This window comes from Anthonomus grandis, chromosome 4, assembly GCF_022605725.1.
Source record: "Anthonomus grandis grandis chromosome 4, icAntGran1.3, whole genome shotgun sequence".
In the NCBI taxonomy this organism is placed as follows: domain Eukaryota; kingdom Metazoa; phylum Arthropoda; class Insecta; order Coleoptera; family Curculionidae; genus Anthonomus; species Anthonomus grandis.
The window spans coordinates 14992780-16133743 of record NC_065549.1 but is presented as its reverse complement, the minus strand read 5'-3'; the positions used below and the strand labels follow the sequence as shown (position 1 = coordinate 16133743).

At 32.5% G+C, this 1140964-nt stretch overlaps 21 protein-coding genes, 9 long non-coding RNA genes and 6 other non-coding genes across 87 annotated transcripts; 21 read left to right on the top strand and 15 right to left on the bottom strand.

Moving 5' to 3' along the window:
- Positions 1-54293: 54293 nt before the first annotated feature.
- LOC126735101 (WD repeat-containing protein on Y chromosome-like) lies at positions 54294-57620 on the top strand. The gene has a single exon (XM_050439005.1). It carries the CDS (start codon positions 54342-54344, stop codon positions 57549-57551), a length of 3210 nt encoding a protein of 1069 aa, XP_050294962.1. The 5' UTR covers positions 54294-54341; the 3' UTR covers positions 57552-57620.
- Positions 57621-63349: 5729 nt separating this feature from the next.
- On the bottom strand, positions 63350-66408 carry LOC126735350 (uncharacterized). 2 transcript variants are annotated; one of them, XR_007660381.1, is made up of 5 exons: positions 66157-66408; positions 65950-66075; positions 65656-65805; positions 65439-65563; positions 63350-65380 (listed from the first exon to the last, which is right to left on the bottom strand). It is a non-coding gene; the product is annotated as an uncharacterized LOC126735350 (long non-coding RNA). The 2 variants fall into 2 exon arrangements; XR_007660380.1 differs by having other exon boundaries at positions 65950-66253.
- An 11006-nt stretch (positions 66409-77414) lies between these two features.
- Positions 77415-191820, top strand: LOC126735790 (talin-1). Of its 3 annotated transcripts, XM_050439896.1 has the most exons (37): positions 77415-77560; positions 127608-127764; positions 127825-128491; positions 130631-130924; positions 130982-131191; positions 135036-135127; positions 135210-135301; positions 135817-136053; positions 141017-141238; positions 141296-141504; positions 141628-141852; positions 141916-142054; positions 145616-145762; positions 145820-145966; positions 146022-146249; positions 149073-149226; positions 150532-151035; positions 151095-151231; positions 151337-151563; positions 157757-158075; positions 158194-158554; positions 162528-162783; positions 162845-163000; positions 165363-166011; positions 170095-170257; positions 170319-170567; positions 172755-172945; positions 175227-175343; positions 178115-178247; positions 178312-178572; positions 183367-183491; positions 183714-183853; positions 186051-186166; positions 186227-186428; positions 186487-186629; positions 187760-187823; positions 190270-191820. In XM_050439896.1, the coding sequence occupies exons 2-37, from the start codon at positions 127635-127637 to the stop codon at positions 191189-191191; spliced, it is 8628 nt and encodes a 2875-aa protein (XP_050295853.1). In that variant the 5' UTR covers positions 77415-77560; positions 127608-127634; the 3' UTR covers positions 191192-191820. The 3 variants fall into 3 exon arrangements, with proteins under 3 accessions (XP_050295853.1, XP_050295854.1, XP_050295856.1); XM_050439897.1 differs by lacking the exon at positions 175227-175343; XM_050439899.1 differs by lacking the exons at positions 175227-175343; positions 178115-178247; positions 178312-178572; ... (5 more) ...; positions 187760-187823; positions 190270-191820 and adding an exon at positions 173296-174998.
- Positions 115223-115338, top strand: Trnal-caa (transfer RNA leucine (anticodon CAA)). Its single transcript has 2 exons — positions 115223-115260; positions 115294-115338. It is a non-coding gene; the product is annotated as a tRNA-Leu (tRNA).
- An 8874-nt stretch (positions 191821-200694) lies between the features above and the next one.
- LOC126735464 (uncharacterized) lies at positions 200695-203299 on the top strand. The gene is made up of 3 exons (XR_007660417.1): positions 200695-200992; positions 201046-201355; positions 202528-203299. It is a non-coding gene; the product is annotated as an uncharacterized LOC126735464 (long non-coding RNA).
- Positions 203300-208925: 5626 nt separating this feature from the next.
- LOC126735553 (uncharacterized) lies at positions 208926-210299 on the top strand. Its single transcript, XR_007660438.1, has 4 exons — positions 208926-209699; positions 209755-209836; positions 209893-209976; positions 210032-210299. It is a non-coding gene; the product is annotated as an uncharacterized LOC126735553 (long non-coding RNA).
- A 2640-nt stretch (positions 210300-212939) lies between these two features.
- Positions 212940-213011, top strand: Trnad-guc (transfer RNA aspartic acid (anticodon GUC)). Its single transcript has one exon. It is a non-coding gene; the product is annotated as a tRNA-Asp (tRNA).
- An 8326-nt stretch (positions 213012-221337) lies between these two features.
- On the bottom strand, positions 221338-234285 carry LOC126735012 (elongation factor Tu-like). The gene is made up of 4 exons (XM_050438877.1): positions 233910-234285; positions 229416-229793; positions 223947-224426; positions 221338-221570 (listed from the first exon to the last, which is right to left on the bottom strand). Exons 1-4 carry the CDS (start codon positions 234283-234285, stop codon positions 221380-221382), a joined length of 1425 nt encoding a protein of 474 aa, XP_050294834.1. The 3' UTR covers positions 221338-221379.
- LOC126735013 (ATP synthase subunit gamma, mitochondrial) lies at positions 234157-255678 on the top strand. Of its 3 annotated transcripts, none has more exons than XM_050438880.1 (5): positions 234157-234305; positions 235109-235314; positions 239825-239930; positions 245313-245632; positions 255131-255678. In XM_050438880.1, the coding sequence occupies exons 2-5, from the start codon at positions 235120-235122 to the stop codon at positions 255392-255394; spliced, it is 885 nt and encodes a 294-aa protein (XP_050294837.1). In that variant the 5' UTR covers positions 234157-234305; positions 235109-235119; the 3' UTR covers positions 255395-255678. The 3 variants fall into 3 exon arrangements, with proteins under 3 accessions (XP_050294837.1, XP_050294836.1, XP_050294835.1); XM_050438879.1 differs by lacking the exon at positions 234157-234305 and adding an exon at positions 234481-234626; XM_050438878.1 differs by lacking the exon at positions 234157-234305 and adding an exon at positions 234577-234734.
- On the bottom strand, positions 251537-251609 carry Trnak-cuu (transfer RNA lysine (anticodon CUU)). The gene has a single exon. It is a non-coding gene; the product is annotated as a tRNA-Lys (tRNA).
- Positions 255679-260845: 5167 nt separating the features above from the next.
- LOC126734987 (39S ribosomal protein L37, mitochondrial) lies at positions 260846-276459 on the top strand. Of its 2 annotated transcripts, none has more exons than XM_050438852.1 (6): positions 260846-260990; positions 266346-266818; positions 266877-267215; positions 275330-275616; positions 275676-275845; positions 275910-276459. In XM_050438852.1, the coding sequence occupies exons 2-6, from the start codon at positions 266643-266645 to the stop codon at positions 276156-276158; spliced, it is 1221 nt and encodes a 406-aa protein (XP_050294809.1). In that variant the 5' UTR covers positions 260846-260990; positions 266346-266642; the 3' UTR covers positions 276159-276459. The 2 variants fall into 2 exon arrangements, with proteins under 2 accessions (XP_050294809.1, XP_050294808.1); XM_050438851.1 differs by lacking the exon at positions 260846-260990 and adding an exon at positions 261034-261155.
- LOC126734989 (uncharacterized) lies at positions 272948-273886 on the bottom strand. The gene is made up of 2 exons (XR_007660243.1): positions 273336-273886; positions 272948-273274 (listed from the first exon to the last, which is right to left on the bottom strand). It is a non-coding gene; the product is annotated as an uncharacterized LOC126734989 (long non-coding RNA).
- Positions 276284-298689, bottom strand: LOC126734988 (two pore potassium channel protein sup-9). The gene is made up of 6 exons (XM_050438853.1): positions 298485-298689; positions 298210-298427; positions 284142-284423; positions 283968-284086; positions 283720-283911; positions 276284-276395 (listed from the first exon to the last, which is right to left on the bottom strand). The coding sequence occupies exons 1-6, from the start codon at positions 298609-298611 to the stop codon at positions 276317-276319; spliced, it is 1017 nt and encodes a 338-aa protein (XP_050294810.1). The 5' UTR covers positions 298612-298689; the 3' UTR covers positions 276284-276316.
- Positions 298690-307927: 9238 nt separating this feature from the next.
- LOC126735461 (isopentenyl-diphosphate Delta-isomerase 1-like) lies at positions 307928-317760 on the bottom strand. Its single transcript, XM_050439452.1, has 4 exons — positions 317524-317760; positions 308618-308939; positions 308358-308556; positions 307928-308299 (listed from the first exon to the last, which is right to left on the bottom strand). Exons 2-4 carry the CDS (start codon positions 308912-308914, stop codon positions 308025-308027), a joined length of 771 nt encoding a protein of 256 aa, XP_050295409.1. The 5' UTR covers positions 308915-308939; positions 317524-317760; the 3' UTR covers positions 307928-308024.
- Positions 317761-330104: 12344 nt separating this feature from the next.
- On the bottom strand, positions 330105-331180 carry LOC126735564 (dimethyladenosine transferase 1, mitochondrial). The gene has a single exon (XM_050439595.1). The coding sequence runs from the start codon at positions 331178-331180 to the stop codon at positions 330158-330160; it is 1023 nt and encodes a 340-aa protein (XP_050295552.1). The 3' UTR covers positions 330105-330157.
- On the bottom strand, positions 331167-331541 carry LOC126735565 (cytochrome c oxidase assembly factor 3, mitochondrial). Its single transcript, XM_050439596.1, has one exon. It carries the CDS (start codon positions 331428-331430, stop codon positions 331167-331169), a length of 264 nt encoding a protein of 87 aa, XP_050295553.1. The 5' UTR covers positions 331431-331541.
- Positions 331542-334820: 3279 nt separating this feature from the next.
- Positions 334821-335419, top strand: LOC126735295 (uncharacterized). The gene is made up of 2 exons (XR_007660364.1): positions 334821-335009; positions 335267-335419. It is a non-coding gene; the product is annotated as an uncharacterized LOC126735295 (long non-coding RNA).
- A 6169-nt stretch (positions 335420-341588) lies between these two features.
- On the top strand, positions 341589-342476 carry LOC126735524 (uncharacterized). Its single transcript, XR_007660427.1, has 2 exons — positions 341589-342159; positions 342219-342476. It is a non-coding gene; the product is annotated as an uncharacterized LOC126735524 (long non-coding RNA).
- Positions 342477-349529: 7053 nt separating this feature from the next.
- LOC126735277 (uncharacterized) lies at positions 349530-356219 on the top strand. Its single transcript, XM_050439224.1, has 2 exons — positions 349530-349751; positions 349806-356219. Exons 1-2 carry the CDS (start codon positions 349608-349610, stop codon positions 350169-350171), a joined length of 510 nt encoding a protein of 169 aa, XP_050295181.1. The 5' UTR covers positions 349530-349607; the 3' UTR covers positions 350172-356219.
- A 4985-nt stretch (positions 356220-361204) lies between these two features.
- LOC126735577 (U6 small nuclear RNA (adenine-(43)-N(6))-methyltransferase) lies at positions 361205-362913 on the bottom strand. The gene has a single exon (XM_050439606.1). The coding sequence runs from the start codon at positions 362786-362788 to the stop codon at positions 361349-361351; it is 1440 nt and encodes a 479-aa protein (XP_050295563.1). The 5' UTR covers positions 362789-362913; the 3' UTR covers positions 361205-361348.
- Positions 362914-366128: 3215 nt separating this feature from the next.
- LOC126734868 (venom serine protease-like) lies at positions 366129-518928 on the bottom strand. 2 transcript variants are annotated; one of them, XM_050438687.1, is made up of 9 exons: positions 518804-518928; positions 370070-370297; positions 369892-370018; positions 369691-369833; positions 367155-367350; positions 366900-367097; positions 366684-366845; positions 366486-366629; positions 366129-366424 (listed from the first exon to the last, which is right to left on the bottom strand). In XM_050438687.1, exons 2-9 carry the CDS (start codon positions 370289-370291, stop codon positions 366402-366404), a joined length of 1215 nt encoding a protein of 404 aa, XP_050294644.1. In that variant the 5' UTR covers positions 370292-370297; positions 518804-518928; the 3' UTR covers positions 366129-366401. The 2 variants fall into 2 exon arrangements, with proteins under 2 accessions (XP_050294644.1, XP_050294643.1); XM_050438686.1 differs by lacking the exon at positions 518804-518928 and adding an exon at positions 493476-493632.
- Positions 378720-388383, top strand: LOC126734865 (protein Cep89 homolog). Its single transcript, XM_050438678.1, has 8 exons — positions 378720-379291; positions 384072-384260; positions 384312-384526; positions 384582-384863; positions 387355-387535; positions 387635-387802; positions 387860-388091; positions 388143-388383. The coding sequence occupies exons 1-8, from the start codon at positions 378879-378881 to the stop codon at positions 388359-388361; spliced, it is 1899 nt and encodes a 632-aa protein (XP_050294635.1). The 5' UTR covers positions 378720-378878; the 3' UTR covers positions 388362-388383.
- Positions 393052-407798, top strand: LOC126734870 (uncharacterized). Its single transcript, XR_007660195.1, has 2 exons — positions 393052-393114; positions 407326-407798. It is a non-coding gene; the product is annotated as an uncharacterized LOC126734870 (long non-coding RNA).
- Trnam-cau (transfer RNA methionine (anticodon CAU)) lies at positions 409100-409171 on the bottom strand. Its single transcript has one exon. It is a non-coding gene; the product is annotated as a tRNA-Met (tRNA).
- Trnam-cau (transfer RNA methionine (anticodon CAU)) lies at positions 409636-409707 on the top strand. Its single transcript has one exon. It is a non-coding gene; the product is annotated as a tRNA-Met (tRNA).
- Positions 410087-410158, top strand: Trnam-cau (transfer RNA methionine (anticodon CAU)). Its single transcript has one exon. It is a non-coding gene; the product is annotated as a tRNA-Met (tRNA).
- On the top strand, positions 428562-855362 carry LOC126734862 (dystonin). Of its 37 annotated transcripts, none has more exons than XM_050438650.1 (41): positions 428562-429112; positions 447130-447250; positions 598956-599017; positions 648266-648322; positions 648580-648669; positions 648724-648894; positions 691116-691395; positions 703997-704184; positions 704247-704402; positions 709181-709326; positions 709385-709808; positions 709865-710053; positions 714326-714505; positions 725440-725681; positions 725741-725969; positions 726216-727457; positions 730056-730139; positions 732865-733095; positions 771981-772096; positions 772169-781322; positions 788024-788593; positions 788658-789029; positions 793363-799908; positions 800054-800208; positions 800313-800324; positions 801131-801489; positions 801547-803560; positions 806853-806918; positions 814734-814772; positions 815180-815257; positions 817636-817916; positions 817971-818200; positions 818257-818374; positions 824097-824254; positions 840123-840378; positions 843507-843660; positions 843929-843994; positions 846122-846214; positions 846421-846465; positions 848580-848648; positions 854536-855362. In XM_050438650.1, exons 2-41 carry the CDS (start codon positions 447148-447150, stop codon positions 854693-854695), a joined length of 25185 nt encoding a protein of 8394 aa, XP_050294607.1. In that variant the 5' UTR covers positions 428562-429112; positions 447130-447147; the 3' UTR covers positions 854696-855362. The 37 variants fall into 37 exon arrangements, 36 of the variants coding, with proteins under 36 accessions (XP_050294607.1, XP_050294612.1, XP_050294597.1 ...); XM_050438640.1 differs by lacking the exons at positions 428562-429112; positions 447130-447250 and adding exons at positions 531783-532000; positions 591355-591767; XM_050438641.1 differs by lacking the exons at positions 428562-429112; positions 447130-447250 and adding exons at positions 531783-532016; positions 591355-591767.
- Positions 505654-511034, top strand: LOC126734867 (uncharacterized). Of its 6 annotated transcripts, XM_050438681.1 has the most exons (6): positions 505655-506720; positions 507072-507149; positions 508348-508893; positions 508953-509307; positions 509373-510676; positions 510733-511034. In XM_050438681.1, the coding sequence occupies exons 5-6, from the start codon at positions 509450-509452 to the stop codon at positions 510868-510870; spliced, it is 1365 nt and encodes a 454-aa protein (XP_050294638.1). In that variant the 5' UTR covers positions 505655-506720; positions 507072-507149; positions 508348-508893; positions 508953-509307; positions 509373-509449; the 3' UTR covers positions 510871-511034. The 6 variants fall into 6 exon arrangements, with proteins under 6 accessions (XP_050294642.1, XP_050294638.1, XP_050294640.1 ...); XM_050438685.1 differs by lacking the exon at positions 510733-511034 and having other exon boundaries at positions 505654-506720; positions 509373-510381; XM_050438683.1 differs by having other exon boundaries at positions 505655-507149; positions 508971-509307.
- Positions 815706-817289, bottom strand: LOC126734869 (uncharacterized). The gene is made up of 3 exons (XR_007660194.1): positions 816887-817289; positions 816223-816349; positions 815706-816171 (listed from the first exon to the last, which is right to left on the bottom strand). It is a non-coding gene; the product is annotated as an uncharacterized LOC126734869 (long non-coding RNA).
- A 9082-nt stretch (positions 855363-864444) lies between the features above and the next one.
- LOC126735144 (mucin-5AC-like) lies at positions 864445-913138 on the bottom strand. The gene is made up of 10 exons (XM_050439077.1): positions 912907-913138; positions 884712-884748; positions 884130-884194; positions 873994-874171; positions 873720-873929; positions 871631-871989; positions 871298-871570; positions 870678-871240; positions 870386-870621; positions 864445-869055 (listed from the first exon to the last, which is right to left on the bottom strand). The coding sequence occupies exons 2-10, from the start codon at positions 884743-884745 to the stop codon at positions 867788-867790; spliced, it is 3186 nt and encodes a 1061-aa protein (XP_050295034.1). The 5' UTR covers positions 884746-884748; positions 912907-913138; the 3' UTR covers positions 864445-867787.
- Positions 913139-933257: 20119 nt separating this feature from the next.
- LOC126734956 (dystrophin-like) lies at positions 933258-949422 on the top strand. The gene is made up of 10 exons (XM_050438811.1): positions 933258-933476; positions 933537-933673; positions 936938-937145; positions 937200-937443; positions 937498-937609; positions 940455-940633; positions 940697-940785; positions 940841-941069; positions 941120-941294; positions 946478-949422. Exons 1-10 carry the CDS (start codon positions 933421-933423, stop codon positions 946711-946713), a joined length of 1665 nt encoding a protein of 554 aa, XP_050294768.1. The 5' UTR covers positions 933258-933420; the 3' UTR covers positions 946714-949422.
- LOC126734955 (hillarin) lies at positions 949189-1050032 on the bottom strand. 2 transcript variants are annotated; one of them, XM_050438810.1, is made up of 13 exons: positions 1049745-1050032; positions 1031477-1031928; positions 1021300-1021529; positions 980616-980732; positions 976386-976579; positions 976062-976248; positions 968642-968775; positions 968437-968580; positions 968161-968379; positions 959856-960064; positions 959666-959796; positions 959347-959604; positions 949189-950327 (listed from the first exon to the last, which is right to left on the bottom strand). In XM_050438810.1, exons 2-13 carry the CDS (start codon positions 1031838-1031840, stop codon positions 950031-950033), a joined length of 2484 nt encoding a protein of 827 aa, XP_050294767.1. In that variant the 5' UTR covers positions 1031841-1031928; positions 1049745-1050032; the 3' UTR covers positions 949189-950030. The 2 variants fall into 2 exon arrangements, with proteins under 2 accessions (XP_050294767.1, XP_050294766.1); XM_050438809.1 differs by having other exon boundaries at positions 1049781-1050032.
- Positions 1050033-1064448: 14416 nt separating this feature from the next.
- On the top strand, positions 1064449-1088924 carry LOC126735364 (venom serine protease-like). The gene is made up of 9 exons (XM_050439332.1): positions 1064449-1064590; positions 1064644-1064870; positions 1077240-1077369; positions 1077421-1077551; positions 1084953-1085154; positions 1085915-1086115; positions 1088365-1088544; positions 1088595-1088738; positions 1088797-1088924. The coding sequence occupies exons 1-9, from the start codon at positions 1064587-1064589 to the stop codon at positions 1088817-1088819; spliced, it is 1242 nt and encodes a 413-aa protein (XP_050295289.1). The 5' UTR covers positions 1064449-1064586; the 3' UTR covers positions 1088820-1088924.
- A 7925-nt stretch (positions 1088925-1096849) lies between these two features.
- On the top strand, positions 1096850-1133851 carry LOC126735292 (condensin complex subunit 2). Of its 2 annotated transcripts, none has more exons than XM_050439240.1 (13): positions 1096850-1097024; positions 1103243-1103367; positions 1103445-1103603; positions 1110906-1111122; positions 1111218-1111482; positions 1119657-1119809; positions 1119897-1120009; positions 1120097-1120333; positions 1124419-1124581; positions 1124639-1124807; positions 1129576-1129740; positions 1133108-1133209; positions 1133518-1133851. In XM_050439240.1, the coding sequence occupies exons 2-13, from the start codon at positions 1103260-1103262 to the stop codon at positions 1133719-1133721; spliced, it is 2055 nt and encodes a 684-aa protein (XP_050295197.1). In that variant the 5' UTR covers positions 1096850-1097024; positions 1103243-1103259; the 3' UTR covers positions 1133722-1133851. The 2 variants fall into 2 exon arrangements, with proteins under 2 accessions (XP_050295197.1, XP_050295196.1); XM_050439239.1 differs by having other exon boundaries at positions 1103239-1103367.
- Positions 1100870-1110110, bottom strand: LOC126735294 (uncharacterized). The gene is made up of 3 exons (XR_007660363.1): positions 1109950-1110110; positions 1101552-1101679; positions 1100870-1101259 (listed from the first exon to the last, which is right to left on the bottom strand). It is a non-coding gene; the product is annotated as an uncharacterized LOC126735294 (long non-coding RNA).
- On the top strand, positions 1103610-1110899 carry LOC126735293 (uncharacterized). 2 transcript variants are annotated; one of them, XR_007660362.1, is made up of 2 exons: positions 1103610-1105126; positions 1110677-1110899. XR_007660362.1 is itself a non-coding variant. In XM_050439241.1 (2 exons), exon 2 carries the CDS (start codon positions 1107358-1107360, stop codon positions 1108210-1108212), a length of 855 nt encoding a protein of 284 aa, XP_050295198.1. In that variant the 5' UTR covers positions 1103610-1105126; positions 1106422-1107357; the 3' UTR covers positions 1108213-1108335. The 2 variants fall into 2 exon arrangements, 1 of the variants encoding a protein (XP_050295198.1); XM_050439241.1 differs by lacking the exon at positions 1110677-1110899 and adding an exon at positions 1106422-1108335.
- Positions 1133852-1140964: the final 7113 nt, after the last annotated feature.

The following is a 1140964-nucleotide window of genomic DNA, read 5'->3' as shown; positions in this document are numbered from 1 at the left end:
TATGAACGAGGCAAACAGATTCCAATATAAATAAGGCAGGAAGGGTTAGGATTTAATGAGTGATAAATTGCTGTTTGCAAGACTCTCTCATACTCACATTACACAGACGTCGGATCGCTCTCTTTTGCAAAACAAAAACACTATTAAATAAGTAATGTGTGCATGTATCCCAGAAACACAAACCATACCTCAAATGGGACTCAATTAAAGAAAAATAAATATTTCTCGCCATGTCAAAATCAACCTCCCCTGCGACCACTTTAAGAGCATAACAATTTGCTGATATTTTTCTACACAATTGCGTGATATGGCCCTTAAATTTTAGTTTATTATCAATAAATAAACCTAAAAATTTATTTTCGTCTAAGTTGTTTAGAATGTGATTCTCCAAAAACACATTATTTAAATTGCATTTAAAATTCATAACACTAGTTTTTGAAATATTTAAACACAGTTTGTTGGAATCACACCATTTCTTGATTTCAACAATATCTCTGTTAACTGTGGTATTTAGATTCATCGCACTCGTGTCATGCCATAAAATTGTTGAATCATCCGCAAACTGAATGAATTTACCTGAGATCCTAAGATTGGCCATGTCATTAACATAAATGAGGAATAGAAGTGGCCCAAGAACTGAACCCTGAGGAACACCATGAGTCACAAGCTGCTCCCTTGAAAGAGCACCATCCACAGAAACACTCTGCATTCTAGTATGCAAATAAGATCCAAACCACTGAAGAGCAAGACCTCTAAATCCATACCGCTCAAGCTTCCATAGCAGTATTTCGTGACTAACACAGTCAAATGCTTTGGTCAAGTCACAAAACACTGCTGCAGCAATATCACCACTGTTCAAGCTCAAAAATAAGGACTCAAAGAATGAAAAGATTGCATCTGATGTTCCCTTGGCACTTTGAAACCCAAATTGCTGCGATCTTATAATTCACTTTTCAGCTAAATATGACATAAGTCGCTTTTTAAACAATTTCTCGATGATTTTTGAGAGGGTGGAAAGCAATGCTATTGGTCTGTAAGAAGAGGGTGATTCTGAAGCTCCTCCCTTAAACAAAGGCATGATTCTGGCTACTTTAAGACAATTGGGAAATTGGCCATTATTGAAAGAATGATTAATTGCAGATACAAGTACCTCTAGTGCCGAATCAGGTAAATTGAAAAATAACCATACATTAAGTTCATCATAGCCAGACGTATTTTTCTTCTTTATGTCCTTTAGAATAGACTTAAGCTCAACTAGATCAGTTGGCAAAAAGAAGAAAGAATCTGGTCCAGCCCTATACTCAAAAAACTGTTCATAGTTGGAAAAAACCCTGAATTTGACTTGCTATGTTACTACCTATGGTACAGTAGAAGTTATTTAGCCTATCAGGTTCAATATTTACCTTTACAATATTGCCCCGTTTACCTCTTAGTTCATTTACTATCTTCCAAGCCCTGAACATTATTTGAATTACCTAAGCGACTTTTAAAGTATTTTTGCTTTGCAGTCTTAATTGTTAGTCTGTACAGTGCTCCATATTTGTTAAAATAGTTAATAAAAGCAATGTTATTTATATAAAATTTCCGAATATAGTGCAGTGATCTAAGATTTCGAGCAGACACCTTAAGACCCTGGGTAATCCAATTTTTTTTTTTGTTTTCATTTTTAAGGTTTTTATCGGAAAACATTTATTAAAATTTTCACAAATAATTGCGTGAAATGACTCTAAAGGGCTTGCAGTAGACAAAACGCGCTGCCAATCCTCTGATCTACCCAGTTGCAAGAAGCTACTATAGTTTTTTTTGCTATAAATTCTGCCCCTTCTCTTTCCCCTCATTTGACTCTTGTGACCTATGCAGAAATCACATGCAATAGCCTCATGGTCAGAGAGCCCTGAATTTATAACATTACAATGAAAATCATTTGCATCTATGTTAGTGCACACATAGTCAATTTGAGTGGTAGAGTTAGAAGTTATTCTAGTTGGATTATTAACTACAACATTTAAACTATAAGACCTTAAAAGGTAAGTCAATTGGTTTGTAAAATTATTAGACAGATTTGACCAGTCAATAATCAGCTGTCATCATTCGTGATTTGACACCATTATCATGATATTATAGATCAAAGAATTTTGTAAACTCTAATTTAAAATGTCAACCATATCAAAACCAAAAATCTTTTTATTATACGTAAAGCATCTAATTCACCCTCTTGTTCGCAATAAAGAAAATTCTGTAACACAAACTACCACACATACATCTAAATCAGACATTATAGATATGAATGACCCTTCAGTCAATGGGGGGTGAAACGCGGGGATCTATACAGAAATCTCGAAAAGTATCGGATAAATCGGCCGAACGATCCGGAGAAAACTTGATTAAATCACATATTAGTTAATGCAGTTGTAGGACCGGGGAAGATTTACAGCTCCGAGAGGGGGGTCCCAATATAAGTTATAGTTATTTGCTTGTAAATAAAACCGAGGATATCTTGGGGGTAGATTAGAGATACGCGAAACAATTTTAAGAAGAGTGGAAACTTATCGTGGGTCTTTTTGCGAGATAATCTAAGAATAATAATAGTTGCTTGATATGTAATTTAATATAATTTTTAAGCTGTTTTTTCTTAAAAAGAACCATTACTAGCTCAAGTATCAGAATTGTTACAAACCATTATATTAGAGTTGCTTTTTTTGGTTGTAATCGTAAGAAAATCCAGGAAGGAGTACTGAAAATAATACCAAAGATCATCAAAGCAGGAAGTTTGAACGAAAAAAAAATCTCTCATGGTTTAGTACTCATTATATTGACAGCTATTCTAAATAATTGATTTCATAATAATCTCAACCAATCTCTTAAGTTCTTGAGTTAAGTTGTTCTCCTTACTAAGATCCTATTTTCTTTAATTTTTTGCTTCATTATATTTGGGAACAGCACATATTTCGGTCCTCCTACTACACTATAAATTATACTCTCGAATTATAATAGAACATTGAGGTGTCTGAGAGCCACAATAAGTGAGCTTTTAGACATACAAGTGGCTTAAATAAAAATACTTAAAACTTAATAATAAATAAAAATAATAGAAGTAATATTGTGAAGTAATTAAGTGAAATAATGTACCTCTTTATTTTTCAGAAAGAAATTTTAAGAAGCTTTGAAAGGAATCTTAAATTGAATCTCTATGAAATTTTTTGAATGTCCATTTTATTAATAAGAGGTAAGCTCATGATTCAGGGAGATGAAAGGAAGTAAAATCTGGAAAACAAGAGATATATCCTACCATACTTAAAGGATGTCAAGATTCTGTTACATCCCTTAGATATTATAATGAGTTATGTCTTAATTGACTGAACTTTGTTGAAGTTCGTACCAAAATGAAAAATTTTGTTCTTGAGTAATTAATTTAATAGCAAAAATTTCATGCAAATTTAATTGGTTTTCGGAAGTATTACATGGAATAATAATACAGAGGATAGAGATAAAGTAATAGGCCTATTCTTTGACGAAGGTTTCAATAAGTCTTAGACCAGAACAATCTGTAATTTCGGGTCCAGACCAAGCAGACAAAACAGAAACATTCATGTTTTGCGATAAAGTGGCGAATTTTTTTTTTGTTTGCAAATAATAATATAATAATAAAAATAATAATAATCATAACGTTTATTAATCCTCAAGAAAATATCAGTACATCTGTCAGCGAAAATAGGGACATGGATTGAATTGTCGAAATAGTGGGTTGCCAGTTGTGCATATAGGTCTCCTAATGGACCCGTCATGCCCCACCGGGGGTTACCAGAGCCCAACGGCCTTTGAGAAACCGATAAGGCTCTCTGGTCTGAAGGACTTAAAGTCACTCGGTACACTGAAAGTGTTACCCAAGTATTTGAAACTGGCGCGCGTGAGTGCTGGGCACTCCCCGACTACATGGTCAACGGTTTCATCCTCCTCACAGCATCATCGGCATTCCGGGTTGTCCGCAATACCGATAGTATGGAGATGGCTTCTTAAGTGCCAGTGATCGGTTAAAAGACCTGTCACTAGCGGAATTTCGCGTCTTTTTTAGGCGTAGTAGATTTTTGGTGAGACAGGAAGAGGGCCCACCTATGTGCGCTTTGGCCTATCTCATACCAGGGGACTCAGTCCATCTTCGGTGGGTCCACTTGTCCAGCAGACCCTTCATTGACGCGACCGCAAGGCATTTGGCGATACCAACTATGGGTTCCGGCCCCATCGGCACATTCGCGGATCCCAGTCTGGCAAGAGAGTCCGCTTCCTCATTACCTGCATGTGCTATTATATTACTACATTACGTGCTCAAGGCTCAGTAGAGTCTCGAGCGCTCTAGTCAGCGCCGTCTGCATGGAACCCGTTATGCTGAGACATGCAAGACGTTGGACTCTGTCCAGTTGAGCACGAATTTTCGCTTTCTCCGTACATAGCCACCAAACGATAGCCCCGTATGTGAGAAGAGGTCTCACAGTGCGCGAGTAGATCCGGTGGAGGATCTTAGGAGACAGACCCCAGGTATTGCCGAAAGCCCGTCTGCAGGCCCATAGCGCGCAGGTGGCCTTCTTCATTCTGGTGTCTGGTGCATTATCGTACCAGGAGAGTTTGGGATCTAACTTGATTCCCAGAAATCGAACTGTCCTGGAGTAATGCAGCTGCACGCCACCTAGAGGTATAACAGGGGGCATGCTAAAGTTACGTCTCCTCGTGAATAGTAGAAGCTCTGCTTTTTTGGGGTTAATCCTGAGACCCCCCGAGAGGCACCATATGTCCACTATACGCAGGGCTCTCATCATAGGGCCCCGCATTGAGACGGCGTCTTTCTCCGGCCAAAGGGTTGTCACATCATCAGCGTAGGCCTGTGTGTATAGGCCAGCATTGTTTAAAAGATTTATCAGGCTGTCGACCACAAGGCACCACAAGGTAGGAGACAATACTCCTCCAAATGAGACAATCTCGTTGTTGAGCTGGGCAGATACATGACATTTCGAGAGCATGGCCTCTATCCAGCTATTCAAACAGGGTTTTGAACCGCGGCTCTTGAGTGCTTGGCAGATTAATGCGAAAGGGGTGTTGTCGAACGTCCCTTCAATGTCTAGAAACGCACCCAGACAGGCCTTGCCACTACCCAGAGCACCCTCCACCTTCCTCACAAGGTGGTGTAGGGCCAGGTCCGTGGATTTGCCCGCCTGATAGGCGTATTGGTGCACATGCAGAGGCTTTTTGACCAGGATGCTTTCCTGGATGGAGATTCCTCCAATGGAGGGGATTAAAAGGAAAATTTCAGCTTCTAAACAGAAAGTTAAGAGCTATTGCAGCCTGGTAACTAAAATACTGACCTACAACAAACACAAGTCACAACCTTAAGGTATAGGTGTAATACAAATTTGTAAATCTAGAAAGTAATACAGGTTCAGACATAGATAATTAAATTTGTATAATAGTAAGAACTTAACCTAACTTTTGCTACTTTGCGATGATATAGGAAAAGCTGCATTTAAAAATTTCTTTGCGATACCGTGGGATCTCCAGATGATTTCCATGTCTTATATTGACTCGGCTAGTAACAGCCCTGCACTTAACTCTATCTATTAGGTAGGGAGGACATTTATTTTTTAAGATTCTATAGCAAAACACAGTGTAATGTAATTCTCTTCTTTGAGATTTATTTAGCCAGTGCAAGTCCTTCAATTTGTGTGATACCCCATGCGGTCTTCATATTCCAAATATGTATCTCATACAAGCATTCAAATTTGAAAACTTTTTCAAGAGCTGTACCGAAGGTCGGTAAAGATCAAAAAGTATGTGTCTTGTGTGCGACGACAAGTTGACGGCGCAGTGTGGACGCGTGTCCATATCAAAACGAGTTAAGCAGTAGGAGAAGGAGATTGTACAATTTTTATCAAAATTAAGTGTGTTTTTCTGTTGTTATATATGAATACTATAAATACTAGTGTATTTTTCTGAACATATCGGGAGTCAAGAAGTGGAATACACAAAATACATGCAAGTTAATAGAATTTTACAGGGAGCATTATTTTAATAAATAGTTAATACTATTTTTTCGATCTTCATCGTATTAACAACGGTTTACGAGGTACGCGAAAAACAGCTGCACGTATCTCAAAAAACATTTTCAACCACCCTACGTGCTCTGCATAACCGGTAATTAAACACTCGATTTTTTGAATGTTTTTCTTGATGCCCACTATATGGCTTCATTATTTATAGTAGTTATCAAGGGGAAGGTATCATGCGCTACAAGGATATAGGGTACAGGTAATTGCTTACTAGGTAGTCTATAATTTTGAGGTCGATTTAACGGAGAATTCTCCATCAATTTATGAAAAGATGTACCTTTAAATACACCTTCGTCTGAAATACGTCGCTAATAGCCCACACTTGCATAAAGGAAGTTATAGTTTGCATTTATAATTGCAAACAATACAATGCTAAATGTACCTTTATAATTATAAAATTCACTACCAGTATGCATGGGTGCTTTGATAACTACATGCTTGCCATCCATAGCACCAAGGCAGTGAGGAAAATTCCAAATCTTTTTATAATCATCACTAATCTTTTTTGTTTGGATTGAATTTACATAGAAAATTTACTTTGATATTTTTTTCTAGGAATCTGACTCATTACAGACTTAAGTATATGAAACTGAACCAGATGATACTGATACTATACCTACTAACGAGAGACAACCGATATTCAAACAATGCAGAATATGGAAGAACATACTGAGGTGACTACTGATGAACTTAATACGTCTTCTATAACGGTAAATGAAAAAGGGACAGTAAAGGACAATAAAAAAACTTTTGAGATGGCAACAATAAACAAAGCTTATAAACAGAAGGATATACCACAAAATATAGAGCGTAGGAATGAAGAAGTCTACAACATGGTCACATCATTACAGAAAGGTCGACTAGAAAGATCACACCAATCACACTGATAAATTTGATATAGTAGGTGAATTCGTAGCTCAAAAATGGAGGAGTCTACCCACACCCTATGCCCAGTCCACAGTAGAACATCTAATCTACAATCTATTATATGACGCTAAAATGGGCAAGTAAAATGAACCCAAGAAGCCACCACTATTCCAGGTATAACGCCAAATGGAAGCATTTATTCGGTTTTCCACAGGATTTTATAGTTCTTCGTGCTCAAATCCACTTAATGTCAACACAAATGTGCACTTAACTCCATCTAACTCCAACATACAACATTTTTACTCAAATCCACCCAGCACTAACACACAACATTCATACTCAAATCCATCCTGCGCTGACTCACAAAATTGTTACTTAAATCCACCAAACACCAACACACAACGTTCTCGAATAAAGCGAACGAAACTGATGATGAACTTTTTGAATGTAAAAACAATTAGACTCGTCATTATTTTGTATGTAGTATGTATCTAATCGTTGATTTCATTTGTATTAAACATTTAACCAATAAAGATGGAGTTTATTTTAAGGGGCATTAAAAGAAAAATAGTAAGGAAAAAAGTTAAACATATATCTGTACATAACCACTAAGACTGTTCATTAAAGCTTTACATATTTCAGGTATTATTACTTTGATACTTTTAAAAGATACATTAGGCTGTGGTAAGAATCACCTGTTGCTAAAAATCTTAAAGTGATTGCTAACCTTTTTGTTACACTTATAGCATTTCTAAAGTTAGTATGTGTTTTTGCAACTGCAGGACCAACAAGGAATGTCAAGTTCTCAAAATCTTCGAGGGGCACTTAGTCCAATACCATCTGCGCGCAGCTGAACTAACAATTTGTCTATCGAACAACTTTCTCGCATTTTTAGGCTTGGTCTAATCCAAAAACGTTTGGGTTTTGTTTTAGCAACCTGGGATGATGATGAGAGCAAAAAAAACAACTTGAGGCTAGCAATAAATCTTCAGTTTAATTTTTTTCCTGATTAAAATGCCACATGGTTAACCTGTCGTAAATATGTCGTGTTTTTGTTTCAGAATTGTGTTTTCCTTTTGTCTGCTTAGTCTGGGCCCGGCATTAAAGGTTAAATATATTAAACATCAATTTGATCATTGCAAGATGTATTTAAAGGAACTATCAACTTAAGGCAAGCAAAAAGATTGTCTACAAGAAAACATATTTTTATTTAAGTTTTAAATAAGAATTGTAATTAGTGTTTAAAGCAAAAGATGCCAAATAATAGGACTATTGCAGAAGCCCATGATAGTTTTCCATACTATAACCTGCAGAAAGCTTTAACATGTAGCACTTGAGCAAATGAGCGAAACTTCCTATCGTCATTGAATTTTGGATGCCTAACAATAATCACATCTTGTCTATTTTAACCACAATGACTACTTATCTAAAGGTGTTGGGCATCAACAACCAAAGTCAAAGTAGTCATGCAGAATCCAAAATTGAAGATTTAAAATCTAATGTGGAGAGAACGTGATACAGGTAATAAAAAACTGAGTTTTTGAAATTAAGAGTAGACCAGTTTAAAGCAACTAAGGCTATATATTAAGAATTTAAACGAATTTTAAAAATTTGAATGAAACCTGTAATAATATGCTAAAAATATCTGTACAAAAAAGTATAGAAGAAGCCACATCGAAAATTCTAAAGTCGGGGTTTTATTAAAGTTCTTTTTGTACTTGACGATTCTGAAGGGTTTCAAAATATGAATAAGTTGAAAATTAAACTAAAAAATAATCTATTAATATATCTTACTAAAAAATAATACTAAAAAAAAATCCAGTTTTTCAGTTTTAAACAATTATCTTGAAAAGAATTAATTCGTCATCTAGGAACAGTTAGATTTCTAGAGCCTTTATCTGTTTGGATCCATCTAAAATGAAATGCAAATGGAGATTAAACTAAGTTGGTATTATAAGAGGATGGATAAGAATAGCAAATTACCCAGAAGGAAGTTGCAGTTTTCAGTGAACTGCACAGAAATAGACTTCAGTCAACTCAGATGTATTCTTTTCACTTGTAAACAAACAAAGAAAGTCAGCACAATAGTCTGAGGACATCAAGAACCCACCTATTAATTCAATTTAGAAGTTTGTGCAGGAATATTTGTCCATCAATAGCCAGAATCAAAAAAACTTTTGAAAAAACAATTGGTGGAATGGTGAAACAGTAGTTAAACGAGACTTGACCTATAAAGATTATCCTGAGGAAAAAGAGATGGTAAAAGCAAAATTAGAAAAGAGATCGCTGGCTACGAGCATTATAGGAAAATAAAGAAATCATATCTCTATGATTGGATTGGTGATAGACGCATACAATGATGTCAGAAAAAGGAGTTGGTCATCACAAATACCTTATCTATGAACTATCCCCTCGACGATTACACCTGGATATCTCTGGTGACAATAAAAACAGGCCTATTAGGAATCAAATAAGTTTTACATACAGAAACTTCCCACCACGGATTAATCGAAAACCACTGTTTAAAAAAAAACTCCGAAATACGTCAAAAACTTTGTCAAGGGGACAACTTTCTAACTTAAAATTACTTCACCCCCTTTCACCCTCTGCCCCCCAGGGTCATCCCCTTAAAAATTTTAAATGCCAAGGGGTATCGAGTGATAGCTTGTTTAAAAGGTCTTTCGAAGCCTTTTATTTTGTCGTTTGATTTTTTTAAATCGGCCGATTCGTTTTCGAGAAAATTAGAAAAATCTTTGTTTATCTTAATTTATTCAGATAGAAAACAAAAACATAAAAATATCAGTTTTTATTTCAATTAGTGTTCAAAATGTTGCCCGTTTTTGGCCAAACAATGATATAGGCGATGTTTAAATTCCTGACGAACATTTTCAAAAACATGTTGTGGGATATCATGGCAGCTGTCAATGATGCGTTGACGAAGTTCATCCAAACTTTCAGGTTGGGGAGTAAACACAATAGATTTCAAATAACCCCATAGAAAAAAGTCTAACAGCGTTATATCAGGAGATCTAGCAAGCCATTCTATAGGCCCCCTTCGCCCTATCCATTTATCTGGAAACTCGTCGTCTGAAATATATTTCCAGAAAGACGGCGCTCCTCCTCACTATGTTATTCCCGTTTGGCAATGGCTAGACGACGAGAAAGTTGTTCCCCTTGACAAACCTTTTGACGTATTTCGGCGTTTTTTTTAAACAGTGGTTTTCGATAAATCCGTGGTGGGAAGTTTTCAAATGAACACCCTGTATGTCAACAGGCGGTTCAGAAACAGTATAAAGAGTAAAAACTTATCCAGGTGCGGACGGTGATACTGACCACAACTTGCTGTTAGCCAATATGAAAATGAAATTGAGGAAACTACAATGATCGATAAAAGCAAAGAGAGTGAACTTAGAAAATCTTAAAAACGAACCAAAGCGAACGTAGTTCAATGGACTAAATGCGAGAGATTTATCAGAGGCCTCAACAAAAAATCTTGATACTGACTGGAACAAGATTAAAATAATAATACTAAAGGAAGGGGAATAAGTCGTGGGCGGAAAGGAACAAACAGCGAAAAAACTGTGAATGAATCAGGACATTATTAACCTTATAGAAAAAAAGCGTAAACACAAAAACACCATCAAAGAAAAGTACAACAATTAAAATGACAAATAGAACATGACATGACCAACATGACCAAAGATGAATTAGATTAAAGAAAACTGCCATGAAATAAAAGAACTAAACAACAAGCATGAGCTTTTAATATACATACATAAAAAATTAAAAGAACTTACAGAAGATACGAGAAACAACATATCAATAGTCACAAGAAACAATTAGGGCGGCATTCAGCTGACGCAAGAAGATAAAAGAAGTAACTGGAAAAAATATGTGACGAACCTGTTTGCAGCGGTACGAGAGGATTCAAGGGAGGAAGATGGACCCTCATTTGGGTATTCCTAAAATGGGAAGTAGAATATGCGATTAAGACAGCAAAAAACAATGAAGCTGCAGAACCTGACAACATGCCGATATAAATGAAAAAAGCATTGGACGATAGAAACTTGACTAAATAAAATATATTAAATGGGGGATATTTCAAGAGAGTTGCTTAACTCAGTGTTTATTCTGCTACCTAAAAAAATAATCCCATATCATGCGACGAATATAGGATGATCAGCATGATGAGTCACACCTTAAAAATCCTCCTAAGAATTATCCAACAGAGAATATACCTCAAATGTATAGAACAACTGGATGGGATGCAGTTTAGTTTTATAGATGAATTAGGAACTAGAGAGGCTCTGTTCACCTTAAAAGTAATGAGGCAGAAGTGTTAAGAAAACAGTAAAAATGTATTCGCCTGTATCATCGATTTCCAGAAAGCCTTTCATAAAGTCCAGCACGACACACTTATCGAGAACCTAAAGAGAATCAATCTGAATTAAAGCGACATACGCATAATAAAGAAGTTCTACTTTAACCAAACAGTAGTAGTGCAGATTGAAGATATGCAGACAGACGAAATCAAAATACAGAAAAGTTGTCCGACAAGGCAGCCTCCTGTCCCTACAACTGCAATAATGGTAGGGATTGCAGAAGAGCTATACACCCTACTACAAAGAGAGTTAACCGAGCATGCGAAGAAGAAGCACTTTTAATCAACATAGAAAACATGAAGTTTATAATAGTAATTAAAATCTCTAATATTCACCCTGTTATTACACTAAATAGAGACCAAGTATAGCTGGTTCAAAAATACAAATATCTAGGAATAACACTCATCAATGATCTACTAGATTCACACAAAGAAATCAAGATCAGGATAGAAATGGCTCGGAAGACATTTATTGCTTACTCTTCATGTTTATGAATAGAAGTTTGTACCTGCGAATTAGTCTAAGGTTCATCGAGTAATATGTATGGTTGGTGTTATATGAAGTAGAAGTCTGGATCTTCAAACCCTTAGCTGTCAAAAAGCTAGAATCGTTTAGATTTGGATATAAAGGCGCATTAGACATAAAAGAAAACTCCTAAAGATTATTAAGATGCATAAAATAGCATGCATAGGTCATATTTTACGCAACGACAAATACGTACTGCTACAAGACATAATGCAGGGAACATTAGAGGGGAAGAAGGGAATAGGCAGAAAGAAGAAATCCTGGCTTTGTAATATAATAAAGTGAACAGGAAGGAATGTTGAAGAAGTGTTCCATGTGGCACGAGATAGAAACGTATTCATAAATGTGCTCGCCAACTTTAAATGAAAAGAAGGACTGAATTCTATGTATATTGAGTAATAGTAAAATCTCTTTTACTTATATAATTGATGAAGAGATCTGCCATCCAAAACATGAAAGTGGTTAACTGACATTTTTGTCAAAATTGAGTTTTTTACATAGTGGATTCGTTATATAATTCTACATATCACTATTTTTTCTATTTTACATAAACAAGTATTGTTTTTTAATAATAGCAAAGTTTAGTATGCATGAAAGAATTGAAACACACGAGGCCGTAACTATCATTAAAATTATCGACCACATTGAAAACGTCACTGTCATCCACGAGAATGACTGGTAACGGCATTTATGGTCTTCTTCTATCACGAACGCGCTAAGAAATTATTTTTATAGTGAAACCAAGAATTAGTAATACTTGATTTTATCGGACTTAACCTTAATGCAGCTAGCCATTTCTATGCTTTGTACGGCAGCGATAGATCACTCAAAATTTATAATAAATTACATAGAGGGTAAAACAATGTGCAATTTTAAAAATTAAAAAAAAACTATATTATAAATTATATCTTTATATAATATTTTCCAATCCCTGATTCTAATCCGACAAATTTGTGCGACGCTATAAGACCATTTTTCTTTTCTGCCACCCCTATCATAAAAGTAGTTCTGATAATAAATTCGGCACAGTAAAATATTCCACCCCCAACTATTACTTTGCCCGGGATTACTTTGACTATCTTTACACTCTGGATTATAAGGCTTTTAAAGTTTATTGTATGAATTATGTATAAGTGTTTGCAAAAGTAGGCATGGTTGATATTAAATTCTAAAAGAATTTTGCCAAATTAAGAGGGTGGAAAGGTACATGTAAAAAAAAACAACATACTAACTTTTATGCAAAATCACACAGTTTTTGAGAATTTTTATTGTTTTTTATAAATGTTGCTCAAATATGATCAATTATATTCTCTGCAAAGCAGGTCAAATGACGTAGTGCCTGGGAACTTTATGGGGCAAAAAATGCTTATCTAGGAGTTAGGGCCGGTATTTATATAAATATTTTTCAGAAGTTAACTTTAACTTAAACCATCAAGTTACCCTTAGTAATAAGATGTTAGTTTTATAAACGTCCCATATCTTCTTCTTCGCCTTTGAGACGTTATTAGGGCCATGTGCTACTGTCAAAAAATGTAATTTTCGTGTTTTTATTTTGGATTGGCTTGGCCGTATATAAGCTTCTAGAAAGAAAGCCTCTACAAGCTAAAGAACTATGAAAAATTGCGACATTTTATATGACATATCAGATGCTTGACAGTCCGGTAGTCACAAGGAGATAATTTCGTTTTTTTACCGCCATCTATATATCGAGAAATAGAAACTTTTTCAGTGTTAGGTGATATTCAAACTTATTGACAGAATATATGTCAAAACCAGGATAATATATTATAAAGGTAACTTTAACTGTTACCCCATAAAGTAAAGTTCTACATTTTAAAGTTAACTGTGACATGTGACGTTATTCCACAAGTTAACTTAAAGTTATCTGTCAAAATAGTTTTATAATACCGGCCCTTAGTCACGTACTATTTAAATACCGCTTCTGAGTCAAAATGTAGTGTGCAGGATAACCTTTAAACTATCTTTATTTTCTCAAATTTCAATGTCAAACTTTTTCATGTAAAAGCTCGGTTTAGAGAAAAGAGTATTTTATTTTAAAACTTTCTAATACTTTTAAAATTAAGTCCAGTTATTCGACGTCCGATGCGGCCAAAATTGTTCCTTATTGGTCTGGCAACATCCAAAGGCGCCATCCAATGGCGGCACCGCAAAGAGATAAAAATATAATCCGATGATATTTTATAGTTGTTTTCGCTACTGTTAGACAGAATGGAAATAAAAGATTGGGGAGCCCTCTAAATGTGAAGCGGTTTTCGGAAAATGACATTTGTCAAAATAACAAAGCGACCCGGGGCCCTAGATAGATACAGTTATTTTGTTTTATGGCCCCAGATAGGAGTTTTTATGAGCGGAAGCTGTAGAAAAACTTTTTCTCTGGATGGAAGAATATTAATAGAACTTTCTATGAAAATACTTTCTACGAGATTGGCATTATCCTACAATAAGGGAAATAAAAACTATGAAGCCTTTATTTAGTTAAATTGGACAATAAAAAGAAGTGGATCGTAAGCCACTATACGGAGTGCAACGCAGCACAATACCATTTTAATTATTTTTCGTTTCCTCAGTCAAAGTTAAATTTGAATAAAAAATTCTTAATTGAATAAAAAAACAAGGTTAATTATTTTATCTAATTTCATGGTCTTGTGTCACACATTTTAAATATCTAAATAACACCGAGCTTTAAAAATGTTCTACGCAACATCCAGAGAATCCGCAAGAACTTTGAAGTAAAAAATGTCCACAACCAATAATTTTGTAATCTCCTTAATTTATCTCCTTAATTGAAATGAATTTGGATTTTCCTAGGATTAAGTTAAAACCTGTATTTGCAGCATTTTTGCCTTAGGTGTATTCTTGTTCAGAAGAAACTTTAAAATAATCAGTGGCATACAGGAATTCAACTAAATTGCATGAAGAAGAAATTTATCTTTAAAGGTCTGAAAAGCAGGCGATGTAAGAACGTAAATTAAAGTCATTATTTCACTTTTAAATTACTGTGAATATCTTCGAGAAATTATGTTTTTTTTTTGGCACAATTTACCCAATTTACCCAATATAAAAAACACTATTCAATTAATATTCTTTTTGGTTTTAATAATAATTTTTTCAAAATGAATTTTTTTTATTTTTGTTTATACCATACCAGGAGTTGAAGGGCTGTGATTTCGAAATTGTGTTTTTTACTTTTTTTTATATTATCATATCATTTACTGCCTAAGTCTTGTGGAAATTGTATTTCACTGATTTCCTTAATTGTTATAACCATTATTTAGTTTTATAATTACTCTCTGGATCTTCTATAAATTATATTTTTCGGCCATGATTCACTTAATTTAATAGAAAAATATCATTTTATTATAATCTTTTAATACAAAGCTTAATAAAAAATAGATTTTGGTTATCTGGAAACTTTTCAGATGCTTAAAAATTCAACTCTGTAGCCTTTAATTTAGAAGACTTAAAAAAACAACTTACTAAAAAAATCAACTAAATCAGAAGTTAGTTTTCATGGTTTTCAGGTGCTTGGCTTTCACTTTAAAAGTATTGGAAAGTCAGTACAAAAGGTTTGGAAAGTCCATTTTAGAAATCTGAAATATTATCTTCAAATGCCTGGAAATGAATCCCCATAGTCCTGAAAAGTTAACTGCAAATACATTAAAAATTGATTCGATATACCTAGAAAGGTCTCCAGTGCTTGTCAATAAAACTTCTAAAGTCCTGGAGAGTAAATACAAAAGGCTTGTAAAGTGAACTTCAGAAATTTAGAATATTATCTCCACACGTCTCGAAACTAACCCCAAGTCCTGAAAAGTTAAAAGTTTGAAATGCTTGAAAAATTGAATCTATTCAACTAGAAAGTCATCTCCAGGTGCTTGATAATTAAAGTTTTAAACTGTTGAAGAGTCAATACCAAAAATTTGTAAAGTCAACTTCGGAAACATGGAATATTTAAATGCAAATGGAAAATTTAAATGCCTGGAAAATAATTTCCAAAATTCTGAATAGTTAATATGAAAGGTTTGAAAAATTGTTATGTTTATGTTGACCTAGAAAGTCGTCTCCAAATGATTTATAATCAAATTTTTAGTCCCGGTAGTTTTAAGTCCCGGAAAGTTAATACAAAAGGTTTGGATAGTCTACTTCAAAAACTTGAAACATTATCTTTAAATGCCTCGAAATGAATCCCCAAAGCTCTGAAAAGTTGACTTGAAAGACTTAAAAAGTTGATTCCATTGATGCACAAAGTCGTCTCTAGATGCTGGTAAATCAAACTATTAAAATTCTGAAAAATTAGTTCAAAGTGTGTAGAAAGTCAATCTAAGAAACCTGTAACATTATCTTTAGTGTCTGGAAATTACTCCTGGAAAGTTAATTCAAGAGGTTTAGAAAATCAATTTCAGAAACCTGTAACATTATACTTATATACCTGTAAAGGAATCCCAAAGTCATGAAAAATATACTTGGAAGAATTGAAAAATTGATTCCATTTACTTGGAAAGACATCTGCAGATGTTTGCAAATTAAACTTTTAAAATCCTGGAAAGTCAATTCAAAGTGTTTAGAAAGTCAAACTCAAAAACCTGTAATATTATCTTCACTGCCTCGAAACTAGTGTCCAAAGTCCTGAAAAGATTAAAAAAATCGTCTTCATGGAAGATAAAGAAATTTATGAAAGTCGAAAGTTAAAGTGAATGAAATATCAGTTAGGTGGTCTTAATGCATAGGACTAAGTTGGTCAGCATTGAAATACTGTTTGAAAGAGTAGAAGCTTAGCTAACATGGGACTAGCCATACTTTGGGATGCATACTTTGAGCTTTCTGTGGAGCTTCTCATCTTACTTAAGATCAAAAGATCAAAGGAGGGAAAAAAGTAAACTCAAAGTCCAAGTCTCATAAATCAGCGTCTATTAAAGGTTATGCGTTTCGCCGCATTGAGGCATCATCAGACCTATCGAAATACAAAAACCACACACTGACTCACACTAACATAAATAAAAAAATAAAAATAAAATAAGTTTAGATAGTGTAAAGAAGGTTTTCAGCTAGACCCAACACTGTCTCAGCGTCTACAGTAGACGACGTGTTGTTCTTTTATCAAAACGTGAGGGGCTTAATAACTAAACTAAAGAAATTTATCTGTGCTGCTCAATTTGAAGACTACCATATTATTGCTCTAACTGAAACTTGGCTGGATCCGACCGTCAACGACGGTGAATTCCTTTGCTCCAACTACTGCGTGTAAAGAACGAACCACAACACTAGCAATAGCTCGAAAAGTAGAGGCGGGGGTGAGCTGCTAGCTGTAAGCAACACCCTAAAATCCCATCGTTTGCAAATTGCTGACAATTCACTTGAAGAAATCTGGATTTCTATGTGTCTTGGTGATTGTGAAGAATATTAAACTGGCTGCATTTACCATCCTCCATCCATGGATCTATCTATATACGTAAATCATTGTTACTCTATTACCAAAGCTTGTGAGTGTTTTAAAAATGTTCTTATTGTTGATGACTTTAACCTTTCAAATATTACATGGTTACTAAGTGAAGATGTATATGCCTTAATCCCAAATATTGTTATATCTGTTAAAGAAAACCTTTTATGTGACACATTTACTTTTCTAGTTTTATTGCAGCTCAATGCAGTGGTTAATGATCATGGAAAAATTTTTTACTTTTGTTTTACAACTTTTCATTCCACCTTAATAACTAAATCTAATAGCCTAGTCGGGCCAGATCCTTATCATCCTGCTCTTGAGCTGCAACTACCAAATAGTAAAACCAACTACTCGGATCTATCAGTAACCTATTTTTATGACTTTAATCAAGCTGATTTCATATCCATAAATAACTACTTTTCTACATTTAACTGGCTCTCTATAATTGTTAACGATAACATAAATACCTCTGTTGCAAACTTTTATTATGTTGTCCATGATTGTTTCAATCAGTATGTATAAAAAACACACACCTAAAAAATATTACCCGCCATTATTTTCGAGAGAATTAAAAAGTCTCGTTATTCAGAAAAAAATAGCACACAGAAAGTACAGAATCGGGATCAAATACTGATTACTCAAATTTTAGTGCTCTACGCTTTGAGTGTCGTACATTATCTACTGAATGCTACAGACATTACCTTGAGAGAGCCGAAGATGCAATAAAAAACTTGTAGAAAATAGAAAATTTGTAAACCTTCATTCCAACCAAAGCGCCTCTACTGTTCCAAATGATATGTTCCTTCATGACCTTACGGCTGATACCGGTATTTCTACAAACCTCTTTGCCACCCACTTTTCATCTGTATTTAACAAGAATATCAACCAGGCGTTCCTTAGTTCTACTACAGTTGAAACAGCATTAGCTAAAGTGGATAACAGAAAGGGAGCAGGTCTCGATGGAATTCCAAACAGGCTTTTAAGAAAGTGCTGCCTTTCCTTTCACTTTCCTTTTCCTTTCACTTTTTCATATTTTCAATCTGTCCCTCACTCCTGGAACTTTTCCAGATGATTGAAAGCTATCTCATGTATGTCCTATTTATAAATCTGGGAATAAAAATGATATAACTAATTATCGCCCCATTAGTATCCTCGCTGCAATTCCTAAGCTGTTTGAGAACTGTGTAGAGGTAGTTCTGTCTGGCATATTTCAGAAAATAATTGGGGATCAGCAACATGGATTCACCATAAGTCGCTCTGTGAATACAAATTTGTTTATTTTTAGCAACTATACTTTTAAATCCTTTGCCGAAGGTAATGAAACATATATCGCATGTGTGTGTTTGTTGCACGGACTTTAGTAAAGCCTTCGAGAATGTCAACCATAATATTATTATCTCTCAAATTTCAGATCTTCGCATCAGCGGGTCTCTTTTACTTAGGATTTAGTCTTATCTGACGGATAAAAAACAGCGGGTTAAGATTGGTGGTTTTCTGTCAAACCCATTTTCGACAACTTCAGGGGTTCCACAGGGCTCCCACTTAGGACCATTGTTATTCAGCCTCTTTATCAATCGTCTTGGCTCGCTATTGGAATCTGAGTTCTTGCTGTTTGCTGATGATTTGAAAAATTTTCAACGAATTTCTTCCTCTGAAGATCAGTTGGTGCTCCAGAGAGGTATAAACAAAGTGTTTTCCTGGTGTCAGTTGAATAAAATGTCATTAAATATCGAGAAATGTGGGTTTATGAGGTTTACTTGTTTAAGGGTCTCCCTTCCTTGTCAATATGTTATTGAAGGTATCCCCTTAAAGCAGCTTGACTCAGTCAAGGATTTGGGTGTCTTTTTGGACCTCGGACTTACTTTTTCCCACCACTTCGAGTATACCATAAATAGAGCTAATAACCTGCTAGAATTTATCAAGAGATCTTGCAAAGACTTCACGAATGTGTCAGCATTGAAGTCACTATATATTTATCTAGTGAGATCTCTTCTTGAATTTTCGAATATAATTTGGTCACCTAATTTTCTCATTTGCATTAGGGGGCTTAAAAATGTTCAGCGGAAGTTTATCAGGTTTGCCAGATATGCTCTTGTGAATTCGGGCCTGAATCTTACCTGTTCTAAGACGATGTCCAACTTGAGTATTAACTCTTTATCAACCAGAAGGCAGTTCTTTGATGTTTGCTTTGCATTTAAAGTCTTGAATGGTATTGTTAGAAGTCCAGAGTGTATGTACCTTTTCTCTATACATGTATCCTCTTACACAACACGAGGTCAGGCGCTTCTCCATATTCCCTTTTGCAGAACATCCTATTTACTAAATAGTCTTATTAACCGAATAGCTTCTACTGTGAATAGATTTGCAAAAGATACTATGTACTTGCAATTTTATATAAGTTAACCAATAAATAAATTAAAAAAGTAGTAAGTCCTTCAAACACAGAGTTGATCAATAGGTAGAAAGTATTACTAAAAAGTAGGTAAATTCGACACTTGATAGATGGAAGTTACTTCATATAACTTAATATTAGTTATCACCCGATACCAATCACGAGAAACAACGGCTAATATGCGGCCAAAATTATGCACTACATCTATATGTAGAATATTGTAGAAACTTGTCGTGTTGGTACAAAAAAATCTCTTAGTGAGATCTTGATTAACTTTCTTAAGAAAATAGTTTTTTAAAACTGTTAAGGTGCTACGTACGGTGCTAAGGTCCTTAAGCACCGTCTTCTCGAGTTCACTGCCGACTTCCCCTCTATAGTGTAGAATGTTCCACAATTAGACAAGGCATGTGTTTTGAAATTCCCGCCACGAATTCAATGTTTTTTGTTCGGATAGTAGGTTTACACAGACAGTTTTGACCTTTCCAGAGCGACAGCGTTCAACAAGCACAATGTTGCACTTCTTTCAACAATTTGGAAAAAATGTTCGAGAAATATGGAAATTTTTGTAACAGTTCAAGAATTTATAATTTAAATGAAACTGCCACTACAACCGTCCAAAAACCGAAAAAGATTATTGCCCAAAAAGGGACCAAGTAGGTATCTTCCGAATAAGTGCCGAACGAGGTTTACTGGTCACCATTTGTTATGTTATATCACAGTCATGGTTTTTCCATGTAAAATGTTTAATCCTTGAATGACTTATGAAGAACCGTGTGGTACTTTGAGATTGGTTTCCGATTCTGGATGGATGACTAGTGAAGTGTTTCCAAGAGTTGTAAGGCACTGCATTGAATATAAGTCCAGTACAAAAGAAAACCTTTCCCTCCTAATTTTTGACAATCACGAGAGTCACCTAACGATAGAAGGAATAAATCTAGCAAAGGAAAATGGCGTGATCATTTTGACCTTACCACCGCATACTTCTAACAGGCTGCAACTATTGGATGTCTTGGTGTTTTGTTCAAATCATTCTACAAAGCTGCCTTACAAACATGACTTTTAGAACACCCTGGCATACCCATTTCTATTTTTGATATATCTGGCTGTGCTTTTGCAAAATTGATGACTTCAGTTATAATATAAAATTCGAATTTAAAAAAAAAATGGGATTAATGTAGATCAAAATAATGAGAAGCCCGACCACTTATAGATCTAAATCCATTATCAACATTAACCTACATTGGAGAAAATATTATGTCAGTCTCCTTACTTTCAGAATCAGTAAATTTACACACAACTCCCACACAAAATCAAAGCATAGAAACTTTCGTAAATCCGCAAGAAGGATACCCCAAGAGTTAAACTACGAAAAAATCAGAGAAAGAATAAAGAAAAAGCTAAAAGTATTATCCCCATCGACACTCCAGAAAAAATCGCCCTGGAAGCTAAACAGTATTAGAGAGAAAAAGAAAAGTTTAAAAAGAAAAATATTGTTAAAAGAAAAATAGGATTCGATGAAGAATCAACAAGCGAAGAAAATGAGAACGTGGTGATGCTTGTAACTGAAAATTTTTATGGTCATACTGATGTTGTAGGAAAAATCTATCCACCACGTATTCTAAGCAAGCTTAATAAAGAGCCAGAAGTTGCCGATTTTATTTTCATTAAAATCTATAGACAAAAAGAAAAAAAAAATTATTACATAGCTGAAGTATTATATAAAAGAAATAAGGAATGCGAGGTTAAATTTCTGAGAAAGTCCTTCGAAAGTATGAAAACAGCTTCATTTACCCCGAAATAGAAGTCGTCTCTTTGGTATGCTTGGAAAACATTAGATGGTGTAACCAAAACCATCACACGATAAAATATTATTAAAACTTTTGCCTTATTGTTGAACATGAAGTATCTGGATGTGGAAGATGTACGTTCCACAATCAGACAACTGTCCTTTTATTTTTAAGCAAAAATTTTTTGAATTATTTTTTGGCTTGATTGATGTTCAGCCCTAATTTGTATTACTGACAATCACATTTGGTTTATATAATAAGGTCAATACTTAGCAACTAATACCTATTTGGTGTGTGGTTGTGGAACACCCTCCCCTCAATACTAAATATGATTTGGTTATTGATCGTAACAAATATTTTTGCCAATCAATAAAGAAAATATGAATTTAGGTTACAGAAATGTATCAATGCAGCATCCTTAAAATGTTAAGGAAATTTAATCTTAATCTAATGAAATAACCTTATTACCCTTATTCGAACCATCCACATGGTTTTAGTGACCGAAACTGATATTCCCAAGCCATTTTCATTGTTTTTCCGCTTATTCTTTGGGGTTGTACAACCCTAGCTTTCATCGTGTGAATGTATATCATAAGTGAAGGGATCATATCGATTACCAAACTAGCTGTTTATATATATTTTCTCCCCAAAATACAAAAATATAAACGAAATGGTCCATCGATATGGTCCGTTCAAGTATAGTTTTCGTAAAAATTGCCATTGCCAGAAATTTTTTCGAATGAAAAGTCTCTATATTATTTTAGTTTTTTTGTCAATTACTTAAGTTAATTTTTCATTGACTATACCGTTTGACATTTGGCATAAAGTTGGTTTGATTTACATATTGATTTTGATTACTTCCGATTTTACATTTGTAGCTCGAATTTCAATTTTTGACCATTGTGCGTCGACGTAATTAATTTGATATTATTTTAAAGAATTAAATATTAAAATATTAAAATATTAAAACTTAATAATGCTAAAATAACTAATTTTAAATCAGAGAGAGGAAAATAGGTTCAATAATCGTTTGTACTTGTGTGTCTTCTTTTAAATTATTTTTTTTTATTATTATTAAACCTAAAAATTTCTGTTTACTACATTACAGAAATTGGTTATATAGTTTGCCTTATAAGGTAATAAATTCAATAAAGCTAGATTTGTGACTTGTAATAAAATAATAGAAAATAATACTGATATATCCCTATTTAGAAGATTAAGACTTTTCAAATTGTATATAAAAAGATATGTTGATAATTTTATCGTAAAAAAAACGTCAAATTTTAGAGTCTCATTTTTCAGTTTTATCTAAATAAATGATCTTTGATTACTTTTAATATTATTTATTTATAAATCATCATATTTTATATTATTTGAACATATACAGGGTGGTCCAGTTCAAACATCATTAATTTTAATCCGTGATAGAGAATTGAAAAAGAAATAGACTTTCATTATAAAATTTTTCTCAGAAATATTTAATAATAAAGATTGTCTCAAATCTGCAGTGATATTTTTTTATAAGAAGTCAACTGTTAGATTCTCCATTTAAGTTGAAAAAAAAAGTTACTCTTGCAAAATTATGATTTAACGTACTGTTTTTAAAATATCTTACTTTAATTGTTCAGAAATGCCTGCTAAAATGATGCAAAAATTTATAAAAAAAAGGAAATCGGGCTTGGATTTGCAACAAAGTTGAATATAAAAGATGATCTGAAGTTACCCTAAGTCATTATTTCATTTGACGGGTTTAATTTAAGATTCAAGACTAATTTTCTTTTTTTTTTTAAATTTTTGCAGCATTTTAACTGGCGTTTCTATATAATTAAACTAAGATATTTTAAAAACAGTGCCTTAATTCATAATTTTGCGAGAGTAACTTTTTTTTTCCAAATTAAATGGAGAATCTAACAGTTGACTTCTTATAAAAAAATATTTTATCACCTCGCAGATTTGAGACAAAAAAGACCAAGTCCCTTCGTATGTAACGCCACTGGCAATTTTTTTAAAAATTGGCTTCATCAGTAATTGATAATTCACTACAATAACCTGCATACGAAAATTTAATTAAAATTGAGCTGGTAGTATAAAAGTTATCATAAACAAACAATTAATTACTCTTAAATTTAACAGCCTGTATCTTAGTTATTAAACATTTCTGAGAAAAATTTTATAATGAAACTCTATTTCTTTTTAAATTCTCTATCACGTATAAAAATTAATGACGTTTAAACTAGACCACCCTGTATATACAAATTGTACGTTTAGTAGATTGATCTATATGTCTCTATCTAATTTATTATTTTAACCATTAGTCTATCATTGTTTAACTCATTATCAGGTCAATTATTAAAAAGAATTTTTTTTTACTATTTGGCTTAGATTTTGCTTTTTCATTTTGACAGTTTTTATTAATTTAATTAAAAAGAAGTAGTTGATTTGGTTTAATATAAAATATCATTTATCGCTTAATTATTATAATTTTTTAATGTTTATATGCAAATCGTTTGTTTAAAATAATATGTTAAACAACGACAGATCAAAATTGATTATTAGAAAGATGAGCAAAATAGTGTACTTTTTTAATATCCGCTGCAATTAAGTTCTGAAAAAACAGTTCTGCAAAAATCTTTTTTTTTTTAATTTTTATTAGAAATGTTTTTTACATTATGACGTTTATCTAAAAAAATATATTTGGTTATTTTTGTTAGATATAAATGTTTGCTGATTTTCTCATTAGTAATATTTGTACATAAATGTGATTACAGATTACACCTTTAGAACCTCATTAATTTACCATACCAACAAATTTATATTAACAATGAAAATAGTAGAGTAAGGCGGGGAAATATGGCAACATAAATGTCAATCGCTCACATTCTAACCTCCATCAGACCTACTCGCAATACGAACACTGAACCTTTGAGCGTACCCATGGTTTGCGACGTGAAATCTCTTGTTGCCATATTCTCGTCGTCAGAAAGTGTATAATCATAAATGTCCAATGATACGGTATTGCCATATTACCCGCACCCATGGCACCCATATTACCCATCTAGCTCAGGGTAATATGGCAACATGTTTTCGTTATGTAAAAATTAGGAATTAGGAGTTTTTTTTAATTAAAAATGCTAATGATCCCAAAAACATAAATTTATTTCTAATGAAAGAAGTCAAATACAAAACATGAAAACTTATTAATATAATTCCTAGTGGCTACTAGTAGATATCCTCTAATTTAACTGTTTCTTTAAGCAAATTCGGATGATGACGTACATTCTTCGCAAAATCTGTCAGATCTCGTACATATCTCATGGATCCATTTCATACATGTCACGCACTGAAGCCAGTCGCATTTGGGACCTTTTTTGTCGTAAAATGATCCATGACATTGTGCGCAAAATTCTGATTCATCAATATCGACTTCGGATTCGTCGCTTTCCTGCGTTACTACTTCTGTTTCGGTATCTGACGAAGAAGGGCTTGGTAGTTCTTTGGTTTTCTTCTTTGGTATCCCGGTTTTGTGTTTTGTGTTATTGTTTCTGGTGAAGGTAGTATCTCGGCATGTTGTTTCCGTTTATAGCCACTTGGTCCTGGTTCGACGCGTGGAACCGGTAAAATTGCTTCAAAGGGATTCGTATCTTCAGGTTCCTCAACTGCAGTGATATTACCCGGTCTGGGATCATTCTCCTCCTCACTGGAAATCTCTTCTGGGTTAAGACTATCTTCAACCGATGGTTCGTCGTTGGCCATAAAAGCATAATCGAGAATTTTTTCGGGATTAAAAGGGTAAATCCCACAGGTTCTAAAACCGGAAGTCCCGTTTTGAAATATTGCAGCCTTACACCAGGCAATATTTAATAGTTGGGCTAATTGCAATCGGCTTAGTTTTCGACCAAGATTGTTATGTACCCAGTTTTGACCAGTTTGAGCCCAATAAGCTTTCAAGGGCTTAAAGACTGAGCGATCAAGCGGTTGGAGCCAATGGTGTGGCTGGGCAAACAAAACAGGATCACGTCATTCGCTACAGCAAAATCTAAGAGTTCGACATTGGAACAGTGCGAGGAATGTCCATCCATAATTAATAGAACCTTACCGGTACCTTTCCGCCGAATAAAAAAGTCTTTAAACCATTGGAAGAAAATTTCAGATGTGACATAAGCTGACTTAACAACCTTGCTGCCAGGTGGTAGGCCATCTTCGAATTCCCGTTTTGTATTTTTGCCCTTAAATATGCAGCAGGGTGGGAAAAAAGTTCCTTTTGCGTTTACACAGGTTATAACGGAAATAGTTTCTCCTTTTTCAGCGCTTGTGATACAATTTACCATTTTAGCGCCTTTTGTTACCACAACTTTGCCTGGATTGTTAATCAATTGCAATCCTGTTTCATCGAGATTAAAAATCTTTTGTGGGGTATTCAATAAATTATTTTCTCTAAGAACGTTTCCCAGTAATTCAAAATATTGTGTACATTCTTGTTTTGTCATGCCCTTGGCCCTGGCAGTAGACATACCTTAAGCTTTGCGAACGGCCAGTACAGGGTGTCTTCTCATAAAGGCTAGAAACCAGTCTTGTCCTGCCATTTTCCGTTCAGTGTTGAATTTATGTGGAATATTTTGTTGGACCACAAAAGAATAAGCAAGCTTTCTTATATCATGAGCAGTTAAATCAAAGCCGTGAAATGCCATGTTTTGTATATATTTGGCTAAACTTGCTTCTTGTTCCATAGTAAGTGAGCCTTTGCGACCTAATGCCATCTTATCCAAATTTCCGGAACGCATTCTTCTCATTAAGGTTCTAACTGGAACATTATAAGTACGACTTATTTCCCGAACCGACCCTTTGCCTGCACAAATATCACTTACTGCATTACAAAGATCTACTTCTGACCATTGGGCCCTTCTATTTTTCCAAATATAAGAACGTGGCATTGTGTTTATCTGCAATGATAAAAAAATACGAATCACCATGAGCTATACCTATCAAAAAAGTACTTGGGGTAATATGCCGCACTTGCATTTTCATGCGGCATATTACCCCACGGTGCGACACCAACGTTTCAATTGAAAAGCAAAAACCCGGTGTAAATACAGTCAGCGGCGAAGGTGTTAAATGTTAGGTTATGAAATATGAATCTCACCTCGCCACAGCAACGTGGATTATTTCAATCGGATCACAAAAACTTTTAAAAACTCCTACCATATATCGTATAAAAATAATTTTTGGTCGGTAACGATAAACCCCAAAAACTGGTAAGTGTTTTTGGGGTTTATCGTGCACTAAATGATGAAAATTATAGGAAATCAGTAAACAGGTGGTTGACTACGTTAAAGTCGACAGGTTACTATGGTAGTGCGATGGCGTAACCGCCAGAGTGAGCTATGAGCGAACTGAGGCATATTACCAGATGCGGCATATTCCCCCGCTTTATTCTAAGTAAAAATTTTAATTTATCAGTTTTTTTTGCTTAACTAATTTACATATATAAGACTATGTGTTAAAAAAAGCAGACTAATGGTTAAAATAATGGGTTATTTAGCAAATATGAATTTATAAATATAAAGGTGTAAAATTTATGAAAACAAAATAGACAATCATGAAATATCGCCGTTTTCAGGAGATTAACATGTTTTAAAATCAAATAATAAAGAATACAAAGTTTTATTTGAAACTCTCAATCTACTTATCTTTCTCTTCTATAATATTTTAACCATAAGTCTATCTTTATTAAATAAATTGTGAAATTAAATATATATGAATAAAATGAGAAAATATATGGTTAAAATAGTATATTAAAGACAAATGCACTTTCGTCCTAAAATTTGCTAATACAATTAAATTTGACCGAAATATTAAATGTAGGTAGTTAAAAAGAAAAGTTATGATGTAACCAAAATATGAAACGTGGAATTTTATATTGGAAAATATCGTTTTTAGTTTCCGATTTAAATTAGTTCAGAAAAAAATATTGAAAAAAATCAGTTTTTTTCATGTTTTAACATAAAAAATATTGTTATAATACAAATCATTTGCCCATTGCTTTACCGTATTTTTGTTTGTAATATTCGAATTTATATGAGCAAATTTTCGTAAAATGATCAATATAGTAATCTACCCATATCTACCCATAACTTAAACTATGTCTACCTTTGTTTAACATATTAACAAGCCAATTTTTTAATCGAAATATTTTTATAATTGATATTTAACTAATGCTATTTTTATTTTAATAATTACTGAGACTTAGAATTAGACAAACATTGTTAAAATATAAATCGTAATAAGTCACCAAAATAAGAAGTTCAGTCACAAAATGGGACAAAAAACATAAGACATGACACACTGTCCTATCTTGGCCCTCTTTTACATAGGGTTGCCAAAATATTAACTAACAACGCCCCTAAAATAAAAATTTCGTTCAAATCAATACTTTAGGGTCAACTTTAATTAATAATAAACAAAAAATCCTTCATACTGATAAAATTGGAGTATATAAGCTAAATTATCAAGACTGTGCTGCCACTTACATCGGTAAAACCACTAGATAACTCGAGACAAGAATTAAAGAACACATTTATAAACACAATAAATCAGCTTTTGGTATACATTTAAAAACACTATTTCTCCAATTCAGAGAATGGCAGAATCATACACCCATTTAACCATAAGAACTTTAAAGAGATTGATTTTTTAGAAGAGTTTGAAATCGAAAAAGAAATAAAAATCAACCCAGACTGCTTAAACTTGATTGCGTGCAATCGTAATAGATAAACCCCATATACAAAAATTTCCTTTAATTCCCTCCCCCTACATTCTATCTTAACTTGGTATCTACATTATTTTACTTTTATTGTCTTTAATTTTATAACCTATTAAAATTCGATTTTCCGTTTTCCGATAACTTTGAGTTTCATTCTGGTCGTAACTATGTTTTACGTCTTTTCTGTGTTAATACAGGTTTTTCATTCATTGTACACATTTTTTTGCTACCATCCATCAGGTAGAGGCTTACTTCGTTTTGTTTAGAACTTGAGAAACCATAGGCAATATGTTGTGTACCGTCTTTTTAAATAGTGTTGTTGCTTTGACAAGTAAGTTGATCTTAAGATTGCATTGATTTATTTACTTGTAACATGTCTTAAGTTTTTTGTCCCATTTTGTGACTGACCTTTTTATTTTTGTAACTTATTACGATTTATATTTTATCAATGTTTGTCTAATTTTAAAATGCTTCTTCCTATTCTAATTTAATGTATTTTTTTGTAATGTCTTAAGCTCTAATGATAGCCTACCGCTATCACGATGTATGAGAAATTTTAATACATCAAATAAAGTTAGTAGATGAAAGTGGAAGCAAATACAAACAGGGTTAGAAACAATAGTTAAAAAAAATTATATTATAGTATCTCCATACTATCGGTATTGCGGACAACCCGGAATGCCGATAATGCTGTGAGGAGGATGAAACCGATGATCATGTAGTCGGGGAGTGCCCAGCACTCACGCGCGCCAGGTTCAAATACTTGGGTAACACTTTCAGTGTACCGAGTACTACCGAGCGACTTTAAGTCCTTTGGACCAGAGAGCCTTTTCGGTTTCTCTAAGGCCGTTGGGCTCTGGTAACCCCCGGTGGGGCATGAAGGGTCTATCAGGAGACCTATGTGCACAACTGCCTTGGCAGCCCACTGTTTCGACAATTCAAGGATACAAATTGGCATATAATAACTAACATGGGGGAAAAGCTGAAAAGGTGGAAAACATAGCTGTTGCAACTTTTCTAGGATGAAAGACCTCCAAAACCATGACTAATTATGATTTATATTTTCACATTGTTTGACTAAATTTAAAATGCTTCTTCCTGTTCTAATTTAATGTATTTTTTTATAGTGTCTTAAGCCCTAATGATAGCCTACGGCTGAAAGCGCTAGGCAGCAATTTTTTAATTTATTATACGCTGAATACAAGTAGTGTGTTTTATTTATCAAAAAACGAGCAAAAAGAATCCCTAATAGCCAACTAAATCCCAAATAAAAATTGAACTGATTGTGAAAAGAAATAGATATCTGACAAGGGAGTTCGCATTTACTTATTTCTTGTCACATCCGGTTTCTAGGCCCCGCATCCGGCCGACCGGAGTTTGACAAGTCGACCGGAACTCTTTCTTTTATGAAAATCTTTCCCGAATCCATCCCGATGGCAAAAAATAAATGCGTATACATACAAACAATCCGAATGGGGTTCTTTTTATTGATGATCCCTCTATGATGCATTGATATTTATTTTCTGCGCGAATATGGGAAATGATCGTTTGCTATTCAGTTTTGATAAATGATTTTGCTAAGTGGGGATTAATGATACTAATCGTAAAACGTTCTTTAGTACATTGGCCTAATAATAAATTTTTTTGATTCGTTTCTAGTCTTTATTCATCGAGAAGTCCTCATTTCAGCAACTTCTACTTTTATTAAAATTTACTAAGAAGTGTTAATGCTCCAGAATGGATGGTTAATAAATATAAAGAAACTTTTCCGAAAAATTATTAAGACAGCAATATTTAGTCAGCATAAAAGCATCCTCCAAAATCGATAGAAGAAGCCAATGTAACAAGAATAATCTTATCAGTGGAAAAAGATGATTAAGCTCTGTATACATTTTTTGATTTCGTCACTTTTGATACTGTTGACCACATTTTGCTTTAAGTAAAAAAAAACTAAAAACTTATCCCACTATATCCCAAAAATTAACAAAACCCTTTTTTTCTTTAATAACTTCAAACTAACCTTATTTTAATTGCATTAAAGTCACAAGATTTGAAAACGAAATAAATAAATTCCTTGGGGTATTTACAGAATGGTAAATACTCCAAGGTAAATCTTGAGTCAATATAACTTATTAGTAAGTTAACTAACAACATTAGAAAGTAAATAATTGAATAAAATCTTACATAATTAGAAAATTTTAAATAAACATGTATTAATGTGTATATAAAGCACCTGTAGGATCCTTGCTTGGATATGCAGTGATAGCAAGTTTTATGGCAGTTCTGATTCTGATTGCAGTATTTTTCCTCTTTCTATTCTTCATTTTTGAGTTTTCACATTTCGTTATTAGCTCAATATTCAACTTGAAGAAATAATGAACTTAGAAACTTAAAGCAATAATCACATCTCACTTATGTTATGCATGGCTTAGTTCCTTAACGTTATATGGTGTCTAACCTTCTGCAGTTTCAAAAATATTTAAGTGATACTATTAACGATGTTGATTGATGTGATATATATACAATTCATTAAAAGCCTATGTTCGGATTAACCAGTTGATTATGTTAAAAGAACTAAATTTCTTGCGGTTTTGTGAAAAATTAAAAAGTGCAGTAAGAAAGCCGCTTTGGAGAATCATGGCATTTGAAAGCTGGTATCTTAGAAAATAACATAAATAGTTATCTGGGATGTAATAAATGACTTTACATTTCAGGAAAAAAATTAAATGAGTAGTCCCACCAGCATCAAACCTATATTATTGACCTTTCTAGTGCTTTAGCTATTTATTATTTAAATTTGTATAATAGAATTAATAGCACTAAGCATGGGGATCTCAGTACCTATTAAAGTTACAGCCTAAGTAATTAGCCAGTAACAGCTATTAGAAAAAAGTTGCGTACTTTGAAGCGTATTTAAATGCCGTTGAGAAAATTCAAAAATTTTCATGGCCTACCGAGATATTTGGAAAAAACGGCAATATGCCAAATCAATTTTATTTTTTTCTGACCTTATTTTTAAAGATGTAAAAAAACTAACAACACTTTTCACTAGCACTTTTTAAGAGCTACGTGATGGCGTTTTTAGATTTTGTATCCGACGTTTCGTTTTCGAGAAACCATCTTCAACTTTATTTTTTTATATGGTCCAGAAAAAAATATACTGTGTCTGATTCCATTTTTTATTACAAATTTAACGATGTTTCACATGTCATACTTTTTTTATTAGATGCAAAAGTAAATGTGATTTTCCTATTTTTTTAACATATTTTTAAGTAGGCTTTGCAAACAAAATAATTTAACACTCCATAACAAAAATAATACAGTCAATATGATATGTTGTAACATTCCAACAAGTAATATAAACTATTAAAACAATAACAAATAACAATCCATATTGAATACAGCAATTCACTAATCATATTATAACAACCAGGTTATGGAAATAACAAAAAAATAGTAATAATAATAATAATAATAATAATAATAATAATAATAATAATGTAATGCCCAATATTTGAACTTCATTAAAATTAATAAATTTAAGTGTCCGTTTAATAGGGGAGTGGGATACAGAATTATGCCTAAAATTCCTAGTTGGTATATTGAAAGGTATTGCACCAAGGAGTTCAGGACAGTTTAACTGACCATTCATCAATTTTTACAAGACCACCAAATCAGCGTAAACTCTCCTTTGCCTCAGCGTTGATAAGTCCAACAACCTCCGAGCATCATCATAAATGTGATCGTTCGGAATCCTCATAACAAGCTTATATAAACAAAATCGAATAAATTTATTTTGGATACATTGATTTAGCATATCTAAGTCTGTTACACTGTCTGTTAGTCTGTTATACTGTTCCTAAAACACTTATTTATATCATTTATGAAAATGATAAATAGTAAAGGACAATAATGCCTCCCTTGTGGAACTCCAGAAGTTACACTCACACCACTTGATCTGGCATTTGCGATTTTCGTCTGTTGAGTCCTGCCTGACAAAAAGTCCCTAAACCAAGCAACCATAAGATTCGAAAAACCAAAATGTTTCAGCTTCGTGAGCAGTATAGTATGATCGACTCTGTCGAATGCCTTGGAGAAGTCGGTGTATAGGGCATCAACCTGACCTTTCCCCTCCAAGACACTTAAAAAGCTGCGCTATAAAACCAACAAGTTTGTCAGAGTAGACAACCGGTTCTAAAGCCATGCTACTCACTGATCATTTGCTCCTTACTATAAAAATACAATTGGTCATAAATAAGACTATCCAGGAGTTTCAGAATGGCAGATTGCAGGCAAATACTTCTGTAATTCTCAATATTTTCACGGTCTCCAGACTTAAAAATAGGTACAGTGTAACTATGTTTTCACAATGATGGAAATACTCCAGTATCCAAGGATTTTTTAAAAATTATTAAAAGAGGATAAGAAACACTGCATACCGTTTTTATCAGAAAATAATTGGACACTCTATCAGGACCCAAACTAAGTTTACGTGGTAGTTTAGAAATTTTGTCGAAAATTAATCCAATAGATAAAACAGGGTTAGGGATGGATATAGAGATATTCCCGCTCGACTGCTGGTTCTCGTTGTTGGCCAAACCATTATTACTTTAACTATATACGGTCGAAAAGAATTGAGCAAAACCTTCAGCTATTTGATTGCAGCCTATCAATTCACTCTCCCTATAATACATTGAATTTGGTAATCTGTTTAATGCTATTTTACTATTTAAGTTACATCGAAACCTGGGGTTAGTATAGAGCAGCTGACCTAAGTTTGAGATATAACTATTGTAAGAAATATTTGATAAGGTTTTATATCTTGCTCTATGATTTGAAAAATTATTATAGTCGGCCATACCATTACTGGCCCTATACCTTCTATGACCTACTTTCTTTTGCCTTACCAGAGATCTAAAAAATTAAGCTTTGATATTTTGACATACCTAAATAACTGTCATGAGTCATTGATTTCACATATTAGTTAAATATCTACTTACAAAGTAATGGAACATACTAGGAACTATTGATAAACAAAAAAAATTAATCTACCATAAGATAATCATTATTTTAATTAGCTACACAAAGAAAATAAATAAAATTTAAAGATAACTGAGACAACAAGTAAATCAACTTTTTTAATTTAATTTATAACAAATTCCCGTTATTTTCTAAACATAAATAATATGACACGCAACATGTCAGGTGTGCATTTGAGGGTGCTATTGAATGCGTCAGTTACACATTCTAATATGTAATCGCTGCTCAGTCTCAAAAGAATGCTGGTATATTTGGTTTTTAAGAAATCTCCAAAGAAAGAAGTCCAGAGGCGTTAAGTCCGGGGATCGTGCTGGCCAAGGTACTACACTGGAGGTTTCAATTCACTTTCCATTAGGAAACCTTTGCGTAAGATACTCGCGAACGTGCCTTGAATTATGTACTTCTTGTTGAAACCAACAAGTATTAGATTGCGCCAGAGGTAAGTTATCCAAGCAATTTTCCAAAAATTGAAGGTATCGTTCTCCAGTTAATGAATTGTGGTAAATGAATGGACCTAATATTTTGGTGCCGAAAATTCCACACCACATATTAAAGCCAAAGGGCTGTTAATGGTTTGATATTTTTTTAAAGCGAGGATTTTGTTGCGCTTAGTAATGACTATTCCGGAGATTAAAGACACAATTATTAGTCATTAAACTTTCAGTATGACAGATGTCAGACCATATTACTTTTTCAAGGAAATTTATATCATCTTCGCATACGCGTGTGTACCACTTATAAAAGTGCCGTCGTCGTTCTAGATCCCCTGTTCTGCTTTGATTCCACAGTGCTTGGCAAATCTAAATTTATACGGATGATATTTATTTTTACGTAAAATAAATTGAGCAGTGGATTTTGGAGCAGTTGTAGGGTTCTCAACAACTGCTTGCATTATTTTGAGTGTCTTCAGAAGATTTCTTTTTCCTAGATAAAACTTTTTTAAACAAAATTTCGCGCCAACTCTAAGAAAATTGACTTACATGGCTGGTTTATATCTGGAAATTCATTTAAATACATTGCTGCTGTATTTACAGTGTTTTTCTGGCACAAAATGTAGCAGGTCAGCATATCAAACTTTTTTTCATTACTATAATGGCCACCAGGCATATTCAACGATATTAACACAACAAAAAAATACTCACAAGTACACAACAGTAAATAATAAAAATTTAACAATACCAACAAAAACTTAAAAACAGCTTAATAACTCTAAATCAACTCAACGATTATTATTTTATCCGACCACAAACATAAAACTAAGCTATATGTGTAGGGTAAGAGATATTTACGTCAAAATGTCAAAGCATTATTTGTTTGCAAACCCTACCTAAAAATATGATTAAAATATAGAAAAATCGCATTTATTTCTAACATTAATATTCTTAACATTTAATCAAATGGAAAAAAATGTGACATGTGATACATCGTTGAATTTGTAATAAAAAATAGAATCAGATACAGGGTACACTTTTTTTTCGAGTCATATAAAAAAATAAAGTAGTTTCTCGAAAACAAAACGTCGGATATAAAATCTAAAAACGCCATCACGTAGCTCTTAAAAACTGCTAATGAAAAAGTATTATTAGTTTTTTCACATCTTTAAAAATAAGGTCAGAAAAAAATAAAATCGATTTTGGTAAATTTCCGTTTTTCCCCAAGCTGTAACTTCAATAGGTACTGAGATTCCCATGCTTAGGAGCCTTATCTTGGACACCCTGTATAACTACAGATACGAATAATAAGCTTCTAATAGAAAAAACGATTATAGGGTTAATCAGATAAAGTATGAGAAGAAGTCTTTTGCTGGTCTGATGATGTCCTTATAAGAGAAACATGTAACCAATACAATTTCACATATAAAAATTACCGATACTTCAGACTTTTATTTTGGTAAAGTATCATTTATCGACATTAAATATATTGAAGGGTTAACTTATAGTGTGCTACATAGATTAAATCGAGTTTTTCTCGGAATTAATGCTTCACTTTATTTTACTTTTTTTTTAATATAATTATTATTGTTTTAGCCCGATTGGAAGAAACCCTATGGCCGTTTAAAACACCCCATATTGTCATTACATTATAACAGGCAAGCACTCTAAAATTAGATTACACCGAGAGCCATAACTTTAAACCAAACACACCCTATGGAGAAATGATCCAGATCAAACAACTACATCCGCGGCAATTAAAATGAAAACTAGAGATGCGTGCCCTATTAATAAAAGCGCACCAAACGTCGCTCCGAGAGTACAACCTATCATTTAGAATAATATTTCTTGCTCCGCTTAACGATCCTGTAATTATTATTAGTCGACTTGTTAATGTAATAAACCATCCCTTGTAATACAGCTTTCTGTATTATGTGGGGGATTATGTTATGTCTTTTTTAGGCTCATACGGAGGGTCGCGAGATCGCGGGCTATCTAAGCTACGTTCCTAATTTCGTCTTGTGAATTTATCAAATGGATTGTTTTTTTTAGAGTTTAAATAAATATCTGATTTTCTTAATTTTGTCTTTTTTCCTCTTCTTCCTTTTTCTTAGCCTTGTTGCTCTCTCGTTCTAGTTTGTACTCCTCTAATATACATTCAATTAACATATTATAATTAAATTAAATAATCGATTGCACTATATGAGAGAAAAGGATATAGCACAAGGAGTGGGTTTTATCGTTCACAAATATAGGTTCATTATTGAAGTTCACAGCGTTTCTCCAAGAGTCATTATTCTCTTAGACTACTCGACACAACAAAAAGGGAAATTGATTTTATAATTTGTGACAAGAAAAAAATTCGCCAAAATGTTCCGTACTAAACAAGTTCTCTGTACGCAGCGACCATCAGCTAGTTAGAGCAAGAATAGAGGTGAATATTATGGAGAAAGAGCAAATACGGTACCTGCCTCCTCAGGCAAAACATGGACATCTATCAAAGATCAAGATCATCTATCAAGATCTAATACGAAAGAGAAGCAGCTTTAATTGTAAAAGATCAGCGTAGGTGATCTAAACAGACAAATAAGTTCAAAGGCTTCAAGGCTCAAGAAAGGTACAGCCAAAGGGTTAAAGACAAACAGGAGAAACTAAGCCAAAATACGAAAAACCTAATGAAGAAGAGGAGAGAGATCTGAGAAAAATACACGGCAAATTCCGCTATTCTAAAGGAAATCAACAACGATGTCTCCAAATCAGTTATAAAAGATATCAGAAAATTTAACAGCGAGCACATATCTCAAGTTATAGGAAACAATAAAAGTTTGAGGATGCTACGGAAAAAAGAAACATGTTCAAACTGCTTGATAAAAGTAGCACTACAAAAACCAATAGAGAGGATATGCTTGGGATTATAGATAATTTTTACAAAAAGCTTTAGAAGAAAGACAAGAATTTTCTTGAACCAAAGCAGATACCGAAAATTCAAAATGTACTGTAGCATTTTTCTCGTTCGTTAGGTGTAAATTAAAACAATCAAAAATAGTAAAATAATTTATTTATAAATTTATTTTAATTTAATTTATTTTAATTAAATTTTAATTTATATATAATTTATTTATACACACTCATAACTCACGACTACTAGAGATATTTATTTTTACTCTGCCTACAACTATTTAATTTCACGCCAATATTCCGAAATCTACTTCACTGAACTGACCACTGACTTCTATCGGCAATGCGGCTCCTTATATACTCGGCAGGATGCTGTTCCGGAAGATTCTCGCTTAACCTTCTATGTCGTGCGGTGTACCACTTGTGTCATTCCCGAATGAGGGAGAATTAGCTGGCTTCTCCGTGTTTACAATATCGTTCAGTATTATCTGAAGATTTCCCTGAAATACCATAATGAAATATAAGCTTGTCTTTCTTAAATGAAGAACAGATCTTTACTTTTACTTTTACTTACTTTAAAACTTTTTAGATATATGTTTTCTGAAAGAAACAACCTTTATTAATAGCAAAATTCAGTTCTCATGCACAAGAAGGGCATTATCGACCCATTAGCCTTTTATCCCATCTTTACAAGCTATTTATGAAAATTATAATAAAGAGATTTACAAACAAACTGGGAGGTTAACAGGCTGGATTCCGCATTTCGATTCGATTCGAAGTTTTTGATACACTTTGATGACCCTTGTAGGTCATTAAAACTCTAATAGAGAAATGTAAGGAATACAACAAGCCACTTATACTTGTATCCATAGACTACGAGGAAGCGTTTGATACCATAGATCAACACTGAATGCTGCAAGCTTTAGCTCTTGGTCGAATTGATGGTCAAACCGCAATAATTGGGAATATCGACGAAACAGCAACTGCATGTTATTCACGCTTTTGCTGCAATACGTGTGTGAAAAAATTAATTGGAACGAAATATCGGCCCTTAATTTTAAAACATTTTAAACACTTTAAATTTTCGGCCGAATCATTTTTAAACGAGTCTTTTAGGGTGAGCGTGCTTCAATTCGAACAAATGCTATAATTTCATTGACATTGTTTAACCAATTTTTGGATTAACTAAAAGTTCGAGTAAATGCATTGAATAAGCAAATAATGTCAATGATGAACTAAAGGACAAAATGCGTACCAAATCAGACAAAACATTCCGAGAAATTTTCGAATCAACGATATACATTATTAAATCGATTGATACTATGCTGACTGTTCCTCGACAAGCAGAACGTCAGAAAAGTCAGAACAACTATGCTGGAAATCTTGGAGTACTGTAGGCGATTAATCTCTATTCGCTTCTTGAACAAGTACTCAGTACTCTGAAGAGGTTGAATGAAAATGTTTAAAGTAACGAGATCTGCTTTCCAAAATACAAAATGTTATATCAGCAAGAGATGCAGAGATTGATTAGGTTGAATTGGACAAGACCATCTCCGTTTTCAAAGAAGTATGGCCAAGTGAATTTACTGAAACTACTGAAGAAATAAATTCCGATTTTTTAATTTTGAAACCTGTTAAATAACTTTTTCTCTCAGGAAGCCACTAAAAACATTTCTCTAACCTCTCAATCACAGTAGTTTGAAGTGAACGGTCATTTTTAATTTTACGGATATTAAAGACATATCTGCGTAACAAAACTGGAGAAAAACGACCCAATGGGTTAGTTTTACTCAATATTCAGCGTGATATATCAGTGATTATTGAAAAAAGACTGGAGATTCTTGCAAAAGAAAAAAGGACTAGACATTACTTCGTAAATGCTGCTCAACTGCTTTTATTAACTAGATATTTTTAGTGATCATTGCTAGACGATAGGTTTATTAGGATATTATTGAATTGTATTGTGGCTATTCAGTCGATAAAGACAAGAGGCTTATATCTTGATTTTGACGAACACATAAGACATTTATCTCTGTGTCACGAGGTCCATGATTCATTTATCAGAAGAACTGATTTGTATTAAAAATTATGCCTTGCAATAGAAAGAATATTAAATTTTATTTTACTTTGCAGCATCATACAAAACTATGACTACGATGGAACTTTAACTGTTTTAGTTCTTTATTCTAATTCTAAAAGTACATATGACGAAAGGCCTCAGGAGATTGGGCTGTAGAAGCAATACAATTGAAAAAAATTAAATGAAACATAAGTAAAGTTACAATATAAAGTAGAATTTCTTACGTCAGAGGACAATATCAAAATCTACCTTTTTTTGATCCAATTTGATGGATGACTTAATAATAAAGTACTGAAGTAAGAGTAAGGGAATATAAAAAATGTACGAGATCAGAAGAGGATCAGATCAAACCGCTATAATGCTTTTATGATGTGAATGTTACCAGCTATAGAGGATAGCAGAAAACCTATCCAACATATCAAACGATACAATTACTTAATCCTTGGCATAACACATAAACTCAGAGAAACTTTAGGTTCCTTTGGTAGAGTTATTGAAATCGTCCTATATGAGACTTTTATTACTTCAATATGTTTCATTTTCTGAGCTAAGAAGCTGTGACTTGTTCGTATTTATCTAAGAAATTCGTCAACTTTCAATCGTTATAATATCACGTAGTTGTCGCCGTAATAATATCTTGATGGTAGAAAACTTCTTTTAATATCACCTACGTTGTATTCATTTATAAGTATGAGTTGCATTAAAATAGGATCTATGGGTATGAAATTCACAACTCCCTTCAATGCTAAAAGTACCTTGGACTAAAGCACCATTACAACTGATTTAATGATTTAAGAGTGAAAGAGTTATTCTACTTTTCAACTCTGTTGTACTTCTTGAAACTTCTTTTATGCACAGCAGTAATTATTTTCATCATAACAATCTCTAATACCTGTGATAACATTTAATTAGCCACAAATTGATTAAAGTATACATAAATTCGGATATTTGTTCTAGTTGAATGATTCATTTCGAGTTAAACATCAATAAATTTAGATCACAGAAAAATTTTATCTCGAAAGTTTTCGAATTTTCTATTTTACTTTTAAATAACTCATTTCAGTAATAGTGATTAATCTATTTATCATATTTCTACCATTTTCTTTTTTCCAAATCAATTTAAAGTTTACCTCTGTTCTCCTTATAGTTATTTTCTGCTCTTCTAATAAAATACTTTTTTTAAGTTTCTGACAGTTTTCTTATTCGTTATGAAATCATCAATCGATTTCATAACCATTTAACAATTTCTTTAGCCATTTGAGGATAGAATTAAAACACCACATAAGATGGAACGTAGCAGTTTTGAGTTTATAAGCCCTCAAAAAATTTCTTGACGAAAACAAGCAGTAAAACAAGGGGTTAGGGTCATCAAACATTATTGTCATTCATATTTCTTTTGACTCACCATGCCGTAAAACTCCTTTAAGGGCTCTCTGGACGATAAAACGGGGTCGCTTTATAATATTCTAAATTCTAGGATCATTTTCCACATTCTTTCATTTTTTATTTACTGGAAATAATAGCGTGGATGAGTCGTAAATATTACCCCTAGCAATATTTTTCGAGCTTTCGCAGAAGTCGCTCCATTAAATAAAGTAGTAGTTTTAATTTTAAAGTGCATTGAAATAGGAACAATAATATAGATTATTTTGGTCCTAATCCAACACCCTTCTTTTACGATTCGATTCATAAAAATAACAAATTAAGCCCCATTTATTTTCAGTTAACTATAGGGCAAGAATCGAAAAGGCTTTCAGCAAAATAAACTCTTGGGAGACGCATAAAAAAGATACATAATTCTTCAGTCAATACGCGCATATGTTATTTTTCCCACGGAAGTGAACTTTCTTTTGTTAAATTAAGCTATTTGTCTGTATCAAGTTTCTTTCTGTAAAAATGCCTATACTAAGTGATATTTTATTAAAATGTTAATAGATATATTTTAAAGTTATTAAAAGCATTTATTAAGTGCAAAACTCATGAGGAGAAGACTCTCCATTCCAGCAAATTGAGCTTTTGACAATAAGACCCTCTGCAGATATTAGTGGTTTTTTGAAACTGCAAATAGACACCATATTCTACGATGTATTTGAGAATTTTCCTTCTGGTAGAACCAGAAATCTTAAAATACTAGCTGTCCAATGGCCCAGTTTATAGTTTGTTACTTCTGGATCTGCCTGAAAATTAACCCTCCGTTAGTAAGGAGGACCTACTTAATATCAAAATACGGTTGCAAAATACGTCATCTCGTAAGTACCTTTAAATATAATGTCAAGTGATAACAAATAATAATTATTATTATTATTACTCTTAATTATTGATATTTTTTGTTTACCTTGAATTTCATTTGTAGATATTATGTCTGCTCGATGGTCATATGAAAAAGAGCAAGAAAAATTGTTGAGGCTTTGGGAAATTTCGGATAATTTATCAGAGATCCGGCTCTGAGGGCGAGTTTGACGACCACACATTAGAAGATGACATTGTCGAGGAGTTATCGCCTGAAGTAAAGCCAAGGTATTTATGGGGAGTTGACAAAAAAAACTAAATGGGTAGCTAATCCAGGAAATAAGGCTGTGCTTACACGTCAGGAAAATATTATTATCCATCTTCCGGGACCAAAAGGTGTTGCTAAAGACGCCAAAACCCCTTTTGACTGTTGGAATATTTTTATAGACGAACTTATTATTGACTCTATAGCTGAATCTACTAATCGGTTAATTCAAACGAAATCTGAAAACTATAATGACAAACCGATCGTACAACAAACAACAGCTTTAGAAATGAAAGCCCTAATTGGAATACTATATATGTGTGGTCGTTTTAGGGCTAGTAGGTTAAATTTAGATGAGCTTTGGGCTAGCGATGGATCCGGTATAGACATGTTTAGAGCAACGATGCCCCTAAAGCGTTTTAGGTTCCTACTAAGCTGCCTGAGGTTCGCCAATAAAGATTCTCGGGAGGAAAGACTTAAAATTGATAAACTAGCTCCAGTTCAGGCAATATTTGATCGGTTTGTGAAAAACTCTCAAGCAGCTTATGTACCTTTGGAATATTTAACAATAGACGAAAAACTTGAGTCTTTCCGCGGTAGGTGCGGATTTCGGCAGTACATACCAAACAAGCCAGCTAAATATGGCCTCAAGGTATTTGCACTTGTAGACTTAAAAACATTTTATGTACTAAACTTAGAAGCATATGTAGGCTAGCCGCCTGAAGGTCCGTACGCCCTTAGCAACAAACCGGCTGTTATTACCAAGTTATGACTTGGTAATAACGTTACTAAAAGAATATAAACTTACGTGGGGACGCTAAGAAAAAATAAAAGAGAAATTCCTGGCGAATTACTCACAACAAAGCGAGAAGAAAGAAGTTCCAAATTTGCATTTCAATCAGACGTAACATTGGTCTCTTATATTCCAAAAAAAAAAAAGAAATACTCTCCTTTTATCAACTCTCCATCATGACAACACAATTGATCCCGATTCTAGGGACCAAAATAAACCAGAAATAATAATGTTCTACAACATGACAAAAGGAGGAGTAGATACGGTAGATCAATTGTCTGCCACTTATAGTGTATCAAGGAATAGCCGCAGGTGGCCACTAACTCTATTCTTTTCCTTACTAAACTCAGCTGCTATAAACGCTTTTGTAATTTTTAATTGCAATATGAATGAAAATCTAAAACGGCCCTTTTTTCTAAAAGATTTATCTTTGAGTTTAGTAAAACCGTTCCAAATGAGTAGACTGCAAAATCGGCGAATAAGTCTAGCAGTGCGACGTAAGATTTCCGATATACAGGGGGAAATTGTCAAAACAACAGTTAGAGAAAACGCAAAAAGCAAAGATTTTCCAGAAGGTGTTATATATGTCCAAGAAATAAAGATCGCAAATCATTTTACACTTGTAAGGCCTGTAATAAATTTGTGTGCCTGAGTCATGCAGCGCAAACATGCGACAACTGTAGCTCTATAGATAGTACATAAAGCATAAAGCAATATATTAGTTTATATTTTTCTTTAGTTATTTGTAGTTTATACTTAATTAAAAATTAATTTTTAAGTAAATATTTTCAAAATAATAATATATTTTTAATACCTGGTTGCGTCTTGCTCGAAATTTTTGTAAAAACGTAGCTCTTTTGAAAATAAACGTTTAATTTTTTTTTGGTTGGTTATTTGTCATGTGTTTTATTTTTATTTACTTTCAGACCAATACAAAAACATTATTTATTGATAATATTTCAAAAATGTTTAGTTTATATTCGAAACATGTTTGTTTTTTTTATTGGGGTATGCTATACCCCAGCTTACCAATCTTGTGACAATTACCAACCTTACCAACGGAGGGTTAAACGCCTGATCGAGATTGACTCTTTTATTTTGATCGTGAGGCTTTGGTAGCTTTTTCCACAGCAGCTTAAACAAAAGCAGTTTTGACATTTTAACTGTAGATAACCAGATAAATCCATTCTGTTAGTTAGCCAGTTACTGAGCTTGAAGTTTGGTTAACGCTTGCAGTTTTCATCTGAAAATCAGCTTGGATTTGTAACTAAACACTTAATGCATTTTTTTTTTATTTCGGGATAATAATTACAATTACAGATTCAGATTTTTATTTTATCTTAGCTTTATTGGTTTCTTCTGTTTCATCTTAATTATGATTAATAGTGACTCTCATATATGATTGACCCTAGTTTTGGTAGTGAAGTAAATGTTTAACTGCTTTCTTCTTCACCACTGCATGTAAGAGGTGCGCGATCCTCATGACTGTTAGGTCTCTGCTAACAATAGAAGGAAATACTCTGATAAAATTTGACTTTGATGGTTATAAGACTTAATGTTTCGTTAAAGTTAATGCAGTCTGACTTTACACTTGCTTTATAACCCATTATCTGCAATTTTAACTAACAGAACTGTAAGGACGCTTTTTTATAGTTACCTGGACTTTTTACCCAATATTGAACTATTAACTTTTGCATCGAAGATTTAACTTCTTAACTCTTCACGAATTTTTAGTGTCTTTATGTTTTGCTTGATCTGAATCTTGCACTGGATCTTTTCTTCTTCCATTAAAGAAACAATATGAGAGACTCGACTGCTTTTGGTATTCAACTGCTATTTAATTTAATCTTACTTATTCAGCAAGATATCATAATCGACAAAGAACGCCGTCTTTGCTCTGCTTAAATTGCATTTACAATAAAATTTGCTAGTGACACAAAAATTATTTTATAAAGTTACATGATTAAAGAAGAATTATTGAAGGCAAAGCTTAATTGCTGTCTTATTTCTATAAAGCCGAGTGTGTCAGAATCCTAATTTTTAGTTTCATCTAGTTCTAATCTAATAAACTAGTTTCAGTAGCTTGTGCATTTTTTGTCAGCGAAGGAGTAACGGCTTACTGCTTCTATTATGGTCATTTTCTTGTTCATTAGACCTATACCAATAAGGAGTGTAGGATTTCTTCAGACCAAAATAGTATTTTGATGAATTTCTAAAATTGCTGGTTTGCCTATGGATTTTCTTGACAAATTCGAGACCATATCATGAAATTTTTGCATATTTTTGGAATGAAGCTGGATGCTTATTGGCTGGTTCTTGTGCGGAACAAACTCATTTTGTTTCTATTTTACTATTTCTATTAAAATAATTATGAAACCTTTATTCGCATTACTCAGTTTTTCTTTTGCTTTGCAGCATTTGCTTAGTGCAGTTTCACGCTGGTATATTATAAGCTTAAATCCTATCTAAAAGAGTATCCTTTTGCTACCTATTCTTCCTTTCTTATTAATTTTGAGATTCAGTTATTATATTACTGTCAGTCATTAGCGAAAGATACTTTAATATAGTCGATTCTAGTTATAGTCCGTGTACTTAAAACCTCCGTCTACCAGGTTTGTACCTCAAAATATCTCCACATGGAGCTACTATTTAGCTTAAAGTCAATAACTTGTTACTGCTTTTACATAGTTTCCACCAAGTTATAAATATAATTTAAACATATACAGTGCATTCATGATGAAAGAAACAAATTCATTTCAAACTCAGGTGTTTTTTTCTTCTTTAAGTTTTCGGACACGTCGATTAGCATTTTCACTTGCGCGTTTTTGGAAATAAAAATTTTCAATACAGGATGCCTCAAGTACTACCGCGTTAATTTAACATTAAACATTAATTTTTTTAATAGAACACCCTGTATATTATGACATTTTACAATTCTACAATATGATCTGAATATTTTTTGTAAAGCATGCCTAAAGTCAGTGGTTTGTCAAATTTTACGTAACAAATTAGCAAAACTTACGATATTAAAAAATAAAATTTTAGGCCATATTTATTGCTACTGATACATTTTGGAAGTCGGTAAATAACTTCCAACTGCACATTTTCAATCACTTAGATCGATTAGTCTAATTTCTTAACGAATTTTTTACTTTAAATTAATATTATTTGGTCTATTCAAAATAACAAAAACCTGGCCTTCAAATAGCCCCATAAGAAAAAATCTAATAAAGTTATATCCGGTGACCTTGGTGGCCACTCAATCGGTCCTCTTCGTCCAATCCATCTGTTAGGAAAAGTTGCATCAAGAAATTATCAAACGGCGATGGCAAAGTGAGGAAGAGCCCCGTGTTGTTATTGTACCATATCTCGTTACTAAGTATATCTGCCTCTTGTCGATCAGGGAATAAAATAACTAAAGCAAGGATAAGTTTAAACTATAGAAAGTAAAATTTATTAAAAAATTATGTGAAACGTGAAATGACAACTAATAGGACAATTATACACACAAATGCATGACAAACCGTTATCAAGTAGGTTCTAAAATTGGAAACTGTTCAAAAATAATAAGGTCTACTTACTTTCTAATCACATAAAAAATTAATGTTAACGTCATAGTTTCTACTTAAGACACCCTATAACCAAAATGTTCATTGCAAAGAACGAATTGAATCAAATGGACAACAAATAAAACATTAGTTGCAATAAATCTAGAATAATTTCTTATTTTTTAATTCCATATGTTGTGAATACCAATCGGTGTGTCTAAAAAATAAAAGAAGAAAAAAATACCTTAATTTTAAATGAATTGGTTCCTTTTTATATAAGTAATTTAAGCTTGTTATTACCTTTAGTGTTTCTCTGGAGCTCCCTAAGCATTTCCTCAATATAAAAGAAATTAAATTTTACATTTCTGATCGATATTTTTAAGTAATTTTGATTATTTTACATTCCGAGCTATTAGTAGATTCTGAATCATTATTTTCATGACAAAGTTGGCATCTGAACCGAATTTCTCAAGCTCGTAGAATGATTTTTGTTGCTGTTTTTTCGTTTACTTCTTCTTTGTTTCACTTTCTTACATCTGTTGTTAAAGGAGACTATATGCCAAACTTGTCTTGTTCTCAATAATTTTGATTTACTTCTTAGTCCTAGTACTGTTAAATAATACATTAATTAAGTACATTAAGCTTGTCTTCGTTTAGGAATTGAAGCTATCTAGGACAAACAACTGCACAAGTTGGTATTATCTTCCCATTCACTTGACCTATTCGAATGAAGTATCTGATAATCTATTCCGAACTGACTGGTAAGATTATGGACCTTTTTCTTTAGTAAAATAACGTATAGCACTCCTGCTAGGTACTTTTCTTGGGTCCAGAAAATAAGCTATATTACTTCTCCACAGTTCTCGTAGTTTATTTTTGTTATGGCAAATAGTGTGTTTTCCAACTGATGTATTTTAACGCATCTTTTCTTTTCTTGGTTTCAATTGCATCATCTTCTCTAATCAATTTCAGTCTCTAGAACCTATGAAAGAATCAAAATGCTTATCTTCATCATTATAATGAACTATGATCGATCTAAATTATATATTTCGATTATGCTCAAATACTAGACTATAAGTCGATTACGCTCAATTTAGGAGGATATATAGGTAAATTGTCCCTGAATTACCCGTAAGTGGAAGGATACTCTTCGTGGGTACTTATTCTGAATCCATTCATATTTTATCCTTGTGATACAAGTTGTTTATTACAAGTGTGATACATAGATATACAATACAATACAATACAATACAATATATTACGGAAATTTCTACAAATACAGAATCCAATTTATAGACACAACTTAAAAGTTATAATATAATTAATAGTACTATAGATATTTTAACGATATTTAATATGATTCTTATTTTTCATATTTTCTTAATTAGATAATAAATTCATTAGAATGAAACGAAAAATTTTACTAGACCACAAATTAGGCCTGTATTCAAAATTTTTTATTTCCTACATTGATACAAAGGCAAAAAAAAAAGTTTTTTGTTTCCTTGTAAATAAATAAATATACTATAAAGAGCAGAGGAGCGGAGGAGACACAAGAAGTAACTAGAAGGAAATTAAAAATTTAAACAAAATTGCAAAACGAGTGAATCGACTTTCAGGGGATTATAATTTTATGACAAATGGCAACTACTTAAACTCATAATCAAAAATAATTAACAAATGCACTATAAATCAGTAACTTTTTAAAACTATTATAATTTCGTGTAATAAGCTGTGTTGGTTTAATATTTAATTTTTTTTTGGTTCTGGTTTCCCTAAATTTTTATTTTTAAATTTTGCGGTAAAATCTTAAGAATTTTAGGAACCAAAAATAATATATTTCTTTGCACATGATATTTGTAAAAAATATGATTGTATTTCGTTATTTCTTTTAGAATGGGTGGTATAACGATGATCAAGCTCAGTGAAAATATGTTTTATTTTTTTGTAGAAATAGAGACTTGTACTTACACATAATCCTCTTAGGTTAAATTCAGAATAAAGATTAATTGTACTAATTAATTTTATAACTGGCTATTTTTGTATAGAATTATCTTTAAGATTTTGTTTTTGCACACCTTTAAAATCTGCAATGCAGTTTCGCGAAGACCACCCCAAATTGGTAAACAGTATCTTAAAATAAACTCTTCAAGGGAATTATAAACTATTTTTATTGTTTTTCTATTTAGAATGTTTCGAAGCTGGTAAAATTTGTAATATAGTTTTCGAAGTTTTTTCGCCGTTTCGATAGCATGTTCATTCCAGCGAAGATGTTGACCAATATATAAGCCTAAATATTTAATTTTATTCGTTTTCTGTATACTTGGATAGGTACAAGTAGTATGTAATAAATTACAGGTTGTGTAATAAGCTGTGTTAGTTCAATATTTAATTTTTTTTGGTTCTGGTTTCCCTAAATTTTTATTTTAAAATTTTGCGGTAAAATCTTAAGAATTTTCGGAACCAAAAATAATATATTTCTTTGCACATGATATTTGTAAAAAATATGATTGTATTTCGTTATTTCTTTTAGAATGGGTGCTATAACGATGATCAAGCTCAGTGAAAATATGTTTTATTTTTTTGTAGAAATAGAGACTTGTACTTACACATAATCCTCTTAGGTTAAATTCAGAATAAAGATTAATTGTACTAATTAATTTTATAACTGGCTATTTTTGTATAGAATTATCTTTAAGATTTTGTTTTTGCACACCTTTAAAATCTGCAATGCAGTTTCGCGAAGACCACCCCAAATTGGTAAACAGTATCTTAAAATAAACTCTACAAGGGAATTATAAACTATTTTTATTGTTTTTCTATTTAGAATGTTTCGAAGCTGGTAAAATTTGTAATATAGTTTTCGAAGTTTTTTCGCCGTTTCGATAGCATGTTCATTCCAGCAAAGATGTTGACCAATATATAAGCCTAAATATTTAATTTTATTCGTTTTCTGTATACTTGGATAGGTACAAGTAGTATTTAATAAATTACAGGTTGTGGCATGAATTTTAATCAGATTGTTCAGGTTGATCGGCAGCCGTTAATGAAAATGCTATAAACTTAGTTTTTACAACGTTTAGGCTTATTTTGTTGCTACTTATCCATCTTTGTAAAACTCTAAGACTTTGTTCAGCTTCCAAAAATACATTTTTCTATTTATTGTCTATAAATGTCACTGCAGTGTCATCGGCAAAGCAGATAATCGAATCATTCCTTAGCAATTATCCTAATTCATTAATATAAACTAAAAATAAAACTGGTCCCATGACTGTGCCTTGTAGTACTCCAGTGCTAATGACCGTCCCGCTACTTAAGGTATCATTACATCGCACTTTTTGGATAAGATTTTCCAAATATGTTTTAAAAAGATCTAACACACGGCCTCTTACCCCAATACGGTCCAGTTTCCTTAATAGCAAGGAGTGAGAGACCGAGTGTCGAATGCTTTAGCAAAATCCTGCATCATTCAATCCTGCTGCATTTTAGACAGTATATACCGGTACCAACAAAACACAGCATCCACAGTGCTTTTATTTTGCCTGACTCCAAACTGCTTGCTATAAATAAGATTTTTTTCAAAAAAATCCACAAGGCGGGCTTTAACACATTTTTCCCATAATTTGGAAAAGTTATTTAGAAGTGAGATTGGTCTATTGTTTGTCATTTGATATGGGTCGCCACTTTTGAAGATTGGAATAACTATAGCAGTTTTCCATTCTAGAGGAATTTTTGAAGTACTAGAAGTTAAATTAATTACATGTACTAAAGGCTTTAAAATACAGGTATGAATTGATTTTATTAATTTGACGCTTATACCGCCTTCATCCGGAGAAGAGTCTGTTCTTAAAGAGTTCATATGTGATACAAGTTCTTTTTCGTTAACTAGTTTTACAAAAAATGATTTATTTACAGCATAGTTACTTTTGTTGTCTTCATTTGTGAATGTAATTTAGCTAGCCAATATTTCCTCCTAATTTTTGCAAAAAAGTTGTTAAAAAGTGAAGATGTTTTTTCTTATTTTTTTTATTTTTTATAATCGCACTGTTTCGTCTTTTATTATTAGTATAGCTAAGGTTGTTTTAATTTTAACAGATCTGATGATGCCTAGTTGAGCGAAACACGTGTAATCTAGCTTAAGTTTCGATTACATACTTGTGAGACCTTAACTTAGAGTTTTCTTCATTGTAAGTATTGGAACGGGAATCTCTTTGATAATCTCTTGTGAGCCTTGACCATCATTTTGATTTATATTTTCAACAATTAGAATTTGTCGTAAATAGGATTTCTCAAGAGATTCGTGAGAGTTTAGTTAAAATTAATGCCTTTTAGAATCAAAAAAATCTCCGCTAATCGTTAGCTATTTAAGCACGATGTGGAACATCATTTGTGTAATAGTCCATATCCCAAGAAAAAATCTTTTAGAAAAGCCTCGAAATCTGAATGCGTGCTGGATGCCACCCCGACACTTAGGCGATGTGCGGACATAAATAACCCATTAAGGGTGCAGGACAGCCCCCCGGGGATGACAAACTGCCTTCCAGTGGGAGCGCTCAAGCGGAAACGACCCGAAGATATCTTTTTGTCAGCCAAAGTCGTTAAGTTAATTTGTATTGTATGTTTTTTTTTGAAAATAAAGTTGTTTTCAAGCTCTTCAGTTTCTTTATCATTAATTATGATATTGTGGTACTAATAATATAAATTAATATTGAAAGGACAAAAATGAAGAGCAAGGCAAATAAGAGCTAATGAAGCAGATGAAAAAAAAACTCAAAAAGGTCAAAGAATCTAAAAAAAAAGTTTTAAAAATAAGTAAGAAGACGAAAAAGAGATTCTGAAAGAAGAACAAGAACATGGTTAAATTACGTTGTTATTGAGTAAATCCACTAAATCAGTATAACCCTAACATTTTGCTAAATTAGGTAATCTATAAAACTGAGGACATTCAGATTAAGTTTTACGAAAATAACTTCACCTCGTCGAATTTTATCTTGCCATATACCAAATACAACGTGTGCCAGTGGGCGTAAAGATACGCCATCGGGAAGTGTTCTGCATTTCAAACCTACACGCTTATATCGAAAGTTATTTAATTAAAAAGAACGTGTAAGAACGTTGGTGTTACGTTGATAAATACTTTATGAATGGTTTACGTGTTTTTCTCATTGAGGCAGCTGTTATGGACGCGTTAAAAAATGGTGTTGCATTTTTTCTCAACAATTTGAAAAACGATTTATTGGGCTGAGAGAGTTACTTTTAATTTTTTAAAGCGGATCAAATTTGTTGCAATTTTATTTTGGATTTTACAAAGTCTTTCAGCTGATAGTAGACTGTATCGTTTTCTTGTGCCTGATCCAATAGAACTATGAGAATAATCTGATTCATCTCTAACAAAAGCATTTAGTATGTAGCAAGGAATTTTAAATTATAGAGAAACGTAGTGCTCCAAACATTTGACTAATTTGTTGCCTAACTATTTGCGCACCTGGTGATACATACAGAACGATCATGATGGTTTAATATAGATTTTTCCTCTATTTCATCCAAAGCTGAATCTGTCAAATTTGACGGAACTGGGAATATGCCTTTCTCTCTTGCATGCAAGAAATTTCAAAAATTTGTCCATCCCTAGCCATTGCAGCATCATTTTGTCCTCTTCAACCTACTTTGTCTGAATATATGATCTATCTGACAGGTTCCTTTATGAAGGTTGCTAACCTTTAAGGTTCTACTTAAATCTGGTTGATTAGTCTTCTGTTTAGCTCCTAACATATATATATATATATATATATATATATTTATTTTTATATATTTATCCATTATCCTCAAATTTGTGTTTTTAAGAGGCAGATGGAGGTTACCCAAAGTGGTATGGTTGTGAAGCGACGAAAATTCTCGACACACAACATGAATCGATTTTACAATATGCTGATGTCTGAGGCAAGGGAGGAGGTCTATTCTGCTGAAGGAGTTGAAGGAAAATATAATATTTTCTTTCTTATTCTCTTCTATTATTTTGATTTGGCTTTTCCAATAAGTACAACTAGGTTGAAAAATAAGCCAACTTGGATTACACCAGAGATAAAAACATATTCTATTTACATAAAAGATCTCTATGTTTGGTACAAATATACTAATTCTAGCGAATACTACGTTACATACAAACGTGAAAGGAAACAATATCGATGTTACATCTCCTCTTATAAGAAGTCCATAAATGATCCAAAAAATCCAAAATTCAAAAAACAAATTAAAATCGGCATGGTCAATCATAAAATCTGAGTCAGGTAAAAATAAAACTAACAATATTGTTTTAAGTGAAGATGGTCAGTCCATTGAAAACCCAGGTTTAATCACTCAACTATTTGCTCAACATTTTACTCTTGACCATCAACAAAGCTGTAACTCCAATATACATGACTTGCATAATGATTATTCAACCATATTTCTCTATCATGTTAATTCTCAGGATATCTTTTAGATATTGATGAATCTTCCAAATAAATTTTCCTCTGTCTTGGATGAAATTTTGGTATCTGTTTTAAAGTTTGTCGGGATTCACTTAGCCGGACCAAATGATCAATGTGATCAATGAGAGTCTTGCTACCCAAATTTTCCCTTCTGCTCTTAAGCGGGCAAAATTAGTGCATGTTTTTAAGAAGGGAGAAAAAACGAATATTGCCAACTATCGGCCGGTATCCGTATTACCATCCATATCGAAGGTATTTGAAAGGGTTATCTATCAAATAGTTATGAATTATTTAACTCACCATCAAATAATAAATAAACACCAATACGGATTCGTTCCCAAAAGATCGACGGAAATGCCATTTATAGTGCAATACAATATATCATGGAGAATCTTGAGAGAAGGGCCAGTGTAGCTGGACTGTACTTCAATTTGTCTAAGGCGTTTGACACGGTTGACCATTCTTTACGGCTGGACATCGTGGACCGGTATGGCATCAGGGGTGCAGCATCTAAATTACTCAGTTCATATCTAGAGCAAAGAGAACAAATAGTTTGTGTAACACATTCCGGCTCACCAACATTTCCCGGCCCCAAATTATAAGAGGTGTGCCTCAGGGTTCAATCTTGGAACCTGTGCTCTTCCTATTATATGTCAATGGTTTGCCTGAGCTGTTCCCTTCTGATATGATTTGTCAATTCGCCGACGACACATCAGTTATAGTTGCCAGGAGGACAGTGGCAGATCTTTCACGGGGCTGCTCAACCGCAGTGGAGCGTATGAGGACCTGGTGTCTGGACAGTAAGTTGTCTTTGAATTCTAGTAAAACGGGGTTGATTAATTTTTTCGAAGGCCACTGTTGTCTCAGAATCTTTACTTGTGTGGTCTGGTGGGCAGTCAATTCCTGTAGCCAATAGTATTAAATTCTTAGGAATACACCTCAATTCTCAATTCTCAGGAATTTAAATTGGGAGAAACATACTAAAAACCTTTATTCCAGATTAGCTAGCTTGTGCGGATTGATTAGAAGATTAAGGGATGTAGTGTCTGAGGTATCTCTTCGCCTATTTTATTTCAGACAGGTACAGTCGATCTTACAATATGGTATTTGTGTCTGGGGATCCGCAAGAGGAGCTCTAGATATATTTAGAATGCAAAAGCGTATGATTCGTTGTTTATTGGGCCTGACCTACAGAACTTCCTGTAGACCTTACTTCAGTAAACTAAAAATACTCACCCTTCCCTCCTTATACTTTTTTTCCTTGGTATTATTCGTGAAAAAACACAATCATTTGTTTGTTGAGAATAGGGCAATGTACGCTGAGGACGTGTCTGATTACACGACATAGAAGGGATCTCCGCATTCCATTGCATAATTCAGCTTATTCTGAAAGGGGTTCTCATTATATGGCCAGCTTATAGAATGATTTTGCAATTTAAAGAAGCTGTTTACCACTGGTTGCAGATTTATTGTTTTTATAATTTTACTTTTAGATAATAATTGTAACTTATGTAAGATATTTAGAATATTTATTTTGAATTTTGTTATTTTGTTTATTTAAGGCTATTGCCTCTATGAATTCTAAATAAAAAAAATTTATGTATCCTATGGGAGCTAGATCCTCCTTTATATGATGTTGCTTTGTCGTCCTGTATACGATTTTGTTGCCAAATAAAGGATATTATTATTATTATTATCTATCAATGTACTATTATATATTATTATCTATCAATGGATCCAGGCATAAGTTTCTGTGGAAAGTCTGGAAATATTGCTTCATCGATGTCTCGAGAGATGTTTGCATGAAGTGAAAATACCGAATTAAAATAATTCACTTTTTAAAAATAAAGATTTAGAAAGAACCTTTATTTTGTAAATCAATGGTTTTTAAATGTTGAACCAAAGAATTAATTTTATGATGATTTATGATTGATTCTTTGTATTCTTATTATGATATACTCATAGCGATTTTGATTATCCTTGCTGTATTCTAATGACATAAAATTAATTTCTCCCTATCTTTAATAAATGACTCAGTTCTTTAATTCTGTACATTTTCTTCCCTTTCCAACTTTGACAAAATTATTGACACCATTGAAATTCTTCAAACGGACTACCAATAAAACACCTTATCATTGAGTCATGAATTTAAATTTTTGAAAATTAAGTTTAAAAATAAAATCAATTAATGCGCATGCAATTTTTCCAAGATAGTATTCAATCACAAAGGAAAAACACCATGATTATGACACTGAATGGGTTATAAAAGTGTCATTTCATTTGTCAAAATAAACTGCGGTTTTCTTTTAAATATAAAAATGACCGAAAACCAAAATATCTCGAAACCAGCAACGCAACCGGAAAAACCTAAACGATATCGACTACCATTCCGTGAGTTTAGGAAGCCACCAAAAGATTGTTCGAAAGAGCTTCATAAGCTTCTCGACGAAACTGAACTGGCACAACTTAATGATTTATTTAACAAAGAAGATGGAAGAAGAATGAATAAAACCCAACTGAAAGAAGTCTTAGCGAAAGTCGCTAGAATTGACTTCCCGCCAGAACGCTTTGAAGTTGAATTTTTAAAAATGAATGCATCCTGTAATGGTATGGTGACATGGGACGAATTTATATCCTATTTAATTCTTGGATTTGAACTACAAGAAGTAAGCACTGAATACAAAACTTTGGCAGCTCCTATACCTCTTGGTCCATCGCTAGTAAAAAGTAACCATAGACACACTATTAACCGCATCACGTTTTATCCGACGGTCAAGCCTGATAGAACATGGTCATGGCATGACGGCAGTATAATGACTTGTAGCCACGACGGGGTAATTAATTACTGGACTTTGGATATGACTCCGGAGCGACAAGTTCAGTCGACATGTCCTGAATTAAAAATTCAGTCAACTTGGGTTACTGATTTTGCTGTTTTGCCAGACGTTAGCGTAATATGTACTTCCTCAAGTGAAAGAGATATACGGTTTTATGATACGTCTGCAAGAAAATTTGAACTTCGTGTAATGATCACAACTCTAGAATATGCAGTATATACAATGCATTACAAATTCTACGAAGATCCCAATACAGAATCGAAATTAATTCTTGGCGATATGGGTGGAGGGGTAACCGTACTTTATATAAATACGTTTGCTAGAGGACCGTTTAGATCTCAGCCTGGAATACCATTATTACATGTAAGGTGGTCAGCGATTGTTAAAGGATTAGTTCCACATTTTAGAGCAGCATCGTACCCGAATCTACATACAGATTACGTCCGTCAGGTTTCATTTTGCTCCATCCTTCATAGTGCTGTTTCATGTTCCCAATGCCCACAAGCGGGTCTTTTAATGACTGATGTAACAGACAGCAAAAATGTCTATACTTACAAAGTTACTGCTGGTGTGTGGTGCTTTGCCTTAGAGGAAACAACACATATTGTTGCCACAGGAAGTCCAGATTGTTTAATTAGACTTTGGAATCCATTTGTACCACATCGACCTACTTGCCTATTCTATGGGCATCATACCGGTATTGTCCAGCTGGTATTCCAAGATAATGGAAAAATGTTATATAGCTTATCAAAAGATAAATCCATCAAGGTTTGGGATATTGCTGTACAGACATGTTTACAAACATACCTAGAATTACCCCAAGAACTAGGCGAAAGAAGTGAGTTAACCGCCTTATATAATCCCGAATCTAGACAATGGATTATTGCAAGTGGTATGATAGCAGTTATACCATTGAGTCCAAAACAAAGTAGTGAGCATACTGATGGGAATACTCATTCTAGTGCGGTTTCTGTAGTGCTGTACAATAAGCTGTTTAAAGTAATTGTTACATGTGGGTTGGATAGTTATATTATAGTGTGGAACCCATGGGATGGAAGAAGGTTGCTAGTAATTAAAGAAGGTCATACTAGAATGTTACATGGTGAAATTATGAGCGTTGAAATAACTGCTGCCACCTTTGACCCAGGATATCAACGGCTTCTTACAGGAGCCCACGACGGTACTCTTAAAATTTGGAACTTTAATACAGGGACCTGCTTACGAAATATGAACATTGAAACCTGGTGTGAAGTTCAGAGCGTAATTTGGGTTAACAACAGAATATTAGCGATGGGGTGGAATAAAAGAGTAACCGAGTTTGCGGATACCGGTGAGGCAGTAGGTCCAGAAGGAGCATTTAGTAAAAATTGGGATTTACGGCATTCTGAGGATATTAGCGCAGCAGCAGTGAGAGTTCCTGAATCATTGGCAACTACCTCTTATGTGGGAGAGCTACTTCTTTGGCGTCTCGAAACAGGACAACCATATAAAAAATTTATTGTGTCTAACCCCACTGAACGGATTAAAATTCACTTCACTGTAGAGAAAAATAAAGACAAGCATTCAGATAGCTTTTCATTTGGTAAATATGCTAATCGTTTGTCAATGGTGTGCAAGCAAAGTATTGCATCTCAGAGTTCCAAACGAGTTACTTTACTTCCGCCACAGGAAAAAACATTAAGCGGACCAAAAGTCATGGGTCGCAAAGGAAGAATGTCTATGATCCAAATGCCCGAAGAATGTTTCAATTTACGGAGACTTGCCGTTCACTGTATGCTATTTTTATCTGCAAGAAAAACTGAACCTGAAGTGGGAACCTTATTAGTTTCCTTGGAAAATGGCGTAATTCAAGTTTGGAATCATCATGTCTCAGGAGGATTTATCACGTCATTTAATGCAGTACATAAGGCTGGTGATTATGTCATCGCTATGACTACAGATGTTAATAATGAATTTTTGTTTACTGGGACGACTGCCGGCTACATTAAAACTTGGCTTATGAAGAACTACTGCATGTTACCCGAAAACCAGGAGCATATTTGCTTGCCAAAGTACAGACTAATGTTTCCGTTTATGTGGGGCGACAGGTTTATCGGAAGAGCTAGCAGAATGGTCGCGAATCAACCTTTTCCAATATTATTGAATAGCTATAAAGGCCATTTTATGCCGGTATCTGGATTGACTTATCTTGAAGATAGTAGAATTTTAATAAGCTGCAGCGCAGACTTTAGTACCAGAATGTGGACGCTGGCTGGTCGTTATTTACAAACCATTGGAACTTTTAAGCCTTGGAAGCCTATTCCCCAGGATGGCAACCTCCCCGATGATTTTGAATACACTATTCCTCCAGATATTAAACGAGTTGGAAGCTCCACAACCTTACGGGTTTTAAGCGGTGGTTCATTTCCAAAACGCCTTACCTTTAAGCAGCTCCAGAAGCAAGCAGAAAAGGATCTTGTACATGTCGATCACAGTAAAATCTACGGGGCACGTCTTTCGGATCCAATTTTAGGTCATAATTATAACGTTTTTGAGCGCCTGAGTACTCCAAAGGAAGTCAAATTTGATACCTCGTTCCCATATATACCTGTCTACCAGCACCTAATTATGCCTCAACCTAAACCAATTCAAGTTCCTGATGTGCCAATAGATGTACCGAATAATATAAGGGTGGACGACGAAACAATCTAATGAAATTATGATTTCTATATTTATATTTAATTTTAATTATTGCCTTTAATAAATATTTAATTGAAAATACTTAGAGCTAAAAATATTTTTTTTAATTTAGTTGATTTTAAGTACTAAGCAAAGGAACAATAAAATTAAAAAGTTTCTTTTCCACTTTTCTTTTTCTTTTACGACTTCTTCTTTTGCTTCTTTTTTTTATTTTTCATCTTCTTTTTTTACTTCTTTCTGTTCACAGTTTTCCAAGTCAGTAGTGCCTCCGATCTTTCTCGATGCTGCGGAAAACCCTACTCGTAAGTTGACCTTAGTTGGAATCTTGGTATATGGCGAATGGTCGCACAATGGTAGATCTAATTTTTGGAAACAGAAACATCTTTCTAGGTCTGCGCTGACCAAAGGTTGCTTTAGCTTTTAAATCAGGTTTATTTGTAATATAATCCATTTTTCATGAAATTTGCAAGTAGAATTGAACGTCAGAATAGAAATAGACACGATGTCGCAGACCTAGATAATGTTCGTCAGCTACTGACGGTATCGGTAGACTGTTCTACCACTGTTGCCTGTTCTAGGTTATAAGATTTGGTATTAAAGGACTTTTTAAACTTTTTAAACTTCTTCTTCACAGTAAAATTATGATAAATACTAAATTTGTAAAAATGATAATTTTTTTCCAAAATGGCGTTTATCTGCCATTTTGAGTTCGAAAATTATTAAAATTATGTTTTTACGTAAAAAGATTTGATTGAATTTCTATTCTGTCTTGTCAAACCAGGTCCATTATATCGAAATTCCAGGTACATATGTAAATCATTCATTCATTGCAAACGCTAATATATTTAGGTAAACGAACGGACGCCTACGTCACTTTTACTATTACCAATTACTATGCCTTTGTTAGCCGAACTACTTACTATAGCAGGTTGATCTCAAGGTAATATTTGATTCATATGGGCAACAATTTCGTCATTATATACTATTAGGGACTGATTGAATTATAATGAATATAAAATATCAATAGTATTTAAAATACTTACCCACAGCAGAGTAAAATTTCGTATTTATCTTTAATAAATTTAAGAAAAAACCATTGTACCCTTGTTCCATTTCTAGGAATAGTATAAGATAGAACAATAAACCGAGGATAATGCAAATATGAAATAATTTAAAGAAATTGTCTTGCTGGTGGTTCCATCTTCAAATGAACAGGATATTACTTTAGACTGTCCCACTACAATTTAAAAAGACTTTTTCTTTTCCACCTTGCCTTTTAAAAGCCAGAAGAGGTAGCTAAGAATTGCCATTTTTTAGTTTCATCGCTCTTTAATCTACATAGTATTTCATTTAAATTAACGAAGTTGACATACACTTCTAGTATAACCGGACATGTCAAAATAATTCATTAGTAGCCATTTTTAAGAAAACTAGTAAATACCAGAAAGGCTTAGTAACTACCGAACACATTTAAGCGGTTTTGGTTATGCTTTTTTTGGTTATGCTTTTTACCACACTTTTTTTTCAAAAGTGTGGTAAAAAAGTAGGACAATTTGTGACGTCATTCTTTGACATTGCATTAAAGCGGTCTATACCATGGCCCTGATCGAGGTCAACTAACACTTGACGGTTTGGCAAGTTTGGATGATTTTTATAAAAACGTTAACAGTGATCGTATTAACCATGTAAAAAAAGGAAAGAAAAATCACAAACCAATCAATTACATCAAAATACCGGTTATACTTATCAACGTGAGGAGTTTATTGAGTGTGCCAAAGGATGATAAAACTATCAACCAACTGTGGTTAAAATCCAACGGACCGCTCGAAAGAGGCTAAGTGTCCCCCAATGACCTTGGCGCGTTGCCAAATTTTTTACATTTTCCAGTAACATATTTTTTTTAGTCACAGTTTCTCCATAATCTATGGCCCACTGAAAAGGTTGTTGTCCCCCTGCTTGTGACTCTTCTCGTATGTTTTAAGAAAAACGCTCGGATACGTTAATTTTGATTCCTAGGGGGACGTTGAATTTGCTTTAAAAAGAAGAGCAATAGGAATTGCTTCTGGAATGGGTTACAGAGAGGAGTGGTGGTAGGTGTTTTCAAAACTTCATATCCTGACCTTTCCATCTGCTTATATCATATGGATGCTTATATTTCTTATGTCAGAAGTAACTTAGGCCTTTTTGAGAGCCACCATCATATCCACAACTATCCAACCCGACATGGTAATGATTTAAGGGTGGCTTACTCTCGTCTCTGAAGATCCCAAAATAGATCTGACTTTATTTCCATAAAATTTTTCAACAAACTTTGTGTGTTTAAGTGTATGATGTGTAACTTATGTTAGTTGTCTATACTGTGCCATATCTGTACCGCATATCTTTTACCTTTTATATACATTTTTATAACACATCAACACATCATGTACCAGACCTGTATTTTATTCCTGGATCTAAAGATTTTTAAATTATTATTAAAACATTTTTGACTTGAGATACAATTATTATGATTTTCTTTGTGGGCTTATGTAAAAGTTACAATGTAATTTCTGAACATGACTAAATAAATTGAAATTGACGTATTTTCATCTACAGCCGCACAATACCAAAAATAAGATATTGCCTTACACTTTAGATTTTTAAATAGAAATCCCATTTTTTTTAGTTTATAGATTATCCGTGAAGTTTTTAATAACTTTTGTATAATAATATTTATACCGATGTTTAATCGTTGTGGTGTTATTTGATTTTATTATAAAATTCTATAAATGTAATAACGATGGAATATATGCTAAAAATAATAATCATTATAGTTCCTATAGTCACAAGACTTTAAAACTCTACAATAAAGTTAAAGTAAAAATTCATTTGCAATAAACAGGTAGGTCAATGTGGTAATAAGTACTAAAGTGCCCATTTACCTCGATGCAATAATAAGGATTTTGTTCAAATCTATTCCTCACATATACAAGCATATGCATATCTTGAGTTATTTGTCTACATTCAGCTATTATCCGCTCCCGAAGATCTTAAATGGAATCTGGCTTCGTACTAAAAACTTTACTTTTCAAATGCCCACAAAAAAAATCAATCTAAAGAACTTAAGTCCGGAGATCTCAGCGGTCACTCAATGGAGTGTCATCTGGTAATCCACTCGAGAAATGGGTGTCTAAAAACGTCTAATTAATGTATTTTTTATATTGCTGTAATTCGTAGCTCTATTGTACTTTTAAACGTTTCTAAGTACGTCTGGCCCGTCAAGTTTCCATGAATAAAGAAATTTCGAAACAAGTATGGAGTCGGGTCACTACAGATCTATCGACAGTTATGTCATTTAATTTAAAATTTATAATATTTGATCTAATTTAATTTCAATTATATTAAATATTAAATAACAAATTTGCGTTGTTGATTGTACGTTGGAAAATTAGTTCGCAAAACTCCAATCTTCTATCAAAATTCATGAAGCCCATAATCATGTTTTATCTTTTCTTCTTCTAACAATGCCTATTCACTGCAGCTCGAAATAGGTCACTTCATATTAGGCCAGTCCATTTTCTAAGATTGGTCAGCCAGGATATACGCTGGGCAATATCATTAGTTGGCCAAAGTAGCTGTTGCAGCTTATTACTACTTATTAGTAAGCCAGCCAGTTTTCTGTTTTTTACGGTAGTAATAATTTCCTTGTCTTTTTTGAGCCTGTCAAAAATCGTGATGTTAGTTGTATGCTATGTTTATCAGACCCGTAACGTGCGTCGGTAGCACAATATTTGAAATGCCTCTAAGTATTTGGTGGCAGCCTTGCTGACTCCAGATTTCTACTCCGTAGAGGAGAACACTAAAGACGTACTGACCCCACTAAACAGCAGCTAAACAGTGGCTCTTAACCAGGGAAAAATAAATTTTTAAAACCTTTAACATTTTTTAAATCTTCTAAATCTAAATTTTAAATTTTAAAAAGCTTTGCTAATTATATGACCCATATAAGCAGTGAACCTAAATTCAAAATCAAACAATACACCGAGATTTTTAATGAGGTTTGCCGCCTTATTATCTGAACCATTATTTACTTTTCTGGTTTGTGTTTCTTGACAATGTTATGATTTTTATTTGGTAAGATTAAGGTCCATTTTGTTTAAATATCCTTTTAAAACACTTTAAATCGCCTGCAAGTTTTAAGCATAATAAATTTTTAAAATAAATTGGGATGTCATTAGCAAACAACTCAAAGAGAAATAGAGCCATATGCGCTTCTTGGGGTACACCAAAGTCCATTCTATGTCTCTTGATAGTCACGATTTTCATAGTCTGTTTTCGTTAAATTAAATTGCTGCAGAACCATAATTGGCGACTTATACCATAGGACCTGAATTCATGTAGCAAGATATTGTGGTCCACTTTGTCAAAGACTTTTTTAAAATCAAAATAAATTACGTCAACCTGAACCTTATCTAAGGTATTAACAACATAGCTTGAACAGATTGTCAAATTTGTTTGGCAAGACCGACTCTTATAAAGACCATGCTGATTTTATAAGGTTGTATTGAAAAGGTTGCCATCATTCACAACTATTGATTCAAATATTTTTGCCATAATATTTAGACCAAAGATGTATTTTATAATATGAGGTCGATCTACTCCCTTACAAAATGGTATTATATTGGCGATTTTCCATATTTAATTTTGAGGGAGTAATTGTAAATGTAAGAAAATGGTTATGATAATGTGGGGCTACATTTTTTAGAAAATATACGTGAAATCTTATCTGGACCATAACCTTTATATACCTTTAGATCAATAAGTTTTATAAGAACTACGTTACTGTTATTTTCGATATCCGAAATGCATTGATTACAATTAAATTTAGGGTTTTCAGCTCCTATCAGAAAAGAATTATCAGCTGTCAAGACATATACAGATTCAAAAATTCTGCAAAGTAGTCTCCAATTTCCTAAGGATCAATGATGCAACCATCTTGAAATTACATTTGCTTGCATTTTGCTTGCATTTACCATATTATGCCTTGAATTTATAAAAGACCAAAAGCACTTGAGGTACTTCAAGATATTATGTTGAGTAAATATTAAAAAATGTTAATAATCGCTATCAATAGATGCCTTTTATAAAGACCTTAAATTTTGATACTTTATCTAATTCGAAAGTTTTACGTCTACCCTTTCTTCAATTAAATAAATCATTGTTCAATATTTATCACAACTAGGTAAGTTACGTATCAATTTCAAATCAAATCAAGAAAAAGTTTTTCGATGACATACGATGACACTGACTAATATTAAATATTATTTTTGCAATCCATTATTATCAGTATTAGGTTCAGTTAGTCAAATGTTATTAGCCCAAATATATTCACAGTGATTGAAGATATAGGTACATATCGTTGGCTTGCTGCAAAAACTTATTAAGTCAAAAATGATAGTTTCTGGAAAAATCAATTGTTTACTAATGCCGGTGGTTTTGGGAAAAAATCATTTTGTAGTTTTTAGTTTCCGGCAATAAAATATGATTTTGTGTGTTATTTCAAAACTAACAGTAAAATAATAATGAAAAAGTAGTATTTTGTTAATCAATAATTGGATAGAAAAATATAAAATGTGACTTAGTGAGTTTTTATTTTATGTGAAATATTGTAAAATTACTGACTTAATGAGTTAATTTTTATAAATAAACTTGATGTTGAAAAACTAGTAAACTTTTTTTGGTAATATACCTTTTTTTATTAAAAAAAATACAAAACCTAATAATAAATGTTGTTAAACATAATGTAACTATGAACTAAAACGTCTCCCCGTCTGAGTCAGAATATCCAGGTTCAGGAATTACATCATTCAATATTGTGCTTATTGGCAGCGATTTATACCAACCGTGGTACTCATTAGGTATCACTCCTTTTTCGCATAACTTTAAAAGGTCTTCTTTTTTTTAACGGATATTGGCAGCATATTTTTGTACAACTTGCTTATTTTCAAGGTACTATAGTCAATTTTTTGAGTGGCTCTCGATTTTCTTTCAATATTATTGCTTTTATATTCACCAAAATAATCATAGCGGTATTTAAGAATACCAGGCTGTATTTTCTGAAATCTGAAGCACTTTACTTTCAAGCAGTTTACTTTATCATTATTACAATCAGTTGTCTTATTTCTAAATAAAGTCTTGGACAAATCCAGTAAATTAAGAAATTCATTAAACTTAAACTCTTTGGTGATGAATGGATCTCCAAATTTATTTCGGTTACGTTTGGATCTAGCTCGTTTAAAAATACTTATCCAGTCATTGACTACATAAACTGATTGATATTTTTTCTCTTTTTTAATGGCACTGTGCATGGAATCAACCTCCATGTAGCTGTGGCCACTTTCTAAGAATTTATGCTCTATGATATCAACCGCAGTTGTTTGAACAATATAAAGAAATAGAGCAGCAATATTCTGGTTTCGGTTTTGTCCATCGCATGTATCCGAATATAAGGTTACGTGTCCGGCTTTAAGCCTATAAAGCAATTATACAGTGATGTTCCAATTTCACAGCTACCTCGCTTTCCATGTAGTTCAGTCCATGCAAAGCAGTATGCTCTGTGTGGTTCTGGAGCTTCATAAATAGTTAAGTTATACATATTAATTTTTCGGCTGTAATACATCGGTGAAACATCGGAAGATGGAATCTGTAACAGAGATTGTAAATGGAACGTAACCATGATAATGTCTTCCAAAGCAGCTTTATCAATTTCTTTTGATCGGGCTGCTTCGTTTTTCCGAGTAATATGATTTTGGTATGTATCTTCCAAGTTACAGCGGTCTTGAATGTTAGAATTTTAATACCGATTACAAGTTGCGCACTGATCTTTTTTTGGCTTAAAAAAAAGAAATATTATAAGATGTGCAAAAATTTTTTCTATATGCATGGGAAGAAACTGATTTAAAATTATTCTTTAAACAGTAGGCCCGGTATAGGTCGTAAATACATCTTTGAGATTGATAGCTTACGATCTAAATAGAGTCGTTTTGAAGATTTTCGATTGTAATGACTTTCCATTGTTGGAAAACTTGCAATGTGGGCTTTTACAATATCTATGTCAGAATCGGAAGTTTTATTAACAGAAGCTTTTTTTCGTCTTTCATCTTTACCTTTGAATACACCCAAAGAATTTCTCTTTTTAAAAGCTGTCAAAATAGGACCATTATTTATATTAAGCATTTTCATAAAAAATGATTGACAAATTCTTATCTTGTTAGTACCTTTATAAAAATGGTATTTTTTTGCATTTGATCTTATCTTGCTATTTTGACCTTTCCTTGGTCTTCTTTGAGGCTCCTCTACATCAACATTTCTTAAAATAAAATCCATTTTGCGCTCATAAGCTTTAAGTCCTCAGTATTCTTTACAAATTTGTTTTCTATCGTCTTCATCAAATATGGTGGTGCACTTGAATCTACATAAATTCCCACAGGAGCTATTCTGAGGAGTTTTTGCCGGTCGTACTCTCCCTTTGGTTGTTGAGTATTCTAGACATTTACTCATGTTTCTTTTATATTCGTTTCTATTCCATTTAGCTGGATCACTTTTCCTCCATCTTGTTATTACTTTCTTGCAGCGACCATTATCGTAAGTTTTTGTCACTCTCTTCCTTAGAAGACGATGCCTTAAAGAAAAAAGATCAAGTGAAGAGTCATCTGTTTCTTCGTCTGATGAGGAATAAGGTAGATTCAATAATTTTTTTCCTAAATTTTGAATTTGATTATTTGTTATAGAAGCTTCGATCAAAAATTCGCTATTTTCATCTACAATGTATTCTGTAACTTTTTGATCAGGTTGTGGACTTGCTACAAATAAATTTACTGTTTTAATATTTGATATTCTTTTAAATACTGAAAAAATTACCTAAGGTAGTTGGTTCTAAACATTTAATATTTCTGACAGTGTCATACTCAAAAGTGTTTGGCAATGAAGTGTGGTCATTTGATTTTGCAATTCATTATTATTCTCCAGTTTAGACACATCACAAACTAAAAAAAATACAATATAAGTAGTAATCTAGCACTAAAAAACAAAAACTGTACATATAAAATAGTTACCATTACAATAGAAAAATGCTTACCAGCATTATTAATTAAAGCTTCAAATTCCTCGGGAACAAAGATTTCAACATTTTCGTCCATAAGTTTAATAGCAGATAATGGCACGAGTTCATTTGATTGATTTACATTTTCGAATTCATTATTGACCGCTGGCGCTGGTGGGATATTTTCTTAAAAATACAGAAAGATTATAGTAAAGACCTAATATATATTTCTAAAGAGAAAATAGTATTTAAAAAAAAAACAGTTTTATGAATGATTGTTAATTAAAGGGATTTCCTAAAATAAACATAAAAACAAAAGCTAAATTTTACCAATATTATCTGCAAATAACTCTTGTGCGCTAGTGTCAGTTATATCTCTATTTGGAATATTATTTAAAATATTTTCATTTCCAATGCTCGGCTCATCATTTGTGATAATATTTTGACATCCATTATCTTAATAAATAAAACAGTTATTATCAAAATGTGTGTTTGTAAAATATTGTACTATTGCAAAAAAATTAGTAGGTACATTACCTTCTTGGTTTTTGCCCCGTAATGCCAGTTGGAGTAACTTATTTGTGCGGTTTGAGTACATTTTCTAAACAAATAATCACTGAGAAAAGTCAAATTATATTCACACTACGGTACAACAAAAATAATAAATTAATCTAAGAATGTGTAGGTTAGAAAACAGAATTTTATTTTGACGTTTAAAAAGTCCCAGTGATGGCACCACATTTATTATATAAAACTCATTAAGTCACTTAGTGAGTTTTTACATGAACTCAAAACAGGCTTAATGACTTAGTGTGATTTTTATGGACTTCTTTTTTGGTATTTTGTGAGTTTTTAAGCGTTTAATATTTGGTTCAGTGATAGAACAACATTAGACTTAGTGATATTTATCAAAATTTCAAAATCTGAAAATGTTGACTTAGTGAGTTTTTGCTGCAAGCCGACGATATACTTTATTAAGCAAAAGTTACTAAAAATCTCATGGAGAACGAATATATATATATATATGAATAAACGAATATAATATATATATATATATATATATATTTGTAAATCGGCTCTCATTTAAATATCTAGAGTATTTTAAAGTTTAAAAGGCATTATCTTATTTTTGGTTCACCCTGTATTATACGGCTATAGATGAAAATACATCCCCCGATAAATCAAAATTGACTTGTCCGAGCATTTTTTCGAAAGTATACCAGAAGGGAATAGGGTTGCGACCTTTTGGTTGGGCCACCCTGTATATGTGTATTTAGTACCTATCCTAAAAAGAACAAATTATAGATTAGCCTTTTACATTATTTCTATAAGATTAAGATATGGCTACGCCCCCATGCCATACATTTTAGCCAATAACTGTCAAAACACAAATTGCACAATTAATTTATTTACTTTCACATCTTTATTTACCAGCTAAAAGAAATATCTAATCATTTCTCGGAAACCCCCGTCCGTAAGCCTATGACTCCCAGTTGAGAAACATAACACCAGCTGACGCCACAGATAAATGCGACGTTGCCCGGTCTTGTAAGATTTCTGATGATGAGTTTCATACTTGACATAAATACAGGGTGTCTCATAAGTTATGGTTAAAACTGATCGAGGTGATAGAGGAAGTCATTTTTGATAAAAACGGTCATATGACATAGGGTCCGGTACCTAGAAGTTTTCCAGTTATTTTTAATTTTTTTATTTTTACAAAAAAATCTGGGTATTGTCGGTAAAATTGTACAAAATCCCAAGGACATATTTAATGTTTTTTTTAGAAGTAATTAGCAGAACAATTTATATTACTTCTTATTTGCTTACAGTATTTTGCCTAATATGAAGGAATTTGCTGATTTTGTAATTAAATAAATAAATATTGTCTTAATATTTATATTTGATACAATAATAAAGAGATGAAAAAGTATTCAATCATTCTAAATATGCAAGACTATCTAGCAAATGAATGCTATTCTACTTAACTATCCATACTTATAATACAAAGCAAACCAAAACAAAATCAAAAAGCTTTTTAACGTAAAACGAAGAGCAAAAAACAAAATAATACAATATAATGTACTTATTATTTTGATAATTATATGATGGGACAAATAAAATAATAATAATTATCTATTGATTACCCTTAGAAAGATGAGAGATAGAAAAAAACAGATTAGTTATTATTGCTGGAACAACATACAGCAATAGTCAAGCATAAAATATTTTTGTAGATGATATATCTACCGGCATTTAAAAAATGTGTTTGAGTTTAAATTTAAATTTATTAAGGTTACGCAATTGAAGTTAATGTATGTTTTGCACGCAATGTTTACGCAATGTAAGTTTATTGCGTTATAGGGAAAGGACCTGCTATAAAATATTGTAGGAAAACCCCTAATGAGTAAGTATATGAACAATATTCACAGCCAAGCCAAGCCAAAATAAAAACATGAAAAATTCATCTTTAGACAGTAGCACATGGCCCTAATAACGTCTCAAAGACGAAGAAGAAGAAATGGGACATTTATTAAACTAACATTTTATGGCTTTAGGGTAGCTTGATGGTTAAAGTTAAAGTTAAATTTTAAAAATATTTATAATACCGGTCCTTAGTCTTATGTCTAATATTTACAGTATGTACAGACGTGCTTTAAAGATATTGTGCAAGAAAATTGTGATCATGATTAGCTAAAGGTTTATATGTAAAATTGTATAAATGATATTTCCATCTATTTTCCATACGAAGCCTTTTCAAATCAATATTGTTTTGAGATATTTGATCCTGGTTTTTTAACTCAAAAATCAAACGAGCATAGATCTTCTGCATGATTTGCATCATATTTTTATAAAGCATGTCAAGGTAAGGATAGTATAAAAAATTACGGTAGTCAAAGATTGAAAGGACAAGCAAATCTGTTTAAAATTTAAAATTTTAAAATTTAAAATTTTAAAAATGTAAAAAGGATTTTCAGCATAAAAAATTTCCTCCATCTTAACTTCTCTACATGATCGCTAAATCGTAGTTAAGAGTTAACACAAATACCTAGATTGTAAGCAAGAGCTATAAAATTGCAGCTTTGTATGATGTGTATAGATATTAATGTTTGATTCTACTAGCTCAACTCCATTTTTATTTCCTAAAACCAATAAAATTGATTTTTTTAAATTTAAGTTTAAGTTATGTTTATGAAATAACTTGCATAATAGATTAAGCTTATCATTTAAAGACTCAGTGGCCTGATGAAGTAATTCAGGTTTAAAACAAATTGTACAGTTGAGTGTCATCAGCATAATCCATGACATGGCCTTTTTTACAGGACGTTAGGATATCGGAAGTATGAATTATAAAAAAACATGGCTCCAATATAAGCCTCGTGGTACATAAGGTTATAAAAAGATTATCAAAAAAAATTATTTTAATGTAAAACAAAACTTAATCAATTTTCCAGGTTAAAATACATATATATGGGTTAAAAAATTGTACTTGGAAGAGAAAATCAAACAGTTCCAAAGAAGAATACAGCAATTCTGGGCGGCGTTTGGCAAACTGAGTTATATACTCAGAAACAAGAAAATAACATTAAATAAGAAAAGAAAAGTATATGATATGTGCATTCTGTTTATTTTAGTCCTCCATCGGGTGCCTCCAAAAATTGCACTGATGAAACGCAGCAGTCTCATTAAAATCAGATTCTTGACAAGAGAAGAACCACTTTGAAGTGGTAAAATACTACGTACTGAGAGCGGAGCTATAGGGGAATATTAATAGCTGACGAAAACAGATTAAAGGCAATTAATTAACATGACAAAATCAAAATGTACAGCAAGACAACACGCATTGCGACATGAAACATACGCAGTGTCTTCATAGCAGGGAAACTTGGGAATGTGGAGAAAGTAATGAACAGGATCAACACAGATATTCTAGGTCGCAACGAAGTCAGGTGGCTCGCATCGTGTAAAATAAAAACTAACAATGGATATATATACTATTCAGGAGGATGCCATCATGCTCATACGTCCGAAAGGGCAATACTTATCAGAGATGAGATAAAGAGGGTCGAGATGAAACTTCAGATATCTCATCGTATTAAGAATGGCATACAAATATTATTACGTGATACTCGTCAACCAATGATAAGTCAGATGTAGGCATTAAAGAAATTGATAGCAAAGTGGATGAAGTAATAAAACTGACTAAAAAGGGTGGAATTGGAAATGGCGGGGCTGTCGGGGCTTTTGCCCCCGATGAAAGAAACTCTAAATTAGCTAAAGGAAAATTATTCGAAATAAAGGAAGAAAACTTCGTAAAAATTAAGAAAAATCAATTATATGTACAAATTTAATTATTAGTTAATCATAGTTCGGGGTTATCTTAAATTTCATGTATAGTTTACCTCAATGATAAGTGATAGTAAACCCCTTGTTTATATGTCACATGTCATCTAAGTGAGTTTTGGAATACGACAGGGTTGAACTTTGACTTTTAAATTGTTTTTTGAAGCAGACAGATTTATTCATCATATCATATATAGAAAATCAGTCCAACGGCGATTCCTTAAATGTTTGGCATTTAAGGATGATGGAGTATATCCTCCAAGGGGTTTTGACCATAACCTGCTGCTCTCTAGATATACTGAATGGTCACTTGCGAAGATGAGAGAAATGCATTCGGTGAAATTCTTGTTTAATTTACTTAACCATAAAATTGACTGCCATCCCTTTTGCAAAGGATTTGCTTTCATATACCACGCCCAGGATCTAGACAGTGTCCAGCTTTTAACTTGGACACAGCCAGGTCCAACATTCTGTAGCAGAGTCCTATTCACTTTATGTGTCAAAACTTTAACACTATTGCTGATTCCTGTGACATTCACCATGACAATTGGGCACTTATTTTGAGTCACCTGCGTATGGTCGGTGGGGAAGGCTAGGTTATTTAGTTTTTAGTTTGAATACATTTATTTACTTCATTTTTTTCTGCTCTTTTGATTTAAATTAATTCTTGATTCTTATCCTAATTTAGTGTTGATTTTTTATTATTTATTTTCTCAAACTCACTACTTTTTTTTTATTATATAGCAATTCTTTTATAGTTTAGTTGCATGAATCTAATACAGTTCATGCATTCGTACTTGTACATTTATATATTTAATTGATTCTCCTGTAACTGGGTATATGTAACCAGTTGGAAATAAAGCTTATTATTATTATTATTATTATTCATAGATATTTGATTAATTGAAAATATTTAATAGATATAAATTCAATTTTCATTATCTCTTCTCTTTTTTTTTTTCATCTCAATTTTATTCATCTTATTTCTGTCCATATTATAATAATAAATAAATAAGTTTATTAATAACAAATAAAAAAAAATTTCAAAATTATCAGCTATGATTACATTAAAAAAAAAACAATAATTCCAGAACAAGTGATATACTACTTGTACGTGGTACTTATTACCAGAAATAAATTTGCTCATACATTATTATGATTCTATGTAAAGATAATTACTATTGTTACTACTTACTATAATACAATAATACAATAATAAATAATTTAAAGGTAAATACACTTGTCTGAATAAACACGCTGCTCCAAAAAGTAAAACCTTGATAGGGACTTCACCACACTATTTGCACTCTAAACAAACTTTCCAAATATAAATACTGAGCCTACATAATTAAATATTTCTCATCGTTATATTCTTCCACAAAAGAACACAACGCGATAAAATTGACAGAGTTGAGTGATTAATCTTTTTGACACATTTTTCAACTAAATAAGACTCATGTTAAGGCAGTGATTCTGGTCACAGAAGAGTATTATTAGCAAAGTCTATATATTTGTTGAAACATGTAGACTTTGGTATTAGGTCTAAAATCGGAAGAACAATATGTCGAGACATTAAGGTCAAAATATTTTTCTGTTCCATGCACACATTTCAAAAATCAATTATATTTTCAGTATACTTTCTTGACTTGCTATTTATCAATTTCTTTAATATTATTTCATAGTGATTAAGTGCATTTATTTTGTTAATTATGATAGGAAGTTCTACATGAATTGAGTCTCATCAGCGCAAGAGTGGCCTAACCCACAAAATTGACATTTTACGTTTTATGCTCATTTATGTTCCATATAGCACGATCTTTAAGGCAATAGTGGCCCAAGCCACCTTTCTCTCTTTCATAATAGATGGCAGATTAGTCGTATAACTGAGTGCAATACTGGCCTAACCCTGTAGTCTGTGGGTTAGGCCACTGTCGCATTATTATTCTGTTGTAAACAAAAAATCTCGTGCGTCACCGTAAAAGTGAAAATAGACTGTTTTCTTTATAGTATAAAGTTAAAAAGAAGTAACTTGATGTGATTATGGCTTGTTCTTCATCTGTTATTGTCGGTAAGTATTTTGTATACATTTTACGTTATATTATTTGTTACGATTTAACCGGATATATTTTTGAGGTTAGGTTTTAACAATTTTTCAAATTAGGCAATCCAACCACCTGTCAAAGTCAAAATTCAATGTGACTGCGATGGTCAAACAGTGTGTTGTTTACATGTTTAATTGCAATTATTTTTGAATATTGAGAATTGCAATTTTTACTGATTATTTTGGCGGATTTTTATCATACAAAGGGTACAAATTGTTAAATTATTTAAAAATACCTGCGATATAAGAAAATGTGTTGACTTTCGTCAGTAAATGCGGATCGATTTCAATGTTTGACCATCACCGTCATATTGAATAGCTGAAAAAGTCACGTGGTTTAGATTGCCCAATTAAGTTCTTGCAACATGGTTTTTTGAAACAATAACAATTCATAATAATTTCAACAGAGGAGTCGTTTTTTAATATTATTCTCCGTAGTTTCTGAAAATTAGAAAACAAAAAATAAATGTTATTTATTTTTTCTGCAAATTGTTTTTTAAAAAAGTCCTTCAAGTTTCTGATGGCAGAATCAGTCGGGTGTTGGCTAATAAGAAAGAAGGTTTAGCTGCACCAGTAGATGGAAGGGGTAAGGGAACATCTATAAACAAAACTCCAGATGTAATGGTTCAGAGCGTAATACAATTTATTGAAAAATTCCCTGCGTATGAGTCTCATTACACTCGATGCAAAAACCCACACAGAAAGTATTTAGCCCCAGATTTAAGTCTTGGAAAGATGTATGAATTTTATAAACATGAAAAAGAGCTCGAAAACGTGACTCCTGTCTCGATGTTCATATTCAGAGAAATTTTATTGAAAAAATTTAACCTTTGTTTCCACGCCCCGATAAAAGATTCTTGCAAGAAGTGTGATTTATTTGAAAACAAAATAAAGTTTTCAACGGATGATGCAGAAAAACAACAAATTCAAATGGAACGAGAGTTGCATCATCGGAAAGCAACTTCTGCTAGAGATGGTATGAAGAGAGATGGGGATTTTGCAAAAACAAATCCAGAAGAAGTAACTGCCATAGCTTTCGACCTCATGAAAACTTTACCAACACCCGTCATATCTACTGGGATTTGTTATTATAAAAGACAACTTTGGACGTACTGCCTCGGTATCCATAATTTAGGCACGAATGAAGTGTTTATGTTCACATGGGACGAACCTGTTGCTTCCAGAGGTCCTCAAGAAGTGGGTTTATGCATTTTCCATTTTGTTAAAAACTATGTCAGCACTGAAAAACTAATCATGTATTCAGATCAATGCGGTGGGCAAAACAGAAATTTTAAGATGGCAGCTTTATGCAGTTACATTGTGTCCTCAGAACTAAACACGGTTAATGAAATTAATCATAAATTTTTAGTAAGTGGGCACTCCTTTCTACCTTATGACCAGGATTTCGGGTTGGTGGAAAAATAAAAAAAATTCTTTAGAGACATTTTTATTCCAAATGATTGGAGGAAAGTTGTTGAATCATCCAGAAAAAGATTACCCTTTAAAGTAATAGAAATGTCTGGTAGTGAGTTCTACTCTACAGCAAAGTTGGAACAAAATCTAACTAATCGAAAAATATCAGCAACTAAATCGAAAGTAGAGTGGCTTAAGATTCAGTGGCTACTTTATAAAAAATCAGAGCCATTTTGTATATTTTACAAGTACTCCAATAATGAAGATGTAGTATTCGAATCATTTAGTGTTGAAAAAAGAAGATCAATACAAACTTTGGAGAGTATTGAACTTAGTTACTTGTATCCCAAAGGGCGCAACATAGACGTTAAAAAGAAGAAAGACCTTCTTGAGTTAATTCCTTTCATACCGCCGGTTCATCACGATTCTTACAAAAAGTTAAAAACATCACAAAATACTTCAGAAGAGATTTTTTTCGAAGGAGAGGAGGAAGAAGAAACAGAAGACGTCTAAGTTTAGCCACATTTTGACATTTTGCTTGTTTGTATTTTTAGTTTAATGTTTACTATAATTTTATGACTTTCTAATAAAATTTTCTAATTATTTTTTGTTTTTTAGTAATAATATACTACCAATAAATCAGGCTAATTAACACATTATCGCAATTTTAATAATGCAACAATGGCCTAACCCACATTTTTTTCAAAAAAAAAACTAAAATCAATTACTTATAGGCTCATTAAATAAAAAATATTAAACATAGATTAAAAATTGTAAAAAGTTTTTCTAATTTACATAACTTCTACCAAAAAAAAAATTATAATTTAACGCTAAAATTATAATTTCAATTTTCTCAAAGCATTCTTTTGGGCTTAGGCCACTGATTTACTTTGAGACTCAATTTTAGTGCTCAAAAATAGATAATATCGCTGAACTAGTCAAATCCTTTGACCGAGTGGAGTAGGTGTGAAAACAACTTATTACGGCGTATCTCATTTTATATTCATATATAATTGATTTTTTCCAAATATTTAATAGATAAAAATGTCACTTTCATTCTTTCTCTCCTTTTTTTTCATCTTACCTAACTTATCAATCTTACTTATTACCATCACCTATACCGACTACCATTACCTACTTCTCTTACCATCTGTCCATAGGAAACTAACATTTTAATATCACATCTGCTTGTTGTATTTAAGTCATTTTTGTTGTGCTAAATATATTTAATTTACAGAAGAAACCTGTTGACGCCCTTTATTTTCAATTGTGTTTTTGTGCTTCAAATCTCTGCTTAAAATTCCGCCACTTTAATGTGAATGCATCATTTTGTGATTGCAGAGTGTAAAATTGTTTAAGTCAAATAACAAAAATTTTCAAGTCCGAATATAAAAAATATCCCAAACATTTTTGGTTTTATAATATTTGTCGCAACTGTTATATCACCTTCCTCATATACTCTACAGCTATATAAATAGTATCCGAAATATTTCCGTTACTCCTATAAACCTGTTAAAGAGCTTAAATGGGGAGTTTATAAGGGTATCGGCAACCCATATTTGGTAACGTTATAAACGTTTAAGTTGTGAGTCAACAGTAACCAAACTATTTCCGTAACCGTTATAAAACTTACCAGAAGAACCTTTAAAAAACTTAAGCGATATAAGCTAGTGTTGAAAATATTGTGGTTACTCTTATATACTTTGCCTATAAGAGTGTTCAAAATAGTTCTATCACTATTTTCTGTCATATGTCACTTGTCACTTTTCACGTCTTGTCAGATGTTTCTAAATAAAAATATGTTTTTTTCTCTGTTATACACATTGGCATACCGTTGTGGTTCTTTTCTGCCTCTCAAAAATAATAATACAATGACTTGTCACTTTGGTGACATGAGAATCATGAGATACTAGGTATAACAAATTAAAAATGGAGGAGACAGAAAATAATTTATTACCTTGAGATAATGGAATTAAGAGTAATTTGTATCTAAAAATGTATGCGCGAATGATTTTTTACTGTAAATGTAACTAATTCACTTCGAAAAAATATAGGGGCCATCAAAATACCAATCACCATCAATCACCATTTCGAAAGCATTATGTCACTCAAAGAGCTGTTAAATAACTATTAGTGATGGTATATAACTTAACGACCTATAAGACACCTTTATATAACCCTATGACTACAGGCACGCAAGACGTGCCGCGAATAGCAAAATTAAAGACACTCACTTTACTTCAAATAAAGTTTTGACCAAATTTGATTTTTTCCTAATAAATACGAGACCTCAGCTAACTAAAGTAATGTTTAATTAAGTATATTTTCTCTTCTCAAATATGTTCTCTTCCAAAATATGATTTATTTCCTCAACAAAAGGCATCAAAAACCTTTCAACATCGGGTGGTTTGCTTTTTCCACTATAAATACCAATTTTAAATCAATTTAATTGAGGTACTTCAAAAATATTAAACAGTATTGGCCAGAATTCGTCATTAGAGCTTTTATATATTGGCAACCCGTCTATGTTAATATTCAAAGAAATATTTGATATCTTCTGAAAGCTCTCTTGACATTGATTGAGACAAAATCCAAGGCCTTGATGCCAATGGTATCCATTTTCTCCCATTAGTTGAATTGAAATTATTGTAGGAGTTCCTAACAATGTTCTTGGATCTGTTGGTAATATATTTGGTAAACGTTTGTTAATAATAATAATAAACGCTCTCTGTGTAATATTAAAAGTACATGCCCATTTTTGAAGATCATGCTTAAATTGTTCATTTTTTTCTCGTTCCAATACCTCCTGCTTCATGGCCTGAAACATCGGCATCGCCAAGTTCAACTAACCATTTATCAATATTCTCGTTGTTACTAGCTCTTTCTGCACAATCTTCCAGAGATTCATCATAAGGTACTGTTGGAGATTTTGGAACTTCTATTGTAGGCCCTTGTGGATGCTTCGCTAAACTGATAGGGTTTACATATTCTTTCTCGGATAAAAACTTTTTTTCATCACCAGTCAGAATTTTGCTAAAATTTTTTGCAACTTTGCGACGAAAAAAAGTGCTAAACTTAATTTTTTTCCAATTATGGAACTCATATTTAATAGCAACAACTATAAACTAATTTTTGCTTGTTAAGTAGGTACCTAATTACCTTATTATTATTTACATCATAATAAAGTAAAAAAATAAATTGGTTATTTGATTTTTGTAAGGTTATGTCATTAAGGGTATATAAGGGTAAAATGTGTTACCAAAGCTTATTAAGTTTTATAAAGGGGACAACCATCACTAAGAGTGATATAATTTAATTTGAAAAACACTAACTTTTATAAGAGTAAACAAGAACACTCCTATATAACTAAGGTAATCGAGTTATATAAATACGGTTACGGCAAACCTTATATAAACTCTTTAAAATTACCATGAGTAACGGTTAATAAAAGTTTTATAAATTAGTGATGGAAAACGCTATATCACCCCATTATATATCTGTAGGTTATAGTAACACTATAAACATAAAATATTACTAGAGAAATTTTATAAAACCCCAAAACTTGCTTATATATCTTTGTTACCTTTATACAACCCTTATATATCTTGTATGTTACTATAAGTTGCGGCAAATGTTTATTGAGATGGTAATTAAACGGTATTTTTTATGAATGCATTGTACCTAGATATCTTATACAGGATTCATTAATAAAAAATGAATCATAATACGAATAGGTATTCCAACAAAGGTTTAAATTAAATTAATTAATAATTATTTGCTATAATATGATAATAATATCGAAACCATGACTAAAGGTTTAAAAATGTCTAGGTTTTTAGATAACCACAATATAAAATAAAATATTTATTATGCAAATGCAATCCATCCATATGTATATCAACCGCATAAACCCTCTATCAAATGTACTCCAGGAAAATAGAGAGGTTTAATCTGAATAAGTGCGGCAACGTCGCTTCCATTTGGCAGTCATAGTGCAAGACCGACTGGGCGTGAAACTCGCCCAAAGTTTGCGTGAAAAGTGTGTGTTTTTTTAGATATGTGACCCTTGGATTACTACAAAAGGTATAGTAAAGGTTTCCCTAACTTTTGATAATTTTTCGTGTTAAATTTCACCGCCCTAGGCCGCATATTTCTAATTAAAAGATCGATTTATTGATCAGATGTTCTCTCCCAAAGGTTTATTTATAGCGATTTTGTTTGTTTCTGCTAGGATTTCCTTGGTTGATTCACCTGTTATTAGACCACATCCTTTTTTATCCAGTTTCCCACTAATTTTATTTGATTTATAACAAAATAATGAAAATTCCTATTAAGGAAAAAGGTTATACACACACAGACACAACTCGAAACGTAAATAAAAACTTGACATTTCCCTACGTTGCCATGATAGCGTTGTTTACGTTTGGTTAAAAACAAAAGTTATTTTAAAAAAGAAAATCCAAAATGGTTGCCGGAAAATCGATTGTTTTTTTTAGGGCCTGGGGGATCCCTTCGATTTTCTTCTGGGGTGGAAATCGATAGTTCCGCCGGTCCCTTGTGTTTATGTTCGCCACCACAGTAGTAGGGATGTCAAGGGGGTGATTTAAACCAGGGGCGGCGCGGTGTTCACTCGAGGTCTTTGACCTATTTACAAATAGAAACCATAAGCATCCTACTTTGTTCCTGTTATATACAATTACATTTATGTATAAATATCATTAAAGTCATTATTACAAACATACCAGTCTACTCAGGGGGTAAACACTCCCATTAGAAAGAAACATAAAATAGGTTAAAATAAGTCACTTAAGCATTAGTTTTAAATCAATAAACTTTCATTGTATGTACAACCTAAAGAAAATAGCACACCCTAGGAAGAGATTTTTATATTATGCAAAAACAAAACTTAGAAATTTTATCCCATTAGAAAATATATTGGGTGACACAGGAAAAGAGGAACACTTCATAACTTTTTAAGATAAACTTATTAAATTTGGTATATCAATAGAACAGCTATAAGAGCATCTTTTGACATATTCTGTTATTTTTTGTCACCTCTGATTTAACAGGAAGTGACGCAAACTCTTTTTTTTTAAGGGCCAAATTATGGATTGGCTGGTAAAGTGTCTGGAAAAGTTATCCTCAAATTTTCAAAGAGGTGGAGCTTGCATAGTTTTGCAAGAACTCAAGAAGTTTGTGTATAATATTCTAATTTTTTTTCTTAATCTGTATGAGTACTTTGTTGTTTTTCATCTAGTTAAATATCTCTTTATTTAATATGATAATGCCCGACTTAAGGTTACACCCTTCCCTCACCTGCCTCTCTTTGCTGGCTATGCCACTGTTATGTGACTGAGAAATGAAACAAAAACATACATCTAAGAAATCCCATATGAAAATTCGAGCCACCACATTCTGTCACTCACTATCATCATCTTGAAGGCAGTCCCTCAACACTCAGTGTTATTAACTTGTAAATTATTTCCTCATAGGTGGTAAGAGGTGTTATGGTTGCATTACCGCCACCAGTTTTAAATATTTCCTGTTTGTTCTTGGCTACTTTTTTTTTTACTTTTTCTTAGATCTTTTTTTATACCCTCATACTTTGTTTGAAGATTATTTAGGGTTCGAACCACCCCTGACACAGGGTTTTTTACATTAAACTGTGCTGTCAATTTTTCCCAGGCCTGATCTTTTTCTTTCCAAGATGTTGCATCAGTCTTTTTTGATTCAATTGTACCCGCATATTGACTTACTAGATTTTTCTTTTTCAGAAAAATTTACTGACCTCTTTTTTTTATCAGGTTATTGAGACATCCTCTAAAAAAATTATGTAAAAAAAATTGATTCAAATTCTACCAAATTTGCTGTACTGTATACAGTTTCTAAAAAGCTGTGTACTGTGATTCACTGGCAAATGAAATGAAATATATCTTTATTAAGTAGGTACATCCAATATACATAAAAACAAAACTATACTAAATAAGTAACTTAACTAGGTAACAAAAAAAAAATAAACAAAAAAAAATAATAAGCACAATTTCACCCTCTTGAAAGAAAAACGAACAAATAAATGAATTTCCACCAACCACATTAGTTTATTGCCCTAATTCGCCAATTTCCAAATTAATTTATATTATTCAAACTAATTTATATTATTCATATAATTCTTTAGAACAGTTTTAAACCGATCAAGAGATTGTGATTCCTTTATTTCTCGAGGAAGACTATTATATTTTTGAAAAACCTTAAAAAACAAAGAATTCATAGTACTTCTAAAATTTGCTATTGGAATAAAAATATCATCACTATTTCTTGTAGGGTAATCATGGACATTTCTATTAAAAGTAATGAACTGTTTGAAATAAGGTGGCGCTAAATTATTTACAATCCTATATATAAAAATCATAGAAAGAAAGCAAAACCTTCTCTCAACAGAAAACCAATTTAGAGTGTTGAGCATAAAGGATATTGGTGTAAGGCGGTGTGCATTTAATATCACCCTCATGCCCTGATTCTGAAGTCTGTTAGTCTGGTTTATATTAAATAAATACTGCACTGAGGCACAAAAGTCAAAATGTGGTTGAATGATAGTATTATAAACCATTAATTTAGATTGATAAGATAGACTTGTTGAATTTCTACTAAAAAAGAATATTTTTTTTGCAATTTTCTTTTCAATGTAATCACAATGAGTTTTAAAGTTAAGCATATTATCAAGTTGCAGACCTAAATATTTCATACATGTTACAAATTCAATTTGTTCATTGTTAATTAATAATTGAGGACTAATATCCACAATTTTCCGATATTTATACTTAGATGTAAATATTATTGCTTTAGTTTTCGCCACATTTAACTTTAACTTATTAATATTTAAATATAATGATATCTGTGACAATACCCCATTCATTTTATCTACTGCTCTGTTAAGACTTGTATCACTACATGCCAAAAATGTGTCATCAGCAAAAAGGTTTATAAATTCACAATTTACAAAAAGCCCAATATCATTCATATACAATATAAATAGAAGAGGTCCCAAAACACTTCCTTGAGGTACTCCCATATTGTTATTTAGTTCAGTAGACTCATTTCCATTAAACCTTACTCTCTGTTTTCGATTACTTAGATAGTCAACAAACCAGTTATAAACAATACCAGCAAAGTCATAGTTCTTTAATTTTTGTAATAATATGTCCCTGTCAATAGTTTCATTTTTGTGTTCATTTTGTCTCAGTTTGTCCTTAAGTCCAAGAACACCCCAACCACATATTTATTATTATCAAGATCAGTTTTTATTTTAGATAAGGTCAATTGAAGGGCCGATTCGCATGAATGCCCACGACGAAAACCTGATTGATTAGTCATCAAAATTTTATTACTTGTAATATGTTCCAAGATTTGATCATATACTGCCATTTCTATAACTTTTTCAATAGGAGGTAAAGTATTTATTGGTCTAAATTCACTGGCATTTATTGTATTATTGACCTTTGGAATTGGAATAATTGTGCTAGATTTTAGTTTTTCAGGGATTTCACCAGAGCTAAGAGATGTATTGAATAAATTCAATATAACATGACCAATAGTTTCAAATAAAGATTTTAAAATTTTTGAGTTTAGTATTTCATGTATTGAACATTTATTGTCAAGTTTATTAATTATTTTTTGAGCATCAGATAAAGTCAATAACTTAAATTTAGACATTTCGAAATTTAAATTGGCATCAATATTATTCCATTTCTGCCAAATGTCTAGTGGGATACTTAGAAACAATTAGCAAAAATGCAAATATGTATAAATACTAGTACTAACAGAAATAATATCGGATTTGGCACCAAACAAGTATCCAAGTACCTATAACTATTATCACAAATTAAAAACCAAACACTTCCATTATTTTTGTTTATTTTATTTATTTTCTCTGGACTGGATGTTCATAACCCTAATCTTTCTTTTTTTCTTAAGTATTATAGTATAGTATTAATTATTGTACCGGCCACAACAATTATGTTGTTGCCAAACTGTAAACCTTCTGCTACTTAACAACAGGTTAAAATTTGGTTCATAATTCCTCCTACAGCTATTGGTAGTTTTACCGAGAGGATAGAATTTATCTGCCTGATAACACACAGGTACTTTACCAGCTGGTCCGTAATTTGGCCCTAAATAGGACAATTGTTATATTATGAGGTACATATTTTGATAGAAAATAATATTCTGAGAACAATGATACCGCTTTTGCGACTTTTGGTTTTATACTCATGAAAGAAATCAATTTTTTAAATGTTGAAATAGGGTTCCATGAATTTAATTTTTAATGAAGTAATCACAGAAAAAATAATATTCATTGTGTTTCATTACTTAAATTTTTTACACCTCTGTTTAAAATTTCCAGTATTTTTGGCATTTATTTTATTTTTTAAATAGTATGTTATTATGAGTCAAGTCAAAGTCAAAATATACTTTATTTGCCAAGTTTACAAACTTATGCTAAAAGCTTCCTAATCCTAGAATTTATAATACAAGTATTTATTTGGTTATACAGGACAAAAACAGAATACAGAATCGATTTTGATTGTACATAGAAGCATATTTTATATAAACAAAGACAAAACCAAATAATTTTAAATATTAAAATGAATCGTTAAAATACTCTTCAATGCTGTAGTAAGCCTTTGGTAAGATTAATTTCTTTAGTTCTCTCCTAAACTTTTTAAGGTCTGTAACAGTCCTAATCGAAAAAGGAACATGATTAAATATTTTACGACTAATAAATATAAGAGAGTTTCTCGTAAGTGAGGAGGTGGGGATTGGAAGAGATAAGTTGCCCACTTGACGAGTATTATGACTGGTACAGGATGGTGGACTTACGGACTTATGTATAAGTGTTGCAGTTTTCCAATATAAAGAGTGAGAAAACTGTTAAAATTCTTTCAGCTACAAAAAGAGGTTTACAAGAGACTCTCAGACCAACACCACACAGATACCTTAATGCTTTCTTCTGAATAGTAAAAATTATGTTAAGGAGTCCCTTGGAGCACAATCCCCAAAATGGCAACCCATAACGGATATGAGAGTCTATTAAGGCGAAATAAACTGAACGAGCAAACAACCCCCCCCCAACTCAGGCCTGGCAACCCTGACTTCAAAACAACCAGAAGAAAGTTTAGCAGCGAGGCCCAAAACGTGGTTGTCAAACCTTAAACTCTCATCAATGAAGAGGCCGAGAAATCGACAATACAAAACACATGAACAACCACTTTTGAAATGCAGTTTTTCAGAAATATGACAGTAAACATTTGAGATATTAGTAAACACTAAAATTCTTTCAACAAACAAAAAGTGGCAAATTTATTTGAATGACAAATAATAATTGAACTTGACAAGATGTCATGTATTATGTCAATTGAGAAGTAATTCAAGAACACCTCAAAACACAGCCTCCTAGTCAAGAAATCAAAGCCTTATATGCTATTTCTATTAATTAAATGCATTTCTTTATGTTACTTAATTTTTTTTTCTCATGGGCTTATTTATCCACTGATTTTAAAAATAATCATATCAAAAAGTATAAAACAGCAAATGCAATATCATTGTTCTCAGAATATTATTTTCTATTGAAATGTATAATAATATATCAAGTGTCTCATTTAAAATAAGAAAGTTAGTGTCACTTCCAGTTAAACAGGAAGTGATGGAAAAGAACTGAACAGATATGTCAAAAAATCCTCTTATAATAATTCCATTAATATACCAGATTTCATTTGTTTATCTTGAAGAGTAAAATAGTTATTAAGTATTCCCTTTTTCCTGTGTCATCTGGTATATATGAATGTAGTATATGATGAATGAATAAATAATATAGATACACCATTTTTCTAGTTGACAATTTTATATATATTTTATGATATATAATTTATACTATTAGTGAAACCCCTCTGGGGGTGTTATCTAGTGTATAAAAGACCTTGGTATTTTGGACTCCCAGTTAAATTTTTCTCTTCATGTCACAACAACTGTATTAAAGGCTATGCAAATGCTGGGTTTTATTAAGAGGTGCACCAGAGATTTCCAGGGCATTGCTTCTATTAAGCTTCTTTACTGTGCACTAGTTCATCCTCACCTAGATTATAGATGAGGTTGTTCCTCACCTAGATTATAGTATAGATGTTCATGTATGTGGACACCTCATTAAAACAATCACAATCAGATGATTGAATAGGTTCGGCACAAATTTTTAAGATACATTGCATTCAAAAGGAATGTTCCACTTCCTATTATCTACCATGAGTTTGAGTCTGTACTTAATATCCATACTCTCCAAACCCATCATAAATATTGTGACCTGTCAATCTTCTATGACATTCTCCATTCTGGATCTTGCTGGCCAGATATACTTGGTAAAATTGGTCTACATGTTCCTTATAGGCAGACCCGTCGGACTTCCATATTCCATCCCACCAAACCAATTATGGAAATAATTCCTTTATTCCCAGGACAGGCAAACTTGCTAACCAGTACTCGGATCAGTTGGATTGTTTTACTAATAGAATAGAATTTTTAAGACTGTTAAAAGCCAATGTTCTGTGAATTTATTCTGTCATGGGAAAATATTTAAGTCAAATTGTACCATATCTATTTCTAAGGTTTTTATTAGGTATTATTATGATTTTTGTGCAATGTGTAGTGTAGGTTAAGTTTTTCTTCTCTTGTAAAATGTTTTATATTTTTGTAAATTGGGCAATTGCTCGTTGGAAGAGAAATAAATAAATATTATCCTCTGTATGTTACTCTCCCTATACTAATATATCTACGTTTTTTAATATCCATGTTTATTCGAGCCCTGAATATGAATTAAATATAATTCAAAAGCATTATTGAGAAACAAGCTTTAAAATTAAAAGGATACATACTAAGTAACCTTCCTAAGTAACCTGAATTTAAATGACCGAAAATGTGTATTCAATTCAGTTCAGTTTATTGATTTGTATTTATTTACCGGATCAACCCATTACAAAAAATAAATAGTAATCTAAACAATATATTTTTGCCTAACCCTTATTTTAACACTTAAAAAAAAACAATAATAATAATAATAATAATAAAAGAAAAATATATATAACAAAATTCTGTATAGATAACAATATACTCAACATGAAATTATGACTAGGTATATACATATTTAAAACAATTACAAAAACAATGACAAGAACCCTAAATTACCCAGTGTTGACCTAATAATATGTAAAATTGTTCATAATATCCTAAATATTTATATATTTAATATAACACTTCTACCTACAACTTAAAAAAAAACAAATTATAATAGTAATAAACCAATCCTGTAATTAAATTGATGTCTTTAATCTGTCTTAAAGTTGGATAAAGATATGCCCAAGACTTCAATATCATTCAAATTAATAATTGTAAGTGTTCTTTTGACAGGAGAGAGCAGAATATTTGACAATTAACTAATTTGTATAAAACAACCAAATATGCATGAACTTTCCTTTGTCTCAGTGTTTTAAAGTCCAATACCCTCTGAGCTTCATCATATACATGATATTAATAAAGAAAGTATTTACATAAGTCAAATCAGATAAAACATAAAATTCATAGATAAATATAATGCTACATGTGATATAATAATAATTATATGTATAGATTTAAAATACTACAGTAAGAACCTTGGCAAGAACATATATTTATTTTTAACAGGAACCTATAAAATTGCATCACCGTAAACAAAATTCCTCCTGGGAACTCTATAGTGTGTCTTGATATTATGAATATTTTCATGAAATTGAAAAGTGTGCATATTGCATTTTACAGAAATAAGATTGGCATAAATATACTGATAGAATAATGTTAATATTTCTAAATCTTAAAAAATCTGTCTACAATCTGCTCTGTATGACAAACCTGTTACAATACAAACAGCCCCTCTCTCTAGTCTGAAAACATCCTTTGCTCCTCCACTATGGCCCCGAGCAAGCATGGCATAAGAGATGTGAGAATGAACAAAGAAAAATATTCCTGTTATAAAATGAGAATGGAAACACAGGATAAAAGTCCACAAAGCAAAAATGTGTTGCTTGAGAGCTTTGCCTATAAAGCAGTGGTATGAGCATCCCAGACTAGACCAGGATCCTACAGAATACCCAAAAATTTAGCACTGGATGCATTTTCCACTTCATTAGGAATATCTCTGGTTAAAAACAGAAAGGACTGGGTTTTGCCTACATTAAGAAACAACCTATTTGAATGGAACCATTGCTCTTCCTCCAATACTGAGACCCAGGAACCTACCACTGTTACCAAATCTTTACTGTAGGATAGTGTTGTATTGTGATCAGCAAAGAGAGTGAAATGTGCAGTTTTACATGATAGTGGATAATCATCAATAGTAAAGGGACCAACATGGAGCCCTATGGAACTCCTATGCACAAACATTCTCTCTCTGACTTAACACCCGCAAATCTCACCCTCTGGCAGATAGGTAGTTTTTTATCAATAATATACTAGAGACACTCAAATTATATTTACTTAATTTAGCAATGAGAAGCAGACTATGATATATATGATGGTACAGGAAAGAAAAGTAGGGAATAAAGGGCGCACTATAATAAAAATAATAAATAAATGATATTTATTCTGTGCCTTAAAACTAATTTCGACACAATGAATTTATTAATAAAAATATTAAGACTAGTTTAAATTTTTAAGCATGTATTGAGACTCCCAAAGCCTCCAAAGTCCTTCCACATTTAACCCATTTAGGTAGACAGTTGTATGAGCAATTTCCATTATAAAACAATCATTTTTGCAATGCAGTTGTTCTTATCATTGAAATATTAAAATATTGGTTTGATGGTAAAGTGTGTTCATGCAGATTTCAGTTTTTCCTGAGTTGCAAGATATGATATCAAATACGTCTTCTGTAAGTCATTGATAAATTAGAATGTTATTCTCTTATTAAAGTTCTTGATGTTAAGCCACTGTAAGACATGCAGCATGTTCTGAACGAAATCACAATTTATTAATTAATTAATAATACTATTATAAATAAACAGCCCACTGAGATAAAAATTTAGACATCTGACAGAAAAATTCAATTTTCTTCCAGTATTTAATGCTAGAACCAAATTAATATCACATTTATTTATACTAATCTTATATCCCAAACCACAGAGCAATGAGAGTGATTAGAAATAGCTTAAATATAACAGAGGGCAAGGATGCTTATTAAGCTGGTTGAGCCACACCTAAGGTATGGTGTTTGTTTTTGGAAAAACTCTTCCGCCTACTTATTCAATTCAGTGTTTGTATTGCAAAAGAATGCCATAAGATATTTGTCTTCACCAGTTTACAAAATATTATCACTCCCATCGATTTTTATACTTCAGATTCTTGCTTCTTTAATGCACGAAAATATTATTTAATCGTTCACTCAATAGATGTACATCATTTATTATAAAATTACAAATACCCACAATGCCTTTAAGCCAAGACTGTCATGTACCACAGTGAGAAGACCATCTTCAGCTGTTGCTTAGAAAGAAGAATCTTATAAGTTATTTAGGATAGGAGTTAAGAAGGTTTACTACAGAACTGATGAATACTTTCGTCTTGTTATTTAATTGTTACATAGGTTTAGTTTTATGTTAATACTTTTTTACTGGAGATGTGGTTGTAAGTATAATTAGAAATTAACCTGGCACCCAGACCGTTCTTTTTTGAGTGTATTTTCTAGAGTGTGTTTTCTGTTACTGGCTTATCACTATACCAATCACCATACATTTTGTCTTTAGGATAGTTAATTTCAATTTATTTTAACTAAGCCATTCATACATCAATTGAAGTTCTTTATTTATGGTGGTGGTAATTTTCCCGAAATCTGTATGAGAAACAGAGTGTCATTCACAAATTAATCGGTTAAATATGTTGGTTGGTTACACATGTTTGCATGTCATTAACATAAATAACAAACCTCAGAGGTCCCAATAAACTCCCTTGTGGTACACCCCACACACTTTCCCTTGCAGATAACAGAATATGCTTAACCTTAGTTGAATGAAATCTAAGTTTTAAAAAAATCCTTTAAGCAGATGTGTGTAAAAAACTAAGTGTCTGTACGAGTATACCCCTGTCAATAGTCTCAAATGCATATTTTAAGTCTACATATACACTTCAATTTAATTATGATAAAAGAAAAAAACTAGAAATAAGCTGAGGAAATTTCTAATAATTTTTTTAGAAGCAAGCTCTCAGATTGTTGATGATACAAGTTGGCAGACGAGAATATAGTTGCCTCTACCAGTATTCTATTTTGTGGTTTGTAAAAGGTACCACTGAAAGACTGCCAATGGCACCTTTGATGATAAAGGATTGTTGATGGATGGGGATTTGCAGAAAATTTGCTCACTTTAAAAATTTTTATGAAAAGCTAAACATCATTTCAAGTGGAATCATATAGATCTAGATATAAATGTATTATCGTTAATAAGCAAGTAAGCATTATCCGCCATTTTGTCACCAAATTTGTAAATGTTGGATAAGACTAGACATAAATCCTTTTAATATTATTACCTAAAATTAATATTTATCTACATCAAAAACTTCTTAAAATATGATGCAATAATTTTATCAACAAAAAAATAAAATTACATGAAATTGTAAAGTAAAAACTAAAAAATAATTAAAAGAGTACATCTTATAAAATGATATCAAATAAAGAATAAAAATTTTATTAACAAAAACATCTTATTGGGGCCCTGTCTTAAACTGCTATTTATACTTTGGTGCAATGACCAGTGAGAAACACCTGGATAATTTATCACTGGGTGACTTTTTTGGAATCTGACAGGAAAACTTGATATATGAAAAGAAATTGAAAAATTGAAGTTTTAAACTCTAGAGGATCTAAAGGCTGAGGAAGTAAGGGTAGCCAATGTAAATTAGCACATAATTCAAGCTTCTTCCTTATGTAACAGAGTACCTGGTCAAGAATTTATGTGTAAAGATTAACAAGTGCATTTTCCAAGTTTCACTCATTGGAATCCAGTCAATAATTTTTAATTCATTTATCAGAAATTGGTGTATACTTGCTTATGTGAAATGTAAAAATCTCAAAAAGTGTAATAATCTCTGTTATATTCACTTTTGTTCCCAATAATTAATTAATATTAAATTACTTAAGGAGCTTGTTTCAATATCAATACTCTAGAATACTTTAACTTGTTGGCAATATGGTTTTTTATCATAAAATTTGGAAATTCTTCTTTTGTCCTTTATTTACACATATATTATAAAACACACCATACTGAATGAAGGAGAGTAAATGTCTATTGAGTAATATCCACGTTCGTACTCAGGTCTTTCATTTCATTAGCAGTTCTAAATCGCGATAAGTACAAATTGAAGGAAATATAACAATTAACGTTTAATGCAATTAGGACTAGTTTGACACCTCCCTGGAATACTTTTTAAATTCAAGAAATAGCTTTATTATCCAAACAAAATGTTGTTCACAAAGTTGCTTGCCAATGGTACGTTTATAGGCTTGTATACTGAGTTTCCACATTTTATTATATATATTATTAGGAGAGGAGCATTTAGGAAGTGTCGGGGCCTGTATATGTGGCAATGAAATTATCATTTTAATTGTGAGATACTTTGTCATATGTCAGAAAAAAACTGAAATTAATGATTATTTTAGTAAGTGCTTTATTTAGAAAATTGTAATTTTTAGTCACATTTCAATAATTCATTGATGGGATAACTCAAAAAAATCAATCAAAAATTGAATGGAATTGGTGAAACCAATACAAATTTAAATTTCTTACATTTTCAAATATCTATTTTTGGTTTTTACTAATGGTGAGTCACCATTTACTCCAGATATTATAAATAGTGAACCGGTTGCCAAAAATTGAATTACCGAGAAATACGACTATTTTCTTAGTATTATTCGGCGAAATAAAACCGTGACGGAAATGACATAATTACTTTTAGTAGCAAATTCCAGACCATTTTATGACCAATTTCATTATTTATTTCTTAAGGGCAGAGAGTCGATAGCATCCCTTGTAATTGCTCTTATCCAATAAACTGGAAATGGTTAATGGAAAAGTCTCGTATAGTTTACCACTTCCGCGGTAATTAGATGATTTAATCATTATAGATAATAAGGTATAAAATATAAGTTTAAAAATAACATCATGTTAACCCACACACTACTTCTCAAGGTTACAAAGAATAGACGATGCAGTATATCCATCCATGTTTTTTTTTCGTAAAATCTATTTCTCCATGGCCATGCACTGCATCAGCATCTCCAGCATGGAGAAGGCCGTCTGGCGGGCGCCTCGATATTTCCTGCCGTCATTTTCCTCTAACGCGGCGCCAGTCGTCGGTCGCCAGCATCCTGCTGGATCCTGGACCGATAATCTGGATAACTACCTTCAACGATTTTCTCTCGGATAAACATTTTTTACTTTTACTTGGCGTGATAAAGGAAATATTAACATGTGATTTTATAAATAATTTTTTATTATTTAAACCACAAAAATGTAAATCCAATGATATGTTTGTTTAAGGTATATTTAAACAAAGTAATTAATATAACAATAAGAACATTCATCCCACATTCGACATTCAGCAGATCTTAATTATGAATTTTTGGAACAGTTTTTTTGTAATTTATAGAATAAATGGATCACAAATTTATCTTTATTTTTAATTCTAATAAAATAGTATATAAAGTAAAAAAGGAGGGTTTCTTATTTTAACCTCGCCGAAGAGTAGCATAGCGGTTTGCTTAACGAAGCATATAGTAATCACATTACACATCATTACTAACCTACATGTACAAAACAATCAAATCAAATGTGCTTTATTGTTTTCAACATTGTTATGAACAAAGCAAAAATATAATAATACAGAAAAAAATATATAATGATACAGTTAAGACAAAATATCATGGATACAGTAAAAAAGAAAAAAAAGAAACGAAAGTCGTTAAAAAAAGGTTTTAGTATAAAGTAACAATATGTCAACCAAAAAGAAAACTAATGGACAATAATAAATAAAATTTAACATGCAGGTAGGTTAAAAGATCTAATAAAAAAAAACTATGTCAAATATTCAAGACTTACAAAACATCTCTATAAAACTCTTCTAGGCAGTAATATGCTTTTTTAATTAATAAATCAAGACAGAACAGCTAAATAACTTTGCATTCCAGGGGCAAATGATTATACATTTTATTACCCTCATATACATACAATTAATTAATAATTAAATATTACAATTAATTAATTATTAATTTATAATTGAGTATTTTGTAAGCGTAGTCTTTGGGGTGCTTATACGTAGATTGGTAGTATTAAATCTTATGAGATATATGTTGGGCTCATTAGTACTTTTGTATTTTTTATGAATCATTTCTACCGTCATCAGTATGAAAATGCAAGTTAATGTGAGTATTCGCTCCCTAACAAATAGCGGCCTGCAGTGGTCTCTAAAGCCTGCTACACACAAATATTTCACAGCACGCTTCTGTAAGGCAAAAAGTGATTGAACCAGACCCTGCCCAGCAAAGCCGCAAAATTGAATTCCATATCTTAAGTGGGACTCTACTAGAGCAAAGTACACACTTCTGGCTACCTCTATACCAACCTCAATGTGGACTACTCTAAGAGCATAACAAGCAGAGGCAATCTTCCACTTCAACAATGTTCTTAAATTTAAATTTTGAGTCAATAAAAACGTTGTCGTTGATGTAAATGAGAAACAATAAAGGACCAAGAACCGATCCTTGAAGAAGCATCCCGATCGATATTGTGCACAGATGAAGTACTGCGTTAACCACCTGTCTTCTATTTGCTAGATATGACTCAAGCCACATCAAAGCACAGCCTCTAAATCCATAGCAACGTAGCTTTTGCAGCAATATTTTACGATCCACACAATCAAAGGCCTTGGAAAAATCATAAAATACCGCCGCAGCCATCACTTCCCTGTTTAAGTCTAAATAAAGTTTCTCCAAAAGATTAAAAACTGCATTACCAGTCCTCTTTCCGTCCCGAAAAGCCAACTGGTTGTTATTTAATAAATTTTGCTTTTCAAGAAATTAAGTCATTCTAATTTTGAACACAATGACAATTTTTTCGATTATTTTTGATAAAGTTGGAAGCATTGAGATCGGCCGATAACAGGAAGGGTCATTAGTGTCACCGCCCTTAAAAAGAGTACAGCATCTGGAAGATTCATATATAACTCGACTGAAATGCCATCAATACCTGCCGAGCGTTTGTTTTTAATTGAAACTATTTTTTTTTATTTCGTTTACGTCAGTGTGATACAAACAAAATGAATCTCGTACAGACACATTCCTTAAAAATGACAAAGGATCAGTATCGGAACATATATTTTTTCCCAAATTCTCAGCAATTTTGCAATAAAAGTTATTGAGTTTATCCGGATCCATATCGCTCCTATAATTACCCTTGTCATTTCGATTCCCTCTTAAGTGATTCACTATGCGCCAAATTTCCTTTGTTCTATTATTCGCAGTACAAATTTTACTACAGATTAAGAATTTCAAAAATATAAATACAGATTAACAGGTAATAAAAACTGGTCACAGTTACCAATTTAAAAAAGAATACAGTCATTTTGTAGTAACTAAAGAAAAATTAACAAAAATAATAACAAAGTAGGTACCCAGAAAAAAAAACTAGGCAACAAAAAAAAACATATCTACAATAAGGAGCTTGGCTAAAAATATTTTTTTAGCTTATATTTGGACGAAAATTTAGAAGTAGCAAAACTTAGATGCTTATTTATAGTATTAAATAGGCTAGCTCCAACGTAAGAGAATGACCGTTTGAAAAGGACAGTGTGATGACGTGGCATATGTTAGGTTATTGTATCGAGTATCGAGACTATGCGTTGCAGATCTAAACGTATAGAAGTTACACCGGACACCGTGTTTCTAAAAGTTTGTGCAAGAAGCAAGCTATGTGCAGCTTTAGTCAATCCTCCATATTTAACCAATTAAGATTAACAAAAAAATGCGAGATCTGATCTTTCATGTTAAGATTAAAAATAAGACAGATACATGAGCTTTAAATTCTTTGCAAGGGATTCTTTGACTGAAAATCAAGATATGGTCACTAAACTATACTTGTATAGATGCTATAAAAAAGAACCAATGACTCACAAACTCGTTTATTTAAGGATACATTTAAAATATATTTATTTTAAATAATTGCCTTAATGAAATAATGAACAATTTTTTCTACATGTTTTCTAAATCTAAGATTAGTTTCAACCAACACGCCTAAATTTTAATACTCATTTACTGTTGAGATATTATCATCAGCTATTTTGAATTCAAAATTTTGTTCGGCTCATTGGCTATTTGAAACAAAAAAAACATAACTGCCGACATAAATTCATTTATTTTTACACTGTTTCATGATTCGTAAATAAACATGTTGAAGAGATGCATTCATCGGCTTAGCCATATCAGTTGCATCTTTAAGATTGAAGCTAACACGAAATTGCGTATCTTTGCATCACAATGGTCTGTAAAGTGTTAAGAATGTATAACTTAAGAAAAGTAGGGCCTCCAAGTTCTTGTCCAATTTGTACTTCTGCTTCTCGAATAAAGTTATGCAAGATATTAACTAATACCAAAGAAGTAACTCTTAATGCACGATGTTTAATGCTGATGACTCGACCCCATGTACATTTTAAGAGCCTCAGAAACGCAATATAACTCTTATCCACCCTAAGAATCACATTTCCCAAATCTCTTTAATGAAACCGAAATCCCTATAGTTAGTTCTCTTTTTTGCAAAGAAAGAATCTGGTCTCCATCATATTGTTGTGCTATTAAGAGCGAAAAATTGATACTTAGGCTCTGTCTTCTAGAGAGGACCTTATGAAGCAAAGACTCATGAAGTAATTTTTTAATGAATTTATTTTTTTAACGGGATCACCCCTCTTTTTTACAAAAGTTATTAACAAAATATATAAAAAGGCAGATACTATGTTATCACATTTCGAAAATAACATTCTATGAAATCATGATCAATAATTTTAAACCTGAATTTAACTAATCTATGACACTGACATTTGAATTGAGAGAGAGAAATGTCAATGAAGTCATAATCAATACCATTTGCCACTCTGAAAAAACGGCCCAAAGGACCATTATACCTATGGTTTGTTTGATGGTAAGGGATATGGAAAAGAGTATTATTTATAGTGAAAATGATGTGATTTATAGGAATTCGGAAATTGATGCTGCTTAAAAGATCAGAACAGTGAGAGTCACCTGAAATAAGTTTAAATAATGTGCATAAATCAGAAAACTTTCGATCATCTTCCAAACTTCTTACATTGCCCATTGCCGTCATATTCCGATATGTCCGCTGTTCTCTAGGAATATGAGGCCTAAACCCACAATATCTCAGAAACTGTATAGCTTCTGTATACTTTCTGTATAGCTTCAATCCTGTCAATATGCACCTGGTAAAACAAAGACCACACAGGAGATGCATAATTGAGCAATGATTTTACTAAGGAATTATAAAGAATTTGCTATGAAGACACAGATAGTTCAGAAGAATTGCGCAAAATAAACCCTGTTGTATAAGCAAACTCCATTGCCACTGTTGAAAACTTTAGGTAGATTACATGGGAATATTGATCATATATGTATATATGGGAATATAATATAATACGTCAGATTCAAGAAAACAGCAAAACTTTTATTTTTACCTTTCTTAAATATAAACTGGAATGGGGGAGAGCAGCCACTGGACAACAAGAAATTGACCATTTGTGCCAGATGTTTTTGGATATTCTCTGAGTCTGGAGTGGAATGTATTTCCATTTGCATTAATTTTAGCAGACTTCATTGGAAGTTTGGTTTGTATTAAGTGTTCTAATTAACACTTACAAGTACTTCTGTAATGAAACCCTATTTAACGATAAGACTTTATTCTATTTACTTGATCAGTTCTTAGATAATATTCTTTTCACAGGAAAATATGAAGGAAGGTTTAAGATGTTTTATCTACTTTTTATACATGTTTGATTTAATGGGATTCTATGGTCTATGATTAATAATTATTACTGTGGAATTTGCCCGGTTTTTGTGTTTCATAAAAAGTACTTAACATACTTTACATTACGTTTAAAGGGACCAAACTCTTAAAAGAGGTTTAAGATTGTTGCAGTCTGGTTTAGGGTATACGCGTTGAACTTGAATTAGCATCTTATATCAAATAATCATAAATTATTTGACAAGAGAACAGAAGAGTATACAAATCTGAAGAAAATCCAAAATAATTATCAGGCTTTCTTCCCAAGTCTCTTAGTCTAAAGTTTATTTTTGACAAATAATTAGAATCCTCAAAATCCTGAGACATTTGATATTCTTCAAGTTGATCCCTAGAGGATGAAATCTTCAAATATTTGAAGAATCCGGATCTCAGGATTTCTCAGGGTTTTTTTGTGTCGTAAGCAAATTGGCCTTCTTGTCTTATCTTAGGGAAATTATTTATGTTCAAATAGTGTAAATTGACTGAAGTTTTTAAGCACCAATTATGAAGTTGTTAAAACTAAAAAAATATTTAATTATTTCATAAAAATATAGGATAAAAACTAATCTGGTCTGTAATACTATTAAATAAATTGAGTATTTTTGCTCCCTCGAGTACTAGTTTTAATAAAATAAACTTAGTCCTCAGTAAAATAGATTTTAAATTAATCCTAATTTTTTTTTTATAGTTATCCTTTTAAAACATTTTGCTTTTTTGAATGAGGCTCAAACATATTTTACCACTTGTTCAGATAGAAAATAGGTTTTAGGGAACTCTGATAGAATTTCCTCTTCTTAGTAATTTCTGCTCCCAATAAGTACAAGTTCCCAGCCATTCTTGGTGTGTATGAAGGTTGGATGGTCTACGTTCTTGGTGGTATTCAAGTGGGACTCGTTCTAAACCACAATGTAACTTTACATAAGTGGTTACTCGGAGGTGGCTTAGAAATTTTTCTTGTAATTCCGTAAAAGTTTCCCTAAAACTGACATAAGGTAAACTTTTAGAAAAACTAGTGAAAAAGAGAGTTCTTTTTCATCAATTTCGCTTCCAGTGTATCAAGTAAACATTTGACGCTACATTCTTTCTTTTCGAAGAAACATTCTTGAGGACAAATTAAAATGATCTTTCGGCTGTGTTTAATTTATGACTTGTCTAAGGATTGTAACTATGTAGATCATCTTGTTTTTTTGTGTGATCGTCAGCGAGTGGTATTATATGGCGGTAATGTTTTTCACAGGCCCTTTCTTCCCCTTGCTATTCCTCATTTATTTTAATGATGTGGCTTTTCTTTCGACTTTTTGTTGATGATTATTTGAATCTGATCAAAACCCGGTGCGACAGCAACAAGCTATCTTTTAACATAACAATGATCAATATGGCAATAGCTAAAAATTTAATTGCTTTCTTTCTCCCCAGCATCTCCTTATATGGAATTTTATACATACCTCTGGCAGTGTAAAATTCCTTGGACTTATAAGGATACCCTTAGATTCAAAAAACATATTGTGCTTCTTGAGGAAATTATCCTCTAGCTGTTATGTCTTGAGATTAGTCTAAGAGAGGGAAAGAACTTCATACTCTGGTCGAGTCGCACATTTCTTTAGGAGCTGTTGCAGTATTTATTGGACAATTTTGTAAACCAATAAGTCATACAAGGAGTTTGGAAAAGGAGCAAGTGACTTATTACTCGAAAAGATTTATATAATTTTGACGTTGATTCTAGTCATAATTTCATTCACATCCGATCCAATCAAGAAATTGTATTCATATTTTTTTAAATATGCGAGGAAAAAAGACACAATACGCATATATTTCCAAACGTTTTTGGACATGGTTTATTTTTTCTTAACGTAAGCTTCATTTTTCTTTGAAATTTTTTTTATTATAGCTATATTTCTATTGATAACTGCCCTTTTTTTTACTATATAAACTTCCCGATTACTGATGTATCTTAACCGCTTATCCAAACTTCTCCACAACAATTAATCTAAACAGTCCCTCAACTCCCCACTATCCCACCCCACTAACCATCTCGCCTTATCAACCCCCCAAAAAACTACGAAAACTTGTTTTCCAAACGTCCGAACGAATTTCAAGCGTCGCGCCAAATAGGCGCCGGGAACTCTTTCACCAATAACAACCCCTGGAGCGCATTCGCCCCAATGGCAGCGCGATTTCATCCCCCACCCTCGTTTTCCATCCCCCCTGGGGGAGATACGAAGGAAATTCCGTTCACCCTGGCATGTGATCAAGTTTAGGTCATTCTCCAGTGAGACTCTGCGGTGTTCGGTTACACACGGCTTTTCTAACCAGTCCTGGGGGGTTGGAAAATTCGCTAAGTTGAATTTTTCCCTATTTTGAGTCTTCTTTGTTAAAAAGTGTGCTATGTATAGGCGTTGTGACTTCATCAAGATGATATTGTAAGTTTTTCGTTTATGGTTTAGTTATTATAGAGTAGGTTTAAACTTTAAGTCCAATATAACCTCACTGGTATTTTTATTATTTCATTCCTTTGCAGCCAAAATTATTATTTTCCTCCTAGTAATCCTTTGCTTAATTATTTAAGTAGCTTCTATAAATTTGTCCACATCTCACATACCTAAAAGTAATTTCATATTCACCAAAACTACTTACTATGCCCCTAATACTTAAAAATATCTTGGAAAGAACAATTAGTTTAACAATTTTATATTATTTATATGTATTTTATTATAATCCTTTTTACCCATGTGCTATATAATTTATGTTAGATCTTCTTTAATAATATGTTATTAGGCAACTTTGCCTGGTAAAACTATTGGTTAAAAAGTTAATTAAATATGGCCTATTTCAGACAAAAGGATTAAACCAATCAAAACAACAAACCTTATATAAATCTTTGTAATTATTTGTTTGGTTAAGGACATTTTAAAAAATTTACTACAAACTATTTTGCTATTCCCGTCCACATTTGACAACAGCGCATGGTATAAGGTACTCTCAACAACGGCCAGCAAGTGTATCGACCAATCAATCGATCGCGTAAATGATGAATCGAGCAGACTCGTCACGAGTCGTGGTTGACTGCACTAGCGCTGTTGCCATATAATACAATCAGTAGGAGCTCTCTTCAAATTTCAAATAATAGTTTCTTATTAATTGGAATTTTTATGCTACTTATTGATGAAAAAAAATGAAATGGGTGAGTTATAATCTTGACATCGAAAATTATTTGAATTTAGTTTTGAGGTGTGTTTCTCTAAATATTTTTGTATTTGTACAAAAAAGTTGTGATTTTACGGTTTATAGAAGTTTAAATTCTCACTAAAATTAACTTGCCGCTGTCTTAGAGTGTACAGCTAATAGAATTTTTAAATTGAATATCCTTCTCCCATACACTCAAGTGCTATTCTAACCTTCTACAATATGTTTCCGTTATTGGGTTGCATTTTACATTAAAACATTTTGATCAAAACCATAATTTTGTTCTTGGTATTTATTTTGTGTTGAAAATTTCATTTAGTCTTTTCGATTTGAAGTTGCACTAAACTCTTCATAATTCAGAAATAATCATCTAGCTGTCTATTTTCCTTTTCCGTTTACTTGTTTAATATATAACTCATTTACATAGCGTACCTTTCACTATTATGATAGTAGATATATATGATAGTCAGATTATTTTAGTATTAAAATTGCTCACCTCCCATTGAGTCTTATCCACTTTGTCTTCTTTGGCAAAAAATGGCCCAATACACCTTCCGAAACAGCTTTATAACAAATGGTAGTCATCTCTACATCTGAGTATCACCTGGCATGACTATACAGTTAGACGGTAATGTCTGTTACTTTAGCATTTACTAATTGAGATTTGATGTTCATCACAAAAATAATCTGGAGTCATTAAATCAGGTGCCCTTGTTGGTATTTATTCAATCGTACCTCTACCAATACAGTTCCCCAAGCAAACAGTGTAGATTTCCAACGTCATTCCAAGAAAGTTGGAATTTCTGGACTTTCAGTTAATAATAATAATTTTTTGGGGTAAATTGATGTGCTTAAACTTACCATTTTTTTTGTTCCAAATATGAGCTTTATATTAATATTGGGTATGTCAGTAGATGAAGTAGCTGCAGATAGGTAACCAGAGCGACTGTTTAATTCTGCAAATGTTCAAAAATCTTTAATTCAAGCCCTCAAAATATATAAAACTGGATAAATTGACAAAAATTAATAAAAATTGGCAACGAAATTTTTAGGGATAATAAATAAGTGACAATGCTTCATTTAAATGAATAATAAATTATTTAATAAGCACATTAATTATTATAAGTAGTTCCTTTCGTCATTAACTATGAATGTAAATTATTTCCGTTTTAATATATGTATGGGTGACATAATTTATTTCGTGCCCTAATTCAAGTCTTTTAACTCCATAGACCTTTTTCGTCATTTTATTGAAAGTAGTCGCAATGATTTCATTTAAAGGTGCGACACAGACAAATAATCCGTTCTTTGTCACGCCTTTGCACTTTTTATCAGCAGGTTTTATTCACTAAACTAAGAAATTGCCAATAGGTCTGTATAAAGTTTGATGACTGCTTGTAATAAATATTAAAACATAATAAATTATTTGAATTTCATTCAAAAATAAGTGATAAAAGACCAAAACTACAATATAGGCAGAATTTTAAGAAATGTTTTAAGGCAAAAACTATTTTTTTCTCTTAAAACATTTCTTATTGTCAACTTTTCTAAAGGCATCAGTTAAGATATTATATGCATATAGTTTGAACCTTGTTATAGGATTGAATATATCAAAGTTATGGCCTTAATCTAATCTGAAATTCTAGTAGCTACCGTTTGAATATCTGGTAAATAAATTGAAGATTCACTATTTTAGAGGCCAATTCTTTAATGTCACTTCTGACTATTAAAGAAGCTCCCGCATAATATACTTCTTAATAAATTATAAAAATAGAAGGATATTATAGTAGGTTTTACCTTGTTTCATCCTTTAGCGCTTATGCATGATCATACATGCTTTAGAAGACATACCAACAATAATTACTCAATTAAAGTGCAAGGTAAATAAAACCAGTATTTTTGGGTGAGCCACTGTAACTGTATTAAATAAACCAGATCATAACTTACAGCTCTTAAATTAAAAAAATATATTTGACGTAGATGAAATTTGTTTGTTTTCTTTAAAAAAATATCGATGGAAGACGAAATATTTTTACCAGAAATAATTTTCAGAAGCCATTTTTGCATAACTTTGGATAGGATAATAACGACTGCTATAGATGTTTTTCCTTTGTTTATTAATGAAGCTCTAACTTACGAATGAATTAATCAATTTCAAGTTGATCCTTTGAACAAATTTCTTGGTTTTTCCAAACTGATTCTTCTTTGATAGTTTTTGTCGCAAAATGATCTAATAATATATGTTCTTTCATTAACCAGAGATGAATGTAATCAATTTAAAAAATCTATTACATTAGCAGAACGTGAATGAAAGGAAAATTTAAATTATGAATAGTTACCGCATATATTTTGTTCAAATCCAAAACTTTTTTCACTTACAATCAAATACCTGTCTCCTGGTAAAGGAGCGACTAATGGTAGTAATTGCAGTAACTTGACCTCTGCTACTGCTGATAAGTTCAATAACTTCTTTGTCAAAAATGTTTCCGAGAATGTCCCAACCACGGTTCTTCCGGATTTTGTTACGGAATTGTATTCTGATGAGAATATTAATGAATTATTCGTTTTAAGGAGGTACAGGAAGAGAAGAATTATTTCTGAAATAAATGCCAATGTTTGTAGAAGTGAAGATTAATATACGTATCGTAAAACTAGTCTCCCTATATAACTTTTTTGATTAGTAAGTATTTAATTATTGGGGAGTTTTGATTCATGGGAATGATCTTATAGAGATCCTAAAATTCCTAAAGCACCCTGAAACATTTTAATTAAACTAACACATCTGATAGTAAAATGCGTTTACTTTCTGCTAGTTTGGTTTTAGGAAATGCTAAAGCACACTTAACAGATATTGGTTCTCTTAAATCCTGTTTGTAGCTTTTGTGGCAACAGGCTGTGATTCTATATTATTCTTTATATATTGAAATGATGAGTGTGTGGCTGTTACTGATGAGAATGCAGAGATCTTGAGGATTTTGTGATAGAATAGAGTTCAGGAATGGTTTAGCATGAATTGATTACATATAAACGTAAATAAAGCTAAAAATTATTTTCCCTCTGAGAAAAAATGATCTACTCTTAATACAGTGAAGTCCTATATATGGTCTTCGTTACCCTGTTGAGATGTTTTTCTATCATATAATTACATTTTGATGTTTTATCCTGTATTATGTATTTTATTTTTAAGGATATATTTAGCTCTACTTTATGACTTGTGGAAATACTCTATAATTTATTATAATTATCTTGGGAAAAAATTAAATAATAACGCCTGACCGAATCCAGTTTTAACATTTGAATAAGATATCCGAACCGCAATTCTAACAATCTCCTCATCTTGATATAACCGAGGTTGGCAGCTGCTCAACCAAAGTGAATGATCTGATTAGATCCGAGATAATGTAAACAAGTCAACCCTCAATTTAAAACTGTCTGTCCGATATCCATCTCAGTTGATGAGTAATCACGTAATTGCTGCCGATGTGTCTGTATATGCAAAAATTCTGTGAGGGTTGGACTTAATTGGACCATAGCGAGGGCGATAATTCTTAGCTCGTAGGGGGTTGAAATTTTTATCGTTTGACCATAAATATGTAAATAGAGAAATTAAAGGCCCCGGCCCTGGCGCTTTAAGAGGGTTGTAAAATGCACAATTTACGGAACTAGGAATTTAATTTTGTGAATAATGATGCGAGTTTGCCGGTCAAATGGATTTTAATTTGTATAAAAGATATGCAATAGCGACGAATAAAAATTTATTAAAATGCGTTAAGTATCTAAAAGTGCGGATGACGTTATTTATTGAAAATGTCAGGGTTTTTATTAATGACACGGGCGACCTACAAATTATACACAGAATTTGGTATTCTTGTTAATTTTAAATGGAAAACATCGAGTGTAATATAGTTTATTGGAAATAAAATTAAACCACACATTGAATGAAATATAGGCCAAAACAAAAATATCTTATTAACACATAAACAAAGTGAAACGTAAAAAAGTGCGTGGGATGAAGCGGAATCAATTAAAATGCGAGCACCAGCTCCGTTTCCCTCGAATTCTTGATTGAATAAACTGGAACAAGTTCGTCAGTTTTTTGGCTTAGAAATTCGTTTATTGATGATATTTTTAGGTGATGCATCTTTTTTTTCAATTTTCTATTATTTTAATTACTTATTCTTACTGAATTAACCACCTGTTTTAAATACATTTTCTGATTGGTTACTTAAAATCAAGACTCATTGTCGTTCTCTCACCTTTAAATACAATTCACGTAAATCTGGAATCTCTAACGGCTTGAAAACTCCTTTCAAGTCTTATTTTCTCCGGATTACCTCATCACTGGTTATTTTTATTATATTGAGCAAACAATTAAGTAATTAATTTTTCACTTTATTAACTACATTTTCATGCCCAAATGATAATTTCAACAACGTTATATTTAGGATAAATTCTAATTTTTTAAAATTCCCTAAACCTATTAATTTGTTTTGCACAAACAATTTGGCTATATTTGTTTTTTATTTAGTTAACAACCGATAGTCGAAAAGAGCTTTTTTTTAATGAAAATTTAATGAACAAATTTTCAAAAAAACTTCAGAAGGTAAATCTTCAGTTTTAGCAGTCGCATTTTAAAGTATTTTCTTCCCTACAGTTCCATTTTCCATTCTTAATTAAATATTGGAATCAGATCGTATTTTATTTTTAAAGTCAAGAAATTCGTATATTAATCTTTTTTCGGATAATTCAATTTGATCGATAAAACCTTTTTGTTTTCAAGTTACAAAAAAATTAATATGTATATTGATAGAATCAATAGACTTGGTAGCTATCCTTCACTTTAGGAGATTTTAAAAAAAACTATATTTTGATACGTTTTTGAAGAAAATGAAAAAAACTCAGACAGTTAATTTATCTTTAGTTTCATTATCCATGAATAAATTAAAGATCGTGATTTTTAATAAAAAAATAGTGATTCGCATATTATCACTAAAATACTTGAACAGCTGCGTACATAAAGAGTTTTTTCCTAAAGTTAAGTCATTATACATATTATGTTTATAGGTCGTAAATAACTGTCAATTTTTAATATATTGATTCAATTAAATTTACAATTGACGTAAATTTGAAAGGAAGTTTATTAATTTTTTTACATGCAATTAGGGTTTACAAAATATTTTTTTTCGCCGGAGTGCCTTATTAATTATACTGGTTTTTTAAATTAAACTCCATGCTTTTACTATTCATTATGTATTTGTTTTTACAAGAATTATAAATCCTTTTTTTTACATAGTAGTTATATTTGGCTTTAAAATTGTTGATATTAATAATAATAATAATAATATTTCTTTATTTAGCAAAATCTGCTACATAAAAATAAAATACATAGTATGGCATTTAATATAATATTAAAAACTAATAAACTAAAATTAAAAACCAAAAAATAAGGATAATATTACAATAATAGTGCTGGTATAAGGTACGAGTATTGTTGATTTAAAACTAGCTGGTAACCTATTGAATTCTATTAAGCCCCTATATAATATTGACTTGAGCAACTGAGTTGTATTACATCTGTCAACTTGGAAATCTGTTCGGTGGCGAGTATGATAATTGTGAACATCACTAAAAATTGTCAATTTATCACAGATATAGTCTGGTAGCAGACAATGTTTTAATTTAAAATAAACAGATAAACATTAAACATTATTGGCTGCTTTCTAGAACTATTTAGAAATTATAAAGTGCATCAAAGGGATTTAAATAATGTCTTTTTTGATTAATGTAATGAATGAATTTGATTGCATCTGCGCAACACAAATGTTTTTAAAAAAATCCCAATCTATTGACATAAGCATTTAAAATAACATAATTACTTTCAGGAAGAACTAAAATAGCTTTAATGTTCAATGAATGAATTCATATCTTATGTATGTATTGTTTTCCTCCTTTTTTTTAATTTTAATGTTTTGTTAAAAAATCTGGAATCTCTGAACGACTTGAAAAGTCCTTTTAAGTAAGGGCTTTTCTCCGAACTGTCTCATCAATTTTATTATTTTTATCAGATATGTAAGCACTAAACAATTTGATTATATTTTAATTTTATTCTATCTTGAAAACGCTTACCCAAGTGATAATTTTAACAACGTTATCGGACCATATTAATTTAGGATGAATTCTAAGCTTGGAAATTGCTTAAAAGTTTTAGTTTGTTTTTTATAAAAAAATGGTATGTTTGTTTTGAAAATTAAATTAATCTTACAATTGACGTAAATTTAAAAGATATTTGTTTACATGCAATGAGGGTTTACAAAATATTTTTTTTGGCGGAATGTCTTATTAATTATACTGATTTTTTTAAACTATAATCCATGCTTTTAATATTCTCTACATTTTTGTTTTTAAAATAATTGAGGCGTGTTTTACAAAAACACATATGTCCAAAATCCAAAATTTTCAGGAAATGAAAAAACATTTTGTTTTAAAATAAATTCATTTCTTCATATTTTTTTTATTAATTACAATGTATATTAAGCTAATATATTTAATTCTTGTTTAAACAAAAAATTACTCTAATATATTTGTCAAAAAATCGAAAAAACTGTTGGACATAAGTTGTTTTTGCAAGAAAAAAGTTAAATAAGAAAAAACATACGTTTTATTTAACAAATTTAAACATAAAATAAATTCTAAACAAGGATTAGTTTAATAGTTTGTAGTAAATTAATCTTCACATCCACTACTATAATCTTCTTCATTAATGTCCATGTTATCAGGGTAAGTATTATCCAGAATACTTTCATAGTAGTTTTTATTAGCTACAAGACGTAGTAACGGTAACAGTGATCTTCTTTATTCTCAGCTTTATTTGAAGCAAACGGAAGAGGTTCCTTGTAAAGCCTTTCCAGTTGGATGTTGCATGATAAATTTGCTTTGGCCACAATACTGCTTCTGAATGGGCCACTGTATGAATCCTTTAAAAAAAGTAAAGATGTTTGGTTAGTTATTTTCATAATCCTATTTTTTTTAATGTTGATATCTGGCTTTGGAGTTTTTAGGAAAAAGTTGCAGGTCGCAGTTTTTATATCAAAAAAATCGTATTGCTTCATTTTTATCAAATTAAATTGGTTAGGTTTCATTCTGGCATTTAAAATGATATTATCCCAATCCTCTGGTCTCTCGGCTCTCTCCAGGCGTCTTTTCTTTTTCTCTATCAGGGCAAAATCCGAATCGTTTGGCAAAAAGGAATGACCCCTCATTGGAAATATGTATTCTACTGAATCAACGATTTTTAGAATATTGACCAAGGTGTACAAAAAATGAGCCATTACGTAATTTTTTATTTTGCCCTGGGCAACCGTCACTAAAAATAACCAAACTGCGGTTATGGATGTGGTTTTTAAGGAAATGCAGTAACATCGAAGTGACTTCATTGGCACCCTTTTTGGCTTCATTGTCAAGATAAGTGTACATCCAAACATTATCAGTTCCAAGGTCATGTATACCAAAAACATTATACCAAAGTTGACGGCTATAAAAAACAGGGTTAGATGGTATGTGAGGAAGGGGCAAATTTTGCATAAAATCAAAACTAATACACATTACTTCTCCAGCTTTTGCTTTGATTTTAAATTTTCGTTTTAGGTCAAAAAAAGCTTCAGCTTTACGAAGGTGTATCACCTTTTCTAATTCTAATCTATTTCATTCTTCTATGCTAAGATCTGTACAGTTTAGTTGCTGAGCAAGTTTGTCACATTCTGAACAAGTGTCAGATCTTTGAAATCCAAATTTAATGTTAAAATATGTCTTAAATGCTTTCCAGTAACTTTTATGTGGTATGTTTATATTATAACTTTGGAACATTCTATGCATATCCCTTAACGTAAGAGATTCTGGTAAATAAGAACAGTTTGGATTTTTACGACGTGAATAATGCGAGCGTCTAGCGGAAAATGATTTTATATGGATTTTAATAAGTTCTGTAATGTGATCTGGAGTTTTTGTTGGCCTATTTCCATGTATTCCTCTTTTGTCGTTGGGAGAAGCTCCAGTAGTCATAAGGGAATCTCGAATTCGCCTTAAACGAGCATCTTTAATGCCATATAGGCTGAAAAAAGCTTTCTTACATACTTTTATTTTAGATTCATCCACCCTTATTTTGTAAGTAAAACTAGCACCGTGAGTTTTTTTATTTATTTCAGATCGGGGACGTCTTCTAATAATATGGTTCATTGATATGACACCAGTTAAATGAGAATCTTGATTATTTTTGTCAGTCATATTATTAAACTGGGTAAGAATGGCAATTCTTTTTTCTTCAGCAACTTTGGAAAAACAGGAATTTTTGCAACTATAAAAAAATATTTTTTTTATTGGAAAACCCACACTTAAAGAATATGCCCTCTGACGTACCTGCATGCTTCGCCAGTTTTATGCGCTAAAACACGTTTGCCCTTGTGATTTATGTGCTCTTCACCACGAACTTTTAACTCTTTGATCACTGTCTCCTTCTTTATTTTCTTTGGCTTTTTTGTAGGCCAATTAGTTAACACTTCTTGCATTTTTTTAAGTATAATTTTTGAGCAAGAAAACGCAAATTCTAACCTCCAGTCAAAAATCACAAGAACACGTCTGGTTCATAGACAAAACCATAACAAACTGACTAATAATTCGAGCGCTTCAGCAAAATTTTACGACAAAAAGCACACATGTCCTGTTGCACGGACTAATGCTGTATTTGGTGGAAAAACAATGGACATGTGTGTTTTTTGCAGAATTATCGAATTTTCAATTAGCTCTATCTTAGTACTTGTGCCGTTTTTGTAGAATCTTATTTTAGGACATTAAAAACATCATATTTTTAAACTAGATGGTGCCACTAGCTCAATTTCGTTGATTTTGGATATGTGCGGTTTTTGTAAAACACGCCTCAATTATAAATCCTTTTTTTTACTCACTAAAAATATTTAGCTTTAAAATGTTTGGTATTATTGTCTGCTTTCTAGAAATATTAATAAATTAAAAAAGTGCTTCTTTGTCTTAATTTGATTTGATCTTCATCCCAAGAGGAGAGCCCTAAGAAGTTTATTTATTTTGAACTTATAAAATTAATTTGAAAAAAAGTAAATAATAATAAAAATAGAAAAAAAATAATATTTTACCACAAATATTAAATATTTTTATAAACCCAATTTACCGACCTAAGCATTTAAAAAAGTACTTCTAGGAAGATATAAAATTACTTTTAATGTTTATTGAATTCATGTCCTATGTATTGTTTTTTTGATTTTTCTTTATTTTTGTTTCAAATTATTTTTCTCTTCTCTCACCTTTATTAAAGCTATTTACGTAAATCTGAAGTCTCTGAACGTCTTCAAAAGTCCTTTTAAGACAGTGTTTTATTTTATTCGAACTACCTCATCAATTTTGATTATTTTTTATTATATTGGTAACTGCTAGTTGTCCAAGTGATAATTTTATTAACGTTATGTATTTTTATTTTTAGGTTTTGATCACAAATTTTTAAAGACTTGAACTACTTATGAAGAATTGTAACTGAGTTTTTCGTTAAATAAAAAGAGCTGGAAATATTAGGAATATAATAGTAAAAAGTATACAGTGTGGTGACTAACTGGAATAAATTCAGTTAAAACTAATCAAAATTTATCTCGCAAAATTCCTGAGACCCGTCGATTTTTGTTTTTTTTTCACATTTCAAGATAGTTTTTGTATTTTTTCACCTACAGGGGAGGTCCAAATTAACCCCAACTTTTTTTTTCAAATGGAAAGCCACTTTTTTTAAACTCTCATTGAAAAGAGCCCTTTTTCTTGATTAAATTACCCTATTTACTTTTGTGATTATCTAAAGGAGAAATACGAAAAAAAATAAAAACCATTAAATTATTAAAAGTAGCGTTTAACGTATAAGATGCTCAAAATGAGCACCATTTACTTGTTGGCAAAGCCCAAGACGATAATAAAATTCGTTTCTGACATTTTCTAACACTTCTGGAGATATTTGTCGGATTTCTTGCCTAATACGTTCTTTGAGTTCGTCTAGGTTTCCTGGTTTGCTCATATAAATTTGACTTTTCAAATGTCCCCACAGAAAAAATTCAAGTGGGGTGAGATCGGGAGAACGTGCCGGCCACTCGATTGCACCCCTTCTACCAATCCATCTGTTTGGAAAATTGTCATCTAAATACTGGCGTACATTACAATCATAATGTGGGGGAGCACCATCTTGTTGCATCCAGATTCTTTCATCATACAAATCTGGATCGAACTGACTCGGACATAAGGCACGTAAGACTGGAACTAGTTCATGTTCAAGAAATTCTAGATATTTTTCCCCAGTTAAAGTATCATTGAAGAATATGGGCCCTATAACTTGCCTGCCAATTATGCCAGCCCAAACATTAGTTTCTGGGGATATTGTGTATTAGTTTCCCTTACCCAGTGTGGGTTCTCGTCAGACCAGTAGCGACAGTTCTGCTTATTAACATGGCCATTTAGGGTGAATGTAGCCTTATCAGAAAAAAGGATCCACTCCGAAGATATGCGATTTTCGTCAATGGCGTTCATCATTAATTCACAGAACTGAACTCTGCGATCTGGATCGTCTTCCAATAACTCTTGAACGGGTTGCATTTTAGGTCGTTTGTTTACACTTTTTAAAATTTTTAGCACAGATTTATGATGAATAGAGTTTTCGCGAGCTACTCTTCTGGCTGCAGTTACCGGATTTTCTTCCATCGCTACAACACATCTAATTGGGTGTTTTCATCGATTTTAGAAGACCTTTGTCTTGAAACATCCCTCACGTGCCCAACTTCTCGAAATCTGCTTTCGATTTTACTTTAACAGTGACACTACAACAATGTCAGGAAATGTCTCGATACCAATAAAATAAACAAACACGCCAAAAATTTACCAACACAAAATATTTCGAGACTTTTAATAATTTAATGGTTTTTTTTTTCGTATTTTTCCTTTAGATAATCACAAAAGTAAATAGGGCAATTTAATCAAAAAAGTGGCTTTCCATTTGAAAAAAAAAGTTTGGGATAATTTGGACCCTCCCTGTAGGTGAAAAAATACAAAAACTATCTTGAAATGTGAAAAAAAATAAACAAAAATCGACGGGTCTCAGGAATTTTGCGAGATAAAATTTGATTAGTTTTAACTGAATTTATTGCAGTTAAAGTAACAACACTGTATATACGCCAATAAAACTATCCGTTTAATGTTTTTTTTGCTTACTTACCTTCTACAGGGTGTCTTAAATAGTTTATGCCATTATTACTATCTTAGAAACTATAAAAGATTCGATTTAATCAGAAAGAAGCTGCCTTTGCCCTGAACTTTAATGCTCATTATAAATGCTTTTAAGGGCTTGCAAAATATTTATTGGTTTCTGAATTACAGAGTGATTTGTAAAAAAAAGATTGGAATTAGGAATATTACTGGCATTCTTAAATTAAAACTACTTCCGTTGACATATAGAGCAGGGTCAATAATTTTTGAATCCAAAAAAGAGAATAGTTGGATGAAACCCATTGGAAAAGGAAGAGAATATAAAAAAAATGAGAGGAAAAATAATTTACGAGAAATCTGAGGTCGGAATGTGGAAGGAGTGGGTTTTTAAGGGTGAAAAACGGTTTATCTCGATTTCCGGCAAAACGCAAGTTTTGTAATTATTTTTTTCACATAACCTTAAAATGTATGTGAAAAAATCAAGTTTTTGTTTTTTTTATTTTTATTTTTTTTTTTTTACAACAAAAAAGTTCAAGAAATAAAAAAAATCTTTTTATTTCTAAAACACTGTAATTTTTTTTACTTAAAATATTTATTTTTCCACCTTATTTTCACATAATATCGAAAAGGAACCCGAATTTTCAATCGAAAATTCTCCCGTCATGTCTGCTTTTTTATAAAATTGAGCTTTTTTTTCGTTGAAATATCTTGTTTCTGATGGTGTAAAAAAATAAAATAAAAAAATACCTAAAAACCTACAAGGAAGTTAATATTTTATTCAGATGAAATTGTGGATGAAGAACATGCAGACTGGAAATAATATTGGACGCGAAGACTATGATGGTCTTAAACATTTTGAAGATTACTAGAATTCGGATTGAATCTACTCGAATCTAGAATGAGTGGAACTGAGTGGAATATCACATTCCACTCCCAGACCTCAGATCACCGTAAACTATTCTCTTTCTTTTTCCAATGAGTTTCACCCTTTTTTTTTTACTTTCTACCATTTTCATAAGTTTCAGCCCTGGTATAATAACATAAAGACGTAGCCAATTATTGGATGCAGCAACACTGTATTTATGAAAATATTTTATACTTATTTTTTCTGTTATTGACACTTCATACATTTGCTCGCAAGACGGATTTTTATATTTTCAAATAAAGAATATTAGACGAATTCATGTTTTAGTCAGGAAAATGTAGGTATTAAAACGTTATTTACAAAATTTCTCTCTAACATCTCGTTTTTTTTTTAAATCTTCTCATTTAAAACTCAAGGGTAACTACTTTTTCAGTGTAAACTCGCGACAATAGGTTATTTACTCTACTAATTTAAAAACAAATATAATATATATTTAGTTATATTTATATTTATTAGTTATACCGTTGATTGAATATTTGGGAAGATACGCAACCTTATGGGCTAAAGCGTGACCGCAAATATGCGTGAAAAATAGATGGCGATTCTCTCCAGTATGCGCGAAAATAATTTCGTCCGTCGCTTCTCATTAGTAATCGGCCGATCATCCCTGAGTCGTGTGGGAGAGTTTTTGCACAGATTCGTGTTTGCCGTATTGAAATTTGGTAGTTGTTAAAAAATTTTCTTGGATATCATAATCACAAATAGATAGATATATGTAAATGTGTTTAGTTTGTGAGACAATGGCTCCTTTAGGCAAAATTAATCAGTGTGCGTATCGTGGGTGCAATAATGTAAGAAAATGTAAAAACAATGTTCTCAGTTTTTTAAGATAGAAATATTTTTAATTAATAAAAGTTTTGCAAAATCAAATAATGTATCTTCTCTAATAAACCCATCAGAGAATTTTTCAAATTTATGTCAAAACACAATAAAATCCTTTAAAAATTAATAAAATATTACTAGATAAAATAAATATAAATAAACCAAACCTATGTCCACAGCATATTGATAAATTTTTGCATTTATTAATTAAGACTTTGATTTATAACAACCTAAAATGGGAATCTCAAAATCTTATTAGAAAATCTTTAAAAAAATCTAATTATAAACCTCACAGAAAATTATCTATTTTATCTACAAAAATCAATCCGAACTCTTAAAGATATTGTCTCTTCATGTCTATGAGAGCCATTTTCTCTTTTTCTTTTTTTTACTTTAAGAAAATTTTAAATCAATATATTATGTTTATGGTCTTTAGTATTTTAAGTATTTTCAATAATTGTTTTTATGATGAAATTCATTCATGAAAAAGATAAAAATAAAGCCTAAAAAGCCTTTAAAGTTATTGAGAAACTGGTTATAGTACGAATGGTAGCTTTCCTAATTAAAAAAAAAATCATATTTAATGAATGTCGAGTAATGTTTTCATTCCTGGAGAGATTATATTTGAGCTTGAAGAAGGTCACTTTGCTGCAGCGGTATTCTGCGACTTCTCTAAAGACTTTGACTGTGTCAACCATGGAATACTGCTTGGTAAGCTTTCTAGATATGGGTTTAGGGGAGTTGCTCTAGAATGGTTAACATTTTGTTTTGTTAGACAGAAAAAAGTTTGTTTGGCCAAATGGCAGTTTGTCTGAACTTTGTGTAGTAAGCAGGGTTCGTTTCTCGGTCCTATTTTATTTCTATTGTATATAAATGACCTGGCGTCTCTCCAGATAAGAGGATTCTTCACTATTTTTGCAGATGACACCACTATCTTATGGGCAGACAATAATAAAAGCACATTAACAAGAACAATTTCTAAAGATTTATTAATGATTAAACAGTGGTTTGATGCTAATTTGTTGTCTTTAAACATAGATAAGACTAAATTGTTAAGTTTTTATGTTCAGAGCAGTTCATGATTCACAACAAAGAATTGGAAGTGAATAATTTTAACAGATTTCTTGGAATTGTTATCGATCATAAACCTTAGTTTTATGGAGATATGTCAAAAGGCACAAACTGGCTAGACGATGTTATGCTATTAGAGTGGTTTTAAATGAACTGAGGTTGATATCTGCAAAAACGGTCTATTTTTTTTTTGTTGAAAGTTGGAACTTACTTTCATACAAAAATACCTACAGTATGAAATAACATTTTGGAGTTGCATTATTAAACGGCTTTTTGACTCGATGTTTGTTTTTAAAAAACGAGCCATTAAATATATGTGTCATAAATCTCCACAGGACATGCAGACCCCTATTTAAAGATACTTTCCTTGTGTGGCTTGTTTATTGTTGAGTCTGCTTGCCTAATATACAAAAAATATAAATTGTATCTTCAAAATAATGGCTCCTTAAAACATTATAATATCAGAAAAAAATATAATATTCCAATGCCCATCCCGAAAAGTGAACTAAGAATTCTCTTATTTACTTGAGCATAAAAATTTTTAATCATTTTCTAAATGTCATAAAAGTCTCTAGAAGTTCTCCTCGCTTTAAAAAGTCCTTAACGAACTTCTTAAAAGCAAGTATTTTATAGCATTAGAATTTTTTAAAGATAGTTAGGAATAGGCCAATAGTATATAATTAGTTTTTGGTAAAGATGTAAAGGTTAGAATTTGTGAAAAATTGAAAATACATTTTGTGTTTATACTAGTATGTTGAACCCACTATTGTGTATTGTTTTTAAATTATGTGTTAGTAATATGTCGATTAATGTGCCTATTTTATATCATAAAAGTACCAAGTCAACAAGTAGGTACCATGTATTTATGAATAAAGTATGTTTTGAATTTTTTGAAATTCGAAATTGTATTTTAAAGAGAGAGAGGTATATAATATTTAATAGGGATGATTACAACTACTCACTAGAAATTACCTCGTTAAAAAAGCAATTAAAAGGGTTATTCAAAACTGCAAGTGGCCAACATGGCGTCGACAAGAAGAGACAAAGTTGATTATGACTCTCTAAAGAAGGAACGTCGTATTTAAAAGTTAAAGATATTAACTTGTAAATGAGAGAAAGTGTTTACAACAATGTATAAACGATTTTATTTTATGTTTTCAAATAACGCCAGAAACAAATAAAAAACCATTTTGCCAAATTTCACCTTTTCCTGAATATTAGGAAGTATTTGGCATTTTTTCAATTTTTAGATTGCATAATTAAACCATTTACTGCTCATCCTTACTTTGGACATCTTGTATAATCGCGATGAGACCCTTCATACTGTTAAACAAAATATTTGTTTTTTTTCTTATTAACTTTTTCTAGTTTCAAGAATTAGTAATTAAGTGTTTGCCTGTATTGCAAATTAAAATATGACCTATTTTCTAAATTTTATAGTGTTGTTACACCCTTATTCAAAACCTTTTAAATTTTGCGATTTTATTTTTATATTAATTTCAGTTAAAGGTATCTATTTTTCAATATTTTTGTCCAAAAAAAGTGTACTTCACAGATCTCAGTACCCTATACAGTTTTTGAGATATTGGCTGGTTTCACAAACCCGTATTGTCAAAAATCACATTACGGGCTACTTTTTGCAAAAAATTATTGACTCTAAAAAACTATAGTACCGTATATAGATATTAAATCTTTAATTATTTAATATACTCTTTATATTTACGTGAAACCTACCTATATCATCATCTTTATTTAATATTGTTGTTAATTTTCTAATTAATAAATAAAAGCTTATTGAATTTTTCTTTTGTTTTTATTTATTTATTTTTGTCTCAAAAAAGGATTTTGGTAAGTAATTTATTATTTGTTAATAAAATTTAAGTTGTAAGAGATAGCACCTTCCAATACATTACTTGACCACCACATTTATCTAGTTATTTATGCGACATCACAGCTCATTTAAATATCGGCAATAACAAAATAAATAAAAGCGCTGTTATTATCATCGCCCTTGTCTTAAAAAAAATAACAAAACGGCCGGGCGCCCAAAGATTCCCGCGTCGTTAAACTGCAAATGGTCAATATAGCGCCGACAAAGAAAAACAAAGTTGATGATGGCTCTTTAAAGACAGAACGTCGTATTTTAAATTTAAAGGTGTCATCGTATAGGCGAGAAAAAGTGGTCACAATAATTTATTCATTTAATAAATACTTTTGTCATATATTTTGAAATAACGCCAGAAAAAAAATTAAATGATTTTGCCAAATTTAGATTTTACCTACAAAGTATTTAGATTTTATTATAAAAGGACACTATATCGCTCAACTTTCCTCTAATTATACCACCTCTATTGACGTCCTTTATAACCGTGATGCGGGGTCTTTAAACAAAATGTTTTTTTTGTTACTAGGTATCTTTTTATAGTTTTAAGTATAGTTGTAACAACTGGTAATTGAGAATTTTCCTGTGTCGCTTAAAACTTAAAATGTGGCCTATTTTCTATTTCTATTAACATCCTCACTTACAACCCCTTACTTTACAGATCTCACTACGCTGCACAATTTTTCAGATATTGAATCACATGATAAAATGGGTTACTTTTTACAACAAATTATTGATCAAGAAGTTATATTACCATCGGTATTAAGTCTTATGAATAATTTCAATTATTCTTTATAATATTTACGTGAAACCTACTTATATCTTAAAATTTGTTCCATATATTTTATGTATATTAGTTTTTAGTTAATGAAGTGCAACGGGCTTTTTATTTAAAAACTTGACCCTCTTGAACACAAAATGGAGGAAACATAATGTTTGTTGGAATTATAACTTGTATTAAACTTTGTTGGTAATTTTGTAAAAATAGCTTTTTATATATATTTATGTATTCATTTTTGTCTCAAAAACATATTTTGGTAAGTAATTATTTGTTTATAAAAATAAACTTTTAAGAAATTTCAATATGCCTCCACCCTTAAGTATATCACTTATCACTTGACCACCACATAAATGACACCGTGTTGTATGTTCAAAAAAAATAATAAAAACATAGCTGGCAGCATCATCCCATATCTTAAAAAAATATCCAACACGGCCGCGTAACCGGAGATTCCAGCGTCGTTGAAAACCTGACTCAAAGAGGCCAAAAGCCATGTCCACGCAGCTAAAATAAAATCGTTCCTAGATTTGACGCTTCGCGGCAGCACCACACGGTGCACGAAACTGAACGGCAATCCGATAGTCGACCGGGTACACTTTTTAACACAGAATTGCGTATCTTCCCAAATATTCAATCAACGGTTATACGATAAGCAGCTGATAAAAATAAAGTATTTAGGTTATCTGCGATCCACACACATGTCAGGATGGCCGAGCGGTCTAAGGCGCCAGACTCAAGGTTTCCTTGCCTGCTTTCAGTAGGTTTCGAGCGTTCTGGTCCTCTCTGAGGGCGTGGGTTCGAATCCCACTTCTGACATAACTTTTTTTTTATTTTCTCAAATAATTACGTTGTCCTCATACGACCTCGGGAAAACATCAGCATATAATATACAATATTCAGTTGCAAAGTGGGTAGGTTTATACAGTGTGTTCTTTACATCTTTATATTTTATAATATGAGGCAATTTTAAGAAACATTTTTGAAAATTAATGCGACGAATGTTGCCTATTGTGGTGCTCGATCTAAAGTCGTTTAAAAATCGAACAAGTTTCGGAAATATCCTGGAAAAAAACGAATCCCACTTTTGGCATCACTTTCTCATAAATGAATTAATTATTCATTACTAGTATTTTATTAATGATTTTTAAGTTTCTCAGACAACACCTATATGAAACGCCAACATTAATATACAGGGTGGCCTTTAAAGTAGGTCTATATTAATCATCAATTATATGAACATTTTTAAAAATGTTCTGAAAATGAAATTTTGGTGTCAACTCAACTAAGGACTAAGGCCCTTTTAAAATTGGAAAAGTTGACTCCAAAACAAAAGATTTTGTTTGTTTCCAAATTGACTGCAAAGATTTGACTCCAACGACGAAATCATCTCTCAAACAAATGCCTATTTTGATGACCTCGACAAATTTAATTTTTTTCCGAAGGGATAAAAAAATTGGAGAAACGTTGGACTAAGTATATAGAACTTAAAGGAGACTATGTTGAAAAATAAAATAACTTTTTATATAAAAACCTGTCTTTTATCCAAAAAGTCACGGACTTATTGACCGGCCCTCGTATGTATGTTTTATGTTTTTACTCCAATTAGTATAGCTATGATATTTGGTCATAGCAACTATATTAAGCAATTTAAAATAAGACGTTCCGTCTTAGGTGCAGCATCATTGACTCCATAAAGCCAATATTATGAAAGCAATTTCAATTTTATCAACATCTGCTCTGATATATTCGTGATTCATGGGAATGACAACTCGACCAGCTTCGAAGATTTAATCAATTTAAAATTGGATTAAGTTAACATTCTAATAGGTTTGTTTCTATGAATATCTCATTGAGTAAAAAAAGTTACTTTAAAATGATATAAGGATTTTGATGGATGAACTTTATAAGTACCAATAAACGAAATTCTAGTCTTATCAGCAAACAACAAATAAATCGTAAATGCACAAACCACAGTCAAAGCGCCACAAATTAAACAATTAACCAGTAATGTAGACTCCTTATTTATTACTGAAAACAACAGACATTGACGTAAGGAACGAAGATTTTTGGTTTGGAAAATGCTGATGATCAGGCGGTAAAGACTATATCTAATTTTAAGTCATGATAAGCCTAATATTTCTCCTGAGCCACTCAAAACAATGCTAAAACCACACTTTGCAGAGGTGCAATGTTAACAATACCCTTCTAAATATCCAACCTCCTACTCTTCCATGAAGGTAACTATACCACAGGATCAGTAGGTGCTATGGTGTCACAAAAGAAGTTAATTCATCAAAATGAAAAAACATAAAAACAACCTTAAATTCTATTTTTTTCCAAGTAAATAAAAATTGTCTAACCCTATATTATCAAAACACGAGGGAAGTAAGGACAAAAACTGGAAAAAAAATTTATACCACGAATCTATTAGAGGAGTTTGATATTGTTGCCATTACTGAGTCTTGAATCTTTATTTGCTAAGATTAGGCTTAAAAGTGAGGTTATACTTTTCTCTGTAATTTATTTTCCTCCTAATAGTCCACTTAGTGATTATATTGAATATTTTGAGCTAGTAGAGTCTGTTAATTATATCAGTAGTAACATTTTAATCGTAGGTGATTTTAATTTAGCCGATTTTGAAAGTAGTCCCTCGGAAAAATTAAAGCATTAATGGATTTTATGACCTAGAACAATATAATGACATTTTAAACTCTATGGCAAGAAAGCTTGATTTAGTACTGGCTAATTTTGACTTTAAAGTTAACAGAAACCTAAGCCCATTTGTAAGTGAGGATAGCTACCACCCATCATTATCAATTGATATCTCAATTTTGTCAAATAAAAATTGTAAAAATAATATTCAGTGTTCTTATATTTATGATTCAAAAGCAGATTTTAAACTTTGTAATGATTTAATAAAAAATGTAAACTGGAATGATTTGGAAGGCATGATAGATGATGATTCCTGCCTCGATCTCTTTATGATAGAATTTATTCATGCATCAACTAGTATGCTTCTAAAAAAATCATTTAAAGTCAGGGACAATCGACATAATTTTCCTGTTCGGTTTTCAAAGGATCCATTAGTAATATAAAAAAGAAAAACCGCCATTTGATAAAGAAGTGTAGGGCCGGGGCCGAGCAGATTGCTGAATTTAGAAATTTCAGAAATGGGATTTAAAGGTAAATTTTAAATTACAAACTAAATTTGATTATCAGCAAAATAAGGGACATATAAAGGAAAGCATGCATGTTGATCCTCACAGTTTCTCAACCCTTTTTAGGGCCAAGACTGGGTGTGGCATACTAAAAGTTATGCAATGCAATGGTAAGAAAATACCACTGTAACTAAGTTTGCTACTTTTAGTTTTCGGTCCGTCTTCACTGAAGAACAATCACAAAACAATCAATATCAGAATAGCAACTTTCCATATATCGGCTTGACTCTAATTAATGAGAACAGGGTCAAAAAAAGGATCAAAAACTTAAAACCAGAAAATTCTACAGGTTTTGACATAATTATCTCTTTTATATTCAAAGGGTGCATGGACTTTCTAGCAAAACCCATTGCACGCATCTTTAATTTGGCTATTTAGCATTCAACTTTTTCAGAAAAACTTAAAATATCAGTTATTGTCCCTGTTTATAAAAATTGCTCTCAAAAAGATATTGAAAATTATAGACTAATAAGCATACTTAATTCTCTTGCCAAAATAGTTAAAAGTATTATTTATAAATATCTTTTAAAAAATATCAATGATAAAATTTTTGTTGAGCAGCATGGTTTTCTTGCTGGAAATTCTACAGTTTCAAATTTATGCAAATTTACCGCACAAACTTTTAATGCCGCAAATAATGAAACACTTGTCATCTGGATTCTGTGGCCAATTGGTTTTTGCAAAACAAAATGTGTCTTAACGCTTGTAAACGTGTCACAGTAACCTACACCAGAAAACTCAACCCTATAAACTTTGACTACCCTATCAGCAACTCAGTTTTAGAGAAAAAAAGGAAGTAAAAGATCTATGTGTATAGATGCAGAGCAAGTTACATTTCATTGTAAATTTGTTGTCAATAAATCATATAAAAAAATTGGGTTTTTTTATTAGTAATTCTAAAAAACTTAAACATCTAAGCACTGTTGTAAAATCTTACAATGCTATTGTTAGGCCTCATCTAGAATATGCGGCAATAATATGGTCACCTAAAGCTCATTGTCATTCAGAGTATATTGAACGCGCACAGAAAAAAAAATCTGAGATTTATTTACCTAAAAGATAATAATGCATATTCTTACCTTGTTTCTTATCAAAGCATGTTAGAAACCAATAGGTTTCAAAAACTCTGATAGAAAGAAACATCATTCTGTTATTTTTATTTATTATATATTAACCAACATAAAATACAACAATACATATTTAACAATACCTTGAGAGTTTTAACATTATCAGCAAACACCAATTGATATTTTATTTTTGAAACCTGAATATATTTTTATTGAAATTTAATTCTTTGTCCTGTGAAGCGAATGTAATTTTCAGCCCCATCGGTTTCGTATTCAAATGAATTAGATCCATCGTTTTCGGATCAACTTTATCCTCTATTTAATACTCAAAGTTTCACCAAAGAAAGTCCAGTTTGATATTGACCAACCAATATTTTATAATCTGAAAATCATTTTATTAAAATTTGATTTTTTGCTCTATGAGGCAAAAGTAATTTTCTGCCCCGTCGGTTGATTTTCCATTCGACTGGATTAGAATCCATCGTTTTTGCACTGCTTAAAAGCTAACGAAATCCAGATTTCTGAAGATTATATAAACGAGCAATGAAAAATTTCTATATTTTGTTTATATTTAATAAAAAACAAAGCCTGCAATATTAGCACACCACGCAGCTTTTCAGTGACATAAAGTAAGGAACTTTAAACAGAAGTGGCGCCAGAAATGGCAACATTTTATGATTCTAGCCCTAAAATTAAAAAATGTCATATCAAATTGGCAAAATTTTCATATTGAATTTTATTTTTCGCCCTATGAGGCAAAGAAACTTTGCGCCCCATCCGTTGATTTTGTCATTCAACTGAATTAGAATACATCGTGATTGCCGTGCTCAAAGGAGCTAACGAAAGCCAGATTTTCGAAACTTGGGTCTATATTTTCTTGATTTTAACATGCAACTGTATATTTTTAATAAATACTTCTAATATTACGGGATTCTTAAGCAGCTTGTCAATTACTGGCATGTGTAGAGCTTTAAAAAGGGATGGCGTTGGCAAAAGGCAGCATTTTATTATTCTGATTTTAAAATTTAAAAAATACCATAGTTTGTCGATAAATCAGTTGGTGAATATATGGAGGAGAAAAAGTAACAGTTGGATAACGAACACCGACAGCTGTTTTACTTTTTATATCCAAGTCTTTTACCGAATTTTATTTTTCGCCTCGTCAGATGATTTTTATTAAGAAACTTCTTGCTTTTTGCCAATTTTTACTGCCAAAAATTTTTAGTAATTAAACGCAGTTTATTATTGAATAAGTTGACGAATGAGAGCTGAGACATTGACAGCGAACCCCAACCGATATTTTAATTTAAAATCTGACATTTTCAGTATGGTGACAAAACTGACATTATTATATGAAACAAAAGTAAAAAACTCCAATTCAGGGTCTTATTCAAGGTCTCAATCACTCATCAATTTTTTTTTTAAAGCTACACGTGTTTCGTTCCTATCGGAGCATGATCAGGCCTAGACATACACCTATACAGATCACATTACAACTAACAACAGGACTTGGAGTTTTTTACTTTTGTTTTGTTTTTTGTGTGGTCTCTTGGATAAAGAATGGATGATAGAAAAAAGATTGTTGATATGTTTCTAATTGAAATTATTATAGCTGTGAGGCGAAAACCACTTTTAGCCCCGTCAACTGATTTCTATTTTATTGTTTTATCCACAGCTTAAGAAGGAGAAAAATTATTTTCACTCGTATTTCCCTTAAATCTATATAGACAACGTAAAACAATGTTATACTAACAAACTCACTCGCCAAAAATAATATAAAATGCGTTTATTAACCAGATTGTTCCAAACACGATGTACTCATCATTTAAAATAACTTTTCCGTGATCACCTCAACTTGTATTGTATGCAAGCAATAAGTTAGGCCGAGGGAAAATAAATTTAGAACTTAAGTAATTTACCAGACAGGTTCTTAAGGTCAAAAACTTGTAGTTATATATTTAAAAATAGAATCCACACGGAACGGAAATCGAAGATGACGAAAAGTTATGAGATAAGTTAAAAGTTATGAACAACATACAGGCAGGTAATTAATTAAAATTACGCGGTACATATATGTAGAACATATTCACACAAAACGATTCATTGATGCCCTACAAACGATATAACGGGGCCTTTTCTGTAACGGGAACCCTTATAAGTTCAAAAATAATAAAAGGGCTTATGTCACTCTAACAGACCCACTTTTGGTGTTTTCATCCTGGAAACTGATAAACTGCACCAATAGGTCAACAGTTACAAAAAAAATAAGTTTAATATTAAATAGAGATTAGGATTAGGTTATTCCTTTCTTATATCTTATTTTCTTTATTATCCTAATGTTTGATCAAATTTTATTGAAAAATTAAATAAAATATTTGGACCATTTTTGTTTTTTTTAATTCATTTATTATTACCGCCAGAGAAACTGTTAGAAGAGTGTAAAATACGAATAAAAAAATAATATGAACATGGCCATCAATACTTTATTTCTGAAATCAGTGGCGGCTGGTGGTTTGTTTCATATGAAAGTCTAAGAAGTTGTTTGAAGCAATTTGACTATCTCATTTATACATTACGTTTTTCTTAGAATTTTTTAACTTTTTGATTTAAAGTCATTTTCTTGGACCAGACTTTTGTAACTAATTGTCAATATTTGTTCCAGGTATTAGAAGTTATCCCACAGTTATTATCCCACAGGTATTAGAAGTCTCCCACACATTTGACGTACTTATTTTAGTCTTTAAAGTAATTTTGTTCCAAGCTTTTGGAGACATTTAGTATTTTGTTTTAACCTTTTGATGATTTCCATGCATTGGTTCATATATTTTAGTCATTTAAAGGAATTTTTCTTATTAATCCAGGTTTTGCGAGTAGTTTACTTTATCTTTCAGGCATTTGATGTCGTTTTTATGCCTTCCACAAATTGGAATGAGTTTCAATTTTTTAGGCATTTAAAGTAATTTTTCATCTTACTTTGAGCATTTCAAATTTCTTCTAAGAAGTTATCTTTGTCCTATCGACATTTGACATTATTTCCTAGAAATATTTTTTTGACCCAATGGAGAAGCGTCACTGTCTGAAAATATCCCTATCGTGTGATACATCATCAAACGATATAACATTTTCTATTGATTAGAATTAAAAATACCGTTGCCATTAAAGAACAACATATCTTTATGTAATATGTCAAAAATAGCAGGTGTCAGAAAACTTTTTTTAAAAAAATCTTATTTTATCAAAAATTAAATTTCCTATAACTATTTTCTTTTGCCAGTTTTTTCGCAAATCTATTGACAGCTGTCCGATTTTGAAGAACTAGAATTAGTTTTTAGTAGTACCCACAAAATTCTAATTATTAGATCGACTCTAATGAAGCTTATAATTACATTTATAGTGTACTCAAAGATATACTATTGATCTTTTGACTGCCATAAAACCCTAATTATCTGTAAGGTCATAAAAAGACCCAAAATTATCATATTTGTGGTCAGAGCCGGATTAGAAATTTAATATATACATGTATTGCAAAATATTAAGTAGGTACAATTAATGGAAAAAATGTAAATATGTGTATATATTTATACCTCAGTTTAGTCCAAATTAAAACTTCTGATGTTACATCTGTAATTACCTACCTAGGATCTAGTATAAATAAGAAGAAATTGAGCGAGACAATGACAGTTCTAATTATGTTCTGTTGTAAGGAAGTGATTTAAACAAGTAATTTTTTTGTGCAATTATAGCGCAAAAATGTGGTGACCATGGGCGAGTTCTGACAGTAATTCTTGCCATAATGTAGTAACACCTTTAGAAGAAGGCATTTAAGTTTTTAAATCTTTACTACCAAGAGATTTTAACTTTGAGGATGCTGCAGCCGAGACGTGTGGTTTGATACAGACATATTTGTCTACAGGTATAATAGGAAAATACACAATTTCCAGGAGAAACGAAGCGAGTCTGGTCCTTGAAATCTGCGTGGTTTGGATCTATTAAGAAGAAAGCTTTATCAGATGTATGAAGAACAATCAATACGTACTGTGGTTACGAAAAAGACTGTTTGGAGACGAAGCAAATATTTCTTGTAGCATATCTAGCTTAAGAAACATTTTGCCGAAAATGGATTTTAAGTATAAGACGATTAATAAGCGCCAAACAATAATGGAGTCTCAACGATTACGGGAATTGCGATAAATACTTAACGGCTATAAAACAATATAGGGATGAAGATCGACTAATAATTTACCTTGACGAAACTTTGTTTGACACTCATGATATCTTTACTTCATTTAGAGTCGGTTTGAAAGATGGAAACATCGAAAACATGTACCCAATACGAATGGGTAGAGAACTGAAAAAATCAAACATCAAAGACATATAAAATAACAAGAAGAGGAAAGTACAGATTGGGCGTAGAGTTCAATACTGCACAAGCATCAAACAACTTCATCTTCCAAGAAGAACTCATATCACTTAGCTTTCTCACATGTAAAGGGGTCATTAGAAGTATGTCAACAGAAGTCACGGAAAATGAACTAATTGAGCCAGAGCTGCTTACCAGATGTTCACTTAATATTATGGGGCTCAAAGACTAAATAGAAGATCTGAAAGAGCGGTAAGACATTCCAACACAATCGGTAGTGTTAACATATACAGGAAAAAAAGCCAGTTTAGGTTCACATAGACTACCATAGAGCAAAAGCAAGCATGTTAAAAATACAGGCAGAAGCAAGAAAAGATACGGCAAGTGTCTAAAATAGCATGAAGAAGAGGAATTTACAGTAGAGCCTGAATGTGTGTATTTACCAACTATCTACCCACAAATAGGGCCAAGAGTACCAACGTCGAAATTGGAAATTGAAAACATATATTACGAAGCCAGAGCTACAGTACCTAAGAAATACGAGATTGCCAATAAAAAACAACAAGGAATCAGAAGGCCATAGAATAAATTAACAAAAAACCAAAACATTGAAGAAATAAAATGCAAATATAGCCAGGAATACTAGCCAGACCTAGCAAAAAAGTCATCAGAAACGGTCAATGAAGTACACAAAAGTACAAGACTAACATACATAGGTGGTCGTGGCTCCTGAAACTTCAGGAAATATGATAAACGAATATGAAGAGGCAAAACTCCGGAGAGTCAGTTGACGATACCCTGGCATCCTTGTCGCAACTAATAAACAACATTTTGAGCTAGTTGTCCAAGTGCAAAGTGCTCAAAGAAACCGTTTGACTAGAAACACTGCATAAAGAAATAAAGAGTGTTTCAAAAAGAACGCCAGATTTCAGTGCTCAATAAAACATGGTTTTCTGTGGCAAAGTATTTAAATATTTATTGATTTAGAAAATTTACATTTGGGAATTATGTATAAAACGAAATGTCTTGTAAATGGCCGCCACGGCTTTACTGGCATATGCGTACCCTTTGATTTGATGAAATTTTCAATAACCTTATTGAATACATGTGTTGGTATGTCATTGATTCAGCGTCTAATTTCGGCTTTAAATGCTTTGATAATTGCAGGCTTATTGGTATAAACCTGTGACTTTAGGTCCCCACAGCCCGAAATCTAAAGACCTTAAATCGCGAGAGCGTGGAGGCCAATGTTGGTAAAAAAATCGGGAAATGATACGACCAGGAGCAAACTCGTGCAAAATTGTCAATGTTTTACGGGCGGTATGACACGTGGCACCGTCCTGTTGAAACCACATGTCGTCAAGATCAGTAACTGCCAAATGAGGCACAAGGCACATGTGTTATCATAGCATGATAATGTTCGCCATTCACCGTTACTGCATTATTTTGTTCGTTTTCGAAGAAAAATGATCACATTATTTCCTCAGGCCATAATGCACACCATACAGTTACACGTTGTGGATTTATTGCTTTCTGATAAATCATTCGTGGATTTCGTAAGCTCCAAATGCGACAGTTTTGTTAATGAAAATAAATAAAACGATTTTGTTTGCAAAATCAGCAGGTTGCTCAAGTATCCAAATGGTGAATTCTCTTCGCTGTTCATGGTCTGTTGGCAGAAGTTGTTGAGTCAGTTGGATTTTGAAGACATGCTGCTATAAATCTTTAGTGAAACTTTGCTGAAAAGTGCCCGTTGAAATGTCCAATTCTTGTGCCCGATGATGAATTGACGTCTCTGGCCTTTCGGTCACACTTTCGTAAATTGTCATAATATTTTATTCCAAACGACGGCTACAAGCTCGTATCATTTCTTTCACATCACTACTGGAACCAGTATTTTCGACTTTTTTTGATTATTCTTTTCCATTAGATGAATTGCTTTACGAATAGTGGCAATTAAACTTTCACCATTTTGATAATATTTTTTGACAACCAGGACGCGTTTTTTTACCCTGTAATGCTTCATATTTACTAACTCCCATCTGTCAACTTTCAATCTATCACTCTTTCAAACATGGTGCAAACATTCAAATCTTGCATTCTTATTGACACACCCTTTAGATGCCACAACAAAAGATATAGAATATGACAGTGCTTTCAAACAACAACTTGTGACAACTGCTTTCAATTCCAGGTTCACCCATAAATGAGTAAAACTATTACACCCCAACAGAAAATGGAAGGCTTTAAATTCATAATAAAACGTTGTATTATTGAACCAAAAATACTACAATGGCTTTAAAACAACAAATCGACTTAAAAATATAATTATTGAAGAAGAATTCGACATAATATTATTAATATAACACACTTAAAACAAGTTGAAAATATTAAAATAAAAAAGTACACAGTACTAAGACGAGAGCAGACGGATATGGAGGTATTGCGACCATTATAACCAAAAAAATTGCATATAGTATAACTACTTAACCCCAACAACCTAGACCCCAACAGCAGTATAAATAAATTATAACAGTTTATAATTAATTTATAGACGAGTTCATGGTAACGAGGAAGACGAAAAATAAAATTAGTTTTCAGTAGTATCCACAAAACTTAAATTATTTGCCCCAATTATTACTAATTTCCAAGATCCTTGTACAAAATTGCGCATTCGCCATTTTCTTTTCACGAGAATCTCCTCTAATGAAGCTTTTCACAGAATCTGCAATTACAATTACTGCCAAGCTTGTATAGGGCCAATTATTACAAATAACTCTAAATTGTCTTCTTAGCTCAATAGTGCAAAAACAAAAAAATCAAGATTTTTCCCTTAAATCAATTTCTCCGTCCCCCTATTTATTGACAAACATTCCCTCAATGATTGGTGCAAACAAACCATTGCCATTTCCATTACCCCCAATACCACGTGCGCCCTCTTCTTTTAAATCTCGTCTATCGATTGGGAGGCCAGCGGGGCGCGTCGCTGAAAGACGTCGAAGGCGCCCCGACGCCGTACGACGCGTCGCTAGGCAACGCAGCATCCCTGCTTAGCGACTCAGTGGCGTAACGTTGATAATTTTTCTTAGGGGGGCCTCCAGATTGACTGCCAATTATTATATTGAATGTCCCTTGGAGGTCAAAGAACTCTGTTTTTTTTTTGGGGTGATGCTAATGGTTTTGGCTGTTTTTTATAGGTTTCCTAGGGTGTTAAGTAGATTCTATAACATTTCAGATTTTAGTTCTTATAATCGACGTTTCAACCAATATATCATACAAAGAGGATCTGAAGAGGTATGATTTAGATTTCGTGATTTTGACATTGCTGTCTAAGTAACAGCATTTTTTCTTTTATTGCTTGTTACTATTTTTTTTCTTTAATTAGATATTCAAATTTTAATAATACCGGGTGTCCAGAAACTCGACCGACAAACTGAACAGGGTGATTCTCCAACAAAAAAAAATTGTATATGTTCAAAATGTCTTTTTCGAATCTGCAGGGTGTTAAAAATTTTTAAAAAAATTCAATGTTCCTAAGTTTCCTAAGAAAAAAAATTAATTAACTTAATCTTCTAGGATAATCAATGCAATTTTTTAGCATTTTATACGATAACTGGAAGAAAAAGCAAACCGCAAGTGATTAAGTGTAAATTCCTAATAAATTAAAAATTTCTGGGAACTAAGTTCTAGTGTTTAAATAATTTTATTTATTGTAAACTTTAAGCTAAATAGATAATCGTTATTTTATTTTAAAAAAATACAAGAACAATAACAAAATATTTATCTTGTTCTACATGACGGCCATCGGATTCAGTACATTAAACGTTTTGGACATACATTTATATAAAAAAGAGTTTTGTTGGATAATCACCCTGTGAAGTTTGTCGATAGAATTCCTAGACACCCGGTATATTTAAGTATATACAATTAATAAAACAGAAAGTAGTAAAGTAACTCCTATGTTATTTGAAATATGTAAATAAATAAGATAATAAATAACTTTTATTATTTTTTTGTTTTTTTTTTTTTTGTTAGATTTTTTCAATTTAAAGAAATTATTTCGGAAATTCTAAAGATTTAATAAAAACGAACGAAAGAAAGAAAATTAAAATGGAGATTGTGAAGTTTTTGGTTTTGGTGCATAATTAACAAATCTTTAATTAACAAAAATTTAATTTATTTACAAACAAATTATTTCCTATCTAGTTACAATTAGAAGCTTATGTCAAAAATCAGGCAATTTAAATAAATCATGCAATTTTAATTAATTGAACCTTTAAGTTTTATGAATTACAAATTTTAAGTAGTTGTGACCTTGTTATGCGATTTAATCTGAGACATCCTTGTTTTTTTCCTTAGTTTGAAATAGTCCATTTACATAAAATTGTTATAACAACACCTCAGGCCTATCATAGCTGATTATCCTTTTTTTTATTCCAGAAAACAACATAAAATAGTACATCAAAAATGTCCTTATCCCTACGAATCAACATCGTCGACAGCAATGTCACAAAAACGATCGTATTTAGTCCGTCAACGACTGTTCACGATGCATGCCGAATTATTCGAGAAAAATGTACCGAAGTACAAGGCCAACGTAAGTATAAGTATAATTCTTGCTAACATAAACCACATTAAGGACTTTTTCTCGTTCCAGCCAAAGACTATGGCCTTTTCCTCACTGACGAAGATAACACCACAGGAGTTTGGTTAGAACCAGCTAGAAACCTTGAATACTACATCCTCAAAAATGGAGATACTATCGAGTACCGTAAGAAACTCCGAACCCTTAGAGTTAAAATGCTTGATGGAACAGTAAAAACTATGCTGGTGGATGACTCGCAGATAGTAGCCAACTTAATGGTGGTCATCTGTACGAAATTGGGTATCACTAACCATGACGAGTATTCCCTAGTCCTGGAGGAGCCTGAGAATCAAGAAAACATCGAAAATCGAAACTATGGAACCCTTACTCTGAAGAGAAAAAAAGAGGAAAGAGAACGTGATGCAAAAATGGAAAGTCTTAAAAGGAAATTGCATACTGATGACGAAGTGAATTGGCTGGATCCCTCCAAGACTCTTAGAGAGCAAGGCATCGACGAGCACGAAACAGTGCTACTTAAAAGAAAATTCTTCTTTTCGGACCAGAACATTGATTCAAGAGACCCAGTGCAATTGAACTTATTGTATGTGCAAGCCAGAGATGCAATTTTAAATGGGGCACACCCAATTACTCAAGAGAAGGCCTGTGAATTTGCTGGGATTCAGTGCCAGATTCAGTTTGGAGATTACATCGAGAGCAAACATAAACCTGGATTTCTAGAGTAAGTTTTCCATGTCAATATTTGATCAGTTTAGGAAAAATATTGCTAAAAAGAGTTGTCGAAGTAACTACTCGGCCGGTTTATCTTCCTTTTTGAAAAAGGTTTTTACTTTGGGAGAATGGTTGATTAAAATTTTGACTTTGCAATTGAATTTCTGAGATCTAGTTACCTAGAAAAGAGGACCTTGTCGATATAGTACAGTCAATCTGTAACTTTTTTTTGGCAAAAGTAGGCGAAATCTTGATTCTTTACCAAAAGTTATGAAAAGCCCAAAAACAAAAAGTTGTGATTCCTTCTTCCTACAATAATTGTTGTACAACTACTACCCGTGTTTGTCGCTGCACAAGAGAGAGACAAAAGACATTAAAAGTTTATTTCAAATTTTTATAGTAGCGCAATGATTTTTTGGAACTGTAGTTGACATATATTTAATGTCCATATTTGATAAAGTTCGTTACTTTTACTTTTTGGTAACAATGTAATGTAATGCATTAGAGATTTTTTATTTTGTTGCACATCAAACCAATTATTAGTAGCGATTAGTTCTTGTTCATATATTTCAAAAATCTCGCTTACTGTACTTCTCAGATAATAAAAAATGAATAAAAACAATTGTATAACTTGAACTGTATATCTCTCTCATTTGAACTGTAGAAAAACACATTACACTACAATAAACATCAAAATAAATTTTTGGTGACTTTGACGCCCTCTATCTTGTGTGTTATTGAATGTACATCGACTTACATAGGTAATAATCGTAGACAATATTCTAAACTTTTTTTTGTCTTAGATATTTTTCTTTAAATTGAGTAATTTTTGTAAGAAATAGAATCCAAAAAAATTTTAAAAATCATACAAGAAAGTAGCAATGACGCACAATTTTTGGGTAAATTGCATGCTCCGGGAACGTTAAGTGAAATAGAACAACAGTAAATTATTATGTGCCATTCATATTGATATAATGCGATTTTTAGAAAATAAAGGCGCTGCATAACGAGATATTAAAAAAAATGCATTTTGTTTAGTTTTTTTAGAGTTCTACACGTTGAAAATGTTTGAAACAGTGAAAAAAATATTCAGGACGAAATTTTGGAAAAAGTAATGGTAGGTGACTTTGGCGCCCTCTATCTCTTGCGTATTTCATTTTCAGAAAAAATCCTGGAATTAAAATTGTAGGCAGTTTAGTTATAAGCATTTTTTGTTTCGGACACTTTTCCCTAAAACCTACGATTTTCGCAAAAAAACTATTACAAAAAAATTTTGAGTTTTTCAAAAGAGTACGGAGGGAGTGATCGCAACTGTTTGTTTTTGGTCTTTTGATAAGGAACACTAACTTTTGGCAAAGTATCAAGATTTCGCCCATTTTGGCCGAAATTGACACTTGACTGTACTAATAAGGTTGCTTTGATTTTTGAAACAGTTTTTTGATTTTGGAAAAATGGTCGATTCTAGCCAAATTTTGACTTCATCAGTGATTTTTTGGAAACAGAATAGCTAAAAAAGAGTTCTATATCCATGGGGTTATTTTCAAAAAGTTTTTTTGATTTTAGCTAAATTAATGCTGTAAAAATTTTAACTCTTCTGGAAATAAATTGGCTCAAAAGAGTACCATGTCGATTACATAACGAAAGTTCAACAATTATTGAATAATTTTGTAAATATTATAATGAGAAAGAGTAGCTTGGCGCTAAAATATTTACAAACTTGACATTAGTTGAGTTTTCTTCACTATTTATGTTTTCCACTGCTATTTCCCTGCATTTTGATGTTGTTCTCCTTTTTTCAATCTATGTAGCCACAACTTTGAATGATAATCAATGCCGGCGTTAATCGTTGTTGATTGGCCAATTTAAATTCTTCCGTAGCAGAAGGCAATTTTTTAGGCTTCTTTATGGCGTCGGGATAAGGTTTGACGTTTATTGAATAAAAGTCATTTTGCAGTACTTTGCAATTATTTCAGATAAGGTCTTACCGTCAAGGTGTAGCAGGTCTTTTGAATAACGACTCTTGGTAATTTTTAGATATTCACCCATTTTCTGGAAAACCCTACATAAAAACAGTAAAACTGGCCTTAAACTGACTTTAGTTCTTAGGGTGTTTAATACTTTTTGCCTATATCAATTTTATTGTTTTCAGCTTGAAAGAATTCTTGCCTCAATCATACACGAAAATCAAGGGAATCGAAAAGAAAGTATTTCAAGAACACAAGAAATGCACAGGTTTAAACGAGCTTGAAGCCAAAGTAAAGTACACCAAGACCGCACGCTCCTTGCCAACCTATGGAGTGACATTTTTCCTGGTTAAAGAAAAAATGAAGGGTAAAAACAAACTGGTCCCAAGACTCTTGGGAATCACCAAGGACTCTGTGCTCAGACTAGATGAGAAGACTAAAGAAACCATGCAGACCTGGCCTTTGACTACTGTTAGAAGGTACCTTTTAGCATTTTCAATTTAAAGGATTTGTAACATTTGTTGATGTTTTCTTAGATGGGGTGCTTCTCCAAACACGTTCACCCTAGATTTCGGAGACTATTCCGACCAGTACTATTCAGTACAAACAACAGAAGCTGAGCAAATCCAGCAAATCATCGCGGGATATATTGACATTATTTTGAAGAAGAAACAAGCCAAGGATCACTTTGGAATTGATGGGGACGAGGGCAGTACCATGTTTGAAGAAAGCGTAGCTCCTCACAAGTAAGTTAATGGTTTAATAATTCAATTTTTCAACTCAAAATTTAATTTCACATTTAATTTTTTGTATAAAAAAGTAATTTTTTATATTTGTTCAAATATTGGATGAGGCGTTAGTTAATACAACCAAAAGCAATTTCTAATTTATTACTTAAGATCATTTCTGATATGTTAATTAGATTAAGGTTTGGAGAAATAGCTGGCCATTCGATTATTTTGCTTCTGAAGAAATTTAGTAACTACACTGGCTGTAATGTAAATTTTGGGCATTTATCTTTTCTTAGCAGTAGTTATAATGGAAGCTTACCGCAACAAGCAACGCAGTTTACAAGCCCTGAAAGCTAACATTGAAGAAGAGATCGCCATTTTGTAGCCAATTGCGAGCGACAATTCGAAATTCCATTAATCAAGCGCAATTATGCATCAACTGGGAGTTAGCCACTTGAGTGATATAATGTTTTTCAATTAATGATATTAATCTTATACTTTCAAATAAACTTTTTTCGACAACAGAACCCCTTTTTTTTAATTTATAACAAAATGAAAGCCGGTTCAAATTATGACATTACTTTTGCACCACCTGGTATTTGATCTTTTAAGTGTTTTTCGACCAATTTGCCTGCCCAATGTCTCGACTCGATTTATGATACTTTGCGTATTGAAGTAAAACAAAATTGTGCTTAATCATTAATGTAAAAATCAATTTCAGTGAAACAACCCAATTTATATACCTGTCCATATTATAAATGGCAGTAAATATTGTAGGAAGATTATTAAAAATAAAGGGATCACTTTTATTGATTATTGAGTTGCACAGGACAAACAGGTTTTTCGAAATAAAAAACATTTTGAATTAGTTGAATTTTTAGTTGAACACTAGTTGAATTTTATTTAAGTTATTTTATAAAGAGCACAGGTTGACGTTTTAAGATTATCTTATTATTTTCCATGTCCTGATAATACCACCTTATCTATCAAAACGATGACTTTCTGTGAATCTTTCCTACTATCAATTTCATGCTTTATGAGATTTTAAAACATTTTTAGAAAATAAAGGGCTTTTTAAAAATGGTTTTAAAAGGTTATAATAAACGTCTATAACTGTTATGTAAGCATAATTTTTAAGATAGTTTTGTCCCATTATCAATGCTATGCTAAATTTATGTTATTATAAAATGGTTTTTAGCAAATACAAGCCTGTTTTATAAGTACTTCTTTATTACAATAAATTATTTGTTTAAGTTGCACTTAAATATTTTTAGGGAATTATCTGTATATGATGAAAATAGATCTCAGGAAGTATATATTTCTAGTTATTTTATCATGTATCAACAATGTTTTATTTAAAAATTGAGTTTACCTCCTTGAAAATAATTTCTAATATAAATTCTAATAAAATAAGTTGGTTTTGAAGAAAAATTCTTAAAATATATACTCAATAAAACTCAAACAAGATTCTAAACTCATAATTTAAGATTTTATTGGGATAATGCTCTTTTTCTAAATTACTGTTGATTATTTTTGAAAATACAACAGAGATATCATTATGTTTATACCTGTTTCATGAAAATTTTGTCGACAAGCATAATAAAGCCACGATAGTCAAAACTAGGTAATCATTTTGTAAACCACAAATATTACGATGGATAAATTATTAAACATTTCAATCAAATTCAAAATACTTTTAGAAAGAAAAACAATTTTAAACATAAAACTAATTGCGTTTTCTTAGACAAAAAGAGTGGTATAGCGATTTTTTAAACTGTGGATAATACTACTCATTCATTCAATAGACTTAAAAAAAAAGACAGTTTTATGTTTTATTTGCTAGTATTTGCTTATATGAAAGAGTTTTTGCTAGAATCACAAAACTCTTTCATATATTTTGCATAATTGGTTTTTCAATTAGATATTTTTGGTATTAATTGAGAAATTATTCCTTAACATTGTTGCATTATAGAGAAAAAGACTTCTAAAAGTTTGATGTTCGATAACCAGGAATTTTAAATAATAGTGTGTTCCCAGTATTCCTAATGTGATTATGAGCAAATGAAATGTTTAAAATGTCAGGCGGTTTTTTTGCTTTTTGATTACTTCAAACATAAAAAGATACATGTGATATTTTCGCCTATTTGACATACTGGAAATAGGTTGTCTTTCAGATACGGTGATATCTATTTACTGTAAGCTATAATTAGTTTATTAAGCAAACTACATCCACGAGTTCTGTAACTTTTGAATTTTTCTACATTATGCACCAGAAATCGCATTAGCCAGACATTACAAAGAGTTACGCGAATATTTAGTTTTTGACGAGATATTGTTTTAAGTGTCAAGTATTTTTCAATATAAGATATACCAGTTTTAATTTGTTATTTATATAGCTTTCAAATCTTAGTTGACCGTCCATAATTATTTCGAAGTGTTTTACTTCCTCAGAGATTGGTATAAAAACATTTTTAATTTGGCTATTTAATAAATTATTTTTGATAACTCTTTAATCTTGGGATTTGAATGGTATATCGTTATTTGACATTTAGAAAGATCAATTTATAAATCGTGTTTTTGTGCACATAGAGAAATATTATATAAATCGGTATTTATCTTTAATTCTGCGTGTTGCATATTATTAGCGTTTAATGATAAATAAATTTCATAGTCATCTGGATACTAAAGTTTGTACAATTTGAGAGTGATTTGTTTATGTCAGCAAAAAAAGTATTGGTGATAAAATAGAACTTTGAGGAACGACTTTTTATGATAATTTTGTTAAACTCTGGTTTGAAATAATTGTTTCCAACAGTACCGGTCAGAAGGAACTTTGAAATTTAACCAATAATATTGAAAATTGAAATTGAAAAACTAATATAGTTTAATTCGGAAAGTAATAAGTTGTGATCTATAGCATCAAAGTTGGTTTCTTTTTTTTCTTATTAAATCTAATGTCGTCGGAAATTTTGACGAGGCATGTAGTGGTACTAAAATTTTTCCTGAAACCAGACTCATAAAGGGATTTAATTGAAACTTATCAGTAAATGCAGTTATTAGGGTATATAAAAATAGGTATCTTATTTTTGATAAGACTGGCAGAACACTTATTGGCCTAAGATCTGTTCTTTATTTTGGGTCGCTCTATTTTACTATTGGCTTTATAATAGCCCTTTTCCAGATACCTGGAAAAGCCCTGTGCAACAGTAAAGAATATTGATTAGGGGATTAATAGGGCCATCATAGTCTTAAATCTTGTATTGAAATATTATCTCTCCCCACGTAAATGTTTATTCAGTAAACCAATAAAAAATATATAATAGGTATATATAATTATAATAATCAATAAAATAAATTAAGCAATGTAATTTAGTAAAAATTTTACTGTTGCATATTTTAATTGAAAGCAAAATATAAAGTAATTTTAATTTGTTAGTTTTAAATTATAATACCTAAAATACGTATTGAATCTGAACAGAACATAAAAAATACTATATAATGGCAAAGTTGAAACATATACCAAATATATATTTTTAAGAAGCAAATATATAAATAAGAGTTGATTATTATTATTTTTAAAATATCTTCAAAAAGCTATGTTTTAGTTAAATAGGTAAATCATATTATACACCAGAATTTGTGGAGTGGCTAAATTATACAAAAAAATTGGTGCACTCCACTCTAATCATAGCTGCAAATGGGTGCCAAAATTTCCCTGTATTTCCAATATGATGTCAAAAAACTGTAAAACATTAATTACCGTTATCATAATGATGACCGGTATGCCAAAGAGGTCCTAAGTATTATTATTATTGTATTTTCATCTGTGTATTTGTTATAAAATATTTTTGTTTTTTAGAGCTTCCATCATTCAACACGAAAGCAGCAACGTCGGAAAACTCGATGTTCATTCAGTGGCAAAACCGGCAGTTTTAAGAGGCGGGGATTCTGGTAAGCGAAGTTTTTTATTATTTTTATTTTTTTTTTTATTTTTTTTTTCCATTTTATTTTTATTTTTTTATTCCGACGCCAGGACAAAAACTTATACATATGGGCGCGATGGAAAGTCCGAAATTATCCACGATTAGTGGCCAGGCAAACTTAACTCATACCCCTCCTATTACGGTAAGACCGAGAATAAAATTGAATGTTGTATTTAACCATTATGACCCAAACACTAACCGCATTTAAGTAATATTAAAATTTATATTTAAAAGTACAGAATAAGTAGCTAATTTTTTTTATAAATTATGAAATTTCTTTTCGAAAGAAATATGGCTTATCGTGTTTTGATTCAGCTGTATCACGATACCTCCTATACACTTAAATAGATTCCAGAAAATTTGTCAAATAAAATAAACAGTTTCTCGTTCATCAGTGTTATCTATAAAAAGATACATACCAAAGAATATGTAGTTTTTGTCTGTTGTCAATGTTAGAATCATTTTAAATTAGAAACACTAACTCATATTTATAACAAAAAAAGTTAAAAGAAAAAATCCTTTGTTTCATGTCTCTCCAGGACAAGGTGATCGAGTAGGTACATATAGCTTTTATTACCCTAGTAGCATGTTGCTTGCTTTATATCCTTACCGAATCATTGTCTCGCGACGACTTCTAACCTAACTTTATTTTCACAGTCATACAGGGAAACCAAAGTGCACTCGCTACTATCGGAACCACAGAGGGCGTTAATTTCAACGATCGAGGCAACCCACACGAAAATCAAAGAGTCGGAGATCGAATTGGAAACCAGAGCTCATTATCCGGAAATCGGCACGGACGTGGCCTCTAAGAAATGGAAACAGGTTACTCTGGATACCAGCAAGCAGAATGTCGGAAGTCAAATTGCTGCTATGAATGCTGCCACTGCGCAGGTAAATAGAAATTACTTTTTTTCTTTTTAAAACCATTTAACTCTTTGAGGCACAATTTTTTTATTATCAAGAGAAGCACAGAAAGTTTTTATTTGCAGAAACTTATTTAAAACTACTAATTGTGGAACGTATTACATTTAACTGTAATGCTTAAGCGTTATTTTTTGGCTTAGGTTTTCTTTTTTTTTTTGTAGGATATGGGTTCTATTTTAACCCACTATGCATCAGGATAAGAATTACTTCAGAAACAAAAAATAAAAATATATACGGTTCTAAACAGTGATCATATATATTACTATTACTAGTAACTTACGTAATGATATTCTTGAAAACAGGCTGACTGTTTACTTAAGCAAACTGGAATTATGCAAACTGTATAAATCCTCCTCAGTCCTAATTTTTTTCTTGGCCTTGCTACAATTAGCGTATATTCGTCTCGTGTCTCTTATCGGTAGATGAGCGTTCTCAATGTGTCTGATGTAGAACTGGTAGGCTTTTTCCTTCCTAGTTTTATGGTATCGACCATTCATGGGATATGAGTTTTCTGATTGTACTAATAGTGTGTGTTGCTAGTAATTCTCGTGCAATTTCTTTCCTAAATTCTTTTATTGTTTGGTTCGTCCTAGTAGTTTAGTTATGATGAATGCGTTCGTAATAGCACCATCATCAACGTAGATAAATGCCCGATGCCACCATTTTGCTTTTTTGCTTTTTCTGTTGATTTCGTACACTGTTTTTGTTTGGTCAAATTTGTCGGCGTTCTTTTTATAACTGTTTTACTCTTTGAAGACATACGGATACGATACTCTCATTTCAAACTAGAGTGTATCCGAACTACTGGAAAGAGAGTTTCCCAAAACCTACCAATAAGTCAGGTGACAAAACCTCTGCTACCAACTATCGTCCTATCATTATACTCAGTGCAATTCCCGAAGTACTTGAAAGCTTGGTATGTGACATCATCACCCCCCTTTTTGAACTCCTACTAATTAATCAGCAGTTTAGATCTAGACCAGGCAAATCTACGGAGTTGAACCTTCTCACTCAGGTAGACTTCTTGTTGGATGCATTGAGTATTAAGGGGATACAATATACACTGATTTTTCCAAGGCGTTCGATAGAGTACCCGGCAATATTTTATTGCATAAACTAAAAATGATTGGGATTGACGAACCTTTATTGTTTTGGTTCAAAAGCTATTGTCTGATCATAGACTGGTTGTGAAAATTGGTGCTTTTCTTTCTAAAGCTATTGAGGTTCCATCTGGAGTGCCTCAAGGCTCTTCTTTTTAATAGTTTTGTTAATCAAATCCCCTGATAATTGTGACATATGATATACATGAATAGCTTGGTAGTTTGGTGCGAAAGAATTCCATAGTTCCATACTATGGAATCATACCATACAATGGAACTTAATTCGGCTAAATAAAAATTATGACTTTTTATCGTTTTAGAAATACTATTGATTTCGACTACATGATCAATCGTTATAACGTGTCACTCTGGATATAAGCCTACAGTTCTTTTATCACTTAGATAATGTTATCAATAAGGCTTTCCAAAAGCTTGGTTTTATTGGGAGGTGGACTTTAAACTTCTCAAATACTGCCGCTTTAAAAACACTCTACTGTGCCCAGGTCCGTCTATCTGGGGTATGCTTCCTGTTGAACACAAATTTTTAAAACGAATAACATATAAATTCTCCTGGATAATTAGAAAGTTGCAGATATACCTAATATGGATTTTCCGACATGCAAACTGTCCATGCATCTTTTTATAGGTTTTTTTTTGTCATATCTTGTTTCAAGGAACTGCGCCATTTGAACCAAATCCTATTCTCGTCAATTGCCACATGTTCATGCAAATTTAAATACCTTTGAAAGGATTCTTCCAAAGAACAAAGAAATGGTCATAATTCATAGAGTTTATCATAATATGGTTCATTTCGTTTCGGTATTACTTGCGTTATCATTAAGGTGTAAATTTGTAACAAACCATCCAAACCGATTGACTGTCATCAAGTTTGCAATAAAATAGTAATGCAAATCTGGTTCGGAAGAGCAGTGGTCCCTATATGGGAAGACGGATGGATGTTAATACCAAGAAATACTGTGCCAGCAGATCATCGGATAGAAATAATTGAAAAAGTTGTATTGGTGTAGAATTTTTCATCGATTTTATGAAATCCGGCAGGCCACATTGCGTTTAGCAAATTTTCACACGTTGGTTTTTCACGAAAAATATTTTTTCGCTAATGGTATATCATCTTCTTAATTCCAGTCCGTTGTTATCCGCAACCAATTTGTCATCTAACACTAAATCATTATTCTGTTCTATATCGGATTCACCTACAATATCCGAAGTTTCGTTACCGTATTCAGACTCTAAATCAGAAGGCGGTAAAACAATTTCTACTTCTTCCAAGAAAGCGTACAACTCATCCGAAGCTATTTTGTTTTGATGCAAAAGCAATCTGCTTTTCCTGTCGTTCATCTGCTAAGAAAAGAGAACGAGAATTCTTAAAAAATTACCATAGAGCATAATGGGTGCAATTTTAATCACAGATGTTTAGAAGGTTACAAGAAGTGATTTAAAAAAAATATGTACACTTTTTTATCACGCATAATATGAACTATGTACTCCTCGACAAATTTTAACAAATTAGCAGAAAAATAAACAAATTGTGCCAAAAAAATTATCGACCATAATTTCTTCAACCAGTTGTTTTCTTTAGCCTTAGCATATATTGAACGAAATAAGACTTGAAGATTCAACCTGCAGGTTAGACGACGTAAAATAAATGGTATATATTCTATCCCAGTATGTAAATAGGAAACAAAATTAATGGGTTATTTTTTCAACCCACATGCTTAAAGGAGTTAAGGATATTTAAGCATTGTTCTCCCAAATGTTTTACACTCGAGTCAAACTTTGAAAAATGCAGCAGAAGTCCGATGAGAAAAGTGACTGTAATTCGTTTTGCTCAAGAGTCAGCAACAGTAATAAGTAGCAACAATATATTAATTAAAAAATCGTTGATAAAAAATTTTGACTTCGTAAAAAATATACTGACAAAAAAAAAACATTAGATTTTTATACAAATTTCTTCTTTTATAAAAAATAAATGCAAAATTCTGTTTGTTTTTACACATATCTTTAATACGCCTTAAGCATAAGAATCCATCCTAAGAAAATCAACTAAATTTACTTTTATCGGAAAAAATATGCAAAGTGAAGGATTTTTCTTGTCGATAAGCCACTCTTCGGTGAGAAATATCGATAGGGCACGTCTTAAACGCTTTCGAACAGTAACACTAATGTTTGCATCAAGTTGATTCGGTGATTCGAAAGTTATTTTCCTTTTTAAAAAATTCAATATATTTTTTTTAGAAATTATAGGAATAACATTAAAAATTGTTGGACCCCTAAGCATTTTTTACTGAATTACTGTATTTTATTCCTATACAATAATAACGGCTAACACCCTCATTATTATTTCTTTTTTTAAAAGCACAAAATTTATTTCTTAGCGTATACATGACGTGGATCAGAGTATCGAAAAAGTTTATTAGATAGGTACTATTTTGTTGTGAAATGGATCGTATTTGAACCACCCCAACCAATACTTACACAACCAATAATAATTACCTTAAAAATAAAGTTGTAGTTTCAAAAAAAGGCCCTTTTATATAATTGAAGTTCCATATACCCTTTATTTTATATGTATATAAATTAAAATCTTATAGCTATCCAAACTGGCCAGGGACTAGTTTTACTTAACCAATTAATCAGATAACAATATTAAATTATATTCTTCTCATGGCTATATTCTGTATTCATTTTAATAGGGCTTTATATTTTAAGCAAGAATACGTTTTGATGCATTTAAAGACTGAGTTGTGGGATTAAATAAGATTATAAAAAAAACTTTGCTTAAAAACGTAATATACGCAAACGACTTATGCCTTGAAATATTTGAAATTTTGTTAGAGCGTTCCCTATTAGACATATTTAACCAGTTAGTATCGTTAGTTTCATGAAATCTATTAAAATTTAATAAAGCAAATATAAGAAATACAACACTTTTTAATTTTTTTATATAACTTGATATTGTGAAATATTTAATACTTCTGTCAGTTTATTAACTTAGAAATTAGTCAATAAGACATGAGCATTTATGATGATTCCTAAATCCGGTAAATATTGGCTGTACGACGTGTATTAATGTAATTTCCTTGTTCTTGCAATTAATTAATATTGCTAATGATCTACCTTGCTACGTATTCCATCATTAAAAAGTTATTAGGTATCTTAGGTAAATCAATTTATTTTAATATGTATAGGCATATTTTTAATGGAAAAACGTGGTTCTTATTAAGAAAACAGTAAAAAAATATGATGCGTCTACTGTGGGTGTGGTATTGTTTAAAGGTCATTTGGATAATAAAAGTGCGGCTTAGCAATTAAGCCGTAAATGTATGAAAAATTACTAATTTACTCGTTTTCGATCATAGAAGAACCCACAAGCCTAATGAAAAATATATTTTAATTACTTCCTGTAGAATTTTAATTTTATGGCAATAAACTTGCAACATGCGTGTGACAAACAACAAAATAAAAATAATTACAAATTTATTCGCTGCTTTGGTTTTTTTTTAAATATTTTCTGTGTATTGCTGCCAACGTCTTTAAAGAGTATTCTTGTACCTTTGCGGCTTGTTCGAGACTTGGTAGATCTAGATTTTAGGGCATATTCAACAAAAACATTTGCAATTTTGCCGGATTTAGAAACTTGCCCATTTTTAAAGCTTCTATTGAAGTTATAGAATTTAACTAATCTTGAAATATTTATTATGTAATTCCCATTGTTCATTAGTACTCTGTAAAGCTTTCAAATAGTTTCTAACACAACCAAAGTAATAATGATAATCTTGTTTTTAATTGCTTCTTATTCATTATGTTAGGTCGTAACATTGACCTTGGCCCAAGAAGAGGTAGACCATCATGCAGTAGGCGCCGCTATTACCACCATAGGAAGCAATCTGCCAGAAATGACAAAAGAAGTGAAAAAGATCATTGCTTTTACCGACGACGAAAATATGGGCGACAAACTTTTGGACGCTACCAGAACCTTATGTAAAGCCTTTAGTGACCTTCTTAAGGCCGCTGAGCCTGAATCCAACCAGGTATGACACTTTTTAAAACATTTCCTAACAGTTTGAGAGAACCTTGTCCGGTTTTAGCCTCGTCAACAGCTTCTTAACGCAGCCTCCCGCGTTGGTGAAGCCAGCACCCAAGTTTTAGCCAGCATTGGCGAAGATACTGCCGAGAATAAGGAGCTACAAGACCTTCTGATGTCTTTGGCCAAGGCTGTGGCTAACACCACTGCCGCATTGGTCTTGAAGGCTAAGAATATTGCTTCGACCTGTGAAGATCAACAAACCCAGAACAGGTAATAAAGATTGGTTTCTTAATTTTATTTCCTAACAAAATTGGCACTTCTAGCAATATAATTAAATCTGACATTCACGAATTTACATTAACATGACTAAAGAATCTTAAATATGATTTTTAGAGTTATTGGGGCAGCGACGCAATGCGCTTTAGCCACATCTCAACTTGTGGCATGCGCGAAAGTAGTTGCTCCGACGATCCAGTCCCCTGCTTGTCAAGAACAATTGACGGGGGCGGTACGCGAGGTTGCCAAAGCAGTTGAGCATTTAGCCGCCATTTGCAACGAAGCTTCGACCAATGATGACTTAAACAACCAATTGAAAGATGCCGCCGCTGAGGTTACTAGGTAAGTCGACGTTCAATAACTGAAAAAGTTATTTTATTGGTAATATTTGTTTTTGTTTTTAAGATCTCTAAATGACCTGCTGAATCATATTAAACTAGCATCGAGAGAAAAGGCCAAAGAATCAGTACAGGAACATAGTGTTGAAGAGATTTACACTGCTACAGACAAATTATCCGCTTCTACCGGGGACGCCAGTGAAATGGTAAGTAGTAATACTGATTTAACTCTGATTTTAATTTATGTGATTTATTTGACAAAAGCACTTGCGTAATCAAATTTTTGGGACAGTAAGTCGAGAAAAAAATTCTTGTTTTTTATGCTTTTTCTCAATTTCAATGTTTTCTATGGTGTGAAATCATTCTCTTTTTAAAACAAAATATCCCTCTCTTTAGATTTTTTGCTTTAATTTTTTTATAACTTTCTTTCCTTGGACTTCTTGGGTAAATTATTCAACTTGTTAGCATTCGAACTTGGGAAACTAAGGAGAAAAATGAGGGACAATATATAAGAAACTTATTTGAAGCTTAGTGTAAAGGAAAACAATGGTAAACAACTCTAGCGTGCTCACGAACTTAAGTCCTTTAATTAGTGTGTACTTCTCTTCAGTTAAACCCTGATCTGCACTTTTTTCGTTTAGCAAGTGTTGCAAAACTTTCTAAAATTATTATAAACCTAAAATCACATATTTCTACTAGATTTCTATTATAGGATTTATAGAACTGACAGAACAAATGTTGTGGGCGCACTCACAGCTATAATCAAAAAAAGAAACAAACAGACCCGGTAATTGAAAACACAGCTATTAAAGTCTATATTGATAACAAAGTATTAATTCATATTAATTGCAGTATACAAACCACCAAGCAAAACTTTGAATTATAAAGAGTATATATTTTGCAAAAGACAACAATAGACGCAGGAGATGAGAATGCCAAATTAATGAAAGTACAATTTAGGTAGTAGCTCTCTCTGAGCCAACACATTATTATCACATAAAACCTGATATTCTGCGATTAAAGACTAGCTAAGCTCCTGATCACTTATCCTTAATATATTATCTCAAGGTTTCAGAAATGGTCCTTTACCAGATAAAAAAATCACAAACTGTATGCTTTTTTCTGAAACCTTAACCAATGAATGCAACTTCAAAAATCCCACTTCTTAATACCAATATCCTGGTTTTTCCAATGCAAATTAAAATTAAAAATATAATTAACACTAGAAATGAGATTAAACAAGCAGGCAATGTTACATAAACACCCACAAGCAAGCAAAATAGCGATCAGTCTAACTAGAAGGATTATAAATGAAGTCTTTGATTTCAGGCACGAAAGGTGGAATAATTTTTTAGATGAACTAAATAATGATGATGAAAATCAAGTAAAATACTGCAGAGTCTCTAAGGTACTGAGAGAAAGGACAAAAACAGAGTTTCTGCCTATACAAATAGCAGATGAAAATTTAGTGTACTCGGACTTCTACGACGAGGAAAAGTCGAAACTTTTAACATTTCACTAGAAGAACAATTTAGCCTCAATAATATCTCAGAAAACCACACTGTACTACTTTAAAAATTCACTAAAAAAATTAAAATTTAGGAAATAAGAGACATAATAAGTACAAGTAGCAAAATAGAAAGGCACCAGGTTATGTTGCATAATAAAATGTTAAAGATGCTATTTGGGAGGAAAAGAGAGATGCATTTGTCGCCTCGGCGTTATTACATTACGCGTAAAAAGTATTGCGACAAAAATTTTCTGATTTAAATTATTAATTTATTTCTTGATTTTGCCAAATTTATTTCTTTCTTTTAAATTGAAAGACGCTATGGGTAAAAATTGACTAAAACATTCTAAAGTATTACAAAAAAAAAAGTTTCAAAGTTTTAAAAGTTCATCTTCTGTCTCGGAACTGCTGTATTCCTAAAAAATCGGTATCACTTCTATCGGTGTCAGATCCTTTTAAATTTATGATTAATTGATCGACAAAGTGCAGAGCTGGTTCTTGCTCTATAAAAAAGCGCTCGATAAAAATCACATGATCAAATTTTTTGCACTTCTCTTGAGAATATTGAGAAATCAATTTTAGAAAATTTTGAGAAGAGTAATGAGAAATATGGGATTTCGATGGAATCCCCTCCCATAGGATCCAGTATAATTTTTTTGCGTCGTTTATTTTTTTAGTTAATTGTCGCAAGGTAGGAACTGGTTTTTCCGTAACATAAAAGTATTATACAACGAAGAAGGTCTGCATCAAAATCGTGTAAATTGGAAGTTGGTGCAGATCTTATTCTGCTTTTGCCAGGCTTAGAAAATGTTGTTAAAGCATCCTTCTCAATATTTCTTACTTTTCGAAAGATGCATTTAATAGGACTAGAACTTCCGTTGCTGAACTTTTCTAAAATCTTTAAAATATAGATTTTCTGCCGCCTCTTTTACTTCTTGGTGACACTACAACCCTTGGTGGATCTTGGCTGCGTTAACGATTTGCCTCTATCGATCCTTTAAGTAATTCCCAATCCAAATAATCTTCAAACTCCCGAAAATGTTGTTCCTACAACTGAGTCTCAGCCGCTCCAGCGATCTCTTCCTTGCTGGATTTCATTCTAATACTATCTTGATCAGTCGTTTATCAGGTGCTCTATGTACATGTCCAGCCCATCTCAGACGCTGGGATTTTATTGATTTTACTATATCAGGTTTTTGGTATAGGTCCTGGAGTTCTGCATTCATCCTTTGGTTTAAAGTTTGATCCTTGAAGGGGCCAAATATTCTTCTTAGGATTTTCCTTTCAGCCGGTTTTAGTAGAAGCTCATTATGTTTCGTAAGGTTCCATGCGTCACAGCCATAGCAAATCATTACACCCTGGTACACTTTTGTACAGATTTGATACTCGACATCGTTCTGGACTGCATGGAGGCTCGCATGGCAAAGCAACACCTTCGTTTATGTCGTCGTCTAAGAATATCGTGACTTTAAGGTAGGTACTTAAACTCTATGACGCATTTGAAGTTATAAGTGTCCATCGTTATATTTTCACCAATTCTGTCGCTGGTTGGTTGTTAGGTAATGTGAATATATTTGGTTTTTTCCTCGTTGATGTTGAAGCCCATTTTCTTACATTCCTTTTCGATTTAGGAGTTTTGTTATTTTTGAGTTTGTTCATTGCTACTATTATTTCTTGAAAGCTTGGCTCCTCTACGTCTATTTCCGCCGTCTGATATATTGTGGTCGTGCTTTTCCTTGCCCGACGCTGTTTAGGCGCTTTTTTGTCTGTACTAAAAAATGATCAGAGTCCGCGTCTACACGGCTTCTTACATCCATGAAATTCTTTGCATATCTTCATTGACCAGCTACTCGTTGCAAAAATAACATTAATTATAACCTTTGTCGTTGGTCCTGACAAGACTTTGCCTTTTAATATTGAATAAAATTCCATATTATAATAATAATATTATATAAATATATTTATATAATATATCATATTTATAATAATAATAATAACAATAATTCTCTTCAAATACAGCAGATAAACAATAGGTAAAAAATCATCATAGATTTTGTCGCCGACTGTATCAAGTAATTCGTTCGCAAAAATGCATGAAATCATCCAATTTGACTGCGGTTCAGTGCGCATCGGAATAGGGGCTTGATTCACGCTCTAGAAACATTTGGGAAGCTGTACCTGAATTTAAAATAATAACTTACTACCCTACTAAGGTATATATGTATATAATATATTTATTTATTTCATATTGTTATAGGTTCGCCAAGCGAGAAGATTGGGCAACGCTACTGCACAACTAATCCAAAGTATAAAGGGCGAAGCTGAACGTTTACCGACCAACACAGACATTCAACGTCGACTTTTGGCCGCCGCTAAAACTTTAGCTGACGCCACTGCTAGAATGGCAAGTCAACAATAGCCTTAAAGCAAATTTAGTTTTTAACAAAATGTTGCGTTATAGGTCGAAGCAGCAAGACAATGTACCGAATACCCACACGATATCAAATATCAGGATCAACTGCGAAGAACAGCCGAAGATCTAAGAGATGTAACTATTGTTGCTGCCACCACGCCAGCGTTAAGAGCGAAACTGGTGGATAGAGTTCAAGTAATATCATAATAAGACTCCTTTTAAGTGGAAATAACAAAATGATTTTTTAAAGGTGTGTGCCCAAAGAGCTATTTCTTCTGCGACTCAATGTATTACAGCAGCACAGACCAGTCATGAGTACAATGCGAATCCCGCGACTAGGGAAGCTCTGATACAAGACACTAGGGAATTGGCCGATCAAATTCCACCATTGGTGGAAAGTATTCGGTCTAATGGGCAACACCCTGATGATACGAATGCTCAGAGCGAGCTTATGTACGTTGCTGAGGTCTTTTTACATGTAAGTATCTTTTGTTAATTACTCATTGTTATAGTCAACTATTAAGTTTTAAATCAATTATTCAAAGTAGGCAAGGAGTTTTCAATGGTTTTTTTAGTTATTTAGATTTAAATAATTTATATAATTTTGATTTAAGATCCAATTGAATTTGTTTGTTAAGAATATTATCTTGATAAAAAAGGACCATGCATGGTGATAAAATCGATAACATGAATTCGCACAAATAACATTTAACTAAATAGCAAGTAACTCACTGTATTTATTATACTGTACAAAAAATTCATTAATAAAAAAAAGAAGAATAAAAAGAACAGAGGAGCAGAGGAAGAAAACAAACATTCTTTAAAAAAACATTGTATAAGGAGAAAATTCAATGGTCGGCATTTTAATGTAATAATACAGTTCCTATATTATTAGATCCAAATGTACAGGGTCTTTCCCCATATATTAACCCCCCCCTCTACAGGAATTAAGTGAAAAGTAAAAAAAATATACAAAACTTTTGAAGTTTTCTTTTAAATTTTTAAATCCGGTTTCAACATTGTTTTTTCTGTTAGAAATGTCGAATTTTAACAGATGGTCAAAGTTAAGAGTCGAATTTTTTGATGTCAAATATATCCATTGTTAGTGTTTGACGTTTATTAGAAAACAAATGATTCAGAAAACATAATAAGCAATAACATATTATTAAGATTTAATATTTATTAATCAATATTTAGTATATTTTTTTTGACAGAAATACATTATTTTAATAATTGTTTAACTTTAAATTAAATACAAATAATTTTAACTGCTTTATATGACTACCACTATTATTAATACGATTTATATAATCTTGTTCAATTTTTCATCATCAAAGAGTTTCAGTTTTTAATTATAAATTTTCTATGATTTTGCTCAATATCATTTATTGCTGCAATCACTTTTCTGCGGAGCGCCTCGACGTTTTCAGTTTTCTGTTTTCTGCTTGTACTTCATTTGGCATGTAACTTCACAGAAACGAATGAAAGGGTATCGGGTCTGGACTGTTTGCTGGCCAACCAATCGCAAAACTGGTAACACATTATGCGGCGGGGTACCATCTTGAGGCCATACTATTTGATCGTATTGCCTCATGGGTAGATTTGCAAGTTCGTTTCAATTTGATATGTAAGCATCTCTAGGTTTTTCTTTTCCCTTCCGATAAGTTTTCGTTATAAAAGAGATCCTCTGACTTGATCATTTAAAATGCCACACCATACATGTAAACATTTCGGCCCTTAAAACTTCATTTCTCTTGTAATTCGAGGTTAAGTCCTTGACCAAAAGCGAACTTTTCTCGATTGTAAATGCCTGCAGTTGTAACGATGCATACATCGGTCCACAATTTTATTAAACGTTATTATCGTCCCCTTTTAGTACTAACCTCTCTTGATGAAATGTCACCCGATTATTTCATTGCTCTATACTTGTTTGAACAGATAACATTTTATAAGGAAAATACCTATACTTTTTTAAAGATGAGTGAATTTTTTGACCGACCGACCAAAGTAACTTTTGGCATCTTCTATGGAATGATTTGGTGTTCTTCAAAGTAATTAAACATTCTTGATAGGCAATTTGAAAGACAAAGGCTCGAATTCAATAGTGTAGATTTAAATGTGTTCAAAATTACTAAAAATTTACCTACCTTCGAAATATAGCAAAATATATCATTCTTATTCTTGATCGACGAGAAGTGACCGACGTTTTCTTCGCAAAGTTATTCGTATGCGAAATGCTTGTTCTATATTTTTAAACATATTTTTGCGCCGGAATGTCACTGTTTGACGAACCCTTGCCGATATTTCGCTCTCGCGGCGTTTGCGTTATTATTATTTCAAAACTGACCATCTGTCAGAAGTTGATATTTCTAAAAGAAAAAAAAATTGACATCGGATTCAAAAATTTAAAGTAAAACCCCAAAAGTTTTGTATATTATTTTTTTACTTTTCACCTAACCCCTGTAAAGAGGGGTCAATATATGGGAAAATACCCTGTACTATTTTCATGTGTGTCTTATTATTATGAACTTTTGTCCATATGTTGGTAGAACTTGAGTTCTTAAATATCGCGGGCATCAATATAACTTCAAGATTCCTGGCACTCTGGATTACCTTTAGCTTTGTGTTATCCAGAGTTCTCAATATTTGCCTTTAAAGTAGTGATTTTATTTTTATTTCCAAATAACATTAAATAATACTTTGATGGATGCAACTTTAGCGCGTGACTTGCCGATAATTTACTCAGTACATTTAAATCACAGCCAAAGGCCAAGTTAAATTTTCAACATTAAAACTAAAATAAATCTGAGTGTCATCTGCATATGCTTGTACCCTGTAATACTTTAATAATGTCAAGAAATCATGTATGCAGGTTATCAAGATATCAGCATATTATGTATATATACAGGTTTTTATGGTACCCGACTCTAGCTCTTAAAGATTTCATAATTATAAGTGCGAAACGTCGATGTTTTTTAATTTAAAAAAGGGGGTTTCTATTTTTGCTACTAAGCCTGGTATAAATAGCCGAATTTTATATTTTAAAAGACCTGAACATACTTCGTTAATATTTTAATTGTCTTGACGTTTTACATATCAACAATCTTTACAACTTTTTTGTTGTCCTAAATTTAACTAAATAATTTAAAATTGGGCTATTTAATTACAACTTTTTGATTTGAATTTTCAAAGGGTGAATATTAGGCAAATTAACAATATATTACGAAATAATATTGAGATCTATGATAAAAATATATATGAGATGCTAACTGACTTTTCCATAATAAGTTTTTTTTTACAGCCCGCCACTCATTTCGTTCAAACTTCTCGTACAGTTTTGCCAACATTAACGGACCAGTCTATAACAGAACAATTGTCGTTTACTAGTCACCAGCTTAATTCGGATCTGAGTGAACTCAGGAGCGCTATAAGCAGAGCCAAACCAGCTTGTCAAGGTATTTACTAATATTTGTCTCGCGGTATTTGAAACAAATAGAAATCGTTTCTTAGATCCTCGTTTTCTTAGGATCAGTTAACAATTAAAACTACTATTTGAACTGGACGACGTTTTTGCACTTTCTCTGGCAACTCTGCGATAACGATTGACACTTGTCTGCGTGCACACATCTCCTAGTAATATTCCTACAGAGTAGTTTTGCAATAGATTGCGTGTATGCGTCTAACGGAATTTTTGCTTACAGTCATATTTACGTCGCTGGTTAAAAATAATATGTTATTAGATTAAGATTAAATTCTTTATTAAACTTGGGAAAAACTTGGGTGACAGGTCGTGTGTGTACGAGTGTGATCCAGAAACAAAACGTTAGAGTTGTGAATGGAAAAAACCTGGAGAGCCACGACCAAAGAAGGAACCAAAGGAAAAATCAAGGCGATGATATTGTTTTTTTATTGTCAGGGCATTGTTCATATGGAGTTTTTGCCACCAGGCAGAGCTGTCAATAAAGAATATTATCTTTTCAACGTCTCCGTGAACGTGTAAAACGATGTCGTCCAGAGTTGTGGGGAAGCAATTCCTGGATCTCATCACGATAACGCGCCCTTTCACACCGGCTGTGTTGTTCGTCAGTTTTTTGCCCGAAACAAGATGAAAATTATCGACCATCCCCCTTACTCACCTGAACTCGCTCTATGCGATTTTTTTCTCTTCCCTCGATTGAAAGAAGTCATGCGGGGACGCCATTATGGAACCGTAGAAAAGCTGAAGCGAATTTCGACCACGACATTAAATTCTATTGCAGCCGAGGAGTTCCAGAAAGCGTTTCAGCAACGAAAGCATTGATGGATTAAATGGGTTAATGCAGAAGGGTCATACTTTGAAAGTGACCACTTTTATTTAAATAAATAAAGTATTTTTCATGAGTAAAATTATATTTCTACTTAATTACCATACCTCGTATATTAGACTATCTTTAGTACTCGGTGAGAGAGAAAAACAATAATAATTAGGACATACATATATAGGGTACCAAAATGCTTTTAATAGCGTAAAACTTCGCTATTTCTGAAGGTTTTAAAAAAATCCTAATTTTCGTTTCACATAAGATAATATTTAAAATTGTAAGTCTACTCCTGCATAATTCACCCTCAAGAAACTGCTTCTAACTTTTTTTTTTGTTCTTTATATTGTTAACTGATCCATTCACCTTTCATTCCTAAAACGTATATTAACTAAAAGCAATTTTCCTATAAATGTTATACTCTTACCCCCTCTTACCGATATTTCTTATCTATTTTTTAAGGTCTTGGCTTAGAAGGACCCTCCCAACTGATCGATGACCTCCAAGAAGAACTAAGAGAATTCGAAAGGGCGGTAGATGCCCATAGATTACGTCCCCTGCCGGGAGATTCAGCCGAAAAGGGAGCCCAACAACTCATTTCCAGTAGCAAACTGGTGAACCAAGGAGTTGCACAGCTGCTAAGCGCAACCGCCCAAGGAAATGAGTTATATAACTCCCAAGCTGCACGTGATACTTCGCACAGTCTAAGAAACTTCACTGGGGCCGTCAGATGTATCGCAGCTACCAGCGACAACCCGGAGCTGCAAAGAAAGATTATACATTCAGGGCAAGAAGTTTTAGGTCACTCGGCGAGGCTTTTGGAAGAATCTTATCGAAGTCTACACACCGTGGACACCACTCCGACTCTACAGAAGGTGGCCAAGAATGTCAGCGCAGCGTTACAGAAAACTATTGGCTGTTTGCCTGGTCAGAAAGATGTCGATACTGCCATTACTAATATAATTGGTAAGTTTATTCGTTGGCTAACAAGAATATTAGTTAATGTTTTAATGGTGCCATACTAGAATGGACATCTACATTGGAAACTGGTGAGTTTCCACCCACGAACAAGACTTACGGAGAGCTGCAACAAGAACTTACCACTGCCGCCGCCAATTTGGACCAAGCCAGCGCAGAAGTCGTTCACTCCGTTCATCACCCTGTAAGTAGACATTATCACACTGAATATTTGGAAACTAAAGATTTATTTTAAACTTGTGAAATGTGTAAGTATTTGTTTACTCACATACTGTTTCCGTGTTTAAAGGTTCAACTAGCCTCTTCCTCCAAAGATTTCTCTTCAGCTTTCCATGACCTCCTTCATGTTTCAATGGAAATGGCAGGCGAAACTAATGAAACTCACGTAAGGGGTGAAATGGTAGATTCGTTGAAAAGTGTCTCCACGTCATCCAGCGCGTTGCTTACTACTGCCAAGTCGCTGAGTGCCGACCCTAACTTACCTAATGGAAAAAATCAGTTGGCAGCAGCTGCAAGGTAAGTTATTCAGTTGTGCTCACATTGAACATTCATACTGTCAAACATTTGTACTTTTCGCTGTAGTTTGTGTCGCCAATTTTTTTCAAAAGTTTGCTTGAGTACCAATTTCTTCCTTGGGTGCTGAAATGCCCATGCAAGATGGTCTTCTCAACGTTCAATTTTGGTAGAACTCAACTTTTTTCGTTCAGCCTTGTAACTTGTTTGTATTTACAAGTTAATATATTGAATTCCGCACCCATTATTTGAGTTAGTCCGGCATGTATACGATGTGTCACAACCAAGTGATTCGCTGCTATAAGTTTTTTTTTGACAGAAAATATTGAAATTTGGCTTATATGCAATCCAGATTGAACTACAACTTTGAACGAAACTTTATTTTAAATACGGCGCAAAATTGCAGTGAAACGCTCAATACCTCAGGGGTTTGATATTAGGTTTTAATTTCTTAGATTCTCTGATGGATGTTTATTAAAACAAATCCAAATATATTTAAAGATCTATAAATGTCAAACAATACATCAGCTTGCAATACAAAACTATTACTAAAATCACTAAAGCATAATTGGTTATTAAAGTAGACAATAGACAGAAGAGCGAGGGAAAACCCTTTTCTAAAACAGACTGTATTATAATATAAATTACTGGATTCCTGATAGAGAAATTTATAAAAGTGCTGATTAAATGCCTAACGGCTGTGCCAGTAAAACTAGGTTAAAATGCTTTGAAATAGGATGAGTAAATCCAATTTCTAGGCTTAGTCCATCAACTGATAAAGTACAAAATACCAAAGAAATATATTATGTTGCCTGAAGACTTAATACTTTACCATAAAATAAATTAAGAACATAGCTAATTTAAAATGAAATTAACTGGCTTAGTGTATAAAGATGATAGGATAAAGACATATATACGATAGTATATATATATTATAAGTTAGTATATACATATATATAAGTATAAAGAAGAAATTGTAGGAGTCTATGAAACCATCGATGTACACCGAACTATGCACTTGATCAGAAATGTGCAATTAGAATATATTTTTTGAAATCTATATTTTATAACTTTTATTGACTAACACTTTGATCTCTTCTATATTACATTAGTTTGCATTAATGTATGTATTCTAAGTATTTTTTTGCTTATCCTATTTCTTCTTTTCTTCTTCTTCAAGATCCGTCTTTTTAGCGTGTTAACTACTTCCTCCTCCTTTTGAATTCTTAGACGCAGTTCCATGTTCGTTACTTTATCCTTTATGACGATAGCACCACCTTTCAAAGGCATCAAGTTTATCCATTCAGGCCGAAATGAATAAACTTAGCTCCATAAACTACAATCAAAAATACGTAGGACCTTAACATTCGTATTCTAAGTTTTAAATTGATATTCTTGTTACATAGAAATTTTGCTGATTTGACAATTGCTACACTTGGTATCGCTATTCGGGATCTTATTTCAATTGAATGATCTAACGTTTCCGTTATACTACCCAGATATTTATATTTCCTTACTCTCTCTATAGGTGTATTGTCTATGATACGGTTACTTTGGTGATGACCATAAACTTAATTTTTTTAAGATTCATTTTTAGACCGTAGGAATTACATGCATCATTTAATCTTTGTAAGAGTGTTTGGAGATCCTTGAGATCCTGGAGATCCTTTGTTCAAAACTTGACCGTTGATGGTAGCGCCTTCTTATCCGTTAATTAAAGTCTCACGGAAAATTGCCTCGCTGTACAAATTAAATAATAATAGAGAAAGCACACATCCCTAACGAACTCCCAGCAAAATTTTTACTTCTTCCGAGAGTCTGTCACCTACTCTAATTTTTGCTGGTTGTTTCCAGTAGAGGTTGGTAATAATTCTGATTTTCCGGCTATCACTGTTGAGATCTGTAAGTATTTTGATAAGCTTATGATGTTGAAAGCTTTTTCAAAATCAATAAAGCACACATACAGATCTTGATCTTAACTACTCTGTGCCAAAACATTTATACCAAATAGAGCCTCTCTTTTTTCCAATACCTTTTCTAAAACCCACTTGATTGTCACTTATTCAAAGTTCTGAGTCCACTTAATCAAATATTCTATTGTATATTACTCTTAAAAAAACTTTAAGAAAGTTTTGGGCTCATAAGTGCAATCGTTTGATGGTCAGAGCACTCTTTTGCGTTGGGTTTTTTTAGGGATCGATACAAATGTCGACAACAACCAATCTTCTGGTATAATTCACGTTGCGTATATGACATTAAAAAAGTTAACCAAATTCTTGATGGCGTCATCGTTCAATTTTAAGAAGTTCAACTGACAGTTCATCAGAACCACTAACCCTTCCTCCCCTTGCCCGTTTGACAGCATGTAAGATCTCGCGTAAAATTGGTGGACCTATATCTTAGAATAATTTGGCATACTTTCCGGACGATTACCATAGAAAAGTTCTTTTACGTATTTTGACCAACGAACCAGCTGTTGTAAGTCATCAGATTAGCATCTCTATCTTTTAGTACTGTAGGATATTTATGACGTGTCATAATATCAGTCGTTTTCTGTCATATTCTTCAATTTCCTTACACTCGTACCCAATCTTCTTTTGCATCTTTGATCATTTTCTTGATTATTTGATTAATTTCTTTATACCTGACAGCATTATTTTTGTTTTCAAGCCTTAATATTTTGTCCGTCATCCAAGTTTGTTTTGATTTGTGTCAAACCCTTTAAATTATCTTGATCCACCGTAATGATCTGTTTAATTTCATTCCATGTTTTGTTTATTTGAGAAGCGTCTTGACAACTTGAGAGGCTTTTAAGGTTTATATTTACATCATGTTAAACATTTTGCAAGATAGCTTCATTTTTTAGTTTTGGAATATCCAGCTTTTGTTTATTAAATGGTCGTTTAAGTTTCTTTAGTGTTACTTTTATATTGGATACTACAGGGTTATTGTCAGAATTGATGTCAGCTCCTGGATAGGTTTTTACAGATTTGACAGAGTTTCTGTATCGTTCATTTATTAAAATACTAGCTGAATGCCCGCAACGTTGCTCGCGTGGAATTTGAAAATAAAAGAAAAGTTCTACGTCTTTTAGGACGTCTTAAAGTCCTTTAGGACTTCTTTGTAAACAACAATATGTAATGTAATAAGTAAAAATATCAATTTTCAACACTATAAGTTAAAAATGAAAGAATTTTCGTAGAAGTTTTTACCCCTTCAGGGTGGCGAAATTTTCGAGAATCTGTTGTTTTTATTAAAATGAAATTAAATTGAAGTGTTTTGCAGTTTTTTTTTTCCGAAAAGCAATGCATTTAAGAATAAAAAAACCCCTTTAAAAAAAAAATAAAAAACTGAAAATTAGGTAAAAAAATAAAATAAAAATTACGTGTTTCACCGCTTTTTAAAAAACTACATAGTTTTGAAGCTATAATACATAAGGGGTGGTTTCAACCCCTTTCCGATGAAATTTCAAAAAATCCCTTCTTAGTGGACGCCTACATAACCATAGGAATGTTGTCCCCAAATTTCATATTTCTAGGTTTTACTGTTTGGGCTGTACGTTGATTATCAGTCAGGACAAGTCTTTTTTATATATAGAGATAGTCAAAAGTCCATAACCTACGTTTTGATAGTTTGAAAATAAGTTTGTTATTATTACCTTTTTGTTTTGGCAAAACTCTACCAGCCTATCACCTCTCTCATTTCTTGCCCCCAAACCAAAACTGCCAGCACTTTTCGAATTCACCCTCTCCAACTTTAGCATTAAAATCTCCCATGATGATGTTTACCTCATGTTTTTTTGTGCTTTAATACCTTTAGATCACTATACAGTAGAGTCTCGATAACGTGAACGTCCCATAAGGTGAACAGCCTAATTGGTATTCAGCCTATTCTAAAACGTGAACGCCAAAAATATCTCGCCTCTATAACGTGAACAAAAAAATATTTATATCGTTTTACCCGTAGACATTAAGCGGCATTTCCTATGTTCCCTTTGTCGGTAACTTTAGTACTAACTTAGTGCTTTTGCATATCGCCGCCAAATTGTATATCTTGTTTGTACATGTTTGGAAGAGATATGAAATTTGCGTCTTATTCAGTGTTTGTTCGCCGATCAATACGAAACAAGCACGATGTCTACTAAGAAAGTAAATTATTTAACTCTGGAAAAAAAAGCCCAGGCCTTGTCCGATGTTAGTAGAGGTTGCGGAGTTACCTTTTTAGCAAAAAAATTTAGAATAGCCAAATCCACGGTGTGTGCAATTAAGAAGAAAAAAGACCAAATTACTTCAACAGTTGCCTTGACTTTTTCTGGACCAGGTAAACGAAAATCTCTTAGACCTTCTGAATATCCATTAATGGAAAAAGCTTTGTATAAGTGGTTTTTGCGACAACGAGAGAGGAATGCACCAATAAGTGGTTTAATTTTAAAAGAGAAAGCCAAATATTTTTACGAAAAACTGTACGACAAAAATTCCACTTTTTCTGCGAGCTCGGGGTGGTTGCAAAAGTTCAAGAAAAGATTTGGCATACGCTTCCTAACAATAACTGGTGAAAAACTATCTTCTCAGCCCGAGCTGGTTTCACCATTCTTACGTAAACTTGAAGAAAAAATCAAGGACCTAAACTTAGACTATAACCAAGTGTACAACGCCGATGAAACCGGCTTGTACTGGAAGCTTTTACCCGGAAAGACTTACGTATCCAGTGAAGAAAAAACTTCCCCTGGAAGAAAAACAGCCAAAGAAAGAATAACGTTTCTAGCATGTACAAATGCGACTGTACTACATAAATTGACTCCTTTGGTAATAGGGAAAGCTAAAAAACCACGAAGTTTCAAGAACTCTTACATTCCCGTACACTACAAAAACTCACAATCTGCATGATTGACAGCCGGAATTTTTAAGGAATGGTTTAAGGTTTTGTTCCTGAGGTAAATTTCCTGCCATAGCTATACATTTGAAAATTAAAAGTTTGTTTTAATTTTAGGTGAGAAAGTTTCTTAAGAAACAAGGTCTTCCAGAGAAAGCACTTCTTTTATTGGATAATGCCCCCAGTAGAGGAACTTTTATCTGATGATGGACTAATTCAAGTTATGTATATGCCTCCCAATGTGACACCCTTAATTCAACCTATGGACCAAAACGTTATTAGGTTGACTAAACTGCATTGCCGCTCCATGTTTTTGGCAATGGTTGTAGCGAATAAATCTAGGGACGTGAATGTCATTATCAAACAATACAACCTCAGGGATGCTATTTTAAACTTATCACGAGCCTGGAATAAATTAGAACCAGCAACCATTAAAAAGTGTTGGAAAAATATTTTTGAAAGCCAAAGCAATGATGATCGTGAAGACACAATACCCTTGGCAACTCTTCGTCAAGAATTGCTAAGCCTGAATAGCATTGTAGAGACTAACCTCAATTTATTAGAAGAAATTGATCCAGGGCAAGACTTCGAACGTGGAGATATCGAAGAATGGAATAAAGATGACTTCGTTGAACATGATGAAAATTGTACTGCAGTGTCTAATGATTCAGAAACCGAACAGGATCAAGATCCAGAGGTTTCTCAGGCTATGGATAAAGTCACTCACGTTGAGGCAGTTCGTATATTTAACAGAGGTCTAGAATGGGCGGAGCAAAACAATGCCGACTTCGAGGATATTCAGTCTTTACACAAATTACGTGAATGTGCAACTATTCTTTCAAACAAACAACGTATCCGTCAAACAAAGTTAGATAACTTTTTTTTAAAAACAACGGATTAAATATAAATAATGTACATTGTACTTACTTACATACATATACTTACCTATATAATAAATATTTTTTTCTTTATACCATGTATAAACATATGCATATACATTTTCAACGATGTATTACTAACTGTATAACATGTTTTTGTTTGATTTTCCAATAAAATATATATTCAAAGTATGTACATATACGTGTTAGTTTATCATGCGATTAACTTTATCCAGTAACATGAACTTCTCGAAAACATGAACACAGTCATCCCTAATTAGTTCACGTTATCGAGACTCTACTGTACAAGGTTTCTATCTCGTCTTCGGATTTCTTGGCTGTTGGAGCATATGCTTGAATCAGATTAAGCGACACCCGCATTAAGCATTTCCTCTTTCATTTAGTTCAACTTTTTATATATTAAAAAATCTATGTTTTATTTTTAGGGCTGTAACAGATAGTATCAACCATTTAGTAAATGTATGCACATCGGCCGCTCCTGGGCAAAACGAATGCGACAACGCCATTCGCAAAATCCAGGCGATGCGTTACCTTCTCGAAAAACCGAGCGAACCCATCAGCGACTATTCGTACTTCGAGTCTCTGGATTGTGTCATTAGCAAAAGCACCGTTTTGGGAGAGGCACTTAAAGGCATGACAGATTCGGCCAGGAACAATTGGCACGAAAAGTTCGCCGAACACGTAAAGAACTTTAGCGGAGATATTTGCAGTTTAGTGGAGATTGCCGCCCAAACCGCTTATTTAGTAAGTTAAAACCGATAATTCTAAAGCTTTGAATAACTTGTAAAACTTCTAATACCTGTAATTATACAGTCTGGTTACTATCACTTCTCTAAAATATTTTCTTTTTAATTTTCACTAGGTGGGTATAAGTGACAGTACATCTATAGCAGGCAGACCGGGCTTAGTAGACCAAGCTCAGTTCGCGAGAGCTTCCCAGGCAATTAAAAAAGGTTGCGAGGCTCTCACCACATCGTCCAGCCCCCAAAAGCAAGTGCTAGAGGCCGCCACTATCATCGCAAAACACACGAGCGCTTTGTGTACTTCCTGCAGGATTGCCAGTTCTAAAACAACAAATCCTGTAGCTAAACGACAGTTTGTCCAGAGCGCGAAGGCCGTTGCCAATTCTACGTCCGCATTGGTAAAGGAAATTAAGGCTTTAGACAGTGAATATACTGAAGGGAATAGGAGAAGATGTGCTGAGGCTACTAGACCTTTGTTGGGTAAGAAATTTTATCTACATATGGCGATTTTATGTAATTTTATTTTTTGGTTAACGCCCTTGCTTTATATATCATGGTAAAATAAATATCGGGATATAGAAGAACCAACAAAAAACACTTTCTTATTTATTTATCTATTTATTTATTTGACTACATATTACATTTATTAAATGATTACAGTTGGTTTCGAATAACTAATAAATATAGCAAGTAAACTCTACAGATTACGAATAAGGCCTCTCATTAAGTGTGACCTGTGACAAAAATGTGACAACAAAGAAAAGGAAACTACAAACATTCTACATTGAAAAATATGATTTTCTTAAACCTAATGGCTCATAAAATATGTCAAATAGTAGGTTTGCGGCATTAGACATTTGACAAGTTGGCGACTTTTTACCTAAATTGTGTTTTTTTTATTCTTTTTAAAAAGTTCCTAGGTCTCTATGAATGTTTACTAAGTCTTGAATGTGTCTTGTGTTAATCGCAAGCCATAGTTCTTCTGAAAGTAAGTTTTTTAACATTAAATTCTGTTAAGAGGTTTTCATAAGTTACATGAGTGAGATACACGCCATGTGTTTTATAATATAAATAACGCAATATCTTTTTTGAACCCACTCCATTTTTTCGTGAACTAACTACAAAGGAGACAAAACAATCAAGGCATATTCTTCACGCTACAAACATAGACATTATAGAGAATAATAATGGTTTTCAAAATCACTGAAATTATAGGGATTACGAAATACAAATTCTAGAATCTTAAATGACAATGGTCATTGGGACATATGGGCATTGAAATTTTACCGATCGTTAAAATGTCTTCCTAAGTCTTTTATTTCTGTCTTATATTTTAAAAGATTGGTACCTATTTTATAATCGTAATCAATTGGATTCTTTCACTTTTTTTCTCGTAAATTTCATGGCAAAACACTTATTAATATTCAAAGATAATTTGTTTTGAATAAAGTATTACCCCAATCCGTAGGTGATGCTGAAGAAGCTCGCAGTCTCTTGTACTATTAATTCCTCTGAAATTAATTCCTCTAAAATTTGAAATCATCCGCAATAATTCACCACCATAATATTTTAAATATAATGGAAGATTATTTATAAGATTGGCCCTAGAAGTAATGGTCAAAAGTAAAAGTGTGGGTAATGGGTGAAAAGTAAAAGTAAGGGCCCTAGGTTAGACCCTTGAGGTACCTCTGAGAGAGTGACATGAGAGTTCTAGATGTAGACTCTCTATATACCACATACTGAATTCTTGATTTTAAAAATGACGCAAGCAATTTCAGAAGTTCGTGTGATAAATCAAACCAATCTAATTTTCTTAACAACTTTGACTCTATCGAACGCTTTAGATATAACGTCTACCTGTACGTTAGAGTCAACCAAATCATTCAGTTTTTGCAAAAGTGTTTCCAAATTTGTAAATAATTTTTTAGGTTTCAATTTTTTTGCTGTGTTTTTAATATCGTCTGTTGTACCTAATGTTATCACAGAGTGGCATTTGTCAGGAAAATCAGAAATTAGCAAAATCCAGGGTGTGATCTGCGGGATTTGATTCAGCAGAAAAATGCAAAGCGAAATCCTTATTCTCGATTACTTCCTGATCTTGATATAACATTGATATATTGGATGGATTACTACCCGACTTTGTTGCAATTCTGTACCTCCAGAAGCTACTAGGGTCACTCGCGATATTTTTAATCCTGTGAACGAGACGTCTTAGATTTTGAATTACAGAGAGATAAAATAACAAAAAAAAACATGTTTTTTTTTATAAATTTGATAATTTTTTCATAGATTTTAATAGTCTCTCTCTAGATCAATGCCTTATTTTTCTCTAAATATAAACTACGCTTTAAATGAAATCAAGATTATTAAAATAAAAAGGATCCGTTCAAAAAGATAATTTATTGAAATGGATTGTTAAGTAAATTGAAAAATACCTCCATAAGATTGACGTTGACGCTGATGAACATAAAATAATAGTTTTTCCTTGTGGAAAAGTTGTCTTCTTAGAAAAAACTAAATCCAACTTTTTTGGCTCAGATGGAGAACGCTAGATGTCGAGAAAGCCTATTATTAGATTCAAACTCGAATGGTTTTTTTCATGTTAATCTTAGCACTTATACACGTCAAAGAAAATTAATAATATACGAAGTGAAGATGAGGTTAATAATAAAATCTAATTGAAATGCATACACAATAAAACCTGAGTACACTAAATTAAAATACAATAAAATCCATAATTGGACTAAGAATTTAATAAAATAATTGAGCATTCAACAGATCCCGGATTCCCATTTTGAATTTTAGATAAGGCAGTGGTCTTAGTTTCATTGGGAGGACGTTCCAAGGTTTAAAACTCTAGTACGTATCTCCTGTTTTTTTGTTGTAAGGCATTAGAGCATCCATTCTGCGTCTCGTTAGATCACGATGTACATCTCTCATTATTGTTTTCATTTCTTTTTATATAGAGCAAATTTTCAAGAATAAAAACGGATGCAAGAATGGGTATTTTTAATGCCCCAAATACTTCTCTACAGTCACTACTGAGCAATCCAACCCCTCTAGAATACTGAAGGTTTTGCGCTGGAGGCCAAATATACGAAATTTCTGAGGAGCACGTCCCCAAGCAAGAACGGCATAAAACATGCGAGACTGAAAAACTGCAAAGTATGCTGAGCGGACTGCGTCCTGTGAAATGCGAGTTTTTAAATTGCGTAAGAGATATAAGTTCTTTGCAAGTCTACCCGCTAGACTTTCCTCATACACCATCCTTCCACAGAAGTGTAGGATCAAGATCGACCCCAAAAATTTGTGAGGCAAGCACTATTCTGTTTGTCTCTCCCTATTAAGTAATAATTTGCTGTAAACCATTCCTCAGTCTCTTCAAAGGCCAGTCGAGATCTCCGAAACGACGATTGCAGAGATCCTCCACGAACCATGATCGTTATATCATCAGTAAACATTGTGAATTTGCTTTCCTGATTTATTAGAGGAAGATCGATAATATATATTAGAAAAAATAATGGCCCAAGCCTGATAGGCCCTGTGGCAGGAAAACGTTGGATCTTCAATCAACATTTATTCTTAAATATGGCAAAAAAATCTTAAACAGAGTGCTCAAAAATTTGGAATCGAACCTTTTTTTCCAAGGTAATGATCCAAAACACAGATCAGCATCATATATCAAGCCTCGATAGAGCCACGGTAAAAAACTCTTGCCTATAATAAGCAGATGTTGAAGCTATGGGTTTAAACCATATTTTTATAAAAAGTATGTTGTTGTGGTTAGGCGATTTTACTCTCAGTGTTATCGTGTAGTTAATAGATAGTATGTGTGTGTGATAGTCTTTGACAATTAAAGTAATATTTTAATTTTTATTATTGTTTTAAACTTTGTCTTGCAGTGGGGTGTGTTTTATATATTAGGTCTGATGATGCTTAATTCTTCAAGCGAAACATGTTCCTATAATTTATTTGAATATATGGTTTTTGAGATCAAAACTGCGTTTTTTCGTTTTGTTGTAAATTGTATTAAGGTCTCTTTGAATAAAATGGGCGAATTCTTTTTATTATTTTACTGTCGCACAATCATGATCGCTTGTCGTAAACTTCTTCACAACATGTTCTGTCAACATCAACGTCATCCAAATAAGAAAACATGGAATTAGTAAATAGAGAACAATTTATAATTATGCTTAAGCAAGAGTTGTCAGAAATATCGAAGGATTTTTGTGAAAACTTAGTAAGAACGATGCTAAATCGTCATGTCGTCAATCGACAATAAAGGCTTACCTACTAAACGTTTAGATTTCAACATATGTTTTGTAAGTGTAAGGGAGCTTCATTTAAATTAATTTTAAATAGGACTAACCATACTACGACATTTTTTAATTATTTCCTGATAATTGATTGGCCATTTTGCACAAATTAATCTTTTTTTTTTTAATTCTTTTAGAGGCCGTGGAAGACTTATGTATATACGCCAGTTCAAGTGAATTTGTAACGATCCCAGCAAAGATTTCAATCCAAGCCAGAGAAGCACAAAAGCCCATAGTAGGAGCAGGAAATTCTCTTATTGACAGTTCGTGTTCAGTAATTTCCGTTGCTAAAAATCTTGTGGTTATGCCAAAAGATCCGTCAACTTGGCAACAGTTTGCCAAAAGCTCCAAAGATGTTTCTGATTCGATAAAATCTCTGGTTGCTAACATTAGGTAATATAAAATTAGAATTTTCAGACGTGTGGTATACTGATATCCATTTCATTCTTTTTAGAAATGGAGCGCCAGGTGGGAACGAATGTCTGCAAGCGGGTCAAATTTTAAATAACCATTTGAAGACTTTAGATGCTGCTTACATGGATGCGGTTTCTCAGTCTTTACAGCCGAGAAGGACGGCAACGTTGCCCGTGTTTAGTCAGCAAGTTGAACGGTAAGTCAGTTTTCACAAAATAATTTTTCTTTAATTCTTATTGCTGATTTATGTAGTCATCAAAATCAAATATTATATAAGAATTTTGTAATATTTGAAAATATTCCTCTTTATTCGAAACAGCACCTAATAATAATCATGTTTCAAAAATACTATTGTTTCAATAGCTGTCAAATAATAATGATTTTTGCATGTACAGTGCTGCCAATATTCCACTTTATAATTTTAAAGCACTAATTTGATTAACATTCAGTGGTAAAAATACTGTTTTAAAATATTAAAACCGTTAAAATATTTGCTGTAGAAGAAATGGTTTTTTAAAGACCAGAATGAATTATTACTTAAAAGAAGAAACTTTAAGAGAACTTCAAACACTTTTTAAACAATGGTCTCTATTTACATCCCAGTTTCAAAATATACACAAATAATTTAATTCCCTCCAGCCCTTCTCTACCAGGATTAGACTATCTACGCAAAATACATAGACAATTGCCATATTAGACCAGTCGTTTCATAATATTATAAATATCATAAATATATTCATTCATAGATAAATATATTCATCAGTTCATAGATATTCTATGAGAATTTTTACCAAATCCACTATACATTGTTAAAAATTCAGAAGGCTTTACTGAGATGCTAAAACTGAGATTTCCAAAAACGACCTTTTAATTCAATCGCTATACAAGCAGCAATGGTCATAGTGTCTCCGTCAGTATCACATATAAACAAAGACAAACTTAGTTATATTTTATCATGTCTTTCCCAAGATTTCCTCATTTTCAGTTATACATTTTATTCTCAAACATGGGCTTAGCAAAGAGCCTTTCTCCTTTATTAGCTAACCTCTGAATCCTCTATTATTACCTCTCTATTGGGTGATAATAAAATTAGAAAATGTGTCCAATATGTAGATGCTTGCCAAGCCAAAATTAAAATTGCCAACCAAATGCTATATTAGATCTCCTGTGAATGTGATGGAAATATTTTAGTTTTTTTTTTATAAAAATGTTGATTATATATATGTACAAAGGTTGAATTACTTTTAAACATGCACTGCCATATACGCGAAGGTCATACATCAAAATAGACTTAATTAGTGTCTGGTATACCATTTTGAATAGATTCAAAGAAATAATTTAATTGGATTGGACAAAGCTAGACTTTAATTGGTAAAATCTGTAAATGGTTTTGCGAATCTTTCTAACAACTTAATCTATATGTTTGTCATATCGCAAATTTCTGTCAATGTAAACACCCAAATATTTTACATAATTTCTGATTCATGATTATATTTGACATGATTGACTGATACGATATGATCACATTTACACTGCATAGTGTACTAGGAATACTCGTGAATTTTAATATCCGGAAAATTACTATTTTACTAATTATATTATGTTGTTTTTTTCACATTCATTGTAAGAGGGTGTTGATCCATCCACGGTGTTAATTTTAGATATATGATCTTTGCTAAATGTATTCTCCGAAGATTTACCCCTAATTAAAACAACAAGACTAAAACATAGATTAAAACATACTAGTTAAGTTATCAATCATTATCGGAGATGCCAGAAAAAAGGTCGTTTATATACAAGCAGAAAAGAAAACAGTTCCCTACATATCTTTTATTTATTTTTTTTAAATTTATTATTTTAACATAAACTATTAAATATACTATACATGGCTGCTTATAATATATTATTATATATGCTAATCAGTTATTAATTGTATTAATTGTAGATTATATTAATATGTCTTTTAATAATCGCCAAACTCATTTTATTCGTTTGTTAAAAAAAAAACTAGATATCAAATGTAAGTTAAAAAAGTTTTGAACATTAAACGATTTTAAAAATAAAAGATTTGTATGATTTAATAAATTAAAAAATAGGTTAAAATTTTACCAAAAACTGATTAATGATGTAAGTAGATTAAAATACATTGATAAAAAATATACATAGTAACAGGGAATAATTATTACAATAATTATAATACATAGATAATAATATCTACAGGCTATAATTCACATCGAAAATGAACAGTGACTTCTTTGTAATAAAATATACTTATAGTTTATATTGTTATGTTTAAAAAACCTATAAAACCAACAATTTTAATCTTTATCTATATCATTAACCCAAACAATAACAATAAAATATGTACAGTTTTCTTGGTTGTCTTAAATTAGTTTCACAAAACGAAAAGCTTCAGTGTATTTAGAAAACGCAAGTATAAATCTTGTTATTCAAAGAACTTCTTATAGTACTGTCTGTAAAGCAAAATGCATAAATGCTCTTTTGAATGCTGCTCTCTCCCTTTTGTACTTCAATAATAATAAACTTTTCACTTTTAGTGCTGCAGCTGGTTTAACAGATACAATCGAACCTTTACGCCACGCAGCCAAGTACGAAGCCGAAAATATCGGACACACCGTGAACCAAATGATCCAGTATTTCGAGCCCTTAGTTCAGAGCACCATCGGTGCAGCTTCGAACATGACCAATTCGAAACAACAGGAACAACTTTTAAACCAGGCCAAATCCGTGACCGAAAGCGCGTTACAGTTCGTATACTCTACCAAAGATTGCGGCGGCAATCCTCAAGCCAAAAACATTCACCAAGATATAGATGAAACTGCCGATTTAACCAAACTGGCCATCCAAGACCTCGTGCAATCGCTAGAAGTCATTTCCACCCAGAGCGGTATAGTCTCCGGGGTAGTGGACAACTTAACACGTGCAATGACAAAACTGTCGGACCACAGGGCCTCCCTTATTATATCAGACAGTGATAACTACGTAGATTACCAGACAAGGATGGTGGAGTGTGCCAAAGAAATCGCCAAGATTTCGGGCGAATTAGCAACAAAAGCGGCCACCGATACCCAACAACTGGCCACTTTGTCTGCCCAGCTTTCGCACAAGTACATGCAGTTGTCCAACGACAGTATTGGAGCGGCTGCCGCTGCAACTAATGGCGAAGTTGCTATTCGTTTAAAGGAGGTAAGTATTGGAAAGTTGTCAGGTAGAGAATAGTTGTGATGGTTGGTAAGTCATGAAAAATTTAATCTTTTTTTATTTTTTTATTTCATATGTTAGAGCACGACTTATAACTAACTTAACTAAGTCTAAAATCTATCTGTCTGTTTTTGGTATAAATGCCCCTATAAGTAAACTAATATTTGTGAAATATGCGAATATGCATGTTATGGAAAACAGAGAAAAATATATATTTATAGGGGTTTCCATGGTTCATAACTCCTTCCTCCTAAGAAACGAGCTTACGGATGGCACAGGTGGTAAGGTCATATGACGATTACTTTATAAGATTTTGTCATAACTTCTTCTCTAATCTTCTCTAATCTTGCTAATTCTTTGGTAGTAAACAGGTTAGTTTAGGGTATGGTCCAGTTTTTTACGTTGCATCTCAACAATTATCTGCGTAAGTTTGGCTTCATTTAGGTTTAATGAGCTCATTTCCAATTTTTGAAGTGGATGGGTTCAAGGCTTCATTTGAATACGGTGATAAGTTCTATTGCGGCAGTTCGATGTCTTGTAGAAAGTTTCTGATTCTTTGTGATTTTTTATAGCTCTTTCCAGCATGAAGTTTACAATCGGTGTCAATTTCCAGAATGTAGACTCCATTCATCTGAATATTGTCTTTATTGGTACCACAAATTAGGATAGGTGCGATTGGTTGTGGTATAACTAACATTTATTTTTCTTTTGTCCAGTTTTTTGGCTTCTTGGTAGTCAATTTCGATTTGGATTTGGCGGCATTGTAATGTGGTTGCGATAAATTTATTTTACATGCGATAAATTTATCTATACTCGCAATGTGCCTCTTTGTCTATGGGCAAGGGGAGCAATAATCCAACAATGAGAAGGTGCATACGCTTAGCCTATTTATTCTATGTTGTCTCTAGCAGCCAAAGTGTGTGCTCCCAAACTGCTTAGTCTACAGTGGTCGAGAGTGGACCTTTGGTAAACGTTCGATTTCAAATAGATTAGGTCGAAGTGTGACTGCTTCCTGAAGTGCTCTTCGTAAATTCGGTAGAAGATACGGTTCGATTTCGAGTGTGACTTAGAACTAACTTAACTAAGTCTTAAATGTATCTAAAAGAGGGAAGTGGCTGTTTTGCTCAAAGGATAGTACGACATAATCAAACCAGATATGTTTGTTATTATCTTAGCAGAGCGCTTTCGGCGTATGAGCCATAATCAGTGCTAACTAAAAGTGAGTTATTTGTGTTTTTTATTTTTTTAAACGCCACTTCATGTAAAAGGACGTTAAAAAAGAAAAGGAAGAGACGTTAGTACCCTTCCATTCTTGTGTTTAAATTGTGTTCAAAGCCGGCGAGAAACACAATGTTAACATATAGGTTAGAGTCATCGTACTGTTAACTTCATTTTAGAATCAGCGTCAAACCTTTCAAAAGAATAATGGTGACAGATTGGTCTAGAAGCATTGACCACAAAATTGTCACAAAAGTTGTGTTTGGGTAAAGAGGCTGAAAATAGGTTGTAATTTAGTTAAGGGTGTAAAGGCAAACTTTCAATAGCATCAATCAGAAAAAATGTTTTAATTTGTGAAGATATCTTTCCCACTATGTGAAGCTCCTGTGCACAACTGTCATTACATTTTATCAGTTCACCTTTAATTTTAAAATCCTAAAAAAAACATAAACAAGTCACTTTCGGTTAGCACTGATAATGGCTTATACGCCGAAAGCGCTCTGCTAAGATAATAATAGACATTTTGCTCAGAACATATCTGGTTTGATTATTTCGTAAAATATACCTATCCGTTTTGATTGTAAGTGCTCCCATAAGTAAACTAATATTTGTAAAATAAGCAAAGAATCATAGTAAGGGGTTCAATAGTTCATAACTTGTCTCTGTTTCAACATAAACGTTTCGGCAATTTATATCATCATCCTACGTGTTATCGTGTCCGATGTTAAAAGCTTTTTTAAGCAACAGTTATAATAATATAATATTTTTAATAAAAAACACTATAATATACGGGGTGACCAAGAAAGGATACTCAGCATGAAGATCTCAGTAGGGAAGAGTGGAGCTGAAAGTACCTATTTTAAAAATCCCTAGATAAATGGGGTAAGACGGATGCTGCGGTTAGTAGTTTTAGTCCATCTTAGGTAAAATTTATTCTAGATTATAAGTTTTTGTGCTTTTCAAATTGTTTTTTATGTGAATACAGTTATATTTTTAAACAGCTATCGTAAGGCACTACTGAGTTGTTGTGCCGCAGGTGAGGTTAGTTGTGTCGCTCGTAATTTTTATACTTTTACATGGATTAAAATGGGTTCTTTGATTTCGATTGAAATCATTCGGAATTCAATTCCTAAAAGATTATATAAACCTTAATGGTGTTAAGTGTTACTAAACAACCATTAAAATAAAGCAACTTCATACTCTCCTAACTATCCGAAACTGAATGACTGATCGGAAGCAATTTGGACATACAAATGATTTCTTCATCATCTACACATTACAAATGTGTTCAATTTTTTCATATGCCCCATTCAATCCATTTTTCTCCCGGCACAGAGTTCGAATAGCAGTCGCAACATAGGACCATCAGTACTTTAACCATCCTTTTTAAAAACTTTCCTTTTTGGCTGTCCCCCTTTTTTGTTTAATTCTTTTAGTACATTTTTCTCTTCCTTTCTTCACTCTAGAGCATTTTTTTTGCAGTGTCCGTTAGTTAGCTTACTTTTTTCTAAATCATTTATGAACTCCAATTAATCGGGGAGGTGCTTATCGTTCCTGCGCAAGATTGACTTTTTTCTTTGATATTTGTATCGGAACGACTTAATCCCGGTACTTTCAGCCCCACGCTCCCCTACCTGTTAGAAATACAGCTCAAGTTGAATTAGGAAGAAAATTATGGTTTATGAAGCATATTTACATTCAGTTGAGAATTTCTAATAAATGTTCGTCTGCTGGGATATTTGGAAAAAACGGCAACTTTTGGCGAGACTCTTTTACATGGTGGTATTTTTAGATTTTATATCCGATGTTTAATCTTCGAAAAACTATCATTAATTTAATTTTTTTCATGACCTGAAACCAAAGTATATCCCGAGTCGTTTTTTTATTACGAATTTAACTATGTATCAGATATTTTTTTTTTTTATTAGTTAACAAAAAAGAGTTTTTTAATTATTGTTAAGGCGTTGGAAAGAAATGCTTTGACGCTTTCTCCTTTAAGTTTTTTATTAATAAAGAAGAAAAATGCGTTTTTTTTTATTATGTTTTGTATTATTTTTAAGAAAATGTTGGAAGCAAATCCTTTGAATAATTTTTCAGTTTGCCATTTAAATTACATTTTTGTGAAAATTCATTTTAAGGATGTCACTTGAGTTAGAAAAAATATGCGTATACTTGTGGCCAATAATATTGGACTTACATAATTGTAAAAAATGCATGAAGATAAGAAAACTATTAATGACAGCAAAATAATTTTGAAATTATGTGTTCTTCTTTACAAAATGGGCCAATGAATCGTTTCTTGTATAAAACGTTGGTAAGAGTTATTAAGTCGTTTATCATTTTAACAAATAATAAAAATGAATTTTTAAATATGAAATGAAAATAAACTTTAAATTTGTTAAAACAAGGTCCGTATTGAAAAACTGGAAATTGGTATCTGAAAACCCAAAAATTTTCTGAAATTATCAAGTAACCATTTTGGAAAGAGGAAAACATAAACTATTTTCTTATCATTGATAGTTTTAAGAATAATAATAAAATTCATTTTGGGCATTTCTTATATTTTTCCCCTGCATAATGAAAATTTAGCTGTAAACGAAACTTCACCACAAAAATCCATAACTTTCTTCTAATTTTAGCCTGTAAATTATGTTTGTTTTTACTGTACCACAATAATGCTTAAAAAAAATTGTTTGCATCCTGATAATGAATAAATCGTTGATGAACACAAAAACAGACTTATCTACTGGCCTTCATCCAACTTCTCTCTACCTGAAAAAATCCTTTCGCGTTACCAATTTTTCCTGTAAAAGTTTTATTTTTTTAAAATAACATTTGTAAATATTTTAGGTGGTACAGCACTTGGGCGGAGCTTGCGTAGACTTAGTGCAAGCAAGCGGACAATGTCTGATAAGCAAAGACGATATTAATTTGAGAGAAGTGGGCGAATGTTCTAGAACAGTTAACGAGAAGGTTGCTACTGTTTTGGCAACCCTGCAGAGTGGATCCAGAGGTACAAGACAACAAACTTAGACAAAAACTACCACTAATAATTTTGTGTTATAAATTTGAAGGAACTCAAGCTTGTATTAACGCGGCATCCACAGTATCCGGAATAATAGGTGATCTGGAGACAACAATCATGTTCGCTACAGCAGGAAATCTTAATACGGACAACGAAAATGAATCGTTTGCTGATCATAGGGAGAACATTCTGAAAACTGCTAAGGCTTTAGTAGAAGATACGAAAACTTTAGTGGCTGGTGCCGCTAGTGATCAGGAACAGTTGGCTGTCGCTGCCCAAAATTCTGTTGCGACTATTGGTAAGCGAGATTTTCAGTTATAGTTTGTGTAAATTAGATTAAGACAATAGTTGGTTAAAACAGGTCTATGTTTAAGAAAAAACTTTAAAATAATATGATAATATTAGATAAATAGACAAACCTTTATTTTACACAAAAATGTGTCATCATCACTAAATCTTCTCGTGTCCACTGCGGAACATAGATCAATTTAACGAATTCTATCAAGTTCGGTGGTTTGAATGTCTCTTCCAATGCAAATCCCGTGGCCCAGATATTTATATGTCGTTACCTAGTTTATGGTTGCTGTTCCTATAAAATTCGAACCTATTAAGTTCGATGAAATATGAAGCTCGTTCAACAGTTCCGTAGACTCATCTAGCCGATTAGCTATTAGCATAATGTCATAGTATTTCCTTGACGTACTCCGCGTCGTATTTGGAATTTTTGGGTTTGCCTCTCCTATTCTAACGCTAGCTGTAAAATTTTGATATATATAAGTAATTAACTTCGATTTTAACTAATTAACGGATAAAATATTCCTTACATTTGATGTTTTAACTGTAGTGACTTGTTATATATGATAGAATTTTTATTTATAATATTGATTTAGCATTTTATATTTAAAATTTATATTTATATATATAAATTTATTTTTATTAGGATCTTTATTATATGTATTTTTATTTTTATAAATAAAACATCCTCAGGACACTAGTAACACAAATTACTCTAATCGAGATACGAAAGTACGGTGAAAAGAAAAATCGGTTTCAGTGATCTCGAAAACCATTAATAACTAGTTATTATTTTAGAAAGTTCAATTAAATAAGAATAATCTTCATACATCTAATTCCTGTGATGGTATAAACCTACTCAATTAACCACACAGGATCATTCGATTTGAAAGCAGAAAAGTTTAAAAAATCTTAATTGGGTGCAATGCTATAAAAGTCGAGGAAACAAGAACTAGCATTTTTAGGTCATGGAGTAAGCAACCCCTTAGGCTCTATGCACACCAAATGTCAAAATTTGACACCCCTTTTATGGCTAATTTATTATTAAATAAAGGAAACACTGTAATTCTTTAAGATAGTGATGCTCAAATTGCATTCCTTTTTAGGTACAAAGAATATTATTTGCTCCAAATACTTTAAGTATTGTGGGTCAGGTTTTGTTTGCCTTAAAAAAACCCGACCTATATCAGTTTGTTGAATTATATTTCAGTGATAATTTACTCGTAAATGGTTGATTCCACATAATTTCAAAAAAAGTTTAACGTTTAGTTTTTTTATTAATCCGAAATCAATATACAGTTTATTTGAAAGAATTCAAATAGTTTTTATTTATGGGTCTGAAAATCGTTTCGTCATTAGCACTTCTGCTGTATTTGAATGATAGAAATCCTGGAAAAAAATAATTTACGTTAGGCAACGGGTTTCACAATTTGAAGAAACAGGATCACTGCCTCTTATAGTTGAACAAATAGAAAATGAGTTAGATACTAATGGAAAACCCAAACGAAGATCTGATACATCTTCAACAAGATGGGGGAGCATTACCTCACTATGTTCTTACTGTGAGATATTTCTACAGATCAGTGGATTGGAAAAGGAGGTCCAATAGAATGGCCGCCAAGATCACCAGATCTAACACACCTCAATTTTTTCTCAGAGGTTTGTTGAAAACTGTTGTATTTAAAACACAACTAGATCCTCCCTTCCCTTGATTCCCTTGATGATCTTCGACGACGAATTATAACAGAATATGCATCTATTCCAAGAAAAGTATTTCAAAATGTAAGAAAAGGGAAAGTATGCATTTTTAACATCTTATTTTTTTATAAAAGTTAAGTTTTTAAATTGACACCCTGTATATATAATTAAACACAATCAATCTAAACGCGCGGTCAATATGCCAACGTAGACGAAATAACGATTAATTCTCCTACTTAACAAGAGAGCGCGTGCAAAAATATAGGATGCCCCGCTTTCTAATTGTAGTTTCACATCTTGGTTAGATTAATTTGGATTAGTAATAAATTGTGAATTTCTTATAAAATTACCAATAATCCCATTTAAATTGATCTCTATTGTGAATGTCAGAATAATTACTGTATTGGTTGGTACCCTTTAGTACTTAGTTATCTATAGAAAACTATTGCTGAGCAACTGAAAATGTCTATAAATTTAAAACTTTTCATTTCAGTGAAACTGGCAGAAGTCGTCAAGTTTGGGGCGGCCAGTTTGGGTTCCGACAACCCAGATTCACAAGTGATGTTAATAAATGCAGTCAGAGATGTCGCCAGCGCCCTGGGCGACTTAATTCATGCTACAAAAGCGGCGAGCGGTAAACCCATCAACGACCCCGCCATGTCCCATTTGAAGGACAGTGCCAAGGTAAAAGAAATACTGTGGAGATTTTTATATTGATTTTGTTTTTTTTTTTTTGTTACTAACAGTTAGTAGTTTTTTTTGAATAAACATATGGCTTGTTTATTAATTAAGCGTTTTTACTAACCTAACATTGCCATTTACATGCACATTATCATCGTTTCGACACGTACTAACTTAAGCTGAAACTAATCCATACTAAACTGCTGGGGTGGACTTTAAATTTATTAATAGTAACCGATTAAAACATGCCATATTTGAAGTCCACCTCTGTGCAACACCACACTTTAAAAAAGTAGACAGTAGTAGCAGGGGTGGACTGAGATTAACGTGCCATGTTTTGATTGGTTGAATAGGTTCCGGACTCGGATACCGATTGGTGGATAAGCGACCAGGAAGAGGAGCTGCTCAGGTTGCTGAGCGACAGTCGCGAAAACGTCAGCACTGACGTGGAGGCTGTTCAAACGGATATTGCCCAGTGTCTCGTTGTGTCTTCCTAATAATTATTTTATATTTCAAAAAATTAAATTGGCCAATGAAAAAAACATGCCGTTCCAGTGATCATTTAAAAATAATTTCTATCGAGAAATTGACTATACGGGGTGGTTCTCACTGCATTGATTGATTATATATAGGAAAATATTGCAAATTTGAAAACATTGCAGTATTATTGAGGAATACTTCATTAAAAGGTCAACTTCCTGTAGTTCAAACGGAACAAGCTATATTTTCAAATGGTTGTGGAAAAAACCATATTTTTTTCTACAGAATGGGTTTTCTAAAGCGTTACAATGCGTCAGAAACCGCTGCAAATTTTTTTATGATATTTTTGACGTTTGTCCAAAACGTCGGGAAAAAAAAGAGGGAGGAAAGTCTTTTTCTTATTTTAAATAGAACGGTGTGTTTTTTATTTGAAAAGTCAAATGTGAAGTTTGTTTGGAAAAAAAATTAATCGCTTTAGTAGTTACGGAATTATGACTGAGTATGTAACTGCAATAAAACAAATTTTTACCACCTAATTTTTAATTATTTACTGTCTATTATGCTTTAAAAGCTGTTAAAAATTCTTCGACCAACAAACACCCTCTTATTGTTTTTGTCTCTTTAACTTTGCTTTTCTTGTCCTCTGGAGCCGGAAGTGTACTAACCATTACTTTATTCTATACAAATCCTCATAAAAAAACTTCAAGGGGAGTCAGATCTGGCGAACGAGCAGGCTTGGTTTTTAGACCAATCTTTTAGAGCCCATGTGAGATTTTGTTATATTCGGAAACCTCTTTGAAGCCTCCCTATAATTTTTTCTGCACTCCAAAAATTAACAACAATATATCAACTTCTACATTGAAATTGCTTTCATGTTTTTTTTTTAAACACAATTTAGTTAGTCAATAAGGCCTCAAATTTTGATGTGACATAAATACACTAGTATTTCCAAGGCAGTGGCTATTAGTATAGTTAAAATATTTCAATTATTTAGTTAAAGTATTTTTGGTCATAATTCCATAATCAGCAGAGCAATTTTTTTGCAAAAATTGCAGCCGATTTTGACATATTGCATCGTAACACTTTAAAAAGCTCATCCTTTATATGGGAATGTTTATTATTAAATGTGGGTTTGATTTCTTACCGAACAAATACTTTAGTAGTATTTGTATAATATTTGACGGATCCTTCGAGAGAGAACCACTCTGTATTACTGATATTTTTTTTATCGAAAAATACATTTCCGATTAAAAAAGTGCGGTCTTTCCATTTTTTCCATAAAACACGGCAACCATGCGAAAATACGATTCTTGTATATTGATAAACTGCTACTTGCTGTTTTTTTCAGCTATCGATAAGATTTAAGTAATTCTTGAAGCTTAATTAGGTTCAAAAGTATTTAAAGAATTTATTTATGCAAGAATCTTACTTTTATCAAAAATATCGCTTTTTTTCCTGGGACGGCAAATTAGTAGTGATAAAAGAAACTTTTTTTATTATTTTTTTAATTTGTAATAAAATCCGTAGATTTGGGATAGTTGCCATAATACTAAAAATATAAAAGTGTGTTTTTAAATTCGCCTTTTCATTTAAACCAATCTTCTCTGTTGTGGTACGTAAAAACAATTATTTTTTTGTCTTATGTTTTGTGGCATCTCCTTCCTATATTATTATTTTATTTTATTTGTCATTTGGTTCACTAATAAATCATTTTCTTTCAGCTTTCGTAGTGTGGTGTGTCCTAAACGCATGGAAGCAAAAAAATTTTTTTCATTTAGTAACTATTATTCTCGTTTTTTTACAGATTATGGTGACCAACGTGACGTCACTTCTTAAAACTGTGAAAGCTGTCGAAGACGAGCACACAAGAGGAACCAGAGCTTTGGAGTCAACTGTTGAAGCGATCGGCCAAGAAATGAGGGTGAGAACTTTTATTTGTATATAGTAAAAAAAAGCTTTTTGGTATGTTTTTGTTGATGGGCAACTTTTGCTTGAGGTATTTACATCATTTTTGCATGTGAGGGCAGCTTATCATTGATTGGTGGTTTATAGAATAGAAATTTTTTTAAAGATACAAAGATATGTTTACAATTAATTCAATTTTAATCTGTTTCCCTCAGAAATAATTAATAATTTCTTCCATGTCAAAGTGAAAAGTGAAAATTCACAGGGTGAAAATGAAAAGTTTCAAGGGTGGTATCATATTTAAGGCCTTGTATAAGTGACAAAAAATGAAGAAGGGTTCAATGCCATAGTCTGAAAAAAAAACTTAGGTTATTTTCCCGGAGATAAAACCCCACAATTGGTATCAAAGTGAATGTCTGATTTGACAATGACCACTCTAGTTCAATTTTAACATGACAGTGAGTACAAATATTATTAAATAACTAGAAATATTATTAAATAATAAAAACGTCTCATTCATGGCCAGAGCCCTTGTGCCACCAAGCAGTTATACCAAACTCTCATAATTTTTGCATTTATTTTTTAATTTATGTCTTATGAGTGAATACATATTTGGGCATTCTTAGTGATGCTAAACGCGTGCCGCCCACATCAGTCCTAAAATTCTTTCAAATACACTTCTTCTTTGGCACCACAAAGATCAAAACTACCTTAGATCTGTTATTTTTGAGGCTAAGATTCAAGAGTGGTGTGCGTCTAACGGTCTAGTATTCAATGTGGACAATACTCTTACTTTGGGTTTTAGGTGCAATGTTCATGGTCTTTTATTTGATGGCTTCATCCCTATATATAGTAAAGAAAAATGTCGATTTTTAGGTCTTGTTATGGACGGAAATCTAAAATTTGAACACCATATCTTGACTCTTGCGTCCAAACTCTCCTTGTGATGTTTTGCAGTTAAAGTGGCCATGCATGAACTGGTAAAGGTAGTTGGGCGCTCAGTGTATGTTTGACTGATTGAGTCACATCTCAGATATGGACTGCCCTTTTGGGGTTTGTGTACAAAAGGAATGTTGAATATTGTCTTTGTGATACAGGGAAAAGCTGTGAGATATCTTTGTTCTGTTGATTTAAAGAGTCTTCGAAGACCATTCTTTATTTCAGAGCAAATTTTATCGGTTTACTCACTATTTATATTGGAGACAGCAGCACTCATCTATAAATCTAATAGACCACCATCAAATACGGGACACATTATTCATCTATTCCATGGTTTTCCTTTGCCCATACCAAAATCATCTCTCACAAAAAACTCGCCTATTTATATAAGCAGCAAGACTTATAATCATGTCCCCCTTTCTATCAGAAATATAGCATGTTTGAAAATGTTCAAGGAGCGGTTAAAAAATCTAATTTTGCCCAAAGCTAATAGCCTTAAGAAGTTTTAATAGAAAAGAAGTATGTTAACTTGAGTATGTTAACTACTTTATTTTTATCTTTGAGTTGTACCTACCAACATGTATGTTTATTCTTTAGTATGTGAGGCGATCATAAAGATTTAATCTTTTTTGTATCTTTTGTAATAAAGTACACCACCTATCTACCTAATTTTTCTCGAAATGACAATTTTAAAAAACAAAAATCTTAGAGAATTACTTGAAAATTTAATCGAATTTCGCTGGCTAGTTACCCTACCATTACCCCACATCCTAATAAAGCACTTTTAAGCACAAATTTTGTAACTTTTTTACATTTTATTTGAGTTGTTTCTTAAATGTGTTTGAAAAGTGTGCAATAGAAATAAATTCAATTGTACCTGTAAATGGGCAATAATATATCTCTGTCAAAAAAAATCTATCATAGTAACAAACACCGATAGTAATGAAAAGATGTCTAGACCAAAAAAAACAAAGAATTAAAAATCAGAAACTTTTCTAGATAGAAAAGTTGTGAGAGATAATTGACATACTGAAAGTATAGAAAGAAAGCATTACTTACAATAAAAGAACGAAGAACAAATATTACCATATCATTGAGTCAGAGTTACAAGAAGTTACACCACAATTAACAGGATTTTACAGTGTATGTCACCATGAACGAAATTTATCCACCGTATCTAAACCGAATCGACAACCTCAAATAAGAAGAAAACTACGTCATAACACGAACTAATATAAATCAAATGCGAAAGCCCGTCAAAAAAGCGAATCTTACTGTAGCCTCGAGAAAGATAAACCTTATAGATGAAGAGTATTCTAACCCGGAAAAAGCAGCTGTTTAAATTAAATATGCATAACCTACGTAAATAAAATGCATGTAATGGTACAAAAACTATTTAATTATCTATCGACCTAAAGAAATCAATCTAAACTAAGTAAGGAATAAAATAGTATCTGGCATTCTGCGAATAAATCGAAACATAAACGCGCGGTCGTAAATAGGACGTAAAAGGAATAATGATATTTCTCCTAAAAAATATGGGATGCTCTGGTACCTAAGAATAGTGTACACCCAACAGAAAATCCTGTTGGAGCTTTTGCCTCTCCGATAGAGTAAAGTGCGATCATAGTATTGTGTCTGACTCCCAGTATTATTATCTTTGGTCAAGCGATAAAAGGATGCTCAAGTTAAAAAAAATTTAATTCAAGGTAGTTTTCATATTTTTTCCCGAAGCCGTTGCTCTTACAATAAAAATTACCAAGTATATTAATGGTCAAAAAATACTTTTTAATTCTTCAATTATTTACTAAATCCTTGGTTTATTCTAACATTTTTTTTCTTTTTCAGTCCCTTTACTCAAGCGAAGGATGCCGCGCCAACGTCACAGTCGAAGACCTAATCCGTTGTACTAAGAACATCACCAATGCTACCGCTAAATCAGTAGCAGCAGGAATCAGCAATAAACAGGACGACATAATTGGTAACTTAATTTCCGTATTAAAGATTATTTAATTTAACGTTTTTTCTTTAATGATTATTTTTAGCTGCAGCCAATCTTTCGAGAAAAGCCATATCAGATATGTTAATCACATGTAAGAGTGCCGCATTTACTTTAGCGGAAACGAACGAATTAAGGGAGGAAACTTTGAAAACGGGTCACGATTGCGCCAAAGATTTCAGACAATTGTTAATGACTATCTTAGAGGGCAACGGATCAGCGGATATGAAACAGACTTTATTGATTATTTCTAGGAGAATTGCCCAGTCCGTTACGGAACTCGTTAGTGTGGCGAAGAAACTTAAAGGTAAGTTTTCAGATAGAAATTTTTACAGAGAGTTATATATTATTTCTATTCAGTTTCATTATTAACAAATTTATTTACAAAATGGCTGTACAATTTAAAATTAACAGTTTTATTATTGTACAGCGTATGCTTCGTATTAAAAATACAAAATGGTAAAAAAATACCGTATTGTGAAAAAACATTATATTTTCCAATATTCATTTGACACTTACTTTACATTTAGTATTTTAATATTCATTTTACAATAATATTTATACATTACTTAGACATTTCCAACATCCAAAAAGATTGGGAACATTGACGAAACGTGTTTTTGGCGCGCTTTGAAATATTTTTTTTTCGTTCAACGTTTTTTAAAATACGAATTTAACATAATTTTGTTTCTATTGACGTTCTTATTGCCTTTTTGGCCGTAAGGCTTTTTTTTTAAAGGTCATTTTTATCCTGGATATTATAACCTTATGGACAAAAACTTATGCACGTTCACCCCTGATGCGTTTGGCCAATTTTATATCTTAGGCGTAATAACAGTTGATAATGTTGTTCAGTAAATAGGTGATTATTTTCTTATTGGTACACGTTTATATTGAAAAAAAACACAATGTAGTAATTCTTTGGATACGTTTATTTAGGCTTATTGAATATTTGGAGAAATTATAAACGAACAGAAAATAGAATAACCAACCCAAGCGTGAGTTTTTAGTCTTGTGGTATAATTGTATTTATTAGATAATTCTTAGATTTTCAATCTGATAGATAAAGAAGTTTTGTAGTCAATAAATACTATGCAGGGTGTTCCGTTGATCATGTTACAAACTTCTAGGGCAGATAGAAAACGTCAAAAGAATAACAAAAGTTCATATAAACATGGGTCCGGAAAAGCTTCCTCAAGGAGCTAGAGCTCTTTGAAAATAACCTTTAAAAACTAGTTTTTTTTTAATAGCTCCGCACCTCCTTAACTTTAGCTACCGCAACCAATTTTGGGAGGTAAATTATTGTTAGTACGTTTATTCTTTTGAACCTACTAAATAAAAAAAAAATTACCAGGGGCTTCAGAATTCGGTATTTGGTAAATTTAGGCCCATTTCTTTAAGACTTTAATTTCTGCCCGTTTGGGCATTAGATTATGATGTTCCTATGCTTTTTACATAAAAAAGGTGCTCTTAGTAAAAGTCGGTAAATGGTAAATATCACCGTTTTTGTGAAAATTGATGAAAAGCAAGTTATGAGATACAAAAATGAATTACCTATTATTATTAATAAACAATTTTAAAAAAAATCTGGCGTAAATAAAAAATAAATGTTTAAAAAAACTTAAGGTAGCCACTTTATTAAATTGGTACTCAAATTAATTAACTGTCACTTTAATTACCTTGAGGCATAAAATGTTTAAATGATTTTAAGTGTAATAAAAAACCAACAAATTAACAATTTTAGAAACGTAAACAAATTTTATTAAAGATTGGTATTACAAAAATAAACTTAAAATATTAATTGCTTAAAATGCCGGCCGCCACGATCGATACATTTATTGTATCTACGCACCATATTAAGGTTGACGTGATTAAAAATATCAGGCGTGGTTTGGATTACCAACCAGGTAATCCAAACGGATATATCAAAAAGGATAGGGGCAGATCATCTGGTAGTTCTGGCAGTACATTTCTTAAAAAATTTAAATAAATATACCGACAGTGGCAATGAATTAGCATTATTGTTATTAAAATAATTAATTCAGGTGCTGTATCTTAGTTTGGTTTTAGTCAATTTCCACAAAAACGGTGATATTTACCGACTTTTACTAAGAGCACCTTTTTTATGTAAAAAGCATAGGAACATCATAATCTAATGCCCAAACGGGCAGAAATTAAACTCTTAAAGAAATGGGCCCTGATTCTGAAGCCCCTGGTTGCTCATCTAAATGTCAAATAATTGCTTTTATTTTATTTTTGTTAGTTCATAATACCTGTTCTTTAAAATATTTATTATTTGTTTACAATTTTAACAAAAATGGTTGAGAATGCATTTGACATTAATGATGCATAAACTATATTTTTCCATACGAATTAAATAGTTTATAGGGAATCTTTAAATTCCTGAAAACTTCTTTTTTTAATTTAAGGAAACCCCTATAGGCATCTATTGAATAAAGGCCTATTTCTAATTTTCCTATAGAGGGGTCTTCAAATAGAATAAAGGCCGTTTTGTTCAATAATGTTAGACCAATTTCCAATTACTATTAAAATTTGTCGATAATTGAAGTAATTCGAAAAAAAAAACAATTAATTTAAAACTTATCAAGACTTTTGTATTAAAATAATATGGTGTTAATAGAATTAAATATTTTTGAAATATTTTTAAAAAAATGCACTTTCTGTATTGTGCTTGATTTTATTTGAATATTCCTAATAATATATTGTGCTACATAGAGAAAAAAAAAACGATTTCATATTTGTACAACATATGCCATCAGTGATAAAAAAATAAATACACGTTATTCTTTGCCAGTTTAATTTGTAATTATAAATAAATAATTTTTTTCTTACACGTTTTATGGTGGACAAAAAAATAAGAGTATTTTTCAAAAATGGCCATAAAAAACTATAATTACAATGTACCGCAAAACAAACGACAGCATTAGATAAGCGAGTCAGTACTTGGTAGAATCACCCTTATTCTTGAGAACGGCTGCGCATCTTCGTGGCATCGAATCGATCAACTTTTGGCATGTTTCAACTGGGATGGAATACCAGGCTTCCTGAACTTCCTTCCATAAATCTTGCTTATTTGTTGTTTTTTTACAAGCTCCTCGGTTTTTCAGCTCCTTCCACAGGTTTTCAATAGGATTAAGGTCAGGCAATTGTGATGGCCATTCCAAAACCGAAACCCTATTTTGTGTAAACCATTGTTTAACAATCCGTGCCGTATGTTTAGGGTCGTTATCTTGTTGATACACCCACCTTATAGGCATGTTTTTTTCGGCATATGGTAGCCACGACTCTATGCAAGATATCCAAATAAATTTCTTTTGTCATGGTCTCTTTAATCCAAAATATGGGACCTACTCCATTGTAGGAAAAACAGCCCCACAGTTTGATATTTCCACCTCCGTGTTTAACTGCGCCTATTGTGTTTCTAGGATTAATTCTTCATTCTTCCTCCTTCTAATGAATATTCTTCCATCTGATCCGAATAAGTTGATCTTCGTCTCATCACTAAAAAGGATGTTGCACCAATTTCTTTGAAAATTTTCATTCAAATTATTCTTAATAAATGCCAGTCTTTGTTTTATATTATTTTTGCTTAGAAATGGGACTTTTCTGGCCACTCGACCATATAATTTTTGGTCTTGCAAACGTCTTTTTATCGTCCTAGTTCTAATACTTAGGCTTAAGTTTCGTTTTATAGAGGTAGAAGTGGAAAAAGGTTTTTTACTGACTTCGCGTACAATAAGCTTATTAGTCTTCCGTGTGGTTTTTCTTGGACGGCCTCGATTTTCAGGAACATTTTCCGTTTTATTTTGTGTTTTTAAAACTCTGGAGATTTCACAAGGTGATCTTTTAAGCGCATTTACAATAAATGCATAGGATTTATTTTGACTTTTCAATTGCAAAATTAGACGCCTTTCTTCGGGGCTACAATGCTTTGGGCGACCCATATTTACCAACGCGATGCAACGATCTTGTTGAAACTGACTTGTATTTATGGAAAATATCACACAAATCTTTTATCTTAATAAACAGAGACCAAATAGTTAGAACAATAAAGAAACGCTCTTATTTTTTGTCCACAAGATTTTTAAACAATAATGAAAAAAAATTGCTTTTAAAAGATAAGGCATTCTTGGTTTATTTATAAATTTTACCAAGTAAGCACATTAAACGCTGGAAGAAAATGCGTAGTATTTTATTTGCAAATTCCAACGTATAGGGAAACTAATTCAGTTTGATTTGAAATTTAATATGCACTCTTATTTTTTTGGACACAACTGTACATCTCCATGGTTAAACACAGAAAGCACAAGACTATCACATAAAGTCTTGTTTAGTGGCCGTGAAAGGTTGTATCGATTACTATAGAATAATTTGAGCATCATTTAAGCTTTTTAAATACACTCAGATACATATTTGTCAAATCTGAAAGTTCGTTGTCATTTTTGACAATTTGTCAATCTCGAAACCAATATTCCCAATATAATATTTCCATTGTAATATTGATTTCATTTTTAATACTACATACATCGTTTTTGGAACCAAAAATCACGCTTACTTGGATTCAAATAAAGAGAGTGCATGAGAGATGTAGATGTCAAACTTTCTAAATCATCGTTTATATACTTAAAGGACTCATCATCGTTGTCTTTTTAAAAATTATAGTATACCTGCGTATCATCGGCATAGTCGTGAACATTACATTTATTTAGGGCTTTGTTAAAATTTAAGGTATAAATAACATATAATAAGGGGTATATAATAACGGATTCTTGGGGTACGCCGGAAACAATTTGCAAGGAACTTGATAGTATACTATCAAATTCATACATTGATTTCTTCCTGATACATAGTTTCCTCTATTCCTTATTGATATAAATCAATTATTAATCTTACAAGATACAAGAAACGTGTTAAAATAGTTCAAAAGTATTTTATTCCATTACAAGTCTTATTTTATCAAATAATTTTGTTTTTGACTATTTTTTTCACGTTGATGATTACAAAATATTTAAAAGGTGCTAAAAATTAGTATATATATTGCATAGAACTACAATTATATTTCACACAAATTGTATTTCAGGCTCAGACTGGGTAGACCCGGACGATCCGACCGTAATTGCCGAAAATGAACTATTAGGAGCTGCAGCTTCAATTGACGCTGCCGCCAAGAAGTTAGCCAATCTCAGACCCCGCGAAACCCCTAAGGTAAGAAAGGGACAAACATTTATTTTATTGTTTTTTGCAGGTAAAACTACTGTGGCAGGTCGCTATAAGATATGTTTGATATTCTTGGTTGTCGATTTGAAAGCACCCAGGAGTCAAACATATTATTATAGAGGCAGAGCCGGATCTACTGCACGGCTGTTAGTTTTGGTAGAATTGAAAACTGTTAATAAACAATTTTTTAAGACATTTTTAACGTTTTAGACGCAAGACAACCTGGAATCGATGAACTTTGACGAAATGATCTTGGAAGCCGCGAAATCCATTACGGCGGCCACTTCTGCCCTAATTAAAGCCGCCAGTGCTGCCCAGAGGGAACTTATTGATAGCGGTAAAATGTCGAGGTAAATATAACAAGATAATTAATTTTATATTTGAAATGTAATTAAAAATAATTTTAAAGCAACCCCAGTTTAAAAAAACTTTTAGAAGCAATAGAATTTATTTAAAAAAAAACTATTTTAGTCTCTACTTGCTTAAAATTTCATAAATTATCTTGGTCAACTACAACAAAATACTTCATGGTATTAGAAATATAAACCAATACAAATTCAGAAAAGCCTGAAACGATTTCTGTTAGCTTATTATTTAAAATTAAATAGTATTAGTTTTACTACATACAGGTTACATGCTGTGATTCATCATAAGATGATAAAATAAAACTTATGGGCGGTATTTATTAAGGCCGTCGTCCCACCAAAGATACGCGACGGCGACGCGAAGGCGATACGATTTCGCCTGGACACATTCAGACGACATGCAGTTGCTCCACCAAAGATACGCGTTTCGTGTTTCCTCCGTTTAGTTGTTCAGTTTAGTTCAAAATGTCATCGAGTGAAGACGAGGATGTGGTTGCAATGTATTGGTATTTGCGGAATAGAAAAAAAAATAAAATGACAAAAAAAAAGAAAATGGTGTGTGCATCCTTTTATTGAGAAAAATTAAAAAAAAATAAATGTTTGTTGCTGCTAAGGAGCTGCACAGACATCCATTAAAATCCAGTTCAGCATTTTGTTGTGCCATAATAAACAAAAAACAAAACTTCGATAAATAAAAAAAAACGCCAACACACAGCTTGAATGTTGCTTCGCAACTGACACGTCCAGTCTCCCGGCAACACGAAGGCGACACGCTTTTGGATGTGTCTTCGGCGCAGCGTTGGTGGGGACAAAATGATTTTAAAACATGGGTTCGACACGAAAGATACACGCTGGCGACATCGCGGAGATGTGGCGTCGCTGTCGTGTATCTTTGGTGGCACGACGGCCTAACAGCTAAAATAAACACTATTATTCATTGTACTTCTTTGATTCAAGTTGACATATTCCATTGACTGACTAAAAGTTATGAGGCAAAAAATAAAAACGAACAAAATATAGAGGAAAAATGCATGTCATACATTTGATTATAATGGAAAAAATTAAACAGAAAATTACTTTTAAAAAGTTAATTTAATGCTTATTTTTTATTCGACCAAAATCAAATCTTTGACTTCTTCAGTTGTCCAAATTTAGAGTCTTAGTTCTGTGCTTTATATACTTCGCTATATTGTACTTATTTAAGGTGAAAACTTTATGAATTTTAATGTTATTGTTCTTTTGTTTTTAGTAGTATTTAGGCAATATAAATTATATGTAAAAATTAATAAATACATTCGTTTTTTCACTCAAGCAGTACCAAACATGTAAACAATAAAACCTAACCTAACTAAAACAGATTTAGTCATCACTTAGTCCAAACAATAATAAAACCTATTCAACTTATTATTAGGTCCAGGTAATATTTCTGCTTGACATAAAACAAGGTGTTTTTGCACTAAATGATATTCTTATCTATAGGTAACCCACTTTCCATATAGTTAGTGGGCTTAATTTGTTTTTCCAAAGTAGGATAATGAGGTTTATGATGTTATTTAAAAAGTGACAAAAATAGAGTTAAAGACTTTTGCCAGAACGCCGACGAAATGTATTACGTAAATAATGGAGGTTTACAGATTTAAGTTTACATTATAAAATTATTATTATAATAGAAACTTTTTTCTCAGGTACCTAAAATATTGACTTAATAAAATCCCCCTTTGACATTATTTAAATTGTTGATTTCTATGTAAATTTTTTATAAAAATTAGAATTTTGGTCATGTGACAGCAGTTTTAAACTTAAACATTTCGACGATGATCAAAATTTCTCAGTAAATAAAAAACAATGTGCAATTAAGATCCTCAAAAAAATTAAAATGAAGTAAAAAAAAATATCAAACTGATAACTTAGCAAGTAGCAGTTTAAGAGAAAGAATTCGCATATTGCATCCGATTCTGAAATATAAAAAAATAGAGATAAAATTACATATATGTTACTAAAGTTCCAACTAGTAAATAGTAACTAAAAATCTCTTTAAAAGTGAATTAAGTTATAAACTTTCCATACGTTTGAATGCAAGAAAACATAGTCACTGGAAAACCTAATGTACAGAGTATATCTGTAATTGGCAATTTTGTTGCTGATGCATTATAAAAATAAAATAAATAAATAATCTCTTTAGATACCCAATTTCTTCATCTGATGATGGGCAGTGGTCTGAAGGACTCATATCGGCGGCAAGACTCGTTGCCGCTGCTACACATAGCTTGGTTGAAACTGCTAATGCTTTAGTGCAAGGTAAATTTCAATTTTTTTTTAAATTTTTAAGTGCAATTTTATAATTATTAAAAACTTTAGGTATGGGAAGTGAAGATAAACTAATAGCCGCAGCTAAACAAGTAGCGAGCTCCACCGCTCATTTGCTGGTGGCATGTAAAGTGAAAGCAGAGGGCGACACAGAAGCTACAAGAAGGCTACACGCGGCTGGCAATGCTGTTATTAGATCTACCGATAATTTAGTGAGGGCTGCCCAGCAAGCCAAACAAGTTGAAGAAGAACGGTTGGTTACGAAAAGGGAAGGGAAATAACAATAATATTGATGGTAATATTTGCTTTAGGTACTTGGTTATTAATAGAAGAATGGTGGGAGGTATTGCGCAGGAGATCAACGCCCAATCGGAGGTTTACAGGATAGAACGTGAACTGGAGGAGGCTCGAAATAGGGTGGTGGCCATTAGGAGTGCTAAATATAGGCAAAAAGGTGAGTTTATTAAGGATAATAAAACCTATTTAGTGAAAGTGTCAGAGGCCAAGCCTTTTCCCAAATTAAAAAAATCCACTACTTTAAGTGACTTAAAAATAATTAGTATTTTACCAGTTTCAAATAAAGCTTTTTAAACGAATTTTATTACAATAATAGTCATATTATTGATTATTGCAACATAATAATATTAAACATAAAACTGACAGAGAAGAAATAGCAGGTAGTAAAAATACACATACGATTGCACATCCGAAACACAACAGACACCACTGACGAAGGACAAGGAATAGACCAACTACCTAAATTGCCTATATACCTAATAATAAATGAAAACTCTAAGCCAAAGAAGGAAATTGAAATAAGTCTTATCGTGTTGGTAGGGAACAAATCTAAACTTGAGAAATCCAATCCTGTTTTGGGCCTGGTTAGACTGTAACTGAATTAATTAATTAAAATTAGAAAAAAATTAAAAAAAGTTACCAAGGCCAAACTGTAGCAACTGTAGGGACGCTGCTCCAACACAGTGAAGTAAAGACTATGTATTTCTAATCCAAAGACGCACCCTTACTGATTACTAATTTATCTATTTTAAAAAATATAATGTACAAAAGAAGAAAGGTACTTGACTAACCTTAGTAGTAGTTGTATTGACGGGTCACAGGATGTGAAACAAAGGAAACACCCCAATTAGCCCTGTTGTATCAGGGGATACACGTGACACTTCGTATTTTATGCGTATAAGTTACTTAGTTCTGGATTGATTTTGCACTACTGGTTCGACCGGTACTGCCCACTGGTTCCGTCATCAAATTTCGGACCCAATAGCTTACTCTACTTACCCCGGGAAGGAACAATAAGGTGAAGTAGGATGCAAGGTGTAAGGTTTATGAAAAGAGTATGAGAGTAAGAGAGTAAGGAAATATAAAATAGGTCCAGTTAAAATATAAATAATATACCAAAAAATCAAAATGATAGGAACTATGAAACAATAGCCATTAACACTACATTACCATATTAAGAAATTAAAATGTAGTAAAAAAAAAATTCTTTAGTTTATTATTCTTTTACTAGATCTTTATTGCAGACACACAGAAATTAATTGATTTTAAATAATTTCTTTTTTTTAGGTTATGACACATCTGGAGATGAAACTGACGGCTATTTAAGTTCGGCACCCGAACAAGATTCACGGTAAGCCACAAACAAATTAAAACAGAATAATTTCTAGAAGCTTGAATCTCTTTACACAGTTTCACATTAGATTTTGTACGTTTGGGTTTGTTTAATTTAAGCACTGTTTTTTTTTTGTCGTTGTCTTTTAGCTTTTCCGCCACAGTGTGTTAAGTTTTGTGGTAAGATGCTTGGTTTATTTTTATTAACACTAATTTTGATTTATTTATTTTTGACATACTAACTGTACTTTGTTTTTCTTGTTGCATGCTCAGGTGGAAGGCACGTTACTAATTTAACGAGCTAACATTATCAAGGTAAGTGTTTGGTAGTATTTGATATAATGAAATTAATTATAATTTTGGATTATATTTTAATATGTAGTAAACTAAAACGTAAAAATTAAAAGAAACAAAAATTAGCTAAACACTGAAGTCCAATACATATCTGGTTTCTATAGTTTCTGGGTACATTGGTGCTAAATAAATATGTAATAAAATTAATCAGTCAAAATACCATTGGTTTGATTCATTGTTCTTGGATATGAAACAGTTATGAAATTCATTGTAAATATGTTAAACTGAATCTTAACATCTTGTACCTGTAATATTAGTCAACTTAAAACTTGTATTTGCTGCAGAAGTGATAATAGTGGTATATGTAGAGGACAAATACTAAAGATAACTATTTATGTCTGAGGAACATTTCAATTTATATTTAAGTCAACATCATCAGCTTTCTAACGAAGAAAAACAAGCATTGGTATACGATATTGGTATGAATATAAATCGTATAAGAAAATAGTCCAAAAAACTTACCAAAGTATTTGTTTCTCAGATACTGTTTTTAAAATGTTTTTAATATGCAAGTGCGATACATTGTTGAAAAGGTAATTTCTAGGACTATTTTAATACTTAATGCTTTTTTTCTTCTGGTGCCCGTAAAAAAAAAAATGGGCTGGCACTTCAGAACGACCTCAATAATCTGGCACTTTGGTACCACGCCAATAACATGGATCTCAAAATATCCAAATGCAAAGTCAGACAATCATGTAAATGTGTTTATCATATAAACAATAGTTCTTTAAAATGTGCAACAAATAAAAGATTTGGGACTGCTACTTGATTCTAACCTAGACGTTTTCTGCGTAAATTTTGCAGGTACATTCACTATAGGTTTTACAATCATCAAGAACTTCATTATAAGACTCTGCTCAATACTTGATCTTAAAACCTGAATAGCTAGAAGAAAGTAGACAGGCTTAAAAATTCTCTGTTATTCTCTGGTTACTCCATTCAACTATAGATTGTTTATATCTCACTTCATAAATCACTTTACATATACCATCTCGCAATACACGTTCCATTAAAACTTTCTATGTACCTTTTTACAGGACAAACTGCCAAAAATTCCTCGAATATTAAAATTAAGCAATGAGCTTCCTAGCCTTGATGTCTTTTGCCTTTCAACCTTTAAAGCCTTTTCTGAGAGCTTTATCTGGCCTTTATTTATGAACTAAGTTGGTTGTCAATTGAATCTTTGTATCCTTTGTTTCTTCTTTTTTTGTTTAATTTTGATATGATTATTTTATCAAAGTCAGAAATAGCAGCATCAGTTGTATATGATTCTCGGGTAAACTAGATTATTCAATAAACATTTCACAATAACATCAACTTTAAGTTAAACCGATAGCGCTCAAAGCATTTGGATGCTATCCTTTGGTAGTCTTGAAAATAGTAATTGCAACAGGATTTTAGTTAAGCAAATGGCTGATATACAGCCTAGATGTGTGTCAACCTAAAAAACTGAGAAATTGCAAACTTTTTAGTCAATTGTAGAGTTTGTCTAGCTAAGGAAGCTCCATCTGGTTCAAAGCTGCGCTAAGTTTTGTCCCCTAATAACGCGCGATTAGCGACAGTAGCGCGCCTTTTTTTAATTTTAATTTTAGAAAACTAAAAGGCACAGAACACAAATATAAGAATCAACGCAACGGCCCTGTTTATATGCAAATCGGGGCGATCGATACCGTTGCTTTGGCAGCGGCGTAAACAAATTTACTGCGCAACCGAGCCGAACAACACGTGCTGTACCTTTCTTTAGCTAGACAAAGTCTATAATCACACAATGTCAATACTGATTTTTTTCTTAATTGCTGAACCATAAATATGTCTCAAAAATATTAGTGCTACTCTAACTCAAAACAAAATAGCAAAAATTCTGTGGAGTTCTCTCTAAGACAGACTTCAGTAGAATACACAGTTTTCTTAGTGTTTAACTGATACCCTCGCAACCACTATCATTAGACTGTTTGTTTTTGTTGGACGCATCTTGCAATGTTAATGTTAAAGCACCAAGCGAATAATTTTAAAAATTGCTCATTGTTTTGTTAATCATTTTATAAATGATTTGCTTGTCTGACATTTAAACAACTACTGCTTACACTATTTTTATCTTTCCCACACCATAGCTTCGGACAACACACTCTGGACCGTTCCCGCTCGCCATACAACCAGTCATCTAACAAGTACTACCAGCAAACAGACACGTACAGCCACTTGGAAAGTCCCGAAAAAATCTCTTCTCTGGACCGTCAACGTAAACCTAGCCCCGCTCTTCTGAACGCTATCAACGATTTAGACCAAGCAGTTTACGGCGGAAACAACAGTTATGGTCAAAAAGACTTGTATGGCACCTCTTACGAAACATACAGCAGCCCTAGCAAGTCGCCCATCTATAAAACTCCTGCTTATGGTACTGCCAGTACCTTCCAGCCTCAAACCGCTAGTACCCCGGGTCATTATGGATCTTTGAACGCTCCTAGATATGGAAGTTTAAATATTTCACCAAAGCCTTTTAGTACTTCGCCTCAACCCCCTCACTCACCAAGTTATAGCGCTGGCAAGTTGGAGGGTCAGAGTAGTGCCGATACGGTTGCGCGTACATTTAAGCCTCCTACTTTAACTAGTTTCGATCGTCCTAATTCTGATGGTTACACCAGTTCTGAATATACTACAAACACTTTTAAAACCCCTGAGGGATACAGGACAGACAGTTACAAGTATGAGTATTATCAAGGAGAGCCAAAAACCACTTATTCAACAAGTACTGAGAAGTACTACACTACAAGTACTGCCAAAGGTGACAAAGGCGCCCTGGGTGCCCCTAACGCATTTGGAACCTTTAAAAATGGAGCCGATGAACAGTACCAAAGTTCTTTTTCTTCAAATGTCGAGTATATCAGTGAACCGCCTGTTTTAAGAGATAATGATACTCTGGAGCAGAAATTGCTCAAAAAATCGGTCAGTGAGCAGGTGTTTGAGAAAAAAACAACTACGACCAGCAGAACGACTAAGCAGGAGTCTCATATGAAAACATTTAAGTTTCAATAACAAAACGGTTTAAGTCATTTCACTATATTTGCAATGTTATTTTAAAAGGCTGCCTTATTAATAATTATAAAGATAGTTCTAAGTATCTTTTCCAAGTGGTGCTAGCTGCAAATAACCAAAAAAAAAATGTAAATAATTTCAGATATTTTGACGTTTGGAAACATGTATCTCGAAATAATTTCTTCACGTGAATTAACCAAAAAAAAAGAAATAATAAATGTATATGTATTTTGTTGTAGAATTTTTATTATTATTATTATGTGCCAATAATAACTGTTTTATGTTGTATTGTTCAAAGCTTAACCGTCTAATTTGTTTTAGTTAAGTGCCTTAAATATTCGAATATTGTATAATATGAAACATTTAATTAATCTATACTTAATGAGAGACTTAATATTTAGTAATTTTACACAATTTCAAAAGTGCCTAACTGAAGCTTGTACTGTGGTTTTTAAAAACATCTACCAAGAGTGCCTAAAAACACAATTTATATAATTTTTTTACTAAACGCACAAACGGAGCAATTTTTAGAAAAGTATTTTATATTAGGACTGTTCTTGATGGACTTAACATTATTGTTTTTCTTTTCTTTATTAATTATTGTGTTAAAAAATATACACTTAACAATGCTTTGTGTGTATTTTTTAGTAACTTTCCTGTGTCTCCATCCCAGTTTAAACATCATGTAATTAGCAATGGAAGCGGACACAAAAAATAACTTTTTACAGTCAACACAGTTCCGCTCACAATAATTTTTACTGATATTTAAGAAGTAAATCCAATTTTAAACTCCTAAAATAGTGTTGAGAGAAAAGTAAGTCGCGCTATAAATAAGCATAGAAAAAATGGTGGATAGTCTTTTTCTTCTAAAAAATAAAACATAAATAATCAAAAAAAGTGGGGATTGAAATAGTGCGAAATAAGAATTCATCTAAAATGTATTACACTTTTTTAAAAAATCATAACGAAAAACTATAATTTTTGCAGCTCGTTTGTTAAATGGCTATCGAATGGTCGGAAATGTTCACCATTGCTGAGAGCTCAGTTGCAAAAGAGGAATTGAGCTGGGCGGAAAGTTATTTCAATTAAATATTCAATGTTGTTCAATCATAAGAAAATTAAGGATTGTAACAAGATCTTTGAAGTTATTTTAATATTTAATAACTACACTCTCCGGCACAAAAAACTTAACATTTTAGATAAAATTTTACAAAATTTTTAAATTTGAGGGGCTTAGATGTTAATTTTTGTCACTTGTACCCCAGTCACAAAAATTCAAAAAATAAGTTAAATGGATAAAATAAATCTTGATAGTTAAGTACTAAAAACTTTGTGGCAAAGAGATACAAGTGAAAATTGCTACTGGAGGTGCCATCTGGTAAAATGCTTTTTACTACATACGTCATATTTAAAAATAATTTGTGGCAAACTGATTCAAGTGCGTTTGTACCACGAACTAAATAGTATACCTGGACTGCTAATGCATATGGCCACGATACCCAAACTTACCACTGCCTGGTGGCCGAAATTTTTATAGTGGTTGTGTCCTTTTGATGTTGGTCACTCTAAAAATTCTTAGTGTTGCCAACCAAAAATATATTAAATAACGGTAATGAAGTTGACGACGCTGACGTTTGACGTGTGAGTTTGGCGGATTGCCTAGTTTTTGGCGATTTGTAAACGACGCTTGGGTATATCGTCTGCAACAGGCACGAACTTAAAAATATACCTGGACTGCTAATGCATATGGCCACGATACCCAAAAATGACCACTGCATGGTGGCCGCCATTTTTATAGTGGTTGTGTTCTTTTGATGTTGGTCACTCTGAAAATTTTTAGTGTTGCCAACAAAAAATATATTAAATAACGGTAATGAAGTTGACATTTGACGTGTGAGTATAGCGGATTCCCTAGTTTTTGACGATTTGTAAACGACGCTTGGGTATATCGTCTGGAACAGGCGATGTATCTTTCTCCTTATTTAATACGTAAATAATGTATCACCATCTTTATTTAAAGAAATTTAATTCAGTTTCTCAAAACCGAATTATTGTTAATTGTCCGTCTGTGTTGATTATATTAGAATAATATATTGAGTTGTTGACAGAATAATATTTTTTTCTATAAAAACCTTTATAATCAGTGCCGGTTTAACCAGGGGTCTTTTGGGGGCTATAGCACCGGGCGGTAAATCTTAGATGTGCTAGCCCTTAAGTTTAGCACAAAATTAGCTACTCCCGCCTTTTATTATTAAATAATTAAATTTTAAAACCACAATCGAAAAAAGCGACAACTTATTTCAGAGATTACTATACTTCGCAGAACCCAGACCTATAAAAAATGTAAAAAATAAAAGGTAGGTATTTTATTAACTCAATTGCCTTATTTGCTAACAGACATCTATTCTTAAAATCGTAAAGTGGAATATGAATGCGAAATTACGAGTTAAAGCACCGCCACCAACGGTAATTAAAATCGCCAATGCCCAGCCCTAGTTTCCTACTTGTACAGGGTGAGTTTTTCAAAGCGCGGAGTAGTATTATGCATTGATGATATTATTTATCGATGACGTGCTCCTAGACTATTATTTGGTTTAGTTATTATTTGGTTTAGTTGGTAGACACATTTTGAATACAGACTTAATTTTTATCATCAGAAGTAAAATAAAGTTACTTTGATATGCGTGCTATGTAAAATTATTCATTTTGTTATACAGGGTGTTTTTTTTGAAAGGCCAAACTTGCCCAACTTTAAATATAAAAATCTCTCTTATTTTAAATGAAACACCCTGTATATTTTCATGTCATCTAATAGCTTACTTAAGAGCCTATAAATTTTATTAATAATATTCTATCCCTATCTCTAATAGTTTTTGAAATATACTTATATTTCTTCATTTCGTGTTATTTTTTTCTTATAAAATGAAACAAATTTATGGACGTTTCTTTTTATTAAATTCACTTATTTTTATATAATAAAAGTTAATTTCTGTTCAACAAATGTTCAAAGATATGTCCTCCTTGTTCGATACAAATATTAATTCTTTTAATTATATTTTGCCGAACATGGTATAACATTCCTGGTGTTACGGTTTGACAGGCATCCCTAATTCTAATAATCATATCCTCCCTTGTAGTTGGTTTTGTTGCATAGACTTTATCTTTGAGATAACCCCACAGAAAGAAATCTAGCGGCGTAAGATCGCAAGACCTTGGCGGCCATGCAACAAATCCTCCGCGACCAATCCATCTTTGAGGATATTCTTGATCCAAATATTCCCTTACTGCACGAGGAAAATGGGGAGGCGCACCATCTTGTTGAAACCACATACTTTGCCGTTCCTGGAGATTGACTTCTTCTAATAATTCAGGCAATTGCTGCTGTAAAAATACTCGATATGAATGCCCATTCAAAGGTTCATTAAAAAAATATGTTCCAATTATACGGTTATTATGGATGCCGCACCATACATTAAGGGACCAATGATTCTGGTGCTGAACCTCACGTACCCAATGAGGGTTCTCTGTTGCATAATAGTGCATATTATGCCTATTGACAGCACCATTGCTTTTAAATGTCGCCTCGTCGGAATACATAATATAGTTAACAAAATTTGGATTAATTTCAATTTTGCGAAGTAACCATTCACAAAAAGTTACACGTAGCTGAAAATCTTGATTGTGAAGTTCTTGATGCAACTTAATGTGATATAGGTGGTATTTATATTTCCGTGTTGTCCGGTTTACCGTTGTCTGCGAAACATCAGAAAGTAAGGCTAACCTACGGCTACCAATGTGGGGATCCTCCTCAATTTGCAAAAGAATTTCAAGTTCTTTACCTTCATTTGCCACCCTATTAGCAACATTACGTTTTGGCAGATCCACGCTACCAGTCGTCATAAATCGGTCCATAACAACGCGAAAACTGCGGGAATCGGGTGTGCGCCGTTGAGGATATTTTTCTCTATATAGCCTTTGAGCTAGCAGACAATTTTTATTTGCTTCACCCAAAACAAAAATCATATCAATAAATTCATTTCTTGAATAATTCATTTTTAATATTGAAAACAAATATCTAAAAAACACCTTAAAACAAATCTAACTATTAATCTCTAATTAACTAATGTAACTGTCTTTTTGTTATTGAGATTTTTTTCATTTGTTTCCACGGCGCCTTGATGGATACATAAAAAATACGAGGTGCTTCAAAACTTTAAGTCGGCATTGTCAGTTTTTACAGAAGAAAAACAGAAAAATCCATGATATCTCAAAAACTGTTAGATATAGAGATAGGACATTATTAATAAAATTTATAGGCTCTTAAGTAAGCTATTAGATGACATAAAAATATACAGGGTATTTCATTTAAAATAAGAGAGATTTTTATATTTAAAGTTGGGCAAGTTTGGCCTTTCAAAAAAAACACCCTGTATGACAAAATGAATAATTTTACATAGCACGCATATCAAAGTAACTTTATTTTACTTCTGATGATAAAAATTAAGTCTGTATTTAAAATTTAGGTGCTAAATTTTAATATTAAAGAGATGCGTGGAAATTCTAAATTTTTAACAAAATTTGATTTATCTCCTAAACTATTAATTTTTGGCATATTAAACCATTATCAAAAAAGATTGGTAATTACGCAAAGAATTCAAAAATGTTTTGCAATACAGGGTGTTCCATTTAAAAAAATTAACTTTTGTAGTGCCCTGCTTTTTCGGAACACCCTGTATAGTCCAATATATTTTTAAAATGTGAAGAATGCTTAACCAAATAATAGTCCAGGAGCACGTCATCGATAAATAATATCATCAATGTATAATACTACTCCGCGCTTTGAAAAACTCACCCTGTACAGCTCCGCTTTACTGCCTATGACAAGCGATAAAATTTAGCCGCCAATTATTTCAAAACAACAATTATTTGGCGGTGCAGTATAAAAAGAATTGGCGGTATAAATTGGTGATGTTAGAAAGTTTAGAATTATAGGTTTACTTTAAAATTACAGTAAGTTTGGTGTTTAGTTTAATCGGTGATATTATTCGGATAAGGATTTTTAAAAGATTAAACGGCAATTAAATACGGTAAGTTATGATTTTAGTTGTTTTTTTTTTCTTAATATCAAAAAAAAAACTAGGAAATGGACGGACGAAAGTTATCTGGCTCGTATTGGCGCAAAAGAAAACTGGAAAAACAGCAAAAGGAAAAGAAAGCTTTAGAAAACACTCTTAAATCCACAAGTTTTTTTACACGGGGTAACACAGACGTAGACGAGAGCGGAAGTATATGCGAACCTTAACCTGGACCAAGTACGAACACTAGCCTTGCAAATGAGATGAATACCCAAGAGACCGGTCTTGAGATGGAGCCACAGGAAAGTCTTTTGCAAAATAATACAGTTGGTGATAGTATTATAGGTAAGTATTTTTGGTGATTGCATATTGCTTTTACGCATAATTTCAGTTTAAAAAAAACCTTAAAGACAAAATCCTTTGTAAATATTTTAATTGTATTTGAATGGTATAGAAATGCATTCAAATGTATTTATTTGTAGATGCAAAAACAGACGATTGGACCGAATTTAAGGATCCGACACTTTGGAAGGATGGTTAAAATTTTGTGCAAATTCTTTTGGATAACTGGACCGAACAAATTCTTGATAAAATTGACTTTTCAATGTCTAAAAGAAAACATGGGGACCAAAATAGGTACGCTACCAAGCAAATTTTTTATAAGAAGCTAGTTAACGGTGAAGTAGTTCGAAGAGATTGAGCAATTTATTCAGAAAGTACTGGAAATGTGTTTTGTTTATATTGTTGTTTATTTAGTAACAAACAAAACCAATTTAAAACCGGATTTTCCTCGTGGAATAAATGCATTGAAAGATTCGACGAACACGAGCGTTCCATTGGTCATCTAGATAGTTTAAATGTTTACACAAGCCGCCAATTAAAGCGAGGAAAAATTAACGATGAGTTGGAAAAACAAATAAGTTGCAAAAAGGATTATTGGGTTGAAGTATTAAGAAGAATTATAAGCGTGATTAAGTTTTTGGCCTCTAGAGAATTGGCATTTAGAGGAACTGATGAACGTTTTGGTGAAAAGCGCAATGGGAATTATTTGGGTTTATTGGAACTATTAGCAGAATATGATCCGTTTTTAAAAGACCATATAAATCGAATGGCAAATTTGGGCAAGGGTAAAACGTCATACCTATCCAAGGATATCTGTAATAAAGTCCTCACTATCATGGCGAATCGGGTTATTGAGGAAATTGCTAAACAAATTAAGGCGAATAAATATTTTTCCGTCAGTGTGGACTCAACACCCGATATATCACATCAGGATCAACTAACAATAATTTTAAGGTATTGCAATAGGAAAGGGCTTCCATTTGAAAGGTTTATAGGATTCTATGATAACATTACGATATTCTATGATACAATTTAGCACAAGAGCTTGAGCAGTGCGTCATGGATATGCTAAAGACATTTAATTTGGACATTCAAAATTGCAGGGGTCAGTCATATGACAACGCAAGCAATATGAGTGGTCGATTTTCTGGATTGCAAGCGCGTATTAAGGCACATAATGAGTTAGCAATCTATGTTCCGTGTGCCGGACATTCTCTCAATTTAGTTGTTCAAAATGCTGCGGATTGCTGCTTCGAAGCAACATCTTTTTTTATGCTAGTTCAAGCTTTTTATACATTTTTTTCGGTTTCTACACATAGATGGAACTTGTTGTCTAGTACAATAAGATATTCATCAGGCTCTGAGAAATCGCTCATGCCAAAAAAGGTCAATACAACTCGTTGGTCTTCTCGCTTTGATGCCATAAAGGCGCTACAAAGTAGTTACAATTCAATAAAGACTTGTTTAAATAATATAGCAACAGATGTTAATGAGAAAAATATTGTAAGAGTCGAAGCAAGTTCGTTATGCGAAAAACTTAATTTCTTGGAAAATGGGATAATCTTATCGTTTTGGTTGGATATTTTGCAAAGGGTTAACGATGTTAATAAAACGGTACAAAGAGAGAATTTGGACTTGTGTACAACTTCCCAACTTTTCTCGTCTTTAGTAGAATATTTTGATTTCTTACGTGATCGCATTGATCATTATGAGAGCTTAGGAATGTTGTTAACAGAAAACGAAAATTATATTGAAAGGCGAAATATCAAACGAAAATTGCAATTAGGAGAAAAAAGTTCCGACGTAAATTTGAGCCAGAGAGATAAAATCCGCACGCAGTGTTTTTTTTTAATAATCGATAATCTAAAATCTGAAATTATTCGTCGGTCAGAAATATATCAAACATGTTCAAATACATTTGAATTTCTTTTTAAGCTAAAACTAATAGAAGACGAAAATATTATCACTGTAGCAACCAAACTAAAGGAAAAATACAGCTCCGATTTAGATGAATATTTTCCTCAAGAATGTGTTCATCTAAAAAAACTATTAAATTCTATATCAGAAATTAAATTAGAAACTCCATTAGATTTAGTTCATGCATTATATGAGAATAAACTAATATCTACATTTCCCAATATCACAAATGCAAGCGGTGAACAATCGTTTTCTACTCTAAAGAGACTTAAAACCTATTTACGAAACTCAATAGCGCAAGAAAATTTAAACTCTTTGGCAATTATTTCAATTAATAAAGATATTCTTGATGAAATAGATACATCTTCTATAATCGAAAAATTTGCGTCGCTAAAAGCAAGAAAACAATCGTTTAAGTAATTTATATGCATTATTATATAAGTATATTTATGTGTAATTTATTTTTTACGTTCCTTTAAAACCAAAGAATCTGTTTTACTTTTTGTAGAAAGCTTAAGAGTTGAGTTTGTTTTTTTTGGGAGTTTTAGTTGTAAGAGAGTTTCTGCTATAGAATCGTTTATTTTTATTTGTATACTGGCGTTGACCTGATGTATTTTTTATTTTGTTTTTTTGTAAAATTTGTCTGAACATTTTTTGAAATAAAAGTTTTTTCAAAAAAAAAAATTTTTTTTGAACGAGTGTGGAGGGGAGAGGGCGCTGTATTTTTGTAGCACCGGGCGGCAAACTACCTTAAACCGGCACTGTTAATAATTACAAACCCTCATAAAATCATCTATATTTTGATTCTTATAGATGGTTGTACCTATTAATGTGGAAACACTGTACATGGAAGGAAAGTAAAACTCGTAATAGTAAAAATAGAAAGAAAATAAGTGTTTTTAACTGAATTTGTTAAGTAAATACAAGCAAAAATTTAAATGAATATCATGATTGTCATGGTATTAGGATTTATAAGATTCAAGATTATCAGAATGATAAAACAAATATTTTAAAGTGCACGCATCTATTCCAAGTTGATTGAAACTGTGTCTCATTTTAGGTGAGGATTACTTTTTTTCATAAATTTTAACGAAATTCTTACCTATATTATGTAACTTTCTATTTTGTATTTTTGTAAACATAACCTCTCAAAAACTTTAATTGTTTTGTTCCCCTACAGTTGGCACAATTAAAATTTGTCAGAGTGACCAACATCGAAAGGACACAATCACGCAAAATGGCGGCCACCTAGTAGTGGTCATTTACTTTTCATTGAATTGGTAGTCCAGGTATATTTATAAGTTCGTGGCAACAGGCGATATAGCTTCCTCCTTATTTACTACGTGTTTACATAGTTTTCAGGGCGAAATTAATTTGTATTTTGTTACGATCTAGATCTGATAGTGATCCTAAAAATGTATGAGATCGGATTTAGACTCAAAACGTCAGTCTTCAAAACGAATTCAATGCAGATGAAAGGTATAGCTAATATTTAGACTCACAGCACTTTTGACAGCTGTTAGACATGACATCATTCGAGCGCAACCATATTTGACGTGTGACCTGTCACGAACTAAATTCCTTTTTTTCATTGACAATGATTTTAAATTATCATTAGAATTCTAAAATCAGGCAGGACTCGCTAAAATTTTAAATAACATTGTCAATTGTGAGTGTAGCGGATTGCCTAGTTTTTGGCGATTTGTAATCGACGCTTGGGCAAAGTTTACTGAATAAAATACCACATATACACAAACTTTTGACTTTGATTTAAAAATAAATCCTAATGAAACCAGTCGTACCAAAACAACCTTTAATAAGATACCTAAGTACCTAATTATTAACAAAAAAAAATTAACCATTTAGTTCTTGAATTACGTAAACTTTGATAATGTAAAATTTATTTAGTTTGGTGGCTATAAAAACAAATAATTTAAAGTATTATCAATTTACATATTTTTCCCAAGTAGGTACATTAAATAATAATTTTATGCCAGATAATAAAGATATTATAAAATTGTGCTCCGTCTTCCCCTACAGTTCGAATTAGACGAAACTCGTAAAATAATAGATATTTTTTACCAGAATTCCCCTTTACATTTTTTTGCTAGTTCCCCATCGGCGAGCAGATCGGCGGCCTGCCTTTGATACCCAGTTTACATGCAGCCACTGCCGCTGCTACTTGCGTTGCCTGCTTCATGCCCCAAATAATTTCAGGCAGATTTTAATTAAAAGTAAATAAGCAAGTAACTATTTACATGCAGCTCGCATCTACCTGCCAGTACCCGAATTATTTGTGCGCATTATTCTGCGGCAGTATGGAGGATGAAGATGTTTTTGTGGCGACAGCGCTTTGCGTTTTAAATGTACAGAATTATTTAAATGTGTTAAGATATGCTATGGAAAAGAAACGTCGACGTCGAAAAAGACGATGGTGGATGACAGCGATTCATTGTAATAGAACGTTGTAAGTAATTTTTTACTCCCCTAGTGAAAAAATTAACTCTAGTTTTTTTACAGAACAAGTATGAATAACTTTTTTAATGATCTGACATGTGAGGAATCGGGAGAATTTTTTAGCTTTTGCCGAATGTCCCGAATAGACTTTGAATTTCTGCTTAATAAAATTGAGCCTATGATTAAAAGAGAAACTAAAATAAGGGTTCCAATACTACCAAAAATTCGCTTGGCAATAACATTGCGATATTTGGCCACTAGGGACAGTTACAAAAGTTTACATTATTTATTTAAAGTTTCAACGGCAGCAATTTCGCTGATTGTACCTGAAGTTTTTGGAGCAATTAATTCAATTTTAAAGGACCAAATTAAGGTAAGCAATAAACAAATACATTTCATTTAGGAACATGTTTATTTATTTTAAATATGTAATACATTATATTATAGTTGGCGTCAGACATAATTTATTTTGGTCACCTGTCAAAAAACCTGCTTTCCACCCGTCAAAAAATGTAAATAGCAGGTCGCAACCATTGTTTGACTGGTGGTAAGCAGGCTTTTTGACAGGTGACCAAAATAGATTATGTCTGACGCGAACTATACATATAATATGTAGAAAACGAGGTTAATTATCTTCGGTCATTGCGCTATCGAATGCACTCTGGGTGTTATATTTATTATATTATTATATTATGCTCTGGGTTTCTTCATCTACCTGAAAAGCAGGACTTTGGGTACTTGATGCAGAAGAAGGGGGCTGACTATATAGAGTCATGTAAGGTTGTTTTTGTAGTGGATCTTGTCTAACTTGGGTATGAATGGATATTTGGGAATTGGGTGCATATGGTGGTCGTGGATAATATTGTGAAGGTTGTGAGTATTGCAAACTTTGTGGCTGTGAATGTTGCGAATTTTGTGAACGTTGCGAATGTGGTGAATATATCGAATGTGATGAATTGGTAGGAGAATCGTGGGATGTCCATGCAGATGTAGACCTGGAAGCTGATGGATAGGAAGAAGGAGTAGATTTGCAAGTTTCAGGAAGAGTATCCAATAAAAGACCATCTATTCTGTACATAATCCTTTGCCTTTGGGATACAGGGTACCTTTTTAATTTTGTCGCCAAAAGTCTGTTGTATAAATCGCAGTCATTTTCTAAATTGTCCCGTTGTCCTTTAGTTTGCAACAATGGTTAATTGTTTTAAGCCTATCATTAAGTTGCGTTTGCGCCGTATCTATGTCAAAAGCTTGAACAGCTGTGCGTTTTTTTTCAAGGCTTAGCGATTGCAGTCCTTGCATTTTCTTCCCTAATGATTGGAGCCCTTGGATTTTCTTGTGCCCTTTCTTCTTCATTAGCCCGTACTGGCGGCAATGGAGCCATTTTATTTTCTTCTTCATTTTCGCCCATATCCTGGGAATGCTAGGATACTAATTTCACTTCATCAGTCTCTTGAGGCTGAAAAATATACATACATAAGTTATTATTATAAACTCATTAGATTAGTTTATATCTTTTATTGTTAAATTATTATTTGTTTGTTTCAGTTGCCAGATACACCAGAGCAATGGTTAGCAATAGAAAAGGGATTCAGAAAAAAATTTCCCCGACGTATCGGAAGCCATTGATGGCAAACACATCGTTATTAAATGTCCACCACATACTGGCGCCGAATATTATAACTATAAAGGAACGTATAGCATAGTTTTGATGGCTTTAGTTGATAACGAATATAAATTTATTTTTGCCGACGTAGGTGGTCAAGGGCGTATTAGCGATGGGGGTATTTTTCAAAACTGGAAAAAAATTGACACAAATCAAGTTAATTTACCACCAGATGTCCCATTGCCTGGTAGAGAAACTAGTACGTCTTATGTGTTTTTAGGCGATGGGGCTTTTGCATTACATAGGAATGTGATGAAACCTTTTCCAGGAAATCATGACATGGGCACTAAAGAAAGAACATTTAATTATAAACTTTCAAGCAGTCGTGTCATTGTTCAAAATACTTTCGGTGTCTTGACATCTGTCTTTAGAGTATTTAAAAAACCCATTGAAATAGATATAAGCAAGGTACCGAAAATAACATTAACTTGTATTAGAAGATGTCAACATTCTCGAAATTCCTACACCCCTCCAGGGACTTTTTCTGCCATTGAGGACGGAGTACTTATTGAAGGCTCCTGGAGACAACAAAATACAGGTGTATCTGCCATAAGAAATATACCACATGTAGCCAGACGAGCTGCAGCTACCGCAATGCAAGTTAGATCGGAATTTGCCGATTATTTCAATAATGTTGAATTGTAATTTAAAAACACCCGAAATTTTTAAAGATTTAATTTTTTAAAACAATAACTATTTTTATAATTTATTTCTATACACTTACCTCTCCTTCGGTATTTATTGTACCTTCGACATCATACATTGCTTCCAAGAAACCCTCCATGGCCTCAAAAGCAAACCAAATGGGCCTAAACACCTTATCAGCAGCCGCTTCTGTCTTCATTGAAGCTTTTTTCTTTTTTAATAATGGCCGAAACATTGCCATTAGCGATTTTTTTTTTTTTAAAATCTTGTACTTATTGGAGTTTCCAACGCGTTGTTGATTCTTTTCCACGCATCGTGGACTATATGTTTTTTTTTATGGTTAATGTGTGAAGCATCCCATAACAACCTCTCAGCTTCATACACCTCCAAAAACAATAAAATTTTTTCGTTTCACTTCATAGGTTTATCACATACACGAAAATTGAAATAAAGATTAAAATCCACGTGCTGCTACTCTACCTTCCATGCAACTGAGTAACTGAGCAAAACAGACAAAATGCAGTGAATCCCCTAGTTCCTCGCTTAATTCACATACATCATGTAAACACGACGTTGCTGCTCGTGCTGTCTATCCTTTGACTTCCGTCCAAAAAACCGCCACGAGCGTACAGCAGCGGCAGTGGGCAGTGGCAGGCATAGGCAGCGGCAGCGCGAGCGACGTGTTTACATACTCGCGTTGCCAACTTCCCTGTCTACTTCCCTGCTCACTGCCGTGAAAGTGAGCTGCATGTAAACCGGGTATGAGATCGAAAGATAAAAGGTTTTTCGCCGAGTGAAGCAACTTGTATTTTATTCAGTAAACTTTGGCTTGGGTATATCGTCTGCAACAGGCAGATATAGCTCCTCAATCCTCCTTATTTAATACGTGGATAATGTTTCACCATCCTTATTTAAACGTATTTGGTTCACTGTTTCTCAAAACCGAATTATTGTGAATTGTCTGTCAGTGCTGTTTATGATAGAATAATATATACAGTGAGCGCCTAAAGTTCTGCATAAATTCGATAAAAATTAGAGACATGATTTTTTGAGAAAACGGTCGGACCCGTCGATTTTTATTTTAAGTTGCGCATTATTTCACATAAATTTTTGTATACAGGGTGAAACAAAAAAAAAAGATATGACGTCATCGGTCATTTTTTTTAAATGGAATGCTATATTTTTTATTGCATTTATGAAATATAGGCAAAATGCCAAGCAAGTTTCATATAACACACCTTATCTCAAAGCTCAACTGTTTCCGAAATATTTACATTTAAATAACAAGAAAACAAATAAGTACGTCTATTTACAAATTAAGCTAAAATCGAGGATAAAAATAATGTTATAAACACTGTCAATTATTTCTACTTCTATGGTTGCACTTGAAAAGAATCTCCATTTTCGAATGTCACTGTCAGTTCGAAAATTAATAGTTTTTATCAGAATAAATTATGGCTAATTTAACGGAAACCCAACGAATTGAAATTTTGATGATGCTATAGGGTACGGGGATCGAGTGCGCACGCAAAAAGAAGTAAGTGAACTGTTTAATGCCAAATACCCAAACCATCCTATTTCTCAGTCAACAGTTAGTAGAATAATGCACAAATCCATAACTTCAGGTCATGTTAGGGATTTACCAAGATCAGGTCGTCCAAAAATTTCTGAAGAAACAAAATTAAACGTTCTGCTTTTTGTCGAAGAAAATCCAAACAATGCAACTTCAAAAATTTCAGTTGATAATAATATAGCCGGAACGTCAGTAAGACGCATTTTAAAAGCAAATGAATACCACCCTTATAAAGTTAGACTATTAACTATATTATAATACACGAATTAAATGAGGACGATCCTGATCGAAGAAACCAATTTTGCGAGCAAATGATTGCAATAATAACCGTCAGTTTGTGTTACGAGTTTTGTTTTCGGATGAAGCAACTTTTTGTTTAAACGGTGTCGTAAATCGGCAAAATTGTCGGTTCTGGTCAGTGTCAAATCCATACTGGGCAACTGAGGCTCATACACAGTACCGTACATCTATTAATGTTTGGGCTGGTATCGTGGAAAATATTCGAAGAAAACTTAACAGGACAACGCTATTTGAATTTTCTTCAAGAAGATCTTATCCCTGCTTTGGTTGCCCTATAAACAGACGAACAAGACCCTGCTGTCCCGACAGATAATTTGTGGTTTCAGCAAGACGACGCACCGCCACATTTCTTTCGAGATGGGGTACCTGAAGAGTAAGGCCGTCGTCCCACCAAAGATACACGACAGCGACGCCACATCTCCGCGATGTCGCTAGCGTGTATCTTTCGTGTCGAACCCATGTTTTAAAATCATTTGGTCCCCACCAACGCTGCGCCGAAGACACATCCAAATGCGTGTCGCCTTCGTGTTGCCGGGAGACTAGACGTGTCAGCAGAGACAACCAACTTGTTGGTTGTCTCTGGTGTCAGTTTCGAAGCAACATTCAAGCTGTGTGTGTTGGCGTTTTTTCTTCATTTATCGAAGTTTTGTTTTTTGTTTATTATCAGTGGCGAAGCGTGAACTTTTCTTTTGGGTAGACAAACAATAAAAATTGTTAATTAGAAAAAATGTGTACTCAATATTATTCACTTTAATGAAATAGAGAATGAAAGCGCATGAAATATTAACTCAAAGAGAAAAATATGCATATAAAAAAGAAAAAAATTATTACTACTAGCATAAAAAGATAGATAGATAAAAATAAATACTACTTACAAAAAAAACACAACATAGGTATAACCATAACTTATAAATCCATAATATCCATTATTTTAAAATGAATTAAAGACAAATAAAAACACAATTAAAATACAATTGCTAATATCAAACAGTCGTTCATAAATAACCCCTAAAATATCCACTAAAAAAATCTTTTCTATACACCCAAAAATAAAAATACTAATTATTAAATTACAATGGGCAGTGTGAATAAGAATTCAGTAAAAGCTAAGACTTACATTTTCCTAGCAAATGCTTAGTTTGCAATGGATAAAAGTAAGTAGTAACTTTTACTAATTAATACAATCAGCAAAAGCTAAAGTTGTTAGCATTGTCTAAAAATGGTGGGAATTAAAGTAAGCAATTACTAAGAATATTAAGGAAAAGCTTACATTTTTGCAAGCTTGTTATACCCTGGCTTAAAAATTTAGTATTGTTAAACAGTTAGCTATCGTAGAAATGGCTTCATTTATGAATATAAGATCTGTAAAATTTTATCCCGAAAGAAAAGAAAGTCGTGCCGAAGAATACCACGATCTGTATAGATTTAGTGAAGAAAATGTTGAGTGGATAGCTAACCATTTTTTGGAGCCAAAAGTGGAGCAAATATTTTTGAAATGCCTAAGTGATCCTGGATTTCAAATAAGGATCAGAAAAAAAGGAGTTCATAGAACAACAATATGTAAAACGATATCTCACGTTTTACCAAAAATAGTTGAAAAGGCATGAATTTGGATGACATTTCCTACAAAAAACTCGACTGAGCAGGCAATCAACGAATGGGTAAAGTTGAATAGATTTCCCTGTACTTTTGGTGCAATTGACACTCATGTACCAATAATAACGCCATCGCTACATGGTGACAAGTATATCAATAGGAAAGGATGGTGTAGTATAAATGTGCAAGCAACTTGTGACGCAAAAGAAATTTTTACATCCGTAGATGCTCAATGACCTGGCTCGGTGCACGACAGTCGTATTTTAAGTAGACCAACAATTTTTGGTATGATGAGAAGACGTCAACAGAACTATGGACTTATTTTAGGCGATAAAGGGTACGGCATAACACCATTGGATGATTTACCAAATAAAAACTTTAAGTAAATAGTTAAAATATCTAGCTTTCGCTAGTAAGTAAAAGCAAAAGGTTATTCACTTTAATTTCAGCAAATGCTATTAGTAAAAGCTAAAGCGTATACTTCATACTAAAAGCAAAAGCTAGGTTTTTATTCACACTGCCCAATAGCACGCGCCCGCACCAAATTCCAAATGCAGATTCATCAAAAAACAAAACTGAAGATGTATTGCGGCCGACCAGATCAAGCGTGTCGATAAACAATAACCCTCAAGAGCATAATAAAATAGCTGGTCGACTTCGATAGACAAAAGCTCAAATGTCTTTCCCGCGAGTAAATTTTGCATACGTAATAGGCTGAATACTGATGCGGCCGGACCTCTGTCACCTGCTTGATGCGTATACGGTTCGATTAGATGCTCCCTCCAAATTTCCGAAGACAAATATCAATGTGTCTTCCTGGGGCTCGTATACATTAATTGGGTGTCAGCCCTGCATTTTTATTTTAATTGGTGCGTCAGGCGGGGCGCGCCTTAGATATTATAGATAGATAGATTTTATAGCCGTTTAGATACTATATAATATTAGTAAGGAGAGCGACTACATTCTGTGTTATTTTTTTGTAAATTTGAATTCAACAATTACATGAAATAATTACGTAATAAATTAATGAGAAATAACTGGATAATTTTGGGTAGACAGTGTCTACCTTGTCTACTCGTACGCTTCGCCACTGTTTATTATGGCACAAAAAAATGCTGAACTGGATTTTAATGGATGTCTGTGCAGCTCCTTAGCAGCAACAAACATATTTTTTTTTAATTTTTCTCAATAAAAGGATGCACCCACCATTTTCTTTTTTTTGCCTTTTTATTTTTTTTTCTATTCCGCAAATACCAATACCTTGCAACCACATCCTCGTCTTCACTCGATGACATTTTGAACTAAACTGAACAACTAAACGTAGGAAACACGAAACGCGTATCTTTGGTGGGGCAACTGCATGTCGTCTGAATGTGTCCAGGCGAAATCGTATCGCCTTCGCGTCGCCGTCGCGTATTTTTGGTAGGACGACGGCCTAAAGTTTATATTGAGAAGCCAAACAACGTAGAAGATTTGAAAAATAGAATTAGATATGAAACTAGACGTATATCACCCGAAATAATTGATAGTGTTTTACATGAGTTTGTAAACCGTCTTGCTCTCTGCCAAGAAGTAAATGGGGATCAGTTTGAAAATTTAATCCTCCATTTTATCTTAATTTGTAAATAGACGTACTTACTTGCTTCCTTGTTGGTTAAATGTAAACATTTCTGAAACAGTTGAGTTTTGAGATAAGGTGTGTTATAGGAAACTTGCTTGGAATTTCGCCTATATTTCATAAATGCAATAAAAAATATAACATTCCATTTAAAAAAATGAGCGATGGCGTCGTATATTTTTTTTGTTCCACCCTGTATACAAAAATTTATGTGAAATAATGCGCAACTTAAAATGAAAATCAACGGGTCCGAGCATTTTCTCAAAAAATCATGTCTCTAATTTTTATCGAATTTATGCGGAATTTTGGGCGATCACTGTAGAGTAGAAGGAAACTAAATGTCTTAAAGTAAATATAAAAAGAAAATAAAAGTATTTTTAACTGAATTTGTTAAGTAAATACAGGCAAAAATTTAAATGAAGATCATCGTTTTCATTGTATTAGGATTTATAAGATTCAAGTTTGAGCTTAAATTTATAATTCAAGATTATCAGAGTAACAAAATAAATATTTTAAAGTGCATGCATCTAACTAATTGTTAAGTTAATTGAAACTTTGACTCATTTTAGGTGAGGATTACTTTCTTTCGCAAATTTTAATGGAATTCTTAAAGAAGTACAAGAAAAATCACAGATCTAAGGCAACTATCTTAAATTCTTAACTAAATGTAACTTTCTATTATGCATTGGTAAGCATAACCTCTCAAAAACTTTAATTGTTTTGTTTCCCTACAATTGGCACAATCACACAAAATGGCGGCCCCCTATTAGTGGTCATTTATTTTTCATTGAATTGGCAGTCCAGGTAAATAATATATATCTAGATATCTATAACAATCTAAGGAATGATACTCAGTTCACAAATGATTGTAGTGCTTTGCAAAAAATAGCGTTATTAACAGAGGTTCCCTATAGTACAATATGCCTGTAAAAAAAAGGATTAAAGACAGAATAAAAAGGAAAGATGCAGGACAATCAAAGGGACTTGACATGGATATTGCCAAATTGCTAAGGAAAGGTGTGTATTCTAAATACAAAAACAATGAGGTTCTGACCATAGAGACACCTTATTGGCAAGGGACAAACATTTCTCAGTCTCAACCTTGCGGAGATACCTGATAAAACTTGGATTTAAACTTAAGATGGTTAACAAAAGAGCTGCTGTAATGGAATTGTCAGGTGGTGTATAGAATATTTGAGGAAAATTAAAAAAATTTGGGAGGAAGAAAGATCCATATATTATTTAGCCGAAACATGATATGATACATTTATGATTGATGTATGATTTCCATTCTCTGGGAAAAAAGTCCCTTTTTTGCCATAGTAAGAAAACCATATTTTTATTAATAAAACAAGTTTAAAATGTTGTTTTTTACAGCTTACTGCCCCTGTTGTCTTTCAGTGATACAATAAAGACTGCTTCTTCCACCATTCTCTGGGAAAAACCCTTTTTTGCTATGGTAAGAAAAACACTGTTTTTAATAAGAAAACAAATCTAAAATTTTGTTTTTTACAGCTTACTACCCCTGTTGTCCTTCAGCAACACAATGAAGACTGCTTCTTCCTCCATTCTCTGGAAAAAAATCCCTTTTTTGCCATAGTAAGAAAATCCTATTTTTATTAATTAAACAAGTTTAAAGTTATGTTTTTTTCAGCTTACTGCCCCTGTTTGTCCTTCAGCGACACAATAAAGTATATATAATGTAATGCTGATGTGCGAGATGAAGTTGGAATCCATGGCGGCAACAGAGAAACTGTTTCCTTCCTTAATGGAAGAAACTGCTAAAAAACAATGGCAAAAAAACATAATTTACAAAATTTGTATGAACTTTTTGGGCCAGATTCAAAAGAGTGGTTAAATTTATAAAAGTATTTAGTATCCTCACTGTAGTTTTAGGATCCAGTATACTTAAAATGTAGTGTTTTGTATAAGATTTTTAGTTTTTAGTATAACCATTTATTTTTGTTAATTTTTATCTAATCTCTCCTAATATGCATAATAACTAATTTAGTTAGTACGAGGCAAACAAATTAATAAATGTTGCATTCATGATATAAAGTGTGTTTTTTTTTGTAAGTAAAACTTGTGTCTTTTAAAGGCATAAAGTATAGACAGCTAGATGATTTTTAATGTAAAAGTTTATTTAAAAAAATATTCTTCCAATTTTCTGACTACATAATTACTTTTTATCAAAAGAAGTTGGTACTAAATATAGAGATGGGGGGTTTTCATGAGTATATTATTATAATAATATATCATAATATGTATTAATTAAAAAAAAACTATAATAAAGGACATTGAATATGGCAGCCACAATCCCCATTAATAATCACCACCATGTAAAAATAAATCTCAATTCCCAAAAAAAGGAAATATATAAAATTTGAAGACAAACCAAAACATTTTACACTTTTGTGTCAAAAAGTAACTATTTAATGCCTTAATCCACAGAATAAATGGGCCTAAGTAATTTGTCACCTACTCTCTCATTAAACTCAAAAATGCTTTATTGTCAATATAAACATAGAAGTTGTAGACAAAGCCAATAGACTACATTAAAGGAATAAAAACGAGAAACTAATTTAAAATAAAATTATATAAAACTTTGAAAAATACTTAAATGCTAATCATTAAAAATTCATCATAGTTTAGGTGCTACATAGTTTAGTACGCTTTACTAGCAAGAAATATTTTCTTCCTTGTACGTAGGCTTTTTTCAGTCTTAAGTTGTCTTATTTCTAGTGGAAGTTTATTAAACAGCTTTCTACCTCCATATATGATAGAGCTACGGACAAGTTCAAAATGAGGAATGGGTAGCCTCAACAAATAGTTTTGTCGCGTATTATAGTGGCTTCCTAAGTGGAGTTCCTATTTATATTTTCTAAAAACTAAGCAAACTGTTTCCAAAATACAACACAGGGTTAAAATATTATGACTTACAAAAAGCGGGCGACATGAATCACGAGGCCTGGCCCCACATAGATATCTAATGGCCCCTTTCTGGAGTACAAACACTGAACTAAAAAGTGAATTTGAACATGAACCCCAAAAGCAAATTCCATATCGAAGGTGCGACTCGATAATCGCGAAGTATGCAGAGAGTATGCTGGCGATGGAGAAATTAAGACTGGTGGCAATAACCCTTAGGGCGTAGCAGCCTGATGAGACTTTTCTACATACATTCACAATATGGTCTTCAAATTTAAGGAACTTGTCTATGGAAAGACCCAAAAACTTACTGAACGGTGGCATGTTGATGGCTTCATTACTTAAACATATATCATTTGTATTACATTTAAGGATATTTGTTTTGGAAACATTAAATGTCAAAAAATTTGCATCACACCAGTCTTTTATTTTTAACAAATCTGCACGTATATTGGCCTCCATTTGAGAAACATCAGAGTCGTGCCAGAGGATGGTGGTATCATCGGCACACCAGTTACCTGCAGTTGTGGCAGATCGTTCACATAAATGAGAAAAATTAAAAGACCAAGTACTGATCCTTGCGGAACACCCACATTTATATTAAGTTCCTTAGACATACCACTATTAAATTTGACAGCCTGGACACGATTTGATAAGTAGGAACGAAACCACTCAAGGGCAGTTCCCCTGAAACCATAGAGCTCCAGTTTCATCAGCAGCACTCTGTGACTCATGCAGTCAAATGTTCTGTTGGAGGAATTATTTATCCTCCTTTGAAAGTAGGTCCACTTAGCCATTCTGATTGAGTTTCTGTAAATCTTGCGGTATCTGTTATAATAATTTAAAAATGTTGCATTGTTCATAGCGTATTTCCTAAAGTAAAAAAGGAAGCGCATATTTTTCCCAGATACTCGTAAACCCTTAGTATATCAAGGTTTTCTATTTCGTTTCTTAATATTGACAACAGGAAAAGCAGTGTTAAAATTGTTTAATACTATTTGATGAAAGCTATGCAGTGGGTTAACAGTAGTCAATACATTATTCCAACTTCACATATTGCAAAGCAAAGAGATTTGACTTGTTATAAGGGACTGATGGCGCTAAAAACTAAACTTATGAAATTAAAATTTTTGGTTAAACTCATTTAACGTACTTAAATCTTATATTTAAATTAAATATTATCTTGCTATCAACTATCCTGAATTTCTAACTTAATAAAACTAGACCCAAAAATCCCGAATAATAAAGTTTTAAATACAAATAAATTTTAAGGCCGGACCTGTGCAACTTTTCACGCTTGAGTGGCTGTGACTAAGGTCAGGCATTTAACAAAATAGTACGTGGGCGCATGTAGTCACATTTTACGAATCAAATGTATAAATTCTTTAAAAAATGCTTAAAACATTTATTTATTTAATGAAATGATTAAATATCGCTTAGAATATTACTTTATGACTCTTTCCACATAAAATTTTGCGATTTAAACATGCATGTCGTGTGACAATACAAGCAACACCGGCACACGGACTATTTGCGGTACATCAAAGATTCTAATAGATCTCTGAACTGAACTATATATTTATAAAGTTCATGACGTGGGATTCTTCTAGAAAAATCAGTGAACTAACATCAAGTCTTCGGTAGTATAGTGGTCAGTATCCCCGCCTGTCACGCGGGAGACCCGGGTTCGATTCCCGGCCGGAGAGAACTTTTTTATTTTTATTATTAATAGTTCTATGGTTTGTAAGATAACAATCATGATATAATGGTTTAAAGGGCATTTAAACCTATTTTTAAAGGCTGTGTTTACTATAATATAATAAAGCCCTGCTGTTAATACAATATATTTATATTAAATAAAATAATATAATTGTATAAAATTCATATAATATAAATATTTTATATGTCAATAGGGTTTAAATGACTTTTTAGGCCTCCTCACTACAAAAAATAAATATTTAAATTTCAGGAACTTTACGTTAAAAGGAAAGGAAGTTTCTGTATATATTCAGTAATTTTCAGAATAAAATTTGTCTAACGTATAACTGAAATTGATGTATTTCCATAATACTGAAAGCATACAATTTTCGGGATGAATTTTACATATTTTTATATCTACTGCTTTATTTTTTTAAGATTTTGATTACTGAATATTATGTAGACATTGTAGACAATATTGTCTATAAAAACACACATTTTACTGAAACATTTTATTTTACAACTTTATATAGGTATGTATATTTACCTAAATTGTCTTCCTTCACAAACGGCTAAACCCTTCAATATTCCCGTTTTTAATCTTGTGACACACCAACAAATGAACTACTTAGGGGAGTGTAAGACAAAATGGCATACTTTGTGTTTAAGACCGCATAATTTTTTTTCAAAAAATGTTAAACACATTATTCTAATGTTTAAAATATTATTGGTGTATGTAAACTATATATAAAAAAGTTTAAGACTAAAAGCAGGTCATGTTCACCAGAAATAAAATATTTAACAAATACCTCAAAGTGTCATTTCGCCCACCACTGTGTAGGCAAGATAACATAGGCAGGTAGGCAAAATGACATACATATTCATAATGACATTAAATTTCAAAACAAAAAATATGTACGGTTTAAAACATTTATTAAACAAATGTATATAAAGTAAACTTTTAATGAAAACAAATAAGATCATAAAGAACAAAAGGAAAACATTATTCTAAAGATCCCACTCTTTAAAAAATACATTTGCTTAAACTAATCTTTGCATGCATCATAAATAAATTGCTTGTTTTTTTTTTTGACACATATGCGCAGTCAGTGTGAGCTAGGGTTGCCAAGTTTTCCACAAGCCAAAGGAGGACTTTTCTGGAAAGAGGAGGGGAGGGGGTGTGCATGCCTGCATGGAAGAACGAGAGGTTTTCGTAGGGCGGAAAGCATGATGTAATAAAATTTAATAAATGTATAATTTCATGCAAACATAAATTATATTTCTTATATTGCAATTTGCAAACATAACGTAAATAAATTTTGTAACGAAAATAAATAAATTCTAACGAACAAAAATTAACAACACAAAAAAAAAGGAAAATATTATATGCAAACTTAATCTAATAACGCAAAACGAATCAGTCTAAAAGAAGTGCCTATTGTGGCAATACAAATAAAAAACGAAACTTAAGAAAAACTTGACAGAAATTAAACAGATACTGATAAAACGACATACAATAATAATTATCAGCTCTTAGGGAAACAAAAATTTATATTTCTGCTCAGATTTTGCGGCAGATAATAAAGAATTATTTGATTTTATTTTTTTTGTAAAAATCAACACACTTTTCGGGCTGATTAAAAAAAAAATATAATTTCGCTTTTAATTAGCTCTTTTGAAGCTTTGTTTCTTTCATCTCGCCACTTCGTGTTCATAACAGAGAAAACCCTTTCGGGAAAAGCGGAACTAGCTGGCATGCTTAAAATATATGATATCACTCTAAAAATATTAATAATATTGGGAATTTCGATTGCATTAAAAATGTTTACATATTTGGCTACCGTATCACAATTTATAAAATTAGGATCTACTGTTTTCAGCCTATCAAAAACTTTTTCAAATACCTGGCACTCGTCAAATAATTTATCACAGTCTAATCCTATTATGTCCTGCAAACGCAATCGCGTAATAACATTAATAATGTCATCATAATTAAAGCATTTTTCACTTAGTGATATTTTGCTTAATAAATGTGAAGTTGAATTTTGGTCCAGTTCACATCTATCTTTACAATATTTTATGGCAATCTCTAGAAATGAAGCAAAATCTGCCTCAATACTTTTCTTTTCGCTTTCAGGTATTTTTTTCAAAAGCTCCATAAACTTAAATCCAAAAAATTTCTTATTGACCCTATCAGATAATTTAGTTAAAAATGTCTCTATTATTTGAAAGATATTTAAAACTGTTGTGTCATTTGATTCTAGTTTTAATACCGTGTCTTGAAAAATTTTTAGAATGTGGGATAAAAAGTTTAAATATATTAAAACCTTGTCTGGAATTTCATTATCAGTAGAGATTAACAAGGCTGATTTAACTACCTTTGGTAAATCTTCTGCCGATAGAAAATAAGATTTTAGAGCATCCCATAACAACACAACTCTATCAATAGCCGGTGCCATTGATAGCCATCGGGTTGTTACATGACGTAAAATTTCTTTAAATTCTGTATCAGTAAAATCGCAAAATTCACTGAATTTATCTCTTCTTTTTGCCGAGTTGGAAAAGTGAGCATAAATTTTTAGAATGATATTCTCCACATCTAGATTTAAATTTCCCAAAGATTTTTTTAAACTGTTATGGATTAAATGAGCATGACAGTTAGCTTTAAAAACATTCTTATTTTTGTCACATATTAATTTGTATAAAGAATTGTGTTTTCCATAGTTGGAATTTGTATTATCCGCGTTAAAGGCTGTAATACGGGTAAAATCTAAGTGTAGTTTTTTTAATGAGGTTTCTAGCATTTTAAACATACTCTCGCTACTTTCATCATTATTCTCAACAAAATCTAGAACTACGTTTTGAATACCGCTTTTATCAAAATATTGTATACAAATTGGAAAAAACTTTCTATTTTTTTTATTTGATGCGTCGGTCTGTATAGCAAAAAAAATATCTTGTGACTTTAAATTAGAAACAATATTTTCCGAAATAAAAGGTGCTAAAACATTTTGAACTATAGCAGTAGCTTTTGTTCTTCCACAAGATATATTTTTTGCTATTTTAGAATCTGAAAACGTTTCTGAGTCTAGTTTTAAACCGCAGTCCAATGAATTGTATGACATGCTATGTTTTACACAATGATAAATATTGGCAACTTCTACAGCAATGACTGTTAATTCCTCATCAGTGTTTGATTTAACATAAAAATTTGTTATTGATTTGCTCGTTGAAGCAGCTTCACTCATTGAACGATGACTGGCAGTTTTTTCGTAGTTAGAAAGAGCTGTATATCCCTTATATTCTACACTAAAATGCGATCTACATATTACACAATATGCCTGAGTTGTTTTTTTATTTTCTTCTATATTAAAAGGATATTTTTTCACCCAGGAAAACTCTTTAAGCCAGGCGTCATTGAAATAGCTGGAACGCTTCACTTTCTTACTTTTTGGAGTCGAAGTTAATGATTGATCCATAATTCAATATATAGGGCCTGTAGTAGCCCAAATTGCGATAAATCGCTCAATCTGGCCACACTGCTGATAGATATTATTAAAACAGAGACAAGACAACACTAAAATCTAAAATCAGCAAAAAAATCAGCCGGACCTACACCGCCGCCGCCGGCGCCGTCTGTTACAAACATAGACGTATAACCAAGGACATATCCTTGTTTATACGTCTATGGTTATTGGTTACAAAATACCGCCGTCCGCCGTACGGTACCTACGCTACAAAAATAAAACAACTATACGGGCGAAGGGCGAGACATCTATCGACTGCTATATGAAATGTTAGCGTAAGAAACTCTCAAATAAAAAAAAATAATAGCGATAAATATAGTAAAATAAAGATAGTCGCTAAATAGACGCTAAATAGACTTAAAAATTAAAAGCAGGATTTAGTGTAAAAGCAGTTCAAAAGGAGGACATTTAGGTAGAAAAGGAGAAAGGAGAGCTCACAGCAAGAAAGGAGGACTGTCCTCCCGAAAGGAGAACACTTGGCAACCCTAGTGTGAGCCCACATTTTGCAGAGTTGGTATTTTATCCATTGCTCCTTGGACCTAGATCTACTGAAAACTTCATTGCAGTAGATGCACGCTGGATCATCCTCGTCATCCGATTCATTTCCAAAAGGTTCAAGTTCTTCATCTGAATCATGAAAAACTTGTTTGGTAACCCGGGCTCGATTACTTTTCCTGACTTCTTTTTCTCTTTTTTTATTTCGAATTCTTTTAACTCGTTAATAAATGGAGAAATTGTTAAGACACTTTGAGACTCCTTTCTTGATTTTTTTATTGCTATCTTAGCTACAGGTTTGGGGTATATTTCTTCTAAAATTTTATCTATTTTCGATATATTTGTTATTTTATTTCCGTTATTATTCGAGGTAGGGACCTTACCGAAAGTTGAACAGCCACTGTCCTTCGAGCATCCGGGTTGGTTATTATCATCCTTATCATCATTATGTTTGTTTAGGTGAATTTTTACCTGCATTTTCAATATCCGTGTTTTCGGTATCCTCAACCAGTGATGTTACTAAACTGGGGGCAAAAAGATGATCCGGAAAAATTTGTGGATTTAGTGGGCAAAGACCGGTTGCTCTAAAACCACTAACACCAATTCCTACAGTGGCTGCTTTATTGTACGCCTTTTTAAACAGTGAAGAAATGTGATACATCGACACTGTCCTCCCAGGATTTGCTTTTAACCAGTTCGTTACTTCTTGATCATAATAGGATCCCAGAGGTCCAAAAAATGACACATCTAGTGGTTGAAGTCTATGGGTACAATGCGCTGGTAAACAAAAAACCACTACATAATTTTCTTTTGCATATTTTAGGGCACTATAATCTTTGTGACTTGTATGCCTATCCAAAATTAGCAGGGCTTTATTATCGAAAGTGGGTCTAACATATTGAACAAAATTTTTAATCCATTTAAAAAATAATGGTTTTATCATATAGGCAGGTTTATTATACAATTTAAGCATTCCTTGAGGTGCTCCATCATAAAGTAGTTCATTTTTCTTTTTGGTAGGAAAAATTACAGCTGGAGGGATATAGTTCCTAATGCTGCTTACGCAAATCACAGCAGTTGTATGAAATCCGCGTTCTTCACTTGTTAGTGACCCTACTTGCTTCTTGCCTTTTTGAGCAACAATCTTTTGAGTTTTTTGGACATTGGTTATTCCACCTTCATCCATGTTATAAAATCATCGTCGGGTTTATTTTTTCCAAGTTCTGAAAATATTTTGCTACCTCTTCTTTATTGAAGGCCCGGGGCCGTGCTGCCGACGTTGCTTCTGGCTTTCTGAGCGATATTGTTGGATGTCTTGACATAAAATCACGAAACCACCCTCTGCTAGCTATTTTTTTCACTTTGTTAAACTGGTGTGGCATACCACTACGATCGGCAAGCTCGTATGCAACCGTACGGAGCTCTATTTGTGTTAACCCAAAAAATTTTGACTCTAAATCCATAACGTTCTTGTCTGATAATTAAGAATAATTTTTAGAATTATTTTATCATTATTCGGAAAGTTATTTTAAACAGTAGTAAGCAGTAAAAAAAAATGTAAAAAATATTTCTGAACGCATATTAAAAAGAATCGAATTTTAATTAATAATTGATACATACACAAAATGACTACCAAGGAAAACATTTTCTTTAAATTAAAGTCCTAAATTCATCTCAATTAAAAAAATGCCATGCTTGAAATCTTAAATGTTCTTAGCTATATCAATTTAAAAAATATTCCTTTCTCAAATAGAAATGAATTGGAAAAATGTTGAATATTTTTGAATGTTTAACTCAAGCCATTTTAATATTATAATACATGTTTTCTAATCCTAATACATGCCACTGAAGAAACTGTTTAGCAAGTTTATTTAGCAATGAAAATTATTTTTCTTTGTTGCTGCTAAATTTTTGGATTAGTTAGTATTCGTCTAACTAATTCACCAAGTTTCTGTTTCCGAAATTTCATCATCGAAATAACCCTCAAAACATTATGTACTAGGCCCCACTTATTTAAAAAAAATTTTGCACTTTTTCGGCATCACCTCTATAAAAACTCGCTCATTATAAGCACCAATAATTAAATATAAAGGAAAACTACAAATTTTGTAAATAAACGTTGCACTTAGGACCCTGCTTTTTATTATAAAAACACAAGTTATTGAGATTGAAGTTAAGACAAATGTATTTATAATGGATCAGACCCGTCAATTCTTGTATTTTATATCGTGTCAAATAACTTATCCTCAAGACCCGCTATCAACTGAAGACGTACTAGGGGGGTAACAGGTTCACCTAATATATTCGGTCAAGTAAATTTACGTCAAATTTTATTGAACTACTTATACTAATTTTAGTGAAAAATCCTAATTTTATAAGTGAAAACTTATATTTTAGGAGCATATATAGACTTAAAGAAAATGTAAATTTACTCCTATTTTTTGAGCTTATATGCTTTTTCAACTTTTTTCTAAGTACTTCGAATAAAGGCAAATCAAATACGAACAATATTCTAAAAAAACAATCCGAAATACTATTGCTCATATTCCTAGAACATATACTCTGAATTAAAGTTTAAAATTTACCTAGTTCTACTGACCTTTCCCTGAACCAAAGTTTACAGCATAAAATACTTTTATAAAAATATATAAATTAAAGTTATTAAATAAAAATATTTTATTTTGTAAACTTTGCCTAAATCAAGTCATCTTACACATAGACATAAAACAAATAATCCGGCATTTCACACTTTAATTATCGGGTGCGTTATGACGGATCACCCTGTTTTGGTTTTATTAATAGAATAATAGTTGTTACTTGCAAAAGAAGTCTTGTTATAAGTTCTTTTTTTATTTTATTAGTACTGCAACTCGAAATAATCTTTCTACATTAAGGTAATAAGATGAAAACCATTTTAATATAATGGTGTGAAGTGAAAAATAATCAAAGTAGTATATAATCGTTTTTGGGACCTTTAGGAAACATCAAACTCAAAATAATCACATCAATTTTACGATTAGCTTGAATCCTATTGATCCCTATTTAATTTTTTTTTAATAAAAAATTACAATTCAGTATCATAAAATGTTAATATGCGTCTTGTGTTTAAAATAAATTGCATTGGTTGTGATGCTTGATCCAGCTGACTCCCACCCTTTGCATAGAAAGATAAATTTAATTTTTTTTACAGTCAGAGCGAATTCCCAGTTATAGTTCTGTTTGACAAACTAAAATATATGGATAGAAGACATTTAACAACTATTATAAGAATAAGAACAGGACATGTGTTATTGGCCCAATATTTACATAGAATTAAGGTGAAGGAATCTTCGCTGTGCGAATGTGGCCAAGAAGAGAGTATTGATCGTATTTCATTTTTCATCTTAGAACCCTTTTTCAAGGCCTTTCAATGTTCTAAGTTTTTCATAAACATGATACCATCAGGCTTTAATATTTATCAGGAAATGAGGGAGACTAGTGAGAGCCCTATATCAATGAAAACAATACTTGCAAAAATCAACAATCATAAAAAGAAAAATATTAACAAATTTCTAAAATATAATACAATTAATTTATAACAACATAAAAAAAGAAGGAAACAAGAAAAACTTACACAAGTGGAGGAAGAAACAAAGAGCCAAGGGTAGTTGATTGGCTGGGTGTAAAGATTATTTTGGCGCTGCATCGTTATTGGAGTTTGAGTGGCTAGGGCCAGGTATCATCTTGAGCTCTACACAGGAGAGCTGGCAGATAGTTTCAAACGAAACTTAACCATTGATTGAGAGAAGAAGAAGAAGACTCCCACACTGTTTTTAGAAGAAGCTTCCGCGAGGGTACGATGGCATTGTTGCACCAGTTCTGACGTTATGCGTAGTCTTGACTGTGTGGATCATCACCGTCTTATGATCAGTAACGTTGCTACTGATTAGACTATTCTTCTGGTGCCAGGGTTATGCCATATATTTCAGTTTGAAAGACACTTGGAATGGTACCTAATGCTAGCATGTGGTTTAATTGGAGGTCTTTGGAGTGTACGTAGCAGCCCGAACCTATTTTAATTTTGGAATTGTCTCAATATATATTAATAATACCTATCATCCGATGGGCATTTGTACCAATGTTGATTGTGTCGGATTTGTCTAATGCAAAGACGCAGAGGCAGAGTCAAGTCGAGCCTCTAGTAGAGCTAAAGCTCATTATGAGTAGGACAACCTCCTTTATATGTGGGGGTTCAGGGGAGACAGACACAGCATAACACTCACTTCAAATCGTCTCTTATTTTTTTGGGGAGTTAACTCTACTAAAACACCCATTTTACAAATTTCAATATTTATTCTAGAAACGAATATTAAAATTACAAAACTAATTTCCCTAAATTTCCTTTAACATCAACGCTAGGCAGTTTTTCGGTAACAATCCCGGTGGCCACCGTGACATTATTTTCCCTCACAGTAAATTGTTGGCCTGGCGACATCACCATTTTCCATAGAAGAGTCAGTTCTATACTTCCGTGTTCACCTGGCATAATCATTTCAGTTCCCTCCTCTGAAATAAAACAGTTAAAGTATTAGGTACTATTCAAGTTGGGAAATCTAATTGGTGTAACTCAGATTGCGATCATTTTTATTGTCTTCGTCAGGACAATAATTTTTTTATATGGTTGGTTATAGAAGATTTACATATTAGATGATTATTTGAAAACGGAAAGTTTAATATATTTTTGACACTGGGTTTAAAAGATAACACTTTATAATATCATAAAAATTTGTCACTTATTTTGACAGGCACAAGACGATACTGCTGCTCCTCTTTAATAAAATATAAATCATTTTTTAGATAAAATATGACAAGATACCCTATAAAGAAATCAATATTCAAAGTTAAATGAATGTAAATAATAGAGAAAAAGAAAACAACATTGCAACGCCGCTCGATCGCATTGCTGTTTCCACTGACAAAGGAATCTTTACCAGTGACGTCAAAAAATATTTACATGATAAATATTTATTAATAATAGATTATGATTTAAATTTAAACAATATTATCGTTTATCAACTCTTTATGCGTTTTTTTTTTAACGTACATACTTCATTAAAGTAAAGATAGCGATCTCATAAAAAGCATTTTTATGGAAATTACATATTTTATAATTATTATAGATTTCGTAATTTATGTAATCCATGTTTTAAAATAAACATTTTTAACATTTTAATATGCCATTTTTCTGCCAAATTTAGGAATAAAAATGTTAATATTTTTTTTTTTGAAGTTTGAAGATGGACCTGAGCACATGTTAAACTCAAAGAAAGTTGTTGTTGACTATTTCTAGTCTTTCAATGTTACTTAGTTTTCAATACCCGCCGAATGCTCCTGAACATAGTTCGATTGCATTGCATGGCCGACTTATGGAAATTAACATCAACATAAAAAAGTCAAAATTCCTAGTATCGAAGCATCTTGAAAGTCCAATGGACAGACTCCAAAATAATAAACATTGGACAGGAGAATTAATTCACACCACCAGAGGAAGGAAAAATAGTCAGAAGTGATGTTTGCGAAGTTGATGTTTACGATACATCAACACATCCAGATTTAATGCAAATGGCAATTAAATACAAATACAAGATTAAATAGGACACGAATGCGAATATTTTCCGTGTTATTAATAGCACACAGGTTACCTTTTAGGCTCATAAGCTTATGTATGCATTTTCAAATATTATATACATATGTATTCTCGAGTATGAGTCGTTTTCTCGGCATTCTTTCAGAGAGATTTCGACATCAGGAGTTTTTAGGAAACTAGATCAGCTGCATTATTGTTTTTGTTTATTATGTGTAATTTTAAACATTTCATAAGTTAATGTGAGTCTATTTTAATAATAATAATAATAATAATAATAATAAATTGGTTATTTGATAGTAATAACACAAAAATTATTTTTAATTAGCGCTACAAAGGAATACTTAAGTGTAGTTATTACCACAAAAAGGAGTATATGGCAGTTTTCAACTGATAATAAATATACTCCCTATGGCTATAATGTATATCTATAAAATACGAAGCAATAAATGAAATAAAATTTCCTATCCGACGCTATAGCACGTTAATGATATAATTTGCATACTCATACAATTTTTTGTTTAGAAGAAAAAAAACATTTCGCTATGAAACACAACTGATACTGATGACGGGATGAAAGCAACATTATATAAAAAATGATAAACCCTGTTGTAAATTATACTTGGCACTTTTAGTTTAGATTTGGTTTTTGAATTTATTAGCAAGTTTTTTTATAACGGTATTTGACTGATGCTGGTTTTAAACTTTTTAAATCTAGAGGGTATATTATTGTATATAGCATATAAATATTATACGCGAATGATCTGGTAAATAGACTTATTTTATGCAAGGGTGGAGATAGCTAACCCTTAAATCTTAGATTTAAGGTATGAACGTCGGATCTAAATTTAATTTTTTGGTAAAGATATGGAGGGCATTTGTTGAAAATTATAGCATGAAACAAAATCACTGAGTGAAGTTTACGACGGTTTTCTATCTCAAGCCAATTTGAAGGTTTTAATTTGTGAATAACTGGGTCGAATTTTCTTATAGCATATACAAAACTCAAAAAGGCCCTCTGAACTGGCTGCACTCTATCTTTATCCTGCTTGGTCAAAGAGGGACCATAAACCGCATCACAATAATTAAAGTGGCTCAATACAAGTGGGATTCCCTTAGAGGAATTCGATTTTTTTATGATAATCTGCGTGTGAACTTGTAAGAGCACACTAGTAGTAAAGTAACATGTCTTTTATTATCTTAGTAACATGTCTTTGATTAATGAATTATTTTTAACTTACATTATGAGCACGTAGATATAATACTCCTTTTGAAGTAAAAAGTACTGAAGAACTTACCCAAATCAAGCCTGCAAGGTAAATTCCATGTTTTACTAAACAGATGCTGGCAATACTTGCTAGTAATAGGCTTCGAACGCCCCCCTTCGGCTTTTGATAAAAAGTAAATGCTCGCCTTAAATCTATTACTCAAAGTTTCACTTTTGGCCGCGCACAAAAGCATGCCTCTTTTTACATCTTTCAGTTTAATATTCCGCACCAAAGCTCCGATATTCTCTCCCGCTTTAGCTTCCGGCACACTTTTCTTGAACACCTGTATGTCGGTAATAACGGTTTTCATTGTTTGATCAAATCCCAACATTTCTGCTTCGGCTTTCGATTTTACAATGCCCCTGCTGATAGTGCCGACCACCACAGTACCCCGGCCGGGCACAAGGAAAGCGTTATCGATGGGCACCATAAAAGGACTTTTAAAATCTCTTTCTGGACTGGGAATATAGGTGTCGATAGCGTCCAGCAGTTTTTGAATCGAATTTGTACCTAGTAAAATAAATAGTTATTATTTTTGGGTATTTTTATCGTAATGATGCAATTTTAAAGTTTTTTTAAGTCCATGTTTGGTCCCATTCTCACGTATCTTAATGTAAGTTTTATGTCTTCAATGTCAGATTCTTTGTTAAATAATTAAGCTTTTTATCATTATTGTAAATGCCATTTTTATTAATTTTTAGTCGTTTTTGTCAGGTATACAACCAGAGTATACTTTGAAATTGCCTATTTATGGCTTGTACTTATGTAGAATAAAATAAGTGATAATAGCTATTTATGTATCAAGGGCATTGTAAGGACGATAATGCCCGGAAGGTGGAAATATCAGGCTAGGTTTCCGCCTGATGGGCATTAGAGTCTAACAATGCCCGTGGTGCATACAATGCTTTATGTTTTACCTAAAAATTGATTTTTATGAACAAAAATAATTTTAATATTAATTAAAAAATAAGGTCTACCTGTACAGTACCTTGTTAGTATGTTGTACGTATACCTACCTACAGAAATTTATCAAGTGACTTGCAGTGATTATTTAAGTTTGACTTTGATGTTTCAGTCAGTTAGTCAGTTGGCATTTTTTTATTTAAATATTTGCTTAAAATGGAAGAAATTCCACAAAATATAAGAGAAAAGGCCATAAAAGCGACCGAAAATCTTTTGCCAGTTAAATCAAGGCAACAGTATGATCGGGAGTATGGCATATTTGGTATTTGGAAAGATGCCAACGTAATTGTTCAAATAACCGAAACCGTTCTAATGGCATATTTTCAGGAACTGGTAAGTTATTGATTTTATTTTAATAGGTACATATGTTTAACAAATTTTAATATTTTTAGTCGGAAAAATACAGTCCGAACTCTCTCTGGACCAAGTATTCTACCCTAAGGTCTACGTTAATGGTCTATAAAAACATAGACATCTCGCAATACCATCGTCTCATATCTTTTTTAAAAGTTAAGTCGAAAGGATATGTCCCGAACAAGTCTAAAGTTTTGGAAGGATAACAAATAATAAAATTTATTAAGAAGGCTCCTGATGATATCTACTTGGTACACAAAGTCATATTGGTAAATGGGTGTTTTTTTGGAGGTTTAAGATGAGTTGGTCAAAATGATCATTGATGATACTGAAGATAGAGGAACGGTCTTGGTTATAAAGGTACCAGAAACTAAAACTTCAACTTCAAAAAGTTTTACTATCATTGAAAAAGATTTGGGCGCTTTAAATTTAATAAAAAAGTTTATTTCCAAAATAAAAATTACAATTTTGAAATGTCCCGGAAAATGTAGCTGATCCCACTATAGAATGGTCGGTGTTTTTTGTGATGGTAGAGGTGGCAGCACTAACGCTATTTTGTATAGTTTGTAAATTGTCCATTAAAATTATTTTTGTATAAAATGGATGTTTGTTCTTTATAATGAGAGAAATAAAATTGGATAAGCAATAAAATTTCCGGGCATTATCATAATGCCCGCTTATAATGCCCTAGGTGTGATAGCGGGTATTATTGCAACCATAACATATTCCGTTACTAAGGTATTATAAATCAATAATAGATAGGTAAAACATAATAGCTATTTATGTATCAAGGGCATTGTAAGGACAATAATGCCCGGAAGGTAGAAATAGTATAAGTGGAAATAGGTTTCCGCCTGAATTTTATTCAATTAAAGCCTAAAGGTATTTGGGTGCCTGGTAGGGTTATCCAAAAACTTAGAGACAGGTTGCTCACGAGTCTTATGAAGCCAACGATGAAGCAGAATTACTAAAACGTATTAAAACAGGTGACAAAACATGGGTTTATGGATGTGATGTCGAAAGTAAGGCTCAATCATCCCAGTGGAGGCATAATGCTTTTGTATAACGATAATGCACCTTCATTCCTTCTAACTTCATTACTTGTTCGTAAATTCTTTGCTAAAAAAAATTATGCAACGATGCCCTAGCCTCCATATTCGCCAGACATGGCTCTGTGTGATTTTTTTCTATTTCCAGGAATAAAGAGAACCTTAGAGGGCCGTCGCTTTTCAAGCTGGCACAAGTGCACTGAGAACTATTTTTTTAGGTTGACAATATTATATCTCAGTACCAATAATAAAATTCAACCTGATAATTTATCCATTAGCAACTAATTTCATAAAAAGTAAAAATATATTTTGTTAAATCAATCCACTGATTTGTTTGTACGAGCAAAATTTTTGCTTCAAATGCCTTGATATTTAATAACTGTATCAATTTGTAATGAGTGTACATTATTTTTCAGTTACCTATACTGATTTATTATTTATTATTACCCTAAGGCAACAAAGAATATCTTTCGAATATGAGCTCGTTCTCAAGGCTTAGAATTAAATTGTCGTCACGATGAGACCATTAAAAACCCCTTCTAGAAAATTAGGGTTTTAAACCTTTCTCCCCATTTTAAAATGTAAGTATAGCTTTATATTATTAACCTATTTTAAGGTCATTATATAGTTTTAACTTTTAATTTCTTGCTAATAAACTCACATAAGATTTACATATTTTTAAATTGGCAACTCTTAATTAACTCTCTTATTTATGAGTCCCTGGACTTGAGGTTTATCAAGGCATATGGGAAAAATTATTTTGAAAACCCGGCGATTACTAAAACATTTAGACAATTTAGTAAGAAATATAATTTTATGTAGTAATAATTTACCAGTTTAGGAAGCATTCTTATGTTCGATAGATACGCCTGACGGATTGTTCACACTTTTTGAAGACAAATCAAATTTAGTATCATATATACAGGTTGGGGAATCGATCATTATGCGGAGATAGGTGCTGAAAGGAGAAATATGCATACATTTCAGGCGAGTAGCAGTCGCCTGTTAAATGTCGTTGGTTTTCAGTACGACGCCGACGTGAGTAAGCGTCTGACTTTGATGGGTATTACTGTATTACTTGCAATAAAATTTCGCAAGTTCAGGCATTTAAATATTTTTCTGATACAGGTTCTACATAGATCAGTGTATAACCGATATAGAACCGTACTTTCAAAATGTGTATTATGCTGTGTATTGCATAATAAAAATTAAAGATATACCATAATAAAAATAAACTTAACAAAAATTACTTCTTTAAACAAAAAACTAACAGACCACCTTCTTTGGCTAAACAATTAGTTAACCTATAAAAATGCCATTCCGTACTTCCAAAAGAGTTTGTAGTGAAATGGACAATCAATATTTTGCTTTTGCAACGCTAAATTTCTTGTCCTCCTAAATGCGTGTTTGCAAATTGTCTCCTTAAGATAACCCCAAAAATAAATGTACTTTTCGGATAAATCTGGAGATCTAGGAGGCCATTTAATATCGCCAGTCGCACTAATAACACGGTTAGGAAATGTATTTGTTAAAAATTTTCACCATAAGCGCATTGTAAGCAAATAGCCGTCTTATTGAAAACAGACCGATCCCAGGTCTAAATCAGGGAGGTTTTGAATGACAGGAAGAACTTGATTTTGCAGCGACTAATTACGGATATGTGAGGCTGTCAAGCCTATCCATGACATTTATTCCATCCACTAGAGACAAGCGCATTCGTAAAATGACGTTATACTCGAGTTTTTGGTGCTTACAGTTTTGACCTTTCATAATTACTTAAACCTATTTTTATACCTTGATTGTAAAGGGATTCTCGGATCCCATAGAGGCCATTAAAGTTAAAGGCTAAAGTTACAATATTGTCCTCGTTGGCGCAAAGCTCGAAGGTTCTTCTCCATCTATAATAGGAAATCTTGGTGTTCCAAATAATGTTGACACTGACTATTAATAAAAAATCTGCAATAGTCACATTTAAAATATGTGGAACCCGGGGTAGAACCCAAACTCGACATTCTAAAAAGAATGGTACAAAATAATAACTAGTAAAAAAAATTGGTAAAAATTCAAAAATAACAATAGAAAACAAATAGCACAACGGACCAAAAATACGGAACAAAGTTCGAATTAACCAAATTCTATCCGTGTTTTCCTTCACGTAGATACGTGAAACCTTTCGGGTCTCTTATTGGCTGATAGCAATCACATGGTCCCAACGGATCTGTAATTACGTGTCAATGTGGATTCAGGCTCAAGGTAAAATTTAAAAAAATTATTTTGGAGCGTTTAAAGGATTACCAGTAAAAAATGGCGCTATAATATGGTCGCCCAAAATATCAGCCCCAACATTAAATTTCTAAGGATACTCAGTTCGGAATTGAAAACTTTGAAGGTCATTTTCCCGAGACCGATATCTTACAATGGAAGGATTGTGTTTCGCAAGTAATGGAAAAGAAGATTTATCTGAAAATAGAATATTTCGTAAAACGTATTTTCATTTGCCCTTCTTGGTCATTGTTCTTTGGGAAATATTTCCTGAGTTTTGGAATATTTGAAACATCATGCATGTTTTTTCCAAATACTGTAAATACTGTAAGTAACCGTTTTATGGTCCATACCCAGTTCTTGTACTGCCAGATTATCTCCATACAACTATTTAATAATTTGAACTCTTTTGGAAGGAGTATAAACAGCCATAATAATCAGACGACCGGAGGCGATCGATCATCGATGAGAGGAAGCGGTGTTGCCATTTTTGCACGATGCGTAATCTTCAATTCCCCAACCTGTATATTCGATATGATATTAGTTATATTGATGATGATTAGAGGCAAAAAGTATTTAAAACTGACGGTAAAAAAAGCAGTTTCACTATTTGAATTGTTAATAAAGAAGTTATCGTTTGTGACCCTAACAATACATTTGGCTATTAAACGGTTATTTAGATTAAACAATCAATAAAAAAAGTAATCTAATCACAAAACTGTGCAAGTATAAAATTAGTTGTAAATATCTGATTTGCTCATAAGTCAAAATTAACAAAAGTCTTTTTAAATTGTTTGAATCAACAAAAAATATATTCAACAAACAAGTGATCTTTTTCGTTCAATATAGTTACACCCATTTTTTCACTCACCTATATCTGTTTGTTTATCATTTAAAGCCTCCAAGGCAGAACCGAAAATGATCGGACAGTTAATTCCATCAAACCCAAAATCCTCAAGCAGTTCTCTAATTTCCATTTCCACTAACTCTAAAACCTCTTGGTCTACAAGGTCGGCCTTATTTACGTAGACGACTATTTTGGTGACTCCGACTTGTTTGGCCAACAGCAAGTGTTCCCTGGTTTGGGGCATCTGTCCGTCGGTCGCCGCCACCACTAAAATGGCTCCGTCCATTTGGGACGCTCCGGAGATCATGTTTTTAATGAAATCTGCATGGCCTGGACAATCTGTGTGTGCATAGTGACGAGCCTTTGTACTGTATCCCACGTGACATACGTTTATTGTAATTCCTGAAATAAAAAAAATATCACTGCACTATTCATATTGCATTGTTTAAATTAGTTGGAATTATGGTTTAATTATTGTTGGACCTAAGAATTCAAGACTTTTGAAGTCATTTCAAGTTTGTCCATGGTAATTGAAGTCATTTCTTATTTCTTCTGGGTTATTGGGGACACATTTGGGGAACTTTGTTATAACACAGAGAAACCTGATAACTAAACGATTGCTCAAATAAAGTAGTTCTTTGACGAGGTGGAGTTACTGTCAATCGTGATTATGTGGATCATGTTTGAATTAAATTTTTTGGTAATTATGGACTTTTTTTAAGAATAACCATAATAAACCAAATCAAACTGTGAAGCTTTTTCCTCTCCTTCATGTTCAACCACTCAATTTCTCGGATCTTTGCAGTAACATCCCTATCATACTACCTAATACTACCCACTAATCGCACATAGCAATTCTGTATACGTTCTGCAAAATTCCCCTCATATCCCTATCCAATAAGCATGGACCCTAAACAACATCACAAAAGTTAAACTGCCATAGTACTGAGCTATCACAAAGAGTTTTTCTCAAATGAGTATTCGATAGTTGTCTTTAATTGAGGATTAAGTGTAGATTAGCAAACGCTTTCTTAGTACAGTGATTGACATGACCTGAAAATCTCAGATCTACATCAAGCATCAACCCCAGATTTGTTGCAGTTGCCGAACGGTTGAGTGTTTCGTTACCAATACTAACAGGCCTCGCAATTGTTGACTACTATGAGTACAATGTATACCCCCAAAACGAAGTGTTTTTTGGAACTAAGTTCCAGGCAATGATTAATAGAAACATTGCTAAGAACATGGAACCTGTAAGATGACTTGTAGTTTTAGCATTGGCTTCCAAAATATTCTGTGGACAAAAAGTTATGTAGATCTGAGTGTCATTACCATAATAATATTAAACCGGGACGTATTTAAGTTATACGGAAAAAAACTCCACTATAACTAAGACTAATAACCTTGACTGAAGATAAGCTTAGATCCATATATCGGCAATGACAACTAATTTTATTCCAGAAAACGTATTGGTGTTAATCCAATGCAAAAATTACATTTTATTCAAATATTAATAATCTTTGTCTTAGTGTAGCAATACTCGGCAGAACATGTTTGCAAATATTATTACAATAGGATAAAAGCTTTATTTAAGAATAGTAATTGTTTAATACAATTTTTTAATTGTATTTGCTAGTTAGAAGTAACTAAACTTGAAATAAGTATAGCTTACACTTTATTAACAATGTGCCATTCTTAAGTAGAATGCAACTATAATTTTGAATTTGAAATACGCATCTTCAAACAAAACGCTAGGGTTTTTATTACAAAGAATAGTTACGCTTGTATATTTTAATAAGAATATAAAATTTGCTGTATCATCGAAGTTGAAAAATGCGATAATATTAAAAAAAAGAAAAGGTACTTTCGCCTACTAACTAATTTTCAACAGTTCTTCCAATAGATTGATTAATGAATTAGGTTAGGTAAAAAGAAACTCAAATCTTATGGCATTTATTTGAGTTTTTTTGTCAACAAGTCATTCATACAAATGATAACTTTAGCCGTAATTTACAATTTAGGTAATTTGGTCTTCATCCGTACATTAATATAATAACATGTAGGTCAAGCTTCTTATTTCATAATGGAATATAAGCATATAACAACGTAAGTCTAGGTAACAAAAACTCATATTAACATTAAAAAAATATTTATTCTTTTTTATACAGTAGGTATACCATATAATATATGTGGACTGAATAATTCATAACAAAAAAAAATGTTATTCTATTCTAGGGTTTTGAAAATGAATTTGCATTAAAAAATTTTAAAGTGACACCCCCATGAGTCATTTACATGCGCAGCAAAGAAAATTTAGAAATGAAATAAACAATTTTTTCCAATTAACAACTTTCCTATTAAGAAAGAATTTAAATTCCAAAATAAAAAATATTTCAAATTCCAGAACACCCAGTATTTTTTCAACAAACTGATTTTATCAAAAAAATAGTACCTATACACTTGCTATTAAATAATGAACTTACATATATGAAAGACAATAAAATATTCTACATTTTGATTGATAGCAATCGCAGCCATGCAACGTGTGCCCGACACTGGTGTTATGAATCACTAAGCACTTTGAACAGAGAACCAGAAAAATGTAAACAGAGAAATCAAAACTGGGTTCATTTTATCACATACCTCTAAAGGATTAATTGCATTGATGGGATCAAATAACACTCGTGGAAATCACAAATTACGTTTTAGGCAAATCATTAAACAAACGATTTGAAAAATCGTTTGTCTAAAAGCCTAACTAAAATTTGCTCGCTTCTGCTATTGGTCGAAGTTCGAAGCAAGTGTTACCAGGTGATGTTTCCATTCTACCTTTAACTGGATCCAAGTATAGCAAATATCGGGTGAAATAATTTGGCATCTTTCAGAGAATGAAGATATTATTTAATTAATCTGTAGTGCATTTAAAGAAAGGTTAATTATTTTCGCTTGAAAAAATTTAATTCTTGATTTAAGAAAAACAAATATTTGTGTGAAGGCACTGAAAATATATTTGTGAGAACATTATATGTAATTATAATAACAGGAACTTATAATTAGTTTAACTGCAATATTTTCCCTAATGTTAAATATAGCTTATTCTTGAACCATTAAAAATTTATTTTGATTTAAAATATGATTTACTTTAAATTTCAAGACAAGCATACATTTAAAAATAAGATTAAGGTGTTCTTGTTGTTACATTAGATTTAAACATAATTACAGTTATTTAAAGATAATTTTTTCAAGAGTATCTTTAGTTTTAAATTTATAGAATAGGATTTTTTTGTGTGTAGGGAACAAGGGAAAATGTAAGAGTCCCAGAATAGATCCCTGAGGGACTTTAGCTAAAATGCTCAAATCATCATTAAGCTTAACTAACTTTGATCTACCTGGCAGATTATTAGTGAGCTGAGAAGCATTGTCTCCAAAACGAAGTTAACCAAGAAGAGCCAAGAGCAAACCATAATCAATCTTTTCATATAACACCGATTCTAGTATACCTCAAAGATTTTTGATATTGTAGAAAATTTCAGTAACCAAATCCTCAGAGCCACTAAATTTGTGAAGAATATTACTTACGGTGTTTTAGGTTGGGCGCAAGACAAATGAATAATATGTGTCTTAAACGATTATTGTTTGCATATCCTTCACCAGCAGATAAACTACTAATAAAATAAAACGTTACTATCAGGTCTAAACATAGGGTAGGCAGCAGAACATTATAACAATTAACAATCAGTGAATGTATCAGAAAAATTCAAAATGCTGACATAGATCACCCACTAAAAATTCCTGGAATGTTTAAATATGAAATATTTTAAAATATTAAGTTTAATGTAAATGTTTATAGTCATGGATTATATCAATATTTGCGTCTGTGGAGCAATTTTGTATATGCTTCCAGGCATTTAAAATAATGATTGATGTTTTTCAGGTAATTAATTTAAGTTTCTTATTGTTTTCTTCTGGGCTTTTAGGGGCACTACTCATTTTCATACAGTTCTATGTCCTCAATTCGGTCAACCAAGTAGAATCATCAATAATGCTAAACCAATTAAAAACTGAATAAGCTTTTAGAAAATAAAGTATTCCCAGTTGTATGGAACCCTAGGGAAAAGGACAATACGAATGATTTGAATTCAACATATATCTATTATACATATAGGTCCACACCCTTTGCATTCAGGAGGTCTATTGTTTAAAGGAGGTATATATCCTATTTGGAAACATTATTAAATGCAGAAACTTTATATAGTTAAAAACCTTATCTAGTTAATAAATATTACACAAATATTTCAGCTTTACTCTTTAAAATCACTACAAAAATTAAATTTCTTTCTGCTTGTGCAGTATAGTAGAATAAAATTCAAAAGTGGCGCCAAATGGCTTATTGAAATCTCCCGCCGATTGCACATTTCTATTTCCTCCTGTTATTGCTAGCAGGGCCAATTTGACCTTACTTTTATATAAAAATATACTCCTATTGAATTAGAGCCTTTAAGATTTATATAGTATTACCTCTGGCCTTTTCTTCTGGAGCTCGATCAATTTGATCATAAGAAATAAATTGAGCAAGTCCCTGTTTTTGAAGATATTTTGTAATTGCAGCAGTTAAAGTGGTTTTTCCATGATCCACGTGCCCGATAGTACCAATATTTATGTGCTTTTTCCCATCTTTATCGCTCGTCGAGGTAGCAAATGTTCGTTTTGAATGTCCCGCCACATTTCGAACCCGTACGTTTTGACGGTAGACACTGCTTCGCACCGGATTGAGGTTAGGTAGCGCACTTTGACAAAACTGACATAAGCGCGAGAGTTTTTTATGTTCCGTCAAGAACAGTTTTTTTTGCTGCGAAATTGCGTGTCCTACACTTCGAATTAAACTCACGGACATTTTTTTCACGACTTTAAAAGGTAAGTTCTCTTTAATTTGTTAGAAGGTTTACGGAAAACCCACCCAATGCACCTGCGCCATACTTGCAAACTATTACAATGTTGTCAGATCCTTAGCTCGGTCAACATTTAGACGAAATAGATTTTTTTTTAGTTAAAAAAAAACGATTCTAAATAACTGTAATATAAAAATGGTTTTTCTGTAAACTAGAAATTCTTGTTTGGCATTTATATATATTTAAAAGCCATAGATTTATTTTTTTATTCACGATAAATCTGTTTGACAGCTGTCATATGCGGCAACGTCGTGTCACTCTTGGGTCAGCCGTGTAGTGGCAAAAGGTTAGTTTCATTTCTAATTTAAAAAAATCAATTTTATTATTTTTAGGGCCTTTAAAGCCCATTACTTCATATTGCTGCTTTTTAGAAACGTTTTTCATCTATAACCAGGTATTCCACTTTTTATTTTATATTTGTAAAAGGAGCAGCTTCAGACTTTGGGACTTGCACATTACATAACTTGATTCCCATTTTTTTTATGTAATTGGTTAAAGGTTTAGTTAAAATACCTGCAAAAGGCTCTTTCTACATTAAACCTTTGCTTTTCATTATTATCTTTTTGTATAATGTTATTTGAGGCAATATTTTTTATTGCTCTTTTTTTTTCGTCCTTCCATCCAAGATATTAAACCAAAATAAAGTGATTAGCCCTTATTTAAAACAAGATGCTTTGGACATTAAAATTTGATATATATACATAAAGGCATTCTCAGTTGAAGTTCATTTAATTAAAAACCAGATAGACCTCCTTTTTCCTTTTTTAGAGCAAACAAGAATGTTGGGTCGATTTGGAACAGCAGTCACATTGGTGGCTCAAAATGCCCCTCTTCAGCAGCAACAAAGGGGTATGGCCACTCTAAAAGCCATTTCTATTCGTCTAAAGTCTGTAAAGAATATTCAAAAGATCACCCAGTCCATGAAGATGGTGTCAGCTGCCAAGTATGCTAGGGCTGAACGTGAATTGAAACAGGTAAGAAATGTTTTCTTTTGCTTATGAAAAATAGTTGAGTGTATGGAATAGCTATTTAATTACATTTAAGAGTGTTATTACTTATTTCTTACTGAGCACTGGCTGAAACTGGGTGAGCATATTGATCTACCAAATTATGTTATTTTGTCTAGTTTTTGTCGGATTTTGTCTTCTCATGGTGGATGTATGATATTATTATGTAAAAACTTTTTAGAACATAACTCTTTTCAACAGGTAGATAAATTTAACCATCTCCTAAAGGAAATGACTTTTGAATTTACTGTAATTTACTCCAAATCCATAAACTTATATGTAGTTTGTATTTATAGATCTCCTCTAGGAGACTGCAGCGAATTCTTTTTAAAATTAGAGGCACTTTTATTTGAAATTCCATCATCGGCTTACATAGTTCTTACAGGAGACTTTGATATCAACTTTAATGATAAAAATTCTGTCTTTACCCTGCGCCTCGATCATCTAATGGGGGCATTTAATATACATATGCATATAAAAGATTCTACTTGTATAACACAGTCAAGAAGCTCCACTATTGACTATATTTGTTCTAATTTTCCATATGACTCCGTGGAGTCATAGGACGACGACCAGTCGCAAATTCTGCTTTATCAGACCATGAGTTTATACTATGTAAAATAGCAAATATACAAAAGGAATGTAGTGTATCTGCACAGCGATATGGTCGAACTTTTGGTATTAATAACTTTAATAGGTTTCATCAACTTTCAGCTGAAGTCCTGGAATTCTATTTTCAATTTATCTTCCTTTCACACAAAAATTGTTAAGCTCTTTGAAACTTCCTTCCCAATGATTAAAATCAAACCGAAATCCAAACCTATAAAATCTTGGTTCACGAGGGGTTTGAAAGTATCTTCAAGAAATCTGAGATCTCTTCACCTTCACACAATAAGAAAGTTCATTGACTCTCCAGTTTTTCATAACTATTTCAATTCTTACCGAGCCTTGTATTGTCATCTGATAAGAATCTTTAAGCAAACTTACTACTCCAACTGTTTAAGTGGTTCATCTAACAAATATAAGGAGAGTTGGAAAATTAATAATGATATTCGTCACAATTGTGGTAAGCATTCAAGACAAAGCCCTGAAGTCTCGCCCAATGATTTTAACAATTTTTTTTCTAATATTGCTCTACAACTTCAGCAAAATCTGAACCCTTCAGTGGATCCTCTTTCCTTTATGCCAGCCATTCATGTTCCAAATTCCTTCTTCTTTATACCTACAAACCTAAACGAACTCAAGGATATTCTGTATACTGAAAAAAAAAAAAATTCAAGTGGAGAAGACAACCTTTCAGCTAAGATTTTTTGCAACCTTCCAGAAACGGCGCTAAAGGCACTAATTGACGCAATTAACCTTTCTTGGAGCAAGGGGATATTTCCATCTTGCCTAAAATCAGCTAAAGTTATCCCAATTCACAAGGGTGGAGCTCTTGATAATCCTTCCAACTTTCGTCCCATCTCTCTCTTGTCTACGCTATCAAAGGTAATTGAAAAACTGGTTAAAAATCGAATAATGTCCTTTTTAAAGTCCAAAAACATCCTCCCCAGACTTCAATTTGGCTTCCGTGAAAATACCAGTACCAATGATGCCATGTTTAATTTTTTTCATGAGCTTTACTCCCAGATAAATGATGGTGGAGTTTCGGCGGCAGTTTTTTGTGATTTGTCGAAGGCTTTCGATTGTGTCTGCCATAGGATTCTGCTGCGGAAGCTTCATCATTATGGATTTCAAGGAGTTTCATCTTCTTGGTTTGCTTCCTATCTGCAAGATCGGCAACGAGTGCTTGTAGGATCTAAGTACTCTGATTACCATCCTATCACCTTGGGAGTTCCTCAGGGTTCAGTTTTGGGGCCTATACTTTTTCTCCTATACATAAATGATCTTACCAATCTTAATGTACAGGGGAAATTTACTCTATTTGCCGATGATACCACACTTCTTTGGCACAGCCCAGACACAGATACTCTGTGAACTACATTAGCAACTGATCTTCAGGCAGTAAATCTTGCTGTCACTAAATCCTCAAAAAAACAAATTATTGTGTTTTAAGTGTGCTCTAGACCACATGCCTTTTTCTAATTCAGTAGTTCAGCAGTTGATAATACAAAATTTTTGGGTATATTCATTGACAGAGATCTCAGATTTGAAAAGCATTTCCTCGGTACTTGCAAAAAGGTGTCTGCAGGTTGTTTTGCAGTCAGAGTGGCTACCCTGAAGCTTGGCATGGAGTTTGGAAGATCTGTATATTTTTCATTAATTGAATCCCACCTTAGATATGCCATTTGCTTCTGGGGTAATGCAGCTGCCTACCTTCTACAAATGCTGCTTGTTTTACAGAACCGTGCTGTACGTTACATTTGTGGGGCTAAACCAAGAGATTCCTGTCGCCCATTATTTGTTAGGTTGGGCATACACACTGTCTTCTCCCTCTACATTCAGGAAGTGGCCTGCTTACTTTTTGCTAATCGCTTTAAATTTATAACTTCAAATCCAAGATACTTAACGCGTCAAGTGAACGATCTAAATCTTCCAATCCCCTCCTCCACATTAACTAAAAAATCTATTTTCTATGAGGGAATCAAAATTTTCAATCATTTACCAGGTGGAATCAGGGAGGCAACATGTATTGACACTTTTAAACGTAAATTGAAAATAGTTTTGACAGAAAAATGTTACTATTCACTGGATGAACACTACGTCGACACATTCTAATTTTTCCTAAGTGTAAGTTTACAGTATTTGAATTTTATTTGATTTGTTTGTATGGTTAGAATTCTTTGCTGTCTTATACTTGAGGGGATAATTATGGAATTTAATTTACTTTTTATGTATTTTTTTTCTGCTGTTCTTATGTATTGTTTTCTGATGTTTGCTTTAGAACTCTAGTGTGTATGGGGTGTAGTGGTTAAGTTTAGTGGTAGTAAGTAGCTTTGTTTAGAACAATTTTTCTGTGTTAATAACAATAAAGCATGTTTTTTTTTTGTGTATAGATAGAATTCCATGTAGAACTGGAATATTGAAAACCAATGTGGTAATATGACCAAATTTATTAAACAGTATATTTATTTATTTATTCATCTATTTTTCAGTATGACAACAACAAAATTGTATTGGAATAGTCAGGGGGCAAAATGAAATTACTTAAGTTACTAAACCCTAAAACGGAACTTTAAAAACACTTAACTAACTAGCCTAAAATGTAAAACAAAAAACATTAAATACAATATACCAGATACATAAGATTATAGAAGAAACTAATTTAAACTATATAAAATATGCAGTTAGAAACCAGCATTGACTTTAGGTAACATTTAAAAGCATTTACTAAGTTGGACTGTTTTATACAGTAGGACAGTATATTATACATTTTTATTCCTATGATGTTTGGAGATTTATATTTTATTTAAGTATTATATAAAGGTATGTGAAAAATCATTATCCTGGTATTAATCTTCATTCGTTATTACCAGTTATAAAAGAATTCCTATTTTTATAAACATGTAAGCAACATTCAAAAATGTTTAGCCTTGTTAATGTTAAAATATTGAATTTTTGCAAATATTCTTAACACAGTGTGTACTTATTTATTCAACCAATGAACTTAATAATTCTATTTGGTTATAAAAAAAAATTTTTCACAAAAGGTTCAGTTTCCCCAATAACAGACTTCGACCTTAAAATAGACTCAACTTGAGCCTGACAAAAGTCATTTATTTGTTCAAACATTAAAATATTTCTGATATTTAATGTAAAATAAAAATAATTTTAGTTTAGATATTACACTCCCACAGTGTTTTTTCCATGTTAAGCATGAATCAACATATAACCCTAAAAACTTCACAAAATCCATACTATCCATCTCTTGACCATTTACACCTATTTTCAAAGGTAAACAGTTTCTTAGAGTATGAAATCAGATGCACTGCATCTTTAATATATTCAGGTATAAGGAATTGCAACAAATCCAATTGTTTACATGTGTTAAATACATGTTTCATTAATACACCCATCTGCGTATTAATATTTTCTGATCTGACTTGACTTTTACTATTTGCAGAGTATTGAGTAACAGAAACATATTCTTGCCTGCCAGTTATAATTAATAGAATTGTTATAATTGACCAGTTAAAAGCTTGGTCCCTAAAATCATAATAATGCAATTTGTTCAACAATGTTTTATAATAGAGACAATTGAAAGCCCTGCTAATGTCACAAAATACCCCAACAGGACTCTCACCTGAATCAATAAATGCCACAAGTTCCTCATATAACCAGCAGTATCAGTGGATTTATCATGCTGTCGTTCATAAATAAATCATTTTCCACTTTATGTAATAATAACCTGTCAAGAGAGCAATATTCTCAAATAAATCATTAATATCTTCAAAAAAGAAGAACATAAAGTAATAGGCTGATAGTTTTCTGATAGTATCTGGGTTAATTATGTTTAATTCATAGTGTTGTCTTGTAGGTTAGACCCATTGGTAATGGAGCAAAGCAGTTTTATGAGCAAGCTGAAATTGCCCCTCCAGAAGATGTACCCCAGAAATTGGTCATTGCAATGACATCTGACAGAGGTAAGGGTGACAAATATTAAACCACTGATCCAGTGTGTCTAATGTAAAGATGTGATAACATATAAAGTGCCATTTTTAAGATGGTTTTTGTGAGACACTCCGTATAGTGGGTTTTAATAACCTGCCTATCAAAAGAAAAAATCCTCATAAAATTGGTAAAAGTTTGGTAAAGGACTAATTGTACAACTTTTCTTAAAATATCAGCTAAAATTAGTGTCTATATTGAGTAGTGAATTTTTAAGTGTTTTTTTTTTTTAATGAGAATTAATTTTGAAATTTATACATTTTCATTTTTCCTGGAATTATAAACCCGACCCAACTTTTCTATAACCTGCACTTGAAATTATGAGAAAATAGGGTTTAGTTTTGATTCTAAGATGTGAGGAAATTCTGGTGCTTTTATAAGTTTATAGTTAGGTTGGGTTGTGTGGAATGTGCTTCAGCGATCACCTTGTGAAATCTCCAGAGTTTTAAAAACACAAAATAAAAGGAAAAATTTTCCTGAAAATCGAGGCCGTCCATGAAAAACCACACGGAAGACTGATAAACTTATTGTACGCGAAGTCAGTAAACAACCTTTTTCCACATCTACCTCTATAAAACGAAACTTAAGCCTAAGTATTAGCACTTGGACGATAAGAAGACGTTTGGAAGACCAAAAATTATATGGTCGAGTGGCCAGAAAAGTCCCATTTCTAAGCAAAAAATATATAAAACAAAAACTGGCATTTATTAAGAATAATTTTAATGAAAATTTTCATAGAAATTGGTGCAACATTCCTTTTAATGATGAGATGAAGATCAACTTATTCATATCAGATGGAAAATAATTCGTTAGAAGGAGGAAGAATGAAGAATAAATCCTAGAAACACAATAGGCACAGTTAAACACGGAGGTGGAAATATCAAACTGTGGGGCTGTTTTTCCTACAATGGAGTAGGTCCCATATTTTGGATTAAAGAGACCATGACAAAAGAAATTTATTTGGATATCTTGGATAGAGTCGTGGCTACCATGTGCGAAAAAAAACATGCCTATAAGGTGGGTGTATCAGCAAGATAACGACCCTAAACATACGGATTGTTAAACAATGGTTTACACAAAATAGGGTTTCGGTTCTGGAATGGCCATCACAATTGCCTGACCTTAATCTTATTGAAAACCTGTGGAAGGAGCTGAAAAACCGAGTAGCTTGTAAAAAAACAACAAATAAGCAAGATTTATGGAAGGAAGTTCAGGAAGCTTGGTATTCCATCGGGGTTGAAACATGCCAAAAGTTGATCGATTCGATGCTACGAAGATGCGCTGCCGTTCTCAAGAATAAAGGTGATTCTACCAAGTACTGACTCACTTATCTAATGCTGTCGTTTGTTTTGCGCTACATTGTAATTATAATTTTTTATGGCCATTTTGGAAAAATACTCTTATTTTTTTGTCCATCATAAAACGTGTAAGAAATAAATTATTTATTTATAATTACAAATTAAACTGGCAAAGAATAACATGTATTTATTTTTTTATCACTGATGGCATATGTTGTACAAATATGAAATCGTTATTGCTTTTTGTCTATGTAGCACAGTATATAATGACTTTTCAAATTTAGGAATATTCTAATAAAACCAGGCACTCTTATTTTTTTGGCCACCACTGTACATATAACATATAATAATACCTGTGATGAATTAGTAGTGTTAGGACTAAAATTCTTTGAAAGAGCGAAAGAAAAAGTCATTATTTAGTTATTTTAGTTATACTATATCACCAGAAAATTAAAATAAAAGTATTTTGCATTCAGGAGAGCACAATATCAATACTCAGCAATCTCTGGAAAATATCATAATGAAGCTGTTTTATTTCAATTTGCATCTTATAAGTGATTATTTTAGGAAATTCTAAGTACTTTATAATGCAGATTGTATTTGGGGTTCACATATTCATTTATCATTAATAGATCAAACCAGAGAAGAAAAAAGAAGCATGAATTTGGGAATAGTCAAATCTTTTACAGACCTTTGAGGACGTTCATTTTACAGACCATGGTCTTTTTGACCTCCACCCTGGTCAAAAAGACCATTAATAGAATAAATTAAAGTCCTAGAAGTTTTATTCCTGCAAAACGACATTAAATTGCATTTGCCAACATTCAACTTTATTACTCAATTGAAATCACTAATACTCAGTCAAATACACTCCTAATAAAATGAAAATATATTTTAAAATCATTAACATGAAGCAAAAGTCACACAAATCATTTGCATTCAAGTTAATTACAGAGATAAAAGATAAATAAAGAATAAAAATAAGAAGGATAAGTAAAAATTAAATATACTTAATAAACGATAAGTTGATATAACATTGTATATAAAGTCGAAATTATACCCATTTGTAGTTACGTCATCCAGGTGAGAAAAAACGTATGGCGTAGATATTTTTGCCAATCAATATTAGGTTAGAAACTTTACCATCGCCCTCGGAAATTAATAGTCTGCTATGTATTTTTATACGTTCAGAAATTAACAAATGATTTATTTTAGCAACATATTATTATATTTTTATATTCGTGTATATACTTTATTCCCAAAAAATTTAAAAAAATCTTGTAGTATTTATTGTATTATTAACAAACTTAACAATTAACAAATATTATTATAATTAATCATAAATAATGGGACATAAACAACAAGTCCGAAACGGAATTGCACTTCAAATTGAGAATGTGATAGAGCGAGCCGCAGATGCAACAAAATTGAGCACAACAACGATCGCAAATATAAAGAAGAATGGGATAAAATCAGATCAGGATTACGCTGCTCATATATTTTCCAAGCAAAAGACCGCAAAAACCAAATCTACAACATATTTGAAAAGTAGAATTCGGCACGAGCAGTAGACGTAACAAAACCGAGCTTTCAAAAATTGTGAATAATAGTATAAAATTAAATTTAATATTTAATAAAATTTTAACTCACTGGGAAAAATTTAAATACCGACAATTTAATTTACTTGTTCATGAAAAAAAATGCTGCTTGAAGGAATATGTTAATACATTAAAATGAAAATACCATTCCAAAAAATAAAACATACAAACTCAAAAAAAACACGCCATATTGCATTACCAAGTTAATGAAATTACAACGATATGATTGAATACTTAAACGACAATCATAAAATAAAATTTTCTAGAACAAAAAAAGCTTAATCAATCTCGTCAGTATTGTCAGAGTCAGAATTGAAATCAGAGATATTGTCTTCGTCTTCGTCATTCGTAATCACAAGTGGCAGAATGTCATAGGCATCACACACTTGTATTGCCTCCCAAGCCTTTTCAATTACCTTTTCTGTATGAAAAACATATTTTTGCCAATGATCTATAGAAATTTCGTTTTTTACCCTTTTCCATGTAGTCAACTTCTGAAGGTGACCTCTTAAAATTGGAAATATATTGCTCATATTTTCGTTTACATTTCGACCATACCATTTCAATTGCATTAAACTGGCAATGATATGGTGGCAGTCGCAAAATTTTGTGTCCTTAAGGTTTAACATATTCATCAAGGAAGTACTTTTTTTCACTAGGGCAGCTTCTGCGTGCAATACTCCATATTTTATCTTTCATGGCTTTTTCTGGAAAGCCAATATTCTTTTTCTTCAACCATTCGGTCAGTCTCTGCTTTGTCCAAGATTTTCTCGGGATTTCTTCTAATAAACTAGAATGGTAACTTGCATTGTCCATGATTATAAATGACTTTGAGGGAAGATTTGGAACCAGCTGAGTTTTAAACCAGTTTTCGAAGTTTTTCCTGTTCATATTGTCATGATAATCTCCCGTCTTTAATCCACTCTTGAATATTAAATTTGCACCCTCGATGAAGCCATCTTTGGTTCGGGCGTGGACCACGATATAACGATGACCTTAAAAATAAAAGATAATTCAATTCTCTTCTTTTAGAAATCATTCTTCCAGAACATAAATTTAATATAATTAATAAGTTCCATGCACATACAAGTAGTGTATGGAGTTAAATTCCATCATATTGTCTTAGAGAGAAATTATATGAAACTATGAAACAAATGAAATTATGAAGTTAGAGGGCCCTTACAAGGCCAATAGTTTTTATTCAAAAAAAATCTAAAAAGATAATCAGGTAATTTTTACCTTCACTGTTTTTCCTTGAATCCGTGTGCTTGGTGTCATCTTGCCAGCTACTACGAAATGATCCCTTGCTAAAAATCCACGTCTCGTCAATGAAAACTGGAGTAAAACCTTCCGGACCTACATTTCTATTTTTGATATACTCCCTTAAAAAATGGATTCTTTTATGAACAATATTTGGCAAGTCCATCAAATATTTTCTGTTGTTTGATTTCCACTTGAAACCTATACTAGTGATCCATCTTCTTAAGGAGTCAATGGAAAACTCAAAATATTCAATTTCTTCCCTGAACTTTTCTCTTATTGTTGCCAATATTACATATTCTTTTCTGGCGTACATAGAATAAATTGTGTCCGGAATTCTATGTTTCAAATATGTTGTAATTATGGTTTTTGCTGTCTTTTGCTTGGAAGATATACGGGCTGCGTAAACCTGATCTGATTTTATCCCATTCTTCTTTATATTTGCGATCGTTGTTGTGCTCAATTTTGTTGCATCTGCGGCTCGCTGTATCACATTCTCAATTTGAAGTGCAATTCCGTTTCGGACTTGTTCCTTTTCCAGTTGAAAAAAAGCCAATATATTTAAAATCATCAGCTGCGATTGTTCATTATACCTATTATATCTTTTTTTAGGCATTATCTAACACTTTTCAAAATAACTTTCAAGAACAAGTTGACAAACCATTCTGACAACATATTTTTGACTGACAGTGAGAATGAATAGAATCATCAAGATGAATAATCATCAGACACCAATTTTTTTCAAAAGTTTGTTGTCGCCGCTGTTTGGAATATGCTAAACAAAGATAAACAAAAATGACGTCATTACAAATGGGTATAATTTCGACTTTAGTGCTGTATTTTTATTTCTGTGTGTGCATGACATCTAGAAGATTTTATAAATTTGATATATGAAAACAACATTTGTAGAGAAATTCACATTTGCTAAAAGATATTTGTATAAATTTGATTTCCATCCAAGATTATTTTTTGAAAAAAGAATTAACACTCAATAATTTAAAGTAAGAAAAATTGTTTAAAATATAAAGTGTTTAAATCTTTCTTATAGTATAACTAAGTGAGTTACAGCTTCATGTAAGGACACACTATATATTCCTAGAGATCTTGTGTTCATACTACGCTATAATAAAGCTCATACAAAATAAAAGCCCAAGCATAAATATATTAGACGCTGTATCTTCTAAACTATATTATATTTTAGGTTTGTGTGGTGCCGTTCACACCTCTGTGGCACGTCATATTCGTACCGAGTTGAGCAAAGATGACCAGAACATCAAAATCGTCTGCGTCGGTGACAAATCTCGCGCCATCTTGTCCCGAATTTACGGAAAAAACATCATTTTGGCCTGTAACGAAATCGGTCGTTTACCGCCCACATTCTTGGATGCCGCTAAGCTGGCCGACGCCATCTTGAAATCCGACTACAAGTTCGGCTCTGGAGAAATCGTTTACAACAGGTTTAAGTCTGTCGTGTCTTATTCGACCCAGACTTTGCCGGTCTTCAGTCTTGAGTCAGTTGCGGTAAGTTGATTGTTTGACAGGGTTAACTTGAAATAGAGGGAACACTTAATACTATAAACAACGGCTGTCGTACAGTCGATTTATTCACGTTTACGAAGGTTATGTGTACTAAACATTAAGGTGATAATTATGTCTACAACAAAACGGACATGTAAAAACATAGATAAGATCTTATTTTTATTTAAAGATTATATATTATAGAAAAAAAAGGTACACGCATTTTTCTCCATTAAAGAAGTTTCAAATTTTTGTTCAAACAGCTTTTTCTCTCAACTTTTGTAAAACCACAAGATAATTTATGTATATTTTCACTCGTCACCCTTCAGGGTCGTAATATTAAAAGCATTTATGGCTGTTAAATGTTATTAAAATGTTTTTTTTCTTAAATCCAAGAATATTTTAGGAGCATCTCGGTTCAGCTTTCATGAAAATAAAAACATTAATGATGCCATGTACAACTTTCTGAACGTTCTTTACGGTCAGATTAACAGTCGTGGGGTTTCAGTTGCAGTGTTTTGTGACTCGAGTGGTCTCGACTGCCTTAGTCACCAGAGTCTGCTGCGGAAGCTCTTGCGCTACTGCTTTAGACGAGTGGCAGTAACCTGCTTTGCATCATATCTTACCGGTCGCCGTCCGATAGTATTTGTAGGGTCGGAGTGTTCTGAATATTTCCCTGGGAATGCTGAGTTCACTACTCTTTCTTCTGTAACTGAATGACTCTCCTAACTCTGTATCCGTGGAAAATCAACAAATGTTATAGGAAATTCACCAGAGAAGGGACTATTAGCAACAAAACTCGATCGGAAAGTTTGCCAAAGAACTTGTTGCCAAAGGCAACAAGTTCAAAATAGGATTTAAATATTATAATTACAAGCAAACGCAATAGACGCCCCTGAAATCACAACAAAAATCAACAAGGAGCGTAAAAAAGCGGTCAGTGTTTCAACAGTAAAACGGCGATTTTATAATGCTGGTCTTAATGGACGTTTAGCTGTATCAAAACCGCTACTGAAGGATGTTAATAAGAAGAAATGGGCCCAATCACACAAAGAATGGACCATTGATGACTGTAAGAAAGTTCTCTGGAGTGACGAGTCGAAATTCGAGGTTTTTGGAACGAAGAGGCGAGTTTTTGTTCGCCGTTATGCCAATGAAAGGGTCGCTGAGAACTGTACGGTGGCCTCATTTAAACACGGTGGTGGTTCAGTGATGGTGTGGGGTTGTTTCCGAGGATCTGCAGAGGGCGATTTAATTAGAATAGAGGGAACTCTTCGAAAAGAGGGTTACAAAACAATTTTAAGTGACAATGTACTTCCTTCTGGTACTCGAATAATTGGGGAAAACTTCATCTTTCAACATGACAATGACCCCAAGCACACGTCGAAATTGTGCAAGCAATATTTAGGTCAATTACAAAGGCAACATCTTCTGAAAGTTATATGGCCCCCACAATCACCGGACCTCAATCTTATCGAATTACTGTGGGATGAACTGTATAGACAAGTGTGAAAAGCATGCTCCACATCAAAACAAGACTTGTGGAGAATCATCCAAAAAAAGTGGCACAAGATACCTCAGGAAACTATGGACAAATTAATTAGAAGACTACCGAAACTCTATGAAGCTGTTATTAAAAATCGAGGCGGACATGTAGATGAATCCAAAATTTGATTTTCTTAAATTTAATTAATTGAAAAATGTATTGTTTATATTCATTTTGTTATAAATAAACCGTTTCATAAGAATAAAGATTACAAAATGGGGAAGTCTTTATCTCCAAGAAAAATGCATGTAGGTCACTCAGGTAAATGTATTATACATTTCTGCTGTGTAAACAGCCATCATCAGATACTAAAATAAAATACAGGTAATTCAAGACAGTTTTAAAAAAGAGCTTATTCGCTATATCAATACAGATTTAGAACTTACCAGAACAGTACAAAAAACATATACGTTCACCAAATAAAACAAAAATTACCCGTTATCAGGAATAAAAACAACAATAAATAAAAGAATTAAAATTAAAAACATAGTACAATAAGGACATCTACGATTCAAAATATAAAATTTAAACTTAGGACGATACAGATTTCTACATATTAAAAGAAGGTATATTAACGTTGCGTTAAAGAAAAGATTTTAAATTTTGATTAATAAAAATGTATAAGATAAAAGAGTTAAAAACAATAAAGGTAAAAGTTATTTTCTAGGGCTAATTGAATCAAAAAAGTGTAAACTGTCAAACTTAGTTTGCTCATTAATGCATGTGCAGTCTGAGGAGTTTATTGCCCTATTTATTTCAAATGAAAGAAAGAAATAAAATGTGCTATATTACGTAAGAATAATCTTGTGTACAAGCATCCTACAAGCTAAAAAAACAAAACACAAAAACAATTTCAAAAATTGACAAAACAATGAACAAAATTAAACACAAGAAGACAAAACTTTTTGAACATACTTGAATTAAAGATAACTAAATGAAACAATCAATTACTAAATAAAGGCAAACTTGTTGACAAAACTAGAGAAGAAAAAAGGAAAAAAAAAACTTTCCAACATGTCCAAGGTTAAAACCTATCATTAAAGAAGTCATCCAGGTTATAATATGCCTTAGCCAATAAAAGCGACTTTAATTCTCTTTTAAATTTCTTAACAACCGATATATGTTTAACACATAGAGGAACATGATTGTAAATTTTTTTACTCATGTAAATTAATGAGTTTTTGGTAAGGGAAGGCGTAGGAATAGGTAGGGGAACATCATTTACACGACGAGTCAAATGGCCAGTGTCAGAGGGTAGTTTGGGAATTTTGTGAATAAGAGCAGCAGGATTTTTTCAGAAATGAAGAGGGGTTTGCAAGAATCTCTTAACTTAGCAGAACACAGGTATCTAACTGCTTTTTTTTGAATAACAAAGACAATGTTAAGTAGCCCCTTATTGGTTAAACTCCAAAAAGGCAAGCCATATCAAATATGAGATTCAATAAGTGAAAAGTACACTGAACGTGCAACCACCCCTCCCAGCTCTTGAGTTTGCCATTCTTACTGCAAAACATCCAGAAGATAATTTCCCAGCTAAATGTAAAATATGATCTTCAAACCGAAGGCGACCATCAATGGTAATTCCTAGGAACTTGCAGCACTCTTTATTCTGCAAGAGGGAATTTTCGCAAACATCAGACCCTGAACATTGCACTTAAACCCCATAATAGACGTCTTTCTTACATTAAACACGAGCCTGATAAAATTTGAAGGTCTTCAAGGATACAAGTCTTAATATAATCATAATTTTTATGGCTCCATAGTATGGTGGTATCATCAGCAAACTGAACCCTGGGGAACGCCGCATTTTAGGGATCCAGAAGCAGACAAACGCCCTGACACTGTAACCTTCTGAGTACGATTTGATAGATTGGACTCAAGCCATCGCAACGCTACGCCCCTAAAACCATATTTATCGAGCTTAGATAACAGTATTCCATGATCCACACAGTCAAATGCTTTGGATAGACCACAAAACACTGCCGCCGATGACTCTCCAGAATTCAAGAACACATAGACGCTCTCCAAAAAGCTAAAAACAGCATCATGAGTCCCTTTACCGGCTTGAAATCCAAACTGATTTGCAAACAAAATGCCATTATGATGTAAAAAGGACAAAATTCTGCTTTTTGCAAGTTTTTCAACTATCTTAGAGAGGGTAGACAAAATAGAAATGGGACGGAAATTACAAGGCTGATCCAAATCTCCACCCTTATGAAGAGGGATAACCACTGCCTCCTTTAAACATGAAGGAAAAATGCCAATATGTAAAGAATTGTTTATGGCAGAAACTAAAGCATTTAAGGCTGAATCAGGCAAAAAGAGTAACAACCTCGAAGATATCCCATCAGCTCCAGAGGATATATGGTTTTTTAGGCCTTTGATTTCATTTTTTACTTCGGTAAGCTCGACAGGATGAAAGAAAAATGAATGCTCAACCGACACTTGTTGAAGATAGTGTAAGGGATCAATGTTACTATGAATGCCCTTGAGCAAGATATTAGGTATATCACAATAATAGTCGTTTAAAATGTCAGATCTTAACTCCGGTTCAGATACTTTTCTATGGCAATGTCTAAAATCATTAATAACCGACCAACACTCTCTTTGCCTATTTGATGACATATTTAAGCGATCCCTATAATAATTAGATTTTGCTGCTTTAATTGTCTTTCTGTACAGACTACGGTATTTTCTGATGATATACAAGGATATTTTCATTTGTGGTATATTTGCACAATTTAGTCAAAAAACGGAGGTTTTTAGCTGAAATTCTAAGGCCTCTTGTAATGTAGCGTTTTATTTTTCTATTTCTTATGTTCACTAACGCTCCATTGATATTTCATTAATTTCAATAATTATATTAATAATTTCAGTCAATTTCTTTTATCGATATTTCTTTAAATTCACACTGTCAATTACACATTACTACTGTAACGCATTACTCTCCTGGTTTTATTATTCATGCTTTCTGTTGACGGTCCGTCACTCTTCTGGTTGGTCTTAATTAATGTTTTCTCTGATTGGATTGACATTGACAGCTCAGGCAAGAGGTGGGGTCGTAACTTATTTAGTCGGTACTGCATCCATTTTTCGAGGACTTGTTCCCGTGTCGCAGGTAGAAGCGCACGTAAAAGGCCAGTTTTTATTTCCGGAATTTGTGAAGCAGGAAGTGGCCAATATGGTTTAAAATTTATAGTCCTTAATCTTGTTCCTTTAGGGAACTGTTTATTTCATAATTCTGGTGCAGGATGCCCGAGATTTTGATGGATAGATAATGAAACTAAGCAAGGTGAGTGTGTCACATTTTGAACGCCATTCATTTTTATCGACAGTGAATACAATGGCAACCGTTGTTTTAGGGTTTTACTTTTCCGTTTTACTTTTCCGTTTTCCTCTTTATTCTTCTTCAATCGTTGATGGCTACAGGCTGTTGATTTCCCCGGGAAATTGCTGAAAGCGGTGGAGCTGGAGCCAGAGTTAGAGCTAGTATTAGAGATTCCCAGTCCGGATAGCTAAGCTACAAATGGCACACATTTACAGCCTTGAATTTGAAGGCTAACCGTTCATTTCTTGGAGGAATATACAGGCCAGTTTATTCCATTTGTTTAAATATTACTAACCATAGATTTTTCTCATTTATTTAAATTTTTACTAATATATCTTTAATTTCAATTTATTGCTACAAATATTTAATCAATATAATAATTTAATATGTCAAATTCTTATCTATAATTTTAGTTTTTTGTTCAGTATTTTTCAGTACCTTTTTTGGTGGTTAAGTAGATATGACTCGGTTAAGGCTGATATGCCTTAGGTAAAAAGGTTCATGAACTTTCCCCTGCATAATACAAATATGTACTAAAAACTTTAATAATTGCAATTTATTTTTCAAGTGCTGAAATCTACCTAGTAGCTTAATCATAATTTAAATGTTACTTTTGACAAACCTATTTTATTTAATCATATCAACATTATTCATATTTTAATTCATAATAAATTATTAACATTTAACAGATTAGAACATGAGGGGTATACTGTATACTTATCTTTGATGTAAATATAATTTGGTTGTATTGTTAAGATTTTTTTTTTGTCTCTTTAAATCTACTTCATCCAGGGTCATTTGATTGTTAATTGAAACCTATATACCAAGTGTTTTTCTTAGTTTTCTTTCATTTATAAAAAAAAAAAAACTAAGTGGCGCCCTCTTATTTAATAGTTATAATCAAGATTATATTCTTTAATAGCCAGTCATAAGTGAACCTTCGAACAATCCCAAGCCTCCAATAATTCTGAGCTACCGTCTGCAAACTCTTGGCAAAATAGTAACACTGTAAAGTTAACGCCGCAGAAAATGGCGCCCAACGTGGGGCTCGAACCCACGACCCTGAGATTAAGAGTCTCATGCTCTACCGACTGAGCTAGCCGGGCTGGGAATCTCTAATACTAGCTCTAACTCTGGCTCCAGCTCCACCGCTTTCAGCAATTTCCCGGGGAAATCAACAGCCTGTAGCCATCAACGATTGAAGAAGAATAAAAAAGAAAACGGAAAAGTAAAACCCTAAAACAACGGTTGCCATTGTATTCACTGTCGATAAAAATGAATGGCGTTCAAAATGTGACACACTCACCTTGCTAAGTTTCATTATCTATCCATCAAAATCTCGGGCATCCTGCACCAGAATTATGAAATAAACAGTTCCCTAAAGGAACAAGATTAAGGACTATAAATTTTAAACCATATTGGCCACTTCCTGCTTCACAAATTCCGGAAATAAAAACTGGCCTTTTACGTGCGCTTCTACCTGCGACACGGGAACAAGTCCTCGAAAAATGGATGCAGTACCGACTAAATAAGTTACGACCCCACCTCTTGCCTGAGCTGTCAATGTCAATCCAATCAGAGAAAACATTAATTAAGACCAACCAGAAGAGTGACGGACCGTCAACAGAAAGCATGAATAATAAAACCAGGAGAGTAATGCGTTACAGTAGTAATGTGTAATTGACAGTGTGAATTTAAAGAAATATCGATAAAAGAAATTGACTGAAATTATTAATATAATTATTGAAATTAATGAAATATCAATGGAGCGTTAGTGAACATAAGAAATAGAAAAATAAAACGCTACAGTAAGCCTCTTAAAACTAAGAAACGAAAACCCATGGTTTTCGTTTCTTAGTTTTAAGCCTCATTTTAGGAAAGCACTACATTACACAGAACTTGAAAAAATAAAGTAAGTGGGTCAGAAGCCGTTCCAAGTGCATTCCAATTTACCGAAACTGTAGCAGAAGAAAAAGCATTATAATTTCTCCTGCTGAAAATTCTTACCATATAATGAGATGAAGATAATACAGTATTATATGGCATTTTAGCAAGAATAGCTTCATGGTCGGAAATACCAGATGGGAGTACTGTGCATAAAACGTCATCAAAATTTGTACAGAAATGCTTCTAACAAGTCCAATTGTAACCCTTTCTCACAAACATGCAGAACCTCAGTGTTAGGTCCCGGAACAAAATTATGGCCAGACTCTAATATGTGGTTCGCAAAAGGAGGATTGGTATTGTTAATAAAATGATTTTTATTTCGCGTGATAAGTCTTAAATGTTCGTTGACTCTGACTTCAATTTTCCTTCCGCTTTGGCCGACATAACAGATATCACATAATGGGTGGGAACAAGTTAACTTGTAAACTCCAGATCGGTGTATTATCGGTATTTTATCTTTAGTGTTTACTAAATGTTTTGCCAAGTTGTTTTTGGTTTTAAAACAAATATTAGGTTTAGTGACAAATTCATTAGACTTAAAACACTGTGCGACACTAGAAGAGACGTTGCCAAAATAAGTAATAGATCTATAAGATCCGAGGGTGTTAATAACTGATGGGTTTATTATGTTTAGTTATAACTTTAAAACAGTCATATGTGGGCAAATACTTTTGAGCGGTAGTGTAGATGCGTGCTGTGTGGGAATAAACACCACTTGCAAATGTAAAAATACTTCCAATAAAATCTGTATTTTTGTGACGAATTCATAATGAGTTATGGGTATTAGGTCACTTATAGCAAAAATCAATTTAGAAAATACTATCTCACACGGTATCTTATAGATTTGAGTTGATTTCTTTTAAATACGTGAATAAGTCTATTTTCTTCTTCTTTTCAATTTTTGAGCGTGTGAGATAGTATTTTTTAAATTAATTTTTGCTATAAGTACGTACCCAATAAAATAAGTAAATAACAACTAAAAAACCAACATACCAACATTTAATTTAGATAGGTATTTCTTTAATTTTACATTTTATCATCATTTTTTGTTTAAAATTGCTTATGTAACCAATATTCGTTTGTACCATATGCTTTGTAAAAAAAAGCGTTCTTTATTCTGCTTGAAAAAATGGTGGTTTCCATTTGAAAAACACATTGATGACGTCATATTTTTTTTGTAATATAAAATTACAAAAAATTACTTTCTTGACAAATAGGACTACCTTTCTTTGAGAAAGCCCTTAGACTAGAACATAGGCTTAGAATGCTTTAAAAAGAAAATACACCCATCTCAAACTCAGTCCTACAGTATGTCAAACTCTACACATTCACTGTCTACATCATTGAATTAGGTACATCTGAAATGATTTCTTTAACACTCTATACAGATGCAAAAAAAACATCGTGCTGTCCATGCGGATGACTTAAATTAAATATAAATATACGCAAGCACGGACACAAGGTTTACTGCGAGAAACGGCCATATACGCACTTAAAAATCCGTTATTTAGAATTCAAATGATCGGTTGTTTTCGGCCAAATGGTGCAGGGGGTCGGGTCGGAAAGTCAGCATTTATCGTCTGCAGGTCTCAGGCAGGTTTATTCTCGCGATATTCTATGTTTGCATTTGGCGGGTGTTGCGTGGCTTTTATTGTAAATTTTAACGCATAATGGTGCGTAAAAAATATTATACAAGATGAAAACATTACAGGATAAGAACAAAAGCATCTTTAAGTCATAGACCCAAATCCGGCGATTCACCGTTGTGACTAATTAAACGAGATTTCCTTTCAACGGATGTCTATTCAGACAAAAAAAGAAGCCATATATCCAAATATAACCAAAATATCCAAAAACTGCATAGTGTGTAAAGCATAAAATTAGAAAATTTTGTGAAATATCATACTATATTAAAATATTAAGTTAATAATTGTAAATAAGTACTACGTTTGATCTGATTTGAATGTTTTTAAGTTTTGTATAAAAACATTTTATAATAAATATTTGTGTGAATAAATCAATTTAGCTTCATTTCTCATTCATTTCATTTCAAATTCATTTTTGCTTTTATCGTGTCGGCACTCACAATAAAATGTTCATTTCGTTGGCTAAGAAACCACTTGTAATTTTTTGTTCCATTCTTAAAAAACTGGTAGATTTTGCCACACCATAAGGTACTCTACTTTTCGCGAAGTACGTAGCACCTTGTCCATAAAATTTTCCAAATAGTAGATGTTATTGGCTTGTGAAGGATAAAAACAATTTTCTTCCTCAGTTTCTTCAACAGTTTCCTTAAAATTTGTGAAAAAAGTTTTAAGGAAAGGATTTGTAAAGGTATTTTTTTAGTAAACGTTTTCTATGTAATATTTTCGAAAAAATGTGGTTTGAAATCTTTACTATATAGTTTTTGATAAAGAAATAATATAAAGATTGGTGTTTTATATGTTTTATAAATCAACCACGGCATATTTACAATATTATACAGGTTGGGGAATTGATCATTACGTATAGAGTATAATGGCTACGACCGCCAGAGTAAATTAGACCGTAATTTCAAAGAAAGTACACATTGAATAGTTTCCAGTAAGCCGGACGATATGTTTTCCAGTACTAAGAAATAATATCTCACGCCTAACGATATTTCTTTAATAAACCTTTATTTATAAATTTCTTTTTTTAGGCTGCACCAAAACTCTCAATCTATGACTCATTGGACGACGAAGTGATCCGATCCTACCTTGAATTCTCTCTGGCCTCTTTGCTTTTCTACTCGATGAAAGAGGGCGCTTGCTCCGAACAGTCCTCCAGGATGACAGCTATGGACAACGCAAGCAAAAACGCAGGCGAAATGATCGACAAACTGACCCTGACCTTTAACAGAACTAGACAGGCTGTCATCACCAGAGAATTGATCGAAATTATCTCTGGTGCCTCCGCCCTGTAAGCGAATCTGTAGGACCGTCTGTACGATATATTTTTGCGCCCATTTTCAATATACTATAAGTAAGTGTCTAAATAAATAGTAAGCATAACGTTTCGAGAATTTGTTTTGTAATTTTATGTAAGAGTGAAAAGGAGGAAAGATAGTAAGCCCAAAGTCTCCGAACATCTATTAAAACCTTTTTTTCCGGTTTACTTTTACATAATTTTATTTTGTTTTTGCGTTTCTTTTGCTTAGGTATGATGCTAAAATGTGGATTTACTCTAATAAAATTATTGTTTAAACCATGTGAGTTTTTTATTTACTATTATCAAATTATTTATTTGTTTGTATGTCAATATAAACCAAGTTTCCAGAACAAGAAATAACGGTAACAGTAAGTAATATAATCAATTTTATTAAGTAACTGAGTCTTGCAGATTAAATAAAACCTTTCCAACTATTTTATTAATATTAAATAAGAAAAAAAGGCAAAAAAGTGACGATTTATTAATCGCCGAATCGTTCGAACTCTAAATTTTGAATGACGAAATAAGCAAGATTTGGCTTAGGCACCGGATTTAAAAAATCTGAAAATGGCATTTTTTTGGATGAAAAATTTATTTGGATTTATTATCAATATTAAAATTGCCTATTTATGTAATATATCCGTAACTTGAAAATTTAAAAATCTAATTCAACAGTAGACTAGATTTATCTATTACTGAAGTATTTTGCCAAAAAGCTTTTTCTATATCTTAAGCTACGAGCTCAACGTGATTTTTACCAGGAACATAGGTAATATATTTTGGGCCGGGTGCAAATAACTTGTATTCTAGGAATATCGGAATTAACGGAAATACACTAGTGGCCAACTAATTAGAAATGATTTAAAAAAATATATATTCAATGTTTCTCTTCTTTAAAATAAATTAAAACCAACTAGTTGTAAAATTTTGATTGTTCATCACAACAGCAATATATAATTTATTTATAGACATTCCACTAAGAAACTTGTAAGGAATGCAGAATATAAATAAAATTTATAGATAACATAGTTGACCATCTACTTAGAAACGATGAAAATTAGCGCGAGTAGTTCATTTCAAGCCTTGGTGCTGGTAACAATTTGTTTTTTTTTGTATCTACAAGCCTTGTCTTTGTGTCTTCCACAGTTTAAAATGAGAAGAAAAAAAATTGTGATCCTTCAATGCATAAAATAAATTTTATGCTAAGGAAAAGAGGACTTGTAGTAAAATAGTAGACTTTGTTGGACTTGTAGTAAAATAGCTAACCACCTAAAATGTTTAAAAAAAATGATTTTCACTCAAACACGTAAAAGAACACAAAAACGTACAATAATATAAAACTTGTTCAAATGGCTAGAATGAATCCATTTTTAACCTCCAACCGGATTAAAGAACTTTTTCCAGGTATCGCAATATCATCACGAACTGTAAAGGCAGCCACACACATACAGTTTTTCCTCAAGGTTTGGACTGCGCAGTTCAAGCCTTGAGTTTTTCCTCAACGTTTGTGGGGAAAACCTTGAGGCTGCCGACGGACTGTACAGTCGACAAAATCCTGATCGAAAAACCATCGTGAATAACTGCGCAGACTTGTCTGAACAGGCCAAACTCGGCATGTGTGGTAATATCGTAGGGTAATTTATCAGTATATGATTAGTTGCTAGATTAATACCGTGCGTGATTACAAAACTATAAGCCGTCAATTTGTAGAAGATTTTATTAAAATATATGAAAGCGAGTCTTGTCTTTGGCAAGCAAAGTGCAAGGAATACCAGGACAGAAATAAAAAAAATGCGGGATAGGCAAGATTGGCAGAGAAATTAAAAGAGATTGAGCCGAATGCTACAAAAGATGCTGTGATCAAAAAAAATAAATAACCTGAGAAGTGCCTATAGAAAGGAAAATAAAAAAACTTAAAGACTGTGAAGTCAGGAGCGTCAAGTGACGACGTATACAAGCCGAAGCTGTGGTACTTTCGGATGTTAAGGTAAGCTTTTTCTGCATTAGTATTACTATTATTTAGCTCGCTACCGACCGACATAGTTTCTCTGGTTAAATGCTTACTAAATTGTATTTTTATTTAGTTTCCTAGGTGATCAAGATATTGCTCGAACTAACCGCTCAAACTTAGACCGCGATAATGATGATATTAACACCCAGGTAAGTTTTTCAAAAAAAGGGTTCATAAATCAGGGTCATATTTTGAGAATCATATATTACGCTAATTACTGATTTTAAGGTGTGATGTTTACAATATCGAAATACTTATATACCTACATTCTATCAAAAAAATCCATATGTCTTTCGATAGAATACTTATAGGTAAGTAGGTATTTCGATATTGTGTACATCACCCGACTTTATACACCACAATGCAATTAATAATTGCATCTAACTAAATAACACACAACACATGCCTATAGAGTTTTAAATGAAATTCAGTTGCCACGGTACTTGGCCTTCATTAGCAAAATAGTTCATAAAATCTTCTCTCACTTTTTTGCCGCACGAGCCATGTCTCCTGGATTGTTTAGGTTTAAGCCATATACATATACATTATTTGCCTCATATCCTGAAGTAGTTGTACCTTCATGTGCATTTTCGCTGTCGAAACATTCCGAAGGGGCATAACAGCTGGGTCGAGTTTTCATTAAATAATTGTGCAGGACACAGCAGGCCATTACCACATCTTTAATGTTTTTGGGTTTCACATTGATTGCCGTGTGAAATATTCGGAATCTTGCAACCAAAATTCCAAATAAATTTTCAACAATGCGTCTCGCTCGCGACAAGCGATAGTTATATATTCTTCGAGCCTGTGAAATAAGGTCAGCTTGCCTAAAAGGTTTCATCATATCTTTTCTCAAAGAAAAAGCATCATCCGCTATAAACACATATGGCGTAGTTGTATTTGAGTTCCTAATTGTACCTGCTGGAGGTATAGGAAGACGATTATTGGAAAGGTTTTCGAAAAAATTGGTATTCTTCAAAACACCGCCATCTGAAATCCTACCGTTAGTCCCAATGTCACACAATATGAATCGATAATTAGCGTCAGCTATGGCGAGTAGAACCATGCTATGCCTTCCTTTGTGGTTATAGAATTCGGAGCCACTGCCAGCAGGCGGTTTAATAGTTATATGTTTCCTATCCATAGCTCCAACGCAGTGTGGAAAATTCTATTTTATTTCGAAATCATTTGCAATATTTTTCCACTCATCTTCAGTCTAAGGGAACTGAAACAATAAAAACAAACTATAATAATGTATGGAACAGTATTATCTTTATAATATGTTAACCATACCTCGCAACTATGTTAACCATAGTTGCGAGGTGGCACCTTTTGAGACAAAAATAACGGCAATTGTTTAAGGTCCCAATAATTGAGGAGATATGCATGCGTGTTTCCATTAAACTGGCGAAAAACAGTGTACGATTGTTAAACGTGTTTCCTTAATTGTTTCAGGAACATTTAGACGCATTATCGCAAAACGAATCATCCCAAAACAGCGAAACCCAAAGTACTTCTGCTAATGATGAAGAAACATCATTTGAACCAGTCGCAGGAAGTTCTGCACCGACACCTCGCTTTCAGTTACGAAGGGTTCAAACATCACAACAACAAGTTTTGGAAAATGAGGTATTGCAATCGGTAAAAGATCACTTCAAAAGGCCACGACTTGAAGAAGACCGGTTTGACGTTATTGCAAATGCCATTGCTATAAAATTACGAGGGCTTCCAAAACAGCAAATGCTCATAGCTGAAAAAATAGTGAATGATACTTTGTTTCAAGCTGAAATGGGTCAGTTAACTATGACGCATAAACTTGTTGATGAGGCTACAAATATGCCAATTCGATGTCAATTTGACTGCTACTATCGTCCAGACACTAATCTGCAACTCTTATCAGTATGTCAAGAAAGTCCGTTATTCGAGTTCGCCCAGCCCTGACCTAGGACGTGTACAAAATAACCAGCGTCAATCATCAGGCACATCAGAAGACCATCAAAGCGTAGGATCATTTTTCTCGAATTTTGCGGAGAACATTAATAATTGAAACCATTGTAAAAAAACATAGCTATTAAATAAGTTTAATGTTGACAAATTAAAGCTTCATAATATGTAATATATTGTTCTCTCTTACCTTTAAGAAATCGCTGTGGAGGGCTTGATATATAGCTCTGCAAGTTTCTGGTATTATGTAACCAAGTGCCTGAGGAGAAATTATTGTTAAATACTTGAGGTCTTCGTACGTTCTGCCAGTAGCCAAAAACCTCAAGGTCGCTGTAAGCCTTTCATGGGGAGAAATGGCTCGTTGCATTACTGTATCTTTTTTTTTAATCAAAGGGGTAACCAATGATAATAAATTTAAATATTCTCAATTCTCAAATAATTGTGCCAATCTTTAGGACAAACCTTTAACTCGGAAAGGAGATTTATATGGGAGTATTTGTTTCTCTTCATTAGCCATCCTTTTGCCCAGACACTTCTTTGATTATGCTTTTTTTCACGAGTTTTGGCCCACTTTTTCACCATAAGCCAACCAATTAACGCCAGAGCATCATCGTCGGTAGATGCCATAGTTGCCGAAATGAACTGACATAAAATTTCAGTCAGTAAAGGCAATCCTTAAGACCAAACTGCACAGTTTTGCCTTAAGGAAAAACTGTATGTTTGTGGCTGCCTTAAGACGACTTAAGGTGCGGTGCATTCATAGTTAATCCGCGAGTCAAGTTCGACGTCAAGTGTAAATTCGATATAACTAACAGCCGTTCACAACAGATTTATAAATTTAAGGCCTGAACATATAGCACATACGCTGTAGTTACTTTTTCGATCGTTCACCGATTTTGATTTTTATTATTATTTTGTTAATATATTTGTCGGGTTGCGTGTGCTTGTATTTTTATTGTATTTCCACGTAATAAAAAAATTCAATTTCGTAATCACCAGGAAGAAACTAGAAACTAAACAAAAACAACTTAGCTCCATTCACAGTCTCAGTTTTTGTTGCAATGAATTTGTGGCTTTTATAGTCGGTACCTATAACCAAACAAAATTTTAAAAAATTATATTAAGGTTTTATGTTATCTTTCTACTATTCTTCTCAATCGACAATCAAAATAAACTTAAAATATCCGCAAGTAACCAATGAAATTCATGAAAATTGAGCAACAACAAATTTACAAAAACTAAGGCGCAAAAAATACAAAACTAGATTAGGAATCCTAGGAATAATCTATTTGACCGAGATTCCACCTTAAAAGGCGTAGGGATATTTTTGGGTCTCTAATTACATCTTTATGACGCTTTTTAAAGCCTATCTAAAGTCTACCTGAACATATTTTTCAAATATAAAATAATTGGATTTATGCGATTTTAGGTGCAGATAAGTTATAACATAATTAACAAAAATTACGTATGAAACGTATCAGCTCGGCAACGCTGTCACGTGCTGATCAACTGTTACCAATGAAATTCTTAACGGATTCGGGCTTCGTTCGCGTTAGAGGCTACATTGATTTCTGGAGGCAGTGTTTTTAACTCTTTCCCTCTAACCTCTTATTGTTTGTGTGTACGTTGTTTAACGGTAAGTTGAGCTTATTATACGTTGTATTGGCTTTTCATTGTTTTGGCTTACATCATCTGCTTTTTGGCTAGAATTTTTTCATTTTGTGCATGCTTGTCTTAAATTCTTGCTTTCAGTTAAAGTAATATGAGCGATACAGGGGGGGGGCGGCCCCCCCTGCCTAAGGTAAAAAGTTCAGAGGAATGTGTTGTAGATAATGCTGGTATTCTTCAAGATTCTACAAATACCAAACTTGAAAAAGAACCAATTCTTTATTCTCAAAGTGATAATGGTCCATTTTTAGTTTATCTGGAATCCACTGAAAAGGTGGGCTTCAGTATAGGCAAGTTTAATAACATAAAAATTGCTAGAGATATCTTTAACCTGAACCTTAATGATGTTAAAAAAATTAAAAACAAAGGCCTAAATAGAATTTCCGTAGAATTCATTAATTATCAAGCAGCAAATAACTTTGTAAAAAATAAAACTTTACTCAATAAAGGGTATAAAATTTTCATTCCTTTTAATTTTGTGACATGCAAAGGGTTAGTCAGGCAGATAGATTTAGAAATAGGGGAAGGAGAACTCTTAGAGTGCTGCAAAACAAATAGTGCAGTTGAAATTCTTGAAGTCAGGAGATTGAATCGTAGAATTGTTAAAGATAAAGAAACCGTATATGAACCTACTGGGTCAGTCCTCTTTACTTTTAAGGGTGTTTGTCTTCCTAAATCTATAAATTTATATAGGCTCGAAAGACCAGTATCCATATATATATCTCCAGTAACACAGTGTTTTAGATGTTTGCGCTATGGACATACTCGTACAAATTGCAAAGGCAAAGAGAGGTGTTTTACATGTGCAGAGGAAAAAAATAACAATGAAGAGGAACACTCCTGTTGTGAAATTAAATGCTTCTATTGCAAAAACCCACACAAGTCAACAGACAAAAGCTGTCCAGAGTACACCAGACAGAAAAATATTAAGGAACTAATGGCTTTCGAAAATATTACATTTTATGATGCTAGCGAAATCATTAAAAAAAACTACATCTCAAGAGATGAATTTGTATATCGTCCTACAGAATTCCCAAGCTTACAAAATATAACCAGACAAGACCCTTCAGAAAATACAATCCAACCATCACAGAGACGCACACAACATGCAAAAACAGCACCTATAAAAAGATCTTTTCAACAAGTTGTCACTGAAAACAATAGGAAAAAACGCATAATCCATAAGGGTTATGACAAAAAAGCACATAATGAACATTTAATGTTTCCCAATTCAAGACCTCAAAAAGAAACTAGAGCACCCATTTTTCCACAAATTTCAGAAAATAATTTAAATACATCATTGCCTAGTACTAGTGCAGTTCACAGTTATAATTTACAAGAACCTCCTTACCCTGATGATGTCAGACATATTATTAATGCAATCTTAAACACCTCAGAACATAATAAAAGATTAATCCAAAGTATATTGTACAACCAAAACCTTGACATGGATATTGATCCCAGTTTTCAATCCGATTCAACCTAAAAGTCTACCTTGCTTCACACCCTTATGTTAAATAGAAATAAACTAAAAATTATCTGCTGGAATCTGAGAAGTTTAAATTCCAATAGGGACAATTTAATTAGCCTAGTGCATAAAGAAAGTCCCGATATTGTTTTAATAAATGAATCATGGCTAAAAACTAACGACACCTTCAATCTAAATACATATGCTACAATCAGGCAGGACAGACATGACGGTTATGGGGGAGTGGTCACCTGTATTAAAAAAAATCTTATTTTTAAGGAAATTGAAACTTTTTCATCAGACAACACACAATATATAATAGTAGAGATAGGCAATTTACAAGTGGTCAACTTCTATTGTAATTCACATAACAATATATCTATTGAAGTTTTAAGTAAATTGATTTCTTATAATGCTAAAAATATAATAATCATGGGGGATTTTAACTCCCATCATCCCTTATGGGATAAAGCCACACCTAATAAAGGTGGTAGAATTATCAGTGATTTTATTCAAGATAATGGACTTGTGATTTTGAATGATGGCTCACCAACTTTGTTCCAACTAGCCCTTGCAACACCAAGTGCAGTAGATTTAACTTTGGTAAGCGGAAAATTAGCTACACAAGCGACATGGAATGTTATTAAAGACTGTGGTAACAGTGATCATTTTCCCATATGCGTTATTCTTAACGATAACGGTGATGTTAACTTACATAATAAGATTGCTAGTCCTTATAATATCAGAAACTTCAAAAGGGCAAATTGGGAAGCCTATCATGATAAACTCTTAATACAGCTCTCAGATCTTAATTATAATATGGATTATGACCAATTGATGTCTATAATTTTTGAGGTTTCTGAACAAGTAATTCCAATAAAATTGGTTGGAACACCTATGAAGAGGGGTAATCCATGGTGGGATGATGAATGTACATCTTGGGTTAGGGAAAGAAAAAATGCCATAACAAATTTTAATAATGCCCCATCTACAGAAAACTATATTATGGCTAAAAGGACAATTGCAATAACTAGGAAAAAACTAAAACATAAAAAAAAAGAAAAATTCAAACTTTTTTGTGGCACTTTAAATAGGAATTCGAGTATCACATATGTTTGGAACAAAATTAAAAAATTTAATAACAACTCTAAAATAAGTAGATTTAATCACGTAATTTCAGATAATTTTAAGCAATCCATTTTAGACAATATGTCAGTTATAAATATAGACCCCAGTTTCAATCTGGTTCCGGCCAATGGAGATGACAATTTCTTGCTTTTTTCCTTAAATGAGTTAAACCTGGCCTTAAATAAAAAGAAATCATCTGCACCAGGTATGGATGATGTATCCTATCAAATGTTCAAATTTCTGCCCTTTAAAGCTAAACAAATTCTCTTAAATATCTACAATAAAATCCTAATGGGAGGGGAAATACCGATATCCTGGAAAAAATTCAATGTTGTTAGTATTTTGAAACCAAATAAAAACCCAATGGACCCTAACAATTATAGACCAATTGTATTGTCATCATGTGGTGCTAAAGTTTTAGAAATTATGCTCAAGAATCGTCTGGATTGGCAACTGGAACATGATCTGAAATTTTCAAATAGACAAACAGGTTTCCGTAAGGGAAAGGGCATATATGACAATATTGCATTTATCACATCTTATATTAATGATGCATTTCTTTCCTCTGAATCAGTTATAGCAGTCTTTTTAGACATAAAAGCAGCATATGATAATGTAAACATCTATAAAATGTATAATACTCTACAAAACATGGAAGTGCCCAGTCATATGTGTAATGTAATCTACAAACTTTTTACACACCGACTTCTGTATTGTAGGAGCAATAATGGGTCATTCTTGGGTCCAGTGCTGACAACTATGGGTCTTCCACAAGGCTCCCCTTTGAGTACCATCCTATTTAATATTTATATAAAAAACATTTTTGACTTAAACCTGGGGGATGCATTTGTAATAGGATATGCCGATGACTTGACAGTAATAATCAAGGGCAAAAACGTAGCTACAATGATTAATAAAATTAACATTGCCCTGGAACGCATAGATTTATATCTCCGGGAAAACAACCTATCCTTATCGATTAATAAGTGTGAAGCAATGTGGTTCACTAGAGGGAGAAAAAGTGTCACCCCACCTCCCATACAAATTAATAATTCAGTTATCCCCTTTAAACAAAACGTCAAATATTTGGGAATAGTACTGCAAGAGAATCTAAAGTGGCCACCTCACATCTTAAAAATTAAAAATAAAGCAAAAAAGTCACTGAACGTCCTAAGAGCATTGTGTAGAGTATGGTGGGGTGCAGACCCAAACACCCTCTTGACTGCCTTTTTTGCTTTGGTACAATCTCATCTAGATTTCGGTTCGATATTTTTTAAACCATGTGCAGGAACGGCTCTGAATGGATTGGACGTGGTGTTTTACGAGGGCTTACGCATATGTCTGGGATGTATGCGCTCTACGCCCAGAGTGGCATTATTAGCGGAAGCATCTGTGATAGACCTAGAATACAGGAGAAAACTACTGGCTTTCAAACTAATTTCGAAATTTTTATTAATTACAAACCACCCTATTATTCAAATCATAAATAATATTAGATCTAAAATAATACATAGACCTGAGTTTTGGAATAACAATAAAACTCCATATCTAGTGACTGCATTTCAAAGCTACAGACCATACATAACCTTACTCTATAGAGGAGAAAAATTTCCATGTTACGAAATCCCCTTAAACATTCTAAGTGGGTCTCTAAAAATTATAAAATGTAACTTAAAAAAGGGAGATATCATGACAGGAAATAAATTTATAGACGAAACCAACAACTTAAAAATCCGCTATACATTTATTTATTCTGATGCTTCAAAAAAGGGCAACAGGGTGGGATTTGGCATATCTATCCCATCCTTGAACTATAGATTCTCGTCACGTTTGCCGGATAACCTTAATATTTATAAGGCCGAAATAATTGCTATTCATGATGCTGTAGAAACCGCTATCAAGCAACAAATCAAGAGAGCAATAATATTTTCAGACTCAAAAGGTGCAATTACAAAGCTCAGTGGCTCTTTTTTTACAGCGAACTCTGAATATTGGGTTCTTAAAACTAAAAGATTAATTGCCATGACTAACAACAATGGCTATGATATTAGACTGTCTTGGATCCCAGGTCATTCAGATATACCAGGCAATGATGAGGCAGATATTCTGGCCAAAGTGGGAACTGATTTAAACATCCCTAGAAGAATGCTCTATGATATTCAGGATATATTCAACATTTTAAAGCAGGAAATAATAAATACATTTAGGGACAAGTGGAAAATTTTAGTGTTAAACCATCATCGCAGATATGCTAGGGTACAATCCACATTTACCAACAAAAAATGGTTTGCTAACTTAAACTATAAAGACAGAAGACATATCACAACAATTATTAGAATGCGTACAGGACATTGCTTGACTAACTCCCACCTTTATCGAATTAACATAAAAGATAACCCTTTGTGTGATTGTGGTTTATGGGACGACTTGGACCATATTTTCTTTGAGTGCCCAATTAATCGCGTTATTAATTTTGACCTATATAAGATCTTTGTATTAAAGAAAGGAGTATCACCATTATCTATGACTGACATCTTGTCTGCTCCAGACGATGAAACAATAGAGATAATCATGCGATTCATAAACATTAACCAGATTAAAATCTAAAGCTCAACTTCCCATTAACCTTGAATTGTCCTATAATCCTGCCTTAATTGCTTGTTTTAGTGCATTGGTGTGGTCATATATTCCCTCTGTTGTATCACTAATATTCCTCCTGTTTTACAGCCTTAGATAGAAACAGAATACGCCTAGAGGCCCAATCATAAGTTGTATTTCCTTATCAAAGAGTTACAGTGCAGCAAAGTATCCTGAGACTCCTACATGGTCCAGAGCCAGATAAAGTAGGATCTCACACAAATCGGGCTGGCAATTGCCTTGCAGCAGAGCCATCAAGTCAACAAGAAGAAGAAGAAGAAGAAGAAATTCTTAACCTAATATTTTATTATTAGTAGTAAAATTTTAAGATTCGTAGGTTATCTAAAAAACACAAAACTTACTTAAAAGCCGTCCCTAAATCCTAAAATGCGTGTCACCCAAATTCTCTTAAAACAACATATAGGGTGGCATTTTCAAAAGCATTGGCGATTCCAAGGCAAACGAAGAGTGAATGACACTGGAGCTGAGAAAGTTTTAAAAGAAAAAGGTATTCCTGTGGAGGATGCCAATGCCTTCCTAAAAGAAAAAATTGTCAGAGAAAGGTGTAATGATCGCTATTTCATAATCTTCTTTTTGTATTAAAATATAATGATATTTTAGAGTTGAAGTTGTTTCTTATGGTGAAAAAGTCCAGCCTCTCGACAAAACACATCCAAATTGGCATGACAGGAAACTGTTGACCTACAAGGACAACAATGTTCTGTTAGAGGGGCTGATTCAAGCACAAATTTTAACCAATACAGTTCAAATACAAGAAGGTCTTCCAGCCAAATATGAGTTGCCAGAAATTAAGAAGGAACTTAACAGAAGGATCAAGGAAGTTATATTAGGAGCTCACATATTGGATGCCGAACAGAAAAAATTACCCAAACTGTTTGATCCATTAAGGCCTGCATTTAATTTTCCAAGGGTTTATGGTGTAACACAAAATAGGGTATTGTAAGTTCACTTTCTATTAAAAGTAAATTGCTAAAATCTGATAAAATAAATTAGTGGTAATATCACAATAAAAATGCTTATAAATAATCTTGGAGGAGTGGAATCTTTAATATACACTTCAAAGGTCATAATTGCAATTTTCTATCTCTTGAATCTCTTTAAGGATGTCTTATAATTTTTTAAATAAAGAGTAGATAAAATTGTAATAAAATTGTTAAATCTGAAATAGGTAATAAAATAAAGATCTAGAATTAAAGTTAATAAAATAAAAACAAAAAAAATATAAATCAAACATACAGTACCGAGCAAAAGTAAAGAAACTTTTTTTTTTATTTTTAAATTTATTTTATTAATGTTAACTAAAATTTTTTTATCCTATAATACTACACCAAACTAGATAATAAAACATAAACAATATAATTCTACTTATTATAAAGCCATATGTAAATTAATTTAAAAAAAACAGGGAGCAAAAATAGAGAAACACATATTTAAAGAAAATATATAATAACAACAAATTAATATTTAGTTGCATATCCCTTATTTTTAATAACTGCAAGGCATCTCCTTTTCATAGATCCAATCAGATTCCCTAAGGTCTCCTTGGGTACAGAATGCCATGCAGCTTCAACTGCTTCAAACAACTCATCTTCATTTTTAAATTTTTCGGGATGTTCCTTACGAATTTTTTTGTCTACTAAATCCCATAGATTCTCTATGGGATTAAGGTCAGGACTTTGAGCTGGCCACTTAACAACAGTTATTTTTTTGTCCTCAAAAATTTTTTTTATAATTTTAGCTGTATGCTTCGGATCATTGTTGTGTTGAAACCTCCATTGCAATGGCATGTTTTCCTCTGCATATGGCAACATATTATCAGTTAGTATTTCTAAATATTTAAACTGATCCATAATCCCATCTATTTTGACAATGGGGCCCATTTCCATACTAGAGAAACTACCCCACACTTGTACATTTCCCCCTCCATGCTTAATAATGCCCAAAGTATACTTTGGATCAACTCTTTTATTTTTAGGACGCCTGCCGGACCCGTAAAATACCATCAGAAGAAAATAAATTAAACTTACTTTCATCCGAAAATAATACTGTATTCCGTCTTGCTTCTGACCAGTTTAAATGGTCTGTGCAAATTGAAGTCGGGCGGTTCGATTCTTCTTCGAAATGAAGGGTTTCTTGGATGGTTTTCTTGCCGGCAAGCCACTGTCCCTTAAACGTCTTCGAACTGTATGGACACTAATATTTACATTGTCTAGTTGAGATTTTATATCCACTGCTGTGTTAAATGGATTTTTAAGAACTAAGGATTTAATCTTCTCGTCAACTCTAAGCGTCGTTTTTATTAATGAGTTCCTAATGTGGTGTAACTTTATGGTTTTGGAAACAACTCAGTGGTTTAATCCTAACTGCTTAGCAATGATTGCTTGCTTAACACCCGATTGATATTTTGATATTATCAACTGTTTTATACATAATGTTAAAGTGATACCTTGAGGCTGTAAATATGCCTTATTCTTTATTAATTAACAAAATATTATTATGTATTGCTTTCAATAAGCAAACATAAACTAAAAACTTTAAAAATGTTTCTCTACTTTTGCTCCTCATAAAATAAAGATAAGCAAATAGATTGTTTTTGTTGCAAGAATTTATAAATACCAAATATGTTTTTGCATTCCTTTGAACCTAAAGAAATAATGTGAGTATTTGTTTATTGGCAATAGTTGATTACTCTGGCTTTATATTTATTAAATAAAATGTTTCTCCACTTTTGCTCGGTACTGTAGGTATACCAAAATTAGTTCAAAGTCAAAATATACTTTATTTGCTAAGTTTACAAACTTGTGCTAAAAGCTTCCTAATCCTAGAATTTATAATACAAGTATTTATTTAGTTATACAGGACAAAAACAGAATCGATTTTGATATACTATATTTTATATAAACAAAGAAAAAACCAAAACAGAAGAAAAGAAAAGGCGAGAACCAATATAAAACAAGAATAATAAAAAAAAAATATTAAAATAAATCTGATCAACAGACATATAATTAATTTTAAATATTAAAATGAATCGTTAAAATACTCTTCAATGCTGTACTAAGCTTTTGGTAAGATTAATTTCTTTAGTTCTCTCCTAAACTTTTTAAGGTCTGTAACAGTCCTAATCGACAAAGGAACATGATTAAATATTTTCCGACTAATAAATATAAGAGAGTTTCTTGTAAGTGAGGAGGTGGGGATTGGAAGAGATAAGTTGCCCACTTGATGAGTATTATGACTGGTGCTGGATGGTGGACTTACAGACTTATGTATGAGTGTTGCAGTTTCCAATATAAAGAGTGAGAAAACTGTTAAAATTCCTTCAGCTACAAAAAGAGGTTTACAAGAGACTCTCAGACCAACACCACACAGATACCTTTATGCTTTTTTCTGAATAGTAAAAATTATGTTAAGGAGTCCCTTGGAGCACAAACCCCAAAATGGCAACCCATAACGGATATGAGAGTCTATTAAGGCAAAATAAACTGAACGAGCAAACAACCCCCCCAATGCATGCCTGGCAACCCTGACTGCAAAACAACCAGAAGAAAGTTTAGCAGCAAGGCCCAAAACGTGGTTGTCAAATCTTATTAAAACCTAAAACACAGAGAAAGTAATGCATTTTATAAGTAAAAAAACTCTTCCATGTAGTAATAGGCTCTAGTCAACAATAACTTTCTTATCTCCTTCTTAAAGTACTTATTTTATTCTATACTTTTTAATCCTAAAAGCAAATGGTTAAACATTTTTATCCTTTTATAGTTAATTGATATTTTTGTTTAAGTGGCAAAATTAACCAACCTAAGTAACTACTTCTGAATCTTGTCAGTCCCATTACACTGTCCAACATCCTACCATATATCTTGTAGACTGTATCCAGTGCCATTAAAATAAAAATGCAGGTCAAAATAAATCCGCTCATAAATAAATAGAGGCAACAGGGTTTCCTAGGACTGAACCCACACAGTTGGTTTTGTACTACAGATAGCTAATATGCTCTATCCGTAGTACAAAAATTCTAATTGATTCTTTCCAAATCCCCAAAATTGAATTCCATTCCTCAATGTGATTTTATTAAGGCAAAATATACTCCCCTTGTTATACTTTTTTTTCAGAGAAAGAAAAAATGTAAAGAGAAAAATCTAAATATTTGATAAGAGTTAAAAAAAATGTACATTTTCAAAATGAAGGTTTCCCTTTCCAATAGCTACCTTATTTACTCCTGAAGATGATATTATATATAGCTATCACTAGAGAAATGTATATCAAATGATAAATAAAGCATTTTGTTAAAATACTTTTTGAAGCTTTTTGATTGAGTTTGAATTTTCTCCAAATTGATGAACATAATAGTTAGTAATGAGAATTGCTCAATTTCGATGCACCTACCTAAAATATTGAATTCATGTGAATAATAACTAGTGATGTAAAGGGAGAAACATTCCCTTCGTGCTGCGGCGAATATTCGCGAACGTTCCCGCAGAATAAATCGTTCGGGCGCGCATGATAGATGATCGTTCTCTCAATACCGAAACATTTGCGAAGTCCTATTTATGGATTATTTATTGTTGGTAAAATAAATCCTATAACATTGTGGCAAGGATATTGCTGTAAAACAGTTATTAAAGATTTAACAGTGGGAATTTTGACCCTTTCGCCTTTGTCAGCAGCCACTGAGTGAACATTTAGTAGGTATCCATTAGTACATACTAAACATAGAAATCATTTGATGGTGAAGAGAGCGGGAATGCTATTGCCTGTAACCTTAGGTAGCATTGCGCCAGAAAGTTCCGATGGCCTTGACACCACTTGACCAAGATATGGTTAGAGTACCTAGGTTGGGTTCAAATTGTATTTTTGGTTCATTGTGGTTTGCTTATTTTTATATAAAGCTTTTTTTTCATGTTACTGTTTACTTTTTGCATAAAGTTTCTACATCACATTATTTTACTTTGTATACACAGCACAAATCATTCTAAGTTTCTAAGAATATAATATGAAATATTCGGTAACATGTATTCTTGTATATTCTTTAAAATGCCTTTAGATACCAATATATGGTTATTTATGAACATTTTTGTTCTATCTGCATTTGATGTTACTTAGTAAAGGTTTTTTTAATAGTTAGAACAATAATTCAAAACAAACAATAACAAATCATTAGGAGAATATTGAGCATTTCCTTCATTTTGAACGTTTTCAGAAAAAACACCAAAATCAAATTTTTTAATACTTTACCACATCCCAAACATAAATTCTCGTTTATTCTCGTCCTTCTAACTAGATTCGAACGTCCATCTAAAATTTTCAATTTAAATTCAAAAGTTTTTATTTCCCTATAAAAAGAAAAAGAATTCTAACTAAAAACTAATTGCAAGAAGAATTACATAGTTTTCTTGGACAAAAAGGATGGTATCGTGATTTTTAAAACGGTTGACACCTGTCATCAAGTATGGCAGGAGTGATACAACCCTACTACTACTAATACTAGTACTTAAATTTTAATAAATATCGAAACTTAACTGAACGAAAGGCTTAAAAAATATCTGGTAAAAAAATTGTAATTAGAAGAAAAAGAAAAATTCAAAGTCAAAATATGTGCGAGAATTTTACATCACTAATAACGACTATTATTATAATTTTGTCTATATGTGATTTTAAATACTTTTTCAAACTTTTGAATTTTAAATTTTAGGTACTCATATTTTTTGAATTTCAGAGTTTCTGGTTCTAGCTGCTGGTTTCCGGCTTTTTTCTGTAAGATTGTAGGGGATATAGGCAAATATCTTTTAATTTTTCATTGACATATTGCCACCGAAAATAGGGACACTTGGTAATATTTCCTTTTTCTAGGATGGATGTGTGATGGGTATGGATGCTGAGGGAAGGAATTGCGAGATCCCTTCCTTTTGATTGGTTTTTGACTTCGAATCTATTTCGAATTGACTTTGAATTTACCCTCCTAGAAATTAGTGGTAATAGTGCTTTTTGATAAAGAATTCTCTTATGGTGAATATTTTTATAATGGTATGTGTGCAGATCTTCAACTTTTATGAACTTTCTTGCCCTAGGCGCAAATCTTAATGTTCTGTTTTGAAAAACTTGTAGTTTTCTAAACAGAACTTGTAGTAATCTTATATAGACAAAATTATAATAATAGTAGTTATTAGTGATGTAAAATTATCGCACATATTTTTGAATTTTGTTTCTTTTTCTTTCTAATTACATTTTTTTTACCAGATATTTTTTATAGGCAGGATCTGTTGGATGCCTTGGAGAGGGGATGTCAGATGGATGTGATTTATACAGACTTCTCCAAGGCTTTTGATAGAGTCGATCACAGAATCTTGCAGGAGAAACTTAGAGTGTTTGGTTTCGCCAATCATATAGTTGCCTGGTTCACAAGTTTCTTGTCAGGCCGGACTCAGCAGGTTAGATTGGGTAGTGCTAGATCCAGCAATATCAATGTATGTTCTGGTGTACCTCAGGGTGGACACTGCTCGCCATTGCTCTTTAACATTTTCATTAACGATATAGCTACATATTTTGAAAATAGCGCTTTTTTATTGTTTGCAGATGACCTGAAATTTTATAGAGTAATCCAGACTCCCAAAGACCAAATTTTGTTACAGAATGACCTGAATAGGCTAAATGATTGGTGTGTCAACAATATCTTATTCTTAAACATAAAGAAATGTAATTATATTAGTTTTCACAAAAGAAGTAAAAAAGTTGTAACATCATACAATATAGAGGGAAGCCCTGTTCAGTATTCTGATACAATCAAGGATCTTGGCATTTATTTTGACGATCATTTAAATTTTAATATACACATAAATAATATAGTGGTTAGGTCCTCCAGGGTTCTGGGTTTTGTTCTGCGTAACTGTAGAGAGCTATCAGTCGAGACCTGTAAGAGAGTGTACATGTCTTTGCTGGTTTCTTTATTGGAGTATGGCTCAATGATATGGTCCCCCTATTACATGAACAGCTGTCTGGCCCTTGAAAGGATTCAGAATAAGTTTTTGAGATTTTGTCTATTTAAATTAAATTTGGAAATACCGAACGATCATGTTTATGATGATGCACGGGAAGTGCTGGCTATGACAACATTGAGAGAAAGACGTATTCGTGGTGATTTAACCTTTGTATTTAAGCTTCTTAATGGTCTGATTGTATGCCCCGACCTTCTCGGTAGAATTAGCTTCAATGTCCCCTCAAGACTCTTGAGACGAAACCGACTATTTGCTTTGCCTTTTCACAGTACCAACTATGCCACTCACTCCCCTATCGAAACAACCTTAAATATTATCAACCATGAGGATATTGAAGTTGTGGGCATTGGCTTGTCTAGTTTTAGGAATCAAATTAGAGAGATTGTGTAAACTCTTCTGTTGATTTTATGTTGGTTTGCCTGTAAAAACATATTTGTATTTTAGCTATTTTAAGTTATGGTTAGGTGTAACTATTGAACTTTGTAATATTTTTTTTTTGTAATGGGGTTGATCCCGTCTATTAAATAAATAAATTAATAAAAAAGTTTTTCCATAGCTTGTCATCACAATACCATGTATTAATTTTGGTCTTGTAATTTTTCTATGCATCCGTTTAATTTGCTTTTAATGTTTATGATAGGGTTTAGCATAGGCATGATGCCCTGATTATTCATTTCTTATTTTGTTTATGTATGTACCAAAACGGCCCAACCTATAAAAGTACAGTCCTAGGTATTTAAGCTCTTCTTTCCAAGAAATGTAGAAATTATTTATTTTAATGTTGGCAACTTCCCTGTTTCTTTTCCTAAAAACTAGAATGGCCTCTGTTTTTCCTTACATTTATTTTAATTTTCCATTTTTCAGCCTATTCTGGTATTCTATTTAGGTGGGTTTATAGGTTTTTAGTGAGAGTGTTGTTGACATTTCCAGTTGCAGTTAAGCATGTGTGGGCTGTATTGACGAATGTGTCCTTGATAGATTTTGTATTTAGGATGGGAGAGAGTGGAGCATCTTATGGCAGACATGCTCTTCTTTGGCTTTATTCCCCAATTGTGTCGTCAGTGAATTTTTAAGGTTTATGAGGTTTTTCTGGAATTTGATCCAACGAGCAAACATTTCGCGTGTTACTATTTTATGTATTAGATCCGACATTTGAGCACTTGACTGGTTTCACTACAAATGGTTGCAATTTACTGTTATTTACTTCCCTACCTATCAGTAAATGCTTTTTTTCCAATTTTCACTTTGTAATCGGAGGTTCATATTAATAGGGTCAGGATATCAGTTTTATTGTCGTAAGGTTAGGTTGGTTATCAAATTAAGAAGATATGAATTGAGAAAATCTTAATATTCATAAGCAAGAGCAAAGGGAATTTTGCCCTTCAAATTGCATATTTATCTTCACTTAAAGATACTAACACAGCACTAGTAAAATATTGAAATTATCTAAATGTAATTAACTAATTGGGTAATTGATTTTTTTTAGTTAAAAAGATAAATAATTAATGATTGGTATTACACATGTATAACAATTATTGTACATTTTATCATTTTCTCTATTTAGCACTAGCAGACAAATTTCAATCAATTTGTAAGGATCACGTATTGTTATAATTCTTGCTAGTGTTTCACGTAATGTTCACGTAATTTTTGCATTTTTGCTTCTCTGTTTTATTTTGTTGTAAAAAAAATTATTAAATTAGTTTAGTGCAAAAATTAATTTTAATCAAATGTCTTATTATTATTACAATTAATTAAATGTCTTATTTTAAAGATGTTTCAGATCGTTTTTTAAAGCATTTCTGTTTGAATTCCTCTGTCGTGTGTAGCTTCGTTTCTTTGTCTACTTCAAGCGGGTTAAATTAATATCGATTCTAAATGAAATTTTTTCTCCTTTTTGCCCTTTCCTAGATGAATGTTAATTAAAAATAAGTGGTTTTTTGTTACACTTAGTCTGTACTCTCTTTCCTAATGTTATTACACCCTATATATATTCTTACATTTATTAACTTATCTTACGTTTATAAACTTATAGCTAAATTTTGCATTTCTTACTTTTAGCAAATTACTTGTCAGCAGGCTTTTAAACCTAGTTGAAACAACCTCAGACATAAATGTGACTAGGCAAAGGTATTTAGCTGACAATTTATACTTTTCATATCCCTTTGAAAGAAATGGGGATTTAATTCAATTTCAACTGCAAGGAGATACAGTTTTATTAGCGAAAAATCCGTTAGCACCAATTACAAGGCAGCCTATTAATGAACTGGACCTACCTGACATTTTCCCCATTAAACCAACAGTTACTCTTAACGAAGAAAATATTTATGTTGTGGAGAACATTTATCGTAAGTTTGTTGCCATTTTGATGATAAAAGCAGATTTATATTTTTGCTTTTTGTCTTAGCTGTTAAAAAAAATGCACCCAAGTACCACCCTCATACATTATTTATAAACTATGACAAGGAATTTGTAAGAAATATATTTGAGGAGGAGGTCACCACAGAACAGATATATGGAAGAACACTTTTAAAAACATTTACAGCTGCTGCTTCTTACGCGAGGGCACAATACGGGGTAAATACATTCTCCTGACCGTTTTTTTTTTGAAATTCAACTATCTTTGTGTATTTTGTTTTAGGAAGACATTAAAAAGCTTCCACAGCCTGTAACACTACAAGCAGTTCAAACTGACGGGCGAATATTTTACTTTGGAGTACTCCAGTTAAACACCTTAGACTTGGAAAGTCCGGAAATTAAAAATGTTTGGTATCAAACTGCTGGAATCGATTTATTCCAGAAATGTTGCTATGAGCTCGGAAAGCCTGTATTAGAAGGTTATAATAAGGAAGCTATAAAGCATCTCTTTGCTTTTTATAATAATGTGTAGGAAATATGAACAATATGTTAAGGGCGATTTTTTGAGTAATTTTTTAAGTGAAGTTTGTACAAAACCTTTTATCCATGGATATAGTTATGGATATCTTATTAGGGATATAGTTTAAAAACAAAACCTTTCAACTTTTCAAAGTTTTATTAAAATGTTTGTCAAACAGAAGCTCTTTTTATGGTCTGCATGCCAGTCATTGGTATGTGAGCCGGATGGTAACAATTATCTAGAAGCAATCTGAAAAAAAAGATAAAGTTATTCATGTCTACAAGAAATTAAAAGAACTTTTCTTTGTTGTGTACATTTTATGCAGTTTTTGTTTATACTTGAAAAATAGTGCGTTTGCAGAGAATAGGTGGGTATAGAAGATCTTCTAGATTAAGATAGCTTGCAAGAAAAGAACTTCCTCAAGAACCTCTCTGAAAATCACGTTTTTTGTTAATAATTTAAAAAATACTTTTTCATGATGTACAGGGCTGTTCTTTATATTTAGACAGAGCCTAGCTCGGTTATTATACGGGATGGAAAAAAACTAAATATAAAAGTTGTAAAGTTTACCTTAAATCGCCAAGAAATGTGCTAAAATATAATACACAGGTATCACAAAATTAATAAAAAATACAAAGTTGGTATTGTTTAAATGGAATACCTTGTATTAAATGAATGACCTTTTTCATTTCAAAAATATATATGTTAATTTTTGGTTTAGCTGTTTTCCAAATATTTACATTATAGAAAAAAAAATTAATTATTTAATGGGTAACTGAAAGTATTTCAGTCATCCTCCACTAAATTTATTTAAAACCATTAATCTAACATGTTTAGGACATATATAACATGTCCATTATCAGGGAAAGAAACCAAGAACTATAAAAGAACCAAGGGAACTTATAAGATATAGATGAAAACTAATTTTTAAGGTGTTAAATTACTAAAGGTATTAAAATTACTTAAAATTACTACACAATTAAGGGGTTCTGTCAATTCATCTTATAGTTCTATGATAAAATGCCTAATTAATTAATAAATAAATGGACGTTGAAGGCATAAAACCTACATTAAGACACATGTAAATGCGACAAAACTTGGATTTACTAAAACAAAACTACATAATTAAAACAATAGGTCAATAATCAAAACGTGCTCCTTACTTAAAGTATGGTACCTGTAATTTGCAAAATTAGATTTTAATGTGTTGGCTAGAGGTGGAAATGATATACTTATAAATAAATTATAAATGTTTTTAACTCTTTAATATGAGAGAATGAAAAGGCATTATAAATTATCATTAAAATTCAATGAATTAAAAATGTGTGTGGATGAATGATTTATTTGATCATTGACACATGTAATACTAATATTCTGTATCGCTTTAATATTCTTATCTCTAAAATTTCTATAATAAGTATATATTTTTATATTAACTATATATTTTTATAGTAAGTATTTTATTACTTTTATGAAAGAAATATAAATAATTGGTGTCTAAAAGAGGATCGAAGTTATGGTTGTTAGGATGTATGTGTAGCAAAATTGGATTTTATATTGGAAGGGCACGGATTGCGTTTTCTAGCCTCTTCAATCTCATTCGATTTTTGGTCAAGAGGTACTTTGTCCTTTAGGTTCACTATAAAGGATTTCAGAGTATGTATGGTTTTAAAACTCGTATTAATAGAAAGAAAGAAAATGTGCTATATCACGTAAGAATAATCTTGTGTACAAGCATCTTACAAGCTAAAAAAACAAAACAAAAATACAATTTCAAAAATTGACAAAACAGTGAACAAAATTAAACACAAAAAGACAAAACTCTTTGAACATACTTGAAATTAAGATAACTAAATAAAACAATCAATTACTAAATAAAGGTAAACTTGTTGACAAAACTAGAGAAGAAAAAAAGAAAAAAAAAACTTTCCAACATGTCCAAGGTTAAAACCTATAATTAAAAAAAAGATCCAGGTTATAATATGCCTTAGCCAATAAAAGCGACTTTAATTCTCTTTTAAATTTCTTAACATCCGATATATATCTAACAAGATAAAGAGTGAAAAAAGAGTTAGAATTTTTTCAGAAATGAAGAGGGGTTTGCAAGAATCTCTTAACTTAGCAGAACACAGGTATCTAACTGCTTTTTTTTGAATAACAAAGACAATGTTAAGTAGCCCCTTATTGGTTAAACCCCAAAAAAGCAAGCCATACCGAATATGAGATTCAATAAGTGAAAAGTACACTGAACGTGCAACCACCCCTCCCAGCTCTTGTTTTGCCATTCTTACTGCAAAACATCCTGAAGATAATTTCCCAGCTAAATGTAAAATATGATCTTCAAACCGAAGGCGACCATCAATGGTAATTCCTAGCACTCTTTATTCTGCAAGAGGGAATTTTCGTCAAACATGAGACCCTGAACATCGCACTTAAACCCCATACTAGGCGTCTTTCTTACATTAAACACGAGCCTCCTGGAAGCACACCACCCTAATAAAATCTGAAGGTCTTCAAGGATACAAGTCTTAATATAATCAGAATTTTTATGGCTCCATAGTATGGTGGTATCATCAGCAAACTGATCCACCTTGCCCTGCAGTTTCAATGAACTCAAGTCATCCACATACAGTAAAAATAACAGTGGTCCCAACACTGAACCCTGGGGAACGCCGCATTTTAGGGATCTAGAAGCAGACAAACGCCCAGACACTGTAACCTTCTGAGTACGATTTGATAGATAGGACTCAAGCCATCGCAACGCTACTAAAACCATATTTATCGACCTTAGATAACAGTATTCCATGATCCACACAGTCAAATGCTTTGGATAGATCACAAAACACTGCCGCCGATGACTCTCCAGAATTCAAGGACACATAGACGCTCTCCAAAAAGCTAAAAACAGCATCATGAGTCCCTTTACCGGCTTGAAATCCAAACTGATTTGCAGACAAAATGCCATTATGATGTAAAAAGGACAAAATTCTGCTTTTTGCAAGTTTTTCAACTATCTTAGAGAGGGTAGACAAAATAGAAATGGGACGGAAATTACAAGGCTCATCCAAATCTCCACCCTTATGAAGAGGGATTACCACTGCCTCTTTTAAACATGAAGGAAAAATGCCAATATGTAAAGAATTGTTTATGGCAGAAACTAAAGCATTTAAGGCTGGATCAGGCAAAAAGAGTAACAACCTCGAAGATATCCCATCAGCTCCAGATGATTTATGGTTTTTTAGGCGTTTGATTTCATTTTTTACTTCGGTAAGATCGACGAGCTATAAATAAGGTGAGAGCTAAAAATGTTTTTTTTACGATATCGGACCCCAAAAGGGAAGTTGGGAAGTTGATATTTGGATTCTTTTTTGCTTTCTTTTCTTTACACACTAAATGTTTATTAAGAGATTTATTTAAATGTTTGTAATTTTATTTTTAAGTGTCGATGGAAAATTATTGTTTAATTATCAATTTTTTTAATGATCTTTAACTCAAAGATGAAGTCTGTCGTTTCCAGGGGAACTAAGAAGAGACTGGAAATATACGAATGCAAAGAAGCAAGTTTATGGCTATGGGGGTGCTTGGAATTATAAGGGATGGTGCTGTCAATACTTGTGAGCTTATGATACAATATCGAAAATTTAATTTTATTGTTGAAGCGTTTTAAATTAAGATCAAGAAGGGTGTAAGTCATTTAGAAGGGTTATAAAAGTGTTTAACTCATCCTTATCCCTTTGAAAAATGGCAAAAACATTATCCATGTATCTTTTGATAAAGAAGATGTGGTGAAAAAGAGAGCTGTTCTTAATTTTGTGTTTCAAATTAGACATAAAAACCTCTGCTAGCAGAGCAGATAAGCTTGAACCCATAGCCAGTGTTTTGTTGTAAAAAGATCCATTGAACTGGAAAAAAAATTTTGAAGAACTAACTCAACTAAAAGACAGATTATCAATATGAATTTATAAAAACTATTGTTTTAACTAAATACCTGTTACTATGACGTTAATCATTAATAATAATAAATAACGTTATTTGTCAGGCTGTCATTGTTAATATTTTTTCTATATCTTTTGAATATCGGTTATATGGAAGAAAAAAAGGTATCACTACATTCATCTCGAAATGAGAATTTCTGCTAGGTCCACCTTTTATTACACTGAAAGGAGTATGAGAAAACGCAAAAATCTACAAAAAAACAAAAAAAAAGACGTAGAGAAAAAAAAAGTCCCACAGCAGCTAAGATCTTTTTTTCTAAAAAATTGCATATCAGCAACGTCTACAAAGAAATCGTTATAGTCATTAGACTCAAGAGAGCTGACATGATTAATAGAATTTTTGACCTTCGACTACTATTGATGACAACTCTCCTTACATACTATCTATTTGCCCTTTTTTAGATGTTGCAATTGCCTATCGACACTCACACCTTTTTTCTATTTTCATCTGGAGAAGGGGCAAATTCGACTTCAGATTGTCCTGGTCCAGAGATTGAAGTTCATCAAAAAAACAAGATTATTATCCATTATATTTAAGTATCGGTAACAACCTTTGTCCCATATAAAGTCGGTTGAAAAATCATATTCAAAAAATTAGCAGTTGTTTTCCTTAAGTAGATTATATAACTAGAATCACAGGAGAGTCAGAGGTCTATGTAGCATATCCTTATATTCATTAAATATGCTCAAGACACTAAATAACCTTTCCATTGTTTAGCAGCCATCGGGACACTCAAAATCATCCATGTCATTGACTGTTAAGCCAACACATTCCTCATGATACCATTTAAGACATTTGCTGCACTGCCTCATATCCATGGCAATACCATTCGGTACTTAACTTTTCCCTGGAGCTTTCAATATCTTTATTCAATTTGGCACGACTTTTGTTCTCCTCGGTAAAAAGATCTCTAGTGACTGGAGTTCCTTTGTAGTTTAGAGCTTTTTTTCGATTTTTTTTAGGTTTTTCATTAGTTTTTACTGGTGTGGGCAAAAGCTCATTAAAAGAAGTGACTTTTGTTGTTCGTCTCTTTAATTCAGCAAGAGGGATATGGTCATCAGTTGAATCCGAGTCAGAAGAGTAAACATTGGAATAGGAAAATTTGCCAGACTTGTTGGATGCCATTCCAGACGGACCAGGTTGAGGAGATTCAGGTGGACGCCTATTTTCTTTGTTGGTATCATCTGATGCCGGTACGTCTGAGAGAATTGAAGGAGCAAATGCTATTTCTGGAATTGCCTCGGGATTTAATGGAAACAGACCAGTAGCCTTAAAACCGTTTATAATGTTACTATGTGTCATGCATTTAGACCAAACATTTGAAAGTATGATGTTAAAATATGATTTGGTCAGCTTTTTGTTAGAATTCTGATCCAAGAATAATAATACCTCATTATCCCAATGGTGCTCAAATGAATACAGATTTGTCGAGGGGTTGAAGCTCATGTGTTGTATTCGATGGCAAACAGTAGAGATCTATATCAAGTGAGTCTCCAACATCAACAATTGACAAATCAAGATGACAAGCTGCACCATCAAAAACTAAGAGGCACCTTCCTGGACTTTTGTATCGGGCTAAGTGCGCTTGAGGAATTCTTTAAAAAAAGTTCGTTAGTCATGTAGCCTTTACTTGATTTTTCCACTAGAGTTCCTGGTGGCAAATTATCATGTAATTCTGGCTTTAGCCTCTTTCCTTTAAAAATAATCATAGGAGGTATTGGTATTCCAAGGGCATTGGCACATCCTGCAATTGTCACACTCTCTGCATGTTCCTACAATTGAAAGTGAAGACGTTTTACCCCTTTCTTAGCTAAAACGGTTGGCTGGTGGTGAATAGTCAAGTGGCATCCTTTTTCATCCATATTATCTTTCAGTATCTTTTATCCATAAAGTCTTTCAGGGTGATTAATTATATCAAGATCATCATACATTTTCCATATTTTTGAAAAATAATCATCAACTATAAATTTATTAAGTTTTTGAGCCCTAGCTGGATTCATAAACTGTTTTAGAAATTACAGGATTTCTCTTCATAAAAGCCTTTAGCCAGTCTTTACCAGTAAGTTTTGAAGTTGTATTAAATTGATGGGCAATTTTATTATCTTCGCAGAATCTGAATACCAATCGACGAAGGATCCGTGGAGTCACAGGTAGACCTATTTCAGTAAATCTTATTATTCTTTTAACGAGATCAGCTTCTTGTTCTTCTTTTAAAATAGATTTACGACCTAGTCTTTTTATTAGGATTCCATTCTGAACATGATTTCTAATGGTTCTTCTGGGAATATTAAACCTTGCCGCAGCCCCATATGTACTCAGAGTACCGCGTTGAACAGATCGAACTGCTGATATTAAATCCTCCTCGCACCAAGGTGCCCTTTTAGGAGGCATGATGTTAAAAATCACTGAAAATAAAACGAGAATAGTTTAGACGTTTAATAATATGTTAATAAAAACATTAATTTGCCATGAGGATAATAAGGCCTACATGGAGGGTAATAAGGCCTATAGCTTATTTTTATAGGCCTTATTACCCATTCATGACGAAATGTTATGTAAATTTATTTAAATTATGTCGGCTAAATTTAATCTAATAAACTATTGAATCGAATAAACTATGATCACAAAACATAAAGTCTAACCAAAATATCTGCAGTTATAAATTAAAAATACAATTATAAATACTAAAAATACTTACGTTTTTGTTCGTTGTATCCTTATATCACACGCGGCGACCCGTCGACACAAGTTGTTACTTGTTGGCACTTACTGACGCCCGAAAGCGAGGAACGCGGGTAGTCCGTTCGAATGTCGTTTGTAAATGGACCAATAGGAGACGCGGACCCAACGCAATCGATTTGCGATTAATTTAAAGCGGTTTTTTTGAATATAGGCCTTATTACCTGCAGGTAATAAGGCCTACCTAATAGCTATCTAATAGCTGTTTTCGTATCTGAACATAAGAACTCACTTGGTAAGCTTAACTAAAGATGGTGTCACAAGACAATCTAGATCGTCAGTAATAATTACCGGAATAGCTCTAGATAGGATTCTAGAGCTATTTATTACTGAGACTTACTAGAGATCTATACTTAACTGTATAAGGATCCAACCAACACAACTTCAGTTTTGCTGATGACAACTTAATAATAGCCGCAAAAATATCTTCTTTATGAGGCGACGAATTGGTTCATGAGGAATAATTTTTTATTATGTAACAAGGTAACTTTGCAAATTCCATTTTAAATTCTGGTTCATATAATAATGCCAAGGTATTTTATAGAGTTAGTTTCAGGATTGGATATTTCTTGGTTCATTCTCAGCAACAGTCCATATTATTTTTAAAGCAATAAGAATCTCTCTCGGGAATAGTTCTTAAATTTTTCCAATTATCTGTTTTACAAAAGTGACTGTGTGATTACAATAACTTAAACTCTTACCGATAGTTGTTACTTATAAAAGGATATTTAAATAAATTATAAACAAAAATGGAATTAGTACTGACCCATGGAGGTCAAAGTAACGTTTGAACTATTGCATAGGGATGTCCTGATTATCAACTGTTTATTATACTTACTCTTCATTATCGGCGTGATTTAATCCTAGACAGTTACAAGAGCAGACCGAAGCCTGCTCAAATTCATCCTCTATACCATTTGGAGTCGAAATCAACTTCCCATTTACATTTATCATTTCGCCATCTAGAGCAAACACGTGATGCGTCACCGACTGTAGATCTTGATCGTCTTTTCTACTATCCTCTGGCCCACTTAAAGATTTGAAATGATTTTAAAATCAGTTTTTAAAATTAAGACCTTCACCTACATGGTCATGAATTTGAGGACAAGCAAATTGATACTAGCAGCTACAACAGCCAATCCAAACAAAATAAAGACCAAGCTCAGCGTCACGTAGCCAGGTTTGTTTATTAAGGCATTATCGTTCTAGAAAAAATTGTGAATTAAAAGGAAATTTACGAAAAGATTCCTTAATTCTCACCTGTAAAGCGACATAATCTCCAAATCCTATAGTAGTCAACGTAACAAAGCAATAATAAAAACTATCAAAATAGGTCCATCCTTCGTATCTAGAGAAAACAGCCGCTCCGGTAGTGATGATAATGGTAGAGAGCATACCAGTGGCAAACATCAAATTCATTTCTGTTGCCTCAATTTTATCGCATTTCATGTACTTTTTTATGTGGCGGATTATTATGGAGGCAACCTTGTTTAAACGCTCTCCTATACTTTGGAACATAATTAGGCCTAGGGGGATACCAATCTAAAAATGTCACTTTTTTTAGACGGTTTGTATTAGGGTGTTTCATTAATATTGCGAAAAAATCAGGGCTTCCTTAATTACAAATGTTAAAAAATCCTAGAAACCTATATCCGGAAATCATTTCGTAAATATGGGGAGTTACAAGTTTTGTTTTGATATCTGGAGGTTTTTTGACGTGCAAACTTTGCAATTTCGACAAAACTGATAAAAAAATGTGAAGTGTTCAACAGCAAATCAGTCAACGTTAGTAGCCAATATAGAGAAAGAGTCAATTTTCCAGGAATCTAAACTCAACATTTCTTTCAAGATTTATCTTATAATTCTAAAGAATTTTATTACTTTTAAATATCTAATCTATACGAAATAAAACTTCGGAACTATCAGTAAATTTACACGAATTTAAGAATCCAACATGAACAGCAATTACCTGGGATCAGAGGATTTAAGCAATTCTTTAAAATATGTTATACTGGAAAAATTTAGCAGAAAAAATTCTTCTCAAGGCGGATGTATCATCATAGTTAATGATCTACTTTTAGAGCAGTACTCATTTTAACAAATCAATCAATAATCAATATGATTATCTTATTAAAGAAAAACAATTTGAATTCTGTATTATTTATTCTAAACCTAGAAACTGGCATGTATTATATATTTATCGTTCTCCAGCTGCTAACTGTTACACCTTTTTTATGGATCTGGAAAAGCTTCTAACAGAAATTCCTCAAATAGCACAGATTATCCTGACTGGAGACCTAAACACAAATTATGTTGATAGGATTTCTACCTCTACCTTACGTTTGAGTACCATTGACTACATTTATACTATTGTCATGCAATACAATAGAGTGTTAAGTAAAAAAACCTAGCTCTTTCTGATCATGAGGTATTTTTTTGTACCGTGTCAAACTCTGTTAAGTCCAAACATAGTCGTATTTTCTGTAAAAAAAATTTCAATGGGTTTTCACAATCAGGCTATATCATCCTCCTGGAATCCTTCAATCACAGATTTCTATGCAAAGTTGATGGAGCTCTTTCGTGTTTCCTTTCTTATCGTAAAAAATAAAAATAAGCGAAAGAATCCCTTCGTTACAGAGGTCTAAAATCTTCCTACAAGAATGTACGATCTCTCTTAACTTAATAAGTATGTCATCGCATATACTTCATCTTATCATTTCATCAATATTTGTTCACATATAACGTTTCATACATAGTCAATCTCATTGTCATTCCATTCATCGTCGATTGATGAGGGTCTCAAAACGGGTATATTACACCAGACGCATCTTCCAATGTTGGAGAGGGAAGCGCCAGGGAATGTTGAAGAATTATCAACGACATCCGGCAAAATAACACCTACCTTTCAAATCCAGAAATCCCTCCTAACGACCTAAACACATTCTTTTGTAATATGGCCAAGAACCTTCAGGAACACTTAACTTCATCAGTTGATCCAATAAGTCTTCTTTCTGGCATCCCAGTTGGAAACTCACTTTCATTTTTTCCTACCAACAAAGATGAGCTTAAAAAAGTACTATCCACTATTAAAAATAAAAAATCCTGTGGTGAGGATAGCTTATCGTGTAGGATCTTCGTAGATTTAACAGACACTGTGCACTGTAATCCATTAAATTTTAGATTCATCTCTTTGCTTTCAATCTTCTCAAAACTAATTGAAAAGCTGATGAATACTCGCTTAATATCTTTTCTATGGCTTCCTGAGTGGGGTTCAGTTTGGCTTCCAGGAAAACTCAAACACAAGTGATGCCATTTACAGTTTCCTCAGTGAGCTTCCAGATAAAGGGTGATGGAGCTTCTGCTGTTGGTGCGACCTCCCAAGAGCTTTTGATTGTGTTTGCCTTAAGATCTTACTTTGGAAGCTACAGCATTATGGATGGCATGAGAGGAGTGGTGTTGTCATGGTTCTGCTCTTATCTTAAGGACTGTCGACAGTGGGTGTTTGTGGGCTCTAACTGCTCGGATTATAGAGTCATGTTATGGGGTGTTCCCCAGGAGTCCATTCGGCACTATACTATTCGTTTTTTATATCAATGACCTGGCAAACCTGGGCATATGGGGCAAATTTACCAATGATCCCACGATTCTCTGGCATTGTCCTGGCAGTGAGTCGCTTCTTACAACTTTAACTATAGACCCTATGCAGATTAAACAATGGTTCGACTCAAACTTCTTCGACTCTTCTTTCTCTAAATGCACAGAACAATAAAGTTGTGTGCTTCGGGGGAACACTGGAAGAGGTCACCCTTGTGGGTTCACAAGTTGCACAACACAGTGCAGAATGGTTTTTTGGGATCATCATTAACGGTAACCTAAAGTTTGATACTTATATTACGGAGCTCGCGGAAAGGCTTTTATCTGGATGTTATTCAGTTAGACTTATATATGGAGAACTTGAACCTGAGGCGGGGAGGTCAGTGTACTATGCTCTATGCTATGTTAGGTTTCGTTATGCCATCCCTTTTTGAGGTAATGCAAGTGGTTACATGCTACAATTACGTTTTGTGATACAGAAACGCTTCTTAAGATATCTCTTGCTAAACGTGATTCTTGTTGGCCTTTGTTTAAACAACAAAAGATCGTGAAATGCGACTTGTATCTACCCATTCCTACATCAAATTAAACAGTCAATAATTTTTACCACCTTCCTCGCATTATAAAAGAATTACCATCACTAGCCATATTTAGGGCTAATTTAAAAAGATTGCTGAGTGACAAACCCTTCTACAGTCTGGATGAGTTTTACATTGATTCTTTTAGCTCTTCGTTTTGGTTATACTTTGTTCTAATTTTTTTTCCTCTGTGTTGTTACTTTTCATGTTTACAGTGGTACATGTGACACATGCATTGTATACTCATTTTTATTATTGTTTTGTTTCAATTATCTGCTATTTTATTAAATTTAACTTATTTTTGACAATCACGTATATTTACCTATAGGCAGTTTATAATTTAATTATCTATTTGATCTGGTCCATGGACCAGATCATATATCAGGACATATGCTTTTGGACCTATTGTTGTATTCTGTGTATTTTTGCACTTTATTTTTCTTTGGCTTTTACTAACATTCTATGTGTTGTAAAATAATAAGTAAGTGATATATGACTTGACTATAGTTTTCAGAATTTTAAAGAATAATTTGCTATATCTTTATCAAGTTTCGTGGGTACAGACACTATTTTAAAGAGTAAATTTAGACCATCCCAAAATTCCCCAGTTTTTCGTTCAATCTAAATCTAAATTTTTAATCATATTCACTAATGAAGCAAATTTTTTCCAGAGAAGGCATAATAAACGTTTACATATGTCTACTGAAGAAATATCGTGGTTTTCTTGAAAATGAATTGCCCTATTGCTAATGAAAAGCACTGAATAGTGAAATAAAAAATCCAGGTTCAAATTTAAAGTAAGAAAGTGTAGGAAGAGCCTTCTACAAGTGAGAGCCCTCTCTCTTAGCTATTTTTTGCTCTTCGAGTATGGCATCCCATATGTTTCCCAGTTCAGTCCTGCCGTCTTTTTCAGGTCATCATATCATCTCTGTTTGGATCTTTCTACGCCTCTTCTCTCTCCACATGGTCGCATTCTTGTTATTTTAATACTCCAATATTTGGCAGGTTGTTTCATGCATTTGTCGCACCAGTTGGGTTGTTGAATACATCTTCAAACATCTCTGTTGATATTCACTTTACCAGTTGTGTCGTATATAGTATGACTTGTAAACTAACGGTATCTTGGATATGTTGAATCATATTTATACAGTGACCGCCTAAAGTTCCGCATAAATTCATTAAAAATTAGAGACATAATTTTTTGAGAAAACGCTCGGACCCGTCGATTTTTATTTTAAGTTGCGCATTATTTCACATAAATTTTTGTATACAGGGTGAACAAAAAAAAAGATATGACGTCATCGGTCATTTTTTTAAATGGAATGCTATTTTTTTTATTGCATTTATGATATATAGGCGAAATTCTAAGCAAGTTTCGTATAACACACAACACACCTTATCTCAAAACTCAACTGTTTCAGAAATATTTACATTTAACCAACAAGAAAGCAAGTAAGTACGTCTATTTACAAATTAAGATAAAATGGAGGATAAAATGTTATAAACTGTTAAAACTCTTATTAATGTATTAAGTGTTTAAACTGATCCCCATTTACTTCCTGGCAGAAGGCAAGACGGTTTACAAACTCATGTAAAACACTATCAATTATTTCGGGTGATATACGTCTAATTTCATATCTAATTCTATTTTTCAAATCTTTTACGTTGTTTGGCTTCTCAATATAAACTTTGCTTTTCAGGTACCCCCATAGAAAATAGTAGCAGGGACTTAGGTCTGGTGACCTGGCCGGCCACTCTATTGGCCTTCTTCGTCCTATCCATCTTCCTGGGAACACTGTATCCAAGTAATTACGGACATCTCGAAAGAAATGTGGCGGTGCGCCGTCTTGCTGAAACTACAAATTATTTGTCGGGACAGCAAGGTCTTGTTCGTCTGGGTATAGGGCAGCCAAAGCAGGGATAAGATCGTCTTGAAGAAAATTCAAATAGCGTTAAGTTTTCTTCGAAAAAGTATGGCCCTATTACTTTATTTTCCACGATACCAGTCCAAACATTAATAGATTTACGGTACTGTGTATGAGTTGCCCAGTGTGGATTTGACATTTGGGCTCTCAGTTGCCCAGTGGGGATTTGACACTGACCAGTACCGACAATTTTGCCGATTTACGACACCGTTTAAATAAAAAGTTGCTTCATCCGAAAACAAAACTCAAAGTGACGGTTATTATTGCAAATGTTCATCATTTGCTCGTAAAATTGGTTTCTTCGATCAGGATCGTCCTCATTTAATTCGTGTATTAGTCTAATTTTATAAGGGTGGTATTCATTTGCTCTTAAGATGCGTCTTACTGAAGTTCCGACTATATTATTATTATAGTTTGAATTTTCTTCGACGGAGAGCAGAACGTTTAATTTTGTTTCTTCAGAAATTTTTGGACGACCTGATCTTGGCAAATCCCTAACATGACCTAAAGTTATTAATTTGTGCTCTATTCTACTAACTGTTGACTGAGAAATAGGATGGTTTGGGTATTTGGCATTAAACAGTTCACTTACTTCTTTTTGCGTGCGCACTCGATCCCCGTACCCTAGCATCATCAAAATTTCAATTCGTTGGGTTTCCGTTAAATTAGCTATAATTTGTTCTGATAAAAACTATTAATTTTCGAACTGACAGTGACATTCGAAAATGTAGATTCTTTACAAGTGCAACCATGGAAATAGTAACAATTGGCAGTGTTTATAACATTATTTTTATCCTCGATTTAACCTTAATTTGTAAATAGACGTACTTATTTGTTTTCTTGTTATTTAAATGTAAATATTTCGGAAACAGTTGAGTTTTGAGATAAGGTGTGTTATACGAAACTTGCTTGGAATTTCACCTATATTTCATAAATGCAATAAAAAATATAGCATTCTATTTAAAAAAATGACCGACGAATGACCTCATATCTTTTTTTTTGTTCCACCCTGAATACAAAAATTTATGTGAAATAATGCGCAACTTAAAATAAAAATCGACTGGTCCGAGCGTTTTCTTAAAAAATCATGTCTCTAATTTTTATCGAATTTATGCGGAACTTTAGGCGGTCACTGTATATCTTTGATCGGGTCGGGCTCTTTTTAAGTATTCTACAGTATCGAACGCTTTTCTGAACATAAATACCATCCAGAGGGGTAAATTGTATTGGTTATTTTTTCTCTTAGGAGATTAACCTGTATGCAGATGTTTTATTGTGCTGTTTTTTTTTTAATCCTCTTTAGTTAGATATAATTCAAACTTTTGCAAACAACAGTCCATAGGGTTCCCTTTTCTTGTATATTATATAAAATAACAATTGCGTTTTTCCATCCTTTCGGAGTGAAAGCCTTATTAACGTTAAATTTGAATCTCTAATACCAATTTTCATTCAAATATCGGCATAATGTCAAAAAAAAAGTTTAGAAAAAAATTAAACTTGAACTTTACGCATTTCCGGGCATAGGTTTATTTTTAAGTAAATAAACTCTTCCTGATTTTTTTGGCAAACACCTTGTTTATTGTTCGGATAGTTTATGTCAATAAATCACACGTAAAATGCATCTAATAAATTTTTTTCTATTAGGGACATATGACGAGATCATTTGAATTTTATTTAATTTTTTAAAAGGATTTCAATGTTAATGATCTTATCTATAGGTAAAAAAGTACCGTAAAACCCTATTACTTTGAACGGTCATATAACTTTGAACAAAAAGCCATAAAAACATATCTCTAACATCAGGCCTAGACAATTTATAATATCGACAAACACTGTTCGATACGTTAGACCAATCCTACACGAATACATTCCTTCAGCGCATTGGACGTTTCGATTTATATTATTCATCCTAAAAACATTGAACGGTTTGTCTAAAAATGCCGGTAATTTTGTAGTGCGAAAACTTTAACTTGCATCTGACCACACAGTTGTTGTTTTTTTTTCTTTTTTGTATTTGTTGGGAGCTCTAGGGTCTTATAAAACCGTAAGTATATGGGTAAACTTGAATTTTGGGGTATAATATTTTTAAAGTTACATTTTATAACCTAACCTCTAAATTTCAAAAACTGCCCATAACTTTGAACGGCTGTTCAAAGTTATGGGTGCATTTTTAAAAGAGGGAAGTAATATTAATATAGGACTTTCTTTTCTTTTAGACTACATTAATGTCGGCGGAAAATCTAAAACGTAAATACCGGCGCTATAATAATGCCGAAGAAAATCTTGAAAAGGTGCTGAATATGATAAAAAATAAAAGAATAAGCCTTTGTCAGGCGAGTAAACAATACGGTTTTCCAAAAGGCACATTGTCCAATAAGTTAAACAACCGCCACACTGGAAAAATTGGAAAACCATTTGTCCTTCCGGTAGAATTGGAAAATGCTATTGTGCAACACGTCCTACTTGTAAGTGAATGGGGTTTTCCATTTGATTATACAGATTTGTCTCACTTGGTACAGCAACTAATCCTTAAGCACGGAATAGATGCTCCTCAACTGCCTGAAAATAAGTTGCCCAGTAAGAAGTGGTGTCTCAGATTTATTAGAAGACACAAAAATGATCTCACTTTAAGAATTTGTCAAAATTTGAAAAAATCTAAGCCAAGCATAACACCTGAGAAAATGACGCAATACTTTTCCAATTTAAAAGAAATAGTTTTTGAAAACGGCGAGCCTTTACCTCCAAACAGGATATTTAATTATGATGAGACAAATTTGTCAGATGACCCAGGGACGAAAAAATGTATTTTTCCAAGAGGCATAAAATACCCCGAACGCATCAGAGATTCATCGAAAAGTAGCATTTCCGTAATGTTCTGTGGATCTGCGGACGTATACTCCCACCGTACGTAGTATATAAGGCTAAAAATCTGTGGCAAACCTGGACTAAAGGAGGACCAAAAAATACCCGATATAATCGCAGTAAGAGCGGTTGGTTTGACGCAGTTATTTTTTGCCGATTGGTTCCTAAATTCATTTTTACCTTTTCGAAAAAACATTGAAGGGCGAGTCGTGCTCATAGGAGATAATCTCTCAAGTCATTTCTCTGAAGAGGTAATGCGAGCAGTTTAAGAAAACAATATTTCATTTTGTTGTCTTCCCAAAAATTCTACCCACATCACTCAGCCGCTGGATGTTGCCTTTTATGGGCCTTTAAAGCGAAAGTGGAGATCCATATTAGATACATGGAAACAGTAGCTAAAAAAAAGTCGCAAGTGTTACCAAAAGAAATATTTCCTCGATTATTGAAATCGTTATGTGATGCTGTTGCACCAGATTGCAAGTCCGATAACTTGGTATCCGGATTCAGGAAATGCGGGATTTATCCCTGGAACCCTGAGGAAGTATTAGGTCGGTTTCCGAAAGAGCTCAATGAAAATAATGATCCTAGTAGTTCTCAGGTGGTTTCGGATGTCGTTTTAAATATGTTAATGAACATGAGATACGGAGAAAGAAATACCAATGCCCCTGCCAGAAAAAGGTCTAAAATAGACGTAGCTCCTGGAAAAAGTATCGCCTTTGAAGATCTCACCCCACAGAATAACATCCCATCAACCAGCAAAGGAGCTGCCAGAAAAACTTTGGAAAACAAAAAGCAAGCTTTAAAAAATTATAACCGATCGTCAGAAGAAAGCGATAGCAGCGATTCTAACAATATTGTGTATATGGACTCGTCGGAAGAAGAAGATCTTCTTACCATTGTCCAAAAGGAACAAGAAACCTTGTGCTTAAGCAGCTCTGAAGAAAGTGCTTCTTTAGCTTCTGTTTCACCGAAGTCCCCTGGGCAGACATCAAAGGTTTGCGCTCCATTAGAAACTTCAACCTACAGCCCTTCTTTTCAAACAGTTTCTGATTTTCCTGCCTACAATTTTGTATTGGCCGAATTTATATACAACAAAGGAACAAAAAAGGAGGCAAAAAAAGAGTTGTCTTCGACGATATGGGCAAAAACCCTTAACTTTTATTTTCCCTCAAGTGGAAGACATATCTTCTATTGATTGTAGCCAAATAAAATGCACATTAAGAAATCCTACAGAGTTTAGGGGGCATTTTACTTTCAATAAAGATTTAGGAAATATTTAATAGGTATTACTATTTTTATTACCTTTTTGGATATAATTTTTTTACTACTATAATTTTTCTTACAGGTCCTATCATACAGGTCGTTTCACTTCTGATCTCAACCTGCCCTCTGCCGAAAAAAGAAAATTTGTTTCCTTTTAATTAGTATCTAACCTAGGTAATACCTATTTATGTTATTTTTTTAGGTAATATATGAATGATTATGATTTAGTTGGCGTAAGTGGTATTTACGGGTATTTGTTATTTTTTGTTAACAAAAAAAATTAATGTTATGTTTATGTTTAATTAATACCTAATCTTTTGTATCTTTAGGTAATATCTAACCTATGCACCTTTTATTTGTTCATTTGCGTTTTGTTAAACAATTCGTTTATTTGTTTATTTCAATAAATATCTATTAATAATTTTATGAGTGTTTAATTTCATTGCAAGTTTTACGGCGCAATAAATTGAACATTAAAGTGATTTTAAAGCTTCGTTCAAAGTTATGTCTCTGTACCCATAACATTGAACACCCTATTTAAAAAAAAAAAGGGTCTTACTTGCCTAAATGTAAACATTTTGTTCTATATATTTAAAGGTATTGTTGGTCCCCCCAATATGCTTACAATACTATTTCTCTATTGTATATTGCTAAGAATCTGCAAAAGACGAAAGCCGAAAAGTGTTCAAAGTTATGGGGTTTTACTACCTAAAATCTAAGGTTTTTATTTAATTGAGGAAATATATTGTTGTGTTTTGTAATATTGGCATGTGTAAAAATGTGAATTTTGGTAAAGTGAATAAATTATTCTACTCTACCAAGTGCCCCGGAGAAAGAGAACACTATAGTTTCTTAACTTTTTAAGCAAAACAAATGAAATTTGGTATGTAAACGCGTGATTTTTGGTATATTCCGTTGTGTTCTTTCACTCTCCATTGAACGGAAAATGGCATTTATATTTAAATGTTAATAAAATTTTTATTTTTACCTACATGGTGTCCGGAAAGGCTGATGGAGCAACTCACAAGCATTCAGAAAAACATGAAGCAAAAAGTTAATAGTTTTCAAGATATTGCTACTTTAATGGCCTCGTCAAAATCTTACTCTTGCATCAGATTTTTGTTTGACACATCTAAAAATTATATTCTTTTAGATTCTGATTTCAGTTTTGCAACATTGAATATTACTGGACATATAGTATGAGGCGTCAAAGTTAACGGATTGAAAAAATAATTCATACTTCACTTTAAAATAGGTTGTTTATTAAATGTCTTTGATCAATGGCTTCGTTATTTTTATTTTTTTATTTTTATTTTTGAGGTATGACAATCGAAAATTGACGAATTTCAATATCGCAAATACCATCGATCTTTTACTTAGGTCATTTTATGTTTTTCTAAATGCTTATGAGTTGCTCCGCCAACCCTTTCAGTATTATCGTTGACTTTCCGGTCACCCTGTTTCAATATCGATAGAAAATGAAATTGAAAATGTAACTTTTTAAAAAAAATTTCAAACAAAAAGTTAAAGAATCTTAGATTTGCACAAAGTAACCATGGATGAATATTGTCCATTGTATTTTTGTATGTGCTTTACACAAATATTAAAAATATGCAAATATGTATTGTTACCGTCTAATACATTTTCTCAAATGCATGGCACCCCTGGGACGGAAACAATGGGAACAATCACTTTTCATATGTTAATTTTTTTCCAAATATGTTAGTGTAACCATTATTATTTAAAATTCGTTCAAAAATAACTTTATAGCATAAATTTGGAACTAAACGCATAACTTTGTTTAAAAATTGCAAAATAAACCATATAAGTTTAATTTTTAATTAAAAATCCCACCTTTTTTTGACAGGATTCCAAGAATGATGAGATTTAAACTAATTGAAATTAAAATGTATTGCTTAAGTGTACGTGTTTTTTTATTTGAACATTTATCTTTTCTTAATATATATCGCGCTCTTACAGTGCAGCGATGAGTTATAGCTCGTAATATCTGAAGAGACTGGCATGTTATATGATTGGTTTAACTTTATTATAACATTAAGACAAGTACGCTAAGCATAGCAAGGAACATGAAGGAAACTCAGAACAGTCTGTAGACGTAGGTCTCAGCGTAGTACCGACAAACGGAGAAAACAAGTTCTAGAGTCATCAAATATATATATATCGTCACCAAACTTCTGCTACTAAAGCTACTCCGCTCAGGGCAGATGTTATTCCAGAACATTATCTGGCCTGAGTACTAATAAATGACTGCATAAATCAGATAGCCAACATGAATAAATAGGTTAAAAGTGCTATAATATTTTCAAAGCAACCCAGCCTTAGGGGAGTAGCTCACACGTGGTACTTCAATTGAACACAATTGAGACCAATTTTAATTAATAATGCTTTTCAGAAGGATGTTTACTGTGCCGTAGTCAGATCAATTTGGGAATATGCATCTTGAATTTCAACTAAAATTTCTGGAAAAAAAATGGCCTTGTGTTAAATATTTCATACGACGATATAAATAATTCTAAAATTGATCACTTTTAAAATTATCTTGTTTAAAGGCAGAAGGCCTCATATAAAATTATTAGTAATATGTTGGATGCTCCTGATCAGCTTATACAGCTATTGGTTTAGATATACCGCCCATTAATTCTAGAAATAAATTACTTTTTAATGTTTCATTTCTACAGAACTATAATTATGGAATTAATGCCCATTTTCTAGAATGTAAAATGTGCCAAATTCTGTAATAAAAAATAATGATATTGATCTGTTTTATGATTGAAATTATAGAAATTCAAATATTTAAATTTATACCGATTTAACCTGCCTGACTGCTTGTTATAGTTCTAAGAAACTTTTGGCCCAGTAGTATTATGAGAGAAAAAAAAAAGGTTTGTTAGGCAAATAGAATTATTTCCTCAAATTAATCAACCTTTAGCTAATAAAGTGCCACTCTTTTATAAAAATCCAGCTATACTTTTTTCAAATCATATAGGTTTAATAGTGTGAAATACCTCTGACACGTAAAGGCAATAATTTTGTAGATTTACGAAAATCACATAAACCTTTGTATTCCGGGGATACGGGGTGTTAATTAAGTACAATAAAGTTGACCGGCGATTCTTTGAATAATTTTTAAACAACAAATTTAAATAAACATGTGTCCTTTATTTATTCGATACAGGTATTAAATTTAAATTAAAAAAATATTTTTTTTAATGTCTTAAATATCCTTTATCCATTTTTTATTGGCGACGTAATTTATACTAGTAAGATGGTGATTTAGTTCATTAAATAGCAATAATAGATTTTAATAAACAGTTATAATTAAATTCCAATACACTAACACCTAAACTGACGATTTTTACGTAAGTAATTAAGGAATACGTACTAGATAATAATCTATAGGGTTGCCTTGGAAAACATTTACAACATTTAGTAAATAACTTAACAGTTGTCAACGTATTCTTGTTGACAGTTTTTTCTATTAATAATTGTTGTTAACCTTGTTAATCTATTGTTAGTTTTTGTGGTTATTTTTTATCTAGAATGGTATACTAATAGCGAAATGCCAGATATGCATTTTTATTATGGAAACGCCAATGCTGTAAGACGCATTCTTGAAGCAAGATTTCCTCAGCGTTTTATACCTAACGAAAGAACTTTTGTACGTCTCCATGCTCGTAACATAAGCATATAAAGTGCATACATTTTAGTATAGTGGTTCGGCAATTTTTGGATACGAAATAGAAGTTCAAAAAAGTAGTCCATTTTTCTCAAAGAGACCTCTTAATAATAAAAATTCAGAGATTATATTGAGTCTCAAATTAATTGAGACCATTGACTTTGTGTCCCTCCAATCTCTGCATTTTTACGAAATAGAAGCATTAATTCACGTGACATAATTAAAAATACGCCAGGTATTGTTGGGACAGTGATTCAATGATGAGGCAGTTAGACGGTTGTATTAAGGCCGAAGGGAGACATTTCCAACACTTAATTTAGTAAAATTCCTTAGTTTACATGTTTTACTTTAGTGCTTATTTATTGTTGTTATAATTGTTAATAAAAAAATGTTGTTAAAATTATTACCAAAAAAAACTTGTCATGTTTTTTCTGTGGTCTAGGGATATGAAATTAAGTGCATTGAATTCTTTTTCTCGAAAACTATGCAAGATACAAAAAAAATAAAGGGCAAAAGGAGCTGTACTTTTGATTAAGTTATCCAAAGAGATTAAAAAAATCACACAAAAGTTAGTGGTTTTCATTTTTGTAGTCAAAGTTGGTTTAGATATCGCTCGGGGCGCCAATGGACTTAAAAAATTTAATTAAACTACAGCTAAATCATCATCTTACTACTATAAATTACACTGCCAAATTACAACTAATTTGAATAAAGGATGCTTAAGATATTTACGAAAAAACAATTTTTTTATTTAGTTAGTAGTTTAACAACGTATCTCATAAACACGAAGCCGTTGCGGACACATATTTATTTCGACTTTGTCTTAAATTTACTCAAAGAATCGCCTATCAAATTTATTGTATATATACTAAATTAACACCCTGAATATAAGACTTGTGATTACTATGAATATTTAATTATTTTCTTGCTTTGAAGTATTTTTAACGAATTTTAATAAAGGTTACACAAAAATGCTTGGAAAAATATACGTCTAAAAAGAAAAAAAAATTAACACCAAAACTACATTTTTGCGTCTTTTTAATAGAGAAAATAAAAAACAAAACACGATCAAAGTTATTTTTCCATCATTTCATGGCAAATTTAAAGTTTTAAAATTGTTCATTGCAATCTATTTCAAAATTGAACATATAATTTTTTTGACGTTATAGCGTTATATCCATGTATCAAAATATTTAAAAATATACAAGGTATCACATTTAAAATAAGAAAATAAGAGCAATTTCCAGTTATACCAAAGTGATGAAAAACAACGGAATATGTCAAGGATGCTTACCCATGCTTACAGACGTTACATACCGACATACCAAATTTGTTTGGCTTAAATGCAAAGTGTTTCCTCTATCCTGGATATAAAGGGCGGTAATGTAATTTAATAAATAATAACTGACCATGGCATAAGCCATACAAAATGCCTTTCCCCCAGCAGTAACAGGGGTGGAATGTCCATAACCAATCATAGCTAAAACCACTGTAGCGAAATAGAAACTACCGGCGAATTTCCATTGAGGTCCGGCCTTATGCGGCTTGTACTCAATAATCATCAGCTCAATCATTTTGTAATCCTCCTCTGTTATGTTGTATTTTGTTTTTAATGCGCTCGATGATACTAATAATAAAAATACAGTTTAGGGGTGCAAAACCTTGACAATCATTGTTCTTATACCTTTAAGCATCTGATCCCTTTTTTCCTCCTCTTTGGATTCTAAAGCGTCGAAGACGGCCGCACCGATAAGAAGATATGTAAAAGTTGTCACCACCAAAGAGAGCGTCCGTACATTTTGCCTTTTCATGTTTTGTTTACATTAAAAATGTATACTACAAAAATCTGTATACATGTATATATGTGCAGAAATGATATTGTGGTCCAGGCAAAGAGGCTGGATCTGGATCGATAGGCTGCGCATGGAAAGTGGGAGATTTCGGAGATATGTTCGCAATCGGGACAAGGCGAAATTAATATTTTATGAATAAAAAATATCGCTATACAAGGTGTTTAAAAAACATTCCCAGATAGTACAAGAAGGTTCTATAGAAACATTTGGAAAATATTCAAATATTATTAAGAGTTTTAAATATATACAGGGTATTCGGAAAAATAAATAACATGCTCCTTATGCAAAAATATTACGATTCGACCGTACTTACTTAAATCCAAAACTTGATATTAATTCAGATACAGGGTGGTAAAGCTTAAAATTTATTTTGGTTTGATAACTTTCTTTCGAAAAAATCAAATACCATTTTTTCACAAAATCTGGTATTTGGGCTTTTTTTTAGGACGAAAACTCGAAATTTTTATGTAAAATGTAGAGAGCGCTGTCTGTGACATTTTAGTAATTTTTGAGATCACGACATTTTTGTGCCTCGGTATAAATAAATAGTGACATACAATTTACGAAAGTTATAAAACCTAGTTAGCAAAATGAAGTCTGTTTAAAACAAACTCATAGAAATCATTGTTTTTTATTTCAATAAAAGACACGTTTTCATATAAAAATGGATCTCACTTATAAGCATTAATTATAAACCCTACCATCTTTTGGTTCTTACTTGGATTAATTAAATTATCTCTTATGTTGTAGGGATGTCGCAATTCTGGTATTCGAAAAATGTATTGTTTAAACGCCAGAATAGTTGTAATGAAATCAGTTCAACCATACTAAACATTTTTAATTCCTACTGTACCATTATCAATATTTTCACCCATTTTTTGGCCATGCTTAAGATTATTCCTTCAAAAATACGTACTTCAGCACATTATATGGAGTTCTAGAAATTTAAACAAAAAAACAATATAAGCATATTTCTATACTGTTCTTTAGAACATTTTCTAGCTTTTCTAGAGTTATTTGAGCTTGGATTGGATTAGGTTTCAATTAGTGGAATGGAATGTGGTTATTAATCTCTAGGACGAACGAATTCGTCCTAAAAATTAATAATACATAGTCTGATTTAACCCAACCATACCCTTATATGAATAAAATGTAAACTGCGGAGAGGATTGCGTGCTTAATTTTTATATGTAATTATAAAATATAACTACATATATGTAATTTACCCTAAATTACATTGCAAGCACACATATATGATAGAGATATTCTATTATAAGAATATTCACTAAAAAAATACAAAAACTGAATATATTTTAATCCTAAATCGAACATTATTTAAAAAAAAAAATTAACGAATATTTAGAAAGCTTTTTTTTAGGTAGGTCTTACAATAAAAGATAAAAAATGATTTAATTAAACTTGCGATAACAGAGCGGGATGATTTTAGATAAGTAATAAAGTAATAAAGACCTGTATATACGTGAAATAACTGAATTGAATTGAATGAAAAAACTAGATAACAGTTTAAAATGGATTTTTAGTTAGGTTCGTCCTTAAATCAAGTGTAGATATGTATATGCATTTATAGAGGGTAATTCGGAGTTTACTGGTATTGAGGCAGTGGCGAAGCGTACGAGTAGACAAGGTAGACACTGTCTACCCAAAATTATCTAGTTATTTGTCATTAATTTATTAGGTAATTATTTCATGTAATTGTTGAATCAAAATTAAAAAAAAAATTAACACAGAACGTAGTCGCTCTCCTTACTATTATTATAGTATCTAAACGGCTATAATATCTAAGGCGCGCCCCGCCTGACGCACCAATTAAAATAAAAATGCAGGGCTGACACCCAATTAAGGTATACGAGTCCCAGGAAGACACATTGATATTTGTCTCTCCGAAATTTGAAGCATCTAATCGAACCATATACGCATCAAGCAGGTTACAGAGGTCCGGCCGCATCAGCATTCAGCCTATTACGTATGCAAAATTTACTCGCGGGAAAGACATTCGTGCTTTTGTCTATCGAAGTCGACCAGCTATTTTATTATGCTGTTGAGGGTTATTGTTTATGGACACACTTGATCTGGTCGGCCGCAATACATCTTCGGTTTTGGTTTTTGATGAATCTGCGTTTGGCATTTGGTGCGGGCGCGTGCTATAATAATTTAATAATTAGTATTTTTTATTTTAGGTGTATAGAAAAGGTTTTTTTTAGTAAATAATATTTCAGTGGTTATTTATGAACGACTACTCGATATTGGTGATTGCATTTTAGTTGTGTTTTTATTCGTCTTTAATTAATTTTAAAATAATGGATATTATGGATTTATAAGTTATGCTTATACCTATGTTGTGTTTTTTTCTAAGTAGTATTTATTTTTATCTATCTATCTTTCTATGCTAGTAGTAATTATTTTTTTCTTTTTTATATTACTACAAATTTATTTTCTTTGAGTTAATATTTCCTGCGCTTTCATTCTCTATTCATTTAAGTGAATAATATTGAATACACATTTTTTTCTAATTAACGATTTTTATTGTTTGTCTACCCGAAAAAAAAGTTCACGCTTCGCCACTGTATTGAGGTAAACTTGAACGTTCCCGACTAAACAGAAAGAGACTTCAGACTTCGAATTTTTAAAAACGTTGGTAAAGATCTCGAAAAAGTTTAAAATCGCGTTGGTCCTGTTTTAAAAAAAGATATTTTAGAAGCATTACATTAATAATACCCAATGTAATTAAATTAATTCACAATTAATGAGGCACATCCAAAATCACATGACCGGTACAGACCTGACACCGTCCATCTAAACAATCTATGTTTTTTAAAGTAGATAACTGTAGAACCACATACTTCCTTAGTGAAGCCATAGTTACAAGCATTCAGGATTAATTAGGTTTTGACCTAATCTGGTTTTGGATTTGCTATAGTCAAGGAGAACCTAGTATGCTACCGTGGTCTGTATAAGTGGATAGTTCATTTGCAACGTTGTAGAAAGCTATTGGTACTATGACCCCTAAATCCAGATTGCACAGAGGGCAAGATGTCCCCTTCAACGAAAAACTTCATAAATTATATCGCATACGAAGATCTCAAGAATCTTTGCAGGTATTGGTAAGAGAGAAAATGATCTCAGGTCTAAATGAGTCTTGATCCTTGAGGTCTTGGGCAAAGGCTTTATAATAGAATCCTTCAAGGAACTTCTTCCTGCAAGGACATGTACTCTGGTACTTAATAAAAGCTTTTTGTTTTTAGTTTATGATTTCTTTAATAGTTTCGTAAGGCCTAAATTTACGCTTTATAGTGCACGTCCTTAAGGGCGCGTGCCGATCAAATGCTTGTCAGTCAACGTTTTATTCAAATAGTTCAGTTTATTGTTAATGGCCTCTTCTAGCAAAAAAATATCAAAATCGGTATGACGCATTTCCAGATCAAATAACTCCCTATTAAGTTTTTAAAGCCCCTAAAGGTAGCCGACCTATCAATAAACCGAGGAGCGTCCCTTTCCAGGGTACAATAGACCAACCTAGGGTCCGTTGAGTTAGACATATCCACATAGCTCTTACATTAATTACATTCAGTTAGTTTTCTATAGATATAACATCCAATAAGGAATTATTACTTCTAAACAACCTAGTTAGATCAGAAATAATCTGTTTTAGGCCAAACATTTCCAAAATGCCCTCTATAAATCTGGCGCTCAGTAGCAGCTATAAGTAAATTAATATTCAAGTCACCCGTCAATATAACATGATCATATAATGAAGAGGCTAGACAGAATATTTTTTAGAGAATTTAAACATTTATAGCTTACTAACGGTGTCCTGTACAGTGTGCCCACTAACAGTTTCTTGTTTTTAATATATGCTTCAATCGACAAATGTTCAAAGTTCTTATTTACCACCGCACCATGTAACCACAGTTGACATAACTACCACAAAGCGCCTTAGTCCAGCCAGCATATATACATCACCACCACGAGTGGGTCTATCTTTTCGAAATAATTTGAAACCATCTATGCTTACAAGGCGATAAGGATAGTCTATAGTGTCTAGATAAGGCAACCAACCAAAAGTGTGCAATTCCTTAACATCAGGCAATGAAGGAATGAGGGACCTTAAATTGACATGGGCAATTCCAATATTGCCAGACTTTAATTGCTATTTCAGCATATTCGACCTGAGCTAATCAAGATTATTTTGAAGTCGGTAATATATCCGAGACTTTGAGTTGGCTCTAGAGCAATTGACACATTTGGGGGACGTTTCTTTACATTCCTTGACATTATGTTTTTTGAAGCACCTAGGGCACACTGTTTCTTTATCACATTTATCAGGTAGAAGATAAAAGCCGCACAACGTTTGAAGCATTTTCTTTACCTCTAGCCCGTCAAACATTGCAATAGTCATATCCAATGAAATCATGGCTGGCATTTATCATATATTATCATTTATTAAACAGATGACTATAACTAAGATGACCAACTGCTTTAACATCATGTTTATCTGGTAATTTTCCAGTAACCCATTGAGAAACTTCATCTAGTCGCTCCTTAGTGGAGCAGCTAACAATCATGCTAGTATTTTTAAGACATTCCAGAGCAATATTTTACAGGATTAAGGTAATTAAGCAAATCACTTCTTGTAGTATTTTGGCTCTGAGATACATTTTTTGGTTATATTTTATCAGCAAAGCAATAAATGTTGTGATTTAGCAACGGTTGCAAAAGTTTTAGGGTCATCTGGTGGAGAAATACCGCCGACATACCTACCTTGCTGACCTCTTTACGCAGAGCAGATATTTTAGAGTTAACAGAATTCAAAGCCGTAGTTTGCTCTTTAATAATTTTTTCCAGGACAGTAGATTTGATCTCAATAATAATCTTTTCCCTCATTTCCGACAGAAGAACAGCATAGTTGATCTCCCTAGACTTTTCCTTCAGCGCTGCACGACACTCATCACAATGGAAACATATCACTCGATTTTCCATGCATCTGACCTCAGATGCTTGGAAGTTTGAAACACCGAGAGCAAAAGTTATTTGAGCAAATTGGCATATAAGACAGTTTTACCATTATCCACTTTATAAATCCTGCACCACAAAAATAACAAAAAGAATATTTAGAAAAACAAATATTTTATTCATGCGGTTGTAACTTGAAATCCGATACAAACCTAAGGACCTTTTTTATTGCACATTTTAAATAAGAAATTTTTTCGATACGATCAATAATTTTCGAGTTTGTTGCATTTAAACAATTCTCTATAACTTTTGGTTCCCTGTTCTGATTAAAACAAATAATTATTAAAATCGTCTTCACCTCCGCAAAAAAACATAAAATAAAATGCATTTTACTCATTTCACTAAATTTTGCACCTTTTGCTGTGAACCAATTACAGATGGATTGTTATTTAATGATCTGTTATTTTTTAACTGTTATTCCTCAACAACATTACGCAACTGTTGTCGCTCGTCTAAAATAACAGGTATAAAATAACTATGATGTTTCTGTGATGTTTTTTTCTTGATTTTTTTGCTATCTTAATGCGGTAATTGCATTTGTTGCCATCTTTTTTGCTTGGTCTCCAATTGACTCGCTACTGAATCCAATATTTTTATATCTCGGATCCAAAAACGTACTTAACAGAAGAGTGGAACTATTTTGCAGAGTCCTGAATCGAGTATCGATGCCCTCAAGAAGCTTGTACAAAACACCTTTTGTCATATCAGAAAACTGACGTTTTCTAAGATCTTTGTACAAATTATATAATCCATTAAAAACCATGATAACGGATGAAAGCGTTACTTGTTTTTCTGTGCTCATAAACACGGTCGTTGATTCAAAGGGTGAAAGTATTTGAATGAGTTCATCAGGAGTTCGAGTATATTCGAACTCCTGATTTGTGAGCATTGGCCAGTTTTGGTGATTTTTTCCTAAAGCAGCTAATGTAGTTCTCACTTCTTTAAGTTCCAGGAATCGTTGAAGCATATAAAATACAGAATTCCATCGAGTCCCTACAGATTGGATCAACTTTTTCGGAGTTTTGCCATTTTCTTTTTGATAGGCATCCAACTTACACTTCGCAACTGCACTTCTTTTGAAGTGTGAAACAATATTAGAAACTATAGCAACAAGCGGATCGACAAGTTTTAATGCATCCTGAACAGTTCAGTTTATTGTATGTGCTAAACAACCTAAATGTTTCCATTTCAATTCATCACTTATTGCCTTTTTAATATTAGCCGCGTTATCCGATATGACTAGTAAAATTTTACTTTCGATTTCCCATTCATTAGCGATCCGTTTGAGGTCCGTCGCGAGATTTTTGCTTGTAAGGCTCTCATTACAAGGCCCAACCTCTAATAATACTGACTTTACTTCAAAATTTGCATCAATAAAATGTGATGTTACGGCTATAAAGCCATCATTATTAGAGGACGTCCAACAATCGGTGGTAATGGTTACTGCCTGGGCTGTTTTAAGTTTTTCTTGTGCCTTAATTAACACTTCTTCGAACTTCGCTGGAAGTAATGTATTCGATCGAGTTTTTCTACTGGGAAGACAATACGATGAGTTTAGGGCATTACAAAAGTCTTTAAAACCTGCATCTTCAAATATCGAAAAAGGTTGAAAGTCCTTGATTATTAATTTTAGGAGTATATCATCAATGCTTTTTTTTGCGAACAACCTATCTTTTTTGGGACGGAAAGCACAGCTTGTCTAAACTTTTTTGTATGCTTTTCATTTATATTAGTGTTGACTGATGATGCAACAGATGAGGCAGGTGAATCAGGGCGTGTTGAAGTAGTTGATGCGGTGGGTGAATGAACGGGTGCTGATGACGTGGATAGAATAGAGGCAAAAGCGGTAGATACCGTTGATTGTAATTTACTACTAGATGAATATGAAGGAGAATTATTTGAAGTTGTCGGCAACAATTTCATCCTTTGGTGTAAAAAAATTCTAGATGATTGATTTTTTTCCCCTTTAAAAGGTTTTTTGCCTCACTTGACCCGAAATACAAAAAACCTAATTTTGAATTTTGTCTACAAAAATAAATGAACTAGTTTCTAGAATTCTTACAATCATTGCAAATCATTTTCCTACAGCCCACAGAATCGTTAATAAATAGCGGAAAGAATTGCTCTTCTATGTTCTATATTCCATGGTCGAATTCAAGAGCAGGGAAATTAAAAAGTCTTTTAAAAATGTGTTTTTAATTTCTCTGGTACAGGCGTTAATTATTAGAAAACATAAATTTTCTTATACTATCTCTTACCTTTTCATTTATTACAGGTGAGATATCTAATTGTTCTTAAATTGGACAAGTTTCTAATAATTGGTTCAAACAAATCATTTACTACACTCACACTAACACTCAAAAAATTTACTATTACGAAATTTAACTAGCTTTTAGCTTTAGATCTCACAGCCCATATACACAATTCGTGTTTTGTTTTGACTAGTTTGACGTTTGCCGGGGAATTACCGCGGTGGGACCCATTGATGAGTTTTGCTAAATAACGCTATTAAAATGGAGGTTTTTATTGAAAACCAGAACTTTTAAACTTTGTAAGTTCTAAATGTAATTTTCTTAACTAAAAGAGGTATTAAAACAAAATTATGGGGCATTATATTCAAAAAGTATAGTATACATAACAAGTAAATATCAAAATAACAATAATAACAGAAACCTGTTATTTTAAACTGTTGTGAAAAAATAACAATAACAGTTGCAACTTTTATCAAAAAATAACAGTTTTGCCCATCTCTACAACCAATGCTCTATCGATGGATGTTTCGTTATTCGTCCCTATTCTTATCTTAATTTCACTGGCGTACTCCCTCAAGACTGATATACATCTGACTTCTTTTAATAACAAAAGAGTGTAACACCTAATTGATAGCAAAATTGAAAAGGAACAGTTTTAACTCCTAATAGACCCAAGGCTATAATATAATTTCATCAAAAGACAAATCGTTAAACCATAGACTATTGAAGTCAATAATTTAACAATCTTTTCTTATTATAGAATCACTGATTTGAGACACTAGATAAATTCTATAAATATAATTTTGAAAAACTAAAAAAAAAATTCGCAGCTATCTTCAGTCGATTAATTCAAGGTATGTTGGAATGAGGTAATTAAAGAATTAAACAGTTTTCTATGAAAATGCTAGAGAATTATATAGTGGAGTTATCAAAAAGCTGAATTTAATAAACGGACATGTCGACTTTCTCAAATAAATATGTTCAATTATTTTCACAAAAAAGTACAATCTTCTAATAAATATATGAAAAAACAATATTATAGTTATTCTGGCACCAAGTCACTAACTTCAGTAAAAAAGTTCTTAATAAAAACTTTTTATTTAGTGTTCATCAGGTAACTTTCAAATTTTCTGATATTAATCATTTTTAAAATTTTTCAAAGATATTTTGTGCCTAGGGCAGTCTGGTTCTGTACAAAGTCCACCAGGCCTAGGATATCTGATGCCAATTAGAAAGGATTAACTTTTTAACCCCTCTATATAGGTAGTCATATATTATAACGGTCCGTTTTAAGTTTTTGCTGAAATAAAACTACATAAACTTGGTTACGTTAAATGGAACTTTTTCAATTTTTACAGGATTTGTAATTCAGAAATTTTGTTTATAATATCTGGGCCATTAAGACTTGAAATCTTTAATACTTGAAAATTACTTTGAAATCTTTAATCTTTGATACTGTCATCTTTTTAATTCTGTCACACTGCCATATTACACTTTTAACACCTTTTTTATTCTTATTTGGTTTTTCCCATCGTAAACAACTTTGCCTCGTTACTAAATTGCGATAAGTACATTTTGCTTATAGTTTTACATTTGCTGACAGTTTGTTTCAGAAAAATCGGCAAATCCTGGACATATGAAGTTTTAAAAATAAGCATAATGCCTGTTGCGCCTAGTTACATAGAAACGATTTATTGCAAAATGTGCAAAAATCCAATTATCAAAATTAAGACATACAACAAGGATATTTTTGGTCTTTAGTCATAAAAAATTATTCACATAAATCATAGTTTTGAGAAAATTAAATTATATTGAAAACTATTTATTACTTTTACCAGCTTAGCAGTATAACAGTATTTCTCAAATTGAAAGTGAAATTTCATACAAAATCAAATGATATAATAATATAACATAAAACACATAAATACAAATCATATTTAGACAGTTTTTACTTATGCTATAATATTAAATTAAAAATAAATCTATGTATACAATTGTTCAAATCCCAATTTATTTAGCTACAATTTCAAAATAAAATTATTTCTTGACTAGGTTTTTAATGCCTCCTATTAAATCTAACTATTGGGTTTATTTTTCAGGTTTTTTAGTAAATCTTAATATTTTACTGTGATCTTTGATTTCCTCCAAATTGTTCAGATTATCCCACCAATACTTTAACCTATGTTTTAAAATTAAAGCAAACCAAGGGGTCCATTGGCCTGTCAAAGTAGGTATGAAATCATCAAATTCAGTTCTAGGAATAAAACTTATTTCTGAAACTTCATGGGAATTGGGTTTCAATTTGACATCTTGCTGAATGAACAAGACATAGTCTATTTCATGCTCTCCATATTTTCCATTACCTAAAAACAATAATTTTTCAGCCATAAAGATCATAAAAAGTATTTTGTAAATAAATACCTTCATCAAAATAATGTACCCGTGTAATATAATGTATATTATCTATACCAATAGAGTCCAAAGGAATTCCTAATTCAAAATTAAGTCTTCTCAAAGCAGCTTTTTTAACACCTAAAGAATCTTGTTCCTCTTCCTCGCCTGGAAAATTAGCTAATGGGTGGCTACAACAAGAATTTGTGTAGCAATCTGGAAATGTTAACTAAAAAGTCACAAAAATTAGTATATAAATAAACCAAGGGTGCTTTCACAGTCCAACAAACCTTTTCTGAACTTCTCTTTTGCAGCAAAAGATCCCCTTTCTTATTAAATAAAAACACACTAAATGCCCTATGTAAAGGTATGGTGCCATCCTTACTGACCAGATGGCAATCTCTTTTGCTGGCCTGCCCTATGATTTTATCATTCTCATCCACCAGAAAACATTGATCTTTAAGCATGGCCTCATGTTGCGGATCGACATCTGATGTCTTGGAGTTAGCAGCCACACTTGCAAATGCGGAGCTTGTGAAGTTTTTGCAGAAATGTCTTGAAATATTGCGGCCAATTGAGGAGAGCATTTTTAGGTAGGTGGTTGTTTAATGTCTACAAAAATATGTTTTACAATAAGCTTTTTTAATGATAGTTATATTAATAATAACAACGAGATATTCCTTTATTTGCCAACCAAATTATAAAAATGACAAAACAATGTCATTTGGCCATAGATGGCTAAATTAAAGAAAGAAAGTTACATTGTTAAAGTAAGCTCCTATACATAGAGCATTTCTTTTCTTTTTCAAGCCTACTGGTACAACCAAAATATGAAAGGGACTTTGTAAGTCTAAAATTACAATAATATAATATACAATTAAAATCCAATGACAATTACATCTAACAAAGCGTAAATAGTATAATTTAAATATTTTAAAATAGTGAGAACTTTACACACACTGATTCTCTAAAATTGAAGCAGGAAATCAAAATAAAATTTAAAATAGGGACTGTAAAAAAGTATTTCTGAATGTTAAAATTGTTGTTTTAATTGTTATAATAAGTTAACTGTTATACTACTGTCCTTTGGCATAGTAGAGATGCAATTATCCTCAGGGGAATAGTGAAAGAGGATTTAATATTTTAAAAACCAATATTTTAAATTTTAAATGTATTTTAGATGCTTCTCTGGATTTACAAATCTTTGTTAGTAATAATTTTAATAAATTCTTAGGTTTAGTAGATTAAAATTTGAAAAGTTGGCATCTGACTGTTGTGCTATATGGACAATTAGAAGCAATATAGGTATATTTGTGGCTAAAGATGCCTATTTGTCATTGGTAGAATCCCAGTTATGCTATGGGATTTGTTTTTGGGGGCATGCCTTCACAAATATATTTAAATCCATATTTGTCCTGCAAAAGCATGCCCTAAGCCTTCTTAAGTGTCATGAGTCTTATCAAACCTCACTTTATTATCCAGAAAAGCTACTATACTGTAGAGAAATACTTCTTGGAGCATTTTTAAGTTTAAAATTAATTTTTCTTTCTGGAGTATACATTAAGTACCAATTACATGTATAACCCAGCTTAAGAGATTAATTAATGTAACCCAGATATTATATCAATTTTTAGTTTTTAGTATGCTTGTAAAGACTTTGTCTTGTATAATAGAGCACATTTTCATTCTTCTTTTCATTTAATTTATTTATTATGTTTGTAATACTTTTATGTTTATAAATCTATTTGCTGATCTGTAAGGTGTGTAAATTTAATATATTTATGGGTAGTTTTATTTTTTTATCAGTAAACTAAATACTTAACCAAATTTTATCACAGTATCACAGAACAATCACCTGTGACTGATCTAGTTCTAGGCATTTAAGTTTTGGTCTATTTTATACCTAATTTGTCACAAAGAAATCTAGGATAAAATCATTACAATAATACTAATAATAATAATACTTCTTTAATTGCTCATATACATCCAGCAACATACAACAGCTTAGCATCATCAAAAAATATAGACTGTCAAACCCCAATAATACAGTGCATAAAGGGAGACATTAATGTATCAGAGTTTTACCTACCCTACATAACATAGCAAATAAAAAACTTACATTTTGTTCACAATATAAAACAAAATACAATTTTGGTTCTCATCATCATGACCTGTATGATTATTTGGAAGAAATTCCTTGTGACAACATTAGCGAGTTAGGAGATGTTAGTGAAGATGAGATTGAAGGGGACGCAAAAATAGTAGGCCCAACGGCAGCGGCGTCGCCAGCAATTGATTCGTTTGACATAGAAAATATGCCTATTATATTTGGGATTGATAGTTTGCCCTAAGACGCTGATGCTGACTTAGCCGAATGGAGCAGTGAGGATGAGCTACGTTTGTCACTAATACAAGCCCAGGAAATTCACAAAAAAACTATATGGACTAACTCCAACTCACACTGTCTTCGAAATTTTAAAGAATTTGGAGAAGAAATAGGACCAAACTTTCCCACCGATATAGAAACCCCTACCGACATGTTTTTGCATATATTCCCTGAGCATCTGTTAGACCACATAGCTTTTCAAACTAACTTATATGCCTTGCAAAGAAACGGAGGTAATAATCATGCATTTACGCCTACTAATGTAAAGGAAATAAAGGGTTTTATTGCAATAAACTTGATAATGGGCATAAAAAAGCTACCCAGCTACAAGGATTACTGGTCCTCACGATTGGAAATGAGAGATCCATTCATAAGTTCAATAATGTCAAAAGACAGGTTTTCATGGATGTTAGCCAACCTGCACCTAAACGACAACTCTGTACAGCCTGGCCGTGATCATCAAAACTTTGATAAGCTTTACAAATTATGGCCTTTGTTAGATGTATTTATCTGATACATATAAAAATGCTTTGAAACCAAGTCAACATCAAGCTATTGATGAGTCGATGATCCGATTCAAAGGACGAAGCTCCCTAAAACAGTATATGCCAAAGAAACCAGTAAAACGTGGCTATAAAGTTTGGATTCGTTCCGAAAATTCAGGATACGTATGTCAATTTCAGATTTACACTGGTAAAATAGGTCAAATGACAGAAAAGTCTCTTGGTGGTAGAGTTGTTAGGGACCTTATGAGAGACTTAGTTGGAAAAGGGTACGAAATATATTTTGACAATTATTTTAATTCGGTCGAAAAAGTGGTGGCATACAATTTTTTTCTATTTCATAGATTTATCCTTAGTAAATGCATTCATATTGTATCAAAAAAGAACGGATTCCAATGCCCAACTTTCGCTAAAACTTTTTCGACTTTCAGTGGGCCTAGGACTTGTGGGAGCTGAACAAGGTTTACCGAAAAGGGGTCGGCCATCAGCAACGGTGAATCATTTCAAACGTACTGTACCATACGAAATTCGGTACGACTCTTGTTCCCACATGCCTCTATATGGCAAGCCTGGAAGATGTGCTTTTTGTAGTACCAAGGCGGAACCTCACAAATCAAGATGGCATTGTACAAGGTAGCTGTTGATATTACATTGATAAATAAATAAACATAGTTAATTATTGTTATTTTTTTAGGTGTGATATTGCCCTGTGCCTTTCAGATAAGAAAAACTGTTTCTGTCAATATCATACCAAATAAATTTTTTATAATCAATGTATTTTTCTAGCAATAAAAATTAGTTTTTGCCAATTTTTTTGTTTATCTGCCTAGTGTCCTTACAGTGAGCACACCTCATTTTAACTAACTCATATGCAAAAAAAGATTTAATATTAAAAACATATTAAATAATCTTTAATTAATTGAGCAAAACAAAAATTCAAAAGTTAAAAAGTCACCAAAAGTTAAAAAAAAAATAAATCCGGCCTCAAAGGGTTAAACATAGAGAGTTTGACAAGTTGTTATTAATCTTAAATAATAATAAAATGTCAGAAATAATATGTCTTCTAGAATTTTAAAATGAGATTGGGCTAATATGAAGTCATTCATGGTCCACAATTTGGAATTGAGTAAAAACATAAAAACCTTAAAAATGTATTCTGGATTTTCTCAAGTTGGTTAATGTAGGACCTATATTGATAGTTATGTTGAGATACAGTGAGTCAAAGTGAGAAGCTGTTCACAAGCTCCTAGCCAAGATGATTTTCTCTCTCTCTCTCTCTCTCTCTTTACACTTTTATTGACCAAGTTTAGGTCCTTAAATTCCCTTATACTCTGAACACAATTAAAAGCTACCTTCATGAGTCTAAATGTCTCTAGTTATGAGTTTGGTAGTCACTGTGAGTATAAACACCATTGTTACTAGTAAGTAAGAAGTGAGTGAAGTTACCTGCTAATAAGAAAGAGTGAGTATAAAAAAGCTAAAATTAAATATACATAAGGACAGCAAAGATAGCTTATGGTTTACGCCTGCCATACTAAAAAGTGTTCCATTTTCTTTGAAGCTAATAAATGTGCATGTTTTGTATTGTACAAGTTTGTTTCATTTAATATGTTAATTGGTTCAGCCCCATAAAGGCTATGGTCTTTGATGAAGTTTTTAAACTAAATTAATACACTAGTACTCTCCACTTGCACAATTATATTACAGTTTTCCCCCAAATAGATGTGTCAATGCATTACAAGCAAAATAGTCTTGATTGACCAGAAGTTGTATTCTACAAATAAATTTTGATTTACATGCACTTGTACCTAATTAGAAGTAAATAAAAGAACTGATATTGATAATTCCAGTATAGTATGTATCTAAATTTACTGGACTGAGAAGAAAAAAATATATTTTGGTCACCTAAGTAGAGGATACAGTTATTGACATTCTTATAGTTATTGGCACCCTCTTCATTTTGGGTAAATTAACTAAGGCATCTATTGGGCTTAAATAATATTAAATATATGACTGCTTTCATTACAGTTTTCCTTATTAGCGACCGCGTATTTAAAATGCTAACATTAACGGTTTTTTTATTTTTCTCAGTCTTCAAATGTCTAGCATGGAGTCAGTTAGTGTCGTGATTTTATTGCAATTTTCTGTATACAGGTAAGAACTCCTGCTTATATAACTATGTTTTATTTGATTTTTGGCCTAATTAGTTAGAGGTGAGATTTTAATGTTGTGGTTAATAAACATTATTATTTATGATATTAAACAACCATTTTTTAGTAATAAACCTTAATTCATAAAAAAAAATAGGTGCCAACTACTGTCTTCAAAATTTTCTAATCCCACAAATATTGTCATAGGTGCCGACATCTGTATTGGCTGTACCGGAAGATTTGTCACAGTAATTGGCACTATTTTTAAAATTGTAAATATTTTTCAGCTTTGTCAAAGTTTTAGCTATAAGTGAAATGTAGGTATACAAAAACGTATAAAAAAATAAAAAAGTACTTAAATCAACAAATAGGTAAATGAGCTAAACAAAAACTAATTGGATTAACTTCTTTCTCCTGCATTTATTAATTTACTTTGTTTTTATGGCTCCGTTTTTATTCTTTGACCTTTTTTTTTAAATTGAGCCTTTTTTAATCCCTTAACAGAAGTTTTAGTTAAAATATACAATAAAAAAAAAGGTTTGAGTGAGAGTGAGTAAACTATTTATTTCTTATTGCATATTATAATTAAATCTTCCTCGTAGGGCTTGAAAAAGGTCATTCAATTAAAAAATCGAAACGTAACGCAATAAAAACACAGTAGGGTTTTATTTATGACCCCTAATACCCAACAGACGTCCATGAACTAGTTTTAAATATTTATTACCAGAAAGTTAAAAGGGTTTTTCTAAATTTAAAATAAAAAGTTGTATGTATTACATGATTATGTCTTGTTGTCTAAAGTTGTATGTAATACATGATTATACTCGCACATATATCCTAAGTATCGTAATCCTTTAATAATTGGAAATCAAATATCTAATAATTTTGATATAATGCGTTTTTTGTTTCAGCTATGCCAAAAACCCTCAGTGAAAAATACTCTGAAGCAGATCTGCAAAATGCCATTCAGGATGTCCAAAACGGAATGTCCAAAAAATCCGCCGCTCAAAAACATAAGATTCCAAGAGCAACTCTACAGTTTCAGCTCCTAAATAAATTTATTAAAACTTCTCGCGGACCAACTCCAATTCTTTCGCTTAAAGAGGAAAATGATTTGATACTTTGGATCAAAGAATGTCACCGCAAGGGGTTTCCTGTGCAATTCAAAGTTCCGTCAAGCAGTTTTTGGATGATAATCCTCGAGAAAATCCATTTAAGGACAATTTTCCGGGAGATGGGTGGTATAAGGCATTTTTAAGGCGCCATGTAGACGTAACTGTAAGAAAACCTAAAGCTGTAACGTCAGCTTCTTCCCGCGTTAGAGAAGAAAATATTAAAAAATGGTTTGGGGATATTTCAGACTACTTAAAAGAAAAAAACTTTGAACATGTATTTCAAAAACCTGACAGAATTTTCAATGGAGATGAGACAAATTTTCTTCTTTGTCCCCAAAATAAAAGGGTCTTAGCTCCCAAAGGAGCAAAGAACGTTTATGAAATTGACTGTAGAAATGCAAAAAGTTCAATTACTGTTATGTTTTCATTTAGCGCTTCTGGTATAGTAGTTCCACCCCTAATTATTTACCCTTATGTAAAGCTTCCCAAGGATATTGGAGATTCTGTTCCTAAAGACTTTGCGTTTACAGCCACTGATAGTGGTTGGATGAAGAAACATATTTTTATAGAATATATTTCAAAGACCTTTTATAACCATTTACGAGATCTAAAAGTGGAGTTTCCAGTAATTTTGTATGTGGATGGCCATGCGACACATCTGGATAGGGAACTTAGGGATATTTGTACCAAGTTACAAATAATATTAGTGACGCTTTACCCCAACGCAACGAGGATTCTTCAGCCGGCAGATGTTTCTACTTTTAAGCCTTTAAAAGACGGCTGGAAAAAAGGGGTTATGCAATGGAGGATAAATAATCCAGCCGAAGAGCTAATTAAAAAGCATTTTGCCAAAAACCTTAAAATGGTAATTGATAACTCAGTTCGAAAAGATATTATTGCTAATGGATTAAGAGTATGTGGACTCTATCCATGGAATCCTAATGCTATAGATTTTACTAAATGTTTAGGGGGTCATAAAGAGAATAGGGAAACTATAGACAAATCTGCTTCTAAAAACATCGACGCATTAACTTTAGATTTTACAACCTTTAAAGAAATAGTTGGCGTTGACCGAATCAAAAAATTTGAAGCTTTTGATTGTTCCAAAGAAGGAAATGATCTCAACATTATTTATAAACTTTGGATGGAGTTTATTAAAAAGAAAACCAGCACAAACCAAATCCACAACACTTCATCTATCGTGGAAGCAAATGAAATGTCGGAGCCCTGCATTAGCAATGATTTAGAAACAGAATTAAGTCAAGAACAAAGTCACCAAACAAAGAAAGATTTTAAGGATGTAAAAGAAACTAATAAAAATCTCAGTGACTTTATCCAAATGGAATGTTCTGGAGATAACTAACAGTTACACAAAAAGACATCGTAGATGCACCTATAACATTTATTAAGGAAACAAAAAGTAATCCTATGTCCCAATATTTAACACATCCCGCCACCCCAAAACGGAAAGGAAAAATACTTCCCGAGAAAGCTTCATTTATTTTATCGTCATCTTCATGGAAACAATTGAATGACAAAAAGGAATCAGAAAAAAAGCAGAAGGAAACTGATAAAGAAAATAGAAAACGAGAAAGTGAATCCAAGAAAATTCAAAAAGAAAAGGATCTAGAAGAAAAGAACAAAAGAAAAATTGAGAAAAAAGAGCCTGGAGTGTCAGAGAAAAGGAAAATAAATGTTTTATCCGAAATAATTCTAAAGCCGCATAGGAATTTACAAGAAGAAGATTTGCCTGATTTGAAATCATCAACTCGACAAAAAGTATTAAATGTTACTAGAAATTTATTTAAAGATACTGACATACTTTTACTTACATGAGCCTTAATAGCAGTTCAACTTTTAAAAATTGTTTAGTGTTAGGTTCTAGCATATCGTTTAAGAATCCCAGTTTATATAGTCGTATGTGTTATTCTTACACCCTAAATTTTTCAAGTTGTAAGCCAGGAGTTAGGTGTGAAAAATGCATGAGAGCATATCATTTTCCCTGTATTGAAAAAAACAATTTGCATAAGTCAAATTCAAACATTTTTACATGTATTATATGCCTGAAAAAACCCCAATGACATGTTTTAGTTCCTATATTTACCTAAGTGTACCTGAAAAAGAGTTTTAGTTAATATCGTTGTACTGATTCCAAAGACAAGCATATCTTTTATTTTTGTTTTATTTACATCTTTGTTTTGCTTTAATGTTTTGAATACATTTCTAAAAACAAAATAACTGGTCTTTAAGTTACTATACAAATAGGTAGGTAGGTATTATATAAGGTATTTAAGGTAGGTACTTTATAAATTTTTACACTTTAATTTCAAAATGCCAATAACTGTATTAAGGTCATGTCAATAACTAGGTAAAAGATGCCAATTACTATATTTTTGGACTTAAAATCATATTTTGTGGTTTTTATAATTTAATACATGAAATTATTGTAGTTTTATTTTAAATAGCATAACTCACCAAGTACTAAATAAATTATCCAATTAAGCCTAAAATTAAAATGTTTATAGGCAATTTAGTTCAAATATTTGCTTAAGGGTACCAATAACTGTATGCTTTATCCTATATTTGATATCACAATTTTTATCATAAGTTCTCATTTTCTACAGACTGATGAATGAAAAGCTATTTATTAAAACTATCAATAAGTTCTTTAATATTTAAGTGTTTTAATTTGTTATTTTTTGGTGTACTTTGCTGTATGCTCTGTCATATCTTAACACTGATTGTATTATATTATATTATATTATATTGTGTTGATATGTAGTTTTATAGAATAAAGCAACATATGCATTGTTTCATCACTATTTTATCTGCAAGAATTGCATTTTAATGTTTCTCTTTATTATTTTCTTTTTCTTGGATTTGTATAAAAACTTTATGTACTGACAAAAAGTATATGGTTCCTAATACCTGTGAAATTATATTGAATTATGAAACCTACAATTCTCACTCACATATTTATATTAGTTTTTTGTATTAAAAGCATAATTTTACTATATTTATCTAATAAATTCCTTTACTTACCTAAAAAGAATGGAGGAGTTTATAATAATCAGGGCCCCAAATTGAAGGCAATAGATCCGCGTCTTTGCCAAGTAGAAAGTGGCAATGATGATGTTAATGGTCATCACAAATCAGGAAATCAGATGTGCAAGTTTTCAAACTGAAATTCGAAGAAACTTTCACTAATTGAGGGTTTGGTTGCCGAGCAATTCACTTGTGTTTTGACAGAATTCTTGAACTTGAACTAAAATAAAAAGGGGGATCATGACAGATGTCAGATATTGACAGGTGACGACATTTAGACATATCCTATACAGCGTTGCCAATGCTTCAGATCCATCCGTACATCTACTGCTTTTCAGACACACTTTTGAATTGGTGGTCTTGAATGATGCCAGCCCTACAAGACAGCTCCAGACCTTACCCTAAGCACACCAAATTTAGCTATAAAGTCTACCTGGAGAGTTCTAAAAGACTATGGAGACAGTGACCTCTTCCCTATAATAACAGTAATTGGTAAAGAATTGTTATACAAACAAAAAAAAATTCGCTTGAGAGCCCACGACTGAAGTAAAACTTCTTAAGCTCCATTCATATGTATATATTATAATATATGTATAAACTCTATCTTGCTCCTACAGTAATATACAAACCGTAACTCTATCTCCACTAACTCGCATCTCCTTCTCAACTACCGTGTGCCTCGCCCGATCACACTTTTCGTAACGCTGTCATAACGCATTCGCCAGATTACTCCCCAACTCCAGCATGCGTAAAGAATTTTCACTTCAAACAGAAAAATGAAAGGAGGAATCTTAAGAAAGCCAACTGGGAACACTATGAAGGCAGAATTATCCTGCAATACATGGAAATTACTATTAAAAACTACGCCCATCTATACTTTGCAATTGAAGCAGGAGCAAATGCAGCACAGCCATACCAAAGAAAATACCTTATTCAGGCAAAAACGAGAAACCTATAACCCCTTGGTGAGACGAGGAAGGTACAGAGTTAATAATGGAGAGAAAATCCGTCTTAAAAAACTTAAAAGAAGAAAATTTTACACTAAATAACTACCTCAAGGTAAAAGAAACCATGGGCAGAATAGAACCAAGAGGAAATTAAAACAGTAGAAGAATAAATTCCAAAGCTACTGCGAAGGCAACGGAAAGTACAAAAATACCCCAATGGAGATAGTGTGGACATAAATAAAAGTAATTTCCAATTATCAATCACACGGAAAGACAAGCTACCTGACATGCCAGTAACCACACAGATCTTCCACAATCTAGAACAAGTCAACATGCAACCAAAACAATAAGGACAAATCACAAAAGAACCACCAACGTCACTTCTATAAGAGCTAAATCATGCTCTACAAAGCAAAAAAAAGGACTCTGCATCAGGCTTTAACAACATCTCATACTTCATGATCTAACACCTACCAATTAGAGCCAAAAACACTCTACTAGAAACGTTAAATCAAAGCGTTCGAGAGCGGAGAGAAGTGCCAATAAAATGGCAAAAAATCCTACTCTACCCCATACTCAAGCCAGGGAGAAATCAAATGCAAACGGACTTAGAGCAAATACATGATCAGGAGAAATTTGGAGTACACAGTGGAAAAAGACCTACCAAGCAACCAGATAGCTTTCAAAAAGGAAATGGGATCTATGGAAGACTTATCCAAAACTTATACTTACAATTCAACCTGGCTTAAAAAAAAAGAGCATGTCATAGCTGTGTTTTTAGACATATCAGCCGTCTACGACAAGGTAAACCTGCACAAATTACATGAACCTTTAATTAAAACGGGCATCAAACAGGATCTTGCAAATCTCATATTCCAACTATACCACAACAGAGAGACATTCGCGTTGGACAGGAATACAACAATACATGGACCAATAATTTGTAACACTAACTCAAGGATCCTCACTTAGGCCTACATTATTCCTCGTGTATATGTCATTGCCAGATTATAAAACCCGTCGTTTTATAAAAGGCCTAGTCGTTTTATAAACGGTGGCCAGATAGTAAAATTTCCATTCAACGATTCATTAGTTTGCTAGCAATCTGCCCATCATTTAATAATAAACGATTGGAAGTTTTAGTTTTACGAGTTTTCATAAACGACTAGAAGTTTTATAAAACGATCCGACTACTCAGGCAGATTGTCAAATGCTAAACTTTTTACCATTTAATATTCTTGTGGGTAAAGTACTTCAGTCGGTTTGTAAAATTCGAATTGTATTTAAAAGTATTTATTAAAATATATTGATCCCATATATGTAGGTATAAAAAAAATTCCTTGTACCTATAATAGTAGGGAATAAAAGTAGTTTTTAACTACTCCCGCCGGCGTTTCTTTAACAGGGTCTAAATTTGTACAATTTAAAACCAAACAAACTAGCAAAACTGAAATTATGTCACAAAAATACGCCAATAAGCAGACACTAAACACCTTTGTACGCACCAGAATAATAAATGGGTCAAATTTAATAATCTGGCTAATGCTGGCCGCCGTTTTTCAAAAGACTAAAATACTCACCGGACTAAATCACTTTTGATGAATATTTTTTTAGCGTTTGATAATCTGGCCGTGTAGAGTCGTTTTAGAAAATGACTAGCATCAAGTAGAAGAACTCAATGTAGAAGAATCAGTAAGAACAATCTACAAAGCATTGAAAAAACTTGTAGAAGCCTTCAGAAACCTGAATCTGAAACTATCCATAGCAAAGTCAGCAGGTGTGCTTTTTAAACCTAGAAAACACCCCCAACCAATGAGGAAAATAAACTTTGAAGGACAAAGTATTCAATGGGCTGAAATACACAAATATCTAGAAATTACCATAACTAACAGACTTAAGAGGACCAACATATTAGGAATGTCTCTAACTTGGCATAAAAAGGGATAAAAGGCATGAAGGCAATAAGCAGGCCGTGAGGGGGAGCAGACCCACAAACATTGCTTTTCTTATACAAAGCACTCGTAATATCACATTTGGACTATGGACGTCAATTATAAAACTCAAAGAAAAGAAATAAAACTAAGAAATGAGTATTTATAAGATTTCTCATACTATATCATTATTGACAGGCTGGCAGGGATAAGGGTCTGCGGTGATCCCTTCAGATGGTTTGAGTCTTATCTCTTTTCTGATTTTCTTCATCTTCTGGAGTCCCTCAGGGATTCCATCTTGGTCCTTTACTCTTTATACAGGATGTTTCAGAAATATGGGATCAAACTTCTAGGGGTTACTCAGTATAACAGTAGAAAGCATTTGAGTATAGGAACTCATGCCCGAAAAAGTGTCACTACGATGATGCGCTAAAATTTAGAAGGACGATGAGTTGCCTAAATAGGATTTAATGCATTTAATATTTGCCTTTTGTACATGACATTATCACAACAATTGTTCAAGATGTCAATGTCAGTTTTAAAAAAATTTATAGCTGATAATTTTAAACAAATTACCGACGTCTGTGTGTTGTTATCTTTAAAAACAGAGATTGCTTTTTGTAGCTGCATTCCATATCGCCTTGCGCTATCTTTTTTGTGAAGTTCGCAAGAATTTAACAAAAATTAATTGTTGCTAATGGAAAACTTTACCAATCAAGAATTGGCTGATATGCATTTGGCATACGGAGCAATAAGCTGCAATGCACGAGCAGCAGCGCGGTTGTATCAAGAACGTTATCCCAAATAACAGCATCCGGGATCCAAAAAGTTTATTGCTATTCATCGGCAGCTCTCTGAGACAGACATGTTTAAAACCAACATTCATGATACTGGTGTTGCTCAAAACGTAAGAACGATCGAATTTGAAGAAGAGGTTGTTCAGCGAGTTGCGGACGAACCATCAAGTAATACACGTGACAATACTAACGATATGAATACGAGTAAGGATTCCGTCTGGCAGGTGCTACACGAACAACAACTTTATCCTCACCACTTGCAGAAAGTTCAAGAATTGACTGCAGCCACTATCATCAACATAATTTTTCGTAGAAAAAATCAGCAACGTTGTTCTGTCAACGTATGGAGAGACATTGTTGATGATTATTTTTTTGGGTCATACCTTCTGCCGGAACTGTTACTGTGGACCTATTTACCGGCCTTTCTTTTAGGAAGTTCTTCTAGAATTTCTTGAAAATGTTCCAACAAACGTTCGACAGCAAATGGATTTTAGCATGATGGCGCGTCGGCTCACTTTGCTGTACCAGTACGTGCTGCGATTTGGCTCAGCGGTTTGGGCACCGTTGGATTGCCAGAGGTGGAGCAGTTTCTTGGTCTCCTAGGTCACCAGATTTAACGTCATTAGGTTTTTCTTGTAGGAACATAACCTGTAATCTTTGATCTACGAAACTCCATAAGAAACAGAACAAGACCTAATTGGACAAATTATAGTAGCATTTGAAATCATTCAAAACGAGTATTAAATTTTTAGCCATGTACGCCGAAATCATGTACGACGTTTAAATCGATATATTCAATTTGAGACATTTTGAACATTTATTATGATGATATCTTGTAAAAGATGCATATTAAAATTAAATGCATTAAATCCTATTTAGATAATTCATCGTTTTTCTAAATTTGAACCTTTTTTAGGGCCGTACTGATACTTTTTCGGACATGGGTCCCTATGCCCAAATGTTTTCTACTGTTGTACTGAATAACCCCTAAAAGTTTGATCCCATAGTTCTAAAACGCCCTGTATGACTTACATCAATAATATCAAAATCTTATTTGATCATTCCTCCTTTCTTTGCTATGCTGATGATCTAAAAATGTTTCTCCGAATTGGCTCTGTACTTAATTGTGAGACTCTTCAAGAAAGTGTTCACTACTAAATCTAGTTTTATGATAAGAATCAACTATAATCAAACTTTGACAAATATTCTATACTATCAGTTTCCTATTATCATATCATATAAGGGGGACTTGGGTATTCTATTTGAGTCTAAAATGTCTTTTAACATGCATATTGATAAACTAGTTAACGATTGCAATAAAATGCTAGGGTTTATTAAAAGACAGTTAGTATAATCATAAGACTATTGTCATAAGACTCTCTACTATTCATATGTTTGGTAGACTCTAGCACAGATTTACAGAATAAGTATTCTGTAAATCTGTGACTCTAGTTTGTCTTGCGGAGTGAGGTGTTTTATATATTTTAGAACTGATTCTTTAAGCGAAACATGTCACTTCTAATTTATTTTATTATAGTTTTTGAGAACGAGACTTTTTGTTTTTTTTTCGTTAGTTGTAGACTCCAGTTTGCCTCAGTCATCAAGAGTCACTTTCTCATTGAAAATCATAAATACTGTGATGCACGTTCACATTTAAAAATCTTAGATTTGGAAAAGGGACGGACGTACTATTTCGGATATTTTGACTTTGTACAAGATTGTAGTAATCTCGCTAACTCAGTAAGCTTTGATTGGTGTACAACTTAAAACCATGAGTTTTTGTATATTCCTTGTTGCAGAACTAATTATTATCAGAATGCTCCCTTAGTAAGGATGATTAAAGCTGTCAACTTGCCCATTATGATTTAAACTTTTTTGCAAATTTGTTTTTACAGTTATTAAAAATTATAATCCGATATGTAATTTCCTGGGATTGGTTTGGGGTTGTGTGTTGTTTTGTAACATTTAATATTTTGTTAAGTTGTTGCATAAGTAGGTATAACATTTGTCATATATAATACTTAAATTAGATTTACAATTTTTGGATTTTGTCAATCTGTTTGTATACTAAAAACTGAAATAAATAAATAAACAGCTGATGTGATTAACGATTATCATGGACTGATTAACAATATCGTGGAATGATAACTAATAAGTGGTAGCTGGTACACGAGTTCGAAGTTTATGAAGAGAAAACGTTGAACATTTCAGAGAGTCAATACGATTATTTTTAGAAGAAGAAGAAGAAGAAAAAGTTACAGTCTGATGAATTACGAGATATGGAAGTTTAGTTGTAAGGTAATGAAAATTTTCAAGTAAATACTTTTAATGTCTCCTTACCTCCTTGAACAACGTCGATTCTGAATTAAGAAAAAGGTTCCTATAGAATATAAAAAGATCTACGACAAATTTTTACTGATGGCTCACCGACAACATTGATTCAAGTGATATTCTTTAAAAATCGGAATATTTGAGGAAAACTTATACTTTAGGCCTTGAGTTCTTATTCCATGACGAAATGGTTCACTTTCACGCGTATTGTACTAAACAAAATTTGGAACGTAACTCGCCATTGTACGTTTTAAAATTCTTGCGAACAAACGTATATTATATAATGAGTTCCCAAATGTGAATACCATATCGTATATTCAATGTTTATGTTCAAGATTTGCTTCTTGTTGCGACTCAGTACAATCAGTATATACCTTAAAACGTGTTGCTACTCAGGACAACCAGTAAACATGCACCTTAACAGACTTTGATGAATTGCTGACTTTTAATCGCGTGAATGTAAGAAGCACAACGTCAAGTTTGTCAAAAATGACATATAAGTGGTGAATCCCCCAGAAAAAAGGAGGAAGGTACTGATCGTGGCTATTCTGTGGCTATATATAGACACCGAACATAAACTAGAATAGAAGGATCACTCTAAGCGCCGCCCAAAATGTTGCCTTTCTCACTCGCTTTCTGATGCTACTCTTTTTTGCTGCCCGGTGGCGACTGCGTTATACAGGGGCGTCTTCAATATTAGAACTATAATAGCGTTGTGCGGAAATTTTGTACTTTAAAAATGCCGGCGATATGTTGCGTAGATGGCTGCAGGAGTAAAAGGGGATATACATTTTTTTTTAAATAAAAATGGATTAGTTCACAGATAAAAATACACGCTTTTCTTCAGTATTTCTTAAATATCTCGGAAAATTGAGATCCTACAAAAAATCTAATAAACAAAAGTTGGTTTAAAAATAAAAGATTGGCTTTATAGGCTCTATAAAGCCAATATGGCTCTATAGGCGCCGAGGTACAACTGTGTGAACATAACCCCTTTTTTTAGATAACAAAATATAATGACGTAAAATAATAACTTGAAATAATTTTAAAAAATCACGTTTCTTAGACAAATATCTAGCACGTTTTTTCAAGTATGTACTATCAAAAACTTTAAAAATAAACTTGATTGTAAGTCATTAGCATAAAAATTAAAAAAGTTAGGAATAAAAGAAAAATAATTGCAGTTTTAAAAAAATTTATCATAAAAAATTATGTATTTATTTCAAAAATTAAAGCGTAGCCTTCTACAATGGACTATATATAGGTACCAATAATATGTTCAAAAAGTATCAGCGATTTAGAGTACATATTTTTTTTAAATCGTGATTTTAATCTAAAAATATTCTGTTATTAGTGGTGGTTTTTAATAGTGAAAGCTATCCGATTTATTATTAATTGCATTGCAATCATTTGAATGATATATGCATTTTTTTCGTCATTAAGGGTGGTTTTTAAGGGTTTAAGTTTCAAAATATTGATGTGTACTATAATCCCCAATGTAAAACTATATTTATTTTGCATATTTATATGAATTCTAGGTTGTAAAACACCTATTTTCGTTTTATTTTAATTTTAGTGGTTTGTTCTTTCATCCCCTATTTTAAAAGCAAATAATTAGGCTAATAAGTTTTTTTTATTTAACTGCCTTTTTATATTTCACTGTTACCGAGTTCCATATGCTGAGTGTTGTTATCTTATTATTATGTAAATTTTATTAAATATTTAAAAAATGGATATATTAACGAAGTTATTATTAATTAAGTGTATGTAATATTAGGTAGGTAGTTTCTTGGTCAGTTGAGAAAAGAGCATGAAAGGAACGTAAAGCTAAGATTTAATTGTGTACATTCTAATAAACTTAATTTTATCTACCAAGCGTTTTAGCTATCTACCAAGTGTTTTTCTTACAGTTATTTGTTCAAAAGAGATACTTAATAATGTCTCTCCCGGCCCGGGTCGGGCTTTTAATTATATTTTTTGTATACTAAGATTACGTTGAAACAAGTGTTTTTGTTGTAAACTCCATTAAGTGATATAAAATAAAGTATTCATAACACCCAGCACTATCTATTATTTTCCAAAGGCTATAGGGTGAACCAAGCAAATGTGATACAGTCAAATCCCTCATACAAATCAAGAGGGTCTTTACGAGTAGTAAAGCGCTACGGTATGTTGGAACAAGTAAACTCCAACTTTTGAATTGTTTGGCTCTTCTATGCATTATTGCATTGAGTCTGCTTTACTTGAACGCTGCTGTTAAGTGACGACTTGATTCACCAGTTTGCAGCACAAAAATTCAGTAGTGTTTGCATTTAAAGTGATGCATTAAAACCTTGATCTTGAAGCAGCACTCAGCAGTTGTCATTTTATTTTTTTAAATTTCACAAAAAGATTAAATCTCAGTGCTTTGAATTATGCTTTTCTATTGTCTTCATTATTTTATGTTTTCAATAAACTAATATTGGATACTTTAATATCTGGCAATTTAGATTATGTATTTAGGTATTTTCCTGCCATTCTTCAATAAATGAATATGATGAATGAAACTCAACAGAGCTACAATGGGAAATTTTCAAGCTTATCAAGTTGAAATGGAAAATTAGGAGATCATGATTAATTTCAAAACTCAAAGAACATAAATTTTTAGTGGTTAATCAGATAAACAAGTAAATCTGTAAATGATTTCACTATATATTCTCCTGACATAATGAGTTCAATCTGGTGTGAAAAACTGACACTGACCTTACTTTAAAAACTACTCTTACAACCACCAACACTTTTTCCCTATCACTAGCTTTAACTTTATTCAGCAATTCATTTTAAAGAAATGCTAGATCTGTCTATCAAATTCTATCAATCAAATTATCGCAAGGAATAGTTTTTTAAATCTATTAATCTTATAGGTACTAGAACTTGTGTGATTATTTACAAAATATAGTTGTAAAACAAATAATATTTGTTTAGATATTTTTTTATTATCATATATTTTTGACTGAAAAAGTGTAGAACCATTAATTAAAATCAAAACTAATAGACAAACATAATTACAATTAAATTAAAACAAGGACAAATTAATTTTTCTCCCTAAAAGTTTAATAGTCAAAATGCACATGTTCGAAAAAAATCATAGTGAAAATTAAATCCAGATTTTTTTTATAAACAATCTGTTGACCCAATACTACTGTATAATTAGCAGTTAAATAAATCCAAATTCTTTGGTTGTTCAAAAGCTTTATTAAACACTATGGATCATTTATTTTTTTATTTTTTAATACTTTTTTTTACAAAGCATAAACTCTTATTCAATTTTTATTAGGATCTCTAAGAAGGAATATACAGTTATATCTATCTAAGAAATATTCTGTAGTCTTTTCTTAAAATTTCTAAAGGATCATTTTAATCAGAATATGTTGATAAACGTATAAATAAATAAGTTTATTGCAAAAACAATCATAGGTAGGTGCACAATTAATTATAAAAAATTTGTTTGAGCACCTATGCAATATAAATATAATATTAGCATTTCTACACTACCACAAGAAATTACTATCTACATTAAAAAAAAATTTATATACTTAGAAGGGACGATTTAATAATATTAATCCTTTATATCATTTTTAAACTAACTCAATATATTATCAGGTTCACCAAGTTCCAACAACCAAATATATACATGTCTTTTAATTTTTGAGTAGGTACTTTTTATTTTTTAAATATGCATTATATATTTTAGGCGCAGTGTGTAACAGAGTTCTTTATATTATTGAAAATCCAATAGCAGGATCTTGTATTGATTCATTATTTAAAAATTACACAAACAGGTTAAAGGCTGGATAAAATGTATGTTTAAATAGGGCTATTCTTTAACATCTCTTTTGGTGTCATTTTCAAAGGACACAAATTCATACTGGTAGCTGCGTCCAAATACTTAGGCCAATTATGCCATTACAGATTCAACCGGTGACTTGATACTCATAATAGAAATTTTTGAAATACCTTGTTTGCCTCAAAATTTTTGAATTTTATTACAAACTAGCTGAATGCCCGCGGCGTTGTTCGCGTGGAATTTGACAATAAAAGAAAAGGTCTATTGAAGGCCTTCTTTGTAAACATTTTTTTGTTTTGCCTTCTTGTAATATATAAAAATACCAACTTTCAACGCTATAAGTTTAAAAAGAAAGAATTTTCTTAGAAGTTTTCACCCCTTCAGGGTGGCGGAATTTTCGAAAATCTGTGGCTTTTATTAAAATTAAATTAAATTGAAGTGTTTTGCATTTTTTTGTTTAAATTGATTGCTTTTCCAAAAAGCAATCAATTTAAGGATAAAAAAAGATGTTAAAATCTTAAGGCGTGGTGTAAAAAAAAAAAACAAAAAAATGGAAATTAGGTAAAAAAATAAAATAAAAATGATGTATTTCACCGTTTTTTAAAAAAGTACATAGTTTTGAAGTTATGATACATAAGGGGTGGTTTCAACCCCTTCCCGATAGAATTTAAAAAAATCCCTTTTTAGTGGACGCCTACATAACCATAGGAATGTTGTCCCCAAATTTCATATTTCTAGGTTTTACCGTTTGGGCTGTACGTTGATTATCAGTTAGGACAAGTCTTTTTATATATAAAGATCCGGACGAAATTGGGTACATCTGATGCTATTTTCAATTTTTTGGAGAGTCTGTCTCTGTACATGGGGTTGAACGCTGGGGAGAGTGCGGCGGCGGTGTTCTGTGACTTATCTAAGGCGTTTGACTGTGTAAGTCACAGAATACTGCTGCAGAAGCTGGAAACCTATGGATTCAGAGGAGTTGCTCTCGACTGATTTCGTTCTTACCTGTCTGGAAGAACACAAAGGGTATTCTTTGACAATGATATGTCATTCCGTCTGGATATGGACGCTGGTGTACCCCAGGGTTCTGTTCTTGGACCAATATTGTTCCTGCTATATGTCAATGATATCTCTCAAATTCCAATTAGGGGCAAATTTACTATCTTTGCGGATGATACAACATTACTTTGGCATGACACTGACACCAAGAGATTAAGGAATATCGTTGATGAAGATTTAATTCTTGTAAAGTCATGGTGTGAATCTAATAGATTAACTTTTAATATTTCTAAAACTAATATTTTAACTTTTAAATGTAACCTTGGAACTGTCACTTTGCAAAATGAAACAATAAGTCCTTCTGAAACATGCAAATTTTTGGGCCTGACGATTGATAAGCAATTAAAATTTGAAAATCATATCTCCTCTTTATTAGGGAACTTATCATCCAACTGTTATGCTATTAGAGTAATAACACATTCTCTAAGTGGCCAAAATTGCCTACCATGCTCTTATTGAGTCTTATCTGAGATACGGTATTGTGTTTTGGGGTGTGTGCTCTCAGTATTTGTTCAGCTCTCTATTTATTTTGCAAAAAAGAGCCATACGCTACATGTGTGCAGCTCCCTTTCGTAGCCCCTGTAGGCCATTATTTTTAAAACACTCTGTCCTGACATTTCCATGCCTTTTTATTTTAGAGACTGTTTGTCTTATCTACAAAAAATATCGCCATCAGCTTGGCCCCCCCTCCTCGGGTTACAATCTCCGAACAACCTTCTCTTTACCTCTGCCTATCCCAAAAAGTGAGCAGATTAAGTCCTCTTTTGTGTACGGGGGCAGAAGGCTTTTTAACCACCTACCCCTTTATATAAGGCTAATAAATTGTGAAAAACGTTTTAGGAAAAATATAAAGAAACTCTTGCTTGCTAAAGCATTTTATTCTGTAGAAGAGTTTTTAAATACAATTTTTTGACAGTGAAGTTTTGTGCAGCGTAATGTGAATTCTTACTACCCTTTCTTTGGGTGTGTTCTATATTCTATGTATGTAAGAATTGTTAACATTTTTGTAAAAGATTATGTTGTCAACTATCTTTAAGATTTTATATAATGCTTTGTTAACAACAGATGATGTTACGTAACAATAAAGCTATTTTTGACTTTGACTATATATTCAATGTGGCAGAAATGTATCAAAAAACACTCCTAAGTATGTACTTTATATTATTGACAGCGCTAGTTTTTGCCTTACACAAGTTTGATTATTAGAACAATTATTCTCATGTATTTTTATTTTAGTAATATCTAGTAAACCAGCCCTAGTCATCGAATAACACACAAATTGTGATTATCAACCTTGCAAGACAACAATCTAGAATTGAACCACTTTTAAATGAGATGAAATTTTTGCAACCTACATAGATACTTTGTTCCAAGATTTCGAATTTATTATTAGTTTCATACATATATATTTAAAAAATTTACCATTAATTACTTTAAATGTTAAACATATTTTTTTCCAATATTTTTTACCTTATAATTTTTGCTAAAAACCAATAACAAAATATAAATAAACAATAATTTTATTTCAGTAAAACCTCATTAAATAAATATCAATATATTCATAATTATGATTTAATTAACTTTTATACAAAAAGTAATAGAAACTAGGTAATAGCTAATAAACTAATAAGTTCATCTATGTATTTATTAAAAGTGTCAGCAAGATTGTGCAATAAATAATAAATAGTTCTTCAGTTATTGAAAAACTTTATTAAACACTACTATAACAGAAAAATAAAACTATGGGTTACAACTCTGAAACTTCTTCATATAGTCTTCCAACATAGCTTTGGGCATCCTAAAATCATACTCCTCCAAGTGTGGATGTTCATCACAAAGACACTTGTAGGCATAGCAAATCCTGACAAATTCTTCATTAGTAAGTTGAAAGGGTCTGGCAGTTGGCTTCACTTCCGAAAGTAACAATAATGTTTTGCTTAATTTTTCTTGTTTTGGCTCTGGAAACAATCTTTCTATACCCCTAATGCAGTACTTTTGTCTTGTATTAAAAATCGCTCTTACAACTTTCTCAACTGTTTTAAAAGCGATATCAATAAGAGGTTTTTTTAAAGGTACCAAAGTGACCACTGCAACATCAACATCTGGTTTTGGAACAAAAGCTGTTCCAGGAATAGTGAATTTATATTCAACATTACACCACAATTGGCACATAACTGAAAGTCTGCATCTTTGTTTTTCATTATTATTAGCAATCATCCTTTCACCTACTTCTTTCTGGAAGGTTAAAGTCATAGGGGTTCTACCATAGGTCCATGCAGATGATTTCTGGGAAATATGTTCCAACCATTTTATAATTAAAGCAGTTGATATACTAAAGGGCAGGTTTCCTATTAAGTGTATTGGTGACAAAGTATCATAGTGCCAAGGAACATTTTGAGCCCCTATAAGCCCATGTTCGAGGTTATAAGTTAAAATATCACCGACCTCAATGTGCATATCTGTGTATGGTTTGCAAGATTCCTGAAGTAATTCCAAAGAAGGAACAAAGCGAGAATCTTTCTCAACTACAATGAGTTTCTTTGGAGCCTTTTTGACAATAGACCTAGTGATACTTCCTGGACCAGGGCCAACTTCACATACATAATGATCCCTAACATTTCCCGCAGCCCTAACAAATTTATCTGTAATTCTTTCATCCAATAAGAAATTTTGGGAGAGTTGCTTAATAGCTCTTAACCTATAGAGCTTAACTAAATCTCTAACACTAGGTAATGGGGGTAATCTTAGCTTAGTTTGTAACATTTCCAAGGGGCTTTGTGGTCTCGGGTATGTTAAAATCGTCTAGGAAGGTCTCCTGTTTGACCGAGTAGATAGTGTAACTGTATATACCCAGTACGGTGGCTCCAAGGAACCCAAAAGTGATCCAATTATTGCGCCGAACTCTCTTCAATTTGGCAACTCGATCCAAGTTCTCTTTGCTTACGCGGCTGATGAATTCTTTGTCGCTAGCCTTCAATTTATTTAGGTCCACCGGGGGCATGCGGTTAGACATTTTATTGAGCAAAACCGCTGTTTTTTTTCGGGGCTCCGGGTAAAAATTTGATTTTTCAATGTTCCACTCAGATGTATTTCAAATAACCTTTTTATGTTGACATAATTGACATTGACAATTGGTTTCCACGGTAAGGTAGCCTTTTGATCGTCGCGGCCAGTGCGACCGATGCGATTGCTGCGGCAATGCGATCTGTCGTATGGGTACCCCTTTAATCTATTTGAAAAAAGGTCTCTTTTCAAAGCATCCGACCACGACAAAAGCGACAGAGACGATCAACGCGTAGTGTTGGGAAATACAGTGATTTTTCGGTAACCGGTGACAGTGAATTCTAAATCATCGTGATTTTAAACAGTGATTTGAATCACTGCAGTGACTTGAGTATAGATACATATTAAAGTTAAACCCAAAATGAAAATAAAAATAAGAACAGCTGGGTATCTGGCAACGATTACGAATTATGCAGCTCTTAACTGTTTTTTTTCATTAACAATCGTCATAATATTATTAATATTTATTGATTTAATTATCACACCTTAAGATGGTAAAACCGTCATATTTGATTTCACTATCACCACATAAATTGCTCTCAGCTTAATGTGAATTAATTGTAATGAATTATTTTTAATGAATATATGTATATTGCCATATTATTATCTGTAAAAATAAAATCAAGTTTCGGGTTTATGAATCACCTACATTCAAAAATAAACATTTTTTATTAATCGAACTCATAACATTATTTGTAATTTGTAATAAATTACAAAAACAATATAAAAAAACTTTTTTAAAGCAAAACCAAAACGCATAATGAAAAAAACAGAAAATTAAACTCTTTAAATAAATAAAATTAATAAAACAAAAGATAGCTTACTTTTTTCCTAATGAAAAATTAGCATGAAGAAAAATAAGTTTTTCAGCTTTGTTAGAACTTAATTTATTTCTACGCTCAGTTAATATTAAGCGGGCTTTGGAAAACAGTCTTTCACATGGAACCGATGTTGCAGTAATACAGAGTCTTTCCTTAACAAGTTCGCTTAGGTTGGGGAAGTTAAAATGCTGTTCTCTCCAAAATGTTAACGGATTCTCCTGTCTTGGCAAAATGTCAAGTTCTAAATAACGCTGCACTTCGCTAATGGATTTACTGGTTGCATTATGTTTATGTTGTTGCAGTGAACTTTCTTCACTATGTTGTAAATGTCCCCATATCGAAAATTCTCCTTCATCTTCTTCGTCAACTGGGTTTAAATCATTGCGCGGGTTTTCAGTTAGTAATTGCTTTTTTGTCTCAATTTTAGCAGCAACCAAAGCGATTACCTGTTTGTTTGTATTGTCCGCTATTCCACTATGTTGGAATGCCAGCAATTTGAATCGCGGATCCAAAAATGATGCCATAGCCAAAGTATTACTATTTTCGACCTGGTTTAATCTGGAATATAATCCATCTTTTAACTTAGTTATCATACGGACTACACTATCGCCAAACTTTTTTTTTCAAAAATTGGCACAAACAACAAATAGGCCAATAACTAAAGGAATGACGTACGAACCTGTTATATAATTTTCTCCACTTATTGTTTGTGTTGTTTTTTTCAAATGGACGCAATACTTTAGAAAGTTCCTTACATAGATTCCATTCAGAAGGACTTAAAACAGGCACATTTTCGTGGTCTAAAATTGCTATTGTGCTTTTTACAGTATTTTCTAAAGTTACAATGCGGTCAAGCATGAAAATGTAGAATTCCACCTAGTGGCTACGTCCTGAATTAATTTTAGTGGTTCAGCAGATAGATTAATTTGCTTTGGATATTCTGTTAGCTTTTATGTAGCTATATAGCTTTGCCTAAAATGTCCAACAATTGCTCTAACTTTAGTAAGAAGATCAACAATATTGGGCTCAGACAAAGAATCTTTAACTATCAAATTTAATGGATGGGCAAAACATCCAAAATGTTTCCACCCTAATTCCTTAATTATGGCGTTTTTAATATTGAAGGCGTTATCAGAAACTACCAAAATTATTTTATCTAACAGGTTTTAATCTGATACAATTCGGTTTATTGTTGCAGCTAAATTTTGGCCAGTATGATGGCCTTTCATGGCTGAACATTCAAGCAGCAAAGATCTTAATTGGAAATTGTCATCAATGAAATAACCAGTGAACTTTCCGTATTGACTGAAGTCCAGCAATCAGTTGTTAAACATATTTTTTTTTCAATACTATGTACCAATTGCCGACAATCGTTAAGACACTCCTCATATCGTGCAGGGATTAGTGTACTGGAAATTTTTTTTCTATTAGGAAGTTCATATAAGGGATTTAGTGCGTGAATAAATTCTCTAAGACCTGTGTCCTCTACAATTCTGAAGCTCTGAAAATCTTTGAAGAACAACTCCAAAAATGTTTCGTTAATTTCGTTCACCGTTGATTTTCCGATTCTTTTTTGCAAGTATGTTGTAACTTTTTGTTGAGTACTCGATTTAATCATTGCAAGCGATGTCACTGATGTGCCAGAAGTTGATGGAATGACAAACTGTGATGGTGTGTTATTGGCACTGGCACTAGCTGTATTTTCACTGCTGATAGGATTTTTAGTGTTTATGTTTTTTATTTAACCACAATAATACAATGTATAACGAGTTTTAACAATTTCTCCAATCAGTGTTTGAAAACACTGGCCCCGAGAATAACAAAACAGTAATTAATTATCTATAGTAAACAAATGTTTCAATGTTGCTTATAATATTTATACATAAATTAATTAACATTTTTTAAATCTTTTAATTTTTTAACAAAAAATCTATAGTTATTTATATCTTTTATACAATGAGGTAAACTATTAAATGTTTTAGTTGCATCTGTAATAGGATTTCTTAAACCTATGTTAGTTCTTGTAGAAACTTGATAAACATTATTTAGTGATCTTGTTTGATGATTATGTACATTATGGTAAAACATAATATTTATGTTACTTTTTTATCTGTTGTTTATAATTTTATATACAAGTTTACATTGTTCTATCTCCAATATCACTTTTAATTTGTTTAAACTTAAATTTGAATAAATTGTATTAGAACTTGTAAGCCAATCAAAATTAAACAAAATTTTCAAAATTTTATTTTGCAAAATTTGAGCCTTATTAAAATTAACTTCACCGCACATACCCCATACTGGCAAGAGGTACCTAAAATGTGTGAGAAAGAAGGCATTATAAATTTGAAATTTACTTTTTTCAGACAAATAATCTCTACTTCTATATAAGGCAGATAGCATTGGAACTGTTTTATCAAAAATTTTGTTTAAGTGTAGTGACCAATTTAAATTTTCATCTATTTGCAAACCTAAATATTTAATATTCGACACTTTTTTCTAATATTGCAGTATTAATATTAATATTTAGATTATTGCTGACTGACTTATTTTTTTGTTTGAATATCATGTATTTGGTTTTCTCAATGTTAATTTTTAATTTATTTGAAAACAGCCATTTAAGATAACATTTTAGGTCATTATTAATAAGTTGTGTTAAAGAAGTTTCATCTGTTCCAGCATATACCAGTACAGTGTCATCTGCAAAGGTAAAATATCTTGCTTTTAGCTTGGCTAACTTGAGATTCAGTACATAAAGAATATATAAGAGAGGTCCAAGAACGGATCCCTGTGGTACCCCGTAGGTGTTAGATAACCATTCACTAATAATATTGTCAAGCTTTACGTACTGTTTTCTGTCATACAAATATGTTTTAATTAAGCTGTACAATACATTTTTAAATCCCATTTTAAATAATTTGTCTAAAAGAATGTCTATGCTTACTACATCAAAGGCTTTTTTTAGGTCTATGAAGACAGCTATAACTATTTGTTGTTTATCTAATGCCATTGAAATACAGTCTACAAAATCCACAACCGCACCAAGTGTACTACTGTTCTTTATAAAGCCATATTGATATTTATCATTCAATAGATTGCAAGAGTTAATGAAAGATAACATTCTATTTTTTATTATTTTTTCAAGAATCTTGGAGAATACACTAACGACTGAAATGGGCCTGTAATTATTCATATATCTTTTATTACCTGACTTAAAAGACTTATGTCACCAGTTTTGCCGGGATTTAATGTAGTTAAAGCAACTGAGGGATGATTAGAAGTAATGTGTTTTCTTAGATTTGAGTTAGTCGTTTTATAGGAAAGTCTTTTCTTGCACATATTACATGTTGCATAATAATTGTCACCTTCAACAGGCGTAAAAAAATTCCAAATTTCACTAGTTTTCGCTTTTTTGGACATGTTACAAACTGAAAATAAACGAAATAAATTAAAATTAAAAAAACTTTTTTAAATACAAGCTTTTATTTAAATGTACTAAAAAGAATAAAATGAACTTTTCCTTTAAAACTTTTACCATCAATTTATAATGTCACTACACAATTTACTTAGTTGGAAAATTTTTTAAATTAAAATTAATCAGATCAAGTTATAATTTACTTCTTTATCTACACAGGTAAATCTCGCGACAAGCTTATAATATATCATATATAAATTGTGCAGTGACGTTAAAGTTGATGATAAAAGTTTTAAGGGAAAAGTTTATTTTAATTATTTTATTCTTTTTATAGAACATTCAAATAAAAGCTTGTAAAATACTTTAATGTGGATTTTTTTATCTTTCTACAGTCATGCCGTTTATTAATTCATTCATATTATGTATTCATTTAAATAATATTTAAAAGATTAAAAAATTTAATTCGCATATTACAATTTATAAAGCAAATCCGAACTAAAACAACTAAATGTTTTTATTTAAAATTCACTTAGACCATACTTGACTTACCTATACAGTATTATTCTTGCGATAACAGAAACCGGTACTGAACTAACTAAATTCTAAATTCAATAAAATTAAAAAATTTACAGGAAAAATTATAAAAATACACGCTTCCTTATTTGTTTACGACGCAAACAGCAGAGATAAACTAAAATTAAAAGCTTTTATTTTATTTTATAAGTGTTGACCAAATTTAATTTAACATTTCTGGCCTATTACGCCGACTGCCGAAAGAAAAAAAACCGACAACTTAACATTCGCAGAAAAAAGCGGCGCCCTTTGTCGGTATCAGTCGAGCGTTTTTGTATGTTCTCTTTGACTTGACAGTGCCCGCCACGTCTAAACAATATAACCGATATAAATACCATATCTGCTAAATCACCGTTTTCCTTCACATATTATTTTTTATTTTAAATAATAATGTATATATTTCGAGCAGCGCGGTCATCCAATGCGTGTAGTGTCGATTGCAGTATTCGCTTCGATCACTGATCACCGTATTTGCAAAAAGTCAATCACCGGTAGCGGCAGTGATTTTCGATTCACCGGTGAAATATCGCGGTTATCGATATATCGCCCAACACTATCAACGCGGCAGTACGACTTGAGTCTAAAGCACACTCGGTCACAAAATTTAGAATCAAGGCGGGAAGAGCTATGTTGCCAGTTCTTCAGTGCAGTGGCATAGCATAGCCTGTGTTTGTTTGGTGATTCATTAGAGTTGACAAGTTAGAGGTTACGAGTACGACGGTTACGAATTTAGTTTTAGACAACGTAGTCGTGTATTTATTTATCTATGATAATAACGGTGTTATATAGGGTGTAACATAAGTGATGACTTTAATTTTAAGGGGTGATTCCTTGTCATATTTTAAGTAAAAAAGTTCATATAAACATATGTCCGGAAATGCTTCGTTTTCGAGATACAGGGTGTTAAACTTTTTTTTTTTAAATCGATTTTTTATTAATATCTCATAAACTCATTTACCGAATTTGTTGAAATCTTTACATATTATTAGTCACTTTATAAGGTACCTTTTGGAATTCTCAAATCTGGCCTAGAAATGTCAGGGGCGTGCCCACGGGCTAAGTCGGATGATTTTTTTGTAAAAAAAATATCGCCCGGTACATTTCTTGTAAGTATGATATTTCTTTTAAATAAAGCATCTAAAAATGAAACTTTTTTGTCTCTTAAATTTTTTGCGTATAACAAAGAATTTTTGGTTCGTTTAGAAATAAATAATTAAAAATCATATCTCAGCATGTTTATTATTTAACAACTAAGAAAAAACCTTAAATTAATTTTTTTGCAAAACGCATATTTGACCGAAAACAAAAATTAATAAGATGCTATTTTTGATGTTTAAATTTTAATGCAATGGCGTCGTAAATGGTTACCTTTTTAAAATTTATTTGTTGTTTGTGTACGCCACCATTTTTTTCTGTGCGAGATATTTGTACAAATTTAAGCAATTAAAAATACGATCGCTTAATTTTTGTGAAAAATAATAAAAACTTACTTTAGTTTTAAATATCATCAAAATTTTATTAAATCAAATGCTGAAAATGAGAACCACGACTGTCAATACAAGCACGCCATCTTCTTCCCATCGACTGGCGCACACGTTCGAAAATTCCTGGTGTGTTGCGTATGACATTAGAAGAGTTTACAATCCGGTTTCTCTAGTCGTTTTCATCCACAACTGGCGTCGCATAAACAAGCGATTTCAGATATCCCCAAAAGAAATAGTCCAGAGGATTCAGGTCTGGAGATCGTGCTGGTCATAGCTGAGGTCCCCCCCGACCTATCCATTGCTGAGCAAAAGTATCATTTAGATAGTTTCGAGCGACAAGACTAAAATGAGCAGGTGCACCGTCGTACATAAACCACATGGTATTTCTTGTTGCTAGTGGTACGTCTTCTAATAAATCTGGCAATATTTCTTCTAAAAATTGTCTGTAGTGAAGTATCACCATTCAGCCTAGGAGGGAGAAAGTACGATCCGATAAGATGATCACCGATAATTCCGGCCCAAACATTTACGGAAAACTGCTGTTGAAATCCACCTTCTCCAATGGCATGGGGATTTTTAAAGTCCTAAAAATGGTTATTGTGGAAGTTTCTGATGGCTTCCCGTGAAAAACAGGCCTCATCTGTGAAAAGAATTTTAGCCGTAAAATTTGGATTCTGGGCAGTTTTTTGAAGAAACCATTGGCAAAACTCTAATCGTGCAGGAAAATCTGTTGGCAACAGTGCTTGCACCAGCTGAATGTGGAATGGATAAAGTTAATTTGTGTGCAAAACCCTCCAAACACTTTCGTGGCTGATGTTAAACTGTAACGATAATCTTCACGTGCTTGTTGACGAATAGCCAATCGAAATTAAATTTGCTTGTGTTAAGTCTTGTGCTATGTTTTGTGCTGCTAGAATGGCAATTTTTGATATAATAAATGAGCAATAAGTTTGGGTGCATCGTTTGAATTAGTTTGGATTTTACTGGAAGTGGTCCCGTTAAATTTAATAATTAAAACCTCTAATAATATTTAAGTTTTCTAGTTATAATTTGATATAATTAAGGTACCGCATATATTAGATAATTTTTTTAGGGGATAATGCAGAGCATAGTGATTATCTAGTATTAGATGAATCAGACACCAATATAAATCGTGAATCAGCTATATTAGAATTAAGCAAAAACAAACCAGTTTGCCAGGATATCAACAAACGTAAAGAAAAGTTTCTGACTTCCACTCAGGAAATTTTAAATTGAGTTAAAACTAATGAAGAAATGGAATGCCTTGAAAGATTGATGGCTCTAGCTAATCCATCATTAGCGGGCATCAGGGAAAAAAACAAAGTCTTTTCCAAAAACAGACACCCCAGCTCCTAATAAAAATATTGTTTCTCAGAGAAGATTGTTCTCCACGAAAAAGAAGAGGTCTGGTAAATTTACTGGAAAGAAAATGATACATACTCCAACTGATATTAACCAAAATGCTGTTTAGCTTTTAAGCAAAAACCTACAATAAGACTGGGTTAAATATCGTTATTTTTGGGTAATTTATTGATACTTGTAAAATATTTATAATAAAAATGTTTAAAAAAAAAGTGTTTTTTAGCCTCCCACTTTGAAACAAGTTAAAATAGAGACCTCCTGTATAATAAAATAAAAAATACTCAATACTCAATAAGACCTTTAAAATGATCACCAGACTTTTTTTTCAAATAACTTTTTTCCAAGACGTTAGCTGTCATCTTGATGACATTTACAAATGTAATTTTTATCCTCAAATAAAATATGTTTACATTAAAACTCCATTGGCAAAATGCTTCACAAAGAAAAAAGCAGTATTTTTTTTATTAAAATTTCGAAATTTATTATTATTATTTTTAAGACTAGGTATACATATCTTAGATATTTTTTAATCAAAAAAAGATTGTTACTCTTTCTTTTTCATTAAAAACTCTTTCTGGAATCTTTGTTCAAACAATAAAAAAATTCTTTTCTTATCGTTCGACACATCTTTTGCGAAAAAAACTATAAGCAACTGAACAATCGAAACCAAAAAAGATTATTACCCCTGTTAGGGTTTTTGTATTTTTTTATGGGAGTTAATTGAATTGTACCTAAAAAATATAAATGAATTTAAAATTTTAGATAAATATTTTAATATTCTGTATATCTTTGTAATGATGCATTTTTGAATGGTTTATAAAATGCATGATTATATGGTAGGGACCTTACCTATAAAAAACTATAAAAGAATTATCTAAGAGCTGCAAATTTGGATGAAAACTAGCCTAAGAAATATATAATTTTTATTTTGTAACGCCGCTAGCCGCGGCATTAAATCTCCTGCTTTTCTGTCTAGTAAAACAAAATACAAAATACATACACACGCACATTTAATTTTCTATTTTAATTTCCTGGCGGAAAACCATTTAAAAAAAGTGCCATCCGGCAACACAGCTCGGCCATCGTTGACATGGCCTAAGAGCAGCAGCGTCCCCACCACTTTTTTATTTTGTGACTGAGTGTGCTTTAGACTCTAGTGGCAGTACGACCCGACTGCTCTAGGAGCAGTCCGGTCGCATTGTTCGTAGAGGGCGCACGCATTTCGAAAGAACAAAACTATTTTGTGTTTCGAAATGGCCCCGTTTTCGAACGAAGATGATGAAAAATTAATTGAATATGTCGCTAAGAATCCACCAATTTATAATTGCAGTCTCTCTGCATATCGAGATAATATTTGGAAAGGAATTGCAGCAGAAATAAACAAAACAGGTAGGTGTCATTTATATTAATTATTAATCAAGTATACGAGTATAATACAGTTCACTTTACTGTTTTCGATTTATTCTTTCGTTTTGCCATGGTACTTGTCCTTGAGTTATGAAATATTCTTCTTGCTAATGAAATTAAATTTTCAGTCGGTAAATCTGCTTCGATATTTTTAGTGTAGTAAGGTTTATTACTCTTTTCTAAATAAGCATCTCGTAAAATGTTGTGGAGGCAACAAGCAACCATGACAATATTATCACATGTTTCAGGAACAACAGCTATTGGCGTATAAAATATTCTGAAGATCTGGCTTAGTAACGCGAATGAATTTTCTGTAACTCTTCTAGCGCGGCATGATCTGTAGTTAAATATCGCTTTAGGTCTACTTTGTTTTTGTTTAGCATCATTCTTGCAAAATGGTTTCATAAGATACGTATCCAGCCCAAATGTCTCATCCGCGACTAAAACATTTGGAAGTACAATATTACTTTTAGGAAGTTTGTTGTCGTCCGGTACATTAAAGTTGCCAGAAGCAATTTTTTTTCCTATCGCACTTTTGTTAAATATTCCACTATCTCCTTCCTTTCCATAGGAACCCACGTCTACAGCAATAAATTTGTAGTTTGCATGCACGATTGCTAATAAGACCAAACAGAAATATTCTTTATAATTATGATACAAAGATCCGGTGTTTGCTGGGCATCTCAAACGGATATGCTTCCCATCCATGGCACCAAAACAATTCGGGAAGTCCCATTTTGTAAAAAAATCCGCTATAATGCGATTAAAATCCGTTACACTAGGTACAGGCATAAATAAAGGAAGTAAAACCTTTTTCAATATTTCTAATGTTAGTTTCACAAGTTTTCCGATATGGCATGCAGAAATGTGGTATGCAAATGCTAATAATTCGAAAGATTCTCCCGTAGCCAGAAACCTGAAAATAAAAACAAAAGCCTATTCTTATTATAGCAATTTTTTAAATAAGTTTATAATTTTGATTACACTTTCGTTTCAGATGAAGAGTGCAAAAAATGATGGCGCAATATTAGAGATAGCTACTTTCGGTATAAGCGAAAAAATAAGTTGCCGACAGGGTCATCAGCAGAACAAAAGGTACCTAAATGGATACTGTTTAATCGTCTTTTATTTCTTGACAAAGTTTCGAGTGAGAGATTAAGTACTACTAATATAAATGAAGGCGAGACAGAAATGACAGATAACGTGGATGAGGTTGAACAAACAAATTCTCAGTTGTCATCGCAAAATGCTGAAAATGTGGGAATTATAGCTGCAGCAGCAACGACTCGCACAAGTTCAGCCGATGCAGTTTTCCTCTCAACTACAGGTACGCGTCGACTTAATCGCAAAAAAAGAAAGCCGGACTCAAGTAACGACAAGATTATAGAGCTACTAAAGAAAAGAGAGGAACAAAGACAAGAAACTTTCCGAGGAATATTTCAACAGTCGCAAGCATCAACCAACGGTCCCCTTCATTCATTTTGTGAACACATTAAATCGGTGCTTGAATCATTGTCGCCTTCTCTACAGATAGAAGCCAAAAGGCATATTTATAATACCGTCAGTAAGTACGAATTACTAGCAGTCCAAAGTAAGGTACAGCATAACAATCATTACGATTATCTTGGATCAAGTAGCACGCATTCATCTACTAGCACTCCGTTTCCACGGGAGAGGTCTCTATCAGTACATACAGATATGTCAAATTCTAATCCTTTTAACTCTCCACCGATGCAGTCCCCAGAAAGTTTTTTACCGCCTCAAACTAGCACCGATTGTTCGCAAGGAGCTGAAGATAAAGCTGATGATGAAATAGATTTTGAATCAGTACTTTTAAAGTTGTAAATTACAATAGCGTTTAGACTTAAATTGTAAAAACTTACCTTAATGTGATAAAAAGTTTTTCTTCTGGAGTTATGGATTTTCTTACAGTGCGAGGTTTAAAGTCCTCACTGGCCAAACTAAGTACGAAATTAAATTGGTCATAATTTAGTCTGCAGTATTTTCGAAATATCTCCCCGTCATTTTTTAAATGCCTTTCAATGAGAATATTGAACGAACCTTCACGAGTACGTGATTTATACAGTTCCTTAACGGGTTTTCTTTTTTTTTTCAACAACAAGTGATGTAGAATTAAATCATCTTCTTCCTCTTCCAGTAATAACTTGCAATACTTCAACGTAGAATTCATTGCAATATATATAAACACCAAAAAAGTCGCAAACAAACTGATGCTTTTAAACAACTTTATGCAAATGGATTTTACCTTTTGAGTTGAAATTAAGTAGGTGGTCTCGAAAATTTATTATAAGTCTTCTGATTATTATGAGCTTAATAAACCATACTCTTCATCTCTAGAGAAGTTTCATGACTTCATTAACCAAAATTCAGATTTCTTAAAACAGGCATAATAGTAAATAAAGCAAAATCAAAATTGAACGTCCATCTCGGGAGGGCCGCGCTTTCAAAGCGTAAACGGATCCACCAAAACGGATCCGAATCTCCCACATGGTGCAACGTTGCCAACTGTTATTTCGCCGCTTGAGTAAAATCGGCTGTATACAAACCACAGAGAAAATCCTTGACTCCATTACCGGCCTCATTATCAGTGGAGGCAAAATCATCGCCGGGAGCCAAAACAAGGAATATCGAGGATGAGCGCCTCGGACGGCTACCAAACTGATTTATCGATCAAAAGTGAGGACAGCAGAGTGAACAGAGAAAAAACAAGAGAAAGAGCGGGGTAAGACTTTGGCTTTTTTTCCTCCTCGAAATTTCCATTTCCCAATCCCGTCTTGATCTTAAACAAATCAACCTCATTAAAACCCCTCCAGACCTCGACCTGAGAGCTGGTATAGCGCCACCTCAAGGTGAAAAGCCGAGGTCCAATGAAGAGCGGAAAAGGGAACTCGATGAAGAATTTCAAAAAAGGGATCTGCGGCTTGAGCGAAGGGACAAAGAGATCTATGAGTTGAAATTAAATAACAATCAACAAACGGAAAAAGTAAAATTGTTTAAACATAAAATTAACTCATTAATCTCTAAAATACATTCTTTCAAGAAGCAGATCACTGACTTGAATAACAAACTCGAGGAGAAGATGAACTTAAATAAGAGCCTAACCATTAAAAATGAAAACCTCGAAAAGCATTTGGGGATGCTGGAGGATCAAGCTAAAGAGGAAAAAAACAAACCAAACAAACAAGGAAAAGAACCAGGGATGAGGCAAGCCTTTCTTCGCCACCGCAGGGCGGGGAGGAGCAAGCGCCTGAACTGGTTCACTCTATAAAAACACCAAACAGGGAGCTTGATTCCCCAGCATCCACAGGTTGAAACAAAATTTTAAAAAATGACAAGAAGAAAATCCTGAAAAAAATCCCTTATACGAGCCCTTGAACAACCTATCTCTCGCGGGAAAAGGAAAATGGCCGAGTCCAATGTCTCAAACTGGGCTACAAAAATACAAATTAATTACAAAATCAATATCACTAAAAGCCAATAAGACAGATTTGCCTAGCGCTTTTTCTTAAAAGCCCTTAAGACCATAGAAATCTTACAAAGCTTCTCAAGAAAAGGGAAATGGAATTACATTTCTTTTCTTTTTCATAACCCAACATAACCTTATATTCCCAAATTGTCTCTACGTCTTGTCCGTAACACCATCCTTAACAAACGACTCAAGCAAAATCCTACACAAAACTCATATTTTATAACAAAAGAACGCATAACAAATCATAAACTACCGCAAAAGACCAAATTGAGTTTACGTTCACATCTCCGCCTGACCGTTTTTCATGCAACAAAAGTTCTTCACGCTGAAAAAGCGTGGCCTCGTGATCTCAGGCTCGCGTCCAATAGCATCACACCCAGCCATTATAAATATAACCAACCAAACCTTATCCAACGAATACAGAGTTCATCCTCCGTTGAGTGCAGATCACCTGAACTTAACGTCGAAGTGTTCTCTATACCAGTTTCGCTGTACCGAGTGCACCAGTGCGACTGACTCCGCTGTCCTTCTGCCCGACGATCGAGTCAACCCTGGCTCACAAACTCGACGAAAACTCTTCCTTCCTGTTGGAGGACGACGAGGACTTCTCAGAATTCTGTAACACGGACGAGGAAGAGGAAACACCTCAAGACGAGGGCGAACTTTCCGAGCGGATTTGGCCGCTCTACAGATTACTTCGTCGAATCAGGAGGAGTTAACATACTTCTACGTAGTCCTGATGAGAAGCGTAAAGAGAAAACACGAGCAGGAGATGAACGCCCTCCGCCAGATCTTCCACAAGACGACCAAGGCACTCAAGAGCCGGATAAAGGCTCTCGAGTCCGCCCTGCCGTTCGCTTTCACTGCGGTACAGGCCAGTACCGCAGTCGAAGCTCCCCTGCCGCCTTGGAAACACCTGTGGAGTCCATCGAGATGGCCGAACTCCCAGCACAGGAGCCTAGCTCCTGCCCTGCGACTTTAGCAGGTATCCAGGACGTGGCAACCATCGCGCCATCCGACCAAGCTCCCTCTACCACCTCCACCTCTAGAGCTGGGTTCAGGAACACTCCTCCTGAGCCCAAACCCGAGCCAGTTCCACCAACCCGCAGGACCAAGATCCCTTCGATCATTATAAGGGGAAGACAAAATTCGAAAAAGTCGTCGCCCTCCTGAAGTCAAAAGGAGTACAACATGGACATGTTGTTAACACTCGCGACGGAATAAAAATCCACCCTCAGACCATTACGGACTACAGAGTCACCCAGGACTATCTGGAATCCTTAAAAATGCCGTTCCACTCCTTCTCCCTGCCAGAGGAGAGAAGGCTATACATCGTGCTCCGAGGTCCCTTCGAGCCCTGGTCGGCCGATAGCATCTTGGAGGACCTGAGGAAGCTGGGCTTCCATCCTTACTCTGCGGCACGGTACTTCAACAGAACCAGACAGCCCACACCACTGATCCTGGTGCAGCTCCCGAGAGAAGAAAAGTCGATCTTCTCACTTACGAAGCTACGCGGCGTGAAGATAAGGGTAGAAGCCCAAAGAAACAAGTCTAGGAGAATACAGTGCCACAGGTGCCAGCTCCATGGACACGCCCAGGCCAGGTGCACGGCGGCTCACAAGTACGTGAAGTGTGGCCAACATCACGCCACCGCCGAGTGCACCAAGCCACGCGACCAGCCGGCCACATGTGCCAACTGTGGAGGCCCTCATACTGCCAACTACCTGGGATGCCCCAGAAATCCCAAGCCTTCGCCTCAATGCAGCAGCAGTTCCAAATGCTGCTGCAGAGCATACATCCCGTGGGAGCCTGAGAAAACCCACCACACTCCACGCAAAGGCCACCTGCACTTTGCATAAAGTAGCCACTTCCTTAATTTTCAAGAAATACTCTATTTAGACAAGTAGGCATGAATCTTTTTAGATTAACCTGTAACATATGTTAAATAAATGTCAGTTTCAAAGTACTTATCCAACGCAGTCAGTTTCTATCACATGTATGAAGCGTATGTCGGCTATCTTGCTTGGCAAAATTGACAGAAATGACGTTGTTGACATTTGCTGATGGAACATCATTGGCCATATCATTTTAGTTTGTTTTTTTATGTATATAGTAGGAGTGGATTGGGTTTGTTTTAAGGATGCTATTTAAAATCAATTACTTTTTTTCCTAAAAAGTGTCTCTTTCAATACCAGTAATGTTTTAATTGATTTGCAGCAATTCGAGGTTTCCGGTAAGAAAATGTGATTTTATTTATTAATGTTATCTTTTTGTATTGTCATTCTTATTATTGTTATCTTTTATAATTTTCATTCTGTAATAAAATCAAATTCAGTTGGTTTCAATCAAGAACATTCACCTTTTAAATATTTAATTTATAACTTGATCAACTTACTTCTCGTCAACAAATGTTAATAATACTGAAACTACTGATACTGCTGGCTTTACACACTATAATACATATTTATTTAACATTCGTTTTGTCATTATTTTTAATTATTAACCTTCACGATTTTTTCTACTCTGTTGGTCCCCGTTCAGTGCTAACAAGACTTTTAAACATTTTTTAAATAATCCTAATTTATATGTCTGTTATATGTATTATATTAAATTATTATCTATTATGTATATAATTTTAATTCTTTTTCAGGAAAATTAAATAATAAATGTCGTATAGACAAACATTGTTTTATTTCCATTTTGAAATTGATGATAGGTACACTATTGTTAACTGATTATTGCAGTACATATAAAATAAAGCTGAAAATTTTATTCTGATCAATATCTTATGCTAACACCTAATCAAAAAGGCCCTATATTCTATCAGTAACCTTTTTGATTAGGCGTTTGCTTCAGATATTGCGATTAAATAACAAATTATAAGATTTGTTAATAAATGAAATTTGATTTTCGCGCCTTAATTTCGCCGCGCCTTTCATTTTGATTGCTCTAATTCTGTTCTGTTTCGGGTGACCACCATTCGGTGGACCTCTGGTCTGAGAAACTTAGGCTATTCGAACCATCTACATCCAAAGAACCATCCTCTGCTGGGGTGTGCACTTCAGCAGGGTTTCTTTTTCTTTTTAGATACCTTTTGCCTTCTGTGCTGGCGTGAGAGGGGCTGCAATTATTGTGTCCTCACATCCTCTCTATGTAGGGTGGAGTGAGGCTCTTCTGTTTCGGAGCATAATCGTACTGAAGTTACCTCTTCAGACTGCTACTAGTTTTACGAATAACCTGTCTCTTTCAGCTCCAAAGTCTCAAGATTTTGGAGGAACTTCACTAGTTAAATACGGCCGCCTCGTACCATTCCCTACGTGTCTTCCGTCACCTCAAGAACTCTGAATTAAAAGGAATCTTCGCTCACGGCGCCTAGTTCCGGTTGCAGCAACGATTTTTCCGACTGGCTAGTGGAATTCGATTTCCACAGTCGGGATTTTCATACCTATTCCCGCCAAGACGGAGCTGAACCAAGCCGCGATGCGAACACCACGACTGTTAAAATCGAACTGTTGATTGTTCTAATTAAGCACGTCAAACTGTCAGGTTAGTTACAAAAGTTTCCGTTGCCAAGCGAGAGGACGCTAGCAGATTTGTCAGAAAAAATTCTATCAATTTGTATGGAACCAGCACTTTTCTATAGTTTTGTGGTTCCCATGTTCCGAGAGGTCAAAAATCCAAGCCCCACCCAGAATAATAAAAAGATAGGCGCCTAATCTTGACAGAACAGCTATTCAAAAGACCGGCAAGAGCCCACGATGCTAGTCCGGTATTTTTCCACGATGCTGGTCCGGAATATAATTTTTTCTTTGCATCTTGAATAAATAAAATTATTTTTTTATTTGGATAAAATTTTTAAGCATTCTTTACACATTGGGCACTCAGTAAATGTACATTAACAATAATAGTAATCAGCCTGTTCCTGATTTTGGATTCAATAAGATTTTCTTTTAAAAATGTAATGCTCTTATAAGAATAGACAATACTAAGTATGTCCAATATCTAATACATTTAAGTACATCTAATAAATTTAAAAAAAATAAAAAAAAAATTGATTTTTACCATCTTTCAAATTTCCTACTTTAAACCAAGAAGTTTCGATTTCTTAATTTAATGTTGCTTGTGAAAAAATTATCGGTCCGATGACTCCTCTGAATTTCACCATTTGGGGAAAATAAAAACCATTTGGGGATAAATTTGGCGATCTAGAAGACCGTTTAGTATCGCCAGTCTTACTAATAAGAAGGTTAGAAATAGTAATTTTAATGTTTTTTTTTATCATAACAGCATTATGAGGACAGCCGGACAGGACCGATTTCGGGTCTGAATCAGGTAGGATTTGACTAGCAGAAAGAATTTGGTTTTGCAGCAACTCTCAAGATATATTTGGGCATTTAAAGTAATAACAATAAAAGATGGCCTTATCTTATAGTCTTCCAAAATACCAGATCAAACAATTCAATTTTTTAGAATACAGAATTCAGAATTGAACAATGGAAGGACTCAGTTTCTCATGTAATAAAAAAGATTTATCTAAAAATAAAATATTTCGTAAAAAAAACTTCATTTTCATTTAGTTTTTCAATTATGGTTTCACAAAATTCTATTCTCTGCCACTGGTCTTTGGAAAATATCTCCTTTGCAAGAGTTTTGCAATATTTGTATCTATATTTTTTCTAAATACTGGAAACACTTTTATGGTAAATACCCAGTTCCTCTCCAACACTTATACTTAATCGTGTTGAATCCACTCAACATCCTTGCTTCTGGACCCTTTTGATAGACGGTTCTTGCACTTTAGTGTGGCATTTATGACAATCTTAAAGACAAAAGGATGTCTCAAAATTCGAAACCATATTTACAATTGTTTTCTCTCAAGGATCAGTCTATTTTCAAATTTAATTGAAAACGAATCCCTCCATTGTACTGCCAAATTGCCTCCATAAAAGACATTTATTAATTTGAGAATTAACTCTTTGGGGAGGTGTTCAAACAACCAAAAGTTGAAAAAAAAATAATAGCGCTTTAAAATTCAACAGTGCAGCATGCCGTCACACAACAAAATAAGACAGTTTTTATTGATGATTTTAAACACCCAAAAATACTTTGACTTGCTGCAAAACCAAACTCTTTCTGGCATTCAAATCTCCCCTGATTTAAACTCACTGAAGAATATCAATAGTGTCGATTGGTAAGTTGGACAATAATAGTAAGTCGGTAATTTATCGGACTTTTAACACCGAGCGCCATCTAGCACCGGAAGCGGCACTACATAGTAAGTAATCTATTTTTAAATGAAGCGCCTCATATAATTTAGAACGAACTCCTTAAAGTTCATTTGACCCTTAAAAAACATCCATTCAAAGGGCAATTACATTGACGTTACGTATAAAACGCTTTATGTAAACACGCCTTAAGGACATACGATATTTTGACGTGGCAAGTCACGTATATGATAAAAATGTCAACATAACCTCCTTTGTTGATGTTTACTTTTTTACTTTTCCAATAAACATATTTTTTGAATGACGTCTTAATTATTTATTAGCAAAATATGCCAATAAATGAAGCTGAAAAAAAGCTATTGGAATACAGGTTGAAGAAAGAAAGAGAAGAACGTAGAGAACTGCTTAAAGTAAAACTGAAAAGTATGCTTACAAGCCCCTGGAGGAAAAAACATGAGAAAACTGAGGACAATGTAAGTAGTAAATTTAGGAACCTTTTAAAACCTTTATTTCAATGTTTTTCCTAGGAATTAGATACATCTTTACTACCTTCTCCAGCTAGCTCAATTCCAGAATCAGAAGAAGTAGAAGACAATCTGTCAGACTGTGAGGCGTCTCCTCAGCCCCTAACGGTCTTTGACTACATACAATATGTGTTATGGTTTATCTTATGGGTGACGGTTTATGCCATCTTTATCAAGCTAGAATTTGGAGTTATATATTTAATTGTTTCGGGTTTGGTGGGCATGTATCTTAACACAAGAACTGGGCCCAAGAAAAAAAATGAAATTAGTGCCTATTCTGTTTTTAATAAGAATTGTGAAAAGATTGGGGGAACTTTAGATGGAGAAAAGATGACTCAGCAAATGTTATATGGTGGATTTGTTAGATGAGATCTTAAGTATTTAATTATAAATTGTGATATTTTTATGAGAGTGACTATTTTGCTAACTGATTAGTGAATGGTATATTTTTTGTTCCACTTAGCAGTTTTATTTTAACATTTGAAATTAAATGATAGAATTCACACATATTTCAATTTTGGTAGGTAAAGTAAGGGATCATACTCAAAAAATAATGTTCATTAACCAGTAACATAATATAATTGGCAGGATAGACACTATATCGAAGGTTATGTGGTGATGCCACATAAATACATTATGTCATATTTTACAGGAGGAGCAAAACACTGTTTTTAAAATTGGTATTGAAAGATATTTTAGAAGTTTAGGTGTTTCAGTTTTTATTAGATCATTAAATAGATGTTTCCTCAATTTTGAGCTAAATTTAATGATTGGTCAGGATGGAATCCCCAATATTCTTTTAAAAAACTGTCGATATGCACTATCACAGCCACTATGTAAACTTTTTAACTTATCTCTTATTTCTGGAACATTTCCAGACATATGGAAAGAAGGTTATATTTCTCCTATTTTTAAATCAGGGTCAAGGGATGATGTCAGAAATTATCGTAGTGTGTCCATAGTGTCATCCATCCCCAAAATTTTTGACAGCCTTATGTTTGCCCATTTAAATTGGCAATGTAGAGAAATTATTGTTGAGGAACAGCATGGTTTTAGAGGTGGTCAGTCCACTCTTACAAATTTACTCATATACCACAACAAGTTGTCAGATGCCTTGGAGAGGGGGTATCAAATTGATGCTGTATATACAGACTTCTCCAAGGCGTTTGACAAGGTAAATCATTTGTTATTAATTGAAAAATTGAGAAATATAGGTTTTTCTGATAGATTGCTAAAATGGTTGCTTAGCTTTCTTAGTGATAGAAAGCAAGTGATTAAACTTGGTAATTTTATATCTAAGGTGATTGAAGTTTGTTCTGGAGTGCCACAAGGCGGACACTGCTCTCCTTTACTATTTAGTTTGTTTGTTAATGACCTTGGGGATGTCTTGGAGTGTTGTGAATTTTTAATGTTTGCTGATGACCTCAAACTTTTCTTGGTTATTATGAATGAACTTGATATCAGCCTCTTACAGAAAGATCTTGATAGCCTTTCTCTGTGGTGCCAAAATAATTTGTTGGATTTGAATATTAATAAATGCTTCCAAATTTCATTTCATAGGAAAAAAAGTAGGATACCATCATTTTACACAATTAACGGCCAGAAACTTCAATTAAAGGATGTTGCTAAGGATTTAGGAATACTGTTTGACACGAAATTAAACTTCTGCAATCATATAGACCAAATAGTAGTAAAAGCTAATAGAATGTTGGTTTTACGCTTAGAAATTGTGAGGGGTTATCATTGCAAGCTGTCAAATCTGTATATGTGGGATTGGTACGATCACAGCTTGAGTATGGCTCAATTATCTGGACTCCCCAGTATAATGTCTATAAGTCATTACTGGAGAGTGTGCAAAACAAATTTTTAAAATATTATAACTACATGTTTAATTTAGATCTTATTGCTAATCATGATTATTCCCAAATATTGAATTATGTTAAAGTTTTGTCTTTGGATAAAAGAAGAACAATGTTTGGTACGATCACAGCTTGAGTATGGCTCAATTATCTGGACTCCCCAGTATAATGTCTATAAGTCATTACTGGAGAGTGTGCAAAACAAATTTTTAAGATATTATAACTACATGTTTAATTTAGATCTTATTGCTAATCATGATTATTCCCAAATATTGAATTATGTTAAAGTTTTGTCTTTGGATAAAAGAAGAACAATGTTTGACATCTGTTTTATCTATAAGTTGTTGAATGGTATTACATCCTGTCCGGATTTACTTTCCCAAGTTAAATTTTTTATTCCTCAGAGAACACTTAGACAAAATAATTTATTTCATATTGGGTTCCATAGAACCAATTATGGTAAAAACTCTTTTTTGGAGAGATCTCTAGATTTTTTGGATCGGGAGGAGAGGCTAGATGTTTTTAGCAATTCATATGGGTCTTTTAAGGGTAGTTTAATGAAAATTTTGAATACTTAGTATTGTTCAATTAATATGTTGTTTGATGGGTAAACCAAGTGAGAATTTGTGTTCCTAATCTATTAGTTAATACAGAGATATTTTTTTTTGTTTATTTACTTTAGAGCCTTTTTTTGAGTTAAGTACTTTAACTCTTAATAGTTTAAGTACGGATTATTAATTATTGACATAACTGTATTTTATAATTTTTTTTTTGTAATGGGGGTTTCCCGTTTAATGAATAAAAAAAAAAAAAAAAAAAAAAAAAAAAAATTTAAGAATTCTTATTTTTTTTACAGTAGATACGGGAAATCACTTTTACCTGAACATATGAAATTGATAGTTACTTGATGTCACATAGCTAGAAATAAGTACAAACAAGTTGAGGGAAAAAATATTGCACAGAAAAAATTATATAACTATTTTCTGGATATTATATATATATTCAAAAAATAAAAATGAGTACAAAATAGTTGCTATTTTTACTTTTCAACATGAGGTAAGTTGTCATAAAAACTATGGCAGTCTTTTGGTATCACAGCCTTTAGTTGTTGAAGATGATCCCATTTTTGTTTTTTTATTTTTATAGGCTGGTTTCTCAATTGAGGGAACAATAACAAATCATGTGCAGGTTTGCTATGGTTTCTTCTTTCTGGAAGATTCTGGAATTCTTCTTTAAAATCTAGTTTGATTTGAATGTTACCATCTGACGTGTATTTTATTACTTTTATGTCATTTACCGTTGGATCATTGACTTTTTTGCCTGGTCTTATGGATGAATATTTCTGGTTTACAGAGTAATCCTTTACAAAATCATAGGTGATGTTTTTAACAATGTAGGGATTTTTTCGTCTCGCCTCTTGTGTTATTCTAATGTAGTCACTAGGTAAAAAAATTGATTTATTCTTGATATTTCGTTCAATTAGTGCATGTACAGAATCAGCTTCCATTTGGGTATGCCCCTTTTCTAGAAATTTTTGGAAGATTAGAGAGTTATATTTTTGTTGATGCTTAAGCTTAATAGAGCATTCAACAATACTGAATTCTTGTTCTGATAACAACATCCGTCACTCCATATTATGACAGATTTTGATACGTCTTGCAAATTTAAAATATAGTCAACTAAACAGGAAGCGAATGTATCAGCAGTTAGGTCTGCTTCCATTTCAGTGAACCAGTAAGATAAACAATGGTGTGTGTTTACATCAAAAATGGTAAAATTGTGACACACAAGCTTTGTCTTATAATATAATGCAGAGGCATTTAAATAAGGACAGACTTTTACAGCTTGAACATCTTGGGTCAATACAATAGCTTGACTTTGTTCTCCTGATAGTTTGTCATTGTTCTTTTCTTCTCTGGCTGAATTCTTCTTATCTATGTGACACTGATAAATATTCTCGTCAATATTTTTAGTTTCAAAGCTACAGCAGGTATCACATTTATCCTTCTTGGGTTGTTGGAATGAAATGTTTTTCTCTTTAACAATGGAGTCAAATGTATATCTACAAAGTCGTTTTATGCTGGGATCTTTTTCTCTACAATCCCTTGAGTATTCCCTATAAACTGATGCCATTGAATCTCCATAAATTGGTTCGACATACAATTTATTAGTCGATTTCCTGCAATAGTGGGAAGGAAGCTTCGGCAATAAATCCAAGAAATCTATGAGACATTGCTTTGAGAGATCAATATTTTTTGTTGTTGGTTCTTTTCTTTTCATTTCACACCTAGATGTATTTATAGCATCTTGAGATGGATGCATACCAGATAAAGATTGAGATACCCAGTGAGAGACGGTCCATTCTTTTAGGCCAAAGGTTGATAAAAATAACTTTTTACATACTGATAAAACTTGTCCATCTAGAGATTTTATATTGTATTTTAAGCTACTTGATCGTCTTGATGTTTTTCCTGGGGTTTTTGTCGATCTTGCAATATGAGATTTGGTTACTAGAGTTGAAATGTACACCTTTTTTTTGTCCCAGGTCATATTTGACCAAAATTCTTGAAATAGCTTCTGTCGGTCTTCTTCAGTAATCGCATTGCATTTCCTAGTTTTTGATTTTAAACAAAGTTTTAATTCACACACCTTGGTCCGATTTTTCTTTCTTGTCTTTCAGTTCCCCGTTTAGCTGGTGTATTTTTTGGTCTACTCCATCCTGCGTAAGCCTTTCCATGTTGTCTTAACTTTTTATTTTTGTTATCATTCCACTCTTCTTTTACTGATAAGCGCTTTCTTTTATTGCACTTTTCATCATCATCTGAATCTTCTGAGTCATTCTGTTCTGAGCCAGAAATAGGAACATATTTTTCATCTTTATCGTTGACACTATTAGGTTCTTCAGAATAATGTGCCTCGTTTTCTATCTCCATGTCGGGAAACAGATTATTTTCAAACTGATTGAGCCTTGGAATATATTCTGTGCATACCTCACCCAAAAGTGAACTATCGTTTAACAATAGAGTTGCGTTATTAATGGTTCTTCCCTCAAATTGAATAACATCACGAGTTTCTTCTTTATCAGAAAATACGTCAGTTTCAGTTTGAGATAGTACAACTATTCTGCTGTTACAGGGCTCTTTGGTGTAAATTCTGTTATTTATGTTCTCTTCCAGTTCATCCAACCATTCACATTCGTCGAGATTAATGGACTGATTAGATGATCTTTCTAGTGAATCTACATTAGTGGGGATGGTTATTTGATCATTAATGGTTTTTAAATTTTCTAATATTTTTTGGGTTCTTGACGAATAAATATTTTGTCTAGAAGCCATATGTGCCAGCTTTTATCTGCAACAAAACGAACACTTTTTTCATGCTGCCCGCATAATATTAAGTCACCGATGCAAAATAAACTTTTTATCTACTTTCATTTAGTAATATGAATTTTACAGTTCTTTAAATTGTTTTGTAATTTGTACACAATTATGTTGCTGGTTTGCATCGCCGACCAAAAAAGTTTTTGTGTGTTTTTTGTGGCAGTTTATAAATAAAGAACGTATAAAAACAAACGTAAAAGCACTATTTTAGCTACAAGTTGTATAGAACACTATTTAAAAACAAAACAAAAAACGACCCAGGCAATCTAAAAACGCGTATCTACAGTGTTTACTGCGAAATTTGTTCGAAGTGATACCACGTATCTGCACTTAATCAGAATAATCTACATTAGTCAAACTTAATCAAAATAAAAACAATAAATAACAATGCGAACGACTAAAAAACTACTTGCTATGTATTTTAAAACAAAAAAAAGTAATTATTTTGTGCAAGATATTTCTAGAATCGTCTACTTACTGCTCAACCACCACACAATACAAAACAAAGCACTGGAATGCGGCACATACGAGTCCTCACAAGTTTAATATTCGATGCGCAGTTACTGGTTGTCACTGCACGTACACTTTCTCAAACCGCACTGATTATGTCGATAGGATATATCACCAGAAACACAGATATTTTTTTCTAAAAATTTTGATGGGTATATCTCATTTTGTTAAAAAAATGTAGATACGAGGTATCACCACATAACCGTCGATTTTTTGATACATGCACACCTGATAACACCTGTTATTTGTCATTTTAATTTGACAAGAGCATTAATTTTAAAAAGTTTACAGCTAATAATATTAATAATGATTTTGAATTGTGTGGCCCTAGATGACTTGAAGGCCATTTTTAAAAATAATTATTTATTGATGAAGATCGTTATTTGGAACCTAGGATATATATTTTTTGTGATACAGCAATTTGGCTTAATATACCTTATTATATCTGCATTATTTTTGATCTACTTGAGCACTAGTACCAAGCCAAAGAAGGAAAATGAGCTTAGTGCATATTCAGTTTTTAACAAGAATTGTGCAACCTTAAAAAGCTTACAGGACCTGGTAAACATTCATGATGGAGATATTTGTAAAAATTGTAAAATGAAGTATCAGTGAGCGAAATTATTTTTTATGTTATGTTCTTTTTATCAATATAAAGTTTTATTGTTTGTTTGTCTACTCATTGAACTAAAACCTTTAGAGTTTATTTTGAAAATATTTAATTCACTTAAATCCTGCACATTTGAGTCTATATAGCAATTTGCTTCTGCTGCTTCACTTCTATTTAGGAATGCCGGATGATGGAGAATAAGCCAAAAAGGAATGTATGAACCATGATTTAAAAAAATCAGTCTAGAACTAAATTATTTTTTTAAGGCTTTTACATAAATATTTAAGCGGATTTATGCATTTGGTTCATCAAGAATTGCTGGGTTATTGCAGATTTAATAAATTACACTTAATAATAAATTTTTGGCTATCTAGTAAACTTTAAAAAAAACATTTCTAAATGAAGGGTTGAAAATGTCATTAAGTTTAATATACAAAAAAAAATCGATAAATCATTTAAAATCAGATATATTAAAGACAAACAATAATCATCTACCTTACACATCAATTTGAAGGATAGGTTTATTAAATTTTTCTTTGATCTGTTTGTACAAGTTTGTATTTTAACATCTGTAAAAAATTTTACTTTTTGTGCGTCAATAAATAAAAAAAATAAGTTAATTGCAGCAGCCGTCATTACCAGTTTAAGTTTTGCATCACACTAAATTTCTGAAATTTTTTTCAGCAAAAATAGATTAGAAACTGGTAAGACATACCAGTTGTAAATGCCAAAATGGTGATGAAATTGCTAACTTCTTTTCTTTTTCTATGGTTTACTCTAATTCTAATTATAATGTTTCTGATTATTTCTCTAGGCTTTCTGATACTATCTTAGAACATTGAATACATTGAGGCATTCAATGTTCTAAGCTAAGTATTGAGGATATTTTAATGAAATTGTAAATCTTAAAAGAAAATTATCATTTGGTTCAGGTGGTACATCATCAATTCCAATCAAGGCTTGCATATCTTCATTAACAATGCCACTTTTTAACCTTATTAATTTATCGCTAAAACTTGTGAGTTTTTTCTGATTTTCGGGAACAGTCTTTTATTATCATTTTAAAGCATATGTGACCGGTATAGTGTATCAAATTATCGAGAGGTCTGTATTCAATCCGAATTCCAAAACTTTTGGATGCACTTGTGTGCACGAGTATTTGGCATCGAAATGTAAGGGCATAATGGTTGATGAACAGCATTGGCTTTCAATCTGGCTGATCTACAGTGACCAATTTATTTTTGAACACACTTGTTGAAGGCATATGAGAAGAGTGCGCAAGTCGATGCAATTTACACGACTTATCAAAGGTATTCAATAAGGTTAATTACTCAGATTGTATCATAGAATAGTTAAGGAGTTTAGTTACTAGTCGAAAACAGTGTCAGAATGAATAATTTTATTTGTCATGAAATTATTGTTACCTCAGAGCTACTGCAAGAATCTCATTTGGGCTCTATTTTGTTTCTATTTATTAATGAATTGTTCTTGTTTTTAACAGACCTAAACTTTCTCATATTTGCTAATGATTTAAAAGTAATCAGACTGATTTATACTGATTCTGATAAAATTATCAATCTTAAATGGAATCTTGATAAGTGTCATTGTATATCTCTTCCTAAATTTAAATCTCCAATTACATATTTTTATAAGGTTGATGATAGTTATTAAGAAGGGTGGAAGTCATTGGAGTACAGTTGGATTCTAAATTATCTTTATATGTGACCATAAAAATAATATTCTGCAATGCGCTTATAAACACTTAGCTTTTATTATGAGTACTAAATTTAGTTCTGATTTTTCATGCAATTTTTTTGTTGTTGTTTTGTATTTCTCGTATGCTCGATCTTGGAGTATGCATGACAAGTCTGGTCACCTTTTTATGAGGTTCATATTAATGAAATTAAAAACAATCTTGACAACTTCTTCATGCATAATTATCATATAGATTATAAACTAATGAATATAACATACAGAACATAACTATCATACAGAGTATGCGTCTTCATATCTTTCCTTTTAATAATTTTAAATGGTTCAATTAACTGTAGCTGTCTTCTAGGAAAGGTGACCTTTCAAACATCTTGCAAAACCCATTCGGCAATGGCAATAATAATAACAATATTGTTGATGCTAATTATGTTAAATATTTTAAAGAACATAGAGTTGTCGCAAATGAATTTAAGTTTAACCTAATAACTCAAGACTTAATCGTAAACATTTTAAAAACTATAAAAAGCAAAGCATTTGGGGTCGATAACTTAAACATAACTCTTATCTTACTTTGTTGCCCTGCTATTATTAATTCATTATGTCATTTAATAAATATTTGTTTAGAGGAAAACTACTTTCCAAAAAAATGGAAGCAAGCCAATATTATTCCTATACCAAAAATAAAAAATCCATCTGAATTTGGCAATCTTCGATCAGTCTCCGTTCTTTCTGTTTTTTCTAAAGTAATTGAGAAAATTATGGAGCAACAGATATTGGACTATTTAAAGAATAATAATTTGATTCATGAATATCAATCTGGCTTCCGTAAAGGGTATAGCTGTGCCACAGCTTAAATAATTACAATTAGTCTTCCTTATGCTGTGGCTGTGCCACCGCGTTGGCTCAAGTGTCTGATGATATATTTAGAGCCCTTGATAATAGTCAAGCAACCGTATTAATTTTACTAGATTTTACTAAAGCTTTCGATATGGTTAATCATCAGATACTTCTGTCAATTTTGCATTATGTGGGATTTTGTGAGTTTAACTTTAATATCTTCTTTTTTGTCAGATCGTAAACAGCGGGTGATTTTGAATGATAATGAATCGGGGTTTCTAGACGTAGTCAGCGGTGTTCCGCAGGGTAGCATTTTGGGCCCATTACTCTACACACTTTACACATCTCAGATAACAAAGAAGATAACATATTGTAAACATCATAACTACGCGGACGACACCCGGCCCAGATCTATTTCTCTTTTAAAGATACTGATGTTTGGCAGGCTAATATAAAAATTAATGAAGACCTTAACAATTTATTTATAGAAACGCAAAAGTTACTTTTAAAAGTTAATCCCACTAAGTCCACAGCCATTCTTGATCAGAAATTGATGAATGATTCAGAATCTTGGAATTTTAATGGATTACAAACTAAGATTTAAGGATCATGTTAATCTCAAAATGAAAAGTGGGTACTCCGCACTAAAAATGATTTTTTCGCAAAGAGATTACCTAAATTTGCCTATAAGAAAAATGCTTTGTGAAACATTGGTACTATCCCAATTAAATTTTTGTGACACCATCTATGGCCCTTGCCTTGATTCTTATAGAATACAAAAACTCATATAGAATACAAAAACTTCAGAATTCCTGTCTTAGGTTTGTACATGGCATAAGGAGAGAACATATTTCACATAAGCTAAAGGTTGCGGGGTGGTTAAATATGTACAATCGTAGAGTGTTGCATCTTATTTGCTTCTTTTTCAAAATTCTTAAGTCAAGGATTCCTTCATATTTACATCGAAAAGTTAGACATCGGACTGAAGTGCACAACTTGAATATTAGAAGAAATCAATTATTAACTATTCCTTCACACAATAAAGAATTTTTTAAGAGATCGTTTTCTTACTTAATAGCACACTATACTAACAAATATTGTATAAATGATCTTACCATGTCAGAAAAAACTTTTAAAATTAAAACTAAACTAATTCTAATAAATCAATAACAAATTACTCACTTAAGTATTTATAATAAAATATACAATAAAATATGTTTTTTATTTTTATTTTTAAATTATAAAATCGAATTATTTATATGTGCCAACCTTTTCCTTGTCCAATTCCAGTTCCTTTTCCTATTCTCTCCTTATCCCATCAGTATGCTTTTTATTCGTGTTGTATTAACTTTCTTCTTTTTTTCTTTAACTGGGAAAATGCTTTTGTTTATTATTTATAAGTGTCATATATAACTTATAATTATTAAATATATATAAGACCTCAACAGAATTCAGGGAATCTCGCAGGGGTTGTTCCCTGGAAGTCTGAAAATATGGCCTATTAGTCACCTTCTGGAATTTTATTTGTATTAGTATAAAATTTAAGTTCTATAGAATATTTTTAGTTGTTTTAATACACATTAAATGTGCTCTTTGTAAAGAAGATATGCATTTGGTTTATAACAGAATTGTAATTTTTTATTAGTCTGGTGATTAATAAAAGTCTTATTATTATTATTATTCAAAATATTTATTTAACCTGGAGTTTTATCATACAAACTATGGCATATATAGTCTAATTCACAGAATGCAAAGTCGCTTTAATAAGTATAATCCTCCAATCAGTTAGTCAATAAGTTGCTTTAAGGCAAATTGTTTAGAATTATTATAGTATAAATAAAATTCTTATTCGTGGTCCAACTTATTACAAATTAATGTTAGTTCTTGGTAAGTATCTATCTAGTTAAGTTTTTGTAGTTTAATTTATTATATTTTGTAAAATGGTTTACCTTTGATAAATAAACTCAAGATAGGCCATTACCTGTTTAGATTTTTTTTCTTAGTTTGCAAATCAATGTAAATTTGTTTATCCTTAGGGGTATTATGTGAATAGAGTTGATTATCTCACCACAAGAAAATCTTCACCTAATGTGCTCATCATAAATAAAATTAAAGTTAAAATTTAAATGGTTATCAAAGTCTATTGACTCTTTACTAACATTCAGTTGCATACCATTTATCTTGCACTCTCCACTCACTTTATCTAAGTATCTGTTGCACATGGTATAATCCCATGTGCCCTTTGCTGTATGAAAAGTCTCCAAATCATCAGCATACAACTAGAGTATTTTATAGTCACAGACAGAGACTTGAGGAAAGCTATGCATTATAATTGGTTGTTTTCTGTTATCTAAGTAGCTACAGAATCTTTTTGCCTTTTAGAGAGTGAGTTACTCTACTGAAAGCTTTAGGCAAGAATTATGAAACAAGACAAGACAAAATGTTTTTTAGAAGGCTTAAAGCTAATGTGGAATGGTCTAGACAAGTTAAACATTTCATTAAGTAAGTAGCCGTTTTAATGAACCAAAATGTAAACAAAAAAAAATTCTGTCCCAGTAACAAAAAATATAACATAAAAAATAATAATGAACTATTCTTCCCACTTAAAAATATTAAACTTAAAACTACAGAAAAAAATTAATCCCCACCAAGACATTTCCATTTGTTTTTAACATACTGCATAATTTGATGTAAATAGTCTCTGTTACTACTTTGTTCTTCAATGGTGTTTAACTCTAAAATAATTTTGTCCTTCTGGCAATTTAAGGCACACATAAACTTGAAAAATACTACAGTTTCACTGCTTTCAGAATCAGTACTAAGCCTTAATTTTTTGGTAGTCGACTCACATATATCATCCAATGTTCTTTTATTTGGAGACTTATCACTTTCATCAGTAGATCCATCGTTGTTATTTTTTTCAGGTGAGCTGGCCTCATCATTTTTTTCAGACATTCTTCTCATATTTTCCCTTCTCTTTCTCCTTTGATGTGACCAAGTGTTTGAATAAGCACTCACAAAATACCTCTGGTGTAATTTATTCCTTGTCACTTCTTCTACTGTCATTTTAAGATTCTGAAAGATCTTTAAAATATTTTCTGTGACTTGAGCAATATTTTCAGAACTGTCAGGCATTTCATAAAGCAATGGAGGATGTTTTTTTGAGGACTTGACTAAAGATAATTTGGTGGCATCAGTCACTTTTTTAAGGTCATAGTCTGCAAAAGTCCATGCAAGACCCCACCTTGTAGTATTTCCTTGGCAAAACTCCACTTCCTTAAAACTATTAACCTCAGCTTCACGTAAAGACTTTTTTAGAATGGGTAAACTACTCTTTTGTCCTACCATGGAAGTATATATTTTAATTTTTTTGCCTATCTCTCTACTTTCCTTAATGATTTTTTGGACAAATTCCACTTCTCCTCCTTTGGATACCACTTCATTTACAGAAGCAACAAAGGCATTTTTTGGATGTGGTCTGTTTTGTTTGCGAGACTTGAAAAATGGGTGTAATTCCTGAGTGCTTGAGAAAAATGGGGGGTTGCACATACAGAAATCAAATTCCTCATCTACATTTAAGGCCTCTTTAAAAATATAATCACAAGAAACTTTTTTAACAGTGATTAGTTCTTGTAGATTATTCATTTCAATGTTTTTTCTAGCACAAACAACACTCTCATCATCAGTCTCGGTTGCAAGCATTTTCCAGTTGTTTTTCTTTGCTGCCATTAAGGGATAGATACAGGAGGCTCCAGTACCTATATCTATACCCTTGACGATACCCTCTTTTTGTATAAAACCAAGCAAATCTTCAATCCACAAAATGTAATTAAGGCGCAAAGGTATGGTTGGGACGAGTTTGTTGGAAGGCATCTCGACATCTAAGTTAAAGTCTTTTTTAAGTAGGGTGCGTGACAGGGCCCTTAGTGCGTTAGGATCTTTAAAATCAAACACAGGTTTGCCAGAAATGTCTAACTTTACATACTTTTGGAAGTCTGGAAACTGAATGGCCAGTTGTTTGAAATCTGGTGGCGTTTTATAGATATTTCTGGGATGCATATACTTGTTCATCGACATTTTGTGACAGTAGATAAGTAGATTTTTTGCCTAAATTTGAGAAACTCACAAAAAAACAGACTGGGGAATTTTGTTTTAAGGTTATGTTTTACTTCTGAAAAAATCAAATATGGCGGGAGAGAAGACAATTAAACATTCTAGTGACATGACAGCGATGACACTGGTAGCCAAGTTATTCCAACGTTGCCACCGCTAATCAAAATGAGAGTTCGTAAAGTTAAGGTCCCTACACACGACCTGATTGCAATGGCAAACTGCCAGAAACAATTTATAAAAGGAATAGAGCGTCCATACAATTTCGAGCGATTGGCTCAATTTAATACCAAGTGACGTCTCCGTGCCTAATTATTTTTCGGCGCATTATCTGAAGAGTGAATTTTTTTTTGTCGGCGAAGAAATTCTTTATGAACACCAATAGCTCTTGAACCCTCAGTTGTGTGGGACTCCGTGCACGGTTACCCACTAAAACTTCCCCGCTGGGTGGTACCAGTTGGTTCCGTGTACTGCGGTCTGCTCTGTTCTAGTCCTATTCCGCCTCATAGATTTAGTCCCACATGGTCTCAGTTCTATGGCTTCTAGTAGGCTCTGACCCTTTCTGAAGGACTTCCCAAAAGTTATTTGGAGAGTTCCAGCTTTGGCGGTTGTTCCAGTAGTTTTTATGCTTAGGTTTCAACCAGTGTCTGATATCTTTTTTTCAGGTTTTATCGCTGATACAGCATGTTTTAGAACTATGAGTCTGTTGTTGGCCTCCTTCAAAGCAAGTTGGATTGTTGCCCATATTCTGTGATAGGATTATCTCTGACCTGTTTTGCTGTTTGGCTAGATCCGCGAGATCCTCCTAGCAGTGTTGTAGAGTCTTTGACCTAGTCTTAACTATCTTAAAGTGCTTGTTACTGCCTGATGCCTTGTAATGATTGCGAAGGTTCAGCTCCTTAACGCCCCTGCTTAGTGCTACACACCCAAGGTCCTGTATCTTCTCGAATAGGGCATTACGTCCAACTTTCGTTAGGATCGTTCCGGCATTCGGTAATAGCTTTTGCTCCTGATATTGCTTCAGCCCATACTACCATGTTAGCCTTGGCTTAGCCCTGTCAGGTTTTGTAGGACCACTTTTGCAGGTAAGTTTTTTTTTTTATCCGGGGTCACTCCGAAATATCTGACCTCATATTCTAGTCGCAGGTATCCGCCAACGAGTACTAAGTTTTTTATGGACACTAATTTTTTTCCTTTTAGTGAAAGCAACTAGAGTGGTTTCTGCGGGGTTTAATGTTAGTTGTTCTTTAATGTACCAGTGCTCGATAAACGCCGAAGACCAGAAGTACAACAACGGTGACGTGCTTTGCCTTTACGACCTTAAGAGGCAAGGGCGTCTGTCATCGAAACTTCAAATATACTGAGATGGGCCATACAGAGTTCTGGAAGTCATCAAAGATTCTTCATAGAATACAAATCGGCCGTGGATTAAAACTCGAGTCATTTACTTTAACCGACTGCTTAATGGAAAGTACGAAGACATTGAGCTACGGCAGATCCAATCAGAGTCGGATTTGACATTCGATTAATTTGTGGCCCTTCATTTTAATGGACAAAAGGGTAGGTACGTCGTGGCGTGACTTGTGAAGTGCAGCAAGACGTGTTTACGGCTCCAGCTGAGTAGGCTCTGGCAAACTGTATGGCAAAGGATTTACAAATGTCTAGGGGAATAGCTTTTTCGCATAAAATTCTTTGGAAAAATTTAAGAGCTACGTCAGTCTAACCTGAGAGTCGGGAAGCACTCAACATAATCGAGGAAGTGGCTAGCGGAAATATTTTCTACCTGGCTACCAAAGACACGTCACATCAGAAGCCAACCTATAAGGATGTTTGGGGCGTTTGCTGTTCTCTAAAGGAAGAGTTGCTTGCCGAGGATCTGAGAAGCCTAGCAATTTCCAAACTCGTATGCAGACTCGATAACTTGGACTGGAGGATGATTGACATATGTTAGAAGTGGTCTTCAGGCTTACAGGCGTTCACATTCTGGTGTGCTGTTATACCCTTCAACGCCGTTCTCTGAAGAAAGCAATATTGGTTATTTCTATGAGAAATCCTGTTGAAGACGGAAAACATATGCTGTTAGGATCATTTCGGGCCGAAATTAGCTTAGGGAGGGGACAGTATAATGATATTGGCAACGCCGCGAATATATCGGTTATTCTGCGTCATTACGGTCAATCATCACGGTGATACAAACGGGCACACCGCACGACATCTCTAGAGAGACATGGAAGGATAGCGAATCTTCATAACTATCAGAACCATGGTCTTAGTATATAACGAGCCCTGGCCGCCAGGAGGCCGATTCAATTCGGAATATTGGGGCGACTTTTAAATTGACATAAAGAGTGTAGATAAATATTTCTAGTACTCTTAAATGATCATGTTTAGTGTGTATGCGTATAATAAATCAGTTGGCTATTTTTGTGCATTGAGTGTCTTAAGATTTGTCCCCATGCTTTTTCCAAATGCTGATGGTCCATACCCAGTTTCTCTTCAACACTTCCACTTGATCGTATTGAATCGGCTTCTAGGGCACTAAAAAAGATTTCTTCCAGTCGTTCTATCTCCGGGACTCTTTTGATAAAAGGTTCTTGCACTTAAGTGTGCATTTTAATTCGAAATTTTATTTAAAATTGTTTTTTTGCAAGGAATCCATCTAAATTTAACAGTGCAGAGCGCAGTCAGACAGTAAAATGAGACATGCTGATATTATTATTATTATTATTATTATTATTATTATTATTATTATTATTATTATTATTATTATTATTATTATTATTATTATTATTATTATTATTATTATTATTATTATTATTATTATTATTATTATTATTATTATTATTATTATTATTATTATTATTATTATTATTATTATTATTCTGTAAAAAACAAAAGCAGTAAAGTCCTATGATACGAGAGAAACCGGTGCTGTCATTATTTTGGATAATGCGTAATCTTCAATTCTCCAACTTGTAGCTCTAGAAAGTTGAAATTGTGTCTTTTGTATTTATAATTACACTTAGCACTGGACTTGTGTGTCAATGTATTTAAATAGTATTTTTTTTTTCAATAAAACATGAAATATTTGAAAAAGTTTATCCTCTAGTAGGCAATAGGTAAATTTTGTCAGTGTTAGATCCCTGGGTCCTTCTCTAGATCCAATTGTCCTCAATAGCTTTAAGTACTGAGAATATTCCAAAATAGTATCGCCCACATTTATAGAATACGAGAAAATAATAATGTTTATCCTCAGCACATTTCACAGAGATTCTAGGAAAGTAAAAAAGATATTTGTTGTACAAAAATTTTGTAAAATTATATTCCAGGAACGAAACAAAATCGTACGGCAAATAAATAATAAATAATCAGGGTTTTTACAACTTTCACAAAGATGTACAATACAGCCATACACTGTACGTTGGTCACGTCCATGCCCCTATTAAATTTTTATGCACACGCATTACCCATAACAATTTCATTAGAAGCTATAAAATTTCAACATTTGCAGGTGTTTGGCTCTTAAGAAAGTAATAAAAATTAATAGTCCGAATGTTATGCTATTATCCTAAGTGGCTTGTCAAGCAGAACAGAAAAATTCTCCTAGAAGAAAATAAGAAATAAAAACAATAATTGTATTGAAGTTGAGCGAAGTAATACTCACTAGTTCTTCTCTGGATCCATTCCAAGTAGGATGTAACTCTAGTATTTTCACTAGGTACTGCTGATCCGCATCCAAGACCTTTTGAAATTATACCCACTATAAACAGTTTCTTGGTCGTAGGATTTTGCCAAAATAGAGGACCACCTGAAACCCTCACTTATGTAACATACTCCTAAAGTTATTATAAATTTATCGCACCCGAATCGCCTTGACAAGCATCCTTCCCTTCAGTAAATGTACACATCTGGGAGTCTATTAAACTAGGAACATCCTGCCTGCATACTGCATTTGAAATAACTTCCAAGTCAACTTCCCTAAGAACGTTCGACTCTTGACCACTGAACTCCAACTGGCCCCATCCTAAAATCCTAGTCCGTTAATACTCCAGAAAATTCACTTAAAACACTTTCCTACCTACGGCTGTTACCTCTTCCCTCTCAAAAGTCTCATAAGTATATCTAAATGGCAAACAAATTGGCCCAACATTATCGTTGAAATTGATTTTGTCCACCATCACAATCGCTATATCTCCTTGAAAGTTTGAAGGGTTGTACCCGTCCCACATTTCATACGCTTTCACTCGATAAATTGCCGAAAAACCTGTATCTGTACCTATAAGTTATACAGTTAGATATATATATAAAAGATAAAAAAGATTTTCTGCAGTACCTGTGGTATAATCATGATCACCAACTAGCAGAAACAATGTGTTAACATCTGTATTATATACACAGTGAGCAGCAGTAATCACGTAGCGACTTGAGATGATTGTAGCTCCGCAGAGATGTTTGCCGTTTCTAGTGATCAGACCTGCCATAGCTGGATACTCATTGACTAGAGTTTCTTCACCACCAACAATTCTTTTCTAAAATATTAGAGAAGGAGGTGTTATTGAAATTTATTTTAGAAGTTAAACTCAATGATTTGTTTAATTGAGAACACAAGAGTATAACTGTAAAAGCTTCCCTGCTTGCGATTTTACTTGGACCTGATTCAATTCCTATAAAATGCTAGTAGTGGTATAGTAGTAGCAGAAGTAAAAGTAGAGAGCTAAAGAGTATCTTAGAAGTACCTTTTCGTAAACAGATCTACTACCTTCACATCCCTACTTTCCTTAAACATCAACTTCCAGAATGGCACTGTTCGCTCATATTTTCCTTCTTATGCGACTGGACCTATTGAAAACTGCAAAAAAGTTCTTTTATCCTGTGCCGCAGTTCTAAGCTTCCTCTTCCTCATTTAAGAGACTTATTCTGTCTCTTACACCAACAACAGGTGTAAATATCTATTTGAGGCCCTGTTCTAACTGCAACCAATTTCTTGATATAAAAACAAGTTGATTGATGATAGTAGATTACCCCTCAACACTATACTGTGAGCGAAAATCTTGGTTTCGCTGCTTGCAATGTTGGATCACATTCAATGTCAAACTACGGAGTGAATCTCCCTAAAGTCTGTCCTGTAACTCTTTTAACCGAATAAAAAATAAACTCTTTTCTGCTGAATTTCTGCCACTTCATTTCATTAGCACTTCTTCATACATGTTTCAGTAGCACTTCTTCATCTGAAACGTCTTCATCCTTTGTATCCCAATTCTGCCTAACCCTTAATCTTTACTGAAAGGTTGTTACCTTCTAGAGAGGTTATGATAGTTTGGTTTGGTGATGGACATGCTTTAGAATTAAAGGCTTTTCCTAATGCAGTCTCTTGTTGAATTAATAAAAACAAAGAACAGTTTATAAAGACAAAGAACAAAACGAAAAAAAAACGCAAAATGCAATCATCAATAACAGAGCTGTAATAAAAAGAACAAAATACTTTAAAAATTTTTACTAATGTAAAATTCTTATTAATATAAGAAGAACGAGTAACGAAAGAGGAACAAAATGACCGAAGACCTAAATATGACCAATGACTTCAGAAGCATTAATTCTCTAATGGCCAACGACCTGAAATGAAAGGATATAGAATGAGTTTAGGTAGAACTCTCACCAAGAATATTAATAAGAACATACATTACTTCGTATACGACATTGTGACGTGCTGATCAAATTTTTTGGGATAAGGAAATCTGTACGCAGTAGTAGCAAAATCATCAAGCAATAGTTGAGAAAAAGAAGATACAGAAAGTACCTTAGTGGTAGTTCTATGAAAACCAGCTTACCACGCAGCTGTAACACACAACGAGGATACTGGTTATAGAACCGAAGATTTGTCCAATCGAACTAGAAAAAGCTATAAGCTTTACAGCTGGTTGTTGCTAAGTTGAATTGGTTTCTATGCATTACGTGGGGAGGTGACATAAGATAGAAACTAGATTGAAAAGGTAAATGCACTATCAATTCGTTTTTCTGTAATAGGTGATATGGTGACACCCAGTCGCTTTTAAGAAAAGACGAAAAAATGTGATTTTTGGCAAGCATTGTCAATTACAACTTGAGTACTCGAGTCGTATGGCTAAATAAAAAGTAGATAATACTTTAAAGGAATTAAATTCAAAAGACCGACACATTTTGAGCAAGAGAAGAGTAACTGTGGGTCATGTCAGTAGTACCATTCTTAAGTTGCTGCAGTAGAAGAGCAGCAGAACTGCAGGTTATTGCAAATGCTGCGTTTTCTACATTTGGCTTATCCAGAAGTTTTGTTGTAAATTGTAATTTTCCAGGCCAAAGTTCAGTACGGCATGTTTTGTAAGAAATAAAAAAATTGTGGCTACTAGTCTTTGCAAAAAATGACTAGTAAGTTCAAGGTTTTCAAATGATTGAAGCAATAAAGAACAAACTTATGGCGTATTGCCTATATGGATGTAAGAAGTCTGTATAAATCTGGAGAAATTACTTGAGTGTGGGAAAATACATATACAATATCAGACAATCAGACACATACAATAACATACAATAATCAGACACATACAATAACAGAGAGGATTCTGGATTAGAAGTCGGCCAATGGAACGGTTAAAAAAATTCCAAGAGGACATTGGGTTCAACACTTAAAGTTGAAGCAGGCTTTTATACTTCCAGCGAAAGTTCATGATAGTCTCTTTTACAATATCAAAGTACACACAGACACAGTAACGTTTTTCCACATAGAATTGACTATCTGGACGTTTTCAAGACAAGTTTATTGATCAGGTATCCAATTTTGTATATATTTAAGACATAAAAAGCCCATGGATTTAGATGAAGAAACTATTAATACTTACGTCATTTTTCCACCCACATTGGCAACTTGGTTGTACATTAGGAGCTGCAAAGTCGTTCATACTCATCTGGGTTGTGTTTTCCATAAGAGCTGTTACGGCACATAGAAATCGACCACCAGGAGACCTTTTTGAGGTTTTTAATGCTTAAAATGAACTGAATTTAAATATCTGAACCATTATATTTTAAAAATGCTTTTTTACTTAAGCTCAACATGTTTTCTTCTGTAATCAGAGAGAACGATCCTTCGCCACAATACTTATGTGACTCGCTCAGGTTCGTGCTGCCGCTGAAGGTGATATCTATGCGGTCCTGAATGCATTTTGACGACTAGAATTACAAAATTTAAACTAAATTATTGAAATTTATAACCTAAGTTACCTTTGGCATGGTAACATCATCACAGGATAAAAATATCTTGGAACCTTTTGGACTTTTTGCTATCCACTGGCAGCTACTACCCGCACTGTAGTTCTGAGGGTATTCCTTATTGAAAATGTAATAGTTGTGTCCCCTGTCCAACTGCTGGTAGTACTGGCAGTCTTTGTCGATTGTATTCACTACCATTGATACTGGCAATAAAAGGTTCCAAATGTTTGACATCGTACGCTGAAAGATTAAAATGAAAATTAGATTATAAATAGCGTGAAGTTATTTCAAAGTCTTTGTAGGTAGCCAAATGACTCCAATATCTATAACAGAGAGTTGAAAGAAAAAATTACTGCTGAGATACATATTTTATAAATTTCAAAACAAATACGTCACCGACATAAAGTGAAAATGGGATACATTAATTAATTGAATGTTTTACCTTTTCATATTAAGTGACTTTAATTTATGCCCTGAAGTACAATATTTAGATGGCGTAACAAAGCGAAATGAGTACGAGAATGACTTTTCCCGCACTGATTATGGAAAGCAATTTCTTTATCAAAAACTATATCAGAATGCATATATTTTGTAATATTAGTATACAAAAAAAATAATTCTTTTGTTGATTCTGGATCGATTAATGTTTAAAATCACTTCTTACTTGAGAAAATATTAAAAAAACTTCTGAGATAAAATTAAACACTTTTTAACTTTCGGTTAATTAGACAAAAGCTTGCCTCCCTGTACAGTAAAATATTTATATAATTAGTGATTTTAAAAGTTCGTCTATCTTTTTCTATTTTCTTTTAATAAGTTTAATAAGAATTATTCTAAAAAAAATAATTCCAAAAATTATTAATTAAAAGAAAGAATAACTTATAGTTATTTACCACTATATTCATTCTGAATATTTAAAAAAAAAATAAATATTTGAATGGAGAATTAGTTTAATATGAGATCAGGTTTTCCAAAAATTGAATAAACTTTTTTCCTGAAAAAAATATTTCTTTGAGTAGTTACTAAAAAAACTTAAATATACTTATAAGAATGCCATAGAACAATGTCAATAATTATTTATTACAATATATATACACAAAAAACAATAATTATGTGAAAAATATTTCGTTTGGTACCTAAGCTATAAAGTTCCAATTTTAATTTCGGATGCCAAATATCAGGATCTAATTGCCCTGCTTAAAATGAAACCACTAGCATTAATTGATACATATTAGGCATTTTACGTAAATTTATCTCATAATGGTAAAACAAAAGCTATTTTATCCGAAAGTGAAGATATCTCATATCGCATATCTCAGAACTATGATTTAGGAGATACCTAGCATTTAGCTACAGTAAAAAATTGACATTGCTCCAATAGTAGATTCACTTCACCGTTAAAATCAATCTTTAGTCCCTTATATTGGACCTCCACTCCGTCGTTAAACCTCAAAATATAAATATTGTATTTTAAAAATATTGGCGACTTAAGAGCTAGCTCAATAATTATGACATGTCAAAAATTATGCATGCCAAATAATTAAAACATCTAGGAGTCATCTGAGTCTACCTTGTAGCAAAATATTAACATCAAACTTAATATTTTGGTTTTAATGAGAATGACCCATATTTAATATTAAAAGATCAGAAAAAGAGTCTCGGTGGCAGCAAAATGGCATATCCAATATCTTGTCCGTGTTAATTGAATTGAAGGTGTCAAACCATTGAAATACTCGGGCAAAGTCTGATTATATCTTTTCTTTTAAGTCGGTCCATGCGTGTTGCTTTTATAATTAAGAGTGGAGTCGTCAGCAAAACAAACAATTTCATTCGTTGAATCAGTATAACATAGACCATTCATATAAATTTAAAATTGTAAATGTCAAAGTATGGTTGCTTGAAGGAGTCCTATACTAATTTTCATCTATAAGCTAGATCGACAACAACGGTCTGGTATATCACTTAAGTAAATATACGATTAAGACTATAATAACTGCAAAATTTAGACAAATTTTTTTCTATTTTGGTAACTAACTAGTATTTAGATTTTTTCTTTTTGTGTAAATTGTAAGTTGACCAATTTTGTACTTTTTTAATATGAAGATAATATGAAATTAAATAAATTTATAATTTCTTTTATACTTGAGTATGTGCACTGTAGAATGAGCCCTGTTGCTCCAGTAACTACTGGGATAACTCTTATCTTCATACCCCAGGTTCTTTTTATCCCTAGTTTCTTGTATTTCAGCTCCTTGTCTGCCTCTTTCGCTATAATGTTATAATCAGATGGGATGAAAAAAACATTTAAAATCAAGCATAGTTTTTTCAATTTGTCTTATAGCAAAAAATTTGGTTTTATGGCCTTCATAGATCGATTAGTATGTATATTCTGGTTTCATATGAGTGTAATCTTATTGGTATCTTATCATCATTACATGGTCGGATGGTCATACCATATTTCAGTGGAGTAGGCGGCAACTGCGTTGTGACATTCAAGATATTCGTTCTTGGCAAGGTGAATTCATGAACACATTCTGTCCGATACAGACTACATTTTTGGCCTAAGCTAATTTTCAGGATTTTTGTCTTGAGGTAGTTAATTGATTGCAATCGCTTGATCTTGACATGAAATGCTAAGTGCCTCCGTCTGCATTGTCAGTTCTCCATATTTGAGACACATCAAGGTATTTAGTTTATTAACAGGTTCTTTTTCTGATTCCTTTAGAATCTATCCATGCATAATCTTTCCTCTCCATTCAGCCTTGATCCTTTTCACTTCATTTGTTTCGAATATATTTTTAGTTCTTGATGTGGCAATTGGAGATTGTTCATAAAACATTCTTCGCTTTTTGCCTGTAAGCCATTCCGAAATAATACACACGTTGCCCAAAATTCTTGGACCGCCATTTTTTAGAAATGGTCCAGTGTTTTTTACAACATTAGTACCCTTTTTTATTTGTTTAATTATGAATAAAGGGAGGTACATTTTGGTGTTCTAATAATTTTATACACAGGACGAAAAAAATGACAACAAATAGGATACACAAAATCAATAACATTTTATTTTTACATATTTTTTTATAATTTTTACACAAAAAGGTAGTAACGTGTTAATAATCAGTATGTCTTCCCCTTCTCTGCCACAAGAATACGCTTATGCATAGAAACAATAAGGTTCTTAATGATTTTTTGAGATTTTGTTCCATTCCTCTTGAGCTGCAATTATTACCTCCTGAAAGGTCAAAGGTGGATGTTCCCTATTATGAATCTTTCTTTGAATATAATCCCATACATGTTCGATCGAATTCATATTAGGAGAGTTGGCCGGCCACTCTAATCTCGTAATACTTCCTTTTTCTAAAGCCTCTTGTACCCTTCTGGTGCGATGGGTCTTGGCATTGTCAACCCTAAATATTAAATTGTCGTCTATTCCATTACGAAATGGATGAATTATATCTCTTATAATATTTTCTGCATACATGTTGCCATTCATATTCCCATAAATCGCAATAAGAGGTGTGCGGCAATATATACTACCCCAGAACATCCTTGGTATGGAACGATTTCTCGGGGAACAGCCAGTCTTTCTTTCTTTCCAGATGTCCTCCACACTCGATGACGGCGACTTTCACTTACTAAAACAAGTCTCGTTTCGTTTGAAAAAAGCAGGTTATGCCACTGGCGTAAAAGTTCCTGTGCCCAATGAAGTCGTGCAGCTAGGTGTCCAAACAATAGTCTAGGAACACGTAAAACTCTTCTAGATCTTAAATTGGCAGTATGAAGCCTCCTTCTTTAGTGGTAGCTGATATTAGTCTTCGGTACTTCCTAAAAAAATGGCCACGTAACGTTGTAAGTGAAACTGAACGATTTCGACGGACCAAATTTGTTACATAGCGATCCATTCTTCAATTGTTACTCTCGGGCGACCAGCTCCACATTTTCGATCAACGTTTCCAGTTTCTTCGTATGAATTTACGATACGAACTACCGAACTTCTAGGAATACCCAGACGATTTGAAATTGCATGATATGACGAATGTTCCTGGTGCAAAGCCACTATTCTTGCTCTATCAAATAGCAAAATTACGTTTCCCGGAACTTTAAAAAAAAAAACATAATGTGAATCAAAAGCCAGATATATGAAGACTCATAATATCAAAAATGCCTCTAGTCGCAAATAAGCAGTTTCTTAAAAACGATTTTTTCTTCTTTAGGGTGCACAAACAACATACTTTACATGCCCAGAAACTGAACGTCAAAAAAAAATTTTATACAAAATTTCTAGGGACATTCCTACGACATAGAGTATGTCTACATTAATCTTGGGCGTAGATACCATGGATGGTCAGGTGCTTTCTTATCTTCCTATCTGTTGCTTTGATTTCTATCTGAGTCCATTTTAATATTCCAAAGCTGTATAGAAACAGAGTAATTGGTATGGAACAATACCAGTTCGATGGTCGACAGCTTATTTTTGGCCGTAATCTTAGTCTTAAGGAAAGTGTTTTATTGTTATTATCAGATTTCATGCCAAACGGCAATCGCACTTCCCCCTGGGGAAGGGGGGATCGTTCACTTATCCCAGATATCAGAAGGATGAAGCTCTGGTGGAGTCCTTTCCATATTATCGGACTCTGTTTTTTTAACTTCATTTACAAAAATAAACTTAGACTAAAAGTACATGATGTTTTTGTTTAAACTATTTGATGTTATCTGCGTTTCCAATGAACTTTCTGACGATTCTTGATGTGGATAATAGCGTCGACTTCTGCATCAGCTTATAGATGCTTTTCTTAAGGTTGAGCAGTTTCATGTTTTCAGGCTCTTTGGTATTACTCCTGTTGTTGACACAATATTTGGAACTGTCCGCACTTCTCTCATTCCCCATTGTCTTCGTATCTGGTATTCTAGATCCTGTACTTAACAATCTTTTCATTATGTTTTGCACTTAGGTTGTTATTATTGGGAATGGCTACATCAATAAGGGTTGTCTTGCTAGAAATTTTATCGATTAGGATTAGGTCAGGCCTATTGTTACTTACTCGTTGGTCTGTGAGTACAGTGCGATCCCAATACAATTTGTGTTGGTCATTTTCAAGAACTGGTTCCGGCTTATAGTTATAATATGGTACCTTGGCTGTCGATAAGAGGTTTAGTTTTTCTGAGAGCTCTTGGTGCAGTATGTTTGCAACTAGATCATGTCGTTCTTTATATTCCGTTGGTGCAAAAGTTTGACATCCACCGGTGACATGCTGAATAGACTCCGTTGTCTCACATCCATATCTACATCTGTCACTTTGTTCGTCGGGTCACCACGGAACATAGCCACAAGAAACCTTTCAGTTTCAGGAAAAAGCTGTCCCGAAGTCAACCAGTAGTCTGTTATTATATGTGTACATACTGATGTTGAGCCTCGTGAACATGCCTTCCATGTAGTAGTTTTCCCATCCAAGCTTGCATTTTTTCTTGCTCGGTGCGATGGCGTATGGGTAGCTCAAGCTCCTGTAGTTTAAGAGGTGTTGAGTTGTCTGCTTCACATACGGCAAGGAAATGTGTGATGTTTCACCCTTTCTTAAGAGAGCCTTTATTATTATTATTATTTACAGCCAGTTAAGGCTCGCACTTCCTCTAAGGGGGAGGGGGGATCATTTACTTATCCCAGATACCTCCGATATCAAAAGGATTAAGCTCTGTGGTCTGTGGGGGGCCTTTTCGGTGCCCTTAAGTGATCTGAAATGTAGAGTTATCTCCTAGGAATTTTCGGGTGCTGTGAGCAGTTGCCAGTAGTACTGCCTTTTACATGTGCTTATATAGATGTTCGCCAGTTCCTAGTTGTTTAAGGTATTTCAGTAGACTCTTTGGTATTACACCCGTTGTCGATATAACAATTGGGATGGTCTGAACATTATCCATTCTCCATTGCCTTCCGATTTGAATTTCTAGATCTCTGTATTTGGCGATTTTCTTAGTGTGTTTCTCTTGCAGATTATTGTTGTTCGGTATGGCTACGCCAATTAGAGTTGTTTTCCTGGAAATTTTATCTATTAAAATAAGATCTGGTCTATTATGCCTAACATGTTGATCGGTAAGTACACTGCGGTCCCAATATAACTTATATCGGTCATTTTCCACTACGGATTCTGGAGTATATTTATAATACGGAACCTTCTCTGTTGTAATAAGTTCCAACTTCATTGCCAGCTCTTGATGTCAAATTTTCCCAACTGAGTCGTGTCGTTCTTTGTATTCTGTCGCTGCAAAGGCGTGACATTCTCCTGTTATGTGTTGGATTGTCTCTGATGTTTGGCATCCATACCGGCATTTGTCGTTCTGTACAGACGGATCTCTGACGATGTGCTTGAGTTAATTTCTTGTTGGTATAACCTGATCTTGGATGGCGAGAAGAAAGCCCTCGGTTTCTGGAAACATCTTGCCTGATACCAACCAATAGTTCGACGAAGCAGTGTCGATATGATTTTGGCTGATCTCATTAGGATGCCGCCCATGAAGGGGCTTCTCCATCCAGATGCGGAGTTTTTCCTGGTCCGTATGATGGTAGCTGCGCGCTTCCTCGCTCTTAAGTTGTAGAGGAGTGGAATCGTCTTTTTGATTTATTGCGCGATGCAGGTCCTCACTTCTAGGGTCCTCACTTTTCTTTGTAGCCTTTCTATGTCTGTTCTACTCCAATTAATTACCCCAAAAGAATAACTAAGAGCTGAACATGCATAGGAGTTAAGTGCCTCTAACATATTTTTGCTGTTGAGATTGGTTCTCAAAACTTGTCTTACCCTTTTCACAAACTCGTTAGTCAGTTCCCATTTCATTGTTTGTTGTTCAATCGTTTGTGATTGTTTTGTCCCCAAGTATTTGTAAATTTCGTGTTCGCCCATGGCCTCGATGGTCTGGAAATTCTGCATTTGATATTCTCCTGGCTGAATTTTTCCTCGGATTATATTGAGAGTACGGCATTTATCTAGTCCAAATTGCATGCCGATGTCGTTGGAGAACTCTTCTACTATATGCAGCATTTGGTTTAGCTGGTTCCTAGTTGCAGCCATTATTTTTAAATCATCCATATACAGTAAGTGATTTAACTTTGCAATCTCGGTGTTATTATCTCGGATGCTAAACCCATAATTGGCAGAGTTAAGACGGTTCGAAAGAGGGTTCATAGCAAGGCAGAACCATAATGGGCTCAGTGAGTCCCCTTGGAAGATCGAATTGGAATGTTGTTTGTACCTACTGCGCTTTTACCCCGAACTTCGAGCTGGATCGTTGTTCTCCAACTTGTCATAGCGCTCTCTCGAAAAGACAAAGTATTACCATCAACTTTATACACTTTTAAAATATTTATAAGCCATTCGTGTGGTACTGAGTCGAAGGCTTTCTTATAGTCGACGTAGGCAGTAAAAATATTTTTCTTGTTGTGATATGCCTGGTTGTTGATGACAGAGTCGATAATAAGTTGTTCTTTACAGCCCATAGAACCTTTAGCGCATCCTTTTTGTTGTGCGGCTATGATGTTGTTTTCCTCACAGTGTTGATAAATGCGCTGTGTTAAACATGAAGTGATAATTTTATACAAAGTAGGTAGGCACGTTACCGGTCGGTACTTAGACGGATCTTGTGTGTTGTTCTGGTCTTTAGGCAGTAGATAGGTTACTTCTTGCGTTAGGAACGCTGGCATTTCCTGTGGGTTAAGAATAACACCTTCAATGATGCTTACCTACCTCTGACTCCTGTAAGTGCTTAGGCCCAGTCATGAACTGTAAATTAAGATTTACGGATCATATTACATTAAAACTTCGATTGGCCTACTCCACTTTAAAACTTGTTTACGGTTACAAAACCTTTCTACCACTCTGTACTAGCAAAATTTCATGTGAATCTTTAGTACTAAGCTACTAAGCCATTTCAACCATTGTAATAGTGTTTACCTCTCATGCCTTAATAGTTTTAATCAATACAGAATACAAAAAGTGCAAAATTAATGCATCAGACTTATCTATGACCTTAATAGAAAAACTAGAATTACATCGTATCTTCTAAATATGAACAATCGGCACAAACTTCGTTTGTATTGTTTAGGTTCTAAAATTATAAAACAGAAAACGGCTTGTTATCTTTATGAAAAATTGCGACTTATAACTTTAAAAAAATTATTCTCCTATAATTTGCCCAAATTATTTAATACTTTAAATAATAACTACGTTTCTATGTCTATTCCGGTTTTTAAAAATTAAATATAAAAAATCATTTCTTGATTTCCAGGAAGTGATATTGTCATAGAGGCCTTTCTTGGCTTATCTATTAGCTTGTTTTTCCCCTCTAGCCCCACGGCATTAAGATTTCTTTCTGCTGCAATTCTATACGGCCCCTTGTACAACCAACAAAATAATATGCTAAGTTATATAAATATTGTAATTAATTTGTTTAATGAAACAATAAATAAGTAAGTAATAATCATTATTGTTAATTAGTCTATATCTTGTAATTCTCTACTATTTTTTATAGCAGATTAAAAAATAGGTATAATATTAATAAAATAAACCTACATACTGTACATGCCCTTTTTATGTTCAATCCCTTAGACCTTATCTTCAAAACCCCCGCTTAAATTCATGTTACCGCAGTAACTAATTTGTTTGTATACATGACATAGAATGTGGCAAATTCAGTTTTCACGATGTCTTCCGCTACTAAAAGTGATACTAATGGGGCTATTTTGACATTTTAGACCTACTTTTCCATAAGTTTGTTTAGTCAATAACAAGCACAACAAGGATAAACAAAGAGACTGTTTACAAATGGTCTGAATAATATGTTAACCAGTGATTTGCCTGTTGTAAAACCGCGTAAGAAATACCCGGAAGTGCCAATACATAGACCGGAAAGGGATAAACCATGTGGGCCTCAGAAAATTAAAAAAACTTACTCGGCTAATTTTAGTGCTGCAAAACATAGGCATAAGCATGTTAGTGCTGATAACGTTTCTATACCTAGAGTAAGTGAAGTGATTATAGAGATTCCGGAGAAAGACAGTTCTGGTGGGAAAGTTTGTAGGAAATCTCTTATGAGGGAAATTGAAAGACTAACGAAAACTAATGAGGATATAAATAGTAAATTTAATGAGCTAGAGGAGCTTTCGGTAAAAAAAATCATAAAGCTTAAGGAAAAGATTGCAAGTTTGCATAATGCTAATGATGAGTTTGTTAAGGAAAATGAAGCAATAAGGTGAGTTTTCTTAACTATTCCTTCAAGCAGTTGATTAGGTTGATTTAAGGTAGTTTTCAAGTATTTCAGTGAGGTAGTATAAATTCATTTTCTATAGTACAAAGACGACACACATAATTTCAACTTATGCTTTCAAAACAGTTAAAAGAAAGCAAAGAAGTCTTTTTTTCTAAATGTTATAATACATGGTTTGTTTATTGCTTCAGATATTATCGTGAAAATTATTTTTTATTTTATTCAAATTATACTGTTTTTTTAGTTTTTTTAAATATTTTTTCCAAGATAGTTAACATAGTTTTTCTGCATATTTAACACTTTATCCAAAATTTACAATTTTTCCAGGCATTTAATTCGTTCTTCTTCATTTGTGCACACGTATTTAAAAGATTTTTCCAATAACTGATGAAATACTTTTTCCAGAGGATTGACATTGTTTGTTATTAATTTTTAAGCATCTTTGGTAATTATATCCAATAAATATCAAAATATTTTTTCAGGCAATTAACCTTATTTCACTTTATTATTATACATAATTAATAACAGGTTTTTCTAGCCATAACCACTGAACAACTGCACAAATAAAGTTGAAACAAATGTATACAAAAATATTTAAAACAGAATGCAAATTAATAAATATATTACGCTATAAAAAAATCATATGACGTACAAATTAATTTTTCAGTAAAAAATACAATCAGAATCCAAAACAACTCCAGAGAAAGGTTTTGAACATTTTTTCTCCTTATATAATACAATTTTTGGTTTTGTTTAAATAAATATTGAAGAAAAACATTCGTAAATTGTTATTATTAAACCTACAAGTTACTCTTGCTGTCAGACCTCCACATATAGTTGAACCCTTTTAATGGCTAACCCAAATGGCTTCCCTAATCCTATTTTTCAAACTGTCAAGGTTAGCTTTCAAATTAGTTGCATATACTTACTAGCCTAGGTACTGCCCCAAGTAACAGTGCATTATTATAAGCCCAATACAGCACTTGAGAAACTGCTGATTTAGCTATTCGCTCACAATAACTGTAGAATGCTCATTCTGCGCATCTGGTTGAAAATATGAAGTATCTCTTTTAACAAATTGCATATAAGCCAAATTATTAAAAAAATGTGTTAATCATTTGCAAAAAACTATTCTGACTTATATTTCCATCAAAGAAGTAAGGTCCAATCCAATTATTCCGGTGTACATACGTAATTCCACACCAAACGTTTAAATAAAATACTGCCTTTTATAGTTTAGTTCAGAGATCTATTAGAATCTTTGATGTGCCGCGAATAGTCCGTCTGCCGGTGTTGCTTGTATTGTCACATGACATGCATGTTTAAATCGCAAAATTTTATGTGGAAAGAATCATAAAGTAATATTCTAAGCAGTATTTAATCATTTCATTAAATAAATAAATGTTTTAAGCATTTTTTAAGGTTTTATACATTTGATTCGTAAAATTTGACTACATGCGCCCACGTACTATTTTGTTAAACGCCTGACCTCAGTCACAGCCACTCAAGCGTAAAAAGTTGCACAAGTACGTAAAATGAGTTTAACCAAAAACTTTAATTTAATAATCCAAAAATCTCATCCATTATTCTCTAAGAGACCAACATACAAAATTGACGAAAAAACAAAGATAAACACAAAGTCACGGTCTCACAACATGTAATTAAACGGGATACACGTGTTTCGCTCTAGTTAGAGCATCATCAGGCCTTTAGAAGCCATCAACACACTTCACAGTACATAAATAAACACTGTTTAACAAACACATAAATTGACACATAATTTAACAACAAACAAACTTGTTTATTTATGTACTGTGAAGTGTGTTGATGGCTTCTGTGTGTTCTGACAGTGTGTTCTGACATGTTGTGAGACCGTGACTTTGTGTTTTTCTTTATTTTTTCGTCAATTTAATTTAATAAGTTTAGTTTTTAGCGCCATCAGTGGGGTGTTTATAACGAGAGATGAAGAATGAAGAGATTACTTTTTGACAAAAAAGTGTAAAATGTTTTGGTTTGTCTTCAAATTTTATTTATTTCCTTTTTTTGGGTATTGAGATTTATTTTTACTTGGTGGTGATTATTAATGGGGATTTTGGCTGCCATATTCAATGTCCTTTATTATTATTTTTTAAGTAATACATATTATGATAAATTATTATAATAATATACTTATGAAATCCCCCCATCTCTATATTTAGTACTTCTTTTGATAAAAAGTAATTATGTACTCAGAAAAGTGAAAGTATATTTTTTAAACTAAACTTTTACATTAAAAATCATCTAGCTGTCTATATTTTATGCATATAAAAGACACAAGTTTTACTTATAAAAAAAGACACTTTACATCTTGAACGTAATATTTATTCATTTGTCTCGTATTTAGTTATTATGCATATTAGAGAGATTAGATAAAAATTAACAAAAATAAATGCTTATACTAAAAACTAAAAATCTTATACAAAACACTACATTTTAAGTATACTGGATCCTAAAACTACAGTAATGATACTAAATACTTTTTTAAATTTAACCACTCTTTTGAATCTGGCCCAAAAAGTGAATACAATTTTCTAAATTCTGTTTTTTTGCTATTGTTCTTTAGCAGTTTCTTCCATTAAGGAAGGAAACAGTTTCTCTGTTGCCGCCATGGATTCCAACTTCATCTCGCACATCAGCATATAGATACTAAAGCATTAAATTATATATACTTTATTGTATCGCTGAAGGACAAATAGGGGCAGTAAGCTGTAAAAAACAAAATTTTATACTACACCACCTGACAATTTCATTACAGCAGCTCTTTTGTCAACCATCTTAAGCTTAAATCCAAGTTTTATCTCGGAACCTCATTGTTTTTGTATTTAGAATATACATTTTGTATATACACATCTTTTCTTAGCAATTTGGCAATATCCGTGTCAAGTCCCTTTGATTGTCCTGCATCTTTCCTTTTTATTCTGCCTTTAATCCTTTTTTTACAGGCATATTGTACTATAGGGAATGCCTGTTAAAAACACTGTTTTTTGCAAAGCACTACAATCATTTGTGAACTGAGGATCATTCCTTAGATTGTTATAGATATTTAGATAAATTTGTTTGGCGTCTGTACTTAAACAATTACGTTTTAAAACTGCTTGATTTTCCTCTGTAGCTTCTACTTCTCTTGCTTCCTCAACACTAGAAAATGAACTATCAAAACTATGTAAGTCTAAATCACTGCCCGCACAAACACTTTCCTCTTCATTTGCCAAATTTTCCTGCCTATTTTCTCAGGGTCGAAACATTTTAAGGTCTTTAGGTATAATACCAAAACAAATCACAAATACAAAAACAGCCTACAAATTTATTTGGGTACGGCCCTGTAATTCTCAAAATCAGTGGGATAGAGAGAGATACACAATCACTTGCACAGCCTAAAATAGGAATCGCCAGAACGCAGGTGTTTTATCTTTGTTTAATAGGCTAAAAAGAGGTGACAAGTCTGTGAGTGCTGGAAGTGTTTAAAATATTTTGTAAGATGCTTGGAATTTAAACCGCGGTCAATTTTTTGATATTATTTTCTTTTTAAAAATTGACATTTTCGAAAGAAAAATAAAAAATAGTATAAAACATGGGGTTTTACGTATATTTAAAATGATTTCATAGATAAACAATATAAAATGTTGCCATTTAAACATGTATATCATGCGACAATAAATATGATATAGGCGCACGGAGTAGTTAGTGCGGCATCTGCGACACATCAAAGATTCTAATAGATCTCTGAACTGGACTTTACAAGGTATTTGAAAATGGGGATTCTCGTTTGACCAATGGTAAATTTAGGCAACTATCTACACCATTAGTTGCAATCAGAAAAAACTATATTATGGCAAAAGTTTCTGTTTTGTAAGTATTTCTGACTACTCATTCATAAACAAAAAATAAGTCTTTTAGCATCGTCACGTGTTGTTTAGAGAATGAATGAGTTTAGGTTTATATGTCATAATTTTACTAGTTATAAAAATGTATACAAGAAAATCTAGTCCTTAGCGATGTTTTCGGGTAATATCGAACAGAATCCAGTACATAGGAATTTTCCTCTAATATTTAAAGAGGTATTTTCTCCTACACAACATTGGACAACCCTTTTTGTTTTACCGTGAGTATCTTTGTGTTTTTTCGGTTATAATCACACGCAATAATATAACACTGACAAATTATATTAATTAAATTTGGGGACTAATTGCGGTTATCAGGTTATTGTTATTTACAAGAAGTCAACATTTATATTTAGTCAACATTACCCTCCTTTAACCATTAAAAGATGTTTTTGGACAGAAATCGATCATATTTTTGGAAAATTAAAAAAAACAAGCCATTTTTTGAAAACTATTGCTTTAGCAGCTTTTCGAAGTCTTATATGCTAAACACCTCCTTGGTATTTGGATGAGTTTGATTCTCTAAGCGAATAACTCTTCATCTCTGCAGATTAAGACGTTCTTGAACAAAAACAACTTTTCCACCAATTAACAAGATACAATAAAACAATTCTTTAAGAGAACACAAACTTTTAACATAACATCATCCTCAACATAAGATGTTATAATTCGATTGCTATTGCATTTTAAATTCTTCATGAAGTACTTCCAAGTTACCTCAATTTAATTTCCTAAGTACTTATGCAAAATTTCAAACAAAATGACAGCCCTGGTCTCTCTACCTAACAAGGCGCCCCCCTCCTACTACAATTCATCTCATAACTCAACAATAATTTATTTTACAGGTGTCATTTTAGTGAACTTCAAAAAAACTACGAAGAAATCTACGCCCAATTGGAATTGTGCAAAGTTTGCAAAAAATGTGAACAGCTGAGAGATCAAATTGGGCAACTAACACAGAACAATGACAGCCTACGAAAGAAGAATCAGGAAGTCCTCGAGGACCTTGAAATGCTTAAAACTGTGGTTTTTAGGTAACGACTCCATAATTCACAAATTTTATTATTGTAAACAATTTATTTTAGGTTAAACGCTCAATTAGAACGCTATCAAGAAAAACTACGATCGCACAATATAACTATAGAAAAGTACTCTTATCTCCAATCTCAAAGTAAAACTTCTAAATCGCAACTCAGAGATGACGAAATCATAAACATTTTATCATCTGAACATGAGAGTCATCGTCATACTCCCGTATCTTGGGGCAACGTAAACAGCCATACCTTAGGACCATTACTAGGTAACTAAACACGTAAGTTTACATTAATAAACTTTGCATATGAATTTATTAACAGATGCTTATGAAGATGCTTTAAATGAAAAAGATGAAATCATTCAAACCTACGAGCTGGAATTCGCCAAGTTGTCTGGAAAAACCAAAGAGATTCTCGAGGAAAACGAGAGCCTGTATAAAAAACTTACTGAAGATGAAAATTGCAGTGCCAAGTTAGGGCTTCAGTTGGAAAATCTAAAAACCGAACTGAAAACGGTTAAAGAACATAATGATGCTTTGATTAAAAAATGTGCGATAAAACAGGATAAAATTGAGGAAATTTTAAAAGTTTACGAGCATAAAGGTATGTTTTTGTTCTAGCAGATTGTAGTTTCTTAGCACTTCCATTTCTGTTCTGGTATGTTTTTTTTAAATTAGTTAATCGCACTTATTTATATTCTCCCTCCACACTAATTATACTACTTGTGTTTAATCTTTATTTTGTTTAATTTTTCTTATCTGATTACATTTTTAAAACCTTTGTAGCCTTTGTTTTTTCTATCTTTTCTTATTTCATTTTTGATAGTCGCATTTGATTTATGGTCAACCAGTGCCAAATAAATTACTTTGCCTGATCATCATTGGTTGATGATTTATTGATTGAACTCTAATTTGAGTGCGAGGTATTCACCGAAACACAAGCCATGTCGTCCGGTAAAGTCTTCATTCATTAAAATTAAATAAATATTTATCTGCAGAGAGTTATTGGGTTAAAGAACCGAACTCATCCCAACGTAAGAAGGTTTTTGGACGTGAAGTTATTGAAGAACTCAATTCTTTGTAAAGAGTTTAAAGGACTTCGTAGTAGCGCCAGTTTGCTTTGAAGATCAAACCCTAAATGTAGGGTAACTAAGCACTCCACACAAATGACCTCAGCTCTAGTTTTTCTACCTTTCTCAGTTGATCTTCTGGGTGTTTTTCAAAAGAAACTTTTTCTAGATTATCAAAAATGAATAAACACTAAATTTTCTACTGGTCAGCTACTACCTTAAAAAATCATCTTGTTTATCCAACTTTTCAAGAATATCATCGAACTTTGTCAAAAGATTTTTTGATGGTCAAGGGTCAAGGGCTATTATATAAATATTCTAAGGCATCATCATCTACATATGCTGTTATAATTGATTTGCTGTCATATTTTAAATTTTTCAGAAAGATACTTACCAATAATAATCTTTCAATGAAATAATGTCAATTCTCTCATGTCAAGATCATCAGCTTTAATAGGACTAGTCTTAAGTTCTAACAGATTTGTAATTCTAAATTTAATTGCTAGTAAGGTGTCAAAAGAGTGATTAATTATCATCTTACGTCTCTTTCTCTTAACTCATACCTATTCAATCACATGCTTAGTTTGCTTGTTTCATTTTTATTTGCTAGCTTCTTCTTTGCTAAAGCTAACCATAGACACCTGCTTTTGGATCTTATTCTCGAGGACGAAACTTAATGTCTTAAGAATATTCAGCTTTTTATGAATATAATCAATTTCCGATTGATTAATAAATTTTATCTTTTGTCATTATTAAATACATATAATTTCATTTTCACTGAAACCTCTTGGAAGGTTAAATCCCTTAAGCCCCTAGCTAAATTCTTCGGTTGGTTCATGATCAACAAATATAGAAGTTTTACCAACAGAAATGCTTAATCATTTGCCTCTCTAAGCAGTTCTCCAACTGAAATCATCCAAAAGACTCTACTTATGGTTGCTAAGCAAAGTTTTCTTCCTAAACTTCATATAAATTGTCAGAGATGTAAAAAGTAAAGCATCATTAAGCGACGACATCTGCTTTTAAATCTTCTTGATAAAAAAAAATCAACTATTCCTTTAGCTCCTCTTAAGACTCTTAAAAAACCTTAATTTCCAATTAAGCTTTATCCCAAAAATGGACATTATTAAACTCAGAGAGTTCCTGTAAATTAATATAAATGTTTTCATATATTTTTGTTTCCTCCTCAATAGAATTCCTATTGACGGGAACCTCATGAAAGAAACTCACGTATTTCACCAGCTGATTTCTTCAGTAAATAAACATTTTCCTTAATCCGAATATCCGCTCTCTTAAGATTATCTTATGGTTGGACTTATAGTCAGACGATTTCCTTTATACCCTCAGTGTAGATCTGATTCCGACCGAAAGTTATGATAGGTCGTTCCAATATCGTTAATCGATCTAGTCAACTATTAATGAGCATTCTTAGTATCTTAAAGTTATCAGTTTTTAAGCTTACCATTTTCCTTTTTCAAAGTTTATAAGTAGTTCACAACAATACCTAAATACTAAGTAACTACTTTACATCCTGCTAAGAAAAATATTCCTATAGAAATTTATATAAACTAAGTAGTGTTAGTTTGATTAGCTTAGTCTTTTCGTCCTTTAGCCTCTATGCTAATTGCTGATATCACTAACATGACTTCTTCAAAGAATACTCTGGTTAGTCAAGTTGTTGTTTCTTGGTGATTTATTTCAACTATAACAAATTGAATTTCATTTCAGTTTTTGAATTTAGGTGCTTGATTGTTGAAAATCACCTAATTCACCAAATCTTCATCTATCATCTATTGTTAGTCTCCAACTAGTTCTTGATGATATAATCGATACAAAGTTACTCCTGTTCTAAGGTTTTCGATAAAAATATGTTTATATACAAATTGGGGGTTTTCATTCCACGAGTTTCTCAAATCGCCCAAATCGATTACTTTAAACGTTGTAATATAGTCTGTATCAGCGGACCAAGTTCTTAAAAAATTTTTTCTTGTAATCAAAAATATGTTTAAAAATTCTATTTTTTAGTTGATCAAATGAAACGAGACTACCAAGTGGTCCACGACGAATACATCTCGCTAAGAACTGAAAATGTATCTCTAAAAGAAAAAATAAAATCTCTAGTAGATTCCCAAGATGATTTCAAGAATGAAAGACAAAACTACATTCCTATATCAGTGCATACCGCTAGCGTCAATGAATGTAAAAAGTAGGTCCGAAAAGATGATATTGTATTCTTTATTGTCTCGCCTCGATGACTGGGAACTTTTACTTTCACAATTACACAGGAATTGTTTTTTTTGTTTAGGTGGTATGAAGAACTGAAACAGCAATATGAAAATGAAAAGGTAAAAATGAGACAGACAATCGATCAATTAACTAAGGAAATTGCAGAGCTGAATACGACCATTGGCAATCTAAAGAAATCGAGGGAGCATCTTGAAGAAAAGGTGCAAAAAGCAGAAAAAGAAGTGAAGTAAGTAGAAGAATGTCGTTAACATTAAAGAATGAAGGAAACGATTATTTTTTTTAGGAAAGCAGAATCAAAATACTTAGATTTAGAACATTCTCTAAATGAAGTTCAGTTGTCGAGGAGTGCTTGCAGGAAACAGCTGCATAAAGCAATGTGCTTTGCCAAAGATATGGTTGCCGAACAAGAAACGCTGCTGAGAGCATTAAACCAGCGACAGTTAGAAAACAGAGCAGTTAAAAAAATAGGATCAGAAATGGCGGTAAAGATGGACTCCTTAAGAAACCAACTGAAGGTGATCAACTTTTAATTTTAAGAATTGAAATTGTGAGATGATATGTTTTAGGACGTGCAAAAATCGGCCTGGCAAGAGTTCTCAACCGTGGAGCAAAGAATCCAAGAACAAGCCGACGAAATTGAAATGTTGAAAGATCAACACAATAAAGAATTAGAGAAATTGAACGCCATCATCACTGCCCAGGAGGAAAAGCTTTTGAAAGTTACTAAAGATGAAAAGCACGTGACTGTTAGCCAGTATCAGTTATTTAAGGATAAGTATAAATGACAATAAAATATTTTTTGCAGTATTTTTTGTTTTAATTCTTTAAGTAAAATTAGATTTATTGCAAAATAAATGGTTCACTATTAAAATCATAAATTAATACCATCTAATATCTAAATGTTGCTAAGGAGAGTATTCAAGAAAATCATCCACTAGTCAAAAAAGAACTGAGTCTTTTGGTTAATGAAGGTGGTGACCGATTTAGGGATAACCCACTATTTGGTTAAACCCTTTTTTGCCTCTTTAGGATGAGTCTGTTCTACTAAAATTGTCTTTTTTTTATCAGCACTGATGAGTATCTTTTGTATTCAAGAGTTTTTGCTTCATCATCGGTTTTAGATTTTGTATTCTAATTATGATTGCAGCAATAATTAGACAGATGAGCAACTAGATAATTCGACTTAATAATGCGATGAGATACTTAATCCTTTCTTCCAGTAAGTTCTCAAAAATTTTTACATTGGTTTCTCAAACTCTTCAACAGACCCGTCACATTGCTGGTTTCAGTAACATCACGTTTTTTAATATCAAGTTCTTCCCAATGACAACCATTTCTGTAAAAAATGAAGCGTTTGTTAAAGTCGTTTTTAGTTTGAAGATTGTAAGCTGTCTTAAGTCATCGTCAGTTTCAAAATAAAACAGTTAAGAAAATGGGCAATCGAGAATCAGAAATTACGATGTGAAAATGAACTCATTGAAAAATGAAGATGATTTTTAAATTTGAAAATTCTAAAATAATATGGTTTAGAATCTGCAAAAATTGTTATGGCAAGAGTTGTGGAGCAAAAAATAGATGAACAAGCTGCCGAAATTGAAATGATCAAACATCACTGCTCAGGAATGATGTTTTGAAAGTTAATAAAGATAAAAGTATGTGACTCAGTATCCGTTGTTGTAAGGATAAGTATAAATGACAATAAATTCTCTTTCGCATTATTCTTAATTCGTCTCTCTGATACAAAATAAAGGATCTATTGTTAAATTAAAGAGAATCATTTTCTAGAAATAGAGTTTTTTTTATAGGTGAAGGTAGTGGCTCATTTTAAGACGATCTATCAGTTGATTGATTTGCATGAAATATTCTGTATACGTACAGTATCGAGCAAAATTAGAGCAACTTTTTAAATCATTAAGTTGAAGAAGCATGTTATGGTTAATATGTTTTGAATTAATTGGTAAACACAGGTAAAAGTTTAATTGAAACACCGGTAAAATATAATATTTACTTTAAATTTCTAATAAAATCCTATTTATATTATTAAAATAACTAAAATAAAAAATTTTCATCACGACAAAATTTGATCAACTTAATAATTTTTTCAAATTAAACTGTAAACAGAACTACAAAAATCCATATTTTATCCAGTACCCATTGTTCCTAATGACTTCATCGCATCTTTTTGGCATTGAAGCTACCAGATTTTTTATTACTCGTACGTCTTCACCTATGGAATTCCACGATAAACGGACTTCTTCAAACAAATGGCCAGCATTTGTGATCGACGAAAATGCTTTTTCACTATTTCCCATATATTTTTTTTTAGGATTAGGTCTGGCAATTGCGGTGGCTACTTTAAAATTTTAATTTTTTGCTTACTAAACCACTCTTTTGTCTTTTACAATTTTAGCGCTATTTTGGGTCGTTATTATGTTGCAATGTGAATTTTAAGGACACTTTTCATTCCGCCATAAGGCAGCATTATGTTATCCAATCTATTAGCATATTCGAACCTGTCCAATACGCTCCTGATTCCTAGGACCACGTTTACGTTTCCAACTGCGGCTCAAATTTAAGTCGAAGACATTCCTGGTTCATTTATACTAAGTCGTTTAATGCGCCTGTCTAGCTTTTCGTGGTTTTTCTTGGTTCACCACCACGCTTAAAGGTCGTAACCCTATATACCTATGATTCGGTAATTTTTCTTTTCAAACTCCAAATGTAGTTGATATCCATACTTGCTTTTTCCCAGATAAATAGGCATCAGCAATTTTTTCTTTTAGGTCCAGCAAATAATGCACACCACGCGGCATATTTGAAATAAAAACCTTACAACTGCACAGTCTCTCATACTAATTTTGTTGCGGTTGTTCTTATGATCTTTTTTTTATCTCGACTTTAAAGCACAATAAAATCTGTAGGTACAAAAAACAAAAAAATTCTTGCCTGGCAAAAAAAACAAATTTTTCTAAAACAATTTTCGAAGGGAATTCAATATAAACAATATATGCAAATATTTTAAAAGTTGCTTTAATTTTGTCCGATAGTGTAAGGTACCTGTCCTAAATAAGGCCAGTGCCCTCTATTGTCCAATACTGAAACATTTATTTACAACTTACAATAATATTTCAAAAGAAAACTATCATGCAACACTTCCGCGTTATCCTTTATCCCATCAACACGTGGTTGTTCTTCCTTCCTATGCTTTAAATCCCTTTCCCAGACCCTTCCCTACCCCTTGCCGGTGGTAGCTGATCGTGCATTGAAAAGTTTCGATTGTGATTGATGATTTCATATAATGAAAGTGTCGATTCGGGAAATAGGGCACATACCCGACGGTTTTCCCAAATCTCCAAATCGTGCTGGCAAATTGCCTCGTAGCAGAGCCATCAATTGAACAGAACAAGAACTATAATGCAAACTAATAATAAAAGCAAAGTTCCTCATGTATGCAAGCAACGATTATTATTTTTTTCTAGGAACCTTTTGAGTAAGTACAGAATAAATATTTTACTGAGTTTATACTTTAGACATGTGTTTATTAATTTATAATGATGTTCCTATTAAGGCCATATGGAAAACTAATTGGCCTTGTTAGGCATAATAGCCTTATTTGGAACATATATTTTTTCCGATATGTAATGATTCTGGGTATGTTGTATAATTTTTGTCATGGATTAATAACATGTTCTACAATTTTTTTACATTTTGTTTTTATGTCATTACCTTTAGAATACGTTTTTTACAAATTATCGAAAAGTGGCCTTATTGGGATCACAGTGTTTTTTAAAAAAAGTTGCCAAATTGTAATGTGTTTTTTTCAGGAATGCCTGGATTACGAGTTTGTGGACTGAAGTAAGCCTACAGCAAGCGTTATAAACCATTCAAGATGGCATGCCCGTACTGCAAGCATCGAGAGAATACGAAATCCCTCGCCGGACAGAACTTGGAATGCCACTCACTCAAAGGGTTCTTCGAAGAAGCGTGTTTTTTTTTTGCCGAAGAACAACCACGGATTTTCTCAAACTACGAGGATGGCTGAAAGAAAATGGATGCATTTATTTTATCAAAGACATCCAGAAGTTGATCAAAGAAAAGCACACGCTTTAAATCCTGCAAGAGCACTAAAATTAAACAGACATATCGTAACAGATTATTTTCAAAAACTTTGGTAGATTTTTCTTTAAATAATCGTACACAATGCATTTATAAAATGGACGAAAAAGGGTGCCGTGTGACGCTACATCACTAGCAAAAAGTCCTCACAAGGAAAGGGGTTAAAAGGGTGCATCTAATTGCACCAGAGCATGCTGAAAATGTGACGGTGGTTGCGTATGGAAATGCCCTAAGCCAAGCTAATCTAAGGGAGTTCACCAAAAACCTGAATGGATTGATTCTATGCATCCAGGATCCGTCATAGAAATGACAGCTAAAGGAAGCATGACAACTGCAATTTTTATCAAATGGGTAAAACATTTTTCTTGTCTTTCTTTTTCTAAGTTTAAAGCACCTGGGCGTTGTTTGCTGGTGTTTGATGGAGCTGCCTCCCATTTAGATGCCGGTATTGTTGAGGTTGCTGATGCTGGTGAAATATCCTTGTTAAGTCTTCCAAGTAATACTATACATGAATTGCAACGACCCTTGATAAATCCGTTTTTCGCTCATATGAACAGTTTTGGGATGAGGAGGTTTTAAATTACTGGATGCGTGAACCGGACCGAAAAATTACGAAAGGAAGATTTGGATACATCCTTAGTAAAATTTGGTCAAAAGCAATATCACCACAAAATTTAATGTCAGGATTCCGAGTAACAGGGATATACCCGTTCAACCCGGATATTATTGAAGAGGCGGCCTTTGCACCTAGTCTATTGACAGAAAAACCGCAGGAGAGAGCAGAAGCAGAGGAGGATAATCCTCTAACAGATGACTACGAATGGTCAGACTCCGACGTTCTACCACTCTCGATTTTGAAAAATCAAGGAGAATTCTTAGAGCAAATAAGACACCTGCTAATTATCAGCTAACAATCCATAAGTTAATAATCTACATATGAAACTAAAACCATCATGCTCACACTGGCCTGAAAATACCGAGAGAGAGCCTACACCAGAACCATCTGACTTACTGAATTCTTCCAGTTTCTCGGATTTACTCCCAACTCCTGAGATCAAAACCTCAGATAAGCTTAGACGAAAAGCATTAAACTCATCTGCTCAACTTGTTACCAGGGATTTATTCAAAACAAATTTGGCAGCCACAAGTTCCAAAAAAGGCAAAATGAATTTGTCTGCCACACATTTTAAAAAGGGTAAAATGAAAATGAATAAAATATCAGATAAAAAGAAAAACGAAGCTATCAAGCTATAAAAATCATGGTATTGCTTCCTTTGCGACAGAGATGAGGTACTGGACATGCGCAAATGCTGTTTATGCTCCGTCTATGTGCACGAAGCGTGTGTCGGTCTAACCAAAGAAGAAAAGCTGCAGTTCGTTTGTCCTCGTTGTTCGTCTTAGACCATTTAGAGTCACCATCAGGTATTAAAATTATTTTTTTTTTTTAGAATGTTAAAGTTATTTTAAAGTTGAAGTTTTTTTTTGATACATCATCCCTTAATAACAAATATTTTTCTAAATAAATTCTATATTATTTAAATTATTTTAAATGGTGGCCTTGTTATAGACATAGTGATCCAAATAAGGCCAAGCCTCTTCTTTTTACGCAATAACCACCACTTTATAAAAAATAAAAAAATAAGTTGTTAATATTTAAGTAATAGCGGCACAATACTTTAAGCATTTGTGATGATTGTTGGGTTTAGTAAATAATGTTAATGAAAAAAAATTTACGTCTTAACGTGGCCCTATTTGGGTCAGTTACCTTAGATTATCTAAAATCAATAACACATCTACTTAACAATAAATTGAAGGTTGAGATCAACGTAAAATACGACGTTGATTCAATAAACAGAAACAACATTATCTCAATTATGACATTGTGCCGTCTCGTCAACGTTCATTCAACTGTTATGGCAACATATTATAAGTCAATGTCGGAAAGTTTCGAATATTCAACATTGGTTCAACTACACCTTGCTGCCTGGGTAGATGAGCCACTAGAGTTCAGGTTAATAAAGCATTCCGATACTTGCTGCTTCAATGTTTTATAGAGAGTATGCTGAGCTGCTCACCTCTTAATTTGAATAAGATAGTTTTCTCTTCTATTAGGTTCTCAACAACCTTGCATTGGCTCCTCATAATACTTCACCAGATCCATCAAATTCGTCTTCTCGAAAGATTGTTCTGCTTGTTGGCGAAAGTTCATTTTTCTTGATCGTGATTCTTTTTATATGAAGAATATGCTCTTATAAGCATTAAACAACGGTCTGTTAAATTTAAGAGATAAACGTAATGAAGAATTGAAAAAAACCATAAACCCTATCATCACTGCTCAGGAGAAAGAATTTGTGAAAATTACTAAAGATGGAAAGCATGTCACTGTTAATCGGTACATATCAGTTATTTAAGGAAAACTATAAATGACAATCAAATATTTTTTACAGCACTTTTTATTTTAATTAAGTTATTAGTCAAATTGCGCTTATAATGGAAGTAAAATTAGATCTGATGCAAAGTAAAGGGGCAACTGTTAAATCTTATAATTATTTCCAGCTACTGCAATTAAACAAAGATCAAGGTTCATCATATAATAGTTGCAAGTGCCTATTAATATTAATGGTTTGGTAAGCAATTGGCAATGCAATTACGCATTGCGAAATTAGATAGACATTATTTTTAGAAAACAATAGTCAACAATGACAAAATTTTCTTATTGTTAATAAAAATAATCCTAATATTGGAGATTTTCGGAGAAATATCCCAATTTAAAGTTAATGTATCATGCAAGGCATGACTAATTAGATCCTATAAAGCTGATTTATTTTGAGACAGGAACTCGTACATAAATAGGATATATGAACATTTCTAGGATTTCTTAAGAAATAGGTGACATCAACGTATTCCAGGAATAGCTTAGCAAAATATTTCAAATATATCTCCATTATACCTCAATGTGTTGTTTTCCAAAGTATTGGAAGTGTTTTTTAACCCCAATCTTAAATTCTGGAGCTAGAGAGGATACTACTAACTACTGTGGCAGCTAGAGATATCTAAAAGAATTAACCATTTAGAAAGTAAACATTTTCTTTGACTTTTGGCAACATATTTAATCCAGAACCAATTGATTCAAACAAAATCAAAAATATAAAACCCGGTTTTATATTGAATAAAGAATTTATACTGAATGGAATATTCCTACATTTACTTTAGTAATCAAAAAATATTAGTTATTCTGCACTAGAAATATTAATATAAAGAATATTAAGGATCTTTTGCTCAATATACTGGGTGTCTTTCGTTATGCCATTTTTTAATTGGGCGCTCGGTATTCAATGTACAGGGCGTCAAAATAAGAAATATAGAATCGTTTTTTTTAAATAAGTCGAGTGTTTCATAAGATATTAAATTAAAATTTGGTATGAGGGGGTTTTTTGGAATGAGAAATTGAAATCCGTTCACGGATTTGCTATACCTTGCAGAGGGCGCCACCTGCGGTATATTGCATGTGTTAAAAATACCAAAACTTTTTTGTTTCCCTGTATAATAAAGTTCTAGTAAAAAATTCTAATTATCCAATCTTTTCTTATAAAAAAAGTATTCTTAGTAAATGTCGGCCTGAGAATCCGTAAGTAACTTTTATCAGTAACTTTTTACGTACTGTCAAAGTAACAAATTTAAACGCTTCTGACGCTCTTTACAAGCTTCTAAATTACTCCTAAAATAAATCTACGTTTTTTAATTACATATTTGTATTTGGTGTGTTTTCTTACCACTTTTAAAACCATAATGACTCATAGACCAAGAAATGTACCCTTTTCCGAAATGGTGGATATGTTTTTGATGTTTGGCAAGTTTTAAATAATATTGTAAAGGGTAAATACCTGTCAATTCTTAACTAGGAAAATGTGACTCCAATGCTAATTTGGCCGCTAGATGCTATACCCAGTCATATTTTAAATAATAATAATATATAATATATTTATATTATATATTAATAAATAATATATTTTACGGAGTTCAACAACTTTATCCATTTCATCTTCACCCGAATACCCGACGATCCCGAGGCAAGACTTGCTTTTTGTACATGGTTATGTGAAATGAATAATAGAGATGTGGATTTTATGAGGGCGATTCTGTTTACTGACGACGTTCACGAGAAACGGCATGACAAATATCCATAACGCACACATATTGGCTGAAGAGAATCCTAGGGCCATAGTTGAGACACATCATCAAGTGGGCAGGTGTTCTGGATAACTTTCTTTTAGGACCTGTCATTTTACCAGGTAATTTGACTGGTGATTAATTTCTGTTGTTTCTACAAGAAATACTTCCCGATTTGCTTGATGATTTGCCTCTAAATTTAAGACAAAATCTTGGATTTCAACTCGATTGTGCTCCGGCTCATTTTGCTATAAATGTTAGGAACTATTTACATCAAGTATTTTCTAATCACTGGATTGGTAGGGGTCGAGATGCTCCTGTTCCGTGGCCACCCCGTTCGTCCGACCTCATACCTTTGGATTTTTTAGTCTAGGGATGTATAAAAAAATGTATTAATGATAATTTAAGGGAAAGAATCATTGCAGCTGGAGAGTATTTCAGGTTGTCAAACCAAATATTTTTCAAAGCCTTTAGAAAGCTCGTATCTGTATACAAACAAATGGAGGTCACGTAGACAAATAATTTAGGGTGATTATTCTATGATTTTTATTATAATAAGTAATTTAGCATTAATTTAGAAAAAATAATTTACGTTTATTTTGTTAACTTGTTAAAATGTATCTAGATTTTAAAATTAAGATATCTAATAAACGGATTCTCAGGCCGACATTCACAAAGAATACTTTTTTTACAAGAAAAGATTGGATAATTAGAATTTTTTACTAGAACTTTATTATACAGGGGTACAAAAAAGTTTTGGCATTTTTAACACATGCAATATACCGCAGGTGGCTCCCTTTGCGAGGTATAGCAAATCCGTAAACGGATTTCAATTTCTCGTTTAAAAAAAACCCTTACACCAAATTTTAATTTAATATCTTATGAAACACTCGACTTATTAAAAAAAAACGATTTCTAATTTTTTTTTTCATATTTTCATTTTGACGCCCTATATATTAAATACCGAGCGCCCAATTAAAAAATGGCATAACGAAACTCGGTCGGCGGATTGGCCTCTTTTTTCCGGACACCCTGTATATGTATACGTTTAAGTTCAACAAAATTGTACATTTATAAAAATTTGTCGGCAATCTATCGTAGACTTTAAAAATAGAAAAATATACAAGGTGCTTAATAAAATAATAAAAAAAAAACATTTAAATTACCTGCGTATTTACATGCATTTTTTTAAATACCTTAAATTTTTTTGATTATAATAATAATAAAACATCTTGGTGATATTCCAAGAAAACATCTCAGGAATCTCTAATATAGGTTGGAAACAACACGAGGCCTAAAGGAAATCTTAATGACATATCATAGAGAAGTGCTCTTTGCCATTAGCGTTTCATGAATTATCTACGATACTCAATTTGGAATATTTCAGTAAATAAATGTATACAGGGCCGTAGCTATAATATGGCGGATCAGGGCGCCGCCCTGGCAGGCAAAACGACCGCCCTGATAAAAAATTTATACAAAAATTAAATTTAAAAAATAAAAAAAAAACATTCTCTACAGCAGTTAGATTTCTGTCGTCGAATTTTTTAAAGCACGTTTCGGTTTTTTATATTACTTCGGTTCGAAATCGCTAATTATATATTTTTGCTCCGCAATCCAATCAAAGCTTGTTTTTTTAAAGTTCGAAAGGTATTTAGAATGGACATAAGAAAATCTTTGACCACTAAAAAACGACCTCTTGATGGCGATGATACTTCCCCGATTGGTACTGAGCCTGGCTGCTCTACCGACGGAAAAAGCTTAGCAAAATCTTCAAAAGCACAGGGACAGGGTGTTGCGAAATCAATTTCTCAACACAGACAAATTAAATTTGTCTCAAATAATAACTACAGTCTACAAAAACTCTCCGATACCTGGAATTGGTGTCTGGGTCTGTCTTGCCCCGATCAAGCCGCGGCGACACGAAATTTACCCCGCACCACACCCAGTATGACGATAAATGCAAACCAGGCAAGATCTCTGCTCCGTCCAGCCAGCGACGTAAAATCAAAAACCCAAAACATCGAAGTCGATGTTAATTTTGTTTCACATAAGTTGATCTTCTTAAAGAGTTAGTTAACAGTTTGTGTCTTTTGACGGACATGGTGCAAACCTTTCCCGTACATATCTTTAAATGGGAAAGATCTGTTTCCTGTATTTAATAATTTAAATAAAAAGCAAATTTATGTTGCAAAATTGAGCGTTGCAGTTAAAAGCGTTGTAAACTAGCTATTAAATTGCCTTTTAGTTAAAGCATATTTTGTGGGCGCTTCGTAAGAATATAAAGTTGTGAACAGAAAAGTCAAAATTTATGACATTTTCCATGAACATTTTTAATAACTAGTGAGGAGGCTGTTACTGAACCAAGGATAAGACTATTGAACATTTTGTGGAAGCGTATAGTGTGGAAGCAGCAGTGTATTGGATTTTGTTTTTCTGTGTCTTCACATAGAAACAAGGTACCTTTGTAATTTTCACTTGTGTGTTTTATTTTAAACAATAATAATTTTGTTACGCTATTTGTATTAAGGCCAAAGGGTTTAATTTAGTTAATTACTTTGTCTTGGTGTTTATTTAAATTTAAAATTTATTTTTATTCGAGTGCTTGCTGGAATGAGTGTGTTTACTTAGTAATAAGTTTTAGGTTTTTAGTTGTTTAAAGAAAATTAACGTTTTTATATTTAATATAAGATATTTAGGAGAAAATTTGATGGAAATTTTATTTACTAGCCTTATGTCAGTCCTTTCGTAGTGGCGTGTTAATATTAAGGTATTAGCACAATCTCTTTAAACCTCTACTAAGTTTAATGTTTAAACTCTAGTCACGAAGTTTAAATATGGTCCTTCGAGCCGGATGTTCCATCAAGTTTTCTAAATAAAACATATTTCCAGCACCCATTATATTTAATTTTACATCTAGTAAAATTAGTACTAGATTAGATTAGATTCTAATTTAGTCCAGTCAAATTTTGTTGAGCAAATCAATACCTTTACTGAGTTTTTATTTAAAGGTTTACCTTTTTAAGTACTATTTTTAAATTATTCATAGTTCAAAATGGATATTAACCAGTTAAAAAAGAACCGTACTTTGGCCAAAAGTAAAATATCAAGGGTTTTAAATTCACTTGATAAGAAAAAAGATATTGAAATTGATATAACTTTTTTTGAAACCAAAATAAATCAGTTGCAAAATGCGTTAGATACTTATAATTTAGCTCAAGATGAAATTGAATATCAGTTCGAGCTGAATTCAACTTTAGATAATAGTGAACCAGATGATGAAGATAGGGTATTAATAGATGAAAAATGTGATATAGGATTTGTGTTGTGTCATAATAAAATTAAAGAGTTGTCAGGTACTTTAAATACTTCTTTACAGCGTTCTAATGCATCGCCAGCAGTAGTAGGAAAATCAATGATGTCTCCTTCTACGAATATTTTACAAATAATAAAAATTAAACATTTTACGGGTAACATGTCAGAATACCCTTCCTTTATGCAAATGTTTGAGTCAATTGTTATACAAGATAACACATTATCAGATATACAAAAATTTGCTTATTTAAAATCCTGTTTACGAGGTGAGCCACTTGAAATAGTTGAGCATTTATCTTTTACTAATGAAAATTTTACTACAGCTTTAGCTTATCTTAAAGAAAGGTATGAAAATAAAATAACTGTCCTTAATGCACACATTGGTGCAATTTTAGATGTTCCAGTTGTTTCAAAGGTTAACTCAGCTAATCTTAGAGATTTTGTTAATAAATGCAAAGGAAGTATAGGGTCTTTAAATAACTTAAACTATACTAAAGAAGAATTGTTTGATGTTTTAGTAATTTATCTGTGGATAAAAAAGGTAGACATAAGTACACGTAAAGCTTATGAAAGTGAACGTAGACAAGACCAGTTGCCTAGTGTTACTGACTTTATTAAATTTGTTGAAAGAAAATGTGTAACTCTAGAAAATTTGTCAAGTAATGAACCTCAAGTTCAAAAACCAAATAGGGTTCGAACCCATACTTCCCTACACACAAATACAAATCAAGGTAACAATAAGAAATGTGTATACTGTAATGAAATTTCACATGTAATTTTAGGCTGTAATAAATTTAAAGGTTTATCACTTACAGGAAAGAGACAAACTGTTTCATCAAAACAGTTATGTTATAATTGCTTGGCTTCTCAGCACAATTTAAGTAATTGCCCTTCTAATAAAACTTGTATTTATTGTGGCAAAAGACACCATTCCCTTCTTCATGATTTTGAGCAATCCCATAGTCCAAGCTCGAATTTACAAAACAGAGTTAATCAAAATCGTTTTAGCCAGACTTCACGATTTCCAACCAGATCTAACCAAGGATCAATACATGGAAATTTCCAAAATAATCAATCTGCCAGAAATCATACGAACAATATTCATTCCCAAATAAACAATAATCAAAACCATTCTATGGTTGATCAAGAATTCACTTCACACAATAATTGCAGGCAGAATAATAATCTAACTGTTGCTAATGTATCACAAAATGAAGTGAGTCAACATTCCGAAGAGACCCACACAGTTTCAAATTTGTCTACCAAAAACTGTCAAGTCCTTCTAGCTACTGTCTCTTTAACCTTGTTAGATGCCGATGGCAACCCAGTTACCGTCAAGGGTATTTTAGATAATGGATCTCAAAACTCCTATATAACAAGTTCTCTTATTGAAAAACTAAAATATATTCCATATAACAAAAGAACACGAGTTTCAGGTATTGCCCTGTCTCATAGCGTCTCACAAAAAATGGTGGATGTCATTTTACATTCCAATTTTAATCAAAAATCTTTTAAGTTAAGTTGTGTAGTGCTTCCCAATATTACATGTTCCCTTCCTCATATAGAAATTAATACATATGCATGGAATATTCCAAGTAATATATTCTTAGCTGATCCCAACTTTAACATACCCTCAGAAATTGATCTTCTTATAGGCTCAGACCTATATTATCAATTACTTACCCCTGGTATGATTAGTTTGGGAAACAAAATGCCTACCCTACTTAACACTCATCTTGGTTGGGTAATTGGAGGTTTATATCCTTCAAATTCCAATTCAAATATTTCTACTGCACATCTGAACGTAATTCAATCAGGTCAAGACTCTGTTGCCCTTTTTGCTCAAAATGATGAACAAAAATGCCTTGAAACCATTGTTGCAAAGTTTTGGGAGTTAGAAGAACTTCCACCTGTTAAGCTTCGCACCCCAGATGATGACTTGGCAGAATCTATATTTGTAAATACTACAAAAATCTTAGAAAATGGAACTTTCCAAGTAAACTTACCTCTTAAAAATGAAGATGAGCACCTCAAGTTAGGTGATTCAATTTCAATTGCTCGTAAAAGGTTTGAAAATCTTGAGAAAAGGTTTGAGAAAAGTCCAGAATATTATATACAGTATAAACAATTTATCGAGGAATATGTGTCCCTAGGTCATGCAAGATTTGTTCCTCTTACTCAATGTAATGAGTTTTCCCAGCAAAAGTACTTTTTTCCACATCATGCAGTGATTAGAGAGGACAGTGCAACCACTAAATTGCGTGTTGTGTTTGACGGCTCTTGTAAAACTTCAACAGGGTATTCTCTCAATGACATAATGTTAAAGGGTTTTCAAGTACAGCCAGATTTATACGATATTTTGTGTCGTTTTCGCTCGTTTAAGTATGTTCTGACTTGTGATATTGAAAAGATGTTTAGACAAATATTGGTTAATCCTGAGCAAACCTTTTTATTGAATATTCTTTGGAGAGAAAGACCTGAGGATCAACTCAAATGCATTGAATTGTTAACGGTTACTTATGGCACTAATAATGCTCCTTTTTTAGCCACTCGTGTGTTAACTGAAATAGCACAGAACAACTCATCTGACTATTCAGTCGCATCAAATGCTCTTCTAAACCAAACTTATTGTGATGATATTTTAGGAGGTGTTGATGATTTTAATGATCTTAAAATTCTGTACGATCAACTCAACTCCCTATTAAATAAGCATGGATTTCCATTGCATAAATGGTGCAGCAATTCACCACAATTTTTGTCAGCATGTACTGACCAACTTTATTATTCAGAATTGGAATTTAAATTTCATTCAACCCTAAATAAAGTTCTCGGATTAAAATGGAATCCAGTAGTCGATTATTTTTTAATTTCAAGTCCTAAGAAGACTTTTCCTGAACCCTTTACTAAAAGAAAAATCCTTTCAACAGTAGCACAGTGCTACGATCCTATCGGATTCTTGTCACCAGTTATTGTTATTGGTAAGCTGATTATTCAGCATATCTGGACTTTAAAAATTGATTGGGATACACCCTTAAAGGATAGTAATGTAATTATCCAGTGGAAAAACTTTGTTGACAATTTACATCTTCTTCAACATCTCAAAATTCCAAGATATTTCTTTTTGGATAAACCCTTAAAGGAAATTCAGTTACACGGCTTCGCAGATGCAAGCATGAAAGCCTATGCTGCCTGCGTTTATATACGCACATCCTATTCGGATGGTAGCATTTCTAGTTTTCTTGTCTCATCAAAGTCTAGAGTCTCTCCTCTAAAAAGTGTTACACTTCCTCGATTAGAGCTTTGCGCTATGCTTCTGCTCTCACAATTAATCACAAAACTCATAAACATTTATACTAATAGGTTTAAAGTAGATTCAGTAAATCTATGGTCTGATTCCGAGATAGCCTTATCTTGGATTGAGTCTCATGCATCCCGTTGGAATATATTTATTTCTAATCGCGTATCCAAGATACAGGAATTAACCTCTGAATTTACTTGGCAACATATTAAATCCTCTGACAATCCAGCAGATCTACCCTCTCGAGGTATTTCTATTACTGATCTTTTAACTTCTAAAATGTGGTTTCATGGACCAGCCTTTCTAGAGCTTCCAGATCTTGATTTGACAAAGTCTAAAAAATTTCAGAGTTTAAATAACTTGCCAGAAGAAAGAAAAATTTCGTTACTTAGTACTGAAGTATTAAATCAGGATGTTTTTTGGTCTAACATTTTCAAACGCTTTTCAAGTTTCTTGAAATTGCAACGTACAGTAGCATATATGCTTAGGTTCTTACATAATTGCAGAAATAAAAACATTAAAAATTCTGGCCCTTTAAAGGTCCAAGAATTAAGAGATTCTCTTAACCAAATAATACAGGTCATACAATCCAAATATTTTTTAAAGCAAATTTCTGAGTTAAAGTCAAATAAAAATATTTCGGATAAGACTTTGAGAAAACTGAACCCCTTTATTGATTCAAATGGGTTTCTAAGAGTTGGTGGCAGATTGGAAAATGCTAATATCCCGTTTGACCACAAACATCCATTACTTCTACCGTCTCATAACTATATTGTGTCATTGATGTTGAAATATGAGCATCAGCGACTTGGACACGCAGGTGCTCAAAATGTTCTTTCAAATTTCCGATCTAGATATTGGCCACTTAATGGTCTTAGAGACCTTAAGAGAATAATTTCAAAATGTGTCACATGTTATCGTTTTAAAGCGCAACCAGCTCAACAAATCATGGCAAACCTTCCCAAGGACAGGGTGTTAGTATCTAGACCTTTTAGTCATGTTGGTGTAGACTATGCAGGGCCATTTACCATAAAATCTTCCAACCTTCGTAAGGCTCCTAGAATAAAGGCTTACTTGGCTATTTTTGTTTGCATGTCTTCTAAGGCCGTTCACCTGGAAGTAGTCTCCAGCATGACCACTGAAGACTACCTATGTGCTTTGAAGCGATTCATAAGTCGTCGTGGTAACCCATCTATGATCTTCAGTGATAATGGGACCAACTTTATAGGTGCTAAGAACCAATTATATGATATTTATTCATTCTTCAATAAAATTGAAACTTCTAATCAAATTAAGGAATTTTTGTCCCAGAGCGAAATAAAATTTAAGTTTATTCCTCCACGAAGTCCTCATTGGGGAGGAATATGGGAAGCTGCCGTTAAAAGTGCCAAGCATCATATCCATCGTATTATTGGTCAAAGTCATTTTACCTTTGAGGCTTTCTATACCATACTTGTACAGATAGAAGCAATTCTTAATTCACGTCCCTTATGTCCCTTATCAAATGACCCAAATGATTTTCAAGTTTTGACTCCTGGTCATTTGCTAATTGGTACTAGTTTGATGTCATATCCTGAAAAAGACATTTCTTTAATCCCTGAAAACAGATTAACGCTTTGGAAACGTATTACTCAAATAAAACAATTGTTTTGGAAAAAGTGGACTAAAGACTACCTAAATCGTTTGCAAAATCGACCAAAATGGTTTCAAGAATTTCCAAATATAGAACTCAACTCACTTGTTCTTCTGAAGGAAGATAACTCTCCACCATTTCATTGGTCACTTTCCAGAGTCATAGAAGTCATTCCCGGAGATGATGGTAAAGTAAGAGTTGTGAAACTTAAAAACAAGGACGGAGTTTTTACTCGAAGTGTGGCCAAGGTCTGTCCTTTGCCTCAACAAGATATACCTGAAACCTTTTTGTCCTCATTAAATTAGTTGGGGATACTTATGTAGTTTGGAGCAATTTGCTCCAACCGGGCCCCAAAATGTTGCGAAATCAATTTCTCAACACAGACAAATTAAATTTGTCTCAAATAATAACTACAGTCTACAAAAACTCTCCGATACCTGGAATTGGTGTCTGGGTCTGTCTTGCCCCGATCAAGCCGCGGCGACACGAAATTTACCCCGCACCACACCCAGTATGACGATAAATGCAAACCAGGCAAGATCTCTGCTCCGTCCAGCCAGCGACGTAAAATCAAAAACCCAAAACATCGAAGTCGATGTTAATTTTGTTTCACATAAGTTGATCTTCTTAAAGAGTTAGTTAACAGTTTGTGTCTTTTGACGGACATGGTGCAAACCTTTCCCGTACATATCTTTAAATGGGAAAGATCTGTTTCCTGTATTTAATAATTTAAATAAAAAGCAAATTTATGTTGCAAAATTGAGCGTTGCAGTTAAAAGCGTTGTAAACTAGCTATTAAATTGCCTTTTAGTTAAAGCATATTTTGTGGGCGCTTCGTAAGAATATAAAGTTGTGAACAGAAAAGTCAAAATTTATGACATTTTCCATGAACATTTTTAATAACTAGTGAGGAGGCTGTTACTGAACCAAGGATAAGACTATTGAACATTTTGTGGAAGCGTATAGTGTGGAAGCAGCAGTGTATTGGATTTTGTTTTTCTGTGTCTTCACATAGAAACAAGGTACCTTTGTAATTTTCACTTGTGTGTTTTATTTTAAACAATAATAATTTTGTTACGCTATTTGTATTAAGGCCAAAGGGTTTAATTTAGTTAATTACTTTGTCTTGGTGTTTATTTAAATTTAAAATTTATTTTTATTCGAGTGCTTGCTGGAATGAGTGTGTTTACTTAGTAATAAGTTTTAGGTTTTTAGTTGTTTAAAGAAAATTAACGTTTTTATATTTAATATAAGATATTTAGGAGAAAATTTGATGGAAATTTTATTTACTAGCCTTATGTCAGTCCTTTCGTAGTGGCGTGTTAATATTAAGGTATTAGCACAATCTCTTTAAACCTCTACTAAGTTTAATGTTTAAACTCTAGTCACGAAGTTTAAATACAGGGTCTTAACATGAAAGTTACTGATCTGCCAAAAACAGGTGAGCCTATAAAGCAAATTATCCTAAAAGAATATCCAAAACAAAATAATGGTCGTGTTTTTCGTGCGTTTTGGTTTAAATCATTTAAATGGCTTGAATATTCTATAGAAAAAGATGCCGCTTTTTGTTATGCTTGCCGCCAGTTTCAAACGTTTAGCAATAAAGATTTAACATACACTCATGTAGGATTTACGAATTGGAAAAATGCAATGTATTCCAAAAATGGATTTCCACGACATGAAAAAACAGAAATTCATTTAAGAGCTATGATTATGTGGAAAGAACGATCTTCTCGGGACTTAACAGGCACTGCAGTTTCAACACTTATTAATAGCGAGTTGCTTGAAAAATATCGATATTATGTAAAATCAATCGCTGAGATCATACAGTTTTTAGCAGTCAACGAACTTACTATACGAGTTGTGGAACTTGTTGTGGAAGAAGCAAAGGAGCGAGGTTTATTTGCTAGTCTTTTTGATTATACTCTTAAAAAGGATAAACTGCTTGGAGAGGCTAATAAACATATCCCCAAAAACGCAAAGTACACGTCTCCTGAGATACAAAATGAAATTATAGGAATATTAGCTGAAATAGTACGTAAAAGCAAAGTAAATGATGTAAAAAATTCTGATAAACCATGGTTTACATTGCTAAAAGATGGTACTAGAGATAAAAATAATAGGGAAAATGTGTCTGTAGGAATTCGTTACGTAAAAGATGGGATCGTTAATGAATCCTTACTAGGTATTTACGTAACTGACAAAATGGATGCTAAAACGTTTACAGATATGACATTTAAAATTTTTCATAAATATGAAATTGAACGTTCGCGTTTGTTGAGTCAGTGCTATGACGGAGCCAGCGTCATGAGTGGTAAAAAAGGTGGAGTTTCTGCTCTTATGCAAAAAGAGATTCAAAGAAGTATTCCTTACATTCACTGTTATAACCACCGGCTTCATTTAGTTGTAGTGAAGGTTGTTTCTGAAGTCAATGTAATAAATGTATTTTTTGACCAGTGTATAATGCTGCACGAATTCTTTCAGCATGGCAAAGTTTCAAGTATTTATAAAGAAAGACTATTGTACGACTTCTAGAACAAAGATGGTCCGGCCACTTGGCGATTATTAATGTAATATTAGCTAACTATAAAGAAATAATTAGAACGTTAGACGAAATTATTCAAAGTAAATCATTTTCTGAAAAAGACATCGCTAAAAGTATTGGAATAAAGTCGGTCATGTTAAAGACAGACTTTAGATTCACTTTAATATTAATGAAAAAAATTCTGGGATTATTGAAACCGGCAGATGCTGCATTGCAAGGAAGATCGTCAAGTCTTAAAGATTCCATGGAAATAATAACCTGCGTCAAAAATAAGATTTAATTGCTGCGAACCTCGGAAGGTTTTCTAGATATTTTCAATGAAGCACAAAATCTGGTAGCCTATGATGAACCTAATGTTACAAATTCCGACGAAAAACGAAAAAAGCGATGTAATCGTAGCTTGAAAGATTTTCTTGTTATGGATGCCCTACCCAGTAACAAGGACGACACCGAAGATTGTAGCTTGCAATATAAAAGTTTATATTTCGAGGCTATGGATCTAACACTTCTTCAGTTGGACCAAAGATTATCCGACAATAACGATATATTAATGGTTATTAGTAGCATCGAAGAATTCAATTTGGTTAAACTTCAACCCTTAGAACCACTGGGTAAAAATAATTATTTTACCTCAATTTGTTTTAACCAAACTTATAATTGTTATTATTTCAGGTATCGCCCTACCATCTGCGGAAGAATTGTCGGTGGTCAAAGAGTTGGTCGGCATGGAACCAAAGGATAATATATTTCCTAAACTTTATAAACATAGAGAAGCTTTTAAAGCAACTTATCAACTATTTGCATCAGTCGCTACTTTCGGTTGCAGCACGGCACTTTGCGAGTCATCTTTTTCTTCATTGACAGCAATCAATAGACCTCAAAGGTATTCAATGCAACACCAACGAATGGCAGACCTTTCCTAGCGTTTGAGAGAAGAAGAGCTAGAGAAATAGACATGGAATTATTTCTGCGAAAATTTCATAATTCTGCTAATAAAAAGATTCCCCTATTTTAGTAAATTAAATTAAAATAAATTTAGATTTTTTTTATGGATTTCTATTATTTTCGTGTCGACTTTTTATTTTATATAACAAACAATATAAAGTATTAATGATTAAATACATGGGTAGTGATTTTAAATTATATGTTTTTGTTATTTATATTTTTTTGTTACTGTTAGTGCATGTTACTGTAAGTTTACTTAATAACTCTTTTACAAGATCCCATTTATTTTACAAAAATTTATCAGAATTATATTGGTTAGTTTGTGTTTGGTATTGTGTTTTACGTTATTTATATAATGTGTTCGGTAGTTATGGAAACTCAAAAAATAATTTTCAATAAAGGTCGTCTTATTAAAAACATTTGTTTAATATGCCTTAATAGTAGAAGAAGGTTGCAAAACAAAAAAAAATCATTTTTCGCTTGCAAAAAAAAATAGAGCCAAAAAATTTCGCCCTGATGATAACCAGCAATGCCCTGATACAAACAGAAACCTGGCTACGGCCCTGAATGTATAAATCTTTCCAAAACCATTTTTTGCCTAGGAGAATACCTTAGTATTACTTCAGAATATTTTTAAATTATAAAAAGGGTATAAGTTGTGGAAGAAAATTGCTCCTAATGGATTAATACGTAGAATTCTTTACGAAATGTATCAGGAATAGTCTCCATACTCTCCATATATATTTTTTCCTAGGTTTTATATTCTTGAACGTATTTTTGTCAATGTTGTCATTTAACAAAAGAAGCAATTGACATTTTACAATTGACAATTTAATAATTAATGTCGTAAAATGTCACAATCGGGATGTTTATATATCTAGTGATAGGACGATATGAAATCATTCTTATTGGTTGAAATATCAGAATTTTATTGTTCCGATATTATTTAGACGAATAGTAATTGAAATTTATATGTACCAGAAATCACTTCACAGAATCTTATAATATTCTGAATAATTTGGAAAGCAATGACAAAAACGTATGAGGAGGATTCGTGTGGCATATTTTAAATCAATAATTATTCATAAATAAGTGTTTTATCTGAAAATTATTAATATATTCAAAAAAAAATGTTATACAGAAAGTTCTATTTAAAATATGGAATAAACGATTTCCTCCTACTATAGTAAAAGGGTATTTTATGATTTTAAAATAATTTATTGATGGACAATAAAATATATTTTTATGGTGTTTTGGTACTTCGGGACACCCTGTTAAAAATGTTTATTGGTCTACACTCTTTTATTACCCATTGTAAATACAGGCTTCCAAAATAAAAAATTAAAATATAGTAAAAAAATTGTAAAAATAATTAGGTACTTAAGTTTTCGTTTTTATTACCTGAGTAATACTTAAAAAAAAACAATTAAAAACTTATATGAATATTTTATAGCTAAGGAAGGCATATATATAAAAACTTGTGAAAATGAAAAAAAAGTTATAGCAGAGCGTGGTTTCGATCCACGGACCTCTGGGTTATGGGCCCAGCACGCTTCCACTGCGCCACTCTGCTCTATGACAGAACATTCTATTGTGATCGTCACAACCTACTCGTGATATAACTGATGTCTGTATAATATATATGATAAAATATTATTCAATAATACGTATCATATTATGATATATTATAAACGATAATGTAATATATTAAATAGATAAACAAAATTTACAATTTACAAGACTACCTATTTTTGCAAACTTTTTCAACAAAAAATAATTTATGCATTACATTTTATTAGATAATATACAATAAACAATAATATTTCACAAAACCTTGAAACTTGAAATGGTCAATTACAATAATTTTTATAGAGTTATAGATATAGTACTGATTACAATTACCTATTATTATAGCAAGGACAAATGCTAACACCTAGTACATATAATTATTATTTATTATATACATTTTGTTTAACTGAACTTTTTAATATACCGACCTGTTCTATGTGGCGCTTATAATAGAATATTCTCCTACAGAGCAGAGTGGCGCAGTGGAAGCGTGCTGGGCCCATAACCCAGAGGTCCGTGGATCGAAACCACGCTCTGCTATTACTTTTTTTTATTTATCATATAATATAGCTTCCTTTTTATATGAATACTTAATAATTATTTTTTGCTCTAAAATATACACATTAAAAAAATTAATACTTTTATTATTATTTTGATTTAAAATGATTTTTTGTAAAAATTGGAAATTTTCGGTAAAATGGGGTATTTTTTTACGCGTCTTTCTTGGAACAAATTGAGTATTTTTAGCTATTTATTTACAAAAATGTAATTTTATTGGAAAATGTGGGTATAATTGTGACAAATATAATTTTTTAGTATTTTAGAAAAATAGAATATTTTATTTAATTTGCCTTTTTCTCAGATAAAATCATTAGTGTAGCGACTTATTTGACTTTCACAATAGAATATTCCGTCATAGAGCAGAGTGGCGCAGTGGAAGCGTGCTGGGCCCATAACCCAGAGGTCCGTGGATCGAAACCACGCTCTGCTATAACTTTTTTTTTATTTTTTTTTTAAATAAAGTTTTGAATAATTAATGTGACCTTTCTATTTATAAAAACATTTATTAATAATTTTTGTTCTAAGGAATTACAATAAATAAAAAAATTATAAACAATATAAGATATGCGGATGATATAGCGAATATGGCAAGCTTCGCGGAAGACCTTCAAAGACTATTAAATAGAACCAGTATATTTTTTGAACAGTAAGGATTAAAAATAAACTTAAAAAAGACTAAAAATATGGTAAAAACAAAAAAGCTCAATAATCAAACATAAATTTACTAGATGGACAAATAGAAAGAGTTCGAAAATACAAAACCTGGTCACCTGGATTACAGAAAATAATGAGCAAATAATAGAAATAAGAACTAGAAAAGAGACAGCAAGAAGTGCGTTTGTAAAACTGAAAACAATCCTTTGTTTCAGACACATAACAAAAGAACTAAGAATGAGAACATTAAGGTGCTATGTGTTTTCAATACTATATTATGCACTGGAAAGCTGGACACTTAAACAAGAACACATAAACAACTGCAGTGGTTAGAAATGTGGTGTTATAGAAGCATGCTCACGATATCATGGACAAAAAAAAACAAACATTGAAATACTTTGAGAAATGAGTGAATATGAAGTAATTAACAACATAAAAGCAAGAAAGTTACAATATCTAAGACATATAATAAGTGGATAGTGGTGTGAGATGCTTATAGAGTAGTTATGCAAGGAACGATAAAGGGAACAAGAAACATTGGCAGAACGAGAATGGTTTAACTGTAGCTCAATAGAACTTTTCAGAGTGGCAGCAAATAAAATAAGAATAACCCACTTCTGATAGGAGATGACAGTCAAAGAAGAAGAGGTTCTAAAATATAGAATAAGAATATGCTATACATCTTGGCAGGTATGAAGTTTTCGAGGAATCATCCCGTCACTAAAGCCGTCACAATTATTAGCCTTTATCAAAGCAATAGGAGTGTACGAAGTACTTTGACTTGAGGTTAACATCAAGCAGCAATTAGGAAGGGGCACACAATAGATCTTATAGGTCGCAGTGTACCTTCACCCTTATTTTAATCTAATCTAAGGCTATACAGGGCGTTCCAAATTCGACCCTCAACATGGGGATCTCGGATGGTTAGATTGAGGCAAAGTTAAGGAAGCTTAACAATACGCCGTTTAAAAAAATTTAAATTCCGAATGGTTCGGAAGATATTCGAAAAAATACGAAAATTGAAAAAATCGATTTTATTTTTTTCTCGGGATATTTCTTATCCCATTTTAAAATAGTTTACACTTTAGCATTGCCACTTTTTTCGTGCTATATGATGGTGTTTTTAGATTTTTAATACCACGTTTTTTCTTTCGCCAACCATCATCAACTCTGTTTTTTCTTATAGGCGCCATATTGAATTTTTACATTTTTAAAATCTCATTCATTACCTCTCAATCATTACCTTTGTCATTACCATACCATTACCATATGTAATAAGTAATATTTATTATCTGTAAAAACCCAAATTTTTGGAAAAAACTAAATTATCATTACGCTGTGATGAAAACTGATAAGATAATATTTGAACTGTCATAAATATCATATGTTTTAAATATTTGTATATTTTGTTAGTATTATAGTATAAAGTTACAAGTATTTTATTAATAATTCAAGCAAGTATGGTTTTTAAGAATAAAGAAAAGCGAGATATGATTCCAATTTTATAATAAATTGGATGCGATAGAAATGTCATTGGAACGTCAGAAATCTATTTGTTGATATATCCGGAGCACCAACCGTACCATACTCTATTTAAAACTTTGGATAAAAATCTTGGTATGTTTGGTTCTTTTAATAACCCTAAAAGTAAAGATGGATATATAATGGATAAAGAAACTAAAGAAAACTTACTTAATGAAGCATGGATTAGCACTACATCAAAAAATACTTTATAGATAAATATGAACCCAGAGAAATCTACACAGCAAGTTTGCCAAAATATCATTGCTCTCATAAACGTGTTTGGAAACTTAAAAAAAACTTGAAAATAAACAAAAAAGTGGATTTAAGCCATTTCAAATTCATTTAGCTCAAAAAGTGCATCCTGGAGATGCTGAAAGTCTGGAGATTCTGAAAGAGAAAAGATGTTTCTTTATAACTGGCTAGTACAAAAAATTACTAATTACCCCAATTTTCTTGAGACTATGATATGGACCGATTGATGTACATTTACAAACTGTGACATTTCTTACAGAAATAATAAACGCATTTTGAGCCAAAATAATCCTCGATATTGTCTAAATTAGAACACTAAAGAATAAAGTTTAGGCGAGGAGGGAATTTCAAAATAATTAGAAGATGGGTTAACTATTATTAGGGAGTTTAACAGATTAAGTATACGAGAAATAAATTGCGCGGTGTTCAATATTCATAAGAGTGCAATTATTTTTTGGTACGAAGGGATGACAATTTGAGCACTTCATATAATTTTATTTCAAGACAAAGGTTTTTGGTTGTTAAATTTATTGTTTAATTATTTATTTATTTACCAACGCTTGTTAAACCCAATATACAATGAAATTGTTAATCAAATTTCCCTTGTTTTTTTTTTTAATTTGTTTTTTAAATATGTTTCGAAAATAATAAAGGTGCTTCCCTAAAGTAATGAGTGTGCACTACTACTGAGTAACGATATTGCATTGTTAGTATTTTTGTCAATCTTGTATTCATAATGTGTAACATTTATTGAGAGTTACAATATTTAATTGTTTTATGAGTTTAAGCAAAGCATACTGCGGCAAATTTAGTTTTTTCCAAAAATTCAGGTTTTAAATATAAGAAATATTACATATGATACATTATTAAAAAGGGAATTTTGCAAAGATTTTAAAAATGCAAAAACGAAAAATGGCGCCAATAAGAAAAAACAAAGTTGATGATGGTTGGCACAAGACGAAAGGTCATTTTAAAAATCTAAATTAACTATCATGTAGCACGAATAAAGTGGTAATGAAAAAGTGCAGATTATTTTTATAGCGGATAAAAAATACGCTCAGAAAAAAATAAAATCGACTTTTTAAAATTTCGTATTTCTTCAAATATCTTCGGAATCATTCGAAATGTTTATTTTTTTAAACGGCATATTGTTAAGCTTTTTCTTCTATTTTTAAGCTCAAAATCGTATCTGTTATAGATTCCGAGATCTCCATGTTAAGGGTCGAATTTGAAACCCTGTATATTAAAAAACATTACTATAATTATTTTAATTAAAGATTATTTTATTATACAAAGTGTGACTATTCTTCAAGTTGGTATTTTTAGGTATTTTCATACATAAATGTAATTTTTGTAATTGGAAAATTGTGAATTTTGTGATATTTTTCGTGAAATGTTGGTATTTTTATTAAAATTGTGTATTTTTTGAGCATAGTTTTGAAACAAATTGAGAATTTTTGGTGTTTCCTTTTTGTGGTACACTAACTTCATACTCCATAAACTTTAGAGTGCTGCTATTTTCACCCAATTTTAAATATTGTTCTCTGTTTTTTTAATATGACTCTAATAAATTGTAAATAATCGCCGAAAGCCAAGATTTTTAATAGTGAAGAAATAAATAGTCCATACTTGCAGTGAAGTTGTAGATTAACGTAAAATGAAAATCCTACAGTCTTCATCCGTTTGTTTATTAAACATAATTCTGGTTTATAATTCCCGACATGTTTCAAAATTATATGTCAAAATTCACTTTATCATGCCTTCTTTATGATTACCTTTTTAACGATTCCTCTGCTAGACTGCTATCCAGCTCAGTTATATAATTTTATTAATTCAATCTACTGTTGAGCTTAAGAGAATAATCACATTTCATGTTGTTATTCTGCATTTTATAATCCATTTTAATAAAAGTTTGTGTGTGTGTTTTTTATATTTCTTTAGCTTAATTTGAAAGTTGAGTAAAACATCTTGTTCTAAAAAGGTGTCACAATATTGATGTTTTTTTTTTTTTGACTGAAGACTACAAAAGACTATCTTTTTTAAAAAAATAACTGATCCAATAATATAATGTTAATTATATTCTTCTTTACACTTCAAACTTGTATTTTGTCATAGTAACTCAATATGAATGTCTCAAGTGAATTTAATTCTTCAATATCAATTTTCTCAAAACAATGTTTTTTGAGTTGTGACACTTTTTTCGCAAGAGTGCAATATACTGATATAGCACCTGATATACCAACCCAACCCTCGGTCGTTTTTTCAAAATAAATAAATAAATAAAAGCGCCCTTATTTTCAACTCGGCGAAATTCAGCTAAGCTGTTGGTCTAACCGAGCATTTAAAAAAAGATACAATTATAAAATTACAAATAAGATTTAAAAAAAAAAGTTTCACAATATCATTTACCTATCAAAACTTTCATACATATACTACAGAATTAAAAAGAAATAGAAAAATTATAAACATATTCGCAGAAAACCGGATATTAGTCATAACAGTTGCTTTTTAAATTTTGATTTAAATGTGCAGGAGGTATTATCTTTAACTTGACTGATATTTCGATATTGATTAAGAAGTTTAACTGATATGTAAGAAAAGCAGTTCTAAGTCTGAGCTTTGTTAATTTTGGGTAGTTCATAGTGCGTATTAAGACGAGTTTCGCGTAGATGAATATTATTTCTACGTGTTAGTTTTTCAAACAAGTAAGAAGGGCTGATGCTCAGATTTGATTAATTTATGCAGGAAGCAGCAAGATGTAGTTTTTGTCGATCGGATATATTTAGCCACTTTAGATCTTGAAGTTTATTGCTCGTGTTTATTGCTATATTATTATAAGGTTCGTATACAAAATTACAATAATTTCAGTAAGTTTCAATTCTTAAAGCTCAGAATATCTTTGCTTTTATATATATCTTTGCTTTGTTACGAAAACGAAGAGTGTTATCGAACACTACACCCAAATTTTTATACTCGGCAACAATAGAGATTTTAACGCCATATTTGGGTTAAGTTTTAAGCCGCGATTTTGCGAGTATTGAAAGACGAACGCTAGACATTTGTCAAGTCTCCTCGATGCCTCCACTGCATCAGATCGTAAAAATGAAATATGGATCTGCGTGTCATCTGCGTATCTGTAACCAGTACACTTTCTAAAACAATTTGACATGTCAGCTGTGAAAATGATAACGAAAAGAGGACCCAAGAGTGACCCCCCTATCAACTTCTAGAGGCACCGATCTTATATTATCAAGTATCACTAGCTGGGACCTGTTGTCCAAATAACTACGTATAAGCTAAATGGTTTTAGATTTGAATCCGAAATAGTTTAGTTTGGCACAAAGCAGAGAGTGGTTGGGGGTATCGAATGCTTTGCTGTAATCTAGTAATACAAGAGCAGATGTTTCTCCCCTGTCTGCTGCCAATAAGATGTCATCCAACACTTTTAGTAAGGCCGTGGCTTTGCTGCGTTTTCGGTAGCAGATTGTTTTCAGTGATATAATCGATGGTTTGTTTGTAAATAAGCTTTTCAAACACTTTAGAAAGCACCGGTAACAGGCTAATGGGTCGAAGTTCCGAGACTGTTTTAGGGCAACTTACTTTTGGCAACGGTATAACTTCCGCTACCTTCCACTGTGAGGGAAAAATGCTTTTTTTATGCATGTGTTAAATATTTTAGTAAGAATAGGTAGAATTGTTGGACAACACAGTCGCAGCATTAGAAGCTCCATCTGCACCAGTCGCATTGAATTTAATTTGCGAGAGAGCTCAGACGAGTTCATCCTCGTTTATGAGTTCGAGTTCAAATTCTGATCTGGTGCATTTTGTGTTCTGATAAGGTACATGGAAATGGTATTATAGTCCACATTATTAGAGATTTGCCTTACTGAGTCTATAAAGTATTTATTAATTATGTCAGGGTTTTTCAAGTGATTAGGGTTGATATCCATATTAATTTTCGACCCAAAATAACTCGGAAATTGAAAGAATGTGACATCTATTTCCGGTAAATTGCTCTAATTATAATAATAATAATAATATTAATAATAATATTAAAATGACTTTATTCAGCAAATGTTACAATAATGCCTATTTGCTTACAAAGGCGAAGATTAGCTCCAAGGTACTCTTAAACTCTTAACCTTCATTAAAAAAACTAAAAAATAAATAAGTAAATTAAATAAATAAATAATAATTGCAACTATGTATATTACACATTATAGTCCACTAGGTACTATAAGTACAACAACCAACTTCCATACTAGCAGTCCCCTAATAAACAATAAACAAGATACCTCATTCCATTGATTCTTCCAAAAATAAATTTCTAAAATTTCTTTTAAATGTGTACAGACTGACATTAAACATAGGATTTTGACTATTATAAAAAAGAACAATATTGTACGTAAAAGAACGGGTAAACAGAGCAGTTGAGTGGTGTGGCATAGTGAGGGTATTATATCTAATATTTCGACCATGTACTCTATTTCTAGGTAAAAGTTTTTCATACAGATATTTGGGGCTTTGGGTATTATATAAACGGTATAGAAATGTAGACAATAAAAACTGAAATAAATACAATATTCTGACCCATTTAAAATTATAAATGCCTTGAGAGACATGATCAAACCTTCTTAAATTAAAAATAAATCGGCAACAGGTGTTTGGAACACGTTGTAAACGGTACTGTGCCTGTTGATCTAAACAGGGAAAATAAACTATCAAACAATATTGGATAATGGCTAAAACAAAAGCTTCAGTAAGTTTTTTCTTAGTCTTATAATTTAAAATTAATTTGTTAGCATGAAGCATACGCATTCTCAAATTACACCTTTTTCGCAGAATACTGATATGTTCTCTGAACCGCAAAGAGCTATCTAAAGTCAATCCAAGAACCTTCATGTGTTATTCAGTTGAATTTTAACGGATGAAACAATATTTTTACGAGCATTTTTATTTGAAAATAGTATCATTTTAGTTTCGGCTGGATTAAGTTATGCTCCTTTGAGTAGATTTCAATTGAATTAAGTTCAGCATTTAAATTATATTCAACTAAATTATCGTTGGGATTGAAGTAGTGGAGAACCTGCAAGTTTTAAAAAAAGATAAAGCTATATCGTTGCACCCATAGTACTTCAATTTCGCAATAAGAAAGTCATGGTCTATTACATCAAAAGCTTTTGAGTAATCAAGAGACACCATAATAACAGAAAGTTTCTTGTCAAGCGCTTGAATTATATTATCAGTAATATTCAAGAGTGCACTAGTTGAGCTATGTCCAGTCCTACTGCTGAGGAGGAAGTATATTGTTGGATGTCAGGTAAGTAGCAAGACTTTAGAAATTACACTCAATAAACTGACTAGACGTAAATCTTGTGGACTCTTAGGATTTGAAACTTTAGGAAAATGAATGATAGTCGACTCCCTCCATACTTTAGGGAAATAATCCGTTAACAAACAAATATTAATTATTATATTAATAATAGGGTTAATGATATTAGGTAAACACAGCTTTACCATTGAAGGAGTAATATTTGTCCGGTCCTGCAGCATTAGGTTTAATGGCGTTAATTATATTTTTCACTGAATATTAATCAACAAGGGAAAAGTCAAAACTAATATTACTAAACTTGTTATGCAAATAAAAATTAATTTTCTTAAAGCAACTACTTGACTTATTAAATACACTAACGAAGAAATCATTAATTACATTTGGGTCAATTTACCAGACTTATCACTTTAAAGCTCTTCCAGATAAGCAGCCTTTTCTCTTCTAATCGAGGCAAGTGTGAAATTTCGGCACTCCTTATAATAAGTCCAGTTAACTAGACTTTTATCTTTTTTATATTTAGTAAGGGTTTTTGTACTTTTCACTTAAAATAAGTCTCTCACTCTTTTAGGTTAACCAAGGTGCTGCTTTCTTACTAACTCTTATGTTTTTGTAAGGAGCATGGATATCAAATAGGAAGTTAATATTTTGGTTATAGAAAGTCAACTTTTTTATTTATATCTTCAATGTGAAAACAATTGTCCCAATTTACTTGGGCCAGATCTATCGAGAATTTTTTCAAGTCAATGTTTTTAAGATCGCGAATTTTAATTATCTTTTGTTGAGGTTTTTTAATAAGTATGGTGAGGATACAAAACGGCATTTGATTGTCATCACTAATATGTAAAGTAACGGTTCCACTCTTATAGCAAATTTTTTTATAATTAACAAAAATCGGGTCTAGGCATGTAGCAGATGTATTTGTAATCTCACCTATTAGTTGGTCATACCCGTACAAATGTAGTGCAGAATATAAGGAGTTAGGCCTCATCATATCTTTGTTTGGGTCTCCAAATACCAAAGGGAAGTCATAATTCACTAATATATATGGAATGATTTCATCAAGGAAATTCAAGATTTCAGATATCCGAGTCTTAGGAGGTTTATAAATAAAACATAGGGCAATTTTGTGGACTCCGACTTTGACATATGATAGTAAATATTCAAAGTCTACATTGTTGACGTTGATATCAACTTTTTCAGAATAAAAAGTTGATTTAATGTATATACCAACACCTCCCCCGACTCTGTTCAGCCTATCCATTCGATAAAAAGAATATCCCTGCAATTTAACTGCTTCAGATGTTATGGAACTATTCAACCATGTCTCACTAACCCCAATAATATCATACTTTTCATTCATAAACTAAGCAAAATCTGCAAAACTTGGCAAAAGAGATCTTACATTGATATTGGCGATGCTTAAAAAAATCATTTGGTGTATTAACCATTATTAAAACAACTAACTAGAATATCAATCATATTTAACTTTAGATTTAAGTCTTTCGTGGTAGTTTAAAAGAAGGACAATTTCTGTCAAAAGAGGAATGATCAGTTGCCAATAATTTGTGTCTTTTTTGCAAACTAGCTCTGACCCAATTTATACATTTTTTTTCTTCAGAATTACATTCGTTAAATTTATGATTTCGACTACATTTGGAACAAAAATCTTCCTTCTCCTTACAGTCCCTACTTGTGTGACCATAAGCACAACAACGAAAACACTTAGTAATACGCTGGTAGTCCTCAATAACTCTTGACTGTGTCGGCCATGAGGCTTTGTTGTGCAAGATGGAGTCATACGGCATTAGAGGTGTCGTCTTAAATTCGTTCGCCTCCTTTTTAGCATTTCGGACACAATACGTGGAAAAGGAAGGAATTCAAAAAAGGGTCATATTGTTCAAACAATCTTCACACTGATTTGGGAGTACCTCAAGGTTTGGTGTTCGGGCCTGTGTTGTTTCTTATATTTGTAAATTCATTGCCTTCAGATTTACTGTATAGTCACGTTACTATGTACGCGGACGATACATTAGCCCTTGTTCGGCAACAAAGTACAGAAAATATGCACATTACTGCGGGAAAAGCATTACACGAGCTAAATAACTGGTTTACTCTAAATGAATTTTTTCTTAATACCAAGAAAACAAATTATCTGTTTTTTTGCACTCATCGGGGTCAATTAAATCTTGATATTGACATGCATTTGAGCAATAATGGTAGTTTCTTGCAACGTCAACAAACAATAAAGTTTCTTGGCTTGATATTAGATGGCAGTCTTTCATGGGAGGCACATTGCAATGATTTGGCATTAAAATTAGGTAGCCTTTTTTATGTCATAAGAAATATTAGGTCCTTAATGGATAAAAACCAGTTAGTTTGTGTATACTATGCCATAATCCACTCTAGGATTTTGTATGGGATCTAATTCTGGGGCTTTTCAGCGTATGCGTGTCGTGTATTTATTGGTCAAAAACAAGTTATTATATGTATGGCGGGCATGATACTATTACTGGCAGTATTAGTATCGTGTATCTCGAGTATTAGTATCATATCTCGAGTATTAGTATCATGTATGGCGGGAGTACCCCCTTAAACTTCCTGTAGATCACTTTTTATTCCGTGCTATGTATATATTTCAAGTGTGTTTATTTGTTTTTAAGAATCTTAATTTATTTGTGATAAATGGTTTTTTTCATAATTGTCCAACTAGACTAAGAAACGATTTATCTTTATTGCGTACTAGATTAACTCTTAAACATTTTATCCTGAAAATATGTCCAATAGAACATTTAAAAAGAAATTGAAAGCTTTTCTAGTTTTGAAGTGTTACTAGGATATTAAGACCTACCTTTCGGAGTAATAACTAGCTGTAATGTATACAGTGTCGCCCAAATTGGGTGTACACTTGGAAACTATAAGAGATAGAAAATTGGTTAAATGGGGAAAGTTGTAGGGCATTTAGTTACCAATTAAGTGCCGCTTTCAGAACGATATTATCTTTTTCCGATTTTGAAATATTTGGAAAAAATCAAAAAGTCGCATTTTTGAAAAAGGGCTGTATTTTTTTTATTTCAACGTATTTTTAAAATCTGTAAAAACATTATTAGGATAACTTTTTAAGGACAACGCATACCTGAATTCAGTTTTTGTTTTCGACGTTTCGGTTCTGAGATTCCATCCTCAACTTCTTTTTTTCTTATGGCGGTCATTTTGTTTTTTTGCTAAATTAAAAAGATCTTTTTTGTCCCTTTAAAATTATGTATAACACTTGATGAAAATATTTTATGTTTACGTCAAAAAATTAAATAGTTTATTTTTCGCTGAGTTGGCCATGGTTTTTATTGGCATTTTGTCGTACACACAATTATTATTAACTTACTAACTTCCTAACTTATACTTTTACGTAATTTCTAAATAAAATAAATAACTACTTGTAGCAATAATATTAAATGAAACTATTCAAAATGACGGCCATTTTTGTTAAAACATTTTTCACATTTCTTTAAAACACTTTCTAGATGCATTTTGTCCATTTTTTGTAATTTTGGCAAATAAGCAAAAACTGCTACGTGTCTGGCAAAAAAATTATCGAAAATATGATATACCCGAAAAGTTGATCAAAAATTATGCAAATGATGTACTTATATGCAGACAATCTGGTATTGATTATATCCTAAAAAACTTTGAAAAACTGTAGGACATTCTGCATTTAGTTTCTCAACCTTAGACAAATTGCATTTTGTTTGTCTATACAAAGCGGCATGAATAAGTATAGCAAGGATATGAAAAAAACGTAAGTAGGTTTATAAGATCAGTATTTTATTTTTGATATACAAAATATTTTTAAATGTCATAGTAAAAGTCCCCGTCGTCATCATTATTGCAATCACTTAGCATGTCACTTTCTTCGCTAGCATTATCACTTTTTTATTCATTTTTTACCGCGTTTTAATAATCGTCATTTCTGTAGAACAACTCGGTCTTAAGCAAAATATTGCTGTTGTTTTGTGATCTCTTAATAATCCATTTGGTCGCACTGATCCCTTCAATTTTCTTTAAAGAGGTTAACGCAGTTTTTATATCGTAAACAACCCAGTCCTTACCAAGTTGTCTAACGTCTCCGTCTCCCTTCTTGGAGTATATCTCATGATATTTTGTAGGGGTTTTTATTGTACTGTAGGATCGTGTAACTTTTTCTATTTGCCCGAAAACACGATCCGCTGGCAAATACGAATGGCCGCGTACCGGAAAGGTAAGACTTACCTGACATTACTTTTACGCTCTTTAGACGTAAGATTTTTTTCCTTTTTCTACTACGACGATCCGTATCACCAACTATATGATCCCCTGTCACAGGGAAATCCATTATCTTAAATTTATTCCGTAAAAAACAAAGAACTTGAAAGTACTCAAAATAAACACTTCTAACCTTAAAAAGTGTAACGACAAACAAATGGCAATAAGTCCACGGTGCAAGGACAAATTTCTGTTAGTTTGTCTACTGGTAATGGACATATACCATACCAAGTCCAAGGTATTTTCATTATTTAATTTGCATGGGACAAAGTGCATATGGAAAGTCTGCTCCACATTTGTTCTTCAGGTATTATAGCTTTCACGGTAGGTAATATCTGCGCTTCCAAAAGATTTAAATATCTTTGACCTGTCAATATTTGGTGATAAATAGAGGGCCCAATAAGGTGATTATCTAAAAACAATTATAGCATTTTACTTGAAAATAATTTTGTGGAGTGGGTAATTAACTTACCATACATACCACACCATACATTAAATCCAAATCTTACTTGTAGCCTACGTTCAGCCACTTGATGAGGATTTTCACTAACCCAAAAATGACGATTATGCCTGTTGAATACTCCGCAGTTGCTAAAAAACGTCTCGTCGGTCTAAATAATTTTCCTGCTGAAATTAGGTATTTCTTGACATTGCCTTACAAACCAGTTTGAAAACTCTAATCGTCTTGGGTAGTCTGTATCCCTTAAACCTTGAACAATAGAAGCCTTTTATGGACGATATTTTTTTAAGGACTCTTTGAATGGTAGTCCTTGGTATATTCATATCAGTTGCAGCTTTTGGAGTCAATGTTTTTGGGTTCGCATTAAAATGGTCTAAAATGTTTTCATCGCGAGCTTCATTGTCCCTTCGATAATTTTCTGGCGTTGGTATTTCAAAACTTTCATGAGTTCTAAGGTTCATGATAAGCATAGCGAATAGTCTTGGACCTGGCAGTTGTCTCTCAGGATACAGTTCCTAATATCTGGCGATTGCAAGATTTGCATTCCTATCACATGTAATATAACATTTCCATATGTCAAATTTTTCTTCACTGGTATATCGCATGGCGATTTTTGGAAATTACAATTTTAGACAAAACTCACTAAAAACAAACGAAAAGAACTAGATACGAAAAAACTATTTAACACTAACAAGAACAAGAAACATGAAATGAACAAGATAAAAACTACTAAACAAGATAAAAAGTTAAATCAAATAAATAATATTTTGCAGAATTGTCAGTAAATGACCCTAAATTATACGACAAATTGCCTCCGTAGTCATGGCCTCCGCATTCGTGGCCAACTCCGCGAAAAATAAACTATTTAATGTTTTGACGTAAAAATAAAATATTTTCATAAAGTGTTACACATTATTTTAAAGGGAAAAAAAAAAAGATCTTTTTAATTTAGCAAAAAAACAAAATGGCCGCCATAAGAAAAAAAGAAGTTGAGGATGGAATCTCAGAACCGAAACATCGAAAACAAAAACTGAATTCACGTATGCGTTGTCCTTAAAAAGTTGCCCTTATAATGTTTTTACAGATTTTAAAAATACGTTGAAATAAAAAAAATACAGCCTTTTTTCAAAAATGCAACTTTTTGATTTTTTCCAAATATTTCAAAATCGGAAAAAGATAAAATCGTTCTGAAAGCGGCACTTAATTGGTAACTAAATGGCCTACAACTTTCTTTATTTAACCAATTTTCTATCTCTTACAGTTTGCAAGATACCCATACATGTACACCCAATTTGGGCCACACTGTATATTTATTTCTGTTACTGTTTTATATGCCTAATAATTTCTTTGAGTATGTAAACTAGGTTTAGTGATAGTGTAGATTTAAGTATATAATGTTTGAAATTTTAGCTTCCGAATTCCATACACTTTATTGTGTCAATTTTGGATAATAAAGATTTGTATTTGGATTTGAATCTTTGACTTTTTCCATCCAACGAAAATATATTCTTCGTTTAAAAGCTGCTTGTGAACCTCAGGGGATACTTCAATGACTAGATTAGTGGTATTACCCTTCTTTAGTTTAGTTACAAATTTTATGTTAGAAGAGGCAAGATCTATGCTATCATTCATTGTGTAACAAAATATCCTTATATTTAATATAATTTGGCGACTGCAAAAATTCAGGAGGGGTACCCCCACGCCCTCTCACGTTAGCTACGTTTACAACGCGCGGATCTATTAGGTCCATGGATCAAATGATATAATGACTGTTGAATGACTATTTTTATTTAGTACAGCCCTGTTTACAAGGATTGATCTTGAGGGTTGAATTAGTAGGTAGTCCAGGATTATCTCTAGGATCAAAATGTCAGTTGAAGTGAGTTTAGACGAAGAATTATAGGACATAACTTCTAAATTTTTTAAAGTGTTATTGTTTAAAGATAATAAAAATAAACCAATTATTTCTTTTTCAAGGCTTAAGCTTGTCCTGTGTATTTTATTCTTTATTTTTGTGAACAAAAATAAAAACCTTGTAAGCTAACATCCAATAAAATGTCAAACTTGTCATTTTGGTACTTCAAAATAGGTTCTAGGTGTTTACTGTTCGAGTTAGAAGAAACTAAAGGCACAAATGAATATATTGTATAATGATTTATTAACCGAATATTATAAGAACTGTTACAAAGAAATTAAGATGTTATTTCAACCTTATAAACTTACAGATTAAATACGAACGAAAAACCACATAATCCATATAGTGTTATACAATTATAAAAGAAGCGCTTATGCTGCGGTATCTCGATAAAAGTCCCCGAACCCATAAATTTGTTCTTAACGGTTATAAGTATAATAGTCTGTTTCTAAAATATGAAGAGCAGGTGAAAGTAAATGCAAATTTACAAAAAGAATTGGCTGATATTAAAAACCAATTAAATAAAAAGGAACAACAGGAACTGGACAAAAACATTATTATTCAAGGAGTACCATATGAGGAAAATGAAGACATGCAAGTCTTAGTCACCAAAATAGGAGAGACATTGGACGTAGCTATAGAAAAAAACACTTTTATAGCATACCGGTTGGGAAAGGAACCTACCAAAAGTTCTCCTATTAAAGTTTGTTTTGAGAATTTAAAAACAAAAGAGGGCCTTTTTAAATCAAAAAAGAGATATCAGCTAAACTCAAAGGATTTAGGATATAGAAACCACCACAAAATATATATGAACCATGACTTAACAAAAGAAAATATCAAGCTATTTACAGCTGCTAGGGCATTTAAAAAGCAGCATGAATATAAATACCTATGGATTAGCAATGGTACGATATTTCTAAGAAAGAATGACACATCGAAAGTCATACTTGTTCACTCCGAAAAGGAATTGGAAAACTAATAAGGCCTCAAACGAAAATAAAGGTAGTGTATATGAATATTCAAAGCATTCGAAATAAAATCGATGAAATTAAATGTGACCTGATCAACAATCCCTGTGATATTCTAGCTTTCTCAGAAACTTGGATAAATGAAAATGAGACATTTTTATATGATTTAAACAACTACACCGCTATACATTCATGCAGAGATGGCAGAGGGGGCGGAGCAACAGTGTATATAAAAAACACATTAAAGTGTCGTGTAGTGGAAAAGTCAAAACCGAATGAAAGTGTTAACTGGGTTTGTGTATGTGTTGGCGAGTCTAATTTAAAGGTTAGTGTAATATATAAGCCACCCTCTTATAATAACTTAGAGTTCCTAAAAGATTTAGAGAAAATTTTAATAAAGTATCCCAAAAAGCATGTTATTGTTGGTGATATTAATATTGACTTGTTAAAAAGTTCTGCATTGGTCACTAATTATAAAAATTTGTTAACTGAAAATAATTTTAAAATAAATAATGAGATTATGTATGAAAACGCTACAAGAGTCGCAGAGCGAAGTCATACTATTATAGATCATGTTTTGTCAGAGGGCAGCTCGAATTTAATCGAAAACCTAAATGTTAGTTCTTGTTCTTTTTCTGATCATAAGAAATTGTTATTTTATATAAATTATGCCACCAAAGAATATAAACCAAAGATAAAATATATGATTAGCAGCATTGATTATAAAAAATTTGTGTATAAATTTAAACAAAATATTCAAAATGTAAGCATATCATCATTTCAGGAACTGACCGATTTAATCCAGAAATCAAAAAATGAAGCTCAACGCATTAAATCACTTAGGATAAGAGAAAATAATACATGGATCAATGAGGAGGTGCTAGAAATGATGAAAAAACGCGACTTTATATACAAACGAAAAATAAAAAACCCTGGTAGTGCGTTATATGATCAAGAATTTCGTACAATTAAAAACAAAATAACAAATAAAATAAAAGCATTAAAAAATCAGTATTTTCGCAAAGAATGGGAACATGCAGGCGGCAGTCAAAAAAAACAGTGGCAATTTATAAACAAGTTTTTTAAAAATAAATCAAACACTACTCAAATAAATTCTCTTACCTTAAATGGAACAATTATAAAAGAAAAAAAAGATATTGTTAATTGTTTAAACAAACATTTTTCCCAAGTCGGAGAGAGTATTGTTAATAAACTTGTAAACCAGACTCAACATATTGATGACGAAAATATATTTGATGAAGTTAACTGTGATAGTATGTTGAATGTTTCACCAACAAATTGTGATGAGGTTTGTGAAATCATCATGGGATTAAGGCGGAATTGTTCTCCAGGCGAGGATGGCATAACAGTGTTGGACATAATTAATTTAAAAGATTATGTTATAAATATATTAGCGAAACTAATAAATAATGTCTTTAACACTGGTGTGTATCCCAATGAATTAAAAAAAATAAAATTACTCCCATATTTAAATCTGGCGATAAGGATCAAATGAATAACTATAGACCCATTACTGTTGTTAATACTTTATCAAATATAATAGAAAAAATTATTAAAAAAAGAGTAATGTCTTTTGTACATAAAAATACATTGCTGGATAGTCATCAGTATGGTTTTATTCAAAATAGCAGTACTCTTTCGGCAACATTTGACTTTATTAGTTGTATTTCAAAGTCCCTAGATAGCAAAAAAATTGTAGTTGTGGTATTCATTGATTTACAGAAAGCCTTTGATGTAGTAAGTTTTGATATTTTATTAAAAAAGCTTAGGCTCATGGGATTTGGAAAACTCTTTTTGAAACTGATTCAAACCTACTTACAAGATAGAAGTCAATATGTTTACTAGGAGGGAGTAGCTAGTGAATTGTTTTCGAATAAATATGGAGTGCCTCAAGGCTCTGTATTGGGACCCTTATTATATCTTTTATACGTATTAAGTCTAAAATTTGCCAGGTTACGTGCTCGATATTTTACTTTTGCAGATGATACGGCCCTTGTATATGAAGGTGAAAATGAAGAGGAGTTAGCGCAATTTATCAATGCTGATCTGAGCTTGTACTTTAAATGGCTAGTTTACAACAGGTTAAAAATAAATGTCGACAAAACCAAATATATGCTGTTTAAACAAAAAAACAAACAAGTAAATAATATTCAACTAAACATAAATGGAATTAGCCTAGAGAAAGTTGCCTCCATTAAATATCTTGGTTTAAATATTGATCAAGCATTGACTTGGCAAACTCACATAAACAAAATTACATCCAAAATAAATTCTATGATACCCTGTATATATAAAAGCCGAAGCTACCTAACAAATAATACAAAAATGAATATCTATAATGCTTTCTTTTTGTCCCACTTTAGATATTTGATGCCTATATGGGGAACATGTTCTAAAACAAAATTTGACAATATCCAAATTTTACAAAATAAGGTCCTTAAAATATTGTTTCAATATAATATACTTACAAATACAGATTTTCTATATAGGGAGCTTAAAGTTTTTAAATTGAATCAGTTAATGGAGTTCGAAAAATGTAAACTCATATATAAAATTATAAACAAAAAAATTAAATGCAATATAAATTTTACATTCTCAAACGACGTTCATAGACGCAATACCAGAGGTCAATTAAATTTATATATTAGTTACAATAGAACAATGATTGGAATGAATAGCCCAATGTATTCTGCATCGAAAGCATTTAATAGGCTACCTAAAGATTTAAGAAATATTCAAATATTTAAAACATTTGTTACAAAACTCAACGAACATTTTTCTATTTAATCAGTCAAGTTGTAAAATTAGTATAAATTAGTTATGTAATGAGATACCTTATTTATAATTTACTTTACATTATAATTAATTAATATAACCTACCTATGATTATTGTGTACACTAGTTTCATATGTGAATTTTTGTATTAATCTCGAGGCCAGAGCTACAAGCACTGTTTAGAGACTTATTATAAATAGAATAATATGTATATTATTGAGTAATATAAAATTGTTTTCAAAAAAAAAAAATATATTTTGAGACCCCGATGCCGCCATGAAGACTGTTTATTTAAGCTAGATAAAAATAATTATTGTTGAATATTAGATTCGAACATTTACACTGAAAAAAAATCAATTTAATCTACCCTGTTTGGGAAGCATCAAATTCGCATATCAAATTTTAGTCCTTGTGACGTCATTTGATCCAAGTATTAAATATTTGGTACCCCCCGTTGTAAACGTAGCTATTGATACAAAATATATTCCCTGAGCCCGCAACTATATCGTCACTGTAGGACAATATCCGGCGCCGGATCGCCTCTGTTATCTTGGCAACGTTGCAAAAACAGTTGACAAGTGCCCCCGAGTTCGGTAACTCGCGGATCGCAGTGTGCGTCGACGCCGTCGGTGCATAAACAAAACGCTATACCGATTGATTCGTTTATTTTCCGGCTAAAACGCGTTTTTGTGACTACATTTTGCCGAAATACGATTTTTTTCCGAACATATTTAATCAAACTCGTTAACCGGTGCTAAATTAGGGCTTTCGCTTACGCATTTTCTGAAAAGGGCTTATCGATTTTGCACTTAACCTATAAAATTTCGTGAGTGAATCACCCCCCCCTGGAAGGGACAAAGCCACCCCTTTCGTTGTGGTTGTTGTTTTGTTTTCTCGGTCGAAGAAGGAGGATGATGGAGTGAACTGGGGTATTGGTGCAGTATTGAAGTCTGGAAGTGTCTTTTTTTTTGTTCTAATATTTTGAAAATTAATGATTTTTATCAGGGTGACCTTATCACATGTGGATTAAATCTTTTTTTTGTTGTTTTAATAACTGTGTTATCTTAATTTATATACCTACGGATGTGCTTAGTAGTGAAATTCTTTCTATTATACAATAGTGTTTCTATTTAAAGGATTTTAAATTCCCTGACCCATGCTAGGAACTTTAAAATTATAGTGATTAGGTGAGTAAAGAAAATATACAAAAAAAATCTAAAAAAAGTTTATTTTTATAAGCCGGCATTTTTTATATTTTATTATCAGCTCAGTTTAATAGTGGGTTAAACAAAGTTGTGATGTAATCCATTATTTTAAGTGATTATCAGCAAGTGAAATTTAATTTAAATTTTTGTTTATGGTTAATTGAAAATTTACTCCATTTAATATTTATGACGTAGCATAATATTAATTATAGTCATGAACCACGATTATAGGAGGGCCCTAATAGGCCCTAGACTAATTTAAACTATTTTAATGATTCTTTCAGCTTTGACATAAAAATAAGCTGTAAGAAAAATTAATAGATATATGGCCATCAATATTTCACTCATTTAGAGCATTAAGAGATTTAAAGTAACAATTCAGTTAAAATTCAATATATTAATTAATTAATATATACTTATACAGAGGGGCTCTTAATTGTTCCCCCCCCCCCTAGGTCTAAAAGGTCCCCAGCTTTTTCTGCAAAACTTCAAAATGTTGATGGGACACCATTTTGAAAAATAAAATTAAATAGAATAGCAGCCTTTCAAAATGTTTTTTACGGATAGGTAAAGTAACGTCTTAAAACCGTTTTTTTTTTGAAAATTTTTACATATAATGTTGAGTGTGGTCAAAATATTGATGAAAAAGTGAGGATGATTGGAAAAAATACAAAACTTTGGAAACTATGAAGATTTTTTTGCATACGTTAAATACGTAATTATGGCCGGTTTGCACAAGATTTTTTAGCTCTTGATATTGCTATAATTAAAAAATATAGTAAAAGCGCTAGTTCTCGACCAGTAAATAGTAAAATTTTCACTTTCAAATGTTGTGAAAATTGAAATATTATCACTTACCATATCTATCACTTACCATAGTGACTTTTTCTAAATCTCTAAACAGTTTTAAATTATTTTAAATAAATATTTTTAATTGTGGTGTATTCTAAATATTTTTTTTTTACTAAAATAGTAAAAAAGTGCCATTTCGCTAGTTCTCGAGCACCCCACATGATTCGCGACTATTTATAATAATATCCTTTATTTGCCAAAAAAATCGTATACAGGACGACAAAGCAACGTCATACAAAGGAGGATCTAGCTCCCATAGGGTACATTAATTTTTCTTATCTAGAATTCATAGAGGCAATATACTTATATAAACAAAATAACAAAATTTAAAATAAATATTCTAAATATCTAACACAAGTTAAAATTATTATCTAAAAGTAAAATTATAAAAACATTTAATCTGCAACCAGTGGTAAACAGCTTTTTTAAATTGGACTGTAGATTCAATGCTTCTAATATCAGCAGGTAGCATTCTATAAGCCCTGATGGCCATATAATGAGAACCTCTTTCATAGTAAGCTGAATTATGCAATGGAATGCGGAGATCGCTTCTATGTCGTGTAATCATAGTCACATCCTCAGCATACATTGCCCTATTCTCAACAAACAAATGATTGTGTCTCTTCACAAATAACACCAAGGAAGAAAAGTATGAGGAGGGAAGGGTGAGTATTTTTAGTTTGCAGAAGTAAGGTCTACAGGAAGTTCTGTAGGTCATGCCCAATAAACAACGAATGATACGCTTTTGCATTCTAAATATATCTAGAGCTCCTCTTGCAGATCCCCAGAAACAGATACCATATTGTAAGATCGACTGTACCTGTCCGAAATAAAATAGGCGAAGAGATACCTCAGACACTACATCCCTTAATCTTCTAATCAATCCGCACAAGCTAGCTAATCTGGAATAAAGGTTTTTAATATGTTTCTCCCAATTTAAATTGGGGTCAATGTGTATTCCTAAGAATTTAATACTATTGGCTACAGGGATTGACTGCCCACCAGACCACACAAGTAGAGATTCTGAGACAATATTGGCCTTCGAAAAATTAATCAACCCCGTTTTACCAGAGTTCAAAGACAACTTACTGTCCAGACACCAGGTCCTCATGCGCTCCACTGCGGATGAGCAGCCCCGTGAAAGATCTGCCACTGTCTTTCTGGCAACTATAACTGATGTGTCGTCGGCGAATTGACAAATCATATCAGAAGGGAACAGCTCAGGCAAGCCATTGACATATAATAGGAAGAGCACAGGTCCCAAGATTGAGCCCTGAGGCACACCTCTTCCTATAATTTGGGGGCGGGAAAACGTTGCTGAGCCGGAATGTGTCACACAAACTATTTGTTCCCTTTGCTCTAGATATGAACTGAGTAATTTAGATGCTGCACCCCTGATGCCATACCGTTCCAGGATGTCCAGCAGTAAAGAATGGTCAACCGTCTCAAACGCCTTAGACAAATCAAAATACAGTCCAGCTACACTGCACATTTAAATGTTAGTTCTCGACCACTCTTTTTTTAAACAACTTTAAGGCGATTGGACTGCATAGTATAGACAACCTTAATAAAAAAGCCCTAACAAAAAAAAACACAAAAACAAATATTTATTTATTTAAAAAAAAAACACAAAACAAATAAAAATGCTCTATATAAGTAAAAAAAAACCAGATAGGAAATAGGAACAAAAAAGTTAAAGAAAAAAACACGTGGGTTGGTTTTTAATAATAAAAAATAAAACGAAAATTAGCGATTACAAATAAATTAAAAAGTTAAAACTAAATTTGAAAATAACGTACTTTAACATTCATCACATTTGTAGTCTTCAATTGCGGCAATATTATATGGGGTATCAATGAATTTGGTGCATTTAAGTTAAGTTAAGTTCTTTGAAGCATGTTGCACATGGTATCTTACTCTGCTCTGTCAAGCTTTCAGGATTTTCACCATTTTTTTTTGTTTTTTCTTCAAAGCCTTTAAACTATGCTTGGGTGCAGAGCTCCAGACATGCGAGCAATACTCGAGGGAAGGGCGTATTTGAGCCTTATAAAGAGTCAGCAGCTGTTCTGGCGTATACAGTTTTTTCGTTTTGAAAAGCACTCCGAGTTTTTTGGAAGCCACCCTGGCGACCTCGGCAACGTGGTCATGCCAGGACACACTGTTGGTGACCTCGACTCCTAGAAGATGTAAAGATGATTTCATTGGCAATGTTTTCCCTGCCATAACCAGCTCCGGGCCACCAAGGTTAGTCTTCATCGTAAATACTGCAGCCTGCGTTTTTTTAGCGTTAAAATTGACCAAATTGTTACTGTCCCACTCCATGATTGCTCTAATGTCGTTGTTGGTTGAAGCTACTTGTTGCTGCCTAAGATTCTGAGAACTTGCGGCTGTCGTTGGTTTGGCGGAAATGTGGAAATAAGGGTGCTATCGTCCGCAAAGCTGTAGATTGGATTGACAGTGGTTCCTAGCAAATCGTTGATATATATCAAGAGAAGGGTGAGGAATAGAATGCATCCTTGAGGGACTCCAGCGTTAATATTAAATTTGTCGGAGAGGTATCCATCGACGGCTACTTGGATTGTTCGTTGTTCAAGAAAACTTTTGATCCAATTTAATAATGAGTTTTGTATGCCGATTGAGGAGAGCTTGGTTAGTAGTCCCTCATGCCACACTCTGTCAAATGCCTTGGAAATGTCAAGAGCGACTGAGCGGGACTCGCCGTGCTTCTCTATGGCCTACGTCCACAAGTGTGTGACGTAGGCCAGAAGATCGCCGGTGGATCTAAGCTTTCGGAAGCCGTATTGATGATCGCTGATTAGTCCAGATGATTCCAGATATCTTAACAGTTTTTGGTTGCTGTTGACTGCTTTCTCCATAATCTTCGATATTACTGGAACTAGTGCAATCAGGCGGTAATAGGAGGGCATCGTCTTCTTACCCTTTTTGGGTACAGCTTGCACTCAAGCAGTTTTCCAGCTTGTTGGAAATTGGCCCTGCTTATACGATGCCGTGAACAGTCTACATAAGGGAGGAGTCAATTCGTCTGCACAACGTTTTAGTATTAGGGCTGGAATTCCATCGAATCCAGAAGCTTTGTTGGTGTCTACGCTTTTAAGAATTTTATTTATGATCCGTTGGGGAAACGAAATTTCTCCCATCGATGAATTCACCCTTGGCAAATATAGCGGTGTTTTGCCTTGCGAGTGCAGAGTAGAATTGGACGCGAAGAGTTTACCCAGTAAGTTGGCTTTTTCCCTTGCTGTTACTGCGATAGAACCATCATCTGCTGTTAGGGGTGGCAAGGCCGACTTAGCAAATCCTTGACTAACGGCTTTCGATACCGACCAGAAAGATCTTGTTCCATTTGGGCAGTTTAGCAGATTGTTTTTGATCCTGTTGTTGTGACTCTCTTTGCATTCATTAATAATTCGCTTGCAGCTATTTCTGGAGGCTAAAAAGTTCCTCCGATTTTCAATGGAAGGATGTTGACGCCATTTGCGATATGCTGCGTTTTTAGTGTTTACTGCCTTTTTGCAATTCAGGTTGAACCATTGCTTGTTGTTTGATCCGCATTTATACTCTATTTCAGAAGTGTGTAGAGCAATAAAACCTCATTAGGTATACAAAAGTGGTACCTGGTGATCCACCAATATTTTATGCCACTACCTTAGTTGGGTATTAGTTTCAATGTAAAATTCTTTCTTTTCGTTGATTGCAGGTAGTGCCACCCGGTTTTGGGTCAATTTATGAGTTTTGCCCATTGTTACCCACTGATAAACATTGAAAACGGTTCGCCAAAGGCGTGCAACTGGGACTTGTTTTTTACCTTATAATTAATGTACTTAAATGCTATTTTATTTTAGAAAGTTACTTTTGTTTAAATGGAATAATATATTTTTTTTCACAAATTTATTGAACATAATATTTAGAGTAAAACAGTTGAAAATGTCACTTTTGGATCTGGCACTTTTTGAACAGTGTATAACAATTTTAAATTATAATAGATTGTAGTCTTCTTCGTCATCTGACGAACTGTCATCACCTCTTGACATTATAATTAAAGGATCGACTGTCTGATCGATGAGGTTGTCAAGATCCAAATTTTGTCCTCTTGCTTAATTACATGCTGGACTGCTTTTCGCCAATTCTCTGGTGTCGCTTCCGTAGTGGCTTGATCAAACAGTAGCTTAACATCTTTCATTTTAAAAGTCGTGTTTTGTCTTGCTACAAATCCTTTTACCTGCGCCCATATCAGTTCTATAGGATTTAGTTCGCAATGATATGGCGGTAAGCGCAGTACAGTTATATTATATTTTTCGGCTATATCTTCCACGGCATATTTCATGAAACGAGTTTTGTGTAAGTTTGCTATTGCCAGCAGTTCTTTTTTTATCAAATTTGCTTCAAACGCAATAGCTTTTGCAGTCAGCCAATCGATAATTTCTTGCTTTCTCCAACTTGAAGTTGGCGTCTTCTCTATTCGCCGTGAATGATAGCTTGCGTTATCCATAACCACCACCGAATTAGCCGGAAGAAATTTTATCATTTCACCAAAATAGTCCTCGAAAACGTCTGAGTTCATGTCTTCATGGTAATCTCCTGTGCGAGTCGACTCAAAGGTTAGCAGACCTTCTTTTAAAAATCCCTCTTCGCTTCCAATATGTGTGATTATAAGTCTTTTTCCTTTTCCCGAAGGTACTTTAATACCCGTAGACAGGCCTTCTATGAAAGCTTGGCGAGCACTGGTTATATTTTTGTCTTGCCACATTTTTTGGACTATATAACCTTCGTTAATCCACGTCTCATCAAGATAAAAAACTTTCTTTTGCTCCCTGCGGTACTGCTTGATACTTCTCAAGTATTGTCGTCTCCAACAAACAATTTCGTCGCTCTCCAGTAAAAGTGCTTTGCGGTTATGCTTTTCCCAGGCAAAATCCATATTTTTCGGCCAAGCTCCATTAAAATTTTGTCTAGGGTGGGTATTTCCTTTTTAAAATAAAAAGAGTGAACTTTTCTTCGAATTATACATTTAGCATTTTCATCAAGGACTTTTGTAGGTCGTCCTGGCTTTTGCTTGGGAGATTCCACTTGACCTGCTACTTTTCTTTCCCGCAACAATTTGAAAATGGTGGACTTTCCAATTCCACTCATTCGAGAACATTTTTCAACAATTTCTTGCACAGTAAAACTAGGGTAATCGTGTTTTATGCAATCATGTACATTTAAAATAATAACTTTTTCACTCAGCGATAGTGGAGAATTTTTAGTACATCTTTTCGTTGGACTGAATACCTCCATTTTTTAAATATTGTGATTACACTACAGCGTAGCAGTGACTACTAACGTTTAAAATATGATTTAAAAGTATTTATAGTCTGTATATATTACCTGACCCCATTTTTGCATGTTACAAAGCGTTAAAAGATAGGTACCTATACAAAAGGATTAAAAGTATTTATTTAGTATTTAATCTCTTTCAAAATAAAGGCATTCAATCCGTGAAAATTAAATTCATAAATATTATAAGTACCTGCGCCTATGAACTACCACGAAATGTAGCCAAACAGAACGGAATTCCCCAGTTTATTGCTCTATACACTTCTGAAATAAAGTATAGTAGAAAAAGGGATATAAGCTTCCATTTCTGCCAAGATCGTCTCTGTAATTTGGTTTGCACATTCTGAGATGTTATTGGTTCTAAAGCAGACTTCTTTCCAAGGGAATGAGCAATAAAATTCCCGAAGATGGTTCCACTCTGCTGATTTACAGTGCCATACCTTCCGCGGCATCGGAGGATCCTGCGTTTTAACCTCCAACTGGCAAGAGACTGTTATCAATTTGTGGTCCGATGTTCCTAGGGGGGCATGTACTGATACAGTGTTCGAGTCAGGGTCTGAAGCCAAGACCAGATCTAGGAGACTCGCGAACTCGCCGTCTCGATCGGGGATTCTGTTAGGTTCCTCCACAAGCTGCGTAAGCCCGCATATGGTGGCAAATAGCTCAGCTTCTCGTCCTTCATCGTCGTTCTTGTTGCAGAAGCGCAGCCAGTTGATATTGTGAACGTTAAAATCACCTATGACGATGATTTCTGCGCTTGGGTAGTCAATTTGCAGATGGTTAATGCAATCAACCAGGTTCAAAAAGAGCCGTATATTAAGGTTACCAGTAGTACTATCATTGTTTATATTAGTAGTTCTTATCAGATGTAATTAACGTAGGAGTACTTGACACAATGTCATCATTAAAGTTAGGAAAATCAAACACTACAAGTAATAAAAGATGATGTAAAAGTATCACCTAAAGTAACATCTGGCAGTAAGTCAACGCTTACTTGATTTATATTATTATTAATTGATAAATCATTATCAATTATTTGCAAGTCAGGTTTACTTGAGCAAGAGGGTTTTATTTCTACTTCATGAGGCGTAGCTGCTTGACTAGAGGGTTGAGAATCATCTAGAGCTTTTGGTGCTTCTATCACAGGATTTTTCGTAATAGTATTGCGTTTTTTTGGACTTTGTTTTTCAATATTCTCTTGCAGAAGTTGTATTTCATTTAAAATTACATCAGGGTTAATTCCATAAGATTGTAAATTTTCTTTAATTGTTATAATTACTTTTTTTGCTGATGTTAAGTCTCTTTGTGAGATCCTTCCCTCACTTGATCGCCTTTGCCTGGGTAAGTTGTTTGTTGAAAGAGCTTCAGCTATATCCTTGACACATTTTGTATAATCAACAGAATCAGCATCTAACGGAAACAACCCATTTTTGATACTCACTTGAAATTCTTCTACATTGTTCGACAATACTTCATTGAAAATACTGCAGAAATTTATTTTGCTTACTGGACAATTAATATTCTCTGGTCTATTTTGCCAGTTGCGAACCGTTTTTTTGCAATCGGCTTTCATTGGTTTGAACAAACTTACATCTGCAGGTTGCATTATATGGGTTGTATTGGGGGGTAGCGCATATAAAATAACTTGGTTTTCATCACACCATTTACTTAACGACATAGTCATGTGCGATTTATGCCCATCAATAAAAATGGTTTGGGAATATTGTTTCCAATGTCCATTTATGAAAATCATTCACGATGTATTCAAAAAAAACATCTGAAGTCATCCGTCCTTTCTCAGATTTCCCTAACACCCATCCTTGTGGCATATTTTCGACAAGAGCTCTTGGTGGTCTCACATATGGAAATAATACTAAAGGTGAGGAAATGTTTCCACTTGCATTAAACATCATAAGAACAGTTATATTTTCCTTTTCGTTTCCAAGTTTAATGTCGTAAAGATTTTTGTAGCCTTTAGGTCCCAGAACTTTTCCTGATTTACGGCATAAACAAAACCTGGATTCGTCACAATTGAAGATTCTTGTGGGATTACTAAATATTTGCATAAGGTATTGTTTTTAGTTAAATATTCTCGCAAATCTAAAAACCACTTTCGTATTGAAGTCTCACTGACCACTGCCCTAGCCTTATTAACGCTTTCAGATATCTCCGGATTTCTTTTTAAAAATCCTAAATACCAGCTTTGTCCTGGTGTGTTGTCCTTAAATAATTCCTGGCCAGATTCTTTCGCTATCAGTAAGACCGTCTCTATAAGAGTATCTTTTTGTATTGGAAACCCGCATTTAGCAATATTTATAATCCAATTCCTAATACGTTTTTCCCCTTCCTCAGTTAGGAGGGGAGCAGGTCCAGGTTTTTTAAGTTCTTCAGGCCTTCTTCCTGATAACCGATCAAGTAGTGTCGTCTTTGGTACCAGATATTTTCTACTGGCCTCACGAATCTTAAGTCCATTCTCTCTAATGTCTTTTAAAGCCGTTTTTAATTTTTCTTGTGAATACGTAAACATCTTTTTTTTTGGAGCAGCATTTTTTGAGCGAGTGCGAGAAGAATTTTTCTTATTACGTGCAGCTGGAAAAATAAAACATTTGCAATCAAGATAGAGGACAGTTCCGAACGAGCGGACTCGCCCGAGGCATTCCTTAGAGTTCAACAGTATTATAAATTTTTTCTGCTATAGTCTGACATACTACAACATAACTGTTAGTACAGACCATTTGCACAAACGACCCTGTTTGCCTCGCGAGGCAATTCCTCAGGCGAGGCAGTTTAACGCTCCAGAAACACATAGAATCGAGCATAGAATTCATCAAAAAGATGGGTGGTCGAGAACTAAATTGAAGTTTTGGAGTTCTCGACCATCAAACTTCAGCAGTAAATTTATAATTTATATGTTTTGAAAAGGGTGGTCGCGAACTAAATTATAGAAATATCATATTTTTCTTACAAGATATAAGAACTACCACCACATTTAATTGAAATGAATATTTTGACATTAACGATTTAACAATGGTCGTAAAACTTTAGTTCTCGACCACCCGGCCGATAACTAAAAATGACTATTCTTTTGAATTCAGTTCGCGGCCACCTAATATTTAGTATAAAAAAATATATTTTGAGCAAAATTTTGTTGAAAAAATTATCAAAAAGTCTTTCTAAAGCATATATAATAAAGACACACAATTTTTTTAAAAAATCTGTTCACTTACTCGCTATTTCCTGTTGCAACACGCTTTTCAACTTTTTTTCAAATATACATAATAATGCTAATGCGTTTGTGGCACGATGTCAACTGATTTTTTGAGGTAACCCTTTTAGTATCATGTAGGGGGCGCTAAGTGTTACCGATGATCAAAAGGTGTCAGAAGCAATTCCAAATTATTTCGGCGCGAAAAATTTGATTTTCTTATTATTAATGTTTAAACGCTCAAGTGGTCGAGAACTAGCGCATGGTCGCCAACTAGCGCATTAACCTATTATATTTACATTATTGCATTAACCTATTATTATTATTATATTATTAACTAATTATATTGGGACAATTTTTGAACCTTTTATGGGCTAAAATTGTAAATTTATAGGATTTTTTATCGTTTTGTACCCCTAGAAATACATATTTTGTAATTTACACACACGAAAAATAAAACAACAATCTTATTGGCAAAAATGGAAGTGGCTTCACTATGTCCCCAGTAGTATTTTTTGGTTTTGCCTGAAACACTTTTAAGTTGGATGGGTTTGGCTGTCGACTCAATTTTAGATAATAAAGGTATAATATAGTTAGATTTTACATTACATAAACAAAACACATTTATCAGGTTAAAATATAGTTATTATTTATTTAAATTATTTGATATTTTATGTAATTTAATATATTCAAAGTAGGGTACATTTTGAAAAAAATACATAATTTAAGATATTTAATTATTATAATAGGTAAATAATAAGGATGAGGTTTAATGTAAATTAACTTATAGTCAAAACAATAAATATCTTTATTAATAAAACATATAAATAACTAAGCGCAACCGTAAGAACTTATATCCAAAACTATAATCTAATGATTAAGAGGGCTACTTCCCACATGTCAAAGATATTAGATTGGGACTTGACATGCACATCGGTCTGGCGCCCCCTGTGGCATTTTAATACAATTTCCGTGGCACCAAATTCAGGCTTTGGTTCTCCAGTCTTTTTATTTGGGGCAAATCCTTGTAGTCATCAGAAAAAACACACTTGTACATAATTTTCCCCTCTGGTAAGTATTTTAGACATCATATTTAATTGATTTACTGTGAGTAAATCTAGCCTGACGGATGTACAAATTTTATTGCTTGCATAATCCGAAAAAAAATCGAATGACAGGTATTTCACGTCTATTGCCAACAGAACATATCTGGGCGACTGTAAAAATTTCCATGACGTTTACAAAAAATTAAAATCAAGTAAGCTTTATTGCGATAACCAATATTCTAGAGCTGCATACAAATATTTGTAAACAATAAAGATTTAACATAAATACAAACAGGATAGAAACACACTTAAAAAGACGTTGTTTAAAAAATCTAATACATGTCTTTCATAAATACAATAAAATAGTTCACTCATTCGCATTTACATTGCACTCAGTCACAAGCTCTAAAATTAAAAATATAAAAAAATTCACAAGAAAGAAGAAAATTTAAAAAGTATGCATACAAAAACATTCAAATATTTATTATTTCAGCTTTTCCCTTACGTAATTTGTTGTGTAGTACCCTCACCCTTTATTCTCTGGTATAACTCTAGCCACCCATTTATTGTTGTAGCTTCTGATGTCAGTCTTTACGTCTTTTGTTTCATCTTTATTCAATAATTGTCTTCGCTCATCTTTATGTTGTGTGTGTTTATAGAAGGTTTATCTTCACTCTCTGTTTATTTTAAGAGTGTTTCTTTTGAGCGTTGTCGAAATAGAAACATTACATTAGCTCACATCTAATTAATTCCAACTGTGACCATAATCACTGCAAAAAATGACTACGACGGACGTCGGCTATTGATTTTAAATGGTCGTTAAACATTTAGTATGTGCCGGATAGACGACCTTGTAATATATAATTCAAAATCGCCGGTGTCATTGACACCAAATTGACGTTCGTATAGGGTCTCCGTCAACCAGAGGGTGATGAAGAACATGCAACGCACGAAGGGAAAACCAAATTATACACATTAAAAAATAACGGGTTTTAACCCCTTCTGTGCGTGAAAGAAATGCATGCATTGATTAATTTCTCGGAACAATGTTGCTCCATCACGTAAAAACAAGTTCAGGTTCTTCAAAACACCGCAACTTGTCCTTCTGACAAGCCTTATGGGCCAATTATCGTGTTTTAATAGGCGACTATTTTCTTGATTATTTATTACGTCGACCTATCAATCAAGATGAGATATGAGTTTAACCATGGGAAAAGAATGAATAAAAGAAGTTAAATTAAAACCAGAGCTAACGTGTTTGTTTTCATATCTCGATTGTTTGTTTCAAGTAACAAGTGTAATTGCTTTGATGCTATACTGTTGGTGCGTGAGGACTCGTTAGGATTAGTGGAAGAAATTTTTGGAAAAAGTACGTGGGAGGGCTAAAGCTTAAGGAAGTGTTTCTGGTCTCCGAAAACCATTTCCGAGAGATTGCATTGAAAAGACAACTTTTGGTATTACCGATTTATTATAGAACGATTTAATAGGAAAGGTACATACGCAGCGTATACTCAACATGGACTAATGTAATAACTGTACATAAGGCTCAACATGGACTAATGCAATAACTACTCAGTATGAGTAAGAAGAAAGAACAAACAATCGTCAAAGGTGAAATTTGTACATGAATACTGTGTTCAATTAAATCTCATAAGTGGCAAAGAAGTCACATGAATGTATATAATTACATCCAAAAGTGACGAAGTCACGCTGTCTTTTAATAACCCCCATTCGCATTGTATTACATTTATTTACGAACTGACTTTTTGGAGTCAAATAAGACACAATTTTGGAGGCTCTTTTCACTTCTTTGTAGCGTTTTATTTTTCTATTCCTTATGTTCACTAACGCTCCATTGACATTGCAATAATTACATTAATGATTTCAGTCAACTTCTTTTATTCATATTTCTTTAAATTCACACTGTCAACGACACATTACTACTGTAACGCATCAATCTCCTGGTTTAATTATCCATGCTATCTGTTGACGGTCCGTCACTTCTCTGATTGGTCATAATTAATATTTTCTCTGATTGGCTAATATTGACAGCTCAGGCGACAGGTGGAATCGTAATTGATTTAGTCGGTACTGCGTCCATTTTTCGTGGACTTGTTCCCGTGTTGCAGGTAGGAGCGCACGTAAAAGGCCAGTTTTTTTATTTCCGAAGTTTGTGAAGCAGGAAGTGACCAATATGGTTTATAATTTATGGTCCTTAATCTTGTTCCTTTAGGGAACCGTTTATTTCATAATTCTGGTGCAGGATGCCCAAGATTTTGATGGATAGATAATGAAACTTAGCAAGGGTTTTGCTTTTCCGTTTTCCTCTTTATTCTTCTTCAATTGTTGATGGCTGCAGGCTTTTGATTTCCCCGGGAAATTGCTGAAAGCGGTGGAGCTGGAGCCAGAGTTAGAGCTAGTATTAGAGATTCCCAGTCCGGATAACTGAGTTACAAATGGCATACATTCACAGCCTCGGTTTTGAAGCCTAGCCATTCATTTCTTGGAGGATTATACAGTCCAGTTTATTCCACTTATTTAAATATTAAGATTTGTCTCACTTATTTAAATTTTTATTAATATACCTTTTATTTCAATTTAACGTTATAAATATTTAATCAATGTCATAATTTATTACGTCAATTTCTTATCTATAATAATAATTATTTTTTGTTCAGTATTTTTCAGTACCCTTTTTGGTAGTTAAGTAGATATAACACGGCTAAGGCTGATATGCCTTAGGTAAAAAGGTTCATGAACTTTCCCCTGCGTAATACAAATATATACTACAAATTTTAATAATTGCAATTTAATTTTTAAGTGCTGAAATCTACCTAGTAAAGAAATCATAATTTAAATGTTACTTTTGTCAAAGTTATTTTAATCATATCAATATTATTCATATTTTAATTCATAGCAAATTATTAACATTTATCAGATTAGAACATGAGGTGTGTTACATATCTTTAATATAAATATAATTTGGTTGTATTGTTGAGATTTTTTTTGCCTCTTTAAATTTACCTTATCCAGGGTCATTTAATTGTTAATTGAAACCTATATACCAAGTCTTTTTCTTAGTTTTCTTTCATTTATAAAAAAAAACTAAGTGGCGCCCTCTTATTTAATGGTTATAATCAAGTTTAGATTCTTCAATAGCCAGTCATAAGTGAACCTTCGAACAATCCCAAGCCTCCAATAATTCTGAGCTACCGTCTGCAAACTCTTGGCAAAATAGTAACACTGTAAAGTTAACGCCACACCTTTACCAAATTTATAGTGAAAATTAACAATACTAGATTTACGAGAGAAGGATAGTACAGAAAATTCGTCAAAGTTTAAATTTAGTTGATTCTCATCATAAATTTGAATTCAATTAATGTTTTCTAAAAGAGTTGTGAGGCCTTAACAAGAAGATCTTAGTTTACAACCCAGAGTATCCACTTGTTCATTCTATTTTTGTGCTACATAGATTGGTAGCACAAAAATAAGCTTAATGTGCAAAGCACAAGGCCAAAAAACAAAAAAAAAATTGATTGGTAGAGGTAAATAAACTAGGCGACATTGGGTTTTTGTTGTCTGGATAAGATAAAATGCCAGAGCATTGTTTTTTTGTTTGTTTAATTGCAAATAATTCTTTTCTGGCGAAGCAATAACATCATTTAAAATGTACGCACATTTTTCCTCTATTGCTATATGTGCTGTGATAATAATATTAGTGTTACCATAGCAAAATACCTCCTCATTATCCTCTGCAATATAAGATACTGATTAAGAACAATCCGTAAAAAGCTCCCATACATGCACTGCCTTATTCAGAGCAATCTTCATACAAATAAAGAGAGAGCAGCTTCTGCACTAGCATTTTTGGTAAAATCATGTTGACTGTCTTTTTTTGTCTGCTATTTTCACAACATACATTTTTCTCCATTTAAATGCAGAATAATTGCCTAAAGTTATTAGACATCCTAGGAACTAGATATTGTTGTAGTAGGGTGTAAAATCGTGATTTTCAGGTTAAAACATTAACAGAAAAAACTTGTTAAAAAAATGAGAGGAACCAAGAAATCTTAGTTAAAACAACATCCCAGAGACTCTTAATATAAGTTCATGTAATTTTTTTTTTAAATATCGCAAAATCATCATTAGGAGTTCTCTATAGGAATCAGAAAATACTACGAATCTTCAAAAACTCCCTCTATCCAGTAATCAAATATATTTAACGCCTTAAACGTAATCGAAGATCTTCCATTTTGATATATCGCTGAAGTATGAAGGCAAACTTGAAGAAGCTCATAATCAAACAATAAGACAATTTTAAGAAATATTTTTAGATCATCCTTATAGAAGCAAGATTCAACACAGATTTTGAGAGTAATTATAATTGGTAATGTAAATCGGGAATAATAGAAGCCAAAAATGAGGACAAAATCTTTCAGACCAGAAATCCAATAGTGCAGCAATATTATGTTAAATATCAAAAAAGATCCCCATCAAAGGGGATTATGTAGATTCCCATGTCTGCTAGAAAATAATAATTATGTGGCAAAAGAAGAGGTTAATCGGGATACTTCGTGACACGAAGCAGAACAAGTAAACATGGTACCTGCCGACACGTGTTTCTGCTTTTTGGATTCTTCAGGGCAGGGCAACCAGAAGACCAAAGGAGAAAGTGAAAAAACAATATAAGGGATCACAAATAGGAGCAAAAAACCAATTTGTGCAATCAGTTCTATTAACTCCGGTTTTGAATGAAAAAAACAGCATCCATACTAAGGAAACATAAGCTACCTGTGTGATACCATACAGTTTCAAAGAACGAAAGCTAGCACGGACAGTAAAATGGCAAAAGAATTGGTTAATCGGGATACTCCGTGAGACGAAGCAGAATTGTATTACACAGGTATGCACAGGTTGCTTATGCTTCCTTAGTGTGGATGCTGTATTTTTCCTCGAAAACCGGAGTTAATATAGCTGATTACGCAAATTGGCTGTTTGCTCCTGGTCATGATCCATTATGTTTTTTTTTTTCATTTTTTCCTTTGGTTTTCTGGTTGCCCTGCCCTGAAGAAGTCAAAAAGCAGAAACACGTATCGGCAGGTACCATCTTTACTTGTTCTGCTTCGTGTCACGGAGTATCCCGATTAATCTATTCTTTTTTCTGTTGGCATTTTACTGTCCATGTTAACTTTTATTCTTTGAAATTAATTATATGTTATGACAAATATTGTCGAATGCTTGGCTAAAATCTAAATAAATTACACCTAGAATATTGAATTAAACTCAATTCTATTATTCACAGAAAAAAAAGAGTGCTTAAAAATAGGGTTAACGGCAAAGAAAGTGAAAGCAGTCCAAATTATAGAAGTTTTTTTTTGGACTAGATGGTTCTCTCAGCACTAGTGTGCATCTCCATGGTATATACAAGCCTTTGTACAACATGAGTGCTTCCGTATATAACACCATTTTTTCCATGACAAGTTGTCTTTTCAATGCTAAACATTGAAGTGAAAATCAACCACTTTTAACTTGGATTTATTTTTTTCGAGAACCTTCTGAAACTAGATTCATCCAGAGAAATCCATGTAAACGGAGTGTTAGAGCGTTCAAGTTTTTTTGTTAAGCGCGACAACGTCGCAAAGTGAGTCTTGTCTTCGGAAAAGAGTACGGCGAATGTTGAGATCTCGTTCCTGTGTTATCGGGCCATTTTTAGTTGAATAAAAAAGTGTTTACAGTCCACTACGAAGTCTTGACTACCTCCCAACACGGAGGATTTCTCGAAGGCATTTGATAGACTCAATTATAGTCTTTTACTGGTGCAGCTGAAGAGAGGGCTTCGCCTGAAGAATTAAATCATAAATAAACCCTAAATAATTTCAATAGCATTGGCAAAAACATTGTTGTTTTCATTGTTGACTTGAATTTACAGTTGTACGTATAGGTTATATTATGGTACAGTTGATATTCTCTCAGCACCGTTGAGGTAGTGCATCTGTTGAATATCTGTATCACATAAGTCTTTCTATACAGTAGCGCCAATTTTTAAAAGTGGTGATCGGTAGGATATATCGAAATACAGAGGCATCCGCATTCAATCACCAATACTGTTTGATTCTTTGCTAGTTGGCAGGTTGCTCTTTAAATGCAAAAATATGACCAATGCTCAGAAGCATGGTTTTTGTAAAGAAAACAATCGATAAATCACTTTCAACTTGGTTATATACTAGAATTAACTGTTAGAATCAGCAGGATTCAGAATGCAATGACAAGAAAAAAAATAGTTTGATAAAGTTATTTATTCAAGAAAATATTAAATTATAAAATATAATAATGATTAAACAATGGGCTCCGCGAGACTACTACATTAAATAAAATATACTTTTAAAGGCGATACATATTTGCCTAATAAACACTATTGATAGAAGGCCACTAACCAGAGGATAAAAATACAGAAGCGTAAGCTCAGCATAAAAATATTCTACTAACGAAAAGAAAAATCGTTGAGCCCGATAAATACTATTTATATTATTTACTTACATATTGAAATAACAACATTAACTCTTGAGTGCTTCGTCTGCTAGTGGATGATCTCTACAGAGATTTCTGGACGGCATTTCATAGGATCAAGCTTAGTCTCGAACTGGACACCAGAAGGCTTTGGGACTAACTTTGAAGCTTTCTAATTGCGGAGTTTAATGTTTCAATCACCTGAGATAGTCCTCTACTCTTTATGGTCTACTGAATTTTTTAGCAGAGTATTAACCTCAAGATAAGCCCTCAGCCACTCAAAGTAACAATAAGAAACATTGAAATTATTTCAGATGATTAATGTCTATAGTCCAGTTTCATTAATTTTAACTGTCTGGAATGGAGTCTTAAAAGAAAAGAAAGAGTACTTAAAATATTATTTCAGGTCTGCTCAAAGTGACTCAGATTGCTGAAGTAAAACTCTCAGATTAAGCTGCTAGACCAAAAATACAAAGACCTATATTTATTTCAATTGGGAGAATGCAGGACCACTTGGGAAACTTTTGGAAGCACTCAAAGCAACTTTAATTATCGCTTTTAATCAGATTAGTTTTAACTACCTGGACTAGGTCTAAGAGCACTAAGAAGTTTCTGGCTTAAGTAATGCAAAAAGAAGTATGGTGTGCTATGGTTTTTCGGTATATTAAAGCGGTCGATTAACTGCAAGTTCAATAGTAAGATAAATCACTTAGAAGGTCTTTACGAACCTGACGAATATTCTAGATCAGGTTTAAAATATTCATCAGTGGCTTGGTATTATATGTCAATCAAGTAGAGCCTCAACAGAATAACGTTTATTTGTTGATTATCTTATTATCGGACTCTTAACTCTTCAGCATAAAAGACGTAGATTTAACTTTGGACTTAAAATTATTACTTGGATAATTAATTACGAACATCCGCTTATAACATTTTATTCCAATAAGAATCGAAGAACAAAAGATATTTGTGTTATTACATATGTAAATTGCACTGATTACTCTTGATTAACTCGAATTCAATATATAATACTTAATTTTGTTATATTTCAGGACGTCATGGTTTGAACTATGGATTTTGACAAGGACCTCTCCTTGCAAGAATGGACCAGAGAGCAGCCTCTGGCTGTCCTGTCCCTGGACAGCGCGGACAGAGCTGTTTTACGAATAGCAGGTCAGTAAAAGTTTAAATTTCAACTAGGTTTATTATACATAACAATGGCATATACAGTGCATTCACGATGAAAGGAACAAATTCATTTAAAATTCGGGTGTTTTTTTTTCTTCTTTTATTTTTCGGACACGTCGATTAGCATTGTCACTTGCATGTTTTTTGCAAGCTTACAATATTTATTGCAACTGATGTTCAATTTGTTGTCCATTTACTTCACTTGCGGATCGATTAGTCTAATTATTTGGTCTATTCACATAAACTTTTGACTTCAAAAAGCCCCATAAGAAAAAATCTAATGGGGTTATATCCGGTGACCTTGGTGGCCACTCAATCGGTCCTCTTCATCTAATCCATCTGGTTAGGAAAAGTTGCATCAAGAAATTGTCGAACGACGATCGCAAAGTGAGGAGGTCTTGTTGAAGCCATATCTCGTTACTAGATATGTCAGCCTCTTGTGAATCAGGGAATAAAACAACTAAAGCAGGGAAAATTGCAAAATGTAGAAAGTCTAAGTAACCTCCTTTTAATGTTACTTCGAAAAAAAGGGTCCAAGGATTCGATTTTAATTTCACATGTTTCGTTAGTCTGCTACGTCATATTTGACAAACCATTGACTTTAGTCATATGGTTTGCTATACAAAGGTATTCAGGTATATAATATAGGATATATAAGGATATGATAATATATAATATAGGTATTCAGAATATATAATAGAATTGTAAAATGTCATAATATACAGGGTATTCTAATTAAAAAAATTAATGTTGACACCATAGTTTCTACTTGAGGCACCCTGCATAGAAATTATTTATTTAAAAAAACGCGCAAGTGACAATACTAATCGGTGTGTCCAAAAAATAAAACATTAATGAAATACCTGAATTTTAAATGAATTTGTTCCTTTCATCGTGAACGCACTGTATAAATATAAAGTGTAGACAGCATGTGTTAACAATCTATTAAATATGCAAGTACTACCTAATTGGAAAGAGCTCAGTAAACACTTTTAACTACTTAAATTAATGTTAACATTTGAAAATGTTGTTGTGACGTAATCATAAAGGTTAAGTAAAAGCATTTTAAACAAATATTTGTAAAATAGTTGCAGACTTCATATAAATCTTGTGTTTGAATATACAAAGCGAAAAATCGTTTGCCATCAGTATAATCTATTAATTTATCTAAAACCGAAATGTACGCCTGATTGCCTCGCTATCGATCTATGCTATTCAGAAACTAGCCAAACTCATTAAGTATAACTAAAACTTTTTCCATTAATTTCGGCTAATAGTTTTACAGGAAATAGAGGTTTTATGGGTGCAGCTTGATGGCGTAAATTTATTTTAGTATTTATATTGGTATTGTATATTGGTGGTGTGATATAAAATCTATTTGTAAAATGACCTTATGAAGAGAATACCTATATTAATCTAGCTGAGGCTTGTAAGACAGACTGAATGGTAATTGAAATGGCAAACTTGGGTATTTTTTGAATTTAAAGTTTCCATTTGACATGCCTTCATATGTATATAGATTTTATCTTGGATCTTCATCTGTGATCCTTTTTACCCACCTGTTGTCAAAAATGTCTGGTGAAAATTTTACAATACTGACCATGATACTCGTCTTTTGATAGCCTTGTAGTGCGTCTCTGTAGTTGGCCAATATTGAAAGATAAAACTGGATGACTACAAGAATGCCATGTGCACTTTATACATTTTCGATGTTCATAAACTTTTAAGTCTATTTCATTAAAGATTATTCCATTCGTGCAGGCTGTTCCAGACTATCTTCAGCCCATGGAAGACTCTAAACAAACGTTTATTGGGTACTATTATAATTTGCCACCGACGCTTTTCCTTTCGGTGTTGCAATTCATCGACCTAGAGAAGGAGACGATTGCAAACTGCTTTCGATTCCATATGAATCAATATTGTACCGTAATCTTTCCATCTTTATTAAAAGATAATTCTTTAATAAAACCTTCCAGAATATGAGGAACACTGACTACATCTGACGCTCTGGTCAAACCATCAGCAGAGTTTTCTGAAAATAATGTATTTTTTTTATCTTGTGAAACTCATCCGCTGACGAAACAAGTCAAATACTAATACAAAAAATTATAGTTCAACTTACATTAATTCAAAATAATCACAGATTTCTCGTGAAACCTTTGTTGTATATATTTAATAAGAGCTTGGAATCTAGCGGAATTCCAGATGCTTGGAAGGTATCTATAGTTACCCCAATCTTTAAGGCAGGAGACAAAAGACAACCCACCAACTATAGACCTATTTCAGTGATAAATAATTTTTTGAAAATTCAAATTGTTTGAAAAGTGCCTTAAGCAAGATTTGTCGAATTTTTTGAAAAAATTTTTTTTTCTATAATAATAAATTTGGATTTCAAAAGAATAGATCTACGAAAGACGCTATGATTACACTAATTTAAAATGTTTATTCCCACAATGCTAATAATAAAAATACTCCTTAATATTAGTATATTTTATTTTCCTAAAATAAATAACAGTTTTTCCCTTGTGTCACATAGTTACTCCACAAGAATGAATTTAAAAGAAAATCTTTGCACACTCAAATTTAGTAATTCATTTTGCTGTAGATTTGTTACATGTTTTCTGCCTAAAGTATATAATATGCTGCCATTTTCTATTAAAAAGCTGGTTATGAAAGGTGATTCCAAAACTAGAACACCAATAAAATTATTCATTCTGCAAAACAAGACAACATTTGTAATTTTTTTTTGTATTTGAATCTCAACATGTTTTATATTTTTGTTCTGTTTCTTTTAATGCCCACTTTTTCGTTTCTCTGTTGGCTGAAAATATAAGTAGATATATAGGTATTTATTTAGCTTTAATTATTAGGCAAAATATTGTTTATTGTACTTATTAGTTTAGTTATAATTATGAAGTTTTGAGGTATTATTGTATTGTAATTTATAACTTATATGTAATATATTTTAATTTGATTGATTTCATTAAACTATTTTTACGAAAAGTAAACAAAATGGCCTGGAAGACGTTGTTTATGATTGTAATTCCTTCGACTATATTAAGCAAGTCATTGAAATATCGCTTCATTGAAAATATAGTAACCAAAACTGAATTACTTCTCCTATTTTGCTGTTTGATGCTCTATTTGAGCTGCGAAAGCATTTTCTGAAGATGCCATCTGCTGATTCAGTGACGTTCCATGTTTTAGGATGTTGTAACATATAATCTGATTCAAGCATCTATTAAGGTCAAGTCTGGAGAGACACCAATACTCTTCTGCCCCACAGTTCGTGGATCTATCACCAATTTTGCTCTAGAAGTTTGTTATCTTGCAATGTCACATATAAATTCTTTGGTATTTCTGAGACATAACAGGAGCAATATTACAAGGAGAATTATGAAAATACTTTTAGAGGCTAGAGAAATATGCATACCTTTTTTTGAACTATTATCTTTCTAAGTAAAGTAAGTATCAAGTAAAAATATTATTCAATTCAATTTAATTCAATGTATTAGGTAATAATGCACAGTATATAAATACAATAGACATAAATGACACCTAAATACAGAGAAATCTGTGTGTGCCACATGATTCAAAATAATACTTCAACTTAAATATACATAAAATATTCTCCCTACAAAGAAAAACAGTAAAATTGATTTTACCAAAGCTGGATTACAAGTTACATTACAAGTTGTAGTTAGTATAGGTATCTAATAATTACATAATATAATACTGAATTTATAATGTATAGGTATATTACACAGAAGTAAGTTAATAATATATAATGCATATATAATGAGCTCTAGAGATTGGCCCTTGATCACATTTTAGATAAGATTTATTATATGTAGATCATTATATCTATCATACAAAAACCAAGAAATTAACTGGAAAAAATTGATATTAAATAAAGTATATGTTAGCTCACAAATTTTGTTTTATTTATTTTAATATAATTAGTTAGTAAGACAGTAAACTTTTAAAAAAATTTTACTTGCTTAATTTCATTTGGCAATAGGTTATAAAATTTGGGCCCAAGAGGAATATTGTTTGCTGACTTAATGTTCGGTTTACTTTAGGTAGGAGTATATTTTTATTTTTATTGTTTGTTTAGAATGATGTTTATGTATATAGGAACAACATGTTGCAATAAAAATTGTCTTAATATCACTTATATCACCTTTATACAATTCATTAAACAATCTGGGTTTTTTAAACATTATTTTTATGATTGAATTCTGTACAATTTTAAGTGCATCAATACTGTTTTCGTAAGCTGCGCCCCAGAGCAATATTCCATATCTTAGTAATGGTTCAATTAAAGCCTTATATATCAAAATCAGTATTTTTCTTGAAAGAACTTCTTTAAGAATATAAAAATTATGGATTAGTCCTTTATAGAAAATGTAATGAACTTTGATTTTTTGTATTTAGAGTGAGTTTAAAGGTGTCTAAAAATTTTTTTATTAAGGCCAGACCATGTTGAAATTTTGATTTAACATCTTCCCATGTGTCCCCATAGAAAACCACAGAAGTATCATCTGCGCTGAAACTATCTCCCCACGTAAATCTATCTCATTTATACCATTCATGTGGATATTAAATAGTATGGGTCCCAGCACAGTGCCCTGTGGCGCCCCAGTCCTTGTATTGTACCCTATTTGATAGGTAGTTCTTTAAGAGTAACAAAACGTTTCCTCGTATACCATATTTTTCCAGAACTTCCAATAAGATTGAATGGCAGACTGTATCAAATGCCTTTGATAAGTCCAGGAATGCCACAAGGCACTTACTATTTTTGTCTAGATGTTCAGTTATAGTACCCACAAGTTCATACATGGCATCCACTGTGTTCATACCAAAGGTAAACCCAAATTGGTTTTTTGATAAAATATTGTTATGGTTAAGATAAGATGTCAATCTTTCTTTAAGAGATTTCTCAAAGATTTTGGCAAAGTTAGAAATGGTACTTATAGGTCTGTAGTTTGCCATGTGTTGTTTTTTACCTGATTTAAAGATGGGACTTACGGTGGATACTTTGAACTGGTGTGGTACTTTTCCAGTCTGAAATATTAGATTTATAATATGTACTAGAGGTTCTAATAGGTATGAATGAAGAGACTTTATTACTTTTGATGTTACTCCATCCTTACCTGGGGAGCAGTTGTTTTGTAGGGAGCTTATATGTTTAATTACATCATTTTTTGTCACAGGTGGTAAATACATAGATAGGGCTTTGCTACTGTATCTGGTATTTTAGAGCCTGCATGAATAAAAAAAGTATTAAAACCACGGCTAAATTTTTAGGATCTGCTATCTTAGTACCATTTACCAGTTCAATGCATTTTATGTCTTCCTTTTTTATCTTTGCTTTCATTAAACGCATCACTACCAAATTATATATTTTTTTGATATTTTTACTATTTTGCTCTAGTTCTGTAGTATTAATCTTTATATTCTTTAAGTTTTTGGGGATTCGGATATTTACCTAGTGAAAGTTTTAGCTTATCTCTGGTCCTCATTTAAATAATTAATCCATTTGTTATCCATGGTTTGATTTTCCTAAATTTATTGTTTATTGTGATCTTACAAGACTATCCACTGCTGCTTCCGGGTTATTAAATTTTAGAGACTCCTCCCATTTCGCTCTTTGTGCCAGGTCACATAACTTTTCATAATTAATTTTCTTAATGGATTGATGTATGGTTTTCTCTCGGGTTTTCTCTGTAACATCTTTGTTTTTATAGCTGTTTTTTTTTTCATTTCAATATTTATTAGTATGGGCAAGTGATCTGTAATATCATGATTAATTATATACGGCTCAATCTTAACTTCCCTAAGTTTAGTTTTGAGAAATACATGGTCCAGACATGTTTGAGATTCTGGTCTTGTTATATCGTCGTATAAAGAAAAAAACCCATGCGCATTCAATATTGAGATATATTCATTTACCATGTGATCATTATTATTTAAGATATATTGTTAGTCCAATTCCACTACACTTGGATAAATATGAAGAATTGTAAAAACTCGATGAAAAAAAACCCTAACCCTAAAGAATAGATGAAAAGCGATCCGAAGTTCTACGCATTAGAGTCTATTGATCAAATGGCGAGACTAACTAAACATGATATGACATTAACGCTGACGAAAAAATAAATAAGTAAGATTGTAATTAAGTGGTGCTTTTATAATTATGTTGTTTTACAAAAAAAGTTTATCTTGGTTAATTTTGGATTTACATTTGTAAAAAAAAATGCTATATTCTCACGTATTTCTATCACAGTCTTAGTAAGAACAACCGTTGATGACCAACAACATAAAATTTTGCAAATTTCTTTACCTTGACTTTTATTTACCATGAAGTAAAAAAAAATGACGCAAAAATTCAAATCTACTGATAGGAGGAACTGTTACTTTGCTTAGACAACCTTCGGTTTAAAATTGGAACTAATTTATTTTCGTATAATAATCATTTCAATCCATTCAGAAATGCAAATATGTTGATTGAGATTGTCTAAAAATGTTCTTTTTTAGATTAAGTAACAGGGGAATCTCAATGTAATGATTGATTAAAATGAAGAAGTCGCCTGATTACTAAAAACACTCAATAAATACCCCAAATAGATAAGAAAAAATAAATGGTTTTTTACTTTAAAACAGTGTGATTATATTAAACATAGTTCTAAAAGTTTCTAATGGTTTGAAATAAATGTTCAAGGATTCCTAAGTAATTACCATGGGTTTCTAAGTTATTTTAAAAATGTTCTCTACTAGGACTTTTCATCTCTATAAGATACACTTTTCACACCTTCCAGCAGCTAACATTCAAGAATATTCCAACGCATTATCCTTTTCTATATAGTAGCACAATAAATACATCATCTCTAATGTAGTTCATATAGAAAAGCCTATTTATCATTCTAGTAGCATCCAGTCAATTTCAATAATAAGCGGCTACCTTTTATTAACGTCTAATTTTAGCAATAAATTTCAATGCATCATAGGCTTATTATGAATTACTCTTTAGTCTGTACCCACGTTGTTGAGGCCGTTATGAAACCGAACGAAATTACTTTATTAGAGAAAATTGCAATAAGGCGGGTTTACGTCAAAACAAAATTAGTGTTGATTAAAAGATGAAAACAATGAGGAATTAAGGAAGTCGAGTATCAGATTGAATTTTTATTCTGTGTGGGAATTTTTGATATACAATCGTTTTATTTTTATTAAACCAATTAAGGTTGACATCAGGTTTTTTTTTATGTATTCGATGGGCGATATATTTTGGATCATAAATATGATTTTTAACAGTTTTTTATTATCGAATATATTCGTTAAAGTTACATATTTATCAATCATTTTTCAGTGGATTTATTTATTCAATAATTGTCAGTCTAATGATAACTTTAAAATTTAATTATATTAAGTTTCGTGTAGTTTTTTTTACGTAGAATGTATTGTTTATTTTCTTTTTTATTTACTTGCTCAAAAATTTGCTATATGTACGGATTTATCGCTTAATTAGCGAACATTGAAATCGTAATTTTTTCACATAAAAATAAAAAGCTATTAACGAATCGGATGAAAAAAATCTCATTATAAATCAATAAAAGATTTTTTAAAAATTCTCAAAAAAAAGTAAATTTTTTATAATATATTTTTGTCTACAAATAGATGCATTACATATAAAATGTATTCGTTGATATCTTGTTTTAAATCTTACTTATATTTTCTCAACTTGTGAATTCTAGGACAAATTATTATTATTTATAAAAATTACATTTTAATTATTTATCGAAAAATGCTCATTGTCTCTTTCTACTTATATTATTGAACTATTTAATGGCCAACCTAATGATAAGTTTATAATTTAATTGTATTCATTTTCATCTAGAGATATTGGTTTTTTCCATTATAGTTTACCTTTACTTTTCAAATATTTTAGTAAAAGAATAAATATTAATAAAATAATTACTACTAAAGATTATAAATTGCTTGTGATTATTAAAACATGTAATAAATTAATACAAGAGGCTTTTGAGAAAATTTATTTTAGATAGAATTTTATTTCATTTTAGTGCATGTGTGAATGTCTTATTTTATCTATACATTAATTGTTTTATTTTACTTTTATTTAATATCCAATATTTTATTTTATTCGAATAGTTTTAGTTTTAGATTATAGTTTCCTCCCTACAAACGTTTCATAATTTGAATTTTAGCTATTTATACTCTTATCCCTATTATGTATCTTTATGTAGCACTGATGGTAAATAAATACTTATTATTATTAAAAATATACTAATTAAATTTATTTTTATTCGAAAATTAGTAGATTAGAAAATTTATTCTTAGGGATTTCATTCGCTAAATACAAAAAAAAATATTTCAATTTTATTTTCAACAAATTGGAAAATCAATAACAATTTTAATTAATAAAACTAAAAAAAAACTTATTTTTCTGCATAATTTACTTACTACATTCACATGTTAAATCTTGGATACCACCGACAATGATCAAGAGAATATGGTTGGTAATTTATTTATTTTTTAGATAATTTACTCAAAAAAGGATCTCGTAGAAGCCAAAATTTAAAAAAAATTATAAATTTTATCATTAAAATCTATTGCAAAAATGAAAGAATGGCAGCTTGGATAATTTTTTTTTAATTGATTAAATTGAAATGACCACAACTTTGTCACTTTTATTTAATATATTATGTTTTTATAACATTTTTAACTTTTTTATAACTAATTTTTACTTGGATTACCGAACAGATGGAGTGGTCACGTGATCGTTCTGCGCCGGAGGTGTGGCCTAGAGCCTCGATAGGGTTCATGACTAGGGGGTTTTATTTAATTTTATTAGTCGAGCGGCTTTAGATCGTTTTGGTTGAATTTTCTGCTATTCGAATATTTGAATCTTCGCAATATTGAAAAGTTGAGATTGTGTTTATTTTTTTGTTAATTTGTTTGTTAACAAATAATGGCTGGCGCGCCACGTACACCCCCATTGTCACCCCCCAAGAAAAGAGTACGAAAACATTTGACCATTGCTGAAAAGGAAGTGATTATGAACATATATAAAACATGTGATAACGATTATCCAGCATACAACAAAGTGCAAAAAGTCCAGTTTACAGCAGAAGCAGCAGGTAATAAATATTTTTAATATACAGTGTGTCCCAGGATGAGCGAATTTATACGTGAAAATGACAAAAAATGTTGTTGTTAAAATTTGACCGTTTGGCATCCAGACCTGCTTGATTAAAAATAAAATTTAACATATTATTATTTTTTTTTAAATCAAGCTTGCCTTGATACGAACATTTTTTACATTTTATAAGTAGGTAAAGTGGAGGGTAAAGTAACAATTCTAGGCAAGATATAAAAAAAGTTTATAAGAAAAGGTTGTTTAGAATGCAAAATTATGCCCGAATACCGCATTTCATAACCATAGACCTACTTTGATTTTTACGTTTTGTGTATCAATGAATTTTTTTATTCATATTTAATTATTAGAGATTGAAATTTGTAAAAATCAAAGTAGGCCTATGGTTATGAAATTCGGTATTCGGACATAATTTTGCATTCTTTTCAGTAAACCCCAATATATTAACATAACTTTGCATAACAAAATACTTAAAAGGGATTATTATATCATTACCTGGCACAACCTCAAAATCGGTTTGGACCCATTTTACAGGCGACCGTATTATATTTTAAAAAAAGCTGCTTACAATGCAAAGCTGTACGGTAAAATAATTTAAAATAAGTAGGCATAATTCTCCTCGGCTAAATCTGCCAAGGTTGCATCGATGGGCGGGCCTATATTTCGCGCACATCATTTACTCCATCTGTTCGGTAATCCGACTTTTTTAGTGAATTTATTCATCAATTTTCATTAAATTCATTAAGTAAATCTGTGCGACCGAAATTCTTTAATTGTTTGTTTATTCAACTTTTTCAATGAATTTATTCTTACAATTTTATTTATGAGCCAATTTTTCAAAAACAAGGCTAAAATTTTTCAATTATTGAATCATAACCTAGAATATTGTTAAACAAAATATTCTATTTAAAATTTTAAGATAATCGAATTTTGCATTTTACAAGTCAAAATAAAAGTAGATCTGGAAATACTAAATTAACTTAAAATGTATGTAAAATCTATCTTTCATAATTTAACATAATGGGTATTCATTTTGATGGGATTTTACATAGACAAGAAGATTATAAAATGTTACTATCTACATCTAGACAAGATGAAGACAACTTAAGGCTCCATTGGAGCATGAATATTTTAATATATCTGCATTATCTATGCAAGTTATGTATAATCAGAATTCATAATAACCTTTACTATTTTTATTCCATAAACATAAGCCTCTTGGTATTCTATTTAATTCCTTCTCGATTCAGGCCTTTGAGCAGGTGCTAACAATAATAACGTTATTTCTGATGATTCATGCGTGACTTTTCATTGCGTTTTGCGTTTTTGATATACCGAGTTGTGTTGTTCAAATGACATTTCATGAGTTTACGTCGTCATAAAAGTTACATCGTTATAATATTCGTAAATTTGTAACGTTTCGGTTATTCAAGTTTTTGTATTTTTATTTTACCTATTAATTTGTTGAAATGATTATATTCGATTCATGCACATAACTAATAACTTGCAAATTAAAATTTGCTTGCTGTAATACTCCATTTTCACGACCGACAATTTTAATTTTTTTTAAATATATGCGTTAAATAAACATATGACTTAAATTTTAATTTTTTTTATTGCCATTGATCGTGACCAAGACACCACGATGATAGATTTTTTATTACCTATAATTTTCTTATAAAGCATTTTTTCTAAGGCAATTATTTTCTGCAAAAAAACATTTTTCATTAATCCTACCCTTGCCCCCCCACCCACCCCACACTACTTACCAGTAAGAAATTGTTTTCAAAAATCAGTGTTTTCCAAATTGATATGCATGAATAACAGCTGGTTTCATCATTAATATCAAATCTTATAACACAGTTTGTTTATTTAAATTTTATATATGTATATTAATAAATATTTAATACAAAAACAGTGCTATTAGATTGGATATTATAGACAAAACAGTGATTTTACAAAAGAATTTCTTACTGGGCAAATGTTTGGTAGTTTATTTATTTTTTAGATAGTTCTTTAAAAATCCCATTAAAAGAGAACGTATTTTTACATTTCTTAACTTCTTAGAGAATTTCGTGAGACATTTATAAATTTAAATATCATGATAAATATTTTAACATGTGTATTTAAGATTTAATTTTAAAAATTGTCAAAGAAAATATTTAACTTAGTTTATTTTAACTAGCGCCCTAACGGTGGTTGCGCTTAACAACTTCAGTCCATTATTAATGCTATCTTTAACAAACATATTACTGCTATTTGTTCATTTAATAATTTCAAACTAATAAGAAAAACCAACGGGAAACTATTTGGTATCTAATACTTCCCCAGGACATCTGAATAGCTGAAAATCAGAAGATCCTCAGTCTCGCGTACCCCTTAAGTGGTAAAAGGTGCCGAAGAATCCTTCGGTCAGCCAATAATGTCCCAATCGTAAAAAAGATTGGTACCTGGAATATTCGAAGCATGTACCAACTAGGGAAAACACCAAATATTATTCAAGAAATGAAACGCCGATATTTCAATAATTTAGGATGCAGTGAAGTTTGATGGCAAAATTCCAGAACTTCATTCAGATTCACGCACCCACAGTAGAAGTATAACATTTCTATTAGATCCTAGATGATTCATTAAAACTCATAAAAAACATGATATAAATATCAGCATGGGCGATTTTAACGACAAAATAAGACAGGGTATAGTTGATAGCGTTGTGGGAAGATACGGTCTAGGCAAAGAGAAATGAAAGAGGAGAAAGTCCTTACAACATTGAAAGGCTAGATGTAGCATTGTCGTGGAACTATGGGCAGTTTGTTTGCTTGCAACATCTCTGATGCAATGATGCCAAATGTTTATGTAGAAATGTAAAAAAAAAAACACTTATAATATAATCAAAATTTCACACTTATTTTTACAGCCGCAAAACAATACTATTCCTCTTTAATAATAATATGAAGCATTTTTTTTTCATAAAATATGATAAGATACTCTATAAAGAAGTCAACATTCAAAGTTAAATGAATGTAGATAACGTATATTAGAGAAAAAGGCAACAACATCGCAACGCCGCTCGATCGCCTCGTTGATTCCACCAACACAAGTAATCTTTACCAGTGCCGTCGTCAAGAAATATTTATATGATAAATTATTATTAAATTAATAGATTATGCTTTAAAATTTAAACAATATTACCGTTTTTAAACTCTTTATGCATTTTTTTAACCTACTTCATTAGAGTAAAGGTACTTATCTAACAAAAGGCAATTTTATGGAAATTAAATTCTTAATAAGTTTTTATTATTTTACGTTTATGACAACGATTGTCCCAGCTTTTGCCTACATTATAATATTATGATATATATATATGACATGTAGCTAAAAATTTCCTCTTTTGAAAATGCGTGTAAAATTGACAACAGAAAATCGATGAATATGTTTGTAAACAAAACACCCTCTTGCCCCTGTGCACATGTTGAACTCAAACAAAATTGTTGTTTACTAGTTCTAGTCTTTCAATGTTTTAAGAGAAAGGGTGATTAAGTTCTACCAAAAGACGGACATAGCAGTCATAAATACATTTTTCAAACTACATCCCAGAAAACTTTATAGATGGACAGCTCCGCGGGATACTCCAGGGAGAATTATTAGAAACCAAATTGATTTTATCAATGTAAACAAAACGTTTAAAAACTCCATTACCTTAGCAAAAACATATCCAGGCTCAGATGTCTTTTCGGACCACAATCTATTAGTTGCATATGTCAACATATGATTCAAAATAATTCGTAAGAAAATGATTCCCAAAAAGGACAAGGAAAAAAATGACATTCAGGAAAAAGTCAAAGAAAATCTTAATGAAAACTTAATACCCAAAATAGCTGAAAACTACACCAACGACATAGAAGAACAATGGAAAAAAATGAAGACATCGATGATTTACCTGGGAAAATTTTGAAACTATACTAGAGGCATGCCAAATCATCCATTCACAATGAAAGGAACAAATTCATTTAAATTTCAGGTATTTTTTTCTTCTTTTATTTTTGGGACACATCGATTAGTACTGTCACTTGCGCGTTTTTTTTAATAAAAAAGTTCTATACAGGGTGCCTCAAGTAAAAACTATGGTCAACATTCATTTTTTTAAATAGAACACCCTCTAGATTATGACATTTCAAAATTCCATAATATATTCTGAATACTTTTTGTATAACAAACCATATGCCTAAAGTCAATGGTTTGTCAAACATGACGTAAGAGACTAACGAAACAAATGAAATTAAAACTTAAAAAATTGTTCTAGATTTATTGCAACTAATTGGTTGTCCATGAAAATTTGGGTTACAGGGTGTCTCAAGTAGAACATATGACGCCAACATTAATTGTTCATGTGATTTCTTAGAAAGTATGTTTATTTTAATTAGTAAAAGGCCTGTAACTACTGTCGTCACTGTCAAAGGTACATCAAAATATGTCGTTTGTGTTTTTGGTATCAACTTTCTCTAGTAAGTATTTTTCGCTCAATTTATTCTGATATATTGTCTGTACTGGAGTTATTATACCTAACGTCCCTATTGACACAAGTACTTTTTTTTTACTTTATCACACTTTGCGAACAGTTCGTTTAGTTAATAAGCGTTTTTTTAACCAATGAATAGCGCCTAAAGTTGGTTTGCGCCACTTTCTTAGAAAGCTGAGCGGGGTTAACTCAAACTGTTGAAACTTTAAATTTCAAAAGAACCAGTATTCAAAGAGAAATCCAAATGGCATTTGTGGTAAGTATGGGTTAAAGTTGAGTTCATCATATGAACGACTTTATAGTACTTTTTGTTTGAATCTTTGTTCGGATATATTGATTCAATAACAAATTTGTCCATTTGCATAAATCCCCTAATAGCATATACGAGTTTCTTTTTAATGTTCAGTATGGAGATCTCAGAGACTATAGTATATACAAAAACAGGCAAACTGTGGTTTTGTGTGTACTGCTCAAAACTAGTTTTAGTTTTACGTAATTTGACAGTCATATAGAAATAATTGACTTGACGATTAAAATGTCCTAGCTTCGTAAAAGTTCTACAAGAATAAGGTTGATAATATTTTTTGTGACACCTGTAATTTTTGTCATCTCACATAAATTTATGTTTTTTTTTAATGGAAACCATATTTGTTTTTATTTTTAATAAATAAATATTTTCAGTTTAATTTTGTAATTTCCAATCATATAGTTTCTTATTAATTTCTTTACAAAAACTAAATTAATTTTATTTTATATACTTATTATTCAATTTTTTGTTATTTAAGTAGATTTATTGTTTATTTTAGTAGATTAACTTATAAAATTTGCATGTAAAGTAAGATAACTATTATGTTTAAAAAAAGTTATAATAAATTTTGTAATAAAGGAAAATTTGGTTTATACAACCAAATTTAAAAAGTATTTTTTCTACTACCGTGCGTAAGTGCACTTCACGTCAATTTCACGTCAATTTCTTTTTACGCACTAGTGCGTAAAAAGAAATTGACGTTTATTTGACATTTAATTTATAATTTTTCAACAAATGTTTTCACGTTTTTTTACCGTAAAGTCGTTTAAGTGCGTAAAGTAATTTGATATTTTTGATTTTTTTTAATGTTTTCTTCGGTAGTAGAAAAAATTTTGTATGTTACACGTGTGTAAAATCCCCTTTTTTTATTCGTGGACAAGTTTCCCATTCATTAAAAAAGGATCATTTTACACACTTGTTACATAAATAACTATTATTTACTAATTCATTAAGTGTCTTTCATATCCAAATAACGCAAAATACAAGCAAAATTTTACATTTGGATAATAAACATCTCAATTTTTTTTTATTCAACTAATATTCATGTTTGTTCTTATGTTTTAGCTGATTTATCTTTAGAATTCTAACAAATTTCGCCATATTTTTTTTTTTAATTCACCAAATGCCCAAATTATTCACTAAATTCATTTCACGTTTTTATTATTTTTTTTCAGAGAATTTTTCTCAAAAATATAATACATTTCGTAACAGAAGAAAGTTTCTTAAATTTCAATAACCAAATTCAAAATATCCTATATGCGTATATTAATTTAATAATTAAATATGTTTATTATTGATTTAATAAACATATTTAATTAATTTTAACAAACATGTTCTACAAATTTTTAAAAATGTTTATTTTTTTCACAATGTCTATTATTGAATTTGAATAATTTTTTTGAAAAAAAATTAAATTTTTATGACCACAGACGTCTTATTTTCCGTGGATTTACTCATTAAATTTATTTTCATATATTAACTTTTACTCGAATTGACATGATCAGTAATCAGGCAATTGTTAATCAACTTCCTATATTTTCATAGAATTAAAAAATTAATAAATCACGTAATAAAATGCGTTACATTTTCATAACCAAATTTTTGTGTTTTTCTTGCAAATTGGTAAAAATTTGAAAATTGCAAAAAAAATTGAATTTAGCCATTAATTTAGCGAGTAGTATCTTTTTTTATTCTGATGATTCATGCTTGATTTTTAGCTGATATATTACCTATTGAATAACATTTGATACTATGTACATCCTTAATAAAGTTATTTATTTTTTCTAGACGACAGTAATTAGCACCCAAGTGACATCAGCAACTGAATTACCGTATACACACAATATCAATATACTTAAAAATGCTGCCATTGTCAACATAATTAGTGAGGCGAACTAAATAAATTTGCATATTTTAGCACTTAGTTGTGTGTACTAGTTGCCCTCCAAATTTTAATATGTTATTTTTCAAATAATAATAAATTATTATTCTAATGACCAAATGTTAATTTCTTGGCAAACTACTGCTATTCATAAAGAAAAACGTAATGTCAGAAACACCTTGAACTCTAATGATTATGACCCAAGATTATCTCTGTGGGAATTATGCAGTTACGTGTCGAATTGCGCTAGTTAAAACTAGCATAAACCTTAACCCGATTTACTTAAATTTTACACTGAGATTTATTTGATGGCCTGATAAAATTGTACCTGTTTTGTTTATTTATATTGTTCATATCGTGTTTTATGAGATAATTTTCTTCATGCTTTTATATTGTATCACAAAAATAAAAGAACTGACACAATTTGGTTCAGTTTTTGACTTCATGGAGTTCTTACTTTTTTTTTGGATCAACAATGAGACTTCTTCAAAAACAGATGAAAGAGTTTAATCATGTTAGACAATTCTTACTATATAGTATTTTCACCGTATCTATCACATACAATACAACATAATATATCAACCAAGTAACGATTACCCATGTAGCGGAACGACCTCTACCTTTGCTATAGTTTGTTCTATTTGAATATCGGGCGTCTTAAATATTTCCTATATTTGTGGAAATGTATGACATTCTTTAAACCCTGCATTTCTACTCGGAGTATTCTTATGATTATTACTTCGTTTATCACCATTTAATAAAGAAGTGTGGCGCCTTTGACTCCTTGATTCCGTTAAAAGGTTTTAATCCAGTCAGTGCTTTTATTATTAAAAGGAAAGGTTACAACTGTCCTGTTTCTTGGCTAGCAATTTATATTGTCTATTTTATTATTAAAAGGTGTTAAAACTAAGCCCGTAACTGAGGTAAATAAACTGAGATTTCCCGACATTAGTGGTTTCTTTGACCTACGAACCCCCGGGACTAAAAATCCCATTACAACCAATTATTCTTCAAATCTTGTGAGATGTTTTTTTAACATTGAATCTACCAGTCGTTCAAATTATAAAAATATACTTAACTGTGGAACATCAGCCATTGGATGTTTGTAACTGTTTTCTCTATATCTAACGTGGAAACCATCTAATGTGGTAGCCTTTGTCAATAAACTGCAGTATCATTGGCATAATTTGGTAAACTCCCTTTAGAAGCAGGCGATTTCTTAAAATGATTCACTTGCTACTACTTTTAACTTTAGTAAAAGTTGTTGCATTTCACTTCTAACATTGACTCAGTCAGAATATTACTCCTCAAGCGTAGAAAGTATAGATAACTGCAGATGTAGAGCGCGCTGTAGCTTCAGTTCCACCATCCACCTTTCATGGTGGATTTCTGTCATGTTTGGAAGTGCGGGTCCAGTCAAAAGATACATGAAAGCACCTACAGCTCCCCTTCAAGGTAAAGAGAATTCAATTCTCGAATTTTTTCTCTATGTAAATTGTTTAGGCAACAATCCTTATCCTAGAGATTATCATAAATTTAATATTTTTGTATTTAAACATCAAAAGGAATAATGAGTCATATGAGTGAGGCTCCAACTTTTATATTCCTAAAACTTTGATTTTTATTACGTCCTCATTACCAACCATCAAAACTGGTTTGGATTTCAGTATACATTGGTATAATTTCGTCAAATCCTATTTTTAATCATACGATTTTTCAAGATTATTCACTCGCTGCTGCTACCACTTTAAATTCAATAGAAGTTATTGCATCTGACCTCTAAGATTGACTCAGTTAAAATATTATGGCATGCATATTTGCAGAGGATTTCAGATGTAGAGCGACCAGTAGCTTCATTTACACCATGATCTGCTTGTATTTTAACTTTGTAGGTAAAACCAAATTCTGCTGGACATTTCGAATATCTGGGAAATCTAGATTTTTATGATTTTCTTGGTAATAATAGCAAATGCAACGTCAGGAATAAGGTACCTCCTATGTAGGTTGTCCTTATTTTTACGAGGGTGGTCCCAGAAGTACCCGACACAAGAAAGAAAACACGAAAATTTTGAAAAAATCTCCTTTCAGCTCTATACACTTTTTCCAGCGATGTTTTATAAGTTCGATACTTTTTATAACTTTATACTACTTTTTATAATAAGAACTGGCTTGCGCCTCGAAATAGCCATTAACTGTAGACATCACTTCGTCATTGTTGAAAAATCTTTGACCACTGAGCCAGTTTTTTAAGTTTGGAAACAGAAAATAATCTGAGGGGGCTAAATCTGGCGAATAGGGTGCATGAGGTAGCAATTCAAACTTTAATTCGTTAATTTTGGCCATTGCAATAACGGATTTGTGAGCTGGTGCATTGTCTTGATGAAACAACACTTTCTTCTTAACCAAATGCGGCCGTTTTTGCTTGATTTCTTCGCTCAAACGTTGCAAGAAGTTTGCATAATACTCGCCGTTGATAGTTTTATCTTTCAAGATAGTCAATGAAAATTATCCCTAGCGCATCTCAAAAAACCGGCGCCATGACCTTGCCTGCAGATGAAACGGTTTTCGCCTTCTTTGGAGCCGGTTCTCCCTTTTGAGTCCATTGTTTTGATTGTTCTTTTGTCTCAGGTGTGAAGTGATGGACCCATGTTTCATCCATGGTTATGAAACGACGAAAAAAATTCTGCTTTGTTGCTATTAAATTTCGCTAAACACTCAATTGAAACATCTTCACGACACTGTTTTTGCTCGAGTGCGAGCAAACGCGGCACTCATCTTGCACACAGCTTTCTCATGTCAAAATTTTCAATTAATATGCGATGTACCGCACTTTTTGAAATGCCTACTATGTCCGCAAGCTCGCGCACTTTCAGTCGACGATCATCCAGTACCACTTTGTGAATTTCCTTTAAAATTTCTGGAGTCGTCAGCTCATTTGGTCGACCACTGCGATGCTCGTCTTGGCAGCTCGTACGGCCTCGTTTAAACTCTGCTACCCAATATTTTACTGTTGTTAACGAAGGAGCAGACTCACCCAGAGTGGAATTCAGTTCAGCTTTTATATTGGTTGGGCTGAGGCCTTTTAAATAAAAGGTATCACATAACGATGACCCATTTTCTCCATTTTCACAAATTCACTGAAAACGTTCACTATTGATGGCTGCCAAACAAATACTAAACAACGTGGCGTCTTCAAACTTGAAACATATGCTTTATAGATTGTATACTTTTTAATACACTGATATTTTTCAAACTACTATCGACATCTCTAGGTCAGGCCGGGTACTTCTGGGACCACCCTCGTAATGAAAATATCAATTCCTACATTTAATTTAATCAACATTTCCTATCCTAAAGATTATCATAAATTTGATATTGTTTGTTAACATCAATACAAGTAATGAGTAAGATTCCAAGTTTTATATTTTCGAAATTTTTACTTTTATTGCATATTGATTACCAACTATCAAAACAGCTTTGAATTTCAGGATCATTGAAAAATTTCGTCAAATTCTATGCTTAACCATACGATTTCTCAAGATGATTCAATTGCTGATGTTACCACCTTAACTTCAATAGAAGTTATTGCATCGGACCTCTAACTTTCATGACATTCTGACATTTTAACTTTGTAGGTCAAACCACATTCTGCTGGGGATTTGGGATAACCGGAAAGTTTTGATGTTATAATGTGCTTAATACTACACTAATCGCAAATACAATGTCAGGCTGGTTGGTTCGTTCATGGTTCAGTATGCCAGTTCAGTATTCATTTCTTATGCAGTGTCAGTCATAAGGAACATGAGAGGATCTACAGTCTACATACAAGGAAAATAGATTTCAATTCTTCGACTCTTTTCCTGTATAAGTTGTTCTAAATTCTTAATGAAAATCTCAATGTCTATATTTATCTAAAGCAATATCTCTCTCTAGGTGAGTGAGACTCCAAGTTTTATATTCTCGAAATTGTTGCTTTATCTTGAAGATATTTAAAAATCTAATAATCTTAGGCTTATGTAATATAATATAAATCAATATTTAGTAGTATTTCGTATAAATTTTCGTTAATGACAACCTATTTAACCCAAAAATAATAATTTAGTAAACATTTAATCTAAAAGAGATAATTATAAAATCCTCGATATGAATATTCAAATTTGTTATTTCTTTTATTTTAATAGGCTATAAAATTTCAGATAAACCTTGTCGGCTTTTTAATTGAATTTTAACACCCAACATAATACGTCTCACTTTATTATCTTTATATGGATAATATTATTATTATTCAAGAATGCTTTAAATTGGTTTGTTTGTCTGTAATACTAAGATCACACTGTTATTTTCCGGATCATGTTTGTGTAATAAAATTTTATTTGTCAGTTTTTCTTTAATTCGCACCGAAGAAAAGCCGAATGACTGGTCAGTTGTAATGCAATATGTAGGATACGTTTCAGTGGAACTATAAAACAGGTCACGTCTAATTTTACCATAAAAACCGCATAAAGGTGACATGATTTCCTAGCACGTAAAAGGAGTGGCCAACACGTGATAATATCGTAAAAATGAACACAAATTATCTAAAAAAAGTACACAGTTCTTAAAAGAAAAATTGTTTGTAAATCAGACCATAGTACCATAAGTCGGGTAATAATGGATGATACTTACTAAGCTCTTTTATTCTAACGTGTGACCATAAAGAAATATTGTTTAAATAAACTTAAAATTTGTTTTTTTTTTATTGAAATCTTTATCAAAGCTTCTGGCAAAAACAGATTTCCGTTAGTTTTCTTCTGTTGATAAACCATTAGATGAAAAGTTTATGAGTTCAATTATGGTCTAAGTGTTAATAGAAGGATACATGAAAATAGCATCTGAAAATCTCATTGCTCAGGCCAGTGCAGATGTAAAATAGCCTAAACTTTTAGTAGGGCAAAGTCTGTCAGTTTTAAGTTAATTCTGTGAAGGAAATTGCTTTTTCTTCTCATACATAAAATAAACCAAGAAAATTTACTTACTTACATAAAACTGGTTTCACAGACTAAACTCTTGTAATTACGAAAACTACTGCTCAATAACTCCAAGAAGTGTTAGAAATATATTATTACAAAAAATGTATATTAGTATTTAGAAATACCTTCAGCAGGATAAGACTTCTAGACTCTAAATAAACTCATATCATCTACAAGCTTTGAGCTTGCCTTTGCAACTACAGCTCAAGATCATCTGGTTTCAAATAATTCAAGTAAAAAAGATTACAAGAGAGGATGACCCAATAGTGAAAATAGTGAAGGATGTTATAACAGTAAAATGAAAAGATCACAAGAGAGAAGTCAAAAAATCAAACTCATGGTATTTTTAAAGAATTTTATATTGAAGTCTATACACTGATAGAAAAACTAATAATAACCGCACTGACTGCACGCAAGTATAAAACACTTTATTTATGGAACGCCAGACACAAAACAAAAATAATGGTTTAAGCAGGGAGAAAATAATAAAAATCAAGCAGCAAGTAAGTCTTAGAAGAAGTATAATAATTGCTAGTCAAAATATTGTAGCAGCAAATAAATCCAAGGTTACTTTAAATAGAATTGGTAATACAACAGTTTACTTCTGTGATTTAAGAGGTAGTAATCAGTTTTTAATGAAAACGGCTAATAATTTGACTATCACAGATACAAGTTTTGATGGCTTAGATACATTGGAAATAAGTGCAAATGAAATTGTATATGTTAAGTTTAATTCATATGTAGGGATTATTTATACAGGGATTTCCGTGTGCGACTTTGACATCATTGCCTTCACCGAAACGTGGCTTCAACCAGATATATTCTCGACTCTGAATTGTATCCAGAAACATTTAGAGTGCTCAGATCTGACAGACAGCTGGATAGAGTGGCCGCTACTCGTGGTGGTGGCTGCTTGGTCGCAGCTTCTCACAATATCCACCTAGAGAGAGTTAACTTGGAAGACATCCTTAACTCCACACCACTTATAGATATTTTAGGTTGTAAGCTCACTTATGGTAATCTATGTCCCTCCTTGCACAACCGAGAGAGACTTTGAGACCTTGTGCGAAACAATTATGTCACTGGATCTGGTCCACACAAAACGCGTTATGATTGTTGGAGATTTTAATGTTCCGTCTTATCAGACAATCGAAGCTAGCAGTGTCAAGTGCAAGCTTTTGACCAACCTATGAGAGATCCTTGGTCTTAAGCAGTTTAACAATATTCCTAATGTTAATAATAGGCTTCTTGACTTGGTTTTTTCAAATTTCGACGTTAGTGTCATCAAAAGTATATCACCGCTTATTGACGAAGATTTGCATCATCCTGATTTGACAATTTCTTTTAAATCGGCTTCCCCTTATAAATATAATCACTCTATAAGTTCAAATAATCTACAGCAGTTTAACTTCAGAAGAGCAGACTTTCCACTCATGTGTAATTTGTTGCTTGATGCAGACTGGTTGTCCGTCTTGTAGTCTTCTGACGTTGACAGCGCTTGCAAGGAACTTTACAAAAGACTTGATTCAGCTTTTGCTGCTTCAGCACCTTTAAAACAACGAAGACGACGGCGATTTCCAGTATGGTTTTCAAAACAAATTATTTCTAATATCTTTAAGAAGGAAAAAGCATATCGTGATTATAGATCCTCTCCAACTGAATTTAATCTTTCCAGATACAACAGGCTTCGTCAGACAGTAATGTGCTTCGTCATGTGCGATGCCAATGGTAATTCTTTTCAAGGAACAGAAAATATTGTGCTAGCTTTTGCCAAACTTTTTCGGAATGCCTATAAAGATCCAATCAACCTCGCAGAAACCTATCCTCCTTCTAAATCCTCAGACCTCATTGACATTCTTCCATCAATTACCACTGAGGAAATTATTGCTGCTAGTCGGAGGCTAAAAAACAAGTTGACAGCCGGTCCAGATGGTGTTCCAAGTTTTGTGGCTAAAGACTGCATGTTTGTCCTTTGTCAGCTTTATGTCATATTTTTAACCTTATTTTGAAAACTGGCAAATTTCCAGGCGTCTGGAAATGTGCCAAAGTAATACCAATTAACAAAAAAGACGATATAAACAGAATCGACAACTACCGACCTATCTCCATACTTTGCAATTTTTCCAAAACTTTTGAAACTATTGTTTATAACAGAATTCTTCCCCGAGTTCAATCACTACTCTCTATAGATCAGCACGGTTTTATTCCTAAAAGGTCGTGCATCACTAACCTCTGTAATGTGACTCATTTTATTTCTTCAGCCCTCGATAGAAAAAGTCAGGTTGATGTGGTGTATACTGATTTCAGTAAGGCTTTCGATCAGATAAGTCATAGCATCTCGTGATAAGTCATAACTTCTCAGAAAGGCTAATTTCGTTGCTTTTGTCATACCTTATTGACCGTCTACAGTTTGTTGAGGTGGAAGGTTGCAGATCTAATACCTTTGTTTTAACTTCTGGAGTCCCACATGGATCCAATCTCTGCCCACTTCTTTTTATCTTTTATATTAAAGATCTTATAGAATTGATTTCCTGCCTTAGACTAGCTTATGCTGATGATCTGAAAATATTCTGGTGTATCAATAGTATCTTGGACTGCTTGTTCTTACAGAGTAACTTGGACCTAATTACGGGGTGGTGCAGTCGAAATCAGTTATGTCTTAATATCTCGAAATGCTGTGTGATCCACTTTCACCGAACCAAGGATCCTGTTTTGTTTAATTACAATATAGACAATCAAATCCTCTGTAGAAGTACTTCTATTAAAGATCTAGGGGTTGTATTCGACGATAAGCTCACATTTGTGCCACATATTGAACAGACAGTGACCTCCTCGTTGAAACTTCTGGGTTTTGTCATTCTAAATAGACTCTTTAACAACTTAAACTCAATAAAACTATTGTACTTTTCCTTTGTTAGATTAAGACTGCAATACGGTTTCTTGGTGTGGTGTCCTTTCTATGAATGCCATGTTGGCTACATCGAGAGTGTTCAGAGAAGGGTTTTAAAGTTTCTTATGTTTCGCGAGGATGGAATATATCCTGTTAGGGGACATGATCATGATCTGATGTTAGGTAGATTTAATCTGCAATCTCTGGCCATGAGGAGAACAATTCATTTTGTAACATTCTTATGGAAGTTGGTCAATAATCAAATAAATTATCCTCCTCTCTTGAACGATATTCTATTTCATGTACCACGATTTGCTTCTAGATCAAATATCATTTTTGCTTTAGATCGCGTCAGACCTAACATTAGGTTTCAGGATCCCGTATATCAAATGTGCAGAATTTTTAATTCACTATCATCAACCTGTGACATATTTGTATGCTCCATAAAGGATCTAGTTTTGTCTCTGACAAACCAACAGTTACCATAATTCCTTTTCTCTTCCTTTTTTCCCTTGTCCCATGAATCCCTTTCTTTGTTCATTCTAATGTTAATTTACATCTCCTTTAATTTTGATATATACATGATGTTACTATAGTAATTTAAGTTTTCCTTATTTTTCTTTCTTTTTGTTATTTAATTTATAGTAATTTATTACTTGTTTACACTTTCAAAACATTAATTGTAGATTTTCCTGTAACTGGGCTTTGCCTGTTGGAAATAAACTGCTAAATAAATATGTTAAATGGAAGTGATTCCCAACTCCAGAAAGGTGATTCCCAACTGGTGTCACAGACAAAAACCTGAATGATGTGAAGAAAACCATTGTTCAGAACACCAAAAACTGCTATAAAATTTCACTTGGATCGATTTCATTTTGCTTGATCAGAACAGCTGAGAAAGAAGGTATATTAGTATTCATTTACAGATCCTGATTCTTTTAAAATTTAGGTGAAACGGCACACGTGGCATCAGCAAACACCCAAATAACTGCAACAGTCTTTAAAACTACAGCCAAGATTTAATATTGAAAGTTTTAATAGTGAATATGATTTGCAATAATAATAATATAAGTAGGAAATTTGGTGTTTGGCATTCACAGTTTGAATTCCATGGAGTCCCAGGAAGGCAGCTAAGAAAACTTTTTGTTCGGTATCTAGAAACAACTGTGAAACAAAAGTTATCTACGCCATGAAAACTATTAAAATTGGATATATTTATTCAAAGAAACAAATGCAGAACTTGAAGCATTGTCAATGCACTGATTACAAATGATGTAATAAAGTTGTCATGACGGTTGTAATAAAACTGATGAAGTGAGAATCACATCATGTGAGAATTAGTGAAAGTGTGAGAAGGATGGTTTGGATTTTTTTTTAAGGAGATGTGACTAATAGAATAAACAGAGCAACTCTAAATCAAAGTAAAACGTAAGCAAATGAAGAGGGGAAATAAATAAGGGAGATATAAGATATGACGAATTTGTGACACCAAGGAAAAAAAGGTAGACAGGCGAACTACAGATGGCATACAGGTTTGACCTTAATTTGAGACCGAACCTTGATCTCCTTAGAGATTGTGTTACAGAGGTGGCGTAGAGAGTGTGAGTTGAAAATTTGACCTTTGACAACTTGAACCTTACGAAAGGTACGTTTTTGATAAAAATTACGTCTTAATTTGGATTTGATGGCCCACAGGAGATTGGGGTTCTTTCAAGAAAATCCATGCTTATTTGGCATTGGTGAAAAACCCTGGATTTCCGATATCTACCAGTCCACTGAGTTTCGAATAGTCATGATTAATGATTTATGATGAAGTTGAGAGAAAAACTGACGTTTTGATAACCGCAGTTACTGTAAATGAAAATACTACCTTTACGAAACGCCAGACAAAAGACCACACAAAAATCAGTGTTTTAACTAGAAAGAAGATAATAAGAATTAAGCAGCAAGTAAGTCTTAGAAGAAGTATAATAATTGCTAGTCAAAATGTTGTAGCAGCAAATAAATCCAAGCTTAATGTAAATAGAACTAGTATTACAAAGTTCAGATTAATATTCTCGACTCATATGTGCCAAGCCTTTAGCTCTGTGACTTAAGAGGTCGTAATAAATGATTATCCCATGGTTTGTAATGACAATGGCTAAGAAATTGATCATCGCAGCTACAAGTTCCGAGCGCTTATATATTTTTTGCAAATAAAGCTGTATGTGTTAAGTTTAATTCATTCGTTAAACGGATATTCCAGAAAGCTGATCCTCAACGGCTGTCACAGATGAAAACCTAAATTATGTGAAGGAAACCATTGTTCAGAACCCCTAAAAATGTTAATAAAAGTTCACGTTCAAGTATAAGTCTAAATCAAAGTAAAACGTCAACAAATAAAGAAGCGGAACACATGAGGGAGATGGAAGATATGACAAATTTATAACTTCCAAGAAAAAAAAAAGATAGATAGCGATAATATGACTGACTACAGGGTGGCCTACAGGCTTGGTATATTCGAATCATAGTCTTAAAAATTTTGATACAAAGGGTGTATTAAAAAATTTGACAATTTGGCCTAGGTAAGTACGTTTTTTGATAAAAAAATATGCCTAGTTTTGCATATTTTGTTTTGCATTTGCAGTTTGGGATAGCTCCTGTAGGCCGGAGATTGGAGTTCTTTCAGGAAAATCAGTGCTCTCTTGGCATTAGAGAAAAACCCTGGATTTACCTACAGCCATCAGTCCATTGAATTTCGAATAGTCATGATTAATGATGGAGATGAGTATGAAAATATTATCTTTACGGAATGCCAGACCAAAAACCACACAAAAATTACTATTTTAATTAGAAAGAAAATAATAAAAATCAAGCAGCAAGTAAGTCTTAGAAGAAGTATAATAATTGCTAGTCAAACTGTTGTAGCAGCAAATAAATCCAAGCTTAATGTAAATAGAACTGGTATAACAAATTTCAGATTAATATTCTCGACTCATATGTGCCAAGGCCTTTATCTCTATGAGTTAAGAGGTCTCATTGATCATTAGTTAGGATCATTGATTACTAATGATTATCCCGTTGTTTTTGATGACAATGGCTAACAAGTTGACTATCACAGCTACAAGTTCCGATGGCTTATATACTCTGGAAATCATTACAAATAAAAGTACATATATTAAGTTTAGTTCAACGGATTTTCCAGAAAGCTGATTCTCTAGGTTTTCATCTGACGGATGTCACATATGAAAATCTGAATTGTGTGAAGGAAACCGTTGCTCAGAACTCCAAAACTGCTTTTAAAAGCTCATTTGGATCAATTTGATTTGAATTTGTCAGCCATTGTCAGTCAGGTAGTCTTGATGACAGCCATGAATATAATAATGAATTTTTTAATAGCGAAAATTAATTCCAATAATTATTGATTTCTTAGTAAAGAGGCAAAAGTGAAGAAGGAAGTACAGCGTATTGGTTGGAAAATTAATCTTTCGTTTTCACAGTTTGGATTTTTCCATGGAGCCTAAAGAGGTAGCCAAGAAAACATTTTTGTTGGGTACTTAGATAAACAACTGTCAAACAAAAGTTACCCACACTATGAAAAGTATTAAAGAAGAAACAAATGCAGAACTTTTAGGCATTATCAAATAATTAGTTACAAATGGTGAGGGATGTAATAAAATTGGCGAGGTCACAAAAGAGTTTCTGAGGATGATGTTTTAAAAGGGGCTGAAGGAAAAGTTTTGACAACAGATATTAGGAGCTTTTCAAGGCTTCTTTTCTGATGGGGTGTGAATCAAATCATGTGCGAAAGTATGGGAAGGATAGTTTGGGTGGGTCTTGTCGACTTTAAGTATCTCCGATTTTGCAATATTTTAAAATTTGAGCATAAAGAGTACTTTGAAAAGAATAGATTAAGAGAAAAAAATTTGCGGATCATTCACATAGGACGCTAAAAAATAATATTAAATTATGTCAAATAAAGAGATCTCTATTTGATGATCGAAACTCGTTGCCATTGATAATTACATTATCAAACTTTTGACATATGATCTCGCAGTTGCCAAATTTTGTATATATGTAATAAGCAACAAGCACATCAAGCATATCTTATATAAGAGAAAATATGAAAGACATCTAAATCTATCTGCCAAAATGATAGCAGTGTTTTTACACTATAATAGTGAATGGGTTTTATTTTTACACACATTTGTACACAAGCAAAAAATGTATTCCCTTATGCAAAGGTTCGTAGCCTCCATATTTTCTAACATTTTGAGATTCTATTCATATGAAAAAATACAGAGAGGGCTCGTAAATGTCGAGCACATGGGGGGCTTACGCCCCCCATGTGCTCAACATCCTAACTTAAAACAATTTATCCCAACTCAACCCAACCTAACCCAACCCAACCCAACTCAACCCAACCCAACCCAACTCAACCCAACTCAACCCAACCCAACCCAACCCATCCCATCCCATCCCAACCCGCCTCATCTCATCTCATCCCAGCCCAACCCAACACCGAGGCACACGGGGGGCGTAAGCCCCGCTAGTTGCTAACGCAACCCAAAATCAACCCAATGCAATTCAACCGAGCCCAAAACACTAAAAACATTCATTAGAATCATAGAAGAAATAAAAAATTCTTTAATCAAAGAACATGTATGGCAACGCTGTCACCTCGCGGCGTTATGTCAAACGTCAATAAAAAAGAATAATGAAGGAAGGTGGAAGGGAATTTTGTTTTTGTTATTTATATGAAAAATAAATATTCTTTAGACTCAATTTTAAATAGAATATGCCTATATTTCATTTTATTTTTAATTAGGATCGAAATCTAAAAAGTACCAAAACAATAAATAATACATTATGGGTGTCTTCGGTATGTTTTTTTACACGAAAATAAAGGGACTTATAATTACCATAAAAGGTAAAATCTTTTTTTTTATGTTATATAAACAATTTCGGCTTTTTGGTCATGTTTTATGTATAATTTAATTTAAATTAAATAATTTTTCCAAAACTACAAAATTCTTAGTAGCAAAAAAAATAAAAAAGTAAAACTGGCAGACTTGAAACCTGAACCCAGGCCGACCGGCTCATAGTTCACTCTCATTACCATTAAGCCATAAAGCGCTTGCGGCGAACGTTCGAAAACGAGTTTATATCGTACATAGGTACACATTGTCATGATTTTTTTTGTTTTTATTATTTTATTAAAGAAAATGTTATTCATCCTCCAATTTTTTCTGCTTAAAATAGTCCAAAGAAGATTAGCTTTCTATTTCATATTCAAAAATGTTAAAATTCGGAGATACCTAAAGTCGACTAGAACCGTTTGGGTTTTTTTTTTAATGTAAATAAATAATGAGGGGGAATAAATAAGCGAGATAGAAGATTTAACAAATTTATGACACTCAAGGAAAGGAAGGTAGACAGGCGGCATACAGGTTTGGTATATTCGAATCTTGGGTCTTCTTAGAAATTGTGTTACAGAGATGAAGCAGAGAGTGTGACTTGAAAATTTGACCTTTTGAACTTTGACAACTTTTTTACAAGATTTTACGCTAGATAAGTTTTTGATAAACAATAATTGATTATCAAAAACTTATCTAGTAACTAGGCGTAATAATAATTATTATTACGCATAGTTATTTGATGACCCACAGGAGTTTGGAGTTCTTCCAGGAGAATTGATGCTTTCTTTCTGGATTTTTTTACCAGTCCATTGAGTTTCGAATAGACTCATGATGGGTTTGAAGTCTTCTCTGGAAAAAGAGGTGGTGGTGTCATCCGCCTATTTCAGTATGAAATAGAGAATACTGCTTATGAGACTGGGGCTGCTGAAGCTTTCAAACTTTCTGGGGCATATCAGTAGAATAGATTAATGAATTAAAGCTATCTTTAGAGCTGATGAAAACCTCTTCAATACGGTGAGAATGGAATCATAAAAATTATTGTAACGTAAAGGGGAGAGTTTGGAAAGTTTAAAAGAGATTGATTGATAGCAATAATTTTTAAATTTCATGGGTTTGGAGAGTCCAATTGTCAATATTTTTTTTGTAATGTTGGTACATACGTTCCCGAAATATGATTTTAAGCTGGATTCATTGTTTACTTTGTCAATGGCAGCTGTTAGGGTTAAACGTGTTTTTATGGCTCGGCGATTTTCGTTTATTAAAATGGATTCAACGAATTTGTGTCAAATTTTGCGTAAAGAGTTAAATGAAGTGTAAGAGTGTGTGAAATGTTAACCAAGGCCTATAGTGAATCTGTAACGAGTAAAACAAGAGTTTACGAGTGGTATAAGGATTTCCAAGATGGCCGTGAAGACGTTGAAGATGATGAACGACCCAGACGCCCCAGCACATCAATAGCCGATGAAAAATTGAAAAAGTGAAAGAAATGGTTATGAACCATCGAATCACAATTAGAGAAGTCTTTGATGACGTTGGAATATCGATTAGCTCATGCTATGAATGTTTTTCGAATGTTTTCGGTATGAAACGGATAGCATTAAAATTTGTTCTAATATTTTTGAATTTTGGACAAAAACTGCGGCAAATGGAAGTTGCTCAAGAGTCATTTAATGAAGTCAATGCAGAATTACTGAAACGGAATACAACAGCTGGCAACATGAGGTTATGAAAACTAGGGCTCAATTGTCCTAGTGGAGGGATTCTGGATCGCCCAAACCGCAAAATGCTTGACGATTGCGGTCGAACGTGAATGTTATGCCCAATGTGTTCTTCGATTTTAATAGCATAGCCATTCTTGCCACGAGGTCAAACGGCCTGTTTGAAAAGACGAGTACCCATTACCTACAAGTTGAGCGCTGTTTACCTGAAGCACTCAGAAACAAACACCTGGATTTGTGGCAACACAATTCTTGCTTGCAAGCTTATTCGTGACTTTTTTCTCGTTTTACAAGCATTTGACAACGAGAAACATCGAGTTTGGGAAGTGTTTCAAAGATGGAAAGAGGCGCTGGCACTGTATTATATCTAATGGCGAAAACATTATTATAGACGAATAAATAATTTTTTTTTCAAAAACGAAAATCTCCTATATTTTCTGAACACACCTCGTATTCATGACTCACTAAAGAAAGAAATTGATAGAGTAATAATTCTGATATTTCTAACAGTAACAATTCTTTTATACATATAAAAAAAACATGGTAGATGAACACAAAATAACAATCTCTACACCTATTACCTCGTTTCTCATTTTTATAATTATTCTGTGTTTAACTAAAATATTAATTTTTTTATTAAAACAAAATGCCAGTAAAACTGCACAAGTTACCTCGAAAGGCAATATGGGTCCTTGACCTTGACCATTGCACCCATGGATGCACCAGTCCGCCAAATACCATACCGTACCATACCATAAGGCCCACACCTCGTTGCCAAATTGAACAAAAAAAAAATGATGTTGCGAACTTATAATTTCCTGCTGCGGCGATATTACAGAATTTAATTTGACGTGGAACATGAATTAACTAGAGACCGTCAAACTGAGTGGGTTTTAATAGTCATAAAGAAGAACGAGCAGCATAATAAACGGAGTGTTAACCTAGTAATGGTTTGCATGAAAGAATACTTATATACAGGGAGTTAATTATTAGTTATGTAAATCGTCTAAGTTCTATAGGGGTTAAAATATTTAGGGTAGCACATCTTCAAATTAACATCCTGTACAGGGCTGATAATAGTATGTTAAGACCACCTTGAAAGACTTAAACTCTGGTGATTTTAACTAAATACCCAATAATAATAATATGATCTTATAGTTTAAACGCAAGCCTAGGTTATCTTTAACAATTAGGTACCGTTAGTTTCGTGAAAAGGAAGTGTATAGGTACCCTATATAAGGATCAAACCTACCGGGTTCTCTATCCACCTGAGATTCTAAGCGATATGAAGTTAATTTTAAACAGTTAACGAGGTTACCGGGGCTTGAAGCTTTACTCTGTCTTTAGACGGAGTCATAATAATGTTTATGGTATAAATGATTCTGTTCACGCCACCGGTACTTTATAAAAGTTAAAAGGCGGTACCGCGTATAGGTATCATAGAGGATGCAACCGAATTTGGATTTAAAAAAATCAAACTAAAGTAACATGTACCGTAGTTTGAGGTTAAAAATAAATTTTTTTTGGTCTATGAACTTTCAAAATTATTCAGAAAAGTGTTGTATAAATTTTAAGCCCATAATAAATGTCGAAAAAAATCACGAAGATTTAGATGAGACTGATTGTCAGTATTCGTTCCTTTAAGTTTTGCAAATTATGTCTATTGCGTTTACTACTCAGCGTTTGTTTCTATATCATGTGTGTCTAGTCTTGGAAACAGTTTGTAAACATTGCAATCTTTTGAAATAAATCGTTCATGGCTCTTCGTTCTTTATACCTTCTTGACATATTTCATCCGATCTATTTTTGTCGTTTCCTTATTGACAATTTACTGATTACGCGTTTTAAAATAAAGATAACATTAAACGAACTAAACGTTGCAAAACCTACTACAAAATTTAAAAACCATCTAAGTTCAAACAAATTGAGATTTTGGTTAAGATAAATACTTCACGATTTCCTAGTTGACAGAAGCAAAAAATCAATGATATCCTTGCTTTCGATCCTTTGCAGATAGACAAAAGTAACAATAATTTTAAGGTAAATATTTTTTCTGGCTCCGGGTCGGCGGACTTTTAAAACCACTGCTAAGATCAATATTTTATTTAAGCTTATATGAAAACAGCAAATTTTTTGACTAGTCGCTGTAGTTTTAATAAAAGTTTAAATATTTCCAAGCTGATAAGGCAAAAAATAATGATTTTCTTGTTTGACTTTGACAAACCGTAAAATTACAAATTTCGAACTGATCACAAAGAAATAGAAAATGAAATTTGTACTACTTCTGGTAATTATCCGTAATTTTTAGCTTATATTTTAACATAGTATACAGACTCGCAAGTTGGAACAAATTCATTTAAAATTTAGGGGTGTGTTCGAAAAAAAACGCTCGGCCACGTTAATTTTTATGCGATTTTTTTGATGATGAATTCATGTATTCGACTATCAACTTAATTTTTTTAAATACAAACACCCATTTTTTATTTTATTTTTTAATTCTGTATAAAATTTTAAGTATATTTTGTAGACCATGTCCTATACCTAACCTCAATATTTATTAAGAAATTTGCGATTAACTTTGTCATAAGTAACCATGAATTTTTGGAACAGTTTATAAAAAAAAACAAAACCAAAAAAAGTAAAATAAATGTTCAAATTGTTGACCATTAACTTATTGACAGTAACCAAGTCGATATTTAAATTCTTGTAATACTTTACTTATTGTTTGAGGCCGAATTTGTTGTATTTCGGCTCTAATTCTATTTTTAATTCTTCTAAACTTTCAGGTTTATCAAAATAAACTTTAGATTTTAGATAACCCCATGGATAAAAATTCAATGGGGTTAAATCTGGCAACCTTGCTGGCTATTCAATAAAACCCCCCTATCCATCTATTTGGGAAAATGTTGGTAAGGTAATCTCGTACTGTTCGCGAATCGTGTGGGAGGGCGCCTTCCTGTTGTAACCATATCGAACCTGCCGGTATAAATGGGATTTCACCATTTGGATAAAGTGCAATTAAACTAGGTACTATCTGATTTTGAAGCAACTCTAAATATTTTTCAGAGGTAAGTGCGCCCTCAATAAAATAGGGACCCACAATTGACGTGCCCAATAACGAAAATGTTGCCTATTTACAGAACCATTAAAAAAAACTTGTCTCGTCGAAAAAAACAATCTTATACTTAAAAATTGTGGGTTTGCATTACATTTATTCATCATTATTTCGCAAAACTCTATTCTGCGGATGTGATCATTTTCAATAAGCTCCTGAATTAAATGAATTGTATATGGATGCCATTTATTCCTATGAAAATATTTTAGAACACATAATTTACTAACCGACTGATCTGCAGCAACTTGTCGAGTTGATTGCTAACGTAGCTAACGGCAGAATGTTAGCTTGTTTCCAGAGGGTGGGAAATTCCCCAGTTAGTATACAAGTATTAATTATATTGGTAATATGCGGTATAATAAATGGCCACAAAATATTATAAGTCCCACATTTAAATTATCGCGACCAGTTGCATTAGACCTGAGTTTACTCAAAATATTCATAATGTCGATCTGTGATATCGGAGCAAAATTAAATAAATCTTTTGTTAACCTATTATATCGATAATAATTTAGAAGTTCAAGATCAGTGTTAAAGGAGATTCCGTTTTGTGTAAAGTGAGAGTTTATATGGTTGACATTTCTAAGGTTTCCAGGAATGAAAGAACTTTCTGATTTACAAAATCTGATTTTTCTCATAATATTCCATTTTTCTTTGATATTACTGTTTCTTAGTTTAAAGTTTAAATAAGCCTTTTTTGCAGCTCTAATAGCTGTAGTGGTGTAGTTTCGAAGTTGTTTGTAATTTGTCCAGTGAAGAGGATTTTTAGTTTGTCGAAATCTTTTTAGAGCTTTATTACGAAGTTTAATCAAAATACGAATATTATCAGTTATCCAAGGTGCATAAGGCTTTCTCTTACCTATTACATTTCTTACTGGTGCGTGACGATCAAAAAGCTGAAGAATATTTGATGAGAAGAAATTAACTTTATTGTTAGCATTTTGCAAGCTAAATAGAATATTCCAGTTAATGTGCCTTAAGTCATATTGAAAACTGTCACTATCAATATTTTTAATATCACGGTAGCTAAAATTGTTGGAGGACAGTTTATCCAGTTTATCAAAATGTAAAGTGCAATAAATTAGAAAGTGGCCAGATACATTTGGGTCTCTAATTCCTACCTCTGTAACGTTTTCATGATTATAAAAAATTAGGTCTATTATAGAAAAGCTGTTTGCATTGATTCGGGTTGGTTCAGTAATTAACTAAGAAAAAAATTAAAACTTTCTGTCACATTAATAAGTGCAGCACTTAGCCGACTGGATTAATTGTTCATATTAATATTAAAATCGCCAAAGAACAAAATTCTATCGTTCGAGGAATAGAGATCCAACTTTAAAATCTCCTCCACATATGTTGAAAATTGCTCTGCATTACCCTGTGGGGGTCGATAAATATTACCCACCACTAAAAACGTCTGGTCAGGCAAAGAAATCTTCACCCAAATATACTCTATAAAATGTTTAAATTCGTTAATTATAACTTCGAAGTTAAAAGACTCTTTCAAGTAAAGCCCAACACCTCCTCCCCGACCATCTCTATCTTGGCGGACGAAAGAATATGTAGGTATAGTGAGAGATACAGAATCAATTTCTTCACTCAACCAGGTCTCCGTCACTCCCACGACATCATAATCAAACTGGGATACATGATCGCGAAAACTATTAAAGCACTTAACCAGCGATCTAACCAGCGTCTTACATATTATAATCTTACATTAATATTAGCTTTATATCAAGTATTAATATTAATATTATCATTTGTTACTATTTTCGAGCAAAACATCTAATTGTCTGTTTTCTGGAAGCGTGGGACGGTCCAGGTCATATTTGTCTCTAACATGACCAAAATCTCTAAACTCTTTTATCAATTTTGCTTACTACCGAACGTGTAATAGGCCTCTCCGGGTACTTATTGTTAAACAGATCGCAAACTTCGGCCTGTGTTCAAGTCTTGTCGCCATATTCTACCATCATCAAATTTTCAATTCTTTGTTTTTCAGTTAAACGCGCCATACTTTTAAACTTTGCAACTGCACTTGACACTTACTGATATTTACGTAAAGTAATACATACTGTTTCCATGCGATTAAATGGTGACAAGGTGTCAACAATCAAATATACATGTTACAAAACTATGAAAAAACATGTTTGAATATGCTCAAATGACCCAAACAGTTGCAAATTTATTAATAATGTTAGTATTAGGTATAAGACATGGTATACAAAATATACTTAACATTTTATGCAGAATTCAAAAATGGAATAAAAAATAGGTGTTGATGGAAAAATTGAAGTTGATGGTCGTTGCTTATTTTTGGTTTACCGTGTATACATGAATTCATCATCAAAAAAATCGATGTGTCCGTGCGTTTTTTTTTTCGAACACATCACCCTTGAATTTTAAATAAATTTGTGCCAACCTGCGCGTCCTGATGTTTAATAATGCATTTATTTTAACATAATATATAAACTAATGGTCTTCGAACTGGTGTTGTTAATTGTATTCTCTAAATGCAATAGAGGAGAAATGGAAGCCAAAAAGCAAAATTTCTTAGGTGAAAAATGCCCGAGATTTTGAGTTTTTTTTGGAGTAGGTCCTTGAAACTTTCCAAATTGTAATAACAAATGGTGTTGTAATTGGAACTTTCTAAATTAATTTGTGTAGTATAATAGAAGAAAAATTTTGTCGAAAAAAAGCAAATCTTCTCACAATTTTGATTTCTTTCTGGAGCAGGCCGTTGAAACTTGTTGAATTAATGGTCTTCTAACTGATACTTTTGAAACTTTCTTCTTCCGTTGCCTTATCCGTTTCAGAGGTGAGCTGTTAACACGGCTATCTGACAATGTTTGAAGAAAAAATGGTACGCCACTGATTTTTTTAAAAACCATAATTATTTTTGAAATCCCCACCGTTTTTGCGTGAAAAAATAAAAGCCAAAAACTTTTTTTTATTCAGTTCACGCTAAAGTAGGAAAAGGGGAGGCCTTTAGCCTAGTAATTGGCAAACATAGCCTACATGAGTGCTGCAACCTACTGATCAAATCAACAATGTTCGAACACAAAAACATTTATAAACATTTTATAAACAAATAGTAATCTTGAATATCTAACAATGGAGTAACAAAGAACTTAAGATACAGGAGTCTGGATGCAGATAGTGATAATTTTTTCATTACAGCTAAAATACGAGCAACAATATCTAGCCAAAATTATAAAACAATAGCCCAGCCCCCTACATGGAATACTGAAACAATTAAAGATTAGAATAAAAAACGAAAATACCAGGCGAGCCTACAGTACACCTTGAGCCAACATCCAGACAGGATGATGTTGAAAAAACATAGAGAAACATTAAGAGGTCAATAATTGCAACAACAGTATATTGGCCATAATAGTTGGAACTTTTGAAAATTTATTATATTTTGTGTGCCTTTTAATTAGCATTTTATTTTCTTTTATAAAGTTGTTGTACTCGAAAAACTAGTGTTAATTAATTTAAATGTTGACAAAAATTCAGCACCAGTAGCAGTTCGGAATAAAAATTTAAAAAAAGCTGGACAAAATACTTGGAACTAAATGATTTTTATTCAAAAACGACATAAAACATAACTTATTGAAACCATAATATTATAATTTATATTTGGTATGGTAACCCTTAGCATTAATTACTGCCTGCATTCTTCTGGGCATTGATTCAATCAAATTTTCAATTATTTGTCTGTCAATATGAGTCCAGGCTTCAACAAGCTTATGAAATAGTTCATCAGCATTTTTGACTGTTCCATATGCCCGAATTTTGCGATCCAGATGTTCCCATAAATTTTCAATCGGGTTTAAGTCTAGACTCTGAGCCGGCCACTTTAAAACTGTGATCTTTTCTTGGTCCAACCATTCTTTTACCAATTTTGACGAATGTTTTGGATCGTTATCATGCTGGAATACAAAATTTACTGGCATAGACTCAAATGTGTAAGGCTCCATTATATTTCGTAAAATATCCCGATACATAAATCGATCCATTTTCCCCACAATTTTATGTATTGGCCCAGTACCATACCAAGAAAAGCATCCCCATACTATCATATCACCACCTCCATGTTTAGCCGTAGGTCAGATAAACTTTTTCTTTAGTCCTTCACCTTTCGGTCGTTTTACATGAAGTATTCCATCACTGGAAAACAGATTGAACTTAGATTCGTCACTGAATAGCACTTTTTTCCAATCTTGTACAGTCCAGTTAAGATGATCCATTGCAAATTGTAGGCGTAACTTGACATTTTTCTTTCGCAGCAATGGTTTTTTAGCAGATCTGTAGCTGTTAAGTCCACCAGAACACAATCGCCTTCTTACCGTTCTTGCAGAGATATTGGAAGGCTCACCTTCATTTAATTTTTGTAAAATTTTGGATGATGACAAAAATGGGTCATTCTGGGAAATATTTAAAATTCGCCTATCTACACGGGCAGTCGTGGCTTTAGGTCTTCCAGTGCTTTTACCTGATACCACATTTCCAAATATACGATATTTCTTAATTATCCGTGACACGGTGTTCTTAGGAACGTTTAGTCTTTGAGTAATATTACGCTGCCTAACACCCTGATTGTAAAAATCTAAAATTCTTTGGCGAATGTCGCTGGAATAGGCCTTGCCTTTTCCCATGCTAACACAAAATAAAATAAATAAAAAGAACCCACTTGCACACTGGTGTGTCAAAGAGTGCCTGTAAATTAGATGCTGCAAATCCCAAATGAACACAATAGGGAGAAATACAGGTAAACAAGAATAACAGCACGGAGAACATTAGGATAAAGAAAGGAGCACACGAACCAAAAACTTTAGAAGACCTGGAAGTAAGTAGGAAATTTGGTGATATGTTTCTTAAAACAACAATACAAAATACCAAAAGGCTAGTCACAAATAATAGCGAGGTGATGGACGTGTGGAGAAGTTACTGAGCATTTACTCAAAGTACAGCAGGACCAAGAGAGAGATAAGGTCACCTACTATACCGCAGATCCACTGGTCGAGGAGCCAACCCTTGAGGATGTATCAAAAGCGATCAGCAAGCTGAAAAATAACAAGAGTATCTGAAATATGGAGAAGAACCTTTCTCAAACTCTTCCATACCCTCATACTCCAGATTTGAAAGGAAGAGAAAATACCAAATAGTTGGAAAGAGAATGTCATCGTGCAGCTGTTTGAAAGGGGCGACAAATTGCAATGCATCAACTATTGGGAATATCATTAATAAATATTGGATATGAGGTTTGGCCCCTCAATACTACTCGAAAGACTTCTAACTTCCTTAAAACTTCCTACGTAGAGCAACAGCTAAGTGACTACCAATCTGGCTGGCTTCATAAAAAAGCTATCAATCGTAGATCAGATCTTTATAATCCGTCAATTAATGGAGAAGTCCTGGAAATACGTAAAGTCAAACATCAACTCTTTATTAACTTTAAACAAGCGTATGACAACGTTCCGAGCGTGTGGAGCTGTGGAATGCTATTGTCTAATTAATTAGGAATCAAACAGAGATCAGCAATTAAGGCTCCGTGAGTTACGGAGTACGAATCGACGGAAGGAATGCATTTCAATCTTCTTTGCTATAAATAATGGCCTAAAACACGAAAACGCCATCTCTCCACTCTTTTTTAAAATAGCTTTGGAGAAGGTAGTGAAGGTGGCAAAAACGGAGACTCTTTTATTAAATCGGAGCCCTTGTCTTATATTGGCCTTTGCGGATGACATAGACATCGTTGGAAATTCAACTGTAAACGTTAAAGAAGAATTTCTAAAAATTGAATCTGCAGCGGAAAATATAGGCCTGAAAATAAATTAGAGTAAAACCAAGTACTTCACCACATCAAGATGGATCGTAGGGATCGGATAGGACAAAATGGGAAGATGGACCAATTCAACTTTGAAAGAATCCGTGAATTTAAATATCTGGGTGCCACTATTACGTCATAATGGCATGATCAAGGAAATTATCATCAAAATACAAAGTGCCAATCGCTGCTGTTTTGCATTACAGAAAATAATAATCCAGAAATATATCTTAGACGATTAAAATAATTATATACCAATTCATTGTTAATCTCAACAAAATAGAACAATTTAAGTTAAAGACAAATTCTGTTTTGTAAAGACAAATATATTTTAGGCAAAAAACGTCGTATTTTTTTACTATAAAATGTAAACAACTTATTAACCACTAATAATAAAAAATAGTAAAATAGACACTCTGTATAATATATCTAATACATAGTATAATTAAGACTGCGACTCGGTCGCCCGATAGCACTACGCATTGATTCATTCACATGACGGACGGTCCCTGGTTGTTCGGCTTATTAGTTCTTTAAAAAAAATGATCTAATAATTATCATCTCTTGGGAAGTGCATGGCGTATTATAAATTTATTATAGCGGTTACGTTTGTCCTTAGAGTGCATGACGAGGCCTTATTATTTAAATTTTAGGCGTTTTCTTTTGGTAATTGCTATTTTTAACTGTCACCGAATATTTATTTTTGGTGGGCTATCAATCAGAAACTTGAGGACCACTTGAGATTAAAAAATGTTCCGTGATTTATTTGAAGATGATTAATCAATCAATCGATCAAAAAAGTGTGTTTTTCTATGTAAAAATCAGCGGTCAAATGAAGGGATTATTCTTACCTAATCGGTATTTGCTATATAAAAGTTATTAAAAATAGCCGTGATTCAGAACTACATTTTTGTATTTTAAATTAGTATATTTTATCATATTTATTGAAGCGTGTTGACACTCATAACAATTACTTAACTGAATTATAAACGAAATAGTGAAATTAACGAATTCTTTAACACTTACAACACACTTATAGTTTATTCATGTTTTTAGTTTATTCGTTCTTGGTTAATTAAATTGCATTTTCTATAAAAAAAGGGAAATTTTTTTAATGAATCAGAAAGTTTGGCACTAAGACACTTTTTACACCAAATTTCATTGAAGATCTAAATATTAAAAAAAAACTTTGCGGATATAAGTTTATATGATATGATATTGTTAACAACAAATTTATACAGTGTTTATATTCGGTAAATGAAAGTGTCATAATATGTGTGGTAAATTAAAGCTAAATTAAATAATTTGTGACGAGAGAGAAGTACGACTTCGAGCCCTGAAGATGAATTAAATATAATTCGAAACGTTGGCTAAAAACAAATGGTTTCCTTTAACAATTGACCAATACACCCACAAAATACCACTTCTAATAAAGGATACTGTTTCAAAAGTGGTAATGGAATGCCAAAATATGATGTGGTCTTGGCGGTTGTAGCCGAAAACAATACTTGTAAAAAAATAAATGATATAGAGGCACAAAACCAATATATAATGAAGAAAACAATGGCAGGAATTAAATCGTGTAAGCAAAAACCCGAAAAGTCAGAATCTGGATTTAAAAACTGCATAGGCTGTTAAAGAAGAGGTAATAGAGAGGTAAAGAGACTGGAAAGAAGAGTAACAGAAAGATACTCTAAAACCGAAAGTTAAACAACATTTTTTAACGTCTATCCCAAATAAGAAAAATCAAAAAATAAAAACGTTGGACTTCAGGAGCAGTACAATCACCAGGAATTATTTGAAAAACTAAACCTGAAAAATCCCGATTTGTAACTGTGAAATTAAGCTGTTTGCCTCCAAGAAAATGGTAAATAGTTATATTTGGTATTAGATGCTTCAACTTCAATAGATATAACTATGCAGTAAAAGACTGTAAAGAACAGAAAAATTGCGGTAATTGTGCCAGCACTAAACATGAGGTAAATGCATATACAAATAATCAGTTGGAATATATCAATTGTAAAATGTAATTTGGACATTTAAGGTAAATCTGAATGTATGATATTAAATGTGCAACTTAATTATGTATGCTACAAAAATAGAAACAAAAAGTTCAACAAGCAACTACTACAAAATAGCAACCAGAAAATGCAGTTCATAGCAGATTACCAATAATGAGTTCAAAATCTGTTCTTGAAAATTTCTTAAATAAATTTAAAACATCAAATAAATCTTCAAATAAATTAAGTCAGTACTTGTTAACTGTTCCACAGTAATTAATAATTCTAATGAAAAGTGTTCAATTTTTCATTAATTTCAACTACCAAAGAAAGAATTTTTAAATTAATAATGAACCTTAAAAATATAAAATCAGTAAGTGATGATCAATTTCCTATCCTAATCAATTAAAAAATGCAAACACCAAAGCAATTCATAAGAAAAAGTGAAATTAAGATTATAAAGAATTATAGACTTATATCAGGACTTTGTAATTTTTGCAATATATGTATTTGAAAGACAATTTATAATCGCTTGGCAAATGTAATGGTCGAATACACGTTTCTCTATGCTGATGATAGGACTTTAATCTTTAGTAAACAAAATTCGGAGTTGATGTTGGCGGGAGTGTTTAGAACCTGTTACATCCTAGATAGTTTTTTATGTGTAAATCCCCTTTTAAATGTGTCTAGAACGCAGTGTCTATACAGACTATAAGACAGATTATGGCTTTAGATTTTCTTACAAAAACAGCACAAACAACGGATAATGCTTTGTTTTTAAGGGTAATATTAGACAAACGACTCGATTGGAGAATGCATGTGGAAGAAATTGCTGTCTAGATATAGTTAGTTATGCAATAAAGGTAATTGACAAAAATTTAGGTATAGGGATACTGCATTGCCAGCATTTGAACAATACAGAATTAGGTACGGCTTGATATATATTTTGGCGTAATTCTTCAGGCATAGAAAGAGTTTTTTGTTTTACAAAAGAAATGTGTTAGAATTATACTTAGAATTGAGTCATTACGTTTATCGAATGCCCCGCACATAAATAAAAAAAATTACATTAATAATATATTTTTAGTATTTGTATATATTCTTGTATATTTGAAACAATATTGCTTTAATTTCTGTTATAACATTATCTTATTTCATAATTTATGTTCAATGCCCTTTGGCGTATTTTATGAACAAATAAATATTTATCTATATATTGAAAGGTACCTGTTTTTAGGACTAATGCACTTTTTCTTGGAATAAAGAGGTTAGAGTTCGATGCTTCATCACTGAACAAAACTGTCAAAATAACTGACAAACTTTTATGATAATATAAAGTGTATTTTTTTTGGCATTTTTACATAAGCATTTGGCATCATTGCATCAGAGATGTTGTAAGCAAACAAACTGCCCATAGTTCCATGGCACTGCTAATTCTAGCCTTTTAATGTTTTAAGACATTACTTTATGGTGTGGAAACGTGGTCGCTGACAAACACAACACAAAGGAAAGTGTAGGCCTAAAATGTGGGTGCTTCCGCAGGATACTGAGAACTCCTAGGATAAGCCATACTACCAACATCGAGGTTCTAGATGAAATCAAGTTTCTTCTACACATAATCAGAAGCGAAAATGCCGAACCGAGTAGAAGATGAAAAGGCGTGAAACCAAACTTAAAGATTCTTCTGCGTGAGAATGTAACTGTGTCAACGGCCTTCGAAATATCTGTATAGACTGCATCAACCTTGATCTCCAGCTTATTATATAGCTGTTATTTTAAACTATTAAGTGCTTTATAGCTGCATTTATTCTATTATATGTATGTATTCTTCATGAATGCGTTGGACTATGACTGCAATAGTTACAATTACCTTAATTCATTTTACTTTATTTTTCATTATTGTTCATAGTTTTATGCAACGTCACGGTCAATTAAGGTGCCTCTGGAGTGTGAGATTTGAGTTTTCATATAAAATATGGACATTGATATATATGGTTCTTTGCTGAAGATACATTTTTACAAATTAATTACCACAAATTTACTTGTTTCGCATATTTCTTATGGAACGCTTTCTATCTGATTTTATCAACAAATCATCTATAAGTTTGATGCACCATTTGAGGTTAATTTTATTTAAATAGGTGTGACGGATGTACTGAACATTGTATTATAATTAATTGTTTCTTTCCTTCATTTAAATAATAATCTTCTTTCATTAGTAAAACCACTTTTAAGGAAGAAAGAAGCGTACAGTAGATAATGCGGTATTTATTAAAATTTTCTAAAATCAACTGCACCGCTTACGGCGGAAATAATAAGCACCAATTAACTCTTCTGCTATTGCTTTATTATTATTAGCATTTTGTCTTGCTCCGGTGCGCATTTTTCACATGAAAAAGTGCGTTTTTTAATGGAAAAACTGTCTGGCTAATTACGGTTTTTAGTTCATTTACAATGATTAGGATCGGATACCTGAACGGAGATATCAAAATAGATTTATGTCTTTTTTTTTAAATGAATGTGTCTTCCTGACAGAGAAGAACTGATGCTCGTCTGCATAACACGTAATGTTATACGTATACCACTATAATTTACTGCAACCATAAAGTTATGGTTTACACACGTGAATATACGTTACGTGTGACCTAAGCACATTCATTATGTAGGGTATATGTATACAAGAGGGACGAACACCTGCTGGAAAATTTTATATAAATATATTAAATTATTATTGAGTTTTGTTAATTAAAAACTATATTGTGCAGTTAATGTTTACGTAAAAACAGTACGTAAGATCCAAATAAATGTATTATTTAACAGAAAAATTTAATCCCATCAAAATACAAACAATTTTTATTTCTTTTGCCTTCAGTCATCCGTGACCTATTAAACCATCGGTAAGGACTTTGAAAGAAAGTCTGAGGTTTGAAGTTTTTTATTCTTGCCCACCTGCTTTAACTTCGAAATATGAAGTTAAATACATAATCATTTGTGTTTTTTGTGATAGCATTTATTGCTCGTCATGTCATGATGCTCAGGTTATCCAATTAAAGAGTTTTATTTGGTCTTCTGCGTCCAACTCGTAACCAATCCAGGACCTGGTTACGAGTGAAATATCTGTTCGTTGTACTAATAAAATAAAAAGGATGCACTATCAAAAACAACAATAATGAATCAGCGTTAAAACATTGGAGCTTAAAAATATAAATCCTTATGCTTAATCACCTTCTTATACCTTTATCCTGTGTCATTCAGTATTTCAACAGATTTAACCGTTTTTTCCGAATCACATGAAACAGATAGTAGCAAGAAAGACAATTTTTGATTGATGCAAACATGCTTCATTAATTAAAGCATTTGCCAGTCTTTGTATCACGTATTTCTCTATAAAAGCAAAGAAATTATGCAGTTTAGGAATTTTGCCTGAAATAGAGAAAAAAAGACAAATTGTTATTTATCCTAAAAAGTATTTATTTCTCATACTATTTTAACCGTCAATCTTTCACGGCGTTTTTTTTCAAATCACCTAAAGCAGAAATGACAGAACAAAACTTTTTTTTGATTTTTCTCTAAAATTACTGATTTCTGCAAATTTTTTATTGATGCATAAAACAAATTAATTGAGGCACTTGCTAGTTTTTGATTCAAGTCTTTATCTCTAAAAGCGAAGAAATGGAGAAGTTTTGGAAAGTGACCCGAAATATAAACATGACAATAAGAAGCATATAATTTGTTAATTTTCCTAAACATTATTGATTTTCCAAATTTTATTTATTGATGCATAAAAGTTACTTTATTGATTGGGGCACTTGCCAGTATTACGCCACTACGTCTAACAGTGATGATAAAACCTCTTAAAAATCATTGGAAGATCAGAAAAGACGATTTTTGATTTTGCTAGAAAAAAACATTGATTTCTCAATTTTTTTTGTTGATAAATAAAAGTTGATATATTGATGAACACACGTGCCAGTGTTTAAATCGCGTTTCTATCTCAAATAACGAACAAATTTTAATATTTTTAGAGATCACAGAGTGACTCAAAAACTTTTCATTCTCCAGAGTTTTTTATTGATACATAAAAGTTGCTTTATTGATTCGGCACTTGTCAGTGTTTGAATTACGTTTCTTTTTGTTTAAATGATATGAAACGATGAAATGACAAAGAAATGAAATTTTGATTTTTTTAATTTTTGATTTGAACTCTGGATTGCCTAAATTTCCACATTTTAGAACATTCTTAGCAAATTCTGTAGTGAGTTCCTACTTGGCTTTTATGTTAGAAAGAACGTCATCAATGGAAATATTTGTTATTATTGACTGAATATTTTTATTATTTTTATAGTACAATCAACCTTTAGCACTTTAAAAAAATCCATACAGTCTTTCTTTTTTCAGCGGAAATAATCTAAACACTTTCAGTTCCACTTTCTTTCCAAGGAATATACTCTAATTAGTGAGTGGGATAGAATGCAATTCGTTGCAAGAGAAAATCTTTGTGAAATTGATTTAATCTATTGCTCTATACCAGTCTACCGTTTTCGGAAAATTTCGGATTATAGGTCGATCACGTTTTCTCTAGATAAGGCCAAAAATTTAGTTATTTTGACTTTTTCCGCTTTCATGAATATCAGTTAAATTTATTTTTTAAGTAGAGAAATATTCTCTAAACACATCGAAAACAACTTTGACCGATAAAAAAGTGGACCGCGTGAATCGGTCCCATGGTCCAAACATGCCGTTTTTTCCGGCTTTATACATATTTTTCCGACATTGATCACAGCTGATGATTGACACATAAATGAACTATTTTTAAGGACAAGAAAATAAAAAATTCAAATCTCCACTGTTTAGTACAAACCTTAATTTGCTCTACGCGTTTCGGCTATTGCCATTGTCAAGAGCAGTCTTGTGTCACTCTCATGACATTACAAGAGAAAATAGGAGCACTAATATTTAATTAAAACAAATTACTGATCACATCACACGTAGACAATATCGTCATTGTTAGTCGGCAAAACGACATTTTCGGACTGTCGGACCGGTTCACGTGATCCACTTTTGTCGGACAAAGTTATTTTCGATGCCTTATCTAGAGAGATAACGTGACCGACCTATAATATGAAATTTTCAGAAAACCGTAGACTGGTATAGAGCAATCGATTACATCAATTTCACGAAGATATTTTTCCTTGCACTAAATATGTAATCCTTTATTATTTATTATTAACATTTCTATCGAAGCCTTATGTATTCTGCAGCTGGGTGCTGAAGCGTAGGTGCTTACATACGTAAACCCATTAGCTTAGCCATCTTCTTATTATTCTACTCTAATTCTTGTGCTTTGTGTTATCAAAGTCATTTATTTCATTTAAATTTATAAAATTTAACCTGAATAAACCCCATCTCAGTTATCTGAAAACTAACAGCCAATGGAATCCAATACAAATAGTTAATCAGTTCTGCAGCTAAGAAATGACTGTTGTATCTAGGAAGATGTAATACGACTATGTGGGATGACTACAAAAACTCATTTACTTGGAAAAGCTGATGTGTGTCACTTTGGAAAAAAAGAGAATGTTGCTTGTAAAGGAATTTTTATTCAAAGGATTCATCTGATCCAATCTTTCCAGTATAAACTTTAATGAAGGAATTTTGCCGTAGCTTTCTCAAGATCTTCTGGTGTCGTAACCTTCTTAGCACATTGGCGTTGTGTTCATTGGGCATAATAAGGTATTCCTTCTTCGGCTCTTCTGAATATCGTGGTGACATGGTGATTCTGGATATTGCATAGCCAAAAATGTTGTTTTTGTCCTGGTCCTTTTTTCCCTTGATTTTTCTCATTAGTTTAGTTTTTCGTAAATTGTACCTAGTACTTCGGAGAATATGTCCTAGGTAGGATGTTTTTCGTTGTTTTACAATGTCTAGCAGTTATCGGTCGCTGTTCTGTGTAAGGCTTGATCCACATTTGGAAGGCCTCTATCCTTTGAAGGGATTTGACCTTTGGTTACTCTATATAACAGTATAAGCCATATGTAACACTTTACCACTCGAAGACGGAGCCCTAATGGTACCTTTTGTCGCCGAGTGTACCACACCATGGGAAAAAGGCGATTTAAGCCGATCTTTTCACAAGTAAATACCGATACTGTCATAACATCATATCAAGATACGACCGTCGTCATAAACATAGAATAATAAAAACTTTTTAAGAAATTATAATAATTATAAAATATTTAATTTCCATAAAAATGCTTTTTATTGGATAAGTACCTTTACTCTAATGAAGAGTTTATGAACGGTAATATTGTTTATAATTTAAAGCATAATCTATTAATAATAAATATTTATCATGTAAATATTTTTTGACGACGTCACTGGTAAAGATTACTTGTGTCGGTGGAATCAACAATGCGATCGAGCGGCGTTGCGATGTTGTTGCCTTTTTCTCTTATATACATCTATATTATTCTCTAATATAGATGCATTTATTTAGCTTTTAATGTTGACTTCTTTATAACATATTTTATTAAAGAGGAAGTGTATTTTTTTGCCATTTCTACATAAGCATTTGGCATCATTGCATCAGAGATGTTGCAAGCAAACAAATTGCCCATAGTTCCGCGGCAATGCTATTCTATACCTTTCAATGTTTTACGTCTTCGACGTTGTCCCATTTGTCGTTCATTATTGTGCCCGAGTATTTAAACCTACTCACCCTCTGGATGTGGTTATTGTCGATATCTCTGTTGTTGTGTGGTTGTCTGCTCACTATTATCAGTTTGGTTTATGTTGATATTAAGACCAAACGATGACTTGTATCTAGTATCTTTATTCCCCTTGGATTATCCTCTAGTGCGAGTTGAAATATCGTTTCTGTGTATGTGTTGAATAGAAGCGGTGATAATACGCATCCCTGTTAAACTTCCTTAGCTATAGTTATGTTGTCCGTGTAATTTGAATCATCAGTTCGTAGTTTTCCTATAATTGGTTTCAGTATAATTGTGTATTATTTGAATATCTTTTTTTTTTCGATGCCAGCTTCCTGTAGGATGGGTGTTAAAAGATCATGTTTCACGTTGTCGAAGTCTGAAAATGTACAAATCTGAAGATCTACGTGGGGAAAATTTGCCTTTAGACTCTACAATGTCCCTGTCGTCGAAACCTATAATCACATTGCACTGTTTACTATGCACAAAATTACTTAAAGCACAAAGAAACTCTTTGTGCAATTTGGGCTGATGGCAAGCAATGTAACATGATTCGTTTAGATTTCTGATGTCTTGAATATTATGATTGGCATGTCTTTCATCCTATCATCTCTAAAATATATGAATTAAAGTGTTTTAAGGCTCTGAGCTTTTTTCTTTTTAAGGATTTTAAATCATATCTTCGACAAACAATGTTCAATCATAAAATGCTATCATGTCATAATTTTATTTTCTACTTAAGAAGGGCTAAAACATGGACGAATTTAATATTCCAGCCAGTACAGATGGTCAGATTCTTATGCAGTTTTCAACGTTTCTGTGACATTATCCGCAAAGAACGTTATCCACAAAAGGTTACACAAATGACGATGATGGAACTGAAAAAGAGAAGTCATTTATCTTCAATAAACATTTTAGCGAATCATAGTGACTTTTAGAGGGGTCTCAGCTGTTCTTGACATTCTTTCTTTGCAATCCTGTGCTCTTCCTGCCAGTTTATTTTTCACGAACATGCAAGTGCTTTCCTGAATGATAAGACACCATTGTGTTTTAGATTTACAGCTTTAAGGCTGTAAGGAGGGGCTTCCTCCTTGTGATAATTTTATTAATAGCATTTCTTTGATATTGTTGGATCTCATTAAATCATTTACAGACTTTACTAATTTATCTAAACCCCTGAAAACTCATTTGGTGTGACTAATCCTGAATTTTGAAATGAATCATAATCTCCTAATTTTCCAATTATACTTTCTCAGCTAAAAAAGCCTCATAACCAGTCTATCTAAGCTGTGATAACTGACTCTTACTGATTACTTGACCATTAATAGTATATCATATAGACTACAGTATTTTTAAGTTTTGCAACCTCTATAGTTAGTTCACAGTTGGACTTGGCTCAACACTGGTCTTTGACTCATTGATTGAGCTCTTTTGATGCATGATGAACTCTCAAAGACAAAGAACTGTATTCCTTTATGAAAATCGATCTAAGAATATACCCCTTTCTTCATTTGAAAGAATAAAGGATTGTAAAACCACTTCTTGAATACGCGAATCTATTTTAGTATAAAGAATGTCATTACGAACCGGACGCATCAGTATTGTAAATGTCAAGTGCATGGCTGCCGTCTAATTTTAAAACTGATACCTGTACTTAATGAGGCGTTAAATGGATTTTGTCGGGTGTAGAGTGCGGCTTTAATTATGCATTTATTATAATATTTGAAGTGTAGTTGGACATCAGGATATAAATGGCTCCTTCAGGCTTTGCTACTAGATAAATAGAAAGTATTAAAATACGTCTTGCTCTTGACGGGATTTTGTGCTTAAGGATTTAAATATTCTCATGTTCTTTCGCAGAATTTGCAAGATAATTGAAATTTCCTCCAAAACTTTGTTATGTTTCTGTTAGGCGCCAAAATTGCAGATTATTTTTTCATTCTAAAATACTTTTTCGGTTGGTTGCAAGTATTTTATGACACCATCTTTAGAATATTATGTTCAGAGCTTGTTTTTAATGACCCTTTCTTCCCAATTTATATAGCTCTATGTAGAATGGTTCGAAGAATTAAAAGAAAGGTTCAAGAGACCTTTTGTGATGAAAAACAGATGGGATCGTTTGGTTTAGTATTTGATTTTTATTTTTAGTTTTAGGTTATTTTTAATACACGTTGTAAGTACAGATAAGAAAGGAAAAGTAATAAACCAGTTTAGGATGGTTTTCTAGGAAAGCTACTCGGGAGTAAAGTTGGACTATTAAAATTAGAATATCTAAAATGTAGGCAAGATGCCCAGCCCGAAATTTGAAGGTTTTTTTGCTCTTAAAGTAATGTCAATTTCCAAAAAATGGCATTTCTCGAATTTTTCAAAAAACATTTTTCTTTTGTACGCAAACCTTCGAAATATTCTACAATTCTCAAAAGAAAAATCATAAGATGATTTTGTTTGTCAAACTTTAGTAATTTGTCGAAGTTTATAAATATTGCCTTTAGTTTTTTTTCAGTTTTTCATATTTTCCCAACATAACTCGCAATTAAAAAAAATGTATTTCATAAATGTTGAGATAACGAATGATAATGATGATGAATGATGATGTTTATTCATTTGTATGTTTTGTTATTGTGGCTCTTTAGTTTTGTAAAGGTTAGGGTATGCTTTATTAATTTTTTTTTCATAAAAACAGTTAGGAGCACTTGCAGATATTCGGTTATCTAGGTGCATAATTCGTAATTTTGTATTATGTCTATGTTATGGATTATATTTATGTATGTGGATATATAAAGTAAATAAAAATTTTTTCTATTTTTTTTCATCTTTTTTTCCCAGAAAAGTTATTTTTCGAAAATTCCAAGTAATTTTTTTTTTTAATTTTTGTGCAATTGTAAAACGTATTAAAAAACTTTATTAAAAAAAGGTAAAAGTAATTTTTGACTTTCGTCATAGCGAGTCCACTTAAAAATATCTTAACAAATTCTGGCATTTTTTTTGAAACTATTTCTAGACAATTATGACAATAAAGGTTTCCAATATTTACTAATTTATTTTTAAGTATTCCTTGGAATTATTTTTGTTTTTTATATAATCTTAATTAACATTATTTGAATATATTTAAAAAAATATATATATATTTCTTGGTACCATTAAAATAATGTAAATAGTTCTATGCTTAGAATTTTTAGCATTTATTTTTAATTTTAAAGAAAATTAACAGTATTTAAAACCTTCTGGTAATTCATTCCCATAATCCTTAGCAACCCATCTGCAATTAACCTTAATATTAATCTGCCCTGCAACATACATTACTAATTGTATTTATTCCTATTTTGTAGTATTTATTTGTGTTAGTGTATCGGTGTTTTTGTACACGAACAAATATTAAAAAATACATAATTTATAAATAGTTACAATATTTTATCCCTATTTTACTAAGTAAAATCTTTTGTAATCAATTTATTACTTAGCATTTTGTTACTGGTATTATGTTTGATAACTAATCTTACTAACAAACTAAGTTGTTTTTCTCCCATTAGTTTGACGCTGCTTAAACATACAGTATTGTGCATAAATATAGCAACAAGCGATGTTTTCAAAAATATTATTTGCTCCTTTATTTATTCCATAATATTTCTTTACTTTTAAGTACACGCCTCTGTATTATTTATAAATATACAGAGATATCATAAGAAGGCCAATGCAGAGTAAGGAACTTCATGTTTGTTTATTTAGACAATGTGCATAAATATAGCAACATTCTTGTTTCGCATTTATTTTTTCAGTTAAATATCGATTTACCTGCTGTAAAGTTGTTATTTTTGAATCTCAGAATTAACTTAAAATCGGTCGCTGAAAAACCGTCTCTGGTGATGTAAGAAAAATTATTGTGGAGCATTACGAAAATGGTGTTAGGCAGAGTGACATTGCAAGAAGCTTACGGCTTCACAGGTCAATCGTGTCCAGATTTTGCAACAAATTTCGCCTTATTGGAACAGCTGCACCGGCGATCATTCCTGGTAGACCCAGAAAAACAAATTTGAGGATGGATAGGCAGCTGCTACGAAATTCCAAAGAAACTCCTTTTTTGTCTTCTCCCAAAATTTTGGCAAAATTAAAAGAGGGTGGAGTAGTAAACCTCAGTTCCAGTACCGTAAGGAGAAGATTACTTGATGCCAACTTACCTGCTCGTCGCCCCGCCAAAAAACCGTTGATCTCAAAGAAGAACGTCAAGGCTCGTGTTCACGTTGCCCAATCTCATGTCCACTGGTCTGTAGCTGATTGGAAAAAAGTCGTATTTAGTGATGAATCTAAATATAATTTATTCAGGACTGATGGAGTGATGTACGTCAGACGCCCCGCCCCAGTGAACAAAGATTAAACAAAAAGTACATTTGCCCCACAGTTAAACATGGAGGGGGAAATATTCTTGTATGGGGATGTTTCTCGGCTCGTGGCATGGGACCCATAGTAAGAATAGTGGGCAAAATGGATCGTTTCATGTACAAAGGCATTCTGCAAACACATTTAGTGCCATATATGGATGAAGTCATGCCAGTAACAGCCATATTTCAGCATGACAACGATCCAAAACATGCTTCTCAATTTGTTAAGAGGTGGCTATCCGATGAAAAAATAAATGAAATGGTCTGGCCATCTCAATCGCCAGACCTAAACCCTATGGAGAATTTATGGCATTACATTGACACCAAAATCAGGCACCTAACATGCTCTAATACAAATATTCTCTTTGAAATAGTGGAAAAGGCTTGGAAAGAAGTAAACCATGACTATATTATGAAATTAATTGAGTCCATGCCAAGACGATGTGCAGATGTTATAAAGGAGAAGGGGTACTACACGAAATATTGAATTGATTTTAAATTAGTTGGGTTATATTTTTTTAGAATCAAAACTATTTTTTGTTGCTATATTTTTGAATAATAAATTTGCATAAACCAATTTGGTGTTTTATTTATTATGATACAAAAAATATGATAACATGAAAATATAAACAGGCTCTAAATTCTTGTAAATAATATATAAACCTTACTTATAAAATAGATACTAAAAGATATATAACAGGAAAGTTCAATGTTGCTATCTTTTTGCACAATACTGTATATTGTATTGTAGTTTCCACTGTAGAATTTTAGTTGTATTCTTTGCTAATAAAGATTGATTCATTCAATTTCTTGGCTTTGGGTACATACTAAATTGTTTCATACATTTTAACTGTTCTCGAATCCAGAAATTCGGAAAAAATCAACAAGAATTTTTTTAGTTCTTTAAAATTTCTTCCAGGCATTTCTTTTAGGATAAACAGATTCTTCACAATTTCTTGCTCCAGAATTCCAATTCTAGAAGAATTTAGAACTTTTGTCAAAAAAATGTAAGCATCAAGAGAGTTTTGTCAGAATTTTTCTGGTCATTCATTAAAAATGCCTCTCCATATTATATCAGTAAATTTAAACCACAAAAAAAAATTAAGTGACCTTTTTTTGGTATTGAATGGTCATTTAATTATTAATTTATATTTTAGTTTTCATATTTGAAAGGCATACAAAAAATCTTCAGCATGGAACAAGCTTTTCCATGTTTTCGTGTATTTCCAAGATATTCATCCTCTTGATCTTAGTTTCTCTTTCCATAAGTATTATAAAAGTCAAATGCATGACTATCGTCTAATTTTAAAATTGATACCTATGTTTAATGAAGTGTTAAATAGATTTTAACAGAGACTTAACTTGTAGATTAGCTATTAGAATAATGTGAATGTTCTTTCACAGGATTTGCAATATTAAAATATGTACATATTATTCAGTTGTTTGCAAGTACTTTATAATACCATTTTTACACTATTAGGTTTAGAGTTAATCTTCAACGTCCCTCTCTTTTTGTTGTTGTAAATTTGAGTTTAAAAAAACTTTATTTGATTCTATTCTATTTAGGAATGTTAATTTTGATAGAGGAAATAAATAAAATTATAAATCATTATTAAAATAGCCACAGTGAGGATACGGATGGAATTAATACAAAATTAATAAAAGCAATAAAAAATAAATTATCATCCCTTTTACAAAGTTAATAAATCACTCAGTTACTTCTGGCACCTTTCCTACATTGTTTAAAACTGCAAAAGTAATTCCTCTCTCTAAGGGTAAGGGCTCAACTAATGGTCATAATAATTCTTCTCGCTCAATCTCCCTTCTGCCTATCCTTTCTAAAATGTATGAACGCATCTTAAAAACATAAATTAATGACTATTTTGAGTCTAATGGTTTGTTGCAGTTTGGATGCCGTAAAAGCAGAACAACAACTCTTGCTGTGAATCATCTTACTAGTAGTGTTTTGGAAGGATTTGAGAACTTTCTTGAAACTCTAGCCTCTTTCCTTGATCCCACTAAGGCATTCGATTGTATTCTTCTTGAAAAACTTCATGCCCATAATGTTTATCTTAAAACAGTTAGGTTGATTGAGCTGTACCTGTCAAACAGAGTTCAATATGTTTGCTTTAATCAGAATAAACCATTGGAGTATGGAGTGCCACAAGGTTCTGTCTTGGGACCTATACTATTTCTTATTTTTATCAATGACTTGACCTTTTTACGAGGGGCGTCAGTAAGAAACGTTTTATTTGCTGACGACACAACTTACTACCAAAGTTATCATCCTTCACATATTGATAACATGGACTTTCAGACCTCCGAAAACAACCTTCTTCAGTGGTTTTTGGCAAATAGTCTTTCGTTTAACACTTCAAAAACTCAAAGACTTAACTTTACCTTAAGACATAATACAGTTGAGCATCCTATTCTCTCAAATTTTGCAAATGATGCTAAATTTATCGGTATCTACTTGATCCGGCTTTAACATGGGAACAGCATATGGTTAAGCTTTCAAAAAAACTGCCCAGTCAGCTATTTATACATTTTTGCAAACCCTTCTTACAGCATACCATAGTAATTTTCACTTTCATCTAACTTATGCTATTTTGTCATGGGGTCTCATGACTGGACTGGGATATCGTGAAGATTGCAGGCAATCACAATCATTTAAGAGGCTTAAAATCTTGACACTACCTTTTATTTACATTCTACAGTGCTCGTTGCATGTCCATCAAAACTCAATTCTCCATAAAACTCATGAACACTTCCATAACTATCCAACTAGAAACTGTAGAGATCTTGTGTCAGATTTTAAACGACTAAAAAGGTCTAGAAACGGAGCCAGGTATTAAGCCACTAAGTTTTATAATTGTATTCCAACAGGTATTTAAGGTTCTTGACTTATTACATTTCAAAGTAAAAAACTACCTTTTAATGAATGCCTTCTATTTATTTGAGGAGTACTTTTAATCAAGTTTTAACTGTTTTGTAATTTCTGTACACATGGTGTTTGTAATTGCAGTTTTATAATTTTTGAATGTAATAATTTTAAGATTTTACTGTAGTTTTAGTACATACAGTGCATTTTTTTTTGTCTCGGGTCATAGGGTTTTACGTGTAATATTTTCAACCCCATGTCAGAACCTGTTCTATTTAATCGATAGGATTGAAACTTGAAACAAGTGAAGTTTAAGTTTACAGACTTTAAAAAATCCCATTATTTTGCAAAAAAATTTGCGAGAAACCTATTTAAAATACGTTTTTCTGATGAAAAAGTTTGCTTTTTCTGCACCTCGTAACCTTCATTACCTTTACACTTTTAAAAATCAACAATAAACAAATAAAACCTCTATGAAAAATGGTCCAATTATTCGATCTCCAAGAATTCCTGCCCACACGTTAAGTTTCTGTCTTGTTTGGGTATGCGTTTCCTGGATGACGTGAGGATTTTCTCGCGCCCATATTCGAGTATTTTGTTTGTTGACTGTACCATTTGTACAGAAAGTACATTCGTCTGAAAATAGTATTTTGTTTGTAATTGTGAGGTCGTTGTTAATTCGTTCCATCCACTGTTCACAAAACTGCATTCTAAGAAAATAATCATTATAGGCAAGAGTTCTTGAACATTTCTAAATTTAAAAGATTTGTATTTTTCTTTTCTGATTGCCTTATAGCAACTACTCCTACTTTTTCCGGTAACTTCAGCAAACTGAGTAAGACTATTTGTTGGATTTTCTTCAACGGCCAAGCATACCTCCATTTTAAATTCTTCGTCTACTACAGTTTCGGTTCTTTTTCGTTTTAAGTGAGAACTGGCGATGCATCCAATCGTAATGTAAATCTTTTTCATGAAACCGTTGTATAGTTGATCTAGACGGGACGGGACGGTTAGGATAAGACACGGCAAAATTAATGCACTGTATATCGTAATCTGTAAAAATACATTGTTGTATGTTGTTTACGAATAATTGAAATATGCTCTTAAAATATTTGCACCGAATTTTGTAACACCCTGTTTATTATTGTAGTTATTAACTACAACTTTCCTATAACGTCAATGTTAACAATGTATAAAGTAGTTTATTTGTCTCGAGGCCAGAGCTATCAAAGCATTAATTTGAGATTTAAAAATTAAAATGTTAATTATTATTGTAATGAATATATTATGAATAAAATTTATTTAAAAAATAAGTTCTAGAAATGTATATCTGGTATTTTCGAAATTTCTTAAGTATGTAACATTCCTTGAATATCTTTGTATTATTATGGATGTGCTGTTATATAAGTTTATTGTTGTAGTTTTATTTGTTTAGTTTATTATTGTTCATATTATTCAGGGTATCTGGTTCAAAATAACAAAATTGACAATTTCGGCTTGCCTATATATTTTTTTACAAAAAAATTATCCTCTAAAACAGTATCCTCAGTACTTAAAAAAAAACGTGTTATGTAAGCCTATTCTCAACATAATGGCTTATTTACATATGATGATAAATAATTACATTAGATTAAGGCTTTTTGATCTTTAATAAGAAAAATCAGTGAGAACAAGCCTAAATGATTTACACCTGTTATGACAATTATTTAATAACTAATTTTTGTTTGTATTTGTTTCAGGTAAGAAATGCAAATGTCACTTCTCTAAACGGAACCTCTAACGGTAAGTACTTAGGCATGTGCCTTTTCCATAATAAGAACCATATTTCCAAAGGAAATTAAATTGGTAAGTACATAGGTAAGACCATAAGTAAGGAAAACTCATACATTTTCCTCGACCTGGCAACCATGTAGAAACTCAGCTGTGTACAGGTGTTTCCCTCTAGTAGGCCACACGCTACTTACTATAGCGTGTTTATTTTCGTTCAGGTTCGTTCAACTTTCGACTTTCTTTTCTGCCTTGAGTGGGTTAATTAACCGTATCGCTCATAGGGGCCGCTGTGTAAAGGTTTTTGTGCTTCAATTGCGAAATTTTGATTTTTTTTTATAATATATATGTAAATGAATTTATTGTGGCCGGTAATTTTTTTTAGCACCTCCCATTGATTTACGATCATTAAATTATAAAATTAACGTCGCTATTGAATTGAGCACCTGCTGTAATAACATTGTTATTGTTCATTGTTCGAATAATGACAGTCATTATAAATATTATAAGTTTCTATGTACCTGTTTCTTTAGGGTTATTTGCACCTCATCTTGTGAATTAAGGGTCTATTATGTTATAATCATTTATTTTTAATTTGCTACAGGATGGTTTCATTTAGGATGTTCAATTTACATTGATTTTTAGTAAGTTTGCATTTTCTTAGATATAGGTCAATATGTATATTTTTCACTATATGGAAAACACTGTAAAAACTTTACAAAACATAAAACAACACAAATTTAATGGTCTTGTGTCTATGAATCATTGCTTTGTAGTATTTGTGACAACGACTTACTTTCATTTTTATTAAAATCAATAGGACTAATAGTAGAAGGAAGATTTTAAAAAGTTAGAACGGAAAGCTAAAAACCATTATTGTTTATATAAAATACATTTTCTTCTGTGATATAAAATTTAATATAATTTTCACGTATACCGGATCACACAGGACACAGTGAAAACCTAATAACTTTTTTAATTTTCAAAATAAATAAATGAAATTTGTTTATAAGAGCATCTTTTAATGTATTTAGTTGTTTTCCGTTACTTCTGATTTAACCGAACGTGTCAGTGACTTTCTTATTTTAAATAGAAAACTTGGTATATTATAGATTTTTAGTTTGATAGAAAATAATAATTCTGAAAATAATGATACCGGATTTCCGACTTTTTATTTTATAATCTTAGAAAAAATTAATTTCTATGTTATGATTGAAATAAAGGGCCATGATTAAATGCGTTTACGATTTGACTTCAAGTAATAAAATACAATAAAAACAATTTTTCCGTGATTACTTAATTAAGAGCGTTCATCACCCCCTAATTTCTATTACATGGATAACTCTTTTGCTTTAAAAGATATTTTAATGAGATCTTCACTAGTATTTTTTAAATATTTAGCAGAAGAAGCGAAGTTATTTGTTTATTATTTTTTTTTAAATATTGATATTTTTCTTTTTAATAAAAAAAAAATATAAAAAAATAAATAAGTTCGCCTCTAGTAAATGCGTTTTTAAGAAATTAACCCTAATAACATTTTATGAAATTTTTAATAATAAACCTAGCAAACGTGTAATAGCAAAATATGGCAATTTTCATCAAATTTTAGAATATTTACTACGTCTCGGCATACTTGGCAGCATTGCTTTATGCTTTATCGATCCAAGATCTACTGGCGAGCGTCGTTCCTGTGTCACCCCAATGTTAAAAAATATTAATATATAGTAATGTAATAAATTATGTAGGTTGAATATTAACAAATACGAAAAGTTTGGACTACCTGATTTTAGTTATTTTTCGAACTTTTGCCCACAATCCTTTTTGGTTTGTGATGTAGCGTTGATGTGTTTATAAATTTGCCGTACGCTGCAATATTATTAATAATTGTTATTAGTAGGCAACTAATAACAATTAATAATATTAGGTACTTAGGTTAGATTAGTAGGATATTTAGTAAATTTTGTTTTTTTTTGTTTGAATTTTTAAGTCTGTCTGCAAGCGACTGTCGCCGCGCCATCGCGTCGCCTCGGTGCCGCCTTACCCCATTGTTAAACAATAATATTATATTATACACAGGTAGAATAATGAGAAAAACGAAAATTTTAGACTGGGTACCTGAATAACTGTAACTTTTTACGTACCCTAACACTTTTTAGTTTGTGATGTGCCGTTGCATGTATATGGAAGTCTGTCGTGTGCTATTTTTGTGAAAACTGTGAACTTTACTGTTATAGTGTTTTTGTTTTTATTGTGCAAGAGCAGTTATTTTTTGAAAAAATGGGAAAACGTAAAGACGGTAAATCCAAGGTTTACTATTCGCGCCGGAAATCAAGGAAACACAAAAAGAGTTATTATCTAACTAATACCAAAAAGTAAGTATGGATTTTAACAATTTTTTTTTTGAAAAAGTAGATTTATTAAAAACAATTAGATAAACAGTAGATAAATATTTCCAAAAATTATTTTATTATTTTGTCTCATTGTAAACATAAAAATATAATGTATTAGCATCTTACTGGAAATAAGATTTTAAAAATAGGTTCTTTTCAAAGATAAAATCTTACTATTTTTAAAAATTATCAAATGTCTTAAAATCTGTACATACATTTAACATTTTTTTTTATTTAATTTTTTTTTTGTATTATTGTATTAATCTCTATCCAAATCTATATTTTAGATTTGGCCATTGCAAAAACATACTAATTTTTTGTCATTTATTTTAGTACTTTCCGTACTTCTGCTACTGAAAGTATGCCAATTCATAACACATCTGAAGAGGAAATAGAAGTTGAAAGACAAAGGTTAGTGCTTTATAATTATCTATTATTTTATACATCGTAACTGGAAAATTCAAACATAATATCTATTTTATTTTTTAACGTGTTTTTGGCGCTTTTTATTTCATACAGAGTGAGCCAAATGAAAAATGCATTTTTTGATAGCGTTTGAGGTTTAATAGTACGTCAACTAAAACTGATTTTAGTTGACGCTTTTAATTAATTTTATTAAGTTACCTATATTAAAAGTATTAATACATTAAATTCCTAAACCAACATATAATGCTATAAAATAATATAATGTATAAATTTCTTGGAATTTTATGTAAAATCTAAAAATCAAATAATATATAGGGTGTGTAATTTAAAATAAGAAAGTTGACATCTACTTCCGGTATAACCAGACGTGATATCGTAATGCGGTTTTCACCGGCTAGTAAGGCTTTGTTCCCTGCTTTAAATGACGTAAGAAAATATATATAGTTGTATTTGACTTTCTTTAAATAATCCATCAGAAAGGGTAAATCACAAGTAAACGCCCTCTAGTGTATTTTAGGGAAAGTAATTTGACAATTTTTTTTGGTAGAAAAAATAAAGCAACAAAGGACTTTTAAACAAAATTTGTTGAAAAAAAATCGGTTCAGTCAGTGCCGATTTTCAGCTGTTTTTATATTTCAAGATAAAAACTCCCCCCACCACTTTATTTGACATTTGACAGAAATTTTTGTAAAAACTTTTTTGTGAGAAAATTCTTCTAGAATAGTAATATAATATTTTGAGGTGTAAGTTGTTAGAGATTTTTTTGGCAAAAATGCAATTTTAAGATTCAAAGAAGCTGTAGCGCCCTCTAGCGGCCGACCAATGAACTTCAAAATAATTTCCGGCTTTTTTTTGGGCCACTTTTATAACATTTTTTTTTCAAGGCAATACGATTATTAGGGCCTGAGATATAGCCGGTGAACATTCTTATTTGCCCACCCGGTACATAATATGTACCCAATTGGCCCATATTTCTTATTTTCTAATGATTTGTTTAAAAAGTGAATATGGAATGGTTTGTAACAAATTATTTTTAAAAAATTCGATGAAAAGCGTAATACCTAAACTCGTGATAAAAACTAAACTGTCATTTTGGCCATATTTTTTTTTATTATTTTTTAATTAGTTGAGTTTTTTAATTATTTATTTTTTATTAGTTTTCATATCAAAATATTACTTTTAGAACATCTCCTGATACCATAACTGACTACGTTATAGAAGGAAGGAGAATCGTAGATATTCAGAAGCTTTTTAAAGAAATCCAGAATTTATCCAGACACCCTCCATTTAATTGCACAATTGCAGATATGAACATTTTGACGGAAAATAGAAAAGGCTTAAAAAGTTCAATTTTACTAAAGTGCAAAATGTGCAATTTAGAAAAATACCTCAATCTGTTTACTCAAGATGAGTCTGAAACATCCATGGACATAAATGCCGCAGCAGCCTTAGTACCCATTTCAACGGGTATTGGATTTACTGCCGCGGAAGAATTTATGGCCATACTGGATGTCCCTTTTATGTCTCCAAATACATATCAGCAGCACCATGAGTTTGTGGGAGAAAAGATAAGGGAAACGGCTTGGAAAGCAATGGAGGAAGCCGCACAAGAAGAGAGTTTATTGGCCAAAAAATTAGGAGAAGTAATCGCCCCTGTATCACTGTTGTGGCTGATGGTGCTTGGAGCAAAAGGTCTTATAATGTTAATTATGATGCTGCTTCAGGAGTTGTAAGTTTACTATGATTTAGTTAAATACTTAATTTTGTTTGATTTTTTTTGTATTTTAGGCTTGTATAATTGGACAGAGGACCGGAAAACTTTTATTTCTTGGAATCCGAAATAAATACTGCAGCTTTTGTGCATACGCCAGTGCCAAAAACATGGAAGTCATTCCAGATCATACATGTTATAAGAACTGGTCAAATACATCCACAAGTATGGAATCCGACATAATTGTGGAAGGATTTCGAAAAAGTATTGACATGTATAATATTATTTATAAAAGACTTGTTGGGGATGGTGACAGTAGCGTCTATTAAAAACTGATCGAGGCTCGCCCATATGGAAGTTTACATGTGGAGAAAATTGAGTGCAGGAATCATTTATTAAGAAATTTTTGCTCCAAATTGCGTGAAATATCTAGTAAGTTTATTCATCATTAGCATTAATTTTTGAAAAAGCTATTAATTGTTCTTTATTTATTTTAGGTAAAAAAAGAAGCAACAGTACAAATAATCCGGTTTCACCATACCTGCGCAAACATATTTTGAACAATATACGAAGGATGAGAACTGCTGTTGCAATGGCTGTTACTCAAAGAAATAAAGAAGATAAAAGCTTTAGTATTAAAATAGAAAATCTTACTAAAGATTTAAAAAATATACCATCCCACGTATTTGGAGAGCATCTAAACTGTACAGCCATAGGATATTTTAGATGTGATAAAAAGTTTGGAGAAAAAAATTATATTGAAGAAATGAAGGCATGTGGGGTTTTGCAAGACATTGAAGTTTGTCTAAATAGACTCATATTGCATGCTTCCAGTTTGTTAAGAAATATGGACAATAATGTAGCTGAACATTATAACTCTGTGGTATGCAAGTTTATTGGCGGAAAGCGCATCAATTTTTCAAAAAGAGGGTCTTATCAAATACGGTGTGAAGCTGCAGCCCTATCTTATAATCTTGGAAGCGGAGAATACCACAGACAAATTTTTAAATCAATTGCTGAAAAAAGTCCTTCTGGTCATACAAAAAAATTTATTAATAGAGTTAAACAAAGACGTATTAATACTCTTAAAATAAGACCAAAAACCCTATTTAAAAAACGAAATAAATCAATTGCGCTTCCTGATAAAGATTATGGGGATCAGGAGGCAGATAATAGCATACAGCCAGACATGGAAGAAAATTTATTTGAAGAAAAAAAAAAGGAATTTTTAGAAGAACTCGAAAAAAATGAAAATGAGATTAAGGATTTAGAGATTAGTACCAGAGGACAAGGAGGAAATCCAAAGTGGTATCAAGAAAGGAGTTTAAGGCTTACAGCATCAAATTTTGGAAATGTTTGCAAAATGCTAAAAAAAACAAATTGCAAAAATAAAGTAAAAGCAATTCTTTATTCCAAGTTTCGGGGCAATAAACACACTAAGTATGGCACCGAAAAAGAACCATTTGCTATTCAACAATTTGAGGAAACCTACAATTTAAAAGTTGAAATGTGTGGTCTTTTTATTGATTCCGAATGTTGTGCTTTGGCTGCTAGCCCTGATGGGCTAGTTGGCTCAAGAGGATTAGTAGAAGTAAAGTGCCCATCAACAGCTTCAGCAATCAGCCCTACAGAAGCTATCAATAAAAAAATAATCAAGTTTGCCACCCTTGATGAAAATGGACAGATGCATTTAAAACAGAACCATGATTATTTTTATCAAATCCAAGGCCAGCTTCATATCACAAAAAGAGATTTTTGTTATTTTATTTTATGGACACCTATGGGGATGCTGGTAGAACAGGTAAGCTTTTTGTTTTAAGTAGTAAGATATTTGGTATAACGAATTTATTATTTCAGATTTGGCGGCAGGACTCATTCTGGAATGACAAAATGATAGGAAAATTAAAAAGTTTCTATTACAATTGTTTATTACCGGAAATTATCGACCCGCGATATAGTAGAGGACTGGAAATAAGAAATCCATCGAGAAAATAACAACATTTTAATTTTAAAATAGGTATATTAATAGATTTTTGCAAATATAAAACTGTACTTTTTAAAATAAAATTTAAAATATAAGTATGTATATAATTGTTTTTTCAATAAGATTAGGGTAAAATGTATAACAGTTCAAAAAAAAATGTTTAAAAAAAAACAATTATACATAGATTTTGTATAAAAAATGTATATTTTTTTAAAAATGCCTCTTAAAAACTCCCCCGTACATCATTAACAAAAAGTCTCGCAAAAAGTTTAATAATAATTGTAGCAAAAAAAAAATTATATGAAATAGGATCAAGCACCCCATTTCAAAGAAAAATTTTGCCAATAATCGACAATCGTAATGTCTCATTATTCAAGTTTCATAATTCCCTGCGCCATGCTATGCCATCCTCACCAGATTTATATGACACGCGAGAACCTATCGGTTTGGTCGCCGCTTTGAAATGACCCCTTCCCCTCATCCTTCCGCTGAGTGTTGCCATATGTTGGGTGAGCCAAAAAATCGCCTATATTTTGAAATCCGAGTTGGTCACGTGCTGATGGATGCTCTTAAAAATTAAAACTTCTAACGCATTCTTACTTTACGCAAATTATTTTTTCTATTATTAATTGTCCAATTTAAAATAAGAGAGTTAGTGTCACTTTCGGTGAAATTGGAAATGACGGAAGAAAACTGAATATGTCAAAAGTTGCTCATTCTATGGATATATCAATTTTCATTTGTTTACTTGAAGAGTAAAAAAGTTATTAAATGTTCCCTTTTACCAGTGTCCCTCGGTATACATCCCGGTACATTCGGTATACATCCCGAAAACTATTAATTAAAACTATAATTAATAACTATATAAGTTTGTTTGTTATCTTTGTTTTCATGGAATTTAATTCGTATAATTTATAGGGAATTTTATGTAGTAATATAAAGTTAAATTAAATTTCACATTTTGTCATTTCTGTCCTAATTTTGTCGAGTTACTGTATTTATATATTTATAAATACAGATTTAGGCAAAATTACATTAAATTTCCCGGGATCTACGAGGTCTCCCTAACAGTTCATAGAAAATTAAGGAAGAAACCTAAAATGCCTGGAAGAGATGAAAACTCATCAGTAAAGCAAATATTCTGTAAAATATTTTGGTTTTCATTTATAAAATTAGTCATTATTTCACAAAACTCAATTCTTTTATTAAAATCGTCATTAAAAAGCTGTTGAAGAATTTGCATTTTATACGGATACAATAGATGTAACTTGAGTGCTTTTCTTACTGTTTCGTGGGACATTTCGACCTGGCGTGATGTATAGAGGGCTCTGCATTAAAGGTGCCTAAAACTTCTAGTTATGCAGCTTCATCCAAAACACGATGATTACTTCTTTTTTTGTTTGCAACCGAACCGGTTTCCGTAAACTTAGCAATAATTTTAAAACATATTTATGATTTAATTGACTATTAGGATATCTTTCGTTAAACAATGCGGCCGTTCTTCTTGCACATGTTTGACTTTCCCGGTAAATAAGAATAATTTTTGTTCTTTGCTCAAGATTAAACACCAATTATTAAAAAATACTTAAGAGCGCACAACGCTTGACTTTTTTGAGTTTTTTGAAAACTTTTTAACTAATTTGTCAATCGCTACTAAAGTGATTACCATGCAAATACTAGTTAAGGAAATCTATCATGTTTGCTTGATTTTTCGCAAACTTTTCAATCAAAAAGTCGACTATGTATTTTCGAAAAGGTAATTAAAAGACCTTTAAAACGAGGTATCACTCGATCCCCTTTTCCATTTAAGATTTTACTGTCTGCCCTTACCAGGGGCTGCTGCAATTTTATTGAAAACTAACCTAAAAAATCCTCCTCAAACATAAATTAGACGTGTTTTTGAAAATTTGTAAATTTTATACAGGGGCAGAAATATAGAGGGTGGTACCTTTTCAAATTGACACCCTGTATACAAATTCTCCACAAGCGTGAAAACATTTAAATGACTCAAAAAGCCTAGATTTCAATAAAAACAATCAAAAGTCTGGAATATAAAAAAAACACTCGAAATGACCAAGAACGCAAGAATTGTCTTAACAAATCAGTTTAAAAAAATTAATGATGTTTTTAATCATAAATCGGACTGAAACGTCGCTTGAATCATTATTTTACAGACTAGAAAAGTGGCAATGATTGATAGCACTAATATCTATTCAAAAGCTTCTTAATAAAATTGACAAAATTAATAAAATATTTTCGGAAAATTCTCTTTTCTTCTGGAATTTTTTAAAAAGATTGACCGAATAATAATAATAATAATTCTATGATCGATACGGATGATGAAAAATTATCCTGTATGTTGCCAAGCCTAAACTTCTTTGAATATCAAAAGAAATTGGGTAATATTACCAAAATTAAAAAGGCAGAAATTACATCGATAGGTATTAACGAGTTGATATTTAAGATAATTTTTTTTTTATGGTAATCACAAGCACAAGAGGAAAGTACTATGTCACTCTTGGAGTGGTGCTTGCGCGAAGATATTTGTGGGCATTTATCTTGAATCGCTGTAGGTTGTATGCGTCGGGAAATATGTGAGGTGGAAGCCCGTTCCACAAAGAAGATGTTCTCCAGATGAATGAGTCCCGATACAGCGACGTCCTTGGGGTAGGCAGGGGGACTCGATGTTGATGAGCCGCAGCTGATAGACGCGTCCTTCTTGCTAGAACAGCCCTGGGTGTAATCAGGCCTGCCAGCGCAGAGGTGCACTTACTGTGATAATAACGATAGAATAAACAGAGATCAGCCACCTTTCTCCTGTGCTCCAGACTATACAGACTCTTTGTCAGTTCTGGTTTGTCGATAAGACGAATAGCTCTCTTCTGTATAGAATCCAGCAGGTTTAAACTATGCTTGGGTGCAGAGCTCCAGACATGCGAGCAATACTCGAGGGAAGGGCGTATTTGAGCCTTATGAAGAGTCAGCAGCTGTTCTGGTGTACACAGTTTTTTCGTTTTGAAAAGCATTCTGAGTTTTTTGGAAGCCGCCCTGGCGACCTCGGTAACGTGGTCATGCCAGGACACACTGTTGGTAACCTCGATTCCTAGAAAATGTAAAGATGATTTCATTGGCAATGTTTTCCCTGCCATAACCAGCTCTGGGCCACCAAGGTTAGTCTTCATCGTAAATACTGCAGCCTGCGTTTTTTTAGCGTTAAAATTGACCAAATTGTTACTGCCCCACTCCAAGATTGCTCTAATATCGTTGTTGGTTAAAGCTACTTGTTGCTGCCTAAGATTCTGAGAACTTGCGGCTGTCGTTGGTTTGGCGGACTTAAATGTGGAAATAAGTGTGCTATCGTCCGCAAAGCTGTAGATTGGATAGACAGTGGTTTCTAGCAAATCGTTGATCTTGATATATATCAAGAAAAGGGTGGGGGATAGAATGCATCCTTGAGAGACTCCAGCGTTAATGTTAAATTTGTCGGATTTTACTTGGATTGTTCGTTGTTCAAGAAAACTTTTGATCCAATTCAATAATGAGTTTTGTATGCCGATTGAGGAGAGCTTGGTTAGTAGTCCCTCATGCCACACTCTGTCAAATGCCTTGGAAATGTTAAGAGCGACTGAACGGGACTCGCCGTGCTTCTCCATGACCTCCGTCCACAAGTATGTGACGTAGGCCAGAAGATCGCCGGTGGATCTAAGCTTTCGGAAGCCGTATTGATGATCGCTGATTAGTTCAGATGATTCCAGATATCTTAACAGTTGTTGGTTGACTGCTTTCTCCATAATCTTCGATATTACTGGAACTAGTGCAATCGGGCGGTAATTGGAGGGCATCGTCTTCTTACCCTTTTTGGGTACAGCTTGCACTCGAGCAGTTTTCCAGCTTGTTGGAAATTGGCCCTGCTTATACGATGCCGTGAACAGTCTACATAAGGGAGGAGGCAATTCGTCTGCACAACGTTTTAGTATTAGGGCTGGAATTCCATCGGGTCCAGAAGCTTTGTTGGTGTCTGCGCTTTTAAGAATTTTATTTATAATTCGTTGGGGAAACGAAATTTCTCTTATCGATGAATTCACCCTTGGCAAATATGGCGGTGTTTTGCCTTGCTAGTGCAGAGTAGAATTGGACGCGAAGAGTTTACCCAGTAAGTTGGCTTTTTCCCTTGCTGTTACCGCGATAGAACCATCATCTGCTGTTAAGGGTGGCAAGGCCGACTTAGCAAATCCTTGACTAACGGCTTTCGATACCGATCAGAAAGATCTTGTTCCATTTGGGCAGTTTAGCAGTTTGTTTTTGATCCTGTTGTTGTGACTCTTTGCATTCATCAATAATTCGCTTGCAGCTATTTCTGGAGGCTAAAAAGTTCCTCCGATTTTCGATGGAAGGATGTTGATGCCATTTGCGATATATTACATTATTGGTATCCAAATTTTAATATAGTTTTGATAATTAGCTTTGATAAAATCAGTAAATCCAAAATAGCTTTTTTTCTCTGATTTAATTAATTATTTATGTGATATTGAAAAACACATATTGCCTTTTTTATAAAAAAAGTTATCCGTTTTCTATAATATCCGAAGATATTTTTTTTATTTGAAAAACACAAACTGAATTAGTTAAGGTTGTCCATTTTATAAGCTTATATTAAATCTTTGTTTGTATACTAAAAAGAAATAGTACCTAAAAGAAGATTTTTTAGTAACTTCTAATAACTAACAGCCAAAAACCATTTTCCTATACGAGTTTTTTTCAAAGTTGAGTCATTAATTCTAACTGCTTGTAAGACTCGTCGATATAAAGGAGTTAATGTACCAAAAATCACCTATATAAAAGTTGCATAATATAGAGAGATTCTTACCGTTTTTTGTTTACTGCTTTTACCATTTATCAAAATTTCTATTATTGCGTACGAATCTTTGGTTCGATCAGTTGTATCAGTCTTTTAATAGTACGTGTTTTATTCGTCTGATTATTTTGTGCAGAAAAATGGCCCATGTTTACGAAAACAATGAACAAGTGGACATAATATTAACCTATGTATGTATGTATGTTTGTACATTTAGTTATTAGACTTTGGGTCACAGGGTACTTGAAAGAACAACGAGGAGGACACGCTGGAAGAGTTGCTTAACCTAAAATGTTACAAATTCAGGAAGACAGACAGAGGAAGATATTTTAGAAATGGCTGACGACTCCAACAATAAGAACCACAGCAGCTCAAATTAAAGTTTCTCACAGTGTGAGAGACAATACGACAAGAATAGTGTTATCCTTATCATTATCAAGCGTTATACCCTGAAGATCATCCTAGAAGAGTTGTATTTTGCCAGTGGATTTAAGAACAGTTCGCTAAAAACGACCATTTTACTACAACAATCATGTTTGGGCAGTAGAAAATCCGCATGCTGTAAAAAGTTTTAATTTTCAACATTATTTACCAAAATTTTCAATAAATGTTTGGACTGGCGTAGTCAATGGTATGCTTATTAAACTGATCGATAGGGCGCAGTGGACCCATTTCTCGGCCTTCTCGCTTCTCAGATTTAACGCCTTGCGATTTTTTTCTGTAGGGCTATTTGAAAGAGTTGGTGTCATGATGGAGCAGTAAATACTCCGGAAAAACTTCAAGAGGGTATTGAAAATTCTTGTGATTTAATTCGTAGACATCAGAATTTTATTTTCGAAGCTTATAAAGAGTCGTAGTTTTGCCGATTGATCGTAGTTTTGAAGACTGTGTGTTAATCGAGGAAATAGGGACAATTTTGAATAATTTTTAGAAGAACGGTAACCATTTAACTTAATAAAGATTTTTTTAAAAGTAATTCTCCCATTATGCAATTTTTATATAGGCGATTTTTGGTATAATAACAAAGTTTTCTTATTTTATATGGATGATATTAAGTGGATTTTTAGCGGTTAAAACTACAAGGGGACAATCTTCAAGAATGTAAATTTCTTTGTCGTAGTTTTTCTCTTTTTCAATGAGCCGAAAGTCTTGGATAGACAAGATCACTAACAAGAAATTTGTAATCAATTTCTTCTACAATGAAGGATAACAATAACATAGGATAAGGATAATAATAACAGTAGGTAAGAAGATAAAAAAAAACTGAATTAGCCGGTTTTGACCATCCTATTGATCGGAATACATTTTCACATTTTTTGTTGTCTCATACCTAATTGATCCAAATTTCCTCAGGACCTCTTGACGCCGTAACCACATATACATGTAAAAATGGAACCTAAATTATGCAGACCTAAACAATAAGTCCACAGCTAGCATATGAAGTAGCAGATGTTTGTTTCTAAAACAGGTATTGAAAGGGTCTTCATTAGGTCGGATGCTATTACAGTGATATCGTCTTGTTGCTGCTTACCTATATCTACGTTAGATTTCATACCATTTTTGGCATAAGTTCACGTGCTACATTAAGTTGCTGCAAAATTCTGGATCATTTGTTGACTTCAGCTGCATTTCAAATTTATCACCACGACTCTTGAGTAATATGACCGTCAGAGATTCGAAATAAATTTTTAGAGAATATATTCCGTATTTTTACTTTATCTCAATTTTCTAGTGGGAAAAATAGTAAAAAAATAAATTACTACTTATGTCAATTAAACAACAAATATTTGCAGTTTAAAATCCTTCATTATAGTTTTTTGACGTTCTTCAGTAACCCTAATATGGTATTTAAATGGGTAATTGCAATGAAAATGCAATCGGGTCTTCTATATCAGATATGTCGATATCTGAAAATAATAGAGGTATATTCTTAAATCATTTACCGTACCTTAAAAATTATTTCCATATTAAAGTAAGTTTGAGCAATAATCTTATTTAAAAATTTACTTACCAATGTTTTCTGCTATTTTCCATCTTAACACGACACATCACAATGATTTTTTGCACAGTATCTACTTAGGAAAACAAACTAGAATATAAAAATGCTCGTGCTCCTTTTTCTCTTTACAATTTATTAAATATTTTTAGGTACTACTATTTGCACAGTATATGTGGGTTAGCCCGGCTTTATATTTTATATTATAAAAATACTTTTAAATGTATAACGAACTTATGGTCACATCTATTGATAGATGGCTGAAGATCGCTTAGGCCACTTTGTATTTGAAAATACTTAATTAACACATACATTTCCTGTAATAAACGCTTTTTGGTAAATTGGTGGGTTAGGCCACTTTGCATCTCAGAGCGTCATATATAATACATTTTCTTTTATAACTTAACAGTTAAGAAATAATTTATGGATAGGTTCCAGGTCTTTGTATGCTTGTTGAGTTGTCTGAGTTGATAGTTTTTTTATATCACAAATTTTAAATAATAGAATGAAAATACTCCAAGCAATTATCCTCTTCAGCCATCTTAATAATTTAATTTCTGCACAGATAACAAAAAATTTATAGTTACCTTTTTCTATTGTATTGAATTAAATTTGCCGTACTTCAACTTTGTCCAGCTTGGAATCTAGCAAATTTAACCTAATCCGTTTCATATAGATTGGATAAATCTCTCAATATTTTAAAAGACGCGTATATCAGCATATCAGATACGTATAATTTTATAAGCTTAAACCAAATATTTGTTCCTATACTTACTATAAACAAATAGTACTTAGAAAGTACCACTTAAAACCACACCTTAATATTCCCAGGGGATTATGTGATTTTGGAACTTTATGGCCCCTTACAACTAATAAAATGAAGTAAATTATAAAATTTGAGCTTCTTTATTACGATTATGATATAGTTTCCGGAAACAAAATATGATAATAAAAATATTATTTATTTAAGAATCTGTTTTCAAGAAAGTGCACATGCAAAATTTTAATAATCAGTTAAAGTGTTTGTCGATTTTTCCCAAATAGTTATTTTGAAAAACCGTTAAAAAACAAAACAAGACAAAACTGTACTTACAAATGAAATGATTTCTTGGTTTCTGCAAAATTTCAACAAAAAACATTCACTAAAAAAAAGTGATTACATATCACTCACACGGTCTCAAATGACGACTGATTCCAAAATCAGTATTCCGATGTGAGTATGGGCCTTTTAGTGGTACATCTCCGATACAACGGTGTCCGATCAGGTTTTCAGTAAATTCCAATTAAAAAAATTCCAGGGTACGTACGTATGGGTACGTGTGTTGTAAATTTTACGATAAGCGGCGATTGGTTGGGAATACTGTTATTTTTTAATTAGTCGATAATAAGAACATCGGATTGGTAAGAATTTAAATATTTTTTTTAGTAGAGAAATAAAAAGTGGTTACGGTCAAAGGTTCAAAGTTTTATCGCCATCTCAGTCTGACGTATCATAAATTAATAATGCTGTTTTTGGTAAGTAATCGGTCAAATCGGCCAAGGGCTAACATTTCTTCCAACACATTAAAGAAATACAAGAGAATTTAGACCAAAAAACGTGGAAGATGCTAAAGAGGAAAAAGTAGTCAATGAGATTTGGAGTGGAAGTTTGGCGCAATGAAACAAACAACCAAAAATTAATACACATTTCATTGGCTGAGATACTAAAAGCAAAAATAGAGCAAGCTGGGCAAACCATCCCGTTATTTAAAATAAAAATAATAAGAGTACGGTGGCCGAGTGACTGGACTTCATCCACCATCATTTCTCTGCATAAAAAAAAGTGAAAAAGGGGTGGAATCCTACTAAACCGACTCAAAAAATTTTTAGAGTGGCAGATCTTAGACGAAGAAGCCGGATTCCTAACCGGAAAAGGCACCAGAGAACAGATTATGAACGTACGACAGATCAGCGAGAAGGCAAGAGAGTTCGGGAACCCTATAGCTTTCTATGTTTCCTCGATTACAATAAAACCTTTGACTGCGTGGAATGGTCTGAACTCTATTACACCTTGTCATAATATTGATATAGTCTACGACAATAGTATAGGAATAGTCAAGGTCGATGGCAGGATCTCTAAAACTTTTAAGTGATGCATCTTGTCCAGCTTGTTATTTAACATATATGGTGAATACATCGTCAGAAAAGCCCTGGACGGCAGGGAAAGCGGTATAGTTATCGAAAAAAAACAATAGATAACCTCCGCTATAAAGATGAGCCTTATAGCGAAAGATGAGTAAGAGATGACAGAAAACTCATGGTAGTAGATCGTACCAAAAAACTAGCGACAGCACAGATGTAGAAATGGTTTTGAAAATGTAAGTGAAATAGTCTATCTGGGTGGTCATATAAGTAATGAAGGCAACTTATCAACGGGTATAAAGAGAAGAACAGCGCTTGCCAAATTGGTTACGGCTAAACTAACAAAAAATTTAGATACCCACGTTACGAAGGCAACAAAATGCAAGTTAGTTAAAACGCGTGTATAACTAATTTTCATATATGGAGCGGAAGCTTAGGTGTTAAGGGCCGCTAATATCAAAAAGCTGGATGCTTTCGAGATGTGCGTGTGATGACGACTTCTGACGATCCCTCGGACGGCATGTAGAACCAATGTTTCAGTTTTCTGAAGTCAGCAAAGGCTGTCAGGTGTAATAAAGCGGAGAATTCTGAAATACTTTGAACACTTCACTATAAAGACAGACAACCATTAAAAAAAACTGGTTGTGCATGGATTGACCGAGTTAAGGAATTCACCAGGGCTCCGTTTCAAGAACCTCAGGAATGTCTCACGACAGTAATAAATGGAGGAAAATTGCTCAAACCACGACTTAAATGGTAATCATGAGAATACGACACTTCAGTTATAAAATATATGACTAGAGAGTGAATCGGATAAAGTAAATCAGAAAAACACAATTTCAAGATGATTTAGATTAATAAAGGAATGAAAAGAAATATAAAAAAAACGTGGAAGAATTGAGTTTTCATATTTATATTGCGAACAGTCTGAGGTAGATAAGTCAAAGATCAGTCAAATAAAGTAACAATTCTTAATGATACATATAACTAAAATACATTTTTAATACTCATCTCAAATTTATAAGTGGCGGCGATAGTATCGCTACGCGGATTTCTTGTTTTATTCTTGATTTATGGCAGTCTGCTGACTGCTCTCCTTGCTTTTATTGTCCATGACTATCTGACTTGACGTTTATCTGCTTTGGGTATGGAGGGGGTATCGTTTTTTATTTTCGACCACATGTATGAAGCTTGTATGGTGAAAATCGGAATTGTATGTCGGCCATCTTGCTTGGTAAAATTGACAGGGAGCTGACAGACAGTTGTTGACTGATAGAACATCATTTGTCATTATCATACCATTTGAGATAATTTCAATGAATGCTGGAAGCGTGGGTTGAGTTTGCTATTTGTTTTAAGGATGTTATTTTAAATTCATGACTTTTTTTCTAAAAAGTTCTCTTTTAATATTGAGAGTAATGTTTTAATTGATTTGCAGCAAACAATTCCAGGTTTCCGGTAAGAAAATCTGGTTTTATTTATTACTATTAGGTTTTTGTATTGTCAATCTTCGGTCTTTAATAAAATCAAATTCAGTTGATTTCAATGAAGAAGTTTCACTTTTCAAGTATTTAATTTTTAACTTTATTATAAATACATATTACAAAATGTCTGGCCTCTCATTTTCTTTTCCACAATTAAAAAGTTGATTAAAATTTTCCTGTAAATATCCTTCATTTAAGAGTATTTATATTTTAAGTGATTGTCATAAACATAGTAAGAAAAGATTTTTTTAAGTTCTATCAGTCACCATTACGAGAAAAACATGGAGAGAGATATGCAATTTATGCAATGTAAATTTTATTAAGACTTTGAGCTATAGAATTTGTTCCTATTAGTTTTCTCCAACAAATTTTAATAATGCTGATACTACTGATAATGTTGGCTTTACACTACGATACATATTTATTTAAACATTTATTTTGTTTATTTTTTCAAATGAATCATTAAGTGAATTTATTTATAAGGTTTGCACTGCCTATTTTTTATTTTATTTCATGCTTGTATCATACAACTTCCTATGTTCACTTTCACTTAGATGAGACTTGACCCAGAATGGATCAGAATGAATGTTTTTTTTTGTGTTTTTTTAAGTGTTTCTTCTTATTTCATGTAGACATGTGTCTTTCAATTAAGTTTTTATTAATATTGTAGTTTCATGAAATGTTAGTATTTTAAGAGACCAACAAATATATAAAATTTTTAATTAGTTTTTAAAATCTGTTTAATTTTTCTGTAGGAAACAGAATCAAGTACATATTAAACAACGATAATTCATCCTCTATTGAATATATGTTTGTGTTAGTAAAATAGGGATATTATTAACTTAATGGGAATATCTTTAGATGTATGATAAGAAAATAGCACAAAAATCTTCACAGCCAATTCTAATCTATTTAAAAATTAGAGTAGTTCAGTGCCAACAAAATACTTTTAAACATTATTAATTCTAATTTATATAAAGTCTCATAATAATTTATTGTATATTTCTTATATCATTTTAATTAATTTTTTTTCAGGACAATGAAATAATAAATGTACGTAAGCAAAACATTGTTTTATTTCCATTTTATTACTATCATTTTTACCTTTATCTATAAGTAACCTTTTTGATTAGGCCTTTGCTTTAGATATTACTTAAATATTAAGATTATTAGATTAAATGGAATTTGATTTCCCGCCTTAATTTGGCCACGCCTTTCTACCATTTTGATTGGTCCAACAAAGGCACGTCAAACTGTCAAGTTAGTTGAATTGTCAGAGGAATTTCTATTAGTTTGTATGCAACCACCACTTCTCTATATTTTTGTGTTTTGTGTTTTCGACCTTGCCACTGATTTGGTTTCCACGTTTTACGCCCGCCCATAGAGGAAAAATGGCGCAACTCGCCTAAAATATGGCTTGCCATTTGTTTCTTGGAACCTCTTTTCACTTGCAAAGCCATGATTTGGTAATTTCCTAACAGAATGCTTAGGATTTGATAGGAAACTTAGCGAGGGTTTGTTTTCTTTTGTCGTTTTCTCATCATTTTGATTATTACTTCTTACCACTTTACTACTGCCTTGAGGGTGTAATTGTCTGGAGTTTCAAGATGTACCATCAGTGACACCAGCCTGGTTTCCCAATCACATGGACTGTGGAGGATTCTTACACCATTATCAGCGGCGGTATCTCCATGTGTCGCTGACTGGAAATGAACAATTCAGGCCAATTATTTTGTTATTTTTGTATAGTTATGTTATTCAACTTTTTCAATCGTGAATACGTTTATAAAACTGTTTGGATATAATTAACATCTTTAATAATTTTTAATACTACACCCACCTGCACCAACATCTTTCTTGAACTTTCGCTGTGGTATACAATATTTTATTTTAATTTAAACATTCATTCATTACCCATTAATTATTATCATTAATTACATTTTGTGGATTTTGCCCCTAAAGAACAGTAATTTACTTTTTATACTGTATAAAATGTATAAATAGGGTTATGTAAATAAAATGGTTTATTGTTGGGAACTGTTGCCTCCTCTTGCCATAGCCTAGTCCAAATTGTCTTTACAGTTGGCTCCTATTTAGTTTTGTTATTATACAGACTGTGGCTTATATTAAATCCTGACCTGCGAACGCCCAGCCTCCAATAATTCTGAGCTACCGTCTGCAAAGTATATAAGTAAAATAAAAACATAAGAATTAAATTATGAATTAATTCATGATATTGAATGAAAGCAAGTATCTACATCTAGCAAGACTCTTTGGCACATGGCGGCAATGCAATCCATAGCCACATAATTAACAAAAATGGGATCATTCTGAAGGATGTTGGATCAAGTTTGATCAAGAGCAAAATATGGCTTGGAAATAGCCTGATGGACGAATGTGGAAACATAGTTATATTAGAAGAAATAGGCTATCTATTTTTTTAATAACAAGCTTCCATAGACAACTGACTAAGTGAAGCAAAGCATTCTGCGAGTAGACCATTAAATACGAGAGAGACAAATCAATAAACAGGCGGCAATTCCTTGATACAAACCCAACATTTTGAAACCTCCCGAAATGATTTCCTCCATATGGGAGTTCCCTATGAAATATCACCCCAAGTTCTGAAGGCTGGAACTTTTTCTCAAGTGAAACATCACCAATTTTAGTCATAATATACAGCTGTCTTATTTCTTTGATACGATAAAATACAGCTTCTTGTTACTTTCAAGCTGAGTTAGTTAGTCGTACACCAGTTCCTTGCAAAGTCAAGAACCAGGTGCAAAAAAAGACCAATCTGTGTTAGATAACATTGTTTACAAAATCATTAACAAATAAATTGAAAAGAAGCGGTTCAAGATTAAAATCGTGAGGTACACTAGAACTTGGAATAAAGTTGTGTGATATTAATTTATCAACTTCTATAAATTGCCTATAACCTATTTGCCTTATGAGTAGAGCAATTTTACCAGAGTGTGCGAAAATCCAAAAAGATTAGCGAGTTTTTGTAGTAATATATTATAATGAATTTGGTCAATGGATTTGCTAAAGTCAGAGTAAATATCATCTAGTTGAGATCTCTCATTTAGAACTTTGCAAATTTTATAATTACACAAGATCTACCAAAGAGGAACTCATGCTGATCAACTGACATTTGAGAATGAATTTTGGGATAAAGAATGGTTTCAAGGAGTTTATAAAACTTACAAAGATTTGATGTATGTCGATAATTCTTAATTTAGCTGGGATCTCCCTTCTTATGGACTGGACATACCCTAGCAATTTTCCTGCTGTCAGGAAACACTCCAATTTTAAGAAGTGTAAGTTTAAAAATAAGTGATGGCAATATAAGATAATAATTAATGTATTTAAACTGAAATAATAAATTGTTTGTATTTAAACAATCATCTAGCAAGGCTCTCTGGTAAATGACAGCAATGTACATCGCAATCTATAGCCATAATTCAAGTTTTTACACATAACGAAAATAGGATCATTCTAAAGGATGTTGGATATAGCCTGAAGAGCAAAACAAGGCTTGTGCCTAGCTTGCAAGTGAGAATATGGAAATGGGCTATCTATTTTGTTATTAACAAGCTTCACAAAAAGATGACTGTGTAAAGCCCATCAATCCCCTGCTTTGCAAAAGTTGCTTCTTCCTAGAAAGTCAAAAATTTCAGAAATCTTCTCTGAACCCCCTTTAAAGTGCCAGCATGTGTCAGCATGGCGACAATTCTTATCATAACATCCATCATTCTGGAAACTTCCGAGATCAAATCTTCGATATGGGGAACAAATGAGTTATCAAATATAGCGCCACGATCTGAAATTTGGGACTTTTTTTGAAGTAAAACGTCACTGTTATCAATTTTTTAGTCATAATATACGTAATCAATTTTATAGCCGATACAACACAACATTTTGTGACATTTAAGCTAAATTGGTTAGTTAACTCTTACAAAGTCAACACACTGCTGCAACAAATTACAGTCCTCGACAGTAGTAATACTCTAATTAGAATTCCTGAGCTACATCTGAAGTCGGGATGAACCTGTTTGATTTAAATCATCAATTTCTATACATTGCCTTCGACCATTAAATATAAGTAGAGCAATTTTACCTGAGGGTGCGAAGACCCAAAGATCATGTTGGTCAAAGAGTTTACTAAAGTCAGTGCAAACAGCTTTTAGTTGACTTCTTTCATTTGGAACTTTGTAAACTTTATGAGAAAGAGAGCCAAGATTAACTACACAAGGTTTACCAGAGAAGAATCCATGGTGATCAACTGAAATTTGAGAAATGGTTAGCTTAGGAAATTTATAAAGAATTATTGATATAGGTGGTTAATTTTTAATTAAGCTGGGATCTTGTCTCTTTGTACCGGACATAATCTAGCAACCTTCCACCTGTCAGGAACCATTCTAGTTTTGAGTATCAGATTAAAAATATAGGTGATAGCAATAATAAGGGTCTCCATGCCAATGTCAATTTTTTTAAATGGGAATAAAGTATGAGAATAAATGGAATGAAAGGTTATTTTATTCTCTACATAGCCCTATTTTTTATTCTTTTATTTTTTCAATTCGTTCTCCAGAAATATGAATAACTAAAATATGGATAAAAAAATAAATCTTATTTTAAATGAAAAAAATAAAGTATATAACACCTATTTTATTAAATGTTGAAAATGATCTCCGTTGGCCTCCATACAAAAATGCAGTTGTCGTTCAAAACGTCTGCGCACATTGGCGAACATTTCGGGCCTTATTAACTGACCTACGTTAACAATTCTATTTCGAAAATCTTGCTTTACCACAAGCTTAGGCTTTGTGGCAAAGACTTTGGTTTTTTGATGACCCCATAAAAAATCCAACCAGGTAAGATCGGGAGATCTCTCAGGCCATTCTACGTTACCCCTCCGGCCAATCCATCGTCCAGGAAATACGTCGTTTCCACGCGTCTATAATAAAAATACGTCTCTCTCAACCCCAAGAAACTAAACCTAACTTGTTTTTTTAATGACACCCTAATTTTAATTTTTACTAAAAAAACATCTTTTTTCTAATTGTAAAAAAGGGGCCTTGTTAACACAATTTTTTGCTTAAACAATTAAACAAAACAAACTGAAATCTAAAATGAAATCTATTTTAATGCACACCGTACAGCAAAAAGAAAAGAAACAACGGCACTCAGCATTGTTTTAAACATGTCAGTTTGAACGCTTGTTTAACCGATCGCACATCTAAACATCCCCGAGTATAAATCTGTCAAAACTACTCACGTATTTTCAAAAACAAACGGCACCATCCGGTTAAAAGTTGAAGCTGACGAATGGCAATATAAGATAAAACAAACAAGTATATAAATACTAGACTAAAAGCTATATACAATAATAGACTCGGGACGAAACTAAGATTAACCATATTCCCGAAATATCTTAAATTTATGCCAACCCGACAACGGCGCATCAATAAAAATCCGCTTTTCACAAGATCCCAGTCATTCGTGGTCGCACATTCATATCTCTGAAAATATCTTTTAGATAACAGACCGAATACCGGCAAGCCGGACTGTTACGTAAGTCGCGCATGCTTGACGTATGCTGTTTTGGTCTAGGCAGTATTGCCGGCTTGGGGAAATCCATAGTAGTTTTGAGGAAATATTTGTTTCCTTTACAATTCAGTTTATTCATTCAATTCATTACTCTATTCAGTTTTTCGTTTCAAAAGTGTACTGTATTAGCTCTATAACCTCAAGTTCACAAAACTCTATATCACAACCTGGAACTGAATACAATAAGAAGTTATCGCTCGCTAAAATGGTACGTCCTCTTCACAAAGGTGTATACATGGTCCTAATCCAGATTATTTTTTAGCGAGTATTTCTTCCTTAAAGGCCTACAGATCCATAAAATGTTATATGAGGTTCTCCTCTGTTTTGCAATGTGGACATAGTTGATTATCTCTTACACCTTTTAGATGAACATATTTACTAAGACAACATAATCCTATTAGAATTCCAACTTAGTTCTTAATACGCTTTTGATTTTCAGCCAGCAGTTGTCTTACTTTAGAGACGTCGCCGTTCTGAGACGATGGCGTGATTTACGAGGGCAAAGACTTTCTTTTCTAGGGTTTTTGAATTGAGATAAGAGTGGCTTAAAGAAGTAGATAAAGTCTTCTTCTGTTATTTTTATATTTCGCACTACAGCCCCAAAACCCCAAAGTCTACCCGGTGTTCAACACCTGCACCCAACAGTATAAAACCAGCACAGCTGCACCCAACAGTATACACTTTGGTTACCATTGCCGAATTTGTTTAGAGAGTAATCTTTCTCGCGCCTTATATTTAAATTTCTCTAGATTGTATTTTTTGATTTCTTTTGATCAGGAATTGTAGAGTTTAATCGAATTGTAGGTGAAAGATCTTTGAAACATGGTAGTGTGATATTGTGGAACAGTGAGTTCAACAGGGGGCTGATAGGAGACTGTGCAGAAAAGTGAAGAGTTTTACGCCGTTTCATATTTAACCATTTGCACTCGGATATTTTGTGTGATATATGATCGTATTTTTTTAATCCGTATAGGAGTCAGCAGCATGCGTTTTGTGCCCTTTGTATTTTATTTTTGTCAGTGCTATAGAGGCAAGGTCCATATATGAAATCGATCCAAAGTGGGAAAGTATTAGGGTTTCGCATAATTGTTTTTTTTTTAAATTAAAGTTTAGAAAATGACGATTGCTATACAGTAGTTTTAAGAAGCCCAATGCGTTCCTAGTGCAGTTTTTAATCTGTTCATTAAAGGCCAGATTCTCATCTACCAGAAACCCTAGATTTTTTACGCTCACAAATGATAAAGGAGAGTTTTGTAAAGTGAGAAGAAGTTTTTCTTTCACATATTCCTTTCTTTCTTTTTTTTAGGACCCAAAGTACTTTGGTTTTATCAGAATTTAATTTTAAATTGTGTTGTTAAGATAGGAAGCTAACACTTTAAAAATCCCTGTATTTTTGCTTGTTGTATTTCTGATAGATAAAATGAGTGGTACAGTTGTTTGTCGTCAGCACATTCTTTATTTTTGCATGTTTCTGTAGATGTTATTATGTCAATAGTGTAAATGAAAAAGAGGAGAGGGGACAGAATACAACCTTGAGGACTTCCAGACAGAATATTTACAGTTGATGATTCTTTGTTATTATATGGCATTTTTTGTTTCCTATAGCTTAAAAATGGTTTTACGAGTTAAACAGAATCATCATCAAAACCGTCGTATTTCAACTTTGCGAGGAGAAGCCGGTGATCGACCGTATCAAATGCTTTGGAGAAGTCCAATAATATAAGTACACTTATAAACTCTCACAAAGATATACCGTTGATCTTTTGACTGCAATAAAACACGCATTATTTATTGGGTCATAAAAAGACTCAAAATTATCATATCTGTGGTCAGAGCCGGATTAGAAATTTAATATTTACCTGTATTGCAAAATATTAACAGTATACAATTAATATAGTAGGTATAGGTAGTGTATAGGTACAATTAATGGCAAAAAAATGTGAATATGTGTATATATTTATATCTAAGTTCAGTCCGAATTAAAACCTGTGATCTTAGGTCTGTAAATATTATACCTAACTTATACGTCTGTAAGAACCTATCTAGGATCTAATTTAAATAAGAATAAATGAAGTGAACTAAGATTAAGGGAAGAGGATAGCAATAAAACATGCAGGCTCAGAAAGTGGCTTCGTTCAAAACTGTCTACTACTTTAAGTTAAAAATATAGCAGATTCTTTCCTGAATTACCACCAAGGCACTGACTCACAACTTTTTGAAAATTGGTTTGAATTCGGGTTTCTTAAAAATCTAAACTCTATTTCAGAAGTGTATAGAGCAATAAACTGGGGAATTCCGTTCTGTTTGGCTACATTTCGTGGTAGTTCATAGGCGCAGGTACTTATAATATTTATGAATTTAATTTTCACGGATTAAATGCCTTTATTTTGAAAGAGATTAAATACTAAATAAATACTTTTAATCCTTTTGTATAGGTACCTATCTTTTAACGCTTTGTAACATGCAAAAATGGGGTCAGGTAATATATACAGACTATAAATACTTTTAAATCATATTTTAAACGTTAGTAGTCACTGCTACGCTGTAGTGTAATCACAATATTATTATCCCAATATTTAAAAAATGGAGGTATTCAGTCCAACGAAAAGATGTACTAAAAATTCTCTACTATCGCTGAGTGAAAAAGTTATTATTTTAAATGTACATGATTGCATAAAACACGATTACCCTAGTTTTACTGTGCAAGAAATTGTTGAAAAATGTTCTCGAATGAGTGGAATTGGAAAGTCCACCATTTTCAAATTGTTGCGGGAAAGAAAAGTAGCAGGTCAAGTGGAATCTCCCAAGCAAAAGCCAGGACGACCTACAAAAGTCCTTGATGAAAATGCTAAATGTATAATTCGAAGAAAAGTTCACTCTTTTTATTTTAAAAAGGAAATACCCACCCTAGACAAAATTTTAATGGAGCTTGGCCGAGATGACAGTATTCCGTTGATAAGTAGAAAACTTTTATGGAAAACTTTAAAAAATATGGATTTTGCCTGGGAAAAGCATAACCGCAAAGCACTTTTACTGGAGAGCGACGAAATTGTTTGTTGGAGACGACAATACTTGAGAAGTATCAAGCAGTACCGCAGGGAGCAAAAGAAAGTTTTTTTATCTTGATGAGACGTGGATTAACGAAGGTTATATAGTCCAAAAAATGTGGCAAGACAAAAATATAACCAGTGCTCGCCAAGCTTTCATAGAAGGCCTGTCTACTGGTATTAAAGTACCTTCGGGAAAAGGAAAAAGACTTATAATCACACATATTGGAAGCGAAGAGGGATTTTTAAAAGAAGGTCTGCTAACCTTTGAGTCGACTCGCACAGGAGATTACCATGAAGACATGAACTCAGACGTTTTCGAGGACTATTTTGGTGAAATGATAAAATTTCTTCCGGCTAATTCGGTGGTGGTTATGGATAACGCAAGCTATCATTCACGGCGAATAGAGAAGACGCCAACTTCAAGTTGGAGAAAGCAAGAAATTATCGATTGGCTGACTGCAAAAGGTATTGCGTTTGAAGCAAATTTGATAAAAAAAGAACTGCTGGCAATAGCAAACATACACAAAACTCGTTTCATGAAATACGCCGTGGAAGATATAGCCGAAAAATATAATATAACTGTACTGCGCTTACCGCCATATCATTGCGAACTAAATCCTATAGAACTGATATGGGCGCAGGTAAAAGGATTTGTAGCAAGACAAAACATGACTTTTAAAATGAAAGATGTTAAGCTACTGTTTGATCAAGCCATTACGGAAGCGACACCAGAGAATTGGCGAAAAGCAGTCCAGCATGTAATTAAGCAAGAGGACAAAATGTGGGACAACCTCATCGATCAGACAGTCGATCCTTTAATTATAATGTCAAGAGGTGATGACAGTTCGTCAGATGACGAAGAAGACTACAATCTATTATAATTTAAAATTGTTATACACTGTTCAAAAAGTGCCAGATCCAAAAGTGACATTTTCAACTGTTTTACTCTACATATTATGTTCAATAAATTTGTGAAAAAAATATATTATTCCATTTAAACAAAAGTAACTTTCTAAAACAAAATAGCATTTAAGTACATTAATTATAAGGTAAAAAACAAGTCCCAGTTGCACGCCTTTGGCGAACCGTTTTCAATGTTTATCAGTGGGTAACAATGGGCAAAACTCATAAATTGACCCAAAACCGGGTGGCACTACCTGCAATCAACGAAAAGAAAGAATTTTACATGTATTTTTTCTAATTATTGCGTTTATGTCAGTGAGACAAGGAAGATCAGATATTTAGTTGCCGACGGCAATACTATTTTTGGCTCACAAATCTACCAGCTCATTACCTTTAATACCAGTATGAGCCTTAACCCATAGAAATGTTACTTTTTTGTTAAAAAAGGATAAATTATAAATTATAAAAGGTTTTTTTGGTTAAGACAATGCCTAGAAATGTTTTGTAAAAAAGATGGCAAGTATACGTTTAATTCTTCCGGATTTGACAAATTATTAGGTATTTATTTTGACTGCATGTTTAAGTTCTTGTTAACTTATTATTACCTGGGTTGTACTGTGATCTATTTTAAATAAATACTGCTATTATTCCAATATAATTTCTATAAAGTATTTATGAATCCGGTTCAAAGGACCAAATACATCCGTTCTATTCTCAAAACACGTTTTATCTGTCTTGTGGATACATTCCAAGCATCAAATGTAAAGAGCTCTACATAAATTTGCCCATTTAGGATACAATTTCTGTAAACAAAAACCGATGTAGAAAACATAACTATCTCTGATTTCATCGCGGTTAAACCTGACAACGTCGCGAGGGACAGGTGAGCAGTTCACGTCGGTACCTCGATCGAAACCGCACGCGTTTTACGTGGGTTCACACAAAAATACGAACGAATTGAATGGGCATTGGCATATGGTTTATTTAACCCATTTGGAGTGGACTAAGGGCTCGTGCCGCAGGGCCGAACTGGCCCCGAAGCCCCGTCCGTGGTGGAAAAAGTGAAACATTACCGGAATCCGGTAAAATTCCGCACCGTTACACGACTTTAGCCCCAAGGTATATTGAAAATCAGGTTAGGTTCCATAGGCTATACGGAGGTTCTTGTTTGGGTGACGAATGATGTGTTTTTTACTATGGGGATTGATGGTTCGAAGAAAACAGTTGGGGATTTTGCATTTTTTTATTATCGATGGCAGTATGTAATTGTTATTTTTGGACGAGTATTGATTATGACACAGCTGATTCAATTCCGGATTAAAATTAGGTCTTTAGGGCAGTCCAAGCAGGTCTGTATTAAATACATACATGGTTTTTTAATAAAGGAGAAAAGCCAAACTCTATATTTTTCTAATTAATTTTTTCCTGTAATTTTAATAGGATTCAAGCTATTAATAGTAATGTCAAGGGAATTTATTAGGCTAGGAAATGGTGTATGTCTCATTAATTTTGAATATTTGCGGGAGTAACGGATATTTTTTTTAAATCTTACATTTTAGAAGAAAAAGAGCATGACAATGTCCTGTATAATATGAATGTACTAGTTGTGCAGATTTAAGTTAAAAAAAAATCCATAAAATGGTAAATGGTACTACGAAATTTTTACTAGTTATACAGGGTGGTCAAGATTTTAACCACGAAATTTTGATCACGTATTCTATGCCAAAAATAAACCCTAGCTTGTCATATAAACACATGTCGAGAAATGCCTCCGAGATACAAGGTGTTAACAATATAAGAAAAAAATAATTTATGACTTTTACACTGCTTTAAATATTTTTTTCAAGAGTACTTTTTGCATATTTTTTGTTAATTGTACCAGTGGCGTCCGTACTGCATTGAGACTAAATATTTTTAGGCAAAACATGTTACGCCTTTTACTAGCCTTGTCTAGGGTGAATTCGCCAGTGGTCGGACAGTAAATGTAAAAGTTTAAATGTAAAACTTTAAATTGGCGCCAAAAATTGGTGTTCGTGTTCTTTACATAAAGGCTAAATAAGAATTTTTATGGGATCACTTATGAATTTTTTAAAAGTGTTATTAAAAAAATGTGCTTTTTCCCAGTGAACGGACAGCGCTAGCTAGTAGTCGACCAGGCTATGCCAGTTGACGGACAGGGCTAATATCGCACAGAGCCGTAATAAAAACATTATGAATTTAAGGATCTGAATAATACAAATCATGAAAAACAAAAAAATTAAAACTTTTCTTAAATAGAATAAATAAGTTTTATAAGTAACTCTCTAAAGGAGCAGAATCAAAAGATATAAAATAAATCTTTAAAAAGTCTAAAACGAAACCAATTACTTATTACAAGGATATAACTGGCAATAAAATAAATACATAGTATAAAATAAGTAGTAATAGTATAAAATTTCTAAAACAAAGAAACGACTGTTATTTATGCCTCAATACAAAGATTACAAATAAAATCCTGATATTGAACACCAGAATATTTTAAACCCTTCAATTTTGTACATCCCATATGATACCACCAAGGGCATGTCTCGCAACCAACATTTTTGTCATTTACGTCTTCGGCGTCACTGTCCAGAAGTTCCTCACAATGTACACACTTTTGCTTATTATTTTTGAAGTTAACAACTTCATTAAGAGTTTTTGCACTCAAAGGTTTTATATTTTTCAATGTTTGTTTGCCTGTCTTAGTTTCACCTTCATCTTTTTTTTTCTTCATAATGTTTCCTCCATTCATTAGATGATTTTGCACTTGGATAGTTACTATTTTGGTTCGTTTTGATTTTCTTTTCTAATGGTTTTGGAAACCTAAGATGTTTTTGAAAAGCTAACTCCACTTCTATTTTGTATTTTGTTTTCCTCTTACTTTATAATTTTCTTTTTTTATAACAGTTTTGTCCGGTGTATTTTTTTCTGTGGCTCCAATTACGTTAAGATCGGACGTGGATGGTTGAGGATCTTCATATACATTAACCACGCTTTGTAATAGAAGATTGTCCAAGATCACAATTTTGGGTTCGTCGTTAACAACTGGTTTCAACATTCCGTCAGAGCCAACCTCATACTCAACTTTCATCACATTCTCTATTAAATTTGGTTCGAACTCTTCATCATTATTAACTTCTGCTTTATGTTCCTCTAACATTTTGTCAGGACGCTCGACCTTATCTTCAGCATCATCTATTTTCAACATTATTATCATAATATTGCGCAGAACATCTATATCAATTCCATTTTCTACTAAATCCCGTTTCAAAATAGTTATCACTTTTGATGCACTTTCTATATCTTTTAAACTTATGGGACAAATGGATAGAGACCACAAGCCTTAAACCCAGTTTTTATGCAGTTCGGTATGTTTTGATGTTCTAAAACCTTAAAGAATATAGGACAAAACTTACTTTTAGTAACAATTTTACTGTGTTCTGATTGCCATTCTCGGACATATTGTCGCCAATATTCTTTCATAGGCCTGAATACTGACACATCTGCTGGCTGAATCAAATGCGTTGCATTTGGGGGAAATGCATAAAGGATAATTTGATTGTTATCACAAAAATGACTTACTTCCATAGATAAATGGGATAAATGGGTGACCATCCACTAAAAATAAAACAAGTCTCTGTATTTCTTGATCAGTCAACCAATTATTGAGGCTGTTGGCAACAAATTCAAAAAATATATCCGAACTCATCTAACCAGATTCAGATTTTGCCAAAACCCAATGTTCGAGCATGGAGGCCGTACATAAGGGAACACGACTACAGGGGGACATATTTTGCCATTGGCTGTAATTGTCATTAAAACCGTGAGATTCTCCTTCTCATTGCCTTTTTTTACATTATGACCTTTAAGGCCTAATATTTTGCCAGATTTAGGACAAAGACTAAAACCTGATTCGTCGGCATTTAGAATTCGACTCGAATCATTTAATAAATCAGTACAGCCACATTTTTCTAGATATTTTTCTAAATTATGGAACCATAACTTAATGTATTCTTCGTTTATTTTGGCTCTTGAAGAATTCAGTGATTCTGCTGACCTCATTGCCAATTTTGGGTGTCCTCTTAGAAATCTAGGAAACTATTTCTGGCCAGCGCGCCCATCTTTAAATGGTGTTTTAATGTTGCTATCTTTAACAATTTTTTGAACTGCTAGTAATAATTCCAATAATTCGTAAGTTGATAACCATGCTACTATTTTTTCTTCGTTATTGGCATTCAAAACTGGATCAGACCCTATACGACATTTAACGTCCATTTTTACAGCACCCTTAATGCGGTCCAGGACAGTCGACTTGGGAATACCATACTTGCGACAAATTTGCCGTAATTTTTGCCGTTGCGGACTTCCTGGCAGGCGGCAATTAAGCTAACTTTTGAATAAGCAGCTCTTCTTCGTTTTTTATTGAAATCCATCGCTTGTTTTTCATCTTGATTAAAAAAAAAACCTAAATTAGGGAAAAAACATCCAAAAAATTATGTGAACGAATACTGGAAAACAATACCAAAAACGAAAAATCCCAGTGGTCGTACATAAACATGTGTGCATTTCTTTGCATAACATGGTTTAAAAGAGTGTCCGTTCACTGGCTTATATAAACTAAGATGGTATTTTTCATTGTTAATAAAAAGAAAGACCAAGACATACTTTTTTCAAAACAGATAAAGATGGAAACATTAATGATAAAATTTACCTGTAAGCGGACACCTGTCTGACTACTGGAAATTTCGCAAAAGTTATATTAAAATAACTGACCACCACGTTTTTTAACGTAAATGAGAAAAATCTCGCTGTTTTAAGGAATAATTCGTATGTTTATACTATGACTAATATATAAAAGGCTAAAATTGACGTTTTAAGTCCTAATTAGGTATACTAACTTACCACACAAATGCACACTTCTGCAATTTTTTTGTAATTAACACCACGGACACTTAAACAGCTAATTTTTAACGGTCGTTTGTATATTGAATATTTAAGGTTATGTTGCTTAAAATGTGTGCGCGTATAACATAGATGGACAGTAACGTGCATCATATATAAATTTGGCGTTTATCTTATTATTTGAAATAACAGGCCATTTGTGTGCTAACTGGTTATGTCCGGCTTACTGGCGAAGTCAACCTATGTACTGATTTTTCCAAAAATAAAAAATTTCTCTTGCAATCCTCATTTAATTTGGAGCAAGTTCGGTCTACTTTTTTACATACGAGGCACCGTTTCCGAGGAAAAAAATAACATACATTCTAATGAACAAAATGGCTAAAATCTCATATAGGTATGTTAGCAATAAAAAGCTTACCACGGTTTTGTAGCAATTTTCTTATCTTAGACAAATTTAACACACCCACGCACACAAAACTGCTATTTTTAGGATAGAATAATTTATTTTAACAACGTAAATGACAGTTTTGGTTCCGTTTCTCCTTTCAATACATCATTAATAATAATCATTAAAAAAGCTGTAATTTCCTTATTATTGAAAGCAAAATGTGCCATGGAGAAAAAAAACTGTTGTCAGCTTGAAGTATTATTAATATTTAAAGGTTGCCAATAATTTGTCACAATGAGAGTAGGCGCGTTCTGATTTTAAGATTTTAGAAGATTTTTTTTCGGCAAACAACTCGGAGTCTTCAATTGAATACTGTGGCAAAATTTTTATGTGAAACTGCCCCACTATTATGTCGTTTTACATTTGCTTTTCTTACATAAGATGCTAAATATTGCGTTCGCAAATCATACGTTTCATTTCATAAAACTTAGTAAAGAGATTCATTATCTGTGCTTCAGAAATTTTGTCACACTCATATCTGCAATCATGGTCATATGGTTTTAACTCTTTTTTCGTTTTTTTTTCCTTTTTAGTTTTATGCTCTTTACCACTTAATTTAGCCCGCTGTCTTTCATTTACCCATGTTCTTCCTTCTTCTTGTGTTTTTTTGGAATCACTGTAATAAAAGCTAAACATTAATATTATTTTTTGTTAGCATCAAATAACATGCCATAATTACCACTAATAGAAGGTATATTTTCCACCCTACTATTTTCAAATTCAATACTCTCTGTAGACCCATCTGAAGGGTTGTTCATTATTATCTGGATCTATATTATAGCTTACTCTATGGCTTACTTTCTCTAAAAAATTTTTTTACTTAAGGTTTTAATTGAAACTACAAAATCCTAATAACTGTATTATTAATATCAATTTAATGTTATTTTATAATTCGAAATTTACCTGGAATTATGTCCTTTCTTACAAACACTAGAAACTGATTTATTACACTTCGAAAATTACACTTAACTTGCAAGTAACAACGTAGTACACTAACAATAAGCAGTCTAAGTAATAAAAACATTTAAATATTTATTGTGGCATAAGGGTCTAATTATTGTACTTGAATCATTTTGCCACTATGGGATAGTACTATGTTGCACTTATTGTTGTACTATGTTGATAGTACTACTGCAGCACTATGTTAACTTGGTTTTTTTACAGCTCAAAATATGGCGCAGTTAGTAAGAATTTTTTAGTTTTAACTATGAATATCTGCACTTGAATCATTTTTGTAAAAATGTCACTTTGGTCCTTACACCTTCAAATAATTGTTTTAAAAAAGGAAAATTTTCAAAGATATTTTAGCAAGCCATCATAGATTCGATTTACAAATAGGGACAAAGAAAATTGCCTTTAAACCATTTCTCTATTGAACACTGCCAGCAAAATTATGGAATCAATAAGAAAAAGCAGATTGATGTTGTGCTTAAGAAAACATAATATCTTGTAATAGTGCGCTAGATAATGATGAAAATTTTTTTATGTATCTTTGTTGATTTGGCATATTTCAATTAGTGAAAGGAATCGGTGTTAAAGGAATTGCTTTCGACGTATTGAAGTCTTATTCGTCGAATTCTACCCTCAGAGTAAGAAGCAATATAACTTAAAAACATTACTGAATAATCACAATACAAAATAAACATTTAACAGGCTCCTTTTCGAAAGTGAAAACATTATTGGCTCAAAGGATTTTTCTCTACATCAGTGCACATATGGAAAAAAATAAAAAGTTGAATTAATTATATATGTCTAAATTGCAATTGTGAAGTTTATTGTTGGCCTAAAAGAACGAAAGAAAACCAAAATTATGAATCCTCGAAATCCTGAAAATGTGCCTAATTTACTCTTTGAAGAACATCGTCTTGACAATTCCCGATTTAGAAAACAAATTCCCATTTAGAACCCACAATTTAACATTAGACTTCTACTTACTTAACGTGGCCAAAAAACACTTTAAGCGTTTTAGCCTTTTCGATCGCTGTCCTTCACCTAGTCCTATCAATTATGTACATCCGCATCTATTTTATCGTATGTTTGCATTGCTACTGTGATATTTTTGTTGTATATTTTGTATCCGTTTACTACCCCTTACTTTATAATTAATTCCATTTTATTTCTGTATTACTAGTATTAAGTTTTCATTATGTGCTCCTAAAATGCCACCGACAAACACTTTCTTTAGTAGGATATTTACGATGTTTATCAATTATTTATTATTTTACTAGTTCTAGTAAATTATTATCACCAAATCTTTATGTATTGTAAAATAATGTAAAAAAAAAGGAAAAGGGAAAGCATTGTTAAATTTACTTCCTTGTACAGCACAGAATAAGTGATTTGTATTTTATGTGTTTGCCAGTATAAAATCAGTACGATGTCTAGTGTGATAATCGTGTGCATGTCCAAAAACTTTTAATTTAAAAACAAAACTACACATCCTCCTAAATACCCTAAAATACGAGTAAAAAACCGAACTCACAGGTTGTACAGTAAATTACCTCAGTGGTTTCTTCTCCTAATCACTGCTTAATATTTTGACGCTACAGCACTAAGTGAAAATATCCAAATACACCCTTTTTATACGAAAAAGTTTCACCAAAAATTATCCTTAATACCTAAAAAATAGCGAAATTATTTATACGTTCTACAATAAAACATCTTGGTTAAATGTATGCAATTAAATAACCCTTGGGTAAATAAATATTAAGAAAGACTTTTATTGTATCAAGAAAGAGCATTTTTTTCACAAAAAATGCATTAAAATTTCATTAAAATAATGCATCTTTTTGCGAAAATTTACTCTTTTTCGGCAAAAATGTATTTTATGTAACCCAAAATACCCAGAAGTTGACAATAAAATATCTGTACACCCTAAAATCTATGCAATAAAATATTTTTTGGACACGAAAATATTAAAAAGCAATTTTTTTTATTAAAAATTCGCTCTTTTCGTCAAAATATTTTAAATTCCTTATAAGATCCTAAAAAATATTTATAGGTTTGGCTATAGAATACCTTTAGTTAAAAAAAAACTGTTTCAGCAAAAATTACTTATAAATTTCAAAAAAGCATCCAAAATTAAAATTATATTGAATTAATAAATTTGTTAATATACAAGCCTTTCTCTGAGTAAAATAACCAAGTTGGTATTAACCCTGCATGTCTTTGCCAACTTTAATTATCTCCCTGTATATATTTTATTCAAGAACGTCGTGTATTTAATCCGTACCCTAAACCATTTGTCTTCCTGTATAGACGTCTGAAAACTTAATTGGATAAAACAGCTTGGATTAAACCAAAGCAGACCATAAAATTACCTTCCAAGAAATCAAATTAAAAAAGAAAAAAACAAAACCCGAAAATTTAGACCTTGAAAGTTTCGGCAGCGCCTTGTTCACAGTTACAACATGTGTCCTAAAACGGCTTTTGTCTCTTTTGTATCCCCGGATGTAACAACATGTGTAATTCAGGAGAAAGAAAGCTTTGTTATTGTTAACAGGAATTTGAGAAAAGCTATTTTTAATTCCTCATTTTAAACTGTTTTCTTCGATCCATTAAGAACCATTTATTGCAAATTTAATTAATTATTCACATTCTTAATTAAAAAACTTGGGGGTAATTAAGGCATAGTCAGTGCTGAGGAATAATAACGCAAAATAGTATGTTATTCAATTGCCTGAGAATATTTTAAAGAGTAATTATAAGAAATTAAATGCTTTTATTATTGCTTTCTGAGTGGATTGTACTACAATGATAAATGATTTTTTTTCCAGGTATAAATATATTTTCATGAAATCATTATTATTTGCAAAAACCTTGACTGTGTCGAGATCATATCTGTGGAGTGCTATTTGGATGGATTAATAGATAAGAAAAGTTATACACATATGGTTATACACATCTCGGTTTTCATACAAAATCCAATCGAACGTCATCATGAGATTGAGCTGAACGAGTTAAAACTAATAAAAAGCTTATATCTATAGCCAATTAGATAAAATATCTTTACAATGAGATGCACTTCAAAAAATCTATTATAAGGGATTAACCCAATGCGAATGTACTGAAGGCCAAACAGTTTTTTAGTAAATGTTTTGATTAACAAGTACGAATATCTGTATTATCATTAGTCTTGGAAGTTCTGGAAAAAGCAAGCAAGTGGCAATCTGCCCATCATAATAGAATATGAATATCAATTTTTGTGTAGTAGCTAAGGAACAACACCTCTTTTCAAAGTCAATGTAGTCCGGAATGTTCCATTTATGAGCTACTTGCTTTAGAAAGTTAGTTACGCTCTGAGTACTAAACTGAGAGGTAGTTAAAGTAGTATTTGAAAAGCCTTACTGTGAACATCGTTAAGCTTTTAAGAACTGAAGTATTATTTATATCAATAGTGACACTAAAAACTTCCAGATTTTCGAGAAGACATTTACTCATCTTTCACTGGAAGTTAAATGGGATTCTTGAACAAGAAAGATCATTGTCAGTATCCTCAGGGAACCTAATTACACAATGAGATCAGGAAAAGGCAACAAAATGACTGCTAGTGAATCATATAATTTTAAGAGGACAGGATCAAGGGGCGAGATTTTTGTGGTAACAAAGAGATAATTCTATTGAGGCTGAAGAGGCTGACAGAATTTATGCCTTTTGAGCATATAAAGCAAGAAACTTTGGAAAATTCAATCAAACCTTTTTAGAAAAATCTGTTCAAATAGCAGTAATCTGTAGGCCGTTCTCCAAAACTCTCGACAAAAGTTTTATGGGGTCTAAGACCAAATTGCTCTTCAAAGATGAGGTGTATGCTACAAACCAAACCAATAAAAAACATCGTAGTTGTATTCAAGAGACCTATAGGATGAGCATTTGTGATCGATTGTTAAAGAGTTAAAAATTGACTTCAGGAAAATATGTACTAATATAAAAAAATCTCAGTTTTGAGTGAGCTACTGAAGATTTGTCACACCAGGACTTAATTGCTATCTACAGATGAAATGTTGCTGTGGATTTTACTAATCAATAGCCTGATCTAGAACGTAAATCTCAACAGCGAACCTATCAGAAAGATATTTTTGACGTGTATATCCAAGTATTCATTCATCCACAGAACGAATTATGAATATGATGTGCGGCAAAACTTAGCGACCAGGTCGTGTATGTCTTACATATAGAACTAGTGAGTTTACTACGAAATCTATTAATCTTCACTGTTACTTCGGAATTGTCGGAAAGAAATTTTTGTACCTTAATCATAGCCATAGATCGACGTCAAGTCGGTTGAATGTAATCAATAACAATAACATATAACAGACAAATCTGTAATAGATCACTTGTTTGGTAAAATTTATTGAATGTGGTGTCTTCCAATGCATTTTACAGCCAGTCTTTTCATTCTTATATAAGTCGACATAAACAGCAAACTTCCTTTATTTCTTTAATTACCTGTCATTATCTGTCATCACATTTAGACTGCTTGTTGAGTCAAAATCTCACCAATATGAAGTGTGTATGAACACATCTGATTTGAGCTCAGATTAATGATTTACTTAAGCTAAAGACTGAATTCTTTAGTTTTATGTACTGCTAGAAGATCTGCGTTTTAAGGGTCTGTCTTAGTTGTGGCGAAGTATCATGCCCCAACTCTAGTCTTTTTAATGATGATAATAAGGGACAAAAAGTTCAGAATGGTTTTTATGTCAGAAGTTCCTCATCCCTCCTCTAATGCACCAACAAGCTTTTATTATACACTCTTGGTTTATAGTTTGTTCACTTTCTGACAATTAGATTATCAATTCATACGTTTGGTAACATATACGAATTAGTTAGTATCATTTCCAATCTGTGAGTTCCAGGTCAGTTTATCAACAAGGATGTTATCAAGCTACTCGATTATCTGAACAAATTGTAGTCGTTTGCAGAAAAATATGGGATAGATAATTTTCTTCGTCCTTTGTTTCATGGTCTATTGCATAACTATCGGGATTAACACCAAACCTCAATGAAATGCCCCAGTTTTAGTGGTATTTCCAACTTCGATTAAATGCTTAGATATTGCCTCTACGACTAAATCATCACTGTAGCTCTGGTTATCCATGCCTTTCATGTTTAGCTCTTTGGAAAGTTTTGGAAGACGTCAATCATCTTTCAGAGCAAAAAGTCAAGCAATTCTCTCTGTGACAGCCATTTAGCATCTTCACTAAGTCACTATTAGGTATCTTAATATTAAATCTATTCACTATTTATATCATGAAGTCACCATTAAGGTAAACGGTAGGCTTAAGTTTCAGTGTTACTTGCAACTTTTATTAAATCCTTCTACCATCACTCCAGCCCTGTTTATTGATGCCTTCCCTATGTAACTGGTTTAAATTTTACCGATCTAAGCTCTGGGGGTCTGATTGGCTCAAACTGAAGGCTGTAGAAACAGTAAATTCTTTAGATTTGCGTTCTGCCAAGAGATCTGCTTTTTAAGAGTCTGCTTCAGTTGTTATTACATTGAAGTCTACATGCCCAATTCTAGTCTCTTTAATGACCATATTAAGGGGCGAATATTTCAGAATAGTTTTAATGTCAGCAGTTGCCCATCGCTCCTGTAATGCAGAGACAAGCATTTCTTCTCTTCTTGGTCTAGTTTCTTCAGTTTTTGGCAACTCTTAATCCGTAGGTTAACTTCAGTTTTCCACTGCCATACAGGATTTTGTTTGTATTATTTTCAATATGTGGGTTCCATTAATATCAAGGATGTTATCAAGCTACTGGACTACCTGAATAAATTGTAGTCGTAAGAATGTGGGAGAGATGATTGTCTTCATCCTTTTTCTTTTAGTGGATTATTGCATAACAAGAGATGCAAAGTTTAACGAAATGCTCTAGTTTTAGTGCTTTTTGTAACTTCGATGCTTAGGTTCTGCTACTACGACTTAATCATCACTGTAGCCCTGGTTACCGATGCATTCTCTGTTTAGCTCTTTTAAGAGTTGATCAGTCATCTCCTACAGCAATAAGGAAAGAACTTCTTCCTGTCACAGCCATTTAGCACCTTCATGATTGGACTTGTCTCTCACGAAGTATGTTATTGATCATTCTGTCCATCGTGTTTGTAACAATAAGTGTAAGTAAAAACATATTCACTGACTCAAGGTAGCTTTGTCAGAACAAAAGTAATCCTAATATGTCTTTGGAAAAGAACACTAATTCGTCTGTACATCTTTACGTGAAAATAGTCTTCCAGGAGATTTGGGTCTATGAAAATCAAGTACTCCTTCCACTGTTTGGTGATATTACTATATAATGTATATAATATTACTATGATGATATTAAGGTCGTAATTGGATAAACTCCCACCAAATTAGAGCTATAGGAGTTGCAGTCATTTGAAATCATGTTATATAAGTCAACATACTTTATAAACAATGCTTTCCGTTATAAATTCCATCGATAAGGATATATTTGTAAAAAATCAACTGAATGTTGTTGACTTTTCGATCACGTCTATTTTTAAGTAAAAATTATTGTCACTCGCAACCTAAAAAGTGGATTCTAATTTCCCAAACCAGTCGGCGAGCAACAAAATTTACACGCCTTTGCAGATATTTTTATGGCGATTTTAATATCGTCGTTGTTTGGATGAATGCCTAATAAAAAAAATGTTTCTTTCCGATGGCGGTAATTATATAGGAATTTTGTTATTACCCATTACCGCGCCCACGTTCATCTAAGTTAATTACTGGTAACTAGTTGTGTTCCAATGCAATAAAACGACAATTTTTTTTTCAGTATTTTTGAAGATTTTATTGGGTGAATATGTCTCAGAAGTGCACCACAGGTGATTTTGGACAGAGATATGACAGAGTTAAAAAATGTGAGTAAACTGAGCCAAAAGGGTCATTTGAAAGTAACAAATCTTCAATTCTCTAAAAAAATCTTCTGTTTAATAAACAATACAACGATAGCATGTTCTATTGCTCCTTATTTGTTTATTTTCTTTTTCATAATAACATAACCAATGAACCTCTTCTTTATTAAATTAAGGTGTGATAAAATCCACTTATCAAAGAACCTAACAGACATGGCAATATATTGAGCACAGATGTTAATATAATGGTAAAAGTCTAGACTTTACCAATGTTTAGCAAAAATCATTATATCTATATTCAAAGGCTCCAACTGATTCTCTCCAATTAAAGTTCTGTGTATTGTAAAAAAAAATACAATTATCTTCGCTGGTAGTATGAAAGGACAGTTATTTGTAAACAAATAAACTGTTGTCCTGGAGGAGTGGGAGCCGGATCTATGCAAATGGATTACTGTATCTAGTTTGCTGGATGAAAATGGAAATTGAAATCTGAATGCTGGATGATCATAAAATCTTTTTAGCATGGCAAATGAGAACTAAACTGCTGTAGTGTTACCCTGGATAACTAGGAACTAGACTTGCATGAATGAACTGCTGCAGCTGGTTGGCTGGTCGGCTAAAACTAAAATTGCATGATCTTTTTTGATCGGTCTGTTGAAGGACTGAGAGCTGGATTATGTGAATTGAGTGTTTCGGCTAGTCTATTATAGGACAGGAAGCTGGAAGTGCAGGAAATCACTGTTGTAGTTAATTTGTTGGAGTACTAAGAGGTGTTGAACAAATGAGCTGTATTCGCTGATGTGCTTAAAACAGAAAATGTCATAAATATTATTCAGTTGTCAAGCTCTTTTCTGAATTACATAAAGTCAGTTACATCTTCAGTTGACTGTTAAGTCTGAGTTCTGGTCTTGTAAGAATAATATCATAGTTTTGATTCCTGGTATGGAAATGCAGAGTGGATTTTAAAGGAACTGCTCTAGTGTTACCTTGGATGACTGGAAACTGGACTTGCACGAATTCGTGGTGTAGTTATTGTTACTGTTATGCCAGCGCGCTAGGAGTAGAATGTTTACGATTGAACTATTCTGACTAATATTTAATTAGTAGATGATTTGTTCTGGATAGTGTGTGGAAAAGTACACGACTGAATTGCCGTAGTTCAAATTAAATTCAAATAAAGATTATAGCAAGTTAATAAAGCTATGAAAGATGCTAGTTGTTGTATTAATATGAGATAGTATAAATAATAATAAAATTAGGTTTTAGTGCTATTTCCTAAGTGGTCGAAGTTTGTTACCATAAAGAAAATTAACATTTAAGTTAAAAGAAGGTTTTAAATACAGGATGCTCGGGTCGAGACGCTATGTCTCGACTTTCAGTAAGCAAATCTTATATCTACCTTATTAGTGTCATTAAAAATTATCAATTTTACTTATCTTTATAGGAAAGTATCATTAAAACCAAATTTTTAAGAAAGGTATTAATTTATCAAGATCAAAATTAAGCATACTTTTAAACAATAACCGAAAAAAAATTAAAATTACTTGACTTAAATGCTCCAGAATATTTTCACCCATTCGAAGAATTCTTGAAGCAATAGACGCTACAGGTTACTCAAGTCTTAGAAGCATTTCTGTCTGCTTCTTTATTTAATTGTCGTATTCTTTTTTTGTCGAATAATGAGTTTAAGGCCATCAGGTTTAAGCTTTATTAAAGAGATCCTTAACTGATACGTTGATCTTATGTTCCTCAATTCTTGTAGATATATTTCTACCTGTTTCTCCTAGAAGAACGAAGATGTGCTTAATAGCTAAAGGAAGAGAACTTATTATAAGATAATTTTCAATGTTTTATAGTGTGAACGATATCATGAAATGCAGCTTCTTAGAAAAATTAATGGAGGTTAACTTTTACTAATGCAGTTCATAGCATTAGCAATTCTGTTATTAGTCTACTGTATATCCAAATGCAAATGAATCTCAATTGCCAAATCAACGCTTCAAGTTCATTGATCTAACGAAAACGACTCATTGATAACGTCATAATTTCTTGTCAAAGAGATCCAGAACAGCATAACGCTTATGGCTCGTTAGCATATTAAATAAATGACAAAATAGTTTTACCACTTCACCATTATACTTTATTTAAAACCCCACACGTGTTTCGCTAATCATGTTAGCATCTTCAGGAGAAGATTTTGCAGTTGTTAGAACTTTACCTTTTGGATTTCCCAAAAGATTTTTTGAGTTGGCTGAGGTTTAATACACACGTCAAAGTTTTCTGTTAACATGTGATAAGATGAAATGGCAACTAAAATTTTTGTATCAATATCTTCCTGAAAAGTGACTTTCTCAAACTTGCCTTTAATTTATGTCGACTAATTAATTTGTCAATACTTTTGTCGTCATAACCAATGATTCTAGCTATTTTTTTAATTGTGTCTTGAACAAGTGCAAATATGAAATTCATTGCGAAAACTATTACATGATATACAAAGCTATTTAGATTATATGTACGTTTTGGAAAAATAGCAGAAACCTCACCCATGTGAACCATCGAAACCCATCGAAACCTAAGTGTTAGGAATTACTGTTATTCAAGTATTCCAAAATATAATAACTACTATTATGAAGAAATGTAACTCTAATTGACTAACAACTAGTTTTCATAGCTTAATGATGCATTGATGATTCCTTAATCGGTATGGAGAGCAGTAAAACTAGGTTTGTTTATAGTAGAGATAAGCACATTCTTTTTTTATTTTGTGTAAAACAATCAATAGGCACTCCTATAATTTTGACATTCTTTTCTTTTCACAGGAGCTAAGTCAGAGCTAGTCTGAGTCTTTGTCAAATGGTGTTGGGTCAGTAGAATATCAATAGGTCTAATTGGGTCTCTGCTATTCACCGTAGCAAATTTAGAGATTTAGGTCGGATGTAGTTTAAGCATTGGTCGATGAATAAAGTTGGTAGGACCAAATTTGAACTTCTCGAAAATAGGGTGTGCAACTGTCTATTTACAGTAAAATCTGTATTGTTGTGACGAATTCATAATGAGTTACTTATTATATATTGTATATAATATTATATATTGTATTTTATCGTTTTTTAATTATAATATTCATAACAAAGTTAGGTAGGATATTGAAAAGAAGAAACGAGCTCAGAGATTAATAGATTGAACCTCAGCTCCTAGGTATATAAAAAAAAATCTATTATACCTCAAGTAAATTATTGTATTTAAAACTTATTGAACTTAAATTAAATTAAGTATATCGAACGGTATCGTTACAGATTTAAGTTCATATTTCTTTTAAATACGTGAATAAGTCTATTTTCTTCTTCTTTTCAATAATTGTTGAGCGTGTGAGATAAAAATTTCTAAATTGATTTTTGCTATAAGTGACGTAATACCCAATATAATAAGTAACTGTCTATTTACAGTTCTTCGGACAGTCAGTCCATACGGCATTTTTCAATAAAAAAGACCCATAAAAGCTGTGCGAGATAGCAACTATCCACTTCATCACCGAAAAACTTTATGTCTTACCATCATCCTTTCCTTTGAAAGACAAGCTCACCATCTCAGTTTTATCAAGGTTGCGGCAGAGATTGTTATCGATGTTGTGTTATAAGAAAATAAAGTGTTGTCATCGACTTTTTTTATAGCTTTATAAACGAAATAACCAAAGTTTTTTCTGAAGACCCCTGATCTTCATTTACATATAAAATGAAGATCAGGGGTCTCAGGAAAAATCCCTGTGACACACCTGTATTTGCGAGAAGCATCGGAGGCGGCCACCATCTAAGTTATCCAGCGACCCAAAAGGTAGAATTGAATAAGAAGAAAAGCATTGCTTCTAGTTCCATGATATGATAATCTGTTTTCGGTTATTCTGTTTTATTTTATTTCGGTAATTCTGTTTAAAGTCTTTGAGAGGTCAACGAAAATAGCCATGAAGTATGAAGGTACTAACAGAGTAATCTAAGAGATACTAGGTAGGAAGAGGCTGCTCGCTACTTAAATATCTATAATACTTGTAAAATACCCTACATTTTTAATTACTGCGATTAATTTCTTACAAGGATTTACTGATTTGTCATTAGTGCCAGTTCCAAAACGGATTATCGATGGAATAATTATTCATTTGGAAAGTTAATTTTCGCGCAATATAGTGCATATTTAAGATTTCGTCATCATATACCACGAATATGTCCATATTTATCAATTCTGGCGAGCAGATCGGTCGCGTTTATTTAAATAAACAACTTTAATAATAAATTCATATCAGGTCGGTTAAGCCCACGCCAGTACAACGTCAGGTTATGTCATTGGCGGTTAATAATGGCGCTTTTGCAACACTTTCCTTTTTTTAAATTGTGTCTCTGTACATTGTTTGTATGCGTCATAAATATTAACTGGCTGATATTAATTAGCCATAAATTAATAATGGTCATGACAAATTAATGAACATTTTTTATGCTTATTATCTAAACATAATCTTCCGTCCATATATAGGCAATTACAATCAAGCAGCAAATATTTGATTATAATCTATACATATAACAAATGCTTCAGCAGAAGCCTCATCATTTCCAATTAACTGAACAAGTTAATTATGCAGAAGACACAAATATTTGTTTATTTTACGTCTATCGGTTTGATCACCGCATATGAACAAAACTGACCGTGGAAATGAAATATTGAAACTATTTTATCTCTCTATGTCATCAGTTTGATCAGCAGGTGTCGATTCATGGTCGTGCAATGAATGTTGTTGTTAAAGTGATCTTTGATTGAAGAGTCAAGGAAAAAATGGCAGTTTTTGGGTTAATAAGTTCTTTACAGTTTATGGCAGGCGATATCTAATTACAACGAAGATATCGTATGTTATTAATGAATCAAAAAGTGGTGTTGAATGACTAATATCTTTGAGAGTGGGACTTGAAGGCACACCTCATGTTAATGTTTTGCCTTCAAACTTTTTAACGATTTCCTGTTTCCTGCGGTCTAATTTGTTATTTGATAAAGCAAATTAACTCCTTTAATATTTGCTTTAAAACAAATGACTATCGCACTTCTCTTCCCACTTTGTCGATTTTACTTGCATAGAAATTCCGCGTTTCGTCACATTAATTAATGCAGAAAGGTCTGTCTGATGTAAGTAGCTGGCAAACTGATTTTGCGTGGGCGACGAAATGCGTTACCTTTAAATGGGAATGAGACTGAAAAAGTTTAAGTGCGTTCAGTGTCGCACCTATTCGTTATCACCATCTTCGTTAACATAAAGCAAATGCATAATTTTGATTTCGTTGATGTTGTATGTAGAAGGAAATCAATCAAACCCGGAAAAATTTAGAAAGCATCGAAAGCAGAGAAAATCATCTCCGAAACCGTCAGATACAAGTTCGGTAAAGATGCGTAATTTGATGCTTAATAAAATGCCGTTAAAATGGATAAAATTACGTTTGTTTCCGGAGCCATCCGAAAAAAATGTGAATTAAAAAAATCGTCTTTGTTTTTTTGTAGCGTTATTAAAAGCTTTATAGTAAAATAAATAATACTTGTTTGTAGACACTTTTTTCGCCTTACAAGAAATTGATTTAAAATTGATAATGAGTTTCGTCTTTTGGCGACCATCATCATTTATTTTGCAATTATGTATAGCACATAAAAAATATTTTTAGGGTAAAAATTTATTTGTAAGTAAACATTTTCATACCTATCCTTTTCTAGTATTAAAGTATCCTAAATAATTGTTGGATAACTTTTTAGTGAAGAAACTCATCAGCTTTTGTATGAAATTCATATTAATAAAATCGTTTTATGAGTTTTCAAAATATTTAGATTTTTTTAAATTCTTTGACAGTATCAAGCTGTTTTTAATCCATTTCAAAATTACACAAAAGCTCCAAAACAGTTGTATTTACAAGAAAACTGGTAATGACCTTACTGGTGAAGAAACTTCTAAATTTTCGTAAAAAAACTAAAACCATTAAAATTCTTACATGATTTTTTAAAATATTTAGATTTTTGTAACGCCTTTGACTGTATCAATATGTTTTAAATCTATTAAAAAATTATTCAATAGCTCTAAAACGGTTGCGTTTACAAGTAAATGACCTTATTGGTGAAGAAACTTCTTAGCTTTCATAAAACCAATAAAATCGTTGCATGAGTTTTTAAAATATTTAGAGTTTTGTAAAGTCTTTGTCAGTATCAAGATATAGCGGGTTAGACAGGGGGGAAAGACTTTTCTTCACAAATGAAAATGTCAATCTTTTAATCAAGAGTAATGCTTTCGATGAGTTCACTCACTATCATTAGACTCATCAGAGAATTTTTGGTTAAAAGGATGGTTAGAAGAAAAAGGGATAACATTTCATAATACATTTCAAACTCCAATGAGTCTGTATTAGATTTCTTGATCAATAGATCTAAAATGGGGTAGACGACCCTCACTCTCTTTTTCATAGGTAAATTTAAAGCATCTATAGATCATCTATATATCAATAGATCTAAAATGGGGTAGACGACGCTCACTCTCTTTTTCATAGGTAAATTTAAAGCATCTATGAACGGAATTAACGTGTTTTAAAAAATGTTGTAGATTATTTTCAGAACCAGCGAAAATAGTGAAAACATCGTCCACGTACCTAAACCAACATGTAATAAAACTTTTATATAAGTTGCTTTCCAAAATTTTCTTTTCAATAAAAGACATGAAAACTTCTGCCAGAAAAGGTCGAACCCATGGCCATACCTGACTTCTGAGAATAAAGCTTTTCATTAATTTGGAAAAGTTTTGTTTTGTAACAATATCTTTAAGGGGACAAACTTCTAAAATACACAATGGGTAGGTAGATTAGAGTTTAAGAACAATACATATCATATAAGAGATTATACAATTCATCAGAAGGGATGCTTTGAAACCTCAAAGAATACAAGGAATCCATTTGGAGGTATAATAATATTTTGGGTTTTGAGGACAGTGAAATAAAAGTTCAGTTTATCTTAAAAGGGCCGACGTTTCGCATATATATTTGTTTCCACAGGACTATTTTAAAATCCTGAACCTAGTCATAAAAATAAATATAAACATAGATGGAAAAAACATTTACGAATTGTACCATATATAAATACCATAATAATATTAGACAAATTCTATGCCAGATGAAAGGAGTTTTTAATGGAAAAAGGATTAGAAAAGCAGGTAAAATCGATCAAAACCAGAAAAAAAGTTTTGATGCAAGGGAATCTCTATAAGAACCTTCAGGTATAATAGGACAGTTTTCTTTATGAATTCATTCAGTTCATGGGAATTAGCTCATAAGGTTGCATAGAGAAATGTCCAAAAGTTGCATTACAAATTTTAAATACTTATAATTAATATGATGAACATATCTAGAGGTTGGGTTATTAGATAAAATTTGAAAATCATCTGAGCTCAAAAATTAATTAGTTTTACTGTAATAGTCAGATTTCGGCATAATCACAATACAATTCCCCTTATCAGACTTAGTTAAAATAAGATCGTTTTCCTGTATATACCTACACTATCGCTTATATATATAAAGCAATTTTTTAAAAAATCTAGTTTTTTTCTTTTTTATCTCCTTTTTAAAAATAGGTCTGCTTACTTTTTATGTAATAGTAAAACAACTTTATTTATATCACAATTTTTATTTTCAATACCCTGTATATATATAAAAACTAAAAAAAATCTAAATTGTATGGGTCAAAAATGGAGCAACTTAAATTTAAATTATTTCTTTTAAATCAATTTACATTTTATTTAGTATCTGGTAGCATATCCTTTATTTCTAATAACTACTTCACACCTTTTTTTCATTGATTTTTATAGTCCTGAGAAATTGAAATTTCCAGATATTTTGAATTTCCTGATGCAACTCGTTCACATTTGATAGATTTTTTTATGAATTCTCCTATCAATTTCATCACACAAATTCTCAATGGGGTTGAGATCTGGGCTTTGGGCTGGAAAAGGCATAACATCAAGTTTATTAACACTTAACTAATTTTGATGTGTGTTTTGGGTCGTTGTCATGTGAAAAAACCCATCTTAAGCACATGTTGTCCTGTCCATGGTAGCCTATGACTCTCCAATATTTTTTGGTATACAAAGCGATCCATAACACCTTCAATTTTCACCAATGGACCCATACCTAACCCGCCAAAGCAACCGCATAATGCTACCACTACCGTATTTTACGGTGGGTCGCGTATACTTAGGGTTAAATCTTTCATTCACCGGTCTCCTAACCCAGCAAATACCATCGGATTTAAATAATTTAAATCGACTTTCGTCTGAAAATACTACTGTTTTCCATTTTTGGTAAGTTCAGTTAAGATGCTCTCTTGTGAATCGAAGTCTAGACTCTCTGTTTTTCTTTGAGATAAACGGCTTCTTTGTGGACTTTCTGCCATGTAAATCAGCTTCCTTAAGTCTTCGTTTTATAGTGCTTACCGATATTAAAACAAGTCCTAACTGCTGCTTAACTCGAGAAGCACTAATAAAGGGATCTTGCACAACCAATTTCTTTATATTTCTATCCACCACACCATCAGTTTTTCTTTTTCTGCCACATTTTGGATCTCGTTCCAAACTACCCCTTCTATTAAAATAACAAACAGTTCTGGATATTATGGATTTATTTAAATTATATTTAAAGTCTTTTGCTGTTTTAGACTGCTTTTCTCTAATTCTTATTTTTTCCATAATCTTTTCCTTTATTTGCAGTGACAAATGTACACCCCTTGGCATTTTAAGTCTTTTTATTATTACATTCACCACAGATTATCTGAAGAGTACAAACGGGACTGAACAGAATTTTAAATAAAATTTAGTTGCTCTATACAGTGGCCCAGAAAAGTCATGGTACAATAGAGAATTACAATACAAATTTTATTTATAATTTTTTTATGAAATAAAAATCAATTTTTACTTTTATGTATTTATTTTTTCTAATGCCCTACATCATAACATAAACCTATTTCCATAATATATCTAACATACAATAAATAAAAAAATAAAATAAAATTTCTTACAAAAATTTAATCCACAAAAGTCAAGGTACATTTCAGACTATGGGCTAATAAAGTTCTGTCAATAACGCGTGGGAAAACCCTTCAGTTTAATAACCTCTTTTAAGCGATTTGGCATTGAATGAACTAGTTTTTTCGTCACATCGTTGGATATTTTTGGCCACTCTTCTAAAATTACCTGTTTTAAGTCTGATTTATTATGAATCACATGTTGCCGAATTTTTCTCCCCAAAACATCCCATAAATGTTCTATAGGATTAAGATCGGGACTTTGGGGAGGAGTTTCCAGCAGATGGGGAGTATTAAAAACCAACCACTGACGTACTGTATAAGCTTTGTGCTTAGGGTCGTTATCCTGTTGAAAGTAATAGTTCTCATGCAACCCTAATTTTTCAGCACTGGCACGTAAATTTTCTTTTAAAATATTTAAGTATACTTTTTGATCCATTGTTTCGTCGATAAAAACAATATTTCCTACACCTGAAGTTGCCATGCAACCCCAAACCATTACTCCACCTCCTCCATGTTTCACTGTTTTGATTGTATTTTTCGGATTAAGAGCTTCACCGGGTTTCCTCCACACCTTGACACGACCATCGGACCCAAAAATGTTAAATTTACTTTCATCTGACCAGATAACTTTATCCCAGAAATCAAGTTCAATAGACTTGTACTTTTCAGCGAATTCCAGTCTCTTTTTTCTATTAATATCGCTAACATGGGGCTTCTTACGTGCACTACAGGATTTGTATCCACCCTGGTTAAGTTTCCGGCGAACAGTTTCTTCATGAACAGATACTCCAAACATTTCTCTTAACTCTGATGATATTTGTATGGCACTTTTCTTTGGGTCCTTCTTAATTTCATTTAATATGTACCGGGATTCGCGCTCTGACAGCTTCCGAGGACGTCCTGTTCGCGTTTTATTTTCAATTCTGTTTTCATTTTGAAAACGATTTACTACTTTTTGTATAGTGGACCTGCTTCTTTTAATCACTTCTGCAATTTTGGTGTATGATTTTCCCTCTCTATGCAAATTAATAATAATTTTCCGCTCACTGACACTTAATTCGGTTCTTCCCATGATTATCACTGTATTTACCAGTCAAAGTTAAGAAGAAATATTCTAGTGAATACTGAAAACGAATGCCAGAATAGTATTAGAGGAATGTTCTTATTAGCAAATAACAAAATAACAATAAATTTAAAAGATACTTGCATATTTTGATTTACACCAATTAAGAGTACCTTGACTTTTGTGGATTAAATTTTTATAGAAAATTTTATTTTATTTTTTTGTTTATTGTGTGTTAGATATATTATGCAAATAGGTTTATGTTATGATGTTGGGCATTGGAAAAAATAAATACATAAAAGTAAAAATTGATTTTTATTTCATATAAAAATTATAAATAAAATTTATATATAAATTGTCTATTGTACCATCACTTTTGTGATCAAAGCCTGCGGTCTCACAAGTTAAACAAAAACATTCCGATCATGGTATTTGTTAAATGCTAAATCTTATTTATATCTGAATTCCTAAATATTTTGGCAGTAAATATGTTTGTTTATTGTTTTTAAAAAGTTGCTCTACATATGAGCGATAGTGTATGTGTAATTTCGACTTTTGTTAATTTTTGTTGTACCTTTTGATTTTGACGTATGATCTCTCAGGAAAAAATAAATTTTAGAGTCAGATGATGAGTGAACTCATCGAAATGCATTACTCTTCATTAAAAGAATGGCATTTTCATTTGTGGAGAATAGTCCTTTTAATTCATTGGAAAATTACACAATAAGCCCAGAATGGCTGTAAAACTGTAAGGACCTTAAGGGTTCTAAATTTTCATATGAAACTAAAACCAATAAAATGGTTGCATGACTTTTAGATTTTTGTAAAGCCTTTGATTGTATCAAAATGTTTATAATCTATTTAAAAAAATTACCCAATAGCGCCAAAACGGTTATATTTACCAGAAAACTTGTAATAACCTTATTGATGAAGAAACTTCTCGGCTTTCATAGGACTCTTAAACGAATATAATCGTTACATAAGTTTACAAAATATTTAGATTTTTGTAAAGCCTTTGACTGTATTAATATGTTTTAAATCTATTTTAAAATTATTCAATAGCTGTATAACAAATGTCTAACATTTTGTTCGGACTCGTTCTATTAAAATTCCTTCACGATAGGGAACCAAACGTGTTGAGCGTGTCTTAAAGAGGAAGAGATGATGATAACACTAAATGGAATAATGTGTTTAGTCACATCAAAATCAGGAACCCGATTCTTGGACAACCATAAATGCGCAGGAAATAGGAGACAATTTAAGAGAAATAAAGGTAAAAGGTAGCTGGATGTGAATTAGGAAGCACGGGATGAACGGTTAGAGTTGTAGACACCTGTGGTCCATTAAGCAAAATGAGAAATTTTCGATATTTAGACTTAGAGAAGTAGTTTTACTTACATGCAACGGCTAGACAATAAATTTTCAAAATAGGTGAATAATGAATAGGGCGAAGAAGATTTATGGACGTGCCAGCTAGATCGCCTGATTTGAGCCTATTAGACTTTTCACTTTTTTCCTCATTAATTTTGTACAATATGTAGGTAATAAATAAATAATGATTCATACAAACTTAATGCAAAACAGTAAAGTTTAAGGTTACATAAGTAATATAGGGTACATAAAATACCTCGCAAGGCCATCTTAATATTTTTATTCCACAAGCAAACCATTTTACGTTTGTCAAGTTAAAAAAAATGGCGGCCGCGATATGCATAACATAATACTCTTTGAAGGCCGTCATTTTAACCATAAGTAGGTTAATATGGCCGTTTTTCTTAATCCTAATAATAAATGTGCGTCCAAAGGCGTCAGAAACAATGTCGCTACCATAAACATGATAAAAGTGGTAGCGCCTTTTGACCAAATTTAATCAGGTTATTTGCCAACGGCGACTCCTACTTGTGAATTTTAAGCACCAACAAAAATATTATGTCAGTTGTACGCTAAATGTTTAACACCTACTGATTGTGTTATATTGCCATCGAACGTAACCCTATATTTGGATATGCGACTCTCGACAGCAAATTTCTTTGCGGCTCAGCATTATTTTTAGCTACAATGAAATTAATTTTGTATGGAAATGTATCAGTGAACGTCGATTAGTATTTTTTTATTGTTACAATAATTGTGGTTCATCTGGTTCTCTCCTACTAAAGTGAAACTAGAACCTTTTGTGTCAACTTTGATTAAAAAGAGTCCTACCTAACGATGAACTGTAGACTCCTCACTTAAAAGTAGAAGGCAAATAAATTTGTCAAAAATTTTGTTAATGCGAAATATCACCTGGGCATAGAGTGGCCAGATTAAAATTTGGACACAGTAGGTTTCAGCACTTTTCAGCGATGCAAGCAGGTCAATTTATTTGGAAGTGATTCTAAAGGATATGTACGAAGGCGTCCGGTCCTGGTCAAAGATACGACCTAAATTATTTGATTCCAATTGTCAAACATGATGGAGGCAATCTAATATTGTTTTAGGCGATGTCGGACAGGTCCACTAGTCAGACTTGATGATCTGGATCACTAGTCAAATCAGCTTACTTTCTGTTGTTATTAATTAAGCATCTTCTTAAAGGTTTGTTAGAAAAACAATACGAAAACAAGTCTCAAGGAACATTATTAAGAAAAACAATCTATCATAAGATTTAAACGTTAATAAAAGTTTAAACCTTCTTAAAGGAAAAAAATTGTTTTTGTTTAAAAGCAAAGCTAAAAAAGAAACTAATATTCTTACAAGTAGTTGTAGTTACTGACAAAGCAGAATATTTTCAATGGATTGCGGATGTAATTGAAAACGGTTCTTCGAGTCCAATTATATCTACCATAGGATCCCCTAAAAACAATATTTTGTTGTTCAAATTAGCGTTGCTTTATTTTTAGGTAGACAATTATAAATTTAATACAAATGTTAAAAAAATAATTTTAGATACATCTTTGATGGGTATCAGAGGCTTTGGAATATTTTTGGTATATTATTCGAAACCAATAGTTTTAAATCCAACATCAAAAAAGTATTTTTAAAAATAACAAAAGTATTTTTTTTCTCACAACAAAACAAACATTTGAGGAAAAAAAATTGTATCTTTATATTTTAGGGTGCAAAAAGCGTTTTTTGTCAAAAAATTCCTTTGTTTCATAGTACAATTGCTTAACTCCCTTGTAGGTTCTAAAAACAATCGGTTCTACCGCTTTTTTATTATCCAGTATAAGTAGTACTTTTGCGAAAAAAAATCTGCATTTTCCTTAACTTCAACCAGTAGTGCTTAAATTTTCAATAGTTTAGCCGGCCCACCATCGAGCTGGGGATTCACGTTATGGTGCCTGCAAATTATAAAGGCATTGATTATTAATAAAATGGAAAGTTACTTAAATTATCTTTAACATTAAGTAGAAGATAAGTAGCAACGTAACAAAAGTAAAAGAACATAAGAAGTGTCTTAACGTCCAATACGAAGAAGTTAAAAAAATCAAATGTCTGGAAAGCATAAAGAAATACGATCATCGCTTGGAATAAAATGAAAACTAGCATGCATCTTATTGTCCTAATGCAATTTTAAGGCCTTTGTTTAATTTGCCTCCATTAGTCAAAGACGCTTTGAAGTACCTTTTAATTCCTGAAAATACCAAGAGCTTTGAAAAAAGGCTTTAAATGCCCGGAAAACATTTCAAATGGCATCAAACTTCTGGAATGTATGAAATATTACTCCGAATGTCTGGAATGTAACAGTACTGGTACATCAAAGGGCTCTCGTAACAACCCTTAAAAAATAACTGTAAACTCTAGAAAGAAATTAAAATTAAAATAAAACAAACATAAATAAAGAATAACTGAAATAAAATTAAAAATGATTAGATCAGATACCTGCAGCATTTAAAAAATGATTTTTACGCATTTGAAAAAAAAGCTTTAGACCTGAAAGATGAAAACTATCAAAATTGTTTACATATAAAAATCTTTAGTTGTCGAAAATTAAACGGAAAGTTACTCTAAATGGTTGGAATATAAAAGTAATAGTATATAATAGTTAATAGAATATAAAAGTAATAGTAAAGTATTTTTTGTACCCATTATTTTTCTTGTTTTATAAAAAAAATAATCAAGAAAGTCAGCCAGCAGTTTACTTTTAACTTTATTTAAGTAGCTGGTTTTATATTCCTTATCGAGTTTTTTATTTTATTACTAAGTTTAACCGGCAGTTCTATATTTGCACATTAAAAGCTGCTGTATCGTACGAATTCTCATGTCATGGGTCTCATTTCTATAGTTTAACTTATTTCGTAAGTAACTAGAAGTATTAGTTACAATAAGCTAGATAAATGTGTAAATGTTACGAGATGCAGTTCCCATATTTTAGAGTCGGTAATCAACGGAATACTTTGAGTTTCTGGGAAATTGGCAGAAAATATATAACAGTATAGACTGCGTATTTTCAAAAATATGCAAATAAATAACAATTTTCTAAATTTAAATGATAAAATTTATAATTTAATGAAAGGCCATGGCTATTTATAACAAGAAACAAAAAAATTATAAATAAATAAATGCTATCTTATCGGATTTTGATTAACATTTCTCTGTTTTTGATTGAGTTTATATGCGCCAAAACCTATTTATTTTCCTTATTTGTGTATTTTGCCAAAAAAATTGCAGCATTTGAAAATTATGAAAAATATGATATGCTTGTAAGTTTTATACAAAGCAATGAAAATCCATAGCTTAAACGCCGTTATATGACTACCTACTAACTTCTAATGTTGTAATTGTATGCTTGTTAGATATCCAGTGAGAAAGCAACCGTTTTTTTGGTATATTTGCTCGTTTATAGCTCGTTAAGGACAATTTACTTGAGCACGGATCTTTTGTTCAGCCGCGTCCTAAAGCATACAATAAAGGAAATAGGGACGATAGATGTGTTAGGGTATATAGAAGCAACACAGAGCTTTGTCAGTTTTGCTATGTCAAGTTTTGTTTTTTCGAGCTTATGCAGAAAAATCAAAAAGGAATTGGAGTTCCAAAAACTGACGCACAACAGATCTTACAAAAATATAAATATTATCCATACAAATTTAACATAGTTCGACATTTACATCCTGGCGATGCCAAGCGCCGGACGCAATTTTGCCAATGGTATTTGCAACAAATTGATGCGAACAACTTATTTGGCAGACTCGTTATTTGGTCTGATGAATGCTTTTTTTCAAATGCGGGCATCTTTAACCGACATAATACTCGAAACTGGCATGCAGAAAATAGACATTTAATATTTGAAAGGGCACAACCAGGACGCTTTGGACTTAGAATGTCTTGTTTTATTTTGGGAAAACAAATAGTATACCGAATTTTTGAAGGGGGTCTTATAGCACCTAGGTATCTAGACATACTTAAGGAAGTTATTTCAGAACTTCTTTAAAATATCCCTTTAGCCCAATATAACAGCTAGCCCAATATATTAACTGTCTACCTACACCAAGATGGTGCCCCAAGTCATAACTCTTGGCTATTAAGGGCACTTCTTGAAAATAACTTCAAAGACGGAGAGGCACCAACAGACCCCGATACCCCGATCTCTCGATTTTAGTATAGAAGACAATAGAACTTCAAGGCGTAATTCATTTATCATTGAGAAGGAGACAAATTATTATTTTGAATGCTATTCAAAGGGTTACAAAGATGTGCCAGTTTTGTATCAGAGAAAATGGTGGTCATTTTCAACATTTCTAGTAAAAATTTTGCTTTGTTACATTGTTGTTTTGTTAAATGGTTGTTTTCTTATAGTTTTTATTAAATTTATATATTTGTTTTTTATGTTCTTTCATTACAAAAAAAAAAAATAAAAATGATGCAATTCCCCATTCGTCGTTATTAATTTGTAACTTTTTATTTGTTTATTATTGTTATTCATGGCTTACTATTAAATTATGTATTTAATTTAGAAAATTGTTTTTTATTTGCGTACTTTTGAAAATAAGTTCATACTGTTATTTATTTTTGAAAAGGTAAAAAAAAGGCCAATTTTATGAACTATAAATATAGAGGGTGTTCCGTTTAAAAAAAAACATGAAAATTTTGTTGACGGCATCTTTAGTTTTACGGAAAACTAGCATAGGGTCGCGAAAACCGCAACTCTCTATCTTTATCTCTAAATAACGGATATATCCCGCGAAAGTACCCAATATGGGGACACCCTGCACGCTACGCCCTTTGCGTTCGAGTTTTCGTTAGTAAATCTAAACAGGAGCCATACGCACAATACCCCATAATTAAAAATTGGAAAAATCACATGTTCACAAAGTTTTTAACTTATTTAAAACTTAAGTTTTTCCTATTAGCATATAATATTTTCAACTTACAGTATGATTTTCTTAATGCACTATCAACATGACTCCTGAAGCGCAAGTCCGTATCAAGGATCAACCCTAGGTTTCGCAATGATATGGAATATTCTATTGCAAAATTCGAGGTTTAAAATTGCCTCAAAGAAGGCGTTCCTTATGCTGTTTACTACCAAACAGCATATAATAAGATTTTTTTGCATTAAGATTTAAATTGTGAGATTTTGACAAGCTGTAAATTTTCATAAGATCTTGGTTAATTAAACGGTTGGCATTCAGAGCTTGATTAAATTCGAAGCTAAAATACAATTGTGAATCATCAGCAAAAACCTGTACCTGACAGTTTTCAATCTCTGAAAATAAACCAAAGGTATAAATGAAAAATAACAACGGACCCAGCACTGACCCTTGAGGAACGCCTGTAGTGAACGACTGGAAGCGAGTGTGAATACATACCGACGGCGTCACGACAAAACGGTGTAAGCGCCAAAATTACGAAAATTGGATTATGGTCTCAACATTTATTACTAATAAATGCGCACCTATCTATGAAATGGCTTAACCGTCAAAATTTTTTACCGTAAAAAAAAATACAATTTTAGTTTCTAACCGCCAATACCCTTCCCAACTATACTCTATTTCAGAAGTGTATAGAGCAATAAACTGGGGAATTCCGTTCTGTTTGGCTACATTTCGTGGTAGTTCATAGGCGCAGGTACTTATAATATTTATGAATTTAATTTTCACGGATTAAATGCCTTTATTTTGAAAGAGATTAAATACTAAATAAATACTTTTAATACTTTTGTATAGGTACCTATCTTTTAACGCTTTGTAACATGCAAAAATGGGGTCAGGTAATGTATACAGACTATAAATACTTTTAAATCATATTTTAAACGTTAGTAGTCACTGCTACGCTGTAGTGTAATCACAATATTATTATCCCAATATTTAAAAAATGGAGGTATTCAGTCCAACGAAAAGATGTACTAAAAATTCTCCACTATCGCTGAGTGAAAAAGTTATTATTTTAAATGTACATGATTGCATAAAACACGATTACCCTAGTTTTACTGTGCAAGAAATTGTTGAAAAATGTTCTCGAATGAGTGGAATTGGAAAGTCCACCATTTTCAAATTGTTGCGGGAAAGAAAAGTAGCAGGTCAAGTGGAATCTCCCAAGCAAAAGCCAGGACGACCTACAAAAGTCCTTGATGAAAATGCTAAATGTATAATTCGAAGAAAAGTTCACTCTTTTTATTTTAAAAAGGAAATACCCACCCTAGACAAAATTTTAATGGAGCTTGGCCGAGATGACAGTATTCCGTTGATAAGTAGAAAACTTTTATGGAAAACTTTAAAAAATATGGATTTTGCCTGGGAAAAGCATAACCGCAAAGCACTTTTACTGGAGAGCGACGAAATTGTTTGTTGGAGACGACAATACTTAAGAAGTATCAAGCAGTACCGCAGGGAGCAAAAGAAAGTTTTTTATCTTGATGAGACGTGGATTAACGAAGGTTATATAGTCCAAAAAATGTGGCAAGACAAAAATATAACCAGTGCTCGCCAAGCTTTCATAGAAGGCCTGTCTACGGGTATTAAAGTACCTTCGGGAAAAGGAAAAAGACTTATAATCACACATATTGGAAGCGAAGAGGGATTTTTAAAAGAAGGTCTGCTAACCTTTGAGTCGACTCGCACAGGAGATTACCATGAAGACATGAACTCAGACGTTTTCGAGGACTATTTTGGTGAAATGATAAAATTTCTTCCGGCTAATTCGGTGGTGGTTATGGATAACGCAAGCTATCATTCACGGCGAATAGAGAAGACGCCAACTTCAAGTTGGAGAAAGCAAGAAATTATCGATTGGCTGACTGCAAAAGGTATTGCGTTTGAAGCAAATTTGATAAAAAAAGAACTGCTGGCAATAGCAAACTTACACAAAACTCGTTTCATGAAATACGCCGTGGAAGATATAGCCGAAAAATATAATATAACTGTACTGCGCTTACCGCCATATCATTGCGAACTAAATCCTATAGAACTGATATGGGCGCAGGTAAAAGGATTTGTAGCAAGACAAAACACGACTTTTAAAATGAAAGATGTTAAGCTACTGTTTGATCAAGCCATTACGGAAGCGACACCAGAGAATTGGCGAAAAGCAGTCCAGCATGTAATTAAGCAAGAGGACAAAATTTGGGATCTTGACAACCTCATCGATCAGACAGTCGATCCTTTAATTATAATGTCAAGAAATGATGACAGTTCGTCAGATGTCGAAGAAGACTACAATCTATTATAATTTAAAATTGTTATACACTGTTCAAAAAGTGCCAGATCCAAAAGTGACATTTTCAACTGTTTTACTCTACATATTATGTTCAATAAATTTGTGAAAAAAATATATTATTCCATTTAAACAAAAGTAACTTTCTAAAATAAAATAGCATTTAAGTACATTAATTATAAGGTAAAAAACAAGTCCCAGTTGCACGCCTTTGGCGAACCGTTTTCAATGTTTATCAGTGGGTAACAATGGGCAAAACTCATAAATTGACCCAAAACCGGGTGGCACTACCTGCAATCAACGAAAAGAAAGAATTTTACATTGAAACTAATACCCAACTAAGGTAGTGGCATAAAATATTGGTGGATCACCAGGTACCACTTTTGCATACCTAATGAGGTTTTATTGCTCTACACACTTCTGAAATAGAGTATAGATTCGACGCGAAAATCAGTAACCGCCATTCTACCGTGTTGGAAGGTCGCTAACACATGGGATGAAAAAATGCCTGTTTTCATTCAAAGTTACATAGAAAAACTTAATAAGATAGGTCTTATTGATATTTGGTAGCCTAGATGGTTTTTTTTTGCTTCAATCTAATTCAAGTAGTAAATACCGACAATTATTTGTTATTGGCGGTTACGCCTTTTCGCATTAATTTATTTGGTTTGCCTAAGCGCCATCCGCCTATGTGAATGTAATGGCATATTTTTTTGCTTGTAACAAAAGTTCCGTTCAGCAAATTTCAAAATACTGTTAATTATTTAAATTATTATACAAATTAATTTTCAAAAAACCTTTGCTACAAGTCAAAGTGCTTTTTCTTGATTGTTATAGCTGTCTGAAATTTGGGTTTTTGATGTCGCTTAAGCCTTTTTTATATTTTTCTCCAGAGCGGGCTAAATGATTCCCCGTGGGAAGAAAATAGGAGTCAGTTTCTATGAAACTTCAAATAATCAGTGGCGAAGCGTGAACTTTTTTTTCGGGTAGACAAACAATAAAAATCGTTAATTAGAAAAAATGTGTATTCAATATTATGCACTTTAATGAAATACAGAATGAAAGCGCATGAAATATTAACTCAAAGAGGAAAATTATGTAGTGATATAAAAAAGAAATAAATAATTACTACTAGCATAAAAAGATAGATAGATAAAAATAAATACTACTTACAAAAAAACACAACTAAAATACAATTGCCATATCGAACAGTCGTTCATAAATAACCACTAAAAAAAACCTTTTCTATACACCCAAAAATAAAAATACTAATTATTAAATTACTATAGCACGCGCCCCCACCAAATGCAGACAAAACTGAAGATGTATTGCGGCCGACCAGATCAAGCGTGTCCGTAAACAACAACCCTCAACAGCATAATAAAATAGCTGGTCGACTTCGATAGACAAAAGCTCAAATGTCTTCCCCGCGAGTAAATTTTGCATACGTAATAGGGTGAATGCGGCCGGACCTCTGTAGCCTGCTTGATGCTTATTTGGTTCGATATGCTCCAAATTTCGGAAGACAAATATCAATGTGTCTTCCTGGGGCTCGTATACATTAATTGGGTGTCAGCCCTGTATTTTTATCTTAATCGGTGCGGCAGGCGGGGCGCGCCTTCGGATTAATCATGTTTAGATACTATATAATAATAGTAAGGATAGCGACTACGACTACGTTCTGTGTTATTTTTTTAAATTTTAATTCAACAATTACATGAAATAATTACGTGATAAATTAATGACAAATAACTGGATAATTTTGGGTAGACAGTGTCTACCTTGTCTACTCGTACGCTTCGCCACTGCAAATAATTAACGGATTGGAAACTGTCTCCTATAGAATACAGCATGGACATATCTCATGAAGTCTAATGGATCGAAAAGAAAAATGAGAACATTCCTCGTGCGTACAACTCAGAAGTCAATGCTAATAAACAAAAGTTAAAATCTTTTGGATCTTCGTAAAAGTTTAAAAATCAAGAAAAAATATCATACTGAGTGCAAATGTTTTTTATCGATGTTTTATCCAGAAACTGATATAGAAAATGATGTTTAAGAGTATTCTGAACTATTGGGTAGGTATAAGGTAATGCGGTAAATACTATTTCTAAATGAAATCTGAGTTAGAATCGGTGCTTAGTTTGATAGAATAGAAATATAAATATTTGATACCTACCATAAGTAAGAGAAAAATTATATTTGGGTTAGGATAAGTTGTGTTTTCGTTTCCAAATATTTCTTGTTTTTTCATTTTAAGAAAAAATTGAACTGTTTTTTGCTTGGAATTTTAGTTTAGTTTAATTTTCTAGTTGTTGTTTCAAGCCTCGTATTTACAAGGTATGTTCATTTCGAGTATTTTGTACTTTGTATTAAAAAATTGAAAAATCTAAGTGACATTTTTAATTTTTAATCCTAAAACTCAAAAGGCGTAAGTGCACCTAATCGACAAAAAATGACTAGTTTAAAACCCAAAAGTCTTAAACGCCTTTCAAAAAGACATAAACGCCAGTGGATTGTAGGAAAAAAGGCTCAAGTGCCAAATATCAAAATAAGTGCAGTTTAATATTTTAAAACCAAAAAATCTTGAGAAATATGCTATTGTAATGTTTAATACTGTAGCGAAAAAAAAAATATATATAGATTTTAGACGTTTTTGTCATCTCCTGAAAAAAATGACGAATGGTCGCGCTTACGCCGTTTCGTCGTGACGCCGCGCCGTTGAATTACCATCAGTACTAACTTTTAGTTTTCGATCACATAACTAATCTTTAAAAACTTTTTTAAAAAGCGAGTTTTCATCAAACCCGATATAGGCTAACTAGATTTTGTGACTGACGCTATCAAATGTTTTCGAAAAATCAAGCAATACAACGGACGTTAACTTTTGATGATCGATAGCTCTAATTATATTATCAGTTACATTTAAAAGTGCAGTGGTAGTACTGTGATGTTCTTAAAATCCTGCCTTGAAATCAGATATAATATTGTTTATTAAAGGGTATTTTGTACTCTAGGATTTTTCATAAAAATGGTCTTAACTCCACTAAACAGATCTTAAATCCGTAAATGTTTCTGGCTTGGAATTGGAATTGGACAGATTCCTTGCACTGTTCAGGAAACCAACCTTTGTCTGAACAGAAATTTATTATGTGGCATACTTGTGGGAAAAGTAGTGGGAAACAATAGTTCAACATCCTCAGTGTTATGTCATATAAAAATACACATCGGTACTCGAAGAAATACTCATCGATGGAGAGAGACTCGCTCATTTACGCTTTGCGGATGACATCGTTATTTTGTGAGACAATCTGGGGAAATTCAAAGACATGCTCCAAGAACTCGACTATATCGTACAAGAAATTGGATTGAGAATACATTTTGAAAAGATCAAAATCATTACTATTATTATTAGTAAAATTGAGGGGCTTGGGGCAACAAGGTACATAAGCCACAGTTTATCGAAAATCGAGAATTCCTTAGTATTTAACTAGACTTTAAAGGTCACAAGCCATTTGCAAAGTAATTTAAAAGTAACCCAAATTATTTTGTTGTCTCTGCAGGATCTATTGGATATTTTCAGTCAACGAAAAAGTGGTCAGACAATTTGTCTGAAAGTCATTTTAGTTCAAATGAGTATAGCAGACAGAGCTTGAATGATCTGAATCTAAAATAATGGTAAGCAAAATTGTGTTTTGAAAAATCTCAAAAAAGATTTTTTTGGGTGTCCAATAAGCAATTTGTATAAAAACAGAAAAATGTAAGTATAGAAAAGCTAATAGTTACATATTCGACAGAAACGTATTGGATTGGCCATATCGATCACCTGATTTGAACGCTATAGACAATTTTTGGGCCGCACTTGGAACACAAAATTAAATAAAGAAACATTAAAAGCCCAGAAGATCTATAGCTAGATTTATAGAAAAAAAAATAGATTTTCTTATTATGACCAAAGAATTTCTAAAACTTATTTTGTTCTAAGAGTTACCTACTATCATTTTTGAGTGTGTTTTATTAATAACAGAAAGTGTAGTTTTATTTTGACATGAAAAATACATGCCACCTTTAAAGTTGTTTTTCTCAAAAATTACTGAATGTGGCTTAGGTACCTTGGTGCCCCGAGAGCTTCAGTTAGTTGGTTGACAAGTTTGTATATTTGGGTCATAAGATTAGAAAGATGTGGGAATTGAATTCCTCGAATATAGAGGAAATTTACCAGAATAAATGACAGATGTGATGTAGTGAGTGATGTCAATGAGCAAGTAAGGCTTTCAATTTTTCAAGCACAAGGTCTTTAAATTTTTGAATGACATTAAATACTTCAATGGGCTAATGGAGATACGACGATATGAATAGGATCAAAATGCTTAGAAAATAATAGTTTCGAATTATAGTGAAAATGCTACAATAGACAGACCTAAAAGGGTCTTCGAATAGATGAACGGATTATTCACCAGAATTTCTGGTTTTATTATGGTACTGATACTAAGATTTACTTTTGCGAAAAAAACTCCACCATTTTCCTTATCTTAACCAGTACTGCCTACATTTTCAGCCCATAGCGGCCCACCATCGTGAGCTGGGGGGCTCACGTCATGGTACCCATGGTATGTCCCATATGTGGTCACCACGTTTGACGCCCATATCTGACGCCCGACGTCTTCTTGCGGGTTTCGCTCGCCATCATCGCCGATTGTGGTAGTAGGCCGCCGTTTATTCGGTATCAGTTTATTCAGTATTCAGTTGTCCGTCGCTACTCGAGCAGTCAATTCGATCACGTTGTGCGCGCGTTATTCGAATCGCGTAATCCTCCGCGATTCGCATTTTTTTTCTCTTTACGTTGCTGCTATTTTTTTCCTTCTGATTTCAAGTCCAATGTGCCATTTTCTATTGTAAGTGCCTAAAATAACGGAATATTCGATCGGTCGGTTAAGATCGAAAATTGATTGGCTGTCAGTGTTCTAAGGAATAATTTGTCGTGTTTTTGTTTTATTGTTGGTAATCTAGCGGGTAATAGTTATCGAAGCATAAAATGTCAATAAATTTGCTAAATCTATACGTGACATACTTAATGATCTACGTGCATGTTATATACTATGTACGTACATAGCCGCGAATATTAAGTAAATTAATGATAATCGTTAGTTTTATGTTTAATAACCGCGCACCTATTAAATTTCTGATCAAACTTTAATTTGCTTTTTAAATTACATGTTTAATGTTATTGCAGTCGTATCAAGAGTTTTTATATAGTTTTGTGCAGTGGCGGTTTTTTGATGATGAATTAAAATTGACATGTTTTCCAAATAATAAAATTGACATAATGACACTAACAAAGTATTACAATCTTTCTTTAAAATCGGCTGTAGTAATTATGTATTAAATATTTTTTGGTTTTTATCCGGCAAGTCAAAATCATTCATGTTTTTATGGTCAGTTATTATATATTGCAGCCATTTGAAGTAATTATCAATTATATTCCAGGCATTTCAAGCCATTTTTTATTGTTGCTTTGTTTCACTAGTTTTAAATTTTATTTCGCGATCTTAAAGCTAGCTTTTATGTTTTTAAATACATTTAAGAAACGCACATTCTCAGTTTCAAAAATGTATGTATATAATCAATTAATATATAGATGACATGTTTAAGTTCAAATGTTTCAAATAATAAATTAGGCATCATTAGACCTAAAATATAAAATAGACACAGCAAGACAAAGTTGAAATATCAAGACCATCACATACATACTATCTATATGAACTACAGGATAACACTGGGAACAAACTAGCCTAACCACAATAACCTTTTAATAAAAAAAAACTTACCATAAACATTAAAAATTAAAGTAAGGTAAAATGAAAATCCTGCAGTCTCCCTCCACCTATTTATTAAACATGATTAAGTTTTTTTTTAACTTCCCGACATGTTTCGGACACACTGGTGTCCATCATCAGGGGATACTTAAAGGAAATAGTTCTGAACAAAGTAACCAAAAGACAGACACAGAAAAAAAAACTTGAAATTAATATAAGGCCCACTCACAAATGTTTAAAATTGGTATCAGTTATACACCCCAGGGTTTGATTCCATGTCAAAAACCCTTTATTTATTTTTTTTAATTTTATTTGTTTACATTCTGTGGTATTCAAATAGTATGAAAAAAACCTACTAAACTTAGATACATCTATGGTGAGAGGTCCTAAAAGTGCCATAGTACCTGATGGTGTGTCAGTAAAATTTTGGAGAAAGCAAGAGGAAAGTAGAAGGTTCATAGAAAACATATTAGATAGAAACATATTATGGTGGACACCACTGTGTCTGAAACATGTCGGGAATTTAAAAAAAACTCAATCATGTTTAATAAATAAGTGGAGGGAGACTGCAGGATTTTCATTCTACCTTAATCTACGACTCCACTGCAAGTATGAACTATTTCTTCACTATTAAACATAAAATAAAAAATTAAAAAAAATGAATTAGTCATGTGGTTTGAATCAATAGCTTCCTCATCTGCTTCTTATAGGGAAGAACTTTATGCCTTTAGGCTATCGAGGTCTGATACTTAATTTAGGAATAGAAGAAAGTAAGCTTGAGACTAAATCAGATTATTAAAGATGAGTCCTGGCTCTAAGGCGAAAACATGATTTACGCAAGTTTGAATGGGCCTTTTTTGGCTTTAATCACTAGCAGTAGCATCCATCTTTTCAAGAAGATCTGCCACTCTTATGGCACTGGTGAATAACCGACGCATTTTCAAGAACCAAATAACTGTCGACAAGAGTTGGGTAGCAAAAGCATACTTGGTTTCTGTAACAGTTGTGTCTTTCAATTTCGTAAGAAGTCTAAGGTGCTCTTGTACCCTAGTAGACACCCTGTGCCTTGATATCCTATGACTATCCTACATAAACAGCAGAAAAATCTCCATTGTAATCTCCAATATTCACCAGACTTAGAAAGAGGATCTAAATTCACTAAGTTCTTTTTTAGTAAGTGAATTGTCTTAAAAGCCATGATAACAAAAGGGTTAAAAAGTTTGGCTAGCTTGACTGAAATAAAACTCATGATTTATTCCTTTCAGAAATTGAGGGGCATCCTTGAAGTAATTTTTAGATGTTGGAGATTTTTTGATTAGTTTTTTATTTAATTCAAAACATTTTTGGTATTGCAGGCATTTGGAATCTTATTTTTAAGTTTCTTCTTAGTATTTTAAATCTTCTTTATTTCTTATTTCTTCTGGGTTTAGATACTAAATACTTCTTGTGTTCTTCGGCTTTTAAAGTATTTTCTTGTATATTCCAGGCATCTGGAGCGATTTCTCCTCTTTCTTCAGCTACCTTCAGTTTTTTGATAGAATTTTTTATTTCTTCAAGGAATTTTAAATAATTTGTTTAAACGTTCCAGGTTTTTAAGGATTTTTTTTGTTTTATTCTAGGCATTTATCTTTACTTTATTTCTCAGGCATTTGCAATTTTTTTAGTTTTCTCCCTAGTATTTGGAGCCCTTCTTTGTTGTTGGCACCTTTCTTATCTTTTTGGATATTAAAAGTAATTTCTTTTGCGTTTCAGATATTTTGAGTCATTTTCAATTTAATTTTTTTCACATTTTGAATATGTTATACATTTTTTCTATTAAGTTTTTTTGTTTGAGTGACTTGAAGTCATTTTCCAATTTGTTTTGAGCTGTACTTGGAATCAATTTTTTATGCTTCCGAATATTTCATATATTTCATTGCTTTTATTGAAATTGAAATCGTTTTAAGCTGTTGAACCCGGGAAATAATTTTTTTGATATTGCAGGTTTTTGGATTAATTTTTTATTTAATTCCAAACATTTTTGGTATTCCAGGCATTTGGAATCTTATTTTCAAGTCTATTCTTAGTATTTGATATCTTTTTTTTTTTGTTTATTTTTCTTCTGGGTTAAGATATTAAATATTCCTGTATTATTAGGTTTTTAAAGTACTTTCTTGTGTATATTCTAGGCATCTGGAGCGATTTTTCCTCTTTCTCCAGACACCTGCAGTTTTTATGCTTTTCAAATATTCGATACAATTTTTCATTCTATTTGATATCATTTTCATAGCATTTGAAGCATCTAGCTCAAACCCGTTTAACTCATTTTATTTTTTCAAAGAACTACAAATAATTTTTTTAATGTTCAACATTTTTAGAGTAATTTTTTGCTTTATTCCATGTAATTTTTTGTTTCTTCTATAATTATATGGAGCCTTTTTTTGCTATTGGCAATGGCATAATTTCTTTTGTTCTAGATATTTGGAGTCATTTCTCATTTTATTTATTCTTAATTTTTAATTTGTTTCTATTCTTCAGGTTTTATTTACTTGTTGTTTGAGAATTATGTTTCAATTTATTTGAGGTAGCACTTACAGCTATTTTTTATTACTTCCGAATATTTCACATATTTTATCGCTGGTATTGATATTGAAATCTTTAAAAGCTAAAAATCAAATCAAAAGTAAAAACACAAAGTCACGGACGGCCTCATTCAATATATATAATTTTGTGATTTGTGCAGGTGTAGGTTTAGGCCTGATGATGCCCGGATAGGAGCGAAACACGTATAGTTTACGAAAATTATATATATTTAATGAGACTGTGACTTTGTGTTTTTACCTTTATTTTGTTTTGTTTTTTGGTTGGGCTCTTGGAGAACATAGATTATATGTTTTTATCCTTAAAGCTATTGAACTGGTTCGTTTCATTTAGGAAGTTAAGAATCTTCTGGAAAATAATTTTTTTGATGTTGCGTTTGAGTTTCCGTTTTATCCTACTTTAAAATTTTATTCTTTTACTAAATTTCTTCCTGGTATTTGAAACTATATTTTGTACTTTTTCTGGATCAATTTACTATACACTCCTTTGTCTTTGTGTTGTCCTTGGGGCTTTTAAAGTAATTTCTAATATATTTTTAATTTCTTCTTTTTCTACAAGCACAATAGAACTGCAGTCTGTTTAAGTATTTCAAACATAATTTTTTCCCAAGCATTTGTAGTATCTACTTCAAAGCAGTTCAAATTAGGTATATTTTGTCAGGGTAAGGTAATTTTTTTAAATGAATGTTTTAAGTTCAGGAGTAATTTTTTGGTTTATTCCAGGCATTTATCGTAATAATTTATTTTATTTCAGGCATCTGACGTCATTTTAAATTCTTCCCTGGCATTTGAATATTATACTTCAGAGAAATTAAATTTCTACATTCCGATCTAACATTCCGATTTTATTCCACTTATTTATCATAATTTTTTTGTATTTCCTAGCGTTTAAAGTAATGTCTTTAATGTTTCAGACATTTTATTCCAGGCAGCTGAAGTTATATTATATACTTTTCAAATATTGATATAATTTTTCATTAATTCCAGACATTTGAAACCCTTTTTGAAACTTCTTCTAATATTTGAAGTTTTTCCTTCAAAACAGTTCAAATAGTAATTTATTTCTTCCAGGAAATTCAAGTTCAAAATTCAAGGATTTACATTTTTTAAACTAATTATTTATATTCCAAACATTTATCATAATTTTTATATTTTTCAGGCATTTTTCTCATTCCTAGTATTGAAAACCCATTCTTTTTTTGCTTAATATTAAATACATTCTTTAGTTTAATATTTTATTTGAGAAACTTGAAGTAATTTTCCAATTTATTCCAGGTACTTGAAGTTACTTTTCATGTCAAATCTGGGCATTCATGCTTTTTCATCAAGCTTGATCGATGATGTCTTAAGGATTATTTCTTCCATGGTTGTTTTTAATATTCCATGTTTTTTGATTAACTTTTGAGTGATTTCCAATCTTTACCGTCATTCAGTTTTTGTATTCTTTAAGGCATTTTAAATAATTTTCTTTTTAGTATTTGAAGTAATTTCTCTTTTTTTTTAATAAAGATACCAGACATGAGCACCTGCAGTTCTCTTCTCTTCTCCCCAATATTTTGTTGTGAGTGGTAACGGTAAAACCAGAATTATTATTTGATCAGTTGTTAAACCGCAATTTGATCTTTTTTAATGGAAGTATATCAGAAGACCTTTTTGGTAAAATTTACAAAAAAAGTTACACGTGTATTTTAAAATATAAAATTCCATTCACAAACGTTGGCTTCATTAGCATAATCGAGACCATGATATATGCTTTAAACAGAGTTACATAATTTAACATTCAAATTACACTATAAGTTATGCAAAAGTTCCGTAACGGATTTTGTGAAAAATCTTTATGGAACCGTGGTTTACGATTTAATTTTTCACGATTATAGGGTCGTTTTTGTCATAAAAAGAAATGAAATACTCTTTAAACTAAATTATTATCAATTCACTCAAGTACTCAAAGTTTCCTGACTATGTGCAGTAACGCTCCCTCCACAATTTTTCAACATTATTCCTTATTTCTTTCCAATCAGTTTTTCCTATTAGTAACTGAATTAGGCTACACCAAAGATTTTAAAAGCCTCACAGGCAAAAATGTAGAGAGTCTAAATCTGGTGACCTTCTATTACCGTTTTCTCTTCTGTATCATATCTATACTCTATTTCAGAAGTGTGTAGAGCAATAAAACCTCATTAGGTATGCAAAAGTGGTACCTGGTGATCCACCAATATTTTATGCCACTACCTTAGTTGGGTATTAGTTTCAATGTAAAATTCTTTCTTTTCGTTGATTGCAGGTAGTGCCACCCGGTTTTGGGTCAATTTATGAGTTTTGCCCATTGTTACCCACTGATAAACATTGAAAACGGTTCGCCAAAGGCGTACAACTGGGACTTGTTTTTTACCTTATAATTAATGTACTTAAATGCTATTTTATTTTAGAAAGTTACTTTTGTTTAAATGGAATAATATATTTTTTTCACAAATTTATCGATAATTTCTTGCTTTCTCCAACTTGAAGTTGGCGTCTTCTCTATTCGCCGTGAATGATAGCTTGCGTTATCCATAACCACCACCGAATTAGCCGGAAGAAATTTTATCATTTCACCAAAATAGTCCTCGAAAACGTCTGAGTTCATGTCTTCATGGTAATCTCCTGTGCGAGTCGACTCAAAGGTTAGCAGACCTTCTTTTAAAAATCCCTCTTCGCTTCCAATATGTGTGATTATAAGTCTTTTTCCTTTTCCCGAAGGTACTTTAATACCCGTAGACAGGCCTTTTATGAAAGCTTGGCGAGCATTGGTTATATTTTTGTCTTGCCACATTTTTTGGACTATATAACCTTCGTTAATCCACGTCTCATCAAGATAAAAAACTTTCTTTTGCTCCCTGCGGTACTGCTTGATACTTCTCAAGTATTGTCGTCTCCAACAAACAATTTCGTCGCTCTCCAGTAAAAGTGCTTTGCGGTTATGCTTTTCCCAGGCAAAATCCATATTTTTTAAAGTTTTCCATAAAAGTTTTCTACTTATCAACGGAATACTGTCATCTCGGCCAAGCTCCATTAAAATTTTGTCTAGGGTGGGTATTTCCTTTTTAAAATAAAAAGAGTGAACTTTTCTTCGAATTATACATTTAGCATTTTCATCAAGGACTTTTGTAGGTCGTCCTGTCTTTTGCTTGGGAGATTCCACTTGACCTGCTACTTTTCTTTCCCGCAACAATTTGAAAATGGTGGACTTTCCAATTCCACTCATTCGAGAACATTTTTCAACAATTTCTTGCACAGTAAAACTAGGGTAATCGTGTTTTATGCAATCATGTACATTTAAAATAATAACTTTTTCACTCAGCGATAGTGGAGAATTTTTAGTACATCTTTTCGTTGGACTGAATACCTCCATTTTTTAAATATTGGGATAATAATATTGTGATTACACTAGAGCGTAGCAGTGACTACTAACGTTTAAAATATGATTTAAAAGTATTTATAGTCTGTATATATTACCTGACCCCATTTTTGCATGTTACAAAGCGTTAAAAGATAGGTACCTATACAAAAGGATTAAAAGTATTTATTTAGTATTTAATCTCTTTCAAAATAAAGGCATTTAATCCGTGAAAATTAAATTCATAAATATTATAAGTGCCTGCGCCTATGAACTACCACGAAATGTAGCCAAACAGAACGGAATTCCCCAGTTTATTGCTCTATACACTTCTGAAATAGAGTATAGACGATAATGAGCTCATGCATAATGATTTCCAATGAGTCTTCTTGGCTATACAAAAGGGAACAAGTAAGCAAAACAACAACAAATAGATGATGTTGTTGAGTCAGAATAGAATGTGGCATTTGCTCTTATGAAACTCACTAATCTGATAACTCGTTTTCTCCAGTAATTACTGTAATCCCATCTTATTGTGAATACATTGTATAAACAAAGAACTAAATTTAAATATCTTGCTCCCATGAATTCCCCAAACCCATCGGTGCTCCGGTTATAAAGTAATCTTGAACCCAAAAGGTCAAACAACATGAGGGTCGCATATTTAAGCAGCTGATAAAATTTCGTGACGCTCCGCTACCCTTTTCACACACAACACATGCGTTTAAGCTGAAAAACCATAATAGAAGAATCTTCAAGGCAACATAAAAATAAATAAAGTTGAATCTTTAACATAACGGGTTTTTGAATGAATAATAAATTGACCTGGAGACGATAATTTCTCAATTCGACTTAAGCGACTGTCAACATTACCATAAATCTTCAAAAAATTTTTAATCCTTTGGTTGCGTTATGGAATTCCTATGTCAATCGGCTGCTGATTTATTTTAAGAAATGCAAAAAAAACGCTCTGAAGGCCATATGGATGCTTACCTATCCTGTATAATAACTTAAGTAAATATTTATACATCTTCACCTACATGTGTCGACATCTGAAGATACTACTGTATGATGTCATCGATAAATTTTTATTTGATATCTTGGGATTTATTATGGTGGGATCACTACAGTTGTGAAAATTTGATGGAATTTAATCGCAATAAAGGAACTGAAAAGGAAATTTTTAGATACAGACAGACACTCCAACAGATCAATCGTATTTACCTATGAAAAAGCCTACGGACTTTTACCAAAGAGATCGTCCAAAAGATCGTCGAGGAAGATTTTTATTTTTGATGAACAATATTATCTTTTACTCCTGTTAATAGAATCAAGTCAGTTTATTTTAATAAATAAGTAGCATGGATTCGGTTATTACCACCATGAACAATAGATAAAAATGAAAAAAGCATTTAGTGTAAATTGTTTGTCTAGACAAGAACAATGGTCATTAAAATTAACTTTTAATCTTATGAGAAACACAACTAAACATGCACAATTATTTCATGTGGATTGCTTGTTGACATGCTCTTATTGACATGCTCAGTTGAACTAGTGAACAGCAAAATCTTGTGAACTAAAGCAATATGTGATAACCACTGGAATGAAATATCAATAAATAGACAAAGTGATATTGAGCTCTTCCTCAACATCACTGAAGAGTGAAATTCTAAAACTTATTGGAGAACAGCTTAAGAGTAGTGAAAGGGCTACTGACTGTATAGTGCATTATGAGGCTGATCAAATAATGAGAACACTAGCTGAGGTATAAAAGAGTCAAAAATTATATAGTTTATATAAATAGTCAAAATGATAAACTTAACGCCATTGATGAGTCTTCTGAGTCTTACTGCTTTTTTAATATTTATTTGAATAAATTGGGAACTTTGTCCAACCAACCATCTAAATTTTAATAAGTGCCATCAAAAGTTAGTCGGGAAGCAGAAGAATATAAGACTTGCCGCCACCTATTTCTCCATGAGATCATCCAGAAAACTAAAGAAAAAGAAAGAAAAAATACATATCTCAGATCACACACAGGAGTGAACAATCAATTTGCGTATTCAGCTCTACGTCGCAACTGATAATTTTTTCCTGTAAAATCAATTTGTTAAGTACAAAGGTCCTTCTTATTATAAGAAATTTAAAACAAATTGCTTTTAATTTTTTATAATAAAAAAAAATTTCTTATCTATGATGATCTATCATCTTTGAATGCCATGCGTTTACTTAAAGAGGATCTCAAAACCTTCTGGAGTAAAATTAGAGAAAAACTACCACTTAAATTTTTTTGATCATTGATTGCTTATATGACACAAAGTGTTAGATTTTGATTCAAAATGACTCTTAAATCTTTTATTCTGAATTTATTCAGAAATTCAGTTGTCAAGTTCATCCTGCAGAAGTTGATCCGTCGAGTTGCTCTGTCTATTTTAAAAACAACTGCGAGACGAAAAATTAAATATAAAATATAATCGAAAAATCAATATAAATACCTTCAGTATAACTTACATCAATTTTTTTGAAAGGTTTAATAGGAATATTCATATCTCTTTTAGATTAAGTAAATTTTATAGTGAGTCTAAAATATCTTCCTAAATATTTACTTTTTACCGAGAGGAGCATAAAAAGAGATAAACATGAAGAATAAGTTCCACTGATAACACCGCCCAACAGCATGTATGTTGCATGGAATATTTTTATGATTCTAGGCTTATTTTTAATGCTGATATTAAATAATGTCATCAGTTTATATGTGTCAGCTCTAGTTTTTGAGTTAAAAGGAGGGAGTATTTTTTGGGAATTAAAAATACACTCAACGTACAAACATTTTTAATTACAAGAACTATACACTCAGGAATTTTCTTTTATATGATTTTCTACTAGTTTTGAATGAACTGCTACTCTGAATACTCCAGCAAAAATCGGCCAACATATGTGCATCCCAGCGACCCTGAAATCGTTCCTCCATGGTTCGAAGATCTTGGTGGAATCGTTCACCCTGTTCTTCACTCATGTCACCGAGATTTTCAGGAAAATGGTGTAAATGGCTGTGTAGGAAGTGCACTTTGATGCTCATGTTACATCCAAGTCACTGGAAGTGTGACAACATCTCTTCGACGTGCGCAATGTAATCATCACCCTTCCTATTACCTAAGAAATTTTGGATAACCCAAACAAAGGAATCCCATGCATTCTTCTCAATTTCTGACATTGAGCTGGTGAAATTAGGATCGTTTACCAACTTGCGAATTTGTGGACCATCAAATATACCTGCCTTGAGTTTTTCTGAACTTAGACTTGGAAATTTCCTTGAAATATATTTAAAACATTCACCATCTTTATTTAATGCCTTAACATATTGCTTCATTAAACCTAGTTTAATGTGCAGGGGTGGCAATATGATACGATCTCGTGGCACTAGAGGTTCATTTATAACATTAAGACTACCTGGAAGTAGTGCTTCCCTAGAGGGCCATTCTTTTTTTGACCAATGTTCTGATTTTTAATCTACTATCCCATAAACACATAAAACAAGGATATTTAGTGTAGCCTCCTTGTTGTCCTAAAAGGAAGTTCACCATCTTAAGATCAACGCAAATCACCCATTTATGATTGTTATATTTGATTTTGTTCATGACCAGTGCTATTGTGGGGTATTCTTCCTTAACTTTAGTTGAATGTGCTATTGGTATGGAGCCTAGTTTATTTCCGTTGTGCAATAGTATACACTTCAAACTCCGTTTTGACGAGTCAATAAATAAACGCCAATCGATTGGTTCATATTTCTGCGAGCCCATGGCAGTCATTAAACCAGAAATATTAGTACAAAATACAAAATTATCCTCCTCAGCGAAAAAGGGAAGTAAGTCTTTTTCTCGAGTGCAGTAATAAGAAACTTTAGTTTCTTTAGTTAAAAGATTTCTCTCTTTTAATCTGGAGGCCAATAATTCAGACGAAGTTTTGGATAGTCCAAGGTCTCTAATTAAATCATCAAGTGCACTTGGATCGAATGGTTTTGGTTCAAAGAGATTTTCTGGAACAAACTCGTCATTGCTCATGCTACTCAGTTCATTCAATTCATCAGAACTTTCTGTAGATGTAGATGGTAATGGTAAAGATGTATCTTTTGAGCTCCTTACAGGCCTCACAGCTGATGTTGATGTGGGGTAAATCCATTTGGAGCGGTTCGTCTTGTTGATTCCTTTTATATTAACAACGCAAAAATAGCAGTCATCGTGATGATTTAAAGGTTCACGCCAAATCATTGGGGATTGGAATTTAAAAGAGAGTCTCTTCTTAGTGGCCCATAAACGTAATTCTTCAACACAAATTTTGCACACAATATTGGGCACCCAGCACTTGTTATCTGTTTCCCAAGGAAAACCAAAACACTCTAAATACGCTCGTTTCACAAAGTCTGACATATTCAATCGAAATTTTTGAAAAACATATTCGCCACAAATATAACAAAAACAATTCGGATCGGTAATGCAGACCCTTCTTAGCGAAGTCATGATGAAAATTACAATAATTTATCTAAAACGCGACTATAATAGATAAAAAACCAAAAATAAAGATAAATGAGAAGAACGTAGCTATATCTAAACAACTCGAGCTGTTAGAGTAAAACTGACGACAGATTCGAAATCAGATGCCTCGAATTAGTAAACAACAATAAAAATATTTCAGTCAACATAAAATAACCTTCGATTTGTTGTGCAGGGTAATATGTAATAATATAAGTTGTAGAATAAAATTTCATATTAGTAAAGCTTCTTATAAGATTCTCAACTGATACTCCTTAATCCATAGTATGTGTATACTGAGCCATTGACATGCTCAACGGAACTAGTAACTGTAGTACAATTAAACTATTGAACAGCAAAAGCTCTTATTGATAAAAACTTCTCCAAGTTTGAGAAATACCAAATACAGGTTCATAGGACAGTGACAAGTGAGAACCACTGGACTGAAATATCCGGAAATAAAAAGATTTTAAGCTGTCCTGCAACATCACTGAACAGTGACATTCTAAAACTTGCAATGCAAAAGACCAATATGTATGTAATATATGAGTATAGTGGGCCAGTCAGCTAGCTCTACCATCTTTGAATGCCATGCACTTACTTACTGAAGATTTTAATATCTTCTGGGAGTCTTGGAGGAACCCACCATTCAAGACCTACAAATTACTGATCTGTCGAGTTATTCTGTATATGTGAAAGAATTCTTACATTATACTTAACTTGCTTCAAATTCGATAGGATATAAAATTGATAATTTCAATAACTACTACAAAATACATGTCCTTTTTTTAAAATTTCCACCTAGAAACAGCCAATTTAATTGGTTACAACAAATGTGAGAATACACGATTCAGGGGTATAATTCTTTGCTTCAATCCTTACTGAACCTTTAAGATCAGAATTCTCGTAATACCTAATTAATATTTTGATATTTGTTTTGAACAATGCTCACATTTTAACCAAAGAGGCACGCAATGACCACTGGAATAAAATATCAGCAAATGGAAAAAGGGATATTCAGTTTCTTCTCCACATCATTCAAGAATGAAATTTCAAAACTCAATGAAAAACAGATTAGGTCAGAGAAAGGGCTACTGACTGAACAGTGTATACTGAAGAAACGCGAGGTTCTTCATGTTATATTTACAAATAATGTGAATACACCATGAGAAACTAGTATTTATATTATATGATGAGTACAGTAATTCAGCCTATTATGTGTTATATTTGAATATGTGTCATATTTGAATACCATGCATTCAAATATCTGAAACTCTCTGAAGAAATTGTTAATAATTCTACAGTGATTGCTGCTCCACAAAACATTAAACCCTTAAAGAAACCTATTTAGCAATTTTTAGACCACACGAAAATTAGTCATGACACCATTTAATTAGTCTGTCAATATCATCCTACAGAAGTTGTTTAACCCTCGAGTTATTCTGCATATTTTATGGTTAACTTGATCAATACTTTCTAAGTCATTATAAATAATACAATTTCTGCGAAATTTTGATACGGCTCTGGAAGGACTAAATCCATGTTCATTTTGTGTGATAACATCGAGTTGAATAGTTTACTGATAACACTGGTGGGTATATATGATTCCGGGTATGATTATTTCGATATTTTTTTAACTAATGCGTATATTTCTGGTTAAATCACGGTAACTATAACTACCAAAAATAATCTTTTGTTAAAAACCACCTCGTTTACATTCCACTTTGCATAAGATCTCATCATTTCATAAAATGATTGATGATCGTATGTGACAACTGACAAATATTATTACCGATAAACAAATTACCTTGAGCGGTTCTTAATATAGTCATGATGAAAAACTGGCTAAAAATCGTCAGCAATAATTATTATTAATTTATTGCATACGGGAGTCGATCGTCGCTGCATCTTAAACGGCTTCTCGTTTACTTAAATAAAATCGTTACGTGTGAACTGTTTATGATGCCTAGTCGGCAATAACGTGGGAAATGTGTTTTTATTTAATCAATGTTGGTATTTAGGTTTTTGAAGGTTGTTTCTCTATCATTTCTTTATCAGTATTATTTTAATTAGTTTGGAATTTGCAGATATATTGCGTTTTTTAAGTTGTGGTGTCTATTGAGTATTGAATATTTAAATTTCAAGATGACCAATCACTTCAAAGTCTAAAATCAGGAGAAATAGTTTAAGGATTCCCATGAAAACAAAAAGTATGGTATTAAGAAGAGTGTTCTTTACAAGTGTCATTAACGGTTCAAACTAGTCCAAGCATTCGTTTCAGAAATATTGACATTTTTAAGTAGTGGTGCCTATTGAGATTGTTTGCACTTTAAGGTCACCACTCACTTCAAACCCGAAAATCTTAAAAACTGGTCGAAGTATTCTGATTAAATAAAAACCATGATATTTAGGAGAGTGTTCTCTATTAGAGTTATTAAGGGTTCAAACCAGTTCAGGCAAAAATTTCGGCATTTTCGTCCACTAAGAATATTTAATATTAGGGGAGGATGGGGCAAGTGAGACACTTACTAAGTTTTAGAAATAAAAAAACTTTCATCTTTTGTAACACGAGTTTAATTGGTTTCAAACTAACATAACCTTAAAAATAAACTAAACATTAACTCTTCGGAAAAATATCAAAAAAACAAAAACAAAAAAAGAAAAATGACTCTCTTGCCCCAAGTTATAGGGGTAAGTGAGTCACCCACATGGGGCAAGTGAGTTCGAATGCTAATTAATCAACGACAATTGTCACAAACATAATTATTAGTACCTGGCTCATTATCGGAACAATCCTCACGTAACCAGGCACCACATTGCATGCACATTATCCATTCTTCATAACAAGTGTCTTCCTAGGTCTCATGACAGTAAATGCATAATGTGTTTTTCTCTTCGTCCGGCATTGTTTTTATGTTATGTTGTTTCTCTTCTGCTCTTGACGTGGCACTTTGCTTCTTTTGCTTAGAAATTCCTTCTTTTAATTTTTTTCCGTTACTAGTACTTGTCCCTGCTTTGTCGTCTAGTTTCTTTTTTACTTGCTTAGCTTTCACTGGTTTTAATTTTTATTCCAATTGATCTTTGTAAGGAGAACTGGTTATTATTTTAGATCCTTCTATGCGCCTAGATTTGGATTTGGAATTTTCTTTCTTTTGAGAGGGTTTTGGAACTGGGCTTAAAGTTGAAACTGAAACATAACTACATGATGGTTGCTCTTGTTCAAAATTGTTTACTATTTCTTTAGAAGTACTCTGGATATCATCTTTTCTCAACAAGACTTCACCACTTATTACGGGACCCTCGACGGGATTAATGTTTTCTGTCCTACATTCGTTTTGAAGAATGTTCTCGACTGGCGCAAAGTCACTGTCTTGAAACACATCTGGATTATATGGGTAGATTCCAGTTTTTTCAAAACCCTTAATAATATTTATCCTATATTATTTTTCCCGGTTTTTGAACGCAGGTAATCCTCGTCTCATCACAGTTAAAAATCCGATGCGGCAGAAAATTAAACTTGTCCAAGGTTTTTTTTAAGTTTTGAAAAAAATCATTAACCCTAGATTTGGAAAATCCTGTTACTCTTGCAATGCTGGTTGCTTCAGGTCTTCGAATGGAGAGGATTTTCTGACGATTTAAAAATAAGCTCACCCAGTCTTTTCCTGCAAGTTTTCGATCTCTATTATTAAAAGGATGACTTATTTGATTGGCTTCAGCAAATTGAAATGCAATCCTTTGAAGATCTGTGGTCGAAAGTCCATAAAACAGTTTTTCCAACAAAATTATGTGTTCACATAATTCATTTTCCATTTTTTCAGTGAATACGGGTTTGAACCTGCCGTGGTTTACAAGTGGAGTGAGCTGTCGACGCTTTAATCGTGATTGTAAGGTGGTTCTCGGAATACTAAAAACCACACTAGCTTTTTTAATTGACATCTCTTTATTTTGAATCGCTTCTAAGGCACCACGAATGGCATCTTCTGAGGATGATCCTTTTTGGGTTTGCGCACGTAGTTACGCACCATTTTTCCTCTGCAATATATAAAATATATTTATAAGGACTTTTATACTACAGTATATACACATCAATCTTTCTTAAAATATAAAAATTTAAATCTTGAAAAGACAGATAAATGTGGCAACATTCTAAGCATAACGCGGTATTAAGCAAATATCAGGTTATGGTATGCACTTCATACAATATTAAGAAAATGCCTTTAAATTGGGGAAATTCCTTATTGATTTCGCTTAAAATATTATAAAACAACACGCAAAATTTAAAAAATGTTAATATTTACCTTAATTTTAGTAATTTTCAGCTAAATGCTTAAGGACACAATACGCGCTAATAGACATGTACACTACACTGATCATTGTCGTGCTATGATGCCGGTTGCTCGACATATTTCTAGAAACGCACTTGCCCCCTATGATTCACTTGCCCCACTCTCCCCTATATTAACTTCTAGGTGATACTCAATTCGAATTTCTTAAAAACTAGTGAAAGTATTTTCATTAAACAAAAATCATGATATTTAGAAGACCATTCTTTATCAACTTGTTTATAGCTCAAACCAAATCAATCTTTTTGAGTTGCGAAGTGTCCATTGAGATTATTGTCTTACCTCAGTTACCTAGCCTAGAACATAAGGTTTAAATAATTCCAAAAAAACATTTCAGAAATATCCATCTCATTATGTAAATGATATAAAGAACAATGTCTGACCCAAATCTAATGTTGATATTCTAATTAAACAAAATGCATTCTATTTGAATGTTGGTAGTTCTAAATCCAATATTACTGAAGATGTCCGAGCTATTGATTAAATATTATCTATTACATCTGAAGCTATGATACTATAACATCGCATATTTAACATCGAACAGTCGAACAGGAATTGATGATCTAACAAGAATATTTGTACTTATTGGATTAACTATTTATAAGATGAACAGGTGACATAAGAGGTTAAGAATTTCATCAAGTTCTGAAAAGAATCGAGAAGGATATAGAGATCCTATAGGAAGTTAAACAGAAAAAAACCGCAATATTTTGACTACATTACGACAGGTCCAATTTTTTCTATTGGAAGGAGAAGAATGTTTAGCTTTAGAAACTTAAGAGAATGTTTCACGATCAAATCATCTGAGATGGCTGATGCCAACCTCATCCAAAATACATGAAGAAGTTGTAACAATTCAAATTTTGCTGCATTAAGATGGAATTTTTAATTGACATTAAAATCATAAAATAAATTTCATTTATTTATTAATCATTATTTTTTTCATTCTATTTATGCATGCATCTTTTTATTATTCTATATCGTTTTATTTATTTCTTTTTCGTGTTGTGGTTCCTATGAATGTTCTTGTTTTTTCGAGTGGCATGATGCTTTGATCTTCAATAATAAAGAATCAAGAACCAGTTTCAACCATCATCCTAAAAGTACCTTCAACTCTAGACGTCAAAATATAAATCCGTTCACAAAATATTCCATTTCTTGTTATTTACAAAGCAATTTTTAGGATTTTATAGCCAGACAAACACTCTTTATGAGGTGCCATAACTATAAATTTTGAAATTGGGTAACCCAGTAAGAACCGTTAAGTATCTTATTTACCTGCGACATTATCTCATTGCCTTGGCAAATTCATATTTGATAGACTTGACACCTTATAAGTGTTTAGTTTTTTGAATTTTCGATAAGGAACTCATCTGTTTAGTAGTGAGCCATCAGTTAAAAATAGTATTTGACAAAATGTGTTTGGCAAATATTTAAGATGTTTTAGCGCAGGTAGCCAATATTTTTCTAAGAACCGTTCAAATCCGGATGTTATAGACCCAGACCCGTTTGAAATCAGTTGGCCATGGCCTTAAGTTACGAAAAAGTGAATTTTAAGGTCGAATTTTAAATAATTTTTTTTTATCAAACTTTATTTCGTTAACAACTATTTTACAGCCGATTAAAATGATGTTAACATTATACAGTTGTTATAAATAATTTGGTTCTGGTAATGGGTTGGAGCAATAAACTATTAAGACCATTAGTTAATGTCTTCTTTAAAAGTCAATTAAGTGTATTTTTTTATTTTTAGTGTTATCGTTTTTGAAATTTTAAATAATTACTGTTTTTGTGTAATTTATTAAGGAAATATTAAAATCAAATTTTATAAATCACTTGCTGCAAATACTCAAATTTCTTCAGATCACAATGAAGGCAATTATGTAAAAAAAAATTAAGATGAACAAGAGGCAGAAATAGAGAAATTAATTATGGTAGAGATGAAGAAATATCCAAAAATTTAATATTTTGTCCATTTCTAGTTTCTTATTATCAGTTTATTGGCAAAGAGAGATGTAGAGCTAAAAAGATAAAAGATTCAATACCATTCATCATCTTAGACGGCTCCCCGAAGATCATAATAAAATAATTCTTTCCATATATAGTGTAAGTAAAATTAAATTTTAAGATAAATTATCGAATAGTGGAGAAATTAAAAAAGTTAAATACAGTAGAGATAAAGAAATCGCCTAAAATTACAAATCCTAGGCATAACAAATCTTCGACCCAAATCTTTTGGAAGATCATAATGAAATTCGATTAAGATATAAGTTGAGAAATGAGATGCGAGAGAGATGGCGACATGATTCAAAGTTTAGTACTTTTGCTGTTTTCAGAAATGATAACCCATCTGAGACCCAAGAATTTCAAAAGATTATAATGCAAAAATGCTTGTCGTATGCAATAAGCCAACTTAATAAACCCCTTTCAGACATAACAACTCATTTCAGATCCAAATATCCTAGAAAAATATTACTTTTAGATGATTCCGGCAGTATGGTTGAGAAAAGTGATGTGGTAGAGAAGAAGCAAGTCCCAAATTCAAATCATCTTAAATCCATAGAAATTGCATTTTTCATGAAAAAAATACACTTGCAATGTGCAAATATCCAGACCACATGGCTTGTGGACATCCAAAAGTTTCCTCTTTTTGTTCATTGGATTCACTGGACTCGAGTAAACTAAACATTCTCTTCAAAACACTTTTTGAAAGATCAATGAAACTGAATTGGACGATATTACTTTGAAGCCTATAAGATCGTTCGATTAGAGGATTTGTTCTATATAGTATCAGTAGTTGAGAAATGAGATTTGATAGAGGTAAAGATATGATCAACAATTCTTTTAAAAATAATAATATATCTCGAAGAAGTAGAGAAACTAGAGAAACAAAATGCAGTAGGAATGAAGAGATTCAAAAGTCTTGGTACATAAAACTTCTTTTATTCAAATACCTTGAAAGATCATAACGAAATCAGGCTTTTTGTATGCAATGAGCCAACTTAATACTAAGAAAAGCAAAAAGAATTAAGTTGGTACTAGCCGACATATCTTTTTGCTTGTGCTTGTTTAATGCAAGGAAACCAGAAAAGAAAAGGAAAAAATAGAAGAGGGATCACGAACTGGAGAGAACAACCAATTGTATTTAAGAAAGCATAAGCAGAGTCCGAGTCAATATGAAAAACGCAAGACGATGGCTAATACTCAACCAACTCAATGTATTTTTCCATTTTCAGGAATGATAACTCATCTCAGATTAAAATATCCTGGAAATGTATGATAAAGTGATGCCTCTAATATGCAATAAGCCATCTTAATTCATGATACAAAAATACAACTCTAAGCTAGGTAAGAAATAATATGTGATGGAGATCTCAGACCCATGTTTTTTGATAAAGTAATGCTTCGTACGCAGCGAACAGTGTAAGAAAGAGATAAATTAGTTAGTACTATAAAAATTAGAAATTTAGATGCAGTAGACATGAGAAGCGATTTTTCATATTTTAGATATAACATTTAATCTCAGAGCTTAATGTCTTGCAGTTCAAAATGAAATCATATTTGTTGTACGATTTAGGTTATAGTTATGACATGAGATGCTATAAAGAAAAAGGAAATGTAACGATCTTTCTTTGAATGATCTTGATGAAGTGATATTTTATCATGTGCAGTTATTTGGAGATTTAAGATCTTTAACATCCTAAATTGAGTCTTTTGTACCATTTTTTTGTTGTTCAAACACATCTGACGTGTACTGAAGGGGTTTAGACTCCATTTTTTTAAAAGATATTGAAAGCATTGTTAAGGGCTTTTTAAAGATGTTTTTGATTTTGTTCTCATCTATTTTACTAAACTAACTTTTTTTCATGGTTCACAAGAGTTTTACTTTTTCACCCTTAATTTAAGCTTTAATTGATTGCACCACTTGGATGAAAATAGGATTCACAAAACTCGCAATTAAAAGCAAATTCTCTTCTCTTACACCATTTACAGTATTGTTGTTGCAATAATCTCAAAACGACTTTGACCTACTTTTTTAATTGTTATCAGTATAGTCAAAACCTATTTAACCTAAGATCAACCCGACATAACATTAAACCATTTTTTTTTTGTTATCAGATGTAAACACGTACAGGTTATATTAGAAATCCAATCTATGCCTCCCTTATCAATATACTTAGAGCTTAGTGAATAATTTTAAAACCAACCAGAATCTTTAGCTGAAGCTTCAGTCAAAATAGAAGGACCAAAATGCAGTTTCACTATTTTATAAAATATGATCAATTGATAATTTTTTGCATTCTCAGAAGATCCTACGAAGTCAATATTTTTCGTAAAGGGATTGGCCTCGGTACGTCAGAGATTCAATCTTTCGTTTAGAAATGGTAACTCATCTTAGATACATAAATTTTGTCAGATTTTGAAGTTATGAAATGAGATGCGTTAGAGAGGCCAGATCCAGAAGGAAAGGCCAAAAATTCAACATTTTTGGTGTTTTCAGATGTGGTATCCCATCTCTGACCGAAGTGCTTTGGAAGACCAGTGATTCTTCTCGTATGCAGTGAATTATCATACGTAAAAAAAATGCAATTTTAACATGAGTTAGGCAGTAATTGAGAACGTTTATACGGTAAAGGTGACCAATCAATGTTCTTACTATATGATATTCAATCTCAGAGCGAACTATTTTAGTGAATCCTAATGACTTGATGTTTTACATATGAAGTAAACTATTTTACGTAAGAAAAAATAAATTAACCAAGAATTTTTATATAAAGGTTGAGTAGATATGTTTAGACAAATGATATTTCATCATGTCATTTCAGAACCGAGAACCTTAATAGGTCATAATGAAATACTTAATGCAATAAGACATAGAAGAAAAACACAATTTCAAGATAAATTAGCAAGTATGAAAGATGAAATAGGGAAATGAAGAAATCAATATTCTTGCTATTTCAAGACACATCTTCTACCCAAATATCATCATGATATCATGCTATAAATACTGCTACTTCATACTGAAAAAGCTCAATATTTCTGCTATTTTTTTTGAGAGATAAGTTGTATGGCATGTCATGGAAAATGATGATACATTAATGGTTTTAATATTTAGTTTGCCATCTTGCATGGTTAAAATATGATTTGTGATTCAGGTAGTAGTTAAAAAGATATATTACCTTCATTATAAAATAAGTAGATATTCAGATGCATAGAAATGAGAAAATATTTTGGCTATTTTAAGACCAACCCAGACAAATAACGCGGAATTGTATGAAGTTGGAGTTGAAAGAGATACGGAAAAATCAAGAACAGACCAATAATTTAAGATGTTTTCAGACATCCATATAATCTTAAAAGATCTTGATAAAGTGATATAGGGAGGAATCTTACGTAAAGTTTTTAATTATTTTATAAAATTATAATTTTAACATGGCCTACACGTTAAATGAGAAGTGAACTGCGGCATAGTAAGTAACGAAGAAATCATTGAAAATTTAATAATTTTCTTATTTTTAGACTTGGTAATTCATCTCAAACTTGAGGTTCCTCGACGATCATGATGAATTGATGTTTCTTATAAGTATTATATAATAGAAATGGGGTGGAGGTGAATACATCGTTAACAACCTAATTTTCCCATTATTAAATATAATAACTCAGACCTTTCGAGGTGTCCAGATATAAGGATGAAGAGTTGAAAACACACATTTAAGGAAAATTATGCATGAAAAGTTTAATTTAAAAACTAATTCGCTTGTAGTAGAGAAGCTAGATAAAAAATGCAGTAGAAATGACGAAAGTCAAAAGTCCTGCTATTTTAAGACGTAATTACCAATCTTCTACACAACTACCTTAAAAGATCATAATGAAATCAGGCTGGTTGTATGCAGTGGGCCAATTTACTTTTAATACTACGTTATTTCCTTGCTCAAAAATCATGAGTCTGAGTCAACACAGAAACGTGAGAGGATGACTAGCACTTAACCAACCAATTTTTTTTTGCCATTTTCAAGCACGATAACTTATCTCAGATTCATATATTCTGAAACTTGTGATAAAATGATGCCTTAGTTCATAGTGAAATCAAGTATGTTGTATGTCGTAAGCCATCTTGTGTGGAAATAATACAATTTAGGCAGTAGTTGAGATATGAGATGCCGTAAAGATGAAGAAAAGGTTATCTTCTCTTGAACTATCTCGAGGAAGTGATGATTTTCATATGCAGTCATTTTAAAAATTCCTATCTCCAGATATGATAACTCTTGGTAGATTGTGCATTTAAGAAATGAGATGCCATATAAATGAAGAAAAAGCCAAGAATTTAATATTATTGCTGTTTTCAGATGTGATATGCCATCTCAAACCCAAGTATCTTGGAAGATCATTATGACATGATGCTTTTCGTATGTACTGATCGTATGTAAAAAAATGCAATTTTATGATTGAGAATTTAAATGCGGTAGAGATGAGCAGTCAGTGTTCTTACTGTTTTAAAATACGATATTCAATCTTAAAGACCAAAGTATCTTAAATAATTCTAATAAATTGATGTTGCACATATGCAGTGAATTTACGGATATGGGTGGAGTTAAGAAAAGAACGATTTTATTACCAGTCACTGATAGAGAAGAGAGGTGAGATGAGGTAGATATGGTCACATAGTCAAAAATCCAATATTTTGACAGTTTTCAGAAAAGTTAAGTCATCTCAGCCTTGAGAACCTCAACAGGTCATAATGGAAATCATACCAAAGAAAATTGTAATTTCAAGATAAATTAGCAAGTCGGAGAGATGAAATAGTTCTATTCATGAAACTCAACAGGAATAAAGAAATCAACATTCTTGCAGTTTTAAGACATAATAACCAATCATCCACTAATGATATAATGATGATTTTAACATGCAGTGAGCCATTTTGCATGGGAAAAAGTAGTATTTTTAGATAATGCAGGTTGAAAAGAAAAATATTCTGAAAAAGATAAATTAGTTTGTGTTAAAGTAAGTAAAGATATAAATGATTGGAAATAAGGCAATACTTTTGCTATTTTAGGACAACCGAGACAAATTTCTGCGAAGATTGTGAAGTTGGGGTTGAAACAGATGCGGAAAAAAGAACAAATAGAAAATTATCAATAATGTATTTTGAAATATCATGAGAAAACGATATTTCTAGTTACAACTGAGCTATCTTAAATCAATTAAAAGAAAAAATCTGACAGTAACCAAGAAATCATTAAAAATTTAACAATTTTCCTATTTTTAGACTTGATAACTCATCTTAAAGCCAACTTTCCTAGGCGATCATCATGAATTATGCTTCTAACAGACAATTCATACAACTACGTAATGGGGTACGGGTGAAGACGTAATCAAAAATTAAATATTGTTTACCTTTTCAGACCTATGTAGTTCCCCAAATAAGACACATTCAAGAAAAGTTATACATAATATATTAAAGAAACCTGAGATCTTGATTCCTATTTATCTTTTACCTACAACACATTACATGCAATAGAAACTTTCTATACTTCCTTTAAGACCAATTTTTTTTTTACATAAGAGCTAATCCTATTGCTCTATAAAACTTTGAGCACGTGTTAACAACACGAGAGTACTTGAAACTATAAAGAGAAATTGATTTTTAATTATCTATTTGCCTTGGTTCTACGATTGCATACACTGACGTGACGTCTCCACTTATGGATTTGGCCACGCAAAGGTTATTTAGTTTAAATTAGTCTAGCCGATAAAATTGTTTCTCAGCACTGACAGCCCCAGAACAATTAGCACGTAACCTAAGTTGTTGTTTTCTTTTTGATTTTTAGATAGTGCCTTGATAGATTTAGGAATACGACGTGAAGCAACGAAAATCTTCATACAAAAAACGAGAATCAACGAAACATTCCTTCGAAAGACTTTTTATTTTCATTTTTTTACGAACTTTTTTTTTTAATCTACTAATTATATTTGGTCGATTTGTGATTATCTGGCGAAAATCACAGAAAGGCTTTAACACACTATATAAAAGTGAGCGAGAATTAAATGTACTAAACAAGCAAGATGTCCACTCAAACGTACTATAAGGACAAATTGGGTTTCGATCCGAGGGAGTCCATCTACCACGAGGCTCCACCACAGAAATACAGGAAAACCGAGGAGGTACCGCACGGGTACGAGGAGAACCTCACGAAGTTTAAAGGTACTTCCATTTGGGATTTATTTAGAGAGGCTACTTCAGGTAAAGGTGGTGGGTTTTTTTCGGTTTTGGTTTTTGGTGTGCCCCCGAGCATGCGCACATGTGTTTGGTTTCGTGTGCTTTTGCGCCTGGACTAATTCAGCGTACATAGAGGTGTAGGTCAAAAGAATTTACGACTATTTATTGGGCAATATGGCAAACCTTAATTTAAATGACCCAGTATTTTATTTAATGGTTACTTTAGTAGGAAATTTTTTTTAGGAAAATAAGTCAAGATGGATTTTTATTTGCATTTTAAAAGCAAAAAATTAGGAAAAGCCTCCTTTATTGACAAAGTATCCATTTATCTATTCAATTGGCTTGGGTTGCATTTTGGACCATGTAAAACTTAAGGTCTCATTTTTGATGTTTCTTCAGGATGAAAAAAGTGAATAAGTCTCTATTTTTTGAATTTTTCTTTTGTCTTTATTACAAGAGATATTTATATTTTGATAAATCAATTAAATTTTAGCAACTTTTTTACTATACAATTTAAAATTCCTTCTTCATCAGATCACCATTATCAACTTTATAAATACGAATTTTGGGAAATCTAGACCTTAGAGTTTATCTACATTCGGCATAGTTTTTTCGTTTTTAATCTGTTTAGTTCATCAATACATATAATACAAATATATTATTATACTTTCATTTCATTCATATTATGCTTTAGTCTAGGCTTGGTATTTAGATAAATTACACTGACTAACGGAGTTAATAATTAAAATGTACTCATCATTAATTGAACAGATTAAAATGGAAAAACTATCATCCAGTTACGATGAACTTAGTCCAAATTTCCAAAGAATAAAACAAAATCAGACCTGTAATTTAAATATGATTTTTAGTTTTATAAAAATAGGAACAAGTAGCAAATTTTCCTTTTTTTTGTTAAATCTATTTAATTTGCTTTATCCTAAAAATTCTCAAAATTCATAAAGACACATAACCTTAATTTACTTTTATTCTCCTGCAAATGGTTCAATATAGGTCGAAACCTCGACAGCATTGGGATTTTACGCGGTCTTTTCATATCAGTATTTTGAATTTAAATTTCTTAGGTTTGTTTTGTTTGTATTTTTTAAAAATTAAAAAATAAATAGTAATCTGTAAACTTTGTTTAATAATTTTTTTCTTGTTGTGTTCTTTATTTTTTCAAAAAGCTTTTAAACAAATTCGTCCATTTATACCAGTTATTTATTTTTGAAACTAAATAAGTCAATAATTTCGGGAAAAAATGATTGCTCTTAAATCAACTTTCTAATGACACCCAGTTTTTTAATGACACCCAGTAATTATAGTGGGCCAGTTGCTGTTGGGCTTGTTAAGTGTCAACGTGGCACTTCCTATAGAATTTATAAACATGTCGACAACGTCGCTTTAAGTTTTTACGTAATTTTTGTCATGACCTCTTTGCCAGCAATGTTGCCTTTGTAGATTATAATTTCTTCTTCTATTTCTATAGATTCTTCTATTTTTAATTATTAGAAACAAATTACCTCTAATTTTCAAACCATTACATTAATATATTATAGATGTAAACAGTTCTTAGAACTTCCTAGAAATTTTAGACTTTGGCAACGTTGCTTTAGTGTACGTAATTTTTGTCGTGGCCTGATTGATCTGACTAGGGCATAATGGTCATGAATATCCCGTGTTGACCGCACTATAAAGCCGTAAGTTTGGCAATTACATCCTCGATATGTGGACTAAATGAAAGCTTAGGGTCATGCTCAGCGACTGTCACACCAAGATCACGGATTGTATCTGGTATATTAAGGATTCTATTATTTGTTGAAAATGGAAGCTCTAGTTTGATATTTTTGTAAGTAAATGTCATGATATTACATTTGCCGATTCAGATCAACAGCCAATCTATAGAGGTTTCTCTGGAGGTTTTCACAGTCTTCCAGGGCTTTAATCGCACAGTAAACTTTAAAGTCGTCAGCAAAGGCTAAGTAATTTACGGATAGATCAAGACTGACGTCATTTTGAAGGACAAAAAAGAAGAGTGCCAACAGTGACCCTTGTGCGATGCTCGGCGTTGCTATATATTCGACAGAGATATATAATATATATACAGGGTGGACCATTTAACTTGAGACATCGCAATATCTCGAAAACTAAACATGTATCCAGAAAATGTTTCATGTGAAGTTATATAAATATAATGACGTCATTGGTTTGACCTTGAGGGAACGTCTTCAAGGTCAACTTCACTTTTTTGCATAGAAACCTCTATTTTTTTTAATAGTATCTGATTTAGCGTTAAAAAATAAGTAACTTTCATCTGACACTTTTTTACATGCGACTTCTCCTTTTCAAGATATTATTTCTTGATTCTTTTACGAATTTTTTCCTTGACAATGACATTTGCCCTTGTGGGTAATATGTGATGATCTATCAAAAGGAGTAAAAGTATCTTATGATAGAATTTTATTATCAACAGAATCGAAAACTTGAAAATAAAACATACAAAGTTCAAATAAAAGAAATTGAAACAAAAAAAGTTAGAAAATTATTTTAATAAATATTCAAAGCGTTGACCTTCCACTTTTATACATTTTTCGACTCGCTTTCTAAACGATCGATGAACAGAGTGCAGCATTTTTGAAGTTATCTGCCCGCAAACCTCCATGATTCGCAGCTTCATATTTTCGGGAGTCGTTGGTGGATCGCGATATATGATCTCCTTCAAATACCCCCATAGAAAAAAATCTAAGGGCGTCAAATCAGGTGACCGTGGCGGCCAGTGGACAGCTCCACCGCGACCTATCCAACGTCCATTGAAGTCATGATCCAACACTTGACGCGCAACGCGTGAATAATGTGCAGGACAACCATCATGCTGGTACCATAGATTTAGTCTCACTTCAAAACACATATCTTCTAAAAATACTGGCAGAATCTCCAGCAAAAAATTAAAATCTTTGGTCTGTAAGGACACCATCAATAAAATAAGGTCCTATGACTTTATCATTGATGATGCCACACCAGACATTCACAGACCATGGCCGCTGAAGTTCTATCGCTCGAAACCACCTGGGATTTTCAACTGCCCAATAATGCATGTTATGACGATTAACTACACCAAAGTTTGTAAATGAAGCTTCATCGGTGAATAAGACGCGCAGAAAGAAATTGTTATTTTCATGCAACTGATTTTGGGCCCATTCACAAAACAACACTCGATTTTGGAAATCATTCCCGTGAAGCTCTTGATGTAACGACAAATGATACGGATGAAACTTGTGGCGTTTCAAAATTCTCAGGACACTTGTTTAGGAGGTTCCAGAAGCAGAAGAAATTGATCGTGAGCTGACTCCAAGATTATGGGCAACTGCAGCTAAGACGGCAATTTCATTATTTTGACTGGTAATGCTTCTCGTTCGTGATCGATTCATCGTTCTCACACTTCCATCTTCTATAAAGTGGTTCACTACACGATAAAATGATGCTCGCGATGGAAGTCGCCGTTGAGGTATACAGTTCAATGGCTCTATTAATATTCCGTTCAGATTCACCATAGATAAGGACCATTTCAACTTTTTCATTTATTGTTAGGCATTCCATAGTCACTCAACAAAATAGTCAAATACTTGATAACTGAACAAATACTGTGAACCAAAATAATCTCTCATTTACTTTATTCATCAGTATTTGTTTACAATCGCCTGAAATACCTGGGATAAACACGTGAAATCTGTTCACTATAGAACATTTTCGCATCATAACAACTTGCATTGATCATTGATCAACAATGCCTTGTCACAACAATATTGAAGAATTGCTGAACCAAACCTATTCCTGTTTCTAATGGCATTGTCAAGGAAAAGATTCGTAAAAGAATCAAGAATTAATATCTTGAAAAGGAGAAATTTATCTTAAACAAGAAGCAAAAACTTGCATTTAGTTTCGACCTAGATTTTTGATTTTTATTAATCCTTGTTTTTAATTGAATTATCGGTAAATCACTGTTAATGATTAAATTGAGTTTTGAGTTGAAAATTCTAGTCTCGACTGGCTAGTTAAGAAACATTATTTAGTTTAGTGGGGATGCAGTCATTTAAAATGCCTGGATAAGGTTTAACCCTTTATTGTATTCTCAAGTAATTTAATCTTTCGACTAACATTGCAGTCTTCTTCAAGACTCACTATAAACAATTTAAAAACCCAGAGTTATCGCCATATTGTTAAGATTTAAAGGAGAACTCACCAATGTGGGTTTATATCAAAAGCAAAACTTCATTACGCAACAACATATCGAATTCTCAACCAAAAAGCAGAAAATTTTTTACCAAATGCTACATGATTGCACACTCATAGAGATTCACAAATATGACTGGAAAGGTAAGTCAAGCGGGCCACGACAAAATTACGTAGACACTTAAGGCGACGTTGCCATGAGGTTTTAAAAATCTAGGGAGGTCTAAGCACTTTTACACTACTGACATATTTTTGAAAATTGTAGAGCTCTAATATAACAGATATAGACCTCCCTAGATTTTTAAAACCTAATGGCATCGTCGACTTAATTAGTGTCTACGTAATTTTGTCGTGGCCTGCTTGACTTCCATTCATGACGATATTATGTATCTATTAACTCTTAACTGCGATGTTACCGATTAGGCGGTATGAGAAATTTTCAAATAAAGCAGTTCATTTACTTATCTGTTACAATTTTAAATTATTTTTCTTGTAATTTTATGTAAATCATGACCAATGTGGCAACATTGCTAAAAAGTACTTGCACTCTTGTATTACTAATTTGTCTTACCTTTCCAGTCCTATTTGTGAATCTATTGATGCGCAGTCTCAGATTGACGTTATATATGCCGATTTTCGAAAAGCTTTTGACAGGATTGATTACTATATTTTGTTGAATAAATTGAATCGCTATGGCTTTTTATCAAGGCTAAATTATTTGTTTTATTTGTCCTACTTGGTAAATCGCAGTTTGTGAAGTATGAGGGCTACAGATCCAAATTCCTTAATGCTACCTACGGTGTACCTCAAGGTTCAAACCTGGTTCCGTTGTTATTTATTTTATTTCAATCACCGATTTAGTTAGCTCACTCGACTGTCATAGACTGGCTTTTGCCGATGACTTAACGTTATTCTTGAACATAGACAGTATTAATGACTGCTTATTTCTTCAGAATTGTTTGGACTTCTTGGAGATTTGGTGTGTAGATATAGTAGCTGGGGCTTAATGTGGATAAGTCTAGTGTTGTCAGTGTTGTCATCCCCATTACTTATAACCACGCTTAGTCAAAATACTTTTTTTGGTATCACCTTCATTTCCGAATTTACCTTTATACCACATTTCAATAGTGTTGTGATGTCAGCTATGAAGAAACTTGGCTTTATAATTAGAAACTCTAAGAGCGTCTGTTCAGCGCAGGTTAATTAAGTACTTGACCTATATAGATTTGATGGTATTTATCCTGTAAGGGATTTTGACCACCAAAAAATGGCTTATATAAATATAGTTAGAAATCTCAGGAATGGTTAGACCTATTGGCAACACTGCCTTACGTTTGCCACGAGTAATGAGTATCTGTCAAGGCTAGACATCAATGTTGCCGCGGTGATGGATTAATATGGAGAAATGTTTTGTTACGTAAATATTGAACAATAAAGCAACCAAAAATGTAATTAAAGAAACTATTAATTATTTTACATATTTAAAAAATCATTTAATTTAATTAGTAAAAATTTCAATTTGGAACATGTAAGGGTGAATAGTAATACTTTTGAAGTATTTTATGTTTATTTATCTTATCTTGTTATCTATAAAGAAAATTACATTGATTTTAAAGAGTTATTTTTATCTTTTTTGTTTTATTGCGTCACATGCAAAAATCCAATAAAAATATTATTTTTTTGATGTTTTAAGTGGAGCAACTGCAAAGAGCATTATTTCCAATATAAATGTATATATTTAGCACAAAAATAATATTTGTTAGCTTGAATAGGAATACTACTCTTTAGTTATTATTAGGGTTCTTCAGGTTGTTTTTATTAAATTAGTTTAGCTGTGCAAATTTATACATAAAAAATAGACACCGAAAAATAATTCTAAAATATTATAAAATAGCTTTTCTTGTATATTTAAAAAATAAAGTTTTATGTTCTAATCAATAATTATGTCAAATAAATGTACTTACTTTTGACCTGCACCTCATTAAATGGCCGAAAAAAGGGTTTGTATTATTATATATTTTTTATTAATTGTTTTTTGGTTGTTTTGTGTTATTTTGTGTAATATACCTATAAATATTATATGCAGAATTTATTATCGTGTTTTATATAACGGTACGGTTTTTTTTTATTTAACATTAGTTTATTTTTTATTAATTTAACTTTTTCATCATCTATTTTTTCCTTACGTCAAATCGGGTTGTTCTGTAGTATAAAAGCAACCTTTTAAAAAATCTCAAGTACGAGGTCTATAAGATTTCTTGTAATCCGAGAAAAAAATTGGATCTGAAAACATTGAAACATATGTTTCTACATAATTCAAAAACCAATAAAGATCTTGCAACACTGTAAAATGATTTAGAATGACCATCAAAATTGGCAACTATTTTCTTATTTAACCACCCTTATATAGTAATATAAGACATCACGGTATTCACTTGAAAAAATCAAGGTAATGATACTTTGTGATATAACCGGCAACGTTGAAAAGATTTCAGATATACAGTTTGTGTATTCAACGATTGCGCACATCGAGATTTTTGTATAGAGTATTATCTGACAGAAACTCTTGGCAAAAATCGTGGCACTCTAATCATTTTTCATTTAAGTAAAAATAAGTTGAACCTACTATTAACTATCTCTCTGTCTGTGCTTTTAAGACAGAGTTAATATAACCAAGATTTTGACGAAAGTAATTTCGTAAGAAATAACTTCTTTCGAGAAAAAATATAAATAAATTATATTTCGTTATACGGCTGAAAGTTTAATTAACAAGCGATTTCTTTAATTGCCAAATCTCTTAATTACATACCGAAATTTGTTATATTCTGAATAATTTTTGGGTTACGTTAGCCAATAAAGACATTGCTATAGTAATTACCTAGAGAGTAATTTTCATTTTAACATCGCGCGTTTACTGTTTTAACTTTAACTGTATAATTAAATTACATAGATTGCCAATAATTAATTTTCTGTTATAACTTTCAGACGAACGAGACGCAGTCCAAAAGAAAACGTTCACGAAATGGGTCAACAAACATCTCAAAAAGGTAAGATTGAAAATCAATTAAGTATTGTTTCAGACTGGCCATATCTGACTGTATAACGTGCATTATGTGTGTTGCATAAATAATCTTATAAGTGCATAATGTTATGCATAAATAATATTGTAACGATGAATCAGTTATTGTATGTTTGACGCATATTAATTTGTATGATTTCTTGTCAAGTGTTAAAATAATATCCTCTGCAGAATATAAGCACAATCCAACAATTAAAGAATATATCTACTCCATTAATATTTAAAATTTACTGAAATTACTTATGAATGACTTTGAGTGATCAGTGTCAACAAGACATTGGCAAACCTGACGATCTGAGAGAGATGGTGAAAATTCCTTTGCAGACAGACGATTTTTAGGCTTTGAAGGGCAAGTTATTTGTATCCCAGGGTCACGGCCCCAATTGGAATACCGTAAAACCATCAATTCAGGTAAAAGCAATACGATGACATTATATGTTATTTTGTTTGTTCGTGTAAGCAAAATAAAACGCGGTACTTCTCAAAAACAAACTAATATAATGACATAAAATTAATATAACATTTTATATGAGGTACTTATTCGTATGGCTAAACTCGTAAGACTCTCATCCACTCTTTTTAAACATAACAACCCAACGCCCAAATCTTAAAACTGAAACATCAACAAAAATGATATCGTAACATAAACAAATTTAATGGGTTTTTGGATCTCGGCTCGATCGGCAAAGCCGCTGAATTAAATAAATAATAATTGACCCAAGTGTTTCTTACATTCGATACCACCTCATCAAATTTAAGAGATTATCTTTTCTCATATTACATCCGCACGAGATTCATTAGGGATCGTTGAGTTTCATCAGCAAATGATTAAAATTTGCCAACCAAATAAACACCAGTGTCACTAACAAAGAGATTAAATTAATGGAATAACATATAATTGTTTGTTTGTCAATCAAAAAAGCAAAATCAATTCAACCCATGCCAAAAATTTTTAGGTTGCCAGAAAAAAGTCAGGTCCACTTAGTCAAATGCCTTAGAAAAGTCTAAGTAGACAGAGTCAAGCTGTATCTCCTTCTAAGCAACTAGTAATCTTTCTATTTTCACCTTGTGCATTTGAATGAATACTCATTAGGGCATCCTTTTTAGTACAATTTCAATGTAAAACTGGGTCACGAACAACAGAACAAACGGTTTGGATCCAAAATAAGTTTTGTATAGAATATTATTGAGAATATTCTACTTTTTATTTTATAAAAATAGTGCTTAATGTAATAATAAATAAGCTTATGAGATTTCAGACTTTATAATAAGAGTGGCGTTTACATAGGGTCTGAAATATAATATCACCCTTAAAATTGAAACTTTTCATTGTTACTCCCATATATCAGAAACAAAAAAAGTAGGTCATTTTGGTTTGCAGCATTGAACGTTTTAAGTTATTCCTCCAAAAACTTGCCAAACTTGTAGAAAATTTCCATCTTATTTCAATGCGAGCAAGACGCGTATTATCGTCATCAAATCCATCACATTCAATATCATTTTGATCTTCTTGTTTCAGAAAATATAATTGATTTATCCCCTTTTCTATTGGCTTAAGCAAATTTTTATGTTGAATAATTAGTAGTTTATTGGTTATGTGATTATTAGGTTTGTTTCATTTTTGACTGAATAGGAGTATAAATTTCAAAACTGCGTTTGTTTTTCCGCCATTGAAAAATGAAGAAGAAAGTCCTTTCATTTAGGACACTGAAGACCACTTCTACAACGGTAATTATCGATATTCTATTATTTTTTACTCCTTTATGTGAAATTTGTTTTTCATATATTAAGTAAGCATTCTAATTCAGTTCGAAAATTTCGCTTTCGTTCTCAATATTACAATGAAAATGAAAATAATTCGAACGGAAATATGATTGAGATTTGTATTTTTAAATGATAAGGCATTTTAAAGTGACAATTGCAGAAAAGTATGAAACTTTAATTTTAAGTGTTTTGTAGATTACTCATTAGGGTCTAAGATTGTCTGGATGACATCTTGATGTATACTCAACCAATTTTTGAAGAGTTTGTTTGGAAATAACCCAAAAATATCCTTTTCTGACATTAAAATTTATTTATTCTTATTTGATTTATGTTCACGATCATTTTAAGGACCATCGTTCCCTAGAAGGTGCCCACAAGTCATAAAACAACACATCTTAAGTGGTAAACGCTAATACCATAAACATAACCTATAAATTCTCATGGAAATGTCAGGATCTTAGATCTTGGCCCTTTTTCACATCCCTTTTTGATGAAATATGCACTTAATGAGCTCTTTTGCACCCATTAACTAAAATAAGCTGGTAAAAAGTCACACGGCCAAAGAGTTGCAGTACACAGTTGAGTTATGAAGTTACTCACTGAGTTTGTCCTCTAATACTCTAATAGACGAGTTTTTGTCTTTCTTTCTCTCCTTACTCCTTCAATGACAAAGTTTAGATCCATAATCCCTAATAACACAAAAACGGGTATCTATATTTATACTCTTAGTGACCTAGTGAAGGACCATGAATGCCCGTATACTCAGAACCTAGTTAAAACCTACCTTTATGAGTGTAAATATCTCTAGTTATGAGTTCCGTTGTCGTGTCTTGATGCAATAGGTTAAACTACTCAACCCATTAATTAGAGTATAAGTACCATTGTTCCTAGTTAGTAAGACTTGAATGAAGTTACCTGCTAAGAAGCAAAAGTGATTGTAAATAAGGTTAAATTAAGTATACTTAAAGACAGCAAAGACAATCTATAGTTTGCACCTGCCCTACTGAACAATTGTTCCATTTTCCTATTTTTGGATCTAATAAATGAGTATATTTGTATTGTACAAGTTTGTTTCATTTATTAACTTAATTGGTTCAGTGCCATATAAGCTGTGGTCCTTCGATGAAGATTGTTCCTTTGCCCAAAAATAATAAACTAGTAACGTTTTCTGACTTAAGACCTATAAGTTTGTTATGTGTGTGCTCTAAGATCTTGGAAAAACTAATTTACGCTCAAGTGACTACTTATCTAAAGCACAACTCTCTCCTTAGTCCTAATCAATCAGGCTTTCGTCAAGGCTATAATACAACATCTATTTAATTGCGCATCCTAGACGACCTTATATATGAAGCAGCTGATAATGGCAATACTACAGCACTAGTTCTGCTTGATTACATACAGCAAGGCTTTTGACCCGGTAGATCACAAGCTTCTGTGCGCTAAGTTGAGTTCTTTGGGATTTTCTCTTTCGTCCATTCGTTTTTTTGAGAGCTACCTATTAGGTAGAACTCAGTCAGTGCGTTTTGAGGATGGGGAATCATCTTTGATGCCTTTGACTAAAGGCCTGCCCCAGGGATCAATTTTGGGACTTTTGCTCTTTGATATTTATACGTGTGACATGGATTCTATTGTCAATAATTGTATAATTCAACGGTACGCGGATGACACCCAAATATATACCAGTTTTTCTAACGCAAATGCGGACAAAGCTGTTCTTCGATTGAATGAGTGTTTAAGAATCGGTAGCTGAATATTCTAAAAATATTGGGTTGCGACTGAATCCGTCGAAGTCGGTTGTAATATACATTGATCATGGGTGGGCAACGAATAATTTGGCTATTCATGTATCCCAAACTCCAATCCCGATCGTGAGAGAATGTAAGAATCTCGGCATTATAATTGATTCTAAGTTACGATTTTGCAGCCAATTGGCAAGGGTTCTTCAAAGGTCGTATATGTCATTGCGGAATCTGTACAAAAGTCAAGATATACTCGAACTGCCCTTGAGAAAGGTTTTGTGCGAAACATTGGTTCTCTCTCATACTGCTTATTGTAATTTTGTGTATGGCCTAGCCCTAGATGTAACATCAAAGAAAAATTACAACGCTTTCAGAATTCATGTATACGTTTTATTTACAATTTAAGGGCCCCTGATCATGTCAGATACAAGTTACCTGCACTGAAGTGGTTAAATATGCAGGATCGAGAGACACACTTCGCATGCTTTCTTTATAGAGTCTTCTCTAGTGGAGCGCTTGAGTATCTTAGAGATCGTTTAACTTTTAGATTCACCTCTCATGATCGTATCACACGTCAAAATACCCTTTTAAATATACCAAAACATCGCACAGCTATGTTTCGACGTTTTGTGAATTTCTCATTATCAATTATTGTTACTAATTAGGACTGTTTATACCATGTAATTTATAATATTATGTATTGCTGATATCTGTATGCTCGGTTAAGCAAATAGCTTGGCTTTGGCTGCCCTTCGCCGAGTTTAATAAAAAGTCGTTTATTATTATTATTATTAATAATACAGTTCACTATTACTGTCCAGTAGCAAATTAAACAAATGTGTCTCCCTCTATTTGGGGAAGAAGCCAAACAGCAGTTCTCTCGCGAATACATTCGATAAGAGCGATCTAAGACTCAACAATTTAAAGACAAATTTCGATCAGTGTCATTCCAGATAAAACCCTACTCCTGAGATAAGGTTACGCAACTCTGACACAGCTTTGGATTTTTTTTTGCCAAAGAGTGGATGTGCAACAGGTTGTCCTGAAGCAATTTGATCATTTTGTATCCCCTGTGTGCAGCACTAAATCTCGTTTTATGCTCTGTTATGGTTTATTTGCTTGGAGACATTCTTGCAATATTGATAGACTGTTAACTCAAAAAAGCATTATTCGTTACATGTTTGGACTTTTAAAAAGGAAAACATCTGAACCATCATTGATATCTATACTTTGTAATATGTTTTTACAGACCTTATTAATTCTAGTAACCTAGTTTTGAAATGTGAAGACGTAAATTATTATGGTGTTAGGAATTGAAATAAAATGTAAAATATTCTTGGAAATAAATTATTTGAATTTGAAGACGTCCCAAAGATGAGCAATAAAGATAATTCTGGATATCTGTTATTATTCCAATATGAAAATACTTGAAAAAATAAGGAGAATTCAGGCTCATGTCAAGATGATTTAACAAAAATTAAATATAATTAGGCGAAAAAGCGTCGTTTCTAACTTACTGGCGTCATGCGAAAGAGATAAAATCAGTTAATTTATCTGCAGCAGCTGGAGTTTGTTGCTTAAAATATTGATCGCTTGAAGTATTGAACGTGCTTGTTTTAGATTTACGGTCTTCCGCAGGGATTAATTTAAGCTCGGAGTCGCTAGGAAGTTAGCAACTAAATTTATTTGTGGGCATAAGTTTCAACGTTAGAAAATTACGGTAAAAACAATTGTACGGAAGTTAAAACAAAAAAATTTATATGAAATACATCCAAAGTTAAATTAAATCTTAAAAAATAGTTAATAATATACGGAGTCGGCCCTCTTAAAATGCCATTGATTGATTGATTAAAAGAAAGAATAATTGCTTCAACTTGATTTTTCGGCAACGTAATCAATATACTTAAAGCCTGCTATGGTAGCAACGACAACGTTTTATCTTTGTTTTTGTTTACTATTCTTAAAATTTTATCTCTTAGTTTTTATGAAAAAAGTATTTTCTGAGAGCTAATTAGTACAGATATTTTTAGTTATTGCTCGTCCTTTTACTAGTGTTAATCATAAGATTAAACGAACTTACCTAAGTGAAATTTGATCTTGATTATAGGAAGGTCTCGTCAAGTAAATTACATAATATTTCCGAGACGAGACCGACTATAATTATAACAAAATGCTTCGAGTTTGAAGACGTCAAAATTATCATCATATTAGCGATTTTGACAGGGCTAGAACTATCAAGTTTTTAACATTTAAAATACGTTTAAGTACCTAAGAGTCTTTTGAACATCATATTAAAAATCCCCCTTTTTTCATAAGTACATCGCCACTCATTACGAAAAGCTGGAGCAATATAACAACATTCAAAAAGTATTACTGAACAAGAAAATGTGTTTATGACAATTTATTTTTATTTTAATATCATATGGTTCTTCTCTCTATCACGATGTTGGTTGGTCCGATCGCGAAATTGGTCGCTGTGTTGTACTGCAATGACGGTAATGCGTGTGTTTCGGATATGGATAGGAGATATAGGAGAAGGTAGAAAAACACCAAGAAGGCTCATCTCAGCTCAAGAATAATAATAATCTTTATTTCCAACAGGTTACAAATGTACAAGTACGAATGCATGAACTGTATTAGATCCATGCAACTAAATTATAAAAGAATTGCTATATAATAAAAAATCAACACTAAATTAGGATAAAAATCAAGAATTAATTTAAATTAAAAGAGCAGGAAAAAAATGAGTAAATGAATGTAGTCAAACTAAATAACCTAGTCTCCCCCCACCGACCATACGCAGGTGACTCAAAATAAGTGCCAGATTGTCATGGTGAATACCGCAAGAATCAGCAATAGTATTAAAATTTTGACACATAAAGTGAATAGGACTCTGGTACAGAATGTTGGACCTGGCAGTGCCCAAGTTAAAAGCTGGACACCGTCTAGATCCTGGGCGTGGTATATGAAAGCAAATCCTTTGCAAAAGGGATGGGCAGTCAATTTTATGGTGAAGTAAATTAAACAACAATTTCACCGAATGCATTTCTCTCCTCTTCGCAAGTGACCGTTCAGTATATCTACAGAGCAGCAGGTTATGGTCAAAACCCCTTGGAGGATAGACTCCAACATCCTTAAATGTCAAACATGTAAGGAATTGCCGTTGGACTGATTCCAATAGGTGAATGTGCTGGTTATAAATGGGAGACCAAATGAGAGAGCTGTAGTCCAGCCTGGATTCAACAAATGCATAGTGGAGAGTTTTCGCAGTGGCAGTGTTCGAAAAAAGTTTTCAATTTCTAATAATAAAGCCCAGCATGCTAGTAGCTCTAGATATAGTATCTTCGATGTAAAAGAAAATTTTTGTACAAAGGTGACACCAAGATCCTTAAAACAGGTAGATCTTGCCAGAGTCTTTTCATTGACTGAGCAATTAAAGACAATCGGACTTTTTATTCGAAAGTACCTGGCTACATTACACTTGGAAACATTAAGGTTAAGCCTATTCAAAGTGCACCAATGGTGTACAGTATTGATGTTCTCTTGCAGTTGACCACAATCTGCTATAGAGTCAATACTATGGAAAAGCTTTAGTTCATCAGCATGTGCTAACCGAGAACAATTGACGATGGAGATCAAGTCATTAGCGAAAATGTTAAAGGGAAGGGAGCTCAAGTTAGAGCCCTGAGGAACTCCAGAGGTGGGTGAAAAACAAGCAGATCTAAAGCCTTCGACCACTACAAACTGAGAGTGGTCAACTAAATAGGAGTTTTAAAAAAAAGGTTAAAAAAGGAGCTTTATCAAGCGACAGGAAAATCCAAACTGGCGTTCAAGCTTATTTAATAGAAAGTTGAAAGTCTGTGTAGATAACATCGATTTGACCTCTATCATTAAGTGCTATAACGAAGCCATGTTGATCGTTGGCCAGCATGGACTTAACCTTGGGAAAAATTAATTTATAAAGAGCTGACTCGAATAACTGAGAAATTGCACAGAATGGATATAGGGCGGTAATTCTCTATTGTTCCATTATCACTCTTTTTAAAGATAGGGCAAGATTTGGTTTGCTTCCAGATATTGGGAAAAATACCAGTGTTAAGCATCAGACTAAAAATGTGGAGCAGAGGGTTTGTATGTGCAACAGAGCAGTCCTTAACTAAAAACTAAGAAGGCTACAGAACGTCATCATTGGGATGCAGAATGGCATAATGTCTTCTTTAGCGACTAATCGCGAATCTATCTAGGTGTACACGATGCGATGGCCGCATAAGGGCAAGACGACACCGTACAGAACGGCGTGATATTGGATTTGCTGTTAAAAGGGCTGTACTCGTACATAGGACTGATGAAGTAATAGTTTGAACGTCTATTGCCTATGGTAGCCATCACTCCCTTATTTTTGTTCAAGCCAATATGACTGCTGCGCGTTATATTGATGGTGTCCTACAAACCACTTCTGTTTTATATAGAGGGCCGTCCACCCGTCCTTTTTTATATTGCTCGTCATACCACGAACTTTCTTCAAGAAGCGTTACTGTATTGCCGTGGACACCCCGTTACCGGATTTAAATCCCATTGATCATGTGTGGTCTATGTTGGGGAAGAGACTAACCACTTTGCACCCTCCGCCAGACTTTCATATAGCTAATCCCCGAAGTTCGAGCTTGGAATAAGGTGCCACAACCAGACACATTAATAATTTTTTTCTTATTAGTTGTTTATAAAAATTCTTGCAAATGTAGGGAGAACTAAATTATCTATTTTTCATTTATTAATACATGCCTTATTTAAGGCTCTTTTATTAATGTGTGCTGGCGCTATCATTCATAATTTAGGTAACCATCAGGATATTCGATTTATAGGCGGTATTTCATATTTTATACCGTTTACTTCCGTTTGTATACATATTTTTTAATATAGCTGTTGCGATTGCAATAACAATTAAACGCGTCTGAAGCGACTATAACGTACCAATCATATAACAATTTACTTTATCATACGGAGACCTGGTCTGTAACCACATCCTCATCGTCCGCACTCAGTTTATCGATTAAGTCATAATTATCTCAAACGCACCGCTCTGGAACTGGGTTTTTCTGGTGCATTTTATCTAATTTTAAACATTTATAATCCAGTAGTTAAGATTTTAAATATTATATATTATAATTCAAAGTTAAAAGTATAGTGTTTTATTTCTGTGATTTTCCAAGTTGCTGGGTTGGTCAAATAACCTCAAACTTGATCAAACTTGGTTAAGATGTTTCTACGTGCCTTAAAACTGCCACAGGAGGAAACAGCTATCGACCCTCCCGCGAAATAGCCTTATGTGGTCTTCCATTTTTATCGAAATTTTATTCCAAATATTTTTTAATTGCTGATTTTTTATCCGTGAGGTTTTCTGGGTTTTTGTATATACATTATTTTTTATTTCTGTAGGATTAACTGCATCTTATTCAGTTCGGCTTTCTTATTATTTATTTTGATCCTTTTGAACTTGAATTTGCTTTCTCTAAGTAGTGTCAGAGATAATTATGGAAAAATTATATTTAAGGGAATAGGCGTATTAGCATTTTAGTAATCCCTGAGTGTAACACTTCGTATGTCAGTGAGTACGTATGTGGAAACCTAACCACCTCAACCATACATATTTTAATAGTTCTGGAAGTAGATGAATTTTCATATTTCGAGCAAAACGCTATTTTTTACTGTGAATTTTCGACATTGATAAAGATTCCATCGATATATTTTCTACTGAAATTGTACTGGCGTTCGAAGAGTTCCGTTTTAGACCCTTTAAATACATAAAATCGATACTGTTTGACCAGGAGTGAAAGACCCTACCTCGTTCCTATCGGCTAATCACAGGTTAATCAGAAGAATGTTGAAAATATCGATTTTGTTCAATTCTTTCTCACTCTGTATCTAGAGCCATGAATACATTGATGGGAATACAAAAATTCTAAATATCTTAAGTTCAAAAAGTACTAGAATTTTTAGGCTTTCTATACTGGATAAATGGTAGTTATTAGAGCACCATCCGTGGATCTGAAATTAAAGAAAACACATCAAGTTGTTTTGTCTCATGGATCTGTTCTGATTTTTATGTTCTCACAATTTGCTTTAAGTCTGGTGTCAATGTTATTTGAATGCTTTCATTGTAACATCCTAAAAACACTCTCTTTAGATTGTCCATGCCTAATAGAGTTAATCCGTAATCACTTCCTTATATATTTTTGCTTTTATTTTTTCGCTGATGTTACACTTTCCACATTAGGTATAAACTACTTAAGAATGGATTTATTTTTAGAATACCTACACTTTATTAACCTTTTCCTCCTCTTTTACTCTTTAAAAGGTAATAACAGGTTACCAAAAAGTCAAATCAGTCAATATCTATATAAAGTCTCTTCTTTACTATGCGTTTTAACTTTCTCTAATTTTTTTGATTTGATATAAACCCAAATTATTCAGTCCTTATGTATCCTTGTCCCATTGCGAAAAGTTACCTGCCATTTCTTCCTTATTCTTGTCTATTATGCTCTCTATAGACCATGGTTCTTCAGTTGCAACTTTACACACAGTTATTCTTCATTGTTTTTTCATATTTTCAGTTCAATCAGTATTCCATTGTCCATTCTCATCAACAGTATTTATCTATCAGCAATCTGTATATCTATCTGAAACCCCTGATTAACTTAGTCTTATAATTTTAACATATCCTGTACTTCCTGTATTTTCCTTCAACTTCTTTGCTTTCTTTTTCTATTTCTCCTTCATAATTTTCAGTCTTTATCACTTTACTACTGGATAAAATTTTTCTTCAATGTAAAACTTTCTTCAACTTTCTTCAATGTTACTCTTCTATAAAGCAACACCAATTCAGATACTTGGTTATGATAAAATCTATTCATTATATTGTCAAGTCTTTCCTTTGTTATTTTCATCTTCTGTTTTAGTTTTTCAAGGCTTCGGGTCTATTCATTGTATGTTGCAGCAATGAACTAAACAACGGTCCTTTTCTGGAATTGAAACCAAAATTTCTTAGTGAAGTTTTTAGTGATGCCTACACACACACACATACCAGAATGAATGAAGAGCTATTGTGCTAGGTCTATTCTCTGATATTTCTTGTCTATTTTGGTATTTTTTCCTTTTCTGTGTACTTGCCATTTTTATAAGGGATCTTTAGCCTCTAACATCGCGATGGCTAGACCAGTTAATGATTTTTGTATTTTAACGGACAAATTTGGGTCAGACGCTGTTGTTTGCTGTCGCCCATTCGGGGTCAGGCTAGAAATAGTTGACGTCGGTAAGGTTTATGGGAAAAAACTATTGAAAACTTTTAATAATTAAAAGAAAATAGTCTGATCCTGTATCTAATCTAATATAATTTAATGGTAATTTTCCGAGATATCCGACAAACAAAATCTTGGAAATCATGTTTCGTTGAAGCAGAAAACTTTCAATTTATAAACTATTTGTTCTGAGGATTTAAGAACATTGTAGATAAATCAACAAATTCCAACCAGTGATCTACTATGCAAAAAAAGTTTTATAATAATGTTGAGAAAGGTAATGTTTTTATCCAGATAAAATAAGGTTCTCATATTATTTATACACCAAACAAGCACAATACGGTCGTTTTTGCCCAAATATGGCACCTACCACGTCGTGTAAAACAACATTCTATCGTCACTTTAAAAACAGTTAAACAGCACTAAAATTAAGACCTACCGGCAGGGCGCTTGACTCCTTATTCAATTCAATACGCTCCTTATTTGGAACCCACTGTATAGACAAAGCTTACATTTTAAACGTTCACTTAGCACTTTCTAGCTTGGTTTCAAGTGGGTCCCAAGAGTAGATTAAAGTTTGTTAAGGCTCTTTAGAGAAAATGATAAAAAGTAATACACTGAAGCCATCAAGCGACTTGTACTCGCACATTATCGTCAAATCTTCTCAGTATCGTATATGAAATTATATGACCCAAGAACCCATAAACGCCTTGAATGAATTCTCACGGAGCGTGATATCATTAATGATCTGTCAAAAGAGACTTAATGCCGCATATATCATGCGAATTAAGGTCAATTATCAGAGAAGCTTGAATTTTTGACGCAATAAAATCTAACCCACTAATAATAGGATGCCTTATGAATATTAAAGTTTCAGCTTTTAGTAAAATTACTATGCAGATGTTTTCGCTCATATGCCTCGCTTCCTTTTAAATTTTTTCCCGTTTTCAGCTATAAATAATCGGATTCCTTGAAGCACGGAAGCTTCGTGCCAAACTACGGTTTGCCATTAGTCTAAGCCCGCGAAAACGTGATCGTTTCTATTGTAATCTAATTTGTGAAACTGCCCAAGACACGCTTTGAAGTTTTTTTTGTCTGTCATATGGATCGTTGTACCTTTTGTTTCGCCTGAGATTTATTACTTGGCGTATTATATTGTTTAATCGGTTTGAAATGAGAATGAGAGAAATTGGACATTTATATTGTGATTTAATTATATAAGAAAAGAGCAATTTTGTGGAAAAATCCATGAAAGGCCGGTGAAATATTATACTAATTCTTTCTTCATGTATCCACATTGAAAGCTTTGTTACAGAAAAACTTTGATTCCTTGGAGTTCGAGATTTTTTATTAGAACTTCAGAGATCCATAGCAGGTTCTTCTCACTCGTGATTACGTTCTCATTCATATTTAGCTTTGTTCGCGGTGACACATCCCGGATCAATCAGGAACTCTTCATCCTTTATTTCAACCGCGAACGATTCACGGACTGTCAACATCTAAATTTATTTGGGTTAGTATAGGTTATGTTTTTCGATTGTTTCGTTTAGGAAGGACTTTTTTCTAAGCAGTAAGAATTTAAACCAGAGAAATGGCTAAGAAATACTGTATCCTTATCCTTTAATGGGGTTATTTTTTCTGATTCTCCTTTCTGTTCTTTATGATATGGAGATGCAGCAAATGGTCTACCAGTTCACAGTTCATTCGTCAGTGCTGAACTCATTCGAAAATGTTAAAAATACAGGTTATCATCAGATTGTGGGACAATCAAAATATCCAACATTTTTGGGAACATCGTTAACTTCTAAGAGGTTCTCCAACTCCTCATCACTGGAACTCAATGATCAGACATGGTAATTTTATCATGGACAACTAATGTCAGGCCAAAAATGTTAAATTCAAATCCGGTGGCGGTAAATAAATATTTTAATTTTAATATATGGGGCGTTTACCAATTTTTATTATAAAAACAATATTAATCAAATAAATCAAATACTAATCTTAGTGATAATTACTTACATTATATATTTAAAAACCACGATACTTAAATTACTTGTTGATTATGTTGATAAATATGTTGATACATGTAGTCAAGTGTAAGATGACATAACGTACGTACCTGGAAAAAATAAATGTGTTGAGCAACCAATTTCCTAATTATGTTATTTTATTTAGTATTTAGATATTTTGATTATTTAAAGATTTAAGCATTTATAACTAGTTAAATTATTATTTAATAGCTATTTATTATATTTGAAATATTATTACGCATTGTGTCTGTCACCCACTAGCCCAATATAAATGTGCTATTAACTGCTTAAACAGATAGTAAAATAGGATATTTGGGAAGGTAGAGTTTCATACTATAAATAGTACAGGAAAACGTAGTTTGCAACATTCAAATCTGTAAGTGGCTCAAACACTCCACAATACAGAAAGATTGCTTTGTGGCTCAATCACTCCACAATAAGCAACTTGTTGGTAAATAAATCTACGTTATATGGCCATTTTAGGTAAAGGAAAAAGATGATATGCAGCTCTAGCACTCTGTTTTTATTAAATGAATTATCTGTAAATATTTTATGTAGTTTAAACAGGTCTTAAATGTTTTATGTCAAATATTATTATTATCTTGTAAAACACATATATTTAAAATAAAATGTTGAAATGTAAATAGCAACAACAATAAAAATAGGAAATAAAAAATGATGGAAATTGGATATGCTCCGTGAGAAAACTCACCAGTATAAAAATAATCCAAAATAAGGCACAAGCACTTAAAACAAATAATATTCACTACTTTCACTTCAAAAGTCGAGTATGTTTTAAAAAGATCTTTTAAGCAAAGTTTGGATCTCAGGGCTCTTAGATTGGATGTTTACGAGATCGAACCTCTAGTATCGAATTACTCTTGTATGGCTTGTCCATAAATTCTTTCTTAATCTTAATAGTTATTGCGGCGTTAAAAGAAATGGGACGAAGTGTTTAGTCTAGTTTAATATTTTTTAAAGAAAAAAAAACTACATCTTACACTAATCTAAAATAAAATCGATTTAATTAAACAGGAATTGTTATTTAAGTATCCAACCCAACCACCCATAAAACTGTTTTTTTATAACAGTAAGGCAAGCAATTATTATTTCTAATAGTTATTATTATTAGTTTTAAATTAAAAAAAAAAAGTAAGCTCCACTTATCAGAAAATAAACACAAAAATAGTCGACATACATGAAATATGTCATTAAACATCTACTGCGCAAGTCCAGAACTCAAAATTCTAATGAGAGTCCAAGGGTTGATTAAACTAGTTACAGATTGATCACGAACAAGTAACCAAACATCCGCGAACGGCAGGATTTCGAACTAGAAGTTGAAGACTGGCCACCGCGAACGCTCTTTTTAACAATGCACATGCGAAGTAATTCTGAACTTGTCCAGGACTGTCGCCGCGAACAAAGCTATTGTTAATAAAAAGAGCTCAGAGGCATTTTATGTGGTATTTAACCCTAATAACTAAGGAAATTCTCAAGCTTTTACGCATTTAAATATTTGAGAGTACGGCATTTAAAATTTGTTTACTCGTAGTTGAGGCCAAAAATCTACAAGGTGATTCATTCAAATTATGATATCAAATAAGAATGATATCATAATTTTAATGAATCGAATGATGCTAATGAAAATGAGGCAATAGTAATATTGCTTGATTTTCAATTTTGAGTATGAAATATACCAAAATTCTGAAATTTCAATAAGTGTAAGAAATATCCAAAAATAAACGTCATTGCGAAAAATTCTTTTTGAATTTTTTTATGGTCTTTGTAAAAAATCGATTTTTAAATAAATTATCTATATGCATAGTCAGTTTTGCTTCACGACTTTTCCCTTTTTTTAGATTTACCGTCCGACGTTTTGTCAACTGGAAATCATCAACAATTTAATTTTATCTTATGACAGCCATAAATTGTTCAATTCGAATAGTAATCTCTCTTATTTTTTCAATGACATACCAAAAAAAAAACAAGCTTTTGAATTTCTGGAGATTTATTAATGATCATGAAAAAAAAATGTAGCTCTGTACCAAACCGTGTGCATCTGGGTGATCAATGTGCAGATGTCGTCCATATCATTGCTGACCTGTTTGCTGGCCATTTTGCCGCTATTTACGATACCGCAAATTGAATACTTTAAACGACAACACTCTCTAAATCCACCATTTCCCTTTATAAGGTTAATAAGGCATCTGTCATCTACAAAATTCATCATGATTAGTTCCGGTGCTTTTTAAGTCAGATGATAAACATGATTTTCAGAACTATTGTGGTATCTCCAAACAAATATAAGTGGATTCCAGTTGTAATGATTTCTCCAGAACCTTTGACAGAGTTAATTTCGATTTATTGGTATTTAAACTGGGGAATTTGGAATTTACTTCGTGTCAAGCTTTCAAAAAGGTCCTGCACAGAGAGTAAATCTTTTTAATAATCTATCGAAGGTTATTAATGTCTCTCCAGAAGTACCTCAAGGTTGATTAAGTTGATTGACTTACCCTTATTATTCAATCTCTTAGCAATGATCTAAAATTGTATAGAAGTATGCACAGCTAACATTCTTCTATTGCAGAGGGACATTGATACTCTTTGGAATTGGAGAGGGCTTAATAACCTGAACTTAAACAGTGATTAGTGCTTTTATATTGGCTTTTTCACATGCTGCGTATACTATGAATACATTAATTTAAACTATTAAACTAATAAAAGTCGTCAATATGTTAACCACATTAAAGCATGAGCTCCAGGTGTACCCCTAAGAACTTCACACTTGTCACATCCGCGTTTTCAGCCCGGGTGACCCTAAAAGCAAAAACAGCCCTGCCGATCTTTGCTTCGTTAAGCAGAAGCTTGTTGGTACAGAACCACTGTTTGGCGGCTGACTGCAGACCTGGAACCTCTAACTGTCAGCTTCAAAGGAGACCGCGATGTCATCGGCAAGAGTGTGTATGTGGCGTTTGATTTAATGCTTGAAAGGTCATTAATATAAATTCGTAATAGCATCGGTCCAAGAACGGATCTCTAAGGAACACCAATATTAACAACAATCCCCCGACGACAACCCAGACATGAGTGGATCAACTTAACACTCTGTGGGCGGAAGTTCAACTGTGCTAAATTGCATCCTATGAAAGGATTCCAAAATGTTGGAAACTAGGTCAAGAATGCCAAGAGTTGGGGTCCTGTCCTTCCTGAAACCAAACTGTGATTCCTTTTCTATTAGTTTAGACATGATTGGGAGCAATGCGACCGGCCTATAGTGCTAAGAATACGTCAATTTCCCCTTTTTTAAATGAACGGCTGGAAATTTATTGTCTTTGAAGTATTTAATTATTAGGTGTGCAAGAGGGCTTACGATAATATTTATTATCATCTTAATAATGCCAACATTCAAGCCAAATACATTACAACTTTTTTTTGTGTATTGTTTGATATCTCGCGTCTGGTTAAATGTCAGCTCAGAAAAGGAAAATCTCTTTGAGGGATCATGGTTTTTAGGAAATCCGTATTGAATCAGTTATGTCTTTTATTAAGCTGTGAGCAATCCGAGAAAATTTCAGTAGGGCTTACCTAAACTGTGTATAATTTCTAAAAGTACAAAAATAAAAAATAGTAAGGTATAAAAATCCGTTTCGAGCTTTGAACCTATACAGGGTGTCCTATTTGCCATGTTTGACTATTGCTATTTCCGAAATTATAGGAGATACGAGGGCGGTTAAATTAGAAAAAAGTTGCCAATTTTAATGCTTATTCTAAATCAATTTACAGCTTTGCAAAATGTTTATTAGTTCGTGAATTACAGGGTGATTTATAAAAAACGCCAAATTTTATTTTAATTATTAGTTCCAAAACTATTGGTTTTAGAAACTTACTTTCAATTACAAAGTTTTATAATATTTTGTGCTCTGCAAAATTTTACCTTTAATTTTTTTATGACATTTGGCACCTTGGCAACGGCTATCAGCTTTTTTAAATACGGAGCTGCATTTGTTATAATTATTTTGAAGCATTATTCTCTTTAAAATGATATATCTCAATTATACATTTTTCAACGTTTCGACGTATTAATGGCCATCATCAGGAATTTTTCCTTATTGCGGGCCTGATTTTTTTATATTTTAAATTAATTACTTATTAATACAGTAAAAAGTTTTTGGTTGTCATTTAAAAATATTTATAATTGCTAAAATAATATAAAAGTGGTGATAATGTTATTTAATAATATGTAAATAACCTTTAAAGAGTGTACAATTTGTTTAGCTGTCATCAATTTATTTATTTAATAATCATCTGCTGAATAACATAATTGCTATTTAATATTAAAAGGAGGTATTTAAAAAAATAAATATTATGACAATTATCTGACTAACTTTATAATAAATTTATATTTAATAAACAATATCATAACGAACAAAAATAAATCCGGAACTTATTTAAAATAAATAAAGGCTATTAAATAATATGTACATAATTATGAAATAAATTGTTATTAATCTAAATGTTCGAAATGACACCATTATTTTGTGCATTAGATTTTTGTTAATTTTCGCGCATTGGTTAAAATTGGTCCTCTAAATTTTTTTTTTGATAAACTTTAATAATAATAAACTTTAATAAATAAAATTTTTTGATAAACCCGGTCCTTAATAAAACTCTATATGGAAATATATCAGGCGATCTTTCGGGCCGATCTTGATGGGCAGGTGCACCGTCATGTTGAAAATATTTAAAGTTTATTATTACATCAAGAGGGATATAATCCAAAAGATTTTAATCAATTAAATTTTAAATCATGAGGAAAAGAATAAAGATTTAGAAGTATTGAAGTTTTTAGCAATTAAAAAAGTCAGATCCGCATTAAGGAAAAATTATTGTTAATACGTTGAAACGTTGGGAAACATATGAATAAGATAACATTACTTTAAAGGGAATAAAAAATGCTCTCAAATTAAGTGATAAAAAATGCAGGTCCGTATTTAAAAAAAAGAAGTTGATAGCCGATGCCAAGATACCAAACGTCATAAAAAAATTAAAGGTGATGTTTTGTAGAGCACAAAAAAATTAAAAACTTTGTAATTAAAAGTAAGTTTCTAAAACCAATAGTTTTGGAAATAATTCTAATAAAGTAAAATTTTCAATTCAAGTAAAATTTGGCGTTTTTTATAAATCAGCCTGTTCTTTAGAAACTAATAACCATTTTACAACACTGTAATAGGATTTACAATAAGCGTCAAAATTGGCAAAATTTTTTAAAAATTTAACTGCCCTCGTATCTCCTATAGTTTCAGAAATAGCAATAGTCACACATATAACTTAAACCTACGTTCGTATCAACAAACGGTGTTCAAGTAGCCTTATCTCGCTAGGCTACCTATGTGATACTAATGTGGTAAACAAAAGAGGAGAGACTTAGTGAAAATATTAAAAATTAAACTTTTCGAGCAGATCAAACATTTTACCTTTGTATCATGCGTGAAAAATGGATACGATGAATGATATCTTTAGATACAAAGGTTATTTGAAGGTAAAAAAGAAATAAAATATTGCTGATCAAGCAATGTGAACCATGCCAGTCATGTTCTAATTATGGTATATTAACATATTCCTACGTAATTCACTCACACGTACATGAATGCCACATTAAACTTAAGATCGACGAAGAAACGGTTCACAAAACACATAGACATCATACAGGTCTGGCAAACTCAAGTCGTGGGTGCAGAAGACAATTATTATTAACATGAAATACCACATCTCAGTAACAAACTAAAAAGAGAACGATAGTGTTCATCCCAACTTGTAAGGCCAAGGTGACTGGTGGGAATATGTACACTGGGAACGGTGATACATACGTTATTAACTATGCAAAAATACAATTTAATGCTACTCCTATAATGTTTTGTTGCAAGTTAATGCATGGGTATTTGGGTACCTAAGAAAGAAATTGCCAGTCGTGTATACATATACAAACATTTTATTAAAAAAATGACCAGACCAGGGACAGTCACAATCTCTCCCAAGTTTAATAAATAAATCAAACCATAAAAAATAATTAAAGAATATACAAATTTAACATAGGTACGCTATCTCAAAAATAACAAAAAATCTCCAATAATAGGTAATGTTCTTTCTTTTTAACACAATTTAAGACAAACTCCAGGTCCTGCAATTTGTCTTATTTACTTATACACTTTGACCGAATTTCCCCATTACTAAACCACTTAATTTATTTTTAATCAAAACTATTGGCCCGCCGCCGTTGCAATGCCAAGAGTACACTTGTAACAAATTCTCAAAATTCTCTGATATTTTTAGAATTTAGCCGGCCTTCGATGCGTTGACCCAGTCCAGCAGGAAGTTTAGCGCAATTAAAATTAAGTTAAAAATGCATCATGATAGATGCGTTTGCTTCAGATAAAAAAGTTAATGTAATATATAAGATAAAGCATAACAATGATTCTTCATATAATATCACATAATGCCATAACTGTTGGGTAATCTTTAAAAAATTAAAAGGTCAAGTTCATTAAAAGTTATCAATTAATTATATTTTTGTGCGGTAGGTTTGATAAGTGTGTTGTTTATCAATGTTTAGATGATCACTGAAAGTTAACTATTTAGTTGTATTACTATTTATAAAACTTTTTTTACCAGTCTGGTTTTAAGAAAATACTTTTTTAACCCTGGAATGCTACACTTATTTCCGACTCTGCATCTGCTACACAGGGGTACAACCGTACCCCAAATAAAACACATTGTATTTTAGAAAAACAAAAAATTTATTTACTTATAGAAAAATAATAACTTAAACCGAGTCTCTAAGAACACTTTTAACGCACATCTATAATAAAATGTTCATGCGGCACACACTGAGCATATTTTATTTGATGTTGCAAACACACGAACTTTTTGCATTCAGCATAGCTTACTCTCGATTTTCGATCCTCTCTTCTGGGACAAAGCACACACCTACCCACTGTTGTTGTAAGCCTAGTAGGTACTTCTTCTGAAGTGGTTATCTTGAGGACCCTACATATAGTTTCACGGAGTTCGCACCTCAAAGTTGGAGCTTCCAAACGACTCATCATGTGCGGTCTGACCAGGTCAAGGGCAAGCTTCTTGAGGTACCTATTCTCTCCTGTGCTTTACAATTTCTTTATTCACTTCACCAGAGCCACGCAAAAGAATAATTGAATTATATCCCAGAATATCCAACAAATTATAGAACAGACATAATGGCCAGCGACGTGTTTTTCTACCAGTAGAATAAGTGTGGCACAACTGGTCTAAAGTATCCACTCCTTTTGTAGAATTATAAAATTGAATAATTTCTGGTAACTTGGTCGTAAATGGCTCATCACCTTTTTCGTGCATTGTCGAAAGCATAGTTACTGCTTTTTTAGCACTCTTGGGTGGACAGTATGATAACAGTGTCAGATGTCCACTGTAGCAAAACATGGCAGAATTTTGATTCCTTTCTTTGAGTTCCAAAAACGACTCAGGAATTTCTTTTTTATTTCTTCTCACAGTACCAACAATGGTAATTTTCCTCTCCAAAAGATGTTTCGCGGTCTCAATAGAAGTAAACCAGTTATTTATGGTCAAGTTCCTATTTGTTCCTTGGACAGAACTGGTTAGCTTATTACAGTAATACTGAGCTACAGAAACATCAGTTGGTGTGGAACCTTTTCCTATATAAATTTCAGCATTAAGTGCAAAAGCTGTTTTGACATCACAGGACAACACAATTTTGATTCCGTATTTATTGCGCTTTGAAGAGATGTACATTTTAAAAGGACATCGCCCTCTAAAACCAACCAATTGTTCATCAATTGTAATATATTCTGAAGGAGTATATAGGTTTTTCATTTTAACGATTGACCCCTCAAATACCTCTCGAAAAGCTGCAAGCTTATCAGTTTCTTTTCTTTCAGCTCTGGACTGCTTATTATCAAAACGAAGACAGTTTATGAAAAACCTGAAACGTTCCTCGGGCATGGTAGCACGGAATATTGGAATTCCTGTGTCTTTATCAAATACCTTGGTCAAAACTCCGGCCATTTTCATAACACCGGCATAATAAAATAGCCCGAAAAGTGCTTGGAGTTCAATGCTGTTTGTATCCTTAGTCCAAGAGGGTCTCTTACCTACTGGCGTAATAACAGGTGCATCAGTATCTTGGTCATCGTTCTTATTTGAATATTTCAATCGTTGAACTTGGATCTCGGTATTAGTATATTGGGTAATTTTATCGAGATTTTCTTGAGTGAAACATAATTTCCAAGCTTCAGTTCCCGATGTTACATGTTTTGCTTCGTTTTTGTTTCCAGGTAAATGCAAAACCAGATTGATTTCGTTTTGGTGTACGATGAATTGCGCCTTTCTTACCTGACCAAATAAACCCATTTTTACCCCTTATTTGGTAGGCGCTGGTAAAATTTCCATCATATCTCTGTTGATCGCCTGTATTTCTGCCAATGGTATATTGTCATCTTCCGAATCTGTATCATATGGAAAGGTGTCCTGAGTCTGTTCTGGTGCAATAAAAGAATTAAGATTGATTTGATTGCCGCGTATTTCATCCTCTTCTGGCTCCTCTCTAAAATCAGGTATAACGACATCTTCCTCTTCGCTGTCATCCGAAAAACTGTCTGAATCAGATTCATAGAGAATGCGATGAATTTCTCCGACATCTTCAGGCTTTGTTAGGTCGAAGAAGTTTTTCTGCCCAACCATTATTCGTGCAGCCTAACAAAGAAAATCAATAACAATATAGACATATTTTAGAAATATTTTTCAAAAAAAAGATACTTACTCATATAATAATAATTACCAAAATCTACTGAGAAGCGAAATAATCACAGAGTATATTTAATCTAAACTGCTACACTGGGGTACGCGCTAATCCCAAATATCACAAATCTCGAAAAGAAAAAACCGTGTGCCAATGTCAATTGTCGCACGCGAACTGACTTGCCGCGTCTTGAAAGTTTGAAACTAATAAGACGTCGGCGTTCGTGCGCCCGCCCACTTCCATTTAACTTGAGATATGATTAATGATGAGGTACAAATGTACCCCAAGTAGCATTCCAGGGTTAATTAATAACGCAGCGATATACTAACAATATTTTGTGAGGTTCATCAAAATAGAGACACCTTACAATTATTATAAAATATTCTTATATCCTCAATGTTAAAAAATTAAATTAATCAAAATTAGAAAAAACTATTTTCTATTAGTTTTTGATGGATTTTAAATATTTTATTTCTAGAATCACTGGCTGATATGATTACAAATTTTATCAATACAAATTAAAAATTAATTTATGGCATTAAATATAATAAAATATAAAACAAAGTTATAATATGAGACGTAAAACATTTAGGACTTAAGAATTAGGAATAAAATTGTAAAAATAAAATATAATCTATGGATTAAAACTGTACAAACACGTAAATTTTAAAATTTAGGAAGACTTTTAAAATTAATGTAAATCGAGTCATAATAATTAATACAAATGACTTGACTTGTTTTTCAGTATTTTCGAATTTTATATCGAGGGATTAATATTTTAATATATTATGTTCTATTAAAATATTATCTTTTTTAAATTTTTTAATTCAATATTAAATTAGTAATTCCTATATTTAGACCAACTTTTTTGTTCAGAACCCCATGTTCTATTATTTTCCACTTTTATTTTTATTTACATTTTAAGTTACATTTCTGTATTTCGGTTAAAATTTGTACAAGTTGTTTAAGGTAAAATTCTGCACAAAATAAATGTTTTCTTTAATTTTTTTTAAATGTATTAATTTTTTTGAAGCAGAATTTTGTATTTCATGTATAATATGAGAAATAAAAAAGAAACTTGGGTTTCTACTTTATAAATTGGTTTTGAAGAATTTCTTGAAATTTATCATATCAGTAAAAAAATATCAAATATGTATTTATTAGAATATATCGTATTTTCATTCTATTTTATGCATTTATTAAATCAATTTAAGTTGGATTATAAACTTATATTTCCTTTTTCAATAAATTTGCCTGATTCAATTTTTTTTTTAACAAATTTGTAGGCTTTGATAATTTTGTTCAATATATTCAACTTATTTTTTATTTCTCTTCTAAATAAGGTTTTTAATTCTAAAATTTAAAATATAAACAGTTTTTTTTAATAATTTTACTAACGATTGCAAGTCTTCTTAAATCAAACACATTAAAAAAATATTTTTTAATTAAGTATCTTACCTGCTATTATTTTGGAATTACATACGTAAATCAATAAGCCAAACGAAATACATTGGGGGACAAAAAGTGCCAAGAAATTAACACATATCTGGAAAAAGAAGATGTACATAAACATAGAATTAATGAAGATGGAAAAGTGAAAAAAATTCAAAGAATCTCCTCAACACAACTTATGATGGAGGGGAAACATATTGTAGTTAATACCGAAGGAGTGAAGAAATTAATGACAACTGAAAAATGGACGATCCCCAAGATCGGAAAGAATTTCGGCTGAACTAATTAGGAATGGAATGGAAAAACTCTTTGAAGCTCTCACATGGTGCATAAATAAGCATTTTAAATGGAGCGGAGGTAGCCAAGGAATAAAGAAATGCATCCATTGACAAAAAAGGAAACAAATGAGATTACACAAACTATAATTATAAATCCATAGCAAGCAACTACAGGGGAATATCCGTACTGAACGCAGCATACAAGATAATCTCGAATGTACTATTGAGCCGTATGCGGAGGAACAAATTGACGATCAATGTGGATTCAGACCAAAGAGGTCAAGAGTGGACCAGGCATTCACAATTCGACAACTACTGGAGAAGCATTGAGAATTCAATAAAGACGTGCACCAGCTGTTCGTGGACTTCAGACAAACTTACGACATTGACAGTTGACAAAGAGCTAATACAGAAAAGCCATACAGAAAATCATCATTCTCAGAAAGAGCACCTCATGACCGACTGATCAAGATAGTAAGGGAATTTGTTCTCTTACTTGCTGAATTTCCAGCAAGTTAGAAAACCTGGGGTGGCCGAGTCTCAGATGGAGGGACATCATTTTAAAAGCCCTACAGACCATGCAGATATATGACTGAAAGGAGTCCATGATGGTCCGCAACCGATAGAGGCAAATCGTTAACGCTGCCAAGACCCACCAAGGGTTGTAGTGCTATCAAGAAGAAGAAACTATAGAGGTATATGGGTTAGAAGCACAGTAAGTAAGTGTACGGAAAAATCATTCGGGTCAAAAAAAGAAAATGAAGGCTTATTCTGAATACAGAATTTGGTGCTGAATTTTGGACACTGCCATTCGGGACACCCTGTATACATTACAATTTGCAGATGACCAAGTTATTATCGCCAAGTTATATCGAGCAAATGGCTAGCAAACTGCACGAGGAATATAGAAGACGGGGCTTAGAAATCGATGTACAAAAAACAAAATACCTCCCGGTTGCAACAAGCCTGTCAAATATCCCGCTAGAAAATAGCGATAATAATACATTCTGTAATAAATATATAATTTTGGCATTATTTTCGATTCTGCAGGAAGAGGGGAATATGAAATAAAAAAAAGAATCATACAAGCGTGAAGAACAATTGGTTGCCTCAAAGGAATTTTTTGGTCTCAAGAAGTAGGACAACAATGTAGGTACGATGTATGATACACTTATCAAAGTAGAGTCTGATTTAGAACATTATATTATAAAATTCCAAATAATTTTTTAAAATCTTTGGGAATCAAGAGTCTAAGGACAGATTTACCAAAACATTCTAAAAACTCATAGTCAGTAAAATATAAATTCAAAAATCAGAACAATTTCTTCTATAAACATCCCATTTAGCCATAATTATGAAACAGAATATGTGTTTGACTAGCAACGTACTGAAAATTCCAAACTTCATGAGACATTTATGGGATATCCCAGAAATGTCTATTATTATTACAAATACTTAAACTATGTGTAGAGTTTTATAAACAACGCAACTATATTATGAATCACGTAATACTTAATACTCTTTCGAAATCACTAAGAGGAGGCATCACAATAGGAGGCGGTCAGCTGCTCAACTTGTTCGACAAACCATTGTTTATTCATCAGTGATTCACACGCAGTGCGAATGATGTCTTTTGCCTTTTTATGGACAAGTGCATTCTTCGCTTTGATATCACGTACCAGTCATATACAAAAACGGTTATTTGAACACTTGTCTCCAGCTTATTTTCATTGTTTTTAAAAGAAAATGTGCAACTCTCAGTTAAAAATAGATTTCAATCATTTATGAGCTTGTACTAGTTTATATATCGGAACACATCAAAGAAAATTACAGGGTGTAGGTACCCGCACACCTACGCGGCTGTAAATAAATACCATAATCAGTTGGTACGCTTTGATCCTATTATATGCAGATACTGCTGTAAATGATCGAACGATAGAAATGTCAGTCAATAGTAAATGATCAGTGATTTATTTAATTGTAATGATAGCCGGTAGGAGCTGTTATGGAAAAACATGCATTAGGTATTATAGAACTGCGTCATTAGTTGGTAGGATCGTTTTAATAAACATAAAATGTTATTGCAGTATATATTCATTTAGAAGACTTTTAGATGCACTTTTATGTATTGTTTTTATCCAGAAAGTTTAAAGTAGGTTCAATGCTTTCATTGTTCGTTCCATATAAATATTTGTGAAAATCATCTACACGTTTAAAAATATTTGAGAGAATAATGAAAGAACCATGATATAACGTCGTACTTTGATGAAATATTTAGGTACAGTATAAAAAGTATCATCACCCTGTAATAGCTGCCGACATCTGGGGTAGATATATTAAGTCATGTCAAAAAAGTGATTGTTGTGAAGTTTCTCTATTTCATTCCTCTACTAGTGCTTCACTAATTGTCGAATTCAATATAACGACATTTGGCTTTCAAATAGGTTACCATATTATATATAGGGACATTTTGTTAATTTTTCTTATTTCATTCCTTAACTATAGTTTAAATAATTTTTATCACTGTCGATTTAATAACTGTCATTATCACACTGTGGATTTAAATTCTTGATCGCCATATGACTTGTTAGTTTATAGAATGAAACGTGAAATTTAGAAATGACACCCATTACACATTATTTAAAAGGCGTTAATTTTCTTGAGTTTGAGTTTAAAGTAAAGTGTATATTCTAAATTCTAGTCCTTAGATACGTAAGATATTCATAAAAAGTCTTTTTCATCATAAGTTTTCTGCATGATGTTTGTAAATCCCATCGGCTATTTTAGTCCAAATAACGTAACCTAAAACTAGTTTCTTTTTTTAGAATGATGCCAATATCTTATTTTTCAGAGCCAATGGAGAAAATCATTGACTCTGCAACTAATGGCACTGGAAAAGCCCAACGTACACTTAAAAATCGTCATGAGCAAATCTACTTTTAGGATTCTGAGCAATTAGATGAGACCCTATTAGTGTAAATTTAATTCTTTATAATCTCAGTGCTATCAATTTTATTATAAGGTTTTTCAATTATATTACTGTAATCGTAATTGAAGCTTCCTCCGTGCTTGTGACATAGAATTGCTCCACTTGTAAAATGATAATTATAAATATCTTCATTTTTGTGTGGAATATCAATTAAATTATCTAAACCCTTTTCAAAGATACTCCAAGTCTTTTCGCAAGTGAATTTTTTTTTGGTACAATGATCTGCAGCTTGTGTACGTCAGTCCATTTTTTTTGCGTCCTTATGTGGTGTGTTTTTCTGTGTACTAATTGACAAAGCAGCTCTGAAGATGGTCTAACAGACCGAAAGCGCTTAGCGGATTATAATAATTAAAAATTAATCTCACTTACGAAAACGTTGTCTTAAATCATCTGTAGCACTAAAGACCAATGACTGTGCATTCCTCAGTGATCTCATCAATAAATAGTTCTATTTCTTTTAAGTCTTTGATAAATAAGGACTATTATTATTACTTCCATTTTCAATTATGTCATTGTAATCGTCGTCGAATTGTTTAGGCTTTTTGAAATCTTGTTTAGTAAGAAGGGTCGTTTTTGTGAAATATTGCTGCTCTTGCTCTAATATTGCTTACATCTCATCGAAGTTATTGCCAGTAATCTAGTATTAAACAAGGACCAATATTTTTCTTGGGGATGCCACTTATTCAAAATACAAGTTATAACCACGTCATATTGAGACGATAAGCATTTAGTTGGGTTTATTTAAAATTCTAGTAAGAAGTGTATTCTAGATTCTATCTAAGATTTTCCTTGAGATGACAAAAGGTGTTCTGCACAAACTTTATTATTAACAAAAGGATTATTATAAAGTAACTTTATTTTTAATGGACAATGCAGTCATCTTCCCTTATTATATTTCAAAATGCCAAATTCTTATATGTAATTAGAAGATCATTCAAGACCTTCTATACGATTGCCTTTGATCTAGAAATGTAGATAATTGTCTTTTCTTCTATTGTTATCCAGTAAGTCCATGCTAAATATTTATTTATTTATTTATTTATTCACGGGACTTGCCCATTAAATTACAGTAATACAGCAAATTACAAATTTGGAGCAAACACCAGACAAAGTAACTACCTACATTAATAATATTATATAGCACTTAAAACATAAGCTATAAAATACAAAAATAATCTTTATCACATGCCTAACAGTATAATCACAATACATTATATTTACCAAAACTGAATATCAACTAAATTAATATTTTTCAAAGAACACTCGAAATCGATAATCATAATGAAAATCCTCCAGAGGGATAATATCAAACTTAAGGGCCATAAAACGTAAAAACTTTCTTTGTACCTGTTTAATTATGTGAATGTGACAAGTATAACCGGGACTCCATACAGATGAACAGTACTGAGTAATAGGTCTAATTAAGGAACAATATATTTGTCTCACAGATAAATCAATAAAATCAACAGTACAACGTTTCACAAATCCTAACATCCTTAGAGCCTTGGATATCATTTTATCAATATGTTCTACAAAAGATAGCGAGCGATCAATTGTAACTCCTAAGTCCACTATAGAGGACACTCCACTCAATGAGGAGTCGTTGATTTTATACTCAAAAATAAAATTGTTTTTCTTCTTTGAGAAACAGAGAAAATGACACTTAGATGTATTCAATTTCATACCATTACATTGACACCACAGCTTTAGTTTTTCCAAATCAGCCTGGAGTCAGTGACAGTCATGAAAGGATGACACAGACATAAAGCACTTGAGGTCATCAGCAAAACAAGGAAATCTTAGAAATGTCATTAATAAAGAAGGCACACTCTGAATCCACATCAATATACTACCGCCAATACGGGCAGATTCTAATTTCTGAATTAAAATTGTATGATTGACCCTGTCGAATGCCTTACTGAAGTCAGTATATCTTGCGTGGACCTCACCGGAACAATCCAAAAGCTCCGACAGATAATCAACATATGTTAACAAATTAAGATCAGTAGATTTTCCTCTAAGGAACCCATATTGTTCCTCCATGATAGTGCAAGGTAATAAGTTCGAGAAAGATACAGTGACAATTTTTTCAAATAACTTAGGAATGGTGCTAATGTTACATACTGGCATATAGTTTGTAACATCTTCCCTATTTCCAAATTTTTATATTAGATTTAAATAGCTGACCTTCCAAGATTTAGGAAATTTTCTAGTTGATAATGATGTTGGACATAATGTGTAAAGATCAATGTATAAAGATCAAAGATCAAAGATCAATGAGATTATAAAACTGCAACACTGTAATTAAGCGGGAGGTACTCCATCAGGACCAGGGGACTTATATGTTTTTAACTTTATGATCTCTTCGTATATAGAAGAAATCGGAATTTTCAGATCGGCAAAAGAAACTGGGCCAAAAGATAAATCTTCAGGTTTATTAAAGTCAGTATCAATACTATAAACAGACCTAAAAAATACTGCAAAAAGGTCGGGCAGCTCATCACCCAAATTACAGTGATTGTTGCCATAGAACATAACAGATGGAAAGTTTTCAGCCCTACGTTTAGAATTCACAAACTTCCAAAACTGTCAGATGTTTCTGTTAATCAATATGTTAGAGTCACAACGAGTAGCATATTCTCTGTAATAAGGTTTTTTCGGAGCCTACAAAAATATAGGTAATGCAAATGCCCACCAGTATCCTTAAAAATCATGTGAGCCCGCTTTTTTGCTATAGTAAGCTTATGCAGTTGGGGATTAAAACACTTATGAAATTTTCGTTTAGAACGTTTTTTCTTGGCAACACTAATATCAATGATAAGATACAAAGTACTATAAAAGTTTTTTATTCGAATCATCCTGGTTTGCCACAGATACCACTAGAAAAGGCTATACGATTTCTCAGTGATATCATCCTTAAGGAATTATACTTCAGTGAACACTTAGTTCTTCTAGTTTTGCAATTCGGTTTTTTAAATAATTTCACTCTTATTTGTAGTCATTTAGTTTTTTCGAAATTTTCTTCTTAAAAAATATTTGATAGAAGCTCCAGATCTATTTTCTACTTTTAAAGTCTACTTTTTTTAATTATTGCAAAGAAACAAAATCATAGCTTAACTGAAAATATATTGCAATACCATATAGACACGTCTATAGGCTGACCAAATATTGAGCAAATTTTCTCAAAATGGTCATTTAAAAATAGATTTATTTTGCATTCATCAAAGCTGAAAATGTTCTTTGAAATTAGCTCTTTTACAAACTTAACTTTGTTCTTCTCATAACAGACCAGCAGAACCGTTCAGGCAAATAAATTAATTAAATTTTGTGTTTTCCCATTAATTTCACATGCCTTTCCGAAGCATACCGCAAGTTTACATGTTGTCCCATGTCAATGACACAAGTTCTATACCGCGAAATATAAATAGATCGAATGTGTACTGTCGGAAAGCGTTTTTAGTTTATTAGTTTTTCCTTATTTCTGTAGTTTACAGCCGGAAAATAGGGGGCCTTAACTCAGCACTATTAATATCTGTGTAATAATATTCATATGTGTTCAGGCAGAGACAAATGTATTCAAATCTTTTAGTCAAATTTATTATTAGAAGCAATAATATAATAAAGCTTATTGCCTTGAAACGTTTTCCCATAATTTGCTGGTTGTTTCACAATGTCTGATTAGAATAAACTACACAATCATTAGACAACGACAATCATATTCGAATTAGTCGCTTCTCTGAAGGGTGAGAAAAATGTCAATGTCAATGAGATAGAAACGGATAAAGCAATATACAGTTAGCAGGAACTAACAAATTGAATGCGGCAGATTTAGAGTCATCCATGATTCTAAATCGCAAAGTAAGTGGCTACAATTATTTTGTGAAACTGATGACAACCTGGAATCGGAAATCCCCGCTCAATTGAAGATGATCTGAGAAGATGTATCTGAGTTACTGTCTTTTAGGATGTAAAACATAATGTTTGCTAGCTTTTTTATTATATACAGAGAAGTCAGAGACTGACTGCTGCATTGAGAATCTAACATAAACTTTGCATCACATTAAACAGAAATTGTTGTTCTGGCATTAGGGGATGATTAGATAGAAGTTTATTAGTGAAGTCGAATATTGACAGAACAGATTGTAGACCAAAATGAAGAAAAAACTTAATCGAGGTGGAACTAATGAATTAAAGTAAATCGTCCATTTTGCTCAAAAAGAGCTACCATTAAATAGAGACGGAATGACCCAGCCTTTTAGTCAAATTTAGCCGACCAATTTATTGTTAGAATCCATGATATAAATATAAACAAGCTAATAGCCTTGAAATGTTGTCCCATAATTTGCTGCTTGTTTCACAATTCCTGATTATAATAAACTACACATCATTGGACAAAGACAATCATATTCGAATTAAAATGTCCCATGTTCTAACAGACCTCAAAGAGCTAAAAAATCAGCCAATGTCTAAGCTCTAATTGGAAAATGAAAATTGGCTCTGAAGGGTGAGAAAAATGTTAATGTCAATAAGATAGAAATAGATAAATCAGTATACAGCTAGCAAGACCCAACGAGTTAACCGCAGTAGTTTCTGATTGAAACTTTAGCTTAAGTCATCCATGCTTTAATATTCAAAGCTGGAAACTGAGAAGATTATAATAATTCCAGATCAGTTGAAGATGGTCAATAGATATGCCCAAGTATCTGAGAGTTACTTAGACTAGGACACAATGACTGCTATCTTTAGTACTATTAGACAAAAAAGTCAGAGACTGGTGCATTGAACACTAGTATTAATAATGTGGAAGCTAAATTAAAAGTTGAATCAGATTACTAAGAAAATGCTCATTTAAAGAAAATTTCAAAAGTTTTGACTCGCTGGCTTTCTGGCTCTGGATAATGATGACTAGATACAAACATTTGTCAGTGAAGTCGAATATTGAGAGATGAGATTATAGACAAAAATAAAGAAAAAACTTTTAATAAAGGTGGATTTCATGAATTGAAGTAAGGATATATCTAGTTATTATTCTGTTTTCTGAGATTGAGAATTCGCGTTTTTTTGGACCTTGCGTTATTCTATTTTCATACAAATAATCAACATGTCACTTTAGTTAGTAGTTCCTCTTCAAAATTTCAGACATCCATCAAATTTTAGAAAATATTTATTTTGTTTCAACACTTCAGAGCACAAACTAATCGATAAAGTGATAACCTGAAATCTAAGATCCATTGAATATGACTTTTTAGAGTATCTAGATTATATTCATTTGTAATTGGAAAAAAATTCGATTTATCCGAATATATAGATAAAACTGAACTGCCTTGGAAATTACAGCTATTTAAATCTCTAATTTTTTTTAGTTGGTCACAAATTAGTTGCAGATATTGTAAAACTAGAAAAAGTGCTGCGATGTGAATTCTAGCAACACGTTAGGCCTCGAGTAAAAGTTTTAGAAAATTCTTCGAAGAACTTATCAATATAAGTGCTTTGGAACAAAAAATTATTCTCTTGCATATCTGGTATATTTCTGCTTAGAAAAAATTAAGTGAAGTAGAAAAATATAAGGTTTATGGTCAAAATCAAGGTGGGGCTAATGAATATGTCAACCTACTCAATGACAGTAGTTAAGATAGAAGTGATGAAAACAAAAACAGAAGTTGAAACAAAGCATTTAAGAAATTTAGTGTAGCAGGAGCTTTTGCTTGGAAGTTCAACTGGGAACTATGGAAATCTAGAAATAGCATTCTAAGGTTGACAACTCGAAATGCTGTTTTTCATGGGAATGAAATTCAATAAACTTCCACCACAGTGTTGATATTAGGTCACAAGCATTTTAATTGCTTTTGTAACGAATTTTAGAAAATGGAGGTTAAAGAAAAAGCAAATGAGAGAAGGAACAAGAAATCTTTCATAGCAGTTGATAAAAAGTAGTAGTAGTAGTAATGGTGGGGGTTAGTGTCCGGCGGGTAGGCCTAAAAATCCCTTTTTGTCATTACTACCATCTCTGACTACCATCTTTAGTCTCCCTAAGCAGGAAGAAGAGCAGGATCTAAAAGACCAGTTAAGTTCTTTTAGTTCCTCTGGTGCCAGAAAGGAAGAAACCATGGTTTCACTCCTGATCCTAGACCATCTTTCGCATCCTTCTATAAAATGATTTGCGGTTTCGTCCGCTACGCAATAAATAGGGCACAGTGTCTTGTGTCCTGTGCCACAGTTGTCTGGAATATTGGAAATATGTCTCTTACTTAGTCCAGGGTAGGGCCTTGTGTCCCGGAACCCAACAACTTGTTCAACGTGTCCAGCGTATCCCTTGAACCAGTTTGGAACTAGTTTGGAACTAGCCTTGGCAAAAAGGTAGCAAGGAAAGTTTCTACAAGTTTTTGTTCTAGCATACATATTCTTTTTGGTAATAAGAATGACAAGTAATGTATGTTTAGGAGCAAAGGTGTGTATATGTGCAAATGATTGTGAGATGTACAAGAAATTGGCAAATCAAATCATTTACTTTCTGATGGATGTTTCACAAATATATTCTTTTTGATATCCGTGCATATTTAAGATGAAGTTAATATAGTGGTAACGAATTTTTTAGGAATTATTACCATGTTCTAAAAGATTTATTAGTTGTCTTCGACTTGATAAAATAACTGTATATATTTTCAAACATTCTAAACAAAAACGCCGATTCTGAACACTCAGTAAATACAAAAACAGTCAGATATGGTAGTCATTCTTTACTCATATCATACTATTCATCAAACATCTTCATTTTAACGCAGCACTGGAGGTATTCGAAGGTAGGTAAATAATACCCAGTGGATCTTTACAACCATTATTCTGTCTTTTGTACAACTGCTGATATGTAAGATGATAGAGATGGGCGCGGCACTAAGTCCATTGTTATAAAGCCCGGCCGAGAAGTCTTTATTTAAAAATCGGTCCTGACCACACGTTATAAATTAAACCAATCTGATCGCTAAATTCTTCTCGTATGATTCATTTACACTAAAGCTTAGGTCAATAAACTGCCAAATAAATTTCTAAAAAGAGTCTTAATACACAATATATTGCAGCCGTTCTCTTCTTGATAAACCATAAAGAACAATCTTTTCAATAACAATTCCTCGTACCGCTGACCTGAATCATTCAATATCAAGTAATTGATTCTCGCCATTCTGTTATTGTTAGTCTAGACATAAAAAAACGTTAAACAAAGATGCTGATTAATTTTTGTAAACAAGGGGAACATTTTGGGATTAGGGTTATTTTTAAATTAATGGTGACTTTTAAAAAGCTTCAGCTGTTTTCCGCATCCCATTTATTTTATGGCACTGACAGAAATGCCTAAATGTTATGTTTTTATTACCGGTATCCACTGATAAACAATTGCTTTCTGAGAAATTTTGCCATTTTCAAATTATTTAAAGAAGAATAGTACAATGATGAAATGAAGAGTAAAGAAATACTGATGGTATTATTACTCAGGTATTAGGAAAAGGAGTGGTAATAAATTATATATCAATTGAATCAATACAAGTGTAAATTATAAACGGTTTCAATATTTCGAAATGCAAATAAAAACCTAATAATATGGTTGAGCATCCTACAGAGAGCGTTTCCTATGACTCACTAATGATAGTTAGTTTATATTGATAAATTTATATTAAAACGTTAAAATAGAATAATAGGAATGAAGATTTACCATTATTATCCCATATGATATGAGACTTTACCATCTTATCCATATACTTTTGTATATGTGTGTGTAAAAGTTTCTACAGCATTATTTTCTACATATTACTTTTTATTCAATAAAAATGATTATTCAGGTTAATTTTTCTGCTGATAATTTATTATCGTATGTATTCACTTAAGTTAATAACTCGTTTCGAAGTGTAAGATCTTTTTTAACGTCTCATCCCTTGATAGCTCCTATGAAAGGTTTTATGATCCCTTACTCTTTAGGAAATTGGTGCCCTCACTCATCAAATTATCCTTACAATATTTTCTTGCATAAGATCATTTTTCTTTAACCTTCCTGAACGATACAATCCTCCAGTAGGTATTTAAAACTATTTTAAACTAGGGTATATTACTTGATAATTACAATAGAGCAGATTCCTCATTTAATCACATGGTTTCTCATGGTACATGAGCCACAACTATCCAGTAGTACTTCCCCATTGCCAACCTGAAGGTATTGCATTCAATATTGTCTGTATCTTACATATCTTTTGCATCTCCAATCGTGTTATAACTTATATAGACTTGATAGTTTTATCGATAAGGTTCCTTCTTAGACAGGCAGGACAAGGACTTTAGAAGTTCGGGTCTGCTGATACTCTCAGGTTAAGATATCATTCTTCAAGATATTCCCCACTTGATTAGGTATAATAAGGTCTTGCTTATCTATGTTCCTCGTTATATGCTTTCTTGCATTATCTTGCAGGATCTTCTGACCAGTTTACTTTCTATGAATTTGCCCCCTGGATGATATTATCCATAATGTTTCAAATGATTTTTCATGATTTATGTCTGCATGTTTAATCTTAAATTACGCCTCTAAATCTTCTTTATCTTGCAGGATCCTCTTACCAGTTTATCATTCCTAAGATTCAAATGGTTTTTCTTGATTTCCCATCATCAACCTGAGGGTATCGTAATATCGGTAACCCATACACCCTATGCATCTTAGATTATGTTAAATCTATATTATCCTAATTATTTTTTCTCTCAAGTTGGGACCCTGTTTCTGAGTGGGGTAAAAAATCTTCTTAAATGTGTAATCGTTAAAAGGATAATGCTTCGGTAATTCTTTGCACTGTACATATACTCTTTTATAATATACTTTCAATATTTCCTGTCATTAGTTTATTCTTCTTTAAACCTGCTTCCTGGATGATGAAAGAAAGGCTCCAGTACATCAGAGGTCATCCTGGTGGTCTTTTTCCGTCTTTGTATTGGTTCATTTTGCCAACCTCTTTAAGTCCATTCTTTTAACGTGATCTCTCTACTTGCGATATTCTGAGATTTTCCTATTTGTTTCTAACACCTTTATTCTCATTGTCCTTGTCAATATTTTCGTGTGTGCCTTATATATTTGTTCCATGAATCAAAGGTATCGAATTTAATACATTTTGAGAGAGACATGAAAACTGATCAATTCTCATCAACATCCTTAGGATCCACGAAACCACCTTCTTACAGTAGAGCTATTATGAACCCTTCGTGGTTCATAATAGCTCTACTGTAAGATGTTTTTCTCTGGTTAGTAATCTCGTTACTGTTCTGGTTCTATTTTTGCTTGCAATTGTGATATTTTGCAGTACAAGTAATAAGAAATGTTAATTAAGATCCTCTTCCTGAAAATATTCCTCAATGTTCTCACTTAATGAGTTATTTTCTTCTATAGGATAAGGGTTTGCTTATTACATCCCTTCTTGTATTATCTTGAAGGATCCTCTCGCCAGTTTGTTTTCTATAAATTTGCCCACTGGTTGATATCATCCCTTCGATTCAAATGATTTTTCATGTTTTATCAACCTGAGGGAATTATACTAATTAATTGTCTGTCCTCTCAAACTTCGGAGTGAAAAATCTTCTTAAATTTGTCATCCTTTGATAGGCTAGGATGGCTCTTATGAAAGGAAAATGTTTTAGTAATTCTTTGTACTGTGCATATAATCTTTTGTATTATCCTTTCCGTATTCCCAGTTATTTGTTCACTCTTCTTTAAACCAGCTTCTTAGATGATGAATGAAATGCTCTAGTACGTAATGATTTCGCAGCAAGCAGACCTCCTTATTCCATCACATGGTTACTGACCATGGTATACATGACCTACATCTTTCCTCTTTTATTACTGTCTTTGAGAACTTTCCGTCTAAGTGATATCATACTGAAATAAATCTTTTTCTTCTTTATCTTGTATTAGTATATAATCCTGTTGGTTCTGTCCTCTCACTTTTGCAATATTGACATCTAGCTTTCCTGCGACCTTTTCGGAGGTCTTCCTGGCAGTTTTTTTTCCATATTCACATATGTCCAATCGTGTCATATTTTATATAGATTTGAGACTTGTATCGATTAGATTTCTAAATCGTTATCTGCTGTTAATTTTCCATTGATACTCTCAAATTAAGATCCTCTTCGTAAAGATATTCCTCAATGTTCTGTTTATTCTTCTTTAAACTTGCTTGTTGGACGATGAATGGAATTCATAAGTCTCTGAAATACTTTAGTACGTATTGGTTTCGTAGCAAGCAAACCTCATTCAATTACATGGTTCGTCATGATACATGACCTACATCTCTTATCTTTCATTAGACTCTTTGTCTGTAAACTTCCTGCTGAATGATGTCATCCTAAAATAGGTCTTTTTCTTCTTTATCTTGTGTTAGGATTTAATCCTGTTTTTTCTGTCATTTCAGCTCCTGCAATATTGACCGCTAGCTTTTCTGCTATTTTTTCGCAGGTCTAGTTGGTGGTTTTTTTCTTTTCTTTTAATGTGATCTTTCTACTTGCGATAGTGTGATCTTACCCATCTCACTACATCTGAGCTCTGGTGTTTTTTTTATAGTCTATTAGTGAAATATCCCTAATAGTTTTTAACGCCATCATTTTTTACGACCTCATTAATCTTTTCGTGTGTTCCAGGAATGAAAGGCATGGTGCTTAATATTTTTTAGATAGTTATGAAAGTTGATTGTGACATGACAATTCTCATCATCATCACCACCACTTCTTTAGGAGTACAGAGCCGCTGTAAGGTTTTTTTTTCTTTGGTTAGTAATCTCGTCACTATTCTGGTTCTATTCCTGCTAGAAAGCGATGTTAGGGAAGATCAACACTAATAGGTTAACTAAAGATGTTATAGTCGGTTTACTCGGTTTTGAATCGTATTGATCACAATTGTTGCGTACTCTTTTATTGAGCTAAAATCAACATCTAAGATGGTAAATCTTGAACATGCTATTTTTTTGCAATGAAATACAATTTTATCAGATATAATTTCAATAACACTGAAATCTTGAGCTAATGGGGATTCACACCCTAAAAATTGGAACGCCTTATTAATTTCCAAAGAAACAGATATTGATATTTCTCCTAACTCGTCGTCAAAATAAACATGCTAAAGATAATCTCGACCCTCAATTAGAATAAAAGTTAGGAGAAAAAAGTCTAAAAATATCGTAATTTTAATCGGTTTTGTGCACCTGAATGTTGCGGCGAGTCCCAGAACAGAATGTAGTCCAAGGTTTTTATTTTTGTAATGTCGCGGTGCCGGCTTCGTATCAAAAGACATCGGGCCGACACGGACTAAAAATAATGTCTTCGACTAACTATAACTCGTGATACCCGCGACCTCACCAGAAAGGCCATTGCCGTACGTTTTATCGTTTGACTATGTTAGTGAAAAAACGTTTGTTTAGATCGCTTCTAACAAATCACATATAAATAGACTTGTTGACGTACTAATAAATCTTTCTGATAACTCTTTCTTCATTCATTCTTAAAATGTTTTAATTAATCTCTATAAATTATTTTTATTGAGTAATAATTCTTGATCCTTAATCCTGATCTTCTTCGATATATTTATTAGGAACTTGGGCTCTCTTTCACTCATTCTTACAATTATATCTAATCCCTTCTTCATCAATACCTTCTTACCCTAACTCTTAGTATTCTGTATACAGGGTGTCAATTTGAAAACTTTCAATGCAAATATCTCTGAAACTAAAAAAGTTAGAGAAGCGCAATTTGGAACAAATGTTATACAGGTAGGGAAAACTACAACCACCATATGAAATTAAAGGTAATTTGGAGTAGTATACAACTGTACAAGAATTGTTCCTAAATTTTATACTGGGTCAAATAAAGGTATATGTGAACTGAAATAATTTTTTTTGAAGTGTTATTTTATTTAATTAGATGCTCAAAATGCATTCCATTGTGGGCTGAACAGAAGTATAATCTTTTTTCAAATTAATTTTTCACATTTTCAAACACTTCTTTTGGAATAGATGCACATTCTGTAATAATCCGTTGCCGAAGATCATCGAATGAAAATGGTTCCACTTTAAAGACAACAGTTTTTAAGTGATCGCAGAGAAAAAAGTCGAGGGGTGTTAAATCTGGTGATCTTGCCGGCCATTCCATTGGAACTCTTCTCCCAATTCATTGGTCTGGAAACGCATAATGTAAAAATTTCCTCACAGGAAGAACCTACTGGGACGGTGCTCCTTCTTGTTGAAAATGTAATAAGTCTACGTTTAGTTAGTTAGTTATTTTCTACTTCAACAATTTTAAGATGAATGGTGGTTTCCAATATTTCCAAGTTAGTTTCGCCATTTAGGTTACTAATAATAAATAGAGGCCCGACAATAGTATCACCCAATATTCCCGCCCACACATTGATTCTTTCTGGATACTGTGTGTGTGTCCTTTCCTGAAAACATGCGGATTGCTTATATACTAATAGGTATATAAGTATAGGTACTTATATATAACTTAGGAGTAATAAGTAGTTCTGTCATTCCCTTGCAAAATTCGATTCTTTGGTCAGAGTCAAGGCATTCACGAGATTCCTTAACAATTTGCATTTTGCATGGATGGAAATTACTTAATTATAGTACCTGACTCCTAGATTCATGACAAATTCCTGTTATCGCTGAAGCTTGGCGTAGAAACAATGTATTCATAGCAAAATGTCTTAATACTTCTACTTGTGCCGCTTCATTAAGCGCTTTACGCTGAATTCTTTTTTATCACTGATCCTGTTTTTGAATCCAAATTTGAGAATTCGTTGCCTCACGTAAGTATTTTGCCTTGTAACATATATGTTTACCAGCGTCATTTTCAGCTCACCCAGTTTTTGGCTTTGTCCTTGAATCTCAAGTTGTATTTTTCAAAACCAAGTTGTTACAGAAATGTTAAGACCTTAAAACTAACACAAGTCTGAATAGCATTACTTCCAAAATAGTCATTTTCCAAATTGAACCAAATGTGGTGAGACTTCTTTCATAGAAGTAGATTATACAATCAAAGCAGTTTCTCAATATTTCATAAGTCTCTAGACATAAATTGCTACGTCATGATACTGTGGTAATAGTTTCAAACTTTCATCAATATCAATCTTAGCTAAGTTATTAATGTAAATCGATTTCTTTATGGGTATAAGAAACGACTATGTTTATCACTCAATATTGAGTGCGATCTCAACAGAATTGAGTGGCCAACTCTCTGGACGTCATCCAATCTAAGGTAGCAATGTGGATCCTGTACCCTTAGTCAGACATGTTCTAGCATCGATGCAGTTTAAGGCCTTCGACAGGTCATAAAATACTAGTTTTGAACACTACTTGACAGTAGTGAGATGTCTCTATACTTATAATGGCTTTTACGAATAGACTAGTATTATCTTATTATAGAATATTATGATCCCATTATAGAATAGTATGATCTTTCAGGGAGTCAGAATGGCAAGCACCAAAGTCAAACTCAAATCTCTTGAAATACCAATTTCCCTACTTGTCTGCTTCATTCTTGAGTCTTGGTGTCTCCCATCTTTATATCAGTTATCATTTCACTATTTCTCAAAATGATGCCTTCTGGATAATTTCAGGATGCTCTTGGAATCTAAGGACATTCACTGAGCATATGGACTAAATCCTTGAACATCTTTTCTAAAAGATAGGTAAGGGGATGAATATTGAGCTGAGTATATGTTGAAAATTATTTATTCGCATTGATTGCCTCACATATTGTATTGATTATATTATCTAACTCTAATTCTTTAAAGAGGTACAGAGAAGAAGCAGTTTTTCCGGCTTCGTTACTGTGATTTTTTTCCTGCTGATGTGATTTGTACCTATCCTTTGAGAATGTTGTTAATGGCTTGTGTTCCTGGAATTCTATTTTCATCTTTCCATATGATACCAATGTTGCTATTATCAGTTTAATTACAGTCATGTCTTCGCGATCTCTTGAGATGATGTTTTCTAGATAATTTTAGAATACTTTTGAAATCTGAAGATATCGAGGCTGGTCTTATATTTTCGGTTATGCTAATTGCCCAGACTGAGCATATGGCGAGATCTATTAAAAATATTTTCTTGGAAGCTGACAACAGACCGCAGAATGCTCCTATACCTATCATTCATTCATATCTTGTATTATATTGCCTCCCTTTTTTAGATTTATGATATAGAATTGTATTTCTTGCATCTTTCTTACATCTGGTTTATGGAGAAACCAAAGATGCAGGTTGTGATTTGATTGGTGATTTTTTGATCAATTCCAAGACTTATCACCTTTAGCTTTGGACTTGTTTAATTGCTGCTATTGAATAGGATCAGACGGAGTTTCCATTTCCTCAAATTTAATTTTATTTTCAAGGTCTTTATTAAATTATCTTGAAGCTTTGTCTGGTTATTACATAATACCGTCTTAACGAAAAAAATTATCTATTTTTAGCACAACTTGAGTCACTTCTTGACTACCTTATCTCTCATTGACAAAATTAATAATTATCACCATATTAATATGTTAAGCGTCAGTCGGTGCGCGCTTGAATGGCCAACGGGTAACCATTTATGGAATACTGATTTATTGTTAAAAATTAATATATTTCAATTATCGTCGGCCTTTTATTAATTTCTTAAAACCTTCTGGTGCTCTTAATATGGCCAATAATGGCTATATCCGGATGGTAATCGATTAAAAACTACCGCGATTGTGACAGTGGTCAAGATTTATGGTTGATTTTTTAATTTGAAAATGAGAATTATTGTGCTTCCTGTGGAAAAAAATGAAGACGTAAAAGAGCAGTTGATAGTTTTCAGATATAGAAAGTAATTTAGATGATCATATTTAAGTGTGCCAAAGAAACAGTCAGAGAAATTGACTAGGGTGTTCATTGCTTAACAGTTTTCTCATCAAGTGTCAAATGACAAATATCTTGTTTTCTGGATTTTCGATTTTGCATCGTAATTTTTGCTTAAAATCTGTAGGATTGACATTAAATTTTGTCTAGATAACAGATTTTTCAATTTTGGTATCGGTTCTACAAAACTCTTAGTTCTTAGCTTTTGTAGGAAAGCATAAGAAAATATGAAGACATACGAGCTTGAATTGTCTCGTTAACGTCTAATTATCCAGAGATGTACAGTAGAATAATTTGATATTGATGATCATTTGTGTCTGCTGAAAAAATTTAATGAAAAACCAGATGAATCAGACGATTCTTTTAAAGGTTTAATGACTTTTTTTAGCTTGTTCTTAAATTTGTATTATCCCCTGCTGCTCCAATGTTTTCATACACTTGTTTTTTACTAATCATGTAGAAACATTCAATAATTTCTTTCCATCTTACTATTTTATTAGCTAGCAGGCGGTGGCAGGAAGTTAAGCGAGATTTTCATGGAGTTGAAATTATTTCTTCATCCTTTACATCATTATTATCTCTTAAGGTATTTTCCTATTTTTAGACTTTTAGAGTAGAGACTCGTAGAGAGTTTTCTTATTTCAAATAAACCTTCAACCCCTTGGAAAAAGTTTAATGAAACACCAAATGCGGTCAAAGCATCAAATGGAGCTTCTTTAAAGATTTTCAAGTTTAAATATATATGTGCACATCAGAAAACAGCAGCATTTTTAAAATTCTATGAGAAGATAAATTTTAGACTTAAATGAGTTGAAGTAAAACTAACGCTCCGTCAATGTCTACGTGATATGGAGTGTACAAGAAATATTTTGTAACAATAAATTATAAATTTTATTTGAAGTTCTTATTTCTTAAACTTGTTCATTATACTCTGTGCAGTAATTGGAAAATTCCATTTCGAAACCCATGGTATATATTATGATATCCAAGTTTGTGATATCCAGCTATTCATATCTGGTTTTGGGTATCGCTATCGATATCTGGTTTTCTATATACCTTAGTGGTAGGATGATTTACAAAACTTTGACGATTCTAGTAGTACGTAGTTACTAGGAGAAATCCAAATTCAATGATATTAATTAAATCATCATCAATTAATGTTTATTCGCAATTCGTTTTTCTTTAATTTCTGCTGGCTGGCCTGGTTTTTATTTGCTAACTGGTTTCTTCCCCAGCTGATTTAACCTAAAGAAACAATAAATGTCTTAAAAATCTTTTTCTTTGCCAATTATTAATTACTTGATTCATCACATTAGGTCTTATTTTCTTTTATTATTGGCAATCCTTGACCATCTGTCCATCTTATATTTTCTTCTGTAAATATCAGTTTGGCCCCCTGCAGTTTGTGTCAAACCCTAAAGAGCCATGCCAAGAACAAGAACACCTTATGTGGCCCGAGCACATACCTTACATAAGTCAAAAAAATCTTGAGTATTCCAATCTCGTGAATTTCAAGCATAATAAATCATTAGCTCGGTCTCTCTTTGGGCAAAATATTCCTTCGTGTATGTGAATTCTTAGAATAAAATTTAATATGCCATAATTTCAGGCTCGTCAAGCACCGATGGTTTAGTCATCAGCATAAGTTTTTCTTCGTTCATCTGATATTCATTGATTATTAACATTAATACATCGTTTTTTATTAGTCTATTTTTAGCTTCATTATTTTCTATCGCATATTCACTCTCAGTTAAGTATTACGTAAGTCTTAAAAGTGATTCATACCAATCATACACACCAGTTTATTACAAAACTAATCGCAGAGTCGTTGAACTTTGCGAAAAAATCGTAACTGGTGCTTGTAATTATTTATTTGTGTATGTTTCGGTATAAGCTGTTTATCGCAGTAGTCTAGACATAAATTAATCAACATATCAATAAAATAGGTAAATGTACAAGTGTGCTTCAAGGAGGAAGACACTGATAAAAAGGTGTTCATTAATGTGATTTCCAAAAATCCGTTGTCCATTGAAGCGTGATGAAGGTGACTGAACTGATAATGAACAGCCATTGGCCATATTTTCATTGTAAGTTATCCAAAAGTTGAGTGTAATAAATAAAGTCAGAGGTAAATAAAAAATCGGTTAAAGGACATTCAAATCAAGTTTCTTCAGTCTGTCAGAACACTCTGTCATTCTCAATAATGAAGAAAACAGTGAAATTGACGTGAATTTTAGCAGACTTATATTACCAGATGCTAATTCAAACAATTTCATCAAAGCCCAGTAACAAGCTTCCAGTCATCAGGAAACTGATCTTTTATAAAACTTGTTTCTAAATTCTTCCTGCGTGGTCACTAGTACAGTTTGATGTTTTGTTGTTCAACCTGATCCTTTCTTCAAAAATTGTTTTTCCAATCGTGGACTCTATGAGAGATTAAACTATCTAAATTAGAGTCTTAGTTTAGCGAATTTCAGTATTGGCTTCACAGGAAACTTTCAGGTAGCTAGGCCTTTTTACAAAAAACGTCAAAGGTGTAGCTGAGCGTTTAGAATGGCTAAGAAGTGCTAGACATATCTACTGGATACCCAGGTCTGAAATGGATATCCAGATATGGATGCCATATATGGAACTTTTGTATATCCATATGAATTTTGTCAATACTTGAACGTCTTTAATATACACATATATTGTGGAAGCCATAAGAACCTAAGCAAAAATGCATGCAGAGGTTTATTCTTCTGGAACAATATTATTTCACATTTATTTTTACTTCAACCCATCATTTGGGAAATAACGCCTAATATTAATTGTTTTGTTTAAACCTCACATCAAACAGAAACATTTCCTGGAAGTGTTTGGTACTTTGATTCGTCCGGTCTTTCATTACATTTCTTCCAGGCAGTTAAAGTTCTATACGAATCAAGAAAACCCTAGTTGCTTTAAAAAATTTGATTTCTAGAAGTGGCAAATAACTTAAGAGATTAAAACAACTCAAGAAATAATAAATAACTTGAACTAGGTACATAGAAAAACTGCTAGTGTCAAATGCCTGGTCGAAACAGAACATTTTCTTCTGCTTGGAGAGTTTAGGAAGGGCTTGAACTGTCTAGAAGAGATATCTTTAACATTTGTCTGCCTGAAATACAATCTTATTTATATTTTATTTTAAATAAGGAGAATTTAGTTTATTTAATATTAAAGTTTGATTATAAATCTTAAAAAATTTGCTTCTAATGCTTGGAAATACTTAAAGTAATTAATAGGAGTCAACAAACTTTATTTGCCTGGAATGAATAAACCAGCTTCTATAAAAGTAGTCAACTGCCTGGAAGGAGCAGAAGATGACTTCTGCTCAAAGGTTCAGTCTAAATAATTTAATAACTAGAAAACGTGTTAATAGTATAAAATTTATCAAATATAAAATTGATGATTTCTGCCATATTGGACCGGATGAAAATCTCAAGAAAAGAAATTTAATTTTATTGTAAGTTATCCAAAATTTTAATGTAATGAATAAAGTGGACGTCAAAAGTAAATAAAATATCGCTTAGAGAAGCTTCTTGGCTTAGGTAAATCAGAATAGTTAAAGATGAGAATAAACTTCGAAAGAATAACATTCTGTCATTGCTTATAATCAACAAAACAGTGAAACTGAGTTAAAACTTGGCAGATTTACATATAAGCAGGTGCTGTTTCAAACAATTTCGCGAGTCATCAGACAACTAATCTTTTATAAAACTTGTTTCTAAATTCTTCCTGTGTGGTCACTTCTACACGTTGTTATGTTCCAAGCTGGATCTTTTGAAAAGTAAACTATCCAATCTTTTTATGACTGTAAAATAAAGAGAGACAACCAGATACAACCCCAAATATCAAGAATCTAGTGATTAGCCAGGTCTGAAATAGGTATCGAGATAGTACAGAATAGGACAGAAAGCATCTGGATATCTTATGAATTCTACAAATAGTACTTCTTTGGACCATTGTGAATGTTATATATGGAATTCATGTCTAGCCATATAGATTTTGCCAATTAGTACATATATTAAACATATACAAGCCATAAGAACCTAAGAGAAAATTTATGCAGAGGTTTATTAAGGAGCATTTGGTTTTACTCTAACACAAAATTTGGGAAATGTAGGAACTAATTTCTTTGTTTAAATCTCACATCTGTATGCTCTCATAATTTTCAAAATGCTGTTTATTGATGTGAAATTTAACATTTAGACATTGGAATTATTGGAATCACTAGAATTTAAACAGTTTGGTGCTTTGATTCCTCCGGCTTTCTATTAAATTCCCAGGCAGCTGTTCTGTACGAATAAACATAACAAGAATAACAAAAAAACCCTTAGTTGCTAGAAAACCCTGGTCGAAAGAGAAAATTTTGTTCTACATTGAGACTTGTTTATATAATCTTGTTTATATTTTATTTCAAATAAAGAGAATTCAGTTTGCTTATAAATCTTAAATATTAGTTTCTATAATGCTTGGAAGTACTTATAATGATTAAGATATATTAAAAAACTTCAATTGCCTGGAATGCATACACCAGTTTCTTTAAAAGTAGTCAACTGCCTGGAAGTAGCACAAGATGACTTCTGCTCAAAGGTTTGATCTAAATTACTTAATAACCAGAAAACGTATTAATAATACAAAATTTATCAAATATAAAATGCAGGGTTTGTGCCATCTTGGACCGTTTATTATTGAATACAGAACTATTATTAATAATAATTATGAAAAGCCTAAGAAAAGTAATGTAATTTCATTGTAGTTATCCAAAAGTTTAGTTTATTATATAAAGTCACAGCTAAATGAAAAATCGCTTAAAGAACATTCTAATAGAGTCAGAAAACTTGAGGATAACGATACATTTTCAAAGAATAACAGTATGTCACTTATAAACAGAGAACTGACTTGAAACTTGGCAGAATTATAAAAAAGCCAGATGCTGTTTCAAACAATTTTATAAAAGCTCAATAACAAGCAAAGGATCTTTTATAAAACGTGTTTATAAATTCTTCCTCTGTGGTCACTACTACACGTTCATGTCTTGTTGAACAATCTGCTCGTTTCTTTCGAATGTTCTTAGAAGCATGGAAAATCACTTGAAATTATGTAAGATTAAACTAACCCTATTTCCTAGACTTTATAGGAAACTTTCGGATAGTTAGGCCTTGTTATAAAAAACCTTAAAGGCATAAATGAGCGTTTAGAATGATTGAGAAGTACCGATAGTTTTATGATTGTATAATAATAGATGCCAGATACAACCACAAATAGGATAAATAAATCTTCTGGATACCCAGTAGATTTTTGCTAACTTTCTTGAGTTTCAGAGATTTGAGCATTTTTTGACTAGAAATTAATTTTTTTTAAGGTAATGTAAGAAAGAAACTTTTTAATTAAATAATAAGAAATCTTTAATTTCCAGGTGCGATTTCTTTATTTTTGAAAATAAAATTAAAAATCCTTGAAATAGATCTTCAATGATTTTATTAAAGGAATTTGTGTTGGAGTTTTCAAATTTCCAACTTCCTTATCTTTTTAAATTAATTTTTTTAGGTAAATTATTTTAGTTTCCAGACATGATTTCTTTACTTGAAAAAAATCCTTGGAATAGGTGTTCAATGATTCTATTAGAGAAATTTAAGTTCCAAATTTTAAATCTCTAGCTCTCCTGATATGAGTATTTTATCCTAGATTTCTTTTTTTAGATGTTTTTTTTTTCAATTTTCGTTGGTGATTTCTTCATTTTTGAAAATAAAATTAAAAATCTTTGAAATAGATATTCAGTGATTTTATTAGAGAAACTCGGATGAGTTGATTTGAAAAATCAACAAAAAAAATTCCTTTCTATTTAAAGGTACTTTTGTTAAATGTTAAGAAAAATAAAAAAAATTACAAGAAATAAGGAGGAACAAGACGCACAATAAACAGCAAAAAATTTAAAGTAAATGCTAATAATATGTGAAAAAAAACTCGTAAAGTGACGCTTTTTGTTAGCATACTTGCAAACTTCACTAATCAATACATGGATTGCCAAAAAAAAAATTCTGAAAAGGTATATCCAGATATGAATACCTTCATGGACTCCATATATGAAACTCCTGTATATCCATATAGATTTTGTCAATTATTTGAACTTCATCAATATACACTTGCATTAAAGAAGCTGTATATTGAGACTATATTCGTACGGAATGTTTTCATCTCAAGAGGATTTAGTTTTACTTCAATACCTCATTTGGGGCATGTGGGATCTTATTTTTTAATTTAAAACTCACATTTGTATATCCCATCATTTTTAAAATGCTGTTTTCTAATGTGAAATTTCACTTTTAGATATTGGATTATCTTTGGAAACATTTTCTAGTGTTGGGCGTTTTGATTTCTTTGGGCTTTCATTAAATTGGTTTTCTTCAAGGAAGCAGAAGTTTGAATCAGGAAAGCCCTAGTTGCCTTAAAAAATCTGATTTTAGGAATGGAAATATGCCTTAAAATGATACAATAACTTTAAGAAGTGATGAATAACTTCAACTACATAGAAAATCTACTGGTGTCAAATGTCTGGTCGAAAGAGGCAATTTGTCAAACCAAAGATCTCACTATAGGACTACAGAATCTAGTTTAATTATTTTTTTTTTTTTTGAAATTGAAATCTTGTCTAATGTTCGAAAGTACTTAAAACGATTAAGTGATATCAAGAACCCTCAAACTTCAATTGTCTGGAATGAATAAATCAGATTTTCTATAAACGCGAATATTGACGTCAAGTGCTTGGACGTAGCAAAAAATTCTCTTCTAAACGCTTAAAGTTTCAGAATAAATGACATTATAAAAAGCCCAAGACAAGAAATGTAAGGGGGATGTTTCAATTATAGGAAGTCTTTAAGTTATCCACTTTCCAAGTGGAGCACATCTAAAGATAAAGGAAAAGACGCTCTCCAGAAGCCTTTTTATTTCAGAATAACTCTTGTTGAGTTGAATGAAGTTATCAAAGAATCTGATATCTTCGATAGGAATTTATAGGGCTGGGAGAAGCAGAAGAGGATGAACGTAATTTACTTTTAATATAGCAACTGTCCTGTACGAACAGTTTTAGAACAGAAAAAAAAGTATCAAAAGTTTAAAAGATTGCTGTTCCAGAAAGCACCTAATCTAGTTATTAAAAGTTTTTTTCCTAAAATGCTAATAAGATTCAACTTCTTAACGTGGTGGTTATAAAACTGATTAAGGTAGAAGAAGAATAAATATTGAGAATATAATCAAACCCTGTTGTCTAATGTTGGTAAAGCTACACTTTTATACTATTTCTCTTATCATCTAAACATTTTAAAACATCTACTGGGCACAAACGTGAACAAACGCGGCAACAATTTACAACTTGAGCTTTAATTTGTTATTCTTTCTTCTTGATTGATTTAAATTGAGACTAATGCTTCGAGGATTACAGACAAAAGACATTCACCATCTCTTTTAAATTAATAGCTAAGATTCGCGTCTTCAGAAAATACATTTCAATTTATTATTACGTCAAGGATTTTTACATACAGGGCGGCCATTTGTAAACTACATAAGAGTAAATGACGTAAGTTAAGACGTTTTATAAAATTAATGTAACTGTTGATTTTAGACTTAAGGTTTTTATTTTTTAGGTCTTTGCATAGCAGAGTGATACAGATGCTCAAAATTATAATTTGAAAGTTCTCGAATTTAAAATATTTGCTGTCATTATGATAAATTTCTTTCCAGTCCTATATAAGTGTAGATCATCAAATGTATTAAATTATGAAATGAAACTCAATATGAACAGTTTGAAGTTAAATGGTGAAACTTTGAACAATCTGTCACATGAAAATGAATGACAGCAGATATTTTCGTTTCCGAATGGCTTCCTTGTAATATACACTACATATGGTTATAAATACCTGAAGTAATATGAGAATTTTGCCTTTCAGACTTATACGTGCCTTCATGTCTGTGTTTATATCAACAATAGTCCATGTTGTCCCCCTGTAAGTCTGAAAATATCGTGTGTTTTTTATGTTGTTTCTGCATGATTTATCCCGTAACATAATTTAGAGCGATTTTAGTGTTTTTCTGTCTTCAATGGGGTTGTAAACCACAAGCTTTTATACCAACAAAATGAAAAATATCATCATTTTGCAGCATGATTACTCACCTCACTTCACGCCTTATTGTTTTTCTGCAAGAATTTATGTTGTTTTATAAATAATTGTATAACTGTCTAAAAAATCATATTTTATTGCAGGCCAAACGCAACATTCGAGATCTCTTCGAGGATCTGCGAGACGGGCACAATTTAATCTCCCTCTTGGAAGTACTCACTGGCGAACAACTTGTAAGTTTATTTATTTAAATGTTATGAAAATATGTAAAATTTCTTAATTCATAGCCGAGGGAACGAGGTCAGATGCGTTTCCATATGCTGCACAACATAGACACCGCCCTGCATTTTTTACGTTGCAAGAACGTAAAACTAGTCAACATCAGGTCCGAAGATATTGTGGACGGTAACCCTAAGTTAACCCTAGGGTTAATATGGACTATTATTTTGCACTTCCAGGTAAGTCCTTTAGTTTATTTGAGAACAACAATAAACAAGACCATTTTCAAAAATGTTTTCTTATTAGTGACTATATAAGCCTTTTTTCACCCGGACGTTTATCGATCTAAATTCTTCGCACACTGTTTTTGATTTAACATTCAAATCGTAGCGTGACTGTTTTGCATTTACTTTCATGCCGCGATGTATAAATAAATTTTCATTGTTGCTGCACAGTTATTAGTGCAAAAAATCACCTACTTCGAACAGCTGACCGAGTGGAGAAAATGAGAAAATAACTCGTTAAGAATTAATTTATTACTTTATAGGGTATATCAACTTGATATAAATCACTATAGAGGCAAGAAGAAAAATAGTTAATATAGGTTTTTTAGAAGTCATTTAATTTTGCATTAAAAAGAGTTTCCGGGTGCACCTAAATGAATGTCATGTCACTATGATAATGTCAAAAGCTTCAACTGTGAAAACACATTGAAAAAAGCCAAGCCCAAAATATTTTGTGTTTTTTGAAAAATTCTAGGGGCGCTAAATCATTAGAACGAGTCGGTCATTTCATAGAATGTGGCAATTAGCAAGAACCACAAGAATATCTTCTCTTGCTCCAGAGTTTGGACCCTGCCTCTCACTCCGATAAGGTGAGAATATAATTATATTCACTAATATACAACATAGGGCAGTGTCCTGTTCTTCTTGCAATGTCGGTTTGTTCTGAATGTTGACGACTAACATGGTAATTCTTACTTTGTTGGCGGCTGTGCGGAACAGTCCAGTCGGGGTCATTTTGAACCATTTTCTTAGGTTTTGAAGCCAGGAGATTCGTCTTTGTCTTTATTCTTGCCGTACACTTTTCCTTGTAGAATTAATGTAGATGGAGTTCGCAGGTTTAAGACCAAAAAATCAAAAATTTCCTAATAAACATAACATAAATCACACATAATAGACAATATTTTTTTTGTACTTTATATCACTTCTAGTATATAAATATATATTTTAAAATAAAAGAACGTGGTCAAGAGTAACAGATAAACTGGTTCATCTTATGTTTGTTCAAAGTAATCCACATGTGCCCATCTACATATATCGTTCTGTTGCCACTAGTATATATGCAATCGACAGAAAAGCTTCTTCACAGTAAACAGCCGTGAAAAAGTCGTAAATAAACGACGAAACGTCGGCACCTTTTCAAAAAAGAAAGTTTTTAATTTCTTGGTCCTAAACCTGCGAACTCCATCTACGCTACTTACTAAGAACGCTACTTTAGTCAATATGTAAAATTAATTGGAGGCGGCCATATCCTTGTTCGTTTCTCATAATATGGCCTAAATATCAAATTTACGTTTTTAATTGTGATAATAACTTCGCATTTCTTTCCTATTCTGCGTATGACTTCATTATCTTTGAATTGGTCGACCCAAACTCTCTGCGAATATCACTGTCGTTACGCAGTGATATTCGAGGCATATCTGATATTGTTTAAACATTGGTCTTTAAGTAATATGCCTTCATCACATTCCTCCAAGGCTTGTTTGAAGATATGTCCGTAGCAAACATTAAACAACATGGGGGATAGTACACATGCTTGCCTCACTCCAGGCTCTATTGAAATTACTTCTGTCAACTGGTTGTCTTGTCCTAAGCATTTTGGTTATAGTAAATATTTTTGATTATTCTCAGATCTGTATAATCTATGCCAGTTTCTTTAAGCAGTGATATAAGTTCGTCATGCCTGACTTTATCGAACGCCTTGCTGGTAGTCCACAAAGCATACATATTTATCGCAGCTGACGTCTCTGCAGCACTTGAAAAAGACCTGTATAGAAAAAAGTGCCTCTCGTGTACCCAGAGCATCACGAAACCCAAATTATGTATTATATGTTTACGCATTTTTTATATACTCTATTGTGGATGATTTTTAGGAAGGTCTTAAGTAGGTGCCCTATAATTTTCTACTCATGACACTTTTTGGCATTTGGTTTTTTTTAGTCACAAATGTCGATTTTAACCAGCTCAGCAAAAAACCAGAGGATTTTTTCCAGTATTATGCATACTATTAAATATTTTTGTGAGCCATTTTTTTTCGTTGTCATCCATTAAAAATTTTAAAAATTTTAACTTTAAAAATTCTGAGTGAAAGGGACCTGTTATTTTGCCATCTTTGTTTCCTCCTATCTTGTCAGTTGTAATCAAATGTCCAGTTATATAGTCTGTCTTTCTTGTGTCATTGTGTCGTTTATTCCAAGTGCATTCCAAATGTATTACAGATTTTATCAATTAGGAACAATATTAAATAATAAGTTACTATTAACGATTTACCAATACTTAATCGAATCTGTGTTGCGATATTGTATTGTGGTGTGGAGATGTTCTATAAAGAACGTTTATATCCAACAGAATTGCTTTACAAAGAAACCAATATGCTTAATGTTCGAAGCTTGTTTATTTATAATTCTATAATTTATTTTCCAAATATAAATCAACTGCGCTACATCATTAGCATTAAATACGAAACTAGATCTGTCACAAATGAACAAGTAGAAACTCTATTTTCTTAGAAAATTTTATTTAGAAATATTTGTTACCTTGCGTCCAGATTCTATATTCTCAAATAATTAACAATAAAAAAATAGTAAAAACATACGTATATTCAAATTATTTACTCTTTTACTCTGTGATGTTGTGATAAGCTTGATTTGTCTTTGTTTGATTTTGATAATCCTGTACATATGTCTTTTGTTCCGTCTCTCCTGGTCTCTTGTCTCCATTCTCCTTTTTTTCTCTTTATGAATTGTATTTGGCTTGAATTAAATTGTTCTTCCTTATTTAAATTAGAAATATAGGTAAGTAGTGTATTGCTGTGCAAATATCAGAATATTTGGTGAGGTCTGAAACACAGGGTATGCTGACCGTAAATAAGGACCTCATTAATGTTATTAGCTTAACAATATTGTAAAAAGAAATTTATAAATAGCTTGAAAATTCCTAACTGTTAGAATTCCAATATGTTCCCAACTAGACTCTTTCCTATCAGTAATCTTGCCTTAGAGCCTTGATGGTCTGGTATCATTTTTTTTTTTTGAGTTATCTGCTTCAATTATTTTCAATTCTTTTTTCATGGTTCTGAAGAAGTAGCTATGTCCTAGAATCCATCTTAGTCTCATTTGGTGCATTGCCAGTCGCTCTGAAAGGCGTTTCTGCAATCTCAGTGTAGTCTCAAACGATCTCACCGGAGAGGATTTGGATATCCTCATCTTCTTTTGTTGCTTCTTTGCTCTGTGCAATTTCTTATACTGCGAATACTTATATTTAGAAAACCATGATGGATGTCTCTAGAAGAAGGACCGAACTGTCCTCCGACTAACTTGATGGTTGTCAGTCATGATGCGTTGGTGTCTTTTTTTGGCGTCAAGATTCCTCATCATAGATTTATAGATTTATGATCCGTTTGTGAACTTCCACTAAATGGCAGCAGTATAAAGATTCTGAAGGAGGGAGTGGGATTTTGATTTCCATCCTCTCCATAGCATTTTGCTTAGCTGCTACAGAAGTTATAGTCTTTTTAACCATCTAGGTCAGTTTTTTTTTTATTTTATGACTTTTAGATAACGGGAATGATAAAAAATATATATTAAAGTAAAATCTACCGATCCATTGATAGAAACCGGTACTTCCAAAAAGTTGTTGGTCAAAAGTTATTGAAAGAATCAGTTTGGTATTATCACTCCATAGAAATGAATCTTCTTGTACTCATAGACTTTCATTCTCACTCCTTGGGCGAGTTTTCTTTTTTCAAGTCTATCTTACAAACAAATAAGACATCGGTTGTATCTGTTGCAGCTCAGCGGTCACGCCTGTTGATTAAAAATACATAAAACTTTATTTCAAAGCAAAATCTAACGATTCTTGCCAAACTACTAGTTACAAAAACTTTTCTCTTCTGAGTTACTGGATTCCACTTTCACTTACAAAAACACTTGACTTTTTTTGAAAATTTGTTAAATTAATAGAACAAGTCGGTCATGCCATAGAAACTGGCAATCACCAAGAACCACACTGCCTCTCACACCAATAAGGTGAAAATGTATGTTCAATCATATACAATAGAGTTTGAATTCCAAAACGATACTTCTAAACTAGATGCTTCTATGTCCTGGGATCCATCTTAGTCTTACTTTGTGCATTGCCAGTCGCTCTGAAAGGCATTTCTGTAGTCTTTTGTAGTGTCATAGAATCTCATCTTCTTCTATTACTTCTTTGCTGTGTGCTATTTCTAATATTGCAAATACTTATATTCTGAAAACCTTGACGTATGTCCCTAGAAAAAGAGTAGAACTGTCTTTTCTTGGTGTCCAAGTGATACACTCTAGCTCCGACTGACTTTGTGGTATGATCCGTTAATGTTCTTCTTTTGGCCTTAAAGCTCCTCATTGTTGATTTATGGCAACGTCAGTCTCTTAGCAACGTCATTTTCGTATATATTTATCATCCATCCTTGTACCACCATTGTTTCCCTCTCTATCCAAATGTTGGAAGGTCTGACGGCTCTAGAAAAATATTTGGTGGATATGGTCCTTATATTGCACTAACCATATAATGGATCTCTACCACATAACGAATCTGTTTGTAAACCTCTATCAAATGACCGCAATATAAAGACACTGAAGGACGTGCTAGTCCATCATCTCCACAGCATTCAGCTTAGTTACCATAAAACTTGTAGTCTTGTGTACCATGTGATAAACCTCCAGGTCAGGTTTTGTCTATATCTCTATCACTCTTAGACATTTGACTTGGTGTCCAAGGTATAGCTGAAGTGATAAAAAAGAACTGTTAATAGAAACCGGTACTTCCACAAATTCTTGTTTGTCAGAAGTCGTTGATGAGGAGTCAGTTTGGTATCATCACTCCATAGCACTAAACCTTCTTGCTTTTACAGACTTTCATTCCTTGGGCGAGAAGTATCAAGTCCACGTATTGTACTTCGACTTCTTTAAGCCGTTTGATAACGTCAATTTAAATCATCTATAAACTAAAGTGATTTGCTATTGATGGGCACTTGCTGTCGTGTCTTCCAAAAAATTATTCTTGAATATAATCTATCGATAAGCAGTTTGGTTATGCTACTTATCACTCCACAAAATAACGTCAGTCTTACAGCCAGAGCCTTTGTTTTTCACGCTTTGGCGGAGAGGCGGAACTTGATGTCATATGCACAGAAAGTTATATGACATCAAGCTGATGGACCTTTTTTGCAGAAGCTTGACTGGCAAAACGTACCCTTCTCAAGTCTCTGGCCTCTAAACAGCGGTCACGCTTTTAGTCTCTGTTGTTAAACTCCAATTAACCCATTATTGCCAAATTGCTAGTTAGAAAAACTTCTCTTCTGAGACTCATTCCACTTTTTTCCCACTCCTGGTATGTGAAGTTGCAAGTTCACGTGATGAGCACTGACTTCTTCAAGGCCTTTTATAGTGTCAATCATCTGCTTATATAGAAGCTGAGAAGAGTGGGTATTTGAGGGTCTTTGTTATAGTGCTTTGACTTTTTTTTCTTTGCAAACAACTAATTGATAAGCAATTTGGCTTTAGTACTCGTTGCTCCATATAATTGAATGTTTTTGCATCACCATACTTTCTCTCCCACTCCTTGGATGCAAAGCTCATGCAAGGTACATACACTTCTTCAAGGACTTTGATAAAATATTCGTCAATTTCTTATCTAGAAGCTGACAAGGGTATGAGTTTATGTAGTGACTTGACCGGTAAAAAGTTATTCAAGTCCATGGTTTCCAGTCAAATAAGACACAGGTTGTCTCTGGTGTACTTCAAGGATCACGCTTGCAGTCCCTGAGTCTCAACTTTTACATAAATAATGTGTGATGAAAAATCTACTGATCATTGTTAAACTGCCATTTCTGAAAAAGTTATCGCTTCCGTAGTTTGGTTTTACTACTTTAAGTTTGTTTTGCTACATTTGGGTTAATAAGACTTTTGTACTCCTTGGAAGTGGAATTACAAGTTTCTTAGACAAGGCAAGTCGTAAACCCTAAAATAAAGGAGGTATGGAAGATTTATGCAAAATTGGAAAATTTTTCAGGTTAAAAATTTGAAATAAATTTTTTTTTGAGAATTTTTTTTATTTTTTTATAAATTGATTATTCGCTAAAAAAGCTTCAAAAAAGCCTTATAAAAGATTTTTGAATAATGTACCAGAAAAAAGTTATACTTAATTTTCCCAAAAAAGCCTTCCTCCAACAATCCAAAGGGGTATCCAAACGAAAATGTTCATAATATTGGTTTTTTTTTTTTTCTAGAAAAGTATAGGTTGAAGAAAAAAAATTTCAAAACAAAAGTTGTTTGGAATATCAATGCACGTCAGGTGCAATAGAAAAATATATTTTTAGTCTAATAGTTTTCCATAAAATTGAAAAAATCCTCTTTTTCAAACAGTTTTTCCTCATTTACTCGAAAACTATTGAGAATATGGAAAATTTTCTTTTAGCATTGGAATTCTAATCAAACATAGAACACATCATAAAGCATTACATTTAGTTATAAGTCAATTGAAGAAAAATTGGAAATGCACAAAAAAAACAGCTGTCACTATCAGTTAATTGATTTCGACTTTTTTTATTGATCTTTCATCGGCCACTTATATGTACATATATAGTTGAGTTATAGCGTAGCACTGATGCTACTCGTGATACTGGAGTACCATAAAGTTTGCCTTTTTGTGCTAGTATATTCCATAAAACAAAACTGAAAATAATATTATAGTCAATTGATTATCTGGAAACTGAAGAGAAGTAGCTTGACTGGTGGGTGTTTTTCTTCTTTAGGGCCTTTGATTCTTTGGTCCATCATCAATAATTTATATAAGCTGGGGAAGATAGGCCTTTGCTACAATGATATTTAAATGATTGATTTCCACATACTGTATTTCAAGGGACAAGAGACGACATTAATGAACTTACTCTAATAAACACGATCCTGTACATTTTGCACCAGATGCATACTAATAAATTTCGTCCCACCGCTATTGATTCTAATTTATTATTAATAATGTTTTTGTTTGTAGCTTTAATACATTATTAATTTATTTGGCGACAGGCAATGCCCACGTGTTTATTAATAAATATTTGACAGAAAAAAAGAATGCAAAACTGTAGGAAGAACCGCTTTCTGAAAATGGTCCTGTTTACTTGTCTCTTGTGGTTTTTTTTTTGAATGAGCTTAGTGACGTAGTTGTTTTTTTTTCTTAGAATTTAGTAAATTGATTTCGCTTTGTCACATGATTTTCATACACTCTAACAGTGGTTTTTTCTTAAAATTTTTAATGCACACAACTACTTTGGGTTAGACCCGAAAGGTAAGGACACTGTATCTATTTAGAAGCTTTTTTTTATTACGTTTTAACGCGATTAAGATCTATGAATACAATTGTTACGCTTGCACCATTTTGTACCTATTCTTCGGCGATAGTACCATCTATAGCGGTACCTGGTTAACAGGTTCCTTTTTCTTTTAGCTTTGGCACCGGTATAAATAGATGGCGCAATTGGTATTGTATTTTTTACTGAGGTGAATGTTTTATGGATATTTCAATGTAGAAAGAAGTTTTTTTTTTAAATCAAATTTAGTTGTTTATGATCGAAGAAGATTTATATCGCTTAAGTAACTTTGGATGGAATAAGATTACGTTTTTGTATCTAAAAGAATGAAACAACAAATGGTTAAAGGTTGACTAATACTGTGAGTCTTAATTACAGATTTGCATTAAAAAAAAACGTTGGAATTAGAAAATCATAAGTGGAAGATCAGAAAATATTTCATGTAATTGCAGTTTATAGCCAGGAGTTTTTGCCCAATTAAAACCCATTGTATTACTTATAATCTAAAAATTGATTACTAAACACCTATTAAATAAAGTTAGGTTATGAGAAAGAACTAAATAATATTTAGTTTTCTTCATATATTACTCAGACCCGTCGATTTTTTTTTAATTGTATGCACTTTTGAGAAAATAGGAAAAAAAATTACTAAAAAACGATTTTTCTTTATTACGCGATTACATTGGAAGAAATCGCTTCTTTAAAAAATTTTAAAACACGTTTTTTTATCGGAGAAGTCTTTTGTACTTTATTTTAAAAATAAATTCATCACTAACCTCACGTTATCTAATTTAATTAAATGAAAATGGAGTTAAGCTTCATGTGATACCTCAATTGAATGGTCATCAAATTCTTTTTTTAACAAGTCCAAGAACAAAATAAAGAAATATTTTCTACATTTCTCATTACATTCATCACCGAAGATAAGAAAAAAAAAGACACCAAATGTAAATTTTGTTTATAACAATAAGTATTGGCCTCCTGCATAAATAATATTAAACATTTTTCTTAAAATGACCCCAGACATTATGAAGAATTTGTGATGTAATGGCCCAACATTCATCAATGATCTCGCGTAATTCATTAATTTATTGACTCTGATTGAGTTTTATAAATTTTGCTTTTAAGTGACCCCATAGAAAAAATCAAAGGCGGTTAAGTCAGGTAATTTTACGGGCCATTCTATTGGTCCTCTTTGGCCGATCCGAAAATTTATATCGTATGCTGGTAGATACCAGGATACGTCGGATTTAATTTTTTTCGAACAGCAAGGGTATAATGAAAAGGTGCACCATCTTGTTGAAATCTTAACTCTTCAGCAATGTAAATATCATTATTTCTTAACGTTTCAATCAATGCAGGATAGATCGCGTTTTCTAATAGTTATAAGTACAGTTCTCCATTAAGATTTCCTTGGATACAAAAAGGAGCAATTAAACAATCGCTATAAATTCCAACCCCGCCGTCCCCGGTAGCACCGTGGGAAAAGTGTTCACGATGCAATCGTGTGGTCTCGGGTTCGAATCCCGGCATGGGAATGGTTGTTTGTGTTTGTCTTATAAAAAAAACAAAACACTTGTGGTTCGGAACCCACGTTAAACTGTAGGTCCATAAACAACAAAATTGGGCGGCCGTCGAAATACGACGCGAATCCATTGTATTTGAGGAAGAAGAAGAAATTCCAACACAGACATTTAATTTCTCAGGATGTTAAGTGTGAACCTGATGGAGTAGATGTCGATTTTCGTTAGACTCGACAGTATCGACAACTGTGACGGTTAACAGTTCCGTTTAGAAAAAACGAACACTCATCAGAAAAACAAATGTTAAATCCTAAATTTATACTATTTATTGTTTGTTCGGTCATAATCTCACAAACTTCCAAACGTCTGCCAAAATCATCTTGGATCAGTTGTTGTACAAGATGAATTTTGTAGGGATGAAATTTATGTATCTTTAAAATTCTGTGAATGGTGCAGAATTGTGGTTAACCTGGTGCTCAATGTAGAGTCCATATTCCATAGGTTTGTTTCCAACTATCCATCGATTTGGAGCTATTGGTTTTCGGTTTGCAACTGATCTTGTCTCTTTTAACTTTGCCACCAGCTCAATTACGTATTTTCGGTGAACATGTGTATCTGGATTCATTTGATTAAATATCTGCACTGCAACTTTAGCACATCTACCATTTTCGTAATACATTTCAATCAGAAATACTCTTGCAGTTGAATAAATCATTTTCGAATTAAATGAAATTAAAGTCTAAGGTCATTTAAGTTCAGGAGTTGCTCTCGCAGTCAAGTTGAATTAGCACCTCGATGTTGGTTGCTCTTGGACTCAAGTTGAGGTACTGTCGCTGAGATTTAGTTGCGAGTCGAATCGCCAGTCGTATTCACGATCGAAGTCAGAAGTGGCTAAGGAATTACCTCTATTTCTCATTACTCCTTAAACCTTAATATAAGTCTCTCTCCAGACTCTTGATTGCCAATTGGTGGTCCAAGAGTTACAGTATATAGTCGATCTTAGTTGCTGTTACAGTGAAGTTGCGACATTGTAGCCGAGTGTGTAAGTTGAGTCGCGAGTCGTAGTCGCAATTGAAGTGAGAACTTGCCTGAGTTACCCTTATTTCCGATTATTCCTTAAACCCTAATATAGGTCTCTCTCCAGATTCTTGATGACCAATCACAAGTCCAGGAGTTAGTCGTTGTCTAAGAAAATTTGTGAGTGGAGTCGCGAGTAATATTTGCGGTTACATTGAGAAGTTGCTTACATAGTTTTCCCTATTTATCTATCACGCCTAATATCCAAGACAAGTTTCTCTACCTCTTTCTCTCTCCCTTTACACCCTTAGTGACTAAATTTAGGTCCCCAAAGACTGGTCTCTATCTTTTCACTCGAAGTGACCCAGTAGGTAAAACCAGTAGTAAACCCAGCGAAAACCCACCATTATGAATATAAATGTCTGTAATTATGAATTCGGTCGTTGCGTGTTGATGCAAAAGGGTAAAGTTCTTTATCCATTGTGATTATAGTATAGTACCATTGTTACTAATTAGTAGGAAGTGGATAAAGTTACCTGCTAAGAAGCAATAGTGAGTGTAAATAAGGTTAAATTAATATACGTAAGGATTGCAAAGACAGCCTATAGTTTACACCTGCCATACTGAAAATCTGTTCCATTTTCCTATCTTTGGAGCTAATAAATAGGCTTATTCTGTGTTGTACAAGTTTGCTTTATTTATTATTCTATTTGGTCCACTGTCATTTAAGCCAAGGTCCTTCGATAAAGATAAAAAGTAAATAAATACAGTCCACTAGTACTTTACAGCAATTCTCCCTCAAATAGAGATAATATTTTAAACATTTTTATGAAACCTATGGGTACATTTATTGGAATAAAAAAATACTTACAAGCCCTACAATTACATGAGATCTAAATGCAATAACAAAGTTATCATTAATTCCAGAAAAACTGAAACCTTGCAATTAAAATCTAGCGGAGTTTTCTACGTAAAATTTTTTTCCAAAAAATCATTAAAAAATGCATGGATATTTCGACGTACTTATCATTTCATCATTCAACTTTTCGTATTAGCTTTAATTTTTAATAAAATTGTATATTGCGCTTATAATGGTGCCGTAAACATAAATGTTTTTCCATAATTTATTAGTACTTAATAATTAGTTATTATTAAGTTCCATATATTTTGACTTAAATGGGCTAAAATATAAAATTTTTATTTTTTTTAGTTTTATTTTAGATTTAGCCAGTACATGTATTTAAAGCAAAACTAACATATATGACCTTGACTAATCCAATAGAATATATCGATGTCAAGAATATATTCATTCAACAATTTTCGGAAATCTATAATTTCAGTCTTTAACATTAAAAGGGTTTGTCTATGTGACCATTGTTTCTAACTATTTTCAATACTAAATCCCAGTTTTTTCGCCTTTACTTATGTTTGACTACATACAATATTTATTTCAGTAAAAATTGCATTTAATTTCCCTAAGAAAGTGAAACCTTATCTTGCATAAAATCCCGACCTCGCGATGCGTATCTTTTATTCCTTCCGACTATTGTTGCAAATAAGAAGGTCGCACAGGGCTTATGTTCTGCTTGACAATTTTAATGCTCCTTCACACTTTCTACTTTGCGAGAACTTTCGGTTGTATTATTGATTCTCGTTACCTTAAAAAAAATTTATTCAAGATTTTTAGTCAAGACATCGTAAAATTAGTCATACATAACTGCAAGCATGTTTGGATCAAACACTGACAGAACGTTCATAGAATTACTTTCTTTCATGTTTGTTGAAATGATTTTTATCTATGGGTTTAACAAGTAAATACATAATTTCATGGAAGGGACAGAAATTACATTAAACGTTTTAAAAAAATTGGCTTGAAAACAGATGTTAGATCTGTTCCAGATCACATTCAGTTCCATGTCTTAGAACGTAATAAAGATTAAAGGTATTCAAGAGTTCTGTTGAGAGCTTTGAGACCCAGGTTCTGCTTTTTTTACATGCTGCTTCAAATCGAAAACATTTCTAAATCCAGCATGACAAAAAAAAATATTAAAACAATTTAAGGTTAAATTGAAAGAAGTCGCCCATGAAAACGTTCTTGTTTTTTTATTTTATTTTAATTCAGGGTTAACTTTATAAAAACATCTTTTCTCACTGACTTTAATGACGTAAAACATTGAACTTGATCAGTGATTTAAGGGTTCATAGACGTGAAACTGTAAAAAAATCACATTTGTATTCTTCTCAACTTAGATTTTAACAAATATATTATAGGCTTAAATGCGATAAATGTTGTAAAAGAATTTATGTTACCAAATTTTCAGAAAAGCTTAATCTCCGAAAGTTTGGATTGAATTATTGAAAAATCCCTCGTTTATTCTGATATTGTCTTCAGGGTGTCCTCAAAGGTCAATTTACCTTAGTTCGAAATTGCTCTGATTCCGACCTACAGGACGGTAAAGTTAAAAAATGAAAATCGATTTTTTTTTAAATTTATGAACATTCTTTAACGTATCACTTTAAAAATTTGTATCCAGGTAAATAACCAATTATTGACAGTACAAGGGGGGTATTTCATAAAAATCATGATAAATATTTTTTATATAACATTTTGCAGTAAAATTTTGCTACAACATATAGTTTAATATTTCGTTAAAGCAATTAATACAACGAAACGCTTTAAGAATATAAATATGCGTTGCAAAAAATATTAAAAATAAGTTTTGTCAAAATACCTGTTATTGACATCATCATATCCAAAAATACCAATGATTGACAGCCAGTAGTAGACACTAATAAAAGACCAGTTAAAAGTACTGTGATATTGTATATTTTGGAAATATACTACAAAAGCTTCATTTAAACATACTGAAATACAAACATCTATGCACGTGCATACAATGACATGCATTGGCCTTGATATATTATTTTGTTTTAGTACTTAAGCTTCAAAAACATTCACAAGTGATTTGAATTCATATTTAATTCGCTCACCAGAAGATAATAAATCAGGGGTAGGCAACACATCAATAACACTATTTTTTCTTATATATGACACATCATTTTCAACATTTTTTTGTCTCCACCCAAAGATTTCATTGACATTACCCTATTATCATGTTGATTATGTCATCATTATCAACTAGTTCCTGCACAATACAAACATATCGGTAAAACGGTATGTAATGCCGTCAAGAAACTTCACTAAAATAAAATCTCCTATTTGAATGTCTCCGTTAGAAACTTGGCAAAATGATTTGTTTGGATCTTCAAAGGGGTCTACATCATCCGAACTATTTCCACTCTGTATCCATTCTTCTTCCTCACCAGAACTCTCTTCTTGTGGCTTCTCTTTCTTCTTTAAAAGTTTTTGTTCCCTTTCAAATTTCCTTTTTTCTTTTTCTTCTATTTTCTCGTTTTCTTTTTTGGCGTGATACCTTCGCCATGCGTCAAAGGTCACAACAGATGGAATTTTTTCCTTCATTTTCCTTTTTTTGTTTGAGGTTTTGGGTCGGGCCAAAATAACGCCTTCTTAAAAGGAGTTGGAACATTTGATGCATCAAGGGTTTGAAAGGAGGTGCTCGGCTGGTCATGAGTGTTATTATAAGATGTGCTCGGCTGATCATCAGTTATTTTTGTTGGAGTGCAAAGATCTTCGGCAACAGAAGCAGAAGCAAGATTAGTTGGAGAATGGCTAAATCGATTATCTGCGACTGAGTCCATGGCATGAACCATCTGAACATGTTTCTAGTGTCCAATTTTTCCAAATTTCGAATAAATGCTTATCTTCCACTGGACCATCCCAAGAATGTTGGTTTAAGGAGTTCCTGAATGTAGTTAGCTTTTCTTGGTCAATCCTGCTCTCAAAATTTTTCAAGGCAAGCAGGGACTTATCTTTTGTAGCGTTTGAAGCCATAGCAGGGATGTCACTTGAATCGTAATTTTTGGCAGAAATTTTACTAAAATGTACATTTTCAACATTAAAGGGGCATAAACCTGAAGATTTAAAACCATTTTGAATGGTTTCTGGTTTAATGTGTTCCAGGGCCTTTTTAAAAACACCTCCAAAGTGCATCTTCTGAAGCCTATTGCCAAAGTTCTCCATCCTCTAATTCTGAACCTCATTTCTATAGGCTAATTTAAGGGGCCTAAATATTGCAATGTCCATAGGCTGAAGGATGTGTGTAGAATTGGGATATAAAGCTATCAACTCAATGTCATTATCACTGCAGAATGTTGACAAATGGCGAGTTAAGTGGGACACATGCCCATCTACAAAAAGAGAACATGTTTTTGAATCCCCTCTTTTATGAGCCATGGATTAAATATATTGGTGATATATTCATAAAAAGTACTTGAACACATCCACCCATTTTCGGATGTACCCAATGCCCAATCTTTAGGCACACTTGAAGCTATGGCAGATGGAATTCGCTCATAGGCCAAAACTATCATCGGCGGTGCAATATTACCAGCTGCATTAGCTGTTACCAGTACAGTTAAGTTTTCTTTATCATCTCCTGCTGTACGATAAATGTTTTTGTCTCCTTTTTTTGCTCCACACTTTTCCTTCTTTGGGTGAGAGGTAAAACGCGCTTTCGTCAGCATTGAATACCCTTTTGGGGTCATCAGTTACTTGATAGAGATCATGGGACGTTAGATACTCCTTTATTTCCTGAAACCATCTACAAATTTGTCCTGAAGTTACACTTTCTCTGAATGTTGTCAAATTCTGTGATATTCTTTGTGAAATTTCCGGATGTCTCCTTAAAAATAGCAGAAACCATTTGTCGCTAGGACGATTATTGTTAGTAAACGATTTTGCCCGTTCTGAATGACTCATGATTTTTTGAACTGAATCTAAAAGCTTCATTTTTAAAACGGGAAAATGTCTTTCAGATACTTCAATAATCCATGCTTGCTAAGTATTGTTGAGGGCCCCATGGTATACAAACAACTTCAGACTTTCCTTGCATCTTATGAAGTAGGGTTGTCCGTGGAACATGGTGGTTTCGAGCAGCAACTGGTACACCATTTCTTACTTCCGCCAGTGCAGCTGTCATTTGGTCAGAGGTATAATTTCTTCTAGGCGACATTTCTGAATTTTCTTTGTTTGAAAAAAATGAAATATTGGCAACATTGTCTTGATACGTATTTCACACTCAAAATGTGATTGCTCAAAAGTATTAAAAACCAATAGTTGACAGTTGTGTCAATAACTGGTGGAAGGAATAGTCCTTAAAACCAGTTATTGACACCTCCATTTTCTTGTAAACAAATAAATATGGGGAGATTTTTTAGTTCATTTTATCTACTTTTAACTTTTTAAACAAACATAAACCACAGGAAATAACAATACATACTAATGCTAAATTTTTAGAATGGGTTACAAAAATTTACTTACCTTATTTTTTACACTAAGGAGCACAAAAAACACCAAAAATTTGGAACACGGGTTTACAACGTGAACTGACCTGGCAAAATGACTGATCAGAAAATTCTGGAAATATGTTCACATTTAATATGAAATTCAAATGCGTTTTCTTATTTTAGGGAAAATTTTAGAATGGTGTCAATGATTGGTGAAATGTCAATAACTGGTTATTTACCTCAATTTATTGGTTTTTTGGGATGCAAAATCCGAATATGCACACTCTTTCACTATGGCCATCAGAGGGCGCTGCACATTGCTCTTCTAATGGTTCAAAATGTCCATAGCTTTTTTCTCAGGGTAGTTTTTTACTTTTTTATTAAAAATTAATAATTTCCTCATTGATTTTAAACAAAAAACGCCGTTTTTCTAAAAATTCGCTAAAGTTAGTTCCCGTTTTCGCTATAATTCGGTTTTTAGATGTTCGATGTCGCAGTGGATTTTATAAAAAATGTTCAAAATGTTCTCCATTTTTACGAATACAAAGATTTACACACCTAAGAAAATTCACTGTCTGTATAACTTTTGCATTAGCTCATACTCATTTTTATGTCCCCATCTTAGTCTGAATTGGACGTTTTTCAAAAAATTTAAATCCCTACTTCATTTTAATATTTTCTATATTTTTTGATGAACAAAAAAAACAAAAAAAATCAAAAGAGCAAGCTCTTAACTGCCTGAAAATATAGAAAACTACTCATTTTAATTTCCTATATGTTTATTTATTTTTGAACTAAATTTTCCAAAATTAAATTTTTTATTAATTTTCAGAGTTTGATATTTTTAAAAAATATAAAGTTTTTTTCCGATAATTAAGTAAAAAAAAATTACATTAAAAAAATCAAGACTTGTGCCTGGAAAAACAAAAATTTCAAAATTTCGAATTTATTATAAACCTGGAAAAATTGGATTTCTTAAAACAATTTGAACCGACAGTTGATATGATGAATATTTTTTAAAGGCAATTTTTCAAAAAAATTGAGATTTATCAAAATGAAATTTTCCAAAAAACCAAATAAACATTTTTTTTTTAAGCAAATGAGATTCGTCCTAATTGCCTGGCAAAAGCGAAAATTTGAACTAAAATTTTAACTAGGTACTTGGAAAAACAGAAAAGTATATACATTCCAACATCTTGGATAAAACGATTATTTTAGACAAAAATTTTTAAAAATTTCGTTTTTTTAATAACTTTAGAAAATCTGATGTTTAAAAACAAATTGACAGTTAATTCTAACAATTTAAGTAAAAAAATCAAGACTCTAACTGCCAAAACAATAGAAAATTCACTTATTTGAAGTGCCTGGAAAAGTAAAATTTATTATCAATTTTTTTTTTTTTAAACCGACAAGTCATACAAATATTTTAATTTTTTTTTTTTTTGAAAACGCGTGAGACTTGTCCTACCTAATTGTAAGCAGAAATGAACATTTGAACTGCCTGAAATTTTATTTTCTAATAAAAATTAAAAATTCAAAAGTTTTAAATCCCCAGTTATTTCGATATTTTCTATTTTTTTTGAGTAAAAGAAAAAAAATATATATTAATTTCAATTTTCTGGATTTATTTTTTAACGAAATTTTTCAGAATTTAATTTTTTCATTACTTTTAAAGAATTGGATGTTTCTCAAAAGTTAATTCTGATAATTTAAGTAACAAAAAAAAGTTACATTAATAAAATCAGGACTTAAATAAGAAAATGGGAAAATTACCTATTTGTATTGCCTCGAATAATCACTTATGTTGGAATAAAAATTTCGTATTTATTATAATGTTTTAAAAATTGGATTTTTTTGAACATATTTAAATGACAATTTATGTTGATAAATTAAATTTTTATTTAAAAAGTCTTGTCTTAATTGCCGGGAAAAATTGAATATTTGAAGGAACTGCCTACATTTTTTTTTAAATTTCTTTGAATAACTGGAAGAATTAGATTTCTTCAAAGTTTTAAATCGACAGTTCTTTCTGATATGTAAACTTCTTTAAAAAAAAAAAGGACATTTCTGTAAAAGCAAGACTTTAACTGAAATGTTAACTTCTTGGATAAATCTTTTTTCTTAGAACAACATTTTCAAAAAAAAAAAAATAATAATAATAATAATAATAATAATGTATTATGCTACAAGAAAACAATTTTAAGCAAGATTTAACTGACAGTTTTCTAAAATTTGTTTTTTTTATAATAATTAAAAAATATTACAAAAAAGCAAGATTTTAACTGTCTAGAAGATTTACTTATTTGAACTGCCTGGAAAAATCAATATATTTTCAAATTTTTTTAAATCAAAATTTGGCTCTTTTTAGTAATTCTACAAAAATCGAATTTTCCAAAAAACCGACCCTTCACATAAATATTTCCCATTTTTTCTATAAAACAAGTGAGACTTGTCCCACTTGCCTGTCAAAAAAGTAAATTTGAACCTCTGGAATTTTCCTTCTACTAAAAATCCGAAAATTATATATTTTTTTAAACTTTAAAAAAGTAATAAAATGTATGCTGTTATTTCCATTGTACATTAAAAAATTTGGTGCTAAAATTGTGGTTTTTGCATTGTCTAAACTTTACAGGAAAAACACAACTTCTAGATGCCTTAAACAAAAGTAGAAATTATATAGTTATCAAGACAAATAAATTTAAAAGTATTTTTCGAATGTGTACCAGAAAAACACCATTTCCAGATGATCTAGACAAGAGACGAGAAATTAAATCGTGAAGTTCACAAAAGCCAAAACAATACTCAATTTCATATCTCCATCTCAGTCTAAAGTATTTTAAAAATTGACTTAAAATATGTTTTTCCTATGTAATTGTGTAAAATATACAAGAAACCCACAATTTTCACACCGTAGGGGACCGTAGGAGAATGTGTAAAGTATTAAGTGAGGAATAACCACCACTACAACTATTCTATTAGCCTTTATAGAATAGGTCTATAAAGCTTTGGAGATTGTCAATGTAACGGAGAGGAAGATAGTACACAATGGTTTTGCTTTTAACTAGAAAAGTTGACCTTAAAGCATACCTGATCATTTTCTTCATACTGCCCAATATAATTTTAAATCTTGTATTTTATCATGCACTCCTTTTGTGATATTCAGGAAGTTTAATAAAGTTCATAATTCTTCACATACAAATGTCAAGAAGAATTCCAAGTTATATTACTTGTTATATCGAATAATAATAAAATCTATAAGAAGTTTAGAGATTTAGACGCGATGATGAACTCTTTGAATCGGATATCTACTGAAGACCATTGCAACGTCATGAAAATTCACTACGTTGTTTAGTTCTTCCATCTGTCCATGTTAAATGTGAGATTACACATACAGGGGGTTTCAGAACTATATATAGGATCAAACTTCTGGGGGTTGTTCAGTGCAACAGAAGAATCCATTTGAGTATCCAACCCAACCCAACCCATGCCCGGAAATGCGTCACTACGCCACTACGGCCCTAAGACGCGTTAAAATTTATAAAAAACATTACTTACCTAAATAGGATCTGTTGCATTTATTTTTACCTGTTGTACATGATACCATAACAACAATTGTTTAAAATCAACGCTTATCAATGTCAATACTCAATGTCATGTTTAAAAATTTTATAGCTTACAATTTTTAATCATTTATTGCTAATGGAAAACTTTACCAATCAAGAATTGGCGGATATGCATTTGGCATACGGAGCAACAAACTGCAATGCACGAGCAGCATCGCGGTTGTATCATGAACGTTATCCCGAACGACAGCATCCTGGATACAAAAAGTTTATTGCGGTTCATCGGCGACTCGCTAAGACAGGCATGTTTAAGACCAAGATGCATGATACTGGTGTTGCTCAAACCGTAAGAACGGTCGAATTTGAAGAAGAGGTCCTTCAGCGAGTTGCCGATGAACCATCAAATAGCACACGTGACGTAACTAAGAATATGAATACGAGTAACGCTTCTGTCTGGCGAGTACTACACGAGCAACAACTCCATCCTTACAACTTCCAGAAAGTTCAAGGTATGACTGCAGCCGATTATCATCCTAGAGTTCAATTTTGTCGATGGCTTCTGGATCACATCATTGCACAACCAAATTTTTTACGATATATTTTGTGGACCGATGAAGCCTCTTTCACAAGAGACGGTATTTTTAATAGTAGGATTAGCCATGTTTGGGACGAAGAAAATCCTTATGCAATTTTTCCAAAAAAACATCAGAATCATTGGTCTGTCAACGTATGGGCAGGCATTGTTGATAATTATTTAATTGGGCCATACTTTCTACCGGAACGGTTAACAGGACCTATTTATCTGCGTTTCTTGGAGGAAGTTCTCCCAGAACTCCTTGAAAATGTTCTTTGTATTTGGCTCAGCGGATTGGGCACCGTTGGATTGCCAGAGGTGGAGCAGTTTCTTGGCCTCATAGGTCACCCGATTTAACGTCGCTCGATTTTTTCTTGTGGGGACATGTAAAGTCTTTAGTCTACCAAACTTCAGTAGAATCAGAGCTAGACTTAATTGGACGAATAACAGCAGCATTTGAAATCAAAACGAGGATCAAATTTTTAGTGTAGTCCGCCTAGTATTGAGGTTGGAGGAAGACATTTTGAACAATTGTTGTGATGGTATCATATAAAAAAGGTAAAAATAAATGCATCAGATCCTATTTAGGTAATTAAATTTTTTCTAAATTTAAACGCGTCTTAGGGCCGTAGTGGCGTAGTGACACATTTCCGGACATGAGTTCCTATACTCAAATGGATTCTACTGTTGCACTGAACAACCCCTAGAAGTTTGATCCCATAGTTATGAAACACCCTGTATAGATTCAGGTTATCTCCATAGGGTAAAGTAATTGGATGGTTTTGTTTCCAACTAGTGGTGTTAGACTTGAAATGCAACTGGGACAGTATAATAGAGTTAAAATATTTATGTGCTTAAGAGAATTCCTATAGCTTAGGATCTGAAAGATAAAAACGTTAAAGAAAGCAGAAAGTTACTTTAAACATGCTTATAGTTCTATTATAGGTTTCGCACTTTTATCATGGATAGAGTTTGATTGATCGAAGCTTTAATGAAGTCGAGAGCTGAAGAAGTCATAAGAATAATTCAAGGTTTATCTAAAAACTATTCAAAAAAAGATACAAGGACTTACAAAAGGTTTTAGAGGAAGCTCTGAAGAATTAATGGATCATCTGCAATTTACAGTTACAAAACTTGATACAATTAAGTGTTCTAAGAAGATACAAGGGAATATGCTTTTTAGAGTTGACGAGTATATACAGTTTCTGATGTTGTAAGTTTCAAAATATGTTGCTATTTGGATTATGTAAAAAAGAATGTCTACCAATAATTTTGAGCGTAGGCACCCTAATGCACACGTGAATCCACCTACAGAAAAAAATCCAATGTAAAACCCGACCATATGGTTTATTAAAAAACTTAAAGGTTATTGCGTAACAGATAACAATATAGTTATTATGTTATTATGAAGTTATTTATTTTCAATTTTCGCCGCTTACTAATTATATGACAATTGGTGCCAGGTTGGTATTTTCATAATTTAATAGCGTATCTTGCTAAAAATAGCTTCCACCTAATATTATTATGAGAGAAACGAAACCAGAAAGGCACGACTGATCCCAAGCTAACCTTTCCTCATCTTAAATGTTAGCAACAATACCAAAAACGGTAAATACTATCTCTTCTTTAACGGAATAACATTGAAAATGAAAGCTTTTAACAGTCATTATTCGCAAGATACCGAATTGCCTTCGAGCTTAAACTTTACGGAAAGTCGGTCAGATTTAAAATTTGACAAAAAGCTTGTTATGTTTTTTTTTTGTGAATTCCTTTGACTCGAAATATCACTCCTGAAGAATTATTATTCAAGTATTGAATCATGAATAATTTACTGCGTTTTATATTGTTTTATTATATAATACACTTTTATAGTAGCGAACGATTTATATACTTAATGCACCCAACCGGGAAGTTGTAACTTTAAAAACGGAAGTTTAGTTCCGTGGCCAGCTGCGTGCCGACGATAAAAAATGCTTTTGGGTCAGTTAAGTGTGGTAATAAACAACATTGCTTATGTAATTTACCTTCTGTGTAAGTGAAGAAAGTTATTAATGGGAACATGGACGTCAGTTAGGAACCTGGCATAGGGAATTTACTATAAATAAATGAAATGAGACAAAAGTGAAGTTGGTAAAATAGGTATGATGTAAATTTGTGAAAAATAAAAATATTTTAGAGTTAATTAACCATGCTAAATTTTCCTAATGCCGTTCTCCTTATACATCATGAAACACCCTGTAGATTACTACACTTATCACTGTGAAACTAGTAAACAAAATGGAAAATGTAAAGCCGGCAACCTTTTACACTAGCCTATAAAAATGTTAGAGTATGTTTGACAAAGTCAACTCTACTCTTAAATTAATATAACTGAAATATAGTAGAATGCTCGTATATATATTTGAATGGCACCTCACCTCTTTCTCGACGTAAATTTTTTAACACCTAAAAAAAATCGATTGGGCTTAGATTTGTTCACAAAACACGCCAAAGAGGATGTCTTGGAGGCTTCAGACATGGAGAAATGTCTATCAAATTGGAAATTCTTAAACAAATCTTTGCACAAAAACACGGAAAACACCTTTGTTTTTGTCTGAGTTACTTATCAAGCAGGAGCCAGTAGTTAGAATATGATTAAACTAATATATCCCTAAAGTACCTGTACTTGCTAGCCGTGTGATATAGAGAAATGAAAAGAAAAATTGAAATCTTAAAAAAATATTAGCACATCCGTTTGTCAGCATCTGTGATAGAGAAATTAAAAAATAAAATCTTTAAAAAATCTAAAAACACCTTGGCATCGAAGTTACTCAATCAAATAATTCGAGTAAATTAAATATCACCAAAATAATTTACCCACCAAAGCACATGTCCTTACGAGCATATGACATGGAGAAATTAAAAGAAAATAAAAATCTTTAAAAAAGTTAACAAATACCAGCATATTGACAGAAATATTGAATTAAAAAAAAACTTTGAAAAAATCTAAAAGCACCTTTGGCATCGGAGTTACTCAATCAAGTTAAGTCAGCAGATACAATATTACATAATAATAAAAGTAGTGTATTCACCAAAGCACATCTCCTTGAGAGCCAGAGATGTGCTTTGGTGGATATAGCTAGGCTATTGAGAATGGCTGCCAATTTCACATTTTGTCTGCGGTAGTAGGTTGCTAATTTCTCACTTTGGCTGCGGTTAATTGGCTGCTAGTTGCAAATCAGTACTACACCTCCTGTTTTATTCTTTGCTATAAAGTGGTACCTCACTTCAATTCTTGAATATTTCTATAGCGGGCTAAGGACCTGGTTAATAATCTCCTAAATTTATAGAAATTTCTTCTCTAAGTTCCATTGGTTCAAAAAGCATAAACCAGATATTCTAGATGAGCAAGATTGGCGTGTAACTGTTCTCGTTATATTTATATCTTATCTCTAGGTACACACCAGTGCGTTAAAGTTAAGATCTTCAGAGGACATTCCTAGGATTTCGTGGATTCTCCTCTCATATTAGGATTGTGCCTTGCTGTTTCTCCTTGCTGGGAAGTAGATGCTTTATTCTAAATTGCAACAGAACTTTGGTGGCTTGACTTAGTAAGAATAATAATAGTAAGAAAAACAGAACCTAAACTCAACTAGATCAAAAAGTGTAAGCCAAATTTACTAGATGAGCAACATTGGCCTCAAACTATTCTCGTTTTATCTCGTCTATAGGTACACACCAGTGCGATATAGTTAAAATCTTCAGCACTTACACCATTCTTGGGTTTCGTGGATTGTCCTGTCAATTAGGATTGTGTCTTACTGTGAACGGGTATAAGTAGATCCGTCATGCTAAGTTGTCATAGAAATTTGGTAGCTTGGCTCACAGTAAGATAATCAGTGCAATTTGCTTTAATCTATTATAGTTCTTGTATCTTCCTGTGTAGTTATTCCAATTCTTATTTAATTTTGCGTTCAAAGTTGATCGTCAATTCCTTTTGTTTCTCTCTTCTTAAAGTAGTTCAACTCTTTTTTCGTAGTCTTAGTCAGAAAACAAGGGTTTTCTTTCTTCCCATTTTTTTTTTGGTTAGGTATTCATTCATTCATATTAATTCTTCAATGCACTCTCGTTCTTCTTGCTCGTACGTTCGCTCTTATCTTTTCTCTCTTATTTGCACTAATTCATTAGCAAATGATATTTTTAGCACAATCATATCGCACATAATATCACTAATTCAAAAGTAAATACATTTTGTAATTGAAGTAACGCTAGCTATTGTTATATTTTATTTTAATTGCGTAAATTTTTATAATTCACACTATCTTACTTTCCTTTGAATAGAATACTTTATATATTGTTTGTTGCCAATTTATTTGCACGATATCGATAAAACTAAGCTGTTAAATAACTAGTAACCTTAAGTAATGTTCAATGTAAATCGTCTCGAGATTACAAATTGAGTAATTCTTTTCTACCAGTCGCTTTAAGATACGCATTCTGACCAAATTTATCATTTCTTTATCATTCACTAGACTTGCACCACTCACTCTTCCATCTGGGCTTTTCCAAGTATATTCTCGTAGTTTACAAAATGTTTTTCAACTTATTCTCCTTCGCATTCATAAAGGTTTTGAGAATGGTCTTAAAATGCCTGCAATCATTCCTAAAACTTACAAAGTCTTGACAGTCTAATTCTGGTAATTGGAGACTCATTTCTTTGGTTGCTTCCGTAAAATAGTTCTATAATAAACTTTTAATTCCATAAAATCTCGTATGGTAGGCTTGAAGCAGTTTACTTAATATATACGATCCCAGGTTCCCAAGAATTCGTACATATAGGTTTATGCTCTTCGAAGCATGGAGCCTACTGCACTCGGAGAATTCTCACCATCTGATGGCTTACACATATATCTTTACTTCTTGATCACATTCTTTAAACATAGCAAAGCAAGTTCTCAAACAAGTTTAACTGCTGCAAGTCAAAAAGTTCTGAAAAACTCCTTATAAGCAACCAACTACACTCTAATCACACGCCAAAGATTCGATTTCAAAAAACTCGTTTTCTGGTTTTTTCATAGGTGAAGGAGTCCAGGATATATAGGGCTATGTTATGTGTGGTAAGCACCTGGTTCTTTTTGAGACTAAATGGGGATGCTGAAAAGAAATACCACTTATTGTCATAAGTTTCTTTCTATTTTTGTTATAGGTATTGGTCTTCTTCGTCTTTGGGTGCCATCTCCTATCGGAGGTTGGATATCATCATTGCTATCTTTACTTTATTTGCCGCCAATCCCTTAAATTTCTCATCCATCAAATTCTCCATCTACCAAATCTTCTTCCGTTTCTCTTTCCTTGCATCATTACTCTAAGCGCTGTTTCTTGCTTTCATGGTGTTCATTTCTTTACCCATTCCTCGAAGTATTTCTATAATTGTTTTTCTTTTTGTCCCCGATATGCTGCTCTATGCCCCTGAGCATGCTTCTCTAACTACAACTGTGGTTTGTTTATGTGTTCTTGTTGTATATAGCATTGTAGACACATATCCTCTAATAGCAATGTTCTTCCTCTTAGTTCTGTTACTTACTTACCTTTCTGGAACAGAGTATTGTTTTCAGTTTTACAAACGCATTTCTTGCTGTTTCTATTTAAGTTCATATTGCTGGTGTGTGGTCATTATTTTCTATAATCCAGGGATCCCGGTAGTTCAATTTTCGAATTCTTTCTATATGTCGATCTAGTAAATGTATTGATGCACTATATATATTGAAGAGTGACATAACACATCGCTTTCTCACTCCAGTAAATATTTGTTATTATTCTTAAGTCTCTGTTGTCCATGTGGTATTAATGGTACTAGTACAAATATATTATGTTCGCTACTTCATGCATTGCTTCTGATCTAAGTCAGCCTTTTTAAAGCAATTAATAAATAATGCTATTATCCAAACAATCAAAAAAGTCTATTCTATGAATCAAATACATTCTTTAATCATGGAGCATTCTATGATATAAAAAGGCTGAAGAACTGAAATATTGTTTTCTATCTACAATCTTCTAATGAGTTTCACATAGTGATTTCATCTATACACGTCTGGCCAGCACAACTGTTGAGTGCGTAAATGATAACAGGCAATAACAAATTTTCAAGTTAAAACAAAAAATATAGCGCTTGTGCCCCTCCTTGTTCTCTTATCACTAGTGTTTAATCTAATATTTTGGAAATATGTAAACACGAAAAACAAGATTTTTGGCATTCCTGCTGATGTGTTTTATGATAAAATAAGAGCTCCATTGGGAGGGAAAATCGTTAATCTATTTGCAGAATTCACAGATATGTACGCATAAGATCTAAGATCTCCCTGATAAAACTTTTCTATAGAGTACCACTACTCATCTTGTCATAGAATCTTTTTCATCATTTATCAGCAACTCTGGTATGCCTCAGAATCTTTGAAAACTTCATTTTGAAACTCAGGTTTGATTTTGGACGTCTTTAAGTCAGGGGACAGGTCGCAAGTAATCAATTACAGACCCATAAGTATATTAAGTTGTATCCATAAAGTGTTCGAGAGCCTAGTATGTGATTTTCTGTCAACCAGTCTAAAAAGCTGTTTCGTTAACCAATAGTTTCGATTTCTTCCACAACGTTCAACTAAACTTATCTTACTTACCTTTACTGATTGCATGAAATCCAATGATTTCAGTAGGAAATCAGGAAAGTTGACGAATCAGTTCGAGTTAACCATTCAATCTTAATTAACAAGTTGAAGACTATTGGTATACATGGTCCGCTTTTAATGTGGTAGAACACAAATGGTGCGACTTAAAAATTGTCATAATCAGATCAAGGTATATTCTGGAGTACCACAGGGTTCTCATCTTGGTTTACTACTTTTAAACATTTATGTTAATGATATCTCATCTTGTTTCCTTCATACAAATTTTCTTATGTTTGCAGATGATCTGAAGTTGTAAATAAAAGTTCACAAAACTGATGATTGCATAAATTATAATCAGTGTTTGAACTGCTTGGTTCAATGGTCTGATTAAAATGTTATGGAACTAAACGTCAAGAAGTGTCATTTGGTGGTTTTTAGTCATGTATTGAGCATTTCTATTGCAACACTATTGAGCATGTCTACAACATCATAAATTAATGTCTTTTGGTTGGTGTGTCCCAAATTAGAGACTTGGGAGTTATACTTGATAGTCAGTTGTCATACGTACCTCTCATATCTCCATTAACACAAAGTCTCTTCAAATCTTCGGTTTTGTTAAGTGTTGTACAATAGATTTCCTTAATGTAACATCCATATACGTAACCATCCATAACGTTGTTTAATAAAACTTGCACCAAGGCAGTCAACAACAAAAATGCTGCTTATCGTCAATGTCGCCAAGATCTAAGCCCTGTAAATCGTCTCAACTTTATTGTCTTGAGAAATGCGAGCAAGCAGATGATCGATATCTGCAAAAAAAATATAATGAAAGAGTGAAGAACAAACTTCTTAATTGCCCAAATGGTTCAAGATCATTTTGGTCTGTAGCAAAAGCAGTTGGCCAAGGTTTTTGTAGATCAAAAATTCCACCATTGACTAGGGAAGAGGGTTTCATTGCAATTATCGCAATGGTAAAGACTTGCTAGGTCAGATGTTCGCATCAACTCTACCGTAGGCCCATAAGGCAAAATACCACCGACTTTGCCAGAAAAGGCTTTTTCGATGCCAAAGATAGTCTTTCGTTACAGCAATCTTGAAAAAGTTTTCAAAGATTTAAATATCAATAAGGCCACCAGCCTTGATGAAATACCACCAATAATATAAAAAAAATGTGCGGTCGTGCTGACACCACCGTTGAGCAAACTGTTTTCTCTTTCATACAGAAAAGGTCTGTTCCTTCCTGTTACTGGAAACTTGCGCGGATTCAACCCATAAAAAAGGAAAAACGACGGTGCCAATGAATTAACGTCCAATTGCTTTAGTCCCAGCAGTCGCTTTGCTGGGTGTAAAGCTTTACACCCAAACACATTTTGAAGCTGCTTGATTCCATCCAGAAGAGCGCCATACATCTTATAGGAGATCCAGAGGTAAATAAACCTTGGACAGTTTGACGCATAGAAGGAAGGTGGCAGCATCACGGCATATAACTTACTAGATGAATACCAAGAGCCTTTTACCAAAGAGTTATTACATCTTTTAATGCTGATCCCAAGTTTTCTTTCTTACATCAAATTATTGTTCTCTTTACTTGTGTGCTCACACCTTGATTATTGGTCATCTATTTGGAACTCTTAGTACAAAGTTCATATTTAAACCATCGAAAGAGTTCAGAGGTCTTTAAGATATATTTCGTTTAGGGAACATTGGGCTAAAGATGATATCAATTATCGTCAGTTAGAGTTATCTCTTAATATGACAACTCTCCAGATCCGTTGTACACATAAGGATCTAGACATGTTATATAATTTATTGCCCTCATTCAGTTTTAGCCCTGAGTTGATAGCCTTGTTCTTATATTTATTTATAAAAATTTTATTATGGGCTTGACCGGTGAATAAATAAAATAAATCAATAAATTAAGGCTTTGCTATGATTTTTCTGCTTCATAGGTATTTCGGCACCAAAGAACAGAATTGGCCAGGCGTGTATATTCCTGAAAATTATGTGAAAGTTACCTTTAATTTAATAATTCATTCTCAAGTAAATTATTTTCTAGCTTCATACTTTAAGAAAATTTCTTTATACTCCACTTTTCTTTTAGATTTTCTTTTTGATCTTAAACAATAGCATTGCTGGAAGAGTTTAAAGCCGGTGCAATAATACTAATTTTAACTCCCTAAGTCTTGATAATGATAGAAGAAACAGTTGTAGAGGTTAGCAGATCTTATACTGTCAAGTTCATCATCTTTGTTGTTTGCCTTTCTTGTTTTTTTGATTACTGTCTCCCAAATTTTAATTAGTATTTAATTTTAATAGTTTCCTTAAACATTTCTTTACCATCTTTTATGATACCTTAAGGATGCCTCTCCCATACAACTAAATCTGCCCGATCCTGCATATGCTCTCCTGTAGGTAAATTCGCGGATTCTTTTTGAATATTTTTATTTGGACTGGTTGCAAGACTTCAAGAGTGAGCAAAATCTTGTGTTGAGTTTTTTCTCAGTATTATATATTTCTCAGCTGTAAACCAGTTTCAGTTTCAGTAATTTAATAATGAAGATTTTGAAACTGATAAAAAGCAATGGGCTAGAATTAAATAATTTTTCTCAAAGTAAGCAGCAGGATCTTCCAGCCTTTTATTTACGTTAATATTAATATTTGCTACATATAGAGGGTGTCCCAAATTCGAGGGTGACTATTGGAATCTCGGAAACCGTACAGGGTCGGTTAAAGAAAGGCAAAGTTGCGCAATTTGGAGCTTAATAAAATGACGTTTAAACATTTTTAAAATTCCGGATACTTCCGAAGTTATCCGAAAAAAATCGAAAATTGTCAAATTCGTTTTTACCTTCTACTGAATTTATTTAAAGAGACATCGGAAAACTAAAAACAGTTTTTCATTGCCACTTTTTATACTCTACAACATGACGCAAAAAAAAATAATTCGACGTTTCGTTTTTTTTTCTTATGGGCGCCATATTAGATTTTCTCATTTTTAAAAAGTATTTTTAATTGCCTTTAAGATGCGGTATCGCACTTGCATGTCCGATTACTCCTTCTAGTACTTCCCATAAGAACTCCATGAGTGCAAGAAGAATTTGATATGGTTTTTTTTAAACCAATTCAATGAAAATGTATCCTTTCCTAACCTAATATTTAGATTATTTTAAATTTATATAGTAGGCCATGACAAAATGACATTAGCCCTTAGTTAGACTTAATAAAATAGGAAGGAATAATTTTCATTGAATTGGTTTAAAAAAAGCATAAAAAGTGGCAATGAAAAACTGTTTTTAGTTTTCCGAGATCTCTTTAAATAAAATCGGTAGAAGGTAAAAACGATTTTGACAAATTTCGTTTTTTTTTTGAATATCTCAGGAAGCATCCGGAATTTCAAAATGTTTTAAACGTCATTTTAATAAGCTCCAAATTGCGCAACTTTGCCTCCATTTAAACGACCCCGTAACTCTTACGGTTTCCGAGATCCGAATGGTCACCCTCGAATTTGGGACACCCTGTACATTAATATTTCCTAAATTTTGAGGGGACCAGTCAAATTTCATATTAAATCCGTTTTTTGGAGAAAAATAGGGAAACCAATTTGCAGTATGGCATTTTTCTCCCATAATTTTTGATAAAACATTCTTTAAGAAAACGTGCATCCTACCACTTTAAATAATGCACATGACTTCGATATTTGCTGATATTAAATATTGCCTTAAATGGTAAAACGTCCGTCGAACCACTTTGGCTTATGCATGCATATTACCATATTTTATGTATATTTTTAAAAGCCTTATTATCGTAGATTTTACTACCATAAAAACCTTGAAATTAACCTTCTCAATACAGGCTCTCATTTCCCAACTTACCAAATCAATAAACCAAATTCATAAACAATTATCATACGTATATTCGTACCTTTGGCCGCCATCTTTCCTTTTATGGGTACAAGATACAGCTGGTAAACAACAGGGGGGACCCCATATCGGTGGAAAAACGCCTCAGTTCGTCCCTGACTGAAAACCCCACACAATTGTTCACCAAACCGAGGCTGACTTGCTCCTCATTTCGAACCGGCAGTTTACTTCGCGCTCACCTGATCGTAACATCGACACACCTGTTTGTTTTTCAATTTAAAACAATCGCGTAACGCGAGTCGGTCTTTTTCTATATTAAAATATTCACTAGTGCGATTGTTTTTTTGTGTGACGGAACTTTAAACGATTAAAGCGAATTCATTAACAACAATGTTCTAACCCAGAAAAGTAAAAAAAAATAAATTACGCTAATAACTAAATAACTTAAACTTAACACGATGTCGATGTACAAGTTCGTAAAAGACTCGAGCTCCAGCACCTCCTCTAAGAGGTTATTTATGCAAGGCACCTCCTCGTCCTCCGCCTCACCCTCGCCGATTTTAGGACCTCCGATTGTCACCAGCTTGGACCAAAATGGCGAGAGTTTCCAAGCGGTCCATACGAAAAAAAGACTTTCCACGGAAGTGCTCGGGAGTTCTTTGGAAACGATTAAAACCAACAGGAGGGGTGAGGATGGTTCGAGGAGGATCACCACTCGGATAGTGAGGAAGGTGACCACTTTGACTAGGGGGGAGGAGCAAAGTAAGGCGGAAGATTTGATGAGGAGGGGTCAGTTGCAAAGTATTCGAAGTCCGGAGGATTATGCCAGGGAGACTGAGAGTGTTGAGGTTAAGAGGGCTAAGGTAGGCGCGAAGATTTTTTGAATTACATAAACATGGTTTCCTTTTTGAACTTGCCTATTTAAAATGTGTTGTCGGTAAATATCAATTGAAATAACGTCAAATTAATTGAAAACATCACACTATCCATGTCACTTTCTCATGAAGTTTTGGACAACTTTAGTAAAGAAACTCTCAATCAGCTTCATTATGAAATTTCCGTAAAAGTAATAAAATCGTTACATCAGTCATGAATATACTTTAATTTTTGTAAAGCCTTTGATAGTATTAAGATGTTGAGTATGAATTGTTAATAAAATATTTGGATTTTTATAAAGCCTTTGATAGTATCAAGATACGAAAGTAAAATCTATAAAAGTCTGAAATACTTAGATTTCTGTCAAGCTTTTGACAACATTAAAATTTTTCAATCATTTGAATTACTCAATAACTGGAAAACGATTGTACTCACAAAGAAACTTGTAAGGACATTTTTGGTAAAGAAAATCATCAGCTCTTATATGAAACTTTTGTAAAATTAATAAAATCGTTATATTTGCTGTTAATATATTTTGATTTTTATGAAGCCTTTGATAGCATCAAGATTTTTTTCAATTTATTATAAAACTACTCAATAACAGTTATATTCACAATAAAACTTGTGGTGAAAGAACTCATTTAGCTTTTATGGTAAACTGATCAATACAATTGTTACAAAATATTTAGATTTTGGAAGAGCCTTTAATAGTAACAAGATAAGATACTAAAATCCATAAAAGTTTGAAATATTTGATTTTTTTGAAGCTTTTGACAACATTAAGATCTTTCAATCCTTTGAATTACTCAATAACTCGAAAACGATTATACTTACAAAGAAACTTGTAAGGACATTTTTGGTAAAGAAAATCATCAGCTTTCATATGAAACTTTTGTAAAATTAATAAAATCGTTATATTTGCTGTTAATATATTTTGATTTTTATGAAGCCTTTGATAGTATCAAGATTTTTTTCAATTTATTATAAAACTACTCAATAACAGTTATATTCACAATAAAACTTGTGGTGAAAGAACTCGTTTAGCTTTTATAGTAACAAGATAAGATACTAAAATCTATAAAAGTTTGAAATATGTGATTTTTTTGAAGCTTTTGACAACATTAAGATCTTTCAATCCTTTGAATTACTCAATAACTCGAAAACGATTGTACTTACAAAGAAACTTGTAAGAGCCTTTTTGGTAAACAAAATCGTTACATAAAATTAGTAAAATCGTATATATAATAATAATTAAAATAGTATATATAATTTCTTTAAAAGCTACACGCTCGGGCCTGAAAGTAAATAAAAATAGTACAAAAAGAACGCTTATAAAATATGCTAAAACTTTTTGCCTAGACATATCTAGATTTTCGGACATATTACAATTTTTAAATAGCATTTTACTAAAATTAAATTTACGCAGATTTTCAATAATCGTACCAACTTTGTACAGTACAACTTTGCATTTTTTACAGTTTTCATCACCCCAATGTTTACTCTGGAATCTGAAAGAGCCTGTACATATAAAAATCACATGACATCTTCTGTATTTACTCAAAACCAAACACTTAACGTAAAATCTGGACAATATTGGCAGTGACAATGAGACCCTTCTATATGAATAGATGTTGTATTCTTAAAGGCAGGCATTCACCCCTAACGGGTCACTTATCCACTTGAGAGGCATAAAAGTCTGGTGATTATCAGGATGCACAAATTGATTCTTATATGTGAGATATACCAGTCTTTGCAAATTTGTTATCAAAATCCTTCAGGATTTTTCGATTGCTTCGGTCAAGATGAAAACCAAACTGTCTAGTCTATCAGAAGAATATGGATATTTTGAAATAGTAACAATTGCATTATATTTAAAAAAATTAAATATTTAAAACAAAAAAAAACAATAATAAACTCAGCATATTATCGTTGCTGCTCTCAATTGATTGAGAAGTGAAAAAAAGATCCTGATAACTTTCTTCAAGGACTGCAGGGTACTTTCAATCTATTTTATATTTTACCTTCAGCCAGCATTCATATCTTTTAGCATTGATATCCTTATCAATTTTAAAAGTTTCAGTTAATTTTTTCATATTAAGCAATTCTCTTCTGGATCTTAGCTATTCATTTTATCACAATTTCATAGCCTCTCTGCTGATCAATCTTGGCAATATCAGCAATTACGTTACTGATCCAATATAAAATGAATCAAATAGTCTATTTTCTAATTCTAATAAAGTTTATATAAATGAAGGTTCCTAAACTCGTTTTAAATTCAGCCATCAGCTTATAAGATCATGCAATTCCGGTTTGGGACCCAATTTACAGTTGACCATAAATCATAACCATTCAATGGTGCTGAAGGCATACTCAGTTTCATAAAAGATTCTCAGCTGATTTGGTCTTTCACTTGAACAATCAGTAATCAGTTACTATTTATAAACTGGTTAGGAGCCCTTCTTTAAGGTGCCATAGACCCTTAATAGCTGACTTATTTTTATTAGATATAGAAATAATCAGTAAGCCCTGAAGTGAACCTATTATATTTATGGCGACTTCAGAAGCATCTTCTGCAGTAAACTTTCGTTAAATGCGTAAAATCGTTACATGCATTATCAATATATTTAGACGTTTGTAAAGCCTTTGACAGTATCAGCATTTTTTTCCAGACCATATGCGATTATACTTTGAGCCCAATCCACAATGGACCATAAGCCATAAGCATCCAATGGTGCTGAAGACATTGTCACTTCCATAACAAATTTTCATCTGATTTGGTCTTTCACTTGATCTGTCAGTAATCTCAGTTAGTTGCTATTTCTAAACTGGTTACAAGCCCTCCTTCAAAGTTCCATTTATTCAAAAGCATCTTGTGCAGTAAACTTTCGTAAAATTAATAAAATCTTTGTATGCGCTTTCAAAACATTTGAAAGTTTGTAAAGCCATTTTTTCAGTTCATTGGAAAACCTATAAAGATGCTATGCAAATATGCAATGGCTCCGAAGGCGTTCTCAGTTCCATTTAAGATTCTTATCTGATTTGATCTTTCACTTGTTCAATCAGTAATCAGTTGCCATTTCTATACTGGTTAGGACCCTTTCTTCCAAAGGTCCTTTAAACATTGAATCATAGCTGATCTATTTTTAGGATTTGTTCAAAAGTCTGTATCTTCTACAGTGCACGTTAAAATCGTTACATGCATTTTCAATAGATTTAGATGTTTGAAAAGCCTTTGACCGTATCAACATTTTTTCAATCCGCAATGAACCATAAACCATAAGCAGGCGTTGATAGTTGCATAAAGAATTCTGATGTAATTTGGTCTTTCACTTGATCAATAATCAGTTTCCTTTCCTAAATTTTAATGGTTTTGAACCAAGAACAGTAAATTTTCTATTGCAATATTTTCAACTCATTTGTTGGGGTCTAGGAGTCTTTTCGAACCTTGACTAATAGTTGATTTATTTCCTTTATGTCTCTTCCGAAGTTGGCCTTTTGGATTTACGGAGATTTCTTCAAAAAAATCTTTTACAGTTTCAGAGTCTGCACTAAGGCATCGTGCAATGTATACACTGAGAGATGCATAAAGACATTCTTGCGATAACGGATCTGTGTTTGAAAGCTAGAAGACTGGCGTAGTTACTACTATAGGAGACGTGAATCTTTATAATAATTCTTGAAACTAAATTCCAATTACAAGGAATATAAGAAAAGTAGTCTATTTTTGGTAACCTGTACATTAATGATCAGTTTTCAAAAAATTAAAGGAATACCTGAAATTGAATTTGAGTTGGGGATTATTCTTGGGTCAAGTGAAGTCAGAATAGGTAGAGATTTAAAGAACATTAGTTTATGGGGTAAATACCAACTACTTTGAAATTTTCCTGCAAAATTCAGCATCTCCTCACATGATAAAAGTGACAGATTTAGGGATGAATCATGGATTATCGTTATGTGAAGTCAAGTCGGAAGGTCAAAAATTTAATTTCTTGCAATCGCGAAAGTGGGTTGGGTTGGTTTGGGTTGGGTCATAATCGTCCTTTAAACTCCTTATAAGTAGTTGTAACGAGTTACCAATTTTCATTTTTTTTTGCAGCCATTGTTTAGAAGATATTTCAAGGTTTTAGGAAAATTATACTAGTCCAATTAGACAAGGATCCGCCTTTTTAACATTTTTATTACAGATTCAGATCAATGGTGAATTTTGCCTCAGGCCATTTAAATTCATCATCTATCTAGCTCAGACATTTTTAGTTACAAAAATCATCTTCTTTTTATAAACCATTATACAAACTCTTTCTTTTCAACAACAACAACCATGATAAAAAAAAAATCCATTTTAAGCAATTAAGCTTCTAAACATACCACCTGAATGACATCATCTTACACTGATGTAATCAGTATGTTTACCTACAGAACAACCATGATCATTTCCTCTCATACCAACTTTCTTGTCTAAATTATAAATCAGTTTACTCACTTTTTTTCGGAATATAACAGTATAATAAAATCGGCAAGAAGGCGTTTATATCGATACCGTTAACACTTTAAGCATATGCAAACGAAAGCCTATTTGCAGATAATTAAAAGCGTCATAGTAGTGATTTGTCTATTAAGTAAGACACTAATTAGGTGGGATATACTTGTTATCAGACTGTTAATTATGTGCAGCTTTGAATATTTCAGTTGGTGCCTGAAAGTTCTTCTTTTGTAGAAAGGCGATGCAAAGTTATGGAATGTTGAAACGTTATAATTAGCATTTGAGCTACATCCTAATATTAACATTAAGCAGTAAGCAAACATTCAGTTTAATAATATTATCATTATGTATATTATCGGGCAAGGCTAGCTAAGCACAATTAAATGTTGTAATATTTGGCAATTTACTCTCTCTTTGTTCCACTTGTTGATTAAATTGAACACATTACTATTTTGATGAAGTTCTCCAACTCTCAAACAGAGGTTAGGAGGTGATGGAAGATTAGTTGATCAGTTTTTTAGATGATTAAATTTTGTTAATAATTCTTTTTATTAACATAAGGAGGACTCGTTGGAATTAACCAACTTACTGCATCTGCATCTCTTTTTAAGGGTTTAGTTCCCTACAGGAACCTATAGTAAGCCTCAGGAAAAGCCTTTAGGGTGCCTTCGTTCCTGGTGGCTAAGACCTTTTTTTAATTTTCTTGCTGCCTTCAATTCGTCAATCTCTATCTTTAAAGCTCCAGTTTTCAGTATTTAATTCAAGGATTTTTTATTGTATACATACAAAAATCACAGTTTAAATGATATATGTTTCATAATCAATTTTTCGTCTAGATCATTCAACATCTCAAGAATTTCTATACAGGTAAATACTTTTTTTAAAGATGAGAAACTTAAAATATAATTTTATCCAGTTATAAGTCTTACTTGCAGTGCATCTAAGAGATTAATCTGTAATTGTTGCTTCTAAACGTGATAATCTTTTGCTGTTTTCGCTTATTACTGACTTATTATCAGCAGTACTCCTCCTAGTAAATAACTATTGGTCATTTACTGGGCCTCATCAAATTTCTTCAGCCAACGTACCAACTGAATTTAGGCTAGATCGCCTTATATTCAGCACAAAATTTGTAATATTTATATTCATTTAAATTATTAAAAATTCAGACTATACTATCCACTACTGGGTACAAGTGACCATATCTGTATTTAGTCCTTCTTGGCGCAGTTCTGGATTTTTTCTAATAGTGGTGAAACTATTCTATCTAGTCTATCCATCAATATTGGTACAGTTGATGAAGAAGGCCCTTATGGAGATATTCAGGACTCTACAGCTACCTGTACTATCTGTTCGTTCTTTTGCATTCCATTAAAGTAAAAGAAATTTCATTTAGTCTAAAAAACGATCTTAGGACTGTAGGATCGCCTATGTAGGCCTATTTTTTCTTTCTAAATTTTTATACTTATCTTCATATAAAGTTTGAGAATTTCTATTCACATTCCATAAGATAGAAGAAACCTGAGTAAGAATTGCTGAAGTTCCGCTCAGGTTCTTCTTAAAGATTAGAAGCTTAGATGATTATTTCTTCAATATTATCAACAGTACTTATTCTTGGGATTAACTATCGGTAATTTATTGATTCGCTGGAAAAAATTACATTACTATAGTTGATAAACCGATTGTGTTTGGATCTTCTGTACTAGTTAGAAGTCTCCCATCAATACTGAATGAGTTGATGAAGAAGCTTAATCAGGTTGTATTATCAGTGGTAATATATGAATCTAATTCATTATTCTCTCCCATCAACATTGGTGCAGTCTATAAAAGAAATTGGTGTGTTGATTTTGGTGGTTCAGAACTTTGAGCAAAAGAAGATTTCTATTCAGTTTCATCATTTCAAAATATCATAATTTTATAATATTGAATGGTCCGGAAATTTGGAGATTGACTTTTTCGTAGGATGAATTACTATTAGTTTAGGGTAGGAATTGATCATCTATTAGTCTAGTACAATATTGGTGCAGTTGATGAGAAACTTGCTTTATCTTTGAAATAATTTATGGAGCTTCTAGTAGACAATCAAGAAATGTTTAATATTTGGGTAAGATTTGCTGATAATAGATAAAACCTAATCTGTCGAAATCACTTCGGAAGAACTAATTCATACTTGGCTATTGATCCTGTAAATACATGTAACACAATCCTGCCTCGGCACCAATTTATAAGCCCTAATAGTAAGAGTATCTGGATGACGTATACCAGCTCACTAAATTTCAGGACTCCAGTAGGAGATGTAGCCTAATTATTCTAGGTTGAAGAGCTTCTACTGCTTGAATAGGCTTCTAAGGTCATACAAGAAACTGACTGTGTTCCTTTGAATTGGTTAAGAAAATACTTGTGTATCTGCTACGGTACAACCAGATGAGAAATGAAGATCATACAGAGATGAATTGAGTTTTACTGCTGTTTCGTGAATGTGTTTATTCCAACACAGCACTTTGTCTAGTTGGACTTGACACATGGAATTTCATTCACCCCATCAGTATGCCTTAATGAGAAGACGATCTTATTTGAGGAAAACTTGTGTACTATCTTAACTTGGGACAAGGTAATCTTTAATGAACCCACTGACGCAGGCATTGTAATATAATTGGCAAACCGGGTTAATTTTGCCCTCGCTTCAACAAATGCTAGAACACTAATGTATATTAAAAATGAAATGGGTATCAATGCAGACCCTTGGGGACCACCAATATTGAGTTCACCTTAGTCAGAGAAAACCCTAAGAACCTTGATAAATTGTGTCCCAATTTGCAGATATGACTTTAAAAGAAAATGGTATTTTTTGAGTTTTTAAGACAGTAGTTTGCATATATGTCACGCAATCAAATGCCTTATAGAAGTCATACAACATGGCACCTGTACTGATAGTTGTTAAATCAGTCTGCATTGTACCACAACAGTTCCAAAATGTCGATGTTCATTCATTCCAGAACCTAAACTAGCAGGATGTAAGTAGGCTGTTCCTTTCAAAATAAGTTATAATTCTGGTTGATAGACACTTTGCAAGGATATTGGAACTGACGGACAGAAGGTAAATGGGTCTATAGTTGTCTGGCAAGTTGTTTCCTTTTTTTTTAAATCGGAACAAATCTAGCTACTTTCAAGACGTCAAAAAAGATATTTTATAAATGTATGATTTATATTAATGATAGTGCTGTTCTTTAAATGTTTAATAATATCTCGTATCTTCATGAAAGACATAACTCTAAAATGAAAGAGAACTATTACTTCACACAGAACCTCGATAGAATCTTTTAAGCACTAAGTATTTTATTGAAAATCCTAAGATAGTTAAAAATCCATTAATATTCTTCATAAACATATTTAATAATTCGAATAAATCATGCTCTCATTCCAAATCACCCGAACAATTCCAATAAACAAAAAATGATTTATTAAATGCTTCAGCGCCAATCTTTTTTATTAATCTGATGATACCGATCATAAACTATGCCGAATCATTTAAGAGTTTAATCTTGCACGCTTTTTCTATTTTATTGTTTAATAAACTGACTCTGTAACGAGGTGTAATCTTGATATCTGAATCTGCTTTTTTTTCGTTTACCGTTAATATAACTGCTAACGAGGATTCATATTGTTTTCAGCAGAAAGACAAAGAAGAAAAAATAGTTTTTTTTTATATTACGTTATTATAAATCTGTCATGAAAAAGTAATGTGAGTCATTTGGAGAGGCTCGACTTCCGGTACAAGAGAGCCTTAATAGTATATATTAATTTCTTCAATACAGGAAGTCGAAATATTGATAACTGTAATTTATTATGACTTGTAAAAAAATATCACTCGTGCTTTTCTGAAATATTATTTGTTTCTCTTTATTTATCTGCAAATTAAAAAGTCCTCTCGTCATCGTATGTACAAGTAATAAATAACTCCTTAAACAGTAGTCCTACTTTTTCAATGTCGTAGCGTCATTGACGCCATCGATTCGACTTATTTTTCAATGTGGTAATACGGTAGGAATGTAATTATGCAGTTGGCTTCGTGTAAATAATGATCTCTTTGATCGTTACTCCTACGCCTTATGACCGTAAATTTGTTCGTAATTAATTCATAGTAAAGAGAGATGTTAGACATTCAGGTTATGGGTGTAAGAGTTATTATAGTTAAGAGACTTGAACATTGGTATTGCTGCATAAGGTGCCAAAGAAGAGAATGTCGCTCTTATGATTATTGAAAAAGAATGCTGCTGCTGTATATACGAGGAGAATACTATATGAGAAGGCAAACCTAGTACTATTTGTAAATATTCTAAAGTAATAGTTGTAGTCAAAAATGTGGATACAGAATTTGCTGTTATAAGGATCTGATTTAATGAGTGAATCGTAGATCAAATGGCTAAATTCTGTAACCGATACTGATCTTATTCTTAAAACTCTTATGTGAATTGACCTTGTTGGAGCAAAAGTAGCAAAGACATTTCTTCATAATTATTAATCGTTGTTTCTTGGTAGCTATGTTCAGGATTTGGCTCTTTGTGTTCTTAAAAAGTAGTTTAGAGAGAAGAGAGACTCTCTTATTTTTTATACCAAAAATAACGGGAATAGCTTAATCCTCAACACTGTCAGATGTTGTTTTTTAATATAATGAAGCGTCATTGTTGTATCCCTATGCAGTTCAAAGCATAAGTCTTGTAAATATTACGTTCAGTATCGATTTGAGAAAAGAGAAAAAAATAACAGGATTAGCTTAATCCTCAATACTTTTTCAAAGGTTGTTTTTATACAAATGAATAATTGTTTTTTCCCCAACAAAAATTCAGTATCTTTAACCAATTACTTCAAATACTTTGTGGTAGTTACTTTGATTTAACTGTAGACTTAACTTTTCGATCATTTTGCTACAATACTTTATTTGCTCTTCATTTGAAGATAATGGATGAAACTGCTCATGCTATTTTTGTAATTGAAAATGGTTTTAAAGAAATCACTGAAATCAAGATCATTGGCCTCAAATTGGGTTGTGGACTCTTCATCTAACAAAAATACTTAAATCTTCAATATTCAAATTGTCAAATAACTATATCCTTGATTCAGAAAATCATCTTCTACATCTTTATCCTATGAGTTTAAATATTTGTTCCTGATTGCTGTTTTGTGAATTGAGGTCGGGCGAAGTTTTCCATACGTCATACACGTTCTCTATTTAAATTGCATATAATAAACTAGTACTTGATAGTACTGGCAGCTTGATCCATTGATAGCGTTATTCGTATACAAACCTTTTGCGTTGACAAACCTTTTGACGTATTTCGGCGTTTATTTTTTAAACAGTGGTTTTCGATAAATCCGTGGTGGGAAGTTTTCAAATGAACGCCCTGTATCTGAAGAATCATTGTATTCGCAATACAGTACAAATCAGGATTGATAGGATTAGATTCAGTACCTTGAACTAATCCCTTCAAATTCTTTGTGTTAGCTACCTTGATTTAACTGCTGTAGACTACACTTTTCGAACATGCTCTTTAATAGCTCCAGAATTGACCTGAATGAAAACTAGCAAAGTCGTGTTTCAAAATTTCTTCATGAATAATAATCGTTGTATCTTTATAACCACATTCAGTACTTGATCCTTTGCATTGAAGTTTTTAAAAAGTAGATTTGAGAGAAGAGATACTTGCTTGTTTTCTGTACCAAAAATAACAAGAATAGTTTAATCCCCAGTACTTTCATAGATTGTTTGTTCTATAAATCAAGAATCATTGTTGTATACCCAATACAGTTTAGAGTCAGTCTTAAGAAGTTTAACTTCAGTACCTTCAACTAATCACTTCAAATACTATGTGGTAGTTATATTAGTTTAACAGCTGTAGACTACAATTGAGTTAAAATAACTGTTGAAGACCTGCATCTGATTGTTGCCTTCTGAATTTTAGTTGGGTGAAGTTTTCAAAATATTTTTTTAAGATCTCCCACTCATAATATACGGTCTTCGTTCAAATAACATTCTTTAAAATTATTTCTATTGGAATATAATAAACTAGTACTTAAGTTTAATCTATTGACAGCGTTAATCGTATGATATTCATTTTGCTTAGTGTGAACATAACATACAAATTCAAAGAAGGAAACTTCGATTACTTCTCCTCTTTTGAGACAGAGGTTAACATGACTGTTTTTCGTTCGTTTGTGGATATGTTTTATGGACTTTCGCCTGTTACTTTTTAACTTTTGCTTCAATGATGACGATCAATTCTCTCTGTTTCTTGTCTCAAGGCCCTCGCCAACATTTTCCTGCTCATTTATCAGTTCTATTTTAACATCCAGACACAGTTTTTGTCTTTTGTCCGGGCTTCATGCTCTTTTTTTTTAGGTCATCAATCTTTCTGCGTATTTAAGCTTATGCGCATTATGTCATTACAAAAAGATCTTAAAAGATGACAATATTGAATTGATGCATCCTTGTCTCTCCATCCTTTATATTCCTTCGTAGATGTTGCTTATAATTTCTATTGTAAACCACTAAAGCAATCTTCGATATTTAGTTGCAATGATTATGCAAAATAATACAAAATCAATAAAATAAATCAAGTTAAAAATCTCCGTTGTGTTGTGTTATTCGTTCAAAAAAAATGTCTGCCTACCATACTCACCGCTTTCGTGCATGTTAAACAGATCTGACGTCAAACTGTAAATATTGACAATGTTTTGAGCATAATAAACAACTTTTCAGATCGTATAAGGACTTATGATAATAAGGTGTTAATAATAGTTTTATTAAATTATCGTCGTAGCTGTATACTTTTATAATAACAAGAAATCGCATGTTTTTTAGTATCAAGTAATCAGTGTCAATATTGTAAATGATGCTTCAAAAATAACCATAAATGTAACCTGTTCAATCTTTTCCAGATCTCGGACATAATCGTGGGTCAAGAACCAAACGTTTCGGCCAGAGACTACCTCCTCAGGTGGGCAAAACGAACGACGCACAAATATCCGGGAGTACAAGTGCAGGATTTCACGAAATCCTGGAGAGATGGTTTGGCTTTCTCGTCGATTCTGCATAGGAACCGGCCCGATCTTATTGATTGGGGTAGGGTTAGGAGCCAGAGGCCCAGGGAACGTCTGGAAACGGTGTTCTTTGTTGCCGAGAAGGAGTATGGTGTCACCAGGCTCTTGGATCCAGAAGGTACAAGATTTTGTTCACAGATGTAGAAAATTAACGAGACATACGTGTAAGATTATAAAGGCAATAAGTCAATGGTTTTAGCCAAACGCAAATATCAGTCAACTTAATTAAACAGAAATGGCACATATTTGGCCTGCTATGGTTAAAATGAAAAGAAAAATAACCTTATATGAGAAATGTAAAGTACAGATGAGCTGTTTTCTTTCAGGCTTGACTTTAGCAGATATCCAGATTTATTTGACTAATATGACATTGAAGGATATAAATTATAGTTCTGCCAATTGTGAAATGCCTCTTGGGTCATTCAATCTTTGGACTAGCTCCAGCCTGTAATGTATTCTTCTTTTGATATCCTTCAGCTTTTTTTATGTTTTTAGTGACATCACATTTTTGGTTGTTTTTTTTTGGAAGGATACTCAGTAGTACTTTTGCAGCAGCTTTTGTTATTACTATATCTTCATATTTCAGCAGTTTTTTGATACTGTTACTAGTTTTGATTTAAATATGGGACTCTTACTTATACCTTTGAAATGGAAATCTATCCTAAACCTTTGTATTCATTTTCTGTACCTTCACATGTTCATTAAACTATTTTTGTTGTTCTGTTAGAGATTCGCAGTCGTTCCTTTTTCTATTTTCTGCAATTTGAAATCATCACTTTTCTAATGCATGTATTTGTTGTGACCATAAAAGGCATTCTAGTTATTTATTATTTCTTTTTGATTAAGGCTTGCAGGTGACTTACCTTTTTTTTCCAAATAGATCTTTAGAGCTGACTTAGTGAGCTAAGTTGACTTGTAGAACAAAATTCAACTTTACTGTCCTTGCTAAAATTTGTCTTAAAGAATTTTCTTTAAATTCCAAGCCTCGCTTAACAAGTTTTAAGCAATTATATATTTCCATTAATATGTTCTGAAACAGGTTACTTTAGTGACCTACACATACCAATTTCAAGATCTCCGTCAACCTATGGCAACATCGGTATGCGTATAAGCGTATTCTCGTACTACTGATCAAACTCTGGATGTGCGTGTTCAGAATCGGGCCTTATTGTGAATAACCACGCTGGCAATGTTGCCATATGATGTAGAAAGGAGTGGTGTTCTTAAAATTATTTAAGTAAAAAGGTGATTAGTCACTCCTAATTCCTAGCCAGGATACCACTCTGAACTACAATATAAATAAACATGTTATAAATGGGTTTTTGTTTGTTGTTACTCATTCTATAGTTATCTTAAAACTTAGATAATTTGGGCGATATTGAAAAGAGTATGACTCATTTTGTATCACTTTCTACGTAAATTTTGTCTGCATTTATCGAGGCGGGCCTGCATCTGCGTCTCACATTTTTTGACTTGAAAAGGTTAAATAAATACATTATTTAAATCACTGTAACGGATTATCGTGTTAATGTAACGGGTTGAATTTTTATTAGGCAAGTTTGAATGCAAGAGTTCTTGAATTAAAAAGTCAAAAGTTACGATAAAAATAATGTAAAGATAAAGTATATACAATATACAGAGTTAAAAAAGCTAGTTTAGTTCTAAAAAAATTATACAGGGTGGTACATTAAAATATTTTATATAATTAATTGATATATATATACAGGGTGGTCCGGTTTCGATGGCGGAAAATTAAACGGCCGATGGAGAACGAAAAAATAACAAGTTTGCTATTATAAATAATATTCGAAAAATGATTCGTTAAAAAATTACAGGGTGTTAAAATTCTAATTAAAAAACCATTTTTTTTTTATTTTTCTTAAACCACTTTAGATATTTTAATGAAATTTGGCACGCTTAGACAGTTAATCAAGACGCATCTTTTTGTGCGAAAATTATTAATTTTATTTACCAGTGGCGTGTGTGCGGGCCGATCTTTATAAAATTTTAATTAAAAAAATGATGCGCCACTGTTTTTTTTTTAATTTCTTTTTTTTATGAAATCCTTGTTTAATTTAAAATAAAAAATATGTCTTTACTTTTTGTCGTACGACACACCGTTTGCGAGTAAAAATGCTGATTTATAAAAACACATAAGAAGATAACACATTTAATTTGTTTAAAAACAATAACAAAATAAAAACAATTAATAATTAAAGAAGTTGTTCAAAATGCAGCCTACCGACCTCAATACATTTTCTACACCGAGTTATTAAGGAGTTTATTGCAGCCAGTACCACAAAATTTTGATTTTGCATGTCATTACATGCTTCCTGAATTTTTAAGATTAATTCCTCTCTGCTAAATACGGGATTAGCGTAAACTTTATCCTTAATGTTTTCCCAAACGTCTAGTGGATTAAGATCCGGTGACCTGGGTGGCCAGGGTATTGGTCCAATACCATTTTGATCATTAATATCATTCCTCCCTAGCCGGCCAATCCACCTTCGAGGGTAATTATTATTAAGCCAGTTTCTTACACCTATTCCAAAATGTGGGGGGGCTCCATCCAGTTGTATCCAATTTTTATGTCTCAAATTAATGGGTAATTCCTCAATGTAGTCCGGCAGACTATTATTTAAGAACTCCAGAAATACTTGTGAGTTTAGCCTTGAAGGTAGGAAATGCAGACCAGAAACAACATCACGAATAACGCCCAACCAAACATTAACGGAAAATTCATTTTGAAACGATCTTGGCCGAATTGCATGAGGATTCTGTTGTGCCCAAACATGAATGTTATGAAAATTTATCACTCCGCGTCTTGTAAAACAAGACTCATCCGTCCAAAGTATCTTGTGTAAAAAGTCGGGATTTTCCTCTGTTGAGTTTAAAAGCCACTAACAAAATCTTACTCTCTTTTCAGCATCACCAGGGTGTAAACCCTGAACAGGCTGTAGGTGATATGCATGCCTGTGGTCAGCGTGTAAGGTTCGCAATATTTGAGATTTAGGAATTTGTAGTTGTTGAGCTGCCTTGTGAGAGCTCAGCCTTGGATTATTATCAAAAGTGCGCAGTACACGATTTTCATTATTATTTCTCTGGTTTCGGTATTGTTCATTATTACCACGTAGACCAAAGTTCCTAAATTTTTGATGTGTTCTAATAAACACGCGAGCATCTGGAATTCTTCTATTTGGATACCGTCTTCGATATTCAGGAACTGCCGCTTCCGCATTTCCATCACAAAATCCGTAACAAAAATGAATATCAGCGTATTTATTACTTGAAAAACGCATTTTTCACAATACTTTTAACAACACTGTTAACAATAGCAAAATGAATAAGTTAACCAACGCAATAATTTGACTTACTTAAATAATTAACTGTCATACAATAAAATACAAACAAACCGTCTTTTGTTTTATGCATGCATTGCCTTCTTGCCGGCATTATTATATTCATTATTTATTTGAATTTTGGAATCCAGATTCTTGTGTCTTTTTTAGAACCCAACAGAAAAATTTAGTCTTTAATTAAATTTAGTACTTTCATATTTTTTGTTTAATAAAAAAAAATCAGCATTTATAAAATTTTATTTTTTTACTCGCAAACAGTGTGTCGTACGACAAAAAGTAAAGAGATGTTTTTTAGAGAAGAAATTTAAAAAAAAAACAGTGGCGCATCATTTTTTTAATTAAAATTATTTAAAATTGTATGAAGGTCGGCCCGCACACACGCCACTGGTGAATAAAATTAATAATTCTTGCACAAAAAGATGCAGCTTGATTAACTGTCCAAACGTGCCAAATTTCATTAAAACATCTAAAGTGGTTTAAGAAAAATAAAAAAAATTGATTTTTTTTATTAGAATTTTGACACCCTGTAATTTTTTAACAAATCATTTTTCGAATATTATTTATAATAGCAAACTTATTATTTTTTCGTTCTCCGTCGGCCATTTAATTTTCCGCCATCGAAACCGGACCACCCTGTATATATACAGTGCTTTTCTTTGAAGTCCCCCCCCATTTATTTTTTGAACGGGTCAAAAAAAATTTTTGAAACTTGGCATAAGTAAATTGGTCTATAGATACTATTTTTCACTGTAAACTAGGTAGTTGTAAATTCCAAGATGGCGGCTGGGCGACATCTTGAGAAAAAATTTTAAATAAAAAGGGGGATCGTGTGGTACCTCATTTTAAAGGTCTCAATGAGTACTTTATAATCCTGAAATATTAGACCCATATCTTAACTCGTTTCAAAATGGCGGCCTAATAAAAAAGCATTTTTTTTTATTTTAACGTTTTACATTTTTATGATTTTTGAATAGGTAAAAATCAGTGTACGAAAATAAATGCGTCACTATTTTATTTTGACATAAAAACGACAGTTCTAAATGTCAAAATAACACATAAGCGCCATCTTGAATAAATGCATTAAATAGAAATCTTGTGTTACCTCATTTAAAAGGTTTTATTGAGTACTTTTAATATTTATTACGTGGACTCGGTGGACTCCGTTTTGACCTGTCTAAAAGTAACAGCCAAAAAAATACACTTTTGCGATTTTATTAACGTTTTTAATAAAAATATACAAATAATTTATAATTTTTGAATAATTTATTATGTTGTATCCTAACATTAAAGACAAGGTTAAGTTAAATTTAAATTTTCCTTCTAATAATTCGATAATTATTTATCAAATTTTTGAAGAATTTGTAGCCTACAAATATTTAAAACTAAGGTGTTCCATTCAAAAACTTACCGATGATGTAATTTTTTTTAAGACGGACTTTATATGGTGTATATAGATTTTAATGGGGAGGAGTTTCATTTAATTGTATGAAAATTAATATCCTCTAGGATATGGATAAACTGCGATTTTACTATAAGGAAGAAGAGCCATATTGAACCTTTAAACTTGATGATGCTTATATGAAAAAATCGTCCATAATTCTCAAAGAGATTTAATTTAAATATAAAAGTTATTATTAATTAAAATTTATAAATTGATAATGCTTGATGAACTCAGTGATGTCTAGTAAGATTTAAAATTGAATGACTTTTGAAAATATGTAGACACTTAGTTTTCTGGTAAAACATTAAATAAAATGATGATGATGTCAATGAAAGCAAAATAATTTTTTTATTTTCGTGCTGTAGGGTATTGAAGCATCTTCATTTGGCGATGCGTGCGCGCCCTCGTGACGTAGGCACGCAACATCTTTGTTGTTTTTTAATGCTATCTTTGATACACAAATTGCTGCAATTCGTTTTTTCCTAATAATTGGAAACTTAAAAGCAAACACGCATTAAGGAGTATTGAGCGAGAGGTAAAAAATAGGCCATTACAGGAAAAAATAATTTCCAAGCCGTGAAATTGGATATGTGAAGCCTGCAATCGAGCAAATTGAGAACGCAACATTTTTCTGCGACAAATTCTTATAATAAAACTTCTATAAACCGATTAATATATCCATCCTAGACACCTACAAAAAATAGTTGCAATTCTTGTATTAACAACACGTGCGCGCCACTAGCGATGCTTAAAAAAACTATTAGTAGTTCAGGTCAAAAATCGTACCATATTCATAATATTTTAATTTGCATTTTTAAAAGCTAATGATGTCTTAGTTAGCAGTTAGTTTAGCAGAAAAACAAGTGCAATTTTAACAATTAAAAAATTGGTTCTTTTTATAGCATCTCGGTTATTTTATAATACAAGAGGAACAACTACGATGTTTTCTTTTTAACTTCGGTAAATTTGTCTTTTTTTTCCACAGTTCATTATATTGCTAAAAACGTTGTAAACTTTAAAATGAATGTCCCAAAAACCCAGAACCGCAAAAATATCTTCACAGGTACATAATGTCTTTCGGTCAAATAAATTTACACAAAAAGCGGATTTACGCTACCGTGAATTTTCAACAATTAAACCTGCATAGCCTTGAGATATTACTGGGTTAACTACAGTAATACGTTCGTGATTGTATTTTTCATAATAATTATTCGAAACGGCGGATCCCGACCATCCTAGTCAGCTGTTTGCTGATGATCTTATTTTGTCTATATTATGTAACCGCTGATAAGGATTAAAGTATATAGAGATTGTAATTTTTAACGTCAAAATTTCACTTTTTATTTACATTATGATGTATGACTGAAAAAGAATTTCGCAGAAGCCCGATAATTGAAGTCTTGCAAGTAATCCAATAATGAAGAAAAATTATATAGGCTAGACTGGGGTTATAATTGGTTTAAAAGGGTGTTCACTCTATAAGAAAAATATTTATTTTAAATATTGAAATATATTATGTGTTTATTGACGTTGAGATTCGTAGTTACCATTTATAAATAAATAAAAATTTAAGTCTGTTTGTTTAGCAAAATAAGCCACAAATAGAGACGATTTTTTTAAACAATTTCTATTTTACCAAAAAATATATGAAAATTAATTCATAAATTTTATATATTGACAGGCATTTTAAACAAATTACTTATAACATCGGTATATAAAGTCCTCGTCAAGTCAATAATATGGTAAGGAATAATTGTGTGCTCTACTCGTATATCAAAACACTTTAAAACGGTTAAATGTGGTTCAGAACTATATACTTAAAGTAACAAATAAGAAAAATAAACATAATCATAAAATACTGAATACTAGAATGTTCTTTTACTCTTAAAAACTTTATTATTTTATCTAGATCACGCAAAATAAAATAAACACATTCAAATATCAAAAAGGAAAAAAATATATAAATCTTAGATTTGTCTCTCAGATCTCTAATATTATTCGACTAAAAATAAGAAGCATTAAAAAATATTTAAAGAAATTGTAAAACGTATGTTGTGGAAAACTTGAAATTATTTAAAGTACTGTTTGAAGCAAGAGCTTTTATGTGTGTCTCTCTTATTTTGGCTGATTTTATGAAGAGTTTCTTTTTTCTTTTCTCCATTCTTCTTGATTTTTGTATACATTGTCACTATTTTTCATTAATCTATTATTTATAGATACAGTTAGAGTTCATTGTTTTTTTTTTGTTCACATAGGTTATCTAGATGCTATTGAAGTAAAATGAGCTGTTATAAGCATTATAATCTACCTTTTTATTGTTCACAATAACATTAATGAATATTGAATTAAATTAAATAAATTGAAAAAAAGAATTAACATACTTTTTTAATCGTAAGCATTCTACGCGTTTTGACTTTAATGAGGGCACCTTCGGGTATTATAAATTATTCAGTAACAAAATAAAATAATAGAATTTTTTAAAAATATTTTGAAAACAACCTAAAATAAAAGGTCACAAATCCAAAATGTATTTCTTAAGATTTCCCGGGTTTAGACATTAGTCACGACTTTATCGGATCGTAAAAAGAGAAAATTAATATATCGCAGGTTTTCGCCCAAAGAATTATTTAATAGAATCTTAATAGAAAAATTAAATACAAGTAACCTAATGCAGAATGCTAGATATTTAAACCAAATCTCTCCTTTCATAACCAAGTCGTCAAAAAAGAGACACAAAATGATTTAAATGGCGCGTGTTATGACATAAAGTAAGGAGTCATCAGATATTACAGGTAAAAATAATATTTTCTACTGGAAGTAGAAAGTGAGAGGGAAAAATAAAATTAACCAAAAAAACTGGAATGCTGAATGCTAAATATTTAAATAAAATCTTTCCTTTCACAACCAAATGGTCAAAGAACAAACACAAAATCAAGTACGTAGGCAATATTAAAAGTCAAAATATTTGAAAAAAAAATAATAAAATGTACTAGAATATTAAACTAAAAAGAAGAACAAAATTAACTAAAAAATTTAAATATTTTTTTAACAAAAGGGTCAAAAAAACAAAATTATTATTACAAGCGATTTTATTGTAAACATTGCATATGTCTGACTTTAAATAGGGCATTATCGGGTCTTACAAAAAGTACAAGAAGAGAAAATTAATTACTGGAATATTAAGAAAAAAAAATAAAATATATGTTACACAATGTAGAATTTTTAAAAAAAATAAAACCTGTTTTTCTTTTCCGAATAAGCAAAGAAGAGACACATTATACAGGGTGTTGTACTAAGCGTGGATCGATCGCAGTATCTTGGGAACTGTCATCTGACATCATTGGAATTTTTTTTTGGCATCATGAGGGAAAATGCTGGAAATTTTTTTAAGTTCGAAATTTGGCCACATTCTAATTTTTTCTGGAAAACGTCAGCTTAAGGTACTTTTTTTTTAATATAATTAGAAACCTTGGAATATTTTCCATCGTTTTGGTCAAAAACTCATTGGCGTACCGACTTTTATTTATTTATTTATTTACACCACATAAACAGATTACAAAATCCAATTATTTAGTGGGAAAAATATCATAATTACAACTTAAAATTAACTATCCAAATACAAAACTAACGTACAATCAATAAAGATAACAATTTCATGAACTTAAACTACAAAGTTTACATTTTTAATATTTCTAATGCTGCAGCTAAATATGTCACACTGGCTCTGCACAGCATTATATATAGCCACAACTCTGCGCAAGGGAGAAAATTTAGAAATATTAGTTCTGGCGCTTGTTGAGTAAAAGGTAGGAGGATCCCTTGTTAAGACCATTGGAAGGTGAAAGTTTAACATTCCCAACAAGTCTGGTGAGTCGATCAAGTGGTTTACCAATTTATATAAAAACTGCAGATCAGCTGATTTACGTCGAACATTAAGCGGTCGTATGGAAAATCTGTCAAGTAAAGTTTGATGTGGAAAACCGATCTCCGGATACACTTTATCACATTGAAACCAGAGATATTTCAAAAATTTTTGTTGGACATTTTCGATATCTTGAATGTGGCATTGATAAAAAGGAGACCAAACTTGCGAAGCATATTCAAGAATGGTTCTAACGAGCGAAAAATATAATGGTTTTAACGTAAATATATTTTTAAAATGCTGTGTATTTCGAATAATAAATCCCAAGATTTTATAGCTTCGGCTCACTATATCTGCAATATGTGGAACAAAAGATAGACTGGTATCGAATGTAATCCCCAAGTCCTTTAACACCTCTGATCTAGGAATAGGTACATTGTCTATAGAATATTCGTAGTGTATGGGATTTTTCTTCAAAGTATATGAGATCACAGTGCACTTGACAACATTCAGAGGAAGATTGTTGTTTTTACACCAGGTGTTTATGAGGCTAAGTCATTTTGAAGTACAAGGCAATCAGAGATATTGTTGATTTTAAAATATATTTTATTATCATCAGCAAACAATAGACTTTCCACTTTAGGATGCTTGGACATATTATTAATAAATGAATAAAAAAATAGTGGCCCCAAAATTGAGCCCTGAGGTACACCAGATGTGGGAATTATTTTAACCGAGGTATGACCATAGCACTCAATATGCTGTATGCGTTTTGTTAAATAGGAAATAAAAAAATTATTTAATTGTGTGCAAAAGCCATAATATTGATCAAGATTATTTATGAGAATGCTGTGGTCAAGTCGGTCAAAAGCCTTAGAAAAATCGGTGTATATCACGTCTACTTGAGAATTTGAGTTAATTGAGTCGGCAATAAATTCGGTTATAGTAACTAAATTCGTGGTAGTTGATCTACCCTTCATGAATCCATGTTGGCGAATATCAATTATATTTTTCATGCGTGGATAAAGTATAGAATGCAGAGTTCGTTCAAAACACTTTGAAAAATTATTGATAATAGTTATAGGCCGATAGTTTTCAATTTTATTTTTATCATTCTTTTTATGTACAGGAATAATTTTTGAAGCTTTCCATAAATCTGGAAATGTTTCTGATTTTAAAGACAAATTAAAAGGACTGGACAGGACTTTTCTAAAGTAGGGGAAGGTAGTAAAAGTCTAATTGTTTAAGTGGCCCTAATTTTTAAAAGACTTATTATATACGCTTAGTGAAACAACCTGTATATGAATGTAAATTAGTTAATAAAAAAGAGACATGGTGTTTTTAAAGTTAAAGGAGTAGAAAAAAACTAAAATAAAAATTACAGAATATTCTATTAAAATTATTACTCATCTTTCGACTTTTAGGGCATCATCAAAATGGAATTTACAAGAAGTTTTCGAGAAAAAGATTACTAGGAAGTACATATGTTGAAAAACATAACAACCCCAAGAAAAAAATAGGAACAAATTACAAAATTAATAGTAAAATAATAAATAAGTTAAATTACAATACATAAAAAACGAAAAAAAAAATAAAACAAAAAACAAAACTTTTATTTTTGTTTTTTTTTGTGATTGAAATGTCGTTTTCTTAATTTATCATTAAACAAATATTTTTTGACCAAATTCGTTTGACCTTTATTCTGGTCAAATTTGTAAAAAAGTAAAACTTTTAAATTTGAATTATTATAAACAACTGAGAAATTCTACGAAACACACGATTATCAGAAAAAAATACATTTCTTAATTCAATTTCAGTGAACAACAATAACCAGATGGTTTGAAAAGATATCAGTAAACTTCAATCGCGTAATAATAAGTCTTATGATCTACCCCATAAATTAAAAAATGCATATTAATAAATGATACTTTTTTGAATACAATCAAAGTTTGAAAACAAAACCAACGAATATTTCAGATACCGCGATTTTTTTTACAAAATATATGTTCTAATTTTTCAAATGGCTTTATTTTAAGGCTAATTGATGAACGGCAACTTAATAAGATAATCATTGGCATCAGCTGTAACGCTGCAGTTGTAGACGGGATTTCTATCAGGAATTTCAAAATGTGTCTGCTTTAATGCATCAATCTACTTACACATTTAATCAGCTCCTGTATATTAGACAATACATTCCCAGCATTATGGAAGGAAGATGCTATTTGCAAAGTTAAAGATCCTTAATATTGTAATATTGCTTTAGATCTGTGCTATCTAAAATTTTTGAAAAATATATTTATTTTTGTTATGATATATGTTATATCATCTCAGTCATGCTTTAGAAAAAATTACAACACAATAACAAGTCTGGTAAGTATGGTCAATGACATCAGAAGCAGTGAAGAAAATAAATTAACTACCTGTATGGCTGTGATAGATTTCAACAAGGCGTTTGATACCATTGACTATACTATGTTCTTGTCTAAATTAAATTATATACTCTTACATTTTTTGAAGCATACTTAAATAATAGACCTGAGTCTGTATTAGCAAATGGTAATAGAACATTCGAGCAGCAGTCTGATTTTTTGACTTCAAGAATGGATGTTCCATAGGGATCGATAATAAGTTCATTGTTTTAATAAATTTATGTTTCTAATATGAATAGATTAGTTCTAAACTTTAAAACACAGCAATATACTGATGACTCCTTACTCCTAAATATATATAGGATTTTCATTGTCTATTGAATATGCGAAAGGCTTAACACTAAGTTAAATTCCGACATTGAGAGCATAGCTTAATTTTATAAAGATCACACTTTAAAAATTAAATCCGTCCAAAAGCTTGGTAAATGAAATTCTTTGGAAAAAATAGTTTGAATCCATATATGTAAAAAAAATTTCAGTATTAAAATAAATAATAACATAATTCCTTCTGTCAGTAGAAAACTAACATCTTAGGTATAATATTTAATTCCCAACTTTTATTTGGAAATCGTAATAAATAACCATCTTATTGTTTCTCTGAATAATTACGGCTTTAAAGTTTATTCTGACGGTTCAACTTTTGCTATTTCTAAAAACAAATCTTTTAATTTATAAAAAATACCTTTCAGGTCACATATAACTCAATTTTTTAAATAAGCATCAGATATTAAATATGAGTAATCGTAGTACAATTTTATTTACAAAATTCTAAAATCAGGACAACCTACATATTTGAGGGCTTTATTCTCTAGATCTACTCACCAGTATAATACGAGAAGTATTCAAACGAACTTTCTAGTACCTCAACAGCGATTAAATTACATGCATCGATTTATCTTAGTAGTAGGAGCACAAATGCGGCACAATTTACCAAATTTTGCAAAAAACTTTATCAAGCTATCATAAATTCAAAAGTTATATTATAAATGGCCTTATAACTAATCAGAGTTTATAGTAGTATCTTTATTTCACTAAGTTTTTGATATTTTGTTATGTTTGAATTAGTTACAGCATCATTTCTAATTTTTATTGTTCATAATTGATTTGTAATGTCTTCATGCTGACTTGATAAACTGACCTTTTAAATTCGCTAAAATAGTCTATGTTCTCTAAGTAACTTAGTCGAAAATATACATAACATATAAATAAGTGTAATCAACTTAATACACCCTCTTTGTGTTTTTACTATGTTTTGTATGACATTTAAATGATAAGATGTATTTATTATTTAATAGTATTACTTTTGCGCTCCTCTTCTCTACGACTTTCTTTCTTTCGGTGCCATTGCCTTGCCATGATTCTTATTTTTTGTTTGAATTAGTTTTTGTAAGGGTTATTCCACGTAGACGTCTACATCGAGGCAATCGGTTTTTATAATCGCAGTCTAATACCTTTTGTCACAAAGTATTAGACATTAAGAATTATTTATTGGTAATAAATGATTTTGTTTTGATTTAATTTGACTAACCTAGATTTCTAAAAAACTATAAATATACTAAACAGAACTGTTCAATATAACTGCAAATATGTGCTAATAAACGTTTTCTAAATATTTAAATAAATTCCAGATGTTGATACCCACGAACCCGACGAGAAATCCCTCATCACTTACATCTCATCGTTGCACGAGGTGTTCCCGGAACCGCCCCCCATCCACCCCCTTTACGACTCCGTTGCCCAGCAAAAAATGCAGGAATACAGGGAGCTCGCGTCTAGTCTTCACATGTGGATGAGGGAGAATTTCAGTCTCATGCAGGTAAAACTTAGACTACGGATGATCTCAATATTCGAAGAGAAACAATTTAATTTTTTTTTTAGGATCGTAACTTCCCTCCCACTCTAATTGAAATGAAAAAACTCGCTACTGAATCTGCACGATTCCGTACTGAAGAGATACCACCCAGACAGAGGGACAAGGGATACTGCCATCAGTTGTTTAGGGATTTGGAGAAGTACTTCAAAACTGTTGGAGAAGTAGGTGTTTTTTTGCTTATAATGCTTTTGTATATTGACGACTTTAAATGAAAAATTCATTCTTTCGAAAGTTAGTACTCATTTTTAAATTAAATTAAATATAGTCAATAAGACCATTAATGAATAGTATAAGCTTTTTTATGTTTTATTGAGGTGACCTAAAATTACAATTACAAGTTATGAACTTTCTAAAAAATATAAAAAGGTTTAAAAGCTTACCCCAACACGAGCAAAAGGAACAAACAAATAAATAATATTGATCAATAGCGATATCTTCTTCTTCCTTGCTTTATCTGTGTCAGACGTTGGCTATTATCAAGGCTATTTTGACATTGGGCCGCCTCTGAATAGTTAGGTCGAAGTTAGTCCGAACCATTGACGTAGACCATAATATGAAGATTATTTCTTTGCTTTTGTCTATTCTCTGTCTATCACTTCCACCTTGGTCGTATGGTCAGTCTGGGATATTCGAAGAATGCGGTGATATATCCACAGCTCAAAGGATTCTACATTCTTCAAGGTGGCTTCTGTTGTGGTCCATGCCTTTTTGAAATTTTGCTTGTAAACCACTTTTTCATATTTTTGAACACGTTTTGCGCTTTTTCAATTCGTATTCTTATTTCTGTTGACTGATCCCATTTTGTGTTTACTCTGGTTCCAAGATATGTGAATGTGCACTTGTTCTATGTTTTAATTGTTTACTGTCAATTGCATTGGAGGTTAATGTGTTCTGCTGATAAACATGCATTTAGTTGTGGCTGTATTTAGTTCTAGGTCATATTCCTGACTTTGATTGCTTGAGTCTATTTTTGAATCTCGTTACAGTTATTTGCGATAATAACATCAGCATATCGAATATCTTATTGATTATCTCTCCGTTCATTTTGATACCCTCTGAAATATCTTCCGGTGCTTCTCTGAAGAGTTGTTCAGATGCGCTTTGGAATCCGAATTGTGACTCCGATATATCTTTTATGATCTATCATGATTTTTGTAAAAATTTGGCATCGCAAATTTCATCAATTTCGTATAGCAGTTTTATGATCTCGCCCTGTATATATGTTGTCGGGGCCTGGTGTTTTATCGATAAAATGGCTTTTTCGACTTCAGACTTTACGGTTTCGGGTCCAGAATGTAGAATAGTAGAATGTAGCTCTGCGTTCATCGAAAAAAAGACGTTCTATGTAATCTTTTCATATGTCAATGAGCCTAAAGTCAGACAAAAAGTTTCCGTCTGTATCTATTAGTCTCGGGTGGGGATTATTGGTTTTCCGTTTAATCGTTAACCTTTTGATCTTTTTTTTACATGTTGTGGTAATCATATCTTTTGTCACATTCTTCAATTTCACCGCATTTCTTCTTCAGTCAGTTCCTTCGCTTCCTTTATGTTTGTTTTTATATTGCGAAGTGTTTTCTGATACTTCATTTGATTTTTGCATTTATGTTATCTTTTTTCCTTCATCATATCAAGGATTTCATCCCTCATCCATTGCTTCTTCTTTAGGCGATTCTGAACAGAAGTGTCTTGTTTGTCACTTCCACAGCTCCTTTTATTTCCTCTCTTGCAACTGCGTCTGTATGCGGATTCACTCAAGTTTTTGATGCTTCTTCTTGAGGATTTCTCTACTTGTTGTTTAATAATCTTTAACCAGCAACATCACAACAAATAATTGTGAACAACTTAAATATTGATAAAGTACTTAATTTCTTTTAGCAACAAGTTGGTCGATGTCTCTGGAGATGAAATGAACTGAGAAGCTCTTATTGGGTGCTTCATTATTCTCAGCTTATAGAGTTTCTTTAGCATTTAATACTCATAACACCCTTAAGGAATCTGATTAGGACCAAGGACAGGCTTTATACTTTTCTTCTTATGTACACCAGTTAAGGTGGGCTGTCTGGAGAATAAAAATAGGAAAGTCAAACGTGTGTTAATATTTGGCCATTTTTTTCATTTTCTCTCGTCAGTCCGTTCACCCCTCGTAGGGGTATGGTGGTATCATGAGTTAAGTAGTTGGTCGGGTTCTCGGGATCTCTATTTTGAGCTGAGTGTGTACCTTCTTGTAATGTTTGTCGTGTTATCATCTTCATTTGGTCTATCCACCTCACTGGCGATCTGCCCCTCGTAGGGCGTCCCTTCATTTTCCCTTAAATTACCAAGGTCTTTATAGTATTATCACGCCTCGCGAGATGTCTAATCTAAAGAATCTGAGATATGATTGGGATATGGCCGTGATTAGCCTTTCCTTTATGCCGAGTTCTTTTGAGATTAATTAGTTTGTACGGTGTGCAGTCCACAGGACATGGTATGTCCACATTTAAAAGTATTGATTTTGTTCTTGGCTGCGTACGTTGCTATAGGAAAGATTAGCGTGTTCTTAGTTATGCTTGGGTCTTTCAAAATTGTAGTCAACCTTGTGGTTGCAGTACATGCCATTGCCAATCGCCTTCAAACTTCAGGTTCGCATTGTCCGGTATTTGTTGTTGATCCGAGGTATTAGAATTTCTTCACCGCTTCGTAACCCATGATCCGTTGGATCATGCTGTCGGTAGGATTTGCTCTGTCTATATTTATAACTTTTGTCTTAGATTCATTGATTTTTAAAAAGTAAGGGATATACAGCCTTGTCTCACTCCTGTCTTAGTTGTGAAGGCTTCTGAGTCTATCTTAGTGACTCTTACTTTAGCGCTGTTATTGTCATTAAGATTTTGGGTGAGTTAAGATTCTAAGTGTGAAAGTCTTTATTTTACTGAATCAAGTGCCTTACGATACTCTGTTGACGATAGTCAACAACATAGATCTTCGTATTGAGTTCGCGTCCTTTTTCAATGAATTGTCATATGTTTAAGAATTGTTAGCACATGCCCTTTTTCTAGGCATAAGAGAGATGACTTTAGGCGTTCGTTAATTATGCTGAATTAGTACCTTGATAACATGTGTCTGGTCCTTTTTATAGGGGCATAAATGTTGATTCACATGACTGCCATATCTTTTGGCCTATTGCGTGTATTGTGTCGATTCCGATTTCCCATGTAGCCTTAATGATTTTCGCGATTATGGGGTTCTTAGTTTTTTACTAGATTTCTCTATTTCTATTCTTTGTATATTTAGCTCATGTTATATTTCGTCCGTCTTCTGTATTGTATGTGCTGGATCTTGGAATAGATTGCAGCAGTATTGTTTGCAAACTTCTGCTATTCCCGTTGCATTTCCCACAAAGTTGTCGTTCAAATCCTCTATATTTTGTATGCTAGATATTTTATTTTCTTATATAATTCATATGACTCACTGGTATTTTTCTATTTCCTCGCATATTCTGATTATTTGATTATTTTTATCTCCCCTGCATAATTATCTGATTTGCAAATTTATTTCTTTCAACTTCAAATTTTTTTGCTCTATTGATGAGTTTTATTTAATGATTTCTCTCCTTTCTTCTATCTTCCATATAGTTTCCTCCGTCATCCAATGTTTTTGTTTTTGTTTTACACTTCTGTCGTCCTGTTTGCACCTTTCTGCTGCTTTCGTGATCCATTTTTTTGTTTCCTGCCAGATTCGATTTGACTCTTTGGAGGTATCTAGTTTTTAGCTTGTCTGTAATATTCTTCATACAATTTTTTGCTGCTGCTTTGGGTTTTAACGGTTTTCTTCTTATTATTCTAGATTTATTTTTTTTTTCATTGTTTGGACTTTGATCTTGAAATCGGCCTGTAGTAGTTTATGATCTGACCCACATAGGAAGCTTGGTTTCGTCTTCATGTCGTTGATCGATGACCTCCATTTCATTTTTATCCTCTAAATCTATTTGAATTTTATACTGCTTATTGGGTGAGGTCCATGTGAAGAGTCTTTATGTATAAGGTTGTGTTCATTATGGTGAGATTATTTTCTATAGCGAACTGAATTAATTGCCCACCTCTTTCAGTTTTTACCGCATCTTCTTTCTTTACCAGAATTAACTTGAAATCGCAGTTTTATTATGTGGTTATGTGATTATGTATTATATGATTATTATAAACGGTAAGCACCACCTTATTGAAATTTTCTGCAGTTCTTCGGTGGGAGATAGATAATAAAGTTAAAAAGTCGACAAACTGTCGTTTTTTGTCTTTTTTTAGTTTTTACCCCATCTAATTTCTCAATTATTTTTAAAATTATCTTGAATTTATAGTTTTCTTATCTGTGATGATCACTACAGATAATAGAGTTTTGGGTTTGAGATGGATCTTAATAATAAAAAAGAGTAGATTTTTGCATGCATCCCATTTATACAATAAATAACTGTTAATTTTTTAATATTATGATGTATTCTATATAAAAAACAAAGTAATGATGGGTCTTTATGGGACATTGAAGTAATATAATACTGACATTAAGATCGCCAAAAATATTTATTAAAAAATATTTTAAATATTTAGGAAAATCTGAAAATTAATAAAGCATTTGTCAATAACAACGGCCCCTCTAGTATCCGATAACTGCTAAGGTCTTTATATCCTTAGAGACATCTATGAACTTGTTGCCCAAAAAATATAATACTTTATTGATCATTATTTGAACTATCAATATTTTGTTTTTAGCAAAAGTCGTCAATACTATTAATATTCGATTTCTTTCCTATTATTATCGCTGTGTATCGGTGGTATTAGGGTAAGCTTTTGTAACTTGTACTGTAATTTTAGATCTGATGGTTCATAGAAATTAAGAAAAAATATACTATTGAATACATAATTCATACACATTCATATTGATATTTACTATTTTTTTATTCATTTAGGTGGATATTGAGCCAGAACTCCATATCGAGAATATCGAGAGGAACTGGCAGAGATTAATGAACGCTTATCAAGAGAGAGACAGGCATATTATCGAAGAAATTAAACGACTTGAGAAATTACAAAGATTAGCAGAAAAAGTTCATCGGTAAGGGCGCCAAATTAGTGGTTAAAGTGAATTATATTGAAAATTTTTCTTCTTTTAGCGAAATAAAACAAACCGACTCACATTTAGACCAAATCGAGCAGGCAATTGAACTCGAATCGAGACGAATCGAACGACTCCATCCGCTAGAAGCGAAAAAAGTGGCCGATCAGATCGATCACGAACTCGTGGTTACCGAAAAGTCAATTCAGTCACTGAAATCCGACGTGAACACTTTGAGAAACGGCAGATACCCCCAGGCTGGCGAGCTGGACAAACGGGTAAACAAACTGCACGACAAGTGGGTGAAATTGAGGCACAGCCTCCATAATAAGATCGTCGATCCGTTGGCCAACATGAGCTTCCCAGTGGAGGAAAGAACCGTAACTAAGCAAATTAAAACCGTTCAAGAAACCAGAAATATTGAGAACAATCCGCACTTTAGGAGTTTGCAGGAGCATATTGACTGGTGCAAAAACAAATTGGTTAGTTGAAACCTTATTAAACTTTTCTAAAATTTTAATTTTGTTTGGTTTTATAGAAACAATTAAAGAAGGCAGACTATGGAACTGATTTATCGTCCGTCCAGCAAGAGCGTGATATTCACCAACGTGAACATAAGACTATTGAACAGTATCATTCCAAAGTAGAGCAATGCGTGAAAGCTAGACAGTATTTTAGTGGAGAAGAACTTTCTTTGTATAATCAGCATTTGGGTCAATTACAAAAGGTTAGTTCTATTTACTTCATAAATGTTTTTTCAAGAAAAGTCACGTTTTTATTGCTAACCTTCTTAATTGTGAAAGAAACAATTAGCCACGGTAGTAGTTATAATTTCGTTAAATAATGCACTTGTACATATATTTTGCTTTGATAGTTGTGATTAGAAAAAAACAGGACTAAAGACAAATAAATAGCAATTTAATAAAATTCGCCCTTAGCAAATTTATTACTGTATCTGGTTTGTATGCAAAAGGACCCGAGTTCAAATCCGCTCAATGTTAGATACCTTTTTATTTTTTTTACAATGTTAATTTGGTCAGGAAGAAAATTTGTAATACTAATGCTTTTAATACTTTAATACAGAACATTAATGTAATAAAACTTTCTTTTAAGAACACTAATGTAGCCATGTTATTAATATTCTTAATAAGAATTAAATTTGAGCTGTACACAAATGCATAAAAAAATAATGTTTTTCTACAAATGGTAACTGGCAAAATATACGCCATTGAGCAGTCTTAGAAAACCACTTCCAAGCAATGAAACTCGCTTAGTTTCGACGGAAGTCTTTTAAACTGTATGTGATTCTAGCGTCCTATTGGTTGGCAGCAACAAATTGAGAACGCAACACATGTCGGTTGCACAAAAATTAAAATGGCATTTCTAAAACTTCGTGGGTATCTAGGATTATTATATTATTAACCTCTTTAACGGCAAGATAATTAAATATATCTCTGGCACCATCATACGTTGCGTTCTAGCAATAGACAAGGAAACAAATCGCACAGATATTTTGCAGTTTTGACATGTTGATCGAATTAAAAATCACGATAACGTAATTCATTAACCTTATATTATTTATTTCTTAAATAAGTCATGACAAACGAACCAATTTCATTAGCACGTCGGAGTCCTTCAATTTAATTCCAAAGAAAACATTCACAGCTATCTTTAGTTAGTTCAGTTGCCGTAAAATTATAAGTGTTTAATTTCGTTTTATAGTAGAATAATAAATGGTAAAATAGGCAAAACGGCTTGTCATAGCATGATACAGCAAAAGTGTTCGTTACTTTTTTCTTATCGGCTTCTTTTTCCTTTAGACTCATGTCCTTTTCCAAAACATGTTTTTCATATGTCTCTTCAAGCACCCACTTGTGATCTTCATCGGCGATTTGCTATGAAGAACAAAGTTCACATTGGTCCTTCTTTGGTACAAAGAAACTAATGTGAAAATCCTCCTTAAATATATTTTTAAAAGAATGCTGATTGACACATGAAAACATACTACTTGTACTCAGAGTACAATAAATTAAAAAATTGCTGCTTAGCGCTTTCGGACGTAGTTCATCATTAGGGCTTAAGATATTGTAAAGAAACCATAGGCAAGTTTAGTACTTAAGAAACCATAGGCAATATGTATGTACCGTTTTTTCGAATAGTGTCGTTGCTTTGACAATGTCTTAAACCCTAATGATGGCCTACGTCCGAAAGTGCTAGGCAGAAATTTTTTAAAGATAACAAATAGGGGAAGTCTTTATCTCCAAGAAAAATGCATGTGGGACACTTAGGTAAATGTATTATGCATTTCGGCTGTGTAAACAGCCATCATCAGATACCGAACATTACAAAAAACATATACGTTCACCAAATAAACCAAAAAATTACCCGTTATCGGGAAAAAAAACAACAATAAAATTGTTAAATTTATAAATATATAAAATTGTTAAATAATTTAATATTTTTATTGTTGTTTTTTTCCCGATAACGGGTAATTTTTTGGTTTATTTGGTGAACGTATATGTTTTTTGTAATGTTCGGTATCTGATGATGGCTGTTTACACAGCCGAAATGCATAATACATTTACCTAAGTGTCCCACATGCATTTTTCTTGGAGATAAAGACTTCCCCTATTTGTTATCTTTATATACGCATTCTCCTACAAAATATGGACTTCTATTCAACTAGAAATTTTTTAATTTAATATTCGCTGAATACAAGTAGTGTGTTTTATTTATTAATCAAACACAGCGTCCAACTGATTATGACCATTTTCTAAATAACCCGCTTTATAGTCCTTGTACAAATCCATCAAATTTTTACCTTTTTCTATAAATTCCGGAGTTGTTTCTTTTTTTAGATAATGCCTCTCGATTCGCGGCACTGATTCAATATGTTTTTTTATTCTAGCTATTATTTCTTGACTAATCTTTTTTTGGTTGCCTTATTTTTCTCGCATTTCGGGTTCGACAATAAAATCTCTTCGGCTCGATAAAATCGCTCTACCCCAATATCCTTCAAAAATATTTGCCCTCTGATCTTCAAATATTTTTTCTGGACATTTTAGGCGGCATTTCGGATCACACGGTAGGCCAATTTTTTTAGCAGCAACAACTTTTTTGGATTTTGTGAAAGACACATACTGCTTACCAGAATTGCGCAGTACTTTAGCGAGTTTCTTGGTCGAAATCAGTAGCTTTCTTTTTTTTTTTTTTTTGATGGTTCAGGTATATTTTCTTGGTCCGAGACTGTTGATTCACTACTCCTACTGAATGACTGCTCTATGGTTTCTTGGTGGATGGTACTCTTCGTCTGTTGTATATGAATCGGTTCCTGTTGATGAAGACTCTGTTGTACTACTTGACGAGCTTGATGATTCTGAAGCAGAAGATTTTGATTGTTTTGGATTTTCTAGCTGTTCATATAGTTTAAAACTGGTACTTTGGTCTGATGATGGTTATCATCTTTCGGAGAAGTACTTAATCTAATGGCCTGTTATACATGCAGGCATCTCTTGCAATGGCGAAGCATCTTTTAGGGGGTTTGATTGTTTAGAATCCGTTTATATATTGGATGGAACTACATTAGTACTTTCACGTAGGGTTAAATATGTTTCTGTATCAGATAATAATCTAAAATAAAGAAAAATTTTATCTACTATACAAGCATTTAGGACTTTCTATGATTTAAAGAAAAATATAGTTAAATGGACCCACGGAATGTGCTTCCACATTCTGTGGGAACTTTTTTTCTATGCACTATGCAAATAAAATCACCTAACATAAAATTCTGACGTAATTTTTCTTTAAATCTTAAATTATTTTTAAATCTTAAATTTTTTTCTTAAATTATACTAAACCAATAATCTTTTCCTAAAATAAAGATTTTTATTTTATTAAATATTTCAATACCATCACCAATACTTAATACCAAACGTGACGCTATTGCAATCAAAAATATAAATATTTATCTTTATACAATTGGCTAAACTGTCACTAAACAAAAAATGTCACTTTTGCACTAATCCTCGCGAACACTTTGCTCCTCATTTACGTTCCTACCTACTTTAATATTAGTGTTGCACATCAGGAATCTATAAATTTTGCATAAGCCGTATTGATACTTGCGATATCTAGAGGTATCTAATATAATTATTTTAGATATTTAGTATTGTGACATTGGTGCTGGTACGGTTTGGGGTAATTGTAATATGAGAAGTACATTTAGCAAACATTTTGTATGACACTTTTGGATGCCGAAGATGAATGAAATTTAATAAAATAAGAAGTTAAGCTGATTTAATACCTGACAAAAACTAATTAATATATTATCCTGACCAATTTTATAATTTGCAACATTAAATTACCATTTCTTTATGTTTTACCAATAAGACTAGGGGCTAAGTAAAAATTGAGGAAATGATTTGGAAAATCTTAGCATAGAGCGACCAAAAAAATTAGATTTATGTGTTCTTTACTTCTCACTTCTCTCCATGTTATCTCTGGTTGACATCACATTAAATTACATTTATGATGTACGGATATATGGATGAAACAAATTCATATAATAAACCAGATTTACCATTTAAATATGTATAAATTATATACAATTCTAAATATCAATAGTGTCCTAAAAACTAATTGAAAAAACCGTTAACTAAACTTAAAGACTCATTCACAATTACCAAATAATTCTTCCCAAAAACGACGGTGCAAGCAACTCCTTTAATAACATATTTCATGATAGCACTTTAAAAACATTTTTTCTTTATGAATTTTTCACACAACTCATTGTATGTATACATTTCCTTTTTTAGTACTTAATTAGTTAATTCATAATTACCAAACTATATTTAATTGGCCTTTAACTTAAACTAAAAGTAAAACAAACAGTAAATCTATTCTGAAGATAAATTGAATACAAATCTAAACGCTGGCAAGACATAAACCACGTCATTTACACACTTTTAATATTTTTTTCATAACTTTACTATTTATTCAGGTTTATGCTGAGCTACTCTCATTTAGCACCAATAGAGCAAACGATTTGGAGAGCCTGTATGATTTTATTCAATCCGCTAGCAGAGAGTTACAGTGGCTCAATGAAAAAGAGGAAATCGAAGTGACCAGAGACTGGAGCGATGTGAAATTGGACGTAGAAGCGGTGGAGAAGTATTTTGAGGTAAATTTGGAACTACTATAAAACAAATTTTAAACATCTAACCGGTACTAATTGGCTTTTTAATTCTGCTTTGTGCAGCAAAATTACGGAAACGGTGGAAAGGTAAATAATAATCACTGTCTAATAATATAATGTCTAAATAATAATAATGTCTTATGTTATGAAATAATAATATTAATTGTGCTCTTATATTTTTTTAAATTACTGCATAGTCAATGTCTCAGAAAATAATGAGAAATTGGTAATAGAAGTCTTCAAAATATAGAATTTTATTTATAGAAATAGTCAACCTTTTAGGAAAACGTGGCTGGTTTAGGGTCGGTTTATCAATAGAAAAAGTTAGAATTAATCGACCTTTAGGCAATTTTAAACTATTTGTAAAGTTACGGAAGATTAAACAAACCACGTATATTTTTTATAATTATAAATGTCAGGAGACAGGATTTTCAAGGCGAAATTTGCTTTATCTTTTTTTACTTCGTGGTTGCGCTATGAAATTTATTTATTTTTTTTTCAAAATTAAAAACGTAGTATTATTCAGTTAATACATATTCAAGAGGATCGTTTTTTTTTTAACACGGTCATTAGATAAATAAGTTCTCCTATCTTTTATAACTCTTTTTTTTAGTACACCAGTACATATTCTGTAAGGGTCAAAAAGAAAACCAGGAAGACTTTAAATATCTTCAAAGGCCTGGAATATAATGGGATATTAATAAGTCAAGTACCTGGAACATAATAAAAAATACCTAAAAAAGTTTAAAAAAAAAACCGAAGAAATATCCTGATAACCCATAAGAATTAAAAATTATCTTCAAATACCAGGAAGAAAGCTCAAATAATAGGCATTTTATTAAAAATATGTTTAAACGGATAGAAAAATATGTGGACTATAATAAAAAATTACTATAAAAGTTGAAAAACACAGAGAATGTCGTAGTACATATTTTGTAAGTAACCATAAGAAAACCATATACTACCATATATAACTATTATATTAAAAATTACTTATAATAGGATGTAATGTAATAAAAACATACCTTCAAATGCAGAGAAAAATTTCTGGATAATAATAAAAAACTACCATAAAAGTGGAAGAACACAAAAAATGTCCTGAGCGAAAAAAATAAAAAAATTTAAAATACCAGGAAGAAACAAACAATGACTTTAAAGCCCTATAATAAAATACTAATTACCTCAAATATTTGGAATATAGTTTAAAAAAATATACTGCATTACCAGGAAGAAACTTCAAACCACAGAAATTACATTGAAAATTACGCAAAAATTATGATACATATATATTACAAAAATTGCTCCAAGTGCATGGAATAAAATGGAATATAGGAACCTTTTTGTAGGTAAAAAATTCAAATCGAAAACGAAAACAAAGGAAGAGAATAAGTATTAAAATATCGTCATTAGCAACAATTTGTGGATTAACATTTTAACTTTAATCTAATTTATATGTTGATTAAGGATTAGCCTGTGTTAAGCTAGTCTCACCTAATAAAAAACCGACCCTTACAGAATATTGTTAAAGTTGGAATATTTGGATTGTTGGAGTTTTTCGTATAAATTTTAGAGATCTCTTAGATTTTAGAGAAAAATCAGTATTTCTCTTTGCTTCTTATTCCTCGATAATATTTTAAGATTCGATCATGTTCCCCAAAAGACCAGAGAATGAATGAATCATAAGAAATATACATCTTGATCTCATAAAAAGGTTTATATAACCACGACTACTGTATAATTCGTACATGAGTAGAAAATAATAATTGTTAAAAGTTAATTTTAACAATTTATTTTATTTTATGATTTTATGGAATCGAAGTTTATGGTTGTCAAACGAATAATACCTTTTTTCTCAAGTAAATAATTTTTGCCTGAACTTTCTCCCAAATCCCAACATGTGTTTTTACCTACTTTTTAAGAAATGCCTTTGTTACCAGTTTAGCTTAAGTGCACTTAAAAATCCATTTTTCTCCTCAAGTTCACTTAAGTGTTGGCCCCATGACACACGTGCATCCCACATTTTTACCCAACATTTCACCCCGAGTCCCACGAGAAAAAATCAGTATTCACTCCGTCGCCGCAAAAAGAAGTACCTACTCTCGCGCCCCCGAAACACAAGGTTTTCTTTCACCAGTGAAGGAATTCACAAAGCTTAAAGTACCGAGAAAATAAGTTAGTCAAGAGCAAGTTGGCGCAAGCAATTCCTCTCTCTCTCACTCTCTTCCGTTTAAGTATTTGTCTAAAGTTCATATATGTATACCTAATTGTTACGATAAAGTAGTTTAAGTTATGTAAAAAGGTCTATAGTGAATAAGTGTGCGTAAAGGTGGAAAATTGAACTGAAAGTGAGTGCAACGTTGTGAGTGCAACAGTGGTTGTCAATAGCTGCACAAACCAAGGTGACGTTAGTGCTAATGCCGTTCCTGGTTCCTGCTAAGTTCCTGCTATTGGTCTTGTGATTCTGGAAGGCTGGTAACGTCAACTAATATTGTAAACCCTGTTAAATAACTAACTTCAACATTGTAAATCGTTCATTAGTCTATACCTGTAAATTATTACTAACCAAAAGGTACAATAAACCCTTATGTAATCGTAAATCACAACTGTGTAATTTATTGAACTGGACCTATGTCATCGAAGGGCTCGTCAATGCAGTAGCCGTTGCTCGAGCAGGTATAGGTAGGTTTTTAAGAAACCCTAATCTATATTCATGGTCCTTCGAGCCGGATCTTCCCAAGTTGTGATTTTACGATTCATCTAAGCAAAAACAAAACATACTTTTTATGTAAAAAGTATATAATTGGTTCCGACATATGTGTCGGTGGTCCTTCGAGTAAACAGTATTTTAGTTAATTACTTACTAACAAACCTTTTAGTTATTTGTCCCTTGTTATTTTGTTATTTTTACTTGTTATAATTGTTATTTGGAAATAAGTAGCAACTCACTTTTTACTTTTTCTTTTAAATTGTTTCTTGGTAATTAGTTTATTTTCTCTTAACAATTATTGTTTAAATTTAAAGAAAATCTATTCCCAAAAAATAAGCATCTGGTTGTCTCGTCATCTTTTGTGTTTATTCTGTAAGCCTAAAACAAAAAAATTAAATGGCTGAAGGAATAGAAATATCAGTAGAAGCGTTGGTTAAAAATCGCGGATATTTAAAGGCTAAAGTAACACGAATTGTTAATTGGTTTTTAGAAAATAATGATAGTATACATGACTTTTTAGAAATTCAGGTACGTGAAAGTATGTTAACCCACGCTTTTAAAGATTTTGAAGAGGTAGAAAAACAAATTGTAGTTTTAGATATAAGTAAAGTAGACAAGGATGATGTAGAAGACAAATACTTAACGTGTGTTACTAAAATGCAACGTAAAATTTTAGAACTTTCCCCGCAAGCGCCAACTCAAGTAAGACATATAGTTCCCCAACACTCTCATTCCCCAAATGTTAGTTTGCCCCAAATTAGCATACCTCCATTTAACGGAGACATCACTAAATGGAATGCCTTTTTTCAACTTTTCTCTACCCTTATTCTAGATAATCAATCTCTCTCTGATATTCAAAGATTAATTTATTTAAAATCTTATTTAAGAGATGAACCCCTAAATTTGGTCGATAATTTACAATTGACCACTGACAACCTCCAAATTGCCCTAAATACCCTTAGACAAAGATATGATAATCAATTATCAATTATTTTTGCCCATATTAAAAATTTAGTTGACATTCCTATCCTAAATAAGGTATCCTCACACACACTTAGGGAATTTATAGTTTGCATAAAACAGAACTTTGATTCACTGAAAAATCAAAACATTCCAGTATACCACTGGGATTTAATTTTAATTTATATTTTTTCTCAAAAATTAGACTTTGGCACAAGAAAGGCATATATATCCGAGAGAGGTTCTCAAATGCGCTCTTCCTCACATGTGGTCCCTAAGCTTGAAGAATTTCTAAGCTTTTTAGAAAAGCGTTGTTCGGTGTTAGAAGATCTCTCTGAAAGCCCTTCAACTAGAAATTATTCCCATGGACGTTCTTCTCAACACAACACTCCCTTTGTTAAAAAAAATTCACACTATGCTCATGGTAGGCAACGCCAAGGCAACCAAGTCATACCTCAAAACTCTCCTCAAAACTCTCGCTCACATTTTGTTGCAGGACAAAAGTGTCCCTTTTGTGAGCACCCTGATCACAAAATTTATACTTGTTTTAAATTTAAAGATCTTAGTTTAAAACAGAAACAGGATTTTGTTAATCATAATAATCTATGTTTTAATTGTCTCGGTTCAAGGCATCAAGTAAAAAACTGTACATCTCAGAGGTGCCAGATTTGTCATATGAAACACCATTCTCTTTTGCATCCAATGGATGATGCAGCACAGCCCTTGCAAAGCAGAAATTCACATTGGAGGCCAAATCCTCAAACCCAAAATGAACGATCTCAAAATTTTAACAGAAATTCGCTTCTCATAAATAGCTCCCATTCTCGGAATCAAGGTTCAAGCCAAAGCTCCTCTCAGACTCAAGAACCACAAATCCCAAGCACAAGCAATGAAATTAACTCGAATCGCCCTCACGCTAATAAACCTGTGACTTTGTCAGTTTTCGCCACTGAAGATAATGAAGTTTTATTAGGTACTTCATTGATTCAAATACCCGACAAGAATGGTCATTTTATTATTGCAAAGGCAATATTAGATCCCGGGAGTACTATATCAATAGTAACCCAATCGCTGGTTCAAAGACTTGATCTCTCTCCTAAGACGCAGCCAATACAAATCTCTGGTATTGGCGGTAAAATTAAGCACTCTAATCACGCAATTTCCCTGAGAATTCATTCCTGTCACAATCACGATTACTTCCTGAATGTTAACTGCTGTGTATTAGACAAAATCACAGAAAAATCCCCTCACTTTAAAGTCAACAAATTTATGTTGAACCTTCCCAATAATACACCGCTTGCAGACCCCTACTTTGATACGCCTTCTACAATAGATTTATTGTTGGGAGCAGATGTATACTACCACATTCTTTCAGGCGAATACACCAAGGTTAACAACGACTCTTTAACGTTGGTAGGTACCTACTTTGGCCACATTCTTTCAGGATTAATCCCCTCCCAAGCTCTCGTTCACAAAACCCCTTTGGCAAATTCTAAGAATTGCTTTTTAGTGCAATCATTAAATTCAGATTGCTCACTGGACTCATTAATTGAGAAATTTTGGTTACTAGAAGATGTCTCGCCCACTCACGAAAAACCCCTATCCCCTGAAGATTCTATGGTTGAACAGAATTTTCAAAATACCACGGTATTTAAAGATGGTCATTTTCAAGTCGACTTACCCCTTAAAAGGCCCCAAGAGTCACATCCGCTAGGAGAGTCATATTCATTAGCCAAGAAAAGGTTTCACCACTTAGAAAAGCGTTTTCAAAAATCTCCTGACCTTTTTCTTGAATACAAAAAATTTATCGGTGAATATATCTCACTCAATCATGCACGAATTATTCCCCTTTCCCTTAGAACTGAAAATCACAAAAATCGATACTTTCTGCCTCACCACTGTGTAATTCGTGAGGACAGTACAAGCACTAAACTTCGTGTAGTGTTTGACGGATCTATGAAAACGTCTTCTGGGCTATCACTCAATGACGTAATGCATAAAGGATATACAGTTCAACCTGAACTGTTTGATATTTTACTTAGGTTTCGAAGTTTTAAATTCGCTCTCACTTCTGATATCGAAAAAATGTATAGACAGGTGCGCGTTAACCCAAATCAAACTTACCTGCAAAATATTTTATGGCGCGACCATCCCTCTCAGCCAATGCAATGCATTGAATTACTCACCGTCACTTATGGCACGAACTGTGCCCCCTATTTGGCTACACGCACCCTGAATGAACTTGCCATTATTCATAAAGACGATTATCCTCTTGCGTCTCAAGCTATTTTATCTCAATGTTACGTGGACGATGTTCTCTGTGGGCAAGATACATATGAAAATTTGGTAGAATTACATAGGCAGCTGTTGGAACTTTGCAAGATTGGAAATTTTCACTTACATAAATGGTGTTCAAATAGCAATTTATTTTTGTCCAAAACTTGTGATAATGGGTCCCAAGAAAGTTTCACCATAGAAACCGAGGGAATTTCAAATAAAGTCCTTGGTGTAGGCTGGAATCCCGACTCAGATGAGTTTTTTATCTCTTTACCTGATACTAGGTCCGAAAGCATAATTACTAAACGTATAGTTTTATCTAAAATTGCGCAAATGTACGACCCCTTAGGATTCATAGCTCCCATTGTTGTAAATGCTAAATTAATTATGCAAAACATTTGGAAAGAAAAAATTAATTGGGATGAACCCCTGAAAGAACCCATTTTAACCCAATGGACCACCTTTATTAAAGAGCTTCCCCAACTAATGTGTTTAAAAATTCCACGTTTTTTCCTAGCTAATAATAATCCCAGTTCACTTCAAATCCATGGATTTTCAGATGCCAGCAGGAAGGCATATGGTGCGTGTGTGTATATAAGAGCCCTTTATCCTAACAAAAATGTCTCTTGTCAACTTATTACTGCCAAAAGTAGAGTAGCCCCGATAAGAGAAATTACAATTCCCCGCATGGAACTCTGTGGAGCACTTTTACTTTCCAATTTAGTCACTCGTGTGTGTTCCATATTAAAAGAAAGATTTTCAGTTGACAACATTAATCTTTGGACTGACTCTGAGATTGTACTTGCTTGGTTAAATGCCCACCCTTCTCGTTTCAATGTGTTTGTAGCAAACCGCATTTCTCAAATTCAGGTTTTATCTCAAGACTGCAAATGGCGTCATATTCCAACTGCGGATAATCCAGCTGATCATCTTTCTCGCGGATTTACCGCAGACCAGATTCTCACCTCTACGCTTTGGTGGAACGGCCCAAAGTTCTTACTGGACCCGAATTTAAATTTAAAAATGTATGAAAAGGGACCTTGCTCCACTGAAGAAGAAGCAAGAAAAGCAAAAACGGTCTTGCTTGTTAACTCCGAAGATTTCTGGATAACACTTTTTAATCGGTTTTCTAACTTCTCGCGATTGCAACGAACTATTGCATTTATACATAGATTTGTAAATAATTGTAAAGGTAATGGTAAAAAATTTTATGGTGCTTTAGCTGTAACTGAATTAAAGGCTGCAGAAATTTTTATAGTAAAGCAAGTTCAACACCAAACGTTTTCAAAGGAAATCAGTGAACTAAAGTCAGAAGAAAGAAAAATTTCAAACAAGCAAGTCCTTAGGTTAAACCCCTTTATCGATACCTCCAATCTCATAAGGGTTGGAGGCAGATTATCCCAAGCACCCATATCATTTGATCAAAAATTTCCAATTTTATTGCCCTCAAAAAACCATGTTGTTGGACTCTTGCTGAAAAAAGAACACATTAGGTTAGGACATGCTGGTCCTCAAACGATATTGTCAAATATTCGTCTTAAATACTGGCCGCTAAATGGATTAAGAGAAATAAAAAAGATCTCTATAAACTGTTTACAATGCTATAAATTTAAGCTTAAAACAGGAGAACAAATTATGGCAGATCTCCCTAAATCCAGAGTTGTCCCTTCTAGACCGTTTTTAACAACAGGTGTCGATTTTGGAGGACCATTTATTATTAAATCGTCATCTCTTCGACGCGCCAAAATTGAAAAGGCGTATATCGCTTTATTTGTATGCATGGTCACTAAAGCTGTTCATTTGGAGCTAGTATCAAGTCTCTCTTCACAAGCATTTTTAGCATGCTTTAAACGTTTTATTTCAAGACGTGGATGCCCGGCAACAATTTTTAGTGACAATGGTACAAATTTCTCTGGTGCCAGCAATCAAATTAAAGAAGTTTATGACACGCTTAAGTCACAACAGACACAAGAGCAATTGACTGCATTTTTCTCATGCCATGAAATACAGTGGCAATTTATACCTCCTTTCTCTCCTCACTGGGGTGGTCTTTGGGAGGCAGCTATAAAAAGTACTAAACATCACTTACGAAGATTAATTGGAAACCAGAATTTAACCTTTGAAGATTTTTCCACTATTTTAGCACAAATTGAGGCTATTTTAAACTCCAGGCCACTTCTTCCCCTATCAGCTGATCCACCGGACTTAACTTGTCTTACCCCTGGACATTTTTTAGTTGGAAGTCCTCTCGTTTCGTACCCTGAGCCCAATGTCTCGTCAATTCCTGAAAACCGCTTAGATCGTTGGCAAAGGTTAAGTCAGATTCAACAATTCTTTTGGACTAGATGGACCAAAGAGTATCTCAACAATCTTCAGAATAGGCCTAAATGGATGTCCCCAGTCCCCAATATTGAAACAAATGACCTTGTTCTTCTTAAAGATGAGAACACCAAACCTCTTGATTGGCCGTTGGCCAGAGTAGTAGACACTTTACCTAATAAAGATGGTAAAATACGCTTGGTAAAAATTAGGACTAAAAATGGAATATTTACTAGAAATATAACCAAATTATGCCCGTTGCCCAAATCTGATAGTAACTTAGTTTAACCATAGTATTTCTTGATAAGTTTTGTCTATAAGTTATAATGTATAATGTTTGTTGAAGGCAAAGCCTTCAAAAGGGGGGAGTATGTTAAAAGTTAATTTTAACAATTTATTTTATTTTATGATTTTATGGAATCGAAGTTTATGGTTGTCAAACGAATAATACCTTTTTTCTCAAGTAAATAATTTTTGCCTGAACTTTCTCCCAAATCCCAACATGTGTTTTTACCTACTTTTTAAGAAATGCCTTTGTTACCAGTTTAGCTTAAGTGCACTTAAAAATCCATTTTTCTCCTCAAGTTCACTTAAGTGTTGGCCCCATGACACACGTGCATCCCACATTTTTACCCAACATTTCACCCCGAGTCCCACGAGAAAAAATCAGTATTCACTCCGTCGCCGCAAAAAGAAGTACCTACTCTCGCGCCCCCGAAACACAAGGTTTTCTTTCACCAGTGAAGGAATTCACAAAGCTTAAAGTACCGAGAAAATAAGTTAGTCAAGAGCAAGTTGGCGCAAGCAATTCCTCTCTCTCTCACTCTCTTCCGTTTAAGTATTTGTCTAAAGTTCATATATGTATACCTAATTGTTACGATAAAGTAGTTTAAGTTATGTAAAAAGGTCTATAGTGAATAAGTGTGCGTAAAGGTGGAAAATTGAACTGAAAGTGAGTGCAACGTTGTGAGTGCAACAGTGGTTGTCAATAGCTGCACAAACCAAGGTGACGTTAGTGCTAATGCCGTTCCTGGTTCCTGCTAAGTTCCTGCTATTGGTCTTGTGATTCTGGAAGGCTGGTAACGTCAACTAATATTGTAAACCCTGTTAAATAACTAACTTCAACATTGTAAATCGTTCATTAGTCTATACCTGTAAATTATTACTAACCAAAAGGTACAATAAACCCTTATGTAATCGTAAATCACAACTGTGTAATTTATTGAACTGGACCTATGTCATCGAAGGGCTCGTCAATGCAGTAGCCGTTGCTCGAGCAGGTATAGGTAGGTTTTTAAGAAACCCTAATCTATATTCAATAATATTATCCAATAGTCCCTAATTATTTTATTATTCATGGGTCGCTGGTTTAAAATCAGTTGTGGCCACTATCACTTTAATTTTTTTATACATCCTTTGTCCAAAAAATGATATATTAAACACATAATAACAAAAATTAAATTAAAAAAAATACCGGTGGCGGAAAAGATCGAACCTTAAACCTCAGGGATCATAGTCCATAGCCTTACGATCAGTATTATGATACCATTTCATTACGATATATATTAAACTCAATAAAACCAACAGTGGCGATTAAAAGTAGTGACACATTTTATAAATCTTTAATATCATATATACCATTACGATTTTTTTAAATTAAATTAAATTTTTATATTCAGCGTAAAAATATTCAAAAAAATTCGAACAAAAGTATAGAAACCTTTTAAAAGTATAAACAAAAAAACTACAATTCATTCAATAATTCTTTTTGGAAATAATTTGATTGCTTGGCATCGCCTCCCCATTGAGTCTATTAGCTTCTTGCAATAATCGACTGAAATTTTACATACTCCATTTTTCTCGCAAAACCAACAATAGATCTTTTGGGTTTTTGATGTTTCTTTTTCTAATTTTATTTTTCAAGTGCCGCCAATATTCTTTATAGGGACTAAATCGGGTGACTGCGAAGGCCAATCCAATACTCGATTTTTTTCAGTTCTTAACTAGCCGCGGGAGTTGTGTTTAGGATCATTATCCTATTAACCAATCTATGACAATGAGATCCTCAGATCCTCTTCAAATGGCAACAAGTTAACCTTCGATACGTTAACAAACTTTTGAGCAACCATACACCCATCAATTCTAGTGGACCAGTCCCAGATCGCCTAAAACACCCCCACATCATCAGATTTCCTTCACAATGTTTGACATTTGGAATCAAATGCTTTGGGTCGATTCTTTGACCAAAAGGCCTTCTTAGATATCCTGTAGAATCTATATATTGTACAAATAAATAGAACTTGCTTTCATCGCTGAAAAGTACATAATTTTCTGTCCCGTCTTTGTAATCCAGCAAACTTTAATCTGGTCACTCTATACCATTTTGTCAACAAAGGTTTTTTTATGTTTGGCGCAATAATTAAAATGAATTTTATAGAAGAATATGTAAAATGTTTCAATACCTTTGTTAGCCACTTTTTATGTATATACATTATATGTCATAAATTTAAAATTACATTGATATAAGTAGTCATGGTTAAAGCATTCTCAAATACGCTTGTTAAATAGTAAATCTACCATCATTCATAAAGATATCATTATAAAATTAGATCAAAAACGCAATGGGTTCCTTAAAATTTTTTTACATCGTTTTTAGCACTTAATGAGTGACCTAGAAAAACGCGAAATTCAATTTAACTCAATCCTCGAGCGAGGCGAAGCTTTGGTACTCCAAAACCATCCCGCAACCAAAGCTATTGAAGCCCATTTGGCTGCGATGAACGCACAATGGGCATGGTTGCTTCAACTCACCCATTGCTTAGAGACCCACCTACAAAACACGAGGATCTATCAGCAATTTTTCAAGGACGTACATGAAGCCGAGGAATGGATAAGAGAGTATGTTATAAATTTTTCCCATCCTTATATGGTTTTACCTCTTTTTTTTTTCTTAACAGGAAAGATGAAATAATGAACACGGAGTTTAGTCAGGGTGAGTTTAGTTTAGATGTTGGCGAGAGGCTTTTGCAAGGTATGCAAGCCTTACGGGACGAACTAAATACTTTCGGAGACCAAGTTCAGACGTTGGTGCAGAGGGCGCAAACTGTTGTACCTTTGAAACAGAGGAGGCAGCCTATTACCAGACCTATGAGCGTCACTGCCATTTGTAACTATAAGAAAAATGACGTAAGTGACACTAGTTTAACTAATTGTAATGTAAATAAGAAATTTCTATATTAGTTTTTAATTTACAACTCAAAAGAAGTATGGTTGCCTTCAACAAAAATCTATTTTATTTGATCTTAGCGGAATAGAGTTTTAACAACAATTTTGCACGAGTTTCCTGCATTTTCTACTTTATTTGCTTCTTCAATAATTATCTTTGATTATCGTTGATGGCAACTATAGTTATCTAGTTTTCTAATTTTTCAGTTTGCAATCGAACGCAACAAAGAATGCACCCTAACAGACAACTCCGGAAGAACAAAATGGAGAGTTCACAACTCCAAGGGAATCGAATGCCAGGTGCCTGGAGTATGTTTTGTACTCCCACCTCCTGACAAAGATGCTCTGGATGCAGTAGATCGTCTACAGCGCCAATATGACCGCTCAATCGCCTTATGGCAGAAGAAACAACTAAGAATGAGACAAAATATGATTTTTGCCACCATAAAAGTGGTTAAAGGTTGGGACCTACCTCAGTTTATTGCCATCGGGGCTGAACAAAGAAACGCCATAAGAAAAGCTTTGAACGAAGACGCTGATAAGTTAATTGCTGAAGGAGATCCGTCTGATCCGCAGCTGAGAAGGCTCAGAAGGGAAATGGACGAAGTAAATCGCCTATTTGACGAATTCGAGAAAAGAGCTCGCGCGGAAGAAGAGAGCAAAAACCAATCCAAAGTGTTCAACAATCAAATCTACAATTTACAACGTGCCTTAGATGAAGCGGAAAGAATAATCAACCAACGTGTCTTATCAGGTTTACCGCGCGACGTGGACACCCTACAACATCTAGTCTTGGAGCATAAAGAATTCGAATCTAGACTTCAAAACCTTGAACCGGAAGTGGAACAGGTCAAGGATACTTTCCGGTCCATCACACTAAAAACGCCACAACATAAAAAAGACTTGGAAAAGGTGTTGGACAAGTGGAACTACATCTGGAACACTTCCAACCTGTACATCGAGCGTCTTAAGTGCATGGAAATTGTCCTCAATGGCATGGAAGATGCTCAGCAAGTTATCTCGGAGTTTGAAAGTAAACTTGCCAGCCTCAAGGAGCTTCCCAACACTGAAAAGGGATTGAAAGCTGTGCACGATGATCTTTTGAAGCTGGAGAGCGCAGTGGGTCAGCAACAGATCGCCATGGATCAGCTGAATGATGATTTCGATAATGCCAGGAGGTTGACTGAGAAGTCCCGCCCGAACCAACGAGGTCCACATTCAGACGTGGAAAGGCTGGATAAGGATGTGCAAAGATTAAACAGCAGATGGGCAAGCGTATGTCAGCAACTAGCCGACCGCTTAAGAGGATGTCAGCAGGCGTACGATTTGTTGCAAAAGTACGGGGAAGCTAAACAAGTGGAAGACAAATGGTTGGATGAGCAATATGGTAAATTGGAAGCTTTGCAGCCGATTAAGGATAGGGCCAAGGAGCATTTGGATGCCACCCGGGTAAGTTGGATGAGGGTTAAGTGATATTGGAGCACAGTAGTCTTAATTTAGTTTTTATAACAAAATTGTAATAGTGGTTGTATCAGGTCACACGCACCAGATCATTGTTTTTTTTTTGGGGGTTTGGATCGTACTGTTTCGAGGACAGAAAACATTTTGTTTAGTTTTAATTATTAGGACAAAACATTTTGTCCCAATAATAAACCTTTTGTACCCATAGGTTTATTATTGGGTACAAAAAATGCTTATAAGAATGTTTTTGTTATAAAAACTTGTTCTTCTCTAATAAATAATATACTTTTCTGTATATTTTCTACGAAGGCAATGGCTCAAAAGATTAAAAGAAAAATAATAAAATATAGAGTTGATGTAGCAAAAATCTGTATATTTTATTTTAATTTCTTTTTTGTTTTTAGGGCATTATTTCAAATAGTAGTGTCGAGTATTTTCAAAAAAAAAATATGAAAGTAAAATGAAAATTCTTGAGTTTGTTATTTTGCCACAAGAGGGTATATAGTCATTTTTAAAAACACATTTTTGTGTTTGTTTAATTACTGCTCAGTGGCTGCTCGTGGGTCAATCTTCAGGGGGGTCATTTTGGTTTGAAAACTTATAGTTTACTCTAATAAAAAAAAACAAATCAAACTATTGATTTTTTAAAGTATTTGAAAGATCTTTTAGCATTTATATTTTAGATAAAAAATACAGACTTAGATAAAACTGAATAATATTTACCGAGATATTTACCCTATTAAGCGGGTAAAAATAACTTTAAATGCATAAATCGTTTTCCGAAAATTAACTTTGCCTTTTTATTAGAGTAAATATTTTAAATAAAAATATAGGAATTAGTTCTGCAAAATAGTCTATGACCTTCTCGTTGAAATTTGGAATGCTTTTGACAAGCGTTTTCTCGATGCTTAACCTAGACAAGGCACTAAGTCTAGATTGTCCCATCGTATTACGCAGGAATGTTTTTACTCTTTTTAAAGTAGAAAAACATATCTCACTTTCCACATGCTTCAAATTTCTCTGTGTAGAATAACTGTGAAATCATGAGATGATCATTGAAACCAAACCTGTGATTTATTTCAGATATAATATCACAAATTTCCAGTGCAGTTCGTCGCTTTGGATCCTCTGTAGCTGTAGTAGTTTTTCTTTTTTTTGCTGTTGGTGTGCTTGGTTCTTCTGATTCCAATATAGTATTTCTAATTATTTGGATACTGTTGTTAAAAGACAGTATATAATTTTTGACAGATATGACATTAATATCTCGCATTTGCAATTATTTAAACAATATATCAACATGGGGCATTATTTTAAGGAAAAAATTTAACCAAAATAAAAAAAGCTCATCTTCCAAATGTCTTTTTAAAACAGTTGCTTTAAAGATTTTAAATCATCTTTATAAGTGTATACAATTTCAACACATTTTGTATTGAAAGCCCATCGAGTGGGTGCAGCTTTAGGTAGCCTTACTTTAACCACTCTATCCAGAACCATCGTACGTTTTGGAGATCGGCCGAAAAAGGACGAAAATGCGTGTAAATTTGCAAAAAATATTTTTATCGGTTTATGTTGACTCGCCGCTTTGTGCAGGATAAAATTAAGTTGATGGGCATACCAGTGAATAAAGTGTGCGTTTGGGTATATTTCTTTCATTTTTGTTTGTGCTCCTCCCAGTTTACCGCTTATGACTGATGCACCATCGTAACTTTGGGCAATCAATTTTTCAGGTGCTTCATTAATTTTTAATAATTGAAGTTCTTCCAATATTACATTAGTTAAATGTTGTGCTGTGGTACCTGGAGGGTTAACAAATTTCAAAAATCTTTCTTGTACAATACTAGTTAATACATATCGCAATGTGACAATCATCTGCGTTTTATTGGAGCTATCTGTGGTCTCATCTACTTGAATTGCCACAAAATTTGTCTGGCCAATCTCCTTAATTATATGAGTATGTACAATGGCTAACATTGATTCTAAAATATCGTTCTGAATTGTTTTTGATGTTCCTTTAAATACTGTACTTTTTTCCATATGTTCTTTAAAAATTAAATCCAGTTCAGAAACAAAATCGATAAGGTCCAGAAAAATTCCAGGATTATTGGAGCTATTACTTTCGTCATGACCGCGCAATGCAATTTCGAAAAGTGATATATATATAAAATATGGTTTTATAAAAAAAATAACTTAACATACAGATCCGAAATTTAATAATCTGGCTAACATTTTGCGCGTATGTATAGCGTTTACACCCCCTAGCGGCAAATGTACAAACTCAAACCTTATTTGATTTTATAATTGTATTAAAAAATATATTTCATATCTATATCGCGTACATATTTGTATTTATATTTATATTTATTTTTCACTATTTTCCTTCTTATATTTTTTTAACTAATCGATGCATTTCCTGGAGAGCCGCCCTGCAATTATTTTCCAAATTTTTCTAAAATACCAAAATATAATATACTTTTCTTAATATTTTACCTCAAGCAGTACTGTCCACCCCATAGTAGTGTTACACTTATTAGTTATAATTTAACCCCCTAACACCTAACCTAAGGGAAATTTGCACTTGCCTTTCAGAACTTGTTGAACAGCGTTGTGGAACGCACCCCCAAGATAGAACAGGTCAATTTGAACGGTGGTAGATTCATCAGGGAAGGAAAGGTAACCCGAGCACCGATATTAATGTTCTACTGTAGCTTTTGGGTCTTTTTTTCTGGTAAAATTTTGTGCCATTTTATGAATGATTTTTGGAGAATAATAAGATTGGGTTGATTTTTCAAAATGTCATTTATAAAAGGAAGGTTTACCAGATCAAAGACGTCTTACTTATACTTTTCATTCCTCACTCTTCACACTTACATTTCGAAACTTTCCTAACACTATTTTTATGTATTTGTTGCTCCTTTTCGTCGTTACTATTTAAGTTATATTTTATGTGTGTGTGAGAGACTGTGTGACTGATTTAAGTGCCTGAATTTACGTTATTGTTAATTTTTTTTGTTTATTTGATAATTCCTTCTTGGTGTATAGTACCTTTGTTTCCGCTTTTTTTTTAGTTTAACTTTTAGCTGCTTTTTCTCTAAAACTTTCATTTCATCGAGTACATAGATTCATGCATTTCATGCATAAAATTATTTTCTTTTAAGAAGTAATCGGAGGAAAGCATGTATTTGTAATTAAAAAAAGTTCTTTTTTATATTCTTTTTAAAACCTTTAACAGAAATAACATTCACTTTTGATGCACTAGACAATCTAAAACACCCTTTGAGGCAATATAATCCGATTACTTTTATATGTTTCATATCACGATTTTTAGTCGATAATGAGGTGGAGTCCTTTAGTTGGAATTAAGTGATTAAATTGGCATTCCTATCAGAGTTTGTTAAATTTTACAATTCGTTAGATTTCTCAAGATCAGGTTTTCACTCTAGAAAATACTAAAAAATTAATTGATAACAGAGGAACTTCAGAAACGGCTAGAAAAACAAAGAAATATGCACAAAAAGTAGGAAAAACATAAACATTTTAGATAAAAAAACAATAGTTAAAATAAAATAAATTTGAAAGAAACTGTAGAAATCTAAAGAAATAAGGATAAACTATAAGTTATATAATCCTAAATATACGAAGAAGAAACCCTTAGACTGAAGAAGATGAAGAATAATTTAAATTAAAATACCATATAAAAAAATAGTACTGTAACTAACACAAGTTAATGTTACTAGTTATAGCAGATTTTTTTTTCTATAATTTTGAATTTAGACTCTCATTATTCCAATCTCCATAATTAAAAGAATACGAAATTTCATTAATTTCCAAAAAAAAAACGAAATTTGCACGAAAAGTGGCACATATTCGAAAATGTTTTAAAATAGAGAAAATCTAATAGTTCGTCAAGGTAAATCCAAAATCCAATGATCCCATAAGATAAAGTGGTAGCTAAAAGACGAAACGTCAGAAAACCATTATAAATAAGGGCATCAGGTAACTGAGATGCAAATACGCAATTTACCTAAAGAATAAAGACTAAGATTAATTGATTATTATATATGATTTTTTAACGCCTAAAACAATTGTCTTATGGTTTTTTTTAAATTAATTTCAAAAAAAGAGTAGTATGGTGACAGTAGTTTTTAAATACTCTTATAGTACCGAAAAAGGTCTTTAATTTTATTATAACTGCCATTCTCCACTTTCTAATTTTTAAAAATCTCTAAATTTCATTTGAAAATTAATTTTAAGAGTACCATATTTTTAAGTTTGTAAAGATTATACCTCAACCGCATTATCGACTATATTGTAGTTTTGGAATTCAATTTTAATAATAGGCTTAAAAATAATAAGAAAAAATATATATAGAAGCATTAAATGGGCCTTAATACTTATTTGCAATTGCTTATTTTAAAAACTAATTGAATGATTAATTTTACTGACTTCCAAGATTATTGGAGCTAAAAATATTGCTGACTTTAAATATAATTTATGTACAGTATGAACAAGTTTTTCGCATATTGTTTGTTAAGGTGTAGCGCGAAAACCAATTAATTTAAACAAACACTAGAAAGGAAAATCTATTTGTAGAATATTTAGTATTTCACACTCATAAACTAGAAATTGTTGTGTTGAGTGTTATGAGTTGTTATTACTTTTGATCTTAATTTATTAATTAAAACAAAGCATTTTTAATACATTTTGTATATAGGATGTTTTGCTGCATTTGTCCAGTGAAATTTAAAAAAAACACTCTTTAGAAATTTTTTTTATAAAGGCTTAATATCTTCTCCACAAATAACAAACCCAGATGCGAAGGTTCGATAGTAAGGCGAAAGTGGTTTCAGATAAACTACATGCATAACGAATATTCTGGCCTAGGAAAAATGGCTGCAGGTAAATCGTATTGATGTTGAGTATCGTTTTTATTTAAATTAAATAAACATAACCTACTTTAATGTAATTCGTATGATGGTACGAATTATAAGCGCAAAACGCAGTCATTCTAAACTATCTTATAAACAAAATAGAATTTTTTACACGAATAAATCGTATTTTGAGCTGACGGTTTATGCAAACATAGAGAAAATATGTATAGAGCGTTCGTGTCTGGGTTAAAGGAATTTGTGTCTTTCTCGCTACAGCTTGAAGTATCCCATAGAAACGTGTCATTCAAGTTAAAACATTGACCCTTAATAATAAAGTTGAATTCCAACTCTTCGAACATTCACCAACTTCACCCACCATTTCACATGTAGCTTCCTACAAGAAAAAAACAACAACAAAATAGTACCAAAACAAAACAACAATAAATAAAACCACTGACCCAGTACTGTCGCCTTTACGCGCACTCACCCAACACTAACCCAATGCTAACCCCCGACTAAACCACTAGATATGGAGCAAGGGCGTGCAAAAATTCCGCGACGCCCTTCTCGACGCCAGTCCCTCACTGGATGCGAGCGACGCGTTCCGGAAACCGGAAATGACGACGGGCCAATCCGGCGCCGACGTCGTCAGTAGGGAATTGGACGAAATGAACGATAGATATCGTTACTTGATGGACTTGTTGTATGGAAGGTTGCAGGAGATTGCTAAGATGAATCCGAACGACATAGTAACATTGGTAAGTTTTTGTTTATGATTTAACATAATAGGAGTTTTGAAATTTAAACCGTAAAGCTTGCTTATGCCGTAAAGGTATCATTGGTTAATAAGTTTCATTAATTTAATGGAGTTCTTGCATGGGTTAGTTTTTTAAGTTATATCTACATAATGTGAGAGATAAACACCAAATACTCCCAAATTCATCATTCTTTATTTTAAGTTGTTCATAGAAATAATCTAAATCATGTTTGAAATTTATATTTTTACGCGTTGCCGAAAACGCCCCTTGTGACGTCAAAAGTTAATTTGAGCCTTTCGGTATTGGGAACAAATCACTGAAAACACATAGGCTGTTTTGTTAGTCGCTTTTTAGTGATTTGGGAAAATGTTGTTAACGTTGACTTGTTTAACTTTTCTTTCACAATTCTGTCGGTTCTCGCTGAGCTATTTCAAAACCTAATATTTTCTGATTTGCACAGCAAGCATAGCAAAATTATTATTGTGGTTGATATAATTCAATTGGAGAAGTGAAGTTCAAATAAACAAAAAATTTAACCCTTTTTAGATCGGCTGTTATACATGTTACAATTTTTTTCATAATTTATATCTATTTATATTTATATTTATATTTACAAATTTTATGGTTACGACTTTAAGGATATCCAAAATAACATAAGATTTAACCCATTTAAGACCTATTTGAACGAATTGATAGATCAAATATAATAAAAATTTGATCATAAAGGTAGAGATAATAATTAATAATAGAGAATAAGGAAATATCTATCATCATTGCATGACCAAGTTAGAGATAAGCAAAGAAGATATTAGATTTTAGGCAGACAGAGATAGGGAAAATGCTCATATAAGGTTAATAATACGAAAGCTATTATCTCATGTAACCAATTCCTGAGTAGACTCCTGATAAAATGGTGCTTACAACCTTTCAAGAACGTCTTTTTGAATAACACCAACGAGACTGTGGCTGGATATCTTCGGTTAAACCGCTTGAAAAAGCATGTTTTATTTTATTTTAAAGAATAGTAGATGGCCTAACTTACTTTATGAAGAAATCAATCAAAAAGGCTATTTTGTAAAAATCACCATTTCTAGTGCAGAAACAGACTAAAATGGAGCCTAATTAATAACCGGCTCAAAGACTAACATATTGAGTGCAAAAAAGTGTGATGCGACACAAACCGTCATGACACTGTAAGAAAAGTTACAAAAGCCCTAGAAGTGTTTTTTCTTCCCACACCTTGGCACCACCTGTAATTTGTATTTATTCGAGAAAACGTCCAGTTTGTAGGTTTATTATTTGTTAATAGGGATTCATTTAGAATTATCGATACATCTATAATATCTATATATTTATGATTAATGATTCAAATAATTATTTCCTTCGTTTAAAAGTAGTCCTAAGATTAATATTTGTCGAATAGTTTTAATTAAAAATACTTGTCCTGTTAATCTTAAAATTTTTAAGAATATTAAAAATTAATTAATTAACAAGTTTTATTTGACCTTCGTGCAGTCGGGCTAAGCCAATAATAATAAATCATATGAATATAATATTCATTATATTGTAAAATAAATGATGAAACCAGGAAATCATCAGAATAGGTAATAATTTTAATATTTTTTGATGCACAATTCCAGAATATTTTTTCTAATTTGCTTCCTTGAAGATGATTTAGTTATAAGTTGGTGTATACGTTTATTTCATATTTTATTTTTATTTTCATTTAAAAAAATACAACATTTGATTTAAATATTATATAAAAGTCTCTATATAACGTCAGGCTAATGGACAAATTGAAGAAAATAAAAGATAAATTAAATGGGATTGGATACAAAATCTACGATCTGATCTGAAATATACAGAAGAGGAGTTAGTTGATTCATTTATCCTAATTTATCATCCATAAACATACATTCTATCAAATGTTTACCTGAAAGGTCTCAATAAAAACAACAAATTTGAATTAGTCATCTAACTTTATTTTAAGGCCTTTAAAGTGCCCTTTTTATATTCCTGAGAGCTGAGATCGACTTCAGCTTCTTCGAATTCTCTGTCTTTTATGACTTCAATCGACTTATTGAAGTGAAAATTCGACTTTGAGAAATTATTTGTATTGTTGGTCAAAAACTTAGTTACAATGTAGATTTGTGAGATCGTAAGAACTCTGATTCTTGTAAATGTTTAGGTCATATGCTAGCTCTCTAAAACAATAATGATTTTCAAGTGCCAGTTCCTTGATTTTAGTGATGTTTTCAGTGCGAAGCAATAATTAACCACTAAATATTAAATAGTTTGGTTTTCTAATTATTGTTTTTTCTTTCTAAATTCGCAATTCGTTCATATTTGAAAGCTGTGTCAAAAAAAAAAATATTAAATTTTAAGTAATTGCCAATTTCTGAAGCCAAAATAGTTTTAATTATAAAATGCAAAAGCTAAAAACGAATTACCATGGTTTTTTGATTAAGAAAATAAAGTAAAATCTTGTATCAAACCTAACCTACTAATTAACCTCAATAAAGATCCAACCATAGAAATGCAAAAACTTGAATGTAAAAATAAAATCAATCAGAAACATTACCGACCAATATAGGACAAACTATCTTTGCACAAAAAGAAATATCTTCTTCTTCTTCTACTTGTTGGAGATCTGTTAATGTGAAGCAGCCTCTGTATCTGTTCCTGAGAGATAGACCCGAGAGGTCTTAAGCGGGGCGGGTTATTTTCTAGGACTGTTTTCGGAACTCTATTTCCATCCGTACTCCATCCGATCCGAACTCTATTTCCATGGTCGTATCACTGCTTGTTACGTTGTCTTCCCCGTCTCACAATATCTTGTATTTCGTATTGTTCTCCGATATCTATGTTTTTTTACTCTGTCTCTTTTTGTTTTCCTCACTATTGTTCTCAGTCTTTTCATTTCGGCCATCCTTAGCATATGTTTTGTCTTATTGTTGTCTTCGCGAACTTCTATACTGTACGTCGTAATCGGTCTGATATGAATCAAGTAGATTCTAATTTTGCTATCTTTGCTCATATAAGTGGTTTGACCAGACTATATCTCGTATAGTGTCGACTGTCGATGCTTTGTTAATCTGGCTTCTCCGATCTTTGACTGGGTCGTGGGTGCTTGATATATCTGAATGGCATCACCTGTTCTATGGTATTGTCCTCTTCTCACTAACTTACATCTGGGCGGATCTTTGACAATTGTCATACATTTGGTTTTGTTGATAGAGATGTTCAAACTGAGTGGTGGCTTAGTTGGAAGAACTAACAGAGTTGTTTCTGTAGGTCGTTTTCTGATTCGGCAATAATTGCTGCATCGTCGGCGTAACACATCATACCAATTCTTTTGAGAAGATTAAACAAGAAGGGACTTAGGCTGTCACCCTGTCTAATTGCTCCCGGTATTGGGATGTTTTAAGTGAATTAATCTCTTCCTTTAACCTTTATTACGTTATTGTTATTCAAGTTATGGATTATCTTTGTTATGTTCTCCGGTATCTTATGTCAACGCTGTCAAACGCGATGGTTAGGTCAATGAAGCAAATATACACTGGCATACTGTACTTTATTTGTTTTATTATAAATAATGCGTCTGTTATTAACCGTCCCTTTGTGAAGACCTGTTGTTGTTCAGTATTCTTAATTTGCGTTTCCATTTGTTAATTTGCAGTTTGTTCTTGAGAATACTCGTGAGTAGTTTTATTACTGTATTAAAGAGGGTTATTCCTCTATAGCTTTTTGTCATTTCTTACATACGGGTATGGTGATCTCATTATGCCGGAAAAATGTGTTTAAAATTAAATTTAATCAGGATATCTCGCTGGTAGATAATTTTGCTGTTTTGTATTATCACGTTTACGGAAACATATTGGAGCCACATATTCAGCGTATGAATATTCAAGAATTTCATCGAACTATCTCTTTGCTCTTATGCAAAGTATAGATCGGTCACGTGAAGACACCTCACCTCAGCTTAGAACCCCTTAAAAGCCTGCGGTTTTTAAAATGTAGAATGCATAAAGTATTCACCCAGCTGTCTCCAAACTATACTTGTATCCAGCTAATATCCTCATGCTTTTAAATAAAGTTGGAGTAATCAGTCAATATCATGTTGTTCCATTGATAGGTCCAATTAATATGTTGTTCTGAAAATAAACAGGTGCAAAGTGGTACTCTTGGAATCAACCTTAATTTGTAAAGCATTATTCATAACATAATGTTAACCTTGCGGATAATTATACGGTTGTAAAGTATTATTCATGGAGTCATGATTCAAACCGAAGAAGAAGATAAAAGAAAAGTTAATTTGAAGGAAGTTTTTAAAGACATTTTAACTTGGATAGTTGATTAGGTCTTAAAAATATAAAATGTTGGTTTAAAGAGAATAGCATCATTTTAATGAAAATTTAAAGAAAAAAGTAATGCAATATGTATGCAGAAGAAAAAAATGTTTACAATGAGTGCTCCTAATAGTCTGCGGTGTTAAGTAAAATTTCTTTGGTGATTTCTAGAATCTGGCACTTGATGGATTTGTCCCTGAAATTGTTGTTTATTATCACTGACATTCATAGACATTATCGCCGTTCAGAGACTTTGCTGTAGTCCTATCCTTTCATACTTTCATCTATGATTCTTCATAGGTATTTATTAAACATTGCATTGTGGTCCATATTTCTGCAGAAATTTGGCAATTTTACAAAAATCCTATTCACCTATGCTCATCTAATTTTTCAAGTAGCTGAAACAGGCCAATTATTGGTCCATTTATCATACCAGTTGGTGTAAACAAACTTTTGAGCTCCCATGTTTTCTGCAAGCCATAATATTTTTACTTTATTGCTACTATTTAAAGATGTCAAAAACCAGGGTTTTTGTAACATTCACAAAAAATAGAAATATATTTTGTATGAACTTTTCTATCTGAAATGACCCTTACTGTCTCGTCCATCACATTAAAGAGTGACGAAATTATTTATATGCAGGAGACACATGGCAATTAATGTAAAACTCAAGGCAGTTAAAATCAATGATTTTAGAAAACATTATCAGCGTAATCTGGTAGCAAAAAAAATATAAATGAGGAAATTCGTCAGATAATAAAAATAGAAGGCATACTATAGTGCGATAGACAGCTAACCTGATACAATGATACATAACTATGCTATACAAACTATAAATAGAAGTAAATAATTCTTTTAACATAAAAAATTGTCTGAACATATTCTATTGAACAAACAAGTACGAATGTTAAAAGGTAATATTTTCTGACGTATTTCCTCTACTTCATATCTGGTTAATTTTAAACTGAATAGAGTGCCCTATACAACCTACATTCTTAGAGACAAAACGCAAGTTATCGATTTTTGGCGTCGGGTTCAATAGATCCGGCATCCAATAATGAATGCATCTCGGCGCCTACATAAGTATGTACATACATATAAATAGACTTGCTAACTTTCATGCGGTTTAATGTGGGTGAATCATTTACAATAGCAAAAAGAACTTACTTCAATAAGTTTGATATTACTTTAAATTTAAATCACATTGTTACAAGGATTGTTTTTAATAATATTTGAAGCATTCAAAATTTGATTGTGGAGTCCTTCTACGGTTTCTACTGGTATTTCGTACACTAGAGCTTTCATCCACCACCAGAGGCAATAATCCAGTAGATTAAGTCTGGTGACCTCGGTGGCCAAACTTGAGGTCCTCGTATGCCAATCCAACGATCAGGAAAACGATTGTGTAAGAAATTACGCACTCGGCGACTAAACTGAGGCGGGGGTCCATCGTGTTGAAAATACATTCGGTGCGAACAATTAGCGGAACATCATGTAATACAAAAGGACCAAACAACTGGTCGTTCAGCATTCCACATCACACGTTAACACTGAATCGATGTTGAAAGTTTCGTTCAAACGTGGAATGAGGATTTTCATCTGACCACCGATGTTCATTATGTCGGTTAAGAATTCCATTGGGGTAAAATGAGTTTCATCGCTAAATAAAATGTATTTATTTAGGCCTCGATTTTGTTGGATCCATTCGCAAAATTGACCTCTTAAGTCATAATCAACCTCTTGCAGATGTTGAACCGGTTGAATATGGAAAGGCTTAAAACCGTTTTTTCCCAAGTGTCTTCCAAACGTCCACGTGTGATGCTAATCGAAGTTCTCTTGTAATCCTCCTCGTACTAACACCCAGGTTCTCTTCAGCCATATCCAGACCATTTTCTTCATTTTGACTTTTGCCTTTTACAAAAACCAAGGTTTTTGTAAAAGTCACACAAATGAAAAAACAATTTTGTATGAATTTTTCTATCTGAAATGACCCTTACTGTCTCATCCTTTCCACTTTAAGAGTGACAAAATTATTTATATGCAGGAGACACATGGCAATTAATGTAAAACTCAAGGCAGTTAAAATCAATGATTTTAGAAAACATTATCAGCGTATTCTGGTAGGAAAAAAAAATATAAATGAGGAAATTCGTCAGATAATAAAAATAGAAGGCGTACTATAGAGCAATAGCCAACCTGATACAATGATACATAACTATGCTATACAAACTATAAATAGAAGTAAATTATTCTATTAACATAAAAAATTGTCTGAACATATTCTATTGAACAAACAAGTACGAATGTTAAAAAGTAATATTTTCTGACGTATTTCCTCTACACTTCATCTCTGGTTAATTTTAAACTGAATAGAGTGCCCTATACAACCTACATTCTTAGAGACAAAACGCAAGTTATCGATTTTTGACGTCGGGTTCAATAGATCCGGCATCCAATAATGCATCTCGGCGCCTACGTAAGTATGTATGTACAGACATATAAATAGAGTTGCTAACTTTCTTGCGGTTTAATGTGGGTGAATCATTTACAATGGCAAAAAGAACTTACTTTAATAAGTTTGATATTATTTTAAATTTAAGTCACATCTTTGAGTCAATATGTTCACCCTGATTTTGATGCTTACTTCATAGGAGACAAGGTGAACAATTACGAAATCATTCCACAAAAAAAAAATAAACAAATCATTAGAAATTCTAAAAACGCGACACGTTATTTTTTTGGCCTGGCATTTATTTTTAAAACGTTAGGTCACCACCTGTTTAAACGGGACTCAAGTCAGTCAGAAACTATTAACCGTTCACATGTTTAGTTAAACAAGTGAATGACGTCAGCAGGCTTTTATTATAAATGTTAATAATCATACAGAATAGCTTTATTTCATACAAACTATGCAAACGAGCTATCCATAGTGGAAATAAATCTCGTCAGTTGCATTTTGTTTAATTTTCCATATTTGTGTTTTTGTTTGATTTATTAAATAAAACAATAATTTATAATGTGACATAATTAAATACATAGAGAATACAACTGCAATAATAAAGAGAGGTCGATATACTTGCCATAAATATAGTGACAACTCCATAATCATTTTATTTTATATATTTCTCTAAGTTAATTGTAGGTTCAAGGGAGTCAGTCATAGTTCAGGCATAGTCTTAAATGAGTAGTGATACTGTTCTTTCATATAGGAATATAGGCCTTTCCCCTTTATTGATCTTATAGCCATTTCTTTCACATGATTGAATATATAAAAAATGGGATCCTGTTAAATTTTACATAATATCACGTATATGTTTTATATCTTTTATTGTGTATTTTTTTATTATATTACCTCAGGCATATTCTTACGACAAGAAAGTTATCTGATGAAGTTTATTCTAATAAATAGTGCATTTGCTGAATATAATTTAAGTTTTAATAGATTATTTTAAGTAGGATTATGTTATTAAACTTATGAAATTCACTCCACTTCAAGTGATAATCTGGAAATATATCTAATGTAACAAACATTTTTAAATTGTATTTTAATGATTGTACCGAAGCATATTATGTCATCATCATTATCATCATCTGACTTACACTATCGCTCATATGTAGAGCAACTTTTGTTATTTTAATTTTTATAGAACAGTGAAATCAGACACCGGATTTTTATTTGGGGCTTTATTATTTAGAAATAAAACAGTAAACCTATAATTTAATAAAAACCTAAAATATTTATGCTAATTATTACAAATTTGTTGGCTCAATTATAGAGCAACTAACTAAAAAAACTAAATTATTTATAATTTGGTAATTTTATTTAATATCTGGTGGTATATCCTTTATTCTTAACAAGCCTGGTACCCGCGACTTCGTCCGCGGAAAGTTGAGGTGGACCGGAGACTTCGTCCGCGGAAAGTTGAGATGGACAGGTTTTTTTTATTTATTTAAATAATAATCAGTATCAAAATTTATTTTTTGTTTATTCTTAAACATGAATTACTGGCTTTAACATAATAAAAAACGTAAATATTACACCAAACGCTAAAAACCTACATTTCAAAAGTAAAAGTTAATTTAGAACTTCCTTGTACGCTAGATTTGTGGTGCTGCTTTTAGGTGTTAAAATTATTGGGCTACTTGCGGAACTTACTCTCGAACAGGCCACATAAAATTGCCCATGTGAAAAACAGTACTCCCTAAGATCTACTTCAACTGTCTTAAGTGTCTATCCCTGAGCTTTGTTTATAGTCATGGCAAAGCAGACTTTAAATGGAAACGGGGCCTACATTATAACAAAATATTGTTGCAGTTAATTTTTGTTCTTAAGTTGGTTTCTTAAGTTACGTTGGTGCGGGGCAGTCTCCGTTCAAACTCCGAAGCCACGCTTCCTTAATTCTCGAGGTCACGGGTAACAATTTTCCCATTTTTTACCCCTTATAGGTGGAATTTCGAAAAATCCGTTCTTATCCGGTGCCTACATTATAAAAGTAACCCGTTGGCAAAATTTCACGTTTCTAGCTATTGTAGTTTGGGCTCTGCGATGATAAGTCAGTCAGTCAGGACAAACTCTTTTATATATATATATAGATAACTTTTAGACATCAATTTTTCATAGAATGTAAAGGTTTGTCAATATAATCTTGAGATTCAAACGAGTTCCACTCGTTTTGGACTTCTTCATACAGTTCGGTCAACTTTGATGGTTTTTTCTTATGAATGGCCCTGTCAATTTCATCCCACTCTATCGGGTTAAGATGGGGACTCTGTACTGGCCAAAGCATTACATAGGATGTTATTTGTAACAAACCAATCTTTTATTAATTTGGAGGTTCGGGTCATTATCGTGCTGAAATGTCCATTTTAAACTCATGTTATCCTCGGCAAATGGAAGCATGTGGTCTTCTAGAATGCCACAATATACAAAACGGTCCAATATTCCCACTATTTTCACTAGTGGACCCATGATAAACCCCGAAAAACACCCCATACTATAATTCCACCTCCTCCATGCTTCAGAGTAGCTCTTGTATATTTAGGGTTGAAATAGTACCGTTTTCCAGTTTACAGTCATTCAAATGTGATCTCCTGAAAATCGTGTTTTTCTCTTATGATTTGCCAAACATCACTTTGTTCCAATACCTTTTTAATTTTTAGACTGAGATGAGGATATATAAATGAGAATTAATTTTTTTCAACCTACTTCCTATATCATTGTTTGGTTTCTTTAATAGTATCTGGATTGACTGAAAATTGTGTTTTTCTCTTATGGTTTGCCAGACTAAACCAGAAAAACATCACTTTCTTCCAATACTTTTGTAATTCTTAGACTGAGATAACACATTTCAAACATAGAGTCAAACACATGTTCTCTAGCAAAGCGAAGTTTAGCTTTTCTATTTTTTCTAGATATAAAGGACTTTTTAGCGGAATTCCTCCCATATAAACCAGCTTCTCTTAGTTCTTCGTCTTATGGTACTTACAGACACAGACACTTCAGAAATGTCTTCTCTTATACATGACTCACTCATAAAGGGCATTAGCAGAATCACTATTAGCACATCATAGAACATCATTAGCAGAAAGCATTTTATGTCAACGACACTAGTAGTTTTGCGTTTCTAAAGTCTATTTCTTCTGTTAAAATTGAAAATAGCCCTTGATACTATTGATTTATTCAAATTCAAACCTTTTGCAATTTTACAACGTTTTTCCCCTTGCCCAAACTTTTCTTTACTAAGATTTTTTGTTTTATTTTTATGGATAAATGACTACCTCTTGGTATTTTGTATCCTATAAGAACTATAGCTGAACTGGATTGATGGAAATCTAATTTTAAAATGAACTTAAAAAATAGTTGCTCTACTTATGAATCTCACAGCAAACAATTTGTAAAATAAGAATGTTGTTTATAAAAAGTGTGGGTATTTAATTGTGGCTAAGAAAATGTTTTATAGTAAAATTTTTTACTTGCTGCTTTTATTACAAAATTTAATTTTTAATTTTGTTGCTCTACATATGAACGATAGTGTTTAGGTAGTATGTATATCTACGTAATAAAACAGTTTCGCTTTTATTCAAACATTGTAGTAGAGTATCATAGCATCTATACGACATAAAATAGGTTTTATCAATATTAGCTGTGCAAATGTTATTATTAAACCATTTAAAGATATTAGGTAAATCTGATGCCACTTTTTCTTACAGCGAGCATCACACTAAACCTTGAAACTGATTTGTGCTTTTTTAGTACTATTAAATAAGTAACTCTTCATCGGATCCGGAACAATATTCTTAATTTCAGTTTCTTCTAAAGAGTAGCAAGTATTGATGATGCATCGTGTCAAATACCTTACCCAAATCCACAAAACACATAACCTAAATTCACTATTTTCCATCGCGTTCCTGTAGAATATTTTAAGTAAGGTTATTTCCATTTCACTTCAAATGAGAATCTAGAACTATATTTAAGTAACAAAACCTTTTCGATTTAATTTTAATGTAGACTAGCATAGCATCTGTACGAGATAAAATAGGAAATATTTATATAAGCCGTTTAAAGATTATTAATAAACTATTTAGAGATATTAGGTAAATCTACATTTTCTCTCAGCAAGCATCCATGTTAAGCTTTTGAACTGGTTTGTACTTTTTGATTAAGTAACTCTTCGGCGGGTCCAAGGTAATGTTCCAAAGTTTTCATAACCCACAGTGTCAAATGCCTTGGCCCAATCCACAAACAGAGATTGTGCGTGTTTGTGAATTTCGCTATTTTCCATCGCATTTTTGTAGAGTATCTTTATTTGTACTGAACTTTGGAACTTATTTGTATTTTTTAAATACTATTGGATAAGTAACTCTTCAGCCGAACCAGAACAATCTTCTTTATTTGGATGTCTTCCAAAGTGTATAGTAAGTATTTATGATCCATCGTGTGAAATGCCTTAGCTAAATCCACAAGCACACTTAAACTAGTTTCACTATTTTTCACCGCGTTTTTGTACTCAAAACAATGTTCATAATTCCATGTTCTTCCAAATTGTATGGCAAGTTTTCATGATCCACTATGTTAAATGCACAAACACACTTAATGTAATTTCACTAATTTTCATCGCGTTTTTGTAGAACATTTTAAGTAAGATCATTTCATTAAGGATTGTAGACTATCATAGCATCTATACAACATAAAATAAGTTTTATTAATATTATCCGTTAAAAGATTATTATTGGACATTTAAAGATATTTGGTAAATCTAATTCTACTCTCAGTGACCATCTCAACTGAACTGTAGAACTGATTTGTATTTTTTGAGTACGATTGGACAAGTAACTCTTTAGGTGATTCAAAACAATGTTTCTAATTCCAGTTTCTTCTAAAGTGTATAGTAAGTATTTATGATTTATTGTGTCAAATGCCCTGACCACATACCCAAATCGACACAATCTCTAAGTAAGTCTGATCACAGCATCCTCCGTTGTGACTTTATTTTGTAAACCAACTGCTTATCAAATAAAATGTAATGCTTCTTCTAGTTTATCCATGATTTCACTGGTTGTATTTAGCACAAAAATGAGTTTATAATGTTAATGTTTTTTGACCAAATTTATAAGTATGAAAGTATGATTAATATTAGAAAAAAAATAAAAAACTCCAACAAATGTTTTGAGACCGAGACTTCTTAATTTTTTCTCTAGCTACGTAGGTCTCTTTGAGATAATGGACGAGTTCTTTTAATGATTAATATTGGTGGGCAAAGTACCTTTTTCAAAAGATCTATTTATTACATGTACAAAAGGTTTGCTAAATATTATTTTGGATATGTAATAGTTTCACGTAATTTCATAGTTTCCAAGGCTTTTTCCAGTTTTACCCTCAGTTTGTCAATTTTTTTTCATTTTATATTCCTGACATGTAATATAGGCCGCCGTCTCACATTATTTAAATTATGTTATTTATTTTTATATTGACGTGCAAATTCGGGATTTACGAGCATCTGTTTCTTTTTTCTTTTTTTAATAATACATATTTTTTGAAAAATTTTAGTAACGCAGGCCCTTTATAATAATAATTGTTATTGTTTTACCGTTATTGTAGATTTTATATATATTTTCAGTATTTTAGCAAATCTACGTACGTAATATTTTCTTTTACATTTTTCCTAATGGCCATAAATAAAAAAAAAGTTTTATTTCTTAAAAAAAAAAAGAATTCCCAACCGCCTAGATCATATACAATTTACACATAAATAGTAAAAAACTGGTAATAAATTCAAATATATCAAACTTTCTGATAATGTTTATAGTGCTGTCAAGAAAATATGTGGGCAGGCGCTCACTTGGTGCCCCCGTTAAACGGCGCCTTATTAAGATATTGAGTGGGTGCCCCTCATTACCATAAGTTAAGTTAAATGCCAGTTGGTATTAGACTGAACATAAGTGCTAAACAATTGGTGATAGTTTCAGGCAGACAAATTCAGGCAGATGTAACAAATTTAATTTATTTATTTTGAAAAAAGATTTTGCAAAAGTAATTAACATGAACAGAAGTTTCTTAAAGTTTACAAAATATTAGTTTATTCATTTAACCACACATTCCGTTTATTTCATAAACAAATATAATAGTATACAAAAATTAGGTATATGGTACACTTTGGGCCCATTATTTATTAGGTATTTCATGATTAAGGTCTGGTGAACAGGGTAGCCAGTGAGTAGGCAAATCTTGCTCGGACTTCTTCACAAACATATTTCAAAAGTATCAAAGGTTGGAAGTAGGTAAAGAACAGTTTTATACAATTTATTTTAAATAACTATGAAATATTCGAGTCACTTGTAATTACCCATATCAATAATTAACCCACAAACAAACCAAGTTTTATTGAGAAAAATGGGTTTTAAGAAAAAAAATCTTTAAGAACAAAAATTAAATAAATTAACAGGCAATCTAGCAGAACTGCCAGTGTTGTGCGCAGAATCAAGAGATCGCAAGCATTTCCGAAATCCGTAAAACATGCAGGTAGAATCCTTTTAGTTTGAGGTTGTAAGACTACAGCTTCATAGGTGGAGTAAGAATTCTTCGTATCCTTAAAGGACTAATTCGAGAGATTGGTCTATAACTAAAATTGCGATGAAACTTAGGGCTCATAAAAACTGTTAGTCCAGTTTAGTTACCAAATCTTAATTCCATTAAATAATTTAGGGGAATACATATTTGTAAAATTCACACTAAAATTAAACAAATTTGAGATCCTTGTTGAATCCAGAGTTAATTAAACATTCCAGAGGATGAACAGTGGTGATCGATGAAGTTTATGTTTTAATGGTAAAAATTCGTGTTTTTTAAAAACATTTTCTGTAATTCGGTATTAACACTTTTATATAGAAGAACGTCTTTGTTACTTTAAAAAGGCTGGACCTATCGATATTCGATAGATAAAATTGCAAATATTTCGAAAAATATTAGTTTTTGGAATATATGTAAAAGGAAACTTTACATATATAATGTAACTAATATAACTAAAAATCCTTATTTTTAATTCTAAATACTAATAGAAAGGGGAGGCTTTCGTTAAAAAAATGTTTTTTTTAGATTTCTGTGAATTTTTGAGGCATATTTTTGAACTCACTGTTTTTGAGAATTTCACTAGAGAAGTTTTCTCCCTTCTGGAAATCCAACTCCATTGCCTATGAAATGTATCAGCCTGCCAACGTAATTTTTTACATAAAATTTAAAATCAATTATAAACGGTTAGACATAAGGCATTGTACGGAAAATGTATCTAGAATTTTATGTAGAATGTAAAAAAATATATTAATCAGATATACTATTAAAATTAAAAAAGACGTTGCCGGTTTTATATAGAAATTTTTTTCACACCGAAAGAACTGCCAAATTTTCAAAAATTTCTAAAACATATTTTTTGAAAAATTAATAGTTCATCGTGATGTCTTATATATAGGGGTTTCTGTTTATCGTTTGATTGTTTTCAATTCTTGACTTTTGGCTTAGTTACGAAATTATAGATAGGCTTCTAATTTTGTCAGTTTCTATTCCAAATAAATTTGTCATCAATCATATATGATTTAGTTTTTGCAGAGTATATAATAATATTAATAATAATGATAGTGTAGGTAATAGTTTTATTTATTCCAAAGAAGATAAATACACAAAAAATTAATTAGTTTTACAACACAAAATAAATAATAATATGCAATAAAAAACCGATAGAAACTGCTGCTAGCGCCAAAGATTTGTGAAATAGTTAAATCTTTAATAATCACTCTATGTACTTACGAAAAACTTATTATGAAGTTAGAACAAATTATATACATTTATACATATTCAACCAGGTATACAGGGTGTCCCAAAAGTAGACGTCCAAACGAAAGGAGGCGATAGGGGAGGTCAGTAGCAATCAAAAAACCCCATATACTATTATTCGATTGTTGATGGTTTAAAAGTTATTACCGTTTTTCTGTTTTTTATAAAAATAGTGTCATGAATTCTGTAAAGAACTCATAGAAAGAATATACTCACGTATTTGCGTGGTATTTCTTATGAATGTTGCCTTAAATAGTGTACTTTTTCATAAGTAATAACTGCATGCAAAACAATTGCTTCTGTCACTACTTAGAAAATGATAATTTCCCAATGTGTTTAAGTTTTACATACACATTTTTGCGTTTGAATTGATGCTGCTACAAAGCACGTGTTCGACCAAAAATAAACAGCTATCAGAAAAAGTTGCTTTATTTATGCAGATTCTTTACGGTCAAATATTTATGATAAGAAAACTAAACATTCTTTTTAAAATAATTTTTAAGATCAACATACCGTTTCCCTGTCGCGAACGTAGTTTCTTTCTGGTTTTTCAACAAATTAGTATATAATTATTTTCATATTTTTAAATTTAATTTAAATATTTTCAACAGTTAGTAGTAATATTTCTTATACTTAGAAGAGAGCTGTTTCTATTTTCGGAGTTTTTCGTGTTTTAACTCCTTTGCTACTATTACAAGTAAACCTTCACAAATGGCTTATAGTTCCCATGAATATGCAGAAATGCACTATGTTTATGGGCTTTGTGATGGAAATGCTCGAGCTGCTGCCCGAGAATATGAAAGACGCTTTCCCGGTCGAAATCGCTATCCTGACCATAGAGTTTTCATAAATGTGCATCAGAGTTACTTGGAAGGCATCATTCCTGGTCAGCCACGGAGAGTAGGAAGTCTTAGAAATGATAACGATGAAGATGCTATTGTGGAATTTGCAACAGAGAATCCAACAACAAGTGTTCGTCGCATAGCAAGACGTTCGGGACTTCCCAAATCCACAGTTCATCGAGTCTTACAAAGAAATCTGTTATATCCTTATCATGTGCAACGTGTTCAAGCACTTCTGCCCACTGATTATGAAAAAATGATTCAGTTTCGTCGGGAAATGCTGCAGCGTAATAGAGAAGACTCTAATTTTTTTAAAAACATTTTGTGGAGTGACGAAAGCAGTTTTAAAAGAACAGGGATATTTAATATACACAATTTGCATTATTGGGACTATGTTAATCCTAATATAGTGAGAAATGATCGTTTTCAGCATCAGTTTTCAGTCAATCTATGGGCAGGGATCATTGAAGGCAAATTAATTGGACCATTCGAGCTACCAGGAAGACTTAACGGCGAAAATTATTTACATTTCTTGCAACATAACTTGAACGATTTACTTGAAGACGTATCTGTAGCAACACGGCGAGACATGTGGCTGCAATACGACGGAGTTCCTACTCACTCTGCCCGAATCGTAAAGCAACAACTTGATACTACTTTTAATAATCGATGGATTGAAAGGGGAGGAACTATCCAATGGCTTCCGCGTTCGCCTGACCTGAACCCCTTAGACTTTTTTTTATGGGGATATTTCAAAGAATTTGTTTTTATCAATGAAAGCCAGACTGAAGTAGAACTGCGAAGAAAAATAAGACAAGCGGCCAACGTTATTACCAACAATGACAGAGCCTTTCGGCGCATAAAAAGCAATTTCATCCGCCGTTGCCGAATGTGTATTAGGGCAGGTGGTTCGCATTTTGAACATTTATTGTGATGTTTAATAGCAATAAATTCTTTTTTTTCAATATTTAGAATTAGATTATTTAGTATTACAATATTTTGATTTTTGTCCAAAAACGATTAGTTTAATAAAAATGTCAAAAGTTTATTTTTTTCTTACTAGTGAAAGAAACAATTATGCATCCAAATCATATTTATAAAAGGGTGCACCCCTTAGGGTCACACTCGCACTAAATACTAAGTAAATAAATTATGATATTTTTGTAATAAATTTTGTGCATGATGCATGAAGCGATGTTTACAAAAATGAGAAAGATGAAAATAACTTTTAAACCATCAACAATCGGATAATAGTATATAGGGTTCTTTTGATTGCAAATGATCTCCTCTATCACCTCCTCTCGTTTGGACGTCTATTTTTGGGACACCCTGTATACAAAATATAAACATTTTATATAGTTAACATTTAAGATTCTGATAGTAGACTGAGGCAAAGTTTGTATATATAACAACCAAATTTGTAGCTTTTGAGGAAAAAATTAAGAATAAGTAAATAACACTAAGGAAATTCGAAGGCCAGAAATAATTATATTTAAAAAAAGTCTCAATTTTTGTGCCAATATCCAATTCAAATTCAAATTCAAAATTGTTTATTTTGCCAAAAGTAAAAAAATACATGTATCATTTAGTTACACATAATATATACAGTTGACAAAAAAGGACCAATTCACGATTACAAAACCGGTAACAGTGACCGCTGAGCGGACGCCTGCGAAAGGACCCTCAACCTAATAAATAGCTACTATAATAAATACAAAAAATAAATTAAAAAAAATAGTACATATAAAGTATGCAAAGAGAAATAAATAAAAAACTACTTAATAAAATAATTCCCAAAAAAAAAAAAACAAAAGAAAACAAAAAACAAAAAGACAAATTAAAAACAAGAGTTCTGAAGAGAATGGGAGCGCGCAGAAGGAAAACGAGTCTTGATGGCAGTTAGATTTTAGGGATTTTTTTTAAGTCAGGGCGTGGCAGAATATTAGAAACAATACGAAATAAAAAAATAAAAAATCAAATAAAAAATCTCAACATCAAAATTATTATAATATTGATCTTATTTAAGTACTTAAATTTATTTATGTGACTTTTAAAACTTATAACCTAGTCTGTTCTTCCAATAGGATCTTATTTATTGAATTTTTAAAAAACAAAAATTTTGAATTCTTAAGGACTTTTGTCAAGCTATTCCACATTTTAACAGCAGTGTATGCAAAACTTTTTTCATAGCATGAAGTTCTATGGTGGGGTACAATATAGCTTTGGTCATTGGCGGTACGCTGTAGCCCTAAATTAGTTCTTGGAAGCGGTTTAAATTTTTCTAAAAGGTAGGGGGGTTTGCCAGTACTTATTACTCTGTGTATGAAACAGTAAAAATGTTGTTTTCGTCTGTTGGCCATATTTAAAATTTTAAATTCATTTAGATAGGGCGTTATATGCTCTGTATTAGATGTATTATATGATAACCTCATACACCAGTTTTGCATCTTTTGAATAGATGTCACTAAAAAAACTAAAAAATATGAAGGTTCATCAAATTAAGGTTATTAATAAACTTAACCTCAGACGTGGCGAACTATACATATACATTTTATATAATACATTATGACTGGTATGAAATATCAGGTTAAAATTAGAATATCATAAGAATAATTGGTGCATTTAAACGTCTTTAAGCATTATTGCTTCTAAAAAAATTATCACTTAATTGTTCTAAATTTTCTCCCAGTTCCAAATCCAAATAAAACAACCGAGAGAGTGAAGGCCTTGGCCAAGCATATATTATCTTTAATCCCTAAAATCCTTGGATACTTTCCTTTTAATTGGCATTTTCTTATGGCACCATAAGGTACGTAATCAATATTATTTAATGCCAACTTTTCCAAAAATGGTCTCTTTTAATAAGATAAAATTTGGACCTGTAGACACAATCTGCTTTGTTTTATGAAACATTTCATACACCGAAAAGTTTCCGAATAAGGAACCGCTATTATACATGTCTGTTCTTTTTAAACCAGTATATATTATAACAGGTCATATACCTATTACACTCTCCTTTATTGTAACAATTTTTATTAGGTAATTCGTCGGTCAGATTTTAAACCAGTTGCATAACCGTTTTTTAACCGTTTTATATATGGCTGTAACTAGTCGTTGGCATTGTTACCTTGCATGAATAGTTTATTGCAATAATATTGCGGGTAAAATGAAAAAATATTTTATTTTAATTGAAGAACATGACATTATGAAAAAGAATTGGCAAGTTTATGTAAGTTTTTCTTAAAAAATTAAAGATGTAGATAATAATACGAGGTGATTTGTGAAAATAAATATAAATATCATTTTAAGTTTATACTATAATGCAGAGAGCAAAAGGGACAACCAGCATTTTTAATTTAAACCTATGAACCTATATATGTATGATTATTGGAATATTAAGTTTGCACCTTACAAGGAATTTGAAGAATTACCATTGTAATTTCCCATTGATAAGAAAATTAAAAAATATATGACAAACCAATTAAATAAATAATTTGTTATAGTAACAGATCCCCAGATCCAACCAAAAAGGACTTGTGTAGTTCTTAGACTATTATCTATTGACATAAAAAATATCGATTAAATGTCATTATTTTTTTTTAAACCTTATGATTGAAAATATGTTCGTAAAACTTTGGACTTTCTGATACTTGAGCTAAAATTAAACAATAAGGTATACATGCACTACATCAATGTACCTCCCTTTACGTATAAATGCAAATTTTCCTGCATTCACTTGTAAAATATGTACGTTTAGGCATTTAAATTGAATGATGTATTTTTAAGCAGTATGGTAATTTTTTATAAGTCAGAGTGAATTTTTTTATTGCTTCTATAAGATTATTATTATATTATGAGATAACGGGAAAACTACTAAAAAATAATTTCATGTTCAACCAAAGGCATTTAAAATAATCAAAATCAAACATATTGCTAACATTCTAAAAATGCACTAAATTATAATGGAAAATTAAGGATAAAAAATGTACAGTATCATAATTATTTTTTATTTAATGCTTCTATAACTCTGGCTACTCTGAGACTATACATATTTAGTGTATTATTTGTCTCATTTTTTACAACAGTTCTTATATATACCTAAATGACAAATCATCATTTCTGTCTCGTACAAAAATCCCCTACCTTCTATAAAGATCGGAGAATTCATCAAAGGAAATAATTCGTTTGATGATTAACAAAACAATACTAACACAGATATTACAACGAATTATTTTACCACAAAAATAAAAATTACATGAATAAAACCATTAAAATCATTTAGAGTATTTAGAATTTGTAGGTATGTTAACAAAACGTTGCATTATGTTTTTATGTTGCAGTACGAAATGAGAGATTTGTATTTAAATTATTGCTTTACGTCATCTCTTATGGATATATATGTATATCCCTAAATATCATAAAACTACATTGTCGATCACAAAAAAAAATTATTGGAAATGCGTGGAAAATATTCAAAATTACGCAGAAAGGCTGAGATATACTGAAAAATTATTTAAGTGCTATTATTGTTTAGTGCTTGGAATAAACTAAAATAATGATGTCAAATACTTGGAAGGTATAAAAAATTACTGCAAAAGTCTAAAACAAAATAATAAAATTGTTTAAATTTAAAAAAAAGTATTTGCACTACTTTTTATACGACCTTATTTGCCGACTAATAATGATAAAAAGCAGATTTTTCTATACAAGTTGAAACACTTGATGTTACAAATGCCTCAATGGCATACAAAAATTTCATAAAAATCCTGGAATTTATATAGAAATATTATTTCAAATCGTTGTACAAAAGTGTAAAAAATGCATGGACATGAAAAAATTAATCTAAAAAAATTGTATATGTTCCAAGTGGCGATTTAGCATTACCAACTATAACAAATAATAAAAAGCACTTTCTTTTGTAACTATATTAAAATATATGATATTTTTAAATTTTGCAAAAAGATGTCTAATGAAAGAATTAATTATATTTAACTAACAAGCCTATAGAGCATACAAAATTACACGGAAATACGTGGATACATTAGACTACATTGGAAAATATGAAGTATTATTAAAGATTGCTGTAAGATAAAAAAAAAATTGTGAAATGATAGAAAAAAAATCCTTTCAGGCTTAGTATCAAATGCCTGGACGGTATTAAAAATGATGCCAAAAGTCTGAAAAAATATTTCAAATCCCTGGAACATATTAAAAAGTTCGTTAGCTGCTTGGAATTTAATGAAAAGTTATGTCGAATTATATGTACACTTATCCCTGTAAGGCGTAAGTATGTTTGTAATGTGCAGACCTTCGATTAAGTCGGCACTATTGGTTAATATTTAAAATATAGGGTAAAATTAGCAAACTAGTAGGATTTTTCCTGTTGATTAAAATGTTGAAAGCAGAAAAAAATTGAACGTGGCGTTTTCGAGAAAATGTGAAAAATGTACTTTTGTTAAATGGAATCCCCAGTATATCAATCAAAAGATAATAATTTTCTTAATAAAAAAGTTTATTTACACTAATAGCCTAAACCTAAAAATAACAAAGTTATAGCGATATTAAAAGTAAAGTAAACCTACTTTACAATAAATGAGAAAAAGATCGCCGTCTTGTTCAATACATTTCCGAGCATGCTTAGGCACGCGTCTTGTAGCTTTTAAGATTGATCTTCCATTTATTAACGGTTCTGTTTTTCTTTTATACATCTTCATTCTTTAGGTAACCCCAAAAACAAAAGTCGAGAGGGGTTAGGTTTGGTGACCTAGGTGGCCAACGAATTGGGCCACGTGTCGCAATCGTTAAACAGTCTACTAAGAAATATTCTTACATAATTTAGTAGAGGCGCTCCATCCTGTTGGAAATAGATTTGTTGCCATCTCAAAGTTAAAATTATCCAAATAATTTTTCAGCACTCTAGATATTATGAGATTAACATATCTCCTTCTGGTCAAAGTGCTAACATAAAACACAGGTCCTATTATTTGGCTTCCTATTAAGCCGCACCAAACGTTTATACTAAATTGATTTTGAGGGTTTCTCGAATCAGTAAGAAAAATATTTTCTTGGGACCAATAGTGTACATTTTTACGGTCAAACATACCTTTACTAAACCAAAAATTAGCTTCGTCTCTAACTCTAGTTAAATTTTCTATATGAGCTTCAAAATATGACAAAATAGAAAATTCAACGTCGTCGCTTACTAAAAATTGGTTCCTTCTTCTAATTGTTTAAAATACGTTTTTTACTTCTAAATTTTCTGTGAAAGGGGAATTAAAAAGTATCTTCGGTTTGGCAAGTTGGTCTTGTAAGTCTGGAATCTCTGGCGATACTCTAACATATCACATTTTTCAATATGCGTAAAAGGCATTTTACTAATTTAGATTTTACAAAAATCACACACTTTATTAATGTGTAAGACCTTTAAAATAAGGTATCACTAGACCCTTCTTTCCATTTAAGATTTTACAGATTATGTCCGCCCTCTCCAGGAGGACTCACCCTAATGTCCCATTCAAAAATAAATTTGACGTGTTTTTGGAAATTTTTAAATTTTATATAGGGGCAGGAATATACAGGGTGGTACTTGTTCAAATTGACACCCTGTATATTAAAAAGGCACCACTTTGTATTTTAAAAAAGTTCATTTGCCAGAAAGAATTCATTGTTCGTATTTAAAAGACTTATTTAGAAAAACTAGCTCCTAAGCTCCAAAACCTATTTTACTATAGAAAATCATATTCCAAAATAGATTTATTATCCAGCCCTAAAGAATAGGTGCTCGAAGTTAAAATACTTATAAAGATTACCAGTATTGTTCTGGAACGCTTGAATTGACAGACTCTCATGTTAATTTGTTGTTTGTGTAAATGTTTTGGATAATAAATCTTATGCATTCATGCATCACTTCTAAAAATAGTCACGTTAATAAGTGATAAAGCGGTTATATTAGCATATAAGCGTGTTTTTTTTTATAAAAAAAAACTGGTACAAACTCACTCAAAACTGTTCGCGCATTGATGGGGGGACCGCATATATCGATCGGGAGGCGCGTATTCGACGCGCTCGTTATACCGTCGTCAGTTTGGCGATAAACGCCGGTCGGAGCGTCAAAATTAATTCGCGTTCGCCGGTCGATTTTGTTTTTTTTTTTTTAATTATTACGAAAATAAATTTACGCATAGAAAATGTTTTAGGCATATGGACAACAATTTGGAAAAAAAAATATTTTGCTGTGCTGTGATATCAATATAGTGTGATTTTGTTAAGTGCGCTTATTTTTTTTTTATTAATATCTAAGCGGTAGTTAGTATTTTAAAACGGTCCATCATGGGTGAGGAATACGATTTTGCACATGAGCTGCAAGATATTCCTTGGGTGAGGATTTCTTTATAACACTAGAATACATATTTGTATTTACAAACCGTAGAAGCAATTACATGTAACGGCACTGCATAAAAAATAAGAGAAAACACGTTTAATATTATTTTTATTTTCTTTTAATGTTGTTTTTTGAGTGGAAAAAGTTATAAGGACACAATTAAATATTTTCTTCGATGGTAACAAAAAAAAACTTCCCATTGAAATACTTATCTTGCAATGTTGTCATACTTATAAAAATTCCATAAGGTTTAAGTACATGTTCCCACTTTATTTTATTAACACTAACAATTTTATTTATAGTTGTAATAATAACATTAATAAATCCCTTACATTACAATTACACAAGTTCTGAAGAACCAGGCTTTCGTTCATCTAGCTTTAGAGACCAACATTACCCACACCACAACAGGTTAAAAAAATACATGTGAATAAAATGTATACTACTAAGGTCCATATGCATTTTCTTTTAAAATTATTTCTCTTTCAACTGTTGCTATTTGCGCTGGTATAAGTAAATGATCTTTGGAATATTGCGATCAATGTTGAAGAATTGTTATCCTGTCTGAAGAACAAAGAGAATTAATGTTTACACAAGTAAAAAATTTATTTTAAAACTCAATGGAAAGAAGGAATTTCGTAAAACTTTAAATAGAAAATACCCCAATATCCACGTTTCACCATCCTCAACCAGTTCAACTTCCTAAATGTGTAAGAAATATTGTTATACTTTCGTAACCCAAATATAAGACGTAAGTATTTTGTACTTTCTGAATACGATTTATTTCAATCAAATCCAAACATGGACCTAGATAAAATAGAACCATAGATTAAAATAATCACAGTAGCTGAACTAAGGATTCGCACAGCATTTTTCGTAAATGAAAATTTAAAATATGGTGATTTTTATGCACAACTTTTAATGTTAAAAACGACTTTTGAATCAAGAACTAAAGATATTCGCGAAATCTCCAAAATCACACCTAAATTCATAGTGCAATCGTTGATTGAATATTTGATCAATGGTACAATCCACCTTAGGAGGAATAATGTTATCCAATACAATATTCAAATTAACTTTAAGAAAACCTTTTAGGGCTAAAAATTATAATATTTGATTAAACAGGATTAAGTTTAAGATTGTGCTTTGAGGCTAATTGAATAGGGGTTTGTAATCAGCCAGTTTTTTGCTGTCTATTCTTAATAGATTCACAATGTTTTGCTTAAAACCAGAGGAAAAACAGTGATGCCTTGACCTAATAAATTGACATCTAACATATTTAATGGCAGTGTGCAACAGAGACTGAACAATTTAGAACACAAAATACCAATAGTTTCTGCACTAGTTTAAAATCACAAATTCCTAATCCCAAATAAAAAATAAAACAAAAATCACCCAATTTCTTGTTAAATTCTTAACAACGATAATATTTGTATGCGATAAGTTTATTAATAAATAATAGGGGAGAGTGGGGAGTTTTGAACCAGGCTTTGTTTTGAGGTCAAAATTAATTTCAATTTTTTTTAATTGAGTCTCTAAAGCAGTTCAAGGTACACTTCCTAGTTGAACGATCTGCTTAAAATTTAAAATCATTATTGATTTATGAGAGTTTTGCCAAAAAGTTCGTTTACTCCAAAAATTGTGAGGAGCTGTGAAGCACGATTAAAAATCGCAGAAAATTCTATTTTTTGATGACATTTTTTTATTCGAATCGGAGAAAATAATCTTTTTTTATTATTATCTAATTCTTAGTTATTATAAGATTATTATTATAGTTACAGAAGTTTAAATAAATGTGAAAAAATGGCATGTTCATTCAGATTCGCAATGAACACAAGTATAAATAACCGACGGCCGATACCCACACATTTCAAGTGGACTGCTCGGTCGCATCGTCGTTTTTGGTTAATTTTTTCGGCATGGGACCTTTGCAGGACATGCAAAATTCTTTCGAGTCAGATCGCGAATACAGTAATGCCAATAATGTGCGACGACTATGGTTCGCTGCTGATATTTGACTGCATTGTCGATCTTCTGTTGTTTCTTTCTGGAATCCTTGGTTTGGTGTATTCCAATGTTTTGTGAAAGAATAATACAAAAATTTTGAAGGTTTTAATTTATTTCCTTTTTTTTTGAGGAAAAACATAGAAGAATATCGAATTTCATTGAAAAAATTCCTTGGAATTACACTTAACATTCGAATTATTGAAAAATAATGCGTAATACGCAAAACATAAAATAGTCATTACATGTGCTTCATTTCTCTTCATTCTCAATTTTTTCCATTTGCTCACCAAGTAAATACACTTCCCCTGTTATCATACATTTTTTAATGTTAAGTTAATGTAGCTCGTTTAACTAAATAATATACCTAGAGCGAGTACTATCCAACTTACTTAACTTATTTAATCCAGCTACCAATATTATCGGACGTCTTATAGTATCTTAATTTATGAATATATATTTTACAAAAACCTATGTTGAAATATACAGATCGTGTTTTCGTTCGTTACTTATAGGAAACCGCATAGAGGCGAAATTTTGCAACGTCGCGCGTGTACGAGTGCCTGAGACAGAGCACCGCCCCGGTCGGCCCGAGGACGGGATTAGTAAACATCTGACAATGGAAGGATTGTGTTTGCCATGTAATGGAAAAGAAGATCCATCAGAAAAAAAAAATGTTTAAAAAATATTCATTTTCATTTGCCTTTTCCATTATGGTTTTACAAAACTCCATTCTTCGCCACTGGTCTTTAGGAAATATTTCCTGAGTTTTTGAATACTTGAAACATTTGTACCCATATTTTTTCCAGATAATAAGCCACAGTTTTATTGCTCATTCCCAGTTCCTCTCCAACACTTCTAGTGGACCGTGTCGAATCAAGTTCTTGGGTACTGCAAACCATTTCTTCCCGCCGTTCTATATCCTGGACCACTTCAACAGGTAGTTCTTGACGTTTTGTGTGGCATTTTTTACAATCTTGAAGACAAAAAGATGTCTCAAAATTTGTAACCACATTTAAAACCGTTTTTGCACAAGGAATCGGTCTATTCTCAAATGTCACATTGTACTGCCGAATTTCCTCCATAAAACCATTTAATTAGTTGAACTCTTTCGGAAGGGGTATAAACAGCCATAGTGAAAAAAAAACACGAAAATAACGCTCAACAATTATTAATGCAACGTACAGTAATACAGCAAAGTGAGGTCTGCCTGACTCCCGGTTCAAAAAATAAAAACGAAAAATTCCGCCGCCTGCAAGCCGCAACCAAGCGGTGTTGCCATTATTTTGGGTAATACGTAGCTCACTATAACACGATCTGTATAACTCTAAGTAGATTCATTTAACTTATTTAAAAATGGTCCTGTTCCCCAAAATTTAGGAATGATTTATTTAAAAATTTAGTAATCGCTATAAAAATTATTGATTGCATAAACCTGAACTTCTCATATTGGTAGGACCATGACATTATCAGAAAACGCAAATATATTTTTTTTTTGGTAAATCACTTTGAGAGATAAAAATTAAATTTTTTTAATACAAAATTGTTCATTAACATTTTGCTATGCGATTCGGCACCTTAGATAGTTCATATAAGTATAACTCAACCAATCAGAATCAGACGACTGCGGAATCCCATAGTGGGATATCAAATGCGAAAATGTTGCTGGGTACGTTAACCGACAGAATATTAAATGGAATAAAAAATACCCGTTTAATAAAACAAACTTATGTGTATGAGTGTATCTAAGACCAAAAACTGTGTAATAAATGTACTAAGGATTTCTTTAAATTTTGTTTGAGTGTAAAAATGGGGTTAAAAATACTGATACCAGTGTTAATATTAACACTCGTAATTTTTAACCATTTTGGTATTTTTTTACTGTGTAAAAATTGACATAATCAATGATCTTACAATAAATCAGAAACCTGTTATTATTAATAAAGACAATTATTATTTAATAGAGTTTATGAGAGTTAAAGTGTTAAGTTCGTTACGTTTCTCAGCGTGCACAACTTACCTCATTACTCTTTATTTCATCTGTAAACGATATATCGAAATGTTTCCTTTATGAAGAGCACATTGACCCACCAATGACCTAAAACTGTATATATGCTTAAGGTAATCTATATGTCTTCACTATGATGCAAGGAAAAAAAACGACACTCAACATAAAGAAATGTAAATAAATTTGATTTGGACGGACTGGTTTTTCTTCTATTAAGACTAGTTATTTTATTGAAGGTACTCCTATTGGAATATTGGAGTCATTGAAATCATATCTCACCGTTAGTTACTCTCAGAATGTTAGCCTTGCATTAAGGTATTATACGTCCCTTTGATACGCCTGCATCTTAAAGGGTCCACTGTCCCTACTTTCCAACTTACATCAATCAAATTGAACCAGTTCGAAGCAGTCTTTACTTAACATTTCATTGGAACAATTAGATTATGACCTTCTTCAACGTCATTTGAATATCACAAGTCAGAGTTTTTTACTGGTCTATTAACTATTTTAACACTTATGTACCTCCTTAACACTTTATAGAGTATTCTGAACATTAACAATAAATGTTGCAAATGGAAAGAACATGGTGATCAATAGAGGTTATGAGATTTCTAGTAGGATCGATATTTTTCATATCTCTCAATTTTCTTTATCAAATGCTTAAAACTGAGTTGTGTACTTTTATATTACTATGAACTTTATATTGCTAATACTATTGCAGAGTTCTAGATGTATATGACCATCAGTATTTAATTAACTGTTATTATGTGCTGAACAATACTAATCCTTGTATATTTTATTTGTTTATACAGAAGGTTAGTATATATTTTTTCCCTTATTATGTTCCTAATTATTATATTACATGATATAATAATTGGGTGTTTTTATGTTAAAGAATTATTATAATATTTGATTGGATATTGTTTCCAGAAATAAATAAATAAGAAAAAAAAATTAATGATTATTATGTTAAATCAAAAACTACTGTTTCGACACTCAAGCAGTTCTTAAACAACATGTTCTACATTTACACTTAGGAAATCCAACATTGAAAAAAAACAAACTAATTTAATTATTACTGAATTTTAAATAAAAAAACTAAACGAATTTTTTTTTATGCTAAAATATTTTTAATTTTTCTATTTTTAGTAAATGTGCATAAATTACTTACATAAATTAAATGCGTAAGCATTTCTTCGTAATATCTTCTAAAGATATTCAGTAAAAAGAAAACAAATCAATATTTTGGTTTCTTTATCGTCCTAATTATTCAATATAAATTCCGAAAAATAAAACATTTGTTTGTTTTATAATTTTTTTTACATATCTCAGCAGTATTTTCAAAGTAATACGAGCACACCAGCTGCTAGATATTCCTTGGGTGAAAATATTTTTTTATAGCAGTGATATTTGAAATCCCGTCATCTTTATACAAAAACAATCCATAGTTGAGAGTTTTTTTTAATACTGCTATAACATGTGTATCCTTATCTGTTATCTTAAAAGTTTTATTTTCGAGATAGAAATATTCGGTAACCGACATACATTTTTGATTCTACACAGACATTGTATTTGTTTAATTATTTCACGGCTATAAATAAAACCTTGACTTCGTTATTATATTTTACAATTGCTAATATATGCGTTTACTTTAACGATTTCCGTTACAAGGGAATTCGCGTTTTTGTGAATGAAAAAACGAATATTTACTCATTTTATTTCTTTCATGGACTTAGTGAATTAAACTTTTGTCTTCTTTAAACGTACTATAAGTAAATTTTTTCATAATACCAGCAAAAGCAAACTAGTTTCATTATTAATTAATTGTTTGAGTTTCCACTAAAAAAAATCATTACTTAAAAGGTATTACAGGGCGCTAGAGGGTTAAAATTATATTAAAAACTTTCTTGCACCTTATGTTTGGAGCATTAGCAACTAAAACAGAAGAAAACATATTAGAAGATACGAAAAAGGATTCAGATCACAAATATATAACAAATAGCGTTTTTATATAAAAGGACCATAGATTTAAGAAACCGATATATAATTGAACTATAACAAAATCTTAATAATAACAATCCTGCATAAATGGAACAATGGTTTTCTATGGTGTATATCCCTATAATCAAAAATTTGAGAAGTTTGATGTATTTGAAAAAAATTGGATGTTTTTGTCAATGTTAAGGTTATATAATTAACGATTTTTTTTAATGGCAAAGCTATGACCCTTTTAAGAAAGAGCTTAATTTTTGAACAACATTTTTGAGTACATTTGGAATACGTCCCAATAATATTCCCATTAAAGTTATAAATTCTACTAGTGATTCAAATACTAAAAAAAAATCATAATCCTACATAAATAAGAACTGACGTCCAAGATAGATAAGTAAACCAAAATAAGGATATAAAAACAGTTAACCATGCAGATAATAAACACCGTATTTCATGAAATATATTTTTCACTAAATTAGTTAATAATAATAATGAGCATATATTTCCAACAGGCAATACAAGACGAAATAAAACTATATAAGCTATGAACATAAATTATTTATAGAGATTTGATATAAATTTGCACACTAATACAGGAATATCAAATATCCATGACCGTTTTCCACTTTCGTACCTGTTGCTATTGATCCTATAAATATTAGTTGCCTATGTGAAAGTAATTAATTTTAATTATTACATGTTAATGTAGTTACTAATAAGCATTAATAAGTGTTAATAGGCTCTCTTAAGCTGGTCGGAACCCACCTTTCGATGGCCTCTTGATAAGATGCCGCCTGTCCACTATTTTTGAAATTTGCAACTGTCATTTTTATGTCATAAGTTTATTTAGAGGAAAACGGCAGAGTAAACTTATAATCTCATGAAACAATATCATATCTCACAAAACATGGAATTTCCACTAAAAACCCCAAGAGCTACTTTTCTAAATCTGGATCTGATCTACGATTTTTCCCTCTGCTCATTTTTCAGTTCGGCCAATAGAATCTGAGATATTCAGCAAAATATAAAAACCACTCAACATTTAATTAAAATACATACATTTATTTCTATCAGCATATAAACTTATATTTAGATCTATTTAAAGTAACTAGACATTATTTTGATCCTCTTTTGCCTTCTCCCTCTCATCACACAGACTTTCCACAGACCTACTTCCCGCAAGTATTGAAGAAACTAAAAACATGCGTAAACCTACTTCAAGAGATTCACACAAAAAACTCCAACTAAGAGGTGGAGGACAACAGCATTTTCCACAAGTCCACCACCACTTGTTCATGTCTTATTTTCAACGTGTTTATAGGAAATTTTCATGGAAATATTGGTATTAACATCTGTTGAGGATGTTTTTTTTTTTTGTTATGGGGCGGCAATGATTAATCCACTCCTACTCCATCTCCATCTGTCTGGCTCTTATTGTAGCAAAACCTAAAACTGTCTCTACTTATCGTTCACTCTTCTCACACTATTTCACTCATACACACCTTATGGGTGAAAGAAGAAGGAAAGAATCCTGGGTAAGAAAAGTCCACGTCAAAGAGAGATAACAAAGCAATCAGAAAAGATGAAAAAGCAATTATTTTTCTACAATGATCTACCCCTTTACAGCCAGTTCGATAGTTAAACTCTCTTTTTTGTCATTCTTGCTCTTTCCGTCAATATGGCTCTTTTGGAATCTGTTTCTCTATCTCTAACAATCGGTTCAGTAAGAGAGACTGACAAAGTCTTTTATCAGCCTCTCTTTATTATTGTAAAATGTCTATGTTCTCTCTCTTTTACAAAGCTTTTAATAAATTCTTCATTTCTCTCTTAGTTCAATATCCTATAGTCACTTACTCATTATATGTAGATGAGATACAGATAGGGAAGCCACAGAGAAAGAGATGATTAGGGGAAGACGGTAATCAGAGGAAGAAAATCGATAGGATACATTTTAAAAAGTCACAAATACAATCGTGAGAAGCAATTGGTAAGTTGAGCAGCAGAGACTTTGCATAAGGTGGGAACTTACGACAGTTTACATCACATTCTATACAAATATGGTTAAAATTCATATTATGACATGATATATTTTGCAATATTACAATACAATATTTGATCAAAAAACGGTTTATACTGACCTGCAATTCTATTATCAAGGAGTTTGCATAAGAAACTGACTGAGTGGAACTCAGCTGTAGAGAATGTCCTGCTCAGCAAAGACTTCATGATAAGCCAAATTCTTAAAAAACTTCTGAATAGACTCCAAAGAAGTCACGTGGCATACTTTAGTGTTGACCTGCAAAATCTAAAAAAACAAAACTTGAATTGCGAGAGATATTAATAAATGGACGACAATTTAGAAGCCTCAGAAACAATTTCTTTAATATAAGGGATGAACTTTGAACATTTTTTATGGAATTAAACTGATTCTTTCTGTGTTTCCAATTTCTAACAATTCGTTCTAATCATTAATCTATCATCTTTCAGTAAGTCTATGTAAAATTACTAGGAGATACAATAATGGAAATATCATAACTTTCTAACCTAAGAAGTGCACTGTGGTGAAAAAATCTAAATTAAGTATTAAAACATTCGGCTAAGTACTGAGCAATTAATAGCGAAAAGCTGAAAACAGATCCATCTCTATTAATATCCTTAATTTTCCACATATTACCGTCAGGTACTCCAATTCTATTTATAGAAATGGACATAATATCAGAGCACTTATGCATATTCAAATATAGGATATTTGTAAAAACCATTTTATCTATCCTTACAATTTGAAAAAAAAATATTTAAAGCATTATAAGCGTGCAAACTATACTACCATATAAGAAGTATAGTTTGCACCTAGAATCTTATTTTAGTTACTTAAGTGAAGGCTTGATAGTAAAGCCGAGATCTTATGGAATCTTAACATTTGTTTTGATCAATATTATCTTTTTTTCTAATCTTTCTGTTTGCTTTCGGCTGCATTGGTTAACTTATTTTTTTCTACGATAATGGTCAATCTTAGTCAAAAAGTTAAAGCTCTTAACTTCCTGATACTATCATAGTTTAACCCTTACGCTCCAGCTTGGCACAACTGTGTGAGTCTTATTAACATGGGATATAAACATCAAAATGATATTTTAACTGTCCAAAACGATACGACACGATTGTGCAAGACAACCTCTTTATGCTTTTAACGCACGGGCTAGATTTAGTAGCCATTTTGACTACGGCAGAGGAGCATGAATTACCGTTTTTTTTTGTTTTTTCGAATTCTTGTGACTTGTGATGGCGAATAACGGTAAGTTTTAACTAAAATTAATTTAAACTGTGTTTTTAATGTCAAATTATTTAAGTAATGCATTGTTTACCCTGATAAGCTCAAAAATATTTCAAAATATTTTGCGGCCATTTTTAGAAGTGCGTACTATGTCGCTGTATCACAATTGTAACGGCTGGGAACCAACCAATACAAAAAAAAATCGGTACCGTTTTTTAATAGTTATGTTTTTTCTAGGATCCAAGAGATTATTGAACTTGGAGAGGTTCGCAGCCAATCCAGATGACGTGTATGAACTCCTTGATGAACTTGAGTCCGATTTCGAGGTGGAAAGCGATAATGATTCCTACTATGTTTGATAACCATGAACCTGAGCCAGATTTGAGTTTTTTCAATGATGAGTTTTTTGAAATGGGGGCAGCGTTAACTTCTCAGTATTACTTGCAACAACATGGTAGGGAAATCACTCCAAAATTGACTGATGAAGAAATTAGGCAATTTTTTGGTATGCATGCAATTATGGGATGTTTTAAGTTTCCTAGAATCCACCTTTACTGGAGTATCAAATATCGATTACCTCTCATAGCTAATCTTATGGCGCGTGACAGGTTTTATAAATTTCGAACGAATTTTCACGTAGTCGATAATCTATCAGTATCGGATGATATCAAAAAGAAGAATCATCTTTGGAAAGTTCAACCAATGATAGACCGAGTTCGACAAAGATGTCTTGAAATTTACAGGCTAGAGAATGGTTGTTTTTCAATTGATGAGCAAATGATATCCTTTTTAGGACGATGTCCTATATGTCAATTTGTCAAAAATAAACCAAGGCCAGTTGGACTTAAGAATTTTGTCATTACAACGTCTTGTGGTACAATATTGGACTTCGAAATATACCAGGGTTCCTTGACGCCATTGCCAGATAAACAACTTGGTTTAGGGCCATCAGTTATTCTTCGTTTAATACAAACCTTGCCACCTGGAAGCTTTTTTTTTGACCGATATTTTTCCACAATACCATTATTTGAAAAATTAAAAGAATTAAAAATGGAAGGAACGGGAACCATAATGACAAACAGAGTAAAAGGATTTGTATTTCAAAAAGATGCTACTATGAAAAGAGGCGACGCAGAACTGCACGTAAAAAATGATACGAAAGTATGTTTGACAAAATGGAAAGATAACAAATCAGTCGTCATGGCATCTACGGCTTTTGGAATAGAACCAGTAAAAACTGTTCAGAGATGGGATAAAAACACAAAAAAACATATACTTAGTATCCTGTCCAAATGTAATTAAAGTTTATAATGAAAAGATGGGCGGAGTTGATATTTGTGATCAAATGACTGAGGCTTATCGAACATACTTTAAAACCCGAAAATGGACATTTAAAACCATTCTACACTTATTTGACATAGCTATTGTGAATAGCTGGATGGAATATCGAAATGACTGTAAAAAAAATGGATATAGCTCAAAGCAAATCTTAGACTTTTTGCAGTTTCTACTAGCATTAGGAGAATTTATGGTTTGTGGAACAAAAAAAAGAAATCTAAACTATGAACACGCTCAAACGGATGAAAATGAAGAACCTTCTGCCAAGAAGGTAAGATATACACCTCTACCTTGTGAAGATAAAGGATTCGATGGGTTTGATCATTGGCCAGTACATGAGGATCAAAAAAATCCCAACGCTTGTCGCCTGGAATCTTGTCAAAGTAGATCAAGAATTAAATGTATTAAGTGTAATGTTTACTTATGTTTACAAAAAAACCAAAATTGCTTCAAAACATTTCATGTTAAGTAGTGTATTTTCGTAGAAATAAACATTTTCAATATATTTTTCGTTTTTTTTTCACGTTTGTGCCAGTATCATTTTGACTCCTATCCAACACAATCGTGAGAGTCCCTAAAATATTATCAGATGTGATTTTTTTTTTCTGAAAAAAATTAGGATCTCTAATGAGGTCATAATAAGCATTGGCGTAAAGTTTTGTCTCAAAATTCTAAAAAAAAGTAGACTCGGGAGCGTAAGGGTTAAGTTCATGTATCTTTTCTGTCTGAACATTTTTATCTTGATAATCTTTGATTCTTTATAAACGGTTCATGATGGAGAATAATTTTTCATTGTTCATTCATTTTTATTTGACCAAGAACATATTATGGTTTAAGCTGCCGAATATCTATTCAAATCAACTTTATCTCCAGAGTTAACTTGAGCTGTGATGAGTTTTTTTTCTAAAATTGGAGTAGCGTTTCTTTATTGTGAATATTCTATCAAGCAGCACACTACCCCGTGTTGACTGGCGTCAACTTACAACTGCCATATGACTCTTACTTTCAGACATATATGAGTAAATTGATGATTTATCATTTGTATTTTTTGACACAAAATACTATTAGCAATAGGAAAAATACCGATTTAAATTGACCTTCATCGAAATTTGTGAGCAAATTTCGGCCATGACTGTATTCACTGATCTACTACAGTGGCCATGTGTGCTGCTTGAAGTCAATTTACTGTTATTCAAAAATCAGAAAAGATCATTAATGCGTAATCTTAATTTTTCAATTTAAATAGATAAATAGATGTTTTCATATTACAAAATTAGACCTTATGCAAAATCCGGTTCATTAGCGTGAACCTGTCATCATGTATCTAAAATAAAAACAGGGGAGTATTGAGAAATGCATGGGTTTTTTGGCAATTAGCTCTATTCCAAACTTAAATGATTTTGTTTTTTTTTTTTGGCTAATAATATTTTAATCTAAAAGTTCGAACATCTGTCATTTTGAAAAATAAGTTAATTTATCTTTATTAAAAGTATCAACTAGAAAATTCCCGCGGATTGTAATCATAATCAATAAAATGCTTAATCTTTATTGCTCTTTTATGATCACCATTTTCAACAATTGCTCATTACTTAAACTAACTTTCAACTCCAAGAAACCATATTCCTGCTGCGTGGGATGGTCTTTGGTAACAAAACATTTAAAGTGGGCAAAATTTAGTGTTATCTCTCATGTTTACTTTATACCTTAGTTGCTTTCTCACCTTGAATTTAACTAGAATCAACATAAATATTACCCATATAAAAAGCGAATAATCTTGACTTGTTTTCACTGTGGGTAGCACAAAACGCCTTTTCTTATTTATAGATATTCAGTCAGGCGGTTTTCTTGAAATCGATAGTTTTACTATTCCAAATTAACAATAATTTACATTTTTATAAGAATCGCCAGCAGCTAGAAGGTTATAAACCATTTTATTCTGGTCTTAATTATGAGATATATTATCATTAAATACTTGTTTACTAGCAATTAATTTCGCTAAAACCAAGTCACCTTTATTTATAAATTCAAATATTTAGCCTTAAAATCTTTATACATGTGTCGACCTTGTTCTATTATGTATAAAATCAGTATTACTAAATTTAGCAGATGACCAAACAATTAACTTATTAAAAATACCGCATTACACAACCACTTGGTTCTTCGAAAATTTCGACATATTCATAAATACTGAATGAGAAAAGCTTTCGTGTCTCGTGGAGTGGAAAAAATGTATCGTGCCAAAACAATTATATCGATCGCCGAAAGATCCGCCAGACTTTGACCCGAATCCAAATAAAAATATGCCCAGTTTGGATAAGTGCCAAAACCGGGAAGTATTTGCTGAATAATTTCGGGATAATTAACATCAAAGAGTCAGAATGTCTACTATTGCTAAGAAAGTGATCATTAAGTGTTTTTGACCCAGAATGTGAACACTTATTAGTTTTTTAATTAAGCATCTAGTTAAACCAGTTGTTGAAAGATTGCAATCACGATTAGATTATCATAACTTTTAGAAGAAAAAGATGCAATCATAGACAATAGATCTTTTATTTTATTTAATAAAAAAAGTCATGTCATCGGACAACAAACGAGCCATATAGTATCACTCATAACGACAGAAATGTTAGGTTTCGATTCAGTAAAGGATGGCACAGTAAACGTAGACTTGGCATTTCAAATAATCTAGGAAATATCCAAAGGATTCCAATATACCAGATCGGCAGCACATTCTCCAGAACATATATCAATAAACAATGTGCTTAATCAATCGATCATATATTACTGTTTAAAAAAGTTATGATTTGCTGGTATGTAATATATAAATATTCCAAAAAGTTTAGTAAGAAGATGCCAAAGAATAACGTGAAAAATAATAATCAAACAAATAACATAAAAATAAATAAGCATAAATAGCAATAAGAGGGGGAACTAATCAGTTTTGTCATACTTACAAGAAAAAAACTGCAAAACTCTTGAAGCAAGAAGTAACATGTGCAATAGATGCAGTGAAAATTATAGCTGATATATCGGATTTACTAAAAACAAGGCAAAGATAATAATTTTTTTTGTGATAAATGTTAAAGAAAAAGATTGATGAAGGAAGGATAAGAAAAAGAGAAATGTCATTGTTCAAAATGTACATCTGCTACTTACTTAGGGAGTAAGTAGCAGTAAAGAACTTTATGATCAGAAATCATTGATTCAATAACCTACACTCTCTAATTTATTTGACTAACTCTTATCTATTTATAAATTACTAATTATAAATTAAACTTGAAAAGTCCACAAAATATAATATGTGCGGACGATACGGAGATAGCTAGTCTTAGTAGTCTTGAAGACAAGCTATGTAGCCAAGATAAACTAAAGCTTTTTATGTAAAGAATTAGAGATGTATTTGAAGAACGTTCAAAATAAATTATATTATTGGGAAACTAAAATTAGGATCAAGCGTTGAAAGATAAACGAGATCAGCTCCAGTATTAATAATTTTCTGTTCTGTCATTTGAGGGATTATGTGTAGATTTTGAAAGAAATTAAACATCTCTCAGTATTCCAAATGGATTCTATCCATAACGAGTCTTAAGAAGAAAAGAAAGAGAACTTTAATCAGTTGATGACTTAAAAAATAATTAATCTATCAAAGAAAGTTAGATAGTAGAAATGTCCTTAATAAAAGTACGATGCTGGTGACACGAAAACACGATTTTTCATGTTCAGCAATGGAAATGCCACTACAATCGTTGGGTGAGGTGAGTTGTGTTTGGCGGCAAACATACGAATCTTATATTATTCTGCTCACATAGTTAAATAACCCTTTCGCTAATATGCGACGAGAGGTTGCTAATAAAAGAACAGGTCCATATTCGTTTTGTCACTTCTGGAATAAAATGATATTCAAACCAATCTTCAAATGTAGGTCTGTCAAACCACCCACTCTTGTAGCGGTTGTAGCGACTTCTTGGGGGGCCATTTTCTGTCCAAGTAGTCCTGAGATGCTCGACCTTGTATACAACATAAGGAGCAAGGCATTTTCCTTCTGCATTGCCACAAAACATAACAGAAGTGGCACTTTTGCTAAAATTGCATATTTTTTCAACATACTTAGCCCCTCTTTTACAAATGACTTTTTTGTTTCCTGGGTCGTCACTAAAATTGGTCTCATCGTAATTCCATATTTGAGAGGGTGGAATGTTTTCTAAAGCAACTGCCAAATTTTCCATATAGTCATTCAATGCCGCTTCAGAAACTTTTGCTCGAACTCTCTTTATATTGGAACTAATTCGTTGGGCTAAGTTTTTATGACGCAGCAAGTAAGATTTTGTCCACTCATATCCAGGCAGATTATCTTTGAACGATAAATTACGAGATCCTTTTTTGTCTAAGTAAGCTTTAACAGTCATCCGAAAGTCCATTGTAACTACAGGAAAACCGAAATCTGCTTCCGAAACTTGATAAGATGTTGTTCAAAAGCAGCTTCTTCCGCATCTGAAAAGACTCGAGATCGGCCAATAGTTTTGGAGTGTTTGCCCTTTAATTTATTTTTGATTGTAGATCTAGGAATCCCATAAGTTGCGGCAGCAATTCGTTGAGACATTCGACCTGATCTTATTTCTTGTAAGCATTCTTCCAGTTTTTCAGACGTATAATTTGCATAGGATCGTGACTCAAGGCGTTTTTTTGGGTGTCGAGGCATTTCTAACCTTCCTGAAAAAAAATATGAATGTAAAATATTTGTTGCTAGTTGTTGAGGTAACATTGGCCCACGGGTCAATGTTACACCTAAATATGGGCCAAAGTTACCCTAAATCATATTATCCAGGACAACAAAAGGAGAGTTAATAATATAACTAAAAAATATGTTACGCTCTATTTTATAGTTAACTATAACGCCAATATACTTACCGAGATACTAGAACTTTCCTAACAATTGGTACCGATCAAAGTTTTAATGCGTAAGTTATTGAATAAAAATCGACCTGTCGGCTTCAAGATCACCTTTCGACTGAAAAACACGCGGTCGCCGTCGCGCGGCTGTTAATGATAGTAGAAAAACGCCCTCTATCAACTGGAGTTTACACAATAGAGTAGTTATTTATTTTTTTGGCGCTATTTTTAAAATAATCGTTTTTCTTAATGTGGGCCAAAGTTGTCCGCAAAGGGTTAATGTTTCCCCATTTGACGGAACTGATTCAATTAACTGACCAGCTTGTAGACAACCATGGTCAAAAGCTATTTCTATTAACCAAAAAGTGATATTTCCATCATCGAACCTTTTTAAAACGATTATTATTACAATAATAACAAATATTTCAGTAACATAAGATTTATTTACCACTATATCATTATGTAATGAACGCTTTTCTATTCCAGAGATTGGTCGAACAAATGCAACCGCAACCTTTCAGAACGTTCAGGACCGAATTCCATATGAGTAGTGCAAGCGAACACACCTCAACCTATACCACGACGACACATTACAGCAAACAGTAAGTATCTACATTACAGTTACGAGATCGTAAAGCTAAATCAGCTATGAACATCATCTTTTTTTTATATAGGTATATTCAATCAACAAGAACGGAAAATGGTACGACAATAAAAATATCTGACCAAAAACATTCAAAACATAATTCGGACGAGACAGACCGAATCACAAACGGCCGTCCTCCAGATAAGCACACCACTCGTACACAAATTATTCAGGAGGTGCCACAAACCTGGGGTACCTCAATGCAATTTACAGAAATTAAATCTCTTAAGCGGGTGCATAAAGTAAATGAAGGTATCGGCACTGAGCCTATTAGTGATATGGCCGGTATAATAAATCCTTACACTGGAGAACATATGACCATCAAAGATGCCATATTGGAAAGAATTTTGGATGTTAGAAGTGGTAGAATAATTGCCTCGCCTGATGGTACTCAGGTGACCATCGAGGAAGCGAAAAGACGTGGAATAATAGATCCTAAAGTAGCTGACAAATTACAAAGTCCATGTGGCATCAACGAAGATGGCAGAGAACTGACTCTACTAGAAGCAATTCAGAAAGACATCTTTGACGCTGAACACGGTTTCACTGATGGAAGTGAGAAGCGTCAAAAGGTAACTCATTCAATGACGATAAACCAAGCCATTGATGATGGTAGAGTAGACGTTAATTCAGGCACATACAGGCTAGAAACTGGCGAAACCATTGATATACAGGAGGCGTATAAAAGAGGGTACCTTCTGCAGCACACGGAAGTTAAATTACAAACGGGTGCTTTATCTTTAACAGACATCATAACCCAAGGTTTGATCGATGACGTTACTGGTTGGATCATTGATAGGAATTCGGGAAATAAGTATCAAATCGATGCGGCAGCTAAATGTAACATTCTCGAGAATGATCTTCGTGAAATTGTCGATCCTAAAATTGATTCTAAAGTTACAGTTATACAAGCGCTCGAGCGGGGCATTTTGAATCCAAAACTCGGAAAATTCGTTTCGGGTCACGAAAAATTATCTTTACTTGAAGCTAAACGGCGGCAGCTTATCGTAAAACCAAAAACCCTAAAAGAAGTCGTTGACGATAATCTTATTGATGATGAAGGTAAAATCCTTTCTCCCTTACATCTCTCCAGACTAACTCTTCTTGAAGCAGCTAACCGTGGCGTCTTAGATGTAGATCAAATAAAATCCATTCTAGACTTTCGTACCAGTGATCTTATAACCTTAAACGAAGCCCTTAAAGAGGGCATCATCCTCCCTGATAGCAAATTCCGAAATCTCGTAACAGGTGAAACGCTCGCTATACAAGATGCAGTTAGTCGTGGCTATATAATATCCGTAGTTAGAAAATCCATCTTTGATGTGGATGGCTTCCAGCCACCAGATAAGAGCGATCATATAAGTTTCAATGCGGCTTGCGCTAAAGGTTTTATCAGTAAAAAACAAAACGGCAGCTTATTAGTTAATAAAAAGAGCGGCAAACTTATTACTTTCGCCGAAGGGGTTCAAACTGGCGAAGTAAAACCTGAGGTATATGAAATGCTCACTCGGAATATAGGTATCTTCGAAAACGAACGTGAGTTAACTGTTTTAGAAGCAGTATTCAACGGATACATAGATCCAAAAACCGGTAATCTTCTAGATATAAAGACTAGCAAAGTGGTGTACCTGAACGAAGCCATCGCGCAGCATCTTATTACCCCTGAAGGAGCATCTACGTTAAATAGTCTTCTAAATCTAAATGTTTCCACAAAAGTAACCCGTACTCTAGTGCAGCGCTATGTCACAGTCACTAGTAAAGACATTAAGCAAGAGACTATTACTTACACTGACGCACTGCGCCTTGGACTTATAAACAATGAGTTGCAAACATTTACAGACCCTACTACTAAAGAAACCATTCCTATAGTGCAAGCTATTAGCGAGGGCAAGCTTGCTCCAGATGTCGAGAGCTCAGAAATGGTCATTAGTCCTCAAAAAGCTCCTTGTTCAACTGTGATAACTATCGTAAGCAAAAAGGAAACGCCAATTTATAGGGAGCAAGTCCAAACTAAGACAGGTGACTTCATTCTCTCAGAAAAACGATCTTCTGAAAAGCAGGTCTATGAGTTACCAAGTGACGGGTGGTCATTGCAGGACGCCATTAACCAAAAACTATTCGACCCTGTCACGGGATTATTTATAATTCCTGGCACTGACAGATTGGCTAGCTTTGAAGAATGCGTTCAATTAAAACTGATTAGCTCCCACTCAGCAATAGTAATTGATCCAATAAGCCAGAGACGATTAAGTATCAACAAAGCACTGGGCAAAAAAATCGTGGACTCCACTGGACACTACAAAATCGATGGCAAAAAGCTCACGTTAAAAGAAGCAATTGAGCAGGGGTATATTTTATTCGAAAACGTTACCCAGAAAGACCAAGCAGCACAGAGACTACTTCAAATAACCAAATCAGAAGGAGAACCCCCCAAAGTGGAAGTATCCACAGTCCTTGACAAGAATCCCCCTGTATACACTGAGGTTCATATATCAGAAACTGGCACAACAGAACCTGTGCAGGTTTTGCCAGGAGTCATTTATGACCCATCCACCAACGTAGTTGTTTATCCCGAAAAGAACGAAGCATTAGATCTAATACAAGCGGTCCAAAAAAATAAACTGCCTGCAGAGACTGTCAAAGTTACAGATCCCTTCACGGGCAAAACAATGGATATCAAGGAGGCTATAAGAAGAAACATCATTGACCCAGAAAAAGGACAGTACACAGATAAAGTTGGCCAAAAAATGTCTCTTAAAGATGCCGCAAAGTTTGGAATAGTTTGCGTTGTAGGAGCTCCTATAGCAGCTGCCACCTCTCTAGTAAAAACGATTAAAACCTTACATATAGTACATCCTAAAACTGGCGAAAAACTGCCTGTGGAACAAGCGTTGAAGGAAGGTCTAATAGACTTGGCGACCTACGAAAAGATGCAGGCTGAGCTAGACAATAAAGACATTCCTGGCACAGGTAGCCAAACCACTCTAACCCTGACACACAGCGTAGTAAAAATAACAGACCCAAACACCGGCAAGACATACACATCACAAGAAGCATTAGAGCAAGGACTAATAACGCCTCAACAACTGGAAGAGATTGAGAAGCAAAATAAAGATTCTACAAAAATCAAGGTTCTTGATACCACAACCATTAGTCTGGATAATGATGATGGCCCCTCAGAGGCAGAAAAGACTAGAGCTCGTATAACAATTGAACCAACATATAAAGTAAAAATAGGCAGAGCCCAGTCGTTGAGTCCTGAGAGAGAAGCAAAAAAAGTAGTACTTCAGAAGCTTCGAAGGAGAATAGTCAGGCCTGAAGATGCCGAAAAGAAGGGCCTAGTAGAGTCTGATGCAGCTATTTTGCTTACTGATAAAAACACTTTTATTGGCCCTACGGGCGAAACATTGACACTTCAAGAAGCTTTGGAATCTAAAGGATTAGATGGCGATATGGGTGTTATTATAGACCCCCAACGTGGTGATCAATTAACTATTAATGAAGCCGTATCACGTGGTATCCTAGATCCCGATAGTTCCAACGAGATTCTAGTGCCTATTAATCGAAGTCTTTCCATTCCAGAAGTTATCAAACAAGGACTTATTGACACAGAGACGCAGAAAGTTATTCATCCAGAAACTGGAGCACACCTTAGTATTAGTGAAGCTATAGTCTGTGATATTGTTGATCCCTTAAGTACTTTAAGAGAAAAAACTGGCGATAAATTAACTTTAGGTGAAGCTCTTGAGTCTGGGGTGGTTGACGATGAAACGTCTGTAGTGGTCACTAAAGATGGTAGCAAAAATCTTCAAGAAGCGGTAGAGGCCCAGGTCTTTGATGACGTCAAGATTAAAGGGCCACTAGATTTACCACCTGCTGGAATGACTTTACCTGTAGCAATAAAGCGTGGCTTAGTTGACATAGAAAAAAAAGAACTAGTTCATCCAGTTACCAAAGAACCGATTCCTCTATCAGATGCGATTAAGGACAACTTAATAATGACTTTACCATTCCCAGTTGCTTCTCACGCCGTTAAAATAGAGAAAGCTTTAGATTCTAAACTTATCGACGTTAATGCTGGTACTTTTAAGGAACCCCAATCTGGCGAAGTGGTTCCAATAACAGAAGCAATAGAAAAAGGTCTTTTAATAGTGAAAGAACCCACAAGTATTATTTCAGAAAGTCCTAGCGCTCCAGTAACTACTGTAACAGAGACGGTTAATACTATTCATACTGTCACCACTAAGACTATTGAGATTTTATCAGGTTATGCCATGTTAAACAAAGATGAAGTGCAAAACATTGAAACTGGCCAGATAATCCCAATTGAGGAAGCTAAGGCACAAGGCATTATAAAGGATGTCAAGGAAACCAAGAACAAAACAGTTTTCAAAGATATTCATATGTCATTCTCCGACGCACTAAATAAAGGCCTCGTAGATATGAATAAAGGAACATTTACAGATCCTCAATCTGGAGAATCTATTACTATCCAGCAAGCTATCCAAGATGGTAAAATATCCGCGACGCCTCAAATAAGTGAGGAATGCAGAGAGGCGTCTGTGACAACAACGAAAACTAGTGAGCTAAATATTTCTGAAGCGTTTGAAACCATTTACGATGAAAAAACGCAGAGATTCATTGACGTAGCCGGCGATAAACAAGAAATCACATTCCAAGAGGCCTTAAACAAGGAAATTATTGATCCCAATTCCATTATTTATGACGTTACATCACAAAAACCAGTAACAATAGAGCAAGCGGTAGAAAGAGGATTGATTGATAGTAAAACTGGCAAAATTAAAGATGAAAAGAGTGGCAAGAGCATCGATTTTAAGGAGGCAACAAAGAAAGGTCTTATTGCTGTTCTTGGAGGCTTAGCTCTACCAGTTGTGGCTCCTGTTGTTGCTGGCGTTGCGGCTGTAAATGCCGTAAAAGAATACGCCGAGAAAAAGAAGGCTGAAAATAAAATTAGTACCGTAGAAGTTGATAGTTCCACCGAACTTATTAAGCACGAAGCAAAAGTACAACTACCTCAACATAAAACTTCCACTGTCCACATTATCACCAAAGAAGAATCTATTTCTAGCCCAGATATTGTACAAATATTACCGATAGGGGATGCTATATCTCAAAAACTGATAGAACCTAAAATATGTCGCATAATATACGCAAGCAAAGAGCTGCCCTACACCATTCAGGATGGTTTAGATCAAGGTAAAGTAAGTCCACTGGATGAGGTGCAAGTAATCACAAACCACAGAGTAATTCTGATAGATGTTCACAAAACAGCCATCATAACAATTTCACGACACTTAACAGCACAAAAACTTTGTGAGCTCGGATATTACGATATGCGAAAGCGGATGTTCATGGATCCTCAAACTGGAGCTCATATTACTTTTGAGGAGTTGGTGTATGATTTAGGAGTCATTGATCCTGATACCATTTTGGTCAAAGATCTGACCAGTAAGCCTCCTACGTACATATCGCTCCATGAAGCCTTGGAAAAACCATTGCTTGACAGGCAAACGGGTTACATGGTAGACCGAAAAACAGGCAAAAAAGTACCGTTCTTTGAAGCTGTGAAGCTTCGCTGGATAATTCATGCGGATGATAAACCTAAAGAGAAATTTAAGCCTCTAACTCTTCAAGAAATTGCCAATACTGATAACTTTGATCCCGTTAAAGTAGAGGTTAAGACTGACAAAGAAAATGTGCCTCTTATTAAAGCTTTAAATTCCAATCTAGTTGACCCCAAGTCAGTCACTATTAGAGACTCCAAAAATATGCAACTAGTACCTTATTATGAAGCTATTGATAAACAGATTGTAGATCCACAAAGAGGTCTTGTTTTGAATACTGCCACACAGAAAAACATTTCTTTCACTGAAGCTTTTCTTACTGGGCTGGTTCTTGCTATTCCAAGGCCAATATCTTTACAAGCTGTTCTACATAAAGACATGTATGATACAGAAACCCTTAAGATCAAAGATCCCTTAACGAAACAATATTTAACAGTAAAAGAAAGTATTGAAAGACATATTGTGGATGACAAGATTAGTGAGATCAAAGATGTTCAGGAAAATACTTATATAACACTGGAGGATGCTATTTCAAAAAATATTATAGAATCTGGGCAGATTAAGAACACAAAGTCGGGTCAGCTGGTGCCTCTTGATCAAGCTCTGGATCAACAAATGATTAGAACTAAATCGTTAGTGTTTAACTTGCTTCAAGTCATCTTAGCTAATTACTATTCTCCCCAAACTGGCCTGATACTGAACCCTATTACTGGGGATGAAATTACCTTGGCGAAAGCTATTGAGTATAAACTGGTAGATCCAGTGACAACAAGAATCAAGGATGATAGACGCAGCAGAATCGTTGAAATACATGAAGCCATTGAACAGAAACTCATAGATTCCGAAAAGGGGCTTCTAACTAACCCTCCTTTAACTTTAGATCAGGCTTATTTGAAAGGCTATATCCTAAGTACAGTTTTACCCTGGTCATTGCAAGAAACTTTGGCCCAAAATGTATATGATTCCACAACTGGCCAAATTATATTTAATGACTCAAATGTTACAATCAGTCAAGCTATTGAAGGAGGTATTGTGAATCCCAATGTACTAACAGTGAAGGATCCTAAGTCCGGAGACATTATCACTCTAAATGAGGCTATTAAAGCTAAGTTGATTGACCCTATAAAGGGGCAAGCCTATGATCCAACAACGAACGTAGAGATGAATCTAGTTGAGGCGCAAGAACGAGGATTGATAGTACCTTATAAAACTCAAATAACTCTACCGGAAGCAGTTTTCAAAGGCTTTTACGATCCAGCCACTGGTAAATTCATTAATCCGAAAAACAAAGAACGGCTGAAAGCCTCGAGTGCTATCAACAGAGGTTACGTAGATGCTTCTGGAACTCTTGTTACAATTGATGAAGAGGTTGTTACTTTTGAACAAGCAGTTTCCGATGGCATAATTGACACGAACGAGGGTATTATTATGAGTTACAATGAGCCAGTTGATTTCAATGAGGCATTTGAGCGTGGCTTGTTGGTAGAAATCCGACCTCCGGTACCTTTAAGTGAGGCTATAGTCAAAGGACTTTATGACGAAGAATCTCAGCTGTTCTTGGATCCGCAGACTGGGCAATACTTGACACTAATCGAGGCAATTGAAATTTGTTTGATTGACGCAGAATCTGTTAGCGTTAAAGATACTAGAGTGGGAATTTGGAGGAAGATACCACTGATTGATGCGATACACAACAACTATATTGATGGTAACACTGGACAAGTTAAAGATTTCTCTAAAGGGGAAGGTTATGAAGTGTCTTTGCAAAAGGCTTTTGATTTGGGGATATTAGTAGATAATAAGGCTGCATTGACATTGCAGAGAGCCATTCATCAAGGATTGTATGATGAAAATACTGGTAAAATTCTTGATCCTTCGACTGACAGAAAAGTGACACTGCATGAAGCTATAAGGAACTTTAATATTAATCCTCTGCTTCCTTGTTACTTTGATAGACATCAGGGAATGCTGTACAACTTAAGTGAGACATGTAGATTGGGTATTATTGATAAAAGAAATGGGACATTTAAAGATCCCAACACTGATAAGGTTTTGAAACTGTCAGAGGCTTTAAATCAGGGATTAATGGTTGACATTGAAACTGCTAACTTTGGTTTATCTGAGGCTTTGGAAATGGGATTTTATATTCCTGAAGAAGGTTTGTTTGTACATCCATCCACTGGAAGAAAGTATAACTTAAAAGAAGCTATTGAAAACGAGTTAATTAATCCAGTTAATTCCATAGTGAAGAACAGTAAACTAAATAAATATGTGCAGCTGACAGTAGCAATTGAAACTAAAATCATAGATGAGCAGCTAAGTATTTATGTATACCCTCATGGAAAAACTATAAATTTGTTGGAAGCAAAGAACAAGGGGTTAGTAGTGACTGGAAGAACACCTATAACATTAGAGGAAGCGTTACATAATTGTCTTTATAGGCCAGAGAGTGGCAAAATTGCTGATCCTATGAATAACGAGTTTTATGATCTCCGGCAAGCTTTGGCAAATAATTTTATTGATTCCCATAGCACTGCTTTCAAAGATCTTGTAAGTAATACGACGAAGCCCTTGCCACTCGCAATAGAAGAGGGACGCATTGACGTAGATAAAGGAAGAGTTCTAGACTCGAAGTCGAAAAAAACTTATAACTTTGACGAAGCGTTTAAAAAAGGAATTCTAGTGACTTTGAGGAAACCTTTTGAAGTGGACTTCGTGCAGGCTTCTGCAGCTCAATCAGCTGCTTCACCCACTAGGCAGCTACGCGAATGTTCTCTAGATGAAGCTGTTAAATTCGAATTACTTAATCCAGAAGTTTCGGTTGTTAGGGACTTACAAACGGGCAATTTTAAATCGGTGGCTGATGCCCTCAAAGACGGTCAACTTGAGGTTACTAAAACCATTATATTTGACGTGCAATCGGGTAAAATCAAATCTCTGATAGTAACTTATGATCAATCGGTAATCATTTTCTTGAAAGAACCTTTGTCGTTTAAGCAAGCAATTGATATGGGGTATTTGGATATCAATACTGGTAAGTTCAAGGTGCCTGATAGTGAAGATGAAATAACTTTTAAAGAGTCGATCACCCTTGGGTTTATTGATCCTGATAGTGCTTTAATAAAAGACGTGAGTAAAAAGAAACTTATTAAGCTTCCCGAAGGCTTCAGAAAGGGCCTGATTGACGCCGAAAAGGGCAACGTATTAGACAGCTCCACCTCTAAACTATATACTCTATCGGCAGCTCTCGATAGTGGTCTCTTGGTTACCACTCAAAGTGGTTTCACATTGATAGAAAGCGTTACTTATGGTATCTATAATCCAACTACGGGATGTTTCAACGATCCGTTTGTTACCACTAACATAATCGATAGAAAGAAACTGACCCTTACAGAGGCAGTCGCACAAAATTTAATAGACCCCAGTTCCACCGTAGTAAAAGATCTTGAAAAGGGTGTAATAATGCCTTTGCTACAAGGAGTTGAAAGTGGTATAGTAGACGCGCAAGTGGGTCGAGTTCGCGACGTAACTGAGAAAAAGGATTACGATTTCGCGAAAGCCCTTGAAAAGGGGTTGATTTTGCCCGCTGAACAAAGGGTAAGTCGTTTTTTTTATATTACTTGGAATGGAGTGTTTTATTTGCATGTACTAATTTGTTTTGACGTTAATCAACAATATCATGCAACTCTATGTTTGATCATTTGTCTTTTATATTCTTTTTAATTTAAAGATTATGGGGCCTTAACTTGGATGAGTTGGACTTGATTGCGATCCAATAACAAATTTAGATTAGCCTTAAAGTCTAGGAAAGTGATATTTTGGTACATATATACAAAAAATCCTGGGTTATTTAGTTTATTCGTACCTAATCGTTTTATGTATAAATTATAAAATTTCAGAAAGAAATTAAACAGGAACTTTTAATATAAAGTATCAGCCAAGGCTTTGGATTAAAAAAAAAATATTTCTGAAAATTAATGTATGCTTTTTTAATATCACACTCTGTATTCAATCTTTTAGAAATTTACCAAAAGAAATTAAATATATTAAGGTGGTAAAGGGCATTTTATTCTTTCTAATATTTTATGAGAAGAAAAACTATTTTTTAGATGCTTCAACTTATTGTGCGCAATTGTGCATTAAATAGAAGGTATTTATATTAGATCTGGCCAGTGTTTATAGCCGAATTAAATGTCCAATTTTGGTTATTTTTGTGTCTTTCAGATACCTATTTTGTAGCACTTCAGCAATAAAATGTTGCTTGGTCATTATTTCTTGACTTAATTGTTTCTTATGTATTTTAATAATTTTTTTTCTTCTTTATTACTATGTTTATATTCAAAAAAAGTATAATTCTGTCATTTTCATTAGTATATTCTTCAAATTCAAGAATGAACTTTTCAGATAGTCAGAATAAGTTACTATTTAAATTTTTGAAAACTTGGTAGAAATGTCTTCATTTAGACTTTCGAATCTCTCAATGACTCATATCACTTGTATGGAATATCACTAAATTGATATTCTTCATTCTCTATTATTTCTTTTTATCTAGTATATTTAAGATTTTTTTTTAGGATGTTCATACCCAAAAGCAAAAAATAATCTGATTTGCAAATACTTTTGCAAACCAGAAAGGGGTCAAACCATTAATTTTGGGTTTGGAAATTTTAATCTAATAGTCTTTAAGTTTTTTCAAAAAAATAGCTACACGCTGCCCATTACAACGATAGTTAGTCGTTTAGGTTTCTACAGAGCATAGAATTATAACCAAGTAAAGACTAAACTATTCATTCATAAATAGAATTTTAAGTCGATCAGTCATTGAAATTTAGGAAATCTGATTTTGGCCTGTAATGGCAACATCGTACACATGGTTCAAATTTGTTGACCTTTATATTTCGTTTATAGACAGAGACTTAAGTGACTTTTTTACTTAATTTTTCGTAATATATTAATTTTTTGAGCAAAAAATTTAAAATAATTGCGTTTATGGCTTATAGTAAATCTAATTAGATATTGCTATTTTTAATTGTGTTCAAGCTTGGATAATTAGGAAATCAATATTTATTAAATATGTATTTCAAATTAAGATATATTTGACCATCAATTTGATTGTCATCAGAATTGAAAAAAAATTAAATTCTAAAGAGATAATAAATACTATAGCGATATAGACATTTAACATTGGCTAAATATATTTAACAGAACAATATAAATAAAATAATCCATGTAAGAACTGAAAATATATTTTATTATTATAAAAAAAATTTCACTGAAAAATTAAAATGAAGAATACATGTATGTTAAATATGCTATAAAAAGAATGAACAACATTTGCAAAGTACACGCAAATTTATTAGTAGAACAGTCAAGAACGTAACGGTGAATAAATATATAAAAAACATGACAAAAGTAATAGGTTAAACACTAAAAAGTACATAATAAATACAAAAACATAAACGTACATTAATAGGATGCCTTCTCTAACATGAGCTCTTTAAATATGTGTTTATAAATATGGTCAGAAGAGGATTTACGAATGTTAACAGGAAGACAGTGATTTTCTTCTTAGAGCCAATATGGGTAGTGGCAAAACACCCCAGTTTCGGCAGCCGGATCAGATACAAAAGCCTAAAAAAATTAATTAATTTTTTTAAGTTTTTTTTTACTAAGAAAACTTATCATAAGCATTTTTTTGTAGTCATAAATATGTCTCTTCACACAAATATAAAATACAGATCTCAAACAAAAATGTATTAGAAACAAATATTTGTCTTAATAGTATGGATTCTCCAAATTATTCTTACTCTAATGGCACGTTCAGCATTCTCCGAAATGTAGGCCTTCTCTTTCAAGTAATCCAACAAAGTGAAAACATGTGTTATGCGATGCCTTAGTCTCCTCACTGTCGTTTGCAATTGTATATGTTTTTCTCTTCTAATCTTAATATTTTTTTCCTTAGCCTTTATTACATTTTTTCTCCGTTTTGTAGGAGTAGAAAAACTGCCATATGACAGAACATATACATGGAGAAGTAGTTTGAGATAGGACACCGATTATCGGAAATGCGTCTTTCTAAAATACAGGATGTTAACAGATTTTCTTGACATACAGTAAAAATAAAATGGTGTGCACTGGCACTTGCAAACTTGACCAAAACAAGCACATTTTTTTTTGTCCCTCCCTGCAATATCGCCTGCAATTCCTCAAAAAGTGGCCTCACCGTTTATCATTTGAAACCTAAAAATTTTATTAAAATTGCTAAAAGCATGTTTGATGCTGAAGGAAAAGTTCGATTTTTTTGAAAAATTTCCACACTGTATTTTGGAAACGACGCACTTCGGACCATCAGTGTCCTATCTCATACTAGTTCTCTATGGTTCCTGTCCATATTCTAGCATTGTTGACCAGTTGAACGGGAATATCCTTTATCTTAAAAAAAAGGTATATTAAGTTGAACACTCTTTTATGAATTCATATTTAATAGTTTTGGCAATATCACTGTATTAACATATTAAGTAAAAGTATACTAAACTTATCTTGGGTCATTCAACTGCGTTACCAGGTTGTAATTCTTTACATTGTCTAAAGAGATCATTCGCAAGTAGGTACTCGATTAAATGGGAAATATCAGAGCTACTTGAAGCCGTCTGCATGTGTTGGGAAATGTGCCTTTCGTGAAAATAGATTTTAGGTTTGAAAACTGATCAGTTTCACTGACAGTACCGTCCATGCAGTTTTTAATTACCTGCATCTCCGCGATTAGGGAATATTTGTCAATATTACATAATTTTCTGTACCGTTCTATAAAAGTTTCACTCCCTACTGGATCCATTTGAAAAAAGTTTTTGACTGATTTCAGAAAATCGTATTTACATATGATTGACAATATTATCAAGCATGGGATAATATCCATGGATTATCGAGAATTGTTTTATTTCATTAAAACTTACACATTACCGCCTATTGATTCAATTTAGTCAAAACAGACTTTTTACTCTTGGATGATTTTTCAGGTTCTAGGATAATATCATTTTCGTGTGCCATTTGTGAAATATTTTTACATAATTCATTAAGTGATTGTTCGTTTCTTTTACTTTCCAGAGTTTTTATAGTTTCATTTATTATTCTTATGGATGCTTTTAACGTACTTGCTTCGCTCTGCAATTGTTTGCTTAAAATATTGACAATTGCTAAAATTTCGGTTAGTAGAAATAAATTCATAGTTGGTAAAAGACCAAGATAGTTGTAGAGGCCACAACTATCTGTTTGAATGAAGGAGTATATTTTTTTAACTGCTTGACAGTTATTGCTTCTACATCTTCATCTAGTGTCTGAAATCCTACTTAACTCAAGTGTACTTATTCCCAATTCTTTTTGTATATCTTTGAATACCTTATGGTTCGATGGGTCCGAAAAGTGAACAAAAAAAGATTTTAAAACATTAAAAAACTGTTTGGCTCCCTGAATGTCGCTCCAAGTATCAACTACAGTGAGATTTAGGTATATGGACCATATGACGAATATAAGCCGCTTCAGAATATTTTTCTTTAATCTCTGCTTGTACAACTTTAATACTTCCCGACATAACACTTGTAGCGTCAAAAGATTTTGCAATTAATTGGGCAACCAATATTGGTATATCTTTATGACCCACTTCATCCAAAAATTCTATAATTAAATTACACAAGGTTGATTATGTTACGTTGTTGGGAACAATCGATAAATCCCAAAAAGCCTTCTTCTAGTTCAATATTATTTGTAAAACGTATACAAAATTCTGATAATAATACGGTAACTAATACCTATTTACTGTTCTTTTTTTTTTCGAATTTTGCTAACATTGAAATATTATTAGGTGCCTATAAGTTTATCAATGTTTTTTGGGGGTTCTAGTTTCTACTTTGGCAGTGCTAGGCGCCCCTAATTTTGCCACTAACACGGAACACTTAACAACCATATAAAAGTTATCGGAAAATAAAAAAATCGTATAAAACACTGGAAAAACGGTGATAACTGGCCAAAAACACTCGAAAGCGCGAACTTTACGACTTAAACCGCTGGGTTGTCGGCTGCGTTCTACTGCGTAATTTTTCCCTTATGGGGTCATAGAATTTTATTGCAAATCTTCTGTGCATAGCAGTCAAATTTTTGTATTAATAAATATTATATATACTATGTTAAGGTAACAATTTAACCTTGAAATGATATATAAGGCACGAAAACTGAATAAAAACACGCTGAATACAGTTTCTGTATAATCTGAAGGGGGAACAAAAACGAGCATATTATCTCACCCTTATCTGCAACTCCTTGGACAGGAAGATACCTCTAAATTCTCACATAGAAAGAGAGGTCAAGTGATACATCATCCTTAAGCTCTTGAAAAATGCTTTCCAATGACAGCATAGAAAGTGCATTTCAGAAAATTCTTCTCTTTTTGTCAAGGAAAATCATAAATAAAAACAATAATTTGAAATTTTTGATATTGTACAACTTATAACCTTATAAGTCATATAAGCCTAGAAAATATATATTTTTTAATTTAGACGATTTTTTTGTAGTTTTTTCTATAACAAACTTCATTGAAGAAAATATATTAAAATAAGCGTGAATCATTTAAATAAGACGGATTCTAAATAAACAGAAATTGGAGTTTAAAAATTATAGGCTGTGTTTATTATTATCTGGGAAATTCTCTCAAAAAAATCGGATTAAGGCATTTTGCTGGGAAAAACATGATAAAAGTGGCTTAAACAATAGCCATCAAATAATTATGAACTTTTGAAAAATCTGATATAAATAATCTCTGTGCAGTTGTAATAAAATGCATACAGAAGTAATAAAAAAATCGGGAACAAATATACGAACCCAAAAATATTGAAAAAAAAAGATTCTTTAATGCACTTGATTTAAAAAATTAACATTTTTAAAAAAAAAACTAGGAACTTCTAATAAAATTCTCTTAAATTCTCACTGTTTCCATAAGTTATGTCATTAGTTAAGCTATATCATTAATGTCGCAATACAATTTAATTAAAAAAAATTATTTTTTTACTGTATTTGTGGGGTATTCTATTAAATATACATTTTCATAAGTTTGAATCCTTGACATCACCGAAACTCTTGCCTCTTGGCACCTGCCAATACGTTAATTACATTTTTCTCAACGGAACACCAGAATATCTCCAATAATCCAAACAGTTTGATGTATAATTGCATTTTATTTAAAGAAATACATAATTTGATATCTGAATTTCCTAATTTTTGCCTGCTAAAAGTAGTGTGGCATAACTTTGATATAGTTAAGATTCGAACATTTTAATTCAAAAAATGATTCTGTTCTACAATTTGATCTGCATACAAATAATTCCCCAATTAAGGACCACACTTTTAACAAATAATATTACAAAATTTTAAAAAAATACTCATACAAAAGTTAAGGCCCAGCATAATCAAAACTAAAAAAAAACTTAAAAAATATTCCACACTGACATAGACTAATTTATTTGCAGCTAGCAGCGTTCCAAGAGCTTATCATTTTTATGTTGCTGTCCTGCCTGTTCAAAAAAAAATTACGGCATTTTGACGCCATATCCCACCCATTGCACCCACTCATACATGTGACTGGCTTGCCTAATTTTCGTCTATGCGCTTCATTTTATTCTGATTTTAATTTCTTCATTGAAGAAGTTAAAGTTGGAATGATCACCATTCTGACGCTCCATCATCATTGGCTAGTAACCTGAGTAATATTGTTAATTTATATTAAAATATAATAGTAGAAACTACGAATAATAATAATAATCCCTTTGTAGGGCTTGTAGAAGCTCGTAACAAAGTTACACTAGTAAAAATCGATCAAGTAGTTAGATTAATATTTTAACTTAACTATTTTTAATGATTATATTTATATTTTTTAATAATGTAAACAAGTTTTTTTCGCAGGTTTTTATTTTGTTCGGTCATTCATATAGGTAACAAAACCCATAGTTTTATTTATTTTATTGTTTTCACTAACATGAAATATCATATATTTATGTGTGCTTGCTTTCAGAATGCATGTGATAGGTCTAGGGCATTAGTACTTAAGCTATTATACTATGCACAAATATTATGGAATATTAAAACTTTTATATAATACATATCCATAAATATTGCTGCCTAGTGTATTTTAGTATGCAACATGTTTGTAACCTCTGATGTAGAGGTAAAGCTTATAATGTATCGTTTTAATTCACATTTAAGGTCCTTGGACCTATTGGTTCTAATCTAACAAACCAACCATGCTTTTACAGCAAGCTGTTGAAGAAAAATACAAACTTTGCGACGAGACTCTCTCAAAACTCCTTCATTGGATCGGAGAAGTGGAGGACCGTATCGCTTCCCAAGACGTTATCCATGAAGTTGAAGAAGATCTTCGTAACCAAATCAACATCATGAAGCAAATCAGAGACGATTTAGAACAACATGCCGGCCAAGTTTCACATTGTGGCGATCAAGTTAGGCAGTTGGTGCTCACCGCGGGAGATATTTTATCGAAAAGCGAGGTGTCTGCTTTGGAAAAGAGCGGCCGAAACTTGAAAACTCGCTTTGACAAAGCTATTGATAAAACTGAGAAGTTACTGAGACGTCAACTGGCTGCCAGAGACGAACTTGGTAAGCTTAAAGGAGAACTGAACATATTCTCTACGTGGTTGGGCAAGGCCAGAAGAACCCTTGAAGATAAGGAGAGAGCCCTGAGTGATTTACAAAGGCTCGATGCCAGCACGGATAGCACAAGGGAGTTTGTTAGCGATGTTATCGCCCATCAGGCTGATTTAAGATTTATCACCATGTCCGCACAGAAGTTTGTTGATGAAGGAAAGGTAAGACCTAAGTTGTTTATTAAAATTCCCCTCAATTTAACCAAATACATGTTTATATTTACAGGAATACTTGATAATCCTGAACGACTTCCGTACCTCCTTACCATCCAGACTACCACACATTGAGCCGATTTCTTCTCAAGATTCTCCAGTGCGTAGCGAAGTTTCTCTAGTTACCCAACAGTACAGAGATTTGCTACACAGAGCCAATAATCTTTCTGATAGATTATCAGGCGTTGGTGGACGTCAAAGGGACTATTCTGATGCTTTGGATAAAGCCAGGTCCTGGCTTCGTGACGCCGAACCTAGAGCCAATAAGTTATTGAACGAGCCAATCGGAGGTGATCCCAAGACTGTTGAAGATCAACTGCATAAGGCAAAATCATTGAATAATGAATTTGTTGCTAATGGAAAGCTTATTGATAATGCCAAAGACGTAAGTACTACTGACGTATGTACTGGAAAAAAATCAAGAAGAATGATGATTTTTTAATAATATTTTTTTTTGCTTTAACAAGTAGGTCTTTTACAATAATACATTAAATATGAATTTCCGCTTGTAAAAGTCCTTATCGGAATTAAGGCTTATGTGCGGAATTTATTAAATTGTTGGCTAATTATTAAAATCAACTATAAAAAATTATCACCAATAAATGATGATTTCACTGCAAATTTAAATATTCGGCGTTAAGTAAAAAAGGGAACGCTAATTCACTGGGGTTGTACTGACGTTAGTAGAGCAGAATTAGGAGAAAACCATCGTTTTCTTTTTACTTATAAACGTTTCAATTTAATTTTTTGCTCCCTAACTATTGTTCGTTTAATTCGTTTAATTAAACTAAATGTTCGTTTTTGTTAGACAATTAATCTGCTTAAAAATCATAATTTCATAAAAATGAAGTTTAGCTAGTTTAACTTTTTGTTTATTCTAATATGTTTTTCCGCAGTTTAGGAAAATTGTACCGTGCAATTCGTATCTACACTTGTGTGCATAAAAATCGGTTCATTGTAAACTGTTAACTTTAACTACATTTTTTAAACAAAATTATTCATGTGATCAAAAAGATAATTAATTTGCTTTAATGCGGTTATAAATTGATGAAAACTTATTTCGACTTCCTATGTTTAACATAGTGAAATTATTGTATTAAGCAAATTAAGCTTGATTTATTATTAACATAATTATTACATAAATAGGGTTATTGACAATTTAAAACTTAAACATTTAATTTTTCAATAATGGGTATGACCTCCTTTTGCCCTAATAACATCTCTCATACGATTAGGCATAGATCTAATGAAGTTTGCTATTGTTTCTTGTGGGATGTTAAGCCACTCTTCTTTTACCGCAACAATAAGCTCTGGGATCGAGTTTAGGGTATGAAGTCTAGCTCGACTTCTTTGTTTTAGCTCATCCCATAAATGTTAGGATTTAGGTTAGGACTGTATGCTGGCCACTCCATAATCCGAAAACCGACTTTCGCAATATAATCTTGCACGATTCTTGTGTTGTGTAGTCTTGCATTGCCAGGCATAAAGGTAAATTCGCCTCCAATTTAGTCGACGTAATTTGTAATATATCAAACTCCAAGTCATAGCTCTCAAATATATTGAATACAAAATCAAAGGATTACACGTATTTCGCCGGTGCCAGGCATCATCAGATCTTGTTGTCTATTCACTAATAATCAGCACAAAAACATGTTTTATTTTTTTACCGATTGGTACCCATAAAAACGATAAACCTTGAACATAAGTAAAAAAAACGAAAGCTTTTCTCCTAAGCCTGCCCTACTAGCGTCAGTACAACCCCAGTGAATTGGCGTTCTCTTTTTAACTTAACGCTTTGCCTATATATAAATTTCTATTGCATTTTATTTAATGCATGGATATTTCGGCACTGACGCTGAATATTTAAATTTGCAGTGAAATCATCATCAAAAGTTAATTTTAACAATTTAAAGATGCTGTAAACAGGATTATTAAACTGTCAGTCTCAGCTGCTGTTCTAACAGTCTGCAAATAAGCATCCTCTATCAAACCATTGGTATCATCTGTATAACATGTGCTTCTTTAAAAGATCATCAATACTGGTGATGTATTCTTTACCTAATTGCTATAAAGCTTGTAAAAAAAGTGTTGTGCTCTATACAATAAAAATCTCGAAAAAAAGTATTGATAGACCCAGAAATTTTGTTAACGGCAACCTTTGTCAATCAACGGCAATCACAACTTGATTTTGAAACTCATTTAAAGCTGAAAAATTATGAGCATGACTTAATAGTTTGGGTCTTCTATAGATTGGTGAAAGGAAATTCTATTCTTATAATATAATTAAAAAACTTTTGAGGAACTTGAGAATAGGATTATAGATCAGTGATTAGCATACTCACTGATTTTGCCTTTTTTTAAGGAAAAGAAGACTAGCTATTTTAAATTTAAAAAAATTGATGTCTGTAAACACAAAAAACATGAATTTAAATGACTTAAAAAAACTATTAAAGTTGTAATCAAAACCTGCATAAAAGAGAGTTTAGAAACTTTTTCTTTTAATCTTGTCAATTCTTTACTTTATTGCAATTTATGAGACCTACCTACCGCGAGAGACTTTTAAATGCAAACTTGCTAACTTTTGATAAATGAAAGCTTCGTGGTGATTTAATTTTTACATTCAGAATCCTTTATAATTATTCGGGATGTGATCTAAACCAACTATTTCAAAGAAATCGGGATGTTAGACTTCGCGGTCACACAAAAACAGGTCAAATGTTTTTGCCTAATAGATTGTTCGATGTTTCGAATTCGTTACCAGTAGATGTCATAACTGCTCCTTCTGTAAACTGTTTTAACAATCGTCTGAACAAATCGGACATGTTTAGTGTTTAAATTTGGAAGCTGACATTTGAGGAGTTATTAAAATATATTGTAATGCCTACTTAGTTCATAGAGCTATACAGAATGTAAATTCTTGGCTTTTATCTAATAAAATAATAATAATAATAATTTAGTTTCTGTACTATGAAAAAGCAAATAATAGACGTCCGTCTAGAAAGCATCCGGAAAAAAAGAAAGCACAATTATAATTTTGCAGCATATATTTTTATTATTTGAATTATAAAAGAACAATAAACAATTAATTTAATTTTCTCATACAACCTTCATTTAGTTCTAAACACTTAACTAAGCGTCCAGATACACCAGAAACTAGGTGATTGCCATACTGCTTGGTGATGGTGATCCAGGCCTGTAAAATCGAACGAATCAAACCTACTTTCATTATACCATACTTTATTGCACTATTAACAATGCCAGCAAGTATCCAGAGAGGTGTTACAACACGTTGAGATATTGTTCCTAAAACCATTATTTAAGTGGAAAATTTGGAAATTTGAACGGTAACATTTTCTCTTGACAGGATTTTGAGATGGTTTGCACCAATCTGGAAACAACTCTCGTCAGATATAAAAATATTGCTAAAATTATCTCCTTGAAAACGGCGATAAAACTCCAATCTTTTATTTTGTCAGTTGTTTTTGTAGAGGTGTTATTGCAGGGATCTTTTTTGGATTGCCTTTTCTTTTTAGTGTCATGCAGACAGTTTCTGGACACACATTTATTATTTATTATTCTTCTAAATCTGCTAGCCAGTTTTTGAAACCCTAGGCTCTGATTTTGTCGTCCTAAATTCATTAAAGCGTTTAAATTGTTTCTGCGAATCTTACGCGGTCTTCCCGAAACAGGTCTGTCTTATTGTCTCATACATTGCATTTTTTCCGATTCCAGTTCATTGCACTAGCTTTTTAACGTTTCGAACACTCTTTCTATACAAATATTCCACCCTTTTTTTTCTTTCTACTTACGACATTATTTCATAAAACTCACGCCTGTTTACAATCAACAATATTCAATAAATACTGTTGTCATACGATTTTATCCATAGCCCACTATCGTCCCAATCTACTTGACGCATTACTTTGGCTTAGAATGATACGAAAAGAAAATATATTAAAATTAGAAAAAATAAAAAAAAATTGAATACTTTCTAGACAGACTATAGTAAGAGCAAAATATTTTTAAAAAATCGAGATTCAAGAGCAGCATTAGATAAATCCTAACCAAGTTTCACTGTGCAGTAAGGTTTTTGAAAATTGTGCGTTTGTAACAAATTATTAAATTTTTGTTAGGTTTTTCCATTTTGTCAATACCTAAAAGTTGTGCAAATTAATCCACTAAACATACGTTTACAATGAAAATGATATCAATGAAAGAACTTTAATTTGCTGTGATTCTTGTTTTTTCTCCAACGTAGGTAGGATTAAAAATAACTGGGCCTTAAAAAATTATATTAGTTGATTTTAATCACCACCTAATATCACAGACTGGTCAAGATCAAAGTCACTAGTATCTAAAATAAAGTTTCAACTTATATTTTATTTCCTGCAGCTATTCAAACTTAGCTTAATTCCTGCTGCTTCTCAACTTTATTTGTACACTGGCCTGATGAATTAGAATCTGTTGAATGGTCTGAATGAATGACTCTGGGTGTGTTTCAGCCCTAAACATTTCATTCTCTAAAATTCAAACATAAATTAAACAATCAAAACTCTAAATACCATGAGCTAATATATCTATAATAAGTGGAAATTTTAAAATTATTTCTTAATGCCAGTGGTCTTCTTGATTTGATTCAGCTTGGGCTTTTTTTAATTTTCAAAAAATAAACAATTTCTTAAGCAAACACTTATTTATAATATTTTTCTTTTCCTTAGGCCACATCTGCCTTGGTACGATCCCTAGAAGGGCAAATTTCCCCATCAGAAATTCATCGTTTAGAAGAACCCGTTCAGAATATCGAAAACAAATACAACCAACTAAGTGGTGCCATTGCAAATAGATGCCAAGAATTAGACACCGCACTGATCCAGTCCCAAGGAGTCCAAGACGCTTTGGATGGTATCATTGACTGGTTAAACCAGGCCGAAAACCAATTCAAAAACATGCAGAGACCCGCTTCTCTGATTCAAGAAAGACTTGACGAACAACTAAGAGAGCATAGGGTGTTCCAATCAGATATAGATACCCATATTTCCTCCATCGACTCTGTCTATTTGTCTGCTAATGAGCTGATTGTGTCTACCAGTAACGCTCGTGTAGCCAAGCAAATTGAAGGCAAACTAAACGACGTGAAGAACCGCTTCGAAAAGCTCTTTGACAGAGTGCAAAACCGCGGAGTTTTACTTGCCGAAGTCAATAGAGATTTGGTGGCATTTAACAACCAAGCTGCTAAGTTCGAAAAGTGGTACAGTGAAATCATGGAAATAATCGAGTCTCGAGAGCTCGCCAAGGCACCGGCTGAACAATACGCTCTTCAAATGAAGGAAATCTCGAGAAACCGCGATGACAACAGAGCGTTATTCGAAGAAGTTGTTGGCATCGGCAAGGAATTGCTTAATAAACGTGACGTAACTGATACCAGCAATGTGAGAGATCGCGTAAAGAGTATGGAGAGTCAGTGGAGAGATCTCGAGAATCTCATGGAAGAAAAAACTAAACTGTCCAAACTAAGAGCCGAACAGCATAGCGCCTACGAAACCTTAAAAGAGCAAGTATTAGACTGGCTTACCACAATGGAAACTAAAGTGGCTCGTCTGGATATTGTTGCTATCCACTTAGACACTTTAAGACAACAGAATGATGAACTGAAACCCATAACTTCAGAATATAAAGGATACTCATCAGTAATTGACAAGATCAATGACATTGGAACTGCTTATGACAATCTTAGCAGAGGAGACAGGCCAGATTCACCCTCAAGGCGTAAAGGTTATAGTCCCACCAAGCGGCCAATGTCTGGACGTAGATCATCCCAAGACGCCCGATCTCCTTCACCAACCAAAGGACTCAGTCCTCTTTCTACCGGCGGATCAAGTGGATTCTCCTCAAGACGTTCAAGTCAAGATGGATTCCATTTGGAAGAACTGTCCCCGGTTCAACAACAACTCTCTGAAATCAATAATAGATATTCATTTTTGGGTGTAAAGATTAATGATAGACAATCGGAGATTGATTCGATACGTGATGAGCTGAAGAAGCAACTGGATAATCTGAAGACTTTAAGCTCCTTCCTTGAAAAGATCCACAGGCAAATGCCTAAGGACAGCGTTCCAAATACTAAAGAAGAAGCTGATAAGCTAAATAAACAAATTAAGCATGTGCTTGAAGAGATGTATGAGAAACAATCACTTTTGGACACCACCACCAGCCAAGTTAGAGATCTGTTAAAGCGCAAGGCTGGTGCTATAGGAGCAGATAACCTAAATGACGAACTAGAAGAAGTACTGTCCCACTGGAAGAGTATCAATGACTACTTAAAAAATCGCATTAAATTTATGGAAGACATGAAAGAATTCCACGATACACATGACTCATTAAACTCTTGGTTGGGTGCTAAAGAGCGTATGCTCACAGTCCTTGGTCCAATTTCAAGTGACTCCAGAATGGTCCAATCTCAAGTTCAACAAGTACAAGTGCTTCGCGAAGAGTTTAGGTCACAACAGCCCCAGTTACAGCATCTCTTAGATGTAGGGGATGATGTATTATCATATTTGGAACCGCGCTCCAGTGACCATCAAAAGATCGATAATAAGCTCACGGCAATTCAACAAAAATGGGCTGATATTCTTGGAAAATTGGATGAACGCGCTGATTCCTTGGGAGCGGCAGCTGACACCAGTAGAGAATTTGATGCTCAATTGACGCGACTTAAAGATGCTTTACAAGGCATCTCTGATAATTTGGATGAAGTTTCTTTCGAAAAAGACCCAGAGGAGCAACTGCGAAAAGTAGAAAACCTGGAGCGTCAACTGGAAGGACAAAGACCTCTTCTTGCAGACCTGGAAGCAAATGGTGCCCAATTATGCGAAGTGCTCAGCGACCCAGCATCTAGAGCCGACATACAGAGCAAGCTGGCATCCATAGGACGTCAGTACAACGCTTTGCAAAAGAAATTAGACCTTAAGAAGGCTGAAATTGAAGGATCTCTTCGTGATGGACGTCAGTTCGAAGCCTCATGTGCTAAAACCCTCGGTTGGCTTTCGGATGAGCTCGGATCTTTAACCGAAAGACTTTTAATCTCTGCAGATAGAGATGTTCTTGAGCAACAACTTGTTAATCACGAACCTATCTATAGGGATGTCCTTGCAAGAGAACACGAAGTGATAATGTTACTCAACAAAGGCCGAGAAATGGTGTCAAGGTCGACCAAGGCCGACACTAGAGCAGTGCAACGAGATTTGGACAAAATCCAACAATCTTGGGAAAAATTGCGTAAAGAAGCTGTAGACCGACAGACACGTCTTAAGACATGCCAAGAACACTGCCGCAAGTATTACACTACCCTAGAATCTTTCCTGCCCTGGCTAAGACAAGCTGAGGATAAAATTGACTCTTTAAGACTACAATCGTTTGAAAAGAAACACATTGAAAAACAACTTAGGGAACTGCAAGCTTTTAGAAATGAAGTATGGAAAAAGAGTGGTGAATACGAAAATACCCGCTCACTTGGAGAAACGTTTTTGTCTTCGTGTGATATTGACAAAGAAATTGTAAAGAACGAGTTGCAAGAACTTAAAGAACGCTGGGACAAACTTAACAATGACCTTATCCTAAGAACCCAAGCTTTAGAAGATCAATCTAGAAAACTAGGAGACTTCAACGAAAATTTGAGGGATCTCAAACACGGTCTTGAAAGATGCGAGGATAAACTGGCATCGCATGACGCCTTAGGAGGTGCATCCAGAGATCCCAAACTCCTAGACCGAATTAAGGCTTTAAGGGAAGAAACCGCCGGATTAAAGAAACCATTGCAAGCTCTTAAAAATCAAGCTGAAGATCTATGCCACGAAGCTGCCGAGAACGGTATTGATGCTAACCAACTGAAAGACGACGTTGACAGCATTGGAGACCGCATTAATGATTTACAAAGCAAATTAAACGACAGATGCTTAGATCTTCAATCTGCTGCAACAGCCGTTACCCAGTTTAATGATAAAGTTAAAGGACTTTCACATGATCTTTCTGCCTTGGAGACTGAACTTGATAACATGAAAGCTCCTGGACGCGACATTAAGACTGTGCGAGGACAACTCGATGATGTGGCCAGGTTTATTAGCAAAGTGGCCAAAGCTCATAACGATGTCGAAGATACTATATTAGCCGGAGAACGTCTTGTTGATAGCGGATTTGCTCCGGACACCGCTCAGACACGCCAACAAGTTGATGCATTGAAGAGACAACTTGGAAAGTTGGATGATCGTGCGCATAACAGAGAACAGGAGCTAGAGTCTGCTCTTAAAAAGCTAGAAGACTTCTACATCGGTCACGCTGAAGTCTTAGATGGAGTCAAAGAAGCTTCTGAACAACTGCGCAAGCTTAAACCCATTGGTTCAGACGTAGAGGGTATTAGAGCTCAACAAAAAGATTTTAAGAAGTTCAGAGCATCCACTGTGGAACCATTAAATAAGAGTGTAGAAACATGCAACAGATTTGGCCAAGGACTCATTCAATCAGCAGCATCCGGTGTCAACACTCAGATCCTCGAAAAAGATTTAGAAAAAATGAACGATCAGTGGAACACCTTAAAAGAAAAAATTAACGATCGCGAACGTAAACTTGACATTGCCTTACTTCAATCAGGCAAATTCCAAGAAGCCCTCGATGGGTTATCAAAATGGTTGGCTGATACTGAAGAGCTTGTAGCAAATCAAAAAGCTCCTTCGGCTGATTACAAGGTAGTTAAGGCACAGTTGCAAGAGCAAAAATTCTTGAAAAAGATGCTCTTGGACCGTCAGAATTCCATGTCGTCTCTGTTTACTATGGGCAATGAGATCGCTAAAGAAGCTGAACCGTCTGAGCGTAAGGCTATTGAGAAACAATTAAAAGATCTTATTGGGCGTTTTGACGCCTTAACAGAAGGAGCTCAACAACGCACCTTGGATTTAGAGCATGCAATGAAAGTTGCCAAGGAATTCCAAGACAAGCTGACTCCATTACAAGATTGGTTGGAACGAAGCGAAAAGAAGGTTAGAGACATGGAACTCATACCCACTGATGAAGAAAAGATTCAGCAGAGGATTAAGGAGCATACAGCTCTTCACAATGACATTTTAAGCAAAAAACCTGACTTTAGAGACCTTGCTGACGTCGCCTCTAATTTGATGAACCTGGTTGGTGATGATGAGGCCGCCACTCTGGCCGATAAGTTAACTGAAGTAACTGACAGATATGGCAATTTGGTAGACGCTAGCGAGAATATTAGGCAACTACTTGAGGCATCAAGAAAAGGCCTTAGGACATTGGTCCTAACTTACCAAGACTTAGCTGGGTGGATGGATGCCATGGAACAGAGGTTGGCTCGTTACAAAGTCCTAGCTGTCCATACAGATCGTTTGTTAGAACAAATGGATGATCTTGTCGGCCTTACAGAAGATATCGTTGGACGTCAAAAAGATATTGATGATACAGTTGATGCTGGTATTGAACTAATGAGGCACATATCATCTGACGAAGCGTTGCAACTTAAAGATAAACTCGATTCGCTGCAGAGGCGTTATAATGATCTTACTTCACGTGGAAACGACTTGCTTAAGAACGCACAAGCGTTGCTGCCATTGGTGCAGAAGTTCCATAATAATCACAATCGTTTGGTGGAATGGATGCAGGGTGCCGAATCTATTTTACAGTCTGCAGAGCCAAACGAGGGAGAAATCGCTCGATTGGAAGTAGACCTGCAAGAACTAAGACCTGTGCTTGAAACTATTAACGTGCTTGGGCCACAACTTTGCCAAGCCAGTCCGGGAGAAGGTGCCGCAACTATTGAAGGCCTAGTATCCAGAGACAATAGAAGATTTGATGCTATTGCTGAACAGATTCAACGCAGAGCTGAGAGGATCCATCTGGGAAAACAACGTGCCTTGGAAGTTACCGGAGATATTGACGAGCTCCTAGAATGGTTCCGAGAGGTTGAAGCCCAAATAAAAGATGCGGAAAAACCGTCAGCTGAACCCGATTTGATTCGTGTGCAACTTAAGGAGCACAAGGCTCTGAATGATGATATTTCCAGTCAAAAGGGTAGGGTACGTGATGTGCTTTCCACCGCAAAGAAGGTGCTGAGAGAGAGCCCGCCAAGCGAAGACACTTCACTAATCAGAGAAAAGATGGAAGATCTTAGAGAAGCTATGGATAACGTATCCGCATTGAGCTCTGATAGGTTGGGAATCTTAGAGCAAGCCCTGCCGTTAGCGGAACACTTCAACGATACCCATATTGGCCTCTTAAATTGGCTAGGCGATATCGAGCAGGAAGTATCCATGCTTACGATGCCCGCTTTGAGACCTGAAGCGATCCAGCAACAGCAGGATAAAAACGAAATGCTTGTTAAGAGCATTCACGAACATAAACCCTTGGTAGATAAGCTAAATAAGACCGGGGAGGCTTTGATAAGACTTTGCAATGAAGATGATGGATCTAAGGTGCAAGAGATTCTCGACAGCGATAACGCAAGATACGCTGCCCTTAAATTAGAGCTTAGAGAAAGAGAACGTGCTTTAGAGCAAGCCATGCAAGAAAGCTCGCAATTCTCCGATAAACTCGAGGGAATGTTAAGGGCTTTAACAAATACTGCCGATCAAGTAAACAACCAAGAGCCAATTTCCGCTCACGTTCCAAAGATTCGCGATCAGATTGACGATAATGATGCTATTGTGAGCGACTTGAACAAGAGAAAAGAGGCTTACGCAGCGGTCCAACGTGCTGCCGATGATGTGATCACTAAGGCCGGCAACAGAGCCGATCCAGCCGTTAAGGATATCAGACACAAGCTGGATAGACTGAAGAAGCTTTGGGACGATGTCCAGAGGGCTACGAAAGACAGAGGTCACTCTCTGGATGACGCTTTGGATGCAGCCCAGAAGTTCTGGAAGGAGTTGCATGCTATCATGGCTACCTTGAAAGATCTCGAAGACTCGTTGGTAAGCCAGGAGCCTCCTGCGGTGGAGCCTAAAGCGATTCAGGAACAACAAGTGGCATTACAAGAGATCAGACAGGAAATCGATCAAACTAAGCCGGAAGTGGATCAGGTGAGGAGTTCCGGGAAGAAGCTGATGAAGCTCTGTGGGGAACCCGATAAGCCTGAAGTGAAGAAGCATATTGAAGACTTGGATAATGCGTGGGATAATATTACAGCCTTGTATGCCAAGAGGGAGGAAAATCTGATTGATGCTATGGAGAAAGCTATGGAATTCCATGAAACTTTACAGGTAAGAATTATTTTAGGGATTTAGATAGAGAATATTTTAGGAATGAAAAGGAATGGATAAATTATAATAAAAACGCACTATTATAAAATGGCCTTTTCAGCTTTTTCTTATAATTAGACCAATTGTTGAAAAAAATATTTTTTAGGACATTTTGGCCTTCTTAGATAAAGCAGAGAAGAAATTTGATAAAATGGGACCACTGGGCGCTGACATTGACGCTGTAAAGCGTCAGATCGACCAACTTAAGGCCTTTAAGGCAGAAGTTGATCCACATATGGTCAAAGTTGAAGCTCTTAATAGGTAAGCACAATGTTTACATTATTTTTCAAAATTTTCGACTAGTAGATTCTGTTATTTTATACTAACTAAAATTTTTTCTATTTTTTATTTCCGATGGACTACAGGAGTTTGATAAGGCAAGATATTTCTGTTTTTCTCTGCATTGCTGTGTTGTGTCTTAATGCATTCAACGTGACGTCTGTTTGCTTCAATGTCCTGTTGGATTTTTTTCAAAATTATTTTCATATAGGGAATTATTGCATGTTTCATGAGATGCTGAACTTGTTCAAGAAATCTCAAAAATTGCACCACATTCTAACAGTTTTTTTTGGAAATATATAAATCAGTTCTATTACCTAATTAATGCTTTGAGCTTATTGTTCTTAGTTGTATCACAAATTACTCTAACTCAGATGCAAAAGTAGAATGCAGGATTTCCGTCCACAAGTTCATACTATTATTACCAGTATAGGAGGTATTACCAGAGCATCCCATAATTTATCTTATGTTAAGTATTTACTATTTTATTTGTTACTTACTTTAGATTGATTGCATTTAGGTGTATAGTTAATTAATAAGTTTTATATACCACCACCCAAAGTACATTAGTGTGGGCTATATTCAATTTAAATGAAAACGATATTCAACCTTCTTGCGGTTTGTCTGCATTCCCTTTTCTTAGGCAAAAATACTTACAATCCATGCGGTTTATCGGGGACCGCTTTCTCGAGGTCACAGAAATCAATTCGCGTTTTGTGCCTAACTTTTGCATCTAGGTTAAAGTAATTTGTGGTTGTGTTATCTTCACATTTTCCTCAGCATGATGTATTGCATGCCTGAAATACTTTTTAAATTCTGTTAAAGTTTCAGTCCGAATATTCGCTTGGGTTTAATCGTTTCATAATTCTGCTTCAACATTCTAACAATTACTTCTTAAAAATAGGCAAGCCCAAGAACTCACCGAGCGCACCTCGGCCGACCAAGCGGCCTCAATAAAGGAACCGCTCTCAACCGTCAATAGACGCTGGGACGACCTTTTACGCGGCATGGTTGAAAGACAGAGACAATTAGAAAACGCACTACTACGTCTCGGCCAATTCCAACATGCGCTCAACGAGCTGCTGGTTTGGATTTCCAAGACCGACAAGACGTTGGACGAACTTAAACCTGTCGCAGGAGATGCACAAACTTTAGAAATTGAACTTGCCAAGTTGAAGGTTCTAATCAATGATATACAAGCACATCAGACCAGTGTTGACACCTTAAATGATGCGGGAAGGCAGATCATTGAGAGTGGAGAAGGTAAATTTACCGCATATCATTTTTTATCCTACTTTCACTAAAATTTCTGATTTTTAGACCGTCATGAAGCTTCAGCGACTCAAGAGAAGCTAAACACATTAAATACTCAATGGCGCGCACTAGTTCAAAAAGCAGCTGATCGTCAGAGAGAGCTTGAAGATGCCTTGAGTGAAGCTCACAGCTTCAACCAAGAAGTCCAAGATCTACTGGCATGGCTTGGTGATGTCGATAACGCTGTGGCTGCCTCTAAACCAGTTGGAGGACTACCAGAAACCGCCTCAGAACAACTTGAGCGATTCATGGAGGTCTATAATGAAATTGAAGATAATCGTCCTAAAGTGGAAACCGTACTGGCTCAGGGACAAGAGTATTTGAAGAAAGCACCAGCGAATTCCGCTTCTAACTTGCAGCACAACTTAAGAACGTTAAAGCAACGTTGGGATTCCGTCACCGCACGTGCCAATGATAAGAAGATTAAGTTGGAAATAGCCCTTAAGGAAGCAACGGAATTCCACGAATCATTACAAGCATTTGTTGATTGGTTAACTAACGCCGAAAAGATTTTGACTAATCTCAAACCTGTGTCAAGAGTATTGGATACTGTGCAACATCAAATTGAGGAACACAAAATATTCCAAAAGGATGTAAGTGCTCACAGGGAAATTATGCTAGCATTAGACAAAAAGGGTACCCACTTAAAATACTTCAGCCAAAAACAAGATGTTATTCTGATAAAGAACTTGTTAATCAGCGTGCAACATCGTTGGGAACGAGTGGCGTCTAAATCTGCCGAACGAACCAGGGCGCTAGACTTGGGTTACAAAGAAGCCAAGGAGTTCCACGATTCTTGGGCTGGTTTAATGAACTGGCTTGAGGACACCGAACAAAATCTGGAAGATCTTATGAACGACACAGCTGGCAACGATCCAGAGAAGATCAAAGCACGGCTGGCCAAACACACAGAGTTCCAAAGAGCTTTAAGCGGCAAACAAGCCACTTACGACGCTGTCATGAAAAGTGGCAAAAACCTAAAAGATAAGGCGCCCAAGTTCGATGAAAACACTTTGAAACAGATGCTGCAAGACCTAAAGAACAAATGGACAAGTGTGTGCAATAAGAGCCGCGAGAGGCAACAGAAACTGGAAGAAGCTCTGCTCTATTCTGGCCAGTTTAAGGATGCCGTGGCCGCACTGCTGGAATGGCTAAAGAAAGCCGAAAAGGAGTTATCACAGGACAGTCCAGTGCACGGAGATTTAGATACTGTCACTCATTTGATTGATATTCATAGACAGTTCGAGAAGGAACTTGAGCAGCGTAACGATCAAATGGAGTCCGTTATGCGCAGCGGTCAAGAACTAGAAAGGACCGCTAGTAAACAAGATGCGGCCCATATAAGACATCAACTAACAGACCTCACTCAACTATGGGAATCTGTTACTGGATTAACCCATTTGAAAACTGATCGTTTGCATGACGCCCTCAAGGAAGCTGAGAAGCTTCATAAGTCAGTAAACATGATCTTGGACTGGCTAAGCGATGCTGAGATGAAACTTCGCTTTGTTGGCAACGCACCTGAAGACGAATCGGCCGCCTACGAACAACTGAAAGCGCTCGATGAATTCAGGGCCCAACTTAACGAAAAAGAAATCGAAAAAGACCAAACCTTAAACTTAGCTCATAATATTTTGGCTAAAGCCCATCCAGATTCCATCAACGTAATCAAAAACTGGATTAAAGTGATAAAATCGCGATGGGAAGAGGTGTCGCAGTGGGCGTTGCAGCGTCATCAAAAGATCTCCGCGCATATGCAGTCGTTGCGCGATATGGACGAGACCTTGGAGGAGCTCATTCAGTGGCTCCTGGGCTTGGAGAATACTCTGATCGCATTAAAGAAGGAAGAGTTACCGATGGATATTTCCGCGACCGAGCAGCTTATTGCGGACCACAAGGAGTTTATGGAGAACACCCAGAGGAGACAAGCGGAAGTCGATAAGGTTTGCAAGGCTAAGCAGGTGAAAATTGTTCAGCCTGGGAAGGATCCCAGGAAGTTCGGCAAAGGAAAAGGACCCATGTAAGTTTTCATTTAATTTATTTTTAATGCATTTTGATTAGTTCATATTGTTTTATGTTAGTGAGTAGTAAATTTAGTTGCAGACTAGAAAACCAGTAAATTTAAAATGATTTTAATTTAATTAATTGTCTAAATTATTAAAGCACTATATTATTCGTTGTTGTTAAACATTCAAGTATATTTTTAATGCAATATTTCCTAATAATCATGCGCAATTAAATTTAAACTTTTTAAACCTTTGCAATCTCCTTTTACTTAGAAAGTTCCTTCTTTAACACTTCACACTTTTTGTCACTAATGTCCCTTATTTTTATCATTAAAAGTTTTCTGGCTTATCCTATATAGTTATTAAAACAATGACAGAGTTGCGTTCTTAGAACATTGAAACATTATAAACAACATAAACAAAGACGGTCACGTCTTCATTCTCAATAAAGAAAATATAATAAAATTATTTAAAAAAAATATAGTTTTTCTTACATATTAAAATTGTACTTTTATAGAGAAACGGAAAATATTCATATTTGGTATTAGCCGAAAAAAAATTAGTTTTTTGTCCTAAAACATTTAATAAAATAAAAGAGAAAAAAAAAAGCTTTTCTTAACTTTTTATTTGTTTTTGAAATACAAAGTGTTAAAATTTTATTAAACATGATTTTTCAGAAACTATTTTCCTTTATATATATTTTGTGACCATTTAGTTCCCTTACTAATGAGCTGAAGATATCTTAAATTAATTTGCTGTCAAGTATACATACATATACTAGTAACACCACTAAAAAAAGCCTGACATATTCAATTTTAGATAAAATTATAATGATTTTATTGAATTTACATAACAAAAACCTTATTTACCAATTTTTGTATTTTAGTAGCTTTGTATAAAAGTAATTTATTCCAATATTTTATTGTATTATTTAATATTCTAATTATTAATTTTTTAACAGCTTATTTATTTTTCTAAACTTTCAGGAGCAATTTACTTTAGGTGAAATAAATTCCATCTATTACTTTATATAAAGAATAACGAAGAAAATAAACTCATGTGTTTGATAGGATTATACATACCTTAATGTTAACAGCTATTTACTGACATGTAAACGACATTAGGAATATGTTATTTTATGTCTTTCGATAGATTCTAGGTAAAAAATCATAAAATTTAAAACTTTATTAATGTAATAACCACACCGTATACAAGGTGTCCTATGAATAATGGTAAATAATTTAACGGCAGATTTATTTAAAAAAAAGAGGTTAAGTAAAATTTTCCTAGTGCGAAAGTCAAAGACAACCAAGATAAACAGGGTGATAAACATATTTTTATTTTAATTTTGGCTATAAATTTAGCATTTATTGTTTATTTTTAACAAAATTTGGACAATGAGTTTTTTTTATATGGCAAACATTAAAATTGGCCTTTTTTGGAATAATGTCATAGAGTCAACAGCAACATTTTGATTTTTTTAAAACTTTGTAACTTTTTTAGGCTTGGCATAATTTAATTTTTTTATTTAAAAATGCATTTTGCAAACAGGTATGCTTAAAAAGGTATACTTCAGAAAGCTCGCTACGATTAACCCTCTTCGAGATATTTACGTTTGAAGTTTTCAATGGGCTCAAGATAACATTTTATTTTCCTACTTCAGGTTAAAATATGTGCTAAGTAGGTTGTGCCTGACAATATTAATTATTATAAATGTCATTGTCACTGTCAGGTTTTATGTTCTTGTCAGTTACTTTGATTAGTGGTTAAAAAAATTACCACTAATCAAGGTAGTCACACATAAGTGTGTAACGTTATTTATTACCTTTTATTACGTTCTTATTGTTAACTCTGTTAGTTATTGTTATTTATTGTTAATTACTGCATATGACGTGGAAGTCCAAGACCTTGGCCCGCACACAGTCAAGACTTCAATCCATTAGATTTTTGCATATGGGATACATGAGATTACCAGTAAAAATATTAACTGCTGGGGAGTCATTTCTTAATGAGCAGTTATTTGTTAAGATTTAGTGATCTTTCAGTAAATGAATTTTAAAATGCCTTGAGACAAATGGAGATCATGTCGATCATTTACTGGCAAAAATTCATACTTTTAATTATTAATTTATCTTTTATCAATTTTTCGTGTAATAAAGCAATTTAAATAGTTTATGAACCGCAATACAGTCGTATCAATATTCTCGGACAGCAGAGCTGCCATTAAGGCTATCACGGCCGCAAAAGTAAGCTCCAAGCTTGTACTAGAGTGCATAAAAGTCCTGAAAAAACTGATACAGGTTGGCTGCAGGGTCCAGCTCGTCTGGATACCTGGCCACGCAGGCCATGCAGGTAATGAGGAAGCGGACTCTCTTGCCAGACTGGGATCCGCGAATATGCCGATGAATGAAGGGTCTGCTGGACAAGTGGACCCACCGAAGATGGACTGAGTCCCCTGGTATGAGACAGGCCAAAGCGCACATAGGTGGGCCCCCTGCCTGTCTCACCAAAAATATACTAAGCCTAAAAAGACACGAAATTCGGCTAGTGACAGGTCTTTTAACCGGTCACAACTATATATATACAACTGACTCGGCAGCCCACTGTTTCGACAATTCATTCATTCAATAGTTTATGAATGTCATTTTTTGCAGTGCATTAAAAACTTAAATGTATATTTCTCGAAAAGGGTTAATCGTAGCTTGATTTTAATCCTTTTTTTAAGCAAAACTGTTTGCACAATGCATATTTTAAATAAAAAATTACATTATGCCAAGCCTAAAATAGTTACGGAGTTCACAAAAAACCAAAATGTTGCTGGTGGCGCCCTCTAAGGCATAATTCTAAAAAAGATTAATTTTAATATTTGCCATATAAAAGAAAAGTCAATGTCCAAATTTTATTAAAAACGAAGAATAAATGGTAACTTTATGGCCATCATATAACTTGGTTGTTTTTGACTTTCGGACTAGGAAAATTTTACTTAACTTCTTTTTAAGGAATCTGCTGTTAAATTATTTTATCATTATTTATGAGACATCCTGTATATTTCAAAAATAATTTTGAAACATTTCTCTTTTATCCTAAAATTGCCAATCTATATTATTGATGATATTTTATTTATTTTCGGTATATCCTTTAAGAATACAAGACAATTTTATCATAGATCAATGTTCTAATTACAATACTCATATCTTTTTGCATTTTACCCGAAATAATTAATGTTATGTTATTTATATCATAGTGTATGTTTGTTTGCACGTATCATTTATATGTTTTGTGTTTGCTTCTCAATTTCAACTCTAGTCGCGGCTCTCAGCACGACTTACACGAGACTTCTTCAGAACACGGCACCCTTGGGCGTAAGCAAAGGTATGTTTCACTTGCACAACACATATTTGTTTTTTGTTCTTTTTTTGCTTTATTTCTTTTTTGCTGGTTTAAAAGTTTAAAATGATTTAATGGAGTAATAAAATGAATAAGCTTAGATAACTTTATTGTATGTATTAGAATAGGATAAACATTAATATGGGAGCCAACAGACATAGCATCAGCTGATTCGATGATTTCTTTTTGAGATTCATAGTTTTTTAACGATAAAGCATTTTCTGTTTAAAACTATGCATAGAAACTAACATTAGAGTTAGAAAAAATAGTAACCATAGTATTTTCACTATTTTATAACATATATTGTTATAAACATATGAACAATACTATTTTAGGTTAGTGTCAGTGGTCTATTGGGGTTCATACCTATTTATATTATTCTTTGATCAGTTGATTAAGGGAAGTGTTTTTATTATATTCCGCTTGTATTGAGGTAGTCTCAAGGATGCTGGCCAGAAACATCTTACTGAGAATTACCTTCTAGGCTAATTTTATGCATGTAATTTGACTTAATTTTGTTTCTTAAGTGTTTTTTATTTAATTTCTTCATAGACTTGTGTGGTTCCTTACTACAATACTATTTTAGTATTTTTTCGAATACTCCCTAAAATCTAAGACTTCCTGGCATAGAGTCAATAAAAACAGTTTCTAAAAATCTTTTCGACCATCCGGACTATTGATAATTAATAGTTATTGATTTTTAACACGCTTTTATTACCTGGGGTTGTATCTATGTATGTACAGTAGTGGAAAAAAGTAGAGCAACATTTTTTAATATTCGTTTTTATTTCATTTCTAATAAATAAAAAAAAAACATAAGTTAATATTTTGTAAAGTACCCGTTATTCTTATTTACATCTTCACAACGTTTTGGCATAAATCTTATTAGCTTAGAAATAATCCCTGGATCCATATTCACCCATGCTTCCTTCAATGCTTCAAACAATTCTTGCTGATTTTTATAAGATTTTCCTCTGATTTTGGAATCTAAAATGTCCCACAGATTCTCAATTGGATTGAGATCCGGGGATTGTGAAGGCCATTCCATTACATTAATGTTTGCCTTTCTGAACCAAGCTTTTACGAACCGAGAAGAATGCTTCGGATCGTTGTCCTGTTGAAATAAATGTCTTAAAGGCATAATATCATCAGCATATGGAATCATTTGGCTCTCTAATATGTCCTTATATTGAAACCGGTCCATTATACCTTCTATTTATACAGGGGGCCCATACCATAGCCCGAAAAGCATCCCCAAACCATTACTGCTCCACCACCATGTTTCACTGTTGGACAGGTATACATACTTGGGGTTGAGTCTTTTATTGACAGGGCGTCTAACATACACAATTCCATCACTTTTGAACAAACAAAACTTGGATTCATCGCTCCAGATTACCTTTTTCCAATCATGCTCTGTATAATGTAGATGCGTTTTGGCAAAACTTAAACGGGAACGTCTATTTTTTTTTGACAGCAGCGGTTTTTTGACAGGTCTTCTGGTAAATAACTTGGCCTCTAATAGTCTATTTCTCACTGTCCTCGAAGTCACGTTTACTCCAATCTCTTCCGATATGCGGTACTTTATCTTATTGGATCCCAGAAAAGGCTCATTTTTAGCAATTTTGATAATTTGTTTATCGGTATATGGAGTGGTTTTTCTACGTCTCCCTGACTTTTTCTTAACAGATAAATCGCTATTTATATGAAACTGCTTAATTATACGAGACACGATAGATCTATGTAACCTAAATGTCTTTGCAATAGCAATCTGCTTTTGACTACTTTTGTATAAATCAACAATTCTATTCTTAATATCGACAGATAAATGTTTACCGCGAGGCATCTTAAGCAGCCAAATACCGTCAACTTATCAGTTTAAACTAACACTAAGCAAAATATTTTGCATGATTTGAGAAATATTTCAAAAATGTTGCTTTACTTTTTTCCACTCTGAAGTATTCTTTTTTGTGTCCCTTGGTAAAACGAGATAAGAATTAATAGTTTTTATTGGCAAACCATTTATAAGTACCAAATGTTTTTATCTACAGAAATTTTATGCTAAAAGTCATCATCTAATATTTTATTTTAGCAACTTATTAAATGTTGCTCTACATTTTTCCACTACTGTATGTAAGCGAATCTTTGAGCTTATTTTTCTCTGGTTTCTAAAAGGACTTATCAAGGAACGATGACAATGCAATAATTTGATAGCAGTTTCCCATTATCCTTATTAGGACTGCCAGGATTAATAATTTTTTTTTTTATTTACACTGACACACAAGTTTGGTTAATCTTCAAAAACAATTATGTAATTTTAATGGGTCTGTTTACAGTTGTACGGACGGCTAGCAGAATTTTGTTTAATTGTACGTTATATTCATTGTATTTTTTATTTATTAAATTCGTAAGGGAGACCGGGGTTGGTTGTTACAATTTGAAGAAAAGTACTTTTAATTTTATTTTATTGAAACTTTATGAACATCTTATAATAGTTTTATTTAGCTTATACTTTTCTGTAACTAACAAATAATGCAAAATAAATATATATCAAACACAAAATAAACTGTCGATGGTTATAACAAGTAATGACAAATGTAACAACCAACCCCGTTACGGGATTGGTTGTTACATTCCTTATCCTTCGGGTTGGTTGTTACACCATTAAGCATCGTCATCTGAGTCACAGTTGATACGTACAAAGAACAAATCGGCATCTACACAGAGACTATGAGCCCATTGGTGACATTTGGTACATCTGATCCATTCTTCAGCCGGCTTTGATTTTGAATAAAGTCCAAAGCAAACCAAGCAAAAGGGGTCATCTTCATCACCACTCGATTCGCCTTCAGCAGGTTTTTTACACTTTTTTATTTGTTTTCCTTTTGTGTTTCCTGTGAGATTCTTCTTAACTCTGATAATTTTTAACTCTTGTTTCTTTTTTCTGTCATTTCGTTTTTCTTGTTCCAATTCAAGTTCTGTTTTGTTCGGAGTATCGGTTAGGATAGCGGCTTTGCGCCGTTTACGACCTCTGAAATTAGTTTTACGAATTCCAGCTTTTGGAACTGGACGTATATCTGAAGGGCTAAAATAGAGCGTATTACTTTTGGTATCCTGTGGACAATCAGGCCTCGGCGATATATCACGTGAATAACCAGGCTTCGGCGATATATCATGTGAAGAACCAGGCTTCGGCGACTCAACTCTAGTTGGTATTTGGAGGATGTTAGGTTTGGAATTAGGGGCAAAAGACGGCGGGATATTTGAAGTAGTAGGGGATTTTGAAACGACAACAACTTCAAATTCCTTAGGGTCAGGCGTTTTTAAGCCATCTCTGGAGGTTTCAATATTATTTATTGGCTTCTCTATAACAGTTTCTTCATTTTCGGGAGGATTATTATCATTTTCTTGGATAATGACAGGATCAGGGCGATCAGTTAGAACTAGAGAGGAATTCATCATCATTAAAGATGTGCCTATTCAATGGATATATTCCTGCAACTCGAAAACCTGACTGAATATTCTTTGGTGTCGCTGCTAATGGTAGAGCATCACGCACAATACCAGGTATGTCGTAGATTGACATGGTTTTGCCGGGATTGTTTCTTAACCAGGAGTCGCACAAACTATTAACATATTTCTTCAGTGGGCCATAGAGGACCTGTCTAAGGGCTAAAGTTTATGGGAACAGTGTGGAGGTAGAGATAAAATTATAACACCATTTTGCCTACAAATATCTATTCCTCTAATTGAAAAATGTGAGTCGTGATTGTCTAGGATTAACAAAACTGGTCGTTCTTTTAAACACCTTGTATGCTTTATGAAATGTTCAAGAAATTTGACGAAGTCCTCTTGGATCATCCAGCCTGATTTGTTTGCAGTTCCAATACATCCGCTTGGACCATTTGCAACAAAATAACTTTTATAATTTTTTCTAGGGAAAACAAATATTGGAGGAACTGTATTTCCACTAGCACTTTGCCAGCCAGGGCTATTGTAACTAAAGCACCTCTTTCGGCAGAAGTCACACTCCCCACTTGTTTTACACCCTTATTCGCTATTATTCTGTGTGGTTTTTGGACCGTAGTAATCCCCGTCTCATCTACGTTGTAAATATCTTGGCATTCAAATTTGTACCTATCCATGACTTCCTCCAATAGATCAAATAATCTGTATACATTTTCCCGATTGAAGCTCGTTGCTCTGCTCAGACTGGTTGCTTCGGGAGTCCGCAAAGATAGCGTTGGATGACGCTTAAGAAATCCAGATAACCAGTCTCCTGAGGCCATTGAGTTTTCATGCCAAGCTTGACGAACTTCAACGTTGTTCTTAATAGCCAATTCAAATCCCAATCTTCGAACTTCTTTGGTTGACAGACCAAAATACATTTTAGAACACTCTACTAAGTACTTCTCTAGCTCAGCTTCTATCGCATCAGATAAAATTTGACGGTTCCTTGTATAGCCAACCGGATCATTTAGCTCTATAAATTAAAAAAAATCTCATCCTGACGGTGTTTAAACAAACTGTAAAAGTAAAATTACCTTTATTTTTAATTTTTTTGCAATATCTCTGCAGGGTCATGAAATTTACACCATATTGTTCAGCAACCGTCCTAAGAGATCTTTTATTTTCCAATACTTCTTTTGCAGCACTACGAAAGGTGTCTAGTGGTATACGTCCCCTTTCGGTTTTTCTTTTGAAGTTTCTCATATTATCGCCTATCAAACAAGATAAAAACGTCAAAGAATTGTAGTTGAAACAAATTCGGGGTTGGTTGTTACAATGTAACAAATTACCCCGTTCGTATATTTTAGCAGACGAAGCATCTCAAACCTAACCTTATTATTAATCAGAAGAAATGACCGGATATTAATATTACTGACATTAAGATGTATTTCCTTACGATATAGCAAATCTATTCCACTTACACAGAAAAAATGATAAAATAAATTCGCGGTAAACTAATAATTATTGCTTTTAAAGTTAGAAAACACATACACTGCATTTACCGAATAAATATGAGCAATGGAACAGCAGAACTATACTGGTCGGTTTACCGGCGCACAACGAATTGACAATTGATGTGATGGCACTGCATCGATGTTGGCGCGCGATTTAAACTAAGTGTAACAACCAGCCCCTGTAACAACCAACCCCGGTCTCCCCTATACTTTTCAGTTAACATTCATTTTATCGATTTTAATTATGAAAAGTTTGAACATCCCCCGCCCCTGAAAGTGTCGAGGTAATATGAGATGCTTTCAACGAGATAATAAATAATAGCTTTAAAAAATACGTTTTTATTGCTAATAGAACTGAAAAGTAGAAAGGGTGCGCGATATATTAAATATGACGATTATTCTATTCTAACTATCTATGAAAGAAGAATTATAAAAATGTAGTAAAATGCATCCCTCGCTTTTTACGTTGATTTGAATTATTCTGGTAATAATTTAAGTTTTATCATGATTTTTATTTGAGTTAATTAATTATGTTTGATTGTCCGCCCTTCTGCTACTGTAATTAAAAATTATTTTCTACTATTTAGTTCGATTAGAAATAAAAGCGTGTTCTCTTAGTGTTTTTAAACTATTATTTATTTTCATCGAAAAGCATAGGAATACAATAATGTTTAATGTGGTTTACATCTGGGTGTTGAAATTCTAGTACAATTATATTTTTCTCATCAAACCAATCTTTTACTATCTTGGATGCATGTTTCAGGTTGTTGTTGAAGTAAAAAAAAACAGTTTCCAAGTCTTGATGGAATAAATTCCAGAATGGTGAAGCTATGTCATCATTCAACTACTTAAATATATTGTGAGGCTCTGAATTGTCCCCCCTCCCTCTTATCTTTTGAATGTATTAATATAAAAATTTAAAATTTGGCACATATCATTAGCAACCTAAATACGACTTTTTGGTCCCTAGCTTATTTTGCAAAACTGCAAAATGGCGTCCCGCATCAGTCATCACACTAGTCTAGAAAAAGAAAAGTAAAAGTAACACTTCCAACTTTAAACATTTTCGGAACATTTTTTGAAAATGCACTGGTAGAAATAAGAGATTCTATAGTTTAATAGACAACATTAAGATTTATGGATTTGAGCAAAGAAAAAATGTGTCGCCATCATCTTTTGAATAAACTTGTTTTCAGTACTACACATCAATGGCATGACACTATCTTATGGGGATGAAAATACATAAATTTTACCTTAGTAGAAATGGACAGAAACCTTTAATGTTGAATAACGGTTTTATTTAGTCTATAATATCCGATGACAATTCATTTAAGTTTAAAATATCCTTCGTTACCTTTCAAGTTTACATCTCATTGGTAAAGCCAATGCCAGAATCTTGGACACATCAAAGCAAGAAAACGGCAAATATATAATATATTAGGGCTACATATGCAGTAGTCATAATAAAGGATTACAGCGTTAAGTCAGCACAGAACTTACTAAGCCTGTAGTAAACTTAAAAGAACCCGTTTGTTTGATGTGATTTGGAAGATAATAGTAAAGTTTTTTTGACCTCACAAAGAATAGACCTGGGATACGATTCTGAAAATGGTCTTGGAAGCATGTCACTGTTGCGTAAACTTTTTCTGGAATGGTATTCTGGGTTCTCGAACTATTTTGTCCTGCTTTTTTTAAATAACACAGGCAGTGTCGTCTATGGTAAAAATATGGTTTTGCAGATAAAGTTAAAGGTTTTTGATTCACAAACAGTTCGCGGCAGGATATTGGATAGTCTACCCCGCACACATATCTGATGCTTATTTATATAAAATAAATAATGCATTAAACAATCTCAGACTACATATACCTCCTACCTTCCTAAAAATACCTAGTTAGAAATACCATATATCAAGTCTAACTCCACAAGAGCACAGTAGATTCTAATAGTCACTGTACTACCTAGCTCAGCAATAATTAATTCCATATCATTCCGAAGAGAGTTTCTGACTAAGAATTGCATATAGGGAATAAATTTATCCATATCTATAGTTAGTCCTAGAAATCTTTTCAATGGGTTATTTGACATTCTTTGTTCACCCTTTTTATATCACTCCAGGCTTACAAAATTTCAGCAGAAGATGATTAAGTCACACCAGAATTTGATCTCATGAAACTCCTGCAATAGGCACCGCTGTAAAATTATCCAGAGTATGCCACAAAATAGTTGTATCATTTGCGAACAGTGTTAATTTTCCCTAATATTCAATAAGGCGAAAATCAATGATGTAAATTTAGAAGAGTACCCCTGCAAATAATGCTCCATCAACAGTGCATTCACTACCATAACATACTGTTTCGATACGATCATCTAGCTAAGATCTGAACTAATTAAGAACGATTTCTTAAAAAACCATACTTTTCCTAATTAACTTATGAGCACTTCATGACTGACCCAATCGAAAGTTTTCGACAAGTCACAAAACACTTTTCCAGACGAAGAATTCAATCATTGCATTGCTGGTATCTTCGTGCTGTAGATTGGTAGAACACAAGGATATCGGCAGTTGTTGGAAAGTTCATCAATATCGGCACGCTTTTAATAGGAATTTACTCTGGCTAGGCTTTAAAGAGCACGTAAGACACCATACACTATGGAAAATGCATGTTATGTCTTTGGCTCTAAATGTTTTCCATAAGTATATATTTTTTATTTGTAATTATATTTTATTTATTTTTTTTTTGTGAATACAAACATGTTTTAATTATTTTATTACTCCGTTGTATCCCTTCGTTTATACATCAAAAACATATTTTTAAGGCATTTTGTTTGTTTTAGCTTCAAAGGATCAAGAGATTTATTATCGCAACGTGGAAGGTTAGCATTTTTACTGTTTTTTTTAAATTTTATTTAAAAGGTGAAGGATATACATAATTGTCCCATATTTTAGCAGTATTTTTAATTTAATGTAAAAAACTTTTCTATGGTTCCTGGAAATTTTCTGTAAAAAAAAATGGCTACTGTATTTCCAAAATTACTTCTCTTATACATAAATAAATGCAACCTTGCTAGTTTTAAGACACTAACCAATTTTTTTTTGTTTACGCCAGAATTTTGTCATTGTGTTTTATTGTTTTTGTTACTAATATTTGGCAAAATTTTAGCGTTTTTTATTTTTCAACCGCCAAAAGTTTTCCATTAAGTACAACTTTTTGCGGTTGATTTTTTGTAGATTATGTGTATTTTATAAATAGTTGAGTGTTGCATGTTGCTTTTTTCTTCAGTCGCGTCAGTCCTGGAAGAGAGCTCAGTCCCGATCCCGGTTATCCTCACATCGGGCCCAGGTTCCCACCTGCTGGAAGGTACATACCAAGTTTTCATATTTTACAACATTAATTTATGTTTTTTTTTTAACTAACCTACACCATACAACAATTTTTGGGGAAAGAATATGAATAATATTTTATTAAATTGGCATGGAAATTATTTAAGTGATGTATTGAAGGGAAAAATTACATTTCGTGTGTAGTTTTGGCATGGAATCGTGATGTTTTAGATGGGTGTTTGGGGTTAAAGACAAATTGCACGTTTATATTTTATATTATACTCCTTTTAGGTAGAATATTTTTCAAAAATTTCTTATTAAAGTGTATATTTCACTTGAATTAAAAGGTATTGTAGTAACATCACACCATGGCACTGTAAAATGTAAAATAAACACATAAAAGTGGTATTGTTCTGACATTTGGTATATTTCCAGTGAAGCAAGTATATTATTAATTAGTTTAAAAAAAATATAGGACATAAACATAGGACGCTATGTACAAAAGGTCAACTATATTGCCGGTATAACACATTAAACTAGGAAAAGACACTAATGGTTACGGAAACAATTAAAGTGGAGTTACTTAATGTAAATTTATGCTTAAATTGTACAGAACTCAGCAAAAAAAATACAGGTTAAAATTTACATTTACATTATAGGTAATTTTATGATTTTACAAAAAAAAATTACAAATTAGGAAAAAAAGAGGAATAAATTGACAGTACTTTAAAAATTATTAATTACTGTTTCAATTTGAGTTTAATGTTTTAGTTTAATGTTTTAGATACATGATTTCGTGCAAATACCAAAAATAAGTCGAATATAAAAATGAATACATGAATTTTGTAGCTTTTGTATTCTTCTCTTATCCTCATAGTCCAAGCGCCAACATCACAATAATTACATTGAGATAAAACTAGCGAGTCACAAAGGAGTTTTTTAATTCATGGGCTAAAAATGAAAAATAGAATTGTTTATCATCCGCGTATAGATGGTACTTACAATGTCGCAGTACTAAGTAAAATCGGCACGTGTGTATTGTAAAAAGAAGAGGGCCCAGAATACTGCCTTGTGGAACGCCGCATGTGACTTCAAGAGCCTCTGACATTTGACCATCAATTTCAATTCTCTGAAATCTTAGAAATCCTAGTATTTTGGAAAGGGTGGGTAAAATACTTATTGATCTAAAGTGGCCGAATTCAGAAGGGTTTGAAATTTTAGGTAAAGGCGTAATAAATGCCTCTTTCCAAATTTTAGGGAAGTATTTTTGTTTTATGCACTTATTAACTATATGGGTAAGGTATTTTACAATAAATGGGACAACAAAGCTGAATAAGAGAAATATTTAAATTGTCTACTCCAAAGGCCGTGGATTTAATTTTTAGTAAAATTGAACTTACTAGAGACTCGACATTTTCAAAATTAAATATGTTCTCCGTAACACTGTTTTTGTGTCAAATTGTAAAAGTTTATGATTTATTGGATTATTACCGCCACCAGCAAAATACCGACTAAAGTCATTAACGTTTTTCATATTATCAGGCATTTGTTCATTATGATGATTATGTGCATGATACACATTTAGTACAGGTGACGATAATATTTTGGTACTGAGGACGCTTCGGTTATATTGTATATAAATCCTGAAATCAGAATGTTTACTCACGTTTCTAGATCTCACAAAGCCTTGCACACTGTATCACATCCTATTCTGCTCCAAGAGTTTCACCGTCTTGGTATAAGAGGCATACCACACAATCTTTTTACCTCATATTTATAAAATAGAAGCCAGCGTGCACACAAATAGGTGACTATTTCATTGATTCTTGCTCAGTAGAGTGCACATCGCCTCAGAGTACTGTACTTGGTCCTCAACTGAAAAAATATTGTTTGCTAGGCTGCCGGTACTGTTCTGTTATTAAGAGACAATTCATTAGATGCAGTGTACAATAGGGTTGAGATTATGCTCATTTTGGTTAGATACAAATTTACTAACAATAAAGAATAACAAATCATAACATTAAACGTTGACAATATCTCAAATAACTGTCAATATAACTACTCATCAAGCAAAATATCTAGGGGTATATCGCCATAAAAATTAGGAAAATATGTTACAAATTATATATATTTTAAATATTTACAAATCACTCTATGACTCTATACGAGTCAGTCAGTATCTAAAAAGGGAATGAAACTATGACAAGAAATTTAAAATTCTACAGTTATATTTCTATTTATTTATCAGTCCTAAACTTCCTAGGCCAGGAACATACGGAACAAAATATTACCTAGTTAATAAAGTTTGCAGATTTTTTTCAACAGTGGGTTTTTTTTTTGGAAAACCTTGCGAAAAATGTCAGAACTTTACCACACTTCAATTCTTCTCAAATAAAACTCATTCTTCGAATATAGCGAACCCGAATTCCGTTCGCCACGTGTCAAATTCCTATACGACAAGTGGCGTCACGTGTGGGTACTGTCATGGGAAAGACAGCGTGAACTCTACGACCATTTGGCTTATCTGAAAGAAAAAGAAAAGGCGGACAACTTCTCATGGGATGACTGGAGGAAACGCTTCTTGAAGTTCATGAACTACAAGAAGTCCAGGTTAACAGATCTCTTTAGGAAAATGGACAAGGACAACAATGAGCTGATCCCCAGAGAAGATTTTATCGATGGAATTATTAAAACCAGTAAGAGTGCATGGTTAACTAACTTATTCATGTATTAACCCTTTTGTTTTTTAGAATTCGACACTTCAAGGTTAGAAATGAAACACGTAGCAGACATGTTCGACGAGAACAACCGCGGACTGATCGACTGGAAGAAGTTCATCGCCGCCCTCAGACCCGATTGGGAAGAAAAAGCTCCGGATCATGACGCCCAGAAAATACACGACGAGGTCAAGAGGTTGGTCATGTTGTGTACCTGCAGGCAAAAGTTCCGGGTATTCCAAGTCGGTGAAGGAAAATACAGGGTTAGAACTCAAGTTAAAATGTTTGAGCTGGTGGTTTAATTATGTGTTTTTTTCAGTTTGGCGACAGTCAGAAGCTTCGTTTGGTACGAATTCTGCGTAGTACCGTTATGGTACGTGTAGGCGGAGGCTGGGTTGCCTTAGATGAATTCCTTTTGAAGAACGATCCGTGCAGAGGTAAGTCTGATTTATGGTTATTTTCTTGGTACCGTAGTCGTCAACGATAATCTGTTTTCTTTGATGTAAAGCCACAATAGTCCGGGCGCATATGACCTTTTAATGTAATGTATTAAACATATTAAGACGTGTATCTGGCACGGTAAATGTACGTTTAAAATCAATTTAGGAATCGCAAAATTATCTTTTTTGTAACTTTTTTATTAACATTTAATAAATATAACATGGAAAACATAGAAATCCACACATAGACTTTAGACTAAAAAGCAAATTGAGATATTTTGACAACAGCTTATTAATCACAGACCGCAATTTGTTTTTCATCTCTTTTAAGGAGACTTATAAGACATAGATTGAAAATCTACTTGTGACAGTTCTTTTCTTACGCTTCAAGTATTCATTTATTTATCTCTCTCGCACGCACACGATTTTACTTTCTCATAAGCTAGGTTCAAATGGTCCTTGCTGGCATGTTCAGGGCCGTAGTGTTCATTTTTTTCGATTTTATGTATTTATAAATAAGAGAGATGCAGTACATTCTTCCCAAAAGTAATTATTACAGTGATAATGTGTATGCAAATTCATTGCCAAACAAAAACGATTAAATTCTAGTCAAATTTTGAATATAATTATTTTGGTTTCATCATTTTTAAGTTAAGAAAAATTTATGCATGTAGTTAAAGAAAAAATAAATGAGTTAGAAAGTGATCTGTATTTTAAGTTCTGAGTTCATAGTTCTGACTTCAGAACTAGCAATTACCAACTTACTACGTCATACCAATTTCTTCTGTAAAACCACATAGTTAGAAGTGGTGAATTATAAATTGTAGCCCAGATAAACAATGTGGTTATTTATTTCTTGCTTCAATTGGTATAAGTAATCATTGCAAGTTATATTATGCATATTATCATATTTCCTATTATCTGTGTTTTTTTGTTGGTTAGTCTATGAACCAAAGGCAATATTTTATTAAGATATTTATATTTATTTACTTATGATTTTTTTCACAAAACTATAGAAACCTTAATAAACTCAAATTATGCTTTAAAAAACGTGTGCATATACACATAATGATCTCTATAATGCTACTTCTACCTCTTTTAATTTTTTTATTTCTCAATTTACTAAAACAATCATTTCCTAAACCAAAAGTTGTAAGCAACGTTCTTATAAAATAATATCTGAGTATCTGCTTACATAGCAAAAAACCATTGAACATCGCGATTTCCAGGTTCAAACCAAACCTAATGTTTGTTGTTTTAAATTAATAGAGGAGGGATCTTTTGTGGAAATCTTGTACAAATAATATAAGGGAAGAAATATAAATTATAATTAGAAAAAAATTAAAAGAAATAAATATAATTAAATTAATATCTACACTTTGACATATATCCCATTATAACGTCAGAACTAAGAACTCATATAATAGGTATATACTTATAGTATATATTTTACTTATAGTATACTATATTCCTAAATACCAGATAAAAATCTTGAAACCGAAATAAGCATATACATACAAAATTGAAATCAAAGATTTTAAACCCGGTCCTGTAAATAAGCCTCGAATGTTTGGATATTAGTCTGGTAAGGACTTTTGTAAGTGGCATATTATATTCATTGTATTAGTTATTGTAAAAAGTTCTATTTTTTAAACTAATTTTTAGTTCAAAATTGGTTTTATGGATACCTTGGTTTGTGTTCCACGAAACATATCACTATTTATAATTTATACATGTTGAGTATATAACAAATAAAAATTCTGATACGTCCGAGCTATTCCGCCCACATCTAAGAAAATTAGAATACCATCGTTGACGGCAACTATATATTTGTTATATGTTAGTTGATAAATGTTTTTTTCCATTGTATTCCTTAAGAAAAAAACTTTATCAAACTATCAACGAACAGAAAATATGTATTTATTTCCACTAAAATACGAAAATAACAGGGGATACTAAACAAAAGCTAACTCGTCCAATATCTAACCAAAATGGACTAGATTTCTTACTATAAGCATTTTAATAACAACTTATAATAATTCATGTATTAACGTGGTTCTAGACATTGAAAAACTTATACGTCTCTTGAGGGCAAATGCGTTTAAATAAAACCTATTACTGTATAAAACCCGGTTTTATTTAGAAGCATTTTTACGTACATGTCTTGTCACTCACACTTAGGCAGCCAGCTGCTAAACTATTAATGTGTAATATACTAGAGGCGATTCAAAAGTGAAAACCGAGAAATACTAGAGTCAGGCGCCCTCTAGTAAGTTCTCACGAACTTTTGAAACTCCTCACTCGTGCTTATCAGTAACATACCATTAAAAAAAACTAATCTCGACTTATTCTATTCTTTTTCCCCGACCTCATTCATATGACTCACCTAATTTTAATTTTTTATTTAAATCCATTTTTATTAATTTTAATTTGGCCGCTTTCGTTGTTGTGTGCGTCTTAATTTTATGTCACCCGCTTTGTTTATTGTATATATTGGGTATATTTAAAACAAAAAAAGTTGCCTTGGTTTTACCCATACCTAACCCAGATATACCGGAGGAACATGAGCCCTGGTGCCCCCTTGGTAAGGATGGAATTTTAGTTGGTTTGTTGTAGAACAGTTCAGTTTATAAGGATATTTATAGGATATTTTAAATAACTATGGTTTTTAGACAAAAGTTGAACTTTAAAGAGTTTTAGAGTTAGAAGACATCAATCATTCAATAATTTTATTGTCCACGTTGAAGACACAAAATGATTGAAACAACATTATTTAGGATCTGGGGTACTAGAAGAAACAAAATACAAACTGAAACAATAAAAAATTTAATTCCTTCTGTTTAATCAGTTAACTTTTCATGTCCTAAAAACACTTATAATATCAAAAGTTAAAAAATTATGATCTGGATATGAAGCATTCACGGAAAACTCTCTAGTTGGGCCTAGTGGGATATTTATGAAAGGGGTTATTTGTCAAGAGATCAAAATTGTACATAACTAACTTGAAATAATTAAACACTTATAGTTTATTTTAATTCATTTTCAATGAATTTTTGACCATATTCATCATTTGCGGGGTGAATATTAACATGATTTGTATTAATAAACGTGCACGTAATATTAGTAGATTATTATTACTGTTAATATTACTATTTTCCTAATAAGAACTGGAAAATCAGGCAGGAGATGCCGGATAAAATACATTAATCGTTTGATGGGAAAATGTATAAGAATACCCAAGTCTGGCTAGAACAAAAGAACAAAACAAATATGCAGTAAAATTTAGCAATTTTGACATTTGCAGTCTCACTATAAAACGTCAAGTCACAAAATGATATTAAATCGATTATTAGAAGAGGATGGAACTTTTTTTTACAATCGATTTAAATACTAGATAAAGAGTAGTAATTGTTTCTTTAAATTCCCTTCTTTTATAGGGTACTAAAAATAATTTCAATAAAACTGTATCTACTTACAGAATAATAAAAGATAAGATACTTAAAATCAGTTCAAATGCCTGAAATAAAACAATTACGTTGAAAAGCCTGAAGATATGGAAAAATGTTTTAAATGTCTAAAAAAATTTCAAAAAGGCATACAAAACTCTGGAAAATGCAAGAAAATATGTCCAATGTCTAAAGAATTAAAAATTACGACAAAATGCCTCAAAAATGTGAAGAATTAGTTCCAATTCCCCAAAAACGTTAAATTTCTCGAACGAAACGAAAAATGCCATCAAAAGCTTAAAACAAAAACAACTTCAAATACACAAAAGATGTGGAAAATCATTTGAAGGCGTAGATATTTATTAAAAACAGTAATGAAGATTTTATGTAATAATTGGGTAAATCTTATCTAGGGATCAGAAAAAATTGAAAATAAATAAAATTGCATATTGTTGTAAGTTGTCTCTAACGAATTCCTTGTACTCCATATCAAACAAACCAAATTGCAAGGACATTTATGGAATTTTTTTATTTTCTTAAAATTGACAAATTGTATCTTTCTTTTGTGCACTGTCGATGTGGGCTAAATAATAATTAAAAACATCAGTGTATTTTACTAAAATAAATTTTGATTTTCATAGTATAATTAATTGATTCTAATTCCAGTTAATTTAAAGTACGTTCAATCCTAAATGTGTCAATTTTTCGCATTAATACATTTCTTGTAAACTAAAAGTTTTTTTTTATGAAATAACTCAAAACTTTAGGTTAAAATATCAGGAATCAATTCTGAAAATTGTAAATTTCTTTCAATTTACGTAATTGTTGTCTCAGTGACATTTATGTTATTGTAACCATACAGTTCAAGTAGCAATTTGTACAAATTGTCACTTTCAAGGAATCATGCCTATAAAATAGTTTTAATTTTAGTCATCTAACCTTCAGTAAATAACAATTGTATGGTAAAACTTAAAATGTTTAAAGTTATATGATTATATGATAAAGTGTTTATTAAAAGGACATTATTGAGTGATTATTGATTTTTTTCCTTTGACAAAAGTCTTATCATTTATAAATGATTAACATTTATAAATGTCAAAAACTCAATAACTTCCAATTGATTAAACCTTGGGTCTTAAAAATCAAATTTGTATACAAGCCTGAGCTCATTCAAAATTGAACTATTGCCTAAAAACCACTTTCATAATTTTTATTTGCAATTATTAAAATAATAATTCTGTAAATTGAACTGTTATAACAAAATGTGGTTCTTTTGTACATATTCATTTTGCAAACCATTTTTTGGTGTTTTGTTGGGTTTTCGGTTTTGTTTGTTTTGATGCATGCTTTTTTGTTACTAATAATCACCTAATATATTTCTAGCCTTGTTTTTATTTTTTATATTATATATATTTTGTATATTATTTTCGAACTACATATTTGTTTTACCTGAGTTTTTGTTATGTATGTTTCATATAGTAATTTGGGTTTGTAGTTATTAATTATTTGTTTTTTTAAATAGTTTTTTTTTTGGTAAAACATTTACGTAATTGCTTTATTTTGCGCACAAAATGGGTGTATCGACAAATTATTTAAAATTTTACTATTAAGACTTACATATTATTTATTATTAATATATAATTATAAATAAATATATTTCATTTCAGATATTCTATTTGCTATTTTTTGAGCATAAAATAATATACAACAAATATAACAAGTTGACTCTTAAAATTTTGCATATATCCAGGTGTGACCAACTCAGGTCTTGAGTGTGGAAATCAATGTATTAAATTCAATAATAAATCCTACTCACGAGTTAAAGAGAGACCGATAAAGCTTTTTGCATTTCTTTAGAGTTTGTTCTAAATTGAAAGTAGAAAGAATTGATCAAGCATTGTCAATCTCTGGTTAACTTACGTTTTGTCCTATGATTTCCTATTGAATGTTAATATATGGAAATTTCGGCACTCAAGAGAGAAATTAACCAGTCGTTATGTGATAATATACCTATAATTTAAATCAAAAGATAACAATGTATTATAATTGCAAAATATTAACTAATTTGTTCTTACACCCATTACAAAGCTCGCCAATCAAGCTGAACTTAAAAAAAAGAAAGAGGTACAATATGCTTATTTTGTTTTGTTTATTTCTCTTCTCCTCTGCACCTGTTCGCACCTCCTCTCCCACCTCCTCCCTTCGACCATACTTACCCCGACTCCTCCACTGGACATACCATTACGCCTCCCTTCACCACCGCCACCACACAGCTAAGGGCCGCACTAACATTGAGCTGCGCGAGCAATTCATCCTGGCCGACGGCGTGTCGCAGACGATGACCGCATTTAAGAGCAAAAGGTCGTCAGCCAGCCCGGTATCTGGTTCTTCAAGCAGTTCGCTGCGTACACCCCAAGGCCCCATCACCAAGGTATTATATGAAAACAGGTCGCAGGTTGTCTTATGAAGGGTATGATCGCGTGCCTATAAGGAAAGAAGTATTTTATAAGTGAATAGGTTCTTACAAAATTTTAGTTTTTGAGCTTTTCGAAGTTCCAAGTAGGCTTCTAGGCTAAAATCGGCCTAGCTGGTTAATAAAGGTTCAAAATCTCGGGTATTTCTAGGAAATTTATCTCATTTGCCCATAGTACGGTCAATTTTGGTTTAAAAAAATCTATGCAATCATTGTTTCTTGTCATTGGGTGTCTATGCAGAAGGCTTGAAAACGATAATATTTAGATCCCATTATGTTTATTTAGATTTACCTCAGAGTTCCGTTTTAAGCCCTCTTCTATTTCATTTATACACTGCTGATTTACAAAAAGTAGGTCCTACGTATGGCATTATTCTATAGCTGCAAGCCCACCCATACTAAAACACAAGGTAGAAATATTAATAGAACAAATGAAAATCAAAAAAGCAGTGAACTAGAATAGAAAGGTAGAATTTGTAACTCTGGAAATATCCCTGAAAGCTGGCATCAAAATTTGTAGCGTTGCCCAAAACACCTGGAGCAAAGAAGTCCGAGGAATATCGAAAAAATGTTCAACGAAGCCCTTAATGGAGTAGAAGAAGGTATCCTTTTAAACGAAGTCAGGCTGAATAATATTTGATACGCCGATGATACCATGGTGACAGCAGATACCTTGGAAGCACTGCAAAGGTTAATAGGTTAATCGCGCAGTAGAGTTAACAATACGGTTTTAATATCAACGCAAAGAAAATGAAACAAATGATCACCAGCAAAAGAGATATTAATGACCCATATGTCGACGGAAGTCTTACGGAACCATCACAAATGAACAATGGGACAGTGCACAAGAAATAAAATGCCACCACTAAAAATCTGGAAGCATTTGAGTTATGAATGCTGAGATGCTCAGAATACCATGGACAGCTCACATTACAACATAGGAGTGCTAAGAAAAATGAAAAAAGATCTAGTAGTGATGTACACTATTAAAAAAAGACAACTAGAACACCATGTTATGAGAAATAAAGTTCGATATTTCCTACTGCAAACCATAATATAATACATAGTGTAATTAATAGCTTAGTAAGTAGAAAGTTGTAATTATAGCAGCATGATTGCCACCATCCGAAACGGATAGGTATGTACCTGAAGAAGAAGATAGCAATGTCCAGAATGATATGATAATATTTGTATCTACAATGTCAATAAAAAATATGAATAGTGTACACCCAGGAAAAGCATAATACATAATCGAAAAATCGGATACGTGTATCTTCATACGTTCTAATACACTATTGCATATATTCATTCCAACAATGATATAAGAAATATAATATTTTATTAAGTGTATTAAAATGCCTTAATATAACCAAGTGAAAATCTTAGATAAAAAGTTTAATTGGAAGGAACACATTATTTAATTTATTTCCAAACTTAATTTTTTAACGTATGTTACTAAGATCTGGTGGGATATTATGTTATATGATAGGATATTATATTATTATGATTGATGTTATGTAGAGACAGCTTTAGGATTTTATAAAAACTAGATACGTTCTCTACTGGATTATGGTTGCATTTTTATGCATCAGCTTCGTACAATATAAAGCTTTAAGCATTTATTTGGGTGCTATGCGTTCTACTTAAGATAGACGTGCATACCCAAAAATGAACGATAACAGAAAGTAGCCACATCGGCGCTTTTGATCAGAAGTGTACCTCACTCTTATTGACTCGATCCACTTTTTGACAGTTGATATTGTTATTGTTTTCGAAACAGTACGATAACTTACAAGGATAGAATACTTCTGCGTGCAGAGTAGCCAATCATAGGGAGATATGCACGTGGCCTGTTGACTGGATAACATCAATATATATTCCACTTCATAAAGAAGGAGCAATGAACTTCAACTGCCTCACAATAGCACTGATTACACATTGCAGTAAAGTCATGTTATAAATAATACTAACAAGGATAAAACCATTTCTTCTATCTGGAATTCCAGAAGAACGGACAGGAAACCAGGATGCAGCACTATACAGCAAATATTTAACATAAGGCAGATCATAAAAAATTCCAGAGAACTTATCATCGCCACATTTATCATTATAACAAAGCCTTTGAAGTGAGGAAGTTGTGGCAAATTTTATCCACCTAATTTTATTTATCAGGAATTTATATAACGAGAGCTGCGCTCGGATTAGAGTAAACGGGGAACTAACTGGAAATTTCTGTGTTATTAAGGTAGTGAGGCAAGGCTGCATACCGAGTCCAATCTTATTCAATATATACGGCGAATGGATTATGCTAAAGGCTACTGATAGCCAAAGCGATATCGCTGTTGGCGGAAGGAATATTTTTAATCTGAGATATGCATGATTGTCTAATAAGTCTAGTGTGTATCCCTTATCTTAAAAAATTGTGGTTTTCTGGCTAAAAGTTGTATAGAAATATTTAGGAAACAAAAAATGAAGATAATTAGACTCTTTGTAATTTATCTTTAGGGAGTGAAGCTATACGACCAACGGGCACAAAGCTAGAGGGCGCCAAAATGAATAACGTTTTTTAGTCTTTCTTTCTAATAACTGAGAGAATAACAAAGGCTGCATGGATTTAAAAAAATGTCAAATGTCACCTTGATTTACCTGAAAGGTTGAAAAATCAAAGTTGCTTTATTGCAACTTCAGAGGTTTTAGAAATCACTGCCTTGGTATGTAAAATAGTTTTCTTGCCATTTCAGTTTTTCTTGAAAATGTGGGTATCTTACATAAAAAAGGATTGTGTTTATTATAAAAGAAATAAATATATTGAATTATTACGCATTTACAATTTATTCTTTTTCAAGTTTTTGTCAGTATAGTTTGATAGAAAATTAAGACCTGCTTGTGGTATATACTGCTGCATAACAAATGCAGTATATTACTCGACTTTAAAACCCTTTAAGTAGATAAATATTAGACCTAGACGTAGCAAAAAAATACTGAAACATTGTTATGCTGGTAAATAATTAATTTTCTAGAAGTTTAGTTTTAACTATAAAAACTCTGTTTTATAAAGCTCCATTGTTTAGTTTTTTAACCCAACAAATTCCACATATTTAACAAATATATTTGGCCTAATAGTTGATAAAAATTTAGTGTTACATACTATTTTTTTTTGTAGTTTATTGACAATTTTTATTCAGATTCTTAAATTTGTGAACTACACAATAAACAATTTTTGTCTTTAAGTAGGAGGAAGTTGGTTATGGCTCAGTAAAAATCATATAAATCTTTCTTTATTTCGAGTTTATTTTATTGCTTCGGCAAATTAATTTTGTCTCGTCATCTTCAAGAGATCAAAAAATTTTAAAAAAATAATAAAAATATTTTTTCTTTTATTTATTAATATAAGATAACATGAATCCTAGCTCTAATAGAGAGACAATAAATAATAGAGACAATCTAATAACAGGTACCCAATTTAAAATAATAACGACTCACTTTAAATTAATGAAATAATAATGAAGCTTTCAATTAAATCGATTTAATATTTAAAAAAAAAGATAAGATATACTATTATAACGCCTTTTCTAATATGTATTAAATCGTCATAAGAAGTCATTTTAGAATCGCTAATAAAATCACTATCTTTTAAAATAATCAGAACTTATTGGTATTTGTAATACGATTTCCTTTCCAAATGGCACGGGATCATACTGTGGGGTTGGTTCAAATGTTTAAACCTTTTATAACTTAATTTGATCAGTTTGTACTTAAGTTCAGTTTATTATTTTTTATTACATTTAATTATTTTTTATTACAGTTGTGATTCAAATTATAGCAGCGCTTACATTGACCGTGTTTTGCGAAAATAACTTAGGCAAAATTGTTTAAATATACACTTTCACGCTTTAAATATACACTTCCTAAAATAAACTGCTTACAAAACATGTTACAAACTTGCTCTATAAATAGCATACTTTGATTATATATACAAACTCTGATTGGGTTAAAGTAACCCAATTGCATTTGCTAATCCAGCAAACCAAAACCACCTACTTAACTTAGCACTGCAAATCTTTAGTATATATGTAAAGTGAGATAATAATTTGATGCTTCCGTGAGAAATCTGTAATTTAATGGATACAGAAATCACAAGGCTCAATGATATGGCATTCGGACTTAGATTCAGCATAATTGTGATTTTCAGATCTTATTAAAAATAAAGAAAAAAGTGTGCCTACATGAAAATTATTTTTTTAAATAATTTGTGGAATTAAGTGATTTTTAAGGGAGTCCTCAAGAAATATATAAAAATTTCCCAAAAAACAAGAAATCCAAAAACAATAATAATTTAAAGAATATTTGCCAAAGAATATCTTCAATTCAAATATATCTTGAATATGATTTTAATTTAGATTTTGGAACTCTCAATTAATACAGTTATACTTAAATAAAAATCACATTACATTTATTATATTATTTACCACATTGCCTTATAGAATTAAAAAAATAATCTGATTACTTATAATTTTATTATTTTGGCAACTATAACCACCTAGGATTGAAGTGTACAATAGTTGCCAGATCTAGGAATAATTAGTTTAAATAATCTCTAAGTATATTCCTAATATTTCCCAAGAGTTTTAAATATTATGTTTACAGGTAACTAAAATGTGGTATAACATGAAAATAATTTTCAAGAGTTCTTAATGATTTAGACCAATTCCTATGGATGCTTAAGGGAGACCTCAAGAAATGTACAATGATTTCCAGTAGTGACGGTTTTTCCAAATAATATTGACATTAACAATCACTTTCAATTTAAATAATTTATTTTGATTTAGTATTGAAATATTTACAGTATTATTTAGTCTTGCTTAATCATAGGTGTATTATAAACGCTGCTATTATTTTTAAACTAAAGTATTTGTTTTTTAAGAATAAGCATTTAAAAAAGAGGTCAAAAACATTTGTCCAACCTTTTAGGATTTAAGGAAACATTTCAATAAAGATTCTTCATAATTTTCCCGCAAAACTATAAATCTGCTTAAATAAATCCAAAAAGCCAAAAGAATCTTTATAGAAAAAAAGTTCCTTATTTTATGTTTCCAGCATATGAGCATGGTAACATAAAAGATATGTTCACAGTTGTGAGTTGTATTACTAGTACGAAACGGTGACTGTATGAATAGAGCGAATAATATACCGCAAGAATATGTATTGTCATGCCACTGCTTCACTTGTAGTATATCCGTACGTGTATTCGGGTTTTGGTACGTATTGTGTTGTGCATTTTTTGAGAGCATGTGTTCACTTTTCAGGTTAATTTACAGGTTATTTTTTGGGGCAGGTAAGTATGAACTTATGATATTGTCAATGGTATACGTTACGTGTTTGTCTGCCACCTCATGAGACGAACTGTCGAGCCGCGAAATACATGAATTGCGCCTTTTTAAGTGTTCAAAAAAAATTCACGGGGAAAGATTTTTTTAGGGTTAGTTGGCCACAGTAGAGCGGAAAACCTTTGAGGTTTTCCCACCCCATATTTTCACGCTTCCCTTCCATATTTGAAGATCTTTTCGTACAAGTAAAATATCTTCAAATTTTACACTTTAGACACCTTTAAGCTTTGTAATAAAGCAATCAAAAAAACTTTAAGCTGGTTTAAACTTTATTTTAAATGGATAATTTTTTTATGAATTTAAGCTAGCTTAAAGTGCTTCACACAAGCACCACACTTTCATACACTCACATTGTAAATCAACTTGTACAGGGTGGGCAAGTAGGCAAAGCGGCTGTATTTTAGGACGTGTTTATCTAGCAATAATGGGATTTTTTAAGATGTAACTATGGTCATTGGAGTTTTGCGCTAGGAAGCGCAATATATTGTTTTGGTAGTCAAGAAAGTAAGTCTAGTAAGTTCAAAAGTCTAAAAAAGTTCACATAATTTTGGTGTAAATAAAAAATTTTTTTACCGAAATGGCTATAAATTCTAACCCAATGATTTCCAACCTTATTCAATTTTTAATAATATTATTTTTCACTTATTTTGTTAATACCTCTAGCATCATTTCCTTGCTTCTGTTAACTGGCAGCATTGCTTAAAATTTTATCTATAGGTATAGCTTACTATGTTCCATTGAAAAAATATGCAACATAAAATTTCTCTAAATATTTATCTTCAGACCTCAAGAAGCTTACAAGGGATAAAAAAGTCCGCTCATTTACTAAATGTTACTGAGCCTTCTAATGAAAACTATATAGATTTCTCTCGCCTTAGAGCTGAATCTAAACATCTTTTACTACAACTTTCTTATAATAATTATATTAGAATTGATGATGCAGTAAAAAATAATCCAAAATCCTTTTTGGAAGTTTATAAATGAGAAACATTTCAGCCATAGTTTCCGCAACTCTTCTCATTATGGAGACCAATCTGCTTTCTCTGGTCAAGACATAGCAAACTTGTTTAAGCAGTATTTTCTAACTGTTTAACTGTCTAACTAATAGTGATGATAATGATAATGGGTCTTCCTCCAACATTAATGCCAATGTTTCTGCTTTCAATGATTTGTCTGTCCCTGATGTTAATAAAAACATAGTTCAATTGCCTAATAAACTTGCCTGATGGTATCTCTTATTATTTCTTTAAAAAATTCGTATGTCCTATTGTACTGTCCTATTCATACTAGTTATTAGCTCTTTACAGACTTTTAGTTTTCCATAACTATGGAAACAAAGTATTACTATCATAATTTTTAAAAATGGTCAGTGTCAGAAGTGGATGCCTCCAATCAGCTATTTCTAAGTTATTGGACTGTTTAGTTGCAAAACAGTTATCCTGATTCTGCAGAGCTTTCATTCCATTTCTCAGCATGGTTTTTGCTATAGAAGACCCACTGCAACAAATTTGTTATCTTATCAATCTGATCTCTTGCTCCTAATGGAAGAACGTAAGCAGGTAGATGCCATTTATACCGACTTTTCTAAAGCATTCGACCGTCTGTGGATGTTCACACTTAATTGGTTAATTGATTTAAAAGTTCATTTGAGGGGTGTGTTCAGAGAGTCAAGATAGACGGCTGCTTCTCTGACCTGATTACAGTCACCTCAGGTGTTCCTCGGAGTGGACATATATCTCCTTTTCTTTTCAACGTTTTTGTCGATGTCATTTTTACTTGCTTTAAAAATAGAAAATAGGCTTGGTCTAAATATCAGCAAATATTGTTACATCAGCTTCACTCGCAAATTGAATTAAATCGATACTCAGTATACAATAAATAACCATGGTATTAAATATGCCTCTTCTGTAAAAGGCCTGGGTGCCACTTTTAATGAGAGGTTGTTTTTTGTGGAGCAAATTAACAATGTTGCGGTGAGGACTTCCAAGTTGCTAGGTTTTGTTATTAGAAATTGTAATCATCTCTTAGTTGAATCACACAAACCCGTTTATTGTGCCCTTGTCAGATCAGTCTTAGAATACTATTTTGTGGTATGGTCCCCTTATCACCAAATTCTTATTTACACTTTTGAAAGAGTTCAACATACATTTTTGACACATTGTGCCTATAAGTCTCATAGTGCCATGGTTGACCATGATAATGATTTTATTAAGAATCACCTGGCTCTGATGCCACTCGCCAGTCGTAGAGAGGTGTGTGGTGCAATTTTCATCTTCAAACTTCTACATGGTGATATTGATTGTCCGTTTCTTTTAAGTTGTATAACATTTAATATTCCATATCAGAGGCTTAAACATTATGCCACTTTCAATGTCCCTTTTTCAGAGAACGTTTCATGAGTTTTCTGAATAAGCATCCTGATATTGACATTTATAATTTCACTACCAACCGTGTAAAAAGATCTTGCTTGTTGGCTGGTAATTGTGTTGTTATAATATAATTTTATGTGTTTTGTTATTGTTAGTATTCTCTTATTTTGAATTTAGTACTTTATAATATATGATTGCTACCACTAACGAAATATTGTGTTTGTATATAAACTTTTGTAGGTTTATAGCATTAAATGGGATTTTTCCGTATATTTAATAAATAAATGTATTATTTTATATTTTAAAGAAAAATTTGGCTGCTTTAAACTTCTGTTCTCATTATTATGCAATAGTCCCTAGTAATACAGATCTTTTTTTAATAACTGTTGCTTAACATTGAGAACTAAAATTTAAAATAGTTATATCTCTCTTCCAAGTAAGGTTTGGTCTACTGAAATGGAATAACTGGTTTAAAATTTACAGCGTTTTTAATTATTCTTATTTTATTAACGTCCCCTACACTGGTTAGTACGCCAATGAACCTTAAACCAAAATTATGTGGAATCAACTTTTCCACAATTGAATCTTTAGTATATTGTTATAGAAGAGTTTTGTGAGAAATTCAATTTTTTTTTACTAAATTATTAGCAGTAGTAAAATTTAGAACTTTCTAAGAGAATTTTCTCATGGCCATAAAAAATCCCATTGTTGTCAGATGAACAGGTCCTGAAATACATCCAGTTAAGAAGCTTTTGCCCACCCTGTACATCTATTCCTCTTAAAACCTATGTAAAAATGTTGGAACTTGTGGCACCCGTGTGTGTATATTCTCGTAGCCCACGAACACCTGGCTGAACTAATGCCAATCTTTGACGAAATCCGGGCGAGAGGCGAAACTGGAAACGCGTATCCGCTGCACGTCGGATCTACGGCCGGGCCTACGCTTCACATGGCCCACGTCAATCCGAACACTTGCTATTGGGTAATACTGTCTGTCTATCTGTGTGTTTGTATCTTAGAGAGAGTGTAAGAGGGAATACCCTTTTGAGGTTAAGGTATTTCTTAATGTACAGTGGTGATATATAGATACAATGTTAGTTTAGTAAAAAAAATAGAATTCTTATACAGGATGACGGTTTCAAATTCAGTGGCGAGATATAATGTCTCACCAAATAATCCAGGAGGTTTGGGAAAAATAGCACCATGCAAATGACCAAGTTGGGAATTAAGAGTCTATTAGATCCAGATAGGTCATTGGAATTAAAATCCAGTTGGTTGAATAAAGTCAAAAAAGAATACGCAGAAATAGTACCTATGAAAAACCGTTCATAGATTTTATTTTTTCACCATTTTAGAAAGAATAGAATCCATACTTAAAAAAATCTGAGGAAGTAACTACACAAACGTGAGGTATCAACTAAAACTATAAGTTAGGCGATCCTACTAATAACTTCAAAAAGAACTCGAATAAAACAATTATGAAAAGGTGGATTAAGCAATGAAACATCTAAATACTGATCAATCACTTGTTTACAAAAAAGGTACTAAATCATCACTCCCTGTATCACCAAGATCACATGTAAAAACATTGTGCTAATAAGCTTGAGATAAAGAATGCAGAGAGTTATCCATCATCAATTCGATAATATTCAAACGTAAAGTAAAAGGGCATAAGATGTTCTTCTGCTATGGTCATTCGATTAAATCTCACATTCATAGCTTATTAAGGTTCTATACAACTACATGATCTTACCCAAGCCTTCCGAACTCTTAAATTAAAATTGAGTTATTCTAGGGGGATTCATTCTTCTAATGAGTATTGAATCCACTCTCCAAATTAGTAAATAAATGAGAACCTGCTGAAAGAATGCTGCACACCATAGCACCACAGCTCTAAATGGAAGATTTCATTCTCAAGAGCTGAAAGAACTAATCATGACCATGCGATGCATGCAATATGTTATTCTTGAAGTTGCCAGTAATTCTATAATACCAATTGATGAGGGATATTTAACACACAAGTAATAAATAAGATTCTTAAAATAATATCTAGCCAAAGTGACCACAAATAGGCAAGTATTGATCTTTGTTTTGAAATAACAAATACTCTACTAAATACCATTATAAATGAGAAAATGAAGTAGATCGAATTGGTAGATGAAGCGAAGAAGAATTTAGACTTTTTTTGAATAACATATAAAAACAAAGTCGAATTCTTACTTTAATTTGTATCGCTACACGTGCTTTAGAGCATCATCAGGCTTTAACAAACCATATATTTTTCAAAAGTTTTAAATAGATTTTATAAAGGTGGCAATCTTGTAAGTCATATACTAAGAGATCTTCACTGGATCCTTTAGATCATTGGTCAAGAATTGGCCATAGCTTTTATCAAGAAAACAATTGCAATAAGCAAAATCACTTAGCTCTGCCTGGAAGTTAGCTCTACATGGAAATTCCTAATTTACTAATTATGTTGGCTATTATAAGTCTTTATGAGGTAAGTCTTTAATCCATGCAGTGCTAGAATGGCTACTCTATATAATGGAAGCAAGGGATGTGCAAATTTCGTTAAAAAAAATCTTCAAGATCCCACAGGTAAAACTTTTGAATGAACCGACCCTTCTTAGCTCATCATATCGCCAACCTATAGCAATATTTTCACTTTTAGTTTATTTTCACTTCTGATCAGAGTAAGAAGGATATTCTACACTTGTTCAGCTGCTATGACTATGTTGAGGTGGAAAATACAGTGCAACTACAATTGATTCAAGTTTAATAGAATGGAAGCACCTCATGATAAAGGTGTAAATATGGAATCTCTTAAAAAAAGCCCAATCGCTGAGATTTCCTAAATATTATTTAAATAGACGAGAAACTCCAGGTCTATGTAGCTGTCAATTTGTCACATTTATTAGAGTTTCTGGAAGGCTGTAGTACTCACAGCCATAGGAAGAATAATTTCCCTTGAGGCTGCTTGTTTTTTATGATTCAATGAACAGGATTCGTTGACAACTGAACTGGCGACTGCTTAATATTGCAGGATTCATATAATTAATTAATGTATGCTATTATGTAGTAATTTTCGATATTTAGTCAAACAGTTAGTAGCAGTGGATTTTTTTCCATATCAGAGGCTGTATAACTTAAATAACCCTCCTTATAGAGAAGTCAATGTATCTTGAAGGTCCTTATTTCTATATATAATAATACGAGCCTAATGAGGTGATATACTTTGCTAAAGTATAGTCCAGTCTCTTTGGAACATCTCTATACGGTATTTTTTGCAAGCACTCGGTATTATTTGCAAGCATTGACAATAGATCTTTCTGAGGAGAATCATGACCTAGTATGCCCTAAGGAACTTCAAGTCTTATTAAAGACACTTATTTTATCCATACTTATTAGCTAAGCAATTTTATTGTGATAACAACAAATTGTTTCTATATAACCACCACTGTATTTTACTCTTCGATCAAATAATTGGAAAATTTTAAAGTCATTTAATATTATACTTTCATGAAAAATAAGTTCATTATGGCTATTGCAACATATTTTGCTTTTCTTTGATCGAAGTTGATTTTTATAAAACAATTTGCACCCTGGTGTGCGGTACTTCTTACTTAGGATTAGGTGTGTTTTTCTTTGGTTTGTACAATATTTTCGAGCTTTATACATAAGCAAAACATTGCTTCCTTTAAAGCTGTAAATTACATAAAATGAGCTACTATTGTACAAACTTATGCATGACCAGCATGTAAGAGTGACTATGCCACAACCATCGGTAAAGAAAAGTTTTTTTTCAAAGTAATGTTATTATCCCCTGTACCATTGTAATACATTAAATTACTCATAATAACAAGATGGTTATTGGTTCCTATTTAGTGGCGGTTATCGGACCGGAAAAAGACCATCACAAACTACTGTACCTTTCCCAAATGCCCTTGGTAGGTATACAGCAGGTTAGTACTAAGAAAGAGTATATCGGTTATAGGAAGATATTTTTGACAGCACAAAAGAAACAGTTTTTTGATTAGAATATTTTTTGTTTGTGCTAAATATGAAGATTATTTTGACGTCACCGGATGATGTTACGACGATTTTGTTGGTAAGTGAGAAATAACGTCACTATTATAGAGCAAAAGGATTATGGTCCTATTATAACTAGAACAACATATTTTCCATCGTTTAGTGATCTGCTTAACATGTATTAGATATGTTTAGTTAGAAAGTCTGACAATCCATTGTGAGATAAACAGACAACGACAAAAAAAGTTGAAGGTGTGTTGTCACAAATGTGCCTCTAATGTATTAGGAGAACTAATGTATTTAATATTGCAAGGACTTGATGCGCTATAAACGATGCTAAAGTAAAATTAAGCTGTCCTTGTTCTTGTTCGTGATGGTTTTCCTTTCCTGTCTTCAATCCAATGATTCAGGCTATGATTGAGAAATGCAATAGGATAGAAACTCAAAAAATGGAAAATCTTCGTCAATTTTTCTCGAAGTATCATTAATTATTGTAATGGAATTAACGGAATTATTGTAAATAATTAATTAATAATTTGACCATTTTTTACCTCATCTTCTTAAAACTTGTTGGCTGTATATTTTATTTCCACGATTAAAAATCATCATTGGGGCCTAAAAGCCCTGCGTCTCATTTAATCCAAAGAACATAATTCAGATCTGCATTTCATAAGTACTGTGAGCATGTCTTGCAAGTGTTCTAATGACTCCTTATCTTTGCTTTGAACTTTCAATTGAACACACCAATAGTCCTCAACTATGGGTTTCTGTAAAGATATGATGGCTATTAGATCTTCACTGAGACAATCAAGAATGCTATTTATACAATTAGGTGATCTAAGAATTGATTTAGCACTTTCCATGTTTCCAACTTCAAACGTGGTATCGCATATTTCAAACATTGAATGAAATATATCGGGGATACAAAACCTTCCTTTTTGAAGTCCTTAAAGACAATGCAAAGATTTTATCTAGTAGATTAACCATTACCAAAGTCATGGGACATAAGAAATAACTTCCTAATAGGCATGGATAGAGAAGATTGGGAGGATTTTTAGGATATGTTTTGCTCTATATATAGATCTTTGGCTATTAGTTGGCTATTCAATCGGCTACTAATTTTGTCTTAGCGGAGTATCAAAAACAAGTATACATCCTTATTTCATGAAGTTATAACCTAATCTAAACTATATACCTAATTTGTGGATAATCTTATGACATTCATCATCAATGTGGGTGGCACTCTGCCAACTGATATTAGTAACTTGCAAGAGTGACTGTGTACACGTAGATAAATAACAGACAATAATAAAATGCAAGTTGTATAACGTGTATATGTTACCGGCAAAGTATATAATTCAGGTTTTATAGAATACCTCGCAGTTTCAGGCAATGTATGAAATATTGTTAATTTTAAATATTTTTACGTACTCTGCCTAGTCATTTCAATCAATGCCTAGGAATTCTATAGAATACCTATGTATTTTAGGAAAAGTGTTAAATTAAAAAAACATAGTTGGAAATTAAACGTTTATTTGCACAAAAACACATATTCTTGTCCAAATCTATTTAAAACTAGACAAACGTCAAATATTTATGGAACAACGTAACATAAAAACCATATTCTTGTACAAAGCCTAATTACTTAAAACTAAGTAAACAGAGACTCATATATTTCTTAAATATTTGTGGAACTACATTTTTTTTATTTATTGTTGCAAGATTAACTTGAATGAAATTTACTGGAATAAAATGTTTTTTTCTTAACGCATAAGCATTTCATTGTTCCGCAGTTTTTTTGCAGCTACATTTTACAAATCCTTGACCCGTGTCAGTAGATTGTAAAGTTGAAACTTATCAGGAACATCTTTAATATCCAAGAATCCTTTTTGACAAATCATAAATTGGGATCATGCATACAGTGATTTATTTAAAAACTCCTTGCTTGGTACCAAGCTGGTACAACCCATCGCTTGTTGTTTGCCTTATGACATATGGCTAGAATATTTCGGGCATCACCACGTCCTCTATCAACTTCGGGTACTGGAATGCGAACAGTTGTATCGACAGGTACCGGTGAAAATTTTTTGTCAGTTTGTTTCAATATCTTTTCTGCTTGTTGTTTTAAGTTTTCTTTTGCGCTATGACCATTTTCAGTTGCCACTATATTTCTGGAGCATAAAAGACATAGAATTTGAGATCCATTACATCTTCATTTTCTGGTTTTTCCGGTACAGCACAGATAGAATGAATAGATTCTTTGCACTTTCTGTAACTTTGGGTTCCAGTTGTCTCTTCCAAATGGATACAACATAATAGTTTGTTAGTTATGTCCTCCATAACTGCTGGTAGATCACGTGACTTGGGCGTTTTAGGGGTGACATTCTGGGAAGGTTCTTTTTGTGCATTACTTTGCGTAGTATTATTCTTAATTACCATCTCTAAATCTTCCTCGGTTTCAAGATTTTGCGCAACATCATTCGTTAATGTTATTCGTACCTTTGCCTTACATCCAAAAAGAGCCTTGTAAGGCATTCGCTTAATTCCAGAATGAAAAGCTCTATTTTTCATGAGCTGTACAAATTTTAAACCATCATTCCAATGTCCAGTATTATTATCTTGCATCCATGTAGTCAACATGTTCTCAATGTCCTGATTCGCTCTTTTAACACTACCTTGACTCTGAGAGTGCCTCGGCTTACCATGAACAGTATTCAGCGAAGCCCAATACTGCTTTAAATTATAAACACCAATTAGGGAAAAATATCTAACAAAACGTAAGCTACCTCTTCTGCCCGGTTCGACTTGTCAATACAACGAATTTAGTTAGGTGATACTAATAAACCGATATAAACTTGTATTCGTCATCTGGATGATACTGAAAGTCAATCAAGTCCACTTGACAGCGCGAATTAAGCTCCGACGAAATGATAGGCTTCACAACGATGCCTTTTTGTTTTTGCTGACATGGTTCACAAAGTTGAATATACAGCTCTATATCGTGCCTTGTTACATTTTTATATCGATTTGACAGCTCCTTAATCATACGGTCTCTTCCTTCGTGGCATCAAATAGTTCACAATCAGAAACATAATAAAGAATGTTGCTCCCAGATTCTTTAACAGGAAATATAAGTTTGGTTTTCTGATCAATTTTGAGTATATTATACCGTTTCAATAGCCAATAATCTCGGAAAATCTTTTTAGAAGCCGACTTCCCATTATCAACCTCGTTTATTAACACTGTGGACTGTTCATCGTCAATATAAACACAATTTTTTGCTTTTTGATTTCTTTTACTTTTTAATTCTGCATAAAATTTATCAGAGACGCGTGAATCAGACATTATTTTCTTAAATCACGTCTCCTGATAGGATGCATTACGCAATAATGAACTAAAAGTATTAGTAATTCTATTACGACATATATTGCTTTCATACTTTGCCGGCTTCTAAACAGGTATTCTATAGAATCCCTAGGCAATTTATGTAATAGAATTTATTTCACACATTGCCTGATGATTTTAGGCATTCTATAAAATGCCTAAAAAATGCCTGGGAATTCTATACAATGACGGATTTTATACTTTGCCGGTAACATATATATTTTTCTACTAGCAAAGCGCTATGTCACCTTAAGATGATATTAGTAAGTTGTGCAAAATGTATTCACCAACAGCTGACAAAAGTTACTTATTCGGATATAATTTTTTTAACGTGAATGGCTCCTCTTAGTTTATTTTCTTCTCTTCCCTTCATGTTCTTCGTTTGCCTTATACTTTGATTTTTGTTCAATAAACTTAAAAATAATATTTTAGTAGTAATATTGAAACAATAAAGAACCGTCTAACTTAAGCAAAACTGAATCTTTTAAATCAAGACTCACATTATTCACAGTGGCACTGACGAGATTAATAATGATTAACCACCGTTGTTTTTTGTGTGTGTTTTATGTGTATGTGTATGCCTGTTAGTCTGGAATGCCTGAAATGTCTCAATGTTCCAACTTTCTCTTATTCACACACCATTTATCTGATTCATAGGTAAGAGAACGCTCCCAACGTTCCGTGCCAATGGGCAGTCTTCCAAGAACCTCCAAGTCTTCTCTGTCAGCCGGCACACCGGATTCGCTTAGCGACAACGAAAGTGGATTTAGAACCCCGAGGAAACCAAGTTACAGGTCCAATCTGACCCCTGGTGGATCGCGAAGCAACTCTAGGCCGGCTTCTCGTACGGGCAGTCGTCCGGGAAGCAAACCACCTTCCAGGCACGGATCTAACTTGAGTTTGGATAGTACTGGTAAGAATATTTAAAGGTTTTCTTAATCTACACTTGATAGAACTTCATAGACACCATTATTAACTTGCAAAAGTGACTGTGTACACGTAGATAAATAGTGACAATAATAAAATGCGAGAAGCGATTTGTATAACGTGTATATATATCTATTCTTTTTTTCTTTTTTTTCTTCACTAGCAAAGTGCTTTCGGCTAATAAATAGCCATCATCAGTGCTACCTAAAAGATGTAAAGAATATAATTATAAAACTTCACTAGAATTATCACACATTCTCACAACAAAAACTCTCTCCCTAAAGGGGTCGAAACATAAAACATGGTGACAAAACTTATTTTAAATAAACAAATTTAGCAAAAAAAAACAAAACAAAAAAATACAGGGTGTTCGGCACATAAACCGACAAAACCTGTTGGCACATTCTTGGGGTCATTTGAAAGCTTTTTATCCTAATAGCTTTGGTCTTAAAAGTTTCTGCTACGAAGATATGAATTTTTTAATGTTTTTTCTCAAATTACTTAAAATGTCGCCTTTAAAAGCATATAACTTTTTTATTAGTGACAATAAAATTACAATTTAAAATTTTTTAACGATTTAAAATTTAATTCTTACGTTCTGACAGATTACTTATTATTTGAACGAAATATTATGTTTTATTATCAATGTTTAGCATACTGTTAAAAAGGGAATTAATTAACGAATTTATTAAATTGAAATGAAGCTCCTAATTCCTGTTACTTTTTTTAAATTAAATTTTGACGTTGAATTTTTTTCAAACAATTACTGGCTTTGTTTAATAAAAAACCTCGTATGTCCCTTTAGGACAATCAGTCGAAGCAAAAGCTCTTAACTATTTAAATACTATGGATTAGGGAATATTATTTTTCAAAAATCGTAATTTTGTTGTCACTAATAAAAAAGTTATATGGTTTTAAAGGCGACATTTTATGTAATTTAAGAAACACATTAAAAAATTCATATTTTCGTAACAGTAACTTTCAGGACCCAAGGTATTAGGGTAAAAAACTCTCAAATGACCCCAAGAATATGGAAAAAAAATTTGTCAGTTTATATGCCGAACACCATATACGTTAAAACTACCTAAAAGTTATACACGTTACCTAAAAGTTATACACGTTATACAAATCACTTCTCGCATTTTATTATTGTCACCATTATTAAATTTTGCAAACAAAAGATTCTAATTGTTAGGTAAGCCATGGGGAAATGCGTAATCTAATAACCTCAGCTGTATGAGGAAGAAACTACTGTAATTAAAAATTAATCTAATAACATTCGAGAACATGTTTTTGCTGTGAATGAATTAAGTCAAGGTACATTCTTTCCATTTTTAAATAACAAAATGCTAAACAGGCTAAATGCAACTAGATTGTGGTTCAACTCTGTAACCGGTAATGATAATTTTAAAACAATTAAAAAAATATGATCGAATACAATTTATCAATTCTGTTATCTGTTTTTAATTCCTCATATTACACCTTTAGTAAACTTCATTCTAAATTCCGGTCTTTCCACAATATTTTCAGATTTTGGAAATAAGCAAATATAATTCCATTATCTAAATGTAGCTAGCCTAACGAATTCAATAACCTCCGATCAATGTCAATTTTTCCATTTTATCTAGTCATGGAATGTACTATGGTAATGAAAATTAAAGTTGATGTTTTCTTAAACAAAAAGAATATTTTATCAAAAAGCGGCCCTTTTTACGGCCCTGTGGCCCTGAGCCATAGGTACGAAACGGCTTTGGCTCAAATTACAGATTCTATAATTCACTCACTTCATGAAACCAAAGAAAACACAGTCATGGTCTCAGAACATATAATACATGTCTACACGTGTTTCGCGTTGGCTAGACCATCATCAGGCTTAAAATTACAAATATTAGTCTGAAAATAATAAAATATGCAAAAAAAAACTCTAAAACATAAGTTATAATTGTCAAAAAAAAAAATAAAAAATTTAACAATATAGGCTCATAGATTATTTATTTTTTAATATTTGTAATTTTAAGTAACGCGTGTAGCCTTTTATTATCTGTTGCGAGATCGTGAACGTATTTTCTTTGTTTTCGTCAATTTTGTATGTTGGTCTCTTTCTGAAGAATAGATCACACTTTTGTATTCAATGTCTTGCCAAGATTGAAGCATCTTATAATGTTAGATTGCCTTAAAGCATTTGACACATACCACTGCCACATTAAACGTCCTTAGCATACTGGTTGCTGTTTTAAAATATGAGTAATATAAAAGAAATAGAAGCATAAGGGTTTATGTTCAGATAGAATCACGCTCCTTACTATTGTACCTGACGGGGTATATTTTAGGTCCTTTTTTGTTTTTCATTTATGCTTCTATTAATGCCTTCAGTATGGTTCTTATCATATTTACGCTGGCGGTACTCAATAAATTTTTAAATATCTGGATATTACTAAATGTTCTCCAATTTTTAAATCTAGAAGCAGGAAAGACGTTTTGTATTATGGATCTTAAAACATTTTGAGCACTCTGTTGAAAACATTCTAACAAGAGCTTTATCAGGATGTTGTTGTAAATCAGCACAAATCTTCTGCTGTTCTAAAATTATATTTTTAACTCATTTGAGAAGGGCAATGCAATTCTTGATATTTACATAGACTTCAATAAGGCCTTTGAATATGTATTAACATTTTAGTTGATAAACAATGCTCGGTGGCAGAAGTCCTTTGTTATTGTAAATGAAATCATATCTAACGAATCTTCAGCAGCAAGTGAAAATAGAATGTTGCTTATTTACATCACTTAAGGTCTCTTAAGCTGGAAAAGCCGCAGTTCTGGATAACTTTTTCACAAAATATAATTGAGAGCCACAACACTGCAAATGTAAAAAACAAGTATTGTGTTGATATTCCAAAGCATATTACGGAAATTTTTAAAAACTTCATTTTATACAATGCTGCCATTTTGACGGATAAATATAAAATCGATGATCCCTATTAATTAAATGTTGGAACTTTATATAAATTTGCATAGATAGTAGAATCGTGCATTGCCTTTTTTTGTTTCTTTCCCCGCTCACTCTTCTGCCACAAGCTTCATTATTATTATTGTATTGAGTTTTTCCTTTCCTAGATGATACCCCATCAAGAATACCAAGAAGGACACCAACCACATCTGGCAGAAGCTCAGCAACCCTTTCCTCTGCCAGGAAAACTGCTGTTAATGGCACTGGATCAAGACCAAGAACACCAAGTGGCTTGAGGTCGCCTGCTAGTCCGGCTCTAAGGTAAGTTTCTTGATTTTATCATAAAGTAGTTTAGATCAGGATGAATTAAAACCAAAAATTAAAAATACTAAGTGCATTATCGAAATTTTAACGTAATGTCATGCAGAGTTTTACGTAATTAATTAAACATGTCATTTTAATCAGTATTCTAAAAGCACCGCCGTTTAACTTAAGAAGGTTTTGTAGATATAGAATTTTAATTCATCATATCTCTTTACCTGAACCAGAATAAATTACTAATTTTATGCACGTCTTAACCTCTTGGTAGATCGGCAAACATTTCGAGAGCATCGAGTATACCAACCTTAACTGGAATAACCCCAAGTTCATCAAGGTAATTGTGGCTTTTTACAAATATTTGAATGCTTTTTTTTGGTGGTCGGGAGAGGGTCATGAATGGTTTAGGTGGTTCTTATGGTGGTTTGGTCAACTCAATGTTAATTTTCTATCTTAAATTTCTGGTTTATGCATTTCAGCCGACGAAAATTGTAAGAAACAGTACCGGATAGTGAAGTTTTTTCTTGTTGTAATTTTAAGGTACAGTTTACGTTTTTATTGGAAATTTTTAACAAGTAATCAGAGATTAACAAAAGTTTAATAAAAAATAACGTATTAACAGTTGACCAAACATGTGCGTTTTAAGATGAGAATAGATTTATCATTGGTTCATTATTTAAGTTCTTGTAAGATATTTTAACTAAAACTGAATAGCTGAATATATTCTTATAGTTTAGTCTGCTTTACTCGAAAAGCTAGAAAGACAGATGATGCTAAAGTAACTATTATTTTCAATTTTTTCAATCAATTATTGACCGTCTATAATTACTCATTTATAGACAAAAATAAGGGCAAAAATTATGTTTATTTTTTTGAAGGAAAATTTTAATTATGATAAAATTTTTATATTTTTTTTAAGGGCATATTTTTTTTTCTTGGAAAACTGTTCCAATGATTATTGTCATTGTAACTGCTCAATTATAAATTGTTCCTTTTTTGAGGGTAATGACGCATTTTGCATATCTCGGTAACTCGTTTTCTATTTTCAAATTTAATACATTAATATCCAAGAATATTTTTTCTTTCTTTCGCGGTATTTGCCTTTATTAAAGCTCATTATTCTTTCACAGCTCACTGTTTTCATGGTATTTTTGTTCTTTGAGGGTTTGTAATCTATTACCCCAACAAGATTTTAATCCAGAATGAGCATTCTTGGTTTTGAACCAATAACATATTTCGATGTTAACTTGACTGGTCTGGATCTGCTTTGTGGGCTGAATGTTATGAATATGTACCTGAATAGTCATGAAGATACCTGAATATCCAGTAAAAATATTTTCAGGATATCTTCATAGCCCATCTTAAGTAATTAGCCTTAGTTAGACGACTCACCAAATGTTTTTTATGCACACAGTACATTTGGTGAGAGATATTCAAAGACTAAAGGAATACCCAAGTCAAACACTACCAAGTTGAACTCCTCTATCGTTAAATTTAAATTTCGATTCTTTGCTGTATCACTTTTTGTTCCTCTTAATTAGATTGAAGTTCAGTATCATCTCTACGTTGTTTGTTGTCAAATTCGATATAATAGATAATCTTTAAGCCATTTTATGTTATGTCTTTTTATCTTACCTCAATTTCCTTCTTTGAAAATTTGTATTTTTTTTTTCTCTTATTACATTTGGAATCTTTCCGACGAGATCCTCTATCATCTATAGTTTACTGTCTCTTCAAAGTTGTGTTCAGAAATGACATTGAACGATAGCATTTAAAAGTTTGGTCAAAGTCTTCACTTTTTCAAAATTTTCACTAGCAGTTTCAATTGTTTTTTTCCAATTCACTTCTATGTGATTAATGTATAATGTCAATTAATGTTTGGAACCTCTCTATATATCAGCCTCGCATTTACCTTCATAAGACAGAAGATGAGTAGGGTATTTACAGTCATTCATTTCGTGTATATATATTTTGCTCATTTGGCTTATCTATCCAAAGCAATACTGGAAATTTACCAGGATACAATTTAGATTTACAAAATTATCACTGTTAAATTGTTTTAACTAATGCAATGAGTTGGTCTTTTTCAAACTCGTGAAGTTCAATTATGAGGTATTAAATCCTTTTCTTTCTCCAAAGGTTCTTAATCCAAAGCTATTCAATAACACAATGGTACCAATCAATTACTAAGCGCACCATCGTTATATTTAGCTCCTTAAAGCATGAGAATCAGAGAGCACAACTGAAATCCATCTTTCTCCTATTTCGGTAAAATGAACCTTTCACAATGATTCAATGATACTTTCACTCAAAGCACTAGGTTGCTTTGTTGCCAACTTACTTTAAATTTTCAGGAAGATCCAATGACTTTTGCGCGAATCACATCTAATGATAAATCTATTCTTATAAGCGGGGATACATTCAAAGTAAAAATAATTTTCTAATATATCTGGTATGTTAAAAGGTCTCGCATACCAATATACAGGGGAAACAGTAAAGATGAACCGGAGACGTCACTCTCAACGTCTAGTTCCTGTTCCGTATCTCTATCTTCTGGGTTAGTGTTTGTTTTAGTGCATGCCTTCAGTGTTGTTTTCTTGTTTCAGTTTTATTGTGTTTTTATTTTCGAGAAAATGGGTTAAATTAGACATATATACTGGGGAGTACCTGTTTAGGGTGATTTTTATGCAGCTTTAGAAGCTTTTTGCTAATATAAACTGAAAAACTAACATAATTTCCTTTTCTTATTTTACTAACAATCAGCGGAAAATCTACTGCAAGTAAATCGAAAATTCCTCTGATAAAGAGGTATGGATGCTTTAATTGTTGTCACTTTATCAACCCACGTAAAATGCATGTCTGTTGTTTTGTTGTTTCAGTTAAATGCACTTTTGCATGTAAATACCTAGTTCTTAATTATAGATATAATTTATTTTTTTTACACATGACTATTTTTTATAAGGTGTCAGAATACCTTGCAATTAAAATAAGAGAATGCACTAAACGTCTTAACTTTTGAACTACAGCAGAAAAAGGCAGATTTCTTCAGTAAGGAATGAGGATTTAATAAATAGTTTTAATTTTATATATTGTTGAAATAATTTTTAATTTCTTTCATTACATACGTTTCACGTTTCCAATTTCTTTAATGCTATTTTACTGATTACGATTCACCATTTTTTTTGCTGATTTTTAAAGAATTTTTGTAGTTAGAGACTTTGGAGTATTTTTGGTTTCTTCTTTTGGTTTCAGACCTATCGCATAATTTTTCTTTTTTATACCAGGCAGAAATCTTGCTTTATTTCTTTTAGGTATAAAGAAAATAAAGATTTATTTTTGTATATATAAAAGAGAAAGATTAGATTTTGTTTTTTTTTTGATCAGTTATTTATATTAAATTATTAAAGATGTTTTTTAGGCCCTCATCAAGGTCCATACATGTGTAATTTAAACCTAAAATAACATTTATAGTTGTGATTGTTGTCTTCCACGGATATTACTCCACAATCCGTTCAATATCTCCAAAACTACAGCTTTTGAGTATTCTTTTCTTAATAACATGTTTATTTTTATCAGTATATTTTCACTAGTGCTTAAAATTTTTGATTTTAGATGCAGTAGTCACAACAGTCTATGTCCTCTGTAAACATCAATCCATAGACACTCCTACTCCTCCAAAATTACAGCTTGGATCAGTTTAGGCCTAAAATAACGTTTGTAGTTTGAGTTTGATCTCCTGAATAGCATACTCTTAGTTTCACGAGAATATTCAACAGTTTTTGAAAATTTTGATTTTAAAGCAAGCAGTAGTCACCTTGGCAGTCAATGTCTTTTCTAGTCATCACTTCACTGACACTTCGACATTTCTAAAACTACAACTTGATCTAGTTTATAATAAAATTTACATGTATAGAATATTCTTTTCAAAATAATATGCTTTTAGTTAGACGAGAATATGTCTTGTAGTTTTTGATTTTTTCGACATTAAAGTGAATAGTCACTTTAAATGCACCACTTCCCTGGACATTACTCCACAAACAGTTTGATGTCTCCAAAACTACAGCTCGTATTAGTGTAAGCTCAAAATAACTTGTGTAGACCATTCTTTTCTTAATAGCATGCTTTTTGTTTTATGAAAATATTCCCACTAATTTTTTGAATGATTGAAGGAATTTAAATTCAATTTGTTACTTTAAATGGCTACCTCTTCCTGGGATATAGGATAATAATGGTCCGATTTCTCCAAAACTATAGGTTGGATGAAATTAATTTCAAATTTAAATTAGTTTTTAGAGTATTAGTTTTTATAATAAAATGTTCTTACTTTTAAGATAAGATTCTCAGTAGTTAAGTAATTCACAAAACTCTCTTTAATGGTCTTTTATGTCTTTTAACTTTAAAGTCTTTTAACTCTTCTCTAATACGTTTTTCGGTATCTTCAAAACTACAGCTTGAACTAGTTTAGATCAAAGGCAACTTTTGTAGAGCATTTGGTTCTGACTAATATGCTTTTATTTTCATGAGAAAATGCCACTAGTTTTTTAGACTTATTTTACGTTTTTTTGATTTATAAAGTTAGAAGTCACTTTGAAAGTCAACTTCTTCCCATGAACATGAAATATTTGATTTGATAAAAATGTCTCTCCAGCAGCATCAGCCTATTGTTCAAAAGATAAGACGTTTTTTTTTGTAACCCTGATTATTGCAATATTAGAAAAATAGATCCTGTACATAAGCATTTACTTTTGAATACAATTTTAGCATGATATGTAAAGTTGCAATTGCAGCTTAATATTTAAGACGTTTTAAATATTTGTAAACATTTCTTTTAATGTTTATTGAAATATTTAAAACGTTTAAATTAATTCGCTAACATATTTACTAACATTCGGCATGTTTTTTTGTGCCTTTTCTTAACACAGGAGCGCGAGTTCCGGCAAAGTTAGGCAAGTGACCATTGGCGTCGCCCCTACATTAAGGACAGCATCTAGGTAACATAACCAACCTAATTTATTAACTTTTTATTGCTAATTTAATTAATTGCTATAGCTAGCGCGCTATGCATATACATAGCTCTTAACAGTTTTTTTTTATTTCAATTTAAAATTTGACTATTTTAATCAATATTTATTATGAGAAGCTTGAAGAGTATTTATTTAATTACATCGTTGTAATAAAATAGTCTCACAAATAAAATAATTCTAAGTTATAATTATTAGAAGTGTAATAGTTTTAATGTGGAACAGAGTATAAAGCCCCTTAATAATATTTACTTAATTTTTAGAAATTAGGAGCGTCGATATACACGTCTGGTTAATGTTTTAAATTTAACCCTTGTGACTAGAACAGAATCGTCAAAATAAACAAATTGCTATTTATTTCTCTAAAGATTAACTACCGACTCTCATTAATTATTTAAAATTTTGGATACTCAGGTATACTAAAAATTAAATATTTTAACTGCAATGATTCAAGGGATTAATTTTTAAGTGATTGTTCTCATCTTCCAGATATTTGAATATTTGCTAATTATTTAAAGGCATTTTATATTGCTGATTATTCCTTTAAGGCAGGTAGAACTCATGGATTATTTCTTTTAGACTTTTAAGGTAATTTTTTATTTGTTGAGTTTTTCGAACTATTATATTTTTAGTCATTTAGTAATTTATCATAGAAGAATTTTCAAAATAATCAACTTCATCATTTATTACAGTACATATATAGTACCGAGCAAGAGTAAAGATACTTTCGGTTTTTCGCAAACATTTTCTAGTTTATTACAAATATTTAAAAAAAAATACAATATACCAAAGTAGATAATAAAAATAAAACATTAAAAATATAATTCTACTTGTTATCAATCCATCCTGTAATTCAATTTAAACATACAGACAAGCAAAAATAGAAAAACATATAAATATGAAACATATCATACCTTAAAATTAATATTTAGTTGCATATCCTTTTTTTTGATCAGATCAAAGATCATAGATCCAAGCAGGTTCCTTAAGGTCTCCTTGACTATAGAGTGCTACGCAGTTTCTGGTGACCCTCAAATTTTAATAATAAAACTTTAATTTCGTCCTTAATCCCTTTTTTGGGAGGGAAAATATATGATGCTTTAAATTTATTTTAAATATGTTTAAATTGTTACAATTTTTTAAATTAGTTGATTGAAGAATTGCAAGCTCTTATGCAAAATAATAGTTGTCATTCGTTCAGGCGTAAATGTGCCTCTCAGCATGAAATTTTCACGTTGTCTTTTACCATAATTGTACATATCACTAAATGGTATTGTTTTTTCGCCAATATATTTAGGAAACAATATATTTTTAATTTTAAATATATTTATGAAATAGAATTTTGTGCTTCTTTTATAACTTTTTAACATGGTATCAATTGCCGTATATCATCATTATTACACTTTAAAATATTGAATATTTTTTAAATTTAGATTTTTTGCAAAATTCATACATAAAATAATTTAAATTGGTTCCTAAAATATAATTGAAATAAATGACGTTCGAAGATGTAAGAAGAATAGTCCGATCAACCCATGCAGAACAAATAAAAATAACTTTAAAGCTATAAAACAAGTAATCCGTGAGTTCAACTGCCTCAAAGGAATGATAAGCACTATAAAATATCTTCAAATGCCAGGAATAACTCTGGTACAATAAGCAAATATTCATAAATTTAGAAGATTACATCAAAATTAATATATTGAATTATCATAGTCAAAATATTTAATATTTTAAGAACTTTGCTTCTTATCCCTTTAAGTTGCAGAAATCTGAGAAACTTTTTAATTGAAAATTTCTTAAAGATTTGTGATGAAAGGTCATCTAATGACAAGAGTTTATTTCTTTTATATTTTTTCTTTTCATATTATTTTTTTTGAGGTGACAAATTATTATCCCAAAAAAATTTTAGTCGAATGACTATCTCTATGAATTTGCTGGAAAAATAATTTCCCACGTGCATGAAATTTTTAGAAAACAATGTAATCTACTAAAAAATAATTTTTATTCGAATAAGTAATCAAAAAATTATCAAAGTTCGTACAAGCAAATACTAAACTAAAACTTCCATTGCTATATTGAATATAATTCCATATTTGAAAAATTTTACAAAAACTTATGGATTTCAAATAAGGAACCGAACTCAAAATCTAAGACCTACGAAAAGGGGTAAAACAATTTTTACATAATCCGACATTACAAGTTGAGCAAATTATATTGCTCCGTTTCTCCTTGGCTTTTGTACTACAGCGCATCTTCTGTAAGTTTTAATCGTTGAGGGCATATGATCGCCTACATTTGTAAGTCTGACAGTATTTTGTACGGTCTTCGTACCATCAGGGTTGTTTCTTTTTTCTGCGCTTCCTTTTGCGGGGGTCTTTTTTTGCTGCAAAAATTGTTTATAAGTTGGTTTACAAGCAAGGACCTAAATTTCAAATGACTTATGGGTTTTTTCTTTTGCATTTTTGCTGACAACCTATAAAGTATGTAAGAATTCACAGTACATGCTTCTAGTAAGTATAAAAATATTTTGATCCACCATCGTCTAGATTTATGATTCATATTATAAAATGACATATATTGGTCAAAATAGTCTACTCCGCCCATAGATTTATTATAATAAGAAATCATTGTTGGACAATTCACAGCAATTTTTTCGCCTTTTTGGTTACGTCGCAAAACTGTGGTTTTTTCACTAGGATCATGAATTGTGGATGCAACACATACAGATTTTGTGTCTCGATCCTTCCATTTTACTACTCCGATGTTGCCAGATTGTGCGAAATCAAACTCTGATTTTTGTCAGAGTTTGATTTCGCAACTCTCTCAAACTCTTTATCAGGTTTTAAAATATCTTTAGGGTAATATTTTCTATCTACTCGTAAGGTGCCGCACGCAAATAACTCTTTACTAAGGAGAACATCAAGAAGAGTAATACTACAAAAATAGTTGTCAAAATACAAACAGTAATATTTTCCAGCATAAGGTTCCGATAGCCGCAACACCACCTTTTCTCCCAGGCTTTGTGCTACTGTACCATCTTCATTTTTTCCGGTGTAGATATCAAAATTTAACAGATACCCACTTTCAGAGCAGCAACAAGCCCAAACTTTAAAGCCCTTTTTGGTGGGCTTCATTGGCATATACTGTTTCATACTAGACCTTCCTTTATACCCTATCATAGACTCAGTGATAGAAATATTGCGTGAAGGATTATAGCATTTCGGAAACGTAGTTTTAAGATGGTCAATCAGGACGTAGTTTGTAGAGTTTATCAAACTGATCTGTTCCTTTGGCAGGCATTTTTATATTGTCATTGAGATGTAGCTGTCTCAAAATAAATAAAAACCTTTTCAAGGTCATAACTCTTGCGATTCGATCTACATGAAAGTTTTCATCTTCTGACAGGGGGTGTATTCCCATAAAAACCAAAATTCCTAGAAAAGCTTTCAACTCCGCTAGTGTAATTTTTGTAAACTCGTCATTCTTGCGAAATTGTTGAGCGTATAGATTACTTTCATCCAATAATTTTTGTGAGAAAGATATCAGGAAGTTCAAAAAGATTAAAAGTGGACTGTCAATGTCATCGCCATTTAGTCCTACATTTTCGGTAAACTGAACTTTACTGTACATCTCTGGAATTTCGGTATTTTTGGTCCATTCAAATTTCTTTTCAAGTTTGTCCTTGGTTTTAAAACTTTGTCTGATTTCTTGCTTAATATCTTTTGTAACTTCTTCTTCTGATTCGCTGCTCTCAGACTCCAAAATTTCTGTAAAAAGTTTTTTGTACTTGGATCTTCTGAAAAATTATCTTCAGTAAATATTTTCTTTCCTTGGAGACGTTTTGGTCGTGAAAAACTGGAATTTTCCGAAGATTTAGATGGCATATCTAGTATTTCCGAAGAAGGCGCAGTAAAATTTGAGCTGCTATGCTTAGAATCGTTAGGAAGTTGTTGGTCTGATTCTAATATAGAGTTCCTAAAGAATACTTCAAAGCTTTTGGTCACTGACAATGGCATATTGTCTTCTGCATCTGAATCACCTTCACATTCTGAGTCAACAGCCATAGTTTCGGTGATATCTTCTTGATAAAGAAGCTCTTCTAACTGTTTATCGGACAAGTATTTGGGCTGCCACATCATGTATGGGACACAAGTCACCAACTGGCGATTGCTAAAAAGACAAAATTCAACGTATTATACGTATTTTCTGCCTGGCCAATTGTCAGGCACTAATAATAATATTTTTTCTTCATAGATTAGATATTGGTGAGTATGAGAAACAGTTAGGTATTATTTGTTTTTAACAAAGATCAATAAGAAATAAAAATTAAACATATTTTCCATAAATTCTAACTTTTTTTTAAATTTTTATCTTCAGTATGACTAAATTTAAAAACCATTTAACACGAATTCACTACAATTTAAGGCTAATAAGTACCTATCATACTATACTTACATTTTTTTAATAATATTTCACCTTCCTTTTCACAAAAAAAATCAACAAAAGGATTCAAAACATATGCAACAAGTATTTTATGCTTTTTGTGCTATATGGGGAACCACTGGGATAATAATTTCCCACCAAATGATCGTCTGTCAAGAGGAAACTTTGTCCACTGACGTACAGATGGCACTATAATGTACCGTAATACTTTCGGAAGATATTTTCCCAGTAAAACATTAGGCGCCTATGTTAGGCACGGTGGGAAAATAATATCCCTAATAGTAAGGTTATAATAAGGAATTTTATCTAAATAGAGAGTTAAATAGTAATTTGTTCATTTAATCATTCTGTTCTTCTCCCAAGGATTAAATTTAACAGGTTTATAATTCATTATTAATATGTAACGATGTTGTTAAATTAAACAGTGCAAAAACAAACCAATTTAAAATAATATAGAAACACTATAATAAATAATACTTTTTTAACTCTATTAAGTATGTTAATAATATATTTAAAATCATATAAGAGTGCAAAATGAAAAAAAGAATCGGAATTAAAACTCACATTCAATTAAAGTCACAGGTCTCAAATATATTTTAATAAGGTCATTAGATGACACGTGTTTCGCCTGTACTAGGCATCTTCACATCTATTTATAGGTATATTATAATAAAAAGAGAATACAAAAATAATACGTTATATCTGGAAGAAAGTCAAGGATAGATATAAAAAGTTGAAATGTACAGATATCCTGACGTTCACTAGTTACCACATAATAAAAATATAAATATTATACAATTTCAGAATAATATACAAATTGAGTATTATTAAAATTTTTAAAAGTATATTTTTACACTAAACCTTTAAGCCTGTTAAATGGATATTATTAATAATAGTGCTAATAAAAGCTAGATAAAAATAGTATTGAAATTGTTGAATAAATATTTGAAATTTACAAAAATAGTATACAAATGACCAATCCTTGGACTCTTACAAATGTAACGATTTTAAATTTAAGAAGATAGTGCAAATAAAAATATATCTTTAAAGTTTCAGATATGTTAATCATATTTTTATAATTGTTCACTTTTATTACAGTTTTAGGCATATTTTTCTAAATTTGAATAAAATTTATGAGACTTCAACATAGGTCCAATTGGCTTCAACCATTTTTGTTTTTGGAGAGTGGTGGTTTTATACCAATATTTTGTATAAAATGTTTGGGAATGTTTATTACATGTCTAACTGAAATTTTCCTTGTAGTTACGCCAGTAGGCGCTAACTTTCAAAAAAAAAAAATCTGTCAAATCCGCAAGACTATTTTGTTACAAACGCATGTTTTTCAAGAGTATTTTTTCTCTTCATCTTCGTCACTATTTACTATAATTGTTAACAACAACGTTTCTCTTAGAACCCGAACACCATCAGGCTCAAACACCCCCGTTCATCCCGAACAGGCGACTGCAGTGTCTCGCTTACTAAGAAAAAATTCCGGGGCATCTGAAACGCCCACAGGACAAGCGAGACGAAAGAAAATCTCCATAGAAGAACGGGAACCTTTTAGGTTATAATTTTATTATTTAAGTATAAAATTAATTTAGTTAGGTTCTTTAACTTATTTCGAACTTAAAATGACTGACATAAGTTAGCTTTATACCCTTAAAAAGAATGTTGTTCATATTTTTGTATAAAAATGTTAATTTATTGAGGCGGCGATTGTAAGTTGGTGGTATTCGCCAGTGCCGCCATCGAGCGGTCGTCGCAGATTGTTGTGTAAGTGGAAAAGTTCTTTTTTTCAATTTCTTTTAATGAGGAGAATTGAGTTTTTTGAGTGTAACGTTGTAAATTAGTTGCCATATATTATAAAAATTTTATTTATTTACTTTATACTTTATAACAAAAAAAAATTAAAACGTTTTTTTAGGTTTCTTTTACCAAAACAATTTATTTGTATATTATTATGAAGTTGTTAAGTTGGGACCATTTTTACTAATTTTTTTTCTAACCCATCATTGCTTTATATATATACCTTTATATAATTTTATTTTCTAAAAAAAAATTTTTATTTTGTTTTGCTAGTAGTGTTCTAGCATAGAGGTGAAGAAAGTGTGATAACCAGTGAAAACGAGTGTTAAAATGGGGTTTTGTAATCGCCAGTACGGAATTCTATTTTAACATTTCTGTTTATTTGTATTGCTTTTTTTGTATTATTTAACTTTAATAAAAATCTTAATTTTATTTGGATGCATTTTATTTTTCTCAAAATGTTAGAATGGTTATTGAATGAACAGTGGGTGGCCAAGGAGGCGCTAGGGTCTGAGAAATTGAATGTTCCTGGGCAAACTGTAAGTATTGCCCAGATATCTGAACCGAGCTGTTGACATAGTCTTGCAGTTCCTTTGTTGTCCCAACATCAACGATACTCCGGGTTTTCCGCAATAGGGGTATGGAGGTGACGTCTTAAGCGTCAGTTAAAAGCCCCGTTATTTATTTATTTTTTATATATTCTTATCTAAGAACTTAGTTGACACCATTACACTCATAGTCTGCTCAGGCTATTCTTAAAAACAGACAGTGAACTACTACATAAATCAATGTTATGAGCGTTTAAGACACTCAGAGATCTATCGATAGAAGAATGACGGCCATATTTAGTTCTGTGCATAGGAACATGATAAAGGTCGAAATTGCGAGTTCTATTTGGAACATCGAGACCCACTTTAAAAAGAAGGTCAGGAGCATTAATCATGCCATTAACCAGCTTAAAGACAAAACAAAGATCAGCGTTCACACGCCTTTTGGCCAATGTATCCAGGTTAAGTCTCACTCTCATGTCCTCACGATGGTACTCGTCAAAGCTAATGCCCATTCTAAATGCAGCACACCGTAAAAATCCATCTTGCACTCTCTCAATCATATCTATTGAATTCTGATATAGAGGAGACCACACTACTGAAGAGAATTCAAGATTAGATCTAACCAGTGAGACATAAAGGAGTCTATAGGCTTGCAGAGAGAGATGTGTTGGGAATCAATCACTAACCCCAATTATTATTACTAATAGTCGTGGACTTTATTAAATTAAAATTACAAGACTGTAAACCACAAAATTATAAGTAAGAAATATAAACTGAATCGTTTTTGGTAACGTCTCTCGTCTGTCTCTTCAGCAGGTTGACGACGACGTTCGGCACTCGCGTCCGGTTGCGCGGCGCGAAGAAAGCGCAGTTGCCACCGTGACCAAAAAATATATGCACGTTCGACATTTAAAGTTCAAACGAGATGTGAACTATACGTGTTTACAGCACCCAACACTCTTAGTCCCTTTAAAGTTATTTTAGAGATGTGATGAACAAATCTCAGATGCTCATCGAACGACACGCCCAAATCCTTGACTACATTCACATACTGCAAGGACTTACCAAGGATACTTATATGTAGAATTGAATCTCTTCGAACCTCTATGAAATGATATGTAGATAAATGAAATGATGTCCTGACTGTTTTTCACTAATGATTCTTTTGAATACATACTCCACGATAATTGGCAATATCCCCCTATTGCCAGCCTTAAATATCGGCATGATGAAACTCTTAAATATCGGCATGATGAAACTGTGCTTCCAAGCTTCTGGGAAGGTAGAGTCCTGTAAAGACATATTAAAGATCATCTGGAGAGGCCTACTAATTGTATAAATACAGTTCTTTAAAAAGACATTAGGTTATAATCCGGATTTCGCGATTTCTTTACTCGCAGTTGTCTGGTGAAGCAGGCAGGGTCTCCAACTATGTGTGCCATACTCTTTCTAATACCAGGTGCTTTCATCAATCTCTAAGAGTGTCTTCTTGTTGAGCAGACTCTTTAGTGACGCGACAGTTATATATTATGCCTGGTTTAGACGCTCCTAGTAATTGAGTCAAGTCGTTGAAAAATTTAATACTCGACTTGTTTGAACACATTCAGCTTAGCCGAGTTTACTCTCCTAGTCGAGTCAGCGGCCGATTTTACTAAAAAACCTATCCTAGTTTTTTGGCGGAGTTGTAGCACCCACCACTAAGGATAACCGACTAGCCCGTCAACTCAATATATCTGAACTGACAAGTTTTTCTTTAGTAAGGAGCCAAAGAAACGGCACCGAATATTCTAGTTTTGTGGCGTAGTGTTCCAAGAATAATACCAAAATAATCATACAGAATATTAAAATAATGGGTGTCCGTTTGCTCGTTACGAGCATTACCTTAGTGGCAGGCACACAGACAAGCTAAACCCTGCAGCACTTTTCCAGTTCCTCTAGGATCTTTATACACATAAGAAAAGTAGAAGTAGAAGGAATAGCCTTAATGGTGGTTCTGTTGTCCCAGCAGATTGAGACGACTGCAGTATCAACAAGTTTGCATTTTTACCCGACGAATACTTCAACTGGAAAAACAGAAGCGAGCTTCACCACAGAAGCCGTGTGTATATCAAATGGTACCCCTGTTTACTGACTCATACCCTGCCTGTCATATGGATAACCAAGCCTTTATATTCGATTGTCGCAGGTGCCTTATAGTTAATTACATCAAAAACAGAGGGCATTCCTCTAGGGCCTGCGACCAGATTCAAGCCTGGCCAGTCTCAGAAAATTTTAATAAAAATTTTAAAAATGTGATAGGTATAACTTAATGTGTCATTCATGTTTTATACTTGTATTCTTATGGGTTTTTACAACAGATTTTTGAGAATGCAAGGCAGTTAAATTGCATTGATAATATATTTCATTTTGTCAATAACGCTTCTTGAGGCTGTTTTATCAGATCAAAAAGCTATTGAAGTTGAAATCCCTATCATACAATCTGTTGGCCAAAGCCTATTTTTCATATAGCCATTAAATGGTATTCAAAATGTGTTTCAGGATTTAGAAGGCTGGATTTCTGCACCCTCCTCGTTCGGTAAATAAATAATTTTTTATGACTTTGTATATGAATCATTAAATGAATATAACGGAATTTTTTTATTATAAGCATCGATAAACTTTACTTCATTAGCGCGTAGTTAGAGACATGCAGCCGGATGGCCTCGAATTGTACCACAAGGTTCATGGGCGAAAGGGTCAACATAGTTGCAAGGTCTTTAGTTGGAGCCGTTCGCATATAGGATCTTAGGCATGCGAGACGTTGATCTTGGATTTATGTCTTCTTTATAGAGGACCACCAAACGGTAGAGCCATATGTGATAATTTATAATGTATGTTTTATATAAGGAATAATTTTATGACAGAACAAGATAATAGTGTCAATATTAATCTGGTCGGACCCAGTTGACCTGTGTAGTTTTAAGCCTTAGTCGATAGATCAGTAGATCCAATGAGAGATGTTACTAAACAGGCTCCAGGTACTACCGGAAGTACTCCTGCAGGCTTATAGCATAACGCGCAGCCGGTCTTCTTGAAACCGATACCTGTATGATCATATCAGCAGATTTAAAAACCAATCGATACCTAGAAATCGTACTGCTGTCCTGAAGTATGTCAACAGCACCCCTTCCATATCCCTGAATGTGGTCTTGTGCCAAAGTTACGTATTCTTGTAAAAAGTAGGAGCTCTCCTTTGTAGTTAATTAGATCACGCTTTAAGAGACACCGCCGGTACACTATACGCATATTAGGTGGCCAGCATAGACCTGCCTTGTTTAGATCTTTATATGTATAGATTAATTATTATTAATAAAATTTATTATTATTATTATTATTATTATTATTATTATTATTATTATTATAGATTAAATTATACCATCGTCTACTAAGTACTGCAGAATTTAAGATAGTATTCATCCCGGCATGCGGATAGCCCTGAGCAAGGCAGTTTTCAGTAGTTTGACAATATGGGAACTAAGTTATATAAAACCAATACTGAAGAAGGCATTAATGTATCCTATCCATGTCCGAAGAATTGAAGAGGAGAAACGACTAATAACGATGACGAGATTGAATATTTCATCCTGTCCTAGGTATATTTTCCTTGCATTCTCGTGCTCTCTGTAAATCGGAGCCCCAGAGCAGGCATGGTTACGGATTGACAAGTGCTGCGTATCATACCTTTCAAGGTCGCCTGGAAGTGGCAGTGAGTCAATTTTTGAACCAGGGTCTTTGGATAGTATTGTAACGATATTGGCAACGCCGCGAATCAGTTGTCCTTCACCATTCGGGAATCATAGTGGTGACACAAGCGAGCACATTGCATGACATCTATGGAGACGCGTGGAAGGTTAGCGAATCTTGCGGAACCAAGGTCTGGTAAGTATATAAGAATCTCGCGCCGCCGGGAGGCCAGTTTAAGTCGGAACATTGCCGCGATATTTAAATCGACATATATGGTAGTAAATAAATGCAGTGTAAATAAATGTTGCTGTAGGTTTGAAAGAAATCAGTAGACTATTTTTGTGTATCGAGTGTTTTAATTGTATATTGGTGTGAGGTGTGCGGTGTGAATTGGACGTCAGTCAGCTGGACATTGGTGAAAAATAAATGATAGTGAACTGATAGAAATCGAACTAAGGTTTAAAAGTTGCTACGCTGAAAACGATGCTACTTTTAAGAGATACGACTAGAAATAAAGGGGACTTGCAAGAGCGCCTTCGTAACGCATATGGTACTTGAGGAAGGCGATAACCCGGACAACTTTGTTTTTGCTAGTGTAAGTGATATCGGTCAAATGTTGCAAAGTCTGAGAGCTAAATTGCTGGATAATTCTGCAAAACTGTAAAAAAAACTGTGTCACACTAAGAGAGAATTATGCCAGGTTAGAAGAAAAGATGTTCAAAAACAATTTAAAAAAGGAATTAAAAGGAGAAATTCTGGAAAAAGCTTCTTTGTTGGAACAGAGGATTTTCTTATTAGTGGAGGATGGAATCTAGGAAGCTTAAAACAGAATCGCAACATTGGACGTTAACACTATCGATAAGCTGTCCTGTTGACCTTCAGCAGTGAATAGGCAACAAGATCGAGGTTTGTGGCAATACGACATCTGTTGGGTTAATACGCGTCAAACCGCCTAAATTTGATGGTACTAATCGTGGAATATTTATCAGCGTCAGTTGATATGAAGCGGCTTTAAATGCAAATGGTTGGTTATCCAAGGAGAAGGTGACTGACTACTCTTACGTTGGCCTTGAGAGGAGACTTTGCTGCCATCCTTCAAAGAATGTCTCTCGGAAAACAAGAAGATTACAAGTTCCTAGTAGGGCATTTAGAGCTGCCGTATGGCTAATCACACTTAGAACATCTCTACCACACGCAGTGGAAAAATCTCGCTGAAATGACACCGCGATGGTGAAATGAGGCAAGCCTTACTACTAGCTCATCCACCTAAGCTCGTAGATGCACTAACATAGGTCCTTGAATTCGAAGTTGCCAAAACACGAATAAGGTTCAGGAGGAAGCGGATCATTAGGGAGGTAAATGGACCACGTAGCCGCCAGAACCGGAAGTTGTAGTTTTGGAAATGTCACAAAGCAGGTCACATAAGAAGACACTGTTCAGAAGATTGCTAGTTTTCTCCCGCCACTCTGGAAAACTAAAGAAGGTCGATGCGAAGGGGCGATCGTCGCCTTGTATTGAGCAAGCCCCGGAGTTTCTAGAGAAAACTTTGATACAAGAACGAAGCGAGATCGTTTCGAGAATCGAGATGGTGAAATAGTGACATTTGAATCTGCAATACATGATGAGGCCTTGGTCGAGGGATAGCAGTCGGAAAGACCCTGGTACGTGCTGAAAGGAGTATTCCTGTGAGAGTAATGAATGTCAATGTGTAATTAAAAAGGGGTACGGAATTACGACACTGCTCTACAGCTTTAGCAAAACTTTCATAAGTTGCGGATGTGGAAAACAATTGAAAAGCCATTACGAAAGAATTAGATGAGCCAGCATTGTCGTCAGGCACCGGTCTAAGGCCAGACCAAAGAAGGAGGCTAAGGCATTTGGTCCACAGATGTTGAGATGTTTTTGGTCTTGGAAAGAAAGGGAGGATCAACACTGACCAAGAGAGAGGAGGCTTATAACATTGTTGAAAGTGTGGCCAAAAAAGGCGCCATAAAGCCATCTAGCAGTGCAGATACCGGTGGTTCTGGTAAAGAAGAAAGACGGCTCGACCAGATTCTGCGTAGATTACCGGCAGATTAATATGATGACACCTTGGAAACCCTGGCTGGATCGTCGATTTTTTCCACGCTAGACCTGATAAGGATACTGGCAAGTAAAGTTTGCCCCTGAACATCGTGAAAAGACGGTTTTCACGGTGGGTGCTGGATCATGGCAATTTAACGTGATGTCAGTTGGACTGTGCAGTGCTTCTTTCACTATTGAATGACTAATGAAAACGATTTTAAGAGGTCTGTCCTAGAGGAAAATCATTTGAGGACCACATGAAAAATCTAGAGAATATGTTCTTAAGACTACGAGGTTCTGGACTAAAGTTGAGTCTAAAGAAATGTCATTTATTTTAAAGGCCTATGCAGTATCTCGGTCATGTCGTTTCCAGTCAAGGAGTTGTGGTTTATAAGGCAAAAGTCCAGACTGTCAAAGTTTGGTCAAATCTTAAAGACAAGCATAAGCTACGTAACCTTTTGGGGTTATGATATTTCCCAATATATCAAAACCATTGACCAGGCTGGCGGAAGGAAAAAGAAAATTCTAATGGTCCCAAGACTGTTAGGAAGCTTTCGATTACCTAAAAGAGGCTCTGACAAGCGCACCTATATTATTCCTTACCTGAAGGAAAAATTGTTGCTATATATTACCAAAGCGGTGGAGTACCTCTATAAGTACATACCTCTATGGGAGCAAGTTTCTGCTGCGAGTTCGATAATACCACCAAATAACTCCTTTAAAGTTTAAAAATCCATGAGGGACAAGATGGCAAGATAGATTGAGAGGCTTCCCTGAGTTTGATTTGGACACTGAACAGATATATTATCTAGAAAACCTGAAAGGACTGAAATCATTGTCAGTGGGCAGGAAGAAAGTTGACGTTACTTGCAATGGGGATCTTACAATAGACCAAGAGGAAAATCCCGATATCTCGATAGTCCTATTCTAAATAAAGGAAGAGAAGAATCCAACTTGGGAAGAAGTTGCCAAGTATTGGCCCAATGTCAAAGGCACAATGGAACTCCCTGATTTTGGAAGACGGACTTTCGCGGCATAAAATAGTTGACCACGACGGCAAGGAAGAAAGAAAGGAAATCGTTCAGCCTAAATGTCGGATTTTGGAGGTGCTAGAGGAAATCCATGCCGATGTATCAAGAGGACATCTTAGAGTAAGAAAGACCCTAAAAAAAGTAAAGAAAACATTTTACTGCGTCAATAGCCAGGCAGACGTAAAGGACTGGAGCAGGAAATGCGTTGTTTATGCGGCAAGTAATGGGCTATAGAAAAAGCGGAAGGCTTTGATGCGTCAGTACAACGTGAAAAGTCTCTTTGAAGGGACTGCTATTGAAGTTGCTGGTCCGTTTCCCGAATCCGAAGGAAGGAATAAATACATCGTGGTCGTTATGAACTACTTCAGCAAATGGCTTTAGAAGTATCCTTTACCGAACCAGAAAGCCTCGACTATTGCCGACGCCTTAGTAAAAAAATTGTTCTGCCGATTTGGTGTACCTTTGGAGCTACATTCAGACCAATGTCGAAATTTTTAATCCGGCTTGTTCCAGAACATCTGGAATAAAGAGGCATGGAACTAAAAAAACAAAATCTACTGCATTATATTCGCAATCAGATGACACGGTGGAATCAATGAATGAAACATTAATCGGTATTTGGCCAAAGTAGTCTCTAGCTACCAAAAAAACTGGGATAAATTTCTTCATTTATTCCTCCTAGTTTATCGATCGGCTATCCATGAAAACATAGTCTGCGGCTCGAATAGTGACGAAAAGAGAACTCCGTCTCAAATGTAATTTGCAGTTTGGATGCAAGCCAGAAACCGACATTGCCGTGGGGGGGATACGTTAGTGAGCTGCGTAGAAGAATGGATGTTATTTATGATCAAGTGCGAGCTTTCATTGAAGATGCCATGGATCGGATGAAGGACGCATATGATGTCAATGCCAAAGACCGGAGGTACAATAACGGTGACTTGGTTTGGGTTTATGACCCTAAGAGACGGAAGGGTTTGTTACCGAAACTTGAAACATCTTGGAATGGGCCATACAAAGTTCTGGAAGCCATCAACGATGTTCTTTACAGAATACAAAAGCTGCCCGAGTCATTCACTTCAACAGACTGGCTCCTTATTCTGGAAACCACGACGATGCTGATCCAGTCAGAGTTGGATTTGACATTCGATGAATTCATAGCTCATCATTCTAATAATTGAAAGCATCGATACGTGTTCTGTGAGGAGCAGCAAGACCTGTTGACTGCTCTAGCACTTTGTGTTGCTAACGATTTACAAATGTCTAGAGAAATAGCTAAAGTTTTCTGCATTAAATTCGGAAAAAGTCAAGAGTTGCGAGTTGAGCAAGCACTGAAGATAAAGAGATTGGTAGAAAAATCTTCTATCTGGTTAGCAAAAAGGCATCATACTAGAAGTCAACTTATAAGGGCGTTTGGGATGCTTTGTGTTCTCTAAAGGAGGATTTTCTTGCCGAAGATTTGAGAGCCTAACAATTCCCAAAGTCGCATGCGGTCTCAATAACTTGGACTGGAGGATGACTCGCAGTATGTTGCAAGTGGTCTTCAGTCAATAAAAAAGAATATGGAACCCATGTTGAAGGAGGCATTGATATATCCATGCCTGGAGATTTGAAGGGCTGAAATGACTACTGATGATGATGCGATTGGCTATTTCATCCTCTTGTAGGTATATTTTCCTAGCAGTGTCGTGCACTGTACAAATTGGAGCCCGAGAGCAGACAGGGCATCGAGGAACGAGTTTGATGATACGCACTGACGAGACGAAAGTGAGTGCGTATCATAACTTTCAATGTTCTCTGCTCATTAGTTTACAGTTGACGTCTGGAAGTGGCAGCGCGGCGTACCAGTTTTTGGAACCAGGATCCGTATTACAGAGGCGTGCCGCAAAGTACACCTGTATTTTTAAAATTACCTCCAGCACTTCCTTTTAGAGTTATGAAGTACCTTTATGTACTGCCTTTTTGCGTCAAATGCCTCTCAGTCAGTGGCAAACTTTAAGCGATCGGCCGTATTACCGTTGTATCAAGATGTATAGTAGTAGAAAAAATGGAAGCTACTTATATTTTGAATTTTAAAGTACCTAATCAGTATTTATATTAAAGTATTAAGGAATTTTAAGAATCTAAGGATAAAATAATACAAACGAATTCTATATAAACGTATATTACAAAAACATAGCCAGTATAATCCTTAAAAGTTGCATTTTTTGGAATACTAACTGAATAATTCTAAAACTAACACTAACCTAAATAAATAAATACTTTTTTACAAAAATTGCACGTCTTATTTTGGTAGAAATTTCATATTGATTTTTTTTTTGGAGGAAGTAATATTTTCAAAAACATTACCAAACCCAAAAAAAAATGCATTAATTAAATGCCTTGTTGCCAAGCTGATTGTCCAAATGGTGGCAACAATGCATTTATGGAAAGGGGACGGAACGTTGATCAACAAATGGGTAACGAAATAAAACATTTTTTTGATAAAGGGTTTACAAAAAAACAAATTATAACCATAGATTTATAATTCTGATTAATATAAAATATCTGTCGTTTTATTTTCCAAAATACGTAATGGAAGGAATCGTTGATATTTTTTAAATTTGAGCTAAATTGATATTTTTTAAATTAGCTAGTTTAGGAAAATTGAAATTAAGCTAAAAAAATTGTAAGTAAAAATCTCCATTTCAGTGAATAAAAAACTGTTATAAAACCTGGAAAGCCTTGTATGAATATCATTTGAAAAAAATCAATTTTTAATTTATATTTTGAACTTTTTGAAAAGCATCTCTTGCAATATTTTTAGTGACCATTTACATTTTTTTTAAACTTATTTAACTAATTTTTTTTTAGAAAACCTCTAAAAAAAAACATTGTGTAAAAAATCCATAGAAGGCTTAGTAAGTTTCTTAATTGCCACAATGCTATTACTATAAAATTTTGACTGCCTAACAGTTTATCTCCAAAGCCATATTCTTATATTATGTCAACGTTTCGACCTTTATGAGGTCATCCTCAAGATTAAAAAAAATATAAACAGATATAGAAACATTCAAGAATTCTGCACTGTTGCATGTTTAAGATGGTTCTCTGATTTTATGTTTGGCTTGAATTCAACAGACATTGGTTGTGTAAAATTTTGAAATCAAATTTATTCAATTGTAATTTTAAGAAAAAAAAGTAAGTACAAATTTTAATTTCTTTAAGTCAAATATGTCAGCCAGGAGAATGAAGTCCCAGAAAAACTATGTAAAAAATAATAATATAATAGATATTATTTTATAAAATGAAAAAGGCCTGATGTAAAGTTCTATTATTTGCGTAAAAAATTAACGCTCACTATGGCTGACGCATTAATTTTTTTGAGAATCACATTAAACTGGTTTCTTTCATTATGGCTAAAAACTGGAATATTATAGATTTTTCGGAAAATTAAAAAAAAAATCACCAGACTCGACTTTCAACACATGTTAGAACATTTAGAAAATGAAAATCACAGAAAAATGTACATATTATAAATAATTTGGGGATTTTCTTAAGAAATCACCAGAATCCGATTTACGAACTTTTTTTTAAATAAAATTTAAAAATCCTTTAAATTTGTATTTTTTCTTAAGTTTTAACCTCTAAGGACAGTAACGGAAAATCACTGCATTATTATTGTTTTTTTTATTTTTGGTGAAATCTTAGAGCAAAATTAAAAAAATTATTTATTATATTTTGCTTGATTATTGTTAAGCTGATTCACACTTTTTAAATAAAATTATAAATTCAAGTCTTAATTTTAGTAAGTCAGAACTTGTTACAGTGTCAAGCAAAATATTTAAAAAGTTAATTGTCAACTTATGTATGCATGATTTTTTCTTATTTAACAATAATATACTTGGGTTACCGAACAGATGGAGTGGTCACGTGATCGTTCTGCGCCGGAGGTGTGGCCTAGAGCCTCGATAGGGTTCATGACTTGGGGTTTTATTTCATTTTATTAGTCGAGCGGCTTTAGATCGTTTTGGTTGAATTTTCTGCTATTGGAATATTTGAATCTTCGCAATAATGAAAAGTTGAGATTGTGTTTATTTTTTTGTTAATTTGTTTGTTAACAAATAATGGCTGACGCGCTACGTACACCCCCATTGTCACCCCCCAAGAAAAGAGTACGAAAACATTTGACCATTGGTAAAAAGGAAGTGAATATGAACATATATAAAACATGTGATAACGAGCATCCAGCACACAACAAAGTGCAAAAAGTCCAGTTTACAGCAGAAGCAGCAGGTAATAAATATTTTTAATATACAGTGTGTCCCAGGATGAGCGAATTTATTAATGACAAAAAATGTTGTGGTTAAAATTTGACCGTTTGGCATCCAGCCCTGCTTGATTAAAAAATGAAATTTAGCATATTTTTATTTTTAAAAAATCAAGCCTTGGTACGAGCATTTTTAAAATTTTATGAGTAGGTAAAGTAGTATTTCTAGGCATGATGTAAAAAAAGTTTATAAGAAAAAGTTGTTTAGAATGCAAAATTATGCCCGAATACCGCATTTCATAACCATAGACCTTTGATTTTTTCGTTATGTGTACCAATGAATTTTTTTATTCATATTTAATTATTAGAGATTGAGTAGGCCTATGGTTATGAAATTCGGATGAAAACCCTAATATATTAACATAACTTTGTATAACAAAATACTTAAAAGGGATTATTATATCATTACCTGGCACAACCTCAAAATCGGTTTGGACCCATTTTATAGGCGACCGTATTATATTTTTAAAAAAGCTGCTTACAAAGCAAAGATGTACGGTAAAATAATTTAAAATAAGTAGGCATAATTCTCCTCGTCTAAATCTGCCAAGGTTGCATCGATGGGCGGGCCTATATTTCGCGCACATCATTCACTCCATCTGTTCGGTAATCCGACTATAGTTACGAAAAAAACAATAAAAAATTGATTGCCAACAAGTCTCTATTGTTCATAGAGAACTAAGAATCAAAATATAGATTTAAGCATTCTGTCCCATTAAATCATTAAAATTTAGCAAAAAGAGTCTAATTGGTTTGAAGTATTATTTGGCTCAAATTTAATATAAAAAAATATGAACACAATCTGCACCCTTCGTTATAATCCTATAGATGATCTACAGTTTGCTTAATTGAATGATATCTGACTATTTAACATTTGTGTATACCTTATACATTCCATGAGTTGTGAGGGAATTTTGAGTGAATCATGTTTATTGTAATCTTGAATATTCCTGTAATAAAACTTTTTTATGCCCAAATATTTAAGGGTTGATTCTCTTGTATTAATCAATAGTTTTTATTACTTATTAATATCCTCAATTATATATAGTCCTGTCAGTACAGCACAGTAACGTATGTCGAAACCAATTAAAGAAAGTACTGGATTCACCATTTAATTTATCAATCGTTCACCCACCCCTTTCCACTTTAAATAATCAGGTCCCTTCTATAATGCCCTATACTTTATCGTTCCTTACCCCTCTCCTTCAACTTAGGAAAAAAGGCCTCTATTGGTAAAATAGGATCGTCAGTCTGAAGAGTGAAATAGTTCGGAATACTTCTGCTAGTGGGCGCCACCGCGTTAAACGCCCCTGGCTTATCGTAATCTTTAAATGACGACGTCAAGTCTGATACCCTTTGTGAGTATGAAAACTCTTCGTCATTTTGGTTCTGTGTTTCTTCGGTAGATAATTCCGTAATTGTGATTGTTGAGGTTGATTGCTCAGTTGTAGCACTTTCTGCTACATTAAGAGGCTCCACGCCCTCTACAGCCTCAGGTTCCTCCTCCTCGATTTCGTTTTTCTTCTGTTTATTTTGGATTCGTGCTTTTAAACTGGGATACCCGGCACGTCTTCTCGCAGAGAACAAGTTTGGTCTTATGGAGACCTTTGTAGTGACTTCTGGTGCTTGAGTTGTGGTTTTAAATTGCCTCACTTTATTATGTTTTACGACATTTTCAGTTACACTGTCCATTTCGCTTTCTGTAGTGGTTTGGTGTCTGGGATCTTTAGGTTTAAACTTGCTTCTGAAAGTGGTAGTAGATTCTTCTTCAACCTCCTCATCTACTCTGCTGCTGGCGGTTGTAGCTAACGCAGGCCTTGTTCGCTGCCTGCTGGGGAATCTTAGTCTAGGACTTTCTGTAGCTGGTGTAGACCTACCAGTTGTAGTTGGAGTAGTTGTAGATGAATATTGGTTTAGCCTTTGACGATAGTCTTTGACGCTAAACCTTGGCCTGTTAGAAGAGTCGTATTTTGTAGGTCTCCTGATCCTTGTACTCTTGACAGTAGAAGTGGTGGGTTCTTCTGTGGTAGATGGTGCTTCAGTGGTTGTGGTTGTAGTAGAAGTGGTGGTTGTAGTAGTTTCTTCTTGGTGAGATTGTGTAGTATAATCTACCTCGTTTTCTGGATGATTAATAATAGTTTCTCGATCTCTTGTAGACGTAATGGTAGCTGGATGGATTTCTTCAATAAAAGGCATTTGAGTTTGCACAGGCTCTTCCTGATTGACACTTTCGTTAGATATAGAAGTTTCTTGGGAATATACTTGTTCTTTAGAAGGTTCACGCTCGTAAGAGTACTGCTCGTATGAAACCTCGGTAGTCTCCTCCCATGACTGCTTCTCAGAACTGTTCGGGAGGTTTTGAGTATAGTGAGGTCTTAATCGTTTACGTTGGATGGTATTCGGTTCTTGGTAAAGGTTTTGGCGGTCTTTAGTTCTTACGCGGTAACGGCCTAAAAAAGAAGAAAGTTTTAAAAAATTTAGAAATAAAAGTTTATTTTCTATTAAGTTTTTGTTTAATTCAGTTCTTGGTATACTTCTGAGCTAGTTCTTACTAAATTCTAAACCTAATTTAATTGGATTTTTTAGAAAGGAAATACAATACAACCCAATCCAATCCCACCCAACCAAATTTAATTCAATCTCTTTCATTGTAATTCAACTCACTGATCCAATTCCATTAAAATAAGTTGGTTTTGATAAAAGTTGATAAGCTGCGGAATTCGCTTTTACAGTAACTTTTACTGAAAAGATGAATTTAATGAAGCTCAGTCCACTTTTTGAAATCACCTTTAAGACCCTTTGAATTACTTTTCAAAAGCTTTCCTCTCCTTGGCAGACAAACAACGACCCCAGATGTCATTGAAAAACTGCGACTGAACAAGTGATCATCTGCAGATATCTATATGTATTTAGCTCATAATTGTATCCTTCTATCTTGTTTGTGTAAAAGTGTTATCCAGAAGGCAACACCTCTGCAGTTAATCTTTTCCTACTTCTTCAAAAAACTTTCTGCACTTTAATAAGATAATGATAACTTTAATTCAAAATACTTTTGGCCTTATCCAGAAGACAGCAAGTCACACCTCGAGTTGCCATCCTAAAACCCATCTCCCTTTATAGTAGTTTTTAATTAAGCGGTGCAACAGCCTAACAACTTTTTGAAATAATCTCTAAGACCCCTCTGAATGATTTAAAACTTTTCAAAAACTTCCCTCTTCTTAGCAGACAAACAACGACCCCAGATGTCATTAATAGACTGCACTGAACAAGTGGTCATCTGTAATGCATTCATCTCATCTCATAGTTAGTTGCTTCTCTTTGTGTTGAAGCTTTACCTTGAACTATATAATATTTCTTCACCTTACCTTCTTCTGTTTTTTTTTCAAAGAATATTCAACAGTCAAATAAATAGTTAGAGCTCTATTTCAAAATAAATTTGGTCTTCTCTTCCTGAAACACATTCAATTTTTTTAGCGTTTTTTAACCAAATGAGGCAGCAGCCTAAGACACTTCTTGAAACCTTCTTCAAGATTCCTCTGAATGATTTAGAACTTTTTTAAAAACTTCTTTTTTCCTAAGAAATAGACAATGACCCAGATAGCATACATATATTATGACTGGACAACTGATCACCCTCAGCAGCAGTTCATTATTGCATCCTTTTAACCCGTTTGCGTAGAAAAGAACGAATATAGAGGTAGAATAAATATACCTTCGTTATATTTTTATACTTCTCTACAAGCACAAAAACCAAGACTGATCAATCTATTGATGACTTACCTCTTTGTCTAGGACGTTCCCCACTGCCTTGTTGTCTTCTCTCATCTTCTTCCCCCTCCTGGGGTCTATAGGCAGTAGGCTTGGGTCTTCGCCTCTTCGTCTGAGGTCTCTGATGCCTCTCTCCCTCAGTCACCATCTCCTGACTATTAACCATCTCCTCCTGGGATCTTATTGGTGCATAAGTTTCCACTTGTTGCATCGGTTCTTCAGTGGTGGTGGTAGTTGTAGTGGGTTTCCTATTTAAATTGCAATAATACATAAAAATAAAATTAATTTAAAAACAAACCCTTGCCTTGTTCTTGGTTTTCCTCTTGATCTTATTCTGGACCTGGTAGGATCTCTGGTCGATGATGGTTCTTTAGTAGGACGCCTGGTGCGTTCTTTTTGAGTCGTGGTAGTTGGTATTTCATTGGAAATTTCTCCAGTTTCTTGGTTTAATGCTTGAGGATTTTGCGTGTTACCTTCAGACAGCTCAGGCTGGCCCAATACAGGATAATGAGTGGACACCTCTTTGATATCGAAGAACAATGGATTGTCTTTCAAGGCATGTCCCCTGTACTGGTTCATTTTGTTGCTTACTTTATTGAAAACAGTGGCAGCTTCGCTTTCAGTTGGCGAGGTGGGTATAACGCTGTTTTCAGGTTTGTAAGGTGTGGGCAAGAACCCAGGAGCACTAAGGTCTACCAGAGGAGCCTGGAATACATTTGGACGAGGAGTAGCAACATCGCTTTGTAAGAAGAGAGTTGGACGTGCATTGGAAGCCGGCTGCTGCAAGTTTTGGAACTGGAATAATTGTTCTTGTGGACGAAATTGGAACCGTTGGGTGGGAGTGTCTAGGTACTTGCCTTCGGTGACCTTAAAAAGTTATAAATCAGAGAAAATAGATTCTTCCAAAATATGTAACAGACCTACCTCATAAGTTAAGGTGTTGGGAGGAGCATTTAATCCTTGAGGTCGACCCTGTGGTGTTCCTTGGAAGTCATACTCAACAAACCCTATAGGGAACCGATTTCTGCTCCCAGTTAACTGAGGAGCAGGAGAAAGTGCTTCAAAACTTACAGGAGCTCCGTTTGGTGTATATTGCTTCAGGTTTTCTTTGGTCACTTGAACGTCTACAGCTTGTTCTTTGATCGATTGAGGTCGTTGAGCCTGTTGCTGTGTAGAAAACTCGAATGTTGGTGAGGCCTGAAACAATATTTAAAACATTTTGTTGGTTATAATTTTAACTCTCTAAAGAACCCTTACTTGTGGCAAAAACTGATTTGGTCTCGCATTGAACTGAGGCACATTGGAGGTGGCATCTGTAGCTGGACCCTCTTTAAAGGCATACAAGGAAATCTTTGTGTCTTTATTGTTCTTTTGTTGCACTCGGCTTCGAGGTGGTGCGGGTGGTAACAAGTTTCTCGAATATTCATCGTTTTGAAGGGGTTTGGCGAGGAAATATGTCGGTCGTTGCAAGATGTTTTCACCGGTAAGAGGAAAACGGCTCAGTTCGATGTGCGGGTTCAGCGAAGCTCCGAAGCTATTGCCTATGAGCCCGAAACCTTGAGCTTCGCGGGTTTTTATGTTGTTTTGTTGGGGTTTATGGTACGAGGGAAAACCGCCTGTTCATAAAAATTAGATATTTAAATAGTTATATATATTTAATAAAAAGTATGGAAAAAGCAAAATTCTATACGAGTATGACGCTGTCGCGTTATAGACTCATATTAATATTTATTTGAATAGATTGATTTATTTAAATAGTTCTCCGTTTTAGAGCAAGTGACCTTAGTTTATGTTTTGATGCATAACTTTTAGATGGCGCCACAAGTACTTATTTCAAAACAAGTGCAAGAATTCAATCAATTCTCGCACTTTTTTCGGATATTGATTTTTTTTGATTTTGAGCTACAGTTTAAATATTGTTGTATCACATCGAATATATATTGATGGAATGGCAAAAAAGAAGCCCGTATGGATAAAAAATGGTATATGGCATCCATTTAACAAAACAAATTGATGATGGCTTCAAAAAGCTGAAAACTTGTAAATCAGATTTAGTCGCAGATATTTAAAAAAATGAAGTTTGGGCACATATTTGCCTCAAGAGATGATGAATCTGAAGACGTATTACGTTTAAAGCATATGCAAGTTGAATTTCAATTTATGACCTTTGCTTAATATATCCGTGCCGCTATCATTGAATATCACGATTATTATATTTATAACCAACATTTTTTATATATTTATAACCAAATCTATAAGTTGAAGACTTTAGTTGAGAGTGAATCAACCCAATTTGATCTGAAGAAATAATATACAACATAATATACAAATAACATCACATTACTTTTAAAATGTAAAAACAAGAAATTCTTAGGAAGAAAAAAAGGAAGAAAAAACACTGTAGGTTGTAGTTAAACCATTCTGAAACTACTACAGCAGATAACCCAAAGCAGTTAATATTTCTTTTTTTTTTGACTTGAAGAAAAAATGTTTTAATTTCAACAATGGTCAAACTAAAAGAGAACAAAATCAACAATGTGGGAAAAGAAGATTACAACTAATTAATAGAGCAATTGGCTTTTTTTAGACACTAAGAGTGATAAAGAAAAGTAAAATCATCCTACCATCTCTTCTTAAACAAGATAATATAATATTACCTTTTCCAGGAAATTTCCGGCCCTTAAAGTTCGAAATATTGAATATCATTAGTAGGACATTGAACGATTCCTAAAGGATCGGGGCTACTAGGGATATTACGAGCTAGTCTGGACATAACTTCGAGGCAGAAGGGCTTAGAATCACCCACTCAAAATACCAAACACGACTTAAGGCACGTGGTATAGATGTACGTACCTAATATATGTCTAGAAAAAGCCCTAGAAAGAGGAGACCCTAAGGGCATTTATGTTCTTAAGGCCAATGAGAAAACTATAATGAATTTACTTGCAATACTTTTTAACTATTATCATTAATGTTAAAGGAACTCTTTTAAATCTTCTTGAGGAATAAGTTGCAAAAAATATATAATTCTAGAGCCAGACATGGTTGCTACACAAGTAGAATCAAAGGGAAACTTTAGTACTGTTATTATGACCAAGCCAATATCACTGCAAAGTGATATCAACCAGTGCGCCAATCAAATTAACATGCAAAATATATAAAGCTGGAAACTACTAATCAGAATAGTCATAAGACTATGAACAAAATTGAGCAAACAACAAAATGCGAGATGATAGGTCAGCTCTTATGTTGAAGATTCTGAAGCTGGCTTATTGAAGAAACTAAGTTAAGTTAAGAATTTAATTGCTAGTTAATAATCCAAAACTGCAAATTCATTTATTCTTACCAATATTTGATGGGGCTACAGCAAACACTTCATTTCTGCTGCTATGCGATAGCGCCTGACCTCTAAACCCTTGTTTTCTCGTTTTACCCTGGACTACAGTAGGTTTTTTAATTTTTTTGTGTTGTTGACTTCCTGGACTTAAAGTCTGTTGAGGACCCGTTGGTAAATAGTATTGATTAGGTGATTTTTGGGTGTATTTTACTTTTACACCTAGAAACAATATTGTGTGCAACAGGTTAACAGGTGCAAAAACGCATAGGTCGAGGTAATTTACCTTGTTTTTTCAGGACGTTTTTTTGTCCTGGTGTCGATTTTTGAATAAGTGGTAATGTTGAAGATTCTAAACTTAGGACCTCAGCAGGAACCACATCGAACGCGGCGTTGTTATTGTTGGTGTGTCTTTTAGATCCGACGATTGGTCTCCAACCATCTGAAGACATCGAAAATGAATCCTGTGGAAAAAATAAAGGAGAAAAATAACTTGTAGTCAAAAATGAGAATAACAGATTTTAAATGGTGCTATTTAACTGAATACTATTTCAAAAGTAGATTTTTCTATAGCGCAAGTGAACTTTTTTAAATGTCACTAGTCAAGTTAAACTTTTCTATAAACCATTTCTGGGTCAATATGCACGAAAGTGCATTTGTACAATTAAATGTGACTGTTCGGTTTATTGAGAATCTCCAACTGTTTTACTTCTCTTCTTCTTTTTATGTATAGATTCCTACTCTATAAATGGTAATTGTTATACCATGGATTATCTAAGTTTAAAATATTTTACAAAAAATTTAGTTAAATTTCTTGAAATGATAAGAGTTTTTAATATGCTTTATACAGACTTCTGTGGACCCGAATGCAAACATTGTCAATGATTATATTCTAATGATCTATTTATTACTAGGATTATATAAAGGGTGTTCATTTGAAAACTTCCCACCACGTATTTATCAAAAACCACTGTTTAAAAAAAAAACGCCGAAATAGGGAGGATGGGGGAATAAGATACAAATGGGGGAATAAGAAACATGAAATAGCCGCCCTGGTCGCGGTTTTAAGGATATGTTTCTATAATTTTTTTTGGTATATATCTTACTTTAGGGTATATTTGGAAGGGCACCAATTCACTCTTCTCAGTTGTACATACAAAATTCGTATTTGTTTCTTATTACCCAATGTAATGTTTTCTTATTTCCCCATTTGGGGTAATAAGAAAACATTAGGTTTGGTGAAAAAATGGTTAGGTTACATTTCATATATCAACAGTTTAAGTTGAATCGGGGTAAAAAGATACACTATTAAAGTGTATCTTTTTACCCATATTTTTTAATTTTTGTTTTTTTTGTTTTAATTTTTTTCTTCCGCCCCCAACAAAATTAAAGAAAACAAAAGTGATGCTTAAAGTTCCAAAGCAAATGTATTTAACATTATAAAAAATAAAGATTTTTACTAAGTATCATTTAGACTAGGATAATGATATATTTAAACGAAAAACAAACATATCTAAACGCGAAATAACGTAATAAATGATACAAATTCATACTTGAACGAACATATTTTCTTTTTTCATTGCAGAATAGCATTTTTTAATTTGAACATAATCTGCCCTTTTAATAGTAAAGGGTTCAATGCCCAATAAATTGATAGGACCATAAAAGATATATTGTTTTTTTACAACTTGTTTGTCTTCGTGTGCTGGCCAATCAAACTGTTCAAGATTTTCTTTTTAAAATTTGACCATACAAGTGTTATCTGTGATGGAAATAATCCGACCTAAATACCAGTTGATGTCATAATAGACAGAAAAGTATTTTTCTTCTTCCAGATTCACTTGTGCTGTGTCACCATGTTTCAGCTTAACACGTAGGGTTTCTAGGGGCTGGTCATCCATATCGCTCCAGTCATCCGAAGCATCATCCGATTCCAATAGTTTTGGGTCGAGATCTTGCTCATCTTCGGAAGTTGAGGAGTCCTCGATGGTTTTTCTTTGCTTGGATATGGTCTTTTTTGAATTTTCTTTTGTATACTTTCCCCGTGTCTTTTCATCTTTTTTTGTTTTTTTGGATTCAAAAAGGTTTTTTAGGCATTGAGCTACCACAGCTGAAGTCAGAATTTCTCCAACACCTTGCGATACTTTCTTTCTCTTTCCTGGTGCAGTTGTGTTTTTCGCAACTTCAGAAAGAGTTTCGGAAAGCTTTTTTCTAATGAATAACTCAAAACTGGAGTTGCTTGTTTCTTTTATTTCTTTAACTTGAGAAGACCTCTCCTTCAGTCGCTCACCTTCCTGGGCTTCAAAGGCAGTAAGTCTGTGACTAGGGCCAGGGATATCTTCTGGATTATATAGAGATGGCGAAACTGATGCAACAGGACTTGGAGCAAGTTGAGGCTGGTCCTCGGTTGGATTGGTATATTCAGCAATATTTCCAGCTTCCTTGAACCTTTTAAATTTTATAGGATCATAGTCAGTCTCTGGAAACTTGTCAAAATTTACAGGAAAAAGTCCCGTTGATTGAAAACCGGACCTAAGGTTCCAGGATTTGAAGGGCTCTTCCCACAAAGTACCAATAAGCTCAGCAAATTGTGCTTTTGTCAACAATTTTCCAGGATACTTTCATAGTACTTTTTCATAGTCTTAATGACTGTTTTGTCAAGTGGCTGAATGAAATGACTTACATTTGGTGGAAATTTGACCAGTACGACATTATTTTCTTGTGCAAGTTTCACTAGACTGTAGCTAATATGAAAGATCACTCCATCAAAAAACAAGACAACCTTCTTGCGTCTTTGCTCATTGGAAGGAACGGATGGTAAAAATAATTATTTAAACCATTTATTAAATAAATTCCCATCCATCCAACCATGTTCTTGAACAGCATATCGCATACCGGGGTATTCATATTCTGGAATCCATGTGGATCACATCTGCTTCCCAGTGAAAATTATGAAAGGCGCAAGTTTTTCCCATCAGCTGCTCCGCAGGCTAAAACTGTTGTATTTGTTTTCCCAGTTCCCGCAATATTTCTCGAGATTCTTTTGACTCCCTTTTCTGCCACGATCTTCATATCCTTTGGATCGTGTGAAAAGGAGGTTTCATCATAGTTGAACAAGAGGCCACCATTTTCAGAGCCAATGCCTAGTTCATTGAACATTTTTGAAATGTCATCGTAAAAACGTCTGATGACAAAGGGATCCGTTCCTCTGACCCTTTGTGAGCTGAGAGCTTCACCTTTTCTTATGGCTAGCTGAGGATGGCGCGCCAAGAATCCAGGAAACCAATCCTCACCAGGACCTTTTCGATCTTTCCATCTGGTTTCTATTTTCTCTTCCTTAATAAACTGTGACACAAGTGTTAATGTCTCTTTTTTCGTTAGTCCTTCACCATGTAGCGCGCTAACTCTTACGTACTGAGCAAGGTCCTGTTCATCTTTATACCTAAGTTCAGGCTTTCACCCACCACCCATTTTCACATCACCCACTTTTTTGTATTGTTTGGAAAGCGTCCCAAATGGTAATTCGTATTGTTCTGCCGCGGCACGTAGTGTTAAACCTCTGAGAACTGCAGGTATAGCTTCTGTCATACGATCAGGGTCATAGGTTACACTTATTCCCTTCTTTTTGTAATTTCTGGGCATTTTTACTTAACTGGATTTACCTGCAACAACAAGAAGGACTAATAATAATAGTTTCTTATTACCCCACAATAGGGTTTCTTATTGCCCCATTAAATAAAATAATTGGGGTAATAAGAAACAATTCCACTATGGTGTACGCGTTTATTGCAGGGAGATCTGAGAAAAAAGAAAATAAAGGCCTTTCAGTCGTCTACAAGCTACGGTATCGAAACTAATGTTAAAAAATTTCTTAGGGCAAATTTAAAAAAATATATTTGAAACGCACCACTTTGAGGTGATAAAGTTTTAGGCAGAGTTAGCAATTCTGTCAAAAAAATTCATAAAATATACAGCAATGCGAAATCGACTTTATATACCGTCTAGTTAAATGGTTTAAGTGTCTTGTATAATTTTTTCAGATTTTTCACATTAAAAAAAATTATTGCCCCTGTTCCTTATTCCCCCATTGCCCCTACGTCAAAAGGTTTGTCAAGGGGCAATTGACAACTTTCTAACCTAAAATTACTTCACCCTCTGCCGCCCAGGGTCATCCCCTTAAAAATTTTGAATGGCAAGGGGTATCAAGTAATAGCTTGGTTAAAAGGTCTTTCGAAGTCTTTTATTTTGACGTTTGATTTTTTTAAATCGGTCGATTCGTTTTCGAGAAAATTAGAAAAATCTTTGTTTATCTTAATTTGTTCAGATAGAAAACAAAAACATGAAAATATCAGTTTTTATTTTAATAAGTGTTCAAAATGTTGCCCGTTTTTGGCCAAACAATGACATAAGCGATGTTCAAATTCCCGACGGACATATTTAAAAACATGTTGTGGGATATCATGGCAGCTGTCGATGATGCGTTGACGAAGTTCATCCAAACTTTCAGGTTGGGGAGTAAACACAATAGATTTCAAATAACCCTATAGAAAAAAGTCTAACGGCGTTATATCAGGAGATCTAGCAGGCCATTCTATAGGACCCCTTCGCCCTATCCATTTATCTGGAAACTCGTCGTCTAGCCATTGCCCAACGGGAAAAACATAGTGAAGAGCGCCGAGAAATTTATTTCAGACGACGAGTTTCCAGATAAATGTAAAGGGCGAAGGGGGGCCCTGTTAAAACGCTGTTTTTTGCACTACAACACTACAATCATTTGTGAACTGAGGATTATTCCTTAGATTGGTATAGATATTTAGATAAATTTGTTTGGCGTCTGTACTTAAACAATTACGTTTTAAAACTGCTTGATTTTCCCCTGTAGCTTCTACTTCCCTTGCTTCTTTTTGCTTCCTCAACACTAGAAAATGAACTATCAGAGTCTCACTCACTGTCCAGATCACTCTTATTGTTTTCATCACAAATGTTATTGTCTTTCTTGTGCACCCACGGTCTCCATAAGCCCACACAAACACTTTCCTCTTCATTTGCCAAATTTTCCTGCCTATTTTGCCAGGGTCGAAACAGTTTAAGGTCTTTAGGTGTAATACCAAAACAAATTCATAAACACAAATAAAAAAAACACACTTCCTTACAGTAAAAACTGCAGAAAATTTAAACGAATACAGGCCAAATTCTAAATTCTCCACATTCATAAACGTCAAATAATAATACCCTCACATGACCCCCCTCCCAACTATTAAAGGTGATAGACCCATCCTTAAAGATCTCTTTAAAAACACGACGAAAGTAGGTAATATCACAGTCTAACTCTTAACTCAGTCTAGTTGAAATCTATATACTTTGGTAATACAAAAACAGCCCAAAAATTTATTTGAGTACGGCCCCGTAATTCTCAAAATCAGTGGGATAGAGGGAGATACACAATCACTTGCACAGCCTAAAGTAGGAATCGCCAGAACGCAGGTGTTTTATCTTTGTTTAATAGACTGGCTAAAAAGAGGTGACAAGTCTGTGAGTGCTGGAAGTGTTTAAAATATTTTGTAAGATGCTTGGATATTAGTCCGCGGTCAATTTTTTAATATTATTATTTTCGTTCTAAAAATGGACATATTTGAAAGAAAAATAAAAAATAGGATAAAACATGGGGTTTTACGTATATTTAAAATGATTTTATAGATAAACAATATAAAATGTTGCTATTTAAACATGTATATCATGCGACAATAAATACGACATAGGCACACGGACTAGTTAGTGCGGCATCTGCGACACATCAAAGATTCTAATAGATCTCTGCACTGGACATTATATATTATGATTATTATAGATATAAGGTTTGTTCTAGCAGAAATTTGACCAATACACAAACGGGATACACGTCCGGAATCTGCGCAGACGAAAGTACGCGTTCCAAAACTAATCCGGGATTCTGATTGCCTGTCAACTGTTCTAGCAACAACAAAGTTCAGTTTGGAAATTGGTTTCAAACTACTCAAAGTAGTCCGTAGAATTTCCTAGGGATTTCGGTTTGAGACATGCGCAAGGTATATGTCAAAACTCTGTTTTCTTTTTTTGTTTGTCATTTAGATAATCAATAAGAAATGTATATCGGATTTGGAGTTTGATCTTGGGGTTTGATCATGTTTCATTGTGGGATAATTAAAATTTCATTTTTGCTGCTGTTAAAGGGCTGGTTTTAGAGTTAATGTACTACTGTATTTATAAAATATCTAAAGGTAGGTATATAAAAAATTCAATAAAATTCTGTGTAATTTTACATTATATATTGGATATATAAATATATCCTAATTTTTATTATTACAGGTTTTAAGAGAATCCATGATGTCATCAGACTCTTTAAGTTCGATCAATTCTAATGTATCGAGTGATAATGAACTAGTAGATATCCTGTTCCAAGGCCACAAGAGACCAAAGAACGAAGGCTACCTCGAAGTTACTGTACTACTATACAATAACCAGGAATTTGTTGAGCATTTTCGAGTTAGCAGACAAGTGCCTCAAGATATTGGCCATAGATTTGAAGAAAGTGAGTTTTTTAAGTCACTATTGGTGGAAATAGCAAGCTATCAGCCTATGAACAACATAATTTTTTTTGTGGTTTGCTGGTCATGAAGCTTCTTCATTTAGAGATGTTGGAGATAGATTTGACATCACAATTAGCTGCCTTTTTTACGTCCTTAAAAGGATAATATATTTTCTAAGTAGAATGTCACCAAATGGCCATCTGATCTTGTAAAGACAACTATTGAACAACATTTCAGAGAATATGGATTCCCAGGGGCCATTGGGGCTATTGATGGTACTCATATAAAGATTGATAAGCCTAAAAATGATCCAGACTCATATTTAAACAGAAAGAATTTTTACTCCATCCAGGTCAGTTAAATAAGAAATACCTATTTATAGTTATTATTGAGCTTTACCACTTGAACCTCTAGCATTTTTTGATTAACATAATTTTGGAAAATAGAGTCTGAGAATTCAATTTTTTGACCTAAGCAACTATTTTGTTCACTCAACCTTTTAAAATTATTTTCAGATGCAAGTGGTTTGTGATCATGATTTATTGATAAGGGATATTTTTGTTGGATATCCTGGCTCTGTTTATGATAGCAGAGTTTTTACAAATTCTCCTCTCTGTGCGGAATTGGTAGAGAGGTATCAAGATTTTTATTTACCGGGAGACAGTGGCTATTCCTGTTTAAAAAATCTTTTAACTCCATATAAAGATAGAGGAAACCTTACAGCCATAGAGGGAAACTTTAATTTAAAGCTATCAACAAATCGATATGTCATTGAGCATTGTTTAGGCTTGCTGAAGCAAAAATGGCAACAACTGTACCACTTTATTCGGGCCTGCTGTGTACCACACAATTTATTTCTAATGGGAAAAATGTAATTGCCGAAGCTCAAATAAACATAGAACTACCTTTACCCCCCAACGATGCCGGACAAGATGAAGATAATCTATATAATAATGATTAATTAATGATAATAGGGATGCTGCTGAATACAGAAATTTTGTTGCTAGACAAGTTTTAAGGCAGCCTTGGCATTAAAAGAATGTGGGTGGTGAATCAGCAAACTTGGCATAGGTACCCCATGAAAAATGTTTCTGTCATCTTTATTATATAATGAAGATATTTTATTTACTAAACTTCCTGGCCTAAAAAACTTTTGGGACTGTTGTATAGGAATTGGTGTTTGAGTATTTTCTTGTTTAGAAACCGTTGTTAATGGTGAAATAAGAAATTTTTGGAGGCCTACAAATAAGAATATTGGCTATTTAGAGAAAGTTCCTACAGCAGTAGTAAAATTACCATTAACATCAATGGTATGCATTTTAAAAAATAATATTTATTACACTCATAATAAAATAATTACTTCTATTGAAAAATATTTAAAATAAATATGTTCAAAATAAATAACATAAAACCTAACCAACAAACATATTAGATAACGGTTTTGAGTTGCGAAATGTCAACGTCCTGTCTTAAAAAGATGTTCTAGCACATACAGTGCTTCCCAAAAGTTATGTCTAAATTCATTTAAACTTCAGGGGTGTGTTCGAAAAAAAAACGCTCGGACCCGTCTATCTTTATTTCAAGTTGCGCATTATTGTACGTAAAGTTTGTATATACAGGGTTGCTCAAAAATAAATTACGATCATCAACTTCATTTTTTCAAATAAAAGCACCTTTTTTTATTTCATCTTTGAATTTCGCGTGGAATTCTACGTATGTTTCATGCATTATGTCCTATACCTAAAGTCAACAGTTATCGAAAAAAAGACGATTCATGTAACAAATAAAAAAAGGACAAAAATTAAGTTAATTGTTCAAAATGGTTGCCATTCACGGCTTGACAATATCCAAGGCGATCAATAAAGTCTCGTTGCATTTTCAATCATTTCCGGAGTTATGGCGCGCACTTCTCTGCAAATTCTCTCCTTCAAGTCGTCTAGATTATTTGGCCATTACCTTTGACTTAAGGTATCCCCACAAAAAAAGTCCATCGGTGTTAGGTCAGGCGACCTAGCAGGCCATTCGATGGGTCCTCTCCTTCCTATCCACCGATTGGGAAAGGTTTCATCCAAAAATGTACGCACAGTGGCAGCATAGTGCGGAGGAGCGCCATCTTGCTGAAAAATTAGTTCTTCATCAGGATAGTCTGGGTCCAATGGATTTGGAAATAAAGCTAGTAATGCTGGAACTAATTCAAATTGGAGAAAATCGAGATACACTTGTCCCGTTAAAGTCTGTTCAAAGAAAAAGAGACCTATTACTCTTCCGCGCACTATTCCACACCACACATTTAGTTTTTGAGGGTACTGGGTGTTTACCTCCATCATCCAATGCGGATTTTCTGTTGCCCAATATCGACAATTTTGTCTGTTCACAATACCATTCAAACAGAACGTGGCTTCATCAGAAAAAATAATATTTGTTACTAAATTATTATTTAGATTGCACATGTTTTGTAAGCGTTCACAAAACTCATTTCGCCTATCGAAATCGTCATCAAATAACTCTTGCACAGGAATAACTTTGTAGGGGTGATATTTGTGCTTTTTAACTATTTAGTGAACTATAGATTTCGCCATGTGTAAATTTGCCCCAATCTGCGACAGAGGAGTGCATGGATTTTCTTCCAAAGAAAGCAAAACCACAGCATAAAGAAACAAACCACAAGCAAAACCACAGCAAAAAGTTTCTTTATGCTGTGGCAAAACGTCAAGTTGTTCATTTTCATCTCGAGCAGGACGACCAGATTTCGGCAGATCTCTAACATGACCGAATTCTCTAAATTTAGCCTCTATTCTACTCACCACCTTTAGACATATCGGATGACGATCAGGATGGATTTCATTGAATAATTGAGGAGCTTTGAGTACGTGTTCTATCACCAAACCCAACCATGCACAGAATTTCAATTTTTTCTCGTTCCGTTAAGTTTACCATTGTGAAAAACGCAACTTTGCTCGTACACTTCCCACTTTACAATATCTGTTTGGCATACGACTATCATACATTTTCTATGAAAATTCACGGTCACCAGCCAACAATAAAAAAACACGAATGAATGGAATTTTGCTCTGTATACAAATTCTCAGAGATAAGGTGACTCGTAAGGTGAACTTCAATAATAATGTTTGGTCGTCTTTTTTTTGATAACTGTTGACTTTAGGACATGATGCATGAAACATACGTAGAATTCCATGCGAAATTCAAAAATTAAATTAAAAAAAGGTGCTTTCATTTGAAAAAATTAAGTTGATAGTCGTAATTTATTTTTGAGCAACCCTGTATATTCAAACTTCACGTACAAAAATGCGCAACTTGAAATAAATATCGACGGGTCTGAGCGTTTTTTTTTTCGAACACACCCCTGAATTTTAAATGAATTTAGACATAACTTTTGGGATGCACTGTATAAGTCCGAAACTGTTTGCAACACGGTTTCAGTCTGGTCGTGCGCAACTGCAATATACATCAAACTAGTTTCAAACCATCCCAAATTTCCTGCTAGAACAAACCTATAATATCTTGTTTTAATATACCCGACCGACCATCTTCTCGAAACAGGTATGAGCTACCCCCTCTCCCCCCTAGCTGAAATCCTGGGTACGCCCTTGCTTTCATAAACTACGAAAGTAGTAATAACGTTTTATCATTAATTAAAATGACAGTAAACAAACCACAGTAACACAAATAAATTAAAATTATCATTAATATAATAGTTTAAAAAATGCAATATTTCCTTATTAGCTACGTCAATCAGATACTTCGCCGTATATCGTTAAATGTTATAAAAAACCTGTCGATTTCTAAAAACCAGGTTAATAGTATGGTCCAATGTAAGAAAACCATTAACACATACCTGCATCTGTTGAGCAGCGGCCATCGGAGACGATCCTTTTTCCTGAAGCGCGATGATCACCATAACTGTAAAAAAGTGAAAATACTATACTTACTGATGTATGCTTCATCATACTTAACAGGTTTTTGCTGTATGCTTATAAACAAAAGAAATGCGAAAATGAATCTGTTTATTTATTACTAAATCTTTCTAAATCACCCTGTAGTTGATCTAAAGTTATTATTAGTGGTAAGCTGTTTTTTAACAGTTCTTTGCAAGTTACCTTCACATTCCCATATGAACTGTTAAATACCTAAGTTATAGTATATACAGGTATGTAAATGTCTGCATAAAATGAAAAACCTTAAACCAGATAAATGTGGCAATAACACTAATTTAATTTTAAAAAAACATTTGATTAATTTACGTGCAGCGTATGTTTTGGAATTGCAAAACGCTTAAACCTATAATTAATTTAACTAAAATTCGATAAATCATTGTTTTATTTGTTTCTTAAACTGTTCTATGGTTCAGGAAATCGGTAATAAAATAGTTATTATGTACAATTTTGATTTGCATTTATTACATAAACAAAATACTTACCGGTAATCCAAGACTTCCATCGGACCGGTGGCATAATCTAGAACAAATATTTAAAAGTAAGTATCGCAAGTCATGCTAGAAGGTATATACGCAATACACGACTTAAAAACAATATTAATAATATAACCATTTTAAAGAACACATTTGAACTTATAAGATATAGAATATCGTTTAAAAGCATATAAAAGAAAAAATATATCAAAATAACATTAATAAAAAAAGCATTTGCAAAACAATAATTATTATACAAGTTTATAGTAATTTTTTAAACGTAACAATAAAGTTACTAGTTTTATGAATTTTAATGTATATTACTTACTTATCTTTGCAGTTTTCTGAAAATTTACTGATATATTTAATATATTCATGTTTTAATAGCTAATTTTGTATGTGCGTTTTTCACTATTTAAAACGATTTAGCAGCCAAATTAACCCAACTAAATTTTTTCTAAAATTTCTTGGAAATTCATTAATTAATTTAAATTCTAATATTATTTAAATTTTTGTTTTATTAAAATTTATTTACTAATATCGTATCACTAGAGGTTTGTATTTTATTTTTTAAAAACAATTAATATGTCAATTTTATTCAGTTGTGCATCGCCTTGTCAGAGTTTTGTCCAATTTTCTTTCCTTTTTGACATAAATAAAATATCATTATTACTTTTTAGGGAATTTATTCCTTTATGTTATCGATAGATATGTATCGATTCTTCTTCAATGTAAAAAAATGTTTTTTATTATTCTTAAATGTATTGCTTAAAATGTTTATGTAATTTTTTGTTTTGTTTATTATGCTTTATGCATAACATAACGAACTTAACAAAAATATCTTCAAAATTAAATTTACATTTTGTTTCAAAATGTATTCGTTAAAATTTTAATTTTTTGCAGCATATTTTTCATTTTGAAAAAAATTTTCCCTCTTACAAAATATATTCGTTTTAAAAAAAATTTCATTATTTTTTAAAACTTATTTTAGTTCTTTGTTTAATTCCTATTAATTAATTGCGTGTCACCCAAAGTACCCCCTAGATTTTATTCGGTATTAATATTTCAAACGATTTATGTTACCAAATTTACATAACAAGAATAAATATTTTTTTTCCGTTTTAAAAAAAGCATCATCAGACCTAAAGTGTATCCTAGATACAAGAGAGAAACCGAGTGTGTCAATTACAAGACACATTATGTATGTGTGTGTATATACAGGGTGTTTTCAAAGTTGAGTAATTTATTTTAATACAGAGAAAAGAAGTTATTATACCGAAAACCACTTATTTAAACGTTGCATATTATGAAAGTTACTTGACGTTATTGAAAATTATTTGTTTTTATCTTTAATAAGTTAATCGGTTACTGTTTTTACATAGGCATTTGATTTAATAGTAGATTAATAATTTTTAATATTAACATGATATTTATCTCAGCAGTGATTTTTTAGAATTTATCCAACGGTGGTCAATAAAAATAACCTCACTGTTTAGTTCACTTTTCTATAATCGTTCATCGACTATTAGATGATAAAACATTTTATTCTGTTTTATATTGTATCATTTAATATGTATGTTATATTTTTTCTCACTGTTTAGTTCAATTTATACAAAATATTTATCTTAACAGTGATTTTTCCATCTCTTCTCCAACGTTCGTCAAACTAAAATCAATAAAAAAAAGTTATTCTTAATCGGTTATTGGCAGTAATAATTTAAAGACTCATCAAATTTAAAGATGCTAAATATGCTATTTAAAGATTTAAATTATTAAAAGATGCTTGCAATGCTTAAGTGATATTTAAGCTGTAATAAAAAGGCAGTTATTCTTAAATATTTACCGAATTTAAAACTATAAACGAATTTCCAATATTTATCGAACGGTGGGTCAAAAAGTCAGTCACTGTGTAATTCGCCGATTAGTGGTTTATCGACTTTTAAATGATAAAATGTTTATCTTAACAGTGATCTCTTCTCTCAGGATTATTAAAGAAAAATTAGATAAAAAATTATATATTACAAAAATTAGACGATTTGGTATTTGCTATATTCAATACACATCCTGTGTGTGTCTTGTAGTTATGGATATGTAGTGGTGGTGGATTGTGTGTATTTGTAGTTGTGATCCACAGTTTAGATGATTTGTTTAAATCAAAATATGTAACTATGTTAAGTTTCACTTTTCATTATAACTTTCCTCAGTTCAAGTTCATGTTTTTTACTTATTATTAGTTCTTAAACATATTATTAGAAAAACAGTTAAATATACAGGGTGTTTCACTTTTTTGTAGCAGGACTTTAACAGTATTTAGAAAAAATAATTTTAAGGTAGGTTTCTCATATAAATATTGATCGTCAAACTTTTTGTTTCTGAGATACAGGGCGTCAAAGTTTCCCAAAAAAAAAGTTTTTATTTTTTAATATCCAAACTATCAAAGATATTGAAATCAAAATTGGTATAAACAATTCTAGGATGAAGGGTCATAATCGTAAATAATGTCATGTTTCTACGTTGGCCAGTGGCGGAGATATGACTAATTAATAATGTTAATGTGACTAAAAAAGTAGCACGCCACTGGATTAAGTCGATTAAACGATAATTTCTAAATAGTGCATTTAATTGTAAACAAAAATGCCCTCTTGATATTTTTTCGTATCTGACTCCGTTTTCTCCTCAAATTGGGTTGTAAAAATCACTTAAGATTTGAAGATAAATTTATTTCAACCGTCTAATAAAATCGCAACATAGAACAATACCACAAATACTTATAACTTATTTATAAGAAACAACAGATTACAAGAACACAACAATTAACAAATTTAAAGAAGGTGTTCGAAATGTGAACCATTTTCTGCAATACATAATTCACATCGACGAATAACCGAACGTGAAATGTTATTTATATTAATTTATTTTAATAATTTGAATATTGTGCCATGAAATAAAAACAGTGTCATAAAATGTAAATGTCGTATTAGTATTATCGTGTCAAATTGCAATTGCGTTCTCAAAAAGTGTTATTTGTTTATTTCTTCTTATCGTTTTTGTGTCAAAATGCCATTTATGTTTTCAAATCAAGAGTTAGCGGATATCCACTTTATTTATGGGGTTGCAAATGGAAACTCCGCAGAAGCAGCCCGGGAATATATGCGCAGATATCCGATTAGAAGGCATCCACATCCTTCTGTATTTGTAAGAGTCCATCGACAAATTATTGAGAATGGTTTAGGCAATGTACGAGGAAATGAAAATAATGTAAATTTTCGAATAGAGAGAAATAGGCAACAAATTTTGCGTGAGTTCAACAGAGATCCTACAACAAGTATTAGAAGAGTTTCCGCTGGTTTAGGAATTTCAGCTTCCCGTGTTTACCGAGTGTTAAGACGGGATCATAGACGTCCTTATCATTTGCAGCCTGTTCAGGGATTACAACCAGGAGATGAAGAGCAAAGAACTGCACTTTGTCGTTGGATTCTTAATGCAGCTAATAATACTCCAGGTTTTTTAAATAACGTGTTGTGGAGCGATGAGTCGTGCTTCACTCGGCGTGGAGTGGTCAATTTCCATAATCAGCACATTTGGGGGCATGAAAATCCACATGGAATTCGACCAAGAAACTTCCAGCATGAATTTAGTGTTAATGTCTGGATTGGTATTTATGACAATCGACTTTTCGGACCATATTTTTTGCCACCAAGGGTAAATGCTGCAGCCTTCTTGGAATTTTTAGAACGGGAGCATGCGAATATGTGGGAAGATATTCCTTTAAATTTAAGGAGACGGAGTTGGTTCCAGCTTGACGGTTGTCCTGCGCATTATGGGAGAATTGTGCGAAACTGGTTGGATACCCATTATCCAGAAAGGTGGATGGGTCGTGGAGGGCCAGTAGCGTGGCCTCCACGATCCCCAGACTTAAACCCCTTAGACTTTTCAGTATGGGGATTTTTAAAAGAAAGAGTGTATGCGACACCTGTTCCAACAAGGGATGACCTTATAAATAGAATTAGAATTGCTTGTAATGAAATAGTACCATTTCTAAATAATATTTCACGTTCGCTTATTCGTCGATGTGAATTATGTATTGCAGAAAATGGTTCACATTTCGAACACCTTCTTTAAATTTGTTAATTGTTTGTTGTGTTCTTGTAATCTGTTGTTTGTTATAAATAAGTTATAAGTATTTGTGGTATTGTTATATGTTGCGATTTATTAGATGGTTGAAATAAATTTATCTTCAAATCTTAAGTGATTTTTACAACCCAATTTGAGTCAGATGCGAAAAAATATCAAGAGGGCATTTTTGTTTACAATTAAATGCACTATTTAGAAATGACCGTTTAATCGACTTAATTAAGTGGCGTGCTACTTTTTTAGTCACATTAACATTATTAATTAGTCATATCTCCGCTACTGGCCAACGTAGAAACATGACATTATTTACGATTATGACCCTTCATCCTAGAATTGTTTATACCAATTTTGATTTCAATATCTTTGATAGTTCGGATATTAAAAAATAAAACCTTTTTTTTGGGAAACTTTGACGCACTGTATCTTAGAAACAAAAAGTTTGACGATCAATATTTATATGAGAAACCTACCTTAAAATTAATTTTTCTAAATACTGTTAAAGTCCTGCTACAAAAAAGTGAAACACCCTGTATATGAAGCATTTTGAAGTTTAACATATTTCATAATATTATCTTATTATATAAGTAATATAGTATAATGTTATGTAAATACGAGGGAGAATTTTTTTTAAGAAAGATAAAGAATATAACAAATTCTAATAAAACGATATAATGATTTGAAAAACAGCAATTTTCTTACTTCTGTTGTGGAATCCGCTACAATTTATTTTTGAAAATTAGTATTCTATCAATATTACTTTTAAGGATCTAATTATGCACCCATTTAAATAGTTATTAAAAAAACTTTTACATGCGAAATATGCGATATATGTGACGCATCAAAAACGATGGTCCATTAGGTTTTTTAAAAAACGCTCGGATCCGTCATGTTTATTTACCAGAGGGACACTTAATAATAGAGCTGTAGTAGGATAGCGGTATACTTTTTATCAGGCATATTCAACAAGGCATAAAAAGTTACTATATATAACGTGGACTGTGCAAACATCCCCGAGATATCCATACAGGAAATACAGGCCACCCCTAAGAAAATTAAAAACGGACGTAGTCCAAGTGAAGATAGAATTACATGCAAAATGAGCAAGAAGCTAAAATACATTATGAGTGGTAAAAAAAGTGTTCTATTTAAGAAAGAGGATAGTGGCAATAGATAAAATTATCGCTCAATAAGCCTTCTGTCTCATCTGTATAAACTCCTCAACGAGATTATTACTAAGAGATTGGTCAACAAATTGTATACATATCAACCAATGAAGCAAGCGGAGTTACGCAAAACCATCGACCATCTATAGTCCATAAGTCTATGAAAGCTGAAATAATACAAGACCTTGGCATCAAACTAAACGAAAATATGCAATCTGTTAAAAAACTCGAGAAGGAGAATAAAGCACTCAGAGACAGAGTTCAGCAATTAGAATATCAAACTCGTTTCAAAAACCTAGTCCTGTTTGGCATTAGGGAAACTATTCATGAAGACCCTGATGCTATATTATCGGAATTTGCACAGACTATGCTACATATTAATATTATATCCCAAGACATTGATAAGGCCTTTAGGATTGGAAGATCTGAAAATAATAATAGAGTAAGGCCAATATTAATTAAGTTTGTAAGGAACTCTGCCGCTCGTTCCATGTTAAAAGCGGTGTATAAACTAAAAAACACTGAGTATGCGATCTCAAAAGACCTACCTAAAGAGCTACTTGATTTAAAGAAAAAGCACCTATTTTATAAGAAGTCTGCCAAAAACCAAGGGTAATCCGTTAAGTTGAAAAAGGACTGTCTAATAATTGATAATAAAACATGGCGCCTAGAAGATCTGCAAAAGCTTGTTCCACAAAATCCTGAACCATCTGAATCAAGCCCTGACCTACCACCAATTGAAACTGCACTGCCTAATGCCCCACCAGTTGCCAGTAAGGTAATCTTGGTAGCCAATCCATTGGAACAACGTTCATCGAAGAGAAAAACGTTAGTTCCAGAACCGAAAACTACAAACACCAGATACAACTTTCATTCAAAAAACTAAAACAACTCAACATGTTCGACAATAACACTCCATCACGCTATTATCAAAATGTGCTCGGCTTAAATTCCAAAATCGATACATTCTTTTTTTCAATAAGCGATTGTGAGTACGACATTGTCGCATTATTTCCAGCTGAATACGAGGTACGCCAAAAAGATCGAAGTTCAAGTTAATTTATCGCGTGGAGGCGGTGTTCTTCTGGCTGTCAAAAACCCAATAGTGTGCTCAACAATAGACACTAGTCATATCTCTAATAATTTTTTCTTATATAGATTTTAATCTGTGTAAATGTTTACTTTATTATAAACGACTGTTTGTGCTTTTAATATATATACGTCCAAAAATAACCGATGAGAAGTTTGAAAGATTCTTTGATATGCTATTACAATTAGACATAACTGGCAACTTTTTAATAATTGGCGATTTCGATGTGCCCAATTATGTAAGTAATTAAGGCCAGCGGGATAAAAAGAGCACTTATGTTAATTAATTTTTTGTAATTTTTTGAGTTAAAGCAATATGTTAAATTAGTCTAATAAACGGCCTATTAGACTAATTTAACATATTGCTTTAACTCAAAAAATTACAAAGATTTGGTGTGTTGTAGTGCTGAATGTAGAGTCAGCCAAGATGAATTACCAATTCTCACTCATTGAGATTTAGGTATAGAAATATATATTCTTTTTTAGGCTTAATGATTTGTGGTTGCTTATTTTTATATAAGTTTGAGATTATTACTATAAATTATTAAAATATAGTTTATACTGTGATGTTACGGAGAATATATTGGTTTATGTATGCTTTTACTATATCTTAAAAATTATTAAAACATTATTGTAACCTTTAGCTCTGTAAATGGTTTATACTGTTGGGCTGTACTGCTAAAAATAAATAAATAAGAATATTAGTAGAAAAAACAACAGAATAGAACATACCTCTCCACCTGGCATTTATAGACTTTCATAAGAGGTTTGATTGAATTGAGACGTTCAAACAATGTATGATGCGAGAATAAAAATTAGTATAAGCCCCATTATAGGGAGGAAGTCAGGTGGTTTAGCCTTATGATAGCCCATATCTTGTTTCCAATAAAAAATTTGAAAATCTAGAACACCATCTAATTAGCCATGAAAAATCTAAAATTACTTTTTTTGCATTTTTTTGATTAAATTAATTAGATTTGACAACAATTAAAGCAGTCACGGCCCACTTGGTTTTTTTTTTAATTTGATAGTTTAATCGAGTTAAAAAATATTCCCTTAATTATATCAAAAAAATGCAAGGGACAAAAATTTTAGAATTTTTTTATGGCTAACTAGATGGTGTTGCTAGTTTTTTTTTAAATTTTTTATAGAAAATATAAAATAGGGGCGTTCATAAGGGTAATCTTCCCTGAATCATCCCCCAAAACGGGATTTACACCATTTTTTGGACCTAAAATGAAAAGAGCGCGCAAAAAACGGGGACGAATATTCGATTTCTTCTAGCAATTTGCACGGGCTGCAAGTCTCAGGGGACGCATTTTAGGATACATGTTTAGAGGAAAAAAAGTTTTATTTTAAGTCCAACAATACACTCTTAAGATATTTTAACTGAATTTTATAACACCCTGTATAAGCCTGTTCAAAAATATATACAGATTGGCGAATGGATCACTACACATATACGATCATGCACACGAGATGTTGCAACGCCACCGCCGCGTCAGTACGTAAGTAGTCGAGATTCGAGCTGGATTATTTTACATTTTATTTTAGTTTATCTCTGTATCTCTTGCAGCAAATTTTGAAAAAAGATTGCGCGCCATTAGTAAATTATTTTGCTAATGTATGCAATTCTATGCAGAAATTACATGTGTAAAACCCGCCATAGATTCCTAATTAAAAATTTTTTATACTATGTATTGCACATTGACAATTAAAGCGTTGTTCTTATTAAAATAAAATATAAACTCTAATAAAAATAGAGTGTAAGCATTATAAATGCACAGAAAATTAAACTCCTAATAATTAACCTAACAAATAATTCTTTAAATAAAAGGCACACAAAGACCTCCTTCTTTAGGCAAAGAAAAGGTTAGCCTATATGTAAGAGCTGTTTCTTACTTCCAAAAGAGTTTGAGGTAGATGGAATTGGCAGATTCAATAAATTTGTTTATTAAGTTCTCTAAATTCTTTATAAATAGTCTCCTTAAGATAACCCCAGAACTAAAAGTCATTTAGTGAAAATCGGGAGATCTTGGAGGCTATTTAATATTGCCAGTCCCACTGATAAGGCTGGTAGCATCGACTGTAACCGCATTATAAGTAGAACAGCCATTTTGTTGAAAATAGACTGATCTCAGGTCACGACAGGAAACGGCAGGAAAAACTTTTGTAGGTTTTGTAGCAACTCAAGGTATTTTTTGGCGTGCAAAGTACTTTCAATAAAAAATGGCCCAATAATATGATCGTCCAGACCAGAAGATACCAGCCCAGACATAAACACAACTTTTGAGGGTACTGAAAACTTCTGTGGTTGTTTTCTGACCATTAACAGACCATTAACGAGACCATTAACGAACAATGGAAGGACTGTGTTCACCATGCAATGGACTGGAAAAGAGGACTGATCTAAAAACAAAATATTTTCTAAAAAATTTTCATTTTTATTTGCCTTTTCCATCATGGTTTCACAAAATGCCATTTTTCGCCACTTGTTTTCAGGAAACACCTCCTGAGTTTTGGAATATTTAAAACATTTCTATTCATGTTTTCCCAAATACTCATCACAGTTTTATGGTGCATACGCAAGTTCTCTTTAACACTTCTGCTCGATCGTTTTGAATCCAAAACTAAAGCACTACAAACCATTTATTCCCGCCGTTCTATCTCCTGAACCCTTTCAATGGGTGGTTCCTAAGCTTTGCTGTGACAATTTCTACATTCTTGGAGGCGAGAAGATGTATCAAAATTTACATTTAAAATAGTTTTAGTGCAAGATTAAATTCCTGCATTGTTCTGCTAAATTGCCTCCATAAAACCATTTAATCAATTGAACTTTTTCGGAAGAGGTACAATGATAAATATTTAAAAAAGTCAATAAATATTTATAAATTTGCCATTTATAATGCCTATTCGCCTCTCCTATTCGCCAACCTGTATACAAATACCACATACACGTCAGAATCAACGAGGCTTTAAAAACAGATAAAATCAAAATAAACTGAGGAGTAGCGCTGGAAAATGCGTTTAAATCATTTAAATAGAAAACTTAAGGCATAAATAATATTAACGGGGTATTTTTGAATCAGCATATTTTAGCTGAAAAAAATTGCTAGGAAGTAGCGTAAAAGTACTGGAGGGTCTAATTTTATTAACTGGATGGATTTATTTTGAGGCTTTCCATTATTGGAGGGTGCCAAATATAACACCAAAAAGGATAAACAAAATGGATTTAGTTGAATTGGTTACTATCACAGCATAATATTATCAGTAAAAAACGGCTAGAGTTGTGTTAAAAATATGTGTGAAGTATTTCTGCTTACCAGATGTAAAAAAGAAATTATTCTTATTGATTTAAAATGTAGTACGATGTTAGTATAGTGATTTATAGGGTGTAACAAAAGTATGCACTAGAAGTTGTTTTTGAATTTTGAAAAAATTGGATTAGTGGCGAATTGCAAACGCAATATTCAAAATCCCGTAGAGAATGAAGGTATGGACTATTCAAGGGCAAGTAATTGGAAATTGTAACAGGTGTTACAAACTCAAAAAGCTCATAACTTCCATCCGTACAAAATACATCGTGTACAAGAACTAATAAATAGTTTTCTTTAATACGCGTTTCTCTGATGAATGCTGTTTGTGATAAATCGTCATAACTACCGATATCGATCCGATACTAATCTCAGAGTATACTGGGAGGTACATACCCAATACCCACAAAAATTAAATGTTTGAGGTGGTATATTTGGTGATAATTTGGTAGGTCCATTTTCCTTACCTGGAAATTTGACAGATGAAATGTACTTAGTGCTACTACAGGAGGCCATTGATCCCGCATTAATTTCTATAACTGAAAATTAAAATTATAGATAGATTGATGTTTCAGCAGCACATGTGTGTTATTCATTCGATAATATTTCAATCACACGTTGCTAGGACAATGGCTTGGAAAAAAGCTGCTATTAAATAGCCTTTACTATTGCCAGATTTAACACCTATAGACTTTTTCTTTGGGGTCACTGAAAAAGCAAAATCTATGAGAACAAGCTCATTTCATTTAACGATTTACTAAACTGAAGAATTGGACATGAATGAAGAATTGCAGAACGTAGGGCAACCTTTTCAGCAAAATCTCTTTAATAATATAGTATAATACAATATAACTGCATACAATAGTATGGTGAATGGAGATAGCCATTACCAACATTTATTAGACTCACACGTAAGCAGATTCTTTTTAAATATTTTGCGATAATTTTTTGAGCCTAGACTCAAAAATTAATTTTAGTCTCCTAAATGTGAAACGGTAAAACTCGATATTTTTACGCTCTTCATACTCGTTAAACTTAACTTTAATTTTAAAGTTCTGCTTACATGTCTGGAATTCACTCTTTACAATAAGATTCACATTTCATATAATTATACCATTCTATACAAAGTATACTATATTCATCCTTTTCTTATTACCATATTTATTATATAGGACAAAAATTCATGTAAAATATGATAAATGGCTCTTAAAAATATATGTTTACATATTATGCCCATAAAAGAATAACGGAAGTACGGAATATCTGAAAGAATCTGATAATAATGTGAATCTTCTTTTAATGTTTCATCAATATTTGATCAAATATGTCACATAATCTTGAATGACGATCTATAAATCACTCTCTATTATATTATCGATTCAATAATCAAGTTTAACACACATGACTACAATTATCTTATTAAAGCTTATAATCTAACAGGATATTCTAGAAATCAAACCTAGAACCTGTTATTTACCATATGTTTGTGCAATTTTCAAACGCAATATCAAACAGATTAAGGTATTTTTTAGCCTCGAGCAAGAAATTGTTATTAGATCAAAGCGTAGTAAATTATTTAATATACAATGCCAGTACTTAATTTAAAAGCATAATTAATTAAAAATTTTCACGCTATAAATAGCCTTTTTAAAGAAAAATTTTGCCAAAGCATCATCTGCATAACTAAGTAACCATAACAATTAATTAAAATCCTAAGATCAACCGACCATTGTTATTCGCACTTTGAATACGATTAAATTTTACCACTTAACCCAATTTCTACGCTTAATATGCAAGAAGAGCACTTTTGATTTCGATTTCTTAGATGCTTGCACGCACCATCATATTATTTTTTAAATTGCAACATTATTTGTTTGCAACTTTAAACGCACCGTAAACAATTTTTGTAGAAGATTATCCTGTCCCAATTTTTTGCATTACGTCTTAATGAGAAATCGGAGACGTGAAGAAATCCGAGAAAATTAGAATACAATGAGTGTTATATTCGTTAATTCTTCCATTTTTCTATGTATTTTTCTTATTACGTATTTATATTTTAATGTTTCTGTTACTTTCTCACTCGTGTCGAAATGATCGCAGATCTGGTTTAATAATAAAACACATATTTTTACATTTAAATACTCGGTTATATGATATAAACGCATAACGCGCTTGGTACAGTTTTAAGTTTCCTATATCGTTAAGAAACAAAATAGCATTTATAGTTTTCTCTGCTATGTTCTTTCTTATATTCTGTTATATCACTCTAAGGAAAAAATCTGGCGAATTTCACTCTAAACTGAAAATTAAATTGTTTTAATGATTTAATAACGGGGTTTTTCGGATTTTGTTACTTTCATTTTCGTTTCCTTAATATAATATGGCAGTTTTATTGTTTTCATTATGGCAATTTGTATGATTTATTTATGAGCAAATTGGTCGCAATTATTGTCATTCATTAGAAACAATTCACTTTGCAGAACAAACCACAAGATGGCGTAAGGTCAGTAAAATTTGTTACATATATTTAAACATAACATTAGACGTTGAAAGTATTCATACTCTAAAGTAATTTTAAATTACAACAGTTTTGTATATATTTATTTAAAAAAGAAAAATTTCATTCATATAAGATTAGATTGCTACACAAAGAATGAAAATGATCCCAATTACAAACTACAGTATGGATATGATATAAGATGGAAATTTTTAAGTTAAATTTATTTTTTCCATAGTAATATCTTTTTCAATTAAACCTTTTTTTTTAATAGTAAGAAAATACATAACGTCTTAGGGATTAGGAGACAAATAAATTTCTTAATCGAACGATAATTTTAATACGAAGCCAAAAAGCAAAGTTTACAAAAAATAATGTTGTAGCAGAGATTTTAAGTATTAAGATTATTGAACAATTTTTTTTTTAAATTTTAAATTGATCCAACAATAGCTGAATTGTTTATGGCAGTGTACCATTAGATTGGTCACCAAGACTCTTGGATCTTAAATCTTTTAATTTTTTCTTTAAACATATGTGAAAATTCCTTGTTGACACGAACTAAAACCTGATTGTTAAATATATGTGCTTTAAGTTTTGTTCATATCCATATTCTCATATTATGCTATTATAGCAACTATTATATTGAGCGCATTGACTTGGCAGATATTGACTCACCTTACGTAGAACATCTCCTAAACAAGTATTTAAACGTCTGAAACATTCACGGAATGATTATGTTCCAGTGTGGTTCTATATCTTCTGGTATCCTTATAGTCCTAAATTTCAAATTTCTTTTAGTTTATTCTGTATGACCCGCATTTTCTAAAGGGGTACGAAATATGTTCAAAAAGCTTAACCACTCTTCCGAAATCATTCGAACTTCCCAATAAACTATCATTGAAATCTGAGAGTGTGCCTAATAAAGGTGTGTCTGTACGATTGCTTGGCTCTCTATCATATTCTCTTCAAAACATTAAGGTCTCCTAATGTGTGGAAGATGAGCTATGTTGATCCAATTTTTAAGAAGAGCAAGGGAAAAAAGATAGAGGGAATTATTGTACTATGTATATTCAGTTCTGAATTCCTAAACTGTTGGATTCATTGGTTATTAAACAGTTGAACTGGTTATGTACGCGCTTAATGTCAAATCAACAACATGGTTTTTGCCAAAACAAGTCAATACTTATTAATCTGGTCACATATTGTGCAGATGGTAGAGGGACGTGATCAAGTTGACTCGGTTTATACGAAGTCTTCTCGAAGGCTTTTGATCAGATATATCATCGGATCCTGTTATAAAAGCTGAAGAGGGTAAGTTTTCATCATCTTTGGTTTAAAAGTTCTTTGACTGATTGTATACAGTATGCAAAGATTAATGGAAAATTTTGAAACCATTCATGTCACATCAGATGTTCCTTAGAAAGCATGCATTTTTCGCCTTCACTTTTAAATATATTTATGAAAGTTGGTTGTTTTCAGAATAGTAATATATATACAATGCTTTTCTTTAATGTCCTCCCTCCTTATTTTTTGAACAGATCAATTCAAAATATTGAAACTTGAGGTAATGTAATTGATAAATGTTTTATAGTAAAATTGACCGATAAAAATTTCAAGAGGGCTGCTGGGCGCCATCTTGGAAAAAATTAAATGGAAAGTGTGGTCTTGTGGCACATCATTTTGGAGCTCCCGACGAGTACTTTATACCGGTCAGTTTTTGATTCACTTCTTTAAAATGGTCAATTCTTGTCCATAATATCGAAGCAATTTTTATTTACGGTGCGACCCGTAACCTTCACGAAACCGAGATGTAGCTATTTATAGAAAATATTTACGGGAAGTCATATCTAAATTTACAACTACTGATAATGTAAACAACAAGAAGCCCCCAGGACGTCCGTCCATTTATAGGAAGAAAAGCAAGTTCAAATAATTGGTGAGATGATAGTAAATCCCCAACAATCGACTTCCTCTTTCGCGAATGAATATGCGGTTTGTCCTTCTACTGTATGGAGACTTTTGAAAAGGAATATGAATCATCCGTATAAAATCCAAATGGTACACCAGTTAACTGAAGATGACCCTGATCGAAGAACAGAATTCTGCGAAACTATGACGAAAACCATTATACGACATCCTACCTATCTTCATAATAATTGTTTTAGCGATGAATGTACATTTTTTCTCAACGGTAATATTCATGGACAAAATTGTCGTTATTGGAGTGACACTAATCCTCACATCTTTCGGGAAACTCAATCTCAATATCCAGAAAAATAAATGTTTGGGAAGGGATATTGGGAAACCATATTGTGGAGCCTCTATTCATCGAACAAAATTTACCAGGGGAAATGTATTTGGATATGCTGGAAAATACTATTGACCCTCTAATCACCGAAATTATCAAAACGAATCCTAATTAATTCGATATGGATATTGTATTCCAGCCGGATGGAGGTCCACCACACTACTCTAGACAAGTTTGGAACTATTTAGATAACAACTTTTCCGGTCGTTGGATTGGCCGTCGAGGACCTGTGGAATGGCCAGCTCGCTCGCCAGATTTGACAACTCTAGACTTTTTGTTATCGGGCTATTTGAAGCAAAAAGTGTGCGAAACTGAACCTGTTTCAGTCTTGGATTTACGACAGACAATAACGAATATTTCTAGAAATATCGATGTTAGTGTATTTGAAAATGTTCGGTGTGAATTTTCGGATCGACTGTTCTTGTGTCAAGAAGTTCAAGGCAACCATTTCCAGCATTTTCTCAATTGAACTCAATGTATTTATTCCATATATCAAGTTAAATGTTAACGTATTCAGGTAATTATTAAATGTACCACCATTTTGTAGTAGGTAAAGATATTGAATTTATATTCTAGGGTTATAAAGTACTCGTCAGGAGGTTCAAAATGATGTGCCATAAGACGACCCTTTCCATTTAATTTTTTTTTCAAAATGACGCTCAACATCTTAAATATATTTTGCTTTAAAACATAATATTCATTCATCAATTGCAAAAAGAAAAGCACTGTATATGCTTCTGGTATTTATATATATAACGAGTTTGTTACGGCTGTTGCCGTTTCTCGTATCCTACCTTCCAACGTTCTTGATCTTTCCAGCCATAGGATTGTAGACCTTTATCTTCCATTGTACAGTTTACTTCTTCTCTTCATGATCTTTTTAATCTACCTTTTTTCTCCGATTCGCTTTGGTCATGGTTGATCATTTTGACATGAATAAATACCATTTGAACATTCTATAATTTCCAGGATGTCGATGCCCATGCGCTTTCTGATTTCAGTATTCCTTATTCTGTTTTTTTCTGGTTAGTTGGCAACATCTACGCTAGCAGCGTTCTTTTCAATTTTTTTTATTTAGCATCCAAAGCCTCTAAACCATATTAGCAATACTTTCTATGATAGTTTTGTATACTATAATTTTTGTGTTCCGAGTGATGTGGTTATTCCAGAGTATACAATTTATTTTACATATTACTGAATTACCTTGTCTAATTCTAATTGCTATTTCCTTTGTGTTGCGACCATCATTTGTAATGCTTACAACGAGATATTTATTGCGGTACGCATTTTCGACTTGTGTGTCTTCTAGTTCTAAATACCTTCTTTTACCCCTCACCATTACATATTCTGTTTTTGATAGGTTAATTGATAAACTACACTCGGTGTATTTTTCGTCTATTTTCCGTAATAGCTAGTTGATATTATCCTGATCATCTGCAAGTGTTACTTGGTTATCCACAAAATGCAAGCTGCACAGCTTGTAATCAGATTGGAGTACCCATAGGTTTACATTTTAATGAATATCGTCTGGAATTTGCTGATGGTTTAAAGTTTTGGTGATCTGATGGGAGCACCCTCGACCACGACCTTCTGCAGCAGCATCTAAGTCGTTTGTGTGTGTCGTGTAAAAATAATAAGTTGAAACTGAATGTCAAAAAATGCATGTTTATTAGTTTCCCAAGTAAAGGGAGCAGAATTCCATCGGTTTGTTTTATTAAAAAAAGTCCACTTGAATGTTACCACTGTTAATGATCTAGGCATTCATTTAGACAGTAAGTTTACTTCTATAGAATGCATTAGTAACGCCTCTAGAGATTAAATGGTGAAATGGTGTATTGTCCTTTGGTAAGGTCAAATATGGAATATTGTTTAGTTGCTTGGTCACCATATTTCCAAATACACTCTGGTTCTTTGGAAAAAGATCATACATTTTTAAGAAAGTGTGCATTTAAGAATAAGATCAGAGTATTAAATTATAATTATACGACCGTAGAACAGCAACTAAATTTATCGCTTCTACTCCGACATATTAATTTTATTTGAGGTATTGAATGATATGTTTATGTTTATGGATTATTCAAGTCTATATTGTATTCAGGTGGTTTTACTGTATCCCTTGAAACAGCACCTAGCATTTGATCATCCTTTTTATATAGTAATATACTTGGAGATATCACTGTTATTGCGGTAATATTTTTCTCTCTATTATAGTATTTTCGCCTAATATTATACCAAAACGATGTTATCCATGCTGTACCAAACACCGCTGCTCATTGCATTTGTGGGAGGTTGGTTATTAGTGCACGCTTAGTATTATTAGTTTACGCTGTTATTAGTGCCTCTATTTCTAATTTTAGATTTACATATGACAATCAAGCCATACTTACGTCTGGGTTCTGTTTATTGTCTTTTTTGCAAGCTGCCCATCTGGGTGTTTGGACGTTTGGTTTTCCATTTCTTCAGTCGGCTTTCATTTGCTGTGTCGGAAGTTGCTTAATCTTCTTAATTTGCTTTGTTTTAGACTTGTTTGGGTTACGATCTTCTATTTCTTAATCTTCATGATCGTCATTGATGTAGTTTTGCAAGTCCTTTTTTGGCAATTTTGTGCGTGGATTCTATACTTGTCAATCCCCTAGGTACTTCCTTCATCTCCGGGTTATATATTCGATCTGTGATTCGAAGTACGTCACATATTGTGAGTAATTTTCTTATTTCCGTGTCTAGTTTCTGACTTCTGCATGAGTCGTTGTTGTATTGTCGATCACAGTGTTCATCTTAGCTGTACTTTTCTTTTTATAAATGCGGCCTTTGTACATTTGTCAATTTTAAATTCCATGCTGATATTCTCACTAAATTCTTTTACTAGAGCCCATTGTTCCGTCAGTTCTTTATTTGATTGTGGTGCCAATTCAGATCGTCTATGTGTATAGTAGACAAATATACCGCTTGTATTAAAATAAAAAAATAATAGAGGAAATGGGCTTGAGACATTTGCAGAAAACAAGTTAGTAGTATTAAACACATTCTACAAACTGCCCAAGAAAACTATATACATGAAAGTCGCCAGCCGATATACCTAGTAACATTGTCCATAACCCAATTGACTATATGTTAGTTAACAAGAGGTTCAGAAAATGCCTTAATTCACTTAAAAATTATCCTGGGGCAGACATTGAATCAGATCATATACCTCGAGTAGCAGTTATAAGAGTGAAACTGAAGAAAGTTAAGAAAAAAATTATTCCTCAATTTGAACAGAATCTTCTACATTCTTTACAGAATCTATAGCTATAAAAATATCCGTGGAAAATAGCTGCAATCAGAATTTACAGCGTTGTCCAAAAAATCTGAAGCAAAGGCGTGTGAGAAATATCGAACCAGCAGTCTTCTCAGTCACCAAGTTCTCAGAACCGCCAACGACTTCTCAGTCGTATGCTAAAATTGTTTCTCAAAATTATCTACAGAAGAACTTATAACAAATGCGAAAAACAGATATCCGAAAACCTATTTGATTATATAAATGCAGTCGGAAGCAGTGAATCCTCTGGAGTTCAAGTCCTAAGAGACGAAGAAACATCAACTGTGGGAATCAGACAAAATACCACTAGGGTCAGGACAAGATACATGCTTGTCGCCTTTAGTATTGAAATTATATTCCAAAAAAACATTTCAACGAAGGTCTTAACAGAGTAGAAGAGGTATTCTTGTGAACGAAGTTAGACTGAATATTATTCGATGCGCGAAATAAATGATCATTAGAAAAAAAATATAAATTGGAAAGCACCTATATAACTCGATTGAAAGGTGTTCAACAATATTGCTATATTGAAACAATCATAAATGAACAATAGAGCAGTGCACAAGAAATAAAATGTCGTATGGAAAAAGGACGGATATTTCACAAAATGATTGTCATCTTCAAAATTCACAACATATCTCTTGAAACGAAAGTAAGGCACTTAAGTTGCTATGTCTTTTCTGTTTTATTTTATGGCCTTAAATCCTGGACACTCACAGAAGCCACCAATAAAAATCTGAAAGCTTTTGAGATGTGGCTGTATAGAAGAATGCTGAGAAGATCATAAGCAGCTCGCCTTATAAACATTGAAGTGATAAGAAAATTGAAAAAAGATCTAGAAGTAATGTACACCTTTAAAAAAAACTAAAATAACTGGGGCATGTTGTGCGAAATAAAGATCTATACTCGCTACTGCAAAACTAATACGAGGACAGGTATTGGATAAAAGAGGGCCCGAAAAAAGAAGAACATCATGATTGCGGAACCTATGGACTTGGTTTGGGAAAAGCTCAGTAAGACTGTTTCAAGCTGTTACAAGAAAAGTTATAATTGCCAACATCCGAAACGGATAGTTACTTGAAGAATAATGTATACTAGGTGGCTTATTTTCTCTTTCCCTTGTTTGCTTGGTATCCACTGTACGTTTTGTTCAGAATGGAGCTACACTGTTGTGTTAGATACCTATATACCACTTTATATCTGGATGTTTTCAATGATGATGTTGGTATTTGGTGGAGTTTGCCTATTCCAACATACCCCAGCGCTATACTACTCTATGTAAAGACAGAGGGTTTGACTGTATCACAGTTGCTTGGTTCACCCAATAACCTTTGGAAAATAATAGAGAGTGCTGGGTGTTATAAATACTTTATTTTACAACACTTAATAGAGTTTACAACAAAAACTTATTTTCACGTAATCTAATTATACATAAAATATAATAAAAACCCGGGGAGTCAATGTCAAACATGACGCTGTGCTTTTCACATTCACGCGATTAAAAGTCAACAATCCATCAAAGTCTTTTAATATACATTTTCACTGGTTGTGCTGAGTAGCGACACGTTTTAAGGTACATACTTACTGGTTGTCCTGAGTCGCATCAGTATTGCTTTTAGGATTTATTATCAGATAAAGGTCAGTGATTCATTTTGCTCATGATTTTGTTGATGAAGGTCATGAGGATCGTGGGTGTTCTGTACACTGTGTTTCAGCTGGAATAATCCAGGTGGACATTGTCAAATGCTTTCCTGTAGCCTATCAAGGCTATTAGTGATGAAGTTCTTTCTTTCCTTGCAGTCTTTTTTTAGCATTTTACTTGTTTATTATTTATACTGTTATTGTAATAGAGAGACTGCATTTTATATATTGACCTATTTTTGAAAATATGTTTCATTTGTTTACTCTTATTATTGATACATTCTTAATAAATATTTCTATTACATTAGTAGCCGTGGCATGTTTCTTGTATGAATTAGTACAAGTCATTACATACAGTATAATTAATTGGTATAAATGACTTTTAGATTTTCTGCATTATTAGAAATCCTTCGTATTGTTTTGCCCATAAACAATAGAGCAAGAACTAAATGCATATTGTATATTTGAAGGATAACGATCTTAAAAGACGGTTTTCTCGAAATTATTGCTGTAATTGTTTTTGATAGTCCTTACTATTATTACGATAATGCTAACTCACTTTTGCATAATTTCTTAAATAATCTCTGAATATAATATTTCACATTGATTGCAATGTTGTTATTTCATTGCATATTTTATTCAAAACAGCCATGTGATGAAACCAAAACGAAAAGTCAGTAAGTACGTCGAATTAATCAGAACGTAACAAAAAAATCATCAGACGTTTTGCCGACTGCATCGGAAAACGATCTTCAAAACGTCTCATTTTTTTGTTTTTGCTGCTACTTTCTACACATCTAAACAACGTCTTTGCCGGGGACTCGTGCTTCAATAGCATTGCGTGTCCCGGCGAATAAAAATAAGAAAGCATGTCAAAGTTTCGGCTGATGCGTGTCAAATCAGACGAAATTTTACTTGGAAATCATGTAATACTCGCTTGACAAAAAATAATTAAAATAATAGTTTTCTATCAAGACGAAATTATTTTTTTTATAACCACTTAAATTATTTCTTTCGCCCCGTGGATCAAAAATTCTTTCATTGCTTCTTCTTCTTTTTATCCTTTTTCACTAATTATGGAAAGCTTTGGGTAACCTAAGCTGATTTCACTTTTTCACAACCCATTCATCAAGAAATTAAGTGAAGCGAATACTATTAATTTTTATTTAGGGTAATACAAGTCAGCTGGTCAAAGGCCGAAAATTACTTTCGCCCTATGCGCGTAAAATAAGACGTTTACACAATGTCACTCTACTTCTTCCTCTACTCTTATAAGCAGTGTTTAAGCAATACTTTATCTCCTATTTTTATTAAACAGTCTTATTATAAAATATTCAAAACAAAAGATTAACGTGAATGGCTTCTTGAAGCGAAAATTCGTTTTTCTCAAGGGTTTTTATTAGACTGGTTGATATCGTATGGCACATGTAATAGGCCTTATTTAATAGTTAATAGTTATAAATAGGAATTCTTTTTCTTCTTCTTCTTCTTCTTGGGAAAAAATTTGGGAACACTAGGTATTTGACCGGTCTCATTTTGGTCGCTACTGTGATTTTGTGACTTTAGTTAGAGTGAATTAAACCAAAAAAGACATTTTCTCAGTACATCCGCCAGTATTGGTTATTGCCGATCGGATGAGGTACGCAAGGTGGCTTGCAATGACGATATTATTTATTTCCGTTAGTTGATTGTGGTTGTTGGCTCTATCTATTACTATGATCTTTGTCTGTGTTCTGTTTATTTTGAGACCTCTATGCTAATGTTTTTTATTCAACCTAGTAGTTGACACAATTCCTCTTCAGAAATCTTGCTTCACTCTCTTAATAATACAGCAATTTTTAGTTAGTTCCCCGTTCACTTTAAACCAAGCGCAACCAAGGTTATTTAGATTAATGCTAAGTAGAATCAGGTGGAATGGCTCTCCTATTTTGTAGAGAACTTGCCTCAACTTCCTTCAATTTACCATATCAGAGGCTTTGCTATAATCAATAAAGCACATGTATGTCGTGATGATAAATTCCTTGGATTTTTCTATGATATGACTAATGTTCAATATTTGTAATATTATCTATACAAGTGGCTTTATGGCTTTTTTGTCTTCTTATTGCTATTTCAACTTTACTTCTAAGTATATCAAGTTATTTTTCAAAACCGTGTTTCACTTGTGTTGGTGATTTTTCTACATCTTTCTCTTTTATCAGATTTTTGTAGTTTTTCTATTATCCATTGCTTCCTTTCATGTCATTTGTGATGCCGTTAGACGCATTATTTAATATGGATTTTGTTTCTGTCTACATAATGTTAGGCGATTTTTGTAATTCTGCGGCTCGTTTAAATCTATGCGACTCAGGTATGACGGCTCTTGTGTATATGTCATTGTTTCTTCCGTAGTTTCATACGTCTATGAATCGGATAGTACTGAAAGCCTGTTGTTAGCCATAAATAGGTTGTTGTCCGTGCAGAAGTGCAGGAGACGCTCTCCTCTAGCATTTTTTTTCCGAGGCCATATAGACCGACAGGTCCTCGCATAATATTATTTTCTTTATTTATTATTATATTATTTATATTTATTATTATATTTATTAACATTTTATATTATATTTCTATTACCAATTCTGGAAATCACAAAAATGTGCATGGAAATCACCCACAACTATCGAGACTTTTCCATTTGGCAGTTTTTCTAGCCTCTCTACTAATTTTTTATAGAACGCATCAATTTCTTCTTCTTTTGCTTCGCTTGTTAGAGCATATATTTGGACTACATTCAGATTTGCTGGACTGGCCTTGAAATACCTGCCTTACAATAATGATACGATCACTGACTGTTACGTAGGCTTTGACACTATGTTTAATATCTTTGTTAACTACTACTGTCAGACGATTTGTGGATGGGTTAACATTTCCATAAATGTAATTGCAATTCTTGGAGGTAAAGTGTTCTTTGTCGGTACAATGAGTCTCGAATAAACTTCCAACTCCATATGTATTTATTTCGTTTTCCGCTATGCTCAGCGTCCCCGTTTCCAGCAGACCACAAACGTTATATATTAAAGATCTATTTTAAAGATGTTCGAAATGTTTATTCCAGACGCCCAGTTTTCATGATATATCTACTGCTACATCACCATAACCAGTTGATTTTAATACCAACCGACCCTGGCTTTGATTGACGCCAACTGCTAGTTGGGTCGCACGGTATATTACTCTCCTGATATCTCATTTCATTTATGACAGTTCTTAGGGCGAAGTGATGCAATGAGTCCCCACTACCTTCTGCGTGGTTATAGGATAGAGGAAAGGATAATTGGCTTTTGGTTAGGATAAAGGGTTAAGACCTGAGTATCTCCCGGTTTATGTATGGGAGGTATTTTAGAGGTATTATAAAGGTATTTTTATTTTGGCTCGCATAGGGAGGGTCGTATCTCTGAAGTAGCTCTATCCTTGTCAAGACCACAAAGAGTGACCATCTTTCAAGAGGCATTAAATTGAATTTCCTAATTGAATTGTTAAGTAGGGAGAAAATTTAGTAATCAAAATTGGTAATCAAATCTGTAGTAATTTACAATATCACTTTCTTCTTCTTATCCTTCTTCTTCTTTCTTTTTTTCACTACTTATGAATAGCTGTGAGTGGCCTAGGCTGATTTCACTTTTTCATTTCATCAAAACATTGGCTTTTGTTAGAAGTATAGTTTAAATGAAGAATAAATTGGAAATTTTACGATAATACAAATCTGTTGCAGCAACGTGAATAGTTTTCGATACTCCGCTTGATATATTTTCGAGTCGTAATTTTCTATACTCTACTTCGTCTTTTTCTTTTATCAGCAGTATACCACTTTTAATTATTAAACAAAGGTGACAGTTATATTGGCAAATCAAGGTACAACGATTTTTATAGCTAGTGACTTGTATTTGAATGACTAGTTTCATATACTTTATTTTAGGCCAGGAAAGTGGTTATTGATAGATTCGAGGTGTATCAACTTCAAGACATGTTTCTTTGACTGAAGTGATTATTAATATTTCTATTTAAGCAAAATGGCTGGCTATCAAAGTACTTAAGGGTGAAAGTAACTCTTGTCCTCCAGCTGAATTATTTTGAGCTGATGGGGTAATTTGAATTTCCTTATGGAATTCTTAAGTAGAAAAAAAATGTAGTCTTTTAGCCTGTGGATGAAAACTTAAATATCAACAACATCACTTTCTTTTTCTTCTTCTTTTTTACTTCTTAAGCTGATTTCACTTTCGCAAAACCCATTCATCAAAATATTGGTTTTTGTTAGAAATGTTTTTAAATAAAATACAAGTTGGTGAGTTTAGGGTACTAGATACAAATCTGCTACAGCATCACTGAAAATTAATTTTGAAACGTGGGTAAATTTTGACACTTTGTTTTATTTTGTTTTCTTTTATCAGTAGCATATAACTTTTACTTTTTAGTAGTAGTGACATCTCTTACCTGTTTAACTGTGGTGGCGCTTAAATTATCAAAATAGCTCAAAATATACAGGTGCAAAGATTTTGAGATTTATGGGATAAAAATTTAGTATCTAATGAGTTGTATTCGACTGACTGGTCTTATGTGCCTTATTTAAAAAGTCAGGAGTAATTAGTGACGAAATTGAGATTTGACAATTTCAAAACGGCTATCAAAGTACTTGAGAGCAAAAGTAACTTTTATCTTTGAAGTGACTTATTCTGATAGATAGCAAAAATGTACAATTTTTGCATCCATTAAGATGCAGTTATTTGAACATTTCTTATTTAAGCAAGACTTATTTTAATTCTTTTAAAGTTTACGTATTTATGTTGCTGACTATTGAATTTTTTTTAAATTTTGGTAAAGCCAAGAATATATTTAAAAAATCAGTTAAAATAAATAAGTTAGGTAAAATAAATCAAGTATCAAATTTAAAATTTAACTGAAATAAAATTAAAAGAAAAAGTTTAAAATTTAACAAATTATAGAAAATTGTTAATGTTTTGAGTTGTATTATTAATTATAGGCACTAATTAGGGCCAATTATTTGCCTAATATTAGTAATTATTAAAGCCTCGTATATTACAATTTAAATCTCGTATATATTTATAGATTCCATAAAACTTTTCACTTAGTTCATGAAATCATATTAGAAATCACGTCCTTTTTCCCTCCTTTAAATAGTCAACTTTTTAAATACATAATAAATATGTGATAAATAAATTACAACAAACGACACCTGCTTATTCTATTGCTCTAAATTTATTTATTTATTATATTGATAACAATAAATTTGTTTTAAAGGAACATTGCATTGGTGCCCCTAATAACACTCAACACAAACATGCCAGAAATATTCGCTTGCGACAATTAATGTATCAGAACAATAATATAACACATAAAAAATTAGACCTATACATATATCTTACATAAATACAACATATTTTTTTATCTTAGAACTAAGGGTGGAAGCAAATGTTGATGAAATCTGAAATATTAATCCATAGATTAATTCTTCTATTCTACATTTTTTCTTCTATATTCTTCTGATATTAAACCACGGCAAAAGTATTAGAACACGTTTGCACTACGTTGTCGCGTCACACTAACAAAAAGCCAAAAACTGCAGCTAGTGCTGCCAATGTAACTCTGGTGTCTTTTAGTTTCTAACCAATAATTAAAAGATCACTATGTCATTTCTATAGCGATTAATTTAAATACGTAATTAGGATAATTTTCGGATAGTTTCGCAAAATATCTGTAGAGATTTTAACGAAATGTGGTGGTGAAGTTGTTATTATATATATATATATATAAATATATATATATATATATATATATATATAATTATCATATATATATATTATATATATATATATATATATATATATATATATATATATATATATATATATATATATATATATATATATATATATATATATATATATATATATAACTATATAATTTTTAGACGACACTTAGAATCATATTATACAGGTTGTTTGGAAGGTAAGTAGTCAAACGGAAATGGTGAATAGGTGAGGTTTCTGGCTATTTAAAAAAAAGTTGTGTGATTTTAAAATGTGTTAAAAAACTTCTTTAGTTAATAGTCGATGTGCCACATGTAACAAAAATAATTAGGTAACTTACGAAAAACAAATAAGTTTGTCTTTAAGGACGCGTGAGCCAATTTCTTGAAAGCAACCTAATTGAGCAGGTATAAACTTATGTCTCTTTCTAACACTGCTAAATCTGTTGCGCTATCTCTTTCACCATTCTAAAACAGCTAAACCTATTGGGCCCTTTCGTTTCCATGACCCTTTCCTTTACAGGTTAATTAAAAAAATATATATTTTTTACTTCAAATCGTTTATTTATAAGTCTTGCTCAAATTGATGACCATTATTTCTAATACACGCGTAAGATCGCTTTCTTATTTCTCTTGTTGTATACTGTAATGTTAGTTCCCGTCTGATTATTACAAAAGCGTCATTAATTTTTCCTATCAATTCTTCCCTTGTATTTATAAGTTCTTTTGCACGGCCTTCTTCTCGGTTCTTCTCCAGTGCGCTGGGCATCCATCGTGTTGGAACGTCATTTGTTCTTCATTGAGAAAATTTGGAACCCCGTTTAAGAGTTCGGGCAGATCATTTAATAAAAAATCTAGATAATTATCCCCATTCAAATTATCTGGTAAACAATGTGGACCAATAAAGGTATTACCAATTAGCCCTGCCCAAACGTTTACTGAGAATTTCCTTTGAAAGGACACGACTTTCTTCATTTTTGGGTTTTCTTCTTTTGGGGCCCAATAATGCAAATTATGAAAGTTTGTAATTCCCTCCCTTGAAAACTTGGATTCATCTGTCCACAGTATATTTTTCAAGAAATCGCGGTTATCCACGTCTATATGTAGCAGGAGGCGGCAAAACTGAATGCGTCTTTGGTAGTTGTTTTCTTCACGATCTTGCAAAGGAGTGTAATGAAAGGGATGCTTTCCGTTGGCATGAAAAACAAACCAGACCTTCCATACACTTAGGTTTAGATTGGCAGCTACAGTCCGGATGCTCGTTGTGGGATCTTCGTCAAAAGCTTCCAGAGTTCGTTCGTCATCAGCAACATTACGTTGTCTGCGAACTCCAGGTTTACGGCGATTTAGACTACCAGTTTCTCTTAAGCGTCTAGAGGTCGTTTCAAAAGTATGACGATTAGGTTGGCGTCTATTGGGAAAACGCTCTTGGGAAATTCTTTTTTGCTTCTCGTCCATTTCCATCAGCTCTACCATATGCCATTAGGACATCGGCGTACTCTTCGTTTGTAAAGGCACCAGCCATAGTAGGCAACAGTAACAATAAAACAAAATTAACGAAAATAAACAACAAAAACAATATGCGTCAAGCGGAGTTAAAAATACGTGAAGTAGCGGAGGAAGACAAGTCTCGAATAAATAATACTCGTATTATGGTTAGTGACAGGTAACAGTTTAGGGTATCGGGGCACAAAGGGAGTGTCGCCGAATGATAAAGGAGATTATAGCGTAACAGGTTTAGCTGTGTTAGAAAGAGGCATAAGTTTATACCTGCTCAATTAGGTTGCTTTCAAAAAAATTGATTCACGCGTCCTTGAAGACAAACTTATTTGTTTTTCGTTACCTAATTATTTTTGTTACATGTGGCATATCGTTAGAAATACTATTAACTAGAGAAGTTTTTTAACACATTTTAAAACCCCACAACTTTTTTTTATTATTATTTTTTTCCATTGTAAAGTTGACGTAACATTTTTTTTCTATTGATTTGAGGAAATTTGTTACTCCAGTATTAGTTTCTCTTTAAATATTTTTCTCAGGTATTACCTAAATCTGAATGAGACAACATTAGTCTTTAAAATAAAATTAATTGTGCGCCATTTTGGCCAAAAATAAAAAAAAATTGAAGGTTAAAGTAAAAAAACGGGGAAAATCTAATAAAAAAAGGAAAAAATATATTACTCCTTAAATTTGAGGAAACACAAAAAAATACTATGCGTTTTAAATAGCCAGTAACCTTACCTATTCACCATTTCCGTTTGGCTACTCACCTTCCAAATACCCTGTATATATAGGTAAAAAACCTTTGGTGTCAAACATTTAGATTTTTTATTTTATTAAAGCTAAAACTTTCACACGCGTGCAAAAATGAATTAGTAATTAGTAAAATGTTTCTAGAACATCGTGTATGAGAATTACACCGCAATGTTTTAGAAAAATCATTGCTAGAATGTACGATAAATGTTCAAAATATTGAGTCATAAATGGTATATTTCTGGCATGTCCTGTGTTATCTGGGTGCAAATATTGATATAGGTTTGTAGGAATTTTTCTTTTTTCTTTGTATTAAGCAATGGTAATTATTTTAGTTTTCTTCCATATTTCTTATATCTATAAAAACATGGCAAAAAATCAAATTGTTATTTAATTTAACATTTTAAAATATTTCAACATTGGTAGAGAATATCCAAAAAAAAGGGCAACTAAAGCAGTTAAAAAAGCATAGAAAAATAAAGCCTAATTAAAACTTGTAAGATCTTTTATACGAAACAATCAAACCAGATATATTCGGAGCAACATTTTACTCCAAATATATCTGGTTTTATTATTTCGTAGTATCCTGCGAGCAACACACCCACCTTTCTCTATTAAGTCTTATATAGACTAAACCTAAATTAGAAAAAAAAATAGATATTTTAAGGATTCTAAAAAAAATTATAATAAACAAACAAACCATCACTTACTTTTTATACTGGGACGCTCTTCTCAACCCTAAACAAAATCCTATATCAATATAGTTCCCTCTGCGAACACCAGCTAAATGAGTTCACAAGAACAACCGGAAAAATTTTAAAAAAGTTACAACCGCAAATTATTAAAAGTAGTTTCTTCGATTTCGCGGTTAAAATTATCAAACGGAAGCGGGTTTTGCCTGCGGTACTAAACAAACGACTTCTTTCGCGCGGCTCGCTTAACTATCTCAATGGTAACTGTCATCAGGTTCTTCGCGGTTTCCTTTAGCACTACTTAACAGAGAGGGAGAGAGTTACCACAGAGGGGTGGAATGAAAAACCAAAATAGGGTTTCTATATTGCTTATGGTGTTGCCAATTAAGGAGAATGTTCTATACTTAAAAGAGATCAGGAAAGTACAAATTATTAATACGTAAGAAGTACAAGCAGATTTGGACGAAATCCAATAACCGTCTCAAAGATTACTCGAAAAAGATGTAGACCATCAAAATTCGTCGACGTATAAAGAATACAAAAACAAAAGTTGAGATTAGGAAGATAAGATCACAACCCTTGAAAAGAAATTTGCAGGAATTGAAAAGCAAGTGGATGCTTTTGTGTGGAAAAATGGTTGCTGCATATATGAAAATATATTTTTTTTTAATAAACATCCTGTCTGTATGTGATATTGATGAAGAAACCGTTTAAAATAATATAATAGATTAATCTATGATATTAGGTGACTGCAAATAAAACTCTCAAGATCTTAGATCTTTAAATATGCAATAAGATAAATTGGCAAAAAAGAGATGCAAAAGATATTAATGAACCTAAAAAACACAGTTAAAAATACTGAAAATTACATTAATGATTTCAAATGTAAATCACATGTAATAAATTATAATTATTCAATTTAAGGATTATAAAGTAAAGACCCCATAAATGAGTTTTCTGGAGGAAACTGAACTTAATAACATTAATTATAATTTATTACCATAATGAAAAAAACATTTAAACTGGTCAAAACAATCAATGTTAGGTTAAACTGAATATTATTATTTTTGCTGTAGGTACACTATATATGAATTTGATTGTTTTTTTTTTTGGTTTTGTTTAGTCAATATAGTGTATTATCAATATCACCATTTTTTTCTGTTTTTTTATATATTTAAATATTTTATGTTTTGCACAAAATATATGGCATAATAGTTGGAATATCAGAGAGCTGGTTGACAATAAATATTCTAGATGCTGATTTAAGGATTGATAGCTATGATTTTATTAGGCAAAATAGGGTTGGACAGGGCGGTGAGGTAGGAATTTGTATAACAATAAATATAAGTGTGAGTGTTCTGTACTTATTGAGCATATATAGATAACAGTTTCTTATAAGAATCAAAGTTATTATATTATATTATAATTATATTGAAAGTTAGTAGGGGAAGTCTTTACTCCACAAATAAATTTGTTTGTGAAGTGCTACTGCTCTTTGTGACATATTAGATAATATAGTCAGTGCTCATGATCCAAACCAAGCAACTGCTTTGGTTCTATTAGATTATACTAAAGCCTTCGATATGATAATTTACAAGTTTGCTACTCGCGATTTTAAAATATGTTGGTTTTGAGGAAACCGCTTATACTTTTGTTTCTTCATATTTAACTGATAGATTTCAAAGGGTAGTTGTAGAGGATATATTTTCTGATTTAGAGCTCAAATATCGTAAAATCACTGCAATACTATCAGTATCATCTATATAATGTTGACACCCAAATATACAAGTCTTCCCATTAGTAACTCTATAATTGCAAATGCTTTTTGTCCCAACATTTGATTAGTAGTGCCAATATACAGGGCGTCCAAGATTAGGATCCTAAATATGGGGTACCAATAATTTTCTTAGAGTTGGCGAGAAATTTAAAGAATATGGTGCATTTAAAAAGTCAGTTTTATCTAGGAAAAAGGAATCTTCTGAAGACACTCAAAATAATGTGTTACAAGCAGTTGTTGAGAACCCTACTATCTCAACTAGGCAAATTGGGAAAAATGTGGAAGTAGCCAAATCTACTGCTCAATTTATTTTACGTAAAAAAAAAATATCTTCCGCATAAATTTAGAATTTGCCAAGCACTGAAACCAGAGGATCTAGAACGACGACGGCATTTTTGTGAGTGGTACACGCGCATGTGAAGATGATATAAATTTTCCTGCAAAAATAATATGGTCTGACGACGTTTAGTGACTAATGGTGTCTATAATCGCTGGAATAGTCATTACTGAGCGTAACAAAATCCTCGCATTAAAAAAATATCAAAACATCAAGAGCGCTTTGGCTTTATAAATGAATGGTGTGAATTTTTGGCACCAAAAAACTAGGTCCATTTATTTACCACAATTCATTAACTAGAGAACGATAACTTCAATTATTGAAAAATAATTTGGAAGACTGCTTGGATAACTTACCTCTGGCACAATTCAATAGTTGTTGGTTTCAACAAGATGGTGCTCCTGCACATAATTCAAGGCAGGTTCGCGAGTATCTTACGCAGAGATTTCCTGATGGAGAGTGGATTGGAACCTCTAATGCAGTGCCTTAGCCAGCACGATGCCCAGACTTAACGCCTCTGGACTTCTTTCTTTGGGAGTTTCTTAAAAACCAAATATACCAGCATTCTTTTGAGATTGAGCAGCAATTACAAGAATGTTTAACTAACGCATTCAATAGCTTTACACCTGAAATGTTGCGTGCTGTTTTAAATTCTACCGTAAGAAGATCTTATTTATGTTTGGAAAATAACGGAAGTCTGTTTGAACATCTGCTTTAAATTAAAAAATGGTAATTTTCTTGTTGTCTCAGTTATTTTTAAATTTTATTTATTTTTCTTTGTGTAGGTAATTAAAATAATGAATATCTTATGGTAGATTAATTTTAGGTCAAAAAAAAAATAAAATCGATTTTGGCAAATTTCCGTTTTTTTCCAATATCTCGGCAGACCATGAAAATTTTTGAATTTTCTCAACGGCATTTAAATACGCTTCAAAGTACGCAACTTTTTTCTAATTTAACCTAGGCTGTAACTTCAATAGGTACTGAGATTCCAATGCTTAGGATCCTTATCTTGGAGTCTCTGTATACCCTTATATATAAAATCTTATAAATTCAAGGCTTCAACAGCCCTTTCTTTGTGTATAGAATAGAACCTGAAATTGCCTTATATTCCATGAAATTCTGTTTTTCGTTGTCATCATCAAAAGATTACAGTGAGGTACATGACACGTACCTAAAAGTTAAATTACTGGCTACTATAACAGAACCTAAAAGAGTGGCTTATCAATAAACCACACCAACTACGCTTGGGTCTCATACAAGATAAGTAAAAGCTTTGAACAACGTCTTCTTCAGTTGCCTTTGGTGTAAATATGGCGAGATGCTTAAAAAAGATAAATATATAACAGTGCAACTGTATGAAAAACTATGAAATGACCAAATATTTTTGATGACCTGACTTGAAAACTGACATTGCTGTAGGAGGATCTGAACATGATAACCTGAAACCTTCTGGACATGAGCTTAAGACTATGTCAGGACAATTTGATGAGAACGAGGTGTTGTATCAATGGCATGCCATAATTAGATGATTAGATGCATAGAGCAGTAACTCTAATTTGGACTTGCAACCTGCAAAAGTTTATATATATTAATCACGTTGAAGTCTCAGGAATGAAAATTGTTTCTAGTTCAGTTATTAGACTTTAACAAAAAATTTTAAGAAGTTCAGAGCATCAGCTGTGGATTACTTTAAATGAGAGTGAATGAATTTATAGTCAATTTTTTGAAAGAAACCTGCAACGTTAGACAATTTAATAATTACGTAGCCAACTTTATGAGAAAAAATCTAAAGCTTTTATAATACATTCACTGGAGAACGCCTTAACCCCATTAAAAGATTTCAATAAGATACATCGCATCTACTTCAAAATTTGATTTTTTATAGCATTAAGCACTAACTGCATTTAACACAAAACCCTGGAAAAGTGAGTGAGAGTTTCAAGCTTTAGCTGACGAACATTTTAAATAAGAATGAAGACATAGGTAGGAGCTTTGAACAAGCTGTTCTTCAGTTGCTTCTATAGTGTTTATATACCTAAATTCTTAAAAATCTCGTCGAAAAGATAAATGTATTGCCAGTTCTGGAAAAAGAATATGAAACATCACGGATATACACAAAACATTACTATCAGAACAATTTAATAATAAAAGACCAAGTATGTATTAAAAAAAATCTAAAGCTTGTGTAACACATTCACTAGAGGACGCCTTGACACCATTAAAAGATTTTAACGAGGTACATCGAATAAACCTAAAAATTTGATAATTGATAGTATTGAGCACTTAACACGAAAACATAAAAAACTTAATTAATGATCAACTACATTGACGTTTGAGTTACAGGAGTCAAAAAAACAAAAGTTTTGAAACAAGAGTGAAGAAATAAGTAAGAAAGCTGTTCTTCAGTTGCTTTTATAGTGTTAATAAATCCATATTCTTAAAAATCTCTTCGAAAGGATAAATGTGTAGTAACTCTTTCGAAAGAAACATATAACATCATGTCTATGATATTAAGGATATAGAGATAGAGAGCTTTGGACCACGTCTTCTTCAGTTGCTTATAATGTAAATATACCCAGATTATTGATAAAAATAAATAACAGTGCAGCTCTATGAAAAGGTATAAAAGTACTATAAAATAACCAAATATCTTTGATGACTTGGCATGAAAACATTGCTTAGGTCTTAAAAGTATCTGAACATGATAACCTAAAACCTTCTGAATATAAGCCAAATACTATATGAGGACAAATTGAAGAGGCCTTTAGAGATAAGTAAGAGCTTTGGACAAATTCTCCGTCAATTGCTTTTAGTATTAATATACCCAGATCATTGAAAACCGACTGGTGTAACTGTAAGCAAAATTATAAAAAAGTCTTTGAAATTATCAAATATTTTGATGATTTTGTATAAACACTGATATTGATTACTTTTTAGAAGTAGCATTCATTGGAAACTAAAGAAAACTAAACTTGATAACCTAATCTTATGGACATTACCTACTTTATTTTTTATCAGAATAGTGTTAAGCTGACGAAGCCAGCTATATCAAAATAAAATAAAATCCACACATAAAACATGAGCGAGTTTATATATATTGATCAAGTTGATATCTTAAAAGTGAAAATTATTTCTCAGAGCACACAGTTCTCTTGTAAAAAAGAATATGGATATAAAATGATGATTTGGCATAAAAAGTGGCATTGTTTAAGTTTTAGGAGGAGAAATTTAATTTGAAATTGAAAGAAAGTGAGCTGGATAACCTCATACCTGGAGGAGCATTCTTGATCTATTAATTCAATTTCTTGCTTCTGAAAATTCTTATTATTCTGTAGTTAAATCCTCAGTTTATACATTAATCAAGTTGAAGTCTCAGGAGTGAAAATTAATTTTGAGTTCTGGTAATTGAAACTCTCTGGAAAAGATAAATGATTATTTAGAGTTTGAGTAGAGTAGTTCTTTGAAGGATGTTAAATGGCCAAATATTTGAACAAATTCAGATAATCTGACATAAGAACTGGCGTTGACAAAGTCTTATGACTATCAAGTAAAAACTGAATTTGATAACTTAAAACGTAATGGAACTAAGATCGTTTTTAGTTGCTTCTAGTGTTAAACATGTCCAAATTCCTAAATATGTGTTGCAAATAATTAATTAGTAGTTTAACTCTTTAAAAACTAAGATGGTCACAAAATGACCAATTGATTTTATTGACAATTTGTGACTTAGCATAAAAGCTCCGTTGATTAAGTCTTAAACAAACTAACCATGACGTGATTTGTAGAAATTATGATGATACCAAAATAAAGAAGACATTTCTTATTTTGGTATTTTATAATTTGTTTCGCGCGGCTATGCTATTTCCTCAATATAATAATTAATTATTGTAATATCGTAACTATTTTAACCGCACACAGTATTATACAGTACTAGTCGAGATTTTTAACAGGAGATATACGTATATGCAAGTGAAACTAAAAACATTATTTCTACGTACGAAGCCCATATGTTCGATGTAAAAGTCCACTTCAACTCTCGTTATTTTGACCCCGAAAATCTTTTTAACTTAAAAAAACCAATAGATAAATAATTATGATGAGCTACATAAAGTATAGTTTAAATCTTACTTTCTATTAATAATTTTATTATGTGCACTAGTAGTACCTAACCATAATTAGTTTAAGGTCATGCTGGATTTTCACTTTCAAACATATATTTTAAAAATATATACGAAAATTTGTTATTCATTTTCCACACGTTCAAAAGCACTTTCTCAACTGACCATTTTGAATATCAATAGCAAAGGCTTACGGATCTTCTATGACCTGTAATTAGGCCCATGCCAATATAATTATTTATTGTGTATTGAATCAAAGCATGATCAAATTCTTTATTAATTTCTTAATAACCTGTGGTAATATCAAGAATGTTACAAGGATATGAATGATTTAGAATATTTACATACGTATTACAATCAATGGGAAATATTCTTGGAATGTTTTCCTTAACTTTAAATCAAAAGATAACATTTTTTTTAAAATAATGACAAAAATTATTTAGTTTTAAACATCTAATAAAAATATCTTTACTAACATATAAAATTTCCTAATCGTTCTTTATTTTTTAATATTTAATTTTTTGAACCAGGTAATAAATTTCTAGCATCCGCTATAAGCTAGCGTGGAATATCCATACTCCTAGCTATCCACAAACTTTTGAAGAATGTAGATCATTACAGACGAATACGATATTTATGCAGGGCGCTTTGTGGCAACAAATCTTAGATCTACCCAGGTTGATGTGACCTACATAGAGACCTGTCGAAGGCTTTTGACAGTCTGCCATCAACTTCTTCTTAAGAAACTGGTCGCACCACCGCGCACTCTTAAGAAGGAAATCCAACAGAATTGGGATGTATACTTGACAGCTAAAAGATGAAATCTCTCTGACACAGCCCGTCTTCTGAAGCTACTGGGCTCTGACAGGGAAACTGAGATAAAATGATTGAAAAAAGGTGTTCACTTTTCAACAAATAAGAGACCATCAACTCAAACAAATCAAACAACTCAGAAAAATAAGAGACCATCAAGCTTCTTTTCAAAATTCACTTTCGTGGAGAAGGAAATGTTGCTCCTTGTGGCGAGAAACCGGGGCCGGACTGGAACATCGCCAAAAAAATAGTTATAAACGAAGCTATAGCTTGGGCAATGGGTGAGTTTTTTTCTATATAAGGCTGCGGGGCCTGATGGCATCATACCCATGATGCTGCAGGTAGGCTTCAAAACCATACTCCCTTACTTACAGAGAGTTTACGAGGCCAGAATTGCAATGGGGTATGTTCCATTAGAATGAAGGGGGCAGAATCGTCACTACATAGAAATCAGCATGCCTATATGAAAGGGAAGTGGACAGACCTCTGTAGCGAGCAAGGCTAAAAAAGCTATGGAGAACAAGGAAATGGCATTTGTTCTTTTCTTTGACGCGGAACGAGTATTTGATCAGGTGAAAACTTCATCTGCCTTTCTGGCCTTTCAGACCAAAGGTAGTCCGGCTCTTCTGGTCGAGTGGGTCAAAACGGCGCTGGAAGACTGAAAGATTAGTGCTACATTAGAACATTGTTGTGTCGAGACCAGGGTCAAGGACGGCTGCCCACAAGGCAGTTGCCTTTCACCACACATCTGGTGATGGACGGTCTCCTCAAGAAGTTAGAACTTAAAGGATTCTATGCACAAGCATACGCAGATGATGTTCACGGGAAAATTTGTGAACACAGTCACAGGCTGTGCGCATGCACGATGGTGGAACAGTGGTGTCAGGAGACAGGGCTGACGGTCAACCCAGAGACGACAGAGCTCATTCGCTTTACTAAGAGGCGGAATTTGATAGGCTTTAAACCTCCCACTATGTATGAGACTCGCCTAACATTGGGGCTGAATGTCAAATACTTGAGAGTTACTTTAGACAATCACTCACTTACTTTAGAACTCACGTTTAGAACTGATGTAGAGCATGTCGTAAATAAGGCAACAGCTCTCATACGGATGCGTGGTATGGTGGCCAGGGGAATTAAAGGTCACTAACTCTCAAAAACTAGCCAAAGGCTGCAAAGACTGGTCTGTTTGGGAACTACTAGAGCCATGATAAACATGCGGTACCTTTAAACATTTCTCTTGGATTAAAAGGGAAGCCATGGCGGCGCATAAGAGAGAGGATAAATGGTACAATGTTCACTTAAGACAAGGCCAAATGACGATCACTCTCAGAATGTTAAGAACATAATTTAAATAAAACTAATTCTGACATCCAGGTGTACTACAGCGAGTGGTCAATAAAACTAAGGTTAAAGAAAGGCATTTTGGTGGAAATCCCGACAATGGAAGAATAGTCAACGAACCAAATCAAGGACTCCGTGCTAAGTAGATATCAATGTCTTGCTTTCAATAGTTCGCGTGGGTTTGTACTCTGTATCAGAGTCGACAGCCGGTCGGATGTATTCGAATATTCGACTAGAAATTTAGTGATTTCTAGGGATATTTCACTTTTTTTTTGGTAATTTTACTAGATACACCCAAAAAACCACACACCAAAAAAATTAAAAATATTTTTATTTATCTTCGTGTTTACATTCATAGATGTTTTGAGTTCTGACTGACTATACGATCTGTGTTAATTAATATAGGCTCTTCCTGATCGTATACTTTAGCTAGGTATACCTTATTATCATACTTTATTATTTTGATAATTGTTTTTGCTTGTATAGAGAGAGAAATATTCTTGTATATTATTTGCAGTGCTTATTTTTATATTGTATTTTTCTTCCAGTTTTTGCGACTTTGGCGATATGCTGCCCATAAATGTAGCTAACATATTAGCTGCTGAAGAGGAGGAGCGGTTAGAGAACTTACATGAGTCATTATTGGAACACTTGATTTTGGAATGGTTCTGTTAATTATGAAATAAGAATATCTAATAATAAAAGTATATACAATTATGTTTGAAATAATGCTGATGTTAATGTTATTAAAAATTTTTCATAGATTACAGGCATGGACACAGGTATTGAAACAGGCGAAATTTCTTGGACTAAGCATATATTCGATGTCCTCGACGAATAGCTTTATTCAAGTTTGTATCACCAAATCTATGTTTTAGAAAGGAGTAATCCCGAAAATGAAACTAATAACATTGAAATTGACAGATGAAGGCGACGAGGATGACACTAACGATAATGACAACTATTCATAAGGTTGAAATTATTGTTGTAAGATAGTTGTTAGTCAAATTTTATAGTAAAATACTGGCTACAATACAATACAAACTGTTTTTTTTTTTGCAAAAAACTCCATCATTTTGTTTCCGCCATTCTGAATTAAAAAAAAATATATCATTTTCGAATTTGGTGACCTAGAAAACGTAACTAAAAATTGATTTAACATTAAAACGCTGTTTTTTATACGAGTCGGCCGCCATTTTGTACCTGCCATTTTGAATTTTAAAAAATAAATCAAATTTTCGATTTCAGCGACCCCAAAAACGTAAAGGAAAGTTGATTTTAATTTAAAACGCTATTTTTTTATAAAATTTGGCCGCCATTTTGTGTCCGCCATTTTGAATTTTGAAAAACAAATACCATTTTTGAATTTAGCGACCCCAAAAACCTTAGGGTATGTACATTTGACTTGATTGTCACACGTTTAGGGGTTTTGTCCAGGCTAATGAAACATCCGACATTAAAAAATAAAAATGTATAGAATGTTTATTTACCACTGATGTTCAATTTGTTGTCCATTTATCTACCTCAATCAAAGTTTACTGAATAAAATGCTTAGTATTTTATTCAGTAAACTTTGCCTCAATGCATCTTTGAAGTCAGTAAATAAATTCCAATTACACATTTTAAATTACTTGCGGATCGATTATTCTGATATCTTGTCGAATTGCTTGCTTTAAATCCTTAACATTATTTGATCTATTCACACGAGCTTTGGACCTCAAATAGCATAAGAAAAAATCTAATAGGGTTATATCCAGTGACCTTGGTGGCCAGTCAATCGATCCTCTTATCCAATCGGTCTGTTACGAACACAACCGTATCAGTGCAAAAGTTGCATGAAAGCACGTCGTCGAGTAGGTCTTGTTGCCATGTTTACGTTAACAACTGTTAATGGACATTATCGAAATGTCTGAAAATTAAGATAAAACGCATGCGTTTTGGCGTTCCTAATTCCTATTAATTTTTCAAACATTTTAAATATGTGGATGATTTTGCTGTAATGCTTATTTAGGTTCCCTTGTATATGGAGAAGATCGAAATTGGCATTAATTTTCAGTGCTGCCAACTAACAAAAAACATTTAATCTCCTCAACCTAAGTAATTTCGTCAAGAATGGGTCCAATCCCTATTAGGCGCTAATTCTCATTAATGACACGTGTAAACTTAGGAAGGCATCTGCTGCGGCCACAACTTTGCAACTTTTTTGGATTAAGCGGTGCCTAAATAGTTTATTTTTACTGCGGATCTCGTGTCGCCGTTTCGGTCTTGTTGAAACCATATCTCGTTACTAGGTATGTCAGCCTCTTGTGGATCAGGGAAAAACAACTAAAACAGGGATAAGTTCAAACTGTACAATGTCCAAGTAGCGCTCTCCGTTAAATGTTTCTTCGAAAAAAAGGGTCCAAGAATTCGATTTTTCACAGTACCTGCACATACATTAATTTGCTGAGGGCGCTGTGTGTAGTATTCTTCGGTTGCCCAATATCTGCAATTTTACCTGTCAACGTATCCATTTAACGTAAACTGGCCGTTTATTTTCATCAGAAAAAATAAGATTTCGAGTTAAATTTCCATTGTATTTTGAAATTGTACTAATCGCAACATGGGGATTATTTTCCGTTTCTAATAGAACATTCAGCGTAGCAGCTTCAGATACTTTTGGAGGTTTTCCTTCAATTTTACTTTCTTTTCCTTTTGATTCAATTTTACTAACAGTGGATCTAATAATTGCAGGACTTCTTGTTGTGTACGCACCCAGGTCTCATGAGTACTACAATTCTTTCTTCAGACACTTGGATTCTTGAGGTACCCTGTATAAAAAATGTTTCTTTCAAAAAACGCGCAAGTGACAATACTAATTAAAATATCCAAAAAAGAAAAGAAAAAAATACTCAAATTTTAAATGAATTTGTCCTTTTATCGTGAATGCACTGTATAATGAACATTTAAGCTGTAATTAAGATATCCCAGGATGTCTAATGCTATTAAAATTATAGATAAACAACAAATAATCTTTGTTATAGTTTCACTTTTGGTGTAAAATTCGGAGAAGAAAAACGAATTTGTTGCAAAAGGACTTATATGTATATTAAGTCAATTAAGTGGCTTTTTGGGTTTCAACAGCCCCAAATTAAAAAGAAGAGAAATCCCATATCGCGTAAAGTAAAAATTTAATTAAGAAATGTAATGATCGATTTCTACACAGACTACTCATTCTTTAGAAAATTAAGTGTTACAGATAAAATTATTACCATTATTTCGTCTTGATGAAATAACACATAAAATATAGTAATATTTTTTTAAAGAAAAAACGTGTAAAGCAGATGCGACAAAAGAACTGTTAAAGGTAAATTATACATTTGGTTAATAAGATCCGCCACTGATTCACATACATTTCTCGTCACAGACGTATTATCTGGGTCAATTGTAGTAAAATTGAACGGATTTTTCAAGTTTTACGGTCTTTTTCATATTCTAATAATACCCATAAAACTGGTTACAAGTTAAACGTTTTAAATGTAAACCCTCGATTTTCTTTTAAATAATTATATCAGCTTACACAAACAAATAAACACGTTATTTGTTGTAAGTGAAAAACAGTTTTAAATTAATAACAATTTTATAGACAATTTAGCACCATATACGTGGTTCTACGGGCTTCTTATTTAGGTAACAGAATAAACTTTATTACCTTAATGAATAAAAAATATATCGCCGCATTATAACCATTATAATTTTATTAAATAATGTACTTAATTGTATAATGTACTTAGATCATTTTCCTTAAAAGGTGTTTTATAGATATCAAACAATTGTATCTTATTTTTAAAATGTTGGTAGTTTTACATAAAAAAATATGAAAAATAATGTTTATTTGATCATTTTTCCAGTTATTGGATAGTGATCTATTTTTTTTTAAATCAGAAAATTATTAAATCTCTTATTAGTCGTATTAAAGTAAGTATTACATGTTTACTTAAATCTGCCCTATCAGTTTATTATTAGGCAGAATATTACTCCAAATGCCTAATGATCTGGAATGATTTTTATTTCCAATTTTCCATTTAATAAACTTATACTAGATGTTAAATTATTAAAATAATCAATATAACAATTTAATGGCAATTTTCACGGTCACGAACAAACAATTAATTAATTAATTTATGCATTCTGTTCGATTCACTTTCTACCCAAATTCGTCACCTAAGAGCTAGAGAGCACTTTTATTTTTTTTTATAAAGGAAAAGAAAATCGGGTCGACATAATGAAATTTCAAATGATCAAAATCAATTTTGTATGCGTGATGGGCATTAATAATAAATTGGAGGGAAAATTTTATGCATCTAAGGCATATGCACAGATGTAAATAGCTCCTACATCTGAGCTATTACATCTGTGGTATATGCTTGCCAATATAATTTTTTTTTATATTGGAAACATTTTTTTTTTATATAAACATGTAAGTATATAGATTTTGTTAAATAATTATGAAAAAAATATAGACGATTAAAAAAATATTTTTATTAAACAATCCAATATTTTTCTAATCGAACCCAAAAAAAAGCTTACGTACTAATATATAGTACAAAATATCACATTAACATTCAACAAATGTACTACGAGAACTTAAACTAGAATCTGAAATATCTGTGAAGTAACATTCGGATAGCAATTTGGATATTCTAGGAATATGCTGTACCACTGTGGCATAGTTTACTGTTCTATATTAAGATCCAGACATGTTACAACAGCAAATATTACAATAAACTCCGATTTCATATTTATTCCTTTTTGTTCTCACCAAAATACTAATCAAGTTTGGATTATCTAGAAAATTTGTACAACCATATTTAATTCAACCAATATCCAAATCACCCTATATCCCATCCAATAAAGAATTGGAAAGTAAACATACATCATTTCAATATACTTTCTTATTTATATGAGATTAAAAAAATAAATAAATAAAGTTGTGTTCTTCACGTCAGCAATAGTTATTAGTATCATTTAGTCATAGTCTTTGAATTTCGTTAACTGTTTATCAGAAGAATGGTTGATTTAACAGAAATGCATAAAATAATAATTCTACAGATGATTAGTTATAGAGATAATAGACAGACACAAATGTTCACTTATTCCATAAAAATTTTCCCAAAAGACAATTAGTAGAAGAGAAATGCAGTTTTGCGAGTTTGGATATGTAAGGTATATTAAGAAAACAGCTGTAAATGCAATAAGTGATGATACCAAATTTCCATTCAATGAATATTCGTACATTGAAACAAAAAAAAAGCACTCCTATAAATACCAACTCAAGAACTCATGGAAGACGATTTTATCAGGAGAACGGATTTTTGTGAACAAATGATCACAAAGTTACAGTTAGTAGATAATAATGAAATCCCTTCAGCGCATGTTTTGTAACTTTTGTAAGGATACTGGTAAATGCTAGAAAATCCTCACTGGATGAGAGAATAACATACCTAATACTCTGAAAAGGTCAATGTATGGGTAGGAGTTGTTGTTGGAGATCATGTCAAAGCTCTTGGTCGTCGATGGCAATTTGAATGTTGATAATTATTTAACACTGTTCCAAAATAATATCGTGCCAGGTTTGACAAACTTATATCCTGATCCAGAAAACCCAAACCCAAGTTCCAGCTGATATCATATGGTTTCAGCAAGAAGGAGCATTCACCCATTACCAAATCAATGTCTGGCAGTACCTCAACCGAATATTTCCAAATCGATGGATAGGGAGACGAGGTCTGATGGAATGGCCAGCACGATCTCCTGATCTAACATCATTAGACTTCTTTTAACATAACTGTTGTGTAATTTACAGATACACAGTTGTCTTGATTGACACAAATTTATCAAAACTCGACTCGTCCTAATGTAATTTCTCACTCAGTCGGTGGGGTAGTGTATAAAATTTTTGCAATAGAATAAAATAGAGTCTATTTCATATGAGAGTTACAGTGTTATGATAAAGTATGTGGGTACGAGAAAATTTTATATAAAAAAATTATCTTTCCATAACAAAAACTAAACCCCTCGACTTCGGTGACTTACAATGATGAATAACAGTTGTGATTAGCTCGGACACGCCTGAGATGTTGACTGAGTAACCTCAAAAAAAATTTCTATTTAGAATTAGGATGTTGCCAGGACGTTCGTGGCGATTTGAACACCTCGTCCACTAATACTAATGTTTTTTTGTTGTGTAGTTGATAAGTAAATAGTATTACTTATTAGTTTCTAAATGCGTTGTAACGAATTTATGTTACCAAATATTTTCTTTTTTTTATGTTAATTTTTGCAATAAATCAAAAAACACTTGAGGAGCAGAGTTGCAAAACGCAGCTTGTCCAAATTTTCACATTTTGAACTAAAGGTGGCGCAACATTATTTAACCGAATTTCTATCATTTCACATCACTTTGGACGTTCAAATCGAGTTTTGTACCATTTGAAATATATTGCGATAATCCCCTAGGCATGCAAAATGCATTTAGTCCATCACCTTTAGACAAACAAAAAGTATTTTGTCCACAGGACAAACAAATCGCGTTTGGTCCAGATGTAAACATGTTTGTTTCATAACCTAATTTCTGTCGGTGTGGTTTTAGTTTATGTATAAGTATTTTCTGTTTATTTCATAACTTTTTCGTGAAGTTTAAATCACAATGGAGTCTGTAGATGGTGAGCACATTTTTGGTGATAGTGACCGGGGTAGCCGAAAGCGACAAATTAATTTAACAACTAAGGAAAGAAAAAAACAAGTGAGGTATGAATTTATTTTTTAATACTTATTTCTTTTTGTTACGACTTTATACTATTTTAAGGTATTCAAACCATGATACCGATTTAGAGCAATTTGATATAGCTTGCAACCATAAAAATAATTCAAATTTAAAATGTCAGCAAGTGAGTCGAGAAGATGTAATTAAACTTCGGGAAGTTTTTTATAGAAAATCCAATTAAACCGTTCAAGATGGAATTTTAGCCAGTTACATTACTTTAGATATACCTAAACGAAAAAGGTGTCGCAAGGCTGATGGAAAACCTCACTTTTTGCAGTAAAATGTTGCGTAAGTTAAACTAAAAGTGCTCAAATCCCCACGCTGTTATATACATTTATTTTTAATTAAAAAAATATGGATTTGAATTTTTTTTTACCTATTAAAATTAAATATTTTTTTAGTTTGAATGTTTCACCAAATTTTTTTTAGGTTTTCGCTAAGCAACAAAAATTGCGATTCTATTTAATTCATAATAATCCAATTGATCTAATATATACTAGATAATCTTTATTTAGAAAAAGTATACAAAATTTAACAAAAAGAATATTGCTTGAATAAATCGCGTCAAAAAGAAAAATTACAAGCAAATTCTTACTAAAATACTACAACTTATTTCTACAATAATTATTAGAAATATGTTTTTGAGAAAGTTTTTTGTTTCTTTTACATAATATGTATGTTTTTGTCACGTTTTTCTTTAAATTTTATATTAACACAAACAAAAAATTGCCAAAGATAAGCTGACACAATTTTAAATCAAATTTTTAAAAAAATAAATACATGAAGAGGCACCTACAGACTGGCGCAGACGCAGAGCTTGTTAGGTCACTCATCCACAGTATAGGGTTCAATTAATAATAAATATTGAATTTTTTAAAAATGTTTATGTTTTATTTGAGTTTTTAATATGCTGGGGCAGATCAGTTTAAGATTTTCTGTATCCATATGTAGGACCACTTTTTGTGAGAGCCTATGTTTAGGGTAGATCATAATGCCTAGTCTCGTATTATGTCCATAATTTGAAAAATGGCAAAGAAAACTATCAAACTGTTTGTATACAAATATAAGACATTCAAAAATAAATATTGCTGGCATCGTGAGAATTTGTAATTTGTTCTCTCTGCCCATCCCCAAAACATTACTCCATACCTTAAAGCAGAGTAAACAGTTGCATAGTATACGGAGAGTAGTGCCTTTTGGTCAAGATTTTGGTTTAGGACTCTGACAGTGTAGCATAATATGCTACTTAACCTTCCCGAGAGCACCTCAACATGTTTCTCCCATTTCAGATATTTATTTTGTGTTGATTGTAATAGGTGAAAATTTACATATATTGATTTTTCTTGATTTAGTAGTAGAAAATTGTCACTAAACCAGCCATCAGCCTTCTCCACACAAATGCTTGCTTGTTTCTCAAGCTCCAAAAATATGTTTGAAACAATTTAAAGATTTGTATCATTGGCATAATTAACCATTTTGTAGTGATCTGAGTTTATGTAATAAGAAAAGCCATTTATGTAGAAAACAAAAAGGACCAGTCCAATAACACTTTCCTGTGAAATCCCCCTGGTTATCTCCTTATTATCAGACAGCCTCCACCTTATCTATTCGAATACAGACACGCTGAGTACGATTGGTGAGGTAAGATTTTATCCAGCTCAAAAAAGCTTCCTTGATCCCATATATTTCCAACTTATGCAGGAGAAGGCTATGCTAAAAAACGTCTTGGATAAGTCCAAAAATGCCCCAATAGTTTTATTTTGTATTTCTAAGTTACTATATATTCCCTCTAGAAAGCTAAACCTTGCTATATCCATTGATTTACCCTTAAGAAAGTATTGCTGAGATGAACTCAGAAGGCCGTGCTGCACAAAAAAGTTTACAAATCTACTACAAGCTGTTTGTAGTCTCAAATATCTTCGAAAAGGAAAGAATGAGGCTTACTGGGAGATAATTTTTCAAAAACTTTACTATCAAACTTTTTATAAACAGGCAGAACTATTGCTTGTTCTAGCTCTTCAGGAAAGAATAGAATATTGAATTATTTATCATGAAGAGAAAATAAATTTTCCAACAACAACAAAACATTTAGGATGAGTATAAGCGGTCTCAGTGTTCTTGGGCAGATAAGTAAAATCAAATTTATATTAAGTTCATCATTACCAAAAGCTTTACTTTTGTGAATTATAAAATAGATTGATTTTATTTAATAAACAAGTTTAGGGAGACTCTTGCATTCATTTTACCTTAATCTACGACTTCACTGCAAGTATGGACTATTTCTTAATTACAATATCTTCCGTTACGAGGGATAACTCAAAGGTAGATTCGGTCACCGATTATTATTATAGAGGTAAATCAAATCCGGATCAGGTTTAACAGGATTTTTTGAAGAATCAACAAAATATTTATTTTATTCATCAATTTTTATTTAACGAATCAGGAACGGTTAATTTTGTTTTGTTGAGGCTGTTAATTTTTTATGTTCTTGAAATGTTTGTTTTAATGTGCATTTTTCAAATTCAAATTCAAAAATAGGTACTTTATTCACCAATTAAAAAATAAAAATTAACAATATGGTGAAAACGACCTCCGCACGATTATAAAAAAAAAAACGATAACATAAGCACCTCATTTTTGGAAATCGATATTTAAATAGACTTTCTTTTCTGATCATATGCCCGATGTAGTAAAATTATTGTAGGTAATTTTTTTAGTAATTTCAGTGTATCTGATTTCTGGTTTGCCTATATTCATTTAGAGCATTATTACGAAGATTGTTTATTAAACTTATATTGTCTGTAATCCACGATTGATATGGCTTTTTTAACCTGAAACAACTTTTAAAGGCATGCAGGTCAAAGACAGCTAAGATATGAAGGGTAAGCAAATACATCTTACTGTCAATATCCATCATACTATACATAGTATTCCATGATATACCATCAATATCATGCATAAAAGAGCCCATATCAATATCAATATTATGTAATTCTTGAAAACCAAACCAATTATAATTTTTTTTTTTTGATATTAAACAAATAATTTAAATTCTGCAAGGCGTATTTGGTAACCTGAAAATACTACAATTACGAGCTATCGCTATGATATAGAGAGGTATGATCTGACCCCCATTAAAGAGTTGTTTAAAACAAATATCGGGATATCGGGATCAAATTCTGGGATCCATTGTTTGTCAATGCGTTACAGAATTTGGTGAAAATATTGTGCTTATGCACGACAATGCACTTCCGCAGGTATCAACAACCCCAAAAAATTTTTTGAGCCAACAGAATGTTTAGGTATTGCCATGGTCTTCCTTGATTTAAATCCTATCGAGCACGTTTGGGATATGTTGACGTTTTTTAAGGGCCAAATTACGGACCAAATTAAGGGCCAAGTTCCTGTGTGTTATCAAGCAGATAAATTCTATCCTCTCGGTAAACCTACCAATAGATGTAGGAGGAATTATGAACCAAATCTTAACCTGTTGTTAATTAGCAGAAGGTCTACAATTTGGCAACAACATCATTGTTGTGGCCGGTACAATAATCTTAAGAAAAAAAGAAAGATTAGGGTTATGAATATCCCGTCCTGACAAAAATAAAAAAAAAAACAAACAAAAATAATGGAAGTGTTTGGTTTTTAATTTGTGATAATAGTTATAGGTACTCGTATACTTGTTTGGTGCCAAATCCGATATTCTTTCTGTTAGTACTAGTATTAATACGTATTTGCATTTTTGCTATTTGTTTGTAAGTATCCCACCAGACATTTGCCAGGGAATCACAGTATATAGCTTTTTAGAAACTGTATACTGTGCAGTGAATTTGGTAGAATTGTAATCATTTTTTTTTACATTATTTTTTTAGAAGATTCTCAATAGCCTAATAAAAAAGAGATCGGTAAACTTTTCTGAAAAAGAAGTTATTTTGTTCTGTAATTTAGTAAGTCAATATGCGGGTACAATTGAATCAAAGAAGACTGATGCAACATCTTGCAAAGAAAAAGATCAGGTCTGGGAAAAAATTGACAGCAGAGTTTAATGTTAAAAACCCTGTATCAGGGGTGGTTTGAACTATCAATCCACCCCTGATACAGGGTTTTCAAACATCCATTCAAAACATCCCTACAAGGGATGGTTTGAATAATCTTCGAACAAAGTATGAGGGTATAAAAAAAATCTAAGAAAAAAAGTAGCCAAGAACAAACAGGAATTATTTAAAACTGGTGGCTTAAATTTGAGGTTCCTCTATGGGGTTTTTTAGATGTATGTTTTCTTTTCATTTATCAGTCACATAACATGGGCATAGCCAGCAAAGAGGGGCAACTGAGGGAACGGTGTAACCTTAAAGCGGGCATTATCATATTAAATAAAGAGAGATTTAACCAGATGAAAAATAACAAAATACTCATACAGATTAAGAACAAAATTTAGAATATTATACACAAACTTCTTGCAAAACTATGCAAGCTCCAACTCTTTGAAAAATTTGAGGTTATAAATTTGCTGGTAACCCTTTTAAACGCTGCGTTTTCCTGTTGTTAACTTATTCTACTGGTAAGCAGGAATTATCCCGCTGGTAAGAAAAACAAGAAGTTCATAATTCAATTTTTATTGTTACCAGCAGGATAACTTTTCCAGACACTTTACCAGCCGGTCCATAATTTGGCCCTCAATCAAACAATACTGTTCCAGATAAGGAAAGAGTTGCTGAACTATGTGCAAGAGCGATGGCTTTAAATTATGCAAGATAATATAATTAGGAGCAAAATATCATAATAAGGAGCTTTAGGAGAAAGTTTTTCTATAAATTTTTCTGTAAATTTATGTATACCTATGATGAATTTTTGTGTTTTTGATAATTTAATGTTTGGCAGCAGTGTCTCCAAAATGAACTCAGATGCCTTTAATTCAATCAGTCTTTCAACTAAATTTCCAATTAATTATCTATTATTATTATTTATACCTTTTTGGTTTCCTAGAGCATATTTTTAATTCGAAAGCAACTTTAATGTCAATTAACCTAAGGTTAACTAAATCAGAGTTAACTAAGCCTAACTAGAAATGTAAATTGACATTAATATTTGACCGGTTACAACACGTTTGACAATGACAAGTGACTGATTTGACTTTGACATTTCTCACAAGTCACAATAAAATATAAAAATAAACAAATCAGGAGGGATAAAATAACCGTTAAATTAAAAAGATAAATTTAAATTTTGCAAAAAAATTTATTTACAAATCGAATATGTAAAACTAGTTGAAATATGAATTTCTCATTAGTGACCCTTCAACCTATTTAAATAGTCCATATTTAGGAAAATACCAATGATGGGTCACTGGAAGAAATGTGAAAATGAAAAGGGCTTCTTTTACTATTTTAAGTATAGAAAAGTCCTCAAATTGCTTATTAAACTCATTAACTACATTTTGGCATATTTTAGTACAAGCACTAATAAGGAACAGTGGGACCACCCAAAATATTCTGAAATCAAACAAGCTCTAGATGACTGTAATTATATAGCATTTTCCAGTTATCGGTTAGCTTTTAAGCTTAGGGTACTCCAGAGATATTTATACAGTAAGTAAATGAGGTATTCTTTCAAATATTATACTAAAACCCAGTTTACAGTTCACAAATCCAATTTTTTTAAATTTGGTTGTTGATGCTATTTTTATCTTTATATCTGCAATTCATAGTATTAATGGTTTTTATCAATGCAATTCTATATGACTGACAAATTCTGCAATACAACTCCAAGAGTTTACAAGCTCACTCATGTATTTGGAAACAATTAGTTTTTTTTTGTTGTACATTTTTATTCTAACTTTATACATGGTATTTTTCTGAGAAAATTACATATTTTAACTGCAAATAGAAGTGATATAAGGGTTTCCAAAACTTTTAATTTATTTAGTCTATTGTCCTTTATAATTCAAAAACAGGGTGGTTTAGCAAAAATACCATTTTTTTAATTCACCTATAACTTCTTCTACATTTGGTCTACTTACTTATATCAAGTAGGCCCCTTGATACTTAGGATTACCATAATACAAAATCAGTCAGGGTTTGGTAGAATTTCCACAGTGAAAAAAGGATGAAGATTTCTGCAAAGAGATTGTTTACCTTAAGGACATTAAATTGATTATCTTAAGTTGGGATTATGAAAATTTTCTTTGGTTTTCAGGTATGATTTGAAATAGGTTGATTGTAAGTTATGTACAATTTTAAAAATTAAAATATTTGCACTTTTTGAAATAGACAACATTCTTTATATATGAGCCGCTCAGAGGAAAAGTGGTATATATCAGTATTTTTTAATTTTTGAGTTATACCATTAATTATGTTTCTACTGGTCTAATATATTCAGTCGAAAACTGGTATACCTAAGTCAAAATTTTAACTTAGCTAAGATAAGAGCTTCCTCAACATAATGGATTCATTTGCTGGAATAGTGGTATAAGTCAAGGCACCACACTGTTCCAATGTCGCGCCAGGTCCTATTAAACTCGCTTTTTCTTGTTTAGTCAGGTTTTTTTAGTGTTATGGTATGTAGCGTGTAGATCAGTTACTGTAGGTAAGAAAAAAGATATGATAAAACTTCTTCAGTGGATTCCCCCGATTCAGCATCAGTTCTTCCTGGACTTACTGACAAAAGAAGATGCTGTTGACAGTGGTCCATTATCCGATTCTGATGAAGATTAATTTGTTTAATAACTTGTTCTTACTCTCCTTACTGTAAGTTTAGTATGTAAGATAAGTAGTATTAATGTTTTGCTCTTCAAGCTCTATATTTTTTGAACACTTTTATCAGTAATATATGTCATAGTAAACATAGTACAGCTATTATTTTTCTTTGGTTCATCAGTTTTGTGAAATTTGGTTAACTTTTATGAGGAAAAGTGATATAACTCTCCAAGTTATACCACTTTTTCGCTATGTTTTTGAAAAAAACTTACTGGAAGAATGACATTGAGCAGCAAAAATGTTACTAATGGGCGCAATCAGTAAAAATGTTTACCATATGAAATTTTAGTACAGGGTTATTATAAATATGTACAAAAAAGTAAATAATATGTTACTGTGATTTTTTAATTCATCCAGATGCAAAATATCAATTTTCTAAATTTCTACTTTAAGGGAGTTAGACCACTTTTCCGCTGAACGGCTCATATGTGTATAACTATCACAATTTATTAAAATGTGCATCACTTTATTCTGTTGTAATTCTAATCTAATATCTCCTCTTGTGCAGGAAATTAACAAAGAACATGAAAACAGATAAATATTTTGGCACACAAAAGAGAAATCCACCTGACTTTTCTTACACATTTAATCAACATGATTACTGAATGTTAACTGCATTGATTGAGAATATGGTATATTCATATACAGGGTGTTACAAAATTCGGTGCAAATATTTTAAGAGTAGAGTTAAAATAAGCCTGTTTTTTCCTATAAACATGTATTCTAAAATGCTTCCCCTCAGAGCTATAGGGTGCGCAAATTGCCTAAAAAAAAATCGATTATTTGGAACCGTAACCGTGTAGAATTGTGTATCAATTCTTCTGAAAATTTGCATGCTTTTGTTTTTTGGACTCTCTTTTTAATTTTCACCCAAAAATGGTGTAAAGCCAATTCTAGGGGAGGATACAGGGGAGCTTACCCTTCTGATTGCCCATATCTTATGTTTCTTATGAGAAATTGAAAAATTTAGCAACACCATCTAGGTAGCGATAAAAAAATCTAAAATTTTTGTCTCTTGCATTTTTTCCATAGAATTAAGCAATTCCGAGAAAACCGCTGATAAATGAAAGGGGAGCATTATTAAACCCGATTAAACTAACAAATTAGTAAAAACGAAGAGGGGTTTTACTGCTTTAATTTTTGTCAAATCAAATTAATTTTATTGAAAAAATGAAAAAAACAATTTTTTATGGCTAATTAGGTGTTCTAGATTTTCAAATTTCTTAATGGATCCATAAGATATAGGGTAATGAGGGTAAGCCCCCTGAATCCTTCCCTAAAATTTAGTTAGTAGAGTTTACAGCATTTTTGGGATGGAAAATGTCAAGAGGATCCAAAACAATGGGGACTTAACTGTAGTCCGTGTTCCAAATAATCAATTTTCTTCAAGCAAATTGCGCGGGCTATAACTCTAAGGGGGTACATTTTAGGACATATGTTTATGGGAAAAAAAGTCTTGTTTTAACTCCAACGCTCTTAAAATATTTGCACTGAATTTTGTAACACCCTCTATATTATTTATATTATTATTTATAAATATGAATGTATATGTATACCCATATTCTTAATCAATGTTAACTGCAAGTGCAACATTCTGACTAGAAATAAAACCAATACCATCTCCATTTATCTTAAGCTTATAACTAATACCATAATAATTTTGACACAATACTTAAGAATCAATTACCATGGATTTAAGTTTATTTTTGACAAAGCCACTCATATGTCATTTAAAGCTCCTTGTTTCCTGTAATTTCTATAAAGTGTCTACCTGAAACTGATATCTGGGTATCATCGGGAAACAAACTTACAAAAAAGTTTTTTAGACAGCCATGATTGTCATTTTCGTAAACAATGAACAATAGCTCAGCAGACTTCCTGGTGGTATACTTCATACATACTTCCTGAAATATGTTATTTTTTTATTAATCTTCTCAGAATGAGATGTATGTAATAAGGAATCCTTCATCCAGTTTTTCCAGTCTTTATTAATGCCATATAGACCATAAAGGTTAAGTAATATTGGTAAGAAAGGAACTGGAAAGTGGCTAAGATATTTACAGTTGTATTATTAAATGATTTTGTTTATGTTTACAGCTGAAGAAGTTCCACTGTCAATAATAAGTACAATATTCCAAAGGCACAAGCTAGGATGCAATGAGGGTTCTCTTACATTGGAAACATATGATTTGGAAGCAGTTTTATCGGACATCTACTTTGCTGCTAATAAAAGTAATCACACAAACATTGATATTGATTTTGCCACTGAGTTACTTATAAATTTTTTATATAATGTCTTTGATAGGTGAGTAGATATATAGGTATTTAGGAGTAATTAGCATAAATATTTTTTATTTAGTCAAAGAGAAGGAAAAATCCAAGTTTTACCTACAAAACTGCTACTGGGACTACTGTGCAATTTTTCGCAATTTGACTTGCATAGATACATTTTTTCCTTGTGTGCAGACCATAACAATTGCATTACAAGGACAAAATTGCAAGGGATCTTGCATAAAATACAACACTTGCTGCTTTACCTACATGAGGAGAACTATTTTGGTACTAAAAGTTCAAATTTGGCTATTGAAAGGTGTTTTGAGAAAGTAAGATCTCATATTTTTGGTTCTATAATATATATTGTAATATTTCAATTTTAGTCTCCAGGTTTGGTAGGAATAACTGAAGCAGATTTTATTGATTGGTTTGTGTCTGATATACATTACCTCTCATGGATTCCGATAATACTAAAATTGAAATCCTCAGAAACAGGTAAAAAGTATTAATTTTACACTTAGTATTTTACTTAACTGGAGATTAGTGTGTTATTTATTACAGTACAAGTTAAACCATGCTAGAGCAAAGTGTGTTGTAACTTGTACCCTAAAATCAGGAATAATGATAATAAGTGACTAGGGTACATGATATTTAGTTTCACTCTGTTATTAATATTTGAAAATTACATATTCTTATATGCTTGATTATATATATTTTTGCCAATATTCTTTAAAAAGCAATTGTGAGTGCCAGGTAAACCTTATTACTTGTAATATAAGGGCTTTTATAGCATGCATAACTTATGTATGCTTAATCTTTTATCTTACATTAAATTGAAATATATCATGTTATTTAATGCTAAATTGATTAAATACTATTGCATCAAAAAGAAGAAACAATGAATTGTCAGGAAGAAGATAATGCAGTGTGAAAATTAAATATTTGAAAACTATTTATTTTTGTTGAAAGGCCAAATAAATATCTGTATTTCATAGACTCATGGACATTCAATTTTTGGTCTTCTTTGGGTTAAGGGTGTACTAAATCTTCTCTTAGGCCTTCTAAGATTTGAATGCAATATAGATCAATTGAGTAATTTTTTAGTATAATATATAAATAGAAGTTCCTATGTTATATGTTGTATGACTGGCGCTAGTTGATTAGGTCTACAACAGTATTAATGATATTGATGAGATGATTTGTCATAAATATATAGGATATCACATCCTCAGGGTTAAAATTGTAAAACAAGCAAATTAAATTTATATCCAGATATAATAAATACAAAATTAATAATAGGTATAAAATACAGTAATATATACAAAAAAATATCTGTTTGAGTTGTATGCCACATACAGTGTGGTGACTTTAACTGGAATAAATTCAGTTAAAACTAATCAAAATGTATATCGCAAAATTCCTGAGACCTAAGTTTAAAAAAAGTGGCTTTCCATTTGAAAAAAAAAGGTTTGGGTTAATTTGGACCCCTCCTGTAGGTGGAAAAATACAAAAACTATCATGAAATGTGAAAAAAAATAAACAAAAATCGACGGGTCTCAGGAATTTTGCCAGATAAAATTTGATTAGTTTTAACTGAATTTATTCCAGTCACCACACTGTATATTATTGATCATAGAAAAATATTTAATTATTTCAGAGTAATATTTATTAAAAAAAATAGACAACCTAAAGCTCAACATTGCATCCTTAAACTTCAGAAAAATAAGCAATACTATCAAGTATGAACAAATCACACACGTTTCGATTACGAAACCGTTAGCACAGGTACAAACCTCTAATGCAAGGTCATTTTAAAAACAAATAATAATAAAAAACAAAGAATAGTGATATCTATGAGCTTGGCCAATATAACTACTTTTTTTAGAACAAATTTATAATAATACAGTTTTCATTTTTTTTAGCAGTGAATAAAATTCTAAAAATCTAGAGTAAGGAGGTAATTTTCAAAAGATTTTTAAAAATTTGTGTTTCTATGCTGTGACTCTTAATAAGTTTATAAATTAAGTGTTATTTATATGAAGATGAGTTTCAAAATTATTTACTAAATATAGAATCTCTCCAGTTTTTAAAATATTTTAAATATAGGTGTATATATGACATTTTTGGAGTTTTTATATTCAACATAAGTGTGTTAGTTAAATAGTGAGTTAAATGATTTCAAATTAAATTAAATGCAAAACGCATAGCAGTTTTGGTTTTTTGTATAGAGTAAGCAGTTGCTTCCATGAGAGAATCAGAATACAAAACATTACAATAATCAAGCAAAGCAAGAACTAGTGAATTACATAAATAATAATATTTAATATTAGATGATAAATAGTTTTTTCAAGCATATTTCTTAGGTGAATATACTAAATTTTAAGCTTCTTTTTAATGTGAGCGCTTGAAATGTAATACCATTGTCAAAATACACGCCCAGATTTTTGATTTAATTGACTACTGATATCTGAGCATTTCGAATCTGTGCATGGAAATTAGAACTTCTAAAGCATTTTTGCCACAATCAAGTATTATTATATAAGATTTATAAGCTTTTAATTTTAAGTTGTGATCCTGTAAAAAGTTATCAATACATAACTTAAATCCTGATTAAACTGAAATTGAGCTGTAAGAAGATTTTGACGTGTAAACGAAAGATACGGTTGGGAATCATAATACAGTTAATAACACTAAGTAATGGTTCTAAACAAAATCTTAGAGTGAATGGTTTTTACAAGTTTAAGTAAGGTTGACTGATCCATTAGAGCAAATTTTAATTCAGATTTGATCTTATCATGTTTATGTGATTTATAAAATTGTATTTTCTCTTTAATAATTCACACAATTAGAACCTATTGATACATCACAAAATATCTCTGTGACAATCTGACCAAAATTCAATTTATTATATTGCTCATAGAGAAAGGCAAAAATGAAATTGCCAGTAGGTATTGCTTTTTGTACCTATTGCTTCTCTTTTATTACTTTTTGCTTTTATTAGAAAATTATTTTTTTTTGGTATTTTCCTTATGAGCAGGAGTAATATCTGCTCTTTTAAGGCATTCAGCAAAAGAAAAAATTAATGATTTCTTTTAAATTAATTAAAAAAAAATTATCATAATTTTTAAACTCATTATAGAAGCTGACCAATTTTATTATTGGTAGTTGAAAATACATGTATTTAATTCTTGTGAACATCAGTGACATTTAAAAAGCGTTGAAATAGTTCAGCTTTATACCATTACTATTTAACATGTTTATATTAGACCAACTTAAGAAATATCTCTTTATTTCATTACACATATTTAAAGATTTTGAGAAGTTAAATTATTTTTTCTAGTCCTTCATTCATCAAAATGTACCACTTGTAAAACCAGACCGATTCTCGGATTGAAATATAAATGTGCCAAATGTCAAAGCTACACTCAATGCCAAAGGTGCTTTTTGACAGCTAGAACGAGCCACTCCCACAAATTGACACACTCAGTAAGAGAGTACTCCAGTGTCAATATGAGAAAAGTGAGCATTCCTATTAATAATTTAAAATCAACCAGCATCTAATACTGTTTTATAAAATTTTAGGATATTAAAGTTGGCTTTTTACAAAAATTAAGTAAGGTATTGCATCCAGAGAGTTACAGGGGTTCTTATACTGTTATTAAGCCTAGCAGGTAAGATAATGGTTTTACTTTATATAGAAAAAAATTATAAAATTTCCATTTTTAGGCAATTTTACTCAGAGTTATCATCACAATGTGAACCTTTATATGAAATACCGCCCTTGTCTACACCCGAATCGCAACTTCAAGGGGTCATAAGACAGTTGGAGTCCCAAAATAGAGAACTACAGCAAATGCTTATTTTTGGCAACTACAACGATAAAGAACTAAGGAAATATCTTGATGAGTATAGGTTTTATATGGCAGGGAACATCAAGAGGTTAAAGGTTCTGAAGGTACTTAGTAGATTTGTTATGAATGATTTTTTAGAAATTCTTTGTTGTAGAGTCAGATTAATAATGATTTTAATAAGCGATCGAATTGTGATAATATGTTGTATGATCAACTAAGAAGCACTGAAAGTTTAAATTCCATGGATAGGCAAATGAAAAGTAATGTTTTTGGAGGAAAACAATCTGGTGGTTACAAAGTGAATGCAAACGTTGAAGATTTTATTAGAGGTAAGAATATTTAAATATATAATTTTGCATTATAACTAAACTTTTATGAAAACCCTAGAGAGGGCGATTACTAATATAAGAAGAGATTACTAAAAATTATCTGATACATTATTAAGTTTTAGAAAAGTCATGAAATAAGAGCCATCAACGATCTTATGGTATTATAACAAATTAGTCGTTTTCCAAATTTCTTCCGAACAGGAGTGTGAAATAAAATATTTTTCTTCAGGATTTTTTTTAGGACGGTTCCTTTCAGATTCAATAATTTGAGAAAAAAAATCAAATGGGTTTTTTCAAGTCCATTTTCATCCATATTTCTAATTTCTTCTGGTAGTGTGTTAGATCATTTTATTGACCAGTACCCTGGTCCAGTTTGGCACCTCTTTAGCCTCCAGTAGATAGGAACAATGTTTTGTCTGTATCTAGTCTTGTATGTATGGATGTCATGATGAGCTGTATATGATATAATATTGTTCTTTTTATAATGGAGGTTTTCAAATATATATTGGGCTGGAACCGTCAAGACTTTGAGAATTTTAAATGTCATCTCTATACCCGAGAGCTGTTACAACTCTTACTGCTTTACGCTGAAGAGCAAACACTCCCTCTTCAGCGTAAAGCAGTAAGAAGGAAGAGAAACGGGGAAAAATACGCAGTCCTCAACGTAACTCGGGATACACAATTAGAGAAATTTCGCAGGAGGAAAAGTTGCTTATTTAACCTTTTGAATAATAAGTCGACATGAGTACTTCAGAGTAGTTTTGGATCAAAACAAGTTCACTCCCAAAAACCTAACATCGCCTTCATTCACTCCCTCAATAAAATTTCCCAAGTCTCTTAATGAAAAGGCGATTCTCTTAGTTTGGCCATTATTTAGGATGAGTTTGTTGGCCGCAAACCACTCCTCTGCTCTGTGCTGTGCCTCCACAGTACCCTCCAGCACCTCCTCTGAAATACGAGCTGTACAGGATATTATAGTGTCATCAGCAAAAAATGGGTATTTCACTCCGGAATTTGTCTTGGGTAGATCATTTATATATACCAAGAACAATAAAGGACCCAATATTGAACCTTGAGGAACTCCTATATTCATAACACTTTCTGCTGAGGACACCCCACCAACCCGAACGATTTCGACTCGGTCTCTTAGATAAGATCTAATAAGGTTAATACTGTTTAAAGAGAAGTTATATTTTGTAAGGTTCTACAGGAGGGTACCATGGTTCCCACAGTCAAAAGCTTTATTAAGATCACAAAGCAGGACCGAGCTATACTCAACATTTTTGCCCTTTTGAAAACCGTATTGCCAATCAGTAAAGCAATGATTGCTCTCCAAGAAATCGGCCACATGCAGTGCCATATTTTTTTCTACAATCTTTAAGATAACAGGAAGCAGGGATATTGGTCTGTAGCTCTCAGGCAGGTTGATATCTTCCCTTTTAAATATGGGTCATACAATGGCCTTAAGAATTGCGGGAAAGGTGCCCGTTAATAAACATATGTTTATTAGTTTTGTGAGAGGTGTAATAATAAAGTTTTGTACAGTTTTGATGAGTTTGATGTTCAGTCCAAAAATATCACACTGTATTTATTATTAAGGCCATTACTGATGTCATGTAGATTGTTAAAAGTAATTTCTCTAAACGAAAACTGATTTAAGGGTTTTGTACATTCAAAATCTATTAGGCTTATGTTAACGCTGGGAATATCTTTTACAAGATTGATATGGCAATATTTGCGAAGAAATCATTAAATTACTTTGGATTTATGTTGTGACTTTTAGTGTCTTTTTTTGACTGTTTATTATTTTCCACATGGCTTTAGTTGTTTGTGAGTTTCCTTATATTTCGTACTAAGTTTTAATAAAGAGTTTGGGTGTTCTTTCATTTCCCACTAGTCATTATTAAACCAATTTACATTTTGGGATTGCCCTGTTCTTACAATATCCTTTTTTTTCAAGAAATGATTTTAGAAAGGCCTTTTCAAGAATAGTGATAAATAATTCAAATTTTTTATTAACTGACAAATTATTTGCCTTTAGAAATTCCCAGTTAGCTTCAGAACCAATATTATAAAAACATAATGATCCAATCTGCGGTTATATGTTATTTTATTATTTTCTAGATGTTCCACCCTTCTCACACCAAAACTTACTATTTGGCTCCTATGATCAGAAAAACTACATTCCTGAAAAATCCCTTGGTAGTCTGAGTTTTACATCTAAAAGGATGGTATCAAGACAATTTATTCCACGAGTTGGGTCAAAGACGGTTTGAGTGAGGTGAAACCCTCCCTCTCCCAATAGATCTAGATTTGTTTGCACCCTCTGTAAGAAAACTTACATTAAAATCACCTGCAATGCATTTAGCTTTTGGATACTCAGTGATTTTAAAATATCCTCCAAACTGGTTAAAAAGGTGACAAAATGGGCCGAAGGACTATGATACACAACCGCAATATTTAAATTAAAACTCATTTAAAAATAATCCACAAAACTCTATGTGTTTGTTAGTTAAAATACATTTCTTTAAAATTAAATTCAGTCCTAACAAAGCTACAAATATCTCCACTCTAGCTCAGCAAGTTGCTACTTTAAACCCTTCTATATGTATTGCCTGTACTTCATCTTTAGTCATCCAGTGTTTTGTGATACATAGTATATAGACTTTCTTGTCAATGATAAATGCTTCAAGGATATTAACTTTATTCCTCATGGACTGAATATTGACTTGTCAAATTTTCGTTGACTTATTTCACTGCTAACTGCAATGGGTATTTTACTGGTCTCACCCTCCCCCGGCTCTATATATTTAGAAAATGGTTTATGGTTACTCCGTAGGGCTATAGTTCTGAACACAAATAACTTGCACTTTTTGTCAACGGCACTTTTTATGTTTTTATTTTGTCATACTTGCAATTATTGCCCAAATTACAGGACTTACGGTACTCTGTAACATTTTCAGAGGTAGTCTGAGGAGATAATCCCGCAAGAAATAAAAATGACATTTTTTGTGCGGTTTTTAATTAGCACGATTCTTTTTATTCATGTTTCCTTTAGGGGCTTGGGTCTATTATTTTCTTCAAAAATTTTTTTTTCGATCTTCTCTTAGTAACAATTTCCCAATCATTTGATTATTTATCCTTTTTATCGTCAACACTGTGATCTTCATCATAAAATATCGCTTCTTCTTCCATTGGTGTTGATGACATTGGCGGCGGCAAAGGCAAAGTATCGATATCGATCACATTTCCATCCCTAGTTCGACGTTGAGGATTTTCGGTTTTAGAAATTTCGGTTCTCGTCGTAGAACATTGAATACACTAGAATAAACATTGGCTGCTTTGGATTGAGTGCAACATCTACACAGGGGGCAGACGGGATATTTTGTTGATAAACATGCTTAGTATCTCATGTTGCCAGTGATTGCTTAATTTTAACAGAAGAAAATAAAGTGATATATTAAATGATTAGCAGAAACTGAGTTGCATTCTTTATTTTAAAGCAAATGAAGCAGTGAAACTCGTTTAATAACCAAAACTATTTTGTACTATATTTTGCCCAGAAATATTATCGCAATAAAGCTATTTGGCAACTGAGCTCGTCGTTTACTTTTCGATGGTGCACCTTTCGTACAGTATTAGTATTAAACGGATGTTTTGAGTGGTTTTAGTGCGTTTTTTTTTAAATTAATGTTAAAACTAAAAACTCCATTTTTGTTGAAAAATGTTAAATAAGTCTGAAGTAGGTCACATATATTGGAAAAAAGGAAATTCAAATCGTTCCTTTCACAGGCGAGTTAGGTGTTAATGGTGTCATCCTTCTAAGTTATAGTATAAAACACGGCATATTTGTGAACTATCTATTAAGTATTGGATACCAAAATATTAATAAAAATGTGTAATTAAGTATATTATTATAATCTAGCAAATTTACTGCTTATTCGAACCCGAAATGCCGCAAAATTAATGTGTGCAAAAATGAAGGTTGTATCTAGTCGATATCCAGCGACCAAATTGAGAACGCAGCATAATATGCCGTTTGCCAGCAACATATTTATAGTCGGCGCCCATTATTATTTAATCAAGATAATGCCCGTATCTCCTGGAATTCCAAAGGAGTTTTAATAATTTTTTGTCTAGATATTAATAATGGATAACTAAATCGGTTTATAGTGGGTATAAACCGCGACAAACTATGGTTTTTTTGTAAAAATTAATTAAAAGGTTAACTTACAAAGGATATATCGATTAAATAACAGCGGGCGCGGACTATAAATAGGTTTCTCCCAAACGACATATGCTGTTCTAGATCTTGGTTGCTGGATATCGATCAGGCATTAGCTTCACAGATATGAAAAAATATCTAGGAAAACAACACAAAGTGGCAACATCGGATACGTGCATTGTAAACATAGAGGTATTCTACGTTGCCAAGTTGCTTTTTTTTCATTAACTTTTTTGTCAGGAACCTTATTTTTATTCTGAAAAATTTGAAGAGTGAATTTTTTACCTGATTTGCAAAATACAACACATTTATATAAAATACAACACAAATTATGTATTGGATTAAGAAAATTATATATTGAATAAAAAATTGTAAAGTCGATTTGACATCATTGTCTGAGAGATGGTGAACTCGAACAACCTCGCCTGGCTGGTTTGCAGCTAGACTTATTCTAGGCATTCAATGTTCTCGTTACTGCTTGGCGCTGGCCTCCGACAGCGTAGCAGTTGGTCACGTTTTTTGCGTATGTTTACCTTTTTTTCAAGGGCTATGCTTCTTTCTAGGAGTTTGCTTTCCATTCTTTCTAGTTTTGTAAACTCGCTAAAAAAAAATCTGTTTATTGCTTTCTTTCTGCATAGACGCTATTTGGTCTTTCAGCAATTCGATCTCACAATTTTTTGCTTGAATTACTCGCTGTATTTTTTCTTCCCGCGCTTTTTTTGCACATGTTGCGCTTAATCAAGTTTTTATTGCCTCTAGGAACTTGCTTTCCCGTTATTCTTAGGGCACACGAATGGTGGTAACATCCCACACGAACACTACACGTTACACCACTTTTTTCCACATTTGTCTTGCAATATTTGCACTTTTTACTGTCTGATTCTGACAGAACTTCATCTATACTGATTTTTTTAATATACTAATCACCTATATGTTTTAATCTTATTTATTTGTATAGATGATCCAACCACCAATGATCAACTCAAGTTGTCTCACACAGGCCTAGACGAAGCCTTGGCCAAACTTCAACAAATCTTGGCCAATAACTTTTCTTTAGAAGAGTCATTGGAACACATGGACAATACGAACCTTAAATTTGCTGTTAACGAGGTGGAAGGGATGTTGAATTCTATTATTGATACGGTAGAATCCAGTAGGTGTAGTTCGGCATTAACCGGTAAGATTAAATGTTGAAATTAAAAATGTGTAATAATGACGGCCTTAGTTGGTTAGTGATATGTACAAGTGCTTTCTAGTATTGTTACTGAATATTATTATTTTAAGGTGCTATCCTAATTGGTTTTAATAGATTGCAACTTTTGGAGAAGTCAAGTAAAAGTAAAGGGAAATGAATACACCAGACTTTTATTTGAATAATTTTAACTATAATTTTTTTTTTATTTGATACTTTTTCTGATACTTAATATTTAAAATGCAGACAGTTGAATCAATTAATGATGAATATTAAAGAATTTTAATGATATGAAGGATTACAGATATATTGAAATATCCAAAGTAATTAATAATAATATGCCATTTTGCGTCCGTTGTTTAATGTGTGGTCTGTCGCATATTTGTGGTTACTAGTGCCTAAATTACTTATTAACTATTGGGAATTTTACTCTAGTTCGGATTATTTTAACCGATAGTAAAATAATCATGTTGATCATGAAGTCTCCTATTCATTAGCCGTGAAAAACGTTGGTACAATTTATGTACACTGCAATAATACAAACAACATACTCTAAGTCAGGGCCGCCGAGAGAAAAACCGGGCCCGGGTCTAAAAATCCATAACTTCAAGTTAATAAAACTAGCCATGAAATATATGTATTAATTATGTATATTTAATGATATTGAATATTAAATATTATATTTCAAAAATTCATTGGAAGATCTAAAATATCTCCAAAGAAAAAATCCAGGGGTGTGAGATCTGGCGATCTTGCAGGCCATTCCGTGGGACCCTTCCTACCAATCCACTGTCCGGGAAATACCGCATTCAAATATTCGCGTACCTGACAAGCAAAATGGGGTGGGACACTACCTGTTGAAACCAAATAAATCTTTTTAGTATATTAAGCTGATTTGGATTTGGAAAAGAAATTGCGAGAGTCGGAATTAAGGCATTTTGAAGAAATTCTAAATATCGGTAAGAATTTTATCGAAAAAAAAGCTCCACTAATTTTATTATTTAAAATCCCTACCCAAACATTTAATCTTTGCTGATGCTGTGTGTGATTTTCTCTCATCCAATGGGGATTATTGGTGCTCCAATATCTAAAATTTTTATGTTACCTCTGGATTACTTATACCTCTGGATCACTATAACTTCTTTCACAAAATTTTGAGCAAAAAACAGCATTTTTTCAGCTTTTCACGAAAATATTCCACCTAAATAACAACCTGGTACTTATTGCATTAAAACTGCAAGGCTTGGTGTGGGATGGGAAAAAACTCGGTAGCTGGCATCCTAACACATGCTTCTAATACTCGGTACCATAAATAAACCGACATGCGTTGACGCTAGAAACTTTTGTTTCTAGTTGTATAAAATTTGCTCCATCGTTCCTTTTATAGGCAAAAGAAGATGTTTCGTCATCACATGCTTGTAGTAATTATAATTATTAACTTTAATTTTCTCTTAATCAACACTTAGTGATACTTCAACTTTAATTTAATTCTTTACTTGTATTTAATATTTATGCATTCAAAAATACGCGTTTTGCTAATAACTTATTTAACTTTACATAATTTGCCTTACATATTTTCCTTTTCCCACCTTTTGTATATTCCTGAACTATACACATCTTTCCTTATATTGAATACGAATGCGAAAAGAGTGGGAGAAAAGGAGAAGGTTGTGCTAAGCTGTGAATTGAGTAGCAGCAATTCTGGTTTTGACCGAAAACCGATTTGATCGATAAGTGTCGACACTGTTTTACGCGCGTATTTTTCGGTACGTGACCTACCACACCCATCCCCAAAATATCCAGGGTAAGTTACTTTATTTACTAAGTTACTTTCTATTTACGTTTACGAATCAGCAGGTGAGAGGTTTAGATTACCGGTTAAATTCGAATATTGAGTCAGTGAAACCTATGACTTAAGGGTTTTACTTAATTCCCTCGGGATATACATATTTCGAAGGAGTTAGCCCATTTTAGAAGATAAGATAAGAAATAAAGACAACTATGAAATAAATGCCAAATTTAATGAAAAAAATGATACATTAGTAGAAACCGAAAGCCTACTAGACTGTCTTTCAGAGTTAGGATACTTACTTTAAAGATTCAGCTTTATTTTGAATCAAGTAAGATTGCACTTAACAACAAACATAGGGTGATAAAGCAAATCCGATACATTACAGGCGGGAATTTTGAATGTGGGCTTTATGCCTTATGACCCTCCACTACCTATAATTTCTTGTTGATTTTCTTGGTTTGTATTAAAACATCACATGAAAAATAATTTGGAATTTCGTTCAAAATGCAAAATTTATAACTCTAATTTCTATTTCAGTGTCTCTTTCATTTGCTGCAATTATTTAAGTGTCTGCTAATTATTTAAGTCACCCTTTACATTTACTTGACTTTCTACCTAGGCTATACATTTTTGTGATTTATTGTAAGTTAAAATATATTTTTCTAGGGAAGAAATAAATAAAAAAGACTGCATATTTTTTATTTATATAATAAATAAACTTTTGATTATTAATTTTAAATGGGAATACAAAATATTACATCGTGGAATGTGTGTGTGAAGACGTTAAGCGAAATTTACAAACGTCACATTTAACCCTTAAACTAACAATAGATAACAGACAATATATAAATTTATATGTAACATGTGCATTATAGTTATAATTATTAAATACAAAAATATATATTTTTTTAAACTTTTATATTATATTATATAAATCTTAATCTTGTTTTATTTAGTGACCATTCGTTTATTTTTTTTTATTGCACTATGCAGTATTAATAATTATAGGGTACGTTTGTGTTTAATAGGTAAACAAAAAGCTAGAAGCCAAATCTGTGGATCAGACAATATCCAGCTATTATTTCTGTAAGTAAATCTATTAATTTGTTATCGTTTGCTTGTTTAGTTATTTATTTTTTTAAATAAATCGAATGATTGGAAACTTTAAAACCAATGTTCGCTCTTAATAATTTTAATATTTTAGGATTCATCACTAAAATGAATAAAAATTTTAGTAAACTCATAAGTAAGTAATATTAATTAAGAGAGTAGCACACAAATTTGACACATCGAGGCTTTTGTTTACACTTATTCACTTTTTAGGCGCACTTCCTCAAGTTCCTGTTCCAATAAGGCAAGAAATACTGTACAATTCTCTTCACAAATTAGCACCTTTCGATCAGTTAGTCATGTTTCGTATTCAGGTAAATTAATTCAGGACTAGATAAACAAATATTTTTGAAAGGGGAAACGATTGAAGCACCGTTGCCATATCGATAACATGGCGAAATACAGTTTAAAGGTAACCTAATTCCTCTTCGAAGAATTAATTAAATACTTGCAACAGTGGGTTAACAAATGTTTTTCTCCTGGCGAGTCTTGTAACGAGGCCATTTCTCTGGTGTAGATGTCGAGTCCGTATTGTCCCTCCTCGGGGAATGTGATGTTGAAGGTGACGATGTCGTCCAAAACGTTGTGCGAGACGAATTTCGAGAGTCGCTTCTCTTCCACGCCATTTTTGTGAAGTGTTGCCATAAAGTCCGTTAGTTGCCTGGACATCCGGAACTGAAGTTCGAGTTCTCTGCCGGCGAATATCAATGCGTCCTGGAAATTGAAGTATTTATGGAAAAAAGTAGGTTTTAGATGGGATATATTAAAAATATAATGTGTTCAATTTGACTACAATTCACAAAATAAGTCTGCCCACATTAATTTTCCCTCTATCATAAGACTTGTCTGAAGTCTACAACAGACTGGGAATATTGAGAACTGCGTCAAGTGGAAAAGGATTATTTTCTTTAATTACTTGAGCGGTCTGTACCATATCGTCTTATTTATGTATTTTAAAGCAGTACCTGAAGCAATAAGCTCTGATAATTAATACGAATCAAGGCCTTTAATGTTGAGCGTTAAAAAAAAATTTGGTTGGACTATTCTTATATATTTGTCTTCTATTATTTTCTAATTGACCTTAATTTTTTTGAAATTATAAACCAAATACTACTACTGAATGTTATAAAATTCGGTTCAAGTATTCTTTAAGAGCGTGTTCCTGGTGTCAAAACAAATTTTTCTTTCCTATATAAGCTGTAGCTTGGAGGGGGTTGAACATAGTAAAAATGTTTCATTTTCACCCAGAAAATATTTGTATAGAATTTTGTAACACCCTGTATATAAGCACCGAAAATATAAGTACGTCAAAAAATTTGCAGTTGTTATGGTGGCTTTGGATTACTTTAAGACACTTATTTGATGTAATAGATCATTATTTAGGGGAGAGGTAGGTACAGTGAGACGATCGGAACATTGAGACAAACTCGGTAGAGCTTCGTACATTCGGTATTTTCCGATCAAACTAAAACAACACACCTATTGTCACCTTAAATCAAAGCAAACAAGAAACGGTTAAGATTCAACAAGAACATTTTCAGTTATCGCTGATCAGTCGAAGAAAGCCGTCGGAGTATTTTTACCGTAGCCACGTGGCCGGTGTTTTCGCGGAAACGAAACTTTTTAAACAAGTTAAATTATTTTATGTAAAAGTGAAACCATTTTACAAAACAATTACATTAAAATAATTGATTATTGCAAAAGTGTTATTAGTTTTTTAGTCGTCTTTTATTAAATAATTATTATGGAACAGTGAGACAGCACAACAGATGGAACGGTGGACGTGTCTCACTGTTCCTTTACTGTCTCACTGTTCGTACTAAGTATATTAGATATTTGCTTGATGAAAGTTATGATAAAACCATTAAATTTAAATTTTGAGTATATACAAAACTCATAAACTTTCACTTAATTTTGGCTACACGGTAGCCTTCTATATAGAAAAATATACAGTATTTTATCTATATAAAAGGTAAAAAAAATCTTTAAAAAATTATTTTTGTAAACTAAAATTATTAACTGTACCAACAATTTATTCCAATACAGTCTGTACACATAGTGTCTCAGAACCGTAAGAATGGATAGATGATGGTAAAATTAAAATAAAAATAAAGTAAAAAGAAAAAAAAACACAAATACCTACTCAAAATTGAAATTTAATGTCTCACTGTTCCTTTACGGATTTTATAAAACAGGTCCTTTGCAAAATATATTCTCTTACAGATAGAAAATGCCACGAAAAAACAAAACCAATCGACAAATAGGCCGATTCTCTGAAGACCAGATGAGGCAGGCTATCGAATTAGTTCAAGGAGGCACTTCTATACGTCAAGCTGCACGAATGAAAGGACTATCTTTCCAAACGGTCCATAGATATGTAAAAAAAATTCACCAAGACGAAAACATTCGTTTATGTCCTAATTACAAGGTGAAACAAATTTTTACTGTCGAACAGGAGAAGGCCTTGAGCGAATATATAATCAACTGTTCCAAAATGTTTTATGGTCTGTCAAGAGACGATACCCGAAGATTTTCATATGAAGTTGCAGTTTATAATAATATAGTCATTCCAGCAAACTGGCATGCATCAAAAAGTGCTTCACTTGCCTGGAGAAAAGGATTTCAGAAGCGTCAATCCGACTTGTTTCTTCGGACCCCAGAAGGTTGTAGTCTTTCAAGGGCAACCAGTTTCTATGAATTTAACGTTGACATTTTTTTCACAAAACTTGAAACTGTTTTAAAGCGTTTCCCGGTGTTTGGAGATGGTAGTCGTATCTATAATTTAGATGAGACAGGAACCATTACCGTTCAAAAGTCCCAAAAAGTGTTTGCACAAAGGGGTATACGACAGGTTAGTAAGACCACAAGTGCGGAACGTGGAACGCTCGTTACAACCTGTTGCATTGTTGGAGCATCGGGAGCAGCTATTCCTCCTGCTATGGTATTCCCGAGAGTGCACTTTAAACACTTTCTGATAAATGGGGCGCCCAACGGAACTTTAAGTCTGGCTTCGAAAACAGGTTGCATGAATACGGAGTGCTTTGTGCAGGTTGTTAAACATTTCATTAAGCACACTGGTAGCACCAAGGAAAACCCTTCTTTGTTGCTAATGGATAATCGCCAAAGTCATTTATCAATTGAAGCAATCGATTTGTGTAAAAATAATGGTGTCACGATCCTAACTATACCGCCGCACTGCACTAATAAGTTACAGCCATTGGACGTAGGCTTACTAAAACCATTTCAAACTTTCTATAATGCGGCAGTAGATGCATGGATGATGAACCATCCCGGTCAGACATTTACGATTTATAACGTAGCTGCGTCTGTGGGCATAGCATATCGACGAGCAATGACGCCCATTAACATCACAAGTGCTTTTTGGAAAATCGGAATATTTCCATTCGATCGGCATATTTTTACGGAAGAAGATTTTTTGTCGAGTTCTGTGACGGATAGGCCGCTTATTGCAGATGAAGCTACTCCTGAAAATACAGATGAACCTCCAGTTGTAGAAAATGCAGGTCCAAGTAACAGCGATACCGCCACGAAAACTTTTGTTAGCCCAAGTGTTTTCAAAGGTTATCCTAAAGCTCAAAAATCAGGCGAGAGCAACAAAAAACGCAAAGGAAAGATGATGATTGCTACCGATACCCCGGAGAAAATGGAACTTATTAAATCTAGAGAAAAAACACCAAAAGAAAAAAAAATAAAAAAGCGCGTATTAGATAGTGATTCTGATGAACAAGATGAAAATGAAATTGAATTACAGGATTCTAGCGGAGGAGAAGATTATATTGGTGAAGATCCCGAGCCCCCAATTAGTTTCGAATATCTTGATCGCTGTCCTAATATCGGGGAATATGTGCTTGTTGAATTTAACTCTAAGAAAAAACATACTATGTGGGCAAAGTCCTCAATAAAAGAAAACAATCTCAAATAAAAGAAAATGATTTTGAAATATCTTTTTTAAGGAAAAGCATTAAATGTGGAAACAGGTTCTTATTTCCAATGGTCCCAGATATCTCACATGTATTAAAAAAATATATTAAAATGATTTTGCCGGCTCCTTTAACGCAAGGGTTAACCAAGCGCCAAAAGTCGCTTTTGAAATTTGAGATAAACTTTGACAGTCTTAATCTAAAATAATAATAAGTGATGCGTCTCAGTGTTCCAACATGGATAGGTGCAGTGAGACATCTGGTATTTTTTAGTTTTAATTTTTTTGAGATGTTATCTTTAGTTTTCGTCAAAAAAAAATATCGTTTTTCAGTTCCTATTTATATGCCAAATGTAAAGATAAAATATGAGCTTAAAATAGCGTTTAATAAAAAAGTTATTAATATTAAAAGTTTTGCGTATCAGTGTTCCTACCTCTCCCCTACTTATAGTATACTCATCGCACAAGTCATTACCTTGTCCACAAGCATGGCTGAACAATTTATTGAGTCAGATTTGGAGCACATAAATATTAAGACCATAGATAAAAACTATTTAATAGTGCGTTACATCTTATGTAGTTAGTTAGTTAATAAGAAACTTTCCAAATCCCTTTCTTGATTCATCAGAACGCATTTAGTTTAAATTGAAAAGTTATACAATTTTTAATTAACTGTTTACTGTTTCGTTAACAACAGCGGCTTGGTTGCCTACATCAAAGCAAAGCAAATGTTCATAGTGATTCCCTAATTAAATCTATTTTCAATTTGCCTACGAAGATCATTCATATCGTCAACAGGTGTGAAGTAAACAATTTATTTTAAATGACCCCGCGAATAAAAGTCAACGGATTAAGATCGGGAGATCTAGCTGGCTAGAGTACCTCCTCGACCTATCCATCGCCGGTGATAGTTTTCATTGGAAAATTGCCTGGCAGTTGCGCTAAAATGTGAGGGTACACCACCCTGCTTTATTTACATTAACTGTCTCGTCATCAGTAGAACATTTTGAAGTAATATGATTAAATTTGTTTTATCGAAATTAAAAATTAGGCAATTAAATGATCATTGTATGAAAATTAACACCTTTGTTGATTCATGATTCAAAGAATCGGTGAAATATTGTCCTTTTCTTTCTAACATGATTCTTTTCTTGTGAGTTTATGTTAATACATAGTTATTTCGGCATCCAAGAAAGACATTAGCCAGTCATATATGTATATGGATTTTACTAAGGCATTCTCCCAAAAGGATCAACAAATTTTACTGGTAGAGTTGCATACAAGATTTTTTTGAAGTTAAGAGCTGCAGGTCAGGTGCGCTTATATATGGGATTACTACTTTTCAATTTGTACATAAATGATCAAACAGTCTCCATTTTCATCTGTAACGATTGACTATTATGTCCACTGAAGTTAAGAGCTGTAGATAAAATGTGTTAAACCCGACGTTTGGGATAACACGTATTAATTTTTTTCAATTTGTAGTAGCGTATATAGATGATGATCTTAATGTCTCGAAATGTGTCATGTCCCAATCAATAACCGAATCAAAAACCTTGTTATCTTTAATTACAATAAAAGAGCTTCAATCAAAAAATTAAGCATTGTATTTGACCATAGGCTGAAGACTGATATTTTCATCAATAGAGTTCTTAAGATTTATATCCTGAGTATGACTAAATATTTAGTCAAGACGTCAAAATCAAGTCAGATTAATTTTCTCCAACCCGCACCCATATACATGAAATTTCTTATAGATTTATTTTATTTTTAATGTATAATAAGGTTATTAATCAAAGTAAATTTATGGAAAGATCTTTTCGCCTAATATTTAGATGTTTTTCATTTGATATTTTTCAAAAAAAATTCTATATGCTTCTCTCAACCACTGAGGTAAAAAAAGGAGCAATTATAAAGTCCCTAATTATCTCTCCCAAACATTAAGTGAAAAACGTTGCTGATGTCTCGATTAAATAATGGACATAAGGATTTTCAACTTGTTGATTCATGTTGTGGAAGCTAATTTATAATAGTATAATCCCAAATACGAAAAGAATCCAATATAATTTTGTAAAAAATGAGAAATAAATTAAACAATTAAACTGCTTTTTTACCATCCCCTATGTCATAATAATTTTTTGTTTTGTTTAAATCTTTAGATTATTTCCATTTGTTTTCTTTTTTATTTTTTGTTTATTTTCTTTTTAAAGTTTTTGTATGTGGTATGTTTATTAAATATTTTTTGTCCTATATATATGCATAAATGAACATTCGCCTTTTATTTTAAACATCCTTGGGAGAGCGGTTTGATTTTATGCAAAAAATTTTGTTTGGTGGGTAGCGTTGTTAATTCATTTTTCATAACGTAAATCAGTGCGGTTTTATACTATAGTTGTCTTATTTGTAATAGCTTAATGTATTTAAAAAGATCATCTGTACCAAATGTATCAGAAACTTACAGATGATTTTAAGGATTTTTTTGTTTCTTCTCTTTCTGATTTATATCTCTAAGGGTTTTAATATGTTATCATATGCTTCGCTCCAAGCAATAATGTCATATCAAATCAAAGTAAAAACAGTTTTATTACCATTTAGAAATACAAACAATTAATATGCTTCTAAAGATTGAGCTATTATAGATAATAGGTAAAGTGTAGGAATCAGCGCAAGGGCAAGCTAGAACCATAGGAGAGGAAAGAGGCAAGACTAAAAGTGATATATTTTACATATTAAAATACTAATAATTTAACGTTAAATAAGCTTAAAACAGGAATCAGCTAAGCAGGTCTATCACAGGTGAACCCTCCAAATATCATATAACTGCAGCAAGTTGTGCATTTAAAACATGATTCTTTACATTTAATAAAATACTTCTAGGTGAACATTTTTTTATGTGATTAGGCAGGTCATTCCACATGGAAATACTTGTATATTCAAACAATTTTTCAAAAGCTGAAGTTCTATGCATAGGGATTGTTAGTAGATAAGGGTTTCTAGTATTATATGAAACTTCCCGAGTGAAAAATAAATGTCTTAGAATGCGGGTTGTCCAGTTTTGATAATTTTATATATTAAATTATACATATGAAAGATTTAAATAAGGAGTGATGTGATTTCTAAATGGTATGTTAAATATGTTAAAGTGAATACCTCATACAGCTATTTTGTAATTTTTGAATTTTTTTTAGATAAATAAACTTAATGAATCACCCATACACAATGTTTCCGTAATCAAGCAATGATAAAACAAGCACATCACATAGCCAATATTTAATTTTTGGTGGTAGCATGTTTTTGTACTGATGTAGACTTTTTAATCGGACATAAGAGGCTCTAATCTTGTTACTAACATGTGTTGTAAAAGTTAAATTTGCGTCAATTACCACTCCTAAACTTTTTTTCTCAACAACAATGGGTATAGCTTCACCCCTTATAGTTATTTTGAAGGTATCCAAAACTTCAGTTAACTGATTTTTATTGTTTGTTAGAAACAACACCCTAATAATGATAGTTAATTTTATATTGCGCTATGAGCAAGCCTGGCATGTCAAAAGACAGATAGATACACCTAACCGTCTGTTGCATTGTTGCAATTTAGAATATTGTAGGCAGTCCTCCATATCAGCCACATAAATAGAAAAAAAGTAGTGGTCTCAATATAGAACCCTGTGGGACGCCTATAGTTAATGGCAAAAAATTTGAATATTCTAGATCTGAATCTTTTCTTACTCGAACACATTGACAGCGATCTTCAAGATACGATTTAAAAAATGTAATAGTATTTCTTAAAAACCCAGAGTACTATAATTTAGCTAGTAGTAATTTATGATTTATGGTATCAAAGGCTTTACTAAAGTCCAGCAAGGTTAAACACGTTATTTCTTTAATATAATTTTTGGCTCTGATGTAATTAATCATGCTCAAAAGACTTGTAGTGTTAAATGATTTTCGGAAACCTGATTGACAGTCTGGGATTATTTTTAACTTATAGACAAACTCCGAAATTTCATTATAAATATGACGTTCTAAAATTTTTGAAACCACTAGTAAAATGCTGATAGGTCTAATATCTTTAAAATCTTAAGGAGATGGCACTCTAGGCAAGGGGACAATAATATCGTTCTTCTATTCACTTGGAAAAACTGTTTTCCAAAATACAACAATTAATAATATTTACTAAAGGTTTCAGGCAGTAAGGAAGGCATATCCTAAGATCTTTAATAGAAATTCCATCAATTCCTACCGCATTAGTCTCAATATTTTTTATAATATATAGAGCTTTCTCTTCATTTATTAATTTTATGTTAAGTTCTTTCTGATTTATATTTTTTTTGTTAGTAAGGTAGAAATTGATTTTTTCATTAGACGTTAATTTCATATCATAAAATGGACAGTATAAGTACAGCGTTTTTGTTGTATAAATGTTTACTATTCTTGTGATTTGTATAATGAAGATCCCACATTTTTTGTTCGCGATTGAATGTGCTTATCCCACTTCAGATGAGAGTCTATTTCTACTTCTAGGTAATTAGTTGAATTAACACTTTGAATTATAAGTGGTCAATTTTTAAATTCAGGATTAATAGTAATTTGGGTATTTATTGGGAGGCCGGTAATGCAGCTAGAGAATGGTACATATACTATTTTTTTTGTGTGAGTAGATAATAGGTTTGTGTCTAATCAGTGTATAATTTTTATTGTCGTTCTTTATGTCCCATGTGTGGTCAACAGTGCCATGTGCAAATGACCAAATTTTGACATTTAGATCGAGTTTAAGTCTTTTATGTAAATTATGAATAATATTGAAGCGATATTTATATTATATAATAATATTGTACTTTGTGGAACCCCGGAGTTTAATTCTTTTTTTGGATTCCAATACTTTTTAGCTTTCCATGACACAGTGTGGAAAGCCTTCACTAAGTCTATAAATACTGCAGTATCCAAAAAGATTTGGATATGTCGATTGATTGATATATTTTCTTCATCAGGAATGAAGGAAATATAATTTGGTTTTAGATGTGCCTTTGAGAAATCTAAACGTAATAAAGCTAACTAGTTGATTTTTAAAGCTGTTTTGAACACTTTCGACAAGTTTGATTATTGGTTGGTAATTTCCAACCATATATTTCTGCCCTTTTTTAAATATAGGTTTTACGTTTGCTCAGTTAAATAGTCTAGGACAATATCTGGTGGAAAATGCTAAATTTATTGTGTTTAATTAAAGCAGCTATTCCTATTGCTGTTTCCATCAGGACTTCTACGGTTTTTTTGTCGCTCGCAACCTGAAGCTGCATCAATTTAAGTGATTTTATTATGACAATTATTCATTTTTTGCAATCATTAATTTCACTTGCGCATTAATGTAAAATGTTAATACCTTTTCTTGCAATAAAATAAAATAATTATTGCTTATTTCCGTGTTTTCAAGGTGCTTATATTTATGTTTCCTGTTATTATTTTACTGCCTTTATATATGTATCTTGTGAAGTATGTGTCCAGTTCCTATATAAGAAAAATCTTTGTTTACATCATGTAACCTATATATAGCTGTTATGTATTATCAATAAAACTGAAAAAAGGATAAAACTGATATAGCTTTAAAATTCGCCAGATTTTTATCTAACCCGCAGTAGTTTAGATTTAAAACTATCAAGAACAAGTTTGTGAGTATTGGAGATAATAAAATGAAATAAGCATTGAATACGATCGTCTCCATAATATTTCATACCCAAAAAAAAGAGAAAATCTAGGTTTCTTCTACTTTTAAATAGACCTTAAGAATAAACTTACCTGGTGTGTGATTGGTACCAAACCAAACAACCTGGTAGCCTTGGTAGGTCCCCATTCACCACTGGCACAATCCGGAAGTGGAACCATGACAGTTTGCAAGTCTTCGCAGCATATTTTAAACTTACAGACACTCTTGAATTTCATCGGTTCTCCTGTTAGGTACTCTTTGGGCGTGACCGCGTTAGCGAAAATATCCAACAAGAATGTCCCACTACAAGGAGCGTGTACTCGGAATGCGACTGTGTTACCAACCACGGACTACAAAGAAAATGCATGTTTTTATTTTTGATTTTGTTTTATAGAAATAATAAAGTTTTACCTGCATTACGAATCGTTTGAGCGATACTCCTTCAAAGGTATCCCCATCACTATCATAAAATTTGAGGTTGTAGTGGAAGATTAGTGTGCCCTGCATGTGTGAAGGCATAGCGATTTTTACAGTTGCTGCCCCTGTAAGTTAAAGTCAAATTGTCATTTTGGCAAATATGGGTTTCTTCATAATTTGTTACCTGTTGAATCAGTGAACATAACAGCTTTGGTTTTAGGGTCAGAGAAGTAGAGTCCGTATCTGAAGAATAGGGATCTGACAAATGGTAACTCTTCGAACTCCTGGAGGGTGATTGGGTTCTTCAGGAGTTGCCACTCTTGTTGGAGTGGGAAAAACTCGTAAATGAACTCCTTTGGGTCTGTTAAGAAGTAGTGATCGTCATATTCATATCTGAAAGATAATAAAAGTGTTTTTAATAGTTAAATGGTTTTTGAACTTTTTTAAGTGTCTCAATTTAAATGCAAATATTCAGATAATGGATAGAATTGTAGGGGAGAGTGTTGAACCACAGAGAGTTGCGAAGCAGAGCTACAGATGGCACTGAGCGGTGGATTTGATAGCTCTCCCTACTGTCAACATTTTATATCATATTTTGCAGTAGTGCTCGTCTCGATAGCACGCTTCTACGTATCTTCCAGACAGTGTGTTTGACATTTTCTTCGAAAATTTTTTTCGAGTATTTGTGTTCTGTCATTATCATAACTACTAGATAATAATGAATCATTTGCATTTTTTGCGATTTCTATTGTATTATTATACAATAGAAATCGCAAATATTATATTGATTATATATACGTGTTTCACAATTTCCCACGATTTATGGAATTTTCAAAAACGAGGTTTTTGATGAAGGAGGTTTTTTGGAAAGTACTAAAATCGAAAAAAAAAGGTTTTTTTTGAGTTGTTTTGACCAAAACAACTCTCCACTCTCCCTTACTTTCTTAATAAAAATTTGAACTAGTACAAAAATCTATTAATATTTTGTACTATATTTATCATCACTTTTATAGTGAAATTGTACTAATTATCAAATTTGAAATAAAATTTTTTTAAATGGCACATTTTCTTTGATACCATTACTAAAAAATTTGATATTGATGAAAAACGGCACAATTTCGTGAAAACTGCAGGGTTATCACATTTCTTTTCTCCTTTTATTTTGAAGATATAATAATTAAATATGCTATATTTTTAATATTAACCGGGGTCCTCGCAATTACAACCAAAATGGCATACAATATGTATATTTTATAAAACTACCTCAAATAAAATATATCATTAGCATTTTAATTAGAACAATCTTACTATTAAATCATTTTAATGATTAGGTGCTTCGATTTTTAAATCTGACCTAAGCATTTATTACCACACAAAAACAGAAGATCATAGTAATTGAAGTATTGGCCATCGATAGAAATAACCTCTTCCTTAGAACATTAAAAGACGAGAATCAGTAAACAACAACTTTGTTTGACAAGTACTATCGTGCCGAAAAAAAACTGGGACAGCAAAATCTCCTAAATCTATTGGTCTATTAGAATAATATATTTTGATGTTGTCAAAGTTAATAAAAAGCGATAATATACACTCGTCTGATGGATGGAGTTCCTATAAAAAGAATCGCAGAAGAATTGGGCATTAGTAAAAATACCGTTTCTTTAGCTAGGGCAAAAATTGCAGAATATGGAGCTATTGTAAGAAATCCAGGTTCTGGTCGACCAACAATTTTAAAGGACATTCAAGATAGAGATTTAGTTGGCTTTCTAAGAAATAATCCGTTTGAAACAGCAATAAAGGCGAAAGAAGACATTTTCCTGGTTCTGCTAATACAGCTCGTAGTAGGATAAGAAATTCGGATATTAAAAGTTGCTGTGCAACAAATAAAATATTTTTGACTGAAGCACACAAACAGAGAAGGATTAGAATTTGCCCATTAATATGCACACCAAAACAACATATGGGAAACGGTAATATTTTCGGATGAAAAAACCTTTCGATAATGCAATAATGGCAAAATCCGCGTTTACACGCCTTCTAATACCAGATATGATGAAAGATATACACATAAGACTAATCAAAGTGGACGTGTTCGTATAAACGTTTGAGTCTGGATTAGTTTTAGAGGACTAGGCGTTTGTCAAATAGTGCAGGGAAGGCTTAATGCCTTCGCATATTGCAATATCCTGAACAATTATGTCATTGGTTGGTGTTGTCTATGGACAAGATTTCTTCCAACATGATAATGCTCCTATAGATAAAGCCCGTATAGTTCAAAACTATCTAGACGAAAGACGAATTCAAGTTTTACCCTCGTTCTTGCCCTCGAAAAGCCCTGGTATCAACCCAATTGAAAACGTGTGAGATAAAATGGCAAAATATATATATAAAGATAACTTTAGGCATAGAAATCAGAATGAATTACGCCTGGAGATAGATGACGCATGGGACCAAATACCGAAGAATATAAAATATTATACCAGAAACTTAATTTTAAGTATGCCACGACGTTTGCAAGCTGTAATTGATAACGACGGTGCGCCTAGACGTGTTTTGGTTTATTTATAAAATGTGTTCCAAATAAAAATAAATATCGAAAAATAAAAATGTTTTGTATCAATATTATTATTTAAATATGTAATTATTAAGACTTCAAAAATTCATAATGCGTAAATATGCCATAAGTACCATACCCAAGGAATGCGATTTACTATAATAGACTCGGAGACAATTAATTCCCTACCTAAATTTTATGTCCCAGTTTTTTTCGGCACGATGGTACATGTGCTCAGGGGCAAGGAGGTGTTTTGTTTACAAAAATATTTACCGATTCACTGTTGCCAAGTTTACACATATTTTCGAAAGAGGTACTTTTCAGCTATATATAACACATAATATAAATTATTTGTATTTGTTTGGATTCAAAATAAAATGTAGAAATAGATATAACCTATTCTAAGAGTAATTATAACATTTTTAAACAAAAAAAAAATTACATTCTCCCAAACGCTTCTACAAAATGTAGAATAGCAACATCGCAACCATAAGCGAAAAGTCATCTTATCAAAGTCAAACGGCTTTTGTGAGGTTCAGTGTTTTTTCTTTCGTTTCTGGTTGAAAAAGTTAAAAGGTCTCATTTGAGTGTTTTTGTGAGCTGTTACGATGGTTAAAACTTGTAGCGTTTGTGCGGCAGCAAGGAAGAAAGGCTTTTAAAGCGATTTAGGCTTTTAAAGGGATTTTCTCACAAGTAAACATCGATACTTTCATAACATCACGTCGGCGTCGCACAGTAGATCGAAGTATAGGAAAACCCGAACATTCGCCGACATTCGCAATAACTTTTTGGTCTTGTTATTTTGTATTAGTTATTTTTATTTGATAACAGTTTAAGATGTTTTTTTTTTAAGTTTTGATTAAAACATTGACGTAATACAGAGTACAGGGTGATTAAGATTCTAGGTTTACCGTAACGATTTAAAAATCGTTAGGTATAGCAAATGTGTAGTTTAAATTTGGCAAATTTGTTTATTTTAAAGCTTACTTTAATAAGAAACTAAAAATATTCTTAGACCTTCTGGATACATCCGCAAAAGAAAGGATATTTAACATTTTAGTATTTTCTTTTTTCTGACTGAATGTCAAAAGTTTATAAAAAACGAGAAATGCTTTTGTGTAGCAGTTTTTTTACCTTTAGAAAGAAAGAAAGAAAGAAAGAAAATGTGCTATATTACGTAAGAATAATCTTGTGTACAAGCATCCTACAAGCTAAAAAAACAAAACACAAATACAATTTCAAGAATTGACAAAACAATGAACAAAATTAAACACAAGAAGACAAAACTTTTTGAACATACTTAAATTTAAGATAACTAAATAAAACAATCAATTACTAAATAAAGGTAAAGTTGTTGACAAAACTAGAGAAGAAAAAAGGAAAAAAAGAAAACTTTCCAACATGTCCAAGGTTAAAACCTATCATTAAAAAAGTCATCCAGGTTATAATATGCCTTAGGCAATAAAAGCGACTTTAATTCTCTTTTAAATTTCTTAACATCCGATATATGTCTAACACACAGAGGAACATGATTGTAAATTTTTTTACTTATGTAAATTAATGAGTTTTTGGTAAGGGAAGACGTAGGAATAGGTAGGGGAACATCATTTATCCAGAAGATAATTTCCCAGCTAAATGTAAAATATGATCTTCAAACCGAAGGCGACCATCAATGGTAATTTCTAGGAACTTGCAGCACTCTTTATTCTGCAAGAGGGAATTTTCGTCAAACATCAGACCCTGAACATCGCACTTAAACCCCATAATAGACGTCTTTCTTACATTAAACACGAGCCTATTGGAAGCACACCACCCTGATAAAATCTGAAGGTCTTCAAGGATACAAGTCTTAATATAATCAGAATTTTTATGGCTCCATAGTATGGTGGTATCATCAGCAAACTGAACCACCTTGCCCTGCAGTTTCAATGAACTCAAGTCATCCACATACAGTAAAAATAACAGTGGTCCCATCACTGAACCCTGGGGAACGCCGCATTTTAGGGATCTAGAAGCAGACAAACGCCCAGACACTGTAACCTTCTGAGTACGATTTGATAGATAGGACTCAAACCATCGCAACGCTACGCCTCTAAAACAATATTTATCGAGCTTAGATAACAGTATTCCATGATCCACACAGTCAAATGCCTTGGATAGATCACAAAACACTGCCGCCGATGACTCTCCAGAATTCAAGGACACATAGACGCTCTCCAAAAAGCTAAAAACAGCTATTATAAGGTAGTACTCTCAGAATTCCAATTCGACGTTTCGGTTCCTGTCAACCATCATCAACTTTGTTTTTTCTTATAGCCGTAAACGATTCGAACATTGTTGAAATGACCGTTTTATTGATTGACCGAAATTGATGTCAAATGATTGAAAGTTGAAAATGAAGATGGGAGCCTCAAAGACGTTTCGCGCTAATTTAACCCATTTTCGAGATACCTATGTCGCTTGAAAATCCGGAAATTGTCAATTTTCAAACATCAATATCAAATAAAGACGATTTTTTTGTTAAACATTTTGCATAGAACTCAAAAATGCATAAAACTACATGATGTCGCATTGAAAATTTTAAAGTTGATATCGGTACCATATTGGGACATCCTGTATAACTAAAAATACATTCAAAATATACACCACCCCGGTATCTTGAAACCTATTTTTTGTAACAATTCTTTGTATCTCTGTGATTAGAAAGGTTTCTTAGTCTACGCAATCGTTAAATTCAGCTGTCCTATGCACCCTAAGCGTAATACGCGATTATTTCGCGGGGTCGCAAGTGGTCGCAGTCAATATTTGTTGGCATTACTTAGGTAACATTTGATCTTACCAAAACGCCTAACTTTAGCTTAGCCAATTGAAGCCATTTTTTTAAAACCCAAAAAAATTTAATAATTGAGAAACAAAATCATCGATAACAGAAATATCGTACCACAGATAAAAGAGATAGTACAAAAACAATATTTATACACTAAAGGATTCTCAAATATATTAGTTTCAATATGCCGCAAAGTGTAAATTGTGAGTTTTCTAAAACACCTTTTTTTTGGGGAACCAAAAAATAGTTAATATTTTGTCATATTTAACAATATAGACTTTACCATAGAAATCACATAATTTTGTTCACTGTGTAGGTAGCCAAAACCATATGGCGGTATTTTCTAAAAATAACAATTATAAAAATATAAAATAGGTCGTAGAACTGTACTGTGCGTCGTGGCGGAACGGTCTTTATAAACGTAGAATAGGGATCTTAGAGATAAGCCTAAATAAAAACTTGAATGTGAATGTGTGTGAAATACGAGTATAAGTGAAATAAGAATATATATTTAAATATAAACATTTTTTTTGAAAATATTTAATTATTAATAGACTATAAAAAATAGAAAACTGCAGTTTTGTCCATGGTTTTATCAACAGGACTTTTTTCATGTTCTATTGTTGTCTTGAAAAATGGCATAATATCTATGTAGCTATCTATAGTTATTATGTATTTTGATTAAAGACATTAGGTAGATTAGTTTCCGATACAGCAATACTATCCCTTTGAAGAAGTCAGCACCATGTATATATTATCTGATATATACATATCATATATATAAAATAACTGATTTAAAACTGATATTTGTTAATTACTGTAATAAAAATGTTTTTTATTAGGTAGGTAGACCTTTACTCTAATGAAGTGCATTAAAAACACATAAATAGTTTATAAACAGTAATATTAGTTTAGTAACTTGTATTACTGTTTAGTAGTAGTAGTTTAGTATATATAGTCAGTAGCTTAGATTAAAAGCATATACTCTATTTTTAATAAATATTTATCATGTAAATATTTTTTGATGACGTCACTAGTGATTCCTTGTTGGTGATATCAACAATGGGATCGAGCGGCGTTGCCATTTCATTACCTTTTTCTCTAAAATACATTATCTACATTCATTTAACGTTAAATATCGACCTTATTAAAAAGTATCTTATAATTTATTTAAAAAAATCTTAGATTTTTTACTAGTATATAGTAATAGTAGTATTGTTTTGTGTCTGTCAAAATAAGTGATAAATTTGTATGATATTATATAGTGTTTTTTTGCACTTTCTGCATAAGCATTTAGCATCATTGCATCAGAAATGTTGCAAGCAAAGAAACTGACCATAGTTCCCATCGTTCCGCCAAGGACAAAATTTCTTGCTAAAAGAAGCGTTTTTGGAAGCCAACCATACATTAATTCAAAGTTTCACCAAAATTCCATGCTGCACTGAGCGGATAAGGAAAGGTGATAGTCAAAAGGAGCTAAGTCTGGAGATAACGGCGGATAGAGAATTGTCCCATTTATAACATTCACCATGTTTAAACACAACCGTTAATGCGCATTAGCGAAATGCGAATGAAGATAAAACGCATGTGTACATCCGTAAACCGTTTTAGCGTTCCTAATTCATATTATTTTAAAACGTTTTAAATATGTGGATGATCTCGCTGTAATGCGCATTAAGGTCACGTGTATATGGGAGAAGACCCAAATTCACTTTCACTTCATTAGTTTTCAGTGCTGCCAACTAACAAAAATTTGAAAACCGAGATAGGAAGAAAACACTTTCACCTTGATTTTGTTGTTCTGTGCCTTATCGTGTTTTCCCAAAATTTTAAGAATTATATTCTTTTATTAGATATATTTCTAATCTCCTCAACCTAAGTAATTTATCAATAAATTAATTAGGTTGGCCATAAAAAACAGCTGGTTAACGTTAACGTTAAAAACTTTTCTTAAAACCGTTGTGTATACATGCCAAAGCGTTTTTACTCTAATTCGCATTAGCCGCTAATTCGCAATAATGTCACGTGTAAATTTAGTTATTATCGTGTTGAAATATAACTTTGTCGAATCCTTAGGTGTAATTTGGATGTTTTTCTTTCATCGATTGGATTACTTGTTGTCGTGTACCAGTGATCGTTTCACCAAGTGCTTGAATGTTTAAGTTACGTCTTGATTCAATATTGCCAGCCAATATGTATCTTCAAACTTTTTTGGCTTTCAAAAGGTACGAAAGCTGAGAGGCTATAGAATGGGCGATAGAGAAATTAAAATATTATGCTACGCTGATGACGATAAAGAGTGAAGATGATGTGCAAAAACTATTACGAGTATTTCACCGAACGTCAAAATTACCTGATATGGACATATCTACAGCTTAAACAAAATGCATCACAAAATAGAAAACCCTGTTGAGATGCAAGCTAGTTGTAGATGAAAACATAATCCACCAATAAACTAAATTTAACGTTGAGACCGAAGTACGCTAGTAGACCAACAAAGCGGCTAGAATAGCAGCATGTCTTAAGAATACAATGTGGAAAAATAAGCATATGGGAGTAGAAATGAAGTCCAAAATCTATAAGGGTAAAATCAAACCTATAATGACTTACACAGCTGAAACGACAAAAACCAGGCGGATGTTGGAGGCATTGACGGATTGCCAGAAAAACACTGCTGGACAGAGAGCGAATGTGAATGAAGTATATGAATTAGTAGCTATTGACCAATATAAATGAATGGAACCACAGTCATTTATCAACCGAATAAATGACACAAGAATCGTAAAAATAGTACGCGACAAATCACCCTTGGGTCTCAGAAACATAGGCAGATCTAGAAAAAGATAGACCTTCACTATTAACCCCTGAATAGGCATCGTGAAGTTAGAACAGGAGACTTTGTCTAAGATAGAAAAGAAAGAAGAAGATGATTCTCAGCAGTAATTTTCTTCAAATGATAAAATGTAAGGCTTCCACACAAAATGTCTTTTTCTGATAAAAATGCGGCATTTTTAGCGCAAAAAAGAAGAGGCTTTTAATCGCATCTGTTTACTTTGTAAAACACAGTAAATGTATAGACAGTATTAACCGAAACACATACTAATTTACCTTAAACTATCTGATTTGGTCTTATTTCCGGCCTTCGGAGCCTCTTTGGCATTAACCAAGTGCCGGGCACCCCAGTTGCATTGTACAAACCGCCACGCCCCTGCTACATAAACTGCATTCCAGGAGTTCCTAAACCGGTTATCCTCGAATCGCACTCCTGGTTGGTAACCAGCTGATTTTGAATAACCTTTAATGACCACACAGTGAAGTCCAGCATAACTAAAATATAGGATCGTTTTAACTAAACATTACTAAAAAGGATTTAAATTTTATTACCTGCAGAGCCTTTTAAAAAGCACATGATAACTTTCTGTGCCATTTTTAATTCCTCTTAATAGTCCCATGGGACTGTCACCTCGCAAGTTGTCGTCAAATGACATTGTGTTTAAGTTTTTTACTGTTATCCACCTAAATATGGTCCTAAAATATTTTTTTAGAATGTAATAATTGTTTTTTTTTTGGAATTTTGCCAATACGTTACCTAGCTTTCTCAATATCTGAACCACATCTCCCTACTAACTGTCTTACTAAATCTGTAAATGATTTTTGGTCTTCCTGAGCTACTGAAATAGCGATTTGGTCCACGTTTGAAAATTCTACTGGATCGTTGTAAACCTAGATGATGAAAAAAAAATGATTATTTAATGCTCAGTATCTAAATGAATCATGATGGTTTAGGAAGAAAAATCTTAAAATCAAGGATTTTCAATTAAAATTACCTGCTTTTAATCTCGTGATTTCGATCACAATTAATTTTTTCAATATAAATCATGATTTTTTTTCAAATGAAAAAGCCACCAGCACAAATAACCAATCACAGATTAGAATAAAAAATATATTAAGTGAAAATGGTTATATTAAATGATAGTAACCTTATCATATATGAGGGACATATTTTATTTATTTATCTGGGATAATGAAACAAATAAATTTACTATTTAATAATGAAAAATAAAGATATTCTATTAAGTACAGTATCAAAGCACCCACAATTAACTTCAATATACCCTTTAAGGCATTTTGAGTATGAAAAAAGAAATCTATATGGGTATCCGGAAATACCGTTCTAATAATTTAAGAGGTGCTTTCTACATGAAAAGAAAATTGAACAAGGGTCCGGAGATGCACAGTATTCAAAATACAGGGTGTCAAACCATGTCATGGCTAGTGTTCTTTTTTTATTTGTTTGTATTTTGCTCCAAGTTTGATTTTAACTTTTTTGTCTAAATTAATTTAAAAAATTGGTTTTCTTTGATAAAGTATTCGCTGAAGCCTTGTAATATCAGTTTGCTATTAAGTTTTGGTGATTTTGATGAATATATTTAAAAAATTAATTCTTCAAAAATCTAACCTACAATGCACATGTAGCAAATGCAAAAATGCCTGTGTTTTTAACGAACCAGCCAAGAACTCTACTGATGTATTTGGATGCCCATGTGACTTATTTTGTGCAAATCTTGTTATGGAATAAGTACAACAGAGATAAGAACGCTTATTCTCTCTAGCAGAGTGATGCCTTTGATGTAAGTTCTGTTCTCCGAGACTTGTGGAAATTCTGACTGGAAAATAGTGTTTCTTTATTGGAATCTCCGGTGCTCAAAACCTGCTCAATGGTATTACCAATGATACCGTGCAAGTACAAAGAGTAATGAGAATTGGCAAAAGGCATAAAAATGGCACCGGTCAGTTTGTGTGAAGCTAAATAGATAAATAATGTGTTTTGTGTAATGAAATGTAAAAAGAATCTTAATAAGTCTTCTCAAATTTACATAGGAACGGATTTCACTGCTCAGCAAAGAACTGACTTAAGTAACTTAAAGAGCACATTAAAAGAAAGGTAGCGTAAGAAGAAAGAGTGATCAAATATGTCGGAGTTAGTTCAAACAATTAACTATCTTAGATTCAAAAAAATAATTTTGCATTTATTTCCAGAGGGTAGTGAGAGGTTTGGCAACTAAACTTGATTTATTGTTAAAGAATGTATCAGACAACTCTCAGTATCAGATGATTGTTTTTAATGAAACTTGGATGACTGATGATTACAGTAATAATGAGCTCCATTTATATTATTATAATAATTTTAGAAATGATAGGTCAGTTGCAACCAGTATATATTTTCGGGGTGGTGGTGTCCTTGTGGCGGTGCACAAGAGCCTAAATAGCCAATTATTAAGATCAAGCGAGGAAATCGAGTTCTTGTTTGTATGCATAGGACTTGGAAATAAGAAGAGAATAATCATTGGTTTTGTACCCTAAATGTTCTCCTGACAATGATGATTTGATGATTTGGAGATACTGGCGGAAGAGTACCTTGAACGCCAATTATTTATCGTGGGTGATTTTAGTCTTTCTCACAGCGAATTGACAATTTGGATTACCTGCTACTGCCTTTACCTCAGCAACATCAAATGAGGTGCAACAATCTATCCATATCACGTCTAGTCATGTATCTTATGCAACTGGCTCAATATTGGATTTAGTGGTTGCACCCTCCAACGATGTCACTGTTCAGGCAGTAAGCGACTCTTTGCTGAAATCTGATGTTTATCACTTTCCTTTGTCTTTTTCCATAAAATGTGCCTTAACTGACAAATCTTGTTATGCTTCAATAAATGTTCAAAGTGACTTTCATTTATCTCAATACATTCCTTCAAATGACCTCTTATTGATCTTCTAATTCGATAGAAAATTTCTTGTTTATTCTGTATTTTGTGGTAACAATCTCGTGGTAAGACTCGCTTTGCTAATTATTGCAGCACGTTATCAACAGAAAACGAATAGACTAATCACTTTAACTAACTCTAACGGAAATACGACTCGTCAAGCGGGTTTAAATCAGGCAAATAAGATGGCCACGAAAAGGGTCCACTCGGCCCGATCCATCAATCTGGATAAGTTGTATTTAAATAATTCCAAGCTATTACACTAAAATGAGATGGTAGACCATCATGTATAAAAAAAATTTCTACTTTTAATCCGATGGGTATTTCTTCTAGTAAATCCGGCAAACTAGCTCTCAAATATATAAATATTCCGACCCGTATAAACGCTGGGGAATAACATACGGTTCTCATATTTTATCTCCCAAAATACCTACCCAAACGTTAGTGGAAAACTTATCTTGAAATAGATTTTCAAAAATGCCATGGTGATTTTTGTCGGTCCATACATAATTCTTATGGAAATTAATAACATCTTCGCGCGTAAATCCTGCTTCGTCTATAAACAGCACTTTGTCAAAAAAGAAACAGTCCTGCAATGATATTTTATCTGCATCCATTGACAAAATTCTACTCTAGGTTATCATTTTTGATCTTTTAATGCTTGAACTCTTTATAGAGGATGTGGGTAAAGAAATTGTTCATGTAAAATTTCCCAAACTGCTTTTATGAGTATTTCCTTGTAAAGAGATTCTACGGCTTCTTCCACAATTAAGCTTATTTGTTGGAAAAGTACTATTTTCTTTTAGCATTTGATGTATCGTACTAAACAATTTATGACAAGGAAGTCAACGATTTGAATACCTTGACATCCTGTATTTTGAAAAATACACATTTCTGGACCCATGTTCTAAACTTTTTTTTCATGTAAAATCAATTACTCCTTAAATTATTCGAACGTTATTTCTGAACATCGTTCGCCCCTAAATGTTCTCTTGACAATGATGATTTGGAAAGTCTAGCAGAAGAGTATCTTGAACGCCAATTATTTATCATAGATGATTTTAATCTTCCTCACAGGGAATAGACTAATAAACGATTTGGATCAGCTGCTACTGCCTCTAACCCAACCCAACCTAACACCAAGTGAGGTGCAATCTATCCATATTGTGTTAAGTTTGTGTTCATTGCATAATCTAATTCAAGTCAATCATGAATCTACTGCAACTGTCTCAATATTGGATTTAGTGTTTGCACTCTCCAACGATGTCAATGTTCAGGAAGTAAGCAATTCTTTGCTGAAATCTGATGGTCGTCACCCTCATTTGTGTTTTTCCATAGAATGTGCTTTAACTGGAAAATAAAATTTTCTTATCCTACAATAAATGTTTAGTGTCTTTCGTTTATCTCAAGACATTTATTTAAACGACGTCTCATTGACCTTCTAATTCGATAGGAAACTCCTTGTTTATTCTGTATTTCGTGATAACAATCTGTAGCTCGCTATTCTAATTATTGCAGCACGTTGTCAACAGAAACTGAATAGACTAATTATTTTGATTAACTTTAAAAGAAAAACGAGTAGTCTAGCGGGTTTAAATCACGCAAACAAGGTGGTCATGGAATGGGTCCAGTCCATCCGATCCATCGATCTGGATAAGTTGTATTTATATAATCATATAAAAAACCTACCTAAAAATCAACTATAAAACTAAAATGAGATGGTACACCATGATGTATAAAAAATATTTCTGCTTTTAATCTGATGGGTACTTCTTCTAGCAAATTTAAATATTCCGACCCGTATAAACGCTGAGGCATAACGTACGGTTCCCATATTGTATCTCTCAAAATACCTACCTAAACGTTAATGGAAAACTTATCTTCAAATCGATTTTCAAAAATACCATGGTGATTTTCGTTAGCCCATACATGATTATAATGGAAATTAATAACACCTTCACGCGTAAATCCTGCTTCGTCTATAAACAAGCACTTTGGCAAAAAAAAACAGTCCTGATGATATTTTATCTGCAATAATTGACAAAATACTACTTTAGGTGATAACTCTTGATCTTTCAATGCTTGAACTCTTTATAGAGGATATGGATAAAGAAATTGTTCATGTAAAATTTCCCAAACTGCTTTTATGAGTATTTTCTTGTAAAGAGATTCTACGGCTTCTTCCACAAATCCACAATTAAGCTTATTTGTTGGAAAAGTACTATTTTGTTTTAGCATTGGATGTATTGCACTTAACAATTTATTACAAGGAAGTCAACGATTTGAAAACCTTGACTTTCAAAATACAGGATATTTTGAAAAATACACATTTCTGGACCCATGTTCTTATAAAGACAAAACATGGGTCCAGAAATGTGTATCTTTTTATTCATGTAAAATAAATTACTCCTTAAATTATTTGAACATTATTTCTGAACATCCAATATTATGTTTGGTACTGTAAGTATTACCAAACCTTAGTGAAAATTAAGAAATTTGGATTGCCGAAATGACCAGAATGGAAGAATGTGGTTAGTTAGTGGATGTTATAAAAGAATTTAATCATTAATAAAGTGTAGCGTCCTTAGTGTTCAATGGAGAGAAAGTGCAACAGGTTTAGGACTTCAATTAAAACTAATTGTGTTCCAGAAGTAATTCGACGTTTCGGCCTTTATTTAGCCACTTTCAAGAACAAAATAAGTGGAACAAAATCAGTTCTCTTTAAAGAATTTAATAACATAAAAACCAAAATATTTGGATCTCATAATATATGGTATTTATTCATTAAATAAATAAAATATTTATTAATTAAATAAATCACAAGAAAAAACTGTGATTTTTCATTTAAAAAATAAACATTTTCTGTTTTTCAACGGTGTTTATAAAAATATTTTTAAATTGGTAATCCGTATCATTCTTGCTTGATCAACCTGTCGGCTTCTTTAAAATGCCATCTGAAGCTTAAGATCTATGTTATAGCGTTGATTGAAGAGGCGATTCCCTTTTCAATCAACGGTTATAGCCACAGTATATATCCCATGAAAATCCTATATTCCGAAATTTGCAATAACTATAAGGGGTATGATCTGCGTCAAAAATTTAAATATTATTGGAATATTTTAGTCGAACTTTCACTCATTACTATTTGTCAATTTTCATTTCCTTAACCCTTAACCACGTTTTTACCCTGAAATTCCTTTATTGGATTCTAAGTTATAGTTACATATAGGCTACTAGTGAATGAAAATCTGGATCTTACCACACAGCTTTCAAAGTTTCAAATTTTATGGTATTTGGACCTTGTTGCCAAATTGCATCTAGCTTATAAATTTTTGTAGGTTAAAGAAACATCCTTGTAAGAAATTCTAATTCTGTGGCTTCAACCCTTTTAAGAATATTCCATTTCATTTTGTATAAAAATTCATAATAATAGTGGAAATTTCATAAGAAAATTAGCAAAAAAATGCTCAAATACCTAAATCATGAATTTAGAATCATGATTTTACCTTGAGATCCAGCCTCAGAAATTCCTTTATATTTTTGTAAAAAAAAATTTTATCCTGAGTTATGGTCTAAAATGCTGTTCAAGTTTGAAACTAAAATGTCTTCAAATTCGTTTCTTCTTCTGCAAATTCGTTTTTAACTTGCAATTTACTCAGAATGCTTTTAAGGTACAAAATTACTGTTAAGCTCTTTTTATGTCAGAAAACGAAAGGGTTCCTGAGTTCATTACGAGAATATTAAGATAACTATTTATCATATCTATCAACCTATGTAAGCTGTACTACACAAATAAGCTGCCATCTTATTTGTGCTTTATTTCACAAGCGCCAGCATTCTATCATTGCTATTATTGCTCTTATTTTACCTAGCACTGTTATATAAATTATTTTTACTTTAAAATAATGAATATAATATATTAATTATTAATTATAAATACATCATTATAAGTAGAATATTTATCTCTCTCCTAACATCTCTCACATTTTCGAATGGCGATGAAATAACTTGATGACGCGGTTAGTATCTTCCGAAAATTTGTAAGATATAAATTTTTACTTGGTGCAAATTACTTATATAGCAACTGATACACGTTAATATTAATCTGTTAATATTAAAGTATTTAAGAAAAAGAAGAAGAAGAGTTGTTTGAAAGAAAACTACCCCAATCAAAAGAGCTCTAGCTACCTCAATTTTTAACTCAGAAAGACGTTTTTCCCTTAAATCCATCCTCAGGAATTATAAGGATGTGAAAATATTATAAGAATATTTAAGTAGTTTCTAAGTTATGACCAAAAATGTCGGCTAACAATAACGTAACATAATTTTATTTATACACCTTTTATTCTTTTTATTTTTATATTTCTATATCTTGTTAAATTGAGTTTTATTTTTGAGTATTTTATTTTGTTTAAATTATTTTAATCTTAATTAATTTATTTATGCCCCTTATATTTATATTTATCTGTTTTTTTAAATTTTTGTTAAGTTTCTTTTTATGTAGTTTGTAGTAAGAAAAAAGAGTTGTTCATTTTGTTACTATTACGTGCTAAAAGAAATATCACGATTCATCACCAAATATTCCATTTTTTTGATTGTTTCTTTGTATTAGATAAGAAGAGCTTACATATGACGAGCGGAAAGATCATAGAAATTATTTTACCTATGAAGTTGCAAAAAGATTAAACTGGTGATCTACTCAAGAGTTATTCCAGAGAGATTTCTAGATTTGTATAAGAAGTCAAAAACTACAAGATCGTTATTAATGATAATAATTTTCTAAATTTTGAATAGTATCTTTTACACTAAAGGTATTAATCAGTTCCTGGAAGCAAAGAGTTTTGTTATTATAGGAAATTTGTGAGTTAGAGAATATTGTTTAGAAAATTGTACCACTTCAAATTTAGTGTCAACAAGAACTGGTGGAAGTAATGACATCATTCCGTCTAATATAGAGATGAGGACATTTTCCAAGCTGTTTGTCCCAAATAAGTGGCTTGAGGGATCTAAATATTTTAGCATGGTGATTTTAAGGAGGAGAAGTGAACTTTAAGTAGGTAATAGTTTAGCAGCAAATGGTGAGATTCCAGAAAATGGAAAAATCTCTACTATTTACCGGTTAACGAAGAATGTTTATAATAAAGAAGACTAAGATGTCAAGTGCATATATTTTTTAAGCCTTTAATTTTTCAAGGTAGTAATATAAATTCTAGTTTATAAAATAATCATGTCTCTTACCTGAAATTTACTAAGAGCAGGAGGTGCAGGTGGTGGTGCATGGACTGGATAAGGCTGAGCTTCCTCTGTATATCCATCGTTGTGATCCAAGTATAAAGATTCTGCTTGCATGTATTCGCTCCTTTTTTCGTTAATCAGCTCCAACATCTCGTGGCTCTGTTTTTCGACCAGGGCGGCCGTTGCAGCCCTAGATTTAAACACAATTATTTAAAAAAAATGTTCGTCGAACTAAAAATTGTTTGATCGATAGCCGAACCTTACGTACATGTATAGAAATCAACGATTTATTTTATTTTTTAAACAGATTTAAAATAAAGTCTATACCTTTCGTGCTCCAACATTTTTCTGGTTAAACTCTCCTTTTTCTTATCCCTCCTTAAGGTCATATTTTTTTCTAAATCCTCCCTTTCCTGTTGGTGTCTCAGGGTTAAAATGTTTTGGTCGTCTCTTTTTCTTTTCATTTGCATTTCTCGTTCAAACCTCGATGTAAGTCGTTCCAATTCCTTTTCCCATTCATCCTATAAAAATATTTTTTTATTATATGGAATTTGTAATAAAAATAAAAAGAAATCCGTACCTATAATATAAAATAATGAATAAATTGTGTATATAAATATTTAAAATAATAGTGTTGGATAATTATACTACTTTCTTGCTATGCCATCATCTATATAATTAAAGTTATTTATGATTAACCTGCTGTAATAATATGTTTTCTTACATTTTTCAGAATAAATATTTTAATATATTCACAAAACGTTTATATTGAAGATTGTAATCTATATAGACCTGGTCCATATTATGGCCATATATACATTAGATGAAAAATATTAAATAATGATTTAACCTATCTGAATCTAAATTAGAAACTATCATTAATCAGGAAATGGGAAAAGAACAGATAATAAAAAAGAAAACTAAATGTGACAATATGCCAGTACTGATATAGTTGTAACGAAAATAAGAGAAAAATCTAGATATAAATTAGACTTAACCTTTCTGATACTAGATTAGAAACTTCCAGTAAATGGCAAATATGAATAAGATCAGAAATATTACAAATTAAAAAAAAAATGTCATTGAAACTACACCTATTCTATTGGTAGAATAGTTTAACGGGGCAAAAAATTTAAAAAATATGATCACCCGTTAGTAAACTAAAAGTCTATTTTAATATACATATACTGAACCACAGACTAATAAGAGTGCTGGAGGTATTAAATGATGATTTCATTCAACTTTTCTGAACCTAAATTAGAAATTACTATTAATCAGCAAGTAGAAATGAATATGAAATAAAAAAGAAGACAAAATAATCTATTAAAAATGTTCGTTCGTTCGTCGTCCGTAAACCCCTCGGAGGGGTGTGGAGGCATCATGTAGTAAGCGCATCAATCGCTTGCTTCCAGGATCTTAGGCATCAGAAATTGCATCTTGCAGGTTCTCTCTTATCAGATTTTTCATTTGGTCTACATATCGCGACGGTGAATTTCCTCTTTGTTATAGCTTTTCAATTGCCTCTGATCTCCTGGAAATGTGTCCAAAGTTTAAATACTACTGGTTGACATAAGTGGATAGTCTGGTTTTGATTCGCAGTTGTCTCATAATTGATTTGTTGGTGCGGTTTGATGTCTATGGACTTCGGAGCATTCTTCTATAGCACCACATTTCTACAACATCAATTCTGCTACGGTCTGCCATTTTTATTATTTACGCTGCAAGGCGGTAAAAATTAGAGATCATTTAAGCCTGAGTTTGGTGTTAATTGAAATGGAAGTATTCTACCAGATCCTATGGATTTCGATTTGAGTTTAATCAATCTTTGGTATTGGTGACGACAGATCCCAGACATTCAAAGTGATTGACCACTTACTGATAACCAATGACAGTTGTAATGCCAGGGCTGTTGTTGTTAGTACAGTCAACAATGATTAGTTTAGTCTTTGAATCATTGATTTCCAGTCTGTACCATCATCTTTGTTCGTCTAGCTTCTGCATTATATTAATAAGTATCCATGGTTTTTTTGCTATCATCAGGGCATCATCCGCGTAACACCAACAGCGATAAAACCCTTTCACTCTTCAAGAATCTCAAGTTGGATAAAATTCGAAATTTACAGTACAATTTTTTTTTAAGTTTTATAGCGTTACCTTTAGGGAAATACCTATAAAGGACGATAAAAGTATTTTTTATTTTTTTTATTTATATATTCCACAAGAAAAAAATACGAAAACAAGAAAAAAAAGTTGTCTCATATTAAGGCTTTTAGTTTTGAATTATTTTCTTAATTATAAGTAATTGTTCTTTTAAGGTGATTTTTTTAGTTATTAGTGGAACTATAAACAACATTTTAAAATATAAATAAAAATTTATTTAGCGGTAGTATGAAAAAAAAAATAAAAACTGGCAATTCTGTTTATCTAAAGATACAAAAAAACTGTAAAAAACTGTTTTGTAAGTTTTTTCTTATAAACTCTTCAAAATGTTTAAAATCGAAAGGTATATATCGCATTTTGTGGAAGTTTGCGTTTTTTTTTTGTATTTTTCCAAAAACTTTATTAATTGCAAATAGAATTATTTAAATAAATGGTGTTATTATGGTAGCTAGCAAAAAAATCTTGGCCTGCTTTTCCCCAACCCAATGAAAACAATAAAAGTTACTATGTTTTGAAGAATTTATGCTTTACATATATAAAAAAAGTCAGCCTCTAACCACCCTCCCCCTTTTTTTTGAAGTACCAAGACTGCAATATTTATTTAATTACTTTAAAGACAGGCACCTATGTCGTAAGTATACACATTTAATAGCAGCCTTAAAGATTTGTTTTAAAAAGTTTTTTAAAAGCCGATTTTCTGAATGTTAGAATCTACTCTTTGTTATTAAGTTTTTTCGAAAAGTAAAATAAATCAATAATTTGGTTAAAAGTTATAAAATTCAATAGTCTGCTCATCTTTTCGAAGATAATTCAACATCTTTTAGAAGAAATTATTTTTTTCCTTGGATTATTACAGATACCTACATACTTGCATTGTCCGCAAATGCTTAATTTCTAAGATACAGGCTGTTAAAGTTTTATTTTTATTTTTGTTTTTTCTTAATAATTTTGGTAGTTATGCAGATATTCGAACGAAAATTGGCAACTGGGGATTTTTTAATATGGTACATTCAAATTTAATGTTACGAGGGTTCTCACTTGTACAGGGCGCTACATACACGGTTTTTTAATATTTTAAAGTCCCTATTTGTACTTTTTTTTATAAGGAAAATTCCTCTAACTATAGCATTAATTCTTACACATTTTTTTCAGTGTAGTAACATATATTAATAATTCGTTGATTGATCTGTAGGCTTCAAAATATTGGAAAAGTTTTCTGTTGCACACCTCTTCGGCCTATGTTCTCCGCGCCAGCAATATACGAGTATATCATATGGTTTTCAGTGGCAGATTGAAAATGTACCTGTACTAATAGGAGTAATAGAGATGAAAGTGTAAAAACTAAATTTAAATTTGAATCAACCTTTCTAAACCGAAATAAGAAACTATAGTAATTAGTAAATAGGAATAGTATAGGAAATTAAAAATGTAGATGAAGAATAAAATTCCTATGAAAATGTACCCGTACTATTGGTACAATGTTCTGCTATAATAAGTTATAAAAAAAAGAAAATGGTTAAATAATAAATCTAAAAATTTTTGAAGACTACTGATAGGATAATCTTTAAGTTACTTGGCTAGGATTTTATTTATGATATTTCTGTCTTCGAATTACAATATCCATGTATTGTCTGAGACCTAAATAAAACCCCTGAAGAAGCCAATATATTTGGTGAAAAGTGGAGCAATTTAAATTCATTTCGACTTTTATTTATCGGTCTGTAAACCTAAAAAAATTATTGGATCCTTAAAAAACAAAATAGAATTAAAATAAGTATTAACATTGGAAAGCCTCAATCAAGTAGTATTTTTTTAATTCACAAAATTTTATATGTATCTAAAGTGTGTTACACGAAAGAATGTGTCCCCAATTCCAAACATCTGAATCATTGATTGCCGATTCCTATGGCCATAGAAGAAGCACACGCAGGTGCCTATAGGAGATAATTACCTTTGATAGTCGCTAAATAAGTTTTCAACGTTTTGCGCAGTTGTTTAAATATAGTGAACATAAAAAAACGTTTTCTTCATAGTAAACTTTTTACGGCTATTTTATGCATGAAGATTAAGATGATGTTGGTTTGGTTGTGTCATGGGCTGAAATAACTATTATGTATATATTAGTATTTTATATTGAAACGTTGCATTTATAAATAATATAATTTGCTATTTTATGGGACTTTTATTGCTCTTAAAATATCTATTTTCGACAAAACTTGATTGAAAAATTATGACCAAATGACCTTCTTTTAAAAATAAGGAAAACTGTATTTTTTAATTGCCTATCAAATTAGTCTTCTTAAAAACCTTTTATAGCCTAGAAAGTAGTATCTTATTAATGTAATATTTTAAGTTTTTTTTTAAATTTGATCTGTCTCTTATTAATTAATTTCTTACCCTGAATTCGTCCCTTATTCGTCGATCTTCTTCCTCGCGTTGTCTAGCAAATTTTCTGAATAGGTCGTCTTCTTCTTTTCGATGTTTCATCTCTAATCTTCTTTGTTCATCGCGATCCTAAAACAAAAATAAATTTTATTTAATATATTTCAAGTTTGATGTCTTAAAAATTATTATATTATAAACAAATCAAATGAAATATTGTTAATTTCATATTTTTTTTACTTTATTCCTAACATTTATTTAACTTATTTTATCTTCATTTATTATTATAAATTATAGTGGAAAGTGTCTATAATAAGTCAATTTTGATAATTAAAAAAAAAATCACTCATTTCTTTTGGCTTTTTAAAAAGTAATAATTACATATTATTTTCATACAATAACACTTTTTACTGGCTTTTCCATGTAATTTTATTGTTTCTTCATATCTCAAAATATAGATAAGCTAATAAGTCTTCGTAGGGATTCATTATTAATTCTACTGAAGTTAGATAATGATGCATATGTGAAGAAAATGTACTTTCTTCAAGGCCTAATTCAATACAAAAAAAATATAATAAATTCCTTTAAGAATAAGAAAATATCCATAGGGTAATTTGCAATTAACTTTTTTGTTTTACTTTCATGTACACTATTTTTGGTATAAATATTGATTATTTATTCCTTCATAACCAATTAAATATAAAGCAAAATCTTCACTTGCTCGATATTCCAGTTCCCAAGAATTATTAGCAGACAATATTAATGCAGTATCGTTGGCACAAATTCACACATCACAGCATCACAGGATTTTCACACAGCATCGAAGGATTTTTGGAGATCTACAAATATTACAATCTACAAAACTTAAACTAATACCATAAAATCGTTTTAGAATAAGCGAATATCCCCGAAGCCTTGTGACTAGTACGGGGTAATAATTGTCAATTAATTTTTTTCATATAATGGACGTAAGTCTAGCAAAACCTTTATAAGCATTTTTAAAAAATATTTCGATAAGTATTTTACATATTTTATTCGAAAAAAGAATATGGAAATCACCCAGTAAAATTAAAAAACTTTTTGTGTCTATAAAATTCTTTTTTATAGGTTTAAATTTTTAAGAATATTCTTATTTCTTTGTTCAAGTACAATGTACATTTTTAACACGTTAACTGCCAGTCCCAATTAGAAAAAAAAATTACCGGGTCCTACGGACCATGTAACTTTTTTTATTAAAAACAGTGTCTGTGTGCATCAAAACGAACGCATGTGTAAAAATTTATGTAATTTTTGCTTTTTTTAGTTTAAAAAAGCTGTGTCCAAATATAGTACACATGGCACCTGATTGTACAGGTTTTATTTTTTAATGTCGTGTGCCATGTGTACCTTATCTGGACACGTACAAGGTCAATGTTGATTCGCCTGGAGAGATGGCAGCAGTTGTACGGTTTTCACTAGAAGCGCAAATACCGCGTGCATTTTATGTTTGTTGCCTTCTTCATTCATTCTTTCTATAAAAATCGATGTAAAAACATGTTGTTTTGTGGGCTATAATTTGGACGAGCAATGGCGGCAAAGAAAAGAATTATTTCTGATACTGAGATGCAACAAGCAGTGGAGGCTGCAGCAGAAGAAATAGAGATTTATAGAGACCTCGACATGAGTGACGAGTTTTCAAATATCTCAGATTCTGATTTTGATCCGACATATTTGGCCGGAGAGATATCTTCAAGCAGTTCTGAAGAAGACCGCCCTAAAAAGAAAAAGATGAAGTATGTACGTAGGAGGTTTGGCAATTCCATTTTTATACATAGTTTATTTTCTAAAATGTTATTAGAAAAAAACAGTGTTGCAAAAAGTTTCAATATACTAACTCGCCTGCGAAACTAAGTGGAATACTTAAATATATCAAATTTAATATCTAAAATTCATATTTTCTCTTCCTAGTAATGATTATCTTCTTATACACTACCCTCCATTTTTTTAGATACTTCCGAGTCTTCAACATCTGCTCAGTTAGATATAGACATAGATTCTTTAGGCAATGATGAAAGACCGGAGTGGAGACCAGCTTCAGGAAATTTTTCGACATTCACTCTACCAATGAATATTGGAATTTTACTAGCCTTGCAGACCCAAATGCGCGGTAAGGATGAACTTCATTTTTTTGAATTACTTGTATCTGACGATATTATTCATAGGATCGTTGTCGAAACAAATAGATACGCGGAACAGCAAATTATTCTTGCCATAACGAATGAAAATATTGGCCAATATTCTCGCCTAAATGCATGGGTGGATACTAATTATAACAAAATACGAACATTTATTGCTATTTTAATTTGGATGGGATTGGATAAAAACCCATCACTAAAAGATTATTGGCGCAAACATCCATTATATAAAAACGAAATATCAAAATATTTGCCGCGGAATAGATTTGAGCTGATTTTACGTATGTTTCATTTGGCAAATAATGAAGATTGTCCTCCCAATGACCGGCTTCATAAAATGCAATGCCCTGTTGATATGCTGAATAAGAATGCTTCTTTCTGCATTATTCCAAAAGAGTCTCTTTGCATCGATGAAACCATGATACCTTTCCGAGATAAATTATCCTTTCGACAGTATATAAAAGGAAAACGACATAAGTTCGGCATTAAAGTTTATAAAGTATGTCTAGATGGAGGATTTACTTACAGCCTGAAAGTATATTGTGGTAAAGAGAAAATAAATGAACAATCGGTTGCGGAATCTATTGTTATGGAAATGTTGCAACCATTGCTTGATAGTGGCCGGACCCTTTTTGCAGACAATTGGTACACCTCTATTCCTCTTGCGCAAAACTTGCAAAATAGATCAACTCATCTAGTTGGAACGATTCGTAAAAACAGAAGAAACCTACCAAAGTCTGTAGTTGATGCAAAATTAAAAAAAGGGGAAATTGTTGCAAAACAAAATAAAAATAAAGTTGTTCTTATGAAGTGGCATGACAAGAGGGACGTGCTCTTCTTATCCACAAAACATACAGAGGAACTAAAGGAAGTACACCATAGAGAGGGTCCTAGGCTCAAAACTTCTGCAATAATCAACTATAATAAGGTCAAATCATTTGTTGATATGTCAGACCAAATGTCAGCTTATTCAAATTCTCTTAGAAAGTCAATTAAATGGTACAGAAAATTGGCCTTTGAATTTATCACAGGTACCTCAGTCGTAAATGCCTTAAATCTGTACAATAAAATTAACGAGAAAAAAATTTCAATAACGACTTTCAAAGAAAATCTTGCCATGCAATTTTTGGAAACGGCAGTACCGCCAATCCCAATGAATCCCTCAAAAGAGCACAATATTTCCGAAAAGATAGATAACGAGAAAAAGCTAAAAAGATGCAAGTGCAGATATTGCTACGAAAAAAACTCCCAAGAACAGGGGCGTAATTATGCTGTAATAATACCAAAAGCCTTTCCTACGTATGTCTAGGTTGTGACGAAAATATTTTTTTTGTATGGACTGTTTTTTCCAAAAACATATTTTTAAAAATATAAAATAATGTTTTCACTTTGAAGTATTTTGTTTTTAAAATTAGTTTGTTTATTTTATAATTATAAATAACAATTTTACATGTTAAATTACTGCCCATTGAAAAAATAAACGTATCATTTAAAAACGTCAATATTTTGTGTCATATTATTTCAAAAAACAAAAATATTCCCGAGCCATTCTCAAACAAACTATTTCCTACGCCAGACCAATCCATACATATATTTCAATCAACGCTTAATGTGGCCGCCCCATGTACACATGGCTTGGAAGGTAAGAAGTTCTGTGTCCACTGGTGGTACACATGGCGCTGAGCTGAATAAAAATTGCCTGTGTCCATATATGGTACACATGGCAGTTAACGTGTTAATGTATGTCGTAATAATGACTTTGGAACATTCTGGAAGTATCAATGATAGTTTCTCCAGGAATTCAGTATCTTCTTGGAGAATTTTGTCAAAAATGGTGTTTGAAAAATACCATTTCATATTTTTGTACAAAATCTTTTATTCTGTTATTTTTAATTGGTTCCTTTCTTGTTTCAAATTTAACGGAATTTCTGTTTATTTACTTTCTTGATTTATAATTAATTATAAGTTTAATCTTATATCTATAACGGAAAAAATGTATGTAAACTAAATTCCAATGATTTTGGAATAATTTTACAACATTTGGACTCTTATAACAATTTTCGATGCTTTTCTGATTTTTATATAAAAATTTCTTACTACTGTATTTTTTTAAAAGTGTAAAATAAAAAAGATATAGAATTATAGTAAACTTATCGACGTAATATTTTTTATAACTTTTATGCAAATGTTTTTTAAAGAAGCTGCCCTTTTTCATTAAACATAGTCTCCTAGCCACAGAGTTAGGAACTTAAAAATTATTTGTAGATGTTTTTTTACCATTTTCACTGAGCGATATTTTCCTAAGACTCCTATATATTTCTGAAATATATATCACCTCAGCACCCTTAATGAAACATACTGTATATATAGAACATTTAGTCGGTCGCTATTATCAAATCCTGAAAACTGCCAAATTTATTTAAAAATTATTATTTTTTATATAAAAAGTAAACTTTTATTCATTACTAATATATTTGACATTGACCATTTTTTTAAAAATTTTGTCGTTTTCCATATTGGAACATACTATAACGATCTTAACAGCCACAGATACCAGTTGTTCTTCGGCATTCGGAAATCATCGAAGTCGTCCTTCTTTGACCGAAGGTGCAACAAGGATGGAGCCAAGTGCAGGCACACCTCGCGACATCTCGAGGCACACGTGGAAGGTTGGCGAATGATCCGGATCAATCCCAACCCAATCCAACCCAACCACTACAACAAACTATTTCCTACGCCAGACCAATCCATACATATATTTCAATCAACGCTTAATGTGGCCGCCCCATGTACACATGGCTTGGAAGGTAAGAAGTTCTGTGTCCACTGGTAGTACACATGGCGCTCCCACATCCCCCTATATGCTTTGAGGCTTGATACTTTTAAGCAATTTGAAAATATGTATTAAAATTAAGTTCTGATGAGGAACTCCAATTCCAGCCATTTGTTTGTGAATTTTTTAATTTAATACTGTACGGCCCTCCTCGATGCCGCCAGACTAAAATTTTTTTATGGATTCACTATGCTTCATGTATTGAGAGGTGCATGTCAAATTCTAATGTTTACTTATACACCCAATGACCGATATGAATTTTTATTTCTAAAAAATTCCAATTTTCAGGTCAGAAATATAGTCATTAATAGAGTCCTTAATTGCTATGTATGATTATTGCTGTTTGCGAAGCTATAGGAAATACGAGGGCGGTTAAATTATAAAAAAGTTGCCAATTTTGATGTAAATGATTCTAAATCATTTTACAGCGTTGCAAAATGTTTATTGATTCGTAAATTACAGGGTGATTTATGAAAAACCCCAAATTTAATTTTAATTATTATTTTCAAAACTATTAATTTCAGAAACTTACTTGTAATTATAAATTTTTGTAATTTTTTGTGCTATATAAAACTTCATCCTTTAGTTTTTTTTATGACGTTTGGTATCTTGGCAGCGGCTATCAACTTCTTTTTCTTTAAATACGGACCTGCATTTTTTATTTGCTTTAAAATGATGGTCTCATTCATACCTTTCCCAATATTTCGACGTATTAATAACCGTCATCAGGAATTTTTCTTTAGTGTGGATCTGACTTTTGCTAAAAACTTACTAATACATGCTAAAATACTAAATACTATGCTAAATACTTGTAAATGTTGATTCTGTTCCTCATGAATTAAAATTTACTTAATTAAAAGCTTAAGCTTATTAAGCTAGTGGTTATTTATGTTAAACCCGATGAACCCTAATCTAAATATGTTAAAAAATTTAGTTTTAAATTATGATACTTATTGATATTATCCATTCAATTTAGTTGGCTGCGAATGTAGTTGAAGTTTGCGTTATTATAGTTACCAAACAAAAATAATATTTTTGATAGAAGTCATCAAGCTTTTGCGTCAGTTTTTATTCATGTTAACATTGTTCGTAATGTGGTATTACCAAAATAACCGCCCTAGTAACTCCTATAGTTTCAATAGTCACACATAGCAAATAGAACACCTTGTATAATAATTACGTTAATGACAGGTCGAAATTCGATATGTTAAATTACCAAGCAAATCGGACTAAGACTAAGGATACCCAGATTTTAAAAAAATTCCTGATGATTCATAATATTTTTTCATGTTTTTTATCATAATGAAATACATATAAGTAGGCTCCCCTATTCAAAAATCTACGAGGCGCCACTGCATAAATATGGGCTTAAAATTGGGACCTCGCAAAGACCATAATATTACTATAAATTATTCACAAATATGTCAATTTTATTTTTACCTGACAGTCACAAACTTTTTTAGAAGATTCATTAACATTTTTTGAACTGTATCATTTTCAACAATTTTCATGTATTTTCTATAAATTTCAAATTTAATTAGAAGTTATGCTAAAAAATACAAAATTATTTATGCTGGAAGGATCTTTAATATCCATATAATTAAAACTAAAACAATAGAATTTTTTATTACTTCATGTTGATCGGCGTGGGTACAAAGCGAACGTTTGAATAGCTGGTGAATCGCATTATGTAACCAATAACAACATAATGATTGTTAAAAATATTGACTTTTATAACGGTCTTGTGTATCGTGCGAAAGATTAATGAGAAATTACTAACACAATCGAGAAAATCATCAATTCTAACTGCCAAAGTAGCATAGAGATTTCAAAATTAAATAAATACATATTTTTGGAATTTTATATGGATAGATATGAGATATAAAGTTATAGACATAAAGTAATTATAAAATGTTATTTTTTTGAAAGTGTATGTTAGGCACGTTATAGATTTTTGGCATATCCCGTATATGCAAAAATCTTTTTGTAATTTGTATCTGATAAGTCGCACACAGTCATGTTTTGTAATTATTGTATAAAAATTTCTCTTACAATTTATAATGTTCTTGGAGAATTATGTTTAGATGATCGAGAGAAGTAGAGTAGATTTATGAATTTGCTCTAAAAATTCACAATTATTTTTTTATATAAAATCTATTGGTTAAGAAATTAACGGGAATTAAGATAGTGGCTGCAGAGATTATTGTCTGAGATTGTTCAAAAGGTGTTTGGTATAATATATATAATTATATATATATTATATATTTGGCCTTGCAGGTTTTAGCCTGCCTTAGTCCTAATGCTTAAAGCCACCAGCTGTACGATTACGAGTAGTTCATGACTAAGTTTTAAACCTCAGCTTTAAGAATGGCAGGCTGCCTTAAGACCATCCAAGTGCTGAGAACCAGTTTAAAACTGGTGCAAGAGTGCTCTAAATAAGTTGAGTAAAAGGAAGACAGACTACTAAATTGAAGGAAAAGAAGCAAGGAAATCACGGGCAAGAACGGATCATCTGGTCATAATTCCGATGCCTAACCCTATATCGGACTAAGCAAAAGGCACATTTCTCTTATTCTAGATAATGAACTGGACATGGGAAAACTAGGAAAAATTTTACTAGGAATAACAGATCCCATAGAACTGCTCTCAACCCCAACGAAAGTGAAGGGGAACGACCTAGGAAAACCATAGCGGACTTCCTGGACCAACTAACTGTAGTGCTGACAGATCACTGTAGGATCCATCGGCTCCTGTCGGCTCGATCTCTTAGAGGTGGCTCCAAGCCCGTTGCATCCTAGCAGTGTGGTCAAACAGATCGTTTATTATTTCATAGCGGTATGCGATAAATGTGAAAAGAAAGTATGGGATCTCTACACCTGCCACGGGTGGAAATCAATCACCTGGACCAGGAAGCCCTGCTTTCCTTCAGTAGGAGGACGGACTTTGGTTCCCCCTAGTTACTACTACTACTGCTACTACTACTGAGTCCTTCCGCAATGCCAGAGACTGGCTCGGGGACTATTCATTTTGTGGCTTGAGGTTTTCCTGGATACTACATTTCCATGGTAGCCTCTATAGCCTAGTGCCAATACTTCAGGGTACTCCAACAGACATACGATTTAAAGCGAGTCTTTTTAACGTAAAAAGCGATCGTGTAACTTCTATTGTATCGATATTTCGTACTCTGTAATTAAGATCGGCTTAATTCGCTACCATGCGGAAAATGTTGGAATCTTGGAATCTGGAGTTTTGTATTGAAGCTTTCGATATAGTTAAATCGGTTTAAACACTCATCAATTTGGATTCCTAAAAAATTTGCTATTTTGATTACCCGAAACTGAGAGTCATTGATTAAAATGGATTTATGTGTGTCTATTTTATTTTAGTTCTAAGCAGAATGATGTTTTTCTTAATTTGAACATAATCTATTTCTTTTAAACCATTTTTCTACTACTTTAAAAACATTGCCAGCGTTTTCGGTAAGCTCACAGAGGTTTGATCCTTTTCGAGTGAAAATCCGGATAGAGAATTTGAAAATTTAAGTCGTGTACAAAAATAATATAAAGTACTGGCTTCAGGTACTGTTACTAACTATATTTTGCGATATAATCGATTTATATTGTATACCACCCCTCTGGATAATAACCCTTTGCGACCTATTACTCAAATAAGATCTAACTAAACCAATCAAGAGCGTATCTCCATATCCATTTTAAAGTAAGTTGTTACATAATTAAATGTTTTTGACAGGTCCAGAAATATCACCTACTTCCAAGTGTCTCAAAACTGCTTGCGTAAATTGAAAGATAGCGCTATGCGTCGACTTATTGGCTAGATAACTATGCTGACTTTTGTCAAAAATAAAACACTCAAAACTTTAATTAACTTGCATTGTTTTATTTATTATTCTTATCAGTACATCGTCTATGGATATGGTGTATACTGGCGGTAAAACAGCTACTGAACTTATTGTCCTTGTATGGACAGATATTATTAAACGCTCCTACTACATCTAGGAATGTTGCCAGTGGTATTATTATTATTAAAAAAAAATAAGGACATGCTGTGATTTATTGAATTGTCTTTGATTTTTCTTTGCATTCCTTCTGTTCAGAACATAGCTATCCTCACTTCATCAAGGGGTAAGGGTGTAAGTCCCATAAAGTGTTTGTCTTCACCATTTCTTCTCCTTGCATATCTCTTTATTTTTTTATCTCTCCTCACTTGCTAAGTTGAGCGGCGTGGATCTCTTGCCTGCCAGGCATATACTTCGATGGAGGAGTAACACCTCACTACGCTAATGCAAGTAGTTCTTAGCGGCATAACTTGATTTTAGTAAAGGTGTTGTGTGGTGGTAATAAGTCTTCTACCTCCCTTATTGCGCGTGTCATTCTGAGAGTGCTTGACTTAGGATGCTATTTGCGATATAGAGTCATCTAGGTTCTGGTCTTCCTCATGATATTGCCGAGGTATCCGTCGTTCTACGAGATCACTCCAAAAAAGAATATGAGCAGTACTACATGTACGGCAGATATTGCCATTATGTTGAGAGCTTTGAACGTGTTCCTGTTCAGTAGATTGATCCTGCACACTCTTTTGACTCTCACGATCTACTCTTTTGGGTGGTTTTTCTTTATTTTGTTATGTTAAATTCCCTTAGCTTACGAGTAAGCGAGATACTTGTACATGTATCCTCCCGTTATACTCTGTAGGTCTCCGACCTACTAATTGTAGTCGACTGTCCTATCGGTCGTGAAACGTCGATCCCAGTATAGCACTATTCTGGGTGTTTCTAAAACTGCTTGTGACTTGTATTTATAATATAGTGGATAGGGTTCAAGAAGACCATTTTTGAGAGCTAAGAAATAATTTTAGCAGCTTGATTGTGGTGACCTAGATGTAGGCGTTGTTGGCAACCTGCAATGATGTGTTCAATTGTCTCACCCACTTTATTACATTTTCTGCCTCTATCTTCAACTTTAAGTTGATGGCAGTATTTCTCGTAATTATTATTATTCTTTTGGCATCAAGTTACTTTGACAAAAATATATGTAGGTCATTCAGGGTCGCTTCTGCAGTTAATTTAGAGCAACTCCCCATAATTTATTATAAACATGAACCTCAATCATATTCTATCTAAATATATTCTTATTTCTTTGTTTAAAGGCAGTCTTAATTGGTTTTTAATGCTACTTGGAAACATTCTAGGAAACTTAATATTTCTCTGAATAATAATGTATTTTTATGTTTTAATATTGTAATTTTCTAATTAATCTTCGATTACTATTACGCTAGCTGTTAAAAAACAATCATTGCAGGTACTTAAAATAAAAATGGTTTCATGACAAAATCCTTTAAACTAGCTTAAGGTAAAACCATACTGGTTTTATTGACAATTGTTTTCGTCATTCTGCACCTAAATAAGGAATATAATTCGCTCTATAAATAGCAATACGCGTCATTTGCTAATACCGTACTGACCAACACGCATATGTAACTTTCTAATTTTATTATGGTCTCTATAAACTATAATTCCTTTTTCGTTTTCTTCCAAACAAACGTGTGGGGGCACCATTTTTACTAAAAGCTTTAAAACCGTTAAAACCGCGGTTAGAATCGAATTAAAAAACGTATTATATCTCGTAATTAATTTCAAATTACTGAGAAATTAAGCTATTCTGTTTCACGCACCAAAAATTTTTTCCATAAAAATCTGTTTTAACCAATTAGGTTTGTTATAGTTAGTAGTGTTATGATGGAATAACAGTTTACAAAATGCAAATAAAAAAAGGCGAAAAAGACGTGATTCTATTTACAAATTATGTTTGCTGTATGTCACGGATAATAAACATCTGTTTACAAGCAATTAAGTCATATATAGTTTTAACCTTCGTGCGCGTTGTTACAGGCCTAACTGCATAAAATAAGCGGCCTTGTCATCTACAAAGTAGGCACACTTCGGAATTAACTAAAAAAGCTACTTTATAACATGAAATTTTACCGTTAATAAACCATATTAAACTGATTACAATCTGCTTTAGGAAGATTATGAAGCATCATGCACCTAATGTCTATTGTTGTACGTTTCCTGGTCTCACGGCTCGAAAAAACGAGACGAGTTCTCAGAAGAATTAAAAGAAATCATTTTTTGTGTAATATTAATACAATGATGTTAAATAACCAAGTTTTTGATGACTTAATTAATATTTACAAAAATGGTTAAATTAGGACAAAGTTTCTCATTTGTCTGGTTTATAATATACCATTAAAAAATAATTTAAAACCGATCTTGCTCTTAGTAAATTGCTCATTTTCGTTGTCCCTTCTTTATCTGCTAGATAATGGTACCTTGATGGTACCAATGGTTCCTTCTTACTTGATCTTGCCTTTCGACTATTATCATTAACTTTTCTTCCTATATTGTGGTCTGGTTTGGTTTAAAATGTGTCATTAAAAACATCTTAATCAAATTAAAAATGTATAGTCTAGGAGACAAAGAAAAAAAGCGGTTTTAATTTTAGACGGAAAAAATAGTTTTCAAGATAAATTGGATTTGTTATTTGTTGGACCTTCCTTTGAACATACATTACCACATTCACCATATTCAGTAATTTTTGTTAATATTGTAACGATATTGCACAGAGAAATGAATATTAAAAAAGTGTCCGAAAGGTAGCCTAACCTGATCATCAAGTTCTAAAACTTAACCTAAAAAATTTAGTTCGGTTAGACTGCATCGAGGGCCAACTTCTGTCATAATTGTCATTAGATTATCGATTTCTCAACAAAAAATAGTTAAAAATGTAGCTTAAAGTCATTAAAGTGTAATTTCATCATATAGAAGCATTTTTGTTGTTTTATTGTGTTGTTTCAGATCCCTACGATGGGGTAAGTGCAATTTTTTTTATCAAATAGTTTTCACCATATTGTAGGTTACCGAAAATTGTTGTTTACCATTTTAAAACTGCCCTAATAATGTTATCACCAGAAAGATTCATTTTTAAATACAAGGCACCTACTTGTTCTAATACATACTATTGGCCTATTGAGGATTCATACAAAAATAAAATTTTCTTTAAATTTCCTGAAAGTGACATTATTAGGAGGTCCGAATGGTTTAAAATACATGGTTTAAGCCCAACCTCAACAAGGTGTTATTTATGTCAAGACGATTTTGATGATATTTCATTTACTAGTACTATACATACTCGTTTAAGAAAGTGTGCTCTCCCAATTGCTGGCCCAAGTATTATTCAAAATGCCCCAGTACTGGTTGAGGCACAAGTACCTTGGGAAGATACATTGACTTTATTACCTGCTGTCATAATCCAGCAATCTCAATATAATGTTTAGAATGAACATAATTATGCTAGGCCAATGGTCATTCACCCTAATTCGAAAAGAAACGTTGTGGGAAGCATAGGGCATTTTGATGGAGAAAATGGCACAAAAAAAAATAGAGATTTAGTATGTTGAGTCAAATTTCTGAAACAAGGGTAAAAAAACTTACTCCTAGAAAAAAAATATTATCTAAACAAAACCCAAAGCACCAGAATCTGCAAATTAAAAAGCAAACTGTTTTCGAGCAAACATAAATTGAAAGCGGCATATCAGTTGTCAAAAACCTAAGTTTTTAAAGAATTAGAGCAAAATATAAATCCTTCAGTACCCTCTTTTTTTCAAAATTCCTTTACAAATTTAAAAACAAAAAGACCAACATGGACAACCAAAGATAAGGTATATGCCCTAGCACTCTACAAAAGAGGTCTAAAATCATACAGGTTTTTAAAAAGCAGTCTAGCTTTACCAAGTAAATTCACCCTACAAAAACTTTTAGACTTTTTTTACTAGGTCTGAGGAAAGGTATTATCAGTGCTTTGCGGCTAGGAAGTACCAAAATCACAATAAGTGAAACAACTTCCATTCTACCAGGTCACTACTCAAGGAGGTACCTTACCTCGATAAGATGGGAGTAAGATCCAGGGATTCTCCTTGAATATTTAAGAAAAAGGACCGATGACATCTAGAATTTAGGGTATACATCACTGTCAACTAATTTTTTAATATCATACTCACCATAAAAAATATTTTAATTACAGGGTTAGTTTTTATATATTACCACTCCCCTAACATTTTTGGGTACCCTCTGTACAAAAAAATTGGTAGTAAACGTAAAATTTTTAGGGCATATTTTTGAGAAATATAGTTCTTATGTCTATAAATAATTAATTTATATATTTGATAAGTTGTAATTTTTGTATCATATCCTCAAATTGTAGAAAAAGCAAAATACATACCATGGACAGTGTTGTGCTAAAGCAGCACAAAAACAAATTGTATCAGGATCCCTTTTAAGAAAATAAATTATAAACTTACTTTACAATTGACTTTAATTCTACCCCTACCCTTGCTAATTTGTTGATAACAGTGAAATTAACATTGTTAGTATCGATTTAATTCTCAAAATAGGACTTAATACATTATACTTAAATCTCTAAAATATTGTCTTACATAATTGACCCATTAAACCTTTTTTTTGATAGCTTATTGGGCTGTAAAATCTCTTTCACATTCTCTAAAAATCAATGAAAAAGTGCATTATTAACAATTTATTTTTTTGAAGGGCCTAAATGCATTAACTTAACAGCTTAAAAGCAAATTTGATGAATTTAATGTCAAAAACACTAACGAATTCAATTAAAAAATGTAAAAAATAAACTTAAATTACATACATTATCACTCTTAGCCTCTTCAAAAATTAAATCAATACACTTGCACTATTTCTTAATTTTTTAGGGTTTGTGATCGAGATTCTCAGCCTTTACGCTGTTAAAAATTGATTTAATGGGTCAATAATTTTAAATTTTGCGCCATTCTAAAATTTTGAATAGCCCGCCTTTCATTTCTATGACGGATCGGTATTACAGTAGACTATTTTACCGACTGTGACAAATGTCAATTATTTTAGTTCGGTTAGACCGCATCCGTGATGCTGCAATCGAGTTTAGGGTAAAGATGGTGCCTACTTGTTACTATGGGATTGAACCCTCTTATACTTTTAATTACTCTATGCGATATTGGCAACACCACGAATACCAGCTGTTCTCCGTGATTCCGGAATGCAGTGTCGCCAACTCCGTGTATTTTTCACCAAAAACGGATAATTTTAGTGCTTCAAAGAGAATTTGAAGATGAAATTGAGGAGTGTCTCTAACCTGGTGTATATTTGATTTTATTTGGAGAATACTTAGTGAAATTAAATATTCGCTTTTTTTCCTTCTGAACAGAGGTAGAAAGAACGTTATATTATCAAGAAAGGAATACGTCTGTATATATTACCCAAATAGCATCATATGTCCTGGGTACGTAATTTTTATGTCCATACGTTATAAAAATAACGTATTTAGTACGTACTTTTGGATACGTAGTTCGTACGTACATTAATTACGTCTCGCGGACGTACATACATGTACATATAAATACTTAGAAAATGTTTTAGCTCCTATGGATTACACAAGAATAAAAAAAAACATATAAATTTTTGTTAATACAGAAAACTATATGACAGGAAAGATTTTTTCTTAAATATATGTATTTTTAAATACTTCTAAGTTTTATTTTCAATATTCTTAATTTTCGTAGGGTAAACAGAAAAAAACAGCATTTGCATGCCTCTTTGCTTTGATAGAAAAAGTCAAAGAATTCGGTATAAATTACTTGACAACAACTGTCAAATCGAGATTCCCTCTTTCCAAAGGACTAACATACCCTATAAATTTAGTTAATTTACATATTGATCTGGTCAAAAAGTAATTAGGTATAGAATTTTCAAAGCATCGAAAAATTATAGATAATGGAGTATTTGTCATAATATTATATCAAAATTATCAATATTTGTTACCCCTACTGACTGTCAAATAAATAATTGGCAACATTAGGGAGTTGACACTGTTGCCAGTGTTTAAGACAAGTGACAGATGCAAGAACGAACGCACTTGTACTGTGAATTTAAGATTTATCAAAATTCGGCTTATAATAATATTTTCTTGTTACATTTGAATTTAATAGTTCACTCAGTGATAGGAAGGATCTACTACGATTTTGCTCAATTCATAGTAAGAGGATATGTATTCATTTTAGTGGTATTGAATTTATATTACTTATTTCATCATTTGCTTATTTTAAAATAATTTTAAGGTTCAGCACTACAAGCAGGGATTGAAAGCACAAAGAAAATTGAAGACTGTATTCCATAGTACGTAATACGTCCTTTGGGGACGGACTCTACCTTTGTGGAGCACTTATCTGTGCTGTTTGGGTATGTTCCCTTGCAAACAATTATTTCTTTTAATAAATATTTTTATTAATCTGTTTTTGTTTCATTATTTAAAATAAACTTTGTTCTAACTAGGGAATCCAAAATCCAATTATTGTTGTACAATCCTAGCAGTAAAGTTCGTAGGGATTAAGCATAAGGTTATTTTCCATTGAGAATATAGGCAGATCCACCTGCTAAATACCTAACGAAAAAAACAAAAATCCCTGATGCGACTGTGAATTAAGGAATTTTATTCTTATAGGTGTCATGTCGTATGTTTTAAATCGACTAGGGAAAGAAAACATCTGTAAAATCGAATAGAGAGTACAGAATGATGTTTTCTATGTATTTTAATCTAGATGTATTTTGAACAAAGATGGTCCAGTAACATTAGGACAAAAACGAGCGAGACGGAATTTTTATGTCATCCAGAGGAAGTTATCATTAAATTATAGTGTGGTTGCAATCTTGTTAATTGCTTATAATTACGTTGGCCTCATTAGTCCTGTAGGTCCAAAACATTTTAAATAACTTCACAGGATGACGTACTGCTGGGAATTTCAGAGGATCAATACGAGCTTCTCATTAGTTTAAAAACTACTAGGTAACCTACCCTCCACGGACGTAATATTTGATGAACTCTAAAAAAATTATGAGGTTAACTTTTGAGAATTCTGAAAGTTTATAGTAGGCAATACTGCCGGCAGGACAAGCGGGCACACCGCACGACATCTCTGGAGTCGCGTGGAAGGTTAGCGAATCTTCCGGAACCATGATTATTGGCGCAATATTTAAATCGGACATAGATAGTGCTAAATAAATACGATGTAAATAAATATTTCTAGTAGTCTTAAGTAATCGTGTTTAGTAATTTAAGATGTAAATAAATCAGTTGACTATTTTTGTGCATCGAGAGTTTTAATTCACACCTTATTGAACGGTAAAAACGCTTCTAGCGAGAAATTTGGAGATGCGTTATGGACATTCAAATTTGGAACATGTCTACCACATGCTATTAAAAAATCGGTGCCAAAAGTCAGGAGAATCCTTGCAAGAATTTGAAAGGTTGTTTGGTTCGACTGGCATATCCAGAAAAGAATTATGGAACGTTTGGCAGTCCAACCATTTCCGGATGAACTTCGCGATAATAAAATGAGGCAATACGTACTACTAGCACATCCACCTAAGCTATACTAACAGAGATAGACTAGAGATAGACAAGATATACTAACACGAGCTCTTGAATTCCAAGCTGCCCAAACACGATCAAGGGTCAGGCTAGTGTCCGGCAAATGATTTCAGGAGAGGACGACTTCGAGAAATCGGTTAAGCGGATCATTAGGGAGGTTAATGGAAGACCTAGTTGCTGGGACCGAAAAAACAACGCACATAAACAGACACTCTCCAGAAGGCCCTAGATCCACTCCCGCCAAATTAGATTAGACCTGTGTTCAGCAAGCCGTAGCAAGAAGACTCTGTCCAGAGGACTGCAAGCATTGCGAGTGGGCTTTGGAAGCTTTTGGAGCTTTGGAAAAAGAAAGATGCTCAGTTGTTAAGAACCTCCATTGTCGATGATACTTGGCAAAATGAGGATCTTATAAGAGATCAAGAGGAAGATCCCGATATCCAGAGAGTCCTTGCCTGGATCAATGAAAGAAGGTTTGACTTGTCAACTTAAAGAAGTTGAAAAGTCAAAGTCTCAATATTAAGTCATATTGAGCACAATGGAACTCCCCAATTTTGAAAGATGGTCGGATCTTGCGGCGGAAAACGGTCTACCATGACAGTAATGAGAAAAGAAAGCAAATCGTTGAACCTTAATGTCGGCCTTTAGAGTTGCTATAGGAAATCTATCGGGGTTAATCAGGAGGACATCTTGGAATAACAAAAACCCTGGGACAAGTGAGGGAAAGATTTTACTAGGTTAATAGCAGACGTAAGAGACAGATGCAGGGTGCAGGAAACCACGAAAACGCTGAGCTGCGGCAAATCCAATCAGAGTCGGATTTGTCATTCGATTAATTCTGACAAAAATGAATTTGGTCTAAGCCCAGAGTCGGGCAAGCACTTAAGATAATGGATAAACTGACTGGTAGATATATATATATATATATCTTTTATCTGGTTACCAAAGAAGCCAAGTTACATCAGAAACCAACCTATAAGATCGTTTGTAATGCTTTGTGTTCTCTAAAGGAGAAATTGTTTGCCGAGGATCTGAGAATTCCTAAACTGGCACGCGGACTCAGACTACAGGCATGCAAGTGCTGTTATATTTCCCAACTTCGTTCTCTAGAGAAAGACATTAATTGTTATATTTACAAGAGGTCCAGTTGCAAGAAGGGCACCTTCTGCCCATACCATGCCCATTCCACCATCTTTGGAGTCATTTCGGGATGAAATGAGCTTAGGGAGGGGATCACATCTTGCAAAAACTGCACGTTTGGAATATGTTGAAAAGGCATGTTTTAAATCAATGAATAGTGTTTCAGGCAAGGCAATTTCCCAAAAAAGCCATTGCTTTTGCATCAATTTTAGCAACTCTTGCTGAAATTGATGCAAAAGCAATGGCTACAAATTGAGCAAAACGACAATAATAATTTAATTAGAAGCATGTCAAACAGATGGGAGCTATTAATAAAAGCAGGTCATACGCTCTAGTACAAAGGACTTTTTCTTTTTCATTAACTTTTCTTTAAATCTTGTTATTACGAGTTTTCGATATTTTACTTCATTTAATTGTCCCTTAATACCTTTGTCCCCTAGACCATTTTGATGTGTGCATTTAAAGGATATTTTTCCATTGAATTTATTAAAATTAGTTAAAATATTAATTTAATCTCTAAACTAATTTAATGCTAAAATTTTGCAATACTATGAAACGAACGAATTCAATCTAGATTGGCGCCATTCAAGATGTCTTTTTATGGCGACCTTCGATCGACTACGTCACCCCGTTGGCGTTCTTTCTCACATATATGTAGGCCGAAAAAGTTTTCTTGTGTTTGTTTTTACCCACCATCTATACTATCAATGTTAAAGAATACCCACATTGTCTTCCGGAAGCACTGTAGGAATATTTATTAAATTAACATTTGTTGCCACATTTCGGGTTGGTTTATTAGTAATGAGCCAAGATATAATTTTGTTTGGTGTTTAGGTAAATTTTCACCTTTATTCTTACCTAACTGCTAAGTATTTGGATTGTATTAGAAATTCTAACTGAATATTAGAATTCTACTGCTTTACCAAATTTAAGTTTTCTGTCTGTAGTTTATTATCCATGTCATTATCTTTAGGAGAAGAATAAGTAATAACGGTAATAAATATTTGCTTCACTTGGTACTAGAAAAACTCTTAATTATTCTAAAATTGGAATATCACAATAGGTTTTCTTGGGATCGCAGAAGTGCAAAAAAAAGCTTTTGGGACATAGATAGATTTCACTAAAACTTTTAATATATTTTTTTAAGACTTCTATTAAAATATCTGGATAATGATTGGTCTTTCTAAATTACTCTGATTTCCCAAATAATCAGTACGTGTCATAAATTATTTAAATAAAAGGTTTTAGTTTGTTACAACATGATCAAGACAATATGAATACACTATAATTAAAAGTTGGGTTCCACAAGGATCCATTTAGCTGTAAATCAGATTAGCAAGCTGATGACACGCAAATCAGATATTCCTTAAGATTGAGTGCTTGCAAAACAAACATGGAGCGTTTAATGAATAGTTCTAAAAAATATAATTTAAGTGTAAATACAAAAAAACCAGAAGTGCTTTACTTTAGAAAAAACAAATAGCAGGAGGATAAATTTAACGATTGTGTTTAAGTTTGTGCTAAAAATGTAGGACTTATAATCGACATAGAACCAAGGTCCAACCTTCATCTCTAGCAAAATGCCTGGACATGAACAAGCAGAGTTGCGTTCTTAAAATTTTTTTCATAAAATAATAAAAATTAAGATCCTTCCATATTTAAGAAGTACAGTGCAATATAGAACGGCTTTACATAATCTAAATCTTAGATATGAAGGGTTAATAGTCCCTCTTCTAAATAAAACATCTATGTTTGAACACAGCTTTTCAAACAACGTCTATAGCTTGTTTGTACATTTGCCTCTGTCAATATTCTATTTTGCAGTATATTGTCAAAGATGCTGCGCAAAGGATCCGTTAGCGGGACCTTTGACAAATAAAATAAATAATGTTCTCTATCCTACAAATATGATCTAAAAGTTTTGATATTATACCCTTGAAGCCCATATACTCTAATTTAGGCAATAAATAATAGATTACGACTTACAACATTAAAAGCCTTATGCAAGCCGATAAACACAGCTAGACTCTATTAAAAAAATATTATATATAAATGTTACGGATGCATACTTGTTCAATATAATTTAACTAGAAGCGTAAGATAAAGGCATTTTGAATATTATTAACTTTTCACTATTTTGTCTCAATTCCTAGGTGATACAACAGAAGAATTTAATGAGATGATGATACAACGTTTTGACCTTTTGTCCTTTTCCTGTCGATATATTCGTTTTTTATTATTAATTTAATTTCCAACAAAGAACTAAAAATCATTAACATACAGGGTGTCCGAGACAAAACAGCCACCCTGAAAATTTTAAAAAATCAATTGTTTAGCCAAAAGCCGTCGAACACGTCAAATTTAATATGAACAAACGTGGTTGACATTTTTCAAAAGTTTAAATTTTGTTGCAATGCCTGCATAAATTTAATTTTTTTAAATTATCTAGGTGTTATCTCTAATCAAGGAAAAAAATACATTCCGAAAATTCAAGTCGTTTTGACAAAAACGTCAAAATATACATATAGTATACAGGGTGTAACATAAGTGATGACTTTAATTTTAAGGGGTTATTCCTTGGAATTTTTTAATTAAAAAAATTCATATAAACATATGTCCGGAGCCGCTTTGTTTTCGAGATACAGAGTGTTTAATTTTTTTTAATAAAACAATTTAAAATGGAACTGTCTTGTTCCTTAAATTTTATTTATTTATTTTAACGGCACAGCCAATTAAAAAAATAATAACAATAAGTGGCAAAGAATATAACAATAGTCAATAATATGAGAATGAACATAAATATAGCAAAAATAAAGGACAAAGAAGCAAAAATTACATAAACGTAAAACAATTTCTGCACTTTAGTTTTTTAAGTCTTAATTTAAATGAATTAACAGAGTCTACAAGAAATCTGTAATTAGCATGATGGAAAGACAACGATACAGAGTAGGATTGATGACAATGATACAGATTAGGACATGATAGAAAGACAACGAAACAGAGTAGGATTCTGACATCTAATATTGATATTGATAGTTAAAGGTACAGTTTTCAAAATATCAGGGGAATAAAAAATTCCATTTAATATTTTATAAAATGTGTTTTAGTGTGCAGATAACTATGAATAACATCGAATTAGCTAAAATGTATTTTATTTAAGGGCTTGCAGAATTATGCAGATGGAAATGCTGCGGAAGCCCATCGACTTTACCACAAACGCTTTCCCAATAGAATAATTCCATGAGAAACGACTTTCATAAGACTCCATTCCCGACTATGCAAAACTGAATCTTTAACTGCTAATGCTGAGCGCGTTGGTAGACCGAGAATAATAATGACTCAATAATTAGAGGAAGCAATTCTGCAAGCATTGGAAGACGATCCGCCAACTAGTACGCGAAGATTATCTTTACAGTTTGATATTAGCCACCGAAGTGTTCAAAGGATTTTGCGATCAAAATTACTTTATCCATACCACATTTAACGGGTGCAAGCACTGTTTTTTTCTAAGAAAAAAGAGATTCTTCTGCACTATTAAAGTTGTGCCGAGAAAATACGAAAATCCCCATGCCACTGGAGAAAGTGGATTCCAACAACAGTTTGCAGTGAATGTTTGGGCAGAAATTCTTGGCGATCATCTTATCAGATGGTATTTTTTCCCTCCTCGGCTGAATGGTGACATTTACAGATAATTTATAGAAGAAACATTGCCAGGTCTGTTAGATGAATTACCACTAGCAACAAGAAATACAATGTGGTTTATGCACGGCGGTGCACCTGCTTGTTTTAGTTTGACGCTCGAAACTATCTTAATAACACTTTTCCTCAGCAATGGATTGGTCTATTGAGATTTCTTTTGGGGATATCTGAAATCGCTTGTTTATGCGAAGCCAGTTGTTGAAACTGATTTAAGAAACATAATTGTAGATTCTTCTACTATTATACGCAACATTCCAGGAATATTTCAACGTGTGCGACAATCGATGGGAAGAAGATTGCATGCTTGTATTGCCAGTCGTGGCTCTCATTCTGATTTTTCACAAAAATTAAGCGACGTACAAATAAGCCAAAAGATACCTTATAAAGTTATATAAAAATGTCAACAAATTGAGTAAACGTGTTTTTTAGATATTAATGCAAAATCGATTTAACAAAAAAATTTTAACACCCTGTACCTCGAAAACGAAGCGTCTCCGGACATATGTTTATATGAACTTTTTTAATTAAAAAATTGCAAGGAATCACCCCTTAAAATTAAAGTCATCATTTACACCCTGTATAGTATGGTTTAGTTAATTTTATTTTGGTATCGGTGTTTTTTTTGAAGAAAGCAATAACAACAGTAGCACGATGTATTTGTTTAATCTAGTCCTGGTAATATTAATAGTGTTAGTTTTGGTAATCTTTTGGATAAAAGAGTAAATCATCCTTATGTAATGGATTTGATGAGGAAGTTTTAAGAAACAGGGTCAGTACAAAACAGAAAAAATTTGCTTTCAGTGAGAAATCAAGTAGTAGAAATTGCAGTGTTGGGTCATCTTGGGATGGCACATAATATATCTTCTCGAAAAATTGCTACCGCACCAAAATTTTAAATATACGCTAATATCATGTCTAAAAAAAATCAAACTAGTACATGAGCAAAATGAAGCTGATTTTGATGGTCGTGTACAATTTTGTGAATACTTTAGTGAGAGAAATTTTCTATACAATGTCTGTTTCTCGAACGAATGCTCCTTTTATTTACATGGTGAAGTCCATAGATACAACTGTCAATACTGGAGTGACATTAAGCCTTATTTATTTGAAAAAACACATACGTAGCGACCTCAAAAATATAGTCGCTATGAAAAATGTATGGGCTGGTAACCTGAGAGATCATATTGTTGGACCTTTTTTTATTAATACAAATCTTAATATTGAAAATAATGTTTCAAAAAAACTAATGTTTCAACAAGATAAGGTATCACCACATTACGTTGCTGCCGTTCGTCATTTTTTGAACGACGTATTTCCTGGACGATGGATTGGCGATGAAGAGGTACCGTAGAATGGCCTGCTAGATCTCCCGATCTTATCCTTTTGGATTTTTTATGGGGTCATCTTAAAACAAAAGTCTTTGTCAGAAAGCCTGACTCCCTTGAAGATCTTCGAAATAGAATGGTTAACTAAAGTCAGTTAATAACGCCCGAAATATTCGCTAATGTGCGTAGACGTTTTAACCATTAATTATCCATAAGATCATTTTCAACACTTAATAGAATAGGTGATAGATAATTTTTTTTTTTCGTTTAAAATAAAGTCGATTTTTTTATCCACAATTGAAGAGTGGAAATTAGAAAGGGCCTAAGTGCTTTTTTTCCGAAATTCAGTTTTTTTACATAGAAACGTTCTATGTGCCATGCTTTATGTCCTACGAAAGGTTCTAAGTGCCAAAATTACATTTTTACCTTTATAAGAGTCCCTCGTAAATGTCGATAGTTTTATGTGCGCAAGCATTTTGCTTAGAAAGGTCCCGAGTCCCATATATTTATTACCTTAGTTATGTCTAGACATTTGCACGTGTACGTTGTGTGTGATAATTTCTTGATTTGAAATACATTATAATGGAAGAAACCCAAAGAAGAAGAAGTAAAGGCAGTGGTTCATTTAGAAGTGAACAGAGTCGTTTAAAAACAAGTGGAAAGTCATACAAAACTTATAAAAAGAAGATAGTACCTGAAAAAAACTATCCAGAACAGCAGGTATGGAATACAAACTTATTAGCTATTTTCGCGGAGATTATTCCGAACCGGTTCTCAACGCTAAGGCAGGAATTACACTAAGAAAATGGTATGTGTGTTGACGTTGGTTTGTGAATGTATTTGTAGGGTAGGCCTTAGTGTTCAGAACCGGTTCGGGATGATCTCCGCGAAAATAGCTACCGTTTTCTTTTCCGGTTATAACTTTGTTTATTTTTTTGTAGATTACATGCAAATGTAAGTTCAGCTGCAAAGGTGTTACCCACAAAACAAGACGTTCTCTTTTTTGAAAAGATATAAAAATATGAAAACACAAAGCACTTTTCTAATGGGGCTTATAAGTGTTTGTGATGTTCAAAGAAGGCGACATGGTTCGTATGAGGATGAGCAAAATAGCAGACGTCAAGCAACAATATATTACTCCCTTCCTAATGGCCAAGGAAAATTTGAACGGGTATATGTAAGAAAACATTTCAGAATACATTCGGTATTAACGATAAAAAAGTACGGGTCCTCATTGAAAAGAAGAAAATGGGTAAGACCTGTTATAATGATAAACGTACCAGACATGCTGCTCCAAAATTTTCTGAAGCTCATCGTCTTCTGGTAAAAAATCATGTAAACATGATACCAAGGGAAGTTGGTCATTATTCAAGGGCCAAATCCGAAAAAGAATACCTTAGTCCGGACTTAAATATCCACAGACTGTTTAAAGCCTATACGCAATTACACCCAGATTCGCCAGTCTGGGTGTAATTGCTAGATTAGATAAATTTTATAGATCTGTTTTCATCAAGGATTTTCCCAACCTAAGTTTCCACAGACCACGAGTTGATACGTGTAGCACATGTGACAAACTAGAGTGTCAAATTAAAGCCAACTTTAAGTCAAGTCAATCTGCAAAAGATCAGCTGGAAATCCATCATCGAAAGGCCGAAAGGGCAAGAGAGATATTAAAGCAAGATACGATTGAGTCTCAAGATGCCGAAAGCACAAAGTGTTGTTTATCCATGGATCTACAGCAGGTCATGTTTGTTCCATCATTGACACACAGTGACATCTTCTACCTTTCGCAGCTGTCCTGCTACAACTTAGGAGTTCATATTGGGGATATAAATGAGGCCTACATGTGTAGGTGGCACGAGGGAGTAGCTTCTCGTGGAGCCAACGAAATTGCATCATGTCTTTTATACATTGTTAACCGTGGATTGACCCTTAAGGAGCATTTGGTAATATGGTGTGATAATTGCGGGGGCCAAAATGAGAATAGAATTTTATTGTTTACATTGATCTTTTTGGTGGCCATAGTTTCATGCCCTGCGATAGAGATTTTGCTTTAGTAGAAAAACGGAAGAAAGTATCTAAAGCATTTGTACCCTCAGACCTCCAAGCAATAGTAAAATCAGCAACGTACGCTCCACCTTTTAATGTTGTTGACATGACTCCACGCGGATTTTGGGACCTAAAACAAGCGGCGGATGAGTATATTAACACTACCAAGTTAAATATCAGTAAAGTTACAGTAATAACGATCGAAGCTACGAATCCTACACTTATTAAGATAAAAACTTCATTTTCTGATTTTGAAGAAGGGATGCAAGTTAATGTTTTAAAGAAAGGAAAAACTTTAGCTGGACTCAGACAGGCTAATATAATGAAGCTGCAATCAGAAAGCAAGGTGTTGGAAAATAAATAGGTATCTCTTCGAAGCATGATTTCTTATCTTCAAAATCCAGAACAACTCTTTCTCAAGAAACGTGAATAATTATTATTCACGTTTCTTGAGAAAGAATTGATAAAATAAAAATACGGCTATGTAGAGAATAAAATTACTCTCTGGCTCTGGGGGATAAGATTGTAATATCATACGGGATGAAATAATATATTAATCATAGGTTTGTGACGTAATGCCAGATAACTAGATACCTTAATACAAATTTTTCGTTAGATCAGAATAATCAATTGGTTTATTAACAATTTAAAAAATATACAAATAATCAAACATATCGATGGTCTTTTAAAGAACAAAGATAATTGTTGTTCCAAACTAGACTTGATCTCACACATGAATAATTCCTGAATGTGTTTGACATATGTCAACTTTTCATGAAACTTAAGTACCTGGTAAAAGAAGAAAGACACATATTTAAGTGGCTTATCATTTATAGGGCAGTTCCTCCTGCACGTGTTTGACTTTCAGGAAAAAATAATTTGTTAGTGATTAGATAGTGATTAGACATCGATAGTGTTAGTGACACAAATCACACACTATCGATGATCACCAATATCTGCTTGAAAGAGCTCTTAATCTTGAATGCTCTTCAAAATTTGCAAAAGTTATATGCAAATTTCAAGCATTTGCTATTCTAAAGACATTCAATAATATCCTTTATAAAAATAATAAAAAGGGGAGGTGAACAACACGTCCTTGCAGAACACCAGAGGTAACCACTATTACGTCAAAAAGATTACATCTCACTTTAATCCTTTGACTTAATTTATCACACATTGATATTAAAAAAAGCCATGCTACTCTTTATTCATTAGGTCTTTATACAACCATGCTAGTTGATTATTTACCAGACTCTCAAATAGCTTAGGAATTGTTGACTGCAGGGACGCATTGTATAGTTTTCAATAAATTCTTTTTTCCATTTTCCATTCATCTGAAAAAACAGGCTGCAATGATCTACTAAACAGAATATATGTGGAAAAAGTGGACAATTTATAGTGCTTATGCACTCAGGACCAGATATAAGAAGGGCAAGAAGTTTGCTTATGTGTGGAAAAATATTACTTCGTGATATAACAAAACAATTAATATTATTAAGAGTAATGCTGACACGATCTTTATTATTAAGAAGTGGATTCGCAACAAAATAAACTCTAAATAAATCAGGCTATCTATATCTGGCCATTAGAAGACATAAGTGGTCATATATGGCAATGCATCGTGCTAAGATTTTTAATTAAAATATCTCCTATCATATTTTCCAAGAATAGAGAAATCTTTGATTAAAATTTGTATGTAGACAAAAGTGCTCAAGAATATAATATTCCATACGAGGTATAAAATATTCAAAAGTACAGAAAGCTTTATTTGGAAACGGCTCGAGTATAGTACTTCTTGTACCACTATAAACTTAGTTTTGTTTCCTTCTTTTAAATTTATATTTGTTTCAATAGTTTACTTTTTTTGGTTCCAGATACCCTCCTAATCGATTGAACTGATTGCGGAATAAAGGTTATGAACCTATATCGAAACACATATATCTCGTAACAAGCATATTGTGAATGTTGAAATGTTCATTTTAAAATAAAAAATGTATCTTAAATCTAAAATTTTTTCTCTACAATAAGACTAAAATCGCACCTATATGTACATTTTGTTGTTTTTTATATATACGCACTTAAATCTCCGCCTAGTGCCGTAATTGACAACTGCAAAAAATCGTATTAAACTCTTATTACAAACATGTGAAGTGTTTAGTTTTTGCCTATAGAATTACAAATTAAAGGCCAATATCATGCGATAATCCCAAGTTTTTGCAGTCAAAATTTGCATATTTATTGCATCATTTAATGGGCAGTTTTTCAAAAATATAAAATTACCATTCAGTTTGCAAAAAACTTAACGTTAATTCCAAGTACTCTTGTTTCATGAACAAATGAGTAAAAGTTTCGAAAGCATGACAAATCACACAAACAAAGATGACTCCGATAATATAAAGATAGCGGAATGAGAACATAAGAAATTTCTTGCAACACGGTGCGGCGCACATTTTTGAGACACACCTTATTTGAAGAACGGTGCGGTACCGAAATAAAAATGGTTTTTATTGCCGTTTGAGACAACAGGGAATTAGTTAATAATAAATCATTTTCCTTTCTATTTGGAATGTATCTTGAATTTATAGGTTTATAAGTGATTCATTTCCATGCTAGAGATAATTACTTTTTATAGGGTGCTACAAATTAATAGCTTAATGTATTCAATTTAATCAAATCATCTATTCCTAATGACACATTATGTTGACGCTTTCTTTTCATTATACCCGCAGTCAAGCTTGAAACATGATTTCTTTTTATCCAAGTAAGTATTCTCTTTTCAAGGTGGGGCAATCTCAAAGATGGTTTACCAGTGTTCTCTCTGGATAGTCAAATTAGATTAAAAAATATAATTGAAAGTGTTAAAAATTATGTTTCCAGGAACTAGTTAGTTTCTAAGTGTTTTAACTTTTCCTTTTTTCGATTGCTGTCAGATTTTTACTATTTTTTGATCATATTAACTAACAAAACTTTTAGTAACTCACAAGCTTCAACTTATATTTTTAAATTTATTAATAGGCGAAACGCTCGTAATTATGATATTGTCGTTTAAATTCTAATAAAAGATGGAATAAAATAACTAAATCTTAAGGATTAAATATTAAATGTACGAGTATTGATAAAATTAATTTTTTATTTTTAGAACTAAAATCAATTTATGCGAAATTTCAATACCGTATTTAACAGTCTTTCTTTGATTGAAACCTATAATTGGCAGTATTTATAAATTTTTGTTAAATATTATGCAAAAATATAATAAAAAATTATAGTTTCTTGTCAAATATTTAGAAAATATAAAGTTTTTTGGCTGATTATGTGACGTAGTTAATATTTTATTTATTTTATTAAAATTCTCTAGTAAACGTCGAAAATAAAAGTGACAGTTATTGCGTTTTGAATTATTGCCTCATGGGGCCGAAAGGTATTTTTAAATACATTTTGGCCCCCATCTTGCTAGTTTATAGACCAGCATAATAAATCACGCATCGAAAGTATAATTTCTGATCCGTGTGAATTACTATAACACTCATTGGAAATCGCTACTTTTTTTTCTTCGTTATGTCCCACACTTTTTATAAAGATATTCAACTCAATTATTTATTAAGTAGCTTAAATACAGAAGAAACATTTTTAGAAAATACACAGACTATATATTTCTTATAAACTAATATGTGGACATGTAAGTCTCAAAAGGCTCTTTTGAGGCTTATGCGCTTAATACCCTTCCATCTTAAAAAGTGCATGTTCAAAAACCGTGAAATACGTTTATTAATAATTAAATATCACAATAATTCGATGCCGCAAACTAAATTTATATAAAAAAATATAAAATAAATGTATGAAATAAAATTAATAAAGTAACATAAGGATTGTGGGAAGAATACCTACAACACACATACAAGAACAATTTATGTACTTATGATTTATGTTTAACTTTAGATTTTTTCGATTTTTCATCTTAAATTAAAAATATATGAAACATCAGTGGTGGGATTAGGTAATCATGAGTAGAAAGTAACTGGGGTTTTTCAAAAGAAAACACTTGATTTCCCTCTTGAATTTAATTAAAGTCCTTGTTCAACAGATTTTTTAAGACATCATTTTGACAAGAACATTGCTTCAAACAATGAATTTGCAAATAGTCCTTATGGTCCTTATAAAAAGTGAGAAAAAATGTTTTTGAACAATTAACGCTAAGCAAGTTCTTGTCCAGCCAACCATGTACGCTAGTAAGAACTATCTTCGCTCTCTTATAGATTTCTTCCCAAGTTTTTCCATGATAAAGGAGAACAGTATCATCGGCGTATGAGATAAAACTTTAGCTTTAATAAACAGTATAATATAGTAGTATATATACCTAGTATATACAGAATGTTCATTTGAAAACTTCCCACCACGGATTTATCGAAAACCACTGTTAAAAAAAAAAACGCCCAAATACGTCAAAAGGTTTGTCAAGGGGGACAACTTTCTAACCTAAAATAACTTCACCCCCTTTCACCCTCTGCCCCACAGGGTCATGCCCTTAAAAATTTTAAATGACAAGGGGTATGGAGTAATAGCTTGTTTAAAAGGTCTTTCGAAGTCTTTTCAAAAAGAAGAAGTTTCGTTGAAAATTAAATTAGAACAAAATACTAGCAAAACATAACTGGGCGACTGTTCAAATTTAGGTTTTTGATTCCATTGCTAACTTTAATGAAACCGTCAGGAGCGTCGTTGTGTAATCTGTAAAACCAAAGATCATTGCCATTATAGTTAAAAGTCTTTAAATTATGTGCAAATTATGCAAATAAATTAGTATTAACCCACGATGGATCTGCTTTAAAAAAATATATCGTTTATTAATAAAATGATAATCAACGACATTCGGTCGACCATTTATGGTACAACCAACCTCTTCTTGTGACGTCTGTGGCAGGTTTTGTTGAAACAGATGTTTACGTAATATATCGAGTAGTACCTTATTGTGTGGGGGCCCAAATGCTATCGTTATTTTAAAATTAATGAAAAAATGCATGAATGAAAATTTGGTGCTTATAAGCAAGTTAGGTGATAATTATAAGTGAAATCAATAAAGTTTAACGTACACACATCCGGAGACCATATAGTTTATAACTGACCGGGCAGTCAGATTTCACTCATTCATTATGGATGTAGCGTAAATGCCCATTAGTGTAACAACTAGTTTATATGCCATTGTTTGGGGGTTTAGACGAAATATGATACTAGGTACCGTAAGGATTGGTAAATTTAAGTAGGTGCCATAAGGTTTTTTTTCACGCCGATATGGCTTATTAACATAAACTAGTTTTTATATGAATGACTTCAAAAAGGAGGTTTTTATTTATACAATATATCCCTGTAAGTACTGTATTAGATAGCGAGAGGTGGTGATTTTCTTCCAGTCAGAATTTTTTTTCGTATGTAAATTTGATTTACTGCATATTAAGCAAACTCTGAAATTAAATTATGCAAAGGTGAGTTTTATTGATTCCAATTCTACAAATAATAAATCCTATTTTAGAATACCTTATAGTATGCATGACATAAGTAAGATATTTTGTTTTTATATATTTTTTAAATTCGACAACAAAAAGCACAATTTGATTTAATAGTAGTGTAGAAGTCCATACTTAGCAGAGTTGAACTATAAAGTTTAAGCCAGGTTGTGGTTCTCTTTACAATCAAATGCAAAACATCTTTAAACCAATTATACATTTCAGCTATTCTAACATAGTGTATAGTTTTATGAATTCTAAAGTTTGATATGACGCCATAACAGGCCTATATCTCATAATTGACTTAGTCAAACGCTTTGAAAAGTCTCGTAAACATTAATCTGGACACTTTTCTTCAAGGCATTTGCTACCAATACTAATGATCTAAAATGTCACGTCTCAAGGTTACATCACGAATAAGTTTCTGGGATTGGTCTGTAGTTTCGAATATCGGATTTATTGCCTGATTTAAATTTTTATTGCCCTAGTTGTAAAAGTGTCAAGAACTGGTTCAGTTAGACCGTTGCAACATTTTTTGAGTGATAAGGGTGAAATTTTATCATGTCTTGATATTTTACTGACATCAAGCGTGGTTTTAATTGTCATGATGTTCAATTATCAACCCCGATCTGTCTATGATTAGAAGTCGTTATATATTGACGGACAAATATTTGCAAAGAGATCTGACATGCCTTTAGTGTCAATATTAGAAACTTTGGAATGTCTGACTGAACCTTCAGAAAATAGTGGTTTCCATAATATACGAAAAATCATTAAATTATAAAATTATAATTATATAAATTATATATTATATATAAATTATAATTATAAAATTATAATTATATAAAAAAAAAACAACTTATAACAACTTTACATCACACGAAATATTTTTCAATAAAATAATTAAGATATGTTGATGATGTATTGGCCATGTTCGAGAAAAGCAAATCCAATATTGATAATTTTGTCAACAACTCAAAACAAACTTTTTTATTTAATAAATTTACCTTAGAATAAGATACAAATACAAATAATTAACTTTCATTTTTAGATACTCTTGTTACCAAAAATAATGATAGGGGAGATTTTGATATTTATAGAAAAGAAACAAATCTGTTCAGATACATAACCAGTAATTTTAACTATTATTTTCAACATAAAATGGCCATGCATTTCTTAGTACATTGTTTAGTCTCATTTCTTGTAGTAACAAATTTAATAGAGAGAAAGAAACAATTAAAGCAATTGTTAGTGTTGGTTGACTATACCAAATTTAAAGAACAAGTACCTCAGGTGAAATATATTAGGGATGAAAAGTCATGTTTGGCTGAACATTTTTTAAATACTGGCCACTTTATAGAAATAGATAATTAAAAATTAGTAAAACCAAAATGAAAATGTGAAATTATAGATATCAATTATAGAAAACAATATAAAAATTTAGCAACATTCAAAAACCAAATAAAGCGTTCTTAATAGGGATAAAGGCTCAATCCCTTAGAGTCAATTGTATAGTTTAGTTGGTGTTTTAGCTTTGTGCAGTCATGCGCCATTGAATTTTTTGCTCTACTAATAACATCTTTAGTATATAAAACTGTTTGTGTTAGTGTCACGCCAAAGTTTCCAACCATAGGACTATTCTGAAATACTTTTTTTGCCAGAAGCAGCCTGAGCTTTATTTATTAAAGATATAAATTTTGTAACATTTATTTGTTACATTCTGAGTGCTTCCTAGAAGCATTTCTTTTCACTCGATATTAATAAATCGCATCTGCCTGTCGATTAGATCTTGCGTGTATACCTCTAGCTGGAATGATATGAACTAGTTCGGAAGAGAAAATCCTTAGCCTTTTCTCTGATTCATAGCTGGCATACTAATATACGATAATGCCCACTAGCTAATTGCATGTATTTTTAAAAATGTCCATCCAACGGGTAAGATTGAAATTTACCTAACAATACATAACTCATGTCCAATTCAGCTAAGTAGTATTCGGACACCTCAAGACTTAAAGCGATGTCAGTATATGAGAAAATCTAGATGGGTTTCAAGTATCTAGCCATTTTTGCATCTCAGGTAAGAAATAAAACTTAGGATCAGCATTAAAAGATGTTAATAACTCTTTGGTAAAATGCTCTTGGTATTCATCTAGTAAGTTATATACCTTATATCCGTGATGCCACCACCTTCCTTCTATGCGCCGAACTGTCCAAGTTTTAGTTATCTCTGGACCTCCTATAAGACGTATGGCCCTCTTCTGGGTATATGGGTGTAAAGCTTCACACCCGGCAAAGCGACTGCCGGGACTAAAGCAATTGGACGTTAATTGATGGCCACCGTCATTTTTCCTTTTTTATGGGTTGAATCCGTGCAAGTTTCCAGTAACAGGAAGGAACAGACCTCTTCTGTATGAAAGAGAAAACAGTTTGCGCAACGGTGGTGTTAGCACGACCGCATATTTCTTAAATATTATTCCTCAGGGCTAGTAACCTTATTAATATTTAAATCTTTGAAAACTTTTTTAAGATTGCTATAACGCAAGACTATCTCTGGCATCGAAAAAGCCTTTCTTGGCAAAGTCGGTGCTGTTTTGTCTTGTGGGCCTACAGTAGAGTTTGATGCGAACATCTGACCTAGCAAGTCTTTACCATTGCGGTAATTGTAATGAAACCCTCTTCCCTAGTTAATGGTGGAATTTTTGATATACAAAAACCTTGGCCAACTGCTTTTGCTACAGACCAGAATGATCTTGAACCATTTGGGCAATTAAGAAGCTTGTTGTTTGGAATATAAGGCTTCACACCAGCTAAAATCTCCTCTGAAATCTCGTTCGTACACGCTGAAGGATCATTGGTTTTAAAACAGACATCATTCCAAAGAAACGAAGAAAGGAAGTTTTGAATGTTTTCAGTTGGATGATTTGTTATACCAAATGTTAATGCTAATTTAATTTACTCAAATGCCTGGCAAACCTAAAATGTTTTTAGGTAGTTTAAGTTTTGCAAGATGGCTAAAGGCTTTAAATTTACCTGTAATAAATAATAACACTATTCCAGATGATTTATTGGAGTCTTTTAATGCTCTGCGTTTTCCATGATTTAAAAACAATTTTCTAAGTAGGTAAATTAAAAATTAGATCTTAGTTCTTTATAAGCCAATTTTTTTTCCATTATGAGATAGCCCATCCTACACTAAAATATTATTGGATCTAAATAAATACATCTTTAAAACAGAAAAAGAATAAAAGTAAAAGAATTTTTTTTTTCTTTTACAAATATAATAATTTTCTCAAATCCAAATGTTAAAGAAAGGTCCAAACTATTTAGATATATATTTATTTTTAAGAAAATTTAGATTTTAAGATAATACTAGAAAATAAAATGTAAATTAAAACATATGCATTAGTAAACAGATGGTAAGTAGAAAACATGTAATATTTTGCAATTTGGATATAATATTTGGATATTTGGAACAAATATTGAGAAGTAAGTTAACAATTACTTTGAGTTTTTGTTTTTATATTTTCTATTCCCTTAGAATTATAAACTAATTGACCCAAGAATGAATTTAAAAGATTTCTTACAATAATTGGATTTGAAATGAGATTACTTTTTGACCTTTATATTAAAATTCTGTTACCAGAAAGTAACAAGTAAACATCCAAGTTAGCTGAATTCTAGTGCTTTCTATAAGCTAGTTCAATATGCTCAAATACCTGGAAAAACTTATCCTTTCAGGCTCTTTATGTGATGGTTGAGTCTTGAGTAAAATGTAATAAATAAAGACATTCTTTCACGCAGTTAAGTTATAGTCTACTGCATTCTGATCTCTATATGACACTGGTATATACTTACATGTCTCAGAAACTAAAAAAAAATACTTTTCTATATTATGAATCAATGGAAAATTCGCTTATTTCAAATATTTTGTTAAGTTTTTTCACTTCTAAAATTAATGTTTTTAGGTCGCTGCTAAATCAACGCGGACATATTTTTGATTACTTTTTTTTTGAGGTTCACTTTGAATTTTTAATAATTTTTTATATTTTTTTTCTTTATAGATCAATTGTAAAAGTGTATAAAATTCTTTTTAATAAATATTTATTTTTCAGAAAAAAACATATAGCTCTTAAGAATAATCAATGAATCTAGAAGTTTCCAATCGAATTTAATCCTTATATAAAAAAAATTATTGTAAATTAAACTTACATCGGCGACTTTAAAAATTTAATTTTTGATTTAGAATCTCCTGCTAACTTCCGCAACGTTGAAATAATAATATTTATAATTTAAGTTTATATATTAATATTACGTTATGCAAAAAAAAACAAACAGTAAACCACAGAAATTATATTCTCAAAGGCCGGTGTAGTTGCACAAGGAAAACCGAGTTACTGGAGCGCAAAATTCCGCGGTGCACTGAAGATCCCCGATTAAATTCACTATTTCGTGCCGCTATCCAAACCAGAATAAAAATATACATACGCTTCTTTTTTTTAATGACTGCTATTATTTTTATAACATATAATATTAATTTGGGCGCATATTGTGAAATTTGGAACAGAACTTTCAGTTCATTAATCAATTTACATGTTCACTCGACTGACTCCACACCATAATTTGATATAATTTCAAAAATGGTATGGTGCAGAGAGCAGTCAAGTGCAAAGAATATTCATAATCTTAAATTCTAAACCATTCTTGGTATTCTTCGCCTCAATACATATAAATAATTACAATCTGCACTTAATTTGCATCTTAAATTTATAATTCTGTCTTCGTGTTTAAGGTGGCAATTGTTAACTGAATACTGATACTAAATGCCATCATTTGGTATCATTTATACATTGGTACTATATGGTCTATAAGTAACTATTGGGCACTCTCTGTGTGATATTACCAATAAGATAACTAATCTATTTAATCTTCTTCACAGCTATGGCACAGAAGTTGCTACTTATCAAGCTGGTCACTGTCTAAGATTTTTTATCTTACGTGATCATTTTGATTGTGATCACGTAAGATTTGATTTCATCGTGATTTTTCCTGTTCCTACCGAAATGCTTGAACTTACTCATATCAATCACAAATAATATTAATCACTCATATCAATCACATTAGTTCTTTTATTTTACCTTGCAGAATTGTTCACAATATACTGTAGTTTTCATTACACGTGCACAAAATAGGTATTTTCTTCTTCTTTTATACAATAATAGCTCCACATTTTGAAGACATGGGCTAGTTTTTGGTTAAGGTTTTCGCCTACATAATAATTATTAAACTGGAGAACACATAGCATCTAAGTTCTAATGATATGCTGCGCCAATGATCACAATTTTCATTTAATTTGCATACCAAATATGCAATTTTATCCACTTATTACTGACTTACCACTTTATTATTGACTACCTGGATCCAGGTGTTATAGAATTGAATAGTGAACGGATCCTGGAGATCAGGTTCATTAGCTATGTGGAACACATTTCTATAATACAATTTAGAAGTATTTCTTATCTTCATAACATTGGCAATTATATCACTAACTCATCTTATCTTACTCACAACTGTAGTAAGCAAGCTAGTACTCGTCGTTACTGAAGATTTTTTAATTTGATTCTTTTAAGGTGCCGTGCAGAGTTAGCCACAGTAGAAGACACATTTGCACATGATGAAACTATCAATTTTTTTTCTTCTACAAGTGTGATGCTTTCCTGCTCCTTTCTAATTAATCCAGAGTGTCCAGAGGACTTCCAAAATTCGGAGCATGCAACATTTCCAGAGGAAATCTAATTATCTTTAGTTATGTGCTAATCATAATATTCAAGTAGTCGCATCAAGTAGTCGCATCGTAAGCATCGTTCTGACTAGTGAGTTTTAGACTCATTAGACTTCAGTTTGATTTCATTTATACCCTTGCTATATAAACTGCGATGATCTTTAACACCTCGTTACTATTATCCTATATCACAATTTAAAGCAATCTTATTTACCAAATTAAACATCTTATTTTACCTAATCACCGTGGTTTCTTTTAAGGTAGTCACTAATTTATTCTATTAGGAATTCTCAAGGTAGGATATTGGATCTTGTCATCTCGTCTGATTCTGAGCTTTGCACAGTGGAGGGTTGCTCCGATTCTTTGGTGGAGGAGGAAGCAGTTCATCCATCTTTACTCATAAGAATTAATGACGTCAAGAGCAAGAAATGTAATACTTGTAAAGTAGAAAATATTTTCTATAATTTTAAGAGAGCTGATCTTAGAGTTTTATATGATAGCTTCCTCGGAATTGATTGGAGTGATTTGGGAGTCGCTGGGGATGTCAATAATGCCCTGGAGCTCTTTTATCAAAAAATTTATTCCTGTCTTAATGAGCTTGTTCCAAAAACTGTAAAACGAACACGAACCTATCCGCCATGGTTTACCGCAGAGATAATAAAAACCCTAAAAGAAAAACATAACAAGTGGAAAAAATTTAAACGTTTTGTTCATCTTCAAGATTTAGCCAGATTAAAAGGATTACGTTCTAAGATTAAAAGAGATATTGATCTCTCTTATAAGCAATATTGTAGAGGGCTTGAAGATGAGTTAAAATTAAAACCTCATAATTTTTGGAAGTTAATTCAGAACTCAAAAGAAAATAGCTCGTTACCACAATCTATGTTTGATCAGAGAAGAGAGCTGTTAAGTAGCCCTCAGGGTATTGCCAATGCATTTGCCGATTACTTCCAGAGTTCTTACACTACTGGTGAATCGCCGCAAAATAATGTTGATATAACTCAAAAGCCTTATGTACAGTCCATAATTTTGTCTGATTTCACTGAAAATGATGTTTTACTGGCCTTAAAGACTATCAAGCCTAAATCAATAGTTGGCCCTGATAAAATACCAGCTTTTCTCTTATATGATTGTGCTTGTATTTTTGCTAAACCGTTAATAGTTCTCTTTAATCTGGCTCTAAAACAAGAATGTTTCCCGAACATCTGGAAGTCATCAAAGATAATTTCAGTACACAAAAAAAAATGATAAAAATCTCATCGAGAACTATCGGCCAATTACAATAATCAACAACTTTTCTAAATGTTTTGAACGTGTTCTTCATTCGGCCTTATTTCCTTTAATGAGGGGTCTTATAGATCATCGTCAACATGGATTTATGAAAGGTAGATCTACCACCACAAACTTAGTTTGTCTTACAGAACATATATCTGAGTCAATAAATACCAGGTCACAGGTTGACGTTATTTATACAGACTTCTCGAAGGCTTTTGACCGTCTGGATCATGGTATTCTTCTAAATAATCTTGACCAAAACTACGGTTTCTCTTCTCACCTAATACACTTTTTTAGCTCTTATCTTACGGGTCGTCTTCAGCACGTGGAATGTTATGGCCGTAGTTCGGCTCAGATTGTTGCAACGTCTGGAGTTCCACAGGGCTCCATATTGGGGCTGCTCTTCTTCAACACATTTATTAATAGTATATCGGAACAGCTCACTGTAAATAGTTTGTTATATGCGGATGATACAAAATTGTATTATGGCATCAATAGTATCTTAGATTGTATGGAATTGCAAAATAATATTAATCTCCTCAATGCATGGTGCAAAAATAACAATCTTCCTCTTAATGCTGCCAAGTGTAAAGTTGTTTCTTACTCTTTGAAGAAAACCCCTTTTATGTATGACTATACTATGGACAGTGAGACTGTCCTGAGATCAACGGAGTTTAAGGATTTGGGGGTGACATTCGACAGCACTTTTTCCTTTCAGCCACACATTCAGGACATTGTTAATCGGAGCTACAGAATGCTGGGTTTTGTCATTAGGAACGCACATAGCTTTAATAATATTTTTAGTCTTAAAATTTTGTATTTTTCTTATGTGAGATCAATACTGGAATATGCTTCTTCTGTGTGGTCACCATTTTATATGAATCATATACATGAACTAGAAAATATTCAGCGTAAATTCTTAAAGTTCCTTTCATATAAATGTGACGGAGTGTACCCAGAAATTGGTTTTTCACATCAACGCCTACTAGAAAGGTACTCCTTTAGTAGCCTTGAGGAGAGGCGAAAATCTGCTGATCTGAAATTTTTATTTAAACTTCTTAATAATAAAATTAATTCGCCAGACTTATTACGACATGTAAATCTTCATGTGCCCCGCATATCATCTAGAAATTCTGACACATTTTACCTATCTAGACCTAGAACGAATATTTGTAAATATTCTCCAATGCGTAGAGCATGTGGCACTTTTAATTCTGTTCAGGATCAATGTGACATATTCAACTGCAGTTTGTCCGAAATTAAAAGAGTACGCTTTTCCTAGATAGTAGAAATAAACAAAATTATTTTTTATTCAAGTATTGTATAATATTGTAGGAAACTATTACTATTAATAATGTATTCTTTTTTTTTCTCTAGTTTTGGATTGTAATTTGTATAATTTTGTATTTTTTTCCCCCACTCAATAATTGGAATTTTTTCTGTGGAGTGGTGTAATTAAAATAAAATAAAATAAAAATAAAAAAAAATAAAATTTAATGTAATTTGTGCGAAATGCATATGACGCTATAAATTGCAAATGTCAACCTAATGTAGTATATACAGATTTTGCTAAGGCCTGATATTTATAAAATGGAATTTTATAAACATCTAGTAGAGTTTTTCATCTCCTACTTATTAAATAGACCGCAATTTATTAAGTTCAATCGGTTCAGATCATCTACCTACATTGCCTTAAATGGTGCCCCCAGAGGAACATACTTGCTCCATTTTTATTTTTGAGTTTTATTATTGATATTCACTATATTGATAATGTCAACTGTTTGCCGATGATATGGCAGTTTTTTCCTCTTGTTAAGAATCGTCATGACTGCATGCAGCTACAAGTAGATCTTGATAGAGTTTATAATATTTAAAGACTCCCACCTAATCTTCAGAAATGTAAGATTTTAATTTCTTTGCTTAAAAATGATATTAACTTTGGTAACATAATAAATGATACCACACTTTGTGACTCTGTTAGTGACCTGGGGGTATGTGTTGATTAAGAGCTTACCTTCAATGCTCAAACAGATACAAGCGTAAGATCTTCTTTAAAGACCCTAGGCTTCATTATAAGATTTTTTCAACAGATTTTCATCAATTTTAAAATCTTCTAAGTGCTACCCAATATTATTATTTGAGGCTTAATAAATAAAGTTAAATTGAAAGAAATAGAATACTCTCGAGTATAAGATCATCTAGGTAAAACCAGTTAGAGGCATGCTATAAATTGTGTAAACAAGTCTATAAATAGACAGGAAAGTACGATCCAAATCATATGTATTATTAAAAGGTATGTTCTAATAAGTTGCTATTCATCTTACCTAATACTGACTAACAATGCAAGAGTTTTGATTGCTAGCTACTCCCTAGATTATGAGAATACTTATGTCAAGACAAAGGCACTAGTGAATTTGCCATCATATTTATTATTGAAGAAAGACGTTTGAGAATTTTTTACTGCAGAAACCTTTGACTGAGTGAATCAAGGAACTGGATTTGCGTGGGTCAGGTGTCCATAAGTTAATTATTATATTCATTATCAGTATTTATAAGGAGTTAATAAATATCAGTCCATATAAATGATACGAGTCTGACAATAGTTTCTCGCTTTAGACCTCACAGATAACACCTTGCTTTTTCATGATTTTTAAACACATTTTTAAATATATATTTTCATTTTAATCTTTTTTGGAACCTCAACTCAATAAAATCAATTAAGATCTAAATCAAGCTTAAGTGACAAAATCTTTGAATTATCTGGATGAAGGAACATGTACCACTTAAATCTATTTATACACTTGACAAAATCCCCTGGAGAAGCACCAGAAAAGATATTTAAGGTACATAGACTTATCGAAGGCATTTGACACGATCGTGAAGTTCTGATATTACATGTTCTTTGGATTACAATTTAATGACTCATGGAAAGGACGTAGGTTGCTCATAATAACATATAGTTTTTTTGAAAAATTAATTCTAGATTTGTACTTTGATCCAATCCTCTATAAGTAGATCATCAAAGCTATCAAACAACGCAAAAACTGGTATCGCTGCTAACAACCATGGACTAATGGTTTGGAAAACACAGCTATATATGTTAAACTGAAATTCATTGAGACTATATTGATCCGCTCAAACATATGTATGCTTTGCTGTACTCCAACCTTGATTTCTCAATACATGTCATAAGTACAGCACTTGAAAGGTTTGGATTTGGAAAGCACAGCTTCTTGTCAATTTAATTACAATAATACCGCACAATATCTATTTTGTTAAGTACAAGATTTATCGACATAATAATACGTACCTAAATTTGCTTGGCATTACGGCCAGGCAGATTTGCAACCTTATGGGTTGCATGCAGAAAATCATATTTTATGACTTGTTAGTAATAACTGCGTATTTTAATAAATAAAAACTCACCAAATACGCGTCAATAGGTTTCTCTCGATGTATTTTATAACTTTTCTGCAATTCTGTCTGTTTTAATGCGTGTGCTATGTGGAGGGCGCTGGCGTCAAACCTGCCATATTGGTATCCCGTAGGGGATGCGCCGTCTGTGTAAGTGGTGGGACTGTAATGTCTCTCCCCATAAGGGGGCGAGTGAGGCGGGGGGTTCGATGAACCGTTTGTCTGGGTTCTTACATGAAGGGCTGAAAAAAAGAGGATATTTTTAGTTATCTGTAGAAGTACAAGCTTAGTAGAGTTATATACACTGTGGTGACTTTAACTGGAATAAATTCAGATAAAACTAATCAAAATTTATCTCGCAAATTTCCTGAGACCCGTCGATTTTTGTTAATTTTTTTTCACATTTCAAGATAGTTTTTGTATTTTTTCACCTACAGGGGGAGTCCAAATTAACCCCAACTTTTTTTTTTCAAATGGATAGCCACTTTTTTTAAACTCTCATTGAAAAGAGCCCCTTTTCTTGATTAAATTGCCCTATTTACTTTTATGATTATCTAAAGGAGAAATACGAAAAAAAAATTAAAACCATTAAATTATTAAAAGTTGCGTTTAATGTATAAGATGCTCAAAATGAGCACCATTTACTTGTTGGCAAGGCCCAAGACGATAATAAAATTCGTTTCTGACATTTTCTAACACTTCTGGAGATATTTGTCGGTATGTACGGTATGTACAAGAACCATAAAAAAGTAGTTTGAGATAGGACATCGATAATCAGAAGTGCCTCGTTTCCAAAATACAGTGTTGACACTGTATTCAGTATTCAGGATAAAATCAATGTGCCGATAGCTGTATGACCACATGCAATAATTGCGTAGGAATACTGTGCGTGAAAGGTTACAAAATGGGCAGTTATTTAAATCCGTTTAGACACCTTATTTGCCAGGTTTCAGAGAAACAAAATCACTTGCTAATCGTGATGCTAATGCGTTTATATGTATAGTTCATTATAGCTTAGCATTAAGGAATTCCAACTTTTAATGTCAGTACTTAAATCATACAGCTCCCCTATTAAAAAAACACCCTGAGTATCTTTTTAGTACTTAAAAGTAGTCTCTTTGAACTAAACCACCCTTTATAGCCAATCTCTATGCAGTGACTCCTGAGTGAGTCCCAAATACGTCAAGAGACACGTATTACCAGCAAAGAAGGTGTATATTGAATTTAAATAAATGTTTGGAAAGTCATTTATATATCAGAAAATGTATAGGTCCCAAAACTAACCCTTGAGGTATTCAATTGCTATTACAATACTTTATTTTGCGTCATGCGACATAGCCGCACAAGCTGAATATTGTTAGGGGAAAACCTATAATATCTGATCTTTTCATGAGAGAATTCCATAGCCTATAGAGTCAAAGGTCTTACTTAAATACTACTGTGTTATAGTACTAGATGTGAAAGCTCTTTCTTTAGTTTTTTCTTCTACTTGTAGTTTGTCTCAAATTAAATTGAGAGCTATTGTACAAACCATTAACTTCAAAGAAATCCATTATTTGTATTGATATCTACTTCTATAGGATCTTTGATATTTTTTGATAAAGGCATATTTGGTTCAAGTAAAAATATATATATTCCTATTCTGTCTTGTATTAATAATATACACTAACTTTTTATTAGAATAAATATATTATCTTAACTTCTTCTGTCACAAATTTGATATGGTTAAAAGTACATTGACGTCAATTTTTTTGTATACATATACCACTATAAACCAAGCTTAAGGAACATAAATTCGAATACAGTTAGCCTAAAGAAATATCGCTTAAGTAAAGTAACAGTTTTAATAATAATAGTCTTATTTATTGGTTATAATATCATACAGCGCGGACACTCGATTTGTTAATTAGAAAGTTGACGTATTAATATCGAAGAAATAAAAGGTTCTTATTGGAATGCCATAGATCTAGTGTACTTTTATGTAATAACAACTCAAGTAGCCTATAGAATGCATTTGTTTACAACTGAATGAGTTTTAGGTATTTATTGATTTTCTACCAGATGCGGAAGTATTTATTTTATTATCTAAGATTAAAAAATTAATTAAAGTAATTATTAATTTATTCTAATAATTTTATTTTATAACATAAGTTGATAGGAATTGGGTTGATTTAAGAAGAATTTTAATCCTGTAGCAAGAATACTTTTACATCTAGTCTCAAAAACTTTATGGAGTAAAACAAGAATTAATAAACATAAAAAATCTTATATTTTATAGTCTTCCACTAAGTAAGAGAAATAAATTAACTTAAAAATATATGAACTACTTTTGAATTGCATTTTCTAAACTTGTTTGAATTATTAACTTAACCTATTTGAATATTCTTTCTTCTTTAAATCTAACACTAGTGTCCTTCATTATTTTGAAGGAAAACTCTAAAGATTATTTGCTTGAAAGAGGAAGTTTTCCAACGGGTAATGGTTAAATATGGTTACAATTAACATGAAAATACTTTTCTATATAGTGAGACTGAGAAGTTTTGGAACGGTGAAAAATCGTACAATTTCAATTTTTGGAGAAAATTGACCTCAAAATAAAAAAAACAAATCTAAAAGTTATATATATATTAATTTTATTTTCTTTTTATTTTTCATTTCCCCAAAAATGAATTATTTTTGATGCGACACTTTTTCAAAATTTCACATTTTATGAATAATATTTTTTTTTCCAAACAAAAAATGTCTGATGAGTCGACTTTGATGGTTTATATAGGTTATTTATACATTTTTACGTATACTTTTTTATAAAATAATAAAGATATGCACTCACCTCTTAAACTTATTATGCTCAAAAATGCAGAAGAAAAGATCATTTGCTAGAATGAAATTTTCAGTAATTGTTGATAATTTGTTTAAATTATTAATAAATAGAAAAAAAACTAATTAGAATATTCAACTTAGATGAAAAAAATACATAAAAAACTATATTTCAATATTTTAACATAAATTTTGTGTACTATTGTTATAAACATTCAGTAATAAGCTAATTATTATAAACATTTAATACGATTAATCAGTTTAGGGTAAAGAGAAACTCTTTTCATTGCTTGTTGTATAACCTATTAGATCTAATTAATGCAATATGTTATAAGTTGTAATTTTTTAAATAATTTAATTGAAAAAATTAATATTTATAGAAAATTTTACAATAAAGTAAAAAAATTAATTATAATAAAATTAATCATTAGCTAGACGTGTAAGTTGTTGTAAATAATTTATAGATTATTTAACGCTTTACTTCTCTTAAATCTCAGTCCACTTTTCGCTGTTACAACAAAAATTTGAACAATGGTTTACATATGCAATATACAGGTTGGAGAATCGATCATTATGCAGAGAGAGATACTTAAATGCAAAATATAGCAACGCGCATGCAAGCATTTCGTGCGCTCTGCTACTCACCTTCTACATCGTTATTTTTCAGTACGACATTAGTAAGCTTCTGATTTTAATGGGGGTATCTGTCTTATTAATTGTAATAAATTGAGAAAGTTCAGCCATTTCTAAACTTTTTTTTGATCCAGGCTTTGCATACATACAAAATAGTATACAACCCATAGAGAATCGTTTTCTTAAAATGATTTTATGCTTCTTGATGAGTTAATTGGATGTAGGGTCAAATAAAGCTGGGGTTTTAAATTTTAATATTGCCGATATTTTGGGCTATATTAGACCATCCTCAGGGCAATAAAAAAATAAAAACCATAATAAAGTCCATAATCATTATATGTAAAAAACATAATAAACGTAGTGAGTCACAAAAAATGCTTATTATTCGTATATACAATGGCCTTTTTGGTTCTTATACAGAAGTGGAAACAACTAATGAACTTTTTTTTATGTTTTTCAAAGGAGTATTTAAATGCCAAGAAAAACGGTTTTGCAGCAAGTTAAGGTATTTGTGGGCGTTTAACACGTTAACCCCTATGTGTATCAAAAGTAATACGCAAGAAGATTTGTAAATTAGCCTGTGTGTATATTTTTTGATACACGGATATTTGGTGTATTCAACGTGCTGTGTATTTCATCCGAACATAGTTAACATGTATTCGTATGGGCTTTTTAATACCTTTAGGTTCTGGTAACTAGTTTTTTTTCCTAGGTTGTTAAAAATTGTTATGTAAGTCCGGCAACATGGCAAAAATCTCGTTTAACCTAAATACCGGCAAATATAATTTTTAGGATCAGTGTTTGTTTACAGTTCGGTAATCGAGTGTTTGTACGTCTTGCTAGTGACGATTTTCGCGCGCATATATGCCGGGTAGAAGAAAACGTGCTCTTTCGGAGTTAGAATTTGCCAATTTAGCTGAAAGTTTAAGCGATGTTAGCGATACTGACGAGCCATTTGATGATTCAGATGCAGATCATGGTACGCTGAGAGATCATGGTGCTGAGAGCAACCTCAAGTACCGAAAAACCAAGACCAGCCACAACAGGTAATATTTGTATTTTTATATTATACCCTCAATAATAAAAATTATGTCTATTTTTAGGGTACCAGTAGTGATGACGAAGATCAAGATATAAATTTAGTTGCTCCCCAAGTTCAAGCGGCAAGAGTACAACCAAACGTAATTTGGAATGATGTTGATGAAAAGAATCTAAATAAATTTCCAAATCCACAAGAGGATAGTACATTAGGTCCGATTGTCGAAACGCGTTATGACGACAGCCCGCTTTCTTTTTAGGCTATTAGTTTCTGATGAATTGGTTGACCTTCTCGTAACCGAAACAAATCGGTACGCCCATCAAAAGATTATTGCTGGTATTGTCAATGAGTCTATCTCAAAAAACTCAATTCTCGCCAACTGGAGTGACACAAATCACAAAGAAATGTTAAAATTTATTGGAATCCTTATATGGATGGGACTTAGCCCAAAACCTCGTCTAAAAGATTTTTGGAGCACTAGTTTTATTTATAAAACTGATATATATAAAGTTACACAGATATTACCATGTCGATTTGAAGCTTTGCTGCCTTGTTTACATTTTTCGGATAATGAGTTATGTCCAGAGGGAAACAGATTATTCAAACTGGAAACACCTTTATGAATATCCATCAAAAATTTCCAGGCAGCTTTGGTGCCAGGAAACTATCATTTTTGCAATATATACCTGGAAAAAGCCATAAGTATGGCATAAAAATGTTTAAGCTGTGTGCTCAAGGTGGTTACACGTACAACTTAAAAGTTTATGCTGGAAAGGAAGTCCGACCCACGGATCAACCAGTAGCAACTCAAGTAGTAATGGAGTTAATGCAACCTATTTTGAACAGCGGTAGGACCTTAGTTACCGACAACTATTACACCAGTGTTAGTTTAGCTCACCTACTGAACGACAATGAGACTCATTTAATTGGAACACTGCGAAAAAAATAGAAAATACAACCCTAAACGTGTCTTTGAGCAAAAATTAAATCGCGGAGAAATGCTGTGTCAAGCGAGCAACACGAAAGTTGTTGTTGGCAAATGGGTAGACAAACGAGATGTTGCTTTTTTGACAACTAAGTCGCCTCCAGTAATGACTGAAATCCAGACAAGAACTGGTATAAAAAATAAGCCATCTACCATAATCGAATATAACGCTGTTAAGTCCTACATTGATGTCTCGGACCAAGTAACTTCCTATAGTAATCCCGTGAGGCGTTCTTTGAAATGGTATCGGAAAGTGGGGATAGAAGTCATAGCAAGTACTAGCGTTGTCAATGCACTAAAACTGTGTAATAAAGCTTTAGACAAAAAAATGGATATTACGACTTTTAGGGAGAGACTTGTTGAGAGTTTGTGCAAGGACAATGAAGATGTTCCTCTCCTGCCAGCATTAACTCATCGATTGGAAGAACAAGCAAAGAGAGGAAGATGCGTGGTTTGTTATAACTATTACTCAGAAAGATACGGAAGAGCGCATGCATCCAAAAATTCGAAACAATGTAACACTAGATGTTCAGGATGTACAGACAACAAAATTTTATGTTTAAATTGCTTTTTCAAAACACATAATGTATCCAAAAAAATGTAAATTTAAGTCTAATGTAAGTTTTTCTACTTTTTGAATAAACTTATTATAAAAAAATTGTGTATTGGTTTTCATACATGCAGGTTAATATAACCGTAATGAGTAAATGTCAGCTTCTGTGAACTGCGTATATCAAAAAAATACACGCATTCTAAAATCACTACTTTAAAAAAAAAATACTGTTATTGTATCCTTATTGTCTTGACAAGTAATTTTCAAAACAAATTTATGAAAAAAAATTTTTAGTTCGGGTTGTGAAACCGGGTGCAGGGGTCAAAGTGTTAAAGTACATAAAAAAAAGTCCTATAATATGGTCGCCCAAAATACTAGCCTAAGCAATCAATTTTTGAGAACTACGAAATTGAAAGAATATTTAGCTGAAAATTACATATTTCGTAAATAATTTTAATTTTCATTTGGTTTTTCCATCAGGTCCTCTATAATATTTCTTTTTAATCATTTAGAATACCCTTCTAGGAAACTGCAAACCATTTCTTCCAGTCGTTCTTACTCCTGAATTCTTCCGATAGAAACTTCTTGCACTTTAGCGTGATACATGTATGAAAATCTTGAAGACAAAATGATGCCTCAAAACTTAAAACCACATTTAAGATTGTTCTTTCACAAGGAATCCATCTATTTTCAAATGTATTTGAAAAAACTAATCCCTACATTGTACTGCCAAATTGCCTCCATAAAACCCTTTAATAATTTTAACTCTTTTGTTTATAAATATTGTTTTTGTTTATATAATAGGATTATAAACAGCCAGAAGTTGCGTAATCTGCGACAATGCGTAATCTTCAATTCCCCAACCTGTATACTTTATTATGTTCTATACAGGTATGCTGTAGTAGGCATGTACATACGCTATAACAGATTATATCCATTTTCATGGAATATATTGACTTTTTAAAAAAGATACTAACAACAAAAGTTATTTAGAACTAAAATATATACAACTTTTGTTTGAAATAATTTCTTTCCTAAAATGGATATTTTATAAGTTTTCCTATTTTGTTCCATAAGTTAATTAACGAATTTCATATGTATTTATTCTGTAGAATTTAATGGTGTAAAAAGTTTTATCTATTTAATAATAATTTAAATGAATTATTAACAATTACTGAATATTTCATTGCAGTAGAATACATTTTTTGCTTTTTTTTTGAGTATATGTTGTAAGTACATATTTTTATTATTTTTTAAAAAACTTTTTTAAAAACATACACCATCTAAGTCGATTAATTCTAACATAATTTTTACTTAAAGGATTTTTTTTTATTTCAGATATTTTAAGGTTAAGTTAAAATATTACTCTTATACAAGTAATATAAGGAAAATAATACAAGGAAAATATCACCTTAGCGTTATACTCTTCTATTTGTCACGCTGAGATTAGGATATAGGAAAAAGATGGAAAAGTTGATATTTTTTTGTCTAGTTTAACAACTTGTGCCGAAAAAACACTAAGGTGATATTTCTATGCAAGTTTATATTCAACTTTTTTAAATTTTTTCGCCAACTTTTGCTAGAAATAGAATTAGTACGATTTTCACCAATTTCAGGCTTTAAAGAAAATTAATAGTTTCGAATATATTTTTTAACTGAGCCTTTCAGATCATTGTGTGAGATAGTGAAACTGTGTCACTAGTTCAGATAGTAAGAGACCCAAGAGAAGTGCAGAACTATTTCTTAAAGACCATTGTGCACCTTATTAGAGTTATTAATTTTTGAGGTACTACCTCACATTTCTTTAAACATAGAATATAGAAAAAAGAGTTTAATTGAAGTAGAATATGTTAATAAACTTTTTTTTTTATTTCATAGATTTAAGTTTATTTTAGCTTCCTTGTAAAAGAAAGTTGTCATGAGAGTTAACTATTAAAATAAAAATTTACCAGCATTTTAAATTATTTATTCAAATTATATTTATTAAGACATACTTATTTGAAACGTCGCTTAATTACTGTTGATACTAGCCAGATGACCTTTTAAAACGCATTTTTAATAGCACCTAGAAATAGTACAACAACTATTTAAACTTTTTAAGCAATATAATTATGGTGTAACCTTCAAGCCATACGAAACCGGTAAATAAATATTTTTGTTTCTAATTATTGAATACAATCTGCATTCATGATTTGAAATTTAAAGTAGATACCAATTAGGGTTACAAGAAAAATTAATATTGAAGCTAGCCTTGCCTAGAGCCCTATTGAAAGATTGTCATTGAGTAATCTGTGAGAACTTATGAATATTTTAGTGATTTCCTCTGTTATTTTAATGATCTTTCATGAAAATGTTTTAAGAATTAATTTTAATTAAGTGAAGCAGTTAACTTATATAAACATCAATTGAATAAAAAAAAACGAAACATCAAAATATGCTTTCGAAAGTTATTTTCTTGAGTTCTTTTGACCTTAATTCAGTTAACCCTATTTGTTTTCATAGTTTTATTCACCACTTCTGATTTTGTGCCTAGTCTTCCAATTTCATTTAATTGAAGTTGAACCCAAGGTGGAGTGCTTAACATTTTATTGATAAATCAGATGAATTCTTTTTAAATTATTAAAAGTTCTACTTTTTCTTTAAAATATAAATATAAGGATGTATTTTGTAAATAAAATAAAGTCCTAATAGTTTAAAAGCTACGAAACGATCACCTGTTTTTTTTTACATTTAGTCGAAGTTTAACTATAGATATTCCTAATTTGACACTCCTAAATCTTTAATTATAATAATGTATAATTTTTGATGAAGCATTAACATTTTTAAAAAAAATTTAATACTTCATGAAAATTCTCTACTGAATTCCGATTCACATTTTTAACTGATGATATCTAAATAACGTGATCAAGACAATCATTAAAACGTCAGAAGAAAGGTAAAATGAAAAAAAGTGACAGAAATTACCCAAATTCATAGCTGCAGAGAAAAATTTGCTTTCTGTTTTACTTGAGTATATGAATATCATTAATTAAGTCAAGTAAATAATTCTAGATGTTCAATTTCAGAAAAATTCAAATTTCTATACATTATATTACTCAATTACAAAGATATTAAATTAAACTTATTAAAGATGCGTAGACTTCTTTTAAAGTACAGTTCTTTGAATATGCAACAATATTATCTACTAAATCAATACTGTCTCTCATTGAGAAATGTTTTGGTTTTTGGTTTGATTTCAGCCATACTGGTAAGATGACTGGATTGACGGGAATATCACTCTTAAAAACATTTTTAAGTCTTGCAAAAGCTGTCCATTAGAGAGTGAGTATTCTCGTTACTTCGTATGACTGGTTATCCCTTGAGATGCAGACCTCATGGCCAAGGTACACATATAAATAAATAAATAAATAAGTTAGGCCTCACCTAGCGCATGACCGACTTGACTAAACAATACAAATACTTTAAAAAAAATAAATGATATTCACAACAAAAGGAGAAGAACTATCCAAAACAAATAAATTGATAAAATATGACTAAATGTGTATGTCGATATTATTACATCGAAAATAACGAGGAAGAGAAAGAATCGATTTTTTAAAATCTTCCCTTGTCGCCAACAGCCTGGTCGAAATTGGCCATTTTATTGAACAACTAATCGCAGCGGTTGAAGCACTGATGAACAACTGTTTGTTGCAGAGCGGAACAACCGGCTTGGACGTTTCTCGCGCAAAGGCCAAATTATGTTCGCTAACGTTGCTGCAACGTTCACAAATGCTCAGCGCGGCTTGGCGCGGTTCGACGCGCCTGGTCTGGACGCACCTTAATATTTAAATTAGCAATTCTTAAGTAAGAATTAGAATGTTTCTTTGTTAAAAAAATCAAGTAATTCTCAATTATTACGACTGCTTTTTGATACTAAAAGTTCTGAATTCATTACTTTCCATGCATCTACTAGAAGTAAACTTAAGGTCAGAGTAATAATTTTTTCAAATATCGGGAAATTCGAAATGACTAAACTTCTAACTGAAAAAAGAGTTGCATTTACTAGAAATCAACTGATAAATTATTATAAATATATGAATTATCACTGATAAAAGTTCAACGAAATCTGAATATATTTAAGTTATTATAAAAAAATAATATGAAAAACATAAAATCTTACCATCGGCGTCCACACTACTCCTACCCGGTCCCCTAATTTGCTCATTCACAAAATTCGAACTCTTTGGAACATTCAACGCACTTCGAATACCGACACTACTACCGTCCAAATGTCCCGGTCCGATTTTCGGCACGTGCCCGCTACAGTACACCTCCTTGTCCTCCTGCCGGTGCTGGTTATTATAATACGTTTTTAATGTCAATTTGGTACCGCACACCGCGCATTTAAAACACCCGCTATGGAAAAAGGTAAAATCTTTTAATGGACCCACGCGATCTACCTGGTAGACCGTCTCGTCGCACCTGAGGCATGTAGACTCGTAGAAGTTTGGCCGATACATTGCCTTGTAACTGCTTTGGATCATTTTTCTTTGGATTTTCTTTTAGCACATGTGAGTCTACTTGTATCTTTTCTTGTGGTTGATTCTGGTAGAGTTTTATGGGGGCCTCTGTCTGAAATAAAAAATAAGTTATTAACTAACTTTAGTATAATATACCTAAAAATCACATTACTTGTCCTCTTTTATATAGTACGTAATTTCTTTTAATAGTTGCATTTATTTCATGATTTTCAAACAGAACTATACTACTAATTAGAATTAATTGTAACTGAACTGATATATTTCTTTTTCTCTTATACTATCTAATAATATTTAGAATCTACATTAGACTTATATAAAGAAATATGCTGGTGCTTTGCTCTCTCTTACTCTATCAATAGACAAACGGTGGTAATTGAGCATAATTGGACTGCTTGTGCCTATAGAACTATCAAAGAGTTTTAACAAAAAGATGGTTTATCTCTTTCTTCTTAACATTTAAATTATTGACAAGGTAGGATTTTGAATATAAGAACGTCAGCAACAATAATAAGATTTATCGAGTAGTTAAAAATATTTTATACAACAAAAGCAATGAACATTGTGAGTGGTCTTCAATAATAAGTTATCGGTAACATATTGATCTGCCTATTGTAGCAAATGGTTTTTTGAATAATAATGGAAGCCAACTATCTAAAAATATTTTGAACACTCTTTTTTCAGAATTTCTAATTTTCCTCTGATTTAGGAATAACTAGAAAGTGGGGACTGATGAAGTTAATGTCATGATAATGATCAATTATGTAGCGAGTCTCCCATTATTTAATACAGAATAATTCCTTTTCCTTAGAATTTGGGATCGAGTAAGATAAATGCAAGATATTTCAGTTGAATTTTCAGAATTCAACCGTTGTTCAAGAGTGGAGATGTAAAGAGTAGCTCTTAAATTATACAGTCTTATGGTTAGAACTTTTAGTGTCACACTCAAGTTACAAAACTTTATTTGACTTTCGACACGTATTTTGCTAACGATGTTAGCATCTTCAAAAGATTTAGAAAAAACAGTAGTTTTAATCTTCTCTTAAAGATGTTAACATCGTTAGCGAAACACGTCTGAAGTCTGAGTGCATAAAAGTCCTGAAAAAACTGGTGCAGGTTGGCTACAGGGTCCAGCTCGTCTGGATACCTGGCCACGCAGGCCATGCAGGTAATGAGGAAGCGGACTCTCTTGCCAGACTGGGAATCGCGAATGTGCCGATGGGGCCGGAACCCATAGTTGGTATCGCCAAATGGGTCTGCTGGACAAGTGGACCCACCGAAGATGGACTGAGTCCCCTGGTATGAGACAGGCAAAGCGCACATAGGTGGGCCCTCTGCCTGTTCACCAAAAATCTACTACGCCTAAAAAGACGCGAAATTCGGCTAGTGACAGGTCTTTTAACCGGTCACTGGTACTTAAGAAGCCATCTCCATACTATCGGTATTGCGGACAACCCGGAATGCCGATGGTGCTGTGAGGAGGATGAAACCGTTGACCATGTAGTCGGGAAGTGCCCAGCACTCACGCGCGCCAGGTTAAAAACTTGGGTAACACTTTCAGTGTACCGAGTGACTTTAAGTTCTTCAGACCAGAGAGCCTTATCGGTTTCTCTAAGGCCGTTGGGCTCTGGTAACCCCCGGTGGGGCATGACGGGTCCATTAGGAGACCTATAAGCATAACTGCCTTGGCAGCCCACTGTTTCGACAACTCAATTCAATACAACACGTCTGAAGAATGAAATAAAGATTTTGGGTTAGTGGTAATACTATGACTTAAATTACAAATATCTAAGTATGAAATTAGTATTAGAGATATTGAAATAAAAATATGGTCATTATATTGTATTGTAGTTGTTGTAAGATTAATTTGTGATATTCATTTAATAACAGATAATGGTTTGGCCTGTTCCATTATCTTTCTCGACTTGCGAAAGATTTTTGACCATAATATTTTATAAAGGTAAAACAAATAAGTGTAAGAGGCATACCCTTAGAATGGTTTAAAAGTTCTCCATCAAACTTTATTTATTTATTTATATCAGTCAACAGAGAAATTCCAATAATAGAGCGGAAAAGATACATATAACAATGAAATCTTCTAATCAAAATAAAATTAAAAAAAAAAAACAAATTATTAATAAAAACTTTAAAAAAAGAAAACAAGATTATCTAAAGATTATCTAATTAACATTGACTTCACCAGTGTGTGCTGCTCAAGAGTCTCTGCAATCAATTTTTGATTCATTGGGTTTAGAAATGCACATCAACTCTCCAACCAGAATAACTAAAAATAGTACTAGCACAATCGAATATATTGTGTCATCATTTATTCCATCATTCGTTGATTGTACTGTCTTAAATGCAGGGTTTTCTGATCATGAAGCTGAAATTTGTAGATTTTCTTTGGAATCTAAAAACAAAAATACTTTACGTGGATTAGGCCGTGTTTTTGGTGACAAGAATTTATTAAATTTCAAGAATCAGTGCCTTGAGTGCAATTGGGATTTTCTTTATGATGATATCAATGATGAGTTTTCTAGATTTACAAGGACTTTATCAAAAATTTCAGATAAGTGTTTTCCTATGAGGCCTATAAAAATTAAACATCATAAGCCTTGGTCTACTTGTGGCTTACGTATATCAGCAAAAAACATGCGCTCATTATCGCATCTAAAAAAATTCTCCGTTAGCGATGTTTTCCACAATTACGTCAGGCGATACAGAAGAGTTTATCACAAGACAATAAAAGCTGCAAAGGATGTATAATATAATAAATCTTCCTCGCCTAGCACTATCACTACTTCACCGGAAGACCTTAACAATTACTTTGTAAATGTGGCTAAGAACCTGATAACCACCATATCACCTTCTCACGATCCACTATCGTATCTTTTTAATGATAATCTGCACAGTTTCTTTTTTACCCGTGTATCATTCACCGAAGAAGTACAAATAACGAAATAAAAAATAAATCATCGTCTGGTACAGACGGCCTAACTCTCAAAATGTTTGCAAACCTGCCTGATTGCACCTTAAGTCACTTGGTGAACCTAATTAACATGTCATTTCAGAGGGGAATCTTTCCAAGCTGCCTTAAGACTGCAATTATTATTCCACTGCATAAAGGAGGGGATAAAGATCAAGCCTTAAATTATCGCCCAATAGCACTTCTCCCAACCTTATCTAAGATTGTTGAAAGACTGGTTAAAAAAGGGTTTTGTCATTTTTGCTTAAATATAGAATTTTAACACCGAATCAATTTGGATTTTTGAGAAATAAATGCACCTGTGATGCTATGTTTTCGCTTCTAAATAGTGTTTATTCTAGCCTAAACAATTAACACTCCACAGCTACAGTTTTCTCCGATTTCTCAAAGGCATTTGATTGTGTTAATCATAATATTTTAATTAACAAACTGCAACACTATGGGTTTAGAGGATCTTCTCTCAAATGGTTTAAGTCATATCTTAGTTTCAGAAGTCAACTCGTGAAGGTTAATACGACAACATTTTCATGCCAACCAATTGAATGTGGTGTGCCGCAAGATTCAGTTTTGGGCCCTATTTTGTTTCTCCTATTTATTAATGACATGGCCAATCTGGATATCAGCGGCAAAATTTGTCTGTTCGCCGACAATACCAGCTTTACTTGGAGCACTCCAGATATCACGTCTCTGCATGCAACTATATCTAACGATTTACTTACCATTAAGTCCTGGTGCGATTCCAATCTTCTATGCCTTATATTGATACGCTATTTACTGGGACTTGACAGTACAGCTCACTGCCAAGAATACTTTAAAAAACATAGAATATTAACTCTTCCTTCACTGTTTATATTTGAATCTGTTTGCTTAATCCGAAAGCATGTGTCAGAATTTCCAAAGAGGCCTTCTCATAACTATCCACTTAGAAAAGCAGAGCATAATATTTATCTGCCAACCCCACGGTCGGAATTAGTAAAAACTTCTATACTCTATAGAGCAAAAAAATGCACCATCATTCATCATCACAATCATCTTCGTTTTACGATTAAATCTATGACAACGTTTTCCTGTTTTTGCCATGCCTTAAAAGCTTTACTATTGGAAAAGGCTTTATACACAGTAGAAAACTGTTTTAATCTTTCCTTTTAAATACCACACACACACTGGCCCTATTTACTTTTAGTCTCCATCTCTAGAATTAGTTATACCTATATTGTGATAATAGTCGTAATTTAACTTCAACTTATTTTGTATACTTCTTTTACCTAATTTGCATTTTTGTATTGTTTTATATTCTTTTTAATATCAACTTTTGACTTTATAAACATTTAGTTGTATAATTAATTTGACCATGTACAATAGGTAACCTATTTTGTATAAGATCTAAATGTCTTGTGTTTTTGTTTTTTGTGTACTCATGTGTTTATTTATTTATTTATATTAGCTTTGTCTACAAAATGTATAATTTTTTGACAATAAAGCGATTGTATTGTATTGTAAACTAAGGGAATACTTTTAATTTCCGATAGGGTACAGTGAAATATATCCCATTGATCCTGTATAGAATTGTATGTATTGCAAGCTCTACGTACAGGCGAAAATTTTATAATGTTGGTTCTAGGTCTTGCAAGGTAAAATTTTGAGGACTGCGAGCCGAGGATTGTGTAAGTTTAGACGTTGCAAGAGTTCTGGCTGGTCAATCAAGTCATTAATTAATTTCTATAATAATTATAGATCTGCCGAATCCCTTCCTTCCTATAAACATTTTACCTGAAATCTTTCAAGAAAACGATCATATGAGAAGCCGATTCCCTAGTACATTTACATTTTAAGTTCTTGAATGTAGTTCTGATAGTATGTCGATCAAACTTAGGAAGAATATTCCAAAATTGAACGAACATAGGTAACATACAGGAGTTTTATGCTAAAGAAATTCTCAAAGAATGGAGAGTTCCTAACAACAAAACCAGCATTTTATAATTTCTTTTTATCATATCTTCGATATGTAAATTAAATGAAAGTGAGCTATCAAAAATGATCCCAAAGTCTTAAAAGTGAGTTGATCTTGTTAATGTCACATCATCAATTTTGTACTGGTAAGTAACACAGCTCTTTTTTAAGAAGTAGGAAACCCCACCACATTTAGAGACAAGTTGTTATTCTTGCACCATTAATTAACTGAGTTAATAGCTGCTTGGAGTTTAATGCAGTCCTTAATAGTATCAATTCTACAGTGAGTTGCTGCACGTAAGTTTGACTCTCAAATTTTAAGAAACAGGATCGGTGGAAACCAAAAAAAGAATTCAGCGTGAAGTACTTGACAAAGCGGCACAAGTAGAGCTATTAGGATATTTTGCTATGAATCTTTCAATGCCTCTACGCCAAGTTTCAGGGATAATAAACATTTGTCATGTCTATATGTCAGGTACTTAAAATGAGTCATCTCCATCCATACAAAATGCAAATTCTTCAGGAATTGCGTGAAGACGACCCTGACTAAAGAATAGAAGAGGGAATTTCTTGCGATGGAATGACAGAAAAATGACGATTACTTCTGAGTTTTTTTTAATGGTTTTATAAATAAACACAATTCTAGATACTAGAGTGATAAAAATCCACATGTTTTCAGGGAGGGACACACGCAATATCTAGAAAAAATCAATGTGTTTGGCGGGAATATTGGGTGATACTATTGTCGCGCATCTATTTATTAATAGTAACCTTAATGGCGAAACTTACTTGGAAATGTTGAAAATCACCATTCAACCTAAAATTGTTGAAGAAATAGTAATTTAGTTGAACATTTATGGGAGTAGGAACCTTAATGCATATTTATTACATTTTCCTCAGACTGAGCGCCACCCCACCTGTTAGGCAATTTTTGCATGATATATTTCCAGATCACTGGATTGGGAGAAGAGGTCCAATGGAATGGCCGGCAAGCTCACCAGATCTAATACTTTTCGACTTTTTTTTCTCTGGAGTCATTTAAAAACTGTTGTGTTTAAAACGCAACCAGCTTCACTCGATGATCTTCGACAATGAGGTTATTACAGGATCTGCATCTATTCCAAGAGAAGTATTCAAAATATGAAACATGAGTTTGAAAATAGATTATACTATTGTTTGCTTAAAATGGAATGCATTTGGAGCATTTAATTAAATAAAATAACACTTAATAAAAACAGTTTATTTTATTTAACCTATAAATTTTCTTAACCCTGTAGAAAATTTAGAAGAAATTCTTGTGCAAATGAATACTACTATAAAAGATCTTTACTTTAAGGTATCACAAAACGTGTACTATTAAAATTTTTGGGGTTGGGGTGCATCGGGCTGAAGGAATGACTCACCCTATAAAATATGGTGGTATTGGTTCCTCCTACCTGTATAACATTTGTATTAAATTGCGCTTTTCTAACTTTTTTAGTTTCAGAGATATTTGCAATACAAGTTTTCAAATTGACACCCTGTACAAATTAATAAATTACAAAATTAGCTAAAAAGAAATGATTGCCAAATTTTTATGTCGTAGCACTGCTCGTTATTCCATACTAAAATAATTTAAAATGTTCTTTACATGAATAAGGAACAAAATGGGTTTTTGAAGAACATATAAGTACGAGTAGATCTGTTTAACGAATTGGTTCTTTATAGAAGATCTATTAGTAACAACTTAGACCTGGGTAGAAAGGTTAGCTCTCAATATTTCGCTTTTTAAAGGATTTTTTTTTTCACAGTAAAATATGGGTTAAATAAATTCTCATAAAAGGTATATTAATTACTAAATAGAACTAGTGTGAAATTTTCTATGGCAGATAATTATAAAGTTTATAAATGTTGTATTCCTGTTCTCATACAAAAATTTAAATTTTCAAACTTTATATGCTTGTTTAATACCTTTATTGCATAAAAATATACTTTTTTATAATCTGTGTGATTTTTAAGCGCTTTTATATCCGGACTTTATCATATACAAACGACAAGGATCTTCAAATCTTTAAGAACATAATCGCAGATAATTTTATGCTTTATAGAAAAGCTTAGAAATACTCCAAACATTTTTTTAAAGATATGTCCATTAATTGTACTCCTCTCTTATGAGGAAAATCTTATGAGGAAATTTCTACTTACACTTACAGATCAACAGCAATTTTTTAAGAAAGTTGTAACTCTACTGGTCCAATTAAAAAAGGTTTTAAGAATTTAAAGCTTATTTCATATTATTTATATTATGCGTATTTTACGTCAGCCAAATAATTTAAAGAAATCTCGATTTGTCAAATGAGTTGTTCTATCCTATTCTATTCTATTGTTATAAATTAGCTTACACAATCATACAAGTTACGTTGAAAGTGAATAAGTAAAATGACTCTTTTTGTGATAGGGTTAAAGAGCTGTTGGAGGTTAATTCTGGTAGCAGGGATCCAGTTAAATACATTCAGTAGGTTTCAGTTCCTTATTGGTTTTTTTTTTCCATCCTATAATCAACAAGTTCTCGAGGCGGTCGTGATCATTAAAAACCACAAATCTTTGGGACTTGATTGAATTTCAGTGAGATTATTTTATGTTTACTACAGAATGCTTGGAGTTCTTTAGCCTGTGACGTGAATTCCTTCTGGCATACTGGCAAATTTTTTGTGGAGGGTGATTTGAATCAGGTTTGTAACTATCGTCTATTATATTCTATCCGTACACTTTAACGTATTGAAGACCAGAAATATGAGTTTTTGTCTCACAATAGGATTTTATGCGCTAATCAGTATAGATTCCAAAAACCAAAGGTACTCACGATGCTATATTTAACTTCTGGGATGGTGTTAATGCATCTCTTAATGCTGGGATGTCCACGGCTGTGATCTGCCAAAAGCGTTTGATTGTATCAATCATGGAATACTGTTGTATCTAAGCTTGACTGATACGGGTTTGCGGATGTAGTGACTCAGCTCTTATCTGATTCATAGCACTCAGAGAGTTGCAGTTGGTGGATCTCTGTCTCGATAAAGAACACTTAAATCGGGTGCTCTACAAGGATCAGTGTTGGGGTCTCTTTTATTTTTATTCTACATGAAGAACTGAAACTTTCTGTAACTTTTCGACCGATTGGTTTTATTTGCAGATGATACCATAATTTCTTCCAAAATCTTTCATTTTAGTTTAATTGGGACGTAGGGAATCTTATGTTTAATAAACAGCTCTACAGAATAAAGAGAGTTGCAGGTTCTTGGTATTACTATTGATGGTCAACTGAAATTTATGGATCATATTATAAATCTAGCATTCCGGCTGCTTTGCTCTTAGGGTTGTGAAAGATTTAACTTGGAAAGGATGTTGCCGGTCCGGTGTTTTTTGCCTTGATAGAATCACATATCAGATATGGTATGCCATTCTGGGGTTTGGCTTACAAGGGTCTATTGAATATAATATTTTTATTACAAAAGAAGGCAGTTAGGCATCTATGTTCCTCTGACTTAAGAGCTTTATGTATATCACTGTTTATTTCGGAAAGGATCCTGACACTCTATTCATTATTTATCTTGGAAACATCGGCGCTGATTCACAAGTATGTTAGGTCTCCTCGAAAATTCCCACATGTTACCAGCAGTTGAATGACTTTCCCCTCTTGACACCCAATTCTTCTCTTACTAGGCATTTGTTGATTTATCTGAGACAAAACATTTACAACCAATGTTCCTTTCTCCATAAGAATTATTCTTGCTCTGAAATCTGGAGTTATTACGGTATTAAGTATTTTTGAATGACAACATTGGTCCTTATCCATTACTGCATAAATTAAGTATTAGTTGGACTTTTTGTGTTGCATTTGTATGGTCATTTGTATTATTTTTAAAAGTAATTGGTAAATTTTCTGTAATTGTAATATTGCTTGTACCCACGATTACGGTATACACGATACCCACGAGATATCTTCCGTAATACAGCAAAATATTATTATTAATATTATTATTTTTCTGTTTTAGCTCGCTGATAGCGGTGTTGTCAATTTCATCGGCCTGAAGGCAAGATGAATTTTGCTATGATAGATTTAAGAGCTTTCGAACAATCTTGCATGTATTCAGTATTCAGTATGACAGATTTCTATATAGTGACAATCGTCCAGGAGAAAAGACCCAATGCGTTAAGTTTTTGGACAGTGTTAAAGGGACAATTCAAGTGGATGAAATAACTAGAGGAAGTATATATACATTATCTTGCCTCCATTGTTGTTTTATCTCGTGAGCCAGATCTGCGTATTTAGCAAGTTTAGTGTGTGTCGTTTCTAGGACATTATTGGTATTTGGCACTGCGATGCCAATTAGAAAGGTTTTCTTTTGGGCTTTGTTTATTAAGATTATATCTGGTCTGTTTGAAGTCAGCGTCGTATTTTTATTAGTTCAACCAAGACAAATCTTTTATTATAGTAAGCTGATAGGACAGTATGTGGCAACCCTGAGAGAGATAAAAACCAAGAAAATGAGAAAGATCTTTTTTAACACAATAACGGTTCCCACTATTCACTAACAGATTATTCTTCAAAAACGTGTTAAGAATGACCCACCTAGCAAATATGGTGTCAAAACAAAAATTTTCTTCACACAATCTCATATTTCAAGCACCTTGTACACAATTCTACGAAACCGAAAAAAATATGCCCGCGGAATGTATAACTTAGCTCCAAGGCAATTGAAACATTCTTGCGAAGTTTCTCCGCGGCAGCAGCAGCCGGTGCCTGTTGCATTAAAAAGTAAATTAAAGTTATAAGAACCCAGTTTAATAATTTATAAGCGATCATAGAGGTATTATTTTAATCTGTTTGTGTAACGTTCGATTTGACAGATTTATTTAGCATTTCATAGGAAGTTTCTCGGATTATTTATATCTAACGTTAGAGGATAGAGTGGATGGTATCTGAGAGAATAAAAAACTAAATTCTTAGCAACGTTTTTTGTATTTTAGGTATTTTTCAAGCTTTTTCCATAAATTGTTTGAGTCGCAGTAGCTCAGTATTAGATTAGTAACATTTTTATTCGATGAGATCAACCGGCAATTAATGTAGAAACTTTGTATATGTATAAGGCGACTTCAGCGTGTGAAAGACTGATTATTATTACAAAATTAACTTAATGTCCTGGTTTTGTATATCACCAAGAATAGTTATCAAGAACTAATAAAAGAAAACGACTTAACCATTGTCGAAAACAAAGGAAAAAAACAAAGTCACGGTCTCACAACATATAATTACAGGCTACACGTGTTTCGATCTAGCTAGAGCTACACCATCAGGCCTTTAAAAGCCATACACACATTTCACACTTATTGCGAGAGGTGTGTCTATCATTGTCAATTGATGTTGTATATTATGAGATCGTGTCTTTGTTTTTGTTTTCAACAATTTTGTATGTTGGTCTCTTGGATAATAATGGATGAGATTATTAACCGTCCATTTCATCGAAAAAATTTAAAATGAATTAACACAGATAAAGGTGTAAGTTCTGTTTAAGTTTAAACTCCAATAACTTATTTTTTCTTAAGTTTTGTAAATTTTTTCTCCATTTCATACTAAGATCGTATTTCTGATTCTTTATGATGCTTATTTCGCAACACTCTCCATGATAGCAGCAAATCGTAGTCATATAACACTGCACAACAAATCGAAGGTTATTTTATGTTGACTGAAATATTTTTATTGTTGTTTACTAATTCGAGGCATCTGATTTCGAATCTGTCGTCAGTTTTACTCTAACAGCTCGAGTTGTTTAGATATAGCTACGTTCTTCTCATTTATCTTTATTTTTGGTTTTTTATCTATTATAGTCGCGTTTTAGATAAATTACTGTAATTTTCATCATGACTTCGCTAAGAAGGGTCTGCATTAACGATCCGAATTGTTTTTGTTATATTTGTGGTGAATATGTTTTTCAAAAATTTCGATTGAATATGTCAGACTTTGTGAAACGAGCGTATTTAGAGTGTTTTGGTTTTCCTTTGGAAACAGATAACAAGTGCTGGGTGCCCAATATTGTGTGCAAAATTTGTGTTGAAGAATTACGTTTATGGGCCACTAAGTCTCTTTTAAATTCCAATCCCCAATGATTTGGCGTGAACCTTTAAATCATCACGATGACTGCTATTTTTGCGTTGTTAATATAAAAGGAATCAACAAGACGAACCGCTCCAAATGGATTTACCCCACATCAACATCAGCTGTAAGGCCTGTAAGGAGCTCAAAAGATACATCTTTACCATTACCATCTACATCTACAGAAAGTTCTGATGAATTGAATGAACTGAGTAGCATGAGCGATGACGAGTTTGTTCCAGAAAATCTCTTTGAACCAAAACCATTCGATCAAAGTGCACTTGATGATTTAATTAGAGACCTTGGACTATCCAAAACTTCGTCTGAATTATTGGCCTTTAGATTAAAAGAGAGAAATCTTTTAACTAAAGAAACTAAAGTTTCTTATTACCGCACTCGAGAAAAAGACTTACTTCCCATTTTCGCTGAGGAGGATAATTTTGTATTTTGTACTAATATTTCTGGTTTAATGACTGCCATGGGCTTGCAGAAATATGAACCAATCGATTGGCGTTTATTTATTGACTCGTCAAAACGGAGTTTGAAGTGTGTACTATTGCACAACGGAAATAAACTAGGCTCCATACCAATAGCACATTCAACTAAAGTTAAGGAAGAATACCCCACATTAGCACTGGTCATGAACAAAATCAAATATAACAATCATAAATGGGTGATTTGCGTTGATCTTAAGATGGTGAACTTCCTTTTAGGACAACAAGGAGGCTACACTAAATATCCTTGTTTTATGTGTTTATGGGATAGTAGAGCAAAATCAGAACATTGGTCAAAAAAAGAATGGCCCTCTAGGGAAGCACTACTTCCAGGTAGTCTTAATATTATAAATGAACCTCTAGTGCCACGAGATCGTATCATATTGCCACCCCTGCACATTAAACTAGGTTTAATGAAGCAATATGTTCAGGCATTAAATAAAGATGGTGAATGTTTCAAATATATTTCAAGGAAATTTCCAAGTCTAAGTTCAGAAAAACTCAAGGCAGGTATATTTGATGGTCCACAAATTCGCAAGTTGGTAAACGATCCTAATTTCACCAGCTCAATGTCAGAAATTGAGAAGAATGCATGGGATTCCTTTGTTTGGGTTATCCAAAATTTCTTAGGTAATAGGAAGGGTGATGATTACATTGCGCACGTCGAAGAGATGTTGTCACACTTCCAGCGACTTGGATGTAACATAAGCATCAAAGTGCACTTCCTACACAGCCATTTACACCATTTTTCTAAAAATCTCGGTGACATGAGTGAAGAACAGAGTGAACGATTCCACCAAGATCTTCGAACCATGGAGGAACGATTTCAGGGTCGCTGGGATGCACATATGTTGGCCGATTTTTGCTGGAGTATTCAGAGTAGCAGTTCATTCAAAACTAGTAGAAAATCAAATAAAAGAAAATTCCTGAGTGTATAGTTCTTGTAATTAAAAATGTTTGTACGTTGAGTGTATTTTTAATTCCCAAAAAATACTCCCTCCTTTTAACTCAAAAACTAGAGCTGACACATATAAACTGATGACATTATTTAATATCAGCATTAAAAATAAGCCTAGAATCATAAAAATATTTCATGCAACATACATGCTGTTGGGCGGTGTAATTAGTCGAATTTGAGCTTATTTATTTATTTATTAAGTACGCCATTAGCTGAAATGTGGTTTGCCAACAAAATACTACTAATTATAATACATATATAATCTCAAATATTACGAGCAAGCTAACTTCTTAACTAATTTGAAGACGTATTAATTATTTATTGGGTTGAAGTTCATCATTCATTGACACGATAGGTACATTAAAGCCAATTGAATTTAAATGAATAGGACAGTCCAACATGCCATTCACAAGTTTAAACAAATCTCTTTCTACGAGTACTAAGTGGAGACAAGTTTAATTGTTGTTCCATCATACTGTAATTGATGATGACCACACAACTAAGCAGTATTCCAAGACAGGCCTTACTAACGTACAGTAGACCAATCTGGTAGCCCTCACAAAAAAATACTGGCAATTTATTTGAAAAAACCCAAGTATCTTTGAGCTCCTTGCAGATATGGAATTGGTGTGGTCAACAAAGGTTAACATTGTATCTAAAAGGACACCCAGATCCGTATTAGTAGTGACACACTGAATGGCACTGATATATGTCATCAAGTCTGTGATTGTTCCAATTTTTTTTTTATATTGTCAATGGTTAAATATTTTTACATAGAATTCTTATTCATCTTATCATAATCTTATCACCATTAATATACTATTAGTATTATTATTATAAGAATGATATTTTAAAAGAAAACAACCAGCTTTTTAAGCAGAGTCAATGGCAGCTGAGGTAGAACTTCTAAAGGTCTCAAAAAATGAGTAACTAATGTTAAAGAGGTTGCTGTCCAGGTCATTGAGCACTGTGCGCGAATCAGAGATCCAGATATCCAGGTGTCACGTTTGGGACAGTAGACCGGGAGCAAAGATAGAACTATGGTGATAGAAAATTCCACCGATCTCACCAATGCTATAATATGCAATGCTAAACAACTGAGAAACAAGACAAATTTAAAACACCTTTCGATTATTGAGAATAGATCACAGAAACTGTTCTAGGAGTATAAACGAGCTAAGATAGATAGATTAAGTGCTGGAAATAGTAATTGATAGAATAGGGAGATGGGAACCTATTTACTTTGTGCGTAAAATCAATAAACACGAACTCTTTTTAGATTCAGATTCAGTTGATTTTTCGCATACCATACACATAATCTATCAAGATGTTGTTGCAGGAGTTCCTGGTCCTACGGATTTATAATTGATCTCCAAAACTTTAAATCATCAGCAAGTTTCAGGCATTTACTATTATTAAAACAATAAATAATATCATATACAAATAAAGCAAAGAGTAACAAATCAAATCAAATCATTCATATTTAAAGACTCATACCAGTCAATAGAAGCCAGGAGTTGTTAATTTTCCTATAGTTGACATTTGCAAAACATGATATATATTTTTTTTCAATGATGAGAACGATTCTCAAATAGTGGATTCAGAAGCTATAGTACTGCGTACATCACAGATATCAGAGAATGCTGAATCTAGGAACACATTTCTACTATTCCAAATAAAAAATTTTTAAAGAAGGAATTAATAAAGTTTTATTGAGAACAGAGTTAAAGACCAAGACAAACTAGTTAAAAAAAATTATGAAAAAATATTAAAAAGAAAAAAATTGCATTTACTTGCAAAATTTTTACGTATTAAAAATTTTAATTGTCAATATCCCAAGATTCTGCTATTGATTTAATAAAAAATTACTTATTAAATAAATAGATAAAAAGCAGTGTCTTAGTATTAATTTTAACGTTTACTTTGAAAATGTTGTAGATTTTTGAGAATTTTTTTAAAACAGTCCATAGTTGATTTTTTGAGAAAAATTTCAAATAAAATTTAAAGGCAGTTCTAGTGTAAATATACAAGTTATTAATTGTCTTGAATAATGGCAGGCAAATAAGCATTTATTACCTAATTAAAACAATATTTGAGGAGAAATTATGCTATTAAAAGTAATGCCAACTTATTTCAGACAAAGTTATATGATAAAAAAGAATAAACTAAAGAGAAAAAGAGCATTTTATTTGCAAGAAATAAAGGCCTTGGAAAGGACCGATTTTCAAAAATACTGCCAACAACTTTCATTCTTGTAAATAATAAAATATTCAATAACAAACCAGATACACTCTTTTGGACCAGCGCATTTTATCATAGAGGTAATTTTGTAGATATTTTAAATCCATCAGTTAAGTGATTTAAATTACCAGAAGAATGGCATTATAATGTATATTATAATGTAGTATAAGATTGTCAATTTATCAATGTATATAATATGTATATGTATATGTATATTGATTTATTTTCATTCATTTATTATCTTAGACATATAAGTAGTTCTTAAGTAATTTTTATTTAAAATTCTATTAAATTCGTCATATCTACTGGCCTCTAAATCTAAATTTATAACATGCTTTAATATTCAGTCCAGAGATATCAGATGGTCTAGTAGGATAAAACTGAACATGGGATACATATGTTTTAGCATTTGTTTGCCTTTAATGTCATTAAGCTATGCAACTATTGAATTAACTAAACTTAATGAAAAATCAACAATTATTATTATTAATATTATTATTATTTTTATTGTTATTATTATTATTATTATTATTATTATTATTATTATTATTATTATTATTATTATTATTATTATTATTATTATTATTATTATTATTATTATTATTATTATTATTATTATTATTATTATTATTATTATTATTACTATGTAACTGTGTAATGTATTATATTACAAATGATTGCGGTTTTATAAAATTAATAAAAAGGTGTCATATTTACATTAAAAAATTTAGGGTTTGACCTCGAGGCGAATTTATATATCTAAACATAAGATTTACTATCAATGAGCCTTTTATAAATAAAACGAAAAGGCTGAAAGGGGATTAGTGCCTTTTTTTAGAAATAAGTTTGATACTATTAAACTAGATAGTAGAAGAGTCACTTTATAATTTTCAAAATTCCTCAAAAACTATTTTTTATCATATTGTGAGATCGGATCTAGAACAAATGCGTGAACAGCTTAAGTTTCTGGAACTGGTCAGGAATGCCAATCTCAGATGTTGATCCAGTATCATTTATTCCTAGAAGAGATGTTGCTTTCTCCTTTGCCGAAGTTTCCTATATTCAAATCTTTGTTTGCAACTGCAAGCATATTCGTTTTTAAATAAAGTTCGCCTACAGACTGAATTAGAATTCATTTACCGAAGAACTGATTTCAGAACTATAAGTAGTGCTATTAGTTTGCTGCAGTTTTTTATAGAAAATAATCTTCAAAGCACATTTTCTGCTACCTTTACACTTTTACAAATAATTATTATCATACCAATGACTATGGCCGAACGTAAACGATGCTTTTCAACATTGAAGAGAATAAAAACTTTTTTGCGAAGTTCTATGAATGAAGAGAGACTGTCAGCCTTAGTAATGCTATATATTGAAAAAAGTTTATAGAGAATATTCCAAACTTTAATGATAAATTTTCTGAAAATAAAAATAGAAGAATGGACTTTACGTCTAAGCACATTAATGTGTTTTTTTTTAATAAATTGATATTTTTCTGTAAAGTTAAAAAATAAAAAAATCCTTACTTGATGCTTTTTTTAGTTTTTCTTTTATACGATGCCTAAAAGATTTTTTGATAGAAGAAAAAATATATATAATTTACACCTTTTTGTGAACCTCCTTTAGCATACGCCACGAGCCGCCACTGCTGTAAGATAAGGATAGTATTAAAAATATGCTTCATAAAAATATGAAGAATGCTTGTGTTTGACTTAAAAAACATCAGCATATGTCTCAAAACAACATTGATTTAAAATGATTTTATTAATTAAAATAACTTTAATTGCATACCTAACCTTAATAAATTTTACTTAATTCCCAAAACACATTTTTTTTCAAGTGCCAGTTAGATGCTTGACTATTACTATTTGCTGTTCCAAAAATAAGATTTAATAACTTTCTTTTTTCTATATTCTTAAGGGTAATCAACAGACTAATATATTTACGCCATTATATTATTTGGTTTTATTTTGTTCTTTGTTTAAGAACTTTTTGATTTTGTTTTGTTTTGCTTTATATTATCAACATATTAGGCATATTAGACATAGTAGGCCGATTAAGTACAATAGCATTGATTTACTAGAGTTCACCATCCTTGCATATTTAGAATGACTAAATACTTTTTCATCTCTTTACTATTATATCTTTGTGTATAAAGACCGTAATAAGGCCTACCTTATTTTTATTTATTTAGTTATTTAGTCATTGATATTTTAACTTTTTATGTTTTAAGCCAGTTATTGATGTGTAAGTTAATTTTTAATGTTATGTTTTTTTTAGCGAAGACCTATTTTAGAATTTGAATGAACGTATATCTTTAACTGCGAAAAAAATAAGTTATCTCTAAGTTTCAATACTGTTATTTACTTATTTTATCTATGTATTAGAAAATTAGGAATTTTATGGCTTATAAAATGGTATCTTTCAGCCTTAAAGAAGACGACAAATAAACGTCGGCTAATTTTTATAAAAAGAGTTTTGAGTTTATCTTATGACCCTGCTGCTTCCCTAGCTAAAATTATTCTAATCAAGAAGAAAACTTTAAGTCAAAATTTCATTGGAAAAAATTGTTCAATTAATAGGCATTGAATTAGTAGCCAAAAATGTGAGAATACTAACTTTCAAAAATCACCCTATATATTGGAAGGAAAGGATCCAAATAAAAAGTAACAAAAAGAAACATATTTTGACATAAGGTTGGTTAAAAGCTGACCCACTATTTTTAAAAGCTTATATACTTCCAAGATGACAATTTTATCTTTTCATCGTAAGTAAGGAAAAATCTTTAACATTATTAACATACATTTCAAAAATATATCTTGTCCTTGTAAAATATACTCGCATTTACATCAAAATTATTATTATTTTTTAATATTCAAGTTTTGCCAAATATTATTTGTTCTATCAATTCACAAATATTCGTTAATAAATAATAAAAATGTTTGCTAGTTTACAAGATTTTCATTACAAATTTATCAATAATTTTAATATATTATAACATAAAGTGTTTAGCGCTTCCTTACAAAGCTTACAACCCTTTAAAACCCATATAAAACCCATCTTTAGCACCACAAACCCATAAAACCTCGACACAATATCTAAAAAAGGCAACCTTCATCGACTTTAAAACATCTTATATGGACATACGTACGTCTACGCGTTTATCCTTCACCGACTTGACACTTACATACGTCGTCGTATCTCCGAACTCTGCTAAATCCAAGTTGGAACCACCGAACTTGACACTCACAGAAACCAGAAGTTCCTTTAGTTAGAAGTTACAGCACCCGTACGGCAATGGAAATTAGACAAACGAAAAAAAAAAGAATAACCTAAAGTGTGACCGCGCAGTTTATAATAAAAGAGCTATTTCTCGGCCATGTTGTAGCTCGACACTGAAAGACCGCGACGTTGGCCGTGCATGCATACCGTCGCGATACCGCGGTTCACCTGTTCGATGGTGCTCACCCAGCGTGGAGGTATGGTGGGTATAACCACCGGCTACATGGTGGCTCGAAAAAATTTACTTTAACAGGCGCCTATACCCAAGAAATTTCGGTAGATGTGTCAAAGCTGTAGAATAAGACGTAGCCGTCAAATATCGATTCGATGGAGATATTTTTAAAATCAAAAGTCTCAAGGCTAGAACTTAGAATTTAGTAACCTTCAGTACTCTTCCCTACTAAAGAAGAAAACCCCCGTATTTAAAAAAAAATTAAGAATTATGATATTTGCACTAAACGAATAGTTCTTTTTATAGTTATAAATAATAATAAAAGGTAATAATAATATTAACATCAAAAGACTATGGTTCTATCTATGTCTGAACCCCCTATCACGGAGTCTAAACCGCGCTGGATATCGCACATCTCTAAAAACAGGGAAACTGGAGAACTGCAAAAACAATAAGTCATCTGTTTTTTATAGATGATCCAAAACTGTACGCTGCAAACAAGAAGCATCTTCAGTCAAACCTAAAACTCTTTTATAAAAGGTAAAAACACAAAAAATCTACAGCATCACAAATACATTTAATAAAATGACAAAGGTTACATGTTTCGCTTGACTAGAGCATCATCAGACCTAAATAATGGTTAAAATGATGTAACCCGAAAAAAGGAAAATTCAACAAAAACTTACCATAACATATACAAAACACCTAACATATAAATAAACAAAGCTTACAATAAAGTGGCACTATCTATGTACAAAGAGCTCAACTAAACAATCAAATCACCTTATAAATTTTGGAAATCTAACCATTATTTGAGAGTCTAGAACTATTTAAGGTTATTAAAAACTAGGTGGCCATCAAATTCAAACCTTTCATTAACACAGGACAGATCTGGGCTTTTAAAAGCTTTACTAATTTCCATTGTCTCCAACAAGTCTAGTTTTTTATTTTTATTGCACTGATAAAGTATTTTTATATTTTGGCTGTCAGGAAAATTATGTTTGGAGTTGAGGAGGTGGTTAGCAAAAGCCGATCTGGTGACTGTGATATCGTATTTTTAAATTTCTTATATTGGGACTTGTGTTCACTAATCCTAGTAGAAATCTTCCTACCAGACTGGCCGACGTATACTGCAGGGCACTCTTTATACCTAATCTCATAAACTCCCGGAGAAGATAGCGGGGGTAGTTTATCTTTAGTTTTAATTAAGATGCCTTTTTATTGTATTATTGGTTTTAAAAGCTGGGGTTATGCCAAAGGGAGAAAAAAAGCGGGATAGTTGTGACGAAATTGGTCCAAAATAAGTAAACGACCTAAAAGTTTTTATATAGTTTGTTTGTTGTTTGATAAAATTAGTGCCGCTCTGGAGAACAAAGTCTTCTTTATCATCGGACAATGGAAAAACTTCTAGAGAGCCGATTATTTTTAAATAGTGTGTACTTCAGTCTTCTTAACTCTTCTGCATTTCGCTACTCCTTATTTCGGAAAACTTGCGACTACTGCTGTGAACCACCTGGAAATCGAGAGCATAAGATCACCCATTTCTTTTATATGGACGACCTTAAACTATATTCTTCCAGCCAAACAAACATAAAACAATCCCTAAAAGTGGTCCACGAATATTTCAGAGACATAGGTACTGAGTTTGATCTTGATAAATGGGTGTCTAGAAAAGAACCGATATGGAAACGATCCAGAAACGAACAACTCGGTGCTATTTTGAATCACTTAGAAGCAAGTGAGATATACAAATATCTCAATGTGTGGTATCGCTAAAAACTAAGCACAGGTTACCGGAAATGCCAAGATAATGCTCCGAAGCAGATGTAAGCAAAGTCACTGCTGCAAATATGCTTGCAGTGCCTATACTTCTCTACCCCTTTGAAGTGCTGAAGTAGAGGCGGGACTATTTGCGTAAGCTGGATGTGAGCACACGTAAGATGATGCATCGCAACCGCAGCATTCATCCATGCTCGTCAGTTTCCAGAGTATAATATACCTGCTAAGGGATCAAGAAGGAAGAGGTCTTTTAAGCTTGGAGCCTGCAAAATCATCAATAACGAAGTCCCACTGCCACGCCTCGTAAAGATCATGAAGCCGCTAAGGTCGGAGCATTTCTTCCTAGGGCAGAAGGGCAAGCAGCAGATTACTTAGGTCTGAGATTTTGATTGGATGCAGATGATGCACTGTCGCTTATTAGAGTGGAGGCTCGAAATACTTTTTGAGGACAATCTCAACAAGCCGCAGCACGGAGTGGTCTATAAAACCTGGATCTATTCAGAAGACTCACGTTTCGTTTTCTTAAATCTGCCGATCTAAAGTCTGACACTGAGGGCTTTCTACTTGCTTGCTAGGATGAAGTAATTAACATCCTAGTCTACCGTAGTCAATTTTATGACGTCACCAACCCTAGTTGCAGAATATGTTGTCAGCATTCCGAAACAGTTGTACATTTACTGTCACTTTGCCCAGTGCATGTCTATAGATACACTATCGGCAAAAAGTGGAAAAACAATTTATTTATTTAATTTTTCCATAGAGTACAATTAATATCGGGTTGGAAACCCCTTAGTGTTAATAACCTCTATACACCTAGAATTCAGTGACAGCATTAGATTGTTAATATATTCTGGACTGCTGGTCAACCATATTTTATTTAATTTTTAAAATAATTCGTCCTGGTTTCTGAATTTAGCCTTGTTCTTCAATCCTAGACATCGGTCGAATTCTTCCCAAAGATTTTCTATAGGGTTAATATCCGGGTTCTGAGCAGGCCACCTCATGACATTAACTTTATTGCTAGCTAACCACTGTTTCACAAGTACTGAGGTATGCTTTGGATCGTTATCGTGTTGAAACGTCCACAATAATGGCATGTTGTCTTCAGCATGTGAAAGCATTTGCTACTTAAGAATGCGTAGATATTTAAAACGATCCATTTTACCTTTTACACGCACTAATGGACGAACACCTCTTCCTAAAGAACACCTCCACACCATGACATTTCCACTTCCATGTTTTATAGTGGGCAAAGTGTATTTAGGATTAAGTACAAAGTTACAACTCTTCGGACGTCATACACACTTTACACCATCGGATCCAAACAAATTTAATTTGCTCTTATCCGAAAATAAAACATTTTTCCATTTTTCCACGGTCCATGAAAGATGATCTCTTGCAAACTGTAGTCTGGCAGCCCTGTTCCTAGGTGAAATAAAAGGTTTCTTTGCTGAACGCCGCCCATACAGTCCCATTTTACTAAGGCGATACCGAATGCTTCGAATTGAGAGTGAAACTTCTGGTAATTCTTGTTTAACACTACTAGCTGAAGCAAATGGGTTACTGGTTACAAACCTCTTAATTTTTCTATCTTCGGCATCATTAGTTTTTGGGTCTTCTGATCTGATCTTCCAAAAGAGAATAACCTTGCTTATAATTGATCTATTAAGATTTAAATCTTTAGCTATTGAAGCTTGCTTTTGCCCACTATTAAATTTGTCAACAATTATTTTTTTTACATCGCCCGATAAACTGTATCCGCGTGGCATTTTTAAACCGAAATAGGATACAACCTAGGTTTAACTGAACTCAATTTCAGTCATACAATTTGCAGAATTAAAAAAACAAAGAGATGAGACAGGAATGTTTCTTCACTTTTTGCCTCTGCTAAATCATAAAATTAAAATTATTTATAAAAAAGGCGGGTATTTCAATATTTATTGGCAACACAACAAAAAACACTCTAAAGAGATTTGATATTAGAGCTCGGTAGGAAAATAAATGTTATACAGCTAAAAATAATACAATATTTTAAATATTTCTCCACTTTTTGCCGATATCAGAATGCGGCATTTCGAGTGCTTTATTATCATCTGCGACGTTTCTGTGGTGTCGACTATCTCTCTTACCTCTCCCAATGACAGCGAAACAATAGTGGAGAATAATACTGCGCTAATTTGAATTAGGAATTACTAAACTACACGTCTCCACGCTAAAAAACCTGGTATATTTCTACTAGATGAATCGAACAGTTTAATGTATGTCATAAAGTTTTCTGCCCCGGCAGAAACAAATGTCGAGCTGTATTTAGATCTGGTTGGCTGCGCAGGCTGTATCCGCAATGCACAGTGCATTTGATGGTACTCATAATTGGTGTTCTAGGGGGGACTAAAGATGCATTTGTGGGAAAACTAAGAAAGATATCAGCATGCCGTGCAGCGCCTGAATAGCTGGTGATAAAGATGCAAAAAGCTTGAGCTGAGGAAATTTCTCAAACTTTAAGAAAGCAATTGGAAATCGCCAGGTCAAAATCAGCTACTAAATTTTTGGCTCAAGAATCTTCCAGCATGATTTTCACCTTTGGCTCATTGTTTTAGAGAAGCGCTAGTTGATTCTACAAATATTCATATATATCATAATATACTAAGCAATTACAGACCAATAACATGCCTGTCAGTTATATACAAACTATTTACGTCACCTTCAACAACCGAATATACAATTACTATATTACCAATAATATTCTAGAAGAAGAACAAAAAGGTTGCATCCTAGGGCCAGCTGCGGTAAAGTTTCTAGTAATGCAGTGTTTATAAAACAAAACCAGGCCAAAAAAAAATATGTGGCTACATAGATTATCGCAAGGCTTTTGATTCTGTTTCTCATAACTGGCTACTAAAGAAACTGAAAATCTACTAAATATGTCCCAAAGTACTACATTACCTTATGGGCACTTGAAGAAGCAATATTCTTCTCAATAATAATAACGAGGGTAAATTAAAAGATTCCAGAGAAATTTTCCAAGGAGATTCTTTAACACCGACATGGTTTCGCCTAGCATTGAACCTTCTATCTACATTCCTTAATAATACAAATATTGGATACAAGAGGCTCAATATAAGTAACAATCACAACATATTCCACCTGTTTTACCGAAGAAGTCAAAGCGGACTATACTCTTTAGTTAACAGCGTTAAAATATTTAGTAGTGACATACGCATGTTATTTGAACTTGGTAAGTGCGCTTTTATAAACATCAAGAAAGGCGTAGTAGAGAATCAAATAAAACAGTTTCAGGACATTAAAAATCGGCAACCAGAACTTATAAATATTTGATAATGCCGCAAAATAAACGCATTGATTACACGCAATTTCTACAAACATCTACAAGTTATGCAGAATCCAAGATCAAAGTCTGAGGCGACGACTCCTTAATACATTTATGAGATTTGCAGACCAGAAAGATCAAGGGTATATACTTCTAAATCTGCAATACAGAATCTCGAATTTACCATAAACTCAGTCCAACAAGAATGCGCTGCATGAATGGAGCAAGCGCTGCATAGCAAGTTCCCAAAGAGTCTACAGCCAAATAACTTTGACAAACTATCTTCGTTAGCATGATTTAGAGTTGGTTATTTCTACTCAGAGACCGAGGGTTTTTTTATAGCTATACAAGGTAAAGTAATAAGAACACGAAATAACCAGAAACTCTACCTTTAAATTGAAGTAACAGAAAATGTAATACAGTTCACCCACTATGTTCCAACCACTGTCGATTATTCATCAACAACTGGCTCTCAAAAATAGTCTTCTTAAAACCTGTCCACCATATTATATACGAGCCACAGGCAGTTTTAGAAATACCCACAACAGTACTATACTGGGATGATATCGTCATTATTGACAAAAACAGGATAATTGATCTTATTATCGATATAGCAGTGGCTATCCTAGGTATAGAACTGAAGCAAATCTGGCAGTTGAATAAAGTCTCTTAACACATCTCTTAAATATTGTACTGGTAATTTGGGCAAAGGAGAAAAGATCGACAAAGCTCACTAAAAACATTCAGGTTATCGGATTATCACCGACGATCATAACATATATGCAGAACGCAGTCCATACTCCACTCTGTCATATAGTCAGAAAATTCTTAACTGGTGCCTAAGTGGTAAAAACTAAAATGTTTTTTCACCAGGATACCAAAAAATCATCGGTGGAAGCTTAAAAGACCCAAAACCAAAAAATAATAATAATTATAAAAGGATGTAAGCAAGTGGTCAAGTGTAGAGCATATGAAACAGAAAGTATAGAGAACTACTGACTAAAGTCATTTACAACCACAGCAATGGCAAGAGACCCATATAAATATTTTAATAACAAAGTAGAGAGTCGAGCACAAAGCAATTAAGGAGAAACTCACCAGAAAATTAAATTCACGATTGACTGCAATAGTCAAAACAGAATTGAACTCTGCGCAAATTGCACGAAAAGTGCATTATCTCTGCTTGCCAATACTTATAAGTACCTGAAGAGATACAATGAAGTTGCAGCCATACTATAAAAGAAACTGCTTAAAATACCCAATATTGCACAAGAAAATAAGACTCAATATCTAGCCTTCTCATAATGTGCTATTTCGCGAAATCAAAGGGTTGTGGAATCTGAAGGACTTTTAGACTATGCCTCTGATTATCAGTACCATAAGAATAATAATAAAGTAAAAACTTGAAGAAAAATTTAATGAAAATCTATATTGTAAAAAAATACTTATCAGCTAATGCAGAAGTCTATAAAAAATTCAGAGCCGAAACATGTAAGTAAATCGAGCACTTAAAAAAAACTATATTGATAATAGTAATAATAACAGTACTAATAATAAAACATCTTTATTTATGTTTCATATATTTGATAGCTGCTTTGTAATTGAAATATAATGGTATTTAACTAGGCGAAGTTTCATTCATAATCAGTATTTTTTAATTACCCTATAATTGTTTACAATAAATATATACACTAAGGGAGCCAAGATAATTGAATCATTCTATGATTTCATCACTCTTTTGTCAAAATAAATTAGACACCATTTATACCACCGTTATGAATCCTGCCAGTTATATAACTTTTAAAATTATTAAATTATTTTCCTGGAAAGCCAATATTTTTAAGTTTTTCAACATTAACGGATGTAAGTTAAAAGAGAAAAATAATTATAACTATTTTTATTAAAAGAAATGTTATCCAGGCAAACTCGTTTGCTTTTTATCGGTTTATTACGTAAAATAAGCATGTTTTAAATAAAAACATAATTGAATATGGTTATAAATTTATAATGTGGTTTCAAATCAGATAACAAGAAATGACAATAAAAAGAACACTTCATGATTGCAAATACGTAATAACAATAATAATATTGTTTTTTTTAATAAATAAAAAAAGTCACTCTTCCTTATGCATTTTCTAATAAGACCGTGGTTTTCACCAAACAAAACAACAGATGCATTTTGTCTTCCCGTTTATGGAGACATCGACGGGCAAGTAAAGAAGCAACTTTCATTTTGTATCTTTCGCCGGTTTTTATGTAACAATCTTTAGGCTTGTTGTTAATTTTTATTGCATTTTTTTTATTACTTAGCATAATATGCTATTAAGTTTATATTATATTATGTAAATTACTAATTGAAAAATTTTCAAAAAATTACTGAAACTTTTACGGAAATCTATTGAAGGGTATTTCAATAGTTTTCTTTATCGGTATTTACGAAATAATTTAAAATACAATAATAATATTTTTTGCAAAATTGATTCATTCATCATTCAAAATCACATTTTATAGCCAAGTTTATTAGTTATTTTAGTTAAAGTACATTTTACTATTTTTTAAGTCTTTTGTTTGCTAAGATCTTAGAGCTATAAGCTAATTCATAAAAAGAAGAATCAATTAATTAAAATAAAATATTAACAATGTAAATACAAACGTATTAAAAAGCTAAAATAAAAATATTAGGATTATGCTGAGAGATCGAGAAAACGAATTTTTGATATAAGCTATAAATAATTTAACTTGATTTCATTATTTTATTTATTATCTCCTTCTTGGTACTACTTCCATTAACTACTAAACTTCTCGAAATTTAATATTAACTAGTAAATAATAATACAAGCTTAATATTACGTAAAAAATACTCTGTAATGATAGATATTTTGATGATGATACGGGAAAAATGAAATACTTAGTAACCTTTTTTTGAGTTTTTTCTACAATATTTTAATACTAATTTTTTTAACCAAATACACTGTCACAAAAGGGCAAATAATATGCTAATCGAGTTTTACGAGTAGTGCCAGTGCTACGAAGGTGTCTGTTGACACTTTTCTTAAACTTCTGCAAGTACTAATGTTCGGAAAACACGCAGTTCATTCCACAGACTTAAACTTTTTCGTAAAAAAGGAGTCCTGTTAAAGCGATTTTAAGATATAACAATATGTAATGAATCAAGCCACTTTAAAGGGTATTTTGATAAAGAGTTTCATATGTGGGAGCAATACACCAGAGATGGACAAATCTGCGTCGTATACAGTCTTTTCATTTTGTGAAAATGGTGAAAATGTTGTGGAGGTTGGCATTAATAGTTGTTACTTAGAAACGCCTATGACACTGGGTGTCGGCTGAAGTAGTTGGGCAACTTGAAGGAAGACACCAATATATTGTCAAGCGGCAAAGCTGTTGAATTTGAAGTCTCGTCGAGAAGATCTTTGATATAAAACAGAAAGAGGTGCGGAACAAGATGCGACCCTGAGGGACACCAGCGTTAATTTGAAACCTCTATGAGGTGTGTATCAACAATAACATGGATGAATCGGTTCCTGAGAGAGATTTTAAGCCAAGCAATGAGAGTTAGTGGCAAGCGATAACAATACTACTTAAAGTTTATTTAAGAGGTGTTCGTGCCAGACCATTACCTACTAAAACGTGTGGAAGGGCTATTTCGGAATTAGGAAGTTTTTTGTCTTCTGGAAGGCAATGTCCTTATTCTAGTTGCTCATATAATGTGGCAGGAGCGAATGTTTCGCCATCAACTTGCTTTATAGAGCTTTTCAATTGCAAATTCTTTGTAGACTGAGGCAAGTGCTAAGGCTGCAATTTTTTCCATATATCTATACAAGTTTCATATATGAAATTTCTTATTGTGCTATGTGACATTCTGAATGAATAGGCTAAGGAGCGAAATCCAAGTCCAGTTGACAGAAATTTGAAGAAAATTTAGAAATATAATATATTTAGTAATATAAATGTTCATGCATATTATAATTCACTTAAGCAGTTCTTCAATACTGATTTTTTTAGGTGAACTGGCAAAAAAAAGACATGGGGCCCGGTGCGACAGGAGGGGAAAAAGGTGGTTCTTCTAGGCCACACTTTAAGAGTTTGTATTTTTTGACAGATCAAATAACACCGAGGGATACTTCAAGAAATATTTCGCTACCTAAAGATAACCCAATATTACCAATAAGTAAGGAATCAAATGAAGAATTAGATGGTGAAACAGAATCTCCCAAAACACAAAATACCGTTGATGACCATCCAAACGACGTGGGAAAGGTTTATCCATCTACTAGTGCTACCAAACAACAACAGGAATCATCACGCAAAATGCAGGAATTCTTAAGCAAGAAGCAGTAAACTCTGCCAAAAATATCCCGAAAAGAATTATAGCAATAGAACAAGAAAAACTAAACTTTTTTAAACAAAGTGGAAACCGAAATACATCAAGATTATGACTATCATTTCTTAATGAGCTTAGTATCTCATTTCAAAGACGTGAAACAAGAAAAGAAGCTCAATATACAGTTACAACTACAACACGTCCTTCTTAACAAAATGAAGTCCATAACTTATGCAAGTACATAGTTCTTCCGCGGCCCAGGTTGCGTATTCTACCAATACTATTCTTCAGTCAGCAGTTTTACGTGCCTCAGCTAACTCGAGTTGGTATGAGTTATCTTCGCCATCACTCTGTCCTTCACCTTCCGTATTTCAGTTCCGTATTTCAGCACTCCAACTCATCAATACGCATTAAACCTGGCCTCGAAAATGAAACTCCACAAGAGGAACACCGGGATTATGATATGGCTACGTTTGTTACCAATCTCATGGTTTAAAATTAAAATGAGATTTGCTGAGAGAGCATTACTTACCTTAATATTACTGTAAGTTTTTTGGATGGACAAATACATTCACTGAAGTTGCACTATTTTCTTACTTCTTCCTCTATTGCGTTCAATATATAAGAATACGTGTTATTACTCATTCGTTAATATTCAAAGAACTTTATCGGTTACAATTTGGATTCTTCGAAAATCTGGTAGTATTCGCTTACATAATGATTTGGGTATATTTTGTTGATCCAGAACCGCCTATTTCTTTTGTTAAATGTAATTAATTTCAATACTGAACTCTCAGCTAGATAAAATTCTTCTTCGATATAAAACTTTAAATTAATTTTGTTGATGACCTGTGCTTTAATAATTAAAACTTATGAAATTGATTTTAACCGCGCGAATTTTAGAAATACCAGGAAACACTTATTTTTCGCGTGAATTCAAGGCAGTTCGCGCGAAATCGCTTGCACTGTAACCGTAGCCTAATCCGCATTATAGTCCAGGACGATTAGACTTTCTCTGCTGAAAAAATCCCATCCGGCTGATTTTTTTACCAGAGCTTCTTTTTGACATTACAAATCATCCCTCAAAAGTCTCCATGAATCCATGTGGAGCTTTTTTCATGGGGGGTCAAAGATCACAAAAAACACTTCTTTACAAATAACATCGAAACTATCAATCCTACGATAAAATGAGCTATTACCTTTTTTGTTCAGTACGAAATTCTCCACAAAAAAGGTCTTTATGCATTTTTTTCGTACAGGTAATTTTTATATTATAGAAATTTTACTTTCAATGTTGGACATTGAAAAAATTGTAAAATATTGTACTTTTTTCCACGTCACCATAGAGCTAAAGTACCAGAAGCGTTTTTTTTTACATGTGGTCTCTCCAATAGGCCTAATCCACGAAGCTACAACGAAAATATGAAGTAAATAGGATTTTTTATTTAGTCATCAGTGTGAAATTATGCGGCATCTTCCAAGTCTTCCCCAACTTCAAGTGTTGAGCACAAAAAATTCATTGGATCTAAATTTTCATCAAATTCAATGTTTTTGGACTCTTCATTGTCCGATTTTATGTTTAAACAGGATTGTCCATGGCAGTAGCCGCAAATCGGAGAGCAGTGTAGTCCAAGTTTCCTACATCCGCAATTAGCTCCACAACCTTTCGTACAATTACAAAAGATTGTGTTTAATAAAACATCAGGAGCAGGTGGCAATAATGTTTGTATTGGCTGTAAATAATTATCAACCATGGTCCATCCCCAATCCAATGGATTCAAATTCTTACCAAGCCATTTCTGGACTTGATAATAAACACAACATAAATGTGATTGAGCTGCACTCGATGTCGGTGGTAGCATTGAAAGTTTAACAGCTTTATCGTATCTTATTATGTGAATGGTATTATGACCACCGATTGTATAAACATTAATATCAGCATTATCAGCAGCGAATTGTATAAATGTTCCAGTTTCAGGTGGTAATATGAACGGTTGAGGATGGTGAATAGCAGCAACTTCATAGAGAAGTGTATCTTTATATGATGATGATGATAATCCCAAGCTTGATAATATGTCAAGAATACGCCTAGACCCGAATCTTCTATGTAGAAAAACTGATAAGCCAATTTGTAAACGCGATATGAAGGATCGTGGTCGCACTGCTAACATAATGCAATGACTCAAAGCAGTACACTTTAATTTCAGTGGCTGCATCTTTCCTTTTTTATTTTTAAATGATAATTTGTTCCAATAAATATTGCAAACTTTCAGGAATATCTTCATTAATATTGTCGAACATCTGATTTGTAGGAGGATAGTAATCACTATTAATAGGTGTGGATTGAATATCTTCGCGAATGATTGCTGCAGCGGCCTTTAAAATTCTGAAACGTTCTTCTTTTTCATCGTATTTTCGATTTTCATACCAGGTTTTGTTCAAGATATCATGACGAACATCGGAGAAGCAAATCATAGTCGAACTTTGACTCTTCGTGGTAATGGCGATTTTTTTACTGTTTTTTCCAACGATTTTTGATTTTACGGCAACATCGTCAGGAACAAAATCTGTACATACCTTTTTCAATTCAGAATTTATCATTCCAAAAGCATGGGAGATCCTCATATCTTGGGGTCTCCCATGCTTTTGGAATAATAAAGGTCGCGCGAAAGAGACGTAGCACTCACTATGATATTTCGCATTTACTGCTACTAAATCTTCTTCTTAAATAATACGATTCTCAACTAGCCTACCAAGAAAGAATCATTACGCTTTTGAGCTGTAGCAAGCACTGTCGATTTAAATGTCGATGTGGAGACCTGCTTGATTTTTCGCCGACGACTCATAGGAACTCGTCTTTCATGTCCTTCAGAACACTCCAATCCACAAAATAAATTTTTATCGAATTCAAATTGCTCGCTCTCGGCAGAACGCATTCTTCGTCGAGGAGGGCTAGCAGTCGAGGTACTGGGGACAGCATCTCGCTCCCTTTTAGCCCCAGTAATACCACTTGCACGAGTATATTCCTTGCGACACATCACGTGTACTTTTATCGAATCGACACTCCGCAAAAATGCAATTTTTCCATCATTTCGCTCGATACCGGCGTCACGTAAGGTTTTAATACCGCGCTCGACACAAACAGTCGCTCCGTCTGACAGCGATTTGTCGCAAATTTAGTAATTTTCGGCCATTTCTCGATAACTAGGTGAATAATATCACGAAAAAACTGTGAGAAATTATTCTACATGTCTGTTTACAACTGAGAATAACAGAATACTGGCCTGAAGACTGGTCAAATGACGTCAATGTCCCACAGCCAGGTATACAGTGACGCACATACGACCATAGAAAAAAAGGGCCAGCTGTGCTCTAGGTCACAAGAGGGAATACCTATAGAGCCCCTACCATAAATATTCAATGAGAAAACGATTTCAAAACACGTTTTGACTCGAATTTTATGATTTTTGACAGTTACGACATTTTGACCGCAATTTTCTGCAAATCGAAGGTCTCTACGAAAAAAATGCATAAGACCTTTTTTTGTGGAGAACTTCATACTGAACAAAAAAGTCAATAGCTCATTTTATCGTAGGATTGATAGTTTCGACGGTATTTGTAAAAAAGTGTTTTTTGTGACATTTGACCCCCCATAAAAAAAAGCTCCACCAATCATGGGGGACTTTTAAGGGATGATTTATAATGTCGAAAAGAAGCTCTGGTAAAAAATTCAGCCAGGTGGGATTTTTTCAGCAGATTGATCTTCTTTTCGTCTAATAGTCCTGGACTATTAGCGAAATGCGAATTAAGATAAAACGCATGTGTAGACACCCGTAAACCGTTTTAGCCTTTCTAATTTGCATTATTTTAAAACATTTTAAATGTGTGGATGATCTGGCTGAAATGCACATTAAGGTTCCGTGTATACGGGAGAAGATCCAAATTCGCATTAATTTTCTGTGCTGCCAACTAATAAAAAATTGAAAACCGAGACGGATTTTTCCTCTTTGATTTTGTTATAGTTGTGTTTTATAGTCTCGCAAAATTTAAAGAACTATAAAGTAAAAACAAAACATAAGCCGATAAACTAGCCATCTTTCAACTAATAAACTAGTCAGCTCACTCAATATATTTTTTTTCATAGATTGGCAATGAAAAACAGTTGTTTAATCTTAAGGTGGAATTCCTTTCTTAATTCTCTTATGCAAACACTAGCCAAAGTGAACTATCTCTAAACCGGTTTAGCCGCTAAAGTGGTTTAATTTCCCGTATAAACGTGGTAATAATGTGAATCGAGTTTAATTGGTTTGAATTAAAAAAAAATTTAGATAGAACCAAAATTCAATGGATTTTACAGCTGGTGCCATGCCATTATCATCCAGCGTCTAAAACATACTGCAACACAAAATCAAGCCTGAAGCCAGCTAAAGTTTACAAAAGAAAAAAATTCTTTTGAGCAACATAGATAACCGACAATTAAGTTTAAATATTAATTATTTACCTTAATTTTTTTTATCAAAAATGATCTTCTCACCGTTAAGGCAATACTATAGTAGCTAGATATTCTATAGCGAGAAGATCTCCGATATGCCAAATGAACAATTTGGAAAAAAATATGTGAACGATGAATGTCATAATCTGGCTTAGAAGACTGTTCATTTTACTAAACTCTCAAAGATAGCTTTCCTTTAATTGATATAATATATCTTTCTATACCTTACCTTAATTAAAATAATAATAAATCTCTTTTATCAAAAAAATGTGTATTTTGTAAAAAAAATGCAATTAAGCATAATTAACTTAAGTTAAAAGTGTAACGATTAGTTTGATTACTCTGTTTATCGCTGTTAGCCCTTAAATTATTATTATATTGTAGAAAAATATAATTTATTAGCTCATTATATTTTTTAAAAAATGAACGTAGTTTTTTTATCACCCATTCGTGTAAACTCTAAAATATTATTTTTTTCATAAAAGTAACCTTACATGGTAATTTTCCCGGCGACTATTTTTTATCAATAGGAAAAAATATAAAAAGCACGTTTTTTTTTTGTTAATAATTTAGTAGTTTCAAGGGTCTTGTTACGAACATGGGTAAGCAAAACTGATCCTCAAAAGAACAGTTAAAATAAAAATTAATATTTCAGCAAATCTTTCTCGCTTTACCGTTCATCTACTTCTTGTGATATTTCCTTTAGAAATATTTTCAATAAGAAACTGTGGATTTAATTTGGAATTAGTGCCTGGCGAAAAGTATTTCCTAGTTAACCCGAACTATCCTAACAAATATTCATCGGCAACTCGCAGTATATGGAACCTAAAAACTGTTAATGGAGCCCAAATTTTTTTAAGTTGTACAGTTAATTTGCCTGGGGTAAGCTATAAAAACACCAGTCAAGTAAAAATGTGCAAAAATTAAGAACCAGTGGTATATATTGTAAATGATTATACCGTGAGACAATGAAATAATTAGCCAGAGCATCATTTATGTGCTTTATAAGAATTTTGAATTTTAAGTCATTGATATAAGTCATATTTTCCTCAGCCTAAAACTTATAATTTCCAAAAATGTAAATTATTTTTGTAGATGTAGTTATAATTTAAGTATAGTAAAAAGACAAATCTTTCAGGATTTTTTTAATAAAATACGTACAGGGTGTCCCAAGTTTGAGCCTCACCATTGGGATCTCGTAAACTAGAAGAGATACGAGGTCGGTTAAATTGAAGCAAAGTTGCGCAATTTGGGGGTCATTAAAACGCCCTTTCGAAATTTCAAAAATTCCGAATATTTCTAAAGATATTTGGAAGAAACCGAATATTCGCGATTTAATTTTAATTTTTTTATGACTCTATTTAAATAGATGTAACAAAATAAATTACTCATTCTCATTGCTACTTTCTCTATTTTACAAAATGGTGTCGTCAGATTTTCAAACCGACGTTTCGTAGTTGAGCTGTCATCATCAAGTTTATTTTTTTAAATACGACCCTGGATTTTTTATTAAAGATTTTAAGAGCCCTTTATGTTCCTAAACCAATGATGTATCGCATTTATTCAAAAATTTTATATTAATGGATATTTCCATAAGGACTCATGTGTTAAAGAGAAAGACAAAAATATATTCTTAATAGGATTAAAAAACCTTTTCTTTACAATAACAACAAAAAAAGGTAAATAAATAATGCAATAATTAAAGTAGCATTCTTTAAATCTTAGGCTCTGAGATATTTTATATATGTAGAAATTTTAACAATTATTTATCAAAGTGGCGCACAGTGTTGCGTAAGATAGGAGTTTTGGAACAAAAGTAATATACAACATATGTTTTAAACATATTTATGTCTTAATATATTAATATTAAAGAACAACCAAAATGCATTACAGAGACATAGCTAGCATATTTCAACAGTTTTTTTAATACGGGACCTCTCTTACCTTTTTTAATATGTGAGCTAGTGAGATGCCATAAAAACTAGAATAATTGTGGTTGTATTAAGAAAATGTTTAGAACATAAACAAATCATATCTGGCTATCATGTAGGTGTAGGTATTTGTTTGAGCAAAATAAAGTTGAATTTATGTTTATTATAAAACCTATAGTAAGTAAACACCTATATCTATAGATATAGATACAGCTTCATTTATACCTTTATATTTTTAAAAAGGTGTTTTTATAGGCGGGTAATTGAAATTATTTAATAATAAATACGTAGTTAAAAAAACTGTATTTTCGATATTTTTGAAAAAATGTATCTAGGTAATAAAATATATAAAAAATCAAATTATTTATTAACAAAAATAAAAATTACATATACCTATATAAAAACTTAAAGGATATTATTCTAAATCATTTTTCACTTAAAATTTAGTCTGAATTATCAGTTTCTGTTTCGGTATCAGTATCTAAAGCTTCTTTTATATCTAAAAATGAATGAGAATCGTGGGATTCTTCATTTATCAGATATTTTTTAATTTCATTGTCACAGGCGGTTTTTTTGTTTTTAATTAAAGATCGTCTATATGTACATAAATGAGGATCCGAAGTTAGTAAGAGAGTTTTTATAATGTCAGTATTGGCATCTGCTCTTGAAGTTTTACGACTGTTACACAGCCGGATTTTTCGAAATTCCTTATGCCTAGCCTCTAACGCGTCCTCTGAAAGCTGGCCAATAGGTAATTCAAAAAAGTCAATAATGTCGCACGCGTGGACTAAGACTTTATGAACAGAACTAGGCATGTAATACCAGCTATAAAGGCTTAAGTACAAAAGGCGAGCCTCATTAAGCAAAACCCTAAATTTAGTTACGTCAATTTTACGACCAGATGCCAATATTCTTAATATTAAATGAAACTTTTCAATTAAGCCTTTATCAATGCCTGTTATGTCGGCGCCTAAAGCAGAATTCTGAAAGAAGCGCCTGGCAGTATTTCCATCATTTGTGGAGCCATACCCAGGTTTTGGTTTATTTACTCCATTTGATTAGTCTACTATCAGACCCATTTTGCTTTTAAAATTAGCTTGGATAACTTTTTTGGTGTTTTCTATTTTTTTTTATTTTCGTCACCTTTAACTTGCCATACTTTCACTTGCAAACGGTATGCAATGTGCAGCAAACACTCAAAAAATCTTATCCAACAGTGGAGAGTTGATATATCAAAGCGATAATTTTGTTCTTTGGGAGGTTTTTCCAGAACATTATCGGTGTTCATTTCTTTGGGTCTGGCTCCACAAATGATACATTTTGCAGTAGAGTTTGTATCGAACAAAATATTTGCAACACTGCCGTCAAACATTGGTAAAATCATTTCAAAGGCAACAAGAATAGTGTTTTCTTGAACGGGAACTCTATATTCTTTAAGCTTTCTTACTAACTTGGATATTTTTTCTTCTTCCTTACGAACAACTTCCGAGTTTTCTTTGGCAAACATAAATTTTATCGGCCGACAGTAAAATGTAGATGACGGTTTTGGATTCTCCCAAATCACATTGCCGTGGCTGTCAAGGTCAAGTAACTTTAGCGGAACCATTGCTGTCAAAAACATATATTCATCTGTGTCTGTTGCCGATGAAAATTTTTGTTTGTAGAGACTGTGTCCCAAGCTACCATCGAAACCCCACTTACAAACAACTTTGAGGTGGTGGTCTTGAATATTATTAAAATTTAAAGTTTTGAAAATGCTATCCGTGGTTGAAGGTCGACTTCAGCGGAGGTTTCAGTTACTTTAATTTTGTCTGGTAAATATTCTTTTTTCATTATTAGCACTGAATAGTAGCTCCGGAAACAGTCTGTCAGTGTTATTTTCTGACAGAAAGATTAATGTCGTAAAAAGCGCCAAAGCCTGTGAGGTTGTAAGATATTTTTTATTGGCTAAATTTTGAGTGGAATATTTATTGTCTGATAAATGTATGGACCTATTAGTAGCAAAAGATAATTCTTCCATGGAATAGCTTTTAAGTAGCGGTTCTACTCGTCTTCTTTTGCTTTTTGGACATAACTCTGCGAACGATTTTCTAGGTCTGCCCATCAACTTGGAGTCGTCACTCGAAGTTTTGGCTACTTCTGAAGTTGAAGTTGTGGTTTTGAGAGTTCCCGTAATATTTCCATTAAGACACTTTTCCTGATTTTTTTCTACTCTATTACATGTTCGATTATATCTTTCCCAAAATTCCTTAAGCTTTAAACAAAAAATATGGCTTTTCGGCTGTATATAGCCCTTATTTTGCTTTAGAATGTCTTCAGAAACCTTTTCTTGAATTAAAAATGACTTAATTTTCAAAAAAATATTGTTATGTTCCTTTTCGTTTGAAGGGCTTATTAGCCACTCTTCAAATAGGATCTTTCTTGGTATATTGTAGGACACATCTAAAAAAATTAATTACTAAGAGGGGGGCAAATTGAGGCAAGATTTTAATATTTTATAATAAGATAGAGTAGTGGGGCTATCATATTCCAAAAAATCGTATGGGGCATTTTTGCACATTTTTTAAAAAACATAATTGAATTTTGTCAAACTATTTTTTTATAATTTTGTAATATAATAAGTAATGTAATAGGGAAAGGAAGGAATACATACCTCTTAAATCACAATCCATGTTTGGGCACACTACTAATATAAATTGCACTTGCAGAAAACTTATAAAAAACCTGCTGCACACACAAACATTCATGTATTTAAAAATAAAAATTCTCACTCTTATCAGTTTAAAGCTATGCAGTTTTTTGTATGAGCTTTGGAATTTAAAATATTTGGCTTTTTTGTAATCTTCAATCATTATACTTACCATTAATGGCTTTTCTTGTTTTAAATTGTGTTATTATTTTTGTGACTTTTGTACATTGGGGCAAACACTGTGTGGCGGTGCGTCGTGCATGCTGACAATCATTGTTTAATTGTTTACTTTAAACTATTGAATATTTTGATAGTTCACTATTCGTTCACTAATGTGTATTTAACCAAAATGCCGTTTTCCTCTGAAGAAAAAAGAGACATGATAAGGATTTACTATATGTCGCATCGAATTTCAAAAATTGCTTGTGAGCGCTATTTGTTGGAATATCCAGAAAGACGACAGCCGAATTACGCTTATTTTGCTAATATTGATAATAGTTTAGCTCAATGCGAAAGTTTTGTTAAACCAAAGATTAAATATGGAAAAACAGTCGATCCCAAAGAGGAACAAATTATCTGAGATACTGTTAGAAAGTTTTAAAACCATTGCAGAGTAAAAAGAAAAATGAATAATTTTAAATTATTTTTAAGGGAAATTATAATCCTCGAGCTTCAATTAGAGTTTTTCCAAACGAAGTGGCCGCAAATGACAGTTTAGACAACTTTACATAATCGGGATGTAAACTTTACAAAATTCATATTATTCAAAGACCTGGGGATGCTGAGAGACGCTTAGAATTTTGATACTGGATGCAAGTTAAAGTTAATGAAGATGCTGACTTATAGAGACAGATCAATGCAGTTTTTCAACAAATGGACTATTTAATAGACATTAGAAACACTATTAGTCAATAGAAAACCCCAGGCAGAATTAAGAAGTAAGACCTCAGGGACGCCAATCATTTAATGTATGGGTCGGTATGTGGCACAATAAAATTATCGGCCCATTTTTTCTTAAAGGAAATCTAACTTCCGAAAGATATGTAGAATTAATAAGGACCAATATAATGGATTCCTTAATGGAAGAACCTTTAAATGCACTACGTCAAATATGGTGGCAACATGACGGTGCCCATAATGGACGATGCGTCACTAATTTATTCAATTATATGTTCCCTAACAAATGGATTGGAAACCAAGAACCCGTACGTTGGCCCGCTAGAAGGCCCGACCTAAACCCTTTAGATTAATTTTTTAGGGGATTTTTTTCAAAACCGTATTTATTAAAATACGTCACATAATCTTGAAGCCTCACGTCAAGAAACAAGGGATATCAGGGCTATCCCCGCAAGCGTGCCCTCCATAAAATTCACAGACTGACACGAAAATGCAGTTAAGCAGGCGGATTAAGATTTGAATATTTGCTTTAATTGTGTTATTTTTGAACCTCTTATTATGTTAGTGTTTAAGTTTCTTTTTATTAATGCGTTATTATATAAAAAGGTGTTTGTTTTTAATCCCATTTAAAATATATTTTTTGTCTTTCTCGTAACACGAGTCCTCATGAAAATGAGGACTTGCGCAACTTTGCCTCAATTTAACTTCCTATCTCTTCTAGTTCACCCAATGGTGAGGCTCCAATCTGGGATGCCCTGTATATGCAAAAGCAATAGATCTATACCACTTAACTGAACATATAATTTAATAAATATTTTTAAAGAAGAGTCACATATAATCTCAAATTTTTGATAAAATACAAAAGATAATATCTGTAATTTAAAAAAAACTACTAAACGTAACAGCAATTGAAGATAAGTCAATTTTCTTGGATCTTTAAGTGTTTCATTTTTTGCGATTAATTGAGTAGATGCTTTTTGATAAATATGAAGAAACAGAAGTGTTGAAAGAAAGAAATTTGATAGCTTTCACATGCACAAAGAGATAAACGAAATGACTGGTTGTAATAAGGTCAATGCAACTAGTAATATTATCATAGATACAAAGGGTCATATAATTAACTAAACTAAAATCAGGAAAAGCTTAAAAGGTGGAACGCATACCTGTCATAACTGTTTGATGATGAAAGATCTTAGAAGCAAGTATATATCTAAAAATATTTAAAGCAAAAATACTATATGCCTTGAAAACTATGAAACCCGGTAAAGTTGCTGATCCTGATTAGATACCAATAGAGCTTATCAAACTTTTTGATAATGACGTAATTGATATTCTTCTGAACCTCTTCAAGGGTTACCTGTGCACAATGGTTTTCATCCATTTCTGAAGATGAAAATGATTCCAATTTCCAAGAAAATAAATCTAAGAAAATCATATAGCTCATATTACCATCCATCGCATCCGTGGCTTTATGAGCCACTCCTTGAAGTTGTTCTTAAAGATCATCTACAAAAAACTCGAGGAATACATAAGCAATACACAATTTGGTACACATCATATTTTCGTGATATTTTATTGAAGCGCATGTTTCACTCTATAGAATGGCGTAATACACAAGGTTTCATATAAAACTATTAGCTTGGGCTATTTCCGGTAGAACCAGAAGTAATACTCAATTATTTTTTTATTAGAAAACTATATCAATTATCCTAATTTAAAACTTCTTTCCTAAAAAACGAAGAGATGAATGAATGAACACAAATTTCGTTGTTGAATAATCTTAGATTGATGTCAGACCGTATCTTCGTCACGACAATTTTTTCTCTCGTACAGAAATTTTTCGAAATTTTTAATTAAATAATTTGCAAAAAATCGATGTTTAGAGAGAGTTGTGGATTAAAATCCGTTCAAAAACTGACCTCTAAGAGTTGATTTTAACATTGTAAGAAAATTTTAAAAAAATCAAAACTTCCATGTAGAGATTACATAAGAAACACATATATACAATATATACACATAAATGAAATAATAAACAATAAATTAAATTTTAGTAGTGTAATAGTGTTATAATATATATATTAGCAAAATCTATTAAACAAAATTAATAAATAAATGGTCAATATGGTCAATTTTTCCGAATAAAGTCTTTATGAAATTTATAGTTGAAATCTTGCGTATTACATTTTTTTAATATAGATATTTCTAGGATATCTTTATATTCTTACTTCAGCAACTTGCAGCAACGATGACACAATGAAGATAAAGTAACACCCAGAATCTCAGTGCCATTTATTGTCACATTTTGAATTATTTTAAAAATGCAGTCAAACTAAAAAACAGTAAATAGTCTAAAAAAGGTATTTAAGAAAAAAAATGCTAACTGCCTCAAAAATTACTTTGTGATGCTTGGAAAAAATCTAAAATGCACTCGAAGGTCTGAAAAAATGACTTAAATTGCTTGAAAAAAAAAATCCTCAAATGTATGGAAGAAACTAAAAATGTCTTCAAATGCCTTAAAAAAATTTCTGCAAATGCCTAAAAAATTTACTTAAACTGCCTGTAAATGGCCTAAAAATCCACTAAATTATCTAACAAAGTGGCCTAAAGTACCTGAAAGACATTTAAAAAATGACCTAAAACGCCTAAAAAAGTGAAAATTTCCTGAAAGAACCTACAAATATGCTTAAGTACTTAAAAAAGTGACTGCAACTGCCTAGAAAAAAACTAAAATCCACTCAACTGTTTAAAGAAATTACTTGAATTGCCTGGAAAAACACTTAAAATGCACTTAACAGTTTGAAAAAATGACTTTAGCTATCTAGAAAAAAATTAAAAATGAAACTGTCTAAAAAAAATAAAAAAAAATAAAAATATCATCAAATTCTAGGGATGTGAGGGATATCACTTATTGACAGACCAGCCCCAGATGAGTAATTTTCCTTTTTAAATTTAACTAATATTATATTAATATCACACACGCTTAACTAAGGTAATGTGTATCCTTAATTACAATAATAGCTATTTTTAAATATAAACCAAATGATCACTCTCTTCCATCCCATTTTTAAAAAATTTTATTTGCAACTTTACCAAATTGCGAAAAATTAATTTCCGTAGTTCCTAATCGAGATTAAAGTGAAGCAGAGGTAATAAAAATCAAATTTAATATAATAAAATTCATGTGTGCATTTTTTCGTGTTTGTGATAGACAAAAGAAATTTGTACTTCTCTATTTACGTGGAAAAATTAATAATAATCCGTTTTTTCAATTTTACAAAATAATTCATATATTTGTTAAGTTTATTATTTATAAATGTCCTGCAAATGCAAGAATATTCAAAGGCCTGTAATTAACTCTAAAGTAAAATAAATATAAAAATAAAAATCCTCTTTTGGTTTAAAAAAAAGGAAATAATAACATATGCAATTACTTTAATGTTAAATTCAACTTAAATTAAAAAAGTTAAATATATTAAATCATGGCCAAAAGTTTTTAAGTTTTTACATGTTATTTTATTAAAAAAAAAATATATCTGGAATATTTCAAAAAGATCCCATAAATCTTCAGAACATTCTCGGGATATTTGACTAAAATCGTATTAAGTACTACATAAATTATTATTAAGTTTAATGGTTAATACGAGTATTAAAAAAAAGTGGGAACAAGCTCATAAGAGAAATTTAAAGTATAAAATGAAAAATTTTATAAATTACTATCTAATTACTACTAAAAATTATCAAAAACACAGGTTAAACTATTTTGAAATACTGTAAAAAAATTAAATATTATACATATAGCACTAATTGTAAAATACCTCCTAATTTAAATGATGCTAATATATTTAATGTCTACTTTGCTTACTGTAATAATTTGCCTGATAGCATTTCAAATGACGTCATTCATTTTTATCAAAATAATATTGTAACGTTTTTCCCTTTCGTTAGGTATGAATTAAAATGCTCGATGCATAAAAATAGTTAACTGATTTATTTGCACACTTATACTACTAAACACGATCATTTACGAATTTAATTTAATAATTATTAGGATAACATTTCTAAATATGCTGAAAATTACAATCTAAAATCGAATGCTAATAAATCATGTGCTCTTTTCTTAGGACGCAATAAAATTTAACTCGAAGTAGCAGGGAATAAATATACCCTAAAAATCCAAAATACGAATATAGAGGAAAGTCGCCTAATATGGGGTAGTTCAATTTTGAGCTGGAACTAGTTGCGACATCTATTATCTGCATTACGTAAATGGTTAAAATAGGTTTATTTGAAAAATAAAGTTTTTTTGCCGGTTGTAGATTTGGATATTTTAAGCGACTTAAAGGTAAGTTTTAAAACTTTTAATAATACTATTCTTTATTACATTTTGCGTAGTTTATGAAAATGAATATGATTTTTAAAAAAACATCTTAATTTTTGTAAAATATCGCCCCTCCCAAAAATCTAATTTGCTCCTAATATGGGGTACCTATCAATTCCTAATTTGGGGTACCCCATATTAGGAGATAATTATTTACTTTTTGATTAATATCAAATATTTTATTTTAGATGCCTAAAAAAAGGAAAGTTTGGGATAAGCAGCAAATGATTTCAGCAATTTTAGCTGTCAGACAAGGTCAGATGGGTTACAAAAAGAGTGCGAGAACCCACGATGTGCCCCAAACAACCTTGGAAAAGTACGTAAAAATGGAAGGCAATCCTGAAGATATTGTGAATTCTTCTCTGGGACGCAAAATTATCTTTTCACAAGAAATGGAATCGCTGTTCGCAAAGCACTGCTTAGAAATGAAAAGAAATTTTTTTGGTATGACACAAAAAGATGTGTGCATATTAGCATATAGCTTATGCAAAGCTAATAATATAAAAAATCCATTTAGCGTAGCCAAAGAATCTGCTGGGAAGAAATGGTTTGCCAGCTTTCTGTCAAGGCACAAAGAATTATCATTACGAACTCCTTAAGGAATATCATATGCACGAACTAAATCCTTCAATGGAGAAAATGTTGCAGCATTTTTTGATTTGTATGAGCCACTTCTTGAAAAAATAAATCATAATCCAGCCAGAATTTTTAACTGCGATGAAACTGGCCTCACCATAGTGCAACACAAGCACGTTAAAGTAGTGGAAAAAAAAAGGAAAAAACAAATCGGTGCTATTACCTCCGCTGAGCGTGGGTCTTTGTTAACCACAGTTATGTGTTTTAGTGCAACAGGAGTATACATACCGCCCTTTATAATTTTCCCACGAAAAAACATGAAAATGGAGCTTATGAATGGCACTCCTCCAGGATCAAAATATGCGTGCCATATATCTGGCTGGATCCAACAAGAAATATTTGTGGAATGGCTTCGCCATTTTATTAACCTGACAAAGCCTAGCTCTGATGATCCAGTGGTTTTAATACTTGACGGCCATTATTCCCACACAAAAATTTTGGAGGTCATAACTGTGGCGCGAGAAAATTATGTTCACATAATATCCCTTCCACCACATTCAACTCATCGGATGCAACCATTGGACGCTGCTTTTATGTCTCGGTTTAAAACGTACTACACACAGGAAATTACAAACTGGATAAGGTTAAATCCCGGACGTGTAGTAACAGGCTATCAGATAGGAGAACTTTTTGGGAAAGCCTACATAAAAGCGGCCACCAACGGCTTTAGAAAAACTGGAATGTTCCCTCCTGACAGAAACATATTTAAAGAACATGACTTTGTGGCAGAAGTGCAGGATATGTCTGGTGAAGAACTAGTAGAAGCAGAAACAGTTCAGGAAGAAAATATAGAAATAGAAACAATAGAGGATGAATTAGATAACAACGAGTCAAAAGAAAAAAGCCCTGAGACGGATTACCCCAGAGAGACAGATAACTGCTTTGAAACAGATTACTCCTGCAAATTTAATGCCTGTTCCAACTACTTCTAAAGATATTATTAAAAAAAAGAGTACAAGAAGTGGTAAAGCTGCGGTTATAACTAGCACGCCCTACAAAGAAGAATTGAAAAGCCGCATGGAAAAAAAAAAATTACCTTCAACTTCGGGCACTAAAAGAAAAATTGTTTATTTAAAACCAAACCAACAGAAAAAAATTAAACCTTTCCAACAGAAAAAAAAAATTGTCAGTGGCTAAACAAAAACGAAAAAATGGAAAATCAGTATCCTGCTGTTCTTCTTCTTCAGACTCGGCTCCTGAACCGGAATATCAAGATTCAGATGACGAGGTAGAAAACTTTGAGGAAGATGCTATTTGTATGTTTTGCGAAAGTCCATTTTCTGAAGATGTTAGAGGCGAGGAATGGATGAAGTGCCAAGGCTGCTTCAAGTGGGCTCACGTTGAATGTGCTGGTTGTGAAAGAAGCCACTATATTTGTGACTTTTGCGTTACAAAATAGATTTGTTTTGTCTTTTTGGTTGCATGTAAGTTTTAGGTATTTACTTTAATAAATAATACGTATTATTTTTTTAGTTTCTTTTAATAAATGATACTTTTATACAAAAAAAACAAACATATTTTGGTTATTTTTAGTTTCTACATATTAAATTGGGTACCCCATATTACGAACTTGGTGTACCCCATATTACGATACCATGGCTCCTATTATGGGGTGGTGCAACTTTTTTTTAATGTTGCATGTTTTCTTCTGCATTTAATTTTTAACATCTTTCGTTTTATCAAATCCTTAAACAGTGTAAAATGAATCGTAAAATATGGAAGTAGTGTTTAAAATTAACTTCATTTTTTTATAACAGTGTTTTTAAAAAAAGTACCCCATATTAGGAGACTTTCCTCTACAAGTAGTGCATAAAGCCAAAAATTTAGGATTGATTGTTGATATCAGCTTAAGCCTCTTAGCCCATATAAATAAAAAGTTAAGCCTTGCTAAAAAACTAAATTCTTTTAAAGTAATACATGAACACTATTTGTGTTTGACCATTGCGACGTAGTGATAATAATATAATTACTACAGCATCAGTAATTATATTATTATCACTCCATTTATATCCAAAACCTGCAAAAGTTGCTGTAAGAGGTTTTCTTATAGAATCTCGTACAGAAGTCACATAACTCACTCCTTTTCTTATTCTTCATTGTTATTTTAATATCGAAAACTGGCTAAAATGGGCAACCACCATACCTAAAAACTATGTGATGTTTATGATCACTCCCACAATACTAGATATTTTAATCGCGATACAATAGATCAACATCGTATAGGCCAAATAAGGCCTATTAGCTTATTTAATGAGAAAAATTATTTAAGTTTTGGTTTTAAATATTTTAATAAATTTACTATTTAAATATTTCCATCTCATATTTGGGACGTTGATTGAAAATATATTTCAAGAATTAACTTTGTATAGATAAACCATTGTTGACTTTTTCATTCATAATAAAGTTAATTTGATGCTCGATATGCGAATACTTAATGGCTAAAACTATTTTTTTTATTAAAAATTATATAGTCTTATTGGAATAATTTTTCAAAATTTTGACACACTAAATGAGCCTAATTTTACATATGTAAACAAAAAATATAGCTCTTACTAAACAGTTAGCCTCATCAAATAAACATGGTGTGAGTTTAGTCTAGCACTAATCATTCCCTAAAATAAATCCTTGCCAGATTTAGGTTCCAATTAGCCATCTTTACTCAAAAATAAATTTCCTATTACAGTAATAAATAATTTGCAAATAAATAAATTAAATTGTAGAACAACAATATTTGTTATGGAGACAGGCTTTCCGTAAGTGCTCGTGAAAGTTGGATTAATAGGGAGAAAAGGGATTTTTGTGGCAATTCAATGTTTTCCCTGTATAGCTCTGGAACTGAGCTATCTGTTGGTAAGTAAAACGTTTTAACATACGGATCAGTTATTTGTTTTATATTTTCAGAATTATACACAACCTCCAACAGTATTGGTGGCACTTTTATATGTACAGCTACGCCACTTAAAAAGAATAATCCTGATGAGCCACCACAAAAAGATCCAGAAGACGATTGTAACTGTGGGTGGAAATCTTTGGTAAGAAGTAACCTTCTGTATTTTAATTTAACACTAAATAGGATAAAAGAGTTTTTTCTTAAGTAATTTTATTCTAAAAGGTTTAATTTGCCTTTTTAGGAGCAGAATAAATTAAACAGGTCTAAAGTCTTATTAAGTATACTAACTAACCCTGAATATATTTTTTCTATTACCGTGCGTAAAGTACTCACTATCCAGCGTTTATGAACATTACCTTGTAAACGCAGTATCTAAAGTAAATAACGCGTTTTATAAAGTAACATGTTTTATCAAAATTATCAGTTACATAAGTCACTTTAATTTTATTGTGGTTAAAAAAAAAACACATGGTAGCGGTCATGTCGAACATCTTTAAATCACGAGCTTATATAATTATGTTGCTTGGATCGTTTTATTAAAAACAAAAAACAAAATAATGATTAGTTCTGCTTTAAATACTTATTTCTAATATCTTATAGATGGCTTTCTCCAGCTCTTAAAAATTTGCTATGTTCAAAGACACAGGCGCATAAAGTTTTCAAAAAGTCATGTCCCAGAGAGTATTAGATTATATTTTCTGGATTATGATCAAAATGTAAATTACTTGCAAAAGTCTGTTTTGAACAATTTGTTTCTGAATCAGAAACAGGTTTAATTGAATTGACCCTAGTAACATACGAAGTACTGGTCTCATGTGAACTCTAGAACATTAGAAAATGATTTACCATCAGAAATATTCTATAGTGATAGACATCGCTTTCTTGGTCTCGACTTACTTGATCTCTTTGCTGATTACTTAAAATGGTTTAGTCAATCAAAAACTACTTTGTATCTGAATCTTCATCCATAAATAATATAATTATTAGTAATTTCTTCAATACACGATGAAATTTGCAGGGTAAATAGTAATAAGGTCTGCCTCATTCACTCTTTATTTTGATTAACAAATCATTAGAATTGGCGAGTTGGGAAGGGCGGAAAGACTTTTCTCCACAAATGGAAATGCCAATCTTCTGTCAAGAGTTATGCATTTCGATGAGTTCAGTTATTATCATCAAACCACATATGTAAACACTACAGCTATGTAGTGTAGAGTCTGATGATGATGAGTGAATGCATCGAAATTTCTAATCTTCTAGAGATTGAATATTTGGATATATTTGTATTGAATATATAATTTCTCAAATATTCAATTAACGGTATTGGTCAATAGATCAATTTTAGATTTAAATGCTAGGTAAATGCAAGCTGTGAATAAAACATGCATACTGAGGACTCTAGACTGAAGAGGCATACTCCAGCAAAGGTCTGATTAAAGTACAGTCCAGCATGCGCGGATAGCAGGGATATTGGTAAAATCATCTTTTTTATCTCTTTACAAAACCTGTCATTCTAAGGGATTTTAATACAATTTTAGATATATGAGATATATATGATAGAGAGGAGTCGAATACAACTCCAAGAATCCATTGTTGTTATATTCAATTTAAGGCATATGCATATATCGTATTTCTATGCTTTTGTTTTGGAGAAGCAAATGTAGGACCCAATAATGATGTAAGTAATATTCTGTTACAATAGTTTTGGAAAAACATTTAGGTTGCATATTGGTCTATAGTTACTTACATCGCTCTTGCTCGCAGCTTTATGGATAGGGGTTGAGAAGCTCTTTTTTTCCAAAAATCAGGAAAGACCAACCCAATTCTAATGTAGAAGTCCATTCTTGAAGTGGAGTGGCAATAATATAGCGGGTTGGGAAGGGCGGAAAGACTTTTCTCCACAAATGGAAATGCCAATCTTCTGTCAAGAGTTATGCATTTCGATGCATTCACTCATCATCATCAGACTCTACACTACATAGCTGTAGTGTTTACATATGTGGTTTGATGATTATAACTGAACTCATCGAAATGTATAACTCTTGACAAAAAATTGGCATTTTCATTTGTGGAGAAAAGTTTTCCGCCCTTCCCAACCCGCCAATTCTAATGATTTGTTAATCAAAATAAAGAGTGAATGAGGCAGACCTTATTAGTATTTACCCTGCAAATTTTATCGTATATTGAAGAAATTACTAATAATTATATTATTGATGGATGAAGATTCAGATACAAAGTAGTTTTTGGTTGACTAAACCGTTTTAGGTAATTAGCAAAGAGATCAAGTAAGTCGAGACCAAGAAAGCGGTGTTTATCACTATAGAACATTTCTGATGGTAAATCATTTTCTTATCTTCTAGAACGCCAATAACATTACGATTACAGAGTTCTGTATCAGATGTTTTGTCTTCTCCCTCTTGTTGTTCGTCGGGAGCAAAGAGATTTAAAAGCTACATTTTTCCAAATGCTAATTCTACAGCTTTTAATATATCTTCCCCACAGTCGGTTCATCCAAGACAACAAATAAAGTAATTTTTCATTATTTGAGATCAGTTGAAAATGTGAATACCTACCAGCATTGTACTAGACAGGTAACAAAAGATTACGGATGGAAAACGACGTTGTTTTTGTCAAACTACGTCTACCTTAAGAGTTTTTGTGGCCTTACTTACTTATAATATATAATATCCAATAATACAACTAAATAAACATTTGTTTACATTTTTTTTTAAATGAGTCTTAAAAAAGATTTTTAAAGTAATTTTAAATGACGAGATGTCTTTTCTTAAAGGCGCTTAGACGTCTTTATATATATATATATATATATATATATATATATATATATATATATATATACATATATATATATATATAGTATATATTTGTATATATATATATTTGAAACGTTATCTTGTCTGTGAATTTTGTACGTTACTTTAGCCATCACAATACTGTTGTAATTCAAATTCAAAGTCTTATTGTCCAACAGGAAACAAATCTTAATAATAAGACAATTATTGAAATATCGACATATAATACAATAAATTCAGTGATGCAACAAATAACAATGTCAAACTCAATAACTGGTACAATATAAAACTAATAATAGGTATTATATTAAGTACTTAAACAACTAACAATCTAATTCTATCTGAAATAACAGATTTGAAATGATTCAAAGTCATGCCAAACAGATCAACATCAATCCTTAGCTGAACATCATTGAACCAATTGCATGCCCTATATATGGGCTCTTTCTTGTCCAAATTGGTGCCATAAGTGTTAAGTTACACTGTGTCTTTTTGTATGGATGTAGGGAGTAGCAAAATTCAAAACTGATAGAAGATCTGAAGCATCAATTTGATTGTTACATATTTTAAATAAAAACACCAAATTCTCACAAACAGCAGATTGCTGAAGAGACAGTGCATCAAACCGTGAAAACAATAAATGCTGATTAACACCCCTCTCAGGGTATACACCATCCAACTTAAAACTAATATCTGTAAAATTTTTGTTGAACTGATTCCAGCCTGTGCATATGCACTGCATAATTAGGAAACCATACTAGAGAGGCATACAGTAGGCGTGATTTTACTAGAGAGTTAAACAAAATTGTCCTGCTTGAAGTATTAAAAAATAGTTCCATTGATCTTATAATAAAGCCTAGGGTCTTTAAAGAAGATCTTATGATGGTATCTATATGAGTATTGAAGATAAGCTTTTTATCAACACAGACCCCTAGGTTATGAACAGAGTCACAATTTGGGAGTGTGGTATCATATAACCTAAGTCAATCTCATCTTTGAGCAATGAAATTGACATCTTCTTACATTTCTGAAGATTAAGTGGGAGTCTGTTAATTTTACATCATTCATAAACCCTTTCAAGATCAGCCTGAAGCTGTATACAGTCATGACGACTCTTAACAAGACGAAAAATCTTCATGTCATCCGCAAATAGTAGAAACTCACTGCCGATACTTGTGGAAATGTCATTGATAAAAATCAAAAACAAAAATGGAGCAATGTATACCCAGATGACCTAAACCTATTGAAGTCCACAAATTTCAGTGTAGTAGTAGTAGTAGTAGTAGTAGTAGTAGTAAGGGTGGGGGAGCTAGAGCTCGGCAAGTAGGCCTGGACAGCCCTTTTCGCCAACCCCAGAATCACCCACCCCTACGCCCCCACTCCCAATGCGCGGTCTTCACTGAGTCAGCCCGTCCTTTTAATAAAGGCTTGCACGTTGTCCCAGTCCAGATCTTTAGGATCTTTCCGTTGGAGTGTCGCTGCTCCAAATATTTTCCTTCTCAGGCGACTCCACCTATCACAGATACCTAGTATGTGGTATGAAGTTTCCTCCCCTGTACCGCAATTCGGAAAAAGTGGGCTTTCTCTTATACCAAGAAGGTGTAGATGCTTGTTTAGACTGTTGTTCCCGGACATGGTTCCCACCAAGTCTTTGATACTTTGTCGGGTCTTTGTCAGCAGTCGCCTTGCTTTAGAGCCAACATGATCTTGGCCTGTCTACATCCTTCTGTCCTTCTCCAATTCTTCCTTGTTTTTTCCCAGGCCCAAATATTAAGTGCCTGCGAGATTTGTTTTTTGCTAAGACCGAGACAAGGTTCGAAGCCTACGAAGGGGTTAACGGAACCTTGTCTTGCTAGTTCATCGGCCCGCTCATTGCCCTCGATACCTTGGTGTCCTGGACCCACCTCAGTCTGTGTGCTGCAAGCCTTTCCAATGAGTCTCTGCATTCCTGGACTAGCGCTGAGCTGGCTCTGGGTCTCTCAATCGCCTTGAGGGCAGCTTGACTATCGTAGTAGATGCAAATCCCCCCAATACCTTCCGATGCCTCTCGTTTGTTTGCTACTTGGAGTATGGCAAACACCTCCGCTTGGAAAACTGTGGTGTGTTTCCCTAGCGGGAAGGATTCCCCTATGTTCGTTTCCATCCTGTACAGTCCGGCTCCGGCTTAATTGGTGCTTTTCATTCATGATCCATCTGTGTACCAGGCCTGGAAACCACTTGGCTCTTTAATTTGGTTCGCCGACCATTCCTTCCTTGTCGGGATTTCGACTTGAAACCCCTTCTTTAACCTTAGTTTGCCACTTTCTGTAGTGCATCTGGATGTCAGAACTGGTATGTTCTTACACATCCTGAGAGCAATCGTCATATGGCCTTGTCCTAAGTGAACATCTCTCCTTATACACCGCCATGGCCTCCCTCTCAATCCAGACTGGGAGGTCCGGTAGCCCAAGAAGAATGTTTAGTGGTGCCGCAGGTGTTGTTCTCATAGCTCCAGTAGTTCCCAAGCAGACCAGTCTTTGCAGTCTGGTCAGCTTTTGGGCGTTGGTGACGTTCAATACGTCTGGCCACCATACCACGAATCCGTACGAGATCCTCGGTCGTATGACTGTGGTATAAAGCCACTGGAGAACGTGGGGTTTTAGACCCCATCTTGTACCTATTGTTCGCCGTAATTGCCATATTAGGGCCGTTGCCTTATTTATTGCCTGCTCTACGTGAGTTTAAAACGTGAGCTTGCTGTCTAAAATAACTCCCAAATATTTGACCTGCTGCCTCAAAGTTAGGCGAGTCTGATACATAATGGGAGGTTTAAAGCCTGTCAAATTCCGCCTCTTAGTAAAGAGAATGTGCTCGGTCTTTTCAGGGTTGACCGAAAGCCCTGTCTCCCGACACCACTGTTCCACTATCCTGCACGCGACTTGCATCCGCTCACAGACTGTGTTCACGAATTTACCCGTGACCATCACTAGTCCGTCGTCCGCGTATGCCTGTGCATAGAATCCTTTAAGTTCTAGCTTCCTGAGGAGACTGTCCATCACCAGGCACCAAAGGTGTGGCGAAAGGCAACTACCTTGCGGGCAGCCGCCTTTCACCCTGGTCTCGACACGATAGTCTCCCAGTGTAGCACTGATCTTCCGGTCTTCCAGCGCCGTTTTGACCCACCTGATGAGCCGGAGTGCCCCTGTTAGGAGGGCTTGGCAGATAGTATCTGTTTTTGCCTTATCAAATGCTCCTTCCATGTCAAAGAAAAGAGCAAGTGCTATTTCCTTGTTCTCTATGGCTTTTTCAGCTTTGCCCACTATAGAGTGAAGTGCCGTTTCCGTCGACTTCCCTTTCATGTAGGCATGCTGATTCCTATGTAGTGGCGATTCTATTAGAATCTCCTCTGTTATATACCTGTCTATAAGCCTTTCTATAGTCTTTAATAGAAATGAAGTCAGGCTTATTGCCCTAAAGGACTTTGGCTGATGGTAGTCTTGCCCGGTTTTGGGATAAAGACCACATTTGCCGCCCTCCATGTTAGTGGAACATACCCCATGCAATGCTGGCCTCAAAAACTCTCTTTAAGTAAGGCAGTGTGGTTTCGAGACCTACCTACAACATCATAGGTATGATTCCATCAGGTCCCGCAGCCTTATATGGACTAAACTTACCCACTGCCCAAGCTATGGCTTCGTTTGTTACTATGTTTTTGGCGAGGTTCCAGTCCGGCTCCGGATCTGATTCCTCACCCCAAGGTCCAGCGTTTCCTTTTCCAGGAAAGTGAGTTTTAAGGAGAAGCTCGATGGTCTCTTCTTTGTTTGAGGTCATTTTATAAAGCTTTTTCGAGAGAATTCTATGGTCCAATCTATCGAAGGCCTTAGCAAAATCTGTGCAGACAACATCAAGTTAGTATTTGCAGTTTATAGCCTTATATGCGTTACGCAGAAATGATGTTAAATTAATGACTGTTGATCTACACTGAAAAAACCATGCTGACTGGGCAAAATAAGATGTTTAATTTGATGAAACAGGTTGCTATAAATGCAGGTCTCAAAAACTTTAGAAAAGTTGGGCAAAATAGAGATTGAGTGATAGTTCTCCACCATATTTCTGTCTCCTGACTTAAATAATGACTTAAGTAATGATCAGGTTGGCCTTTAAAAAATCCATAATGACATCTTGAAGGTGTTATTTTACTATATGATCGGACTACTATAATAAGATACCTTTGTGAATAGTATCATATATATATATATATATATATATATATATATATATATATATATATATATATATATATATATATATATATATATATATATATATATATATATATATATATATATATATATATTTTATATATATATTTTCATATATATATTTTCATATACATATATATATGAAGATATATATGAAGATAAAAGGAAATAACCAGTCCAAAAATACAATATTTTGACAGTATAACGGCGTCATGTTCCATGGCATTTTCACTGTTGCATTAGTAAACTGAGTCAAATTGAGTCCTATATGTATGACGTTTATGTGATTTAACAAACTATAAGTAAATCCTAACCGTATAGTTTGCGACTATAACGTAATTTGTACATAAATTTTAAGGTTATTTAGGGTAAATCATCAACATTAAAGTATGCCCAAAAGCCCTCGTTTTATGACCATACAATTATATTATCTAGCCATTATATTATCTATCCCAAAAATCTGAACCTAATGAAATTTCTTATATTTTTTAGGGTAAAATTGCCGGTGGAGTAGAGACTGGCGTTAATGAGTTTCCGTTTATGGCTGCCTTAATTTACAATGGCGAACAATGGTGTGGTACGACGATCATTTCTGCGTGGCACACCCTAACTGCCGCTCATTGTGTCATTCAACAAAATCTTCTGGACGTTAATGACTTGCAAATCCTTGTCGGGGATCATAATTTAAACACTGGTAATCAGTTTTTTAGTAGCAAATTTAGTTTAACACCATAAGCATATTACATGCAGACGTAATTTTAAAGGCGTTTTTAGATCGCGCCTAACTACTTATCCAAAAATACCTCATTTCAACTCTCCAAAAGGGCGTCATAATAAAATATGCCGAACTAACTGACAATATGACGTTTTTTTTTGTTGACATGACGTTGCCTTGACTAAAACTCACTAAGAAATAATGTAAAGGATCGTTTGTGGTAAGGGTGTATATAGACAGATCGTGTATTGTAAAAATTAACACAGGATAATTCAGATCTGTTTTCAGTCAAGTTATTGGTTCAAAGCTTAATAATTATTTTTTAGTATTTTTCTTTGCAATTAGATAACACAGAAACCTATTTAGGAAAAGAACCACCAAAATTTGGAAGATTTATAGAACTTTGGTAATATGTTGCCTAGATGTTCAGACGGTGTTATCAGGCTAATGCATTGAACTAATGAGGGAATCTTTGTGATCGCTACTTCCCAGGTAGCAGATGACAGACCGTTTTTTTAAGCATAATTATGTTATCTATATAATCTTAAGATTAGATCGAACTAAGTGAGAATTGGGTTTGAGGGTTTTAAAAGAAAACATAGCAAGCTTTAGTATGAAACTAGTATAAAACACATACCTCACTATTTAACCTTGAAACGCTTGGCAACACCTGTAATCTGTACATAACTGGTCACTAATATGAACTGAAACTGCTTTACCTTTTTTTCCTATTTTTTAGGATCCGATACTAACCAGAGTGCCATTTATAGCGTCAACTCTTTTATTTACCATAATGCCTACGATCCTCTAAGTTATGATAATGATATCGCCATTTTAACCACAAAGTCTCGGATAATATTTGGGTTTGGAGTTGCGCCAATTTGCTTACCATTTAAATACTCTTATGACCATTTTGTAGGGCAGGAGGCAACCTTACTTGGTAAGTTGATAGAGGACAAACGTTTAAAGTGCATGCATAATTAATCCGCGGTCCAAGTGCGACTTCAAATATAAATTCGCCATACTAAAAGCGGTTCACAATATTCACTGAGCATTCTGTAATTCATCGATTTCGATTTTTATTATTATTTTCTTTATATTTTTTGTTGAATTGTGTATAATTGTATTTTTATTTAATTCTTAAGTAATAAAAATTTTAAATTACGTGATTTATTATAGAAAATCATCAGAGTAAATGTAATTATGAGTTTTTGCACCAACTTGCCTCTTTATTATAAGGCAGATAAAGGATATAGATCCCTTATCCAAAAGAAAAACTGTTGCAGGATCTTTGTATACTACATTTGAGTTTGTACTTATAATATGATAATACTTACAAACTACATGGGAACTTGCAATAGAAACAAAGCTTTAACGAAGCGGGGCATCAGCTAGTGTAAGGCCTACTTGCAATCTCGGGATATATATATATATATATATATATATATATATATATCAATGTGAACAAGAAAGTGAGAGAATTCCCATTAATTTTCATAATTTAGATGATGCATTGGAATATGTACAAGGTCTAAGAACAGATACTCAGATCATCAATGCTCATCGAAAAAGTAATATAGAAGAAATAATTGGTGATATCCCCCAAAATACCATTTCAAATAAAGAGCAGGTTACATTAAATAAAACTTAAAATATTACACCATTAACTTAATATAATTCCTATACGTATAAAATAAGACTAAAGGGATTGAGTGGCTTTGACATATTTATTGCATTCATGAACATTAATAATTTTTTAACAGCAAAAGTGCCAAGGTAATATGCTGCTAATATAATGCATTCTCTTGGTTATCCATATTTTGTTTTATTAGCTTCAAACTTATTTAGTCGTCCTCGCTATCCACGGAACAAAACAACAGGATAATTCTCAACATTAAATTAAAACAAACATAAAATAACAGAAATGTATTAATTGCGCATCTCATAAGTCGGCACGATTCGAAAAAGTTGGCAGACAATTTTGTCCACTCCAGCACACATACTAAAGTTCAATTTTATTGTGAATGGTCCTATTACTTATAGCATATGTCCAAATGTCGCTTTTCCCACGAATTGATTGTGAATGCACCTTTACACATCTCATAAATTTGTCATAGTTGTCAATTTCAAAATGGCGGGTGGATGACTAAGACTGAATCCACATTGGTACGTAATTACGGATTCGTGAGGCTGTCAAACCTATCCCCGTGACTTTTATCCCATCCACTAGAGCGTATCTGTAAAATGACGTTACATTTTTACTCGAGTTTTTGGTGTTTACAGTTTTGATCTCCGACAATTCTCTCAACCTATTTTTATGCTTTGATTGCAAAGGGGTCTTCGGATCCCATAGGGACCATTAATTAAAAAGGCCGTAATAGACACATTTAAAATATGTGGAACCCGGGGTCGAACCCAAACACGACATTCTAAAAAGAATAGTGCAAAATAACAACTAGTTAAAAAAACATTGGTAAAAATTCAAAAATAACAATAAAAAACAACAACGGACCAAAAATACGGAATGAAGTTCGAATTAACCAACTTCTATCCGTGTTTTCCTTTTGGGTCTCTTATTGGCTGATAGCAATCACGTGGTCCCAACGGATCCGTAATTACGTATCAATGTGGATTCCGGCTGAGATATAGGGATGCACGACTACGTGCCTTGTTGTCAGATCTTCAACGTCTAAACCCCTCTTGTGATTGGTTACTTTACAGAATTTGAGTAGAAATGTAGTGAAAATTGGTCAAACTATTTATTACTCGATTTCGCTATTATACCTTGTTTTCTTTGGCGATTCAGGAAAATTTAAGTTTTGTACTTTGTTAAAATTAGATATTCTCTACAGCTGTTTAGGCTGGCTTACATCTTAATTAACACATCTTAAAAGTTTTAAAATCTCAGAGCCGATAACTATTTTAAAGCTAATTAAATTCAATAATAACTAGATAAAAAAAAATACAAAATTAGAACAAAATCCAATACAAAAAAATTCCTATAGATCTATCGAACTAGCGACGCCTTAAGTGTAGTACTCTATAAGTATAGTATATAACAATTATGTAATAATAAATGCTGTTATTTTATTTCAATTCACAGTATTTCATCAGCCATTTTAAAAAATAATTTCTTAAAAGTTACGAGGGAAGGTTTATAAAAAACTGTTTATTTTTTTATTTTTTAAGGCTGGGGTTTAAGTGAGATAAGTGGCCAAGACAGTCCCTACTTGCAAAAAGCCAAGGTGGATATCGTTTCACCATCAATCTGTGCTGATGAATGGCGTTCTAAACTGGATACCCATGTGAATAGTGGAAAGATTTGCACTTTTTCAGATACTAGTGATGCCTGTACTAAGGATTCTGGAGGTACTTCAAAAAATTGTAAATAATCATCATTTGAAATTTATGGATTATAGGTCCACTGCTTTGGTACGATAGTGCCTCAGGAAGATATCAACAAATAGGGATTATTTCCACTGGAATATCTTGTAATTCGGCATTTCCCAGCATTAATACTAGAATTACCGAATATTTACAGTGGATAGTTACACAAACTTCAGGTTTAGTTTTAATTTTACGTACTAAAGTATTTCGTTCATAAATTTTGTTTTTTTTCAGGAATAAGATACTGCGTTATATAATACTTATAGAATCTTATATTAATAAAATTATAAGTCTAAGTAAGTTACAATATTATTGCATTTTAGCAATAGTTTATTACAATGAATAAAAATAATGTATTTACATGAATGAATAATTATTTAATCCATTCTAATAATGTGGTCTTTAAAACACATTAGGAAAAACAACAGCTTACCCCAAATCAATTTGAATTTTCAGAGGATAAACTCATCTGAGGAAACACTGCGATGTAACAAATGACTGTTACAAAACTATGAAAATATTTTTTTTAGATTTGACCGAAAACTTTCGACTCAGTTTTTTTCTACGATATTCTACTCAATAAATTGGACAACTATGAGAGGGCTAAGAAGAAATTTAATAACAAATGATCTTACTGGAAGCAATGTGTAAAGAAGGAATATCAATATAGTATTTTAAAACGATTAAGTGCAGTGTTTTACAAGGTAGCGTGCTGGGACCTCTTTATATAAAAGAACTTTTTATAATACTTCTGGTAAATTTATCTCATACGCAGATGGAATTGTTTTGTTGTCTGCTGGAAAGGTGCTATGGAAAGGACAACTTAACTATAAATATTGACAACACAAAATTTATTATTAAGTATTAGAATAATAATACTTATATATTATATATAACAATTTATAGATAATAGGATTATACAGGAAAAGATTATACAGGGTGTCAATTAAGTACAATAAATGTAAGAGGCGATTTTTTAAGTAATTTAAAGGAAAAGAGTCCGAATAAACATGTCCGCAACGGCTCGGTCTTAATTTTAAAAATAATTTTAAAAATAATAAATTTAAGGTCTTAAATTTAACTAAAAAAAATTGGGTTTCCATGTATATCTTAAATATCCTTAATCCTATTTCGTTGTAATTTGGTTATGTAATTTATACTAAACCGAAAGGTGTTGATTTAGTCTTAGTTTAATTACATATTTTAAGTCCAATGTCCTTTTAAGCGGTACCTAAACGACAATTTTTGAATGCCACTGACCTTTGCGGATTTTTTAAATTCTTTTTAGACAAACCAATTAACAATACAGCTTTTTTGTTTCTTAAATATTTTTCGTATCTTGCTTAGTTTTCGGAAAAAAAATAAATGCACTTGATTGCAAACACTCTAACGAATCGGATTTTTCATAAGTTTTTTATTTTGAAATTCACAATTGAAGCTATTAGTGCATGAATGTGTTAACTCATTTTCTAGCACTTTGAAGCATAGATATTGCTACATATTCTTAAAAGTGGAGTTTAAAAGAAGTAAAGACAAGTTTTGTCTAAAGGAGTACTAGTTTCAAAAAGGTGGTTGGATCTCCTAAATCAGACACTGCTGCGACTAAACATGTTAGGCGTTACAAAACAGAATTTAAAGAACAGGGAACGAAAGAAATTTGGCACATGAGCTTGCCATTTTATACATAAGTTTTCATATGCAAAAAACATCGCCTGTACCAAAGCTGTCTACTAGTGCGGCCTTTTATAGTAGGCATAAGTATGGCTATTTAATTTGGGGATTCATTATGTAATGAAGGTTAAATTTTGGCAATAAATTTTTCCATCTTTGGACTAAGGACAAAGGTTTTAAAGGCCCTGACGTAGAGTGAAGCAGTATTTTATAATTTTACAGAGCATTAATATTGAAAATGACCACTAAGTAGCGTAGAGCGATTCTGCAGGTAGTCTAAATAAGAACTCTTTTATAGTTTATTTATGGCATTACCTAGTTTACCAGAGTGTTTTTTTTATTGATCAAAAGTTCCTTAGGCTAGCTACAGTCTCGAGGAAAGAAAAAAAGAAATCCGTTTGGATTAATCAGAATGAATAAGTTTATCGATTTAAAAGAAGTGACACGAAAAATAAATTTGTTTGACAAAAAGCGATAAGGGAGAAAATATACTTTCTCACAATGTAAGATGGATAAGAGTTCACCTTCAGTTGGTAAGATTCACTAGATGAACGAAGAGTAAAAAAAAAGTAGATATTATTAAACAAATACGAAAATCTTTTAGTTCCAAAAAATAAATCAAGACCTACAGCACACAAACAATTTAAAAAAATCTAAGAACAGGTTCCATTTATTCCGGAGAATTCACGGGAATTTTATTTAAGCTTACAACGATCCAAGAGTAATTAATATTAAGTAGTTAATATGTTTGTATTTCAAGGATTACCATTTTTCGTATTTTTTTTTCAAGAATAAGTATGAGTTGATCCTTCCTTCGTTGGTATTAATTTGAAATAACAGTAAAAATTGATGTGCATGAAGCTGCTAACTCTAATGTTTTGTGTAAATAATTAAAGAACCTATAAAAATTGTACAAACTGAGTCATACTTTTGTTGTTACTGTAATTAGGCAATTTCATTTTAATTTTGGTTTATATACAAAAAACTTCAACAGGAAAACTTCAAATCTTTACAGGGTGTCCGGAAAAAGGAGGCCAATCCGCCGGCCACATGTATGGTGGACCAAAATAATGCGAGCTTCGTTATGCCATTTTTAATTAGGCGATTGGTATTCAATATACAGGGCGTCAAAATGACAAATATAAAATCGCTTTTTGAAGCAAGTCGAGTGTTTAATCACATATTAAATTAAAATTTGGTATGAGGAGGTTTTTTGGAACGAGAAATTGAAATCCGTTCACGGATTCGCTATACCTTGCAGAGGGCGCCACCTGTGGTATATTGCATGTGTTAAAAATACCAAAACTTTTTTGTACCCCTGTATAATAAAGTTTTAGTAAAAAATTCTAATTATGCAATCTTTTCTTGTAAAAAAAGTATTCTTAGTAAGTGTTGGCCTGAGAATCAGTTTATTAGATATCTTAATCTTAAAAGCTAGATAATTCTTTCTAAACAAATTGGCTGACCTCGGGCACCAGTAAGTTTTTACGCTTCTGACGCTCTTAACAAGTTTCTCAGTTACTCCTCGAATAAATCTGGATTTTTTAATTACATATTTGTATTTGGTGTGTTTTCTTACGACTTATAAAACCATAATGGCTCATAGACCAAAAAATGTACCCTTTTCCGAAATGGCGAATATGGTTTTGATGTTTGGTAAGTTTTAAATATTACTGTAAACAGTAAATACCTGTCAATTCTCAACTAGAAAATTGTGACTCCAATGCTAGTTTAGCAGCGAGACGCTATACCCAGACATTGCCAAACCGATTTTATCTTAAAAGAAAATATTTTTTAAATTTAACTAACCACTTAAGGGAGAGTGCAAGCTTCAGCGAAAGACGCAAGGGTAATTGCGGTCGACCTCATGCGGTTCAATCAGGGCAAGAGAAAGAAATTTTAAAAATTGTGGAAGAATCACCAAACTAATGTTTTCTAACTAGGGTTTTCGCTGGTGAGAAATATTGGGAAAATCGAGACGCATAAAAGTTTACAATTTCCGGAGTCAACAACTTACCCATTTCATCTTCAAAAAGTACAGGGTCGTTTACCCGACGATCCCGAGGTAAGACTTGCTTTTTGTAGATGGTTATGTGAAATGAATAATAGAAATGTGGATTTTATAAGGGCGATTCTGTTTACTGACGAAGCCACGTTCACGAGAAATGGCATGACAAATATCCATAACCCACACATATGAGCTAAAGAGAATCCTAGGTGATAGTTAGGACACATCATCAAGTAAATTTTAAAGTCAATGTGTGGGCAGGTGTTGTGAATAACTTTCTTTTATGACCTGTCATTTTACCAGGTAATTTGACTGGTGATTCATTTGTTGTTTCTACAAGAAATACTGCCTGATTTGCTTGATAATTTGCCTCTAAATTTAAGACAAAATCTTTGGTTTCAACTCGACGGTGGCCGGCTTATTTTGCTATAAATCTTAGGAACTATTTACATCAAGTATTTTCTAATCGCTGGATTGGTCGGGGTCGAGATGCTCCTGTTCCGTGGCCACCCGACTTTACACTTTTGGATTTTTCAGTCTGAGGATGTATGAAATACTTTGTGTATATGGTTCCGATTTTAAACGAGGATCATTTAAGGGAAAGAATAATTGCAGCTGGAGAGTATTTCAGGTTGAAACTAAATATTTTTCAAAGCCATAGATTTTCTTTATTAAAGAGGGCTCGTTTTTGTATAAAAATGAATGAAAGTCACGTAGAACAAAAAATTTAGGGTCATTATTCTATTATTTTTATTATAATAAGTAATTTAGCATTAATCTAGTAAAAATATATTACGTTTATTTTGTTAATTTTATAAAATGTATCTAGATTTTAAAATTAAGATATCTAATAAACGGATTCTCAGGCCGACATTTACTAGGAATACTTATTTTACCAGAAAAGATTTGGTACAAAAAAGTTTTGTTATTTTTAACACATGCAATATACCGCAGGTGGCGCCCTCTGCAAGGTATAGCGAATCCGTGAACGGATTTCAGTTTCTCGTTCCAAAAAACTCCCTTACACCAAATTTTGGTTTAATATCTTATGAAACACTCGACTTACTTTATAAAAACGATTTTATATTTCTCATTTTGACGCCCTGTATATTAAATACCGAGGGCCTAATTAAAAAATGACATAACGAAAGTCGCATTATTTTGGTCCTCCCTACATGTAGCTGGCGGGTTGGCCTCCTTTTTCCGGACACCCTGTATATCTCAAACTTGTTAAAAAATTATGTAACACCTTCTTGCACTAATACCTTCAATTAAGTACACACACTTGAAACTGACAATAAATTCCTTGAGAGTTACCTAGGTAATATAAAACAGTTAAGGTATGTATATGTAATATAGATACGTAATATGAATTTCTCATCAAATTGAAGAGAAATATTAAAGCCAATTACGGCATGAAATATTAATTATTCTAATTTTAATTATTTCTTTTGACCGAACCTAAACACGTGATTCATGGTTGAAAAGCAATTCTAAAGGAAAATTTGAAAACGAAAAAAATCATTATGGCGCCGATCAGAAAAACAGAAGTTGACTTCGACCTCATATTCAATATAGTTGACCTAGATTATTTTTTACTTTATTTCGAAATTTTCGCCCATTTCTTACCCCACCCTGAAAATATCAGTATTGTATCTTTTATAATAAAAAATATGTAAAGGATTTTATAAAATAAACTTTTCCCTGTATATCGTGTTGCTATTACGAGTTCAAAGAAATAGATTACAGATTATTTTTAGTCAGTTGATTGCACAACTTTTTTTATATTTGTTCCACCCTGAATAGTTATATAGGTATTTGTTTAAATATCTTTTAATTACTATTGTTTTACACATTATATCTAGGGGTACAGAGTATGCCATTTAACAAGGAAAACATATTATTTTCTGACTTTTCTTATTTTAAAAAAGGAATTGAACATAGCCAATCGATGTACTCGTATTTTAGCTCAAAGAATTTAAATATCGTATATACAGGGTGTTTGGAAGGTGAGTAGCTAAACGGAAATGGTGAATAGGTGAGGTTACTGGCTATTTAAAACGCATAGTATTTTTTGTTTTTCCTCAAATTTAAGGAGTAATATATTTTTTCTTTTTTTATTAGACTTTCGCCGTTTTTTTACTTTAACGTCCTTATTGAACAGGTATGAACTTATGTCTCTTTCTAACACTGCTAAATCTGTTGCGCTATCTCTTTCACCGTTCTAAAACAGCTAAACCGATTGTGCCCTTTCGTTTCCATGACCTTTTCCTTTACAGCTTGATTAAAAAAAGACATATTTTTTACTTCAAATCGTTTATTTATAAGTCTTGCTCAAATTGATGACCATTATTTTTTATACACGCGTAACATCGCTTTCTTATTTCTCTTATGGTACACTGTAATGTTAGTTCCCGTCTCATTATTACAAAAGCATCCTTAATTTTTCCTATCAATTGTTCCCTTGTATTTACAGGTTCAAAATACTCAAGTTCTTTTGCACGGCCCCAGATGTAAAAATCAAGCGGCGTCAAGTCCGGTGATCTTGCAGGCCATGGGATACCATCTCTGCCAATCCAAGTATTGGGAAATGCATTGTCTAGATGCTCCCGGATCGCCAATCTCCAGGCACCCATCGTGTTGGAACGTCATTTGTTCTTCATTGAGAAAATTTGGAACCTCGTTCAAGAGTTCGGGCAGATCATTTATTAAAAAATCTAGATAATTACCCATTCAAATTATCCGGTAAATAATGTGGACCAATAAGGGTATTACCAATTAGGCCTGCCCAAACGTTTACTGAGAATTTCCTTTGAACGGACACGTCTTTCTTCATTTGTGGGTTCTCTTCTTTTGGGGCCCAATAATGCAAATTATGAAAGTTGGTAATTCCCTCCCTTGAAAACTTGGATTCATCTGACAACAGTATGTTTTTCGAGAAATCGCGGTTATCCACGTCCATATGTGGCAGTAGGCGGCAAAACTGAATGCGTCTTTGGTAGTCGTTTTCTTCAAGATCTTGCACGGGAGTGTAATGAAAGGGATGCTTTCCGTTAGCATAAAGAACAGCCCAGACCTTCCATACACTTAGATTTAGATTGGCCGTCCAGGTGCTCGTTGTGGGATCTTCGTCAAAAGTTTTCGTTTCGTCATCAGCAACATTACGTTGTCTGCGAACTCCAGGTTCACGGCGATTTAGACTACCAGTTTCTCTTAAGCATCTAAAGGTCGTTTCAAAAGTATGACTATTAGGTTGGCGTCTATTGGGAAAACGCTCTAGGTAAATTCTTTTTGCTTGTCGTCCATTTCCATCAGCTCTACCATATGCCATTAGGATATCGGCGTACTCCTCGTTTGTAAAGGCACCAGCCATAGTAGGCAACAGTAACAATAAAACAAAGTTCACGAAAACGAACAACAAAAACAATATGCGTAGAGTTGAGGTAAAAATACGTGAAGTAGCGGAGAACGACAAGTCTCAAATAAATAATACTCGTATTATGGTTAGTGAAAGGTAACAGTTTAAGGTAGCGGGGCACAAAGGGAGTGTCGCCGAATGATAAAGGAGATTATAGCGTAACAGGTTTACCTGTGTTAGAAAGAGGCATAAGTTTATACCTGCTCAATTAGGTTGCTTTCAAGAAAGTGGTTCACGCGTCCTTGAAGACAAACTTATTTGTTTTTCGTAAGTTACCTAATTATTTTTGTTACATGTGGCATATCTTTAGAAAGACTATTAACTAGAGAAGTTTTTTTAACACATTTTAAAACCCCACAGCTTTTTTTATTATTATTTTTTCCATTGTAAAGTTGACGTAACATTTTTTTCTATTGATTTGAGGAAGTTTGTTACTCCACTATTAGTTTCTCTTTAAATATTTTTCTCAGTTATTACATAAATCTAAATGAGACAACATTAGTCTTTAAAATAAGATTAATTGTGCGCCATTTTGGCCAAAAATTAAAGAAAAAAAAATTAAAGGTTAAAGTAAAAAAACGAGGAAAATCTAAAAAAAAAGGAAAAAATATATGACAAAATTATTATTACTCTTTAAATTTGAGGAAAAACAAAAAAATACTATGCGTTTTAAATAGCCAGTAACCTCACCTATTCAGCATTTCCATTTGGCTACTTACCTTTCAAACACTTTGTATAAATGTTGCTGTTTTCAAATAAAATATCTTATTTATATTCACATTTCTGGCTTCTATGGTCACTCTTTAAGCGTTTCTGAGTTATAATTATAGTTTGAAATATATTTGATACCTACTATTAGTATATTCATTATACCACATCACATTCCATAAACGAACCACATTGTATTTTTTAATAAGTTTGGGCAATCAAGGTTTTTTTCTCGAAATTCGAAATTCAATAAATCGATATTTATTCGAAATTCGATATTCACAAAATTATAAACTTTATAATGGAAAAACGTTTTTTTTTTAGAAATCAGGCAAGATTTAATTTAAGCAATAAATAAACCCATCCAACCAATTTAACTAAAGTTGTAGTTGTCTCATGCAAACAGCGCTTTATAATTTCTTATTCGAAGATTGGCAACATGAGTTATCTCAGTGATGTCACTTGTCATTTGTCAAAGCCAAAATGGAATTTTGAAAAATGTTTTGTTTGAATTTGTTATTGTTGTATAGAGTTCGTTAAAAATTTTAATTTTTTGCAGATTTAATCTTGAATATAACCCAGAAAACAAGTTCTGCTTCAGTCTAATCTTAATACAAAGCTTGGTGACTTCGCTAGCAGCGAAGAATTCATCTAAAGGTATGTCATTCAGCCAGAAGAATTTTTAGTTAACAGCTAAGTAGCAATTTCATAAGCCATATTCTTCAAACCAACCCCACCTAGCTTAACCCAGTCCATCCCATCCCATCCCGACCCCTCGTAAATGTTAAGCATTTACAGTAATCACTTGCCTGTTGACAAAACTAACCAAATACACCCCAATATTCCAATTATTAATAATGTCCAAAAGTGTCTTAGTGCCTGATAACACCCTTGTCTTGATAAAATTTGGCTTCCTGCCACTCTTAGTGATAAATATAAATACAAATCACCCATTTTGCAAAAAACCTGACCATTTTCATTGGTTTTGACAAAACCCAGCTAAATTGCTGAAATACCACTATTTATGATACAAGGATAAAATAGCATATTACTTTAGATAACCTGAAACCACAGAACTCTCTTTGTAGGCTGAGAGCTTCACGAATTGTGGTGCCTAATTTTTTAGCCCTAGAAAGTTGATCTACTGAAAAAATAATTTATTTATACCTACAAAAAAGCTTATACAAGCAATAAAACAAAGTAAAGTAAATATACATGATTTTTAAGTAAAAAAAATACAATATATATATTTATTTAATATTAAGATACAGGATACCTCATTAAAATACAAACTTTTGAGTGTTAAATTTTTTCTTAAAAACTTGCAGTTAGTCTCTGAAAGGGTCAAGTGTTAGATTTCTATTTAAAACAATTAATGTTTTATTAATAGCATGCTGGAGCTATAATTTGTATGATGATATCTGATTTTAAAGGCAATAGAAGAGGAAATTTTCTTTTGAAAGATGGACAATTCACACCATTCAAGATTTTAAATGAAACAAAGGTCATGCATTTTTCTGATGGATGATAATGGTTGTAAGTTCACATGAATCCTACCAAATCTCTTGCCTAAATATTTGACAAATCCATCTTGCACAAATTCCAACTTTATTATTTATTTAGCAGTTTATTTCCAATAGGCAAAGCCCAGTTACAGGAAAATCTACAATTAATGTTTTGAAAGTGTAAACAAGTATTAAATTACTATAAATTAAATAACAAAAAGAAAGAAAAATAAAGAAAAATTAGGAAAACTTAAATTACTATAGTAATATCATGTATATATCAAAATTAAAGGAGATGTAAATTAACATTAGAATGAACAAAGAAAGTGATTCATGGGACAAGGGAACAAAGCAGGAGAAAAGGAATTATGGTAACTGTTGGTTTGTCAGAGACAAAACTAGATCCTTTATGGAGTATACAAATATGTCACAGGTTGATGATACTGAATTAAAAATTGTGCACATTTGATATACGGGATCCTGATACCTAATGTTAGTTCTGGCACGATCTAAAGCAAAAGTGATAGAATATCGTTCAATAGAGGAGGAGAATTTATTTGATTATGGGCCAACTTCCATAAGAATGTTATCAAAAAAAGGCAGTTAGATACCTATGTTCCTCTGGGTTAAGAGATTCTTGTAAACCTCTCTTTATATCTCAAAAAATCCTAACTCTCTCTTTTTTCTCTTTTTATCTTAGAAACAGCTACTCTTATTCATAAATGTCCTAAACCTATCTCTAACACTGGTCATATGACTCGCCAGGTTAACGATTTTCCCTTACCAATCCCTACATCCTCCCTCACGAAGAACTCACTTATATACCTCAGCAAAAAAATTTACAACCATGTTCCTCTATGTATCAGACAAATTTTAGAAGTTAAGAGATTCAAAAAGGAATTAAAATCACTTTTATTATCCAGGGCATATTATAGCCTTGACGATTTTTTTAATGATACCTTTTAACCTGTGCTCTGACATCATTTTAGTGTTTTAGTTTTGTTTCCTGTTAAATAATGTAATTTACTTCTTCTAAATTCTGTTTTATTGACAGCTTTACTTATTTTTTAATGAAATTTATCAAAAAGATGCTTTTTTTTCTCAATCTGTTTTGTTATGATTAATTTTGGTAATGTGTGTAAATTTTATGGTAAAGTGTTTTAGAAGTTATGTTTGTTTGAAATTTAAAGTGAATTTGGAATTTTTTAGTTTTTAGGATGCTTGTACACAAGATTTTGTTGTCTTACGTAATATAGCACATTTTCTTTCTTTTTTCTTTCTTTCAAATGAATTGTTCTCCTCATGGCCAGAGATTGCAGATTAAATCTACCTAACATCAGATCATGATCGTGTCCCCTAACAGGATATATTCCATCCTCAAGAAACATAAGAAACTTTAAAACCCTTCTCTGAACACTCGATGTAGCCAACATGGCATTCATAGAAAGGACACCACACCAAGGAACCATATTCCACTCTTGATCTAACAAAGGAAAAGTACAATAGTTTTATTGAGTTGGACTTGTTAAAGAGTCGGCTATTTCGAATGACAAAACCCAGAAGTTTCAACGAGGAGGTCACTGTCTGTTCAATATGTGGCACAAATGTGAGCCTGTCGCCGAGGAAAAATATCAGGAAATCAGTTCTATAAGATCATTAATATAAAAGATAAAAAGAAGTGGGCCGAGATTGGATCCCTGTGGGACTCCAGAAGTTGAAATAAAGGTATTAGATCTGCAACCTTCCACCTCAACAAACTGTAGACGGTCAATAAGGTATGACGAAAGCAACGAAATTAGCCTTTCTGAGAAATTGAATTACTTGTTCAATTTTTCCAGCAGAATGCTATGATTTATCTGATCGAAAGCCTTACTGAAATTAGTATACACCACATCAACCTGACTTTTTCTATCGAGGGCTGAAGAAATAAAATGAGTCACATTACAGAGGTTAGTGATGCACGACCTTTTAGGAATAAAGCCGTGCTGATCTATAGAGAGTAGTGATTGAACTTGGGGAAGAATTCTGTTATAAACAATAGTTTCAAATGTTCTGGAAAAATTGCAAACTATGGAGATAGGTCGGTAGTTGTCGATTCTGTTTATATCGTCTTTTTTGTGAATTGGTATTACTTTAGCACATTTCCAGATGCCTGGAAATTTGCCAGTTTTTAAAATAAGGTTAAAACTATGACATAAAGGCTGACAAAGGACAAACATGCAGTCTTTAGCAACAAAACTTGGAACACCATCTGGACCGGCTGTCAACTTGTTTTTTAGCCTCCACCTAGCAGCAATAATTTCCTCAGTGGTAATTGATGAAAGAATGTCAATGAGGTCTGAGGAATTAGAAGGAGGATTTCTGCGAGGTTGATTGGATCTTTATAGGCATTCTGAAAAAGTTTGGCTAAAGGTGGCACAATATTTTCTGTTCCTTGTAACGAATTATCATTGGCATCGCACATGATAGATGGAAGTGAAGAGTGACCTTTCTTAGCTCTAACGAAAGACCAAAATGATGAGGGATCAGTGACAATGTTCTCCTCGGCTTGGGTCACAAATGAGTTATAGGCCTCATGAGAATTATGTGGACATTCTAAAACAGTAATCAAACCACTGAGACATATAAGTGCGTTCCTACAATAGAATAATATAGCAGAATCAGTGTATTCGGGGAAAAAGCATCTGCAGACCTTTGTTTAGTTATAGCAGAATACTGGTCTTTAAATGGATGTTTTTGGTCAAAAATTACCCCAAGATCTCTCTCCATCAACTGCAACTGGATGCCATTTATGCTTTAACTTATTCAAGGCCTGTATAATTACATGTGTTAACATCCCGATATAAATGATTATTGTGTGCCCACTCTATAAAGATTTGACTGTAATGATATAACATCTTCCTCTGATTTTATAATTTTGCAAAATTTTAGGTCATCTGCAAATAGTAGGTGCTACAAGAGAGTAAAGTTTTGTTTACATCATTAATAAATCATTACTGCAGATGTAATCTCCTTTATTTATTTCAACTCGCATGTTATTACATAAAAAACATTTACATACATCCAAATAAAACTCAGTAATCAATTTTCTAAAACTAAATGCATACTTAAAGCTTATATCTGTAACTGCATTAAGTTTAAAAAAATAGTTTATAGTTTTTCAACAAAAACTCATCTGTGCTGCCATACTCATCAGCAGGCAATGTATTTGCCTTGTGATGTAATGTAACTTGTTGTAAAATTTAACAGCAAGGAACTCAGGACGATTTTTGGCATTTTTCAAGTCTTTGGTCTGTCACCAAGTGCTCTTCATTGCCACAACTGCTCTTCATTGCCACAAGTGGTAATTCTATGGATTTCTGCATTTGTAGGGTATTTACTTTTATTCTGTAAGTTAAAGTTGTATTAAGTTTTGAAAAATGTGTAGAGATCAAAAAGGATTTTTAAAGCTATAAAGCTGTTCCAGCTGCAACCCGCACATCTCTATGCTGTGGACTAAAAATTTGTTGTCCCTCCACAGAGTGTCACCATACAATAGCAGCATAAGACTGTATAGAAATTAACAATTTTTTTTTATTATCTAAGGATGCCATCATTTTTTTAAAATTTTATCTTAACACAATGTATTTGTTTAAAAACAGAATTGGGCAATACCATCAAATCCAACTTTTTTACCTACCTTTGGGGTCACTTTTCTCTGTTTATGTAGCAGATATGCACAGTGTCCTTACACAAGCCAAAATACAGCAATACATTGATGATTCTCAGATATACCTTTCTTTTTGTCCGAGTGATTTTCTCATATTTCTGAAATATACATTTCATTACTTTGATTTTTCTTGATTCTTTGGTGTTCTTTTCTTCCATTTTGCACCTATACACCTACCTACACTTATATATATCAGAATTATATTTTATGTGTTAACCTGGTTCTTTTTATATTTGAACTATACCCCTATATTACTTGTAAAAGTATTATAGAGAGCGGTGCTACATAAGCTTGTATTCAAACGAGTCTCGTGGATTGGTTATATAATCGCGAGCTGGTCCTTATTTGTCATATTTTTTCTATTATTATTTTGTTGTAACTATAACTCTGTGGCCTTAAGGCAAATAAAAAAGTTTTGAATTTGAATTAATATCTAAATATGCATGAGAAAAGGTACTAAAATTTCTTTTAGAAAAAATACCACCGCGTTTTTTAAATGGTTTGGCAAGCTTGGTGATACAGGGAAAATTCACAAAAAATTGCTTCATGATCCGATAGAACGGGACTTAACAAGCCACATCATTATCAAAATTTGAACAAACAATCCAAGATAGATGCAGATCACCCTGGTAGAATTTTTAAAATATATTTTTAAACCATGGAAGCTTAATAACGGGCTTAGTGACCTAAATATTCTTTGGTTTTTCCCCGCTTAATCATTGCAGATTTACAGAATGGTTTCTAGAAGGAGTTTCTGAATTAAAAGTATTTATTATATATAGTAACGGAAATCTATTTACTTTATTACAAGTTTATTATCAACTGCAATATAATCTGTGGAAGTTATGCAATCTTTAGTGAGATGGTTTTCAGTAAGAGATGCTTATACTACCTACCTCACAATGGTTTTTATTAATGTTGAATATTGTTTTAAGTAGAGAAAAAGGCTTTCTACCAACATATAGAGATACTGGACAGAGAAAAAAATTGCAACATTATTATAAAGGATTATCATATGTTCTCAATAACCTTTTTATTTCAAATACAAAAACTTAAGTTAAAACATACTAAAAAAGTATCTGATTATTAAATTATCAATAATCAGAATTTTATTAGTTTAATTATTTCATATTGATGATTCGTCGGTCTGTCAAACACATTTTCTATTATTGTTTTATCTAATAACATCAAACTCAAACAAGTACAGAGTTCTACATAGTAAAGTAGCCACAAAACCTTTAATTTCATAACTTATGTGTATCTTGAAATGAAATTTTATATACACCTGTTGTTGTTACAAAATATAATATTCTTATATATGTTAACACTTAAATAAGATGATAAAAACAAGTAAATGTAGTAAATAATGGCTTAAAACTAAAATGTTTATTTTATTGTTAAAAAACAGTCTAAATATTAAAATCTGGTAATAAAACATTTAAAAATACTAACAAATTACTTTCTTATACGGCGTTTTTCTATATGGCTTATGGAAGAACACAAAATATTATGAACCTAGTCCTAAAATGAATCAATTGTCTTAGATCCTATGAAGTTACCTGATTTCTCAAATGTCTTATTTTATTTCTTTCCATGAAAACTTAATTATCAGAATATGTAGCTTTAATTCGTAATATTTTAATTTATTTTATAATAGACAGGTTGGAAAGCTGGAAAAATGACGGTGGAAGGCTTGATTACTTCAACTCCAGGGACTAATAAAAGACTCTCGTTTATTCGGAGAGGATGGGCAGCAGGAAATATACCTGATCATGTGTTAAATGAGGTAGTTATAACAGAATTTTCTATAAAATGTTATTTGTGTAATTTTTAATAACCTATTGCACTTTTTATTTACTTTAGTCGAATGACGAAGCGGAAAGAACAGAGAGAAGAAGGTCCGTTCTAAATCGATCATTGGGAGGAAATGTAACACCTGTCATAAACAATTCGTCCAATGCACTTAGTCAGGAAGAAATAAAATCCCAATTAAAGACATTTTATCAGCTTTATCAAGATAATGTAAGTGTGCAGAATGCAATAATTTTTTTTTGGTGATGGCGCTGTGGTTGTACGTCGTCTCTTAGTTTTTATCAAATATTTGTGTTAAACAAATATTGGTATCAATGTAACAAAGAGCGATATAAATTTTTCAAATCTGTTGGAAGAAAAAGGCCGAATACGGCCAAACAAATTAGTTATTTTAAATTAAACAATCTTTTTTTACACAGATATTAATGCTTTACTTATAACAAATTCAAGATACAGATTCATTTACCAATTTACTGGGGAAAATTTGGGCTTCTTGGCACTATTTTAAAATTCCAATCTTTAGCAAATTTCTGCATTGAAAGACTGTTAAAAGGAATATTGTCGCAAATTAAAAGGTCTGGACATCCAAACATCCTGCAAAAATTGATTTTAATTTTTTTCATGATTTTGGTTGACGATTTGCTTTTAATTGAGACAAGCTCTAACTAATTCAATTATGAATCATAAATACTATAGATAGCTAGAATTTGCAAAAGAAAAAATATCAGTGGCAACTATCTCCCATGGCCTTTAGGGTCGTAATAGATAGGCCTAGACTAATATTATTAAGATCTAATAATCTAAAGGCTGGAATACCTATAATACACTTTTTTATATTTCATTGCTATGCTTTTTCTCACTATTGATTTCTTTTCATTCTCAAAAACGACTTTGATATTGGGAACTCCATCTACCACTAGGGGCGAAAAGCAGACATCACACAGGGCAGATGCATCCATGTCCGTTGTGAGCTACTGTAAAATTGTATTTTTTTACTTAACTGGCGAAAAATTGTATTTTTTTTGCTTTTAATTCAACGGCGAACGTTCTGTAGGAACCTTAAGTCTTCATTCAGTACAATAGTAAACAATTGAATTACAATGTGGACAGTACAATAATGCACATACTAATCGTGATTGTAAAATTATTACACATTTAAAGTGTGAAAACTTTAAAACTGGAATACAAGCACAAACAGTAAAAAAAATTAGGGTATTAAATAGAGTTGGGCATGGTCAATTGACCAACACCTATTTGACCAGTCAATTTCGGTCAAAATATATAAAATATTCAAAAACCATTTATTTATGTTTTATTTAGAGTTTTATGATATAAGTAAGTGCATTAATTTCATTTTAATATTTATACATTATTGAAAGCAGTCCAATTTACTCACAACCGTCTTCTACGAAATCCGATACACCTGATTCGGGGAATCTCAACACTCGCAACAAAACGACTGAAAACGTATTTCGTATTTACTAGCGTTAGAGATTGTAGCTGGAGCTGTACTCATAATTATTGGATTTTTGTGAACTAACAACGTAATTACAATGAGTTTGGGCAAGTCCAAAACCAAAATTTGGAATTGTTTCACGGAAACTCGCGTAGAAATTAAAGTGAAAGGCAAATGTAACTACTGTGAAGCAGTTTACATCACTCATGCCGATAGAATGCAGAATCACATACTCAAAAAGTGCAAATCAGTTCCAGAAGCGGTTCGACAAGATTATGTAAGTATACTATCATATAAATAGTATTTAATTATTTAGGTAGTTTCCCAAAAAGAGTAATATGTTTTTAATTAACTTGTAAGCAATACAAATTAAATGTTATTTCTTGGGAAGAGGAATTCCGGATAAAAGCTTTTTACTAATATTTTTAACATATACTTTTTACTTTGCTGTTGTGTGCTTGAAAGTAATTTAGTAAGGGGAATTATTGCAATGGAACCAAAAAACATGTTTTTATAAAATGTCATTATGTATGAAGGTTTTGAGCTCCTTTTTTTATGGGCTGAGGGCATAGTGGGAGAATTTTTGGGAATACCCGAAATACCAATATTTTAAAAAATATATAGAAAGTAGAAAGAAAATCAATCGTGAACTAAATTCAAATTATATTGGTATAAATTTAGAATATAGCTTTCATGAAGATCTTCGTTTTGAGTTGTCTACAGTTTTTGGTTTTTGGAGATTGAGGGAATAGGATTTCATCAATTTTTGGGGTTTGGGTATAGTGTACAGTGTACAGTACAAATATTTTTGAAAAAATAACGAAAATAATATGAATTATAATTAATTATTATTATAACCAGTGATTGCTTAGTCTATCTGTAGGAGAGCCTTGTACTTGTACTTAAATAAATAAATAAATAAATAAATAACCACATGCATTCATATGTGGAACAAGTTACCGGATTACATTAAAAATAGTTCAGCAAAGAAATTTATTGCATATGTTAAAGAAATTCTTCTTAATTCTCAACTAACATACCTAGGCATTTTAACAAATTCACACCACCAAATTTTTATTAAAAATATAATTTAATTATTTTTATTTAATTGCAACCATATTATTTTTGAATTCTTACTTTTTAAATCAACACTGGTCTTGTTGATCTTGCAGGCATAAAAATAAAATTTTAAATGGTTCATTTTGGAATATCTAATCATTTTTGCGTCGTGTTGCCCTGTTGTTTGGGTTTTTAGGGTTTAATGACTTATTTTCTAAATAATTATAATTGGGAAAGTCTTTATTCTTCTTTTAGTTGTAATTAGGTTAGTATGTTTTAACGGTCTGAGCAGCACATGCGCGCTAGCTCGTGTATGTGTTATCGATTGTTTTTATAATCGCAGTTCAGTCCGCATTACTCCTAGCATTGTGTAAATTCTTGTAATAAAAAAAAAATATTTTCTATGTACAATATTTAAGTGGTAATGAAAGTCTTTTGAATTTGAATTTGAATTACACATTACACCATTAGGCACGATCGCACGAGTGTCTTATTTTATTATTTTGTTTTCAGATGGACAAGGCAAAGACCAGTTTGAATGAATCCTTCGAAGATGAAGACGAAGCAATATTTCCCAAGAAAAGCAAGAAGCCACATACAGAAATCAATTAAATTCCTCATGAAATTCCAAGTACTTCATCTGGTTCCTCTCAGCCACCTATTAATTGTAGAAAAATGCAAAAATTAACATCATTTGTTGACACGGTAAGCGAATCTGAGCAATCTGAGTTACAAACATTTTTTTGCGAAGCTGTTTAGTCATCAAATTGCGCCCTGTCAATGTTCGAATCAATCAGACAAATGGAAAACATTTTTTGGAAAATTGCGACCAGCTTTTAAAATTCCTGACAGAAAAACTATGGCAACCTCACACCTCGACAGGTGCTTTAACAAAATAAGAAACAACATCAAAGATATTCTTGATAGTGAAGATAATATAACTTTAATGAGTGATGGCTGGACAAATATTAGAAACGAAGGTTTAATAAACTACATGGTGCATACGAATAATGGAGATTTTTTGTATGATTTTTCACAGCCCAAGGCAATTAGACACACAGGCCAATACATTGCCAGTGAAATTACAAGGGTAATTAAAGAAATCGGTGAAAATAAAATTACTTCTCTGGTAACCGACAACGCAGCAAATATGCAAGTTGCCTGGGCCCAATTAAAAGAAACATTCCCAAATCTACAAACGTATGGCTGTGTTTCTCACATTCCGAATTTACTGCTCAAAGATATTGAATCGCTCAAAACCCTCTCTGATCATCTTAGTGTTTGTAAGGAGATTGTGATTTTTTAAAAATTAAAACATATTTCCAACGCCCTTTTAAGTGAAAAGCAGGGCGGTAATTTTCAATTTCTGAAATTACCAGTCGCAACTAGATGGAGCAGTACAGTCACGTGTATGGAAAGCATACACGTGAATAATCAGCTACTTAAAGAATGTTTAATTCATCCAGTTATTATGAGACACTAGCAACAAATAAAATAAAATCTGCCATATTGAATGATGATGTATTTTGGGATAGAAACGTTAAATTTATTGAGTTACTGAATCCTGTTGTTCGTTTGATCAGATTCATGGAAAATACTACTGCTACTTTGTCAGATGTTCGGCACAAGCTGTTTCTCTTGAAAGAACACTTTAATGCATTTGTTTCAGAAAGTCAATTTCTTCAAAATAAACAAAAACTGACGACTAAATCGGTAATAAAAAGAATCGATAAGGCCTGCACCGACACTCACAATGCAGCATATGTACTCGAACCTAGGTATAAGGGAGGAAATTTAACCCCAGATGAGCTGCAACGTGCTACGAATCTAATAATACAACTTAGCCTCGATAAATCTGAGGTTGACGTAATTGGGGAAATTTCAAATTTTAGAGCAGCAACAAATGAATTTAACAATGGAATAATATGGATAGCAGTAAAAAGTACCAAATCAGTTTGTAAAACGTCATCGGATATTACTCCATCAACTTGGTGGGAGAGTTGGCAAAAGAAATCGGTACTTCACGATGTAGCTATAAAGTTACTAAAAATACCGGCCTCTTCAGCTTCGTGTGAAAGGAACTGGTCAACATGGGGAGTACTCCATAGTAAATTGAGAAATAGACTGACCGGAAAGCTGGTCTATGTTAAATACAATTTAAATATTATTAATAAATGTGAAAAAATACCCGACTTAAATATATCTTCATCCTCCGAAGCTGATGTTTCTTTGTCTTCCGAAGCCGAGCAGCTAGACTCCGACTCCGAAAATGAGAATCTTCCATTAGCTACACTCCTTAACTAAACTACACTCATAATAATTCAGATTAATAACTGAGATTGATATTTTTTGTTTAATTTTAAGTGTTTGCGTTTTTATGTTAATTATATTATTCATGGATATTGAAAAATAAACTACTTATTTTTATTGATTTATATAATGTATCCCTGGATGGACCAAAGTATACCGTTCACTTGATTACCCTGTACAAGATTTCGAAAATTTAGGTATTAAATACTCAACAAGCAAAATTTCTTTAAAACAATTATTGCTGTCTTTATATAAATGTGGAATGTAGTTAGATCCATCCACTGCATACTGGCAACTGGAAATTTGACCAGTCATTTGACCAAAAAAAAGTTGACCGGTCAAATCCACAACCCTAGTATTAAAGTATTGCAATGACTTTTAAAATTGAAGACAACAATTAAAATTTTGCATAATTAAAGCTTTCAGTATAATATGAGAATACGCAAAATTAAAAAAAATCAGGCAGTTTACAAGTTATTAAATAAAAAAAATTCTACACCCGTTTTTATTAGAAAATGATATCTCTCTTTAATTACTTATTAGGAAAATTAAACGATTAGTTTCCATTTTCATTTTAAAATCCATAATTACAATGCTTTCATGTTATATGAAAACTCACTAAATAAAAAAAAATTGACCAGTAAATTTTTAAATTATCGCTAATAATCAATTTTGGTCATTTTAAATAATTTATCACTTGCGCAGGAACTATCATTTTTGTAAATGCGTTGAATAATGATTTCGATTTTAGTTCAGTAACAATATTAAAATCTTGTAAAGAAATCGTACACAGGCAATAAAAATCACTTGATTGCACGGCAATTAGACTCATCTTTGTTCCACGACATATATTGCATCACAAGAGTGAGACAGCATGTATAAAAATTTTTCTGTTTTTAGTATAACGCAATATTGCCAGATACGTCGGATTCTTTCCTACTAGAGGGCGTCCAGTTTGCCACTAAAAATGGGTTTAAAAAAATTATTTCCTACTAAACTATATTACAATGCTTAAAATGTATGACACTTTCGGTTTATAGACCATGCGGTTAAATAAGAACCTTATTTATTTCATATGCATAGTGATGCAAAGAAAGAACATTTGTTTCTATCGCGTGGTTCCTTCATCTTGCGTCTTCGTCGCTCTACAAGAAATTCTCGCTTTTATATCTGTACCTCAGTATTACATCCGTCTTTCTCGCGCAAAGAAAATTTATGAACAGACAAGATATGCGAACCATCCAGTTAATTTTTCTCGCTAGTTATGTTACCCATAAAATTTTATTTTCCAAAAAGAATTATAAAATATTTTCCTCCAAAAAACTAAATCCTACCAAAATTCCCACTAAATATTTATCATAAGTAGAATTCCACGCGAAATTCAAAGATGATATAAGAAAAAGGTGCTTTCATTTGAAAAAATTAAGTTGATGGTCGTAATTTATTTTTGAGCAACCCTGTGTATACACACTTCACGTACAAAAATGCGCAACTTGAAATAAAAATCGACGGATCCGAGCGTTTTTTTTTCGAACGCACCCCTGAATTTTAAATGAATTTAGACATAACTTTTGGGATGCACTGTATATTATTCATATCTTAATAAAATATGAATAATTTTTTTTTCTATAAAATATGACCAGATACTCTATAAAGAAGCCAACATTTAAAGTTAAATGGATGTAGATAATTTCCATATATTAGACAAAAAGGCAACAACATCTAACTTACTAAAAGTTCTTCTGTTTGGCCGCCATCTTCGGGATATTTATTCAAATACATCTGCTCCGCGTTATAACAATTTCGATAAGTTAAAATGTAACAAGCTAGCATGTCAAATGTTTTCTTCATTCGAAAACATTTTTACAAAATAAATTGAAATATATACAGTGATATAATCCATCAACAAGTCAATGTCAAATCTCAAGCATCTCTATGAATACCATTTTGTTTCTAAAGCCTACTGTCTTTTAAGGCATCGAAAATATTTAATAATGCTTAAAAAAGGTCTACAACTTGTGATATATCATTGAATTCAGAATTAAAAGCACTTTTAATATTTGATATAGAAAAACCAGTTCTGTATTTGAAAAAAAAAAACTTGATGGCACGAAGGCGAAACGTCGGACCTAAAATTCAATAACGGCATCTTAAAGAGGGAAAAAAAGTGTCATTTATTTTCAAAAATCTTTTGTAATTAACTCAGCAGAAAATAATTCTAAAATAACTTTTTTTTCTAAAATTCAGTTTTTTTCGGATATCTCCGGAACTACTCGGGATTTTTTAGATTTTAAAGCGGCATATTACTGAGCACCCAAAGCCGCTAAATTCTTCCTATTTAACCAACTTTCTATCTCTCATGGTTATCGAGATCCTTGTACTAATTCTCCTTATCTTGGGCACGTTGTATATTAACGTGTCTGTTTTCTGAGTGTTACTAATTTTTTTCAATTTTTAGACTGAAGATTGTTAAGGTTCAACATAGGATAGCAAAATGCTTTAACGGGATGCACGTCACACACAGTGCTTGTGTGTGTTATCCATACATTACCTATAATATAAACATCTCTATATTGTTGGTATTTCCTAAATTTATATGTATATAATGTTCATTATGGGTAATAAAATGGTTTTGAACTGAAGTAAAATTAAATTAAAAGTATTAAGAGATGTGATTTTTTTTTCAGAAAATTAATGCTGCTAATGTGTGGAATCTTAAAGTATTCGATTGCCTAAAGCAGCTTGTAAAATCTGGCAGTAATGATGTATTAAATATTGCCGGAAGTTCTTTAGAAGTCGCTGGAAAAGTTTACGGTATAAAAGTAGATAATTTACACTCAGACGCATTGAAACTGGCTTCGCATTGGGCAAGAGTTTTTGCCTCAAAACAAACGGATGATGATAGTAAGAATAGCTACTTTACCTAAGAAATTTAACCTGATTATCGTTTTACATTTTTTAACTTTTTCATTATTGATATATATTATTATTTCATTTAGATATTGAAGAAAATACGGAACAAGGTCCGGATGAAACTGTTCGTCCGAAAAAGAAGAGGCAACCAAAAAAAGGTTATAAATTGTGCTCTAACAAAGAACATGTTTTATTTCCTGAAGACTCACTACCTGTTGTGCCTGGAAAAAGAATTCCTAAGATTGATTTAGAAGAATTTTCAATCCGACCTGATGCCAAGTTAAGTTCAGTGCAGAATCTATTAACCTATAAACATTTAATGAATAACGTTGGATTATGTGGATCACCAATGTAAGTAATTTTTCAAAATTTTTGCTTTTGTAAAATATTTGAGTTTAGTTGAATAATATTCTTAAAATTCTAAAAACTACAAGAAATATAATATTAAACTAAATGGAGGGCACAGGTTTAAGACTATAAATTAAAAACATTTTTTTAACAAAGTTGCAGACACATTGGGGACAAGGTAATATGAGACTCGTGCCCAAAACTCGAAACTTTAACCCTAGTATATTAAGAAGAATGTTGTTTATATTTTTAATCTACACACTTTTTTATTTATTCTTATCAATAAAATATTTTTACATGTTATTGTCTGGCAATAGACGGTTATCGAATCTGAGCGTTTTAAGTAAACGGAAAGTGAAGTGAATTCTGTTTATATGTAATTTTGAAATTTTTAATTAAGCTGAAATATGGCAAATGATAACCAAGGTATGTAGTTTTTACACATATAAGAATATCTGGACTGGAATATATATATAGGTAATATTTAAATTTTTGCATTTATTCCCTTTTTTCTCTTTATCTTAAAATTGTGCAACTCGCTTTTTGATTTAACAGTGCCACAATATTTTATGGACCTTTGACTTTATAAATGTGGATCCAAAAGTAAAGGCGAGTTGCGCAATTTGAAGAAATTTTTATTTTTTTTTTTAGTTTTTAAAATTTTTTTGTTATAGATATGCCTTGCCAAATTCAAATTAAGAGGCGAATTTTATTAGAAGTTTTTGGAAAAAGTAAGTACAAGGCATTTGATAGCAAATTTGGAGAGGTGGTGAACTTTGTTGCTGCCAAAACTTAACTAATTAACCACTTAAGAACGGCACTAAGAAAACTCGGCTGCAAATCAAATGACTAAAAAATAATACATACCCAGAGCGGATAATACTGGTAATAAGGTGGAAGGCCATTGTTATCATTTGATTTGTGCTCGGATAAATCAAAGCGTCGTAAAACTGCTCAATTGAGAGCAGAAACGAGTTGGTTAGGGTTCTTCTGGGGTAAGGTTCCATAATATTTTTATGAAGCGGAAATGCTTCATCTCCTATAAAAAACATAGGACATTGAATCGAATTATTCTCATCATTGGGTAAGGCAGTAGGAGGTGGAATGTTCAATTTATTTTCTGTCAGGGCGCGAAAAAAACCGGAAGATTTAATCACACGACCATCGCTATTTCTACCGTAGTCACCAACACTCACAAAAGTGCCATCTGCGTCCGCACTTGCCATTAAAACTATTGAAGAGTAGCCTTTGTAATTATAATATGATGAACCTGATTTTTTAGGGCACTTTATTCTTATGTGTTTCGCGTCTAAAGATCCCAAGCAATTTGGCATATTCCACAGTTCATAATATCTGGTAGAAATCTCTTTCCATTGCTCCACTGTAGGTAATGCCATATATTGCAGTTGGAGAACTATCCATAATTTTTCAGCAGTATCCGCAATAATGCTACTTATTGTTGAAATTCCTCGATAAAATTTAAAGTGAAGCGCTGTAAACGTCATACTAGTTGCGAGAAACCTGAAAATGAAGCAAATAAAATATTTGATAAACCAAAATCATAATCAGTATTAATTACAATAATAGTATAAACTGAAATAAATTATAAGCTGCGGACTACACTAATTTATTGACATACGTTTTGTTTTAGCATCTGAATGCAAAAAAAATGGAAAACACTTCGAGGTAGCCTCACGAGATATGTGAAACAGCGTGCTGGAAAAAGTGGAGATTCAGCTAAATCAAAAAAGCCGTATTACTTATGGGACATTATGCAATTCGTATTACCATTCACCAAATCAAGACCTCAATCGGGCCATTTGCCAACTGAGGCCAATGAAGATGAAATGGTTGAGACCGTTCAGGGTAGTATAATAGACGATGATAAAAATGATTCCACAGCTGCCGGTCCAGAAGAACCGAGAGAAGAACCCAACCCTAATCATCATTCGGAGGCAAGTTTGCTACTAGTTGCAACAGTTGCTTAGTAGGTTGCTACAAGTTTGCAAACTATACATCACATAATCAGCCTGCTTATGACGCTAATACACCTAACCAAAATGATCAATCATTGACGCAGTAGCGATTTAGTGATTTATAAGTTTTTTGAGTATATGTAGAATAAAAACATGTTTTAGCAAATTGTCTTCTGGTTTATTTTCATGCATTAACTGGTTTATTACCTACCTACCTCAAAAATATAAGAAGTCTTTCCTCCATAGTAATAGCTCTTCGGTAATTTGTATCCTGTAACTGCATTGATGGTTTCATTAGATCAACAAGCTTCTTGAATGTTGTTTGTTCCATCCTGTAGAAGTTTTGAAATTTTTGAGGATGTAATTGTAGATGCTGGGATACAATGAAAGTGCTATCCGTGTCAGCATTATCACGTAAAGACGGATGAATCCAAACTTTTCTTCTTTTTTTCCTTCTTCTTCTTCTTGCAATCATAGTAGCAATTAACACAAAAGTGTCTTCCGACGACATTTTCAATATTGTTTTGTTATTGTACACTACCAACACAGAACTGAAGATAAGTCGCAATTTGCGGCTTCGGTGTAAAGCTAAACGTGAAAGATGCTAGTTGCGACGTGCTTCTTGCTTCCAAGCAGCGAGTCGTACGTCGCATGCTACTTTGGTGTGAAAGCCCACTAAGAGCTACTGGAAGGTCAAATGAGGCTGCAGTAATAAAAAAAGTTTCTGAAAACGCGGATTACGCAAAAGACTGCCTAAATATAAGTTATATGGCTAAAACAACAAACATATCATCGAGAGAGGCTGTGTCATTATTTTTGAGGCTCAACTCTCCAGAAGACAGTACGAGTTAGTTAGAAGTTATGCATCAGCAATTTTTCCATCATATAAACTGGTACAGGAAGAAGAAGGCACCTAGTATCCAAAAGACATTAAGGTCACTGAAGCCGCAGTACCCGTACAATCTCTTTTGAATCATATAGCAATCAAATTAATTCAAACGCAAAAGGAAGTTTTGGAAATACAATCGGTGACAAGTTATGATAAAGTAACTTTATTTTCAAAATGGGGATTTGATAGGAGCTCCAGTCACACACAGTACAAACAAAAATTTATTTCTGAATCATCGGATGATAAATATATGTTTTTAAGTTCTTTTCGGAATGAAATGAGACCAATGAATTAAACCACATTAGAAATTTATGTTTTTTAACTATTTTAAGAGGAACTGCTCTATGAAATATTTCATTAAGTAAGCTATAAAAGCTGTCGCAAGATAAATTAGGATTCAGAGGCTAACAACTCCCGCCAGTCAGCAGCTTCGATTAAGCTATATAACATTGGATATATCACGTCTAAAATTTAGACAATTCTGTACTAATAAATTGTGGGTGAAATTATTAGTCTGAGGTAATTTACCCTTTAAATTGAAAATTAATGAAGAATGATAACAATCGCATTCAACAAATGAAAAACTACTCAAATGATCTTCACACTCAGACAAATTGGTTATTACCAAATCCAGAGTTCTTCCATTGACATTAAGGACGTTCTTACATTGTAACATTGTACGAATTCCAATATATTTATAATTGCCAAGGTTGATCCCACGATAGAGTTATCCTGGTGACTAAGGATCTTCAATGATCTACCTGGTACAAATTTTCCTTCTGATGACACAGGTCTCTCCATGCAGTCTTCTTTTTCTTGATACATTTCCACTGTAATTTTTAAAGTTCTTTCTTCTTTTTCTAGGCTTACTAGTACGACATGGAAATTCCTCCATACCTTTATAATTTTTTGTTAACTTTGACTACGATTTTTTCTTTTTACTTACACGTTCCGAATTTCTTCTCATAACTTTTTCTCGTATCAAGACCTTTCTTTGTAATTGTTTTTTATTTTCATGTTCGATTCACTTGAAGAGCTTGATTGAATAAAATATGAGTGTTCTGGAGAAAAGGACTCAATATCGGAGCACTTTTTCAAGGTTGCAAAATAGTCATATCTAGCCTTTTTGTTAAAAACACACGTTTTAATTAAGGAACAGCTTATATCATAGTAACTTTATACCTTGGGTTTTATTGATCCTGGAGGCTGAAAATCCGTGGTAGCCAATCTAGCAATGTTCTCTGTGTTTGGTAGATCATTATTCACTAGAAAACATATTTATAATGGTCTAAAAGCCAAAAAAAGACTCTTTGTCACTTCTTAACATTGATAAACCTTTTAAACAATAAAAGAAACTTACCTTTGGTATCTGTTAAACTCAATTTTTGCAGTCTAAATGGACACAATTCTCTCGATTCATTCAGTTCTGCTTCTCAAAGAAAGAAATTCGGTGTAATGCTTTTAAATAGAACAACAGAAATATAAACTGTCTGTGTCTTATTTTACATAACGTTACTTTTTTGGAATTTAACTAATATACATGCTTGCTTTTTTTGAGTTGCTTTTTTTTTGGCTTATTTTAACTTACCTTTAATATGCATTAATGCTTCCAGTATCCTTTTACTTCTAGAAGTCATGTTTTTTCATTTAAAGACGCTGGTTTTTCAAGAAAAAAGCAAAAAGACAATATCACTATTTGCCACAAGTTATCAGTGGTACCTCAAATAGCAGCCTCAAAAGCTACAGAAATATCAAACTAGAGGAAAAACAAGGAATGTTGAAGTTAACTACTTTTTGTGACTTAATTTATGTACTTTCTAGTTATCCTGGCAGATATCTAATTATAGCGCTTAATAAAGAACAAAATGTTTAGCGGGAAATTGTGGATAACTCCATATATCCCAAAATGGAGTTATCTAGTTTTAGCATTGAGGGGGCGTATTGTTAATTAAAAATACCTAGAGTAATGGCCAAAAGTAGATAGATAAATGGTTTTTTAAAAAAATCAAAGGAAATAAAAATTCTATAATAAAGATATTTAAGTATATTATAGTCAACATAAACATGTATAAAAATAATAAAACATTCTTTAGAAACAATCACCTAATTTTGTAAATAATAAGAAATAACTAAATATACGCTGGACAAAAGTAGATAGAAAAATTTTAAAAACAACCAATACTCTTTTTTTTTCCAAGTATTTTTTTTTAATTACAAACTAAACTATTACATTATATTAGTATTTTGTAAAATACCAATTATTATCTATTACAGCCTGACATCTACGTGGCATTGATTCAATAAGATTGTCTATGAGTTTAAAACCAATATTTTTCCATTTCTGTTGCAACCGTTCGAATAATTCACCTTTATTTGAATAGTTTGTATCCCTAATATCACGATCTACAATTTCCCATAAATTTTCGATGGGATTAAGATCGGGTGACTGGGATGGCCATTTTAAAACTGGTATTTTTTCTTCTTCGAAAAATTGCTTCATAATTTTGGAGGAATACTTCGGGTCATTATCTTGCTGGAATTGGAATCTCAATGGTAAATTGTCTTCGACATAGGGCAACATAACATCTCTGAGAATATCCCTGTACATAAACCTGTCCATTATGCCCTCTATGCGATGTAACGGGCCCATTCCATAACCTGAGAAGCAACCCCAAACCATCACTGATCCACCTCTATACTTAACTGTGGGTTTTGTGTACTTGGGATTCAAACGCTGGCCAGAAGGACGTCTAACATATTGAATTCCATCGGAATTAAACAACTTAAACTTCGATTCGTCGCTCCAGCAAACACGTTTCCATTCATGCTTTGTCCAGTGTATATGCTAACGGGCAAATTCCAATCGGGCTAAGCGATTCTTTTTTGCAAGTAATGGTTTTTTTGCTGGCCTACGTGCAAATAGATTCTCTTCTACCAACCTTCGTCTTACAGTCCTTGAGGACACATTACAAATCCCTAGAGCCTGTAATTCTATCTGAATTTGACGAGAAGTAATGAAAGGTTTTGCACAGTAGAGAGTGCTGATTTATCGACGTTATATATGTTAAGTGGGTTGATATTTTCTTTTTTAATCACCTTTTCTAGAATCTCAAAAAAACGAGCATCTTGTTTGTTGAAAGCCTGTGCTCTAGCAGCAGATGTCGCCTCTGGCTTACGTAATGCTATATCCGGATTTCTTCTTCGGAATTCTCGCAGCCAATCTTTTCCTGCCGTTTTCTTCTCACGGTTAAAGTTGTATTGAAAGCCATTTTTAAAAGCTAACTGGTAGGCCAAGCTTAACACATCCTTCCTTGTAAGTCCAAAAAATCTTGACTCTAGAAGTTTTAGATGTTCAACTAACTGCCGTTCTACTTCTGGTGGAAAAGTAGGCTTAAATCTACCGAGGCGTTTTTCCCCCGTCTTTATTGTTTTATTTGTTTTTAAAGCATGTCTTCGTAGGATTGCTTGTGGTACCCCGTAAGTCTTAGATGCCTTTAACCAGCCCATTTCACCATTATTGACCGCTTCTATGGCTTTTAACATCGAATCTGTACTCCATGACTGCCTATTTGTCTTTCGTACAATCGGGGCATGACAATCTGCAATAACAAATAAAAAATTATTTCTATAAGTCGGGCAAAATGACATACTATGTCATTTTAGCCGACAACGCACTATGTCATTTTACACGACTAGAGAAAACAAAAAAAAATGTTTTTCTAATATTTGCCTTATTCCTCTTGTAAATCTCTTATTACTAAATGTTAAAAAAAATTGTTTAAATAATCAGTTAAAATAAAACAACTTACCTAGCGAAATGTTGTCTAGTATTATAACCAAATTAAACAAAGCGCGAAAAATATTTTTGCACCACAAATTTAGAAATATCGAGCGTACACCTCCGTTAGTGAGCAGAGACAAACTGAAGTGGTTGGAACCTGTTGGGTAAATAATTTATGATCCAATTTAGCGCACGCGTATATTCTTACGACGTTAGCAAGTTACATATAATAAGTATGTCATTTTTCCCCACTATGTCGTTTTGTACACCTTTCCCCTATGACGTTTTTTTTTTTAAATTTTAAAAAACGATTTTTTCTGAGCGTAAAACAAAAGGTAGCAAATATAGTATAATTGTTTTTAGAATATTATTTTCTATCGAAATACGTAATAATATAACAAGTGTCCCATTTAAAATAAGAAAGTTAGTGTCACTTCCTGTTAAACTGGAAGTGGTGGAAAACAATAGAATATGTCAAAAGATGCTCTTATAACTATTCTATTGATATACCAAATTTCATTTATTTATCTTGAAAAATAAAAAAGTTATTAAGGGTTCCCTTTTTTTCTGAGTCACCTGGTATGTTTAAAGTATCACGTTGCTATAATACCTATAATTTAGAATATATATATTGATTAAATTAAGAATTTTTAGACTTCATAAAAAACAATTTTCATAAATTCAAATTCAAAATTATTCTTTATGTACTTCCTATTTTAAGTAAAATCAAAGATTCCTCAATTAAATTTTATAATTTGAATAGTATATATTCCTACTCCACTAGGAAAAAGAATGAATTGCATTGACCAAATATGCAAAATAGCTTACCAGTAGATATAAGAAATATCCTCCGATTAAATTTATTTTAAAAAAAAGTGAAGCCATTTTTAGTTACCTCTGTAAGATTATAAAATTGTTGAGTTATGAAATTTACTTGGGTTTGGCCGTTTTTTTCATGTCGACTACATAGAAATATCAACCTTGTTTTCTGTATTTAGAGTAAGCTGATTCATAGGATAAGATTATTATATGTGTCGTTTTGGAATTAATAATCCACGGTAAATCTAATAGATTGCAGCATTTGATTTGGGTTTTGTGCTATTGCCGTAATAATGAGTAAAAATATATTTAATTTAATTTTGAAAGAGTTCATCATAGATATCCTTACTGTGATAATGGATCAGAATGGAAACCTAACATTGAAAATATTTGATCTGATTCTGATTTCTGATAAAAAAATTAAAAAGGAATGCAAGAAATTGTCATTACCAGTGATGGACGGAATGTATACAGGGGTGCACAATTATTATGAGTTATAAATATCAAAACTTAAATATTAAACTCCATAAAGTCCATCACTGGTAAAACTCGTTCAAGATCCAGCAATGACTGCGTCTCTAATTCACCATACATTTCTTGTATTGATATTGGCATTCGAAAAAACCCCATTTTTCTAATTTTTTTTTATATTGCTTTCTGAACCCTCCATAAAATTTCATCCTTAATGCAAACATGTCTTTTCTTTATTAAGGGGCACTGAACATATTTGGTATGGACATGGCTCCGACGTAACTGTTGAAAAAGAAGACGTCATATTTCCTATAAATCTTATGTCAGTTGATGACCCGATATGCTATGAAATGAATTTCAGATTGGATGAGTGGTTCCCAGATGAGACAACTGAGTAAGTAGCTTATTTTCTTGCTCTCCTTCCAAATAATTAAATAATCAACTGCTGGTTTTTAAATTTAATTATTTTTCTTTTACTCAGGGTTCGCCAAAACCTAGTTAATACCTTTGATCCGTTAGTTGTGAACGACAGTGGAATTCCTATAGCAGAACTAGACGAATCCATTCACGATGCCTTAAACGATATTGGTGGTAGTAAGTATAATTTCGTATATAAATGTAACTCTTAGTGTTAGTATTTTAATTATTTAATACAGAATTTTATATTGATATTTCTTTTAGGCGATGCTGAGGATTTAGTAGAAGAAAATGCTGTGGAACAAGCGCCTTTGTTTCGCACTGATTTGCCGTTCGTAGTGAACTTTGTTCCGTCAGATAGCTCTTTATCCCTGACAAATGTTACCAATAATTCGGCATTGTGGCGTCAAAGTAATTTGTTACCGGGACCCACTCACCAATGGGCCGGTCCGGAGCACTGGAAGCATAAAGGCTTAAAAAACAATCCCTTGATTTATACCGGTAAGAAACATTTACTTTGTTTTCGTCCCCGCTATTTGTTTAAGCTTTGATAACACTAAGTGCTTTAGGCATAATTTGCTAATTTGGAATTATGGAGTGAACTTGTGAACAGTTTCGTACCAGCATTTTTTACGGCTTTCGACATGGTTTATCAGTGGAAAGATGAACGCGCATGTGTAACGAGTAACATTAAGTTTGTTTTGTCCCTGAGTTTCAAGTGATTTTCTCATAATGTCTTTGTTATAAATATTATAGTAGTGTTCATTTTGTTTAATAAAGAGGACAAAGAAGACAAATAAAGTTAATCAGTCTTCTCCCAAGCCTGATTGCGCTGATACCGACTTTCAATCTCTAAGTGCAACGATTGAGGAGATCGCCGCCATGTTTACCTCGGAGCTGTTGAAATCTATAAAAAGCAAATTGGAAGAGTTATCTCACTCAGACATTGATTGACCACATTATAACCAACAATAAACATGTACTACATAAGGTTCAATTTTGTCTGTTATAGTTATAGTTTGCTGACGCTGGAATAACAATACAGGGTGTAACATAAGTGATTACTTTAATTTAAGGGGTGATTCCTTGTAGTTTTTTATTTAAAAAAGTTTATATAAACTTTTTTAGTTTATATTTCTGTGTATGAGGATACCTAAAGGTGTTATAGACTAATCATACTACAGTGGAAGAACTTGAAGCAGAAATTGTCAAAAATGCTTATTTGGTTATGATTGAGAGGTGTACATTGTGTAAAAAAAAAATGGAGGTTCAAAAAGACCACTTATTAGATATATACAGATACTTTATTAACTAATTTTACGTTGGTTAATTGTTGATTGTTATTTGTTTAATTTTATTTATCGTTGTAAGTTAGAAATAATTGTTGTTCCAATTTTTTTAAAATTTAATTTTCACATTATTGAAATTACTTTTTTGTTTGAATAAAAAAAAAAACAAAATCGTTGATTAGCAGCCAACTAAGTGAAAAAATGTTTTTTTGAATAAATTTATGTTTTTTGCCATATCAAGATAGGGTTGTTAGACATAGTTAAAGAGGTTTTTTTACGTGCTATTTAACCCATTTGACCCTGAAACTATATTCTTTCGAATTTGTATATTTTTTTCTTAAAAACGGTCAATAGAAGGTCCCATAAGTCGAGAAAAAATCATGATTTTTTTTTTCAATTTCCAGTTTTGGAAAAAACGGCGGTCCTTTTAAAAGGACGGTAGGATAAAGGGCTACTATTAGAAAAATAAGTAAAGACTTAAAAATATGTTTATATATCTTACAAAATGCTTAGCAAAATACTTAAAACTTAAACTTCAAAACTAATTTGTATGATAGTCCACAAAACAGTTTTTTGGGTGAAGACCAACTTCACATTTTTGGCACACAAAATTTGCTTTTTTGTGGCACACAGCATATTTTCGCTGGCTCTCGTGATATGTAACTAAATGATCTAGTCTATCGAAACGTGAGAATTGGAATGCAGTTTTTGGCAATTTCGAAGGTCCTCTCTTAGTTGTTTTCCTGTACGTTTCGAGCAGCTGTGTCCCCTAGGTCCCTTCTAAACTGAAGTTGGTCAAGAGTACCACCATTATTCCTATGGAGTTGCCACGAGTTTTGTGAGGCCATGTCTACACAGTGGGAAAATAACGGAAAATACCACTTTTTACCTCGTACTGAAACTCTATTTATGTTTTGGTCACTACGGTCTACACCTCCCATATTTTCGTTGTATGCCTTGATCAATTGAGGCTGATCTATATAAACATGCTTTTTTTCAGCCTGTGAAAAACGTTTGATCTTATTTACTGGCAAAACTGAATGTGCATTGGTGGCTAAAGTAACAACGCTGTTATCATTCCATTTGGATAATGCGATTTCATTATCGGCAACACCCCATTCAAATGTACCTCGTGTCTTTTTCTTCAGAACTGCCGCATTGCTAAATGAAGATTATGGGATCCGGTTTTCACGTATAGTACCAGTTGCCTTGATGTTCCTCAATTAATATGTGAAAGGGCTGGTAAGGCATTTTCTGTAAAACATCTGCATATTGGAGAACAACTGACGCTCCCAAACCCAGGTTTTTATATTTGTCCGGAATTGTTGTCGACGCATCTTGATAGGGATCGAAATAAACAATGTATCCAAGGCGTAGGGTACCTATCCAAAATTTATACCCCCACCTTATAGGCTTGCCTCGAATAAATTGCTTACCGCTATGTCTCCCAAAATACGGTATCATGGTCTCATCAAGGCTGTGATTCTCTTCAACTGGGGCATAATAAAAAACATTTTTATTTAGGCTCTTGAAAAGAGGACGTCTTTTTTATCAAGGGAAGTATTATCACTGCAATGCAGATTACTCATTAGGAATTGAAATCTATCTCTGGACATAGCGGCTAATATAAGTTTATTCTGGGTATCGTTACAATTTTGCCAATATAATGTCGCCTTGGAACAGTTGTATATCCACTGACAAGTAACACCCCTATGAAGCAGTACATCTCGTCTGCAGTAACGTTTCCAAGGCGGTTTTTTTGCTGTGCATAAATATTGGTAAAATTGACAATTTCTCCTCAAAGAAAAAAAGTTCTCATCAAAGAACAGCTTGAAAATATTTCCAGGGGAACGATTGTTTTGTGCAGTTTGAACTGATTGCCATTGCATAAACGTAGACTCTAAATCTTTATTGAGAGTATAGTCAAACGTTTTTATTTGTTTAAGTCGCCTTTCAACAAAAGTGGACAATGGTAGATCGTCAACACTGTCCCAGTCGTCTTCACCTTCTACGTCAAATTCAATTTCCGCCGGGGCCCTTAGTTGCATTCCGCGTAAATTATTTGGTACTAACATCGTCTTCAGCCCCAGAATCTTCATCGGTATTGCAGTTTTCGTTGGCATTTTCGGGTGGAAAAATTGTAAAATTGTAATGCCTGTAGGAATGTCCGACGTAGAGTCATTCTCCAATTCCTCTAAGATTTCTGCCATGGTTAGTGGCTTTTTCCAATACCTGTAAAAAACCACATAGTAGTATATAATCCTACCGTCCTTTCAAAAGGACTCGTTTAATTGAACGCTCCTGGATTGATCAAGAAGTGTGAAAAATAACCACAAATATATAAAAAGGTCAGTATGTTATGTTATTTGTTAAAAACAATCAACATAAGAACGAAAAAATAAACGAGTTTTAACATATCTTACCTTGAGTCACTCATTGCAAAATCACTAGAAACACAGCGTGTTTTATTCGTCACTATCGATCCAAAAATTAACAAAATCCTAACGATCGCGATTCACCTTGTTTAAGATATTAACTAAATATAATGTGACACTGACGACATCTTCAAACCGTCAGCTGAATCACAAAAATACAGGTTTCTTTTTGAAATCCTTTTAAAAGGACGGTAGGCGTAAATGGATTAATGACGTATGCATCCACTATGGCGTCCATTAGAAATAACACAAAGTTGACTATGGTTGCAAAAAATCTAAAATGCCTAAAAAAATATCGTTGACGTCAATCGATTGGTCATAGTAGATAACCCAAAACTACAAAATTTTATTAAAATCGGATTCAAGATGGCACTGATGATATTGCAGGTTTTTTAAAAACCTAATTTTTCGATTTAGCCCGATATTTTGAAAACCCCTGTAGATATCGCATCTGATTGGGCTTGGAACACTACTTTTTCCCCATTTAACCAAAACTATATCTCTTATCGTTTACGAAATCTCCATGTATATCATTTTATTTGGGACACCATTTATACATTTTTTTTCTCTGTTGTATAGCCGTTAAGATGAATTATTTATAATTCAAAACATTGGCAAGGAGCAAATTGTTTTCTTTAATATTTCTCCAATTTACCCACAAAACACCACATCTGATCGAAAATAAATGTTCAAAGGTCAGTTTGATTTTTAATGAACGATCTTTTATTGAGATAAACTACAATAAATAGGTAATGCCATTTTTCAAATTTTAGAGAATAAGATATGAGATATTAAAAAGTCTCAAATGAAAATATCACATCTGACTGATTTTACAATCCGAAAAATACCTGTTTTATTTTAGGAAAAGATAACCAAAAAGTAAAACAACAAAGCCATACGAAAAGAACGGCAATGAAAAGAGAATTCGAGCCGTTAGACTTAAATAATTTAAAACCTCCAGTAGATTTTTCAAATATGCCACCGCCTAAGAAGTCTAAAACATGCATTAATATTGATCCAGCTAAGTAAGTTCCTATTATCGTTCTTGTCAATGTCTTTGTGCTAACTATTATTGCTTCTAGGATTCGTTTACCATTATGTCTACCCGATCTAAGCTTTAGAGAACTCATGGAGGACCTTAATGCTCTGTCAAATATTCCTTCCATACATGTACGACCATTTACTGATAACTTAAACGGTGGCAGTAATATTATGTCGGTTGACAATACTCATGACCATCCTAATGCTACGGTAAGTGTTATACACAATTTGTTTTTGAAAAAAAATTCGTATTAGCAGTGGCGGCTCTTCATTTGTTTGGTAGGGAAGTCATAGAAGTTCGTAGATATTTTTTATAATATTCTTATAATACTTTAAATATTAAATTCATAAAATTACGACGACAGTTATCAGTTAACCGGTATTTTCTGTACCGCGACGTGCCAGTACATCTATAGAAACGCCAGCTATTCAAATTGATAACGATCCAAAAAGATGAAAGTTATGGTTTGAAATTGGGCAACGAAAACGGGCGTTTTCAAAAACAAGTTAAAAATAAATAATTTAGTACAGGAATTCTGTTAATTTTGTGATGAAGAAATACTTTCAAGCATTTTTTGCGGACATCGTTAGAAAAGCATTCGAAGAGCTTAACTTAAAAAATGTGGGGTCAATGCGTACTGGCTTTTTGAAAAAAAACTCAAAAGTTTTTTTGATTTCATTTATATCGAGCAGGTTTTTGGAAAAATTTTTAAGATGAAAAATTGTTGGAGGCATCATTTTCTACAGTTTTCTTCATTGAGCCGACTTGCTGCCATGAAAAGTACAAAAAGTAGATAAATAAATAATGTCTTTATTATACCAAAATGTACAATTTTGGTATAATATTTTTAATATAATATTTTTATGTAACCATTGCCATGTGAAATCCATATATTTTGTTTAGAAAACCGAACCAATGCAGTTTTAAACACCATTTGTCTCATTTTAGTTAAGTCCTCTTTTATCATAATCCCTGTACCTTTTAAGTACCTCCCATTATTTAACACTAACGATTTTTTGTTTAAGTTTGTAAATTCTACCATTACGATCGGCGCGGCGGTTTATTGGTGAACTCGGACGTGTTATGTCTGAATCTCGAAGGTCACTAACTTGTATTTTGGATCGCAACAAATTTGATACCGAATGCCGCAATTTAGAATCGTTTTCTTCGCTGGGACATTGTAGGCCAAAAATGCGGATGTTCAGGCGCCTAGAGTGCTGTTCCTGGACATCCACCATGCGCAGCAAGTCTTTGTTTTTGTTGCGCAGATCTGATATTTCCCCTTTGGCTGAAGAAAGTTCGTTTTCCATGATTAGCTTTTTAGCAAACTTTTCCTCCATTTTTTTAAAAATACCATCAACCAATCTTGGATAGAATTCACCGCTGCTTGCTTCCTCGGCAAAAATCCTTCAAACAGCTTCGAGATCCGAATGGCTCAGCACTATCTTTCGACTGAGAATTGTGCACAAGGTACTTAATAGACTAAACTTTAAAAGGGATTTTTATGCTCACAGTTTTATCACAAGTAGAGCTACATACAGTGTGTGTCAGCCAAATGGAATAAATTAGCTAATAAATAGATGGGAGTGTGTTGGAAAAAACGCTCGAACACGTCGATTGGTTTTTATAGTTGCACATTTTTGTTCATAAAAACTTTTTTATACAGGGTGTATCAGATAATGGTGGTCAATACCAACTTGCTTAGTTTAAACATAACACCCTGTATGTTAATTAATTTTTAGATTCCTCAGATCATTTTAAACATATTTTGTATACAATGTCCTATACCTATCTGTGACTGTTTCGGAAATATTAAGTAAAATTCAAAAAATAACATTTAGAAAAGAAAATAATTTTTTTTTCAAGATTCTCTACAACTCACTTAATACTTCTTGCCTATTTAGGTCTTGGTAATGATAAAGCAAGCAAAAACTATTTCAGCATTCCTTTTTATTGATATGAGAATAAAAAAAAAATAAAAATTGTTGTTTACTTTGGTTTAAAATGCCAGACTTAATGTTGACTCATGTTGCATGACAGAAGTAGTCGTCAGTGCTATAGTCGTTTGAATTTCATTAACTACAAGCTAGAAAAATGGTTCATTTAACAGAAATGCACAAAATAACAATTCTACAGATGATTGGCTATGGAGATAATACACGGTCGCAAATGGAAGTAGCTCGCTTATTTCACAAAAAATTTCCAAATTTGCCGCCTTTAAGCCCCTTTAACCCCAAGGGACAATTAGTAAAATAGAAAAGCAATTCCGCGAGCTGGGCCATGTTAGGCAGGTAAAAAAAGCAGCTGCCAATGCAATAAGTGAGGATAGCAAATTGGCAGTTATGCTTGAGTTTGAGGAACACCCACATACATCTACTCGGAAAGCAGCCCCAGTACTCGATATTAGCTATTCATCAGTTATTAGAATAGTAAAAGAAAACAAAATGCATCCCTATAAAATTATACCCACCCAGGAGCTCACGGAACACGATTTTGACAGGCGAATGTATTTTTGTGAACAAATGATGGCAATGTTAGACAGTAATGTGATCCAATTAGAACATGTTATGTTTTCTGATGAGTGTACCTTTACTCTTCACGGTCATGCCAACCGTCAAAATTGCGGCTATTGGTCCAGGCAATCCTCGCTGGACGAGAGAAGACAATACTCAATACCCTGAAAAGGTTAATGTGTAGGCAGGAATTATTGAAGATCAGATCATAGGTCTCTTTTTTATTGAGGGCAATTTGAATGGCGATAATTATTTAGAATTGCTTCAAAATAATGTAATGCCAACATTGGCCAACTTGTATCCTGATCCAGGAAACCCACAAGTTCCAGCGAATATGATATGGGTTCAACAAGATGGAGCACCACCCCACTACCAAATAAATGTCCGGCAGTACCTCAACTAAATATTTCCTGATCAGTGGATAGGGAGGCGAGGATCGATGGCCAGCACGGTCTCCCGATCTGACGCCATTAGACTTTTTCTTATGGGGATATGTGAAAACTATTATATGCAAAACTCAACCCACTGACTTAGCTGACTTACGAAGACGAATAACCCTGGCAATTAGATCGATCACACCTGAGATGTTGAGTAACGTTAGAAGAAATTTCTATTTACGGGTAGAGTGTTGCCAAGACGTTCGTGGCGAGCATTTTGAACATCTCCTACAGTGTTATGTTTAAACTAAGCAAGTTGGTATTGGCCACCGTTATCTGATACTCCCTGTATAAAAGTTTTTATAAAAAAAAAATACACAACTCGAAAAACCAATCGACGTGTTCGAGCGTTTTTTCCAACACGCTCCTGTCTATTTATTAGCTAATTTATTCCATTTGGCCGACACACACTGTATATTTAACCAGAATAATATTTTTGCGTAAGCTTTACATGTAAAAACAAACAAAAATTGAGACCAGAACAACACAAATGTGTCTAGCTGCTAAGCGCGTAGTAGATTTTTTTTAATCGTAGATAATAAAAGTCAAATTGACCAGCTATCATCTATCAAAATAGACCATACATTATGAAGAATTGCACTTACTGCAAATATTTCATCCCATACGCAACAATTATTTACATATCTTTAATATAATTTCAAAGTAATAATTATTTTTTTATTTAAATTTAGTTTAAATTATTAAGTGGGTTAATTTCACTGTATTGACATCCACATAATAAGAGCAACAAGCTAACAAAACAAAGATTACTGTACCAAAACATTTTAAATGAAGATTTTTATGAAAGGAACGACATTCATTGATTATTTTAACACTTTTCCTTATAACGAGGAATATTCTTTAAAAATTATCAATCTTTTTTTTATTAGAAATTTTATATAGAGATGTACATATTTTTTTTTACTTATGTCTATTTTGACCAACGAAATTATAGAATATTTTATTAAATATTCATATATTTTTTATTTTCTTATTATCATTTATAATTTAATTATTATCGATTATTTTCCGTATCCTCAATATGGCAGGTGTTTAAAGATTTTAAGTAAGAATGAACTAGATTTCATCATACAAAACATAATGTGATAATTGTACGCGCTATAACTGGCGTTTTGTCTCGGATTTGAGACTTCTTCAGATGGCTAGGATTCAAACAAACACACAAAAAAAGCCTTTGCCAATGTTTTACCAATTGCAATGTGATGATTCACTTATAATTTTGTACAATGTTTTAATTTCACTACCGCCATTCAGAATTTGAGCACTATAAAAGATAAATATGGTCTAGATATCCTTTTTTTCTCGTTGGACCTTCTATGCACGATAAAATATACCCAAACTCGTTTAACATAGTCAAATATGAGTTTACTATATTATCATCTTTGTTATTCAATATGTCTATAGTAAAATTGCCCAGCAATAAGTCTATACTCATCCCTTTAATTTGCATTAAAATAAAATCTAAATAGTCTAAAAATGCTTGCCTATTTGTGTCACAAGATCTATATATACACACTACATATTATTATTACTATATTACTTACAGTTACAGCACTTTTGTTTAGTAGGTTATGTTTCACCTCATACAGACTAACAAATATAACAGTACCATCATTTCTATTGTGTTTTGCATCATTAAAATACACGTTGTAACCTTTTATTTTATACCGTTCATCACAGCTCTCAAAGGTTTCACTAAAAACTATAATATCCCAAAGTTCAAGTTTTCTATGATGTGGCTTCAAAGAGCAGTTTTAGTTGATTTTTTGTTAAGAAAACCATGTTGGGCATTGCTAAAAAAATATGTTTTGAAGGTATTTTTGTAACCTGTCATAGAAAGTCCGCTTAATTATTTTAAGAAATGAAGAAGGCACAGGTAGTAGATATGTGTTTAATACAATAATTTTATTATTTTCGCGGTTTTCCCCCAATGACCTAATGAAGTAGCTGCCACTGAGCACTAGTAAAAGAATGAACTTTATTTTAATTTATAAACACAAATATAGGTGCCTGAAAACGACGAGGGTAACCTCGACGATAATGACCTGGCTGACGATTTATTCGACAATGTGGAGCCTTTGGAGGACGTTGGGGAGGAGGACAGACCAGATGCTCAGCAGAATGCGGTTTCGGAAATTATGGCTGATGACTTCATTGATGCTCCTGAACTGGTAAGATAATTTTAAATATGTCTTATATATTTGCATCTTTTAATTATTCATACGAAGCATGTTAATCTGAGGTTTTCATTTGAAGAACATTTCTGGTAATATACATACAGCCCATCGGAAACAGTCCACCAAGGTTTGGAGCCCTTTTTTAAAAAAATGCTCGGATACGTCGATTTTTGATTTTAGGGGGACAATTTTTTTTCATACTTTCAATCCCGTAACATCAACCTCTTGGCGGGGGTTGCAACCACCCTCAAAATCTTAAATCGGAGTGGGGGTCAAGTGATACCTTATTTTAAAGGTCTTTTTATTCTAGTTACAACTGCCAAGTTTGAAATTGCTAACTTGAGTATTCGCAGTATGACAGCTTGTCAAAGATTTTGAAACAATTCCATTGTTTAATACTTTTAGCGCTAGTTTTTAGACATTTTTGATTGACAAAATAAAAACGCTCGCACCCGTCAATTTTTGATTTTAGAAAAACGATTTTTTGTTTACATTTTTAACCCCACAACTTCAACTCCTTAGCGGGGGCGACATTCACCCTTATTTTTTAAATGGGAAGGGGTGTGTTGTGATACATCTTTTGAAAGGACATTCCATTTTTTTTATAATAGCGCTTTGTTTTTTAAATTTGAGTTGCGGGTTACAGAAAATCTAATTTAATTTTATTGATTACTACTTATTATCTTATTAAATGTTGAAAATGTCTGTAGAAAATGTAGTAACTGTTCAAAGTATTCCCGGACATTGTGAAGAATATCGGGTGTTATTTGTTGGCATTCATGAATGATGCGGTTTCGTGAATCTTCTGCCGATTGAGATTGGGTGGCATCAATTTTTGATTTCAGATGTCCCCACAAAAAAAAATCAAGAGGAGATGAATCAGGTGATCTCGCGGGCCATTCGGTAGCACCCCTTCTCCCAATCCATCTACCAGGAAACGTTTTATCCAGAAACTGGCGTACTGGTAATGCATAATGGGGAGGTCTTGCTGGAATATCGCATTTTCTTCATGGTCGTTTTCCGTAATTTCCCGGTAAGAAAAATGGTCCAATGGAAAAATGTGATCACCAAAAATACCAACCCAAACGTTTAATTTTTTAGGGTGTTGAGTATGAACGTCATAGTAGATCCTTGGATTCGTGTCGGACTAGTACCGACAATTGACAGTGCCATTGAGAAAAAATTAACATTCGTTTGAGAAGCAAACATTTAAAAGATAGTTGGGATTATTTGAAGTTAGTTCGGACATTATTTCACAAAAGTGTAAAACGCGGTCGTTATCATCTTTATTTAATTCTTGAAGAAGTTGAATCTTATATGGATGCCTTTTATTGTTTTAGAATTCTCTGTACAGTGGTCCGCGAGACTCCCGTTACATGAGAAAGTTTTCTGGTACTTAACATAGGGTTCATACTAACTTCACCGAGAACACCGACTTCTACTGCCTCATTTCTCACTGGATTGATGTCACCGAACCAGTTTCCCGAAATTTTGCCACTAACTCTTGAATGTAACCATGATGTCCGTGTTTATCTGCATGTCTCTCATTAAACAAAGTTGTCTTGCACATTGATTGTTTATAAAGTATAATTCAATAATTTCCACTCTCTCCGCAATAGAGAAAACCATTTTTATCGAATCGAAAGAAAAGCGCAGAAATAACTAATTCACATCAACTTGTTAACTGAAGATAAAGTCGGATTGTTGACTGATTTTTGATAGTTTAAAAACAATTTTTTACTCACACACATAAAATATCCAGTAAAATGCTTAGAATTCCATTGCTTGGCGATGCGTAGCTCAAATTAAAAAAACAATGCGCTATTGTAAAGAAAATTGAATGCCCTTTCAAAAGATGTATCACAACACATCCCTTCCCATTTAAGGGTGAATTTCGCCCCCGCTAAGGGGTTGAAGTTGTGGAGTTGACAATTTAAACAAAAAATCGTTTTTCTAAAATCAAAAATCGACGGGAACCTCTAAAAACTAGTGCTAAAAGTATTTTAAACAATGGTATTGTTTCAAAATCTTTGACTAGCTGTCATACTGCGAAAACTCAAGTTAGCAATTTCAAACTTGGCAGTTGTAACTAGAATAAAAAGACCTTTAAAATAAGCTTTTAAAATCACTGACCCCTACTCCTATTTAGGATTTTGAGGGTGGTTGCAACCCCCGCCCAGTGGTTGATGTTAAGAGGTTGAAAGTATTAAAAAAATGTCTCCATAACATAAAAAATCGACGGCTCCGAGCATTTTTAAAAAACTCCAACCTAACTTGCGTTGACTGTCGTTTAATTGTTTTTAAGGTAGAAACTGGCTAAACGATTAAAACTGAATAAAATGTCACAAAACGCGTCCGTTTTAAAGAAAGTTTCTTCGTTGTTTTTGCTGAAAAAATAAATTAACTGTTTATTAGGATTCCTATATTTTTAGGATTCCTATATTTTTATATGGCAAAGAATAAGGCAAGGGTCGACGGTTTAAGAGCCTCAGCTTTACCGTTTAAATCTACTTTTACAAAAAATTTGCCCCAATAATAAATTAAAAAAAAAAATCGAAATGATTCTGCCATTTTCTCATATCATAATTTTTGAGACACAAGCTGAGTCAAATTGACTGAAACATACCTTATAATTGAAGCTACGTTTCAGACATTTAAAACAGCTTGGCTGAACCTATTGGTTTTGAGTTATATGGAAGTAAATATTTTTTGAGTATGAAATATTTTTTTTCGATGTCGATAGAGAAGAACCACAACTTTGCTATTTGAACGAAAATTGTATGAATTTTTCTTGACGAGTTATCGAATAAAAGTTGTTCTTTAAGAGGTTTATCACCCCTTAAATTCATCCCTACGACTTTGATCCCGTGAAGTAAGTTTTGTTTTTTTGAAAATTCTGAGCATAAAATCGATACTGTAGGTCTTACGGTATAGTACCAATCCTCGATCAACCCCAATACTCTTAAAGAAATCCCCACCCCCAGGATGACAAAATTTGAGATTTAATGCGTGCAACACCTAAATTATCAACTTTTTCGTTTTTCAGTAACTCCAAAGCTTTTAATATATTTTTTTTTAATTTACTCTACATCCGTGAAGTAAAGTGCTGGCTTAATATATAACAAAAATTTAAATTTACAGGTATAAAGGTTTTACTATATCTAACTGGTTTATTTTTAATATATAAGTAGTATAAGAACTAGAAAATGCATATATATTTTCTATATTTTTTTAATTAGAATATAATTGTTTTAATAGATATTTCTCTTTTAACTATTTTTCCACATTAGGATAAGTTAACCTTTTTTATAGTGATTTTTTCTTTAAAAACGTGTGAATTCATTTAAATATTTTTTTTAAGGCCGAACAAATTGATTTAAAATATGCGACTAAAGCAAAGAAAACAAACATGAAGAAATTGAAAGCGGATGTTTGGTGTGTATTAACTCAACAAGAGGAATATGTAAGTATCTGGTTTAGAAATTACATTTTCATAAATGATATCCTTTGAATTTATTTTGATGATTTCTTGTTATATGATTTTTGTCATTTTCCCTTTTTTAATATAAATTGGCGACATTTTATGTGGATCTTATGAAACTTATTCCTTATGAAACTTAAGGAAGAAGTTTCATAAGATCCACATAAGCCATCATCAGCGACAACCTGAACTATAATAATTACCGTATCATTAAAAAAAACGCTTATTTATAAAATTTACCCTTTCTTCTAAAGAAAGAATTTACTTAAATAGAAATTTATCAATTGCAGGATGAAGAAGCAGAAGTGGTCGAAACGTTGTTTTGGGATATGGCGAAACAAGTGGAGCTTTGCCACGGTACCGAAGATTCCAGCATTCCATTAATTTTCGTATCGCTACTTCATATCACTAACGAGCAAAATCTCGTGTTGGAACAAATTCCGAATAGCAACGATTTTAAGATATCAGGACCAAAAAAGTCCTTAAGAGGATAACGACTTTCGTTTATTTTTTAATGGGCATTCATAATTCAGCATGCTTCATTTTTAATTTTGTATCTCCGTGCGTTGTGGTATATGATTTTTGTAATTCCTTTTATTGATCAATAAATCTTATTTCATATTTTGTGCTTTCGTATGTTTTGTAGAACTGGGTCTTTACGAAAATATATTTTATTAAATAGATCTTTTTTGATTTATTGCCTTAGTAAACGTAATATGTATAATAACCTAAATATTTATTTTACTTCATTTGCTTTATATTAAACACCCAGTGACCTACTTTATTTTATCAATTATTTTGACCGAGCGTAAATGATAAACTTAGACATTACTTATCAACAAATAGTTGAGTAAACTTTTATGGTGTAGGCGGGATTGCCGAAGGTAAGTTACTATTTTGAAATTAAATATTTTTAAGTTTTTTTATAAAAAAAGGTTCATATTTGGTTTTATTTAATTGTATAATGTAAGCCATTTTTTTTAAAAGAGGCAATATAGGATAAGAACCTATTTTTAGTGCGACAGTTAAGGGATATATTATAAAGGGCGTCCCCGTACAAGTGGTCAAAATCTAGAGTATATACAAGAACTGTAGAGAAGTAGTTCGAGATAGGATCATAAATGGTATCAGGTGATGTTTATTATTAACGTATTTTTAACAACCATTTAACTGGACCATACGTTCTACCTGATTGCCTCGACGGGATGGATTGGTGGTCCCTTGGCCAGCAAGATCACCTGATTTGACACCTCTAGACTTTTTTATCTGGAGCGCCATGAAACAGCTCGTATACGCAACTCCGATACCCACCAGAGAGGGCCTTAGTAGTTCGAGTAGTTCGAGTGGCTAAAAAAATTACAATATTTCTGAAGAACGATCCAGATGTCTTTATTAGTTAATTGTTTATTTAAATTATTTATTTATCGTAATGATGTTGAACTATGAATTATAGTATATATATGAATTATAGTATAGTATTTCACATAATTTATCACACAAACGATGCAAGTCCGTCCCTGGAGAACTGAAATCACCTGAAATTCCTAAAAAAGAGACCTCACAATCTATCATTTAAAACCTAAATATTTCATTAAATTCGCTAAAAGCGTTTTTAATATATCAGGAAAATTTCGATTTTTTGAAGAATTTCAACATTCTGTATTAACTCAAACTACCCCTTTATGGCTCCTGTGCCATTTTGACCAGTTGAACGGGGACACCCTGTAGATAGCAGATAAGGTCCAATGAAAATACAGGATGATTCAAAATTGAGTACAAAGTTTTTAAGGAAGTATTTACCAGCCAAAAATAAGAACTTTTTTTCCGTATAAACGTATGTGCTAACTTGCTTCGTTTTTTATCTATAACTATCAACCAACGTCACTGGAATTAATAAATTTATTTTATTTCCACCAAAGAAGCCTTTATGATTACAAATAAGTCTATCAAATTTTATTTAAATCGAGTAAAAGGATTTTGAATAATTAATAAAAAAACGATTTTATTAAAAAACTTTTACACTCTGTATCTAGAAAACGAAGCAAGTTAGAACATATGTTTATATAAAAAAAAGTTCTTGTTTTTGTCTGGTAAATATGTTCCTAAAATCTTTGCACTGAATTTTGAATCACCCTATATAATTGTTTTAGTCAGATTTAGGGAAAAATGATTCCATTCACTCCAAAGTTTTAGGTATTCTTCTTCTTCAGGTGTCATCGCCTCTTAAAAGGTTGGCTATCATCATAGCTATTTTCACGGAACTACTTTTTTCAAGGTTTTTAACCAAGAAATGCTTCTAATTCCTTTGCTTCTTTTTTCCTTTACCTTTCACTACATATTATTCTGAAACAGTATTGCAGCTTCCTTATCTTAATTTTGTTTTATATTTCCTTTCCCTTCTCCCCAGTACCTCCTTGTTTGCTACCATGTCCACTCAACCTATTGTTAAGACCCTTTGATAGGACCACATCTCAAATGCTTCCAGTCGTCTACTTTAACGTTCAGGATTCCATCCCAAATATCAACACCCAGAAAACGTAGCATCTCAGTATTCTGACTCTAAGTTGTAAGTTAAGATATCTATTAAGTTAAGATAACACTGTTCTCATTTATTTAATTATGGTTTGTTCTTATTCAATTCTTCTTGGTTTAATTTTTTTTTCACTGTATACTCATTACCTTTATTGACTGTTGTTCCTAAGTATTTGTATTTACTGGCTTTCTCTACTGATTCTCGGTTGATGGATAGGTTTTCTTGTTACTGAACTAATTTTGTAAATTTGATATTTTTAATATTTGAGGTAAGTTCGATTTTCACGCTGCTTGTCACCACTTAATCAACCGTAAGTGTCCTATTATTTCGGCAATAAATATGATGTCATCTGCATACTGGATATAGTTAAGGGTATTCCATTAACCTTACTTCCATTGTAGTTTCCTTCAGTGCTCTTTGAATGATTCCTAGCAGCGAGTTGAATTTAGCCACCTGATTGTAGAATAAATTATTTACTATTCTAATATTTCATGTCTATATTTTTACTTTTAGGCAATTAAATAAGATGGTTATTGGGAACTTAGGCGAATGCTTTGTTGTAGTCAAGAAAACAGACATACATCGGTTGATTGATGTCCATGAATCTTTGAGTCAACACATTAAAGGCAAACAAGACTCTTCCCGTTGCATTTAATAATAAAAATAATATTAAATATTTTTTATTTGCATAGAAAGAAAAAAAAAATACAAGTTTACAAAATCTAGTCATAAGTTTACGCAACTAAAAGGCCTACAAATACAGAATTCTGCCATGGCAGATTCTGGTCTTTAACATTGTGACCCCACACTTCAATTAAAAAAATGGTAATTTCAGTAACGCTTATTAACAATAACTGACTAAATCAGCTTTTCTTCAATCATATACCTAATAAACCTACATATAAAAGTTCTAAATTTGACAGTTTAGCATCAAGCAAACAATACACATTGCAAACACCCTAAAAACAGATTAAATTTTTTGTTAAATAAACAAAAAAATAGAAAATTTATTACAGACATTAAATAAATAAATAAAATGATCCAAATACCAAAAATTGTAATAAATTACTCAAGAAAACAACCATTCAAAAAGTTAAAAAAGAAGAACATAAATTATATACCCTACTGATTCATTAGATGTACAATCATTCTATTACGAAAAGTATCACAAGAAATTGATAATCGGTCCGGATCCAAATTTAAAGAATTTATTTGATAAGCAAAATTGTAAGAAAATGATCGTTTAAATAACTGTGAATGCCAGATGCCAAATATTAGTCAAATGCAAGAGTTTTGGAGCTTTTGCAGTCTACCCCTATCCTCATAATCAAGACACCAGCCATACACTACATCACAGTAATTACATTGTGAAAGGACCAATGAATCACATAAAAGCTTCTTAATATCTTTACTTAAATAGTGTCTATGCAAATAAATTAATTTTAAAGCAAGATATGCCTTTTTAAGAATATTAGACACGTGATGTTTAAAACGAATATTATCTACTATAAGGCCCAAACTCTTACATTTGTCAACAACCGGAATTCTTTCGTCCCCCAATTTAATGTTTATACCATTTAAAATATTATTTACATTAGTTCGATTACCTATGAATATTATAGATGGCTTCGAAGGATTTAATTTTAATAAATGCTTTGAAGAAACATCACAAATAGCTTGTAAATCCTGATTAATTTTAAACTCAACCATTTTAAAATCTCCTGGTAAAAATGAATAATATAACTGCGTGTCGTCTGCGTAAAAATGATGGGCACAATGCTTTAATTGAAAATAAAATCTAGACGTGTAAATAATAAAAAAACAAGGGTCCTAAAATACTACCCTGAGGCACACCACTTTTAACTTCCAAAGGATCAGATATTTCGTTATCTATTTTAACACGTTGAATCCAATTATTTAAATAAGAGGCAATTAAATTAATAGCAGCATCAGAAAAACCAATATAATGAAACAAAGACTTTAAAATTAAGTGGCTAACGAAATCGAAAGCTTTAGTATAATCCAACAACACCAGAGCAGAAATCTTACCATCATTCCTAGCCCGAATTACGTCATCAATAACGTCCGCCATAGCCAAAGTACAACTATAATTTGTTCTAAATCCAGATTGCTTGGGTGGTAAAATATCATTATTATTAAGAAAACTACGAATTTGAGAGTCTAGAATGCGTTTGAGAATTTTTGAAAACGTTGGTAAAATACTGATAGACCTAAATTGACTAAAATCTGTCGGATTATGCACTTTCGGCAATGGAAACACAAAGGCTTCTTTCCAGCATTTGGGAAAATAGTTTTTATAAATACACTCGTTAACAATATGTACAATAAAGGGTATAATAAAAGGACAGCATAGTTGAATTAACGTAATATTAAGATTATCCACCCCGAATGCTTTAGACTTAATATTTGTCATTCTTGTACTATCTATAAAATATGAATTAAAATTGTTGGTATTTACAAAAGATTTAGGAATTTCTGAACCTAAATTGGGATTCTCTAACATCTTATTCCAATTTCCTAAAAATTCTCTCATGTATTTTATTTAAGAATATTTTGAGGTCGTCACTCATTAGACTGATAGCTCGATGGTCGCTACATTCTTTTGCGTTAACTTTTGTAATAAAATGTATGTAATAAAAGTCGATCTAAGCCTTTCAGGGGAAATGACTCCTGTATTGTATATTGTGTGAAATAGTTTCCACCAATATGCCTATTTGATCATCTGTAATTAGTTTAATCATTTCTGCTGGCATTTCTTCGGATTCTGAAGATTTGTTAGATTTTACCATTTTGACTCCGTGCATTACCTCTTCTTTTGCTATTGTTTGGCCCAACTCTATGTACTCGTATTCACTTCCATTTTTTCTTTTTGTCCATATCTATTTCTTTTATATTGTAAACTTATCTATATCTAAGGGCGAGCGTATGTAATATCTTATGAGGAAATATAAACTGTCAATTATTATTATTATCGTTACCCGTGTGCGCGAATGGTAAACATAAAATTCTTAATTGTATGCCAAAAAATGCGCGATAACTACTTCTTAAAACCCTCCAAATTTCATTTGCATATCTCGATCGGTTTTAGAGCAATAAATAAATCACGCCGTATCTCGGAAAACCAAGCATTTGCGGACATACGTTTATATAGCAAACTGTCATTATTTTTCCATGCCGAATCATTTCCAAGTTTGTCTCACTTATTTACTAACACCCTGTATATTGTAATAAAAGGTCAAGGAATTAGACCTATTTCAACTGTACTAGATATTCTCTAATCAACTTATGTATTCACTAATTAAAAAAAAAAACACTTTTATACAAGTGAATACCACCCATATTTTTTTTACCATAGGTCAACATGAAATGCAATATAAAAGGGTGGACAAGAAAAGAGTGCTGGGCTAGCCTATCTCACGGAGAGTGGTCGTGCAAGTTCTTTAAAATAAAGGAAGTAAATAAATAAAGCTCAGGGGCGCCAGTGACCAAATTACCCTTAAAACACCCCTATAGAATTTAAGTAGCCACACAATACTTACTATAAAAACTACTGCATAAAATAAAGACCCAAGTATCTCCGAATTATAAGTCTTGTAAAAGCTCTGCCTCTGGAAATTAGGGTCAAATAAAAGCTTTAAAGTTTATTTTCAAATGACAGGTAAATTTAATTTAAATTTAGGTTGTTAATTATATAACTTTAATTGGGGGAAGAACCGTAAGGTTATGAAAACATCAACACTACAATAAAAACGAGCTATTATACCATGGTATCACTTAATAAAGCTTATAAAGAAAATACAACGAAGATAAACCCACCTTATTGTGATCACAATTTGGTTTACACTTCTGCCGACATAAAAACATAAAAAAACTGTGTTATCACACCTTTCGTGTCGATAAGTAATATTTTAAGCACTACTTTTGAATAAAATAAATACTTGCAAATATTACACTTTGGACACGGTAAGTAAAAATAGATAAGTTTTCAATTTAGCCTTAATTTAAATTACAAAAAAATATATATTAATCTTTTGTTTTCAGCATTCAGGCTGCACCAAATTACCAAGAAACCACTTATCTGGAAGCCTGGGACACCACAACAGACTCAAAGAATCGAGGACTCAGGACACCATCAAGCAATTGGACATATCTGGAACTTCATTATACCAAACTAACTTTCATCCAATCCGGAAACCGGAGACCAACGAGGAAGAATAGAACTGCTTTGGGTCTTTCTTTTTACCCTATCCTTCAACCCTTTTCATTTTTACACTTCAGAATTCAGCAGTGGGAAAGCAACAGAATTAATAAAATTGTTCTAGCTTTCGAGTCCTCCAATATAAATTGATTTATTTAAGCGAAAGATTTTCTATGCTACTATAAGACCAAAACCATTTATCCTGACCAAAGTCAGCAAATGATTTCAAAAGAACTCCTACAGAGATATAATTCATTTAATTTGCTAATTTTGTAGCTATTAATCCACAAGGGAACGCAAAAATTACTAAAGCGTTAAATTGCCACAAAACAGCGATTTTAGTCTGTACTAGTTGCACAGAAGTGGATCTTGCCAGAAAATGCCCGATGCTCGGCGGTTTACCGTGAGCGAAAAACCAAAAAAAAAAAATGTACCCAAAAAAAAACGAAGAAAGCGTACAAAGAATGCCAGACTAGGATTCTTTTCAAATGAATATTATTTATACAGGATGGCTGTGAATTAAATAGTAATATACAGTTTGATAATTTTTAATTGTTTGATTAAATAGTTAAGAAACTTTGTTTTTAAAGAATTAGATTAATATATAAAATAGTTTAAGCAAAAATCAACCGTTACAAGAGAAATCAAAAGTTAAAATTGTTAAAATAGTCCGGTGACTAGATATCACATATTAAGGATATAAACAAAAATATGTAATTTTATAATTTGAAAGGGGTTTCATGTCTACATTTTAAGGTTAAAATTCACATTTTTTTTATCAAAACTAATGAAATTTTGCTTGAGTGATGAATGGACTTTTTTTCTTAATAATTGTCTTTCTTAATAATATGGAAAAACTGAATTAAAATTACTGACCTAAAACAAGATGTGAATGAAATAAGATTCAGCACACTTCGTGGGTTGAAGCTAGTCACTTTCATACAAAAATTGTTCACATGCGTTTCCAAATTTAGTGATAATATAG

Bases quoted from the DNA above. Each gene is read 5' to 3' on its own strand.
- LOC126735564 (XM_050439595.1), bottom strand. From the start codon at position 331,180: ATGTTACAAACTAAGCTAAGATTACCCCCATTACCTAGTGTTAGAGAT.
- LOC126734867 (XM_050438681.1), top strand. From the start codon at position 509,450: ATGAGAACTGCTGTTGCAATGGCTGTTACTCAAAGAAATAAAGAAGAT. The intron at 510,677-510,732 runs GTAAGCTTTTTG...TTATTATTTCAG, and splicing joins TGGGGATGCTGGTAGAACAG to ATTTGGCGGCAGGACTCATT.
- LOC126734987 (XM_050438852.1), top strand. From the start codon at position 266,643: ATGCGTGTCACCCAAATTCTCTTAAAACAACATATAGGGTGGCATTTT. The intron at 267,216-275,329 runs GTAAGTTCACTT...TCTTACTTTTAG, and splicing joins GTAACACAAAATAGGGTATT to CAAATTACTTGTCAGCAGGC. The intron at 275,617-275,675 runs GTAAGTTTGTTG...TTTTTGTCTTAG, and splicing joins TGTTGTGGAGAACATTTATC to CTGTTAAAAAAAATGCACCC.
- LOC126734956 (XM_050438811.1), top strand. From the start codon at position 933,421: ATGATGGGTCACTGGAAGAAATGTGAAAATGAAAAGGGCTTCTTTTAC. The intron at 933,674-936,937 runs GTAAGTAAATGA...TTATGTTTACAG, and splicing joins ACTCCAGAGATATTTATACA to CTGAAGAAGTTCCACTGTCA. The intron at 941,295-946,477 runs GTAAGAATATTT...TTATTTGTATAG, and splicing joins CGTTGAAGATTTTATTAGAG to ATGATCCAACCACCAATGAT.
- LOC126735461 (XM_050439452.1), bottom strand. From the start codon at position 308,914: ATGCTCTCCTCAATTGGCCGCAATATTTCAAGACATTTCTGCAAAAAC. The intron at 308,557-308,617 runs GTTTGTTGGACT...GTGACTTTTTAG, and splicing joins AAAAGAGAAGTTCAGAAAAG to TTAACATTTCCAGATTGCTA. The intron at 308,300-308,357 runs GTATTTATTTAC...TATTGTTTTTAG, and splicing joins GGTACATTATTTTGATGAAG to GTAATGGAAAATATGGAGAG.
- LOC126735013 (XM_050438880.1), top strand. From the start codon at position 235,120: ATGTTGGGTCGATTTGGAACAGCAGTCACATTGGTGGCTCAAAATGCC. The intron at 235,315-239,824 runs GTAAGAAATGTT...GTTGTCTTGTAG, and splicing joins CTGAACGTGAATTGAAACAG to GTTAGACCCATTGGTAATGG. The intron at 245,633-255,130 runs GTAAGTTGATTG...TTCTTTTTTTAG, and splicing joins TCAGTCTTGAGTCAGTTGCG to GCTGCACCAAAACTCTCAAT.
- LOC126734988 (XM_050438853.1), bottom strand. From the start codon at position 298,611: ATGAAAAGGCAAAATGTACGGACGCTCTCTTTGGTGGTGACAACTTTT. The intron at 284,424-298,209 runs GTCAGTTATTAT...TGACATTTTTAG, and splicing joins TTTGTATGGCTTATGCCATG to ATTGGTATCCCCCTAGGCCT. The intron at 276,396-283,719 runs GTAAGTATAATA...CTTTTTTTTCAG, and splicing joins AATCACGCCGATAATGAAGA to ATTGCTTCTAGATAATTGTT.
- LOC126735277 (XM_050439224.1), top strand. From the start codon at position 349,608: ATGCCAATAAATGAAGCTGAAAAAAAGCTATTGGAATACAGGTTGAAG. The intron at 349,752-349,805 runs GTAAGTAGTAAA...TGTTTTTCCTAG, and splicing joins ATGAGAAAACTGAGGACAAT to GAATTAGATACATCTTTACT.
- LOC126735144 (XM_050439077.1), bottom strand. From the start codon at position 884,745: ATGCCACCGGTCCGATGGAAGTCTTGGATTACCG. The intron at 873,930-873,993 runs GTAAATTACCTC...TATTGTTTCTAG, and splicing joins AAACGTCCTGAAAAAACAAG to GTGTAAAAGTAAAATACACC. The intron at 871,990-873,719 runs GTAAGAATAAAT...TTTTATGAACAG, and splicing joins TGTAGCCCCATCAAATATTG to GCGGTTTTCCCTCGTACCAT.
- LOC126735292 (XM_050439240.1), top strand. From the start codon at position 1,103,260: ATGACGGTGGAAGGCTTGATTACTTCAACTCCAGGGACTAATAAAAGA. The intron at 1,124,582-1,124,638 runs GTAAGTTCCTAT...TATTGCTTCTAG, and splicing joins ATTAATATTGATCCAGCTAA to GATTCGTTTACCATTATGTC. The intron at 1,129,741-1,133,107 runs GTAAGATAATTT...ATTTTTTTTAAG, and splicing joins TCATTGATGCTCCTGAACTG to GCCGAACAAATTGATTTAAA.
- LOC126735364 (XM_050439332.1), top strand. The intron at 1,064,871-1,077,239 runs GTAAGCTATAAA...ATTAAATTGTAG, and splicing joins GTACAGTTAATTTGCCTGGG to AACAACAATATTTGTTATGG. The intron at 1,077,370-1,077,420 runs GTAAGTAAAACG...TTATATTTTCAG, and splicing joins TGGAACTGAGCTATCTGTTG to AATTATACACAACCTCCAAC.
- LOC126734862 (XM_050438640.1), top strand. From the start codon at position 591,590: ATGTCCACTCAAACGTACTATAAGGACAAATTGGGTTTCGATCCGAGG. The intron at 815,258-817,635 runs GTACATACCAAG...CTTCGAATATAG, and splicing joins AGGTTCCCACCTGCTGGAAG to CGAACCCGAATTCCGTTCGC. The intron at 818,375-824,096 runs GTAAGTCTGATT...GCCACCACACAG, and splicing joins GAAGAACGATCCGTGCAGAG to CTAAGGGCCGCACTAACATT.
- LOC126735012 (XM_050438877.1), bottom strand. From the start codon at position 234,285: ATGTCCGTGAGTTTAATTCGAAGTGTAGGACACGCAATTTCGCAGCAA. The intron at 224,427-229,415 runs GTGAGTGAAAAA...TTATTTTACTAG, and splicing joins TGATAAACAAACAGATATAG to GTACAAATTCGATTCAAAAA. The intron at 221,571-223,946 runs GTAAGTTCTTCA...GTTTTATTTCAG, and splicing joins ACCTTGCAGGCTTGATTTGG to AGGAGGGAACTGAAATGATT.
- LOC126735101 (XM_050439005.1), top strand. From the start codon at position 54,342: ATGACCGAAAACCAAAATATCTCGAAACCAGCAACGCAACCGGAAAAA.
- LOC126735293 (XM_050439241.1), top strand. From the start codon at position 1,107,358: ATGTTTAATTCATCCAGTTATTATGAGACACTAGCAACAAATAAAATA.
- LOC126734868 (XM_050438687.1), bottom strand. From the start codon at position 370,291: ATGTCAAACATTTGGAACCTTTTATTGCCAGTATCAATGGTAGTGAAT. The intron at 366,846-366,899 runs GTAGGAAAGTGT...CTAGGATTTTAG, and splicing joins GGAAGAGGTAACAGCCGTAG to GATGGGGCCAGTTGGAGTTC. The intron at 366,425-366,485 runs GTGAGTATTACT...ATTTTCTTCTAG, and splicing joins ATGGATCCAGAGAAGAACTA to GAGAATTTTTCTGTTCTGCT.
- LOC126735790 (XM_050439896.1), top strand. From the start codon at position 127,635: ATGTCCTTATCCCTACGAATCAACATCGTCGACAGCAATGTCACAAAA. The intron at 135,302-135,816 runs GTAAGACCGAGA...TTATTTTCACAG, and splicing joins CTCATACCCCTCCTATTACG to TCATACAGGGAAACCAAAGT. The intron at 142,055-145,615 runs GTAAGTAGTAAT...ATATTGTTATAG, and splicing joins CCGGGGACGCCAGTGAAATG to GTTCGCCAAGCGAGAAGATT.
- LOC126735565 (XM_050439596.1), bottom strand. From the start codon at position 331,430: ATGTCTAACCGCATGCCCCCGGTGGACCTAAATAAATTGAAGGCTAGC.
- LOC126735577 (XM_050439606.1), bottom strand. From the start codon at position 362,788: ATGTCGATGAACAAGTATATGCATCCCAGAAATATCTATAAAACGCCA.
- LOC126734955 (XM_050438810.1), bottom strand. From the start codon at position 1,031,840: ATGATCCAAAGCAGTTACAAGGCAATGTATCGGCCAAACTTCTACGAG. The intron at 980,733-1,021,299 runs GTGAGTTTTTAT...TTTTTGTTTTAG, and splicing joins AACCTATTGACGCGTATTTG to GATCGCGATGAACAAAGAAG. The intron at 950,328-959,346 runs GTAAGTTTATTC...TTCAATTTCCAG, and splicing joins TGGTACCAATCACACACCAG to GACGCATTGATATTCGCCGG.
- LOC126734865 (XM_050438678.1), top strand. From the start codon at position 378,879: ATGTTAACCAGTGATTTGCCTGTTGTAAAACCGCGTAAGAAATACCCG. The intron at 379,292-384,071 runs GTGAGTTTTCTT...TTTATTTTACAG, and splicing joins AAGGAAAATGAAGCAATAAG to GTGTCATTTTAGTGAACTTC. The intron at 387,803-387,859 runs GTAAGTAGAAGA...TATTTTTTTTAG, and splicing joins AAAGCAGAAAAAGAAGTGAA to GAAAGCAGAATCAAAATACT.